This window comes from Drosophila nasuta, chromosome 3 (genome assembly GCF_023558535.2).
Source record: "Drosophila nasuta strain 15112-1781.00 chromosome 3, ASM2355853v1, whole genome shotgun sequence".
In the NCBI taxonomy this organism is placed as follows: Eukaryota; Metazoa; Arthropoda; class Insecta; order Diptera; family Drosophilidae; genus Drosophila; species Drosophila nasuta.
This window is the reverse complement of record NC_083457.1, coordinates 49,569,671-50,714,242: the sequence shown is the minus strand read 5'-3', so window position 1 is coordinate 50,714,242 and position 1,144,572 is coordinate 49,569,671. Positions and strand designations below refer to the sequence as shown.

The 1,144,572-nt window shown below is 38.5% G+C and overlaps 92 protein-coding genes, 3 long non-coding RNA genes and 7 other non-coding genes across 163 annotated transcripts; 52 read left to right on the top strand and 50 right to left on the bottom strand.

Annotated features, from left to right (window-relative positions):
* Nucleotides 1-3,208: 3,208 nt before the first annotated feature.
* On the bottom strand, nucleotides 3,209-4,485 carry LOC132792257 (transmembrane emp24 domain-containing protein B). The gene is made up of 4 exons (XM_060801532.1): nucleotides 4,294-4,485; nucleotides 4,127-4,204; nucleotides 3,635-4,066; nucleotides 3,209-3,574 (listed from the first exon to the last, which is right to left on the bottom strand). Exons 1-4 carry the CDS (start codon nucleotides 4,438-4,440, stop codon nucleotides 3,518-3,520), a joined length of 714 nt encoding a protein of 237 aa, XP_060657515.1. The 5' UTR covers nucleotides 4,441-4,485; the 3' UTR covers nucleotides 3,209-3,517.
* Nucleotides 4,486-5,024: 539 nt separating this feature from the next.
* LOC132793430 (galactose mutarotase) lies at nucleotides 5,025-6,627 on the top strand. Its single transcript, XM_060803358.1, has one exon. It carries the CDS (start codon nucleotides 5,372-5,374, stop codon nucleotides 6,464-6,466), a length of 1,095 nt encoding a protein of 364 aa, XP_060659341.1. The 5' UTR covers nucleotides 5,025-5,371; the 3' UTR covers nucleotides 6,467-6,627.
* Nucleotides 6,628-6,719: 92 nt separating this feature from the next.
* On the top strand, nucleotides 6,720-7,934 carry LOC132793432 (chymotrypsin). Its single transcript, XM_060803360.1, has 2 exons — nucleotides 6,720-6,991; nucleotides 7,050-7,934. Exons 1-2 carry the CDS (start codon nucleotides 6,747-6,749, stop codon nucleotides 7,633-7,635), a joined length of 831 nt encoding a protein of 276 aa, XP_060659343.1. The 5' UTR covers nucleotides 6,720-6,746; the 3' UTR covers nucleotides 7,636-7,934.
* Nucleotides 7,935-8,094: 160 nt separating this feature from the next.
* On the bottom strand, nucleotides 8,095-17,366 carry LOC132793423 (protein SCAI). Of its 3 annotated transcripts, none has more exons than XM_060803348.1 (10): nucleotides 16,502-17,366; nucleotides 13,434-13,577; nucleotides 13,190-13,372; nucleotides 12,906-13,124; nucleotides 12,688-12,810; nucleotides 11,836-11,979; nucleotides 11,463-11,779; nucleotides 11,150-11,404; nucleotides 10,887-11,090; nucleotides 8,095-10,130 (listed from the first exon to the last, which is right to left on the bottom strand). In XM_060803348.1, the coding sequence occupies exons 2-10, from the start codon at nucleotides 13,529-13,531 to the stop codon at nucleotides 9,886-9,888; spliced, it is 1,788 nt and encodes a 595-aa protein (XP_060659331.1). In that variant the 5' UTR covers nucleotides 13,532-13,577; nucleotides 16,502-17,366; the 3' UTR covers nucleotides 8,095-9,885. The 3 variants fall into 3 exon arrangements, with proteins under 3 accessions (XP_060659331.1, XP_060659330.1, XP_060659332.1); XM_060803347.1 differs by having other exon boundaries at nucleotides 12,894-13,124; nucleotides 16,502-17,365; XM_060803349.1 differs by having other exon boundaries at nucleotides 11,836-11,964; nucleotides 12,894-13,124; nucleotides 16,502-17,365.
* Nucleotides 17,367-17,552: 186 nt separating this feature from the next.
* LOC132793421 (uncharacterized) lies at nucleotides 17,553-23,968 on the bottom strand. Its single transcript, XM_060803345.1, has 3 exons — nucleotides 23,162-23,968; nucleotides 20,831-21,193; nucleotides 17,553-20,771 (listed from the first exon to the last, which is right to left on the bottom strand). The coding sequence occupies exons 1-3, from the start codon at nucleotides 23,393-23,395 to the stop codon at nucleotides 18,768-18,770; spliced, it is 2,601 nt and encodes an 866-aa protein (XP_060659328.1). The 5' UTR covers nucleotides 23,396-23,968; the 3' UTR covers nucleotides 17,553-18,767.
* A 64-nt stretch (nucleotides 23,969-24,032) lies between these two features.
* LOC132793434 (U6 snRNA-associated Sm-like protein LSm5) lies at nucleotides 24,033-24,702 on the bottom strand. Its single transcript, XM_060803363.1, has 3 exons — nucleotides 24,451-24,702; nucleotides 24,193-24,389; nucleotides 24,033-24,130 (listed from the first exon to the last, which is right to left on the bottom strand). The coding sequence occupies exons 1-3, from the start codon at nucleotides 24,497-24,499 to the stop codon at nucleotides 24,101-24,103; spliced, it is 276 nt and encodes a 91-aa protein (XP_060659346.1). The 5' UTR covers nucleotides 24,500-24,702; the 3' UTR covers nucleotides 24,033-24,100.
* An 84-nt stretch (nucleotides 24,703-24,786) lies between these two features.
* LOC132793433 (THO complex protein 7) lies at nucleotides 24,787-25,852 on the top strand. Its single transcript, XM_060803361.1, has 3 exons — nucleotides 24,787-24,874; nucleotides 24,940-25,063; nucleotides 25,117-25,852. The coding sequence occupies exons 1-3, from the start codon at nucleotides 24,865-24,867 to the stop codon at nucleotides 25,802-25,804; spliced, it is 822 nt and encodes a 273-aa protein (XP_060659344.1). The 5' UTR covers nucleotides 24,787-24,864; the 3' UTR covers nucleotides 25,805-25,852.
* A 3-nt stretch (nucleotides 25,853-25,855) lies between these two features.
* On the bottom strand, nucleotides 25,856-28,057 carry LOC132793422 (2',5'-phosphodiesterase 12). The gene has a single exon (XM_060803346.1). The coding sequence runs from the start codon at nucleotides 27,836-27,838 to the stop codon at nucleotides 26,021-26,023; it is 1,818 nt and encodes a 605-aa protein (XP_060659329.1). The 5' UTR covers nucleotides 27,839-28,057; the 3' UTR covers nucleotides 25,856-26,020.
* A 495-nt stretch (nucleotides 28,058-28,552) lies between these two features.
* LOC132793420 (serine/threonine-protein kinase PRP4 homolog) lies at nucleotides 28,553-33,267 on the top strand. 2 transcript variants are annotated; one of them, XR_009633120.1, is made up of 11 exons: nucleotides 28,553-28,710; nucleotides 28,861-29,247; nucleotides 29,307-30,498; nucleotides 30,560-30,817; nucleotides 30,907-31,139; nucleotides 31,204-31,312; nucleotides 31,373-31,909; nucleotides 31,968-32,190; nucleotides 32,699-32,774; nucleotides 32,950-33,020; nucleotides 33,085-33,267. XR_009633120.1 is itself a non-coding variant. In XM_060803344.1 (8 exons), the coding sequence occupies exons 1-8, from the start codon at nucleotides 28,691-28,693 to the stop codon at nucleotides 32,169-32,171; spliced, it is 2,940 nt and encodes a 979-aa protein (XP_060659327.1). In that variant the 5' UTR covers nucleotides 28,553-28,690; the 3' UTR covers nucleotides 32,172-32,293. The 2 variants fall into 2 exon arrangements, 1 of the variants encoding a protein (XP_060659327.1); XM_060803344.1 differs by lacking the exons at nucleotides 32,699-32,774; nucleotides 32,950-33,020; nucleotides 33,085-33,267 and having other exon boundaries at nucleotides 31,968-32,293.
* Nucleotides 33,268-33,592: 325 nt separating this feature from the next.
* Nucleotides 33,593-34,867, bottom strand: LOC132793431 (uncharacterized protein C3orf38 homolog). The gene is made up of 2 exons (XM_060803359.1): nucleotides 34,636-34,867; nucleotides 33,593-34,565 (listed from the first exon to the last, which is right to left on the bottom strand). The coding sequence occupies exons 1-2, from the start codon at nucleotides 34,772-34,774 to the stop codon at nucleotides 33,826-33,828; spliced, it is 879 nt and encodes a 292-aa protein (XP_060659342.1). The 5' UTR covers nucleotides 34,775-34,867; the 3' UTR covers nucleotides 33,593-33,825.
* An 80-nt stretch (nucleotides 34,868-34,947) lies between these two features.
* Nucleotides 34,948-39,930, top strand: LOC132793426 (glycerol kinase-like). The gene is made up of 3 exons (XM_060803353.1): nucleotides 34,948-35,663; nucleotides 38,409-39,539; nucleotides 39,598-39,930. Exons 1-3 carry the CDS (start codon nucleotides 35,424-35,426, stop codon nucleotides 39,811-39,813), a joined length of 1,587 nt encoding a protein of 528 aa, XP_060659336.1. The 5' UTR covers nucleotides 34,948-35,423; the 3' UTR covers nucleotides 39,814-39,930.
* On the bottom strand, nucleotides 36,348-38,020 carry LOC132793427 (nitrilase and fragile histidine triad fusion protein NitFhit). Its single transcript, XM_060803355.1, has one exon. It carries the CDS (start codon nucleotides 37,884-37,886, stop codon nucleotides 36,456-36,458), a length of 1,431 nt encoding a protein of 476 aa, XP_060659338.1. The 5' UTR covers nucleotides 37,887-38,020; the 3' UTR covers nucleotides 36,348-36,455.
* Nucleotides 39,931-40,101: 171 nt separating the features above from the next.
* Nucleotides 40,102-43,027, top strand: LOC132793424 (RING finger protein PFF0165c-like). Of its 3 annotated transcripts, none has more exons than XM_060803352.1 (3): nucleotides 40,102-40,214; nucleotides 40,911-40,965; nucleotides 41,030-43,027. In XM_060803352.1, the coding sequence occupies exon 3, from the start codon at nucleotides 41,051-41,053 to the stop codon at nucleotides 42,752-42,754; it is 1,704 nt and encodes a 567-aa protein (XP_060659335.1). In that variant the 5' UTR covers nucleotides 40,102-40,214; nucleotides 40,911-40,965; nucleotides 41,030-41,050; the 3' UTR covers nucleotides 42,755-43,027. The 3 variants fall into 3 exon arrangements, with proteins under 3 accessions (XP_060659335.1, XP_060659334.1, XP_060659333.1); XM_060803351.1 differs by lacking the exon at nucleotides 40,102-40,214 and adding an exon at nucleotides 40,446-40,848; XM_060803350.1 differs by lacking the exon at nucleotides 40,102-40,214 and having other exon boundaries at nucleotides 40,446-40,965.
* Nucleotides 43,028-43,235: 208 nt separating this feature from the next.
* Nucleotides 43,236-45,026, top strand: LOC132793428 (sporulation protein cse15-like). Its single transcript, XM_060803356.1, has 2 exons — nucleotides 43,236-43,437; nucleotides 43,512-45,026. Exon 2 carries the CDS (start codon nucleotides 43,541-43,543, stop codon nucleotides 44,897-44,899), a length of 1,359 nt encoding a protein of 452 aa, XP_060659339.1. The 5' UTR covers nucleotides 43,236-43,437; nucleotides 43,512-43,540; the 3' UTR covers nucleotides 44,900-45,026.
* A 142-nt stretch (nucleotides 45,027-45,168) lies between these two features.
* On the top strand, nucleotides 45,169-45,910 carry LOC132788294 (glycerol kinase 3-like; the record flags this gene model as incomplete). The annotated part of the gene is made up of 2 exons (XM_060795627.1): nucleotides 45,169-45,621; nucleotides 45,680-45,910. Coding segments are annotated over 2 exons (669 nt in total), but the record flags the coding sequence as incomplete, so codon positions are not given.
* A 1,214-nt stretch (nucleotides 45,911-47,124) lies between these two features.
* On the top strand, nucleotides 47,125-48,999 carry LOC132788293 (trichohyalin-like). Its single transcript, XM_060795626.1, has one exon. The coding sequence runs from the start codon at nucleotides 47,125-47,127 to the stop codon at nucleotides 48,997-48,999; it is 1,875 nt and encodes a 624-aa protein (XP_060651609.1).
* A 330-nt stretch (nucleotides 49,000-49,329) lies between these two features.
* Nucleotides 49,330-50,577, bottom strand: LOC132793435 (uncharacterized). Its single transcript, XR_009633121.1, has 3 exons — nucleotides 50,323-50,577; nucleotides 50,112-50,256; nucleotides 49,330-49,712 (listed from the first exon to the last, which is right to left on the bottom strand). It is a non-coding gene; the product is annotated as an uncharacterized LOC132793435 (long non-coding RNA).
* A 1,175-nt stretch (nucleotides 50,578-51,752) lies between these two features.
* Nucleotides 51,753-53,513, top strand: LOC132793429 (uncharacterized). The gene is made up of 2 exons (XM_060803357.1): nucleotides 51,753-51,913; nucleotides 51,988-53,513. Exon 2 carries the CDS (start codon nucleotides 52,018-52,020, stop codon nucleotides 53,371-53,373), a length of 1,356 nt encoding a protein of 451 aa, XP_060659340.1. The 5' UTR covers nucleotides 51,753-51,913; nucleotides 51,988-52,017; the 3' UTR covers nucleotides 53,374-53,513.
* Nucleotides 53,514-53,582: 69 nt separating this feature from the next.
* LOC132793471 (BTB/POZ domain-containing protein 10) lies at nucleotides 53,583-56,077 on the bottom strand. The gene is made up of 5 exons (XM_060803413.1): nucleotides 55,990-56,077; nucleotides 54,775-55,799; nucleotides 54,420-54,617; nucleotides 54,028-54,345; nucleotides 53,583-53,955 (listed from the first exon to the last, which is right to left on the bottom strand). The coding sequence occupies exons 2-5, from the start codon at nucleotides 55,418-55,420 to the stop codon at nucleotides 53,726-53,728; spliced, it is 1,392 nt and encodes a 463-aa protein (XP_060659396.1). The 5' UTR covers nucleotides 55,421-55,799; nucleotides 55,990-56,077; the 3' UTR covers nucleotides 53,583-53,725.
* A 124-nt stretch (nucleotides 56,078-56,201) lies between these two features.
* Nucleotides 56,202-71,045, top strand: LOC132793472 (PHD finger protein rhinoceros). The gene is given in 10 exon segments (XM_060803414.1): nucleotides 56,202-56,614; nucleotides 57,019-57,503; nucleotides 57,609-58,247; nucleotides 58,323-58,517; nucleotides 58,605-58,821; nucleotides 58,884-59,073; nucleotides 59,139-59,764; nucleotides 59,833-65,975; nucleotides 65,977-66,283; nucleotides 66,285-71,045. Coding segments are annotated over 8 exon segments (10,917 nt in total). The 5' UTR covers nucleotides 56,202-56,614; nucleotides 57,019-57,503; nucleotides 57,609-57,765; the 3' UTR covers nucleotides 69,042-71,045.
* A 1,286-nt stretch (nucleotides 71,046-72,331) lies between these two features.
* LOC132792298 (JNK-interacting protein 1) lies at nucleotides 72,332-75,416 on the bottom strand. Of its 2 annotated transcripts, none has more exons than XM_060801599.1 (5): nucleotides 74,869-75,416; nucleotides 74,361-74,710; nucleotides 73,517-74,226; nucleotides 73,263-73,447; nucleotides 72,332-73,190 (listed from the first exon to the last, which is right to left on the bottom strand). In XM_060801599.1, the coding sequence occupies exons 1-5, from the start codon at nucleotides 74,970-74,972 to the stop codon at nucleotides 73,118-73,120; spliced, it is 1,422 nt and encodes a 473-aa protein (XP_060657582.1). In that variant the 5' UTR covers nucleotides 74,973-75,416; the 3' UTR covers nucleotides 72,332-73,117. The 2 variants fall into 2 exon arrangements, with proteins under 2 accessions (XP_060657582.1, XP_060657581.1); XM_060801598.1 differs by having other exon boundaries at nucleotides 73,517-74,247; nucleotides 74,869-75,414.
* Nucleotides 75,417-78,977: 3,561 nt separating this feature from the next.
* Nucleotides 78,978-82,939, top strand: LOC132792186 (tryptophan 5-hydroxylase 1). The gene is made up of 7 exons (XM_060801441.1): nucleotides 78,978-79,637; nucleotides 80,549-80,714; nucleotides 80,788-80,838; nucleotides 80,913-81,194; nucleotides 81,252-81,378; nucleotides 82,355-82,587; nucleotides 82,648-82,939. Exons 1-7 carry the CDS (start codon nucleotides 79,076-79,078, stop codon nucleotides 82,934-82,936), a joined length of 1,710 nt encoding a protein of 569 aa, XP_060657424.1. The 5' UTR covers nucleotides 78,978-79,075; the 3' UTR covers nucleotides 82,937-82,939.
* Nucleotides 82,940-83,016: 77 nt separating this feature from the next.
* Nucleotides 83,017-83,997, bottom strand: LOC132792187 (uncharacterized). The gene is made up of 2 exons (XM_060801442.1): nucleotides 83,672-83,997; nucleotides 83,017-83,575 (listed from the first exon to the last, which is right to left on the bottom strand). Exons 1-2 carry the CDS (start codon nucleotides 83,689-83,691, stop codon nucleotides 83,158-83,160), a joined length of 438 nt encoding a protein of 145 aa, XP_060657425.1. The 5' UTR covers nucleotides 83,692-83,997; the 3' UTR covers nucleotides 83,017-83,157.
* Nucleotides 83,998-110,644: 26,647 nt separating this feature from the next.
* LOC132793419 (protein bric-a-brac 2) lies at nucleotides 110,645-151,828 on the top strand. 2 transcript variants are annotated; one of them, XM_060803343.1, is made up of 5 exons: nucleotides 110,645-111,015; nucleotides 115,774-117,957; nucleotides 148,878-148,944; nucleotides 149,124-149,551; nucleotides 150,679-151,828. In XM_060803343.1, exons 2-5 carry the CDS (start codon nucleotides 116,260-116,262, stop codon nucleotides 151,663-151,665), a joined length of 3,180 nt encoding a protein of 1,059 aa, XP_060659326.1. In that variant the 5' UTR covers nucleotides 110,645-111,015; nucleotides 115,774-116,259; the 3' UTR covers nucleotides 151,666-151,828. The 2 variants fall into 2 exon arrangements, with proteins under 2 accessions (XP_060659326.1, XP_060659324.1); XM_060803341.1 differs by having other exon boundaries at nucleotides 149,121-149,551.
* Nucleotides 151,829-212,094: 60,266 nt separating this feature from the next.
* Nucleotides 212,095-309,506, top strand: LOC132793418 (protein bric-a-brac 1). Of its 3 annotated transcripts, none has more exons than XM_060803339.1 (4): nucleotides 212,095-214,715; nucleotides 305,527-305,584; nucleotides 305,669-306,093; nucleotides 306,741-309,506. In XM_060803339.1, the coding sequence occupies exons 1-4, from the start codon at nucleotides 213,009-213,011 to the stop codon at nucleotides 307,935-307,937; spliced, it is 3,387 nt and encodes a 1,128-aa protein (XP_060659322.1). In that variant the 5' UTR covers nucleotides 212,095-213,008; the 3' UTR covers nucleotides 307,938-309,506. The 3 variants fall into 3 exon arrangements, with proteins under 3 accessions (XP_060659322.1, XP_060659323.1, XP_060659321.1); XM_060803340.1 differs by having other exon boundaries at nucleotides 305,666-306,093; nucleotides 306,759-309,506; XM_060803338.1 differs by having other exon boundaries at nucleotides 305,666-306,093.
* Nucleotides 309,507-312,350: 2,844 nt separating this feature from the next.
* Nucleotides 312,351-313,669, bottom strand: LOC132789802 (oxysterol-binding protein-related protein 11). Of its 2 annotated transcripts, XM_060798076.1 has the most exons (4): nucleotides 313,536-313,669; nucleotides 313,162-313,388; nucleotides 312,712-313,108; nucleotides 312,351-312,646 (listed from the first exon to the last, which is right to left on the bottom strand). In XM_060798076.1, exons 2-4 carry the CDS (start codon nucleotides 313,247-313,249, stop codon nucleotides 312,439-312,441), a joined length of 693 nt encoding a protein of 230 aa, XP_060654059.1. In that variant the 5' UTR covers nucleotides 313,250-313,388; nucleotides 313,536-313,669; the 3' UTR covers nucleotides 312,351-312,438. The 2 variants fall into 2 exon arrangements, with proteins under 2 accessions (XP_060654059.1, XP_060654057.1); XM_060798074.1 differs by lacking the exon at nucleotides 313,536-313,669 and having other exon boundaries at nucleotides 313,162-313,493.
* A 406-nt stretch (nucleotides 313,670-314,075) lies between these two features.
* LOC132789798 (triple functional domain protein) lies at nucleotides 314,076-364,333 on the top strand. 7 transcript variants are annotated; one of them, XM_060798064.1, is made up of 17 exons: nucleotides 314,076-314,232; nucleotides 315,328-315,616; nucleotides 319,562-320,117; nucleotides 320,177-322,273; nucleotides 322,832-324,745; nucleotides 324,807-325,010; nucleotides 345,108-345,414; nucleotides 346,324-346,381; nucleotides 353,569-353,674; nucleotides 353,819-354,094; nucleotides 362,043-362,105; nucleotides 362,174-362,272; nucleotides 362,345-362,463; nucleotides 362,524-362,634; nucleotides 362,698-362,893; nucleotides 363,599-363,979; nucleotides 364,049-364,333. In XM_060798064.1, the coding sequence occupies exons 2-17, from the start codon at nucleotides 315,438-315,440 to the stop codon at nucleotides 364,250-364,252; spliced, it is 6,870 nt and encodes a 2,289-aa protein (XP_060654047.1). In that variant the 5' UTR covers nucleotides 314,076-314,232; nucleotides 315,328-315,437; the 3' UTR covers nucleotides 364,253-364,333. The 7 variants fall into 7 exon arrangements, with proteins under 7 accessions (XP_060654047.1, XP_060654046.1, XP_060654045.1 ...); XM_060798063.1 differs by having other exon boundaries at nucleotides 315,317-315,616; XM_060798062.1 differs by having other exon boundaries at nucleotides 315,181-315,616.
* A 2,566-nt stretch (nucleotides 364,334-366,899) lies between these two features.
* On the top strand, nucleotides 366,900-369,665 carry LOC132789799 (ubiquitin carboxyl-terminal hydrolase 5). Its single transcript, XM_060798070.1, has 2 exons — nucleotides 366,900-367,541; nucleotides 367,599-369,665. The coding sequence occupies exons 1-2, from the start codon at nucleotides 367,040-367,042 to the stop codon at nucleotides 369,560-369,562; spliced, it is 2,466 nt and encodes an 821-aa protein (XP_060654053.1). The 5' UTR covers nucleotides 366,900-367,039; the 3' UTR covers nucleotides 369,563-369,665.
* Nucleotides 369,652-371,148, bottom strand: LOC132789801 (alpha-1,3/1,6-mannosyltransferase ALG2). The gene is made up of 2 exons (XM_060798073.1): nucleotides 371,022-371,148; nucleotides 369,652-370,950 (listed from the first exon to the last, which is right to left on the bottom strand). The coding sequence occupies exon 2, from the start codon at nucleotides 370,942-370,944 to the stop codon at nucleotides 369,679-369,681; it is 1,266 nt and encodes a 421-aa protein (XP_060654056.1). The 5' UTR covers nucleotides 370,945-370,950; nucleotides 371,022-371,148; the 3' UTR covers nucleotides 369,652-369,678.
* Nucleotides 371,149-371,420: 272 nt separating this feature from the next.
* On the top strand, nucleotides 371,421-391,474 carry LOC132789800 (hippocampus abundant transcript 1 protein). 2 transcript variants are annotated; one of them, XM_060798071.1, is made up of 10 exons: nucleotides 377,415-377,619; nucleotides 386,475-387,340; nucleotides 387,413-387,646; nucleotides 387,981-388,076; nucleotides 388,140-388,664; nucleotides 388,728-388,936; nucleotides 389,002-389,088; nucleotides 389,150-389,247; nucleotides 389,308-389,571; nucleotides 389,787-391,474. In XM_060798071.1, exons 2-10 carry the CDS (start codon nucleotides 386,879-386,881, stop codon nucleotides 389,882-389,884), a joined length of 2,073 nt encoding a protein of 690 aa, XP_060654054.1. In that variant the 5' UTR covers nucleotides 377,415-377,619; nucleotides 386,475-386,878; the 3' UTR covers nucleotides 389,885-391,474. The 2 variants fall into 2 exon arrangements, with proteins under 2 accessions (XP_060654055.1, XP_060654054.1); XM_060798072.1 differs by lacking the exons at nucleotides 377,415-377,619; nucleotides 386,475-387,340; nucleotides 387,413-387,646 and adding an exon at nucleotides 371,421-372,137.
* On the bottom strand, nucleotides 382,511-385,842 carry LOC132789805 (uncharacterized). 2 transcript variants are annotated; one of them, XR_009632739.1, is made up of 3 exons: nucleotides 385,182-385,842; nucleotides 383,730-384,492; nucleotides 382,511-383,636 (listed from the first exon to the last, which is right to left on the bottom strand). It is a non-coding gene; the product is annotated as an uncharacterized LOC132789805 (long non-coding RNA). The 2 variants fall into 2 exon arrangements; XR_009632740.1 differs by lacking the exons at nucleotides 382,511-383,636; nucleotides 383,730-384,492 and adding an exon at nucleotides 384,969-385,114 and having other exon boundaries at nucleotides 385,182-385,610; nucleotides 385,700-385,812.
* Nucleotides 391,475-391,880: 406 nt separating the features above from the next.
* Nucleotides 391,881-396,879, top strand: LOC132790596 (prominin-like protein). Its single transcript, XM_060799172.1, has 11 exons — nucleotides 391,881-392,549; nucleotides 392,609-392,756; nucleotides 392,814-392,942; nucleotides 392,999-393,186; nucleotides 393,252-393,416; nucleotides 393,478-393,605; nucleotides 394,181-394,516; nucleotides 394,582-394,658; nucleotides 394,720-395,680; nucleotides 396,340-396,479; nucleotides 396,535-396,879. The coding sequence occupies exons 1-11, from the start codon at nucleotides 392,105-392,107 to the stop codon at nucleotides 396,803-396,805; spliced, it is 2,988 nt and encodes a 995-aa protein (XP_060655155.1). The 5' UTR covers nucleotides 391,881-392,104; the 3' UTR covers nucleotides 396,806-396,879.
* Nucleotides 396,880-396,917: 38 nt separating this feature from the next.
* LOC132790597 (prominin-like protein) lies at nucleotides 396,918-401,544 on the top strand. 2 transcript variants are annotated; one of them, XM_060799173.1, is made up of 10 exons: nucleotides 396,918-397,429; nucleotides 397,487-397,615; nucleotides 397,667-397,854; nucleotides 397,914-398,078; nucleotides 398,834-398,964; nucleotides 399,033-399,368; nucleotides 399,939-400,015; nucleotides 400,079-401,045; nucleotides 401,108-401,232; nucleotides 401,289-401,544. In XM_060799173.1, the coding sequence occupies exons 1-10, from the start codon at nucleotides 396,984-396,986 to the stop codon at nucleotides 401,482-401,484; spliced, it is 2,760 nt and encodes a 919-aa protein (XP_060655156.1). In that variant the 5' UTR covers nucleotides 396,918-396,983; the 3' UTR covers nucleotides 401,485-401,544. The 2 variants fall into 2 exon arrangements, with proteins under 2 accessions (XP_060655156.1, XP_060655157.1); XM_060799174.1 differs by lacking the exon at nucleotides 397,487-397,615.
* Nucleotides 401,545-401,700: 156 nt separating this feature from the next.
* LOC132789566 (prominin-like protein) lies at nucleotides 401,701-414,424 on the top strand. 6 transcript variants are annotated; one of them, XM_060797655.1, is made up of 15 exons: nucleotides 401,701-401,821; nucleotides 409,105-409,672; nucleotides 409,735-409,882; nucleotides 409,951-410,079; nucleotides 410,144-410,331; nucleotides 410,390-410,554; nucleotides 410,614-410,744; nucleotides 410,810-411,145; nucleotides 411,206-411,315; nucleotides 411,377-412,325; nucleotides 412,389-412,522; nucleotides 412,949-413,014; nucleotides 413,134-413,301; nucleotides 413,546-413,649; nucleotides 414,084-414,424. In XM_060797655.1, the coding sequence occupies exons 2-14, from the start codon at nucleotides 409,288-409,290 to the stop codon at nucleotides 413,607-413,609; spliced, it is 2,973 nt and encodes a 990-aa protein (XP_060653638.1). In that variant the 5' UTR covers nucleotides 401,701-401,821; nucleotides 409,105-409,287; the 3' UTR covers nucleotides 413,610-413,649; nucleotides 414,084-414,424. The 6 variants fall into 6 exon arrangements, with proteins under 6 accessions (XP_060653638.1, XP_060653637.1, XP_060653634.1 ...); XM_060797654.1 differs by lacking the exon at nucleotides 413,546-413,649 and having other exon boundaries at nucleotides 412,952-413,014; XM_060797651.1 differs by lacking the exon at nucleotides 413,546-413,649.
* Trnam-cau (transfer RNA methionine (anticodon CAU)) lies at nucleotides 408,488-408,560 on the top strand. The gene has a single exon. It is a non-coding gene; the product is annotated as a tRNA-Met (tRNA).
* A 1,918-nt stretch (nucleotides 414,425-416,342) lies between the features above and the next one.
* On the top strand, nucleotides 416,343-417,714 carry LOC132790165 (uncharacterized). 2 transcript variants are annotated; one of them, XM_060798615.1, is made up of 2 exons: nucleotides 416,343-416,708; nucleotides 416,751-417,714. In XM_060798615.1, the coding sequence occupies exons 1-2, from the start codon at nucleotides 416,428-416,430 to the stop codon at nucleotides 417,526-417,528; spliced, it is 1,059 nt and encodes a 352-aa protein (XP_060654598.1). In that variant the 5' UTR covers nucleotides 416,343-416,427; the 3' UTR covers nucleotides 417,529-417,714. The 2 variants fall into 2 exon arrangements, with proteins under 2 accessions (XP_060654598.1, XP_060654599.1); XM_060798616.1 differs by having other exon boundaries at nucleotides 416,345-416,708; nucleotides 416,763-417,714.
* Nucleotides 417,715-419,961: 2,247 nt separating this feature from the next.
* On the top strand, nucleotides 419,962-439,118 carry LOC132791067 (probable chitinase 10). Its single transcript, XM_060799850.1, has 9 exons — nucleotides 419,962-420,302; nucleotides 431,320-431,401; nucleotides 434,326-434,828; nucleotides 434,885-435,282; nucleotides 435,813-436,371; nucleotides 436,429-436,540; nucleotides 436,781-437,751; nucleotides 437,810-438,011; nucleotides 438,483-439,118. Exons 1-9 carry the CDS (start codon nucleotides 420,300-420,302, stop codon nucleotides 438,686-438,688), a joined length of 3,036 nt encoding a protein of 1,011 aa, XP_060655833.1. The 5' UTR covers nucleotides 419,962-420,299; the 3' UTR covers nucleotides 438,689-439,118.
* Trnac-gca (transfer RNA cysteine (anticodon GCA)) lies at nucleotides 431,448-431,519 on the bottom strand. Its single transcript has one exon. It is a non-coding gene; the product is annotated as a tRNA-Cys (tRNA).
* Nucleotides 432,154-432,225, bottom strand: Trnac-gca (transfer RNA cysteine (anticodon GCA)). The gene has a single exon. It is a non-coding gene; the product is annotated as a tRNA-Cys (tRNA).
* Trnac-gca (transfer RNA cysteine (anticodon GCA)) lies at nucleotides 432,696-432,767 on the bottom strand. Its single transcript has one exon. It is a non-coding gene; the product is annotated as a tRNA-Cys (tRNA).
* On the bottom strand, nucleotides 432,942-433,013 carry Trnac-gca (transfer RNA cysteine (anticodon GCA)). The gene has a single exon. It is a non-coding gene; the product is annotated as a tRNA-Cys (tRNA).
* Nucleotides 439,119-439,411: 293 nt separating the features above from the next.
* LOC132794569 (U5 spliceosomal RNA) lies at nucleotides 439,412-439,534 on the bottom strand. The gene has a single exon (XR_009633242.1). It is a non-coding gene; the product is annotated as a U5 spliceosomal RNA (small nuclear RNA).
* A 258-nt stretch (nucleotides 439,535-439,792) lies between these two features.
* Nucleotides 439,793-439,987, top strand: LOC132794562 (U2 spliceosomal RNA). The gene has a single exon (XR_009633236.1). It is a non-coding gene; the product is annotated as a U2 spliceosomal RNA (small nuclear RNA).
* Nucleotides 439,988-441,946: 1,959 nt separating this feature from the next.
* LOC132793663 (PAN2-PAN3 deadenylation complex subunit PAN3) lies at nucleotides 441,947-459,433 on the bottom strand. 4 transcript variants are annotated; one of them, XM_060803682.1, is made up of 13 exons: nucleotides 459,293-459,433; nucleotides 449,795-449,871; nucleotides 447,052-447,171; nucleotides 446,292-446,876; nucleotides 445,748-446,231; nucleotides 445,568-445,684; nucleotides 445,382-445,502; nucleotides 443,788-443,910; nucleotides 443,593-443,722; nucleotides 443,401-443,537; nucleotides 443,142-443,333; nucleotides 442,907-443,069; nucleotides 441,947-442,846 (listed from the first exon to the last, which is right to left on the bottom strand). In XM_060803682.1, exons 1-13 carry the CDS (start codon nucleotides 459,324-459,326, stop codon nucleotides 442,739-442,741), a joined length of 2,391 nt encoding a protein of 796 aa, XP_060659665.1. In that variant the 5' UTR covers nucleotides 459,327-459,433; the 3' UTR covers nucleotides 441,947-442,738. The 4 variants fall into 4 exon arrangements, with proteins under 4 accessions (XP_060659665.1, XP_060659667.1, XP_060659668.1 ...); XM_060803684.1 differs by lacking the exon at nucleotides 459,293-459,433 and adding an exon at nucleotides 451,388-451,996; XM_060803685.1 differs by lacking the exon at nucleotides 447,052-447,171.
* Nucleotides 459,434-459,815: 382 nt separating this feature from the next.
* On the bottom strand, nucleotides 459,816-463,562 carry LOC132793666 (probable RNA methyltransferase CG11342). Its single transcript, XM_060803694.1, has 3 exons — nucleotides 462,422-463,562; nucleotides 460,484-460,516; nucleotides 459,816-459,870 (listed from the first exon to the last, which is right to left on the bottom strand). Exon 1 carries the CDS (start codon nucleotides 463,483-463,485, stop codon nucleotides 462,769-462,771), a length of 717 nt encoding a protein of 238 aa, XP_060659677.1. The 5' UTR covers nucleotides 463,486-463,562; the 3' UTR covers nucleotides 459,816-459,870; nucleotides 460,484-460,516; nucleotides 462,422-462,768.
* Nucleotides 463,563-464,561: 999 nt separating this feature from the next.
* LOC132793664 (G-protein coupled receptor 52) lies at nucleotides 464,562-483,078 on the bottom strand. Of its 6 annotated transcripts, none has more exons than XM_060803691.1 (5): nucleotides 482,977-483,078; nucleotides 481,859-482,023; nucleotides 466,460-467,836; nucleotides 466,140-466,398; nucleotides 464,562-466,079 (listed from the first exon to the last, which is right to left on the bottom strand). In XM_060803691.1, exons 3-5 carry the CDS (start codon nucleotides 466,590-466,592, stop codon nucleotides 465,503-465,505), a joined length of 969 nt encoding a protein of 322 aa, XP_060659674.1. In that variant the 5' UTR covers nucleotides 466,593-467,836; nucleotides 481,859-482,023; nucleotides 482,977-483,078; the 3' UTR covers nucleotides 464,562-465,502. The 6 variants fall into 6 exon arrangements, with proteins under 6 accessions (XP_060659674.1, XP_060659673.1, XP_060659675.1 ...); XM_060803690.1 differs by having other exon boundaries at nucleotides 482,990-483,078; XM_060803692.1 differs by having other exon boundaries at nucleotides 482,993-483,078.
* Nucleotides 483,079-484,125: 1,047 nt separating this feature from the next.
* On the bottom strand, nucleotides 484,126-485,054 carry LOC132790527 (uncharacterized). Its single transcript, XM_060799081.1, has 3 exons — nucleotides 484,864-485,054; nucleotides 484,670-484,807; nucleotides 484,126-484,544 (listed from the first exon to the last, which is right to left on the bottom strand). Exons 1-3 carry the CDS (start codon nucleotides 484,956-484,958, stop codon nucleotides 484,334-484,336), a joined length of 444 nt encoding a protein of 147 aa, XP_060655064.1. The 5' UTR covers nucleotides 484,959-485,054; the 3' UTR covers nucleotides 484,126-484,333.
* Nucleotides 485,055-488,864: 3,810 nt separating this feature from the next.
* LOC132792181 (uncharacterized) lies at nucleotides 488,865-517,987 on the top strand. Its single transcript, XM_060801434.1, has 5 exons — nucleotides 488,865-489,244; nucleotides 500,081-500,837; nucleotides 515,925-516,181; nucleotides 517,002-517,420; nucleotides 517,480-517,987. Exons 2-5 carry the CDS (start codon nucleotides 500,095-500,097, stop codon nucleotides 517,609-517,611), a joined length of 1,551 nt encoding a protein of 516 aa, XP_060657417.1. The 5' UTR covers nucleotides 488,865-489,244; nucleotides 500,081-500,094; the 3' UTR covers nucleotides 517,612-517,987.
* A 407-nt stretch (nucleotides 517,988-518,394) lies between these two features.
* On the top strand, nucleotides 518,395-519,942 carry LOC132789441 (syntaxin-17). Its single transcript, XM_060797464.1, has 2 exons — nucleotides 518,395-519,034; nucleotides 519,091-519,942. The coding sequence occupies exons 1-2, from the start codon at nucleotides 518,719-518,721 to the stop codon at nucleotides 519,672-519,674; spliced, it is 900 nt and encodes a 299-aa protein (XP_060653447.1). The 5' UTR covers nucleotides 518,395-518,718; the 3' UTR covers nucleotides 519,675-519,942.
* LOC132789442 (protein LLP homolog) lies at nucleotides 519,922-520,662 on the bottom strand. Its single transcript, XM_060797465.1, is given in 3 exon segments — nucleotides 519,922-520,279; nucleotides 520,335-520,460; nucleotides 520,462-520,662. Coding segments are annotated over 3 exon segments (441 nt in total). The 5' UTR covers nucleotides 520,522-520,662; the 3' UTR covers nucleotides 519,922-520,024.
* Nucleotides 520,663-520,784: 122 nt separating this feature from the next.
* On the top strand, nucleotides 520,785-525,602 carry LOC132789440 (uncharacterized). Of its 5 annotated transcripts, none has more exons than XR_009632700.1 (4): nucleotides 522,482-523,593; nucleotides 523,650-524,164; nucleotides 524,279-525,355; nucleotides 525,413-525,602. XR_009632700.1 is itself a non-coding variant. In XM_060797463.1 (3 exons), exons 2-3 carry the CDS (start codon nucleotides 524,900-524,902, stop codon nucleotides 525,524-525,526), a joined length of 570 nt encoding a protein of 189 aa, XP_060653446.1. In that variant the 5' UTR covers nucleotides 524,076-524,164; nucleotides 524,224-524,899; the 3' UTR covers nucleotides 525,527-525,602. The 5 variants fall into 5 exon arrangements, 3 of the variants coding, with proteins under 3 accessions (XP_060653445.1, XP_060653443.1, XP_060653446.1); XR_009632699.1 differs by having other exon boundaries at nucleotides 524,224-525,355; XM_060797463.1 differs by lacking the exon at nucleotides 522,482-523,593 and having other exon boundaries at nucleotides 524,076-524,164; nucleotides 524,224-525,355.
* Nucleotides 525,603-527,038: 1,436 nt separating this feature from the next.
* On the top strand, nucleotides 527,039-543,934 carry LOC132789288 (uncharacterized). Of its 4 annotated transcripts, none has more exons than XM_060797210.1 (5): nucleotides 527,039-527,314; nucleotides 541,016-541,694; nucleotides 542,652-543,156; nucleotides 543,316-543,544; nucleotides 543,606-543,934. In XM_060797210.1, the coding sequence occupies exons 2-5, from the start codon at nucleotides 541,319-541,321 to the stop codon at nucleotides 543,762-543,764; spliced, it is 1,269 nt and encodes a 422-aa protein (XP_060653193.1). In that variant the 5' UTR covers nucleotides 527,039-527,314; nucleotides 541,016-541,318; the 3' UTR covers nucleotides 543,765-543,934. The 4 variants fall into 4 exon arrangements, with proteins under 4 accessions (XP_060653193.1, XP_060653194.1, XP_060653191.1 ...); XM_060797211.1 differs by lacking the exon at nucleotides 527,039-527,314 and adding an exon at nucleotides 535,642-535,796 and having other exon boundaries at nucleotides 542,652-543,066; XM_060797208.1 differs by lacking the exon at nucleotides 527,039-527,314 and adding an exon at nucleotides 535,642-535,796.
* Nucleotides 543,935-546,476: 2,542 nt separating this feature from the next.
* LOC132789796 (uncharacterized) lies at nucleotides 546,477-551,672 on the top strand. The gene is made up of 9 exons (XM_060798060.1): nucleotides 546,477-546,932; nucleotides 549,000-549,063; nucleotides 549,541-549,906; nucleotides 549,979-550,195; nucleotides 550,257-550,474; nucleotides 550,529-550,662; nucleotides 550,724-550,878; nucleotides 550,936-551,177; nucleotides 551,249-551,672. Exons 2-9 carry the CDS (start codon nucleotides 549,013-549,015, stop codon nucleotides 551,654-551,656), a joined length of 1,791 nt encoding a protein of 596 aa, XP_060654043.1. The 5' UTR covers nucleotides 546,477-546,932; nucleotides 549,000-549,012; the 3' UTR covers nucleotides 551,657-551,672.
* Nucleotides 551,673-555,488: 3,816 nt separating this feature from the next.
* LOC132789794 (acetylcholine receptor subunit beta-like 1) lies at nucleotides 555,489-562,509 on the top strand. Its single transcript, XM_060798058.1, is given in 8 exon segments — nucleotides 555,489-555,610; nucleotides 555,678-555,851; nucleotides 558,737-558,825; nucleotides 558,827-558,874; nucleotides 559,715-559,869; nucleotides 560,112-560,556; nucleotides 561,413-562,012; nucleotides 562,069-562,509. Coding segments are annotated over 7 exon segments (1,575 nt in total). The 5' UTR covers nucleotides 555,489-555,610; nucleotides 555,678-555,778; the 3' UTR covers nucleotides 562,234-562,509.
* A 1,375-nt stretch (nucleotides 562,510-563,884) lies between these two features.
* Nucleotides 563,885-565,823, top strand: LOC132789795 (uncharacterized). Its single transcript, XM_060798059.1, has 2 exons — nucleotides 563,885-564,147; nucleotides 564,243-565,823. Exons 1-2 carry the CDS (start codon nucleotides 564,145-564,147, stop codon nucleotides 565,620-565,622), a joined length of 1,383 nt encoding a protein of 460 aa, XP_060654042.1. The 5' UTR covers nucleotides 563,885-564,144; the 3' UTR covers nucleotides 565,623-565,823.
* Nucleotides 565,824-576,080: 10,257 nt separating this feature from the next.
* Nucleotides 576,081-577,591, top strand: LOC132791295 (striated muscle-specific serine/threonine-protein kinase). 2 transcript variants are annotated; one of them, XM_060800167.1, is made up of 3 exons: nucleotides 576,081-576,199; nucleotides 576,550-576,903; nucleotides 577,226-577,591. In XM_060800167.1, the coding sequence occupies exons 1-3, from the start codon at nucleotides 576,197-576,199 to the stop codon at nucleotides 577,229-577,231; spliced, it is 363 nt and encodes a 120-aa protein (XP_060656150.1). In that variant the 5' UTR covers nucleotides 576,081-576,196; the 3' UTR covers nucleotides 577,232-577,591. The 2 variants fall into 2 exon arrangements, with proteins under 2 accessions (XP_060656150.1, XP_060656149.1); XM_060800166.1 differs by having other exon boundaries at nucleotides 576,550-577,591.
* A 3,456-nt stretch (nucleotides 577,592-581,047) lies between these two features.
* Nucleotides 581,048-581,847, bottom strand: LOC132791741 (uncharacterized). Its single transcript, XM_060800790.1, has 2 exons — nucleotides 581,767-581,847; nucleotides 581,048-581,702 (listed from the first exon to the last, which is right to left on the bottom strand). Exons 1-2 carry the CDS (start codon nucleotides 581,767-581,769, stop codon nucleotides 581,184-581,186), a joined length of 522 nt encoding a protein of 173 aa, XP_060656773.1. The 5' UTR covers nucleotides 581,770-581,847; the 3' UTR covers nucleotides 581,048-581,183.
* A 1,424-nt stretch (nucleotides 581,848-583,271) lies between these two features.
* On the bottom strand, nucleotides 583,272-584,402 carry LOC132788292 (uncharacterized). Its single transcript, XM_060795625.1, has 2 exons — nucleotides 584,327-584,402; nucleotides 583,272-584,267 (listed from the first exon to the last, which is right to left on the bottom strand). The coding sequence occupies exons 1-2, from the start codon at nucleotides 584,327-584,329 to the stop codon at nucleotides 583,272-583,274; spliced, it is 999 nt and encodes a 332-aa protein (XP_060651608.1). The 5' UTR covers nucleotides 584,330-584,402.
* Nucleotides 584,403-584,979: 577 nt separating this feature from the next.
* On the bottom strand, nucleotides 584,980-585,643 carry LOC132788291 (uncharacterized). The gene is made up of 2 exons (XM_060795624.1): nucleotides 585,593-585,643; nucleotides 584,980-585,540 (listed from the first exon to the last, which is right to left on the bottom strand). The coding sequence occupies exons 1-2, from the start codon at nucleotides 585,641-585,643 to the stop codon at nucleotides 584,980-584,982; spliced, it is 612 nt and encodes a 203-aa protein (XP_060651607.1).
* Nucleotides 585,644-587,294: 1,651 nt separating this feature from the next.
* Nucleotides 587,295-588,562, bottom strand: LOC132791701 (uncharacterized). Its single transcript, XM_060800733.1, has 2 exons — nucleotides 587,768-588,562; nucleotides 587,295-587,697 (listed from the first exon to the last, which is right to left on the bottom strand). Exons 1-2 carry the CDS (start codon nucleotides 587,768-587,770, stop codon nucleotides 587,365-587,367), a joined length of 336 nt encoding a protein of 111 aa, XP_060656716.1. The 5' UTR covers nucleotides 587,771-588,562; the 3' UTR covers nucleotides 587,295-587,364.
* A 765-nt stretch (nucleotides 588,563-589,327) lies between these two features.
* Nucleotides 589,328-591,132, bottom strand: LOC132789996 (uncharacterized). The gene is made up of 2 exons (XM_060798379.1): nucleotides 591,057-591,132; nucleotides 589,328-590,869 (listed from the first exon to the last, which is right to left on the bottom strand). Exons 1-2 carry the CDS (start codon nucleotides 591,057-591,059, stop codon nucleotides 589,460-589,462), a joined length of 1,413 nt encoding a protein of 470 aa, XP_060654362.1. The 5' UTR covers nucleotides 591,060-591,132; the 3' UTR covers nucleotides 589,328-589,459.
* A 3,405-nt stretch (nucleotides 591,133-594,537) lies between these two features.
* On the top strand, nucleotides 594,538-595,687 carry LOC132790330 (uncharacterized). Its single transcript, XM_060798821.1, has 2 exons — nucleotides 594,538-594,643; nucleotides 594,709-595,687. The coding sequence occupies exons 1-2, from the start codon at nucleotides 594,641-594,643 to the stop codon at nucleotides 595,513-595,515; spliced, it is 810 nt and encodes a 269-aa protein (XP_060654804.1). The 5' UTR covers nucleotides 594,538-594,640; the 3' UTR covers nucleotides 595,516-595,687.
* Nucleotides 595,688-596,356: 669 nt separating this feature from the next.
* Nucleotides 596,357-597,302, top strand: LOC132791904 (skin secretory protein xP2-like). The gene is made up of 2 exons (XM_060801028.1): nucleotides 596,357-596,466; nucleotides 596,529-597,302. The coding sequence occupies exons 1-2, from the start codon at nucleotides 596,464-596,466 to the stop codon at nucleotides 597,252-597,254; spliced, it is 729 nt and encodes a 242-aa protein (XP_060657011.1). The 5' UTR covers nucleotides 596,357-596,463; the 3' UTR covers nucleotides 597,255-597,302.
* Nucleotides 597,303-597,327: 25 nt separating this feature from the next.
* On the top strand, nucleotides 597,328-600,518 carry LOC132788290 (basic proline-rich protein). The gene is made up of 4 exons (XM_060795623.1): nucleotides 597,328-597,346; nucleotides 597,622-597,650; nucleotides 597,779-599,610; nucleotides 599,662-600,518. Exons 1-4 carry the CDS (start codon nucleotides 597,328-597,330, stop codon nucleotides 600,431-600,433), a joined length of 2,652 nt encoding a protein of 883 aa, XP_060651606.1. The 3' UTR covers nucleotides 600,434-600,518.
* A 5,563-nt stretch (nucleotides 600,519-606,081) lies between these two features.
* On the top strand, nucleotides 606,082-608,022 carry LOC132792394 (uncharacterized). The gene is made up of 2 exons (XM_060801751.1): nucleotides 606,082-606,190; nucleotides 606,318-608,022. Exons 1-2 carry the CDS (start codon nucleotides 606,188-606,190, stop codon nucleotides 607,902-607,904), a joined length of 1,590 nt encoding a protein of 529 aa, XP_060657734.1. The 5' UTR covers nucleotides 606,082-606,187; the 3' UTR covers nucleotides 607,905-608,022.
* Nucleotides 608,023-609,313: 1,291 nt separating this feature from the next.
* LOC132792395 (uncharacterized) lies at nucleotides 609,314-610,572 on the top strand. The gene is made up of 2 exons (XM_060801752.1): nucleotides 609,314-609,390; nucleotides 609,460-610,572. The coding sequence occupies exons 1-2, from the start codon at nucleotides 609,388-609,390 to the stop codon at nucleotides 610,411-610,413; spliced, it is 957 nt and encodes a 318-aa protein (XP_060657735.1). The 5' UTR covers nucleotides 609,314-609,387; the 3' UTR covers nucleotides 610,414-610,572.
* A 1,115-nt stretch (nucleotides 610,573-611,687) lies between these two features.
* On the bottom strand, nucleotides 611,688-617,987 carry LOC132791662 (uncharacterized). The gene is made up of 4 exons (XM_060800681.1): nucleotides 617,850-617,987; nucleotides 617,630-617,704; nucleotides 614,052-614,132; nucleotides 611,688-613,990 (listed from the first exon to the last, which is right to left on the bottom strand). The coding sequence occupies exons 2-4, from the start codon at nucleotides 617,636-617,638 to the stop codon at nucleotides 611,951-611,953; spliced, it is 2,130 nt and encodes a 709-aa protein (XP_060656664.1). The 5' UTR covers nucleotides 617,639-617,704; nucleotides 617,850-617,987; the 3' UTR covers nucleotides 611,688-611,950.
* Nucleotides 617,988-623,763: 5,776 nt separating this feature from the next.
* On the bottom strand, nucleotides 623,764-624,764 carry LOC132793005 (pupal cuticle protein Edg-91). The gene is made up of 2 exons (XM_060802562.1): nucleotides 624,318-624,764; nucleotides 623,764-624,258 (listed from the first exon to the last, which is right to left on the bottom strand). The coding sequence occupies exons 1-2, from the start codon at nucleotides 624,574-624,576 to the stop codon at nucleotides 624,191-624,193; spliced, it is 327 nt and encodes a 108-aa protein (XP_060658545.1). The 5' UTR covers nucleotides 624,577-624,764; the 3' UTR covers nucleotides 623,764-624,190.
* A 1,741-nt stretch (nucleotides 624,765-626,505) lies between these two features.
* LOC132791221 (uncharacterized) lies at nucleotides 626,506-628,366 on the bottom strand. The gene has a single exon (XM_060800062.1). The coding sequence runs from the start codon at nucleotides 628,222-628,224 to the stop codon at nucleotides 626,593-626,595; it is 1,632 nt and encodes a 543-aa protein (XP_060656045.1). The 5' UTR covers nucleotides 628,225-628,366; the 3' UTR covers nucleotides 626,506-626,592.
* Nucleotides 628,367-629,442: 1,076 nt separating this feature from the next.
* Nucleotides 629,443-638,336, bottom strand: LOC132792845 (neurotrophin 1). Of its 5 annotated transcripts, none has more exons than XM_060802352.1 (7): nucleotides 638,221-638,336; nucleotides 634,121-634,628; nucleotides 633,134-634,059; nucleotides 632,713-632,844; nucleotides 632,511-632,657; nucleotides 630,894-631,509; nucleotides 630,213-630,805 (listed from the first exon to the last, which is right to left on the bottom strand). In XM_060802352.1, the coding sequence occupies exons 2-7, from the start codon at nucleotides 634,571-634,573 to the stop codon at nucleotides 630,326-630,328; spliced, it is 2,754 nt and encodes a 917-aa protein (XP_060658335.1). In that variant the 5' UTR covers nucleotides 634,574-634,628; nucleotides 638,221-638,336; the 3' UTR covers nucleotides 630,213-630,325. The 5 variants fall into 5 exon arrangements, with proteins under 5 accessions (XP_060658332.1, XP_060658333.1, XP_060658335.1 ...); XM_060802353.1 differs by having other exon boundaries at nucleotides 630,213-630,802; XM_060802349.1 differs by having other exon boundaries at nucleotides 629,443-631,509.
* A 2,457-nt stretch (nucleotides 638,337-640,793) lies between these two features.
* Nucleotides 640,794-672,656, bottom strand: LOC132789489 (uncharacterized). Its single transcript, XM_060797542.1, has 5 exons — nucleotides 672,574-672,656; nucleotides 642,523-644,895; nucleotides 642,269-642,462; nucleotides 641,795-642,206; nucleotides 640,794-641,735 (listed from the first exon to the last, which is right to left on the bottom strand). The coding sequence occupies exons 1-5, from the start codon at nucleotides 672,578-672,580 to the stop codon at nucleotides 641,425-641,427; spliced, it is 3,297 nt and encodes a 1,098-aa protein (XP_060653525.1). The 5' UTR covers nucleotides 672,581-672,656; the 3' UTR covers nucleotides 640,794-641,424.
* On the top strand, nucleotides 666,965-674,882 carry LOC132789490 (nose resistant to fluoxetine protein 6). Its single transcript, XM_060797543.1, has 6 exons — nucleotides 666,965-667,473; nucleotides 670,172-670,795; nucleotides 672,652-673,486; nucleotides 673,541-673,906; nucleotides 673,984-674,530; nucleotides 674,592-674,882. The coding sequence occupies exons 2-6, from the start codon at nucleotides 670,423-670,425 to the stop codon at nucleotides 674,724-674,726; spliced, it is 2,256 nt and encodes a 751-aa protein (XP_060653526.1). The 5' UTR covers nucleotides 666,965-667,473; nucleotides 670,172-670,422; the 3' UTR covers nucleotides 674,727-674,882.
* Nucleotides 674,883-675,441: 559 nt separating this feature from the next.
* LOC132791061 (uncharacterized) lies at nucleotides 675,442-676,668 on the bottom strand. Its single transcript, XM_060799842.1, has 3 exons — nucleotides 676,352-676,668; nucleotides 676,151-676,288; nucleotides 675,442-675,745 (listed from the first exon to the last, which is right to left on the bottom strand). Exons 1-3 carry the CDS (start codon nucleotides 676,643-676,645, stop codon nucleotides 675,506-675,508), a joined length of 672 nt encoding a protein of 223 aa, XP_060655825.1. The 5' UTR covers nucleotides 676,646-676,668; the 3' UTR covers nucleotides 675,442-675,505.
* Nucleotides 676,669-677,260: 592 nt separating this feature from the next.
* LOC132790299 (beta-1,3-galactosyltransferase 5) lies at nucleotides 677,261-692,213 on the top strand. 2 transcript variants are annotated; one of them, XM_060798785.1, is made up of 3 exons: nucleotides 677,261-677,589; nucleotides 689,619-690,732; nucleotides 690,791-692,213. In XM_060798785.1, exons 2-3 carry the CDS (start codon nucleotides 689,722-689,724, stop codon nucleotides 691,196-691,198), a joined length of 1,419 nt encoding a protein of 472 aa, XP_060654768.1. In that variant the 5' UTR covers nucleotides 677,261-677,589; nucleotides 689,619-689,721; the 3' UTR covers nucleotides 691,199-692,213. The 2 variants fall into 2 exon arrangements, with proteins under 2 accessions (XP_060654768.1, XP_060654767.1); XM_060798784.1 differs by having other exon boundaries at nucleotides 677,261-678,333.
* A 675-nt stretch (nucleotides 692,214-692,888) lies between these two features.
* Nucleotides 692,889-739,090, top strand: LOC132794495 (band 7 protein AGAP004871). 5 transcript variants are annotated; one of them, XM_060804979.1, is made up of 10 exons: nucleotides 692,889-692,912; nucleotides 703,214-703,313; nucleotides 723,578-723,613; nucleotides 724,271-724,380; nucleotides 725,433-725,505; nucleotides 726,418-726,500; nucleotides 733,203-733,406; nucleotides 734,236-734,291; nucleotides 736,596-736,776; nucleotides 736,889-739,090. In XM_060804979.1, the coding sequence occupies exons 1-10, from the start codon at nucleotides 692,904-692,906 to the stop codon at nucleotides 737,243-737,245; spliced, it is 1,209 nt and encodes a 402-aa protein (XP_060660962.1). In that variant the 5' UTR covers nucleotides 692,889-692,903; the 3' UTR covers nucleotides 737,246-739,090. The 5 variants fall into 5 exon arrangements, with proteins under 5 accessions (XP_060660962.1, XP_060660960.1, XP_060660961.1 ...); XM_060804977.1 differs by lacking the exon at nucleotides 692,889-692,912 and adding an exon at nucleotides 693,642-694,191; XM_060804978.1 differs by lacking the exons at nucleotides 692,889-692,912; nucleotides 723,578-723,613 and adding an exon at nucleotides 693,644-694,191.
* A 1,751-nt stretch (nucleotides 739,091-740,841) lies between these two features.
* LOC132794494 (tyrosine-protein kinase Src64B) lies at nucleotides 740,842-772,150 on the bottom strand. 3 transcript variants are annotated; one of them, XM_060804974.1, is made up of 7 exons: nucleotides 771,945-772,150; nucleotides 771,017-771,112; nucleotides 744,536-745,418; nucleotides 743,248-743,467; nucleotides 742,930-743,183; nucleotides 742,537-742,844; nucleotides 740,842-742,444 (listed from the first exon to the last, which is right to left on the bottom strand). In XM_060804974.1, exons 3-7 carry the CDS (start codon nucleotides 744,804-744,806, stop codon nucleotides 741,830-741,832), a joined length of 1,668 nt encoding a protein of 555 aa, XP_060660957.1. In that variant the 5' UTR covers nucleotides 744,807-745,418; nucleotides 771,017-771,112; nucleotides 771,945-772,150; the 3' UTR covers nucleotides 740,842-741,829. The 3 variants fall into 3 exon arrangements, with proteins under 3 accessions (XP_060660957.1, XP_060660954.1, XP_060660956.1); XM_060804971.1 differs by having other exon boundaries at nucleotides 743,248-743,470; nucleotides 771,945-772,149; XM_060804973.1 differs by lacking the exon at nucleotides 771,017-771,112 and having other exon boundaries at nucleotides 743,248-743,470; nucleotides 771,945-772,149.
* A 554-nt stretch (nucleotides 772,151-772,704) lies between these two features.
* Nucleotides 772,705-775,519, top strand: LOC132791035 (histone deacetylase HDAC1). Of its 2 annotated transcripts, none has more exons than XM_060799817.1 (4): nucleotides 772,705-772,915; nucleotides 773,360-773,472; nucleotides 773,547-774,804; nucleotides 774,876-775,519. In XM_060799817.1, the coding sequence occupies exons 1-4, from the start codon at nucleotides 772,873-772,875 to the stop codon at nucleotides 775,013-775,015; spliced, it is 1,554 nt and encodes a 517-aa protein (XP_060655800.1). In that variant the 5' UTR covers nucleotides 772,705-772,872; the 3' UTR covers nucleotides 775,016-775,519. The 2 variants fall into 2 exon arrangements, with proteins under 2 accessions (XP_060655800.1, XP_060655799.1); XM_060799816.1 differs by having other exon boundaries at nucleotides 772,706-772,915; nucleotides 774,873-775,519.
* A 10,662-nt stretch (nucleotides 775,520-786,181) lies between these two features.
* LOC132789011 (uncharacterized) lies at nucleotides 786,182-786,851 on the bottom strand. Its single transcript, XM_060796742.1, has one exon. It carries the CDS (start codon nucleotides 786,624-786,626, stop codon nucleotides 786,210-786,212), a length of 417 nt encoding a protein of 138 aa, XP_060652725.1. The 5' UTR covers nucleotides 786,627-786,851; the 3' UTR covers nucleotides 786,182-786,209.
* A 4,185-nt stretch (nucleotides 786,852-791,036) lies between these two features.
* On the bottom strand, nucleotides 791,037-866,342 carry LOC132789009 (axotactin). The gene is given in 22 exon segments (XM_060796740.1): nucleotides 791,037-792,017; nucleotides 798,933-799,048; nucleotides 799,133-799,424; nucleotides 799,558-799,899; nucleotides 800,016-800,197; nucleotides 803,087-803,707; nucleotides 804,127-804,327; nucleotides 809,354-809,558; nucleotides 809,560-809,810; nucleotides 810,421-810,668; nucleotides 818,086-818,238; nucleotides 818,366-818,612; nucleotides 818,688-818,902; nucleotides 824,495-825,360; nucleotides 829,056-829,252; nucleotides 830,230-830,760; nucleotides 836,981-837,265; nucleotides 840,044-840,179; nucleotides 842,935-843,154; nucleotides 845,393-845,675; nucleotides 846,589-847,255; nucleotides 865,802-866,342. Coding segments are annotated over 21 exon segments (6,543 nt in total). The 5' UTR covers nucleotides 847,193-847,255; nucleotides 865,802-866,342; the 3' UTR covers nucleotides 791,037-791,669.
* Nucleotides 806,551-808,613, top strand: LOC132792649 (polyglutamylase complex subunit TTLL1). The gene is made up of 2 exons (XM_060802087.1): nucleotides 806,551-806,754; nucleotides 806,847-808,613. Exon 2 carries the CDS (start codon nucleotides 807,069-807,071, stop codon nucleotides 808,512-808,514), a length of 1,446 nt encoding a protein of 481 aa, XP_060658070.1. The 5' UTR covers nucleotides 806,551-806,754; nucleotides 806,847-807,068; the 3' UTR covers nucleotides 808,515-808,613.
* On the bottom strand, nucleotides 831,729-833,919 carry LOC132792942 (uncharacterized). The gene has a single exon (XM_060802481.1). It carries the CDS (start codon nucleotides 833,823-833,825, stop codon nucleotides 832,623-832,625), a length of 1,203 nt encoding a protein of 400 aa, XP_060658464.1. The 5' UTR covers nucleotides 833,826-833,919; the 3' UTR covers nucleotides 831,729-832,622.
* Nucleotides 843,432-844,286, bottom strand: LOC132789012 (uncharacterized). The gene is made up of 3 exons (XR_009632670.1): nucleotides 844,075-844,286; nucleotides 843,791-844,020; nucleotides 843,432-843,728 (listed from the first exon to the last, which is right to left on the bottom strand). It is a non-coding gene; the product is annotated as an uncharacterized LOC132789012 (long non-coding RNA).
* LOC132788289 (uncharacterized) lies at nucleotides 849,826-851,830 on the top strand. Its single transcript, XM_060795621.1, has 2 exons — nucleotides 849,826-850,140; nucleotides 851,750-851,830. The coding sequence occupies exons 1-2, from the start codon at nucleotides 849,826-849,828 to the stop codon at nucleotides 851,828-851,830; spliced, it is 396 nt and encodes a 131-aa protein (XP_060651604.1).
* Nucleotides 866,343-867,318: 976 nt separating the features above from the next.
* Nucleotides 867,319-868,473, bottom strand: LOC132792822 (mitochondrial 2-oxoglutarate/malate carrier protein). Its single transcript, XM_060802317.1, has one exon. The coding sequence runs from the start codon at nucleotides 868,345-868,347 to the stop codon at nucleotides 867,409-867,411; it is 939 nt and encodes a 312-aa protein (XP_060658300.1). The 5' UTR covers nucleotides 868,348-868,473; the 3' UTR covers nucleotides 867,319-867,408.
* Nucleotides 868,474-870,849: 2,376 nt separating this feature from the next.
* Nucleotides 870,850-997,482, top strand: LOC132789082 (mucin-2). Its single transcript, XM_060796851.1, has 9 exons — nucleotides 870,850-871,604; nucleotides 891,221-891,264; nucleotides 946,685-946,768; nucleotides 961,577-961,755; nucleotides 961,812-964,287; nucleotides 989,234-992,295; nucleotides 992,387-992,782; nucleotides 994,836-995,063; nucleotides 997,078-997,482. Exons 5-9 carry the CDS (start codon nucleotides 961,821-961,823, stop codon nucleotides 997,207-997,209), a joined length of 6,285 nt encoding a protein of 2,094 aa, XP_060652834.1. The 5' UTR covers nucleotides 870,850-871,604; nucleotides 891,221-891,264; nucleotides 946,685-946,768; nucleotides 961,577-961,755; nucleotides 961,812-961,820; the 3' UTR covers nucleotides 997,210-997,482.
* LOC132790641 (serine/threonine-protein kinase pakG) lies at nucleotides 873,312-874,267 on the bottom strand. The gene has a single exon (XM_060799255.1). It carries the CDS (start codon nucleotides 874,018-874,020, stop codon nucleotides 873,493-873,495), a length of 528 nt encoding a protein of 175 aa, XP_060655238.1. The 5' UTR covers nucleotides 874,021-874,267; the 3' UTR covers nucleotides 873,312-873,492.
* LOC132792493 (uncharacterized) lies at nucleotides 875,441-876,504 on the top strand. Its single transcript, XM_060801898.1, has one exon. It carries the CDS (start codon nucleotides 876,175-876,177, stop codon nucleotides 876,439-876,441), a length of 267 nt encoding a protein of 88 aa, XP_060657881.1. The 5' UTR covers nucleotides 875,441-876,174; the 3' UTR covers nucleotides 876,442-876,504.
* On the bottom strand, nucleotides 892,716-893,564 carry LOC132792589 (uncharacterized). The gene has a single exon (XM_060802018.1). The coding sequence runs from the start codon at nucleotides 893,161-893,163 to the stop codon at nucleotides 892,825-892,827; it is 339 nt and encodes a 112-aa protein (XP_060658001.1). The 5' UTR covers nucleotides 893,164-893,564; the 3' UTR covers nucleotides 892,716-892,824.
* LOC132793076 (uncharacterized) lies at nucleotides 929,573-930,276 on the bottom strand. The gene is made up of 3 exons (XM_060802734.1): nucleotides 930,221-930,276; nucleotides 930,003-930,155; nucleotides 929,573-929,938 (listed from the first exon to the last, which is right to left on the bottom strand). The coding sequence occupies exons 1-3, from the start codon at nucleotides 930,242-930,244 to the stop codon at nucleotides 929,597-929,599; spliced, it is 519 nt and encodes a 172-aa protein (XP_060658717.1). The 5' UTR covers nucleotides 930,245-930,276; the 3' UTR covers nucleotides 929,573-929,596.
* On the top strand, nucleotides 951,713-952,860 carry LOC132790598 (uncharacterized). Its single transcript, XM_060799176.1, has one exon. The coding sequence runs from the start codon at nucleotides 952,428-952,430 to the stop codon at nucleotides 952,821-952,823; it is 396 nt and encodes a 131-aa protein (XP_060655159.1). The 5' UTR covers nucleotides 951,713-952,427; the 3' UTR covers nucleotides 952,824-952,860.
* Nucleotides 997,483-1,006,780: 9,298 nt separating the features above from the next.
* Nucleotides 1,006,781-1,010,035, bottom strand: LOC132788288 (leucine-rich repeat-containing protein 15). Its single transcript, XM_060795620.1, has 6 exons — nucleotides 1,009,371-1,010,035; nucleotides 1,009,004-1,009,314; nucleotides 1,008,573-1,008,721; nucleotides 1,008,256-1,008,515; nucleotides 1,007,921-1,008,203; nucleotides 1,006,781-1,007,857 (listed from the first exon to the last, which is right to left on the bottom strand). The coding sequence occupies exons 1-6, from the start codon at nucleotides 1,010,033-1,010,035 to the stop codon at nucleotides 1,007,774-1,007,776; spliced, it is 1,752 nt and encodes a 583-aa protein (XP_060651603.1). The 3' UTR covers nucleotides 1,006,781-1,007,773.
* Nucleotides 1,010,036-1,011,487: 1,452 nt separating this feature from the next.
* On the bottom strand, nucleotides 1,011,488-1,012,764 carry LOC132791876 (uncharacterized oxidoreductase YjmC). Its single transcript, XM_060800986.1, has one exon. It carries the CDS (start codon nucleotides 1,012,762-1,012,764, stop codon nucleotides 1,011,556-1,011,558), a length of 1,209 nt encoding a protein of 402 aa, XP_060656969.1. The 3' UTR covers nucleotides 1,011,488-1,011,555.
* A 133-nt stretch (nucleotides 1,012,765-1,012,897) lies between these two features.
* LOC132791873 (dynein heavy chain, cytoplasmic) lies at nucleotides 1,012,898-1,030,728 on the bottom strand. Of its 8 annotated transcripts, none has more exons than XM_060800976.1 (15): nucleotides 1,030,485-1,030,728; nucleotides 1,028,870-1,029,444; nucleotides 1,027,980-1,028,814; nucleotides 1,027,318-1,027,921; nucleotides 1,027,152-1,027,257; nucleotides 1,026,726-1,026,764; nucleotides 1,026,421-1,026,576; nucleotides 1,022,305-1,026,360; nucleotides 1,022,196-1,022,222; nucleotides 1,020,963-1,022,115; nucleotides 1,018,798-1,020,906; nucleotides 1,018,405-1,018,600; nucleotides 1,016,805-1,016,922; nucleotides 1,013,143-1,016,747; nucleotides 1,012,898-1,013,087 (listed from the first exon to the last, which is right to left on the bottom strand). In XM_060800976.1, exons 1-15 carry the CDS (start codon nucleotides 1,030,726-1,030,728, stop codon nucleotides 1,012,922-1,012,924), a joined length of 13,989 nt encoding a protein of 4,662 aa, XP_060656959.1. In that variant the 3' UTR covers nucleotides 1,012,898-1,012,921. The 8 variants fall into 8 exon arrangements, with proteins under 8 accessions (XP_060656959.1, XP_060656958.1, XP_060656961.1 ...); XM_060800975.1 differs by lacking the exon at nucleotides 1,018,405-1,018,600 and adding an exon at nucleotides 1,017,340-1,017,538; XM_060800978.1 differs by lacking the exon at nucleotides 1,022,196-1,022,222.
* Nucleotides 1,030,729-1,030,897: 169 nt separating this feature from the next.
* On the top strand, nucleotides 1,030,898-1,034,407 carry LOC132791875 (leucine--tRNA ligase, mitochondrial). The gene is made up of 4 exons (XM_060800985.1): nucleotides 1,030,898-1,031,208; nucleotides 1,031,276-1,033,055; nucleotides 1,033,116-1,033,357; nucleotides 1,033,416-1,034,407. The coding sequence occupies exons 1-4, from the start codon at nucleotides 1,031,119-1,031,121 to the stop codon at nucleotides 1,033,899-1,033,901; spliced, it is 2,598 nt and encodes an 865-aa protein (XP_060656968.1). The 5' UTR covers nucleotides 1,030,898-1,031,118; the 3' UTR covers nucleotides 1,033,902-1,034,407.
* A 57-nt stretch (nucleotides 1,034,408-1,034,464) lies between these two features.
* Nucleotides 1,034,465-1,039,499, bottom strand: LOC132791874 (uncharacterized; the record flags this gene model as incomplete). Its single annotated transcript, XM_060800983.1, is given in 2 exon segments — nucleotides 1,034,465-1,037,555; nucleotides 1,038,781-1,039,499. Coding segments are annotated over 2 exon segments (3,705 nt in total), but the record flags the coding sequence as incomplete, so codon positions are not given.
* Nucleotides 1,039,500-1,043,869: 4,370 nt separating this feature from the next.
* Nucleotides 1,043,870-1,046,839, bottom strand: LOC132789993 (uncharacterized). Its single transcript, XM_060798376.1, has 2 exons — nucleotides 1,046,477-1,046,839; nucleotides 1,043,870-1,044,414 (listed from the first exon to the last, which is right to left on the bottom strand). Exons 1-2 carry the CDS (start codon nucleotides 1,046,615-1,046,617, stop codon nucleotides 1,044,061-1,044,063), a joined length of 495 nt encoding a protein of 164 aa, XP_060654359.1. The 5' UTR covers nucleotides 1,046,618-1,046,839; the 3' UTR covers nucleotides 1,043,870-1,044,060.
* Nucleotides 1,046,840-1,060,237: 13,398 nt separating this feature from the next.
* Nucleotides 1,060,238-1,062,718, bottom strand: LOC132791441 (uncharacterized). The gene is given in 4 exon segments (XM_060800355.1): nucleotides 1,060,238-1,061,654; nucleotides 1,061,656-1,061,862; nucleotides 1,061,864-1,062,591; nucleotides 1,062,681-1,062,718. Coding segments are annotated over 4 exon segments (2,232 nt in total). The 5' UTR covers nucleotides 1,062,684-1,062,718; the 3' UTR covers nucleotides 1,060,238-1,060,360.
* Nucleotides 1,062,719-1,075,016: 12,298 nt separating this feature from the next.
* Nucleotides 1,075,017-1,076,105, top strand: LOC132791141 (E3 ubiquitin-protein ligase Topors-like). The gene is made up of 2 exons (XM_060799951.1): nucleotides 1,075,017-1,075,270; nucleotides 1,075,348-1,076,105. Exon 2 carries the CDS (start codon nucleotides 1,075,460-1,075,462, stop codon nucleotides 1,076,051-1,076,053), a length of 594 nt encoding a protein of 197 aa, XP_060655934.1. The 5' UTR covers nucleotides 1,075,017-1,075,270; nucleotides 1,075,348-1,075,459; the 3' UTR covers nucleotides 1,076,054-1,076,105.
* Nucleotides 1,076,106-1,078,657: 2,552 nt separating this feature from the next.
* On the top strand, nucleotides 1,078,658-1,120,214 carry LOC132789388 (dynein axonemal heavy chain 3). The gene is made up of 53 exons (XM_060797363.1): nucleotides 1,078,658-1,078,969; nucleotides 1,079,024-1,079,227; nucleotides 1,081,450-1,081,491; nucleotides 1,081,584-1,081,853; nucleotides 1,081,935-1,082,068; nucleotides 1,082,133-1,082,230; nucleotides 1,083,007-1,083,154; nucleotides 1,083,949-1,084,065; nucleotides 1,084,595-1,084,761; nucleotides 1,084,845-1,085,136; nucleotides 1,085,677-1,086,102; nucleotides 1,086,243-1,086,408; nucleotides 1,086,468-1,086,682; nucleotides 1,087,654-1,087,844; nucleotides 1,088,610-1,088,794; nucleotides 1,089,630-1,089,747; nucleotides 1,089,816-1,089,963; nucleotides 1,090,024-1,090,181; nucleotides 1,090,606-1,090,672; nucleotides 1,091,510-1,092,400; nucleotides 1,092,461-1,092,565; nucleotides 1,092,620-1,092,790; nucleotides 1,093,152-1,093,299; nucleotides 1,093,393-1,093,491; nucleotides 1,093,579-1,093,693; nucleotides 1,095,494-1,095,662; nucleotides 1,100,604-1,100,797; nucleotides 1,101,669-1,101,871; nucleotides 1,103,637-1,103,824; nucleotides 1,104,823-1,104,993; nucleotides 1,105,086-1,106,294; nucleotides 1,106,354-1,106,497; nucleotides 1,106,599-1,106,781; nucleotides 1,107,057-1,107,262; nucleotides 1,107,370-1,107,684; nucleotides 1,107,743-1,107,974; nucleotides 1,110,140-1,110,265; nucleotides 1,110,465-1,111,552; nucleotides 1,111,607-1,111,918; nucleotides 1,111,990-1,112,137; nucleotides 1,113,005-1,113,215; nucleotides 1,113,274-1,113,408; nucleotides 1,113,480-1,113,652; nucleotides 1,114,241-1,114,408; nucleotides 1,114,695-1,115,254; nucleotides 1,115,305-1,115,479; nucleotides 1,115,540-1,115,712; nucleotides 1,116,080-1,116,562; nucleotides 1,116,620-1,116,799; nucleotides 1,116,857-1,117,016; nucleotides 1,117,067-1,117,476; nucleotides 1,117,999-1,118,209; nucleotides 1,119,091-1,120,214. The coding sequence occupies exons 1-53, from the start codon at nucleotides 1,078,747-1,078,749 to the stop codon at nucleotides 1,119,412-1,119,414; spliced, it is 13,149 nt and encodes a 4,382-aa protein (XP_060653346.1). The 5' UTR covers nucleotides 1,078,658-1,078,746; the 3' UTR covers nucleotides 1,119,415-1,120,214.
* Nucleotides 1,120,215-1,121,629: 1,415 nt separating this feature from the next.
* LOC132790313 (uncharacterized) lies at nucleotides 1,121,630-1,123,330 on the top strand. Its single transcript, XM_060798804.1, has 2 exons — nucleotides 1,121,630-1,121,718; nucleotides 1,121,816-1,123,330. Exons 1-2 carry the CDS (start codon nucleotides 1,121,716-1,121,718, stop codon nucleotides 1,123,163-1,123,165), a joined length of 1,353 nt encoding a protein of 450 aa, XP_060654787.1. The 5' UTR covers nucleotides 1,121,630-1,121,715; the 3' UTR covers nucleotides 1,123,166-1,123,330.
* Nucleotides 1,123,331-1,123,501: 171 nt separating this feature from the next.
* LOC132790015 (uncharacterized) lies at nucleotides 1,123,502-1,125,946 on the top strand. Its single transcript, XM_060798423.1, has 3 exons — nucleotides 1,123,502-1,123,631; nucleotides 1,125,368-1,125,451; nucleotides 1,125,516-1,125,946. Exons 1-3 carry the CDS (start codon nucleotides 1,123,586-1,123,588, stop codon nucleotides 1,125,767-1,125,769), a joined length of 384 nt encoding a protein of 127 aa, XP_060654406.1. The 5' UTR covers nucleotides 1,123,502-1,123,585; the 3' UTR covers nucleotides 1,125,770-1,125,946.
* A 3,823-nt stretch (nucleotides 1,125,947-1,129,769) lies between these two features.
* LOC132792284 (ammonium transporter Rh type B) lies at nucleotides 1,129,770-1,139,806 on the top strand. Of its 2 annotated transcripts, XM_060801576.1 has the most exons (9): nucleotides 1,129,770-1,130,413; nucleotides 1,132,812-1,132,980; nucleotides 1,133,271-1,133,436; nucleotides 1,133,531-1,133,792; nucleotides 1,137,933-1,138,123; nucleotides 1,138,733-1,138,930; nucleotides 1,139,013-1,139,106; nucleotides 1,139,194-1,139,296; nucleotides 1,139,524-1,139,806. In XM_060801576.1, exons 1-9 carry the CDS (start codon nucleotides 1,130,245-1,130,247, stop codon nucleotides 1,139,555-1,139,557), a joined length of 1,386 nt encoding a protein of 461 aa, XP_060657559.1. In that variant the 5' UTR covers nucleotides 1,129,770-1,130,244; the 3' UTR covers nucleotides 1,139,558-1,139,806. The 2 variants fall into 2 exon arrangements, with proteins under 2 accessions (XP_060657559.1, XP_060657560.1); XM_060801577.1 differs by lacking the exon at nucleotides 1,139,524-1,139,806 and having other exon boundaries at nucleotides 1,129,772-1,130,413; nucleotides 1,139,194-1,139,430.
* Nucleotides 1,139,807-1,144,572: the final 4,766 nt, after the last annotated feature.

Genomic DNA, 1,144,572 nt, shown 5'->3' with positions numbered 1-1,144,572 from the left:
TACGTTCTACGTTCTATGGTCTTGGGCAGCACTGTGGCACAGGCGGTGGCATCATTAGTCCAAGCAAAGACCCCATTTCGGGCGGAAGTGCGTATGAGCAATATTTTAACAATGGCGTTTAAAACAGTTAAAGAGCCAGCACTAACACACTCACACACACACGCACACGCAAGCAGACTTCTGCTTATCTGTGTGTGCGGCCATTAGGCTCTTAGTTTGGGGCCAACTCGCCTCATTTGTGGCATCGTTTTCAATGCAACGTTGCCTACTTTAAGGCTCTGCTTGCCACAAGACAACTTGGTGTGAGACTCTGGGGTGGCATGTGGCATGCGGCAGCAGTGGCAGCGGTGGCAGCCACCGCCACCTCAGAGATAAGCGCACACATAATAACATTTTAATTTTACCAAGTGCCCACAATGACGCGCAAGATTTAGCCGCAAAAAGGACGCCAAGTCGACAAAAAAGGATATAATTAACATGTCGACAGCTTGAGTTATGTGTATGTGTGTGTGTGTGTGCGCACATAATTACGTAAGATTAAGAAAATGATTAGAGGGAGACATGATTAGACTAGATTTTAAAGTACAAAGTAGAGCGAGCAAATAGCTGACATTAAACTTCCTCAAATCGATTAGGATATTAATGAGTTTTTGATTGACTGTAAAAAACTTTTAGATTAAATTAATAATAAAATTTTAAAATATATATATATATTTTTTTTTTGATTTAGATTTTATTTATTTATTAAGTAATTGAACCAGTATAACAAAAAAGTATCATAAAAATATTAAATTTATTAAATTTGTGTTCAACATATTATTAAATATATACATATAATACTATATTATTTTACGGCCTTAAAAAATAATAACTAAATTAAACAAACCGCTTATGTCGCTTTTGTAAAAAAGTGAATTTTAAAAATTATTGAAAACAAACATAAAGAAAAACACAGATAAAGTAAAATATATGATATATAAAATATAATACATTCTTATATAAATTTGGATATTAAGAATTTATATTACAGCTACGTAAGCTAAAATCTTCCAATATTTTTAAATATTTTAAACCTTACTCTGACTTCCATAATAATAAACAAATAAAATAGAAATATAAATAAATATGGTAAATAATAAATAAAATAAATCACAAATAAATATTAATATTAGGCATTAAAAATTTAGACATTAGACATTACTTGACATCCATAATAATAAAAAATTACAAATCTATAAAATATATTATATATGTACATATGTATGAATATAATAAAATATTACATTGCAAATAAATTTAAATATTAGGAATTAAGATAATATATTCAAACTACTTAATAAAAAAACACCCCATATTTTGTTGATATTTTAGACTTTACTATGACATTCACAATAAAAAATAAATAAAATAAAAAAAAATAAAAATCTAAATAAAATAATATGATAAATTAAACAAAATATTATTTTGCGAATAAATTTAAATATTAAGAATTAAGAATTTATATTCCAACTACTTAGATCAAAAGTGTAGCAGACCTTCGCAAAATGATTTTTATTATTTTAGACCTTACTATCACATCCATAATATATAGATAGTAGCTATTAATAGCAACTATGCTTTATCAGCAATAACTTAAATATCGCAGTGAGCAATCAGAAACGTGATGAATTAACAGTTTTTATTCGTAGGGTTATTTTTTGATATTTGTACATAGACAAATTCATAGTTAGGTTCGCTCTGGTGATCACGTATCAAAAAAAAAAGATCACATAATTACACAACTACAGCTTTTTGTGTCAATCAAAAAACAGTTATGATATCAAATATCTATATTATTGGGCACAAACCAAAAAGCACTTACACATTTCAGACACTCTAACGCATCAATTAAAATTAAATTATTTAGGTAACCAATATCATTAAACACAATGGTAATATATAAATTAAACAATACTGAGGCTATAAAATATCTATATATCACGTACACATTTCAAACACTTTGAACACATAAATTAAAATGGAATTGCTTGAATAACTTAGTAAGCAAAACAATTAAACACGATAACGGATCTCATTTCGATCGCTTATAATGATCTGAGTCACTAAAAATTAGTCTAAAACACGATCTGCCTTTCCCCTCCAAACCAAGTTCAAAGTAGATCAAGTTTATTGACTCAATTTAGATTTAATTTGCATAGATTTAATAGCTAAAGTAAAGCTAAATGAAAAAAATGTGTCAAAATATAATTAAAAGAATTTAAGCAATTTTTCGATGATGTAGGAAACTGAAATATTTGTAAGGAAATTGTAGAACCAGATCCATATTCTCGGCTCTATTTAAGTAGAACAATTCCTAGCCACAGTTTTTGCGCCCACAACTTGTTTGTCTACAAACATGTTTGTTGACGTCGATCCAATTAACAACAAATATATTGTTATTCTTGTTTAAGAATACAAGTTTTGTAACTATAAATATGTGCTTAAAACCAAGCCACTCTCTTCAGCTTAAAATAATAATACCAATTTGTTTTAATGATAATAATATTGATACCAAATGTGCATTATTTAAATTTTTTAAAAAGCCCCAAATAGAAATAAATATTGACCAAGATCAAACAAGTTCCGTTTAGGACTGGTTAGCCAATGTCTGGGCATATCTTCATATAAATAGCTTCCACTCTCTTTAAAAGACAACACAGAACTCGATAGCGCCTGATTGTGACAAGGTTGATACTCCGCTTATTGTGGCATTGATAAAGACAGGAAGTCGGAATATTCCATTTAAAACATATTGAACTCTTAAATAATAATGATGTGCCTTAATCTATATAAGTTGTTTGCGTGCATCGCGTTGTTTGTGCTCGCAATAAACGCTCAGCGTTTCGATCGCTACACAAGGGATAATTATCTGGCCTTTAGTGGACGCGCATTTGGGTGAGATAAGATCCGTTATTCGCAGCACTCGTAGTGTGACTAATTTGTACTCTTCTATGCTCCATAGCGAGGGCGTTCTTCGGCCAGGTTACGATCAGGGCGAGAATTATTTGGATGCTCCCATTTTCAGTGCTCCGGCTGTTTCTGCGCCTGTTTATTATGGTTGACGTTAAGCTCGCAGGATACTGCAAGCTTTTTAGTCGATACACAAACCCCAAAAATAAGCTTTTTCTTAAACGTTATGTATATGTATATAGCATTGTAGACATTGTCATGTATAAAATATCAATTTTAATTTAATTAAACACTCACACATTTTTACATTTATCACATAAGTTGTATGTACTCAAATGACAAATAGTATTTAAAGTCTGTTAAGTTTGCACTTGTTCATTTTGCCAACATTTAAATAATTATCATAGGGAAATGGGTATCGTAAAAAAGAATGAATGAATGTCTTGGGGTGCAAAGGTGAATGTATGCGTACGTATAAAAACATAAAAGGGAAAGTATTAGTTCAGTTACAGTTTTATGCATGTGATGCCGCTAAAAAAACACACACGGACAACATCTTCGTTAGCATCTAAATACGGCTCTTGGAATTGCTTCTCACATCAAACAGTTTGCGCACAAAGAAGACCTGCAAAATAATACGTTTGAAATATGATATACTCTAAATACAAAGCAAACAAATTCTTACCTGTATAGAGCACGTGATTAGGATGACAATAATTTGGCTAATGGAGAAAGTTTGAATGTAGGAATTGTTGTCCAACAACAGAGCATAATCTCGAGACTCCCGATGCCGACTGTGCGCCTGATAGCCCAGCATATCGTTAATGTTGCGCTCCACGGTGCCAATGGTGGCCGTGAAGTTTTGCATGTTCAGCTGCAGCTCTTCAATCTCCTTGGCGTATTTGTCCCAAGCATCGTATTTGACGACAGTAATATAGATGTTTACCAGCTTCCCAGCAAAGCGAGAGAACTGATTGTCAATGCAGACAGAATAGTAGCCACCAGGCGACACTTGGTCTGTGTAATCTGCTGTAGCTTGCCATTGATAGGGCTTCACAATTTCACCAGCTGGATTGCGCACAGCAAATCCAGCCATGCCATCGCCACCTCGCACCACCTGTCAATCAAATAAGATATGAATAGAGACTACGTGGGCGTCGAGTTCATTTATACTTACACTGAACGAGACATAGAACGTGGCTCCCGCCTGCACATACTGATGGTAGCAGTCCTCCTTACCGGCATCGATGTGCACCTGTATGCATATGTTTTTTAAATATATTACAAAATTTAAATTGACTGTTGTTGTTTTTGTTCAATGGAATTGTATGTTTGAGACGTCACCTTGTAGTCCATAGCGACGGCGGGTAAATTTTCGTACCATGGCTGCTGTGCTTCCTGTGCGCTGGACGTCTGGATTAGCAGGGCACAGCAAATGAAGGCAATTGGCACGAATAAATTCAATCGCTCCCGCTGCCACGTCGATCCCATTTTAATTTTGTAAACAATAGAGTTGTCACTTCGAGCTGTTGAGCTGTTGCTGGTCTACGCAGAGTTAACATTTCGCTGCACTGTTATTAACAGAGAGTTCGAGTTTTAATTGGTGAAAGTGCAGTCTCTTTTGAGTATTTTGCAGAAAAGTAAAGAATGAAACTTGTCCCCTAAAATAGAGCTGTATAGTTAAATTATGTACAGTGTCTAAAATAATTAGTATATTTTAAATACCTTAAATTATTTTAAAAGATCTCAATAAAACAGCTGTTGTTAACATAACATAAGCCCTTGATTATAACATTAACATTATGAAAAGTAACAAGTGGGCTGTAAAGGCTATCGATAAATCTTAAGAAGACTAGTTATGGATAATTTATTGCTTTTATTTTTAGCAAATGAATGGATGTGCATACATTTATTTAATAATAAATTCGTAATAATAACTGTATGCAAAACAATACAGCTGTTTTCTCAAAAAAATCGATATTACTCAAAATTTCAAATAAATCGATAGTTATATAGTGTCATCGATATTTCACCACTAGTCGACGCCCGGTTTATTGAAAATGAAAACAAGCAAAAGTAGAGAATAAACATTATTTGCATCGTTGATAAGAGTTTCGCAATGGTTTGATAACAATGTATAAATAAACGCAGTGACTATCGCTTTTCGGTTGGAGAGAGTATGCTCCACTCTCAGTCTGTATCTGTGGTTGGCTGCACAACACTTGTTGATATGGAATATTTTTGAAGTGCATATTGTTCATGAACAAACTGTTTGTACTTGTATATGTGTATAATATATGAATATCATTTGGTTTGCTAAGTGATTATATTATATATCAAGTGTTTATGCGGTTTTACAACCCGCTTTATTAAATAGATAAAGAGTCCAGCTCTAACGGAAAACAACTCATTATAGTACGAGATGGTGAACGTCACGGAAGATATTTTTGCCACGGCTGCAGTGAATCCATTCACTAAGAAAACGGAGCAAATACGACTCTTTACGCTGCGCAATGAGGAGCAAATGACAGTCCAGATATTGACGCTGGGCGCCACCATCAGCAGCATCAAAGTACCTGATGCTCAAGGTCATGTGGAGGACGTAACGCTGGGATTTGATAACTTGGCCGGCTATCAAAGTGCCCAGAATCCCTATATGGGCGCAACTATTGGACGAGTCTGTAATCGCATTGCCAATGGCCGTTTTGTGCTCGATGGCAAAACGATTCAAGTGTCCCGCAACCGAGGTGAATTGACGCTTCATGGTGGATTCGTTGGATTTGATAAAGCTCACTGGGAAGTGGACCAAGTGTTGGCCAATGGCGTTCGAATGAAGCACACCAATCCTGATGGTCATGAAGGCTATCCCGGCGAGGTAACAGCAATAGTTACATTTACGCTCACCGAAGATAATTGTTTGCACGTCGTGATGGAAGCAGAGACGACGAAGCCAACACCCGTTAATCTCACCAATCACGCCTACTTTAATTTGGCTGGCCACAAAGCAGGCAAAGCGGAGCTGGATCAACATGAGGTTCAGATAAATGCTTATGGCATCACCGAAACGGACTCGAATTCCATTCCCACTGGAAAAATTCTGCTTGTGGACGGCGGCAATTTCGATTTGCGAGTGGCCAGCAAACTGGGCGATCGTCTCAAGCAACTGGAACCTGCAGTGGGCTTCGATGACAATTTCTGTGTGAAGTTCACGCCACCAGCTGCCATCACTAACATTGCCAGAGTGGTGCATCCACCAAGTGGACGCTGGTTGGAGATTGCCAGCAATCAGCCGGGCGTGCAATTCTACACCTCAAACTTCTTGCCAAATACAGCGAATGGGGAGACTCCGGTGGCCGGCAAGGAAGGCGCTGCTTATGCTAAGCATGGTGGCTTCTGCTTGGAGACGCAAAAGTTTCCTGACTCCGTGAATCATGAGAACTTCCCTTCAACCATACTGCGACCCGAGGAGAAGTATCGCCATGAAGTTATCTACAAGTTTGGAAAGCTAAGCAAATGATTTTACAAATCAAAGCGATCAATGAAGTAACAAGTGGCAAATAATATACATATATGCATTTTAGTTGTAGATATCTACTATATATATATTGGACATATAGAATAGAAACCAAGTTTTACTAATAAACTGCAAGCACGTTAAATACTTTTTGCTTACGTCGATCTTAGATTAGCCAAAGGCGACTGCACGCCTTAGGGCCATAAAGTAAGTTAAATTATTATATCCAACAGAGACTATATAAAAGGCGTGTTCAACTCGAACTGATTGTCTAAATAAACAAATGCAACTAGAGCTAATCATAGTGTGTCTGCTGGTAAGCTCTCGCTGCTGTCTTGGGCAAAGTCAAGGCAGCTTGAGGATTATCAATGGAGCAGCCGCAAAGCAAAAACAGTTTCCCTACCAGGTGGCATTGCAGGTCTACTTCACCAACTCTGGAGGGGAGCCGAGCACCTGTGGTGGCACAATTATATCGCCACGTTGGATACTAACTGCTGCCCATTGTTTGCAAGAGCCGAAGACAGTTCTGTAAGTTGTCCATCAATAAAAATTTAATGAAAATATATTAACCATTTTAAATTCACAGGCAAAAGATACTTGTGATCGCTGGTGCTGTCAATTTGACAACACAAAATTCCCCTGGCTCTGTGCAAATGTGGATTAAAAAGAGTGACACTATCGTTCACCCAAATTATGATCGTGGCACGGTCGCCTTTGATATTGGACTCATCAAGTTGCCGCGTGAGCTTAAGATGTCTGACTCCATAAGAGCCGCCAAGTTGCCCAAACGCAAAGATAAAGCTTTGTACGTGGGTCGAACCGCAATTGTCTCGGGCTGGGGTTTAATGGCTAAGCAGCAGACCACTGATTTATTGCAATATCTAACTGTAAAGATAATTTCGAATAAGCAGTGCGAACAGGCGTGGAATGATCAACTGAAGGGCGATAAAAAGCTGATGCTGAACTCCTTTTTGTGCACTGATTCCAGCAAAGGATTGCCCTGCCTTGGCGACTCCGGTGGACCTTTGGTGTTGGCCGATGGCTCACGAACTATAGTTGGAATAGTTTCACATGGCTACGATGAGAAGTGTGTCATCAGGGTACCAGATATATTTACACGCGTCTCTTCGTTTCGCAATTGGATTGAGAAATATACGGGGCAATTAGCCTAGTTAGATAGTTGGGAATTGAAATATTGTATTCGTTTTTCTTTTCAAACATGTGCTTTATTCTTATTACTCATACAAACTCCGTACACTCCCCTTTCTCCCATACTTTCATAATATTTTCTTTATGTTTTCTTTGTGGCTTTGCTAAATTTGTTGTTATCGTTTTTGTTTTTTGTTGTTTATGGCTGATAGTGTTAAACAATTTGCTTATGATAATGTTTGAATGTACTCTTTGTGGGTTTTGTTGTATCGCTTACGTGTGGCTAATGTTGCTGATTAATCATGAATTCATTTGTTTATTATTTTTGCTGTTTTCTTTTTCATTTTTTTCTTTGTTTTTGTTTTGGTTTTTCTTTTATATCTTATGTAAATGCAATTTGTTAAATGTACAAAATCTAATAGAAATGATTATGCCTTTGCAAAACTCGTTCACCATTTCAAGAGCATTTCTTTTTGTATTGGTTTTTGTTTTTTTTTTAGAATTAATTATGTACAATATTTAAATAAATTTGTCAAGAGTCTATACAATTTGTTTATGTTAACAAAGATGTTAAGAGTATTAAGAACTTTCAAAAATAATTAATCGCTTGCGCTTTGTTTATTGTTAATACGTTTTTGCTTGTGAATTTCGAAATTTATAAAAGCTTACTTTGGATTTTGGTTTTTTTGAAATATTTGAAAAATGCACAGAATTCTTAAGTATTTGATATTAGAAACAATAACTGTAAAGCAAAATGTTGTCTTGGGCTTGTGATAAAAAAAACTGTCAATTATAAATATATTTACTATGCGTTTAACTAGATTTATTTTCATATATGCGTGTATATGTGTGTGTGTGTTTGTCTCTTTAACTGTTTATTATTACTTTATGGGGATTATTATCGATGCATTTCCGATATCTATCTTCACGCCAAAAGAAATAAAAGATTCATTTTAGTATTATTAACGCATAAACTCTTTTAACTGAGTGTGAATTCCAAATCGTGATTCATATTATTTTATTTGAATTAATTTATTTGCTTTTCAAGTATAGATTTCGCATGTATAGGTTTTTGTTTTTTTCATCGTATAAAATGGTTTTGCTGGGTTTGTTTTTAATTTTAAGTTATTTAACATACGCAAAATATATTTTGTATATTATTATTTTTTTTTTGTGTTGTTCTTAACTAGCTTTATCTGTATATAAGTAATTATTATATTTGCTAAATTTTGCTTTTTGAAACAGTAACTTTCAGTCATCTTGTAATCATAATAATACCTATATGCAATTATTATTATTTTCATATATATATTTGTGTATATATATATATATATTGGTTTTATTTTTTAATATTAATTTGTTATGAGCGTCGTGTACAATGCATGAGAATGCATTAAAAAACGCATTTCTTATATAGTGTGTCGTGTTAATAGATTTCATTATTATTATTATTAATTATAGATCTCCGTTATTCTCGTCATGTTGTATAAAAGCTAAATATTTATCGCTGCGTATAATGATAATGTTTTATTATTTTGTAATTTCCTTTGTTATATTTCTGCTCTAATTCTCCGTAAAAATGGCTTCAATTTATTAAAAATTGTTTGTTCGACATTGTTTTCTATTTCCAACTAAATTTGATTTATTCTTTTTTTTTGGCAGTTATCGTTTGTTAGGTTCTTTGACATGTTACTTAAATCCCATTCATCATTCTGCGTACATTTCAAGTATTATTTAATTATAGTTAATTATGTTGTGTATATGGTTTTTCTCTCATTATTTATGTATATGCTAAGCAACTAACATTGGACCATTCCATTGCGCGACGCACTATATAAGAAAACTAGCTAATTACTTGATTAATTTCATATATACTCGTAAGTAATCGGGTATAATATACTCGTATGTATTTTTGTTCATGTTAATAATATTATGTGATTTGTTGTGTGTTTTCCATTTTCTCTGTATGTATGTTATAAAAGTTGAATATGCACTTTTCGACAATAGCGGCAAAACATCATCATCATTATCATCATCATAGTAATTAAACTAAATCAGTTTCACACACACGCACACTTCAATTAGCTGGCATTCCAGCTAATCCAAGTCCAACTCCATCTCCAAGACCAGCTCCAACCAGGCGGTAAAATATTATACACATAAGGTATCAACGAAAGGTGTCTGTCCAGGCAATGCGAGGATACAAGTTGGATCAACTGCTGACGCGTATAGAAAATTATGACTAGAACTAAGACTACGGCCAAAAAAAGTCATCAGTCGCACTCGGGACCCTCGGAGAAATGGCCGCGCACATCGAGCGCCGATGCCAATTGGAATATGATGTGCGACAGCGAGGGGTGCTCGAGAAGCTCATTCGCCGGCAGCTGCGGCTCGCAGCGCGGTCGCATGTGGCGACCTCGGAAGCCGCGATGCAAGCGGAGCACAACATCACAGAAGACGAAGCGTAAGATGAGTGTGCGCAGAAAATCGTCGCCAAAGAACTGAACATAGGACGAGTCTGAAAGCCAAGAAAGATGAAATTGATTTAGAGGAAGTTGAAAAATATTATCTCCTGAATTCATTACTATATTTCTTTCACTTTTTCAAAACAAGATAAAACAAATTGAGTAAGAAATATATTCTTTAAGGTTTGACTGTAATAGACCCTTTAGATATAGACTGCGATAGACCAGTTAGATATAGATTGATCGATAGATCCTTTACATATGTATATATATTTCTAATAAATAAGTATATCTATATTACTTTGTGGCTATCTGCCCTCGATTCCGTATGTTCCAATGTGGTGTTCCCATAATAAAATTTCGAGAATATATAATGCTGTACTTTACACGCCTGCTAATTTATATCTTGAAAAATATAGACTTTAGTTGTTTTTAATATGACATTGGAGTCAATATCAAAACGGTAAACTTGATTAGAGACCTACAGCAACAACCTTAAAATACTTAGAAGCTCTACTTGTTACAGAGATCTTGACGGATAGACTAACGGTGCAATCGACTCAATAATTGATAGCACTTAAAGTAAATATACTTTATAGAGTCGGATATATCTTCTTCAGTCTTTTATGTACATTTATATTTCCACAAATATTTAATAGACCCTTTTTTACTTCTTTTATAAATGAAGGGTCTAAAAATGTATTGAATAATATAAGGATTACAAGCTTAATAGACCCTTTTTTTCTGCTTTTATAAATGAAGGGTCTAAAAAAAACTTGTATTGAATCATGTAGGGATCAAAAGCTCACCAATAAAACCAATGCCCTGTTCGATCTCATCGATGCGACAACGTGTGACGAGACGCGAGGCCTCGGTGATGAAACGATCCACATAGGTTTGACAGCGCTCCCAGTGATGAATGGGCACATCACCGACATTGCAAATGTAGCAGAGCGCCGTGAGCGGAGAGTGCAGGAATAATGTAAACAGCGAGCCATGATGTTGCACATCAGCTATAAGATACAGAATACAAATAAAACCCTAATCGAAGTTGATAAATGATAGCAAATACCTTGGAATGCGGGCGGCACATCTTGGGGGGACATGAGGACGACCAGCGGCTGGCCAAAGTAGCGGGGTATGTGCTGAAAGACAAACGAATTATCCGAATCGATGATGATGAACATGGGCCGACGCGTAAACGGATAAAGATCACCCGGATAGAGACAATGATTCTCCTTGTACGATTTGCCACGACACGACAAACCGCCGCCATCGACGCTATCGCGTTTCACACTGGTGGCCAGGCCACCCAGCTCATATCCATCTAAGGAATACAAATTAAATTAATCGAGGAATTGAATATGACGTAAGAGGTTACTCACAGTCCTCGGGATGCTTGGTGGTGGAGAAACAGCCGTCCGCTGACATGTACAAAAGTAAAGCACCACCCAGTGGCAGTTCCTTAAAGCCGCTGGCGAGAAACACCAGCAGCTGACTAATCGAAGGCTTGTATAGTAAATATTTATGAGGATTGTCTCGATAATGACGACCATTCTCCAAGAATCCCTTGGATCCCGGCACTCCATATGGTGGTATGCGACTAGCCGCCGGACTGGCGTCGTGTCCATGCAGCCCATGCGACATGCTCAGCGGATTCGTAGCCGACTCCGTTGGCTCGCGCTCCAATGTTTGCAGCATCCTAAAGAATAGTTCGTTTAATACATTTTATTTCGAATTGCTTGATCGCTTGCTTACCTAAACATATCCATGGTGAGCTCGGAGAATTTGGCCTGCTCGCAGGCTGAGCCCACAATGAGTATCTCCTGGAGGCTGAGGGTCATGTGCGGGGAACGCTCGCACGGCGGCGTCGTTAGCGGTGATAACCTAGAACCGGAACCACTGCCCATAAGTCGTTGTAGTTGTGCTGGTCCACAAGCAAATTGCGGGGGCCCGTGCTTTCACAGAAGAATTGAGAATGTGGCGCACTAATGAGGTGATATGGGGGGAAGGGTGTATGTGTGTGTGTGTGTGTTGATGTATGTGTTTGTGTGTGTATGTTTATATGGGGGAGAACATATGAAATGATAACGTTGTGTGTGTGTATGTAAGTTGTGTTGTAGCAATGAAAAACATCTGCGTATAACAGTTTCAACATCGAACTGCAACTGTAATAAATTGCAATTCCAATTTACATAGCATACTTTTAGGAGTCCCAAAAAAATTGCTATGCAAATTGATCGAATTATTATCTCGTTATACACCGCTTGCATTTCATTGTGTTGTGTTTGTGTGTGTGTGAGTGTGGGTGGAGGGAAAACATGGAAAAGTGCATGACGAATGACAACGGTGAGTGTTTCTTTGTTGTTTTTTTTTTCAAGTCTTCTGTGATAAGCACAATAAATCAAATAATTGATAGCAACAGAACAGAAGCAAAACTTGTATACCTACGCTCGAACGAAAATAAGAAATATAAAGAGAGAGAGAGAGAGCGCGAACCCTCCCATAACCAAACAACCTCCCCACAAGCTCTCCATACTCCTACTCCGCCGACGAAAGCACGGGCAAAGTGTACGCGGGATGGTTGAATGGATTGTGCCAACGACTCACCTGTGTGATAATATGATTGGATTGGAATCGGCATGCAGCACGGCTACCGCTGCCTCTGCCTTAATGAACCCCTTAATCTCCTCCAGCACCAGAGACCATTCCAAATGATCCTCGGGCTCGTAACTGCAATGATATGTGTGAATACCGAAAAGAGAAAGTGTGAAAAAAAACCTTGATCAGCAATTGTTATTTGGTTGGCCTTTTACGTGTTTGTGTACTCCTGTATTTGCTTTTCCAATTCGGTGACCAGCTCGCGGACCAGCTTCATCTTCTTGAGCAGCAGACAGACGACAATAAAGCGTGCATAATAGCGCAGTTTCTTCACCATCAAATCGGGTCGATCCTCTTTGGCGGCACGCGAATAATACGCACGTCCTCGGATTGCCGCATAAAACTGATACGCCTCATTCAGGTAGTTTGTTTCGCTGGTTCTTAAACTGTTTAAAGAATATAAAAAGTAAATTTTAGTAAAATAAAATAAAGAAGCGATTGAACTACTCACTAATAGTGATAATAAAGCTGTCCGATTTTGCTGGCTATCTCGCCAATTTGCCAGCGTTTCAGTCCATACTTTGAGTCGAGCACCATGCGATGTTGCTGCTGGAATTTCCACAGTTTCGTGTAGACATCAAAGGTGCGTCCAAAGTACGCTTGCCACTGTCGATGGCCATACTGCGGCAGATCTCTATAGAATTTGAATATGGAATACATTAGTATTTTTCTGAATATTTCATCTTTCAACTTACCTGAGTCCGTTGAACAGCTGTTTGGATTTCTCTAGCAAATGGCAAAACTCCAAAACAAGCTTTCTATCCTGTTCTTCAGTGGACTCCATTTTCACCATGCCGTTCTCTGCCGCCCCAAAGTGTTATGTGTGCGAACCGGGTTTGCTAGAACAAAGATTAGAATTCAAGCTTAAGTCATAAATAAACAAACTGCATCAGGCAACAGCTTCTATCTATCCAATCTCAATCTATCCATCCATCTATCTACTGCGTTGCAGTTATGTATCTATTATACTTGTGCTTGTTATTTCCCATAGATATTCAGAGCAGGGAGCAGTGTCTACTTGAGATTTTTCTTTCTTTCTTTTTTTATTTTGCAGTCACTCATTGAGCTATCGATAAAGATGATGATGACGATAATGATGTTGATGCCTCTCCAGTTGTCGTGGATACAATAAATGCCAAAGCGGCGTATGCTTAATGGGCAATTTTATTGTTTGCTGCTGTCATTATTAAATTTTTAATTTTTATGCCAGCGCAAAACAATAAATTTATTACAAAAATAAATAAATTTAGATATTGAGTCGAGAAAAACAATAAATTTATTACAAAACTAAATAAATTTAAATACTGAGACTGAATCGAGACTGTGTCCGGATGATGCAATATTTAAAGTCAATATGACGAGTTCGAAATCACATTGAAATTTAATTAAAATTTCCATTTAGCGAAAACAATTACGTAGCCTTTTAAGTGCACAGTCAGACAGAGGCAGAGGCACAGCTGGACACGGATTGAGTTGGAGCGGGAAACAGAGAGAGAAGAGAGAGAGAGAGGGGAAGACAATTGGCAGCAGCTATGCATCAAAAGCTCAATTAATAACGCTCGACCAGGTGACTAAGTCAGCATTTACACAAAAAACGAAACCATAAAGAGAAAATAGTTCAACAAAAAATAGAAAAAATCATAATTAAAAGAAACGGGAGGCAGGAGGCAGAAGGAGGCCAACAGGCTGCACACAAGGTTCGTTCGGTTAGTGCAAAATGGCGCCACAGCGACCACATTGATTTGGGTTTGACCAAACTAGGTCGCTGGCTCACACACAAAAAACTTTCAATATGAGCTCATCAGCAACAGAGACAGCATCGCCTGCCGCCCGAGCGGGGGGCGAGGAAGTGAAGAGTGTAGAGTGAAGAAGAGTGCAGAGTAAACACAGTTTTTTCTGCTGTTTTCGAAGGGAAGCTGCTGCTGCTGAGAAAGACATGCGTCACTCAGAATTGTGAGTGAAGCGGCGCCACTTCATAATTATGGCGCCCTAATCAAATTAAGAGTTCATTTAACAAGTCAAAATTACATAATATGAAAATTACGCATACGCAACGTGAACATGAACGTTGACAAGACGAGACGAGGCCTAACGAGTGTGTCTGTCTGCCAGTGTGTATGTGTGTGTGTGTGACGTGGAGACACCTAAACAAAGCTGATAAACTAACAAGCTGACTCACTCACTCACTCACTCACTAACTAACTCACGCTGGCTTTAGTAGCTGCTGCTGCTGCTGGTCGGCTGCTGACTTCATCATCATCAATGCCATCACCCTCATCACTCGCATCACCATCATCATCAGCAACAGCAGCAGCAGCAGCAACATGTCAACATGTGGAAACCGGAAATGAAAAAACACAAATACTAAGCAAAAGTCGTTGCCACTCTGCCGATGCTTATTAACACATGCCCCGCTTCCCCGTTTCTTGCTCCAACACACACACACACACAACTTTCTTATAAAGCTGTTGCACATGCAACAAATTAAATTAAACACATTTAATTTATGGCTGCAAGCTGTTGATTACTTTACACCAACTGAACTTCTATTTATGCTTTAGTCTGAGAGTTTTGACATTTTTGTCGCCTGGCAGCTGGCTGCATGTTGTAAGAAGCAAAAAAAAAGTTGGTCTGCTCAACTGGCTGCTTTAACTAGTTGTAGTTGTTGTTGTTGTTGCTTGTGCACGACGATGATGACGACAACTGCTGGAAAATCCCAATCCTAGTCAAACAAAGCGCGCAAAAAAGTATGCAACGCACTTTGGCGCTCAACGCCAGACAGCCGAGCCACAGCACAGAACAGAACCGAGAAACGGAGGAGCGGAGAATGGAGAATGGAGAACAGAGGCAACGCTTTTTGACTAACTGCCAAGCGGCCCACATGTGTGCGTGCCTCTGTGTGTGTGTGTGCGTGTGTATATGTGTTTTCAATGCCCGCCAGCACTCCAACAAATATTACTCGCTGGCACTCCATACTCTCAACGCTTTTGCTATTTGACAAAGCTGCACATTTCTTTTTTTTCTCCTGTTTTTAATACTTATTTTTTCTGTACATTTTTTGCTCTGAGTAAACAAGCATGAAGCTGGTGTGTGTGTGAGTGTGGGTAATCCTTCAAAGGCATTGTAGGCTACACATTTACACATTTAATGGCATTTTGACACTGATAATGATGTTGTCCTTTTGCATCCGCACAGTACCCAACTTTAGCTTAACAATCGAGCATATGTAAGCATATATTTTACATATATACTATATATAGTAGATGAGACACAAAAGTATTTGTGTGCTCTTTTCTGTGACAGCTGCTAACTTTATTTATATATTAAAAGAGGAGCGCACAAATTATAGAATTCAACACAACACACAAAACTTTGCCTCAGGCCACACGTCGTAGTACATATTTCTAATGCAATGCGCTCGCTCCTTGCCATCGCCTTTGCCTTTGCCTTCGCCAGGATGCGAACTGTGAAAAGGAAGCTGTCTGTCTGTCTAAAGCGAATTGCCGGAAAAACTTTCAGTTCAACATTTCGATTTTTTTCTTCTTTTCTGTTGTTGTTGCTATTTGTTTGCTGGTTTGTTTCGTTTCATTTCTTGGGGCAGTTTTGACATTTTTCGCAACTGATTCGCAAAACTGTATTTATAGAATTAATTAAATTACCAACAAAGAGCTTGACAGCTTGTCAACAAAAAAAAGAACCAAAAATAATTTTCCTTGAAGCGCCATTTGCAAATTGTTTTTAATGTGCATTCAACACAACTTACCTTATCATTGTTGTTGTACCTGCCACTGCCAGCAACAACAACAACAACAACACAACAAGCAGCAGCCGCCACCGTTGACGTTGACGCTGACGTTGCCGTTGCCTCTCGTTGTCACCGTGGCCGATGCCGATATCTGAACTGTTCCAAGAATCTTTTGCTATCCGTGCCTCTATCCGTCTCCGTCTCCGTCTTTGTAGAGTTGCGTTGCCTCCAACCGGCTTCGGCTGTGATAGCTTTCTGGCTTTTTTGCTCCTCGCTAGCAGCGATGCACTGCAGCTCCAACTTCTGCCACTGCCACTACTGCCACACCTAGCATATTTCTTTTCTTTTCGTGTTTTTTTTGTTGGTTAGTTGGTTGGTTGAACTACGCGTTTGCCATGTCACTTTCACTGCCCCTTTGTACTATCTACCCTATACTATATACTATATATATACTCTTTTCTTTTTGCCGGTTTGCAAAGCAGAGGAAATCGTTTCGCCTTTCGCTTAGCGCGTTTCACGTTTCGTTTCACGCACTTTTCTTTTCTCGCTCACACACACACACACTTTGGGGGCTCTTCGTTTTGTCACTTCTTTTCTCCTTTTTTTTTTGCGTGTGTGTTATTTTATTATTTTCTTCTTTTTTTTTGGCGGTGCTTGGATTTTTGTATGCAATTCTATTGTGTGATATCAAATTACCAATTGATGGGTTTGATCCAAAACTAATTGCGAATATCGGGGAATAATTTCTTTTGGGGTGCCAAAAACGAAATTCGGTGAATGAAAGAAACGCGTTGTGGCCGTCGTGTATGGCTGCACAGTATTGAATTTTTTCGCATTTACATTTTTAACGAGGGGGTTCGGGGTTGGGGTTGTTATTGATTTTTTGCCCAAAAACTGACAGATCGCCATAGTGCGCACGTCACGCCGCCAGAGGGCGCTTATTTTGACAGTTTGCCAAACGGGGGTTGTTCGCTGCCAAAAACATCTGATTGCCCCGCGTGTAGACTTGCCGTTAACATTTCAAATGTGAAAACTCTACAAACATTCAAGCAGCTGTGCAGCATTTTTTGATTTGTTCGTATTGTTTGGTTTTTTGGTTTTATGAGTCATACTACATGAACACACAGTGAATTTTTATTGCATTACATAAAGTACTATAACATTTACAATTAGCATTACATAAAAAGCGCCATGTTTTTTGTTTATCCAAATAATCATACAATACACTAAAATGGTTCTTGTTCTACCCAAGCAGAGGAAGCATGAATTTGGAATTAACTATTTTTCTCTCTTTATGTCCGACTGACCTTTTGTTTCTATGCAAACTAGTCTCTCATTTTTAAAGCTATCTAAATGAAACTTCGGATAATATCATTTTATTTACCAGAATTGGCCAGATCGCTTTACTATATCATATAGCAATCATAAGAACGATTGTTCAAAGATTAATTCGAACAAAATCTACAAGCTATCAATTTGATATATTGTCCTATACGAAATTTTTTCAAAATTTTACTACCATATCTTTCGAATATAAAACTACGAAATTTTCTCAAAATTTGACTACTATATCCTTTGAATATATTTATAAAACTATGCTTCTCTGCAAGGGCGATTTAAGCTTCGGCATGCCAAAGATACACTCTTAGATTTTCAGTGCCCAATCATTGCACACTATAAGTATCACAATGAATAAATTACATTGCTCGATATCAGTATTTCAGATCTATAATTGATCTATATATAATAAATATTTAAGTATACGTATTTATATATAATTGTGATAAAAACAATAACTACATGCATTTTGGTTGTTCTTCTTCTTCTTATTGTTGTTGTTGTTATAAGTATTACAGTATTTCAACTACTTATGTTTTTACTGACGCCAGATCTTAAACCTCTCTTTTAAAATATACGCGTAGCTTTCAGTCTTTAAAAAAATCCGAAAACAAAAATTCGTAACTGCAATGCGTCTAGTTATCGTATATATGTTTCGTACTCGTATGTATGTATATCGATCTGGTCCGATTCCTGTGGTAATCGGTAATCGGTAATATGGAATATGTTCTCTTCGGGAAGTGCAAGTTAAAAGTTTAAAAAATTTGGCTGCTAATTATTTCGATGTACAAGTATTCACGGAGTCTCACACTGAATGCTCACATAAGTTTACAAATGAATGATGGATATGTGTCTATATATATATAGTGTATATATTGAGCATTTTATAGCGAGGGCATTCGTTGTGAACTCCGCTCCAAAAGACGGTTGATCAAAGAGACACGCTTTACAGTCGCGTCGCCTCCGATACTGTGGACACATCGCAACCATTATTCGATGACGTCGTCTGGTGGGGCTGCTGACCCACTGAGATGCCCACATCGGCCGTGGGTCTGGGCAGATGCGAATAGTAACCCATTTGACAGGTGTTGTGATGCGACAACTTCTGATTCTGGCTCAACTGATATTGAGCGGCCTTCAGCGCCTGTTGCTGCTGCGGTGTCAGACAATCGCATGCAGCCAGCAGCTCCTCCGTGGACTTGGCCGTGATCGTTGTGGTCGTGGTGGTTGTCAGCTCACCCACAAACTCAGTGGGTGGCGGTGCATAGTTCTCCACATCGCCGTAGGTGGAGAAACGGCCATAGGGATTACGCCGGGGCATCGAATGACGTTGCTGGGCCAGCTGCAGCTTGACGGGCGGCGTCATGGCCACCGTATCGAGATAGCCATAGCCATAGCCTTGGCCGACGAGCGCCTTGTTGGCCAGATTATCCCACGACTTGGGCTTCTGCACATAGGTCATGGTGTTGGGATAGATCTGGGACGGCTGCATCTGTGTGGTGGTCACATGATAATGCTGCTGCTGTTGCTGCTGATGATGATGAGCATGCACATGTGGATGCGGCTGCTGTTGTTGTTGCTGCATCTGTTGCTGCAACTGTTGCTGTTGCTGCTGTTGAGTTGGCTGCTGTTCATACGATTGACGCGACTTGGTCGACTGCTGACGCGATGCTTGCTGCGCTGCATCGCTCTTGGGATCCCAGAACAGTGTGTCCGTGCTGATGGAGGTGGTATAGGAGGCGGAATCCGCTGGCGCAAACTCACTCGACGTACACGAGTGCAGACTGCAATGGCTGGCCAAACCCGAGGCCAGGTCAAAATAACGCGAACGCACGCTTCCCGCCTGGGATTGCGTTTGCGAGTGCGCTTGAGGGGTTTGATGATGGTAATGATGATGCGACTGCGTTGCCGGCTGCGTCTGATCATGCCGGTGCCTGTGATGATGGTGATGATGATGATGTCCCCCCGTCGGCCGCTCAGCGGCAATCGCCTTGGCCTCCATTGCACTGGGCGAGGCGTGCTGTTGTTGAGTCTGTGAGTTGCCACGCGAGGCTGCAGAGTGTTTGCTCTCGGAACGCTCGCGTTCCCGATGCTTGTGCTTGTGCACATGTTCCTTGTGCTGGCGATGACGACGCCTGCTGGGCACACACTGCGTATCGCAGCAGGGACTGGCCAAATCGTAGGCATCGAGGCTAACGTTGTCGCCATTATTATTGTGCGACTTTTCGGCTGACTTATCGGAAGACTTCCAGCGAAAGTGACCCACACAGGGATTGCACGAGTGTCCGGCATGGCAATGCTTTGACTTCTCCAACTTCGGTGGCTTCGCAGGCGGCTTGTGCTTCTCACAGGTCCTCGGAGGTGGCGCCGGTGGCTTCACTCCCCCACCGACCCCGCCACCTGCGCTAGCGCTGTGATACTGTTGCGTGGTGCTTGCCGTCCCCTGACTCGCTGTATTCGTGTCCAGCGATTCGGTCCGCTGCATCATATAATGTTGCTGCTGTTGCTGTTGTTGGGTGGCCTGGTGATCGATGCTGCTGCTGCTGCGCTGCAAACCAATCACACCGCCCTCAATATAGTTGTCCGCATTGCCGTGCGTTGTGGGTCGCAGCACATAGCGATATGTGGGATCCAGATAGTGATAGGTGAGCATAAATTGCGCTGGCGGCGGTATTATAATCGGTTGCTGTCGCATTGCCAAATTGGGTACATCCTCCGTGGACAGCGCGGGACGATAGAATCCCGCCTCGACTGCCGTTGACTCTGTGGGTGAGATGCCTTCAGCATCGCTGGGCGAAGTGTTGGCATTCGCCTTTTTGCGTGCCGGCAAACTGTGCGTCTTCCACTTGCCCTCGAGGAGCTCGCGTTCACGCAGATGCACACGCTCCAGCTCGTTCATCTTCTGCTGCAACAAGGTCTGCAGCTGTATATACCTCATATGCAGATCCACCTAGAAGTAGAAGACAAATCAGTTAAGTAATCCCCGAAAAGAAATCCTTAGTAATTAACCTTTCGCACACAATCCTCGAAGAGCACAACCATGCGCATTCTCATGTCGCACTTCTTGATAAACTCCACAATGGTCTTGTGATCAGCCTTCTCCATATCGTTGCCATTGATCGAGAGTATCACATCGCCCTCCCGCATCCCAGCCCGATAAGCTGGTCCACCGTACTCCACATAGTCCACATAGGTAATCATCTCCAGCTCCTCGTCGCATTTGTAATGGATGCCATAGCTTTGCAGGGTGAAGCCATAGGAATCGTTCTTCTTCTCCACAATGATGGTGCGACGTCGTCGATCCTCATCCGGCTTGGAGGCCAGAAAGCGTTCCGACTTGTAGCGTCCAAGGATGTGTGTGGACTTCGACAACTGAAAAAAACGGACAAAAAGCATGTTAATTAAAGAGCTGTGCGGCTATTTAACCAAGATGTGGCACACCAAATTGCCCCCAGCTGTAGCATTAAAATGATGTTTGTCCAACCCAGTCGCTAGTTTTCCCATGAATACGCTATGAGCAGGCAACACTTTCACTGGGCATCCTCGGGGCATCAACGGAGCCAAGACAATAGGCAACGGCAAACAAGTTGCCCACAAAACTAAACACACACATTACAGATAAACAGACAGCGCCACCGAGCGAGAAGAAGCCTCGGCCTTTCATTAATCCTTTATTGCTTCAACTGGGAAACGAGGCAAAAGGGAGAAAGTGTGCAACAGCAGGAGGTAGAGCAGGAGAGGGGAATCGAAAGCAGACACTAGAAAAATAGGAAGTAGCTTGCACTTTGTTATTGCCGCTTTTAAAGCTATTCAGCCAAATGATGGCAAATTAAATGCAAATGTCTAAGCTCCTTGTCTGTGGTCGCCTGTGGACACAGTGATCAACTGCACAGAGCGCACTGTATGTACAGTGGTGTCTATGCTTACAGTGGTGTCTATGGATGTTTGTGTGATATTAATATTATAAAAGCTTTAAGATTGAGATGAAATGATAAAGGGGAGTATAACAAAATTTAGAAAGTAGGATATGGAAAATGTGAGATACATATATAGTAAAGAAAGAGAAAGCGGGAGAATGAGAAAAAAAAGACGAAAAGGAGAAAGTGTTAAGGAAATAGAAAGGCCGAATAAGAAAATGAGAGAATAATACAGAAAAGTCAAACTATGAAGAGGAAGACATATTTATAAAGACTGATGAAAGGGAAAAAACAGAGGAATATAGAAAAAGAAATTAAAAAGAAAAATTTGAAACCAAAAATAGTAGAATGATAGAAGACAAAAAAGTATAGCACAAATTATAGGTACGAAGAAAAGGCAAGATATTCATACATATAATATATACAGATATATGTATGTATTGGAAGAAAGAAACAACAAAATAGAAAATAGTTAACCTAATAAAAATAACTATGTGAGAAAGGAAAACTAAAAAAAATAATAAAAATTATTAAAAGGTAACCCAGTAAAACAAAAGAGAGACGAATAATCATATTGACAGAAGTCAGAGTGGTCGACAGAAAGGTGGTGAACAAAATAGAGAGTGATGACATAAAAAGAGAGATTATCTAGATAACCAAATGAGGTAAGAATTTATGACAAAAACATTTAATTAGTCATATATTTGCTTTACCCTGACTATAATACCCCTTCAACACCTACACAGGGTATAAAAATGTCATAAATTCATAATTGAATTAAAAAGTTGAACAAGAAGTGTGGTTTTAACTTGAGGTTGGGGTTACGATGTTGGGGTCAGGGTGAATGAGAATGTGTATGGCTACTTCCGGGGCATTGAATAATTTAAAGCTGATCGGCGGGGCGCAGCTAGCGTTAGCTTTGTTGACGGTTGATGGTTGGCCATGTGCCTGACGAAGCATAAACTCCATTCATTGGCAATGAGCCGAGCAAAGAGGTTAAACAGCTGAGGAGGTTTTCACCCACACTCCAGAGTGCGATAAAAGCCACCACCAACGTTCACGATGGGGCATATACAATATATGCAGAGCGAGAGAGCGATATGGCGACGACAACGACGACGGCTGGCCAAACACCAAACACCACCCAACAGCCCCTACTTACAAAACAAGCAGCAGTCATCACCCACCAAGCAACCACCCACGAACCACCCACCCACCACCATCAATGCCACACGCCACAAGACAATTTCAATTGAGCCAACGCTGCAGGACATCGCATTATGACTCAATAACCAACAGCCACCCAAGACCAAGCCCAAATCCAAACCCAAACCCAAGCCCAGGCTTGACATTATATTTCCCTCCCCACCTCACCACATTTTCAATTACAATTTCCATTTCAATTATAATGTCAGCCACATACCTGCGTATACTCAAGCTCCTCATCGCTGGCATCGAGACTCTTGTGATGAAACTTGAGGCGACCCAAGCTGCCCGTTCCATTGACATAGTGCGACGTCGGTGGCTGCTGCAGGTTGCAGGCGGCCGCAATGAGGCTGCCCACCGAGGTGGCATTGGACACCGAGATGGAGACGGCAGCTGCTGTGGTGGCGGCACTGCTCGCCGCCGTTGCAATGCTTTGGCAGCTGCTGCTCATCGCCTCGTCTTGCCTGTCTTATTGATTTCTTCACGCAGTCATCATCTTAGCAAAGTCCAAAAATTTAATGTGCTTTGTGCAAATCCTTTAGACAAAGACCGAGACCGACAAAAGCCAACAAAAAACCGACCGCAACAGATACCGACAAAAATTTCACTTGACTTTGAATGCAGCCAAAAAAATAAAAAAAAACAGACACGAGACTCGAAATTCTGAATTGAACTGAACTGAAGTGTGCTCAGTTCAACCGCGCCGCAAGTTGTAATTACAATTAGTCATAGCTGTATATTATTACATTGACCAAATTGCCATGATTATATTTTGTTGTTGATGAAAAAGTTTTTCCATATTCGTATCGTGTGGGTTTCCGCTTCGTTTGTTCCACTTCCGTTCGAGTTTCGAGCCGTACTGAAACTGTGAACACTCCAACAAAAAAAAGTTAAAAGAGCAGCAGACACACGGGAGAACATGCACCCAGAACATTACCGTTAGTGCGAGTACTTTTATTTATGGCACATGTTGACTGTTGGCCGTTGCATAGTAAAAGCGCGCGCTCAAAATTGAAAAGCGCATGCGCGGTGTTGCCACCTAATTAACATCGCAACCACTGGCAATCTTTTACAAAAGCCTACATATGTTTTTTTGTTTCCGAAATGTTTTTATTAAAAGCTTACAATATATGTATGTATGTATGGAAAGTTGTTCTTATTCGGCCAGCTCGCCGCCAGGCACCAACTGCAAGGAAATTGTTTATATTTATACAAGAAACTTATACGCTGATTTCATTGCGAACCCACCATTGTTATGTTGTTGCCATTGAGCAGAATCTGATCCAATTTGGTGATGCGGCGTCCATCAGGCGTGTTTTCGTATTCCGTAACATCGTCCAGCAGCATGTTGACGAAATCATCGAATCCCAAAAGCGTTCCCACCATTTCCTTGTCATTCTTCATGATGATGTGAATTCTAGAGCCGATGCATTTGTCCACCAATTCTGCCGGTAACATTTATTGTTGAAGTTATAAAATACTTTGAATTAATGTTTAACTGCTTACCTAATGGCATAAGCGTGGAGATATTTGCGGGCGGCGGTACGGCAGTCATTTTTCGAAAATTAAACAAACAATTTCTACTAAATAAATGCAGAAGCAGCTAAACACATGCGAATGTTTACAATTTATCGATAAGCTGCCGCAAACGTTTGCATTCCAGAAGGTTGCCACCTTGATTTAATTTGTTGCTGCTAATATTAAATGCATATTTTCTGCTTAATTCAATTTGTGTTATCCTTTTATTTTTATTTTTGATAATTACAATCAAATTAACTAATTTAAAAGCCTAACCTTTAACTTCGTTCGCTTTGTTGTGGCAGGCGGGATGTCTTTTTTTTATCGATAACTATAAATAATTTTGAATCGATTACAGCAGCCGGTGTTTTGTTTACAATTCATAAAGAATTATTGTTAGCAATGAACGACGGTAAACAATTCATTAATTTGTAACTTAAACACAATTATTTCCATTCTAATAACGTATCTTAATAGAGGAAATTATAAAACAACGACTGCTGATTGACGGCGATGGCACAGGCGAAGACCGCAGGCTCAACATGCTTTTGAAGCAGTTTCTGAAATGGGCCAACTCCAAAAATGATTCCCCCGAAACCAAGTAAGTAAATTAGCAATAATGAATACACAATAGCTAACAATTGTGGGTTGCAGCCAAATAATGTACGATCGCCTTATGGCGCAATTGGCCCAATGTCAATTTGCTGCCATGAAAAATGTGCACACCCTAAATATGATCAAGGAGGAGCAGGAAAACTACAGCAAACTGGCTGAAAAGCACAAGGAAAGCATCGAAATGGCCAAGGAGGAGATTGAGGGCAGTAAGAAAGAGCTGATCGTGGCCAAGGAAATACGCAAGAATAAAATGGAGTACGATTTGCTCGCCTCTCTTATTGAGGAGCAACCGGATCGCAAAGGCACCGAGAAACAAATTGAAACCATCAAAAAGGAGATTGATAAATTGACGCAAAAGAAGCTAAAGATGGAGCACAAATTTGAGAAACGTCGCAACGATTTCACTCTACTCATGTACACAATACATGAATTGGAGCAGCAACTAGAAGATGGAAACAGTTCAGGATCGTCGTCATCGTCCAGTGAAAGCGATGCCGCATCCGTAAACAATGACAATAATGGCATCATGGAGGTGAGCGACGAAGACGACGATGAGCTCAACAGCATGAGTCCCACCAAATTTGATAGCAATCGTGGCAATGTCAAAGAAAACTCGGCATCTACAGAAAACTCCAAGGAACCCATTTCCATGTCTGTTGATGAAGATGCTGTGCTAGAGTTGAGCATTGAGAAGGATGATCACGACGAAGTGGCTGTGGCCAGTTAAATCATGTACAAAACAAAACAATTAAAATACAACTTTATATATTCAGTTTGTATATTAACTAGAGACTATTGGTTGAGCACAGGTTGAAATGCTTGTTCTAGGTAAGCCCCATCTTATTGCACAATCAAATATCGTAAACTACGTTGTAGAATTATATTTTCTATATATGTATTTGTGCATTGTGAGAGTTAAGTAAAATTGCGACAAAGTTAGCAATCAATTGCTTGACTTAAATTTAAGATCAGCCACCAATGAAACATGATCTGATGGAAAAGTAACCGAAGGTATAGCTTCATTGGCACTCAGCTCCTCGACCGATGGCAGCGGCACCGATTGCAGCAAGTCAAACGAGTCGCTTTGGTAGAATATGTAATCCAAGCAGGCAGCGAAGAGCGTTGTGTAGTTGGTAAACTCTGGCGTGCCGCAGGCCGAGACCATTTTAAATGATTGTCGCAACTCCACATCCTTGACCGCCTCCTCCTGATTGCTGCTCCAGTCCACAAAATTGCTATCCACAAACTGTTCCGTCATCAATTTATAAATGCCGCATTCAGGCACACTATTAAAATCGCCACAAAATATGAGACCAATATTTTGGGGATCTGTTATGCCGTGCTCTTTAATGGCCTGCTTGTAGATGTGCTCCACAAAGATCAGCGAGAATCCAATCTGCAGTAAACGGATGTGATCGGCATCGGGATGGAAATACAAATGTGTATTCGCGACCATCACATAACGTTTAGTTCCCTTCAGCTGAAACAAACACAACTGCAGCGTTGTGGATCGATCACAGATGCGACTCGCCAACTGCTCGTTATGCTTAATCTTCTGCCAGAGCGGTGCAAAGATGGGCAGACTGCTGATGTTGTCACCCAAGTGCAGCACATAAGTGTTTAACAATTCAAAGCGCGATGTGCGATAGAACAAAGCGATGCCCTCGGCCACTTTGCCTTTGGGTGTCATGATGCCTTGGAAATCATCGGCAAGCACTGGCTGCAAATCGTAATCAAAGATCTTAATGTCCACCTCCTGCAGACACAACAAATCCGCATTGTAGCCAATTAATTCCTTGATGAATAGCTGCTTGCGATAATCAATCTTCAAGTTTGCTGGCGCACTGTAGGGAAATAGCGTCTTCCGCGCATAGTCGCCATCCGCATACAAATCTGCCAGCAGATTGTAGCTGACCACACGAATCTCTGCAGGATTGCTGAGTGGCTTTTTAGTATATTGCTGGCGTAGTTCGTAGGGACAATTTTGTGGTCCCGCCTGCACAGGGGATGTGGTTACATACTCAACAGGTGGCCCATAGACGCCATGTTCATTGCCAGGTGTCACCACCAGCTTTAGATAGTAATCAATGTCTTCCTCAGTCAGCTGGTAAATCAATCCCTCGCTGCAAGGTGTCCACTCCGCTTTAGTCGAGTTGGGCTTCAGCGTTTTGTACCATTGTGCTTTGGAATGCTGTCGCGTGGCAAACTGCAGTTGTAGCTTGAGGGGATACACGAGAAACCCAGCCATTATGGAGCTGGGTAATTGAAGACCAGCAACCCATGGCTGATTGAACACAATGTCCAGTGACTTGTCTATCACACGCAGCTCAAGTCCTTGCGATATGTCCGACAACAGTTCGTTGAATGTAATGCCAGCAATGCTCTCCACGCAATCCTTGCGATGCACTGCAACCACAATCTCCTCTTGAGTCTGTGGAGCGGTTGGCACTGCTTCCTCAGACTTCTTGGATTTCTTTTTGCTGCGCTTATTTACCTCCTTCTCAATGTTGTTGCGTATCCGGATCAAGGCCTCATCGATGCATTCGTCCATGCGGCGACAGAAATTAAAGTCACGATCAACTTTGAGCGCTTCGTTAGCATAACGAAAAGTGATATGAAGTTCCTGCGTGTCTTGGGCATTGCGGAGATAAACTTTATCCATGTCGAAGGATTTACGTTGAGAGCGGGTTGAGAATGCAGAGAAACGTATTTGTTGTTGGATTAAACGTTGCGCACAGCGATTAATAAGTTTGGAGAGCATTAATCCAGCTAATCTCAATGGCACCTTGCACGTGGTGATCAAATACAGGGAATACGTATTGAATTCTTATTCCCCACATTAAGTTAAGTGGTTGTCACTTATATTATTTAATTTGCTTATTGCAACCAAACAAAATGTGTTTTTGCTTCATCAGCAGTGCCGAGTTTGTTGAACTTCTGCCCAGTTTTGCACCAGTGTGCACAGCTGATTCTAGTACTTTTGGCTCAAAGGGTGGCAACCTTGAGAGCACTAACAGCTGAAATGTGAAATAAAGCTGATTAGTTAACGAGCCAATACGAATATAATTATTGGGTAACATATTATTCTTAAAAACCTTTACAAATATAAAGCTGACACACTCTTTTAATATAACGAACTATTTAAAATTGGCTGAATAATATACATTTACAATATTTGCTGCATTAAGAAAGCCAATAAGAAAATATTTGCGGATTCGTTTGAATACAGCGATAGGGGTGGGCAAAGTTCAAACTTGCTGATATCGGTCGTGTTCATGTATTCATAGCCTGTATCGATAGGGTAGATATTTTGAAAAATAAATATTACAATATAGCATTATGTTGGTGTAAACGACGATTTAACGCATCAAAATTACCTTTTCGAAATTCTTCGAGCTTCAAGCTATTGTCATTCATATACCAATCTAGGGTTCACGCATTAACTATCGCTGCCAACGCGAGTGCTATCGATGTTTCTCCACCACTAAAGTGATTACAAACAAACGTATAAGTAGGGAGATGTAAAAAATTTGCGCACCAAAAAATATTAATTAAAACTATATTTAATACAAAACGAGTGCACGTGCAAGCCATTGGCACCCAACTCTTAAAAATGACGAGCGACGAGAAAAGGTGAGTTCATAGGGAAACCAAAACAAAACGTACAAAGAAAAAGAACTACAAAACTTGCAGAGTAGAGCTTTGTGAGGTTATGTAGCTGTGTGTGTGTGTATGTGTGTTGTGTGTGTATATTAATTTGTGGCTCTTTTTATTGGGGAGCAGTTACGACTCCAGCGACAACAGTGAGGCAGAGGAACGTCGCAGTGCCAAGCATAAAAAGTCGAAAAAGCATAAGAAACATAAGAAGTCCTCCTCTGCCGACAATAAACTGCACAAGAAGCACAAAAAATCAAAGAAGCGCCATCGTCATCATAGTGAATCCTCCAATGCATCCGACAACAAACAACGAAACTCCAGCAGTCAAAGTCAAAGTCTTAGCAGTAAATTTACTGAAATAATGCAAAAAAATGGTGGTGATTTCCGTATCATAAAGCCTAATATGCAAACGGATCCATGCAGTCTAGTCGAGGAGATCACCAAGACCATACAGAACAAAGTGATGACTGTGCCCGTGTTAGAGGTGGCTAGCTCTGGTAGCGAAAGTGAAGTGTAAGTATTGCTATAACCCGTGTATATGCAATAGGAATTAATGTGCGTTTTGTATGCAGTCCCATGGATGTGGTTAGTCCGGTCATAGACCCCAAACTGGAGGATGAGCTCAATCTGGAGGAACTGATGAAGCAAAAGGCTCTGTTACAGGCACGTCTGGGCGCCTACATGTCAGACACCGAGTGCGATGAATCTCGCTCCAATTCGGTGTTGGTCAAACGCAACTCACGTGACGAGGACAACGGCGAGCGTCGCCGACAGCAACAACAGCCGAGGGAGCAGCATCATCAGCAGACCAAATTGGCAGCTAGTGAGGCGCCGCCGAAGCGCAGGCTAAATTCCTCCTCCAACTCCTGCGCGCAGTCTGCAGCACCGCTGGCAACTGCAACTAGTAAACATGTTAATAATCAACAAACTAACATCCATAACTCAAACGAATCCGATGTTATATTATTGGATGATTCTAGCGGTGGCCAGCGCACACCTTCGCCCACACCGGACAAGCGACGACGTCATGCCTCGCCGCCGCCCCACTCCCTACCCGCCTCTGCCCATCCCCGAAGCCGTACACGCGATGAACCGCCACCAGCTGCAGCCAGCAGTCGTCATCATCGAGATGCGGGACGTGAACGACGCTCCCGTGAGCGTATGCCTCGCGAACAACGCAGTCGCACTCCACGCCGTCGTCTGGAGCAGCAGCAGCAGCAGCATAATCGCGGCGACCAGCGGCGCCATCATCAAGAGTACAATCGCAATATGGAGGATTTGCGACAGGAGATCAATCGTGACAAGCAGCGTGAGAGACGCGAGCAAAGCCGCGAACGTGACAGACGACCCAGCGACAGAGAACACAATCGTCAGCCAGCAGAGCAGCGTGGCGGACGTCCCAGGGAGCGTGAACGAGAGCGGGAACGAGAACGGGATCGTTGGAACCGACCGCGTTCGCATAGCCGCAGTAAGTTTGAATCTGATAGGCGACGTGAGCGCGAGCGTCAACTGGAGCAAGATCGTGATGGAGAGCGTGGCGCTGCTCGTGGTGGTGCTGGGCGTGGAGCACGTGGCTCGGGCAATGGCGTGGGCGCTGGAGAGCGTGATCGCTACAAAGGCTCGCTCAGCGAGGGGCAGAAGCAGCACGATAAAGAGAGCAGCGACGAGGAAAACGAAAGCTTTGACATTGACATTAATGAGGATGACGATGACGAGGAGCGCATTATTGAGCTACGACGCAAGCAACGCGAGGAACTGTTAAAGGTATTTATATAAAATCTCAAATCATGTTGAATTCCCTATATTTAACTGTGCTTACATGCAGAAATTGGGCAGCAATGATCAAGAGTCGCGTACAACAAGTCCAACGCCACGCAAATCTAATTCCTACGAGTCGAGAAGCACATCGCCAGTGTCATCGCGAGTCGATCGCTCGCAGCGCACACCAACGCCAACGCTTAGGGATAAGGTGGAGGAAGAAGAGGAGGAGCCACAGCTCAATGCAGCCAAGAACAGCGCTGTCAAGGAGAAACGCAACGATTGGGATATGTTTGCCGATCAGGATGTGGATTCCAATTTTGATGTGAGTCGCAGGCTTGTAAATGTCACGCCTAAACACACAATTCAACAAGAAACCGTTGTTAAAACTTCAACTCCTTTCATTTCCCACAGTCACCCAGCACAATTGTGCAGAACAAGCATCAAAACGAGAATCCCGCCTTGACGGACAATTGGGACGATGCCGAGGGTTATTATCGTGTGCGCATTGGCGAGGTGCTTGACAACCGCTATCTTGTCAGCGGCTATACCGGACAGGGTGTCTTCAGCAATGTGGTGCGTGGTCGCGATCAAGCTCGTGGTGCCGCCAATGTTGCCATCAAAATCATACGCAACAACGAGATCATGTAAGTGGTTGTTGAATGGGTGCATTAACCTCATCTATGCTAAACCTACCCTTTCTTTCCATAGGCACAAAACTGGTCTACGTGAACTGGAAGTACTGAAGAAACTGAACGATGCCGATCCCGACGATCGTTTTCACTGTCTGCGTCTGTATCGCCACTTCTTTCACAAACAGGTGCGTATGCATATACATTTTATAAAAAAACTACTATAACTTTTCATTCCATCTCTTAAGCATCTCTGCATGGTATTCGAGCCGTTGGCAATGAATTTGCGTGAGGTACTTAAAAAGTATGGCAAGAATGTGGGACTTCACATCAAGGCAGTGCGCAGCTACACACAACAATTATTTTTGGCCCTCAAGCTGTTGAAGAAAACGGGCATTCTGCATGCGGATATTAAGCCCGATAATATTCTGGTCAATGAGAATAATCTCATATTGAAACTTTGCGATTTTGGCTCTGCGTCGGGCATCAGTGAAAATGAAATTACACCGTATTTGGTGTCACGTTTCTATCGTGCACCCGAGATTATATTGGGCATACCATATGACTATGGAATTGATACGTGGTCGGCTGGTTGTACCATCTATGAGCTGTACACGGGCAAGATCTTGTACAGTGGCAAAAGCAATAATCAGATGCTAAAGTTCTTCATGGATGTCAAGGGTAAAATTCCAAATCGTATTGTACGCAAGGGTCAGTTTAGAGAGCAGCATTTTGATCAAAGCTGTAATTTCCTCTATCATGAAATCGACAAACTAACCGAGCGGGTAAGTAGACCTCAAATTATCGATGAGATAATCCCTTTAAACCAACTATGTTTTGCAGGAAAAGATTGTGGTAATGCCCGTTGTCAAGCCAATCCGCAATCTACAGCAGGAACTGATTGCCGATCAGAATCTGCCCGATGATCAGCACCGAAAGGTGACACAACTGAAAGATCTGCTGGAGAATATGTTTGCTCTTGATCCGGGCAAGCGTATTTCGCTAAATCAGGCGCTAATGCATCCATTTATACAGGAGAAAATGTAGATGAGACAACAGAATAAACGTAATTCAATATTTCCTAGACCGTAAGAAATTTCGTTAGCGATATTAGTTAAAAAGTTATCGTTATTAAAAAAAAAAAGCAAAACAAAACAAAAAAAGAAAAACTTCATCAAACTCCAAATACCACTCTCACCCCAAAAACATATATAAACAAACAAAAAAAGAATATATAAACTACAATTACTATATATACAAATATGATATATATGTATATGCTGACAATGTATATAAGTTCAAGTGGTTTTTGTTGTGAAGCGAATTGTCATAAGCGAATAAGATTGTTATGTGTGTGCGTGCGCTTACAAACTAAGTATAATACTTTTAATACAATATATACTATCTATATATATGCATGAATGTAAAAAAAGAAACTCCCACATACCAATTTATTATCACACACACACTCTTTCAAACCACACACTCACACACACATACAATATATATAATAGAACATCTATAGAGTATGCCTTGACTGGAGAAATTGTTATTAATATTCAATACCATTTCAGTGGAACTGCAATTGATCCAATAATGATCACGTCCATGCGGAGCAGCCACGACAGTTCAGAGCAGTTGAACCAACTGGTAATAATTTATTTTTGGGTGCAAAATCAGTTAATAATAACCCAATGCTATCAGCGCCAGTTTTCCTATATGTATATTTATTTATTTTCTTTTTTTCGTTTATCATTTACTTTTCCTACCCTGATTCGATCAAAAATCACAACATTTAATGCTGTTATTTTCTCTGAACTTGCAGCTACTTGGCGAAAATGCCTTGTGGAAAAGTGCGCGCGCGTCTTGAAACTTGAGACATTCCCACGTCGGGGCGTAAGTTGTATGATCTGATCAAATCGCGTGATTTACTTAGCATCCTTATTGTATTTCTCAATAGGTAACCGGGAAGAGCTTGAACAAACTTGAAAAAGCAAAGCAAAAGCAAATCAGGTAAAGTATTTTCCCATGACTAACAATATCCATATAGTCTGTTTCAATGAGTTATTAAAAATATTGAAATTATGTTTCAAAATGTATCCACAAAAAAAATGCTTAAAAAGTAAATTGGATAGCATATTATTATACGATCTTTCTGCTATACATAATATTTATATTTCTTTTTATTTCAATCGATTTATAAACCTATGTTCGTTTCTTGCCTTTGTCCACTCACAATTTTTAAATATCGTTGAAGAAAAGCAAATGAAATGAATATGAAAATATGGTGACCGGGGGATACGTTCTTCCTCAACAGTAGAGATTACTGTCATGCTCTTTTGGTCTAAGTCTACAAGGACAAGACTTCTAGAAACGAGTTTCGAATATTTTTGATTGGTTTTCGGGTGTTAAATACAAAGTCAACTTTTTATTTTATTATTTCAATGCAATAGCTTATATTTTCTTATTAAACTTAAACGATTTCAGTATACATTCTTGTTTAACATATATCCGATACATAAATGTATTAAAAAAACTTAAAATGTAACATGTAATTTATGACAATTGAAACAGACTTATTGGTATCTGGGTTATATGAATTCCTATTTAACAGACTAGTTTTATATTTAAGCAAAATAAATATTAACTTATATATGACGAGCCTTGTAGCTGCCTTCACAACAGTTCCTCCTTCGTAGTGTTAGTCCAGTGTATCGTTGGGTGTTGGCAAAGCCAGTGCCGTCTGCAGGGATTCGCTGGAGTTGAGTGTATGCAGTTCTGGTGGAGTCAGTTCACTGCGCAGCGACCACTTGAACTTCTTGGGTTTCCAGTTGTTGTCAGAATTTGGATCACGCAGCAGACCAAACGCACACTCAAAGACGCCCACAGATCTGTCCCCTGTATGCAAAGTGCCGCAACAGAGCACCACAACATGGCCATAGACATCGATGCGTCCTTGGACGCCCGTGTGTGTTAAGTTCGGATTGAAATAGAAACCAAATTGATCCTTAGCACTGAATAATGAGGCGATAACCTCTTCGGCTGTTGAGCACTCAACGTCACTAGTGCCGTCATCAGCAATCACACTAAGTTGCAATACGGAATCGCTCCATAAATCCGATTGGTTCAGATCGTTGGCATTGAACTTCTCGAAGAACCATTCACCAAATTTGCGCGCCATCAAATTGATGGGATAATCCTGCTCAGTTTGCTCTATACGTTCAATTGTTGTTATTGAAGTTTGCTTGGCAACTGCTTCTGTAGTAATTTGTTTATCCCAATACTGAATGACTCTCATAACCAGATCCGCTTTAGTGAAATCGGTCGATGTACCCGGCAGTCTTGTGTGCAAGTACTTAAAAAGCAGATCTCTGGTAATGTGACGCTTGTGTAGTACCTTGTGTATATCCTCCAAATGCGCCGTGACATACCCAAGCGCCTCTGCAATGACAAATAAAAAGAAAGATGAAGCATTTTATTTGTTATTGTTTTGATGCTTCATTTGTTTTACCCTCGGCATCTTCGATAGTGCACACGTTTTTTGTGATGCTTCTCGCTAGCTGCAGCAGCACAGGAGTATTTTTTTCGTTGACCAACAGATCACGAAGTCCTGCACAGTGTGCTTCCGATATGGAAGATGTGATAGACATAATTTTTTTGATTCTTTAGGACTATTACAAAAATTGCCCGACATTAGGCCGGCCAGTTAAATAGATGGTAGTGTGACCGTATGCGCTGCACTCACAGCTGATGCATCAAGCAGTGGGTACACACTGACAAAACAGTGCTGTCAAATTGTAAGGATTGTTAAATATCCTCATTTTAAGGAAAATAAATTAAATATTTTGTTAATAGCATGTGTTAAATTAGAAGTGTCGAAATTATTAAAAGAATAATCATAAATTTGCAGTCCATATGACCTCACAGAGTGTAGTGTACAGCAACATCACGATTGCATTACCGCATTATTATTTATTTTTACTCTCCGTTTTCGCATAATCATTCGCAACAAATTATTTATTTACGTTAAGAAAACAAGTTTGTGTGCAATAACAACAACAACAGCAAACAACTGGGGACAGAGTACACGTCAAGAGCTTTCGAGCCAGAGGGGCTGGGCCTTATCTCTGTTATCGCAACTGTTTCCGCGACAGCAACTAATAGCTATGTCGGCCCCAATAAACATCGATCAGTAATTCGCTCATATTACCGGAGACTTAACGCAAAACTTTTTCACGCTTCCCTTTCAAATTTTGTGGTGCATACGTAATTACACAACACAATAAATAATTAAGCGTAATGGATTATCAGCTGGAGGGTCCATATGTTGGCGCCATAGATGAGGGCACCACATCGGCTCGCTTCATGATCTTCAAGGCGGGCACCGACGATGTCGTCTGCTTCCATCAGATTGAGGTGCCGTCCATCTTCGCCAAGGAGGGATGGTGTGAACAGGATCCCGAAGTGATTATCAACACTGTTAACGAGTGCATCGAAAACGCATGTCGCAAGCTTCGTGCTCTAGGCGGCAAAGTCAAGGTGAGCGATTGAGAGAGGCATTATACAAAATACCCCTTCGTTTAAAAAAGCGACCGTGATCGACTGATAGATACGTTACATACAGTTGTATTGTAATCATAATTCATTTTATGGCCCTACAGCTTCTGATAAGATGTAGGGCATGCTTTTTGATCGTGATATATTGATGATTCTTTGTGATAGGTTATTTATTATGAATAGATGTTTTAAGATAAATAGTACAGCGAAAACTCCCATACCCATACCCTATAACCGAAAAATTATTGCTCGTTTTTTTTTATTTTAAAAATATCTTGATTATGAGTGTCTGGTAAAATTCCAATGAGTCCCATGTAAATTAACTTTTTGGTTTTATGTATAAACAAAATTCTATGTATAAATGAAATTATATGTAGAAGAGTAAAAGTCAGAGTATAGTCCATAAGAAATATTCTACCGTGTAATGTGGATATTTTGGTTTGTATTGTTATTTAAAAAAAAAACTTCCAAACGAATCCTCATAAAATTTTCGTTGTTTTAAATTTAAATTAATTTTATGACATCCACAATTTAAGTGAGTGTAGAAACCCACAGATAAATTTAGTGTGCTTAGACTTAGTGAACGAGTAAATATATAGTTTATAGGATTGCACATGACCCCATCTTCTTGCCTCATGCCTTCCCACAATACAAAAATTACTAATATTTAGGATATATTATACTCCATGCGCGTCCATTGTTAAGAGCTCTTTACTGCCAGAATCATATTTACATAAAAGCTTCACACATATCTATTAAAATTAAAGGTGTAGGTTAACTCCTCGCGTCCTGTAGATAATCACGATACTTCTGCGCCTCTTCAATTCGCTCCTCGAGTGTTCGCGCTGGCAAGTTCTCAGCACGATCATCCAGCTTCACATAGATCTGATCGTTGTGCCCAAAGTCGCCAGTGCGACGTGGCATCACATGAAAGTGCACATGAGGCACCGTCTGACCAGCCTGGGCGCCATCCTGTACCGTTACCGTGGCCGACGTGGTGCCATAGATCTGCTCCAGCAGTCGCTGCACCATGCAAACGGTGGCAAACAGATCGGTGATCTCGGCACAATTGAGACCGTTGAGTCGTGGCGTCACACGCTTGGTGGAGACCAGCACGTGACCCTCGACGACACAGCGCAGATTGGTGAAGGCATAACAGTGTTCCGACTCATAGAAGATGGTTCGTTTGTCCACAATATTCTCGGCAAAAGCACGATCCTGTCCATCCGCCTCGTTGGGCATCTTTAAATTATAGGCAGTCAAACTGTAGATATCGTTGCGTCGATGCTCAAAGCACGGCATGCTCTGGTAGAGTTTGTCCAGCGTGGAGAGGTCCACCTCGGCGGTGGCCACACCCAACTCCTGTTCGCCACAGTCGGCCAGCACTTTGCCCCACGGGCTGACGATCATGGCATGGCCCCAAGATTGACGCTTGGCATTGTGCCAACCCTGCTGAGCAGCGGCAATCACAAAGCACTGAGTTTCTATGGCACGCGCACGCAGCAGCAGCTCCCAGTGGGCCTTGCCTGTGCTGTAGGTAAAGGCCGATGGATAGGAGAGCAGTTGAGCGCCCAGTTTGCGCAGCAGCAGGGCCGTCTCCGCAAAGCGCAAATCATAACAGATCTGCAGGCCCAGACGACCGGCTGGTGTTGCTAGTGGACGCTCCAGACCCTTGCCCGCCTCGACGTAGGAGGATTCCATCAGTGTAATTTCCGGAGTCTTCACATCGAACAGATGAAGCTTGCGATAGACACCCACAAGATCACCTTGATCGTTGAGCAGCACATGGGCGTTGTACATTTTGTTGGGTTCGTCGCCACCTGGGGAGCACTTGAGCTCGTGCAGACCGCCCAGCGATAGCCAGATTTGATTGCACTTGGCCAGCTCACGATACTTGGCCATAAGTGCACCGTTTAGGGGTTCGGCCAGAGTCAAGAGTTGACTCTTCTCCTTGGCCACAAAGTCACAGCATTCGGGTAGGAAAAGTAATTTGGCTTGTTTGGCTTTCGCTTGTTGGACCAGCTGCTCCACTTGGCGTAGATTGGCGGCTTTGTCGTCGGTTGCGCACATTTGGCCAACGGCCACAATTGCCGCTGTTTGTCCAGTTGACATAATGCTGCGATATTGCTGTTGATAATGCTGGTGATGACTGCTGTTTAGGAAGCTGGCCACTTTGCGACTGAGAATTTTGAGTGTGTTTGACATTTGAAAATGAAACAGGAAAAAGGTAATTGAGTCTCGCCTACGCCTATTTTTTGTTACGTCGTTTTGGCTCTGTTTCTTATCAGCCGACTTTTTTTTAGTTTTGTTTACTACACTTTGCTCGCCGTACAGTGTTACCACACTCCAATTTGTGGAACGTACGAGAAAAAGTGCAAACGGCTTCAAACAATGTTACCACACACCACTTTTCGTACAAAATCCAAAAATGAGTGACGCAAAGCTTTTATGCTAATTAATTTTAGTTTTTATTTATTTTACTTTTAGTTTTGTAACAACTCATATGCATAGGTTTTAGTTATCCATAAATTAGCTTTTTATTGTGATTAGTTGCTGCACTCATTATGACGTTTTCTGTGCTTGAACTGCACAGTGTTGCCACACCTTACTAAATAATAATTTATATAAGCGGCAAATTTGAACGTTCGAACACTCAATTAGGTCAGATTAAGGTCAACAACTAAGAAGCTCAATATACGTATATAATATATATATATTTTTTTGCAGGATATTGTTGCTATTGGCATTACGAATCAGCGCGAGTCGACTGTAATTTGGGATCGCAAGACCGGCAAACCACTGGCCAATGCCATTATTTGGCTAGATAATCGCACTGGCAGCACAGTTGAGGATTTGCTCAAAACAATACCAAACAATGCCCGCAACATTAACTACTTACGTCCACTTTGTGGACTACCAATCTCCCCCTACTTTTCCGGTGTCAAATTACGATGGCTACGCGACAATATGCCCACGGTGAAGAAGGCCATGGACGATGATACTGCCATGTTTGGCACCATTGACACCTGGCTGATGTACAGATTAACAGGCGGCGTCCATGGTGGCGTCCACAAGACAGACGTGACAAATGCATCGCGCACCATGCTCATGAACATTGAAACCTTGAATTGGGATCCCAATTTGCTTAAATTCTTTGGCCTGCCACGCGGAATTCTGCCCGAGATCTGTTCAAGTGCTGAGCACTATGGCGACATTGCCGATGGCATACTGAAGGACATTCCCATAACAGCCGATCTAGGAGATCAGCAGGCAGCTTTGGTGGGTCAACAATGTCTAGCCAAGGGTCAGGCCAAGGCCACCTATGGCACCGGCTGTTTTTTGCTCTACAATACAGGTCCGGCGATTGTGCATTCGACGCATGGACTACTGACCACCGTTGGCTACCAAATTGGACGCAGTGCACCGCCGTTCTATGCGCTGGAAGGTAGCGTTGCCATTGCGGGCGCTGCGTTCAATTGGCTGCGCGATAATATTGGCCTCATTCAAAATACCAGCCAGATTGAGGCGATGGCCAGCACAGTGGACAACTCATTGGATGTGTACTTTGTGCCAGCCTTCAATGGCCTCTATGCCCCGTACTGGAATCAGGATGCTCGTGGAGTAATCTGTGGCCTAAGCGAGGAGACAACCAGTGAACATATTGTGCGTGCCACCCTCGAGGCGGTTTGCTTCCAGGTTCGCGACATTCTCGATGCCATGCACAAGGATTGTAAGATTCCGCTGGCAAAGTTGATGGTGGATGGCGGTATGACTGTGAACAATCTGTTTCTGCAACTGCAGTCCGACTTGGTTGGTATCCATGTGCTACGCGCCAAGATTTCCGAGACCACTGCGCTGGTAAGTATTTACTTCCGCTGTGTTCTTAATGTGTGTTTAATGTATTTATATTTACCAGGGCGCTGCAATGGCTGCTTATAAGGTTGTGGAACCGAATTACAACATGGAGGGTCCGCTTTCCAAGTCTGATAAGCGTGTGCCCATCAAACCGAAAGTGAAGTCGTCGGAACGCAATCTGCGCTATGAGAAATGGAAAATGGCCATTGAACGATCTCTGAACTGGGAAACATCGACGCTATCGCAAGGCGAGCGCGAGTCCTTTGATGGTGCTTAAGCAACAACAGATTGTAATCTTTTTGTTTTTATATATAGGTTCAGGTTGATTATTTTCTTTGCAGCAACTATCAAACTGTATATGAAGTTTATATAAAGTGCTCGCATTTTTTGTTAATTTCGGTTTGTTTATATAATTTATAATGTTTAACAAGTTTTTTCAGAATAACAAACATTTTAAAACTAGTATCACGTCTAGCAAGATTTGAATTATTTCCTATTGAATCAATCAGAAAATGACCGCAAACGATTTCAAATCAGATCAATGTTGCCCTATAATAAAAATGAAAAGTGCAACAATTAATTGCGCCTAAGTTTTTATTGAAATAAAAATATTTAAATAATTGTTTTTGATATTGTGCTTAACTATAAATACAAATGGTAAATATATGCATTTAACTGGTAAGTAATGTCTTAGTTCTTATGTGTTTTTCCTACACAATTTTGCCGCTCTCAAAAGTCGCGATTTTAATCTGCCCAAAATTTACACATTAGTTTATCAGATATTGTATACAAATCGATATACATAAATATATATCAAAAATTAACTTTTAATTGTATTTAAATTTTAATTGGTGAATCAGGCATCATTTTTTCGTGTATAATTTGATAATGGTATATCTAATGATAGCTATATAAATACACAAGTTTATTCATTCTTTCCATTCGTTGCCTGTGACTACTCTAAATTACTTTTGATCGGCCACACTTTTTGTCGACAATCTTGCCGCATTAACACAAATGAGTCAGTCATCACTAATCTTTTTACGCATGATTCTGTCGAAGATGCGTTTCTAATGAAAGACTTGAATCCAAATATAAATACAAGAAAGAAAATATTTTAAAGAGATTGTCTGTATTCTTAAACCAACTTGTTCTTTAATTCAAAAAGTGATTTATTCAATACTAAAAAACCTTAAAATTTAGTAGCTTAACAAACTTCTTATCACTACAAGACTTTAAAGCACTATGTACACACTGGAACAGTGGCGCTGCCCAACGAGAATTGCATTCGCCAATGTGACCCTATTGCTATGTATATGATCATTAGCCTCAGACATATGTGGCAACCACAGCTGATATTTTGTGCTTTTTCAGTACATTCCCTGATTTCGTTCGTGTGATTAGCATTGCTATTTTAGCTATTGGAGATGTAAGACTCAACGTGTATCTGATTAAAATATTGCAAACAAAATTTAATTTTGTCTTTTTCACAGAAATAAATTGAGGATCTTATAATGACAGAAAATTTGCTTGAAGGGCGCAAGCAACTGGAAAACAGTTCTGCTAATTTAAAAATTGAACAAAACAATAATAAGACTGAAAATTTGCCGGAATTACTACCCGATGTCAAACAAAGCAAGGAAGATAAAATTTGCATGGAGACGGAAGCTATCAGCCAGACTGCCACATCTGATAATCAAGAACATAAAATAACACAATTTGTTCTGCAATTACTTGGTGATCTCAAAGGCCAAGAGGAACTTCATTTAAGCGAAGTAAAAGAGCTTCGTAAGGAGCTGGAAGAAAAGGATAATATATGCAATCAATTAAAGCTTGAGATATCCCAAGTTCGAGAAAACCCAACATTTTATGATCTTAAAAGTCACGAAGAACGTCATTCACGAGAAGTAAAAGATCTTCGCACACAGCTGGAATTAAATGATAATGTAAATCAGAAGTTAACAAATGAAGTGTTCACTGTTCGGAAAAATTTTATTCAAATGCGCAAGCAATTGCTTAACGATCTCAAAATTAGAGAAGAATGTCATTTACGATACGTAAACGAGCTTCGTGAAGAGTTAAAAGCAAAAGAAAATAATCTTAAAGATCAAGAAGAACGCCATTCACGAGAAGTAAACAAACTTCGTGAGGATCTGGATGTAAGGGATAACACATGCCAGGAGCTAGAACTTAAGGTATCCCAAGTTCGTGAAAACCCTGAATTTATTAAAATGCGACAGCAATTACTTGATGATCTTAAAGGTCAAAAAGAACATCATTCACAGGAAGTAAAAGAGTTTCGCAAGGAGATGAAAATAAATGATAATAAGTGTCATCAGTTAACAAATGAAGTTTTCGATGTGCGGAAAAACTTTATTCAAATGCGAGAACAATTACTTAATGATCAAAAAAGTCAAGAAGGACGTCATTTACAAGAAGTAAAAGAGCTTCGCTTGGAGTTAGAATCAAAGGAAAACAATCGTAAAGATGCAGAAGAACATCATTTGCGAGAAGTAACAGAGCTTCGCAAGGAGCTGAAAATAAATGTTACTATGTGTCAGCAGTTAACGAATGAAGTCTTCGAGATGCAGAAAAGACTTGAAAGTCAAGATGAACGCCATTTACTAGAAATAAACGCGAAGCACGAGGAGCTGGAGTCAAAAGACAGCCTTTGTCAACTGTTGGAGCTTAAGGTGTCTCAAGTGCGAGAAAATCCGGAATTTCTTCAAATGCGACAGCAATTACTTGATGAACTTGAAGGCCAAGAAGAACTTCACTTGGTCGAAATAAATAAGCTTCGTAAGGAACTGGAGGCTAAGGATACAATATGCCATCAGTTAGAGCATGAAGTATTCGCAGTGCAGGAAAATGCTGAGTTTATTCAAATGCGAGAACAATTAATGGATAATCTCAAAGATCAAGAAGAACGTCATTTACGAGAAATAAGTGACCTTCGCAAGGTGCAGGAGGACAAAGATAAATTATGCTTGGAGAAAGAGCAGGAAGCAGCTCAACTCCGAGATCGTCTTAACTTCAACATGTCTTGTCCCATATGTATGGAGCCATGGAATTCTTCAGAACATCGCATGGTTGCGTTGTTATGTGGTCACATTTTCGGTGAATCATGCGCACGACAATGCCTGCAAAGAAATTCAAATTGTCCAGAATGTCGAGCTCCTGCTTCAGAAAGTAATATTCGTAAACTATTTCCCCGTTAATAATTTATTCAATCTGCTTGTACTACGCGTAGTAAATTTTAACAATACAAAAGAGCCAATAAACAATAATTTCTTATCTATTTACATATGTATGCACATATATATCATTAGCTTCTTATGACGCATTCATTTACTGATTGAACTTTCAACAACTATCAATGCAGTAAAACCAATGGCCAAGTTTGACCAGATAATCGGTATTTTTTTCATTAATCTATAGAGAACACAGAGTTTACAATGGCGATAATTGTAATTTTGTATATTAACACAATTGAATTAAATTGTGCGTATAAACAAAATTTTATAATTTTAAAACTATATAATTACATATTTCTCCTACATAATCATTTTATTAAAATTACCAATCGCATAAATTATGCAGAAATACTGATCGTAAATTTTACTTTATTCTTTAAAAACCTTTCTTTTATGGTCAAATGTTTAATATTTTTGTAGAACCGTGAATGGGGATTCCCACCAACAAGTACGAAACCTAGACATTTCTTTGTGTACACACTGGAGGGCTTCGTCGCTAAATGAGAATTAAACTCTCACTAGTGTGACCTTACTGATGTCTTACCATATTCTTTTGACCAATGTGGCAACTCTATTTCCTGCTTTTCCAGTGAATTCCCTAATCTTTTTAGTGACTCAGGAGCATTTCGTGTTTAGCTTTTGTGAATGTAAGAATTGTAATATAAATTCATATTGATTTTAAAATTTAAACATTACAAAACACTTTAATTTTTACTTCCAGTGAATATTGACAACGCAGTTAATTAAAAAATGGAGGATCTGAAAAAAAGCATTTTAGATATGATGGCAGTAAAATTGGACGATGGTCTTAGGCTTCTGGAGAATAGAGTTGCTAATGTGGAAGTTAAGCAGAATAACAACAATCCTGAGAGTTTCCAGTATCAGCAATTGCTAGACGATTTAAAACAAAACAAAGATGAGAGTAAACTGCAATTCGAAAAGATTCAAAAGGAAGCTGAAGCAATGAGTATTAAAAATGCTCAGCTTGAGCTCAAAATTTCTGATTTGCTTAAAAATATGGAAAATCTTCGAAAAGATGAAGGTAATAAAAAAGATCAGCTGCAAATTTTAAAGGAACCTGAGGCAAACCAACGACAGCAAATGCCAGACGATCGACAAAATCACGAAGAAATTTCAATTCACGAAGCTTATATGTATCGTAAAGAGATGGACGAAAAGAATAATATGTGCCATCAGTTAGAGCGAGAAATAAAAGATCTTCGCAAAGAGCTAGAGGCGAAAGATATTATATGCCAAGATTTGGAACTTGAGGTATCCCAAGTACGACAACACCCAGAATTTATTTTAATGCGACAGCAATTGCTTGACGATCTTAAAGGTCAAGAGGAGCTTCATTTACGAGAAGTAAAAGAGCTTCGTAAGGAACTGAAGGCTAAGGATAATATATGCCAGGAGCTAGAACTTAAGATATCCCAAGTACGGGAAAATCCTGAATTTCTTCAAATGCGACAGCAATTACTTGATGATCTTAAAGGTCAAGAGGAGCTTCATTTACGAGAAGTAAAAGAGCTTCGCAAAGAGCTAGAGGCAAAGGATAATATATGCTATCAATTGGAGGTTGAGATATCCCAAGTACGGGAAAATCCTGAAGTTGTTCAAATGCGACAATCATTACTAGATGATCTTAAGCTCCAAGAAGAACTTCATTTGCTCGAAGTAAATGAGCTTCGCAAGGAGCTGGACGAAAAGGATAAAATATGTCACCAACTAGAGAATGAAATGTTCGGACAGGAAAATGCTGAGCTTATTCATATGCGACAACAATTAATGGATAATCTTAAAGATCAAGAAGAACGTCATTTACGAGAAATAAGTGACCTTCGCAAGGTGCAGGAGGACAAAGATAAATTATGCTTGGAGAAAGAGCAGGAAGCAGCTCAACTTCGAGATCGTCTTAATTTCAGCGAGTCTTGCCCAATATGTATGGATCCTTGGAATTCTTCAGAACATCGCATGGTTGCGTTGTTATGTGGTCACATTTTCGGCGAGTCATGTGTACGAGAATGCTTGGAAAGAAATCCGAATTGTCCAACGTGTCGAGCTCAAGCTTCTGCAAATGATATACGTAAGCTATTTACTCGTTCTTAACAACTGGTTCAATTATGTGGATATTATAAATTTGCCACGAGCGAATTTTTATGTAAATATCCAGTATCCAAGTATAAATCAAACCAAAAAAGTTAAATGCTGAATAAAATAAAATAAAAATTAAAATCTATATGAATTTTAGTTACATATTCAATATATTAACCATTAGCTGAATAAAAAAAATAAAAACGAACTATTTATAAATTGTTCGTATTGTTTTTTTTTGTTTATTGTGATTTGCGTATACAAAATTTTGGATGAAAACGTAGAAAGCGTTCTGGGTGCGTGCAGCTATAACATGGCAGTGTGTTATTTGCCCTTGGGGCGACTTTACTACACATGTTCGTCAACGATGCCTTGAGCCGCAGCAACCGCAGCAGCTTGCTCCAGATCGTTTAACAACGCTGGACAACTCATTGGATGTGTACTTTGTGCCAGCCTTCAATGGCCTCTATGCCCCGTACTGGAATCAGGATGCTCGTGGAGTAATCTGTGGCCTAAGCGAGGAGACAACCAGTGAACATATTGTGCGTGCCACCCTCGAGGCGGTTTGCTTCCAGGTACGCGACATTCTCGATGCCATGCACAAGGATTGTAAGATTCCGCTGGCAAAGTTGATGGTGGATGGCGGTATGACTGTGAACAATCTGTTTCTGCAACTGCAGTCCGACTTGGTTGGTATCCATGTGCTACGCGCCAAGATTTCCGAGACCACTGCGCTGGTAAGTATTTACTTCCGCTGTGTTCTTAATGTGTGTTTAATGTATTTATATTTACCAGGGCGCTGCAATGGCTGCTTATAAGGTTGTGGAACCGAATTACAACATGGAGGGTCCGCTTTCCAAGTCTGATAAGCGTGTGCCCATCAAACCGAAAGTGAAGTCGTCGGAACGCAATCTGCGCTATGAGAAATGGAAAATGGCCATTGAACGATCTCTTAACTGGGAAACATCGACGCTATCGCAAGGCGAGCGCGAGTCCTTTGATGGTGCTTAAGCAACAACAGATTGCAATCTTTTTGTTTTTATATATAGGTTCAGGTTGATTATTTTATTTGCAGTCACTATCAAACTGTATATGAAGTTTATATAAAGTGCTTGCATTTTTTGTTAATTTCGGTTTGTTTATATAATTTATAATGTTTAACAAGTTTTTTCAAAATAACAAACATTTTAAAACTAGTATCACGTCTAGCAAGATTTGAATTATTTCCTATTGAATCAATCAGAAAATGACCGCAAACGATTTCAAATCAGATCAATGTTGCCCTATAATAAAAATGAAAAGTGCAACAATTAATTGCGCCTAAGTTTTTATTGAAATAAAAATATTTAAATAATTGTTTTTGATATTGTGCTTAACTATAAATACAAATGGTAAATATATGCATTTAACTGGTAAGTAATGTCTTAGTTCTTATGTGTTTTTCCTACACAATTTTGCCGCTCTCAAAAGTCGCGATTTTAATCTGCCCAAAATTTACACATTAGTTTATCAGATATTGTATACAAATCGATATACATAAATATATATCAAAAATTAACTTTTAATTGTATTCAAATTTTAATTGGTGAATCAGGCATCATTTTTTCGTGTATAATTTGATAATGGTATATCTAATGATAGCTATATAAATACACATTATTCATTCTTTCCATTCGTTGCCTGTGACTACTCTAAATTACTTTTGATCGGCCACACTTTTTGTCGACAATCTTGCCGCATTAACACAAATGAGTCAGTCATCACTAATCTTTTTACGCATGATTCTGTCGAAGATGCGTTTCTAATGAAAGACTTGAATCCAAATATAAATACAAGAAAGAAAATATTTTAAAGAGATTGTCTGTATTCTTAAACCAACTTGTTCTTTAATTCAAAAAGTGATTTATTCAATACTAAAAAACCTTAAAATTTAGTAGCTTAACAAACTTCTTATCACTACAAGACTTTAAAGCACTATGTACACACTGGAACAGTGGCGCTGCCCAACGAGAATTGCATTCGCCAATGTGACCCTATTGCTATGTATATGATCATTAGCCTCAGACATATGTGGCAACCACAGCTGATATTTTGTGCTTTTTCAGTACATTCCCTGATTTCGTTCGTGTGATTAGCATTGCTTTTTTAGATATTGGAAATGTAAGACTCAACGTGTATCTGATTAAAATATTGCAAACAACATTTAATTTTTTCTTGTTCACAGCAATAAGGATCTTATAATGACAGAAAATTTTCTTGAAGGGCGCAAGAAACTGGAAAACAGTTCTGCTAATTTAAAAATAGAACAAAACAATAATCAGACTGAAAATTTGCAGGAATTACTACCCGATGTCAAACAAAGCAAGGAAGATGAAATCCGCATGGAGACGGAAGCTATCAGCCAGACTGCCACATCTGATAATCAAGAACATAAAATAACACAATTTGTTCTGCAATTACTTGGTGATCTCAAAGGCCAAGAGGAACTTCATTTAAGCGAAGTAAAAGAGCTTCGTAAGGAGCTGGAAGAAAAAGATAATATATGCAATCAGTTAAAACTTGAGATATCCCAAGTTCGAGAAAACCCTACATTTTATGATCTAAAAAGTCACGAAGAACGTCATTCACGAGAAGTAAAAGATCTTCGCACACAGCTGGAATTAAATGATAATGTAAATCAGAAATTAACAGATGAAGTGTTCACTGTTCGGAAAAATTTTATTCATATGCGCAAGCAATTGCTTAATGATCTCAAAAGTAGAGAAGAATGTCATTTACGATACGTAAACGAGCTTCGTGAAGAGTTAAAAGCAAAAGAAAATAATCTTAAAGATCAAGAAGAACGCCATTCACGAGAAGTAAACAAACTTCGTGAGGAGCTGGATGTAAGAGATAACACATGCCATGAGTTAGAACTGGAAGTATCCCAAGTCCGACAAAATCCGGAATTTATATTAATGCGACAGCAATTGCTTGACGATCTTAAAGGTCAAGAGGAGCTTCATTTACGAGAAGTAAAAGAGCTTCGCAAAGAGCTAGAGGCAAAGGATAATATATGCCAGGAGCTAGAACTTAAGGTATCCCAAGTTCGTGAAAACCCTGAATTTATTAAAATGCGACAGCAATTACTTGATGATCTTAAAGGTCAAAAAGAACATCATTCACAGGAAGTAAAAGAGTTTCGCAAGGAGATGAAAATAAATGATAATAAGTGTCATCAGTTAACAAATGAAGTTTTCGATGTGCGGAAAAACTTTATTCAAATGCGACAACAATTACTTAATGATCAAAAAAGTCAAGAAGGACGTCATTTACAAGAAGTAAAAGAGCTTCGCTTGGAGTTAGAATCAAAGGAAAACAATCTTAAAGATGCAGAAGAACATCATTTGCGAGAAGTAACAGAGCTTCGCAAGGAGCTGAAAATAAATATTAATATGCGACAGCAATTACTTGATGATCTTAAAGGTAAAAAAGAACATCATTCACAGGAAGTAACAGAGCTTCGCGAGGAGCTGAAAATAAATGTTAATATGTGTCAGCAGTTAACGAATGAAGTCTTCGAGATGCAACAAAGTCATGAAAATCAAAAAGAACGTCATTTACTAGAAATAAACGAGAAGCATAAGGAGCTGGAGTCAAAAGACAGCTTATGTCAACAGTTGGAGCTTAAGCTGTCTCAAGTGCGAGAAAATCCTGAATTTCTTCAAATGCGACAGCAATTACTTGATAAACTTGACGGCCAAGAAGAACTTCACTTGGTCGAAGTAAATAAGCTTCGTAAGGAACTGGAGGCTAAGGATACATTATACCATATATACCATCAACGTCATTTACGTGCCTTACGTAACCTTCGCAAGGTGCAGGAGGGCAAAGATAAATTATGCTTGGAGAAAGAGCAGGAAGCAGCTCAACTCCGAGATCGTCTTAACTTCAACATGTCTTGTCCTATATGTATGGAGCCATGGAATTCTTCGGAACATCGCATGGTTGCGTTGTTATGTGGTCACATTTTCGGTGAATCATGCGCACGACAATGCCTGCAAAGAAATTTACATTGTCCAGAATGTCGAGCTCCTGCATCAGAAAGTAATATCCGTAAACTATTTCCCCGTTAGTAACTTCTTCAATCTGCGTGTACTACGCGTAATAAATTTCAACAATACAAATGAGCCAATAAACAATTTATAATTTCTTATCTATTTACATTTGTACATATGTATGAACTGTCAACAACTATCAACTCAGTACAAACAATGACCATGTTTGACAAGATAATCGGTATATTTTTCTTTAATCTATTGAATATACACAATTTACAACGGCGATAATAGTATTTTTGTATATTAACACAATTGAATTAAATTGTTACATTACATATTTCTCCTACATAATCATTTTATTAAAATTACCAATTGAATAAATTATGCAGAAATACTGATCGTAAATTTTACTTTATTCTTTAAAAAACATTTATTTTATGATCAAATGTTTACATTACATTAAAAAAATATTTTTGTAGAACCTTGAATGAGGATTCCCAGCAACAAGTATGAAACCTAGACTTTTCTTTGTGTACAATCGCTATGTTGTGGGATTGGGATATCGCGTGGCGATAATAGGGGGTAAGAAATGGCAATTCCAGGGGAGAGAAATTTAAAAACTACTCCCAGTCATCCGGGGTAGTAGATTGCTCGATCAAGCCGACTAAAAACTACATAAGCTGAAATAGTAACTATGTAATTTGTTGTGAGATTAGAGATCTTTATTTGTCCGCTGACCGTTTCTTTGTACCTATCCACTCCCAGTTAGTTTATGATTTGCACTATTACTAGAGTAAAAATTAAATTAAATTAAAATAAAGCCTACAAATAAAATGATGTTAAATTAATTGAATAAAAATAAGAAAAATTAAAATTCCAAATTAAAATAAATTAAAGTAGATCAACATGCATTTTCTTGTAAAAATGACAGAGTAGGGACGACAAAACACATTCATTTAATACAAAGACACTTTAAAAATTACTCGCGGCGAGATTAATATATTAACATTTACAAAATTACATATATGCATATATTTTTTTACCACCTCACTCATATCGCCCCTTAACCAATCCCAAGAGTTCTTAGGTAGGTCAAGGTAGATGATTAAGCGATTTAGATAAATAGATATATAAACATACAAAACAAAAACATGCGTCTATGAATTGATAAATAAATATATACGAACCACCCAAATGCGTAACATATAAAATAAGTTATCTATTACGCCGTTGTGGCTATTATGTTGTTTCACATCGTCCTACTGCGTAATTTTTGAATCTTGTTCCTTTGCCATTTTGAAGTCCAAATATCTGGTTGTTATCTATAAATATCTGTAAATACCATAAATTAAATGTTAGTTAATAAGAACAATTCTTGAATAACATATTTGTAATTACGATGAACATGTTTGTGTGAGTTTTCTCATCATGGAGGGGAAGGGAATTCCACAGCGCTACGCCGGATTAGGAGCAGCTACTGATGTAGTGACCAACGCAAGGGAGATGGCGCCGATGTGGTCATCTCAGGCAGGGTGGGTACGCCGGGGTCCAACTGGGCCCTATTCAAACATAAAATTGGATCAGTGAGTGTATTTATTGTTTGTATATTCTTTTGTTTAACGTAATTTGCAACTGCGCGGTTTTTTGTTTTGTTTTGTTAGTGATGCGTTTCTTTTGTTTTAAGGCAGCTTTTACGTATCGGTGGAGTTATCGATTGTGCGGACTGCGGGCCAGGGATGGAGGCCAGGGAGGACAAACAGTCCGTAACACACCAGAAAAATTGGACGATGGTCTTAGGCTTCTTTATAAGTATCGAAATGGAATATATGGACGAAAAGAATAATATGTGTCATGAGTTGGAACTTGAGGTATCCCAAGTGCGGCAAAACCCAGAATTTATTTTAATGCGACAGCAATTACTTGACGATCCTAAAGGTCAAGAGGAGCTTCATTTACGAAAAGTAAGACAGTGAGTTAGAACTTAAGGTATCCCAAGTTTGTGAAAACTCTGAATTTATTAAAATGCGACAGCAATTACTAGATGAACTTAAGGGCCAAGAAGAACTTAATTTGGTTGAAGTCCTTGGAGAAAGAGCAGGAAGCAGCTCAACTCCGAGATCTTAACTTCTTAACTTCTACGTGTCTTGTCCCATATGTAAGAAGCCATGAAATTCTTCGGAACATCGCATGGTTGCGTTGTTATGTGGTCACATTTTCGGTGAATCATGCAAGACAATGCCTGCAAAGAAATTCAAATTGTCCATAATGCCTAGCTAATTTTTCAGAAAGTAATATCCGTAAACAATTTCCCCGTTAGTAATTTGTTCAATCTGTATTACGCGTAGTAAATTTTAACAATACAAAAGAACTAATAAACAATTTTTAATTTCTTATCTATGTACATATGTATGTATATATCATTAGCTTCCTCTGACTCATTGATTTACTGATTGAACTATCAAGCCAATGGCCAAGATAATCGGTATATTTCTCTCTAATCTTCAGAATATACAGAGTTTACACAATTGAATAAAATTGTGAGTATTAATAAAATTTCGAATCTTTATTAGCCAAAAATCATTTTCAAAACTATAAAAAATTTTTATTAATTTAAATTACATATTTGTATTTAAATTTCGTACCAATCGAATAAATTATGTAAAAAATACTGATTTAATAAGCGTCGGAAAGTTTACTTTATTTATTTAAAACGTTTCTTTTATATTAAAATGTGTATACTAAATTAAAAAATATTTTTGTTGAACTGTGAAAAAGGATTCCCAGCAACAACTACGAAACCTAGACTTTTCTTTGTGTACACACTGGAGAGCTTCGTCGCAAAATGAGAATTAAACTCTCACTAGTGTGACCTTACTGCTGCTTTACCATATTCTTTTGACAAATGTGGCAACTCTACTTCCGGCTTTTGCAGTGAATTCCCTAAACTTTTTAGTGACTCAGGAGCATTGCGTGTTTAGCTCTTGTGAATGTAAGAATTGTAATATAATTTTATATCGATTTTAAATTTTAAGCATTACAAAACATTTTAATTTTTACTTACAGTGAATATTGACAACGCAGTTAATTTAAAAAATGGAGGATCTGAAAAAAAGCATTTTAGATATGATGGCAGAAAAATTGGAAGATGGTCTTAGGCTAATGGAGAATAGAGTTGCTAATGTGGAAGTTAAGCAGAATAACAACAATCCTGAGAGTTTCCAGTATCAGCAATTGCTAGACGATTTAAAACAAAACAAAGATGAGAGTAAACTGCAATTCGAAAAGATTCAAAAGGAGGCTGAAGCAATGAGTATTAAAAATGCTCAGCTTGAGCTCAAAATTTCTGATTTGCTTAAAAATATGGAAAATCTTCAAAAAGATGAAGGCAATAAAGAAGATCAGCTGCAAATTCAAAAGGAACCTGAGGCAAACCAACGACAGCAAATGCCAGACGATCGACAAAATCACGAAGAAGTTTCAATGCACGAAGTTTATAAGTATCGTAAAGAGATGGACGAAGAGAATATGTGTCATCAGTTAGAGCGAGAAATAAAAGATCTTCGCAAAAAGCTAGAGGCGAAAGATATTATTTGCCAAGATTTGGAGCTTGAGGTATCCCAAGTACGACAACACCCAGAATTTATTTTAATGCGACAGCAATTGCTTGACGATCTTAAAGGTCAAGAGGAGCTTCATTTACGAGAAGTAAAAGAGCTTCGTAAGGAACTGAAGGCTAAGGATAATATATGCCATGAGTTAGAACTTGAAGTATCCCAAGTGCGGCAAAATCCAGAATTTATTTTAATGCGACAGCAATTACTTGACGATCTTAAAGGTCAAGAGGAGCTTCATTTACGAGAAGTAAAAGAGCTTCGCAAAGAGCTAGAGGCAAAGGATAATATATGCTATCAATTGGAGGTTGAGATATCCCAAGTACGGGAAAATCCTGAAGTTGTTCAAATGCGACAATCATTACTAGATGATCTTAAGCTCCAAGAAGAACTTCATTTGCTCGAAGTAAATGAGCTTCGCAAGGAGCTGGACGAAAAGGATAAAATATGTCACCAACTAGAGAATGAAATGTTCGGACAGGAAAATGCTGAGCTTATTCATATGCGACAACAATTAATGGATAATCTCAAAGATCAAGAAGAACGTCATTTACGAGAAATAAGTGACCTTCGGAAGGTGCAGGAGGACAAAGATAAATTATGCTTGGAGAAAGAGCAGGAAGCAGCTCAACTCCGAGATCGTCTTAATTTCAGCGAGTCTTGCCCAATATGTATGGATCCTTGGAATTCTTCGGAACATCGCATGGTTGCGTTGTTATGTGGTCACATTTTCGGCGAGTCATGTGTACGAGAATGCTTGGAAAGAAATCCGAATTGTCCAACGTGTCGAGCTCAAGCTTCTGCAAATGATATACGTAAGCTATTTACTCGTTCTTAACAACTGGTTCAATTATGTAAATTTTAATGGATATTATGAATTTACCACGAGCGAATTTTTATGTAAATATCCAGTATCCAAGTATAGTATAAATCAAACCAAAAAAGTTAAATGCTGAACAAAATAAAAATTAAAATATACATTTATGAATTTTAGTTACATTTTTACTATATTAACCATTAGCTAAAGAAAAAATGAAAACGAATGAGTTATAAATTGTTCGTATTGTTTGTTTTTTATTTTTGTTTATTTTGATTTGCGTATACAAAATTTTGGATGAAAACGTAGAAAGCGTTCTGGGTGCGTGCAGCTATAACATGGCAGTGTGTTATTTGCCCTTGGGGCGACTTTACTACACATGTTCATCAACGATGCCTGGAGCCGCAGCAACCGCAGCAGCTTGCTCCAGATCGTTTAACATGACAACGCCGCCGGCAGCTTCGTCCACGGCAACAACAGCGGCAACTGCGTCACCAGCGACGCCTACGCCAACAATGCCAATGGCGACAGCAGCTGCCATGTCAGCGTTATTTGCTTGAGCATTGACCACGGCTATAGCTGGGGGCGGTATGGGATTGCCACCTGAAGCAAGAAAACAAAGGAAAGTTTATCAAAATGTACAATAAGCAGCTAGTCCAGAAACACTTTGCTTACTTGCATCTAGTTCAAGTGGTGGATCAGCATTCGCCTCGGCGAGATTCGTAACTGATTTCGATTTAACACACTGGAAATCCACATGGCGACTTTTGGCCTCCTCTTTCTCCCACGACATGTGTATGAAAGGTCGTTGCACGTAGCTGTAAATGACCTCGGCACGACCGCCAGGACGTCGACGTATCTTTTCTTTGTGCGTGGGATAACCTTCGATGCCGCAGCGAATCTTCTTGAGACCGCGATCCTTCATCACCTGCTTAGCCACATCGCGATTCTCGATGTACTTGAAGAAACGATGCATAGCCGTGCTATGCACAGCTATGAAGTGGAGGAAACAGTTGTTTAGAGATGTGTGGTCAAAGTATAAGTAGAAGTGGAAGTGAAGTACTTACTCTGACAGTACTCCTCGCCCATTTGGGGTGGGAACTCTTCGTCCCAATCGACCATGTCGTCGTCGAGCAGCACAACCACGTGACATTCGCGATCGCCGCGTTGTGCCGATGCCACCATCAACGGCAATATGAGATCCTCAAGAAAGACCTCGAACTGTTGACGAGCGCCCTCATTGCTCAGCTCATGGAGCAGACCTCCTTTTGATGACAAAATTCACAACAACAGAGGCGTTTGGTCAGCATGTCAGAGTTAAAAAGAGAAAAAAAGACGGGGGAAGAGAGAGAGCATAGCAGACGGCAACAAACTAAGTGACGCCGTCCGTCTGCCAAACCAACAACCACACAACATACTCACTTAGATTCTGACATCGAACTGTTGTCGCATCAAACGGTATCAGCAGGTAATCACAGGCCTCTTTTAGCTCCGGCACCGAAACGGTAGGCGGACATCGAATGACGCCACTCTTGTAGTACTCAAGTATGGCGCGAAACACCAAATGTGAGATGCCATCGGCCAATTCGTATTCACCACGCTCATTGGGATGCACAAACTGAAATCCCGAGCCAAACATTGTGCCCAACATCGTGTTTGGATGTGCGGTCAGCAGTGTTTGCTCCACCGTAAACCGGACGCCATCCACCAGCATTGAGATACGCTCTGGGGGACCCATACGAACTGCCGCTGCGGCAGCGGCGGCTGCACCACTGGTTGTTGGTGTCATGGATTTATCGAGCTTGGAAATTGCGCCGCTTGAGACGTTCATTGTGTGTGTGTGTGAGTGTGCGTGTGTGTGCTGTTGCCTTTGCATATATGTGCTGCTCCGACTGCGATTTTTTAATATTCGACGTCTGCGCTCCTCGGCCGCTTCAAGATTCTCCTCAATGCTACTGCTGTCACTGTATGTGTCCTGTTGTTGTTGCTGCTGCTGCTGTTTGTTGCCTGGATTGCTATTGTTGTTGCTATTGCTGCCACTACTATTGGAATTTGGAGTTGTTGACATTTTTCGAAATTGTTTTCGTTTGCACTGTGTGTCGTGCAGTTCGGTTTAGTTTTTGAAAAAAAATTTAACTCGTTGAAGATTATTCCAGCAAAATGCAGACAAAGAAATACATTTGCATTTGTGTGTTTGGTTGTTTGTTTGTTTCTTGCTTCTTCAACAGCCGTTGGCGGGGGTCGGGGGGCGGTTGCCGAGGCGGGGCTGTCTCGTCTGTGTAAGCTTATCTCGATTTGTTAATCTGTAAGTCGCAGTTACTAGATCAGCGTGCTGCTTACGTTTGCTCCCATTACTTAATGATGTAAAAATTTGTGCGAATTGTTGTTTTGCGCTGCCTCACATATAAGCAAGTATATTCTCTCCTTTTGCTTCTTTATCAGTGTGCCTGCAAGTAAATTATTCAAAAATATACTAGTTTGCTTGCAAAATATATATCGCTCGCGGGGGTCTGGCTACACTAAATTTGTAGAGTGGGAGTCCGCAACTATTTGAAATGTATTTAGATTCCCGTCTTGTTATTTGTTATTTGATTTAACTAGCACTCAACAATGAAATTATGTTTAACTAATGCTCACATGAATAAATGTTGTTTTCTGCTAAACTTTAAAAAACGAGTGCGTAATTTTTTGTTGGCATACGAATGTAGATACAAAGAAATTTGATAAGTGACCGCAGGATAAATTTCAAAATATACCAAAAATATACTTTTCTACAAGTATCGTTGATGTTTGGATGCACGCAAAACGTAAATTGTGAACCAATGCATATATCGATAATCGATTCCGGTACAGCTCTAATAATCGATAAGCCGAAAAGCAAAATGGCAGACGTAGAAAACGAAACTGAGAAGAAAATCTTGTAAATAATCCGTAAAAATTGCATATTTGTCGCAAATATTATGCCAATTGCGCGAATCGCGAGTGCATAATAAAACGTAACGTGTAATTTGTTTGCTGAGCCCATTTCGGCCACCAGCAAGTGCTCGCGTGTGTGTCTGCGGCGGCAAAAGCAAAGCCCAGAGTAATATAGAGTAATCCCAATCAAAATTCGCTCGAACGCGACAACCAAAACAGCCAAACAAAGCAACAAATGTGGCGACAATGCCAACCAGCGGGCACGGGCATGATTTAAAAAACATTCTCAAAATGTGCAATTTGCAAAAACAAATAATATTACTACAATAAAAACGTAGGAAAAAAGGTGCAAAAAACGTCGAATGTGTATGGTAGAGGAGTGATTTGAGAAGGCGCTGAGGAGTGGAACAGAGATGTTCGCACAAAAGCTGGCGGCTGCAACACGCATGCCACCTGCGTCCCGCTCGCACCTATGCGATAAAAGCGCGCGCCCTTAAAACGAGCGTGCGAGATAGATGGATTTTTTTTTTGGGATGGCATTTGACGATTGCGTTTCACAGTAGCCAGCTTTTGTTTGTGGATTAGCGATTTTCTATTTTCCGTTTTACTGTCAGTTTCAGTACGTTCTTTTTTTCGTTTTTGTGTATTTTTTGTGTGACGAAAAATGCATAGAAAATGTACAACTAAAAATTTGCAAATGTGCAAAAAACTGCTGAAGCTGATTGTAAGCAAAAAAAATACATTTTATAGGGATGTTCGAGTAAAGTAATAATAATAATAATAACATTTTGGATGTGAGAACAGCGCAGTGATTTAATAATACGTTTTTTGAGATCGCAAAAAGTGCGTGCGAAAAACAAAAATAATCAAAACGACGAAGGAGAGAGACAAGAACAACAATAACACAAAAGCGCGGTGGGAGCGGCAGGCAGAAGAGCGCGCTGTTATTGCTGTAGAGCAGTGCACGGCACAAGACTGCAAAGTGGCGGCGCTACTCGGGATTAGTGCTGGTGCAGCGGCAGCGGCGGCGTCCATGTTCCACGGGCGGCAGCAGCAGCAGCACAACAACAACAACCACCAAAACAAAAACAGCAGCAACAATAACACAAATTATAATCAGCATATTTATAATATACACAACAACAACAATTCAAAGACCAGAAGATTGCAACAGCAGCAGCAACAACAACCGGCGGTTTGGTTGTGGTGTCGTCAATTGTGGCCTTAAGCATGTAGTAAGTACTTATCATATCATACTTATGTATATATTTTCCAAAATTATTGCTAGTTCATTGATTAATCTGTTTGCATTTACCCCGTTCGTTGCTTTATCCATTCAGGTCGCACTTGGCAGACATTAAAAGCAAACGCGGGAGGTCTAAGTCTTAAGCACAATTCGAGAGCCGAGACAGAACTGAAACGGTTCTACGAAGACGCGAAACCAGATCAACTACACAAAGTAAACAAAAGCACACAAAAACACAACACCAATGAAAAATGTCACAAAGAGGTAAACGCGGTAATCAGCAGCAGCTGCAACCGCCGCAGCAGCCGCCGCAGCAGCAGCAGCGACAGGATGTTGAACCGCAACCGCCGCCCACGAAGCGACGCAAAGGTCGTCCGCCCAACGGTGCCCCAACAGCTGCTGCAGCAACAACGGCAACAGCGGCGACAACTGCAGCCACCGCAACAGCAGCAGCAAATGCAGCATCATCCTCAAGTACAGCAGGAACAGGAACTGCGTTGGAGCAACATGAGCACAGTCCGCAGGCAAAGTCAGCAACAACGAAGCTGCCGGGCAAGGCTAAATCGGCCAGCAAATGTAAATCGCAGGGCAACAACAGCAATAGCAATAACAACACCAACAACAGCAACAATAGCGGCAGCAATAGCACGTGGCAAGCACGCTCCGTGGCCGATATTAAAATGTCGAGCATCTACAATCGCAGCTCAACAGAAGCGCCAGCTGAACTGTATCGGTAAGTATTCTACTTTTACCTCAAGGATTAATCATCATATCCATCATTGTATTCTATATTATTCTGCAATTTTAGCAAGGATCTCATTAGCGCAATGAAATTGCCAGACTCAGAGCCATTGGCCAACTACGAGTATCTGATTGTAACCGATCAATGGAAGCAGGAATGGGAAAAGGGTGTCCAGGTGCCCGTCAATCCCGATTCGCTGCCCGAGCCGTGTGTTTATGTGCTGTCAGAGCCAATTGTGTCGCCAGCGCATGACTTTAAACTGTGAGTACTCAACTCTTTCCAATTGCAATATATTTTACTCGTATTTGCAATATATTTTAATTAATTTCAATGTTTTTGTTATTGTAGTCCAAAAAATCGTTTCCTGCGCATCACCAAAGACGAACACTACTCGCCGGATCTGCATTGCTTGACGAATGTGGTCGCCCTGGCGGAGAACACATGTGCCTATGACATAGATCCAATCGATGAGGCCTGGCTGCGTCTCTACAATGGGGATCGCGCTCAATGCGGTGCATTTCTCATCAATGAAACGCAATTTGAGCGGGTCATCGAGGAGCTAGAGGTAAATAAAATGTTGCAATATGCCATAATGGAATTGATTGATTTGTAAATTTGTAAATGCAGGTGCGTTGTTGGGAGCAAATTCAGGTCATACTTAAGCAGGAGGAGGGATTGGGCATTGAGTTTGATGAGAATGTTATATGTGATGTTTGTCGATCGCCCGACTCTGAGGAGGCCAACGAAATGGTATTCTGTGATAATTGCAATATCTGCGTGCATCAGGCTTGTTACGGCATTACAGCGATTCCATCAGGTACATTGTTATGAAATGTGTATGTTAATGTCCTTTTACTCATTTCAAATTTGCAAATATTACAGGTCAATGGCTTTGTCGTACATGCTCAATGGGTATTAAGCCGGATTGTGTGCTGTGTCCGAACAAAGGCGGCGCTATGAAGTCGAATAAATCGGGCAAACATTGGGCGCATGTATCATGCGCACTGTGGATACCGGAAGTGAGCATTGGCTGTGTTGATCGCATGGAGCCGATTACAAAAATCTCAAGCATTCCCCAAAGTCGCTGGTCATTGATTTGTGTTCTGTGTCGGGAGCGCGTGGGCAGCTGTATACAGTGCTCGGTGAAGACCTGTAAGACTGCCTATCATGTGACCTGTGCCTTTCAGCATGGGCTCGAGATGCGTGCCATCATCGAAGAGGGCAATGCCGAGGATGGTGTCAAATTGCGTTCCTATTGCCAAAAGCATAGCATGAGCAAGGGCAAAAAGGAGGGTGCAAGTGCCAGCAGTCATCATCATCATCATACATCCGCCGCCAGTAGCATGCAAAAGAATAATAAATTTGCCAGCACTGGCGCCGCTGCTGGCGATGGCAGCAATACGCCCGGCGGTGGCAAAGGTGAGGATCATCGCAGACGCAAGAATCATCATCGCAAAAACGACATGACCTCCGAGGAGCGTAATCAAGCGAGAGCGCAGCGCTTACAGGTATGAATTGTATAGAGTTTGCAGTTAATCTCGTACTGAACAACTTCTTGATTCAACTTTTGTTGCAGGAGGTCGAGGCGGAGTTTGATAAGCATGTGAATATCAATGACATTAGCTGCCATTTGTTTGACGTCGACGAGGATGCGATCGTGGCCATTTACAACTATTGGAAACTGAAGCGAAAGTCTCGACACAATCGTGAACTCATACCACCCAAGTCCGAGGATGTGGAGATGCTGGCACGCAAGCAGGAGCAACAGGATCTCGAGAATCATAAACTGGTCGTGCATTTGCGTCAGGATCTGGAGCGTGTGCGTAATCTGTGCTATATGGTCAGTAGACGTGAAAAGCTTTCGCGTTCGTTGTTCAAGCTTCGCGAACAAGTCTTCTACAAGCAGTTGGGTGTGCTCGATGAAGCTGTGCAGCAGCAGCAGGCGGCAGAGAGCAGCGCCAGTGGCAGCGGTAGCGGCAGCGGTAATAAGCAGCAACAGCTGCAACGTCCCGCATTGGATACGGATGCCATTATTTATGCGAATGATGGGCCAACGCTATATGATCGATTCTATAGCTCGACGGATCAGCATACTGTGCCGGCGCAGTACCAGAGCTTACAATATATACTGGAGCAGCTGATGGGCAAGGTGCAGGCACGTGGACGCGCCTCACAGTCGCCCACCAAACGCAAACAGGCGGCGATCAAGAGTTCGCCCAAAAAGAAACTCAACAATGGTGCAATAACAACAACAACAACAACGACAAATACAACTACGACAACGCCATCAACGGCAACGGGAACGGCAACAGCAACAATAACACCAGCTGCAGCTGTTACAACAACGTCAGCCAATACAATGGCCAACAAGGCCAACAAGCCACGCGGCTCGCCAAGGGCGCCAGCAACGGCGTCCACGGCGATGCCGTGTGCGGGGAGGCGTGCCTCAAAGAGCGGGACGACAACGGCGGCGACGTCGAGTCATCATAAACCACACAAATCAAATGCAACGGCTGGCGGAACGTCCGCCGTTACGTCAAGCGGCAGTTCATCATCGGGTGATTCCAGCTCGGCGCATGATAGCAGCAGCAGTAGCGCCAGCAGCAGTTCTTCCTCCGATTCCGGCAGTGCCAGCGGGTCGGCCAGCGACTCCGGCAGCGATAGCAACAGCAATCGCAGCTACAACCACAACAAGGGCAGTCAAGCAGCCACAACAGGCAGCGGCGGCGGCGGCAAGGTCAGAAAGCAATCGTATGCGAGAAGCGTTGAGCAGCGACAAAAGCAACGGCAACGGCGTCAAAGTGAAGCAGCTGCGGGTGCGTCTGCGGCGTCTGGCGATGCCCGCACCAGCTGCAGTTCCTCCAGCGACGAAGACGATGAACGGCGCGAGCGAAATCGTGAACGGGAACGTGAACGGGAGAGGGAAAGGGAGCGAGAGCGTGGCAAGCAGCGCGTTAATAAGTCAGCAGTACCTGCTAAATCGCAAGCATCTAAGTCAAAGCACAGCACAACAACCGCAACAGCAGCAGCAACAGCAGCAACATCAACTGGTGCGGCGGCTCGTCGAAAGCTTTCCAGCAATGGAACAACTGCAGCAGCAACAGCTGCAGCAGCGTCCACGACGACACGCGGCCTTGCTCAAATGGACAAGGAAATGCAACAGCAAGATCCAGGCAGTTTGTCCAGCGATGAAAGTGAGGAGTTGCTGCCGCTAAAGCCGGCCGAGATGAGGCGCCATCTAACCACTGGGAACACATCGTCGAGCACAGCAAACGCAGGGTCAACAATGGCAACGGCAAATGCAAATCGTAAGCTGGGACATCACATCTATTCCGATTCGGATAGCTCGTCAACGTCTGTCCACGAGCCCGAACCGGAGGAGGAGCATGCGGCTGCCGAGAGTAATGTGAGCGATTCACAGAATCAGCAAACGATACGCACCAAGGCGGCCATGAAAGAGTTTGTTCCAGGCACAACAGCTGCCACATTGGCGACGAGCACCGCAACAGCGACAGCAACAACCACAACGACAACAACCAAATCCAAAGGCAATAACAAAGCGAATAGCAGTAAGAGCAATGCCACAACGTTTCCAGCGGTCGATCTGCTGGTGGTGCCACAGCGACAGGCAGCCAAAAAGGCATCCGAAAACATGCGCATATCGACGAATCTCGCGACATCACTGCTGCCCGATGCTTCCGATCGTTTGCGTGATCCGGAGCAGAGCAGCAGTGCTAGCGCAAGTGCGGGTAATAGCAGTGCCAAGAGTAAAACGAAAGACTCGAGCTACCGGAACACAGAGGTGGACAAAGCGCGACCAAAGGAGCTGCAGAAATCGTCGGGCAAAACGGCTGGTGAAACAACAGCGGAGCGTGGTAAACGTGGACGACCGCCGAAGGTGCAAAAGGACAAGGAGAAGGAAAAGGAGAAGGAAAAAGAGAAAGAAAAAGAAAAGGAGAAAGAGAAAGAGAAGGAGAAGGAGAAGGAAAAAGAGAAAGACAAGGAGAAGGTTGCCAGCTCCAGTTCCAGCACAACAACAACAGCAACATCTGCGCCTGCTCCCAAGAACAATGAAGTGGCCAAGCTGCAAAACTTTGCCGTTTCCTATGTGCCGCAGCGACAGGCAGCCAAGAAGGCAGCCGAGCAGCTGAAGAACAGCGGCGCAGCCTTGGCCAAGGTTGCCCAGGAGTCGAGCACAGCGAATGAGCTAAGCGAAAAGGATGTTGCGCCCTCAACAGCAACGACACCAGCCACACCCACAACAACAGCAACGCCAGCAACGGCGACAACTCCGTCAAGTAAAACGTCAGCAAGCAAACAGCAGACAACGACGACGCCTGTGCGACGAGCCTCCAACCTAAAGGAGCAGCCGCGTCGACGCTCCAAAGAGGAGGCGCCGACGCCTGTCAAGCGACGCATTGCGGCTCCGAACTTGTCGAGCTCTAGTTCGGGTGACAGCGACAGCAGCAGCAATTCCTCCAGCAGCAACAGCGACAGTTCTAGCAGTGGCAGTGGCAGCGGCACGGACTCGGACAGCGATAGCGATGCTGTAGAGAAGCGCAAGTCAACGCCAGCAACAGCTTCGTCAGTGGCAGCGCCAACGCCGGCAGCAGCAGCAGCAGCCACGCCCACAGCGACGTCCACGATGGTAGCGACAACCTCAACCTCAACCTCAGCAGTGCCAAAGCGTTCACCGCGCAAATCGCTGGACAAGCCGCCACCAGTGGCGCCTCTTGCTGGTCGCACGCGACAGAATTCCACAACCAAATCGCCAAAGAGAACACCGCAAAAACAGGCGCCGGAGACGTCGCCACATGTGCCTGCCACACCCAAGTCAACGGCTTCGCAACGCCGCAAATCCTCACTGGACGATGCCGCCAAGCAAACGACGCCAACAACAACAACACCATCAGCGCCAGAGACAACAAAGCGTGCCACACGGAATTCCAAGTCGCGACCACCGTCGCCAACACCTCCGACACCAGTTGCCGCTGTCAATGCCAAGGTCAGTCCCGAGAAACCAGCGATGGCGATGGTGACGACAGCATCGAGACGCAAGTCTCGGGCTGAATCGCCGAAGAAGACGCCACCGAATCTGGAGCATGAGATAGCGCAACGCAAGGCGGCGACGGGACGAACGACGAGTGCGCTGGACAAGTTGCTCGATAAGAAGCAGCAGCAGTTGAACAATGCCACGCCCACGCCGACACCAACGCCAACATCGACGCCCACGCCGCCACCCAAGCTGCGTGCTCCAACTCCCATTCAAGTGCCAGAGCTGCCAGCAGTCGAGGTGCCCGAAGTGCCAAACGAAAGGGAACGGGAACGAGAACGGGAACGAGAGCAGGAACAACAGCGATTGTCAGCGGAAGCCGAGGCTGGTGAACAGCCCATGGACATTGACGAGGAGCTGACAACGGCACCGACTCACACCCAGCTATCGGCGAGTGCCAGCAAATTGGCAGAACTCTCAGCGGACATTGACGAGCGGCCGCCGGCAGCGCCGTTGCCTGCCTCGCCCACACCCACGCCCTCCAACGATGAGCTGTCCGATGACGCGGGCAGCGATCACAGCGATCGACGTCGCGGCAATCGCTGGCGTTCACGACGCCGTCGACGACGCGCCACACGGGATGAGGACGACGACGATGAGGAGGAGCAGCATACGCATCATACGCAGCATCTGTTGAACGAAATGGAAATGGTGCGTGAGCTGGAGGAGGAGCGCAAGAACGAGTTGCTGGCGAACGCCAGCAAATACTCGGCATCGACATCATCGCCTGCGGTCACAGTGATTCCTCCCGAGCCGCCAGAGATCATAGAGCTGGACTCGAACTCCAATTCAGGCGAACAGCAGCAGCAGCAGCAACAGGCGCAGCAGCAACAACAGCAACAACAATCGCATCAACAGCAGTTGCAGCAGCAGCAACAACAACAGCAGCTGCCACCAACCACACCATTGCAAGTGGCAGCGCCGCCTGCCGAACAAATGCCATTGCCTTGCAGCGCCTTGGAGCTGGATGCAGGGCATCAGCCAATTGTGGATACAATACTGGAGATGGAGGACAGCAAGTATGGCAACAATTTCACCTCGAACCTGTCCAGTGTGGCAAGTGTGCTGAATCCACCCAACTCGGGACCGCTTACCACACTCATCGGTGGTGGCAGCAACAACAACAGCAGCAGCAAGCAAATCTCCGAGGAGGACAGTGCACAGGCAACGCGTAATCTTCTCGAGAAGCTGCGCAAAACGAAACGCAAAGCGGCGCTGGATGAGTGCAAGGATTCGCTTGATCTGCTGCCGCCAACACCTGCCATTCCCTCAGCCTTTCCATTCCATAATGCTGCCGATCCTGAAGATCTGATACATGCGCAAAAGGAGCTACAGCAACAACAGCAGCAACAACAACAGCAACAGCAACAAAGTTGTCTCTTTAGCAGCTCGGCGCCTAACTCGGTGGCCAGCCAGATGACCATCAAGGACTCACCGATGACGGCGAATAGCGGCGGCAGCTATGCCAACAGCTTGGCCAATACGCCCACGCATGCTACGCCCACCACAAATGCAAGCAACAATAATCTGGGCTATAGCAACGTCGTCAACTATCAGGCAACGCAGGCGGCGCTCAGTTGCTACCTAGACAAGGCCTCACCACATCAGCAACAGCAGCAGCAGCAACAGCAACAACAGTTGCACCTCAAGCCAACGGCGAGCAATGGCAACAATCAAAACTCGGCAGCAGCAGCTGCTGGGGCAGCAACAACGACGCCAACGCCCGACTTTGTGGACTTGGCAGCGGCAGCTGTGAAGAATAGTCTGAGCGCCTATGGAGCAGGAGCAGCATCGGCAATGCCCACGCAAACATCGTCGACTGGCAATCAGTTGACTGGCAGCGGCAACAACAACAAGCTGAGCGACTACGATGAGAACACACGCATGCAGTCGCCATTTGGACGCATGCAACGCTGGAATGAGAATGATTTGATAGCCGCACGACGCAGTTCGTCGCCCAGTTCGGTGTCCGAATCGAATGATCAGCCGCCCAGCCAATTGGCGCAGCAGCTAGACAAGAGTTTCTTCAACAGCTACGCGGCGGCGGCGGTGAGTGCAGCCAGCGGTGGCACAGCGGCAGCAGCAGTTGCTGCCGCAGCAGCAGCAGCAGCCGCTGGCGGTGTGAGTGCCAACAACAATAACAACAACAACAGCGGCAGCAACAGCGCCTATGGCAGTCACACACCGTTGGTTAACGGCATCGATGCCATGTCCATGTACAACAACACGCCTCAGCAACAGCAGCAACAGACGACGCCGACGCATGCGCAGCGCACGCCGAACAGTCAATACAATGGCGGCATCTATCCACAGCTGGCGGCCATGATGCAACAGCAGCAGCAGGGTACGCCCACAGAGGCGGGCAACCAACAGGGAATGTATGGCAACAGCGGGACACCGCAGCAACCAACGACGCCGTATGTGGGTACGCCGTATACGACGCCCAACATGACGCTAACCACAACACCGAATCATCAGTATCAGCTGCAATCGCCAGTCGATGGCAATATGCCGCCATATCCGGGCACTCTGCTTAGCAGCTGTGCCGAGCAGCAGATGCCACCGATGATGCCACCCACGCCCCCCCGTGCAGGCCGTGCCACTGGAGCCGGTCTCAGTGCCAGTGTCGGTGCCGGTGAATGTGCCAGTGCCTGTTGCAGTGCCGCTTCCTGTGTCCGTGCCAGTGTCAGTGCCTGTGCCTGTGTCCGTGGCTGTGCCCAAGGATGGTGTCTCGCCCAGCAAGCGCAGCAGCTCCAAGCAGCAGAAGCAACAACAGCAGCAGCAGCAACAACAACAGCTGCAGCAGCAGCAACAGCAGCAGCACAAATCACCACAACTGCCGCAGGGCAAATCACCAGGCAAGTCACCGCGACAGCCAACGGCATTGCATCCGCCGCCGACACCAACACCACCGATGCCCTCACCTGTTGCCAATGCAGCGCCCGCCAAATACGATCCACTGACGCACACGCTGACGGGGGAAACTGCGACAGCGTGCGCCGCGTGGAAGTGGCGCCGCAGCGGGAAGTCGGGGACGCGGACGTGGACGAGGTCGTGGCCGTGGTGGGGCGGCGAGCAATGCCATATTGCCGTTGCCGCCACCGATGGCGGATTACGGCAGCAACACGCACATTGTCAACAATCTAGTGGGCACGCCTTTCGAGTTCAACAACTACGATGATGAGTTGGCCGGTCCTGGTGTGGAGAATCTGCAATCGTTGCGCGATCGTCGGCGCAGCTTCGAGTTGCGTGCCACGCCCAACTCTGCCGGTGCAGCTGGACCGCCCACCACAAGCTATGCCAGCTGCAAGCTGCGTGGCCAGAATAAGTCGCAAGCGACAGGAGGAACTGCGGCCAGCAATCCATTGATGCATGAGATTGTGCAGCCTGTGTTGCCGGGTCCCGTCGATATGCGCACCTATAATCTGGGCTTTGAGGCGCCGCACAGCACCGCCTCCCAGGAGGCATATCAGAACAATCTGTTGGGTGCCTTTGACTCTGGAACAGCGGATCAGACGCTTAGCGAATTCGATGAGGAGGATGAGCGACAGTTTCAGTCGGCATTGCGGGCCACGGGAACGGGCAGCAGCAGCAACAACACCAGCAGCAACACCAACAACAACAGTGGCAACAGCAGCAACACATCGCCCAATAAGTTGCCAACAACAGCGGCAACAACAGTTGCAGCAGCAGCTGCGGCTGTCGCGGCCACGGCAGCCGGAGTGGGAGTCGGAGCAGTGTCTGGAGTTGGAGCAGTCGGTGCACAGCCAGCGGCGAGCAGCTTGCTCAATAGCGCATTGCACTCGACGGAGGCGAATCAATCGGCGCCAAGCGTAGCGAGCAACACGCTCGTCTCTGAGCTGGTGCCCACGATGGAGGCCTCGATGGAGGCCACTTCGGAGGAGGTGTCCATAGACTCGGACACAACGACGCTGACGACGAAGGCTTCGTTGTCGGATGCACGCAATCAACTCAAGCTGAAGATCAAGGGACCACTCGCCTATCCGGATCTGCACTACAGCACGGTGACGAACAGCAGCATGTCCAGCAGTTCATTGGTGCAGGCGAATGCGGTGCAGACAACGGTGACGGCACAACTCACGGCAACTGTGGCCAGCACCTCGTCCTCGTCGATGACGGTGAGCGGCAATTCGAGGCGTATGCGCAAGAAGGAGCTGCTCAGCTTGTACGTGGTGCAGAAGGATACGCTGAATGATGACAGCTCTTGTGGTTTGCCAGCTGCATCCGATAGTTTGCCTCTGGAGAATATGCGCAAGTCGGATGCCAGCGAACTGGACGATGAGCAGCTGACGGGCGGCAGTTCGAAGCGCTTCAAGAAGAACTCGAGCAGTCGCGAGCTGCGTGCCTTGGATGCCAATGCGGGTCTGGAGGAGCAACTGTTGCCGGCGGGTGTTGGCGGCGGTGGCAACGATGGACGGCGACGCAGCGCCTGCAGTTCGGGTAGCACGGACAATGGCAAGACAGGTGCGGCGAGCAGTGCGGGTAAGCGACGAGGACGCAGCAAAACGCTGGAGAGCAGCGAGGATGACCATCAGGCGCCCAAGCTGAAGATCAAGATACGCGGACTACCGGCGGCGAGCGGAGAAACGAATGCCGGTGTTGGTCTCAATTCGGAGAGCAGCAAGTACAGCAGCTACGAGATGACGCGACGAGCGTGTCCGCCGAAGAAACGTTTGACCAGCAACTATAGCACACCAACGCTGGAGGAGATCAAGCGTGACTCGATGAACTATCGCAAGAAGGTCATGCAGGATTTCGACAAGGGTGAGGATAACAACAAGCGTGAGTTGGCCGGCGACAATGAGACGCTGTTGGTCAAGCCGAAGAAGGATAAGAAGGACAAGCCGAAGAAGGACAAGAAGGAGAAGAAGCGTCACAAGCAGCAGCAGCAGCTCATCCTCAACAGCAACAGCAGCACCACGAACACCACAACAATGACCACAACGCTGATTGAGAACACGGCCAGCGATTCACCGGGTGAGAAACCAAAGCTGATATTGCGCATCAATAAGCGGAAGACGGAGACAACGACCACCACAATGATGACCATCAGTAGCAGTGGCGCAGCGCAGGAACAACCGCAAATGGAGGCACCGTTGCGCTTGAAGATCGCTCGAGTCTCGGCCGGTGGTGTCTATGCGATTGGTGCCAAATCGGAGACAAGCAAAGAACCAACACCCACCTCGGTGGCAACAACAGCGTCGCCGGCAGCGGCATCGGAACTTCCACTACTGCCACTAGTAGGTGCATCGCCGTCGTCGGGCATGATGATGCCGAACAGCTTCACGCCGCACTCGCAGAATGCGAACGCATCGCCGGCGCTGCTGGGGAAGGATACGAGCACACCGTCGCCTCCCTGCCTTGTGATTGATTCCAGCAAGAGTGCGGATGTGCATGATTCGACGTCGTTGCCGGAGAGCGGGGCAAGTGCATCGGTTGGCAGTGGACTCGTTGGGGTCGGTGGTGGAGTTGTTGGCGTTGGGCCTACGACGCCGTTGTGCGTGAATGTGGGTAACTATGATAATAGCAACAATTCACTGCCATCGGCCAGCGGATCGGGATCAAGCAATTCGTGCAACAGCAACTCGAACAACAATAACAGCAGCAACAGCAACAACAATAATAACAACAACAATAACAGCAACAGCGGCAGCGGCAACGGAACAACAGGCGGTTTACTTCCATTGAAAAAAGACTGTGAGGTTAGATGATAATCATATGTAAAGCAAGCAAGCGATCGAGCGAGAGACCAATCGATAATTATCGATCGATCGATTACTTCCAAACAGCAACAAGTGTCCTAAGTTACCCCCTAAACACAAAGCAACAAAAACACACCACCACACTCTCTTTCAGCACCACCTTAACCTCGACCTCAACCTCAACCTCGAACTCAACTTCCGCATCCCTCATCTTTCTCTTTTAAATGTTTGTACAGCACACTCGAACAGTTCCCTATACCTATAATACTATCTTGTACAGTTAGTTTGTAAGTCCTACCATCTACCACAATCCTGCAATCACTTCCCTTCTTTAAGTACTATCTATCTCTCTATACATATATATAACTCTCGTCCCGTGTTTGTAAGGTTTGTTTTACACAGCTACACCGAGATATTATTTCAAACGTATTTATATAAATGATAAAATGATAACGATAAAAATGCCTCACAACACACTGCAGAATATAACCTACAAACAAAACAAATTACTAATTGCATAATTGTACATTTTAATTAAAGCGAATTTTATATATATATACCTATATATGCATATACATATATATATATATATGAGAATATATTTAAACTAGTTTAGAATATGTAAAATACTGTATTAAAGTTATATTTTCGCATTATGTTTATGTTTAGCCTAAATATCAGAAACGAAACGAAACAAAACCATAAATATAATGCTCGGTTATAGAACGGATCATGATGTCGGGTCGGGATTATGAGACGTTAGCCTGCTAGTTAACCCACTTCCATAAAAATACCTACTCATATATAAGAAAAGCAAGTAAAATCGTAAACAACAAATCTATATAAACATATATTATATATATAAATACACATATATATATAAAAATATATATATATATTTTAATTATTTATTAATACCTATTTAAAAATGACACAACAATGAGAAATGCATAAAATAATCATAAAACACAACATTAGCAAAAGAATTTGTTAAAAAATGAGATGAGAAAAAAAAACACAACAAAAAAAAGAAGAGAAAACTTAAGCGCAGTTGTAGCCTTTAGTCATTAATTGTAGTTCTTAGCGAAAATCAAAGTCGGCTGCCCCGGATAACGATGATAGAAGGACGGATGGGGCACTTGCCGCAACTAAGTGCATATATAAAAGCAACCAGCAACATATACCTAGACCTAAACCACAAACAAATCGAAACAAAACCAACAACAACAACAACAAATTTGAAGTGTTTGTATTTTTAGAGTATAAGTCTAATTGTGTCGAGAAACTCCAAAAGTTACAGCAACAAATTAGTTTTCCGTTTTTAAATTCTTATTTTTTTATATAGTTAATTTCATTCTGTTTTTCGTTTTTTCTTTAATTTTTTGTAGCATCGCAGTTTAGCAATAGCAAAAAGAAATATAAGTAAAACAACAACAAAGACGCCTTTTGTCTAGGCCAAGTCAAAAAACACACAATATAAATATTTGTGTATGTGTTTATATATGGTTAGGCATATGTTCGATCTGATCGAGCATTCCAACTCGAGGATTCTCTTTTATTATATAAAAACCAAAAAACAATGTAATGTAATTCTTTTCAAAACAGTATCGATCACAAAGAACTTGATTATGTTTAACTATATATAAATATATATCCATGTATTATATATACAAATTTTAATTTAACGCAAAGTTACACGACAAACTATTATGCATAACAGGAAAAAAACGAAACAAAAAAAGAAAAAAAAAAACAAAGTAATCTACACATACAAAAATATTTATTCCAACATATTCAGAAATTGTAATCTTAGATCTATTGAAATGGTAAATTGGAAAATTTACGATGATAATTGTGTAATTGTAAATAATTGTGTGTATGCGAGAAAATGTTTTTTATTATTACGTTCGTTCTAATCTAATTATTAATTAATTCTGATTATTAATTTTAAATTGTAGTTTTAGCAAAAATTTAAATAAAAACAAAAAGCCTTATTTAAAAAAAAAAACAAAATCGACAACAAGAATATAAAAAAAAGAAGGAATCAAATACTCTACACAGTTGCACAACCATTTACTTTTCATCATTCAGGTTATAAATAACTATAATTATATAAATAAATAGCAAGAAATCCACTTTTGAAGCCACACAAGAGTCAATCGGATGGAATCAATAATAATACACAAAAATACCATCAACAAAATCTGTCAATTAAACAATGCATTAAATTGATTCACGTTGTGGTTGACATTGAAATTTGAAATTTTGACACTGAACAGTTCGAATGCATAACTAACTAACTCGTAATATTATATAAATGGATGTAAGGACTAAATATTTTTGGTGCCGTTTTGTACAAATGAAGCAATATTCTGAACTTGTTACTACGCATTGAAGAACAAACTATAGTTTAGTCGATAAGTCGACCAAATTGTGGTACTTATTTTGTTTTGGGTTAATGAACACACACTTTTTAGGACAGCCAGACCAACTTCTAGTTGAATAAAACACGTAATACTATATATACATAAATATATATATATATAAATTAAGTGAAGACATATTTCAGCCAATCGTTTTGCAGAGTTTAAATAATTGGGATAAGTCGAGAAACCTCTAATAATATGCCTAAATAACGTATAAAATGAAAGGAAATACAGAATAAATTCATAAGGAGAAACACATCAAGTATAGATTTCTAAGCAAATAGGCAAACAATAAGTATTACTAATGAAATTATTATTATTATTATTATTGCATTATTATATTATTATTATTATTATGATATATGATTAAGTGTTGAACAGGTGGCAACAGTTAGAGATTAAGCAAGTAGGGCTACATAGGGAAATATACAGAAAAGCATATTAGAATTAGAGTTAGAATGTAGAAATTGCAGGCATACGAAAGAGGAGGGGGAAAGTAAGTGTTATTTGAACCACAGAAGAACAACAACAATCTAAGCACATGCCTAGTAAATCCAAATATATATATATACATTATGTAAGATACGTATATAACAACATTTTATGTATGTTAAATAATTATGAACATGATTTCTACACTTGCAAAAACACAAAAAAAAAAAACAAAAAATTAAGTAAAAATTCGAAATATGTATAAATAATGCTGTAAAAATCAAGAAAACCAACCAACTAGTAAAGCTAAGTTGTATTATAAATATGAAAATATAGAAGAAATTATACATAAATTATTAAAAAAAAGTCAAAAGGTCTTTTACTTACGGTCTTAAATCCCCCCCTTAAAAAAGGAAACACAAATCTGTTCAGAGTTTTATATATAGTAATATATATATTTTTGTTTACATATATTTTCGTCTTCATATATATATATAGATTTGTTTTACACATCTTAGAATTGGGCTTTTCTTTTTTTTCAATAATAAGTAAGTAATACTAGAATATTTGCGTGTGGAATTGAAGGTATTGAGCCTTACATTTCGATAACTAAAAAGATTCTACAACCAGATGAAAGATCTTGACTAATTTGTTGGATCGTTGGATACGTATATATTTGGCCGCACAAAAAGTCGCGAAGATATTGTGTATATAGCTTGTGTGGTACAACTGATTGATATTAGTTTCTAGTTCTTCCGATAGATAATCATCTGGTTTGTGCATATATTTGTTTATATAGTAAATGTATTGTTTTTTTTGTTTATCGGAAATTGCTATTTGTTTTCTGTGTGTGCTTTCAATTTTGGATTATAGCGCATTTCTATAAATTACACTTAAATTGTCTAATCGCTGTGTGTTCTGTGTGCTGCTTTACGAACCGAAATGAACTATTTACATGTTTAAAGATTGAAAATTGTTTGGAATTTCATTTGGAAAATTATTGTATTAGTTAGACTTTGTGTTTTTGTTTTTGTATGTGAGCTTAGATTTTTCATTTGTTGTTTTTTGCTTTTGTTGACGAAGACCAAACATTTGTGGAGATTCTCTTTTTTTTATTAATAATCACACAAAAAAATATATATCATATTGTATTGTAATAATGTGTGGTTGTTTGCTTTTTGTTTTTCTTTTAATTTTAAAGCATTAAACTTTCTTTTTGTTTTGTTTCTACTCAATGTAGATGTCCTCGATGGGATAAGCGGTCTCAATAAATTTCTGATAGAATCGTTGAAAGGCGCGTCTGTTGGATAAAGTAAAAATAAAAATTAATATCATCTTTCATATAGGGGTGGCATATCAAGTTGAAACTCACCCCACAGCCTCGGCAACGGGTCGTGTCGACTCAGAGCCCTTGAAGACGTGACAGGCGAAGCGCTGCACTGTCGGATGCTTGGTGATGAAGCCAATGAAGCGATGATCCCGTGGATGAAAAGCGCAAAACGAGACATTCTTCAGCGAGTAGAAGTAATCGATGCAGGGTTTCTTCTCCTTTTTGTTCTGTTTAGCAAGACAATTAATGAGTTATGGCTAATAAAGTATGCAACACTCTCCTCTCTCTTGACTTACATTTGGTGCTGAGCGATCGACCATGCGCAATCCTTGATCGGATACCTCCAAAATGCACGTTTGTCCCGTTGGCGAATTCCCATATTCACCCACAATTTTGCGCACCGCCTGACAGACGACGCCGGTGCCCTTGTGTGCCAGCGTCTCCACGGAACCCAGATACCCGAGCAGATAGCGCTCCTTCTTCACCAGCTGCACCGTCGGATCAAACTCATTGTAATCTAAATCAACGGCATAGGCCGAGGGAAAGATCCCCTGACGTCCGGTGCGCAAATTGACGCCCTCGCACCACAAATCCTCGGCCTCCTTTTGCACATAGATGGCATCGCCAATCTCTAGCTCAATTTCATCATGATGTCTGGGCACAAACTTGTGCAGTCCCCGATGTGTGGCCTCCAGCATCTCTAACTGTCCGAAAGGAACACCACCAAACGGTGGCGGGAATGGAGATTGCGACACCGGAGATGTGATCTGTGGCGACATGCTCTTGAAATCGTTGGGCGAATGCGCGGTGCTGTGGCCGCTGTCCACATCGCCCAGGCTCTGCAAACGCTCCGAATCCGGACTGGAGTCCTCGTCCAGCAGATAGCCACACTTGAGCGACAAGAACGAGCGCTGCTGATTGGAGCGTGGCGGAGCTCCTCCAGTTGCTGTGGCGCCGCCAATGCGAAACTCATCCGCCAGCGTGCAGGGCGTTTGTCCAGCGGCACCTAGAATATGTAGAATGGAAGCTGCAACGAACCCATGAGTAGATTAGCTTCAACTACGTTGGGAGGCGGGAGACAGGACGTGTTTGTGGACACATGCTTGGGTTGTAGGGGGAGTGTATAAGAACTCCACTTACATTTCTTATTTTTGGGTATCTCGGGCAGCTTGCGACGACGTCGTGTGGCCGCTGCAGCTGTGGGTGTCAACAGCTCTGTGGTGGCGCCAATGGTCACGGGTCCGGGGCCAGTTGTCATGCCATTGATGCCAATGAAGCCGCCAATGGCATCCTGATGATTCAGCGGATGATGGCGATGCGAGTTGAATGAATCATTCGTATCGAGCGAACCATCCGAGGAGAGTGTCACCTTCAGGCCATCGCCGAGCTCATCGTCTTCGACTTGACGCTGTAGTTTCGCCTCCTCCTCCTGATCGGAGCCATCGCTTTTCGAGGAGTGCGAATCATCCAGGTCATCGTTGGGTATGAGACTGTGTGTGTGTGTTTATGAAATCGAAATCAATTAGCAATGAACAGCACAAAAAAAGAGTTTAAATTTTGAATGACAAACACGTGTCGCAATTGATTTTTCACTGCGGTTTCGTCGACACTAATTGGGTGGGATTTGAAGTGAAGTGTGTGTACTTACGAGTAAAATGCATGTGTGTTTTTCTTTTTGCCAAATGGGCTGCTGCTGACTGCATGTGGCTCAAATATGGGCCTATGGAATTCCTCAAATTCGCTGTCGGCCATTTCGATGGCCCAGCACAGCTGCCACGCCTATTTGTGGAGCTACAGCTACGCCTACGTCTACGCGTTTGTTAACTGCAATTAGTTCTTCACTTTCTGAATTTTCACTTGCAAATCGCACACAACATTGCCACACACAAAATCATTCAGCCCAGAGATACTTTTTTTCACTTTACAAAATCAATAATTTCCTTGGCGTTGTGTCTTCGTACTTCAGCCCAGTTTGACGTCCACTTGACTGTTAATGTTCCACGCTCTGCTGCTCTGTGTGGTTGGGATATTTTTCGTCATCGTCAGGAAGCTTGCTCTCTCTCAATTTCGCTCTCTCTGCGCTCCCTTTGTCACACGCTCCACACCACTTTCTCACTCTCTCTCTCTCTCGCTCTCTTCGCGCTTTTGCCGTTTTGCGTAACTTGCAACTTGTTTTTGTTTACAACTAAAGAACGCTTTGTGAGTTCGCAACTGGTCCGCCTCCCTTGGGGGTTGCCATCTTTCAATCATGCGCACATCCGTTCTCTGGCTTTTGCCTTTTGCTTTTAGGGGGTGGCTTTGTGTTGCATTGCTGTTGTGTGCTTGCAACACAAGCTGCGACTGCCAGCCGAGCCTCAGGGGCATCGAAAGCGCATTTGCATTTGAATTTTGGCGCCATACCAGAAATGAAAATGAACACAAATTAAATAAATTAATAAAAGAAAATTATTAGCAAAATCAAAGAAATTAAAATTAAATAAAATGATAAATAATTCAAGCAATGAACAACAAAAATAGGGGTAGAACAATAAATAATGCAAAATAAATAATAAAATATTAAATAATAAAATTACCACATAAATTATTACAATTATAAAATAAATTAAATTAAATATAAAGATGTCACAACATCTTAAAATACTATATTTAAATTTAAGTATACAATAAGAAAAAATTCAAAATGTAATTTTTATACTGACTCAGTACTCTATTGTATATTTTGAGTTCAGTACTATATTAATATACCATACATATATATAGCCATTGGTATTTTAGTATTTATGTGGTATATTATTTTGGTATAATTTAATAAAAATACCGCACTCTTCAGCTTTCATTAACAATGGGTAGCGGATATCTTACAGTCGAGTTATTTTGTATTTGTTTTAAGAACTTGATAAGAAAGTCGACTTTAAAAATAATATGGTATTTACGAACACTTTATTCTTTTTCCTAAAATTGAAAGAAATAGTTATAATAAATAAAAGAAAATAGTTTCCGAATAAATATAGTGTTTTATTTATATTTAATATTTCTAATACAAAAAAGGATTTAATTTAATTTAAGGGCATTCGCTTACAGACAATTCAAATAGAAGATCTGCACTTTGCATTATTTATTTCTCATTCACATAAGTAAAAGTTTTTTAGAAATTACATATATACTAAAATTTTACAGTATATATATATGGACTTTCTTATCTTCTTCTATGATGCATTTTCCCATTGCAAAATGTTCAAAGTAGAAAGTTTGTATAATTTAAATTTTATCTAAATTATCAACTCAGCCTTAGATGTTATGCTCAATGCACTTTAAAAGTATTTAAAATCTTCAACTGGATTTTGGGTAATCACTTGCATAGAATACTAAATACTATACATGTACTTCCCCCTCTCCGTATTGCCCGCTTACACTGCTGCTGCCTTGTGAATTAGTTGACTTAACTTAATTATACCGAAATCAACAGAAATCACAAACGCCATTCATCGTTGGTTTCCGTTTTCTCCGCCCCCAACTGCTGAAACTTGAAAGATATGACCCCGCCTCCCTAAACGAGCGAGTGGCAAACAGACATTAAGCTTGTCTGTCTGTCTTTAACACAATCAGTTGGATCGACTGACTGTAAGCAACCAGTTGCAATAAATCCATCAACGAGTGTGTATAAATGGAATGTTGCTCACAGTTTCGCAACAGCAATCACTTTGAATGTCTGTCCAAGTTCTTGGCGCAGGACTAAGGATTCGCTGTGTAGCCCATTACGTTTATCACATCCACCCACACATAAGTACACACACACACTAAAGTGCTGTGCGAGTGTGTGTGTTTAGTTTTCCTAAGTAGCTACACCCGCATATTTTAATAGCTAGCTCGCAGTTTGTCTTGCTGTGGTTGTTGTCCCTCGTCGATTGTTTGCTTTTCTCTAAGCGCAAACAAAGGACTCGAAAAACCAAAAGAAACTGAAAACAGACAAACCGCAAAAAGAAATTGCCATTTATCTATTATTGACTCTGTTTGGCTTTGGGCTAGGCTCCACGCTGCTTCTGTTGCTGCTCCTGTTGCTGCTTCTGCTCTGCCTTGGCCAACATCTTTCAGAGCGCATTGTCAAGGCAAAAGCAAAAGCATCAAGTGGTTGTCCCAGTCATGCCACACATACCGTGAAGTTGACTAACTGACGAGCTTCAACTTGAATGCGTTGGATTGGAAACAAGAAGCTACTAAAATAGATGGTTGCTTTTGTGTGGGATTAAGCTTAAATGTATCGGAAGAAAAGTTTCTTTTAGTATGAATATTCTTCTTGAAGAAAACTAGCAGCCTTAATTAGAAAATTTGTGTATTATAATTACTAGATTTGAATATAAAACATTTCCATTTTTTCTTTAGACGAAAATAAATATTAAAAATTTTTCAATTTTATAATATATTTGCGTTTTAAAGTTATTCTTGGAGTGAAATTTATATATTGGACATGTATAATATTACATTTATTGAAATAATTTGTTTAATTAAATGCATATATAGTAAAAACTAGAAACAAAGAGAGAGATACTCATTTTAAATGAAAACAAAGTAAATAAAATATACGATATTAAATAACAGAAATACTAAGAATATACCAAATATACATAGTACATAGTACCAAAATATACCATAGAGTATATATACCAGTATATATACCACGTATATATACCAGACGTTTTTCCCCATTTAAAAATATTTTTATATCAGACCGCAACCAAATTTTCAGAAATTTAATGACTAAAGTTATTATGTTATTATTGTATGTATCAAAAATACCCGCAACCCATTTTGAATTAAAGAAAAACAGTGTGGAATTACACAAAACAATTATATTCTAAAATAAAATACTGAAATATACCGTAGACTATTTTTGATATATCGATAATACTACTACTACACCATATAGAACAAAATATGCCAGATTGTCAAAACCAAAGCAACTAAAACCTGACGGCAGTAGCCTCTTTTGGCACATAAATGATTTCTTAAATAATATTTCTTTTCAGGAAGTGCAATTTATTTAAAATTACATTGTTTCGTTAAATGATGAAGTTGATTATTATTTTTATGAATTGTATCTCTATGTTAACAAATTCTTGGAACTTTTATCCTCCCAAATTACCATAATAAAATATTTTAAAACATTATTTGTGTTAGAGCAACCCAAAACTGAATTCCTGGTTCAAACTTTTGTCTAGTTGCCACTGTTGCTGACATGGTCAAGCTTAGATTTTGTTCCCCTTATTCATCGTTTTCCATGCCCGCATAAATTACGTATACGTCGCTGCTTGAAAGTCAGTCGCTGACAGCAAAATAAAAGTTTCGAGCTGAACTCAACAAGTCGTCGAGCCAAAGCATTTAATGTTGTTGCTACTGATTAGAAAGTGAAATGACGTCATGCGTTAGCGTTTGGCTTTAGCCTGATTTCAACATGATTTGGCCAATCAAAACGATGCGTATCCTTCACCCACCCACACACACTAGCATACACACACACACACACCTAGAAAGAGGTGGAGTCTGCGAAAAGAAAAAGTCACTTGTAGCTTTTATATCCTTGAACAAATTTATCTCGCTACGCACACTTAATAAATACAATTGAATATGTATGTATGCTTAATGGCTGTCAGTGTGAGAGTGCGTAAAGTGTCTGTGTGTGTGTGTCTGTGTGTGTGTACTGTCAGCAGTTGCCTATAAAAGGCGCTGTAACAGTGTCAGGATCTTGCAGTTGCCGTTGCGTTGCGCATACGACGCGTGTTCCCAGTGCAAAGTGAAAGAATAGAATTTTGTGATTTGTGTGAAACATTATAGTGAACTTTTGTGAATCCCTTTTGAAGATGAGTGCATCGGGCAAAAGTCTTTTGGGCCTGTGGCTTTATCGCAGTGGCGAACAGGAATGGTCCGTTAAACAGGGCAGCCCATTGCATACTCTTAAGAAGGACTCCTCAACTTCCTCTTCCTCTTCGTCGCCATCGCCGTCGGCCACGTCGCATGCAAGTCTCTCTCGACATGCCTCGGCGCCCAACGACAATTTTCTATTGTTTTCACCCAAAAAACAGCAGGATCGCAATGGCAGCGGCGGAGCTGTCGATGCAGTGCGTCAACATGCGCCCGGTGAACGAATCTCCATTTTATTTACGCTCAAAAATCAAGTGGGAAATTTGGCACGCGCTTTGCAAGTTTTCCAGGAGCTGGGCATCAATGTGCTGCACTTGGAGTTGTCGCCACTCGAGACATCCAGCAATCAGGCCGACGTCCTAGTGGATGTCGAATGTGATCCACGTCGGTTGGATCAGGTGGTCAAAATGCTCAATCGCGAGGTCGCCTCGGTCAACTATACGTCCGTGAATGCGCATAGTTTGGCCAGGGCGCCTTCGCTCTCGGCCTGCTCCAGTTTTGGTAAGTGAATTTGAATAATATATGTATATCAGGAATTCAGAGTTCAGCATTTATTACTTCTAGCAAATTAGAACCTCTTGATTATTAAGGTCATTTTAATTTGGAATTATTTAAAATTTCTTGATAATATTTTATTCGAACAACGAAGAAAACTTACTTATAAAAAGCTTTAGATTTGCAAGAAGATTATAGTTATATAAAAAGCGAACTTATATTTGATCTATAATAAATTCTAAAAGTTTAAAACAACATAGAATTATTTACTTTTTAATATAACTATGGCTTTGTATTAAATTCTACTGTACAATAATACAGCTAAACTTCAGGGCTATTTGGTGTGATTTATTGTTCTGCTAGTTTTTATTAAGTATTCAATATATCAATTAATATTTTTATAATGATTTAATTGAATTTAATTATTTAACTATAATAAATTTCTGATTAACATTCTACCCATAATATTTCTGGTGCTGTAAAAAAGCTAGAATGTTAGAGAATCTCAATCTTCATTTTATTTGCAAAATGTTTCGAAATAAAATATTCGTCAGTTTGAATGATTTATTTGATATAAATATTTATGTGCAATATTTTTTTATTGTAAAAAATTTGCCTACCACTGCTTCATTCAAGGACCATCAAATTAACAATGTTTTTAAAAGCAATTAATTTTAATTTTTAGTTATAGTCACGCTGGATTTTGAGGGTATAGTTATTTTAATGTGATAATTGTGTCACATTTCTTTTGCCTCGCGATGTAAAAAGATTACTATGTGACGACTTTTTTTTAAAAAGGAATACTATTATTTTAATCAAATTTCCGAGTCCAAATAAAATTTTACCTAGTCGGGCGTTATTCCATGAATCAGAAATTAGTTTGCCCCTTGTTTTATTTGATTTGAATTTCCATGTAGATTTTGGCGATATGGTTTGGTTTCCACGCAAGATTTCGGACCTAGATCAAGCGCAGAATGTGCTAATGTACGGCTCTGAGTTAGATGCAGATCATCCGGGTTTCAAGGATCCAGTTTATCGCAAGCGACGTGAACAATTCTCGGCCATAGCCAACAACTTTAAGCAGTAAGTTATACCTTAAGCTAGTAACTTCGATATGTTAGATATATTCCCCCTTTCATACTCATTTATTCCTCAGTGGCAATCCCATTCCTCGAGTGCAGTACACACCTGAGGAGGTGAAAACTTGGTAAGTGAAAATTGCATTTGTTTTAGCGTTGCGGTTGCAAGAAAGTTTGCTTCTCTCCTCCTTCTCCTTCAAAGGGGCACGGTGTTTGTGGAGTTGCATCGTCTTTATCAGCTGCATGCGGTGCCCGAGTACATGGAGAACTGGCCCGAGTTGGTCAAGTTTTGTGGCTATCGGGAGGACAATGTGCCCCAGCTGCAGGATGTCAGCTCGTATCTGAAGCGTAAGACGGGCTTTCAACTGCGTCCCGTGGCGGGTTATCTTTCGCCTCGTGATTTTCTCTCCGGTTTGGCTTTTCGAGTGTTCCACTGCACACAATACATCAGGCACTCATCGGATCCCTTCTACACCCCTGAACCGTAGGTGTAAGCACCTAGAGTTTGTTGTATTATTCGATTAACTTGACTACTTTCTAGTGATTGCTGTCATGAACTTTTGGGTCACATGCCGCTGTTGGCTAACTCGAGTTTTGCCCAGTTCTCGCAGGAGATTGGTTTGGCTTCGCTCGGAGCTTGCGATGCGGACATTGAAAAGTTGGCAACGGTGGGTTAAGAAAAATATATGTTATAAATTAATATACTTTATTTCGATTATAAAATAGACAAAGGAAATTTTGGCTTTTAGTAAATTAAAGTAGGCATCTCAGCTTATGAATTCTTAATCATTATTTACTGTGGAGTTGATATTTTCCACAATGAATCTAGAAACTATTTAGAAAGGACCAACTATACGTACTAAACATTAAATATTGAAATTTGTATATTCATTAAGCAGCTTATATTTTATATTTCATATTTTTACGCAACTTGCCTAACCAAATCAGGAAAATCCACATTTAGGCACATTTTAATGAGATGATATCATTAAATATTGTGAAAAAGGCAATTTTACAATTTTATAGAAAAAATCTACTAGACTAATAGATACCCTATATATTTATAAGTATGTCAGCTCAGTTTTACATTACTTCATTCGACAAAATTGAAATACAAAAAAATTTTGTTGTTTTGGTTAAAGAAATTTGGAGTTAATTTGTAGTCAGAAGACAAGAGTCTTAGGAAAAGGGTATCTCCTAGTTAAGCACTCTTAGCTATAGCACTTGCCATTCTTATATGTCTTTAAGCTATTCTGCATTTGCATTACAAGATATATATTAAATTACAATTTAATTTTGTGTTTTCTTTAGGTGAAATTAAAATACAAAATTCCCAATTCTATTTAGAAAATATTCTCTAATATTAATGTTAAAGAAATTTTGTATAGTTTTTTTCCCTTTGGAGCAGAGTATCTCATAGCTGAGCACTTATAATTGCAGCACTCATTTCTCTAATAAGGAAAGCAACATTTGAATTACGAGATATGAATATTAAATATGTGCAATTAAAATGAATTTTGTTTGTTTGTTTCAAATACAAAATTCTCAATTTTATTTAAAAAAATATTTTGTAGTCTTAATAGCTTAATCTCATAGCTAAGCACTCTCAATTACAGCACTCATTCTTCCCTTATACATTTCCAGCTCTACTTCTTCACTGTGGAGTTTGGACTATGCAAGCAGTCGGACAGCAGCTTCAAGGTGTATGGCGCTGGTCTCTTGAGCTCCATAGCTGAGCTGCAACATGCAATAACCGCGCAGGAAAAGATTAAGAAGTTTGATCCGGAATTGACCTGCAAGGAGGAGTGCATCATCACATCCTATCAGAATGCTTACTACTACACGGACTCCTTCGAGGAGGCCAAAGAGCAAATGCGGTAGGAAAGAAGTACCTCATTTTCTATTACCTACATTTAATTTATAATTTCCATTTGCAGCGCCTTTGCTGAGAGCATACAACGTCCGTTTGGTGTACGATATAATCCTTATACGAGCAGCGTTGAGGTGTTGTCTAATGCGCAGAAGATCACGGCTGTGGTCAGCGAGTTGAAGGGTGATCTGAGCATTGTTTGCTCCGCCTTGCGCAAGATCTCGGCCACTGATGAGAATCTCGATGTGGACAGCATAGCGAACATGTTGCACAACAGTCTCAATGTGCGTGCCGCCAATGGAGGCAATGCGAATAGTCCCGACAATCTGGAGCATTACATAGCCGAAGGCGATTAGAGAGGGCAAACTTGTTATATACATATGTACGACACAGAACACTCGAGTATTGGGACCATATAATCACTATATTATTGATGTCTACTAACATAATATTTATTTTGAACTCGGTATTTAGCCTAAAAAACTACGCGCGTCTCTCTTAGCTCTAAACTTAAATAAAATCAACTTCTTGCTGTACAAATGTTTTGCTGAAGCTGGAACTTAGACTAAAGTTAAGACTATTTATAGATCATATCACAGTCGCTGTTGATGAAGAACTTCTTGCTAACATAGCTCGAAGTGTATTCCATCAGAATGTTGGGTATGGTCCATACCGTAAAGCTCAGGGCCAAAGCACGCCACTGAGCGATGATCAGCGGCACCTTTTGCAGCCAACTAATCCGATTGCTGACCCGACTCGTCACCTGGCTGGTGACGCCTCTCACCATGCCACCGGCGAGTCCAGTGACACTGACTTTGCGACGCCGTTTTGTGGTGGGAGATGCGTCTGATTTGTTGGTCAGTGTCAAGTCACGTTGCTCCAGTTCGACGCGTTTCATTTCGACGCGTGGCGCGATCTGTATGCGATCGACAGTGTCGCAAATTTCCTCATTGCTAATCAGTATGCCAGCCACGATATACATCAGCTTGAAGACTCTGTGGAGTGGTTAAGTATGTCTACATTAGTCTCGTTTTAATAAAGCTATTACTATATTAATTAAGTATAGTATTGCTTTCTGGGCACACACACACCTCACTGTATGGGAAATCATCGTGGACGAACGGCCGAGAGTTCAAAAGTTCCCCAAAAAAAGTGCACTAAGCGGCGCTGCTTATCAGTCAGATTATAAGCGTATATATATGCTGTGCATATATAGTAAGTTTGCGTATATATTTTAGACACTCTAAAATGCTGATTGTGTTTTAGATTTTCAATTTTAATTTGTTACTTTTGTTACTCCGTTTATAGTTTTCACTTCAGGATCACACTTTATACACTTGGTTTGTTGTTGATTTTTGTTCTAGCGTTTTTTATGCGCATAAACCGCACACGTCTATAGCTCTAACTCAACTGAACGATCGCGCGCTCGTTGACGCTCATCGTAGGTTGATAAGTTTCAGCGATAAGACTGCGACTGAGTTTCTAATGCTGTCCGAGCGTTGGCAATGAATACATACTTGTATTTATTTATACTATCTGTACAGTTAATGCTTTCTTCAATGTTCACTTATGTCTGGAGAACAGCATATTCTCTCTCTCTCTCTCTGTCTTGCTCTTAGTCGCCTCGCTTCGCTCTCTTAATCCCATTCGCTTGGCTTTGCTGATAATACTTTGACATGTTTTCTTATCGATCGATTTTATGGTTATTTGGCGGCGGCGTTAAAATAACTCTGAATCGCTTGGGAAACTACGTAATGTTTGCTGTCTGTGGCTGCACTTTGGAACCAACTCAGTATAGAAAACACTTGAATACTTGAGAGCATGAGCTGTCCACACACAGTTGCCCCAATGCGTTGTTGTTTCCCCCTACCGAACACTGATTAGAATCTAACTACAATATATTTGGATCTCACACACATGTGTCTATGCGGTGACGGGAACTGTTAGTATTTGCTGATAGTGTTTGTTTTTTTCGTGTCTGAGATCAGGCCAGACTACCTGCAGTATATAAACAATATAGTACTATCAAAAACTAATGGTTCACATGTACAGTCTGAGACGTTTTAATATTATTAATAGCACATTTTATGTGCATAATTTGTTGAAATAATTTAATTGCTCGTTATATTGAAATCGTTTTTCAACTTGCGAATTTGAATGGAACGCATGCGCCAACAAGTTTTGGTTGTTGTATTGGCTAAGTGAAATTACCCAGTGTACTAAAGGTAATAATTCAGACCAAATTGCCTTTGGAACGTTATAAGGGAATTTGAAAGTGGCGCCATCTATGGTTGAATGTGTATTTAATGGTAGTTGATATGCAATAATAAGAATAAAATAGGTAAGTTTTTTCAATACTTAATATTTTCAATGCTTGGTAGCAGAAATATAATTTATTGTATTTGCTTATCAACATAGTTCGTATATATTGGCTGATTGTCACTTATTTAATATTACATCACTCTTTGAAATCAAGAAGCGCAAATTACTCATGCTTTCTTTTTGTGAAAAATACACAAGGCAAACAAATAGTTCATATGAATAGAAAATTAATGCAATAGCTTAAAATATGATATGACTAATAAGAATGCATCACTAGCTCATATGTGGTATTAGTAAATGAGTAATGAGTGTTTATTAAACTCTTGCAAAGCTTGCCTACAATATGATAAAAAAAATATCAAATTCATCATGAGGAAAATTAAACTTTGAAAATATTAGCTCTGTTATTAATTAATTAAACTTGCTGGCTTTTGATTTAGTAAAATATTGTATAAATTAAATAAAATTTAATACTGTTTGCACAACTGATTCAGTTTATGACATAATTGTTCAATGCTTATCAAGATTAAGTATACGCAGGTTGATCTATTCAGTTTGATGAATGTTGAAGAAATTATGACGACTTGCAGCAACTTATTATTCATAATATATATGTACCTAAAACATTCTATAATTATTATATATTAAAAAGTCATTCTAATAACAAAGATCTCAAAAACCTATTTAAAATGTACTCAACATAGTTTTAACTACATGTTTCTTACGCCGAAATGACAAAGTGGTTCACTTTACGATATTTATTGCACTGCAATGTGACCTGCAAATTGTTCTTCACTTCTTCTTTACTCAATTGCATCTTTTAAGCATTTGAAATAATTATCTCAAATGCTCTTTTCCAAACAAAATTCCTGATTAGACTTCAGAATTTTATCAGAAGCATGCCAGAAGCACGACACGACGAAATTTACACATGTATTTGCGATATTGAGTCGAGCATAAGCAATTTGTTTGTGGTGCTCATAACAAATTGTTGCAAAACCCAAGCCAATCAAGTTGTTTATTTAAAGCCAATCATTTGATGCCAAGGCAAAAGGCATTTAATTTGTTAACTTGATATCTATCAGCATAATTGACTCAAGTTCTGTCCCGTCTCTTCCTTTCCTTTTTCCCCCCACTTTCCTTTTTGTCAATAGCACAACATACTCGAAAATTGTCTAAAATTCTTAAGCCAAAGTCAAATATCTACGGCACACACGCACACACACACATGCACAACATTCTGTGAGGCTGAGAGAGAGACTTTTCACACATAAATTATGTAGCCGTCCGGTTGGCCAAGCTATCCACACCCCAACCGAATGGGGTTGACCGGACGTCTGTCTGTCGTTGTGTCTGTGTAAAACAAGATTATTTACAAATGCATAAACCACAGAATCTTAAACAAAAACGCCAAGGGGCAGGTCGAAGGCAGGGCGAAGCAAGCTGAAAGACAAGAAAAACAATTTTCACACAATTTTCGAGAGTGAAATTGGCCAGACAGAGGCGGAGTGCAACAGCAACAGCAACAGCAACAGCAAAATATAAATGTGAACAAAGCCAGCAAGTTGACAACGGCAACAACAAGTGGCATGAGAACCACAGGATCAGCAATAAGTAGCACACAAGCAGGCAGCAGTCAGAGGCAGAGGCAGAGGCTAAGGCAGACAAGTCTGAGTTGTTAAAAGGTATTCCCCAAGAATGTCTACAAAGGACAAGCACAAGGACGACGACGACCAAACAAATGCCTGGGCAGACAGCAGCAGACAGCCAGAGCACTGATTTGCTGCCCAGACTTCCCAACTGAGGCAAGCGAAGCCAAGCCAAGCCAGAAAAGCCAGTCAAGGCAGCTCTCTGTTTCCTTCTCCCCCCCAATCTTGCCAGCCAACAACAATACACTTCCTACAGACACACACACACAGAGTAGAGCAGGAGAAAGAGGAGGAGAGTCACACACAGAGCAACAACTGTTAAGTCCACTTAGAGCAAAACATTTGCCAGCATTTCGCCTCAGAGAGATGGAGACGTTATCGTCGTCAACATTGCTATCGTCTTGGAGCAGGAAACAACAGCAGGGAGCAGGCGGCATGCGAACGACCTTGACACACAATTGCCACTGCTTACCACACACACACAGAGCAGGCAAGACAGAGACAGAGCAAAAGACAGAGCGAGAAAGGGAGAGATGTGGTAAGAGGGAGATGAGCAAAATGCTCATTCAAGTGGCGCCCCAAAGTGTCCATTCAGTGCTTGGCAGCTTGAAAAATTATTCCGTCTGCCACTGCTGCTTCCTGCCACACACTCACACATACTCACACACACACATCCAGCTAGGGGCAACTCTCCAAAAGTGCCACAGCAATTGTGAGTCAGAGTCCGAGTTTGAGTTTGAGTCTGAGTTGCAGGATTCCGAGTTGGAGTCAGTAGTTGGCCACTGGCCAGAAGCTTCGACTTCTTCTCGTTGGTTAATTGGGTGTGCTTATAAGTGAGTGAGGTAGTGTGAGTGTGTATGCAACTGTGTGTGTGTTGGCTTACAAATTGTTGTCTGCTGCTTTTGCCACTTGGCACTTGGCTCTGCAACTTGCTAAAATGTGTTTGTTTCCTTGCCTTACATGAACAGCTCGCAGTGTGAGTCGTCTTCTACTTGCAGCATGCAGCATGTGGCATGCCGCCTGCTTGCCACTGCAACTGCATATGCTAATCCCTTGCAACACTTCCTCATGTTGTGCGTGTGTGTGTGAACTTCTGGTGTGTTTATTGCTTGAAGATTTGTTAAGTGTTTTGCCCCTAGATAAATGGCAAAGGTTTTGGCACGCCTTGCAACATGTGGCTGCCACACATACACACACACACACACACACACAAACACACAGACACACTTGAGGAGCTTAAAGATAAGCGCCAGAGTCTGGCAAATTTAAGCGCACCAAATTGAAAACCGAAAAGCAAACCAAAAAAAGAAAGAAAGCGTTGCGCTTAATAAATTGATGGAAAAAATTGCTAAATTGAAATTCGAAATAATGAAAATGCATAAAACAAAAAAGAAGTAAGTCATCGAAGAAGAAGCAGCACAAGTCGCAGCTTAGGCAATTGCGGGAGGTGCGGCTTTTGAGGTGTTGCGCCTGAACATGATATATGATAGAACCGCAAACAGGAGAAGGACGTGGCAGCTGCCTTTCCCCCCCCCAAATGCTAGAGAGACACAGCAGGAAATAATTCCAACCACTGGGAGAGAGCAGAAGGCAGAAGGAAGAGGGGGAATGTGTGCAAATATTGAAATGGGTGAACCACCAAAAATAGCCAGGAATGTTGTAGGGACAAAGAAATCTAAACAACAACGAATGCTGCCTGCAGCGACGCTGACTGCGATGTAAATTTTTGTCGGGGTAACAATAAATGATGATGGCCAAGAAGAAGTAGACGATGAACGCTGTTGTTGCTGCGGCTGCTGTCGCTGATTAAACGCGGTACGTTGGCTGGTCACATGCCACGAATGCGTCGCGAGGTGTTGCCCAAAACTGGAGGACAAGCTAGAAGAAGAGGACACACGTGGCTACGTGTCTGGTGGCTGCTGTTGCTGTTGCTGCAGTCAAGTGAGTTGTGCCCCTCCCCCTCTCCCCTTCGAATGCTTTGCTTTAGTGCTTGCAGGTTCAGACTCCAGACAGCAGACGACTGAGGCTCACTCTTAGACCATTCGATGGTGTGGCATGTGGCATGGAACAGCAGCAGCATCAGCTTTTTGGGGGAGAGAGACTTGTAGCAACATTTCCGACGTTTCATACAAAGGACCAGAAAACTGCAGATTGCAAAAAATCAACTAGAAAACTGTCTGCTGCTGCCTTTCTGCGCGCATATTTGTTGTTAGCCATATATAGATTTTTGTGTTGTCCAATGTTTTTTCGGCTAACATTTCCGGCGCGAATCGTGTGTTGTTGCTGTATTTCTCTAATTTATTTCATCATTTTATTTGTTTCACCGTTTTTATTTGCCTCGATTTCAAACACGCGCGCATGCAAATGATGTTGAATGCGATAAGTGTTCGAAGGATTGTCTAGCAGCAGTTCCAGATTGGGTTTTACTAAACTCTAAGCTCTTTCTCTTCATTTTACTCTCTCACATTTACATATATAAAGTATAACGTATAAAGTATAAAAAAAAGAATTGATAAAACACTTGAAAATTGCAGACATGCGGCTTGGGGGCGCTGCTTTTGATATATGAACTTGAGGGACGCCGCGCATTGTCTGCTCTCATAATGCGCTGGAGCAATGGGAGTTACGACTCCCCATCATCATCATCATCATCCCGCGGAGGGGATAAACGGCAAGTTGTGGCCGAGGACGAGTGTCTCGCAAACACACTCACACACACACATGCTTAAAGCTTCGAGTTGATTTATTAAGATCTTTTTATTAGCAGCGACCAATGGACAACAAGTTGAAGCGTGTTAATTGCACTGAGCAAATAAAATCATTGTTTGAGAGCAGGCGAGGATTTCTTGCACAAATTGTAAACAAAGTGAATAGCAAATAGAAATATTAATATGATGAAATCTTATTAACAACTTTATTTAACTGGTAGATGACAAGAAGTTCTTAAGTTAAGCGTAATTACATGGTCTTGCCTTGACTTGTCTTTTAAGCAAATAAATTCATTTTAAATATTTTTATATTTTTGACATTTTGCATTATACATTTATTTAAAAGTATTCAAATAAAACACTAATAAAAAATAAAATAGGAATAATGTTGGATTCATATTATTTTACAATTTATTCGATAAGGTTTAAATTTCTCAACATTGTCTACTTTTCAACCCTTGAAAGAAAGCCATATGCACAAACAGTTTAATGTACATCTATATGATGATGAAATAAAAATGACGTGGACTGCAAAAGTGAAGAGGATTTAATGAACTACATTTTACACCTGCTACTAATAGGGTAGATAAGTATTATAACTTTGTGCCTGCAGGAAATGAATGTAACAAGGCAGAAGGAGGCATCTCCGACCTATAACGAATACATATTCTTGATCATCGTCAATAGTCGAGACGATATTACCAAGTTCGTCTGCCTGTCTGTTCCTTGGTATGAACTACTAGATCTTAAAGACTATACGAGATAGAGATCTACTTTTACTTCGGCAGCACTTTTGTTTGGCGAAAAACGCGGATCTTAGTTGCCATGGCTGTATCTCACAGTTGATCATACCCTACTATCAAGAGCAATATTTATCGCCTGTCATCAGAACTGTGTTTATCGAAAACTCTTTTACTGCTACATCATTTTTTACATATCATGTATACGCCACATGTTTATGTTCAAAATAACTATTGAAAGAATTCAATCAACAACATGAATTTAATGTTCACTTTATATTTCAATGTGATTATTATTAATTGACTAATCTTGAATATTATACATTTTACATAGAAAGTATACGCCGCATGTCAAAAATGATTTTAGTTAACAGAATGAAATTAGTGTTCATTTTATATCTCAACTTTAATCTTGTTTTATTACATAATAACTTATTTGATGATACAGCGAATCTCTTACATTACATTTTACTTATTAAGTATACGCCGTGTGTCTTGGCTAAAAGTGAATTTAGAATAATTTAGTTAACGAAATGAAATTATTTGATTTTGTTTTGAAATTTGTGGGCTAGTTATGAAAAATATAGTTTAATGATACAGCGAATCTTCAATATTTTACATATCAAGTATACGCCGCATGTCCATGTCCCATCAATTCTTGCGCTTCAAATATAACGGGGAAACACAATGTCTCAATATAGTATGGTCGTGCTTTTCTGTCGGCCTTTTGCATTAACATAAGCTCTGGCAGAGCTCATTCATGACGCTTGTGTCTCATGCAGAGTCCGATCCTGATGACGTCGATACCAGGGAGTGACCGCTTTTTTCAGTTGTTCTTCTCTGGTTGCTGTTGCTGTTGTAACTTTGGCGGTATTTTTTGTGTTATTTTCCGTGTTGTTACTGGCTGCACATAAACCAAATATGTATGTAATTTTTTGCAATGTTCTAACAAAATTTCGAATTTTTTTCATTTAGCTATTTTATTTTGCATGTCTCTTTGGACGGGGCCAAGGATTGCTTGTTGGTTTATTTCAGGTTTTTTTTTTTTGTCCCGTCACTTGGTAGACGAAGCACGTAGGAATATTCTGGATGTCCTGCTTGGCTGTGTGCGATATAATAATTTCATATGACGTGCAGTGACCTGAGCGACCTGTGTTGCTGCTGCTGCTGCTTTGCTCTCTGTCCTAAACCCGGTCCCATCCTGACCTGGCTGACTGGTTGGATGGCTGGTCGTCAACGTTTCCTTCCTTCGGCTGCTTTGATATATAATTTTTGCATTTTTTAATGCCTCGATTGCTCCAAGCAGCGAGGAAGAGTTGAGAGTTCATACATGAGATGGACTCGCCTCTTCGGGGCACGTTAGTGTCCTGTACTTTTGGCAGCACATAATCTCATTTATTTAGCAAGCAAAACGCTTTTTAAAATCAAATTTCCGCTAAAACATTTTCTATTTGCCATTTGTAGCGCACACACACAAATATCCTTTTCCAAATATCCTTTTCCCTCAATAGAGCCATTGTTTGTTATCTCTCTTTTGTGGTCGGTAGAAATCAATTTTAAAGATTTCTTTGAAGCATAGTCCAATATAAAGGCTACAAAATTGAGATTGTTGTGAATATAATTTGTATGTATAATAGGAAAGGAAAGGATTAAGATTTGTACTTCATTATTATTACTTTGGCTTATATTTTAATTAATTAATATTTTCTTAATGTAATAAGCGTATGCATCTTTTTTTTTTGTGGTCGGTAGAAATCAATTTTAAAGATTTCTTTGAAGTATTTCTAAAGTGTTTTGATAGTCCAAAATAAATTTGAAATGAAATTTTTGTAAACGTCATTTTTATGCTTAATATGAAAGAAGAATATCACTTATTTATGTACATATTTATGTATTGCAGATTAATTTTGTTTCCATTATAATGATTTATTTATTAATTGTTGTAGTTCATTAATTCAGTAAGCGAATGAATGAAGAGTCTAACAATGTTACCTCTCTTTTGGGGCCGGTAGAAATCAATTTTAAAGGTCTCTTCATGACATTTTTTGATAGTAAAAATTTAGACTACAAATTTGGAATAATTTTGTAATGATTTTTATAGAATTCACTTTTAAGCTTCATATGAAAGCAAAGGATGATATTTGTACATATTTGTTTGAGATTAATTTGAAATCTATTTTAATACATCAACAATTTCTAAATTAAAGTAAAAAGCGTATGCCTCAAAAGTCAAAAGATGTCAACTCTCTTTTGTAGACAGAAAGCACAAGTTTTCTTTAAAGCAAAGATTTCTTTGAAGCATTTCAAACGTGTTGAGAATCAAAATTAGAGGTTTGAAATTTAAAATAGATTTTTGTCAACAAATATACTTAATATGAAAAAGATTATTTCGACCCCTTTTATTTTAGTTATTTTGAATTGCAATAAGCATTGCTTAAATATCTTTCCAGCAGCATATCTTTGCTTGCTTAATCCCTTCTTGTAAGACTCTTTAAAAGTGTTACAAAACTAAGCTAAAATTTGAATACCGTTAAGAGAGTATTCAGTTTCACTTTAAGGTAAAAACGTGAATTTGAATTGCTGCTGTGTTGCAGCTTATTTATCTTTTTTATTGCACATTAGTTTTCGTCGGCTTTTGTGACTCACAGTTCACAGTCTGTGGAAATAATTTAGCTTGATTTGCAGTTTGATTGATGCCACGCTGTCATGAGTTTTGCTCTGCTTTATGCGCTGTTTTTTTTTGTGTACTTCATGTGCTACGTATGCTATGCATAAGCCCATCGGTCAAATGCATGCCATATATCCATAACCATATCCATATCCATTATAATTGATGTCCTGGATATTTATAGTATAGAAAATCGACACACGCGAGTGAGTGAGTAAGTGAGTAGAGTGTGTGCGAAAAAAGAGCGAAGAAAATCACACAAACAAAAAAAAAGAAGAGAAGAGGATGTGGCCAAGAAATAAATGAGAAATGGAGGAAAAGAGCCTAAGCAAAGCAAAGCAATCACACACACGCACACAGAGCCTAGAGGCAGCCAGGCGCTGTGTGGCTCCGCCTTCTAACGCCAGTTGGTGCGTCGTCATCGTCGTCGTCGTCCTGGGCACGCGTTATATACCGAAAAACTAACGGCAACACAGGCGATAAGAGCAATTGCCATGAAGAAGACGAAAGGCTGTAGCTAGGCATCGACGAGGAGGCGGCATTGGCGAAAGAGGCGCACAAAAATACACTCAGTAAATGAAAATCTATGGCAACCGCCTAAAAGTAGGCAACGCACGGCGCGTCCTCTCCACTTGTACATAAGTGTGCGAGAGCCGAGGCGATAGGCAAGGCGAAGCTTTGGCAAAAGAGATGCTGGCAAAAAGTGGGTGTCGGCTTATTGCAATGTCGAGCACAAACAGCAATAGCAACAACAACAACAAGGAGAACGATGCTGCCTCAAGAAACGGAGGGAAATACAACGCGGCGTATGAACAATGTTCACATATATACGAGATGGTCATAGATCAATCATGGCCAGAGCGAGATGCCAGATCGTGTGCTAAACTGATTTTTGCTAAATAATTTTTGGTTGCCCTGCACACACACACACTTGCACACTCACACATAGACAGAGTGCACTCTCACACAAGGCAAACAAGCAAAACGCTCAAGCACTTTAGTCAATTTAATTTCCTAATTAACTGCGGCGTTGCAAAGCGACGTTGTCCTTCATCAGCTGCCGCTGTCGCTGCTCCTGTTGCTGTTGCTGCTGCTTTCCTTTTGCTATTCTTAGTTGTCCCATCTCATCCTTGTCTATCAGCGCCCGTTCAGTTCATTAATGTGCGTCGCCCCGTTTGCCTTTGGCGAAAGTGCGACCTTTCCTCATGTCCTCATCTCCTCATGTCCTCATGTTGCCTGTTGGTAATTAGCAACACACGTTGTTGGTCCTTTAACACGACCGCTGATGATGATCCTTGTTCGCATTAAATTAAGTCAAAACAATTACGGGCAGAAAAAACTCGCGCAAAATGTCAACAACGAGACACACTGACTACTGCCAACAATATTCCTTCTTCCTTCTTGTTTTTTTTACACATGTTTATTTTAATATAAATATACTCTCTCCTCCCCGTCGCATAGGGTGAGCATGTGTGAAAATGTGCCACTACATGAACGTGTGTGCTTGTAGGTAGATAAACTTTTTGTGCTCTGCGGCTAACCGCATAATGAAGTGTCCTGTAAAGGATATCATAAAAAAATAAAATAAAAACCATTTCACACATTGGCAGCGAGCTGACAGCTATGCTAGTCATCCGTCCGGGAGCTTGCCTTTTATACCCCTTGATAGGAAAGTAAAACGGGTATACTTAATCTGATAATGCTTCTACATAATATAAGAATTGTTATGTTTAAGAAATGTAAGAATATCTCATTCTTATGTACTTTCGTTTCATTTACTTATTTTTATTCATAATTATTTTGTTATTTACATTTCTCAATAAACAATTGTCTTATAGCTGAAATTTTCTAGTTTAATTTTTTTTTTTTTGGCTTTTTTAAAAAGTTGATTTTTATATTTATTTGTTGATAATAAAGTGTTTATTAACTATCAATATTATATTATTTTATTACTTTTACTTTTCTTTATTATAAATTTTACATTTACATGCCACAAATGACAATTTTTGTAGATATTTAAAAAATTTTACTAATTATCAATGGAACATAACTGGAAGGTTAAAGTGAAATATGAATATAAAAATATTAAGTTTTCGTATAATATAACATATAAAAATATGCAATAATATAAATTCTATATTACGTATTATAAAATAACTCATTAAATGCAATTGTTTTCTTTACAAGTTTGTTTTTTAATCCTGTTCTCGCAAAATAATGTTCTGAGATGGTTTTCATAACATTCATGAAAGCTTTAGCCAAGTGTGCTCGATTGTGATATACCCGTTATGGAATTTGAATAAATGCAAAAAAAAAAAAAACAAAAATATACCAAATTAATATACCACAAAAATACTAAACTACGCTAAAGGCTCAAGTTTTGGTATATTGATATAGCATACAAAATATACGAAAGCAACTCAGACCTATGTAAGTAAATAACTTTTACAATTTTGATCTGATCGCAATCAAATTTTCAAGAATCATAAATACTGTAGTTGTTATTGTATGTACCGAAAATGGCTATAGCATCTCGGCTGATCAGGAATATATATACTTTATGAATTTTCCTTTTAATTGACATTTTATATTCATTTTTTCTTACTTCGTTTTGTGTTCTAGTTTTTCGTTTTTTCTTTGCTCTTATTCACTATCAATTTATTCAACGATCTTTCTTATATACTATCTACTTATATATACTTATTATAAATCAAAATATTAAATAATATATTTATTATATTTATGCATTTACTGAGTATTTTTGTTGTACATCAATTCGAAAGTCAGATTAAACTTGCCCTTCTTTGTGGCTTGTTGAGCTAATTTGTTTTACTTTGTTTATATTAAAAACATTGTTGGCCCGCCGGATTTCCGGTTTGGCTGTCAGCGACAAATGCATGCAAATGTGTAAACCGCAAAGGATAACATTTGCCGGACACCTTGCAGCCACTGCCACAGCCATTGTCAGAGCCTGCTTGCCTGCTTACCTGACTGCCTGCCGGAGATGCCGTCCAGTCGACCGTCTCTCTCCTCTCTTCCTTCGTTTCCTTCTGTGCATTCCGATGCCTGCTTGCTGGGGCTTGTCTCTCTGTCTGTCTGTCCGAATGTCCGACTGTCCGACTGTCCCTGCATCTTTGTGTGCATGTCACATTATGTGAGCAATTAAATTGTCATATGAGCGCACCCTGGCAAGGTAATTATGCGGTTGGTCACCAGAATTTGGTTTTGACTGCCAACGAAGTCTGTGGGGGCTGCTGAAGATGCTGGCTTATCACGACCCGTTGGCGGTTAATTCTTGTGGTGTTGCCAAACTACCAGCACACACTCTGCCACTGCCATTGCCATCGTCATTGCAATTGCCACTGTCTCAGCCTCTGTCTCAGTCTCAGCCTCTGTCTCAGTCTCTGTCTAAAACACTAAGGAGCTTAAGAGCTATGCGCAAATTCCCCAGATGCCAGAGGCTCTTAGCGTTAGGCTATGTTTAAATGCGCAATGCAATCGCTTAAAACATGCTGTATGCATCACAGAGGTATCGGATTAACCAATTTCCTTATGACCAAATAATTTAAACATTGATTAGTCTCATATCGCAACTTGAACTCGCTACTATAATAGTTTATTTATTTGATTTCGGTTGTACTTAAAGTAGATTATATAATAGTAATTTAATACTGCAATTAAATAGTGGGTAAATTCCAATTAGTGAAACATATATTTCAATTTAATTTCATTTATTTAGAAATGGTGTACATTAAATGATATTGTCGAAGCTGTAAGCTTAATGAGATTTTCTTTCAAATGCTTTATTGTGGTTTTTACTTTGTCTCGAATATACAATTTCCTATTAATCATATTATAATCATCCGATTCCAAAAATTTTAGTTCGTCAGTTGTAGAAATGTATAAAATACTTATGACAACATCGAAAGGAACATATGTGGAATTCCATTGATCAAAGATGTGCTTCTTAAACAATCCAATAAATGGTGACGAACGCATGAAAGTTGTCATCGAATAAGTCTTTCTATAAGAGTCCTTATATAATAAAGTTTTTTTTCTCAAAAGTATAAAGTTTATATCTATGAAATGTTAGTTATAGATATAAGCTTTGATTATTTAATATCTAGGATACTTGATAATATATGAAATAGTACAGTTAGTACTTAAATATTACTGCTTCCTCCTGAGGCCTAACTTCGTTACGATTGAGTGCAACTGCTGTTCTACTTTTGATGACCGATAGTCTTACTTCAGACGACTGCTGCTCTACTTCTTATGACTGACGTTGTACTACTAACGACTAAGGATCTAATAGATTACTGCCTATCGACTTGTAAATGCCAACCAATACCGATAAAGTCTATTGATTAGCCTCCACATCTGTTACATGTATTGCCTTTTTAATTTTAATTGTACAAGTGTTAAGTTTGATTATGAAGTCATATCGATGTTAGAAAACTGGCTTAGTAAAATATGATATTAAAACAAAATATGCTTATGAAACTTGCTTATAAGCTTACTCAACATCTATATTTAATATTTGAGCTATAAAGATAACATAGTTTAATACAATGAACTACACAATATAGAAAAAATATGTGGCTTAATCGAAATGTAATCCATTTATTCATAAATTCAATAATAGAAAGTTATAACATAACATATCATAAAATACATAACATATTATTTTAGGTATTAGCTAAATTAGCTAACTTTTAAATCTTTTATCTTTAGTGTAGTATAATTAATTTAAGAATTTCATCTAGATTAAGTAGTTTATTTTTTTCAGAGAGTATCCATTGGTATACATTGGCAGACAATGACTGAAATTTTAATAACTTATATTTCTACTAAAAATATGTAAAGTAAGCAACTACTTTGAAAACCAATATAAGCTTATAGAGATGTCTATTAATTAATTTGCTTAATACTTAAAATGAATTCTTCATTAATCAAGCACTTCCCCCGGGTCTATTGGAGTGCTCTGCTTGTGAGACTCTCGCTCTCTAGCAAATTTGCAGACAAAAAGTCCTTAGAAAATGAACAGGCAGCCAGCCCCATGATCCGTGTAAATCCAAGCCAACGGGTTGTGGGACACACAGACACAGACAGCCAGAAACACGCTGAGAAAAATGCTGGAAAAACGCTACTTGTGCGGTGGTTTCTGCTGCTGTTTTGGCACATTCTCGGTTTTCAGTTAAGTGACCGGAAAATTGGGATCCTTTACGGCACATTTAATTCACACATATGAGGCGGCACAATTACCACAGCAGCAGCAGCAGAAGCCGAGGACAGAGGCAAACGTTACACACTCGACAAGCACACACACACACACACACACACACAGAGTCGACACTCAGATTTGTCGGCGAGTCAAAGAGACACACACAGTTGGGATCCCGTGTGAACGTAGACAAATAACACTTAAGAGCGATATGCCAACAGTGGATTCCAGGGGCTCCGTGGCCAAAGGAAGTGCCTCTTGCCTTCTGTCCTTCTGCGCTGTGGCCGCAGAGCAGCCAAAAGGCACGCGCCACAGAAATCGCGCGTGCCACACACAGCAAAAGCCGCACACACACACACTCACACACACACACACATTTGCGGAACCCACTCAGCTGCAACCTCGACTACGACGACGACGACGAGTTTTTTTATTATATTTTCACGCAGTGGGATATAAAAAAATATATGTATATATATTTTAAAAGGAATTTATTCTAAGGACATGTCAACACACATTCACATTTACATTCACAGACCCCTCCTCCTCTCGGTGCTCAGTGCTAAAAAAAAATAAATTGTTTTTCTATATATACAAAAAAATATATATGTATATGTATATATGCGAGTATTATGGCTTAGTTGACTTGACTCTTCTGGCAGGCAAATCCTGACCAGCCTGGCGTGCTTTGCGGTCCTTTTTTTCTGTTGTTATTTGCTGGGGACAACAAAAAAAGGTCAACGAGTTGGAATGTGTTTGCCGCATGCTTTTTGTTTTCTCTGCTCTATCCAATTCTGGCATAATCAGTGTGTCGCAAGGCTTGGGCTAATTTTAAATCTATATATTATTAATGTAATTCAAATACAGTTTTTATATCCTGGTAATAAATTAGAATATATTAGGTTGGCCAAAAAGTCTTGCGGTATTTCCGATAGGTGTCTTTGCAAGCGCGTAGTTCTAGTTCTATTTATCGAATCGGTTCATGCGATACCTTTTTGGAAAGCTCTTTTCCCGCGCTAACACGTATTTGATTTATTGTTGTTTGTCTTGAGTCGTTCGTGAGTTATAGCGTCACAAACATGGAGCAAAATAAAGAGAAAATACGGCATATTTTACAGTACTACTACGATAAAGGCAAAAATGCAACTCATGCTGCCAATAAAATTTGTGCAGTTTATGGACCCGATACAGTTTCCATTTCCACCGCACAACGATGGTTTCAACGTTTTCGTTCTGGTGCGGAGGTGGTCGAAGATGCGCCACGGTCCGGAAGGCCTGTCGTCGAAAATTGCGATAAAATCGCCGAATTGATCGAAAGAGATCGGCATAGTAGCACCCGTAGCATCGGCCAAGAGCTTGGCATGAGTCATCAAACCGTTTTAAACCATTTGAAGAAGCTTGGATTAAAAAAAAGCTAGATGTATGGGTGCCACACGACTTGACGCGTGACTGGCGATGAAAAGTGGATCACTTACGATAACGTGAAGCGCAAACGGTCGTGGTCGAAAAGCGGTGAAGCTGCCCAGACGGTGGCCAAGCTTGGATTGACGGCCAGGAAGGTTCTTCTGTGTGTTTGGTGGGATTGGCAGGGAATCATCCACTATGAGCTGCTCTCCTATGGCCAAACGCTCAATTCGGACCTGTACTGCCAACAACTGGACCGCTTGAATGCAGCACTCAAGCAGAAGAGGCCATCTTTGGTCAACAGAGGCCGAATTGTCTTCCATCAGGACAACGCCAGGCCACACACATCTTTGGTGACGCGCCAGAAGCTCCGGGAGTTCGGATGGGAGGTTCTATTGCATCCACCGTATAGTCCGGATCTCGCACCAAGTGATTACCACCTATTTCTGTCCATGGCGAACGACCTTGGTAGTCGGAAATTGGCCACAAGAGAGTCCTGTGAAAATTGGCTCTCCGAGTTTTTTGCCAATAGAAAAGCGAGCTTCTATAAGAGGGGCATTATGAAGTTGGCATCTCGTTGGGAACTCGTCATCGAACAAAACGGCGCATATTTGACTTAAATCGCATTATTCTAACCAATTTTATGAACAATTGAAAATTCAATAAAAATACCGCAAGACTTTTTGGCCAACCTAATATTTCGTTCGTTGTATTGTATCAATTGCAATCTAAGTCAATGAAATTTAAGATATTAGTAAAGAAAATAGTAATAAACAAGAAAAGAGCTACATTCGCCTGTGATCGACTGTGAGATATCCGTTACCTATTATGAATAAGCGCAAAACAGTGCGGTACTATTCTTAAATTACAACAAATTAGTATTTACTGAATACCGAGATACACCAAAGGTTATATTTGGTATATTGATTTTATGTATTGAATGTTGTAATATACATTCAAAATATACTATAAAATATTGTCAGACAAACCAACTCTGCTCAATCCCATTGAGGCATAATGAGTGTGTCGCAATTTTAAATCAGTTATAATCTAATATGAACATGATTACATTTATCATCCTGTTTAGCGAGGCTTTTCTAATATTGTATTGTGTTTTATTTGCTTGTATTCTATATAAATATTGTATATTTAATTTCATGTGCTTTAAAATATAATAAAGTAGAAATAAAAATAATATCTGATGATCTGTAGAAGTAGATGAAATCATTCCTATACTCCTAAGAAACCTAAGTTAAGCAATTGAATTTTCGTTTATGAATGTAACACACCAATGCAATTAAATAGTTTAATATATAATTTTTTTTTTAATTTTTTAACTGTTTTATATTATTCTTAAATTTTTTATCTTATAAAATGGAATATTGTAATCCATTTGACTTATAAGATGGCACTTATTGCATATATAAGATGGTAGTGGACAAGGGAAAGGTAAGTAGGTAAGTATGGTATGGAGATACATGCAAAAATTTAAATCGAATTCAATTTCAATTAAATGCAAAATGTTATAAGTAAATAAATAAAAAAAAATAAATAAATAATAAATAATAAATAAGCAAATGGAATCAATTGACTAACAATGTTGATTAAATGTCAATTGAATTCAACTCAATACAATATATTTTTCATTTGTATTTTAGTTTTTTTTAAATCATAATATTATGATTATATATGTTATTATGAGAATATTATGAGATAATATTATCTCTTTCCACTCGACATTCTTAAATGCTTCCTTGTTGTATATTTAATGCATATTAGAGTTGCTTTGGTTATCAATTTGGTACGATTTCGATGTAGTACTATATAAGTATACAAAATGTATCCTTTGATATATTTTTAGTATTGGTTAGCGAGTATCGCGCAGTCAAGTACATCCGACTGTAGCTTTCTTATTTGGTTATTAAATATTTCTTTGTTCGCGATATATTTGAATTCTTTCCCTATAGAGTATACACGTTTCGCTTCTTAGGATTAACTTTATCTCAACAATGGAATTATGAAGGTTTGACATTTGTGCTCAGAAATAAGTTTAACTAACAGATTTGTGTTTGCCCGCTTACAGCAGAGGATATGTGGCATGCCACACAGCATGCAACAGCAGCTAATTGTTTGTCACTGTGTTTTGGGTATCTTTGCGGCACTTTGGCCACAAGTTGAAGGCGATGTTAATGAGTTGTAATTGTGCAGTGAGTGAGAGTGTGTGTTTTTTTTTGTGGACATGTTGTGATTAGCTGAACTTTAATTGAACAACAACGACAGCGATGGCAAAATGTGCAAATTGTGCTGTTGCATAGTTTTGGGCGTTGGCTTTTTGTCTTATTAAATGACAAACGATATATGCTGATGCTGACGATACAGACGAGGCTCGGCACAAAGTCAAGAGCAAACAGTATTGAGAAGAAGTGAGTGAGTGAAAGAAGTTGGAGTACCTAGAAATTGGAGGAGGCAGCTGCTTTGCATACTCGACGAACGCATAATCAAACACCAAAGAGCAAAAAATCGTAGCCTATCAGCAGGCGGCTTCAAAATTCGAACGAAATGCAGGCAGGCAGCACAGGCTCAAAGCCTTGCTGGTCCTGGCCTGGTCTCTGCAGATCCTGCGGCCCGTGTGGTGTTTCCTTCCTGGTGAGCCAGGAGTCCTGAGGAGTCCTGCGTCCTGCGTTTGGCTCAAACAAATTTTTGGTTTGTTGCTTTGGCCAATGTTGTTTGTTGTCTTTCGGGGGCGTCCGGCCAGGTGCAGGATCCTCTTCGCTTGGAAATTGCGTTTCCGCTCCAGGAACGCCAAGCTCAAGCCTCCCTGAAAGAGGGAGAGAGAGAGGGAGAAGAAAAACGAAACTCCCACCCGAAATGAAAACAAGAAGAGACGCTGCGACGGCAACGGCGACAGCGCATTTCCTTTTCAGCAACGTTCGGCATCCTTTTGGCTATCCTGCAGCGCCTTTGTGGCCAGCCCGCTGCCTGCGTGTGTATGCGTATACGTATGTGTGTGTTAGTTTTTGTTTGTTTGGTTTTTGGCGGAAATTTTGCGCTTGCAAATCGCATGGAAAATTTCAAGAGGTGAAGCAACAAACTCCCTAAAACTTCAGTCTGCGCTGCGCTGCGTTGTGTTGTTGGTTTTGGGCTTGAGCATTAACATCCCACCATTGAAAGGATTTTCATTTCGCAGCTTAACAACGATGCGGGATGCTGGACACAGCAGCTGCAGCTGCGTTTTGCTTTTCTAAATGATAGGACTCGACTCGCACTCGCATTCTGACTCGGCAACCGCGTCTAGCCCAACGACTTCAGCAGCGGCTGGAGCAACAATGCAACCCACACTTGCCCCATGCCCCACATCCTTGTATGCTAGGCTCAGCAATGCAGCTGACGCATGCATGCATAGCCCCGGTCAAAGAGGGAGAGAGAGAGAGAGAGAGAGAGAGAGCTTAACAACGACAACAGAACAGAACGAGGAACGGAGAACGGAGAACGGCCAACGGCGACTTGGGCCAGAGCATCGATTGAATTTATTTGCATTGACCGTGAGCCGCAGAGCAAAAGAAGAGGGGGAGAGTAGAAGAAGACGATGGCAAGAGGTGGAGGGGGTGCGGCAAAGTGTAGAATGCGTTTGGGCGTAGGCTGGTTAACAATTCTTTCGATTTTCATTTCCGTCTGTAACAGCAGCAGCAACAACAGCAACAACAACCACAACAACAAATGCAAAAGGCGATGGGGCAACCACAGCAGCTAGAGCAGGGTGTAGGCTTTGCATGGGGCAGGCAGCAGTGTGTGGCATGCAACGCACACAAACATGGCGCAAAAATCATTAGAAACTCCTTTGTTAGGGAGCGCACGTTCGCTTGGGGAAATAAAACTGGAGAAAAGTCCAACGACAACGACACCAACGACTGCGACTACGACTGCGACTAGAACGTCGACGTCGACGTCGACGATGACGACGATGCTGATGGCGGCTTTGCATTTTTTGTGTTGCTGCGACGACGACGACGATGGCAACGTCGCGTATGCGCAATTTTCTAACGGGCAACAACAACAACTACGACAATGACAGGAACAACAGCAACTAACCAATTGACCGAGGTAGGCCTAGGGTAGAGTTTTTGGCCCTAGACTGACCCATCGAAACCTTCTCCTCTCCCCCCTTCCCCTCCTTTGCCCGTTGGCTGTGCCTTTGCTGATGTGGCTACTTCTATTGTTGCACAGCCGCCTTCTGGCAGCTGCCCCTTGACTGACTGTTGCCCCCTCTCACTCTCCTCTGCAACCAGCATGTTGTGTGTGTTGTATGTTGTAGGTTTGCTTCTCTCTGTTTTCCTGGCATTCCCATCTATGTCTTTTTTTGTTTTGTGTTGTTTCCTTTAACTGTGCGCTGCTCTTGCTGTTCCTTTCGTTGATTTTGCGTGATCTACACTTTAAGCAGCCGCCAACGCAGTTAAACGGATAGCTGTACAAAAAATTCTTTTGAGCAAAGTATTCGTCATGCCACTGGCAACAATGCCTAGTCATGGACTAGCCAGAACAAACATCATCTCCAACCTCAAGAGCTGAGGCATAAAGCTGCACACTTCCGGCTTATTCCCTTGTTTTTCGCAATCATTTGCTTCAGACCATTTTTCGACTATTCGAATTGAAGAACGTCCAATTGAAATTTAATTTTCGCTATAACCCAACACAACGCATTGATTTCAGCGATCCTCGATTTGTTTTTGACAAATATTAAAAAACAAATATTATTTGGGATCGTTTTTGTCACCATTTCGTTAACAAACTTTTATGCGCCTTCAATTATGAATGATAAGAATTTATAAAAAAAAGGCAAATATTTGGAGTATTGAAAAATTAAAAAACAAAGTTATATTGTTCGAAATCTTACTTAAAATATATTCTCTATATATTTTATATACTCTATACTCTATACTCTATTCTACACACAAAAAAATGGATTTACTTCTTGATTATATCCTTTCAAAACAATCTGGATAGATAAGCTTTAGCTTTATCTCATAACTAATAAAATCGAATAATTTATTTCTTAGAATTGATTATGTTAATATTATTGCATTAAAGTTGTATTCAAATTTGTATAATGAAATAATTACCAAGGTTTTTTTTATAATTTATTGCAGTAATGGTGAAAAAAAATCAATTTTGTTTAGGGAAACACTTTATTCAATATGAGGTAACGTTTTTTGTTCATTCAAGAAAGTGTCCATATCTCTCTAACCAGTTTCAGGAAATATGAAAAATGTTAAGGAATTTAAAATGGCCTTTTATATTTTGAAGCTATTATTTTACTTAATAAATAAGATCGTTACTTTTTATTATTTTAAAATATTAAAAAGGGTATAAGAATTTACATTATGTGTTCTCTAAAGAGTTTGGAAAAGTTAAATCGTTTTTGCCCATACAAAAGTATTTCTTTAATAATTTCGACAATTTTTATCTGATCGCAACCAAATATTCCTTTTTTAGGTTCGAAGATGGCTTATTCGGTCTGTTACATGGATTTCCTGCCGGCACAAAGTTATAATACCCATCTACCCTCTCTATGGGTAGCGGGAATATTAGTAATGGATAATAAGTCAAGAAAGATCGCCTGTCCACTGGCGCTACAAGTGAGTTTTATTTATTAATATAAATACTAGTTTGGAAATTTTTAAATAATACAATCTTTAATAAGCATTTCTGTGTATAAAATTCAAATTCACTTTGAAGTTCTAAAGTTGGAATACAACAAGCCAAGTTATCAACAAACAAGAACAATCAAACAAGTTACAATCGAGTGTGATTGATTGTGAGATACCCGCAACCGATTTTATATAAACGCAAAACAGTTCGGTATTATTCTTAAAAATAATAATTATAAAATGAATATACCCAAATATACTGAATCATACCAAGGAGTATATTTGATATATTAATATAGAAATTGAGGATGTTAGATATATTAGAGGAAGATGAGTGTGATAAGAGAGAGAGGGAATTGATCTCTAAAGAATTTAGAATTTAATGACATTCTGATAGTATGTGTGTGAGAGTTATTGGTGAATTGTCTTGGCAGAGATTGCAAAAGGGGGGTGTTGTTACCCTTTAGAAGATGTTCGTGAGTTGCCAGTGTGTGTCCCACTTTGATTCTTAGGTATTTTACTTGACGACTTCTTGAGATTTCGGAATAATTCATTTTCCTAATGAAATAGTATGTGCTTGAAGTGTTATTGTCGATACCATAAGGATGTATCGGGGAATCTATTAAGTTTTGCTTTAAAATGATTTTCTTCTAGGAGCTTGTTTATGTCCGTTATGTTATAATTATGAGTGAGGATAATGGGAATTTTGGGTGCGTATTTGGCGATTTTGTCTGCAAATTCGTTTCCTTTTATGTTTTTGTGGCCTGGAATCCAGAGGAGTCAAAATTTTGGGTAGTAAGTCATAAGAAGTGTCCTAACCGATGATGGGCAATACTGAATCATCCCAAGGAGTATATTTGATATATTGATATAGTACTACAATCAAAATACAAAAAATACAAAATATGGAAGATTGTCAGCCAAAGCAATTAAGACCTTTAGTAAGCAAGCTTTTTCCCTATACAAAAGTATTTCTTAAATTACTTCTACAATTTTTATAACGTCTCGGGTGTTAATGCTGATTAGGAATATATGTAACATATATACTTATTTGATCGGAGATGCTTCTTTCTGCCACTTACACATATTTCTTGCAGCCAAAAAAGTTATTATTCGAGACTAATCGCCATGTCCGCTGGGCTACAAATAATTTTTATTTATAAATATACATTTATATATTTATTTTATACATTTATTAAATGACATTTATAAAATTTTTAAATAAGCTCTCTTATTTTTAATATTTCATAGATTTTTTTAAGGAGAAAAATTATTGGGATTTGAATTAAAATTAATTATTTATTTATTTATTGACATGTTAATTATTATACAAAATATTATAATAACTAAAAGAAGGGAGTGCTAGCTACTAAGGCCATCGACTCTGAATTCAAATTAAAATTTGTGTAGTTAAAAAAAATATATTTTTAAATAAATAACAATTTTTTTTATGGAAGACAGCAAGAAAAATGAAAAGGGTTGCTTTAAGTCGAATGTTATTTTAAGCGTCACTGAAGTGAATTTTCGTAATTAATGACCTACATTTAAAAACAAATTTTATCTGAAGAAAATGTAATCGAGAATAGTTTCTATTATCTTGGAGATTCTAAATTAGATCGTTTAATTGTCATAATGAAGAATATAAGTATATATTTTAAGCTATATGATCCTACGTTCCGTGGCATCAATTTTGGTTACGTACTATAACATAAACTTGAAGAATTTTCGCCTATAACTGTGTCTTATTAAAAATCGGATAATACATAAAGAGAATAAGAATTTTGAGAATAGTATATTTTCACTGATCAAATTCTTTCCATTTTGTACAAACTGAATTAGAAAGTTTTCCTACAAGTAGAAGCAGGAAAAGCTTGTACTTTAATCTTTAAACAACAATATTTGTCAAGGTCTTCTTTTATTACGATTTTTGTCAGACGTTTCCTTCAGTTTGCAAAAGACTGCAAAAATGCTGAAATCGTTCTGTGCTTGAAGAGCTCTTCAGAGAGACGTCCCCAGTTTGAAAAAAGGATGCCATATGTAGTTTGAGTTTGAGCTTGAGTGGTTTGTTGTCCACTTCGATTTGTAGGTTAGCTCTCACCCATCGAATGCATCTGCTGGGAAGGAAGGATGATGAGGCGTAGGTTCTTTATTTTGTGCTGGTTTTCACTTTTTTTCTTTACGGTTTGTTTCTTTTTTTTTTTTCATTTTTTTCTGTTTTTATTTTGTTTTTTCTGGTGGCTATGTCCATTTCCTGTCGCCATTTCTTTGACTTCAGTTTAGCAGTGAGGCGGCTGTTGGCAATTTAAACTCTTTCACTTTGCTGGCGGATGTCCTTTAACGTGGTTTCCAGACCGCTGCCCACACGCTTTCTTCACGCTATTTTCAATAATTTCGCTTTGAAATTTCCTACTAGTCGCTGCCAGTCCAAAAACGGAAGCCAATACTCGCTAGTTTTTTTCCACTACACTTTATGTTGGTATCTTTCGTTTTTTTTTTTTTTTGCGTTTCCATCTTTGAACTTGCCAAAGCGGAAAGGGCTTTCATTTCCGTCGTGCAAAAGACTGAATCCTGGACAGCGGATAACTAAATGAAAGCAGCGTGTGAACACGACTTCAACGAAAGCGCGAATATTTGCACTCTTTTCAATCTTCATTTCACTTCAAAGACATCTAACAGTACGTATACGCAATATCTACGATATTTGTTAAATACTTGAAGTAAATTGAGATTACATAATTCAATCAAGTTTTATATACATCAAAAATAATATTGCTTTCTTCATCATTTTAAAAGCAATTAATAACAATTAAATTAAATGTTCCTTTTAGAATCCAAGTAAAAACAATTGTGTATTAATTTAATTATTAATTTCAAAAACTGTTAATTCAAAACGATCTTAAGCTGGCAGATTTCAACATTATGTTTTGAAATATCTGCAGTACAAAAGAGAATTAAATTACTTATTTAAATTAAAAGTTATGAATAGATCTTAACAGAAAAGTCTTAATTGCACGATTATTATGTTTGATATTTGCAGTGTTAAAATTATTTAAAAGATTAACAACAGTAATTATTATACCCCTTTCTTTTAAAGTAATTCAAATTTGTGAAAATTAAGTTTGATATTTAAATTATGAAATTATATTAGAAGCACTTCCATTAAAAGTAATTTAACGTAAAAATTTTAATTTTACAATTTTTTAAATCACAGTCATCAGCAAAAATAAATGGAGAAATTTTACTTCAAAATGTATTTTACTGATGTAAATTTGATTTAATTTTTAACTAATTAATTAAGCAATACTTTCCTACTTCTTAATTATATCTATCAAAAAAAAAGATTCACTCAAATTGTTCTCAGATCTTAATTTTAATTTCTAAAAGATTCCAATATGAAAGGAATGAGAATAAAAGCTTACTTACTGTACTTATAGCAGGTGAATAATACATATTTTGAAATATTGAAATACATTTTCAAAATTTAATTTTTATTCCAAGATTCTTAATCATTATTGAGAACAATATGAGAGGAGCAAAAGCTAAAGATTCATTTACCTAATGGAATTAATAAATCTGCAGGTTCAGATTTTCAGGTGAATAAAAAATAGTTGAAATATTTATTTTTTAGAAATTTCATGTTTATTCTTAAGACATTTTCTAAATAAATAAATAACGCCTAAGATTGAATCCCTTTTGGCACCTGGCGGAGTCTCGTTCGAGATTTGCCGAAGCACTCTTGTGTGAAGGCCGAAGTTGCTCAGGCGTTTATAAATATTTACGATGGTTGGGTATTTTTTTCTATAAGCGTGCACACAAACACACAAATGCCACGCTCCTCCATGCAAGAGCATTCACACACAGGCATAGATATTTATATGTATATATTTCATATATATACATATATTTAAAATGCCAGCCAATGGGCGTTGAACACGAAGTTGGGCCTCGCTAAAATACACGAAGCACAAAAAAGGCCAAAAAACGAGAAAGCAAATCAAATAAAATATGCAAAATATACAAAAACATACGCACACACACACACATGGGGACACGGATACATGCGAATGGGGATTTAGTTTAGTTGTTGTTATTGGTTGCGCACATGTCAACTAGCAGCAACAACAACCACTTGGGCTTTTTAATGCATGCTAGTGTGTGTGTGTGCGTGTGCGTGTGTGTAAGTTGGCTACAACAATAACAAGAGGCGAGAGGCCTACAACTCGTATAAGCAACTGGGAGTCGAATATTAAAAATGCGTTCGTGGCGCCGCCTACCGCGTGACGTCACGAGCACCACCAACAACAACAACAACAAAAGCTCCTCGGCCGCATTTTGCATTTCCTCTTTTGCTGCACATCTTTCAGCTTATTGCATTTTTTTTTCGTTTTTTTTTTGTGTCTCTCGTTCTCGTACTTGTTGTTCGTTTTTTTTTTTTCCTTTTTGCGCAAAGTTTTTGCTCTTTTTGGCGCTCCCAATGAGCGACGTCAAAGAGAGCGGCATAGCGTTCGCTCGCTCGCTCGCTCGCTCACTACGCCAAAGAGGCCCTGCTGGCCCCCTCACCAAGCAGCTTGACTGCTCTCGTGCATGCATGGGCCGACTAAGTGTGTGTGTGTGTGAGATTGTGAGTGTGAGTATGCTTGTAGGGAGCGCCAAGCTTGCGCGCTCGCTCACACCAATGCGACGGCCGCTTTGAACGATTCGTATGGAAGGCGTGGCCAAGTTGTTGTTGTCATCGTCGTCGTTGTCGTAGTAGTCGTCGTAGTTTTTCTGTGCTCTTTTGGCAGTAGTTGACCTAAGCAGCAGTCGGAGCAACAACAACAATTGCAAATGAATGGCTGCAATAAGCTGAAGATGCCGTCAGGGGTTGCGCTAAAAACTATTCGCAACATTTTCTTACTGGACCAACAGCAGCAGCTTCTCTCTTTCTTTCCGGTTAGAAGAATGTTGCCGATGTTGTTGTTGCTGTTGCTGTTGTTGCTGCTGCTGCAGTTGCTGCTGTTGCTGTTGCAATCGGGCCTGTTTTTTGTAGGCGCAACGTTTTGGGTTATGCGTGTGTTGTCTTGACGTTATTCGCGATTTTTATGTATTTGCTTTATTGGTGCGATGATGGAAATATGGCGACTTGGGGCATGAGGCATGGCATTGGGGTCGGGTCTTAGGTGCCCCGTCACTTGTGCGTGGCAATCAAAGAAGCAAGCAAGAAAGCAAATAAAAATGCTAATTGAATGTGAGTGCACAGCTTTCAAATTGATTGCAGATTGATTTTAGCTGCAGGCAGAAAAATATATTTTGTAATTTATATTTATAATTTCAATGCAAAGCTATTTAACTTCACTTCAATACTTGCTTTTTATTTATTGTGTGCCTGCAAGATCAAAAAACTTTGTCAAGAGCAACCACCTAAAAGGCAAACAATGGCGTGCTCTCTTAAGACTGAGCGAACTCTTAAGCAAACGAAAACATTGAATTCGAATTCGCCGCAAAAACCGGAATAACATTTTGCCGCTGCTCTCGCGCTCTCTCCGACGACGCGCGCTCTCTCACACTCACTCCCTCCCCTATATATTGTGGTGCTTGGCGTTGTTGTCGCTCTCGCAGTCGCCGTTGGCAGCGCAGTCGACGCTGGCAGCGACGTGTGTATGGCTGAGTTTCGAGTTTCATTCATTGTATCTGATAGATACTTTTGCCGAGCAATCAGTTCGTATTTAACTTTCGTCGTGAATGCAACGTTTGTAAGAGGCAGCGAAAGCAAAAACCAGAAACAACAACAACAAACCAACACACACAACAACAACAATAACAATAACAACAACAACGAAAACATTTTCAAAAAACGCCAAAACATCGTCGCGTGTGCGTGTGACAATGTGTGTGAGTGCGAGAGTGTATTTGTGAGTGAATGAAAAGCAAACGCAAGAAGAAAATTCAAAATAAAAACAGAGCGTAAGAAAAAACGAAACAACAACAAAAACAACAAGAGTGCAACAACATGTGTTGCATGCGGTGAACAACAACAACAAAATAAGCAACAAACTGTGACAACAACTTGCAACAACAAAAGTCTATTTCTATATGGTATTTATATATAGTATATATTGAAAACTCAATTCTTAATAGAAATAATAATAATAATAATAAGTGCAACAAATGCGTTGCGAAAACGTTGGAAAAACTACGTGGAAAACTCACAAATTGTGAATGACGGCGAACAGTGAGTGTGTGTGTTTCGAGTGTGTGTGTGTGTGTAAATTGTTATTGTAATTGTAATTGTTATTGTAATTTGTGAATGTAGCGAGCTACATTCGCATACGTATTTGTTTGAAATGGAATAAATAATTATGATTATTATAATAATTGCAGTGTATGACAAATGACAGTCAGTTAGTCAGAGACGAGTGTGCGGAGAGGGGAAGTGAGGAAGGGGGGGGAGGGGTGAGCGAATACTTTGTTGGCAATACTCGTGCTTAACTTGCATTTAATTGCCGCATAAAAATCGATTTTTGCTTATAAATAAAATATAATAAATTATCAAAGTGTTCGTTCTCCATCTCCCTCGCTCTCTCCCTCTCTCCCTCTCTCGCTCTGTCTCTTTCTCGCTCATTCGCACAAAATTTGCTGCAGCAACACAGAGCTAAGAAAATTGTAATTTATAAATTTATAACGTGCACCCAAAGTCGCTATTCTCCGCCTCCCCGCCCCTCGCCTTTAACCCCCCTCCTCCACTAGACTAGGTCGTAAAAAGTGTTGTTGTTGTTGCTGTTGGTGTTGGCATCTTTTTGCCTTCTGCTCAAGTTTTTTTGGGCGCTCAGAAAATAGCAAGAAGAAAACTTACGCGAGACTTTCCAGCAGAGTTCTTCTTCTTCTTCTTGCTGCTGCTTGGTGGTGTCTTGTGTGTGTGTGTGTGTCTTGGGTGGGTGGCGCGCCAAAAACAGTTTTGTAAACACACACACACACACACACAGATACGACGCACCCACACACACACACACACACACACATTACACAGGCCGTAAAAAGCAAGAGCAACCAACGGGAGCAGCAGCAACGTCGAGACTTGTGTAATTTATTACTTGCTGCATAAATAATAAATAAGCGTAAATAAATAAATACAAAATATTTATATATGTATATTGTATGTATCGCATATAAAATGTGCTGTTGCCTCCGTTGCTGTTGCTGTTGCCCATCCACAACAACAACAACAACACAAACAACAACAACCCACGCGCTGTGCAAACTTCGAAGGACTCGTAAATTAAATAAATAAAAATAATAAATATTAAAATAAAAAGCGCTCAAGTTGAGCGTTGTTGTTGCTTTTGCTGTTTGGGTGTTGCCTTTTTTTATTTTTAATGTGCACTCTTTTTTCGACATCGTTGTTGTTGTTTCAATTTAAAATTTTATTTTATGCCGCGCAACAGCTGCGCGCATTATAAATAATTAATCAAAAATACAACAACTACAACAACGATAAGGAAGCGAAACAAGGCTCTCTCAGAGACTTTAGCTTTTCAGTTCAATTCGAATACCAAAAAAATCGAGAAAAAAAAAACAAAACTTGAAAACCAAAACAGGAAATGCCAAAGAAACACGGCAACAACAAAAGGAAAAGGAGAGAAACAAATTAAATTATGTATAAATATTTGTGCACATTTAGGCAACTGGCAATTTTATATTTATTTATTTCTCGTTCTTTCAAAGAACGCATAAAATTTAATGCCGCAGCCAGCAACAACAATAAATAAAAGTAATAACAAAAAAAAAGCAAAACAGTAATAACATTAATAATAAAAAAAAACGAAGCATAATAAAGCAAAAGTTACCCCCAAAAAAAAAAATAAAAACAAAAATATATATGTATATAAAAAAGAAAAACAATTCGCAGCGTAGAGAATAATTTCTTATTACTTTTTTGCTGTTGTTGTTGCCATTGAGAAATCGAGGAGCATGGATGAACAACAACAACACCAACAACAACAACTACAATAAAAAAATAAACAAAAAATATAATAACAGAAGGCAGAGAGTCGACGTCGACGTCGAGTCGAGTCAGTCACAAGATTTAATTGGAATGAAATAATAATCATAAAAAAAAGAGTCGCGTAAGAAGAAGAAAGAAGCAGCAGCAGCGACAGCGGCAGCAGCGGCAGAAATATAATAACAATAATAATAAAAATAAATTAATTTTATGGCCGACTGTGTTTGCATTTGCCGCACAAGCGTATACGCATACATTTAGTACACACTGTACAGTGAAACATTGTTCGTTCTCCCCCACAAAATACCGATAGATTGGGGTAGTAGCAGTTGGCAGAAGACTCAGTATAAATATATACTAAAATTCATGTGTATATACTATACGCATAGGCATACATTTAGCACACACTGTACAGTGAAACATTGTTCGTTCTCCCGCATAAAATACCCTTTGATAGGGCTAGCAGTAATTGGCATAAAACTCAGTATAAATATATATTAAAATCCTAAGGAATATACTATGAGTATACGCATACATTCAGCACGCACTGTACAGTGAAACACTCTTTGTTTTCCCCCATGGTGCCACAAAATACCCTTAGAAAGGGCGAGTAGGAGTTGGCAACAATCTCAGTATAAATATATACCAAAATAGATGGGGCGAACAGAAATTTGCAACAAACTCAGTATAAACATATACTAAAATCAATATTAATATATTATACGAATACATTCAGCACACACTGTACAGTGAAACATTGTTCGTTTCCCTCCACATATTGCCACAAAATACTGTTAGATAGGGCAAACAGTAGTTGACAACATACTCAGTATAAACATATACTAAAATCCATATTAATATACTAGACGCATTCGTCATTCGTCACACACTGTACAGTGAAACATTGTTCGTTTCCCTCCACATATTGCCACAAAATACTGTTAGATAGGGCAAACAGTAGTTGACAACATACTCAGTATAAACATATACTAAAATCCATATTAATATACTAGACGCATTCGTCATTCGTCACACACTGTACAGTGAAACATTGTTCATTTTCCTCCACATATTGCCACAAAATACTGTTAGATAGGGCAAACAGTAGTTGACAACATAGTCAGTATAAATATATACTAAAATCCATATGTATATACTATGTATCCACATATATCCTCGACTATTTAAATAAATATAATTACGCAAATGCGACGCGACGCGTTTCGGCGTCAGCGACAGCCATAAATATTAATATTTAATTAAATATAAATATATATTTCGCATTTATTTATAACTTGCAGCGCGACAAATGAAATGAAAATGATAAAATACTAAATACACACACACACACGCATACAATACATACTCACGCATTTAAAATAAATAAAATTTACCAAATTATATAGCGAGATAATTGTCGTGGAAATCTCTATAATAAATTAGGACAAAGCTGAAAGCTAATAAAACAATTTTTTTGTTTTTGTTTTTAGTTTTTTGTATTTATTTTAATTTTTTTTGGGGAGCGCGTTTCGAAATGAATAGAATAGAGAGATTCATGGTCTTGGGACAAGATTAATGGCCTTATTTAATAGAGTTATGACTAAAGCACAACGCACAGAAAATATGTATAATATATGCAATTGAAATACAATAAATAAATATATATCAAGTTACGCTTATTTGCATATGCCATAAAATATATATATGTATATAGCAGTTATAATCATTGAACTGTTTGGGATTAAGTGCCAGTTGGTTCTGTGACACATCCAGACATCATATAAGGGTTATGTGTATTTCCCGAAAACTTTGCTTACGTACTTTTGGGCGATTTGAAGCCACACACACACTCACACATGTGTGTGTTCAATAATTCATTTAAATATTTCGCGATTTCCTTGAATTGAAATAAATTTAATTGCGTTAATGATTAATTGAGTATATAGAAATGGGACTTTTTCGGTAATTTTATAATTATACTTTTTTCTACACGTTTGAAATTATTGATTTGAAGAATTGTAAAATTCATAGAATATCATCAAACTGAATTCGATATAATTAAAGATTAATTGAGAATATAAAAATTATTTTGTTGGCATTCTTATATTAATTTATCGACTTAATGAATTATAAAATTCGTAGAAATTCTAAAAATTAACATAATCAGAAAGGAATATAATAAATAAATAATTGAGTATACAGAAATGTGATTTTTTTTGACAATTTCCTTCTTTAAGTATTGCAAAATTTATTCATAAAAATCATAATTATCAAACAATAAAGAAATTTTTTCATTTTTAATTTTAAAATTATTTTTTCAATACAGAATCACGCAACTTTTTGTCATCTTTAGTTCAAAGAATGTTTTATCAATAAATGTTTTTAATTGTAAAATTCATAGAAGCGATATGTATGTTAATATTTTTTATTTAGAAATTTGAATTTTTGAGAATTTTATGGTCGATAATATTAAAATTGTGAGTGAAAAAAAAATAATTACTTTCAGTATATAGATAAGCATTTTTAACCATTTTAAAATATTAACAACTGTTGCTAAAATATGGGAAAAGTCAACAAAATTTTATAATTCATGGAAGCACTAAAGATACTTTCAACTGAATGAATTTCTAACAACAATTAACTATAAATAAAGAAAACCGACATTCCAATTGAAATCTAAAACGTATTAAGCAGCTCTATAGCAAGCCATAATTAATCAAGCTCTATAAAATAATTGTAAAATTATTAAAATATTTCTCTAATTTCAAAATATTACAATATAGTTTTTTTTTTATTGGCCTTTGTTCGAAGTGTTTTCACACGCAATTTGCATTTTTGTTTCGATTTCATTACAGCGTTAACAACACAATTTCTCTCTCTCTAAAGAAAAGGCAAACCAACAACAATCTTTATGATGTGTTAAACAACAATATAAGCCAGACGATCATAAAAAAACAGAAAACTGAACACTGAACAAGTAATTGCAAAAACGTAGAGCAAAAAAATGGATATGACAAAGGACATCATGGACTTTGAACAGAAGCTCGACAGCGAGCAATACGAGCCAAATGATTACACAATGGTCAACATAGACATACCAAAGCAGCCAGAGCCGCAAACAGAAATGGCCTACGAAACGGCCAAGACAGAGGAGCGAGAGTTGGAGGAGACAACCACCACAACTTCCAACAGCAAACACAGAGCAACCAGCAGAAGCTGGCGAAGATCAGCAAGAGGAGGAGCAGCAACCACAAGAGTTGAAGCTGAAGCTGAAGTTGGAACAGAAATTGTCACCGATAGTGAAGGAGGAAGCAATCACAACAGAAGAGAAACCAAATCGAATGAGAGCTGTGCTCAATGAGCAGCCACTGACGCCACCGCCACGTCCGCTCACCTCCAGCGAGGTCGTAGGTCACACCGACTCCGATGATCCCGAGTTGCGAGTCCAACTCACAGCGAAGAAATCCCGCTCTCTGCCTGTGTCCCCGCAGCCTTTGGTCTCACACAATCTGTCGGCCATTGGACTCTTTGAATTCGGACAACACAACAACAATAACAACAACAACAACAAAAAGTTGACAACAATAAGATCAACTGAGAAGCCAAAGCTTGGCCAGAAACTGTTTGCAGCTCCAACACAACGCAAATCCTCGCCAGTTGGTGGAGATAATCAACAGTTTTGTCTGCGCTGGAACAATTATCAATCGAATCTGACGAATGTGTTCGATGAACTGCTGCAAAATGAATCCTTTGTGGATGTGACGCTCGCCTGCGAAGGACATTCGATCAAGGCGCACAAAATGGTTTTATCCGCTTGCTCTCCCTACTTTCAAGCGCTGTTCTACGATAATCCCTGCCAGCATCCGATTATCATCATGCGCGACGTCAACTGGAGTGATCTGAAAGCGCTCGTCGAGTTTATGTATAAGGGCGAGATTAATGTGTGCCAGGATCAAATTAATCCGTTGCTAAAAGTCGCTGAAACTCTCAAGATACGCGGTTTGGCTGAAGTGAGTGCAGGTTCGAGTTCGGGAAATAATGCTGGGATTGGAGGAACTTCTTTGCTGCCCGAGCAACGGATGACTGTTTACGATGAGGATGATGATGAGGAACTCGCTGCCGCAGCTGCGATTATCAGAGATGAGGAGGATGACGATGAGCAGAAGCCGAAGCGAGCTCGCTTGCTGGCCAAACTCCAGGCGGAATCTGCTCTCGATCTCAATCAGCGTCAGCGCAAACGTTCCCGCGATGGCAGCTATGCCACGCCCAGTCCGCTGCCCTTGCCCCTGCCCCTGCGTTCGGAGTCGCCTCAGCAACGAGCGGGAGTTACTCCTCAACCCTTGGCCATGACCACATCGACCATTGTGCGCAATCCGTTTGCCTCGCCCAATCCACAGTCGCTGCAGGCGCATCTCTCCGGCAGCTCGTCGTCCGCCTCGAGCAGCTCCGGTGGTGGCTCCTCCACAGTTGGCGGTGCCAGCGGCAACTCGGCTGCCTCCTGCATTAGCTCCGGCTCCGCTGCCGCTGCTGCTGCTGCGTCGAATGCTTCTGCCGCTTCGGCTGCGGCTGTTGGCAGCTATCGTCCCAGTGCACGCAGCTGCTCCCCGCCTCCGCCACCCTCGGCCCACAGCAATGGCTCTGCCGCTGCCGGCGCCCTCTCCTCGCCCACTGGCAATCCATCGGCCTCGTCTAATGCGCAGTCGCAACTGCCTCCGCACATGGCCGCCGCTGTGGCCGCTGCTGCCCATCATGCCTCTGCCTCGGCTGTGGCGCCACCGCCGCCTTCGTCGGCCTCCTCGATGCATCATCATGCTGCAGCTGCTGCAGCTCAGCAGCTGGCTGCTCAGCATCAGCTGGCGCATTCCCATGCAGCTATGGCCAGCGCCTTGGCTGCCGCTGGCGTCGGTGGAGCTGCTGCTCCTGGCAATGCGGCTGCTGCTGGCGGAGCTGTGGGCAATGCTGCATCCTCGGTGGGTGCTCATCATGACGACATGGAAATCAAACCGGAAATTGCTGAGATGATACGTGAAGAAGAGCGGGTGAGTTTATCAAAGAAAGAAAGAGAAAGAGTTTTAAATATTTGAAATATTTTAGAGATATGTATGTATATTGGGTAGGAAAAGGTTCTACGATCTTTCCTCATTTAAAAAAGATCATTATATACTGTCTGGGTAGATCTGCAACGCCAACAAAATTTTCCTCATTTAAACGTTTTTATCATTTATAAAGATATCAATAAATTGCGTTTAATCTTTCGATGTTGTTAGCTAGAACTTTTGCACATGCTGAGAATGAAATCGGTTTTTATAAAAATAATAATTGTATTGTAGAAAAAATTACTGAATTGCGCACAGTTCAAAGCCAACACAGTGATCTCAAAGCAAACACAGTAATCTCTTTGAATTTCGAACTCAATGATCTAAATATATAATATCTTAAGAATATGTTAGTCTATTGAAAGGATGAGCATAAAAAGCGAAGAGTTGAGGAAGAAGTTTTTTATGAAATAGGAATGGATGTGAATATGAAAGTCTTATACCATATGAAAGTGAAGTTTTCTATGAAATGGGAATGAGTTATATTTAGATAAAAATAGAATTTAATAATAGGGATAATTATTGAATAGATTTAATATCAAAGCAACTTATCCCGCTCTAAAATCCATTCAACGTTCTAAAAATACATGGACTTAAAATAAGATCAAAGCTGGCCATAAAAATGATCAATTTTTTAGAGAGAGAGAGAGAGTTCTGACCAAGTTTTAATACTAATGATGGGCATGAAATCCTATAAATTATATGCAATATCTTTAAGTACTTACTGAACATATCTCAGTTTATATTATCTGAAACCTTGTTATGAAAAAATCCTTAAAATACTATTATATCATTATACTATATAGTATTTATATATTATAGTATTATTATTATAGTATTTTACATTCATTAGTCAACAAAAAATACTTGTTCTCAGTTTACAATCAACAGTTTTGTTGATCTCTAAAAAAAACCCTTAAATATCAATACATTCCTTAGCTAATAAGATATGTATATATATATATATACACAATTGAAGTCGAAAAGATTAGCTGTCCATTTTTATATGTATATTATATTTATTTTGCGATAAGATCTCATTTTTCTTTAGTTTAACTTATCGAGCACAACTTATTGACCTTTTTTTAATAATGATTTATTTCTAAATAACTTTAGTGACTTGCGGTCTTTCGCTTATCAAAAACAAAAGAAAAAAACCCCTGCATTGTTTTTATTGTAGTAAAAATTGTAAATGATTTCGGGTGGCATTCTTTAGCTGAAATGAAATGATCCAAATTTGGGTTTTGGGTTTTGGGTGCTAGAAGCAGGCAGCGTTCAGTGGGCCAAAGTCGAAAATTGTTCATGTGATTAGCGCGTCGAAAGTGGAGCGTATCATAATAATTGCTTAAAGTAAATATCAAGTTGATAAGTATTGTTAATATAATTTATGTGGTTATTGCTACTTGAGATCGTATGCCAGATAGTAACTGATACGGCGACTAACTGGCCAATTATGACACTTAATGTCAAGTAAATAATTTTGTAATAATATTTAGGTGAGATCGATTGAACACGAATGTTCGATCGATCGATCGATCGATCTATCGAAAACTGAAGGAGCTACTAGAAAATGTGTTATTTATTTATTTAGTTCTTTTGTCGGGCACATTTTGTGTGCAGTCTTATAAGCATAGTATCTGACCAAAGGCCAGAAGTAGACATAGTTGAAATGTTTTTACATATTGTCGAGACTCACATCACATTAAAATCGCAACACAAAACTAGGAAAAGTGCATAAATGCATGCCCATTAACGAAAATTTACACAACAACTAGATGTATTTACCTTATTGCATTTGTGGCTGTTATTTCTATTAGATTGCACATTAAAGCTGATTTTCTATTTGTATAAGAAACTGCGCTGCGCTCTGCGCTCTGCGTTTAAGTTTAAGGCGAGGTCTCCGACATTAACTGCGTCAGCGACTTGAAAAATAATTCAACATTTAATGCTAATGACGAAAATTGCGCAATGCACGCATACGACAACAACAACGACGACGACGACGACTTCGACTTGATGGCAATTGCATTCGACAAAAAAAAAAAGAAAGACAGAAATACAAAATTGTTAAACAAATCACACACAACAAAACAAAACGAAAAACAACAAATTGTAAAAAATTGATGCCAAATGCAAACAAAAGTGCGCAAATATTTGTCTCGCACACGTATCTCAAGGCGCTGTTGCGTTTTTCTATAATTTCAACTAATGTGGCTTTGATTAAGCTTTATTGCACTTTTGTGTGCAACACATTTTTCAGTTTTCAATACCCCGCACAGCAGTCATAAAATGCAATCCAAATGGGTATGATAAGATAATAAAAGATCTATTTCGAAACATTAATTACTGCAAAGAATAAAGAATCTCTTTTGATGTTATCTATTTTGCTCAAAGAAGAGTTTATCTTTTATATAATTTCGTAGTTAAATTCTAAGAGTTGTTTTTAAGATCTATTTCGAAAGAATATAATCTCTTTTTTTATTATGCATATGAGTGAATACTTTTTAGAATTTTCTAAAATTTTGTATATTATTTCAAGATGATAAGAGATCTAATTCGAAAGTAAATTCTTAGCTCTATTATATGTTTTCAATTCTGAAAATTTGATTAAATTATTATACTACGATGTTAATATTTCGAAATATGATCATGAAAGTATTCTCTCCATTTTTCTTAAAAATGACTTTATTTTTTTTATAGTATATTGTCAGTACTTTATTGCTCAATTTTTTATAAATATGTAAAATGATTCTATTCTTAAAAGATGATAAAAATATCTATTTCGGAACTTTATGTACAGTATAAAATATAATTTGTTTTCATGTTCGCTAATTTGTGGAAAGATTAGTTTATCTTTTTTAATACTTTATTCTCAGTATTTTGTTGTAAAAATCTGCAACATTTTTTTAAATTTTGTATATTATTCAAGAGTAGTTTCAAATCATTAAATACTATACTATATAATATAATCTTTTTTAATGTTCGCTTTTTTTGCTGAAAAATGAGTTTATCTTTTCTAATAATTTATTCTCAGTATTTCGCGATTTGATTAAATTTTTATATTGTTATTATACAGAGTAACTTGCGCTGTTCTCTTTGCTGACTTTTTATGGTTAACAGCTGTCATTATTATTAATAATATTTGCGTTAGTTTATGACTTGACTTGGTTGCCTTTTTGTTGTTGTTGTTGTTGTGCCACAAAACTCTATGTAAAATTCTTGACATTGAGTTTTCAAATGGATTTGTTTTTCACATTTTTTTTGTTTTGGTGTGTGTACATTAATATTGCACTTATAAAAAGTATATGAATTTATTGTTTTTTGTTTTTCTGCGAGCTGTGTGTTGTTATTGCAAGTATTGCTATTTGTTGTGTGGCATAAATAATGCATATACTTATGCATCGCGCTCGTTGTCGATGAGTGTCTTTCGAGTGGTTGACTGCGGCTTATGAATATGGATGTTGAACTGGAATATACATAGCTTTGGAGATGTATAGATTCGAGAGAGATACGTTGTCGATACATATCGACAGCAGCTGCTGCTGTCGGCTGTCGGCTGTTTAAATGAGACTGCGACTTTTGCTTTGGCAACCATTTTCATCATTTTTGCGCTTAATTATCTTTTTGCTTTGCACAATTTACTGTTGCTTTTTCTTAATTTATTGAAATGAAATCAAGAGAAAATTGTAATAAAGCGCGATACCAGCCTCAAGTCGAGAAGCAACAGCCAAAAAAACGAAAACTTTTTCTGTTCAGCAAAGTCAAAAAAGCAAACGAAAAACTTCGGTCATTGGAGGTCTTGGGAATGCCCCCCACTCCCATAGAAATGAAGTGACTATGAGACGCCGCCGCAGACATGCGGAAATGCGTGTAGGTGGCATATTTGCGTTCAAACAGTGTCTGCCAAAAAGAACTGCGCGCCTATTACTTAATAGAGTCAAACTCTGTCACAAACACTGCCAACAGGCAGCACTTGCTCTCTGAACTCGCTCTCTCGCACTCTCTTGTGCTCTTTCTGGTCTTCTCTCGCTCTCAGCTTAGTGTTGGCGTTTCATTCACAGAATTGTGAACACACACACACACACACACATACGGGCCCGGAGAGGCTGGCACACACACAACGAAACACACACACAGCGAGAGCACGAGCATACCAAGCACTCAGCAAAAGTTACGCGATGTCGCAGCTCAAGGAAAACGTTGAATGCGTTGCCTGGCTGCGAAGGAACGAAGGAATCGAAGAGGGAGAGGGAGGGAGAAGGCATCGTTTTTGGGTTGGGGAAGATGCTGCTGGCCAAGCATCTAGCAAAGTTGTCTCTTGTCTCTCTCTCTCTCTCTCTAGCTGTGTTTACACATCGTTTTGTATGACGCTCACTCGAGTTCCTTGACTTTTTGGTGGATTCTCCTTGGCGCTGTGTGTGCGTTATACCCCTTGAAACTCGCTACCCAATTGGGTAGCTTGTCAAGAATCTTGCAATTGTTTCTGCAAGAAAATTACTGAAAATTGCCAACTGCGGGAAAGTTCTTTGACAGGCATTTTTCTCTTTGTCTGCCAAGCGTTAGTCATAATTGTAATGTGTGAGTTTGTCTCGAAGTTAAGACGTCGATTTATGCAAAGCAGGTTGCTTGAACTCCAGAGCGGAGGTCATTACGATACTACAACAATACAACGGCGCATGTTATCTTAAGACCCCCGGTTTAGGGATCGTGTGAATCTGCTGGCCCCAAAAAAAAAGAAAAACGTTCAAAGATGTCAACTATTTCCTGAACTGACAAAACACACAACTGAAAACTGTATTTAACCTGTGCGGTCGGCTCATTAGGCCGCTCAAATTTTTGTTTGATTGATTCAAATGTCCAACCGGTAACTCGTAAATCAAATTTATGTTTCTTTTTAGACTTTTTAAACACCAAAAAAACCAAAAACAAAAAGCAATCGCCGCCAGACCCACCGCAAATGACAGTGTGAAAATGTTTAGGTCTCCACATTTTCGGGGCTTATAAGCATTTTCCTCATTTTCTTATCGGCTTAATAAAATTAACGCATTTTCTGGGTTTCCTCCTTCTGACGCTGCTAACGATTAAGATTTCGATTCCGTAAATAGTAATATAAAAATTCCAACTCTTACGAAATCGATATAACACAAAAACAACAACGAAAAAATAAAGCAGCGAGAAATAAACATATAATTTATGGCACAATTTCGATAATTTGTTGTGCATTAGTTCGTGTGTATTTCCTGTGTTCTCTTTTTAAAGAAAAAGCCATAAAATACATGATATTATAAAGCGCTTTTGTTTTTGTTTTTGCTTTTGCTGTTCGTTATATAAACAATTTATATTGTATTTGTTCGAGGTTCACTTCGAAATAAATAAGTAATTTATTTTATTGGGCCAAAGGCAACATGACGACGACAAAAGGTATAAAAAAAAAACGGATGTATATTAAGCCCTCATAGATCTTATCGCGACAGAACTAATACACAATATAATAACCAAGTAAGACTGCATTTAGAGTTGAACATGGCAGAAGAGTAGATACGCTGCATAAAAACATAAGAAATTTGCGTTTATTAATGAAGAAATTCTTTGCTGTGGCAATCGCTATCATAATAACAAATGTGTGTAATCTTAATTTTCGTGTCGATTAAAGTTTTAACGTAATTTTGCTGATAAGATTTTCCCCGACCGGTAAATATTTATTATTATTATTTTGTTATATATGTATGTACATACGCGTATGGGGTTAGATACACACACTTGTGTGTTGGGAAATCAAGTGTTTCACAAGCTAACAAAAAACAAAAAAACGAAAAAAAAAATAGCTAATCACAAGCCATTAAAACAATTCCTTTTGTCATAGATTCGACGTGAATGACTTGAAATAATTTTTATCTTTAGAGCTCAACAATTTACAGCTTAACGGTGATTGTTTAAATAAAAACGATTATAGTGCAATAGAAGATATATATAAATAGATGTCTCGGTATTTGCGTCAATGTCAAGAGGCAAAAAATAGTCAAGATACGACCGCCACACGACGACGGACAATCTATTTTCAAAATTTCCATTCAAAAAGTCGATTTATAATATCTTTATAACACACAGGAAATATCGTTTTAGAGCTACAACAAATTCATGAAATTCTATACTTTGGATTTTGCGTATATAAAAATAGCTAAGATAAAGGTTTGCTCCATTAATAGCCAAATGAAATATCGATCTTACTTTCTTTCCATTTAAATTGCTTTGCTTTTTTTATCCCATAAATCGTATCCCGTTTGTAATTGTAAGATCTGATGATGACTCTCGGTCATTGGCCGCAAAGACTCTGTATCTTTTTTCATTGCCAGCAAATTGAAGACGACAACCAACACAGCAGCAACAGCAGCAGCAACCTACAACATTCACTCTTACATTCACAGCTTACACAGTTGAGAGTGTGTTTTTATTTCTCTGTGTTGTGTATTTATTTTTTTGAGCACATTCACATTCATTTACATCTCCATTCGCGTCATTTGTTTTCCTTGCGACGGCTGCGTTAAGTTTTCTTATATTTTCATTTATTTGACTGCCTTTCATTACATTTTATTTATTTATTCCACATTTATTGTAGGGTACACACATTTGTATGTCGTTAGTTCAGTTGGGACACAGAGCAAAAGCAACAGCAACAATGACGACGACGACGACGACGACGACGGTGACTGTTGCCGCTGTTGTCTTTATGACGACGATGATGATGATTATTATTGCCATTGCCGTCGTTGTTGTAGTTTTCTGTTGCTGCTCGTTGTTGTTGCTGTTTTCATTGTACGAAGACATAAGAAAATTATAGGTATCTGCCCTTATGGCGCACAGCTCAGCACAGCGCAGCGAAGCGAAACAATAAAATATAAAATAAAATATGTACGAGTATGTTTACGCAATTACAAACAAACAGACAAACAGACAGACGGAGATACAAATGGACAAACGGACGTACAAACAGATCAACAACATACTATACAACAGACCGAGTTGCGAGAAGCAATTCGGAACTGCCTCAGAGTTATAGTTGTTGCTGCTGGGGCGGAGCAGGAGGAGTAGACGAAGCTCTGGCGGTGCAAGCAATTCAATATTTATAACTGGCAGCAGCAGCAGCAGGTGACGCTTGCCAGGTACAGTTACACAGACACACACACTCGCATAAATACAGCAGCAGATACAGATATAACGCGTGTATCTTATAGATACTTTTGGCAGCTGCAGCATGAAGTTAACGCCGTGCACAGCGCACAATTAAAGATAGCCAAAAAATACAGAAAGAAACGAAATGAAACGAAATGAAAATTGTTACCGTTGCTCACTTTTCACGTGCAATTTTCTCGAACCCTACAAATGGCATTATAATGCGCTATAATTTTCGACAAACCACAGAGGTGTGGCCCTAACCTTGCAGATCGCACTCAGCAGATAGCCACGAAACCAACGAAATTAAATGAATAATGCGAGAATACAAAAGTTGAAAATATGTGGCAATAAATTTCGAAATGATTAATTTGCCATACATATAAAAAAACGCATAGATACAAGAGAGAGAAAAGCTCAACTTGAGCTGCGCTTTCAAGCGTTTGCATTTAGCGTAAATGCTGTGCTCTATTTTTGATAATTAGCATCATCATCATCATTATATCTTTTTGCCACACAGTAGTAGAGAGAGCCCTCATGTGTGGCAGGACAAACAGCGGCAAAAATGCGTTGCGTAAAAAAGGACAACGAGCTAAGTAAACGCCTCTAATTTGGCATTAACTAAAAAAGCTTTAACTGAGAAGTGCAAGAACAGAGTAGTGCATAATTGTGCCACACACACAAACTGCATTCATGCCTCATACTGCTGCTGTTTGTGCCGCACATTTTGCGGCTGCTTTCTTTGGGGAGGCGGCAGTCTTTATGCAAAAGCAATTTGCTGGAAATGTTCGATTTGCAGCACTTTTCACTAGGGTTTTCCAGTTGCTTAACGCGCGGTCGAGTATCCGCCTCACGTAGCTCGACACAAGTGCTTTATCCTCGTTCCGTATCCGCATTCGCATCCCTTTTGTGGAGCGCCAAGTGTGCGTATAATTTGCCTTAAAATTAGCTTACATCAGCTACGTTTGAGCCATAGACTCAACTCGACTTCGGCTGTTTAACCACGTTTTAGAAGAGCAGCTGGCAAACGAAAAGTTCTCAAGTGTAGTTGTTTTTGCATCCCGAATATAATAGATAACTGTGCGATCTATTTGTGTTTATTTATCTATGGATGTTTAGTCGCATCTGTAAATACAATTTTTCAGTCCGCTTTGAAGTTGAATGTGGAGGGGAAATATGCTTCGAGTTTCGTTTTCGTTTGATGCAGAGAGAACTCGCGTTTGATTTGTTATTTTATTACTTTACGAATTTTAACACATCTGCTGAAAATGCATTTGTAAATTATTAAATGCATCTTGCCAGTCGTCGTCGTCGTCGTCGTCGTCGTGCCATCAAACAAACACATGTAAATGGCATGTTTGGCCAGCCAGTTCCTCCAGCGCTCACTTTGTATCTGTAGCTGTATCTGTATCTGTATCTTTTTGTGTGTGTGTGCGCATATCAATATTTATTACTTTGTGTACTGAACAACAACAATAACACAGAATGTGTGTGTGTGTGTGTGCATTGCTTGCTGCTGCTGCTGCCTTAGTAAAATTCGTTTTTCATTATTTATTTCTTTTACTTTTGCCGCCTCTCGCTCTCTTTTGTTTTTTAATTCTGTTTGGGCTGCCTTTTTGAATGCATTTCTTTATTTAGGCAGCAACAGCAAAAGGCAACAGCAGCACCCCCCGCATCGCATCACAGCACAGCACATCGCAATGCAATGCAATGCATCCTCATCTCCATCCCCATTTCGAAGATCTGTTAAATAAATCGAATCATCTGTGTGTTTTACACACATATGCGAGAAGAGTCGAGAGTTCAGTTGAGTTGAGTTTTGCTTCCTCTTTTCCATCTCCTTCATCTTGCTGTTGCTATTGCTGTTGTGCTAAAGCAAGCCTGAATGTACGTAATTATTTCGATTGGATATACTCTCTCGTACTATAATTTGTAAAACGAAACATATGTTCCCATTTTAGTTGCTGCTGCTGTTGCTTTTCCTCTTTCCGTCTCTGTTATTTATGCATTTTATTAGTTGTGCTGCGTGGGGGATTTTGGATGCAGCAGAGAAACTGCAGCTAATTCGACTAGCAACTAAGATGCATACATATAAATGGTAAACTAATCCAAAATGCCTTTGCATTAGATAGTTTTATGGCCGCTACACATAGAGTAGAAGGGTATTATAACTTTGTGCCTACAGGAAATGATTTTGACGGGCAAAAAGAGGCTTCTCCAAGCAAGCCAGCTGAACTTTAAAGCTGGAGCTGCGATTTTTGGTTATCACAGTATTTTTAAATACTGAATATTGATTGCGATCCGATAAATGATTTACCAAATAACGACTGACAATTTGGTATTCTTTATACCTTATGGTATATTTTAAATGTAGTAGTATATCGATAGATATTTTTTTAGTATATTTTTGTATTTTTCGGTATATCACATATTTTGAATGTAGTAATATATAGATATACCAAATATCACCCTTAGTGTATTTCAGTATTTTTTCGATATATCGTTAGTCTATGACAGATTTCGAATGCAGTAATATATTGATATACCAAATATCATTCTTGGTATATATCAGTATTGTTTTAAATGTAGTAGTATATCGATACATTTGTAGTATATTTTAGTATTTTTTTGGTATATAGTTAGCCAATGACATTTTTGTATACAGTAATATTTAAATATACCAAATACAACCCTTAGTATATTTCAGTATTTTTTTTTCGGTATATCGTTAGTCTGACATATTTAGTAACATATCGATATAACAAACATCATACTTGGTATATTTAGTAACATATCGATACAACAAACATCATACTTGGTATATTTCAGTATTGTTTTAGTATACTTTACTGCACTGTTTTGCTTCCACTAAAAATGCGTAGCGGGTATCGCACATTCGAGCACACTCGACTGTTGCTTTCCTACTTCTTTCCCAGTAACAAGCTTGTATCTTTAAGATACCTGGTCATAAATATGCAAATGCAACGCTAAATACATGCGGACATTTGCCGTGGGTAAACAATAACTAACGTCTTTACAATATTTGTTTAACGACGAATACATTTTCTACTCAATATTTATTTAACTGTAACGCTTGTGTCAACAAGGCAGAGCTAAAGAAAATGCCAACTTGACCACGCCCCGCTGCTTAAATTGACACCGTTAATAGAAGATGATGGATTCTTGTTGTGTCTTCAGGAAGATGCGAGAAGCGAGTGTACAGTCATCGTCATCGTCATCATGATCGTCGTTGCATCCTATTTGCAGAAAAGCGTTGTCAACGCACTTTTTGGTGTCACTGTGCGACGAGTCTATTTGTCTGCCGTCGACTGGCGACTGGCGACGGGCGACGCCGCATTAATTCTTAGGCAATATTTATAGTTGTATTTTGTCAAATATTTGCACAGTTTGTTTTGTGCGCTGGCAAAGACATTTATCAAGACACCAGCAGCACTCGCTGTTGCTGTTGCAGTTGCAACTGCACTTTGCATTATGCATTCATGTATTTGCATCTGCAACAACATGATTGCTTGCCTGCTTGCTTGCTTGCTGCCTAGCAGCGTGCAACATGCTTCGTGCCGCGTGCTAATTGCAGCCGCAGACGTTTGTCATGCGCCTATTTGGCTGCCTCGACAACTATTTCTATATCTATGCATCTTCTTTTGGCACTTTCCGTTCATTCATTATATTGTCGTGTATATTCATTGTCCATATGTATATGTGTGTGTGTCTCTCTCTGTCTACATCCATGTGAGGTCAAATTTATTTTATTAATTTCAGCCCCAACGACAGCGGCCAGCCATAAATTCAAATCTATCGCTAATGTGTGTGCCGTTTATTTCAGGCAAAACGGCGAATCCAAAAAAAAAAACACAACATAGATAGAAAAAACCACAATATTCAAAATTAAATAGCAGCTAATTTTTCTCAAACGCCACACGCACAAATCGCTTTCCGAAGCCCAAGACATTTATAACAAATTATTGTTTCAAAAAACACACACAATCGCTGGCTCTGGTGTGATTTCAAATCAAATTGAACATAATTAAATAATGACTATTAGCTGCACGCGCCTCGTTACAACTTTATATAATTTTTTTGTTTGCAATTTGTTTTGAGCTCTTCATTTAGCTAAAAGTTTGAGTTAGCTAAATGAGCTAAAATTAAGCATTAAGTTTACGATCATTTAGCATGGCTCATAACGAGTCAGTTTTTGAACGTAATAGTATATTCAAATACCAAATATAATATTCGGTATATTTCAATATAGTTTTTGGTATATTTGTAGAAAAATATAGGTGTTTTTTGCGGGCATCTCGAACATTTGTTGCTTGTCGAAAACCCAACATTCGTTGATTGTTTTAGTATATAAATATACCAAATATAACCTTCGGTATAATTCAGTCTTTTTTGGTATATTTGTAGAATAATACCGCTGTGTTTCGCAGGTATCTCACAATTGAACACGTGACATTTTTTGCGTGTTATAGTATATCAATATACTAAATATATGCCTTCGGTATATTTTAGTAGATTTTGGTTTATATGTAATATAATACCGCTCTGTTTCGCAGGTATCTCACAATCGAACAAATGACTGTAATTTTCCTACTTGATTCCTAAACAAATTTGTAATTATTTTCCTTTGGATTAGCTGATTCTTCAATTACAATTTAATTATTATTTTAGCACTCACACACTCATATATTTCTTAGTAGCAAATCGCAATGCGTGAAAAAGCTGGCGTAATTTATCTTGAGCACAAAACTTTCCAGGAATTGTGTAGTTTTCATGTCGGCTATAATTAATTAAATAATTTTTTTATTTGTATATAGATATATATGTATGTATGTATGTATATACAACATTTGTGTGTGCGGCGCTCGTCGTATATAGAGGGGAAACCAATATGTGTGCTGATTAATAATGAACAGGGCACAACTATATAAATTTTGTGCAGAGCTATAATTAAATTGATGTGGCTGAGTCACTTTTTGCTCTGTTTGCTGAAATGACGCCAAGTTGGTCAATGGTCTATGTCTATGTCATTTACTAGCATATATAAATATGTATATGTATATATGTATGTGTATGCACATATATTAATATCTCTCTACTTACTTATATTGTATATTTGTAATTTGTAGAATGAAGTCGATTGCAGAGCAATTGAGAAAACGCTGCGTCAGCGCGCTGTAATTTAGCATTCGCCATAGATACAAATATTAGTTTAGACACTCTGTGTTTATTTCAAATGTGTCGTGTGAGAGTGTGTGTGTGTATGTGTGAGTGTGTGTAATTAATAGTATTTATTTTTAATTCATACGTTAGATGCTGTATTGCCTCAGCAGCAGCAGCTGAAGCAGCTGTAGAAGCATTTTATATTTATTTATTATTTTTATTTTATTCTTTTTCTAAGAAAAGGAAATAGTCATGTTACGCTGGAGTGAACTTTACTCTGTAGAATTGACAGCTAAAGTTGGGAATTCACTCAAATTATAATCAAAGACATTTATTTGCAATTACTTAAAATGCTGAAGATCGAAACATCTTAAATACTTGAAGAATAATCAACTATTGATACCAAAAATTAACGACAATATTAAAATTTTCTAAAACTTTCGAAGATCCAAGATTATTGAAATCAACTACATTTTTGAAGATAAGATCTAAGATGAAAGATACTTGAAAAATAATCTAATATAGGTTGTCAAACTTTTTCCATTTGAATATTTACAATCCCAAATACTTCCATAATAAATCGTATATGTTTACAGGGTATTTGAATGACAGCGCCAGATTTAACTTTCGTGAACTCTGCAGAAATTCTTTAATATATTTTAAGTTTAAGCATTTATTCTGTGCTTGTTGTCTTTGCAAAGCAATTCGAATAACATTTTTAATTATTCTCTTTATATGAATTTTTTGGTTGGTTTGTTAATTTTTTTGTTTGTTTCGTTGTTGTTGTTGCTGGTGTTAGTGTTGTTGTTTTTTTTCGCTCTCTACCAACGAACAGGTCTTTGAACTGTATTTGCATGTGCGCCAGATACAAGATACAAAATCCGCTTCTGTGTATTTATTTCTTCCTTCTTGTTCTTCTACTCGCTGGCTGTTTGCACGGGCGAGTTATTAAAGTTTTATGTAAATGTGCATAATTATTTCAAATTGAATTCTAAATTTATAGTTTGCAATGAGACGAACGACGAAAAATATGTTGACTAAGCGTCGTCTTTGCGCCGTTTGTTTGTTGCGGGTGGCAGCTAAATGGGAAGTGAGGAGAGTGGGAGGATGAGGAGGATGAGGAGGAGGAGATCAACGATTGTTTGTAAATTTTTCGTGATGCTGCTGAATGGTGGTGATTCAACATCAACGGCTTATAATGAAATTGGTTTATTAGTGATAAATATGGCACTGTAGAGGTGTGGCCGAAATGAATTGAATGCATTCTCGAAATGTTGAGTGACTCAACGCAAGAAGGTGTTTAAAAATAATTAAATAATAAATTAATCAAAAATGTTTCGTGGTGCCCCCAATTCAAGTTAACCTTTTAGCTACGACCCTCACCAAAAATAAATTCATAAAGAGAAAGAACTGTAACAATGAGAGCACAAACTTGTCATTATAAAACTAAACCATCTAATTAAATGGTAGCCACTAAAGAAAGCAGCCATGAAAGCAGGGGGAGAAATATATTATACTAGTTTAATTTAAGAGGAAAAAGTACAAGCTGTGTGTGTGTGTGGCATACATATAATTATCATTTTTTGGATTTTAATATACGAGACAGGCGCTGAGATCAATTAAAAGCCAACGCTTGCTATGGTCATTAAAAACAGCTGCCCCACCAAATAAAAAGTAAGAAGGCTACAGTCGAGTGTGCTCGACTGTGAGATACTCGTTATCCATTTTGAATAAATGCATAGCTGTGCGGTATTAATCTTAAAATATACCAAATTAATATACCGCAAAAATACTAAAAAATATACCAAAGGTAATATTTAGAATATTGATATAGTATTACATTCAATACCGCTATACATTTTTAATCAATTCAAAAGATTCTTTAAATATACCAACTTTATATACCGCAAAAATACTAAAATATACCAAAGAATATATTTGGTTATATATCGCAAAATTATTAAAATATATTAAAGGGTATATTTGGTATATTGATATAGCACCTTATTGAAAATATACCATGAAGTACAAAATATACCAGATTATAACCTAAAGCACTAACACCCGTAATAAGTAGGCGTTATTTCTAATACAAAAGAATTCATTTTCACCCTATGAATAACAGGTATAATAAGTAAGGCAGAGTGCAAATGTGATCGACGTAGAAGTGCCCTGTGTTGTTCATAGCCCAAGACCCTCATTACGAGGTATCCAGCAAATAGATATTTCATCGTCAAGACAAAGATAAAAAGGCAAAGACAAGGCAGAGACACAGAGCCCAACAACATGCTTAATAACGTAAATTTAAATAATAATAAAAAAAAAAGTGGGAAAAACTTTGAAATGTTGGAACTGCTCTGTAATTAAATATATAATGCAAAAGACTCAACGAATTCCAACAAATAATAAAATATGAGTTTTTCTTTTTTTTCTGTTTCTCTCCTTTTATATTGTATTTTGTGCGGTGGTGTAATTTTTATAGTTTTAATTAATGGTTTTTTATTGTGCGCCAACATTGTGCTCTTGTTGTTGTGTGGTTTTTTCTTTGAGGGTGCGCCACTCTATTTTCCATTTTCCCCCCACGCACACGCACACACTCACATAAACTCACTCGACTTACTTTTTTTTTTGTGTCGGCCAGTTGAATTACATTTGTAATTATTTTTATTGTACTTACATATATACATATCTAGTATGTTGTTGTGCTTCTTTGTCACGGTGACTTGGCGTTTTAGATGTTTCACTTTTCTGCATTTCCATTTCCCTCCCCTCCTCAACCACCGCAACTTCATTTCGTATTCTCCATTCTCAATATGTTTTGTAGCTAAGCATTTTTTCTAGCATATTTATTATTATCAGAATTTATATCGGAACTTCAAGCATAACATTTGCATTTGTTTTTTGGTTTTGGCGCGTTTCTCGCTCACGAAGTGACATTGGAATTTTTTCCCTTACTCTAGAGCTTCTGCATTTTCTTAATCGTTATGCTACTGAGTGAATTAAATTAGGGAATTAAATTGTCGATCAGTTAACGCTTTACATCCCTGCGTTTATTCGAACCCATTTGTCTTTGTTTATTTATACTCAAAGTGATGTTATTAATAATATTTATTTGCATTTTTTACTATATAAATCAAATTTTGGGTTACATGTGTTCTTATTTCTCGTTTTCTTTGACTCTATCGGTGTGAATCTGAAGTTGTATAGGTGTTTGTTAGCGACACGTTTTAAATACCCAAGGCAAAAGAGCTTAGAGTGGGTATATTGACTTGCGGGTAATTATGTAACTGTGAATTGGAAATTAAAAAAGAAAAAAGATTAAATTTTAAAGTTTATTTTCTGCCTATTATTTTTATTATAACAGTTATCGGTGAATTAAACATTTATTAAAAAAATGATTTAACAAAAAATGTTAGGCCTATTATTATTATTGATAAAAAGAGTTAACGGTGATATGAAGAGCCAAAAAATATATATTTCACAAATTATTTTGTGACTATCATTTTCTATAAATGCGAAATTGATTCAATTTGAAGCCACAATGTGAGTTAGCATAATCTAAATTGTTTCTGCAAATATATCACTTATTCGCTAGCTGCTTATCTTAAGTTGTATAGGATATCTTCACATCATGCTTATTATAGAGATCAACTCATTATTTGTATTTGTTGTTGGCTGTCGCTTTGTGTCTTTATTTGCATTAATTATTTATTTGCTCGTTTGCCAGTTTGTGCGCATGCGCAAAAGGCACAAAAAAAGAAAAAAAAAGAAGAAAAATATATATATGAAACATAAAAAAATAAATAACAAACGGCAAACGAAATGCTTAAAATTTATTTTAATATACATTTTGCCCGTGGCTAGAGAGATCTTGGAATGTTTTGAGTTGTTGTTGTCGTTGTTGTTGTTGTTGCTCTTCTTGTTGTTGCTATTCACTTCTATTAGTGAGAATTAGTTGTATTGTTGCGGTTGCTCGAGCTGCTGCTTGTGGCATTGTTGTTGTTGTTATTGTTGTTGCTCCTCTGCCTTGTTGTTGTTGCCGTGCTTATTTGCATTGACGACGGCGTGTGGCGGCTGTCTAATCAAATCAAACTTCGTGGAGCTTGAAAATAGCGGCATTTTGATTGATACGCTTTTTGTTGATTGTTGTTGTCGAGATCGTTTTTTTTTCTATTTCGTTTTTCTGACTATGAGTTGAGCTAATTATATAACTTCGGGGGGTACGCACTGACCTAATGAGCCATAAGAGATCTATTTATAAAATAAAACAAAGCACAACGCCATATGTAACTATGCACACACACACACATACACACACACACACACATACATCCATAAATATGTATTTTTCATACTTTCAATCCCCAACAAAATGCTAAATGAAAGCGTTTCAATTGTTTCGTTTATGCTTTTTGTTCATATCTCTTGAAATTATTATTATTATCTTTAACAAAAGCAAAGTTTAGAGCTATCGCAATCAAGTTCCATAACTTTTATGATCCAGATGACGCGGCGCTTTTTCCTCCGCTGCTTTATTTATTTGTTTGTTTTTATGTGTGCGTGTGTGTGTGACAATAAACACATACATACTACAACAAATAATAATAAAATAATAAAACTTTAGAAAAGAAATAAACATATGCAATATTATTATATAAAAGATTTGCCGCCCCCAAATCGCCCCTCCCCCCTTTTTTCGAGACTGAGGCTGAGATTGCTTGGACAGCTGGCGTTGTCCCATAAAATGTATCTAAACAGCCGCCATGGGGTATTTATTAATCAAAACTAACTTGTTATTGTATAGTGTATTTCTTTTTACTATTGTTACTCGCGATAGTCATCGTTGTTGTTGTTCTTGTTGTTGTTATAGTGCGTGGCATATTTTCGTCAATTTTTACTAATAAAATTTAATTTATTTAAATTTAAAATAATAAAAACCAACTCAAACTCACACACATGCAGCTGGTCGCATAAATGCGAAACATAAAATCAAATCACAAGCATAAAAACAATATAAACAAAACAACAACATTTCTAAATAAAGCAAAAAAACCATATATAAAATAAGAGAAGAAATAATTTATGCCCAATTCCAAATGGCCAAAAGAGACATGAAAAATAAATTCGTCTATATAAAACTGAGGCAAGAAATCGCCAAAAACACAGCAACAATAACAACAACAATGACACAAAATTCTTCACATCTTGTGAAACAAATAATAAACATAAAAAGCAAATTACACAAATTTAAAAATAATAAAACTAAAACGTGTCTGCATAAATTAATTAATAAGTCAATTCCAAATCCAAATTCGAATTCGGAATCTGAAGCTGAATCTGAATCTCAATCCCCCAATGCGAATACGAATACGAAAACAAAACGCAACGCAAGACAAAGCGAACGATCAGCGAATTTGTTTGATAAACGAATCTAAGGAGCTTTGCTGCTCTCAGTTATGTTACAGGTTTATACCCGCTAATCATAATTGTTTAGTATATATAGTATTTAGTATATTTTGCACTTTGTGGTACATTTTCAATTTAGTACTGTATCGATATACCAAATATAGTATAGTATTTTCAGTATTTTTGTGGTATATTTATTCGGTATATTTTAATACCGCACTGTATTCTGTTGTATATTTTGAACAAAGTACTGTATCGATATACCAAATATAGTATAGTATTTTCAGTATTTTTGTGGTATATTAATTCGGTATATTTTAATACCACACTGCATCATGTGGTATATTTTGAATAAAGTACTGTATCGATATACCAAATATAACTTTTGTTATATATTGCAGTATTTTTGTGGTATATTAATTCGGTATATTTTTTTACAACACTGTTTTGCTTCCATTCAAAATAAGTATCGGGTATTTCACAGTCAAGCACACTCGACTGAAGCTTTGTTACTTGTTTTTTTTTCGTTGCTCATCCATATCTTATTTTTGTGTATTTCGGATATATTATAAAATTGAATTGACAATTGATTTTAATTTGGGGAGCCATAAATAAAAGGATAACTCATGCGACTTTTATTCCCATGAATTCACTCTTTAATTAATTAATCTCCTAATTTGTTGTCGAACTCGATCTCACTTTTTCATGACTGGCAAAAAAAGGAAAAATGTGTTTCCGCTTGCAGTGTGCTCAATTTTGTGACCACAACTGTCAGCTTCAGCTGATTTATCGATAAGCGTTGCCACAGCGTTGCCATACTTTTAAAATCTTTACTTCTTTTTAATCCCCTAATTTGTGGTCGAACTCGATCTCACTTTTCATGAAAAAAGTATTTCCTCTTGTAGTATAGTATTCTCAATTTTTTGGCCACAACTGTCTGCCTCAGCGTTGCCATACTTTTGAAAACTTTGTTATCTTGAGGTTGATAAACTTGATCTAGAGGTTATTTTTTGTTATATGTAGATTGCTTTTAAACAAAAGAGATATGCTGCATAGAATTATGAGACGTCGTTAACGACATTGTGCAAAGGTTAAAACCAAGTTCAGAAAGTTATAAGCACATCTTTTATTCAATATTACTTTTATCGTTTTTTATGGCCCTTTAGTTTTTCTAGTGCTTTCTGACGCATTGTCTGTAATTTGCCCTCTCATAAAATATACAGCCTTATAAAGTGCTTTAAAGGGAAAAAGAAATGAGCAAATCCATCCATAAAAAAATATAAAAAAAATATGTGTGTATACGAGTATGCATGAAAGAGATCTCCAATGGGCACACACAAAACGTTAGACAAATAAATACTAAAAGATATTTAATCGTAAGCAACAACAAATAGAATTACAATAGTGCCCCTCACAGTTAGATATCTTCTTCTCTCTTTGCTCATTAAAAATAAATAAAAAGCCAGACTAAAAAACAATCGAGCATTTTGTTTGTTGAAAAAACAATGTTAAGTCAATAAAAATATGTACTCATTTTTATACTACGTGCGTGTGTGTGTGTGTGGATAATATTAAGTATAAATTTTAAAGGCGCGACTGCTAAAAACTCGATGCTAAAAGAGACAAACAGAGACCTGTAAATTTCTAAAGCCAATTTGCCCATGCGTTCGCTAATGCCACGCCTCTTATCACAGCGTCTTTTGTGTCGCGATATTCCCTTCAATTCCCCCCTCGGTAGTCGGTAGATCGACTAACAACTACCCTGTATTTACATTAGCATCTTTGTTTGGCAATTGTTGATCACTTTCTAGAATTGCTGATTGTGATGCCCCCTTTTGAATACATTCGGTTGTCTCAAGGGGTATAAAATAGCAAATTGTATTTGATTTATTTCGTGCGTGGCCAAAAATAAATTCGAAAAGGAGAAGCCAAGAAGATAATAATAAATAATTTTTGCCATTTGTATTTATATTATTAATTTGAGCTGCGCGCGTGTTGGGGTAGTTATTGTTGATGCTTTTCATTCACAATGATTCACTTATTATTATTTATTTCGAGCGTTTATGTAATGCTTCTTTTTTTAGTTTCAACAAATTTCTTGACAACAACAGCAACAACAACAACGATGGCAATAATACTGTACTGCAGGCAGTCGCTTTTTGTTTATAATTAAGCGCAAAAAGCGTATTTCTTAATTATTTATTTTATTATTGTTTATTTTTAAATGGGCTACAGACAATTTCCTGCACTTGAAGCGAAACAAATAAAAATGACGCAGCCTTTTTGTTGTTGTTGTTGCTGATTCTACAACCTTGTTGCCATATAGATACACATCACATTATATATATAAGATATATATCTGCCTAATATTGAGGCACAAATCTTTATTGAAATCCAAACATCAGCTAATATATATGCCATATATTTCGCGTTAAGAAAATTATTTTATGGCTCGCCAAGGCAATTTTTATTTAATTGCTAAAAACACAAAATAGAAAAAAAAAACGAAGAGTAGAGAAATAACAATAACAAATAGAAAAATACATAGAAGCAGCACATTAGTAATCTAAATGAATGCAAAAATGTTTATGAGCATTATTTAAACGAATTTCAGCGATGGTGTGTGTTAAAATTTAGTTTCAAAGAGGCAGAGGAGGAGGAGGAGGTGGAGGAGGAGGAGTAACTGAAATCTCAGAGACTGGTCAACTGTGCTTACTTAGTGTGTTGGCCAAAAGCTGCTGCCAACGCTAATTGGCTGCGGCTCTAATGCAAATTTAATTCGTGTGTATTTGTAATTATTTTAGAAATGCGTCCTGCAAATCAAACTGACAGTTACAGACAGAGACGGCGATGCAGATACACACAGAATACAGATGCAGATACACAGATACATAGATACATTTGCAGTTTGAAGCTTTGTGGCCAGCCTGTCGACTGTGCTTGTATTTACATACATATGTAATTATGCACACACACAACCGTAGATAGAGACTTGCTGTTGTATGATATTAATTATCTTAAGCATAGCGCGCGAATGCAACGTTGCAACGTTCGCTTGACCAAATCAATATTAACTTGCCACATGTAGATACAATTGGAGAGACAGTTGCACATTGAATATACATGTGACAGCTGATGGCCAGCATGTATGTGTGTGTATTAGTGTGTGTGTGTGCGACAATTGGCAACATAAAAGATGCATGTGTTGCAGCGGTTGCCCCGTTTGGCACTTTAATGAGCTGCTGCTGCACTTCGCAGGCTGCAACTCAACTATTGCATACATTTAGGCCTACGTTTTCTACATCTTCCCTCTCTCTTTCTCTATGAAAAACAATCAAATATGCATTTTAAAAGTTGGCCAACTCGACTCGCAAGTGACTCCCACATGGCCTCTGCACCTCAAACAGAAGCTGCTGCAGCTGCAGCTAGGATCAGAGACCCAGACCAAACTATATTTGTCTAACCTCGTCGCTAGCAGACACACACGTTGCATGTTACACAGGTTACAACGTTGCGCATGTTGCACACACACACACACACACACACACGTGTGCAACTGTGTCCAGGTCCGCGCCTCTATTTACCCAGGGTGCCCGAGTGCATGCTGCGCTCTGTTTTAGACTCACTTTTGCCTCACACTTCTCACTTCTCTCAGTGCTCACCTCCGCTCTCTCTTTCTATGCTATTCAAAAAATTTAATGGCATTTTAAATAAGAAATTACAGAGGCCGTGCATATTTCATAAGATTTTCCGTATGGGGGGCAGGCAACGCGGCGATGGCGATGTTCGACGTGGCGGCTGAGCGAGAGAGTTCGACTCGCCTCAACTCAACTCGACTCGCCTCGACACAACTTCTCAAAGGTATCAAATACAAAACAGCAACTCAAACAGCAACTGAAACTGAAACTGAAAACTAAAAATGTGCGCGCGGCACAACTAACCAACCAACCTCCCTCCCTCCCGCCTCCTCCTCCCCCTCTCTTGAAGCTAAAGAAAATCGTGGCATGCCTCTGCTATATAGTTGGGCTGCACTTTTTCGCCTACAGCTGCAAACATGCACAAACACACACACACAAATACATATATAGATAGGAAGCAAAAAAAAATAATAACGCTGGAATGTGTTAGCTGTAATTCTTGTTTTATACGACTACAAGAGGGGTAGAGGGGAGGGGGCAAGGCAGGTTGCAAAGTTGCTTTACCTTTTTGCATAGCATTGGATTTTGCTAAGTAACATAGCGGCATTTCATTTAATATTTATGTCTCTCTAAATATTAAATATTATTTCAAGGGTTTATGCGAGTGCACACACACACACACACATACACAATGTATACACACACACACTCTCGCACACACATTGCAGTCAGTTTTTGTTGGCTTTGAGTGCGCGGGGACTTTGGCTTTTGGTATCTTGGCAGCGGAGCCGATTCGATTGGCCGCCACAGCGCCTGTAGGCAGACATTCAAATATGCATTACAGCAATGCAATGCGTGTGCGTATGTATGTGTGTGTGTGTTGGTGTGTGTGCGTGCAGCTCAAATAACATAGCATACATCTGTGCGCTTGACCGAAATGCAGCTCGCGCGCTTCCTGCTTTGGCATTTCGCTTTGTCTTTGCCTTCCTGTCTTGGTATTTACTTTGCTGCTCGCTTATTCATATGGAAAACACTTGCCACACACACACACACATGCATCCTTGCTTATGGACATGCTTGTGCATGTTGCTTTGACATGTCCGTGCATGTTAGATTTCGCCCCGCATCAAACTAATGATGATGACAAAGGGGGGCGGGCAACACACACATACATATAACATATATTTTTTTTTCTACTCTCGAGGAATATTGAATTAATATTTAATGATCGTGTGCAGTCGTTTTAACACTTGCCAGACAATTCAGTTGCAACTTTCTGCTGCTGCTGCTGTTGCTGCTTGCACTTTCAATCAGCTCAAAGGACACGCAAGGCCCTGAAGTAAACGTTACGCTGCGTAGTCATTACAATAACAACAACTGACTTTGTGTAAGCTTTAAGTAGCTGTGGCTGAAAGGCAAGGCTGCCACGGCCGCCGACTGTCGGCCATATATCCTCATTATCCTGCATGCTAAAAACAATAAATTACTATTTGCAAAAGGTTAATTTTTACTTCGAAACAAACAAACAAACAGCGCGAACGCAAAAACGAACACAACAAGCAAGGCGCCATAAAATGTGGCAACAAAAAAAATTACATGAGGGGAAAAAAGTTGCAATTACCAACAACAACAACAAGAGAAACAGCGACAGCTACACAGAACAGTTGAAAACAACAATAGCTAAAGTAAATAACACAGCAACAACAACAACAACAACAGCAACTGCAATAAACAGCAACACATTGCAATGTTGCAAAGGCTTGCCCCTAGCGATGGCAGCGTGAAAAAGAAAATAATAAAAAGATATATATAAAATAAAATGAATGTTAAAAAAAATATATTTCAAGAATATTTAAAAAAAATTTTTTTAATTCAATACTAAACTTTCCTTACTTGATATTTTTACTGTATTTTATTCAAATTCATTTTCCCTGCTTTTTATTTTTATGTGATAATTTCATCACTGTTATTTTAATGATATTAAGCTCTCAAACAAGCGTAAAGACAATTTATTAATAATATGATATATTTAGTTGTTTAATATTTAATTTAATCTTAAAGTTAAATTTCCTTACTCTTTTTTTAATGTGATCATTTCACCTTAAACATTTTCCTATCAATAAAATGCATTGATTGAAGCTGATATTTTGAAATGCTCTGGATTATAATATTTGCTTTTTGTTTTTATTGAATTTAATTTGAAATTTTTCTATTCTTTACATTTCTGTGATTTTTAATTGCCATAACAATATAAATTATTATCAAAATTTTCATTTAATTTGTTTTCTTTCTATCATTTCTATGTTATATTTTTTTCACTGTCATTGTAATGATGTCATATATATTTCCTTTTCCATTCTCGAAGCATTTTTCTATTATTCATTGCATTGATCTAAGCTATTATTATAGAAATTCTAAATATTGAACTGATCAACAACTGGTAGCTAATTAAATTAATTGTATATTTAAAAACCAAAAGATTGCAACTGCATTTTCACATTGTCATCACTAGCTATGACCTTTTCCTTGGTGTCTGTTGCGCTTGCCGCCTGACTTCGAGTTCGAGTTGAAGTCGGAGTCGGAGTCCCAGTTTTAAGGGGTAGACAACAGTTAGAAGCTCGTCGCGCCTGTGACTTGCAAGGAGTAGAAAGCAAGCAGGGAAGGAAGGAGAATAAGAAGGGTAACATTTGTAAAGTTATTTTTTTGTTTAAATTTTTTGTTGTATTTCTTTTTTATTTGGGCTTGGCACTTTGTGTGTGGATGGATGAATGGATGAAGTCAAGTCGAGTTGAGTTGAGCTGAGCTGAGCGTTGAGTGTGTGCCCCCATTTGAATGTTTTATTGTAATTTTAGTTGTCGGTTGTCGGCTGCTGGTTAGTTTGCTAGCTGGCTGCCTGGCTGGATAGTTGGATAGTTGGCTGAACCTGACACACCTCAATGCTCGCTGCACTCAACACTTGGCGTATAATTATTTATTGCATTTAAATTATTGTTGGCTTTATTGTAAGTGTTGTTATTGCTCTCTAGCTGTTGTCGTTGTGTTGTTGTTCTCGTTGTTGTTTTCGTTGTTGTTGTAGCAAACAAAACTTTCATTGTACACTCAGATACAGAAACAGAAACAGAAGCGTAGCGCCAAGCAACATGCACTCGCACTTGATTTTATGATTACTACAATTATTGCAATTGTTGTTGCTGTTGTTGTTTCCATTGCTATTGCTATTGCTGTTAGTCTGATTGTTGTTGCAGTACACCTAAGCTCTGACACATTGCGTCCAAGTCGAACTCTCCTTCCGTAGAAATTCGCCACTGCAATTGTTTTGTAACATTGTGTTTCTTTTGCATTTCCATACATATCAGATATACATAATACATTTTACAATATATACTACATACGTATATCTACACAACAGTTATGTAAAAAGTAAGAAAAGTTGGGTAGACCACCGTCTTTGCCGTCTCTCTTCCAGGGACCGGAGGGCAAAACTCCTTTTGCGGCTTTGCCCTCCGCGAAATGTGTTTTTCACATTATTTCATGAATAATGCATTGGGCTAATATGCATATTTTATGTGAAATTCGTGCAATAAAATACTATTAAATATTTAGTTGTTGCTGCCACTGCCATTGCCACCGTTGCTTTTGCTCTTGCTGTTGTTGCCACTGCCATGGACTTGTCTTGCGGATCCACCAAGGAGTTGAATAGTTAAGCAAAGAAGTTGCACAGTTAAGCAAAGATGAGCTGCTTTCTGCACAGTTGGCTAACAACCGGGCAATTCAATTTCAAAGACTAGACTCTACAGACTCAACTCTACCGAGTTATGTACCGTATTTCATAGGCGGTAAAATGCCATTTTCATTTTCACTGTTTGCCAAAGTTTTTGCCACTGTTTGAAAATACTTTGCAAATACACTGTAAAAACAAAAGAGTTCAAAGTTCTAAAAGTTTTAACTTTGTAAAATTATATATGAAATTGTATTGATTATGGGTTATTTATAGATAACATTTAGTTACTATTTGTATACTCTACATTTCAATTTATTGCTGATATTAAACATCAATATTATCTTATTCAAGTTTATAAAAAGTATACTCTAAGGATTGTGTTTCCTAGTCATAAATATATAGATTTTATTATTCCTTTCAAAAATCTTTCATCTGCGTGTTGAAAATTTTAATATTTCAATGGATTAAAAATAAAATCAAATATATCATAATATTATTGGGAATATTTGAGTTATTTATAAATTCTATTCAGTGACTATTTGTATATTCTAATTATCAACTTAGTAAAGCTATCATATTTGTCAGTTATGAATAGAAAGAAAATGTATTATTCTTTCTTATGAATAGAAAGAAAATGTATTATTCTTTCTTATCATAGTTGTCAGTTATGCATTAAGAAAGAGAATTAAAAACATCTTTTGCTAGGTGAATGAAATTCAAGTTACCATTAAATTAAACAAAATATACTCTTGAGATCATGTTTGTCAGTTATGAATAGACAGAATATACCTTTCTGAAAGTTTAAGCGTGAATCAACTTAGAATTAGAGTAAATATAATATACGAATGTTATGTTCTTAGCATCATTTTGCTTAGCTATGAATAGCTGCAATTTAACGCTTCTATTTTTAGCGCCTTACCAATTCACACAAAGCAATCGTGTAGTTTGCTGAAATTGAGTTTCAACGGGACTCGGCTTAAAATAATAGTAAATACAGTATGGGTAATATAATCATTGGATTGTCATTACAACTGTTACCCACTGTCGAAACGTGCGACAGAATGGCGACAACTTGAAGCACTTTGGTGGAAGCACTTCTCGAAGTAGTTGTAGTCGAGACTTTGTCGTCTTCTCTCAGTTTCTCTGTTCGCTGTTCTCCGTCTGTCTCCGTCCCTTTTCCATTCCCATTCCCCATTTAAATTAATTATTTATTATGCCAAGCATTGCTTCTTATAAAATTAATGAATGGCATGAGCGCAAAAACTATAAAACCGGGCGCAGGACGCGGATAAAAGACGCGACTACTGCAAGCCAAGGCCCGCACAAGGCGAAGATAGAGTGAGAGAGAGAAGATAGTGTGAGTGAGGTAGAGAGACAGACAACTTGAGCAGGATTAGGATGAGAAAGAGAGAGAGAGAGAGCGCGCGAAATGTGCGGGGCGTGTGCGTGTGGTTGGCTGAGTAATATAAATAAATGAATGAATGAATGAGCCAAGGCAAGGTTTGGCAAGAGAAGAGAAGCGATGAGAGAGCGAAAGACAGAGAGAGATAGAGAGTAGTTCCTAGTTGTAGTAGAAGTAGTAGTAGTGAAGGCTAAAGAGCAGCAGGCGCTCAGCAATAGCAGCACAGACAGACACAGACAAAAGCTTAAGGAACTTGTAGCAGGTGGTGTTCCAACTGATGGCGATGGTGGTGGTGGTGGTGGTGGGAAGTGACATGCACACGGAACGTGGGGGGAAGAAGGTGATTGTGGTGAGCAAGTTGCAGACAAGAGAAATAACAAACTTGAGACGCCGCTGCTGACGTCGCTGCCACAGTAAAAGCACGAATCGAAAATGAATAATAAATAAAGTGTTATATAATATAAGAAATATACTCTACCTACACACACAGCGAGGCGAGGAGGCAAACTACATCCAAAGTTCTTCTAAAGCAACAAACAAGGTGGGGGGAAAAAGGACGCGACCTCCTCAACCCTACCTCAGAGCTTAGAGCTCAGCTCTCTTGTTGGACGCGACTGTAGTTTAATGCTCGTAGTGTTAGCTTCTCCTTCTCCTTTTGGCTTGAGCATACCACAGTGTTGTAGTATCTGTAACAGCGTACAGAGGGTGGAAAGGGGGAAGGGGACGAGGACGGGAAGGGGGCAATGATGTGAAGGAGGAGGAGGCGGGGGTGTCGAGTTTATGTGCTCGCTTGAAAAATAAAATTAAAATTGCATTAGAATCCAACGGGTTTTATGGCGAGTGTTCCAAGTGGAAGGGGGGCGAGAAATCGTGGCAACTTGAAGGCTGTTGAAAGGCAAGAATGTGTAAGGGAGAGAGAGAGAGAGTACTACAGAGAGCGAAAGAGAGAGAAGGTAGAATGAGCTATTGAACAAGTTAAGGGCAAGGGCAGAGGTAGCAACGCCTGCATTTGGATTGATGATAGATGCGGAGGAGGAGAGTGTGAGTACCTTGGTATGAATTTATATTTTATTACCAACATACAGACACGTGTGTGTCAGTGTGTCCGTGTGTGTGTGTGCGTATAACAAATATTGAGAAATATTCTAGAACAAAAATCAATATATTTCCGTTTTGTTTTTTTTTTTTTTTTTATAGAAATTTGTAGAAGCGAAAAAGTTAATTAAATAAATTATTATATGAATGGGGCGTGCACACGATGAGTAATTGGCAAGAACAAGAACAAGAAGACGATGAGCCACAGCAGTGGCAACAGCAGCAGCAACATCGACTGAGGCAGAGCTGGAGCAGCGAAGCGCCGCAAATTAAATTAAATGAGTTGAAAGAAAGTTGAATGCGCGCACGCTTCAAATTTGTTTTTGTTGAGTATGAGAAACGTCGTGGCACAGTCACTTGTTCCAGTTGTTGTTGTTGTTGTTGTTGCCTTCATCGTTGCTGGCGGGAAATTGAAAATTTAATTAATTAAACATTTTTGAGCACAGCAGCAGCGCTAGCAATATTTTATTATATGTATTGTACTATGCGAGTCTTATAATTGTTAGACTTCCCTTCCCACCGCTTCACTCTTGGGCAGGGGGGAAGGGTTAAAAGGTCGCCATAATGCATTGGCAAGTGACTGGCGAATTTACGATGTAAGTGACTAATGGATTCCCATGTTAGTGAGCCATTGTTTTAAGAGCAACGCCGCCGCCGACAACTTGAAGAACTACAACAATAATCATAATAATGATACGAGCAATAACAGTTAAAGTTCGTTCTTAATGCGGCAGCTAAACCATTCTATTGTTCTTGCAACATACACTACTACAATTACCCTCGATGCTGGTGCAACAAAGTATCTGAAATGATATGTGAACTTTGCAAGCTTTCATGTGCTTTACAAAGCTTTTGATTGAGTGCTCATTATTTTTGCAGTTGACTGATTAATAATATAATTTGTATTGTAATTATTATTGTTATTAGCAATAAACTTGACGCTGCTTAACTGTACACCCGGTTAACTACTTTGTCAGCAACAATTAATTACTTAAAGCTCAATACATTTTATATAACTTCTGACAGCTTAGCAACACTTTTTTCATTATAAATCACAAGTGGGAAACAGTTATTGTTGCTAAGCGTGATCTACTTAGCAATACCCTAAGTGGAGGTAATGTCTAACAAATCATTAGAAATTATGAGAAAGAAAAAAATTGAGCATGCTCAACTTAGAGGTACTCACAATTTATAAATATTTGAACAATTTATGCTGAAAAATTGAAGGAATTCTAAATACAAATTAAACAAAAATGATATTAATAATAAAAAAAATAATAATACAATAAATAAACTAAATAATTCATATTTCGGATTTTATAAATTTTGTATTATCTTTTAACGATTCAACTTTGAGCATGTAAAGAAAATTCCTTTTTTAGATTCTCGCAGAGTTCTCCCATTCTCTTGTCATTTATCATTGGGTTAGGAAATTGATCAATTAGTCATTTGATAATGTGGGTTTTATAAAATCTTTAGAAAGATTATCGTAGAGTTCGCTCATTTTCTGTTTATTCTTCAATATGTGAAGCTTTTTAAGCAATTTGAGTGGAAAACTGATTAATTATTTATTTGTTAATCTCAATTTTCTACAATCTTTATATAGATTATCGTACAGTTTTGCTCATTTTATATTTAAACATAATTAAAATTTCAAGATGTATACAAAATTATCAATCAATTAGTTATTTCGCTGTTTATTAATTCGCTTATCATATTCGCATTTCTCAAGTCATTCAAAACTTTCCATGCCTGAAAGTAAACAAAGTTAAATGCTGTACTACAAAATACCCTGTAAAACTTTATTTTATTTAATTTCATTCTTCATTTCTCAATAGATCAAGTTGAAATTTAAACATTACACATTTTTATCACAACAATTAAACATCGTCTCAAATTTAATCCTTTTTTTTGAGGGTGTATCACATAAATACTTTTGTACTTTATGGCATCCTTTGCTCATCTATTTTACGAGTGCTGCACAGGGTATAAAAACAACAAGCAGCTCCACTATTTGACGCTTCATTAACAAAATGTTTAACATAAAATAACGTTTTTAACGCCATTTTGATATCTGCTGCTGTTCTGGGTTGGGCTCGTTCGCATTCGTTAGCACATGTTTCCCTTCCTCTCCTTAGCTGTTTTCCCCATCTGCATTGCTCTTCACTTTGTTGTAAGGTTTAGGGTTTGCCTGTAAAAATGCAAAAAATGCTTCCGACTTTTCAATTTCAATTATTCATACATTTTATGACCTTTTTCCTTAACATGGCAGGCGTCTAACAAATGCAATGCAACATGAGGCATGAGGCATAAAGGGGTTGTAGCAACTGCCACGACTGCGACTGCGACTGAGGCTGGTGGCGTGGCTCTACCTAGTTTCAAATATTTAAGACTTGCACTATATATATATAAATTGTTGTTTTTTTTCTCTGTGCTCTGTTTCTTGCCGCTTCACATAATTTGTATAGCGAGCTTGTTGTTGGCCATATAAAATGCATGGCTTTGTGCAGTTGGGCCGCTGACATGGTCAGCAGAGAGTCAGGAGAAGGTGGAGGGTGGAAGGTGGCAAGTAGGCGTCAACTTTGGCTGGTCAGCGGTAGGCAATGAATCCTTCTCGTGCCATGAACGAGGCAACGGAACGTGCATCAATTTAACTTTGTTTTTTTTTTTCGTCGAAGTGCAAATGGGGCTTGGGCTTACTCTAGAAATTAACTGCGGCTTTGTCTTAATTTATTTAGCACATTTTTTGTTTTGCACATTGTTTTTTTGTTGCCCCCTGTTTTCGTGTTTATTAATAAATATTAAAAGCCGCTTCAATTACTTCCACGAAGAGTTTTGCTTTAGTTAGCGTTAATTTGCGGACAGATATGGCGAATGAGTAAGTGAGTGAGCGAGTGAGGGGGAATCTAGAGTCAACTCTTGAATGGCTAATAATAGCAAATGGCAATAAATAAATAGAGGGGACCTTTTGCCATAAAAATGCAAAGACAAAAGACGAGGCGCTCAGCTAGTCAGCGCAGCGAGAGAGGCAAATGGTTTTTGCCAACTTTGTATACTAATTTGCTTTGGCGTTTGCATACCAAAAAGCTTTGTTGGCCTCCCAGCATTTATGGCATTAATAAACTTTTATGGCCAAACATTTTGTGCCAAACAGTCGCCTCGACTTTTGCTTCGGCTTCGGCGCGTTCACACACAAAAACGTAAATGTCTTTTGAAAACTAAACGACGCTTTTCCTTATCGTCTTTGCAGGCCAAAATGATTGAGACCGGCGGACATGGCTGGATGGGTGCTCCTGCAACAGGCACATCTGTGGCGGGTAAGTGACAGTCCACACACACACTTATACACACACACACACACACACACTTGCAACTATTTTAAGTCTTTGCAGGAAGCTTTCGCGGCTTCCTTTTGAGCCAATTAGCATAGCTCGTACTAAGTTTGGAATATGTTTTTTTTTTTCTTTTGTGTTTGGCGCTTCCTTTTCACCAGCAGACAGTTACCAATACCAATTGCAGTCGATGTGGCAAAAATGCTGGAACACTAACCAACAGAATCTGGTGCAACAGCTGCGCTTTCGTGAACGCGGCCCCCTCAAGTCTTGGCGCCCCGAAGCCATGGCAGAGGCCATCTTCAGTGTGCTAAAAGAGGGACTTTCGCTGTCGCAGGCTGCTCGCAAATATGACATCCCGTATCCGACATTCGTGCTCTATGCCAATCGTGTGCACAACATGCTGGGACCCTCACTTGATGGCGGCACTGATCCCCGACCCAAGGCACGTGGCCGACCGCAGCGCATCCTGCTCGGCATGTGGCCAGAGGAGCTAATTCGCAGCGTCATCAAGGCCGTGGTGTTCCGTGACTATCGCGAGATCAAGGAGGACATGGGTGCGCATCAGTATGCCAACGGACAGGCGCATGGTGTAAGTATTTAAAAGACAATACAATTATTTGTTATAATAATAGTTACAAATATTATATTTATTCCTATTCCTATTTTGCATTATTTTAAAATACATGTATGACAACAGTTTTTTTAGAATAAGAGTTAAAGAAAAATACCAAATCGTTGCTCAGATTATTATGCTTTAGGAGTTCTTCATAGAGCTTTACATGTTTTGAAATAAAGCTTTCATGATTTAATGAAATTGTACTAATAAAAGCTAAGGCCGAGGCTCGACAGTGAGACTTATATATACCAAAAATACCAAAATACACCGACGTCTATATTTTGGTATATTGGTATATCTAGATATCCGATAGCTATTTTCAATAAGACAGTGCGGTATTATTCTTAAAATATACTAAATCAATATACCAAACATACTAAAATATACTGACTAAAACATATTTGGTATATGTATTTTATATAAAACAGTACGGTAATATTCATTAAACATACTAAATTAATATACCAAAAAATACTAAAATATTCCAAATATTCGGTATGTCGATATATCCGCTAGCTACTTCCTATAAAGCAGTGCGGTATTATTCTTTAAATATACTAAATCAATATACCGACATTTTTAGTATACAGCTACATATACATATATCTACATTGAAAATATTCCATAGTGACACTATATATTAGATTGGTAATTAAAGGAGTTAAGTCCAGCTACGTCAAGTATGTTTTGCCGTATAAAATTGTTTATCTGATCGCAACTTAAATATCACATACCAAACTTTTCGAACATTCTGTGTGCTACTTGACGTGTTGGTCCCAAAAGGGAATACAAATAAAAGGTTTATATCAAGTATACCACACCTGTGACAACTATTATAAAAGTAGCTTCAAAACATTTTTAATCGAAGAAACTCATACAATAAAAAAGTAACAGACAAGCAAATGACTACGGACACTTGAATGAAAGTTTATTTAACTGAACAGATTTAGAGTTATTATTTATTTGAACATAATTTATATATACCCTTAATTTCAATGAATAAAGAGCTTAAATATAAATTCTTGTTATATCACTTGCCATTTCCTAACGCACTTCCTCTATGCTCTCTTGTTTCTTCCCCCTTACTTTCTCCACCTTAGGCACACTTTGGATCTGGCAACTCGTCAGCAGCCGCCAATGGCTACCACAATGCGGCGGTCAAGATGGCCGCCCAGAACGCGGCGCTTGCACCGCCCGACAGCAGCAATCCTTTGAGCACCATGACCGAGACCCTGCGCCGTCAGATCCTCTCGCAGCAGCAGCCACAGCAGTCGCCGCACGTGCAGTCGATGAACATGTACAAATCGCCAGCGTACTTGCAACGCTCGGAGATTGAGGATCAGGTGTCGGCTGCCGCCGCGGTGGCAGCGGCCAAGCATCAGCAGAACGAGCGACGTGGCACCGAGAATTTGCCCGACTTGAGCGCTCTGGGACTGATGGGATTGCCCGGCCTCAATGTGATGCCCTCGCAGCAGGCGCCGCATCAACGCGGAGCAGGCGGCGGCGGTGGCGGCGGCGGCAGCGGCGGACCAGGTGCTGCCATGCATCCCAGTGCCGCGAGCTATGCGCGAGAATTATCCCGAGAACGCGAGCGAGAGCGTGAGATGTCCAGGGATCGAGAACTAAAGGAGGCGATGCATGCCCGACAATATGGCAATCAGTCGCGTGGCTCCAACTCCTCGGCAGGCAGCAAATCGGCGTCGGGACACGGTGCATCATCGAGTCGACCGGGCGCCGCATCGCCGTATTCCACGCACTACGCCAAGCATCAGAGCAAGGAGCAACAACAGCATCCGAACTATGCGTACAACAAGCGTTTCCTGGAGAGTCTGCCCGCGGGCATTGACTTCGAGGCTATTGCCAATGGGCTACTCCAAAAGTCGGTGAACAAAAGTCCGCGCTTCGAGGACTTTTTCCCCGGCCAGGACATGAGTGAACTCTTCGCCACCGGCGACGCCAACGCCGGAGCCGCAGCTGCGGCAGCTGCAGCAGCCGCGGCTTATGCGCCGTCGCAAGTGCGAGAATCGCCGCTGATGAAGATCAAGCTGGAGCAGCAGCAGGCCACCGAACTGCCGCATGAGGATTGAGTGCGTCGCGGGGTTGGCTCTTTTGAAGAGGCCAACGGCGTAGGAGGCGTAGGAGGTGGAGGAGGAGGAGACACACCACATCATTTGGACTGCTATTTTAACCCCAACGTTTAGTGTTTAGCCTGCTAAGTGCTTAGTTTTCACACAACAAAAAAAAAAAGAGTTGCTAACTGGTTTTTTATATGCTTAGTTATTATTATTATTAGTGTTTAGTGTTTAGGTTTTAGGTTATAACGGTACGAGTATTAAACGTTCCCCCTTCCCCCCGTCACAACAAACACACACATGCACTTCGGAACTTTCCTGTAAGGATAAGATCTCGCCTATATATTATTTATTTTGAATGCATTTGTTTTTCTTACGCGCCTTATTCTTTGCCAATATCGAGAGAAAGCAACAAAAATATGAGATAAAAAAAACAACATGAAATATTAAATTTAATATTAATAATAAACGATAATATTAAATAAAGAATGGAAAAACAATATATAGTTACAACTAGAGACTTGTGCATTTCTTAAATGTAGTTTACCTTAGCTAAGCACACACAACAATACACACCACAAACACAAACACATTACTATTCATATTCATATTACGCATACGCAGTGTTGTCTTTAAAATGGTAAGCAATTAAATTTATATATATAAATATAATACATTAATTACACTACTTTATATGTATACAAATACGATATATTATTATAATCGATAAACATGCCTATATAAATTACGATGTATGTCAAGTAATTGTATTTCCAAATGTAATTGTAAATAATGTACAAATTTCCATAGCCGTAGGACAACATTCACATAATATTAGTTAACACACATACACACACACACACACACACTCGCTCATCGTATCCATGGGTCGCACATCTTCTATTCTATTGTAATATTCGTGAATAAATGAAATGTACGAGTAAATAATGCATCTAATATTACTTATAGCGTACATATTTACAGCTAATTTCATGTATGTCTAAACACACACACTGTCCCAGTGCAGCACACACACACACAACACACTCACCCATGCATTAAACATACACACACACCTACAATATTTAAGTGCATATACATATAAATTGTATGTTCTTTATCATTATTATTTTAGTTAAAACTAAATTATATGAAAACTGAAACAGAATAAAAGTGAAGAAGTAAATGTAAAAAAAATAATCAACACTTGTGTTTTTTCTTATCTTGAATGGAATGTTGGAAGGTTGGGTTTGATATGCTGATAAATATTTCTGAGCTGATTACTTTGCTGATCGTTCCTCTGCCTATATTTTGATTGGCTGTTAAATAACTACAGCTCGAACTATTTCTAGAAGGAGAAAAAGAAGAAGGCTAACAACTAGAGCTATACATATATTGCTTAATTCCAAAATATCACAACAGCCATGCCTAGCAACACTTGAATTCTAGGCCAAAAAGAAAGCTCAAACTGATACGAAGCTGTGTAATTGCAATCAATATTTTCTGATAGGAGAAAGAACATAATAAATGAAATGATGAGAAAATGATAATAAAACATTCTTGATAAAACAATCTTTTAAAAAATTTGAGAAAATGGTATTCTTTATTTGTGAACAATTTTGTAAATTCAAGTAATAATTAAAATACTAACATTAACACATGATGCAAAATTCGTAAGGCAAAAATTACCAAGACCGAATACTTGAAAATTAGTTCAAAATTCATGGAAGATATATATGCAATCAAATGGATTTGGATAACTATTTCTTACTTCACTTCATATTTTGCTTTACTAACTTACTTATGTATGGTACTTTCAGTAAGGAGTAGGATAAATTATTATGGTAATTTTCCTATGAAACATAAAAATGAATCAGTATTAATTTAATTGAATTTTGTAAAAATACAAAAAAGGGAAATATTCATTTCGTGATCACACAATACTACGTGTATTACAGTATGTTGTTAATCCTGGGAGCATCATCATGTTAAGCATCGAAATAAAAGATTCTTAGTAAAATTTAATATTAGTTACAGTAGAGCAAACTGTAAATTCAGCTGCATTCAAAATAACAACATATATTTGTTTGCAATATATGTGTTTTTACGTAGTAATTTGTAACTTGAGCCCGACACTTTTTTCCACAGAAATTGACGAGAAGTTTTGTTGGTATTACTCTTAGATTAAACTTGCTGAAATAAACATAGAAGTGAAAGCGTTACATTTTTGTGGCGCATTTCAATTTGTATTTGATGAAATCAGCAAAGATTAAACAAGCATTTAAATACAACAGGCATAGCAAGTACTACAATTTCCGTCGGTTGTCAAGCGACCATCTTGGACAGCCTACAAAGACGTTGGCAGCAATCCGTCGGAAGGCGTCTGATATTTGTGAAGCTGCTTAAAACCCGTTTGATTGTGTGCCACGCTTAAAATACTGAGAATTGCTCACATTGCTTTGCTGCTTGTCTCATATCCTTGTCAGTTTGTAACTTAATCAAGATTGAATTACGAGTTGCTGCTGCACCATGCAACATGCCACAACATACCACAAGCAGCGACCAGACAAAAAACAATTGCAGTTAAGCAAAGCAGCCAAACAACAGCAACAAAACGAAGCCACAAGGCGACGATGGCGATGGCGTTGACGATGACGATGGCGACTCCGCCTCAACTCTTCAACAACTCTCAAGGTCAAGTGGCAAGTGAAAGGGATGTCAAAGTTGCAGTTGCCACAGTTGGTTGCTGCTGTTGCTGTTGAAAGAAAACAATTACTTTGGCACTTAACAGCTTAACACATCACTTTACTCGAGGATGCAAAACAGAGTCCTGCAGTTAAATAGGAGTGGCCAAAGCCATAGCAAAGCATGTGCTTAGCAGACTTCGTAGATGGCACAACTCCAAGGATAGCAGCACCAGATACCAACAAGGAGATGGAGGGGGACTGACAAACGTTCAACTGTAATGCTCAAGGTCATTTAGCCGGCGCATTCAAAAGGAGTTGGCCAGCAAATAGCGGAAGCAAAAGCAGAGTAGAGCAGCAGCAGAAGCAGCAGCAGAAGCAGAGGCAGAGGCAGCTGCCACCCTCGTGTTGTTGCATGCAAAAGTGTTGCTGTTGGGGCCAAAAGGCAGCCAGCCAGCCAGCCAGCTCTTGGCCGGCCATGAATGGGCCAAGTGGCTTTCATCTTGCGAGACACCCACAGAGAGCAAAGGCAAGAGCAGCAGCAGCAGCAACAATAACGACAATAATCGGTCTGGCTGCTAAAGGGGTCCAAGCGAGAGTCCGTGTCCGTGTCTGGTCTGGAGTCTCCGGGTCTGAGTTCTCTCGGTCAGCCTTGAATGTCAGGCGACCCACAAACAACTTCCTTCTGGCCTGAACTGACGTCCTTGCCAGCAATGCGGCTGTGGTTTGCCAGCTGTCTGGAAGTCCGCCTACTGCTTTACTTCCTCTCAGTCCTCAGTCTCCCTTCCCTCTCTTTTCTCCTCGCTCTCCCTCTGTGTGAATGAGTGTGTCTGAAGTTAAGCATTTGCGGCTGCTTGAAGCCCAAAATCCCGGCTGGCTCTCAGACAACGACGATGATGACGACGACGACAAGAACGACAACGACAACGAGGAGTAAGAGTAAGAGTCAGAGAAGGAGTAGAATCAGCAGGAGAAGGACTGCTGTGCTATCCATCTTGACAAGTGGCTTGCCGCCAGTCTCTGAGCCATGTGAGTGTAAGTTTGAGAGTGTGTTGCTTGCTGCATTGTGGTGTGTGGCATGTGCTGTAACTCTCCCGGCTTTGGGCTTTGACTTTGCTGCTGCTTAAATGTTTGCTACGGACAGAGATTGGCATTGGTCGGTCGGTCGGTCTGGTCTGCTGCTTCTCTGGCAAAGATGGCGACGTTGGTTGCGGCTGCACTCGAGAAATTACGGATAATTTGTTAAATATGGCACAGCATGTGAAGTTGGTGTAGAGTCAGAGGGTGCTGCTCTGTGTCTCGTGTAGAAAGCGAAAGTGAAAGTTGCACACAAACAGCACACAGGGCAGCAAAAGGCAAAGCAAAGGCTAACAAGAGTCGAGCAGAGCAGAGCAGAGCAGAGCGGAGGAGAGAGGAAAGTCCTGCTTCTGCTGCTCCTTCTTCGTCTGTAGAGCAATGTGAAGTCAAGTTGAATTGAGTCGCGTCGAGAGTCGAGACATTTTGCCAGACACTTGTCGCAGTCTGTGTGTGTCTTTGTGTTCGTCTGTGTGAGAGTGTGCCTTGTCTGTGCTTGTATGTGTGTATGTGTGTGTGCAGGCATTCCTCAAGGTTGTTGCTTGCGACATGATTTCAATTTTATTTTAGCCTGCCAGCCATTTTGTGTGTGTGTGTGTGTTTGGTTGCTATTAAAGAAGCACACACTCACTCTCTCTCTCATTTTCTCTACTTCTTTCTCTTTCATTTCCTTGCTCGCTCTCTCTCTCTCTCTCTCTTTCTCTCTCTGTTGCTTGTGCGCTGCAGGAAGCTGTTGATATGTAGTGTAATGTGGCAACATTATTTGCTTGATTGCTTTATTTTACGCAAAAGGTGTTTGTGGTTTGACACCACACAAACCTCTTGCCTCCACCCACAACCTGTCACACACACACACAGGCACACCCACATACAGGCACACATACAGATGCAAATTTCAGGCATTTTGTGCCTTGTAGAACATCTTTGAATCGTTTGCTTAAGTAAATGTTTGCTGTCGAAATTTTCTGTTTATTTATTAGCTCACTTATTGGAAGCGACTGAGAAGCAAGAGTGAGACAGACTCTGCGTGTGTGTGTCTCCCTCTCTCTCTCTCTCTCGCTCGCTCTCTCAAGTTTTTGGCAAATAAATGCAAAGAAAATATTTTGCGTAAATAGCCTTTCAATTTCTCTTGGATGCATAAGAAAGCAATTGGAGATTTATAGCCAAATACACTTGTGGCTTTTACGGTCAGCAGAAGGAACTTGAGCTTGAGACGACTGCAGAGAGTGGACATTTCTCTCTCTCTCTCTCACTCTTTGGCTAGTGTGTGTGGCAACGTGTGAAAGTGTGAATATTCCTTAAGGATGCTTTGCTTGCATAATTGCATGTGATTTATTGAGTTTGCAGGCATAAGTGAGCATCAATTATTGTACAAACTTGCTGCTAAATGGAAAGTGAAAAGTGTTTCAAATGTTGCCAATGATTTGTGGCTTTACAACTTGAATAAGTTCTGCCTCTCTCTGTCTCTTCAATAAAGTCGAATAAATATTGCAATTTGTTTAGATTTATTTTTAGTTACCGTTGACGTTTTTTATTTCTTCGGTAGTGCAATAAAATTGTCAACAGACAAGCACAGCACACAATATTTTAATTAAAAATTCTATTTTAATCAATGCATTAGCAAAATGACTCGCTCCCAGCAAAAGCGGAAACTGTAACGAGAGCAGCGTCCATCCTGCAACAAAGTTGCGAACAAGGCATGGGTAAAAAGGGGAGCTTACACAAGTTTTATGCGACGTCGAGTTTGAGCATTGAAAAATAATAAAAATCGCAGCACGAAAAAACGTCTGTTGTATATGTGTATTTATATACAACAGCAGCAACAAGAAAACTGAAAAAAGTAGCAACAAAATGGTTTGTGCCACTCCAAACCAATAACGAAGGAAAAAATCTATGGAAAGTAGCCAGAGTCAGAGTCAGAGTGAAAGCTAGGCGCAAGGGTCATAAGTGAGCGCCTCTCTCCTCTGTGAGTGGACTAATACATGCATAGTTCGCACATATATATGTATATAGTCACATGTCTGTAAAATGTGTTGCATTTTTATTATAACTTGAAAACGTTGATAACTCCGCCTATTTCTAACGAATGTGCGCCACTACGTTACGTTACGTATACGTAATGCTGAAGTAGAAGCAACAAAAAAAATTAAAAATTGGAAAAAATAAAGGAAACAACAACGAAGAGAACGAACGCAAGCATCGAGTATAGAGAATACATTCGATTGAATTTAATATGCATGCATACAATGGCACAACACACACACACTCACACACACTCTTGTATGTGGTGTAAGTTGGGGGGCAAGTCGATGGAGTAGACGCAATCGATGCTGGTTTGAGTTGTTGGCGGAGAGGAGAGAGTTTCGGTCAGGCAGCAGCATCATCGTTGTTTAGGCCGTGATTGTGATTGTGTTGGTGCAGCAGCAGCAGAACTTTCTGTGTGTAGAAAGGGGGCGGCTGCTGTTGCTGCTGTGGTTGTTGCTGCTGGGGTGATGGCAGCTTTGGCAGCGGCTTAGCCAAGAGCGAAGCAGAAGCAGCAGTAAAAGAAAGGCAATGTACTATACGATGTGCAGGCGACGATGCCAGCGACATTGGCGACGCTTTTTCGTTGCCTTTTCGTCCGTTAGGCGCTGCACTTGCAAAAAGTTACGATGCATTTATGTTCAATTAAGTAATTATTAATTTGGGAGCTCATTGAAATTATTCTAAATTTTAAATCAATTGGAAAGCACATCGAAATAGCTGTGTAAACTTTTGTTTTCTTTAAGTATTAAACAGCACATTGCAATTATTTTATATTTTCCAGCTTTACTTAATAAACTGAAACGAGTTAGATTACTATTATATTAATTATTAGCACCGGTAATTAATTCTAATAATAAGGTTCAACAGGTTGATTGATTTAGTCATAAATTGAACGTAGGTCTATAAAATTTATACTGTAAATTTATTGCAATTAGATTTAACGCTTATTAATTTTAGATTAAAATACTATGTGTCCGTGATGACGCGGAAACTGTAGGCTTATCCGTATAATATTAGTAATATTTATAGAATTTTTTTTGATCTCAGTTTAATAGCTTGCAAAACAAGTACAAAAGTACGAACAAAGCAGTGCGATAGTGAGATACCCGCCATCTATTTTGATTAAAAGCAAAACAGTGCGGTATTATTCTTAAAATATACCAAACAATATACGACGAAATACTTTAATATACCGAATACTACATTTGGTATATCATTGAAGTACTACATTTGAAATATACTGTAGATGTTAAAATATACCAGATTTTCAGCGTAGACTTTTTCACCCATACAAAAGTATGTATTGAAAAACTTCTAAAATTTTTTGTCTGATCGCAACCAAATTTTTAGATTTTTTACATAATTTTATATAAATATTTTATATGACATTATTTTAAAACAAAAGTTAGTATCTAAATAAATTGTCAATAAAGTGTTTTTATTAATAAGCCGATGAGTTAAAATGTTCTACTACCTAATATCTTAATATGATTTTCGAATAAAACCCGTCTGAATAATTAAAGTGAAATCAATAACTAGATTTCGCTGAGTGCAGTTTATCAATAGAGCACGCATCTGGGGTGACCAGGATGTTGGATGTTGTTTCTCGTCAACGTGTGGACAAAGTTGTTTGGGAAGGAAGGCCTTCGATGACGATGACGATGGCGATGCCGATGCTGGGGCACAGATCCTGGTGCCTCAGTCTATACCTGCTGTCTAAGTGCAGCCAGAGCAGACTCACACACACACACACACACACACACACACACACACACACACACACACACACACACACACACACACACACACACACACACACACACACACACACACACACACACACACACAGACAGAGAGACGTAGACAGAGTCGCGTATAGAGGAGAGGATACATTGATGCAAAAGCATCAAAAGCCGCACCCGCTCAACAGAAACAACAACAGCAAGTCTGGTTGGAGGAAGGAGTACGAGAGGACGTAGGACAACATTGGGGGAGCCACAGCTGTCCGTTGTAATAGCCATAGCGACGCGGGCCTGATGATGACGATGACGTCGACCACGACAACGACAACGACGACGATGGCGACACAGGGCAGAGAAATGGCGACGAGACGAGAGGACAACGACGACGATGTTGGCGACGCCGAATTCAACTACGAACGCGTCGTTGTGCGTTGTGGGCAGCTGCAGAAGACTGCAAAAGAAGGGAAGAGAAGCGGATGAAGAGGCGTTCGCAATGGGCACATAACTTTTTGCTCATGTGTGCCAAGAGGGCAAGTAAAAAAGGGGGAGAGACCAGCAGGAGCAGTAGGCGCACAACGTTGCCCATTTGCAAAATTTTCTAATATGTAAAATGTTCAATAGAGAAAACTATGTATGGCCACAGGACGACATGGCGATGGCGATGCGGATGAGAATGAGAATGAGAAGCAGGCAGGCATAGAACGGACCACGATGATGCAAAAACAAACCGAAAGAGCACCACACACACACACGCACATAGAACGATGATGATGGTGTTGGGGATGCTGCAGCTCGACTCTTGCTCGTACCACAGTGCGTATGTGTGTTGTTGGGAAAAAGCATGGCAAAGAAATCGCAGCCAAAGGCGAGGAATACGATGCGAGTATTGGTGAAATTGTGCAGGCCAAATGAGAAAGAGGAGGCGGCAGCAGGAGATGCAAGTGTGGAGGACACACGATGCGTATATAGGCGGCAGTTCTCTGCTAGGTTTGTTTTTAGCAAAAATGTTGTTGTTGCTGCTGCTGTGAGGAAAATTGAGAGGCCCATGGAAAAAGGGCTGCCTGGCTGGCAGTGTTGGGTGGGCAAATGACAAGAACCTAATCACCCATTCGTCATATCACCTTAGATTCATTAATACTTTGGCCACGCCGTCGCTGCGAGGCACGGCACAGCGCCGAGTTGGCATAAGATTTCAAGTCTGGCATGAGGAGTGAGAAGTGCTCTTCTCCATGCTCTGCTGTGCTGTGCTGTGCTGGATTGATAACGAGATGCAGTTGCGCAGCCTTTGATCGATGAGGCCTAATGCGTGGCTAATGTCAGATCTGGCATTGGCAGTGCCTGCATTTCAATTAGCAGCTGCAGTGAGATGCAGCAGCATTACTTACGCCAGGCACTGGGCACAGTTACAGTTACAGGACACACTCGCACACACACACACACACACGCAGTCTCCAATAATTGAGTTTTCATCAAAGAGCAATCAGGCGAAATTTTGCACACCGAACGCGTTCTTAACTAAAAGGCAAAAACGAGATGACGTTGAGATGGACACAAGCAAAGTGCACAGCGACTAGAAATTTTTGGCAGCTGCTGCATGTGGAAGGCGCTAAAATGGTGGCATAAAATAAAATTTAATTAGAAACGTAACCATGACCACGTTGCAACGGCAATGGCAACGGCAACAGCCTAGCTCTGCTGATGGATTCTTAACTCAAATATTTTCGACTCACAGGCAACAACAGCAACAACGACTACGAAAAATGGCAAAACAACAAAATGCATTTCGCAACGAAAATTGCAGGAAAATTGCATGCAAAGCCAGAGATGCAGTCATGTGCCTTGTCCGAGAGCACATAGACCGAACACTGGGCGTTGGTTATCCTCCGATTTTATGTGTGTGTGCGTGTGTGTGAGTGCATTGTATGTACGCGCTATAGGCGTGGCAGGCACATATGCAAAGCGGAGCAAAGGGGGGCAGGCAAGCAGGCAACAAAACGTAGCAACGTTAGCGAAATTCGAAGCAAGTTTTGCCCGCTTTTGACAAAGATGGACACTGGAGTCCAGGGAGTCTCTCATATGTGTGGCCAATGCCTATATACTAATGGCCTGGACGAGGACGACGACGATGCCATGGCAATTGAACAAGAAGAAGTTGACGGGAAACCACGAAACTAAATTGCAGCCAGGCAGCCAGCCAGCTAGCTATCCAGCGACTTAGATCGGCCAGTCAAATGACGACGACGACGTCGAAGGCGTGCGAAAAAGATAGCGCACTTTTCTGCGCAGCAGCAAAGGATGCGGATGCGAATGGTTTGAGTTCAAGCATCCTTCTTTCCAAGCGCACGCATTGCACCAGAGAGTGGAGAAAGGGGGAAGCCACTTTTTAATTAGAAACAAGAAATCACATGGCAACTACTATTGCGAGGGCGATAGCAAATGCAATTTAGTTGAAACTACGTCAATCTATTCCACGATTCTTCTCTGCGCTTTTTATTGAAATTGATTTGGCTATGCATAAATTGAAGAAAATGGCTGCTGCTGCTGCTGCAGTAATTACAATATATCTCCCAAAGACAAACCCAACGAGCAGCACAACGATAGAGAAAAGAGCCAGCTACTACAATACACTTCATCTGCCTTCATCCTTCAGTTTTATTTTCATTTGCTTTGTGGCGCTGAGTTGAGTTGAGTTGAGTTGAGTTGAGTTGAGAGTTGGGTGTCGCTTTTGCATAAATAACTCTAAGTAAATTTTAGCACACATACGTTTTTGCATATGTACGTAAGCAAAAAACACACAAAGAGCAATCGGAATATGCATATCTAGGTGCGCTATATACTTGCACAATTCTTTATACATATATCTATATTAAGTATATAGTATAAATTTGCAGCTTGCTTTTCTTCTTCTTCATTCACTTTTTTACCGTCCATTTTTTTTTTCGTTTGCTTTTCCTTTTTTTTCTTTGGCTGCTGCGTTCATCACGTCTATTGGCCCATCTATTTTGTTACACACACACAGACGCACACACACACACACATGGAGAGACGTAAGTTTTCAGGGCATTCACGAGAGGCGGCAGTTACGCCCACTGTCCATCTGATTTGCTTTCTTTCAGCTTTTTTTTGTCTGCATATTCATGTGTCATGATGTGTATACGGTGCGTATGTGTAATGTTCTATATATCTTATCGCTCGCTTCTTCAATATTAAGCGGCTTAAGATAAAAATGTGTGAATAAGATTTGTTTCTGGTAAAGTAAAGATAAGTATTCAATTAACATAAACATTACATGCTTTATAAATTAATTAAAATAAATCTACGATAAAAATGTTTGTACTATTATAATTTTTATAATGAATACCACAAAAATATCAAGCTTAAATCGCATCAAAAAAATTGATAAGTTAGCTTAGTGAAATATTATCGATGTTATCATATTCTAAGCGAGTTTAACTAACTTACATATGTGTGTTGTACATATTTACTAAAAATATATTAGCAAAAAAGCCAAATACTTATGCTCAAAAAATATTAAAAAGAAATAAAATACATAAAATAAAATATAATTGTTTGTATTTCAAATATTAATTTACAGATTTATTCAGGAGAAACTTTTCAGAAGACAATAGTAAGTGTCATTAAAAATCTGTTTCTAAAATATACACATGAAACATTTTATTACATTAAAGTGAAGTTTACGTAAAAGTTAGATTTAAAAAATTGCACAATTCATAAATAGTTTCTTGGGTCTTAAAATAATTATAGATATGTCAATATATAAAAATCATATAATTAAAAACTATAAAAAGAAACTTAAAAACATTTAATGAAATCCAACTGTGACGGATCCCAATTAATTTAACACCAACATCACAAAATGTTGTATTCAATTATGAAAAATTTCCTTCAAGTGTGCATTAAAAAAATAATAAGTATGCATGCCAATTAACATAAAGATTTCATTAACTGGAAAAGTACTTTATTATTAATTTATGCAATTGATTCAATTAATTTAAAGTAAATAATTTATACCACAACGAACGCTTCGCAATTATATTGCATGGCAAAAATAATTGCCAGACTTGCGTGAAACGAGTTTTAGTTTATAATAAATGTACTTACTTACTAGTTATTATTAATACTTTGTGTGCTGTAATTTAGTGCATGTTTTATTTATGCATTGTAACAACAATCGAACTCAATTGGTTGCTGGTCCGAGAGATTGTAGGCTCATTGTCAAATATTACTGCCATTGACCTCGAGACCGGTTCCCATCCTTGATCGGAGTCTTTTTAGCTGATTTTGAAAGTATCATAACATTTTCTTTTTCCTCTCTTTTTACACACGCTACCCATAGTGTAAAAGGGCATTATAACTTTGAACATCTCCGGTTCCATAAAGTATACGTATTCCTAATTAGAATCAATAGCCGATACGACATAGGTATTTCCGCCTGTCCGAATGAAACACTGGATTTCAGAGACTACAAGAGATAAAGCCGAATTCATTGTAAACGGCACTTTTTATTGTTCCACGTAGATCATGTAGATTTCCTTTAGGAAATTATTTTATAGTGTTGATAATATGGTATATTTTGCCTTCCATGGTATTTTTTTACTTAGTAGTATGTCTGTATACCAAATAAAACCAACGCCATTTTCTAGTATTTTTTCGTATGTTAATTCCGTATATTATTCGGTATATTAATTTTAGCGTAATAAAATATCGTCATACCAAATATAGTCTCTAGTATATTTTAGTATTTATTCCGAATATTTAACTGGTATTAACTATAATAACACATTTCCTAATATATCGATATACCAAATACAGCGATAATATATTTTAGTATTTTTTCGGTATCTTAATTCAGTATAAATTAATATTATTAATGCTTTTTTAACGATATATATAGATATACCAACTATAGTTTTTGGTATGTTTTAGTATTTTATCGGTATATTAATTTGGTATATCTAAAGAATTATAACGCATTATTTAATCGTAGTAGTAAATCGATATATCAAATGTAGTCTTCTATATAATTTAGTATTTTTGCCGTAGACTGATTTAGTATACTTTTTTAATAATACCTTTTGTTGAAACATAGGTAACAGATATCTCGAAGTCGAGGCCACTCGATTGTTACTTTCTTACTTGTTTTTGTTTATATATAATGACGCACCTTTTGAGAGCCCTGGGCTGAGAGGAAGACAAAAAATTGCAGCTTGCAATTAAATGGTTTTGCCTCTCTATGAGCCTCTCTCTCGCTTGACATTGGTAATTTCATATTAGCAGCGCCTTTGGCCAAACACTCCACAACTGCCGCTCACAAAAGCCCAATTAGGCAGGAGGCTTTTACCAACCAGGATCATCAAAAAGATTTTTAGAAAATGAAGGGGTGAGGAGAGAAGGGAGAGCCTTCCCCTCTGTGAAAAGGCAGCGAAGTGCACCAATTACCTGCCATGTCAATCCATAAAAATCCATTTGCTTTTGCTTAACGCTTTTCACCTTCATTTTCGATGTCGTTGTTGGTGTCGTTGTCGTTTTTCTCGAGGTGTGACAAATGCACTCAAGAAGCGAAGGCTCAACTGCTGCTGCTTCCGCTCGTAAAGCATTTCACGCAACGCTGCAGCTTTCAATGGAAATTTGCTTTTCCTTTGATGGCGGCATGTGCAGCCGCCTCCAACTAAATAACAGTAGATCAGGGATCAGGGAAGCTGATGCGGGAAAACAATTTTCTTGCCTACATTCATTTTTTTGTGTTGTTGCGCTTCTCGTTTTTCCCTCTATTTTTTTGCCGAGTGTGTGGGTGTGTGTGTGTGTGTGTGTGTGTTTGCGTCATAGTGTAAACTGGCATAACTTACAACATGGCAGCTCAGACATTGACATAAAGCCTGCCCCTGCCAGCAAAAGACGACAACGACAACGGCGACGGCGACGTCGACGACAACGACGTGGACATCATGTGGTGTCCAGCTTCAGGCATGCGTGAGAGGGTGGCACACACACACACACTTGCCACACACTCGCACACTTGCCACACAGTAGCGAGTGGTTGGTATGGTATATAAAAAGTAAAAAACTAAAAAATGTATATAAAAAGAAAATGCAAGTTGAAGGCAAACACACGATGCCAACGTGCGCATAGAAGAGGAGTTTGAGATTGAACACACACACACACACACACACACACACACACACACACACACGCGCACACACGCACACACTTATTTACACACTTATAGAGAACACTCGTATAGAAAGGCGCGACGAGCTTCGATTGGTCCAGCTGGGGCCATATTCAAAGCCTTTGGGGCGAACAGTGCGTCGCTGTCTCTGTGTGTGTCTGTGTCTCTATAAATGTGAAGGGCTCTTACACACACACATACACACACACACACACACTTACTTATGGTAGACATCACACAGAGATCGAGGACTAATGCTTTTTTATTCAAACTTGTCTTTTTATTTTTTTGGGGGTTCTTCAGCTGAGGCTTTTAGCGCAGCAGCTTTTGTCGCATGCAAATTCATTTAGTTGACTATCCATCATATTCTGATGACCCACGCCGATCCCCTTCTTCCCACCTTTAAAGCGCTGAGTTCCCCTTGAGTTCAGAGACCTTCTCTTCCATTCACACAGCATTATTAAGTCATGCAGCACCACAAGGAAATTCGTTATCTAGCCACATGCAAAAAAACAACAACAGACAACAGACAACCGACAACATTAAAACGAGGCAACAGCTAATAATAATATATTATAATAATTTGGATGCTGAAAATATCGTATGATTGCCGGCTGCTACACGACACGACTTCTAACAGCAGCAGCAACAGCAGCAGCAGCAAAAAACTTGCCAAGAAAAAATATGAAAAAGTGGTGAGAGAGGCAAAAAAAAAGAGGAAAAAACAATATGCAGCGATAGCCAGCAGCATTGGGATCCATCGGTCGTCGTCGCATGGTTGCTGCCATCGATCAACAGCAACCAGCAACAACGTTCTGAGAGGAGCTGCTGCTGTGGCGGTCAGCGCCGGCGCAACGCCCCAAAAAACCAAACTGGACTACTGTTTTGCGAGCGGAGCCTGCAAATGAGCTGCTGCCGTTCAAAGTCATCTTCAATGTGCCCCCGTCAGACGGCTTCTGTTGTACGCAGTAATTTTGCTGTGCCACAGCCAGGTAGCATGCAGCAGCAGTCGGTGGCAAGGCAAGGCAAGGCAAGACAAGAAACTGGGCACAGGCACAGGCACAGGCAGAGGCAGGCAGAGTCAGGTCGGCCTTTGTTTTGCTTTGGCGCGCCAGCAACTGCTTATTACCATTAATTTTGAATTGTTTTTCGTGATCTTAACGATTGCCGCGATTTGCAGCTTAAGAAAAAGCAAAATAAAAAGAAGCCACAGCAGCAGCAAGCAGTAGCAAGCAACAAATAGCAACGGCAAAAAGTTATGAAAATATATATATGCATATGCTTACATATATCTGAAGAGATATATAGTAAGTGTGTGTGTGTGTTTGTAGGTTTCATCAGCATCTGCATACGAATTCACTCATGACTCTGGCTGCAACAACGTGAAAGGTCTCAGCTCTGATATAATTGGTGAACAACTTTAGTAATCATTTTATTGGCTTTATTTTGCAATTCTTTTTGTTGTGTTATATAATACGTAACTTAGTTTATCTACTTAAGGAGAAAACTATTCTTAGACAGTCATCTATGTTTACCCTTTATTTGATAAGGTGAAGTCTAGAAACTTTTGACAAAAAAAAATATAATACCACAACAAATTTGATGGTATAAAAATGGAGATTTTGAATGACAAATCAAAAAGATAAACGTTTACATACAAAACATAAAATAAAGTTTTTTTGGCAAGCATAAGTCTTTTTTGCATGTCCAAAGCTTGAGTTGTACCTTAAAAATCATTAATAATCACTTTATTGAAATAAACGTTTTCTTTTCTACATGTATATTATTTTCGTACTCTTCTTAAGTGCATATTAAAGCTCATTTAATATTATTTGAATGAAATCATTCAAAAATGGTTCTGTTTGTATATACTTTCTTAAAAAAAAAACATATTAAAATTAAAATATTAAAATAAAATAAAATAAGACTGTTGTCAACCAAGTATGAATAGTCACTGAACATTTTTATATAGGCAAAAACGCCTACTTTCTATGGGTCATAGTAACTTTGGCTGACAATTAAGTATATTTTGCCCTTTATGGTATATTTTGAATGTATTTCTATCGCAATATACGAAATGTAGCGTTTAGTATATATATTTTAAAATTAATACCGCACTGTTTTTTTTTCACAGTCGGACCCACTTGACTGGAGCTTATTTACTTTTTTTTTATTTTCCTTAGGAATAAGAATAAACAACAAAGTGTACCATAGGAACCTAATATTTGATATTGGGACCAACACTTATAGAATTTTATTTCACAAATCCTAAATTATACTGTCATCTTTAATCTCTTCAATTCGCTTCACAAAACTTACTTGACTGTACAAAATTGTGTGATATTCATAACTCAAATACATATGAAATTTCAACAATTTTCTACCAACTATTTGGGAAATTTATCCCACGGTTTGAGCGCTCGAATAGAGTGCAAAAACCTTACACCAATGATATGTCGATGTCGATTTTGATCCTTGCAACATTGGCCGCCATCTCGCCATTCTCGTATTCAAATCGCCAAGTTCCCATTTCTCTCTGTATAATTTTCTCGGTTTGCATGTGAGCTGCAACTAAACTGAGCTGAACACACTCTTCTTCTGTGTGTATGAGAATGTGTGACTGTAATGACTTCATTTTGGTTTTTTATGAGTTTCTTTAGAATTATTTTTGTTATTGTTTTTTTTTCGTTTTGAGTTTTTTCTGTGGTTAGTTCTTTTGTTTTGCATTGTGGGTAATTACAGTAATACGAGAGTATGCAGCAAACGAATCGAAATTGAACAGTCTTTCAGACGTTCAACGATCGATTCACAAAACAGAAATTGCTCATTAAGGAAAGGCAAAGAGTTGAGCGTAGAGACGTTTTAAAATTATACACCAAGTGCAGTGCACAAAAAAAAAAGCAAAGGGAAAAGACGAGACTGTATTACATTGTATAATTTAACGACTGTCACGATATATAGTATTTAGATATACACTTTATATATATAACATATATTTAAGTAATGCAGGCGCGGTCCAATGCGGCGTATGCTCTATTTGAGCTATTGAATATTCATGCAGGCAAATAGGCGCAAATCACGCCCCACCCCGCACTTTACTCCACGAATATTTCGCCCAAAATGCAGTTTGTTATATAACACACATAATTATAGGCAAAATCGAGGCACAACGAATTCTCTCGCCACGCACACACACACACGCACACATACGTATTATACGCGCCCCTAATGCAAACCGATTCCCATTCCCATTTCACTTCACCCACTTTGCCAGCCCAGCCACCCAACGGGGCAACGGGGCACTTATGTGGCAGTTGCAGCAGCATTTGTGCTGAGGCCGAGGTGCATACACACGAAGTGTATCTGTGAGGGGGGCGGAGGCGGAGACGGAGACGGGCAGGACACACATCAGAGCTGCCTTCCCCCCCCCCTCTTGTTGGTAGGCTGGACGGGAGCTGTGGTCGCTTCTAGGGGCCGAGAAGAGTGGGTGGCGACGACTCTCTACAGCATTTCTAAGTACGAGTATTATACATATATTCGATGTATACATATGCGTATGCGTATGTGTGTTTAGTTGTACATAGCCATGCGTATTTGTCTCTCCGTGTGTGTGTGTGTGTGTGTTTTCATCTATGTTCGCTCTCTCTATGGCCATTATACATGATTTCCTCGCCTATGCGTATGCGTATGTGTGTGTGTGTGCGTGTTTTGTTTTTGTAGATGTTTGCTGCAACCATAGTTGCTGTCGGAGCTGGAGTTGAGTTGTGTGTGTGTGTGTGTATGTTATATCCATGAGATCGGTGCGTGACACTGAAGAGGATTTTCAATTCAACAAAACGATTTGGAGTACATTAGGAACAGTGGATTAAAATTATTCAGCAAATGATATACTACGACAAGACTCGACTCAACTCGACTCGACTCGACTCGCACCTGGATTAAGGCCAACAATTCAATTTATCTTCGAAACACACACTCAGATTTTACGTTTCTATTTAAATAATCGTTAAGAAATTTGCACATTTCGCTCTGCTCTTTACCATGCAAAGCCTCGCGTCCCAATTTTATAGCAGCTAGTCATAACAAAAAGTAGAATGACAAAAGCAATACTGTAAATTGATCAGCATCAATATTATTTTTATTTCATTTAAAAATTATTATACCTTTGTTTCCTTCACTATCTTTGTTATCTCAACAAGTTTGTGGAAATGCATTACAAATTTATTTAATTTTATTTTTTATACAAAAATCATAAATAATGAAAAGCAAATTGTAGATGTGACACTGTTAAGTAAAATATAAAGAAGTGTTCTTATTCATATTTAAAAAAAAAATGACTAATACGCAAAAGTAATTGGTTTTGAAGTTCAAGAGAAAACTTATTAGTTGTCAATTTTATTTACACTAGAATTTTAAAAATTAATGTATAAGAGATACGTATTATTTAAAACAACTCAAAGAACATAATCATATTTTCAAATATATGACACTTAAAATCAAAAACTTCATAGATTTTTATTTTAATTGTAAATCAATATGCAATTGTCTTCATTTATAAGGTTGTTTGGTAATATAATAATATTTTTAGAAATAAATAAATAATAAACTGTAGGTATATATATTTTGTAGTCATGTTCAATCATATTTGTAAGGATATGTATTGTAAGTAATGAGTATGAAGTTGAAAAGATATCTACCATTTAAATTTAAAAATGTGAAGAATATTAATAGAAATTTTCAGCTGAATTTTACATGATGGTATAATATAAAATATGTTAAAATTAAGATTGTTTATTTAATAAGCTTATAAATTGAATACAAAAGATAATTTTTAACAAAAAAACAAATAAGAAAGTTACAGTCGAGTGTGCTCGACTGTGACATACTTTGCTACCCATTTTGAATAAAAGCAAAACAGTGCAGCTTTAAAATATACAAAATTAATATATTGGTATTGGTATATTTATATATTACTCCATTGAAAATATGCCAAGGAGTGCAAAATATACTAGATAGTCAGCCAAAGCAACTATAAAACAAACCGACAGGCTATATTGTCAAGAATATATCAACTCAAAATAAAGAATATATATCAATAAGGAATAGTTATTATTTATATTATAACATATATGATAAGTTACTTAAATTCTATAATGAGTAATGTAAAATTTGTCCTACAGTATATTTATCGGGATTAACAATCTTAAAAGTTTCGTAAACTGTATTTTCATTCAGTTGGAATTTTATGTATTATCCATTCAAGAACAATATTAAGCTGAAATGAAATATGAAATATATATAATATATATATGCCATAAACGTTTTTCATGCATTGTATTTAGGTGAAAAGTAAGCGAAAGCCAGTTGGCCAATATTTCACGTTTTAGGTAAATCCTGAAAAGGAAATTGCTGTGAAAAATGAAGTTGCCTGGTTGTGCGTTGATTACCAATCAATCAGTTAATCAGTCAGTCATCAGTCAGACAGTCAGTTCGACAACTGGCAGGTTAAGCCAAAAGAGTGAGAAAGAGAGCTGCATAGTTATTTCAATATAAAACAATCCCTGCAGAGCAGAGCAACCAATGTGCAGAACAATAAGAACACCGTTGTGGCAATCGGTGTGTTGCAGATGTTGGTGGCGGCGGCACCTCGGAAAAACTGCAAATCGGCATTATAATTGAAGAGAGCATTAGAGAAGTGAGTATATATGCATAGAGAGAGAGAGAGAGGAGATAGAAAGGGAGGGAGAAAAAGAAAGAGGAGGAACGGAACGGAAAAAGCGCACATTAAGTTTTCTGCCTGCTGCTTGCAAGCGCATTGTTCCATCCAGCATCGGTTATTGTTGAGTATGGTGGCAAAGAAAGCGCTGCAACAACAGCCAGGATAACGGACACACACACACACATGCAGAGAGGGAGACGATACCCTAAACTCACACACACACACTCACGCATCGAGAGGCGAATCAAAGTCAGCGCATCATCGATATAGCTGCAATGGTCAGTTGCAGTTGCAGTTGCAGCAACAGCAGCATCGTTAGATGCTTGGCGACTGCAACTCACACAGTCTGGAATCGGGATTGGAATTGAGTTTGTGGGAGGGAAGTGGGGAAGAAGCACACACAGAGAACTGGAACTGGAGCCAGGCCTCGGTAGGGCACACACAGCCAGAAATTGGATGCGTGTGCAAAATGCAATGCATTTTCTAACACAACAACGACGTCGACGATGGCGACGACGACGACGACGCGAGCGAGATGCAGTTGCAGATGCAAATGCAAACGGGGCACGCACACACACGCACACCCAGACGGGGTGCTAAAGGAGGAGAGGGAGAGGGGGGTTGGTTGTAGGGTGCTGCAGAACGTAGCCAACGTTTTTGTGATTTATTTTTAATTGAAATTCTAGAATGCGTGCAAAATACGCATGCAAAGTGTCTGGGCACCTAGAAACTTTTGGCCGGATGTGCGTGGCCCTCCTCCCCCTGTTACCCCTTCTCTTTAGGGTGTGTATGTGTGTGTGTGTATGTACAGCTGAGCGGGTCCGAGAGCCTGTGCCGAGCCTAGAGGCCTGCAGGCGTAAATTGCATATGCGTATGAAGGTTTCACTGGGCAGCCGGAGCGGATTGTGGGACAGAAATTGTGCGTGCCGAATGCTGGGCAAAGTCAACCATTGTTGTTGTTGTTGTTGTTGTCAACGTCGCCAGCCAGTGTGGCATTGTTGTTGTAATGTTAGCAACGCCAAAATTTTCTACAAAAACAAAAATCGGAATTAATTTTGTTTTAGAGAAAATTTGCACTGCACCATGAGAGTCACATGTGGGGCCGAGACTAAGCGGACAGACAGACAGACGGACAGACGGACGGACAGACGGTCAGACGGACTGGCAGACAGACACGGAATTGAAAAGGAGGTGGCAAATGGGACTCGGGCTCCGGCTCGGGCTTTTTGAATTTGTTTCGGGGGGTGCGCTGCTGCATGTGCTGCATATTTGCTGATAATAATTAAGTGCAGGAAGGCGGCGCAGCGGTTGGCATAAAGACCTGACTGCCTGCGCCTCTCTGCGATGCAAAGCGACGCGACGCAACGCGATGCGATGCGACAGCAGCAGCAGCAGCTAGCGAACATTTTTGGATTGCGCTGCCAAAGCGTTGTGGTATTGATAATGAGCCATTTGGTTATGTGTAGAATAGTATAATTCGCCAAGAGTTCTTCCTCTTCTCTGTGTATGAGTGTATGTTGTGTGTGTGTGTGTGTGTGTATGTTTGTGTCCTGTGTCCTGTTGACAGTCGGTTCAGTTCTTTTGCTGAATGTTGTCACAGGGCTGCAAAACTTTCGTTGGGTTTGGTTGGGTTTGTCGTCATTTCCGGCGCTGAGGTAACCAAATGTTATGCGTTGCAAACTGCAGAGCCACATTGTTGTTGCTGTCCATTGTTGTCGCCTGAATTCTATTGCTGAGCAGCAGCAACAACAACAACAACCATCAACGTAGTTGCTAACGTCGTCGTCAACATCGTCATCGATAACTGCGACTAGCTGCTCGGCATATAGAGAAAGTCCAGCGACTTGAACCACAGCACAACTACAAAGCGAGCAGAGAGGGTGGTGAAATGGGTGGTGACAAGGGAAGGGAAAGAGTAGGCAGGCGGCAGGATTGCAAAGCTGGGTTTTAGGCTCGGCCACGTTGTGCAAATGTGCAAGCTGGCATCCTTTTTCCCCATTTTGAAAGATTTTTGTTTTTGTTTTCTCTATACAGTTGTTGCCAACACACACATATACACACGAACTCACACATAGACTCACCATGCATACAACATACATGGCGAAGCACGCACGTTTGGCCAGGAAACGGAAACGAAAATTCTGCGAAAAACAACAACAGCAATAACAACAACTACGACAGCAGCAAAGCAAGAAGAGCGAAGATGAGCTGCAGGCTAGAAAGCATTGCAGCAGGCAGCAGGCAGAAGGCAGCAAGCATGAGGCATCCTGGCATCCATCGAGGAGAGTGAGTAGCGGCGATGTGCCACAGGAAAGGCAAAAATAACGGCGCAGCAAACAGCGCTGATGAGCAACAGCGACAACGGAAAACAGAGCTCCGCTCAAGGCAAGAGATTGGGGAGCGCCACATGCAGAGTAGGAGAAGGTGAAGGAGCGTGGGATGGACAGCGGCCGACAGGAGAATGGACAACGACAGCGCCATCGCATGCAGGCAGCAGTTCGAGAAGTCTCCTGCACAGTGGTACAGTGGTACAAGTTAAAGGTTTCACAAGGCTCAGCAGATGTGAATTAGAGAAGCAGAAATTGCATTGATCTACAAAAGACATTATCAATGATTACAGACTTGAACGTAACCAAAAGCAAAAACGATAAATGTTTATTTTGTAAATACATTATAGTAAAAAAGCTACTATAGTTTCAGAGTTGATTTGATTAATTGTTTAATAAATAGTTGAATGGAAACATTCTTTTAAAATTACCAAAAATTATTCAATACAGAAAACTTTCCTTGATATTTAATGTTAAAAGGGTATTTTATATAATATTTAACTTACATAATTTAATAATAATAATATATATAATTTATTAAGCTTCTCCTTGCCAAGACATTTAATGGATACTTAATTAAATATTCAACTTTACTAATAATATTTCATGTAAATATCGGAATTCATTGGTAATAATTTTTTGGAAATTATCATGATAAATTTTAGAAGAGGCCTTTAATATGTAAATACATTTCTAACTTTAAGCATAATGAAAATTAATTTGATATTTAATAAAAATAAAATCATGTAATATATATTATTTTCATCGTCAAGTAACTGAACATACTATTTACATATTAATAGTAAGTAGTATAGAAAAACCAAATTTTAATGTGCACTTCTAATTTAAGAATAACAAATAAAATGTTATTAAATATTTAATTTGATGAAATGAATAATATTATAATTCTAAATAAGAATAAATACTTTAGAAAAGAAAAGATTGATCTGTGTCAATACCATAAAAATGTTTATTGTACTTTGAATCAAGATATATTGCGGAAATTTGCCAACAGAATGTGCACTCCAATTTCGATGCGCATCCCTTGGCTATTGGTCATTTTCTTCAACTTCGCGTTGCGTGCGCTATTTCCTCGAAATTCTATTTGCCGCCCCCTTCAGAATTTTGTGCCCACTCTCATAGCAAAAGCGGCTTGATGATGGAAATTGGGTGTTAGGCTGTTAGGCGCAAGGGGAGTATGATTTTTCAAATTGCCGACGACTGCCGCCTCAGCCGCCATTTTGAGACTTTGGCGGAAGTGCACATAGGCACACGTATACGCAGTGTATGCCCACGTGAGTGTGTGTGCGAGTTGCTGCTGCTGCTGCTGCGAGTCTTAGGTGTCCAAAATCGTCGAACGTGGCCCCGAAATGCCATTACCGCCACCTTAACGATGTGCTGTTAGTTTTTGGTTTTCCACTGACCAGCAGCAAGATGGATGCGTGCACTAGTGTGTGTGTGTGTGTAGAGGGGGTTGTGTATGTGTGTGTGTGTGTGTGCTGTGCGTGTTTCTGTTTCGTTTCTGCACATTTGCATTTTACGAATATCCTTGCGCATTAGAAGCCATTGCCATTGCCAACCATCGTTGCCGTTGCCTCGAGTTCGCCTTTCACGAAAAAGCAACCAGAGCAACTCCACAGTCTCCAGCTCCAGCTCCAGCTGCATCACTTGCCTCTGCCTCTGATGGCCATGGCCGAGGCAGCACAACCGAGCTCGAGTCGGAGACGGAGATGGAGGCAGAGACAGAGTTTGGCGCTCACTCGCTCGCTCTCACGCGCGCGCTTTCATTTCATTTGCCAGGCGGCTGTGTGAGCCCAAAACTTGTGCCTTCTACTTTTGGCCGGGCTCCTCGGACTAACGCATTTTTCGCCAACGTCCAGCAGCAGGACATTGACGGACGGCCATCGCCTCCCTTTTTGTGCTGGCTGGCTTGCTCTTGCTGGCATTTTGAATTTCAAATTCACCAGCAACAGCAGCTTCAGCTCTTACAAACAAACAAACACACACAAATCACACACACACACACACACACACGCACTCGTTTGGTCATCTCTAACGTGCACGTTGCCTCGCCTTTGCCTTGTGCGTCGTTGGTCTCCTAAGCACGACTGTCGACTATGAATTGTGCGTTGCCTGCTTTATGGGTGGCTGCTGCTGTTGCAGCCTCTCCTTTCCTCTCCTCTCATCTCCTCACCACCTGCCACTTTCAACTTCTCTCTTAGTCCTAGTCCGTTGTTGGTAGCCGTAGCCTTGCCTAGCCTGGCCTGCGTGGCGTATGCGTTATTTATGTATACGTCGCACAGGATGAAGAACAATTATTTATGTGCATCCTATGCATAATCCATTAGTAAACCTCAAATGAAATTTTTGAATTATGCAAGTTAATCACAAGTCCAAATCGAACTGCAGCTCATATGAATTGCATATTAGAATATTTAAATATAATTTATATTTAATTAAGTGTTATAAATTTGCATTCAAAACTTGCAGTGAATAATGATTAGGGGTTTAGCTGCTTCAATCTTTGCTTCAACTCCCAGACATTGAAGTGGACAGTATTTGGCACTTTAGAAATATGTTTTAGGGGTTGTCAACTGCATGACATTAATTTATAGCATTTAAATGTATTAATGTATTAATTCAAATTCGCATTTTAAATGAGAAAGAAGCACAATGAGTTTCCTGTACAATAAATTAATTTATGAATTTATATGATTAGGCTAAGTCTGCCATAATTAGTTAGCAAATATAAGATTGGGCCAAGCAAATGTATTATAATTTAAAGCAACTTAACAATTATGAAAACACCAACGAACTTATCAACTAGCTAAAGCAAAATCTGTTAAATGCTAACTCAGTATTTTAAATCTTAACTGAGAGTAAAATATTGTGAACGTTTATTTAACTAAGTTCCAACAATTAGTTGTCAAATATAAAAAAACTTTTGTTAAAATGGACAACAACTAATCAATAAGTTTTTTAAAGAAATTTGAATTTGATTTCTTTAATAAAATGTCCATCACTTCAGCAGCTAGCTCAGGACGAACCTGTTGAGAATTAAACGCTTTAATGAGGTTAAGATTTTCATATAAATATAAATATTTCATTAAGATCATGCTGAAACATTTCGTTGTTTAATATAAAATCTAGCTTGCATATTTATTAAATAAACACATTAATGTTAATTTATTACTTTCATTAAAATGTCGATCTTAGAAACTGACTAAAGGATTTTACTGTTTTATTTGGTATATTGATACACTGCTACTTTTAAACTATACCATACAGTACAAAACATACCAAATTAAAATACCGAATGCTATGTTTGGTATAGGAATATACTGCTACATTTAAAATATACCTAATTTTTTGGGAATTATTTATTAATTACCTTTCACAATTCTGATCTGATGGCAACCAAATAAGACTGTTATTGAGATTGTATAATATGTACCAAAAATCCTGTGTCTAGCCTTAAAATTACGCTTAGCTGAAAAATAAAATAGTATTAAGCTAATTTTGGAATACTTTGTGCAACAAAACAAATTTTATAAATATTTCAATTAATAAAATGTCGATTGACTCAGCAGCTACTAAAAGACAAATCAGTCAAATGAAAATGTATAATTTAAGGCTTTATATGTAAAAAACAAATGCTTAATGTGATAAGTTTTTTAATTTTGTGTAAAATGTAAAATATAGTCAGTATAATAAAATAAAAGACAAATAAAAAGTAATATATTATTTTATACTATTATATGTTGATCAGTAGCCAAAAGCAAAACCAGTCAGAACTTACAATTTAAGACTCTACCGTGGATAAGATATAGCGAAAGGCATAATTAGTAAAACACATGCTTTATATGTAATAAATTTACTTGTGCATCTAAATACGTTATTTATGTTATCGCACTTCGGCCACTATGTAGCCTAGATTGCACTTAAGCTAGTGGCATTACAACTTGCAACTCCTGCCTCTTACAACTCATCATTAAGACTCAGAGACAGAGAGAGAGAGAGAGAGCCGCAAGAGGCACAATGATTGCTCGATCAATCCAGTTCTGTGCGAGTCTGAGGCACAGATGTACACAAATGTGTTGCTTTTGCTTAATTTATGCGTATTTTGCCCACCCAATGCATCTTGTATCTGTATCTTTTATGCACACGCCCAATGTATCTTAATAAAATATATTTTTTATGAATTTTATTTTCACCTTAAATGCATCGAGTCATCGACATCGACATCAACATCAACATCGACAACGGCATCTCAACTTGAAGCTAAATGTAAAAACCAAATACAAAAAAAAGACTGTAAGTAAAGGCAATTAATTAATTTGTTTACATTTGTGCAAATGCCACAAGAAGTAGGAAGTTGCTGCAAGATCAGACGCAGATGCAACACCAGCACAACACCAATAACAACAACAACAACAAGAGCAACAAGAAGACTGACATGCATTGACCGCCGAAGCGTGCAGTAAAACATTTTCAATGGAACTGCAAACAGGCAACTGGTCTTTGGGTCTTTGGTCTTCGGACTTCGTTCTGCGCCTCACCGGAAGAGGGGCAAATAATTAACTGCAAGAATGCAATACGAGCAATGCGAATGGGCGGCAGTTGAAGTTGCAGTTGCAGTTGCACAGTTGCCACTGCAACAATGCTGATGCTGATGCCGTGCAGCCTGCCTGGCTGCCTGCAACTTGCTGTTGCTGTTTGTTATTATTTTTAATATTAAATTGCAATTGCTTCGTTGATTTAATAAAAACGAACAACAAAGCCAACGCCTGTGCAATAAATGTGGCAGCATCAGCATCTACATCAGCAACCTCAGCAACAGCAACAGCAGCAGCAACAACACTAAACAGCACGTTGCAATTTTAATGACCAAAAAGACGCAACGTCGATCGTTGATTGCTGATCGTTGATCGTTGAGTCGCAGATGTGGCCGCAGATATTTTTACAATGTTTAGCTAAAGCAAACACAAAGTTTCCCAGTTCTTTTTGAGTGAACCAAGCTGAAGGGAAGACGAGCTGAAAAGAACCTAAACCAAACAACGAACTCGACACACCAAGGCGTTGGCCTCTCTCTCGCTCTCTCACTCTCTATCTCTCTCTTTCTTTCTGTGGGGCAACTTTGTAGCGCATAAATTTGGTGACTGCAAAAAAATGCTAAAGCAAAGTAGAAAAAATAAACTTAACATTAAATAAAATATTTTATTATGTTGCAGTGACCAGTTTTGTGTGCGGCGTGAAGTGCCACACATTGTTGCACGCGTCTTGGAATCGGAATTGGAATTGAAATTGAAATTGAACTCCGCGTCTGAGTCTGAGTGCGTGGCAAAGCGCTGTCTGATCCATCAGTTGCATGCAAATTCATAAACAACTGTCAACGCATTTACATTATGCGCACTATTTTATTTCAATTTGCAATTCAATAATTTGTACGCATTATTTGTGGCGTGTTTGTGTCTGTCAAAATGCTTTTTATTGAAATTGATATAAGGAAGTTTACCGCTAAATGTTTTGTTGCGTCGCCGCGTTGTCGTCCATTGACTTGCCACAACGGAAATAATTTAGACACGTCGACAAAAGTTTTTCAATTTTGTTATTTTGTTTATCAATAATAAGCATAAGCCAGCTTTATGGTCGTCTGCAGTTTTTTGATTGGCCTTTAATTAAATGACAAAATATGTTGCGAATGTAAACAAGTCGCCTCCAAGTTGACAGCTCTGTGGCATGAATTATGCCACTAATTGAGACCAAACATAGTCAGGCCAGCAAAACAAACTCTTTTTCGTTTTATTTTTCTCTTTTTTGATTTGTATATCATGTGGGCAGAACCACTTCAACTTCGATATCGTCGTCTGGGCAAGTCAAAGTCGAGGCAACTGCAGACAGCAGCTCTAATACACAGCTTGCAGCGAGTCTTGCTTCGTTTTGTGGCAAGCTAACAACATTTGGGTTAATGTAACACTTCAAGTGGCAAACGTAAAAAACACCTTGAAAATGCAGATGCAAATAACGCGAACAACATTCGATTTATTAACGGACTTTTTTGTCTGTTGTTGTGTTAACTATGTAAAGTTGGGTTAACAGTTAAATTGCATTAACATTGCGATGGAAAAATGGCAACGATTAATTAGATAAGGTTTGACAAATTCAGCAATCGATCGATTGATCGATAACACTTGCCACTTTGACAGCAGCAATTGAAGATCGATTTTTCAATAGGTTTTAAGAACAAATTGAAGTCGAGTGGGAAAATTGTTAATCGCTTTGAGGTGGATACTTTTAAATTGGAGAATTAGAATTGAAAGCAATATAAATTTAAGCTTTGCTAGATTCAACAATTAATTATAATAAGGTTTGTAGAAATCCTCGCAATCTTAATAATTAGAGAAGTAAGAAAGCTATAGTCAAATTTGCTGGCTTTTGAGTTTTTAACAGTTTTTAAAAAGAGCAAAACAGTGCGGTATTATCACTAAAAAATACCAGATTTAGTAATTGAAAAATACTGAAATATACTTAAGACTATACATAGTATATTTACAACATTCAAAATGTACCATACCGACAAAAATACTAAAATATACTGAAATCTATATTTCGTATATCGATATACTGCAACAACCGAAAAAAATATGAGATCTACTAAGATTTATATTTCACATATCGATATACTAATACATTAAAAATACACCATTGAGTAAGAAATATACCAGAAAATTGATGAGCTTTGAGGTTCATACTTTAAAATTGGAAATTATGAATCATAAGTATATAAGTATATGTCTAAATTTAAAGAATAAAAAAAAACTTATAAATTTTTATAATAAGATAAGATTTGACAAATTGATCGAGTTATCGATAACCTTTTGCACTTTCACATAAGCAATTGAAGAAATTGTTAATCTTTTTAAAGTAGAAGCACATATCTGGAAGATTAAGAATGAAAGGTGTTTTCACAAATAGATATGTATACTGAATTCAATTCAATTCTTATTCAGGTCACCAAAAATAAGACCAAGCATATAACCCATAAATTTTGTCAATGTAAATATTCTCAACTATCTCACATGGCAACGATGTTCAGGCTGTTTTAAATCAAAGACAACCCGGAATACACACACGACTATCTCTGACATATTATTTTTCAGCCGTTCATTTTGATCATGTTTAGCATTTCTCGTTTGCTGCGTTTGTTTTTCATATCATATCTCTGAAGAGCGAGCAATTAAAACAAGTTTTATTTTACAACAATATAATTACTAATTATTATTATTATCAAACGACAAACGGGCGAGCGACTCTCGAGCGACTTATCAATATCAGCGGCCCCAAATGAAACTTAACATAAAATAGGTAAAAACGTATGCTATCTACTATGGGTCCCCTTGCAAGAGGGGGATCGAAGGGGGGCGCCTATCGAAGTCAACAAGTTTCAATTATGTGCGTCAGCCGAGACGAAGAAACAGAAATAATAAAAAACCAAGCTAAAACACTTTCGTAAGAAATGTTGTTGTTATTGTTGTTATTGTTGTAGTTGCTGTTGTTGTTATTGTGGTAATAATTAATTGACTATTTGTTGCTTTTGTTGTGCACTGAAGTGCCGCCTCTTTCAGCAAACGACGAGCATTCAATTGTGCAGCCAAGGCAAAGGAGGAGGGAAGGTGGTGTGGAGGGGGACGGGGGAGCGTTACAACAACTGCCTCTTGTCGTTATATTATTAAATAGTAATTTTATTTATTTTAAGTGAAAGATATGATAACAGCAATGCAGCAATGTTGTTCCTCGATGAGCACTTTACTTTCAAAGGCTGTGCCGCCGACAGCAGCAGCTGCAATCGGCAGAGTCAAGTTGTTGATTAAATTGCAACATTTTCTATAAAGCCATCTAGTTTATTGAACTAAAATAAATACAAATTGTATGCTAACGGTTTATGTCTCTCGCTCTATGCTTGCAGAGTTGTTACAAAAATCCGTCGTTATCTGATCAACAAGTTGCTGCAACATTGTTGCAAAGAGTCTGCTAAATCTAGAACACAACACAGCCTCAAACTCGTTCTCATGATACTTAAGAAGCTTGGGGGCATTACACACATTCAGTCAGACAGACAGACAGACAGACAGACTCACAGACACTCGGTTAGATAGAAGGAGAGTGTGCATGAGAGAGTGATTTGGCCTTGCATAAGTAGCTGACAAAGTTGCTCAACTCTGTTTAGCATCCGAGGGAAGAGAGTTTCAATTATGCAGAATGACAGGAAAAAAGAAGTCTTAACGCAACCAGCTATGATCTCTGATCAACATCGCTATAAATAATTACAATTTATAATCAAGCGCATTGCAAATAAATCCTTGTTATCAATGCATAAATTTTAGTGGAAGAAATTAATTTATGAGAAAGTAGAAAGATGAATTTTAGTAAAAAAAAAAAAACAGAGAAAATAAGTAAAATATGTAGGCAATAAAAAAAGAAAAATAAATTAATAAAAATAAAGAAGAATTCTTACTTTATTAAATAATTTCAAAGCTAGCAGAAACCTCAGCAATAAAAATCACCTTATAAATTGGTCACCTTAATGCAGCCAGATATGATATCTGATCCACATTGCTATGCACTGGAAATAACGTTTATTTTCAGTGAAAATATTCTGAGTAGAAGAAGTATTTTTTTTTTAAGATTATTTCTAAAACATGTTCGATTAAAACGAATGTAAAAATTCCGTTAAATAATTTACCTAACATTAAACACGCCATGCCAAACATGATATAAAATTCAAGCAAAATACATAGTAATTACACTAACATTAATTAAATATTAGATGAAGGAATAAGTAATTATACAAATTAGTACAAAGAATCAAATGATTTCCGACCAGCATCAATAAAAACAATTTAATTTACTATTAAATATAAAGGAAATATGTATAATGGAAATTTTGGAGTTATTTTTAGAAGAGAATAATGTACTAAGCTTTCTTAAATAATTAAATAAATGCATGATCATTTAGTCGCAAAACAAATGTAGCACATGCCCAAGAATTATTTAGAACGCCAAAATTAAGTGACTATTTTATTAACAAATAAATAATAAAACCTAGATTTTTTGACTTATGATTATTTTCCGATTACAGGTTAAACCAGCCTTAACGCATCAGTGGAAATTAAAAAAAATATACATATATATATAAATCTAATCGTATACATATGTATATGTAAACTATTTCTTGTTATCAATAAAAATATTTTAAGCTGCAAAAGAATGATTAATAAACAGGTGCATTTTGGGTAGAGAATTTCGTATGATGAATCATTTTTAATCAAAGACAATAAACCTCCAAAAAAATTCCACTAATCATTTAGCATAATCACGAAAAAAAAAATTGTAGTAACAAGAAAATTAAATGACTATTGGTTTAGTCAATAATTAATGAAAATTTCGCTTGCTAAAAATGCGATCACGTTTAGCTGTTGAAAGCATTCACGTAATCCACATAGAGTGTATACTACTTATGTTATGTATAATAAAATGCAATTTATTTTAAGTCGGGCACATTGATCCTTCATCAAAAGTTTGGTTACTGCGAAAATTATAAGGCAATTGCTGTTGCACGAACGAAGCAGCACAGCAGAAGCTGTTTAGTTGAGTGTTGTAGATGTTGATGTTGATGTTGCTGTTGCTTATACTATTTAACGCAGTCGCGGAAAGCTATTATTACAACAAAAAGGGAGCCACAAAATTGGTGGCTACACTAATTTCCATTTCGATTAAAAGTTAAACCAGCCTTAACGCATCAGTGGAAATTAAATGTGCATGTGCAACCTTGCAACAACAACAACAACAACAGTACTTTGTGCAACACAAGCAACATTGTTGTAGCCGGTGGCACAAAATATATAAACAAAGTACACGACGTCGTGTAGACTCTATTTGGAGTGAAGAGCAAAAAAAACAGAAAAAAAAACTGAAAAAAACAATTATTCCGTTGTAAAAATTCCACTTGCTCGTTTCAATTTAAATTGTATGTTGCAGATGTTTAACAACAAAAAAAAAAAGGAAGGTAAAGTGAAACGAAGAAAAAGAAATGAAATGAAATTAAGCCAAATGCGAATGGGTCATAATCAGAGTGGCATAAAAAGTGCAGTCCGGAAATGACATGTATAAAATTGTTAAAGGCCCTTACATAATTTTAGAGTGCGCAGTGCGAAATCTCAAGTTGCCCAGAGAATATAAAGAGAGAGAGTTGGAGAGAGGGAGTGGGAGGGGGGAGTCAACCACCCACATGCGCGAATTATTTGAATAGGTTGCAATAATGACCTCAGCGCAGTTGGCTTTGGAATGGAATGGTTTGCTGCTTGCCCAATTGGGCAGTGCATTTCCATTTGCATTTTCATTTCATGCGCACTTTTCACAGCAACAGCAACAACTACAACTACAACTACATTCTAGCTAGAGAACTCCAGATGCAAGTCTCTCTCTCTCTTTCCTCCCCCCAACTACGGTCGCCGTCGCCTTTGTCCATAACATCAGCGAGTTTATTACGTCTGCACTTGGGTTTATTTGCTTTTACTGCCTTTGCCGCAGCGATTTGTTCTTTCGATTTATGGCTGAAGCTATGTGTATGGAGGGCGGCGGAACGCGGTGCCAACGGCAGTTGCAACGGGGCAACATCATAATCTTCATTGGCAACATCATTATCACCATCGTTGTCATCGACATCGACATCGTCGACTATGCAACATTGTTGCTTGCAACTGCGAAACTGCAAAGCGAAAAAAAAAAAACACAAAATAAGTCCGCAACTTGCCACGCTGCGAGCGTGCGCAAAAGAGCGTATAAAACGTATAAATAAAAGAATTCAAATAAAATTTTTAATAAACGAGTTGCCATTAAATTTATACATTAACTATAATTTTTATAGTTGGCGACTTTGTTTTGTATACGACAAACGAACGACGACGACGACGACGACAAAGAGAAACGAAACGAAACGAGTAAACGAAATAGCAACTGCCACAGTCAGTTTTTGCCTCTGTTTAGTGCAGCAGACAGCTGGACAAGCGGATGGACGGATGGATGGAATACGAGACTGACTGACTGACTCACTGACGGACGGACAGACGGACGGACTCACTGGCGGCAGCAACTTTAACGATCCGCTTCACTTCTTCTCTTCGTTTGCCGTTGCATTTCGTGTTGCCCCATTTTTTAATTGTGTTTAGAACCGAACGCAAAATTATGATTTCTTCAACTCTTATATCCCTTGATTATTAATACGATGTGAAAAGTTATTATAACTTGTTAATGGTTTCGATCATAATAATACAAGGAAACATATTAATATAAGCTCCGCAGGATTCAGCAACTTTGTATGTTTTATAGTTCGCAATCGAAACATTTTAATGGTGTCAATGAATTGTTATATAGTTGTTAAATTTCCTTACTCTTTTAATGCATTTCAAAATTTACTGTATATTGAAAAAAATAACAGTAAACTATATATGCATTTTGGCATCGACGTATATTTTAATGCCAATGCTAACTTTCATTAGTGGTTAACCAAAATTCCAATGCTACTTATGATTGACGTTTATGGTTGACTTAATGCTAATGCTAATGAAAATGACCATGCTAATATTTGTAAAAATATGAAAGAATTCTGTAATGAGGATACCTACTTACTAACATTAAGGAAAGAATTACTTAATTAACGAAAGAGTAAAAATATTGATGGCAATAACAAAGCTAATTTCAATATCTTTTGAAGAAGTCATAATGCTAATGAAAATTACTATGCTAATATTTGTTGAAATGTGAGAAACTTTTATAATGAGGATACGTAGAAAAAAAAAAGAAATAATATTGATTGAAGCCGAAAATCAATAGTAAACTTCAAAATTTATGAAAAAGTTATAAGCAAACATAATGCTAAAGCTAATGTTAATGGTAATGGTAAATGTAATGCTTGAATTTTTGTGAAAACTATGTGAAATGAGAATGGATGAACTTTACTTTATGATAATAAAGAAAGGAGTATTGATACTGATGACAATAGAAAAGAAACTTTTAATATTTATAAAGCGATTCTAATGTTAATGGTAACAGTAATGAAAATTATCATCCTAATTATTACAAAAAAAATGAAACAGTTCTATACTGAGAATACCTGAGGATAGAAAGTTCAATAGCAAAGTAAATTTCAATATTTTTAAAGAAGTTTTAAGCGATCATAATGATGTAGCTAATGTTAATGCTAATGAAAAATATCGTGAGAATATTTCTGAAAACAAATGTAATTGAACTTTAATTGTTGATTATAAAAAAAAGTGTAATAACATTGATGGCAACAGAATAGAACATTTTAATGTTTATAATGATAATGGTAATGCTAATGAAAATGATCATGCTTATACTTGTAAGCATATGAAACATTTAATAATGTGATGACAAGAAAAACCACATTGATTTAAAAAAAAAAAAATACAAATTAAGCTATTTAGATAGAAATAAGGGATCTCAAGGAAGGTTTGCAATAAGAATTTTACTTCAGCATCAACATCAAAGAAAATAAATTCTATAATAATAATAAAACAATGAAATCTTTTAGAAAATGTTTGTTTTGCTGCATGATATATGTTGGCATCTACGTAGAATATAATATTGTTTATTTTGAAATTCGTGTAGTATTTTAATTCGTAGATAATGCGAGTTTAAAGACACGGAAATAGGGTTGACTGCAGTTGCAGCTAAATGACAAGCTGGAAGCTGTGTTCGCTTTGATCTTTAATAAATTTTGAGCAAACAAATCAACAAATCTGAAGATTTAAACGTGTTGCGCTTTGCCATCGACGAGCAGAGAGCATCATGCGAGAATCTAACGGAAAATAACATAACATAACAACAACAACAACATCAAAAACAAAAAAAAAAGCAACAAGAAGAGCAACAACCAAAACGTTGGCAAATGCAGCTGGAAATGGAAACTGGGAATGTGGAATGGGAAATTGTTGGAACTGTGTTCAAAACTCAGCAGAGGGAAGAGCACCCCTCGGTAATTGTTTATTTGTTTGCATTGCTGTCTCTCCTTGTGTGTATGTGTGTGTGTGTGTGCGTGAGTATGTTATTCCCTCCATGTGTGTGTGTGTGTGTGTGTGTGTCGATGGCAACATGTTGACGACATTGACGTCGGCGGCGCTCCTTTGAGCAGCTAGAACAAATCTTGACAGAAATTTATAATTAAACAAATGCGGCGGTGTTGAAAAATTATTTTCCATTGCTTTTAACAGCGCATTTCTTTAAATTTCCCAACTGTCTTCTACTCGCATGTGTATGTGTAAGTGTTTGTGTGTGTGTGTGTGTCTAAGAAAAATTTATATAAACAAAAGCAATTTAATTTTGTGGTGATGAATGTTAGCGGCCGTTTGCTTCTTTTTGTTGTTGGTAATTGAGTTGTTGCTAGAGTTGTTGATTTAGCCAATGTTGTTGCTGTGCCATCGTTGTTGTTGTTGCTGGTGTTGTCGGTGTTGTTGTGGTGTTGTTGTCTGTTGTTCTAGTCGCTTGCTTGTGTGTTGCTGAGCGCTTGAGGCGGCGCTGATTAAAGCGCACGCGGCACATTGTTTAGTCATTTTTTTCTATCTTCACTTTTGTTTATATAGAAATATGCCTCTTTTCCACCAGCTACTCAATATACCCTGTAATTTGCAAGCGTCTCGAGAGGTTATGTTTTTAGCATGTTCATTATAAAATGTTTCTATAAATAGAAAATAAATATACTATGCGATTAAAATTTTCACTAAAGATTTAATTTTTTATAGATCTACATTATTTTAGAATATTTATAAAACGCATAATATATTATTTCATTATAATAACATATGAAAATTAAAAAAATAATGCTAAAAATTTTCTACACTGATCTGATAATTTCAAAACACACTTTAAAAAAAATCTATTGGTCAGAATATTAAACATGTTGTGTAGTTTAAGCTGTAAAATCTTTTTTAAGAGTCTAAATTATTTTATAATACTTAAAGTACTTACATTCTGAAATTTAAAAAAATTTGCTAACATTTTTCTATTTGTTAGAAAATGAAATACATTGCGCTTTATAAATCTTAACAACTTCAGTATCATATTTATAAAATATTATATTATCTTTAACATTTCCTTTTCTTCTAATAATAAAAATCCAGGGTATCTTGTGATCGTGTCGCCTTCTCTTTTACCCATTCCAGGCTGTTTGCTTTGCATTTATAATTTTTATTTAAATCGCATTTAAACTGTATGTACTACCTGCTAATGTTTGCTTTACGTTTCTATTTCGATGGGTTCATACATACTTATGCATATGATTGTGTTGTATGTAGAAGTGTCTGTGTGTGTGTATACTTTTATTCGGCACTATGGAGAACAAGTCAAAGTTCTCTTTTGCTGCTCGTCATATTGTTTTTCTGCCCTGGCACATAAAATCTAAAACGAAACTTGTGAATTTTCGAAAATTGCATTTTGCATCATTAACAACGCATTTGTCAAATGCATATGTATGTATGTATGCGAGTGTGTGTGTGTGTGTGTGTACCTCTCACTCACATTTTGTTCTTCTACGAGTGATTGGGCGCCTATGTGTGTGTGTGAGTGGGTGTATGCGTGTGTTAATGACATGCTCACAAATTCAAATTAACATTTTGCCAGCAATGCAGGCGACAACGATGCAGCAATATTGCAGCTGTGTGCGTGCAACATGATGCACACAGTGAGCACCAGAAAAATGCATCAATCAACCAAATAAAATGGCAATGTATCATGCAATAAAAATAAGTTAGAAAATACAAGATGAAATAAATAAATAAAGTAGTATACATGAACCAATTTGTTTTATTTAAACTTTATTTTCAATCTATGTGAAATGTAGTAAAGTATTTTACTAATATTTATTTATTAGATTGATGACAATTTTATATTTCAATTATTTTTGTAATTGCTTTATTTTGCTTAAAATTTATAGGCACATACTTGCAGCAGCAACTGTAGATACATTTGTCATTTTTGATCGAGCATCAAGCAAACAATTTAACATGGGACGCAGCACACACACACACACACAGTGAGAAAGAGAGAGAGAGTGGGAGAGTGGGAGGAGAAAGAAAGAGGGAGCAATAGCAGGACACAACATTCAAAAATGCTGAGCACATTGCACTCGTCGCTGGACAATACTAAAAATCACATCAGAAATGCAACAATAAACGCAAAAACTACACAACTGCAATGCCAACGATGACGATGACGACGATGACGACGAGGACGCTGGCGATGATGAGGATGACGATGACGATGACGTTGGCGACGACATGGCAGCAGCAGCAACAACAGGCAGCAGCAACCAACAGCCATAGCCACAGCAACAGCAATCCAATCCCACCCAATTGTAATGCCAATCCCGTTGCATCTCCCACGCGCCCCGTTTGTGATGTATTCGACATGCATGAACAACGAGCGCAGCAACAACCACAACAGCAACAACAACAACAACGAAAACAAACAATACAACAACAACAGCAACGTGAGCCAACAAAACTTTTGTACTTGAACTTCCTTAATAGAATTTTTGAATACGCAAAAACACTTTCAAAGAATATAAATAATGACCATTCGAATTATCATCATTGTTGTTGCTGTTGCTGTTGTCTGGGGCTCAGTTTTAGGCCAAGACCAGCATGAGGAGCAGGAACAGGAGCAGGATGTGGCATGGAGGTAGGCATAGGCTATGTGCCTGGGCCAGGACGAACCATGCGATAACAATACAACAAAAGGTTTAGGCATTGCTTTTTGTTGTCTGTTGGGCTACGATATGCACACTTTGCCACAGCAGCAGCAACAGCAAAAGAAGGACAACAACTTCGAGTGTCCATTGGACACCGAGCTTCACCTAGCTGAGCCGTTAGTTACTATTGCTTGATAATGCAGCTGATGACAATTGTCGTTACGGGTAGCTTAGATATGTATGCACTGAGATCAAGGATAACAACTTTACGACTGTCCACTGCGACACTTGTGAAGGAGCCAGGCGAAAAGCAGACATATAAGAGGAGAACTACAATAACTGTTAAGCTTGGCTTAAGGATTTAGCCATAAAGCAGCTTAAGATCAATTGCAAAATAAATTAAGCAAATACAAAAATAATAACTCAAATGATAAACATTCTAAAACAATAAGAGACTGAAATATTGCATTAAGGATTATAATATTTTGAAGTCAGGGCAAAATAAGTTACAAGCAGATGCATGATGATAATAATTTAGATTAAATTGGGATATTGACAAAATAAATTGTGTATTTTATTAAAACGATTACAGATTAAACTAATAACAAGTAAGAAAACTACAGTCGAGTGTGCTCTACTCGCCAAACATATACCATAAAATACTAAAATATACCAAAGGATATATTTGGTATATCGATATTCTATTATATTTAAAAAAAAACGAGTTAATATAATATTTTTGATATATACCATCTTAATATATCGAAAATATACCAAAGTATACCCATGGCTATATTCGGTATTTTGATATACTTCAATAACAAGTGAAATACCCACTACCCATTTCTTAAAACACGCCAAAAATATACCATAAAATACTAAAATATACGAAAAGGATATATTTGGTATATCGATATACTATTATATTTAAAAAATGCGTTTATATAATATTCTTTATATTATTATATCCATATTAATATATCTAAAATATACTAATATATGAATATACTATTATTCGGTATTTTTAAATACTTCAAAGCTTAAGAAATGCATTGTTATTTTGAATATGCTAAAATAAAATAAAGGAAAAGATTGTCAACATTATTTCTTAAACAAATTTAACAGAATCTGCGTGCAACAATAACAATTTAACTTGATTTATTGTAAAAACGATTTATTGAGTTCCGTAAAAACACTTTGATAAATTCAATAAATAATAAAATTTTCTCAAATCTAATAATGAACATTTGCTAAATTTGCAATATATATTGTTATTGAACGATTTGTTGACCAGCCACTCAAATTAATAGTTTGAGTGACATTTTTATATATGCAATAATCAGAAATAATCGAAAACAGTTTATGCTTACGTAAATTGAAATATATATTGTACTAAAACTAGGAGTATTATGCTGCCACATGCAATATATAGAGAGCATAGAGTGAAGATGCAGCCAACTCTTTGCGGCATTCATTTGACCAGCAAAAAATAAATCATAAATTGAGCCACAATAGTCGGACCCACAAGCCAAACAATTCCCGAAAATACAGAGTGCAGCTCACTCTCTCTCTCTGTCCACTAAGCCACCCAAATATGCATTGACAATTAAAAGGGATCCAGCAACAGAGGAGGAGAGAATCAGAGAGGGAGGTGGGAATCAGGCTGCGCCTATCATTATTTTCAGTTAGCCGACGGAGATGAAGCCCTTTTGCATTTTGCAAACATACGCAAATTAAGCATACGCCAAGTAAACGAGGCAAACGATGGGGGTGGACAGCAACATTCACACACACGCACACACACAATGACAGAGAATGATATATTTTTGTAGAAATTGGAAAATGGTAAAGCGAGCGAAGACAATATCTCGACTAGCTGTTGAAGTTGCTTCAACTAAGAAGTAGATTTGTGGCAATATCCGCGTCTCTGAATAATGCTCTTTACGACTCGGCTCAAGATCCCAAGCTATGTATATGAAATGCAAAATGCAAACTAAACTAAACAAAAACAAATTGTCAACTAAAAGAAAAAACGAAATGCGAATAGATAAAGCAGAATTGCATAAGAAATCAAATCAGAAACTGTCATAATAAAACGCATTGTTGCAATGTTGCTCTGCTTTATTCAGCAGGATGCAGGACATCATCGTTTGTTTGTGTGTGTAGAATGGTTTTTCGATTTCGAGAGCGAGAGCCGAGTGCGAGAGAACAAAACAAATTAATAGAATTGTTAAATGTGACCGGCAAATGTGGCGACTGGGCAAATCCAGTCAGCAGCAGCAGCAGCAGCAACAACATGCAACGTTACGTGGCAAGGCAACGGCAACGACAACGACAACGGATTTTGTTTCCTAGTTTTCTGTTTCGCATTCTGACTGCGTGTTGCACATACACAAAAAGTGCAGACAATGCGATTAGTTGTCGTTGTTGCAGTTGCTGAAGTTATTGGCAGCATCATAGAGGGAGGGGGAGTAGGAGTTTAGAGGTTGGGGGTGGGGGTTGGGACATGCAACGTTGGCAACGCACACGCAAAAACCAAATGACGAATGACATTTTATTACGGCACCCAGAGGGGACCACGCACAGCACACACACACACACATATATAGAGGAGGCTCGTGCACATAGAAATAGCAGTAGGAGCAAGAGAAGCAGCAGCAGTTGTCGTTGTGTATATGGCTCGACAGAACTCATCTTGTATGCAAACTCAAAACTCAAAAATTCGTAGACAAAAGAGTATACACCCAGGAGCAGCAACGGCAACAGCAACAGCAGCTGAAGCCGCAACAGGACCTGCCTGACTGACGGCTAATGCTCGGACGACTGTTGATGAATTGGGCCTAGGCGGCTCCATCCTCTCCGCTCTGCTCTGCCCTTCTCTACTTCCGCCCTCGCCCTCGCATATACAGACAAACGAGGGCTTTGCGAACGAGAGTTGAGCGGAGTCGAGTCGAATGTTAGTGCCGTTGCCTAGACCCACAACCAAGCACAAGTTAAATAAATATGAGTTCAATTTTCATTTGGGCAACGTGCAAAAGGAGCACCTGCCATCGTCATCGTCATCATCATCATCGTGCTGGGCCTGCTGCAACAAGGTTGTGGCAATAGGTACGTTGATTTTATTGGCGGTTTACTGACCTGTGTCAACGGCAACGGCAACGAGAACGACAACGGCAGCTGACGACGTGAGCTGTGGCTACGTTGCGTATACGACACGTAGACTGCCTGTCAAATGCGTGAACTCATTTAAATTTTTGCCTTTTGCACTCTGTAGCATACTTAGTAGGAGTGTTGCAACTTGGGCTTAGGCTTACATCATCAGCACACACTATTGTTAATTGTTGTAAAGTGAAAAGCAAAACACTTTGCGTTGCGCTGAGATCTTAAAGAAATGATTGTTAAGGTTCATTGCGGCGCCACATTTCCGGTTGCCCAGCAGCCAGCGAAGCCAGGCAAAAGAAACTTGCCCAAAAATTGCAGCAGCAAAAAAAACCGAACGCCAGCTAACAATTACCAAACAGCATTTCCTTGAACATATTTATTAAACCTGTCCAAGGGGAAAATGCAACAACACAACAACAGCAACAGCAGCAAGAGCAACACACAATCTACAGGTACAACAATACAATACAATGCTGAAAAGATAATTTCAAATGAAGCCAATTGCTACTGCAAAAATGTTTTTGCTGCCGCAACAGCAGCATATGATGTTAGCAGCAGCTGCTGCTGCTCTTGCTTTGGCTGCTGCTGCTGCTGCGTGGCTGGGGCGTAGGTGTAGGCAGTGAAGAGGGAAGAGGAGGGAGGGGCAATAGCATCGCGTAAGTAAAGACATTATAGTCAGTCAGGCAGCACACAAAACAGTCAGCAATAACACAAAACACAGCAGCAACAGCAGCAGCAATATTAACATCAAATGAAGACAACAATTAAAGCACAACGAAATGCAAATGCTCTATAGCTGAGCCTACAGTGTGGGGTATACGAATAGAAACAGTACACTAATGCTTAAATATGTTAAAAAATATTGATCTTGATTGCTTTTATGGCTTTTTTTCCTGTATAAATTTCAATTACTTAACATTCTTGTGATATAGAGACAATATTATATAAAGTTATTTAGATATTTATTAAATTTCAAATTTGCAATATTTATTTTTTAATTTCCTTTCAAAATAATGAAATTTTAAATTTAATAAATGCAGTATTAATTTTGAAACTTATTTTTAAATTTAAAATTTATTAAACAAACTATTTATTTTCACACTTATATCTAAATTTAATTTTAAGCTATGTATGTATTATTATTAATATTGTGATATACTTTTTTTATATGTACTGAATTTCAAGTATCTGAAATAAAATATTGACTTTTATTTTAATTTAATTTCAAATTCAACAAATAAAACATTTATTTGTTAGTAGCTTAATAAAAAAATATATTTTCTATAAATAATCCTTTTGCCTTAAGCAACTGCTTGCTACTGTATTATAAATTTCATAGAAGATAAGCCATAATATTGCTGCTGCTGTTGCTGGCCACAGTAGTCGCATCAGCAGCAGCAACAGCAGCAACAGGAGCGGCAGAAGCAGCCACAACTGCAACTGCAACTGTTGCATGGTGGTTTTTGGCGGTGCACGTTTTCTCATAGTGCCCCGTCGACGACGCGTCGTGTTTCGTCGTGGGCGATGTAATGCCACCGGGTGGCACTCAGCAGCAGACCGCAAGCAGCGCGCACTCTGCCGCTGCCGCTGCCCGCAGAGACAACTATTTTGGCTGCTACTGTGGCAGCTTCCACAACGAAGTCACAACCAAAGCCAATGCTGAGGCTGAGGCAGAGGCTGCTGAAGCTGTTGCTATTGCTATTGCTGCTGCTTTGCATGCTTCGTTGGGCACGTTGCTGTTGTTGTTGCAACAACTTCTTCAGCTCTAAAGACGATGCTGCTCGGTGCCTCTCTCTCTCTCTTTCATTGCTGCAACTTGTTGCAGTCCCCCAGACTCAACACAATTGTTCAAAATTCGAGCTACCGGTGGCCTGGCGCCTAATACCCGTTGTTCCCCCCTCTCTTCTTCTCTTTCAGCACATGCAAAATATGTGTAATTGTTTGATATAAGTTGCAGCAGCAAAAGCGACTCAAAATGTGGCCCATTGTCTTGTGCATGATTTGTTGTTGCTGCACGTCCGTCCGTCCGTCCGTCCGTCCGTCCGTCTGGCTGTCCGTCTGTCTGGCCACCATCAGTATTTATTGTTTATATTTCGCATATTATGGAAAACGGCGCTGTAATTGTTGGCAACGTTTTGGCCTCATCTTGCAGCTTCTTCTTCGGCAACATCATATGTTGCTGTTGTACAACTTTGTTGCTGCAACTTGCAAAACGTTCGCTTAATCGCTTATGTTTATTATACTTTATACTTTATAATACACGTACACATCTCTCGACATTTGCATAGCCTTTGTTCTTATGACCAATAAGTTACAATTGCAACTGCAACTGCAACTACAACTGTGGCTGCAACTCTTGCTGCTGCTGCAGTTATTATTACTCTGTTTGCCATGTTGTTGCTGTCCTGGGCTGGGCATCAACAAAATATTTAATTTGCATTTGAGTGCGGCTTGTTTTGAGCTCTTTTTCATTACATTCACATTATCTGAACCAAAGACCAGACTTTTATTTAGCTTTCGACAATTCGAAATATAGTCAAAGGTAAAAATATAAATTGAAACATAACATGCAACAGCTTCATACCAAAAATATCAGAGAAATTCTTACCGAGTTGTCATGCATAAGTAAATATCGGTTTTATTGAACTCAAATAGATATTTCTTAAAAAAGATTCTCTAAAATGCAACCAACTTCCATTTTATTAAGCTTAAGGAAGAAAATGTTATACATATAATTGCTGAGACACATTTTTTTATTATGGTACTCAGAATATAGCAGATTTATTTTTTCAAAAAATTATTGTTTTTATGGAATTCAAATTAACTTTTATCGACTTTGAAATTTTGTTACTTTGTACTTTTTATTATATTCTTAATTTGAGTTAGTTTTTACATCAGAAATCAGAGAAATTATTACAGAGATGGTTTGCTGAAGTAAATATGGTTTTTACTGATATATTTTCATTAAATTTACGCTGCAGTTAAGTATATAATGAATATCGGAGGAATTTTAAAGCTTTCCTTTTTATATATATTGTTAGAAAGTTATTAAAATCTTATCGACATAACTTCATAAATGTACTTTCTGCGATATATCGTTAATATATTTTAGACTGTAGATAGGTTTAATTGAGAAATATCAGACACGGAGTTCCCTTAAATAATTTCTAAAGTTTCTTCTATAGCATAAACATTTTTTCAGTCTGATTTTCGAGAACACATTGTATGAAATTTGGTAATAATTTTATGTAGTTCCTTTTTTATGTGGTGCACATTTCTATTATATTTTTGACTGCAATTAATTCCATTTAATTTCCCATTTCTCTGGCGTATATTTTCTGTTTCGCAACCCTGTATTGAAATATTGTCCAAAATGCGTGTATCTGTCTACATTTATTATTTATCCTTTTTGTGAGCGCGAAAATATTAATTTATGTGCCTTTGAAATGGCGTAGTATATATTCTTTCTAGTTGTGTTCATTTTCATTTGATTTATTTTTAATGTTTTGTCAAAGCCTTTTGCTGTCACTCTACCTCTCTTTCTCTCTTCTGCACTCCTCTTCCTCAGCTCTCTCACTCTTCATCTCTATCTCATGCTATCTTGCTCTTAGTCTGGACGAGGACGCGAACGCGGTCTCTCGTTGCCCTTTTGCAAGGCGCCAACAAATCAAACACAAAAACGCATGCAACACACACCCCCAACATGTGCAGAGTTTTCCCCCCCGCTCCCACTCTGAACACTTTTTTTTGGCACATGTAGAAAATCAACTAAAAATTCGCGAATTTTAGCCGAGCTGCTGCTGCTGCTGCTGAAGCTGGACAACCAACAACTTCTATGGCACAATCCACGTTCGCTCACTCCGCTCATTTAATTTTTTAACATTTTGCATATTATTTTGTTTGAAACGCAGTGGCAGTTGTCCCCCCCCGTCTCCCCCACCAAAAAAATGCCCTTACTCTGTGTGTCAAACATGCCATTTATATGCGAGGCTGTTGCAATGGCTTGTTACGTTGCCGCGGCGTCGCGTCGCTTCGAGTTTTGGTAGTTGGACGGGGGTGCAAGGATTTTCAGAAAACATTTTGACAAAAAAAAAAAACAAAGCAGAGCAGAGCAGAAAAAAAATGTTTTATCAAAGCCTTCAGCTTCAGCAGCAGCAGCAAGGCAACGACAGGCAACGCATTGTACGTGGTCTGATGTCCGGGAAATTTGAAACTCAATAGACAAAAAACAATTGCAAAAAGTCGACAAGCAATAGAAAAAGAAAATGCACACTTTTCTCTCTATGTGTGTGTATTTTTTTTCGCTTAGATATTTCGCTTGATTTTTACTGCACTCAGAGCTTCGAAAACCCTTTGCTGTTGCTATTGCTGTTGCTGTTGCTGCTGCTGTCTGCAATTTGAGTGTGTTTTATTTTGCTGGTTTTTTGGGCTGCGCGTTACTTTTGCCTGTCGATTTTTCTATGCGTCGCACTGCGTCGTTGTGGATGAAAGTGGCAGTCGTGGCAGCCCCTGTGGCAAAACTCAACCAATAAAACTAAGCAAAAAACGCATTTAGTCTAAGGGCTCTGCTCTGTGTGGCATGTGAGGCAGAGAACCGATAGTGCCTCAGCCACTTGACGCACAGCGAGTCCTTTGAGTCAACACTGCTAAAAAAGAAAGTAAGAAAGCTACTGTCGAGTGTGCTTGACTGTAAGATATCCGCTACCCATCTGGAGTAAAAGCAAAAAAGTGTGGTATTAATTTAAAAATATACCATATTAATATACTGACAAAATACTAAAATACACAGCAGGCTTTATTTGGTATATCGGTATTCCAAGTATCCATTTTCAATAAAAAGTAGTGCGATAACAATTTCAAAATATACCGAATTAATATACTACAAAATACTGCAAATATACCAAATGCTATATTCGGTATATCGATACTCCAAGTATCTGTTTTCAATAATAACAGTGCGCTATTATTCTTAAGATATACCGAATTAATATACTGACAAAATACTGAAATATAAAAAAAAGGTTTATTTGGTATGTCGATATTCTAAGTGTCCATTTTCAATAAAAGCAAAGAGGTATCAATCTTAAAATACACCGATTTAATTTACTAAAAAATACTACAAATATGCCAAATGCTATATTTGGTAAATCGATATTCCAAAAATTCATTTTCAATCATAGCAGTGCGGTATTATTCTTAAAATATACCTTACAATATACCACAAAAGTACTAAATTAAACTGAAGACCATATTTGGAATATTGATATGGTACTTTATTTAAAAATATCCCAAATTATCAACCAAAACTACTAAATCTCATAGTAAGGCGTTCTTTCCCAACAAAATTGTTAATAATAATAATTATAACTATATCGTCTGGACTGTTTGTTGACTTTGATCAAGAATATATATAGTTTATAGGATCGTAGATGCAGTCTTCTGCCTATTACATAAATTTCATGGAAGCACAAAGTTATAATACCCTTCTACCCTATGGATACCGGGTATAAAAAAGAGCTGAAAACATAGGCTGGCAAAATGGCACAAACCCTTTTTGTGCCTGGGCAATTTGTTGCAACTGCCGACAAAAGTGTTGCAGATGCTTTCACGGCGAAGCAAAGAGGAAGATAGCGTTGCAAGTTTGAGCTTGGCAAATGGGCTTGGTAATGGATCCATCTGCTTGGCATTAACAACCAAAAGATCTTCCATACACACAGTCAAGCCATAATTTGGCTGCTGCTGTTGCTGCTGTTGTGGATTTTTGTGGCTACCACTGTCAATGTTTATTTGTTTATTTGAAAATTTGCAAAGCAAACACGGCGACAAACAACAAAGCACACGCACTGTTATTTGACCTAATCAGGCGTCGACTCTGCGCTAATTAATTGCTTGTTGCTTCGTGCTGTTGCTGTTGCTGCTGCTGTTGCATTGTGGCCAAAAATTAAACCCAAAAACGACAAACGCGAAAAAAGCGCAGCAGCTGAAACAGTTTAATGACTAACTGCAAATGCAAATAAAACGTTTTGCAGCAATAACAACTGACAATTGCAACTGCAACTGTGCAACAGCAGCAAGAGTATCTGTATTTGTATCTGCAACAAGAACAACAATGCGCTTCAATGATAAAGTTACCAAATGCGCTATCAATTACACGGCGATTTTTGTCCATTGATGCCACACAACAGCAGTCGAGAAGAGAGTGTGAGAGCGAGAGAGAGAGAGAGAGCGATTGCAGTCAAGGGGGTCTCAATTGGCCATTGGCAATCGGCAGCCACCTGCAACATCCCATATTGACACGTGCAACATGCTGTTAACACCATAACAACAGCCAACAATAATAGCTGCATGTCTGTGCAAGTGTGTGTGTGTATGTGTGTGTAAATGTGTGGGTGACAGCAACACTTTCGATTTCAAACGCATTTCGCGTGAATTGCAAAAACACGGCAAAAAAAAACGAAGCGCGTGGCGCGTTGCACTCAACTCTGTGTGTATGTGTGTGTGAGAGTGGGGTGTGTATGTGTGTGTGTGTGTGTGGCAGTGCAGCAAAACGCACTGTTGCTTGCAATAGCAGCAGCAGCAGCCACAACAATAACAACTACAACACGCAGCAGCAACCACATGACAGCCACACTTTTTATGCTCTTTTGTGTTGCTGTGATTGTGTGTGTTTAGTGTGCGTGTGTGTGTGTGCGTTGATGTATGAACTTTTTCACACACAATTTGTGCTGCAGCGCTGTCAGCAGCATACAATTGCAGCAGCAGCAGCAACAACTCTGAATGGTTGCTGCTGTTGTTGTTGCTGCTGCTGCTGCTGTGACATTTAATAGCTACAAACAGCTAATAGTTGTCACGTGCCGCCACAATTTTCATTCATAAAATGGCCAACTGCAATTGCATATATGCAAAAGCAACAGCAGCAACATGTTGCTGATCTGCCTGAGACACAATCGCGGATCTGGGCAGTCACAACTGTCAATTTGATAAATGCAACACAAACTCTGAAACTGTGTGTAACTGTGACTGCAACAGGTGAGTGACAAAAATGCCACAAAAAAAGCAGAACGCGATGATAGCCACCAAATGCGGCACATGCAACAGCCAAGGGCGTTCACTTAGGTGTCATGGTCCAGCCTCCCGCTGTTGTTGCTGTCGTTGTTGTTGCTGTGGTGCCAAATTGCAACTGACTGTGGGGGCTGCTGCCTCTGTGTGGGGTTCAACAACCACTTTGTATAGCTGCAGTATTGCAGCCATTTGCTGGCATTATGATTTTTCAATTTCCATAAAAATCAACCACAACAACAGCAACAGCAACAACAACAACAGCAGCAATAAATGTGCATGTTCATGTGTTTGGCAACCGAACTGCAGTAGCATGCAACAAAAAAAATATAAAGATTAAACGCTTTTTTATTTACTGTTCAATTGGGTATAAAGGGATTGCAATGCTATAAATCAGCGCGCGGTTGTTAAAAAGTCACACACATTTTTTTGAAATATGCAGTTTATCAAACATTGTAGTATATATTTTAAATATTTTAGAGATTATAAATATAGTATTTAGTTGTTTGATAAAGTGCTATTCAATTTGAAAGTGAAGAATATAAATTTATTGTAGAAATTGTAGTATAAATTTAAAATATTTTAGAGATTGAAAGTGAAGAATATAAATTTATTGTAGAAATTGTAGTATAAATTGCAAATATTTTAGAGATTAGATAGTTGACTAGACTAGATAGATAGATAGTTGGTTAATAGATATTTATATACTCAATAGAATAACATTAGAAGACTTTAGACAATTCTGTAAATTTATTATTTAGTGTATTAAAACAACAAATAATATTTTAGAGATTATAAAAAGAAGAGAAAGTTTAGTTCAGGTTTTAAAATTCAATAACAATCTACATTTTTGATTTTCTAGAGATTATGATAAAACATATAGCTAGATAATGGAAAAATTTCTGAAAGCTGCGCTGCTTACTAAAGATTCTGCAAAATAATCAACATTAAATATTTTAAATGTTTTAAAGACTATGAAAACAGTAGACTTGTGCTCTTAACATATTTAAGAAGATTCTGCAAGTGAAATATTGACTTATTAAAACCGACAAAATATTATATAATATTTTAAATATGATTCAGTTTATAATAAAACAAAAAATAAAATGCTGACTTTGCCTAAGAAGATTCTGCGGAATTAGAATATTTTTTATAACGCATAAGCTAACGTTATAAAAATATGAATCATATAATAAACTTGTTGATGATGATTGTGTTTATCAGAGGTACATTTAATATTTAAAGAATATTATCTATAACGATGCTCTGAGTCATAGATAGAGAGTTGATAACTAAAAATGAGTGTAACAAGGATTTCCGTCCCCGTAAATTGTATTTCATCAAATTAAAGTAAATTTAGTAATCTATTCCAACTCGTTAACATCCACAGTTGATATAATTCTCAGAAAATATAAAAATTTTCTGGTGATTGTTGTATAATACATTTTACATTTTAGAGTAAGACATTGTCATGAATAGTGGCTATGTTTAGTATTATAAAATGCAATTTTAGTATGTTTACTTTTCCATTAATTATATACATATGTTATTTCTATTAGAAAAATTTAGTTTCAGGTGATTCCTTCACCTATGAATTAAGTCAAAGATCAAGATCATTCTTCTATTTAAATATTTTATAAAACATTTTTTTTTTTTTTGTTCACAAAATTTTATAAATTTATTATTTTATTTATTTGTCTAGTATTGTATTTACTATATTGCACAGTTAATAATAAGAATAGAGTTGAAACCATTTGTATTTCAGTTGAAGGTCATGATGAAATAGACTAGCAGCAATCAGAAGAGCTAAATGTCCACTCTGCATCCTTTAGCAAGCTTAAACTCCTGACTGCAGCCCAACAAAAGATGTACAAAATGTTCTCTAAGTTTGTGAACTTCAAGCTTGAATTCCTTCAAATTGTTTGACACCTTAATTGGACTTGATTAGAGTTAAAGGCAGACAATGTTGCCGAACACAAAAGGCAACTATTAAGCATGATTCAATAGCTGCGAGAAGTCTGAAAACAATTTCTAGGAAAGTACAAAAAGATAAATTAGATAAGAGGAAGAGACACATCATTGTATATCGCTCAACACTCGACAAATAAATATGCATTAAAATGGAGTGTGTTTCCCTGTCTATATACTATGATGGGGCATAGAAAAAGAGTGCGTTGTGTGTGGGGCACGCTGCATGCCAGGACAATTTTTGCCATAAAAATCTGATCACAAAAGCCACAATTTGCGGTCAATTGGGTTTGCCTGTTGCCGCAACAATCAACTCACACACACCGATAGAGTGTTGTTGTTGTTGTTTGTGAGTGTGTGGCACAATGTTGCACATGCAACACAAATGCATCAACGCATTGAAGCAAAAGGCCATCAAGGCATCATGCCACACACACACACACACACACACACACTCAGACACACGGCCTAAACTGGCCTCGTGTATCTCTCGCGTGTTGCCACAAAACCCGTTGATGTTGCCACATTTTTTATTTTGATTTTCCCTTTTTTACGCTGCATTTTCACACTTCAACGGCTGCTGCCGCTGTTGCTGTTGTTGCTGTGTTGCTGCCACCTCCATCAGCAGCAGCAGCAGCAGCAAAAGGCGACAGGCCGTTGCATAAAAAGTGCAACAATTCAAATGACCAATGGGGAACGTAACCATCGAGAAGGGGCGAAGGGGAGGTGTGTTGCCATGTGGCAGCCTACTGCAAAAATTCATGCAAAAATCGGAGCGTGCGACGCGTGTGCGAAAGTCAAAAATGAAAATGTGAAAAACAACAACAAAAAAAAAAACGCAACATCAACCGCAAACAAGCGGCCAATGCGGTGGCCGAATCGGAGGTGGAGGAGGCAGTGAAGTGAGGCAGTGAAGTGAGGCTGTGGGTCAAGTGCAGCAGCGTCGATTGAAATCCCTAATAATCGCAGCACAGAATGCACTTGCCCAACTCCAGAACAGCAGCAGCGTAAAAAAGCTAAAGTTGAGTGTGTTCGACTGTGAAATACCCGATATCCATATAGAATAAAATCATATTCTACAAATATACCACAAAATACTAAAAATACTAAAATACTACCGCTATCCATCTTCAATAAAATCACATTCAACAAATATGCTCAGGAATCTACCGCAAAAATACTAAAATATACCGAAGGCTGTGCGAGATACCCACTACCCATCTTCAATTAAACCATATTCTACAAATATACTGAAAGTATATCACAAACATACTAAAATATACCAAAGGCTATGTGAGATACCTGCTATCCATCTTCAATAAAACCATATTCTGAATGAGATACCCGCTACCGATATCCAATAAAACCATATTCTACAAATATACTGTAAATATACCGGAAATAATACCGAAATATACCAAGGGCTGTGTGAGAAACCCGCATACTCATCTTCCATAAAACCATATTTTGCAAATATACTAAAAATATACCACTAAAATACTGTTTGAGATACCCACTACCCATCTCCAATACATCCACATTCTACCAATTTACTAAACAAGTACCGCAGTAATACTAACAAGCCGAATGCTATGTGCTTGGTATATTGACATATTGCTATACTCAAAAAATATTATACCATAGAGTACAAAATATACTAGATTGTCAGCCAATGCAACAAAGACCCGATTGTAACAGGTGTTTTTGTATACAAAAGTATTTCTTAAATATGTTGTGCAATTTTTATATGATCGCAAAAAGAATTTTCAGAAATCATAAATACAACAGTTATTATTGTATATACCAAATAACTAGCTTCAACATTACCCTTGTTCTTCGATTTTTTTGATTTGGGAGTGTGGAAATGATCTTTGATTTGAAGCCAACTAGATCAGCGTGCAAACATAACAAATGAAGTCAAAAAAGAATCATAGCTCTATCTCTTACAGTCTCTGAGATCCAGTGTTTAATATGGTCAGACGGACAGACAGACTGACGGCAGGCACAAAATTTGAATACCCTACTACCCTCAATGGGTAGCGGGTATAAAAAACGGAGCACCGCGAATTGGTTTGGAAAAAATGCAAAAATGCGCAACGAAGCGCAGCCAAAAACTGGACAGCCAAAAGGGGGAAGAAGAGAGTATGGAGTGAGTGGGGAGAGAGGAGTGAAGAGGACTGTGGCAACTGCAACAGCGAGAGAGCAGCAAACACCTCCATGGCAATGCAATGAATGACCTTCAGTGATTTTTTGCGTCCAAATAGCAGCAGCAGAGGGAGGAAAGGGAAGGCAGGAATGAGTGTGGCAAGCGTGGCAGGAGGCAGCCAGGACATTGATATGCAACGTGCGGATAATCGCGACCAGTGCAATCAAAGTGCAATGCGCCAAAGGGGAGCGCAAGGGGAAAGCTTTGAGGTTGGATCGCTTTTTTTTGGGAGGTGGAGATTTTACGCTGCTTTTTGGTGCGGATTTTTCTGCCTACGATTTTTTCGTTTTTTGGAATTTGTATTTGGGGCCGCCAACTGTTGCACGCACACACGGTTGCAAGCTGCAGTTGCAAACACACAAACACACACGCAGTCGAAAAAAAGGACTGTGGGCGGGTGCAACATAATTCGTGTGTGGCATGCAGCACCGCGAGTTGTTGCACACACACTCACGGTTGTTGTTGTTGTTGTGGCAGAGATGACCTTGACGCGTGTGCCGCATGTTGAATACAATCGAATGGCAGTTGCATCATTATCATGTGTGCGCGACTTTTTCGCCTCCTCTTTTCTTTTTTTTTTTGGGAGGCTGCACTTTGTTAGCTTGCAACACACACACATACGCAGTGGCAGTGGCAGAGTGGCGGCTGCCACATTGCCTTTTTTCGCTACCATTGACATCGGCGGAGGCAACAACATTGGAGCTGCGAGTTGTGCGAGTTGCGTGCGTGGCCCATTAAACAAACGCCGCCCCTGCCACACATGCCTCGGTGCCGCATGCCGCATGCCGCATGCAGTCAATGGCGTCCTGTGCAGCATTTTTTTGCGCCTCTTTTCGCAGCTGTTGCAACGCGTCGCGCGTTGCGTCGCAACGTCACATGCAACGCGCACTTTTCATTCATGCCAATTGTTGCAAGTGTATGTGTGTGTATGCGTGTGTGTGTGAGTGTGGCAAATTCATTCAGTTTTCATTTCACCAGATTCGGTGCATGTTTCAGTGGCTCATTCATCCACTTACTATGTGAAATGTGCAGCATGGGGCACGCGGCATGTGGCAGCCAGCCGCTTATCAGCTCAGTTTGCATCACTCTTTTTTTTCTCTGTTGTTGTTGTGCATTTTTGTTTGAAATGTGGCACACGAATTGTAACAGTTCTTATCACCACAAGAGAACAGCATGTTGTTGACAGTTGCAGCAGCAGCAACGACGTGAAATCAGTTTGTGGATGCAACAAATGGTCGATAAATATGGTGCACATCAAAAGGGGATTCCACTTTTTTTTTTTTAATGTGTTTTAAAGTATAGAACTACAAAGATATTTCAGATATATACTTTAGTTCAAGCAAAAATGTATCCACTACAATTGATTTCTAATTTACGATTTTTTATTTCTTTTATTAAAGTTAAATTAAATGTAATAAATTAATTAAATTTCTATTTAATTGCAATCTAATTTATATTTGCTAGAACAGAATTTATAATCATTTCCAATAAGTCGTTATAATAATTTAAAAATGTATTTCTATTGTAATATCTTAAAACAATGTATTTATTTTTGATTAGTGTAAATGACCGGGTTTTAGTTGCTTTGATTGACAATCTGGTATATTTTCACTTTATGGTATATTTCTAAAATATCAGTATATCGATATACCAAATATATAGTAATTGGTTTAATTGAGCATTTTTTGTATTAGTTACTGTCTTTGGCAGTCTGGTATATTTTGCAATTTATGGTATATATATATTTAATGTAGCAATACGGTATATTTTTAAAATACCAGTATATCGATATACCAAATATATGGCATTCGCTATATTTGAGCATACATTGTATTAGTTTCTGTGTTTGACAATCTGGTATATTTTGTAATTTATGGTATATATTTGTAATGTAGCAGTATAACCTAATATAGCCTTTGGTGTATTTTAGTTTTTTTTTGATAATGTGTTATATTAAAATATCATTAACACACTGTTTTGATTTTCTTAAAACCCGGTAGCGGGTATCTTTCAATGTCGTATTATATTTCTAAGAGGTTATAGAAAAAATTTTTAATGAAACTAGGATTAACGTATTAATTATTAAGTATTTACAATGTTAAAATTTTAAAATAATACTTTGAAAATACATTTTCTCATAATTCTAGAGCCTGTAACTCACAGAGCTGCCTTAAAAATTCTGTTAAATTAAGATCAGAAAACATTTTTTGTAATCCGTTGTTTTAACAGCAAATTGCCATATATTTTATTAAAATACTAAGCTGAAGGACCTTCGCTGCCATTGCTTTACCAATAGTGTTAGTATTAATTTTAATTATAACTAACCTTTTAAATAAATAAATATTGAAATACTTTTACATATTTTATGGTAGCTAACCAAGAAGTTGTTTAGATTGGATGAATAACCTGAAAAGGAATAATACGAATAATATAAAGTATAAAATGAATAATTTCTAAAAATGTTCTCAATGAATTTCATATTATATGATTTACATTACAATCTACAACTTAATTATTTTCTGTTAAATTTCTTATATCACATGTCTTCAGCTTGTTGCGAACATTCCCCCGAAAATCGCAAAAATTGCTGTCAGAAATACCCCTTTGCTCGTCTCCTATGGCAGCAGAGCAGCAACAATAGTCACTTTACTTCAAAGTGAAATGCTCTAATTTACCCCCGCACCCTTGCCACATCCTTTTCCCCTCCCCCGCTCTCTCTGTCTTTATCATGGCAGTGCGGCAATCTTCCCTTTGGATTATTTGGTCGCTTATTATAATCGCGCGCTTTGTGACACAAAACCTCTTCCACTATTTCTTTTGCAATTATAAACAATTCCTTGAATCTAAATCAACCCCAAGAGTTGCCTTACCCCGTCCCATTCCCCTTCCCTTTGCCTTGATCTTTCTTCTTGCGTCACATGCACACGAAAAGATACGAAAAGTAGCAAACGATTTTCTCAGCTCATTCACAGAATTTTTTCTTTTTTCTTGCTGGTTTTCTTTTTAATATTTTTGCTGTCATTGTGAATGTTTTAATTAGTCTGCGGCAGGCTGCAACAGCAATTGTTGGCTTTGTGGCAAATATATACCTGAGTTGATTTCAATCAGTGCCGCCTTCTTCTTGCCCCATGCCCATGTTGCACCCTTATTTTCTACTGTGTGACATTTTCGAATAATACAAATATTGAGTTGAATTTCTCGTCTCGTTGAAAGTTAAAGATGTTGTTGCACAGAGCAAATTGTGCGTGTGGCACATGCAACTGACCGCAGTGCCACTTGCAACAACTTGCAACAACGACAGTTGGCTGTCGATGTTGTTACAATAAAAAAACGCACACAACATAGAGAATGTATTTGCCGCTGTGTCTGCACTTGACGGGGCGTGGCAGCTACGCAGAGAGGGGGGAGAGGGGGGCAGCTGCTGCAGGCATATTGCGGAGGCGTTCATTTGTATATAAATGCGAGAGCGAGCGCCGCCAAAGAAGCGACAATGGACAAGTGGAAGCGGAAGCAGCCGCAGCAACAACAAAAGGGGGCAGCAACAACAGCGAGAAGGAGGGTGGTGGAGGAGGGGGGCAAGGGCAAGCATTGCCCGGCAATGCAATCAAATGGCGCAAAATTTACAAAAACTGCACAAACACACACACACACACAGACGAACAGACATGGAGGCACACAGGAAGAGAAAGGACACACATGCAACAGCAGCATCGCAACTTGCAACGCACGCGAAAATCTTTGCCAGGGGGCAGCAGCAACATTGAACGTAGACCGTGTGTGTGTGGACTTTAGCCTATTGCGTTTTGAGAGTACAGTTGCGTCGTCTAAGCCAAACAGCAGAGGCAGCAGTGGCAACTCCAATCCAGCGCCACAAAACGAGGCACAGACTCTCCTCTGCTTCTGCTTCTGCTGTTGCTGTTGCCGCGTTCGTTTTGCCGCGTTAACTGTCCATCAATGCGGGCCCGGGGGCAACTCGCCGCATTGGCAATGGTGCTTGCCACACAGCTGCCCCCCCAAACTCTCCACCCCTACTGCGTGTGTCTGTCTGTCTAACTGTTTGTCTGTGCTCTGGTCTGTCTATGCTGCACCCCTCTACCTGCACCCACACTCCACCAACAACAACTTCTCTGTGGCCCCCTTTTGGCGTTCAATCGTTAGCTCCAGAGTCGCTGCTTCGGCTTCAGCCAGCGGCATCGTTAGCTGAAAAACACCTAACTCAACCTAACCTAACTCTCAGCTACAGTTCCATCTCTAACTCTCTCTCTCTCTATTGCTGCCCATCTCTAACTCTAACCTCACTTTTTCTGGACTTTTGCCTGCATTCGAAGTTGCGTTGCTCGTTGTTCGTTGTTGGTTGCTCGTTGTTGCTGCAGCCACCCCCGAAAAGCAAAAACGTCGTCGTCGGTCCACGTTAAGCCCTTTTTCATTGCTGCTGCACTGGCTGGTAGCCACCCCCAACCCCTTCTCCCCTTCTCCCCTTCTACTCCTTCCCCTTCCTTCTTGCTTTGGTTTCGTTTTATTGCGCTAGGCATTTTTGCATATTTGAGGCATCATCGCTCATCGCTTTTGTGCGCGTAAGCTAACTTTAGACGCGGACGCAGTGGACAGCCAGGTTGCCCCTTGCCACACATGCCACTTGCCCCATAGAACGAACGAGAGCAGCAGCTGCCCCTTTGGTGTTGCTTTCTAAGCTGCAGTCAACGTCGTTTGTTGCATTCTTCTATTTGGCGTTTTAATATGCGCTATTTTTTCTCGCCTCCCCCTCCGCGAGTTGCTCCCCTCCCCTTCCCCTCTTTGTGTACAGTTTGGTCACCTTCACACAGACTGCAGGCCGTCGTTTTATTTGTTTGTTTGCTTGTTCGCTCAGTCATGTGTGCCACAAGCCTCTAAAACCCAGGCAACACCCTGCTGCATGTGTCCTCCTCCTTCTTTCTTTCCTTCCCCCTTTGTCATGCGTTGTCTGTTTGCCTCTTTGCCGTTGTCGTTTGTTCAAATGTTGTCGCGTCTTTTGCCCCCTCCACCCCCTCCGCCGACAAATTCTCTGCGCTCTGTGATCCTCCAAAACAGACGACGGCTGTCGCCTTGTCGCACAGCCTTTCGTCGCATTTTGGACTCAACATCCACATCCCACATCCCACATCCACATCCACACATATCCACTTCCACATGCAGATCCACATCCGCAGTTCTCCATATCCGCGTCATCGTCGTTTGGCTCGTCAGCGTCGCCATCGCCATCGCCATCGTTGTCTCCATCGTCATCGTCAACAGTTAAATACATAAATTTTCGTATAAACGCGTTTTGAGTCTCACGACCTCCTAACGAAAAATGCCATTTTCGTTTTTCGGCGACTCCACAACATTTCGCTGCAATTGCGTATTCCGCCAAAAGCAACAATAACAACAACAACTTGCAACAACGGGCAACAACAACAATGCAACAAAGTGCGTTTGGTGTTCTTCTATATGCGTTTTTAGTGCGGCTACAAATTTTGTTGCAACTGCAGATGGGGACGGACATGGGGCATGCAACATTGGCGCGCGTTTTCTGTATGTATATGAATTAGCATAGATCGATAAATTCGCTAAAGACCTAATGAAAGCGCCAAGGAAATTATTGCATTTACTCTCGTTAAGCAGCAAGAGATGCAATTTCATTAAAATCGGAATGTACTATTACCGTATTTACGAAATTGCTTTATAATAACTGAATACTTACACGGTTAAAAAAATGGTTAACAAAAATTTTGCATAAAAAATGAATTTAAAAATATTAAAAATTTTTGTAACAAAATTTGAAAAAAATTGTATGAAAAAACTGATTTAAAAAAATAAGTAAAAAGAATATTTACATTTTTTTTTTACAAATTTTTCTTTGCATGAAACATTTTTATGTTTTAGAATAAATTCCTTTTTTGCGTTTTTATTTTTTTGGGTTAACTGTAAACCATTTTAAAAAATGAAATTTCAAGACAAAATAATACAAAATTATAAAAAAAAAATAGGTTGAAGACCTTAATCGATCTTGCTCATCTCAAATTATTGTAGATTGTTTGCGTTCCATAGAATATCTGAATTTCTGGGGCTAACAATTTTTCTTTATATACACAATCAAAGTATATATTATACATGTGTTTATAATATCATTATTCTTTTATACGATATATGTATAATCAAAACACATGCTAAACAAAATGAAAATAATATATTTCGACTGATCGAACGATACTTTTGATCAGAAACTTGGGCTTTGTTCAATGAAAAAACTTAGAAATTCAAGGAATTATTATATCAAAAAGTTTACTGATATTTTGTAGTACAAGCAACGAATTTAGTCTTCATTAAACTAAATTAAAAATTTGTAAAAATTTGAAAAATAAAATCAAAATAATATCTATACTAGAAAAATATAGCAATTTAATTAAAATACTAAAAAAATTAAAAACCGAAGTTTAAGTAAAATACTGAAAATAGTTTTGATCATACCTGCTTAAGTAAATACATTCGAAATATGTATAAATAAAAAATTAAATACTGCAATTTAAGTAAAATACTGAAAAAAATATACTGAGTATCTTGCTTTCGATCACTCTTGAATACATTCCTTATTTTTATGCTGTTTGCGATCTCTTTCAAGTTTACTGCACATCAATTCGATTGAATGCTGAGTAATAAACAAAATGTTAATTAAATAAACAAAATGTAGGTTTTGCAAATTGTTTTTTCGCCGCTAAATTTGTCATTTCGTCGAAATAAACAAACAGCTGCTGCGACTGCAAAAATACAGCGAAAACTGTTGCCAATTCTGTTTGTAGAAATCTAATTAATATCGATGGCAAATGATCATTCGCTTGGCATACAATTATAATTGAATTCATGTACGATGTTTTTATTTTGTTTTTGTTGTTGTTGTTGTGTGCCTCGTAAGCATTTATTATAATGTTGTAGTCGAACCGCCATTTGCTAGTCGCAGTATTTTTGCATAATTTATGACTGGCTGAGGCTGAGCCAAAGGCAAAGAGCTGAAGCCAAAGCCAAAGCAAAAGCAGTAGCTGTGATGTATTAGTATTAGTAGATACGTTAGTTCGCTCTCAACGTAGTAGTACATCTCTCTCAGTCTTACACACACAGTGTGGCTGTCTCGCTCGCACACGAATGGGCAAGTTTGTTGTTTGCTGCGCTTTTATATTTGCTAGATTTGTATTTCTTTATTTTATGCATATTATAGCAAAAACAATAATCAAAATACACACACAGACAAACACATACAGTCGCATACAGTGACCAGTCTCCAGCCGGAACTCAGTGTGGGCAGTTCCAAAGGCAGCGAGCACACGAAGCAAGCAAACCGAACGAACAAAACGAACGAGCGAGCGAGAGAAAAAACTAAAAACTGCAGGTGCAACATTGTGCTAGCAGCAGCAGCAGCAGTAGTAGTAACCCCCTCTCCCTCTCTCACACCTTTGGAGCAAAAGCAAAAGGCATTTGCCTACTACTCGAAAGAGAAGTACAAGTAAATGCTCTCTGTGCGTCTCTTAAAAGCCAAAGAGCGCCGTACAAAGATTGCGGCGAATTGAGGCGACTGCTGAGAGAGCACAAAATTGAGCAACTGGACTTGAGAGCGACATCGACATCGACAGCAGCAGCAGCAGAAGCAGAAGCAGCAGGCAGCAGCAAACGGAACTAATTAATGAACAATCTTTTTGCTGTTGCTGCGCGGCAGCGGCAGAGGCTCTGCTGCTGCTGCTGCGAGTTTTTTCTTCAAGTGTTTGCGAGAGCGCAGAGCAACAGAGAGAGAGTGAGGGAGAGAGAGTGCGACTGTATGTGCGTGTGTGAAAGAGAGCGTCGCATTGATAAGACGGCAACTGATAGCAGGCAGTTACTAGGCAATTACTACTTGCTGATCATTTCCGATTGATATAAATTGAATAATAATGCATAATAATTATGTAAAGTCGCTGACTCGGCTAATATTAGTGCAAGAGCTCTCTACACATACTTGCATAAATATAATTGTATGTGAGTGCATGTGTGTGTGTTTATATATGTATTGTATGTTGGGTGCCTTGCACGCATTGCCAAAATTGCAGCACGTTTTGTCGCTTGCTCCTTTTGAGCTGCAGCAGCAGCAGCAATAGCAACAACAACAGCCGCTTTTTTGGGGGTTGCACTCGGCGGTCGTGTGTGTGGGAGAGCGGCGACTACGACGCCAACAACACCGACGACGACGCGAGCGAGCTTCGCATTCGTTTCGTTTTCGTTTTCCGAGTAAAGGAATTTTGAACGTTGCCGGTATTTGGCTGTCGCTGCTTCTGTTGTTGTTGCTGTCGCTGCTTTTGCTCTCACTATATTTTTGAAGGCAGCGCGCGCGTCGTTTTCGCTGCTTCTGCTGCGTCTGCTCCTTTGCCTTGAAATGCAAACTGCAATATTGCAAACTGCGACGCTGGCAGCGCACTATTTACGACTTGGATTTCGCGGCGTCGACGTCGCTGCCGTCACCGTCGTAGTCGTCGTAGTCGCGACTCGACTCGACGTCGACTCAGCGAATTCGCATTCGCAACTCTCGCGACGTCAAACTACAACAACAGCGGCGGGCAAAGCAAAGCGAAGCAAAGCAAAGCAAAAGCGTCTCTGCCACGGCAAACACACAGAGTTTTCCACAATGCCGCCATCATCGTCGTCGTCGTCGTCGTCGTTACCGTTGCCGTTGTCGTCGTCGTCGTCGTAGCCCCACAATCGACGTCGTAGTCTGACTGCCTGGCCTGGCCTCTGTGTGTGCTGTGTGTTAAGTTTGTTTTGAGTTTTTCCGTATCAAAATGTGCAAAACGTTTTCAGTCTAATTCAGACACTCGTGCTGAAAAGACTTTTGGGGCACGTTCTGCTGTTGCCACAACGAGGCAGCCACGCTACACGCCGCCACTCGACACACACACTACTCACACTAACCCACACACACACACATACGATAACAACAACAACATCGAGGAGGAGCAAACAATAACAAAAGCATATTTTGCCAATTGTCAAATTTTTGTTGTTGGCGACAAATGCACGCAACGTAGTGCGCGTAACGTAACGTAACGTAACACATACACGCACTCATACTATTACAGCTAAACTAAATGCACACACCCACACTCACACACACACACATGTTAATTATAACGCGACTTTTACGTGAGCGAATTGCGAATTACGAATAACGCGCGCCGTCGTCGTGCACTACGTAAAACTTTTACGGTGTTCCCACACACACACACATTCGTACACACACACACATTCAACATAGACTTAGCCATAGACTAATTGCAAATGAAACTTTGGCGCCTCTCGCACGCTGATCAATAAGCAACTGCTTAAATATTTTGTGTGCGCTCTCTTCGTCACAACAACTCGCTCGCTCTCTTCTATCGTCGCTCTCTCACCACAAACAAAATGGCGTCCACGGAGACGCCAACGTGTCCCAGCAGCAGCAGCGTCGATCGCAACAACAGCATCACGAGCAGCAGCAGCAGCGGCAACGCAGCCGCAGAGCAAACGGAGAGCGAAACAAATGCAACAACAACAGCAACAACGGAGCAGGCGCAAGCGGCGCAGCGACAGCGCAGCGGCGGCACGCCCCCTCGCCACCACCCCTCCGAAGACAATGATGAGGAAAAAGAGAAAAGCGGAGCAACATCGTTGCCAGTGACGCCGACAGGATCACCGCATGCCACCGCCACCGCAGGCAGCTCCTCCCCCTCCTCCAGCACCACGCAACAACAGCGACAACATCAACACCAACAGCAGCAACAGTTGCCGCAACAATTCTGTTTGCGCTGGAACAATTATCAATCGAACTTGACGACGATCTTCGATCAGTTGCTGCAAAATGAATCCTTTGTGGACGTGACGCTCGCCTGCGACGGACGCTCGATGAAGGCACACAAAATGGTTTTATCCGCTTGCTCTCCCTACTTCCAAACGTTGCTCGCAGAGACGCCTTGCCAGCATCCGATTGTCATCATGCGGGATGTGAATTGGTGCGATCTCAAGGCGATTGTGGAGTTCATGTATCGGGGGGAGATCAACGTGAGTCAGGATCAGATTGGTCCGCTGCTGCGCATTGCGGAGATGCTGAAAGTTCGCGGCTTGGCGGATGTCACCCACATGGAGGAGGTCAACTCGGTGGCAGCAGCAGCAGCAGCAGCGGCAGCAGCAGCTGCAGCAGCAGAGGCAGCGGATGCTGCTTCGTCGTCGTCGCCCGCACAGGTTTCACCCAAGACAGCGGCTGATCGCGAGGCGGAGGAGTTGCTCGCCTTTATGCAGCCGGAGAAGAAGTTGCGCAGCAGCAGCGACTGGGATTGCAGCGAGTTGCGTCTGACACCACCGCAGCAGCAGCAGCAGCAACCACAGCTGCCCCTTCCTCCCCAGCAGCAGCAGAGTCGCAATGTGCGCAAGCGTCGCTGGCCATCGGCTGATACCATCTTCAATCCGCCCGCCAGTCCATTGAGCAGCCTGATTGCCGCCGAGCGCTTGGAGCAGGAGCAAAAGGAGCGAGAACGCGAGCGGCAACGCGATTGTTCGATTATGACGCCGCCGCCTAAAGCGTTGGCAGCGCTGCCTCTGCCTCTGCCGCTGCCGCCGCGTCGCCTAACGCCCTCGGCAGCAGCGCTCGAGACTGCGCTGCATGGCCTCGATATGCCATCACCTGCAACGACACCAGCCCCCGTTGGAGGCGTCCGCCCCCGCCCGCTTTCCCAATCGCTGTCCAGTCCACAACAACAGCAACAACAGCAGCAGCAACAACAACAACAGCAGCAGGCAGCGGCTGCAGTGCATCATTTGCATCAGTTGCAGCAGCAACATCAAGCTGCACAGCAACAGCAACAACAACAACATCATTCTCTTGGTCATGGCAGCTCCTCTTCCAGTTCCGGTTCTTCCGTTCATCCCTCGGCCTCTGCCGCCGAGTCGCGTTATCCGCTCGGCTCTGCGGCGGCGATGGCAGCCGCTGCCATGGAGCTGAGCGTGGCAGCGGCAGCGGAGCCGCGTTTGCCGCCACCGCCGCATCATCATGCCGGACCCTCGACGTCCACATCGCTGGCCGACGACATGGAGATCAAGCCGGGCATTGCCGAAATGATACGTGAGGAGGAGCGGGTGAGTACGAAAATACAATTTGTTGCTCTCCTTGCTTCGGTTTTCATTCACGAATTCGTCGCGATCACTTTTGTTCGCTCTCTTCTCTTTTTCGTTAATGGCAGCGCTGTCAACTGCGCTGCTAGCGTAGGCAGCGCTGCCGCGCTCTCTCGTTTGGCGCAGTCAACCATCTTGACGTTCGTTTTGTTTTGATTTACACTCGTTTTGCGCGCGCGTTCGCATTTTGCGATCTTCATTTTGTTTGTACTTGACTTTGGCGCTGCTCTCGCGCGCTCTCTCTCTGCTGCTGCTTCTGCTGTTGTGCTTTTTGCCGTCGGCATTTCGTGCATGTGCACGTGACGTCACAATAAGCTTTGCGCTTGTCATCGTCAGCCAGCAGCAGCAGAGACAGCAACAGCAACAGTAGCAACAGCTTCGTTCGTGGATCCCGTGGAATGTTGTTGGACTGCGGCTCATGATTGACAGCATTCACGTGCTTCACGTCGTCGTCGTCGATGGCGTCACAGTTGTTGTTGTTGTGGTTGCTTGCTTATTGTTGTCCGCAGCTTGTTGGGTCGCTGCTCCAAGCACTTAAAACATTTTTCGCCTTGTCGTAGGTTCCGCTTTGACTTCCCCACATAATTTAACTCAAATGAACCTAATTGCTAAGTTATTGTCCTTTCGACTTTTTACCTTCAATCCACAAATTGTGGGCGAACTAGTTCATATGTTCTGCTTTTTGACCCACATAAATGCTCTGATTCACTTATGAATCATTAAAAAAAAAACAGAATAATTTATGAAAAAGTACTTCAAAATAATTGAAGTGAAGAGGAAATTAATTTCATTCTTCTTTCTTCAGCGCATACTTATTTTTAGAGGGGAAATTTTAAATGAACTATGATTACTTTGAAGTTTTCAAGAAAGTTGAAGTGTAGAAATAAATTTGGAGAGAACTTTCAAATAATTACGGTAAACAACATAAATTTATATCAAATTATCAAAAGAAAAAAATTAAAGAAATAAAAAAATCACATAAAATTAGTTCAGCAATTAAATTATTATAAATAATTTTAAAAAATATCTGAGTATTAAATAAATAAAATAGTAAATGAATTCTTTAAAAAAAATTTTAATTTGAATATAAGAATTTATTTCATAGATCATAACAACATAAACAAATTAAAAAATTAATTTAATAAAATTGTATTAAAAATATTTTGTTAATAATGTAAATAAACAAAATGAATATAAAAAGGAAAATATAGTAAGAAACTTCTCATTTCTTAAAAAATAAAATTCTAAAAAAGTGTAGTAAATAAAATGTATAAAAAAAAAACTTCTCATAAAATTACTACCAACAATATTCTGAAAAAATACTCAATATAAAAATAATGGAAAACCCTTTAATAAATTCTGATCTTATACAAGTATATAAGATTAATAAGAATTCGTGTCACATAAATCTTCTATTGATACTTGACACATTCTGTTGAAATATTTGAAGGAATAAATATTGTGAAATGCCATAAATCCTTCTATACTATTCCCCAAAATCTAAAAAAAAATAAACATAAAAAATCATTTCAAATGTAGACAGTGAAAAAACATGGGCGGGATATAAAATATAAATCATTTTTTCTGAAAAATGTATAATAGATAATAATGGATAATATAAAAGTCCCAAAAATATATAAAAATGTCTCACACGGTGCTTTACAAATACAAAAAAGTAGAGTGTGTGTCGAATTTCGATCCTCATGATTCAACTTCCCATATACAGATGGCATCCATTAGGCGGCTGTGTATCGAAGTGGACAGTAATGGGCATTTATAGGCGAAGAATTATAATATTATATCATCATATTTACTTTCCGCATTATCTGAAATACATTTTCTTAAACTGGCTTGGGGATCGTTTAAAAGATGGTTTGTTGTTCATGCTTTATCGATTTTATCGATCTGCACGCTGATCTATAGAGGAATTCAGTTACTTGAATAACAGTTCCTAACCGGTTTCGAGATCACAAGTCGAACTCATGGAACCTCCACCACCACCAGCATCATATCATGTCAATGATTTCCAAGAGTCGTCAGTCGACACTCATGTTGTTGTTGTTGTTGTTGTTGTTGTTGTTGTTGTTGTCGCTCCCAAGCGTTTCATCAACATTAAGCGCACCGCAGAATTCGCACTTTAATAAAAAAAAAATAGTGGTGTGTTTTTTTATTTATTTATTTATCTAATAGACGTCGACGAACTCCAGAGAGAAGAACCTCAGAGTGTGTCTTGTAGCTGCATCAATTGGTTATTCATTCGATTTTTTAGTTCCAACGGAATGCGCGATATTTGTTTGTCCAGCAGCAAGACAGAGACTCAGGTCCAGAGATCTCTTTGGCTGCGGCACTCTTCGCGTTTGGTTTGTTCTTGTTTATTGTCGCTTTCGAGTGCATTAATCAAATAAGCAATGGATAGAGTCAGAGTCCAAGACTCAGACTTCAACTCCGACTTCGACTTCAACTTCACCGCATTAGCGTGCTCATATGTTTGAATTTGAAGACGTTTGTTTTCCTCATTTCATATTTTTTGTGCCGCACTCTTCTGGCTGGCTTGTTAGCATCTCTCTTTCAATAAATATTTTGTTTTTATGCATTTTTAAATATTTTTTCTACTTGCCCGCTGGCTTTCAAGATTTAGTTTTGTATTTTGTTTTGTTTCGTTTTATGTGTATGTGTGTGTGCTTAGAAATTCTTTAGAAATGCATCTGCATCTCCATCTGCATCGCTTTTTTTCCATCTTTGTTTGTTTGACTTGGTATTAGTGTTGGTCATGTTTATGCTTTCCTGCTGTTTGCCTACCCAATTCTTATGATTATTGTTGTTGTTGCTGTTGTTGCTCTTCGCTCTTCGTTTATTTACACATTTCATTTATTAAAAATCGCCGCGATCTCCACTTCCCTCTCTCTCTCTCTTCATCTGTCGATTGCTGTCAGCCAATGCCATATATAAAAATCAAATATTGACAGGCTGCATCCGCACATTGCTGCCACAAGCAGCAGACACAGAGAGAGAGAATGCAAAATAATCAATTCTCATGCAGCTTCTTTTTTAATACTTATAATTCTTTTCCCATTTATTTACAAGTTTTGCTTTTTTTTTGTTTTTTGTATTTCTGTAAGCAGATAAGTGTCAGTCTTCGTCACCATCCGCATCCCTCAGCTCCTCCTCCCTCCTCCTACTCATCACACGATCTCGATCCCTCGCTTTGGTTTTCTGGTGATTAATTGCACTTTTACGATATTTGTCTGGTTTGCCTTCTTTTGTTAAAAATAAGTTTTGTTTTGGTTTTCGGTTTTTCGATTTTCGATTTTCCTTTTTTTCATATTTTTTATTGCCGCTGCATACATAAAAGTGTGCATCATTAGAGGAAGCTTTTTTTTATTTATATTTATTTTTTTTTTTCTGGCTGAGTTCATCGAACTTTTTGCAAAGATCCCCACAGATCGCTGAGCAGTTGGAGTCAAAGTCAAAGTTGTAGGTGATGAGGGTTAATTAAAATTTAATTGAATTATGGTAAAAAAGACGGCATTAAAATCGGAGTGAAGTTTTTAATGGGAAACTAAGAACTGGGAACTAAACTCGGTTTAACAACGGAAGCTGTAAATTGAACGACATAAAGCGGGAGTTGCAAATGATTTGAGAGTTGAAAATCATTAAATATTCTCGATAACATGTATTTTTATTAACAAATTTGAAATAGTTAGTCGTGTATTTCCTCAACTTTTAATGCAAATTTAATTACAAAACAAGTAAGAAAGCTAATGTCGAGTGTGTTTGACTTTGAGATACGCGCTACCTATTTTCAATAAAAACTGAAAAGTGCGGTAGTACTTTTAAAATATACCAAATAAATATACTGAGCAAATACCAAAACATATAGAATGTTGTATTTGATTTATCAATATGCAACTATTTTCAGAATATACTATACCGAAAATATTATACAATATACTACAAAAATATACTAAATAAATATACCGAATAATTCTAAAACATACATAATGTTGTATTTGGTATATTGATTTGAAGCAATATTCCAAATACACTTTACCGAAAATTACTACAAAATACTAAAAATACCGATTAAATATACTGAAATAATACTAAATCACCTAGAAAGTTATATTTGGCATATCGACATTTAGCTTGGTATATCAAGCTAAGTTCTAAATATACCAAACCGATAAAGTTATGCAATATACTAAGTAAAATATACCGATTAAATATACTGGAGAAATACTAAAACATAAAGAATGTTATATTTGATATATAAAGCTTCAAACCGAAAAACTCTGCAATATACTAAAGTATTTATTTAGTATATCAATATACTGCCGCATTTAAAATACACCACATAGTACAAAAAAGTTACTTATGGGTAGCAGAGGTATAAAAAGCAAACAAATTGCTTAGCAAACGTTTCTCCAAAGCTGAGTAATTATTTTAATTGCCCCACCCAAATTAACATGCTTAACATATGTTCAACGTTCGATTAGCATGCACAATTATCGCACACAAAAAATCAACAATCGCGGCACAGCCACAAGTCAATTACTCAACTGCAAAGCACAGCCCACAATCCTCACGCATATCCTGGCGAAACAGGAGTAATAAGCGCGTATCATTTACCTCCACACACACAATAAAAACAAGAAAAAAAACGAAAATAAATATATATAAAATAAGAAGAAAACGAGGAGGAAAAAATCGTGTAGACAAATTATCTCAGTTTGGGGTTAAAGGGAAGCAGACAAGCGGGAAAGAAATAAAAGGATCTAAACGTGCCACATTCAAACTACTTCAGCCACACACCGGAGAAAAGGTGAAGGGAAAAGAGAGAAGAGAAGGAAAAAACAACAACAACAGCAGCAGCAGAAGGCAACACAAAATGTGTGGCATGCATAAAAATTGAAAAAGATGCAACTCACAAAAAAAAGAGAAAAAAATATGATGATGATGAAGAAGAAGGAATCTCACACGCTGCATTTGAATTGTGTGCGAGTGTGAGCAAGTGTGTGTGTGTGTGTTTGTGTATCTGTGTAGGTGCGCAAAGGAAGCCAACAAGCCACTTAACCCAATCGACAAAAGTCATTACACTCGTCACTCTCTGCTTGCCCCCAGCAGCAGCTACTTTGCCACTCTGCCACACATTCAGCTTCAGCTTCCCTTCAGCAAAATCGACGACGCTTCCGCTGTGCGTCGACAGCGACGGCAACGGCGACTGCGGCTGATCTTTTGCTGCTAAATTGGCCTCAAGTGCCCCAAGACATCGACATCGGCATCGACATCAGGCATCAGGCATGAGGCCCTGTTGGAATAAAATAAAATAAATAATACAATTTATTACTTGCACACACAGCATGTGTTTTCTTTACTTTTTTTCTAATGTATCTGTATCTGTGTAGTCGTAATTGTATCTCTATCTCTGCGTTGCATCTGCTGGCTGTGCGTTCATTGTATACAACAGACAGCAGCACGTTGCACGTTGCACGTTGCTGCAGCCTCAGCTGCTTAATGAAAGTAAATAAATAAAATAAAAATGAAGAAATATATATTTTCAGAACAGCCAAAGATAATCGAAAAAAAGACAGAAGAAGAACAGAAACGCGTGAAACAATATGTCGACTAATTAATACTCTTCCTTCAAACTTTTTACTACTTTTATTATAGTCAATTAAAGCAACATTGTGTAGAAGTAATGTATGTTGAAAGTCACACATTATAAGGTATTCAATAGACTCGAACGTGAAGGAAGAGCAATAAAAACAGGCTGGGGTAAAGCGTATAAAAATAAGAGCAAAAGTAAATTGTATAATCCGCTTTGATGTATCGCCTTCTGTTTTATATTATTCAGGCATATTTTATATGTATTCAAAAGCCACATATGGAGGCTTAACACAGCGAGTGAGGAGGAGGAGATAGAAGGGGAGGAGGAGGCGAGATGGAGGCTGTTGGCCTCAACACGAACATCTGAAGTAGTTTTACAGTTTACGACTTGAGCGTAAATTAAATATAACAAATCGGACGGATAACAGATACAATTGCTGCAGGATGCAGATACAATTAAAAAGATACAACCGAGATACTATATATTCCGATATTCCATATATAAATGTAGCATTTCAATTAAGTAGTTTGCCAGCGGGCTGAAAATGCATTGCATAAACAATTTTAATTTAAAAAGAAAATGCCATAAAAAAAATATGTACGTTGTGTTTATATTTATTCAGATACTTGGCGGAAAAATTCAGCTTTGCTGCTCAATTGAATTTCGTTAGCTAAGCAAAATAAATGTGGATATTATTATTGTTCTGCAGCAGCAACAGCAGCAGCAACAGCAGCTGCAGCAGCCGCAAGTAAATACGTTGATTAATCTATAAAAATAAATTTGTATCTGTGTGTGAGGCGACGTTTGCCTCATCTGTATATTCTAATCGGATTTAGTTTGTGCCAGGGCTTCATTTATTTTATTTATTTTTATGCTTGTAATGCGGCATAAATAATTTATGCAGATAAATAACCCAAAACCAAAAGACTCAGCAGCTCCACGGGCGCCCAAAGCAGCCAAACGACTCCAACTACGACCGAGTCTAAGACCGCTCACCAAGAGGTCTCTGAAAAGGGAGAGATGGAGAGAGAGGAGAGAAGAGAGAGAGAGGAGAGGGAGACCCAAGCAATGCCATCATAAAGCAAAACAACAAACTGACAAACTCAACTCGATAGGGTTTTGGGTTTGGGCGGCAATCAAATCTTTTTTCATATACATATCTCTTCGCTATGTAGATATCCTTCTAAAAAAATATTTATTTATTTATTTTTCAACCCACACACAAACACACACACACACACATCACATATATTTTGTTTGTAACTTTGTATAAATTTATTATATTGCATTAGTTGTAAGTCAACCTCACCATGTGCCAAAGAATTGTGGCTTGTCTGAGTCTGAGTCTAGAGTTTTGAGTCTAGAGTCTCGAGTCTGTTCATGTTGCCTCTATCCTTGTTGCATGCGTGGGCAGGGGGCAGCCACGGACACAGAGACTGGCAAAAAGGTGCGTAAAGAAAATAGCTTATTATAAATTACGGTTAAGGAAAATACACACACGAAAAACTTGGGACCAGGAAAACAGTCATAAGGAGCGGCTGCTCTCAACTTGAAGTTGAATCTTTAGACAGACACTCGCAGTTAGATACTCTCTTTTGATGGAGTGTTGCAAGTGTTGCATGAATATGTTTTAGGCAGCTTATATTGACATATTTCCCCTTCGATTAGCGATCACAGTTGAATTTTGATAATACAAATAAATGTATCTATGAAAGACACTCGCACTTAGATACTCTTTTGATGAAGTGTTGCAAGCGTTGCATGAATATGTTGTACAGACATTTATTGGCAGCATATTTGGTCATTGATTAGCGATCATAGCTAAGTTTTAATAACACAAGAAGAAGATACTTAGATACTCTTTTGATAGAGTCTTCCATAAATATGTTCTATGCACATTTATTGGCAGCATATTCGCTCGTCACATCTGAATTTTAATAATACAAATAAATGTATCTTCATGTTGCCACAGTCTTGGCGACTTCGGACGCAGTGCAACAAACTAAAGACAAATATTTACAATGAGCAACCGATTAATCACACGCACACAGGGAGAGACAGCAAGGGAGAGGGAAAGAGCGTATTAAATAAATAAATTAATGGCAGCGATGTAGCTGGAGAGGGGACAGCAACAGCAACACCAGCATCATCAGCAACAACAACACAACAAAAAAATACAACAAAAGATACACAACAAATGTGTGTGTGTGTGAGAATGTATCTTTAAGATGTGTGTACAACTTGGCTTTTGTCTTTGTGCATGGCTTTGTGACTCTGCGCCTGAAATATATCGACAAAAATAAATTAATTAAAAATGCAGTCGAGCAAAGAACACGATTGACGCGGGGGGCGTGAGACGTGGGCGGGGCAGGGCGGCGGGTGTTAAGAGCGAGTACAGTCAGATTTTTTGTATCGAGCGCCCATTAAAATGGTTTATGAAGGCAAAGCGCAAAGTGTGAGTTATAAGAATGCAACAGTCAAGATGAATTTGAATGAAGGGCAACGTTACATTAAATAGATCGATTTACTGAGACGGCTTTTATATAGTATTTTTATAATATAATACAATATAATGATAAATAAAGGGACCTGTTGTTTAATCAATTTTAAGTAAATTTCTGGTTTTACATTAATTAAATTTATGTTGCTTACAAAGTAACTTGCAGTTTATATCAAATAGGCAGACAGTTATATTGAGTATAGTTTTTGATATGATTGAAGTTTTTGATGTCGCATCTATTAAGTTATTCCCAAAGCTTTTAAAATGCATTATTATATTATTGCAATACCAAGAAGGAAATTCCAAATAAAAATTGTTGCTTAATCAATTAATAAAACACCTAATGGTTAACTTACAGTTCATATCAATCGGCAGACAGTATTATGTTGTTTTATAATAATAGTTTTTTTTCTTTCTATAGGATAACATTGAAATTCTATTTTATATTTTTTTATACATTTCAAGAAAGGTGTTATTCATAGAGGTATTTGACTCTTAGAGAATTTCATAGTACAAGAAAATTTTGTTTAATAATTTTAACAGCATAACTTGCATTTCATATCAACCTAACAGAGAGATTGAGGTTGCGGTTTGGCATTTTTGATATTTTGTCTGGTGACTTAATATAATATGACTTTATTGTATTAATTTTATGTTAAAGCAAAGATAGATGCTGAACTCGAATGAAAATTTGTTTACTAGAAAATATTGTTCAGTCAATTTCATTAATGTTGTCTAGTTGATCTTAGTATACATTTTATCAACTACAGAGTAACTTACAGTTTATATAAAAACTGTTGCTTTATTTTACCATATTCATATTATATGTTGTGAATTCTTTTCATGTTGTTTTACATGATAAATTTGAAATTATACAATTATGTTAAATAATTTCTTATCAGCAGACATTTCATAATACAAGAAAATGTTGTTGAAACGGATTTAAGTAATTATCAGACTGTTATTATATTGTATTTATAATGTATATAAAATATTCAGATAGCTTCTTAATATTATGGTTATTTTTCCTAGTTATTTAGTTTGACATCCTTTTACCTGACAACTTTAATAACATATTATTATACTACCTTAAAGAAAGCTGTTCTTCCCATCAATTTATCTCACTCTTAAGGCACTACGTTATACAAGGAAATGCCGTTTAATCAATTTGAAATAATTATCAGACATTACATTGGTGCAATTTTTATTGTCGTTGCACCACAAGGAAATTCTTTGGTATAATTACAATTAATTTATTAACAATAATTGCCACGATGTGTTTTTTGGTTTTTGTTGTATTTTGTATTTATTTGTTTATAGAGCAGCCGCGTGATAGTCATCAAAAATCGATCGTTTCGTATGCGTGTTGCGTTGCAAAACAATTTTATTGTTGCACCAGCAAACGACAACGACAACAACACGATAAGATAGCATTAATACGATTGGGTAATCTGTTGTTAAAAAAAAAATTGTGCGGCACAAATTAATGTAATATAATAAAAAACTTAACTTAATATTAGCCAATGATTGATTGTCCCGCACAGATAAGTGTGTGTGTTGTTATCAAAAAGCTGCTGCTGCCCAAAAGTATTTCGAGAACAACAAATTCCTGGCGATTAGAAATCTATAACAAATCGACCCACAAGATTAAGGTGTTGCAGATACTTTGTACTTCGCGTATGTTTTCCCAAAACAAGCTCTTTATCGCGTATACGTGTACGATTGTGTGTCTTTATATTTGTCATGTCATCGTCGTCATCCTTAGCCAAAAAAGCCAAAAAAGCACAAAAGCAAAGCAGCTGCTGTTGTCGTCATTGGCACACTCTTTTGGCTATTGTTGAAGTTGTTGTTTGCCGTCGTCTGGCCGCAGCCATAACCTGCCACAACATACAAAGCGGAAATCTTAGTTCAACACGTCGAACTTTGCATACTCTAACCAAACACTTTCCACCCAAATGAGTCGAGTATTTGATATGCCCCAAAAGTCATTAGTAGAAACGGGCAACAGCGAAAAATTCCCAGCGTCGTCGACTTTGACTTTGATGCGCCTGCCGCACGCTTCGCCTTGGACCGAAGTGAGTGGTGGAATGGTGGGTAGTGAAGTGGGGAGTGAAAAGAGCAGGAGGGAGGAGGTGTGTTGGCAATTCACTCGCTCATGCTCCACTAACGTAGCGTAGCACGTTGTTGTTGGACTGCTGCGTGTTAAGAACAAATCGTTCGCTCGCTTGCTGCTCGCTTTCATTCAATTAGATACATTTGTATCTTATGACATATATTTTCACACCTTTTGCGTTTGAGTTTGGGTTTGAGTTTGAGTTGTATTGTTGTGTTCGTGTGTTCGTGTTGAGTGTGAGCGGCATCAAAGAGAAGACGCTGAGTGTGTGTTTGCTTGCGTGTGTATCTGTAAGATACTTTATGCTCATGCTGCATTGTGCAATAAAAATAAATACTTTTTTGTGGATTTTTATAACATTTAACATTGTGCACAGCGCATTTTTCCTTATTTATGAGTGAGCACAAAGCAGCGGCCCAAGAATAATAAGAACAAGCTGAGGGAAGACGCTCGCTCACAACACAAACTGAAGCCTGAAGTCGATGGTGTCGATGTGTGTGTCGGTGTGTTTGTGTGTGTACGTTGGTCTCCCTCGGCGTCGCCCGCTCTGCGTGTGTACCTACGTTTAAATTTTTTATGAGTTCGTAATAAAGTTTCAACATTTTTCATCATTAAAATAAAATATAAAGCCGAAATTATATTTTATCGTCTTTGCATCATTCTTTTTCCTTAAATACATGACACACACACACTCTCAGTGGCCGTGGCCAGATACAAAGATACAGATACAAAGTTGAAGTTATGTGCAGCAGCAGCAGCGACGGCAGCAGCAATAATAATGAATATATATGGAGAAAGACAAGAAACCGCACTTTAAACCAAGACGCGGCTCTTGCATCCGCGGGACGAAAAAAAAAATGAGAAAAGAACTGAAGAAGAAGAAAAAAAAAATAATAATAAATAAAATAACACAACAAAAAGACACGAGAAGGAAAAAAAATCACACACACACAATATACAAAAAAATAAATGGAATAAAATAATAAAAAAAAAAACTGAAAACTGAACTGAACTGAACTCAAGATGAAGCGGTAAAGGCAGCGAAGAAGAAATATTCTTTAATTTAGACCGCGCCCCGCGTGTCTGGGGAGAATGAGAGTATGAAAAGGGAAAACAAAAATAAAACGAAAACGAAACGAACGTAATATAAAATAAATATTTCAAGAACCCCGAGACATTGTTATTGTTAGTTGTTGCTGTTGTTCTTCTTGTTGTTGTCTTTGTATTATTATTGTTGTTGCTGTTGTTGTTGTAGTAATTTATAATATTCCTTAACGATGTGCAAAGGGCAAAAACTGCGCACACGTCGTACAGTGGATAAAAGCGCATGAAACTATATCAAAAATTATATAATTAAAAATAAATGAATTAAAATATTTGAAAAATGATTTTCTTAAATTTGAAATTAAGCAATAATTATTATACAATTTTAATCTAAAACGTTTCTATTATATAAATAATAATGAAACTATTAAAATAATATATATAGTAAGGAATAAATGAACTAAGATCTTTTCAAAATTGATTGCTTTAATAATATAAAGATTAAAGCTTTATTCTTATTAATATGATAACTATTTTACATTAATATAAATAATAATGAAACTATTTCATAAGTTATATAATTAAAAATAAATTAACTAAGATATTTTCATAAAAAAAATTACTTGAATGCGTAATTAAACAATAATAATCAAAAGTCAAAATAATATAACATTGAAACAGTTGCTCTACAATTTTTCAAAAATCTCGAACATTCGTCGTAAAAATTGTGTTCTTAAAACAAAGAACATATTTTTATAAAAAAAATGTATAATAAGAAACTACAATATTTTTAAAATAATTGACTTAAATGCATAATGAAACAATAATGCTCAAATGCAAAATAATATAAAGTTGAGAGCAATGTTCTAGTTTCAAATTTAACAGTTTTATTATAATACAACAAAACAAAATAATTATGTCATTAAGTAAATGAAATGCAAAATAAATTGCTTAAGTGCGTAATTAAACAATAATAATGTTGAAAACTTTGTTCCACTTTTAATCTAGTTGCTAAGTTCACAATTTTGTCGATTTATAAATAATATACCGAGGAGAGAATCGGTCGAGTTTATTGTTTTTTAATCCACATCAATCAAGCAATTAGTAGTTGATCTGATGACAATGTATTAACTTAATGCGCATTTGGCATTGGAATTACCTGTTTTTAATCATTTCCCCTGTCAACGCAATCTACTTGTAGTTCCAATAATAATAATAATAATATCAGCAGAATTCGAATTCGATTTGATTCGATTCGATTTTTAGCAAACTCACTGTCTGTGTGTCCACTGTGTGAACCTTAATTCATTTTATTTTTATTTCACTTTTTTGTGTTTTTTTTTTTGTGTATTATTACTTTGTTGTTTTATTTATTTTCATTTTGTGTTGAGCTGTTGTATATTTTTTAACGCGCAGCTGCTAAGGAAATGATTTTCGAAAATTGAAGTTTATGACGATGAATGGAATATTTTTGTTGTATTTATTATTTTTATTTACTCACGCTCATGTCTGTGTGTGAGTGTACAAATGACTCTGAGTGTGCGTGTGTGTGTTTGTGTTAATATACAATCATTTATATTAATATTGTAAACAGTAATTTTTAAAGCTGTAAACTTAAGTTCTGCTGCTGCTGGCGCATTGAACTTTGCTCTGGGTAACTCACAAGAGAGTATTGTATGACCGACAGAAGTGTATTTTAACACGTATTTACTTGTAGGATGCCTTGTTGAAGCTGGCTTTGAGTTTAATTTGGCTTAATTGCGTGCAAGCCGCTGCCTCAGTTGTTGTTGTTGCCCGCGCCCCCCCTTGAACCCTTTTGCCGCATATCTCATTATCAGAGGCAAACGTCGACGTCGGCGGCGTCGTGCGATTAATCAAATCAAACGAAATCAAATCAAAGGCGATTTACCTGCACACACACATACACACACACACACACACTCACATAGTAGAAACAAACTCGCAGAGACCGCATATGTATGAAGTGTGCGACGCTGCCTGCCGTTGAAGTATCTGTAAATCGAGGCATGGCTCTACATAGAAGGAGGAGAGCACGCCATGAAGCTATGACAAAGCATTTTTAAGCCATTTGATTGACTGACGTTAAAATATTCACGTGCAGCGATTTTAATCGCAAGCAAACGGGCGCAGTGCATTTTTTTCACACCCTGCAAAACATCCGAGTGCATTGTGCAAAGGGTATGCTCGACTAAAGGAAGCCAACGATTTCTTCTAAAATGTCTTGCCATTAAAAAGAGAAAAGTTCAGATTTAGTGTTGAGAATCGATTTGAATAAGATAAAAATGTAACAAATTTAATTATTCAATACATAGATCAAATTTATTGAACAAAATATTGAGTAAACAATATTAAAATCGGAGTTGAACATGCAATTATTTGATAATGCCATAAATCACTATAAAAATCACTAAAAAAAAAAATCAAAATGTGTAAACATAAATTAAATAAATGCCTAATTAGTTGATAGTAGTCGATCAGTTGTTACTTGTTATTGAATATTTCATGTTAGTTAAATTGTAATAAAAATGTAAGAACAAAAATAGAAGCTTAAAAATTTACATGTTAGTCAATTGTATAAATGTATGAAAGTCAAAGAAGTAATAAGTTGAAGATCTATTTTATTGATAGTATTTCTAATATAAGTATTGTTTCTTTATTATTTTATTGAATATTTCCCATTTCATTAAATTGCATATTACTTTTAATATAAGTATTGTTTCTTTATTACGTTATTGAACATTTCCCATTTTATATCAAATTTCATAATAATTAGTATAATAATAAAGTATCATTATGTTGAATATGCATCTGATAACTCTAATAGTGTTCATCTGGGCACACTGTCAATAAGTAATGATAGTTCGATATAATCTTTTTCGAAGTTAAAGTATCATTAAATTTTAATATGATTTTTATGCATTATTACATCTCATTATAGTACACAATATTGTTTAATTTGTATTAAGCCAAAAACAAAATTTCCTAATAATTACACTTTTCCTAATAATTACACTTTTTTTTAATTTTTTGTGACCCTTTTAAAGTAGACATTGAAGGAAATATCTGCTCATCAACATTCAATAAATACAGGGTATTTTCTGTTCGATCACCTACAACTGTTGCAAGTCTACTGTCTCCTCTTGCTGCTCTCCAACTCTTTATGCAAAAAAAAATAATAATAATTATTAAAAACATATGAGTGTGTGTGTGCGAATGTGTGTGCACGAATGTGTGTGTGTGAGAGTGTGAGTGTGTAGTATCTACGAGTGTGAGTTTAACATAAAAAAAAGGAAAAATAAATGAGTGCAGATGAAGTCACAGAGCAGAGCGTTGTCGTTGTTATAGTTGTAGCTGTATTGTTGTTGTTGTTGTTGTTGTTGTTGGGGCGCTGCCTTTGGCTGCATTTCTTGAAGCTGTTGTTGTTGCTGTTGTTGTCGATGTTGTTTGTGGGCCTGGGGCCTCACCGAGAGTGAAGAGTGAGAGTGCGGGAGAGATGGAGAGGGCTCTGCTCTGCTGTGCTGTGCTGTGAGAGCGGAGTGCTGGGCCTGACTGTATTGGGGATTAATGAATTTGATATAATGACATTTTAGATTGCATCTGCATAACATTTAATTGTGTTTGCTTGTCAGACAGCGCCGCGGCGTTGCGCTGCTAACGCATTTTGTGCCTTGTCATTTAGGAAAATGAAAATGAAAATATGCGCACTCTACAAATCGCACACACACACACTCGTACACATTTATAAATGCAGGCGGGGGCGAACCTAAAATGGGGAAAAGGGAGTAAGGGGAGGGAACGCTTTGGCCAAGGCAAAAGTCTATCGATTTTGTGCGCCTAAACTTTTTTATTGCAATTTTCATATGCAAATGGCAAGTAATGGGCGACTTATTATAGTTTAAGCTGCACATATCCTATAGGTCAGCACAAACAGGGCATTCACGACTGCGCTGACACCCTCCCCAAACTAAAAACTACAAAAATATTGCCAATTAAAGTTTGAAGTTAACTTCAGAAATTACTTTGCAGCCAAGAGTTTGCCAACTCTCTCTCTCTCTCTTATTATACCCTGCTTATCTGATGGCCCAGACTGTAGGGTATAATAAGTTACTTTTAGCAATTTCAAGACCCAGTTTTTTACGTCAGTTTATTTTTTCTTTTTTATTTTTCGTTTTGTGTCTAGGGCTGAGTTTGTTCCAATTAAAAAACGTTGAGTACTGTAAGTGGCAAGTTAACATGCAGTTGTTTATGTGTGTGTATGAGTGTGTGTAGGCATGTATGTGTTTGCCTAATTTGCCAATTAACTTAATGGGCATTTATTATTTAGCAATAAAATATGCAAAGCAATTGCTGAAATGTGCCACAGACACACAGAAATACACAAATCCAAATGCAGTGCAACAAAACACAACTGAACTGAACAAAACAGAACTTAAGTAACTGTACGTAATGCCACAAAAAGAGGCAACAATACTCATGCTAACTACTACGACTACGACAACCACCTGGCATAATAACTTTTGCGAAATGACAGCGAACAAACTGCTGCGAGAGCAATCAAAGTGCACCACAACGAACACCAGATACTCTCTGAAAAAGAGAGCGGATAATAAATCTGCATTTTTTTCACTCTGTGAACTAATTAAATATTTAAAATCTGTCGGCATAAGTAAAACTCGTAACTGCTTAGGGCTAGGGCTATATAGAATAAAGCTCTATTATTTTGTTATTTATTTATAATTATTTTTTTCTCAAAAATAGGTAAAAACGTTCTAATAACTTAAAAATCATATTTCAAAATTTTTAATTTTTGTATTTATAATTTAAATATAAATAAATGTAAATAAAATGTTAATGTGCGCTTTTTGGTTTCAAATAATTTTAGTTTAATTACATAATAAACCTATTTGACTCTAAAGATAGAAAAAAGTATGTTTCAATTTTGTTATTTAAAAAGAATTATTAACTTTTTTTTTAAATATATAATTTTGGTATTTAAAATTTGATTTTAAGGAAAATGCATAAATTTGCGTTCTACTTTTTTTCGCTTCCAACTCATAAAATATTGGAAATCTCGCTACATAAAAAACCTAACAGCTTAAAGATTAAAAACGAAGTAATTTATATCTATTTATATGATAAATAAATTAAAAAAATTATATAAAAATTTAAATAAAAAAAATGAGTAATAAAATAAAATAAATAATCAATGTTTTTAAAATTTTATTTTCTCAAATATTATATTTCAATAATTTAATTTGAATTAAATTAACAATAAAACGAAAATAATAATAGAATAAAAATAAAATAATTTTATTTTTCAAATACCATATTTCGAAATTTATAATTATTATATTTTTAATTTGAATGTGAATAAATGTAATTGAAGTGCATAAATTTGTGCACTACTTTTTTTTAACTACCAAGTTATAAAATTACCAAATATATAAATAAATTTATTAAATAAATATTTGAAATTTGCCCTGTTTTAATTTTCTTTGTATGCTGTTACTTTTTGGTACTTCAATTTATTTGCGCGCCTTTAACCCACAATAATATACTTTAAATATTATATTTAATGGTTTCTTTAATTTAAAATTGTTGTATTTTTAATTCGAATGTAAATTTTCCCCTGCCAACTGACACAATTCAGTGGAGATACTCTTGGTCAGATATGTGAAATAAAAGTACAAAAGGCTGCTGCAGCCTGACGACGACGACGACTTCAAGTTTTGTTTCGACTTTGCAACGCGGCGATGCCGCCGACAAAACATAATTTACTTTCGGCTGCATAAACAATGCAATAAAATAAAAGAACCGATGCGAAAAGGCAGCCCAAAGAGAGCAGTAAATAAAATATATGGCATTGAAATAAAATATTTGTAACAAAAATAACGCAATCTCCTCTTGGAGTGAGGAGAATCGGTATCACAGACAGACACACAGACACACCGCAAAAATCTTTCCGAGTCTTGGGCCTTTTGCGGCCAGGCGGCGTTAGACTTCTCTGACTTTGGATTCGAGTTGAACACAAATTGGCCGCGGCAGCCACATCGCTGCATCGCAGGCGGCATCAGTACTCAGTTATTAGGCGCAATCAAAATGAGAAGGAATTCAGAAATTATTATCCATACGGCAGTCGAAGAAGGTGCAGGACACGACCCAACTTCGAGTCCGCAATTTTCGATTCTGTGCGATTTGTTTTATGAATAAAACTTTTCAAATGTATCTGTAGCTGTAGCTCTTGTATTTGTATCTGTATCTGTATCTGTGGCTGTATCTGTGGCTGTAGTTGTTGCTACCTCTGCCTCTGCTCTGCCAGCCACGCTATGTGAGCCGCAAAAGTTTTCTAGAACAGCGCTCGGCTACCTTTTGGCCAAAATACAAACAAAATACGTGGCCCAATAAATTACGAAGCTGCTTCTGTACTTTGTTCTTATACGTTGCAAACAACAAAACAAGGGGTATGCTAGGGTCAACTAATAACAGGCAATGGGATATAACATTAATGCTTTGGTGTAGGTCATGAACAGCTGAAGACCAAAAGATTTGAGTGAGGGAAACTATGGAAGAAATTTTGCATTAGTCAAATTCAAAATATACAAATTTTAAATTTGGAATTTTATTACTTGATTTTTTTATTTCATTATTATTCAAAGACATTTTTTAAAGATAGAAAATATAAAAATAACCCTAAATTAAATAACGAAATAAAATGAAATCACAATAAATTAAAAAAATAAATTGTATTATATAAGTTATTCATTAGTCATTTTTTAAAACTAGAATACAAAATAAAGAATGAAGGAAATATATGTTAAATATTAAGATTCTTTAATCTCAAATTAATATTTTGAATTATGCATATTTATTAAAGGATCGAAATAGATTGAAATGTTGGCGACATCAATGAACGTTTTATTGAAACATGCGTAAAAAAGATATAAATAAAAATTTGAAAAAGTATTTTCTAAATAAATTCTGTCAAAATATCGATGACATATTGATATATTGTAATGATAATACTATAAATAGATAGCGGATGGATAAATTGATAGCGTAGAAACTAGAAAAGTAAAGAGACGTACATTAATGCAGAATTGGACCAATCAATGTTTTCAATTCTAAGTTTAAAATAATCAAAACTAAAGAGATTCGAATTTTAATCTGCCAATTCATTGAAATACACAATTTAGTAGAATTTGATACAATTTATTAAAACATGAAAATTTTCTGGATTAGAGGGTATCTGCTACTCGTTGACCTTGCTCTCTGTGGCAGTCGTTGTTACGTGTTCTTCAGCTATTCCTTCATTTTTCCATGGGTTTTTTTTAATATTTTATAAGTTATTACTTTTGCGCAATTGCTTGTTATTTTAAATATGTATTTGCTGTTTGCCGCCCGCATTTTTATTGCATTTAGTTTTTGGGAATTCTTATTTATGCGCTTATAAAATAAATTACGCATACGTTGAACGTGCGCACTTTTTTTTTTTCTTTTGCCTCGTAGAACTTTGTACTCGGAAAAAATATTAGTTGAAAGTGATTCAGCAGCAGCAGAAGAAGCAGAGTGTGAGTTGTGTGGCAAGGTGGCAAAAGGCGATGGGAGGCGAGGCAAGGCGGCGTGGCAGCAAATGCCTGAAAATAGTTTGCGCATAATTTTCAAGCGCATTAAATTTTATATGCGATTTTTACGACTTACTTATACTTATATTTTATTTATTATGTTTTTGCAATGGCAAATTGAGAAACGGGGCGAAATGCAATGAAAAATTATGAGCTCAATTTATGGCAGGCGCCATTACTAAGGAAATAACAAAGCCATTTATATATGTGAACACACCAAGCAAAAATATTCAACACAAACAACAAGAGCTCTAAAGATAAATAATCAAACAAGGTTAGTTTTGTAATACACCTAAGAAAAGAATCGGCAGCTGAATGTGATTACAAATTTTCATCTCGAAAAGTAATGGCATAACACAAATTTGTAATATAGACGAATGAAAGTTCGAATAACTAGAACAACGAGTGCAGCAAAGGAAAGTCTGCTTCCCCTTTCCCCTTTCGCTTTCCGCTAGTTTTTGCGCCCGTCTTTGTAATCCCCAAACTAACATTGACAAGCAATAAAAATTTTCCATTGAAAGACAAAGCAACTTAACTAAATAGCACACAGCTTGCAAGAGTTAAAGTAAATACACTTAAATACAAATAAAATATGTTAAGGCAAGTGTGTGTTGTGTGCAAGGCGTTTGTCTCTTCTAAGCCTCATAGACGACTCACAGATGCTCTGCAAAGTGCAATAATTTATATAGCCAAGATAAGAAAAGGTGATAAGACTCTTTAACAATGCAGCTAATAAAATAAAACTTACAACTTATAATTGTGGGTCGTTGTTATTGTTATTGTTAATGTTGTTTATGCAGAGTATCAGGCAAAGCGTCAAACAAATATTGTAAACTTTCAGAGCTAGTAGATGACGCTGAGTGGAATCATTGAATAGGCCCTCGTCGCAGTCTCCCTCTCTCTCTCCCTTCTCTTCTCGGTGTTTGCCAACGCGTATTGTCTAGTTTGCCTGCGACCCGACTCTGTGTCAATATTTAAAGCACTGTTGTTGTTTCTGTTTTTGTTGTTTTTTTTTTAACTTTAAGTTATTGTCTAAATAGAGTGAGATGTAAATATTAGACTAAGTGTAAGTGTATAATGGTTATTACGAAATCCCTCTAGCGTCAATGGCCTATGGGCCATGTAATGGTGCCAAAGTTATATTGTCGTCGCATCTACTCTACTATATATATATATAGAAATATATATGTATGTATATGTATGTATGTGTGTTACAAGTATATAAGCAAGGCTGCTTTTGGTAGCGTCTCGCACACGTTCGACCCATTAATAAAATGACAAAAGTTACGAATTTCAAATTATTATTATAACAATAACATTAATAACATTGTTATTATTATAATGGCCCGAGCTTCGACTTGCTTTTGCCAGTTGCCAGTTACCAGAGAGTTGTCGTTGTTGTTGTCGTTGCTGTTGTTGTTGTTGCTGGCAGGGGCAAGTCGTAAAAGCAAAAGCAAATACAATTTGAATTTGTTTGCTGTCCATGTGAATGTGTCTCTTTCTCGCTCTCTATGTGTTTGTATCTCTGTTTGGAAATCCAATATAAGTCTGTAGATAATAATTATTTATATTTATAACTAAATGCATAAAGTTTTATTGCTTCGTCCGCCAGCGACAACGACAACGACGACGACGACAAAGTCGTCAACAAAAACTGCGCATAAAAGCAAATTACAATACATTCTACCTACTAGATATATTTGTGCCATTTAAGATATGTACGATATATAAATAAATACATATACACAAACACACACACACATAGGCTCATTCATTCATTTATGTATGCATACATACATATATACATATATTGTGCAATATATATTTTATTGCAAACACTTTATGGCTTTTTTTTCGTACCCAAACGTGGCCCTTATCAAATCATACCGAAAAATTCGGACGTGTTCCCATATATGTTTTCGCTGGAATTCAGATCAAATTGGATTAGATGAAGACGGTAGTAAAAATAGTTTCATTTTCATTTAACTGACTTGAACGTTCAAGATGTGTGTATTTAATAGGAGCAAATTGCTTAAGCTCTTGAATTTTAAGCAGAAATGATTTTAGTTGTATAGTATACCAAAAGTGTTTTCTGGTTGGTGAAATTCGTTAAATTGAAAACAATAGAGAAAACTCTAATGGAATATGCTTGTCTAAGAGATACCCACAGCCTATTTTCAATAAAAACAAAACAGTGCGCTATTTTTCTCAAAATATACCGAAAAAATGGTATTATATTCCTAATTGAATGTTTGGTATATTGATATACAACACAATGTACCGCAATACCAACCAAAGTTCAACACTTTGATAGTGTTCTAAAAATATACTAAATACATTTACCCAAAAAACACTAAAATATATGCCAAAGTCTATATTCAGTATATAAATATACTATTATTTTTAAATTAATTTACAGAGTACAAAATAAACCAACAACTCAACCAAAATTCAACCGTTCGGTATTATTCGAAAAAACATACTTAATTAATATTCCCTAAAAAAAATTATGCCGACGACTATATTTGGTATATTTGTAAAGTATTATAAATACATTGGTGAAAAAATATATATATTTGAGTGTCAACCAATGCAACAACATTTGCGGATGCTTCGTTCTTTCGCTCTGCATATTTTGAAATATTGACAGCTAGAAATTTTTTAGAGTGCACAAATTTAAATTATTTGAGGGCCTTATAATTCTTTCTATAGGTCAGCTTCTATGCTAACTTATATTTATATTTGATACAGTTGCCAGCTATCAAGCAAATTTCTTTCTTGAGCTAGAAGTCTTCTTAAGAGTCATTTAATTGTAATATACTATATTAAACTTCCAATCCAATTCCAACTTCTAATCTAAAATGTTTTACTATACAAGTCTAGGAGTATATTTCCAAATGCCTTTCGTAAAGCTGCATATTTATTTTTCTTGACCTAGAAAACATTCAATTTTTCCAGTGCATCCAATCCAACATTTAATTCTAACTAATAATTCGAACAGTATCTATGCAAATTTCTTTTATTATACTGCTGAAATATCTTAAGCTAAAAGAGCTTTGACGGAGAATGAGTTAAAATAATTTAAGTGCCATATAATTTTGATATATCGAAAGCAACTTTCAATCTAAAATGATTCATACTATACAAGTCTAGCAACGTCTTTGCCACATTACATTAAAACTGTGATGTTTTACAAAATTTAAGCACTCTATAGACTGTAGTTTTTTAATTTTTGTTGTATTTCTTGTCGTAAAACTCATCGTTTGCATTAGCACGCCACAATTTGGTGCACGTTGTTGTCGTTGTTGTGGTTGTTGTTGGCATTGCTGTGGTTATAGCTCATAGCTCTGCGAAATCTAAACATCTGCCCCAAAAGCCACGCCCTTAATCAACTAAGTAAGCATATAAAAATGGATCGTAAAAAGCACCAAATGCAACTTACAACTGCCGCCTGCAACTTTGTTGGCCTTGCAACAAATACCAAATGCACTCAAAGCAAAGAAGAATAAAGAAAAAGAGTCTTGGAAAAATAACAAATAACTACCACAATTAACTTGGGCCAATTTTTATGCGAACGATGCCCGCGGCGCCAGAAAAGAATCCAAGAAGTGCTTCGTTGCAGTCATTTTATTGATTGCCATTTCATTTTCATGTCGCATATCATTAGAATTAATCATTAAAATGTAATAATAATTCGTATAAATGTTGCAACATTGTTACAATATCGCTACAATAAAAACTCTATCGCCACAAACAAAACGTTGCAGCGAACTCATTTTTACGATTGCATGTTGCTTCTTGATTCCTTGCTTATGTTGCACGCTGTCTTTTTTTTTGGTTGCAGCAAGTAGGCAATGTTGCGAGCAACATGTGACGTTGGTTGCTGCTGCTGCTGCTGTCGGGTTGCTGCTGACTGCAACTTTTTATGGCAGCATGTAGTTTTACAGCTGAGCTCTCTCGCTTGCTCTCACTCTGGCTTGGCTAGCGGCTCCTTTGCTTGTAGATGCAGCAGCCGCAGCGCCAGCTTTTTTATATTAAAAGTAATAAAAGTTAAAATGGCAACACAACGTGGCAAGAAGGAGGGAGGAGGAGGAGGAGGGAGGGAGGAGACGATCGCAACTGCAACAGCACAATTTATGGTCTTAAAACTAATTTAACTTTTATAAAATTACCAAACACGCATAAACACAATTTTTATGCCGGACGCACGTTGCAAGTTGCACCAGCAGCAGCAGCGTTGCAACGTTGCATTCTCAGAGCACACACACACAGAGATATTTACCCTCCTCAGAGCTGTAAACTGTTGTGTTCTTGCTCTCGTTGTTTTTGTTGTTATTCATATAAATTTTATTTCATGCCATTTTGTTGTTGTTCTTCGTTTTTGTATTTTTTTTTTGTGTTTTTATTTTTTATTTGTGCGCAATTTTTTATGAGCCGCAACTTTGTTGCTGATTTTTATGTGTTGCAGCAATGGGCGAGAAAGCGGCAAAACAGTTGGCCTACATAGTTGATAATAAGTCGATGGAGGAGAGGTGGAGTGGGGGATGTTGGTAATAGGAACACAAGGCAACAACGAGGGCTTAGCGTTTGTCTAATTAATGATGTTGCCCGATGGCTGAGAAAAGCCAGAAGATAAAGTTAAGAATTTGATGCCAAGCGCAACCGACCAACTGACGTGTGTTCCACACAATCTGAATAAGAGATGGCTCAATCTAACATAACCAACAACAGGAAAAACATCATTAACGCAATTTCTATAATCATTGAATTCATTTCAATTAACGTTAAGAAGTATAAAGAACTGTCGGACTAACGATTACAATTACTATAAGAATATAAATAATAACATTACCAGCAAGTATTTTTCTATAAAATGTTATACATAAAAGATTGTTTAATAATTACAAAGTATGACTTACAAATACTTTTACAAATACAAATACAAAAATAAATAATAGACATAATACATAATACGACAATAATCGTTAGTACAATTTCAATTGCAATTAAAATATAAATATTAACGAATAAAAGAAACGATGGCTTACAAATACTGCCTTATTCATTATTAAATAATACAACAATAACAACTAAAATTACAATATTTAAACTATATATAATGAGTCATTATTAATGACTTCATTGAATACATTACTTAAAAAATATGAACATAAAACAAATAAAAATTTTTTTATGAAGGACAAATGAGTTATAAATAACTATCATTATTATTACCAGTTTATTCTTTAAAATATTGTATATAAAATATAAACTGCGACTTACGAATGCTGTGAAAAGATTTTAATCAATTATAAACAGCGAATGACAAATAACATTTTATTCTACAGTTACTGAATGATATTTTTCATTACAAATAATTACTGGCAATTTTATCTTAAAGAATTTCTTAATAACAATAATTTATTCGACGATGATGCTAATAAAATCGATCACAGTTAAGACGTTATTAAAGAAGAATTATTTTTCATAATTTATACTGTTTATATAATTATAAACTACGCCTATAGAATACTGTTCTTTTATTCTACAGTCATTGAAAAAATAATTACAAAATATTAATTGGCAATACATATAATCTCAAAGAAATTTTTTGAATAATAAGAATAATTAATAATGAATGCGGATATAATAATAATGCTGACAGTTAAAAAATATAAATACATATATTACCGACAAGAATTATTATTCATAAGTTATTCTATAAAATGTTGTTTATATCATTTTGAAACTACGACTTACGAATACTAAAGTCATTGAAAAAATAAATTAAAAGTTATAACTGACAAGTCTTAAAGCAATGTTTTCAATATTAACAAATAATTAATAATGAATGCGAACATAACAATAATATGAGCTTTGAAAGAGCATTAAACTTGAATGATTTGTGAAGTATGTAATAATTAAAAAAATATTATTAAAAGCATTGGCATTTAAATTATAAATAAATGCATTGCTAGCAAGCATTATTAGTTATTTAATCTATTGTAAGCTTTAAAGAATTTGTCTTGTTATGAAATGCGATATACAATTATTATTTTAATCTACAGCCATTGAATATTAATATTTTGCTTCAAAAATAATTACTGCCAATAAATTCTAAAAGAATTTTTTAATAGCAATTATTTGTAATGAATGCTATCAGTAACAATAATACTGAGCTACAATGATTTAAGTGGAATATAAGACTTTGATTATAACAACAATATTGAATATAAGAAAAGTATTGAAATGGAATTATAAATGGAATTAAAAATACAATTAACATTGCTGAAATTTCGAAAATAAACAAATAATATAAATAATATAATCAAAAACAACACTTTATAATGACAGCTCTGTATAATGTATTAATACTTTAAAAGTATAATAACAAAATGATAGTTGAAAATGTCGAATAATAGAATGACAATAAACAATGACGAAATGTAAAGAATTTTTTGTAAACATTCGTTTAATTTCTGCTCAGTTTACAAAGTCTGAAAACAGTCATTAACAGGAAGTTGTCAACTGATTTTAAATCAAACTTGTAACTGATATAAAAGAAGCTTCATAACTTCGGGTTTTAGCAAACAAAAGCGTACACACACACATACACGAGTATTTACAAATTGTGTGTATAAACTATTGGGAATTTCGCCACAATATTTCGTAAACGGAAACAATTAACATTTCCTCATAACAGCATGTAATTAAAATTATAATAAGATGCTTTGTCAATGATAAAGAAAAATAAAAACAAGCGAATGCGATACGTGAGTGAATATCAAAGTATTTGTGTCGAATGTATGTGAGCTAAGATAAATTCGACTACATAGTTATATCTATTGACTGCAAAGCGCAACGGTAAACAAAACTGTGGAAGTGGGAAGTGTGTTTGGGGGTGGTGCAGAGGAAAAGCGAATGAAGGGGGAGAGAGACAATTATTACGAGCATTTCCAACAAAATAGCGGCGATAAATTTCAATATCTGAGAGCTACACGTCGCATACATACGAGTATATGTAGAAATGGAAAAATAATAACAATAATAACTAAAAACTACTTGAGTACAAACATAGCAGCAGCAGATACAGATACGCGACGCATCATCAGATAAAGTGATATGATGACAGAAGAAAAAAGAAAAAAAAACGTGGCCACAAAACGCAGTAATTAAATTCGAGTGATGTTGCTGATGTTGTTGTAGTTGTTACTATTGCTGTTGACTTTGCTTCGTTTAAACAAATATCAGAACCAAAGCTGCAGATATGAACGTGGTATGGCTATAGATACAGATACGGATACATCATCATCAGATGGCTTGCATTTAACTAAGTACTTCACTTGTGTGTTTTTTTTTTACTTCTCCGTTTCTCTGTTTTCATATTGTATTTAATTTTATTTCCTCTTGTCAGACAACAAACTAAAGTAGGCTAATTGTTTTTTCTCTCTCTCCGTCTCTTGATCTTGTGTTTGTAGAGTATCTTGCAGATGCATGTAAGTGTACACAACGAAAAAGAAGAGCTCTCGCTGTTGTTGTTGTTGTTGCTGTTCTTGTTCATTTATTTGCTTCATTTCTGGCTTCATTATATGCTTATTATATGGCCTGCTGCTGCTGCTGCCTTCTTAGAGATACAACTACAACAAAAAACTAATATTATGCAGCATGTTGTGCGATGCAAAGATACAAAGATATAAAGCACACACACAGACACACATATGAATGTTGGCTCTACACTTGCGGCCTTTCTGGCAAGTTACATTTGGCGTAATTAATGCTGGAAATGCAGACCTGCGGAGCCATAACAAATACGTAGATACAACTCAAAGCAGATGGACACAAAGACAGACACACAGATCGACAGCAGAAGAAGAGGAAGACGAAGTCGAAGAGGGGGCGGACAAAAAATGTAGTAGTAAGAATGCTTTAGTCGAGTGTGCTCGACTGTGAGATACTCGAATAAAAGCAAAGCAGTGAGCTATTATTCTTAAAAGATACCAAATAGTATATACAAAAATATATTCGGAAATATACCGAAAAAATACTAAAATATACCAAAAGTTATCTTCCGTATATTCAAAATATACCATAGAACACAAAATAAGCCAGACTGTCAATCAAGCCATCTTACATTTGGTATTTTAATATACTATTACATTCAAAATATACCATAAATCACAAAATATACTAGATTTTCAACCAAGGTAGATTAGACCAGAGTTCGGTATTATGTGTAAAATATACCTATTAGTATATATAAATATACCAAAATATACTGCAATATGCCAAAAGCTATATTTTGTATATAAATATACTATTACACTAAAAATATATCATAGAGCACAAAATATGACAGATTGTCAATCAAAGTAGCTTAGGCCCGAGTCAGGTATTATGTTTAAAATATACCAAATAGTGTATATAAACGTACCTAAAACAAGTAAGAAAGCTACAGTCGAGTGTACTCGACTGTGAGATACCCGCTACCCAATTTGATTAAAGCCAATATATTTTGCGGTATTATTCTCAAAATATACCAAATATACTACAAATACACTAAAAATATACCAAATGGTATATGTGGTATATCGATATAGTACCGCATTCAAAATATACCATGGACGGCTCAATATACCAGATTGTCAGCCAAAGCAACTCAGACCCCTAGTAAGTAGGCGCTTGTTATTCGATTTTTTTTTGATTTGCGGGGGCGGAAGTGGGCGTGGCAAAAATTTGAAACAAACTTCATCTGCGTGCAAACATAACAAATGCTGTCGAAAAAAAATTATAAATTCTATCTCTTATAGTCTCTGAGATCTAGGTGTTCATACGGACGGACGGACAGACACACAGACGGACAGACACACAGACGGACAGACACACAGACGGACAGACGGACATGGCTAAATCGTCTCGGCTGTTGACGCTGATCAAGAATATATATACTTTATAGGGTCGGAGATGCCTCCTTCTACCTGTTACATACATTTCCTGTCGGCACAAAGTTATAATACCCTTCTACCCTATGGGTAGCGGGTATAAATACTGAAATATATTAAAAGCTATCATCGGTGTTACTTATACTATTACTTTCAAAATATACCATAACACAATATAGGACAAACGGACAGAGAGACGGACATGCTTATATCATATCGCTTGTTAACACTGATCAAGAATATATATACTTTATGAAATCAGAGATTTACTCCTTTTGCCTGTTACATACATTTTCTAGAGACACAAAAGTATAATACCCTTCTATTCTACGGTTGTCGGGTATAAAAATGCTGAAGAAATTGTTGTAATATTTAATTGAATTTTTTTCCAAAGCGGCTTTTGGTCGCTTCATTTGCCTTCCATTGAATCATTAGAAAAGATAAAAAAAAATTTAATAATAAAAAAAAGAGAAATATCATAAGTGCAGCGTCGGCGTCGTCGTCGATTTGTTGTGGATGCTGATGCTCCGATGTTAATGTTTACTTCAACTTTGTGTTCATGGGAGCCATCATCATCCATCCAGCATGTGCTGTAATTTATAAAATGCATCTAAATGCAATTAAGTAAAGCATAAAAGTAAATTACAAACAAATGCGGAAGATGCTGCACACACTGCCAGATAAATAGAGAGAGGGGGAGAAGAAAGTCAAAAGCGACTGGCAAACGAGTATTTATAAGCTGATTTTGATATTAAAAAATATTTGTGCTCTGCCCCAGCGGCATTTGAAAATGATTTACAAATTAAGGCAGCTGGGTTGAGAGAATCACAGAGACAGAGACAGAGACAGACAGTTGCAGATGGCCGAACTCATCGTTGCCGCCACCGCCATCGCCACCGCCGACGTCTGCACCGCAACTTTATTATTATTTTTAGATAAATATCTTTCGATTTTATAATTTCCATTTTTTTTGCTCTCTCTCTCTCCGGCTCCCTGTATACTCTTCAGCTGCAGCAATTATTTATTTACTTTATGTTCGGTTTTTGGTTTTGTTATTATTATTTTTGCGTCTCATTTTTTAATGCAGAGGAAACCCTTTTGCCGCATGCCACATGAGGCATCTCTCGTCCAGCAGACTATTTATTTTGCCAGTCAACTTCGAGATACTTATAGTAGATACGGCCGAGTTGCAAGCACGAGCTGCTGCTGCAGTTGCTGTTGCTGCACCTCAACATCAATTAGATGTGCCACAAGCGGAGCAGAGTGCGGCATCAGCGTGAGAGCAAATAATAAATATCGTCTGATTGCATAAATGTAAATTAAAAACTACAGCAGCAACAGCAGCAACATTGCTGCAAATGAAATAATTAATTTTTCAAATTGATATTGAAATCAAATGGAAGAGGAAATGCAAACTATTCACTGAGATAAAGAGCTAAGCTAAGCAGTGATAAAGGTTTACAATTTTTATATACATATGTAGAAAGATTTATTTGAGTGAAATATATAACTACTATTAAAACTCCTTTATTCCATCATATCATATTATCATATATGATAATATTGCATCTATGCATCAATACGTCAAACATGGCGAAATGTTGCGATGCTTAAACTCTTTCTGGGATAGTCTCATAATGTCAAATCTGACATGAATAACTTTTATTTACTACTTACAATTTTTGTTTATCTATTCATATTTCTTTTTGCTTTCCCATTAATGTATACCGCATTAAATTACATAGGATTTTGATCAATTATAAAATAAAGTATTGTAGCAATGCCATCTATATTTGAAATTGTGATTGACGAAATTAAAAATATCACTCATAATTATCTTAACTTCTAAATGGTGATCACATATATTAACTAATGGTTTAAAAAAAAATCAATACATTTATTCTTATATACAAGAAGTTAGTCATGCCTTATAATAATGATAGTGAAATTACAATGTTATTTTAATACGTTTTTAGTGACATTTAATAGCGGAAAAGGATTTAAAAGCGATGCTATTTTTAACATAGCGGCTCTACACTAATCTGACCTTTTGCTTAAAATAAATACAGCGTAAAATCTATATGATTTTAATCCATAATTCCTCTGCTTTAAATAAAAAACTGTTGTACGTAATATCTACAATTCATGGATATAAATTATTAATGAAGTATCTAAATGTTTCAATCAATATCGCTTATCCCTTTTATTTAAATTTTGCTTTTATATATATTCTCCTCTTTTATGTGTAGTTGTCAATTAGTTATACCTTAACTCAATTTGACTATTTGAACGCTTTTGATTTCTGAAATATTTGCAGATAGGCAAAAAGTATACATTTTTTCTATATAACATGTATTTGCAATCAGGTGATGACATCCATATGTCTGAGTCAGCCTAGCAAATATTTGAGCACATCCATCATCAGCTATGCAGCTGGCAAAAATGCAACTAAACTAAAGTAAATTAGGCGCATAGAGCACATATTTGATTTACTTTACTTGCATTTAATATTCGAATGCCTGGGCAAATGCCCATAAATGTCAGCGACGTCACAAATTGGCTAAAAAGCCAACAACAATTCAACAAAAGTGGCTGCAAATGGGGAGAGAGAAGAGATGAGGAGGGGGTCTTCGGCCTGGAAATGCAGGGTCAGTTTTTAGGAAGGGGGCGATAGTGGGCAACCAAGCAAAGAGAGGGGGGAAGAGGGGGGCGAATATTGCTGCTGCCAGCTCGTCGACAAGTTGAAACGTCGAAAGCAATTAAAAATGTAGAAAATTCAATCGGAAAAATCTAATTCGATTTCTATGCCGCGTTTTGCCAATGAACGTCGGACCGGGCTGCAAAACGGAACGACACTGGAATGTTGCACACACACACACAGATACACACACACATACTAATGCATCTGTATATAAAAGCAATAACTGCCAGGCTGTGTGTAGGCCAAGAAGAAATATGAAAGTCGCTACGTTCTTCGACGACAAAAAGCAGGCTGCATAAAAAAATAGCTGATAAACTGACGCCTGATGCTATATTTAGAAATAAACTAATGAAATTATATGGCAGCATATCCTGGGCCAATGACTGACACAAAGCAAAAGTGCCAATAATAACATTTCAAGCGGGGGAAATTACAAAAAAAGAAATTACAAAAAACGTCTATAGTCTTGATTTGGGTATTAAGAAAGGGAAGGAATGAGCATGTTAAGCTTGGTTCCACTGTGCAGCAGCAAAGTTCCTTTGAAGTGCAGAGAGACTGTGCGGCGTTTTATGGTCTCAAATGTGTTTCATTAACACTTTGGCCAAAAGGTGCGTAAAAGCCTTCTCCACCTTCCACTTTTGTTGATCTCTTTCTCTTTCTCTCTGCTGCTGCACTTTTGCCCCCTTCCGTTTGCTCGTGTTTTAGCTTTACAAATGAATGCGTCTGGCTAAAGCGGGAAGCCTAAAGAGATGATGTACATTGCCTCATGCCACACACACTCGCACACACTTATACGCACACACAAATATGCATACGTAAGTGCGTATATTTGTATTTGTGTAGCTGTAGGGCCCCGCCGTCATGGTCAAAGGAAAAAAGCTCAACGGACGCAACGTTGCGCCTGTTATTGGCAACTGCCACAGACGTATGTGTGTGCAACTGTGTGTGTGTGTGTGTGTTTGTATTGGGTAGTCGTCGCAGCTCCCTTCCGACGACTATTTGAACATGACCAACAGCTATTGCCCAGTCGAAGCTCCACACACACTTCCTTCACTCTAGGAGAAACAGCAACAGAAACAGAGACTCGAGTTGCATATGCAGCATAGCTTGCACCTAATATGCGAATACGTTGTGTGGAGGAGAGAGAGTTCTATATTTTTGGGTGGCTCTCCTCCACACACACAAACACACACACGCACACAAACACACCGCTGTGTCTAACCATATCGAGTAGGCCGTGTGTGTCTGTTGCGGTCGCCGTTAGCAACGCGTTGGCGCTGCGTTTTCTATATCTAAAACGTATATACATATATACGAGATACGACGATACGATGCACACACACACACACATATACTAATACTCCTATTTTATACGTTACGAAAATGCATTTATCTCGCAGCAGCGAAGAGGGAGAGCGGGACTTTAGACAAGCCTCGTTTTCGGCAGAGGCGCGCAACGTAAAAATTTTATGGATTTCGGGAATTGTCTGGCGAGGGAGCGAACGAACAGACAGGAAGGATTCAAGCAGCAGTAGCAAAATTCGCAGTAGGTGTCTGTCTGGAGTACTATATATACATATATACATAGATAGAAGATACACACGCAGGCGGCTGGCTGCAGAAACAATGTTTGTTAACGTTGCGTATACGCACAGGATGCACAATGTGCGCTCAAAACTATGCAGCAATATTTTTCTAGCTGCACACATACAAGCACACACATAGTATGTGTGTGCTCGCAAATTAATTGCCTTTAATTGACGTTGACCACTTCACAACTATTTTGACGCGCAAATTGCAGTTGAAGGCACAGCCAAAGCGAACTTGAGCTGACGAAATGTGTGCGGGCAATTATGCAAAAGGCGGCGCTGGCACAAAAGGCTTCAGTTTGCCACTCGCCAAAGCGTAAATTAATGAACAGCGGCGCCAAAGCAGCAACAACAACACAAACACCAACAACAACCAAAGGTGCAACACACTTGCAACAATAATAATAACAAATCGTTGGCCAGGTCGATAATAATTGCCAAAGCAAATACAAGTATGCACAGCGCACACACAAGTCAGCTGACTATACTATACTATACTATACTATACATATGTATGTGTGTCTGCTTATTTAGTGCCCACTGTATGCAAGTATGTTGGTATGTGTGTTTGCAATTCTACAATTCACTTTTGCAATATGTAAATGATTTCAATGGAAAGCCAACGAGAGAGCGCGCCAAGCGAACTCGAGCTGCAAAAACTAATAACAAATTACGACAAAACAGAGCCACACAGCAAAAGGGAACAAGGCAAAAGAAAGCCAACTGAAAATACCACAACGAATACCGAATACTTTTAACAACAATCTTAACTGCAAAACAATCCACAGAGAAAGCTACAGCTGGGGCATACCCGGTAAAATATACCAAAGACTATATTTGGTATATGAATATTCTAATTCAAGCTACCCTTTTTTAATAAAGTATACCAATATACCAAATTGTTATACCAAAAAAATACTAAAAAATTAGCGAAGACTGTATGTAGTCTATCGATTTACTATTATACCAAATTATACCGAAAATTATATTTGGCATATTAATATACTACCACGTTCGAAATATACCACTATATCAGCGTGGTATTATTCATAAATGATATCAAGCTATACCGAAAAACTACTGAAATATGCCGAAATCTATATTTGGTATATATAAAAGTGAACCGATTTATAACGAATACAATATTTGGTATATTTAAATACTATTACGCTCAAAATTTACCATTTACCACAGACTAAACCAGTCCGGTATTAAACTCTATCAAATGAATATACTAAAAAGATACCAAGATACCAATATACTTTTACGTTCATAATATACCATAGAGTACAAAGTATACCAGATTGACAACTTCTGCCGGATGTAAAAATTATACGAAGTATAACTATTTCTTCCCCCTTCTTATGTATCAAGTTACATGACCAAGTCGATGGCATCGCTTCGGTTAGTGTAAAATCCAAACGAGCGCTGCTTGCAAATGCAAAGAGCGCGAGAAACACGGGAAACAGAGAAAAATTAATTCATATCCGGTACATGATTATACACGAAAACTCTAAGAAATCTATAATCTATATGCAATTTGTAATTTGTAATTTTCATTTTTGCGCTGGGCAAAAATGTAAATGGAAAGTACAAGGCAAAAAAAAAAAAACTAATTGGATGTTGCTTTTTTTTTCCAACGATTACCAGTTGAAAGGGTTTTGTGTGGCAGGCAGCACAGGCTTGAAGTAAAAGAACGAAAAAAATATCATATATTAAATGTAGAAAATGCAAATCGCAAATCGCAAATAAGCCAAACGCATTTGGGCATCAGTTACACGCACAGTTGTTAGATGAGCAGTTGACAGCGAGATGTTCTCAATTCATACGCAACCCCTAAAAGCAAACGCCGCAGATCCCCCCGAGGGTATGTGATTTGCATAAAAATAAAAATATCAAGAAAAATATATGTGGGATTGGTTTTATGATTATATTTATTTATTATTTCATAAGTTTAATCCTTAATTATTATTGTATTTAGTTTATTTATTAATTTAATTATTTAAAAATATACGTCGCGGTCGTCGTTAGCACGTCTTGCTTTTCTCGTCGTCGTCACACAAGTCATCTTCCAAGTCTCTTGTATCGACTTCCTTCTCAATCGATACTCCTTCTCAATCGATACTCCTATCTTCATATCATCGATACTCCTTTCTTTATATCATCGATAGGGGATAGATTGGCGTTGCCAGACCCATTCCCACAACTCGGCCATCCTCTCATGCATTCGCCTCGAATGCGTCGTCGTTGCAGTCGCCATCTGGAACCCATGGTTTCATGAATTCCGCACATGTGGTAGTTTGTCTCGGTCCCTCATAGAACACCGCATCTTTGGTTACATCATAGGTATCATTCGGTTTTGATTTCGTCACACGGTAGGGGCCAAAATATTTAGCTTTTAATTTAAGCCCACCTCCTAGTTGAGTGCGTTTTATAGCTACAAGGTCGTTGACTTTGTAAGTTGTAGCTGGCTTTCGTCGAAGATTGTAGGAGCGCTTATTCTCATCTTGAATATTCGCTATCTGCTGTTTGGCCTGCATTCGGAGCTCGTCTCTGTTGTCGTTAAACATCTGAATCATCTCGTCGGCAATGATCTGCTTCAAAATGAGGTCGTCTTTAGTATGCATCTTGATGCCAAAAAGCAACTCAAACGGCGTAGCATGGGTACTTCTACAATACGTCGAATTGATGGTTTGTTGCACCTTGCCCACGTGTTTATACCATTTGGTAGGGTCGTCGATCGACATCTTAGATAGCACTGAAATGATAATAGAATTTAATCGTTCAACTTGTCCGTTGGCCCTTGGTAAACCAGTCGTTATTAAATGATGAGCTATGTTCTCCAATTCGCAATAATGTTTGAACTCGTCTGATGTGAATGCGGAACCTCTGTCGGTGATGATTTGGATTGATTTCCAAACATTAAGCTCTGCGTCTGTAGCCTCATTGTGACTTCTTGCGCTGACGTCGTCTTTGTCGGATAAAGCCAACAGAACTTCGTGAATCCGTCCATAATAGCCAGGATATGCTTGTATTGCTTATGCGTAGATTCCAGAGGCCCAAGAAAGTCGATGTGGAAGGTTTGCAGTGGTTCTTCTTCTTTCGGAATCGGATGCAGCTCTCCCTCCTTCTTGCCACTTTTACGACTAAGCACAATGCAAGGTACGCAACATCGAATTTGCTGCTGTATTTTCTCCTCCAACTTCGGAATGTGATACTGCTTTCCAATAATTTCTTTTGTCTTTTTTACGGAGAAATGACCTCTCTCGTGCGCTGACTTAATAATCTCGCGTTGCATACTCAAAGGAACCACAATTAACTCATTGTCGTCGATAAGTTTGTGTAGAAGTCCGCCTTTCATAAAGTAATTATTATGAGAGCTTCTATCTCGTAGAACGTCAATAATGGCCTTCAACTCGTCGTCCTGCACTTGGATGGATTTTAGTCTGCTATATACGGTATCGTCGGTAATCATCATCATTGTAGGGTAACGGCTAAGAGCATCCGCATGACGCATTTTGTTGCCGGCTCTGTGCTCAGGAGTGTAGCTAAATTCTTGGAGAACCATGATCCATCGAGCAATTTTCTGGCTTATGTTATGTTTATTCATCGATTTTATGGATGCATCGCAATCGCTTATGAGCTTAAAGTGCTTGCCCAGAAGATAAACACGGAACTTTCTCAATGCTACTACCACTGCCAAAAGTTCTAATTCGTAGCTCGTGAGACGTCGTTCAGCATCTGAAGTTTTTTTGCTCATGTAGTATACTGGGTGTACACTTCCATCATCAGGTGATTTCTGTAGCAGGACGGCACCAAATCCATCAATCGATGCGTCCGTGTGCAATTCGGTTTCGTGTTTTGGGTTGAATATTTTTAAGACAGTCTTCATTGTTATTAGCGATTTCAAACTGTTAATCGCACTCAGCGCTCTATTGTCAATATTTTTATCACCCTTTTCGACGTCATCGACTTCATCATCATTTTCTTCATCGTCATCGTCTTCATCATCATTATTTTCATCATATTCGTCATCATTATCTTCATCATCGTCTTCATTATTATTGTCATCATCATCGTTATTGTCGTCATCGTTATCGTCATTGTCCTCATCTTCTTCATCGCCATCGTCAATATTTTTATCACCATTTTCGACGTCATCGACTTCATCATCATTTTCTTCATCGTCCTCGTGTTCATCATTATTATCTTCTTCGTCATCGTTCTCATCATCGTCGTCTTTATTATCGTCATCGTCTTCATTATAGTTATCGTCGCCGTTCTCGTCATTTTCATCATCGTCATTGTTATTATCGTCGTCATCTTCATCGTTGTCGTCCTCGTCATTATTATCTTCATCATCCTCATCGTCCTCATTGTTATCGTTATTGGAGTTATTACACTCACTCTTGACTTTTCGAACTGTTAAACCATCCGGTTTTATAATTATTTCAGCATTTTTAGCAAAAGTTTCACCTAAAACTATTTCATTGGGAAGTATTTCTGCGGTAACCACCAGAAATTCTGTCTCATATTCTTCACCGTCAATTAATAGTTTCTCTTTAAACGATCCGATTGGTTTTATTTTATTTTTAGATCCGAAACCCGTTAAATAAATATTCACTTTATTTAAGACTGAATTGTTCAAACTTTTGTACGAAGCGTCATTCATGATATTGTACTTGCTTCCCGAATCATAGAAGGCTACGAATTTCTTATCTTGAACTCTCACTTGTTTGTACATCACTGAATCTTCGTCCACAATTTTTCGCATATTAGGTGTACTCTCACTTTCGGCTTTGTTATTATTATTTTGGCAATCTTTCGAAATGTGACCAAAGCTTCTGCAATTAAAGCATCTCTTGCCTTTACTCTTATGATCGCAATTCTCGGAAACATGTCCCTTGCCGCCACAATTATAGCATCTTATAGCGTTATTATTATTATCTTTGTCGTCATATTTTTCCTTTGTGTCACTCCACTGTTCTTTTGTATTTGTATTTTTTGAATAATCATCGTTTTTCACATAGTTCACTTTTCCCCTTCATTTTTTCGTACGCTTTTAGTTTTTTCTTTGAACTCTTTGATATCTCGAGCATTATATAATATAGATTTATTAACACTTCGATCACTTATACCATCTATCACGTATTGCATAATAGCTTCATCATCTATATTTCCGCGCGTTGCTAGTTCCTTCATTATCAGTAAGTACTCTAAGACACTTTCACTTCGTTTCATTTTTCTTTCACTCATCTGTTTGTGAAGTTCTGCACTATTTGTTGTCTTTTTGAATTCACTAAGAAGTGCTTGTTTTAATGCTTGCCACGTTGATATGCCACGCTCACTTAATACAAACATACGAGCCAAACCTCTAAGAGATCGTTTTGCAAATATAAACTTATGTAAGCTGTCCCACTGCATTATAGAAGCCATATCTTCAAAATCGTTAATCCACACTTCGATTGATAATGTATCGTCGCCACTGAACAAACGAATTGAATCCTCGATATCTCGAAAATTAAGAGCGAATCTTGGCACGTTACCATTGCCTACGGCAGCGAACTCAATATTTCTTTCCATTACTGTCGAATTAGCTGTATTTGGTTTGCTTCTATTTTCTTTTTCACGAGCACTCGGTATTTCTGCTGTTCTATATCTCTCGTCACTACCTGCCAGACTCACACTTTCGTCGTTAACGTTGTTCACATCGTCTATGTGCACTTCGTTTAATTCGTCAGCTACATCGTTAGCGTCAAAATCATCATCATCGTCATCTTCTTCTTGTTCATCATCGGCATCAAGCAGTTGTCCCTTCGCATATTCGAGAATATGTGATTTGCTAAATCGTTCACATTATGACGTATGTCAAGCAAATGGCAGATTATAACAAGATCACCGTCTGTTAGATTTGCAGCAACGAAATTTATTTTCTCCTTGTATTCTTGGCTATTTTCATCATATTCAAATCCTTTAAATTCACGTAAGCGTTCACGATTTTTACGATCACCTTCACTTTCAAACACAAATTTATGCAGCAAACTAATATTCTTTCTTTTTGCAATTCGCAAATTTTTGCATACCTCTTCAAATTCACCAAGTCGCGACATTTTTTCGATTTCACCAGAATGTTTCTCAATGTTCACGATTTTTTATGTATTCGTAAATGTATGTCGGACACACGCTTGTAAACGTTTACGCAACTTTGCACAACATTGTGAAATAGATCAATTTGCACACACACACATTACACCACATTGTGAAATACTTCATTTGGCTTTTTTTTAGGTTGAGCCCCAATATATGTGGGATTGGTTTTATGATTATATTTATTTATTATTTCATAAGTTTAATCCTTAATTATTATTGTATTTAGTTTATTTATTAATTTAATTATTTAAAAATATACGTCGCGGTCGTCGTTAGCACGTCTTGCTTTTCTCGTCGTCGTCACACAAGTCATCTTCCAAGTCTCTTGTATCGACTTCCTTCTCAATCGATACTCCTTCTCAATCGATACTCCTATCTTCATATCATCGATACTCCTTTCTTTATATCATCGATAGGGGATAGATTGGCGTTGCCAGACCCATTCCCACATATATACGCACATCAGGGCAGAGTAAATAAAGTATTTGCCAGACACAAAGCCAAATAATAATAATAATAATCGCAGAAGATTAATGCAGATGGCTGAGAGATGATTTTTTTGTAGAGATAACGCAGCACTTGCAACATTCATATTTATATTTATGTATACCACATTCATGTTTAACATTTCTTGAGGGTAGAAGCTAATAATTATAGATGAAAGTATGCGATAACAAAGAACATCATTTCGTGCATAGTTTGCGGCTCTTCTGAATACCCTTCTTCGATCTAAACAAAAGCGCGCTGACCTGCCATGAACTCTCCCTTGGCTAAGTGCATTGCCATGGCCCCATAATTCATAAGCAAAACTTTTACAAATATAATAATTCAACTAAAACAAAATGAAATTGTTCGCTAACAATAACAAGAGCGAGAAAAGAAAAGAAAACTGCGTGTAGCATCTGAAATGCAACTTTGGCAGAAACTTTTCTCACACGCCGCGCACAAAACTTTTCAGTTGTGTGTGTGCACACACATAAATATATTGCCAAGAAAAGCATCAACCGATTTGCCCAGCTAAATTATTAGACAAAAAAAAAACAGAGTAGTGAAATGCTTAAGACAGCTGATAAAATCGATAAGCAGACACTGAGCAAGCGAGTCAACTTTAAGCACAGACAAGTCGCAGTCGAAGTCGAAGTTGCAGTTGCAGAACACCGCGAAATACTTGTCATCGAAAGAGATTCAGCTTTTGGGTTCGTGGTTGGCTGGAGGGTGGAGAGTGGCTAATTTTTGTGCGTGTTGCATTCGCGAAAGATTCGGTGCAGTTTTTCTGTGCCACAAAAGACGCACACAAAAATGCAGTCGCATTGCATTGACTGCGCCACAGCCAGGCGCCCAGCAAAGTTAGCAGCGTGTCGCCCTCCAATGTGCAGCGACAGCAGCCAAGATTCGAGGTCGAAGCACAGCACAGCACAGAAATGCAATCCCATTTACCTCCCCCTTCCCCCTTTCCTCCCTCGCTCCCACACTCCTCCAGCTTTCTCAATCGCAGTCGCAGCAACTCGAAGTCGCCGAAGATGTTCGCTTAAGAAAAGCGCGCGCAAATTTCGCGTCGTTTCTTTGTGCTATGAGTTTTGTCGTTGTAGTAGTGAAAATATCTATATGTGTGTGCATGACGCCATAGTCTCAAGTTTTAGTTGAGTTTTCCTTTTGAATGCTTTTCGGGCTCTTTCTCTCAGGCTCGAGGGCTGTCGCTTGCTTTTGACGCACTTGCAACAAACAACAACGTCGAAAATAATAACAACAACAACAGCAATAACTACTGACTATACTTAATTTGTTAGTTGACTTTCGTCATCAGCTTTTGTGGTTCTGTCTGATGGGTTTATTAATTTATATAACCTGTTTAGCCTGTTTTAACTTGCATATTTGATTAGCTAGCAGGAAGTGAAGCACTTGGCTCTAAGAGCAAAAAGTGTTGTGCAGCACTTCGAATTTCGAAAGTTGCCAAGTTTAACGGTAACTAAATAAATTTTGCAACAATTGATTTTTTGTTTTGTAGTACTTAAATTTTGGACAAAAGAAAAATCAAAAATATATATTCTTAAGAGCAAAAAAAATTGAATTTCAACGAATTGTTTTTACTTCTTAAACAAAGAAAATACTTACTTCATAAGAAAATACTTTTTAAAAGTTAAATATTTATATTCTTAAATGAAAGCAACAATATTTAAAACAGAATTTTAAGTATGCTAAACAAATATTTCACCGATTTGCTTTAAATTCTTAAACAAAATCAACATTACCCAAATCTTGTTCAAAAGAAAGGAAAGCGAAATGAGGACAAAAGAAAATACACTACATATTTTTAAATAAAAGCTAAAAAATTTAAATAGGAATTTAAAGGATTTTTAAAGACAACGAAAGAAAATTATCTTTAGTAATAACCAATTTAAAATGCGCTTTTAATATAAAGCAAAATATTTGCTTGGATAATTTGTCTATTACATGAATTTTACAAAAATTTGTTTCTAATTTCTAACGTAATATTCCAAGAGTATTCAAAAGAATAGAAATAACTGAGATTTTTGACATAACAAAATATAATTCAATAACACGATGTTGAATACAAATATTCGTCTAAATATAAAATATAAAAAACTCTGTTAAAAAATTTAAAAAATGTAATTTTTCCATCAAATTTTTTAAATCAGATTAATGATTGACAAAAATTGTTTTGGTATTTGTCAGCCTTTTGCAACTCATTAATATTAATTTTAAAATTAAAATTCTTAAAAATTATCTTTGAGTAAAAAATTCAACTAAATTATTAAATTTTCTAGGGTATTTTGAAGCCCAAAGGGTTTGCTCTTTGAATGCATAACATAGTTCTATTTCTTTAGCGCTATTATTTGACTCTCAACTACCCTTCGTAAATGGATTTATTCATGAAGGTTGTTATTATTGTTCTTGTTGTTGTTGTTTTCGTTGCTGTTGTTATTGTTCGTTCGTTCTTGCTGATATCGTCGTCGTCGTCGACGTCGCCGTCATCGTCGACGTAGTTGTTGTTGTTGTGCGTGCAATTGGTCTTCGGTTGTTGTTGTTGTTGTTGTTGGCTGTACAAATAATCAATAAATCTAATTCAATTATTATTATAATTATATTTTGAACATTCATAGACATTTGTATAAGGCTGACTAAGCATTTTCTTGGTAAATAACATATAATATTATTATGAGCGTGTACACGCACACGGTGTGAGCGGAAGCGAGATAGAGAAGGATACAGAGTTGCCTATAAATGTGCGTTATGAAAGAGGGAGGGAGATACACAATTTATATATATATATAGATGGAACTAAGGGCTGAGTGACACCCTCGTTAATTATTCAAAAGCCAGCACCCTGTCGAACAGTCGCAGGATTTAGGAGCCAAACAGAGGCCCACTAATAGCTTGCCCTTTCCCAATTGATGTGTGTGCGTGTATACGTATGTGTGTGTGTGTGAGTGTGTGCGTGAATAGATAACGCATGTAAAATTGTTGGTATTGGAACAAAATTCATTAGTCCGCATAATGAATAAACATAAAGACAAATAAAATTATTCCAATTAAAATAAATTGCGCAGCAATATTAAAATAAATTCTCGCCCGCACCCAACACAGAGAGAGAGGGAGACGGGGAGAGAGAGGGAGAACCAAACAACTGATGACTCCGCATGTAATTAAGGGCAATACATGTGGGCTATATGTATTTATAAGGCACACACACACACACATCGATGTGTATAGAAATATATTACTGGCAGCTTATTATCTGGGATCAGAGCACGAAGACATTGGGAAATGTTGCGTTTTCTCTCTCTCGCTCTCTCTCTCACTCCATGAACGCTATAAATTCAAATTAAATGTAGAAATGCGAAATGTGAAATGGCCGAGATGGGAGGCGAGATGGATGTTTAAGTGCTTTGGCCCATCAAATGGGGCAAATATTTTATTGTTAGTGGGTATTGGCCGGGCACCTGCCTCAGCCTCTTCTGTCTCCTTCTCCTACTTCTATTCCTCTCGCTCTCTTTCTGACAATTAAACTTTTACAGCGCTGCGTCTAATGTTTGTTGCTGCTTCTGCTGCTGCAGCAAACTGTTGCAAGTTGCAACTATAAAACCGACTTTGTTGCTGAATTATATTTAATCAATTTTTATTGCACCGCCGTCTTCATTAAAGTATAAAAAGCTGTGTGTATATTGTGCTACGCATCTTGCAGCTGCACTTGCTGTTGTTATTGTTGCTTTGCAGGCCGTTTTTAGGGTCGCTGCTTGCAACAAAATATTTCAATTGTAAATACTACAAGTCGAGCAAGGCAAGAGGCAGAAACATTATAGACATGCCACCACCCAGCCTAAGACACCCCTCATTCATCATCATCACAACCCAACCAAAAGCATCACAGTCTCAACTCACAGTCTAAAGCATCTTCGTCGTCTTCGTCATCATCATCGTCGACGCTTCATCGTCGTCGTCGTCTTGGCGGCCATAAAAGCATTTCTAGCTTGTTTAATGTTTATTTTATAGTTTAAGTTTGCATTTATTTGGTCTTTTAGTTTTTATACCCTGCGCCACACAGCAAAGACACAACCAAATTCCAAATACAAAGAAGAACTATCGCAGCAAATTAAAGCAAACTACAAAATGTGAATACCCTAGTTTCAATTAAAGTTTTTGCGCCTTGTTAACGAAACATAATTAATTTTGTTTAGATATTTTTCAAATGTTGACAAACTTTAAATGTGAAATATAGCAGAACATATAAGCTGATAAAGTTAATTCAACAATTTAATAAATGCTAGCTGTTATCACTTTTAGATTTTTGAACCTTTTAGACTAAAACTATTCAATTTAAAATTTCTTAAATGTTGATAAGCTGTATATTAAAGTATCTAAGAAAATATATGTAAACTGAGAAAGTTCATAAATTTAATAAATGGAATGTCAAGCATTATCTTTTTAGATTATGGGAATAGTAATGTCAATTAAGAATATTATACCTTTTTGACTAAGACTAATTAATTTTGATTAGGAATTTCTTAAATATTGATTAATTTAGAATTTGAAATGAGGAAGAATTGGCAAACTGATAGAATCGTATCGTACTTACAATTAAAACATTGTTGACTAAAACAAATGAATTTCGAACAGGAAATTCTTTAAAAATTGACACACTTTAAAGAAAGAAGAAAAAACATGCTGATAAATTTTATTACAAAAATTAATAAATAACTTCACCTAGCGTTTGTCTTACTAGAATAAAGATTCTTTAGATTCAATTAAACTTGTTGGACCTAGTTGACTAAAATGAATTCATGTTGACTCTGTATTTTTGTAATATTAATGAAAATATTGGCTAAAAGATACAACATTTAAAAACTTGTTAACATAATAATAAAATAAGTATTGATAAGCGTTATCCTTACACTAGGATATCCTAGATTCACCTTTTCAACGAAACCCATATAATATTAACGGGGAAGTTACATAAAATTAGTTTTTTTAAGTATTCATTCTTAATTATTTTCAACTTCTATCAGTAATTCTTAAGGTATCTAAGACTTAAATTTGTTCAATCTTTTATCAAAGTCACATGAAATAAACCGATATTTAAGATAGTTTTGCTACTTAATTATGCAAATCAATCAATCAAAATGCAAGTAACCCTTTGAGATATCAGCTTCAAAGATATATGTATATATCACTTATCAAAGCTTCATCGGTTTCTTCAATTAATTTCACTCCAATTTAATAGGTCGATTGGCAGACAGTCGATTGTTGTATTTACAGTTAAACGTGCACTCGAAACAATAACTAAAACCAACAACTACTGGAATAACAATAATAACAACAACAATCAATGCTATAGAATCCAAATGACTTTGCTGTGTTGTTGCCTATGGCTAGCAATTAACTATTTGCATTGAAAGAAATCAACGGAAGCACATTATTTGCTCAGCCTAATTACAACAAACAATTACAGACTAGAGAAACCCCCCGAAAAAAAGGAAAACTAAAATATATATATAAAACTATGGCATAAAAGAAAAACCAACCCTCAACTAAGGGAAAATATCAACTGAAATGACAATGACAGAAAAAAAAACAAGTCAAACAGTTGAGTTTCTCTTATTGTTTTTTGTGCATTTAGTTTAAATATATGGGGACAGCAGAACGCAACCCACGTTGCTCTGATGCGGCACATAACTATAAACATTATACACATATTTGAGTTAATTATATTGCAAGAACAACAACTAAATGACAATCAACATGACAACAAGAGGAAGACTTAATTTACTGGCGATTTTTACAGCCCACTTCCGACGAAGCCTCCGACGACAACAACAACAACAGCGACAACTAAAAGGTTTTTATTTATTTTTTTGTGTCTCTCTTTTTTTTTGGTTTTTATTTGTAAACATTTCTTGCCACAAATTACAATAAATTATTAAACATGCCACACGATTGTTGCTGCTTTTGCTGTTCCATCATTATCTACATTCAAATTGCAGTTCCTCATTTTTCGTTCCGTTTCGTTTTGGTTTTTTATGACTTTTGCTTTCTTTCTCTTTTTTTTTGTATTTTAATATTTTATTTGCAGTGTCTGTATGAACTGGCGCGCATTTGGCTTAAATATTTCGTGTCAAACAGACATTTGACATAAATTTTATGTTTGCATTTAAATACATATATAAACACAACATTCACATTCACATGCAACTTGCGCAGAGGCAAGAGCAAAGGCATTTATATATGTATACAAACAAATAAAATAAATACTATAAAATATTGAAAGGAATTGCAGAGAGGTAAACACACATACATACACACACACAACTCCAGAGTAGTACTTTAGTATAATAATAATAGCGACAGGTTGCTTTGCATGAAAAGTGGCAGTTTTTTCCCAGTAAATGTCGCAAATTCATGCAAGCCAATTTTTCTTAGCCTCAGTCATCTCTCGCAGCTTAGTTTTATTTTGCATTTTAAAATCAAGTTAAATTCAAATAGGCTTATGGCTTAAACCATTTAAAGCCTATCATCTTAGACAACAAATTTTTATTTTATTTATTTTATTTTAATTCAAAAGTATTTTTCAGTCAATCACTTTAAGATGAAGTAATACAAAATTTGAGGGTACATTCAATAGGTTTATGACTTAAACAATTTCAAACATCTGCATTCTTCTAATACATATATTGGGTATTTGTGTAGGACACTTTTAGCTTATAATAAATAAGAGCGTTGAAGTTTTTTACGTCGGAGTTCTAAAAAATATTGAAATATTGTTGGCGTGTTTCCCTTCAAAAATAACATGAAAGCTACAATCGAGTGTTTTTGAAAATCAAAACAGTGCGGTATTATTGCAAAAATATACCGAATAAATATAACATAAAAATACCGTAACATACCAAAACCTTGTTATTTGATAATACCTTTCAAAATATATACCATAGAGCAAAATATACCATATAGTACAAAATATACCAGAAAATATACCAGATAAAGCAGCTAAGACTCTCCTGATCAGAGTCTGGTATTTTGAACTCTACGATATATTTTGAATGTAGTCCAGTATCGATAAGTTAAAAATAGGTTTCGGTATATTTCAGTATTTTTGTAGTATATTTTTGGTATATTGAAAATGGCTGGCGGGTGTCTCACAGTCGAACGGGCTCGACTCGTCCGTCAGCTCTCTAAAATATATATCATAATTATAAAGTATCCCTTGTGACAAGTAAATATAAAAATGTTACAAAAATGCAAAGTATTCAATGTCAATCATAATTCATCTAGATCCCACCATAATAATTATATTTGTATGTTCATATTTTTCTGAGAATTCTAACAATTACTTAAGGTTTCACAGTTAGGTTTTCAAGCAGCTGTTTGCATTTTTGCAACCCTCTAGAACTCTGGCCCATTGTTGCATACAACATGATCGGTATTTGTAGTTGCCACCATTTGGTTATATCTCAACCTATAATTTATATTGAGTGGTCTCTCTACAATGTATGCTAAAATTAAATTTCTTTCGGGCCGTTTGCCATTTTTGAGCTAAACCAAAGGAAACCGAGCAAAAGATGAAAAAAAAAAAGTATATGAAATGAAAAAATGACAACAAAGTTTTGCAACTGTGGCAAATGCGGCGACTCTGTGCGGTCGTCGACTGCGGCTGAGACCGAGACAGAGACTGTGGCAGTGGCAGAAGCAGAGGCAGAGAGAGTGTGGCAGCGACTGAGGCAATGGCTGCATATAAATTATTAGCAGTCATAAATATGCCATAATGTCATTTATTATATACGTTTTTTTCATTTTTTTTTCCTTCTCGCGCGCTCAGCGCTACATTTTCTTTTTAAGGCGTCCGCATTGGGAAAAACGCAGAAAACTTTTATTGCCAAGTTTAATGAAAAATTATAAAAGGCGGCATCGCTGGCATCGACAGCGCAGTTGACGACGACGGCGGCGACGTCGGCGACACCAACTGAGACGTCTGCGTGTTTAATATTCAAATTCAAATATTCGTTGCATAGTTCACCTTGCGGCTGGCTTTCTGCCTAACTCTCTCTCTGTCTCTGTCTCGCTGACCCAAGCTTACCACTCTCCTCTCTCTTTCTCTCTCTCTCTCTGTTCCCTTCCCTGACCTACACTGCACTGCTTTGTCCTAGCACTTGCAGCAACAGCGGCAGCGACTGCCCCCATTTGTAGTGGGTATTATTTAAATTATAAATTATTGAATATTTGCCGCGCTTTTGGGTTCCGCCGCCGCGATGCCGAAGTCAGACCGTAGCCCAGTCCAGCATCATTATATTTATACGAGTATTACATATATAAATATTAGATGACGCCAACGTCGGAAATTTTTCATTGCTTCGCGCCGCGCATTCAACGGGTACCAAGTATATTATGCTGAAGTCCCTTTTTGATACCCTTACCGAGGGTAAAACTTATAAGACGATGAGTTTATGAAAATTAAAAGTAAAGTTAGTTTCGAAAGGTTTCACTCCCAATTATTAGAGTAGATACAACATTGATTTTCATATAAGCTTATTTTAAAGATCTAGTTGAAATATGATTTTCATCTTTTAAAAAACTACATTTATTTCTATAAAAAAATTTATATTTTATAACCTAGCACTAAGCCTTGACAGTTTAAAGAAAAATAAATTGATTCAAACTGAAATTTTAATATTCTTTTATAATTTCAAAAATTAATATGACGCCATGAATGATCAAGACATTTTTCAATATAATTTAAATACTTCCTCATATGATAGAGTATGAGTTTTGGCCTGAATGAGAATTTGTTATGGTATTTTATTGCTGTACTAGTTCAGCTTTGTAATAAATCTGAGGTCAAAATAAATAAATTAAAGATATACATGATTTTTTCCATAAATTCTCACTGATCTCTTATTCAATATTCAAAAAAGTAAGAGAAATTTTTAAATTTTTTTTTTTTAATTTTAAGTGATCAGTTAGTATCCTGTTGTTGAAAAAACCCTATACAATTTAATATTGATTACAACATTTTTATTTATTTAACGATCACTAAATGAAATTATTTTTTTTTTAGAAACTTTCTTCCATTTCTGCATAGCTAACTTCCATCTGATCTTGCTTTGTTTAGAAAATATTTCAATTGTTGAATTTCTTGATTGTCTTTTTTGACATTTTTTCTATTTTAGGTTGTTTAGTTTCCAAATATTTCGTTGACTTGACATCTTTTCACTTTTAGGGAATATTTTTTTCTCAATTGTCACAGCTTAGAAAAAATGTAAGTAGTTTAGTTTCCAGAAATTCCATAGCCTTAGTTGAAACCTTATCACTTTTAGGGTATTATTGGCTTCGGTGAATTACCTTCGATTCTTATTTTATTTTCATATATTTCGCTTTTTTTTTCATATTTAAATAATAAATTAAGGCTGCCGGGACTCGACATTGTGAGCTGTGGCGGCTGTATGAATATGGGTGGATTGGGCAGTGGGTGGGTTGGTGGGTGAGTGGTTGGTTGGTAGCTGTTATACTCGTACTCGGCGTGTGGCATGTACTCGTAGTATCTGTATAATCAGGGGTTGATTTCTGTTTTTATGTATTTGCATTATTAATAAATTCCTTGCCGTGCATTTGGCTATAATTTTGTATGTTTCGCCTGGGCAGCAAGCAAGGCAGCGAGCGAGGCAGCGGCAACGCCGTTTGCTTTCGTTTTTTTAATATTTATTTTATAAATTGCATAAATTGATGAAATATGAGAGCGAGGGGAATCAATGGAAATGAATGGTTTCAGTTCAATTGGGGTGGTCGTAGTTCTTTGTCTCTTCTTGTTGTTGTTGCTGTTTGCTGCTTCTGGACAATGTTTTGTTTGGTCAGCTCAAGCTTTTCACTTTTAATTAAAAAGCAATGACACTGGCTACATCTTTGTTGTGGTTGTTGTTGTTGCTCTGCGAGGTGGTGCATTGCTGTTTACGTTGTTGTTGTTGTTGTGATGGCGGTGGTGGTGGCACTGCTGTTATAATCAAAAGTGGAAATTGACATAAATTGATTTTATCGCTGCAGATTTAATGACAACGAAACACTTGCCCCCCCAATGCAATTTTTGTAATGAAAATGTTTAAACGCATAAAAATCGCCATCGCCATTGCCATCGTCATTGCCATGGCCAAGAGCCAAGAGCCAAGAGCGAGGAAGACGCAGCAGACAAGAGAATAAGAGAAAGAGAAGCGACCGCCGTCTAGGGCCAAGGATTTTTATGCACTGCTGTCGCATTTTCGCGTTTACATTGTAAACTGGCTGACAAGCAATGACGAAGGCGGAGCGAAGCAAGAGAGAGCTGCCAAGGAGAAGGAGCGTCCCCCAAAACGGAAACGGACCTCAGGCCTGAGTCATAGCTGGCCGCATGGGCTTGGACTAAGACTTGTGCCTGGGCTTGGGCTTGGGCTTGTCTGCTGCCTGAAGGTGGCACTGCGAGAGTCCTTAAAATGTCAGTGCTCATGTGAAGCAACACTGCAACTGCAACCATCGGGAGTAGTGCAACATTGTATTCGTAGTCGGCAAATATTTTATTACGCTTCGGACTTGAGTAGTTGCGTTGTAAATTTTACTGTTTTACGGTGCTTGAGTTCTGCTTACCTCCCATTTATATATATATACTATGGATATATATATATATTACAGTAAACACTGCTCCACAAACTTAAAACTCACTCTCGAAATGAAGCTTTAGGCCACACACTAAACTGTCACTTAATAAGCGTAGAACGTTTAATTTGTTTTGGTCTGAGCATTTCATTTATTGGCTCAAATGTTTTTGCAAAAACTTTATCGATTCAATTAGGCAGCAAAATTATTTGATAATGTTATAAGAAACAATGGCATTTCTCTGTCATTGCATAATCACCCCTAAGTAATGTGTGTGTGTGCGTTGTGTGTCTCTAAATTTACATTAAATTGAACTTGCACACTCCAATACACACAGCAATAAGTGTGTATATGTGTATGTGTGTGTACTGCGTGTAATAATCGACACGTGCATTGCACATAAATATTGAAGACATTTTAAAGTTTAATACGCCACTTAGGCACGAATTAGCATACAAAGTGAATTAATTACGAGTGTTATACAATTAAGTAAATTTCATTATATTGAATTTTTAAAATTGTTTCGCTGCACCGAATGTAATTAGAAACTCAAATATAATTATAGTCTACACATCGCATACAAACACACACGCACACGTAAACACACACACACACACTCAGACATGTGCGTACACTCGCGCGTATACGTAATACAGTTATAGAACACACCAAATACAACACGCATTTTGTGGTCAAACTCTCTCTGTGTGTCCACTTTGAATGACTTAAACATGACGAAGCTCATTAAAGGTCAAAAGTCTAATTCTTAAATAGGCAAACTAGGGGAAGTCGCTGTCGCTGTCTCTACTGCTGATGCCTTAACTCAATTATTGAAATATTAACAGAGAGCTTAAGCAATTATGTTGCGACAATAAGACAATAATCTACCCCACGACGGAGTCTTGCACAAAATTACGATAGATCCAAAGTCAGATAGCGCAAAGAAATAAGTGATGAAATTAATGATGTTGTATTAGAATGGAGCAAATTGATAACTATAAATGTTCATTATATCTATGGCAATATTACGATTATTTATAGTTGTATAAATTTATTGTGCATGGGAACAAAGTTTGTGGTATTTTCTATTTTAATAAACTACAACTTAAATACACATTTATTTAAGTTCAATAATCAATTAATATGGTCAAGCTTATTATTTATAGAAACAAAATATTCAGAATTGTTATAGCAATAACTCATATTTATTTAAAAACATTAGAGTGCATACAACTTCATGGCTTTTTGAGTTAAATTCAAGTTATTTTACGCCTTAATTTATTTACTTGCAATGCTCAATTATTATTGATGTTGTTATTGATTGAAACAATAGAAGAAATGAATGATGTTAGAACAAATTCTCAACTGTCTTTTCTTATAGCTGTAGCCATATTTCATAGTTACATATATCAAGATGTTAGTATGGATAAATCATCATTGCTTTTTAATAAAATACAAGCTATTTTCTTATAGTGTAACAATGAATTTATTGAAATCAAATATTTAATTATATATTTTGTTCCTTTCGATTCAATCTTAGAGCCAAAGTTACAGCTGTTTACGTTCTTCAATGTTAGAAAAATGATATTTATATTAACTTAAGTAGACATAAGTAGAAAATAGTTTCATAAACATAAAACTTCGTTTGGGTAACTTAAATTACGCTTTTGGACTTTTTTTTAAAATGTTAATGAAAGCAGTTCTTTATAAGTCTCAAAAGTTCTTCATACTAGGGCTTATCAAAAGAGTTCCAAATCTTTTAACAACATTTATATTTTCATGTAGAACTAGATTCCAAAATATTTATTTCTTGTAATAAGCACTATATTGCATCTTAGCAATAGAATTCGAATTTTGTGAATTATCTCCAGACTTTCGAAAATAGTTTCGTAAAAATTGAGTTCGAAGTAGAAGGATCAAAAAATAAAATATACTATATGTTTTCTTAAAAAATTTAATTCCAATTAAAAGGATGTAAGAATAAAATGCAAAATACTTTCTCTATATATATTTCTTGTCAGTTCCAGTCACCTAAAAATGTTCCAAATTATATTATATATATAATAATATGTATATTTTATAAAGAATTCAAGTATATTCTTATAAAGAACATTTAAATAACATCTTAACTATAGACCCACATTTTGTCAATTCTCTGCTTCAACTTGAACTTTCTATTGTCTTTGCGCTTTGGTTTCCTTTATTTTCTTTGGGGTTATTCCTTTCTTGGTTGTGCTGCATTGACTTTGCGAGACGAAGCGCGGAGGGAGGGAAACAAGACTCAAATTATAATTTATTTTTATAATAAAGAAAAGCGACATCCGGCGCAATTGAGGGTAGCACTTTTTATAATTTTGTGTGCCCGGGCCACGCCCTCACGCCCTCGTTGCCCTCATTCGCTCAGCCGTCGTCTCTGAGCTACGCACATAAATTGTGTCTTGTAAAATAATTAATATGCCGTCAGCTTTGTCCTTTAATTTTGCATTTTACTGTAGGTACTTATAATTATATTTATTTTGAATTTAAGCGCATTTTAAATCTAAAGTATGTAGACGACGATGAAAGCCAGCAGCAGTAACAGCAACAGCGGCAGCAGTGACTACAACAAATACAACAACAGCGACGTCGTCGACAGGGCAATTTAAATGACAAAATTATATATTTAGTGGTGCCCCCCCGCTCTCCACACACCGCCGATTTGTAGCGGCGACCTCGACTAGAAACCGGTGCGCTGTCTCTTTTTCTATGTATTGTAAATGTAATCAAAAATATCGATCGGTTTTATGCAAATTGACTGCGCGTTGCCCAACACCCAATACCCCATCTCCAGTCCCCTCTGACATCCTTCCCTACGCCTCCCTCTTTTGGTCTTTTCTTAGCCCGCTTTTATTATATTCTTTTTTTTATATACTTTTTTCCTATTTCTATTTATGCTATAATTTAGCAAGAAAATGGCGACGAAATCATAAAATTACATTATAATAAGCAAGAATAAGTTGAGAAAGCTGCAATGTTGTCGCACCTGAAGATACCCTGTAGAAAGTGAGAGACTTATATAGTTAATCTTAAAAAGAAAAATAAATAAATAAATATTATGGAAACTGATCACTTTCGACGATCATAGAAAACTTTCCTATTCCAACTGTAAACTTATGTTGACGCATCTTCACAAAAGTGGAGAAATTTCATAAAACTTATTAAATCGACAAACTTTAAAGTCAAAAAAAAAAAGAATTTTAAATTGATACATTCAAATTTATTATAAACCCTGATCACTCTCTCAATGGTCATCTTAGACTTTCCTATTGCAGTAAATTTCTTGTTGACAACCTCTAGAAATCAATATGAAATAAAAGAATAAAAATCGGTGAATTTTTGAAATAAAAAATCTATAAAATCGAAAACAATTTTTTAGACAAAACAACATTTAAATATACATAAAAGTTAGTAGTAAAATAATTGAAAAATCAACAATCTCTTTGCAAAAAAAAACAAAATTTAAACTCCATAAATGTTTAGAAGTAAACTAATTTAAAAATTAACACAATTTTTAAAGAAAATAAATATCGAAAATATTTTCAAAATATAACAAATTTAAAAAATCGATAAGTGTTTGAAATTATTATGATTAAAAATTCGACATTTTTCAAACAAAACAAGCCATCAATAACAAATATTATTAATTTAAAAATTCATAAATTTTCGAAGTGAAAATGATTTGAAAATCGTAAAAATATTTCTAAATATAAACAGGGTATCCCAAATACTTTTTATGTCAGTTGGGGCGCCACCCTTTGCGGCACCTTATCGAGATCCTGACGCCCCCCTTGCTGCCCCCTTCGACTGGCTTACAATTAAATTGCATTTCTTCTCTTTTCTTCGTTTTTTAATTTAGTGCTGCCATCGTTGCCGCATTTTACAATTTAATATTTTTTTTCTTTGGCCACCTTTCCCAGTGGCATTGTTCTTGTTGTCGCCGTCGCCGTTGTTGTTGTTGTTGTTGCAGTTGTTTCTTGTTCTTGTTGTTGGCTTGGTTGCATTTCTAGTTGATTGGAATTCAATTAATTTTATTTGCTTTACTCTGCAATTTCCTTAGCATTTTTTATTATGCTTGTATTTATTGGCACACTCACACAACACTAAACACACACACACACACACAAATATACAGACAGAGAGACCGCAGAAACCTTGCACCGACCAACAACAAAACTACAGTTTAATGGGAATTCTTTTTTTTACTTTCGTATTTTTTTTGTTGCATTGTTCAGCGCGTTTTTGCTTTGCATTTGTCGCCAATTTAGTAAATAATAAAAATTGGACTCAGTCCTTGCAGTTCGCACTTAGCTATTGCAGCTCATTCTGACCCTTCACCTCCTTCTTTTTCTCTTCATTTTCATTTTTTTGTTCTCTTCTCTTCTTGTTGCTGCTCTATTTTTTTGCTGTGATTATTGTCGGACACTGCGGACACTTTGCGGGTTTGGCTGCGGTCACCGCAGTTTGTTTGCGTTGACTTATTGCCAGCTTGAATTAGTTGTGGCAGCAACAGTAGCTACATTGATTTGGCGCTTGGCTCCATGCGGCGTATACGTAATCTGCATTACAATGCTGCCGCCTCCTCCCAACGGGAGTCGCCACCATATTTAATTGTATTTCATTTATAACAATTTGTGTGCAGTAAAGAAGAGAGAAAAAATATAACAGAGCTGGCTGGCAGCTAAGCCTTAAACCTAAATACAAATCAGAATAGGAAGAACGAAACTAGAAAGGTAGCTAGCAACGAATTTTAAATGCTCTCTCTACAGCAGAGTATCTAAATAAGGGATGTCGATAAATTTTAAAATATTTTATGATGATGTTTAATATGGCGCTTTAAAATTTCGTTTTTTTCGATGTGTTAAGATTTCCTTTTAAAATAAAATGAATAGCAATATCAATCAAACATATTTAGGATTTATTTTATATGTATATAAGTATGAGGGGGAAAAAATAGTTCAAAATAATTATTTATTATAAAATTGAAGGTTTATATGCAACAAAATGTATATAAGTCATTGAGTTTGCGCTTTCTTCGTTAATCACCGACTGACAAACAAATATCTTAAAATAAAAAAAGTAATAATATCGATCCGCTACCCGTTTTTAAAAAACACAAATCAGCAAGGTAATATTTTTAAAATATACCAAATTAATAAACTTCAAAAATACTGAAAAACCGATTTGGTATTTTAATATACTATTATATTTAGAATATTCCAGATTTCCAACTAACAGCAATAGCCTTTTTGCAATATAATATACTACATTCAAAATATACCATACATTGCAGAATATACCGTATTGTAACCCAAAGTAACTAAAAAACGTATAAGTTTCTTAAATAACGTCGACAAATATTATCTGATTGAAACCAAAATTATTCAATCAGAAATCATAAATACTATATTTATTATTGTATTTACCAAAACATAAACCTATCTTTTTATTTTAAATATCGATATATTGATAATATTTTGATATACTCTCAACAACTTTAATCTAAACATATAGCTAATAATATAACCCACTATGTAACTAATAAAACTCTTTAATTAATGTCATTTCACAATGTAAGCTAAGCACCTTAAAACTATAGACTTCATAAAGCGCAGCACTAAACTCACTAAGCTCTCATTGAAAGCGTATAGCCACAATGCTTAGCTTGTTAGCCCCGGCAGAGGAGCAGCAGAGGGAGCAGAAGGAGAAGCAGCACGTTGTCCTCCTGTCCAACAACAAGAACAACAAGAACAACGAGAAGGAGCGCTTTAAAAGTAAATTAATTTAGTTGAAAGCTGTAAAGTTAAAGCTTTGTTCACAGCTTTTTACTTTAGCCACTTTTTTGCTAGGGCAGAAACAACAACAACAAGAAGCAATTGCCAATGTGGTTTTGCCTGGTTAAGTTCTTGGTCGCCGCGAACTTCATGACGTTGAGGATGACGCCATTGGCATTGCTGATGGTTTGGTCAACTCACTGTTAAGTTGTCGTCGTCGTCTTTTTTTTTATTCTCTCACTCTTCGCCCACAGTTTTTTTTGTGCATAGATTTTTATGCTGGCAGTTTATTTTAACTTTTGTTAACGCCCGTTGGCCGTGTCATGTGACAAAGTGGCGTTGGTGGGCGATAAACTTTGATATTGTTGCTACAATTGTGAGTGAGTGAGTGAATGAAGTGTTGTGTGATTCACATGGGAAGCGGGCAATTAAATGTCATTAACTTAGCATAAATATAAATAACTCTATACAATGTATTTGTGTATTTAAATAATGCAACAAAAATTATAAAATATATTCATTGTGAATGGCGCAATGATTACAATCACATGTGAAAATGCCGGCACGTTTTATTGTTTAGTTTACAAAGCAATTGCATTTACAAACCAAATTCAAATAATTCACATTTGCATATAAATAAATTTCGCGTACTAAGAAAAAATGCGATAAAGTGGAAGAAGGTGCGACTTTAATAATACCCTTGAAATTGTCTATTACTAAAAATTATAATTCAAATAAATGGCAGTCCTTTAAATAGGTTTATAAATAAATATGATTAGATGCGAAACTGTCACTTAAAAAGATTTATAATATAAATAAATGACAAGCTTTTAACTCAAACTCTAAATATCCGTGAAATTGTCTATGACCAAGAAAATTACAATTTCAATAAATGACAGACCTTTAAATAGGCTTATAAATAAATTTGATTTATAATATAAATAAATGTCAAACATTTAAATCAATCTCTAAATATCGAAAACCTTTTTTATACGTTTCAATTTGCAATACTTTAGCAGTTTTAATAGTGCTGTTAAAACTCTTTCTTTCGCCATATTTTCACACTTTTATTATACCCTATTATCGCATGGCATTATTTATAGGGTACACAGCACAACAACAACAACTACAACAAAAACTGCCAAGTCAAAGGCAGCACTTAAAAGTCCAATTCATGGCACAGCCGGCCAAAAAAATAATAAAAAAATATAAAAAAAATACAAAAAAATACCTACTAATAACAATTTCCGGCGCTGCATAATGCAAATGACTTTTCTCAACAGCAACTACAACTAAAATAACAATAACAACTTTTCTTTGCATTGACTTACGGGCACTTTTGTTGCCTTTTGTAAGCGCAAAAAATAATTGCATACAAAATGTGTGCGATTTATTTGAGAAATAACAACAGCAGCAGCAACAGTGACTGCAAAAAAAAAAAATGTGTAATGAAATTAAAGCAGCAGCAGCAGAGACTGAGACAGAGCAGTTGCATCACATCCTCAGTTTTGCTAAGTAGAAATTATAATGCAACAAAAGAGACCAAATAAACCAGCAAAGCAACGCATAACAAAACTACGAAAAAAATAATAAATAAATATGCAGCAGCAACAGCAGCAGCAGCAACATCAGATACTCGTATGTGTGTGGCTGCAACAGCTGAGAGACCTCAACACTCCGCTTGGACTGGCAACATGACCGATGACGACGATGACGAATGTTGCGACTCGATTATTGTGGTTGTTGTTGCCCCTTTTTCTGCTATAGTTTTAGTATAATTATGCCAGATATGGGTAAAGGAGAGAGCATCGAAGGGGAGCGCAGCAACAAGTATTACACATACACATATAATTTAAATTTAGTTTAATTGTTATTCTCCGGTGCCGACCGATTGTGCGCCCGAACATACATTTAGTTGTTGAGGCAGCAGCAACATCGACGTCGACGGCGACGGCGACGACAAGAAACTACATGACAACTGCAATACTACAAAATGAAAATGAAAATTAAAACATACGAATACTAATTACCCCGCGTACCACATGCGAAAATTAAATAGGTGCAATTAAACATCCGCTAAATAATCATATTTTCAAATGCCAACGGCAATCGCAGTGACAACAGCAACACAAATGTCGACAGCAAATGTGGCACAAGTGGGAGGGGAGGCAAACAGGAGGGGGGCAAACAATTAGGCAACACAAAAATAAATAGACCAATAAGACATAAATGCATTTAATAATTGGTCACAAATCTTAACTTAACACAAGTGTTTTTCAAGAATTTAATTTATTTTGATATAGTGAAAACAATAGACTATAATCAATTATAAAAGGTAAAAACGTTAGTGAACATCTATATATTAAATAAATATTCTATGAGACACAGCTAGCATTAACTATAAATTGAGTGTTTATTCTGCAAAGTAGAAAGAAAAAAATAATAAGAATGCAAATTTCAATGCATTTATCTTGTTTAGAAGAGATATCAATACCTATGTATATCATATATCAATACCTAAATAAATACCAATTGACAAATTTGTATTAATTAGAATAACTTTAGTAAGATTTATGAATTCCAATCATTATATACTATTTTGTTTATTAATCTATTTAATTGTTTCCTAATACTGCAAGGTAATGGAAAAGTCTCCATAACAGGAACAGGAATTTGAGAAGCCATCATATTTTATATTACAAAGTTAAGACTCTACTTAGACAAATTAATTTAATAAATCAAGGAATAAAATATAATATTTTTATAGGAAAATTCTAATATCAAACAACATTTTTTTGTATGTCTACTTAAAATTTTAAGTACACAATATTGGGCATTAATATACTACTTTTAAATTGTTTAGGTAGTCTTCGTTGTTTGTGCGTGGGTGTTTCTATAAATCTGTATTATATTATCATTATTTTTTAAGTCTTCTTCATATATGTTCTTAATTAAAAATTTAGTATTATGAATGGACGTCTTATTTTTAAATCGTGAACATAGTTTGTTATACTTCTTTCTGCGATACTTCTTTTAGGATTGAATTACAAATATTTTAATAATAGTGAATTCTACATATGCTATAGTTATATTAATGATAGAATATCGCTAGTCCTACCTAAATATTGAGAGTACAACACTACTAGCCTGTAGCAGTATAAAAATTCTAAGTGAATCTAATTCTGGTTTTAATCGATTATCTCCTTAACAACAAATTAACGCTTTATGTTTTTTTAAGACTTCTTCAAATTGATTTTCCCGAATGTTATATCTTCCTAACCGATTTCTAAATGAGCTTAAATCTAATATTTTCACCGCGTGTTCTTAGAATTTCTTATCTCCAAATTTAAGATACATTTTCTTAAATTGTGGTTTACACATAATTTTCTTCCTTTATGTTAAGCAAAGATATTCAAACCCCAAAGACAAGTTGAAAAACTAAACTAAAGAGTATCTCACTTAGGACAAGTGTGTAACAATTTGAGCAGGCAACACACTTTTCAAACTATTGTATTAGTTTGAAAAGGGTTTTCAAAACTGTTTAATTCACTCTTCAGAATGACTCGTAAAATCCTGCCGTTGGCAAGATTGTTGCCGAGCTGCAAAATGTGCTACGACGAAGGCCGTGGCCGAGACCAAGGCAGCTGCAGCAGCAGCAGCAGCTACTGGAACTTAAGTCTACAATAAAATTTACAGCCACTGTGGGTGGTGTTGTGATGGGAGTGGCAACTTGGGCAGGTGCAGGCAGGCGCAGCCGTAAAAGGCAGGCAACTATATAAAATGCATTGCCCCAAACGCAGTAACCATAAAAATGCAGGCGGCAACGCTACGTTTTTGCCTTTTATTTATTTAAGTTTTTGTGTATGGTACAAAAATACATATAATAATAAAAACAACAATGTTGTTGCCACTTCTCCAGATACTGATGCTGATGCTGGGGCGCTTCTGTTGCTGTTGCTGCCTGCAAATTGCATTATTTGTATGCCCAAGTCGATCGCATTTTTACTTGTTTTTTTTTTTTTGCTCTCGCACAAAATTTGATTAAGCAATCGCGGGGTCGGAACACACACACACACATATACAGGCACTCAGAGGCACATACAATATCTCGACACGCCCAGAAAACGAAACGAAGGCGTCAAGAAGTCATCGATACTTTTGCGCAATCAGCGCAATTTCTACGACGTCCTTTTTGCCTACCACCGAGCTGAAAATCAAATTTAATATTATTATGATTCACTTGTGCGCCAAACGAAGCAAGTGATGTGCCTTGTGACTGACTTACTGGCCTGGCTTGGCCTGGCCTGGCTGTGTGCCCCCTAACCCTGTTGCTGCCACATGCCACATGCCACATCATGCCCCATGTAACTGACTCTCTGACTCTGACGTCGCTCTCTGTTGCGGTGATTGACTCGACTTGAGACTCAGTCATGTGCGCCGCCATGAGTAAAGGGTGTCATTGAAGCCAGTTGCCACCCCCAATGTGGCAAGTAGCAGAAACAGAAGCAGCTAGCAAGGCAGGCAAGGGCGTGTTGCGTTACACTTGATTATATATTCCAACATATTCACGGCTCAATAGACAGCGACCAGAGTCGTCATAGGCGGCAGGCGGCGACGACTTCGTGTGTGTCGATTTCCTGCTCAGCTCACAACATTCTCTCATTCATTCTCACCCCCTCCCACACACACACACACACACACAAAAGTCAATTGTAAAAAGGGTATGCTTAGGCCACAAAAAACAAGTTAATGATGGGCCACCAAAGCGTTAACTCATTGCTGGGCAACTAAGAATCTAAGTTGCATATATATCATATATTTATTCGTTTCATACACGATATTCAAGAAATAATTGTGTATGATGAACTGGTATATTTTGAATGCAGACGATTGTAATCGATATACTAAATATATATAAATATGGTATATATATGACTATTATTCCCCCATATTTATTTGGTATACAAAATAATTTTATATGACAAACTTTTCTCTCAATCTGCTTTATTTTGTATTCAACGATATATTTCGAAAGCATAATATCAATATACCAAATATACTAGATCTATTTTAGTATTTATTCCCTATACTCATTTGTGACAAACTCTGCTCTCAATCTGGTTTATTTTGTATTCTATGATATATATTTAGGAGGTATATTTACAACGCCGTATATTAATATACCAAATATACTATAAAATATATTATAGTATTTACCAGCTATATTTATTTAGTACATTTTAACGCAAATATCTTTTTTTATGTAGTATAATGTCGACATACCAAACATAGTATTTGGTATAATGAAGTATAATGTAATATAATATAATATAATATACCGGTATCTCCGGTATAATTAAGAGACATATTTTATCACAAATCCCTTTTGCGTGTAGTTTATCAAAATACCAACTACAGTAGTTGGTATATTTGAAGTATTTTTTCTGGTATATTTATTAGGAACCGATAAACCAAAAATACTATATTTTTCTGGAATATTTATAAGTTATGTTCTAACGCAAAAGCCCCTTTGGCATTATTTTGTTTTCATTGAAAATGGGTATCACAAAGTCGATCACACTCAATTGAAGCTCTCTTACTTGTTTTTTTCTATGCATAAAAATAATAAGTGGAAATATGCATGTTTGATTTTAAGCCTCTTTAAGCCAAGGGGACAAGGTGACAAACTTGGGGGTAGAGAGTTGCTGATTCCCATTTGCGAGATGTGGAGTTGACAATGTGCATTATTTATTACGCTCACTGCAAAAATAATGTACAATTTAAAAAGTTAATAAGATGTGCAAGTTTAGTGCTTGTGACAAATTCCATCTACGTTAATTTGTTGTGAGCAATTAAAAGTGCAACAAAATGTAGAGCAATCAATGCACTTTTCTAATTTACAATTTACTCGCAACTTGGCAAAGTCGTAAATTGGCATTGCCAAAGCATAAATCATAAGCAGCCACAACTCGCCACAGTTTGTCAGCTAATAAGACCACAACCAAGAGAAAGGGACCAGGCCAAGGAACCTTTTGCCAAGCAAGAACTAAGCAATAAAAAGAGGTGTAGAAAATTAGAACTAGTTCGTCAGAGAGACTAACAAAAAAAGGTAGTTAAATCACTAGAAAAAGGAGAAACCTTCTTGGAATGAATATGGTTTAGAAAGCTACTGTTGATTTATTAGGTTACTTTTTGTTGGTAAAAAGCAGCGACAGAAGCGTGGGCAGAAATGTAGAAGAGAATTCGATTTTTAAACAAGAATGCAACTTGTGACAATTAGTTGCAAATGAAAGTTATATTGTAAGCTGTAATTACAAATGTCAAACAAGTTTTGGCGACCTAAATAAAAAGAATAAACAGACATCATAAAAAGCATCATGTAGGTACATATATATATATATACATATATATATATATATATATATATATATATATAAAAAAAAATCTAATTAAATTACAACATTAAAATATAACAATTTATACTGAAAAAAATAATTGTCTTCTTTTTTTGATTGATAAATTTTCACAATATTAAAAAACAAACTAACAAATTTAGAACAATTATTAGTTAATGACTAGTTAATAAAAGAGTCACATAAGACTGAGAGTTTAACAATGCAATATAAAATGCTATGAAAAACTATTGAGTTTGATTTCTGTTTATACACAAATTATTGTTGAAACTCGTTGCTCATTCAAGTAATTGAATAAGTCAATAATTGTAATTTCTTAAAAAGAGAAAGATTTCATAAACCAACACATTAAAAGTTTTCATCGCTCTATAAAATATAATCAAATATAATGTTAAATTTTAGCTACTTTATCAAGTCTGTGTATAAAATAGTCTCAGCTGCAGGCAACAATAAATCGATAAAAAAAAAGTAATATAGAAATATGTAAAGAGGGAAAGCTTGATGCATTTATCTTGCCCTCGAGCAACTAATAAAGCCAATCTAAATATCAACAGCAGCTGCTTATAATACAATCCAGAGCCAAGCAACAACACACATTTTCCACAAGGCCATGCAAATGAAAACTGTAAAACATTTCCACTTGTATCTGTGTCGACATCATTTCTTGTTGTGCCAGTGTGTGTGTGTGTGAGTAGGATGTGTGTGTGAATAGGATTTTTTTTTTGTACATTTTTAGATTTTAACATTTTATATTGCACGTCATTACAGACAATTAAATGCAAAGTAGTTTCCTGCACTTGCTTTTCCAAGCGAGCGTCCAGCTCCAAGTGCCCCCGCGCTTCCCTCTTCACTCCTCTCCCCGTGGCCCGCCCGCCCACGTCAAACGGACAATGCAAAAAAACAAAGTTGAGAAGTTAAACGCCGACACATAGTGGCGTGTAGCAACAATAAAAGCAACTGCAACAACAGCAACAACAACAATACAGAGGCATTCATTCATATGTGGCACACCAAACAGCAGCAACAACAACAACATCAGCAGCAACAGCAACAGCAACAAGAGCAACAACACATCACAGAGTGATTATTGCCGCAACACAGCACATTACACATGTTGTTGTAGTTTTGTGTTTTTCATGTTGCTTTCCTCGACTGGCGCTTGTGCTCTTTCCCCTCTGTTCTTGTTGTTGTTGCTGTTGCTGTTGCTCTGGTTGTTGTCGGCCGTTGATTACAAATCTACATACGGCATAGTAATAGTATATAAAACTCGTATGCTACACTCTTTACTTATATATGCAGATAAATATCGCTGAGACGCTGACGTTGAATATTTTTTTTCTTCTTCTGCAATTGCCGCTTTACTCTCTCTCTTTCTCTTTCTCTCAGTCTATCTCTCTTCAATACGCAATTCAGTTTGGTCTACCTACGACTCTACTCTATGCACAACTTCCGCTACGGTCGCTTGAATGAGGCTGCAATTTATGCCACTTGCCACCTGCCACTTGCCACTTGCCACTTGCCTTGCTGCCAGTTGCCCCGTTGCCAGTTGCCACTTGCGACATTGCCACTTTATTATTATAATACTAAAGTTGTTGTAGCTGTTGTTTTTATTTAGTTAATGGTCTTGTTGTTGTTGTTGTTGTTGTTCCTCTTCGACTATTGTTGTGGGCAGCTAATGCCAGCGTTGATTTCTAGTCTTCTCTTTGCCACAACGCCAATTGATAGTTTCATGCGCTTATAGCCATTACTGCAAGCTGGCCAAGTGCATAGCAGTTTATAACCATAACAAGCTTTAATCAAGTTGAACAATATGAGAGGAGATAACTTGTTTCATACTGCGATCTATTGTTGAACTTATGCTTAAACTTTTATTTGGATAACCCTTTTATTTCTAGCGAATATTCTTTTCGAAAAGAATTTGAAATCAATGAAATGAATTAAAAACATAAAAAAATGGAAATCAACTAAAAAAATAAATAAAATAAATGAAAAAAAATTAAGTAAATAAGTTACAATAGTATTCAATTTTAAGTATTACAACTTTTCTATCTTAAACAAGTAAGATATACCCGCAGCCCAAATTGAATAAAAGCAAGACTGACAAGACACTTTTTGAAGTTAAAATATTTTGTAGTTGAATTGAACTATTTTCAAAAATAAGAATAATAATCTTAAAAAGTGAAATATAGTATAAATCAATTGATCTTTTCTTGAGATTTCATAACCTGAGTTCAAATTTGACATTATTCACTTATTTATTTATCAAGTCAAGATTTTCTTTTGCGGATTCTTCTTGATATACGATTTTCTCTATAGTAGTCACTAAGCGATCCAAATTTTTGATTGTGATTTGATACTTTACTTTCTTTGTTAAATTTTCAAATTTTTCTAAAATTAAAAGAATTATAAGATGAATTTATTTTTTGGGTTCAATTTTAAAGTAGTTTCGTGTTGATTCAAGCCTTTGTAATTTCTCTACATATTCATTAATAATTCTATAAAAAATGTCATTAATTGCTCTACGAATAATGAAACCCCAAATTACCTAATAAAAGTTATTGTTTTGCTGGTTAAATACACTGTATTTATAGAATTATATACCTCATAATTATGCAAAACAGCAATTACTACTTGCAGTTATATGTTTGCCAACAATGAAAAATCACAATATAATTTTAATTAATTACACTTCAAAATGATCAACAAATTGCATTAAAAACTGCCGCCGTTTTTTCGGTGACAAATTGCTTTAAAATTAAACCACAAAATCACAACAGAGAGAGAGAGAGAAAAATAGAAAGAAAAAAAACAAACAGACCATTAAACCAATGCAATTGCCAGCAATTAGCTAAATGCGCCAAAAAAACATTGGATTACAAAATTAATAAACTAAAGTTTAACACAGCAACACTAACAACAACGTTGTTGTTGCAACAACGAGAGGGAGAAGGACAAACTAGAAACATGCCACAGATTATTTCACATTGACAAATGCGACACAAAAACAGCATTAAAAATGCAACACATAAAACACCAGCAAATTGTGTGCAAAAAAAAAAAACAAAAACAAAAAGGCAACAAACATATTTTTAAGCGACAGCTAAATAAATGCCTATACAATGTATGTGTGAGTGTGTGTGTGTGTGTGTGTGTTTGTTTGTGTGTTTTCAATGAAGTGTCAGAGCAGTAAATCAACAAATTAAAATTTTGCATTTGCCAACGATGCGGCGGCAACCCAACAAAAAAATAAAAACAGTTTACACAGAGCAAAAGCAACAAGTTGCCAAAAGGCTGCCACAGTGTGTGTGTGAGTGTGAGTGTATGTGTGTGTGTGTGGGTGTCAACGCTGCATGAAAAAAGTACGGCAACATGTTGCGCGTTGTGTTGAAAAAGCCACAAAAAACCCGGAAACCACAAATATTTGCGGCACAAACAACAACAAATAACAAATCAGTAACTCTGTTGTTGTTGTTGTTGCTGTTGATGCTGCTCGTCGTTGTTGTTGTTGCTCAGACATTGCGTAGTGCCTGAGTAGGCTCAGGACCAAACGCACGCACACATTTGAAAAATATGCCGAAATCAACGCAAACAGATTTTACCAAGTCAGCAGGAAAGCGCAGCAAGCGAAAAGACGCCACACAAAAACGGAGACAAAGTTTAAGTAGCTGTCGAATGAGTGAACGAAAAGGAGAATGCTGCTCCGCAATAGAAAGAGAGAGAGAGAGAATGAAAGATGAGAGAATACAGAAGGCAGCAGCCTGGCTTGTCCTTTTGTATGCTATCCTGGCACAACTTACAGTCGCACAAACACACGCAAAATCACAAAATGTGAAGCAACAAGCGACCCTCAAAAGTATGCTACACTTTTCGCTCTCTCTCTCACTTAACTATCTTCTTCTCTACCTCTCTCTCTGTATGTGTTTGTGTTGCTGTTGACGCCTCGCCTTTTAGCTCAAGGTCAAGTACAAGCCAACAACCCCGAAAAAAAAAAAAAAAAGAAGAGAGACTGCAGCCAGACACTTTGCACAGCCAAAAAGACTTGCCACAAGCCGCTTTACTTCCGCCCATGCTTCGTTGCTTGCCACAAAAAAACAAGTCGTACACCCCCTTAGACATCTCTCCCTGGTGAATCCTTATGCGGCACTTTGCCAACAATTTTTGGGGTCGCTTTGCAGCTACTTTTTGGCAGCAAGCGCTTTGCTTTGCTTTGCTTGCTGCTTGCTTCTAATGTGCCGCCTCCTCTGCTTGCCACTTGCCACTTGCTGCCGTCGCCTGACTTGCCTCCTTTTGAAAAAGGTTCAGGTTCACTTTTGAGTGTCGACATGATTTTTCATGATATTTTAGCGCTTTTATTGTTTTTGGCGTGCTGTGATTTTTGTGTGGACCCAAAAACCAACTGTCTGTCTGTCTGCCTGTCAGCGTGTCTGTCTGCGAGAATTTCCCGCTGTCTGTGCCGATTGTCTTTCGCCTGCTGTTGCTTTGTTTGTTTGCCTTTGGCCTTTTTTTACTGCTGCTGCTGTTGTTGTTGTGTTGTTGTTTTTTTGTGGTTTGGCCTCACGCCATCGCCACTTGTTGAGCGAGCCTCTTTAGCCTGAAAGCCTTAAAGTCAAGTGAGCGCAAAAGTGCCAACAAGCATAACTGTCCGCTGCACAAAACAGAGAGAGAGAGAGAGAACAGTAAGCAACTGCAAGGACACATTTACATGTGTCTCGGAGACGCAGCAACTTCTCAGCTGCCAGCTGCAGCGCTCACTAAACAACAACAATGCTGCATAAACAACTGTCTGGCAAGTTTGTCTGCTACACACACACACACACACACACAGACACAAACAAACGCACACCCATATTTATATAGCATCTAAACTTAAGCAGCCGCCCCTCAAGTTTGCTGCTGGCGGGCAACAATTTTCCATTGCATACTTTTGCGGGCACACATTTGTAGCACATTCGCCTGGGAGACCAGCAAAACCAAGCAGCTCGACCAAAGACCAAGTCCATCCCCTTAAACTGTACTTGGGTGTGTGTGTGTGTTGTTGTCTGGGTGTGTTTGAACTGAAATTCAAGTGTGCACATAAGTGTGCGGTTTCATGGCTAGTTGAGCGTCAGATTCAAGTACTGCAAAACAATTTGCAAGGCATGACTGCTTCAAGGCGAGCACAAACAACAAAACTTTACCCCCAATAAAAAGGATTAAATGAGCTCGTTATAGCCAATAATTATTATAAACTCAAGTGCTTTTCTCCCTGCAAGTTAAATGCAAAAATAAAACTAAATTCCAATGGAGCTAATTAGATTAAATGTGCTATCGAGAATAGGCTGCAACATCAATTTGGGATTATTTCTATCATTTTATTTTCGCTTTAAGAACAAATTACATTTTAACAAACAAATAGTTCGAGAAACTATCAGATTATCACTCAATTTAGCAAAAATCAATCTACACTTCAAAGTCGACAACTTGTCAACTTGACTTATATATTTTATTTTACTTGGCTTATGTTTCTTTACTTATTTCAAGTGTTATAGCTTTGAATTTACATAAACTCAAGCGTTGGATTGAACCTAAATAAACTGCAATGAGTAAAATACAAAATAAATAAATTTAATTATTCTATCGAATATGCTGCAACATAAATTTGTGGTACTTTGAATTACAAATCAAGCAAATAGCTTGAGACCCAAATTACTTTTAATTTTACTCAATATAATACTTTTCAGTTTAAGAAAAATCTACAACAACAAACAACCAGTTCGAAGAATAATCACATCTACGTTTCAACTAACTTCAAATCTAATTAATTTATTTTTAAGATATATCCGCTTTCCAACAAACAAATAGTTGAAGAACTAAACATCTCATAATCTTCTTTTAACATTTATCCTTTATATTTTATTTTTCATAATTTTCTCTACCTATTCCGAATGTTAAAGCCATACTTTATCATAAAGTCTAGTGTTTTATATAAGCTAAAGTAACTTGAAGTAATAAAAAACTAACCTTCTTTTCAATCAACTTCAAATATAATAAATTTAAAATGTTGTCTCAATTTAAAAATATATTAATTTATAACATTTATATTTAAGAAAAATCCACTTTTCCACATAAATATATTTCTTTTAATACACACTATAATCTACTTTTCAATCAACTTGAAAACTTTTCCTTTATATTTTATTTTGCATATATTTGTCTCTACTTATGCCGAGTGTTGTATCTGTCTTTTCTACAAGTATCTGTGCTTATGATTATTATTTTTGTGCCGCTTTTGTTTCATATGCATAAGTTTTCTCTGCCACTGTGTGTGTGTGTGCGAATGTGTTTCTTATGCGAAACAAAAGTAAAGGGAAAAGCTCGCTCACGCGTTAGCTACAAGTATATTAAAAAAGTCAGAGATGGAGAAGAGGAAGGGAGGATGGGGGAGGAATGGCTGCAGATATCAACCTTTTGGCACCTTTGTCTTTCTGCCGCATCTGTTTCTCACTTTTAATTTGACACAGCTCAGCTCTGATGATGCACCCCTCTCTTTGGTCTCTCTCTCTCTCTCTGTGTTAGACAAAGGCACAAAGTTTTGTTTGATTCCTTTTGTGTGTGCAGCGAGGAACACAGCAGCAACAACAACAACAACAACGAGGACAGTAGCAGCATCAGACAAATAATTATCATTGATACAAAAGCATAATGCATAGACATATGAGTTGAAAATACAAAAATACTCGAAACCGTATTCACACTTGCATATATGTTTATATAAACATATGTATATACATTTGCCTGATTAAAATTCTGTGTTGAGAAAGACTTTAAACAAGTTGTTGAAAATGCTCAGTTTATATAGAGAGAAATAACTGAAATAGTTGTGAATTTTGAATGGTAAACAAAACAAATTTATTAAATCCCATAATGAATCTTAAGTGCAGCACAATGTTGAATTGTAATTGGGGAAAATTTAGGTTCGATTGTTATGCAATCTGTGCTGTGAAAGCATATTGTTGTTTACAATTATTAGCGTTGACATTCATCAACAAAATGGTCAAATAAACAAATTATATTATAGTCATCTCATCTAATAACGCTGGACGGACAGACACCAACATTGAGGCCATCAATTTATTATAAATTAGTTGGCCAATAACTGATTTATGCTTTTTTCCATGCAAAAATGTTGCATGCAAATCGCTGACGGTGTTTCGAGTGTGTATAGTATGTGTGTGTGTGTGTTTGTTTGAATGTTGTGCCTGTTCAATATTTTATTAATCGTATGTTATCAATCAAACGCCAACAACTACAAACTGTCACTGAGCGAAAATGTCAGAAACACTAACACACACACACAGAGAACAGTGGATAAAGCGGATGCAACACACACAAACACGTACACACATGGCGTATACGTAATGCGCAAATCAAAATCACTAATTTGGGAGCCACAGGACTTTGCCTCACCCATCCACAGTGCAGTGCTGTAGATGGGTGCATAAGTCCGACTGCTGCGGCTACTTAGCAGCAAATTCGATTTGTATGCCCGAAGTTTGTCTACGGCTTTGCCACGCGCACACACTTAAGATAGTGGCACAAAGCGTCTTTGAGCCAGCAGTCGAGGCAGACAGATAGACAGACAGACGGACAGGCAGGATGCAGGATACAGGCTCTGTGTCCGTACTGTGGCTAGTGTCAGTTATTAACGCAATTAATTCAATCATTATTGAATCATGCAATGCGCAAATGCAAAATGGGGCCTCCACTTCAAACATCATAATCAGCGCACAGATAACGATAATGATGACAATCAAGCTACGTGCATAATGATCATCATTATGCCCATGTTAATGATGATGATAATAATGCGAATGATGCGGGGTGGGAGAGAAGGAGGAGGGGGGAGGGTCGATTGATGCTGCTGCTTTTCGGATAGTATGTTTGCCTCCCTCGTGTGTTTGTCGTGCATGCCAATGCACATATTTGTCATGTCAAATCGCAACCAAAGTGTTACGTCAAAATCACCCATACACCGCACCACTCTTCGCCCCTTCCTCCTTTCATTTTCGAGAGAGCTCACAACCCCCCCACCCAAACTGCGGCCCCCACAATTTGGCAACATTTTCATTAAATATGCCCAAAGTGAAGTTTGCCATTCCCTGACAGTTTATCAAATGCACATTGCACACAGCTTCATCCCCTCTCTTTCCTCTTACCACTCCCCCGCACCTCTATCTGCTACCCCCATTTGGATCATTTGCCGCACAGATCCCCTCCATCAATTGACCGACCGTCCGCATAGCACAAATTAGCTTTCAAATTGCTTTACACATTTCAGACGGCGAAAAATGTGCCCAGAGCGGCGCAAAACCCAAAATACTACAGTGCAACGCTTTAAATATGGCTAAGCATATATTTTAATACATTTCATGGAAGCTAAAGCGAACAGAGAGCGAATGGAAAGAAATCCTACACGTAAATAGCTCAATTATAAATCATTAGAAATCTTAGTAAACCAACTTTTTTCATATTTTAAATTTAAGAGTCTAAATATCACAAGTATTGTATATTTTTAATCTGATGAATCGAAAGTAATCTCTACCAGAAGTCCTTCCAAAATAAACCAGCAAACAAACCTAACACAAATATGTTATTCACTGGACTTTCCAGTATTAAATTATTTTTCATACTCAAAAGTTTTGCGTCAAACATTAATTTTTCTTTACCATTCGGCGTATGCTGCAATTTCTTTCCCCTCCATCCATATTCTCTTTCCTCATCGTATTAATATTTGTTTTTAAAATTCTTTGCCCAATTTTATTTACATATCGGTGATCAGAACCCGACTTGAATAAAATTCTATAAAATGTTATGACTGCCGAAAATGTTCATCAAATATTTTTTAAAGTCAACGCAGGCAGCTTTTTAACAAACTTTACGAACCGGCGTATAAATATTAAAACTGAAATAACATTATATAAATACATACTTCATTATTATATTACACATAAGACAGTCATAAAAAATTTCTAATGAGCTTCCAGAATACTAATTCAAACAAAAGCAACACTATAAATCTAAAGTAACTTGAAACATTTAAAAAAAAAACCAACAAATTGCTAAAAATAAAACGAAATAAAAGTAAATTAAAATTTAAACATTCTATGTATTAACCAAATTCATAAGTCTTTCATCAACAATTCCCAGAAGTCAACGCAGACAGCTTGTTAATAAACTCGACAAAATTGCATTACAAATTCGATTACGTTTGCCCCCTAAAAGTAGGCAACATTTTCTTCAACAAACTCACATACGAACACACACACGAACATACACACATACCACGACATTAAGCAGTAATGCATCAAATTGCGAACACAATAATAATTTGTTAAATATTTTATTTGCCACTCTGAGAATGCTGAGCTTTCTTTCCCCCTCCTCCCCCATACCCAATTCAACTTTCTCCCCTTCCCCTTTATCATAAAGCATGCAGATGCATGGCAGTTCATGGAATTTTTAATAAGCAAAATTGGGCGCATATTTTGACACTCTCTACGTGTGTGGCAGGCAGCAACAAAAATGCAAAAAACGTGCGACATTTGACGCCACATGCAACACAAGCAACACAGCGTCAGCCTCTGCATAAAAAGGGTGCACAGCGTGAGGTTTGGGATGTTGATTGTTATTATTGCTGTTATTTCAATAATTGCATTCCCCGTTGAGCAACGCCAATATATATATATATATATTAATATATATTTCATATGTATATGTGTGAGAGTGTCTACAAATATCCAGACAACGTGCGACGTGCAACGTCGAGCAGGCGATTAAACAAGAATATTGCCTCTACGGTGAAGGCAATTATTCATGTTGGAAATCAATTTGTTGTTTACTTAATTGTAAAAAATGTTTTTCAATAAACAAATTATTTGATTATTATGGGCGCCAATTAAAACAAAAGCGCAAAAAATTACAATTGCCGTTGCAGTTGCATTCCCCATTCTTCTCTTGCCATCCTTCGTTCGTTTGCCGCAGAAACAACAGTGAACAGAAAAACAGAGAAAAAAATAAAGATCAAGCGACAATCGTTGCCCACAAACAGATGCAGATTCAGATGCAACTTCAGATACAGCTACATAAATACACAGTTAAAAAAGTACATTTATATATATATATACATGAAGCAGACACCGTTTGCAGTTGCATCCTGACCGCCAACTGGCAGGATAAACTGTTGTTGCTTTTGTGCTGTTGCTGTTGCTGCTGCTCGGCCGGAAAATGGCAGCCCACTCCACAGCACACACTTTGAGCTCAACTCGGTTTTTGTGTCGGATGTGAGAGGCGTCAGAGTTGGCGTTGGCGTTGGTGTTGGCGTTGGGAAGCGTGCGGCTTGAAATATTTAATTGCCTTGTATTGCGGTTGAATGCGACGCGTATTAAAAATATTTACCCACAAGCACCACACACACACACAGCCAGAGAGTGAGTGAGTGATTGAGAGATGAGTTCACACACAACTCAGACTGGGAAAAAGAGTCAGCTGCTCATCATCATCCAGTTGAGGCTGAGAGGTGTCGCCTGAGTGTTTGCGTTTTTCACACCATTGTTTCGGCCATGTGTCGTTTGAGCCGTTGTCAATGCAACGCCGCAACATTGCCCATCAGCCAAAGAAGATATCAACGTTATTTATCGAGATCTGTCCATATTCATGGTGAAGACTATTAGTATTGCACTTGAATATGGGAAAACAATTTCAATAAACTTTATTTTAAATAAGTCTAACTGCCTTATCATATTTATTTAAACATTTATTTGTATCATCTAACTTAAGTAATTCCTATGATAATTCAATTTTTTTTTTGTTTCATTTTTAAAAGTAAATAATAAAATGAGTTATTTTTATTATAACGAATTATATTTTTATTGGTTTTTAAAAGCAAAAATATATCACTTATTAAGAAAAATAATTTGAAGTTGACATTTGAAACCAGTTTTCATACATTCACTATAAGGAAGCTAAAACAGTTCAATATTAATTAATTACTATATTCAAAATATACCGTATAGTGCAAAATATACCAGTTTGTTCAAAACAGTTCAATATTAATTGTAAAATATACAAAATTAATATACTGCAAAAATATACCAAAAACTATATTTGGTAAATTGGTATAGCACTATATTCAAAATGTACCACAGAGTGCCAAATATCCCATATTGTTCAAAACAGTTCAGTATCAATTGTAAAATATACCGAATTAATATACTGCAAGAATATCAAAAATGTACCGGACACTCATTTACTACTACTATATTTAAAATATACCATAGAGTGCAAAATATACCAAATAAAGGAACAAACCCCACAATAAGTAGGCGATTTTGTCCATACAAAAGTATTGCTTAAATAACTTCAAACAATTTTTTCTGAAATTATACAAAATTATATTTATTATTGTATGTACCAAAAGATCGTTCATTTCTTTTTTTTATTACTTTGCCAATCATTATTTTGGAATTGTCATATTAAATATATATTAATAAATAGCGTTTAATTGATGTTCGCATTTTACGATGCGCATTTGCGCAACATATTTAATCAACAGCTGCATTTTGAGTGAGAGAAGCGTGAAACGGCGCTGCGAGTAAATTATCTGTTCATCATCATTATAATGTTTTTGCCCTACTCTCGTGCAATTGGAATACAAGCAACGCGTCATGTTGCTCATTACTTTTAAATCGAAGTTTAATTTTTATGAAGTCACGATTATGGAAATACACTGACCACCATCTATGCCCGTTGTTCCCCGCGTCCCTCTTTAACCCCGCACAACAGTAGCAGTCAGAGCTCTGCTATTAAATTATTTTCATTTTGTCGCTGTTGTTGCTATTGTTGTTGTTGCTTTTTTGGTTTTTATTACAGACCGTTAATATTGAATTTTAATTTGTAAGCCGTCGCGGGTCAACCTGCATATGTTAGTGTGCAAGTGCATCGAATATACACACATACATACATATATTCCCGTATATATGTTTGGCTGTGTATATCTTTGAGCTGTGACAGATTGCGCGGCGCGTCGCGTCTGCCCCCGGCCCCGCCCCGATTGCCGTACAACAGTAAGTTGTCAATTAAATTTGGCCAGCCGCATCAAGCTGAGCTGTTGCCTCGCAGTCGCAGTTGCAGTCGCTGCCAGCGTTGATGTAGTTGTTGTTATTTCAGTTGTTGTTGCCTCAGTCCCTCCGTCGATCGGCCGTTTACTTAATTTATATGTATCGCCCGTGTAATTGTCAATATGCCAATAAGCTGCGTGTGACGCTTTACGTACACACATACAAAAATATATAAATAAACAATGGCAGTGACTGCAGAACGATAATGGACTAGAAGATACCCTACAAAGGTTTAAAATTAAAATAAAATAAAAAAATATATTCCATGATCCAATTATATGACATAATATTATCACATAAAAAATAAATTAAAATACTATAATAATAAGAGAATAAAATAGAATAAAATGAAATGGTAACAAAATTAATTGGAATAAAGTGGAATGAAATGAAATAAATAAAATTTAATGAAACGAAATGAAATGAAATAAAATGAGATGAAAAGACATGAAATTGAATGGAATGGAATAAAATGGAATGAAATAGAATTGACTGGACTGCAATGGATAGGAATGAAATAAAATTAAATGAAATAAAATAAAATGTAATGAAATGAAATGAAAGGAAATGAAAATAAATGAAATGAGATTAAAATTAATGAAAATAGTTCCAATAATTAAAGAAATATAAACTAACATATTTGAATCAATTTAGTTAATCCATTTTCCAAACGACAAAATTAATTAATACTCGTAAAAGGTATTGTTTAAAAAAAAATCATGAATAAATACATAATTGAAGAATGTCAAGAGGTAGTTTAAATTAAAATATTAATTTTTGGGGATTACTGAAAAATAAATTCTTTTCTCCTGAAGTTTTAAAAGAATTAATCTTATTTTTGATTTACAAGACTTTTTTAAAATTAAAAAAAAAAACAAAAACAAAAATTAAATAAAATGTAATTTTACAACATAAAACAACAAAATAATGAATAATAAATTAAATTAAATAAAAAAAAAGCATCTTAAAAATACTTTTCTTAATGTAGAGAGAAATTGTTGAATATTAAACGTATTTATTATGCAAAATCATTTCTTCCACAACATATCCTCCCTTCACCCAACATTTGCGTACAGGGTAGCACGAAAAAAAAATTAAGAGACACCGCGTTCGGATAAAAAAGTGAGATAGAGGGAGAAATATGCAATGGCAGAGCAGAGCAGAGGCAACGAAGAGTACGATCCAATAGATTGAACGGTTTGTTTGTTTGAGTTTATTGAAAGCAGACAAATCAATTGAACGCCCAGTAGCTGCTCAGGGCTGACGGTAATTCAATGCAAACACAGATCATAATGAAGCCAACAACTGCGCGAATCCAACTAAAAATAATTTCGCAAATTAAACGTATAATATTTCTATCAGAGTTTATAGTAGTTCGTGTTGCTATGAGGTAGCAATTAATGCCACTTTGCAGTCGTAAAGCTTTTATGCATCCCTGACAGTTGCAGCAACAGCAAAAGCAGCAGCAACAGCAACAATAATAATAAGTTACGCATACGCAACGTGTTGGCCGTAAGTAGCTCAAAAGTGTTAAGGATTCAATTAAAGCGATACAAACACATACAAACATGGACACACATACAGATGAGATGGGAAACAAAAGAGCCGCAGCACTGTAATTCGATTATGGATTTTCCGCCATATTAATGCGAAATATTTGCAGCGCAGTCAAAATGAAAGCAGCAACAACAGCTGCAACTGCAACTGCAACGTCTGTTGCATACAATACAATACAATACAAAAAAAAATCATACACACACACACACACACACACACATCTGTGGGGTGACCATAATGGCAACACAAATTATAAATTACGCGACAGATGAAATGTCAATGCATTGAGTCTTGCTTATTACATTTATTTAATTAAATGCGCACGCAAAAAAAAAAACCAAAAAATGCTCGCCAAAATGCCGCCCAAAAGCGACTTTGCGCCAGCAGAAAGTCAATGAGGCTTTAAATAGGCCTTATTTTCTCATTCCACCTTAAAAAACAAGTTTAACATGAGGAGGAAAAAGCGGCAATGCAAATTTCTATGTCAGTTATACAAATAGAAATGCATTTGCTGCAAGCATACGTTTTTCGGCTTTGGCTTTAGCAACGATAACTTGGCTAAAACTTAAATATGCAACAGGAAATATACGCCAATCAAGTGCCAATCTTCAAGCTGACGGCAGCAAACAGCAACAACAACAACAACAACAACAAATACAACAACAACGATGAGTTAAAACAAAAATAACAAAGAGGCCCACATGAAATGTCTTTAAAATAGAACGAACGAACGAAATGTTGAACGACGCTTTTAGCGTAACGTCTTATGACCTAAAAAGTGGCAAGTGACTAACCAACCAACCAACCAACCCTGCGAACCCAGCCAACCAACAAAACAGCCCATAAACTCTGCTCTATAACAACAATAGAAGTAACAGCAACAACAACAACATTATAAAGGGTATATATATACATATATATATAGTAGAGCGTCTGCCACTTTTACTATGCAAAATACTTTTGCTTGCCTCTTGCATAGATTAACGAAAAATGTTTTCTGTCTGTGCCTCAAGTGAACCTCAACTTTTAGCCTAGTAAGCAGGCTTATAGCTTGTATTTTCAGCAGTTAAAACAAAGTTAAAAGCACCTTTTCAACAAGATCGATTGATATATAGCAATATCAATTAAATTACTAATAAAAAAATTAAAAAAGTGGTTTTAACTTGAATCTGTAATGTTATTTTTTTTTTTATTATTTAGTTTTAGTTAAAGATGTCATATTAGCATTTACATTTTCATTGTGATATTAATTCAATCTACATTTGCCTACAAATCAAGTTACAATTTCTTAAGTCAGACTTAAAAAAATATTTATTGTTGTAATAATTCTAACTTGAGTGTAATTCTAAATGAAATTTGGCATTAAAAAAAAATAACAATACATTCTACGATTAATATTAAAATAAATATACATATATTTATATACATATTACGTTATAATTGAACAATAAAAACATATAAACAAACAAGTATGAAACTTAACGTAGAGTGTGCTCGACTGTGAGATACCTGCTACAAATTTTGAGTCAAAGCAAAACAGAGCCGTATATTTTTTAAAATATACTAAATGATATACCGCAAAATACTGAAATATGCTGAATATCATATTTGCTATATCGATGAAGTACATTGGAAATACTAATTTTTTTAGTAAAATCAAAACTGTGCGGTATTATTCTTAAAATATACCAAACAATGTACCACAAAAATACTAAATTAAGGGGAGGCTATATTTGGTATATCAATGAAGTACTTCGAAATACATGCATTTCTTCCTGGCACAAATAATAGATTCTATGTAGCTTTCAAGAAAACAATTCCCAAATATAATAATTAAAAAAAAATACTATAAGTATTGATTTAGTAACTGCCTAATGAAAACTATCAAGATCCAATCGAAAATAATTTGCAGAAAATATTGGATAAGAACCAAACGAACCGGAGTTGGTAAAACAAAAAAAATTCAGCTGCTGCAGTTACCTGTATCAATATCAATATCAATTTAATGTCAGCGCTTAAAAGTAGACTACAAATTTTTGTAGACTTGAATCAAAAGTGGATTGTTGCCAAGCGAGAGATGATTTATACAAGTTTTCAATTTATTTACAGAGATTGTACAGATACAGAGAATTTCAGTTAGGAAGAGATTAGTCAATGGCAAGAGAGGTCCATTAATTTTCATCAATTGCTAAAATCTCGAAACTGAATGTTTCGTGCACATATTTCACAGTTCGTTGCAAGCACTTTGATGATGCTCGTCGTCGTCGTCGTTGTAACAAATGTGCATTTTGGCCAGCTTAAATAATTTATTACATTTTATTGTTTGAACAGCAAGAATAACAACAACAACAAGAACAACGCCAACCGAATTGAGACAGAGATACGCGTTGTCAAGTTGTCTGCCACAACCGAAATTGCCGTAATATGCCCCCAAAAAAAAAATTCTAGATATATATTGCAACAGGCAGCAAATTGTCTTGTAGTGTGTTGTTGCAACAACAACTCGAGACTGTATGCAATGCAGTGGAAATGTTGAACGTAGCCACACTTTTTGTCTAATATAAAATGCATGCCAAGCGTTGAATTATTCATAATGAATTGAAATACATAATACTCATTTTGTTTCAGCATTTTAATAGGCAACGAACGAAATAAAGGGAGGAAGAGGGGAAAATTGGGCCATTGCAATTGCTAGGCAGCCATTTTCTAATACATTACAACTTCCCCGTTGAGAGAGACGACGGCGCCAAAAGTTAGCTTTAGGAGTGTAGAAGACGTTGTTGGGCTTAATTGTTTTTCATATTTTAATGCCACAACTTTGACGAGGCAACCCCCAAAGAAGTAGCTAGCTTCACTCTCGCTCGTCGCCGCCTCATGCTTATTTTTATACCCGCTACCCATAGGGTAGAAGGGTATTATAACTTTGTGCCGGCAGGAAATGTATGTAACAGGTAGAAGGAGGCATCTCCGACCCTATAAAGTATATATATTCTTGATCAGCGTCAACAGCCGAGACGATATAGCCATGTCCGTCTGTCCGTCTGTCCGTCTGTGTGTCTGTCCGTCTGTCCGTCTGTCCGTCTGTCCGTATGAACACCTAGATCTCAGAGACTATAAGAGATAGAGCTATAATTTTTTTTCGACAGCATTTGTTATGTTTGCACGCAGATCAAGTTTGTTTCAAATTTTTGCCACGCCCACTTCCGCCCCCGCAAATCAAAAAATCGAATAACAAGCGTAAATTTAAAGCTAGAGCTGCGAATTTTGGTATATACTATAATTACTGTAGTAGTTATGATTCCTGAAAATTTGGTTGCGATCAGATAAAAATTGTCGAAGTTATTAAAGAAATACTTTTGTATGGGCAAAAACGCCTACTTACTTGGGGTCTGAGTTGCTTTGGCTGACAATCTGGTGTTTTGTGCCGTCTATGGTATATTTTGAATGCGGTGCTATATCGGTATCCCACATATACCATTTGGTATATTTTTAGTATTTTTGTAGTATATTTGGTATATTTTGAGAATAATACCGCAAAATATATTGCTTTTATTCAAAATGGGTAGCGGGTATCTCACAGTCGAGTACACTCGACTGTAGCTTTCTTACTTGTTTGATGTGCGTTCATAAAATTTAAAATTAAATTTAGCTTCGCATCAACGCAACAGCGCAGCAGCCCAGACATTTTCCAACAGACATTCGCCATTTTTCATCAGAGATAGAGAGCGAGAGAAGAGCAGCAGCAGGGACAAAGGGGACAAGGGACAGGGAATTCTTATTTAAGATACCCCCAAAAGGTAGACACAGAAGGTAGGTAGGCCAAAAGGCAAAGGAGTTGAAAATAGCTAAGTTAAGAAAATATTTCCAGACTTTTTATTTCATTTTTTTTTTCTGCTGCTGTTTCTTTTTATTCTAATTAATGTTTTAAATTTATGCGAACGCAAGCTATGTAAAAGTTTTAAAGCAGACGAAGCTATCCGAGGTATATTTTGCAAAAAAAAAATTAATACAAAAAATTAAGCAGCGAAGAGTTTTGATTGCTAGATTATGAACTGAGAGAAGTGCTTAAAGAAAATAAACTAGAGGCTTCATAAAATTTGTGGTAGATAATTCAACTAAAATTAAAAAAAAAAAACATGATTATAATTTAACTAAACTAAGAAAAACATTTCATAATATTTTCAATTTAAGCTCACTCTTAAGGAAAAAACCATTAAGAAAGATACACAGGAGATTGCTCAACTGTAAATACCCTGTACCCATTTTTAATAAAACAATATATATAAAATATGCCAAAGATTATATTGGTATATCGATATTGTACTACATTAAAAAAATATCAAATATATATCAGAAATATAGGTCATTTAACTAAAATAAAAAAAAATGTATAATAATAATAGTTAAAAAAGGAAATAGAATAGAAACTTAATCACATTTAAGGTAATTCATTTTTTAATATTATTTTAAAAACTGAAATTCGAGCTCTCACAAAATCAACCTCTTAAAATTACTGTGCAGCATATTTTTTTATATATAAAAATCCACAACATTTTCTTTGCTGTATTATTTTAAGGAATGGCAACAATAATCGCATTTTCTGTTAAGCAAACTTTTAAGTCTAGCGAAATGAAATGCATGTTTAATTCATTTTTGGTTTATGCATTTCGTTTAATTAATTGCAAATGCGTAGCAGAAAAAATTGTTATGGAATCAATTAAATGCAATTAAAATGTAAACAACAAAAATTGTTATGCGGTCGTCGCTCGGTTGTTTGGTCGGCCTGAAGTTTTTGGTCATTTGGCTATCGCGATGCGCAACTGATGCCATAAATTGTAGCACCTAATAAATTGACACTCTGTCATTGTGCGGCATTTACAGTTTATGTGTATTGCCACACACACACAGACAGTGTTGCACCAAAGCACATACATGCCACACACACGGGAAGCGACCACTGACTCTCTGGGCTCTCGACTCTGTTAAACGGTCAATCCATCGGCCTCTGTCTCCCTCGTATCTGTTTTTCCTGCATCCTCTGCTGATGCTGCTGCTGCCTTTTTTCACACGACAGCTGCATGCAACAATTGTGTTGCGAGTGCAGCCAAAAAAGAGAATGAAAGCCAACACAAAAAAACAATGCCAAAAAGTAGAGAGTGCACAGCAAATCCTCTAGACCATGCTCCCTCCTCCTCGAATCCTCTCGCTGTGTGTGGTGCACCGCAGCGTTTAAAAATGGTTTGCCAGTCATTTTTTCACATCATTGATTGCTTATTAGATTATAAACTGCGCGGTTGGACATGGCCAGCCAACTCTTTATTTTATTCTTATTTTTTTTGGTTTTTTGGTCGAGTTTTTGCTGCGATTTTTGATGCGCGGCACGTGCGGCATGAATGGGCGGCTGACACGCCTCTCTGCCGCGTAATGTGCCCCGACAACAACAGCAACCGCAGCAGCAACAAAAACAAACAACAACAACGGCGACAACAAGAACAACCGGTTATAAAATGCATAAAAAACAGTCTGTTGCAATTTGTGCGCCGAAAAATAGGCAAGTATTTTATATCGTCCAGCTTATGGCATTTGTATGCGTGCTCGTATCTGTGTGTGTGTGTGTTTGCATATATGCAGATCGATGTATAGGTAAAAAATATTTGGCTGGCCAAATAATTTTCAATATTTTCACCTTGTTCTTTTTGCGATTTTGTTGGCAACAGACTATTAAAGATTCGTGATTTATAACTCACACAACAACAACAAAAGCAAAAAAAAAAACGTGTGTTGAAAACACTTTGTGAACAGTAAGTTAAATGTTTTCACAGTAAGTTGTTGTTGTTGACCAATAAAATGAACAATAAAATATGCAGTTGTTGTTTATTGCTTCATGAAGTGCTAATAGCCAATATTGTTTTAAGCCATTACAAAGCAAAGCGATAGACTTTCCTTTTTTGTCTATGACATTCAATACAATTTACTACAATTGGCATTAAATTGAATTTGATGTTTTCAATTGCATTCGACAATCACACAAGAATATAATAAGAAGTTTATTTTATAAGTTTATATTCTGACAAAGTTGATTATTAAATACAATATTTGAGCGTCTTTGAGAACTTTGCCAAAACAAAGTCAAATTCATTATTGAATTCAAGAATACTTCTCAATCTGATTATTTTCTTTTATTATAAGAATTTTGAAATAAAGCGTTCTTAACAATTTGAGTGGAAATATTTAAAAATTAGTTTACAGTCTAAACTTTAGACTAACATATTTCGAATTGTTATATTTGTTAAAATTAATATCAAAAGAGAAAGAAAGAATAATTAAGTGTGACCAGATTCCACGTCTTATTTCACACTATTATATGAGAGAAAAAATAATAAAGTGTGGCCAGACTCTATATAAAACTTGGAATATAGAATAAATTAAAAATCAAGAGAGATAATTACAAAGTGTGACCAGATTCCATGTTTTTAAAAATACTCATTCGATACTCTTAGAGAGAGAGAGAGAGAGAGAGAGAGAGAGAGAGAGTAATAAAGTGTGACGAAACATCAAAATTAATTAGGACTTATTTTGAATTTGAATATTTCTTCATATGCTTTAAATGTAAGCAAAAACTGTTTGTTTTTTAAATTTGTAAAAAAAAGGTATCTTTAAATCACCGCAGGTTATTCAATGCGTATTTCTGCGCACTTGTGTGCGTGTCTATGTCTGTGTGTTTGTGTGTTTATGTCTGTGAGTTGGTTGATTGCAATATTTAAAACTTTTTATTGTTGTTGCACGGAAAGCAGCCATAGAACCGCAGGCATGTCTAAGCTCTTGCGCCTTTGCCAATGCAATAATTTTTTTTGTTTTTGTTTTTGTTTTTCTAATCGCTTTTTCCGCGTACACAAAGTTGCTGCATGCGCCAATGTGTGTGTGTGTTTGTGTGTGTAAAAAGTTGCGTGTGTGCGTTGTAGTTGTGGTTTTTAAAAGTTAACGCATTATTTTGTCGATTGATTGGTGGCTACCAAAGCCCCCAACTCTCTCTTCTCGAACCCATTCCCAATTGCTAATCGGTTTATTGCTGGCATTTTAACCTGTAAAACTTTTTGTTTTTTGCTGTCGGTTGTATAAATTACCGCAGTTTTTAACAAACAATGATAAAAATTGTGCGCACAACAAAATTAAAGTTTTGTTGTTTTGTTTTTGTTCGGTTTTGTTGTTTTATTGCGAAAAAGAGTCGGGTTTAGATGTGCAACGATTGCAGGCAATTAGTCTGCAAAGTCCAAGGCGGGCAAAACTAGATGTGAAAAGATCTCAGCAAAGCTCGACTAACAGATATGCTAGTTCACTAAACTGAGATCAAATAAACTGAGGTTTTATATTACATATTGATGTTTTAAGAACTAGTTTTCTTTTGTTCGCAACACTTTTTCAAAATTCATGAATCAAAATAAAAGAGAGATAATAATAAAGTGTGACCAAACTTCATATCTTTAAAAATACTCTTTTGATAGTATTATAATAAAGAATAATAAAATGTTGCCCGACTCCGTTTTTATAAAAATTCTCATATAATACTGTTATATAAGAGTAAGAGAGAAAATAATAATGTGAGACCAAACTTCATATCTTTAAAAATACTCATCTGATATCAAACGAACTATAAAAGAGAAATAGATAGACTAAAGAGTGTGACCAGTCTTGATTCCTTTAAAAGTTGTTACTCGAAACTCGAATCGATGTGATAACATATTATTATTGATATCCACCCTTCCGTCACATTCACAAATCAAAAGAAAAAGAGCGAAAATTATAAAATGTGACCAGACTTCATTCCTTATTCAGTAACTCGACTACCAAATATGTTGGGTTTCTAAACTGAGATTAAAGTACTTCAATAATTTAACTCAACCCTTTTACTTTTGTGCATAAAACTACTGAAAATATTACGTCTATACAAAGACTCAACAGAGTCAAGAGTTTTCTAAACTGAGATCAATGCACCTAAATAATGCATCTATTCAAAACTGTTGAAAATATTAAATTCATTCAACGCACATTTTTTTTTATTAAATTGCACCTTTTTTCTAACATTTTTAAAAAAATGTTCTCTAATTACTGCAGCTTTATTTTTGCCACACGGCAACAACATTCCATCATTTGGTTTAGCTCAGCAAAATAATAAATACAAAAAAATAAAAAAAAATGTTTTTTCCATTTGCAACTTTTGTAAGCAACACAAATTTATTGAACTGCTGGGCGGGCACTTAATGATTTTTCTGTTATTATTACATACAACGTTCTAAATGCAGCTGCCATACATACACACATACATACACACACTCGCACACACACACTTGTGTAGACAGCATCTTTTATAATGTAGCAACGTTTCACATTTTGTATAAATACTTATATGTGGTAGAGATTCGCAGTGGAGTAGTTGAGGCAACATTTGCCCTGCCAGTTATCCGTCTATAGTAAGCTGCTATATTGCCGATCGCTCACACACACACACTTGCACACACACTCATAACAACAGCCATCCATATATGAAATATAATAAAATTGTACAGGAAATGACGAACAAGTGTAGAGACGTCCCCATTTGATTTGCCCCCTTCTCAGCAGCCTTTTTGGTGCTTAGCACTCGGATGTTTGCGCTGCTCGAGCAACATTTTAACCATCGATGGTTTGATTATTAAATCCATGAAGTTTTTATATGCCCCGGACATACACACACACCCACACACACACATGCATACATATCGAAATTCACTTGATTGCAGTTTTCAAGTGAAATCCTAGCACACTTCAGAGCGCTTGTTGGCTTGCCTAAGGGTTAAGGAGTAGCATGATGGTGTTCTGATGGTATTGGCATGGATAGATGAGGTTGCATAGAGGAGGGGAGGATGAAGGGGAAAGGGAAGGGGAAGGAGGGGGACGCGACTGGGTCGGAAATATGCCGCTTGTTGCTGTCAGTGGAGCTGCTGCATGTTGTAATTGATGTTTCAAGTAGCAAGCAAAAAGCGCGCCAAAAACTTCGCAGCCCAAGTTTATTTGTTGTTGCAAAATTTTAATGAAGTACTGCCAAGCAAGTTTTGCGACTAAATCAAATTAAAAGTGCGACTGCCGCAACACACACACACACACATGTATGTGCACACATGCATTTCTATATATATGTGTGTGTGTATTTGAAGCATATGCTAAAGGAAATGAGCTCGACGTTGGCTCACAAAACTAATGCAAGTTTTTGCCAGTATCCGCGTCTTCGAGTTTCTGGCCAAGAAAACGCGATGCGACGCTGCGCAAACGATTTGTCAAATGCTTTTGCTTTTGCTTTTGCATACAATTCAATAATGCTTTTCACGCTAATTAATTTTGGGTTTTCAACACATTCCTCACACATGCCACCATCTAATACTTTCGGTAATTTCCTGTAAGAATTTGAAATACACTTCCCCTATAAAGCATATGCATCAATTCAACTTTATTAGCTTCCTCGAATCGCAGAATATGTTTATTCTCATACTTTTCTTATACTATTATATCATATTTACAATTTCATATTGTTTATACAAAAGAAAAGTTTCTGGAAGTTAATAATAATTCATCCTATTATTCTTTTCTCCGCTTTTTATTTATTTGCCTCAAATAAAAGTGTTCTCATAAATAATATTATATTCAGAATTTTAAATTTTTCGAAAGGCAAATTAGGTATGTGCGTTATTTACAGAAATTGGAGTGAATATTTCCATTATTTATATTTATCATATTTATATTGACTAAATTTTTTACAACTATGTCAACTATATTACAATTCCTGTAAAATTTGGCTGAGATAAAAATTGTAGAAAATACTGAAGAAATTGTTTTGTATGGCAGAAAAAGTATACTTATTTTCTTTGGCTTACAATCTGGTATATTTTGCAATCTATGGTATATTTTAAATGTAGTACTAGTAGTACAATGTACTAAATATAGCCATTGCTACATTTTAGTATTTTTATGGTATATTTTGTACTCTATGGTATATTTTAAATGTAGTACTATATCAATGTATTATATTATAGTATTTTATTTTGGTATATTTTAAGAATTATACCGCACAGTTTTACTGTTATTCAAAATGTGTATCTCGCAGTCGAGCACACTCTTCTGTAGCTTTCATTTTTGTTTGACATAGAATTTTGCTATGTTAGAAAGTCTTACCAAAATACTTATAATACTTTTTATTAAGAAATATTTGCTTATTATTTCCATAACACAGAATTTCCTTCTATTACGAAATATTTAGATTGAAAGCAATACTTCAGAACGCTCTTCCTGACACAATGCACAAATACAAACCTAAACAGAGAAGAGGGAATAGAGAACAGTGAATAATCTGTTAATACGTTTTCCTTACCTATTAAGTCCTCATATACTAAACTTAACTCAATAACTTACAAAATTATTAGAACAACCATTTCCTTACCTATGAATTTTTCATACTTTAATTTAAGTGAAAATTTCAATTCCATAACTAACAACGTTATTAGTACAAACAAAATTGTTATATGTTACATTATTGTTATTTGCAGCCTAAATATTTTTTAGGCTGCATATTTTTTTTAATTTTTCTTTAAATATTTTATTTTATTCTCGCATCACTTTTTGTTGGTGTTAGATATTAGAAAACTTGTTGCCCTTTGCTGTTAGAATGTTTTTTGAGTGCGCTTCCCGCTGTGCATTTTGACTAAATTGCATTTGCGGGTCGGTGTTTTTTTTGTATGTTTGTATGTTGGACTGAGCGAATCAGAATATGTGGCAGCAACCACCGCAAAGTGAAGCGACCCCCGCGGCTAGAACTTGCCACTTGCCATGCCACACAGAGAAGTGCCGCAAAGTGGACGTTAAGGCTGCGTTTTGGCACAGCTTTTTACGCCCAATTGGTGTGGGCTTAACGCCTCAACGATTATGCGGATGCGGTCTTTGGAGTTGGTGTCTCGAAAGGTTTCGATTGCGTTCTCTGACTGACGTTACGCCTTCTTCCTGGCTCCTTGACACTTGGGGGCGTATTTTATTTACCCAAATTTCCCTCATCACAAGTATATATATACTATATGATTTTTTTTTGGATTTGAAGCCAGACAGTCGCAGTCGTGGCAAAATGGCGGAAACGCAAGGAATTTTGGATAATTTAATTTGTCGCAACGTTTAAAGCAAAGCACAAATTTGTATGCGGAAAGGGGAAGATTGTTGTTGTCGTTGTTGTCGGGGTTGTGTTGTTGTTGTTATTATTGTGGTTGCTGCTGTTGCTGTTGCTGCTGCTGCGAGTCTAAATGCCAGCGAGCGACTATTGAGACTAATCACGCTAATGCGCAAGTTTGTCGCAAAGACAGACGACAGCTGGCGCCGCAGTTGCACTTTCCATGCAAGTGTGTGTTAGAGTGTGTGTGTGTGTGTGTGTGTGTGTGTTAGAGTGCGTGCGTGTGTGTGTTTGTGCCTGTTATCCACCTGCCTTCAATAATACGTACGCCAAATGCCAAATAATTTATTTATTATATGTGCAACTGACCAAAGCAGCACAACATACGCACACACACACCCTCACTCACACACACACACACACAGGTCACAACACACGCACTGAACGAGATTTCATTACAACTCATTTGACAGTCTTGGTGCACTCGACGCTGCCAAAATGTCATACCTGAGTGGCAGTAGTAGTGTTCGCTTTCCCCCCTCTCCCCCCCCTTTGCATAGGTGCGTTGAGTCAGTCACAAGTGCCACGCCCACTCCATGGCACTAAACCCCACAACAGATTAGCGTGCCGCTGTGTGAGAGAGAGAGCGGGCAGAGTCAACGCGAAATTAAGCGAAATGAAGTTGACCACGTTTCGATTTTGCATCAAAGCCAAACGCAGTCGCTGCTTACCTCCCCCCTCTCCACCTCCTCCTCCTCCCCACCTCCCACAACTCGCAGTTCAGTGGCCAGGTTCTCGATATAGAGTTGCGTCCCTGGATCTGGGGCCCATGCATTGTTAATACAATTCGAGTCCAACGTCAATAACCAAGTGCCACGAATGGACCATTAGTTGGCTGCCTAGTTGATGTGCATGTTGCAGCATTTTGTTGTTGTCGCTCATGTTGCACTTGCTGCTGTTGATGTTGCTCCTGCTCTTGTTGTTGTAGCTGTTGCTGTTGCCGGTTTGATGGCTGCAACGTTTCTTCGCTTTGATGCACACAAACACACACACACACACACATACACAATCATCGTGGCATATGTACTAATATTATATGGCAGCTGCTATTTCCATACAAATATATCTATATAATCTATATATAATTATATGCGACTTGCTGCCACAAAACTGTCGATGCGGCCAAGCACTTAAAGTGAGCCAAGCCCATAAATGATTAGACACGAATTAAGGCAAGCGAGCTAAGAGCTCTGCAGTAACGAAAAAATTATATGAGTAAGAAGAAACAAAGAAGAAAGAAAATCAAATATTTAAACTGGTTTACTACTTTTAAAAGTAATCAATTTTTAAATCATTTTTTATTTAACTATAAATAAGAAGCATTATAGTTTAAAAATATCATTTGAAAAGAATCAACTCAATTATAAGAAATAGAATGCACCATTTTCAAAAAGATAAAGAAATTTAAATATTTTTAAAAATATACCAAATCAATATACCACAAAAATACTAAAAATATATCAAAGGCTACTTTTTAATATTTGATATTGATATCGTTTTACATTCATAGAGTACTAAATATAAACGATTGTCAGCCAAAAAGCTAAGTCCTGATATCAAAAGGAGTTTTTTCCCACACAAAAGAATTTCTTAAATAATGTCAACGAAATTTTCAAGAATCAAACATACTGTAGTTATTATTGTGACGGACGGACAGACAGACATGGCTATATCAGCTGTTGATTAGAATATTAAGAGCAGAAAAAAAAATATTATTTTGAAAAATGTGTTCTAGTAAACCCCTAATAATTTATTTAATTAAAATTAAATTCAAAATACGAGTTATATTAGGAAATTTCAGCTATTTCTGAAGAGAAAAATTAAAGCTTTCTATTTCTAACACATTATTTAACAAATTGGAAAAACAAATTCAAATTCACCGAAATTCTTGCTCTAAGTATTCAATTCTCACCTTTTGGCATGATCAATAAAGTAATTTGTCGAAAACTAGAGAGTAAAAAGGTAGCTAGTAATAGTAAATAGTAAAAGTAATATAGAATTTTCTGCTAATATAATAAATCACAAAAGCTACTTCAATACTTAAAAGTTATAGTCCTTGTTTTATTATATATTATTTAGTAGAATCTTAAATAATGTGAAAGTATCGAAATTCTTGCTCTAAATATACACGTCTTACCCTTTGGCATGGTAAATAAAGTAATTTGGGGAAAAAAAAAGGAAAAACAGTAGCTAATACAGCTAAGTAATATATAATTTGCTAATATAATAAGGCACAAAAGTAAATGGCGAACTGAGACGCAACGTGCATGTCTGACGCCCATAAAAGTATGCAACGAAAAGTATGCAAAGAACATCCAAACACTGCGCATTGTCTGGCAGCTGTTATGTTATTATTACTCATACGACTACGACGAGTAGAATAGGAAACTAGCCAAGCTAAAATGAACAATAAGAAGAATGAGAATAACACAACTAAACTGCTACTCAGCCACGCAGTCACATGGCAAACTTACAAGTAATACTTAGCCTAAATGGGCACAAGTGGTCGCCTCTTGAGGCCCTCCGGACCCGAGTCGGCTCTCCAAGTACACACTCTTGCGATATGTTTTATGATGCGAAATTTTTGTAATGAAGTTATTGACAAGCCGCACACAAACACACACATACAGAGACAGACAGAGCACCTTGTAGTGCAGTGTAGAGTGCACGATGATGATGATGATGATGATGATGACGATGATGAGAAGCAGCATATAGACACGTTTAAGGATATGTAGCACAATATGCAAATGTTACTTTGTTATGCAATTAGTGAATTCAATACGAGGCACTCGGCAAACGGTACTCGGCAAATAGACAGCGTCAGCAACGACAACGGCAAGCGTAACGGTAACGGTAACGTTAACGCTAACGTCAATGACGTTTGGCACTCGAACAACGCTCAGGACAGGCACTGCAGTTAAATGTATCGTTAGCATTAGAATCGAAGCCATTATATTGTTAGAACAAGTTCTAAACTACATACATATGTACAAGTTATGCACATATTTTAGCAGTTAGTCGACTTAAGAATACTCTGCTCATTCATATGCCAAGCTAGAGAGGAAACTATCAACTTGAGTTATCCCATAAGCTACATGTTTGATAAATGTCAAGGAAGAATTGAATTTTAAACGTACCAAGCATTGAAATCAGAGACAACATAAATTTATCTGATATACATATGTATATGATCAAATTAAAATCCAATCGTACAAATAAAAGTTATTTATGTGTCTTTCAAAATCAATAGAACACAAAATAGAACAAAAAAAATAATAAAAACAAATATTACAAAAATAAAGAAAAATATCAATATAAAAAAAGAAATATAACAAAGAAAGCATATAATAAACAATGAAAGATACAAAAAAAAATATAAATAAATAAGCATAGAAAAAATTAAAAAGCTTTTTATTATAGAACAAAAAAGTATCTTCAAAGTAAAATAAGATGGAAGATGTTTCTAATTCATCATAATTGATTAATAAACACATCAAATACTATACAACGTAAATAATAAAAATATATATAAATTAAAAACATATACTTAAAAGTAACAAATCCAACATATTTGATATTATACACACAAATTATAATTTCTTGAAAGTGATTTTGGATCCTGATAAAACTGTCAAATATTCTCAGAACACATTGTAAAGACTCTGTATTGTAATTCACTTGGGCTTCCTTAATGAAAACTGCATTCTTGTAATTTGGAAATTAAATGAAATTAATTGTCAACTAAGGGTTTGAAGAATATCCACATTATTTTCCTAAGAACAGTTCCTTATGCTGCTTTCTTGTAATATAGAAATGTATTCAAATTCGTATCCGATTAGGAAAAAAGGCTAAGGACCCCAACAATAATTTTCTAATGAAATTCGTTTCCAATTCTCAGCAGATGCTAAAAGTATGAATAAAAAAGATTATGAAAATTGTATCCACTTATTAACCAAAGTTAAAAACATTCGCATTATTTTCGTAAGAACAATTTCAGATATTAGGGTATCTGAGAACTAAATGAAAATAGGTCGAGCTTAGACGAGAGCACCCCAATACAATGTTATATGGTTATAGTGGAGGCGGCACATTGAGCACTAACTAAAGCGAGTTATGCAATTAATTGAAGACCCACTAAGTCATCTCTCTCTTCCACTTGTTTCTTCATTTTCTATTGGCAGGCAAAAATGATGGAGAACTCGCATGCTTGGATGGGCGCCACCGGTTCAACGTTAGCAGGTTTGTACAAAATCCAAATACACAAAAATATATATAGACTGTATATGTATATGAACTTCTGTCACTTACCGCAAACTTCAGCAGACAGCTATCAGTATCAATTGCAATCGATGTGGCAAAAATGCTGGAACACCAATCAAAATCTTATGCATCATATGCGATTTCGCGAACGTGGTCCTCTAAAATCCTGGCGTCCCGAAACGATGGCCGAGGCCATCTTCAGTGTACTCAAGGAGGGACTTTCGCTGTCGCAAGCAGCCCGCAAATATGACATACCCTATCCAACGTTTGTGCTCTATGCGAATCGAGTGCACAACATGCTCGGACCGTCCATCGATGGGGGACCCGATTTGCGGCCCAAGGGACGCGGTCGACCGCAACGCATACTGCTGGGCATCTGGCCGGATGAGCACATCAAGGGCGTGATCAAGACGGTTGTTTTTCGCGACACCAAGGACTTGAAGGACGACAGCTTGGGGGCACACATGCCACCCTATGGAAGGCATTCGGTAGGTAACGCAGCCGCAGTTGAGACTCCAAATTTTCACTGCACTAGCAACACTTTTATTTTCACAAGAAAAAAAAGCAAAAAAAATTATATTTGTAGACAACTTAACCACTTTTTTAAGACTGACTTTTTCGGCAATGACAAATCATTGTTTGACAAATAACTTTTTAACTTTAATGGCGTCTACCCTTTTTGAAAATATCGATAATTTTTGCAATCAACTTAATTATGTCAGCCCTTGCCATTAATTTTCGATAAGTGCTGCATTTTTAAGATAGTCTTCCCTGGCTTACTGCAATTATTGCAATTGCCTGTTTGCATCAAAATGCATAACGGCAGCCAATTTAATTAGGACTGCGCCTCTAATTTGATTTGCCTTTAATGTTTGATGCTGTTTCCATTAAATGGGACTGTTAACAGCAATTATCGATAGCACAGTGATCTGCGTACTTTGCTAGCTGCAAACTTTGCTTTCTTTATTTGCATTTATCGATAACACGGTGATCTAATTGGATTGCATGCATATTGAACTAGCGCAGCCAACTAAACAAGTTTTTTTTTCAAATTGAAACTGTTGCATTCTAAAATTGTAACAGATTATTTTTAGTTGTTTTTAACCTTCACGCACTAAACTGTTGACGGGGTTAGCCCGTGTTTCCTTTGCAGGACATGACCCTGAGCTATCCAGGCGCTAGTGGCGCCATGCCAGGCAGCGGCGGTGTTGGCAGCGGCGCCTCGGGCCTCGGCGCTTTGGCCTGTCCCAATGGCATGGGCAGTGCAGCTGCTGGCGGTGGCAGCGCTGCCGGCGGCAGTGTTGGCGGCGGCGGTGTTGGTGGAGTCGCTGGCATGGCAGGCGTGGGTGATCAGCAAATGTCGCAGGAGCAAATGTCGGCGGTGGCCGCTGTGGCGCACAACATACGCCAGCAGATGCAAATGGCAGCGGCGGCGCAGCATCAGCATGGCGACGCGGGACCGCCGCCGGGTCTCTTCAATTTGCCGCCCCATTTGGCGGGCGCTGGACCTGGTGGCAGGGCAAGCATATCGCCGGCATTGAGCAGCGGCTCGAATCCGTCGCTTGGTCCCCGGCATGCGCCCTCGCCCTGCGGTCCCGCCGGTCTCATGCCGAATCTGCCGCCCAGCATGGCCGTTGCCCTGCATCGCGATCCAGCGGCCGCCGCGCTGTTGAGCCAGCAGCAGCAGCATCACCTGCAGCAACTGCAACTGCATCAACACCAACAACAGCAGCAGCAACAACAACAACAACAGCAGCAGCAGCAACAACAACAGCAGCAACATGTGCTGCATCAGCAACAAGCGGCCGCAGCGGCGGCGGCAGCGGCTGCAGCAGCTGCTGCTGCAGTGCATCCGCATCATCTGCAGCCGCACAAATCCGGTTTCGGTGCCAGTTCCATGTCGTCAGCCAGCGCTGGCTCCTCTGCCGTCCAACAGCAGCAGCAGCAACAACAACAGCAACACCTGCAGCAGCAACATGCGCAGCTTGGATTGAGTCACCTCGACAAGTCCAAGTCGAAGAGCAGTCCGCTGCGTAGCGAAACGCCGCGTCTACACTCCCCGCTAGCCGATCTGGGACTCGAGATGAGCTATAAGCGAGAATATTCCCCCACGCGACTTTTCGCTGATGACTTGGCTGAGTTGGTGGGCGGCAGCGGGGGCGTAGGAGTGGGCGTGGGTATTGCATCCTCATCGTCGTCGGCGACCAGTGTGACCACAGCGACGACGACAGTGACGCACAGCGGCGCAGCAGCAACGGTTGCTGGCAGCGGCGTCGACAGCGGCAGCAGCAGCAACATCAAAGTGGAACCCATTACCACAAGCAGCGAATAGAATCCACACAACTAAAACACAATCAAAAAGCGAAAGCGTGAAAGAGAGGGAGCATAATTTTGAAAAACAAAAAAAACGTTTACTTTAATATAGTATTGAATGGGATATTTACTTAGACTACTCGTATATAGTATTTTATAAAGCGCGTTCCTTACGTTTCGGTCGCCAAAAACCACAAACAACAAAAAAACTTAAGTCCACTTACACTTTTTGCATAGTTTCTAATTTACATTTTAAATAATCGCAAGATGAGCAAGAAAAAAATAGTATTATTATGTTATAGCGCATAAACTTAAACAAATAAATAGCGATCTCTTTAATTTTAATACAAACAAATGCAAAAACAACTTAAAACAACAACAAAATCCCCCTTGGAACATTCCACAACTCAACAACAACAACAACAAAAAGAAAATCCCCGCAACAAATTTTTAAACTAAAACCAATAATAATAAGTATTGTAAAAGCAAAAAAAATAAATTAGCAATTGTGTGCCCAGTTTTATTTAGTTTTATAATTAATTGTGAAAACATGTACAAAATTACTAAAATTAAAATTAAACTAAAACTTTTGGATGTGCATTAAACATAAAAAAGAAAAACTAAATTAAATGAAAAATGAAAAGAGAAAAAACTGAAAATATGGAAGCAACTAAATTTAATGTTTAGGTCTTAACAAAAATGAAATTCACAAAAAATGCCTTTCGGAATTAAATTCAGAGACAAAAATTTAACAAAAAAAAAAAACTAAATGTTAGAATAAACCCAACAAAAAATTTGTATGTAAATTATATGCGAATTTTTTAAACAATTTAAATGTATTTATACAAAAACAATGCAAAATGGCAAATTGTAGAAAATTGTGACAATGAATTTAGCAGCAAAATTTACTCAAAGCGAAAGTTGTTGTCGTCTTTATAGAGATTGCTGATTTCCAAAAGATTTCCACGATTTGATAGTTATTTCTAGACTTTTTTAGTATTTGATTTACAATGCTAAATTTATACTTAAAATTTAGTTTTTTGTCTTCTCTTCTAAAGTGCCTTTTCTAGCATTAATTTGTAACTTAAGAAATTTGTTTTACTTTATTTAATTGTTGATTTTTCTCAGCGCTCAAAGCAAAGCAACAACTTTCGGTAATTTGTTTTTAATTAAACCCAAACAAAAAAAAAGTCTGGCAATATATATATATTTTTAATATATATGTATATATACATTTTTTATGTTAAAAAAGAAAAAACTTTAGGCGTACTTTTCGGCAAAACAAATTAAATTCTTATTCGTTTTTGAAGCACACAATAAAATAAAAATATAACAAGAAAATATAAAAATAACATGAAAATAGCAAATAAACTTTTTACATGAAAGAACAACGGCAAATAAAAATCAAATGAAATACCATTAAGTAATTAATTAATTTACAGCAGCAATAGCCATAGCCCACATACTATATAAATTAATATATATATGTATGTATGTAACTCTCATATGATAAATCGCTAAACAAAAAAAAAACACAAAACGAAAATAAAAATCAAACAAAAAAGTATATTTCCCCCCCACCCCTCAAGATAGACTTTAAATGTTCCATATTAAAAAACGCTACAACTCCAATTTTTGGTAAAAAAAAAAAGGTATTACGAGTATTTCGCGAGACACTTGTGAATCGGTTATCGGTTAATATAATTCTATTGTATCTCCAGGAAATATGAAATATGTATCATCATTGTAACAAACTTGACTTCAGTCAGGTTTTGCGTTTTCTATCAACTTTTAGTGCAAAACTTTATGTTCAAATTAACTTTAAATGTCGAAATGAATGTTCTTATTAATCAAAAATAACAAAACATAAAAAACTGATGAAAAAAATGAAAAACAAAAAAGAATAAAACGAAATATTTTATAAAAACCAACTGGGGGAGGATTTTATTTTTTTGAGGGGAATTCCAATTGTAATTTTATGTCGACAAAGTCATATCCAATAGTCCAAATACAGTATGTCAAGAAACTCTTTACACACTGAAAAAAACACAAATTTTTTGACTTTGCATGCAAAAATAACGCCTTTAGCTAATATTTTTCAATATTTTTTTAATGCAGATCTATTATTTAGCAAATTTCAAATTAGTATGTACAAAAATAAAAACAATACAACGAAAGGAAAAATTTTAAATCAACAAAATATGAGTTTACACATTTTTGACACTGTCAAGAAAGTGTTTACACACTTTAGTTTTCGATTCTGTTATGTTCTATTTTTCGTAAAAACTGTACTTTATTGTTATCTATGCTTATGCACTATTCGCTATTTTTGCATTCCTTTTCATTAAATTGCGAAATCTTGCTACGCACTTGTCAAAAAGCTGATTTTTAAATTATTTGACATGCCTGGAGCTGGTTTGACTTTTGACGTTACCCAATCGACTTATTATAGTCACCAAATTGGAAAATCTGTAGCTTAGCTAGTGGAGCTTATTGGGGTATCGCAAAAAATAATTTATAATGCTCCAAATCGAGCCGAAAATTAAGACAAACTGCAAGCAAAGTGTGGAAATGGTCCAAAAATGGATATTGACGAGCGGGCAGACCGCCTTATTATGGGCATGGCTCGTCAAAGCCCCCAAATTTTGATCAGAACCCACGCCAAGGAGTTGGAAGAAGGGTGTGACACGGTCAATTCACATGAAACCGTCCGGCAACTAATTCTGCGGAGCAAATACTCTTCAACCGTTGCAACCGTTGCGCGTAAGAAGCCGCTGCTTTCGAAAGTAAATGTTGAAAACGCTTAAATTTTAGCTTTTAATATGAGAATCACGCCGGACAACTATTGGGATGACGTCGTATTCTATGTCCAAACCAAAAAAAAAATGCTATACTACAATGATGGACCAACTAGAGTATGGCACAAGCCGTTAACAGCCTTACATCAGCGCAACATCATTCTGACAGTAAAATTGGGAAAATAGTATTTGCTCCACAGAATTAGTTGCCGGACGGTTTCATGTGAATTGACCGTGTCACACCCTTCTTCCAACTCCTTGGCGTGGGTTCTGATCAAAATTTGGGGGCTTTGACGAGCCATGCCCATAATAAGGCGGTCTGCCCGCTCGTCAATATCCATTTTTGGACCATTTCCACACTTTGCTTGCAGTTTGTCTTAATTTTCGGCTCGATTTGGAGCATTATAAATTATTTTTTGCGATACCCCAATAAGCTCCACTAGCTAAGCTACAGATTTTCCAATTTGGTGACTATAATAAGTCGATTGGGTAACGTCAAAAGTCAAACCAGCTCCAGGCATGTCAAATAATTTAAAAATCAGCTTTTTGACAAGTGCGTAGCAAGATTTCGCAATTTAATGAAAAGGAATGCAAAAATAGCGAATAGTGCATAAGCATAGATAACAATAAAGTACAGTTTTTACGAAAAATAGAACAAAACAGAATCGAAAACTAAAGTGTGTAAACACTTTCTTGACAGTGTCAAAAATGTGTAAACTCATATTTTGTTGATTTAAAATTTTTCCTTTCGTTGTATTGTTTTTATTTTTGTACATACTAATTTGAAATTTGCTAAATAATAGATCTGCATTAAAAAAATATTGAAAAATATTAGCTAAAGGCGTTATTTTTGCATGCAAAGTCAAAAAATTTGTGTTTTTTTCAGTGTGTAAAGAGTTTCTTGACATACTGTATCTGCAATATGTATTTACATAAAAAAAATATGGAGTTTATTTTTAAATATATTATTTTTAAACAGATGCTCACATTTGATTTTAACAATTTTTTTGAGAATTTATAAATTGTGCAACTTAGGCAGCTGTTTTAAATAAGGGTTTTTTTTTTGTAATTGAAAAATAAACAATTTGCATCTGACGTCCCAAATACTATTTTAAAATCCAAAAGGCAACATTATGTTAAATTTATGCGACATTTTTAAAATACCTAAAATAAATTTCGATGCAGGTTATATTATGGAAATTATAATATATCATTTGGAACCCTTTCAAAGTTAATCATTTTATAATTCAACCTTATTATGCTCCCAATTATATTGTATTATTTGTAGTATTTCCAATAGCTCTTATTCTTTCAAGATCCATATTCATGATGTATTTTTTCGCTGCTTTCAAATAGACTTACTTTAAAGAAATTTACTAATTTAATTTATTCAACTAAAATTTATTCGGTATTATAGTAATTTAATCAATGTGGAAGAACCTTTCGCTTCAATTAATTTAAGGGAATTCCAGTAGCTCCAAAGCAATCGCATCTCTCTGAACTAATTCCCAATTAAACTTACTTCAATTTCCAGTGAATAACAATCCTCATTACAAATATACTTATTGGTTATTCCAGAGCAAGCTTCCCTTTTTAAACTGTGGGTATTCCCAAGTTGATGCAACTTCTCTGACTCTTTGGAATATTCACACAACAAGGCTGCTTTATTGCTTTTAAAATGTAATACAGATTAGCTTAGCTATCGCATATCATTTGCAATCGCTATTGGTAGGTCACGGGAATGATGCTGGTGGGCGTTATCTCGGCACTGGGTTGATTGATCTCCTGATGGCGTTGCAGCAGGCCAAGGCATTGATGCAGACATTGTGTGCTGGCCGTGGAGATGGCTTTGAGCAGCAAGAGATCGGGATCCGTGGGCGAGAAGGAAGCACAGTCAATGTTTTCAATGGCGCGCGCCAGCGAAGCGTTACTGCAAGTGAAACAGAGTTGATAATAATCTATAGAAAAAGGGAATCCCACAAAAAAGCAACTTACCATTGCTCGGTGAGGAACAGAGCTTGGCGAGCAGAGACCATGGCATCGGAGGCGGCAAGCAGTTCACGCGCTGGCAGCGGTGACGAGTTGCTAATGTCCATGGCCTTTGTGTGACTCTCGACCACGGCACGCAGTCCATCCACCCATTCCTGGCGTGCTCGGGCGTCGTTGGCACGCAATTTCACGGTGTCTCCGGAGGCACAGGCAATGGAAAATGTACGCGAATCCTCGTCGCTGGGATAGACAACGGCACCAGCCAATTGCACCTGACCACGGGGCGTATTGGCGAGCACATGAGGTGAGGGAGCAATATCATCGCCCACCGCCGACGAATCGCAGAGATAATAACTGAGGAATCCCGTCTTGGCATCCACTGTAAACCAACGATACTGCCAGCCTGCAATTGTATGTAATTAACTCTATAACTTCTATTACTTCAAGTGCACTCACCCTTCATCACATTTGTGTATTTGCTGAGCTGCCCGCTGAGTGGGTGGCGCAGCGTTTGATTAATCATTCGATTCAGATTGCTTTCCATATCTTCTGCGATTTGGTGCTTTGTTGTCTCCTGTAGGCGGGGAGCCGTTTGTGCCTGTTGCTGGTCTTGCTTTCGCTTGTGTCGGGGCTTCTTGCGTTGCAGCGTCGCTTTGATTTTGCGCAGAATTGTTGCAGTTATTCTTTGTCGCGTGCAAATAAACAAAATGAACGAAAAAACTAAGATAACTTTTTGGCAAAAATATTCTTCTATTCAGAGTGTTGCCAGTTCGTTTTAAAACAGCTGACTGCTTGTTTACATTCTTCGTTTCGACGATACGGCAACTTACAACTATAATAGAACAATCTTATTCTGTACGCCTGGTCACACAGCTTGTCTGTCAGCAGTGCCATTTGAGTTTAACAGCCAAGTTCATTTATTAACGGTTAGAGCTGGATAAACATTGTTGTTTAGTGATACCGATATTTTCCAATGTCTAATAATCGAATCTGTTATCAGTGCCAAGCGGATTCTTATTCGACGATTTTCAATTTGTTTTATGAATGAATTTTTTTGTGAATTATGAACAAAGCAAATATGACAAATTTATTATTTAGAGAAAAGAAGCGATTAAAATGTTGCAAAGGCGCCGTATACCACAATAACTTTTAATATTTATTTAGTTGTTCGATCTATATAATAATCCTTTGTACTTTGCACATACATATTTATTATTTTATAAAATATTTCATGAAATCGGGTATATTTCGAACCACCGCAAAATTCAGTTACATTTTCCGAAAACATCGATGTTTTCTCCGTTAAACATCGATATTTTCCGCTAACAGAAAATCATCGAAGCTTCGATAGTTTCATCGATGTTTCTCCAGCTCTATTAACAGTGCAACAACAAAGCGAGCGAGGCGCATAAATTTCGCAAAAACTTGCTGTCAAATTTGTTTAAACTATCCGTCGCGTGTAAACAAAAAAAATATGTGAATCAATCGTGTGTCGCCAATAAACGCAATGCAAACGCCAGTGCAATGGTAATTGAAATAAATAGTGAACGCTAACGGGCCAAATGAAAGGGGGGCCCAGAGAGCGAGTGAAAAAAATCAATTTGTATCCCAGAAGCAGTAGCAGCAACGTTTGGTTGGTTGTTGGGTTGAAGAAGAAGCAGAGAGGAGAGAAGGTGGAAAGCAGAAGCAAAGCAGACAAGAAGACTTGAAGGCAGAACTTCTCAAAGCGACGACGACGAAACTGTGAAAAAAGATGTGCTGCTTTTGCTTCAGCTGCTGCTCTGCCGCTGCTGCTGCTGCTGTTGGGTGATGATGTGATATGTGATGTTGATGGAGTTTGTTGTTGTTGTTGCGTTTACAAAAATAAAACATATTGCAAATGGCAATTAAAAAAGTGACGGCACAACGAGAACGAGAACGAGAAACTCGGAAAGCATAAAATATTATTAAAGAAAAAATTGCGCGCGACTGCAAAATAAAATACAAAGAGATTTGTTTGTCTCTATTTCCCCTCGTTGTGTTGTGTGTTTTAAAAATAAGAATAAGACCAAATGCATGTGTGTGTGTGTGTATATATACATATGTATATTTCCGCGTTTATGTTTTATGCGGCCGTTGCGTGACGCCGCTGCTTCTGTCGCTGCGCTGCCCCCGTCGAGTTGATTTATGACATTTAACATTTACCCGCTTTTTGGTGGGTGCCTCCTGTTAACATGTGTGTGTGCATGTATGTGTCTATCTGTCGCTGTATCTGTGCGTGCGTGTGTGTATCTGTGTGTGTTTGTTTGTTTGAGGGTTGCATTGTGTTGAAAAATTAGTGAAAAATATAATTAATTTGGGTTTTAAGTGTGGCCGTTTTTGTCCACTTTTGCTAATTTGATTTTCTCCTGCCGCTTCTTTTTTTCTCGTTGCCTAAACAAAACACCCACACACACATGCAAACTCTCATGGACACACACACACGCACGCATACAGAGGCATTGCTGGCTGTGTGACCATGAAAAATGCCAGCGAGAAATTTGCGAAAATCAATGAAAGCCTCGCAAAGCAAGCAAAAGTGTAACAACAACAACAACGGCAGCAACAACATCAAGAAATATTTTAAATTAAGTGAAATTGAAGGCGAGTTCGTTATGCTGCGCTGCCTCTATAATAGTTAAGACTATTTAAAAAACACAAAAACAAAAGCGAATAAAACCACAACAAACAAGCGAAACAACAACAGCTATAACATGGATGGTCAACGTGCTCGCGATCTGCTAACTCTGCTGCAGGAGCGCGTTGTCTTTTTGACGGGCGGAAGGGACAGAAGAGGCGGACCATTGTTGTGCTTTCCGGCAACGCCACGCAGGGATCGCTTAAAACCGGAGGATTTGCGTCGCCTGCTCAGCTACTTGATTAGCATACCAAGGTGAGTGTGCAAAAAAGAAAAGAGACACGCAATTGAAATGTTTATTTATTTGCAAACTACTCCCCCTCTCGCTTCCACACTCGCGCTCTCCTTGCACGCCTTTTGTTTGCTCTCTCTCGTTCTCCCTCTCTCTCTCTGTAGCCGGTACAATGAGCAGCCATTGTGTCAGCTGACCGCGACGTCGACGTCAACGACGCGCTGTTAATGTTTGCATTCGTATTGGTGTCGCTGCATTTCGTTCTTTTCTTCTTCTTTCATTTTGCGGTTTTGGGCTGTCGCCTCACCCGCGCAGCTGCAGCTGTGCTGCATTCCACTTGATTTTCCAGTTCTCGTCGCATGTTTTATGAATCATCGCAACAGTCGCGCGACAATGGCGTCCAAAACGAAACAGCAAAACAACACGCACATTGTGCTGTTCTTTGCTTCTTCATTTCGCTGCTGCTGCTGCTGCAGTTGTTAGGCTGGCATTGAATTGCTGCCAAGCGCAAAAGAGATGAAGCGATATAGTGACGACAACAACACTAAAGCGTCTGCAAAACTCATAGAGGAAACAGCAGCCAAAGCCAAGGCAAAAACACCAAGAATAACAGCAACAACGAGAGCAAAAATAACATAGGCAGCAACAATAACAGCGACAACAACAGCAATCATAACAGCAACAACAACATCAACAGCGGCAAATTGCATAAATCTGTGCGACAAAGAAAGCAAATCAAAGCAAAAATACATAACAACAAAAAGTAACTAAACCGGCAGCGAGGCCGGCTTCAGATTCTGCGGCTGCTGCTGCTGCGGCTTCTGCCACAGCTTCCACATCTTGCGCAGAGAAAAGAATGCGGCAAGCCGAAAGCTCTTCAAATGCTGCTGTTATTTCGCACTGTTGTTGTTGTTGTTGATGTTCTTCTTCTTCTTCTTCTTGCTTGTTGTTGTTGCTTACCGAAAAAAAGCGGCCAAGAGTCAAAGTGCCAAATAACAAAAAAAGAGAATCAAAAAAATGAAAGCAAAGAAACAAGAAATGAAAGGTAGATTCCAAAGTTGACTCAACGAAGATTTGATACACTTTCATCATGTAGAAATGAATGAATCAACCATGACAACATCATACAGTAAACATTCGCGAATTAGAATCAACTTGATGGCTTTTGTTTTCTTTATAAGCGCAAGATTCGAATATCAGAAAATTCTATTTTGGAAGTTTTTAAAATATAATATAAGTTTTAACTTTTAGCTAAAGTTCAACTCAACAAAAGCACAATTCTTGTTTTTTTTTATTACTCTTCACATATAAAGGAACATTAACTATAGTAAAGAGAATCTTTAAAACCCCAAGAGGCCTTAAAAAAGCGCATTTTATGGTTCAGCTAGCTTAATGTTGGTCTAAATAGGCCATTTAACCTTGAGTTGAAGTTCACCCAGAGCCCTATTAACCCCTGCTTGGGGCACACTTTAAAATATTTCAGAAAAGAATAAACATAAAGAAGTAAAATAAGAATGTTTCAGAAATATTACGATAGGTCTTTAGATATTCGTTGTTTCTTCAGATCTTTGTAGAAATGCATCTTAAACTAAAACATATTTTAAATATTGTTTAAGTTAAAGAGATCAATATCTTAGTATATTTAGTATATCTTAGTATATTGAAATAAACTACACCAATTTCAAAATGGTAATTTCTTCTGACCTCGCGATCTCTTTATTTACTCTTAGTATTTGCAACATTCCTGATTTGTCTTCAGTTTAAGAACTAAGCAAACATTTAGATGTATTTTTTCAGTCTTTGTCTCTTCATGGCAATCCCCGTTAAACAACTTAACAAATTGTTTATGCCCAATTCGAACATGTTTCTTTTTCTGTGTTGTTTTTTTTTACTCTTTTTTTTTTGGAGGTAATCAGCAATTCAGCCTTCGCAACATTGTTGAAGACAAGCAATTGAAATATTTGGCATAGCCAATTCGTAAGATTCAAAGCATAATAATGACTCGCTGATGATGATGATGATGACGATAATTATTGCGAAACGAAAGTCGCAGCAAAATCTAAAAACAGCATCCCAAAAAAAAAAAAAAAAAGATTTGCGATTTGTCAGTCGAAAATGAATCACAAGAGATTCCCATGAGCAGTTTTGCTTCTTATCAGTCAAGCACGCCACCTATTGGCAGGGGGCAGCACTCAAGCATGCCCCCTATTAGCTATGCGTTATCTGCTTGTCCCACAAACAGCAAAAAGCGAGCAGCACCAACGTTGAGTGACTGATAAGAGCAGAGAACAGTGACGACGATGACACTAACAAGAGTGGGTAAAGGGAACGGAAAGGGGGGGAAGTGTGCTGACGACACTCGCGACTGTGGACGCGCCTTATCTTGTCGGTGCCATCCCAGCCAGCCAACACTGCCTCCCCCTACTTCTCCTCCTCCTCCTTCTGCTCCTGCTCCCTTACTGCGCTTTTTGACGTTTGTTTTGCTTGCTTTTATTGTTGTTTCTTGCGTTGCCGTTTTTATTTATTTGTTTTCATGCGAAAAAAACACACATTTTTGTTTATTTCTTTGCGTCGCGAACATTCCCTTTGTCTGCTCGATTCGCCAAATTGGCAACAGAAATACTCTTTTTATATACATATACACACAGATTTTATACTCCCACAACAACAATGCAACAATAAGTTCTCAACATTTTAGACACGTACCGGGGCCAACTTCCTTTGAAGCGCAGTCTTCGTCTCCATCTTCTTCTCTTGATTCGTCTTCGTCTCCGTCTTCTTCTGCTTGTTTGTTGTTGTTGCTGTTGTGTGTTGCTCAATCCCTTGTTTAATGCTTACAGATTTATGGGTTAAATAAACGATTCTTGATTAGTGTGCATTGACTGTCTCTCTCTCTCTCTCTCTCTCTCTCTCTTTGTCTCTCTGTCTCTTATTTCAAATGTCGCGACATTTTTGGGAACCATGAAACCTTATGACGACACATTACGCGTCTCATCTGCCTGAAGTTTGTTGATAAACAACCAACAACAAAATTGTTGTTTAAAAATTTCCTGCCCTCATTTTGCGCGTGTTTATTAATCATCGCAAACAAATTGCCCGGAATTGCCAACAGCAGACACATTTACATTGCGATTTTTATATTAAGTAATCAAAAAGAATTCGCGCAATCAATGAAATTCTTTCATGAACAAGAAAAATTAGCTGAACATATTTTTACATATGTATTTTTTCGTATGCCAAAAGCAATTCCGGAAATTGCAATGGCGACGTCTATAAATTGCGATTAAAAAACCCAACTCGCAGAATTCTTTCATTTCTGAATAAATTCAGAGCGCGGTTTGGTTTCAGGTTTTGGGTTCTGGGTTCTTAAACCCCTAGAAATGCTCGAAAAACCGCACAAAGCAACAATGGGGCCAAGAAATAGCGGCAAGACAACTTTGTGTGTGTGTTAAAAAGCGTAGCAGTAGAACATTAAAGCAGAAGAATAGCGCGTGAAAGAGATAGAAATACAGAGAGAAGAAGAGACATAAAAGAGCAGAACAAGAGAGACGACTTGACAATATCAATAAAATAAATATTTATAGTTAATGTTGTGATTAAAATTCAAATAGAATGCAAATCAGAGCGCAAAGACACGACACAAGCGGCACGTCTGGCCACGATAAAGTGTGAGAAAGAGACGGGAGAGAGGGAGGAGTGAGTCGGGGAAAACGGTATTGTCGGAAATTATTAGCTGAAATCGGTGTCAAAGCAATAGAAAATGCGTTTGGGCCACACTGAAAGAAATGTCGTAATTTATGCAAAAGACGTAAACAGAGCAACGAACCAAATGGAGAATCTACAGCTCACTTTGCAGCAACAACACTCTCACTCACGTAGCAGTTACCTCTCTTTCCCTCTCTCTATTTCCTCTCTCTCTCTCAGTCTCTTGTTAACATTCCCAACTAATGGTCACCTTTCACTTGCAGCGATGCGGCCAAGAATCTCGGCTTCACAGTCATCATTGACATGCGAGGCAATGGCAACTGCTCGACGAACGTCAAGACAATATTGAAGGTACTCCAGGAGCATTTTAGCGCCAACATACACAACGTTGTCATCATCAAGCCGGACAACTTTTGGCAAAAGCAACGCGCCTCGATCAGCTCGAATAAATACAAATTTGAGACGCAAACCATTTCGATAGAAGCGCTCAACAAGATCGCCGAATCGCATCAGCTAACGGCGGACTTTGATGGCCAGCAGGTGTACGATCATCAACAGTGGACAGACGCACGCTTGGCCATCGAGGATTTCTTTTGGCAAGCTGGGGATATGGCCGATCGCATCGATGATCTGCAGGAGGATCTCAATCGCAACGATTTTGCCGAAGACGTGAGTCTGGCACGGCATGCCATCGATCATCACAACGAAATGCGCAAAAAGATCACCAAGCTGCCCATCGAGGATCTCGATATGCAGGGCAAAAAGCTGGTGACCAAAATCAACATGGCAGCAGCTGCCAATGCCGGAGCAGCTGGACAGGTGAGCGAGTGAAGTTAAACTCTTTAAAGCACTTCTAACTAAAATCATTTCCTTTGCAGTGCACTGGCGGCTCAGCGCCATCGGAATGCTCCGATTCAGGCACCTCATCAGCTGGCCAGCAGCAAAATGCACGCGTTGCCACCAACAATAATCCGGATATGTCGGCGGCTATCAATAAGGCGATGCGACAAATCGACCTCATCCACACGGGACAAGAGCGTTTGCTTATGCTGTGGCAGCACAAGAAAGTCAAGCTGGATCAGTGCTTTCAGTGGCGTCTCTTCGAGCAGGATTGCGAGAAAATGTTCGATTGGATTCTACATAATCGTGATGTGTTCCAAATGAGCTACGTGGAGATTGGACACAACTATTCGGTGGCCAAATCGCTGCAGGATGAGCATCAAAAGTTCGCCGTTGCCTCGATGAATGTAAATGTGAATATCGATCGCATCTTAGCGGTGGCTGCGCGTCTCATTGAGAGCCAACACTATGCGGCACAGCACATCAAGACGTTGGCACAGCGTTTGGATCGCACATGGAAGGATTTTGGCGCTGGCTTGGATGAACGCACTGCGGTGCTGCAGTTGAGTGTGCTCTTCCACCACAAGGCCGAGCAGTATTGCAATAGTGTGGCCAGCTGGGCAGCCGCTTGCCAGGCATCGCAGCCGCTGCCCTGTGATATACAGAGTCTGGAGACGGCAATACGCACGCATCAGTCGCTGTACGAGGCCATGTGTCAGGCCTACACCGAGGTGCATTCGACGAGCAAGAAGCTATTGTATCAACTCGATCATTTGGTGCAAGTGTGCAACCAACCGCCGCCGCCTGGAGTGCCGGATCATCGCAAGAACAGCAACAGCAGCAGCTACAACAAGTACGAGCGACAGAATCCCGCTGCGGATTACAGCGAGGGCGCCAGCCATGTCCTGGCGGTCATACACCAAATATTGAGCCATCATCGCACACTCGAGGCGAAGTGGCATCAGGAGAAGATACGGTTGCATCAGACGTTGGCGCTGCGCCTCTTCCAGGAGGATGTGAAGCAGGTGCTCGACTGGCTCAAGAATCATGGCGAAGTGTTTTTGCGCAAGAATACTGGCATTGGACGCAATCTGCAGAAGGCGCGTGTCTATCAAAAGTCACACGAGCACTTTGAGAATGTCGCACAGAATACTTACAGCAATGCAGAGAAACTTCTTTCCGCTGCTGAGGAGTTGGCCAGAAGTGGCGAAGCGGATCCCAATGAAATATACTCAGTGGCACGTGAGCTGGAGCTGCAGGTGGCCAGCTTTGCAGAGCGTGTGGAGCAACGACGACGTCGTCTCGAAATGGCTGTCATCTTCTATACACATGAGAAGGAGGTCACGGCCTGGATTGAATCGTTGCGCACGGACGTGAGCACAGATGAGACGCGACTGTCGCAGGAGAATCTCGAGGGCATCGAACGTTTGCTGCAACAGTACAGAGATCAGCAAGAGAGTACTGTGAATGCTTGTATGACGATTATTGCCCAGGGCGAAGCTTTGCTGCAGGAGATGCGTGCGCTGGAGTATGTGGACAATACGGGTTCGTTGGCTGCCCTCGAAGCGACTCTCGAGAAGCTGAGCAAGCAGAAAATCGAAGTGGAAGAACTTTGGTCTGCACGCAAATTCCGTGCTGATCTTATACTTCGATTGCGTTACTTTGAGCGCGATGCCATGGACTTATCATCGCAGCTGGAGATCTGGTCGGAGGAGCTACAGCATGCAGATTTGTCGCGTGACTATCAGAAGGCCGAGCAGCTCATACGCATGCACAACGAATCTGTGACCGATATACAAAATACCACATACGAGGTGCTGCAACAGGGTCAGGATCTGTTGCAGCTCTTCGAGAATGCTGGCTTCATTTCCATGGCTGATGCCACGCACACGGCGCAGGCACGCATCGAATACCTCTTGGACTTCTTGCGAGAACGTGAAATCGATCTGGAGGAGTTGTCGGAGGCAAAGCGTGCGAAATTAGAGCAGGCTGTGCAGCTGTGTCAGTTCCAGAACGATGCCAATCAGGTGATCTCGTGGATACGCAATGGCGAGGCCATGCTGGTGGCCAGCTTCGTGACGCCCAACAGTCTCCAGGAGGCGGAACAGCTGCGCAAGGAACACGAACAGTTTCAGGTGCGTGACGATGGATTACAAACGGCATTTTAGTTGCTACTTTTATCGCGTTTTAGACAGCTGTTTTTATGGTTTTGAAATTGAGACGCAATAAGGGAAATTACAAGTTAAATTAAATCACGTCTAAAGTTGGATAATGTAATGTAATTTAGTTGAGAACTTCAGCTTTGTGAATTTAATATCAGCTCAAAGATAACTAGCTGCTTAATTCTTTGCCTGGAATTATTATAATTTATTTAGTTGACTGTAAAGTACTTTAAACGGCACGATGAATCCTTTTCAAGTATATTTGCTTGTCTGTCCGAGGGTTTGTATAAAAATAATACAGTTTTGAAACTATCTAATGGAAAGTTGGAAATGAACAGTGCTGTAAACAGTTCTTACAAAGAAATAAGATATATAAAATAGCTCTTTTGTTAATACTATATTAAGACGTTCAATCGATAAAAGTTGAAGCTAGTTTAGACTAATGAGCTATGATGTCGGAGGAGTTGAACATTCCTCTTTCATTTGAAGTTATCTAGTTTTCTCGTTATTAATCAATTTCTTCTGCTTTAGATTGCCATTGAGAAGACGCACACATCGGCGGTGCAAGTGAAATACCGTGCGGATGCGCTCATCAATGCGAATCATTATGACCCCACGTCAATACGGGATATCAGCGATGATGTTACCAAAAAGTGGCAGCAATTGGTCACCTACGCAGAAGAGCGACACAAACTCGTGACGGCGTCCATCAACTTCTACAAGACGGCCGAGCAGGTGTGCTCGGTGCTGGACAGTCTGGAGCGCGAGTATAGACGTGAGGACGATTGGTGTGGCGGCGGAGGGAGCAGCGACAAGGCACAGACCATTGTGCAATTGATATCGAAGCATCAGGAGCAGAAGGAGGCCTTCTTGAAGGCATGCACATTGGCGCGTCGCACGGCAGAGACATTCCTCAAGTATGCGAATCGATCGCAGCAGTATTACCAGTATCCGCAGGGCAATTGCGAAGCGCATGTGAAGAGTAAACTGGACAAGCTGCTCACGCAAGAGAATCAAGTGCTCGACTTCTGGACGTTGCGCAAGAAATCGCTCGATCAGTGCCAGCAATTTGTGCTGTTCGAACGCAGCGCCAAACAGGCCATCGAATGGATACACAACACTGGCGAGGGTTATCTCTCGTCACGCACGAATCTCGTGGGCATCTCACGCGAGGAGACCGAGGGACTGTTAAAGGAACACAACGAATTCCGTAGCACCGCCAAGGAGACGCGTGAGCGAGTCAAGCTGCTGATACAATTGGCCGATAGTTTGGTCGAGAAGGGACATGCACATGCCAGCAGTATCAAGCAATGGGTCGCATCGGTGGATCAGCGCTACAAGGACTTTAGCAATCGCATGGACAGCTACTGTGAGCAGCTGGAAAAGTCGCTGGGCATGACGCAGCAGCAGCAGCTCCATATGCAACCCGAATCCGATGCAAATAGTTCGATTAGCAGCACATCGGGCGCTAGTAGCAGCAACGATCGTCACTCGGATCCGACGCTCGAGGCGAAGCTGACAACTTCCGCCAGTTCGGCAGCCAGCAAGGAGATCAACGAGGAGAAACGCAAGTCGGCGCGACGAAAAGAGTTCATCATGGCAGAACTGATGCAAACGGAACGCGCCTATGTCAACGATCTAGCCACGTGCATCAAGTGCTTCCTCGAAGAGTTCCGCAGCGGACGCAATGTGCCGCCCGCTTTGATTGGCCAGGAGGATATTATCTTTGGCAATATACGGGAAATCCATCATTTCCATCAGAAGATCTTTTTGCGTGAACTCGAGAAATACGAAACAATGCCTGAGGATGTGGGCCATTGTTTCGTGACGTGGGCAGTGAAGTTCGATATGTATGTGCATTATTGCAAGAATAAACCGACATCGAACAATCTGCTGGTGCAGCATGCGGGCAACTACTTTGAGGAGTTGCAGCGTCGCCTCGAGGTCGAGCATCCGCTGCCGGCGTATCTCATTAAGCCGGTGCAGCGCATCACCAAATACCAGCTGCTGCTCAAGGATCTGTTGTCGTGCTGTGAGGGCAGCCATGGCGAGATCAAGGAGGGTCTCGAGGTCATGCTCAATGTGCCGAAGAAGGCCAACGATGCCATGCATCTGTCGCTGCTCGAGAACTGTGATGTGTCCATCGATAAGCTGGGCGAGGTGGTGCTCCAGGAGGCATTCCAGGCGTGGGACACCAAACAGATCATACGCAAGGGACGTGAACGTCGTGTGTTCCTCTTCGAGTTGTATTTGCTGTTCGCTAAGGAAGTGAAAGAATCGAATGTGGTCAAGTATCAGTTCAAGAGCAAACTGATGACCACAGACATGGGCATCACGGAGCACATCGAGGGCGATGAAACCAAGTTTGCGGTGTGGACTGGACGTTCCCCCATGCTCTCCGATTGCCGCATTGTGCTCAAGGCCAATAGCCTGGAAACCAAGCAGGTAAGATTACAGTGTTATTGGTAAAAAGTTCCCCAAACTAATACTTTCTTATACTTCTCAGATTTGGGTGAAGAAACTGCGTGAAGTCATGCAGGAAACTTGCTTCTCGGGCACCTCGCTTACGTTGCCAAAGTCGCCAGCGAAGAATTCGGGCTCCTCGCAGCGCTCCTCACGTGATCTGGACGAGCCGCTCACCGAGAACGATCACGATCGTTGCTCGCTGGCCAGCTTTGGCTCCGGCAACACCACAGACAGTGATAATAAGGTAAGTGCTAGTTTTCTGTTAGTTAACATAACAGCGCTGATGCCTTAACAGTCTCATTTAGCTGTGACGCTGTTAACTCTACATTCTGCAAACTTAACAGCTGCTGTTATTGTTTAGCAGTGTCGCTTGCTGTTAATGCATAGCTAAAGCATTTAAGCTTTTGCTAGCAATGGAAGAAAGCTCGTTGCTTTAGTTATGTTCTGTGGTCCTACCTCACATTAAAAGCGCGTATGTCATGCTCTCATTCGTGCTCTCGAATGTCTTCGTGCAGCTTTATTGTTAAGGATGCTGCTGACATACTATTGGCTGCTGGTGTTGCCACTGAACTAGTTTTTCGGCTCGACTTGTCTGCAATATGTTTAAAATTCATAGCAGGACTTAATGAGATTTTCCCAGCTGCCTTCGCGCTGCGTGCATCAAGCACATGCGTATATGTATGTGTGTGTGTGTTCATGAGTCAAACAAACTTCTTCTGAATTATATATGACTTGCTTTTAGCGTTTCGCAACATCGTCTTAATGTGCTTTTTATGCGACACTTTTTTCCAGTTAGCTGTTGAAGTGGTTGCTGTTTATTTTTGATGCCATTGCCGAGCGGTTTATTGCAGTTTAATGTTTCATGACGTGCACATTAAGAGTCTTTTGCGCCAGATGATTTTATTTACGGCACCTTAAGCGATCAACCATTGAGATCCTTCCATAACTGTTTGTAGTTTTCAACTGATTTTTTTCTTTCGGTTGCTTGTGCCATTCTGAAAGGCTTTCAACTGTACGTATGAATGTGATTGTTTGCGAGTGTGTGTGTTTGTGTATGACAACAACAAAGCTTTCAGCAAGTGAAGAGAGCATGCAGCTGCGAGAGAGCGAACGGAAAGCTTTTGGCTTTGCGAGCATATAACGTATACGCAACGTATGACGGCTGCTAGCGCTAATTGGCAGGCTGCCACTTAAATGCTCGCTCCCTCAGTGTCTCACTCTCTCTCTCTCGCACTCTCACACTCCCTTTCGCTCTTTTCGATTTGCTCGGGTTCGCTCTCTCGCATTGAATGGAAGCTTTTTTACTTTTTTGGCGGTCTACGCTATTTGTTGTTGCGGCAGCTCGCGTTGCGTTTGCCTTTGCGTTGTTGTCATCGTCGGCGTCGTTCTCGTTTTGGTGTTTTTTCGCTGTTGTTGTTGTTACTTGTTTTGCTGTCGGCATCGTCGGCGTCGTTGCGTAGCGGCCGCTATCCGCTTGCTCCAGTTCTTTCGTAGAGTTTAAGCTAAAAGGTTCATTCGCCGTCTCGTCGCAGTCGTCGTCGTAGTCCGTCGCTGTCGTTGCCGTGGTCGTGGTCGCCTCTGTCGCTATCTCTTCCTTAAGCTTCGCAGCTGCCTGCAGATGCGCGCCCGGCCAAAACGCCACTGAACGCTTCTTGGCTGGCATCAACGTTGCAGTAGCCACCGCCGCAGCAGCAGCAGCAGCTCAACCACTTCCACTTCCTCTACCACCATCAAACATCATCGTTACTCGCTTATTACCAACTGTAAACTGTGAAAATCGCTGCGGCGATTTCCTTGTGGTCCAGCTACAAATTTTTCATCTGCACTTTGACTTTTCTTTTCGGTGCGAGCGAGTTGCAAAAAAGAAATCCAAACTAAATATAGAAAATAAAATAAATTGTTTATTCTCAAGTGGAACGGTATTTATTTTAATCAGCTGATAAGCGTGTGTCACAGTGTGCGTCCCACGATAAACTAGACAAACGTGTCACTTCAATTGCTGTCCAAATAAATGAAATGCAAACGTATGTGAAATAGCTCAAAAAAAAAAGGAAAAAAAGTACAACAAATCTGCGACATTCCCGCGGGAAGCACAAATCGATGCATAAACTTACGATATAAATTGCAAAAACCTAAACCAAAACCAGATTGGAACAAAGTCACAAAGAAATGCTCAAAAGATAACCTTAAACGAATATAAATAATAAATATACATAAATAACTTTGAACCACAAACGTGAGCAACGTCGCTGTCGCAATCGCAGCTGAACCATTCGTTGCTCAAAATAAATAAATACATACATATATATATTTATAATAAATTGCTAGCTTTTGTTGTTCTTGGTTTTGCTCTCTCTTTATGCTGTCCCTAAAACTAAAAGCCACAATATATACAAAAAAAAAATGTCTTTCTTTTTATTTTGACCAAAAAGGCAAAAACCTTTTTCTGCTCGCTTCGCCTCCCACAATTTGCGCTGCTGCCTTTGACCTTTTTCACGCCTTTAGCTGAGTAGCAAGTTCATTTTCATTTCTGCGGTACGCATTCGCTTTCAGTGGCAGTCTCTTTGTTGTTATATATTTTTGAGAGAGAGAGAGAGAGAAAAGCAGCAACATGGTCAGAATCATTCATTGTCAACTGCAGCAACTGTGATCGCAATGCCAGACGATGTGTGTTAAGCATTTGTGTTTGTGTTTGTGTGTTGCCTAGCAATTGCTGCATTTCGCTTGAGTTGTTCACAAATTGTTACTGACAAATTAAATTAATAAATTAAACTAGTCTAGCATATTTGATATACTTCCCTCAAGTCTGACTTTAAATTGTCATAGATTGACAGCTAGATTGCTTCTGCTGTCTACTTGGAACACTCCCTACAATTATTTGCATACTTTGTTGCCAACAAAAATACCCTTTAGCTAGCGATTTGATTAGCGCATACAGTCATCGAAATTAATCTCGATTCAATTATAAAAACAATTAAGAAAGCTACGGTCGAGTGTGCTTGACTGTGAGATACCCGCTGCCCATTTTGAATAAAAGCAAAACAGTTCGGTATTAATATACTGCTAAAATGCTATAAATATACCTAAGGCTACACATGAATAAGAGCAATAAGTGTAGTATTATCCTTAAAATATACCGAATAATATACCACAGAAATACTAAAAATATACCGAAGGGCAGATTTGAATAGGATAAAAACGTGTGGTATTTTGTTTTAAAATATACCATAAAATATACCGAAGGCCACAAGTGCGGTATTAATATACTGCTGCAATACTAAAAAAAATATACCTAAGGATACATTTGAATAAGGGCAACAAGTGTGGTATTATTCTTCAAATATACCGAATAATATACCACAGAAATACTAAAAATATAACGAAGGGCAGATTCGATTTGGATAAAAACGTGTGGTATTGGTCTTAAAATATACTAAAAATATACCGAAGGCCACATTTAAATAAAAACAAAACATTACGATATTATTCTTAAAAATATACCATAATATACTAAAATTATACCATATACAATATTTGGTATATCGAAAGTACAATGCACAAAGCTATAATACCCTTTTAACCTTTGTGTAGCGGGTATAATGGAATGAACACATAATTCGCAGAACTTCGCCATCGTCTTTCATATTAATAGATTGTGTTTGCTCTGCTTTGTTGACTTTGCCTTTCAAATTCAAAACGTTAATCTATATAGTACAGCTCTTTGTGTGTGCTTTACACCCTTTATAAAAGCGCACATAATTTGATTAGTTTATGCTTTCAAGGGCACACAACTCTGCAGATAACATGGCAAAACATTAATTGTAGAGTATTTTCTCGTTGCCGTTTAATACATTTAATTGTTATTAGCTTGTGAAGGCAATTAATTGCACGCTTAGCTTATCTATTGCATTTTAATACGATGTCGGCTGTTGGCTTCAGCGTTAGAATTGCCAAGGCACATGCGACGACATGTTTTGGTCATTATAATTGTTATTATAGTCGTATGGTTCAGTTACTCATGCTGCATTGCAATTATTATTCGTGTGTGGAAAATGGGGCTTGATCTCAGCCGGAGCACAAAGGCGTAAAGCTTTTGCGCGAAAATATTATGATTATTATTGTTATTGTTGATGTTTCGCCACGAGATTTTTACTGCTGCTTTTTTTCGAACTGTTTAGTTAGAGAATTTCATTTGAAGTCCTTTTGTGTAAAAAGTTTTCTTTTTTTTATTTTCGTTGTGGACATTTGAAAATTTAGTTAGTGATTTGCTGTTTGTCTCTCGCTTTTGGAGCTCGCTCATTTGCACAAATTGAATTTTGTTTGGCTTTGGCTTTAGCTTTAGCTTTCGGAGTGAATGTAATGAAAGTATTAGCAACGAGGAACGCTACGCTTTCATGGCTAATGGTGGGCGTGGCAGCTTAGCCGTTTGTCAACGACATCAAGAGCACAAAACGACGAGCTATCCTTGTCTTTTGGGTCGTCATTTTGTGTACAAAGTATCAAAGTTTTTAATGCCAGTGGCATTGTTTAAACCACACAGACACTCATACACACAAGCTCTGAGTTTTAGCCCCGAATTCACAGAGTACTCAGAGTAGAGACTTGTTCTACAGTCTATATGCCACTTAGCGAGCAGCTGTGTTCCCAACACATTTCCATAGCACTTTTTGGTTTTTTCTGTTTTTCACTTTCCGCAAAAAAAAAGCCCTCTGCAAATTTCTACCAACATATGCAAATTTTCACGCGCACACGACGAGATTTTTCGTAGTTTCACATTTTGTATTTCATTTTCGAATACCCTCGAGCTGAATGTAGTAAACGATTATTTGATCGACACGATTTGTCAGTGCTAGAGTTTGGTTATCCAAATTGTAACGTAAACATAAACTAAAATTAAGACCTTGTGATTGAATTGATATTGATTACAAACTAATTCAAATTGTGTATCTAAATCTGAGCTATCTTTTTGTTGTCTGTCTTTATTTACTTAAGCATAATTCTTTTTGTACGCATCACAGGAAATCCATTGCCCACGTTTGTGAATTAAAATTGATATTTAAAAATTTGAATTTTTTAAGCATATGTTTTCTTTACGTTCCTTTTGATATTGTTTGAGAGTATTCCGTCGCTCATACATTTTATTTTTGCACACACAACATTCGGCATTAAACTATTTTGCCTGGCAATAAGTGTGGGCATTTTCTGTTGTTGTTGTTGTTTTACTCTCTTGTTGATTGTTGTTGTAGACCACAACGCGCAGCCTGGCCGTAAATTATTTAATCATAATTGCAGCTGGTGCGGTAATCGTGGTCGGGGCCAAAAGGTGTGAGTTGTCCAGTTCAGTCCGGAAGGCAGCCGCGAGTCCAAGTGGCTGCCGCAATGGCGCACCTGCCACAACAGTGTGAAATTCAGTCCCCTCCCATCGCCCACCGCCCCCCACTCGATTCCCCAAACTGCGCCAATGGGCTGTAAAAACAACAAACATTTACATATAAACAAAAACGTTGGCGGAAAACAAAAAAAATAAGAATTCGAATAGCTTGTTGGCTTATGAAAATTATAGATAAATTCTGCGGCGGAGCACTTAAAACAGGCGGCAGCTTTTTATCTGCCTAGCGTATGGAAATGAAAATGAAATCACAAAAATATCTAGCATAAAAAATCAATAGCTGAAAAGTCGAAAGCATTTAAGTGCTGCACTTTGCGATTTGTGAGTTAATTAAATGTCTAATCGAAAAGTCGCTTTGTGCTAATTGAAACGCAAACAGCAAAATGTAAAAACACAGAGAGAACTGTTTGACAAAAATCGTAATAGATACAAATTGCAATGTCAGGATTGAGTGAGTGAGTGAGGTGAGGTGAGTGAGTGACAGAGACATGAGGCTGGGATGCTGAATGTTGAATGTTGTTTGCTGCTTTTGCTGGATGGATGCCCAGCAGCGTTTCAATCGCAAGCTCTCGTGTCTATTTTCTCTCACGCTCGAGAACTCGAACATGGATTATGTATACTGCAAATCCAATCATCCACACTCGCTGGCTGTCAGACGCACACGCAGAACGTTCCAATTTGGTTTTTGGGGTTTTTGCTTTGTGGCTCGTTTAAAAATAAAACATTGAACGTAGACAACATATCGATTTGTGCGCGGATTTATTGACAAAAAAAAAAACACCAAGCACACACAAGTGTAATGTATTAATAAAAACGACGAAATCAAATCCATTTGCAGCATCAATTGCTCAAATGAAGCATAAATAAATTATAAACACAGAAGAAGAAAAACAAAAAAACAGAAACAGAAATCAAATAAGTAAATAGTCTTGAACATGAAGAGTGTGAAGAAGTTTCTCAACGAACGCATGAACAGCGTCGATGCCGCCGATAGCGTCAACAACAAGCGAACTCCACTCGAGAAGCTCAACACGGGAGGAGAGGCATCCACAGATGTGGCAAGCAGCGGTGCGGTGTCGCTGCCAAACACACCGCTAACCTTGCCACCGATGAGTGCACCAATTGCCATTGGCGATCCATCGCCATCGCCTTCGTTGGCGGACTCGGCACAGAACACGCCGTTATCCACCTTGGATGAGGATGCCAGCACATCGCCCAAACAGGCGAACAACAATGGCTCAGCCTGTGCTTCGGCCTCGGCAGCACAGCTGTCACGTTCCCCCTTCACGTTCCCAACGGTGGCAACTGCAACGGGAACAACAGCAACAACAACAGCAGCAGCAGCGACGCCTCAGCAGCGCAAACCACGTCGCAAAATCTCGCTGCCTTGGTTCCGACAGTCGAGCACCGTCAGCAATCATGGAGCACTCTCACGTCAACATACCATCGACACGCCCAGTTCGTTTCGTTTCTTTCGCCAGCCCAGCAACAGTGGCTTCAAGGTAAAAGTTGCCTCTACTTCCCTCCCCTCTATCTCTGCTCTGAAGAGTGACAAAGAACATGTGATTATAATATAATTATGGTAAAGATTATGGCCGCCATCAAATTGAGCTCATCTTATGCGGGCTAAGTAGCTGTAGCGGGCTAAAAAGCAAAAGTTTCCTCTGCGGCAAGTGCAAAGTTTAAGCTGCCAACAATTTGCTAATACGCTGTATATTTTATAGAAAGTAAAAGTGGCTTAATGAGATGAAGAGCTATAATTGTATAATAGGTTTCGTATTACCTAGTTAACTATGTTACTTTTCAAAATAAAAAAGTAAAAGTGTGTCTAACAAGCAGAAGACTTTGCTAAGATTAAAAAGGAAATATTATTATATAATAGGTTATTTATTTATAACCTTGATAGCTAATACTCTGTAGTTCATAAAAAAAATGTGTATTGATAGGAGAATTTAGTAAGATGAAGAAAAGATATAATTTTATGATTGGTTTCGTATTACAGAATATCTTCTGCCTGGTTCAACTTAAGTTGCCAACTAATACTTTGAAAGTTTCACTTATAAGGTGAAGAGTTGGCTAAGATTGACGATAACGTATCTATATACATACATATAATTGTCTAACAAGTTAGCCGTCGGGTTACAGATTTTCTTCTTACTTCAATTTAGTTTGCAAACTAATTCGCTGTAATTTTTATAAAAAGTAAAAGTTTAATGAAAACCAAATTTAAAAATTGAAGACAAAACAACTCTATAAGTCTAATATATTGCTTTTGCTTTTTCTTAAAACGAAATGGTTGTACATTTTATAGACAGAAAAAGTTTTTAAAAGAATTTGCTAAGATTGAACTGAAAATTTGAATCCGAAAGTTGGGTTGATGTCTAATACTGAGCATCTATCTAGTCCATCACAAAAGCTCCCCAATATTAAACAATATATACTTCTTTACTGATTTACTTTGTCTTAATGAGCAAAGTAATTTGCTAAGATTGCGAAGAAAATTCTTAGAAAAGAAATAAGTATTATACACTTTTTTAACAGATTGCCCTTCAATATGCCTCGTCTAGAACTCTTAATTTGTTATGTTTGCTACAGTCAAGTTTGTTAGACTCTTTTCTTAATTAAAACACGATATTATGTTCAAATATACCAAATTTATATACTAAAATCAATATTTTGTATGTCGAAATACTACTACATTTAAAATATACCATAAAATACAAAATATACTAGATTTCCAACTAATCAACGACAGCTGCAGCCATATTCAATTATTTCTTGAATAACTTTTAAGATTTTTAAACTGATATGTTTGAAAATATCTCTATATAATTGTCAAATAGGTTGCCCATAAAATTATGGAGTATCTTCCTCATCCATCACTCTTAGCTTGTTTTGCTTGCCACTTAAAAAGAAATCGTGGGCCAATTGTAAAGAATTTTCCATCGATTGTCAATTTCTTGGCAATTTTTGCTGAGCAATTCGATTTGTCCTACCGAAAAAATTCCCCAATGAATTAAACATTTATTACTAGCTTGCTTGCCGTAGGTGTGTGTGTCTTTGTATTTGTATTTGTGTGTAACCTTTAACACGTTTAGTGGCATTTAAAGATTAGATCAATTTTTATGCTCCGGGCTTAGTTGACAGTTCAGTTCTCCAGAGAGTGCTTTGTAATGTAGTTGTTGTTGTTGTTGCTGCTTGCGGCTAACTATTTATAGTTTCTATATGTTTTAGTTGCTCCCCAGTTGATTGTAAAATGTTATTGACCCCTTGACTGTGGCTTCTCGACACGCCCATTACGCCCACTCACACACACACACGCACGCATTCGCACTGTCATTTTAATAAGCACATTAATCATACGCTGTGTGTTGTGCGCTAATTTATTTGCTTCAAGTCGCTTCAATTATTGTCATCACCGTTTGCACTTCTCTCTTTGCCTGCCTCCTGTTTCTCTTTTCCTTTTCGGTTTGCTTGCTGTATATAATATATCAAACGGGGCGGCCAATCAGCGTTGACAGCGTCCAAGTAAACTGGGCTCACATAATGTATTTATCACTTCATCAAGCCATGTAAAAGCTTATCATCATCATCATTCTGCTCATTGTCAGTGCATTGTGTGTGTGCTGACCTTGTCTCCCACTTTCCGCCACTTCTTTTCCCTTTGACTCCCATGATGCTGCTGCGAACATGTTTTGTCAATTTGGTGTTGAGTGATGGCAATGTCCGTTGCTCGCTATTCGTTGTTCGTTGTCTGTTGTCTGTTGTCCATCTAGTAGGCAGCTTCCTGTTCATAATCGTGTCTCTCGCCTCTTTGACTTTTGCTTTTTACTCAATTTATGAGGCTTTTAATAAATTTATGCAGCATTTAAGTTTGTTTCTTTTGTTGTGGCTTGATTGCATTCTCCGCTTGCAGCAGCAGCAGCAGAAAAAACTTTTATTCTTAAATATGAAATTGTATTAAATTTCATTGTCGCACATAGCAACAGCAACATCAGCAGCAGGAAAAGAAGAGAAATACTTTTTGCAAATGCCAGTGCCGAAAATATTTGAGTAACTTTTATATATACATATATATTTTTTTTTTGCAAAACGAAGTTCCCTCTTAACTTTCTTTTTCTGTCTCGTTGTCGTGCTTGCTTCATCTTCTTCATCTGTTGTTGCATGCATCGCTGAGCTGCTTGCTGCTTGCTTGGCGAAAGCATTGAAAGCTGCCTGAGCGTAGCGTTGTGTTGTGGCTCACAGGGCGTATGCTTTATGCATTCCATTATAGCATACTTTTGCGCGCACACGCCAAATAAATCCCAAGCTGTGTGGGTGGGATCTTACCTCTCTCCAAACCCCCCACGCACAGCACAGCGGGAAGCAGCAAACCACAGCAGCGTGAAAAACGTGTCGTTCAAAACGAAAATTTGTTTCACGCAAAAATTCCAACACTGTCGCGCTGCTGTCAGCTGCACTCTGTCGATGCCACGGCTCACGTGCTGCTCCCAACAACAACCACACATACACACACACTCACTCTTATAGAGAAAAATAAGTAATATAAAAGCAGAGGCAGAGGCAACAACAAACCAAAACAGCGACAACTGACGACGCAGCAACAGCCGTTAACGTAAAAATGTTGCATAACACACACACACACATACACACTCAAAAAGGACACAGCACAACAGAAATATGTGTAAAGCAACTGTGTGGCATATGCAATGCTCTGTCTCTTCAAGCTGTCATAGGGTATCAAGAGATAAACATCGGATGTAGAATGTGCTGAAATGCGGAGATAAAACAATGTAGTTTTCATTTTCACTAGCTAGATGAAGCGTGGAAAATGCTGTTGAAAAACAGTCGAAATATTTCTGCCGCAATGAATGTCGAATAACAAGAATTAAATACTGAATTGTTATCACAGTTTGTTTTCGATTAAAGTGTCTAAAAATTAGAGCAAATATTCATATCGATTTAGTATTTTGAAAGCTCAAATAAACTCTATATAAATATACTATTCAAATAAACCAATTGCAATACATTTCAGTAGAATAAAAGCACTATTTAAATAAACTAATTGTCAGTTTATTCAGTAGTATAAATATATTTATTCTACTGAAACATTAATTTATCTTCAGTCGTCAATAAATTTGTTTTATCACTAGAACAAATATATAGTGTATTAATAAACCAATTGTCATTTATTTCAAATATAATATTTTTGTATATTAAGTGCACTATTTAAATAAACCAATTAAATATGTTATTAAGATAAACTGGCAATTAGTACTTTATTCTACTGAAATATACTATTTTAAATAAATGGAAATAGGTTTATTTAAAGAGTATATTTATTGTACTTATAATCCAGATTTATTGACTATTTTAAATAAAGAATGTTTGCACGAAATTGCAATAATTGAAAGAGCAATGTAAAGAATTAGAAGTAAAGTGTTAACGTTCTCTAACTTTTACATTACATTCAAATTACAAAGTATGTTAAACCCAAATTAAATAAAATAAGAGGCAATAACTTGAATTAGTCTGAAGCTCAAATAAGATTATTCACTTCAAGAAATTAAAGGTTCAACTTTTATGGCTAAAGTTCAAATATAAATTGAACTCTCGAGCAGCGAACAAAAGGAGTAAACAAAAGCCACATTTCCACATATCATCGTCATCAGCATTACTTTTATCTCCAACATTTAATTTATTAGCTTAAATTTAGCAAACGCCACGCCATGCCAAAACGTCTGGCAAATGGCAAGTACTCTATTTTTATTGTTTGCCCAGCGAGTGAGAGTATAATAAAAAGCCGTAGCAAAAGAAGCAGATACTTAGCCAACGACGTGCAGCATCTCTGGCTGCCATTGTTTGTGTTTTGTAGTAGTTTTGTATGTACCGTTGCTTTTTTTTTTTTGTTAACTTGTAGTAGTAGTAGTAGTTTTTGTTGTTAACTGGGTTTATGGCAGCAACAGCAGCAGCAGAAGCATCAGCAGACGGTGGCATACGCTTACACCCACAAATCCCAGTCTCTTTGCTGCGCTATCACTTTTGCTCTTGTCTTGGCCAACAATGATATGCAAATTGTGCTGAATGGCAGAAGAAAAACAGCTAGTAAGAAAGCTGCAGTGGAACGGGCTCAACTATAAGATACCCGATACTCGTTCTTAAAGAAAGTAAAACGGTGCGGTATTATCATTTAAATATAGCGAAAAAGTACTGAAGCTTACCGAAATGTATATTTGGTATATTGATATAACAAGAGATATTCACTTCATGCGATAAAAGCAAAATATTGTGGTATCATCATTTAAATATACCAAAATAATATACCGCAAATATACTGAAACATACCGAAATGTATATTTGGTATAAAAACTGCTATCCACTTCTCGTTTTCAAAGCTAAACATTGCACTTAAATATACCAACTTATATACCAAAAATACTGAAATATAGCGAAAGGTGTATTCGATATATTGGTATATGCTGCATATAAGTATAGCTTATGCCAAAAAATACTGAAATATTGAAATGTATATTTGGTATAAAAAGTGCTACTCATTCCTCGTTTTTTAATAAAAGCTAAACAATGCGATATTGTCACTTAAATATACCAACTTATATACCAAAAATACTTAAATATACCGAAATGTGCATTTAATATATTAATAGTATATACTGCTAAAAAGTTAGCTTATGCTGAAAAAATATTGAAATATATAGAAATTTAGTATATTGATATAACATAGCTCAATTTCCTTTAGTCTCTAATTCTTCTACTGCCTGTTACACACAAATTTATAACACCCTTTTACCCTAAGGGTACCGGATATAAAAAGGAAAACATCCCAGGCAAAGGAGAAGAGGCAACAAAAGCAAATAGCAACAATTTGTAAGCAAATCGTCACTAGACGCGCAATGCAAAATGCCAAAGCAAAACTTAACTACCATGTTAGTTGCAGATACAGATACACACTTACAGATACAGATACAGAAACATAGCTATCATCAACTGTATACAGTTACAATTGCGTTGTAAATACTTAAGCATAGATATAACTATTGCAAAGCCCCAGCTTAAGCTTATATGACAGTCGACGTCGTTGAGTCTTGGCTGCAGGGCAATAATGCTTGATGCTATTGACTGGGCTTCTTGCCCACTTACAACACATATCCATCACAATTGCTTGCAGCCAAAAACGGTTTCGAACAAAAGCCGCTCTTTACCCAAAAAAAAAAAAAAAAACTTAAATGAGTCAAATGAGTTTAGGCTTTGGGTCAAAACCGGGTCCACATCTATCATCTTTTAGTCCGTTGCCATCAATAGAGAAGCGGCCAAACAACCGTTGGCCAACAAGTGTTGTATGTGTGTGTGTGTGTGTGTTTTTTGTGCCTTCCTCTTCAGTGTATTGATTACGAGATAACGAGCGAGCAGGAGAGAGAGAGAAGAGCGAAAGCAGTTGGGGGGAGTCATCCACACTTTTAAGCCCAACAGCATTTGGGCTGACCCGCAACCAAAGCCTCGATGTTGCCTGCTCTTGGTTTTGTTTGCACACTGCTTGACTACATATCCTGCTGCTGCTGTTGCTGCATATCCTCTTGGCTGGCACACTCTTAAATGCCAGCGGCAAGCCAACTTAAGTCAAATGCTTTTATCTAAATGAAAACATGTCACAGTCTGCGTTCCCCACATTTTTCTATAGCACATTTTTCAGAGCACAATTTTCATATTTTTTTTTTTTATAATATACGCCTACAAGTCGCCTAGCTGTCGATTGACAAGGACTGCTGCTGTTGTTAATCAATAAGCATTTTGTTTGAAAGCCAAAACGGAAGTCAATCATTTATCACAATGTTCTGTGTGTGTATGTGTGTTTGCTTATCTAACATGATTCTCTAATTGCTGTACATGCTTTTGTCTGACTGAGTGCATTAACCAGTTCCCCATCCAAACGAGAGAGAAAAAAAAGGGCTAGGCTAGGCTAGGAAGGAGGCCTTCCTTATCTATCATGTCATGTTTGCACGTAATTTATTTAGAATATTATTCGATTTGCGTTGTAAATGACTTTCATTCAGTACACATCAACAGCACACACACACACAGAGAGAGAAATGTGTGGTCTACTGGTGTTAACATGCTGTCACACAATTATCAGAGACCACAGTGGGTCACCCCCCGCCCCTACAATATATATACCACACTAGGTAACAGGAATGTGTTCACTTCGTTCTTCCTCTCTCCCTCCCATTTCTCTTGTTTCTTCCTCCTCTTGGGGTCTCCCATTGTTTGGTCATGTTGTTGGCTGTTTCGTTACAATGTAATTGATGTTAAGTGAACCTCCCAGCCACCTCCCTCACCCAACAAGCATTTTTTGCCACGCCCACAGAGTCCTAGTTAATTGAATAATAGACGTTTATGTTTTATATATATGTATGTGCACATACAACTTGTCCTGTCTCTCTGACAGTTCTCTGTCTGTGTGTTTGTGATTTAGTTATGTGTCTAATGAGGCATTTTCACAATTACTGAAATTATCGACTTAGTTAATTGATTTGTTTTTGCCAGCGCACTAGTCTCGCAGAAAATCATATTATTCTGGCATCAAATAATTGAATAAATAACATCTAATAGCTGCGATTAAAGTGGCAAAATATTTTATTTTCTCTTAAATATAAATCATGTCAATAAACAAAATTATTTTAATTTTTTATCATCAGTATCATAAAGCTTATTAAAGTTCAAAATAGCAATTAAAAGCTGCATATATAAAGCTATAAACTTTTGGTTAACAAGAAAGCAATCAAAGCGTTTTTATTCATAATAATTTAAGCCAAAATTTGAGGCCATCAAAATGTATAAAAACACTATAGCAAAGCTGTTAACTTTAATGATTATTTGATGAGCAACTTTTGGGGAATTAGTTGCCACATGTTTAGTTTGCATTTCTTTTTAATCAGATTTTTATTCACATTAATTTATTCCATAAAGTCATGCCAGCAGATTTCATAAAATAACGATTCCAAAGCTGTGAAATTAATAATTATTTATTGAGCAATTTTTATTAAATAAATTCTCAAGTTATTAGTCTCAAATATATTCCGCATTTCTTAAAGTTGTCAAGTTCTTTATGGTCAATTATATTTAGTTTCATTAAAGACATAAAATCAAATCAACATACTTTTTAATATAATTTTTGCAAAACTGTTAAAGCAATGATTATTTATTGAAAAAACTTTCATTGGATAAGTTGTCATATTTATAGCTTCAAATATATTTTGCACTTTAAAGATTGCCAACTCTTCATGTACAATTTGATTCACTTTGATTTAAGTCATAAAATTGTGTCATTATTATTATTTATTAAAACACTATATAAAAGTGGTGAAAATAATGATTATTGATTGAATAAGTGGTCAAGGTTATTGGATTAAGATGGAATATGTTGTCAAGCTAATAATCTAAATAACAATTTTATTCAGTTTGATTTAAGCCATAAAATCATGCCAATATATTAAAACAATTTGGCAAAGCGGTGAAACCGTGATTATTAAATAAGCAAGTTTTATTTCAAAAGTTGACAAGTTATTTGTGTTAATATAATTTAAAGATTGCCAGCTCTTCATCTTCAATGTTATTCATTTTGAAGACACAAGCCATAAAATTATGTCAACATATTTATTAAAATACTAAAGAAAAACTATTAAAGTAATGATTATTTGATGAGCAACTTTCATTCGACAAAGTGACATATTTTTATCCTAAAACATATTTTGCACTTCTTTAAAGCTTTGTCATCTTTTTATGCTCAATTGGACAAATAATTTGACAAGCCGCATAACTGCTTAATTTAAGCTTGTTTGTGTGAAATATGCTTTGCTTTAAATTGCATTTAACTTAAGACGATCAATTTTGTGGGACATTTTAAAGCGCTTTTCATCACATTTTGCAATCAGTTAAATGATGTTTGTAATTCGAATTGACAACCAAACAGAGAGGAGGGAAAACAAAGTCTCCCCGCTGTCATTTTTAATGACCCCAACAATTGGTGACTTTTTAAGAGAGCGATTCGCTTTCGTTTCTTCCTTTATTTTTATTTTTTTATTAAGAAGGGAGAACTGTGCGCTGCAATTGTGTTTTTATTATGGCCCATAAAAGGCTCGGCAGCAAAGTCATGAGTTTCAGGCATCTTTTGCTGCCAATCTTGTGCGTTTTGCTTGAAGTAAGGGAAGCAAACCATGCTGCCATCAATAATAACATGAGCATTTGCCAAATCGCTTTACCAATTTTTCTTTTCTTTTCGCTTCGGGGAAAAGCACATTTTCCGGGTCGTCAAAGGCGGCTCCGTTACCATGTGTGTGTGTTTGCTTGCTATATTCTCGAGTTACGCACACAGCGCGTTGTGTCGTCTAGTCCTTGTTTAGTCCTTTTTTTTTGTGTTCGTTGTTGCCTTTTTGCATTGTGTGTTGTGTGTATTGTTATCGGTCATGTAATCAGCACACACACACACACATTGAAAATTGCTACAGCTAGCTAGAACTTTCACTCGGAAGTCGAATTTGAAACGTGTCCTTGTCAAAGACTTTAATTTGCCAAAAACTTTACTCCAATTTCGATGACTTAATTTCAAACCAATGTTGCACTACATTCTTCCCCTTGAACTCTCTGTTATCTATTAAACTGACTGCCTGCCTGCTCAGCTTCAGCTATCTTCGGCTGTCTCTTATGCAAATGCGTTTTCAATTTCTCATTTTGAGGCGACGAAAGCCAGCCGCAGAAAGTTTCTCAATCGAATTTCCGCATAAATAAAGGTTCCAACTCGGCAAAAGATTGGCATGAATATTTTTAGACAAAAACTTTGATGGACAATAATTAAAAACAGCGCCGCGCGTTTATTGCGCAGCTGAGAAAACCGACGGAAAATCGCACAGTTATATTTCAAGCTGGGAATATTGATGGGGCAAAGTCTTGAGTTGAGTTTTGTGCTGCTTCCAGCTGCAATTGCTATAAAATTCTTTATTGTTTGGCCTGCTGGCTGACATACTAAAACTCTTTCAGACTCGACTTTAAATTCGTTTTATTTATGTGGAGAATTCCAACTTCGTTTCTCTCTCTCTTAACTCTTAACTCTTATCTTCGTTATTACATCCTTCTTATTATTATTCCATTTTCTGTGTGCCACGTTGATTAACTATGCAAATGCGCAACTGTTGCCAACACAAAACTGTGTGTAAGCCATGTTAATTATTTTATGTAGAGGAAAAACGGATATGAAACGCAACTCAACTCAACTCAGCTCAACTCAAGGCAACACGCAGAGGCGGCGAGATTTTTTAGCCAGGCCAGCTTAACAAGGCAGCCGCTGATTGCATTTTGCAGCATGAAAATTGCAAAACGCTTTAAAATATGTAAGCCATGGCAACGTCGTCAGCCAGCCAGCCAAGTAATACGCCCAGAAAATATCCTTTCATTATTTTAATGAAAGACTTCGTGTTGTGCTTTGTGTGTGTGTGTGTGTGTGTGTGTGCTCGACGATCCTTGCACAATGCAGATAAATTTAATTTGAAGCTACAAACCGAGTGGGTGTTAATCCAAAAAAGGCGAAATACGAGTCACTGCAATTGTCCGAAATTAATTTAATTGAAGAGCGGAAAACGTGTTGAAAGCTCTCTTGCAAGTTATTCCATCAAAAGGGGAAATGCAAATTTTTGTAGCTGTGGTTAAAACTCAGCGAATCGATAACGCAATCAAATTTTGACTGCCGTTTAAGCGAAATTGCTCGCTGTACGCTGATTGTCTGTGTTTCTGTGCACTGCTCGTAAATGCACTTCAGAATTCATCAAAATCAAAACGTTAGCCAAAGCGAAAGTGCGCATACGCCATGTGTGCACTTCCCCCACAGTCTAATGACTGCTTATTAGTGTGTGTATGTGTGTGTGTGTGTTGTGACTGCAGCCATTTGCAGTGAGTGTTAAATGGCATTAAACGAGAATGATAATGATGACGTTGACGTTGATGTTGATGATGGCAGCTTGTGCTTGCGCCAACGTTGCGTATACGTAATATTGCGTATAATGCAGTTGGCAGCCTTTTAGCAATTATTGAAATAGTTTCACCCTTGTCACAAGCGCTTTCTTTTGACTTTTGCCCTTGCCTTCGACTTGCGTTGCCTTGCATATCATTTGACTAAAAGCGTTAGACATTTGTCTTGTCGGAGGCAACATTTGGCTCTGATTTATTTGCCTTTTTCAACGCCACCCAACAAATTGTGTCACGTCAAAAGCCAAAGTCAAAGCATTTTTTGGGGGGCGTGTGCCGAGGAGCAACTTTTAATAGCGCTTTCGCTTTCTTTTAGAGAGAGAGAGACAGAAGGATGAGAGATGAGAGATGAGAGAAAAATACTCGTACCATTTTCAGTAGAATTTCTTTCTCTTTGCCTTCTCTGCCGCTTCTCGCTGACAAACTGTTGTTGAAAAGTTTTAATACTTGGTACGCTGAAAACTTTTCGACTAATTGCATTACAAGCGGAAACGTGCAATATATGTATAAACACACTCACACACACAAACAGACGCACATACACACACACTCACGTACATGAGCTCGTGTCAGTGGCGCTTAATTAACAGCTGACGCGCTGCTTCTTAAGGCAGCTTCTCTGGCTGGCTGGTTGGTTGGTTGGTTGGTTGGTTGGTTGCCTGGCAGGCAACTTGGGCCACACTGCTTCATATTATTGTCGCTGTGGATGTGCCCTGATAACACAAAACACACACACTCATACGCTCACACTCGCACACACAACGTTCTATAGTATTTATATATGTAAAGGTGAAGCAAGTCAGCGAGGCGACCATAATGAACTAAGCTGCTGCTGCTGATGGAAGTTGATTTCATTTGTTGCTCCCATGAGGGAGACTCAATGCGAGCTTGCCACTTGCCACTTTGCCAGGTGTTATATGTATGTGGCAGCAGCTGACACGTGCGCCCAGATGCTTAATACATATTTATGACACGATTCTCTCTATATATAAATAACTTTTATTAAAGTGCACTTTGGTGCCAAAATAAAATATAACATATATTACAAATATTTCATAACCAGTAGAAATTCCATTTTTCACTCATCTGTTGGTTATATCATTGATCTCTTAACTGAATAATAGATAATAATAACAAGAAAGAAAGCACAAAGTTACAATACCCTTTTTAAAAATAAAAATGTACTTTAACAAATTAAAGATTATGAAACTCACATATTCCTACAAAATATTTGTAGCTTAAGTGACTTTTGCCTCAAAGCAGAACTTCTTTTTTTCTCATCTAATTCTACTTTTTGCTTACATCATAGACTCCAAATGTTGCAACATCTTTTAGATAGTACTTCTTCGATTTAAACAATCCCAATAATGATGATGTATACAAAGCGTGTAAAATTAATAGCAAAGAATAACTTCGTTTGCGACTACAACTTTTAGATAACTAAGTAATGCTTGTTTCGATATAAAAATGCACATTAATAATTTAAGGATCAGAAAATGTAAATATGACTTTTTAGCATATAAATATTTGACAGATTCAGTCAAATAGATTTCCATTTCTTTTCACTTTTCACTAATCTGAATCAAAAAGTTGAATAACAAAATAGTATATTTTTTTCAATTTATTAATTCGCATTTTAGTCTGTCTAAATTGTGCACCAAAGCATGACAAATATTGCGCAGCTTCAATGACTACAAATTATACTTCTTTTAGATACCATCTAGTATACTTTTTCGATTTAAAAATTCACAATTTAATCTGCGCAAAATGTAAAAATTGTACACCAAAGTTTGACTTCTTTTATCACTCATCTATCGATTAAATCATTGTGTATACGACTTTTAGATAACAGTTCAATTTTCCATTTAAAAATGCACACTAATAATTTAAGCTGACTATTTTGATTGATTTGTGCAAATCGATTAATTTGTTTGCTACACCAATTATTGAACCCTTTGCGAGTGTGTTTATAGCTCTTTTTCGAAATTGTGCGCTATTTATAAACACACTATAATGTGCTTCTTATCGATTATAATCAATTGAGTGGCTTACAAAATGTTTTCACATTCTTTCATTACTCGCGCGACTTGCGGTTTCACTTGGCAATTAAAGCAAGCGGCAACACGCCCCAAAATGGGGGCAACAACCACAGCACAACACAGCACAGCACACAATCATGCCAACCATCCATCCGCCATCATCGCAGCATCGGTGGCAGCATGTAAATTAATAAAGTAATAAATTATTAATACACATAACGTTGCTTGGTTTGGTTTGCCTTCTCCCCATGTTTTTGGTGGCAACCCACAGGGGAGCCAATCGAATGGGAGCAACGTCTTGAAGCAGCTTCCCTGCTTGTTGTTGCCTTTGCATATTTAATGAGTGACACAATAGGCGTGGTTGTTGTAGCTTGAATAGCTTTCTAATTAGTATGTTGCTGGCAAATGATCCTTGAGCTAGGGTTTGGAGGTCGAACAAGTTTTCTTTTATTTCGATTAAGTATGTGTTCAAGTGTGTGTCAGTGTGTGTTGGTGTGTGTGTTGGCAGCCCATTCAAGCGAGTCCTTGCTGAGGGTCAGACCTCTCGCTTGCTCTCACACACAAACATACGCCTTAATGCAGCTGACGAAAACCGCACAAATTGAATCAATAAAATCGCCTTCTTTTTGCCCTGACCTCGACACTCGGCAAATGTCGTTGTCGTTGCTGCTGTTGATTTGCTGTCTCTGCCCCTTTTTTTTTTGTCGTTCTTTTTGCTTTTGTTTTTTGTTGCCTTCCATTTTTACTCGCTCGCTCCATTGAATGCACTTGTGTGCCAAAGCAAACGTTGCTCATCATCTCTCTTCTGCTGCTGCTGCTGTTTGTGTTGTTTTTTGTCTATTCTCATCATTTTCTATACTTATCTCTCTGTCTCTCTTTACAGCTGGGCAATCAGGAGGCCACCTGGGTGGTTGCCGACTACATCGCCAGCTCGGGCAGCAATGAGCTGAGCGTTAGCAAGGGCCAGCAGGTTGAGATTATTGAGCCGCCCACAGCCAGTGAGCCGGACTTCTGTTTGGTGCGCCTAAATCCGCAGCATGACGATTCAGCCGTTCAAGAGGGCCTTGTGCCAGTGTCAGTGCTCAAACCGCCGCCAGGCTCGCACAAGCAAGGTTCAACCGGCGGCAGCAGCGGTCAAACTGGCGCCTCAGGAGCCTCGCAAAAGCCAAACGATAATATGCAGGATCAAGGTATGCTAATCCCTTAACTAATCAAATATACAAAGTAGCTAAAGCAGTAGATTTTTATTACATATACCTATTTTTTTTATATTTCCCAAGTTTTTTTTTATATATTTGAATAATTTCTATTTACAAAGTTTTTTGTATATAAAAAACAGCCAAAGCTGTGGATTTTTAGTACATACATTGAACATGTAGTATATTATTTTTAGTATTTTCTTAGTATGTAATTTATTAATATTTTCTCATTGTATTTTTTTGTATTTGTTTTATATTCTCAGTATATATTTTGTTTGGTATATTTTTTGTATACTCAGTATATTTTTAATTAAATATTTCCTACATTTTTCAATGTTTTCCAAGTAATTATGTATATTTTTTCTTAACGTATTTTCTGTATACACAATTTTTGGTATATTCATTTTTTGTAATATTTTCTCAGTATAATATTTAATTAGGTATTTCCTATATGTGCTTTTAATTATCTTAGAAGCATATTCATTTTTTTAATAATACTAATTTCTCAGTATATATATTTTAGGATTTTCCTAGTTTATAATTTATTAATATTTTCCCAGTATATTTTTTAGTATTTAAGGCTTACCAGCATATTCATTTTTTAATAATAAAAAAAATATATTACTCAGTATATATTTTTTTGTAAATATATTTTTTCTATATTTTCTCAGTACATTTTGTTGTAAATATTTCCTAAATTTTTGTTGTAGTCCAAGTAATTCTGTATATTCTTTCTTAAATTATATTCTATAAACATAGTTTTTGGTATATAAGTTTTTTTTTTAATTTTTTTTGTCAGTATATTTATTTTTATAGACATGTTTTATGTGTATACTTTTTTTTATAAGCATTTTGATGTATACATTTTTGTATATCCATTTAATTTTTGTTCTTTTCCAGGCAATCGCAGCAAGGCGGATGCATTGTCTTCGTCAACCAAACGACGTGGCTTTAGTGGGTAAGTTTCAGTGTCTGCTAAGCAAAAGTCACTTTGCGCATTTTGAATATGCAAACTAATGTCTACACACTAAGTATGTCAAAGGTCAAAGGTGCACAGAGAAAGAGAAAGCCGAACGCACAAGGCTTGGCCGTAACGTTTTAGCCACGTCAAGACAAAAGTCCTGAACTTTACGGCACTTTAAGTGACCGTCTGCTTAATAAATAATAAATAATAAACGGGTTAACTGACTTAACTGGGCCATCAGCAGCGTAAGTGCTCGACTCTCTCACGTGCCTCTCTCTTCTCGAAATGTGTTTGAAGCAAGTGAAGCCTTCGACATTTTGCTAAAGCGACTCTTTATCGAAAACCATTAAATCATAAACGATGAACCAAAAGCGATTTAGCTGCCAGAAATGTCTAATCATTCCACTTAATTCAACGCATTTCCAATTAAATAATTGTTGCTGGTGAATTCCCCAGAAATCGTATTCAAAGAAATGACTTTAAATATATTCATATTCATATTCATATCTTTACGCTCAAAAAAATTCCCGACGAGGAATTATCTTAGACTTTCACTTGTGCAGCGAAAATGATTTATGTCATAATCCATCTGCAATGCTGTGAAACTGTAATCGTAATCGCTGCCTAACACTCTTGGCCAGGTATTTTTTTTTTATTAAGTGGCGAGTCCAACATAAAATGCTATCAGCTGTGCAGTGCTTCAAAAACCAATTGCAAAAGGCATGCCCACAAATATTTATCAGCCATTGTTTTTGCTCTCCTCCTACTTCTATCTGACTGCCTCTCTTTCTCACACTCTTTCCGTTCCTTTTACTGTGAGCTGTCCAAACTGATAAGTAATTGCCGCATTTACGTAATTCGCGTATTGAAAAAAACACAGGAAAAATTGATTCTCTGTAATAAGTACTTTTTGTTATAAGACTCTCGACTCGTGATTTATCAAACATTTGGCTATAGCTGCAAGCATTATTATGATATTGTTGTCTTCATTGCTTTTGTTTTTATGCGTCACTTTTTTTTCTGCACATCACAGAAAATGGAAAATACCATCCCATGATATTTAAAATCTTCTTTGAAGGGTTCTCAAAAAAAGCAATGACTGTTGCGCAGCAACAAAATAAAATGTTTTAATTAAACAATGCTGTTAAGCTTTAAAAGTATTTGAGTGCTTTACAGAGGATTAATTAATGAGCACAAATACTATAATTTCACTGACAGCTTATAGATATGACAGGTATAAATTAATGGTTTGTTTAAAGGTTTAATTTGGTGATTTACCAAAGTTAAATAAAACAAAATACCTACTTAATTGTTAGACAAATTTATTGATGTTTAATGAATGCAATTCTTTTAAATGAATTTAAAAATATTTGCAGAAAAAAAAAAGTAGCAGTAAACATACAAAAAAAATCCCTATACTAATTGAGTCCATTGAGATATTTATAAAAATATTTTCACAGCAATCATCTCTTCAATATTAAATTACATTGAGATATGTGAAATTTATTTTAAGTACACATTTTGATTGCATTCATAAATATTTAATTTCAATGATAGTTTAAACTGCTTTTATTTCATTTCAATATAATTTAATTAAAGTGTGAATTGTGTTTTACTTTTTAATCATACGTTTAACCCTGTATTCAAAGATTTTTTTTTATAAATTTGCTAGACAAATTTACTGAAATTCAATTTCAACAATTTTACTAAAGAAAATATTGCAATTTAAAAAAAATAATGATTTTATTGCAATTATACCTATTCAATATTTAATTAAGTTGAGTTATGCGAAATTTATTTTTAATATCACTTTTACATATTTTTGTTGCATTCATAAATATTTGATTTTAATGCCAGCTTAAGGTGCCTTTATTTATTTTATTTGAATATAATTTAATTATAGTCTGTATTATTTTTTTCACTCGTCAATAGTTGGCAGCAATTTAATTGAAGTTCATTAGCATTTCGTTGATAATTTAAGGGAGTAGCACTAACATTTTGCCTTGGGGCTATAATCGCGTGTCGGACAACTCGGGGCGCGAGCCATAAAGATATAAACCTATTACACCGAAACACTGAATGCAACAACAATAACAATATGAAAAACGACAACTCAAAGCAACAACTGGAAATGCTCATAAAAAAAAAAAAAAGCAAAAACAAAAACGTAGTAAGAATTATTCTTTGCGCTCTGCTTTTGTTGTTCTTGTTGGGGGTTTTGTGTTATTTCAGAGGCGCTCAATTCGCTCAACTGTTGCTCACAGTTGTTGGCATTTTATTTACACTTAGTTACTCTTTGTGTTTTGTTTGTACTCTTTGGAACAACAAATACAAACAAAAACTGTCGAAGAAGGCGACAAGAACAGAGAGAGAGAAGGGAAAGGGTAAGGGGAAGAGGTGTGGCCGCTGCCTTTTTGAGTTTGAGCTGTTTTCTGCTGTTGTTGTTGTTGTTGTTGTGGTTTCTCCAGAAAGCGAAAGCCTGTTGAGCGCCGCGTAGAACAGTTCAGTCAGTGGCAAAACATTCGCTCATTTGCAGTCGGAGTCGTAGCCGTTGCTTTAGTTGATTGTCAAACGCCGGAACGCGACGTTACGTATACGCAGCGTGGGTTCGTTAAAGCGAACGTCTTAGCGAAACAACAAAAAAAAAAAAACTTAGCTGCTAAAGCAGTTTTTGTGTGTGAATTGTGCGTGCGTGTGTTGTGTTCTTATCAGTCATGTGTGACAATAACAATAGCGTGCTAGATAACAACCATCAAACCCAAAACGGTGTGCATTTCGGTTGCAACAACAGTAATAACAACAACAACAATGACGAATTCGTCGACAACGATAATCATGGCAGTAGTGATAACAACAACACAATTATGAATGTGAATCAAATGAAACGCCACTCGGCGACAACACATCGCGTTAAAAAAACAATCGCAACAGCCGCAGCTGATCAAGTCCATATCACTCAACATAAGTGGCATCGACAACGTTGTTTCCAATGGCCATGGCGGACGTCATGGTGGCAAAACCCAATCGATGTATGTTGAGCATCAACATCACCATCATCATCGTCAAACAGAAGGTTTCGCCTGCTTCTGTTGCCAACCCGAAGAGGCACCAAATACGCCAAGCGATGAACGCGTCAAAACTTGGTAAATCTTTACACACACACAGAGCGAGAGATTCTCTAATGATGTACATACATTATTTTCCCCCTCCCCCCCACAATTGTACACAATGCTCAGTCTTTGTTTGTGCTGCCGAAAGTGTAATCCAAAGTGTGCGACGAGTCGCACGTTCAATTAGATGATGTGCATTGTCCAGCAAAATGGATTTATGCCACTCCTAAATTGCTGATAGCAGCTTCAATATTTTCGGACTGACTAAGTGTCGAAGCTACAGCTTGACCTTTGGCTTATCATTAATATACAGCTTGCTGACTATATGTGTATATTGCAGTCTATGATTAGACTTGTTGTTAGGCACGTTTTGCTTAAAATAAATGTACAACTGGTTGTTGGTATCAATGAGGGAAAATGAAAAAACCAAAACAAGTCATAAACTTACATTCGAGTGTGCTCGATTGTGAAATAACTGCTATCTATTGTTAATGAAAGCAAAATAGTGATATATTATCGTTTAAATACCACTAAATAAATACTATACTACTAGTATTAATAATATACCTACAAAATACTACAAAATATACTGATAAATTCCAAAATGTTATACCGAAAAATACTACAACTGAAGCATAGTATAATCTCGTTCAAATATACTACGTTGATATACTGAAAAATACTGCAATATACCGAATAGTGTCAAATTGTTATATCTTAAATACTAAAATATACCGAAACTTGTCCAATTTTTATTCCCACAAAAGACTGAAACATTCCGAAACTTACCAAATTAATTTAACAATTAATACTCACAAATATCAAAACATACCAAATTAATATTCCATAAAAATCAAAATATACCGAAATATATATATGGTATATTAATATAATAAGTGCTGTCAAAGAAAAATGAAAACTTTATCTATTATGATCTCTAAGATCTATGAGAATGATAAACTTTAGCTCTTTCTCTTATAATCTCCGAGATGTATGTGTTCTTGACTGTTGACGCTGATCAAGAATATATAGTATATACTTTATGGGGTCGGAAATGCAACCTTCTGCGTTTTACACACACTTCCTACCGGAACAAAGTTATAACACGCTTCTTCCCTATAGATAGGGGGTATAAAAACTAAGAAAAGCAAACAATTGCAAAGCAATTTGGTTTTAGATTATCTCGTAGTCAAGAGTGTGGCTACAACTTTGTTTATTTCCCAGAAATGCGGTATTAAATGTGTAATATTTATAATAATTTAAAGTCTGCTAACAGTTTAGCGTGCGCTATCAAATCATTTGCACTCACAATGCAAATTGCTTTTCAAACTGGGGGAATTCGCCGGGGGTATTCTTCCGTCTAATTAAGCTGGCAAACAGTTTTATTTCCCGCTAGCAAAACCGGCTTCGTTCTCTCGTATTTCCCCGCAATTTGAAACGCAAAACCTGTTTGCAATGCGGCATTTGTCGTTGCTATTGCGCTTGAAATGTAATCAAAACAAACTGTGGGAGGAGGTTCTTTATTTTTGTTATTATTATTATTGCATTTGTTGCACTCATTAGTCAGCGGCCGGGTACTTCGTAATGAGCGATAAGCCTCTGAAGACGTCGCGTTGTTGGCGTTGGCGTATTTTGATCCGCATTAATCATACGCACTGTGGTCGTAAAATGTTTGAAACTCGTTGTTTTCAATTTTCAACAACTAAAGTGACTAATGTTAATACTCTGATTTCTTCAATTGCTCAACATCAGTAATTACAATTTCCGCTGAAAATCAATTCGGGCTAATCTTATCAGAAATATATGTGTATGTTAAGCTGCTGCCACATTGATGAGAAGACATTGCGAAATTGTTTGTTAATTATAATTAACAAGACGGTTTCGCTCGGTCGTCCTAGTTGGGAACATAAATTACAAAATACTTTCAATATTTGCACACTAATTGGGCAGTTTTGTTTGCCAATCCCACTTGTGGCCATTTCTCTTTCTTTTGTGTGTGCGTTTTTTTATTGTTCTAGTTATTGAGCAAAAACCGCTCGAGCACTGACCATGAATATAGATTATTTGTCAGAACGAATAGAAGACAAAGGAATATATAGAGACAGGCCTTCTGCTGGGTCCCTCGGTCTCAAGCGCTCTGTCAATAAGCGCGCACAGTTTCTGTTTGTCCAGGACATTGACAGGAAGCGAAGGAGTAGAAGAAGTATGTGGTAGGAGAAGTGTTCGGGGAATAAGAGTGAATCAGCAGAGAGAGAGCAGCCAAGTCCAATGAACTAAATGGACATGGTACTTATTTGCAAGTGTGCACACACAAAACACACACAGACGCAGAAAGCGAATGTGGCAAATTGTGGCAGCCTTTGTTGCATACTTTGAGGCGACCTCATTAATACACCCACACATGAGTGAATGTCTCTCTCAATGTGTGTGTGTGTGTGTCTATTAAGCGTTGCTTATTTGCCTAAAACATTACATCAGCGAAATGAATTTTGAACGTGAACGAGCACGTAATAAATTAAATACTATTTCCAGGAACCAAAAGGACACTCCCACCCCCCTAAAGCCGCCCACCTTTCGCTATCTCTCTCTCTGTAGCACTGTTGTCTATGTCAATGTTTATTTTTACTTTGAATTATGTTACGCCCAGTCAAGGGACGGCGGCGGCGGTGTGTGGGCTGCGCTTTTCACAACGCCAGCTTTACAAATTCATTCAGCTGATGGCTTTTCAGTTTTCGCAGGCGTCGAAATGTATGCACCAACGTTTCAAGTTTTCATGCAACGAATTTGCTAATTAATTGTGTGTGCAAAAGAAAAATATTATTTTACATTAAGGGATTAAGCACAGCTTCTTATTGATTATCCTTGAGGGAAAACACACAACCAGAGTCTCATTAAAGTTGAACCTTTTTTGCTTGCGACCTTTTTTCACCCTGAACTATTGCCATTTTAATTGAAGTCAGGTCAAAGGAGGAGTTCAGCAAGTTTGTGCGTCGAATGCGGTTGCGGTTCACCCCTCAACAAAAAGCTGAAAGTGAAATTGTTTTTTCCAATTAAAAACCACAAAATGTGCGCTCGATTACAGCACAAAAGATGTTGACCACATTTGCTAAACAATGCAAATAAATGTGGTTTCACTTCGAGCGCATTCAAGTCACTTAAAATAGTTGTAGAAAAGTGTGGAAAGCATTTCCTAGAAAGTATAAAAATAGCTCAACTTTTAAATAGAAAATAGTTGCTTTTTTTTAATAAATTCATTTGCTGCATTTGCAGGAAAAATCCTTCTTGCTTTAACCCGCTCTTTATGCAAAGCAAACTTTTCCCCGTTGATAAATGGCTTTCATTTAAATTCCTTGTGCATAAAAAATTGGAAAGTGACCCATAAACTTGCCAGCTTGAAATTAATCAAAATCGGGGGCTTTATGGCCCCGCGCAAAGCCTGTAAAAACTTTTCATCGCATAAAAACGCCAAATGAAAATTGAGTTCTTGCGTTTCAAAAATATATAAAACAAGAAGAAGAAGAAAAAATTATACTAAAAAAACAAAATCAAGTTAAAAGCAATTTTCTTTGGTCAGAAAAAGAGCATTTTTTTGATAGCGCAAATAAAATTGAGGAACACAATAAATGCGCTCGCGATGGCAATGAATACGCTCATGATGTCGCTTTTCTTTTCATTTTCATTTCATTATTATTATTTTTGTGTGCCATGAACTTGGCCTCACTGTGCAAGCAAAAACAGCGACGACGGCGGCGACAATGAGCAGCAGGCGGGCAAAGTCGGAGCAGTTCAACCCAAGTGGCTGCTGATATGCTGTGCCAATGGCGACAGTCTCATGTCGGCCACGCAGCTGGACAGCCAATTTGCCAGCGCGTTTTTAGGGTCTGTTTTAATTGCGTATACGACGTGTTTGGCTGGCGTCAGAAAGAGAGAGAGAAGAGAGAGTGTTCAAGCAAATGGATGAAATCGTGCATAGTGCCGCATCAATACGCATATTTATGTATAGCATTAATCTATAATCATTACAACATTAAATTTTATAATTTATGATTTTGAATTTTAATATATTTACAGGCGCAAATGGTTGCCGCCACAACTGCGTAAACTGTCGCAGAGCAAGGGTGAGAAATTACCGAACGACAAATCGCTCTTGAAGAAACCCTCGGAGAAGAATCTGAGAGTAAGTTTTTCTTTTCTTTTTGTATTTTTGTGTTTTATGAGCATTTATTTATATTTATAACAAACAACAAAATACTTGCCGTATAGACACAATATTTATATACATATATACTTATGCATATATCACTTCTGTGTCTGTCTATAGCTACCACAGAAACATGCCGAGGAGCTGGCGGAACAAACGGCGGGCACAGCGACACCTGGCAGCGGTGCAAGCACCAGCGGCAGTGTTGGCCAAATGCCACCGCAATTCCCCAATGTAACGAGCACAACAGCACAGCAGCAGCAACATGACTATGAGCCCGATGAGGAGGCTGGCTTGGAGCTGCCGCCACCGATGAAGCCCATACAAGAGCCACATTTGATTGCCAATGGACCGCCCGCATTTCCCAAGGATCTCAAGGAGAGCTCAGCCAATTTGGTAAGTTTCCTCACTGTGTGTTTACATTTGGCACCACACACACAATTCGTTGTAGCATATTTTGCCAAAGACTTGGCCCATATTTACTTTTGCCATTGACCGCAAATCATTTATATATAATACTTTTACAGCACATGAAAGTGTGTTTATTTTGAGTGCATGTTAGTCAAAGCCATTGTTAGGTGTTGAGTAATAAGCTTTGACGACATCTGAGCTGTGAATTGCATTTGTCATGCACAAATAGTTAGTCAGAAGTTAAAAAAGAAGATTCTATATTTAATGTGCAGAATAATAATAGCAAATATAATTGCCATTGCAAAATATTTCATTTCTTTTGAATCATTACGAAATGTTCGTATTGTTAGTCAGGAGTTATAAAGGAAATATAATATAATATATAAATAAACATATAATATATAATAAATACTATTTTTATCGATCTTTTGTTCACTTAAATAATTGGAACTGAGGCTGCAATTGTAAAATATTTTTTTTCGTTTCAATCAGTATGAAATATTCAACAGTAAAAACAACACGTTTGCATTTCTCTTAAAAAAGTAAAAAGTGTTAAAATTTTGTAAACCTTTTGTTCAGTGTAATAATAAAAACTAGGACTGCAATAGTTTGGTATGTTATTTTATATTATGAACTGCAGTGTCTTCAATTTCTTCTAAAACAAAAGGATATGCTTAGAAGGAAATAAATTTAACACGATTTGTCGCCATTAGAAACAAATTTTGTGGAGTTAGAATACAAATTTGTAGACTTGTGATGAAAAATTTATTTAAAAAGTGATTACTGCTTTAAGCGATGTGTTTAAAATAATAATATAAACTAAAGCTGCAATTGGAAAGTATTTCTTCTTAATATCCAACTGCAGCTGCTTAGGTTTATAAGAAGTTTTATTTAGTTCCTAAATTTGTTTTTGTGGATATAAAAAATGTTTAGTTACCACAACAACTTTGCTACCATTTGTTGCCATTAGAGAAACAAAACGATCTGCGTTAGAAAATAAAATTAATAGCTTCACTTGTGATGGAAAAGTTATATAAAAAGTTTTAATATAACTTAAGATTCGTTAATTCAAACTGCAAATGCTTAACACCATATTAAGTATTATTATTCTGCTTAAATATGTTTTTCAACCAGTAGAAAATGTTTAATGAGAAACACAAAACGATCCGCGTTAGAACTTAGAATTAAATATTGCTTTTGTGATGGAAAAGTTGTATTAAAAGTTTCAATATAATTTAAGCTCATTTCTATTATTTTTCAATAAAATAATAGAAATTATATCTGCAATTGGCGAGTAATTCTTTAATTCAAGCTTATATAAAATATGATAATGGAAACTAAAGCTGCAATTTGAAAGTAATTCTTTAATTTCAAAGTAATTCTTTAATTCAAACTGCAAATGCTTAATACCATACGAAGTATTATTATTCTTCTCAAATATGTTTTCCAAACAGTATAAAATGTTTAATGAGAAACATTTGTCATTAAAAATAACGATCTGAGTTAGAATTTATAATGAAAGACTCCAAGTGTAATGGAAAGGTTATTTAAAAAGTAATAATAGAAATTAATACTGAAATTGGAAAGTTGTTCTTAAATTTTTAAGTAATTCTTTAATTCAAATTGCAAATGCTTAAGCATTTTACATTGTACACTTCTCAAATATGTTTTCCAACCAGTAGGAAATGTTTAAAGAGAAACATTTGTCATTAAAAATAACAAAATGATCTGTGATCCTCAACCAGAAGTAGCTGTCACTGAAGAGACATTTGTAGCCATAGATTCTTTGCATTGACAGCAGTTGAGTTGGAATATAGTTTTATATTCTGCGTTGTGTGTGATGTTTTAGCTGCTGCTGCGATTACTTAGGATAAACGAAGTGTTTTCTCGCCCATCATCTGATTTGATTTCATGCTGTTGGAAGCTCTTGGGTTTAGTATGTAGCATAGTTTTTCTTTTGCGGCCCCTTCGACTGCACTTTGTTTGTTTTGGCCTGTTTTTGTTTGTTTGTTTAATACGCAACTTTTCTAATGTGTGTGTGTGTGTGTGTGTGTTTTCTCTGTTCCTCCTCCTCCACACCCACACATACGCATACACGTGCGTATATACAAATCAAAACAGTTGCCGTTGGCATTGAGAGAAAAATTCACGTCATTGAAAGATTGCGCTTAAGCAATCCGAGCACGAGTTTGCCGCTTTGCTCAATTAGAAAGCATAGCAAATATAGCAGATCGCCACAGAAGCAGCAACAGCAGCAGCCCACAAAAAGTATATATAGTATATATGTGTGTATGTAAAGTGTATTCCACGTTCCACAAGCGAGGGCTGCAGTGGGGGGAGGCGTGTCTTGGGGCAGCCACCTTTGTTATAAATGCGCCACTTTATTTTGTTTACACACGCAGCGAAATGAATGAGCCAAAAAGAGACGGCAGACTGGACACCCGGGTCCGGGTCCGAGTCCGAGTGAACGGAACTGTCCGACAGACTTACAGACAGACAGTCAGAAGCTACCTAGAATTCTTGACGCCCCCCTCGAAAGCAACAACAACAACAATAACAACAACAAGATGGCAACAACTAAAGCGCCCCACACACAATAAACGACGCATAAATTTTGCGCAGTCAAATTAGCTGGCAAAATACTTTTGTGGTAGAAATGGATGCTGGATTTAGATACAGAATATAGAATGTGCTGTGCTATGCTCTGAGTGGGAGGTCCACATGAATGCCGTACAATTGTACTTTACGCTCTAGCGTACTTTATTTACCGGAAGGATTTGTCATAGTTGCTTAAGTGGAACTTTAACTAAACTAAATTCGCCTGTGTGCACATAAATCAATCAACTCTCGAGACGACTGTGAGTACAGCTGTTTTAATGTCTACAATTACACACACATTCAGAAGCTAATAACTAATTAAATGCAAGGCAAGGCAAGGCAAGACTATTTTTAGCCACTTGTTGAAGTCGGTGAAATCAATGACAATTTTCATTTCAATTTCCATTACGGATTTTCGCTACAGCTCTTGAACGTTCTCTTAGCGATTTTCTAAATGCTGCCATATTGTCTTTAGATGCCATTAACAACATGCCATTGACTGTTGTGCGTGTTGGTGTGTGTGTGTGTGCTGGTGTGCGTATGTGTGTGTGTGACGCCAATGCGAATTGTGTCGCCACTTTGTCGGTCGCCGTTTCCACCGTTTCCATCAATAAATTTAATGTCGTCTGTCGCTCGAATATATTTCGTTTTTTTTTTCTGTTCGTCTTTTCTACTTTTCATTGTTGTTGTTTCTATTTTATGGCTTATTAGTGAATTTAATGTAAATTCACGTCGCCTTGTAAAAACTTTTGCTCATCGCCTTGTCAACAGTTTTTTGTTGTTCACTTTTTTTTACAAATTTTTATTTTTTGTATTTCTTTTGTTCCTGTTTTTTTTTTGCAATATGTTTGTTTATCTGGGCGTGAACTTTTTAGCTAACCCAGTTAGGTGTCTACATTTATATGTTTTATTATTATGTGACTGTGTTGCTCTTAACTCTTTTTTTTTGTTTTTTTTTGGAACACTTGCCAATTGGGTTTCCAGGCCGTTAATGCCTTCGCCTTTGTTTAGTTACTTTTTTACCTGTTGTTGTATTCGTATATTTGCATAGCCATTAAATGTTAATAGTTCAGCCATTGTTGCTGTTGCGCGCTGACATCAGCCCGTCCGGTTGCAAGTTGCCTTGAGGCAGCAGCGAATCCTCCTCCTTCTCCTTCTCCTTCTTCAGCCAACTCCAACTTCTGCAATTTACCAACACAAACGCTAACGCCAACGCCTTGGGAACCTAATTAAATGTCGCACCACTTAAAGTGAAGACGTCATTGCGATTTCGAGGCAACGCATTTCCCCCCACTTCATTAGCAATGCTAAATTCAATGCCCAACTGCGCTGATATCAGTAGAGAACCACACAGAAAAACAATAAAACTAGGTGCAAGCCGATTATCCAATTAAATAAATAAATTAAATGCGTGATATCATTTTTTTTTAATATTGTGGCTTGTGTAACATAGAAAACAAGAATTGCAAATTTCCAGTTTATCTCAGTACTGGAAAATAACATAAATATGTCAAAATAAATAAAGCAACTCAAAAATGTTGACGATAAAGCATAAATACCCTAAAGACGCATTCATATGCATAAAATAAGTATCGATATACCAAATATAGTCTTTGGTATATTTTAGAAATTGTTGTAATATCTACTTGGTATATTTTAATAAGAAGAAACGCATAAGGGTCGATATACCAAATATACCCTTCGGTATTTTAGTATTTCTAATGACACATTCAATTATATCCGATACAAATAAAATAAGTATAGATATACCAAATATAGTATTCGGTATATTTTAGTATTTTTTGGTATATTTTAAAAATAAATCTGCATTTTTGTTACCCTTCAGGCAAGTGTCAACATACCTAATTTATCTTTCGGTATTTTACTATTCTTTCGGTATATTGTTGTAGTATATTTTAGGAATAAAACCGCACTGTTTTGTTTTTATTGAAATTTAGGTACGATAGCGGGTATCTCACAGTCGAGCACACCCATTTGCAGATTTCTTGCTTTATTTTAAACCCTCTCGAAAAATACCTTGATATGGATTTGCAAGCTCATTTGCAATTGTTTTTATCTAGCTGTTTCTAGTGCTCTCTAGGGTATTTATTAGTTGATCCAACGACATTCAGTGTCATTTGTTTCTCACACAAATTTCGTATAGTATGCTCTCTTTTCTTCTTCGTATCTTTTGTTGTTGATATTGCGAAAGGCGAATTAATTTATGATTTCATGAATTTATACACTACCCCAGAACACAGTCGCGCTTTTATTTTGTTTTCGACTCTCCTCTCACACTCACTCTCTGTGTGTGTGTGTGGTTTTGCCATTCTCACACTCTCTCTATCTTGGGTTTCTCTCAATTATTTTAATGCTTGTCCACAAGTGGCGACGTCGAATTCGTTGGCGACGCGTTGATTGAGAGTTTCTTTGATTGCTCTACGGCTGAGTGTATACTTCTCAGCGTCTTCTATGTGTATGTGTGTGTGTGTGTATGTAAAATACGGAACGGAAAATAAACCAACTATTGGCAGCCCTGACAGGTCACCATTCAGTCAGTCAGTCAGTTAGTTGGCGGCTCAGAGCTCAGTCGTCGAGCTTCAGTGTCGTGTCTGGCATTTGGCATTATCAAAATGCGACGTCGTCGTCGTCGCACCAAGATCCTTATAAAGCGCGAAACAACAGCAACAACGGAACAAAATTAAAATTATTCTATGGACAATTATCCAAATTTGAGTTTGGTTAAACAAAAAAAAAAAAAATAAACAGTGCGTTGACAAGAATTTCAATCAAACACGTGCCATGAGTTGCTTTCTACGTCTATTTGTAAGTTTTGCAAGAAATGTGAGCAAATTTAAACTAAATATGAATATTATATCGAAATAATAAAAATGTGAATTCGATGACACAAAAATAAAGGCGCTGTGTGACTCGTCGGCCAAATCTTATCGCAAAGTACACACAGAAAAGCCTGAAAAGTCAAGTGAAATGAATACAATGAGAATTGGAAGCCAAACGCGGGGGGAAAGACGAAGGGGCATTTGTTGCCACTGGTTACACAATTTTATCTGCAGTTTGCAAACCGTCTAAACTAACTACATTTAATTTCTTTCTTTTATAAATCTCGCAAGTTTGTTGTGTGTTTTGTGCGAGAAAGCAAAGGCTAAGTACGGCGATTAATTAGCTTCCCCTTAAAAATATGCCAGTGATTCAATTATATATCTTTTTTTGTGTTTGTTTCGCCAGAGATTGTTTTTATACACATACATAGCTTGAATTAATCAATTGTGAAAAATAAAATACTCATTTTGATGGAATTTCAAACAAAGCATATCAAAAAACAAGTGAACGACGAAGCTGTAATACGCTTTCATTTCCTTTTCGGCTTTATTTATTTGTATTATCAAAACAAAGATAAGGCAGACCTTGTGATTAATCAGTTCAGTTTGATATATGAAGCGATTTTCCAATACTTTCTAGCATAGCACATGGAAAATTTATAATGCTCCTCGGCTCTCAGCTAGTGTATAAAATGTGCGAGAAAAAAGTGTGCACAATAAAAGACGAAAGACGAAAACGAAAACAATAATAATGCCAGCGCAATTTCATAGCGCGTATTCGCAATTTACTCCCACATCAGGGTTGCATTGCAAGCGGCATTAATACAATAAATATCAAAGCAATTAATAAAAGCATTTTGGTGCTGTAACTTAATAGCAACAAATTTCAGCCAAATGCGGATTCATCAGCTGATCTCTGATGTAAGAGAGACCTGAAAACATTGATTTAGTAATCAGATGCGAATTCTCAATTCTAACACTTAGCTCAACGGCTATTTTAGCGGTACCCTATTATGTTGACTTTAATGAAACTTTGGAAATTTATATATTTGCTTGAACATTAATTCATTTTAATGATTTTTAGTCAAAAGTTGCAGTTGTTAAAGAACAAAAACAAGCTCATAACTAAATTAACTTTTAGTAATAATTCTTCAGACTTTTTGTGGTATTAACTTTGATCGTATAATAATAATTAGTTTATTATTATTATTTTATTTAAACACCTTTGTATTTGGTTTCAGAAAACAAATGAGCAAATATAACTAAATTTTACTACGCAACTCAACCTACAAAAATAATAGAATACCGCTTTAACTGCTTTTATTTTAACACTCTTAGACGAAACTTTCGAAAGTTAGAGAACAAAACTAAACTGTAACCATAACTAATTTTGATTACTCAAATAAACAAATTTTTATCATATATTTAGCGGCATTCTGTTACATTAGTCGTGGTCATATAATAATAATTGAATGCCTTACCCAAATTTTATTTTTAACACTTTTGAACTCAAGTTTCAGAGCTAATTTCAGAGTACTGAAATAGGCAGCAATCAAAACAAATTTTTTACCCAACAAAACTCATTATTAAAAAATATTTTAAGAGCCTTTTACTACACCAAAAGTTTTGGACTAGCTTCAGATGTTGGAGAACCAAAATAAGCAACAATCAGAACTAATTTTTGTAATATCGACCCGATATAGTGGCCATCAACAAATAATAATAATTAAAAGATTAATTTAATCACTTTTGGTTGAAAGTTAGAGAACAAAATTAAGTGTAATCACACCAAACTTTTAATATACAGCTAAATGAATTATAAATTGATTTTATTAAAATTTGGATGTGATTACAGTTGAATTTTGTTTTATAACTTTTACTGCTTTAACTGAATTGTATTTTAAACAGTGTTGGACTAGTTTCTGAATCTGTTTAAGAACATAAACAAATTGCAATCATAACCAAATTTGATTACCCAAACAAAACTCATTTATTGCAGCAATTTTAGCGGCATTTTGATACATTAGCCAGTGTGATCTAACAATAATTGAATTATGTTCTGCATGTTTGCTTTAACTATTTCAATTTCACACATTTAGTCGCTCGCAAAACTCTTCACCCAGCCCTAATATAAACACCTGCCGTTTATATGTTTATAAAGCAAGTAGATGTACTCGCTGTGAGTTCTAAATTCTGTTGCTGCTGTTGCTAGCATTGCAAATATTATATGGTGAATTCCATTCCATTCAGTAGCCAGGGCCAGTTGCTCGTTGTTCTCTCGCTGGGCTGTGCTGGGGAAAGTTTTTCAATTAGTTCGCCATATAGACACACATCCACATAATACAAGTACTTATAATCAGGTTGCACTTTGAAAGGATAAAAGGACGCTTGAGTTTTGCGGTCATTGGCAAAAGTTTTACTTGCACAGTTGTTGCAAGTTTTGCATTATCCCATTTTGAGCATTAACCATTGTTTTATTTGTATGTCCTTTGCAGACCAGCACTGGTAAAATAGACGGCAAACTATCGGAAATTGAACAAATTGTCAGAATGAGCAGGGTAAGTACACACACTCAGAGAGAGTAACTTTCAAGAAGCTAATAAACTACTTTTATGTTGTTACACAGGAACAACACGAGTCGAATAGCCGTGTCGATGGCGCTGTTACAGCTGAAGAGGCTGCCGAAAGCGCTGCAACCAATGGACGCTCTCATGACGATGACAGGGTAAGTGAGAGTAATGCAAACTAAAAACTGCATTCGAATAGCAACTTAAAAGAGTTCTCCTTCATCTTTCAGAACAACACCGGCAATAGCGATAGCCAAGCTGCCGCTTTAAAGCAACGCCAAATGGTGCTGCACGAGCTGGTCTCAACGGAAGATAAATACGTGAAAGATCTGGAGGTGATAGTCAATGGGTAAGTCATCCACAATAGCATAATAACTTAATATATAATAATGATATATTCTCTCAATAGTTATATGAAGGAGATACACAACAAGGAGATACCCAGGCCAGTCGATCTTCAGGGCGGCAAAATGGATCTGGTCTTTAATAACATCACAGAGATCTACGAGTGGCACAGAGAGTGAGTCACATTTCATCTCTGTACACATATCAAATAACTAATGTTGCTCCTCTCTTTTCTTAGTAAATTCCTGCGAGCTTTGCGCCACTGCCAACGGACACCGGCGGATTTGGGGCCGCTGATCGAGAACTCCAGCAAAAAGTTCAACATGTACTACTATTTCTGCAGCAATAAGATACTGTCCGAGTATATAGTCAATGAGCATTATGATTACTTTGAAAAAATATGCAACAAACTCGGAGAAAAAGATCGCATGAAGGTGAGTTACACTTAAATACCAAGTAAATCTAATTCGTCTGTCAGTCCATGTCCGTCTGTCTGTCTGTCCGTCCGTCCGTATGAAACACTGGATCTCAGAGACTTTAAGAGATAGAGCTATAATTTTTCTTCGACAGCATTTGTTATGTTTGCACGCAGATCAAGTTGGTTTCCAATTTTGGCTACACCACCCCAAATCAATACAAATCGAATAACAAGCGTAATTTTAAAGCTAGAGCTGCGAATTTTGGTATATACAATAACAATAGTAATTGTGATTCCTGAAAATTTGGTTGCGATCAGATAAAAATTGTGAAAGTTATTAAAGGAATACTTTTGTATGGGCAAAAACGTCTACCTACTACGATTCTTAGTTGTTTTGGCTGATAATCTGGTATATTCTTCCGTCTATGGTATTTTTTGAAAGTGGTACTACGTAGACGAGCACACTCGGCAGTAACTTTCTTACTTGTTTTCATTATATGGTATATTTTGAATGTAGTACTATGTAAATATACCAATTCTAGCCGTCGGTATATTTGGTATTTTTGCTGTATATTATATTTTAAAATTATTTTTGCTCTCATTCACAAAGGGTAACTGCTATTTTACAGTTGAGCACACTTGACTGTAGTTTTCTCACTTGCTCTGATTACTATTTAAACTATTTAAATTCATATACAATTTTTTCTTATTTTACTTGCAGCTGAGCGATCTTCTCATTAAGCCAGTGCAGCGCATTACCAAATACGAGCTGCTTATCAAGCAGCTGTTGAGGGAAACGCAACGTGCGGGTCTGCAAAATGAGGTGGCCTCGTTGGTGGAGGCCTACAACCAAATGCGGGTTGTGGTCAAGACCGTCGATGATATGACGCTCGTGTTGCGGGGTCTCCACGATTTCGATGGCGAGATTACGGCACAGGGCAATCTGCTGCTACAGGGCACGCTGCAATGTTCGATTGATGCCGGGCAAAGGCAACGGGAGCTGCAAGTCTTTCTGTTCCAACAGATTATCATCTTTGCTGACATCCAGAAGGCAAAGACGCAATACACCGATCCGATCTACAAGTATCGCACCCACATACAGGTAAAATGCAAATGCAAAATGTTAAATGAAGTGCACCATAATAACATAAATTTCTATTAATGTGCACAGCTCAACCACATGCATCTGGAACGAATGAAGGAAAGTGATTACAGTTTTCGAATCAAATCAACGGACCCGAATAAGCCAACAGTAGCAATCGACTGCCAGGCAGCCTCTGCAGAGTCCTATGCCGAATGGTTGGGCATGTTAAACAAGATACTCGAGCAGCAGAGCGCATTAATTTCGCGGCTCGTCAATCCATTGAACAATTGAAACTATTGAACAACACACAGCAGCGAAAGCAAACAACAAATGTGTGTGTGTTGAATTCCAAAAACAAACAAACAAACAAAAGAAGAAAAAAAAACACAAAAATAATAATATACTACAATTACCAAGGGTAGTTCTATATAGAAATACTTAAATAAAACAAACATTGCAAGGTGTTTTGGCCAAGATAGAGAGAGAGAGACACCAAAAAAACAAAACAAAAAAATGAAATTCTAGTGAGCACTCGCCTCGCACTTGTTTGTCTGAGCGTCTGTTTCTGTTCGTTTTGCTCACTATCGACCACACACACACACACATTCATACACACCCAAACACACACACACATACATACTCAAGTCCTAATTTGTATGTAGCTTGTAATTAATTTATTTTATCTTTTTGTTTAATCGCCTCGTTGATCTACTTTACATTTGATAACTTGTATGTGCCGTCTGCAAATCTTTCATGTTTCTGATTTCCGTGTCAAATACAAAAAGTATTATATGCTCAAGAATATTAATCATATTATGTGCATTTCTTAAATTAGTTTCTCTTTTATGTTTTATTGATATACTTTTGCTTCTGTTCCTTTAGTTTATTTTATTGACATTTTTTGTATTAACGGCAAAGTAAGAACTCAAGTACTCACAATCAAAAGCAATTTATGGAATACTTAAAAGTAAACGAAACATAAATAATTAATCACACACACTTACACACACATACATACATACTACATACAACCAAGTCTAAAGTAATAAGTAAAGTATTTAATGAGTACATTTAGTTATAATTTTCAAAAATTTAGTTATATAATGAAATGCTAAATTTAATTTCAGTTGTTTAAGCGGTGATTTCTGTAATTATCATACACACATACATATGTACATGTAATAATTCAGTGAAACAAACAACAAACATTTGGAATATTTTTAAGTTCGCTTTAATTTATCTATATATATATATATTTAAACATATATACACACAAACACACGCGCGCGTATTTGTATTTTATATATTTTAAAAATAATAAAATATTTAAGCTTTAAAAATTAATCAAAAAAAGAAATAAGTTTAGAGATTTTCAGTTTATAATTTGAAATAACGCATTAAAAATAAAACAAATAATGCCTACTCAGATATCAAAAGCATTTCGTTTTACTTTCGTAATTAATTGTTTGCATTCATTATTATTTACTATCACGCTCAAACGAATACACATACACAAACACACACACACCAACACACAGAAATGGAATAAATATTTACCATATTTAAGCAAACATATACATATACATATATAAATATAAATATCTTTGGTGTGCGTCATTTGTTAGTTAAGGTAAGGTGAGTCTAGGGGCATGTACAGAGTAGTCGCTATATGAGATAAGGTCTGTTTAAGTCAGTTTGGTTTTGCTGTTCTCACATCGGTCAAGTAACAAAAATTGCATACAAAACAACAAAATATATACTCTCAGAATACCAAATAATTATAAACATTAACATATTTATACATATAAAACGGACCAGGATTTGATTAAATGTATAAAGCACACAATTGACAAAGTTACTAAACGGTTGTTCACCAGGTTTAGTTTTAATGATTTCTTTTTTAAATGCGCATCCAACAAAATAAAAGATACACCGGTAACTATCTGAGAAACAAAACAAAACAAACAAAAAAATGCAAAAACCATTTTTGAACATATATCAGCATAAATGTAAACAATAATTGATTTAGCATAGCTAAATATAGAGTTGAAACGAGAAGAGAGAAAGAAGCGTTGATGTATTTTTTTACATATATGTGAAATGAACCTCCGGCATGATTAAATAATGATTAAATGTTAACGAACGCAAGAAGCAAAAAAGAAAAACGCACATTGGGAAACTTAACGGCCACATTTTTCTACATTTTTGCACTAAACACACACACACCACAAAAACACACACACATGCAACAATTTAATAACGTATATTGATATCTCTCTAACTTTAATAGAAATCTATGTACTGTACGGTCGTATAATATATGTAACATAATTGATTTAAATTATGTGTCGTACTTTATTTAAAAAGAAAAAACTAAACTTATTGTTGTACTTTAAAACTGTTACGAGCAAATACCAAATGGGGCAATGGAAATTCTAGATAATTGTGGTTTGATGGTAATTTTTGAAAATGTGCGTGTATTTTTATTAATAATGATAGTACGATGATGAATGGGATGTATACATTATTTTATGTACGTCTTTGCAAATGCGAACAGCATTAAATTAACGTGTTAATCTGTGTTTTAGCCAAGTAAGCGAATAAAATGCAAAGCAAGTTTCAACATTGACGACGCAAACCAACAGCAACAAAAACAACAACAAAGCATATGCATAAATATATATATATAACGTAAATATATCGAAATACAAATTGTATGTAACCCACAAAACAAACAAGCATGTAATCTGAATTTAAATTTTCAAAGTGAGTAATAAATGCAAAAAACAAGTAGATGAAATTAATTATGAATAATCAAATCTGTAACGGCTTTTTTGAATTGTGTGTGCTGTGTGTGTCATAGCGAGCAGCTTGCTCACATGCACAAGCTGCCACAGCGTGGCAAACTCTGCGCGCTGCGTATGAGTGTGCTTTGCAACGAGTTGGCATCTCTCTACGAATTCTGCCGAGTAATGCAAAAGCGTCGCAGCAGCAGCTGCAAGCAAATTCAATAAGTTTTCCTTCACCCCTCTCACAATAAAAAAAACTGTATTCTAATAATTATCAAAGTGAGTAAGCATGGAAGAGCTACGCAAGCATTTGTCAAAAGTGAACGTGCCGTGCGGCAATCCGCCCATCTACAAAGACGAATGCGTCTTCTCCTACGACAATCCAGAGACGCCGACGGGCCTCTATGTCTGTCTGCAGAGTTTCTTGGGCTTCGGCGAATCATTTGTTTGCGAATATGCCGCCAAGACCGGCAACAATGTGTTTCTGCACATTCGACGCGAGCGCAAACTGAAAGAGGACGCCGCGGAGCAAGAGCAAGCGGCAGAGCAGGAAGCGGGACCAGAGCGTAAAATAACACGTCTGGCAATTGGCGTCGAAGGCGGCTACAATGAGACTGATATGGCTAAGAAGTATGAGATCAAGTACACGTATAGCATTGTCGTGGCACCGCAGCTCGACAAGAAGTTGCCCTATCCGGATCCCGAGCTGCCCATGCGTGTCACCCAAGCAGTGGAAGCAATTCTTGCCGCCGACTCGGCGATAGCCAAGCTGGAGAAGGCAACACTGAGCGGTAGGTTGCGAAGTTGCTTAGAGAAACTTAACTAATCCTTGGTCCTTCTCCTTGCAGGTACTTGGGATGGTGAGGTGCGACAGGCCTCCAAGTATGCCGAGAATCTGCAGCAGCTGGATAATGGCAAGAAGATTCCACCCGCCGGCTGGCAATGCGAGAAATGCGATCTCACCAACAATCTGTGGCTCAATCTTACCGATGGCTCCATACTCTGTGGTCGCAAATTCTTCGATGGCAGCGGCGGCAATGATCACGCCGTGGAGCACTATCGTCAGACCAGTTATCCGCTTGCTGTTAAGCTGGGCACCATTACCGCCGATGGTAAATCGGATGTCTTCTCGTATCCCGAGGATGACATGGTCTTGGATCCGCATTTGGCAAAGCATTTGTCGCATTTCGGCATCAACATGGCCGCGATGCAAAAGAGTGAGAAGTCCATGGTGGAACTGGAGTTGGAGATCAATCAGCGCATTGGCGAATGGTCCGCTCTAACGGAGAGTGAGAGCGAACTGCAACCGTTGGCTGGTCCCGGTTTCACGGGCATGCGCAATCTGGGCAACTCTTGCTACATCAACAGCGTGATGCAAGTGCTCTTTGCCATCCCCGATTTCCAGCAGCGCTTTGTGGGCAGCGGCGCCGAGCATTATTTCAAGGAGTATCCCAGTGATCCGGCCAATGATTTCAACATTCAAATGGCAAAGTTGGGCAACGGTTTGCAGTCGGGGAAATACAGCAGCATTGCTGAAAATTCACTGGACACGGAGCACATGACGGGCATTTCACCGGCCATGTTCAAGAATATTGTGGGCAAGAATCACCCGGATTTTAGTACCAAGCAACAACAGGATGCCAACGATTTCTATTTGCATTTGCTGACGCTGCTCGATCGGAATTCGCGCAATCAATTCAATCCCGCTGATTCGCTCAAGTTTCAACTCGAGGATCGAGTCGAATGCTTGGCTAGTCGCAAAGTCAAGTACACGACGCACGAGGAGTACAGCTTCCGTTTGCCCATTCCCCTCGACCAGGCCACCAACCTAGACGAGGTGCGCGAGTATCAGGAGCGTGAACAAGCTGCCCAAGCAAGCGGACAACGGCTGCTTAATCGGGATATTGTGCGGCACAAGGTTCCATTGCAGGCGTGTCTAGAACGCTTCTTTGGCTCTGAACTGATCGAACAATTCTATTCGACGGCCATCAATGGCAAGACCAATGCCAAGAAAACAACACGTATGGCCACCATGCCGGACTTCCTCATGATTCATTTGGGTAAATTTACGCTAGGCGATGACTGGGTGCCCAAGAAACTGGATGTCTCTGTTGATATGCCCGATGAGCTTGATTTGAGCGTATGGCGTTCTTCAGGTGGACTGCAAGCTGGCGAGGATCCGCTGCCAGAGCCTGCAACTGAGGCGCCCAAGTTTGTGTTCGACGAGACGTTCATGTCAGAGCTGCTGACCATGGGATTCCCTGCGGAGGCGTGCAAACGTGCTTGTTTCCATACCAAAAACTTGAGTCTCGAGGCTGCCTCCAACTGGCTAATGGAGCACATTGCCGATCCCGATATTTCCGATCCCTTCGAGGTGCCCAACAATCGAATTGGTGATGGCGCCGCTGCAGCGCAGCAGTTTGTGGCCAATCCGGAGAGTCTGGCTATGCTGATGAGCATGGGTTTTGATGAGCGACAGGCGGTGGCAGCGCTTAAGGCCACCGATGGCAATGTGGAACGTGCCACCGACTGGATATTCTCACATGCGGACAGCATTGATGAGGCGCCGCCCGCAGCAGCAGCTCCCACAGCTGCGGCTGCAACAGCCACAACGAATTATCGCGATGGATCTGGAAAATATAAACTGCTGGCATTCATCTCGCACATGGGCACCTCGGCCCAGGTGGGACACTATGTGTGCCACATACGCAAACAGGGAGAATGGGTGATCTTCAACGACACCAAGGTGGCCAAGTCACAGAATCCGCCCAAGGATCTGGGCTATCTGTATTTGTACATGCGCGAAGAGTAAAGCGTTCGACAACAACAATTGATCTCCCAACTGTGTCCCCCAAAAATTTTGTGAAAATTCTGCATATTGCGTAAATAAAGTAAAACAAATTAATCCACAATAATTCGATTGCATATTTATTTGTGTTTCTTGCTGCTTGTCGGCACCAGCTCCTCCACAATCTGACTCAAGCGATCTGCGAATGCTTCAAACGAGAATTTTTGCTGCACACGCTTGTGTCCCAAGTCCCCCATCTTCACCCGCAAAGCTTCATCGCGAAACAGTTGATACATGGCGCCGCCAAAGCTCTTCTCTTGTTGCTCGCATAGGAATCCTGTGGAGGAGTGCACCACAGTCTCAGTGGGTCCGCCACTGTTGAGAGCCACAACTGGCTTACAGAAATACATGCCCTCCAGAGGCACAATGCCGAAATGCTCGTTCGCCGGCGTGTAAAGCAAACAATGCGAGGCATATAGCAGACGACACTTCTCCTCATCCGTTGGCGATTGCAACAGCACCACATTATCCTGCAGCTCCAGCTGCTCTGTCAACGCTTCCAGCTCCGCATAGTGCTCCACATTCTCCACACAACGTGTATCGTAACCGCCTGCAATGATGAGTCGGCAACGCTTAAAGTCCAGCGCAGGCAACATGTTCCCAAGGAGACGCAAAGATTGCAGCGCCAGAGCATGATTCTTCTTGCGTTCGTAGCGATTGATGTCCAGATAGACGAAGGAATTGCGTGGCACACGTGCGTGCAACGGCTCATCGTCCAGCAAGGCGGCACGCTGCTCCAGCTTGGCGCTCATCTTGTCAAAGTATTGCGTATGCAGCGAGGGATACAAAACATCGGGCGTTGTGCTCAGATGGCGGAATGTATCCTGGAAGACGCGCAGCGTGAACTTCGAGTTGACGAGCACCTTGTCGGCCAGGCCAATGGTGCGTTCCTCCAGCCAGTTGATGGGCGCACGATACAGACGCTTAAGCGCTCCTTCTCGTTGGCTCAGCAACTGATCCGGGAAGTGGCAATAGAAGAGCACGCGTGGTTTGTGCGGCGCCAGGCGCACAACGGGAATGCAAACGGAAATCAGATCACAAACTACCAGCTGCACTTCGTGACGCTGGGGCATAAAGAAGCTCGCGTAGACGGCGGCATAGAGCATACGAATGTAGGCACAGAGAGCATAGAAGCGTCCAAACAGCTGACGTGGTAGCCAATCGCCCACCACTTGAACGGGAAACGTGCCATCGGCGGTCTCCTTGAAGCAGTGCGAGCTGTCGTGATGATTGGTCAGAAAACTGACGTCATGGCCACGCTCTTTCAATGCCAAAGCAGCGTCTACGACCAGACGCTCGGCGCCTCCGATGCCCAGATCGGGATGCAAAAACAAAACTCGAACCATTTAAAACTGCAAAAATGTTTGCACTGTATATTAAAGTACAACAACTCCTGGATATTTTTTGGGATAGTTTTACCTACCTAAATGTCATTCAACTTGCATTATATGCAACATAAATATGCAATAACTAAATTTAAATTTTTTTATTTTGATTATTGACTATGTGCTGCAACAACGATAAATTTAGAACACTTGCCAATCGATAAATATGCTTATCTCCGATAAGCAGTTGTGATTTAAGTATGAGTCATAAGCATGAGGCATTAGTATAAATGCACTCAAATTGTACCTATAAACAACATTAAATAAATTTGATTTATTACTATGCTTAACAATAATTTTATAAGCATAGCAACCATTAATTAATTTGACTCTCAAATATCAGCTGGCATGCGAACTTTTCGATTTCGATAGATTTCGCAAGCGCTGTCAACTCTAGAACTTGTGTTCTGTTGACGACCAGATGCGTTACGGTATTTTTTAGCGCTTATCTGGGTTCTGCTCGTATTTCGGCCCGTGTTTGCAACGAACGCATTAAATTTTCCGTACAATTTTACAACAAATTTGAGCAGTTTTTTTGTCAACAACAAAACCGTCGCGTATCCGATATTGATAGTGATAATAATAGGCGCTGCCTTCAGTGTTATATATAGAGAGCAGATAGCCATTATTATCCAGAGGGATGCAGCCGCCAATTAAATTATTACTAGCAAGCGAACGCATCATCGACATCGAGCGCGCTTCGTTGTTGTTGCTGAATAAATAGAATCATAGCAAAGATTCCAAAACCTAAAAACCGAAACGTTGTCGTTCAATTAAAGTATTATATACACATAGAAGAAACGTCAAGTGTAATGCATGCAAATTGTTGCTGCGACACCTAATACAAGGAACAAAAAAAAACCAACAAAACCAACAACCCGCCGCCACAATAAAAATACCAACACAACACAAGGCAAAACACACACACACACACATACACCTAAGCGCGAAGTGAGCCAATTAAACAAAACTCTACAACACCAACAACAACAACTTTATTGACATTTGGCTGCATATCGAAAGGGATTTTCCGGCACACGCCGCGCTATTGGCCACGTAAACCAAGCGCCATCAAGATGCCCAAAATCTATGTGAAAAAGCCCTTGGCGGGTCTCGTCATACGCAATCGAGCGCACAAGAGCAGTATATTCACTGTAAGTACTTCAACATACATACAAACATAGTTTTATATATGTACGTATATGTGTGCGTAGAAATGTAAGCACAGACATTCCCCCCTTTAACACCTGTGCAACTGATATCAGCACAGTGGTCAATCATGAAGTAGCGCCACTTAGTGTGAATCGATATCGCACAGTTAGTTGCGCAGCGACCACAACATGTATGATTAAATATACCAAAATTAAAGAATAAGAGTTAATGTTGGTTCTACTCTATTTATAAATTTACAACAACAAAAAATATAGCTAATTATAGCTAGCCACCGCTAGCAACAAAGGTCATAAGAACTTTTTTTAGGCATACAAATTTTTGCGAAATATTCAATAAATTTAAATATATTTAAAAGCTAAACGATAAATTGAAGAATTGTTAACAACCTTTAATTTCAATCTATTCAAAATTTAAATTAACAAAATAAACTTAAAAATATAAATGATTTATGAAGAAAACTAAAATAAATAATAAATTCGTTCATCAAACAAATAGTTGAAAAGTTATTACTATAGTTCAAATACAGCAAAACTTATATTTTTAATTTTTCAAATAAATAGATTTAAGCGTGTGTCAATCAATCAGTTCAGCTGCTAAGTTTATAAGTGTATGACAACTATATTTAAGGTGCAACAAGCTGTAAGCGATGTTTAAACGCGACCTTCGATGTTCACGCTCATTTATCTATAATTTATGTAAATTGCGCGCATTAGCGTGCGTTCACTGTAGCTCAGAAAAGGCGACGCTGTTATCACACGCGAGTGCTGCGCTGCTCGCTAACGCTAATGCCGTCGTCATGAATCACGCCTCGTGTGTTCCATCGTATTATATTTAATTATAATACGTCGCCTTTAAAGCGACTTTCGAGAGCCTATCAAACAGTTATTTGCTCATTTCAATAATTGTGCTGGCAGTAACATAACAACAGCAATAAGTGCGTTACGTTTTAGTATATAGTATATACCACACACACACACACACATACTCATTCCAAATAGCTGCAATTTAACTGCGTGTGTGTGTGTATGTTGATGAGCTGTAGACCTCGTGTGTTTTCCCATGAGGCGATTGCTTTATCGTTCAACACTAAGCGATAATATCAGAAAAACTTGGTTTTTTTGAAAATCATAAAGTCACAATCAAAGCAAATAAATGTGACTCTAAAAATACTATAAATGCACCTAAAACATCGATAATATTGCCCACACATTTAATGACCTATAATTGCATGCTAACAATACAGCTAAAATAAAGCTCAAACAATATTGGATATTGTTTTATACAATAGTACAAAAGATAAGGGTCAACATTATTCTAGGGTATATCCATATATGGCATGACTAATCGACCCTGGCTGACATCAGCTAAACTCGCGTGAGTCGGCGTGCATCGCGCTCTAATTGTAAGCCCAGTAATACTTTTAAATGAATAAACAACAACGGGAACAACAACAACAACAGCATTAAAGTTTCATTCCCCAAAGAGCGAGCGAGCGAGTAAATAAGCAAACAATAACAATGTTGAGATATATATCTACGCGAAATGTGTGTCTGTGTGTCGCTCTTTAATTTCCATTTCAAGATCTTCGAGGCTGTGTGTCTGTGTCAAAAATTTCATAATCAATTCAAGTTCTTCTTCTTCTGCTGCTCGATTCTGTTGTTTGCTCTTTGCTGTGACCTCTCAAACAACCACTTGTTCAATGTGCTGGCCAGAGAAGCAGAAGCTGAACCAGAAGCTGAAGCTGTTGTTCGAATCTCGTCTCGATTCGTTCGAATTTCGCTTTCGCTTTCATTGAAAAGCTGTTCTCTTGCTTCTTTTGTTTATAGTTTCATTTTGAGTGCTTCAAGCTCATTAAGAAACTAATAATCATGTTCTTGAAGTGTGCTTCTGTTCTAATCTCTCTAGGGAGTGCATTGAACTCCCTCGATCCTTGGTATATATATTTGAACCTTATAATTTGGGTTTTTTCTGCTTCTGGTTTCTCATGGGTGCGACTAATGGAGACATAGCTGCTAAATCAGCTCATACACAAAAAACCAAAAGGAGAAAAAAGTATGCGTGCGCGTGTAAATATTACATTAATCACAATTTGCCACATTCCCGTTCCTGTTCCGAAGTCGTCAGTGGAGCAGTGGAGCCAAGTGCAGAAGGGTCGACACACTGGTGTGTAATTACAAGCCACAAAATGTGGCACAACACTCGCTGGGACTGTGGCAACTTCATTTTAACTTTGCATCAGCTGCTTCTACTCTTCTTCCCCCTTTTCTCTCTCTCTCTTCCTTCTCTCTCTGACTCTTTCTATATGCATATTTAATACTACTACGTTGACTGCGTGTATTTTACATAGCTTCTAGATAATTAACCGCTAACCGCTGTGCGCTGTGCCTGGGCAGCCAGCTTGCCGCCAAGCACATGAGCAGCGCACACTGCACAACAAAACAATTGGCTCTTAAATTACAAATAACGCACAAACACAATATTTATAGAATTTCGCTGTTGCAAATTTAATATTAATTTCGTTTTCTATATATTATTGATTAGTGCAACTAAAGCTTACAACTTGTAGCTGTGTTTAACTTTATGAGAAAACTTAACTTCGAAATAAATTTACTGCTCAAATTTATATTTATGACAAATTGTACGTGCGTAACTAAATTTTACAACTTACAGCTTTGTAAAATTTGAGGGAAAATTTAAGGAATAACAGACATCTATAAATGGGTAATTCTCTTGTGAAAACTTCGAGTACGACACTATTTAAAGTTAAAAAAAAAAAAAAACATATAAAAAATTTATTTTTATTTTTAATTATAATGAATATTATAGTTCTTGTTTAGCACTTTATTTATAACTAAGAAAGATTTTTTTGGGTTTTAAGTTCCCTCTTGACTCTAAAAATGATTTTGAAATTATTTTTCTGTTTTAAAATAATTGAAAAAAAATGATTAAATTCGTACAAACAACAAACAAATTACGAATTATATATTTTATCGTAAGATAAAAGAATTCCTAATCAATATTAGGTGTAAATATATGGCTAATCCAAAGTTATGAGAATAAGTTTTACTTTAAATGGTTTCAGCTTATGTTTTTGCTCTGTAAGTAGTGTCGCACCACATTTTTCGTCAGAGAATTACTCATTTTATATTTCTGAATGTATCTATATATTCGTAGAACTGCTCAAAAATGTTCGTGCGTAGCTAAATCTTAAAACTTCCAGCTTTGTTAACTTTACCGGAAAAACAATGTGTCTAAGTAAATTCGCAATTAATAACAAATATTCATAGAACTGCTCAGATGTAGATGCCTTCACATTTTTTATGTGTTGCTAAATCTTACGACTCGCAGTTTTCTTAATGATTTAAAATAATTAAATATCACAAATTATTTTCTATATTTTATTATTTTTTTTTTATTTTAAGATATTTTACTTCTAAGAAACTAGACTGACAACTAAATTATATGACAACTAAATTATTTTATATTCCTGGAACTTCTCAGCTTTATCAGCACATTTCCATTCGCAATACTTTATATATTGTGTTATTGTAATTAAATCTTCTACCTTGTCATTTTGTTAGTTTATTTTAATATATTTAATTTCTATTTTGCTTTATTTTATTTTTATTTATTCTATTTCTAGAACTTCACTTCATATTTAAATTTAAAAAGTTTGTGGTCAATTGTGTTAAATAGAAACTCTTTTTCCCTCAGTTTGCAATCAAAGTTAATCAACATTAATAAATGCTGTTAAACACTTTTTCATTGGTAGCCAAGTGTATGCGATCATTAAGCATACGCCTAGTTGCCCTCTCTATATAGCTACACCCATAACATTCTGACTTTCCTATGCATAAGAAAAAAAGGGGGAAAAATCTGTACAACCTTGAACTTAATTATTGGCTTTTGGCGCTGTTACTGGATGTCCTTTCGCTTTGCATGTGGCGACAGAGGCAAATTATATATGTATCGTAAGCATGGTCATGTGGCAATTAGTGTCTACTCGGGAAAACTGTGGAAAATTACACCGAACAGACCGAAATACGCTTTAATTACTGTACGATGAGAAATTAATTGGACATTCTATATATTGCCAGCTAGTTTGGTTTAATTAATGTTTCTTGGTTTCGTTTTTTCTTGACCAATGGAACATAAACAGTAATGATTCCTTTTTTGGTACATTTTTGTGGCCTGCGGAAGCTTTCATTCATAAAACGAACTTAAAGCGCGCAGAAGCCGCAGCGAAAGCGAAATCGCAAAAAGCTCTCTCTCTTCTGAGTATTTTGCGCTCTCTTTCGCTAAGGGCAAAAGCTTTCTCTCGCAGCGGGTGCGCGTGCACGAGATGTGCACTCAACATGAGCAACATGCAACAGAGCCAACAACAACAAAAAGAACAACAACAAGGAGAAGAAGAAGAAGTACATCAACAATGAATAGACAGAATTGCGAATAGCAAAAAGTAAACACACAGCAAAGGGAAATGTTGTGGGAAATTGAGAAAGCAGGTTTATAGAGCAAACGAGAGAGAGAGACGAAAGTGAAACAAATGAAGAAGCTGAGCCAAAACGCATGTGTGTGCGTGGGAGCAGTGAAAGTATAGAACAACAAAAAAAATGGGAATTCTAATGAAAATAAAGTATACGCCATGTGGCAGCATAGAAGCAGAAAGAGAGTCTCATAGAAATCAAGTATACGCCATGTGATTCGAATAATTTCCGCAAATCATTTCGTGTCAAAGTCTCCGCAAGCTAGTTCGTTTGTTCACATAAATTTGGCTAACGCTGTGAGCCAAGTAGATGAAAAACAAATATACCGAATGAAAAAAGCTTTGTCGCGTTAAAGCTTTTCGCGTCGCATGCTACTAAAATTGCATAGAAGAGCAGAAATGAAGGAAAAAAACAACAGCAACAACATTCGAATATAAAAAAAAAGCAGCAACACACAGAAGCGAGAAAATTTTCATTGCCCCAGACGCGTTGAGCGAGCAAGCAGCGAGAAAAAGTGAGACGACGACGCTTTTCCAGCTGAGTACGAGGCAGCATGTGGAAAAGCGCACAACACGCTCGGAAACGCTGTCCCAAATTTTATTTGTTATCATCGTCTTTGTCATCGCCGTCGTCGTCGTCGTCGCCGTCTCCGTCGCTGTCACCGCCAACGCAACACAAGAAGCGAAAAAATACAACAAAAATATTAACAAAATAGAAGTTTTGTTTCTTTTTTTTTGGGTTTTATTTGTTTATGTTGTTTAAGTTCTTATTGTTGTTGTGTTCTTTGGGCTTAGTTACTTTATTTGCCTTTTAGTTTCGTGTACGCGTTCGTGCAATTAAAAACGAAATCCGGCGTCGGTTAAACGAGAACCCAAGAAAATAAGAAAGAAAAAAATATTCCATGTGCTCGACAATAAAAATCGAAAATATGTTTAAAGTGTAATAAACCAACAGAGATTCAACAGAGAGTGTAGTTGTATGTTGTTTATTTTATTGCAATGAATATCAATCAGAAAGCAAATACCAATTAACAATGCAGCAAATTGAATGGAAAATTTAAATTTGTTGAGTGCGCTGTTTGTATTTATTTTTGGCTGCCTCGTTACGCAAAAACTGTAACTGTACTTAAAGTGTGCCCACGTACTTGTTGTTGTTTGTTCTTAATGCCATTGTTGTTGCTGTTGCTGTGGCTAAGACTGTCTTCGTTGTTGTTGCTTTTGTTGCTGTCTCCTGTTATGCTTTCAACACTAGTTTCGTGTGTCTGCTGCTCCTTCAGACGACCCAGCGTCGCCGTATTCATATACTTACAGACACACACTCGAAACACTCACGCACACACACACACACACACACAGACGCACACACAGACGCAACGCATACGCACAAGCTCGCCAAAGCCTTCGTGTTGTTTTCCTTGAAGAAGGTCACTCAAACAAGCTTCCTCGACGGACCGCCTCCCTTCTTCCTCTGTCCTCTCGCATCCTTTTGTACTTTACTTTCACTGCCTTGACCAGCATTGCTTTCGTCTAATGTACTACGAAAATTTTTGCATAATTTGCGCATTTCGATCGCCTCAGTGCAAGCAAACCTTCATTAAAAGTCTTTTGTTATTTTCACCATCTCTCTTTTCTGTGTCCTGAAACTGAACTGAACTAAACTGAACTCATTGTTGTGCTTGCTGTGTTTATGGCAAATGATTTTGCTTAGTTTTCTTTTGCTTTATGGCCACATCAAAAAAGTCGCATAAAATACCCGCATCTCCCCCGTTGGTTGACCTGAATTGCAACCAACCAGAGAAAGAGAAAGATAGAGTGAGAGTGAGTGAAAGAGAGAGACCCTAGAATGGTCAACATTTGCATGCAACAATCATGATTAGCGTCATCGTATGCGCAATTCTATTTAATTGCAGGCAAAACCAATTTATTTATTAAATTCTATGCATATATATATATTTGATTTATTGCGTATACGCAGTGTGGTTAAACTAAATTAAAGCTAGCGCGCTGCTGGTTTCCTCTATATATATATTATTCATAAACAATTTTATTTGCTTAATAAATTCGCAAAACTAGACGCTGTTTTATTTCCCTTTTTATTTTCATTGCTTGCGGGGGTTGTCAGCTGCCTCGTATGTAACTGCGAGCGTAGGTTGTTTGTTGGCTACGTCTTGAGGGTTCAATAAACTTTCGCTGGCAAAAGTGAAAAGAATTTTGCATCACACTTCTCTCTCAGTGCTTTTCTCGTGTTTCATTAGCATATTTTCCAGCGCTTGCGAAAAGTCTTATAGACACATATACACACACACATATATCTTCTCTTTCCTTTTAGCTACTCATCTGACATTTTCAGATTGAGCTGGCAACGTTAATATATGACCCAGATTTTCGATATGGCAGAGTAAATATTTTCCCAGCCAGCCAATCAATTACTAAGCAGCAGCTTCGACAACTTGCTGCTGCTGCTGCTGAAGAAGGAGAAGCCGGCAAGGGCAACAACTGTGGCAACTGAGGCAACGTGGCAAGTGGCAGTGGCAAGTTACTGTGGCAGTCTTATGAAACGCCGTTAGATAACACACTGGCATCCATAAATTGTGGCTTGCTGTCGTTGCTTGTCGTTCGCTTTCTTTTCTTCTTTTGTCTGACTCGCAGCAGTTCATAAACAGCTTCGGTGGCTAATGCGGCGTATGCGCAATGTCGCCGCCGCCACAGTCTTCCTTCCCTTCTCCCATTGGCTTTGTCTTTTGTTGTGCTGTCAACTGCAAGCTAATATATACAGTTAGCTGTTATCCTTTAAAGAACAGAAGCCTGTCGACAACGAGTCTGTTGAAACAATATGGAAAAGGGAATTTCTGCAGCTCGCTTTTCATTATACATTCCGCTTTAGTTTCAGCTCATTTTCCAAATCAATTTACGATGATATATTATATTATGTACATATATATATTCTCTTTCGCTGACTCACAATCGGGATTGTCCTTTTGCTCAACTTTTGGCATTGTCCTTGGCTAAAAATGTTTATTTTAACCGGCATTTTGACTGTCGCTTTGCGCAAATTAGAATTTTATTTGTCGCGTTTTTTGGCACTGCTGCCAAGACACAAAAAGCCAAAAAAAAAAAAAAAAAAACCGAACCGTATAATGTGCTGTGCTGTATGCAAATTAACTGCCTGCAGCGCTTTTATTGTTGTCAACAGTTTTGCGAAGGTGCAACAGCAGAGTTTGAGCAGAGCAAAACATGTTTGAATTGCTCGTGCTTCGCCTCTTTTTTTTTCTTTTTGATTTGCTGTCGCGTTTTGGGGCATGTGAGTGTGGCACATGCAAGGTCAGTTTCGTGATTCAGCCTGCAACATCATCGCAGTTAATCAATATAGAAAAAAACATGAAAGAAAGCTACTGTCGAGTGTGCTCGACTGTGAAATATCCGCAACCCGATTTGAATAAATACGGTATTATTCTTAAAATATACTAAAATAATATACCGAAAAAATTAGTAAATATACCATAATATATATTTGGTATATTGATAAAATATACCAAATCGTCAGCCAACAAACTCCAATACTAAAATACACCAAGGGTTTTATTGGGTATATTAATATAGTAATAAAAATAGTAATTAAAAATACTACAGTGCAAAAATATACCAAATTGTCAGCCAAAACTACCAGGGTTTGTTGTAAGTATGCTTTTTTCCATAAAAAAGTTAACTGATCGCCACCAAACTTTCAAGAATCATAAATACTATAGTTATCATTGTATGTACTGAAATTGGAGACTCTAGCTTCAAAACTACGCTTATTATTCAATTTTTGTCGGCGCAGAAGTGGGCGTGGCAAAAAATCGAAACTAACTTGATCGGCGAGCAAGTAAAAGAAATGCTGTCGAAAAACAATTATGTCTCTATCTCTTATACTCTCTTAGATCTATGTGTTTATACGGTCGGACGGACAGACAGACAGGCGGGCATGCCTATATAGGGTTGGCTGTTGTCGCTGATCATGAATATAGGAGGGGCTAACAGGCAAAAGGAGTCATCTCTGACCTTATAAAGTATATATACAAAGCTATAACACCCTTCCACCCAATGGGTACCGGGTATCAAAACACAGCCCTAAAACAGAACTGAATGAATGAAGCCTTGCACTTGGCCACGTTTTGTGCTGCCAATTTCGTTTTGGTTCTCTTTTTTGTGCTGCAAACCAATTTCTGCCCCTTTTTCGGTCGCTGGGCGTTGACATCCCGCTTTGCCAATTTATATTGAGAGCTTCCTTTTAGCATCAGCAGGATTTGATTTGATGTGGCTGCAATTTCCTCCCCATTATCTAACTCAGCCCCAAACTAAAATCAATAAAATGCACATTCATCATCTAAATGGCTCGCTTTGAAAGTGTGTGAGTGTGTGTATGTGTGTGTGTCGTTGGCACCTATTGGCTTTCCCTTTGGTTGAGCCGAAAGCATTGCCATCGCAGCTTGACACTTTCTGGCCACGTTGTTGACAAACTATTTTTAATATTGAAAGGCGGCAAGCTGCGCTGACAGCACGCGCCACAGCTTTTCTACTATGTGTATAACAGGAGCAAACTAGTTTTGGGATCGTTAAAAAGGCGCTGGGCTGATTTATGCAGCAGATAACATGCTATTTAGGTTTATGTCTATCGATTGTGTACTTGCCTCGCAATTTCACTATCATTTAACTACTTATTTATAGCCGAGTTTTTGGCGCAAGCAATCTGCTGACCTCACGCACTGCACGGGCGCAATGCGCTTTCAATTGCCACCCGAAGTCCGCTCCTGTTGTGTGTGCACGAGGGCACATTACGTATACGTAACGTTAGCAGCCTGTCGTTGTCGTCATTGCATGAATTGAATTGAATTTGAGCATCGTTTGCTGCTGCTGCTCTTGCTGCACATTCATTCAACCTTGAGTTTGTTTTTTTTTTCTTTCTTTCTCTTGCTTTCCATAGGTTTTCCATTGAATAGCAAAGCAAAGCCAAAAGCATTCATCAAATGCTTAGATCAACAGTTATCAAGAACAGTCTGCGGCATTTATCGATTATTACTTACAATTAGTTGGCAACTGCTTTTTATACCATATATATTGTTTTGTATCCTTTTAATCTGTCTGAGACTCGTTGATTAATTTGCGCGTCCCGACAAAACTTTTAATGGACTTTTGGGTAAATTGAAATTGTGACAACTTGAGCGCTGGCTGTCGTCTCCGCTCCCCCGCGCGCTTGCTTCCTCCGGAAGTGTTGTCATTGGCTCGTAGATACACAGCAAATGACAGTTCGCTTTGTCTCTGTGTACATTTGTGTCTTTATCGATGTGTATGCGTTGCACCTTGCCCCAGTTTGCTGCATAGTATTTCAGCCTTGTTAAGTGCGGCAAACTTTAATTTTCGCAAAACTGTACAATTGCAGACTTTTAGGCGGGTGGGAAAGAAAGAATGCCTGACTACTTACATACGTACCGCATTTTATTTATGCATATCAATTATTTAGCAGGCCGCAGCACAAAACACAGCCCAAAACTTGACCTTGCCACGGCAGGCAAACCTTTTTTGCTTGCGTGTTTTTTAGCTGCTAATACCTGAACCAAACAAGTATGCAAACAACACAACAGCAACACAGAACAGAAAAAAGAACAGCAAAGGGCGACACACGTGTGCGACCAGCACACAGATTAATTAACGGCCCAAAGTGCTGTCAAATAGATTACATTACGTATACGCCATGGCATTAGCTTATAGCGCACTTTGCATGTGAAGCATGATCGAATGATCAGCCAAAAAGTAGACTACATTTATATGCTCTTTGTATTTCTTTCAATACAGGGTATCTTATCGCTGTCATTTTCGCAAGCAAACAAAAAAAAATGATTTTGACAATAATGTAATGGGAAACACAGCAAAAAAATAAATGTTGTTGCCTTTTTTCTCTGTCATTCTCGGCTGTTTCCCGTGCACAAATTGTTACGACATCGCCGGCTTTTTATTTTTTCTGTTTTCTTAACAGGTCGGCTGATAAGTCCCCGGTCTAACAAAGAAAAACACATTTTTTTGTCAAAATTCGTTTTTATTATTCAACATAGTTCCCTTCAAGAGCGTTACAACGATTATAACGACCTTCTAATTTTTTGATACCATTTTGGTAGTACTCCTTCGAATTGCCTCAAAATAGGCCTCAGTTTCGGCGATCACCTCTTCATTGCAGCCAAATTTTTTCCCTGCGAGCATCCTTTTGAGGTCTGAGAACAAGAAAAAGTCGCTGGGGGCCAGATCTGGAGAATACGGTGGGTGGGGAAGCAATTCGAAGCCCAATTCATGAATTTTTGCCATCGTTCTCAATGACTTGTGGCACGGTGGTTTTTGGTCAAATGTGAGCTCGCGCGGCACCCATTTTGCACAGAGCTCCCGCATATCCAAATGTTGATGAATGATATGACCAACACGTTCCTTTGATATCTTTAAGGTCTCTGCTATCTCGATCAATTTTTTTACGGTCATTCAAAATCATTTTGTGGATTTTTTTTGATGTTTTCGACGGTAACCACCTCTTTCGCGCGTCCACTGCGTTCACCGTCCTCCGTGCTCATTTCACCACGCTTGAATTTTGCATACCAATCAATTATTGTTGATTTCCTAAGGGAGACTACGGAAACTTATTATCAAGCCAAGTTTTCGCTTCCACTGTATTTTTTCACTTCAGAAAACAGTATTTTATCAAAACACGAAATTCCTTTTTTTCCATTTTTTTCACAATAACAAAAGTTGCTTCACAAAAGACGCTCTATCTCACAAACTAATTGACTGACAGACGTCAAATTTTGACACGAATCATTTGAAAGTTAGTACTATATAAAAATAATATGAATTCATTACTAACGACGCCATCTATGTGTCAGACCGGGGACTTATCAGCCAACCTGTTAGTTTTTGGCTTGGTTTTGTGGTTGCTCCCGCTTCATATGCTGATCTTTGTCAAGGTCATTTTGGGCTACGCGGAGATGCATAAACAGCTTATGTTTGTGGCATACATACCTCACTCAGTTAAACAAATAATTAACTCACAACAGTTTTCTTATCTCACATTTTGTCATTCTTTTGTTGTGTATGATTAACCCGCTTTTCGTTTCATATTGTGGCACTGCAACTGGGCAGCGCACATCGTTTAGTTATGTTTGCACTTGACCTCATTGTCTTTTATTCTTTATACACATTTATTTATTTATTTAGTTTTTTTTTCGGGGTACTGTTTGCGATCTCTCGTGGGGTGAGCACGTCGCTATGATTTATACAGTTTGGCCAGTTATTTTTATGTCTTTTATCTAATTCGACATAGAACCTAAACAACAGTCGCCTGTTTGACTCACGCAGCTTTGTTTATGCAGTTTGATTTCACGATAACTACATACATAGTACTTGCTACTTGGACACATTAAATGACTAATTAAATATAGCCAAGTTTATCTTCAACTACGTGTTGTTCACCATTTCTATTTTATTTTCATTTTACTCTTTTTTTATGAGCTGTGCCGCAGCCACTTGATGTTCAACTGCTGTTGCCGATCATTAGAATTTTACGGCAGCTTTTGTTGTTTATGTTTATTTTGCTGTAAGTTTGTCAACAGCCCGCATAAACACTGAACTAAAGTACTTCTATCGTTTATTTAAAATATTACTTCTAGTGCATTTGCATTTGCCTGAGGTACACAAACACACACCCACACACACACATGCTGTGTGTACTTTGTGCACGTGTTGCGCGAAATTTCACTCAATTCCACAAACAAATGTTATTTGAGCGTGATTTTCAGTTTCAATGGGATCCATTAGTGCCAGTTGTTGATACCCTATAAACAACTATTGACTTTGGTATATAGGTTTATAGAGTTTGAAAATGAATGTTGATTCAGAACGATTTTTGTTTGCAGTATTTTCGTGCTTTACTGTTGTATACTTGCATTTTCAAATATAGATTTTTAATTGTTTGAACTTTTTTTTAAAAAAATGGTATTATTGGAAGTGTAAAGAGAAGAAAAAAAAACAATGCTAGGAATGTAATATACAATTTGTAAAGAAAACTATTTGCAAAACCTGGCAATTATAGATTTACGTTACAGCACTTAAAACTCCTAAGATTCGTTGCATTAGAGTTAGCTATTTTGGAACTATTATTAAAGGTATATAAAAAACCGTTATGTATTTTTTTTCAGTCGCACTGCTATTTCAAAGTTCACAGCTGTAAGGTGAAAGACTTCATTTATTTTAAATTTATTCAAATAAGAATTGTTATTGTGATTTCTGATTTTTGTACATTTTTATTACACTTTCTTCTACATTTAAACAAGAATTTTGAAATTTGTTTATTCATTGCATCACAGTTTACTCTGTCTGCTTAACTAGAGTATTTCGACGTCGAGTAATGTAAGAACGTTATGTGCATATGAACAACAAATATGTATTTGAAAACACCTTAAAAATGTAGAAAACACATTAATGAATATTCCCTATTATTCTCTGTTTAGTTGCATCTGCTTACCTAGGGTATTTTGTCGTCGAACCCTCTGCTCTGCTTTCAAATTCACTTTGTTAGTTTTGTCTACGAAATCCGTTGCGCAGCCTCAAGCGCAAGCTCACTGCGGATCGTTTATTCTGCCCCAGTTATTCTCTCGCTCTCTTGTTCTCTCTCTCTTGCTCTCTCGTTCTTCTGCATTATTCTCTTTTGTTGGCATTTTCGTTTAGTGCTGAACGCGCATTGAAACCTGGCAGACGCTTCGCTCAATGATTGTTTGCAAAACGGGATTTTTTTTCTGCTGTTGTTCTTTTTGTTTTCTGGGGAATTTTTATTGTAAATAAATGAAAATAAAATGATACGAATATTTTGAAATTGTGTCGTGATGATCAAAGTTTGTTGGAAATTCACATGTTGTGTCAAAATTCCAAAATCAAATCGTTGTTGCCAACCACCCTGTGAAAAGATAAATTTCGAAATTCAACTCTAGTTAATTTTGGCTCGTTACTTGCAAACAATCGTAAATTATTGTGTCTCTCGTATACTTAGATATCTCTACATATGTTTTTCGGCAAGTATCTCAGTCAATTGGACCACAGTTTGTTTGTTTATTCATTTCATTTCATTTGATATTTTTTGTTCAATCAAATTGTTCCAGGCAATGCCATAAAATGCAAAGCTTTCTTTCTTTCTTTCTTTCGTACACAACAATTTGATTGGCATTTTGAAAAGCGATTTAGCTGCCGCCTATTTTGCATGCTAATTGCTGTATATAGACTAACTAAGTAACACTTAGTTAGTACTTACTAAGTGACTTATGCCTCGTTTGCTTGTCCATTCAATTGGCATTCGTGTGTTAAGTTTGCACAACAAACCGAAAATAGACGCAACGACAAATTGGAATTTAACGACTTTTAAAGCCCTCAACTGTTCGATGCGAATTTTATTGCATACTTGACGGGGTTGTTAATCGATCCGAATACGAAATACGATCGACCATAAATGATCTGTTTTAAGCCTTGTTGGCTCCATAAGTAGTTATGGGCGATTAAAAATTGCATTCGCTATAAAGTAAAACTTTATATGCACCCACGTAAAGCAGTTTATTCTCTAGAATATGAGCCATAAAGTTGCAATATTGTTTTGGTCATTTGTTTAGTATCTGATGCGAGTATTGCCAATTATTAGCCAACTGTTTTTTGGCCACTTTGCCAAGTCATTGCAAGGGCAGCTGAACTATGAAATGAATAAACGGCAACAACAAACGGTTCGAGAACGGAAACAACAACAACCATAAACAATGATCCACTCGTTTTACAGCCAGAAAAGTGCCTGAAAGTGAAGAAAACGAACTGGATTTTCATATTATATCATTTTAAATGCTTCGACTGCATAAATGATATTCGAAACGTGTGCAATTATTACTACGACAAGAAGTGAAGTTGGGACCTGGTTCTGTGATCTGTGATCTACATATGCTATGTTCCTAGCCAATATCGTTTGATTATCAACGTTACCACACACACTCACATGCGGACACGTGGCAATGGAAATTGGTGTGATAGCTGAGCCAGCGTTAAAGAGTGCAATTAGTAATCGAGCAAAGCGACGGACGACGTCGGCCAACTGAGTTTTCATTTATCACTTTTTTTGTTGTTGGCAAACGAAGCAGCGAGAAACAGCGATCAACCGAGAGACAAGAAATCATTGAAAGAGCGATAAACATGCGGAACGGTTTCAGCAATGCCATGCGGCAGCCCACAGAGGATAATGCGCACAGCAGCTTTGAGCTGGACGAGCATGAGCCGCAGCTGGAAGCAAACATAGCGACTGCAACCAGCAGCGAGCAGAGTAGCTTGACAGCAGGAGCAGGAGCAGCAGCAGCCAACACAACCACAAACACAGCCAACGACAGCAGGACAAAGCAGGACGAATCGGATATAAGCGATCGAACGGATACGCAGAGCACGCACAGCAGCAGCTCAACGCCAACCACAGCGGATGTGGCCGATGTGGCAGCCGATGCGGAAACCATCAACTCGTTGCCCCTCTCCCCGGCCATCTACGGTCGGGGCGGTCAGCTTGTCAAGCGTCATTCCTCCACAACCAAGCAGCAACAAGCTGATAATCTTTCCGCTTCGATAGCCACAACCAGCGATGTGCCCGACCAGGATAATGTGCCGACGGTAAGAAGCCAAGAGGATGCTGCATCAGCATCAGCATCAGCTGTTAATGCCTCTCCTGCATCTCTTCTGCAGTCATCACGGTATGCGGCCACGCATCCCAGCGCTGCGATTGCCGAGACAAACGCACCGATTGCCAGCAATACCAGAACATCAGGCGGCACACATCGACGCACTCTCTCCTCCACATCGTACATCTCGATGCGTTCACAACTGGGCGCCACAGGAGCGACAACGCCGCCAGAGCCGCCGCGACGCAATCGTTTCTTTGAGTGGATACGCGTCGTCTGTAAGATGTGCTGTTGCAAGGTTTGTCACGAGGTTTCCACTTTAAATTGTTTAGCAATAAGTTGTGCTGATTGATTGACACACAGACTTCTGTTTATATAGTATATTATACATTCAATAGTATTATTCATATACAGACAGTATATAGTATATTATAAACTCAATAGTATTATACATATAACTCACTTTATATACTAAATATATTCATAAATTCTTTTGCTTAGACAGACCTTCGTTTATATAATATATTATGAACTCAATAGTATTATTAATATTCTAAAGTATTATTCATATTTCTTACTTTATACTATATACTATATATACTCATTAATTTCTTTTACTTTCTGCTTCACAGAGTTCGGGAATTGGCGAGCCAAGTGTGCATCATGCGCTGGTTGTGATATTTTTAGAGTTCTTTGCGTGGGGTCTGCTCACAATGCCTATTATATCGGTAAGCTATTGTAATATATTACTGATTTAGAATCTCTTTTATAACAAATTCTCTTCTTTGCAGACCCTGAATCGCACTTTCCCCGATCACACGTTCCTTATGAACGGCCTGGTGATGGGCATCAAAGGCATACTGTCATTCCTATCAGCGCCATTGATTGGCGCTCTGTCCGACATTTGGGGTCGCAAATTTTTCCTATTAGTCACAGTATTCTTCACTTGTATGCCCATACCGTTGATGTGCATAAATACCTGGTGGTTCTTTGCCTTGATCTCAATTAGCGGCGTATTTGCCGTCACCTTTTCGGTGGTGTTCGCTTATGTGGCCGATGTGACCACACCGGAGGAGCGCTCCAAGGCGTATGGCCTGGCTTCGGCCACATTTGCGGCCAGTCTGGTCATATCACCCGCACTTGGCAATGCTCTGATGGACATGTATGGCGATACGTTGGTCGTCGCCCTGTCCACAGCGATTGCCGTGCTGGATGTCTTCTTCATACTGGTTGCGGTGCCGGAGAGTTTGTCGGAAAAGATGCGGCCAGCATCGTGGGGTGCGCCCATCAGTTGGGAGCAAGCAGATCCCTTCCTGGTAAGTTCAATTAACATTATTCCAAACTGTTCTCTTTACTAACTTTGTTTTTTTGCTTTGCAGGCACTGCGCAAGGTGGGCACAGATAAGACCGTCTTAATGCTGTGCTTAACGGTGCTGCTTTCCTATCTGCCCGAAGCTGGCGAGTACTCCTGCATGTTTGTCTATCTGAAGCTGAAAATGGGCTTCAACTATGTTGAAGTATCCATTTTCATTGCTGTCGTTGGCATTCTCAGCATCACAGTACAAGTTACGCTTGGCTCTTTTATGAAGTGAGTGAGGAAATGCTTGCCAAGTTTGCTATAACATATTTTATGCTAATGTTGCTTTTTTTCAGAGTACTTGGCGCCAAGCGCACAATCATTGTGGGCCTAGCCCTTGAATTAGTTCAACTGCTTTGGTATGGTTTAGGCAGTCAAAAATGGCAAGTACAAAGCAAACTTTAAATGATTAAACTCTTAATTGATGTGGTTTCTTTATATCAGGATGATGTGGTCAGCTGGCGTTGTCGCTGCCTTGGGATCTATCACCTATCCAGCTATAAGTGCATTTGTATCACTTTATGCCGCTCCCGAAAGTCAAGGTAAACACACATCGCTTTCAAAAGTTGTCTGTTTAATTTACAATACTGTTTATTTTTTAGGTGCCGTTCAGGGAATGATCACCGGAATGCGAGGCCTGTGCAATGGTCTGGGACCAGCAGTATTTGGCGTCATCTTTTATTTGTTTAATGTTGACTTAAATGTCGATCAAGATTCCTATGTGAAGAGCAGTCATACGAGTGTTGAAAAAATCTCACATCATGTGCCGGGGCCGCCGTTTGTCTTCGGCGCATTGTGTGTCTTCTGTGCCATTGTCGTGGCTGCTTTCATACCCGAGGGCCAGCAAACGACATTGGAAAAGAAACGTAAGGATGAGCCTGATAAGAGCGGAGTAAACACATAACATTTTGTGCTACTCCCGGATGATATCATCAATAATAGTATATAAAAATTGCAAAGTGTTTGTTGTGTATTGATACCAATTGTTTTTTTGTTTTCATTTCCGTCTATCTATTGGCTAATCAATTCCAAAACCTGATCCTGTTCCTACTGCTGCTGCTTCTATCACTGGACTTTGTAGGTGCCTCGCTCGATGTGCAGTACGAGATCGAAACTGGCCACAAAGTGCCCAGCTCGTTGGCGCCTCTAATACGCTCCGATTCGCTGGCGCAACTGTAGTTCGACATGGCCGCTACGACCACGCCCATGCCCATGCCCACGCCCACACCAACACCAACATTGTCACACAATCGCAAAACAGCTGGTGTCTATACAATTTAGTGTAACTGTAAACAACAAAAAAATGCTGTATCTAGTTTTTGCTTTAGTTTATGAACTGCAAACCACATCAACAAAAAATCCCCCAAAAACCCCAGCGCTAAGTTAGGATTTCTAGGTTTACTTCGACTAAAGATGCTGTTATTATTTTCCTTGCCGCGTGTGATTTGCTATTTAACAACAAAAAACAACAACAACTAACTGTAATTGTGCACGACCTCAGAGTTATATAACTAATAGTATGATTGTATGTATTTTACGAGTATATTTTACACTTCACGTTTAGTTAATTTTAGAGTCGATCCATTTCTTCTTTTTTTTCGTGCCTGCCTCGTGGCCCGCTAAACAAATTAATTTTCGAATTCAATTGAATGTAACATCACAGGAACAAGTGTTTTTTAGCATAACATAAACACACTCTCTTTTTTTATTATTTTTATATATATCAAAACAAAAAACTGCCAAATAAACAGAAGAAATACAATTATTATTATTGTTTTGTGAGATGTGCAGCACAAGAAATCTATTTCGGGTTATATCAAATGTTTTTTAGGCGGCCACAAATAACAATTGTACACATATATTTATATAAAAAAATATATTTATATATAGAATTGTTTAATTGATCAGTAATATCAGTAATCCGCAGCATTGTTCATGGTTTGTTATATTTACGCGTAGAAGACACAACAAATTATTAACTTATAGATTTAACTGTGTAGTAAGCTTTACTTTGCAAATTTTTAGTGTGATCTGAGGAACATAAGAGTCAAACTGTTCGAGTCGAGTCGAGTCGTAAACGAAAAACAAAATGATAAAACGCAAATAATACAAAAAATATAAATCTAATAATAAATCTGGAGCTATAGATTTTATTTTGTTAAAACAAAATATAAACTGAATTATTATTTACAAATTAAACAAGGCTTAGCGTAATACAAAAGAAAAAAAAACCGGAAACAAGTGCGTATGTGTATAGTACTAAGTAGATGTAAAGTATTTGCACCTGCAAAGTTTCACAACTTTCGATATAAATACTGTAATACTGTAGACATAATAATAATAATAATTATAACTATAATAATAAAACAAAATAATAATTATAATAATAATGCAAATATATATGTATAAAAGTATATTTTTGATTTTGATGAAACGCAATTTAAAAGCAGTTAATGTAAAACTGAAACCAAATTTCTAATGTAAAAATTATATTTAACATAGATTACAAACAAATGAAAAGAAACTGATTGTAAAGCATACAAGTATGCTCTATATACAGATAGACACACACACACATATATTTATTTATTAATACCTAAATGTATGTACTAACATTTGACGCAGTGAATAACAACAACAAGAAAACGAAAACATGAAAATAGTGTGAAGCAAAATGATAAAAAACCAAACAATTATGATAAAAATAAAAACAAAGAAAAACAGAACAAGAAACTGGTGTAACAAATAAACTTTTGATTTGATGAAGTTCCACACAACTTTTTATTGTAGAAGGGTATTATAACTTTTAGAAGGAGGCATCTCCGACGCCATAAAGTATTATATAATATATATATTCTTGATCAGCGTCAACAGCCGAGACGACTTGTCCGTTACCTAGACTATAAGATCTATATATTTTGAATATAAAAATATATCGATATACCAAATATAGCTTTCGGTATATAATACTATATATATTAATTTGGTATATTATCAGAATAAGGTTTTATTGAAAATGAATAACGGGTTGAGCACATTCGATTGCAACTTTCCGGTTACTTGAGATCAAATTCTTCGCAATCCACTCTATTGTATTTTTTTTTGGTTTTTATTTTGTCATTGCATTGATTTAACTGTTTAGTTCTCGTGACAATTTTCATTTTCGTTCGATGTTTGACGATAACTTTATCAATTTGTAGAAATTATCCAAGTTCGTTGTTTAGTGTTTTTTTTTTTAGTTTAACGTCTTTTAGTAATTACCATAGTTTTTTATGGTTAATGTGCTGCCGTTGAAATTAAGCGTTATCCGCGTCTTTGGATCTATTGAAAATCTTCGAAATTTATATGTGCACATAGTTAATTGGTAGTCACAGACTCTAGAGCCCTTTCGATCCAACGATGCAATGCAAAACAAAATTAAAACGTCGACTTCGATGTCGAAATCTGCGTAATATAGCTTTAGGTCTTTTGCTGCTCACATTGATTATTAATGTCAATGGGCAAGATGAACCTGAAGGTGAACCCGACGGTGAACCCGATCCTGATGGTGATCAGAAGCCTGATGCCACTGTGCCGAATGGCGATCAAGCTGATGCAACAACCACGAAACCTGGTGACGGTGGTAAAGGACGTGATGATATCTATATGCGTAGCGATAATCATGGGACCACACATGAAAAGCTGGGACAGGCGCACTATCCCACAGTGGATCTCACTGCATATCAGTCTCATGCGATTTATGCAGCGGATAAAAATTACACCACTTGGCCCATGCATCCTGCGTATAATATTACACATTGCATATTCGACTCGTTGATCAGCCGTAAGCCAGCTTTGCCCTCTGGTAAGAAGTGATTGTTAATATGATCATAAGATTGTTTGATTGGCAATTGTGAACCTCAGGCTATTTGGTGGTGAAGAACGACAGCACTTTGGCTTTGGGTCCCAAGGTAGAGGAGAATGAATGGAGTCATTTGCTGTCCGAGTATTTTCTGCTTATCATATTTGTTTTCTTTCTGCTGCTGCTAGTTATTCTAATGCCATTCATTGCGTATGTGAATGGCTTTTAATTGTTGTATAATTGCCAAAGATTCCCCTTTTTTTGCAGTGTTTGCTATTGCTGCTTCTGTTGCTGTCGCCGCTGCAAGCTCGGATGTCCTCCATGTGATGGACCCAAGGATAAACGCAGTAACCTTATATGCAGTATAATTCTAGTGATATTGCTCATACTTTTATTGTTGGTTTGCTTTTTGCATTATTTGTGCAGCCTCGTATAACTTTATTTATCCACAGCATCGGTTTGCTGATGACATTTGTGGCCACCAGATTTCTGGAGCGTGGCTTCGAGGATACGAAGAATACAATGCAGCGTGGCAGCCAGGACACGTGCACGTTTCTGCAGGATGTTTCCAATCACATTCATCATGTTTTGGTCTACAACTACGAAGAATTGGAAGCGCACTTCACTGAGATACTAAATGGTAATACCACCCTGCGTATACTTATTCCCTGAAAGTGTTCTCACAATTCTCTGGCGTTTGTACAGAGGCTTCTAGTCACATATTCCTGGACTTGGCGGATGCCTCAGAGAGTAACGCAATTGCCGAGGTCGAACGCATTATCCATAACATGGCCGAGGCAAGTAGAATATTACAAGAAGTCGAGGTCATGGAAAACGATTTGCGCTTCAATATTGCCATGCTTCGAGATGGTAAATCTATTAAAAGTTCTGTTCCTTGTACTTATTTAATCCATTTTGTATTTTCACAAAGGCTTACGAGGTCTGAAACGCGATGTGATTTACAGTTGCGTCATGTTGTTATCACACAAAACATGCGAGAGTGTGATATTCAGTAAGCTGCAGTTCCTGGATACCTCAATCTGTCTCCATTTGGATAAGGTAAAGTATTTATACCCGCTACCCATAGGATGCTTCCAGGAAATGTATGTAACAGACAGAAGGAGGCATAAAGAAAAAGCGGAAACGATCTAACTATGTCCGTCTGTCTGTCTGTCCGTCTGTATAGATCCGTAGATCTCTGAGACTAAAAGAGATAGACATAATTTTTTCCGCCCCCGAAAATCTACAAAATTCGAACAGGAATTTTAATTTGAAAGCTAGACATTTGATTGCGAACAGATAAGAAATGTAGAAGTCATTTAAGAGTGTTTTTATATGGTGAAATACTTATACTTACAACTAAGAGTTGCTTTGCCTGACAATCTGGTATATTTTGTATTCTATGATATATTTTGAATATATTACATATATCAGTATACCAAACATAGTTTTTGATATACATATTTTGGTATTTTTGAGGTCTAATAATTCGGTATATTTTAGGAATAATACCGCGCTGTTTTGCTTTTATACGAATTGAGTATCGGGTATCTCACAGTCGAGCAGACTCGACTGTAGCTTTCTTAATTGTTTATACTCTTCTCGATTCGAGCTGTTCTCATCTATTGTTGCAGCTGCCAAGAACTCAAGTATTTATTGATGCCATTGATAAGATCCTAAAGAGTGATCTGGACGCAGTACCAAAGAGAGCTTTGGCTCGCTTCCAGGAGGTGGGCCATAAAATCTCAGTGGCCATGGAAACAGCTGTGCCGCCGCTGCGCATGGACATCAGTCGTGGACACGATATCTTCCAGAAGGAGGCGAACAAAATTCGCCACTATGTCGATGCACTAATCAGTGACATACACTTTAGAACGCTGGAATCCACCAAATCTTTTGAGGATATGCACGATAAATTGGGCGCCGATCGCAACGCCATCAGCATGATTGCTTGCTTATTTATTCTGATCGTAAGCTTAGTTTAATTTTGTAGTATTTCGAGAGAGTATTATATTTAGTTCTTCATTCCCAACAGATCTGGCTTGCACTGGTTGTTGCGCTGATTTTCAGTTTTTGCCTCAACAAGCTGACCGGAACTTACTTTCTCTTGTTGTGCGTTCAAATGTGGATTTTATTTTCGTAAATTCATTAATATGATGCCTTCTTTTTGCAGCGCCATGATACTCATATTCAGCGTATTCTCGTTGTTCTTGCTTATGGTTGTGTTCTACTTTATAATCGGTCTGATCAGCTATCAGGGCGCTTGTGCTCCGCTGCGCGATCACGAGGGAAACATGCTCTTCAGTCAGCTGGACTCGGAAATGGATCTGTTACGATTCTTGCCCGCCTCGGGGGCGGACAGAGATGCGCCGGTGCCGATGCGCATGTCGAAGACGATTAAAGCCTGCATGGCCAATCAGACAATCTTTCAATTGCTCAGGGACAGTGGTATCTATAACGCTAACGAGCTAATGTTCATCAGAGTCATGTCCGAAGACTATGACGATGAGAAGCATGGTCTCAATTTCGAGGATGATTTGGCCGATGTCTTTTTGCTCACCCCAGCCGAAAAGTTGGAGCTCGATGATATGCGTAGTGGCAATTTATCCGGCTACAGCAGCACCAGCTATCGGGAACGCATGTGCACACCACTCACTCCCAATTTGAAGGAGATACAGAAGGCACTTAATGATCTCGCCGATACGATTAATCCGCCCACCGATCAATGGCTCGATTTTAATCGTGTCGGTCGCGTCTCGTTGAAGAACGAGGCAATGCATCTGTATCTCTATGAGCAGAAATATGCTGTCCAAGCTTTGAAACTAATCGATGCCATGAACAAAAAGTTAGCGCAAGTCGACGAGCTCATTTTGTATGAGAATCGCAATTTTAGCAATTCCATTGATGTGCTTGTCAATGCGATTGTGCGCTCCGAGCACTTCTTGGAAACCCAGGGCACTCAGTTCATTAATTTGCTTGGCGAAAATCTTACAGATGTGCTGAATCTGCAGATAGAGCAATTTCTCGAGGCTGCAGCACATGAATGCATGACAAACGTCGGACGCTGCGCTCCACTCGCTTACATCTATTATCGTGGTGTCGATCAAATCTGTTATCGTCTTGTTGATCCTATGGTGAGTCGAGTGGAATTTAATAACTAAATATACACGCTGACAATAGGGTAGAGAAAAGGGTATTAGATCATCTTGCAGATAGAAAATTATAGCAACAGCAAGGAAAAGTCAAGACGAGAGCTTTGTCTGTCTGTCTGTCTGTCGGTATGATACCCTATAGACTGTGTAGATACAATTTTTTTGACAACACTTATTATTGTTATCAAGAACTCTCTTCTCGCTACTCTCTACTTTCTATTTATGGCTTATTTCTTGAATGTTGTAGTATATAGAAATACCAAGTTTATCTTTCTGTAGTACCTTTTGGCATTTCAATTTGCTCAAAAAATAATTTGATATGGCAAAAGAAAGATCTGCAGTAGTCTCAATTGCTGACAAGCTTGTAAATTTTGTGCTATGGTATATTTATTGTACTATGGTATATTTTGAATGTAGTATTATATCGGAATACCAAACATATCAATATGTGTACCTTTGTACCTTTATTACCTTTTGGCATTTTAATTTGATGTCGACTGTGTGGTCTCAATTGCTTTAGTTGGTACATTTTCAATGTAGTAGTATGTTAATATACCAAAAATATAACTTGCTAAATTTCAGTATATTTCGATATATTGGTATATCTCACATTTTTTTTTCACTTTTTGTGTATTCAATAGAATGCTTTCTGGTTGGGTCTGTTCATCTGCTGTTTGACCTTTATTCCCATTCTGTTTGTGTGTCATCGTTTAATGTGCCTGTGGAAGCGTCTGCACTCCTATAGAGTTGCGCCTGTTGCTGCCGTTCTGCCAGTTGGAGGGTGAGAGCATGGTGTATTTAATTATAAAATATGTATATTAATTGTGTAATCCCAGCTGTCCAACTTGCACTGGCGCTCCGTATGTGCCGCCGCCCATCATCACGTGCACTGGCGGCAACGAAACCTTCTGCGTCTGCAGCGAGGGACGATTGAATCGCACTGATGGCGGTGCAGCTCCTAGTGAAAGTACCATAAATGCCAATGCCAATGACAACGAAGTTATAACCGAGGATGCCAATAAAGAAGCTATTCCAGTTACATCGATTGCCGTTATAAGTGCTCCGACTGTGGCTGCCAAACCAAGCAATAAGCGCAAAGAGGATTAGATTATTGCAAGTGCCAAAGTATTGTTTAAAACGTTTTACGAGTACTTTTAAACATGTTAAAGAAACCTCTGAAATTCAATTTGTTTTTTATTTATGGGATGGCGATGGCAGTAGTCTATGAAAAATATTTACTCACAATTCAAACACTTAATACACAAATACAACACACAGAGAAAACATGAACAGCGACTTAAACTATGGCTGGAAGTTATATTTTATTGCTTTCTTGCTGCTACTTGGACTTGCCATTGTGAACAGCCATCAGCAGCCTTGGCGAGATCATTTTGTGGATCATGGAACTATACATGAGATGATGGGCCAAAGTCACTGGGGAAAATTGGACTACACCAAATTCGAAGGCGTCCCCAATTATACGAAGCCCAGAGTATATCCATCGTATGGCATGAAAAGAGTGTTCAATGCATCCCATGCATTGCTTGAAAACATACTCGATCATAATCCCGCCATACCTGCTGGATACATTGCCGTTAAGGGCGATGATACCTTGGCACTTGGGCAGAAAGTTGAGTTCAATGATTGGTATGAATTGGTCACCGAATATGCTTTGATATTCCTCTGGATTTGTCTGCTGTTGGTGATCATTATACTGATACCATTCATAGCGTGAGTAAAGGGATTTCATTCAGAGGAAGTAGATTTAAAAAAGTGTTGTAATTTTAGCGTCTGTTATTGCTGCTTCTGTTGTTGTCGTCGCTGTAATCCTGGCTGTGCGCCTTGTGATTATGCCCGAGACATGCAATGCATGATCATCTTGGGTTTGTTACTCCTGTTGATGATCGCCGTAATGATGTAATTTCATCAAATTTTGTTGGCTTGGGAATTTCATTTATTTACTTACAGCTGTGGCGGGGTTATTGCCGCCTTTTCCAATCGTATGATGGATCGTGGTCTTAAAGAATCCGCTGAAACTGTTCGTCGTGGCAATGAAGATGTTTGCATATTTCTCAAGCATACCAAGGATCATATACATCATTTGTTTTCCAACAATTATCAGGAACTAATTAACCACATCAGCAATATATTAATTAGTAATATTTTACTTTACTCTCTTAAAAGTACTGCATTAACTCTCTTGCCCATTGCACAGATGCCCACAACCACATTTCGGTGGATATTGTAGATACTTCTGGTGCAGATGCATTGGAAGAGTTGGAGCGTATACTTGATAATATGCCAGAAGCCTTGATACTGATGAAAGAAGTGACAAACCTTGAAAAGCAAATACGCTTCCTGGGCGATCAATTGCGAGATGGTAAAGCAAATTTTTATACCCGCTACCCATAGGGTAGTAGGGTATTATAACTTTGTGCCGGCAGGAAATGTATGTAACAGGTAGAAGGAGGCATCTCCGACCCTATGAAGTATATATATTCTTGATCAGCGTCGACAGCCGAGACGATATAGCCATGTCCGTCTGTCCGTCCGTCCGTCTGTCCGTCTGTCCGTATGAACACCTAGATCTCAGAGACTATAAGAGATAGAGCTATAATTTTTTTTTTCGACAGCATTTGTTATCTTTGCACGCAGATCAAGTTTGTTTTAAATTTTTGCCACGCCCACTTCCGCCCCTGCAAATCAAAAATCGAATAACAAGAGTAATTTTAAAGCTAGAGTTGCGAATTTTAGTATATACAGTAATAACTATAGTAGTTATGATCCCTAAAAATTTGGTTGCGATCAGACAAAAATTGTGGAAGTTATTAAAGAAATACTTTTGTATGGGCAAAAACGCCTACTTACTAGGGTCTGAGTTGCTTTGGCTGACAATCTGGTATATTGTGCCGTCTATGGTATATTTTGAATGCGGTGCTATATCGATATACCACATATACAATTTGGTATATTTTTAGTATTTTTTGCAGTATATTCGGTATATTTTGAGAATAATACCGCAAAATATATTGCTTTTATTCAAAATGGGTAGCGGGTATCTCACAGTCGAGTACATTCGACTGTAGCTTTCTTACTTGTTGATTGTGAAATCTCTTAATATTTTTCTGCTTTTAGGTATACGTGCCATTAGGCGAAATATCAACGAAGCATACTTATTCGTGGGATATCCATATGTATACTATAAGTTTCTTAAGAATTCGTTGATCCAATTCGTTGACACATCAAAATGTCTGCACTTTGATGAAGTATGTGAATGAACTTGAATGTTACTTTATCTCACTTCAGAGTTCTCTCTTTCTCTTCATACTTACAGATGCCAGACACTTCAGTCTATGTGCAGGGCATCGAGGAAATCATTGCCAACCAATACGCTCTCATACCCAAGGAGGCTATACTACGCTTTCAATTCATCAGCGAAGCCATTAAGAAGAACACCGATAAGATTGGTCCTATGATCTTAATGGATTTGGGACGTGGACGTGATGAATTGTTGGAGCATTCGGTACGCATTCAAAATATTATTGATGCAGTCATCAGCGATTTGCATATAAACACTTGGCGAACAGCCTCATCCTTTGAGGACATTCATGATAAGACTGGAAAGCATCGATCTATCGTGAACAGCATTGTTTGCGTTATGATCCTTTTGGTAAGTGGCATTTTTTCAGTAAAATAGCTAAATTTGCTTAACGGCCATGACGATATTGTCATTGTGCAATAAATGCAATTAGACATTTGCCAGTCGCAAAAACTGAACTGATAAACTTATTAGCTTATATGCTCTTAAAATATTCAATTCAATTAAAATAAAGCATTTGACAGTAACCAATACGTAATCTTTGCTGAACTTATAAATGAAGTCATTTGAAAAATTATGCAATAATCTGAAATCTGCGATTTTATGCAATGCATTTAAGTTAAAACATTTAAAGCTAATAAACTACATTTTGCGATGTACACAAAATGTTTATACATTTATCAACATTATATTTTTCTAATATATACTTCGTGTTTTGGTTGCTCTTAATCGATATTATAAACATACTTTAAAGTGTTTTTTTGCCCTTAAGTGATATTGTGAACATGCTTGAAATGCTAATTTAATATAAAAATACTTTTGCAGTTTTGCTATATTATATATTTATAAGATTGAGACAAATTTTCATTTTCGAATTTTGTCAATCATTTCTAATATCTTGCATATCTATTCACATTCCAGATCGCTATATCGCTGTTGGTGGGTCTTATAAGCGGCTTTTGCTTCAACAGAACAAATGGAGTCACCTGTTTGCTGTTGTGCGTAATAATAACGAAAGTGAAATTATATTTGAATATAACTAATTCACAAATTTTCGCTAGGGGCATGATTTTAATATTCTTCTGCGTCTCGTTCATTGCCTTGGTTGGTCTCTTTCACTTTGTTATTGGCATTATTACCTATCATGGCGGTTGTGCACCGTTTAAGGATCGGGATTCAAACGAAATCTTTCGACAGTTGGATGCCTTACTCGACGTAAGTCGTTATGTACCCAATCTAGATCCAGATCAGGTTACGCCGCCACCGCTGCGAGTGTCGAACGCTATTGCAGCATGTGAAGCACATCAGACCATATTTCAGGTGCTGCTCGAGAATCGAATATTTGATATTAATCAGTTTCAAACGATGGCCATATTGAAAACGGGAACCTTTGATCCTGTTGAGGACGATTCCGATTTCTCGAAAGCTGTGCTATTAACAACTGAAGAAATTGAGAAATTGGATCAATTAAGTAAGGGGAATTTATCCACTTACAGAAGTGATTATTACTTGGAGAACATATGCAAAGATTTTACGCCCATCATTTTGGGAGGCAGTTCAGATGATCATTCTGGATATTTGGCATCACAAATTCGATTATTATGTAAAGATTTGTTAAATACTCACACAAACGCTTTTCGAACAAGAGCAGCATTGTATACACATGCCAGAGATTTGGACAAGTATCAAATTGCATTCGTTAAACCAATTACGGCAGCTTACGAGAACCTCAAGATAAGGCTGGCCAAAATTGATAAGCTCATAACATATCACGCTCTGTCGTTTGGTGTCGGGATTACGACATTGGTAAATGATGTAATACAAGCGCAGTTATTTATCCGAGAGCGTGGTAAGGAATTTATCAGTTCGATTCTTACCAATCTAACGTCGCACGCACATGAAGAGGTCGAAATGTATCTCGATAAACTTGTATTTGATTGCAATAGTAAGATTGGATTATGTGAGCCTCTCGCCTATATCTATTATCGCAGTGTTGGCGAGATTTGCGGTCGTCTAGTTGATCCCATTGTAAGTGAACTGAAGTGATTTCAAATTTCTGAACTATTTATATCTTAGTTATACACTTGCAGAATGGGTTCTGGTTTGGGGTATTGCCTTGTGCCATTCTAATGGTGCCTGCCTTATATATCGCTCATCGTCTGATCTGTTTGTTTAAAAAGCATCCCCTCTACACTGGAGGAGGTCACTTTGCAGAGTAAGTACATTGCATACAATTAATTGCATTTTGTATCTATACCATATTTAAATTAGAATGGGCCGATCTTGTCCTGTGTGTACGGGTATAGCTCAAGTGGCTCAGCCAATTATTCCACAATTTGTTGGCGCTCCAGGACTTATTGAACGAGAGAACGCTGGAGATGTTTTGCAACTCGAGAACTCTAGTATCGATGAAACTACAACAGAGGAAGATATGCAGCGCGCAATCAGTAAAAGAAAGCGGGATTAGATAAGACTTATCTACTTATCCTCTTTTCATATGTATGCATATAATTGTGTTGTAATAAAAGCAAACATTTTTAAATTACGCGCTTTTTGCTTTACTCTTTTATCGATGCTTTTTCTCGTCCAAAGTATCGTTGAGAAATACAGCAAGTATATTTTGGTATACTGGAGTAGAGTATTTTAGATCAGCCAGCGAACAATACATTTTGCGTCAGTCAGCATACGGTCACACCGCTCCAGTGGTAGTTGTGTGGTGATACGCGCGTCGAGGCAAATGTCCCGTTCGTTTCGTTTTTTTGCCAGCAAATTTTAATTGATAATTGGCCCAATAATAAGAAAAGGTGACTGCACTCATGAAATAACAAAGAAATCTGAATAAAACAAGAACTTTATTCATAATATTAATAGAGTAAGCAGTAGTGTTTTTAATGTTTTGGTGTGACCTCTCAGACTCACCACTAATTTTCTGTGTTCTGTGTGTGCAAACAAAGAAAAAGAAAAAGAATGTTGTGATGCTCACAAGCAGCAGCAAGCAGAAGCAGCAGCAGCAGGCGGTGCAGTAGATACACACATTCAAAAATATGCATTCATGTACGTACATGAATATGTATGTTTATATGTATGCTGGTAATTCTGTGTACGAACAAGTGTGTGCGTGAATGTAATAATACATATGTATTTAAAAATGCAAAACGTCTATATAAACGTGTGTGTGTATTACATACATATAAGTATGCATTAACATGCAGATATTCGAATGTGCTTTGCCAGAGTGTTTGACCCACGCGTGTTCAACAAAATTCCAATTAGAGCACGAGGGCAACAACAGCCGAACTCGAACTCAGGCCACTGGAAGCTGTTGTTCTCTGGATTACATAGCGGAAGTCCAGCGAGGCAAAAATAACAAAAAAAATATATACGCACATAAGTACTATTGTTTTTGCTTTAGCTGTAACGAATTTCAAGCGAACTAAAACAAATATCAAAAGTCGAATATTAACTTATTTCTAGAACAACAAAAACTTTTTAGTACAACGTGCGCCAATTGGACAAGTGCAGTGCTAACCGTGGTTCTTCTGCTTCTTCTTGTTTTGTGCATGTCTGGCAGTAAAAGCTAATTGGATTTGGAAGTTCTCATCATCATCATCATCGTCATTCACCTTTGTCGTCAACATAATCAAGCTCAACTAGAGCTTATTTAAGTAACAAAAAACAAAAACAAAATCAAGCAGCAGCTGAAACAGAAACCAAAGCGAATCAGACGTTATAATACCCATTACTATTGTTGTAGTTGTTGTTTTGCTGGTGAGTGTGATGGCGACTCGAATTCAGCTTGTTTATTTCAATTTGAAATACAACAACAATTGCTCAACTCTCTGGGCGACGCCAATTGGATGAGTGTCTGTCTGTATTTGCGTGTGTGTGTGTGTGTAATGCTTATCTGTTCGCTTGGCTTTGCCTTGGCTTCCGTCTCTCTTTTTTTCTTGCGCATAAATCATAATTATGCTTGCTGATTAATTAATTACTGCAGTCAAGAGATCTAGAACACAGGGCAACGTTAAGAACTAAGAACGAACAGCAAGCACATTGCTCATTCCATGTGCAGCCACACACAGATACAGACACATCCCTGACCTGTGTAAGATATACACACACACAGAGAGACGCACACATGCAAAGCGTATTACCTAGATTCTTATGTGGCAGACACAGCGTGAGTCCCAATTCTATGTGCCCTATGCGCATGTACTATTTATAGTCAGCGACACCGGCAGCTGAGACGCTGTATTTACATGCAGAGCACAGATGAAGTATGTATTTCCATCTGTGTATCTGTGTGCGGACTTCATAAACAATATAAATTACAAAACTACCACACACAAACACACAATCACAATTCATTTCAGGTGCGAAAGCATCGCATAACATGCATTAAATCTCAATTCAGTTCAGTTCCCAGTTCTATTCTGGCTTTGAGCCATTGTTGCTGCTCTCGTATTTATACTTCCTGTAAAGTTCTTTACGTTCGTTCTCAACGGGTTTCCGTTCGCCATCAATGCAACAACTTGACTTATATATTTCTCTCTCTGTCTTTTTCGCTCACTCCATCCATTGTCTTTTTGTGTGCCCCATCAAGATACAGTATATACTAAAAGTACTTAGTATTCTCGACTACACACTCTTCAGCTTTTCGCAGCCTTTTGTTTGCCAGCTGTCTCGCTTGCACTTGTGCTTAATTTCAATTGAAAATAGTTCTTTGTGTCAGCTTTTGATTAGACCCCAATGCGGACTCTTTATGGGCTCAGCAACCGCAGCAGCAGCTGGTTGTGAGTGTGTTAGTATGAGTGTGAGTCATCTGATTGTGGCCGGCAAAACCAGTTCCCTCTTCGGGCCACACTCTACTATATAAGCCAGTATCTTTCGATACCGGTTCTTTCGTAAATACTGAAGAAAACAACAACAAAATCTCTTCACTTCAAATGACAAGCGACAAGATTTCTTTCTAATGAAAAAAAAAGGCCATCAGGGCGTGAACGAACTGGATTTCATGTGTTTTTTTCTTTTGCCAAATATATATAGATAACTACGCATATGGATGTGTATATATAGTTAACGGTTAACGTTATTAAGCTCAGCAAATACTCGTTTCTTATTAACGTTATTAAGCTCAGTAAATACGCGATATTTTTTTTATTGTTTTCTCTCTTTAGCACTTGCCCAATATTTGTATCAAAAACGCATGACACATATTTCTAAGGAAAGATCTCATTCTTTTTATGGGACGCTTATTCATTATTTTATTATTTCCTGCCTTAAATTGCATTTGCATCTGAATGATAAAGCCAAGAGTTGTTGGCGGAATAATTTACGTGTTGTCTGTGCAAATTAGCCTATGATTTAATTATTGCTACTAATGGGCTTCGCATATTTAATTCACTTTGCTTGCAACTTGTGTGTGTGTTGCAAGTGCTGCATTTATTAGATAACAAACCGCAACTTCTGCGGCAACTTGTGCTTGGCTTGGCCTCGATTAGATCAATCCACACTTTGGCTTTCACTACGAGTGTGTGTGTGTGTGGCATGCAACTTGTGTCGTGTTACAAACAAAATAATTTGATTTAAGCCCCCCCGAACAACGAAAATATTCCATCTCGTTAATTCATTTCGCACTTCGCTGAGTCATTTGTGAATAATTTATGTATTTACTTTATGCATTTGGCAATTGTGTTTTTGTTTCGCTGTTTTTCTCTGCTTTTGTTATTTTTTATACTTATGCGTATTTTCAAAATTTTAGTTCAAGGTCAAAGTAATATGTGCTTTAGTTTGCCCAAAAAAATGTGCTGCGAAGTAATTTTATGGATTTTTATGGAATTTTATGGTTCATCTTTTTTATTGTGTAATTTCTGCTGATAAACAATTCTTCACTTTTCATTCTGTGCTTCTTATGAGTAAATGAGTAAATAATAGGCTAGCCATAAAAGCATCTGTAGATAAAATGCGCTCTTCTTTATCTTCGGGGAATTCAAACACTTTCTCAACGAAGAAGAAAAAAAATAGGTACAACCTACTTATATGGCTTACTGTCTTTGCATTACCCTAGCGAAAGGCATCGCTGACTAGCTGTGTGGAAAACCTGTTAGGCATCGCGTACAACAGACAAACTGATTGAATTTCAAGAAGTGGGTCGACCATCGCCTGACTATTTCCTTCGTTTTTGGTGAGACGACTCTGTCTGTGTCTGTGTTGTAAATGTGCAAAAAACTCCATATACTATCGAAGAAACGTCATTTTGGCAGACCAAGTTGTGTACACACAGCTGAATAATTTCAGTTATTGTTTATTGGCAAACACAACACTGCAAAGTGTTGATGAGTCCAACAACAACAAGAACGGCAAATTTCATTAAAAAAACTTTTGAATAATAAACTTATCCAAGAATCTCCTTGAATTCATTTCATCATATGATATTTTTTTGTGTGACATTTCTGTGTCATTCACATTTATCGTTTTTTATGAAGTTTCGTTTGTTCTAGAAAATACTTTCCGATAAGAAAGTTATCCAGTAATAATGTTTAGTTTCAACTCTTATAGAGGGAACTCATTTTATGTTTTATAGATTGCCTTATAAGCTTTTTTGATTAATTTATATTGAAACCTTCTTCGAATCAAAGAAATTTAACCACAAACATTTTGTAATATATATTCCTAATAAATTCTTGGTGTATTTAAGTTTTTAAATATAACTTTGTTAATTTATGTAGAATTTTATTATGAGCTGTCATCGGTGTTTATAAAAATTCTTCCTTTAGTAACATAAGTCTCATGATGCGAACTCACTTCCCAATATAGTATTTTTTGTGTATTTTGGTACTTAAAAACTTCTTTTATAATTTATAAAGGTATTTTTTATGAGCTGTCATCTGAGTTTATAGAAAACTCTTCGAAAAAAAAAAACAAATTTATCAAAAACTTTTCATAATTCAACTCTCTTGTTGTCAACTCAATTTACATTATAGAATTTTGTGTATGATTTATAGGAGTTTATTGTGAAATGTTGTGGATAATGTTCGCAAACAATTATTGTGATTATGATTATTATGATTCAACACTCGTACTGTGAATTCTGTTCATCATACGTTTGGAATTTCTGCAGAGTATATACATATAAGGCTTATTAACGAGTCTTGTTCTTATTTTCTTTTTTTCAAAATACTTTCGAATAAGAATAAAGAATGCAAAGCAGTTGTGATCTCTTAGGTAATATATTTACTTTATGATAAGAAAGTTTTGAAAGGTTAAAAAGAAATTACAAGATTATTCAAGAAAATTCAAAAGCTGAAATCTAGAGGATGGTTGAGTTCTTTTTATATAATAATATTTAGTATAAAGTCTTCTGTCCCATTATCAAAAACACATTCGTGTAAGATTATAATTCAGCTCTGCCAAACTGAATACTTTTCTTCAAAAATAATATTTCATACGCCTAGAAATCTCTGAAATTTTATTTAGAGATTCGTGTTATAGAAAACTTTTTCGAAGCGAAGAAACTAATCCCCAAAACATGTTATAAATAAACTCTCCTTTATGATATTCATCAGATAGAATGTCGTTTGTTTGGAAGTTCTGTTATCTTATATAGATGTTTATGCTGGAGTATCATGTGGCATTTAGAAAACAGCTTGCAGTTTTCCCTGCAACTGCGGACTGAATGCATTTGTATTGTCTCCACCCGCCCTTGTCATAACTTTTTAGTGGCAGAATAGTCGAGTGCTCCCTATAGTACAGCATCGCAGCATCAGGAGGAGCATCGGCTTCTGTAGCAGCCCCTAAAATCTGAGTGCGTGACACCTGACTCTAACTGCGCATGTGCCTATCATCATCATATCATATCATTATCAAGTCTGCAAATTTGTTTTGTTTTGTTTGGTTTTGCTCGTTGTACTTTTATTTCCATTTGAGTGCCGCACTTTTCAAGAACATGTGGCTTAAAAATGTGCTATGTGCCTCGATATTGGACACCCCCCCTACATTATATATTTTATATATATGCAACCTCAGCACCCACCCTTGGACTGACCCCCAAACGTAGCGAAAATATTTCTCTGCAAGAGCTTCCAGCATTGTGTGTTCCCTCATGTCAAGGCCGTTCAAAGCCTCGGTCGCTGTTCAGTGCTGTGTTTATTGGATTTGCTGTCGCTGTAGCTGTAGCTGCGAACGTATACAGATTTTTCTGCAAAGTCGCATCGTTGGCAGACAAGGCGTTAACCACCCACAGCACAAAAATTCCGACAACTCCAACGCGACAAAATAACAAGATGGCCACGTGCAACGCTCTCCCAAAAGCCATTCCCGAAAACATAAACATTAAAAATAATAATGATGGTCAAACAGCTGCCAGAAGCACATAAAAACTGCAGCTATTTTTATGGGAACTGATGAGAAACACATTTATAGAGAGAGAGCATATTTAAAAATGGCAAAATATTGATTGCTTTCCACTTCTATGGGTTCCCCTAAAACAAAAAAGATAAATGATATTCCCATCTCTTAGTTAATTATACATTTATAATTAACTCTGCTAATGATGGCAGACTATCATTAATTTCAAAGTTAATTTCATTCCATACTTAGTAGTTATTTATGAGCCTCTTTGAACCCTTTTAATTGCGAAGAACAAGTGACATTTTAAGTTCACTTCAATTGCGTTAATCTCTAATTCTCCTTCTCGTTCGTTTTTAATGTGTAATAACATAACAAGTGACACGTCAATTAAAGGCTGTCTTGGCAAATGCTGTCCGTCGTGGCCACTTAAAAAAACGAGAGCAAAAAGCCACCATTACGTGTGTGTATTTTTTTAGTAGAGCTGGGGACTAAAGCAAACAGCAGTTAAAAGTGCACATAAAACACACAAACTCAAGATAAGCAGGCGGTAAATGCAAGGCTCTAAAAAAAAGTGCCTCGTGTCTGTGTTTGGTGTTTAGTGTGTGTTGTGACACACGTTTGTAGCTAAGGCAAACGACAAGACAGCTGCAAGCAGTCAATGGCTGGCAGACATCTAACATAACATACATCCCGACCCTTTCAATTCACCTACAACTACTACTTACAACTCCCCTTTGCTACTGTCCACTGTTCGACTGTGGGGTTCAGTTGAGTTCCGTTCAGAGAGACAGCAGCAGCAAAAGGTTCAGTGAACTTTTCGCTTTTCGTTTTCTATACACGCATATCAGCGACAATAACACAAGACGTGGCTGACTGCAGCGTTGTTATGCTCTATGTGTTTGGGATTTATAGGCAGATAATGAGTCACATGTTCATCATATCTTACAATGCAAACATGGCATGGGATTTTCTACATTATTTATTTTTTAATAAGAATAATCTAAATATTTTCCCTTCTATTTATAATCTAATTGTACAATCAGAGTGAATGAAATTCTGTTCCTCTCGCACTGAGAACGTTGAGCACACAGAACAATTGCGTGTTTGCCGCTCAGGCGAACATGGCCTCGGTGGCGCAGTAGGCAGCGCGTAAGTCTCATAATCTTAAGGTCGTGAGTTCGAGCCTCACCCGGGGCATGTAACTTTTTTGATGTTTTTTTTTTTTTCGTTTTTCTATTATTAACAATAAGTTTTATATTTTTTAATCAACAATCACGATTTGCATCACAGCATTTTATAGTCGAAAACTACTCCCACTTGCCTTGTCTCTGTTGTGTTGCTACGCGTTTAGTTATTTTTCTTTATTGACTTTAATTGATGTCAAGTGAAGTGTTTGTCATGCTAGAACCAGTGACAGTGGCCGTGGCATGAAGCAGCAGCATTAATATATTTTGTGCAACGCTGTCTTGAGCAAATAAAAAATGTGCAAAGCTCTTTTCCATTTGCCAATTGACACGAAAAGAAATGGAAATGAAACAAACGGCCACAAGACACACCCACATGGCGAATGAAATATGTATTTAACTGCCCTGCCACGCATTAATTTATATTGCATATAAGCTTAAGACATGCTAAATTCGTATTAAGGAGTGTGCACCTTTATTTTCGGATATTTTTATTCTCTCTTTGGCATATTTGAATGGTTTCATTTGGTGTTTCTGTTCGTTTTGGTCTTTTGCAGTTTAGTGACGCGTGAAATGGATGCGCACTCCGGCCATAAGAGGAGCCAAAGCAGGAGCCAAGTGTGTTAAGAATAGCATTTAATCGACGCGAGCCTAGGACGGCAACGCAACCATTGATTGGCTAAATAGCCACAAGTAGAGGAACAGAGTAGACAGACAGGATTAACAGCAATAGCAACAGAATGACAGCCGATTACCTCAAGCCAAAGGCGACACGCCACAAAAAGAGCGCCGTTAAGCGACGCCATCGGCAAATTGCCTATCTAGCCATATGCAGTCTCAGCGTGATAATATTCGGGTTTGCCTTGGCCACATTAATCAGGCCAACTCACGCAGCCGATGCCGATGGTACGGGAATGGTGTGGCGCGAGGGTTACGAGGGATTTGGCACCACCCATGAGCAGAATCATCTGCCGCATTATCCCCATCCGGAGTACACACCATACAAACACACAACCAACTATACCAAATCACCAAAATACTTCACCGAGGCCATGGACCCGGTCTACAATTTCACCCACTTGGTGTTTGACAAATTTTTCGTGCGCAAAACCGCTTTGCCACCAGGTAAATATTGTTGGAAATCAATCAGGCATTATCATAAATTAATTTGTATTTATTTTACTTAGGCTACATTGTGGTCAAGGACCAGGACTCACTTGCTCTTGGTCCCAAGGTCGATGAGAATGATTGGCGTGATCTCTTGCAGCACTATTGGATCGTGCTCATCTTTGTGTTCATTATGCTGCTGCTCGTAATTATCGTACCCTTCATAGCGTAAGTATATCTACACGTGCTTTGAACAAAGTTTTTACTTAATCTTGTTCTCCTTTTCCCTTCTTCAGTGTGTGCTATTGCTGCTTTTGCTGCTGTCGAAACTGCAAAGAAGGTTGTCCACCCTGCGATAGTGAAAAGGATGGACGAAAACGTTGTTGTTATGGACTGATGATGCTGCTGCTCATCATTGGCTTGCTGTGAGTTTAAGTCGTAATTAATAATTTATGTAGCACACTAATCGAATTGCAATTTCAATTGCAGCTTTGGAGTCATCATTGCCTTTGTGACCAATAAGATGCTGGACAGCGGCTTCGATGACACCAGCAACACACTGCGACGTGCCAGCGATGACACCTGCACTTTCCTCAAAGATGTGTCCGAACACATACATCATTTGTTCGTTAAAAATTATGAGGAAATGGAGACCAATCTGAATGACATTTTGAAAAGTATGTGACAACATTATTATTATTGAACTCAGAATTTAAAATTCATTATTTCTTTTAGATGTACCGCGGCACATTTATTTGGATCTAATGGATACCTCGGAATTGAATTTGCTGTATGAATTGCAGCGCATATTTAACAACACAAAGCAAGCGGTGACCTTACTGACTACTCTACAAAAATTGGACAAGGAACTGCGCTTCAATACCGCTCAACTGCGAGACTGTAAATAGTTTTTCAATTAAAGTTAAAGCAGCTTATTAATATAATTCTTTTCTCATCAGTGCTACGCGGAGCAAAACTTAATGTGAACCATGCTTGTACTGTGCTCTGTGGCAATCGCGAGTGTTTGCAGTTCTTGAAGAACACTCAAATCGAATTTCTGGACAACTCCAGATGTCTGCACCTGGACAATGTAATTTCTAAATCAACTTTAAAAAGTATTCATAATGTAACCAACATTTTTATGTTTGCTTTCAGATGCCAAACAGCACAACTTATTTGCTGGCAATGCGAGATATTCTTACAATGGATACGGCTAATGTGACCACAGCTGGCATCAAGCGTGTCGAAGAGATTGAAAAACATATCAAGCGAGCAATCGAACCGCTGACACCCAAAATCACTTCGGATATACGCAAGGGACAAGAACAGTTCCTACACCAGGCGAACTCTATACGCAACATTATCGATTCAGTGCTCATGAATATTCATACGAATACCCTTAAATCGACCAGGACATTCGATGATGTCTATGAGAGATTTGGTGTGGATCGCAGCTTTGTCAGCGTTGCGGTTTGCGTGTTTCTGCTAGTGGTAAATTTTCAAATTCATGTCAGATTTAAGATCAATTTCTAATTTTCAATTCACGTATAGATATTGTTTGTGCTGGTTATTTCGCTGGTCTGCGGCTGCTGTGGACGACGTCGACGTGGCTATCGCGATGATTGCTGCAGCAAGGGAACGGGCGCCACTTGTCTCTTATTGTGAGTAGTTAACAACATTTTCAATAAGAATTAATTAACGAATTCATCTCTTATTTTCCAGTGCCATTTTGTTGATATTCTGCGTATTCTCCGTCACTGTGCTCGTTGGACTTTTCTACTTCATTCTGGGCATGACAACCTACACGGGTGCCTGTGCACCACTGCGCGATCAGGAGAAGAACGATCTCTTCCGTCAGATCGATTCAGTGATTGATCTCAATCGTTATTTGCCACACAGTGAACGTGTGACGGAGACGCCACTGCCGCCGCTTCGCATCTCAAATGCCATCAAAGCTTGTCACGCCGACGAATCCATATTTGAGCTGATGCAAAAGAATAATCTCTACGACATTAATGAGTTGGAGCGCATTAAGGTGCTGCGCGATCCGCCAGAAAACAAAGTGCCCATCTTCAGGGCGGACTATAGTAACTTTAGCGTCTTCACCAAGGCGGAGAGAGAAGAATTGGAATCCGCCGCCAATAGCAATATGTCGCGCTACAAAGGAGCTATATTCCTTTCGCACATTTGCAAGACATTAACACCCGTCGATCTGCCGACAATGGCCAATCAACTGAGGCAGCTGCGTTCCAGTCTGTGGAGTCAATGGGGCATTTATGATTGGGCCAGAACGGCGCTGGAGAATGAGGCCTTCAATCTAGAGAAAATCTATGATGAGTTCTACAATAAGATCATCACAGGCGTGACGAAAATAACTGAAACAGTAGCTCAACTCGATAAGCTAATATTGTACAACAACTTGCCATATGGCGAATCGATTTACTCACTGCTCGAGGCAACAAGTCATTCTGAGAAGTTCTTAAAGGAGCGCGGTCAGCGATTTGTGAATGCCCTGATTGATAATGCAACCCGAACGGTCGAGGGTCAAATCGAACAATATGTCCAAATGCTAATTGCAGAGTGCAGCACAAACGTTGGCAAATGCGCACCATTAGCTTACATTTTCGATCGCAGTGTCGATCACATTTGCAAACGCATCGTGGATCCAATGGTGAGTTGAGATAGATTGTACAAATATGAACTTAACTAATGTGTTTAAATTTTTTGCTTTCAGAATGGTTTCTGGGTGGGCGTGTTGCTCTGTGGCGTGCTCTTCCTGCCTGTGCTCTTTGTGGCTCATCGTTTGCTTTGCTTGTACAAGAAGATCGATCCGTATTCGGCGCCAGCTGTGGGCATTGTTGAGGGCGGGTAAGTAGCTCTAGATACGCGAATCATTAATTCATCGCTGTGCTGTCCAAAAGCTGTCCCACCTGCACGGGGGCAATAACAATAAGACCGACGACTGCAGTGCGCACTTTCATTGGCCAGGCAACTGAGTTCAGTGTGCGCAATGAAACTGGTCAGCATATTAACAGTGGTGTTGGAGGTGTTGGTGGCGGTGGTAATACTGGTGCCTTTATATTGCTGTTGACGGACGAGGGAACCGAATCGACCACAGATTCGATTGAGAACAGCAAGCGAAAGCAGGATTAACGGCGAAGGAATTTGTCATAGAATAATGTCTAATCTCTTGTCACACTTGTCTCATTCTCATTTTCATATATACTACTATCTACTATATACAACAACGTAATGTAATGTCCATCATCACAACTAACGCGCACGCACACACAGCAGCGACTACTTGTATGACGCCTATAGCGAGCGTGAGCGCGAACACGAGCATGTGCCATTGGCCAAGTAAGAGTTGTTCCATCTATGTCTATGTCTACTACATGTCAATATTTATCTAATCCCCTCCCATTTGTGATTGTCAACTTTTGTGCTTATTTACTTTTGCTTCTATGCTGTACTTTCAGTGTGCCAAAGAAGCGTCGCAAAGCTTATGAGCGCCGACGGGAGCAACAGGATTACTACGAGGACGCATCGCCGGGCGTGTCACGTTCCCGCGGTGGCGGTGGCATGGCCAATGGCGGTGGCGATGCTGCCGGTGGCAGCAACATGCGCTACAACGATGTGGCACCCACGTAAGCACTGCCCAAGAACACTAAACCAAACACTGAACCCAACTATCTATCAATCTATCTTTCTGACCTCCTAATCCAAATTGCCTGACATTAAATAAGCGTGTGTCCCCGCCTAACGATATATTTACATGAATATAACACATTAATACACACACCCGGTGACTACTGCAATATTTGTGGCTGGCTAATTATTAATTTGATGGCCACACGTTTAATTGCTATTTTTCGGTTTTATTTTATTTAGCGCTAAAGTTGTGGCTATACTAGATACACGGCCAAAAGCACTGGCGGCAGATGGTTTCTTTTAGGCATTTTAATCCCTGAACGTGCATATAAAAATGGTTTTTGGTAATATTCTGGTCTGCTTCCTCTGACTCTGTGTGTATGTGTGTGAGTGTGAGCGTGGGTGTGAAAGTGTGTCTGTGTGTCTGTTGTTGCTTTTTGACCCGCCGCTAAACGTCATTAATATCATTCTAAAACCGAACTCGCAGCCAGTCCAATGAACATCAACTGGTTTCATAACAGCGCTCACCTCATTCTGCTTTTTTGTGTTGTTTGTTCATTTTTTTGGCCTGCCAACCATTAGCATATGGTAATGATGGCCTGGCTAATAACTGTTCCATTGCCCAACTCCCAAAAGAAAAACGCAAACTAACAGCAATCTCATCTGTGTATTGGCAAAAAAACAAACTGAAACTAAACCAACTAAACGCTGCTATTTTTGTGAGCTAATGATCACTTTTATTAGATGACTAATTTGATGTTGTTCTCTCATCTCACAGGCATTGGGATCATGAACCACCGCGTTACCACAATCCGCCCGTGGCGCCGCCATCATCGGAATACGAACGCCCACCGCCATACTATTATCCCGGTGCCTCGGACCAGGATTAAGGACGTGATGTGTGTGGACATTTGTTGGCAAGGCTTTAACGAAACGGCAAGAGAGAAAGGAAATGACGAGAGACGCAAAAGGAGATGAAAGAATAATAATCAGAAATATGTATGGAAGAAGACGAAGCAAGAATTTCATTTCGAAAATCCCCCCAATTTTACTGAGACTGTAATTTTAGTTGAAAATGAAAAAGAAGAAAAAGAAAAAGAAAGAAAGAACGAAGCTAGGTTTTTTTTTATTTAAAGTTATGTAATTTCTATTATCATCAGATGTGTTATAAAATATTCTTTGGACTGTATCAGACGATCTGCCAGCAATGCAAAATATATAGTAATGATATATATACCGAAAGAGTGTGGATTAGTAAAGATTAGTTTTAAGCACACACACATAGACACACACAGCCGAAAATCTATTATTTAATATATTGTACACATTAAAAATGTTGCCAAAAGATATGGGAAATGCGTAAACACGGAAGTGAAGTTGCGATATCGGTTGAAATAATAAGAAATATGCACAGCTAAAGCATTTAATAAGTTTAGTGTTAAATGAAAAACGAAGATCACAAGATACATATATAAACACACACACATACACACTCAAGAAAATCTCATTAGTTTATTGTACGCAGTCGAGAATTGCATTTTTGAAAAACCCCCAAAAAACAATAATCAATGTTTACAACTCAAAACTATTTAAATCGCATTTCGAAACTTAAATGGAACAAATTATTAAACGCATACGAAATATATAAATATATATAGTATATATTTGTATTTGTATCTGTAAACAGAACTGCCATTTTAATTTAGACTTTCTGATGAGCAGTTGCAAGTTTTTTGATTCATTTTTTACCAAACAAACAACAAGTGTATTTATTTTCAAAGAAACTTAGCATACACAAAAAAAGTAAAGAAAAGTAAAACCAACACTTCCTTAAGAATCCAAAAAAAATAAGAATACAAAACAGAAAATGACGCACTTTATAATACGTACGAGTACTTTACCAATCTGTCATAGTTTAGTAAGTGAAATTTCAACTCAAAAGAAAACAAAAAGAAAATTTGAAGAAAGGAGAAGCCTACATAAAAAACGTTTCAAATTGTATTTTAAGCGTATGTCTTCGATTTCTGGGCAAACTGCAAGTAGCCAATATAATAAAAGAGGAGAAGAAAATGAATTAAGATAAATGCAATTAAAAGATATACACACACTCATACACCAACACACACACACACGTTTGTATAAGTATGTATTTTAGTTAAGCGAAATACCAACAAGTATATATATGAATGAATGTATGTACGTATGTAACTTGTTCTCTTTTTTTATATTTTACTTTTACGTACATTTCATGAATTTCTGCTTAAGTCATTTTTAGTGTTTAAACAATAAGCCAATAATCTGAATCAAAGTTTTAAAGCTAAAAAAAAAACAAACAATACAAAAGAAAAACAAAAAGCAAATAACAATTACTGTGAAAATATAAATTATAAACATATATTAAAGAGTGTTTCTTTTACATTTTTTTATTATTTTAATGCCCGGACCCATAGGGTAGCAGGGTATTTAAACTTTGTGGAGCATCTCCAGCCTTATAAAGTATAAATAATTGCGATCATCGTCAACAGCTAAGAAGATTAAGTCGTGTATTTTTGTCTGTCTACCTGTCCGTAGGATTTTTGGTAAATGCATAATCCCTTACAAATTTGGTTGCAACGCCTACTTACTACGGGTTGTGTTTGCTTTGTCTGACAATCTAGTATATTTTGCACTCTATATTCCGATATACCGAATGTAGTCGTTGGTATATTTTAAGTATAAGATTAATACCGCAATGTTTTGCTTTTATTCTTAATGGGCAGCGGATCTTTCACAATCGAGCATACTCGACTGTAGCTGCCTTACTTGTTTTAAAGCCAAAAGTCACGATTTTTGGTACATACTAATAATTACATACATTATTTTTTACAGTATTAATTAAGAAGTAATTGTATATTATATGATCAAAATAATATTTGAAGCCTAATAGTATATCGATATACCAAAAATAGTCTAAGGTATATTTAGTGTTTTTTTCGGATTATGAGTTGGTATAACTTACTTGTTCTAAGGAGACAACTATATAAAACTGCTCTAATCTAAGAGTAGGCTTCGGCTGCCAAGCAAAACTACTCACACATATTTCAACAAAAATAGCAACTGAAACGTATCTTGATTCAAGGAGCATGATTAATTGGTACTCACTTGTGTTCATCTTACCGGGAATTCTAGTCTACGCCTGGCCTGGAAACTCTCAGATTAGCGTAAACAATGATTTATTTATCCCGATCTTGCATAATCATTCGGCTTTGACTATGAAATTGTGGGAGGAAAACAACTGTCAGCCAACGTTCTGCTGTTGGCGCTGGCTGCTGGAGTTGCAGAGCACACAGTGTCCTTTCATGCGGCTACTGGTGCATTGCCTCATTGCGTTGCCAGTTTACAATTTGTTACTGTTCTTGATTGGGTAAGCTATAAGTATAAGTCATCAGCAATCATTTAAAGCTAGCTTCTTACTTAGCTGGCAGCTGCATAGAAGCTGCTCCTACACAGCTGAGCGTTTGTTATGGTTGCCGAAACCAATAGCGGAAGAAAGATTGTTGGCACCACAACCTTCGACTGTTGTGGTTAAACCTTTGCTCATGCCACCTACGCCGCCACCGCGTTGCAAGCGTCGCCAGGCGCCCAAGCCGCCAACAGGTCGTATACGCGCTACGCTTAGCTCGCCTGACAAATATCCCAGTCACAAGGATCCATTTGCCACTGTGCCCATCTACGATCCTCAGCAGGAAGAACGCTACAAGACATTGCGCTTGAATCTGCTGCGTGTTCTGGAAGGTTTACAGCAGCCGCTGCCGCCAATGTTGTCCCTGCCGTTGCCCATGCCCGTTGTGCTGACACCACCAAAGCATAAAGTTGAAGACTCAATGCTGGAAGAGTCAACTCTAAGCGAGTCAATACCACCTTTAGATCTATCAAAGAACAAGCGAAAGCCTTCCAAATGGTTGCACACTGTAGTTAAAAGGCTTGGAAAAACCTTCTCGAAAAGCAAGAGTCACAAGCATTTAGAAGTCAGCACAGCTGCCACATTGAGCCATCGAAGCAGCAGCAATAGCAACATCACCAGCAGCAGTAGAAGCGACAGAAGCATCTACACTTTGCAGCCCTTTTGGCAACGCATAGCTCGAAGTTCCACTCGAAGAGGAGCTGGCAAGTCAAAGTTTTATGTGAACTCGCCCAGCTGCTCGGAGACAAACAGCAGCGCCAGTTGCATCTACGCTTATTAGTAGAGGAGACAACGAACGCATGAGGCAGGAAGCAGCTTGAAGCATTGTTCAAGGGAAGATCGTTAGATCGATGCTCCCATGCAAAATGCTGCATCATGCCCAATGCGTTCGCTGTCCCTTCTACACTCAGCATAACATACTTACTTCATTTATATATAAATATATTTTGCTAGCATTCACCTTGAACGTTGCTTTGATTTTATTAGAACACATCCGGCAATACAGACCAAAAGACAGACAAAAGACTTAAGCGACATACGCGGTCGCGTACTCTCATCAATCATAATAAAACTCTGGCGCGATGAAAACAGCCACGACTACCGGGTGAACTTCGGTTGTTTGAGCTTGCAGATTTGTGGCTGATACCCAGCTGATTGTCTCACAACAATGCTAGGAAGCAACGACGAAAAGAAACCCGTAGAGGAGGCGGAGCATGCACTGAAGCGTGCTCTGCGCAGAATCATTGTAATTTATCACTTTTATTTTTTGTTTTTGACTTTCATAAACATAAACATGACAGTTATTAACTTTGAACAAGGATGTGCGCTGTTCTTCGCTGTGTCAGTCGAACAGGTGTTGTAGAGAGACTCTTCCGCAAGGCCAACAAAAGTGAAAACTGCCAGCATATGATTTTCATAATTTTCAACTAAAAATTAAATCACGTTTCTTATCAGCAAACATTGTTGTTGCAGTTGCTGCTGTTGTTGTTGTTGGTCGGTGGTCGGTGAGTGCCTTTCTTTTTCAACAATTACCAAAATCGCAGCAGCGACGTTAACTATGTACAACAAGAGCAATAACAATGAAATTTCACTTTCAATTTGTGTGTAAAAACAAAAGACTTAAGACACGAACTGAACGTCGCAGTCGCCATCGACGTCGCCGCAATCGCAGTGAAGGTTAAGCTGCCCGATTTGATATTCAATTGGTATAACGGTTTCGAAAGCCAAAATGGCCGCCAAGTTTAGCGACAGTCAATGCACTCTAAAGCAGCAGACGACATTACGCTATACAGATCGATTCTTAGCTAATGAAAGTATATATATAAACAGTTTGTAATACGCACTTTAAGCGGCCTTCGTGGCTGGTATGAAATTTTGTATTTTACCGCCATGTGAAACAGAGCATTGCATTTCCATTTCCATTTCTCATTTGTGGCTGCTGCTGCGCAAAACTTTTCCACGTGAAAACTGGCACAGAATTGCAACAAGCAGAAAACCCATAAACAACAATTACAACAACAAGAGTAACAACAACAACAAGTTGGTCAGATTGCAGGCGGCACGCAATACGCATTAAAATGCACACAATTAAGTCGTGCAAATGATTTACAGTGAAAGGCAGTGAAATTTATGGCATGCAAAGCGTGAGAAGCGATCAAAGGAACAATCTCATGTCTCTGCCACACAAAACATTAGAATTTTTGGGCATTTATATACCGAACAACCTACATACGTATATAAAACTAAACCAAAATTTGTTGTTCAAAATCTGAGTCACTTTTAGCGGAACGATTCACGTTTCAGCCGGCAATTGGCACTTTCGCTTTCATTTGAGCAGAGTTTGCTAGCTTTGCTGCTGGTCTTTAGGGCGTGTTCAGTAATCACTGGACTTTGGAAACCCTTTCCAATTACACACACTTACACATCTCGAGCTTATGCAAATGATTTAGCTTGAGGTTGAATGGCTTTCTATCCGTGTGAAATGAATATTTTATGCATTTTGAGTAGTAATAATATATGATGATTACAGTAACTAAAACATTTTGTAAATCATAATTTGAATCAAACGAAGATGCGTCGTTTTTTTATGCTAATCAAAACTCGTTTGCACTTGGCCAATCTTAAAGCTAACTTGTCTGATCTCTGCTATGCGCAATCAATCCTTGTCGCAGTCGCAGTCGCAGCTTAACAGTTGTTGTTGTCTCTTAACAGCTGCTGCTCTGTTAACTGTGCTTACGCTGCTAACAGCTGTGCAGGTCTCTTAACAGTTGCGCTGGTCTCCTAACAGTTGTGCTGCTCTGTTAACAGTTGTCGCTGCTAACTTAACAGTGTGCTCTGTGTGTTTTGAGTGACGCGAAAGAACGGCACAAAAGCGACGCAGCAAAAATTAAATTTTCCATGCAGCTCACACGAAACAACAGTTTTTGTAGTTGTTGTTGCTCTTTTCGTTGCTTGTTGTTTTTATGTTGCGGTTATATTCGTACGTATATGGCGCACGCTCGGACGTGGCCCCGACACGAAGCACTCAAAAACCCATCCAGGTGGAGTGGGGGGAGTGAAAGAGGGAGGGAGACAACGGCATGCGCTCAGAGCAAAACTTCACTCAATTTTGCCGTTTACTTTTTGAGCCAGACGACAACGGCGACGACGACGTCGACGTCTGCTATCGTCTTGGTCGTTGTCTTGGCAGCTGGTCGCGACTGCGCACAAATCAGTTTCAGTTTTTCAGTCCAACGTGCGAGTTCGCAGTTCGAGTAACGGTTACAAACAAACAACAATAAAGTTGGCAAAGCACTTTTTACTCTGTGCGGCAGGAGTTGAATTTGGAATTTCGATTTTTTGATAGAATTTCTTGTGTGTTTTATTGGCAGCGCGTGCGCGACGCGCATTAAAGGCCTCCCCAAAAAGGCTCCTCGAAAACAAAAACAAAAACAAAACCTGTGAAGTGAACAAAATAAGAAATCAATAATTCAACAATTGTTTAAACAATTTGAACAAAACACACAAAATTCTGGATAAGTGTGTGCGACGTTCGTTAGCTGAGTTTGAAAAATGGTGAGTGCAACAGAAGTGTGTCACAAGAAAAAAACACAAAAAAAAAAATTATCATATTTACTACGGAGTGTGACAAGAAGCATGGCAAAACACAACGAATACACTCGTAACTAAGTATGAATATTGAAAGTCAGCGAATGGAAAAATGAATGTTAAACCAAACTGGAGAACGGACAGACAGACAGACGGGCGAACAGACGGACAGACAGACGGACGGACAGACTGACAGATAGACTTGGCTACTGGCTTGTGGCTGCTTGGCTTGGCTGGCTTATAAGAATAGTGACTGCGATTACGGGTTCTGTGCTGACTGCCAGAGCGAAGTTGAAGGCAAACCTGTCAAAAGACAATGGCTATAAAATACAGCAACAAAAACGAATAAAAAAATTTTAATGTGAATACAACAAATTGTGAACGAATTGCCAACAGCATAAAGTAGTTTCTAGCTATTCAGTTTCGCTTTTCATTTTTGGTTAAAATGCGCTTTTACTTCCTTGGCCAAGCGATTTTCCATTATTCCACATTTTTCCATTATGGCCAACAGCACGCCAACAGCAGCAGCAGCAGTAGCTGCAGTTAAGAGTAACTGGCCACGCCTCAATTTGGCACAGTCAAGTAAAAGTCGCAGTCGCAAACAATAACTAGTTTTTTGTCTATGCGTGGCTGTGTTGAGGTGTGTGTGTGTGTTTCTCTTTTACAACAATTAATATTTGCAAACAACACAAAAAACAAACCACAACACACAAATAAAATGAAAGAAAAACTTAAAAAGAGCAAAAAAAAAAATACCTACAACTGCTGCCAGTCAGACGTCGTCGATTGGCAAATCATTGGCCAAGCGGCCCAAAACTGGTCTCGTAAAATTGAAAAACCCGCAAAAATTAGGTTTGAAACACTCGAAACGAGTCGCCAGACGCCGAAACATGTGGAAAAACGACAGAGCCTCAGATTTAAACGAGTTAAAAGGCTTTGCTTCAGCCCCAAAAAATAAGTTAAAGCCATTCATTCATTGTTAGTAAGCTATTGTTTATGGAGCACTTTCCTAGTCTTTGTCTAATTAGCCAAATGCGTTCCGCCCCCCTCTTTTACACCGCCCCCTAAAACCAATCAGACCACGCGCTATTGACAGCCGTGACTGACATGTGCAGCAGTTTTATTTTTGTGTATTTTCTCATTGTTGTTGTTGTAACTCTCACTTTCATTTGACGCTTGAAGCTTGACAATTGAATGAACACTTGCACACAGTACACAGCACAGCACTCACACAGAATTTGTTTGTGAAACAAACAATTCAAATAACGACTCAGCAGAGCCCGGCTTGTGTTTACACACATTTTACAAACCAAAAACAAAAAAAAAAAATGTTAATAGTATACTCACACACATACATACAGATAACGTTATTATAATTGCACACTGCACGGGAGACAGACTTTCTCCCAAAATAAAAAAATAAAATGAAAACTATAAAAACTCTACAACAAACTTTTTTTTGCTGTCGGAAGTTGGCAAAGTGCCAACTCGGCGTATGCGTAATGTGTGTGTGGCGAAAAAAAAGGGAAGCCATATGCGAGTACGTTTTTTGCATGTATGAAATGTCAGCGGTTTCTTAAGTTGAACCCTTGAAATGAAAGGAAACCAAAAGGAGGCTGCAGCGTGATTCATGAAATAAATAAATAAAAGTACTTAAAGCTGCCTCAACATCAACTCGATTAAATACACTAACAATACGTTTCTTTAGTAGTTGCATAAACTTAATTAATGTGGTTATTAAACATATTTACTCGCATTACAATTCAATAAAAATATGAGATTGTTTATCATTAAATAGTCCGTTTAAACGCGCAATTATTAGTTGTAATCACTTCACAGTCAATCAGCTTGTGCAATAATTGCGTTTAAGCGTTAGCAAATGCATTTTAATATAGTGTATTATTATGTCGACTGTTTGTCGAATGCTTGCTCTTGCTTGTTTTTTCTGTTTCTTATATTCACGTAGGGTAGAAGGTTTGTGCCTGCAAATATCTCCTTCTTCTTTGATTGTAGTATTATACCGACATACTAAATTTAGTCTTCAGTATATTTTAGTATTTTCTCAGTATATTGATTTGGCGCATTTATAAAATAATCTCCTTCTTTGAATATAGAACTATATCAATATACCAAATTTATATTTCAGTATATTTTAGTATTTTTTTGTTATATTGATTTGGCGCATTTATAAAATAATCTCCTACTTTGAATATAGAACTATTTCAATATACCAAATTTATCACTCAGTATATTTTAGTATTTTTTCGGTATATTGATTTAGGGTATTTATAAAATAATCTTCTTTTTTTGATTGTGGTACTATATCGATATACCAATTATATATTTTGGTTTTGTTTTAGTATGTTTTCGGTATATTTTTGTATTGTTTCTTCATATTAGTGTGGTATATCTTTAGTCGCCTTTGGTATGTGTTACTATTTTTCGGTATACATATTAGTTTGATATATTTGTAGAGTAATTTACGTAATTTGATATATTTTTACTATAATACCGCACTATTTTGCTTATATTTAAAGTTGGTAGCAAGTATCTTACAGTCGAGCATACTCGACAGTAAATTTCTGACTTGTTTTTTCTTCAACTGAAATATGCGAGTCACAATTACTTTGGCCTAGCCCTGACAGGCGAACTACAAACTACAAACTACAAACTTCAGCGTCAGCGTCAGCGTCAGTTGTGCAGCTGCAGTTGAGTGTCGAGCTGGGGGCTGATGCTGAGTGGGTAGCTCAATTGTCAGTGCCGCACTTTAAACAATACACACACACACACACAATCGTAAAAGACAAATGAAGCTTGCAATTCACTTTTATGATGATTTGCAAATGTACGTAAAAAAAATGGTATTTGCATGCATCAATTGGTTATTGAACTGGCCCAAAGGGGACTACACAAAATGCTAGGCCAGAGCAAATGGCATTTGGTTGATTTGTTGACTCCTTTTTTTTATTTTAGAGAGGGGGTCTGAGACTGAAGCAGGAAGTTCGCGGCCTAAGCGCAAAGCAAACAAAAGCGCAAAAGCGGCGCAACATGTTTTATTTGAACATTTAAATAAGTAAAGGAATGTGTCGCATAATTACTTCACACTTTAAAAGAGTGTTCAATGTCAAGCTAAGGCCAATTATGTGGCTGACATTATGGTCACAAATATATCAATCATTTGTGGCCGCAAAACAATGGACAAACGAGTCGACAACCCAAAAAGCTCAATCAAAATTCAACACTCATTTATCGAAGTGTATTATATAAAGTATTTAATCGAGTTGATGTATAAGAGTTGCTTTTGGCCCTCAGGTCACAAGCGATACAACATAATCGACAAAGCAAAAAAAAAAAGCAACAAAAAGACAACAACAAAATGCCAAAAGCCTGCAAATCATTATCAGTCAAAATATCATGAACACCAAAATGCTAAATGCTGCTAATGAAAATATACGAACGAGCAAACTTGAATCTGTATTTGATATATCTTGAGCTCTATCAAAAAACTTTCAAACAGTTGCACAACACAACTTTTGTGTATTATCTGTTTGCGTAGTTTGGCAACTTTTTATTTATCGTCTTTATATATAAAGTTTTTTTTTCTTCTTTTTTTCGCTCTTCATAATTAAACTAATTAACTGTGTTGGTAATTTGTTTTCATTTAGCCCTTCCGTTTAAATGGCCGATGGCCAAGACAGCGACGTTTAGACATAAATTCATGCGACAATGCCAATAAAAATGTTTGACTTAATACCGTTTGGGCTGTCTAGGCCATAAACTCGCTCTATAAACTCGCCAGCCTCGAGGCGAGACATCATTTGAATATCTTTGCTGTGCACAAATACAGAAATGTAAATAAGACAACAAAATAAGAAAATAACATTAAGATATACTTGAATTTGGATTGTTTAATTTAACGATGCGCACAAAACTTGTTTTTGTTGGCTGTTGGCGGCGGAAAAGGTTAAAGTTGAACAATGGTCTGTGGATTATACTAGTTACTCGTACTAAAGAAAGCAAACGATTCGAAAAGACACACAAACAAACATACAGACAGCCAACACACAAAACAAACTAAACATGGTATTAACTTGCAAATAACACAAATTTCACTTTGATGCGCTTTGTTTGAACGTTGCCTTTTTTGTTGTATCTTTTTGGTTTCTTTGTCGTTTTGTTTATTAATAAAAGCGCATACGTTTTACGTAAGGAGGCGGCTGCTGTTGCTGCTGCTGTAGCTGTTGTTGCTGCTGTTGCATATACTCACACAACAGATACTTAGTTATGACATAATGTCCGGGCCATGGCTCAGTTCCTTATTGTTTTTGTTTTTGTTAGAGCTGCCTTTTGGGCGCACGCCTCTCCCATCAACATACAACAAAAACAAAAATCACAACAAAATATGCATGTGAAACCAGAAACAAAATGACATCCCATAACGAGGCCCAAAGCTGCAACTTGTGGCTGAAGCGAGCTAACAAATTTGTTCATGCATGCCCTGTACTTTAATTTCCAATAAAAGTGGCAAATTTGTAGCAATTTATACTGTATAAGTTTAATAAAGTAATAATAAAAAGGAATAAATTAAAAAATGTGGCACCTTAAATGGGGTTTCATAAAATTTATTTAAAAATGATTACGAATTCTCAAGAAATACTTTCATTTTTGTTTAAACTGCAATTGATCAGCACTCAGCATTCCATTGATATATTTTGGTTTCTAACAAAACTGCAAAATTTCAATAATTAACTGAATTTTTAATGAAAATATAGCTAATAATGTGTAAATAAACCGCAGTTTAAAAAGTATTACTATTATTTGGCATTGATCTTAAATTAATCCAAAATGATCTCGTTAATTTGCGCCTCTTTTGCTTAAAGATAAATTCCGTTAAAACCTTTACTTAATAAACTGCACTTTGATATTGGACTGCAGTTTTATAAATTAATATCTGGTAGCCTTAAATATATTTTATTTAATACACTGTTTTTACATACGAAAGACAAATTAATTTTAAATATTATATTAATTTATAAACTGCATTTTCAACTTCGCTTTAAATTTTTCTTAAAGTTCGCTTCTGACATTTTTTTTATTGCTAGTAAAAATTCATGTCTTCTATAATTAGATCAGTTTTTGCTTAAATTAGTTAAAATTTGAATCAAATTAACTGCACCATAAAATGTTCAGCTGTTTGCCATAATATATAAATCAGCTGCAGTATGATAAGTAGTTAAATTCGCTGGAATTGATCCTAAATTAAAATAGAATTTTTATAACAGTATTCTCTCTTCATATATGCATATAAAAGACAATTTACTTAATATGTTAAATAAATTCACTATAACAAATGTGCTGAAATTTGCTCAAATATAAATAAGCTAAAATGGAATGTTCTCCATAATTTGACCTGTTTTTCAAAGATAAATTCAATTCAATTATCCACAAATAATATAAATAAATAAACTAAAATATACTAAATTCCTAAATGTGAATACATATAAATAAATATAAAATGTGTTCGGTTACTTAAGTAAGTGCATTTGCTTAAAATTAAACTCAACTACTACAAGTATTAACAAAAAATAAAATAAAACTAGTCGAAAACATTGCTATTTGTCATTATTGATGCTAAATTAATATAGAAAGTCTTGGTAAAACAAAAGCAAACTTGAAGTGCATTTCGGTCTTTATTTGGGGGCGTTATGCGCTGTAAGTTTTCCAGGCCGTTAGCTGCAATTAGTGTGGCGCTGTTTGTCGCTTAAGTCTTTTGTTGCGCCAGCTCAAGTATTTGCCGCTAGAGCGGTAATGATACCGCCCCCACTACCAACAACAGCCAAAAAAGACAGGTATTAACATTAATGTGACACTGACAAATTGCCAAATTCTAGACGAGGCCACACTGAAGCTAAAGTTGTATCTGAAGCTGAGACTCTCGAGTAGATTCTTCTCAGACTGGCAAACAAATGGACATAAATTTTATTGACATTATGAACAAGATCGCTAAATGTAGGAAATGGCCGACTGTAGATCAGCAGCCAACAGATCATGAGTGGAACGGAAGTTGTGTGCAGTCAACTGTTGAATTCTCAGCTTCATTCTGAGATGTGGATGTGGATGTGTGTTATGTTAGATGTGGCATTGCAGGCAAAAGAATAATGGCCATAGAGAGATCTTTTGTTATTTGTTTTGTTTTCTGTTTTTTTGGTTTTGTCTTAATTGCTGATTCATTGTGGCAACGACGCACGTTTGAGGCATTTAAAGAGCGTCTTCCAATCAGTTGTTGCATCTCGAATAAGTAAGTCGAGTGTGCTCGACTTTGAGATACCCGTTACTCAACTTTCATACAACCACATTCTAAAAATATACCAAATTAGTTTACAGAAAAATATTATTATATACCATTGGGTATGTTTGGTATATCGACATCTTTATGCGAACCATCTTGAACAAATAAGTCGAGTGTGCTCGACTGTGAGATACCCAAATATACCAAATTAAAGTATCGACCAAATACTAAAATATACCAATCGCTATATTTGGTATATCGACATGTGTGTTCGTTCTAAAAATATACTAAATTAATACAGCGAAATATACCAAATATATATCAATTGATATATTTGGTATACCATCTTGGTCTTCATTCCAAAAATATACCAAATGAATATACCAAAAACACTAAATATTATACTAAATAAATACTAAGTATTTGTAATACTAAATATTATAAAAATATACCGTATTAATATACCGAAATATGCTAAGATATACCAATGACTATTTAGTATATTGGCATCTAGGTGTTCATTCTCAAAATATACCAAATCAATATGCCGAAAATACTAATATGCTACAATATATCAATAGTATATCGATTTTTAGGTGTTCATTCTAAAAATATATCAAATGAATATACCGAAAATACTAAAATATACAAATAGCTATATTTGGTATACCGACATCTAGATGGTCGTATTTACAATATACCGAATTGATATACCGAAAATTACTAAAATATACCATCGGTTATATTTAGTATACCGACATCTAGGTGTTTTTACGAAGCTGCTGCCAGTTGCTGGAGGCACAAAGTTGTAATACCCTTCCACCCTACGGTTAGCGGGTATTAAAAGTTTTATTGGGTGCGTTGTGTGCTTAGCCCACTAGAGACAGAGAGAGTGAGAGAGAGAGAGAGAGAGTCCACAATCGCACTCGACGAGGCTCAAGCATGTCCAGGCCAAGCATATTCCAGCTGTTGCTCAAACTGGAACTGATGTGAATGCCCGTTTCAGGGTTATGCTACAAGCAGGAAGTAACTGGCACAGCGGTTCCACACCCAACAAAAAACAGAAACCGAGATACCGAGAAACCAAACCACGCCACAAAACTTACAGCATCGCAGAGCCGCAGAAGGCGAGAGTAGATGTGTGGTAATTCGAGTCGATTGTTGGCTCCAGTTTGTAGCTTTGAGGTGCGCAATTTTAGCATTATTCTAATTGGTCAGTGAACCAGTTTTCAAACTGCACTTAATGAGCCCTGACTCACCATCGATATCTGTTCAGTTGTCCAGCTGTCCAGCTGTCTAGCTGTCTTTTTGTTGTTACCACGCCAAACTTGTTTCTGTTACTGTCTGTATCGGAGACTGAGACTGAGCGATTGAGGCTTTGGCCGGATTGCGCAAGGTCGTCTGGTCAGGACAGGTGCGCTAAGCTAAACCAGCGAATTAACTCAAATTGTAAGGCGCACGAAACTCACGCTGCACGCCGCCTTAAAAGACAATCAAAAGGCACAGCTCAAATGTAACACACATTTTCATAAAAGCCAAATTAACATAGTTCAACCACAAAAAAAAAAAAATCGCTGACTTATTGCCAAACAGTTATGACTGCGGCGTTTATTTTATCATTTTTTTTTCTGCCGTTAAATTAATACTTTTACATACACGTATAAAACTTAATATTTTAAGCTCGCGCGTGCAGCGGGTTTTCTTTTTTTTCCATTTTTAGTAGTTTTATAGCAGCTTTTTTTCGTTGTATTTATATTTTTATTTTTATTTCGACGCCTCACCTTGAGCTTAATTTCGGTCAAGCCAAAAAGGCATTCAACTTAATTAAATATAACTGCACACAACTGACGACGACAACGACGACGACAGTTGACGACGAAAATTTCAATAAATTTCATACGAAATTCATCAAACAAGCAAAGCAAAGCAACTGAAAGCAGCGCAAAACGCAGCAAACGCAAATGCATTTGTATAGCGCACAAAACGAAAGACTTAAGCGACAAACGTGAACGCGAACCGCAACGAAGCATGATTAATGCAAGTTTTTGCGCAATTTGAGCCGCATGTTGAAAAGAGCGCTCAATAAACGCAATTTTTAAATAAATGAAAAAAAAAAACGAATTGAAAAGAAAAATAACAACATAAAAAGCAATCATCGTAAAAAGTGGAAGAAATAACTTTTTATGCAAATGAATTGCAATTTTTGCGCTTTCTTGCGTAGAGATTTTTCAGTCTCGTCTCGGATAACGCCATGTGGTTAAGTGTTTGGTCTGGGCATAGGATTACACGCTTGCCAATGATCATAATTATCAGCATTTCAAATGAGCTGTTAAACTGAAGACTGACTGCAGCAACAGCAGCTGAAGTTGGCTTGCAAAGATTTCACTGTAAACAAATTATATTTTTCGTATTTTTGCTTTTGCGCAAACAATTGAAAGAAATAACAAATCTTGCGCCAGGAATGCAGCTCTATCACTTCGCTGTCTCTCTTTTATTTATTGACTTTTATTTAGTGCTGTCGTAATCAACAAATCCAAACACACGTCTTTCGCATTGCAAACTCAAATCCACCCCAGCGAATGGACTTAGCTAATGATACTTGCAATGGGGTCTTAGACAATATATATTTTGCCCCGAAAATGGGCAAAACAATAATTTACGTAACCGCCACAGAAAAACATTTGTTCGATTGCGCCTATTGAATGATTTGCTACAAAGAAATAAAATCAAAGAAAAATAATAGTAGTGAGAAAGAGCCAAAAGCGGAGGCAGCTTGTAGTTCTTGGCGCTTTTCGCTTTCGCATAAAAGAAAATGAAAGGCATTTAGAGGCATGTTTTCACCTCAATTCATTTCCGCGCCACACTCCGCGCTGCCCCAATCCCCAAGAGCATAAACCAGTTGGTCTGGTCCAGTCGCGACTTCGACTTCGACTTCGCTGTTGCCGGTCGCTGTCAATAAGGAACTTTTTTTTTCGTTGTTTTTTCTTTATTTTTTGTGGTTTCTTTTGGTTTTGCGCCTGCGCATTAAAAAAATGTATAATTTATGCATAATTTGGCTTGGCTTAAAAACATTTAAATGAATACAGTTTTTTGCAGATTATAGTAGATAAGTCTATATAAACCAGTTTCACTTTTTCCACATCTCGATCAAAAGATCTAACAGACCCCAAATAAAGGCGCCCGAGAAATGTTCGCAGAATACTCGCCGAGAGAGAGAGAGAGAGAGAGAGAGAGATTTATGGGCTTGTCGGGGTGTTTATGGCAGGGCAGGGCAATAAATTATTGTTGTTATTTGAAACAGACTTAGGTTATTTGTTTCAATCCCCGGCGACCTTGGCCACCACAACCACAGCGCACACACTTTTAGCCAAGTCGCATGCGCAACTTAAAACCTAGAGAAGAAGGCGTGACATTTTCGTCTAACTGTAACTGTAACTTTTTGTTGCTGCGACGATCGTTATCGAAACGGCGCACGTTTGTGCCAATTTTGGCCATTTCTTTTTTGGCTAAGCATTAAGCAGTCTAACTGCCTGTGAAAGGCCATCAAACGTTAAACGTCAAGAGCGTTGTGTAAGGTGTTCTTAATGACGCTGCCAAATGCTAATGCCCCGTTGAATACCAAACAATCAAACAAGCAAAGCAACAATCTGAAATTTAGTCGAATTGTGCTGTGCTGTGCTGTCACGACACAACATTGTTGCCTTATTAAAAATAACTTTCGCAATGGAAATATTGTTGAATTTTTTTGTGGTTTTTGTGCTTTGGCATATGACGCATATTAAACTAGACAATTGTCTTCATTTCTTTAGCTTAATTTATTTGAAATTTTAATGCAAGCTAATTAACCAGTTTCTCATTTTTGATTGCAACATTTTATTATCTTAAATTTTATTTGATAGTCTGTTGCTATTGTTACTAAGTGTGTGCATAAATCAGCATGACAATTGAATTGCAAGTGTTTCTTCTATTTTTTGTGTATTACAAATTGGAATTCGTAATTTGAAATGTGAATTGGGGGAATGGGGAACGGCGTAGGCTTTTAAGCCCTCCAAAAGTGGCAATAATAATAATGTTCAAAGTCAAGATGTCGCTTGAGTGGATGTTGCCATTGCCACTGTAAAAAAAAACAGAGAGAGAAAAATACAAAACTGAAGATGTCACCCAACAAAAACTGCTTCAGATGCAGCACACAAAAGAAAAACATACTTTTGCATAATTATTAACAAAACTAAAACAAAAAACAAAAAGAGTGAAATACAATTTTAATTAGTTGTTGAGGCAATCGAGTCTGTTGTTGTTTGCCAACAGGGTTGGGGGAGCAGCAACGTCTCCGGCTCGTGAACTGGGTCAATGTCAAGAGTTGGTCATTATCAACATTGCGGCTTTGTTTGTAATTTTTGTGGGCGCCAGTTCAGTGTGAACAAACTGGAGTGGAGAGCGGCCGAAGAGGCCGAAGGGCCCGGCAAAAAATAACAAAAAAACAAAATAAAACATGCTCTGACTCTGACCTTCTGCTGCGGACGGCGGACAACAAATTAAAAACCATTTCTGACAGTGTTCGAAACAAGTGCCACGTAATTTGCCGAAACTTGACGTGCCCCCCACATAAATCATTTTATCTCTTGCACATCAAAACAAAAAAAAATCCAACTGTATAACTGTGATTAATTGCTCTCTACACGTTGTCTTTTACAGTTGCCACCGCGATTGCTGCGAATTGCCTTTGTGATATGCCTGCTGGTTGTATTGCTCTCTCCCTCCACAGACAGCGCGCAAAGTAAGTAAAAAACCGTTAATAAATAAATTAAAAAGTGCAAAAAATTAGGGGACACCCGGGTTTGAACCGGGGACCTCTCGATCTGCAGTCGAATGCTCTACCACTGAGCTATATCCCCACTTATGCAAGACTTGGCAATTTACCAAAGAACAACTACAATATCTCCTAGTACAGCATTCGATTTCATTTAATCACTCCTCACTCGCATAGGCGAGTCTTCTGCTCTGCACCGCCTACGTACTATTTTTGTGCTTCGTCGGTCTCTGCGCAGAGACGGAAGTTGATAAAGAGTTGTTGTACTATTGTGTTGCCACTAGACCGTGATTACATTTATCTGCAACATTATCACGTAACAGCAAATGCATGTTTCCCAAATGACTTGCCATTATCAGTGGTACTTTGTCAAATCTACCACGCCACCAAAATAAAACACTTAGGCAGTCGAAGTAATTTTAAAATCAATTGTGTTATATAAACAACGAAAGGGTTTTGGCATTTGATTTGAGATCGGTTTGCGAGTTTAAAGTAAATGCGAAAGGTATTTCGTAATTTATAAATTGTTTGTTTAATTTAATTCGAAAGTATTGCGCAAACCATTTCTGTGGTATTTGGTTTGACTGCGCAAGAGTTTATTTTTGCTAAGCAGCGAAAAGAAAATATAATTTACACGTATATGTAGCCCAAACAATAATATGAAATAACAAAAATATGCTCATTAAAATTAAAAAAAAAAAAATAATGTGCAAAAAATCAGGGGACACCCGGGTTTGAACCGGGGACCTCTCGATCTGCAGTCGAATGCTCTACCACTGAGCTATATCCCCATGCCTGCGTTTGCTGCCTAAGCTAGTACTTAAGCGTACACAAAGCGTGTAGTTGTTCTGAATGCAGTATTTAACCCTTGGCTGGTTACTAGAAAAATGATGCAATGTTTGAAAATAAATGCATCAGGCAGGAGGCAGCTGTTTAACAACAGAAGTAATTAAAAAGCGAAGTTTCAATTTGTGCAAAACAAGCGAGGAAATTAAATTATATTATTATAATTATAATAATAATACAATGTCGCAAATAAAAACAATTACCAGAATAGAATAAATTAAAAAAACAGAAAGCAAAATTATACAAAGATAAGCAAGCAGACACTATTGAAAATACATTTATTATTGTTGTTTCGTTTTATTTGATAACAATCCTTTTAGTTAAGAAGAATCCCACCAACAGCCTCAGCGTACTTTCTTCCTTGTATCCATTATTCAGTTGATTGGTGCTTCGAAATAATCAAAAAGTTTTACCTAGGGGACACCCGGGTTTGAACCGGGGACCTCTCGATCTGCAGTCGAATGCTCTACCACTGAGCTATATCCCCATGTGGAGATCCCCACAGAATGGAGCTACAATCGACAAGCAAAACAAAACTGCTATTTTAAGAGAATAACTACTACCCGTACAGATAAATCAGCATGAGTAATGCAACAAAAAGTGCGATAAGCAACTCGTTCTCAGTGTCTGTAAGAATAAAAAAGAGCAAAAAAGTTTACCAAGGGGACACCCGGGTTTGAACCGGGGACCTCTCGATCTGCAGTCGAATGCTCTACCACTGAGCTATATCCCCAGTTGAGTTTTCATCGACCGAACGCGTACTTAAAACACTCGCCCAAGCATAAGCTAAAAGTAGACACAGTTTGCAGCGCCACAACAAAGACACCCATACAACGGCAAAAAGAACTGTTGTGTGTGGGCATGCGCCGAGAGAAACAAAGAGAACCAAAGAGGAGAGGGGAACCCCTAACCACGAAGACCGGTTAAACAGTATTTGCCATAAAATTCGCATTGTTATTTCAGTTGGTGGGGACAAATTTAATAATTATTTTTAATATCACGTTAAACAGGTCCGCGCAATGGCCACTTTAATTGCCCAAGTATTTAGGAAGAGCGAGTACCATTAATGAATGCTTACGCAGATACATCCATTAGGTGTCTTCATTATGGCTGATTGTCAGAATTAATAAAATTCGAAACGATACTCTTCTACCTACCTACCATATATGGGGGGTACTTTTCGTTTATAAATGCATAAATCCAATGAGACATGGAAATAAATGGCCTGGATAATAATCAAGCATAAGTCGCTAAGACAACTACTGAAGAAGAAGATGGAGATGACAAACCGAACATTAATTTTAAATAATTGTCACTCGACACAGTCAATTGTGATTACGATTGCGATTGAGATTCAGATTGTGATCTCTCGAGGTTGCATGAATAGCTTTACGTTTGATTGATGATCATGAGCGGTAGATTGAAGCCAGCTGACGTTCAGCTTACCAGCAGTAGCAAGCTTAAAGAGTTGTTAGCAAAGGTCAAGTATGTCGGATGTAGGCGGAGCTGAGCTTAATAATACCTGGTCGAAAAAAATGTATATTTAAGACTTATATGGCTTGTAAAGCATAAGAAAGTAATATATCAACAATTATAAACTTGAATTTAGGCAACATACAAGCTGGTAGACAAGATTTATAACGTTTCACGAATGGTGCCCAAAAGTTTCATTGCAATCGCACCATAAACTTTAGAGTTAATTAAGATACACTTTTATAAGTCGCAGAGGATGTTATAATTGCTTCCTGTAAACGTCAACACGCTTGCAAGTCAATCAAAAACCAATTTTATGGAGTTCAAAATATATTTGGAATGCTTCCTCAAAACTTCATTACGATTGCTACATAAACTCGCAAGTTTAAAGTCAATAAACAATTTTATAATGTGAAAATCGGCTCATTTCACACATTGTATTACGAAATCCGCTTTAGTTTGGTAACAACTATTGTGCCGGGTATAACATAGTCAGATAAAGTTAATGTAACTGCCAAACTAATTAATCTTCTCAACTCATTTATCTTCTCTGTTTTTATTTTTTTTTACAGCCAAGACGCGTCGGCGCATGCGACGACCAAGCACAGTTACCAGTTCATCACGCAGCAGTTTGCTGACCTCCAAGAAGGCAACTGAATCGCCGGTGGCCGAGAAGCGCATCGATCAGGAACCGGCCTCCACGACCAGCGTCGCTCGCACTCGTCTCCGCTCCAAGTCGAAGCTCCGCGGAGGTGCAGCTGCCGCAGCAGCCGCTGCTGGAGGAGCTGCGCTTGTTGCCAGTGGATCTTCGCTGAAGGGCAAGAAGACGAAGGTGGATGATGGCACACCGAAGATCGTTTGCTATTACACCAATTGGTCGCAGTATCGTGTTAAGGTTGGCAAGTTTGTGCCCGAGGATATTCCCGCTGATCTCTGCACGCACATTATCTTTGCCTTTGGCTGGCTAAAGAAGGGCAAGCTGAGTTCCTACGAGTCCAACGATGAGACCAAGGACAATGTACCTGGACTTTATGAACGCATGATGAATCTGCGCAAGGCGAATCCCAAGCTGAAGGTGAGCTTACATTTAATTTCTCAATTCCTAATTCCTACTAATTGTTTTTCTTCTAGATTTTGCTGGCTATTGGCGGTTGGTCCTTCGGCACACAGAAGTTCAAGGATATGTCAGCTACTCGCTACACTCGCCAGACCTTTGTCTACTCTGCCATTCCCTTCCTGCGTAAACGTGGTTTCGATGGTCTCGACATGGATTGGGAATACCCCAAGGGATCTGATGACAAGAAGAACTTTGTGCTGCTGCTGAAGGAATTGCGCGAAGCCTTCGAGGCTGAGGCCCAGGAACTGAAGCAACCTCGTCTCCTCTTGTCCGCTGCTGTGCCTGTGGGTCCCGACAATGTGCGCGGTGGTTATGATGTGCCTGCCATTGCCAGCTATCTGGACTTTATCAATCTGATGGCCTACGATTTCCACGGCAAATGGGAACGCGAAACGGGACACAATGCACCACTGTAAGTAAAGGATATTAAATTTATCATAAGTAAAAAGCTAATAACTTTTGTGAATTTAACATCTCAAAAAACACTAAAGATAATTTTAAACATTTCTAAAATTGGTATACTAAAATTTGCAAATAACTTTTTTTGACAAAGTTTTGAGTCGACGCTTGCACATTAAAACTGCTTTGCATCTAAAATAGCTTTCATTTATAATTTCTGCAGAATTCTTTTAGAGAAACATTAATTAGAAAAATGCAGTTCAATAATATATGTACTACAAAACATAGAGATTCACTCCAATTATTTCAAAAAGAGAATATTTTTTGTCTCTACTGTAATTACTTTAGTACTTTTGAATTATATATGAAAATACCAAAAGTAAAGTTTTATATTTGTGGTTCAAGATACAATTGCAAATTCTCTGCTTAATGTAACTAATATTATATTTAAAAGATATTCAATTTAAATATATTAGCAAAAAAATGTTTGTTTTTAATTTCAATCTTTAAAAATATTTATCCTTTATTTTGCTTTCCTTGCAGCTATGCACCCTCCTCGGACTCCGAGTGGCGCAAACAGTTGTCGGTGGACAATGCTGCCAATCTGTGGGTCAAGATGGGCGCACCCAAGGAGAAGTTGATCATTGGTATGCCAACCTATGGACGTAGTTTTACCCTCGCCAACACCGAGAAGCACGGACCCAATGCACCAGCCACAGGCGGCGGTCGCGAAGGTGTTTATACCAAGGAGAGCGGTTTCCTGGCCTACTACGAAATCTGTGAGATGCTGCTCAATGGCGCCGTCTATGTGTGGGATGAGGAGATGAAGGTGCCCTACTTGGTGGATGGTGATCAGTGGGTGGGCTTCGATGATGAGCGCGCGATTCGCAACAAGATGCATTGGATCAAATCGAATGGCTTTGGCGGTGCTATGGTCTGGACTATTGATATGGATGACTTCAAGGGTGAGGTGTGCGGAGGAAATGTCAAGTATCCATTGATTGGAGCCATGCGTGAGGAACTCTTGGGCATTTCGCGTGGCAAGGAGGCCAAGGATGTCAACTGGACTGCTGTGGCTGCTACGTTCGAGGATATTGAAGAGGTGAGTGTAATTGACACCTGTTTGGGAACTTTGATTTAATCCTTTACTCTATTGCAGAAACCTGAACCCATCAAGATTTCTGTGGATGAAATTCTGAACAAGGTGCGCAAACCACATGTGCAGAAGAAGCAACGCATCAAGGGCGGCTCTAATGCTGTGGATACCAATAGTAAGTTTACTTAATAGAAATAGAAACCCTAAATTTAAACTGAAAATATGTCAGAACTGAGATAATCTGGGATTGTCTTGACCGAGGCATGAAATTGTTCACATTTTCTATACCAAAATTCTTGAATTCCGGGATTAAAATAGGAATAACTATTCATCTATTGATCTGTCAATAGAAAGGATTGCTTTGATAACAAATAAATCCATTTGCTAATGTCATTTTCTTTTCTTTTATCTATAGCTCGTCCCGCTCAGGTCTTCTGTTATCTGACCAGCTGGTCTGCTAAACGCCCTGGCGCTGGCAAATTCGAACCGGAGAACATTGATCCTAAACTGTGCACACACATTGTCTACGCCTTTGCCACGCTGCAGGATTACAAGCTGGCTGAAGCTACCGATGATGATCCCGAGAACTACGAGAGCGTTATTGCCTTGCGTGACACGAATCCCGATCTGCAAATCTTGTTGGCCATTGGCGGTTGGGCCTTTGGTTCCACGCCCTTCAAGGAGCTCACCTCGAACGTGTTCCGCATGAATCAGTTCGTCTACGAAGCCATCGATTTTCTGCGTGATTACAAATTCAACGGCTTGGACGTCGATTGGGAGTATCCACGTGGTGCTGAGGATCGTGTTGCCTATGTGAATCTGCTCAAGGAATTGCGTGTGGCTTTCGAGGGCGAAGCCAAGTCATCGGGATTGCCACGTCTCCTGCTCACAGCTGCTGTGCCCGCTTCCTTCGAAGCCATTGCTGCTGGCTATGATGTGCCCGAGATCTCCAAATATCTGGACTTTATCAATGTGATGACCTACGATTTCCACGGTCAATGGGAGCGCACTGTGGGCCACAATTCGCCGCTGTTTGCTTTGGAATCCGCCACCGGTTACCAGAAGAAACTGACTGTGGATTACAGCGCACGCGAGTGGGTGAAACAAGGTGCACCCAAGGAGAAGCTATTGATTGGCATGCCCACCTATGGACGTAGCTTTGAGCTGGTCAATGAGACGCAATTCGACATTGGTTCACCATCTTCGGGTGGCGGCAAGACGGGCAAGTTTACCAACGAGGCGGGCTTCCTCAGCTACTACGAAGTGTGCACTTTCCTGGCAGCAGACAACACCACATTGGTGTGGGATTCGGAGCAGCAGGTGCCCTTCGCCTACAGAGGCAATCAGTGGGTGGGCTTCGACGATGAACGTTCACTCAAGACAAAGGTGAGTTTATTTGATAAATCTTTAACTGAATTACAACTAATTTTATTCTCTGCTACAGACCGAATGGCTTAAGGAGCAAGGCTTTGGCGGCATTATGGTGTGGTCTATTGACATGGATGATTTCTCTGGACGCTGCGGCAGCGGCAAGTATCCTCTGTTGAATGCGCTCAGTGAGGAACTCAAGGATTACAAAGTGGCGTTGGAATACGATGGACCCTACGAGTCCCATGGACCACGTGGAGCTTACACGACAAAGGATCGTAAGTAGTTGGCTAAATAACTAACACATTTCTCAATAAGTCAAAGATTCAATTTATATCGATAAATACTTAAGTAAGGTTTTTCTGATAACTATATATAAAGTTTAATGACATTTCGATAGCCAGAAAAAGATTTTTAGATGTTCACTTAGCTCTATTATTCCTTCAACAACAAATACATTGTAAGCTTCTGAATACACAATATAATCCAGATATGAACTCAAGAGTCCATTGGCTATGCGTTGACCCTAAGAAGATGCTTGGTGGCGAAAAGTTATGCTGATGAAGGGGGTGAAGTTAAAATTGCTGAAACTGGGGCCTATTTTAAGAAAAAGATAAATCATTCTAGAGCGTGCAAAAGATTTTTACAGTATTCATCTTAAAGATTATGTAGACAAGAAAGATCATATATAGACACTATTTACTATATAGCAAATTGAAAACCTATTAAAACTCCTTTTTAATTCACAGCTCATGACGTTACCTGCGCGGAGGAGGATGGTCACATTAGCTACCACAAGGATTGGGCCGACTGCACACATTACTATATGTGCGAGGGTGAGCGCAAGCATCACATGCCATGTCCTGCCAACCTGGTCTTCAATCCCCAGGAGAATGTGTGCGATTGGCCCGAAAACGTTGAGGGCTGCCACGCACCAACGGAGGCGCCTGCCTAAGAATGGACTGTAATGCAAGTCCTTAGGCACTTCTTTTGTAAAGCTCCCATTTGCAAGTTGTTAATACGAGTACGAGTACGAGAGAGTATATAATATTCAACAAACAAAAAAAACAAACGATGCCCTAGTTTTAGTTTTGAAATTGCTGCCCCAACCAACCCCTCCCGCCCACACTAACTCGACAAAAACAAAAAACAAATACTCAAAATCAGCTGAATTTTTTGTACTACAAATGTAAGCTTAATTAAACATATATTTAGCGTTTAAGTAGTTTTTATGTTTTAGCTAAAAGTGAATGCACAACTTTTATGTAGTTGCCTCCTCTAACAAAAAACGAAAACAAAACAAGAAACAAAAACAAAATGAACACAGCTTTCGCATTTCCTTCCGTTTCGATAAACACAATTATTATAAACAAAAAACAAAACAAAGGATATATAATAATGAGCGAATCTTTTATATATTAAACTGTGATAATCACAATAAGAAACGACCAGAAGTTTATCAAAATTACACCACAAAACACATAACGAACAAAAACTAATTCGAATTCATGCTAAATTTGCCCCGCTCTAAAACGAAAGTTGTACATTTTCAAGTTTTAACTATAAAATTTGTATTATACGTTGTAATTATTTAGTTAAAATAAAACACACATACAAAATATAATAAGCTTGTTTTTCTTATAATTAATTTTAAAAATTTTCAGATGTATTAACAAATGGCCCGATTTTGCAATCAGGCACTAGCAAAAATTATTTTAGACTCATTAGAGTGCTCCTCTCCACGGAAATCTTTAGTAAAAGGCGAAAGATTTATTCGACAACTGAAGAGAAGCCAGAGTAATTTCCCAATGCATTCTAGCAACTATGCTACTATTGCACTACTAGAACTGCTTGCGAATTACAAGCACATGATAGGGCAAAAGTAACGTGCTTTTCTGTTGCATACTTCAGGGTGCACTGGAAACAACCACCACCATTTATGCTGTCTCTCTGCAAGACTGCGCATGAGTCAGGTAAGTTTAGAGTTGATGGTATTACAATTCACAATTGGTTCTGGCATCCGAATATCCACTAACGGGACATCTTGCCGTTACAAGTTATCGCTTCTCGGCCTTATGGCTAAGATCAAAGTGTAGTATCTGTTCTTATCAGCTTAACATCTGATAGATCCTCCATCGGAGGACAACAAATGTTAAACTGATTTTTGGAAATAGACGGAGTGCTAGGGGCTTGCTCCACCTCTGTCACGGGTTGGCCTGGTATTGCAGTACCGCCAGGATTCGGCCCAACTAAATAATAAATATGAAAACAATCTTAAAGTATTCAAGTTGGTATTACTAGAATGAATATCTGGTAGATAATAATCAGATTTCTTATTAATCTGAATAATATAGATTGAATCCATCATCTATTTTATCTATTAGAATTTTTAACCCAAGCTCGAGAAATAAAAATAGGAATTTCTATTCAATTCATTATTTTCAGAAAAATAATCATTTGTGGATCGAAATTTACCAATTTTAAAGATGAAAGTTTTATCTACAGCAACCAGTTAAAACTAACCAGTAAAATAGAAATAGGAATTCTTTTCAGGAGTGTTGCAGACATATCATCTTTTCTGATACGATACAGCTGAAATCATTCCTTAAGATTTTGAAGATGTCCATTAGCCAGGTTTTCAAAAATATATATCAAAAAAATCACATTACACACATTTTGTTTAAACATTTTATTATTTTTTTGTATCGGTTTTTCTCAAAAAGTTTTCTTTTACATTTTGTTTTTGTAGGTTTTCTCATTTTTTTCTCTTTAATAATAATTTTACAACTAATTAATTAGTCTTACTTTGAAGTATACAATAACTTAATAAAGAAAAGTACGTGTACGCATTTATGATTGACAAACAGAAAATCATTTGAAGAAAAGAGGAATACAAAAAAAAACGAAAGGAAAAATGTTTACATTGAATAATTGGGAAAAAATCAATTGTAAAAAAAAGCTAACAAAAACCAACATTCCTGATTTAGGGTTGGCGTGAATAAATGTGTCAACAACAAAACAAATCTGAAAACAGATATATAGCAGGAGCTAAATGAATGATTAAACTTATCCGAAACAGCTGCTAAGCTGAGAACATTCTATCGGAAAAACAAGTTTGGGAAATAAATGAAAATATTACGAAATATCTTTTATTCGTATTTTGTTTTCTTTTCTTTTATCTGGTTGGTGGTTGTTGTTCTTGTAGTTGTTGTTGTTGTAAAGTGGTTGAAGCCATTTCATTGAATATTTTTTTTTTTTTTTTTTTTTGGTTTTAGTTTTGGATTTCTCTCAGTTTCATGTGATATGCGGCCGCGCAGGCGCAACGCGACTTTTTTGGCCCTAAAATGGCGCTAATTGGGATTTTTAGCATTTAAAATAATATATACATATACATAAATATATACATTTGTATATATATATTCATATAGACAGACTTTTAAGTAATTTTGTTTGTTTGTTGTACTTGCAATTTTGAGAGCGTGCATTGTAAAAGGTGTTGTGAGTATGTGTGTGTGAAATAATTCATAAATATTGCATCAAGAGTTGTACATTTAAATAGAAAAACAAAATTAAGAAAAACAATATATATAATATGTATATACATATCACGCTGTGTGGCCTAGACGATTTCGTTATCTTCTTTGTTATTGTTATTCTTCATTACAATTATTATTATTCTTATTTGTTTGTTTTTTTCTTTTTGTTTTGTTTTGTTTTTTGAGCAACTTGCCAAGTCGCGCTGTGCGTCGCTTTGCATGTTCTTCTCCTCCATTGTATTTTTCTTTTCCTGCTTAAACCAACAATTTCACTTGCATTTTTTTCATTTTTTTTTACAAATACATTTTTTTTTGTTCATTTCCATTTCTCTTGCTTAAATCGTTTTTTAAAAAATATTTCGCTATAAAAATATTAGTTGAAAAATAAGAAATGTTCTTTTTGTTGTTTGTTGTTGTTATTGGTTGTTCTTGTTGTAGTTGTTGTTGTTGCTGTTTTTTGGGGAATAGGCAGGCGCTCAGACAATGCTTAAAACATTTCATGTGGTTCCTTGTTTTGCTTTGTTTTTGTTTGTTTTTTGTTTCTTGTGTTTTTACATTTCATTTTGTTGCTGTTCAATATTTTCGCACTGCACAGTTTTTGTTAGATTTATTTTACAATTTTTTTTTGTTTTAGTTTAGTTTTTAGACGTTTTTTTCTTCTTTAATACATATAAATACTTTCTTTCTCTTCTCTGTAAAAATAGATCAACTTTCTCTTTTTTTTTTTGCTCATTTTCGTATGTTTCTTTTTTTAAGTTTTTGTTTCGTTTCAACAAATTTTGCCAGTTTTTTTTGTTTTACAGTTTTTTTTCTTTCGTTTACATTTTTTTGTATTTTTGTTTTCTTTTTTCTGGAGAGATTTCGTTTTCAAAAAGTGGTTGCTCCTTTTCTGTTTGTTGTTGTTGTTGGTTTATTTGATGTTGTTGTTTCGGTTTTTTGTTTTGTTTTGTTTTTCGTGTAAGTTTAAATGCCTAAAATGTAGTTAAGATCTAACATAACATTGGATATCAGTTGTTGTTTGCCTTCCATTCTTTTGTTGTTGTTTTTGTTGTTTAGCTTTATCTTTATCGTTATCGTTATGTTTAGGTATACGTTTATCTTTTATCTTTTTGCTTGGCTTAACAATATAAATCTGCGTATGTAGATTATGTTTATTTATTTTAATTTAATGGTTTCTTTATTTATTATTATGTTTTACTTGTGGCATTCGCCTAAAAATGTCTTAGTTATAATGAATGTTTCTTTCTTTTCTTTTTTTCGTTTTGTTTTGTTTTGTTATATTATAAACCATTTAATTGTAGTTACTTGTGGTCGAGTTGAGTTTATCGGAAGGGAAGAGGTAGGGACTACGGACAATAGATGTGGCAAAATGAGCTGCGCGTGTTTCGTACTGTTCATGTTTAAAATGATGATAGTAGTGTTGTTGTTGTTGTTGTTATTGTTTTGTTGTTTTCGTTTTGAGGAGCTCTTCAGTTGGCCGCGCTCATCAGTTCGGAGAAGGCGTTCTCCAGACAATTCTTGAGTTCAGCATAGGAGACAATTAGTACCGATTGCTCATCGCGTGACATGAGTTGCACCTACAAAACAGTTAATAAATTAAATTTATATTTTATATAGAAGTTTAAGTCCCAGCTTACACGCTCGATTGAGCCAGCATCCAGCTTGTTGAGGCATTGTACAATGTGTGCGTGATCCAGCCAGGGTCGGCCATCCTCAGTGACGGAATGGAATAAAAAATCACGGAATAATTTCAGCATATATCTATCACCAGTCTCTGACCAAGTGCAGTCCAGGTTGAAGCTGCAATAGCAAGTTGTTTGGAGATGAGCAAAACACTCTTCATATCACTTTTGATTATATATAGAAACATACTCGGGTCGCTCGTTGATGCTGTTCAGTTTGACCAGTATGCGATATAGACGACCGTTCTCCATCTCCTTGGCCAGCTCATCATCCTGCATGTCCACTTGGGCCTGCAGTGCATCCAGTTGCGTATAGAAACGTGCACCAATCATGGGCATCAGATCCGTTACAGTGCGGCGGTTATTCGTGGTGAAGAGGTAACTGCAAATATCAAGAATAATATGAGAACTGACAGCAAACAGAGCATTATTTAAATGCAAATACTTACACAATAAAATTACGTAGATCGGTGGAATAGTTGCGGGTCACCATATCAATGCTGGACTGTACATTATCGCGCTGCACCGACTGCAGACAGCGACAGGCCAGCGCTAATACTAAACGACCCAAAGCGGTAAGATCATCCTAAAGAGAGAAGAGCTTTAGCATACTCTGTTATGATATAAATTTAGAATATTACCTGCTGATGCATGTTGACCAAAGCCAAAGGATTTGCCGCATTCGGATCAAACTGCGTGATATCCGAAACGCAGCAGGAGCTAAAGCGCACACGTTTGCCGGTTACTATAATCTTCGTGGGATCCAATATTCTATCGAAGCAATAATCATGATTAGAGAGAGCTTTAAGAGAGCATTTTAGATAAACTGAACTTACTTGCAGGCCAATCCCGCCTGGTGTATGGCCCGTAAGCCGGCGGTAAGTTGCATGATGATGGACCAAATGGTCGATTCCGGCAGCAGAGGTCCATTGTTTGTGCGCTGCAAGTTGCTCTTATGACTGCAGATGAAGAAAAGGTTTGGTTGATTAATTGATAATAAAGTAAAATGTGGGATGTACTTAAAGCTAGACAATAGTATTATACTTTAAACTTAAGTCAGTAATTTTCTATTATTACTTAACTATATATAAATAAATAAATAAAAAGGTTAAATGTCGATAATTGCACACGGCAAGTGGTACAAAATTAATGAGGCAATTAAGGGAAATGTGCCATTAAAATAAAACATATTTTGGGCTTATTTGCATTTAAATTTAAGGTGCATTTTACATTTCAAAGTCTAAGGTCTAAGTTTATCAGTTGATGTGCGTTTAACTGATAAAATTATAACTTTTGATAAAAATACAAACTGATCGTTTAACATTTTTCCTGGACAGATAAGTATGTTAACTCTATTCAACAGCTTTTTGTGACTTTAAGCAATTCATTTTGTACATAGAAAACAAAAAATTTGATGATCTATGCAATAAACCGCAATGTGCAATTAAATTTAATGTATTTCAGTGAAACAATATATGTTTATACGAAGACGAAGACTTTAGCAGCCAGTTCTCTCTTTACTCTATTTCTCTCTTTACTCTCTCTCTTTACAAAATTTAATATAATACATAAATAAATATAGATACTAAACTCTATTTTGCTAGCTTAGATATGAAATTAAAATTAAGTGTAGGTAGAATTATCAGCATTATAAATGTGCAGTTAACTGCGATGAATTAATTTTTAAAGATTTGGATCACTTGCGATGTTTTAAGTTATCTTGAATATAGAATTAAATGTGGGTATCATTATCAGCACCATAAATGTGCAGTTAAATGCAAAGCACTTAAATTGAAAGATTTAAAGTATATAAACAGTATCTTATCAATGCAATTATCAACACTATATATTTTTCGATAATTGCAACTCAAGTTCATTTCAATAAAATGAAATGTGCACTTAAAAGCAATGCTTTCAAGTTAAAATATTTAAGGCAACAAAATAGTATCGATTTACGTTTACATTCAGTAGTAGACTAAGTAAGCAAACAGTGCGGGGCACATTTGATTTTATGCTCCTATCATAATGGATTCATCCTGAATGTGCAATTAAATATCGAAGCTATTATCAACATAACATATTTGCAACTATGTACTTGCAATAAACGCAAGGTTAAATATTTAGAGGAAATAAATTGCATTTGACGCAATAATAATTTGTTTGTTCAATTATATGATATCAATACTATAAAGTTCGCTTCCAAAATTCAAAATAGCATAAATTTTCATTTCTATCCTTTTTTGCTTGTCTTATATGTTAACTAATGTTTGTTGTAATAAATATTTCAAGAACTCATTTTTAATGTATATAATTCAGTTATTTCCCGGCGTAATACGTGTTACATTGGGATGTTATGGTAAGCGGTTGTGTTTTATTAGTAAAATTTGTTTCACGGTAGAATTTTTGAACGTATCGCGGCATCAAACTCACCTGAAGGGGCGCGCCTCGCCTTGGAATGGATCTGTGTAGCCGTTGGTGTCTGGCGTTGGCGTAAAGTATTTGGCTAGCAAGGTCTGTGAGCCGGGATAATAGTCGTAAACTAATACTAATGCTGTGAGAGGGTAAAGGAGTGTGATTAGAAGCGAACATTGTGATATATAGTTTTGCTAGACTTACAGTTATCACCAAATGCTTTTGTTGTAAACACCTCGCGTAGTTGCACCACATTCGTGTGCTGCAGTTTCTTCCACATCTCCACAAGCGTCATGCACTTGGTGGACTGCAAGCGAAAGCCTGTCGAGGAACAGAAATACAATTTAGTAGAGTTTCAAGAGTGAAATAGATTATTTAACCAACCGTGTAATCTTCTCAGACAGTACTTGAATCCCGTGCTATTGTGCGTGGCCCGGTAAGTGCTCGCTGGCAGCGTTAATTTGGTGTGCATCGGCTGCACCGGCGGCTCCAAGGGATAAAGGGCATGATAGTTGTCCACCTCGAGGGGCAGAGCATGTTGTGCCGCCTCCGCAGCATCCATGATCAGATTGGAGATCTCGTTGCGGGCAAGAAGATCGCTGCGCAGCTCGTCGGGCATAAAGAATGCGGACTCGAGTTGCGTCTTCGGTTGCATGGCGATCACATTGGACGCTGGTCCCGGATACACATGTCCCCCAGCATACATGAGTTGCGGCGGCACAGCACTCAGAGGGGCAACCGCATTGACAACGCCATGGTGAGCCGGATGAGCTGGATGCGCAGCATCCACCACAACCGAATTGACCACGGGCTGATTGTTGGCTCCATTGCCAGTGGGATAAAAGTAGATGGTGCCGCCGACATTTTCCTGCAAGAAAGAGAGATTAATTAATGTACACTCTAATCAGTTGATAGTCAAGAGACTCACTTGATGCACGCTCGCTGGCAATGTTGTGGGTATGGGCGAGGCACCGTGCGGTGTCATGCCGTGTGGTGGCGACTTTTCGCCACCGATTAGCGCCGCCGTGGGCGAATCCTGTCGCATCATCGCATTGCGCGCCTTCAGCGGCGTCTGCTGGGACATGCTGCTGACAAATGGCGCCGCTGCGGGATTTGGCGGTGCACTGCCACTAATTGCTATCGGCGCCGACGAGTTCGTTCCACTTCCCCCCGTTGTTGCTTGTGACTGTTGTTTCTGCGGTTGTTGTTGTTGCTGTTGCTGCTGTTGTTGTTGTTGCTGTGACACCGTGGAGACGCTTGTGGTTTTTTGCATTGAGAGTATGGAAGAGTTGCTGCCATTTACCGTCTTGCTTATGCTCACGGATGCAGCGGCTGCCACCGATGATGTGGACTGAGTGGCTGCAACGGTTGCTGCTGCTGCGGCGGCGGCTGCTGCTGCTGCGGCTGTTAACCCATTGACGCCGTTTAGGCCATTATTCATGTGATATGGTGCGTAAAAGTTGGGAGACGAATTGATGCGCGCTGGAATGAATTCGGGCGATTGTGGCGTTACCTAAATTAAGAGAAAAACACACAATTTAGTTGCAGTTCAATTCAGTTCAAATACATATTTGCTACCAATCAAACCAAACCAACTAAACACACTCACTAAGACAGGGGGGAAGAGGAAGGAAGCTACACACACACTAAGGGGAATTTGTTTTTTTTTTTGGTTGTTTCGCCTTTACCTGAGACTTTTTATTAACTGCTAGGGGCGAGTCCAAGTTAAGGAGTGAGAACCCATTACCGTTAACGTTACCATTGCCATTGACGTAGCCCGTCGTCGTTGTGGCAATATTCTGTCGATTCTGCGAGCAGAGGAGACACGAGAGTCAGAGTCAGAGACATGCCGCAGAAAACCACACAAATGAAAACAATAAGTGCGAAAGAGAAGGAGATAGAGAGAATGAAAGAGAGAGTCATTGATAGGGGAAATGTGTATTTGTGTGTGTGGGAGTTGTTATAAATATGTGTGTGTGTGTGTCCGTTCGCGTTGTTCACACATTATCTTATCTGCAATTCACAATTCATTTTTGTTTTTTTTTCGAAATGACAAACGACACTTCAGTCGAGAGGGTTGCCTGACCTCCCTCCCCTCCCCCGTTCCCCTCTACACTCCGCTCCACTCTATCGTGTTCCGTGTTTACATAATTCTCAATTGATTTTCAAACGTTAAACTAACGACTAACAATCAGTTTGTTTATGTACTTATTTTTTGTTACTCTTTGCCGAGGTTTGAGTCCATAGAATACAGTTGTTAAGAGGTCATATACGACTTTATTTTATAGAGCTTATCAGATCTAGTTATAGAGTTGCTTTAATCGGTTAAATACTTCACATATGTATCAAAAAAAAAGTTTAGTTACATCTCTTAACTCCATTTCGTTCACATTTCGTTTGCAAGTTTTTTTCTTCACTTTATTTACTCTCACTTTTGGGTTTGCTCAATTAATTGGTCTACTTTAGCTAAAAGTAAACTGCTGCGCAATCAGTTTTTAATGATCATCACATTCAGCACTTGCTTTGCGAATGTTTATTTGTATCTTTTTAGTCAACATTGCATGCTCTACACTTTGGAGAGAAGCATATTGACTTCGTTAAGCAATTGGTAACATAAAACAGTTTAACAAAAAAAAAAGGTTGAGGTATCTTTTTAAACTACTAACTATAAAAACATCTCTCTGCATTTTTTAAAATGTCTTGTTTTTCTAAAATTTTTATTATATTGATTATCTTTAAATTCAAAAGTCGCAAAAATCAATCCATTTCTAAACTTTTTTGTTATAAATAAAGGTTTACTTATAAAATAAGTCTTTTTTCTTAAAATTTTCTAAAAATTGGAAAAAAAAAAACTGCATTCCAAAACAAAATTATTGTAAGTAACATTTACCTATAAAATGTTTTTTCTTATTAAAACTCTTAAAAAAAAAACTGTATTGAGGATTCTGAAACGAATTGGTAAATAAGTAACGTTTGCTATAAAATGTTTCTTCTTATTAATGTATATTATACTAAGAATTACTAAATAAAAAACTGTATTCAGAATTCTAAAATAAATTTATTGTAAGAAACTTTTATCTATAAAATGTTTTCTCTTATTCCAGTAAAATATTCTAAAAATTACAAAAAAAAAAAATCGAAAGCTGTATTGAAAAATCTGAAATAAATTAGTAAGTATGTAACACGTTTACCTATAAAATGTTTCTTGTTATTCAAGTAACATGGTAAAAAAAAATTAAAAAGGAAATAACTGTATACATCATTTTAAAACAAAATAATTATAAGTGACATCCCCTCCAAAAATTTCGGAATATGGATAATCTTAACTTCAAGAGACATTTACGAGCACTTTGCCTAATAAATTTGATGAACACTCTCTGAATACGTAACAACTTAATGAATTAAAAAGTTTTGACACCTTTTCAATTTCAGCATAAAATGACTCAGAGGGAATGCTAAAAAAGAATTCCAAGAAAAAACATGTGAAATGATGAATCACATTTGATACGATTTTATTAAGCAGCAAAGTAAAGTGCTACGCAATAAGAATACCCTCTATATGGAATACTATAAACTTGAATTATGGTGATAAGTAATCAAATTTAAATAGTTTATATGATTTATTTTCAATATGATTCATAGTAAGTAAAGTCTTAATTTCACTTGAAGGGTATTTCGAAATTTAGGGAATTTCATATTTCAATCTTCGTTTTCTAATTTAGTCAACCGCAACGAAAAATGTGTAAAATCCATGCAGTAAACGCAAATTTGATTGTTAATGTTTTGTATCTCAATGTGCAGACATACATACATATTTATAAAAATCATATACAAGTGCGTGTAAATGGCAATTTAAGTGTATGAGCGCAACAAAAAAAGTCGGTCAAGAGTACAGATACATTGCAAATGGATTGAAATTAAATTGTTCAAGCAAATTGAGTGAAAACAAATAATAAAAAAAAATACATACATAAAGCATAATTAAAAATACAACAATCGCAGCGCTGTCAGCGAACAAGCTGACAAGGAAAACAAACTTCAGACTAGGCAATCAAATATGTGTGTACATAACACACACACACACACACACACACACACAGACTTATGTAAATAGATATGTAGGTACATATGTATGCATGCCTGTTTCTGTGCGCATATCTTGTCTCGTCAATTAAACAGCTGTTCTTGCTCTTGTTGTTGTTGTAGTTGTTGTGCACTACTTACACACACACACTCTTATACTTGTCATAGTTAATAAGCTAATTTTATGGGTGACGGGGGCGTTTGGGGGCAGGGTCAGACGTCAAGTCAGTCAGTCGTCAGCGCCAAGTAAAATAAACAATTGTAAGCATGACTCTCCAACTGTTGGCCAAGCAGCAGTCATGTTTGCTTATGCTTGAGTGCTTGTCAAACTGTAGCAACAACACTTACCATATAAGTGGCGAGTTTACTCTCAGAGGGTATTCCATTAGTGGGTGAGAAGAAAATTGGATCCATAGCAGCCGTATCTGCAAAACGAAAGAGAGAGAAACCAGAGAGAGAGCGTGATTAGAAATCAATTAAATAAACATAAATAGATATTTTCCATGTGTGTGTGCGCATTAAAGAAACACGCGAGTGTGAAAGAGAGTGAGAGAATAATGGGGGTGGGGGCAGCGGGAATGCAGTTGAATGTTTGTTGATATTTTGTTTTGTTTTTGTCGCCGTTATCGATAAAACGATAACGCGCGCGCTTATTTTTGGAGCACTCACAACACACACACACACACATAAAACCTCAACTGTGCTTGTGTTTGTAGTTGTTGTTGCTTCTTGTTGTGCTTGCTTTTTAGAGTATGTAAATAACAAAAGCAAAGACGCAATTCGTTAAAATTCTCAGTCGGCGCGTAAACAACAACACAGGGCAAAAAAAAATACGCAAAAATTTTAATGACAAAATTCAACGTTAAGCGAAAACCTGTGAAACTTGCGCCTACCAAATGGAAGGTGCGACTCCTCAACACACTCTTCCCCCCCTTTCCACACCTTCCCCATATGAATTGAGCTAATTGGTCTTTTCCTTAATCCCATCTATTTCTGTACCAGATATTTGCATACAAAATATTGTTGCACTTGTGAAAAGTAAAACATATAGAAAGTAAAACGAATTTAGCAAAAACCAGACACAGAATGTTTGCAGCTGTAAAGAGAGAGAGAGAGAGAGAGAGCGTGAGAGGGAGAAAGGAAGGGAGGGGAGAGTGAAAGGGGAGGCACATATGGGCCAATGCCTTTTGGCAGCGCAAAAAAATAAGTAACAATATTTTATTTAAGACTGCCAAACTATGAAATACCCCGCTTACAAATTTTAAAATTTGATTATTATAAAATTAAATTACATTTTTTAAACTTTTGTAATGGAAATTCCCCCAAAAAAAAGTTCTAAAATTTCAAGTTGAGAATAAACAAATGTTTGCCTTATAAATGCCATGCATTATTTTTGAAAACCAGTCGCTGCCTAAAGCAAGTTTAAGTAATAGCCCGTCTTATCAGCAGCTTTCAATCACGCTTCAATTAAGAAACTTCTTCGAACTGGTTCCTTTTGGGATTTGAATTTCTTTAAATGTTATTGGAACATACCCAAAGTCGTCTATGGGGAATATAAGGTATAAAAAAAGTGATATTGGCCTTGAAAAATTTCGTGCATGTATTTAGCAAAAAAAAAAAACCAAAAAAAAAAAAGCGAGAAAAAAGGCATACATAAATAAATAAATACAAAATTTCGCTGTATGCATGTGTTTTAGCTGTGTTGGCAATCACTTGTGCTTTCTGCTTTTGCGGTTTACTCATTTAATTTATTTGAAAAGCGCAAAATAAAATAAATAAAAGCAATTAATTGAATGCATGTGATGTTGTTGTCTGATGAAGTTAATAATTTTGATTGCGCAGCGTAAATATCACATCAATAATAATAATAAAGTCATTGCACAGTTGAAGAGCTACAATCAGGTGTTGTTTACCATTTGAGAGCGATTGGTTAGAACTTACTTGAGCATGGCCAGTGCATGTAAAACCGGTATGAACAAGTTACGTTTTCTGCTGCCTCACAAAACTGTACGTATTGGTATATGTATATGTATATGTATATACGTTATATATGTATATATGAAGGTACGCATACGTGTATCTGTTGAACGTTTTCACTTTACATAAATTGACTGCTACTGGCAGTTTGTTGGCATGACGTCGGCAGAAACAACAACTATCTATAGTTGTTGCTGCTGGTTTTGCGGTAAAAAACAGACAGCTGTGTTTTGCTTCAAAGATCACGAACGCGTTCATGAAAACATCACACACACTGGCGCAACGAAAAAAAAAAGAAACTTTAACACACACTTCAATTAAGTGAAGGGGGACTACCGTTGTGTGTGCGCGATGATGGAAAGGGGGGGAGTCAGTTCGTAGCAGTCGCTCATATGGCGCTGAGCCAAGCAATCACAATATTATGTCGTTATGTCACGTTGTATAGATGCGCCCGCTGTTAAATATTGTCTGTTTGCTGTTGTTGGTATGTGTGTGAAATGTAATGTAAACGCTATGCAAAGCTCTTCGTCGTGTAAGCGCAACGATCGCGACAAACGAACTGCGCGGCAGCACGGCGCACAGTCAACTGACTAGAAGAGTGCGCAGGCGGCAGCAGCGGAGGTGTGAGCCATTCAAGAACAGAGAGAACGCGTGAGAGCGTAAATCGAAACAGAGAGAGCGAGCGCGTGCTGCAGCAAGTGAGAGAGCAGCAAAGCGGAGATTCTAAAACTGTATGCAAGAATGGGAGTGCGAGTGTGTGTGTGCAGTGGGTAAACAACAACAGGCGCAACTACAGCTATTTTGTTTACATTTCGTTGCGTTGTGTTGTGTGTTTTTGTTTGCTGGCAATGCAATTAGGCACAGTTTGAGCAGCACTCAAAGTGCAAATGCAATGACCCCTTGCTCATGATCATGATCATGATGTGTTGGCCATTAGCACCCCATTTTCTCTGTTTCTGTTTAATGCCCCCCAAAAGGGGTGTGTTTGCAGTGCAATGGTTTATTACATGACACAAAAGTATCTATATACGTTGAATGTGTGAGTACATTTGCCCCGCAATTGGCATCGGCCGTTGTGTTATCAGGCATTAAACGCCCAGCTTTAGCTTATATATTATATAGATAGGTGTTGTTTGTATACTGCAACGAGAGAGAGGGACAAGAGCGGTGCACGTGGCTCACTACGTAAGCTATCAGTGCAACAATTTACAATCTGTCATCACAAAATACATAAAGTACAATATATATACAATATACACGCTTATAGACTAGCTATTTTATCAATTATCAGCACTATCACTTCACTCGTTGTCGCAAAACCTTGAGCCTCTACATTGCTTATCAATTCTATTAGCTTATCTGTCCTGTAACTTGTAACAAAAGGTGATTTCAGATTGATAAAGAGCTTTTAAGCTCTGCTTATAGCTCAGCTTTTATAAGCTGATTAATTGATTCTGATATTTTCGAGTGCGTTTTGTGTGCTAATCGAATGGAAATTTAATAAGAATGATTGACCATGGGGTTTTTTTCCAAATTAGAATAGAATCTAACGAAAAATCAATTGTGTGCATACTCTGTAACAAACAAAAGAAAAAGGGTAGCATAGAATATTATCATGGTATACATTTTTGTATTATTTTATATATTTCCATATTAAATAACTAAAAGAAAGTCTCGTTCTATAGAGTATCTACTAGTTGCTCATGCAAAACTTGCGCCATTTCTAGTTGTTTATTATGACTATGTTAATCAATTACTGAAATCAATCAATAACTGTGCCGTAAACGTATTAATTTTCACACAGTCGAGCCGCCCTAGAGCCAATTATTTTGCTCAATAAATTGCTTTTATGTAATGCTCGAACATTTAATGATCTACTAAGGAAACTTGAGCTGTAATTTTATTTTTTTCTCCTGCTAACACAAAGTAAGGGAACCGCTTAGTTTTGATTTATAGCCATAGTAATAAAAATTACGTTTACACATAATACTACGTTTAAATACGCTCAAAACTATCCAATAACGACTATTTTGTTGAATAAATTGTTTTTTAATAATGCTTTTTTTTTAGTTTTTTATATTTACGGCAAATCCAATCTCTTGTTAAAAAACACGTTTCATTGTAAAAATATTAGTATAATACGATTATAATAATACGTTTTAATACAGTCAAGCTACTATATACCCAACTATTTGGTTCAATACATTTTTTAAAATACTTTTACCTCTGAAAATCCGACTTTACATTTATTTTATCTTTAAACCAATTTGTTAAAGTAGAAACCCCATAATTGGATTGTACTTTTAAATTAAAATCACGTTCGCATCTCAAATTTCTTTTACTATTCTTCTAATAAATTCTTAAATATAAATATTCGTATATATGATGCTTCAACAATAATTTTACTAAGAAAACTTGGAGTTCCTATACTAAATTTTTTTGTATTTACAGATCCAATCTCTTCACTCAGTTTTGATTTATAGTCACGTTCCACTGTAATATTAACATAATACGTTTTTATAAACACGGAACCCAGCTGACGTTTTGCAATTGTCATTTTTTTGTTCTTGGTCTCACCAAAAAGTTGGTCAAAGAACCGTTTCCATTCTTTATTATGGTTATATAGTATGGTGTGATCTCAGTGCACGATATTGACAACCATATTGCTAGCTCTGTCTCTCTCTTGCTGTTGTTGCTGTCTCTGTCAAACGGGGCTTCGGGTTGCGGTGTTAATGTATGTGTGTGAGCAGAGCGCTGTCGTAAGGCGCCAACGTGACCAAAGACAAGTTTGGTTGGTTGTTGTTGTTGTAATTGTTGTCAGCGCAGGCAGCAACAGCAACAGTTTTGACCCAATTCACTCTCGACATTCAGTTCAGCGCGAGTTCAGCTGTGAACAGAAAAAAACAGCTGTGCAAATGTTGAGCGCGCGCATATTGAGGGCGCCAATGGGTTAATGAGCAGCGAATGGGCTGCTTTTAAAGCTTCAAGTTAATAGCACGCGGCGCGCATGCGCAACAACAAAAACAATTGCGAAAATATGTATGTGTGTGTGTGTGTAATATATGCAGCAACAATCTAGGCCTAAGCCTACTCAATGCGATTTCAACAGCGTTGTTGCTCGGCAACAACAGCTGAACAACAAAATTCGAAATAAAATTAAATTTTTCGTATTTCGAAATGCGGCCAAGCGGGTGACAAAAGAAAGCGATGCGTAGGCGGCAAAACTGATGAGTGTGCTAGGGTAGGAAGGGGGCGTGGTGTGAGAGAGCAGAGAAGGTTGGCAGCGGAAGCGCAAATGGGCAGCGAGGCGCAAAATGATATGCCGACTAAAGACCAAGCGGCGGATAGCGGAAAAAAAGAGCAAATACAAATAAGAAAGCAGCAGTCGCGTTGTGTGATCAACTCTCAAATACCTGCACCACACATATTTGGAGCATTTACACAGTATTTTCGCTTGCTTTTACGCTGCTTCATAATACCCCGCTAAAGGCTAAAGCTAGCGAGTATAAAGAGCATAGTAATAGTGCTCCATCTTTGTCTGACAGTGTCGTCTGCCCTTCTTTCACTTGCTGAGTCTGTTTATTCTGTTGCTGCTGCTGCTTCTTCTTCCGCTGCGTTGGCAGAAAACAGAAACTGAAACAGAAGCAGCAAAAACAGCGACAGCAACGGTCGACGTCCGCTCAATTTCATTTTGATTGATGTGTTTTTGCTCATTCGCTGCTGCTTCTGGTGCTGTCGACGTCGCGTCGCTGCCGCGATTGACAGCGATGCGTCAACTTACGCATTCACCTTGTTGGGGGGCCGCAAAGCAGCAGCAGCAGCATCATAATCATGCATTACATGCACTCTCTACTCTCTCACACACATAAACAGTTGACACTCTCTCGCAGTCGCTCTTTAGTTCTCTCTCTTCGTCTTGTTCACTTTGCTCTCTTGTTATGTTAATCGTTGGCAAGAATCACACGCGACTTATTCGTAAACACAAAACAAAAACACAAACACAATCACACTCACGCATATGTTAATTTGTTAGTATTAACACACATACGCATACTCTTACATTACACACATTTTACACACTCACGTTGCGGGTATGTTGAGCTCTCGTTTGCCGCGCCGTGTGGTAACGTTCGTTGCCAAAGAGTGACTAACGCAAAAGGTGAGCACAGCGCCGTTGCCGTTGAAGAAGAAACACACAAAATAAAAATAAAAAATCAACAGCAACAGCAACAACACGAGGCAGACCGACCACAAATAAAAGAAAGAAAGACAACCAAGTGCAAAAGCAAACACATCAACCAAAAAAAAATATAAAAAGCAAAACCCGGCTAAGCGTCGCTGATAATACAGTTTGAACAGCGCGTGTGCGCCAGTGCATGTCCAACTGTATAACACTAGAGATGCGAGAGCATGACGCTGCAGTTTGAACCAGTTCAAAGAGCATGTTACTCACACATAAACAAGGTCAACTACTCGCTGCGAGTGCGAACGAGATGGCAGATACTGCGTATAAATCTTAATTTAATGAAAGCTGACAAAAGAATTATGGCTATGATCGCAAAAGCAGATTTATATCGAACATTTGATTGAATGCGTGATGTAATCACGCTGAATTTGGTATAGAAATAAATGTAAAGAGTAATCGACAAGCAGATAGCGTTAAACAGTTGTTTAAATATTTTAGATTATCGTGCTCATTATGCATACATATTTAATGGGTTTGTAACACAAAGCATTAAATGCCCCATTGTGCATTTCTTTGCGGCTGAATTATGACCCTGTTTTGGGCCCAGTGGGACACGGCTGGCGAAAAGAAAACAAAAGGACGCCCGCCCCAAAATCACGGTCACAAATCTAACAAGGGTCCAAGAGAGCCAAGGGAATCCCAGCAGCAATAGATAATGACACCGCTAATGGCAATAAAACAGGCAAATGTTCCACGCACGCAGTCAAATTGCTTTATGGCCAACACACACACACACATATGTACATATACACTAACATATGGGGCACACTTCAAAGAGTGGCCCAATAATAGATGGCACAGAGCTGAGGCAAATTTTTGGCAAAATGTGCGCGGCAAACGCGGCGTATGAGTAATGCGTGGCTCAAGGGCAGCCACTTTGGCAAATAGCGAAAGCGAATGCGAATTTAAATAGCCAACGAAAAGGAACTAGACAGAGAAAGAAAGAGAAAGAGAAGTGGCAAAGGCAAATAGCCTCAGGCCAAGTCGCAATGTTAATGTCATTACGATGATAACAGATGCCAAAACAAAACAGCGAAATGAAAACAAAATGACAACAAAATATGCAAAACGCGTGCGTACAAAAAATGCGAACAAGAATGTGTTGCATACTTTGCAGCGAACATTTGAAGAATGCCCAACGAACAATAACAAGAACAGCTGCAACAATAACAAACATGGCGAGCGTGACAAATGAATCGCGCAAGCAACAAAAGAAGGAAAGAGAAGGAGTGAGGAAGATAAGAACCAGAACAAGAAAAAAAAAACTACGTTCAATGGGTTCCACATGAGCTGCTTTCACTACAGAATTTATGTGTGGATTGCAATTTTTTATTTCAATAAATTGGTTTTAATTTTAAATAGATAAGATTACACTTTAATCATAAACAAATAGATAATGATGGCTGTCTAAAAATTGTAATCTGTATTTTATTTATAACTGTTTAAAGAGTTTGATATATCAATGCGATCCACAAGAGATTCCTCAAAGGTAAACAAATTTAAAGAATTTCAATAGTAATTAAAAATATGCCATCAATAAAAAGTAAAAAACATTCCAAACTGGAAACAGCGCAAGAATTCCATTCAAAAAACTTCATCACAAAATTATCTTCGCTTCGCTAGATAATTAATCAAATAATTGATTAATTATTGCATTTTTTTGGGGCTTTGAGATTTCCGGAAATTATAAAAAACTGATAACTTGAATGGACAGCAATAACAAACTTATCTGTTTACAGTTCATAATAAATAATGAATAAAAGTTCGGCTGATAAAATTTTGCGCAGGCAAAAAAACGAAACGAGTTAAGTAAAAAAGGCATTTGCATTATTGAAAAAAAACTGGTAACTGGGCAACAGGAAGGAAGGTTTTAGTGTGTGTAGGTGTTCAGAGTGCATGTGGTGTGTGTGTGTATCAAGTCAGTTGCAGTTTTTGTTTTTTTGGCTAAAAACCAAAGTTGTTCGAGTGAAGAAAAGCCAACTTGGTTGGCTGACTGAGTTAAGGCCAAGAAACCAGTTTCAAATTGCATCCGATACGAGGCAGCTACGCTACAACGAGCAGCAAGAATAACAAAGACCCATCAACAGGTAACCCAATGCACCTACCAAACAACAGATATAGAGAGACAGAGAGAGGAGAGTGAGAGAGAACCAGAAGTCGCAACTCTCCAAGTCATTGTATTTCCGTCAGCTGCCGTTGCGTGGCTGCTGACCAGCAAAAGGAACTGGTTTTTCTTTTAGTTTTTTTTCGTTTTCTTTTGTCTTCACTATATTTTTGTTTTTTCTGCAAAGGGCAGAGGAAGTGGTTTTTTCTCTAGCACAGGTAAGTGCAGGATAAATCAAAACACAATAGAAAAACAAGTGGAACTCGTTCGCAGTGGAACGAAAATCCCTCTGCGAATAGTTTTAAGGGTTGCGATCTTAATGATCATTGCTCTCTCAATCTCACTTTATCTCTTTCTCTCTCTTTTACTCCCATGACCTGCATGCTCTTCTATAATTACAGCACTGGGGTAGATTGATTACAGTTCCCACTTTATTCTCTCGGCATTTACATGACGCGTTTATCCTCGCAGCTCTTTGCGCTCTGTGATCCATTCCATTTCATGGTCACGGCTGCAAGTAATTGCCAATAATCACAAGCTGCGCTTCGGCATCAAGAAAAAGAAGATTCAATTTCCAGAGGCAGCGCATAACTATATTAAAAAGCGGAAACAACAAAGTGGGAAAGCAAAAACACAGAGGTCTGCTCGACATTGGGATACTTTCTACATTTAAGATTGTTGTTCCTTACTGCTTTGAAATAATATTTAATTATTATAATTTGTATTTACTATTAATCACTAAAATGTTTTTCCTGTATTTGCTTTTTATATTATAACAAAGTAACTTGTAATATTCCTACTGACATTAAAATGGTTTTTCCTTATTATTGTTAACTAATGCTTTAATGAACGTTTTTGAGATTCACTTACAATCACTAAAATGTTCGCTAACACTTAAATATATTGTGTTAAGACTCTTCACTTAACAAAATGTGAAAAATTGTCTATTAAAATATTGTGTTAAGAAATTTCACTTAACAAAAAAGATGAAAACTGGTTTATTTAATTTAACTTAAAAATATATATAAGTCGCTAAACTCTAGTTAAACTATAAGAATTCTTTCCATATAAAATTGGAAAAAAAAATATTGTTCTTAGTGTAACCAAAAGAATATTTTATTCTCTTCCCATAACTCTTGCTTATAAAGTCGTTAAAATCGAGGTATTCTTGTAAAAGGACAGACTGAAAAAAAGGACTCGTGAAAAACATTAAATATGAAATATAATAAATTTCTTTTACATGGGAGTAAGGCAGCTGTTGCCTTCCCTCATTAAATTATAACACCCTTCTACCCTTTTGGGTTTAATGAGTATAACTAGAAACCGCAATAATAGAATGAAGGAACAGCGACTAGCAAACGAGTCTGAAATATGCCAAAGGTGACTTTCAATTATAAAAGCCCGAGGTGTCGCATTGGCTTTATATTTTTTTGCTTTGTTTTTGTATTTGATTTTGTGTATGTTATGTTTTGGGTTTTGTATTTGTAATTCTGTTTTTGTTTTGCTTTGTGGCACTTACCTGCCGGGAAGAAATTGTTCAAGAACGTTGACATTTTTCTTTTTCGCCTTCACACACACTCGCACACATGCACACGTTCTCAATAGCACACCAAAGGAGAACAACAACAATGTTCGACTGTGTTGCTCTCTCGCTCTCGCCTGCGTTGCTTTTGGTCCTGCTGCTGCTTCTAATGTTGTTGCTGTGCTGCTCTCTTCGACGACTGCTCGCTGATTTTTTGTTTGTTTTTGTTTTCGTTTCGAATTGCGTTTTGTTTTTATTTGTTGGGTTGCTTACTATTTAACAGTTTTTTTTTTTTCAATATTTTTATTTTTCCGTTTCGTTTTTCTTTTTTTTTGTTTGATTTTTTTGTTTCTTTTGATTTAAACTTATTGAACGAAAATTTAAATAATACATACAATTCGCGCTTAACTGCTAAATTTTCACATTACACATGCTCACATTGTGTTTATTTTTTTAGAGTTTTCTTTTCTTTTTTATGTTCTTAGTTTATATTATTTTAATGTTTTTAATAAAATGCATATTTCTTTTTTTTTTTGTATTGTTATTTTCGCTTAGAAGTTGTTGAGACGCGTTGGCTGCAAAAAGAAAGTGGGAAAAAAAGGGGAAACGGGATTTTAGCATTTATAATACGACATTTTCAACTGCGCAACATCATTTGGGAACAGCAAAGAATCCTCTGTCTGCCTTTTCAGTTGTTGTTTGCTTTTTGTTTTCGTTTTGCTTTTGTATTTTCATTTGCGTTTCTTTTTATTTTTTTTTTTGTAGTTTGTGTGTGGGACGTTTTGTTATTGCAGAACGCCAAAAAAAAGGGACGACAAATGAAATCCAAAAAGCAACAGCGCTGTCAGACCAAGTGGGTGGAGGAAGAGGGAAAGGTGAAGTGGGAGGCAGAGACAGAGGAGCGGAGGGACAGTTTTTGCTCTGCTTGGATTTCATTTAATTTGTGTGCGTGACTCTCAGCCATACACATATACAGACACAAAATGCGCGCATATTTGTTTTACTTCTTTGCTTTTCACTTTGGTTTTTCACTTTTTTCACACACACACACACTCGCACACACAAACTAAACACACATATTCACACACTCGTTAAACATTTTCTTGTATTTTGGAGTTGTGTGTGAAGCTGATTCACATATTTATAGCATTTTATATTTATATATTTTTAAGCATTTGCATCACATACTTTTCGCTGAACCTGCGCCAACATATTGCAAAACTGTAAAGATTCAAGAAGAAGAAGAGACGTTAGCAACGCAGTTTGTTTTCTTTGTACAAAATTTGACTAAGAATAAAAATTATTTGCAGTTTATGTGTGTTATACATATAAATTGTGGATTATACTAACAATTAATGAGCGGGCGGCAAATAAGAAACTCAACTCTGCGTGAGAGTTACAAGCACACACACACACTCGCACACGCACACATTCAAACGCAACACACCGCGCGTTATGCGCTGCACGAAGGTACTGACTGAAAAAGCAGACGACAGACGATTCAAGTACCCAAGCGAAGCGAAGCCAGCCAAATGGAGTCCACACGAACCCTCGCTGCTCTGCTGCCTTGTGCTTATGTGTTGGTGTTAGCGTGTGTCTGTGTGCATGGCAGAGGATTGCTAGGCGCTAATAAAAACAACAACAATTACAGCTGTGTGACGTCTGTTTGTATGTATGTGTGTATGTTCACAGGGGATGCGACGAGCAAAACAGTGGTACAGGGATTATTCACTGTGTGCTTGAAAACCAACATTTGATGGTTGTAATGCTTATTGTGAATGCAAATCTATTGGAATAAATCAGTGAGTCACAAAACGAGATCAACTTGTAAGCATTTTCGTTGCTACACACAAACACACCACTGTGCATCAGGGTAGACATTTTGCAGGACACATATAGACAGAGACCAGAAACGAAGCCAAAGCAAATGACGTTGTTATACACACGGATACGAACTCGCACACACAGACGGAGGACTGCTGCACACATGTGAACGGTATTGTTCATACATATGTGTTTGGAGTTAAACAGGATCCACACAGACTCAACAGCTGGCCAGGCAAATGCATACACATAAACACAACAAAAGCAACAGCAATCACAACAGGTCAGCATCCACACACAGTTCCGAATTTGGATTTGCAAAGCCCCCTCCTCCGCACTCTCTTCAACGTATGTTACTTGGCATCCACATTTGGCATTTGTGTGGATGCCAAAACAGCTGGCAACAAAACTTTATCCATTGCCGCTGCCTGGTGGGCTGGAGGGGAGGAAGGGTAGGTTAGACGGTAGACACGGCACAGCGGAGGATGGAGCAGCGATGAAAGGAAGCATTCTTTTTTATATCTTCTGTATGCTGGAGTGGAAACAGCTGCAATTAATTGTGCGTCTCGTCTCCACTTGCTGCTTGTCTGTCTCTGTCTTCGTGTTTTTTTTTTGTGAGGCGCAAAAAGAAGTTTGCGTGACAAACGGGACTTACAAAGGGGGACACAGCACACACAACAAGTGACAGAAGGCCAATTGGTTGTGGCAAACACATTTACATACATTTGTAAGTATGTAATGCAAACAAATGTGCTGAGGATTTTCGCAAACAATATATATATTAATGCTAATGCTAGTATGTATGTAGTTTGGCTAATTAATTGAAGTAACGAAGCGAATAGAACACAAACAAGCAGAACAAGTTTCATTTCTCTGCCGACGCCGCTGTCACAATTGCCGCTGCGTCGCGTCGACCAACTCTTTGCTTTTCTCACACATTGTTGTAGTTGTTGTTGCTGTCGCGGTGTATTGCGTTGTTTTTGCACCAAGTTCTTAACGACGTAATTCGTTTATAATTGAGATTCTTCTTATTCCACGCCGCACTGTTAGTACTATTATTTTTGTTTTGTTTTATTTATTTATTATTTTGTTATTAACTCACTTTTGCGTAAAGATGGAGAAAACATCGACTGCACTATCGATGCATCGATGCTTTTTTATTTTATTAAAACATCGATTTATTAATAACAAACATCGATGTTTCTTGCGCCAAATATAAATTAATTTATTAATGTATAAATTATTCGTTCGGTCTAATTAAGACTTTTTGTTTTTTAAGAAAACAAACTATTCAACACCTACATGTGTCAGTGTGTGACCGCCAACAAATCTGCTAATATACGTTTTAATGCCGATGAGATATACCAAAATATAGAAGCATCGATAATTTACCATCTGGTTACACTTCGATAAATTTGCAAAACGTGTTTAAAAACAACTTTTTTTTTTTTGCAATTTCCAATTATTAAGTATTGAATATACCAAAAACGTGTTGTCTGGTATTTTAATAGCCGCATTTTTACGTGGCGGTCGGGCGATAACAGATTATTGTTTACTTTTGCAACATACCAATTCGAAAAGCGCACAACATAAGTTACAAATATTTTTTATTTTTAAATTCTAGTTAACATATTGTACTATGATCAACCTCATCTGAAAAAACAAATCCTTCTCTGCCACTTGGTGGGCGTCGATTCGTAAACGCTCTGGCGGCACAGCTCTTGCTCAAGATATTTCTGAATCTGTTGCTCCACATCAGAGCGCCACTTTAGTTCCAGGAATAGCGGGAAAACCTCGCCGGTTTTTTTCAGACGCCGTTCAGCCGTCTGGTAGCATTTCCACGGCTGCGGCTCCACCACAAACAGCTCTGCCATTTGGGACAGTTTGTGCAGAAAAAATTGCAGACCGTTGTCGTGATGATTCAGATGAATCCACATGGTAATCGAGTAGCAGCAGATGGCATCAAACTTCTGTCGATGATGCTGCTCCAAATAAGTCTGCACAGGTGAGTCGAATTGCTCCTCATTCAGCACATCGGCGGTAAAATAGCTGATCTTGTCGAGACACGTGTTTTCCGCTTTCGCTCGTTCGATAAGCCGCTCGTCAATGTCCACGCCAAGCACATGCACTGGTCGCTGTAACTGTTCCTCAAGGAACTTTTGTAACAGTTGGGTGAAAACGCCACAATTGCAGCCCACGTCGAGCACCAAGTAGGGCTCATTTTCTGTCCTCGTGTCGTTTTGTTTGGGCTGCCAAATATCTTTTGATGGCAGCAGCTTAACCCGTTCGATAGCTGAATTGAATTGATAGTAATTCATGAAATTGCCATATTGCACTGCTCCCGGATTATTGTTGCGGCGTTCCATTGCAAACAACAATCAAAACAAAAACATTACCCGAAGTTTACCAAAACAATAAGAAGTCAATAGCAGACTGCCCGCAAGTTGAAATTCAAAATATACCACACTGTTGAGTAAATATACCAATTGCATGTAGATAAACGGTCACTCTGCCATTGCTGTTATACCAATAACAGAAAATGTTATTTACTGTTGGCGGGTACATATTAAAAATTCAAATGTGAATGGCGAATAAGGAAACATCGGGGTTTTAACTTTCCATGTACATAATTTACTGCTCTCGTTTTAATAATTATATAATTTTTAACACGTTCTTACAATTTGCTTACATATCAAATCGATAACATTTTATAAAATTAATTGAAATGATTGAAATCAATGTACAATGATGAAACAATATACACAATGCTTTCTTGGCTTGTTTGTGGATAACATATGCGTTAACAATATTTAACAACAAACACACCATGGGTAACATGAGCACAACTCTGCCCAGATCGAGGAAACTGAATTTAACCCACTAAGGGAACTAGGCAAAATTGCAACAGTCTGTTGAAAATCTGAACAACGTTGCGCTCATGTCCTTCTTCGTCTTCGTCGTCGTCGACGTCGTCTCGGTGAAATTATAAACAATTAATTTATAATCTAAATATACATAATTCATGATACGAATTAAACTATTAAACTTGTTGTTGTCTAATACTAAATTATCGTACATTAAACTATATATAAGTATGTATATATTTATATATATTACGATTTGTATGCAATTTGTCATCTTCGTTCTTGCTCTCTTTTTTTTACTCTTCGCTACTTGTACATACATACTGTAGTCGTACTTATTTAAGTATATATTTATATTTAGCTTAGTTTTTGTTTTGCGCTAAAACCTACTGGAAATGTGTCAAGTATTTGTTTGCATTTGCTTTTTATTTTCGTTTTGAGCTACACTCTCGTACAGGATAATAAATGTAACTAATAAACGGAGAGAAGGAATAGCCGTTGTTTACGTTGTTGTTGTTGTTGATCTTGATTTCTTGAAGCGTGCAAAGATTTGAAAATGTTGAACTCGACTGAACTGCTTATCGAATCATCTATCTACGTTCTTGGGTCTTTATTCATTTAGTTTTTTTTTTTGGTTTTGGCAATTTATTTGATAAATCTCTACACAATAGTTAATTTGCTAAATTCTATAAATATATTATAGTATGCTACTCGTACTTAATATGGACTTTTTGGAAAAACTTTACACGCGCCAAGCGCTAAACCTTTGCATATGTGTTAAATTTGTTGTTGCTTGTGAAGCTAGCGTCGCCTTAGCAAGAGAGATGTTAACAACAGCTGGTTAACAGAGCGCTGTTAACCGAAACAATAGCGATAACGATAACGATGAACGCAAGTTTTTCAAATTTAAATGCCAACGAAAACGGAAATGTAGCTGGCGGAAATTAAATTCCATGATATCTCTGGTATGTGGACTAGGCGTGTGTTAGACATAAGTAATATGGGTATATAGCTAGATATGTATACATACACGCTATATACGAACATATACTGTACGTTGTAAGCTCATAAATACACAATAATATTATTAATTAGTTAATTAATTAATAATAAAAACTCTTACCAAATGTTTTAGCTTATTAACTATTATAATGAATATGTCTTTCAACTTGTCAGTGTTTGTTTTTGTTTTCTTTTGTTGGTTGCAGATGTTGTTGTTGTTTTTAGTTAGTAGTTGCTGTTGTTTAATATTGTTGTTGGTGGTGGAGATGTTGAATGGTTTGGTATTAGTTGGTGTTGTTGTTGTTGTGGAGATAGAGAGTATTTTGTTTGGTGCGCATCGCCCAGAGCGGTCCATAAATATGCAACTATGTGGCCAAGGGGACAAGTACGGTTCAGTTATTGGGCATATTGTATTGTTATGATTTCTCTTTTTTTTTGTTCACTTTTTTTGGTTTTTGATTTTCAAATGACACAAGATGCGATTTACAACCAATTTATACTTGAAAATTTAACGGCTCTAGTCATCTGGGTCCAACCCGATTAGCTCCGCTTGCAATCTGCCCTTAGTCTTACAGCAAATTGTTAAGCAAAATACTCTCAACGCAATGCGAAATTGCGGCGACATGCCGGTCATAATCACAATTTTCCAAAATGAATTCAATATACCAATCCAAACGACTGCGAAATTGATAAGAGTACTTTGGATAACCTCGCCCGTGACCACCTCATAGAGACGCAACAATATCCATGGCAGCCAGGACATCCAGAATGCAAAGACTAATGCGAATGACATCATATGACTAGGGTTCGATAAATTTTCAGCCAATGCAGTTGCATATTCTTTATCATGTATGGGCTCGCCGGACCTAATTTTGCGCATCATCACAAATATGTAGCCGTAGTTGTGTACTATCGATATGAGGCTGGGACCTAATACTAATATCGCCAATGTGGCACTATATGCCGCCATATTGCCCCAATCCAGCATGCAAATGTGCGTCACATTGTTCTCGATGGGCTGTGAATAGCCTAGAATTGGTGGACAGCAAAGTAATGCTGCCGATATCCATGTGAAGACCATCCAGCATTGGCAGCTATCAAAAAACGATTCAACATTAATCGAACTATCGATAAGTGCAGCATATTTTGCTTACCGCGTTTTCGTTTGCACCGTTTCATAGCGCAACGGTTTGCGTACGGCCAAATAACGATCCACCGAGATCCACATGAAGGTGTAAACGGACACAGCCCACAGTGTGACCTCCAGATAGCCGGTGAAACGGCACACGATATCGCCGTACACCCATTCGCCCCTCAGGGCGGGGTAAACGGAGAAGGGCACCACGAGTAGACCGCATAGCAAGTCAGCGATTGCTAGCGATAGCAGATAATAGTTAATAACCTCCGTGGGACCTGCGCGAGTGTGTGTATTGTAAGTTAGTTCAAAGCATGTATCGATTAATCGATAGTTTACCTTTAAAGTTGGCATAGGTGGCGATGATCAGCAGATTGGACAACACTATCGCCACGCCCAGTATGGAGATGAGTACGGCTTTGGTGAGGTTCTCCACTTTCGAAATATCCTGCAGGTGGCTCATTTCCGGCATTTTTCTGGCCACTGCAAGTGAAAGCGCTCTGGCTTAAGGTTATGCAAAGGCCGACAGGCTCAGTTGTACCTCACTTCCGGTCATGACGCCCTGCACTCGAATGTGTGTCAGTAAATGTCTGCCTGTGTGTGTTGGTGTGTTTCTACGTGTGTGAGTGTATTTCAGAGTTTTGGCGTGGTGTGGCGCCCTCTATTGTGCAATAGGCAAACTGCACACGCGAAGGTCGTCGTCGAGTCAGCGTCGCCGTCGCCGTCGCCGTCGCTGCAGCACCTTGAGCTCGCCAAATTTGTATAAATTTGTGTTGCCTGCTTTTAGGCTGGCGCCAAGCCAAGACCTGCAATTCGATTGTAGTTGTTGTTGTTGCTGCTTTTGTTGTTACTCTTGTTGTTGGGGGCTGCGGTTAAGGTTAAGGATAATGTTTGCTATTTGTTTTGCCAAGTCGCATGTGTTAGAAGCTCGTTTAAAACTTTCGTTTAAAATGTGTTTTACCTTTAAAAACTACTAATAGACAATTTCATTTAGTTCATTTCGTTTAGGTTTCAATTTAAGTTGTAGTATTTTAGTATTTTTTTTTTGTTTGGTATTAAATTCACAACGCTTTTTTGCTAAATTTTAATAAAATTTTGTTAATATCTTTAAACTGTTCGTTTTAATGCTCGCTTTAATGCTACTAAAAAGTTTTGAATATATTTTCTATATATTATATATATGTCTGCAATATATATTGTATATTGTTTGTTGCTTCTAAATTTGTTGACTAAGTTTTAAGTTTTTCTTTTTTTTGAAATTTAAAAATTACACATTTCGAACTTTTAAGTGGAAGAATAATGATTACAATTATTTAGTTTTAATTTTTAGATTTACTTTGTTAATTTTAGTTGCTATTTAAATATTTATGAATACGTTGTCGCGATCTTCTGCTAATGCCTTTTTTCTACTTTTAATTATATAAATATAATTAGAGCACAGCACAAAATTATTTTTAAATATTTTACTTTGTTTTTTTTTTGTTTGAAATATTTCGTAAGGCTTTTGATGTGCTACGTTTTTAAGTTTAAAATATTTGACTAAATCGTTTTAATATTTGGGTTTTTTTTTTTGTTTTTTTCGCTGTGTTGTGATTGTGATTATCCTTTTGCTTTGTAAATTCTGGCTGTATTTTGTTGCTGTTGTTTGGTGTTATTTGCTCTAGCTGCTTCTCATCTATTTTGTTGTTGTTGTCAGTTTAAGCTAATTGTGCGCATCTGTAAAAATAACACAAGAAATCATTTATTTATATAACAATCGATAAATGGTAGAAGAGAGTGTTTCCCCCCTCCACCCCCCCTTTTTCTTTGCCCCGTTTGGGCTTTCAATAAATTATTACGTGGCTGGCGACAAAAGCCTTTTAGCTGCATAAATGCTTTACATAAGCGTGCTTATCCTTTCGTCCTGCCAGTGGCACTTTAGCTTTTTGTGTGCCACCTCCCCCACCTAGTTGCACCCCCTCACCCCCTCGAAACCACCCCCGCATCTGATGGTTCTGCTGCTGACCCACTTTAGATTGTGCACTTGACACAGTTTGAGAGCCATCGCAGTGACAGCCTCAAGTGACATTGACTGCACAACAATTCTGCCAATGGCTGTCAAACTGCAATTAGCTTCAGCTCAAATTGAAATTTTGTTACAGCTGCTGCTGCTTCTTCTTCTTATTTGCATTTACACAACTGAGTTGATGTCACAATTACAACAACTATTTATGCAATAATTATGCGCGCTTTGCATAATTGAATTTCAATTACAAAATTTGCATTTACTTTGAGGTTCAATTGCATAAAAGTGAAAGCGAAAAGAAGCTTTGCTCAATGATATTTTAATGGATATATTTAAGAATTATTAGATGCAGCTTAAAGAGCTTAAGTGATGCACCTCACTACTATATAATTTTATTCAAAATAGAAAACAATAATTAGAAGAAGAAGAAGCTTTTGCAATAATATTTAAATTAAATGATATTATAAATTTTAATGGAAATATTTTTTTGAATATTAAAGAGCAGCTTAAAGAGCTGAAGTCATGAATTAATTAAAAATTTAAAACATTAATCAGCTTTGCTCAATATTATTTAAAACATATGTATTTATTTAAGTAATATTTAATGCACCCTTACAGACCTTCAAGAATACAGTTTGTACTACAGAATTTAACTTGAATATGAAAACAATAATGAATAATATAATACAAAATAAATTAAATATAAATAAATTGAATTGAGCAATTAAATCTTTTGTTTTTACTACATTTTGTACCTTCTAAATTACTAATAAAAGTAAATAAATAATTTATATTGAAAACTCACATATTATTTGCATTTCAAAATAAAGTAAAATTGTATGTAATATTTTTCTTATATGAATGCAATTAGTTTTTTTTTTTTACGATTTTTACTAGTTATGCATATTTTACAGAAAACATCGATGTCCATATCCGTTTATATTTTGAAAATATAACATATAAAATATAAATAACATCGATGCATCGCTTAACTTTATTACAAAACAAAACATCGAAAAACATCGCTCAAAAAATATTGTAGAAATTCGTAATAAATTAAAAATAAACTTTTTCATTCCATTAAAATATTCGAAACAAAAAGCTTTATTATAGTTCTTTTTTGCTTGTTATTTTTTTGATAATACAAAAACATTGTAAAATAATCGAGGTAGCTCTTAACATCAACATTAACGAAAACATCGCTATAAAAAACATCGATGCTCATTGCATCGATGTTTTCAGCTTCACTATTTTGTAGTGCTTAAATTGTTAATTAATGTTTGGGTCTCATATAGTTATTAATCATGTCCATTTTGTTCATATTTTTACTTCACATTATTCTAAAACATTAATTTATACGCTTTCATCGAGAGCATGCAATGCTGTCAAACTGTTGCGCAGCGCTTGTCCAACTGTGACTCTCAAACTGCGGTCATCAAACTGTGCACCTTTAGTCTGCGTCTGTGTCTGTTTGTCTTGCGTTATTGATGCTTAGTGCTTTTTGCAATCGATCAACAATCAAGCAGCCCTACAGCTGCCCCGCCCCCCGCCTTCACTAAGTTGGTTTACCTCATCAGCATCATTGGCGACGTCATCGCGTCATTTGCCACGCAGACGAAGGCAAACAAAAGCCGGAAAGCATTATCAAATGCTATTAGAGAAGCAGCGGGTGATGACTGCAAGGGAGGAGGGGAAATGGGAGGGGGTGCAGAGGTCAATGGGGTAACTGTGACTGTAACAAGTTTGTCTCTCGCTTGACTTTGTAATTTAATTAATGCTAACGTCGCAATGGTTTGGCAGCCGACAGGTGATAAATAACAATGAATTGCATTTGCTTTCATCTCTTTCACACATTCACTCCCTCTCTCTCTCTCTGTGAGTTGCTGTCAATCATTGCGTAAGCGCGTGCAGTTGATGTCGGGGGCGTGGCTGAGCGAAAGTGGGCGGCGATTGTGGTGCGGAAAACGTCATTTGTGCAAATGGTTTCATGGCGCCGCCATCAAGTCGCCACTGAGAACTGAGAACAGAGAGACTCAGGCTTCGGCCTGGAACTGGCAATTACAGTGAAATAACTGTTATTGCTGCCAACTTAACCGTAGCGTCGATTTGTGCCACACATAATGAGGCACAAGGCTGAGCCACCTCCCTCTTCCCCTCCCCATTGGGGACATATGAGAAATGAGAAATGAGTTCAGCGAACTCATCAACAAAAAAGTAGAAACAATGCCAACGAAAAAAATCAATAAGCACGTGAATCATTCTATGATTAATTATGAATAATACAATTATTGTTGTTGTTGCCTCGACTGCTGCTGCTGCTGCGAAATAAGTCTTGAGGTTGATGAGATTTTGATTATGGCAACGTGGCAATAATTCACTTGAGTGAAATGTGGACAGAATTGAAACAAATGTTGCCCCATTTTGGTGGCAGCTGTTACGTAGATAGACGCTTATGTATTCATGTGATGGCTCAATAGGACATACAACAATAATAATACACACACATGAAAGTATAACTACAGTTAAATGCTATGTGTGTAGCGTATGTATTTGTGATTACAGTGTGGGGAAAATAAAGGGGTTTGAATTATTCTGAGAAACTTAGAAAGAAAGGAACTATAAATACGTAAATAATTTACGATTCTCTACAAATTATTATGAAGAAGTAATACATAATATTAGTATAGTATTATAATATAAAATATTCATAATACAATATTTCAGCAAAGATTTCAATCCCTTAGAAAAATAATATTTCATATGAACAGTTGGTTTCCAACCGCTTCATATGAACACTTTGTTCATTTAGAAAGCTTCAATAAATATATTTGTTTAATATATTTTGTCCAGCACAATAAGTAAATGTATTTAAACAATCAAGTGTCATCGTTAGATAGATTGTTTATAAAGTATACATTAGAAAATGATATGCGTAGCTGGCATAATTTAGTTATAGGTAACTTAATATAAAGATTTACTAGAAAAACTGCAATTTTAGGGAAATCTAACTTGCGAACTTTTCCTTCATTTTCATTTTTACTGGAATATAATAATAGTGGGAAGCAATTTCATTTCACAATCCTATTTTAGTAATCAATAGTTTTAATGATATTGTCAAAAATTCACCTTAGCTCTCTTTGTATTGACTAAGGCAGCTTTAACAATTAGCAGTCACTTTCCAACTGCAACATCAGCACTTCACTGCACTTAAAACTTCTGCCTTGCAGGTATCAGGATACATGTAAGGGGAAAGCAATTTAAAGGAAATATTAAAAATCAAAAGCAAAATGAAATATTTTTGAACGCTTCTGCTTAATAATATTGACATATTATATTAAAGAAGTTTAGCAATTTTAACTATTATTAGTTCTTTTAAACTGTAGCATAATCAGCAGTGCAATTTGGACTTTCCAAACTGCACCTAAAAGTAGGCAGCATAAATTACAAACTACTTTTTGTGCATTAATATTGCAATTCCTAAATTTTAGGTAAAGAAAAAAACATGAACAGGAAAAGGAAAGACACATAAATATCTAAAATAAATTGGAATATTTTTTAACGGAAAACCTTAATAATAATGACATATTCAAGAAGTTGCAGTTCAAGCACTTAAACCCATAATAAGTTGCTTTAAAACTAGAGCACCATCAACAAAAAAAGGTTTGGGACATTAATTCTGAACTATCTGCTAGATAGCAAGATAGAAATATAGTCGAAAATAAGAATTTTTTCGAATATAACTTTAACTAATAATCATACATTTTAAATTGGTTTAAAAACTGAACCCGTTATCAGTAGCTTTAAAACCGCAGCATCATCAACAGTGTAAATTGTGATTTTTATACTGCACCTAAAAGTAGGCAACATAAACTGCAAGCAACTTTTGATGCAATTATACAGCAATTTCTGCCTTTTAAGTAACAGGACACATGAAATGAAAATAGTCTAAAAGAAATTGGGATATTTTTAAAAGCAAAAACTTAATAATAATTACATGTAACTATACTTATTACTGAACCATTTGGCTTTAGGTAGCAGGATAGAAATTTAATCAAAAGAAACACTATACATACATATAGGCGAAAAAATTTGAAATTGAAATTTGAATTTGAAATTTGGAATATTATGAAACTAAGTAAAAATAATAGCCATTCGTTTAAAACTACGAGTAGTTTAAGCAGTTGAATCCGTTATCAGTGGCTTTAAAACAGCAGCATCATGATGCATCATCAACAGTCCAACCTAAAAGTAGGCTACACAAACTGCAAACAAGTTTTGAGCTCTCGCTTTGTTCACAGATTTATGAATGCGCCCACAACTTTGTGAGCACAAACAAAGCGCAAAAAACTTTATCGCTTCTAGACAAATGCACAGCGCTGTACGTGAGCAAGAGAGAAGAGTTACATAGTACGTGTAGGTGCGTTAGGCATGTGTGTGTGTGTGTGGCATTTGTGGGCTGCGCTTGTAGATTTCATTTGAAGCCATAAAATATGTATCGCATGCGTGTTTATGGCGCAACACACAAAGTCTCGCATAGAGGCGGAGAGCACAGATACCGGGATACATGTGTGAATGTCGAGTTGAGGCGAGGGGAGAGGAGTGGAGAGTCGAGAGGGGAGTTGCCACATGCGACGATGACGATGACGGTGATGGCACAGAGCAACGTCAAGTGATTTACAAAGCCACGAGCGACGTCGTCGGCGTCGTCGTCGTCGCTTTGGGGGCTGCCATAAAATCATATTTAAATGCCCGGCCAGGTGGCTAGGGTGTCCTTACTGAGAGTGAAAGCAGCGGGAGAGAGAGAGGTGCGGGGGGGTCGCTAAAAATACGGGCAAAATGCGAAGGCCAAGGCGAGTGCATGCTAAAAAAAGGATACTCAGTTGATGACGTTGGCGCGACAAGGCAAAACCGAAGGCAAGGCAAGGCTGCTGCAGATGAAAGGACAAGAAGGGGGGAGGGGGAAGCTGCTACGTCATCGGAGCAGGCTTATATAAGCATGACCTCAGAGTGTCAGAGAGCCCGCTGCTGCTGCTTGTTGTCTGCCTTTTGTTACCTTGCTTACTTGCTTGCTTTTTTTTGCCGCATCTATTTTTAATGCTGTTTATTTTTAGGCACAATGCGAAGTCAACTTCTGAGCTCACAGTTTAGTACAGTTTACTATTCGGGTTTTTTTTTCTTGCTTTGCATAATTAATAGTCTCGCATATGGCGACAACTCACTCGCAGCGCACAGCAAATAAAGTGACTTAAGAACTTTGCAAAACTGGCAACTTCAAGCGTTGAAGCTGCATTGCCAGCCAGCGGCCTGTTGCATGAAACTTGGCTAAAAAGTTTCGCGACGCCAGCGAATGCAATTAATAAATGCAAATTTTAAAGTGAGCCAAGGCGAAAGAACTTTTCTTTTGGCTGTTGTGGAAATGCGAAAGTACTGCCTGAAATATCGCAATTATTTTTCATGGCGTGCACATTTTAGCTTAAATAGAAGAATGACATTTTTACTAAGTGATTTTTCAAGCTGCATATTATTTTTTTAAAGCTTTAATGGTATACAACTTGTATGACCTTTTATTTATATGTATTATTATATTATTAAATTTTCAATTATTTTTATATTATCATCGAATTTACTTATTATCTTTAGATAGATAGATTGTAAATAAATAAAGAACATAAAAAAAATTTTTTTTTATTATCAAAATGCATTATAAAAGTTTTTTAGGCTTTAATGGGAATAATTTTTATGAAGTTTGAAGCTTCATTGAATCCGCCCACACAAATTGACAAAAGTTGAATAAAAAGCGTAATTTTCGTACAGACGATAATAAGTACTACATATATAGTACTTATGATTTCTGAAAATTTGGTTACGATCGGATAAAACATCTACAGGTTATATAAGAAATACTTATGTACGATAAATTACGCCTGCTGCAATTGGGTCTTAGATGCTTGGGCTGACAATCTGGTATATTTTGCACTATATGGTATATTTTGAATGTATATTTTAATATTTTTGGGGTAGCAGTTACTTTGGATGACAATCTGGTATATTTTTAATGTAGCATTTGAAATATTTTAGTATTATTGCAATCACGTTGATTGACAAATTTGTATATTTTGCACTTTATGGTATATTTTTAATGTTGTATCATATCAATATACCAATTATAGGAGTCGTATTAGTATTTTTGCGGTAGTAGTTACTTTGGATGACAATCTGGTATATTTTGGATGTAGTATTTTACCAATATACCAAATATAGACGTTGGTATATTTTTGTACTTTTGCAGTATATTAATTTGGCATATTTGATAAATAATACCTATTTGATTTTATTTGAACACACTCGACTGTAGCTTTTATTATTTGTTATATATAAAACTTTTATTTTATATTAACTTGTTCCTCATTATCAATACATTAAATGTGAAAAATGTGTAGCTAAAATGTTTTTTTTTTAAGTGCTGAAACTATGTTCCAAGCTACTTATATTTTTAACTGTTATTCATGAAAGTAAATGAAATAAAAGTACTTTTGAATACGAATAATACGTTAAATTAAGAAAATAAATGCTATTCAGAAACTTTTATTATGAACATAATAAAGTATTTCATTAATCTTTTTTACATTATTAAACATACATCTATTTTGGGTAAAGTCTAATGCGAAATATGAAAATTAACTTTAGCCAGCTTTGGGAATTTTTTATATGAAACTAGTACAAATTTCAATATATTTAAATTATTATTGGGATTATTATTATTATTATTAAGATTGTAATATTATATTTTTAAAGTGAAATTTTTGTATTTGTGATTATGATTAAAGTAAAATTGTTTTTCTTTATAATACAAAATATATAGCAATGCAAATGATATGAACTGAAATTAAGAACTACTTTTTATGTGCTGACTCTTACTTATTTAATTTAATTAATTTGCATAAAATGGTATATGTATTTTGATTAGTTGCCAAGAGCAAAAACTTTTATTATCTTTTTTTTTTGCTGTTTATGGGGCTCGACGCTAAACGCACGTGTTGTCAACTTATTGTTGTTAATTTTGTTGTCCGTTCGTTGTTTTGTTTTTGGGGGCAGGTCATAAACTCAGTCGACTGCCCAAACCAAGCGCGCCATTAAAATGTATATGGTATCACACACCCTTACACATGGAACATGGAACATGGAACATGGCGTATACGTAATATTTTCATTTGGCCCAATTCTGGGTTGAGTTCGTTGTGTTTGGTTTGCTTTGATGGCTGATGGTGGTGGCCAAGGACACGCGCAGCGCCTTGGCGACGCACCCGTGTTTAGTTTTATATCGTTTTATTCCCCTTTTGCAGTTTTATTATTATTTTTTTTTTGCTTTTGCTTTTCCAGTTGACTTTGATTTCCCTAGAAACGTTTTGGTTGAGGTTTTTTTGTCAAGCGAGTTGATAGTGGATGAAGCTGACAAATGTTATAAATTACTTTTGACGAAGGACGCGCTTAATGTGCTCAGCTGCTGCATCCTTGTTGTCATTGGCAACGCGACGTATGCGTAATAAATACAACTTGCGCTAAGGCTAAGGACAGTTGTGTGCTTGATACCGGCAGAAACACATATACTAATATATTCACACACATACTGATACACTCACCCACACACACACACACACTTAGTCAATCAATAAACGGAAAACAACAACAAGAGTTGCTTCAATGCTGCAACTTGACATTCAGCAGTCGCAGCCATCAGCGGCCAAAGCCAAAGTCGAAGCCAGTTGCAGTGTGCTCAGTGGCTCAATCAATATGTCAATGCATCAATTTGCCAGTCTACAGTTGCAACTCTTGTGTGTGTTTATTTGTTGCTGTTATTTGCCAATTGATTGATAAGGCGGCAGGCAACGAGGCAACATCGAGGTTGAGGTTGAGGTTGAGGCAAGCCGCTCGCTGTTTTTCGATGTCAGCTGTGCGCTGAATGGCAATAGGAATACAGTTATATATAGCCACGGAAACTGAGAGAGAGTGAATGAGAGAGGGAGAGAGAGTGACTGAGAGCGACAGAGAGAGTGACTGTGTAAACAAGGAAGAGCGAGAGCACGGGGAGAACTCGAGCTCAAGCTCGCAACATCATCCTTGTGACTTGTATTTCATTTGCAATTTATTGGCTCGTTGTTGAAGCTGCTGCAGCAAAGTGTGGCGTGGCAGCATGTGGCAATTGTTTGGCGCACTGTTTGACATTCAACCAATTTGCAACAACTGCAGGCGCAAAACAATAACTGAAATACTAATTCCAACATTCGATACTCTACACAGAGAGAAATAAATGTAGATTGAAAAGTCTGTTGCAAAAAAATATTGATTTAAAATTGTTTCGATCTTTAAGGTTTCATTTTTAAATCAAGGTTTCGTTTATCAATCATCCTCTTAAGATTAAACAAGTAAGAAAGCTACAAATGACTGTGAGATACACACTAACTGTTGTGATTAACAGCAAAACCGTTCGGTATTATTCTTCATATATACATACCAAAATAATATACACAAAATACAAAATGGTATATTAATATAATATTACATTCAAAATATATCATAGAGTAAAACAAATATACGAGATTGTCAGTCAAATCAACACAGATCTCTTGTAATTAGCGTTTTGACCTATACAAAAGTATTAACTTTGTATCTGATCGCAAACAAATTTACGGGAATAATAGATACTGTAGTTTTTAATGTAAGTATCTAAAATTCTAACCTAAAAATTACGCTTGTTATTCGATTTTTATCTATTTACAGTGGAAGAAGTGACAAAAAAAAAAGAAGTGAAAAAATTATATCTCTATCTCTTATCTCTGAGATCTAGGCGTTCATAAGCGTCTCTTGACGCTGATCACGAATATATATACTTTATATGGTCGGAGATTCCTTCTTATGCTTGTTACACATATTTCCAGATGGAGTTATAATACCCTTTTACTCTAAGGGGTAACGGGTATAAAAATCTGTATTGAAAAGTAGATTGCAAATCTTGATCTAAGATTTTTTCTATGTTTTAGTTTGAAAAATGCTTAAATCGAGGATTCATTCATCGTTTTAAGGTTACAAAATCTTTTTTTTGGTCGAAATTCAACAATTTTGTTCGTGTTTCTTTACATGGTTGATCTGGATTTAAGATATTGACTTCTAGATTCAGTTTTGAGATTTATTTTATTTATTTCTTCAAACAATATAATCTTGAATTTCTAGAATGCAATGTAGAATTTTGATTTTGATTTAAGAGTTTATCTTCTTTGCTCAATTTTGATATAATAGTGATTCAAGATTTTATTTTTGATTTCAGCTTTTTTTTTTGTATGCATACTTTTTTTTTTATAGATTTTTGTTTCTGTGTACTTTTGTCCCTTTTTACTCATCGCTCGGCCATTAAAGCCAATTAGTTTTGGGCTTAAAGTGCCACACCCACAACAAATACAAATAGTTGCCCGCCCCCCGAAAATTGTGTGACATACTCATAGACTCAGTCTATGCTTGGGCATGTCTATTGTCAGTTAAGAGCGCGATTTGTGTGCCCGGAAAGGCGTCAAGAGATGGACACACAAACACACTCACACACAGACACACACACAGCTAAATGAAACTTTCACTGATTGCCAAAGTCCGGTTGGGAAAGGGAAGAAGGGGGAGAGGGGGGAGGGTGAGTGATTGGGAGGCGTTGTCACTGTGCCACAGCTGACGTCGTCGTTTATTTTTCGGTACGGATTTTAAATGTTTTCAGCGTAATTTCGGGTGTGTGTGACTAGGGGAAAGATACTAAATGGAAATGAAAAGAAAAGTTCAAAGTGAAGATTGCATAGAAAAGTGTCACGACAAATTCACTATATTAAATATTCCAGCTAAACAGTTTTAATTGTTATGCACATTTTACATAAAGGTAAAGTTACTTGAAGTCAATTCTATTTGAAAAGTAAATATAATATTGTATAGAAAAGTATAAACTATAGTTTTTATTGTTTTATTTTAAACAATTGAAATTTAAAACTGTTTGATCTTGATTTAAGATTTTTCGCGCTTAGTTTTATTTAGAGATTTTTCCATTCTTGAAACAAGATAATAATCTTTAATTTCAAGACTGGGCAACCATTATGTTTGTAAATTTCGATCTTGATTTAGTAATAAACCTTCTTGATTTTAGTACGTATTTTCTTTCTGTATTATTACGTATTATTATATTAGTCACATCAATTGCTTATATACATTATTTGAGCAAAAAGTGTTAATTGTTTTGTACATTTGTATGTCAAAGTTTACAACTTGAAATCAATTGAATTCCTAAAAGTTTACTAAGAAAAAACTTGAAAAATGATGAACAGCTGCATCAACTTTAAGCTGATAAAATTTATATAAATTACCTAAGGAAATACTTGATAAATTAGAGAGAGCTGATGCATTCTTAAAGCTATTGAATCGCTTAACACTTTTGTAAAATGATTCTGAGCTTTGAGCTAAGAAAAATTCTGAAATATTACAGAGAGATGATTCACTCTTAAAGCTGTTTAATTACTTGAGAATTCATTAAAATGATTCATCTTGTTTCTATAGAATATTCAGAATTTAATTAAACTGCTTTTATATTGCTTGTAAATTAAACATTTAAAATACATAGATCAACTAATTAACATGCCCAAAGACAACACTTTGTAGAGCATTCAAGAGTCGTTAAGATTGTTATGTCGCATTTATACTGTGGGTCATAAAAGCCAAATGTTGATACATATATTATATAAAAGAATTTTGGCACATTTTCTATACCCTAGAGCGGAGAGTATTTTAATTTATTAGCACTATGAAGCAGACATTTCCGATTCTATGAAATCTATCTATATAACTTTATATGATGTCATTATATTTTTTCAAGTGAGTCAGCTGTCGAGTCATTTGTAAAATTCAAATTAAACTTAAATACTGCTATTGACATTTAATAAAATCGAATTACAAAGTTGATTATTTATGTAATAAATTATGAATTTAAAAAAAGGAAATTGTAATATATAATGATTAGTTTAAGATTGAGTATATATAGAAATAAAAATATAAAATATAAATATAGTAAGCAATGTAAAAATACTGAGAACTTTTTTTAATTATAAATAAGTATAATAAAAAAGTATTTAAAATTGTTCTTAGTTCTTTGTCTTAGGTTTTATAATGTAAATATATAAATTTCAAATCAAAGTAAATAATACTTTAATAGCTTTAAAAAGAAATGTAGTAAAAAGTGAAAGAACATTGTAAAGTTTTTATTGAAAATAAGTCTAATACAAAGGTATTCAAATCTGTTGTTATTTTCTATACAGATTTTTTTTAAGGAAACTACAAAAATTATAAATCAAATTTAAAATTTAAGTTGTAAATAAAAATACTTTAATTATATTATTTTTATAAATATAAATATAGTAAAAAGTGAAATAACATTGACTCTTTTCTATCTATTAATAATTTTAATATAAATGTATTTAAACTCTTCTTAGTCCTTGTCTAAGATTTTAAGTAGGAAATTTAAAATTAAATCATATACTTTATTATGGATCAGAACTTTTACTAATTATTTTGCTTGTATCAGTAAAATATATTCATATATTTGTAAGAGTATACACACTTCGTTCACATCACAAAAAGTAGGAATTTTTTTTCGCTTTCAGTTTTCAGATACTTTTATGTTTATATTTAGCTCTGCAGTTGTTGTTATGCTTTGTTGTTGTTTTTCGCTTTTCCATATAACATATTTATGTATTATTTAGTATTTTTTTTTGGCTGTTCGCTTTTGTTTGTTGTTAAACTGTGGCCGCAATGCGTATTCACTCTTACTTTCTAATTTCATTGCGGCTTTCAGCTTAGTGATAACAGATGTTTTGTGGGGCATGGTATGGGGCATGTGGCATGGGAACTCGCAGTGGACACGCGATGCGGGGCAGCGCAACACACGTTGCGGCCATAAATCTTGGCGTAGGCGACACATAAATAGACCGACATAATATATAATATATATGTACGTAGTATAAACATATATGCTATTACTTTTTGATGCCATTGTTAAAGGCAATTTTATCATAATGTGTAGCAATAAAAGTGTATTTGCGATAATTACAAATCAAGGTTGTGTTGCAGCTGGTTTTTTTTATTTTGTGGCTGTTGCTGCAGCTGGCTAATTGTATACGTGGCAGCATGGCAGAAGAAAGGAAAAGAAAAGGAAAACAATTACGTGTGTGAGGGAGGGCAAAGGAAATCGTTGAGAATGTTGCACGCGCCATTTGGCATGTAAATTAGACGGCAGCCTTGAAGTATGCAATGGAATTTTGTGTGCTGGACATGGGAAAAATGTTGCATGCAGGCAGCCAGCCATGTGTAAACTCTGTGTGTGTGTGTGTGTGGCAAGAGGATGTAATAAAAGAATAAAAAGCAATGGCGATCGGAGGTGCTTGAATTATGCAAAAGCCACAACCACAACAAAGCGACCTTGAAGTAGGCGCAACGCAGCAAATTGCAAGGCGTAATTTGAAGAGCCGACACGACTCAACTTGACTCGACATGACACGACGTGGTTTTGTTTTTTGTTTCTTGTTTCTTTCGACTTCCTGCCCACAGGAGGCCAGGTGTGAAATTTCCCATTGTGTGATCGATAAACTGTCCATGTCTGTGTAATATTATTATACGCGCGCCCTTGAAGGCAAATTTACGACAAAATAAACAAGTTGACGGCAGCCAAAACGGACCTGCAGCAATCCCTCCTAGATAAGCGCAAGGATACGCAAAGCGCAAAAGCAACAGCAAAAAAAAAAAGAAAATAATGAACAAGCTAAAAGCGAAAGCAGGCAAAGCTGACGCGTTTTTATGACACAGCAAAAGTTATCGACGGCAGCCAAAAGACAAATTGCCTATAAAACAAAGTACATAAAAAGAGAGAAACCCGAAAACGAAACGAAATGAAACAAAACGCAAAGGAAATGTGACAAAATGTAACGAAGCGTACAAAAGATACGCATGCAATGCCAAAAACGAATTAGGCGAAGCAAAGCTGCGCTTCAGCATTTGCTAATATTGGATATGCCCGAAAGTATGCGAAAAAACAACAGCTACAAACAAAGCTGCGCTTCGGCAGTCGTCGAATATTGGATATGCTCAAAAGTATGCTACATAAAAAAAAGACAAGTTGAAAGTTCTTAAGCTAGGCGAAATGACATTACACTAAATTGCAAAGTCTGCGAGTGCGAGTGGGAGAGGGCAAGGACGAAAATGAGTATGTGGAACGCAAGTGATAAACTTAAGCTGCTGCCACTGTTGACGCTGGCAGCGCTGCTCTCAAATGAGCTTTTCAATATTTACGCAGCGACTTGCGCTAATCTCAAACTCGATGCTGCTTGCTTGCCAAACATTTTTTTGCATTGAGCTTTTCATGCGAATTTTCGTTGTTTGCTCTGCCTATATATTTTTGAAGCACACTCTCAAGCACATCTCTGCTGCAGACGCCGACGCCGACATCGATGTCGACGGCGATGCTGGCAGCGAAGCTTGGCTTTGGCTTTTGTGGCCATTTTGGGGTTGTTTATGTTTTGCTTTGCTGTTTCGCTTTTGTGTTGAGGTAGGATGCGCCCAGAGCTCACACTACTCTGTGAGTGTATCTGTATTTGTGTGTATGTGTGTGTATTCTAGGTGTGTCTATTGTTGCAGCCTTTTTGTGGAATTGGAATACTCACCTTTGACTTGAGTTCATCAGAAAAGTTCTCCCAACATTGAGTTTTTGCTGTTTCATTTAATTAAATTTCTTTTTGGTGTTTTAGTTGTTGTTGTTGTTGTATATATTTATATAGTATAGTTATTACATTTTGTCTTGAACACTTTGTCTTTATCACTTTGTTTGGCTGCAACGACAAATGACGACAAAAGGAAACTATCAACTGTCTAGCTGCCAGATGTGTAAGCTCTTCTTATTTATGATTACAGACTTAAAACTCCCCGTATTCTTTTGAAGGGAAACTGACTAACTAAGAATTGTATAATGTGTGAGAGGGCTTAGTGTCTTTTAGTGGCGTCATAGAGCCCAAGCGTCTAATAAATCAATCAAATAATATTTTAATGCATAAGGCATTAAATAATAAAAATCAAAAGCACCAACGATAAGATAGTATCATAAATTTCGAAATTTGTGTGTGTGGAAAAGTTTAGGCAAGAGCTCTAAACACAATTTAGATAAATGTAAATTTTTTGTGTTCTCGGGATTTGCAGGGAATAATATTCTTTAGCTATCATTTAATGCCAAAAAAATTCGACTTTAAAGTATTTTTCACTTTAATTCGCGGCAAACTTTTGTCATTGATTTTGTTGCGAATTAAATTTGGTATTTTTTATTTTTATTGTCGCTGCGATTTTCTATTTAGTTTCAGATTTATTCACGCACGTGGGACACATGCAGCTTTTCTTTTTGTTACTTGTTGGCTTTTCTTTTGCTGCTTAGCCTTCAACACACATACACATGCACATTCATATACACGTTCACAGCGGACGCACACACTCACACACATATAGGACATGTGCGCAGGTGTGCGCCTTGGATTTTTCAATTATTCACCAGATAATTAAATAAATTTGCATATTTCGCACAGCTGCAGTTGCTTTTAATTACATTCACTAATCCAGCGTTCTATTCGATATTCGATTCACAACATCAAATAAGCTGCAAAAGTTTCCTTTTCTACTTTTTTCGCTTTTTTCTTTTTTTGGACAGAAGCGGAACAGCAAGAACTGAAAATTTTGTTTGCTGGCCCCCGCCGTCTGTGTGTGTGTGTGTGTTAGTGTAGGTGTGTGTGTGTCTGACTGTTTCCAACAACCACTGAACGCGCCCGCGCTGCTGCTACTGCTGCTGCTGCTGCTGCTGCTGCTCGATGCGTGCGTACGTGCAACGCGCTGACTGTCTGACTGGCGACTGGGCCAAAGCATTTTTCGCTCCAACTGGACTAACGCCCAGAGAGCGCAGCACACACTCGAAGAGAAAGAGAGAGAGAGAGTAGGTGAGAGCGAAAGCACCGCTTGCTGGAACTTGTGTGTGCGCGCCTGCAACAACACGCAACAGGAGAGAGCAGACAGTGCGAAGCTTTCGCCTAGTTTACGAAGCGAGCTTTTGACGCACATGGCATTTGTTTATATTTGTAGCGCTTTCCAGGCCAGCGCACTGGAAGCGCCGCTGTCGCGAGTTTCGGCGCATGTAAAAATAGCATTGCATATTTTTAGGCCGCCACGAAATTAAACGAAGACCAAACTAAAAATGGAAGTTCGTTGCTTTTTGAGTTTTGAGTTACTAAAATTGGAATGCGGAATGGAGGTAGCATTTAGTTTATTGTTTAATAGCATATTGGTTTTATACTTAACGAGAAAATGATAGCGAAAATGAAAACAATAATTCAATGATGCCTTAGGTGTACGAAAAAAAACATTGCATATTTTTAGACCGCCACGAAATTCTACAAAGACCAAACTAAAAAAAGAAGTTCGTTGCTTTGTGAGTTTTGAGTTACTAATTTTGGAATACGGGGGATGAGGAATTGAGGTAGAATTTGGTTTATGCTTTTAAATGTATTTTTATTAAAGTTAAGAAAATGTTAGCAAATATTGAGCGAGATTTGACTCATATAAAAATAACATTGCATACTTTTAGGTTGTCAGGAAATTAAACGAAGACCAAACTAAAAAAAGAGTTCGTTGGTTTTTGAGTTTCGATTTACAAATTTTGGAATACGCTGAATGTAGAGTGGAATATATTAGCCACATATGTTAGATATCAAAATATTTTAGCGAAAATTGAAACAAAAATTCAATTATGCAATGATTATGAAAATAAGTTTCTTTTTCAAATTTTCAGTTATTAATTTTAGTATTCATTGTGAGCAAGGATAGGAGTTTGCATTGAGTTGACAGTATATGTAAGTGCGTATTATTTTCATTATAACAAAAATAAAGCAAAAAAACGTCAACGTACAAATTTATTGAAGTTCGCTTCTATATGTTTCTATATGTTTCTATCTATTAATTTACTATTTCTTTCATATTATTGACATTGATTAGGAATGTTGTGGCAAGTTGAATTTAGTTTACAGGGTATTGTAGGTATTTTAGTTTCATAATTTAAACAAAAATGTTAGCGAAAATAGGTAAAAAAAATAAACTAAAAAGAATAACTAATTTTCCATGTTTGCCTCCGCGCCATTGTGGCCAATATTCAATGCCATTTCAGCCTGTGAGTGCCGCAGCGGATACAGATGATCCATATAATCGATGAACGGACGCACGCCGTCTGGATTCTTCATATACTTGGCCAAACCTAGGATTATATAACGATAGATCTGATGATCGCGATAAGCGGCATTCGGACGTCGCTTTTGTGGCGGTCTAAATGAGAATTGTTTGATAAAACAGAAGCGATTAATCAGGCGCTCTAAATTCCAAATTTTATTAGGAATTTAAAGCATTTTAAATATGTGTTTCTCACATTAATTTCGGATGTTTTTACTCACCTCTGCTGAGCGCGCTGAATGATGCGTCGACGCTGAACAATTTCATTTCTGCGACAGCTTTCGCAGTAGGCAAAATAGCCACAAATCGAGATGACAATGACGGCAATGGTGTAAATTAACCAGCTCCAGCGAAGGAAGCTAAGGTCCCATTAATAATCAGTTAAATAATTGGCTAAGATGCTCAACTCTCTTACGTGATGAATGTGGTATTTAATTCCTTCCAGATTTGCGAGACATTTTCATGCTGGTCTTTCTTTGCCTCGTTTTTCCAGAAGGCAAACGAGAACATTGTTCTTGGATGTTTAGCTATTGATTTTGTCGAATTAAAATTTGCCTACAACTAATGTTTGTTTGAAGCTTAGTTTAAATTTGTTGAATAATGCTAGAGAGCCAAGGCAATGCCAGCTGAGAGTGTAGAAAACGTGTCGAAGAATGCTAAGCATCTCATTTGGTGTCATCTGCTAATTATAGACTTGCATTAGCTTATCCTTAACAAACGAGGAAGTCACATCCAACACAGCTCTCTTAATAAGGCGACAAGGTCAGCGATCAGTGATCAACGATCGAGACTTCGATCGAATAGTTTCGAATCGTAGCTGGAGATTCGCTTTTGTCGTGCGCTTCCGTCAAGCTTGGAGGAGTTGTTAGAACATCAGCATCAACATCAGGGGAGGCAGGTGGGCGGCTGGAAATTTGTCTGGGAAAGCGTGATCAAATAAATTATTGCCAATGTGCTACAGCTGCCAGTGTCAAAAGATCTTTTCAGCACATACGTTTGACAATTTGCCAGCTTGCTTGACAACATGCGCTAAAATTTATAGCCATGTCTTTGCCAACAGGATCGGGTAGAGGGGAACGGAAAGGGGGGAACGGAGCGATATGACATTGCATATTGCTCCAAATTGGTCATTGGTCGAACCCAACCCACCGAAACTCTGTGGCATGACAGCGCAATGCGAAATTTACAAAAGCCCAACAAAATTGCACTCACGAGTGTCGCCAGCCATTGATTCTGCTGACACATCGCGAAACACAGACTCCAATTGAAGTTCTAGTTTTATATCTTTGCTTTTCTATCTAATATATTTTTTTTTTGATTTTAATTTTCGAGAGAATGCGCTGAGCTTTGCATATTTTGGGAAAAAGAATTCTATTACTCATCAGCAAATTGCTCGAGCAGAACATTTTGAGTTCTCGGAAGCATTAAAGAACACTTTTATGCATTCGCCTCAATTACTTAATAACTGTCAGAGCTGATAAAACATAAAAAAAAGATTAACACAAAGCGACAGTTGACCTCTTGAACTCTCTTTGTGTTGTAAAACAATTGTAATAGAACTTCTTGTTAGGGTAAATAGATCTGAATTATATAGTTTATACTTCTAAAAGAATTGTGCGCAGTTTTGAAAAACTTTCTAAAAACAATATAGAATTCGTTTCTAGAAAATCATTAGATATAAGATTATAAAATCGGAATACATTTTAATTTTGCGGAGTCACAATTATATGCAATATACAATTAATCTTTATATGTTTCACCATAAATATTTTATAAATTATTACACACTGCAATGAGTCTCTTTTGAGATAAATAAGCTCTGGAGAGCTTAAAATATTTGGTGCGGGTTGTTAATCAGCAATTAAACTGAAATTACTATGACTAAAATTAGAGTATTTTATTTTTTGATTAATCATTTTTTGATTCAAAAAGTAAAAAGCAATACGTAACTTTATATAATTAAGAAGCTTAAGAAAATTATTTATTTCGACCATATTAAACTAAAATAATTAAGATAATAACTTGATTGCATTAGAAAATTTGATTATATAATATTATAAATGAATCCCTCCTTACAATATTTTGTTGCACATTAAAATGAGTTTATTTAACGTTTTAGATCTGAATTATGTTAACTATTTCTTCTAGCTTATCAATTCTTAATCTACACATAATTCAATCAGTAATAAAATTTTCATGAAATGAAAAAATTACAAATATTCATGCAGTATTTAAATACTTTTAAATAATAATAAAAACAATAATAATAATATAAATATATTTAAAATGTTGTCTTATGTACTCAAGTAGTTTTTAAAAATTATACAATAATATGAATAAATTTAAAATGATATGTGAAATCAATAAAATTTTCAGAAAAAGAAAACATAACATAATTTTATGTAGTATTGGAAGTGTCCACTTTACTTAAAACTTTAAATAATGCATAGAGTTCAACTAATACTAATACTTAAAAAATATACCATAACATTTAAATACTTATTTATATACTACAAATTTAAAATAAAGTTTAGAGTTAAACTAATACTATTATCGAAAAAAATACTAGAATATTTAAATACTCATTTATATACTAAAACGTAAAATAGAGTTTAGAGTTCAACTAATACTAATACTTACAAAATATACCACAATATTTATAAACTATCCCCTTTACACCTCATAACGAAGATTAATACTGAAAAATATAGCATAACATTTAAATATCCATATATATACTAATAACTTAAAATAAAGTTTCGAGCTAAAATAATACTAATACTGAAAAAATATACCATAACGTTTAAATACTCATTTATACCATATACTAAAACGTAAAATAGAGTTTAGAGTTCAACTAATACTAATACCGAAAGAAAAAAACATAATATTTAATTGCTCAATTAAATAATTATTAGTATTACCATTACTTAAAAAATATACCATAAGATTTATATACTCTGCTCTTCACACCTCATAGACTCTGCTATCATTTATTGCTTTCACAAATCTCTTCTTTGATCATTCCCCACTATCACTTCTTGATGTTTACAGGGTGCTTAAAGATCTTTAAGATTATTTGTGTAGAGTGTTTCTTTTTTCACAGATTCCATTCGATTGCCACTTAAGACTTGTCGCTTTTTGGTCAGTCTCGGTCAGCTGCTTCCTCTGCGGCTTCTTCGCTTGCTATTTATGTTCAATTTGTGTAAAGAGCGGGAGAGAGAGATGCTGAAGTGATATTGCCATCAGGTCATCAAATGGCTGTCAAATTAACTAAACACACGCAATGAAGCGACCCACACGAAATGCAAATGAATTGTTATCAGTTAATTGTTTGAGCGAGTTTTTCTCTCTCTCTCTCTCTTTCTTTCACTGTTTGTAAGCTGGGCTTTTCTCTCATTCTTTTGTGTGTGGCAGCCTCTGCACGATGCTATCGGCTTTTATGCTTTATTTGATTGCATCTGCCGCGTGGGTGTTCGAATTGGAGTCGCCACTCAACAAGTGGCAGCTAATAGCCCAATAAAAAGAAATATTGAACTGTAGTTTAAATTGTTGCTGCACCTTTTGTTGAGTGCTGTTAACGAAAAGCTGCCAAATGTCTTGGCACATCATGAGAGATTTATGAGCTGTTCACTCCGCAGTCCGAACTGTCGGCAACCAGTTTGTGCAAACAGCAAACGCAAATCCTTTTGACATGTGCGCCATTCCAGAGAAGAAGCAGGAGATACACCCGGTGAGGGGAAGGGAGGCTAGAAGAGAGGGGAACAGGTAGCGCTTATGGTGACAGCATCCAGCATCCACAATTGGGCAAGGGCACGCAAACAAGTTCTTTTGCGGTGGCACATCGCTGTGAAAGATCAGCCAAGAGCCGAGCCAAGAGTCGAGACAAGAGACGAGCCGAGCCCATTGGCCTGCCTAGCCAAGCGCAAATATTTAACTTAACAACTCGCCAGCAAAATGCAGAAACCAGGGCCATAAAAAGCATAAACCGCAGCAACTTGCCTCAAGCGATGTGCCTTGCGGGGGCGCAGCGTCAAACACACACACAACAGAGACACACACAAAAAACAGCTGCAACGTCAGCAGCAACCTCAGAGGTCTTTGGTTGCAGTTGCAATGCTCCCCCGATCAATGGCCAACTGAAGGCAACAACAATATTGTCTGCCCACTTCCCAGTTCGTTTCGAACAAAGAAAGCGAACTTGTTCTACGAACGCCAGCGAACAGCAAACAAACGAAGCTGAAAGAAAAAAAAAAACACAACCGATCGCAACACGATCATCTGGACTGGACTTGGACTTTCGGTTTCTGTTTCGGTTGCGGTTGCGTTGCGACGCGTCGTTTATTTCGGCTTTGCTTTTAGTTCGTCTCGGGACTTCTAAGCGATCAGTTGGTTTAGCTCCGCCGTGGCCAAAAGAAATTCAATTTTATTGTGGTCTAGATCAAATATCACACAATATACACGTCGTATACGTGATCAGTGATCGGTGTTTTGAATTGCAATAATAATCAAGTATTATTTTTGGCATACGGAAGCAGCTTTAATCTCCTTCTTTCACGGAATGTTTATAAATATATAAATTAAATGAAGATCAGCATTTTGCCGCTTATCTGTTTAATGTCAGCGTGAAGAATTTATTACCAATTTATTGTTTTGTGATTGCAATAATTTGACATAATTATTGATGCATTTTTGATTTATTTACGAAACGACACATTTATAAATACTACATCTAAAAATCGGACAATCCTCCAGCCTTGAGAGAGCTTGACCAACAACAACAACAACAACAACGCGTAAGTAAAATGCTATGTTAATGCTAATTATAATTAACTGTAAGTAATTATTTATGTTATGTATTGAGCGTATGCCAACTGACATGCAATACTTCCTAGTGTGTGTCGCCTGAATACACCCGTTTGCTCAATGAGTACATTCATCTTGCTCAAAAACGCATATGAAACACACAGACAACGGTGGACAACGCATTTGCATGTGCTAATCTTGTTATGAGTTAGCCTTCGAATACGCTGCACTTTTCGGGTCAGTTAGCTAGCATAATCGTTACGTTAGGTGATAATGTGAAGAATCTTTTTGATTGTCTTTGCTCTTTTGTTTTTCTGATTCAATCTTCAATATTGTGTTGCGAATGTGCAAATTTGTTCAACAATTTATGAAAGTCGATAAATCTTTGGATTAATTTGTTATTATCAAATATTATGGCAACTTGATCTAGCTTGAAAAGTAGATTGCCAATCTTGATCAAAGAGTTTTTTGAACATAAAACAAAAAAGTCTATAAATAAAATTTTTAGATTGAAAAAAAACCCTTCTTTGCTTAATTTTGAGATTTTTACTTTCTTATATCAAGATTAAAATCTTGAATTTCAAGCTTGGGCAATCTAGATTTTTTGTATATTTTTTTGTTTAGATTTTTGATGTTCATTTAAGAATAAACCTTCTTGGTTCAATGTTGACTTCTAATATTAATTCAAGATTTTATTCTTGATTTTAGCCTATGTATAAAATAATACTTTATTTTAAATTTCCTTCATTAATCGCCAAATAAACTTAGTCTTTCAAGTTGCAAAAAACACTTATGTTTTGTTTACATATATTAATTTGTCATAAAGCAAATGCCAACGTCCTGTGTGACTGTATTAAAAAAATACCTCGGTTCTCATTATAAATTCCCTCAATGCTTGATCACATTCATTTATCGTCAAATGTATGAACAATTTGTCTAAATTGATTTGTCATAAAAAAAAAAATTATGCTTACTTTAATTCTTATTATATTTAAATAATACTTCTTTGAAATTGAAATAGATTTGAATTGTTGTAAGATACTTATTTTGATCGTGAACTATGGACTTATATTTTAACTAAAGTCTATTTATATTGATGTTTCAGTAAAAATTTAGACAGACTTAGAACTTTGGCTTAAAAGCTAATAATAACGGTCTAAATATGTAATTTTAATGTTATACTAAAATACTCTCAAATCAAAAACAAATGAATGATTAAAAAATGATTTAATTTATTTTAATTAATATTTTTGAAGGTATAGGCATATATTTAGGTACTCAAAAATTCAAAAATTAATAATTAAAAATTTCTTTAGAATGTTTTACTAAATTAAAATGGGATAACATATAATATAAAATTGTGTTAGAACATTTTAATATATTTCTTCAATTTTTCGTGAAGACAATTTTCATGTAAAACTTGAGCTATAAAATTGAAATTCATTGTAGTCTCTCATTTTTAATTATTGCAGTGTCATCGTATTGTTAATGACGTGTAAGGAAATGATTAAGTGTGACATATTCAATTCAATCTAATAATGTATAGAAAATGCATAAATCCTACATTTTTGTTTACCATATGCAGATAGAATTCAAACATTGTCACGATCGTTGTAAATAGATCGTGCCTAATTTTTAGAATCGCAAATTGAAGCAACAATAGAAAAGTTATTATTATTATGATTTGCGCAAATTACAAAACTTTACGAGTGCATGTGTGGGATGTGTGTGTTGAGTGTGTGTGTATGTATGTGTGTTGCGTGTGTGTGCGTGTGTATGTAAATGCCCATGGTAAATAATGCTCTGGGTTAAGGCGCATGTTATGTTCGCCTGAGCCATAATTCTCAATATTTCTTGTGTTGTTTTTTCAGTTTTTCTTGTTTTCTTGTTGAGTTTTTTTTTTTGGCTTGCTGCTGCTCAGTTTTTGTTTTTGTTGTGTTTCTCTGTTTTTCTAATTAACCAAAGTCATTTGCATGAATAACGCAGCTAACGGTAAAATGGGGGTTTATGTCTTTTGTCTGTAACAGAGTCTGACCCAGAGAGTCAGACAAAGACTCCGTCCACAACGGAGTCGCAGTTGCAGTTGCAGTTGCAGTCTGTGACTTCAACTCGAATTCGAACTCGGACTGCAAACTGTAATGGGCAATGCGTGGGCGTGGTATACTCAACGCCCCTTTTACAGCTGCAATGCAATTAGCAAAAAAGACTTGGACAAGGCAGCGTCTACAAAATACTTGGAGCAACTTGGTAGCTAAACTTTGCTGAGGATACTTTCGATTTGTGGTAAAGTGTATAAGCTAGAAGCTAGAGATCGCAGTGTCGAAGGGTCGCTGAATTAAATTTCAAGAATTTAAGAACATTTTGAGGTATTACAAATAACATAAAAAAGATGTTCAATACTTATACTAAAAGACAATTTGATAATATTAAAACTACCGCTGTTATCTAAACTAAAAAAGAATTGAATAGAAAAATTAGAAAAGTCAAAAAATATCGAACAATAAATTTCGAAACAGAATTTCTTTACAGTCCCGACAATGTTTCTTATAGCCAAGATTGGTCCCGAAAAGGTTGAAATTAAATGTACTACTAAAGAAAATGAAAAGAAAATGAATATTAACTTAATCCTTAAGGGTTTTTTTTTTAATATAGGGTATTCTCTAGCGGAATTTGTCACTATTTTCAGTGAAGAAAACATAAACTGACACAACTTAAAACAAAAGTAAAGATATTTCTTATGGCTCGTATTTATATTTAAAGCTAAGATTGATACTCGAAACTTTTTCTCTTTTGCGATAAAATATGTATATAAATTTGTTCATTATTTGGATTGCGAACGAATTTGTTCATTTTTGCAATAATCTTAAAATAGAAAAGTAATTCCAAAATCATTCTTAGCTCTAACTAAAGTGCTAATCAACAGCAATAAGATTCAACTCTACTAAATGTTTTCGTATTGGTTTTTTTTTTTCACTTTAGATTCTCCCCAGAGAATTATCATTCCTTATTCCTTATTTACAACCGATATTGCGAATTTTAATTCAATTATTTGATTTGATAAAATTATAGATAGGTTTACATTTAGTGCATACTTACAAAAATAATTATCAAGTTTAAATAACTGACAGAAAATTGTACTGCCAAATTTCTGCAAATTATTTAGTCGACTTCCTCTTTTGACCCCTCTAAAAATTATTCCTCACATTCTTATGTGTTCAATGAAGCAATACTTTTTATGGCACATTTTTATTTTACAACATTTTTGCCACTGCACTACAATATTAAAATAGTTTACCAACAAATATTTTATTTTATGACAGCATTCAATAAGTGTATTAAAACTTCGTCAGTCGCTTTTTCTGGCCTTTTTTACACCTTTTTTGCGACTTCTTTTTTTTTTGCTCTTTGCAATTGTTATTCAACTGGACTTTTGAAGTTGAACTTGTTGAGTTTGAGTTGATGTCGAGTTGTTATGTTTTTTTTTTCTTTTCACATTTTTAATGTTGCTTATTTATTGTTTGTTGTTGTTATTGTAGTTGGGGTGCCAAAATGTCAAACTGTCGGAGGATTGCGGCATGTTTTGCGCATAGTTTTCTTTTGACTTTGAGAAAACACAAGGCGCAAGACTTGAAACACATTCCTTTAATTGGACTGAGAAAGTAAAGTGTAAACAAAATATCAGGCCCCCTTTTTTTTTCTTTGCTCTTCCAACAAATGCCAGTTTGTTGATCTTGCAGAAAAAGCAATAAAAAAATGTAATTCAACATATGCATAGCAAAGAAATTAAATAAATAAAATAAAATATACAAAACTCAGACGTTAACGAGCTACGAATGCTCAATGGATTTGCATAAAATGAATTGAGAAACAAAATTGAATAACTTAAAAATATACGTGTTCAATTTAAATAGTTGAAAAATGAATGGATTTATTTAAAATATGTATGTGTTCAATTTAAATAGCTAAAAATAAATATAACTATTTAAAAATATTGATTTAAAAAAACCTACATATGTGTTTAATTTGAATACCTATAAAATAAATGAAATGGAATAAATTAATTGATTTTTTTTCAAAATAATGTGTATTTAATTAAAATATCTGAAAATAAATGGAATTCTTGAAAAATATGTCTCAAATTTAAATACCTAAAAAAAAAAATATTTGTACTTCATTAAAATACCTAAAGATTTAAATTGTCATTGGAGTGTTGCAAATGTACAAATTAAAATTTGTGAAATCACATTAAAATTATAATATATTTGTCTCGATTAAATTGCCATACATTTCTTTCTCATTTCATTAAAATAATACTTCAGTACTTAAATCTTAGAATCGTCTTATTGATTTCTTAAATAAAATTAAATAATATTTCGAAGGTTTATTTTAAATTTCTTTGGTATCAAGAAATTAAAAATAAACCTTTGAAATTTTATTATTTATAATATGACATGTAATTATGTCAACTTCATTTTGTATATTATTTAAATAATACTTTTGTACTTCATTTTTCTTCTTTCTTCTCACATTAAAATACCTTAAAAACATATTTGGAATTATTTAAAAATGTATGAGTTCAATTAAAATACCAAAATAATAAATGAAATACTTCAAATTTTTATATGTGTTAAATTTATTAAGCTAAACAAATTGTTGGTAATGAAATTAACGTATTAACTTTGTAATTGGCACAAATTTCCGACCCTTCATTCCCCTTCCCCTTGAATGGAATGTGAACGTGAGAAAGCTGACAAAATGCTGTCAGAAGACCAGAGCAACAACAACAACAACAACAGCAAGAAGAGCAACAAAGTTGAGTAATATGCAGTCAGACCATAAGGCACATATTTGATGATCTGTCAGATAAGATATAGCACAACAATTCCTGACGATCCGCTGCTGTTTTTCGTGTTTTTTGTTTTTTTTTTTTGGACGGGTTATTGAACTCACCGCTAAACAAAAAACCAAAACAACAATAACAAATTGAGTTCAATTTGCTATCGAGAAACGCAGCAAGAATTTTCCTGGCCATACGCTGGGTGGTCAGCAAAGCTCACAAAAAAAGTGGCTGATAGGTGAGTGAATGAATTGTAATGATGGAACCATTTGAAGAGATCTAAAACATTTAACAGTTCATCTCCGATGAAGCGTTGAAGTTTTGGAAATTTCCGAGCATACCAAAAGAATTCCCAATTCCCAATTTGTTGTGCGTAAATTGCCAAACAAATTTGTTGTAGTCACTTCGCGTTGTTGTTGCTGTTGTTGTTGCTGTTGTTGTTGGTTGTTGGCAGGCGGCGTTAAGCTCTTAGTTTATCTCTTTATAAGAACTTGAGGCGCGCCGTGTTGCCAGCATGTTAAAAGAGTTTCTGTTGTTGTTGCCGTTTGTTGCTGCGATTACACAAAACATAAATAAAAACGCAGCTGTTTGAATTGCACAAAAAGCACACACACACACAAAATAACGAAAAAATTAAAAGAGGCAAAAGACTTGACTGTGAGGGAAAGGCAACCAAGCATTTAATTAACATTTAAATGGACACGCTGAGGAGCTGTTACTTTAAATTACGGCAACCAAACGATGAAAAATACCACCAAACACCAACACATATGCATGTGTATTCTTATCTGTGTGTGTGTGTGTGTTTAAACAGGTTAAGCACTCGCTAAAAAAAAATCTCTGCTTAAATGTCTAATATAATGCCCACAATAATTAAGCAATTGCCATAAGTTGTGCAGCATTTTTTTTTGTCATTCCTTTTGCTCCTCCTCTGTCTCCCCTGCCTCCTCCTTCTTCTTGTTTCCACTTCTTTTGCCCCGCCAACTCAAATGATTAATGAAGAAATGCAAAAGTTTTATTAATAAAATGACTACGGCGTGTTCCCGGAACATTTCATGGCAGATCTCTAAAATGTACCAACTGGGGAGAGAGACTGTCATAGAAATGTATCTATGGACATACACAAAGCATGCCAGCAGCTACAGTAAACATGCGCTACACTGAACAGGAAGTGCACATTGTACAAATTGTGATGTGTTACTCAGAGCATGTGAAACATATGGATCACTTCAGTTGTGGAGTGAGTTCTTGTTTTTTGTAGTTATTTCATTCCAAATGACTTAAGAGACATAAATTCGCATGACAATTAAATACAAAGTAATAAATTGAAGTTGCAAATGTTCTTGACGTAATACTTGAGTTTATATTTAATCTTTACGACATTACTCAAGAGATTTTCAGAATTTGAAGTATTAAAAGTTAAATTTGAATTTTTGTTTGCTTGAACTCATCTTTAAAAATTCTTCGTTGTTTGAAATCTTTAATTTTACGAAATATTTTACATACAAAGAGATTCAGTGACATATAAAAATTATAAAATTATATATATATAGCTTTATTTAAGTTATTTTGAGTACAAAAGAATTTAAAGATATACAAATTTCATAAAATTATATCTTTGAATTCTTTATTAATTTAAATTGACAAATCTTTGCTTTATTTTAGATATTTTGTGTTATAAAGAGTTGAATACTATTTTCATTCAAATTATTTTTTTTTTTTTTCATCAGATTTACGTTGAACAAAAGTAAAGAGTTTGATAAATTTTACATTATAGTTAAGTTCTAAAATTATTATATTTATTAAAGATATTTCGAATACACAAAAGTTCAATGATACTGATTTACTGATTCACTTAAATTGATTTGGAATTTGAAGTAAAATTTTCAGTGAATTAAATACTAAATTTTGCCAAATATTTCAGATAATTTGTGTATTCAAACTTTGCATTATATTTTGACTACTCTTAAATAAATTATGTCTTATTTTAAAATAAAAAATCCTTTGCCGATTTGAAATATATTTTTCTTTTTTTACAATTCTTTCTTTTCTTTTTTTACAATTTCCAAATTTTAACTACATTTTTAAACTCAAGTTTATTTAAAATATTTCCTATGTGAAAAATTTGTATTTCTTCGTTTGAAAATTGTGAATTTGTATTAAATTTGAATATAGTTTAACCCTATATGAAATATTGTATTCATAAATTATATTTGATTTAAATTTTAATATAACTTAACCCTATATGTTTTTTTTTTTTGTGAATTTACTTCACTGACAAATTCTAAATCGTATTTCATTTTTTAATTTAAAGTTATTTTTAGCGATTGTCCACTGTTGCTGTGTGTATTTTGTCTTATGTGGTTATATGTACTTATAGCTTATATCTCGTCTGCTTCTCGCATCTCTTGTGATTCATTGGCCATAGCTCATGTCTGGGTCAGCCACAGTCACACACACACACAGACACTCATACAGAAGCAGGGACACCCACAGCTTCTGTTGTCTGCATGTGTGTGTCAGTTTGACAAAAATAAAGTTGACATTTTCATGTTGTGGCTTGAGGCCGAGACTGTGGCTGTCTATGTTTGCCGTGGAATGAAAAACTGAGAGTCTGTCCACGCCTCTATCGGCAGTGCCATGGAGTATTTAGCATGTGATTTATGTGCTGGGAAAACAGATCAATAACATTTAACACACACACACTCACCACACCACACCACACTACTAATTTCCTAGGGAATAGAATATGTCGAGTGAATTTATGCATAAATTCCAGCTAAAGCTGCCACCGTGTTTTCAGGTAGTATTTTGAATTTATAAATGCTGGGCTATTAATTAGAAATATATCAAAATATTAGCCACACACACATTTTCGAGTTTCCTTCAACTTTTGCCTGTGGGCTGACTTTCGGACATTTGATTTATCTTTGCGCTGACCATTTTTGGCAGCGGGACAAGGTCAAGGCGAACGTTGTTGTTGTCAACGCAGCTTTGAACTTAGATTTGGCTAAGATTTCAATGGAAAACGTATCAAATGTATATTTCTTGTTTTCGCTTTGGCGAACTTTATTTTTTTTCGTTTTTTTTTTCCGTCTGCAGTTTTGATTAAGAGGCGCCCCAAAAACCTTTTTTTTTTTTTTTTTTTGCATTTCGTGGAAGTGGCATTTGTGGTTATGACAACTGAGCTCTGACTGCGCCTGTGGGGGCTGCGGCTGTCTTCTGACATTGGTCGAAACTTTGGGCAGACTGACAGACATCCGGATAGATGGACAACTGGACAAGCCTTTGGCCTTTTTTTCCGTGGGGTTTCACTTACTAAGCGGCTTAAAGGCCGCACCTGATGATGAGTCCAAAACTTATGCGTTGCTTCCTCAAATCAAGTTCCCATTGCAACACATGCTGATGCCATTCTCTTTTTTCTCTTATGGGTTTTATTAATTTCTGAGACTCAATTTTAATTAGCCACAGCAATTGGTAATCGCGTTGAGCGCGTTTTCAATTCTCTCTTTCTTCTTTTTTTTATTATTTTGTCGAATTTTTCAATTATGTTGTAATTGGAGCAGCGTGGAGAGCAAACACATGTTAGGCCAACTTTTTTTTTTAGGTTTAATGAGCTGCTTCAGTAAATTCCATTTAATGGCAGCGAGTCAAGGCAATGAATATTAATAAGCTCACTGAGCAATTGCAATAATTGATCTCACTTCCCAATGGGGGGGACTGAAGCGTGTTGACAAACGATGTGCCAACAGTGTGAAATTTTGATAAATATCACAAAAGCGCAATGCTTATATACTATATAGGATACTACGCAATGCATTAAAGCACAAACAAAGCACACTTCCGGCTTGGGTTCACTTCATTTCAGGTCAGTTTATATATGTACATCATCGCTTTTCTTTTTTTTTTGGCAGCAGCCGGTTCAGTTAACTGTTAACGCGTTACTTTTGTTGTTTTATTTAGCTTAATTGTATTTTATGATTTAAGCAACAACAAACGATAACAACAACATTGACAATCACTGGCTACGTCATGTTGTACAAATTGCCTTTGTTCCCCACTCTCTGGGAATAATGCGAGTGTATCTGAGATGTATGAAGTGCTGCCACTCGACCATGAAAACCATTGTGACTTCAGGTTCAGTTTTGAGAACTTTTCGTTTCGTTGTTCTTTATCACGTTCACATTCTCAGCCAAAATGTGTGTGATGCCCTTTTAAAGCATTTCAATAGCGTATATCGATCACATACGACAATAACTAAAAGCTTCATTGATTTCGCGACTTTTGATGAATGAAAAGATGACAACTCACGAAACTACAATGAGAACTTTACTGTGATTTTTTAAAGGCATTCTTTTCCTGATATTCTCTTAGTCGCAGCTTTCAGTTTACTTTATTTTCATTGTATTAAATTCCTTATTGCCATTTGGAGTTTAAATTCTTGTTCATATTACAGTAAACTTTTGGAAAACAATTCATTTTAGTTTTTACTTCTTTCATCGAAATTTTCGTTAATATTATTACAATGTGCAACACTTTTACTTAACGATTTCTCATTAATAATACCCTTTAAAATATTTATTCAATTGTTGAATACAGTTTCCGATTTTACTTATTTTATTAATTTCAGCATTAGTGTTTACATTACTATTGGCATTTCTATTTGCATTACCACTTACATTACTGTTTGCATTACTACCTATATCAAACTTTCACATTACTATTTACATTACTGTTTACATTACTACTTGCTTTGGAGCTTTTATTATCACTGTCATTCTAATTTTCATTACTATTTGCATTATTGTTCTCATTACCATTATTATTTCTCATTGTATTAGTGTTTACAGTAGTAGTTTTACACCCACTTTCATTACCACTTTTATTACTATTTGCATCACTGTTTAAATTACCATGTTCATTAATATTTGCATCACTGTTTGCATTACCATTTTAATTACTATTTGCATTAGTATTTACAGTGGTATGTGCGTTTTTATTTGAATTCATTTATACATTACTATTTGTTTTCTTACTTGCATTAATTTTACATTAAATTACAGTTACATAACTATCTTCATTACTATTTCTATTACTGTTTACATTACTACTTGCATTACTGTTTGCATTGATTTGTCTATTAGTTACTTATCTTGATAACTTACCTTACTTACTTTTCTTTATAACTTAACAATAAATTTGCCTATTCATAGTTGCAATCATTAATATTACTAATGCATGTATTGCTGTTTACATTATTATTTGTCTTATTCTCTACAATATCTTTTCTCTTTTGTCAATATTGAACTCATAATAATCCCTATTCATTGTTAATCAACGACTTTATTGTAGTCTAAAGTCCTTTTGGTAAATATTATTCTCACTAATGCAGCTTCAATTCATGTCTTCATTGAAGTTAGCATTGATATTTACATTACCAACTCTATTTGCAATGGCTATTCTTCAGCTGCAGACTTTATAAGCATTGTTGATATTTACGTATTCTATCCACACGAATTCATTTGGTCTGTTTGGAGCCAACTCCAAGTGCTTAAAATAACACTCAGCGTGCGTTCCATTGAAGTTCCACTTTAGGCATTCTTTTTTTATTAATATATTTTTGTTGTTTTTTTCCACCTCCAACTCGTACCTTTAAATTATACAAGTACACAAGCTGAGGGCTGTGTGTGTTTGAGGTCTTGGGGGCTTGTGTGCTGTGTGTTGTGTTGTGTTGGGTTGTGTGTTGATGGACAGGTCGGCGCAGTGAGACAAAGGAATTGTTAATGAGGCGAGAGAGGACACAGCAGAGAGAGAAGAGACAGAAAGCGACTTTTGATCCGTGTTGTTGCTTACATTACATGAAGCGAGGCGTTGCTTGAGTGACTAGGAATTTGAATGAGTTTACGGTTCGAAAGTGAATGGCAGTGAAGTGCTTGGCGCGTACTTGGATTCGTCACTTAATAAAGATATTCCTGTTCTTTTCTTGCAGTTCAAGTGGACACAATGACGCAGTGCAGTTCAATGTGCGGCACGATGTTGCTGTTGCTGTGCGGCACCGTGTTGCTGCTGGCCACAACAACGGTAGCAACAGGTAGCCAGAGTCACAACATCACCAACAGCAGCAGCAGCAGCAGCAATCACAATGCGACAACACGCTTGCATAGCCATCGCGTGCATCGACAGCATCGTCATCGCAAGTTGCAACATCACAACGTCAAGTCCGAGGTGGAGTTGCTGCCGGGCGCGACAATGCCACCGATGACACCGCGTGCCAATGTGGCAACCACACGATTGCGTCGCCTCCATCAGCCGCACAATCCCTATAACAAGGTGTTGACACGCCGCCTCCATCAGCATCAAGGTGCATCGGTTGCTGCTCGACCCTCCGAATGGGACTACAACACCTACAACATCTACACGAATACGTTTGGACCACCGCCACCGCCTGTGCCACAGCATGCGGGCAAGGGGGAGGACAACACCCAGGATGTGGAGTTCATTGGCGTCACGGGGCGTGGGCGGGGCTACGAGTATGTGCCACCGCTGACCACAGCAGCACCGCCGCCGAATCTCAATCGTCGCTCACCCAACCTGGGCATGGGCACGGTGCCGCCTTTGGTGCCAGCGCGACGTGGCTACAGCTTCACAACGTCGGCGCCGAGCACGACGTCGAGTCCCAGCGAGGATCCCATTGAGACGAACACAATTGGTCGCAATTATCCCACTGATGCCAAGGAGATGGAGCGGTAAGTTGATAATTCTCTTTTACTTTTATTTTGTTTGGGCATCAGGGCGTATGCGTGATTTGTTTTCTTACCGCGGGGCGTGTCCAATTGCATTTATCAGTGGGGCGAAGAGTCAAGGCTATGGCAGCCATAAATTGCCCCAAAGCTGTCGGCGCTAGTTTACCTTTGCACGAGTGCAACGCAACAGCAAAAGCATCAGCAGCTTATCTTATCGGCCATAAATTATTTAAATATTATGACATGCTTCGAGTCTCAGCTGGGCAGCTTGAGCTTCAGTTTCAGTTTCAATGTCATTGCAAGACAACAGCCCCAACATTTCCATGTGATTCAACTAACCCGACAACCGCCAGTGGGCAGTGCTGCTAATTGCAAGCGAAAACGAGCCTCTATGATTGATACAAATCTGAGCTGCCCTCGTGTCGTTGCACTCGTCAAGTCTCATCAGACGTGACACGAAGCAAACGCAAATATTATAAGAGTATTAACGGGTATACAATCAGATAGTAAATACAAATATTTGAGTTGTAATAGAGGCATATAATGAAGCAGTAAATACAAATATTAGAGTAGTATTAGATCACAACAATATGGCAGAAAAATACAGATAGTAATATTAGTTTTTAGTATTAAGGATACTTTAATAAATATAGTATATATAATACATGAAGCAATTACAGTTGTTTTATTATAAAATCAAATTTAGTATAGATAATTATAATTATAAATATTGCGGTTAAGACAGGAGTTATTTATGATTAAAGTTGAAAGAAAATGAAAACGTGACAGGAATAACACGAAAATAATGTATATAATTCTATTATATTAAGACTGATTTAAAAACAAATGTAACTGATAAAAAAAGAGAATGGAGTCTATATTATAACTCTGGTCTTGCAAATTTTTTATTATAAATTTTAGTAAAATAAAAAGGTTAAATAAATAAATCCAAATTCAACTTGATATTGACCAAATCCTAGATTTGAAAATTTTTTAATACAATTTTTAGGTAAATAAATAAAATAACTATTAGCATTAATAACATCAACTAAAGATTTGGTTGAATTTAAGGTTGACCAAATGATAAACAATCATATGGTTTTAGGAATATTTTAAAAATACTTATTAGTTATCTATCACATATCAAAATAAGTAAGACAGCTACAGGATGCAGCTCGATTATGAGATACAAACTTTCAATAAAAGCAAAGTATTCCCGTAGTATTCTTAAAATATTATATATCATATTAATTTACCAAAAAATACTGAAAAATACATTCAAAATAGAGTACAAAATATACCAAATTGTCAACCAAAGTAACTAAGACAGCATCCGTTTTTTTTCATATAAATTTATTCTTTAAGTAATTCCTAGGTATTAAAGGTGACAATGAAATAGAAAGAGATTTTACTTTATCATATGGGTAATTCTCTGGTAAATGTCGCGTGCGAACAGCTTTACAGTGACAAAAAAAAACATAAACTAAAACAATTTGAAAAATAGGTGAAGGTTATTCTTAAAGCTTTGGATTAGCACTACTTTTAGAGCTAAGATTGATTTTAGGAAATTGTTCTGTTTTGCGATAAAATATATAAATACGTTAATTTTTTGGTTTTGCGTACGAATTTGTTAATTTTTGCAATTATCAGAACAGAAAACAAAACAGAAAAAAAATATTAAAACCATTCTTAGCTCTAATTAAAGTACTAATCTAGAGCTATAAAAATAACCTTTTCTTATTTTTAAAATTGTTTCAGAATATGTTTTTTTTGTCACTGAAAAGCTGGTCGCACGCGACATCCCTCAGAGAATTACCCATATCTTGCAATTAGAATGAAAATCGTTTTTAAACTTAGTTTGCTTCTTATAAAAATGTAGTTATTTTCTCAATAAATGTAGTTCTTATTATGACGCTAAACCGCCAGCAATAATTAATTGCAAACGCTATGTTATAACAAGCAATTGAAGATGCCTCAATTAGCAAACATGAGTTTATCACGTGTGCATCTCTAGTTGAACTATTGCTCGCATCTCTAATTGGAAGTGTGAGCTTGGAATTGGTATTCGAATTATTATTAGCTTCAAGGCTAAGTGCAGAGAGTGCGCGACTTGTTTAGTTTTTCAATTGTTGTGTCAATTGCAACAAATCAATGCGCACTTGTTGCGATTGCAGCAGCTCCTTAAATGTAACCACGACAACAGCAGCGACAACAACAATGAAAACAACTACAACGCAATTGTATGAAGCCACACGATCTGGCCAAGATTGTGCTATGGCATTGACTTGCCAGCAAAAGAGCACTGAAGTGGTTGTTGTCGAGTCGCTGTTGTCGAGTCGCTGTTGTTGTTGCTATTGCTGTCTGCATGGTCATTTTAAGGTAATGAACTTTAACGAGTTTTCAATTGGCAGTGTTGATGTTTTCTAATTGGAATTAATGTGCGTCTACTTAAGGGCAACAGCAACGTCGTCCAACAGCAAATTGTAGCATCTGACATTGCAACGCATCCACGCGGCGTATACGTAATCTGAGCTTAACGCTTCAACCTCAGCTATAAAGGTGTTGCTGCTTCGTGGCTGCCATTTCTGTCTGTTAGTTATGACACATTTTGATTTATGTGGCAGTGGCAAGCATAACAGCAACGGAAACTGCCAAAAAAGCGCTAGAAGGCAAACGAAATACGTTCGCATCATCAGTCATAAATTGCAATTGCCGCACAGTGGTGCGAAAACCAGTTATTTCGAGTCCACTGTACGTAGGCGATAAGCTGTCGTTGCCTTGCCTCTATTTCTATTTATTTAAGCACTGCACGTGCAACATCCAGCAGCAGCAGCAGCAGTTGCAATGTTGCAAGTTACTAAAGTTGCCATAATGGATATGGAAATGACTGTTCATATTATAGCTGTGGCAAGCTGTCGTTCACACGCTGCAACGTGCAACGTGCAACGTTTCAATTGCATTTGCCGCCGGCTGTAACTCGGTGTTAATCAGCGTCAAATATGCGCCGATTTGCAGATATACCACAACAACAACAACAACAGCAACAGCAAATGTAAAGTTGCCTGCCCCATGTTGCCTGCTTCTGTTGATGATTTCAATTTGTGTTGCTGCCGTCCTGCTGCAGCTGACAATTGATGGATGTCTGTATTTCTGTGGCGCACGCTTTGATGGAAGATTTCGACTGTGGCGCCGATTGCGTCAGCTCTGCCACATGCAGCTTTGGTTGGGGCAAGGTGTTTGTTTGTTTTCTTTGAATACTTTTGGGGATCTTTTAGCTTATTTGAAAGGCCACTTGCAATCTTTTGCATCTCGACAAACGAAAATGTATTTTAGAAAAACAAAACAAAGCAGAGCCTTGACTTCAATTGGAAAGAAACAACTGCTGCAACAATTGGCAAACAACAAAATAAAAATACTTAAATCAAATGAGACAAACAATGCCACAAGAGTTATGTGCACTTTAAGGTAACTTTGTGACCCTCTGTGACGCACAGCTGAGGCACCGTGTTGCAGTTGCAATCGAAGTCATTGTCGATGTCGATGTGGAAGTTGCAGTTGGCCGCCTGCTGCAAATTGCTTGTCAACAATCGAAGGCGGGCGAAATGCCTGCACAATAATTACGAGCTCCATGCTCCGACTCCAACTTCAACTTCAACATCGACTCCAACTTCGAGCTCGAGCTGGAGCTCGACTGAATGAATGATTTGATATGCTGCGCTTGGAAAAACTGCACTTAGAATGCGGCCTGTGAAAATTCGTTAACATTTTGCACCGTGAAGGCATTATACATCATTGGGCACGCCTACACGTGCCGCAGCCACAGACTCTTGTCGATGTCGATGTCGATGTCTGCGTCGCGTTGCCTTATCTTAAGACCAAGTCATGCCATCAGTCGGGGCTATCAAGGGTAAAACCTTGGCCCAGGCAGCAGCTACAGCAGCAACAAGCTGCAACAGCAGCAACAAGCTGCAACAGCAGCAGCAGCGACTTCATCTTTAATGAGTTTTTCCTTAGACAAGTCGAGGACTGTGGGTGCTCAACCATATGACGAACACGTGCAACAAACTGCAGCAGCAACCACAACAACACACGATGTGACATACAACATGCCGCAAAGTCTAAAGACACAATTTGTTGATAGAACTAAATGCAGCCAAGTGGTTTTTTAGCTTTACGATACTCCAAGACAAAAGCTCGTTAAAGTCTTTAAATAAAAATGAGCAAATAAATGAAATAGATTTTGCAACTTTTGAAGTGGTTAAAGTCAGCACAATAAAATGTTTTAGTTTGATGATACATTTATGTTCAAGTAATAATAATAAATTTCGCAGAAAGATTGCAGATTTGATTTAAATCTGATTTGGGAATTTGGCTTTGTGATTTTTAAATGTAAATTCAATGAGAACTCTATATGAAGTTCATATATCAATAGATTATAAATGCAATATATAAGAATTCAAAATATAAATTCAATATATAGGAATTTTATATGAAATTTATTTATATGTTAATTCAAATTATAAAAGTTGTATGTGCATTTTAAATATATGATTATTTAAAATAAAAGACTGTTAAACAAAAATGCAATCTATTAGAACATGAATAAGAAAAAATGATAAGAATTTGGTACATAAAGATAAAAAATCAGATTGTAAAGAAGATTGCAACTTTTGAGTTAAAAACTTTTTGATCTTAAAAAAAATGTTGAGACTTTTAGGTTGCGAAAATACGCATTTTATAAGCATCTTAAATGAAGTTTACTACTTCATGTTTATATATACATATATCAATTATTATTTTATTCCTCACTTCACTTCCCATTTAAAATTCGCCTGCTTTTATTTTGCAATTTTGCCACAGCAACTTGCTTTCTTCTTGTAAATATTTATAGTTCCCAGAAATGATTAGACACAGCATATTTGTAGACTAGACAAACCAAAAATAAATGTGTTTGAAAAGCATATTATATTTCATATTAATGATATTTCAAGCTGGCGAGCCAAATATTCGCTCATTAAATTTAATTGTTTTTCTTCCTTTTTTAATGCAAGTTGTGATAAATTCTTAGAAATTCAATCAGACATAGTTTAAACAAGCTATAAATAGTCGGAGAAATGTTCGAAGTATGAAATATGAAATTTAAATGATGTATATGTGATCATATAATATAGAATTTATAATTTATATGCCAAAATATGGCCAGAGACATAAACAAAATATGTTTCTAAAAAAATGCAATAAATTATAATTTATGTGCCATTAGCAAAATCGCTTTTAGATTGATGAATTCGTATTTAATATTGAAGTGAGATCTTTTTTTTTGGGAAAACGGAAACAATCGAGTTTTGTGTTGAAATGTGTTTAAAGCTTCGTTTGGTAATTGGAATTCGGAACAGTTAACTGTGTTTTTTTTGTTTGGCTTATACGGGCAAGTGTTCGCCTCAATCAGACAAAGATCAATGCAATTAGTGTGTGTTTTCGTATTGCTTAGAATTGAGTAAGTCACACAATCAAAGCAGCCGGATAAATGGACAATTGGACAACTGGACAGAGGGACACATGACACTCTGTCTGTCTGTCTGCCCGTCTGTCCGTCTGTCCGTCTGTCTGTCTGCTTGCAGTAACGACTCTGTAATTTGCAAATCACGCAGCTTCGCATCTCAAGTTGAAAATTGGGGGTTAATGCAATGCTGCCAGGCCCAGACTCAGAGACTCAGAGACAGTGCCAAAGACAGCGGAGACAGACAACTGGGCAGACATATTACATGCAAACTCGTTCGTCGAGGGTGCAGCAAAAGCTTGGGGAGTTTGGTTGGAGGTTTTTTGGTTGGCTTTTGTCTTGCAGGCAAAAAACACGAGTACAAAAGACAACAAAACTGTGCGCAAGCGCATGCCGCACACGAACCTGAACACGAACATTGAATGTGCAACAAGATGACGCACAAAATTCCAGAACAGGCATGCAACATTTGCTGCTTTTTTTTACTTAATTATGTTGCAATTGGATACGACTGTGGAAAGTGAGACGCTGGCGCTTAGACGAGGTATGAAGATGGAGAAGGAGGAAGGCGGGGAACAACGTGTCAACAAAAAACAATAACTTGATCGTTAGTGGAGCAAGTTGCTTTCAAATTTAGATAGCAACGCTGAGTCGGTGGCAGTTACACAAACCGCGATTTCAATCTTCTTCAATCGGAGTCACAAATAACCGAAGCCGAAAATATGTTAATTTGATGAAAATGTTTTTGTTGTACGTATTGTGTGCTTGTTGTTGTTGTTGTTGCCTCGTTTTCGCTGCGCTTTCGTTGCGCTTTTGTTAGCAGTTTCTATAGAAAAATGGAAATCGTGCACGTCTCAAGTCCCCAATCTGGGTCTGGGTCTGGGTTGGAGTCGAAGTCGGAGTTGGAGTTGGATTCAAAGTTGCAGTTGCTTCTGCGCTGCTTCACACTAATCGGATTTTCGGCCACGGCTCGACACGGCTGTTGTTTAAACAAGTTTGGGGGCATTAATCATGCTTTACACCAGCCTCTCACACTCAACAACAATTCCCCGAGTAAGGGACAAGAGAGGGAGAGAAAAGGGAACATTAGTAGGGCGCAACGTGCATTGACAGGCCCATGGCAAGAGATCGCTTATCGCGTCGATTATGTTGTATGTTGTCTGTTGTGTGTTGTGTGTGTATGGAAAATGCACAACACTCACGGTTACTGAACCCACTTTGGGGCACGTTGGCTGCGCTGCGCTGCGTTGGGTTGGCTTATTGGGTCCGCACTTCCTTAGCATATAATCAGAGGGCCCAGCTCCACCTCATATTACCTGCTTGCTATGCGTTTTGCCCGCTTGCGGCACTTGATCTTCCCTTTCCCCTTTCGCCTTTCGCCTTTCCTCTCTCCGCTCACAGTCAGTCTGTGAGTCTCTTCAGACACTGAGTCTGACAAGGCAACTTCCATGGCGACTGCGACTGCAATTTTCATTTCACTTTTCGCCAATGGAAAGAAAAGTCGGTTGTGCGATTTTTATTGCATAATCTGCGAGCAAGACAAATTTACGGCCAAATTAGAACTGACTCAATGCGGTTAGACAGATCCGTGACTGGCGGTTTCTTTGCACTCGAATTACAAGAGTAGCCCAGGGAATATCAGCTATGTGGAAAAGCAGTTTTTAAGAAAAATATTTGATAGTTATGAAGTTAAATAAGATTATTAAAAAGAATATATTAAATGATGGTTTTAATTATAAAGAAATAACAAAATTATACAAAATTTTTCTATGAATGACACATGTTTAAAATCACTATATATATTAGATTTATTTTCCTTTAAAAGTAAACAATCAAGTAATACAGTTATTAATAAGAAAGTATGAAAACATATTTGAACTACTTATGATACAAAATATTTGAAGATATTTGTTCTGACAATGAATATATAAAGGTTTTTTTTTATCAAAATTATGATACCCCATTTTAATTTAAGAAAATTTGAATATATGCTAGTCTCATAAAGTTTCTTTGTTTATCTTACAAAGTAACGAATAAATTATTATGAAGGACATGGTCAAACAAAATGCTAATTAAATCTTAAGTCGTAAGAGATAATATTTAGGTAAATAACTTAATAAATATATGGGCTTTATAACTATCTAAATTAATACGAAAGTGATAATGAAAGTGAAAGCCAATTAAATCATTTCTGAAAAGATGAATACAAAAATTAACATAATTAGAAATGTGATAAAATGAAAACATAGTTAAACAATCAAATTTTAAAAAAGTGAGAAAAGAAAACAAATTAAACTTAACAAAGAAGACTGATTATGATAATATTATATAACGAGCAGAAAGCAGAAAAAATAGCAAATTCAATACATTACTTCCACATTCTCAAGAATCAAGCATCCATACTTTGCTACTGAAACAGATGTAACTCCACTTCAAATGAATTTCCGAGAAAAAAAAGAGTATGCTCAAGTCGACCATATATGTTAAGGTCGACGTACTTCGCCTGCTGCTGTTGCTGCTGCTGCTGCTGAGTGCTGTAATAATTCTTGAGCACCAGAAAATGAAGAGGAAAATAAAACTAAAAGCGGCAAATGTGGTTGCACTTGCCAGGCATGGACATGGCTGAAATATTATTAGAAATTCTGATGCAGTGCAGCATATTGCAGTTGTCTTCGTTGTCTTGGTCGTCTTGGTCACAAGGGGCGTTTGCATTTTACGCTAAGTAAAAAGCCAAATAAAGGGGCAGCCACGACCATTTGCCACAACGACTGCAACTGCAACTGCAACTCCAACTAAGGCTGCGACTAGTCAGATGAGCATGCATCCAGGAAGCATGTCTAAAAATGCAATGTTGCAGTCGCTGTTGCAGTTGTTGTGTTCTTCTTCATCTCGACTGCTTCTTTGGCTCTTGTTTTTATACCCGCTACCCATAGGCTAGAAGGGTATTATAACTTTCTGTCTAAAGAAAATGTATGCTACAGGCAGAAGGAGACATTTCCAAACCCGTAAAGCCCTGGAATTAAATTTTGCGATTACATAAAAGTTTTAGACGACATAAAAAAAGAAATTGTATGGCAAAACAGAAACTTTATTTGTTTGGTTGATAAACCGGATATATTTTGAAAGTAATAGTATATCCTTATACCAAATATAGACTTTGACATATTTTGGTAGTTTTTGGTATATTATTTTGCTGCACTTGGTGACTTTTAATAAAAATGTCATAGTGTATCGATATACCAAATAGTGTATTTGGTATATTTTTGTATTTTTTGGTATATTATATAACACTTTTTTTAATTTATTAAATATGTATTAGTAAATCGATTTACCAAATATAATCGTGGTATATTTTGGTATTTTTTGGTATATTATTTTAATGTAAGTATACATGAAATACAGCCATCTATATAATTTGTGGTATATTATTTTACTGAAGTTATCACTTTTCTTAAAAATGTAATAGTATATCAATATACCAAACACATCCTTTAGTATATTTTGTTATAGTAATTGTATATAAATATATAGCTTTTAGTATATTTTAAAATTTATTTAGTATATTTTTTTATTGAAATTTGTTACAATTACAAATTTGTTAAAAATGAGTAGCGGGTATTTCCCTGTCTAGAACACTCGACTGTAGTTTTCTAACTTCTTTTTTGTGTTGCTGTTGCTCTCTTCTTGTCGTGGTTGTCATCGTGTTACTGTTAGTGGGAGTCGTTGTTGCTGGTTGCTGGCTGCAGTTGCCTAATGATGCATTTTGGCCTTTCCTATCCTGCTCTGGCTGGAATTGCAATTGCATTCTGTTGGCCAGGCCAATTTAGATTCTAATTTCATGTAACAAATCAGATTAGTTGACCATTTTCACAGTACAGTTAGAGAGACTGCAGATTGGCCTCTCTAAACTCTTCTCAATTTAGTTTCTTGACCTTAAACGTTTTCACCAAATGCAAATTGTGCGCACTCATAAACGATATTTTTATTGGCACTTACTATTATTATTTTATTTCTCAAAATGTGGGGCGGGGCAGCAGTTTTCTAAGCCAAAGTTAAAGCGGTTTAAAGCTGTTAAGTGTCGCCAAGTTGGTCTTTTTTAACTGCTTTTTAAATGCGTTTTCGCTGCAGTTGTTAAATACATTTATGAACTGGTTTCAAATCCATTCGATTTTGTGAGAAAATGACCCCCGAGTTTTTTTGGGGCTAGTCTCAAGAAACAGCTCATAAAAATGATTTAAGTCGAGCTTTAGTCGAACGATCTATTCATTCTGCACTCAGTCGGTTTAATCGGCATCCATTCACTTGCCACATTGCTGCCTCTATTGTTCAGTTTCTATAGGTATTATAGGCTTTAACTTAACATACTCGTCTTATTATAGTCTCGCCCCAATGGGGGGTCATTCATCGCCCCACAAAAGAAACAAGTAAATTAACTTAAGCACTGAGATTCTCCCCAACTCGAGCGACAATCAAGATTTATTTATATGAAACAACAGCAAGTGGAATAGTCTCAAGGCATAAACAAAGCGCATTGTGCATTTTAATTTATTAAGCTTAATTAATTATTAAAATTCATTAAACCAATTCAGGATTATTGCCTCACATTTTATGTTGGGCAAGCAAATATTTTGATAACAAAAAATGAATGAACATAATGAATCAATTTTATTTCTTAATATTGAGTATTAAAATGGATTTCATTGTTAGATGAATTGGAAAAGTAACAAGGAAAAAATGGCAATGAAAAGATAATCATATTGTGTGCAATAAAACTAAAAAAAAAAAATTGCGTGAATAAATATGTAGAGAAAATATATTGAAAATGCTCAAAAAGATCATAGAAGATGCAATTTCGTAATCAATCAAAAACTACATTTAAACAAGAAGTTTTTCTGATAATGATAAGAAAGACTAAACACGAAATGATTAATAATATAAAAAGCAAAAGCTTTAGATTTCATATATTTATCATAACCATAATCACTTTTATTGTCATTATAAGTTGGAAATAAATATTAAAAAAAAAAACATCAGAAAAAATTATTTACTTTAGATACAAATTTTGAATACACTTCAAAATAAATAAATAATCACAAACCAAATTGAAATTAAAAGAAAAGATTTACAATAAAATGAAAATAGATTTTAATAAATTCACAATTTAGAAGAAACATTTTTTGTCTTCGCGAGAGTTTGTTAGCTTAAAATACAAAATATTCTCAACAAATAAATTGAAGCAATAAGTTTATTTTTATTTTTCTATGTCATCATAATTTCAAGTATCAAATAAATTCAATTTTATATCGTAATTTTTAAATGAATATATGAAACGATAATTTAAATTTGATAAAAAAAATGTATGCAACAAAAATTATTTTGTTTAATATACAGAAACTCCATAAAACTCATCCATATCAAAAATGATTAACAACTAAGTTAAAGTAATATGTTTATTATAAGGAAAAACAAATTAATCTTTGGAAATTATTAATTTAAAAACAATTTTTATGTACCATCATAATTTGTGGAAGCTAATCAATATTTAAAACGAAAATTTAAATTTAAAAAAAAAACTCTCTCCAACGACATTCATATCAAAAATCATTAATTATCCACATCTAAATTTAAACAATAAGTTTATCTCAAGATTTTCAAGCAATTTAAAAAACTTGATAAAAATTTTTAATTCGAATTGAAAACATACAAAGTTGTAGGCTGCTCTTGAGACTTGAGTCTATAAATATGTTCAGTCATTTATTAAGCTCATCGCTGCAGTCCATTAAGTATACGCCCACACACACACATGCACATACACTCACTCACACACACATATGCACACACACTCAAAAACATAGGAACACTAAAGCTGGGGGTCAAGTTTTGGCCTGCAGTTTTGCTCTGAGGCTGCGACTGAGTCAGAAAACGGAGGCTCATCAATTTCTGTTTGGCGTTCAATAAAAATAAATCGTAAATCAATAAACCGCACTTAAAGTTCAGACCCAAACCTGGGCCCATGTTTGTCCCTCTGTCTCTCTGTCTTCTTCTTGTCTCTCTTCTCTTTCGCTCGTCTCTGCAGAAGGAAAGCAAAAGGCAACGCAGTTTTGTGGAGGCTGCGCTTCTTGTAAAATTTAACAGTTTTTTTCGTAAATTATTTTGATTAATTGCCCCGGCGTGCAATACACTTTCATGTGAAATACATTTTGATTGATGTTTTTATAATTTTCAACCAGCGAGAAAAAAATGTGTCCAAAGTTTCGCTGCTTATATAAAATTGTGCTGCAAATAACGGCAGCTGTAGCTTGAAGTTGAACAAAAAAAGTGTCGGTGTTGCAGCTGAAGCCACAGGTGTTCCATGTGCGTTCAACAATTAAAAATTCAAATTTAATTTTAGTCTAAACGTTTCTAAACAAAGCCAGACACAAAGACAGACACACATGTGCACTGCAGGCGGCAGCCGGATGAGAGACGACGTGGACATGGAAGCTGCTAAAGATTTATGCAGGCAAACGGAATGGGAACGCGGATTTTGGAATGAGAGTCTGAGAATGAGAATGAGACTCGAGTCTGAACATTTCATGTTGCACATTGTTGGCACAGTTCGAAAGAAAAACTTCCGTATTTACACCCGTTACCCATACGGGCAGAAGGGTATTATAATTTTGTGCCTGCAGGAACAGATAGAAGGAGGCAACTCTGACCTTATAAAGTATATATATTCTTGACGAGACGATATAGCCATATCCGTCTGTCTGTCTGTCCATCCATATGAACACCTAGATCTCAGAGCCTATACGAGTTAGAGATCTAATTTTTTTTGACTCCACTTGTTTACACGCAGATCAAGTTTGTATCAAATTTTTTCCACGCCCACTTCCACCCCCGCAAATCGATAAAAATCGAAGAACAAGCGTAGTCTTTAAGCTAGAGTCGCTATTTTAACTATAGTCCTTATGATTCGTAAAAATTTAGTTGCAATCAGATAAAAAACATTTAGAAGTTTCTTAAGAAATTCATGTATATGGAAAAAACGCCTGCTTACTACAGTTATTAGTAGATTTGGCTGACAGTCTGGTATATTTTGTACTCTATGGTGTCTGGTATGGTATTTTGAATGGCATTAGTATATTTTTAATATTTTTATGGTATATTAATTTGGCATATTTTTTCATAATATAATTTTGTACGTTTTGTACTATATAGTATATTTTTAATGGTATATTTTTATTTTTAATATTGGTATATTTGAAGGATAATTCCGCACTGTGTTGCTTTTGTTTTATATTTTGTACATTTTGTATTCTATGGTATATTTTGAATGGTATTAGTATATTTTTAATATTTTTGAGGTATATTAATTTGGTATATTTTAGGAATAATATCGCACTGTTTTGTTTCAACTAAAAATTGGTAGCAGGTATTTCACAGTCGAGCACACTCGAGTGTAGCTTTCTTAGTTGTTTGTTGTTGTTGCTGTTGCTTTGCTGCTTCTTGGCGCCCTTAATGCTGAGAACACTCTGCGAACTGTGCTGCATAAATAACGTGAGAATTATGGTACAAGAGGCCAGGCGATGGCAGTCCGGTCCAGTTAAGGCAACCTCCTGCCACATGGCATAAATATGCATGCGCTGCAATAAAGAAATTGCTTAAATGTTCCAAGCACACACACAAAAGGACCGTTGCCACTTTGGCCACTCTGCTTATTGCCTGCTTGGCTTGCCTTGCCTTCGCTTGTTCGACGTCTCTTTCTTGCTTACTTATTACCCCGGCCAAGTCACAAATTTAGCCGTTGCAACGGTACAACGATTGGGCAGCGTCACCAGCTTCAGTTCCCGCTGTAAGCGGTAGTCAACAGTCACTCAGCGAGTCAGTCATCGAGTCAGTCAGTCAGTCAGTCAGTTAGCCAAGTCAGCAGTCAGTTGACTTGGCCAGTGACCACGTCATGGGCCTGCAATTGTTTGGCTTTTTCGCTTCGACCCGCATTGCCAATTACGACACCAACAGCAGCAGACAAAACTCCTACTCCGCCTCCTCCCCATTTCGTCTCCCCTCTCCTCCCCACAATAATGTTGCATGCAATTTATGGATGCGCTCGATCAGTTCGGCTGCTGTTGCTGCCGCTTTTATTGTTTTGCGCGATTTTTGGCAGCCGAAGGAATTTCAAAAACTGCTTATTATCAGCATTTATGTGTGTTTTGCTTGCTTGCGGCAAAGGTTTTTTTCGGTTTTTGATTTTTATTTTTGAATTTACAGTTTGCAGTTAACAGTTTGACAGTGACTCGAGCGAGGCATGCTATTAACAAGTGTATTATTAAGCTTGGTGAAACTAGTGTAAAGATTTTGTGGCTACAGTTTTACAGCCACTTTACCGTGGCATGCTATTAACAAGTGTATTATTAAGTTCGACAAAACCATAAAGGTCTATGTTTTTTCCATATTTGCAGTTTGACAGCTAGCAGTTTAAGAGTCACTGTAGCAAGACATGCCTCCAGCAAGTGTATCATCGAGTTCGACTAAACAATAGAAGTTTTTTGATTTTATTATTGAGCTTCCAGTTGACAGCTTGGCAGTGATCGAGTAGTGTCATTAATAAGTGTATTATTAAGCTTCACTTTGATCTTACAGTTTTACAGAAACTTTGCAGTGGTATGTTATTGAACTGTGTACAAACGTTTTTGTTTTTCACTGGTCACTGTTCATAAGTACACAAACTTTAAGGGTTTCGTTTATTATATTTTAGGATCACAATTTGTCATGTATTATTTAATTGAATTTTATTTTCCTTTTACGTTCCCTTTTAAGTCAACAGTTTGGAAATCATTGTAACTGGACAGTGTTACAGTCACTGTACCAGAACAGAGCATTTTTAAATTTGATGAAACTATAAATGTTTTCTTTTTCTTTTAGGGTTACAGTTTGACAACCACTTTATTAAAAAGCCATATATTATTCAATCCGATTTTGTTTCTTGCGTTCGCATTGGTAAACAGTTTGGCAATCACTGTATTGTGGCATGCCATTAACAAGCGTATTATTATGATCAATTAAACTATAAATTGCAGTTTGACAGTCACCTCGCTTTATTGCGCATACGACATGATCAACTTGCTACGCGCTGACCTTCGATAGTAAATTGGGGTTTAACTTGCATTGCGAACCCGGAAAACAATTACCATTAAATTATGTGTTCATTTTTTCGATTTTTGAACAACACTCGAAGTTCTCTGCTGATTTTTCTAAGCAAGTTTTTCCCAAGTGTTTTATGGCGTTTTCATCTCTGATTCGCATTGCATTCGTGACGCGTGTGTGTGTGTGTTTTTTTTTCTTTGGCTGCAACTTGTAAAATTTGATGTTGACTTCGAGACATTTGTTGGCGACAGATGCAACAACGACGTCTGCTGGGCGCTGGCCAACCTGTTGTCCAGTCTTTATTATGACAGTAATTGGCGAGGCTGGAAAAGTCGAGTTTCGTTTTCGTTTTCAGTTTCAGTTTTAATTTCACTTTTCTGCTGATGCGTTGATTGTGGGTCGTTAAAAAGTGTACTAACTTCCCCCTTTTTCCCCTCTTCTCCTCTCTATCTCTCTCACTGTAGTCGCCACATTTGCGTGCAACAGCGTACGATCACGATGCCGGTGAAGACAACGGAGGTGTACACGCGACCCATCTGGAAACACATAAGCACACCTTGTGATCCGCCCACGCGTCCCGGGCAAATGTGCACGCGAGTCCATCTGGTGCACGAGCAGGCCTACAGGGATGTCATCAAGCACAAGGCAGCGCAGCAGATGACCTACGACTGCTGTGCTGGATGGAGCAGGGAATCACCGCACTCGGATGCGTGCATGAAACGTGAGTAGCAATCGAGAGTAACAGACTATATATGGGTTATATACACAAAGTCATAAGACAAACTTAATATTTCATAAAATATATTAACTGTATAAAAGTAAAGTAAAATGAAGTATTAAAGTAAAGTAATCTAAAGTAATTATTAGAGTACAGGTATCAAGGTATTCAATCACCGTAGAATATCCACAATTTAGAATTCTCAGAAAATTAAATATTCCATAATTTGGATTTTAAATTTATGAAGGAATCCGATTAATTTTTATTCTTAGTTTAAGTTTAGAAATTTTATGTGTATTAAGTACAAAAATTGAAAAAGATATAGCTTAAGTTTTGGCATATTTTAGTATTTCGTGGTATATTATTTAGTATATTTTTGCTTTTATTTAAAATGGGTAACGGGGAATCTCATAGTCGAGCTTACGCGACTATAGCTTGCTTACTTTTTCAAAATTATTTTAGAATTACCTTGATAAAGTGAAACTTATTTAAGAGTACTGTAATTCAATTAAAATCACAGCCTCCAATATGAAATTTAAGCTACAAATTAGAGTTTACATTAAATTGATTTATCAAGGTCAAGATAAAAAGCCTGTATGAATTTACTTTTTTTTATAATTTAAAAGTATAAGAACATAACTCGTTAAACTGATTTTACCATTTCTAAAATTAAATTGTATTTTATGTATTTTTTTTATTTGATGTAAAATATTTTGAAATTTTGGATTGTTTTTTGTTTTTATATGGAATTCAGACAATCGATATAAATATCGATAAAGAAATATAAAGTAGACCATATTAAACGAATATTTTTTACCTCCAGCTATTTGCACCACGCGCTGCCACAACGGCGGCAACTGCACGGCGCCGCAGACTTGCAGCTGCCCCACAGGATTCACGGGTCGCTATTGCGAACAGGATGTGAACGAGTGCGAGACGGAGAAGCCCTGCGATCAGCACTGTGTGAACACACAAGGCTCCTACTATTGTCGCTGCCGGCAAGGATTCGTCCTGCAGGCGGATAAGCAGAGTTGCCGCAAGACATCGGCGCATGCTGATGATGCGTTTGAGGCGCGTGATCTAGAGAATGATATCGATGATACGGATGCGGAGGTGGCAACGCGACTGCAGAAGATCGAACGCTCGCTGGCCAATGAGCGAGTGCACACGAATGAGTTGCAAAAATCCTTACAAGCCACCTACAGCGTGGTGGATACTCTAAAAAGCAGGCTGAGCACATTGGTGAGTAAAAGTAATACTTTAATTAAAAGAATTTCTAATATCATTCTTTATCCTTACAGGAAAAGCAATCCATGGATGTGAGTCGCATGCAGACGAATCTTTACAAAACAGAATCACGCACCAACAAGCTGGAAGGCATGTTGAATCTGCTGATGAAATGTCGAAATGGTCCCAATGCCAATTGCCCCTAGAATTTCTTAAAAATGGGATCAACTGCCAGCGGCAACACAGAACTGCATTTTAACGCTAGCAATATACAAGTTTAGTTTAATTTAAACGTATCATATTTTTTTGTTCGTGTATACCACAGCTGCTCCTGCTTGTAAGCCATTCCCGAACGCAAGTGCCTCCGTAGTTTATAAACAAAAACAACAAAACAGAGAAAAACAATCTTCAACGTAGTACTTAAGCGAACGTGTCATAAATGTTTTGTATTAAAAAAAAACAAACGAATGCTCTAGTTTTTAAGCCCACCATTTGCTACTTACGTGTATGTGTCTAGTATTTGCATGTATTTGTATATAATATATATGAGAAAAATAGTGCACCAATAAATACATATTGTATTTGTCATACTCTTTGAATTTCAAATTGCGCGGCTAACTTAGGGATCGGGCGTTGCCACCTAGCAACATTTGGTGTGAGAGTTGGCAGTACTGCTAGGCTAACAGGGCGTTAACAGATGTTGACATTGCTGTAAAGTGCAATAGTGCTGCTAACATATGAACAATTATAAAATTTAAAAAAAAATCATTGAATTAAAAATTTTTATTAATAAATTAGTAAAATACAATAACCACGATCAGCAGAAACTTTCTTGGCGCCTTTGAACATTTGAAACGAAAAATAGCTAAATGGGCAGCACTTTGATCAACAACTGTTAAACAACTGCGTCGTTAGTTGTCAAGGGCGGGGAGCTCTTTGTGACGTCACGCTGTTAATACACAGAGCGTGCAAAAACATGACCTCACTCATTGTGTGCCATGCGTTTTAATAAAACAAAAACAGCTGCAAATTTACTAGAAACCAAAACAAAAGAAATATTATCAGTGTTCGCGAGGAATCTGGGTAAAAGCTGCACAACAGTAAATAATAAATAAGAAATACCTTCAGCAGTGCGCAGCAATAAAGGGCAAACCACAAAAACAGAGATTTGAACGCGCTTCTTGTGGTTAAAAGCAGCAGCATCGTCTGTGAATGGATTGATTCAATGATTGAATGATGAGGGTATCGCCCGCACAATACGCACAGATTAATTGACAGTTTTACTTCGACTTCGACTTCGACACCTCGCAAACATGACAGACGACGATAAGCTGCCGCTGAAGCAAGCGGAGTTATCCGTGCAACGATTCCAGGACATGGCTGTGCCACATCATCTGGGATTGCTGCAGAATCACAGGAGTAACATTGAAAAGAGTCTTGCGCTGGGCGACTGGCAGAAGATCAAGAAGGAGGAGCTCAATGCAATGCGGGTCATCAAGCAAATTAAGAATCTGCTGCTTGAAATGGATACTTTGCGTGAGAAGCTGCGCGATGAGGACAAACCCCGTTTCGATGAGCTAATGAAACCAGGCAAAACTAAAGCATTTGAAGGGATGAAGACTTTTGCAGGTAAACTTCAATTAAACATCAATTAAAGTAGATACTGTATACAAATTCTTGTGCAGAATTGCAGTTGAAGTCGCCCACTTCCACTTTGGGTTCACAATACGATGAAGATCAGGCTGTGCAGATTGATAATGTGCCTGCTTTGCAGCGTACGCTGCCCCAGCTGCAGGCCAACTTTCAGCTGGAGGAGCATCAGCTGGCCCAGCGTGAAGCCTGCCTCGAACAGATGCAACGACTGCAGAATGAAATATACGATTTACATGGCGCCTTTCATGTCATGCGTCAGATGACACACGAGCAGGCAGCCAGCGTTCAATCCATAGCCGACAATGCTGAGGAAGCTCTGGAGAATGTCCAGGAAGGGGAGCGACAGTTGCGCACAGCGTTGACCTACAAAAAAGCCATGTATCCTGTAGTCGGTGCCTTGCTCGGCACTTGCGTCGGTGGTCCTATTGGCATGGTGGCGGGCATCAAGGCTGGCGGCCTCGCAGCTGTGGGATGTGGCATCTTGGGCTTCACAGGTGGCTCGGTGCTCAAGAGCAACCCGAATGTAATGCATGGCAGCGTGGAGGAGCAGCAGGCTCAGCAGGAGGAGGCTGGGAATTCAACTGAAACCTTGGAACTTGCCGAGAAATCGGAATGACAAAGGTGGCAGGCGAATGCGCGTCGCTTGGAGGCAGCTACCACTGGAGTGCTGTGCAGCGTGCGCAGCTATTGTTCCATTCAATGAGAGGAATTCCCACCCAAATTGTGATTATTGTTTAATCCATGTGCAATGCTACAAAACTATTGTCAACATCACCGTCTCGAAAACAGCTCTCTGCTTTAGTCTTTAGCACATTTCATGGCAGTTATTCCTGTAGTTTGTTATTACAATTAGTTCTTAACCATTTGTGTATAATTTTAAGGCTTTAATGCGCAATAAAAAGTACTATATTGCTAACAAGTCTATGCTAGATTTATGCTTAACAACTAGTGAAGTAAAAGTTCTTTCTACAGCGGCACATTAACCGTTGTCCAGGCCTGCTTGAAGTTCTTCTTTTGTGCGTGCTGCTTCTTGCGTAGACGCTTGGCAGTCTTCTTCTTCTTGAACCATGCTGGGTAATTGCCAAATTGATCCTTGAGTGTTTTGGTATTAAAAACGTGCTCAACGCCTGTATTCTCATTGACTTGCACAATTCTCTTGCCCTTTTCGAGACTCTCTTGATGCTCAAACATCAATTCACGCTCTTCCTTCGATTTGGCATCCTACAAAGTAGCAGTTGAGAATAGATTTTATTATATATTGGTTGTTATAACTTACCCGTTTAATGTCCTTGGCTGTCTTGATTTCAGCCACTTCGGCAATTTCCATCTTGATTTCCTTGCCATCTGCATCCAAGAGTCCCAGCGTCTTCTTGAGACGTATTAACTCCTTGGCATCGTAGCGCTCCTTTTTTGATTTTGTTCATTTCATCGCGACGTTTGCGCGAGCGATTTTGACGACCCATTGTGCCTATTCCTCAAGTATTTTGTGTTTTGGCAAACTATTTATTAAATGCGTTGCAAAAAAATAACAACACGTGCATCGACTACGCGACTACCACAAGTTGAATGCAAAACAAGTGAGACCGTTCGTTGATTTTTTTAAATGTAGAAAAATAAACCATATTCACATTTATACGCGCACCCAACTTCACGTAACTCACATTGGCACAAATAGTTGGCAGTGCTACCATGATGATCACTGGCATGTTACAAGCTATCGTTATCGATAACTAGTATTATTGGTTTTATCAGTTGTTCCATTTAGATGTTAACAAATTTATTTATAAATTAACTACGCAATGAACTCACTAAACGATGACTGCCTGATGATGATAATTAAATACTTAAATCTTAACGATCAACTGTCGATATATGAAGCTACTAAAGGCCATTCAAATCACTTGAACTCAAGTGTGTTTTCTGCCTGGAAGCACCAGCTCTGCTTTGAACTGAATCCAGAAAACTTTCTGAAGTTTGAAGAGAAGCCAGAAATGTTGGACATATTTCTGTCCAGCACTAGTGCCACAATGCAGGAATTGAAACTAGAATGTGTTACAGAGAGGTTCCTCAAACGCTGGCAGAATTTCACATTTCCGAACATGAAAACACTGGAATATAGCTGCGATTCGAATTATGATGATGACAAAGCGATAGAAATAATGATAAAGCTCTTTCCTGGACTGCGCTGTGTGAAGACTCATGATGGGTTCCATTATGATCGGCTGCAGAAATGGTCGCAGTTGCGCAAACTGGAGTTGAGCGACTGTTGCGAGAATCTTAATGCACATGAGGGCCCCGAAATGATTATAAAGTGTCAGCTGTTGGAAGAGGTGACACTGTCGTGTGATTTTCATTGGCCTGACATTTATGATGCGCTCATGGAGTTGCCCAAGCTGCATACATTTACTTATGATGTGTTTGATCGTGATGACATTTTAGACGTGCTGCTGGAGAAGCGTGGCAGCGACATACATAAGATTACCTTTCACGATTGCATGGGGAAACACAGCATGACCACATTGTGCAAACTGAGCCACTTGCACCAATTGACATTGAAAGAGGAGCGTTTCACAGGCGAAGAACTATGCAAACTGATTACGGATTTAAGGCACTTGCAGCGACTGGATATCATCGACCATCTGGTGAGGTTGAATAAGGCAATGCTGTGGCAAGCAGTTGCCAGCTGTCCATCGCTAAAGATCCTAAATATATCAGGCGTGCAGCTGCGCGATGAATGCTTTGAATTTAGCCATTGTCTCATGGAGGCGACACTGAAGAATCGTTCTCAGCCCTTAGCATTGTATTGGCGCAACACAGATGAAAACGAAAAGCTGGTGAGTGTTGTGCAGAAAGCTTTCTACTCTTAAGAAGTATTCATTTCATTATTCTTACAAATACAGCGTCACTTCAAGCATCCAAATCTGAGGATTTCTTTTAAGCCTTTAGAACCGGAAAACGTCGGCTGGAATATGGTGCGACTGCATTTGAAACCGTTGGACCCATCCTGAATTCCATAATGGGATACTTTTCATTAATGCAATTTACAAATATTATAATTACAATAAATAATTCAAAACACTATAATTTAAAATTGAAAATTATGATTTTATTTTATTTAATTAAATCAAGTCCACATATGTAGAATACGATGGAAATTGCTATTTTTATGCAACAACAAAAATATATTTTAAATAACTCACTGTGTGACCATAACATTCAAAAAAAACTTAGGCATACTATACATACATATGTATATCTATTAAATACATTGAAAGTTTTAAAATAATTAACGGTTATTTGTATTCTTCATCGTACTATGTGTTATGTAAATTACCATTAATATAAAAATATTAAGTAAAAGATATGCCCAATAAACAACGCTGGATATATCGACAAGAGTGAGTAATACTTTACCAGGGCTACTAAAAAAAAAAACTTGTACAAACAAATAAGCAATTTAAGCATTAAATTTATAAATTAAATACAAAATGAATTTGGGTGCAATTAACTTTGACTGTTGGTTGACAATAATCAAATACTTAAACCTCAACGATCAGCTGGCGCTTTATGAAGCCACTCATGGAGTCTTAAATGGCATAAACTTAAGTCTAGTGTATGGCTGGAAAAAACAGCATTGCTTTAGACTTGATGGAATAAGCATTAAGTTCTTTGAGCAGATGCCGGAAGTGTTGGACATTTTCCTCTCCAGCATAAGTGCAACAATACAGGAATTGCAACTGAAGTTCGCCTCAGTGGAGTTTCTCCAACAATGGGAGAAGTACACATTTTCAAACATTGAAACACTGGAATGCATATTCGATGATCGTCGCTGCCATAAACCATCTACCGATGAGGAAATACATCTACTGACAAAGCTCTTTCCAAGACTGCGATGCGTGAAGCTTGGTGCCGCAATGCGGCAGTCATCGAGACACTTGCGACACGTGGACTGGGGCACCTGGGAGCAGGGCCGTAGAGGCAATAATTGCCCCAAAGGAATCGCCAGGTGGCAGCTGCTGGAAGAACTAACATTGTCTTATCATTTCCGGTTGCCTTTCTTTAATGACGGAATCGTGTCGTTGCCCAACCTACAGTCAATTACCTTTTACCAGAATGAACTCGAAAACGATTTGGATGAGATGCTAAAGGAACGTTGGAAGGACGTACATAGAATGATCCTTAATGATTGCATTGACAAATACAGCTGGGAAAAGCTACGTAAGCTGACAAGCTTGCATCACTTGACAATAGTTCACGATGAATTTTTCACCCGAGGAATCATAAACAAAGTAGTTGAGAAAATGAATCAACTGGAGCAACTGGATCTTGTCGACTTTGAAAACTGGTATTCTGATGATGGCCTGTGGCAACTTGTTGGTTATTGTCCATTGCTAAAGATCCTAAATATATCAGGCATGGATCTAAAACCCTCATTCTTTAATGTAAACAGGAGTCTCATGGAGAAGGCAATGAAAAAGCATTGTCAGACCCTAACATTGTATTGCGGCAAAAGGGACTCGGAAATCGAAGAACTGGTGAGTGATAAAATGGAGTATATTTTATTGGGATTCAATTGACATATTCCTTGCAGTTTCGTCAGCATTTTAACCATCCAGAAGTCACGCTCTCCTTTGAACCTGTAAATGTGGAATTACTAAATTCGAATATGGTGAAAATCCACTTTTAACCTTTGCCATTCTAGTCAACTATGTACAATGTGATACTTTCCAAGAGGATTTTTGTATTTTTCATTAAAATTGCTGTGCTGCAGGAACCATGAATATGGTTCCAAATAATCGTATATAATTATAAATGGCATCACCTTAGCTCTTTAATAATAAACAGTCTTATACAACAGTGTTCTACCACTAACCATATAAACTATATACCGTTCGTTGAGGGGGGGAGGAGTTAACATGCCCCTCTCTCCGGCCATATGGAATAATGCAGATCCGGAAACTCCAAGCCTACTCTATGCAACTCTGACAATAATACGCTCATACATAGATTCTGACATACACACATGTACATGCCTTTTGTGATAAATTCTCACTGACGAAATAGTCAGTCTTATTCTGTTCTCAAAACAGTACAGTGCTTTTGTTTGTGAGTATTTCTAACATATTACACCCAACTTCACGTAACTCACATTGGCACGTTACAAGTTATTGTTATCGATAACTAGTAATATCGGTTTTATCCATTTCTGGTTCCATTTAGATGTTAACAAATTTATTTATAAATTAACTACGCAATGAACTCACTAAACTACGACTGCTTGATGATGATAATTAAATACTTAAATCTTAACGATCAACTGTCGATATATGAAGCTACTAAAGGCCATTCAAATCACTTGAACTCAAGTGTGTTTTCTGCCTGGAAGCACCAGCTCTGCTTTGAACTGAATCCAGAAAACTTTCTGAAGTTTGAAGAGAAGCCAGAAATGTTGGACATATTTCTGTCTAGCACTAGTGCAACAATGCAGGAATTGAAACTAGAATGTGTTACAGAGAGGTTCCTCAAACGCTGGCAGAATTTCACATTTTCGAACATGAAAACTCTGGAATATACATTAAAGAGCTGCGATTGGAATTATGATGTTGACAAAGCGATAGAAATAATGATAAAGCTCTTTCCTGGACTGCGCTGTGTGAAGACTCATGATGGATTCCATTATGGTTGGCTGCATAAATGGTCGCAGTTGCGCAAACTGGAGTTGAGCAGTTGGCAGGAGTTTTATGTACATGCGGCCCCCCGAAATGATTATAAAGGGTCAGCTGTTGGAGGAGGTGACACTGCCGTGTGACTTTTTTCGGCCTGAGTTTTTTTGAGGCGCTCATGGAGTTGCCCAAGCTGCGTACACTTACTTATTATGTGTTTGATCGCGATGACATTTTAGACGTGCTGCTGGAGAAGCGTGGCAGCGACATACATAAGATTACCTTTCACGATTGCATATGGATACACAGCATGACCACATTGTGCAAACTGAGCCACTTGCACCAATTGACATCGAATGGGGAGCATTTCACAGGCGAAGAACTATGCAAACTGATTACGGATTTAAGGCACTTGCAGCGAATGGATATCATCGACCATCTGGTGATGTTGAATGAGGCAAAGCTGTGGCAAGCAGTTGCCAGCTGTCCATCGCTAAAGATCCTGAATATATCGGGCATAAAGCTGCACAATAAATTCTTTGAATTTAGCCGGTGTCTCATGGAGGCGACACTGAAGAATCGTTCTGAGCCCTTAGTATTGTATTGCCACAACACAGATAAAAATGAAAAGCTGGTGAGTGTTGTGCAGAAAGCCTTCTACTCTTAAGTATTCATTTCATTATTCTTACAGATACAGCGTCACTTCAAGCATCCAAATCTGAAGATGTCTTTTAAGCCTTTAGAACCGGAAAACATCGGCAGGTGTATGGTGCGACTGCATTTGAAACCGTTGGACCCATCCTGAATTCCATAATGTGATACTTTTCATTAATGACATTTACAAATATTATAATTACAATAAATGATTCAAAACACTATAATTTGAAATTGATAATTATATTATTTTGTTTTATATTTTTATGCCACAACAAAAATATATTTTAAATAACTCACTGTGTGACCATAACATATCAAAAAAACTTAGGCATACTATACATACATATGCATTTCTATTAAATACATTGAAAGTTTTAAAATAATTAACAGTTATTTGTATTCTTCATCGTACAATGTGTTATGTAAATTACCATTAATATAAAAATATAAGGTAAACGCTATGCTCAATAAATAACGCTGAATTACTCAATTGTGTCGATTTATCATGTTAAGTGACTCCATCTTGCGTTAACATTATGTTAACAGCTAAAGCTGTTACGTTTTAAATACTAATTTTTTATTTTACATTAATTCAATACAATATACTTTATCAATAATTTTAAAAATCAAATAAATAGACTTTGTTTTATTAACTTGACTTTTGTTTTAAGCATTACAATTCACACGTGAACCTGTTAAACAAAGGACGAAACAGTAAACACTGAAATGGTGAGACAATTAATAGTTGTATATACAAATGTATATATAAAAGGTATATTTTAGACTCGAAAACAGATTTTATGCTAAATCTTTAATTAAAATTATTTTTACTGGAAAATGCATACTAAATTATATTATTTGCCTTCGAGAAAATATTAATTGTTCCCATAAGAAATCAAAATTCATAAACATCAATATCAGCAGTGCTAGCGATGTTTTTCTACATTTAGCTCACACTCTCTTTCGTGTTCGCTCTCTATTTCTTTCTCTCTCTCTCACGCACTGCGCTTGGTTGCAATATGATTTTTGTGTACAAACAAAAGTCAGCTGCTAATGCTGCCTGCGCGAGAGAACTGCAAATGAGAGAGGCAGAATGAGAGAACAAAATAGAGAAGAACTGGTATCTTAGAACGACGTTATGATACCCTTGCTGACATCAACAGGCACATCTTTTAGTTGGCAAAATAATTAAAACTTCGTTGACGTATTTTTAAGATCAAGTTCTGGTTATTGTTTAACTGTAATTAATATTTATGTTTTGCGTGAAACGAAGAAAATCAAGTCTACCAAAAAGTATTTTCGTCGATACTTAATGTAGAGTATGTGTAGAGTGTGGAAAATCGCTCTCGCACAGGCGCAGCAGTGTGTTGTGTGTTGTGGCAGTGGCAGCAAAAACAGGGTAAGTGTGTCGAGCTCAGCTGTAGAGCTACCAACCAACACCACCAACAACATCAGCAGCAGCAGCAGCAACAGCAAAAGCAACAACAAAAACAACAAAAAAAGCAACAGCAACAACAGTAGCAGGCACCATCGAGCAACTAACCAAGCAAAGCATTGCAAGCAAGCAAACTGACAAAACTCTGGCCCCTTTTGCCTTCATTCGCTCGCCGTCAGTCGTCGTTAGCAAACGTCACGGAGTTTGTGTTGTTCGTCTTGCTTCTTGCGCTTCACTTCAACTCACCCCCCTCAGAAACATTCTGCACTCTGCACAAAAAAAAACACATACAATAATTACATCAAAATTATTGATGAAATCATAAATCAAAAGTGTTATACGAAAGTTAAGTCTGCTTAGACAGCTTTGATTAAAACCAAAAAGCAAAAAAAAAAAAAACGCAAAAGTAAATCAATTTTATCACATAGTACAAGTTGTGTTTGTGTGCAGCTAAAGGGCCTTTAGATTGCAGTGGATCAATAAACCCAAGCCAGTAAGCAAGTAAGTGTAAATTTAACCCCCATAACAAAATCACAAATACAAACCCAAAAAAAAAGAAGAAAAACAAATGCAAAAACAAAAGCAAAAGAGCCAAAGGCAAAAACAAATACTTTTGCGGAAGTGAACATAAAAATGGCATAAGCAGAGAGAAGAAGAAGACGATTAAGAAGCAGAGAGCATTTCTTTGGAAAATTTACATATGTATGCTCATGTACAAGCAAACACATACAAATATATTTTTGTTGAAATTGTTTTATGCACGATTTACATACATAGATATAAAAATCACATAGAGAGGAAAAAAGTGCAGCCGAGCGACAAACGGAAACTAAAAAAAAATTCTGATTATACCTTTGCAGAGTTCACACTTTCAGTGAGTGCGTGTGTATGTGTGTGTGTGTGTGTGTTGAGTCTGACCTGCAAGAACTTGTCCATCCTGTCAGCTGAGCAAGTTCTGCGAATATGCGTATACTCTAACATACTATTATACTATCAGATTATCTTTAACTGCGAATCTACTGTTATTGTTGTTGTTGTTGTTGTTGAGTCGTCTTCATTTCGATTAGCCATAAATTTGACTTGCATCACGTTTTCAGCATTTCTCTGCGATCTTTATCAGTCTTCAGTGGGAAAGGCCAAAACGAAGAAGCAGCAGCCTGTTATTTTTGTTCGTTTTGTTTTGTTTGTTTTTTGCTGTCAACGTTCAGACATTGAAGCCAACTGAAAAGCACATTAGCATTTAAAAACACAAAAATGGTTCACAAGGCAAAGCAAAATTCAACTTTTGGCATTATGAATAACTGTTTGCAATTGTTGCTGATTTGCATCTTAATTAGCCTTAAAATGTGCTTCCTGCATAAAATGCATTTCATTGACCAGGTTTATATGGGGAATGTTTTTATTATTTTTTTTAATAAAATGCCGCCTGTCACCTGTAAAATTTTCTTATTTTCTTGGCCAATTGCCAAGGTAAAGGAAAACAAGAATTTTTGTTGTTTCGGCCGTAAATAATAAGAAATGCCTAAGCGTACATCAAAGAGTGTCTAGAAACCGCAAAAAATACAAAATAAAATAATCGAAATACAAAATTGATACAACCTTTTTTTGTAGTAGTTGTTGTTGTATCTGTTGCTCTTGACGAGGGTACAGACAATAATGGCAATAGGCAATACCTATGACCATATGAAGACAGAGAGAGACAAAACCGAAACCCAAACCCAAACCCAATCACAAGCCCCAAGTGAATCATGCAGCAAAAGTGCAGAGACAGAACAGGTCTTGCAGGCTCTTGGGTCTCTAGACTCTCATTGTTTTTGCCTTTTGTCGGGATCTTGGGATGATGTTAGAGCAGTCAGACGATAAATCAAGTCTGTCCAGTTGCAGCGCAAAAAAACGAGAAGAGAAAATAAAAGAAAAGAAAATGATATGAGCGCGAAAAAAACATAAACAGCAAACAGCTGATGGCCACAGCATCGAGTCTAGTATGTAGTTGTAGTATGTATCTAGCAGATACATTTTTAGCTGCGGCCGAGATCAGCACGACTTTTGTGGTCTTGAAACTAACGAGCCGAATCTGGCTGCAGGCATCACTTTAATTGGCAAAACACACAGAAAACGGGCAAACACACAGTGAATGTATTCTGGGCCTATTCTCTTGTTTTTTTCAGTTTTGCAGTCGATGCCTTTTATGGGGTCAGTCGCTAAACAATTAAGTCATCATTAGTTGGCATTAGTGGCTTTCATTAACGCGGCTCACTGACGCGGCAGTTTGTCAGTCTTACCTGCCAAGGGTAGAAGAAGAGAGAGACAAAGAGAGGGGGGAGAGGTAGATAGGTAGAAAGAGGCCCAAGCGGCTTTTGTTGTTCAGCTAATCCCAAAATGGCACGCATTGCGGCCCTTAGCTGACTCAAACTATAATTCGAAAGTTAGTCAACGACTCTTTGTAACTGTAATTACAATGTAGCTGACAGACAGACAGACAGACAGATAGGAAGACTGACAGACATGCAGACACACGCACCGACATGCACACACATGACTGTAAACAATGGGATCAAGTGGCTCGTTTTTGAATTTCTTGGTGCCAGGCAGAGCGCGTCCTTTTTGTTGTGTGTGTGTGTGTGTGTGTGTGTGTGCTGATTTATGGCATAAACAAGGCACAAGAAAGGGCAAGTTTTGAAAGTGAATGTTGTATACCGTATAATACAATTTTGTTGTACTATATGTATGTGTGATGGGAATAACCTGATCCCCAGCGCATATGTCAACTGCCAAATATTAACGAAATTTATGCATTGCGAGCTGCGCACTAAAAGTGTCAAATGAGAAAATGGAGAAATGACGTCACACACAACGCAAAGTTGGGGACAACTACAGACTACAAAAAAGGGGTGTATATAACGGTATAACCAGGTAGAGTAGGCTAAAGCAAGCTGCAATTTAACCGTTAACTGCGCAGCTCGTCTCCCTACTCGCTTCCCTTCGCGCTCTCTCTCTCTTTCTCCCCTACACTGCATGTGGGGTAGTTTATTTTAACATGCTCATATGCGTAGCTGACGTGTACGTTTCCCACTCGCTATGAACTCAATGACAACAACAACACTAACAAGTATCACAATCATAATAATCGATAATCTGCAACACTTTTAAACGCAGCTCAAAAATACATACATACATCTCAATTTTGTTTCGTAGGCGCACGAAAATAAACTGCGAAGGTGACCCCCAAAAATAGAAGCTGCAAAAGTTTCTACTGAATTTGGAATGTAGAGGGAGGTCTACATTTCCAATGCGGAAGTTGTTACTTTGTATACACACACATACGCTCACATAATTGCAGCGAAAATTTCTGGGGATTGAGTAGCAGTAACAGTAACAGTCACAGTCACACAGTCACAGTAACTTTGCCACTGCGCAGGTCAAACAAGAGCAACTGGCAATTTGTTTGTAAACAAAATGCCAATGCGCTAACATCAGGGTGGCACCACAAATCAGAGAAAGAGCCAAGGACAGGAGAGCACGCTAGATACCATATATATTTGGTATATATAGAGAGAGAGAAATGGAAGGCAAAGATATAGAGACATGCTCTCATGGCGTGATTGCAGGGGAAAATTATCTAACAACAGAAAAGTAACAGTAACAGTTACCAACGAACTCAACTGCGGGTCAAAAACTATATTTGGCACTGCAATAGGGGATTAGATTGGTTCGCTGGGGGTTCACTGTACTGCTATTTTTGGATATTGGAATGCAAATTGTATTGAAAGAGTTTTGACAGCCAATAAATTTTATCAAATATAGAACAATTCGAGGGAAAAACAACTTTCGTGCGTCTCTAGCTTGCAATGTTTCAATTTCATTTTCATAAATTTCTACCTAAGGGTGATAATTCCAATAGTTTATGTAAGGAATAAAGGACTTTTTAAATAGAGAAATCCAATATTTAGACTTAACCTAGTTAAAAAATAAAGTATTTAGACATTTATTATTATTTAAAAAATAATTGTTATATATATTCTTACATTTAGTCAATTTATAATAATGAATAAACTTTTAGATTTCACATAAAAACATTTCTTACAAATTTTGCTATATCACGAAAGTTAAATTTTGTGGTATTGATAGAAAGTTACTAACATATAAATAGTTATCTATGTAAACTATATAATAATCATGAAATTACATAAATTGTCAAGTAGTTTTTTGATTTGAATAAAAAGAAGAAAAACAAAAGAATTAAATTACAGAAAACTTTAGATTCATAATAAGAAATTAAGTTAATTATCGATTAAGGGATTTCACATATCCTTAAGGAGTATAACATCTTTTTGAAAACACCAATTCTCAAATGGAAACTGTTATCTTAAATATATTATGCGTGAATTATGAAAACTTTACATTTATAATAATTATTAAATTAAGTTAATCACCGTTAAATGGGTTTGACTTATTCTTTATGATTATCAAATCTTTTTGAAAAGGGCTTTTTCAATTGGAACACGATATCTTAAAACTTTACATGCAGAATAATTATGAAATTAATTATCACTGTTGAATTGATTTGTCTTATTCTTTGTGATTATAAAATCTTTTTGAAAAGGGCTTTTTCAATTGAAAGCTGTTGTGTCAAATGTTTTTTGCATGAATTACAATTTGTAATTGGCAATCAGAGTCGTCATTGTCGCCGTCTCCGTCGGCGACGCCTGATGTAATCGCTCTGCGACAGTTAGATTGATTGACTGACAACATTTTGTGCTATAGATTGCCCATTGACCCAATGGCCTAAGGGAGACCAGGAAAATGTAAAGTCAGAGAACGTTTGAGCAAGGCAGAGAAAGTGGGAGAAAGAAAGAGAGGGAGGAGAGACAGACAGTAGCTGATAAACAAAGTGATAAAATTAATGCGTCGCCCAAAAATACATGAGCAACTGCGTCGCATTACACATTTTGATATTACGCGTTATAAAACATGCATTTATATATACTTTGATTTAATAAAAAAGCTGACTTAAATGCCAATTATCAGCATGCAAAGACAAAGTACAGTAAGGTGAGCTAACTGGAAATAAATGAAATACTTTTTCTGTACATTCAATATAAATACACGTAATGCGAGTATTATATATATTTATATTAACCGATTTAATTGAATGCAGTTTGAGAACGAACCTGCCTGACCATATTTATCATCGATCACCTGATAAGCCCCAGCGAACAGACAACAGACAACAGACAATGAACCAGCCAAAGGCTTGCCCCACACAAACAATTTTGCAGTCTATATTGAATACTGAAAGTCATTCCCAAGTCTGGAACAAGTGTCCGACATGTGCGGAACATCAAAGTTTTGCGTCATCTCCCAAGCTCTGAACACATTTTTGTCGAAAGAATAATACGAGCAATTAATACTCAAGAGTATGAAACGAAGTTTTGAGTTCCCTCAGTCAGTCAGTTTTACTTTATAGGGCATAGAAATTAAGCATTTTATTATGAGATAGATGCTGATGACGCTGATGTTGATGTTGATTTTGATGTCGCATTTGCATTGAAGCCTTTGTTATATTTATACCCGCTACCCATAGGGTAGAAGGGTATTATAACTTTGTAATAGGTAGAACGACCCTATAAAGTATATATATTCTTGATCAGCGTCAACAGCCGAGACGATTTAGCCATGTCCGTCTGTCCGTCCGTCCGTATGAAACATTGGATCTTAGAGACTATAAGAGATAGAGCTATAATTTCAGCATTAGTTATGTCTGCACGCAGATCAAGGTTGTTTCAAATTTTTACCACGCCCACTTCCGCCCCCGCAAATCAAAAAAATCGAATAACAAGCGTAATTTTAAAGCTAGAGTTGCGAATTTTGGTATATACAATATACTATTTAATTGGTGTACTATATCGATATACCAAACATACCATTTGGTATAATTTTAGTATTTTCGGTAAATTTTGAAAGTAATACCGCAATTTTTTGCCTTTATTAAAAATGGATAGCGGGTATCTCACAGTCGAGCACACTCGACTGTAACTTTCTTACTTGTTTTTATGTCGCATTTGCATTGAAGCCTTTGTTATATTTTTTTTCTTGTTTGTAAACTGCGCATTTCAGCTTCAAGCTATGCTACTCATAAGTATTTTGAGGGTGGTTGTGGGTTGTGGCTGTGGTTGGGGATTTGTTTCTGGAACGGTTTCAGTTTCGTTTCGTTTCGTTTCGTTTCGTTTTTATACGCAGTAGTCTAGAAATGTTTAACCTCTGATCCGATCAGAGATCAGAGAGCTTGTTTCGCTTTTGAAGCTTCCCGACACATGACGTTTTGTTTAGAAAAATTGTTCAAATATTTGTTATAGTTTCAGCAGTTTTGCTTTATTTTTGCCTTTAATTTATGGGTCGCCCTTCTGCAACTGGCAGACATGTTTATCAGTAAACAATGCTCATGATTAGATAAAATGCAGTCCCCAAAAAAAAAAACACAGAAAAAAATAAGCAATGCCAGGCATTTTATTTTGTTTATTTGAGTTTTAAGTGTTGTTATTTTTGCCTAGTGCCTTTCTATTTTGTTGTGTGTGTTTTTTTTATGCAATGACGCCAATGTTTGTTTACATATTTTATTTGAATTTCTCTACGCAATAGTCAAACGCGTCGGTTGATTTTTTTCTCTATTTTTTTTTTCTTTATATATTTCATTTCTATCTCTCTATATTTTTTTGTATTGTTGTTTATAAACAAGGCGCGTGCGAACAGAAATGGTAAACTACTTTTTTTGTTAGTCTTCTGTGCGAAATATCACAAGATCTCAAACTATTCATATATGTATGAATGCTCTTATTCAACTACAAACACAAATACATCTCTAATGTGTTTGTGTGTCTCTTTAATTTTGTCGCCAACAGCTGCTTGCTGTGAACTACATTTGTTTTTTTTTTTGTTTTCTTGGTTGGGCGACAAGCTGTCGCTGTAGCTAGCGTATTGGCCAAATTTCTTGGCCACTTCAATTTGTCAGCTGTTGCATGATAAAATTTCTAAAAATACATAAACAAAAAAGAATAAGAGAATTGCATAGAGCACAAGCAAACCACATTCACCTTGAACCTGCCCGTGAGGTTGAGTAGCTTTATGCACCCATACAATAATATTTCATATATACACAATATCGGACATATATGTATCAGAATTCATAAAGCTTTTTTTCTTGTTTGGTGTGTGGGCGCATTTTGGGGGGTTCTCATTGAGGAATTGGGAGTGGTTTGTTGTTTATAGTGAATGCTCATTCTGTTTTGAGTGCTGGGAAAAATTGAGATGAAAATGGAAGACTAAACTATACCTGAACTAGTTCTTAAATTTCTTGAAAGGTAGTGAAGTTGGGTAATAAATATTGGTATTTTTTTTTAAACTAAATTCTACACGAAATTCTTTCCAAATACTTTGAAAGTAAAAGCTGTTCTAAAAAAAAAAATAAATTCAGAGCTGATCATTTAAATATTATGCTTACCATTTACAGTTTGCAATTTTTCTACCTATTCGAATTCAGGTTTCTAAAAATATGGCGTAATATTTGAAAATTTTATAAAGTTTAACAGTACCAAAAGTTTACCATTATTTCAGTAATGAATATACAAATAAAGAAACAAATTTCCTGTTTCCTGGATGTTAATACAGAAATACTATATACAACAAACTGTGCATGTCAGCCGAGAAATATTGCATCACATTGAATCGAATGAATATATAAAATAAATCTGTGTATAGTATTTCTTTACTATACTTAATTCGCATGACTGCAATAACATCAACTTGAATGGCAATTGCAATACGTTATGGTACAAACACATATATAAATATATATAGTATACATTTTTTTATATTGTATTCTTTAATTTTCATTAGCATTTTAATGCGTTTTGGCTGCTTAACTTGGCTACTACTTGGCTAGTTTAGCTGTTTGCAATTCTAACCATGAGTTGGCATTAAAGCGCATAAATTGAATTGTTTATTTGGTTTTCAAATTGAACTTTGAGCAGACGCAGGAAAAAAACCATACGAAAAAAAACAAAGCTACCAACTACATACAACACTTTTTGGCAGCATTCTGTCTCCTTCTCCCTTTTCGTCTTCTTCTGCTTCTCTCTTCTGTGCTGTGCTTAGTCATATAGTATTTACTAGGCAAGAAAACAAAGCAAATACAACAACAACTACTAACGATGAGCCAGTCGGTCTGGCAGCAATAGAAAACTAAACGCAAGATATACACAACTAAACGAAAATGTACGAAAGAGCGGGGGAGAAGGAGAGTGGAATGGCAATAAGTGTGTCAGTGCGCAAACGTTAGCGCAGCTGATCGCTGAGAGATTGCCAGCCACACACACACACTCACACATGTGTATGTGAGTTAGAGAGAGCGCAATGGCGAGAGAGAGAGCGCCAATATTGCGCTTTTGTTGGTAAACAAAATAACACGAACTTTGCGTATGATCGATCGGTTCGCTCACGAATCCAGCGACTGCTCAGCTGCTTGCTGCTTCGGATGGCTCGTGCAGCATAAATTTGACGCTTTTGTTTACCAGCTGTCCGCCATTTGCACCCCGCCCCTATTGAAACGCTCTCCCCCCCTTTGGCCGTAGAAGGTGTGGCGTCGCTTTTTGCGTTTTAAAAAAATACATAATTATGTGTTTAGTTACGCTCTCTCTCTCGCTCTCTTGCTGTTACTCTCTTCTGTGTTTTTGGCTCTCACGAGAGAGCGTCGTCAGCAGTGTGTGGTGAGCTGGGACTGTGGGATTGGCAGTGGGGCAGTCGTCGGATACTTTGGCTGAGCAGCTGCTGACGCCCCGTTGACATTCGCCTTTGATATTTGAAAGCAAACGCAACGCGAAGCAGCCGCACACAGCACACAGTAAAGTGCAGCGAAAAAGAAAGTGAAACAAACAACATTAAACGCATCTATCTCTACGCACTTAAGAAGATTGCAGTGATCGCTGAGGTAAACAAAACACATCAACAAATAACTGTAAAGCTAAAGCGAACAATGCTGCAAGATAAACTCGAAAAAGAAGTGTTGATCAACAAACAATAAAAAATAACAAAATTTCGTTTTGGGCTAAGCTGCAGCTGCTCTCTCAACGAGTACAGATACAAAACGCACTCACAGATACTCAGCACACACACACACGCATACACATGCAAGTACAAATTGTACTCACTGTTGTAGCTTTTGTTCTTTTCGTGCGCTTTTGAAATTCAAATACGCTTCCGTTCAATGCGATGTTGGTGTTGATGTTTTAGTTGGCAAACGAGTGTCGACTTTGCAGTATCTGCAGTTGCTGTTTTGTGCCTCTGTATCTGTAGCTGTATCTGTGTCTATATTCCGTAGTGTGTATTCTGTGCCTTGCTTAATTCTACCTCTTTGCTTTAACAAATTAATTTCGTGACCATTGTAAATCTTTATCGTTCGAGTAAAGTGCGTTTTGTCCAACAGGTGAGCTCAACACGTTCAGCTCATCAGCTGCTGATTGCAAGTGCAACAAAAAAATAATAGTGTAACTTAATTAAGTGCGAAACGAGTGTATGTGCCTTTTCCTAGTTGTAAAGTGTGTGTGTGTGGGTGTGTGTGTGTGTGTTGATTTTTGGTACGCTACAAGGTCGCCAGTGACGTCAGCGTCGTCGCCTTTGTGAAAAGTATTGCATAATTTCTGCTCTCATTATTTATGGCTGTGGTTTTGCACTTTTCCAATTAAAAGTCCGCCCCCGCTTTACACACTGACATTGCTCTTACAAGTTTACTGCTCCTGACCTGTAATCCATAACAAAGGAACTTTGCACTTGGCCTTATAAGCTTAAAGCTAATCATATATACATCAAGCTGATATGCGATTGATACACGTATGTGGGCGGGAATGTATAAAGTATATATATTAAGTATATATACTCTGGTTTTTTTTTATTGCTAAAGCTTCAACTCTTTGTTCGCTTATCGAGGTTGAAGTTAACCATTTGATTATTAAATTTAATGAGCTGGTGAAATATCGATATATTTTTCAAGTGGCAATTAAAAAAGAATTTATTCGATTTTGCTTAGATTTTTTTTTAAAGCTTAAAGCTGCTTTCAGCTATTTCATTTATTATTGAATTATGGAAAATTTAAGTGGACTTTATTCATTAGATTTGTTAATAGAAACATTCATAGCGTAGCTATTGTCATAAATTTAAATATAATTTGTAGGACTTTTTTTTTTAGAGCTTAAAGCTGTGTTCAGATATTATTTGATATTAAAGTATTTAAAAACTAGTGGGAATTTATATCGACAAATGTCTCGACATTTAAAAACAGAATTTATTTAGCTTACAATTTTTTTAAAGCCTAAATCTTTGACAATTGAAATTGAACTTATTAGATTTAATAACTTTTTAAGCACATAAAGCTTAAAGCTGTTTAAAGCTTGACAATTATAAATATTTATTATTAAACTATTTTAAAGCTGATGATGATGTTCACAGTTTATTCAATATTTTTCCATTGTATTTGCATTGTATTAATTTTAATAATACAATATTAATATTGAAGCACATCAAGCTTAAAGCTGTTAACAGCTTATCAAATATCTATTATGAATATTTATTATTAAACTATTTTAAAGTATGACGATAATGTTTACAGTTTATTCAATATGTTTCCATTGTATTTGCTAAGCGTTCTAATCTGTCTATTTATCTGTCCGTCAGTCCGTCGTTCCGTCCGTCCATCTGTCTATCTGTCAGTTTCACGAATTAGTTCAAGTTCATTAGCCCAGCCGCTGTTTGTTTTGCATTTGCAGCTTCCCGAATGGGGCTAATCAATTGAGCGACGGCTGAACTTTCGACTGTCACGGCATGCGAGCTAGACTCAAACCTAATTATATACTACTAAATGTAGTTAGCACAAGCCGAGCTCTTGTTTAGCTAAGCACTTCAATTCTGTCTAGCCAGTCTGTCTGGCATATTGTGTGTGAGTGTGCGAAAGCTAACGAATTTATCAGCTACCATAAACTGAATGGTTACGATAAGGTAAAGCCCTAAAATGATTTGCCAGTTTGTTGACTTTGCCCGAGATTGGCGGCACTTCGACAATGGCAATGCATTATGCCAAGGTCTGATCGGTGTAAATATATTTATATACTCGATGCAGCTTGTTCTATATAATAGGCACATCAACATACTTACATACATATATATATAGACTTATATAAGCGAGAGAGCACTCATCGATCAAGGTCAACAAATGGCAGCTAAAATAGACGCTAGATACTGCATCTATATGGTCTATAGATACAAATGCATATAGTATTGAAAATGGGAAAAAGATTGAAATTTAACAATGCTGACAAAAGTGAAAATGATTTAATGCAAAACACATCTGCATCATATGTATAATATATATACTTCGATCCGAATGCAGTCATTGCCTTTGTTATCAGCTGTTTCATGAAATTGGCAAAACAAAAGTAAAAGCCAAATGATTGCAGCGTAGTTTGCAAACGCAGCTCGGAACGTGTTGTTTCAATGGATAGAATAGCAACCCCTGGTATGCAGTTACCCTCTAAATGGACAACAGCGGGATGTCGTAATACCATAATATACTATATAACTTATTACATACATACTTGCACAATGCATATTTGAAATATGCATGCTCAGAATGCCAACCTCAAAGTCAGCTGCTCGATGTGCATAAATATTTGTGTCCATATTTATGAGTAGATTTGCATACAACTACACTCAGACAGTTCGGGGACAAGTTGCACAAGAGACTCAGAGCCTTGGCCGAGCTTAGAGTACATGCAACAATCTGATTGCTAAGTCAACTGGAATTCAATTTCTGATAGGATTATGTAATTTCATTGGAGTTATATGAAGCTTACTAAATGTAGATTCATGTTATTTTGAATTTACTTGTTTAGATTGCTTTATCTGTTTCTATTACTTTGATGTGACTTCCCTTATGTTCTTTTAATTTACAGAAAATCTGTATCATTATTAAATATATTGAGTAGACAATTTTCTTTATTTATATTTTTTGTGTAGTTTTAAATTCTCCAATAATTTGTTTTCTATTTTGTAAAAGAAAATATAATATTTTCATTCATTATTAATTTTAGTAAGTGTTGACAGACTTTTCCAAAAATAACTGAAGTAGAACATTAAAAACTCCAATAATGTGTTTTCTATTTGATGAGTTTTCGTCTTTGTTTCTTCAAGTTCAACTTGTACTAAAATATTCGTTGTTTTTACATATTTAAATGTGAGTTACTAGTACCGAAAACTTTGCATTTTTGTCAATTGTCAATTTTCTTTATATTTATTCAATGAATTTTTCCCTACTTGATTAGAATTTACTGATATGCTTTAAATGCCATCTAAAGCTAGACAATTTTCTGTTGTATTTTATAAAAGTTTTATTCATACCCAATGAGACCTTTGCTCAGCTCAGCTAAAACTAAATTTTTTTTCTTTATTTCTGAATTTTTAAATGAGTTTTATTCATACATGATGAGCCTTAACTAATATGCTTTGATTGTCAGCTAAAACGAAGTCCTTTCCTGTTTTATGACCTCTGATTTTTATCCTTACAAATTGCTGTGGATTATCCACTTCCTTATTTCCTTCCTCGTTGCTACTATTATCTAGCTTACCAAAGCAACTCAACTAAAATTGAAGCTGTAACTCGCAGCATAATTTGTTGAGTAGTTTTTTTCTGACTCTTTTTAGTTTTGCTTGTTGCGCTGTGTCAATCAAATCCTTTGGGCAACTTTCGCTGACATTTGGCCAAGTCGCAGTTTGCCAAATTGTCGCTGTGGTTGTTGTTGGTTTTGGGCCACGTAGACAAAGCGCTTTGCTGTGCTTTGCTTTGGCTAGTTAGCCTGGCTTAAATTGCATATGGTTTTTTGGCTTTAGCTTGGCTTTGACTTTTGTGTGTCTCTGTTGTCGCAGATTTCACTTGCCCGACCGCTGAACCTTAATACGCTTCACTTCAGAGTTGAAGCTGGAGAAGAAGGAGAGTTGAAGCGGAGCAGAAGCAACTTTTCGTTATTTAGTTGCTTCGTGTTTTAGTTTTTGCGGTCAAATTGAAAATTGCGCTGACTGCAATTGGATTTTTGTTTAGCTTCGCTTTTGTTTATTCGCCATGCGATTGTGTGATTGTTTTGGCTAAGCAAAGTTGTTGTTGTTGTTGCACACTGTGCAGAGAATTTCACTGACAATAAGCATCATTTAGCATTGCCCATTGGCACAGTTTTGATTATCTGAGACTCTGGGTTTCGTTTTCAAACTGGAAATAGAAACGTTTTACAGCAATTCAAATGGCAAAGTGGGCACTACAGAAGCACACAAACACAAACACACAGAGATATCATGACGTGCACTCAATTTAAATTATATATATGTATGTCTCGCATATACTCGTCATATATGTACGTTTATATATATAATTGCCTTGATCATATGCTCGGCGCATGAACACACAACTTGCACTCACTGTGCTCAGCTGATGTGGTTGCAACTGGGTTGTGGAGGGGGTGAGTTGCTGATAGCGGGGGAGTAATACGCTTTGTGCCTAGCTATCAACTTGGCAACTTAATGGGCTGTGCAGCGTCGCTTTATGGCGATATTATATAGGCAATATATGAAGCTGTCAACACAGTGCTTGTCAAACTGCCGACACTGCGGGTCAATTGAAAAAAAACGCAGCAACAATAACCATAAAACTGCAAGTAAATTTGCACTTTTTTTTACGCAAAAGTAACACACAAAATACACACACACACACACACACTCGCACACACAAACAAAGCAAAGCAAATTAGTGTAATCAGAGTAATTGCCGAGCTGATGAATAAATGAATTTTCCATTTCAATTTCAATCTGAATTTCACTTTCGCATTTCGCATTTCGTATTTTACATTTTTCGCATTTGAATTTGTAATTCAATTGAATTTTGCCGACAAATACGCGAACGTACGCGAACGGCAGGCAGCAATTAAATGTGCCATTAGAACGGTGCAAAGAAAGGCAATTAAATAAAATTAAGTAGCCGACTCGTTGCGCTGTGCACAGCCCACGCTAACCGAAAACCATTACGCAATTAGTCGCTGAATGCGCGCACAGTTGTTTCGATGATTTGTTAAACGATTTCTCACAATTTGTGCTTTCAATTTGTTCTGCTTGCAGCTTCCAGAACCACAGCAAATAAAACAAAACAAAAAAAGTAACAGGAACAAGAGCAAAGACAACACGACGCATTGAAGCAGCAGCGTACAAAAGAATAAAATAACATTAAAAGACTGAGCAAAATCCAAGGAACAAATACCAGAAGCAATCTCTCTCTCATTGTAAAGAAAACAAACAACAAATTGATCTCAATTCGATAAGCAATCAAAAATCAATTCAATTGCATCAATCGCCTCACTCACCACTCACGGAAAGCAACTAGAGAACCCAATCTCGTCGAAGCCGAGCATCAGCTATTGTATAATGTTTAGCAGTCTCGCAACGTTTCTATTTGGAGCGCAAGCGACGTCTGAGTCAACTAATAGCGAAGCGAATCCTGTGCAGACGACCAACGTTAACGATTCGGGCAACGAGCAGGCAACGGCTGGAGATGTAATTGAGGTGACTTCATCGACCCCATCGGTAGCGGGCAACAATCGTGGTACTGTGCGTGCCACCGGTAAGCGAGGCAACGCTAAGAGCAGGCGTGCCAGGCAGCGACAGCAACTGCAGCAGCAGCAGCAGCAGGGCGGACAACGCAAACAGCCGCCGACTATAACGAAGCTACTAACACCCAACGGCGAGTGCATCATCGACGAGGATATCGACGAGGACGAATGGTACATTGTCGAGAAGGAAGGTAAGTGCGCTATCAGTCAGTCAATCAGCAGAAATTAGTCATTCAATTAATCATTTTGTAAAAGGACTAGTCTATCAGTCTTTTAATCAATCAGTTTTATTCTTCAATCAAAGAGTCAGACAATTGATCAATCAATCAGTCAATTATCCTGTAAAGCTATCAGTAGATTAACCACCTAATCAGCCATCCAATTGTCTATGAGTCTATAGAATAACTAGTCAATCAGATAGTCAATCATCCAATAATCAAACAGCTAGTCAATCAGTAAATCAGTTAATCCTTCAGTAAGTAAAACAGTTGTACAATCGATAGTCAATCAGCATTCAATCGAGAGTCAATTTGTTTAGTCAATCAGACAGTAAAATAGCTAGTCAATCATCATTATTCAATCACAAGTCACTTTGTTTAGTCAATCAGACAGTAAAACAGCTAGTCAATCAGACAATCATCAATCTTCAATAAAGCTGTCAGTTAATCAGCCAATTAGTAAAGCAATCATTCAATCTTCTAGCAATCAATCAGTCAGTAAAGCATTTGGTCAATCAGTATTTCAACTGGTCCATCAGTTTATCAATCAGTGTTCAATCAAACAGCGACGCAAATAATCAGCAGCTAGTCAATCAATTAGTCGATCAATCAATCAACCAATTGGACTGTAGGTCTTAGACAGTGAATTTAAAAGTTAGATAGTCAGTCAATCAGATCCTCAATCAATTTTTAAGCAATTATCCACTTACATAGTCAATCAGGCAGTCAATTAGTCAGTTGAAGGCTCAGTCAAAGCTTTAGACAGTAGAACAGTAAGTAAATCAGTAAATCTCAAAAAATATTCTATCAATCAATCAGAATCTCAATCAATCAGTCATAGACTTAAGCAGACTTGAGAGAGTCAGCTAGTCAGTTAGACAATCAGATAGTCAATCAACAGCTTCTCACTCGCTCTCTTTCTGCTTGCAGACGAGGAGGAGGACTCGTTGCCACGCAGCGACTCCGAGGAGGAGCTCTCTGTTGTCGATCTACAGCCAAAGGCTGGAAGTGCCGCCAGCGGCAATGCCGGAACGGGAGCATCGCCAGCGGGCGCCTCGCGTCGCCGGCAGCACATCAATTCGCATTCCTTGTACAGCGGACCGCGGCCACAGCAGCAGCGCAACTATTTGCAACGCACGCGTGCCGCACGCACGCTAAGCATCTCAACCCTGAGCCCGCCCAGAAGTGTGCCAGCTGGCAATGGCAATGACAATGACGACAACATCACCGCTGTCAGCCAATCGCTGTATGCACCACCGCCAACGGCATCGCCCTGCGGCAGCGATTCGAGCAACAACAGCTTGACGGCTGGCAATGTTTCTGGCGTGCTGATGGAGGAGTCATGGTACGTAACACCGCCACCATGCTTCACCTCGATTGGGCCAATCAATATGGAAGCATCACCCTTTGAGAATCTATTGATTGAGCATCCAAGGTTGGTGATTTTTGTCGTACACAAAACAACTCTCTCTTTCTTCTGTCATCCAAACCAAAATTCCTCACTCTACTCATTCTAGCACGCTACACATGCCGTATACTTGATATTTGATATATGATTGGTATTAATTGGTATTTTTCGCTCTTTCTTTTACAGCATGTCGGTATATCATAGTATTAGGTCTAGCCAGGCGGGCACCGAAAGTTTTGTGAATCTTGATCTCGGGGCAGCAACTGTTGAGCTGCCACAGCCAGCGGAGCCAGAGCCAGAGCCATTGGCCACTCAGGCTGCCTCTGTGCAGCAGCAACGCTCCCACAGCGCTCGCTACGATCGCCATGCGGCGGTTGAGCTCAAGCAGCAAACACTGGCTCGCCACAGCCAGAAGGTGAGTTAGAGGAGTAAACTATACAAATTCCATTTACTAATCATTCTATTTACTTTCGCAGAGCAACAGCAAGAAGCAGCATCAGCAGCTCTGCCGCAGCGCCATCAATCGGGCCAACAAGGTGCGCGATATTCAGGCCAAGGGACATCGTCCTCGTCGCTCGGACATGCAGCACTGCAAGTTGGTTAGCGGTGCCAACAACAACCGCAAGTGCTGCTAGTTTCCTTGTTGTTGTTCTCGTTGTTGTCGTTGTTGTTGTTGCACCTCCATCACTCGCCCCACTCTCCACACAGCACACAGCAACAGCAACAACAGCAGCATCAAAGCAAACGCTCTCTCCTTTTTGGAGCTTTACATATTCAAACAATCATGGCAAATAAAAAAACAAAACATAAAAACAGCGCGACGGCAACGCGCATAATTTTAATTAGTATTTTAAATTGCCAAAAAAAATGAAAATAAGAAAAACGACATAAAAAGTATAAAAAAACCAACAAAGCCGCAAAAATATCAAAACTTAGCAATTACAACTTAAAATATTTAAACCTAACAATTAAAACGTAAACAATTAGTAATTGTGTAAAAAAGAAAATCAACAAAAAAAAAATTGTGTATAAAACAAGTAGTTTTTAATGTTCACAGTTTCAATTTACAACAACAACAAAAACAAACAAAAAAATACCAAAAAATGCAATACAAAATTTTCAAAATGAATATGCAAAAAATCTTACAACAAAAAACTAAAAAAAACGACGAAAAAATGACAAAAGTTTTCAAAAAAACTTACAAAAAAATTGATATGTATAAAATATAAAAAAGAATGATTAATATTATTTGACTAAAAAATGTAGTTTTTAAAAATGCAAAACAATTTATTATATTTTATTTATTTGTAAAACACGATGACGATTAATCGCTTAATCTATGATAATAAGTTCGAAGTTCGAAGTAATTTTGAATTTAGTTGATGAATTTCTTGTGTGTTTCTTCCGTTTGATGAATATTTCTGATGATAAAATGATATGTATGTATTTGTGTACCGTATGCTTAACTTATGTATATTTAAAATGTATTACACTGGCACGAGATATATCCCATATCTACTATATATTGTATATGATTCTGTATGCCTGATTATGAAGCGAGTGCAAGTATGTGAAAAAAACAAGTATGATAATGAAAAAATAAAAAAAAAACATGATATAGTATATATTGCGACAAAAACCCAATAAAAATGATAATGCTACAACCTTAATGAAATACTGAATGTTGTTTTTTGTTATACCAGCCAGCCATAGGGTAGAAGGGTATTATAACATTGTGCTTCAGAAGGATTTTCAACCCTTTAGAGTATATATATTTTTGATCTGCGTCAACAACCGAGACGATATTGCCATGTCTGTCTCTCCGTCTGTCTGTCCGTCCGTATGAACACCTAGATCTTAGAGATAGTATATAGATATACAATCTTTTTTACATCACTTTTTATGTTTCTACGGAGATCAAGTTTGTTTAAAATTTTTGCTACACCCATAAGGTATTTAAATTTCCTGAAAATTTGGTTGCGATCAGACAAAAATTGTAGAAGTTATTAAGACACACTTTTGTGGGGGAAAATCGCCTACTTATCACTGGTCTTAGTAGCTTTTGCTGACAATCTGGTATATTTTGTACTCTATGGTATATTTTGAATGTAGTGCTATATCAATATATCAATTAGAGCCTTTGCTTTATTTTAGTATTTTTGCGATATATTGATTTGGTATATTTTAAGAATAATACTGCATTGTTTTGCTTTTATACGAAATGGTTAGCGAGTATCTCACAGTCAAGCACAATCGATTGTTGCTTTCTTACTTGTTTTACATTTCAAATTATTCTGCAATACTTGTGGCCTATTAATTACATTTTAATGTGCTTTGAATTGGGTCAGTTGGGTATATTTTGGATCCTAGTCGTCACAGTGGCTGCGCTGCCCTTGTCCAGCTATTGTAACTGTTTCTACCGCTGTCAGGGTCAAAGAGTGGGTGTACCTTTCACAACACATTGCTTAGACTGGGGGCAGTTTAATTAAGCGCCGTTTAAGTGCAAACTAATTAGTAATTTGTAATTTAACGCAGACACGCTTGGCACGTTGCAGGGCCAATTAAATAAGACTTAACTGCCACAAGTTACAGTTAGGTGCCGTTGACCTTGGTTGCAAAAAAAATAAAGCAGCAGCAAAACGCAGCGTGGAAAAGGTAATGGGTCAGCTACTGAGAGATAGAGAGAGATCTATTTAATTCGCTGTGACTGACTTCCGCCATGGCAACTAACGGCGAATTGCAACGAAAGTAAAGCAGCAAAAATGCAGATGAAGAGCCGAAGAAGACCCAAGACAGCTTCTTTCACAACCAACCCAACCAACTGTCTGCCCCATGGTTAAGTGGTCTCTGTGTGCTGTGTGCTGTGGCTGTGTTTGCTGCCTCTCAGCTTCTAAAGCTGAAAACTCTATAAAGATCCGCGCGATCCGCGCTTGGCTTCACACCTGCGCGTAACTCCAAAGAGCCACAACCACGAACATCATCATAAGGCACCGTCTTTTCGACAACGGAACTCGGCATTCGCCATTCGGTAAACGGCAAACGGCAAACGGCATTCATAAAGGAGGCCCTCTTACATAAGATTAGGCAATAGCTAACGGTGGCTAACGTGGATTCGTGGGTCTCTCTGTCCGATTCTATTTGGCAAGTTGCACTTGAGTGATTTTTTGGTCTTCCACAAAACAACCAACAAAACAAAAAAAAAAAACGGAAAACTAACAAAAGTTTTACAGACGTGTAACATGTAAAGCAAAGCCAGATAAATGGCATAAATGGTGTAGAAAACACACATCTGATACAATTACTGCAACAGCAACAACCATAACAAAAATCGCGCAATAGTCGAAAAGAAAAAAAAAAATTCGTCGACAGATCGAAAGTGAAAAACCTCTTCGCCTCAAAAGTGTTTTGTTAAGCGTTTTGTCGCTGGGCACGCCTCGTCAACTTTTATGGCCAAAAAAGACTGGCGGCAAAAAATGGGCCAAGTTTTTCTTGTTATTATGTCAGTTGGTCAAAGTGCGTGAGTGCGAAGTGAGTGTGTGTGTGTGTTTGTGTGTGTGAGCCCCCAAAAGAGGTGTAAACTGTTTAAGTGGGTGCAAAGCAGACAAAACGAGCGAATAACGCAAAACATTTTGGAGCAGGTCAGTGTTTGCGAAACTCGCCACCAATTGGAGATACTGCAAGGGAAACGCTGTTAAAACAAAGGCAATAAAAGGAAGGCAATAAAAGAAAAACAATAAAAGTAAAGAGAAGCTGAGTGTGGAGCCTAAAAAGCGGGAATACTCAAGTTTTGCATTTGGTGGAAGGTGAGTGAGGAAAATGGATATTTAAATATTTGTTGTTGTTTATCTTTCTCTCTCTTCAAATATTTACTTGAAGTTAAGCCAAGACTTTTTGTCTACTTTTGTGTTGATATTGTCATTATCTACTGTGGGAATTTTCTAAATATTTTACTTTCCTCATATATTTATTTAAGAAATTTTGACTTGACACTCTTAGATTCTTTGGGAATATGTTGATTTTGTTTTAATGTACTGTATAACTTTTTAGAATATTGTGAACTTATTTAATAAATACATAAAATTGAAATTAAAGAAGATAAGCTATTAAATACAGATTTGATAATAATTTCCCTACGAGTTGCTCATATTTGAGAGGCTTATATTATAAGTGAAATTTAATATTGTTGATTTAACATATAGTTGAAACAATTTGAAGTAATGAAATCATTGTGAGTTTAAACTGATTAACTAAATAACTTTTGGTTTGATATTATTGTTATTATAGACTTTGAAAAACGTTGCATGGAAATTTAAAATTAGGGTTTAACTTAGAGGATTTACGTCTACAGCAAAATATGCTTAAAACTTATGAAAAAGATTTAAATTGTTTGATACGATATTTTTCATGTATTACAATATTTTAATCTGTTATATATTTACAAACATTAGAATTTGTAAAATGTGATTATATTATAAAGTTTGTGTAGATGTTTGTCACAGATTAGAGTCTGTCTTTAATTGCATTTCCGAAATAGCTAAAGTTGCATTGCATTTCATCATTTGTATTTCACAAATTGACCACACCATATCCCTACATTATTTCGTAGTGATCTTCGATTTATGTTTGTGATAAAGAGATGAACTAACCCATTTCAATATCGCAGTAAAGATCATCTTAAAGTCAGCTGCAGCTCGCATGCCATTTCATAATAGAAATTTTCGCCTGCCATTCAAATGCTATTAATAAACATTCGTGTTACCTAGACTTAAACATAGCGATTAATATCATTTTGAGTGCGGTCAACAAACCGCAAAACGCCCTCAAGTAAGTATACTATGGCAAATCCAAATAAAAATAAAATAAACTGTCAACAGCGTCGCAAAACGGTAAACGTGAAAAAAGGCGTGTTCATGTTATGGCCATAATGCGAACGAAACCGTTAGCAATGCGAACACTAACATTGTATGCGAAGAAAGAGAGAGAAATAAAATAAATATAAAAAAATCACAGAAGAAATAAACAACAAACTAAAACAAAAAACGGCTCAAGGTCAGGCAACAACAATTAAATATAATTATAACAGAGGAGCAAAGCGTGGCCGCCGTTAAAGAACGTAGTACACACAAAAAATAAATAATGAAAGCCAAAAACCGAAACCAAACTAAAAAAACTAAAGTTAAAGATAGCAATAGCAACAAGACGATTGCATAACAGATGTAAAACCAAAGGCAACTAAAGTTGGAGCCAAAGTAATTATAACAACAATTAAGCAAACGGCGTGCGTTTTTTACAGCTAAGCGTAAAACCAGCCAACCATTTGGCGGGGGCGTGAAGAAGAGACTTCGTTGGTATGTTGTTGTTGTTGTTGTTGTCTTCTTCGAGTCGCAGTCATTCATTAAAATCCAATTTGAGTTTAGAGCCAAGCATTAACTCCTGCTGCTGCTTGGCTTATGTTAGAACCCTTTTGGCTTTAATAATTAAGAGACGCAAATCGCAAGCGCTGACAGTTTTAGTTGTTGCTGCTGTTTTTGTTTTATGCCTTTGACCTTAACGCCTGACAGGCTGCTAGGCGTCCATTGTTCTATCCATGATGACATTGATGTTGTCTCCAACATAAGTTGTTGTCTTCGCTGTTTTTGCCTTTGTTGTTGTTGTTGCTGCTGCTGTTCTTGCTTATGTTTCTCGCATATTGACCACAATTAATTTATGAACCACAAACTTCCTTCCTGTCGCATACGCATTTGGTTGTAACCGATGCTGAACACACAACACACAGCCCACAACACTTGACTGACCACTAGCAAGGTTAACTAACACTCCTCGCCTTCGACGAGTATATTTAGTATTGACAATATATTTTGTGTTTGCAGTTAACAACCAGAGATGAAGCTGTCAAGAATTGCCGCCACGCTGTTGCTGCTGCTGATGCTGCAGGTATGTCTAAAAGAATCCAAGAATCGGAAATGCGCCTTTCACAAAATGTATTGCAAAAAGTTATTTCGAGTTCGTTGCTCAAGTCTTTTGTTTTGTGCCGCACTCTGCAGCAAAAACTAATCTATTTAACAGTTAAACTGCATTCTAAGAACGAACTTCCTGATTATGCTAAGCAGCCAAAGCCGAAGTCGAAGCCGAAACATAGACACAGCCACATGAACCGTAACCAATCGTTGGCCAATCGCGCCCGTCTAACGGATATGCTTGGCCATATTGCGTAGCTTCCCAGAGCGCCGCTCCGATTGATTGTGCGAAGGGGGAACGAGCGCAAAATTATGTTCGCTCTTGTTACCGTTGCAATCATGAGGCAGCAGTTTTACGAGCGAACACAACGAAAGACTTAAGACACAAACTATCTTGATTTATCATACGTCACGTGTAACCTTATGTCTTTCCCGCTCCCCATTCTCATTGCAGCAACACAGCCACAGCATTGAGCTCAGCACGGAGTACGCCATAGTGAGTAAGGCAGCAGTGGCCACCACAACACCACCGCCCACGCCCACAGTTGCCTCCGGTCGCAGCTTTAAGGCGCGCATCCAGTCCACGACGCCACGCAATTCAAGCAGCAAACGCAGCAGTCGCCCGCTCGCAGCCAGCGTTGTGGATGTGGAGCAACAGGATCTGGTGGCATTATCCTCTAAATCGTACATCTCGGGACCAACCACACAAGCTTCGAAGCTAACGAAACGCGCTGGTTTGCCGGCTACCAAGAAATTCGCCAAGGATGTGCGCAATCGCAGCAGCGTTGCAGTGGAACGCAACAGGCTGCAACACGATGTGGTAAGCAAGCAGTTGCTTGGCTTGCCTTAGACTTATAATAAAGTAACATACTTTATTTACTATGTATTACAGCCCGATCACGTGCCAGATTCTTCGGGCTATGTGCCACAGCGCATTGGCCATCCAGTGCACTTGGAATATGGCTCCACAGGTGTTGACTCGAGTGGCGCTCCCACTGGCAGCGGTGCCTATCATGCTGTGCCCTACGAGGGCAACAAGTGGCACGAAGAATACTGGGACCAGGATTATAACGGACAACAGTTCATACACAACAACACCAGAGTGCAACGTAAGCTGAATTAACAAAACTAACTTCCACTATTTTCACTTATATTCATTTTCTCGCTCAGATATTGAGGCAGAGTGTCAGGATGATTACATGAAAATACGCATAGGCTTCAATGGCTCTTTTAGTGGTCTGCTTTACTCTGCTGGCTATGCCTACGATCCGGATTGCATGTATATCAATGGCTCTGGCAGGGATTATTACGAGTTCTACATACAACTTAATCGTTGCGGCACTTTGGGCAAGAACTCACTGCAAGAAGAGAGTCGCAAGAATCCAACAGTGCGTATGCGTTATGTGTTAAACAATTGTATTTGAATTCTTTGGTTATTGCAGAACTTTATGTGGAACACGGTGACAGTGCAATATAATCCTTTAATAGAAGAGGAATACGATGAGCACTTTAAGGTCACCTGCGAATATGGTTATGATTTCTGGAAGACTGTCACTTTTCCTTTTCTAGATGTCGAGTAAGTTGAATATTGAAAATATAATATTTATATTTATTTTAATTATATTATTTGTATATAGAGTGGCCACTGGCAATCCTGTAGTCTTTACGCTGAGTCCCCCTGAGTGCTATATGGAAATTCAGAATGGTTATGGCATCGGTGGACCACGAGTTACAGGCCCAGTGCGTGTGGGCGATCCATTAACACTTATCATCTACATGAGAAGCAAATATGGTGAGTAATAAAAACGAATTAACAAACTATATTTTAACACTTTTCTTTCTCTTTTAGATGGCTTTGATATTGTGGTTAATGATTGCTATGCCCACAATGGCGCCAATAAACGCATTCAACTGATAGATCAACAAGGTTGTCCAGTGGACGATAAGCTCATCTCACGCTTCAGAGGCTCGTGGTCCGATTCGGGAGTTTACGAAACTCAAGTCTATGCTTACATGAAGACCTTTCGGTTCACAGGCTCGCCGGCGCTGTACATTGAATGCGATGTGCGCATGTGCCATGGCCGTTGTCCAGTAAGTTTCAGTTTTGCGATTGCCCAAAATTACACTATCTAATTCACTATCAATCTTCATCAATCATATAGAGCCAGCCCTGTCACTGGCGCAACCTTAAAGCGGTCACCAAGCGTGACACGTCCAATATGACGGCCACAAATCTTTCGGTGCCTCCGCTTGCCGACACTGGAGATACGGCCACCGAGAGTCCGGCACAGGCTTCGCTGTCGGAGAATGTAAATCTGTTTCAGTCGCTGCGCGTGCTGCAGGAAGGCGAAAACGATGGCGATGATGTCTATGCACATCGACAGGCCACGCCACAGTCGCCACATCACACTTGCCTCAAGACGTCAACGTTCTCGGCGCTAACTGCGAGCTGTTCGGCAGTGCTCTGTCTGCTGACGGTTACGCTGTTTATAGCTTGCTCTCGTCTGAAGCGACGCAAGCAATCGACGCTCTACGACTCATATATAGCTCATAAGGGACAAATTGATTAAAGGGCAGAGACTTAATATTGGGTCTGTGGGAATGGCGTTTTGTAAATAGTTGATGGCATCAAATACCAACGAAGTTTTGTTCGCTCGTAGTTAGATATCGCTCTTAAAATAAACATTTTTATTTTTAAATACAATTTCTTTAAATTTGATAACAGTTTACAACTGAAGTACGACCGGGGACAAAATTTTGTAGCATACTTTTGTGCGTCATATTTAAATAGCGGAATTACGAAGACAACAAAAAGTGCTGCATACTTTTAGGCCGTCGTTATATTTGTCTTTACTTTATTTTGCGACAGGTGCAAAATGGCGTTTCGTTTCGGATTGTTAATGCTGGGGCATGTGTGGCATATGAGGAAGCATTAAGGCCGATAACATGTGTCGCTTGTTGCACTTCCTCATTGGCTTGCCCCAGTGCCTGCCATTGAACGGGCAAACGAATGCAAAAGCTTAAAACGAACATGTGTCAAATCGTCTACAATTTATGTGCTGAACTGAACTGTGCTGTATTTTCCTTTTTCTATTTGTTTTCATGTGAGTTTTGTTTTAATTTTTTTTTGGTCGTGCGCTTTACTGCATGATTTTCTATCATCGTTGTTATTGTTTGTGGCTGCCGCGCCGGTGAAGCTGTTGGGTTTGACACAAATTTTGAGCGTTGCGGCGCGCCGCAAAACATTGCCCAAAGTGTTAATATGGTTGAGGACTTTTAATGTTGCCCAACTGGCAGTAGACAGCAGCGGCAGCAGCAGCAGCAGAGGCAGCAGCAACCAACAGATTTTTGCTAATTGTGCAATTTTCGGTGAGTTGCTCATTTTGGACTGTATTTTGTTTTGTTACTACTCTGCCTCGGCCTCTGCCTTTGCCTTTTAGTTTTGCTACTGTTGTAGCTGATAGTTAAGATGTCTTAGCAAAAATGCGCAAGAATCTTTGCTGTAAAAATTAACACGGAATCATTAGAGTGATTTGTATACTGTCGGTTGGTAGCTGGAGTGTCGGTGCTCGGTGTGGGGACGAGTCAAATTGCCATGGCTAATTAATTTATTTAGTTGTGAGAAACAAACAATAGCCAAAGCAAACGCCAATCACAAAGGCAAAGACAAAGACAAACATACAAAAGTCATAGACTCATAGACATAGACAAAGGCTGTGTTCACAGTCTAAATGTTTATGGTATCACATTACGTTTTCATTATTATTTCACACGCAATTTGCATAGAATGAAGCATGCAAAATTCTATTGCCATTCGCTACATGCAAAATAATAATTTCATTTATGATTAATTGTTGTTTAACAGCAAATATTAAATTTAATAATTAAGTAATTAAATGAAGCAAAAACTACGTTGGTAGTTTTCTTAAAAAAAAAATACTTTTGACTGGCAGTTTGAAGGCGAAGAAATTCGCGTTTTACTCTTCAGTATGCAGCGACATGAGCGATGTTTAAGCATAACATAACTGTTAAGCTACACCCAGATTGTTAAATCTCAGTTGACGTAAGTATTATTAGTTTTGTAGGCCATCTCGCTGGCCGCATCTTAGGCACGTAGTCACCACGTGGTGGGAACCTTGAAATTCGCCAAACACACACAGCTGCCCCCAAAAAAGTGTTTCAATTAAATGCAGCAACAACAATGATTAAATAAGTACATCATACAAACAGAGAAGAAAAAAACGTTTTATGAGAATACAATAATTAATATGGTGTAATTTGCGTTGGCGTCGCAGCCATCGATTTTATCGCAAATGAAAACCCAAACTCCAGCTGTGAGTGAATCCGTCTCTGAATCCAAATACAAATCCAAATGCGATTGCGATTACGACTTGCACTCGCGGTGATGATGTGTGGTGACACCAAATAGGCACCCAAATTGCGCCAACTACAACAAAAGCTAAAAATTGAGTTTTTATGCGCACCGGCGACCTTAGCTTTAGCTTCAACGTTTTTCTTCTTTTTCTATATATACGATTTTTTTTGCTAGCAGAGTTCGTAGCGTAGCCGCATAAGTTTTTTTTTTGTGCGGCTGCACGTTCGTGGCCTGAGTCTTTCGTTTGCATTGTATTGCGCTGTCATGCGCACATGAAAATCATCATCAGGCAGCAGCAGCAGCAGCCGCAACACACACGTTTACCAATACATCTAACATCTAGCATCTAGCAGTAGCATCCACATCAACGATGCAAAAATATGCTTTCATTACCAAACGCCATCGCACGCGGCTTTATATGCCACATGCATAAAGACACTCGTTGCTTTTGCTTTTGTTCATCGACTGATTTTCCAAATGTGCATCTTAAAGACGTTTTATATTTATTTAGAGAGTAAGTGAGGGGCATTTGTCATGCTGCCATTGTTCTTGACTATGTTTAAACAAATTGCGCTGCTATCAATCACGGCCTGCATACGGAAGTTTCCCTTCGCTTCCAATGTGCAGCCATTAACACTTTTTTCTATGCAATTAGAAGCTAATTCCTCTCCTTAAACGCTTTTATACCCGCTATCCATAGGGTAGAAGGGTATTATAACATTGTGTCTCCATGAAATGTGTGTAACTGGCAGAAGGAAACATCTCCGAGCCTTTAAAGTTTATCTGTTATATAAGATATACTTTTGTATAGGTAAAAACGCTTTCTTACTGTGGGTCTTAGTTGCTTTGACAAGCAATCTAGTATATTTTACACTCTGTGGTATATTTTGAATGTAGTACAATATCAATATCCCATATAATCCTTTCGGTAAATTTTTGTTATTTTTGTGGTATATAAATTTGGTATATTTTAGACTGTTTTGGCTAATAATCAGCTATGTGTTGTATTCTTTTGTAAATTTTGAATTTAGTACTACATAAATATACATAATATAGCCTTTGGTACAATTTCAGTATTTTTGTGGTATAATAAATCAGTATAATTTAGACTGTTTGGCTGGCAATTCGGTATATGTTGCACCCTATGGTATATTTAGCATGAAGTATATTTAAATATACCTTTAGTATAATTTTATTATTATAGCGGTTTTCATTTGGTATATTTTAAAATTAATGCCGCATTTTTCTGCTTTCACTATAAATGGGTAGCAGGTATCTTACAGTCGAGCTCACTCCACTGTAACTTTCCTACTTGTTTATTACCCAACATTTTGCATAAATGTGCAGCGATTAAAAATAAATTAATATCGAATTAGAATAATTAAATATGCTATACTTAGAGGAATGTAAAAAGTTACAGATGCGTAGCGAACCTTATGACAAGTTTATGATACGCGAATTTTGCATATCATTTGGGCGTCATGAGGAACTACACAAAGTATGTAAATTTTTCTAGTATAAGTAGCTAGTAGCAGCTTCTGGCTAACAGCGATTAGGCGCAACGAATCATAAAGTAAATTCATAAAAACAAACTCTAGACGACGACGCCCAGTTGACCTTTTGCTTTTGTTAATTTTCAAGTTGCTTAATTTATAGGCGCAAAAGGTGTTGTGCCATCGTCATCTAATTAAACCAGACTGCGGAAGTGGAGTGCATTGGAGCATTACAATTCACACGCACTGTATAGCGACTTAATTGCATAAGGTGGCAACTCTGGCGCCAGCATGTAAACAATAGCAATCAACAGCTGACCCAAGCCGAACAAGGCCAACCCCTAAGAACGTGCTTTTGTTTACAAATTTTGGCAGCAGGCAGCATGAGCAACCCCCTCTCTCTCTCTCGCTCTCTTTTATCCGAGCTGCGCCGCAGACAGCAGAGAAAGAGAGTGGGAGAGAAATGTCGCTCGGCTGCTGTGCGCATCTCAAATCTCAATCGCATTGATTTTATCCAGAGTCCAGAAGTAGAGTTCTTAATCCGCACCCAAACTGCCTATGTAAAAGTTGTAATATTCGTGCAGGCTTAGGAAAAACACCTCTGAAAATTGTGAAAAGTTTACTAAAATTTACAAAAAAATACCCACAATCAGCAGGTGAAGTTGATTGACTATTCCAATTCGTATTACTCGGTGTTTTAATGTCGAAAAATCTTCACTTCAGTCGCTTTGGGCGTTTCATCAATTTATAACTATGCCAGGCCTGCATATTAAATAGTCAAGGAATAGAGTGGAACAGCCGAGCAAGGACACACATTACAAATAATGGAGTTACCGAGCAGGACGTGGTTGATGCTGCTGCTCTGCAGCATCCTGGGGCTGCTATTGATTGATACAGGTACGTGTGTGTGGTGCAGTTGTGAACTTCTTTGCTCTCGAGGGGCTCGCAACTTATGTAATTAACTTAAAGGGGCGGGCAACAAAAAACCCTGCTAACTGCTAACGAATTTTTAACCCAACTTAAAACCCCAATGAATATCCAACAAAAAACAAAGTTCTTTGAAACTAGCAACCTTTTACAGCAATGATTTGATTTTTTTCTTAAATTTTATGAGAACGCACAAGCAGCGACGCCTTGACAAAAATTCCGCAAGTTTCATTGTATTAGCAAGAACCAACTCGGCCTCTGCCGCTGCCTCTGCCTCTGCCTTCTGCCACAAAGCTACAGCTACAGCCACAGCCACAGCCTTTAACCACAGCATCTGCCTCTCTCTGCCTCTGTCTTCTGCCACAGCCACAGCCTCAGCCTCAGCCTCAGCCGCAGTCTCTGCTGTCTATAGTTAGGCACTCGAACAACAAAACTAACAACAACAACAACAATATAATAACTACAACTGTAAACTACAAAACAACTGAAACAGCTACACAAATCGACTGAAATTGAAACTTGAGGAATTTGCCAAAGCGTCGCTGCTGCAGCGCTGCCAAAAATTGCCGAACCATCATATCAAAAAAGACTGCGCCGCTCATTAATGCAACTCCAAATACAATCAACTATATATTTGAATATATATATAAAATATATATAGCTGCTACTTTACCTCTCTCTCTCTCTCTCTCTCTCTTGTAATCATTAGTAGCCTTAGCCTCCAATAATAAACTTAAACTATCTCCTAGCACCCGCTCTTAACTCAACTAAAACTGCAGCTTAGAATTTCCATCTCTCTCTCTCGCCAACTCTCTCTTCCTCTCTCTCTATCTCGTATATAGCTGCTCTATATTAAATATAGCATAGTTTTTTTAATAGTTTAACTTCCAACGCTCGCAAAATACAAAGCTGTTAAACTTCTTAACCTACTTAAAAAATATATATATATATAAACCTCTTTCAACTCCCCCGATACCTTCTACTACTACAACAAACTACAATACTACTTACTACTACTATTTTCACCATCCACCTTCTAATTAGCTATCTCTCTGCTTTTTTGTAATTAACAAATAATTTTCCATCCAAAAAAAGAAAATACCAAAAAAAAAACAACAAAAAATCGAAACTTTAAAATGAAATGATGTACTGCAAAGCGTAGCAAAAACTCCCTTGGCGCTGCCGCAGCAGATGGATACACACCAAAGCAAAGCTGAAATGAAAATGAACTGAATATATATATTGAAAGCATTTTGTCGATCGCAAATGATTGCAAAAAGATTTCTGTATCAACTGCCGAATCTTAATTCATACTCCTTCTGTGCTGAGCAGTCCAATCGAATATCTAGTTAACCATAGTCGAAAAAATCAAGTAACAGAAATAAAATAAACGCACCGAAATTGACAGATGAGACTTCCTTTTAGTACTTTATGCTGTACTTAGAGCTCTTTCACATACATAAACACATACATACAGTCACACATGTATCATACTCATACATATGTAACCAATAAAATAGCGCAACTGCAACTCGAAACTCAGAGTCCCAAAACCCCAGACACGATATTCCCGTCCTCCCCAGTTCCGTTTGCCAAAAAAAAAATAAAACAGAAGCATAATTTTGTGCTCTATATAACACACATAGACAAGCATAACCCGGTCATGATAGCTACTTCACATACTTATATATATATATACATACACTTACTACACACACTCTTAGACTCACTCTTGTGCCAGGGACATTGCCATGCCCCATGCTTTTCACAGCAGCTGGGCAACAGCATCCATCCACATCCCAGTCGCTCTGCGCATGAGTGAATTTCGCTCTCTCTCTCTCGCTCTCAGTTCTCTCTCAATTGTTTCTCTGTCGGATAAAATTTGAATGTCACATTGCTTAGTTGTCGTTGTTTTTTTTTCGTGTGTTAGTTTTGAAGTTGTAACAGATTTCTAGCTAGAGCTGCAGGACCCGGTATTTACACAACTTTGCACCCGAGTCGAGTTATCGTACTTAGCTCCTAGGACTGTTTAATCTGTCAAAGAGAGAGGTCCTTGCACCCAGTTGACCACTGTGCGCGACACAGCAGTTGTTAGCATAGTATGCGTGTGTGTGTGTGAATGGAATGTCGACTGCTGTCGCGCACAGTTGTTCAGTGCAATGGCATCTAACACAACGCGTCGTATACGCAACACACTCGCTCACTCACTCCACATTGTAAAGCACAACAACAACTAGAACAACGCCAACAATGAAAACAACAGCACAACAGTAACAACAACAATATGAAATCGAGCGGCTTTCATGTTTCGTCACTTTTAATTTTCCATAGTTGAAACAAAATTAGAAAATCGGCGTCAAGTCAACAACAACAAGAACCAAAAAAATGAATGTAATCTGCAAAATCTGAAATCTTTGTGCTGTCTATCTCGATCTTTCTCTCTTTCGCCTTCACTCTCTCTCTCTCTCTCTCTCTTGCTCTCTCTCTCTCTCTTTCTATCTGTCTGTCTCTGTCTAACTGTCTAAGCTATGCCATCATTATAAGCCATTAAAAGAACTCAAAACAACTCAAAAAGAAAACAAAAACAAACAATTAAAAAACTAAAACAACAAAAGAATACAAAAACAACAACCAAAAAAAAAAAATTTGCTCATATACGTTCCGTCTTTCTTTCCGTTTTTCTGTGTCTTCTTCTGTAATCTGTAATCTTGTGTTCTGTTTATTCCTTGGGTTTTTCTTGGTTCCCTTGATTTTTTTGCCATATTTTTATCAACCATTTTCTTTGTGTGTGTTTCCCTTGGTTCCCTAATTTTATGTTGTTTTTTTGTGTGTATTGTGTTTGTTCGTTTTTATAGTCAGTGCATCCGAAGACGAAGAGCGCCTGGTGCGTGACCTCTTTCGAGGCTACAATAAACTCATACGACCCGTACAAAATATGACACAAAAAAGTTGGAGTAAGATTTGGTTTGGCGTTCGTACAGCTAATCAATGTCGTAAGTGTTATCTTATCAAAAAAAACAACCACAAAAAAAAAATATATAATTCGAATTAAAAAAAAACAAAACAAAAATAAAAATAATACTTACTAAATATCACAAGTATTAGCAAATTAATAAAATACTAACTTAGTAGCGTGTAACTAACTAACTGTACTTACGAGTTCTGTTCATAAATAATTCTTGAGTTTTGTTGCTGCCACCACAGCACGCACAGTGGCCGCAGCAGCCACGCCTTCCTCCTGATTTGGGGGCGTGCTGTTTGCGATCAGTGGGCGTGGTAGCCGCCAGCCAAATTTTCAGTTTCGATTATGCTTTGTAAATACATTAATTACACGTGTGTTGTCTTGACTTGTACTATTTGTATGTTTGTAGTGAAACTTCATGCCTAGCATTACGAATACTAACTACTACTAAAAAATAAGCAAGCATAACGCATCTAGTATAATTAAAATTGCATTAACAAATCCAATTAAATAATACCAAAAAAAAACAAAACAAAAATCTAATAACAACTAAGAACTTACTCAATATACAATATTATTGCGCAAACAAAAACCGAATGCAAATAATGACTTAAATTACCTTCCCACCCGCTCTCTCAATATATATTTTCTCTCTCTATTCGATTCGATACGAACTCGAATCATGAAATACTATCGATATATCGATATCGATAACTCTGAACCATCACAAAATTAAAAATACAACCACTCTACCACCACCACCACAACCAACCACCATCATCACCACCAAAAAAAAAAAAAAAAAAATTCAAAAATCGAAAAAAAAAAAACAAACAATCGAACTAATTCAAACCGATCAATTGAAACCAAGAATGAGAAAAATCAAATTATGAAATCAAACGTTTGGTTACGTTTGGTTTGGTACGACTATCAGCTACAGTGGGATGAGGCTGACTACGGCGGTATCGGGGTGCTGCGGCTGCCTCCGGATAAGGTTTGGAAGCCGGACATTGTGCTCTTCAATAAGTGAGTAAATGGTCAATTACTAACTAACTAACCTAACTAAAATCTAGAATGTGTACCTATGTCTATGTAAATTAACTAACTAACTCCAAACAAAGACTCTCCACTCTCTCAATATAGTTCAGTTCTATATATATATTTGTGTGTGTTATAACTCTCTCTGAACACTGTTAAACTAGGCGTCAAAGTTTTCGCAACTATCGAAGAGACAACTACTAATATCTCTTTCTCTGCTTTGCGTCTAGTGCCGATGGCAACTACGAGGTGCGCTACAAGTCGAACGTACTCATCTATCCCACGGGCGAAGTGCTCTGGGTGCCACCGGCGATCTATCAGAGCTCCTGCACTATCGATGTCACCTACTTCCCCTTCGATCAGCAGACTTGCATCATGAAGTTCGGTTCCTGGACCTTCAATGGCGATCAAGTCTCACTGGCTCTCTATAACAACAAGAACTTTGTGGATCTGTCGGATTATTGGAAATCGGGTACTTGGGATATTATCGAAGTGCCCGCCTATCTTAATGTCTACGAGGGTGACAGCAATCATCCCACAGAGACGGACATTACATTTTACATCATCATCAGACGTAAAACATTGTTCTACACGGTCAACTTGATTCTACCCACGGTGCTGATTTCATTCCTTTGCGTACTCGTCTTCTATCTGCCCGCCGAGGCCGGCGAAAAGGTGAGTTCGGGTCAATTTTTATACCCGCTTGCAAGAGGGTAGAAGGGTATTATGATTTTGTGAATGCAGGAAATGTATGTAGCAGACCGAAGGAGGCATCTTCGGCTCTATAAAGTATATATATTATATTTTTGATCAGCATCAACAGATGAGATCATATAGCCATGTCTGTCTGTCTGTCCGTTTAAACATATACATCCTAGAGACTATACGGAATGGAACTAAAAATTTTCCGATAGCACTTGTAAGCAAGCAGATCAAGTTTGTTTTACATTTTTTTTGGCCTTACGATTACTGCAGAAAGAAATGACTGCTGCTGTCGATTCTTAATTACTTTGCTTCTAGTATATGTTTTACTTTAAACATATTGGTATATCAAAATATAATCATCTTAATTGCTTTGATTGACAATCTGGTATATTTTGATATTCATGGTATACTTTGATAGTATATCAATATACCAAATACACTCTTCTTAGTTGTTTTGGTTAACAATCTGGTATATTTTGTAATATTCGGTATAATATCAATGTAATAGTATATCGATATACCAAATAGTTTGGTTTTAGTTGTTTTGGTTGACAGCCTGGTATATTTTGTATTCTACGGTATATTTTTAACATATAAGCAAAAAAAATCTTCAGTATATTTAAGTATATTTTTTAGTATATTAAGTGGGTTTATTTTGAGAATAATCCCGCACAGTTTTGCATTTATTGAAAATGAGTATCGGGTATCTCACAGTCGGGGCGCACTCATGCCTAGCTATCGTACTTGTTTGATTTGTTTTGATGGCCTATGATATTTTATTTCGGGTTCTTGTTTGGCTCATCTTACAAACCGGATTCATGGCTAGGTCACGCTGGGCATTAGCATTTTGCTGTCACTGGTTGTGTTCCTGTTGCTTGTGTCGAAGATATTGCCACCCACATCGCTGGTGCTGCCGCTGATCGCCAAGTATCTGCTGTTCACCTTCATCATGAACACCGTCTCCATTCTGGTCACCGTCATCATTATCAATTGGAATTTCCGTGGCCCGCGCACACATCGTATGCCCATGTGGATACGCTCCGTCTTCCTCCATTATCTGCCCGCCTTCCTGTTCATGAAGCGTCCGCGCAAGACACGCCTTCGCTGGATGATGGAAATGCCCGGCATGAGCATGCCCGCACATCCGCATCCCTCATACGGTTCTCCCGCCGAGTTGCCCAAGCATATCAGCGCAATTGGTGGCAAGCAGTCAAAGATGGAGGTCATGGAGCTATCGGATCTGCATCATCCCAACTGCAAGATCAATCGAAAGGTGAACAGTGGTGCAGAGCTGGGACTGGGCGATGGTTGTCGTCGTGAGAGTGAATCCTCCGATTCCATTTTGCTCTCGCCGGAGGCCAGCAAAGCCACCGAGGCGGTGGAGTTCATTGCCGAGCACTTGCGCAATGAGGATCTCTATATACAGGTGAGAAACACCTTCAGATAAGTTCTTAAGATTAGAATTATATATTTATATTTCAGACTCGCGAGGATTGGAAGTATGTGGCCATGGTCATCGATCGTCTGCAGCTGTACATCTTCTTCATAGTGACCACAGCTGGCACCGTTGGCATTCTTATGGATGCGCCACATATCTTCGAGTACGTCGATCAAGATCGGATCATCGAGATCTATCGTGGCAAGTAAACAAGTAAAAAAGAGTCGAAACTCTCACTCTCTCTTCCAATTGGACAAAAACTAAACAAAAGGTTAAACATTGCAAAAGGCAACAATAAAATAAAATAAACGAAAAAAATTTAAGCGGATTTTTAGATTTTAATAAATGACAATTAGAAGAAATGTCAAGGAAACAAATAAAAAAAATTGGCAAATTGGCTAATTCAATCTTAGGACTATAGCAACAATTCAAGTTACAAACAAAAAAAAAACACATAAACGCAAATAATTATCCGACACAGAAAATTGCAATTTGAAAAGCTTCACATTTAGGCATAGAAATCATTCAAAACAAAACGAAAAAACGAAATTCACAATAACAAAAAGGTTTATGAGAACGAAAAGCAAAACATGAGAATCAAATCAACTAGTGGAATTGTGTGGAAAAACAAATATTTTTAATTTTAAAATAATAATATATATTTAGTTTAAGTGCAATAAACAATGATAACTTTAATGACACGACGACAGTATTTGCAATTTGTTATGTTTAGAGAACTAAGTAAACCAATTGAAAAACTAATGCATAAGAAGATCAATGAAAACTAAATTAAATTTGTAAGTGCTTCACATCCAGCAAATTGATAAAGAAAATGCGATAACCCAAAAAACAAACAAACACAAAAACACAGAGCAAAAACAAACTTATAGGCAAAACACCAAAAAGGCAACACAAAAACAACACAGAAAACTAACAAACTAATAAAAATGCAAAGTTAATTAATAAAAAAGAAAAAAAATACGAAAAAAAAATATCATAAAATTTAAAAACACAATAGCAAAAATGGAAACTGGCTCAGAGCATTGCCCATACGCCGCGTAATCCGCCAACTAATTGGCTTATTAATTAATTGATATTGGCGTTTATCTGGCTATGCATTTTATGCGATTGCAACGTCAGTTGTTGGAAGCTGTTGTCAATGCAAATTAGTTTTGCACTGCTATAAATAGCAGATATCTATAAATATCTACTGGAATGTGCATGTTGCACTTCTGACTCAGCTCTTTATTGTAGACAGCAAACATTTCTGTAGATCTTTGGCACGATTCCATTTCGTTAGATGTCAGCTTATGATTTGATATGTCTGAAAATATGCAAATCGTTGAACAAAGTATTTCGCACATTAATCAACTCGCAGCCAGCTACAACTTTGGTGTGAATTCTGTCAGCTCATTCGGCTTGCGGTGATTAAATGTAAATAAACGACACTCAGGTTTGATAAGCATGGTTCCTGGTTAACATCAACTACCAGCCAGGGCCAGCTAAATAGCTAAGGTATGAGTACAAAAAGAGAAAAAACCCTAAGCGCTAAAAAACTAACTAGTACGCGTTGTTATTGACTTACAATCGCCGTTGATTACCAGCAGTAGCAGCAGCAGCAGCGGCGGCAGCAAGTAGAGAAACAACTACAGCAACTACAACTACAGCAACAACTACAACTAACAAAGGTTGCAGCATCACGACGACGACTGAGACAAGCTGAGCCGACCGAGTGTCTCTCGCATCACATCACGTCTCGGTTTTGGTCTCGCTTCTCGCTGAGTCAAAAGTCGTCGTCGGCTTGGCTCAAAAACCTAGCTAAGCCAGCTTAGGGGCTGCTTTGGTATAAATTCGCCAAGGGAGAACATTTGGGCATCATTCGATTTTCTGATTTTGCAACGAAGACGTCGCTGGCTGGCTCCGTCGTCCAGTTGCCCAGTTGCCAAGTCGTCAATAGACAGCAATTGTCGTGTGTTGTGCTCAAACCGGTAAACAGAAAAAATACAGTTCAATTTCATCGCTCATTGCGCTCGCTTCGCCGCGTTTAACTGTGACTGTGTCTAGTGTGTGTTTTCCCACTTGGAAAAACTGTGAAAATTCGCGCGCTCAACTTAGCCAACATGGTGAGTGTGCGCACCATTTCATGAAACTCAATTCGCAACCATTCACGGATTAATCTAAATTGTGTTTGTTGCTCTTCCTTCCCTTCGTTCCGCAGCGCTTTTTATTGCCTCTGGTGGCGCTGATCGCTGCCGCTGGCGTCTCGGCGGATGTCTCGCATCTGGACACCGATCTGCGTGAGGATGGCTATCACTATAAGCAGCCATCGCTGCCGTTCCCTCCGCCGCCCTCGGGCAATGGCATTGAGGACTCTGGTCTGATTCCCGGACCAGCTCCATCAGCGCCTGGTCCATCTTATGGCCCACCTCAAACGCAGCCACCGCGTCCGCAACCGCAACCGCAGCCCACTGCTCCGGCTCCATCTTATGGTCCACCACAGACGCAGCCACCACGTCCTCAACCGCAGCCTGTGCCCACCGCACCTGCTCCTTCCTATGGACCTCCTCAGACGCAGCCACCACGTCCCCAGCCCACGGCACCAGCTCCGTCTTACGGTCCCCCACAAACTCAACCTCCTCGTCCTCAGCCTCAGCCTGTGCCCACAGCACCTGCTCCTTCTTATGGCCCACCTCAAACACAACCACCACGTCCTCAGCCCCAGCCAACGCAGCCACGTCCTAGCTATGGACCACCACAGACTCAGGCTCCTCCCGCCGGACCGGAATACTTGCCTCCCGATCAGCCACAGCAGCCCAAGCCACGTCCAGTGCCCACGCGTCCATCGCCGCCAGCACCACAACCAACCAGCGACTACGGACCACCACCAACTCAACCTCAGCCACAGCCAACACGTCCTCAGCCACCAAGCCCACAGCCAACGCGTCCTCAACCACCTCGTCCTCAGCAACCAGGTCCTGAGTATCTGCCGCCTTCTGGTCCACCAAGCGGACCTCCAGCACCACCCGCACCACCTACATATCAGCCACGCCCACCAGTGCAACCAGCACCTTCAGCTCCTGGACCAAGCTATGGTCCTCCACCTTCCAGCCCGCCTGCACCCCCCACGTATCAGCCACGTCCCCCACCACCAGCTCCACCTGCACCACCCACGTATCAGCCACGCCCACCAGCACCTCCTGCACCGCCAGCACCTACTCCTAGCTATGGTCCTCCTCCTGCTAGTCCTCCGGCACCGCCTACCTACCAGCCACGCCCACCAGCACCCACTCCCAGCTACGGACCACCGCCAGAGGGACCCACCTATCAGCCACGTCCACCAGCACCACCTGCACCACCCACCTACCAGCCACGCCCACCAGCACCTCCTGCACCGCCAGCACCAACTCCTGGCTACGTGCCTCCCTCACCTCCCGCGAGCCCTCCAGCGCCACCCACTTACCAGCCACGCCCACCCGCACCACCTGCACCACCCAGCCCCACTTATCCAGCGCCCGAGCCAGAGCCAGTGCCAGATGCTGGATCGTTGGGTCCGGATGGCTACAACTACAATAAGCCTGCCAAGCCATTCACCTTCTAGGTGCTTGACACACTCCAAAACGAGATCCAAATCGAAATCATGTTCGCACTTTCATAATGCATCCCAAGTAGTAATTTTTTGGAGCACTTGCTACGCTGCCTTCCCCGCCGTACTTTGTAGTAGGTACATTGTAAATGCATCTATTGTAAATCGTCGTTTCAAATAAAGAGAATTCTACACCGAAACCAATTAACTTTGACTCGCTAGATCGCATTGCCAGATTGTGCACTTGGCCAATGTCCAATTGCCAGTGGATGCTGCAGCTATTGCATTCAGTAGTTTGCTGACCTTCTGTGGCGTCAGCTCTGACAAGCAGTTGACGCGTTCCAAGATCTATTGCGACGGTCATTAGCGCCGGCAGATGCCACCACAACACACCAAATATCAGCAGTTCAAGTGCAACAAAACATCAGTAGCCGGCCGGCTGTAAATCGAGTTATAGATTGATGCACTGAGAGAAATTATACTTACAGAAAATTAGAGCATTTCAGAAAAAAAGTTAAAAAAGATATAACAAATAGGGAAAAAACATACAAGTAATAACAAAAATTCGGGGAAAAAAGTATTTGAATGGATAGTTTTTGCTATGGATAATTCTATTAACTTTTTTACTTCCAGAATTCATAATTCGCTGTAGTATAAATATAAAAATAATATAAAGTTTAAATAATTCGATATATTAATTTTTTCCTTCAAGGATACTAAAAATATTGTTGATATATGTGTGAATAGTTTTATGCATTATTTTTAACCCCTTCAAGAATTTCTCAATCAACTTGAGTATTATTATTTTAATTGTAATGATAAAAGTGTGAAGAGTTCTATATATTATTTTTTATTTCAAAGATTTTGCAAGTAGCTGAAGCAAACATTATTTTTTTTAAATAATTCGCAAATGGATTTTACTTTATATTTCTTTTTAAATGATTATTTTTGCTAAAGAACACATTTTCTTTGATTTATTTTAAACTTGAGGAAACAATTAAAAATGTTCTCTCTGCATACTTTGATCAGTGTAAACAAAATTTTATGCCTATTTGACATTTATAATTCTGTTTTTTTTTTGTGTCATTAATATTTTTAATGTGCCATTATGAGCTGCCAGCAATTTTCGACCATTGTAATAATAATAGGTTTATTATTTTGGTTGAGTGTAAAGTTGGAATCAGAGGCTGCACTCTCCGGTAGGTCATATCAATCAACAGATTATGCCATAAATCAATGTTTAGTCGCACAGGGACCACAGCAATGGCAACAACAACAACAACAGCTATAGCAACAGCAACGGCAACAGCATCAACAAAAATAGCAACCGCAACAAAAATCTCAAATTTGATGCCGGCAAACAAGCGGAAATTCCGTGAGCGTCAAGCAGCCGTGAAGCAGCAGTCACAGTTCTCATCGGCGGGCACTGTTTGTTAGATGCTTAGGTGTCGTTATAGTATATAAATCCATAAATCCATGAGTCCATAATGACTATATAAACGCACATAACGATTCGAATTGCAGCATTGCCATAGATGGCGGTGCATTCAAGGTGCCTTCGAAGTCATCGATCGATCCATCCATCGATGGATCGATCGACCGGCATCGTCTCTCAGCCAAAATCAATACGAAAACAGTAAGTAAGTAGTGGTAGATGAATAGTCGACGTCGTTGACGAGTTGCTGACGACGACTCAATTCCCACAAGCTGTCGTCAGTTAGTCCATCATTCATTTAGTCAATCTGTCAATTGCGCTTAGTCAATAAATTGAGCTGGCGCTGGCGACGGCGATGGCGATGGCGATGCATGTGCTTCATTAGGCCCCAAAAAAGTGCAACTGCAACTGCAACTGCAACAACAGGTTAAGCAATGCTTTTTGCCATGGCTTTAGGGGCTTAGAGGGCTCAGCTACTTACTAATTACATAAGCATTTACTTACGGCCTTCGATTTGACTGTGACTGAGAGAGTTGCAGTTGGACATCATAGTTGCTTGGTGAAGCTATTCAAAATGTTAGTAGTCGATGCTGATGATTATGATGAAGACACGCGCCCTTCGTCGAAGCAACACTGCATTGCTTTTGATTAACGTCTTAACGAGTGTGTCTCTGGGTGTGATTTATGTATTTTTTGCTGCTATTTGACTGACCTGCAGCTGCAACCTGATGCCGCGGCGCTTGAAGCTTCGCATTTTTTTGCGTGATTTATGATTACAGAGATTTTCAGAGTTTGTTTTTTTTTCGGCATGTCAAAAGATTCGGCACGCATTGTCCGCTCATTGTTTTGTTAGTTGATTAGAGTTGAGCTTCATTTTATTTTATTTCATTCCATTTAATTTCATTTGTTTAGCGTTGGCGTTGGATAGAACAAGTTCATTAGTTAGTGCCTGATGACCTTATCGAATTCTATGTAACGAATAACGAAACGACAAAGCACAAATCCAAGGCACAAAGTATGATTCTCAGCTTCCATCCATCCGGGTGTAATTTCCCAAACAAGTTATTCACACTCACAAATAGCCGGAGACTCGAACGACACGCAAATGTAAATACAAGTATTAATATTAAATAAATTAAGCTACAAACAAAAAAATAGATGAATGTACAAACACACTGAAATATATACATAAATTTATTTGTGTCTGGTGCTTAAATAAATTGTGATGTTCTGCTTTGGCCGGCGGCAAAAATTGGTTTTTATCTCATCTAACAAAATTCCTTAATTTTTTTCTTGTTGTATATTAATCTCGACAACTAATCAAAAATATTAACTGACAAATTATAATTATGACTTAATCGACAGCATTCAATAAAGAGTCTTTCAGCTTGTTTGCCAGATTTATGCCATCGCCAAGAAATGTTCGTCATGATTTCTAATGACGCATACGCAACGTTGGCTTGAAGCACAAGACTCCACTTCTGTATGCGCAGATCGCACTGGGGCAACGCCTCTTGTAAATCAATCAGAGCGAAATTGCCCTTGGCACAGTTGTTCAAACTGTTAGCCGCTTGTATTTCTAAAATTTAGATGCTGACAAGAGTGAAAAAAACCACAAAATCAAAGCTAGGTGTGTACAAAAAAAAAATCTCTACCATCAGCGCAACAACAAAGGTAGCAGAAGCAACGCACTTTACGTTTTTTTTCAAAGCAAACATTGCGTACGATGATTTGTGTAGACGGGTCAGGCCAAAAGAAATATGAAGCAGTCGGTTCAAATGAACGGACAGAAGCAAAAACGGCCAGTTGAAAAGCTAACCACGCATGAAAAATCTAATCTCAATTATGCTTGAAGCTACTGGCTTGTGCAAGCGAATAAAGTGGTTGCTCAACTGTAGCCCAAAATTATGCTTTCTTAACGAAGCTGACTTAATGAAGTTTAATTTGTTTTATACTTTTAATTGCCAGTTAAAATTCGTTGCCAGCAGATTACGAAAATTCACTGAACGAATAATGCCAAAAATATTGCATACTTTTAGGTGCGAGTCTCTGCTGCTGGTTTTTGTCTGAGCTAAGTATTTTAGCATTTGCATAAATGCTGGCAATAAATCAAGTATACGTTTCGCTTTGAACGAGACACATTCTAGTGTTCAAATTAAATATTTTGAAGCTTCAACTTTGCTTAATTCGCTAATCGCATTTAATTTGCAGTGTGTTTATTTTTAGAATCGCTAATTGTTGAGTTCATTTACCGTATGCAACTTCCTTATCCGATTCCGATTCGAACGATATTGCATGTAACTTCCCCCGCTACTTCACGCATTATCTAAAAATTAATCAATACTTTATTAGATGCTTAACATCTATTAACCTTCTGAGCGTTCAAGTGATTGCAAATAAATCAAAATTATCCAAAGAAAAAAAAAGCCGCACAAGAAATCTTTTCTAAGTAGTAGCATCAAAATCGACATCGCCATCAGCAAAATCAGACGAACAACAAAAACAATGAGAAACAACTCTAACAATTGACAGCCGCGATTTATGAATTATAAGCGAAGCGCGAACAAAATCGTTTAGCTGCTGAAATTGCCAATTATTTGCTTGCCATTCCCGACTCGTGGACAACAGATGGATATCTTCAGATAGCGAAGATAGCGGCTCATTAGTTGGCTTAGCCTTTGTTTAAAAATAGCAAAATAGACTTTTGGCAATTTCGATTTCAATTCAGCGTTGATGGGAGATGCTTTACGAAGCAGAGCAGAGCAGAGCGGCCTTTCTTAGCAATTGATTGAATATTGTTTTTTTATGCGTTTGAGGCCCAAACGATTTCCATAATATCAAGGCACAATTTGTTGGCTATTAAGTTTCAATTAAAAGCTTACAATGCGCTGGAGCTTGAAAGCGAAAATGCGATGCGACAATCATAAAGAGAAGCAGATCATTGACTTGACCATTTTGACTGGGCCATTCATATTGCCTTTGGGGCGTCTTTGTCACGCAAATGCTATTCATTGTGGACCATTAAGTTGAATTTTGACTGTGGACTATGACTATTGACTACTTGACAGGAAGGAGTGGACAATAAACCGTGGATTGTTGGATTGTTGTTGACCGCTGACAGACTGCGCTTTTCGGTGAGCGTGAATCAATTAACGGCACGTCAACATATGCCATGCAGAAACGCAACTGGAACTGAAGCTGAACTTAAAACTGGTCACCGTTGCCATTGCGTGGCCAACAATGTGGGTCGTGCGTTGTGTGTTGTGAGTTGTGAGGGCCCCTCGGCTGACAGGCACTTGTCAAGCAAATCCATAATACGTGTCAAACAAATCAACACATCCGAAAATGTTGCTTGGTAGTTGTTGTCGAAGTAGTGGCTTCAAAATGCAAATGAAACAGCAAAAAAAAAAAAAGAAACCAAAATTAAATTATCCAATGTTTACAATCTCTTTACAAATTTTAACCTTGGCCTTACACACAAACGCAAACGCAACACACAATCACAATCACATTTTGGGTAGCAGCAGCATCATATTCAAGTCATTTATAAGATGCACACACAAAACAAATGGCAACAAAGCCCCTCGCCAAATAAAGCGCAGCAAGCGGGCATCTAATTCGAAACAATGTCAGATCAGCTACTTAACACACATACCCACACACACACATACACAGACACACGCTCCATAGACCTTTGTAAAGCTTAGAGTATCAATTAGTTGGGCCATTGACCATTGGCCAAGTTTAGAACTTTACAGCGCCAAATCTTTGCCAGACTTTGTGGCGGGACTGTGGCGAGAACCTTCTTTTTTTTCTTTCTTTTGTCTTGGATATCAGCGTCAACCACGTCACGTGCCAGCTCAGCGAGCGGCAGCTGAGTGAAACGGGTTCTAAAATCGCTGCCCGCTGCCCATTAGACAACAAAAAACAGAAGAGATACAAACTAAAGATGCCAAAAGATAGATATTCGTACACACGAGCAGATTCATTTGCATTTGTGCAAATTAACTCGAATGGCTTATAAATATAAACATTTAAATCAACGAGTTTTTTATTTGAATTTTTTTTTGCTGGCCTAAGTGCTAGGCAGTCAACAACACGAAACAACTAGCTAGAACGAGTTGCTTTTTTTATGGTGGACTTATGGCATATTATGTATAAAGCGATAGTCATCAGTGTCATTTCATGTTTGACTATGAACTAGATTTGTCACTATCATCATCTACACAGAAATATGAATGAATACTTGAATGGCTGATCTGCGACACTAAAAACGATGTTTGCTGATAATAAAAAATGAAATTAAATGAAATGTCAGCTCAACAATATGTTTAACTGAAATTGAAAGCTATTATCCAAGCGAGATTTAGTCAACGATTCGCAATTAATCACCCACTTCACAGGAACCGCTTTTGAGGTTCTTATCAGAATTGAAGACAGAATGATTTAAGTTGCCTTCCAGTTTGTCTGTTAACTGGGTTACCCAAGCTTATGCGTAAATATATCTTTATTAGAACATGTTATTTATTCTAGAATCGTCTCAAGAATTCTACCTCCACTTTGAGGAGGCCTCTTGAGTTCTATTCGATCTCGATAATATTATTTTTAATTATCGAAATAATAATAATCTTCAGAGTCTTAAACAAAGTTCAAAGTGCTAGCTCAATCAGAGTACGGCACGAGCCAACAGCAAAAGATAACAAACAAAAGAATAAGAAAAAGAGAAAAAAGGTGCCAAAGTGTCTAAGCTAAAAATGTTTAACGTTTTGACCATCGATGTGTCGTTGTGTCTACGAATTCATTTAGCCAACGGCCAGCAGCCATTATAATTATGATTTTTTATTATATTTCCACTTTTTTTTGCGGCTGCTTTTTTTGTTTATTGCTGTTGTTGCGTTATAAAAACTAATTACTAAGTTAAATAATGATTAGATAGAGCTTAATGCTGGTTGAAGTTCTCAGATGTCCGATCAGTTTTTTTTTGCGACCAATTTGCATAATGAATGCGCTGTTGTTGCCAATTAAATGTTAACATCTCAGACTTGAACTGCTTTCACAAAAGGCGCGTGTCTGATTTAAGCATCTAGCTCCAGAATTGGGAACGGCAACGGTTAATGGGAATGAAAATAGATATGACATTTAACAAGAAGAGAAGAGTATAGCCCATTAATTTGCATTTATATTGTTGGATTGCTCATCTACAATACCAAGAATTACGTGTCACAATATTGTGTGTAGGTCAATTGAGGCCTAATAAAGTGAAACAAAACTGAAACAAGTTCGAACATTAATTGTGGCTAAATGTGGATTGTGATTAGCTAAATGCGGAGGCGGAAATAATGTGTAGCAACATTTGTTTATTTTGTTTGCCTCAGCGGCAGCCATTTAAATAAAATTTATTGAAGTAGTTATAAATCATTCGAGTGCTTCAGCATTCTATGTGTCTCTCTATCAGACTCTTCGTTGTTGTCGAATATTAAATGCCTAAATATTTTTATGCCAGCTATAACAACTATTTTATGAGCTTAGAATGTTTGGCCGTAAAAACGGAAGCACAGATATTTCTTCTAAGGGAATATAATATTCGGTTTGTGTTAAACGCTGTTATACTTTTGCCATAATTAATTGAATATTTATAATGCTAATGCGAGAGCGAGAGCGCTGACAATGCGGCTCTTCAGTTGGTGAATGTGCGGAAGCACGTCAGTTATTTACGATTCATTGTTTCGACACTTGACAAAATAACATTTCGAGTGAATGACAGGAATGAGTGTCTATCTAACAAATCTGTCTATCTCTCATCGTGGGTAGGCCAAACATTGGAATGTGTACACTTGTATTTAAAATAAAGTTAATGTTGGCCAAAGAATTTAAAATACTAACAAGTAGCCAAGGTTAACTTCTACCTCGTTTGCTATGGCTATGGCTATGGCTATAACGATGCCTGCAACATGATTTAAATTGTGCAATTTTTGCAGCTTGTTTTATTTATGAGTTTAAAGTTATTGTGAATTTATGCTAAAGATAGCAGTCAGCGTAGTAGTGTTAACCTAGCAACTTAATTTGGCATTGCGCATACGCATTGTGTGCCGCCTCGTTTGCTTTTGAACAATAACAACAACAACAACAACAAAACAACAAGCAAGCAAGAAGACGCATTGCCATGCGTCGATTGAAACGTCAAAGGAAAAACAACACCTCCGTGTCATATGTTGACAATAGAGAACCGCTCGATGTTTTTGCTTAGCCATGCAAATTTATCATTATATCTGCGTGCTTAGTATTTACAATCTTATTCAAATGCTAAACATAAAAGAAAAAGAAACACACACATAAGCAGAGAACGAGGCGTGTCATCGTTTTAATCGTTCGATCGCTTAGCAATAATTTGCAGACGTGGGAAACTTTTGTTTGTCAGTTCCATATGAATACTATATCTTCCTCTCTATATATATTTTTTTTTTTTTGGCTTAATGTTTTGTATTGTTCTTATCGCTTGGATCGCTTGTAAACGAGCCAAAAAACATGGCTCGGATAACAGGTCGAATACATTATAATTGGAAATTTTGTCGCACGCTTGGAACATTTAAAAAATGTTTAATAAGGCGTTGGTCGCAAGGTTAACGGCCAAACTTTTGGGAGGTCCCATTCTTATCCGAGGCTCACGAATTGTTTACTTTTTTGGCCAACTCTACGCATCGTCGTCGTATGCTAAAGTCTTAAGTGCATTTAGCTAATGATGCGGCACTTGGAAGCCCATAAATAAGCACATTTTTCGATTGCCGGCATTTAAGGTAATTTTCCAACAACGTGTCGGCTCACGGCTTTTGATTCAATTTGTGATAGCATTTTATACAGTATTTAGTATTTGACTGTGTGATTTGTTTTTACCTTCTTTTTTTTTACCGGTTCATTGGGGATTGTCCGATTGGCACGATGGTTGGGTCTATGCTAATTTGGCGACGACTTCATTTTCGGTTCCGGTGCGACAACGAGTTACCAAAACGATGAAAAAAAGATGAAATGATCAACATATTCATTTTATATAGCCATAAACATAAATAAAAGTGGTTTTTAAAAATGTTATCATATTTTATGAAATACCCTGCGTTTGGCTATCGATGCGATGCGTGTTTTGTGGCGACAAAAATGATAACATAATAAATCTGGCACGCCTTCTCATAGATTTATGAACTCAATAAGAATAGAATTGTCGTTCGATGCCGTTTTCTAATATTTTGAATGACACGTTTTGCAAGTCAAATCGAGTGACGCAACGCAACACAGCGCAGTGGATGATGATGATGACGATGACGATGGGGTTCCATAACTAATATGCGATTTATCGGTGTTTAGTCTGTGGTAAGCATTGCTAGAAATATAATATGCCAAACAAAGTCATTATTAATTACATTTTAACATTTTCTAATAACCGTAAAAATAACCATAAATAAGTTTGCTTCGAAAATATGCGCATTGCCTAAATGCTATTCTGCTTACTGCTTACTGCTTAACGCTGCTATTTAAGAGTACCCGTTTATGTTTCTTGTTTTCGATGACAAACATTCAATTAATCAAGGCACGATGCCACCATCAAAGCAGGTGAAAGGCAGGCTTCTGTTTCTGTTGGAATGATGTCACAGCACTCAGAACCAGCAGCAGCCAGACTAATTTCTAACTAATTTTTATGGTCCAGAGCTGAATGGAGAGCTCATCCAGTAGTCTTCACTTGGCTCCGCCTCTGCGCAAAAAAAAGCTTTTAGCCCGTTTCTTAGTGGCATTTCCTGTGTCCAGCCTTGGCTGCAGCTGACAAGTGGCGCACTTGAAACTCTTTGGCCAGGTGAATGTATTTCCCCCCCACACATATGCACGAAATTCAGTAAACGGAAATGATATTTGTATGCCCAAAAGCCGTTAAATTCGATGTTGTTGTCCGTTGTTGTTGTTGTTGCCGTTTGTTTCTATTTGTGGCAGAGGTCAAGTGAGCATACAAACAACCAAAATGGATGGATGGGCAGACAATCTCCTCAACTTGACATGATCGTCAAGTTGTTGTTTGTCAAAATGTGTTTAACAGCTTGTCGCTACAAACTAAAGCCAAGCTTAATAATATTTGCCTTTTCCTAATAACATAACAATATCAACAATGCGATGCGATAATTTTCAATGTGACAAAAGTTGCCAAAACATCTCAGTTTTTTATTTGGTTAACTGCCTAAACAGATTTATAGGCCAGCATAAAAAAAGATGATATACGATTGCGTTGGCATAATTAGATGACCAGATATTCCATTGTGTGTACGCGTAGTGCTGGCTAAAAATATAATTCTTATAAAAATGTTATGCAAATTAGAGCGAAACACACAGAACAATACAAAAGACTTAGGCAACGAACTTCACTTGAGCCACGAGCCGTGCCAAGCACTGCACAACACCGCGCGTCTTAAGCTTAAGAGAGTCTGAGCGGGAAAGAGAGGGAGAGAAAGAGAGCAAGAAATAGAGTGTAGTGATCGAAATCGAGATCGAGTTTGCTCTTAACTATCTTCTTTTGTTTTGGCCATTGTTGTGTGTTTGCTGCGTGTCTGTTTATGGAGCGCAGAATGTGATTTTAACTGCGACTGCGACTGTGACTGCGATTGCGTCTCCATCTTCGTCTTTGACCGATGCGTCATGACTCGTGACGACAACAAAGTGATTGTGACTGTGTCTACTGATGTTGCTTTTGGCCAAAGGGTCGCCAGCATGTGACCACTTCTAGCTGCCGCTGTTCGCTGTGGCTGCTAATATTATCGAATTATTTAATTTAAATTTTGATTTGAATTTGTTTGATGTTGTTAATGTTGCTGTAGTTGTTGCCATGCTTCTTTCAACTCTTCTCGCTGTTGTTGTTGCTGTTACTTTATTTATAACACCGTATGTGTGTGTTTCATCGAGTTTTTTTGGCGGTCGTCGCTTTGCGTTTGCTTCTTCTCTCTTTAGACCCACATAACGAACCGGACCTGCCAGATATAGTATAAATTTCATAGAAACTGCCCAGCTCATCATCATTTGTGCTTTGAACTTCTTGAGTGTAAATTGCTCGTGCGCTTCTGGACGAGAAATTTTTGCGTAACAAAAACTCCTTCAAAATCAAACAAAAACTAATCTAAACAAAATGGTATGTGATCCCTGCAGGGATAATGCAAATATATTTGGCCAGTGCGCAATTAAGGATATAAATAAATGGCCTAAAGTGAACTATAAATAAAATAAAAAACACAAAAAAGAATTTATATGTAAATCAAAAGAACAATCAGTTTGGAGTGCCGAGCTCAAGTGAACAACTTCATTGCGTTCTGACAGGCTCGAGTGTCATTCTCGCATTCCATTCGCGCCCAGGCCACAGCAATAGCAACAGCAACATCAAAGAGCAACAACAATAGCAAACACAACTATAAATAACATTAACAAGCCGCCATAAAGAGTGTACTTCAACAAACAACACATTTTTGTTCTTGTTTCCGGCAGAAATTCTTCGTGTTCATCGCTTTGGCTCTCATTGGTTTCGCAGCTGGCGCACAGTTGCCCGATTCGGCCACACAGGGACCCAATCCTCAGGACATTGCCACACCCGAACCGGAATACATTGACATCGAGGAGCCGGCACCAATTGCCGCTGCCCCCGCCCCACGTCCCGTTGCACCCCTGCCGTTGGCCCGTCCCGTCGCACGTCCCGTCGCCATTGCTCAGAACTATGTCCAGCAGCCAATTGCACAGCGCGCCCAATACCTGCCCCCTCTGGCCCAGCAGCAGCAGGCCCAGCACATCTCCGGACACGCATACAGCAGCCAGAGTGGTTACCAGTATCGTCGCCCAGTCTATGTAAGACGCTTCTACCGTCAGCGCCGCTACTAAAGAGGGGCAATGTTCTAGCACTTAACTTCTTGACTTCTTATTTAATATATCTAATTCATCTTTTACGAATCCTTATGTTTTGTTTTTTGGTTTTCTTTTTCTCTGCTGGCTGCCTTTTTTATTCACCACACAATATGTTTTTTCTCTCTCTCCCTTGTCCCGCCCCGCCCAATACTCACACCCCGATCTGTTCCCGCTCCCGATCACGATCACGATCATCCTGAACCCGTTCCCGCATCCGACACTACCACTACTACTACTACCACAACCAACACACATGGATAAATAGCATTAACCAAAACAAAATATATAAACAATTACCAAAAATATCCCCAAGCATACATACCACGCACCTCACGCAGCCACCTCAACCTTAAGCTCAACCACAAATCTACCTCAATCTACTACTCTTCAATCTATCCAACTATCGCATCTAATAACAAAATCCTAATCAAAGGCGTTTTTCCCACGAAAACGCTGACGAATAAGATACAAATACTAAAAAACATCAAAGTACAAAGAGACAAATGAAGTTCGGAAGATACAAAGAAAAAACACAATCGAAATCGAAATTGAAAATGAAACTGAAAACACACAAAAACAAAAACAAAAACAAAATCGAAATCGAAGTATTTAGTTATTGTTGAATTGCAAACACACGTAAATAAATATAAATTATTTGTAAAATAAAAAAAAATATGAAAAAAACATACAAAAACCAAGCGTAATGTATTATTTGTTTCGGCCAAGGTCCATCAATGATATGGCATATCGAAGAAGCATGTCTTTAATTATAGTATTCACAGCTCATCAGAGGCACAATAAATATGTCGGAGTACTGTGCAAGATTCGTTCTTATTATCAACATTAGTAGCCACTGCAAACCGTTGGGAACTTTGAACTGAGATTTGAGATTTGAGAACTGAAACTGAAAACTGAAAACTCAAAACTGATTGCTGCCTGTTCGCCACTCATCATTAATCATTGAAGTATGAGAGACCTACATGTGTGTGAATAGGATGAATGCGAATGATGAATACAAAATACTGTATGCTATTTTGCATACGGAAGCTCTGAATGAATGCTTGGCTTTGCTTTTTTTTTTGTTGCCGAGGGGGAACTTACCAGAAATGCGCAACATTCGATCGTCTAATATTGATTCCTGTTCTATGATTTGTTAGTTTTTACGGGAACAACAAATTAGAATGGCACTTCCACTTTAAGAGCAACGATTTAAGACTTTTGCGCGGCACAAACAAATAAATAAAAATAAATCTACTAAAACACTTTCAAAAGTTTTAACCGGTTTACAACGACTTAGAATGTTTTGTTGGTTCTTGTTCTTGCGTCTTGTCATTTAAGATCGTCTCCAAAAAGTGCAAACAAATCAGTTAAAGAGCCTTTCACACGGATTTTGGGCCACAAAACTAGACAAAAGCTTTAAAGATTGATGAATTGATTGGCATTTGGTTTATTGAGCTCAGGGGCTATCAAATGACCGCATGACAAACTGTACCACTAAATAACGATTGAAGCGATTAACTCGATTTATCGACTCTGCCTGGCGATGTCTTTGGCGCTGGCGCTGCTGGTGTTAATGGACATTGAATGGGCGTCAAGATTGCTGTAAGACTTCCGTGTGATGACTCCTTCAGACAATTAGGCTAGCGGCTAATTGACCTTCGATTGGCTCAATGATTTATGATTGTTTTTACATGAGAATGTCAAGCGTAGGCTTGTAAGCAATACAGCATAGCCAACACATAGATTTCATGATTTGGCTTCATTTTAGCTTGCAGTGATAATTTTGGATTGGATTATTTTGCTATCACATTTCATTTGGCATAAATAAATATTCTGCATCGTAAAAAATATAATTAATTTCTTAGAATACATTAATTTTTCAATTGTTTTAATTTGTTAAATATATTGTCCAACCTGTTTACTTGTTTTCATACTTTTGCGGCAACTTGATCTAAGAATAAAATAGACCAATTAATATAGTATATATATAAAGGATTAATTAAACACAAAGAATTCGTATATACATTAAAGATATTATTTATTTCACTAAAACGAACAGTGGTCCATAACACCGAAGAAGCCTTTTAATTCTTCTGAGTGCTGATTACAATGGGCGTAAAATACATTGGTAGTGCAAATGGGAATTTCTTGCCACTCACACAGAAGTCTTATTATTGCATTACCTAATTTGCGATTTTGTTATTTATTTTGTTTATTACATTGTTTTGTTAGAAAATAAATAATCTTCAGAACTTTGTTGTTACTATAATTAGTAGCTTATAGCAAAATTCATTTTAAAAACAGAAAACGGTTCAGTTTTCAAATTGAAAAATGTAACGTGAGCTTGATGTGAAACTGTTATACTGACTAACGAAGTGAAGCATAACATTTTGATCTATCAAAAATCGCCTGAAAGTAGGCAATACACTTTACACACCTATTCTATTAGTAAAATATTTATGTGTGTGTGTGTGATGGCAGTACAGTAATAAAGCACTAAGATGACTACTAACTTGCTTAAAAGAATAAAAATTAATTTAATATAAATTGCAATATTTTTAAGAAAAAGATAAGAGAGAGAGAATATAAATTTAATTCAAGCATTTTTAATAATAGTATTTTTGATTGAGAATGGAATATTTTAAAATGCTTGAAGCAAATTAGAATGTTTTTTTGTCGTATACAAAAATTAGTCTCCAGCACTGTGGCAGTTCATATTTTTCACACAACTTATTCTTATTACTAGACACTAACAAATTGAATTGAATTAAATGGTGTTTACAAGCTGACTTCTCAGCCTAGAAGTATGCAATGGACTTTTCAACGAAATCCAACCTTTAATGATTTGCGTTCTGTATTTAGAATGGCCGAGCCCGTGTATTATCTGGCTTAAGATTGCGCATACGCACCGGTAGCCATCGATAAGTCATAAAATGTTAGCAGCCTTTCTCTTTTTTTGTCATGAACGCATTCCTGCATACGATTAACGAGTAAATAGTTTCAGTGGAAGCGTCAGTGCCAAACCAGTCGAACAGAGCCAACAGAACTTGCTTAATCCTCCAAGCCAGCCAGCAAGTCATCAAGCCAGCAATCGGCAGCTAGTGAGCGAAGAGTTGAGCGGAGTGGAACTAAGCTGATGCCAAAGTAATTTATGACTATGTATTTTTAAATACTGTTACTAATACAAATGCTATCAATAAGCACTGCAAACAATATAAAATGAAAACATTTAAGGCATTAAAACAAATAAACAAAATTATCAAATTAATTTGCATTCTGATAGGAGTATGTATTATGTCGAGAGCGTCGAGCGTTGCGCATTGAGCGGGTGGCAAACTGGTTATTGTCTAATTCCACATTAGATCATATGCTCGCATTTGCATATGTACACACTCCAAAAAAATAAAAGAACGAAACTAAACATACGCAAGTGAGTGCCGAAGGAATTTCCAAATAAAGAGATAGAAGCCATTTATTATTTCCTGTTAGTTTCACTTTCATTTAGTTGCGTGGGTGATGTCTCATCTTCACACCTTTTGTACTCACCAACAACAAGAAGAACAACAACAATGACAGTTAACTGTGATTGCGATCAAGTGAATGCCATAAATATTATGAGCAGTCGTCTGCCATAAATTTGAAGCTCATTTACGAGCTAAGCCAATAATTTGGAACGGCTTAAATTCAATTACTCATACGAATTAACAAATGAGCAATCGGTACAATAAATCAATACGGAATTCGCCAAAAGAATACGATATACGTAGTATTATGGTTAGACCGCATAACTCAGTCACAACACTCACGATCGGTCTGAGCGATCTGATCTGTGTGATCTTTGGCAATTGTGGGTGTTCAATTCAATTTCGGGCAAATGCCCACATGGCGATCACTTGTCCATGAATGAAACTGTTCGAGTGTTTGAGTATTATAACCATACGTTTGTTTGACGACTCGTTCAGCGAGTCTCTTAATTATGTTGTCGTGGCACTTGACTCTCAAGTCTCAATGAGGATTCTCTTCAAGTTGAAAAGCTAAGAAAAAAAGTACTAGCAGGATGTAGCATTAAGCGTGAGGTTTATCTCACATTTATATATTTTTTAGTGCGTACGAACATGGTTAAAAATAAATAACTCAGCAAATACACAAATAATACAAAGTACATATAAGTATATACACGTGATATCGATAGGCAAATGGCAAATGGCTAATTAACTCAAAGCTTAGTAGAAGAACGGTTTCGATGGCACATCATAATGATAGCCATCATCGCTGTGCGGCTCCACAATCTCTTGAGGTGGCAGATACGAGTTCACGGGCTCCAAGGGTTCAGCGTACGATGGAATGGGAATCTTGTAGGTGGGCACCACGGGCACAACGGGTGCTGGGGGCAAGTAATTGATCTCAGGCTCCTCAATGGGCAGCGAAGCGACTTCCTCCACAACGGGAGCAACGTACACTGGCTTAGGCTGGGCAGGAGGCAGATAAACAGGCTTGGGTGGTGAAGGAGGCAGATAAGCGGGCTTTGGTGGTGCAGGAGGCAGATAGACAGGCTCGACCTTGGCGGGCAAGTAGACGGATGCAGGCGTTGGCAGCTCGAAGGGAATTTGTGGAGAATCATAGTTGTAGCCAGGATGCTCCTCATGATTATGGTGATGATGATGATCGTGATCATTACCAAACAAATGCGAGACATCGGCAGCCACTAGGGCCAGGCTGCACAGAGCAAGGATAAGGACTTTCTGCAAGAGATAATATAGAAAAGAATTAATAAGCCGTTAGAAAATAGGAAATTCAATGACTAACCATTTTGAAGGAATTGATATGGCAACAGGAACTGTTCTTTTGAGGAATGAATGGTATCCAAACGTTCTCGATGCGTCGACGTCTGCTCTCAAATGATACAGTTTCCAACAAGTGCTTCTTTATTTATACAACGAGCGAGAATCGAGCGCGCAATAGAGCGGACTCTGAGTTTGATTGTCGGATTGTCTGATTTGTGGTAAAACCAACCGCCGACGCGGACATCGGCAGCGACTGCGACGACGTCGACGACGGCAGCGGCGACGTCAACTGAGATAGCTGTCAGCTTACCCCTAGGCAGCCGTTATTCGCATTTTAAATTCTACTATTAATTCTATTAATTTCCAATCGCCTTATGCGTAGCTTTTTGTTTTAGCTCTCCGCATGAAGCGGAGCTCCGTTCACAGCTCTAAACAGGAAAGAGCGTGCTATTGTTCTCTCGTCTGCGCACATCAAGTGCGGGTATATTGTAGTCAATCAGTGGCAGACGAACATAGCTGTTGCTGTTTAGCTAACGGCCATAAACGCCTCCCCTTTTAAAATGAGTCTTTAAAATAGATTTTGGCTTTTTATTGATTAAAAACTAGTATTTGAAGCTGCACTACTTTTGGCCTGAGATATTAAGCGCACAAGCCAAACACAATAAATAAATCGATTGGCCTCTGCACGATCGATCTATCTCATCTCATCTCATCTCAATATCGCCTCATTTAATTTCATCTCCGGCACTGAAAGAGGTCAACAAAAGGCAACGATCTCTCAAGTTGTTGCTGTTGCTACCGCTGCCTGCCGGCTGCAATTGTCAATTAACGACTGTATTTAATTTTTTTTTTTTTTTTTGTAAGCGATTCAATCTGTAATCAATATGCTACAACCCGGCAAAACATCATTCATCATATATTTGTATTCCTACAATACACACAAACAATGCAATAATTATAACCATACGAAAATGAGTTAAGAGGTGCGTTAACGTTGCAAGTGTTGATGAGCGCGTGCTTTGAGTGCGGGGTTGATTGGCTGCTTTTGTATTGTTTAGTTTTGTTGTCCATTGGGCTAAATATTTAACTAGTATCTATGTTAAAGCCAGTGTTTGAGCCATATCGCTCTGTCTGGGCTAAGACAACAACTAATTGGTTTTAATGGCCCCCGTCTGTGGCTTTGTCTGCCAAACTTACAAAGCTTTCTGTCGTAAGATGCATTCGCGGAGTTCGTTTCAAGGTGACGCCGATTGCTGACGGCGATTGGTGAAATTCAATGGAAACTTGATACCACACTCGCTTAGGATTGATCTTCAAAGTATTGTGAATGAATTTATGCTTATTATTTTGGAGTCTCGAACAATTCAACTTTCTGTTTATGAAGTAGCCGGAATAATAAATGTAGCATATTAATTGAAATTTCTTTTGAATTTTGATATGACGCTTTTATTCGCACAACTTAAATAGATGCAATTTTAATGTGGTGTGTGAGTGTATGTTGAATATTTAAATAGACTTGAGATTGATTTAGAACTTGAAGCGACGCTGTGGCTGGCTGTATTGATAGCCCGAGCTTCCGGGCAGTGGCACATTCGAGGAACCACTCAAAGGCAGCGCGTATGAGGGAATTGGAATATGGAAATCGATTTCTGGTGCTGCCAGACGAGCCTCCGAATGAGCGGGTGGCAGATACTTGGACTCTGGCTGCGGTGGTGGAGGTGGAGGTGGCAGATAGTTGGCCTTTGGCTCTGTAGGCGGCAAGTAATGGGGCTTGGGCTCCGCAGGGGGCAAATAGGTGGGCTTGGGCTCGGCAGGAGGCAAGTAGGTAGCCTTGGGCTCAGATGGTGGCAAGTAGGTGGCCTTGGGTGCTGGTGGTGGTGGTGGTGGGGGCAGACTTGGTGGAATCTTAGGTGGCAAGTACTTCTTGGGTGGCGCAGCAGCGGGCAGATAAGTTTTCTCGGGTTGAGCGGGCGGCAAATACTTTGTCTCCGGCTGAGCAGGAGGCAGGTATTTGGTACGTGGCTTCTGTGGAGGAGGCAGATACTCGGGCTTGGGCTGACGGACTGGTGGTGGTGGCGGTGGTGGCAAAGTGGGTGCTACCTTGGGTGGCAGATACTTCGAAGCGGGCTTAGCTGCAGGCAAATAGGTGCTGCTGGGCTTGACCGGAGGTGGCAGATATTCCGGCCTTGGTGGTGGTGGAGGTGCTGGGGCTGAATAACTGTAGCCATCAGGTTGATGTTGGCGGAAGAGGCCGAAGTTCAGATCCAGATGCAGTCCAGCGCCGCGATGAGGTTCCGACGAGTGGGACGAGTGCGAAGAGTGCGAGGAATGGGAAGGGTGACCGGAGTGGGAATCATGGTGATGGGAGTGAGGATCCTCGTGATGGTGATGCGAATGCGGATCCTCATGATGGTGATGCGAGTCATGGTGATGATGATGCGAGTCCCCTCCATAAAGATGAGAGACATCGGCACGTGCTGTGGCAGCCACAGCCACCATGACCAACAGGACACAGAATAGTTTCTGGAAGAGAATTAGGATGTTATACCAAGCTTTTGATATCTGATTATTTTCGTAGCTACCATTTTGATGCGGAATGAGATGCAGAGATGAGATGCTGCTGCTGTTTGCCGACAGATGGAAGTAATGCCAAGATCGTTGACGTTTTGGCTTTTATACGCTGACATCCGAGGCAATATTGCACCTCAGATTGCCCTAAGCATCAAACTCCATCGACTCCAGTTCAAAGTTTTTGGGAAATAATTAAGGTTTGTTTTGTTTTTTTCGGGGTTTTCGGTTAGACAAAAGGCCAACGCATAATTTGCTTATGCTTTGTTAGTGTTGTTGTTTTCATTTCTTTGATTTTGTTGGTGGTTTTCTTCACACTTTTCTTGGTTTTCATGAACTTGAAGCTGGAGCCAATTATCGGCGTGTGTGTTTTCTGTTTGGTAGCAAGCGCTCCACATCACAACAATTAAAACGATGTTGACTCTTAATTGAGCCACAGCAATAGCAACGTCCGAAACTGGATTCATGAATATGCAGACGCTGGAAATCTGTTTTGGGAGTTCGTTCGGTGGACAATTGGCGGTGATTGACTTGGACATTATCGCTATCAATTGGCTAACAAATGTGATTTATTTAACATATCTCGAGCTTATATAAAACTTACGACTAGGCAAAAACGGTACAAACAACATTCCGGAATGGGTCAACAGTGGTTTTTGGGTGCACTTTAGAATATAAAAGGTTCAGCGGGTGCCTCATAGCTATAGCCATGCACGGGCAGCTCCTCCTCGACAACAATGGGTGGCAGATAGGTGGGAGCAGGCGTGGGTGCAGGTGTTGTGGTGGTGGTGGTGGTTGTGGTTCTCCTGGTGGTGGTTGTGGTGGGTGGTGGAGGAGGCAGATAAGTGGGAGCGGGTGTTGGAGCTGGAGTTGTTGTTGTTGTCGTGGTGGTTGTTGGTGGTGGAGGAGGCAGGTAAGTAGGAGCAGGTGTGGGTGCAGGTGTCGTCGTTGTGGTGGTTGTAGTGGTGCGTGGTGGTGGTGGCAAGTAGGTGGGCACAGGTGTTGGTGGTGGAGGTGGCAGATAAGTGGGTGCAGGTGTGGGTGCTGGTGTCGTCGTTGTTGTTGTGGTGCTGGTAATCACAAATGGAACCACAGGCTTGGGGTAGTCATAGCCATAGCCGTGCTCTTGACCCGAATGCTCCTCGAGCAGCTCCAGCGGCAAATGCGAGACATCGGCGGCAGCCAATGCCAGCATGCAAGTGGTCAAAACGAGGCTAAGGAATGCGTTCTGTAAGAGACGAAGAATATAAAGAGTTAACACACAAATATCCAAAGGTGACACATGGATCAAAGATCGGAGATCGAAGATCACAGATCACAGCACGCACCATGTTACACCTTGAGCTCTTAAGCAGTAAATGATTGACCAATAGCCGTGGCACCTGTTTATTTATAGCTCACAATTCTAAACAGTTCGACACTGTCCATGGCTAGCAAAAGGCCAATTATTATTATTTAAATCGATATGCCGTTTCTCGATTATTATTATTATACTCGAGCATATGTATTCTTTGTATCTGCATCTGTGTCTGTGCCTACATTTGTATCTCTAGCTGTCGCTGTATCGGTATCTATGATCATTATGCATTATTGACGATTTGTATTCTCTTAGGGGCGATGAAGTTTTTTGTCTATTTTATTTTGGACATTTGGACAACTTAAATGCTCACGAGCATTTTCATCACGTCGTCATAAGGCGGCCCAAAGCAACTGTTATTCTTCTTTCCATTGTTGTTATTGTTGTTGTGTCACTGCTTCCGAGCTTGTGATCAGCACAAGTTTCTGTTTCAGTTTCGGTTTCAGTTTCTATTTTGGTTTCAGTTTCGGTTTCGGATTTAGTTCCGCCGCTGGCAGCGATGTAAGCGCACTTCGTCTGCGAGTGTGTCATAAATCATTTAGACTTCATTTATAATAATTACGCTCAACTCAAACTCAAAGAAACTCTCAAGAAGTTTGTTGGAGTGGTCAGCGTCATTTTCATGGCCTCTCAATGAAGTTGTCTCTCGGACAGCATCAGCTTCAGTTTCAGTTTCAGCTTAAGCTTGAGCTGTTCTTTAGCTTGCGGAAGCATTCCGATTATAGTTGTACTCTTCACTTCAACAGCAAAAAAAAAAAACTGTGCTACCCAACGCTATATATCAAATGACAGTCTGGTGTGAGTTATAGGGCGAGAACTGGTCCGAAAAGTTGAGTAAACTGAGACAAATTGCTAGGTAATTTGGCAGCAACGTTTAAGCAGATCATTAGTTTTGATTAGAAGTCACGAGTCGTATTTAACGATCGCTCGTTCTCTGCATATATGATATATAACTATATTGATTCAGTATAAACAAACTGGCAACTCGTCTTGGATCTTGGGTCTTTAATAGTCGGTTCAACTATCACTTTTTGTTGGCTGAGTTCGCAAGACATCTTCGATTTTGCTAATTAATGCGGGTTGTTGAACCGCCAGCGGCTGGCTTGATCGATTACCAAAACTTTGACTTCGAATTCGATTGCTGTTTGGCTGTGGCTTGTGCTCAATTGTCCCAGCTCTATGATCGCATTTTGCCACAATTTGCGTAATTTACATAGACACTACCAAATAAATTAATTGTCACTTTATGTTTGTTTACCATTCAATAATGAAATATTGATAGTTTAGTGTGGGTGCTACACACATAAATTAATAGGCCTCAGTTGAGGCGAATCTCGAATAAAACTTTTGACAAAAATGTGCAAAAATTCGATTGACTTCTTCTTTTGCGGCAACCGGTTTACGATTTGGTCTTAAAACAATTTTGGCTAAAGACATAAAAGAATAACTTGGCGTATTTTGTGAGGATTGAGTTCAACACTCACAAAAGATGTGTGTTGTTATTGTTATTTCATTCTAAGCGCCATCCAAGGCAAAGCTCAAGCCCTTGGCCAGGGGCTTTATATGCAGACGACGGGGTGAAAGGTGCCCTGAACGAAGATCACTTTATTGATATTTTTGTGGGTTTATTGGAGTTTTAATATTGATAAGAAGCTTTGGTACAAAACAAATAAGGCGGAAGAATAAACTTAAGATCTAGCTCTTAAACTGGCGACTCGGCACTTCGTAGGCATAACCATGGCCCTTGGATGAGACATAAACACCGCTGTCCACACTCGCCGCCTGTTCCGATTCCTCCGTCTCCGGCTCAGCTACGCCCAGTTCCGCATCTGATGGGGCAACTGGAATGGCATCCTGAGGGAATTCATCACCGGTGGGAAATTCGTTGTTCAGCTCCAGTTCCAATTGACTGACCTTGGGTACATCGTAAACAAATCCATTGCCCGATCGCACCAGCTGCGAGACGTCCGCCGAGGCGCATTGCCAGCAAAGTGCTGCAAAGAGAGACGCTGCCCAGATGAAGAGACGCTGGAATTGTAGAATTGTGGTTTGTAATTGTGTTTATAGAACGGCTTTAAAAAAAGAAGAATTGTCTTACCATATTTATGGATGCTGAGTACCTTAAAGAATGTCGAAATATTTTTTATAGCTTCCAGCAACGTAGCTCGCGCGAATGCAGGCAATCGCGTTGAGACTCAAACTATTTATACTTCTATATCTATGTTGATCGTGTTTGTTTGTTTGTATTTATGTTTCGTTTTTTTTTCTTCTTTATTTTTGCTTCAGTTTATTAATTGCGATGCTGCTGCCGTTGTTTATGTTGCTGCCGTTGCTATTGCCTTTTGCCGTTGCCGTTGCCTGCTTGTCAAGCAACAAGCTATTCGATAGTTAGAGCGGCCCTAGATAAATAAACGCTACAAAAGCTGAAAGCGATGATTGGTGCCGTTTCGCTTCACTCCAATTCCAATTCCAATTTCAATTCCAAATCCATCGCCTCATTGTCAAGGCCAAGACTTGTTTTGTTTTCTTGTTACTCTGTTGGGGTCAAGTGTCAGTGCGTTTTTTACAGCCAGTCTTTGTGGCTTTGTCTTCATCTTGAATTAATGATTCTATGCAAGATGCGCTGCCACTCAACTGTCTGCTCTACTGTCGGTTGTCTGCTGCTTGTTGTCTGCTGGCATCTTTGGCATCCATCACGTGAGCTTCTCGAATTGTTGTAACTACTTGTATTTAGTTAAATCATCGATTCATGTAGTTAAACTAAAAACAAAAAATTGAAATTAAACTGTTGCCGCATCGAATCATATAAAGCGCATGTTGTCAACGGATTTGAGCACATTTCCGTTTCATTAGTACGAGTATTTTTATGGTTAGTCGATTTAAACTCGATCTATTTGTCTCTGTCAGCTTTGACAGTTTGATTGTCGCAAGCAAAATGACAGTCTACAGCCCTGAAGCGGTCACGTATACGACCTGTGACCCATGCATCAACCAGGCTTAGCCATAAGTATCCTAACGGCTCCCACGTTCCGCTGAATTTGACAGCTGGACAGGCGGATGTCAGTTCCTTTGGAGTGTTTGCATTTTGGCATATATTTTTCTTTTTCTCGCCGTTATTGGCGATTTCTTTTGACCCGTTGCTTAAACAATTAATTAACCTAGCACTACCTGTCTTTTGCCTTAGTTTATTTATTTCAGATGGTGATAAATCACCCTCTGATAATTTGTTGCATACTTTCGGGCATGTTTAGTGTAGATGAAAACCATAGTAAGTAATTGGGCGCAAGGTAAAGTTAATCGATGCCAATAGATGGCGCTAATAATACTACAAACTCAAATAATCCAATTGGAAAATTTACAGCATTAAAATTATGAAAATGAAATCACTTAGTTGGTTTCAAACTCTTCTAAAATATCATATATCTCATTAAAAGTCATTCTGAATATATTATTTCAGCACAGGTTAAATTTGAATACTAAATTACTGAAACTAAAACGAAAATTATAATACCAAAATATATATTTGAAAGCTATTATAAATCGCTTCTTTCATAGTTATGATTATCATATGTATATTTTACGCATTATGAAGATTTTTCTAAAATTTTCAATATTTTGTAAGACTTCCCCGTATGTAAATTCCCAAATAAAGAATGTATTTTCATTAAATTATTTTTTTTTATTTTCGTTTGTCAGTTTATTTCAAGCGATGTCTTCATCGCCATTCGTGAAAATTCGTCTAATACTACAGGATGATTTGTTTTCCTAATTATGTTACAACAAGAGTTCCTTAATATTCGAAGGATGGCTCGGGGTCGTTGGGGTAGCTGTAGCCTTGGTGAGCAGTCACAACAGGCTCGGGCTGACGGTAGACAGGAGCCACGGGCTCTGGCTGGTAGACTGGAGCAACTGGCTCTGGCTTGTAGACGGGAGCAACAGGCTGGGGCTTGTAGACGGGAGCAACAGGTTGGGGCTTGTAGACAGGAGCCACCGGCTGGGGCTTGTAGACGGGAGCAACTGGCTTGGGTGCAACAGGCTGGGGCTTGTAGACGGGAGCCACTGGCTTAGGGGCCGAAACTGGGGGCAGGTACTCGTTGACGGGCTTAGCGGGCACAACAACCTTAGGAGCCACAGGCTGGGGCTTGTAGACGGGAGCCACTGGCTTGGGTGCAACGGGCTGGGGCTTGTAGACTGGGGCAACTGGCTTGGGTGCAACAGGCTGGGGCTTGTAGACGGGAGCCACTGGCTTAGGGACCGAAACTGGGGGCAGGTACTCGTTGACGGGCTTAGCGGGGACAACAACCTTGGGGGCCACTGGGATCACTGGCTTGGGAACAACAGGCTCTGGCTTGTAGACTGGAGCAACTGGCTTGGGTGCAACGGGCTGGGGCTTGTAGACGGGGGCAACTGGCTTGGGTGCCACAGGCTGGGGCTTGTAGACGGGAGCCACTGGCTTGGGGGCGGCAACTGGGGGCAGGTACTCGTTGACGGGCTTAGCGGGCACAACAACCTTAGGGACCACAGGCTGGGGCTTGTAAACGGGAGCCACGGGCTGGGGCTTGTAGACGGGAGCAACTGGCTTAGGAGCAACGGGCTGTGGCTTGTAGACGGGAGCAACTGGCTTGGGAGCAACGGGCTGTGGCTTGTAGACGGGGGTAACAACAGGAGCAACAGGAGGCAGATATTCCTGGACGGGTTCGAACTTAATCTCAGGCTGGCCATAGTGGTATCCGTCTTCCTTCAGGATGCCAGCAGGGGTTGGCTTCGAGTAGACGACAGGAGCGGGCTTCTCGTAGACAACAGGAGCGGGCTTCTGGTAGACAACGGGAGCGGGCTTCTCGTAGACGACGGGAGCGGGCTTCTGGTAGACAACTGGAGCGGGCTTCTCGTAGACAACTGGAGCAGGCTTCTCGTAGACGACAGGAGCGGGCTTCTCGTAGACAACGGGAGCGGGCTTCTGGTAGACAACAGGAGCGGGCTTCTCGTAAACAACAGGAGCGGGCTTCTCGTAGGCAACTGGAGCAGGCTGCTCGTAGACAACAGGAGCGGGCTGCTCGTACACCTGAGGCACATCAATGACGAACTGCTTGGCAGGCTGTTGGTAATGGTATCCATCTTCCTGCAGGTTGTCGCTGTTCGAGAACAGATGCGACACATCGGCGCTGACAACAGCCACCAGGGCGAAAGCAATCAGGAATTTCTGCAAGCCAAACGATGGAAATCATTTAAGTTATGTGTTAGCACTCATTCAACAAACAATTCATCACAATTAAACCACAAATTTATGAGTTCTTTTAGTGCTTCACGGTTAGATGATTTTATCTTTTCACATGTTAGTTTTATCCTCTGGCTATGTTGTTCTGTTCTGTTCTGTTCCGTTGTCTTACCATTTTGCTCAGTTTCAAATTCACACGACGAATGTTGAAATATCACTGTGCTAGCGATCATGACTACCACATTATTTATACGTCGTCGTCGGGGTCGGTTCAGGATAGCTTCGACTATCCAAAAAATTGACAAAAATGAATAAAGCCGAAAAAGAAAAAACTCTTCGGCAAAAGCAGAATCTTCTCGACAACAACATCACTGCTATCGTCATCGATTAACGCTGCCGAATTCAAAAATTAAAAAAAAAAAGTTAACCGAACCTGATTGGGTTGGTTAACCGGCTGTGACAGAACGACAGTCATAAAATTATTCGGATGGCTCCCCAGTGCCAAAGCGTTATACATTTAAACACGATGAAATACACAGACACAATTTAGAAAAAATAAACCAAAATCACTTAAGCAACCCAAATATAACGAAAGTTATACACACTCTTAAGTACTACACATTAAAATCAGAAGTGCAGTGATTAAATTTGTAATTTGCAAGTGATTTATAACAATTAAACATGTTCATTAAAAAAATTACTTGACAAGTTTCACATGTTACCCAATAGCGAACATACTCTTCAAGTAAGTGTATGATTACTTAATAGTTCTATATGCAAAATCATAACTAAAACTAGCCAATAAATATGCTAAAACAAAAGAGTCTGTATTAAGAATTCAACGTAATAAAAATGCCATTTATTAGGCCTATATGTTCCTGCTAGATTTATAGCCTTTTGATCGAGTAACTTCGCACTCAACAGCGTGAACAGAGATGCTCTTTATTTTTGTTTGTGCTTTATTTTTTCCTGCTGGCGAATAAATTGAATGCATACCATTTTTATGGTTATTAATGAAACACTACGGGATATAAATAAATGAATCTCGCATGGTATGCTTTTGTTTATGTTTTATTTATGAGAACATATCTAAAATCGAGACAATTTGCATGTGATCGCAGCAACAGTTCCGCTAGCCACCAGTTATGAGCCCTCAATTACTCACAACCAGATCCAGAGCTCAACATATGACGCTGGCAGCTCAACAATCAGGCTCAGAAACCTTGACCATAAACACTGAGACATTTATTAAGTGCAAAAACCTGTTTCGAATTAAGGGCCAATGTCGACCTCCGGTTGTGGCAAGCAGCTGCCTTTTTTGGGATAAGATAACGTATCCCGTTTCCATGCTCAGTCCCAAGGCATTCCCACTGCACTCACATTTGACCTATAAGACTGGCTTCAGATTGGTAATTAAGAGTCGTATATTGTCTTATTATTGCCAACTTGGGCTGCTTATATGGCAAACTCTTTATACTGTACTCGTCTTATAAATTGTTATTTATCAATAAAACTTGCATCGTTAATTTGACTTTAGCGCTCGCCATTTGATTAGCACGCAATTAACGCGACTTAGAATTGGCCTTGCTAAATTTCGAATCGTATTAGTTGTCATAAAGTCAAAACTTAGATGCTGACGCTGTTAATCTAATCAGCTCCACTCAATGCTAGACGAACGTTGAACTAAAGAACTTTAAAATAATAATATAATATAATTCAGTCATATTTTTATTCAAATTTCGATAAAAAATCTACATAATGTTTACTAAAGTCAATCCGTTGATTTTCGGGACTTTTTTCCATCATAAAATATCTTACAGTTAGCAACGAATCGGGTATGCCAAATACATAATTTACTTTAGAATAAATTAGTAAATCATAAAAGTATTTTAGATGAACGTAAATTAATTTTTCATTGATATATGTTAAATACTTATTTATATTTGGCTTATAGGGTATCTTTAATTCCAAATAGGATCACTTTAAGACAAATGTGTGCCGGCATTGGGCTTATAATAGAACACGTTCTAGACGGGTTTTACCCACATGACAGTGTGAAGTTTTTTTAAGGGCTAAAACAAACTCCTCTTCGCATAATTGCGATTATCACAAAGCTCTTCATTGTTGGTATTAATCATATTTTGTTTTTTGGTATCTTCTTTGGAATATACTTGACTGGTTTTTAGCTAGTAATTTGTCAGTGGTTTCGTTGAACTTGGTACGTAACTGTTAATCACTATGTAGTTTTGGTTTAGTCACTGGAATTTTAAGTTTGACTTGACCCTGAGTGGTACCACGCATCGTCAGCGGATCATTCACTTTTGCTTTCTTAGCATTTGACCAATTTAATGCAATATTCGAGATGAGCTGTTCTACTACATTCTACCGTCTACAGTCTACAGTCTACCGTCTACAGTCCCCAGCAATCAGTTGAACTGTATTAATTTTACCTATATTTCCGGCATTTAAATGGGATCCAAATCTTGCTTGTAGTCCGCATTTAGATCGGCTCTGATTACTTCATCAGTAGCAAAAACAAAATAAGTGAGAAAAATTGTTGTTGCGGCCTAATTTGATACAATGTACGCTAAATGTCAGTAAAAAATACGTTAAACGAGTTCATTTAAATTAAGTTCATAAATAAGCATCAAATTATAATCAAATGGAATTTACAAGTACGAGTTAATTTAGGAATACCCGTATTTTGTCAGAATTTATACTCAAAAAAATATAAAAAAGGGTTGGTGAGGCCTGAATCTAGACACGATATATTGAGATGCAAATATATAAAGTATTGGCTCGTGTTGTCAGCGCCTGGAAATAGAGTTGAGTAGACAGAATGTTTGTCAAAATCCGAAACAACAAGGAACGTATTGAATCGAAATGAAATCAGAATAGAATAGAAAATTAAAAAACAAAAATAATTCAGATAAAACTTCTATTCAGTGCAACCGGTTCTATTAGTTTTATAAATAAGCATAAATTTACCTGATATCAAATGATTTGGAAGATTTTTGTTGACCTGTTCCCCGATTGTGGTCCATTAAATATTGTGTTGTGACAATCGAAAAGCCTGTCGAAGAATGTCGCTGATAAAATCTTTGTGCAGATCAAATGCTTTGCATTTAATTAATTAACTAAGCAACACCAGCTAACTGAATTTTCAATATTTCTGCATATTAGAGTAATTTCATGTGCAAAATATGTGCAAAAATAGAAATAAAGATTTGAAATCGTATAACTTATTAATTAATAATAAATTCAGCGGATTACGCATACGCAGTGTGTGTCAACATCAGCATAAAGAGCACATAAATTCCAAATATAATTTAACATAGCATTAACAGTTGGGGTTTGTGTCACGGCTAAGCCACTGTTATGACTGTTAACTACACAACTGGTTTCATGGTGTCTGCTACGTCTCGGTGCGATTAATTTCGCCGAATAACGACTGAAATCAAATTTATTGAATTATATACAGTACATACCTTTTGCAAGAGCAAAGGCAAGGCACAAACAAAAGTGAATGAGTATTATAATGGCTATATACATTTACAGTTAGAATTTTAATGGCTTGCTTTCATTGACTTGTTTAGCCGCTTCTATTCGAGATGAAGGAAGATTGTTGTTCCCATTAATTGCAGCATCTTTTAAATGCGCTCTGCGATAAGTGGACAGATTTGGGATTTTGCCATATAAATATCAAATCATTGCACGATCTTCATACAATTCAATTGTTTTACCGGTGAAAGCAACATGGTAAGATTAGGCTCTTAAAATTAAATTATTATATTTTTGATTAATCGCATTTCTAATTGTTACAGCGTCTTATTATTGCAACCCTTGCTCTGGTGTTGGTGGCCACTGTGGATGCCGGTTTGTCGCGTCCTAGCAATGTATACTTGCCGCCAGCTGTTGTGCAGCGTCCAGTTGTCACTAGCTACCGCCCAGCACCACAAGTAATCACCACTGTGCAGCGTCCCGCAGTTCAAGAAGTCGATTACACTGTGCCCATTGTTGATACTACACCAATCAGGCATGTGCTGCGTCAACAGCAAGTCTACTCTGCTCCAACTGTTATCTCCGCGCCAGTGAAGCAAGTGGTGCGCCAGCAAAGAGTTTACTCCTCTCCCATTGTTGTCTCCAATCCAGTGAAGCAAGTGGATTACACTGCTCCCATTGTTGACACAACTCCCTTGAGGCAAGTGGTGCGTACTCAGCAGGTTTACAGCACTCCAGCTGTTCAGCAAGTGGTGCGCCCCGAGAACGTTTATCTGCCTCCTGTTGCTGTTCAGCGTCCGGTGGTTCAACAAGTGGTACGCCAGCAACGTGTCATTGAAGCTCCAATTTCAATTCAGCGTCCAGTGGTTCAGCAAGTCGTGCGTCAGCAACGCGTTATCGAAGCTCCAGCAATCGTTCAGCGTCCGGTGGTGCAACAAGTCGTGCGTCAACAGCGAGTCATCGAAGCACCAACAATCGTTCAGCGTCCGGTGGTGCAGCAAGTCGTGCGTCAGCAGCGAGTAATTGAGTCTCCCATTGCCAACTACGGTGTGGTGGAGCAGCCAAGGAACACTTACTTGCCACCATCAGCTGGCATCGATTTGAGGAGCAGCTTTGTAGACAGGCGATAACTGGTTTCACGGTTTATCCCACAATCACGGAGTATACCGCATATGTATATTCAAATGCTAATTTTGTTTGTTGATGGAATCACAGATGTTCTGGAAATGCAGAAATATTTCGGGTTTATTAGCATTCAGCCAAAGTTGGCAGACAAATAAAGAGAAAACGACATAAGCAAAATCATCATAAATATTATATAGCTAGATGCGCGTATAAATCGTCTAGATCATTAATGTAAAGAAGACAATAACCTTTGGGGCGAGACAAGACTGCGAGTTGAGCTTGAACTCTCAACGTTCTTCAGACGCCAATCATTAAGCCACGAGCAATTAATCATTATGAGGCGGGGAAGCTTCAGATTATCAGATTTGCAACGTTTTGCTGGATAAACTAAATTGTTATCCGATATCATGACTGTTCTATAGTTGTATTAATAACAACAAAACAGCAGCTACAGCTACTGGTTGATTATGATAACAAACTTCTTCATCGTTCGAGCGTAAACCCTGTTCTCTAAATTAATTCCAATTTTTGTTTGTTCGTTTGACTAGTGAAATCAGGTTTGCGCTATTCTTGTCCAACAAAAAAAAAACTAATGCAAAATTATTGTGATTGACCTCATGAATATGCATGGGATAGCATCGATTCCTTTGCGAGTGACAAAAATAAATGAGAGAGTTTATTAAGCAACTTGCCTGCCTAGCTGATAAAGCCATATACATATCGTGTTGTTATTGTTTGCCATAGCTATTGCCGTTTAAATTGCCATTTGCCGTAGCTATGGCAAATATGCGAAATTAAAGAAGATGTAGAATAAGCAGTTGAACATAATTCACAGTTGCTTTGATTGATGATATCCAGTACTTCCGTTTGCGAATCGATCGTATAAAAGTACTGCCCGTCGGCTAGAAATTATTATTCGACTCTTTGTCCTATTAGCAAACAGAACATCGAAAATGGTAAATAATTGAAGCGCGCTTACTTCGCTTGCCGGATTATTAAAGTTACTTTTGATTTGCAGAAATTCATCGTCCTTGCTTTGGCTTTGGTTGGCTGCGTGGTCGCAGAATCTGGCTACAACTATGCCAATCCCGGCTCCTCAGCTGCCGCCTCGGTTGCGGCTCCAGTGAGAAGCTATGTGCCCCCAGCAGCAGCTGCCCCAGCACCTCAGGTCCATCATGCCGTTGCCGCCTCGGCTCCAGCTCCAGTCTTCCATGCCGCTGAGTCCGCACCTGCTCCACAGCGTTCATACGTGCCACCCGCAGTCCACTCTGCTCCTGCTCCCCAGGTTCACCGTCAGGTTTCTGCTCCTGCTCCTCAGTACCATGCTGCTCCAGCTCCTGTTCCTCAGTACCACGCTGCTGCTGCCTCTGCTCCAGTGCAGTCCTTCGCCGCCGCTGAGTCTGCTCCCGCTCCAGTCAGATCTTATGTGCCACCAGCAGCTCCAGTTCGTGCTGCCCCCGCTCCCCAGTACCATGCTCCAGCTCCTCAGCCTCAGTACCACGCCGCTCCTGCTCCTGCTCCTGCTCCTCAGTACCACGCTGCTGCCTCTGCTAACGTGCAGTCCTTTGCCGCTCCCGCTCCAGTTGCCGCTCCTGCTCCCAGCTTCCAGGCTGCCGAATCCTTCGACAGTGGTTTCGAGGCTGCCGCTTCTGCTCCCGTCTCCGTCAGCTCTGGTGCTGGCGCTGGTGCCGGTGGCTACAAGTACAGGACTGTGCGTCGTCGCGTCCACAAGAACCGTGCCTAAGCTTTGAATTGAATTCTATTAAGAAAGCCATGCAATAAACAGAGTTAAATCCGATTTAAAATGTCTAATTTAAATGACAGCCAATTGGGAAAGTGAAGAGAGAATGTTGCTTTAAAGTAATACTAACATTTTGCCTGGTGTGTATATCCTATTGTCAGAGAGTATGTTGTTGTTTTGCGGTTGTGGTTAACAACCTCTGATTCAATTCAGTGTGTGCAACGCACAACGATTAATAAATTTAATCGCCTTTGATCTGCGGCTGTCTTAGAAGAATCACTTGAATTTGCATTTCATTTGGAAGCATTCAATACAACAAATGGGTCACATAAAGTGCTCAATGAATTTCTCACGCTTCGCTGGCTAACAGGTTTCGCCCCCTTTTTCGGTGAAGTTGCAGTGCATCGGCGATTTGGTATATAATTGAAGCAAAGACGCTTAGGTTGACACAAACGCAATGGTGAGCGCACATTTGGAATACCTGCCAAGCATCTTGTGTTGATTCTAATCTCCTTTCTCTCCACTAGCATTTGTTTAGATCCTTGTTGGTGTGCTTGCTGGCCATTGGCTGCCTGGCTGACGTTTCGCTGGCGAAACATCATAAGCACAAGCGCCACTACGACGCATCTGAGGAGGATCATCATTATCTGCCGCCGGTTGAGCGCGATCCGAAGCCACATTATCACAGGCACAAGCACACCAGGGAACGCGTTGTGGATCATGAGCCCAAGCGTGTGGATCATTATCATCACTATGACAAGAAACCGGAGGTGCAGAATCGACACATTCATTACCAGGACGTCAATTCACAACTTCGCACCTCGACTATCCTTCCAGCAGCATCCGGCATTATTACGCGACGTGCACGTCCCAATCGTGTGACCTACGCGAGCGCTCCTAACTCTGTGTTCCATACGCAAATCAATGTGCAGTCCCAGGACTCTGAACTAAACTCCCAGATCCGTCCAGATCCAGTTGTTGGCATTGCTCCAGCTGGAGTGCAAGTGCCCGTAGGCACATTACTTCCTGGAAGTCAGTTACCGATTGGATTGCCCGCAGGAACTCAATTGCCTACCGGTGGACAGTTGCCTACGGGAGCTCTGCCACCAGGTGGTCAGTTGCCTACAGGTGCTCTACCACCTGGCGGACAATTACCCACAGGAGCTCAATTGCCGACTGGAGCTCAGTTGCCAGCGAATACTTTACCCAATTGCCAGAACCCAGTTGCCGGCAATCCTCCCACTGGTTGTCGTGTAGTTGATCCTCCTGGAGGTCAGTTACCCACGGGAGCTCTCCCACCTGGCGGTCAATTGCCGACAGGAGCTGATCCACCCGGTGGTCAATTGCCAACAAGTGCTATACCGCCTGGTGGACAATTGCCAGCTGGTGGTCAATTACCAGCCAATGGATTGCCTGGTTTTCCACCAGGTGGACAGTTGCCGGCAAATGGATCACCTCCAGGTTTTCCACCAGGGGGCCAGTTGCCGGCTAACGGACTACCAAATGGAGGACAATTGCCCGCTAATGCACTTCCCAATGTTCAACCAAATGGTGGGCAATTACCAACCAACGCATTCCCACCAGGAGGTCAGTTGCCAACCAATGCATTCCCAGCTGGAGGACAATTGCCAGCCAATGCACAACCCACTGGCTTTCCGGCTGGAGGTCAATTGCCAGCCAATGCTTTTCTAGCAGGAGGGCAGTTGCCAACTAATGCACAGACTAATGGTGGAAACGGAAATGGTTTTCCTGCTGGCGGCCAACTGCCAACGAATGCTTTTCCAGGTGGTAGGCCATTGGGCAATGGCAATCAACTTGGCGTGGGTTTCACTGTTGGCAATGGCAATGGCAATCTCAATGGAGGTGCTCAGCTTGGACTACCCCAAGGATTTAGTAATCAGAATCTATTTATTCCTGCAGTTAACACGCAGCTGCAACTTGGACAAGTGCCATTGATTGCTGCTCCTCAGCCGGCCGTTGCACCACGTCCCAGCTCGGTGCTAATACAATTTGATCCAGCTGTTGGCGGCCAATTGCCAGCTCAGGCAAATGTTGGTGTCAATCCCAATCAGTTGATACCTCTTATTGGTACTCAAATTGGGAATGGACAGCAGCCAATTGCCCAGCTGACCACAGCGCCTCTACAAAATCAATTGAATCCCATTTTTGGTGTGCAATTGGGAGCTGGACAACAACCCATTGGCGGTAATCCTAATCCGTTTAATCCAGTGTTTGGCGGTCAGTTGCCGACAGGAGCTGAAGCACCTACAAATGCTGATCCTAATAACGTTTTAGGTGGTCAGTTGCCAGCAGGAGTGCAAGCACCTACGAATGGAAACCCAAATCCTGTTTTTGGAGGACAGTTGCCTGCGGGTGCTCAAGCACCAACGAATGGTCCGGTCTTTGGAGGGCAGTTACCTACCGGTGCTCAAGCGCCAACAAATGGCAACCCAAATTCAATCTTGGGTGGACAGTTGCCAACCGGAGCTCAAGCACCAACAAATGGCAATCCTAATCCCGTTTTTGGAGGACAGTTACCAACTGGAGCTCAAGCACCAACAAATGGCAATCCAAATCCTGTCTTCGGCGGTCAATTGCCAACAGGAGCGCAAGCACCAACAAATGCTGATCCAAATAACGCATTTGGTGGTCAATTACCTACAGCAGCTTTTGTGCTAAACACAGGCAATCCAAATGGTGCTCAGTTGGCAACCACAGCTCAACTGACAGGCAATACCAATCTGCTCGTTGCAAATGGCCAACGTTTGACTAGGCGTCGACGCGTTGGACGTCAACGCGTGCGATCCAACTACCAAGGCCTCAATGTGGTGAATGGCAATGTGTTCGGACAGCCCGATATACAAGGACCGACCAACGCTGTGGGCAATCAGCAGGATACAAATATCATCGATGGCAACTTCTATAGTTATCCCATTGCTTATCAACGCAGGCTCCGATTGAATGGCAATAGTCGTGTTTTACTAACCGATGGCGATTATGTTGATGACTATGATACTACACCTGATGTTGGCCTAGCGGCAAGTACTCCCGAGTTGTCGTATGCAGCTCCAGACAGCAAACCAGCTCGCAGTAAGTCAGATCATGAAACAGCCGCCTCCAATCATGCCACAGAATATCGTGATGATGGTTATCACTATAAGAATCCAAGACGCACTACATAAATCAATGTTGAATATTCATTTTTATGTTAATTAATAAATAAGAGCAAATGCTAAAAAAGCAGGCAGAAAAGTAAATTTTTCGTTGCATAATTTTGGGCGGTTGAAGTTAATGAAGTGCGGATCCATTTCCTGTTTGACAAAGCAAAGCTTTACTCTAAAGCTGAGCTTTATTGTTGTGGTTATAAAGCATGCTGTGAGAAGCTTTTTAAATAAGCTTTACACAGGTAAACACAACATTGGGTCTTTAGAGTGTTTATGTTCGAAATTACGTATACGAAGCCTTTTAGAATAACAACATGGAACAAATAAAATGAAATCTTAAAATATATTCAATAAAAAAAAAATTATTTTGACCAAATCGAAGTAAGTTAAGTTCACTTCATCGACTATAAAAATAAATTTCTCTTCATCCGAAATCTCTCTCTTAAAGCCGGCAAAAACAAATCAAATATGTGAATTTGATGTGTTTTTTGAGTAAGTCCAACAAACTAGTTCAGAGCAGCACACATTTTGCAGCACAATGGAAACAGATACACAGGTCATGCAAGTTTTTTGGACATAATAGAAAGGAAGATGAACACATTTGGACGCAACAAAATCAATTGCCAGCATAAATTAATGCGTTCATTTAGATACGATTCTCATGCAAATTCAATAAGCCAAAGAAAACAAAAAATACAAAAATAAAAATAAGCAAATAAACAAAAATAAGCAAAAATTGAACCAATCGACTGTGTAAAGAAAAAAACTACAAATAATTTAAATAAAACAATGCTGACGTGGGATGTGAGCTGCAGCTGCAGAGTGTGTGTGTGTGTGTGAAAAACCAACACATGTAAAATTCATAATGAATTTTGAGTAAACTAAGGTGGGACCCGCACACATAGACAATTCATAGTCATATAATATTATTGTGTGCCATCGATGTCAATATTTGTTTGGCAGCTCGCAAATCACAGACGATGAAAGCTTTTGTGCTGTCTTTTGTCTAGACTTGAATCTCTTCCGATGCTGTAGGTCATCATCAGAGCAGTGTCGATGGCTGTGGCAGTGGCAGTAGCTGTGTGACTTCGACAGTGGCAATGAGTGAATGAATAGATGCAAGCATTACATATGCTAATTGGATCATTAGGTTATGGATTTCATGATTGTAATCACTGTGTTATCGCTAATGTTATGACCTCTACTTAGGCAAATTTCTATGATTTCTGGGAGCAAAAAAAACTCCAAACTCTCCCAAGAAAGCGACTATAAATCATTGCACGGGCTAAGTCATGGAAGTAAAGCGAAATACATTCGAAATTGGTGCACAAAATTAATGAGCATAGAGAACAACAATTAAATATTTATAGAAAACAAATATAATAATTTATGGCAAAGTTCGCGCATGAGTAAGAATCTGGTCGATGCTTTGCATACATTAAGGCCAAGACAAGCTGCTCTCGCCTGCTCGTCTACCGCATTTTGACCCGCTCTGCGTGGGGCTTCGATGATTTTTTAAGTTTCACAGTTCCAAAGTTTCAAAGCCGGCCTTTGGCTGATTACAGAAATACACATTTTGAAAATGTGTGCGAATTTTTTGTTTGTTTCTTTGTAGCTAGTTTTTTCAGTTTTTTCAGTTTGTTGTATCTATGCAAAGCGAGTGCGGGCTCGTATTCAGATCTAGAGTTAAGCTCATCAGTATCGTGAGCGGGAGGCTGTGGCTGTGGAGTTCAATGATCCGCACATGCCGGCTGCCATTTCTATGGCCCGGTAATTGTGTACGCCCCTCTTAATTGGCACATCACTTATTAACAGAGTGTGTTTGTAATGTGTGTGCTTGTGGCTTGTCTACAAATGGGATGTGGGAACTTCAACTTCAAAAAAGGGCTGCCCTAGGCTTACGTCATGAGCTAAAGATAGCAAAGAGCCCAAGAGCATATACAAATCATTTCGAATGCTGTGTGATTAATTTGTAGTACTCAGGGCGCAATTTATTAAAATCGGACAGGTTGAAAAATTGTATACGAATTTCAAGCCTTGTTCACACTTAAATCTTTGGGCCACCAGCAAGCAACAGAAAACATGCTTACATACCCACACATAGTCAGAGTTAAACTAATGATGCTGCCAAAGCAATTTGAAAGGAACTTGCCAAATTTCTTGTGCCACGCGTATGAATTTTTAATGACCCAGCCGCGTGTTGGAAGTGTGCGCAAGTTTATTATTATTATGATTTTATTTGTTAATTTTTATTCTGTTTCTGTTTTTTCGCTCCACGATTATTTTTTGTTTCACTTTGTTGTTGGTGCTGAAGATGAGATCCATGTCGATGGCGGCGGCACTTTCTAGTCGCTGCCTGCTTAGACAATATTTGCAGCGAGAAAGAAACTGGTTTCCAGAATGATTTATCATACATTTAAATTAAACAAAAGACAAAAAGCAGAAAACAAAAACAAATCTCCAAATATAATAAAAGAGCATCAGAAGACAAAAGCTTAATTTATCATAAAAGACTAAAACGTGTACTTAACTTAGGAATAAAGTTGATCATTAAAAGGCCTTAAATCGTATACTCTAATAAAGAAATAAATAAAATTAAATTTCTAAGAAGAACTAGTTTTAGTTTTATGCAAAATACCAATGAATTAATTCTTATTCAATTATGATGTATATGCTTAAGCTGATCATAAACTTGCAGCTTATGCTGGAGTAGATGAACTCGTGTCGGGGTAGAGTATAAGATTAGAAAACTAAATTAAGTCGCACGTGTAAGTGAGGAAAAGAAGCTGCCGAAGCTCTTTTAAAAAGGCTAAGTCCAATGCGAATAATATTAATTAAAATAGAATTTGCATAAATTAAGAAAAACGCAAAAAGGTTTTTGTCAGACAGAGCGACGCGCTTGCTAAAAAATTTGGCAATTTTGCACTCTTCAGAGCGCTTCAGACACAGCAGACACAGCTCTCACCTCAGGCAAATCTAAAGTGTGATGAACATAGTGGAGCTATCAGTCGACCATATCGTACTTGCATCTTTTAGATACTTTTTAATGGGATTTGTCGCTGGGTAATATCAACAAATGCAGTCTTAATTAGTTCGATTGCTAGACACACCCCTCAAAGCAGTAAAGTGGAGCTGAAAGTCGACCATGTCCCATCAATGGAATTAACTTGACTTGGTAACCATAAGAAACAGAGTGAAGCGAGTTATCCATTCCCAGTTGTTTTAATGGGATTCGTTGATTTGTGCCTTAAGCTTGGGCTGGAAGATGTTGCTGGAAGGTGAAGCTGAAGTTGACTTTGGCGTGGAAATGTTAAAATGTACACATGCGTTTTTTGGCTAACAATTTTTATGTTTAATACCTACGCGACATATGATGATGAGACTGATGTGACAGACTTTTGTATTTATTTTTGTTTTGTTCTTGGTTTGTTCTCGATTCTATGGGACGGGTTGAGCTGCCATTCACTAATTTGCATATTTATGCCATTTCAGCATAAACATTAATTCCGAAATGGCACTTTTAAGTGCTTGGACCGGCTCATCGGGCTGCTGCCGATGATACAAACACTCCATCGCCATAATAATTACGACTGTGATGTATTGTCCATCGTCCGAGAAACTAAACATTTATGGTCAAGATGCCTGCCGGGTATGGAATAAAAAGAATCAGAATAGAACCAAACTGAATCGATTCGATTCGATTTTGAAAAGAATACATTCGATTCGACAAATAATCAAGTAGTTTAGTATAATGAGCCCTGATTCGGGCGATAGATTAGATTGTAAATTTGCAAAGACATCAATTGGTCTCTGCCTCCACAACTACATACATAAATATTTTTTTTATATTTGTTTCTCTGTATAATGCTGCACGCATACAGGAAATCAAATTTGTAGTTTCATTGTTTGATACAAGAACACTAATTCCCCAAATGTGGATGAATTGAACACAATTCTAAGTAGTAGATATTCAAATTTTAATTGTCGGCACATTTCATTAATAGCACAAGTCAATTAGTAGAACCTGGACTACAACTCGATTAAAGATTTAAGTGTTGAACACAATTCTTGATATCGTATTTCATACAATCAAATACATGAATTTGATCACGTGGCACTCTCCGCCCACTCAATGCTCTTTGGCTGGCAGTCAAATTGTGGAGTACTCTTCAAAGCAGTTGACGGTGCCAGGCATCGGATGGTGGTCTGTTAATGCGAGCCTAGCCTTGGCTATGATAAATAATTATAATCATTATGGTATTGTGTACTTCTGCGAATTAATAACAATGTTAATGTGCAGATGACTTAACTTAATTTAACTTAACTTGTGGCTTTGCTCATCCTTCAAACGTACGGAACCAATTAGATCTTGGCGCCACTAACGAGCCTTGTTTAATGGCACAGTTTAGCATTGATGCTCCCGAAACACACCGCAAAAACTTTGCAATTCCTTATCGATTTCAATTTGACTGCGATCATTAATCATGCCAATATTTGAGCAAATTGCTGATGCTGCTGTGGCTGCTGCTGCTGTGAGCAGATTGAGATATGAGTTAATAAATATATATCTTTTTTTTTTTTGTGGCAAATTTTGTAGTTTCCACCCAAAATATATTGACCAGATCTGAGATATGCGTTTGTCAACATAACAAAAATATTCATAGCAACTATATCAAAAGGGTTATTTATATGTTGTTTGTCGCTATTTTTGCACAGCACGAACAACGTATAGGCCTTTCAAAAATTTGTTTACGTTTTGTTTCGTATCAGAGTGTGACTTTTGTTGCTGTATTGAATCGTAGCGTGTGGCTCATATCATTCATTATTATGATTATATCCGGCATTCATTTTACGCACTAGATATCAAATCAAACACAAGATATATGCCATCATTATAATATCTTTTTGTTTGAAGTGCGTTGAATGCCGCGGTGCTCTTCGGCAGTTCCTTTAAATGATTAATGAACATCGATGAGTCGACAGCGACAACAATGAGCCAAGGCACAAGCGACAGCAACAGCAACAACATGAAAACATACTCGTAATATTTTAATAATTTCATAAATTTTATTGTAACATACAACAAATTTCAAGTTAAGTCGAGCGTTAGTTGTTGGGGGAACACAAAAAAAAAATATAGAAACAAGACAACAACTAAACTACTCGCTGAAATAGTCATAATAAAACAAAATTAAAATAAATTCACTCCCATCGTGAATGATGAGCGTGTGTGTGCGTGTTGTCCATCAAATGTTTTGCATACGATTAAAGAAAACAATTAAGAGAATCCGTCCAAAAACGAATTGGCCAAGCTGAGCTCGTTGAGCTGTTGCCGCCTGTGTGTGCAAATGTAAGCTGACGTTGCTCTTGCCTCTGCTGCTGTCGACGTTGCCGTCGATGTTGACGTCGCTGTCGCGGTCTTCACAGCAGCAGCATTTTGGTATCTGTGAGCGAGTTGAGCGGTCAGTTAATTGAGCCACTGCCGAGGGTTAGAACTCGGGCAGAGCCAAGTGGTGCAAAATTTACAGCACGATCAAAGCGCGAAGCCGGCGCTGAGCGTTAAAGTTTTCGGTTTGCGTCGGCGTTTACCTCGACGTCGACTTTGACGTTGACGCTTCGTTTCGTTTCGTTAACGCCAATGCAGGGCAGAGCTACTAGCGCTGTAATGAGCAGCACGGAGAGAAGAATTTGTATAAATACCAAAAGGTTCTGCGTATTTCTTCATTAGAGTTTCGAATCATCTTGTTTCAACAAGCAACTCCAACAGTTAACATGGTACGATCCATCTCAGCATCTTCATCTCTGGGTCTTTGCCTACAATAGCAACGCATTCATCACCGCAACCCCACTGCTGGAAGGACTAATCTTAACCCGCTTTCAACTTTCTCTTCGTATCTTGCAGAAACTTTTCCTGGTCGCTTTCGCTGTGATCGCAGCTGTGGCTGCTGATGTCAGTCACCTGCCCTCAAACGAGTACTTGCCCCCCGCACAGGAGGTCCAAGCCATCGAGGCACCCAGCAACGAGTACTTGGCCCCAGAAGCCGATTATGCCGGTGAACAGGGCAGCCTTGCCGCCGATGGATACCGCTACAAGACCCACCGTCGTGTGGTGCTCCGTCGTCACCGTCGTGATGTGAGCCATCTGCCCTCCAACGAATACCTGCCCCCACAGGAGGAGGTCCAGACCGTCGAAGCTCCCAGCAACGAGTACTTGGCTCCTGAGGCCGATTATGCCGGTGAACAGGGCAGCCTTGCCGCCGATGGATACCGTTACAAGACCCACCGTCGTGTGGTGCTCCGTCGTCACCGTCGTGATGTCAGTCATCTGCCATCCAACGAATACCTGCCCCCTCAGTCTGCTGCCCCATCTGCTGAGTACCTGCCCCCAGTTCAGGTTGCTGCCCCAGCTCCCGCACCAGCTCCAGTCCAGATCGTTGCTGCCCCTGCCCCAGCCCCAGCTCCAGTTGAGTACGCCGCCCCCGTTGAGGAGGCTGCCCCCGCCCACGAATTGGCCGATGATGGATACCGTTACAAGACCCACCGTCGTGTCGTCATCCGCCGCAACCGTCGTGATGTCAGCCACCTGCCCTCCAACGAATACCTGCCACCCCAAGAGGTTGCCGCTCAGGCTCCATCCAACGAATATCTGCCACCCCAGCAAGTTGCCGCTCCCGTCCAGGCTGCCCCAGCTCCAGTCGAATACGCTCCAGTTGAGGAGGCTGCTCCCGCTCATGAGCTCGCTGATGATGGTTACCGTTACAAGACCCACCGTCGCGTTGTGATCCGTCGCCACCGTCGTGATGTCAGCCACCTGCCCTCAAACGAATACCTGCCCCCTCAGTCTGCTGCTCCCTCTGCTGAGTACCTGCCCCCTGTCCAGGTTGCTGCCCCAGCTCCAGTCCAGGTCGTTGCTGCCCCTGCCCCAGCCCCAGTTGAGTACGCCGCTCCCGTTGAGGAAGCTGCTCCCGCTCATGAGCTCGCTGATGATGGTTACCGTTACAAGACCCACCGTCGCGTTGTGATCCGCCGCAACCGTCGTGATGTGAGCCACCTCCCATCCAACGAGTACCTGCCCCCAGTCCAGCAGGAGGCCGTGCCCACCAGCGAATACCTGCCCCCAGTGTCCAACGTTGTCGATGAGTACTCCGGTGTTGAGCAGGGCAACCTCGCCAACGATGGTTACCGTTACAAGACCCACCGTCGCGTTGTCCTCCGTCGCCACCGTCGTGATGTGAGCCACCTGCCCTCAAACGAGTACCTGCCTCCTCAGGCTGCTGCTCCATCTGCTGAGTACCTGCCACCCCAGCAGGTTGCTGCTCCCGCTCCCATTCAGATCGCTGCTCCCGCTCCCGTCCAGGTTGCTGCCCCAGCTCCCGCTCCAGTTCTCGATGTGTCGGTCCCAGTTGAAGAGGCTGCCCCAGCTCATGAGCTTGCTGATGATGGATACCGTTACAAGACCCAGCGCCGTGTCGTCTACCGTCGTCATTAATTCTCATCTGAAATGGTTCACTAAGTGATCAATTTGTACTCATTTTGGAGTGCAAGTTTAATACATATAAGAATACTTCCTCTTTTCGTTCACGAAATAAAATATTACGAAAATAAAATATTCAACTCTTTTTATTTCAAGAAATTTCTAAACAATATAAACGAACAGGTATTCAAAAATTAAGCTAAGTGGCTTAATTTGAAGTCGTTGATTTCATATACAAACGAAGACAGATGACATTTTGAATTATCATGTGTTAAGTTATTTTTATCATTATTGATCATTTAAAATTGACCAGTTGAAATAAATAACAATATGGAATTATATTTTTAGATCTACTTAAGCATGTGGTGATTTTTTTTCCATATAGATCATTGCTTATAGTTGAGTGCTGACCAGTTAGTTTATCAAGCACTGTTTCTAATCAAATTTTCTAGCTAACATACAAATTTGTTTTGATTTTTTAATATTAAAACTACGAGTTCGATTGTGCTTTGCCATTGCTACAGAAGCAGCATGTACGCAAATCTCTATAATTAGAAATCGAAGTTGAAATTAAGCTTCTCCGGAATCATTTTATGAATACCCGAAATTTAACCCAAATAACTGCTTTTACTCTTTATTAATTAGAATAATACTTGAGAATAATATAAATTTATATGTTGATTTAATAATTGCTTGTGTAGCGAATAAGTCCCAAAAGAAACTTATAACCAGTTTCGCTCAACCAGTAACCTCTTTGGTCATCCTTGAAGTATGCAACAGTTTTTGATGTCAGACTGTCTGCCAGTTTGTCTAGAAATTTTTGGAGATCGCATTAAGATTAAAGTATTTATAGCATTTGGTAAATGTGATGATTGAAATACAATTACAAATCGTTAATTTCAAAATAATTTAATTATCATCGGAACTGCGAACGGGGGAATTGGCAAATGGGGAACTGGGAACTGGGAACATGCGGCACGCGCTGAGATAAAAAGAAATGAAAGGGGCGAAAGGAAGTAATAAAACCAGATTGCGAAAAATGCAAATGAGATGAGACCACTAAATGGCCAGTTTTGTTGCCAATTGATGCGATTGCGTTGAAAGTGGAAGCAATCATCAATATTCAAACGCGTGAGCGGTCGGGGACGATCGATAGATTCACTTAGATGGACACAACACACATTTGTGGTGGTGGTATTATATATGTATTTACATACGCCGTTTTTTTTTTATGAGCGCACTGTTAGTGACAAGAGCGCGACAAACTTGAATTAAACCTGATTGCAAAAAAACTATAGTAGATTTATGTTCGTCGTTGTCAACTTTTTGCACGAAATACAAAAAGCAAAATACATTAATTTAAAGGCAAAGTTAAATGCTAATTTTTGTAGCACAGCTTCGGCGATTAGAATCATATAAATATACGGCAGAAGTTTGCAAACAGTATCATTTCCACTTGGATTCTACAGTGAGCTGAAGATCAGTTGAAACTGCCAAAATGGTAGGATCATATCCTCCACTCATTTCAGCGACAGTTATCTAATCGTCTATCATCTATATCTATTTGCAGAAATTGTTGTTGATCTGTGCCCTCGTTGCCGCCGTGGCCGCTGATGTGAGCCATCTGCCATCCAACCAATATCTGCCTCCTGGCCAAAGCTACCAGGTTGCTGCTTCGGCTCCTGTTGAGTCCTACTCGGCTCCAGCTCAGACCTACACCGCCGCTGCTTCAGCTCCAGCTGTCTCCTACTCTGCTCCAGCACCAGCTCCAGTTGCCTACTCCGCTCCAGCTCAGACCTACCAGGCTGCTGCTTCAGCTCCAGCTGTCTCCTACGCCGCTCCAGTGCAATCTTACTCTGCTCCTGCTGTCGAGTCCTTCTCTGCCCCAGCTCAGACCTACACCGCCGCTGCTTCGGCCCCAGCTGTGTCCTACGCCGCTCCAGTTGCTCAGTCCTACGCTGCTCCAGCTGTCCAGTCCTACTCGGCTCCAGCTCAGACCTACACCGCTGCTGCTTCGGCTCCAGTCCAGACCTATGCTGCCCCTGCTCCAGTCCAGAGCTACGCTGCCCCCGTTGAGTCCTACGAAACCGCTGCCTCTGAGCCAGCACCCGCTCACACCTACTCTGCTGATGATGGTTACCGTTACAAGACCCACCGTCGCGTTGTCCTCCGTCGTCACCGTCGTGATGTGAGCCATCTGCCATCCAACGACTACCTGCCACCCTTCTCCGGCGCCGCTTCTGCTCCATCCAGCGAGTACCTGCCCCCAGTGTCTGCTGCTGCCTCTGCCCCAGTCCAGTCCTACGCTGCTCCCGCTCAGAGCTACGCTGCTCCCGCTCAGAGCTACTCTGCCCCAGCTCAGTCCTACTCCGTTGCCGCTTCAGCTCCCGCTGTCTCCTACGCTCAGCCCGCTGAGTCCTACGAAACCGCTGCCTCTGAGCCAGCCCCAGCTCACAGCTACTCTTCCACTGATGGATACCGCTACAAGACCCTCCGTCGTCGCGTCGTCCGCCGCAAGTACTAAACGGCCAGTAGATGAGGCTACCTGAAGCAAAACCAACTAAATCTACAAAATATTCAGCAAATGTTAACATTACATTCAATTTAACATTACAATGTTTGTGTTGAGTAGTTTACGTGGTAATTGCCAAGGAACGAAATAAATAACAAATTCATAAAATAATTTCAAATTTACTTTTAATCCTGGGATGGGTAAATAACTCATAAAGCCAAAAATGATAGGTTCAGCAATATCAACAATTTAGGCAGTCATTAAAATAATATCCTTCAAATATGTAATATTAACTAATAGAATTAAAACAAAAAAACTTATTAACAAAAATAAATTATTTAGTTATTGACTTTTTGTTAACAGTTAAGGAATCTGTATAAAAATTGATAAACTCTAGACTTCACCTCTTCTATAGCCCTTAATTATCATTTAATTTATAATTAATCGCTTCGAAAAGAATATGCTATGAATGATATGAATGAGAGATATGTATTGTTGTTGTTAAATAATTAAGAACAAAAGACGATTGGTTGCTAAGCAGACAACAACATAAATATTCAACAGACGCCTTAAAAAATTGTCTAGCCAGTGGCAAGTTAAAAATGTTTGTATATTTTTCACCAATTATTGTCAAAGCACAAATATCTGATTCTAAAATAGGAATAAAACATTTTTAGCTCCTTTTATCTGTAATGTTTCGAACATTGGAAAATGCGAATGGTTATTTGTTAGGTTATTGCTTGAAATACATTTTGTAAAACGACAATTTTTAATAACATCTACGATAGGATTTAAGATAATATTATTTGGTAAAAACTGGTTCAGCAACTAGATTTCTGTACACATTCTGTTAAGTTCAAACCATTCACAATAAATATACTAGTAAAATATACCAACTCAAAAGATGCTAACAATTTTTAGCGAAAAGTTGCTGCATACTTTCAGGTGCTGCATTAAAATCATGTTGAAAATGTTCTCCGCTGTCGAATTCCATAATGAATGAACGAATGATAAAAATAAGTGGTCTGTACATACATATAAAGCATATATGTCTACAAGTTATCAATTATAAATGTGGTTTATTTAAAAAATTGTTATTTTTCTAAATCTGTGCAGATCAAAGATTTAATTCATATAAATTTGTAATTCAAACAATCTCATCCAACTTCAGTTAATTCTCCTTTAGTGTGAGGCATTATTCATGTATGTAATAAAACAATTCCAATAATTTTCATTCAATAAAATGTTGTATTTTTATAAAATTCAGATAAAGAGCCGAGATAAAATATGAATCACTTCGTTCGTTTTATTTCGGCAGTATTGCGCAATTATAAATTGTATAAACATATTTTAATGACTAAAATTCGATCGCAGAGTCCACATATTTCGATTACATGTATATGTGGACTCAGATTCACATCGTTTAATATTAAATATTAAATAAATTTATTATTAATTAATTTACAATTATTCAATATCGTAAGTTCCTATGGGCACGGAGAGGCAATCGTGTCAATTAATTGATGATGACAAGGGGCACGGAACAAGCCTAGAAATTGAAAGCGATCGCCGGTTTAGGGTACGAGTATCCTTCGCTCTTAGGCTGTGGGGCTGGAGGTGGCAGGTAACTAGTTGGTGATGGTGGTGGTGGGAATGGAATTGATGGCTTGGGATAATCATACCCCTTGGGCTGTGGAGGACTCGTGGGCACAACTGGTGATGGTGCTGGGAATGGAATTGATGGCTTTGGATAATCGTATCCTTTGGGCTGAGGTGGTTTAGTCGTCACTACAGGTGGCAAGTATTGAGGCTTAGGCGAGCTCTTGGGAAGTACTGGTGGCAACGATGGAGCTGGGAAGGGAATTGAGGGTTTCGGATAATCGTATCCCTTGGGCTGTGGTGGACTGGTTGGCACAACTGGTGGCAAGTACTGCGGCTTAGGCGAGCTCTTGGGCAGAACTGGTGAAGGTGCTGGGAATGGAATTGATGGCTTGGGATAATCGTATCCCTTGGGCTGAGGTGGCTTCGTCGGCACTACAGGTGGCAAGTATTCTGGCTTTGGTGAGCTCTTGGGAACTGGTGCTGGGAAGGGAATCGCTGGTTTAGGATAATCGTATCCCTTGGGCTGGGGTGGCTTCGTCGGCACTACGGGTGGCAAGTATTCTGGCTTTGGTGAGCTCTTGGGAACTGGTGCTGGGAAAGGAATCGCTGGTTTAGGATAATCGTATCCCTTAGGCTGAGGTGGACTTGTTGGTTGCACAGGTGGTAGGTACTTGGGTTGAGGTGGACTGGTCGGCTGGACTGGGGGGAGATATTTGGGTTGAGGTGGACTTGTCGGCTGGACTGGAGGTAGGTTTTTGGGCTGGGGTGGACTGGTAGGAGGTGGGAAAGGAACAGCGGGTTTGGGATAATCATAGCCGGGATGTTTGGGTTGTGGAGGAGGTAGGTATTGGGGTTGAGGTGGGCTAGTGGGCTTCACGGGAGGCAAGTACTGTGGTTGAGGTGGACTCTTCGGGACTACTGGAGGTGAGAATGGAATGGATGGCTTGGGGTAGTCATAACCCTTGGGCTTAGGAGGTGAGGTTGGTTGTGGAGGAGGCAAGTACTTTGGTTGAGGAGGGCTCGTAGGCTTCACAGGCGGTAGGTACTTGGGCTGAGGAGGGAGTGTTGGCTTCACTGGCGCTGGGAAAGGAATCGCTGGCTTGGGGTAATCATATCCTTTGGGCTGTGGTGGGTTGGTTGGCTTTGGGGGAGGCAGATATTGGGGTTGAGGTTGAACCTTTGGCGCAACTGGTGGTGGAAACGGAATGCTTGGCTTGGGGTAATCATATCCTTTAGGCTTTGGAGGACTGGTTGGTACAACAGGTGGCAGATATTGAGGCTTGGGTGGGCTGGTAGGCTTCGCGGGTGGCAGATATTGTGGGGTGGGCACAACCTTGGGTACAACTGGTGGTGGGAATGGAACTGCTGGCTTGGGATAATCGTATCCTTTGGGTTGAGGTGGACTCGTGGGCACCACGGGTGGCAGATATTTAGGCTGAGGTAGGCTGGTTGGCTTCACGGGAGGCAAGTACTTGGGCTGAGGTGGAATTGTTGGCTGCACTGGTGGAGGGAATGGAATAGCAGGCTTGGGATAATCATATCCACTTGGCTTCGGCTGTGGTGCTGGCATAGTTGGTTTCGGAGGTGGCAGGTACTGTGGCTGGGGTGTCACCTTAGGTTGTGGTGGTGGGAATGGTATAGCTGGCTTCGGATAGTCGTAACCCTTGCTTGGCTGCACGGGCGGCACGTACTTCGGTTGAGTTGGAATCACTTGCTGTTGTGGTGGTGGTGGAATAAACTTTGGCAGCTCCGGTGGGAACGGAACAGCTGGCTTAGGATAGGAGTATCCGTTCGACGTTGGAACTACCTTTGGCAGTGGTGCGCTAGTTGGTGGCGGGAATGGTACAGCTGGCTTGGGGTAATCATATCCTCGACTTGGCGGTGCAGGTGGGAATGGTACCGACGGCCGTGGATAGGAGTAGCCATCTGAGAAAGGCACTTTGGGCTGGGGATAGTCATATCCCGAATGAACGTCATTGCTCAGATCCTACACGTGATTAAACAAAACAAGTCATTAAATTATAAGATCCGTGATTTCATTGACGCACCTGCAGACGTCTACCGTCTGAAAATGGGCTGTAACCATGGACGGCGAGAGTGCCGAGAACGAGGGACAAGAAACAAAGTTGCTGCAAAAAAAGAAATCAATAAAAAAAAGAAGTCAGTTAATGATCATTAGTCAAGCGCCAAATCGACACGTAAACAAAGGTCAATCTCTCGAGCTTGTAGATTTGACAGCTGTCGGACAGCTTCAACACATAACATATCAAAAACGTTTTATGGACATCTAACAGTGTATTTAATTGTTAATCGGTAAAATCGCGTCAGAAAAATTTCCGCATATAATTAAGGCCTGCGGATTTGGCGAAACTTCGTTGTCGTCTTTATTTTTTATTTATTAATTTCTAATATTCACCTATGCACACAGTTGCCAAGCTCAAGATATTTGTATTAATGTGTTTTAACCCTAATTTGTTAGAGGCTGATCGATTAGTGACTAATTGGGTCACTCCACTTGGAAGGCACTTAACGTGCGCTTCATATTTGTACGCGAGTAAATCGTTTCTGATTAATAAGTTAAAAGCCATTTAAACGCATTTTGCGCTGACTACGGAATGCTGTCAATGACATGTTGTTCATTAATTATGAGCCTATTACGCCAAACACAAGCGCCCGCATGCCCCAACGACAACATCAACAACAGCAACTTATTGGTGCAACAAATTAAACAAAAAACTAATAGTTTTAAATAAAAACTAGTAGCTACTGCCTGAGCCTCAATGCCAACCAAGAGAGCATCTGCAATTAACATATGGTAGTTAAATCAAGCAAATGTTCTAAATACAAACACACACAGCGTGTTAATGATCTTATGTAATTTGGAATTTTATGCTTTAAGATCGTGGCGACCAGTTCAAAGAACTTTTTATTTATCCAACTATCATTTGGAAGAGCTGAGCGCTGCCTTAATTAAGAAACTGTCGGATTTATTTAAATTTGGAAGCCGATGAATTGCTAAAAAACTAATTTGATACAAGTTTGTGTCAACCTTGAGACGGAGAAAACAATTTGTTGCCATTAAAATTAAACTAATTTTAAATACCCTAGCATCGGGTATTGGCAATTTTGTCACGATCTTTGTAAACACTTGTGGATGAAACGTGTTATGAATCAAGAAGTTGACTCATCTTCTCATCTACTAGCTGAAGAGAGTGTATTTAATAGTCGGTTTAATTTCCATCGTGCTGCTGCATTTTGTTTTATGGTATAGTTTCGATCTCAGCCATTAAGCTGATATATTTTTCGAGTGGCAGATAAACAAGTTTGGCGTTAGGTTTTTCGCAAAGAACCCGGAATTTCAGTACCTCAAATTGAAGCACATAAATTGCTGGAACAAACAAAAGAGAAGCAAAAAAAATCATACGCTGATTTAAGTGCGCTCTCAGCAGTAATAAAATCCTAACGACAAGCTATCAAACAAGAAAATGGTAGCAAAAAAATAACGAAGACAAAGCAAAGAACCCATCTAAATAAATACAAATGTATCATAATAATAAAAATAGTTTCAACCTCCCACACGGCAAAACTAGACAAGACAAGGCAAAAAAACGAGAATTATTTTTGATTAATTGTAATAAAAAAAATGCCACTCCACTCCAAACAGCCCATGTCTGACAGACGACGAGTCGGTTGAGAGTTGCTTGTCACCTGTCAGTGTTGAAGCTCAAACTCATCCGTTGAGTTCTTAGTTTAATCGTCTTTTCTAAAGTGCAGCTGCAAAACAACAAACAACAAACGACAGTTGGCTACCTCAGTTAAGTCATTCGGTCTGATCTCAGTTCACAGTTCTCTCGATTTATTACAGCAGCTTTATGGCCAAACTAATTTTTAGCAGCAAATTTGTGATATGTTGACCATTAACTCATAGCCCAATTAAGTATAGTTTTAGTTTTTGTTTTGCTGTTCAACTTGTTGATCTTGTTGTTGTAAATAAAAATTCTTCTAACTCGTAAGCTTGTATATATGGCTGTGACTCAGGTGTCATACAATAAATTCTCAACGTGCCGAGCAGAAGGCGTACCGCAAATGTTGCCGCTGATGATGATTTTATTTAATTTACTGCATATGGAAATGTTCTCAAAAGACGACTTGGTTCGGTTCTCTTTTTTTTGGTAACGACATATGATTTTGAGATAAGTATTTGTCAAGATTTCCGTTCGTTTTAATTAAAAGAATTTTGTTCTTGGCCACAAAGTAGCTGCAAATGGGATTTTGAAATATGTTTGTTCGACTTGAACAAATTTGCAGAGTCATTTGGGGTGGCATAATTCTGTAATTATTCTGTGGTAACTGCACCCACAATTGGAGCGTGCGGAGAGACTCGTGATTGTTGAATCACGACGAGTCATTTTTACCAACAATGCGTAATGGCGACAACAACATCAGCAAGCAGCTTTGCAACGCGTTAATTGTCACAATTGAGGCGTGTGAAATTCCCTCCACAGAAATAAAGGTTTTTTTTCTTCATTTTATGTCTCTGCGACCTTGAAGAAAATGTGGCTGTTGTTTGCTCTTGTTGTTGCTTAATTACAGTTGCTCAACATGACAAGTTTTGTTCTGGTGCGCCGCAGCGCGATAATTCATTGAAGCAGCGCGCGTTGAAAGTGAAGTTCAGCGCATAGCGCATTGCGCATACGCAGCGTTGACGGTGGTCAAACAAATTGGTTGGCAAATCACTCACTGGCCACATTTCATAGCACCCGCTGGAGGCCAAGAACACGTGCAGGCTACACAGAGCGTGAAGAGCGCTAAGTGGTTGTAAAGTGGACAACCGAAAGAGACGAGACGGAGCGGGGAGGCAAAGATGGAGGGGAAGTTGAGTTGAGCGCATTTATGAGTGTTTCCGGTCAGTGGGTTTCGTATTGCTCATCCGATTTTGGAATCACTTAGCGAGTCAGCCATTAGGGTAAGGGCTAGTCACTCTTATTGTTGTTGTTGCTGTTATTTCTGTTGTTGTTGCCATCATCATCATCAGTATCAAGCAGCAGAAGCAGAAGCAGCAGCAGAGGCAACATCAAGTGTCTTCGCAACGCCCAATGGCAGTTGCGGCAGGTCGCGCTCCTCGTTGTTGCCACCTGTTTTTGATTTTTTGTTGTTTATTTTTCTTCTTTCGTTGTTTGTTTTCTGTTATTTTATTTGTACTTGTACCGATTTTCTTCAATTGTAGCGCCGTTTATGCAAATTTAGCATGCGAATTCGAATTCAAATACGAATGCGAATACGAAGTACAAAATAGGAGTAGTGCTCGTAAGTTGTTTGTTTTTGCTGTCGCTTTTAGAAACTGTTTTTTCTTCGTCTTCGTCTTCGTCTTCGGTTCGGTTGAGCAATTTTGTTTGACAGGCAAATGCGATGCCGCACTCGAAGTACTCGAAATCGAAGTAGAAGTCGCAGTTGCAGTTGCACTCCAACTGAAGTTGAAGTCGAAATTCGAGAAGTTGCAGCCAAAGTTGCAACAATCGCAACTGCACCTCAAAAAAGTGTGAACCCTTTTTCGCTTTGGTTTGAGGTATTCTAGCATATTTAACTGATATTGTTATTAGTTGATTGTTCGATTGTTCGCACTCACCATCTTCATTGTTGAACCGTGATGCAATCCAATTGTATCGAATAATTGAGTTTAAATTAACACTTGCGTCAGCAGCTAAAAATATATTTACATAGATACATATATATATATATATATTTATTTAGATTTTGATTTTGGAATGAGTATATGTTCTATATATCACAAACACACAATAGATTGTCTCTCTCGGTGTTTCTGTTTATGGCAAACAGCTACCCACTTGTAAAAAGCACACACACTGGCAATAAAACGCTATAAAAACGCGCGCGTTTCGTTAGCGACGACGACGCACGACAAAGATTGAAACGCCGCCTGGCAGCAGACGAGATGCGAACTCGAGCAGAATTGAAGTTCAAATAACAAAAACTGCGCCGACGCACGGCTTATTTATAAGAGAGCGCCAAAAACAAAAATAAAAAACAACCGACACCGACATCGCAGTCGCAGTCGACGTCGCGTCGGCCAGATTTCTGACTTCGTCTTCCACTTCGCCAGCAACTGCTGCGGCAGCAACTGCGACAGCGACTGCGACAGCGACTGCGACTCCGTCTTCGACTGCGTCAGTGAGTTCAACTGCGACTACGCATGTGCAGCTGGTTCTGGTCAATCTTCATAGTTGCGGCTTCCTGCTGCTATTGTTGTTGTTGTCACCTAAGATGCGTGCTACACCTGCTAATCGAATTACCTGTAAAAAGCAAAAAAAAAATATATAACTTAAAAATGCGTCTAATTGTGACACGAAATTCTCGTTTTCTGGCTACCGTTTGCCCTTGACTCTGCTGACTCCAAAACCGCGATCCGTCAGCCAATAATCGACCGCTGACAGTCGACCACCGAGAACTGCCCAAAACGAATCGGAATTTGAAATAGAAACAGAAACCGAAACCGAAACAGAATCCCAAAACGAAACAGAAACTATTTTTGGCTATAGTTTTCTTCTTTTTTTTTTTGCCCACAAGTTTTGGAGTGCTGATTTGACCTTAGTAGACTCAAAACTCCACTTCAATTTGGATGTTCACTTACTGACCGCTCTTATAAATCATTGCGGGGTTTGTCTATCAATGGAAGGCAAAAAAAGGCGCAATTGATTTTCGAGTTCCATCAATCATCAAGTTCAGTTTCTGATCAAATCAAATCAAAAATTGAAACTGAAACTGAACTGCACCCTAAGTTGAATGCAAGCCAATGTTATTCGAGTTCAGATTCTAGAAACCTTGCGCGTGACGCTTTTAATTGTTAATTAATGTGCGTGTTGTTGTTTCGTGCATTAATATATCTTGCTCTGACAAATTATGCCCGTGTAATCGATCATTTAATGGATTGCGTGGTATTAAAACGGACCCTAAATATAAACACGAAGAGAATAATCAAAGTTGAGACATAAATAGAAAAAAATATGCTGGTAGTTTCAGACAATGTTCACAGCTCGTTAATAACTAGAAATTCAATTATTGTTATTAATAATTTGAACAACCGGAAGATACGCATAAATGAAACAACGATTTAAACAATTTGTACAACTCTCAAGTATTTCAACTTTCAAATGCGATGACAACAACAACAACTTCAACTGAGATCGTCAATTTCTCAATCGCAATCATAATTAAAGCAAAAACCAAATCGAAATAATAAAAAATGATAATAATAATAAACTAAAATAGTAGGCAGACGAGTTAAGATATAAGTTCTAAATAAAACTTATGCCCCGAAGCAGCTTAACGCATACATTATTTAAAATAGTTTTAAATATTTATAGGAATAGAAATACTGAATAGGTTAGAGGTATTCGCATTTAATTGCACAATTTATGCGCCATCATCGGCTGGGCTAAGTGGACAGGTTCTCTCCAGCTGGATCGTCACTGGTCACTGATTTGTATGCAATCCAAATAATTTAAGCATACGCGTCCACACTCATACTCAGGATATACGCCAACTACTACTAGAACTAGTTAAGATGCTCAGCGACTGCCTCATAAATAATAAGTTTACTTGGCGGTTTTATCGATTTCGATACGCTGCAGTTCACTGATTGTGATTGCGATCGAGAGAAAGAGAGACAGAAAGCTTGACTGTGACAATTTCGCCAGTGGCATACAAAATGGTTTCATCATTAAAAGCGCAATGTAAACAGTCAATAACAAAACACCAACAAGTGAATCAGCCAAAAAGTGATTTTCTCCCACAGCGAATCCGTCAGCGGTTCATTAAACCTCAGTGATATTTCATATATAGTATATGTATATAAAATTATACAATAAATAAAATAAACAAATTAGCTGACAACTAAACGAAAGCTGACGCCACAAGGCCGACTCACACATACACTTATTACAAAGCAAATTATTATTGTTATTTCTTAAGCAGCCAATAAATAAGATCTGCGTTGTCAAGGGCTAAAAATCTATTGCTATCAAATTTCATTAAAATAAAAATATGATTTATTTCATGTTACAAGCTGTTTGACATAATGTTGCTACCCGTATTCTTGAAGTGCTGTGAACTTACGAAAAACAAAAAAAAAACATGTTGTAAAACATGTAATAATATGTTGTCAAACAATAAGCATAAGTTGTAATAAATTTGATAAATGAGATTTGGGTGTTTAATTTATAACAACAGTTTCGCAGCGTTTAGCTGAACTTGGGGCGCATTGGGATTGTACGTTATAAATTGTTTGGTCATAAAAGCGGTCACAAAACCGGCAACAATAACAAGTTCAACTTAATTACATACACATCCTACACAGCAGGCAGACGAAGCACCAGCAACAGCAAGAACAATTGCTGAGAAAATAAAAAAAACGCAAACAATTTTTGCACTTTTGCTTGAAGGTCACATCGAGACATCGTCATCGTCATCATCATCATCATCGTCTTCGTCATCGTCATCGGCTTCGGCTTCACAATGAATTATCGTTTTAACTGCGATGCGTCTCTGATCCTGTTTCAGAGAAGGAAGTAAAGCTGAACTGATGCTGAAACTGAAAGCCGATGCGCTTGTTCTCGTTCTGAAAGTTGCATATACATATAGATGACCTTAAACGTCCAGGATTTGAGATACACCTTTCTAAAGGCAGCCTTTTGTGGCTGTGTGATGATTGTTGATGATGTTACTGTGTTTCCACTTGAATTGCTTTTCGGCTAGTTAGTAGCTTCATAACTCATGGCTGGTGTTTTAAATTAAACTTCCCGTCAACAATTTGGCGCATATAATGAGTATTATGATTTAGAATAGACTCGTCGAATGTATCTCAAGCATTATTTACACCCATTGTAGTGTAGTGTTTCCTACTGTTAAGCTGGAGCTGATTATAAGGCTCAGTGAATGCCGCCGCTAAGCGCTTTAATTAAAACTACTTATAATGGTTTCACAAATCAAACAAACGCCGTAAATATTTATGAATATTTTCAACACGCTCATAAATCACTCCCTTGTGGGGGATTCGAACGCACCCACAAGAGTGTGTATAACATCTAGGCAAAAGTTAGATGTCTAAGACAACAGACAAGCAGAACCAAAAAAAAAAATACATTCTTTAACGCAAATGTTGCAAATGTTTTGCGGAAGTTAAAAGCTAATTAAAGCGCTTGACGCTGCGCTCTTTTTTTGGTCGGTAATAAAATTACTAGAAGAGAAGAATGTTTTTTGGGCGAGTTTCTGGTCGGATGCATTTAGAGCTCGCTGGGCACAATTGATTGCCCTTGCTTTTGCCAACTCGAGCATGGGACATAGGTAATTAAGGTGTGCGGGGTGCCACCGCCATACAAATGGCCAGAACCGCCAAAAACACAGAAAACTACACTCTACACATATGCGAGTCGTCGTGAAGAATACATAGAGCAAGAGCGCCCTGTGGTGCCTCAGTTGCTGCTGCTGCTGCTGCCATTCACACATGAAGATCGCATGAAAGATCAGCATGCAAGGTCAAAGACGAACATAAATACCTTTGGCATGACCGAGAGAGTGAGACCGCAGGTCTCGGCCACTGCTGTTCTCACTCGAGGCAACCACAAAAGTCGCCAAATTGCCGCAGCGAACGGAAAGCGAAACAAGTTATTGCGGCCAGTTCAATGGCCACATTTTGAGGGTCAGCGACAGATGCACACAGGATGAGGTTCAAGTGCGTCTCTCTCTCTCTCTCTCTCTCTCTGTGTAAGTGTCCTTGGTGGCAAGCAGGCACCCAAGACACTAAAAACCTGCTCAAGAACTGCGTGCACCACATATCAATTAAGCAGTCAAACGAAAGACTTAAGACACAAACTTGTCGCAGCAGGAACTTTTCATGTTACGAAATTGCGACGCATTGCAACAGAATGAGATTTTTTTAAGCCGACACAAAACTCTTAATGCTACTTGCATATAGATTGATTATTTATTTATTATCGTTGAATTATAGAAATTTCCATAAGCCAACGCCCAGAGAGGGCTGCCATTGATTGCATTCCGATTGCAACAGCATCCGCAGCACAGCACAGTACAGAGCACGGAACAACGATCATCGATCGAGCACTCAAGGCGCACCACTAATGATGCGATTAGCGTCTAATTGAGTTATAAAATAGCCCACGCAATGAATGCTTGAACAATGGCAAACCAAAAAAACAAAATATAAATCGAAATTGCTGGTTCACTTTCAATTGACTGACAACGTGCAGACAACGTCCTCTAGGTCATGCACTTGAACTCGAGTCAAGTTGCCGCAACGCGCCGCAATCCAAAATGATAATCAATATATCTATATATGTGAGATCAAATGCAAATTTAAACATGCTCGTATGACTCTTCAGTTTTGAACAATTTAAACAATTTGCTTGTCCGCTTTATTACATTGTTTTGACCACCGTTAACTGATTTTCGATTGATTGTAGCCCTACAGAGCCCAGTGAAATATAATTTAATGAATTGAACAGCAAGTCATGATCTTCACAAACGAATATTTGGGCCATTTACTCGATCGCTTGAATGAATCAAGCATTGATCTCTTAAATGGGCAAGGCACAACAGAAAGGTACAAGGCACACCAATTTAATTGTTATGATTTGTATTTATTGTGCTAAGTGGCATATTTAATTAATTTCAAACCTGTTAAGCGGTGCACTGACTCTTCAATTTCTGCGGAAAAATTTAAATGGCAACTTGCGAAATTATTATTATACTTTTTTTTTGGCAAAACATAAATTATGATAAATAAATACTCAAGCACATAATCAGCCGCCTTTTTAGCCACGCTTCACTAACAATGGAAACCAAAAAAAAAAAATGTGTATATATAAAGATATTAAACACGAAACGTGAGCGCCACACATCAAATGATAATTTAATAGCCAATAATTTAACACCATTGTCTGTAAAATATGAATACAAAAAGCGAATACAAAACGAATGAAAACTTTTGGCTGATGAATACGCGCTTCAAAACGTTCTTGATACTGACATTTATAAAGCAAACAAATCGCCAAAAAGGTCAATAACAATGTGGTAGATTCTTGGCTTAGTTTATGATTTGTGTCTGCAAGGTTTTGTGGCTGGGATGATGATGATTATCCATCATTCATCATTTATCATTTATCGGACATTGATATTGCTGTTGGTATGCTAATTTATGCAAAGCGTTTAGTCAGCACTCGCAATCGAATCAAACGGTTATTGTCGCTCAATAAATTTAATCTCTGCTGCATCACTTCCGTGACCTTTGCTGCAGTTCAAACAGAGACACTCAAAGAGTCAGACAGACAGACAGACAGAGTGGAGTGATTGTTAAGTTGTTGACTTGGTCAAATGTCAGATGAATTAAACCTTACACAATTTTGTGCTTCGCTTGACTACATCGAAAGCTCATAAATTACGCATACGCCCAGCGTAACAACGATCAGCTACTGACTGAATTGTCGTGACAAAATGTGCCAGAGGGAAAACGTGTATGGATGAGTTCAAACATTTGCATAGGAATGATTCTAATTCTGGAACACTGTCACGTCCACTAATTTATGCTTTCAATTTACTTAATAGTCAGTTAATTAACGCGGCGCGAATACAAGTTATTCTGATGTAGCTGCATTGGCCATAAGCCAAATATTTTGGCCAAATCAATTTGAATTTCAAATGGTTTTTGATTTATTTTTGTCTATTTTTCATTTCGCATATATTTCTGTGGGCAGTTTATTTCAACGGTTCACCAAGCATTTTTATGACGACTAACACTAATTATATAATACGTTTAAATGTATGGGTGATTCGGGGCAGTTGCTACAGTGCATTTCATTAGCCTTTATGGCGCGTAAATGTTCTCTCGCTCTGTGGAAATGATTCTGTAGTCGTCAAATTGAAACGCTTAGCACTATAAATTATAATAGAATTGTTGAGTTTGTGTTTTGTAGTATTATTTTTTTTGTGATTTTGTTGCTTAATTGAAGCAATTATCCTTGCGCATCAGCGGAGTGCAATTAAATTGTAGCTAGAGTGCGAACTATGACAGCGCGTCAGCACTTGGAGAGAGACTTTGGTCAGGAGCGCTGAACTATGAGTTGGAAGCAATGGAGAGAGGCCAACTAGCCAACGCTTAGAAGTAGTGTCCATAGTGTCCATGGTGATGATGGAGTCCATAGTAGCCCCCATAGTAGGGATAACCTGAATCCCAAGCAATAAAATTAGCAAAGATTAGCTAAAGTTTAGCGCCATCGACTCACCAAACTCACCAAGACCGTAATAGCTGCCGCTGTAGTGAGGCCAGTAACCACCGCCGTAATAGCCGCCGAGATAGGGCGATGAATAGTATCCATAGCCAAGGGATGCAGCGCCCTCTAGATCCTTCTCTTGGGCCTCAACACCTGCCTCCAAGTCGGCTTGGGGTTCTTCCTGTGGACGTGGCGCCGCCTCAGCTACGCTCAACAGCAGGCAGAACAAGGCGCAGGCCAGCAGGAGACAGATGGAGCGGATGTTGAACATGTTGTTAGTTTAGTTTTTTTAGTTTTTTAGTTGGGTGCAAATGCCACTTGAAGTGTACAACTGAACTGACTGTTGATGGAGCTGTGCAGCATGTTTATATAATGGCAAACGATTCTTGCAACGTCGCCATCAAAGCGCAGCGACAAAACAATTGTCTACGAAAATTTGCCTACAACGAGAAAATTCCCCCCCATCCAATTGGGCGACTCAATGTAAAGACTGCGTGTGTCTTTCTAACAATACACGAGCTACAGCTGCTGCTGATGCTGCCCCACCAGCCACCCAACCACCCACAAGCGAGATTATCAATGAAGCGTTGCTCATGGCAACTCGTACCTTGGGCCATGCAGGGGGCTTCCATTTCTTGCATGACCGATTACTAATTACATGTCTCTGTGTTTGCTTTTTGTTTCTTTCGTTTTTCGTTTCTGTTTTTTTTTTCCAAGCTGCTCGCTGATTTTCCTCTCTTTTGGTCAGTGGGGTCAATGTCGCAATGGGCAACCAATATAATTCCTTGTACTCGTCAATCGCTTTATTTGCATTTTTATTTGCTTGTTTTTCACTTTTATCTCAAATTCTAACTTATTCCATTTAATTACAGTCAGAATTATTTTTGGGAATTTTGCGTGTGACTCGCGTGTGTTGTGGAATTAGGTTCAAAAACCTTCGGCATATCATCCCGATGAATGAGAAAGTTGCAGGCGGTAGTACAGACAGATTACATAATGGGGAAAGAACACGTTTTGGTACAGCATCCGAGCGAGAACTTTGTTGATAAAAGTTTAATTTATGGATGCCAGTCCACCAACACACAATACGAAAAATTCAAATATACGAGCTCTATAAATTAGACTTTTACGCCAAAGTGGCTAAACAACATTCTAAAACAATAAAAATAAAACTCTACTTAACTACGTGAATAAAAAAAAACACCAGACGTACCTCAGAAATGAATGTGGAAATGAGAACGCGTCCATTTTGAGTTAGCAAAATGTAACAGTTGAGTTTTAAATACACATCTAACAAAGCATCTCCATAAAAAAAAGAACTAAAAACAAAAACAAGATAAAAATGCAAAAATTTGATTAAAAGCTTTTTTTTCAATTTACGTTCGCCCAGGCAAAAGGCAAAACGATGTATTAAATGAATATAACTATTGCCAAATATGTCGAGCAGATGCTGTGAAAGCAAAGAAATCATGTCAGATATTAAAGACCGAGTTCTCTTTAAGGAGCCAAGAACGCAATAAGTTGTCGAGGAAATTCAGTAACGAAAAACATAATGATATAGAGTCATCAACATCATGTTGAAGTTGTTGACTTGTCACAGACGCAAACTTGTTATACAGACCTTCGCTTTGATGTTTCCTAAGTATTTCCTAAAAAAATGCTCTGATTATGTGCGCTTTGTAGTTTCATTTTGAAATCACTTAGACAACTCAATCAATAGTTTATTAATTAAGCCGCTTTATCGTTCCAAATGAAGCAGAACACACTGTACTCAGTTGTAAGTCTTTAGATGCTCGCAGTGGGTAACGAGGTCAGAACACGTTCTGGTTTTCCCTTTCTATAGCCACATTATCTACTTGCTGCTAATTGTTGACGGCTTTGCACTCGGCCTGTGTTTATGTTTGCGTTTTGAGCGCTCGTCTCGTTCGCAGTTTCTCAGCAAATCTTTATATTGTGCGGGGTCAGGGTTCAAGACAATGGGTTTCGGCACTCTTAGAGAACAACATGGTTGTTGGGGGTTGCAGCTACAACTAATTGCCTGTTTTGCTTATCTAAATTGCCGCTTTAACCAAGAACAAGCTGTGAGTCAGGCGGCTGTTTGTAATTAGCCAAATTAAATGCTTCGCTGCCCCGCAAGAATCCAAAAAAAGATTCATTAACGCGTCGCGTCTCTCCCAGAACACCAAAATATTAGATGAAATTAGTCAACAATCTCTTTCTCTGTTTTTATTTCATACGACTTATACTAAGCAAGTAAATAAATATGTTTTATTTTGATACAACTTATTTATTCCAAATTCTGCGTCAAGACGGCATCGTTGTCTTCGGGCATATCGGGAAATGTGTGAAACAAAGCAGCCGTTGGCTTCGTCTCGCTGTCCAAATGCGTCTCATAGATCTTGCCCTCATTGTTAATGAGATACCAACTGGGCGAGGGCGTCGAACGTGCAAACTCCTGATGATTCAGCGACGTTAATGACGCGACAGTCGGCAATCGCTTGGAGATTTCGTCCAGCTCACGCAAATAGACTTGCAACGCACGATAGTCACTGTTGTTGGCCACCTGTTCGGGTGCAACGAACTGGGGGGCAAGACTGTGACTAAGATCATGATCATAATCATGCTCCTGCCACAAATTACGAATATTCGACATAACATCCGCGTAGAGCACAGTATCATCGCTGCGCGGAGAAGCGGGCAGCTGCAGTTGTTGTTGTTGTTGCTGTTGCTGTTGATTGCGGTTATTTGGTGATTTACGTGAATTTACCAGACGACTGGCCAACGGAGTTGCGGAAGTAGTTGAAGTGGAAGTTGTTGTTGACTTTGCTGTTGTTGTTGTCGTTGTCGTTGTCGTTGTTGTGCTTGCCTCATGGCGGAAGTTACGCCCCCTCGCAGCTGTCTTTTTCGACCCCTGCAACTTGAACAGTCGCTGGCGACGTCGTCGACTGTCGCACTTCGTTGAATTTCCACAGCTCTGCGACTCCATGGACTCCAAAGCTGCTGTCAATGGCGATGCCTGGGGTGCAAGCTCATTTGGTTCCAACTCATCGGGCAGATACTGCGACGCACTGTTCAGCAGCTCCCCAATATGCGCCACCAGCTTCAATCCCTGTGCAACATCATAACCTGCAGGATTCGCTTCGCGCTTCACGCGTTTGCTGCGCTTGTGATCGTCATTCAACACTGCACGCAATCGCTGCTGTTGTCCGCGTTGATAGAGTTGCTGTTCCAGCGATTTCTGTGCAATCATGGTGTGCGACTGTCGTTGTATGTGACGCTGTCGCACAAGTGGCAACTTCTGTCGCTGACGCTGCAAGATGCGTTCAGTCTTGCGTACCGAGGCGAGTATCTCCATAGGCAACTGCAGGTTGTTTACAATCTGCGGTGCAAACTGCGCCTCCTGCGTCAACAGATCACCACTGTGTGCTTGCGATTTTGACTGTGAAAGAGGTTGTAAGTGTGGTTGTCCATGAGGTTGTATATGAGACTGTGGCTGCGTCTGCTGCAGCTTGGGTCTCGGCTGTCGATTTGTGCTCAGCTTGCGTGGCTGCTCCCAGACCACAGCTTTTTGTGGTGCATTGCGCTGCGATTGACGCTGACGCAAGCGCTTCAGCTCTTGAAAGTGAGCTGGTGGCTCAATAATGCGTATCACATCGCCAGCATCGTCGTCCACATAGCCAGGTCGAACATCCTGCAGATGAGGTGGCACACGCTTCGCTGGTTGCTTTGGCTCCGGGCGAGACACGCGATAAACTGGCGGGGTAACTGTGCTGGTGGTGCTGCTGGTTGTTGAGGTTCCTCTGCTACTGGTTGCTCTACTCGAACTTCTCGATTTATCCTCAATCCTAATGCTTAAACTGTGCTGCAGCAGTAGCAGCAAGCACAGGAGTCTGAGCACACAGCTCCTTTGTGGTGGCATTTTGAATGGGTTTTTCTATTTTTATTGCACTTTTACTCTCACTTCTCAAGGCCACAATGGTTTTATCCGACTTTTCACTTTCGCGTGCACAGCACAACAGCACACAACAATCGACGGTTGCTCTACAACTGCGATGCATTGGCTGTATCATTGCGCCTTTATAAAATTTGCACAACGTTTTTCCAATTTTCCAGTTTGATTGGTGCTTTTGGCCATTTTCTTTGCCCCGTCTCATTTCTCCGACTCCAGCCATGACGCGTTGTCTTTTACTGCGCCTCGCTTCGACTCCCAGTCAACTTGAGTCTTTCGTCGTCGACGTCGTCATCATCATCATCATCTTTGTCTACTTCGTCTGCGCTGCAACTTCGTGCGGCAGCAATGAAAGCGAAACTGGCAAGTGACGTTGCAAGTTGCAACAATTGTTGAATTCAATGTTATAACCGGTCAAAGACAGTGCTGCCACTGTCGCCGCAGTGCTGTGTTATCTCAAATGGCACGAGTCCGTTTCGCTTTAGAAACCCACTTTGCATATGCAAACACCAAACAACCAAACACCTCTCTCAAGTTTGGCACATTTCAGCAACAAAAACCTAAAACTTATCTGCAACTTTCCGAGGCAGCGGCGGCAGCTCAAAACTCGTTTGAAATTAATTTTCCCAATGTTTCTATTTATGTTTTTATTGCGTTTTTTATACGCGCACACATCTCATTAGTAAGCGGCTGCCGCTGTTGCCTTTTGGCCGCGTGTCTTTCGCCTGACCCTCAACTTGAACTAAGCCAAAGCCATTAATAAGAAAGATGAATATATGTAGTCGTATAAGAGAAAGCCTAAACCGATTTAAATACGGTAATAAAGCTTATTTATGATGCACACCTTTGAAATTAAATCATCGTCTACGCAAATTCAATTATCTTGTGCGCATTAAAAATGATTTTCGATGAGCGCCTAAAAGATGCAACGAAAATTATAAGTTCGTTGACAATGCTGTAAACGGAACGATGGAAATGAAACGAAACAAGAAATGCAAGCACAGTTGCAGATGAATTACAAAGGCATAAAATCAAACTATTAATTTTAACGATAAACATTATAAAACTAATAAAAGAAGTAGTCAAATATTATTTAAACATGACAAGTGTTAATTTACATATTTACTCGAAGTGAAAAAAAATAATAAGAGTTTGATATGCAGCTGTAAAGATTTTTTTACATCTCATTTTTATTTCAAAGTAATAAAGTAGTTTAATTGCTTACAGCCCATCTATTAAAGAGTTTCCTCGTTGCAATAAAACCACGTATTTGTATTTTAATAATTTATTTTTGTATTATTACTAAAACTCTAGCGATAACTGTCCATTACACAACCCCAAATAGGTTGTGTCACTTTGCTACGCACTACAAGTAAATAAATAATTAAATAAATAAATAAATAGGTAATTAATTAGATGCAGTTAAACATTAAGTTAGATGCGATTAGCAATTTTACGTCATTCAGTTGCAATAACTAGAAAATTTTAGGTGTTTAGTTCTCGGCAAAACAGGATCGGCAATAACTATAAATAGTGTAAAAACTAAGGCATCAGTAGAGACCACAACGAAAAACGACACTTGACGCTGGTTAATACGAGATGTGTTTGGCGGCATGTTATTGTTTGTATAGGAAGGAGGATTGTATTTTGGACTTGGTTACATGCGACTTAATTGGTTAGTGGTCCACAACCAGCGGTTGCCATGCATTGTCATTGGCAAAGCCATAGTTTCCAGCACCGCCAACACCACCCGCTGCAGCAGCACCACCAGCTCCCGCTCCCACACCCGCTCCGAAGCCTATTCTACGCTCGTGCGGAGTGGGTATCGCATGCTGATAGATGCCACCCATGCCCACCGCAGCTGGCGGATAACGTTGCTCGATCCGGCGTGATTCCTCCACCTCGTAGTCATGTTCGTGTGTTGCCTGTGTTGGTTGCACTGCTGCTGTTGCTGCTGCCTCGGCGCGTCGGTTCTTCTCGAAGAAATCAATGATAGGATGATAGCTGTAATTGATGCGCCGAGTACCGTTCCCATTCCCATTCCCAATCCCATTCTCGCCATAGATCGAGTTCACATGTGGTGGCTGTGGTAATGCCGTCGATTGCTGATGTTGCTGTTGCTGTTGCTGCTGCTGCTGCTGCTTCTGCTGATAGAATGTGGTCGGTAGTGGCGTCGCTGAGCTGGCTGGGAACGCTGAGGGAGCGGGAGCGGTATCGGTCGTCGTCGTGACGGGCGCATAGTATCGTGGTCTCGACTTGCTGCTTGTGTAGTAGCGCTGTTGACCCGCACCGAAGGCAACGTTAGATGTCGCAGCTGTGCCGGATGGAGCAACGGATGCTCCTGACGCTGCTGCTTCTGCTGTTTGGTGGGCATGGGGGGCAGCACTGATACTGACGCCGAGTGTGGCAATTGCGGCTGTTCCTGTTCGGGCTGGTAGACTGCTGGTAGCTGCTGTGCTCTGTGGTTGCTGGGAAATTGGAATGCGTAGTCTAGTTGATGATGGTGGAGCTCCTCCTGATACTGCTGCTGCTGCTCCAGTTGATGCGGCTGCTGTATGAGTGTTTGAGGTATAAATACGCTTGCGCTTGAGGGGCACGCGCTGCTGTTCCCCAGCCAGCGGTGGGCCAAATACGTTTACCTCTTGTTCGGCCTGTGTCTCGCTCGGCGACAGATCCAAATCGACATCCACTCGCGGCTCATTGTGCTGCGGCCGCCGGCGGCTCAGCTGGTTGTAATACTTTTTCGAACTGGAACTCGTACCATAAACGCTCGAACTGCTGCTGCTCTTGTGACTCTTATAGCTTCCATATTGATCCTCATCATCGGGTGGACTGAGATAGGGACCAACACTGGATGGCGCTGGCACCTTGGAACGCACCTTCTTGCTGCCTAAATAGCTCAACTCATTGTTGTCCCGATTTCCGTAAGGCGAATAACTCGAGCCCAGCTCATCCTCATCGCTCTCGTCGTTGTAGTCCAGGTCCTCTTCGTTGATGGTGCTGTAACCATTGTTGTTTCCATTGTCTAGCTTATAGTTGCTACTCGGCGTATAGTCTTTGGATTGTATGGAGGCAAGCGGTGGGAATTGCTGGCGATAGCCATCCACCTGACAGGAGCAGCATGTGGGCACCTTGAATATATCCACATGCAGTCCACGTACTTTGTCCCAACTGAGCAGGCGATGGTAGTTGTAGACCTGGGAGCAGTGTGAGCGATACGATTGAGCGAGGTACGAGCAGCTTTCACCAGGGTTGCTGGAGAAGAGAAAGAGAGTGAGAACAGTTTACAATACAGTTTAATATACATAATGGGAACAGTTTGATATAAACCGTTTAATGGGATGGGAACCGTTTGATGAAAAAAGTGGGAACAGTTTGCAGTACTAAGTAGGAACAGTTTGAAGTAGTAAGTAAGAACAGTTCAATGTGAGAACATTTTAATATACAAAGTGGGAGTAATTTTATCTGCAAAGTGCAACTGATGATCGAAGTCGGTATCGAGGCGATTTACAAAGTGGAAATAGTTAAAAGCACAAAGTGGAAACATTTTGATGTACAGAGTGGAAACAGTTTAATGTACAAAGTGGGAACAGTTTGCAGTAATAAAAAGGAACACTTTATTTAAGTTTTAATAGAGGAACACACAGTTCATTAAGCGAAGTAATTTGCTACTATCTAAGAAGCTATAAACATCTGTTGATTACTTAGAAAAAAATTGCGATTTCCATGAATTCAGTATGCAAAGAAAAAACACTTCCTTATTGAAAAATCACGGTTCATTGAACGAAATAATTTGCTATTATTAATACATATTAATGTATTGTTGTTTCACACGAAATTTTTATTTGCGGCCGTCTAAGTTTCGCTCCGTATTTATTATCAAATTAGCAACTACGACAGCTAAATTAATTGCCTGCGTATGTCTCAACAGCCTAACAGTACAAAATTCCATAAGTATGTGAAACGAAACCAAAACTAATTATGCTGATGATTGATAGCTTCACTAATAACCCACTGAACTAAAAATAGAAAAGTGATTTACTTTTTTTTTGCAAAATAAAGTGATTATTTTTAGAAGTGGTCAAAACTATACCAAATTTGGGTAAAGCAGAAATGTATTTGAAAATAATTTTGAATAACAAAAGTAAGTGAAAATGGACGAAGACTAGATCAATCATATTTTAATGATGTATTTAGAAATCGCTGAGAATAAGTCTGAGTTTGTTTTCCTTTCTTCAACACTTCAACACACTCACCTGCATTTCTCTAGACGCAATGTTTGCGTGTGTTGCCCTGTGTTCACAATGTATTTCCATTCGCCAGACGCTGCCTTTGCCTTCTGTGGTCGAGCATAGCGCACAACACTCTGGCACATGCCACCTGCGCTTCCCTCATCCTCACGCCTAGAACAGTTTAGCAAATATCAATTCGATTTATGTTTTTTAAACAATCACTTACCGCTTCTTGTTGACCAGATAATCATCGAATTCGTCGCCAAACTCTAGATTATTATTCGGCTTATCGTAGAATTCGGCTAGCAGGGCGCTCATGGCATTCTTGTGTCGTCGAATGCTGCCCATGATCTGTTCGCTGATGAAATAGTAGGAGAGTGTTTAGCTGCCGGCTAGTGGACCAAAAGGATTAGTAGCTGAGAACCACCGTAACCATGTGCAATTGAGATTTGAGGATTGTGGATTGTGTGTGAAATAAATTACATTTTGTTGTTTTGTTTTATTTAAGCTAAATTCACGCTACGATTACAAACTAAAGCTAGGGTGTAAGATCAACTAGAAGGTACAACCGAGGGAACCCTGAGCAACACCGTGGGGAGGAGGCCAACCCAAAAAGCCACCTAACACTAACTAAGTGGATCTCTTACAGCGGATAATCATCGGCACGTATGCACATGTTGTTCGTGAATCTCTCGCACTTCTTGTGCGACACCACAACGGGATTATGCGAACTAGCCGACGTCTTCGGTCTGCCGCGACTGTGCACCGAGCTGGGCACTCGCTTGCGCTTAATCGGCGGCATCGTCTTCTGGCTGTGTCGCTTGTTGCTGTTCAAGCGATAACGTGGTCCGGCAATCAACTCCTCAGGGCTAGGCAGCGGCTCCTCTACGCTGCTGTTGCTGCCATTGTTCAACTGATAGTTGCGCTCATCGGCCGCAATTAACGGCACTTCAGTGCCATTCAGTCCAGCAAAAGCAAGATCCTCAACCTCCTCGTAGCTCAACGTTGTGCTGGTCACTGTTTCCGAAGCGGTGGTGGGCTGGCTGCTGGCGGGTTGTCCAATGGGCGGCTGCTGAAAGGCGGTTGTGTTCAGCTTGATGGTGCGACCCGCAGCACCGCCCATCAACTGCTGTTCCGACACCGAAATGGGCACCGAACGTGTTAGCTTGTGCACAAATTCGTTGGCTGCACGACGCACACGCTTAGAGCTCGAGTTGGTGGCATTATTGTCTGCATTTTGCGGAGGTGTGGCAGGCGTGGCCTGCAGAGCCTCGTTGATTAACTGTGGATCGAGCATCTCCGATTGCATTTCATCAAAGAAGTCCTCTATCGAATCAACATCATCCTGATCGTGTTTGGCACCCACATCAATGGTGCCCACGCTGTCATCCTGCTGCGTCTCCTCCACAGTCAGCACATCCTTCCGCTTCTGCAGCGGCGTGTGTCGCAAAGCAGCAGCTGCCAAATCGCTCCCCAGTTGTATGTACTTGCGTGCCGAACTCTTCACCAAATTGGCCAGATCAAAGACAATGGGCAGCAACAGTTTCTTGTCATCGCCAAACATCATGCGCACCTGAAATACAGGTAAGAAAATGTATAACGAATGAACAGTTTGAACTGTCTCCTCTACTTACCTGCTCTAGTCTGAGTTCATGTCCCTGTTTAGCATTCATTTGCGCCGAGATAAGCGCTGAGAGTGCCAAACGCTGCTGCGAGGAGAGCACACGCAGTATGGGCATCACTTCAGCAAACTTCTGACGCAGCACGCGATCCGTCAAAGCTTTGGCCAAAGCAGTTCGCAAAACTTTCTCACGCCAGTCGAATGGAGGCAGTTGCTTTTCCGGTTCTGGTTCATCAAGATCCACACTAAAGTCTAGCATATTATCCTCAAGTTTCTTTTCGGTCTGCTGTGCCTGATGTTCATCCTCCAGCTGCCAATCGTCAATGGCTGCAGCGGTGTCCATGTCTTTGGCATCGGCAAAGTCAAAGTCGAGAAGCTCATCCTCGCTGGCGTTGGTCAAATCCAAATATAGCACACAATAGAGTAACGCCCAGAAGAGGCAACCAAATGCGCGGCCAGCTTTCATTTTCGTTTTATTTAGTGTTTTTTGGTTTTTGTTGGAGGTGACGACGGCGACAAAGCTGAAGCAAACGAAAGTTGATGAGAAAATGGGCGGTCAGATTGCAGTTATTATAACGAAATTAAATTCCACAAACAAAACACAAAAAATAACCAAAACAAAAACCAAATAAAAGATTAACACAGCAACAATACTAATAGTAGAGTCAGCAGCAATAATGGAAATAAAGAAATCATAAAACAAAGCACACACTGACACACACTCGAACAAATTGTGGTTATGCGTCGCACGCTTTCGACAACGCGCATTCTAAACGAAAGACTTAGGCAACGAACTTTTGCTTTCATTGCCTTAGATTTTGAATTTGTTGTTGTCGTTCGCCTTTCCACCGAAAGTAAAAGCCATTAACAATTGTAATAAAAGCGTAAGCATGGCATCGCAACGCAACGCAACACGCCCAACTACCGAATGAACTGAGCCACTGCATCATCAGCATGGCAAATGCGGTGTCAGCGTCATAGCCATGTAGCCATAATCATAATCAAGTCATGGTTGTGGCTATTACAGCAGCTCCTGCCAACTGCAACTTCGGCTTCAGCCTTAGCTTTGGTGTTGGCTTTGGCTTTAGGTAATCGCCATTACCATTGCCATTGCCATAGAGCCACATTTGCGGCTATCATCATCGTCTTCTCGCGTGCTCAACAAGGCGTGAAGCACCAAAACAACTCATAAGTGTCGTTGTTAGTGTTATTTTACTTGTTGCTGCCACAGTTGCTTGGCTGCCAGCGTTGATGCAGTCAACAGTCATAAATCAGACAAGCCGTGTAAGCTTTGATCTAGGCATCAAAAAGCAGACAACGTCAAATTATGATAGCATTACACATTACATTACATTAGAGCCCTGTAAAGGGTAACATATTCGAAATTTGTTAAATGGAACTACAAGAAGTTGTAGTTAAAGAGAGAGACTACCCATAAGATTTTTGTTTGTCCATTTATTTACCGGCTGAATATATCATCATAAAATATATTCAACTAAACAATTTACTAAAATATTTAAGCACAATAAATCATTAACTCATTTAAGATGAGAATCCTGCATATTTTTCCTTAGAATAGAAACTAAAGAATTCCCCATATTTTCTCTTTAGAATTTAAACTGAATTTATTAGTTTCAATTATATTTTTCTCTCTTATTTATGTTTTTCTTTACAAAAAAGCGGAATTCTCCTTTTTAAATTCTTAATAAATATATTAAAATATAAGCCTAAGGATTACCATAAGCAATTATTGAATTTCACATTAATTTCACAAATGTTATTCACATCTACAACAATTAATCATAGAAAAATTAAATGAAGAAGCTACTCTCGGAGTGTAGGAAACTGATTGCTTATTGCACTTTTGAGGTGAATAAACTGTAACTACTGTTGCTGAAAAACATAAATAATTTCCTGCCTGCTAAGCCAGTCTTGAGCCTGACCTGGGTTAACCTTCGTCTACTATGATTCCTTGGCACACAATGGCATGGCGCCCCCATGGAATGCATTCGAAAGTGCCGCATCAATGAATGGATGCCGCTGGCCTGGGAGCCGGAGCTGACAAATTCAAAATGCTAACTGCAGGCAGGCGAACAGATTGGCAGCCAGTTAGCTAGCAGCTCCTTAAGGCATCGCCTACAAGTTACCATCAGCCTGCAGCTGCGGCAATCGTGTTCGCAGATGGAGATGGAGACGCTGCGCTGACCTTTAGCGCAGTTGAAAAGTGAAAACTTTGGCGACGACGACGGTGTGCTTTATCTATCGACTGGTTGACAGTTTAGAAAAGGCAACAAGCGACATTAGCGCTTGCAGGAGCCTGTTGCCGAAACAAGTCACAAGGCCAGCAAAGACAAAAACCAAAAAACTAAATAACGATTTGCAAATAAAAACTTATGGCACATCTTCAGGTTGCAGCCAGGACGCCCCCGAGCTGCCAACGAGCTGAGATTTGTGTGCATCTTCGCAGCATGTTTTCGTGCGCCAAACTCTTTAATTTATTTTGCACACCTGCACACACAAAGAGCCAATTGGCATGGCAATGGCAATGGCATTGGCATTGGTCATGTTTAATGGCCAGAGAGAAAGACCTCATCGCTTCTGGTTTTGTGTGTGTTTGTATGTGGGGTGTCTTCACCATCTTCTTTTTGTTTGCATATGGCACTGGGAAAGTGATGGCAATGATGTTGCTGCTGATGATGTCATGATGCCATACATAAATCAAATTAATCCAATAAGGTGCAGTTAAATTCCCCCCAACAGGCATTTGGTTCCCAGGCGTGTGGGCGCCCCATCGGTCGGAGTAAAAGTGAATATGTTGCTCGTGAGTATTTAAATTGCTGAGATGATAGAGATGTTGCAGCAGCTGCTAATGCATTTTGCCATTACCATTGCCAATGCGAATGCGAATGCGAATGGCGATGTTGAATGCAATTTCACTGGAAATTCTTTGGCAAGCTTTAATTAGCTTATAATTCGCGTGCGTTGCCACCGAAACGGGGCCAGTCGAAAAACACAGCAAGCCGTAACAGTACCAGCAACAACAACAACAACAACAACAGCAACAACAGCGATACAAAGTGGCAAATTAAGCGCTGCAATGAGAGAAACAGCCAACAAACCGCAGCAAGAAAGTCGCCAGAATCCTCTAAGCAGACACCAAGCTGTGGCAACCACAACAAGAACAACAAGAACAGCAAGCACAGCAACAACAACAACTAACCGACTAACCTAGTAAACGCAGAACCCGCAGAGCGACCTAGACAGCTTAAGATCGGAGATCTGTGTGAGCTGTCACTCCATTAAAAAGCACATTCAAATATTAAAGACGCGTGCTGACAAATTCAATTTGCCGGCCCTAAACGAAAGACTTAGGCAACGAACTTGACACATTAGGTAGCAACAAGTAAAAGACCCAAAGCAACAACAACAGCAATAACAACACAAACGCACGCACGCATACCTTAGCAAGTTGACACAATTTCCTCGGGCGTAAAGAATAAAAAAAAAACATATAAAAAAAAGAATTCAAATTTTGGTGCGTCGACGTCATTGTTGTTGTTGTTGTTTCTGTTTCTTTTAGAAAGTTGTTTCCATTTCACATATTTGGCTAACAAAAAACCGAACAAAAAAAAAACAAATAAAAAGCGAAGCATTTTAAGATTCCATTTTCGATTTTCGTCTTATGATTAATTTATTAAACGAGGCTGCCAAGAAATCACCTCGTTTATACTTCGCAGCTCAATCTCCCAGTCTCAGTATCTGCGCCTCAAAATATCTGTATCTGAATCTGAATCGATCTCAGCGTAAACGGCAAGTTTATATATGTTAAGCGCTGCTCTGGTGTGGCCCGTTTATTTCCTGTTCGCGCGATCAACGAGAATCAACGCTGTTTCACTCCACTTTTTAGCGGCTAATTTTCACTTTTTATGTCTGCCACTTTTGTTAAGCTTCTTTGCTTCTACTTCTTGCTTGAATTTGTTTTAAACGCAAAAAGCAAAGCGTAAAGGCAAATGCAAATTTTCACAGATTTCACACGCGCCTTAATTTGCAGCTTCTGCTAAGAGATTTTTCTTTCTTCATTCAACACACACACACACAATCACAATCACATACTTCTGCCGCTGTCGAGCTGGTAGAGAGTAGAGCACTTCAGAGCACTCTGTCTTCAAACTGTAACTTGGTTCGCAATCGTGCACAGCAGCCGCTAGCACGTCTTAACGCTTTCAACACTCGCCGCAGACTGTTGTTTGCTGTAACCGCTGACAGAGCAGTTACTGCCTCAGTCTCTGCCTCTGCCACGGTTGCTGCCACCGCCACTGCCACTGCCACTGCCACGGCCAACTGCTGGCGTCGCTGTTGGCTGGTTCTGTTACTTCTGCTTCTGCTTCTGCTTATGCCTTCGTCTTCACTTTAGCTATGCCTTGCAATTTGGTGGCGCTGCGACGTGGTTTTGCATTCAATTGCCAATTGTTTAATTGCCTTTCTTTCTGCAGCGTGCAGGTTCAGTGAACCGTTAAAATTCAATTTGCTAAATAGCTCGCACGTAATGCGGAAGTTGTTACCGTCTTCATGTTTATTCACGCCTCATTACAAAGTTCGTGTCTTAAGTCTTTCGTTTTGGGGCTGTGGGTCAGGAAGCAGAAAACCAAAAGCCAAACAACAAAACTCCCCTAACGGAAGCATGTTTAATAGCCATTAGCTGGATTAGCTACCGAGCTTAGCCAAAGCTGTTGAAATATCAATCAGCTGCTGTCCAGAGGTCAAGCCCCTAAGGGCTTCATGGCTTAAATCAATTTCAAACAAGCAACAGACAGTTGGCAGGTGGACAGCACTTTCGTTTTGCAGCAAGAAAAAAAATAACAGCCCTGCGGCAAATGACTTGAACTGCACTTTAATCGCCTCCGACAATAACTTAGTCAAGTTTGCTGCTGATTGAGCTGCAGCAACTTTTGCTCTATTGGTGGCCATTTTTCATTGTTTCGCTTTTGTGCGCTTTATTGCAATTGCTTTATCACTTCAAGGGGGGAATTAAAGACTTAAGTCTTTTAGGCATTTTTATGTTTTGGTTTTGCCTCTGCCTCGGGGCAGCAGCAGCACTTTCAATTGGCAATTTGAAACAGTTTTCTTCACACTTTCTTGGTAATCACAGTGCGAAAAACGGACTGCGTTTTCATTTCACGCAATTCAATGTTTTCCAACTGAACTGTTGTTCAGCTGTCTACGCACATTAAATTTATGTCCATTAAGCGTATTACCGCATCGCTGGAGTTTCATTTTATTGTCGAGTCATCAATCAGCAAATACGAGTACGAGTACCACACGAAGATTTCCATCTTCCGTTTTTCCATCTTCACAGGCCATAAAAAAACCCGCAATAACACAAGTTTGGCTAATTTGCAAATTACAAGCAACTATATTGCTATTATTGTAGTTGCCGCAGTCGAAAATTTCATCAGTTTGTCTGATTGATGTCTCAAGTTTTATGGCATAATGAGGAAAACGCCTCGCATCTTATTACATGTGAACTTTAACAGTGATTAACCAAAAACTTAACTTGTTAATACCCCACAACGATTGCCACTAACTGTTAATTATGCGCAAAGACAAGTTTTATTTGCGCTGTCTCTGAACTTAGCCAAATGCTTTAACTAACACCTGTATTGCCTTCCGGTTTTTGCTATCCATCCAAGGTAATAAAAACTATACACACAAAAAATATCTAATAATAATAATAAATTTAGTGTGGCATATAAAAATATTTTAATTATTTGTGTATATTTCTTGCATTTTTACATTTCAATTAAAGTTCGTAACTTTTATTATTATTGCTTACTGAACAATCAAATTCAAGTTTATTAACGGTTCGTGTTTTTTTATGGCCAGCTCAATAAGTTCAGCTCCAAGTGGAACTTGTTGATGTTGCCAGAAGGCAGTAAATTGTTGAGCACCTAAAATACATGTAGTGGCAAGCTTTCTATGTGGTACATATTGTTGCCAGATTGTTGGAAAAAGGTCTCAAAATGTGCTGTTACGGTTTTTACTGAAAAATAATAAATATAGGAAAGCAAAACCAAAATTAAGTTTGATAAAATATAAGAAATGCATATAACGACTTCAATTTTGTAACTAAATTAAATATTATAGAACATGTTTTGATAAGAAATGAAACTACAGCGAACAGCTAAGTTTATCCTAATAACCTTTTTTTAGTGATCGTTTGTATTTTCTGTATTGCAGATTATTGAAAATCTATAAATAAATCTCTATGGAAAACATTTTACAACAAAAAAATAATGAAATATAAAATTAAAACAATTATATTAAATAATATAAATATTTGTAAAAAAAAATATACGAAGGCAGGTTTACAGAATCGGGTGATCTCATGGCCTAGCGATCGCTTGAATTTTCTGTATTCTACGTAACTAAAAATCCATATTTATGGATTTATTATGTATTATCGCAAATATGAGCAAGGAATGAAATTAGAAGAATGAGAAAATGCCGATTAAGATAGTACAATTAGTAATTTATTTAATTATTAATAATTTATTTAATTACTAATTGTATTATCTTAATCGTGCATTGTTTTATTATTATTTATTATAATACTGATAATACTGTGAACTTATTTATTTAATTCATTTTCAAACTGAAAATCGTAATAAAACACAATCGTATTTGGTGTAAATAATATAATTATTATATTTCTTGTGTTAAATTAATTTATTTGTACAATTATGTGTGTATTGCTATATCGATATCAATAAGATTAAAGCCTATGCAATAGGATAATAGACCAAAAACTAAATCGTGTGTGTGTATGTGTGTGTGCTACGATAACGAAATCGGCTCAATTTGAAGATATATTTTTTAGATACAGACTAGAAGAACTAAGTGACTAATATCAACTAAGCACAAATAGCGCCAAATTTGTAATTAAAATACAATTCCTAAATGTTAAATCATAATAAACATTTGCAAAACAAATGCAAATCAAATATTTACAAAAGAGCTCTCAAAGCCGCTGGCAAAAACCGAAATCGAAACGCAACGAATCGAAACTAAAAAAAAAACAGGAAAATAAAGATACAAGATACAAATAATACTGCTCGACAAGCACGCGAATTTCGACATAGTTGTTGAAAATTAAAATTGCATTTGGAATGGATCGAGATGCAAAGGAGTAATGTTGATGCTGATGCGGATGCCGATGCTGTGATGAACCTGATGTACTAGAGATTAGTTGGTGGGCAATGGCGACGTGGTGTGCAGATGAATGGTGATTTGGGGCTGGGAGGGGTGATTCAGTCAACGTCATATTTCGCATTCAAACTCTGAGATGCGGTGGTTGAAGTAGACAACTCCATGCTCGAGATCCTCACTGAATCCGCTCACATCCATGTAATCCGAAGCGGCCGAATCATCATCGACCCACTTGTGCAGCGAACGTGTGATCTCCAGTCGCGACTGGGCAAACGAGGGACGCATATGCGGCTCCTTGTGCCAACAGCGCGACATCAGATTGTAGAACTCGTGGCGACTCTCTTTTGGCAGCTCAGGACGCAGTCCCTGCGGCACCCGGCGTATAACCTCGCGTCCCGTTAAATGGGAATACGGCGTGGAGCCTAGAAAGCACAAAGATTATAAGTAAAAGTTGAAAGTTTTTCACAAGACGTTTCTCTACCCAGCGTGGCTATTTCCCAGAGCACAATGCCAAAGGCCCAGATGTCCGTCTCGGTGGTGAACATGTGGAACTGCAAGCTCTCCGGCGCCATCCAGCGTATGGGCAGCGCATGTCGCTTGCCAATGGTATCGTGGCCATGCGCCTTCTTCTCCGAATGCGTCGCATCCTTGGAGCAATTGCCTGCGGCTGTTTGGCCAAAGGTGTGCTGCCAATGCTGCAGTATGTAGCGACTGCCAAAGTCGAACTTGAACTTTTGCGCATTGCTGCGCAAAATGTCGTTGGCTGCATTCTTCTCCTGCTCCTTGCGCATGCGCTCTGCATCCAGATCAATGGACATGCCAAAATCACAGATCTTGCACATGCCATTGTGATCGAGCAAGACGTTGCGTGCCGCGAGATCGCGATGCACAATCTGGAGGAAGAGATGTGGAGTGAGTTTTTAATGATTCACTGAGAAGCATAGAGCAAACTTACTCTACGTCCAGCTATGTACTCCATGCCGCAGGCAATGTCTAGCGCAAATCCGGCTAGTGTGCGTGGAGAAAGTGGAGCCAAGCTGCGTCCACCTGGCACTGAGGCAGGCAGAATGTTTGTGGCGCTGCGTGCGGCACGCAGCAAAGACAACAAACGTCCTCGCATGGCATACTCCATGATCAGCATGTGAGGTTCTGAGAGAAATTGAGAAAGGAAATTAGTGAATTGTCAGCACAATCCTATGGCAAACTTACCGCTTTCGACGCAGGCGCCTAGCAATGTAACCACATTCTGATGCGATCCCAGTTTGCGCATAATGTTGGCCTCATCCTTGAGGCTCACTTGAGCGCTGCAAGCGCGTATTGTCTTCACGGCCACAATACGTGTGGCACCAAAATGTCCGCTTAGATCATCAGCCTCAGCTTTCCACACTTGCCCAAAGTTGCCCTCACCGAGCAGACTTTTTAACCGTATATTGCTGCGCTCAAACTCCTGATACTCGCTGGCCAGGGAAGTCTTGTCATCATAGCGATTGTGATTGGCATCGCGTGATGGTTGCTGTTGCTGCTGTTGTTGCTGCGATATGGACATGGGCATGGCCTGCTGATGATGATGATCCACCTCGTCTTCATCGAGTTCCAGCTGATATTTCGAGTCCACTTTCTTCACCGGACTTATGGGCTGCTGATCTGTGATGCAAACGTCAAAGACCTCGTCCTGCTTCGCCTGTCGTCGCACCATGTAATTGCGTACCAAGTAGAGCACAATGGCCACTAGAGGAACCACGCCCACTGCCACCAGCACCAAAGTAATCAAATTCATGCGTCGCATGTCCAGCTTGGCATCACGTTCATCTGCAATCGCCGTGGAACTAATATCCGAAGGCGTTGATGTCGAAGATTCCACAACGCCAATGAAAATGTTGCCTGGCAACGCAGATGGCGGCGCTGGTGCTGCTGTTGTGGGTCGTGGATTCACCGTGGAACGCACAGAAGTCAGCACAGTGGTGCGCAGTATTTTCGAATTCGAACTCGAGTCGGTGGTGGGCGACAGCTGAGTGCGTGGCGTTGCCTCACAGTTGGCGGTGCTGTTGCAGAAGATGATCAGATTGTTCTGATCCTCGATGTTGATCTCCTGCGTTAGCGATGGACCCAAGGCACGCAGTTTTTCGGTGTCTTCTTCGATGATGCTCTTCTGCTTGACAGTGCTGCTAGCGGTAGTTGTTGTGGTGCTGCTGGGTGTAGTGGTTGTCGTTGTGGTGATTGTCGATGTGCTTGTGCTTCTGGTTGTCGAGGGAGTTGTCGATGTCGTTGTGCTTGTGGTTGTCGAAGGGGTTGTCGTTGTGCTGCTTGTTGTGGTTGTAGATGTGGGCTGCGTAATTGTGGTTGTCGTTGTGGATGAAGTGCTGCTTGGCTTCCTGGTGGTGCTAGTGGTCGCTGCTGTTGTTGTGGTGCTGGTTGTTGTGGTGCTCGTGCTGCTGCTGCTGGTGGCACGCTCTGTTACCAGCTCTGGTTGCATCTCCGGCAGCGCTTGCGCCACTGTGGTTTCCTCCTCGGCGCTCAGCACTGTGATGATCAGTGGTGTGGAGGAAGCCAACGGTTTGCTAGCCAAGCGACGCACAACCACAGGCTTGATCACTTCTGGTTCACTTTCGAGTGGCTTTTGCTCCACAGAGCTCTCCACTTGAGCCGCTGTGGGTCGTCCCGAACCCAAGTAGCGTGTGCGACTGACGGGTGGTGCAGCTGCAACAGCTGGTGGTGGTGCAACGGCTGCCACACCACGCTCACGCATGTGATACTTGTAGCGACTGCGACTTCGCTCCACGGCTGTCAGCGGGCGTCGCGTCGACACTGTGGGCTTGACCGTGGACTCCACAGCGGGCGCTGGCGTTGTGGTTGTGCTCTGCACCACCGACACCTCCAGCACACGCGGATGCTCGTTGTCGCCATCAGCTGCGGTGATTGTTAAAGCACCCGGTTTCAGTGGCGGCAACTTGGCACCGAAATACAGATAAGGCTGCAGCTCATCCTCGTCATCGTCCTCCTCCTGCTCCAACGAGGTGGTTGCCAGTGTGACCGTAGCCGCTGGCTTTCCCCGCCCACGCTGTTTGCTGCCAGGCGCTGACTTGGCACCGTCAGCTATGTGATTTAACGTATCGTTCTGCTCCTTGGCAACCACAAAGAGACCATGCGACGACTCATCGCTAAAGAGTATCTCGTTGGTATCACGTTCACCGGGAGCAGCTGGACTTGGTTTGCTGGGCGTGCGCAGCACCACTGTGCTGCTGTTGCTGTTCGCCATGGCCATGCGGGTAAAGTTGGCGCATTGTCGCATGCAACTCGCTGTGGTGCGACGCGTAAAGTTCTTAGTGCAATTGCGTATGCAAACGGAACGCGGATCGCTCGGCGATTTCGAGGTGCTCTCCACAGCAGCAGCAGCTGGCGAAGTGGCACTGCGTCCAGTGGTGCCAATACGGGTGCGAAAGCCACCACGATGCAGCGCAGAACGTCGAGCGGCAAGCACATTCATCAACTTACGTTCACGCTCTTGGGCCGAGTTGTGCGGTGCAATCGAGGGTCGATTGCCACCCGCTGGGCGATAAGTGGTGGGCTTCTCGGCAACCACATCTGTAACGCAAAAAAGAAGAAGAATCGAATCAATAAGCGATACTCGTAACTTAAGTGGAGGTTAAATGCTGACTTGTTCTGAGATAACGCGGCGTATACTTGATGCGGCGGCCGAAAATCGTGACGCATATTGGAAAAACAAATCTTTTGGCGAATGGGAAAGATAAACAGTGCGTCAGCATTAAAAGCATTAAATCAACAGCGCAACACGCACGAGGCGCAAACTAGTTTTAGTTTTAGTTTTTTTTTTCTTAACTTTTAATGCTCGTCTGTCGTCTCTTTTTGGGGCCATTAATCAGCAGCGGCAGCAAAGCCGAGCGAGCGCGTTTTAGGTGCGTTTCTTAGCCTAGAAATTGTTGTTAGCCAACTGGTTCACAATTCGCTGTAGCCTCTCTTGACATGTCGCTATTTTGTTGCCCTGAGGCCGCAGCAAACAGCAACAGCAGCTGACTAATTAGTTTGACACACAAATTGGTGGCAAAGCTTTGATGTTCTTTCTGTGGGGCAGAACGCAGCTGCCGTTGCCGTTGCCATTGTTGCCTGCCGCAACTGGGCATTGTGTGGTGTGTGGGGGCTTTTGGCCAAATCTGAATGCTGCCGCTGTTTGTTTGGACCATGAATCATTGAAGCGATTATCAAGCCGAGGCTTGCACAATTGTTTAATTTTCACGTTGCCATTAAAACTGCCAAAACGACCGGCAAGAGCCAAACAATGTTAGCAACAACAAACACACACATACAATTTTGTACTCTGTGCCGTGCCGCTTGCTGTGGCTGTGGCTGTTGCTGTTTTTCACAAGCATTTAGTTCATTGGCTTGCAGTTTAGGCCAAGGTTAGCTCTGGCATCTCAAGCGCAGCGGCAGCGACTAGAACAAGCGACAAAACTAACTCTTTGCCTCTGCTTACGTCTTTGCTTTATCTCTAACTTCTCCTTCGCTTTTTGGCCACTGCAGACATCGCTTTAGGTTAAGGCTTGATTTTTATTTTAATTTTATTTTGAATTTTTTTGGGCTTGGAGCTTATTGCTTGAGGCCTAAGTTCGAGCTTCGTTGGCTCTTCCATTGACTGCACTCCACTTTGTGGGGCTGCCCATTTTTTAATGTAGCAACATCCACTGTGCGCCCCATTTGGGCGTCTCGTCACGTCGCCTCGCTGCCTTCAAACAGAACCCACAACAACAACAACAACTGCGACTACCATTTTTGCTCTGTGTTGCAAGACTCGGGCGTTTGCAGTGCTTCATTATTGTTGTACTCTGTGTTAAGGTAAGCTAACTTTGTCATACAGTTTATAATATTTTCCACAAAGAAGGAGAAGAGAATATAAACTGTTCTAAGCAAATTGTTCTCGAAATAAGTTTTAATAAACTAAAATTAGATAAATCTCAAAGAAATACGATCAACTACATGCACAATTTTAGTATAAATATGATACTGATAAAAATTGATCATATCTTTTAAATAAACTTTTCCCCAATGATGTATTTTTCTATGAAATGAAAAAGGAGAAATATATAAGAAAAGCTTGATTCGAACGTTTGGTAGAAATACAATTTATGAAGTATTCGCTGTAAGTCCATTTATAACAAATATAATTGGAGATGTATAAAAGAAATGGAAACAGCTAGATACAAACGTTTGGTAAGAATATCAAATTAAGAATAATTTGTTTCTAAGTTTAAGAAATACTATTGGTGAAGTATTATTATTTATTTAAGGAATATACAAATAGGGAAATGGGAGATTTATATTGAGTCCATGATTGAATATAAAACCAACATATTTACAGTACTGAAATTTATTATTAGACCTACATATATATAAAAATATTTAATAAAAGCTTGGGAAATATATGAGAATCACAGTAAAAAAGATAAGAATACAGAGAAAATAAATGAAAACATTGCATCAAATAAATATAAACAATATTAAAATAAGAACAAATAAATATTTCGAACATTTTCAATGAATCATTTCTTTTTAGATCCATTTATTAACGGAAAGAGTATTCAAGTTTTACTAAATTTTCATTAAAATTTGTCTGAACAGATAAGGAGACTTTGTTGTTGTTGTAGCTGCTTTGTTTAACTCATTGTGCTGTTGTTGTTGTTGTTTCAGTTGCTGTTGCAGTCGAATCCACTTGGCCGCGCAACTTCTTGGCATTAGCTATGCTGCTGCTGTGTTATGGCCATCGCCGTCGTCGTCGTTGTTGTCGCTGTTTCTGTCTCTGCTCTTGGCATGCGTTGTGGAATTTTAATTTGATTTTGGTCATAGACACGATTTTGTTTTTGGGCTGCGACTGCACGAAGCGAACCAAAACGAAACCCAAAAATAACAAAATGGTCAACTAAGCAAGCAAAGACTTTGGAACGCTGTTTCAAAAGAATCCAACAACGATCTTATTTGGCAAATTTGGAATTCTGAGAAGCTTAAACTTAGCTAAGAGTGCTGCTTACATAATGCTCAAGCTAAATACTACTTGAGTAACAATAATAACGACAGCAGCAACCGTCAGACAGACAACACAAAAAAATACAAAAATACAGTAAGCAATAATGTACAAGTAAACAGACGTCAAGTTATTAATCTTCAGTTTGCGACAGCGTGACTAATGTCAATATTTGCTTAAAACTTATTGCCAGATATTTGGCTGTTTATGTGAAATTTAATTGCCAGCAATTTGGCCAGTCGCCTCACAATGGGCGAGTATTCTCTGTGGAGTGGAGTGAAGTCTAAGTTTGAGTTTGAGTTCTAAGCCAAATTGACAGCAGTGTCAGCTAATGAGCCTTCACTCGAGCTTCAGTTCACTTCCACAACTGAGCATCCAAGGCTCCCACGAGCCAGTCAAGCCAACTAGTTGGCTATCTTGCTGAGCTTTGGCCTTTGTTTTGGCCATTAATTGTGTATTTAAGCCGCCGCAACTATATAGTATAATAATAGATGATGCCTGCTTTAATTACATTCGAATTGAATGCGAATTCAAGTATTTATAAATACTCAACGAAATGCTTTTTGGTTCGCCGTATTAGCGCTTGAATGAATCGCATGTCTTTTGTGGCTTAGAACTTTTAATTATAAATAAATTGCGCACACGAGTGGGTAGCCAAGTCATTGGCTAATTGACAGACTGACAAGCTGACAAACTGACTGACAACAGCGACACACACACACACTCAATCGCATTTGTACTTATTTAATGGTGTCGTATTTGATGTTATGAAATATTATACAATGAGCGGAAAATACGAACAAACAACAAAATGCGACAGCCAGCGCAGCTACCTGCGCCTATGACATTAATATCAATCATACGCAACGTTGCACATGGCATAATCAAAACAAAAACCGAACCGCATTTTGGGCTCAATTGGCCGAATGAAAAGCTGAAATAATTATAGTCAAAAAATAAGTGTGCTGAAAATATATTTAATTGTTATTTAAATTTCGCAGTATTAGCAGTATAATCACCAAGCAAATAAATAATAATAAAACAAAGAAAATATGGAAAATTTTCTCAGAATTGTTTGCTAATGGAAAGTCTGTGTTACGAGTTCAGACATTCACAGACTTTTTTGTTCTAACATTCACTACCGCTGATGTGGCCTTGAAAACGTAAACATGTTGTTTCGCATTTGATTGCTTTTTGTTACATTTCTGCACAAACAATTGTGACTAATTGTGAATCATTTCCGCTAGCGCCCAAAAACCGCAACAACGTTTCAATAAAACGCTAAACGAGTTAAAGCTGAAAGAAAAACCAAAACAACAACAACAAAGCCAAGACACAACTTTCATTAATTCATTGGCACTAATTCACGCAGTGCAGAGCAAAAGCAACAGCGGCAGCTTCACTTTTGCTTTCTTGGCTTTGCGTTTTGCTTTTGGCCTGCTCATAAATACAATTTTTAAATGCCGCCTTGGCTTATAACAAAACTTTCTCCATGCGCGCTTTCGTTGCACTTTTTTTTTCTTTATTGCAATTTCTTCATGTTTTCTTATTTATCTTGGTTGATTTTTTTTTTCATTTTAAGCGAATTGTTGTAGTTGTTGTTGTTACTGCACCCTACGGCTTGGCTGCCCACGTTCATGGCTAAAACTTGTTTGCTGGGGGAGAGACAGACATGCAACGGACACGTTTTGGTCGAGGCGATCGAAAGCATTTCTAATGTGAAATCGAAACATGCAACACACAAAATGCCAAAAGCAGCCAGCGGCAGCAAAGTGCCGCAAATTTGTGCAAGCATAACGTTGCAACAGCAACTAGCAACCAGCAACAGGCAGCAGCAGCAGCAACAGTAACAACTGCCAAAGTTGGCAGTTCATGTGCGTGACATTTTGCCTTAACTGGAGTTAAAGTTGCAATTGCAGTCGGGAGTCATGGGCTGCCTTTATTTTTTTTTGTTTTTTTGTAGGTGCAGTTAAATGCAGGAAATGCTGCAGACGACAGCTGCCGTGAGAAAGCAAAAGAAATGGCAAAGGTAAAAAATAAAGATGGAAAAAAGCGAAAACATCATTGCGGATGTCAATGCGGAAATCGAGTAAAGTAAAGTTGTCGTGAAATGCCACTAAGTGTTGCACCCGCTGCTGCTGTGGATGCTGTGACTGCTCTTGCATCTGCTTCCTGGTTAAAAGAAAACTTAAGCTTAACCCTTGGCCGAGCCTTGAGCTCAAGAATTGGCGAACTGCGCACTACTTTAGTGACCTTTTGCGCAATCAGAAATGTGATTTAGATACTTTTCAAAAGCATTTTTGTGTTTTAGTTTTATTTGTATACCCACTATCCATAGACTAGAAAAGTATTATAGCTTTGTGCCTCCATGAAATGGACAAAAATGTCTACTTACTACGGGTGCTAGTTGCATTGACTAAAAAATTTGGAATATTTAGTAATCTATGGTATATTTTGAATGCACTACTACCTTTGGTATATTTTGTATTTTTGTGATATATTAATTTGGTATATTTTAAGAATAATACCGCACGGTTTAGCTTTTATTCATTATCTTACAGTCGAGCACACTCGATTGTAGCAATTTCTTACTTGTTTTTATTATAGAATTTTGGCCATACGTTCAACGACGTCAACAACAATAACAACTGCAACCATTGGATAATTGCAAAGTTCATTTTGTTTTAGATTTGTATGTGTTTCTTATTGTTGTTGTTAACTTTTTGTCTGCTGAGACCATTGTACGAGGTTAGGGGGCTTCCGTTTATTTGTTTGGCTTTGGCTTTACGAATTCAGTGCGAGTCGCTTGGCTCGGTCTGAAAATATTTTCAATAGGCTGCGTTGTTGTTTTCTTGCGTTTTGTTGTTGTGCATTGAGGCGTTGCAAATGGTTGCTGCGGGGCGTGTCACATGTTCGTCATCATCAACAACATGAACAGCAACAACAACATCAACGATGTCGAGTAGCATCCAACGCTCCCATCAGCAGCTTGTTGCACAGTTTTACGCAATGCTCACAAAAAAAAAACTGAAACTGACTGATTTTTCAGTTGGATTTTTCGTCTGCAACAAACTTTGGCATCATTAGTTAGTTGGCCGCTTTCTTTTGTGCCCCAAAAAATTAGGGTCGTCTCCTCCCCCTCTCGACATCTGCCACTAACATCACCATTATCATCACGCTCAACTAAATCATGTAAGCTCAGGCCACTTACATAATGGCTCACGACTCTTTGGGTCAGCGCAGCTATGAGTTTAATTAATCACATAAAACATAATAACAACAACAACAACAGCCGTAAAAATGAAACGGAAAATTAGCCAAAACGTTGATGACAAAATGCTTGAGAGATTCCACGCTGGCGAAAAGTTCAATCAACCTCTGGTTGATCGTCTTTTGCTCGACGTTTTGATTAGTCGCATTTTGCAATGCAAACTGCAAACTAATGAAAATCAAAATTATAAACATTTTATGTAAACAACAAAAACCAAAAACCAAAACCAAAAAAATGCCAAAAACAAAACAAAAGCGAAACCGAAACTAAAACTGAAACCGAATTCGCCAACAGCTTTTTAATAGCCATGCCGTGTGGCCACCGCACCGCACACCGCAGACACACAAATTACGCGTTTCATTTCCTTTTCCTTTATGCGGCCAACGAAAACGACAAAACAGCCGCAAAATAATAACAACAAATTTTGTTTCAAATGAAAAATCACAGGCTGAAAGGTAGAAAAATTAAAACAAAACACACACAATTATTGCCAGCAAACACAATTAACCAAGGAAAGTAAACATAAGAAATAGTTATTAAAAAAAAAAATTGTGTGAGAAAATAAAAACAAAATACTTCAAAAGTTATATGTATGTATGTTTATAATATTTTTCACATAGATAATAGTGATAAAACAAGACCTATCATTATAAGATGCACAATTTAACAAAAGAAACAATAAGATAAGCCACAGAAAGTCTTGAAGAAATGGAATCAAATGATAAGTGAAACCTTCTAATCAATTCATATTTTTTGTGTATGAAAAGTTGAATGAAAAAAATGATTTAAAAATATTCATTGTAAAAACACTTTACCCACGATAATAGTGATAAACAAATGCGATACAATTCAGCTGAAAGTTGCATAATAAAATAAGATTAAAAAAACAAAAGAAAACAACAATATAAGCTATAGAAAGTTATAATTGATAAATGAAATCCCTTTGTCAATCCATATTTGTATGCATAAAAAGTTGAATGAGAAAATTAGAATGGGAAAATATGGATTCCACTATAATAGTAGAAAAACCCCGACAATTCTGCTAAAATTACATAAGAAAACAACATAAATAACAGTTTTTGCATGTACAATTTAACAAAAGCAACAATAAGATAAAGCAACTACAGAAAGGTGCAAATAAATCAAAGTTAAGTTAAACCCTCTAGTCAATCTATATTTGTGTGGGTGAGAAAAATGACTTAAAAAATACACATGGCTATAACAATTTACCTTCGATAAAACTGATAGAAATTTGCGCTACAATTCTGCTAAATGTTTAAAAAGAAAACAACAGCTTTTCAGCTTTTGCATGCACAAATTAACAACAGAAACAAAGCTACAGAAAGTTACAAAGAAATTGGAGTAAAAGATAAGTTAAACCCCACAAGTCAGTAAAAAATTTTTAAATAAATATGGGAAAATATCAAAAGTAACTGTGGTAAAAGTTTTCAAATGCCAGTTATGCTATTAGCAAAATATTTACCATGTAGTTAAACTCCAAGCAAAGCGATATGTAAGCAAGCTGGGAAAGTCTGCTGACTTAAGCAAGACAAAGCAAATAATTCGACCTATAACTTTAACCACATTCAACTCTCAGCCTACTTTCATTTACAACAACAAAGTGCAATGAAAAAATGAGTCGGAAAAGTACCACACGAACAACGAACACAAACTTGTATAAGTTGAAAAGCTGAGTCTTAAGCCTTCTATTTGTTTACGCATAGCAAAAACAATCTCAGCGCATAAAGAAAACATGCAGACGTATTTTTTTTTTGTTCGTTATTGAATATTTACTGCTTTTTGGGGTAAACATAAACAAAACACACGTAACGCGGTAGGCAGTGCACTACTCACTGATGTTTACACTCTGCCACAGTATTACGTATAGTTTTTTCCCCCAGTACTTAAAAAGTGGTAACTGGGATTTTTTCTTATAGTTTTGTTGAAACAATGATTCATAATCATATGGTAGATGGTATATGGTATATGGTGTATATGGATATAGTGTACTCGTATGTGTAGCAGCTACACCCACTTAAGTGCCGCCAAAAGCACAGCCTCAACTGCAAAAGTTGGCAATAGCTCAGCATATATGAGTTATAGATGCCGCCCACATTGCGCATACGCCAGGTAGTGCTGCAGTGCTGCAGACGTTGCAAATGTTGCACACACACATACTTACACACACACATTGCACTTGGCAGCTAGTTTGTTGGTTGGTTGGTTGACTGGCTGACAGCGAGGCAGACCTGTTGCCTGTTGCCAGTTTGGCTTTTTGTTGACTTTTCTGATTTAGCGCAGCGCGCACAACGCTCTTCTTCGCGAAGCGAATGGCAGCCAACGCTTGAATACGCCTGGTAAATGTGTTGCGATTACGCAACGCAACGCAACGCACATGAGCCAGCGACAGACTCAAAGACGAACAGGTAAACGTAATGAGCCAACAACAACAAAAGCAACAACAACAGCAAACAGCCCGAAAGAGCCACAAGACACACCAATATTGATATTTATGTTGAGGATTTTTATACCCGCTACCCGCTAGGGTAGAAGGGTATTAAATGTAAGAGGCAAAAGGAGGCATCTTCGATACCAGTATATATGAACACCTATATCTCAAAGACCAAAGAGTTAGAGCAGCAATTTGTTTTTTGCACACAGAACAAATTCGCTTTAGATTAATTAAGTCTTAGTTGCTTTGGGTGACAATCTGGTATTTTACGCACTTTAGACAATATTTTACATATAAAAGTATATTGCGTACTTTAGACTATATTTTAAATATTAAAGTATATACATATACCAAACATAATACTTTTAGTATTTTATCGGCATATTATTTTGGTATAATTCGACAATGATACCACACTTTAAATGATCGTTTGGGACATTTAAGTATTTTTGTCGGTATATTATTTCGGTATAGTATGAGGATAATGGGCAGTTGAGTGTATTTTGTTAGATTTTGCACGCTATGCCATATTTTGTATGCAATAGTATTTTAATATACCAAAGGTCAGCATATTTTAGTATTTTCTCGGTCTATTAATTTGCTGCACTGCAATGTTTTGCTTTTATTTAAAATGGTCAGTCTAATGTGTTCTGGTATATTTTGCACTCTATGGTATATTTTGTATGGAATGGTAAATCAATATACCAAACAATTTATTTGTATATTTGAGTATTTTCGCGTTTTTAGTTTGGTATATTTTATGAATAATACTGCATAGTTTTGCTTTTATTGAAAATATCTAACGGGTATTTCACGGTCGAGTGTCCAACACTCATCTTTAGCTTTCTCACTCGCTTAACCATCAACTGGCCAGTTTGGCTCAGTTAACCACAGCAACACCTACAACAGCAAGTCAGCGAACTTCGACTTCAACTGGAAGAGAACAGCTTTTATTTTTGTGTTTCTTTTTCTTTTGGCGTCATTTCGTAACATCCCAAAAAGCAATACACACACTATATATGCACATTCATCGCATCGGCTTTTGGCTTATACCGGCTAGACAGGGGGTCGCGCTTAGAGTTTTTTAATGCGCATACATTAAAAATAATCAAAATGCATTAAACTTTTGTTTAGTTAGCAACCTGTTTATGTAATGTTCATGCGCAGAGCGACTTGCACTCCAAGTTTAAGCCAAGTTATGGCCACGCAAATGTGAGTGGGTAACACATACACAATTCAAATCACAATAATCACAATAGTAATAAAGGAAAAAAAAGAGGCCCACAGTAAAGCCTCATAAATAAACATGCATAAATACATAATTTTTCAACAGTTTTTGTGTTGGGTTTTTTTTTCTTTAAATATTTTTTTTTCGTATATTGTACCCAAAAATGTTTTGGGTGAAAATGCGTTTGTTACCTTGACAGCAAACGCTAGGCCTAGGCAAAGTCAGCAACAACATGGCCAACACTTGAGCAGCCACATGGCTAAGACAAAGCACAATTGACAATTGACAATTGACAATTGACGCCCACAAACAAAAAAGAGTCACAGCACTAACTAAACGAATAATTGCTTATGAAAATAGTTAATTGAAATAACAATTAAGAGCAAACATAAAAAGCCAAGCACACACACACTCACGGAGGGTCTAAAGTCTGAAGTCTATCGTGTATCGCGTATGGTTGGCTAAAGTTCACTTGCAACACATGAAAGGAAGGCTATTTGCGGCATGCCGAAGCCATCCAAATTCAACATTTGTTTTCATTATGAAGAGCTGGCAAAACAATCTTCATATTAGACTCATAAATATCACACGAAATCTTGATCCAACTTTAACAATTCGAATGTTTCTATTTATTTTTTTCTATTCGTATTTTAATATGCACTCGAAGACATTCGCTCTTTGCATATTCGTGTGTGCTTGGCCATCCCTAGGTTAAAGATACTTGTCTTTAATAAATAGATTATTATTATTACAAAGTCACCGAAAGCAAAAAAAAAAAAAACACAAATATAAATGAAATAATGAAATACAGAAACAACATGACCTCGCTCAGTTGATGGTTACGCTTGAGTTTTATGTAAATTCGCTTGACAAATCCAACCAAATGCAGTCGAAAATTATTAAGCAAAACTCTTCAAAAAAATATACATTTTTGCTATTTTTATTTTCGTGATTAAGTTGTTGGCGAAAAATTTTTATTTACGGCCAATTGATTGCCAATTTTGGATCAGAAAAAAGGTCACACTATTTGGTGTCAAATTGCACAGCTTCGACAAGAAATAAATTTTGGTATAAAATAAAATTTTTAAAGTGAATATTCCAATTAAAAAATTTGAATTTAAAAATTCAAAATAAAATTTAAATTAAACAATTTAAATATGAAAATCATGATCACTTCTTAATGCAATGGAAGTGGATATTACAATCAACAAATCTTGTTGAGAAAATGTAAGTTAAAAATAAAAACAAATTGTTTAAATTTGAAAATCATTGTTGTTTCTTAAATCAATCAGCAAATGTGCATATTTTGATTGCTGAGAAAATTGAAATTAAAAATATCAATTTCATTATCATTTCTTCATAAATCGGAAGCGGATATTAAAATCAACAAATTTGAATAAAATATAATGAAATTCAAATGCTGAAATATGAAAATCATTAATTTTTCTTAAATCTTCTTAATGCACTTGAATTGTCACGATTTTTCTTATCTCACTAATTGAGCTCTTGAGTTCAACTTCTGAGAGGAATTGAAGTCTTCTAATCTTGATTTCTCATGCTTTCTGCATAAATTAAAGTGGATAAGATCTTCAAGGCACGATATGTTTGTTGCAACCTTTGACTTATGACTTGCATGCCCCAAGTGGAGCAGCGTATTCAAACGAATCATATGAAATGGCAACCATCATGTTGACGACGGTTTTTCGGTCTTTCAAACGTCAAAGATTAGCCAATGCGAGTGTTTGTTTTTTCGCAGTTCGTTGTTCGCTGTTGCTGTGGTTGTTTGCTGTGGTGCTCGAGACGTTGTCTATGGCCTGTTGCCTCTTCTGCCGCACATTTAGCTGGCCAATTGTTTTTAGCTGACCAACAGAGCAAATGTTGGCAACTCGCAACTCTTGTTGCTCTGTTGCTCTGTTACTGTGTTGCTATTGCATTGATAGTTATTGTTGTGTGTTGTGTGTTGTGTCTGCTGTCAGTTGGTCAATAATTGGCATAGATTTATTTCGGCTCGTTTGCAATTTGCTCACTAGGCCAATTTTCCCGCCGCAACGAAGAAAAAAGCGAAAATCATTTTCTGGGAGAGTTTTGCCAAAGGGGCGCAGTTGATGTACGACTATGTGCAACACTTGATTGTAGTTGTGTGTATCTGTGTTTGATAGATGGAAATACTTACCCACATCGCTGGGGTTCAAAATTTCTGCAGAATTGCCAGACAGCACTTGGCTTTCATTGTGTGGCTGTTGCTGTTGCTGCTGCTGCACATTTTCCACAAGCTCTTCAGCAGTTTGCTGTTGCTGTTGCTGTCTAATTGCACCATTAGTTGCACTCGTTTGCGTTTCACTGGCTGTCGTTGTCGTTGTGCTTGTCGTTGTGGATGTCGTCTCTACCATCAACAATGCCAACAGCAAGAGCAACAACAACATGCCACAACCATGCCAAAATGATTCATTGCTTCGATGAATTTTCATCAACGACATCGTAACCGAAGCATATACCAAAAATATATGTTGCCTGTTGCCAGTTGCTCTGTTTTTGGCTGCTCTTGTTGTTGTTGTCTTTACTGATTTTCTATCTAGTCTCTGTCTCTATTGTTTGTTTCCACACTTTTCCACAATTGTTTGCCGAAGCTGCGTCGCAATGTGTGCGTCTTGCGGTTGCTGTTGCCGTTGCTGTTGCAGTTGCAGTTGCTGTTGTGGCTGTGGCCTCTTCCTCCTCCTGTTGCTGTTGTTGCGTGCAATAATTCAAGTCTTGCTGTTGACTTATCTGTGCGGCTGCCTTGGGAAATCGTACGCCTTCTTGTTGCTGCAAAATGTCGGAAATGTGAAAGAGAGTTTTGCATTAGTGAAAAGCTCGAACCCATTGCTTAGTAAAATTGCCAAACAATTCTGTTTTACAAACAAGCGCTGCCCAATAAAGAAAGCCTGTAAATTTCACAATTTTGCTGTTGCCTGTATTTGGCGAAAAGACTTGAGCAATACTTTTGGAAACTCGCGCTCTGTAATTGGTTTGTCTTTAAACGTTTTTCTTTATAGACAGGCCAATGCTATGGCTTGGACAGCAGCATCAGCAACAGCAACAGCAGCAACCATCGAAGCGTATCACATATGCGAGCATATCATTATAAGTCACATTAAGTAAGAGTGATAACTGAGGTCGCTGTGCGTCGAGTCGGTTCAATAAAAATAATCCACAACACGCATACGCCCAGTTGTACAAGGCAGTTATAGCTTTATACGTACGTATGCAGCGGCGACGACGAAGCGTTAGCTTTATGGCAATGTGTGTCATTGCCTGTCGAGAAATCAATTAAACAAAAACAAAAATATAAAAAAATACAACACCAATTTATATATATAGTATTGTATATCCATAGACGCTTGAAGCCTCTTGCGCAAAATTACGTTGGCAATTTCACTTGGACTTTTCGATATTCGTATGCCGCATAAACAGTTAATAAAACGCAGGCGAAGCACGTGCGGGGAAGGTATGAAACTCGAGGCTTGAGGCTTGAGGGTGCGCCACCTTTAACGCCTCCGTTTGCGTAATGTGCAACGCCAAAAATTATTAAAGCCGACAAAAATTAAATGGCCAATTGTCATGCAGATGAAGAGCTGGCCAAGCCGAAGAAGTCGTCGACGAAGTAGTCGAGAGCTCAAAGTTGCCAAACAGTTCTTCTGCATTAGCATTGGCGAAGAATCTATGGGCAATCTTTTACATTAATCAAAAGCCTTTCACAGCCATTGGCCAAAAAGGCAGAACGCAAAAGTTCAATGCACGCAAAAGAAACAGCAGATGAAGCGTTTCGGTTTTCGGATTTGTTTGTTGCTTTTGTTGCTGCATAGTTTGGCAGCTCTAATGATTAATTAACAAGCAATAACAACAACCATTGAATAGATCGAGAAGATAAAGCAGGATGCTCGTTGTAAGAAAAGTCCAAGCGATTTGCATAACAGAAGCAGAAAGAGCCGCAAAAAGCGGGAGAAGAAAACAAAATTATATTTCATCTAACATAATATATAATTTGAGACTGTTGTTAAGATTGTCTTGGCTATATTTGAGAATTATTAAATTTCAGCAATTTTTTGCTCATTAAAAACGCAAGGTTTAATTATAAGAAAGCCATTGACTCGGTTTTTTTTTTACATACATGCTCACGAATTTATTCTTGCTTGTTTTTTCTCCTAATTTGTTATAACATCAGCATTCTAAACTTAACAACAACGCGCAATAAGATTACAATAACAGAAACGCGCGGCTGTCGGCTTAGACCTTTTGGCCATGATTTGCGGCAAGCTTTTGTGTCATGTTTCGGGACTGGGAAACTTTATGAGCTGAAGCTCAATCAACGTCAAGCATCGACGAGAACGTAGAGCAGCAGAGTACAGAACATTTTCAAGTACCTGACAATTGGATGACTTTGAGTTTGGAATTAAATTCTCTGTTCTCTGTTCTCGATGTTCGATGTCGAGTTGTGTGTTTTGTCTGATTTCGCTGACTTGATTAAGTGCTCCAAAGATGCCACACACACAAAAGCCGTGCGAAAGAATTTTTGTTGATTTTCAAACATCTTAAATACGCCCACAGGTTTTCATCATTTACTTAACGATTTCTGCTTGTTTGCTTTTTTTTTTTATGCTTTATTATCAATCTAGCCTAGCTGAAATCGGTATCTGCCTTTTTGTATTGGAAACAATGGATTCGCAGCTGATTAAACATGCGAAATCGTGGGATGAGGCGGATAACGAATAGCGAAACAACAGGCAACAAACAAGCTCAACAAAACACGACACGATCACTAAATTGTTTATTTAATATCAATACAATTTTTATCAGTGAAGATCTTGGCACTTAAAATGTAAACAAGCTGTTGTAATCATTGAATTCCCACTGCACAATCCGAATTGACCAATGGAAAAATTATTTTTCAACTGGGATCACAAATATGTAGCTTGACGTCAACTCTCTCAAACGTTGTTGCATCTGTTATCGATAATTAGAAATGAAATCTGTGTCATAAATAAGCAGAAATTCAATCCTTTTGCTTCCAGCGAACAAGACATTAAGACATTTAAATCAACAACAATTAATCCATTAATAAGCCATAAACTTATGTTCCCGACACTAAACAACATCTTATCGCATTGTTGATTGATCAATTCCGCAACTCAATGTGATCGATATATATGACTTTGTATGCGTTTCAAATGGCAAAGACATGAGTTGGAGTGGGAATTATATGTGTGTGGAACGAATTACGTGATTTATTAGACAGCCTGGCAAGCAATTATTTGGGGAAGATGCCGAGGGAACCGGAAGACTTTTTGTAGAAGGAAATATGAAATTTATGAGCTGAGAAAATCGGGTTTTGCACATAGAAGGTGGACAGCAGTGATCGATGAGTGCTCTTAGAAAACCATCTATTGAAATAAAGTGGAATTATTTATTGAATTCTAGATACTAAAATCTGGGATTGTCTGAAAATATACAAATCAATTAAGGCTCTTGAGAAGTTCTAAATAAATGAAGTGACAGTTTGGTTATTAGTCAACCTGACAATCAGTTTTTTCAGGAAGATGCCGATGAAATGGGGAGACTTTTCTTGGAAGGAAATATGAAATTTAAGAGACGAGAAAATCTGGTTTTGCGAGTAGAAGGTGGGCGGTGGTGATCGATGAATGCTCTTAGAAAGCCATCTAACAACTTTAAGTGGAAATTATTTATTGGATTTCAGATACTGGATTCTAGGATTGTCTGAAAATGTACAAATCAATTAAGTCTCTTGAGGAGTTCAAGTAAAGTGACAGTTTGATTAATTCCTATGATTTGTATTTGCATAGAAATTTTGTATACTCGGTACTTATAAGGTAGAAGGGTATTATAATTTTGTGCCTACTTACGTCATTAAGTCATATAACAGATAAGAATTGTATTCAAGAAATAACTTGAAATGACAAAAGACGGCTGCTAATGTCAGGTCTATGTGGGTTGGTTAAGAATAATATATTTCAGTATTTTTCAGCAAATTGGCGAGTTATATTTTAATAAATAATATTACCGCACCATTTAGCTTTTATTCTAAATGGTAAAATACGGCTGCAGATGTCGGGTTTTAGTAGGTCTGTTAACAATCTGGTATATTTGGTTTTATACGGTATTTTTAATGAATTGGTAAATCGATATACCGAAAAAAGATTTCAGTATATTGTTTTTTACGGTATATTTTAAATGCCTTCGTATATGAATATACCAAATAAAATTTTCGGTACAATTTAGTATTTCTTAGGTATATTTTAAGAATAATACCGCACTGGTTTGAAAATAGGCAGCGGGTATCTCACAGTCGAGCACACTCAACTGCAGCTTTCTTACTTGTTTATCAGTTATTTTTAGCAACTTCCACAAAAAACGATGCTTGGGTTTTAGCATAGCTGCACAACTCGGATTTCCCCCTTATAGTCGTGAGCTAATCTCGCATTCGCTTGTATAAATACAATACAATACAATATGCAACTAATGTGCTTAGGAAGTAACTGTGCTGAAAACCCCGAGCACGTTTGTGGGTCTTAATTGTTGTTGCACATAAAAATCAACATGAAGAAGAATAATTATTAGAAAGCCAAAGCATTAGACGAGCGTATATCTAATTATAATCAGTTAATAGTGGCTGGCATATCTAATAAAAGACTGTGAAACGTAGACGGCGCCGACAAAAGGTTAGCTTGGCCAACAAGTTTCAATTAGACAGCGCTCGGAAAGCCTCTCAGAACTTGGCTAATTGCGAGAGAGAAAAAAAAATATAGTTATTAAGCTCATAAGCAGCACATCAGCAATTAGAGGAATACACGTCAAAGGTTTTTTATATATTTTTTTTAGCTTAGCTTGGAACCCACTGTGACTACAATCTACAAATTTGTCAGGCATGAAGGTGAATTTGAGTTTTTTGTGTGTGCTTAGACGTTTTTATATTACGTTTTTTTTTTTTTATTTTTAGTGTGCTTTAATTCCAAGCCACGCATGACAAAATCGACAGTGGCAGATGTCGTCAACTTCCTTTTTGAGTTGTGTGTTTTTTTGTGTACGTAATAAAATAATTATGAAGAATAAATATTAAGTAACTTGCGAGCGAGCCAAATCACCGACAATATTTTTCGTTTTTTTTTTCGTCATAATATTCTACAAATAATGCATAATTTAGAAGAGGGAGTCCGACTACCGAGTTGAGCTGAGCTGAGCTTAGCTCAGCGATCGTGCAATACTCGTACAATTATTGACCCTGAACCCCATCATCAAACGTCTCACGAGTCGCGAAGTCGAGTCGCAGCACACGTAAGAATGTTCCATTGTTATATGTTTGCCGACAGAGAGAACTATAATTTGTATTGGATTTTTACACGTTTCGTTCTAATGAAAAACACATCAGTCACACACATAGCTCAGCTGACAGACAAGTAATGCGCTTTCTGCGAAAGCATTCCGAATATCAAGTATACGCCATTAGTTGAACCCCAAAAAAAATGAAACTCCTTTCAAAATATAACCCATTTATTATCGCCCACTTTCCATGGCAGATACAAATTGATTGCGGCACTTTCCACAGTTTTTCCCAGTTACCAAATTGAATTTTTACCGCTGAATGGGAAAGTGAACATCAACAACAACAACATCGACATCGACAAATTGCCAGCTTGTGCAATACAGTTTAAAAAACACTGTGAATTTAATTTGCAAGCATTTTTGATCGAAAATGACAGTTAACGTGCCAGCGAGTCATTAAGCCAAATTCACAGTTTGCGGTCAAACAAAATGAGAGAAAAGTGCAAGTTAATAACAGAAAGAAACAAAAAACGTTAATAATAATAATGAAGTAATCCAAGGAATTAAATTGCGCTTATGAAAGAGATATTTCTGTAGATGGCTTTTGAGGTTTGTCTCCAGCGCGTGGGTTGATCTCACTTTATTCTAAGAAATTTCTTGACGCGCCCGTGACTCAGGGGCGCAGCAGCTGAAACGTCTCGAAATGTTTATGGCCATAAGTAATAACAAAAGCATTTTGAACAAAAAAGCGACGCTCGCGTAATACCATTTAACTAATTAGTTCAGGCAAATAAAGCACATGTAAACTTCTAGCTCGAGATGCAATCGAGATGCCTCCACACACACACAGTTGTGATTCACAGTCGATGTTGCATAACGAACTTGCAACTTAATGCTCCACTGCCACTTGCAATGCAATTAAGCCTCATTGACAACGTTTTCCAACGGCCTGATGGCTCTGATGGTGTCCGGTTGCCGACTGATCCGTTTACCGCTAAACAGTTTACCGCTGCTGCAGTTGCAGTTGTTAATAGCCAACCAATTGTTGATTTCTGATCTCTCCCTCTGCTTCTGCCTACTGTCGACTGTCTGCGGTCCGTATCCAATTGCCACCGTGTTATGGTTATGGTCAACTCAAATGGCCGGACAAACAACTTTTCAATTTCAATATGTGTTCACACAGTTTTGTCAGTTAATGCATTCACTGCAGCTTGGTCGGCTCATGTTTACACGATTTATCATAAATTTATTTTTAAACTGTTCAACAAGTTGCCAACAATGCGGCTCGCTGACGATTGGCGCCTCCGGGGGGGCGTGCCAGCCGCCCAAGTCTAATGAGCCTGACCTTTGCCCTTTGGCGTCTCATTAGCAATGCTCCAGTTGTCCACAAAAAAACAAAACTGAAACCGGTGGCACTCTTTTGCTAGCAGTTTTGCCAATTGCCAACTGCCAACTGGCAAATTAGAATGCCCCGAGACAAGTCCACATACACAATCGAAGACAAGCAACAACAAAAAACTGGACCGTGCAGATTCGAAACGGAGGTCAGCCGGAAAAACATGAAAAATGCAGCGACTGCCGACGGACGCCATTAAAATGTTGTTGGCCATAAAAAAAAAATAAAAACATATACAAAGCAACAATAATAATAAAAACAGCAACAATAACAGCAACAACTGTAGATATAACCACAAATGCAAAACCTGTTTCAACGACAAGTGCAGCTGAGTCCATGCCCAATGCAGGTTGGACACATGGCCACAAAATGCAATCAGTGCGCAGCGCACAGTGGTCGAAGACTAATTGATGCTGATTAATGATTATGGAACTGCATTGGCATAGGCATAAATTAGTCTTCAATCAATACAATGTATGTTGTTTTGTTATTGATTCCGCGAACAGAACTATTTAACGGCAAAATTAATGCGTTGTTTACTATACTTTACATTATTTTGATATAGTTATTTTATGGTAAACATTAGTACGTAAGCTTTGGGTTTTTTTTTAAATCCTATTTCATAATAGAATCTAGTCTAGAAAATGTGCAACGCAAAAAAAAAAAATATAGCATTTATTGATCAGCTCTACGAGTGGAATCCATAATTTGTCAGAGTGATTCTGCAAGCCAGGCTTAAAGTGTTATGATGAGATCTTAATAAGTTGAAGTATCTTCTGAGTAGAACAGGATGTAGGTTAGCTTATAATATACATGGTATAAGTTAATCTTCAGAGGGTAAGACTAAGAACACGCAACGTATTAGTTTATTTAGATAATTTAAATTCCTCATATTTCTAAATTAACTTCCCCACTTCAATTATTGATTTTCACTAAATTAGCTAAGACGTTGCCTATTTTCAGTTCTACCGAATTAAATTATTTAGGAACTATAATTTTGAACCGATTGAAAATAACATAAATTAAGAATCGAAGACCTTGTCGCTAGTGTACTTCCTATTGCTATTCCAATTTTATTTGCTATATTGCATATTAATTATATAATATGAATTATATTATAGTTATAGTTAACATTGAAACCAAATAAAATAATTTGAGCAATTATTTGCTTCCACTTTGATTAAAGCAAATCTTCTAGTCAATCAAGTCTAGTTCATTCACAAAAATAATTTCCGAAATTCCATTCAAGAATTCTAGCATTAGGCATTTAACCTACTTTTAAAAGTATTTTCTAATACATTTAAAAACTTCAACCCACTGTGCAATGTTTGCGCTTTTACAGTTGGTTTTTTTTCGCGAAACCTTTTTGTTTCTTTGTAATCGTTACTCGATGGTAGTTGCAAGTATTTTTTCGTACTATTCGATGGCTGACTGCTTCATTGATGACTGTTTGCATTTTGCACTCCTGTTTTAAAGTTCAAAGGTGTGCGCTGGTACAGTTGTTGTTGTTGTTGTTGTCGCTTGTCTTGTTTTATTTTGTGGTTTACACTGCTTTGTCTGCTGCTTTGCGGCGTGAGAACCAAAAGTTGTCTGAGTTATTTTTTCGGCTATCCCGCCAATATGTGTGTTTTTTAGCTTAATTTATATGCCCATAAATATATATGTACATGTATTTTAGGTAAATCAATTACTTTCTTACTTTAACAGCCATTTGGTGAATCCGCAACTGTGTTCAAAACAATTCCGCCAAGTGCAGCAGCATTTCAAGTTTGATAAGGCAGCTAAAAACCAAGTGTAGAACTTCCCACTTTACTTTTTGTTTCTTTTGTTAAAACTCAGTGGGTTGTGTTTTTGTTGTTGTTGTTTTGCTGCTGCTGTGACTTTTGTTGTTGTAGTTGTAGATGTTTTACATACTACGCCGAGCTTTCAAGCTAGCAGCGAGTCTAGTGAGAGCGGGCGCGTGTCGGAGTGGGATGGCAATATGGTACTACTATAGATGGTATTGCGAGTACGTGCGAGAGATTGCCGAAAAACTTTGCAACAATTTTCATTTGACTTTTTCGCCGTTGTTGTTGTTGTTCGCAGTGATACACAGAAGTATGTATTTCGTATAACTCGTGTGATTCAATTATTAACTTCAGGTTTCTCGGCTTCACATCTTTTGTATTTTGTATGTTATTTATTTATAATTTCGTTTCATAAAACACACTTATTTATTTATGCATTTGACCCGCTTTAAGCAACCGCACAAAAACAAATTACAAATCGAATACAAATCAACAACAAGAACGTGTGTTTATTGGCGTTGTTGTTGTCTTTGTTGTTGTTATTTACTTGGAATTTCGATGTCGTTGAATTCTACGCAGAAAAAACTTGTTAGCTGTTTTGGATTTTTCTTTTGCACTTGCTCGTTTGTTTGTTTTGTTTCTTTTCTTCTTCTTTTACTCAACACTAACACAACGCACACACAAACAAACACCAAAACACATACACACTGAAGCGCTTGACTTTTGGCTACAATATTTTCTTTAATATTTTTGTTGTTGTTGTGAATTTTTCAGTTGCGCGCGCGCGTTTAGCACCCACAAATTGTTATTGTTGCTCTTTTCGCACTGACACTTGCTCTCTCTTTCTATCTCACCCGTTTCGCCTACTCTTTGTGGGGGTGGGGTGGGCGACAAAAAATTAGCAGCGCGCGTTCCGCGTTTGTTACTGTTGGCCACAAGCTGCGCGAGACGACTGAGCGAGCAAAGAGCTGCTGCTCACCTGCGCAAGCGGCCAAAGCAAAGCTTCAAAGCTCAAGCTTTATGTTCGCTATGACAGTCAGCTTTTGATCGTTAGCAAAGCGCCATCTATCAGACTTAAAGTGTAACACCAGCTTTGATCAGTTTGGTTTGCAACCGAGATTAACAAGTGTGCAATTACGACTGTTTCGTTTATAATAAACCGTTACATTTTAAGCTAAAATATTTGCAGACTTCAAAGTAAATATTAGGAAGAGATATTCTAATTAAACTAAGATATTTTTGTTAAACTAATATTTAATGAATTAGTCATTTGCTCTAACTTTCTTATCTTACAGATAATTTTGTTGGTAGCTGAACAAGTTGAAATAGTTTAAAGAAAGAATATGTACATATGTACCATAAATAATTACCAGATAAAATATTTAAATTGATTATACAACAACATAGTTGGTTGGCAAAAAGATGTTGACCTGATTTTAAATTCTAGATATTTAATAATCGATTTGGTGTCAAAGAAATCTGAGCGCTGAAACTGCAAAATTAGCAAGTTTATACATTTTTTTCTTTACAATGCCGAAAAAAGATAGTAAATGGTCTAATCTAATCTAACATCAACTCGGCAAAGAATATTTGAGCTTCGCAGCAATGAAACTCTGACAAAATTATCTATCGATCTGCATAGTTTCTAAATTTAATAATTACCTCCAAAAAGAAAATTGAAAGATTAATTGGGTCGCTAAGGATTAACATCAGCTTGTCATCGTCGTGAAACCAATTTGGGGCGAATATTTGAGCTATTTGGTAAAGAGTGTCGTATAAAGCATATAAAATCGGCATATAAAAAAAACCAATCGATGTGCGTGGTTAACGATCGTCCGCTTTAAAATTGAGTTCAACTCATTACGACAAAAAAAAGTACGACGACGAAAGCGCCGCCCAAAAGGCAATACGAAAAAAACACTCGAGGAGCCGAGCGGAAGAGTAAAGCATATATGGAAGGAGGGGCTAGGGGAAGGGGAAGGGAGGGGTTTGTTTCGGCTCCTCAAGTTTTGTTGATCTTGAGAGGGTTATAGCAATTGTTGATTTATCTCTCAGTTGCTGCCGACGCCGTCGACGTCGCTGCCTCGGCCTCTGCCGCCGCAGCGACTTACTGACCAAGTTTATAAAACTTTGGGCCAAAATGCAAGCGTCGCACAGTTGCTTCGACAACGTTGCACGCGCCGCGGTCCGACGACGCGTCGATCAAACGAACAGAAAAATAAATATAATTCAAGTAGAAGCAAAAGAAGTGAGTGAAGAAAACGAAATTTTGGTTGTCGGTTAACAGCTTGAAACAGCAAAATAAAAACGAGTTGCAGGGCCCAGGGCCAAGCGAGAAGCAGCAGCTGAAAACAGCAGCTAATCGCAGTGCTGTGCTCTTGTGTGTTTGTGTTGAAGTGCGCTTTATCAGCAGAGCATCAGAAAGAAACGAAAACGAAAGTCGGTCCAAAACAGAGAGAGACACGGATCTTCAGCCCTAAATATGTGCTCGAAGTGTTCGCCGTGTAACGACTTTATAAAATGATATATCGCAACGCAAGTGTACCGCCGGCAATGTACTTAGCTACAAAGTGAAAATTAGCCACATGCCAAAATAACCAGTTGAAACAAATTAGACAACCAACTCGACAACAGTAAAAACAGCAAAAACATCTAAAACAGAAAAAAACCCCAAGAGAAGAGTAAGTGCTCTTAAAGTGTTCTGATCTCAGTGCAAATAAATAGTTGTTAATTGGAAAACACAATAAAATAATAAGAAATTTCGTTGAAGATACTTTTCTTCCTCAGAGAAGAGCAAAAGAAACCAAAATGAAACTAAAAAACTGTATACTGAATGCTGAACTCTCCTCACTCCCCACGCAGCATTCGATCAGTTTCAGTTTCAGTTCATGCATAACTCAATATATTATATAAAAGATCAAGTCCACAGAGAGTGTAAGCGAGAGACTGAAAGACTGAAAGAGTTAAGAGCGGCTCTTACAACATCTTTTCAAGTTAAAGAAGAAGCCCAACCCGCAGCTTGCCTCAAATTATGCAAAAGTTTAAACAACGCTGAGGAAAGCGAAAAATGCAAAAAAGCGTTAACTATGCAAATTAGGTGGATCAGCAGCAGCAATAAACAAAAAAATACGACACAGACTCGGAGACAACCTCAGAGTTGGTCTTGGTCTCAGTTTTTTTTCTGATATAAACGAGGCAACACACGACCTTAGTCAATGCCAGACGCTTTTCCCAAAAAAACATCGCTAACATCACTGAATTCTCGGTCAAGCAACAAAGCACAATAAAGTGCAGCAACAACATCAGAAACAACAAAAAAACAACCAAAGCGGACCCTACATAAGCCCGGGTCTTGCAGTAATAAGCAATAAACTTGGAAATTATTACGTGTCGCCCAAAACGAAAACGAAAGGCCAGCAAAACGTTCGGTTTGCTCACTCGGCGTCTCTTGAGAGAGACTCCCAACTGGAGTCGGTTCACTCAGTCAGTCAGTCAGTCAGTTGGTCAGTCATTCAGTCAGTCACTCGGTTAGTCAGTTGGTCAGTGTTCATTGCGATCAGTGGTCAGCGTGTGTGCTCTGTAAATGGTTTCACTCAAAGCATTGACTCAACTTCGAATGCGAGTCCAACTCATCAGCAACAACAACAACAACGACGAAAACAACGACGACAACAACAACTACACATTGTTGAACCTTAGTCGCTTCACGTTGTCGTGAAATTGGGTTGAGTTTTGGTTTTTTGTTTTGTTTTGCTTTTGCATTTTGTATTTTCAACAAAACTTTTACTGCGAGCCAGATCATAATATTATCATTATCGAATTTTTGTGTTAATTATTGCATAATCAACAAGAAACCCATTGATCGACAACAACAAAACGCATGCGGCATAAGCGGCGTATGCGTAATATTCTGCTAGTATGTGAATTCAGTGGGAAAATTGGTTATTCATAATCTTCTGGTTAACAAATTTAAATGTTAATTATGACAGACAAATATTTCATAAAATAGTCTTAAAGTATTTAATATTGACGAATTTATGAGTTTATTTATTTAAAGAAAAAACTTGTGGTATATCTTAAACTTAGGCTTAAAGTCATTAATAATGTAGTTAACGAACGATTAAAAACAGTGCAACAATTAAATGCAGAATTTAAAGGTAAAATGAAAAGACCTTCATAAAGGTAGTCAAAGAGGGGACAACAAGGAATTTTTTTTATAAAGTGTTGTGTAAATATTTTAAAATATATCGAAAATTAGTGCCGGTTTTAAAATAATTTAAAAAAACGAAGATAAGCTTAAAAAAAATGGTTCGATATATAAAATTATAGTAAAAAAAAATAAAAGAAAACGGAGAACCACCTTATTAAAAATAGAAAGAAGTTAGAAAGCTACAGTCGAGTGTGCTCGACTATGAAATACCTGCTACACATTTTAAAGCAAAACAGTGCGGTATTATTCTTCAAATTTTTCATATAGCCGCAAAAATACAAAATATGTGTTAAATTTGGTATATTTATATAGAGGCCTAAATATAGTAAATTGTCAGCCAAAGAATATAAGACCACGACTCTAGCTTCAAAATTACGTTTGTTATTCGATTTTTAATGATTTGCGGAAGCAAAAGTAGTAGTAGAAGTGACGTCGAAAAAAATTTGTGGCTCTATCTCTTACAGTCTCTGAGATCTAGGTGTTCACATGGACGGACGAACAGACAGACAGACGGTTATGTAGTATCGGCTGATGACGCTGATCAGAAATATATACTTTATTGGGTCGACGATGCCTTCTTCTAACTGTTTCATACATTTCATAGGTACAACATGATTATCCCTTGTACCCAATTAGTAGCGGGAATAAAAATAAGTGAAGAAAAACTTAAATAAAAATAAAACAGCATGATTTTGTAATTTTATTTACTACAAAATTGTGCAAAATAATTTGAAATGTATCAACAATTTTGAGAGCTCTTGAAAGGTTTCAAAACATAATTAGAAAAGTGATGCAGAAAAAACGTTTGCAAAACTTAGTCGAACAACAAACAGAGCATGATTTTGCTGATTTCAATGATTTTGCAATTTTATTTAATACAGCGTTGTGCAAAATGTTTTAAATTGTAAAAATCATTTAAACAGCTCTTGAAAGGTTTCGTAAAACAAATAAAAAGAGTTGCTTAGCAGCTTTAATTGCAATTTCCACTAATTTTCTATTAAGTCACTATCCCATTTCTCTCTTCTCTTTTAAAGAAATAAAAGATGTATTTAGCAAGCAGTTGCAATTTATTTAGTTGTAAATCGTTTGATAACCTCTTTGATAGTGCTATTTATTTATTTATTTATTTTATTTAACTTGTGTTTCTGCCACTTTTGTTTTATTTGCAGTTTTGTGAAATAAATAATATTAACACATAGTCGAACAACTATTGAGAGATACGAAAAAGTAAATAGAGGTGTTGGTGAATTTGCTGTTTGACCTTCGCTGGGCCACAAAAGCCAAAAATCAATCAGGCCAAGCAAGCAAACGCTGCTCAAACACACACGCACACACACACACTCCAATACCAAACATAATTACAACAATAAATAAAGCGAGGTAATTGCCGCAACTAAGTGACGACAGCAACAACAACACGATGGAGATTTGGTTGCTTTTCATATTTCTGGGCGTGACCAAGGGCATTGCCAATCAGAGCACCACAACAACGACCACAGCACAGTGGCAACAACAGCAGCAACAACAGCAGCAGTCACAACAAAACTTTCGCCGAAATGATAGCTTGGAACAACAACAACAAAAGGAGGAACAACAGGAGTTGGAACTCTCATCAGTTGATGCTCTGCTGGATGCAGAGTTTAGTCAGCTGCATGAACCGCATCTCACACGGACCTCAGTCATCTTTGGACTCACCAAAGTGGTCAACGAGAGCAACGTGAATCCAAAGTGCGAATCGCAGCTGCGACAGGTTCAACGCGGAATACTCAGCAAACAACCGTGGGCCATGAAAGGTGAGTTCACTGTAATTATATCCGCATTTAACAATGCAAACACACTCGTGAATACACTCATCGATTCATACGCGAATCGATTGCGACTATTTCAATGCATTGTCAATTAACATGGACAACAATCATGTTGACACATCAATTACACTCGTTACCCAAAAGGGCGAAAGAGCATCATGATATTTTACATATGTTAACTTAGTTGCTTGACAACATTCATTTATAACTAAACATGCTTCTTAATTTGCACAATCGAGTCAACTTGGGTGCAACTATGAGATGCTAACATATTACAGAATCTAAACTAAAGCTCATTGAGTTGCTGTAAATCTACATTGCAATAAAAAAAGTCAACAAAATAGTTAGTTGAAATATGTACATATGATTTAAGTCAGTTTATGAGTATTTACTTTCATCAATCGAACAATTATGCAACACAAGCTTAAGGCCACTTTTGTCATTGCAAGATAAATCCATAGATAGCTCATGTTTTACTATTTATAATCAATAAAAAAGTGCAAAAGTTATTCATTATTATAAATTCGAAATTAATTATTAATAAATTGCAACTTTAAAAATTATTCATTATTCAATATCAAATTAATCGTAAAGAAATACCGATTTCAAAAGTTATTCATTATTATATATTTAAAATTGAACACTTATTTAATGCAAACTTTATAAGTTATTCATTACTATATTAAATTTATCATTAAACGAATTCAAGCTTCATAAGTTATTCATTAGTTTCAATATGAAATTAATCACTAAATAAATTCCAACTTCAAAAGTTATTCATTATTCAATATCAAATTAATCGCAAAATAAACTCCAATTTCAAAAGGTTATCATTAATTAAAATTTTACACTAATTAAACAAAAACTTAATAACTTAATCATTATTATCAAATATAAAGTTAACACAAAATAAATTCTCAGTTCAAAAGTTTTTCTTTGCTATAAATTAAAATTCAAACACTAATAAAGTACCTAAAACGTATTTATTATTATGATTTCAAATCTAACGCAAAATAAACTCAAACCTCAAAAGTTATTCATTTGTTTATGAACTTTAAAATAATCAGAAAATAAATTCAGAGTTATTTTTTCCAATTTTAAATTATTCACATGATCTATTTATTTGTATTCATTTCAAATTAATCAGATGATAAATATATAACGTAGCTCGCATAATAACTCAAGGATGTCATTACAGTTCTTCTTTTAAATTAAATCCTATGACTTGGATTGTTGACATTTCTGTTACTTCATGATTCAACAGCTGCATATATCGACAAGCAAATTAAATTTGTGTTTTAATCTTTATGAAAATTTTGTTACTTTGAATTAATAATTTCTGGAATTTAATCTAACAAATGAGTCTACAATATATAGTGTAGAAAAGTGTCAAAGTCTTATAAGTTTTCAATCTTATGTAAAGCATTATTAAATGAATTCAAAGAGTCAACTATGGGAAATAATAAGTACTTCAAAGCAGAATTTCGCTTTAGTTCAAGCGACCTATCTGATAATAGTCTAGCACAATTGATTGTATACTTTTATTTATCTATTTTATTTAATAATATTAGCACTCACTAAATCACTGGCTCACTAAATCACTGGCTGCAAGAGCCTTCGAGTTACTAATTACAAATATAATTTCCCTAAATCTTTTTATTTCTGTCTACTTAAGTCGAGCATACTCAAACCAAATGTTAAACGTGTCAGTTAATATTGTTAGGCAATGTTGCAAAGTATTTTGTGTTTAAGCAATGACTCACCTGGCATCCGGAATCACGATTTACTAAACAATCTCACACCTCTGTCACCTCTGAACTTCTTCCTCTTTTTTTGTTTAGTGCTCGATGCTTCTGGCACAAAACCTTCAGGCTTTGTCTATGGCCAAAACTATTGGTTGGGAAGCCGCGAGGCTTGCAAAGGAGTCCAACGTCCCGTGGGCATCACTTTGTCCAAGAACTTTGATCGGGTTATGCACTATGGATTGATTACACAGCAGGCGCCCTTTGACATGGATTATCGTGTGGTTTACTTGCGCCACAATTCCCCTTGGCAAGTGGAGATTAAACTGATGTCCGAGCAAATAATACACATTGGACTCTGTCTTCCCAGCGCATGTAGCTCCCAAGAAGTGAAGCAGCTGGCTGGTGAATATGTTTCGCGTGGCATGTTTGCTGAGAATGACATTTTTGATATGCACCCTGAGGTGGTTTATATGAAAGATCTGCAGCTGAAAGATGCATTCTATCAGCGCTCCAGCTTTCGTCTGCTCGTCGCCTGCACTTTGGCCACTGGCGCCTTGATGCTCTGCGCCCAGCAGCTGCTGGTGGGCAAGAAGGAGCAGGGAACTGGTGGCTTAGCTCCTGCAGAGTCGGAACTTTGGCGTGCTTTGCATTCGCTGCTGCGCTGGCAGAAATTGCAGCAATTGGTCAGTTGCTACGACGTGCCTGGCAACTGGTCGAAGATCTTCGCAGTGCGCGAGAATAAAGCTCATGAAATCCCCGTCATGAATGGCCTAAGATCTGTGTGTGCCATCTGGATTATGATCTTCCATGTGGTGTGGTTCATGTACTTCACGGTGCACAACAAAACTGTGTTGTTATCCTATGCGGAGCAAGCTTTCTTCCAGTACGTTTCCTCGGCGCCGCTGCTAGTTGATGTCTTCTTTACCATCAGGTGAGTCTGAGTGGCTTTCAAGTTCTATTCAGACTAATTCTTCTCCCTCCTTAGTGGCTTTCTGCAAACTTATAACTTTCTGCGCAACTCTTCACAATTGGAGGCAGTGCGTCGCAATGGCTGGCGTCAGAATCTGCAGCTGTTTGGCAAGCTGCTCTTCCATCGCTATCTGAGATTGGGTCCACTCTACTTGATCGTGATGCTCTGCGTGGATCTTACTTATGCCTACATTGGAGACACCTCGGTTTATCACATCAATGAGCGCTTCGATGAGATGTGCTCTAAACACTGGTGGCGCAATCTCTTCTTCATACAAAATCTCTTTGATCATCGCGACATGTGCGCCAATTGGAGCTGGTCCTTGGCCTGCGAAATGCAGTTCTTTATCCTGGCAAATGCTTTGCTTTTCCTATACGTCAAGTAAGTGAACATAGACCTTAAAGAGGAAATCAATTTCATTGGGAAACAATTTCATTGCAAAATATTCTAAATTTCAGGCATCCCAAAGTCACCAAAGCTCTGGTGGGTTTGATACTCGTCTCCAGCACTGCGTGGTCTTATGGCATTGGTTTAAGCATCAAGTTCCAGCTGTCCTTCGATGCCGCCTTTGCCACAGGCACTGAGATCTACACCTCGCCCTTTGTGCGCATTCTTCCGTATATTTTGGGCGCCATCACTGCTTACTCTCTGCTGCAACGAACTCCTTCAGAAAAGGAGCCAAACGATATTAGTGAACGTTGCTCTTGGCACTTTGCTCTCCTTGTCTTCTTCATTTGCATCTATTCGACCATTAAACGCGACATCAGCTCCTTGCTGGCCATTTCACTGTTCGTTCTCGGCAGACTCTTCTTCTCGTTGAGTGTTTGCTGGATGATTGCGGGCAGTGCTCAAGGACGCGGTGTCTGGTGGTCACGTCTACTGGAGGCGAAAGGTTTTCAGCATGTCAGTCGACTCTCGTATGCCATTTACTTGCTCAATCCTTTGGTGATTGCCTTCTTCTATAGTCTGACAAGCGCCAGCACGCATGCTGATCCATTTATGCTGGTAAATTATAAAAATCTTGTACCTTTATGTTCTCTACTAATATCAAATTATTTTTTAATAGTGCGTTGTCAGCTGTGGCTTTGGCGTCATCGTCTATTTGGCGTCGATCGTGTTTTCGCTGGCCTTTGAACTTCCCTACAGCAATTTGTCTAGCCTTCTGCTGAAGCGCGGATCCAAATCACAGAAAATTGCTTGAGCCTGATGATGCTATTTTTAAGTAAATATATGCCTCCATAATTCAATTGTGATCGCTTCCACGTACAACTCATTGTTATCGTTATATAGTTATTTAGTTGTATTATATTTGTAACTAGTAATTAAGCACGCGAAACTTGTAAGCAAATAAAATGTACACGCAAAAATACGTTTCAGTAATGATTTTGGCGCGAACATTTTTCATGCGCTTTTCAGTGTGACCAGTCAGCTGCAATTGAATATACCGTTCATGAAAATACCAAAATATACCAGTTCCACACATAAGCTGGTTGGGTATTTGTTTATCGAAAACAATTTTGTAGTGTACTTGGCGCAAAATAAACAAAAGTGGTAAATAATGTTGTATTTACATAAATTTAAATTTATTTAATACGAAATTCATTTGTCATAGCATGAAATTAGTATAATTAGTTCATAAACAATAATGTCTGAAGCGATGGCGTTGACGTTAGCTTAATGATAAGCAGGAACGCAACAAGTGGGTACATGTAAAGCGTTCATGTAAAGTTTTCAAATCATTTATCTATGAAATAGTTTTGGTACCTATGAGGTTTTTTATATTTTGCTAGAACTCGTAAAAACTTTCATTAAAAATACTAGCACAAGGCTTCAAAAACTAAATCTCTCATAGAGTGACGGTCGCAACCCGGCATTTCCGGCATTAGACAGGAAATCTGCATTTTCAAGTAATACTTAGCAAGTTTATTTTATGTTTTTTATTCAAAATTATCAATACTTATACTATGTTAAATTTATGTTTCATCTCTTACTTCTACTATTATTAACGATAAGCTCTCCGGCTTCCAAAGATGCCATAATTAAATTCATCTTTGATTTTGCCAAGCGCACGGCATTGGCATCCGGATAGTTGCGTAAAGTGGCTGCAACTGATTTGCCCCAGAGCTCAAATTCATCGTCCTCTTTTGTGTTGACCAAATACTTACAGGCTTTCTTTATTAAATCAGTACGATGAGTATTGGTGCCTTCCACTCTTCGACGCTTTGGTGATGTTTATTATAGATTCACATATATGAATGTTAGAGCATGTCGGGGAAATTCGGAGGGCGGTGTATTTCCACGGTATTGAAACATTTTAAAGTAATACAAATAATATTAAAAATGTAATAACATTGATTTCAAATTCATTGTCGTACTTTTGACCATCATCCATCGAAAGCCACTTAAGTTTTGTTAGAAATTTCATAGTTTCATTAAATTTTAGATAGACAAGGAAATGGACAGCCAAATTATACCAGGTCAATGACGATCAAAAGGGAAAGGTTGTTTGAAACTGCAGTCAATAAACAGTAAGCGACATAGAAGACACCTTTACACAGTACTTCATATGGCTTGCGGTTCTCCATCCAAAGACTTAAATGTTAATTAATAAATTAATAAACTCACATAACTTGATGTTCGTGACCCTGAGTCCACTTTTAAAATAGGTTGCATAAAGTGCAGTGCACGATAATATTTATTTGGGGGCTTTCGAGCAGCAGCAGCTTGGCCACTTTTCGTTGCTTGTACCTTGCCAAATGCATTCTATAATAAATCACAAGACATTTAATTAAAAATAAATTAATTAATGAAAGGATTTCTACTGACACGAAACTGTTGGCGCAGCAAATTCCACTTATTACAAACTTCAGCTTTGGGAAATCTAAGGTGATTTCCAATCTCCTCCCATGCAACTTCCCGTTTGCTCCGATTTTTGTATTCGGGGTTAGTAAAATCCCATAAATGAGGCCTATTTTCCACCAACCTAATCAACTGAAAGATCTCCTCGTCTGACCATCTTTCACCCGATTTTCTGGCGCGTTTGGATTTGGTCTTTTCGATTCTTGGCACTTTTTCATCTTCGAATTCAATTTCACTCCACAGAGTTTCAGATTGGTCCATTTTGCACAAAACAATTGAATTAAATAGAGATGGCAAGTCATTGATAAATTATCTATCGAGATTTATCGTACAGCTATTATCGTCAGTTATCAAGTAGAATACTTTCGAAGTAAAAGTATTTTATTCATTCGCTTTTGTGAAAATATAATTCTTATTTTATTATTTGCATTTCAATTAAAATTATAAAATTTTGAATTAAATAAAACGTAAAGCGCCAACATTATTTATGTTATTTTGTTTTGGCGCGCACATTTAGCACATTTTCAAGCAAAGCAACGGTCACCCTATAACCATCGCTTAGCAGCAATTCCCATATCGCAGCATGCCGATATAATATATCGATTAACTGCTATAGATTTCAAGTGCAGGGAGCCAACATAAAATTGAGCTATTTTAACGGCATTTCAACAGAATAATGTTATAGAAATTTTTGAGACAAATTTATAGATTAACTGCCCTTATACTAACAGTCAAAAATAGCTATTGTTGCATGCTGCTTGTCGATACATATCGATAGCCGGCAACAGATGTTGGACCAACAATTTATTGTGCGCGCGTGTGCGTCGCTTGGCTCTCAATTTCTCTCTCTCTCTCTCTCTCTCTCGGGCTGGCGTCAAATTGTTTAAAATTTAAATATATGCTCAAGTGTGAGAACTAAGCTGAGCTAAGCGTGTGTGTGAAAAGTAACAAAGTAATGGTGGACTCAGTGCTGCGCCGGCTGCTCCACGAGATAGTCTCAACCATTTTCGACGCGGAAAAATACAGAAGAAATGCAGCGCGTGCGCTCACCACTAAAAAATTCTTAATTCATTCCTCTCAATGCATTTTTCCTTAAAAATCGCGCGCGGTTCGCTAGACTTAATTCAATAATTTCAATTGCAATAAAAAACGGTTTATTAAAAAACAGAAACACACGGGAAACATAATACAAATACATCAAAAAGGTAAAATTTTCAATAAGCATTAGCAAAAATTGCAAAGCACGCGCAGCATCAGCATCAAAAGGGAGCATCCTTGTGAACGTCCCTGTGTGTGTGTGTGTGTACACCTTGGTGCACGCGTATGCGTGTGTGTGTGAGTGCTCCACCCTCGGAAAGCGGCATTATAATACAAAAAATATCATAAAATATTTATATATGTTTATATTTAGTGCAAATTAAAGTGCGAATTTGAAAATGGAACAAAGTGAAATTTTGTGGCTATTATTACGATTAAGACGTGTTTCGTAAATTATCGTGTTGCCCTGTACCGCTTGGTACAAGACGTGTCGCAATGTTGGCCTTCTGAATATTTGCCTAAATCAATTAAAAATGCAACAATACAACTGAAAAAAGGGGTAGCAAATGAAAGCGGGAGGAGGGGAGGACATGTGATTTTGAGGAAAGAGCAACAACAACTACAACTAGAGTGCCAGTGTCACACAAACAAAAGCTCGTTGATTTTTTGTTCCTTGTTGAGTTCTCCTTTTATCTGGCGTTCACACAAAGCACTCTTTGTGTGCGTGTGCGAAGTTGAGTGAGTGTGTGTGAGTGTGGGCGCCTTGCGGCAAACGACGCCAACGTCGCCCAATGCGTGCCAATGTGCCAATAAAAAGCGCCACACCAACAACAAACACATCAAGAAGAAGAACAGCAGTAGCAGTAAGAACAACAGTAACAGTTACAAAAGCCGCAGCGACGCCCAGCCAGGTAAAAGAAAACTCAAATGAGCCATTAAATTGTGCATGCAAATTTATGAATTAAATTAGGCGTAAATTTCCAACACACATACAAGCATATAGTGCGTACTTTCCATATATTTTGGCAGTCAAGATGTGTCGCTAGTAAAGTCATAACTTCTTATCAAACAGCATCAAAAGACACTCTTGCTCTCTCGTTTCCTCTCCCACCTCCCCATTTACCAACTCTCTCCAACTCTAAATCTCTCTTTTTCGCTCCAACTGGCAGCAGCAACGCGAGCATTTTTTGTTTTTTTTTGGTTATTTTGTTATTTTGGCAACAGAGTTTGCTTATTTGGCAACTGTGTTGTTGCTCAACTCATTGCTCATGTGTTATTCTGCTTTTGGCTTCTTTAGTTCCCTTTTCTCTGGGCACTTTAACTTTGGCAGCTCTTTGCATGCCAGTACGCTGCTGACCTTGAACAAGTTCAGATGCACACTGTTGTTGTTGTTGTTGTTGCTATGCGCCTTCTTCTTCTTGTTCTTGCTTCTTGCGAAGCCTTGGCCTTGGCTGCAGCTCAGTTGTGGAATCGGAGTCTCCTTTGTCGTCGTCGTCGTCATCAACAACAACAAGCCAACAAGCAAAATAAGTGTTTACTTATCACACACACACACACACACTGGCTTACTCCGCCTTTTTACGTCTGGGCTTTTAATACATACTATATTTCCTTGTATTCCCATGTATATAAAACAAATATTTGATGGCAATTAATATTATTAAAAGCGTTGCTGACGTTTACGTTTTATGCCCATCACGTGCTCAAAAGCCATAAGCAGCTTCCGATATAAGCTCCCGCTCTCACTCTCTCCGTCTCCCTCTCACACTCTCTATTTGCTTGCTTTTCGGCTAAAGTTACGCGCTAATCGCTCTCTTTAATTTTGCATTAGTGTGTGTTCATAAATTTATTTTTACAGTAGAATGTCACACATTTGATTTTTACCAAATTGTCTATTTTTAGATTTTGCTATATTTTTTAGTGTCGTTTATTTATTTTTTAATATCGAGAAAAGAAACAAAATATATATTTATTATAAGTAGGTTTTCTCTATTTTTATTTAATAATATACTGAAATTACTGTTTCTAATTTGCGAGCGTTTACTGTTTCTTTCTAGTCTCTGTATTGGTGTTTGTGCATATGATAATTTTATTTATTTACCTCACATTTAATAGTCGATAACTTTCGCCGTGCATTGACCCAAAAGTGTTTCGCAACAACGCTTGGCGACGTCACCCGCTTAACTTCCTAATTATACTTTTTAAAGAAAACCCGTTTTTGGTCAGCAAAATGGAATTCCTCATGCTCAAAATTAGTTAGGCGCCGCTGAGTCATAGCACAGCTTTTGCTTTTATGCGCAGCCATTGAAATTCCAAGATAAATTCAACATTGGCCAGACAGTTTGGCGCTTTTATTGTTCACTTTAATAGGCGAGTGCGACAATTTATCAACACTCTTGACATTGTCGATCTTTAGACCTCGCTTTACAGTAGCATTTTATCGTAATTTTTGGCAGCTAAATGATTATGTCAAAAGGTGGCCGAAACCCATATAAAAACCTAACAAGCCAGTAAATTTTTTATTATCTGAAACCAATTTTCAATTGGGGCACTTCAACTATCAATGCTTTGATTATGTTCAAACAGTCGATCTAATCAAATACTCAAGTGGCGTGTGACCACTTGTCAGATAGTTGCAAAGCAGAGTACAAATAATCAGCGCAATGCTAACTTTAGATAAGAATAATAAAATGCCAATTACACACTTAATACATATGTCGTACTATCAGAGACCTTACGGAAACTGTTTGTTTATCTTGCCCTTTCACAAATAACTCTGTAATCAGTTATCAACTAAAAACACAAGCACTCAGCACACTGTGCACGCCTTAAGCTTTTTTTTACAGCAATTACAACAGCTACTAAGCTTTTTATTTGCAAATCGTGAAAGACTACAGTGGTCATAAAATTGCAACAGATAACAGTAATTTCTACAGATTTATATAGCTCTAATAATATAAGTAGTTGTCACTAACATTTCAGTATGTTATTTAATTATTATTACAGGAATTAGTAGATTAGTTAGTCCGCTAACAGTTAAAACAATTTCAATTACTATGAAACCTGTTCATGATGTAATTGCGTTTCCAACCTTAATATGTAATTTCCCCCGTAACATTTTCTAATCGGAAACGCGTGTAATTATTATTATAATACAATTTTTTCAATTAATGGAAATAATATTCTCTATATGCTGTTTACATTGCCCACTGTGCACTTGTTGTTTGCTCTTTCGTTTTCGCTTTGCTTTGCTTTGCTGTTGACTCACACATTGTTGGAAATCACTTGCTCAGAGAATGATTTCTTGATCGGGGCATCAGACAGTCAATGATTTTTTGTGTGTTGCCCTTCGCATCGTGGCCATTCACCGACTCTGCTTCAATTCATATACTATATTGTATATGTGTATGTGTGTGCTTGTGTGTAGTGTTGGCTTTCTTCATCAAAATTATACACGAAAAGCTGGCCCGCCTCTTGTGCTGTGCCCCACCCGTCTTCAATTGTGTGGTGCGTGCATGGAACTCGTTTCGAGCCACCAATAAGATGGTGGGACAAAAGGAGCGGTTACTTTGCTGGTTGGTCATTGGCCCAGTTGACTTGTGAGTGATGCGAGAGCCGTGGAAATGTAAACAAAATGCGAGTAATTAAATTTTCATATGCTCAGAGCAAGTAAAAGGACAAGAAACATTTATTCATAAATTATTGAGACCAACCTTTTTTCCTTTTTTGTTCTGTATTTTTATACCCGCTATTATATTATAGAAGGGTATTATAACTTTGTGTCGGCAGGAAATGTATGTAACAGGCAGAAGGAGACATCTCCGACCATATACATAGGTATAAATATTCTTGATCAGGGTCAACAGCTGACTCGATATAGTCAAGTCCGTCTGTTTGTATTAACGCCTAGATCTCAGAGACTATAATAGATAGAGAGTTAATTTTTAATACAGACAATAATAGCTATAGTCTTCATGATTCCTGAAAATTTGGTTGCGATCAAATAAAAATTGTAAAAGTTTATTAATAAATACTTTTGTATGGGGAAAAACGCATACTGACTACGGGTCTTAGTTGCTTCGGACAATAGTCTGGTATATTTTGCACGCTATGGTGTATTATAAATGAAACTACATCAATATACCAAACACAGCCTTTAGTATATTTCAGTATTTGTGCGGTATATTAATTCGGTATATTTTAGGAATAATACAGCCCTGCTTTTCTTTTATTAAAAGTGGGTAAAGGGTATTTCACAGTCGAGCACACTCGGCTGTAGGATTCTCACTATTTTTTTTTTTAAGAGCCCATGCAAAGCACACGCAGCCCACTGTCCACAGTGGGTGTGTTCAGAGAGTGAACAGAGCTCGCTTTGTGTATAGCTTTATGTATATTGTAGATGTGTATTTTTCCTTTTTTAGTTGCTGCCACATTTTAATTGGCAATTTGTGGCGACACTGTCGTCAATCAACTGAAATGCATTTGTCGCCAACTTCTCTTTTCCTTCTCCCTGTGTCTCTTTCTCATTTTGCTTGTCTCTTAGTGAGTATCCCCAAAGGCGCTTCACCTTATCTGCCAGGTGTCGGGCTAAGAGGCAACGTGCAACTCCTTTTCTGTTTATTGCTGAGCCAGGAAACTCGGATGCTTCTGCTGCCACAGCAAAAAGGAAATCTATTGCTCTACTAGGCAAGGCTACTAAAGGTTAATTGCACTACAGTGTGTGTGTGTGTATTTGTGTGTGTTGCCACTCTGCCACACCCGTCTCGACGGGGCACGTTGGCAGATTACTTCCGATGCTGACTGTGCGCTGTGTGTCTTCCACATGTCTGCGGCCTGTTTGCATCTTATTGCAAACCCCACAGAGATCTCAAACGCCCCCACACACAGCACACACAGCAAGCAAGCAAGTAAGGCATCCGGCTGCCAGGGCAGGCATTATTATTTTGCATCGTTGTTGTAATTTTGTTGTCTGTGGCACTGCATTTAAAAAGTGGCACCCGACAAAACTTTAGCCTCAACAAACCACAAATAGTTGCTGTGCAACACAACAAACAAGCAAAAATTGAGGGGGAAAATGAAACGAAATGCAACACACACTCAGATACACATACAATAAACTTCGTATCGCATTGCATGTTGTAATTGCAGCATGTTAACAGCAACAACACCAACAACAACAACAACAACGAGTCCAGAGAACGAACGAGTCATGCAACAAAACTCACTCTACTTGACTCTTCAACAACTCATTTGTTTGTAGTCCGATTATTATGAAATTTTCAGGACGCTTAGATACAAAGGCCCACTAACCAAACGAACGAGTATCAAATGTCTATCGACAGTAAGTTGATACGAAACTCATTCGGCTATGGGAGATTATTAAAGTTTGTTCAACAAATTGGCAAGTAAACGATGGTAACATAATCTGCGAGTGTTTGCTAAATTTATAAACAAGGCAAGGCATTCATTCGATTCGTGCTGCCAAGTTGGAATATTTGAAATTCGACATTTTCAACATTGGATTTAATATGATATATTTCCCATTATTATGATTCATAGTAGAACCCTCGCTTTTGTTGTTATTCGCAAATTTGGGTTATTCTGGGCTGTGGAATTTACTTTATTGCATTTATATGCAAAGGTCAATGCTGGTGTATAAAGCTAAAGGGCAAGCGATTAATGACTTTGTATCAAGTTGCCACAGGCAATCGTTGTTGAACAGAGGAACGAGAATTAAAATGGGATTGTGTATAAAAATATGCCTTGGCTTATCGTACTTCCTTACTTACTTAAAAGCAATACAGCAACGATGACGTATTCTATAATCATTCCCTATTATATCAAATTATTTTAAAATTTCAAATTTTCAAAGGAAGCAACTTAAAATGAGTTGGGTTTATATTATTTGCAAAGCTTCGTGGTTACACGATTAAAATAGATAAGCAGAGAGCTTATCGATATCTAAACAATCCTCTTATTTACCCGACCTTCCCGTTAAGTCTATAAAAACTATATTTTAGATTAAAATTCTTCATGAAATAGAGTGTTTGTTATCGAACAGCCTTGAGTCGAAACAAAAATTGTTCCAGTATTCTTAATGAATGATTGCTGAATATGCAAATAATTGGCCAAATATTTGTGATATACAAATATAAGTTGATCATTTTCAATTGAAACATTCCTCTCTTTTGGGAATTGCGTCACTTAATTGGATAACGATGAACATAACGTGACAGAACTATAGTTGATTAAATGAGAAGAATTTGTGTGCTTGCCTGGTAAACTTAAGAAACATTTTCTTATATGACATTTCTATGACATTGTTGTTGATTAAATGAAAAGAATTTGTATGCTTGGTTAGTTAATTTAAGAGACATTGTCTTAAATGATTATCGAATGTATCTCAGCTGTAATTGTAACTGAATTCTGAGAACTACAAATTGTTTAGATAGCGAAAAATGTTAGTTATATGAGATTCTTAATAGTCGAAAGTCTAGCTCATTTCGATTATGGCATTGTTAACAACTTTGCTAGCCTCTCAAACTTTTTGGTATACCAACTTTGATAGCTTCTCAACGTTTTTAATATAAATATTCCATTAGAATTGCTGAGCAATTTTGAAAGCAATGATTAATAGTGTATTTGATGGTTCATCGCACTCAATTAGAGCATAGTTTATTGTTGTCGACTCGCTATTTTCCGTTAAAAAAAAACTGAACCTTAAATGTATTTACTGCAGGTGTGTAGACATTTTAAGTTGTTTTCGCTTACGCTAATTGCGAGAGCTCCCCAAGTGGCTACAAATATATTTTCACACAATTGTGTGAGTGTTTGAGTTGGGCATGTGAGAACGTTTTTGAGAAGTGCTAAACACATTTCCAGTCTGAATTTATAACAATTACACACACACATACACACACAACGATTTGCACAACATATCAAAATGTTTTCGCTGCTCATTCGGGAAACAACATGAAAATGCTGCCTCACATTGTTCCCAAGAAAGAAAGGCGGACGAACTGGCGGCGGCGGCATTCAAGGCTTTTTTGGCCAACTGCCAAATTATTTTCGCCAACCTGCCGCAAGTGCTTTTACTGCCGCTGCTGCTGCTGCTGCAGTGTTCTTGCTGCAAATCAAAGCTCGATAAACAATCGACGACACAACGGGCAACAGCAACAACAACAACAACTACAACTACAACTCGAAACGTACATCAACCAACAACAACGTCGACGTTGTTGCCCCAAAAAAAAGGGGCAACGATATAATCTAACCTTCGACTTGAATAAAAAAAAAAAAACTTTTGCGCCGTTGCCGTTTTTATCGAGTGCAAAATGCAAAAATGCAAATTACAAAGGCATGAAATAAAGAAAGAAGAGCGGGCTACAAAGGGGAGTGCGCGACTTATGAATATCCTAGAAAAAAAAGCAAGAGTTATTTAAATGTGAACAAAAATAATTGGAAATAAACATAATACCAAAAAAAAAATAGAGGTATATATATCTAAATTGATTTTTAAAATACAAATCAATCTTTACAAAATTATCTTTTATTAAAATTACAAATATATACAAATTAATTGATGAGTTCTCTACTAAGAATAAGTAAAATTTTTAATATTGCAACAAAAATAAATTTAAATAAAAATAACACAAAAATAAATAAAATATAAATATTAAAATATTTATTAATTTAGAAAATTATTTTCTGTACATGCGAAGTGAAGAGTTCTAATCTACTAAATATATAGTATCAAAAATAAATTAAAATAATAAAAAAATGTCAATAATAGAAAATACAATATTTACTAAATTATTTTCTATAAACGTTCGTTCATTTTTTGGTTGTGCGTACGAAGTGGTTAAAATTTGCAATTATCACAACAGAAAACAAAACAGAAAGAAAATTCCAAAACCATTCTTAGCTCTTATTAAAGTACTTATCTAGAGCTATAAAAATAAACTTTTCTTATTTTTAAAATTGTTTCAGTTTATGTTATTTTCAATGTAAAGAGTCTCGTACGGGACAACTCGTACCATATAACAGTATACATAAATATTATATTATATAGTATAATTATAGTATAATAGTATAAATTAAATTAAATTGACTCCTTAAAATATTTCTATTTATATTTCTATAGTATAATTAATGGTAAGATAGTATAAACTAAAGAGTATTATAATAGACTAATTATCAAGTACTTCTCTGCGTCTTCTTCCTAAAATATTTGTATATTACATATAGTATAAATTATTAGTATAACAATAGCATGTTGAAACCCTACCCTTTAAATTGCCACACTCTCGAGCTACCACAAATGTTTTGGCAAACAATGGCAAAGTTTATATTTTGCATACTTGGAAGATCGATGAGTTGAAATGCCAATTGCAGGGTATAAATAACATGGCCAGTCGGCTGGCAGGCAGCCCAGGCTCAACTCAACTTCTCGAGGCCTTAAAAAGCCCGCGAGGCGCAGTCTGCCCTCCTTTACCCTCCTTCACCGCCTTGTGGACTAGCGAGAGTGGCACGTAGAGTTATGCACTATTTGTGGATGCATTCACTTAAAATATACGAGCAGTTTAAAGGCCAATAAACTGCACTGAAGTTGAAAGTGCGCTGCAAATGAATCATCATCAGAGGATGTTAGAAAATTTGCATATCTTTTAGTTTTCTTTTCACAAGAAATCAGCTCTGGGGAGAGCATGTTAATCTTGGGTTATTTTTGCTAGAAGGTCATGCAAAAAAAAAATGCGTTTCTGATTGGTAATTAGTTTTTGCGCTTATCTTGAAGCCTTTTGCGAAATGGCGTCGCAGACTCGCTGACGTCATCGGAGTTGAGTTGAGTTGTGCCCAGTTTGCGGGTCCTGGCCAGGTCAGGTCAGGACTGGCTGACATGGAGAAGAAGGCCAATTGCGTGTCTAGACGCCGCTATGCCATGCTTCGTCGCACCGCCAGCAACAATATAATAATAATAATGGCAAGAATAACGAGAGTGCGAGTGTGGCAAGCGCAACCCTTGTACACTGTACAATGACGGTATCCCTCGCAACATTTACATGAATATTAAAATTTTATTGGCCCTCCATTTGAGTTTGTGTGTATTGAGCTCAATATTTCGCTTCTTTAACGACCTTTGCCGTGAACTTTGCATGTAACGCTTTTCAAAATAAAAACCAAAAACGAAATAAACCCAAAGATATTGATCTATAAAAAAAAGAGAAGAAAACTACTTGCGAAATAGTAATTGGAAAAGGCACTTTACGAAATACTCTCATTATTTCCATTTCAATTTGGTAATAGATCGGTTATCAATGCTATATGCCACCTTATCGCAATCATTGTGTCAACCGCGTGTCGCAATCTTATCATCATAATCATCACGCCCAGAAGCTAATTGAGTCGAAGTTGTTGTTGTTGTTGTTGTTGTTGTTTTACTTGTTGTCAGTTGCCAGTCTACACCTTGTTTCGCGCTCTGAGCTCATCATGCTGTCCATATATGGACATGGTGGAAGAGAAAGAAAATATGCAAATTCTACATGATACAAGTTGCAAGTGCCGCAAATTTCAATTACACTCATGTGTGTGTGCGAGTGTGTGTGGCAGCTACGTGACCGACTGACAATGCCGCAACGCAGCTGCTTGCTGCCTTTTGTGGCAAGCACGACTCGACCCGTCTCTTGTCTGCACGTTATGGAAACTCTCTGAAATACTGGCCACAAACGGTTGAATGAACCTACGCCAAGCAACAAACGGGAACAGGCCAAAGAAACGTTCGAAAATTATGCAAAGGAAAAAATTAATTAAAGCGGAAAGTCAAAAAAGGGAAGAAACAAATGAAAAGCAGACAAATGACAGTTTTCGATAGTGAATTATTGATATTTTTAAAGGATTTATAATCTTACTTAAAATGTTGAGTATAAATTCAGTATTTTATAAATTGTAAAAATATTCAAAATTCAAGTTGTTGACTTCAAATTTTGTTTGATTGAAACATGCTTTGAAAAAGATTCATGTATTTTAAAACCTTGGCCATAAATTCTATTTTTCTAAACAGAAAGTTTAATAAAATTTGAAAATGTGCAAACTTCCAATATAATTATATTGGGGTTTAAGTTTAATCGACTTAAATCTAATGTTTGTTACATTAAGCGTTTAATCATTAATCATATCCTAACTCAAAGTTGAATTAAATACGAAAATATTCAAATTGCAAGTTCTTAACTTCAAGTTTTTTTTATTGAAACATGCTTGAAACAAGATTAATGTATTTTAAAATGTTAACCATAAATTCCATTCTTCATAAAATAGGGAAATATGCAAAGTTTAAATATAATTGAGCAGAGTGTTAGTTTAAGCAATTTAAACCAAATGTTTGCCACATTAAATGTTTAATAATGTGGAGTCAAAGAATCTAATACAAATGTAGTTGAAACATCAGACAAATAAATTTACTTAAATGCAGATAGCGACTTTACACATCCTTAAGTTTATTATGCAAAATACTCATGATACATGCAAAACATAAAGATAATACTGTCATGGTTGTACAGTAAAGATTGTGACGAAAGCAAACCAGTGTGATTTAACCGTTTAGTGATAAGGCCTTCCTGTCGAAATATGTTGAGCGTATAAAGATAGCGGTCAGCAATTAAATAATTAAAATAATGCTGGCAAACACATCAAAAGTCAACTTGATAAAGGAACAATCGTCATGAGTACCCCTACTTGTTATAATAACTGTTAAATTCGGTATTCGATAGTGCCGCTGAAGAAGTAATTTAGTAGGAATATATGTGGGTATGGTGAATCGGACAACGATGAGCAAGAAGTTCATGTGAACAGAGTTTCGGATTCATATGAACTAGAGTTCTTCATTTGTACAGAGCATCGCTGGCAAATGGTTCATTTGAACTGAATGAGTGAAGAAATCCTGAGAAGTAGAAGGCAGTCGTTGACTAAGATGCGAAGATGGAATCAAGTCAGATAGTCGTGTCAGGAAATTAACATATAAACTAAAGCTGTTTATTTAAACAGCGCATCCCTGGCAACTGGTTCATTTGAACTGAATGAGTAGCTTCTAAGGAAAAGTGAACTGCGACGCCAAAATTGCATATAGTCAGACGTGAAATAAACAGAGTTTCTGATTCATTTGAACTAGAGGTGTTCATTTGAAGAGAGCATCACTGACAACTGGTTCATTTGAACAGAATGAGTGAGGAGCTTCTGAGTCAGATGGCCGTACCAATCACTTAACCACATTTTAATTTACTATAATTCAAATTATATTATATACTATTTTTATATATGTACATATACAAGTAATATTTTTTTAAAACCGCATCTTTATTGGTAATTTATAAATAAAAAAAACCCTCATATAAATGTTTGATTCATGTGCAAACCTTATCAAAGTACCGCCCGATTTATCGGCCCACAAAATTCATTAGACTGACCATTCCCAAAAGGCCATCGTCATTATTGTTGGTGTTGCTGTTGTTGTAGTGAAAGCAACGTCAAATTTGGTGGCGATAAGGCCAAAATGATAATAGGGGACCGCATAGACTCACAACACACTCGTCAAACACTCGATGGGCGTTTGACGCCTGACCCAACACAACATGAGAACTGTGAATTGTGCGGCGCGCTACGGTGTATTGTTTAATGGACACACGGGGTTCACTTGAACGCAAGTCAACGGTGGAAATCATCAGGTGTTTCCCGTGTATTTTTTTGCAAATGAATTAAATATGCCAGGTGTGTATACGACGACGCAGACCATCGATTGAGTGTTTGGTGAAGTGACGCCATGCGATGACCTTTCTTAGCCACAAAATAGTTGTGAAGGGGGCGTTACAAAGAGTTTTGCTCCAAAAATACATACATGCATTTTGACTTATGACTTGCCACATCTAAATTTAGCTGGAAATAAGCTAACACTGCGCAGCACTGTTAGCAGCCTTCAACAACAACGACAAGTGTCCTTTCACTGCGAGGCAATTCACCAAATTGAACTGTCCGTTTAGCTTCCCATCGGGAGGTCTCTCGTACCTTTGTGGCGTGCTCAATTAAATTAATTGTTGATTCTTATTTCGCACCTGATAAATCGTCCATTGATAAGACGCGAATTATTTGTTAATTTCTTAATAACTCTGGTACTTATAAATATGCTTTTGTTTATCTGTTTTTGTTGCAGTTCGGGTAAATGGCCAAGGTACGCAGAAAACGTTTCCGTTTGAGGTGCACACAGAAGAAAGAAGCAGTTAGAGCACTCCGTTCGAAGAAGGAGCTGCCTTCAAATGGGAGCAGTTAATCGTGTCAAGAACAACAACAACAACAGCAGCAGCCCAACGATGGACAAACGTTCGCTGTGCTGTCTCATCATCTGTGTGAATCTGTGCTTTGTTATCTGGCTGGTGAGCGTACAGCAGCTGGAGCCAACGGATGAGGCGGTGGCCACAGCGGGCAGCACGGCCGCGTTGCTTGGCTCGATGCAGCTGCAGACACAGCAACCACAGCAACAACAACAACCGAGTGCCAATGGCAGTAAACCAAACCAAATACACGACACTAGTCGCACTCAGCAACTTAGTAGCAACCTTAGTAGTTATTATTATAGTCGTAGCCTAGTTAGTCTAGACAACAACATTGCGGCCACGCTCGCATCGCTGCCCACGGCAGCAAGTCGACCATCGCCATCATCAGCCTCATCGTCATCATCTTCGTCATCGTCATTGCCAACGGGTTACTCGGAAGATGCCAACCAACTCATCGACCTGCATAACTTTGCGTATAGCATGACACAACCGTCATGCGAGGCCCACATCCAGGCGCTAATCCTCGTCCATACGGCGCCACGCAATGTGGAGAAGCGTGCCCTCATACGCCAAACGTGGGGCAGTCCACGCATGACGTCTGCCAGCTCCCCGTTGCGTGTTGTCTTCCTGCTGGGCGCTGTCCGGCAATCGGAGCCGGAGCTGCAGCTGGCGCTGAGGGCGGAGAATGCACGGCATGCGGACATGGTGCAGGGCAACTTTCAGGATGCGTATCGCAACATGACGTACAAGCATGTGATGGCCCTCAAGTGGTTCAACAGTCATTGCGCCCATGCTCAGCTGCTGATCAAGGTCGATGATGATGTCTATGTGAATACGCCGCAGCTCTACAAGCTGCTTAGGGAACCGATGCTGCCAAACTCCAGCTCCAACTCGAACTCGACAACGCCATCGTTGCGCTCCATGTTGCAGCAACGCAGCGAGCTGCTCTTTTGTCGCTCTGTTTTGCTGTCGCGTGTGAGGCGATCTTATCGCGTAAGTAATAATGAAATTATGCAACTCATACATTGACTAATCTCTATTTTGTTTGCAGTCCAAGTGGCGCGTCAGTTTCAGCGAGTATCCTGATGCCTATTATCCGCCCTACTGTCCTGGCTTTGCGATCGTCTATTCGGCTGATGTGGTGCAGCGTCTCTATCAGGCTGCCCAGCATGCCGGCTACTTCTGGGTGGACGATGTCCACATCACTGGCGTGCTGGCACAGCGCACAAACACAACCATCACGAATTTGCAGCCGTATGTGCTTTACAAACCCGATTGCGAGCGTGTGTTGAGCGGCGAACTCGAGCTGGATCAGCAGGAGTTTCTCTTCACGTGGCACAGCATTGCGCCCGAGCAGCTCAACGCTCTGTGGCAGTTGCATTTGGCGCAGAATTACACGCTGACGCAGCGCAGTGTCCAGCTGGAAACGGAGGCGGGCTCTGATACGGGCCTTAGCTAGCTTAAGAAGAAGGGTATTACAAATAGCTTGGGGGATATTGTTTAATTTAGTTGATATGTGTGCGGTTCGTTTTTTTTTTTCTATTAATCATTTTTGGCTGTTTCGCTTTTAATTTAATTGTTGAATTGTAGACTAGTTATGAAACGATTAGTTAGCATTTTCGTCGAAAGGAAAACTAAAACAAACAAGAAGGAGAAGAACAACAACAAAGAACATTGCAAGTCAAGTGAACCACCAACCACCTGCCTACAATCACTCGTATCATAATTGAGATAGCATAAACTAAAGCATAATTATAAATCTAACGATAACGATTACTATTAACGATAGCAATTACAACTAACGATAGACATACATTCAAAAAGCCTCTCTGGGTGATACACACATTCGTATATATATGAGTATAAACATTTAAGCACAACTCTTAACTATTAAGACAACCAAAAAAACAGCAACAACAACAAACAGTAAAATGCAGCCCCTTAAATAAACAGAACATAAAAAGAAAAGCAAAACTCACTAGACACATAAAATCTAGCAAAAATGTTTAGTCTGAAAACTAATAAAAGAATTGAGTAATTAAGTGAGATGTGAATTAGTAAAACAAAGAACAAATGCTTGCATGCAAAATTAAAATAAATAACTTTTCCAATAATGTATTTTGTATTTTTGATCCTTAGCAAATGTCTATGATTTATTTCAATGCATTGTAAACATTGCAAGCAACCACACAACAAAGCAAAAAAAAAAGATAGATACAGAAAAGAGGGAACATTTACGCCAGGAACGTTAACAGAAATATCAAAAAACAAAATGAAAAGAAATGCAAAACGAAACTCAGAAAACAAATGTGTAACGGAATAAACGAAAGGAAATTTGTAACAAATGAAATTTATAAATGTGTAATACAAATTAATTGAATGTTCAAGTTTGTCAGAAATTATATACATACATATATGAAAAATCAACAACAAAATGAATCCATTTAAAAAATAAAATCTTACAAATTGTACAATGTGACATGTTGCAAATTTTAATTTGAAATATCTGTGTGTTAAGCAGTGCAAGCAGCACGCCAAGCAGTAAACACAACGAACCGACTGCAGTGTTCTACCCGTGGAAGTTTCATAGCATACAGCTTTTAGTTGGCAGCAATGTGAACTGCTTTGCGCGGCATTTTTGAATATTATTAATATTGTGCACTCGCAAAATGTTAATTATAGGAAAGTTCAATTGATATCGATTTATGCATAGTTGCAGAGTTGATTACCCGTACCGTGCTGAATAATTGAATGAGTTCATTTCGCCAGCTGCGCTCAAGGCCATGCGAAACTATCACTTAATTTGAAGCAACAATGCAAAGCAGAGAGTTCTATATGAATGGAACATATACATGTGGGGAAATACAAATAGAGTGTCAACGCTAGAAGCGCGCGAAGATTTGTTTTCGATGCACGACGTCGATTGCCTTTGACATTGACACGCCTCACGAGTTCAAACGGTTGGCCTTTGATGACGCCAGTCAAAGTGTGTGTGTGTTTTGTGTGTGCGGCATGCCGCAAATTGTTGCATTCAATGAGTAAAAGTCTCGTAGTTAATATGTGGAATTTAGTGAGCGTTGGTCGGTCAACGCGTACGGACATTGTCACAGGACACAACAGCTTGAAAAACTAACACGCCAAAGGCAGCCAAAAGTAAACTTAAAATGGGATCGGTAAGTTTCTCAGTTTCCTTAGTGCTCAGACAAATATAACTACCAAATGTGTGTGTGTGCGAGTCTTTGTGTGCATGTGTATTTGTTGTTTCTGCTTGAGCTAGCACAAACAATGCCGGAATGTGAAGGCAACAGCAAGCAGCTCAAGTGTTTGCCGCTTATTCTTGCTAACAACAGCAACGTTGCGCCTTTGAGTGGGGCGCCGCCTTCGTTAGCAGCAAATTTGTTAACAAGTGGATGCAAACAGCGCAGGCCACCATCCATTTCCATATCCAGCTCCACACACAACTTCAAGCCAGTTGCCCGAGTTGCGATCCACAAGCAGAACTTTCGTTCTAAAATGGATGCTGTGTCTGTGTCTCTATGTGGCACGCAAGCTTTTGCGGCAACTTTAAATGTGTGTCAAGTCGAGGAGGAGTCGTGACGAGATGCGATGTGAGATTTGTGCTTATACATACAAACCGTGTAACAAGGAGTCGGTTGTGTGGCCCCTTCAATGTTGAAAAGCGCGCCGGCGCTCATAAGTATGCTACACTTTCTGTGCTGTGCTGTTGAGGGAGAAACACGCTATTTGCTGTTAGCTGTTGCTCGGCAACTGTCGAACTTCTCTGAACTGCGGCTGCTGTTGATGCTGTAGTTTGCTTTTTTAGCACATCGAAATATTCGCCATCGCTGTCGCCATCGCTCGCCGAGGCTCGTATCCTGTGTATGCTTCGGTTCGACGTCCGTGCGCCTATAAATGTTTTGTTTTTCTGCAGTTTGTTGTTAGTGCTGAACGGTGAACGGGCAGCGTTTGTTGGGCCACAAGACATCATCTCTCGCACACGCACGCAAAACAAGAATTACACTACAGCATTTATCAGACACTTCACGACTCACTCTGTGTGTGTGTGTGTGCGTGTGAGCTAAAAATAGCGCCCAAAAAAATATACAAGTGACAAGTGACCAGCTCTCAAAAAATATATAAAGAAAAGGACAATCAACAAATAACAATAGAGTGCAAATCAAATAAACAATTGACGAATTTCTCACCCCTCAAAAACAAATACAAAAAAAATTAGAGAACTACAACAGGTGTTTCAGCAACTTATTAGCCACAAAATAACTTTCAAGAGTTGAGTATTATTAATGAGCAATCCAGCGTAAATCCGTGCCTGCTATCTCTGTGTGTGTGTGTGAGCGTGTGTATGTGTGTAATTGGTTTAGCTGCTCGCACGTGCAACAAAAGATGGTTGAAGAGTTTCTAGAGAAATTACCTGAAATCGACACACGCTACGAGGTAAGTCGCCTCCCCTTTAGCCCCCTTACATTCCCCCCGCCTCTCTCTCTCTCCCTCTCACTGTGTGTTATCCTGCGGCATTGTGTGTCCTGTGTACCTGACACACGCACTGCCAATGCCAGCTGAATCAGTTAAGGCAAATAAGAAGTGGCAAACGGATGCGACAGCAGCGGCTTTTGTTTTGTGTTCGCCCACCTGCTTCCACATCCTGCCTACGCCCCCTCCACCCTCTAACAAGTCGTGCTGCCTGATATCATTGTGTTGTTGTCCTGGTAGTAGAGAGAGCGCTCTACTTGTTCGGTCGCTGTTTGTTTTGCTGTTCAAATTACATTTCCCTACAAGAATTTGCATTATGCTGACTCTCCCAGCCAAGCGAATGTAGGCCGGATATTTAATCAGTTTGCTGTTGTTGTTGCTGTTGCTGTTGCTGTTGCTGCTGTTGTTGCTACTACTGCATTTACCGTTACGCTTAGCAGCAGCTTACAACATTTGTTTTTCGGCTTTTGTTTCAGCTGTGATTTACATAGCTGCAGCTGCTGCTGCTTTTAATGCCGGTTTTAGCCAAATATTTAGCAGTGCCATTAAACATTAAGCTGCACCTGCTGCTGCAGCTTGTCCGCTTAAAATGGTAATGATAAATGCTGCACTATGTTGCTCTCTGGTTGCCACTCGAGGCAGCTTAGCTAAGAACATTGGGATCATGTCAAGAGACTGCAACGAGTATTTAATGAACGTTAAATTAAATTCAAATATACATTGCCTATTATTGAAAATTTGTAGTATTTATTAAACTTAAAGTTCTAATAATTTTGAATTTGTAATTTTAATTAATAATTTCATTTTCAATAAAAGGAAAACGGTGCAGTTTTATTCTTAATATTATATATAATTAATATGGCAAAAAAATAGTAAAATGTACCGAATACTATCAAATAAAACCATTGAGGTAAAAATATACCAAATATGCATAGGTTATTACTATAATTTGGTATTTATTTAAACCTAATTTACTATATTCTTGAATTCGTAAATTTTAATTTAAATTAATACATAGGATTTTAATACTAAAATACCTAATTAATACACCAAAAATTACTGAAATGCATGAAATGCTATATCTGGTATAAAGATATATTAATACATTCAAAATATACCAAATAGCCAACCAAAGCAATTAAGATACAACTTCAGCAGTTGTTTATTGAACATATTCAATCATATTCAACATCTGATATCTGATATTTATCTCATTGTTTTTAAGAATTGCAATCTGATTTAACATTCCTAAAACAAAGATTATTTATTGTGTTTTTTTGTGTAGTTTTTAAATTTTAAATGCTAATAGTCTGCATTAAATAAAGAAAATAATAAAACAAATAAAATTATACGCATAACAATGAAAAAGAGATTAATTAAGGTCATAACTAATTTACTTTTTTTAGAAACTTTCGACATTTGACTACACTAACAATATGTTAGATTTCATTATATTAAATCAAGTTCAATTTAACAAAATACTTATTTATATTTGAAGTTATTATTTGTATACGTTAAAATTATAGTTTGTGTATTAAATTCATTTTAATTCAATTAAAGTAATTGTATACACCGCGGATACGTGATATTTCCGTTTGCAGAACATTGCCCAATAGTCGCATCCAAGAATTTATGTTTGAGCGTGACTTGTCACATTTCTCATGTTTGCCAAAAATAAACCATGTTTCATATTTAATTTGTGTGTTGCGTGTTGTTGTCTGAGTCTATTGTCTAAAATAGAGCTTCTTGACTGCAATTTATTTTTTGTTGGCTTAGACGCATTGCATACTAAAGACTAAATTAATTTTCAGCAAAGCATCTTTATTTGCGTTTTTCATTTTGCATAAAATTCATTTGTTAATCTCGAGTTGCTGCTAATGCTTTTGTATTCATGCTTGTATTAAGGCATTACGTATACGTGACGTGCGCCTCGACGCTCAGCAGTCATTGTCTTAATTGTTTGCTAAGCTGTGATCTGACTAGCAAATACAAGCTCAACTACAAACGATAATACGAGACAATGCAGAGATTGTCACGTTTAAGATTGTCGGGGCTTTAATCCGTTAAGAAAAATCGAATACTTTTTACTGCTCTTAAATTTAAACTTGTTTTAAAAATTTAGGTTTTTTTAAATATTAAAAATATAATATATTATTTTCTTAGTGTTCCATTTATTTTGTTCTATTTCCATTCTTGACTGTATTACTTCTTATTTTATAGTTTTCAGATTAATTTAAATGTAGATAAAATAATATCATTAGAATAATTAATATAATATTTTTTTAAAGGGTATTCTTACATTTACATTCCTATATATAGTTTATAATTTTATAGTATGCCTACAAATTCTCTAATATATCTTTATATAAATTTAGATGATGTTTGACTTTTTGAAATCCAATAAAGTTTTATTAAATATAATTTTAAAAGTATTTAATGTTATGCAATTCATTGATTTATTTTCATAACTCTTTAATTTATAATTTAACATATAAATATAATTTTTTAATATTATTTCATATAAATTAACCTGACTTTTCGCTTTATTTTAAAGTTTTATTAAATATTATATATTTATAAATACTATTTCTTTTTTTGATCTTATAATAAATAATTTTAACGTATGCATATGATTTGATTTCTTAGCTGGAAAAGTTTTCTGACTTTTTCACATATAGTATAGATTTATTAAATATTATTTAGGTTAACTGCTATTCTTAAATATTTTCGTAATTACATAGTAATTTCCCTATGCCGCATTATATTTATTATGCCATTAGTTTCTACTCTGAAGTGTTCTGTGACTTTTTCAATTATTTCTTTCGTTTCAGTTGAATACTTTTTCCTGGCATTTTTCTTTCTTCTGTCCTTTACACTCGTTACTTTCGTAAACATTTCTTTGAATTTCTATCTTTTCATCTGTATCTTTCCTCACATTTTTAATCCCATCAGCTGCTCCCAAGCGAAGCCACAACTCTTACTGCCTTACTCTAACTCTGTTCTATTATCCGTTCAGCCTGGCTGTCAGCATATGTTGTCCATGTCATCCATGTAACCAACTGATTTGTTGCATGTCCGCAGTTGACTTTCGACTATATAAATTAAGGATTTAACTGCAGCAAGCACTCACTCGCTTGCTTGCTCTCTGTCTCGTTTTTTATGTGAGTGTTTCGCCTTTACACACACTAAGCAAAGTATCTTTGGCTTTTGCCACACCAAAAAAAGGAAAAAGACCTAAACTGTTAAACTATCCAGTGTCTTGTCGACCTCGATAGTCAGGCTGAAAGTAAACCATATGAGAATGGAGAAAGTCGTAGCCGAAAGCCGCTGAGAGTTGAGTAAACAACTTAAAAGGCAATTAGCGCACTCACTTTGGGTCAGGAAAGGGCCAAGCTACAAGTCATGGCCAGCAGTTTAGCGTGCACATTAACTTTATTAGCGATATGTGAGTGTATCAACAGCACACACACACACGCACACACACACGAACTTCGAGTACACTTTGGGACAATACTGAGATACATAATTATGCGTCGTATTATTTTTAACAAGGGCAGCGAGCCAAAGCATTTTATATCCCACTAACTTGGCCACAAACAAAGCCTCGAAAACTAATAAACATGTAAAGACAGCTAAGTGTGTGTGTGTGTGGAATGTGTGTGTGTGTGGGAGGGTGGTGTACGTTATATACTGTGCGTGTGTGTGAACACAATCGCGATCAATAAAAGTTAATTATTCAATACAACATGCAATAAACTTTCGCTCGCACTAAGCCCAGCCAACAGCTTACTTATGACCCAGCCATGTGCATGTGTATGTGTGTGTGGGTGAACGAGTGTGTGTAAGGGTGTGTGTATATTGTTTGTGTGTGTAGCGTGTGAGCCTTTGTTTGATTTTACAGCTGTGTGTGAAAGGCCTGCAGAGTCAACACCCAGTTGCGACTACTCTTCTTCCCTGGGCGCTTGCCAGCTGTCCTCGCCTTGTTGTCCACTGTCCTCTCACTCTGTCCTCTGTCTGTTCGTCGCTCGTTGCGGTCGCGTTGTCGCTACAATTTAACCGTTAATTTACATGACAAAGTAGCGGCCACAACAGCCGGAACACCAGCAACAACAAGTATAATAGCCAAAGTTTAAAGTGAACTCATTCCCAAAAAAAATAAAAACAAGTAAGAAAGTCGAGTGTGCTCCACTGTGAGATACCCGCTAACAGTTTTTATTGAGAGTAAATAATATACCTGAAAAATTACTAAAATATAATTCATATATTAAAAAAACAAAAATATACAAAATTGACAAACCAAAATACTGAAGTATTTAAACCATATAAGTATAATATTCTAAACATACTGAAATAAATATAATATACCAAAAAAAATTAAAATGTAACCAATTAATATACCAAAAATACTGAATAATAAAAAAATTAATGAAACTGATATATACCGATATTACTAAATAAGAATAATTAAACATTTTTTAACCAAAAATGCTAAAGTATATGAAATATATAAGTACATATACCGAAAAATACTAAAATATACATATATCGTATAAATATACCGAAATCATACTAAAACATAACAATCGGATATACTTAAAAATATGCTACTTCATTCAAAATGAGTGGCAGAATACAAAATATATACAAAACTATCAACCAAATAATATAATAAAATAATATCAACCAAAGAATACAAAGTTGTTTCATCTGATCGCTTTTTTTTTTTATCTGATTAGAAATCATAAAGAATGCAGTAATTATTAAGAGTGCCAAAAATTGCAACATTTTCTGTAAAATGACATTTGCGTTGACGTGGGTCAAGCCATAATTTAAAATAATCTTAATTTGCATTTAATAATAAATAGGATTATCAAAATAGGATTATTTCTGACTTCAATTATTTCTTTCAGTTTTAGTTAAATACTATTTCCTAATATTAATCTCAATTTTGTATGGTCTCTGAGTTCTAAGTGCTTATATAGACAGATATTCAGACGGTCATGACTATCGTCTCAGCCGTTAAGGCTAGTAGGGAACATAAATGGTTCGAACCTTATGAGTTCGAAAATGGCTCCTTGTACTGCTATATAAATTTGCAGTAGTCACCAAATTATAATACCCTTCTACCGTATGGTAAGCACGTATAAAGCCCCAGCTTAAACATTCTTCGTAAAGTTAAGTAAACTTGCGAGCACAGCGGGTGTTTTTGTCGCATTGGTAAATTGAAATCGAAGAGTCGAGAAATTTGTGTGCAAAGTACCATCAACTGTGCAGGTAATTTTGCACTTCCAAGGCTATCAATCAGAGATTTATATTTTCATTTAATCCGTTTATCAAGTCTGTCAACTGAGCAGTTGTGTGTGTGTGTGTGTGTTATTTGCTGTGCACAAACACAAAAAAGCAATTTGTGGTACATTTTAATTGAAGTCTACTCGTATGTACATAGTTACCTGTTACCTGTTAGCTGTTATCCTTGTTGCTGGTTTCTGGTTGCTGTCGTCATCAACTCGACACGTTTGCAGAGAGATGCCTCTTGGCTGTCTGCCATGCCGAAAACAGCAAACAGAGCTGAAAACTCAACTCAACTCAACTGAACTGAACTTAAAACTCGCAGATGACGACGACGACGACAACAAAGTCGTTGAAAGTTTGTCACATTTTGTCGGCAAAACATTTTCAATATGCAAAAGTCGTTAATATGACGCAAGGGCGTTGCTTTCCCCTTCTCTGCCCCTTCTTGTTGCTCCCGCATTTAAATTGCTGCTGTTTTATGCATGTATGTGTCTGTGCTCACTTGGCGTATGCGTAATATGCTGCATAATGCGTGTTTAGATCAAAATTGAATTGCGCATTTCACATGGCGTATACGTGATATACATTTTGGCACTTCATTCTCTTCGTTTTTTCTCTCTACTCTCTACTGCTGCTGCATTATACAAATGACTATCGGTCCATGTGTGTGTGTTTGTGTGTGTTGAACTGGGCACGTCTGCTTTGCGACAGATTAAATTCAAAGTTATTGTCAGTTTTCGGGGTGTTCAGTCGCAAAGATGAAGGCTATTGCGATTGCTATTGCTGAACGATGCTACCAAATAAATCATGACATTTCTGATCTGTTATTCTTGTCTTGTTGTTGTCCTGTTCTCTCTTGTTTTCATTTTTTTCTCGTTTTTTTTTTTGGGTGTCTTTTGATTTATAGCCCAGCATATCCGTATTTTTTATGCGATTTACTCTTGGCAGGCATTCTTCACATTCCTCCAAACTCCATACTCGCATTTTTGTTTGCCTATCATTTGTTGCTGGTCTTTTGTATGTATTGATTTAATATCGCATTTCCACAAAAGTTTTAATGGAAAATAATGCTGGCTATTATACATTCTGCATTTTGATTGCTTTATTTTCACATAAATAAATAAGATTTCTCGTTGATTAAAAATAAATACGACGACATTTCTCATGTTACAGACTCAAAATAAAGAACAAGAGTAAAATTCAAATTTATTCGACAAAAATAAATACTAAAATTTCCAATTGAACTAACTCAGTTTATCATGTTAAATTACATTTTCAATGCTCAACGATGCTGAATGAATTTTGCAATTTGATTGCTTGTTTATTATTGGATTATAATTATTGAATACAGAACTGCGTAATTTTTGATTGCATTCAAAATGAATTATGAGACAAATTACATTTATATTTAACGAAGTGGAAATCAACCTTGCATTTACAATTTATCAATTTTATTAATTTGTTTAAGTTTAATCAGAAGAACAATAAGTAAGTTATATTAAAATTACCGCAATTAAATAAATGAGTGTTTTTTTTCCCGACTGAAAATGCTACCAGAAAATTCAAATTTTCTTTATTATTTATGTTTGTATTTATATTTTGTAATACAGTGTTTTTATTTAATTTATCTAAATTTTTAAGAGAATAACATTGTGAGTATTATATTACTACTTTTTTGGGAACTTTTCTTAATCAATATATTTAATTTTTTTCTAAAGATAAGCAAATTAGAAAAATACTTTCAGGCAATTAAATATTTCTTAAATGAAGTGGCATACACTTCAATTATAAATTTATTTTAATTTTCTTCTTAAATTAGTATAATATGATTTTACAATTTTATGGTCTACTTTTAATTGCTGAAATTAATTAAATTTATTCTTAAATTTAACGTTAGTTATTTCCGGCAAAACAAACCAAATTTAAAGCCTTGCAAGTAAAAATTAGAATTTTACAACCAGATTTTATTAGTTTCCCACTCTCTCCGCCTTTGCCGCCATAAACGCATGCTTTAATGTGTAATTTGTGCATTGTTGTATGGCAATTTGTTGCATGCCTGACTGCGTGCTTGCCTGCCACGTTTAAAACGACGCGCACTAAACTGCGAATATTTTATCAGCTAATTTTTTCATTGCCAGAAACGCTGCGCGGTTTGGGGACCAAAATGCGTTTATTATAACGCAAATCCGGCCAGACAATAACCAGCTCGGCTCACTGCAAATTTCATTAATAAATGTCGACGAGCGCACAGAAAATAATCCATTTTACTCAATGTTTGTTCATGTCAGTGCTGAAAAGGAAGCACAGGGATAACAAGAGAGGAAATAGAGAGGAGGGACAGAAGGGAGTTTTGGTAGCTTGGGGCAATAGCTGTTTGCTGAATGCAAACAATAAACATTGAAAAATATCACAGCTCGCTGGGCAACGCAGCAGCTGCTGATGCAGTCACTCAGAATGGGTAGAGGGGGGGAGGAGGTGTGGGAGGGAGTAAAGGGGCCAAGCGGGAAGCATTTAAAAACCGCATACGGAAAATGCTTTTGTTGGCGCCCGCACACAGCGAGAGGGCAGCAAAAAAAAAAAAATAAAATAAAAACCAAAAAATTCATCCCAAAAAAAGAGAGAATAAAAAAGAAGTAAGAAAACTATAGTCGAGTGTGTTCGAATATAGGATACCCGTTACCCATTTTCGATTAAAGCAAAGCAGTGCGGCTTTCTTCTAAAAGTATACCAAAAAATACCGAAAACCATAATTGGTATATCGATATGCCATTCTATACATAAAACCAAAACAGTGTGGTAATATTGTAAAAATATACTACATTTTTTTTCTAAATTTTACTGACAACTATATTTGGTATATTAATATATTATCGCGTTTTACGTTATTCTAAAAATATTCCAAAGAATATTAAAATACATTGACAAATATTTTCGGTATATCTATATACTATTACCTTCAAAATATACCATAAAACTACATTGGGTATATTAATATACTACTACGTTATTCAAAAAAACGTACCAAAGAATACTAATATATGCGGACAACTATATTTTGGTATATCGATATACTATTACAATCAAAATATACCATAAAACTATATTTGGTTTATGTATTAATATACTACTAAGTTCAATGTCATTCAAGAAACATATCAAAGAATACTAAGATATACCGACAACTATATTTTGGTATATCGATATACTATCAAAATGTACCACAAGAATCGACAGTATATTTGCCACATAAAATCATTTCTTAAATTATTTCTACAGTTTTTATCGGATCGCAATTAAATTTCTAGGAATCATCATACCCTATATGAGTAGCGGGTATAAAAACAATTTATCTACTTCATTTTTTTGTGTGCTAACAATGGACAGCAGGGGGTGGCAGACTAAGAGGGAGGGGGGAGGGGGGAACTGTAAAATGGCCAAGAGCAACTGCATGAGGTATTCCGTGTTCTGGATAAATGCAATTTGGCTGTTGTACACTGCTGCTAATTAAGTTTCTCCAACTCTGCCAGCAACTCGTACAATATTTTTGTGCTGCAGCTGCAAAAGTTTTGCTCAAAATGTAAAACTCAAATATATACAACGTGCAGACTTTTAGTTATTATTATTATTGTTGCTGTCAAGTTAGTTCCACAGACATACACATATAACATATATATTTCTCTGATCTGCCTTGCAGGATATTGTGCCTATGGAACAAGTGAGCTCGATGGTATCCAACGGTGGCGGCAGCGTAACTATGCAGCGCGACGATGAATACCGAAATCGCATCATGAAAAGTAAGTGTGTCATCTCCTACCAGAAACCCCCTCTCAGTGTACCCCCACCACCCCGCCCCCTACCATGTGTGTATTTTTGTGTATAGTGTACTATATAGTGTTCCCCTTACCCCGAGCCCGAGCCAAAACACAGAAAGGTAACTTACCGCTGCTGCTGCTTTTGCTGCCGCTGCTGCTGCTGCTTGGGATTATTGCATGGAACTATGGACTCTCTATCCCTGACCTACTGGCTTTGCAGTTGACATAGTTAAGCCTCCCCACTACCATCGCCACCCTCGAAGCCAAAGCAGCAGCAGCAGCAGCAGCCACAGCAGCAGCATCAGCAAATAAATAGCGTTTCACATTTCGCTTAGCGGTTTTTTGCCTACGCTTAGCCAGCGCATGCAAAACTTGCCTGCATGTTTGTTAATCCTTAGATTTAAATGCTTAGATTATTATATATATATATGCTAACCATAAAATAAACTAATCTAATCTAATTTAATCTAATCAAAACTAACCAACAAAACCGTAATCATTTCATGATGCTTGCTCAACAAATTCGCCGAATTTGGAAAACGAAACTCTCCTCCTCTCTCTTACTCTGTACAAAATTGCATATCAAAAACAAATATAATAAATAAAACGCATCATCAACCAACCAAAAAAATAAAAATAACCAACCAATCAACCAACCAAAACGCTTCTCTTTCACATCTAAAATCGCCTCATCTGTAGTACGTAGAATTGGTGAGTCCTCAAAAAAAAATTGAAACTAAATACTATGCAATATAATTATTTCATTTGTAAATATATACACACTATAGTGAGCGTAAGTATGTAACGTTTGAATACACACACGAGTATCCATTATACTATTTACATTTTCATTTTCATTTGCTGAAATGCAATGGAAATAGTTTAGCCGAAAATTAAGTTCTTCAACATGAAATATTTACTCGAATCTCTATCGAGTTATCTATTTACTAAGTATGTAAGTGAGAGTGCGTGTGCATCAATGTATGTGTGTGGTGAGTGTGTGTGTGTGCAATTGCATTAGCATAACATTTGCAAAGTGCTCAACAAACCGCAAAAGTTCGTCTGGGCATGCAAGGCGTATGCTTAATATTTGTTTTATATATGAGGGAAAATGCTTTCGCTGCTTAGCTTGGCATCGCTTGCTTTCCCTTGGGCTCCCAAAAGGCTGGCAAATGCACAACGCATAAGGCTGGAGCGCCTTTTGGGCCTTTCTCCGGCCAGACACTTCAATTCACTCCACTCCGATTAGAGTCGAGTATATCTTGATAAGTTTTGTCTGCGCACAGACGACAGCTTCATTTGCTGTCTCTCGCACATAAAGCATCATTTGCACTCGACTTTAATGACCGTCCCGATTTCTAAATAAGAGCGGGGAGTATCAGAGAATGATAGACTACTGAATACCCTATAAAGTGAGCCGCATTGTGTTAAAATATTTCAAAGATAATGTTTTTATTTTCATCATAACTTGATGCTTTTCTTTCAGCTTGTATCATCTTCACTTTTAACTGATTTACAGGGTATTCGCTGAGTTGACAAGGGACAACACAGCGCATTGGGCATTTTTCATCATTAGTTAATTTGGGGCCTCCTTTCGCTGTGTGTCCTTCCCTATACATTTCCCCTTTTCCGCTGACCTCTTGCCTCCATCCGCTGCGGTCGTTCTGTTTGTGTCCCTAATTTAGCATTAACTTGGCCTTTAGCAGCTGGCCGAGATGGCTGGCAGCTGGCAGTCTGCTACTTGGCAGCTGATATCTGTTGGCACTAGCGAAACCAAAAGTAAAGCAAATAATTTGCAGGCAACAAAAGGCCGCAAAACAAAGGCCAAATAAAAGAAATTAAAAATGCGAAAGCGTTTACAACAACCAACCACCCGAAGCCACCCATTCGACCCACTCTCTGTTGAGCTCATGCTGGGCAGCAAAAACGTCGAGTGCGGACCATAAAGACAAACACAAAGCGCAGTCGAAAGCCTGTGGCGTTGGCTGCCAACCAATCGAGGACCAAGTGGGGACCCAAACAGGACCAAAAGATAGCACACAGCACAGCCAGCAGCCAGAAGCCAGAAGCAGCAGCGTCTGGTTCAATGCACTGAAGAGGCCCCGCAGTAAAAGTTAAGAAAATCGCCTTAGCCTCAACACACACACACTCACAAACAAACACACACGCAGAGAGATACATATATACACAGAGCAATATAAAAGATTATGTCCCTGGCTGCAATTTGAGTGCAAAAGTTTTCTTCGGCTTTTTCACTTAGTCGCGCTGAGCAGATATTTCTCTTTCTCTCTCTGGATTGCCAACAAATCTTATACGAGGCAGGAGAAGTCCTCAGCTCAGCTCAGCTCTGGCTATGAAGTCGCTTATGAATTTCACGAGATAAACGCCAGACATTTTTTGTCCGCTTTTCGCTTGGATTCAAATATTTGATTTTATTTGATTTCATATTTGTACTAAAGATACCTTAGCTCTGCTTTGCGATGCTCTGCGCGACGGAAATGTCTTTTGAAATAAAATTGCAATCTCGAAATTCTGGAAAAATATCTGCGACATTCAAGAGAGTTTTATCTGATCTTAACTGTTACCGTTTATGCAAAACTTTTTAAATTTAAATTTGGCTAAGAAATTTTTCTAAATTTAGAATGTATAAGAAGAAAGAAATTCTCTTGAACATTTATTTATATCTTGCTCTCAACTCTGTTGGCAGATACTTTTAATAGTATACAACTTTTCTGGTCTTAACTGCTTATCTGAAATATTCTGACATTAAATCTAGCTAGCAAATTGTTTTAATTTTAGCATTTATTCAAAATACATTTGCTTGATCATTTATTCATATTCTGTCCTCAATTTTCGATAATATAAAATTTCAGCAAGCTATATTTAATAAATTCGCTATTAAATTATGTACTCATTTAAGCAATATAAATTTCAGAAATATTTAAAAAATATATTTACACTTATATATTCCAAGCTATATTTATAAAATTGTCCATCAACATTGAGACTCATTTGAATATCTGAAATGTCGTAATATTTCGAAAGTATTTATAGGTAGTCTAGTCTATCTTTATTAAGTTTTATCCCAAAATAAACACTTATTTATTCTATGAAATTGCAAAATATCAAATTTTTCAAGCTCTTTATATTTAATTGTATACATAAAATTATTCAGAGAAAAATATTTACTAAATTTGTATGTATTCTTCAAGCAATATTCATTCAATTTTCTATTCAAATTACACAGAGATATCATAATATTTCGAAAGTGAAATATTCAACAAATTTATGTGTATACATACCAAGCTATATTCATTCAATTCTCTATTCAAATATATACTCTTTTGTGCAGTGAATTCCCAGCATGTCGGAAGTAAAATATTTACCAACTATATTTCTAACCTTTTGCCAATAACCATGCACAGCCAACTAAACTCTTGGGCAACTTTTTGTATAGACTTGTGTTTAAAATTTTTGAAGCGTGCTTCAAAGCTTGCAAATTTGTTTGCAACTTTTTTGTTGCAATAGGATGCTGCTTGAAAGTTGCCATTTTTTGACTAAAAGTGTGGGAATATATTGCACTTCAATGCCTTGGGGTGACATTAGACAAACGGAAACAAGCCAGTTGAATGTTCGCAATACGTTGATTGAATACTTTGAATACTTTGCGAATAGTTTATTTCCCTGCAGCTTCATAAGTTAGTCAAAGGGAAAAATACTCTTCCACACTTTAAAAGTGATTTAAAACGATGCATTCTCAAGTATTTTGTGTGCGCGTGTTAAACGTTTCGTTTGCAGCAAACTGGAAATAGTCCTTTTTAATTAATGTCCCATTTCAGTGTGCACAGTTAGATTGCTGTGTTCTCTACACTAAGCTGCTGCCATTTTAGCTGCCATTAAAGCACAATAATAGCCTCTGTCTCTAGTTCTAAATCTCTCTCTCTCTCTCTTGCTCTCTGTGTGTTGTTTGCCAGTCTGCATCTTCAGTTCTTCTGGCAGTTGGCCAAGCAATGACAATATGCCCAAAGTGGCCTGCGCTAGTGTCGTTCTCTCTCTCTCTTTACAAGTTCTTCGTGCTGTGTGTTAGAGGACAAAAGCGGCATAGAAAATGACGCATTTGGGTGCAAGTGGCATGTGGCCTCATGCGGAAGTTGTTAATTTGACGCACAAAGGCGTCGTTGCTGCCCCGAAAAATGGGCACAAGTGGCGCCACTTCGCGTCGCGCTACACTACACTACATGCTGCACCCCTTTGGTGCAACAGGGCGTATACGTATTGCTGTAATTACGCCAAGACTGATGACCGTAGCTAAAGCTGCACAGTGACACACACAGCACATGCAACACTTGTTGCAAGCATGCAACCCAACAGCTGGCCAATAAATTGCTCAGTCTTATTGATCAGACTGAAAAAAGGAAAGAATGAATGAAAATTGCAGGTAAATTGTTAGTATGTGTTCTGTGCGGACTTGGTTGGCTGACCAATCGAGTTGTTTGGGTGGCAGTAACCAAGCGAATGGCCACAACACAAACTCAAACAGCGAGTTGCCAGTAATTTAAACTAATTGCACAAGCACTTTTTACTCATTACCGCTAATGGAATGGAAAGTCCTGGTTTCGATTGCGCTTTTAATTTGAAGCGTACTTGAGTTAAACTTTTAATACGGATATTTCCTGAATTAGTCAAGAAGTTGGTGGCTATGAATATCAAGTGAATCTTTTTTAAAGGACTTTTTTTGGTACGAATATATTAGGTTATTGCAATTATAAACTAATATGAAGTAATTCTCTTTTAAGTAAACTATTATTAATCTGAATATATTCAATAATTCCAATAAAAGAGACTATTACTTTTGCAACTTTAAACCATTTTTGCTAATGGATACATTAAGCAGAGATTTGCAAATTCACATTAAACTGATTGAGGAATTTCAAAAGCTTATTTTCCCATCAAATAATTGCTTACCTTCGAAGAATTTTGCTGTGTAGTATACCAATTTTCTGCAATGTGTCAACAACAAATTTCAAACAGTAATTGAGTTCAATTTTGTATGTGATTGACGTTGAAGCAATTTCAATTTGTGGTTGTTCAACTTTTTTAATCAACAAATGCATTGATCGAAATTTGTAAGGAAAACTCTTTTCATATAATTTACTCCATGTAGTTGCTAATTTGTCTCTTAATATAATTTCGTGCATTTAAATAAAATTGAATTAATTTAATACTTAAATTGTTTGTTCAATTTTAATAAAGTTGCCAAATTAATTTAAATTATACGCAGAATAAATTTAAGTTCGAAAACAAGTGAAACCTAATGAATGCACAACTAACTATCATTGAAATGAACATATGCGCTCGTGTTGAAGTTGAGCTTGATGTGAATAGTTAGTACTTTGTATTCAAAAGTTTACTCGACGGATACTTAAAAATGCCTGCCACTTAAATATTTACAATTCAATTTTACAAACACAACGATAACGAGCCGACGAACAGCAGACGAGCCGACCAGCCGACAGTTGGCTAAGGATTCTTTTTAGCTGGATTGCAGTAAGGGGCGCATTATAAAATATTCAGGTTTATGCAAGCATGTAAATGCCAGCAGAGAGACAGTTAGAAAAGCGAGGTAAACGAGAGGGAGAGTCAAGAGTGCTTGGATGACTTTCACTTGCTGCTGCTGCTGTTGCTGCTGTTGCCACAGTTATTACCTCGGGAGCAACCGGTTGAAAGTCGACATCCTTTTGAGCCAAGAGAGAGAGAGAATGAACCTGAGTCTGAGTTTGAGAATAAAACGAATATGCAAAATGGCCTACTTGCTGGCCTACAACAGTTGGCGGCAGCTGCCACTGCCACTGCCACAGAATTGTCAATGTGAGTTCCGCTGACTTGACTCGACTCGACTTGCGACTTGCGACTTTTCGACTTGACTGATGCCCAAGTCCAAGTGAACATAATGAAGAAACCGCCGCCACATCATTTACACAATGAACTACATTCAGTTCGTTTACAGTTTTGTGGTTTGGGGATTTCATTTTCGGTTTTTGCTATTGTCGCTCATCTATAACGCTTATGTAGCTCGAGGTTGTCAGCAGACAAAAGATGCTCATGCATCGGCATCGGCAATGCATTTCCGACAGTCGTCAGCATACATCCTGCCAGCCTTGAGCTCAAAATTGCGGCAAAAGGAAAAAATTACGTATACGTTGGATTACGCAACATATTCGAGCCATTAACATAGCCAGTTAGTTTGCCAGTTGTCAGCGTCCACTGTCAATGGCAGTTCACACACAAATTGGTCGTCCATCAAAGTGACGGGGCGGAGGGTCTTGATGCCTACCTGGCATTAGCTTTACGGTTACTTGGCCAACCATTGTACGTGCCCACAAAGCGCAAACATTGCAACCCCATTACGCAAAAAAATAGAAAAACGTGCAGCACATGAATCGTGGCAGAGGGGGGAGAAAGGGTTTCTCTGTGTGTGCCCCAAGTGCAGGACACAATAAATAAATTAAATAACACTCGTTGGCTGGCCGTTCAGTTGGCTTTTGGTCAGTGCACATCGAGCCACGCTGCAGCCACAAAGCCAACTTCAAGTGAATTATAATAATCAAAACTAAAGCAACGAAAAAAGTGCAAAAATATATAAAAAATAAAAATATACTAAAAAATATAATAACATAAAAGAAAAGTGAAACTCTCACACAGGCAAAAAATAAAAAACATTGCCGCTGGCAGAGTTCTCTCTCTCTCTCTCTCTCGTTTTGTTTTTATTAAATTAGTTTTTCGTGTTGGAAAAGTGAAGCCAGCCAGCCAAAGGAGCAAAGGGTCATGAGCATCAGCATCAGCAGTAGCAGCCAGCAGCCCGTTTTGGGTACGAGCCACATTTAATAATAATTGTGCTGTTGTTTTTTTTTTTGTTCCTTTGCATTCATTATTTTGGTTGTTGCCTTTTGGCTGGCAACTGAGTATTTCATACTTGCAACGAGTGGCAAGCCAAGTGCCGTCGGCCAGAATTCCACAACAACTTTTTGTGGCAGCACAAAACTTTTGCATTGAGTTTTGGTCCAATGCAGTTTAAAGCGTAACTTAAATAAAACCAAAAGTTTCTCAGTTGCCAATTGCCAGGTGCAACTTGTGGCAACAATTAGCAAGTGCTGATATCTTGCTCTAATCTGTGCAAACTTCAAACACACTCTCTCAGCACTTTCAGCACAGTAAAGTGTCCTCGCACATTTGTTGTTCAAATAAATCGAAATCGAGTTTAATTTTACGGCCTCAACATGTCAGACCGCAGGGACACTTTGTGGCAGTCAACTGCTAGCGTCATAACAGTGCGGTATTATTATTGAAATATACCAAATTAATATATCAATAAATACTAAAACATACCAAATGCTATATTTGGTACATTGATGTAGTATTACATTTTTAATATACCATAGAGTACCTAAATAAACCAGATTGTATTCGAAATAGTATATTTGGTATACTTATATAGTACTACATTAAAAATATACCATACAGTACTAAAATATACCAGATTGTCAGGCAAAGGAACATAGAAAAGTATTTCTTGACCAACTTCTAGAATTTTTATCTGATCGCAACCAAATTTTCTTGTGGCAACAATTAGCAAGGGCTGACATTTTTCTCTAACCTGTGCAAACTTCAAACACACTCTCTCAGCACAGTAAATTGTCCTCACACATTTGTTGCGCAAATAAATCAATAATCGAGTATAAATATACGGCCTCAACATATCGGACCGCACAGATAGTTTGTGGCAGTCGACTGCTGGCAGCATGAACACAGCTGCTGGCCAGCAACGTCATGCACCACGGCCACTGCACCACCAACCACTGCACCACCAACATCAGCATCAGCACCACCAACACCAACAGCAAATACAACGCACCAACGGACATCATCGTCCAGCACCGCTTGGCAACAGCAACTACAACAAAATGCTGAGCAGCAGCCACAGCAGTCCACGCGAGATTAGCGCCTCGCCTCGTCGCGCACCACTCGACACCACCGTCTCGGGCTCCACCAGCGGCTTTGGCTTCAGTCGAGGTAAGACATTGTCTAACCCAACTACCAAAATGGCGCAGCTAATGGGCCGCATCGCAAGATTGAGTGTCTTGGGAACTAACTCAAATGAGCTTCGATTTGAAACTTGATTAAAGTCATATATTTAGGGCACAATCAAATAAATTTGTGGCTGCTACAGTAGAGCTGAGATAATAAAGTACTTTATTATAATAGGTTTACTAGGTTGAGTTACTCGAATGGTCTTCGATTTGAAACTTGGTTAAAGTCATGTGTATATTTTATCTAGAATAAAATGGAAATAATCATTTTACTTTTAGAAATTTGATTAAAATCACACGAATATATTTATGTGAGACTCAAGTAAATTTGAGCTTACTATGAAAAGCTGCGATATAAAGCAGTTCTATATGAAATAAATTTGGAAAATTTGTTGAAAAACGAGGCTTTGGATTTAAAAAAAATTTAAAAAATTTTTAATTTTAAATCTGTGTAAAATTGGCTTAAGAACCAAATAAATTTTAACCTGCTACAATAAAGCAGCGACTTAAAGAAATTTGTTATCAAAGATACTGTGCTTACGCACTTAGAAGCTTATTGAAATTGGCTTCGATTTGAATGATAAAAATTAGCGTTGGACTATAAAAAAATGTATCCAATAAAGTTTGACGAATTGGTTTTGGAGCACCAGGTATTAATAAGAATTTATTTGTTAATTTATTACCTAACTATTAACATATTGCGCTAGTCATATTCACATTCTCTAATTAGCATAAATTATATTCAAAGTCAGAGTTTTCTTGATTTAATAAAAGAAAAAGCCTTCCGTTGTGAGCATATTCTGAAAGAATATCAATTACGTTTTTATTAAGAACATTTTTAATAGGAAATTCTATTTTATGAATGATATATTAAACTAAACTACTAAAAAACTATTTCTTGTGATTAAATGTAGTTATATTATAGATTAAACTTCAACTTTAGAAAAGATTCTCCTTAGGATAATTAGTTCTAACATTAAATGATATAAAGTCATTCAGTTGAAAAGCTCATGACGTTCTGTTCTTGGCAAGCTTCCAATATTGATATTTAATTGAATTAAAGAGTTTTTATGTAGCACAGCAAAACAGTTTGTTAAATAACTTCTATTGCTCTATTTTGAGCACACTGTCTGCTGCTTGTCGAACATAACTTGTATATTTATTAGTTGTTTACAAGTTTAGTTTTGAAAGGCATAACTTTATTCTCCATTACCATTTACACACTTTGGCAAACAATTTTATCGCTGCACTTATGTTCATTATACTGAAGCTACACTGTTTTGCCAAAGGCACAAACTTTTCTTTTTCTCAACTTTTTATGAGATTAATTTAAGTCATTTGCAAGGACGCGTTGCGATGCGTGTAATGCAGCTGAGGGTTTTGGCTTAAAGTTTTAGTTCTTGCGTTTCTCCTTCTTTTTTTTTTTGCACCACCATACAAATGGTACATATAATTAAATGATGTGGTTGTCGTTGATTTTGCCATTTTCCGTTTTCCATACGTCGACGACATTTTTACTTGGGCTGGCAAAGGGAATGCGCGCTCAAGTGAAATATGTTTTAAAATTGTCGAGGCGTGTTTGCTGCTGCTGGTGGCGTCAAGTGCTTGGGAGGAGGTGTAGGAGGAGGAGGCAACGTCGTGTTGCATGCTGCAGCATGCAGCACACATTTCCGCCACATGCAGTGCCACATCCGTCGGTGATAATTAAGTTTTGCAGCCAACAGCTAGCAACGAGAGGATGTGTGTGTGATGTAGTAGAAAGCTTCCACATTAAGTCACACCAACAAGCTCAGCAAAAATGTTCACCACGTCGACGTGTGCTGCACTTTAATTGATTTTCCAGTTGGCCACGTTATCAGGACTTTGGCTGTTTGCAGCTGTCATTTCATCGTTGCTCTTTTGCGTTGTGGTCGCATCAATTGTTTACCCATCAACCGATGAAGTTCGCGTATTACATATCCGTCCGCCGTTTAACATATATTCATTCAGCCGACATCCTGCCAAACAATGCATAAAACTGCCCCCCTCCGAAAAGGCAGCTTTAATTAATTTCCATTTAGGTCAGCAAACTGACTTCATTGATGCCGCTGTTGTTGCCGCGGTTGTTGCTGCTGCTGCTGCTGCTGATGTCAGCTCTCGCCCACCGCACGGTTAACTATTAATTGTTGCCTTGGGGCTTATCTCGGCAATCTGGCGGGTCATTACAGCTTACAGCTTACAGCTGCTCCGTAAACACGCCGTCAGATTTAATGGGTATTTGCGCGTTTATTAAAGTTTCAAAAGCATTGCCTTCGCCCCATCGCTTTCCACTTTTAGTATTCCCCCATCTGCATTTTACTTAATTTAAAAGCCACGCAAACCATACGCTTATGGTTCGAAATCAATGAAATGAGCACCAGCCAGTTTTCAATATAAATATATATATGTACACAGAATAAACACATATACATATGTATGTGAAGGCATTCATACAATGCTACATACACACATCAATATTTCATGCCTCGGCGGAACATTAAAGGACACCACTCACAGAGTCAACGACAGCGGCGCAAGAAAAAAGAGCAAAGATAGTCGGTTGCCCAATGGCAAAAAGAAGTGAAGCAAAAAATAAGAAAAACAAGTAGAAATGTTTTAAGAGGCAATGGTCAACTGTGAGATACTTCGTAGGCACAACGAAATTAATGTAAATAAAAATAATGTTAAGTTCTCTTTACACTAAATCATGAATTAATATTTAAAAGAAATAAATTTAGAATCGATCAAACGATTTTATACCCCAAGTTCAAAACTCAATATTGCGGTTTAGAATTAAAACAACACGATTCAGAATTAACTTAGATAAAGTTTAAGTAAACGAATAAAATTGACTTTTTAACTTAATATATAAAATTAACTTCAGAAGAAAAAAATTGATTGTAGATACAGATTTTTGACTAACGTTTCAAGCACATTATATATTGGTTAAGATTAAAATAATAAACTTAATATAACTTAATAGAGAATTTGACAAAATTTAAAGAAAACTAAACAAATTGACCTCTTTCCAGAAAAATTCATAAATTCAGTTTTAAATCTTTCCATTCTAAGTTTATTTACCAAAAATTTTGTTTGATTATCTCGTAGGAAGCGCATATAACTTTTTGTTGTTTTACTATATTTTTAAATTAACTATGATGTTAGTAATTTTATTTCTTCTTCTTTTGAGAAAGTCTTAAAATTTAATTAATTTGTTATTCCAAATAAAAATCGATGTCTAAAGCGCATTATATTGACCTTCAGCATTGAAATAGCCAACTTCTTAGATAGCTTGCAAACAATTAAATTAAACAAAAGTATTTCAAAAAATAATCTTAAAAAGGAAATGGTTTTTAAATACTTAATTTTTAACTAATGTCTCAAATTCGTTATTATCAGAATTTAAATAACAAACTTCTTATGCAATAATAAACTTAAAATAAGAATAATGCATTTTCAAATATGAATAGTTTGAAATTTTGGTTAAAATAGGAAATTTCACAGTTAACAAGAAAAGAATTTGTTTGCTACCCTTTTAACCAAGTCCACATTTACAGAGTATTTACAAAAAAACCAAAAGAAATTGTGCGACATTTGCTGCCAATGGCGGCGCCTGGCATTCATTCTATGTACGTACACACTGTACTGTGTAGGCATGTCTGTCGCAGCCACTGTCGATTGTACTTATGTATGTGTGAGTGAGTGTGAGCACGCTGAACTCGAGGAAGTTGCCATTGATAAAGTCATTTCATGTTTCATGCCCAACAGCAGGTCGTTGAGGATGCCGCCAATGTCGTTTGTACTTGTGCTCGGACTCACTGGCCAGCTAAATTATTGCCCAAGCATTTTTGCTTGGGTCGTTTTTCATTTCACATTTCGCTTTTCATTTTATTGCCACGGAATGTGTCGTCAATGTGCAGTTATGAATTATTGATTGGTTTTTGCTCTTTGCCAGCGAAGTTTAGTGGACTTAACAACTTTGCCCTCGCATCGCATTTAACGATTGATATGCCACATGTCGACAAGCGAGCTGCATAACTTTATATCCTCAACAACACACGATGCCAAAGAGAGCTGAGCAATTAGTGAAGCATCTCTGATTGCCCTGGCTTATCTGTATGCAACACTCGATAACCTTCTGCAACCGAGCCACGCTTTAACAAGGTCCAGCTTCAACTTCTGACAAGCTCTCTTCCTCCATTTCTCTGCTGAGTACGCTTGGGGCCAATCAGCTTCATAAATTGAACTCGCACATTTCATTTTGGCCGAATCGCATAAATTTCACTGCGCTTTCATATTTCATGAGCATCCCGCAACGAAGACCGACCGTCAGAAGACAGATAGACAGGAAAATACTAATAGAATTGTAAGTGTGCGCGTGTTCGTGTTCATCATAGCAATCAGTTTACTTATTACATTACGAATATCTCTGCTCATCTATTCTATGATTAATGCAGTTTCCTGATTAAATATTGAGCAAAGTTTCTATGAAAATTTGACAGAGAAGCAAATGAAAAGCAGTTGAAATTTGATTCTTGCTACGCAATTTATTTCAAGCTAAAAGTGGCACAAGAAAAGAGGTCAATGCATTTGACAGAATTTAAATTATATTCTATCGCAATTGCTATATCCAATTCTCTTTTAAAGTTCAATTTATTCAGCTCGAATTTCATGAAATTTAAATCACATTTATTCACTCACACTTCGTATTATTGCAATATTAGAAATTCATAAAACGATTTCACAAAATTCTATAAATTCCAATCGATTTAGCACTCTCATCTGGATTTAACCTTTTTCCGTTTTTCCTCTTCACCTTTTGCCAATTATTCAGATGCAAGCAGAATACGAAAAGCTTGCAATCAATTCCATAAGTTTGCAAATCCAATCATCGCAATCTTTTCCTCTTCATTCCACTCAACTTTCGTCTAAATCCCATTTAATGCTCCATCTGTTTTCATTCGTCATCACGAAACAAGCGAAACTCTTTTGTCTTGTGTGCTATTATCCAGCACATTTCGTTTGGCCACACAAGTCGTATACGCAACGTGTGTGTTAACTGTTGCATTTGCCCGCAAAACGATGCGGCCACTTAAAGCGTGTAACGAAGCCCACAAGTTGTAAAGTTGTTGTTGCAGCTGCTGGCTGTTTACTGTTACATCTACTGCTGCTGCTGCTATTGCTATTGTTGTTGCGGTAATGTTCAAGAGAGAAATTTTGCTTGACTTGCCAGCTTCATAATAGACACACAACACACAAGCAAACAAAGCGCCAAAGTGTCAGAATGTCTCTCGGTCCGTCTGTTTGTGTGCCGGCAAAAACTTTCACTGCGAGCCGAGACAGGGACAGTGACCTCATATGACAATAATTCGACGCATTTGTGTCACATGGAACCCGCCCTCCAACCGCCACCCACCCGACGACAAAAAGCGCAAACGTCAACAATTACGAGGCACAAACCCAAGTCTCAACCCGCAGTCCACAGCCCACAGCCCACAACACGCCCCCTCGTTAGGCCTAGGCAATTGCTCTGCCAGGATGTTGTGCCATTGTATGTGTGAGTGTGAAAGTGTGTGCTGTGTACGTGTTCGCGCTGATATCTTTGGCGCTGTGGCTACATTTCCGTTTGCAGTTAAGTGCGACATATTTGCCTGGCTAATTTCGCTCGCAGGACATGCGGTTCAGCGTTTTGGCCTGGTCCAGCATTCAGCAGCCAGCAGCCAGCTTCAACTTTGGTTTGGCTTTAGGCCACATTCATTTTAGATATTCTGACAAGGTTTTCTTTTGTTTTTCTCTCTGACATTCATGTTATTTTTATACCCGCTACCCTAGGATAGAAGGTATTATATCTTTGTGGCTCCCGGAAATATATGTAACAGGCAGAAGTAGGCATCTTTGACCCTATAAAGTATATATATTCTTTATCAGCAAAGCCGATATTGCTGTGTCCGTCTGTCTGTCTGTCTGTCCATCCGTATGATCACCTAGATCTCAGAGACTATAAGAGATAGAAATATAATTTTTGTCTACAACATTTGTTATGCTTGCACGCTGATCAAGTTTGTTTGGCACGCCCACTTCCGCCGTAGTAAATCGACGAAAATCGTATAAGAAGCGTATATTTGAAGCTGGAGTTTCGGTACAGACAATATTAACAATATGTACTTCTTATGTGTGGTTGGGATCAGATAAAAATTGTTACTTAAGAAATACTTTTGTATTGGCAAAAACGCCTTCTTACAACGGGTCTTAGTTGCTTTGGCTGAAAATCTGGTATATTTTGCACTCTATAGTATATTTTGTATGTAGTACTATATTAATATACCAATATTTGCAGTATTTTACTGTACATTAGCTTGGTATATTTTAAATGAATACCACACTTTTGCAATATATAGTACTATATCAATATACCAAACTTAGTCGTTGGTATATTTCTAGTATTTTTAACTATTCATACCGCACTCTTTGGCTTTCTTCAAAAATGGGTAGCGGGTATCACTCAGTCGAGCACACTCGACAGTAACATTCTTACTTGCTTTTTCTTGTGCTTTGCTTTCACTCGTTTTGCGCATTGTCATGACTTGTGTGCTGGCATTTTCTTCGATTTGCTACGAAGCTGTCGCTCTCTCTCTCACTGTTTATGGTTTTGTGGCTTTTGTTTTGGCCTTGCCTTCTGACTTCACTCTGGTTCATCATCGTCTTCACTTAACTGAAATGTTTTCGATACGCAAAGTGCTTTGCGCCTTTTGTTGTCCTTTTTTTTATGTTTGTCTATAAAAACATTCTCATCCAATGCCAATGCGAATGGTTTACTGCCCTTAGGCGTAGTTTATGTAGCAGTAAATTCGCAAATCTATTAAGCTGACTTTTCCATCTTTAAACTAACAATGTTTTAAGGTATTACACACAAGTTTCGAGTTCAGCTGCTAATGAGCGCGTTGCTGTCCACTCAAGTGTGACTATTTGTCTACTGCATACTCAACCCAAATCACATTCGCACATTAATCAAATACCAAACCAAACCAAAAAAAACAAGATTAATTAACAGCACACGCACATAACGTATGTGTCTGAAGACTCTTGATGGAATTGGATTGGGATACGAATTGGGATTTCGATTGCGATTGCGATTGAAGTGGAGTGAAGTATTGTGTATGCATAAATGTCACACATAACGACACTCATACGCACTGTGGTGCCACATTAAATACAACAACAGCAACAACAACAAGTCGACTGGGGGGAAAACACAGATACTGGATACTCGATACCTCAGAGCTTGGCCTGGTTGAAATGATGCAAGTTGCGAGCGAGCGAGTGCGCGTGGCATTTAATGAAGCGTAAATGGTAATTGACGACGCTCAAAAGCAAAGCTCCTGCTGCTGTTGCTGCTGTGACCCAAATGTGCGACAGTTCGACAGCAGTTCGAGCTAGAGAATGTTCATTAGAATGTTTGAAAAACCTACACCTTACTCTACCCTTACTTATGTATATATTCCCACTTCACTTCTGTGTACCAATTGAAATGCACATAATGGAGTCGACACGGCACTCATATCATTCCGTGCCGGTAAACAAATACAAAATAGGTAAAAATTGAAAAGCCGCCCCGCTCAAGTGGTTGACAGACAGTCAGGCTATGAGCTACGACAATGAAACTCACCAATAGCAATAGAAAATGGCAATACGAAATAGAAGCAGCAACAGCAACAGCTACGCAGCATGGGAAAGTGTCATAAATTCGTTTTTCTCACCTGTGTGTTTTCGGAGCATCGGCTCTGGCATCGTTCGCATACCTTCATAGTTTCCTCTTACTTTTTTTTTGGGAATTTTTAGCACAGTGTACTAAAACGAAGCTCAACTCTCTCTCTCTCTCACTCTCTCGTTGAGTGTACTTCGTTTATTTCTCTCCTAGTTTTGTGGAACTGTTACGAATTTCCCCTACTGAAAGCTTGCCGCAAAGCTTTGTTCCTGAAGTTCCTCAAGCAAGCCAGGGTAAAGCGAAAAGCCCAACGTGTCGCACAATGCGCAAGGTCAGTGCAAGCTGCAGACAACACGAAAAATATAAAGGCAAGCCGTAGGTGACAAAAAAAGCTGGAAGGGGCAGCCTATGCAATGCTGCGAATTGCAGCTGCAAACGCAGCAAAAAGCTCATTTGATCATTTTCCATTTGCCACACACACAAACACAAAAACACGTTGCAAGCGCAACTTCTCCCTCGGTGATAACAAAGTTTGCATCGCTCTCACGCAAAGCTTTACGTCTGCCGCTGTCGTTGCTGCTACGGCTTCTGCTACGGCTGCTGTGTGGATGTGGTGTATATAAAAGGATGCGCGCTGGCAACACACTTTCAGTTGGATTCTGAGCGAGGCAGCAGCAGCTACAGCAGCTAAAAGGAGCCTAAGAAAAAAGGAACGCCAAGCCACAACCTGGAGCCTGGGACAACAGCAGCAAAAGCAGCAGCAGCAGCAATATGAGTGGAAAGTGCTAGGAAAACTAGCTCAACGTAGTGTGGTAGTGTGTGTGAGTGTGAGCGAGTGCGTGTGCCTGTGTGTGTGTGTGTATATGCAAGTGTTAATGTAGTGGAGTGGCAAGTGTGTATGTGTGTGTGTCTGTGATTTTGCTGCTGAAGAAAAGTGCCAAGTGCCAAAAAAAAGTGTGTGTGATGCGTTTGCGGTAGCCCTGGCCTGGTATCTCAACATCATCATGTATCTGCCACTGGAAGACGTCAAAGCTGAAGACTGAGCTCAAACGCCACTCACACACACACATCAAAGAGGAAGCAAAAGTAGTGCAGAGCTAGTAGGAGCTAGTAGGAGCCGCTGGCTCCTCCACACACAGCCGTCGCCGTGGCGTCGTTTTGTGAGCGCGGCTTGATGCCCGATTCGATGATGGACATGGAGCATCGGGATCATCAGCTGCATCGGCATCACCATCAGCAGCCGCAGCGTGTGGTGGCCACGACGAGCACCAGCACATTTGCAACACCAGCGCCAGCGCCATCAGCCAGTGTGTCAAATGAGCAGCAGCTGCTGAGCCGAGATAGGGACCATCACCTGCCATTATCAGCGGGCACAACGCCACAGTCGCAGTCACAGACGATGCAGCAGCAGCAGCAGACGATGTTGCAGCCACAGCAGCAGCAGCAACAGCAACAGCAGCCTCCACCTCCGCAACTCAGAGAACGTGAACATCACCAACAGCAACAGCATCAACAGCAGCAGCAGCAGCAACAGCAGCAGCAACAGCTTCAACAACAGCAGCAGCAGCAGCAGCAGTTGCCGCTGCCACACAGTCATCATGCATTGATGCAGCAATCGCAGCAGCAGCAGGCAATACACAGAGCCGAGCAGCGGCGAGGTGAGTCCTAGACAGGCAGATAAAAAGCACTCTCTTTGCTCTGTACATAAAAATATATGCCTCTATATATATAGTATATATAACATTTCGTAGCTCTAATTGTGTACATCATTTTAATGTGGCGCTGTGGGGCTGTTTGCTGGCTTTTATACAACACACAATATTGCATTTGCTGCGTCGTACTTGTTGCGCGGCAGCAGCCTGCTACGATTTTTCAAACACGCCACTTAATAATCTCTCTTACACATGCTCGTAAAAATAAAAAAACAAAGTATTCACATTTACAGCCATTTTGTATTTTATGGCCAGCATTTTGATGGCAATTTCATTAGCGGAAATAAATAAAAAATATAAAAAAAAGAAGGAGCTCTCGCTTCAATCAAATCACTTTGCTAGTCGCTCGCAACGCATCACTCAACAGGCTCATAATTTATTGATGCAATTTTGGCTCTGTCTCTGTCTGACTGTGTGTGTGAGTGTGTGTGTGCTGTCTGTGTGTGTATGTGTATCCCGTAGTTCTATTGTTTCTTTCCTGTTTGCTGTGTGTAAACAGGTTTTGTGTATGTATCCTAAATTGTTTCAATATCATTTTACATTATAACTGTCTTTAAACAGGTTTATATCACATACATTATAATCAACAATGAAAATCTGCTTATGAATGCGAATGTGTTTGCGTTTTGGGTTAATGTACTTATCATTTCATATGCACGCTAATCGCTTCATTAGGCTGACAAAAAGGGGTTTAGCCCAAATACGCTTTCACTGGCAGGCTTAAGCCTCATCTCTTTGCCTGTCTGTCTCAAAGGCAAAAGCAAAAGCATGCACGCATTTGGCATGCAAAATTCAATCAGTGCCTTAAAAAATACATGTACAACAATACCAACAAAAACAACAGCAGCAGCAATAGCAACAGCAACAACAGCAGCAAAAACAACAAAAACAAAGTGACCCATTTTCAGCGCAAAGCTTTTTGCCAGGGGCTTGCTTTAGCTGTAGCTGTAGCTGCTGTGGCTGTGGCTGCTTCTGCTATGACGTATGCGTATGCGGCAATGATGGACAGCAAAAACCGGGGATATGCTTGGCTGTTGTTGCTGAGCGGAGCGAATTGGCCAACTGCCACTGACTGTTTGGTCATTAAAAAATGATGACCACACACCAACACATACACATACACACATTGTGAAAATTAAGCAACGAAATACAAGTGCTGCGCTCTTAATAAATATTGTGAGTGCGAGAAAATGAAAGTATGCAACATTTTTCTCATTAATAAAACTCAAATAAAATAAGTAAGAAAGCTACATTCGAGTGTGCTCGACTGTGAGATTCTCACTACCCAATTTGAATTAAAGCAAATCGCACTGTTTTATTGTACTGTACTGTATTTCTCTTAAAATATACCAAAAGTATACCAATATTAACCAACCATACACTACAATATACCAAGATTTTAGCAACATATACTTCAAAAATACTAAAATATATCATATTTGATATATTGATAAATAATACATTAAAAATATACCAAAATATACTGCAATAATGCTAAAAATATACCAAAGTTTGTATTTGATATATGTTAAAACATACCTGGAGTCCAAAATATACTAGATTGTCAGCCAAAGCTACTAAAACTCGAAGTTTTTCCCCATAAAACAGAATTTTTATCTAATCGCAACCAAATTTTGAGGCATCATAAAGACTATAGTTATTATTACATGATCCAAAAATCGGGTAGCGGGTATAAATATTATGCTTAAGCTGCACTCAAGTTCAAACTTATTTCATTTCGCGCAAAAAAGTTTAGCTATTTTTGCATTTGCTTAAAGCGAAAACAATTTTGGGGCCGTAAATCTATTAGCATAGCACAAACGCGCACTTCACACTCAGCAGCACTCGCGGCACACTCTTTGCACACTCAGAGAAAGCCTTCATTTGTCAGCAGGCACCACATCCGGCACCTGCCACTCGCTCGCTACACTCTTAATCCGTCCCCCGCTTACAGCTTGCCGCTTGCCGCATCCACAATCAACATCCGCATTCGCCATCCACATTCAAATCGACGTCAACGCCATTGCAATTATTTCGAAATCAATTTCAATAAAAGTTGTGCAGCAGCAGTAGCAACAGCAAGTTCGTCCTCGAATGTTTAATAGCTTGTTGGCTTAGCTATATACATATATATGTACATATATACATTCATAGTCACAGTTCCACAAAGTTTCACCAGCACAACATTTTTTTGTTTGTCTCTCTCGGTGTGAGTGTGCGTAAGCTCGTTAAAAACACTTTGCTGACATCAGTGGGCGTTGAGCGTGCAGCATTGTTGCAAGTTCTCTCAATGAACTGTAATTGAAACTGAAAATAGAAATGGAAATGGCAAAACTGCAACGCTAATTGCCAGACAGCAAAAACCCAGAGACAAACTGCGAAACTGCAAAACTACAAACTGCAACTTGTAAATAGCATTTAAGTGACATGACATGCATTAATTATGATTTGCTTTCAATTTATTTTGTGTTTCGCTTTTTTTGGTTTTCCGCTTTTTTTTTAGTAGTTCATCAAATATCAGTTAGTTAATTAGTTTAGTTAGTTTGCTTTGCATGCATGTGCTGCATGTGGTGCAACACAGCTCCCCAATGTAACCGAAATTTGTAACCAAATATTACAGCAAACTGCGTGCTAAACAACAAATAGAAATTATTTTTTTCCCCCGCCCAGTCCTCAAGTTCCAATTAATTTTTGACAATCATTTGATTTATCGTATTCTTGCAGATACACAAGCAAAACATTCACATGGATTTCTCTATTGTAAGTCGCACTAATTTGGAAACCCAAAAAAAACAAAAAAAAAATATATAGAAAAAAACTCCTAACTAAAAAAATACATCCCAACATCCAACAACAAGAAAACACACACATATAAAACAAAGTTATGCTTCAAATACATTTTTATGATAATCTCGTTTTGTTAACATTTAGTTTATGGTCAACTGGCGTGCGCTCTTAAGTATGCTACAGTTTTTTTCTCTTACTACTTTTTCGCCTTTAAAGTGCCCAAGTGTACAACTATTTTTGACTTTTACAAGGCTCTCTCTCTCTCGCTCTTGCTGTGTGTGTCGTCGACCATTGTAACCCGTAAATGGGCGACTTGTTGCCACCCCACAAAACAAATAAAAAGAAAACAAGGCAAACAAAACAAAACGATAAACAATAAACTTAAATTTTTGGCTAAACGAGTACATACAAAATATTTTTGATCTAAATTTTCGGCAAAATGTTTTTACTTTTTTTTTTAAAAGAAATCGATGCAATCGAAATTTTTGTGTGCATACAACTGAAAACTTAATTTGCAGCATTTCGTTCTTCTGTTTATTCGCCGCTTTTTCGAAGTCACGTTTTGCGCTATAATTTTCATGTGCTCTTTTTTTCCTCTGCTCTCTCGCCAACAAATCTCTCTTCTCGCAGCGGACGAGGAAATCAGCGACAAGGCATCAACATGCGGCAAATTGCTAATATTTCTATCCGTTGCACTTGTGATAATGACGCTACCGTTCAGTCTATTCGTCTGCTTCAAGGTAAGCCGCTAGCAACTAAATAAATTGTCTTTCCCACTCCTCTCTTCCCTCTCTATTAAGCTTAAGCTTCCACAAGTTTTTCTAATTTATATCGCTGGCAAGTTTCCAGCACACAGGAGAAAAAAAGGAGCGTTTCCATCAAGTTGTCAGCAATAAATAAATATGCTTTGTCAGTGAACTATCGCAAGAGCTATCGCAAAAGCAAAACATATTCTTTTACCTTAATAAAGTTAGTGGTTGACTTTTACTGCACCGAGATAATCAGTTTAAAATGGAGTTATTACAATAAATGTTAAATGTATATAAGATATTTTTTATAGTCAGATGATGTGTGCAAAGCTAAATTTAACATCGAGTTTAGGAAGTGTAATAAATACTTTAGCAAATTCCTTCTATTTTTTGCGTATTATCATGAACTCCAGTCATGGTCTGTAAACTGAGATAAATTAGTTTAGTTTTTAGCTGTAGGTGAAATTTTCTACTGCTACCAACAAAGTTATTTCCTTTATAAGTTTAATACTTTAATATTTGAATATGATAAGATTAAAAGTACTTTAAGGAAAATATAATCTCTTTATATACTTTAATTTATTGAATTTTAAATAAACTCAAGGAAGAAATTAGAAACTGTAATAGATACTTTAGCAAACTCTTTTTATTTTATGCACATTATCATGAACTCTAGTCATAATCTGTATGCTGAGATAAATAAGTTTCCAGCTGCAAGTAAAATTCTCCCCCGCTGACAACAAAGTTCTGCCTTAAACTACAAGTTTAATACTTTAATATTTGATAATATGTTAAGGGCTGTGCAGTAGAGTTGCTTTTACGATAGTATTATCGGATATCAGGCACTTCCTACAGGTTTCAATTCCACTGGAAATGTGTGCTTAAAAATCGCTTCGCCCGAGTTGCAGCATCTGCAGCAACTCATTCTGCTTTCTGCTGAATTTCAATTTAATTTTGAACATTTTACTCACGTTTCGCTCTCTCTCTCTCTTTCTTTTTCTCCCTCTCTCTCTCTTTATGCTTTTTGGTGTCTCATCTTTCAGGTGGTGCAGGAGTATGAACGAGCGGTTATCTTTCGCTTGGGCCGACTCATGCAGGGCGGTGCCAAGGGTCCAGGTGAGTGTGCGAATGGCAAATGGTGAACGGTGAATGCTGTAATGCTGAATGGGAAGAAGGTTGGCTATGCAAATTTCAAGTGTTCGCTCGCCTGGCGTTCTGGTGACAAGAATTTGTGTTAATAGCTGCACTTGCTCCAAATTAGCGCACAGCTTCTTTCTCGGGGCCAAGTGTGCAAAGGGGTCACCACAGGCGTTTTCTCGTCCAGCTGACAAAACAGACAATACATACATTCCGACAGACAGCATGAAATTGGCCAACGATTATGTTGGTAGTTGCACAGGGATCGCAGATAATGAGTATAACAATTTTGAAAACTTTCTTTAAAGCAAAAACTATAAAATAAAAATTCTGAGAATTATTTAAAGGAAACTTACAGACACTTTTAAAAGTCAGACCTAATAGTTGGCGTCATGTTCTTAAAGACAAAAAACTCTACTTGTAATCGAAGAAATCTAACGTGAAGACGATTTAAAAATATCTCCTAATTCATCATAATTACGGTTATATGTGTATTGCACAACAAATGAGAAGATTCCAGATTTAATGTTTCTTACGAAGAAAAAATTGAAGTATTTTTAAGCCAAATACAAGTAGCTTATTATGGTTCTCAAAAATGTGATTCACTCTAGCAACTTTAAAGGTAATATTTAAGAGCTTATAAATATCATAATCATGATTTGATTACGAACTAAAATTTTGTTGTGCAGCCTTTATTTGCTAATTTTGAATGAAATTCATATATTTATGTTATACACGTTAATGCAGAGATTCAGACGTGTAACCCCAATAGCAATACTTTTCATCACTTCTATAAAATCTAAATAATATCTCTTAACCTGTTTTCCGTTTTATGGAATAAACTGTACTCTATTACATACTTCAAACAACTTATTTGAGCTTTATCCGCAGGCATCTTCTTCATACTGCCGTGCATTGACTCTTATGCTCGGGTGGATTTGCGTACGCGCACCTACGATGTGCCACCGCAGGAGGTAAGTTCGATGGCAGCAGCAGCAACAACGTACCAAGTTGTTATTGTTGTTGTTGTTGTTGTTGTTAACACACATGTTCTCACTCACACACACACTTATATACACATATATATTTTCTCACAATATACACAATATTTTCACCACAAGAAAATACCAGTTAAATGCTCAAACGTAAAGCAAAAAAAAAAAAAAAAACACAAAAAATAAAAATGAAATGAAACTTTTAGCTTTTTTTTAGCAACACTTTTTGTTAGCCAAGAAAATTTTGATTTTGTGTTTTTGGCCCAAACACACACACACTGACACACACTGAGACACACACACGCCCACAACATTGCCCGTATGGCAAATGTAAGCACTGCCAACTCACTGAGTTTGTGTTGTGTTGATTTTGCTGACACACACACACACACACGAATACACATACTTAGGACACGCAACTGGAGCGTGAATTACGCATACGCAACGTTATCCTTGCCTTCTATTCGTTTCCTTCTGTATAACTCGCAGCTGCGTATGTGTGTGTTAGTGTTTCTTTTATTTTGTTGTTGTTGTCGTTGTTGTTTGTTGTTGTTCTTCGTCTTGTTGTCGTCGCATGTCACGGTGTTTACTTTGGCTTTCGTTTCTGTTTCTGTTTTCCTTTTTTATTTCTCGTCTTGCGTTTTTCCTGCGTAACTGTGTTTCTTCCTGCTCAGCTGCAGCATCACTCTCTCTCTCTCTCTCCATCTCTCTCTATCTCTTTCCGTCTATCTCTTTAACTTTCCGCTAAGAAACTTTTCTAAACTCCCAACCACAACACACACACACAGAGAAACACACACACACACACAGCAAGCAACAACAACAAAAAAAAATGGAAAGCAGCATAATGCGTATACGTAATATTTTTGTTGCAATTTGCTCACTTGCCTTTTGCATTTCTAGTACAAAATGTGGGCGTGCCCACTCACACACACACACACAGACACAGAGAAAGTCTTTATCGTTGATGTTGTTGTTGTTGGTAGTCTTGTTGTATGTTTTAATGCTACTTATGTATGGTACTTGTTGTCGTATTCAAGTTGAACAATAATGTTGCCGATTTAATTATTATTCCAATTATTGTCGTTATTATTGTCATTGGTGTGCACTAGACCACATCACATCACACACACACACATACTCATTCACTCATACAAACAGTTACATAAATGAAACTCATCTCACACACACACACACACACACTCTGAAAACAATCCTCAAAGACACAAAGCGTGCTCCATTTTATTTGAACCCCATTTATATTTGCTCAATATACTCGTACTTATTTCTCATTAATTTTCTGTGAGCCTCACATCCATGTACATAACTCATAAAGTGTATAAAAATGAACAACTTAATAAATATGCTGAATAAACAGAGAGGAAAAAACGCGGCCATTCGTATTAAACACAAAAAAAAAGAAAGAAAAACAGAGACTGCGTTCTGTCTGAAACTGAAAACCGAGCTCACGTGGAGCAAACACAAAAGGCAAACCGAATTTATTTCTTATTTTTCTCTTTCGTTTTTCCCCCTTCACTGCGTTTCACTGGATTTGTATTTTTTTTTTACACTTTTTTTTTATTTTTGAGATTTATTTTTGTACATTTTTGCAACTTCCGACCAACATTCAACATTCAGTTTTATTTTTCCGCTTGCGTTTTTGTTTATTTATTTTCCTTCGATTTATTTTACTTTTTCTTCAGTATGAAGGCCACTGCAGCAAATGCCCTCAGCATCTACACAGAGAAAACTTTAACAGAGAAAACCGAAAACTGAAAACTGAAAACAAAAAGCAGTATAAACCTTTTATTAAATATATAAGCGTTGTCGCGTCCATCTTGTTTGTTGTTATTGTTGTCATTGTCGTTGTTTGTCGTGTATTTTTGAACTGCATACGAAATCGTGTTGCATTCATTTTTGATTTGAGTTTCTTTTATCTTTTTTTGTTATTCATGTCTATCTTTTTTAGTTGTTGGTGTCTTAAAGCCTATATAACTTCAAAACTTATTACAATTTGCATAGTTGAACAACTCTGATTGTCTTTTGCAATTAGTTGTCAAAGCAACCCAACCAAAAAAACCAAAAAAAGCCATAAAACTTAAATTAAAAACTATACTTGACTTGTGTGCAAAAATGCAAAATATTAAGCATATCAACTGAAAAGACTCTCTGTGTTCAGCAGAGCGCCTAAAATCAACTGCATCAATTGGTGGGGCGGGTGCCAAAAACAAAAACAAAAAAAATGAACTAAAATTGGTGGCGGGCAAAATCGAAAATGCAAAAATCAACTTTGAAATCTCAAATGAACAGCACTAGAAAATTGGCTCGCTCGAAAAACGAAAAATGAAAAATGAAAATTGTGAAAATGTGTTTTTGTTCACTGAACACAGGGTACACCCACACATACACACACATGCACATTAAGACCACTTCAACTCGTTCCACCCGCACACCAAATACTAAGCCAAGCCAACCAAACCAAACCGAACCAACCAAATAACCAAACCAGCCAGCCAACCACAAACAATTCCCCTATAGACTCACACACACACACACACACAAACGTACTTAAGCATACTCGCACATATACCCACACACACACACATAGTTTAGGCCTTGTGTAGCTGAAAAGTATGCAACAGAAAGCGAACCTCACTAAACACACACACTCAGCCACCCACACACAGAAATTTCATTGATAAAATACCTTTAGCCACTTAAATGCACACACAAAAGCGTCCTCAAGCTGTCTATCTCTCTCTCTATATCTCTATCTCTCTCTCTATAATATCTCTGTGTACTTTTACTAAACTGTCTTGCTGATTCGCCCGCTCGAACTAAGAACTAAGTGAAGCTAACTTTTTAGCTTTGACTCTCTATAACTCTCTCTCTGTTTCTATCTCTATCTCTCTCTCTATAACTGTCTCTCTCTCTCTCTATAACTGTCTATCTAACCCACGCTCTATATCTATTCTCTATATATACCTCTATATATATATAATACTGATTTTGTTTTTGAGCTATGTTAGTTTTGTTTAGCGAAAACAATTGATTTTGATATATACAACCGATAAACCGTTACCGTTACCGAATACCGCTACAAATACCGAATACCCCCAAAAAAAAGTTACACGATTACCAAATGCACTTACTTTTTGATACCCCCACTCTCCCTCCTTCGATTAAGCGTTCAAATAATATTTTTGAGAGCATGCTAAATATATATTTCCATAAATGTCTATTCTAAAATGCTTTCTAACTGTGAAAAAAAACAAAAAACTAAATACTTAAAAAAACGACAAAAAATAAATTCTTAAAAACCAAAAACAACTCACACACACACATACATTAACACGCATACTTATATTGTTGGTTTAAAATTAAGTACAAGTAAAACGACTCACACACACATTTTAGTTTAGTACTCACAAACACACACATACATAACATACGCATACAGTTACATACTTTAGTTTTTGGACTACAAGATTAATACTCGTAAAATATTTGTACTTACCACTAACTAAATAACCGTTAACATTTGATCTGTTTGAGCACAAAAAGCGAAGGACGCACCCCAACAATAAAAGAGCAAAATATGAAAAATGAGAAAACTGAAATTTGAAACTTGACTTTGAGCATACCTAACTATATGTTAACACATCCTTCGGCTGTGACAGCATATAGTTATCTATGTGATAATCAAATATCAAGTAAATCAAAAACAAAAGAAAAATGAATATATATCAAGCAAGCAATCTATGTCGAGTTCATCTATGTGTGTTTTGCGTGGTTTAGGCTGTTTTCAAATGTGGGTACAACTTTCAAACGCGTTCACAATTCTCCATACAAAAAAACAATAATGAAAATCATAAATCGCACGCATGAATCAAAAAAAAAAAAGAGCAACGCAAGCCAAAAAATATCGCCGCTGTCTGCCCGCCCGACGTCTAGTAATCGCAACTGTAACTATATATATATAGTATATATAACGTTTAGCTAGCGCAACAAACTTCCTACCCCAAAAGCATTTGTAGTACCTATACAAATATATATATACATATATGCTATATAGAAAGAATCTTGTATTAGCAAAGAAATATGCAGGCGCCTTAGCTAAAGTCCCTCAAAAAAAAAATCGAAGAATGCAACGCATCGCAAAATCGAATCTCCCTTTCTCTGTCTATATCTCTTTCCCTCTCTCTCTCTCTCACTATCTCTCTGTCCTCTCTCTCAATCACTCTCATCCAGCTATGCCCAAAAAAATGAAAGAATTTTCAGTTGAAATGCAGAAATCGACAAAACAAAATCCTGGGCAAACTGTGCAAATTGTAATAAGCCAAAAACTAATAATTAATTAAGCTCATTAGTTTAGCTGTTACAGTGTATAAACAAATATGTATGAAAAATTGTTGAGTAATACTTATTAATTATATATATATGATTTTCAATCCAATATTTCATCAAACTTTCATTTGTGTTTTTGTGTTTGGTTTCCTCCTTTTTCTCTCTCTCTATTGTTCAATATCCTTTCATTGTTCTTTCATTTACTCTCCATGCCATACCCACACTCACACACACACACAGGCGCACACACACAATGCAGTTTACAGCCAATTTAATCTACTACTACTACTACACACACACACTCACACACACCTACACACACAGAAATTACTAATACCGTCTATTGTTCGAATTTTGAAGCCATTGTTCTTGAAAATTGATTTAGTGAACAACGCACAACGAGTTCGCAATGTTTGTGTGTTGGTCTTTCTCATTCAGTGATAACGAACAAGTTGAAATAGCTGTGCATTGGGCATTAAAACCCTTTAAGTACACGGTTCGTAGTCTGATAAGCAGATTGCCTTAAGCCTAGCATTGTAAGTGGCTCACAAGATTGGGCCAATTCATTAGATTAGCTCAAACTTTCTGCCTGAGCAAGCCTTTTATGTGAACATTAAGTATACGCACAATGTGCCACGCTCATTTTCACTTGATATTTATGCTAATAAGAAACTCAACTCAACGAGTATACATTACAACGAATGATGCACCACAACTATCTATGTATGTTTATCGAAAACTCTCAAGCATCAGCAACAAAATGACACTAAACAACATTGACACCATGACCAGAGAGTGCCATAAAAAGCGGTCTAGACCGCAGTGGACATTCACCAAGGCACAGGTCGTAAAATTCGCCCAAAAATAAAATACAACAACAACAAAAAAACTAAAAGGAGGAAAAAGGAAGCAAAAGTTTGGCTTCGACATTGGCTGGCGCAATAGTTTTGTGCGGGCTTTTGCTGGTTACGAGCGTAAAACTTTTTCGGTTGCCTCTGGCCTCTTTGGTCGAGGGCATAAAAATACAAGAGTTTGATTTGGGCATCATGAGCCTGACAGCATTTTGGGGATAGCCATAGCCATAGTCAAGTGAAAAGGCCGCGAGTGAGTAAAGTGCAAACAATCGTACAACCAATAACGAAACCAAGCCAACAAAATTTCCCCAAGTTTCACCAAAAACCAACAACAAAAAGCAAAAGAAAAACATTTCTCTATCGCTCTCTCTTTATCTATCTCTGTGTCTCTTCCCTAACTCTACTCTAACTCTGTCTCTTCTTCTTTGGATATATATATATATATATATATATTGTATATCCGTTTTAAGTATAACATTTTCAAACTAAGTTCTTAAGTTAATTTCGTGGTTTGTCTGCCCCTATTTTAAGTTGCAATCTGTTTTGTACAAATAATAAACGAATACTATATATATTTCTAAGTATGACGATCATTGTAAGACATACCTATAACTTATACACTGTAACCTCAAAAGCTATTGAGTTTGCTCCACGTATCGCTATCATGAAAACAAACAAAGCTTCAAATACAATACGAAAACAAACAACAAAAAAATATATATAAACAACATAAATGCTACAATCGCTGCAAATTGCTATGAAAACGCTGCACAAAAGTATCTTGTATCTTGACTTAACGACTCTAAAATGCAAAGCATATAAGCAAACAATGCAAAATGGCAACACACATACTAGTAGCTACACACACACATATACACAAACACACACCAGACACTCATAAAGTTAGCAGCAAATAATCAAAATAAAAGCCACATATATAGCATATTGTACATTCTGTATATCTCTCTGTCTGTCTCTATGTCGCTGTCTCTGTCTTGGCGTCAAAAGTTTGCACTCTGCACTTAGTTGTAATAAAGCAATGCAAAGACCAAAGACCAAGACCAAGCAGACTTGACTACAGTCAAGTGCATTCGCATTATGCCACACACTCTAAGCAAAAGTGCACAGCAGCTGCCACTAAAATATTCATAGCTACAGCTATACAAGATATAGCTTACAAGATACAGTTATACAGATACTACTCGTACATACAACACACAATATTCTCAACAAAATGCAGCTTATATCCCAAGCTCCAAAACCTCCTTTCCCCCACCCAAAAGTCACGTCTCGCAGTCTCTCTCTTTCTCTCTGTCTCGCAGTAGCAACAATAACTAGCATAATAAATATATAAATAAAAGCAAAAAACGCAACAATATAGTATTGTACTAGTAGCGCAACAACAATATAACAAAAAATAATACAAAAAAAAAATAAGAGAAAAAAATAGAGAAAACAATCCACCCACTGCATCTTGTAGGTTCTGACAAAGGATAGCGTTACGGTTTCGGTGGATGCAGTGGTTTACTATCGCGTATCAAATGCGACCGTCTCTATAGCGAACGTGGAGAATGCTCACCATTCGACCAGACTACTGGCACAGACTACTCTACGAAACACAATGGGAACTCGGCATTTGCATGAGATACTCAGCGAGCGTATGACGATTTCCGGCACAATGCAGGTGAGTACCTTACCACCCACCCCCCTCTACAGTGGCAGCCTCTTCGCTCACCCCCTTGCATTGCGCAATTCCTGTAATTGACTTATGTGTGTGTTTGCGGCGAGGAGCTCTTCTAGCCACTCATACTTTGTGTCGACTGCTAATTATGCAATGGCAACTGAGTCGACTTTAACGAAAGTTCAGGCAGCATGGCAAAACTTTAAATCTTTTGCGAAATATTAATGGCATATTAGCAGCAGCTGCCAAAAAAGCTATGCCGCAATATCTCAGCTGCGTCTTAACCCAAATTTCTCTCTCTACAATCTCAGTTCTTTGGCTCTTTATTTATTTATTTTTATGGCCATATGAAAAAATAGTTGAAAATCAGCACAAAGCTCACAGCATCACTTCGTGCCACACCCAAACTCTGCCTCTGCAACTCATTTTCAGCTGCTGCTGCTGCTGCTGCCACGTCGAACATGCTCCGAATGCCAAGTTAGCAAAAGGCACACAATTTTCTGTGGCGCTTCCACTCCGTTAGACGCTGCAGCCGCACACAAGTGTTGCAACATATTTTGCAGAGTTTCTGTTGCAATTTTCAGTTTTAACGTTTCAAGGATGCTGCAGCGACCCACAAAAATTCAAAAAAACAATGTGAAATGTGAAAGGCAAAAAGCCATCACATAGTTAACAACATGAAACAACGTGTGTGTAAACAAAAACTAATGTGTTTTTACTGATATTTTTAATACACACACACACAAACGAAACATCTATGCACACCCTCACACATACACACACCCGCTCTCTTATACACCTGCCAACGTAATGTGGGCCAAATCATAAACAGGTTCAGCTAGACGAAGCCACCGATGCCTGGGGCATCAAAGTTGAACGTGTTGAAATGTAAGTAGTGCAACTTTTATACCTGCCACAAACACACACTCACACATATGAGGACTCCGTTCTCTACACTTTGGAGGTTTCTATGTCAAAATAAATGTGTTGTAGCTCGGTTTGTGTGCCATTATGTTACTTTTTTTGTTGGGGGGGAGGAACATTTGATTATAGCCAGGGAACTGGCCTTTGTCTGCTGTCACAGTTAGCTGCTGCGTCGTTGTAATTTATTATTAGCCGCGCAGGGACAAGTCATCGCTTCCCCCTCTTTGCCTCTTCTACTCCCCCCGCTCCAAACAGCTGCTGTCCGGCTGTCAGCCTGACAGCTTGTCAAATACATGGCCAACAAAAGTAGCAACAACAACAACAACAACAACAACGATGGCGATGTCCATGTTACAGCTGCTGCAACAACTTGACGCGTTGATTGCTGTGGCTGCTGTTGCTGCTGCTGTTGTTGCTGCTGTGGCTATTGACCTACAGCCTTTTGTCATTTTTCTGCGATGTGTCTATGAAAATTGTTTCATTTTTATGACAGTCTTACGGCTCACTCTCTTACCCGCTGCTGGGCGTGAATTTTATGAAATTAATCAGCTGATAACATTTTTTGTCATGGCTAATAAAATATGGTCAACATTTTCATGTGCTCAGCCGAGAGTGTGGGACAAATGTTTGCGGTTTATGGCACAACAAAGCATTTGTTCAACAGCAGCTGCCATTTTGGTCTATCGAACATGAAATACTCTAAGAGTTTGAGGGCGACATATATAAAATTCATATATGGGTTGAGAACAAGAGCAAACATTGAAACTATTAAATAATCAGTATGGCATCTGAGACTAAATTTATAGCACATTTCAAATATTTTACTAAAGTGTAGCTTGAAACTTCCAATATCGATATTGATTGAAAATATTAAATGCTTAATTTTGCATCTTGTATTTTTATTGGCATTTGGCAACACAAAACTTATAAAAATATTTCATATAATATTTTTGTAGAAATTCTAGCATAGTTGACAAATTCTTATATAGGGATAGATATAGGTATTAAACAATTATTATCTAGCTGTAATTCTTATCTCCACGAAATGTACAGAAAAATACATAAAATATTTTTCAATCAAACTTTTGCAGAAAGCGTTTAAAGAAATGTTGTACTTCAATTCATTGTTATTTTTTGGTTAAAAAAGAAAATATTTTTAATTGAACTTTTTATGAAATATTTTAACAGAATTCAATCGAAATGTGAACAATTTTTAAAGAAATTTACAGCATTCGAAGAATTTTTAAATTTCTCATACAAATTTATTTATTTATTTTCCATTAAAAGTTGTCTAAAAAACGAAATACTTAAATGAATTATTCTATTATCTTAAAGTTTAATTTTTTTCCAACGCAAAATCTACAGAAACTTTTCCAAACTTTTTTTTATAAAACTATGGTTTAAAAAAGGGATTTTTTTTAAAGAATTATTCTGTTGTCTTAAAGTTACATATTTTTCACTGCAAAATTCAGAAAATCTTTTTGTGAAATATTTTTATAAAAGTGTGTTACTAAACTCATAATATATTTTGCAAACTTTTAGACAAATTTATATAATTTAATAGAATTGTATATTTAAAATCTTATTGTTATTTAAATCGTTCTATCCTGTTGCAAGTTATCTGTTATATTTTTCACCACAAAAGATAGAGAAACTTTTTATAAAATATTTTTGTAGAAGTGTGTTTCTACACTCAAGCATAGATTGAATATGTAAAATCATTTTTGTTCTATCTCAAAGTTTCATATTTTTCACAACAAAATTTAACGAAACTTTTCATAAAATATTTGTACAAAAGTGTGTTTCCAAACTCTATCGAAATATAGCAAACTTTTAGACAAATTTATACCATTCAAAGAAATGATACATTCGAAATGAATTTGTCGTTCATTTTCTGTTAAAAGTTGATGATCAACAATATACATTGTAAAAGTTTTATTGGTAATTTTTAAAAATTTCCCATTCATATCATTTTGCTCGAACGATTTCGAAGCTGATGCCTTAGATCAATCAAATAGATTGTCTGTAAACAATAGCATAAGTCGAGCATTTCCTTATGACCTCAGTCACAGTCTCCATTAAACATTCAGAGCACAGATGAGCATCGCATAGCAATGAAGTTGGGGAAAAGATTAAGGAGCAGTCTCGTAATTCGAGGTTCAATTTGGCAAATGAGATTAGAGCTCGGAAAATGTGCCTAGGCACTGTATGTGTGAGGAGTAAAGTTGGCTAACGTATGTTGTTTTTATATTGGACAAACCCTAACAGCAAGGACGTGCGTCTGCCAGTGCAACTGCAACGTGCGATGGCCGCCGAGGCAGAGGCTGCTCGTGAGGCACGCGCCAAAGTCATTGCCGCCGAAGGTGAACAGAAGGCATCCCGAGCACTACGCGAGGCATCCGAGGTGATTGGCGACTCGCCGGCAGCACTGCAGCTGCGCTATCTGCAGGTAGGCGGTATTCCTAGGGTTAACGACCTGACAAATGTGCGTTATTAAATATGTGTGTATGTATAACATGTCCGGTTTCCTTTCCTTTTCTCTCTCTCTCTCTCTTAAAAAGACACTGAATACCATATCGGCGGAGAAGAACTCGACGATTGTGTTCCCGCTGCCAATCGACTTGATAACATATTTCCTGAAAACAACGGAAGCAACCACGCAACAGAATGCGGCTGCAGCGGTTGCTGCACAGCAGCAGCAGCAGCAGCAACAGCAATTGCAATACCAGCAGCCTCAGCAACAGTTGCAGCAACAACAACAATTCCAACCGCAGCAACAACAGCAGCAGCAATTGCAGCCAGCACCGCAACAATTGCAACAACAACAACAGCAACAACCACCGCCACAGCAGCAGCAGCAACAACAACAGCAATATCAGCAAGCTCAGCAGGCGCAGCAGATTTCATCGGCCATGTAAATGGGCAGAGGGAAACACTCAGATTCGGCATGGCCGAATATTTAATACGCTGCACACACACACCCACAAAATAAAAAACAAACCACCACGAAGCAGACCACAACGAATTGGGGTTGACCCAAGTGTAATTATGCATGCTCCACTGCCATGTTAATTAACATAGCCTTAACAGTACGCATGCAAATTACATTTGGGGCTAACTCTCGACAAAAAGTGCAGCGTATTTGCGAAACAACATACAACGATTCCAAACAGAATCAAAAAACAAAAAAAAACCAAAAACTTAGTTCTAGACACCAAAAAGTGCGATTCGTGTGCATTGGTTCCCGCCGTGGAACCAGTAAAGAACCAGTATAGAACTATAATAGTTCACCCCAAAAAAACAAAAAACTCGAAATCGATCGATTTGAACATTTGCCCAACACACTCCGTGAAAATTCTAAAACCAACCAGTTTTGAGAATCTTAAAATTGATTATAGTATTAGAACGGGAATATTATAATACATCTTGAGATACTGAAAAATGGTTGGTTTGGTTTTGAATTTTCGAAAACGCAGTTGTCACGGCAAACTGTCTCTATCGCTAGATTTCGAAACATAATTAGATGGATGCTTGAGAAGAAGAGTCAACTAATTGTCAAATTGCGTTTTGTAAATGTTTAGCTTTAAGCTGTTAATATGTGTACCCCCCCAAACAAAAAATATCATACGATATATGTGTAAGGAAATGCATTAGGTAAATTACTTATATAGTATATATACACCAAAAAAAACAACAACTCTTATAGTGCATTTACAAATTATTCTACAGAATGTGATAGAACAATTTGTTATTATCGTCAATAATAATAACTCGGACTGTTCTTATTCATACTGATCGACATGAATAGGTACTTATGGACGGACCCTACACACAAAACAAATACACTCAAACAGTCATTCACACCAAAACACACACAAAAAATAATAAAAAAAAATCTTGTACTCTGAAGCGAATCGTGGAATCTATAATAATAATAATAATCACAATTTAAACAACAAATAAATACAATAGAATTAGCCCAACTATTTATACAAATAGTTCAGCTCTCTTGATCGAATATGATATCAACGGGGAATATATGGTATATATAACGATATATCGCTCCAACAACCGAATTGGAACTATATACAATACAGGAACGTAAACTACGTTCACTCACTTACATATACAATAAATAAATGTAATACGAATTTATTGTACATACAATAACCGAACCGAAACCGAACCGATAGTAAAAAAAAAAACAAAAACAGTAACTTGACAGAACTGTTTTACCGATTATGTATTAGAGACTATGGAACATCAATATGGAACATTTAAATGTATATGACAGTATGCAATATCGTAGAATCATGTAATTAAATATTTAATATGCTATATTGCATATCGAATATTGAACATTTCGAAACTTAAATATGGTCTATGAATGTATGCAATATTAAAGAATAGCATATGTGTATACTGAATATTGTATGCTGAAGAATATTGTATATGGTATATTGCATATTATATACTGTGAGAGAATATACTGCGAGCGGTATATATGTAGATGCACGTATCTTTATCATGCGTTAGTTTCATTGATGCGAACATCCTCTAGCTTGTAGGGTTTATCGACAAAACGAATTCAGATAGCAATTGCCTAGTTCTTACATTTGCAGTGTAGTAGTTCATTAAAATAAATTCTCAAGTCAGATCTTTAACGTTCATTAGCGTCACACCAAAAGCATTTACTTTTTAGCGCACTTCATTCAAAATTAGCCAATTAATTCAAAGAACAAAAAAACAAAAACAATAATAAAGTTCAGACATGCGACTAATATGTACATTTTTGCCTTTGAACAATTTTTAAAAAGAAAAAAAAAAACGAAACGATTTCATTATTACTTATATACTTATATATATACATATATATATTCAACCAGGAAACGAACAATAAAATTGCAACTTTTTTGGCATCCAAAAAAGCGAAAACACAAAAATCACAAATGTCTTTTCATTTCACAAAAAGCGAAAAACAATTGGTGAGTTCATCGATTTAATTAAACCCCATAACCCCGTTTTAAATAACAAAATACAATTGAACCTTTTTTCATTACATATTCTTCATTTTATTGATTTATGTTTATGCATTACTCGCCGAATGGGACACATTGTTGTTTTTTTTTTCATTTTCGTTATACATCAGCTAAATTCAGTTTTGCATTATATTGTTAGTATTATTTTTGCAGTTTTTTTTTGGGTTTTGGTTTTTGTTAATATTATCTGTATTATTTTGTAATTATAATTAAATTTATTATGTCTATAATTAAATATATGACAGTGTTTAGTATTTACGTTGCATGTGCAACACAACGGCACAGGCGGCACGCCCTCCTATCCTCCTTCAACCAAAAGGCAGAGGCTGGACAATTTTAGAAATGTATCCATTTGATTGCCGCGTTGTTTTCATTTGTTTTGTTTTATTTTGTTGTATAAAAAATTTGTGAATTTGTTTGTTATTTGCCACCGTGGCGTGCCACATAAGCCGTTTGTTGCCCCCACAGTTGATGCCGCTACTGTTTGTTAATATTATCATCATCATTATTATTATTGTTATTGTTATTATTCGGTATTATTGTTTAGGTTTTAGTTTATTCAATTCAATTTCATTTATTGCTACACGTTATGTCAAGTATATATACAAAAATTCATCAACTACGCTAAACAATTTCAGTTTTGCTTTTAATTATAACAATATTTATTTATCTTGTAATGATTTCGATTTAGTTACGGTTTAAATTTACGCTTTCATTCTTTAATGCAATTTCATACAATGATTGCAATGATTTCTTGCTACACTTAGGTTTTTCTTTTTTTTTTCTTTAAGCTGCCTTATCTTCTCTATGTGTGAGTGTGTGTGTATGTGAATGTGTGTGTATATAGTTGTATCTGGTGAGTGTGGTTGTGAAATGCAGTAAGTTGCTGTATAAATGTTCTATACAAATACATATATAGTTTATGTATATATTAATACGAAATGCTAAACTTTGGTTTTATGCTACAGATGTGCACACAATGGCCAACACATAAACTTAGACACTATAACAAAAATAATCGAATAAATTAAAATCATAAAACACATTCATATATATCAATAATATATTCATATTCTGTTCTACATGAAGTTTCTAACATAGAGACACGTGAGTTGAAGTGTTTGTTTTGCTTGTTCTGTTGTTGCTCTTGATTGTTTTGATAAGAATTGTGTTTATCATATTATTTATTTTTTGTTTGCATTTGAAACCCTGGGAGACTGCAGTTTTTCATTTCCATTATCTCAACTTGTATGGCGTTTACTTGGGTTATACGAAGATAGAATTAAAATAGAACCTTTAGGCTTTTATATATCTATGTATATATGGACTGTGCCCAAATCAAAATGTGCAGTACAATTGCATTTTCATTTAACATAATTCAATAATTTCACTTTTGCTTGTGCTTAAATATACAGAACAAAAAAAGACCTCTTAATTCTTTTGGCATAAACTTATATGTAAGTGGACTGTAAACATTTACGATATTTCTTTTTTGTATTTCTATCAATTTTTTTGTTGTTTCTAATTGGTTTTGTACAAAATCTTTTACAAATATATTTTACTTTTTCTTTTTAGTAATTTGTTGCAACATTAAATTTCTTTGTTAGCCTCAACTAAGCGTAGAAGCAGCAAAAAAAATTTGTCTTGTGATAAATTGGAGTCGAAAAGAATGTTGTTGTTGTTTTGTTATTGATGTGACATGGAAGTAGATATTTTTGGGGAGGCTGATGCCTTCGAATAAGTTAAATGCCATCATTGTGATTTGTTTCTCTACAATTAGCAACAATCTTCACTACATATTTGATTGAGTTAAATAATACTTTGGGTTAGAGTTTTTTGAGTGTGGAAAGTACCAGTAAGTAAAATTCAGCAGAGATAGAGAGAAGGGTATAAAGATTAAAGTTTAATTGAAGCACCGATGAAAGTTGCGTTTAAAAAGTTTTTTTTGGAAAATAGAAATAGATTTGCCATTTGTTTGTTGGTTTTTGCTTTTCATAAATTGTTTAGTTGTAGATCTTTTTGTTTTCTTTTGGTAAGCTTACAAAACTAGTTAAATACTTGCTATTTTCATAGTACATACAAGTAGGTATATAAATTATAAAATAGTTTTCGCGTGTAAAATATACGTAAAATGTTGCATTTCATCCATTCATCATTCACTTTGTTGTTGTTGTTTTTTGCTTGCAAATACATTTGTTTATATACGCTTATACGCATTATTACATACATCTATAGAGTTATGTAAGTGTTGTTGTTGGTTGTAAGCAACTCTGTATGCCATTTGCCATTTTAAAAGTCTTAAGAATTATAGTAAATATGTATAAATGTTTACGTTACATATAGATAACGTTTATAAATATATATATTTATAGATGTGTTTTTGTGTGTTGTGTTGTGTTGTGTTGTGTTGGTTGCATGATTTCTTTTTTGTTTTGTTGCTTGATGATCTAAGTGTAAAGCTGCTTAATCCTGAACCTCCCGATACGGCACCTCCGACGTCACCGAGAACGATTCAAAGTAATGATTCAAGAACTCAAACGTTGGCCGCTTCTCGGGCACCGCATCCCAGCATTGCAAGAGCAGATGATAGATATTGTCGGGGAAGTAATGATTTGTCGGCTTTGGCATGCGGAAACCGCGCTCGATGTTCTCAATCACCTCACGACTATGCATGCCCGGATAGGGCACTTGTCCGTACGTGAACAGTTCCATTAGCAGTATGCCATAGGACCACACATCCGATTTGATGCTGAACTTGCCATAGATGATGGCCTCGGGCGCCGTCCACTTGACTGGGAATCGCGATCCCTGCTTGGGACAGTACTCATCATCGGCAATGACGCGCGCCAAACCAAAATCACATATCTTTGCCACATTATTCTCGCCAATGAGCACATTCCGGGCGGCCAAATCACGATGGATGAGCTGCTTCGATTCCAAATATTCCATACCGCTGGCCACCTGCGTGGCAATATAGATGAGATCCTCAAAGTGCAAATAGCGGCCATCGCCCTCGCGCAAAAAGTCCAAAAGGCTGCCCTTTGACATAAACTCCTGCACAATATAGATGGGCTCCTCCTGCAAAAAGATGTAAAAATACATTGAGAGCGCATGTTAACAAGCCGCTGGGCATGATGCCCCGAAAAATGCAAAAAGGTCATTTGGCTGACCTGTGAGCAGACAGCATAGAGAGCCACAAGGCGATTGTGTCGAAACTTTTTCATGATGGCCGCCTCCTGGAGGAATGCAGCCGTTGACATGGTACCCTCGCGCAACGTTTTGACCGCCACATCGATGCTGTTGCGCCACTTGCCGTAGAAGACCTCGCCAAAATTGCCGCGACCCAATTTTCGCACCAACTGTATCTCGGAGCGCGGTATCTCGTACTTGTCGCGCAACTCCGGACCGAGATCCCACATCTGTGGCTGTGGCTTGGGGCAGGGACGCGACAGAATGTGACACAGACCCAGAGCGTTTTCTGAAATATCACCACAAAAAACCATAAGCATGAATCTTTCTATTGTGCTGGGGGCAGCTGGTTTATTAATGTCTCTCCAACTTACTGCTGTAGGCCATGACCAGGGCCTGAAGTGAGGGAAACGTTTGATTTGTGGCTATGTAGTAGCCGCCATTGTCCAGCGGCTTGATGCGATAGTGCTTCACATGATAGCCGCGTCCATCCTCCCAATCCTTGACCGATAGCGAATAGCCATTGGGATTGTGTTCGGAGGGGCGCACGAGGAAAGTGCCACGTGGATTCTCCTCCGCCAGCAGCAACTTGTCCGCCTCCTTACGCAGCACGTTCTCAAAGAACCAGCTAAATTACAGGAAGGCAAATGGTATTTATGAGTACGCCTTGGAAGGTGAAATCATTAACTTACTCTTCGCTGTTGACGCTTCGCTCCTCGGCCACGAAATTGAGCGGTATGAGACCCTCCTGGCGTGTGCTCAGATTGACAACGCGCCACCAATCGGACTCGGTGTCGTCGATGACCTCCATGCGGTCGCCCTTCATAAAGCTCAAGTCGGACTCATCGCGCTTTTTATAATCGTACAGAGCAACGACAACGCGTCGCTTTGGCAGACCTCCAGGCACACCAGCTGCTATAAAGGGGAGAGAGTGAGAGACAGTTGAAATGGAGGTGAAAAGAGAGCGAAGAGTTAGGAGTCGTGGTGGAGTTAAAGGCAATGGCAATTTTCGTCTGGCTGGCGCGGCAAATTTGATTTGCTTGCGACGAGGCGTTGGCTAAAATTGCAATTTATGTGCGGCAAATTGGCAACAAATTTTTAACATGCCGTCCGCAATCGAGTCACAATCTAATTGCAAGTTAATGAATTATGGTCTCGGGTATCTTACAACCCATAAGTTAGTACCAAAATGTTTTCTTTTTTACAATTTTCTTAGCATACATTTTTGGCGCAACGGCAAAGTGTCGTATATCAATTTCATTTTTGATGCCAAGCCGCATTTGTTTTTGGCACTGGAATTGCATTTGCCTAATTGATTTAGCCAAGTTGGCCCGTGTGTATCGTTTTGCTGTTGCTGTTGCCTTGCCCTGCATTCGACAGTCAGCGCGGCTTGCTGACAGCGGCAAATCTGGCCAACAAAAAAGTGAAAAAAAAAGCGAAAACCTTTCTTTATTGTCAAAGCATTTGTCGGGTTTACACGACCTAAGCGGCTTTCGAGCCAACTGAAATCTGGACACATGCAATGCTAATCAAATGCCTAGCTTTGCGAAGGTCTAACCAAAAACTAACTAATGCGTTAATTTCTACTAATAGTTTCCTATGCATATAGGAGGTATAGCTTATTTATGGTAGTTGTGTGCCCTAGTTCATTTCCTGTTTCGAGTTTACTACTCTCCAAGTTATAATTATGCAATTTACAGTCAAGCTGCCTGCTGGTCAAGGTTAACAACAACAGCTGACACATTAGCAACATTGCAGCAAATATGCGAGCGACCTTCTCGCATTTATTGCGACCCTTTTTGCAGTCGTCAAGAGACGCAACTTTAATTATCAAGAGGTGGCACATTCGATATATAAATAGCAATAGCAGACTAAGAGGGCGGGAGGTTAAAGTCAAACAGCTAATTAAAACAGAGGTAGATACATAGGTAGGTAGGTAAGGTCGATTCCCCAATGTAAACATAAACGTAGTTAACTTACTCGGCGTGGTGCGCGTTCGTATGATATCCACGCCGCCCTTGGCGCCTATTTTCAGTGGTCCGCGATTCGGATCCGGTGTGTAGCGTGAGTCCAGGGAGCCGCCATTGTTATGCTTTTGGCCAAGGCCAGTCGCAACGCCACCGCCGACTCCGCCGCTGTTGCTGTTGATGTGTGTCTGGCCGAAAGTGTAGTCCGACTTTTTGTAGCCGCCCGTTGGATAGGCCAAAGCCAATTCCTGATCCTGTCGCTTGCTGCAGCATTTGTTGCCCATTGTGTGTGTGAGTCTGTTTTATCCTTTTGTTTTTTAATAATTGTCGTGTTTGTTCTTGCTGTGATTGTTGTTGTTCCTCGTGTTGTTGTTGCTGTTGTTGTACCGTGTCTAGCAGCAACACATATTTGGCATATTTCGAGTTGCAATGTTTACTTAATAATAATTAAAAAAGATTTCTTCTCTCTTCTTGTTTATGGCTGCCGCTCTTACTTTCGCTTTTGTTTCTGTTTCGGTTTCGGTTTTGTTGTAATTAGTATTTTTAAACTATCAGTCAAGTTGTGTAAGTGTATGTGTTCTGTATGTGTATATGTATGTATGTGTGTGTGAATGTGTAAGTGTATTTGAGTTTGCCTTTTAAGCTGCTTGCATCAAAAGTTGCATGGAGGGCATTGCCTTGATTTATAATCGCTTTCAAAAATGCATTTCGTTTTTATAGTAGTACATAGACAAAAAAGAAAAGTAATTGTTGCTCCTTCCAAAGTTGTTGCTGTCGTAGTTGTTGTCGTTTTGCGAGTGTTTAACTGGCTGCTGTTTGTTGATTATCCTTGTGGTTTTGTGTCCTGCCAGCGACCTCAGCCAGCAACTGTCTGCACATTGTTTAAGCTTTTCCACCTGCAAGCAAACCAAACCAAAAATTAGTTAGTGTTGAAATAAATATTCATTAAAAGCGCATTTCAAATGTCCAGGCCACAGAGCACAGCAGCAGACACACAGGACTCCACACACAACACACAAAGGCAAATTAGAGTCCAGTGACCCAGCAGCAGACAAGCAGACACACAGACAAAACAGTTCAGTCTCCTCCTACTCTTACTCCTGCTTCTCCTCCTACTCTGTTTACTGCGTATCCTGTGCTCTGGCTTAGATAAACGTTTTTGGCACATCATTTCACTTGACTTGCCAGCAGCTAAAGCAACAGCAAGTTGACCATTGTGTTTGGACGACAGTTGCTGTTGTCAAGCAACAAAACACGAGGCAATTGCAACTGCAACAAGCGACTGACTGCTGTTGCAGCTGCAAGCAAGCGGGCGGGACACACTTTTGTCTATTGACTGAAGGCTGGCTCTGGATCTGGCTGCTGCTGTTGGGCATCTGTTTATTGTTCAATTGGATAATTATGGTCTCAAGTGTGTTGTGTGTGAGTGAGTGTGTCTCTGAGAGGCCAAGGCTGCTGCATCGATTCCATTCTCTTATGCTGCAGTTGAGCACTTTCCCCCAAATATTTAATTGTTATTGTTGCGCATTTCTTGGCTCACTTTACAAGGGTATGTGTTGTGTGTGCGCAGCTGGCATGAAATTTGTGTTGCCAGTTGGCAGGATGCATTTTGCGGCATTAACTAATATCCTGGCATTGTCTCAAATTATCCCACCGCCAATTATTAAAGTGTGTGCGCTGAGATATACACTTTGTTGGCATCGAAATGGAAATTGTAGAATGAAAGTTGAGGACAACGACGTCTGTGTCTACGTTTATTGTCCTGATTGTCGACGAGCTGATAAAAGTCAAGACACGTCTCGTGCGCTCTTTAAACAGCGCAACAAAACCCAATAAAACTTGCGCATAAAAGTCAAACTTTTCATTTCTGGCGAGAGCGAGTTCATGAACCCCAGCATCAACAACAAAGACGACCGCAGGGGTCAACAACAACCTCAACGGGGGCAATAAAAAAAAAACCGAGAGAAAAAGAAGCGAAGCAAACAAAACCGAAAAATAAGTATAAACAGAGGCAACTATAGAACGTTGAGAAGACATGCTTTAATTTATATGGCGTCTGTGTCATTGGATTGTTGCATTTTACAGCCTGGCAAAACGATTTTTATAGCTCGCCGAAATTGCTGATCAAGGTGCGTTGACAACTCAATTTCCCTTTTCCTTTCTAAATCGAAAGTCGTCGTCTGCCAAAGCCATATCACAATGGAATCTTGTATTAAAGCAAAGTTGACTTTAAATGAAACTCGTTTGCGACTGATAAAATTCTTGCGAAATTTAATGAAATTACTTTAGCATAGCGTGCGAGTTAACTGCCATTTGAGCACTCGAGTTTTCCGCTTGATTTTCGCATTTTTGTTGCGCATTTTGATTGAGTAATGGCTGCCATAATTTCCGTCAGTTGTGTTGTGGTCGCCATTTTTCAAAACACCTCAAAAATAATAACTGTTGCCCTCTCTCTCACACACTCACACAGACTTAAACACGCAGTGGTTGTTTTCGCAACTAGAACAACACACACTACCCAACGACAGGTGGCGCTAAAACACATGCTAAAAAAGGAGACCCAGTTCAAAATGATGAGCAAGAAAGAGAAGTAGAGAGAGAGAGAGGCAGTTGAAACCGAAAATATGAATATTTCATAGTTGATGGGCAGTTCTCAGTTATCCGACGACGCTGACAGCGACAGCGACATACTTTGCCATGTGTATGGCAACGCCTGACATGAAATTGTAAATTTCTGGCTTTGTTACTGAATTGGAATTGGTATCACAGTGTTTCTGTTGTTCTTGTTGTTGTTGTGTGCAAGTTGACAAAACGAAATGAATACTTAATTGGATATTGCGGCTTTGTGTGCGCCTGAAAGTCGGCAACGCTTTCCAAAAACTTTTGAGTTGCACTCAGAAATCACATAAGCGTCTTAAGCAATAAGAGACCACAAATCAAGTTAAATGTATCAACATTCTCAAATTGAAGTTTCTACAAAATAAAGTAGCTAATAAATAAACTGGCAAAACTAAAACGATGCGGGAAATTTGCAAATACCAAACAAAAGCCTATTGCTATTATTACTTTATTTCCGAGTCGAGTAAATGCCTATTTAGCATACAGATTTGCCCAAAAATAATTCAACAGTCGTCTCGTAATAGTTTGTTTACCCAAACGCCGTCGCAGTGTAAAGTCCTTTTCCCTGGCGGAAAACCCAAAAGTGCCGCACACATCTAATAAAATCAAATAAAATGCAAAAATTTATGAAATGAAATGGGCAGTCGAGAGAAGGGAGAGGGAGCAAGGTGGTAGTTAGGATGGAAGCACGCCAGCTTCAATCCTCGAGGACATAAAGGCATTAACTGTAAATGCCGTAATGCCGTCATTTCCTGATGACAGCAGACTGACAAAACCAGAAAGCATACACAGATAACCACACACACACACATTGGCAAACTCGCAGGATATTTGTATAGCGAGCGAGTCCTTTTGCATTATTTCGGGGGGAGCACAGCACAGAAGAGTACGTGAAGTCTTTATTGCGCCACATTATTATTATACGAATTCCCCTCCATTTGTGCCCCCTTTTGTGTGTTGTCAGCTGTCGTCGCACATTCAGAGTTGCCGCCTACTTAAAAAGTCAATTTTTGTGACGTCGTCACCACCTCCCTCCGTGTGTTACCTGCTGCCCACCTATAGCGCTTACACTGTCAGTCGTTCACCTTTAAACGTCACGTGCTATTGATTAATCCCACACATACACAGACAGAGTTAAAGACAGAGACAGAAACAACGACTTTGACTACAACTATGCCGTCAAAATGTGGGCCAAATGGCTTCGCTTTTTTGTCTTTGCTTTTGCTTGCTATAAACAAGAGAATAAATGTAGATTTATTTATCCCCCAGTTGCAAGTCAAGATGCCAAAGCTCCCACAGCTCCTACAGCCTTTTACTGGTCCCCAGCTAGCCATCTGATGGACAGGACGACGACAGACGCCATCCCAAGTATTTCTCATATTGAAATTCAATTTGTTGCATAAAACATTACTCGACATGGTTTAGGTTTGCGTTTATAATAAATGGCCAAAGCGCATTTGTCAGGACCACGACAGCATAGAAAGCATAGACAGAGAAAGAGAGTTGGCAATAAATAAAATGCACGCACATGGATATCAAATGGGAAAAAAATACTTTGCATTTTCAAATAAATGCAAAATATCTATAAATTTGAATATCAACATAGATGGTATACCAATATCAATAAATACATTCATTTCGTTTTCCATTTAACTTTATTTTTATTATTTATTCAGTTATTTGTTAAACTCACAAATAAGTCGTCAATAAATTCACACACGCCTAAAAAATTCATTATCGGGTTTCGTTTCGTTTACACAAAGTGAAGAAAAAAACAACAACTGAAATGTTGATCAACTAACAGACACCCTTTATGAGCATACTAAGAATTATAGAATAGAATATATTATATTTCATTACAGAATTTAAAAAAAAATACAACTGGAATGTTGGGAAATATTTATAATATGACTACTGGGAATATAAGAAGAAAATATATTATATTATATTTCATAATAGAAACTGAAAAACTACAGCTGGAAAGTTGTTGAATTAACACTCTTTATAAGTAGAAAGTAATAATGTTGAGAAAGCTTTAAAATAAGAATACACAGTATTATAGAATACCAATATTACATTTCATTATTTTTTGGTAAAAAGGCCGCCCAGCATCTCAATTAAATAAGAACAACTCGTATGCGTTTTCTTTTATCCGCTCTACGTCGATAAAAGAAAAGAATTGAGAGTCAAAAGAGAAGAGCAAAACACTTTTAGTGTTACCAGATTGCGTTTGGTCAATTATCTTTTGCTCCTATTGGTATTTTTCCATAATTAAAGTAAAAGTTGTATTTGTAATTTATATTCCCCCTTTATTATACTTTCTTTTTACGGGGTACCTTTGACATTGATACAAATTATGAGTCAATTGAAAATGAAATAATAAAAAAGTTGTGCAAAACTTTTCACGTGTAAAAAATTCTTTGAAATTTTCATTAAATATTCATTCACTCGAGTGAATGTTGGGAGTCAATTATATTAAGCGAATGTTGCTTTGTATGTTCGAGCAACACTTTAAAAGTTCATAACATTGTAATAGTTTTGTCAAAGACCAAAACTTTAAAAAATCATTACTGGTCTGAAAATATGAAAGAATAATATAATTAACTAAATTATAAAGTTAATTGGTAACACGAGGCTCAATTAGATGCGCCATGCGATACATTTTTGAGTTCTCGATTTGCGTTTTAATGAGTGTTTGGCAAATGAAATATGGATACGCAGGCAGAAAGCAAACTCAGAGAGATAAATGAAGTTGTCGCGCATTACAAACGTTGTGACAACATTTCGCAATGTAAAATGAAATTTATTAAACATTCAGATCTATTTACAACTCAGAGAGACTCTGACAAGTCAACAACAAACAACGAACAGCACTCAAGCCCTCGACTTCCGAGGGCTGGGTGATTGGACCATTCCGGTCTGTCCGGCTGTAATGACAACAACCACGCCTCGACATTAAAATGATTGCCGACCTCAGCAGCAGCAAACAGTGAACAGTGAAGTCAGAGACAGAGAGAGCAAGAGCAAAAGCAGTTGTCGTCGCATTGGGAAATGCCATTAAACAAATGAACTAAAAGCCATAAGCATAATAATAATGCAGACTATGATCTGATCATATATTCAATATTTACTTCAATATGTATAAGTGATGCTATTATTATCATTATTGTGACCGACTTCAGGGCCAATGTGACAAGTTCAATCAGATGGCCTTGTGGGTGGTGGCAGGCAAACAGCGCCCCTTATGGAGATTACATTCATAAACGTAATGCATAGGCTGAGGTTGGGGGCACAATGGGGGCTGTTAATACTACTAAGTATACAATGAGAACAGCAACAACCACAGCAACAACAATTGCTACTACAAATATAATGCACAATTAAAAAGAAGTCACGTAGTTGCCTGCAGTTACAAGAAAACGACAAAACAGCAGGCGATAAATCCGTTGGCGAGACACAGTGCAAAAAATATATATTGTAAACATTTAAACTTGCATTACAACAAAAGATACCCTGTAAGTGGAAAGCTCGAATATTTAAATGAAACGAATGTGCAAGAGACAAAATTGCAGAACAATTCTAAATGCCAATGCAAGTGTCTTTATATTTGAATAGTAGATATAGAAAATTTAGAGGTTAAAACATATTTTAAAGTAAACAGAAAAAAGAATACATAATCAAAATACATAAATAGAGATTGAAACATATTTCAAATTAAAAAGAAAAAGACTACATAAATAAAAAAAGAATACAGCAAAATACGAAGAATAATTTCATCTTTTCTGTTTAAAAAAATTCATTTAATGAAGAGTTCATAAAAAAAGAATTTATAATAAAAAAAATATTAAGAAAAAAAATATATATTTATATAAGCATTTCTATAAACTAATTAGTTTCAACACTTCCTTAAATTAATTGCTTTAAGCATGAACATAAAATTATTCTCTTTTTTTTATTATTCTATAAATAAAAACACTTTTAAGTTATCTTTACTTTATAATAATTACAGAGTATTAGGCTGTTTAATCTTTAAATTGCTTCAGCTACCTAAACAACTTACGTTAAGCAAGTTTTCTGCTTTCTATTGACAAAACAAACATTTGTAAATTTCACTGAATAAGTTGAGTTCAACTTTAAGTTTAAGCAAGGGAATTTTTATTGCTTCACCTTACTTTTGTTAGCTTTTCCTTTCTTTACAGGGTATAGCTACATCGGGAACTTATTTTCTGCTTCGTTTTTTAGTCAGTCTGGCGCCTTTGTTTATAAATGAATGGACTCACAGCTGGACGCGGACTAGAACAAAGTTAAAGCTCAGGAATGCAGACGCCGTTGTCCCGTTCTCCACAGAAACGTGACCGAAATAGGGGAAGCTGACAACGGAATTAGGGAGGAGCAGTAACAGCAGTGGGGATAGGGGAGTGTGAGGGGGAGACTGGCGCTCGTCAGCTGGTTGGGCGTGCCGCTTGTAACGCACAATTTGACGCATTTTTGTTGCCGCCGACGTCGACGCTGCTGCGTCAATGAACGTGTGAAGTTATAAAACCGACAAAAACAAGATGTGTCGCGAGTCAAAAGGAGTCGAATGTTGGGGTGTTCGGGAGCCAGGGGGATGTCGAGTGGAGCCCAAGTCGAGTCGAGTCGAGGACGTGACCCAGGCCGGAAATGCTGCGTGCCCTCGGCGCATAACACTTGTGATGGTTCGACGCTTCAATGGGTTGGCTTTGATATGGGTGGCTGTGGTGGTTGCTCTCGGGTGGCTCTGCTCTGCTATGCTGTGGTTGGGTTTGTCAACCTCAACAACATGACGGGATGAGCTCATTACTTTAATGGGTTTTTCCGCGGATTGCGACAACGACAACAACGACTTCTGACTGCCTGGCAGCAGCAACAGCAGCAGCCTGCGGGCCTCCTCCTTCTGTTCTTGTTGCCTTTCAACTTAATGCTAATGAAATATTTGTACATTATGCATTTTATTTGCGTTAAATCCATGCCATGGCAAGCAGCAAACAGCAAGTAGCAAGCGAGCATGCGCTTGGGGTCAATGGAAGTCAGTCAAAAGGATTACAAGCACATTCTTACACACACACACAAACAATCAACGGCAAGCGGCAGAGTAATTAGCTTGCAAAATCAACAACAATCAAAACAACCTGCAAAATGGCAAACAATTTTCATAAAAACGAGAAAAATTAACCCAGAAATCTAATTAGCGAAAAAAAAGAGCACAAATACAAAACTCGGCCTCGGGGTAAGCGAAGAGAGTTGCGTGTCCAGGACGAGGGCTGCAAAACAGCACGGCAAAAAAACACGCACACAGGCAAACATCAAAACACAAACACCGGAGACGAGTTGAGTCGAGTCGGGGGCGTTGATGACGAAATCGAGACGATGATGGAAAATAAAGGAAAAAAGCAGCTACAGACGAACGTCATCTGTCGCATGTTTTCGTTGTGGGGGTAACCTGAGCACCGTGTGGAATGGCTCTAGGGAAGTGCTGACCATGACGCCCGTTAGCCTGGACTGGACCACAGGCAGGAGAATATCACAGGACACAGGACACGAAACGGCAGCAAGTGTGCTGGGCAACGAAACCCGGCAATTCTCGACTCGAGTGTAATAGTTGCAGCAATTGTTGGCACTACAAACAACCGTTGTAATTTTCGTCGTTGGGGGCACGTGAGGCAAATTAATTGCATGTTAAACAGCCAGCGCGTGTGCAGCAACAACAACAACAGCAGCTAGAGAAAAATTGTTGAATTATTAAAACAATATTTGTGTGTGTACGATTAGATGGCAACAGGAAGAGCGGGGCGTTAAAGCAATGCCACGCCCACTAGGAAAATTACAATGACGCTTTGTGTGTGTGTTTGTGTGTGTTGGTAATGGCAACTTGGCGCCAAGAGGACGACGACGCGACAGGACATTGAAGAGTGTGAAGTAAGGTGGCAATATTTACATTTACACGCTTTATTTAACGTCCTGTTCCTTGTGCTGTCTACTAAAGAGCCGCCTGTGGCCAGTTAAACATGCCAAGACTCCGCCTGACGACATCGCTTTGTTGGCCATGACGACAACAATGGCAACAACAATGTGCCAACGTTATCGTTTATGGCCAGCAAGCAGTTCTTCCCCGATACGAAAAGGACGCCCCAATTTCAATGTCACACGCAACGAAGGAGCAAAAGGAAAAAAATCAAGTAAGAAAACTACAGTTGAGTGTGCTCGACTGTGAGATACCCGCTACTGGCTTTTAATAATAGAAAAATATACCAAACTAATATACCACAAAAATACTGAAAATATACCAAAGGTTATATTTGGTATATTGGCGGAGTACTACATTCAAAATATACCATAGAGTGAGATATTCGCTATCCATTTCGAATAAAAGTAAAATTGTGCGGTATTAATCTCAAAATATACCTAATTAATGCACCGCAAAAATACTAAAAATATACCAAAGGGTGTATTTGTTATATTTTTATAGTAATAAATTCAAAATATACCATAGAGTGCAAAAATATACCGAAGTATATACTTGGTATATTGATATATGTACATTAAAAATATACCACCGACTGTCAAATATACTGGATTTTCAGCCAAAGCAACTAAGACCCATATCAACTAGGCGTTTTTGTCCATACTAAATAATTTCTTAAATAACTTCTTTCTTCCGCCTGGACGCACAAAGTTATTAAACCCTTTTACCCTATGGGTAGCGGGTATAAAAAACGACGACTTTCATTTCAATTCAGCACATAAATATAAATATTTATGCAAATTTAGCTTGAAATAATAATAAATATTGTAAGTCGAATTAACTGTAGCTACATTAACTAATCAATTTAGTTGTAGTCGCCCACATTCTGTTAATTTACTTAGTGACTTCATTTAGCAAAGAACTAATTAAAGATTTAACATTGACAAACTGAACTTCAATCATCATAATTTTGTCAATTTGAAAGCTGCTTTTGTGCTCAATGCACATTAATATTTAACACTAATATGCTTGAACTTTTGTTTTATTTTACATTCTAATTAAAGATTTAGATATTACAATATTAACTTGAGCTACTAAATCACATTATGTTGGTTTGTTTTATTCATATTGATTGCCTAAAGATCGAACATTAATATTAATGAAACTATACTACTAATACTAATAAGTTTGAACTTTTGTGTTTGGACTATTAAAATTTATTGAGTGTGGTTTCATAATCAATACAAAATTTAATTGAAAATATTAATGAATGCTTTTTGAGGGGAACGGATTAAGTAGAGCAGCCGCAGCAGCAGCAGCTGCCTTAGGTACTCAATATTCTGTGGATTTCCTCACACACTAAGTGAGGTCAAAGCCAAAGTCAACGACTATTTAAAGATGTAAACTATATTTAAACACAACAAGGGAAACGCGCTGTGGGTCTCTCTAGCTGGCAGTAGAGTGCAGCAATTAGTCAAAGCTTCGGTTTTATGGTCGAGGCTCGACACCTTGCATCATTTGCCAGCCCATTTGTCTTGTTGCCCCCGCCAAGTGGGTCAAGCGTTGCATATGCACGTAAATGCAGTTCACTTCTCCACTCTTCTCCCTCTCTTCCACACTTTACAACGAAAGAGCGGGGGATTTGTTATCGTCGAGCGGCGGCAATTATGGCTAGCAGCTTTATCAAAACCCGCTTGAATGAAGAAAAGAGTAGAGAGAGTGAAAACCAAACACAAAACAAAATACTTTTGGAAATGCTACAGCGCGTCATCATTAGCTGACCTCAAAACCTGAAAACCCAACATGAAATGAATGTTCGAAAAATTGTAGAAAATTGATAGGGATTTGAGTGAGGCAACGACAACAGCAACAACTGTGGAAGGGAACTGTTATCAAACGAACACACGCACAACACGCACACGTTGGGGAATTGTAAACGGCATCGCTCGGATTTAGTTGGTTGAAGTTGACTGCAGCAGTGTTCTTGCTGCTTATCGTTCGTTAAATCAACACCAAGCAATTCGTATTATTGGAAAAATTTCCACATCGTCTGCAGTCGCCGCTCTCGGCATGTGGTCACCATGTGAGTGAGAACGAGGTGAGGCGGGGCGAGGAGTAGGAAGTAGGAAGAGGAACACAGAGGCTTCTGCCTGCATTTGCATGCATAGTGGCAAAACATGACATGCTCCACATTCGTGTGACATTTGCTGGGGCAGCAAGCAAAAGTGTTACATGCAACACTCTCCAACTAGGAGGCAGGCTGACTGCCCTCAAAATAGCTTGGCAGTTGCAGTTTTTTTCTGTTGTAGAGCAACCAACTGGAGAGACTATTGCCAAATGTCAGCAAGAATTCGAATTGGGATTAATTGAATGGGTGCTGCTGCGCTGCTTGGCAGCAATTTGCAACGGCTCATAAATTGAATTTGCTGCAAAAATGCAATTAAAAGAGCGCATGAAAATTACTCAAATTTATAGACAAACCGAACCGTGGCATGGAGAGACAACGAATTCCGTTGCGACTCATCCGTTCTGATTGAAATGCCTTACAGGCGCAAGAGAGGGGAAAAACGAGTACAACCAAAACAACTGAAAGCAACCGAAACCGAAACATTCCGAGCGGAAATTTCACCAACATCCGACTTGAGTATTTAATTTCCTCACGCCGCATTGCAGCTCTGGTAACTGGTAACTGGCTTTGGCTTTGGAGACTCGGGAGTTTTTCGGTCTCTGACTGATGTCATTCCAGTGTTGTATACCACGCATTACGTGTGGGTAGACGACTTCAGTTGGTGCCTCCAAAGAGCATATACACAACATAACATAACATAACATATACGTGACGTCGCATATGCTAACGAGTCTGGGGTCTGGGGCAAGGTAGGGCGACAGGTAGCCGAGACCAGACGGCAGACAGCAGACATCAGTAGACGGCAGCAGACATTGCAGAAGGAGAGATTGGAGTCGTCCCATAACATAAATAGAAACAACCACAAAGCTTGACAACGCGCGACACAAGTTTCACAATCCTCCACCCGCATGAAGGATATACCTGCATATAGAATACATACACACTCACATACACACACAGGTGCAAAAAGTAAAGGCAAACAACAACAACAACCCTCACGACGCGTATGCGACAAAAATTATGAATGAAGCCAAAGATAAGCAACAGCAAAAAAATACCATAATGCAATTTTAAAGCTAACCGACGCAATAAATGCTCTAAATAAATGAACAAGCAACAACTTGTCAAGACATGCACAAAAATCGTTATGCTTTTAGACATTAATAATATTATTGTAAAAATTTGATGGCTCATAAAATATTTGAAGCTGACAGTAGAACGATTTATTGTTTTTTAATAGTCTTTAAAGAAGTAAACTTCAAGGTTACGTGTTTAATAAACCTAATACAGTTGTAAACATTTTACGATAGTTACCCCAAAGAATATTAAATACTAAAAAATACTGAAAATCAAGCGATTTGTTGTCTCTTAGTATATTTTAAGAGATCAAAAGTTAAAGTCTTTGTCTTTAATAAACCGAATAAGGACGTTGATCTAATTACGTTATCAACTTTTTACGATAATCGCCTCAAAGAATATGAAATACTAAAAATACTAATAGTATTAATTGCAGTCATTATGGAGTCAAATCATAATATACTAGTTGAACGTTTTTTTGTCTCTTAGTATAATTTAAAAGGCCTAAGTTGATCTAATCAGCCCTGAAGAAATCGTCCATTGTCAGTTGATACCATATAAAGCATTACAAAAAATACTAAATACCAAATACTACAAATAACTAATAGTATTTAATACAGTATTAAAATGTAAAAGGAATGATATCACTTCAATCAGATTACTTTTGCATACAACAGAATAGGTACTTGTAAAATCACCAAGAAGTAAAAGTTTCAGAAGTATTCTACTCTATGAATTACCTTTCCCAACAAACTCTTCAATAATTTGCAGAAGAGTGTCTCTATTCTATGAATTGCACTTGCTAACAAGTTGTTGCAAATTCAAAATATTTGCAATATTTTGTCAAGAATTTTGTGCTCTTTGTAAAGTTCATCTCATAGCTGGAATGCTCTTCTCTCCTGGTTGCCAAAGGAATATCGCATGCAAGCGGGAACAAGTTCATATGGGCCGGATTGCGGGTGTGTTGCGTCATTTTCTTGCTTGACAACTTCAACAGCAGCGACAGCGACAGAAACAGCAACAACAACAACGACAGCGACAACAGGCAAAAACTGTAGTCGGTTCTGTTTGAAAAGATTAAAAATTGTATTGTGTGTGCGTGTGCTTTCTGTGGACTGTGTTTGTGCCGGCTTCTGTACTACTTAGGGACAGGATGCAGTCTAGGGGCATGAAACTTTTTAGCACTTTTATTGCTGCTGTAGCTGTCGTTTGTAGCTCTCTGTTGCTGAAGCTGTTGCGTCGCACTCAGACAACAAATTGTCAGGTTGTTGACGAGCAGCACAACATCACACCAGATGCCAGAAACATAAACAACAATTTCACAAAAAAAGAAAGAAGAAAACTGAAACACATTTTCTTCTTAGAACGAAGTTCTGCTGGCTAATAAACTAGTATGCGAGAGTTGACTGAATAGTTGGCTGCTGCTATTGCTGCTTGCTTCAAACGTCGTCTAAGGCTAAAAAGAGGCACTTGAACAGCATTAAACTCTACTCATTTAGTTTTGTGATTACCCCATTGCGTGTCGCCTCAAGTGGCACAAACTCAAAGTGCGCTTATCAACGCCCAAAGCATCAGGCAGATAGGCACACAAGGGGCAAACAACACCCGGTTAGCTGGATGGTGGGGGGAAGGGAATGGGGCAGGTTTCAACAAATATTTTATAGAGCATGCATGATGGCCGGAGCTCTCTCTCTCTCTCGCTCCCTCGCTCTCAGTGCTGGGACTTGACATAGTTTGTTTGTCCCCCAACTCTCCTGCTGCTGCCTGCTGCATGTTGCAAGTTGGAACGCACGCTGGTGCGCAGGTAAAGTTGATTTATGCAACAGCTTGCTAGGCGACACTCGCAAGCGGCATAATATTATAAACTTGAAGCTTTTACACCTATTAAAATGTGCACAAATGACTACGAGTGTGTGTGTGTGTGCTCCCTCCTCTCTATGTGTGCTTGCCACTTAAAAAAACTAGCAGCGCAAAATTGGATTTAATCCTCGCTCGGCAAGCAGTGTTGCCTTGGTTGCAATTTTCATTAAACTTGCAGCGCGCTGCGCTGCTGCTGCAACCAGCCGCGTGGCAAACTTGCAACTTGCACTTATGTGCCGTTATTTTATGCATGAAACCAAATAACGGCAAACCAGCCAGCCAGTCAGCTAGTCAGGCAACCTCTCCCGGAGTACGCCATTTTGGGGCTTCCGTCCAACCAAGGCAAAACTCGACGGGGGGAGCAGCAGATCGGGAGTGTTCATAACTTCATTAGGGTCGAGCCAGGCGAGCAACAAATTGAGCCAAAGTTTTGCACCGCGTTCACCGTTCGGTATCTCTATATTGCCTTAACCCCTGCCGCGTTACGCCCACTAAATCACCACCCAAGCAGCCAGCCTGCTGAAATGTGTTTGCTCGAAAAGAGAAATATTAAAAAATATAATCCGCATAATTCAACGTGCACGGGCAACGACGAGCGCTTAACCTTATCACCTTACTTGTCCCCGAACCTGCCTCACCAAAAGACCTCTCTCAAGACCTCCACACATCCATGTAATTAGTCATGAAAACTGAGAAGCAACTGCGATAGCTTGCAACCCGAGACGAAGACGGTGAGCTAGGCGACATTGAGGGGCTGCACTACATACTACAACAAGAGAAAATGTCGCGTGCTTCTCTAATTCTAATGCCAGGGCTTGAACCCTGCGATAGGGAACGAACAACGACAACGACGCTGATTTGTCAGTGATTCGCCTCAACTTGTTTGGCACGTTTTCGTGTAGGAAGTGAAGTTGTGGCCCAGGGGAGGAGGGAAGGAAACGAATGACTCTCAGAGACTTTCTATAATAAAACACAGCGAAAAATAACTCGAAACGAAATTAACAAATTCATTGCGTGCCGAGAGAGAAACACAATAATTCAATTAATGACCAATATCCATCAACGCTGAACTGAAAATAATAAATACAAATGCAGCAGCAACCAATATAATTGGCCCGCAGACATTTTAAAAATAAAACACACAAAGTTATTAAAAAATATGTTGTTTATATTATAAAAAAATATAGCGCATATTTTATGTACAAACTATTTGGCATATTAAAGAATTTTAAAAAATGAGAACATTCAAGTATTTTACTGCAGAGAAATCGTGAAATGTTGCTGCGATTTAATCAAAGCAACTTTAAACGCTGCTGAACTAGAACAAAAAGAATGCAAAGAATATCAGATAAGCGGAATTTGAACTCTTAATGGATCTTCTATGCTTATAACGACAGTTTCGAAAATCGTTTGAATCAATTTTAGATAAAGCTGTTTGATCAAATCAAAAATCTAGTATCATTAAATCAAATGGATGTGACTTGACTTGTAAAATGTTGTATAAAGAATTCGAAATATTGAACACGATTTATACAACATATTATAGGAAACATTGTTCATGTTATATGCATTAGCCTAAAAGATAAGCAATCGCAATCGTTTTGAAGGTGTTGGCTAAAAGTTATTAGCGACTCCTGCCAAACAATTTGTCCGAAAGAGTTATTAAATGCTGTCTGTTGCCATGGCCGTTAAAACTCATGAAATATATGCTAGAAAACGCATATCCAATGCCGTTCACTTGACGAGTTTTAGTGGCTTAAACACCACACAACAACAACAACAAATTTAGTATTAACAAAAAAGTAGGCCTAACTCAACTAAAAGTCAACTTGGAATGGTTTATGAGCTAAGACTGGCTGCTGTTGCTGTTGAAGTTGAAGTTGCTTGGGGCAGAGAGACCGTCGACTCTTTTTTCATCTTTTTTTTTTTGCTAACCAACCCGTCGGGGCAAGTGCCGAAAACTTGTTTTTGGACTCCACTTGAAGAACTGGAGCATACGGTTCGAGTGTGTGGCACTGTTGCGACTCCGTCCAGCTGTAGCTCAATTCGCTTAACATTTTTGTGAGCCAAAAGAAAAGGAAAATACTCACTCGCCGGGGCAGCAAACATTTTTCACGTTTAGCATGTGGCAGTGGCAGGTAAAAAACACATACACAAAAAAAGAAAAACAGAAAAGAGGAAAATAAAAGAGCAATGGACCGATGAGAAGAGTCCACACAGAGCAATTCGCACAGCATCCGCGAGCTCCAAATAGAACAAGTTCAAATAAAATGCGCGATGTGATCCAAGAGTCGACGACAACAAGCTAAACAAATTAACATTGTGACTAGATTCGAATACATAACCTAACGAGTACTAGACTAGATATGCATACAAACAGAACAGAACAGAACAGAGCAAAACACGACAAATAAATCCAAGTAGAAGGCGTCATTCCCAGGCACAAATACATATCCGCTTCTCATCAGTCTTCTTATCAGTTATCTGTCCTCAGTGGCTGTCGCAGTCAACGCTTCCACACACACACTGAGGGACAAACAAAGAACCGAAATAATACTAATGAAAAAAAATAAAACGCAGCTCTGACTGCGACACGGCGCAAATATTGATTTTTATTCTCTACGACTGTGTGTGTGTGTGTGCGTGTGTGTTTTATTTTATGTATTTATATATTTATAAGGCGGCAGCAACTTCATTTGCTCTCTCACCAAAAACCAACCATCCATCCATCGCTCTGCTCTGCTCTTTCTCTCGCTCTCTGTATATCTATGCTTCTTGCCACAGGCGGAGCTGCGAATGCGTGGAAATAACAAAAAACGCAAGCAAAACAAACAAAACTACAGCAACAGCAGCAACAATAACAACCAGAAACCTCGTCCAAGCTTTAAATATTTCAAACACGTTGAAACAATTGCAAGCAAAACGATAAGCGACAAACGTGAAGCGAGAAGTGAACTGAAGTGGAGAGAAGAGAAGAAGCTACTGTGACGGCAGACGACACAACGACAACAACGCGTTACAATCTAGCAAATTTTAGCGTGCTTTATTTTATGTTATGTATGTATTAAAAAACAAGCAAAGAGTACCTAACTAAAACCAAGTCGAAGTTTGAATACTCTGCTGCTATCGGGTCTTAGTTGGTTTGTTGAGAATCTGGTATATTTTGTTGTATTCTATGGTATATATTTTGAATGTCTTAGTATATCATTATTCCAAATATACCCAATACTATATTTGGTATATTGATATACTAACATTATGTTAATTTGTCAAAAAATATTAAAAATATATTTATTACTAAATAGGTTTGTAGTATTTTTCGACAAATTAAAATAATATTAGTATATCAATTAACCAAATATAGTATTCGGTATATTTGTAATGCTTTTTTTTACATACTAACATAGTATATTTGTAGAATAATACCGCACTATTCTGCTTTTACTAGTAATAAGTAGCGGATATTTCTCGCCTGCAGTTTTCTTATTTGATTTGTAAGACCAAATACATTAACTGAATATATATTCTTATTATTTTAAAAAAAAGTTTCTTATTTTTGTATGTGAGAAAATTCTATTAATACAACATGTATCTTTAATAGTTACTTTTTGGAAAATAAATTTATTGCATAACAACCAAAATTTTTTATTTATGCTAATTAGTGATTTACCATTGCGGTTTTAGAAAAGTTGCGCCCCTAAATACTCCCTTTAGATACACAGTTTATATATCAATTATGTTATTCTGCAGCTCTTTATCGATTGCCTTAATCCTTGAATATTACCCATCACGTTCCAAGCCTGTTCAAACAACTGTGCGACCCTTTGACACTCTGCAGAGCAAACTAAAGCTAAGAATAACAAAACACGCACGAGGCCAAGTCAGGCCAGACCAAGCCAGGCAATAGCAACGGTAGCGCAAGTGAAACGACTAAAACGGAGGAGGTCAGAAGCGTTCGAGGGGGGTTTTTTTTGGATTCAAGCGACAGGCAAGCAATCACATTTACTGCCCCTCAACAGACGAACGACTCCGACGACGACGACGGACGCATCGCTGACTGCCTGACTGACTGTCGAGAGGGTTTCCTTTGTCAGCAGCAGCGTAGCGCCTCCTTGTACAATTCCGACTCACCCACTGATTCGTAAGTCTTAAGCAATTTGGCCTGCTGAAATGCTCACGTGACCTGCTTACCGAGTCAAAGGCGAAAAAGGAAGTGCGCTCAGGATGCGCATCACTGACAGACCCTGCAGCACATTTCGTATTTATAGCGAGGGGCGCGAACACAACGCGAACGACCCTAGCAAAAGGCGTTAGCAGATGTATCACTTTCGGTTTTCAGCAGCAGCGAAGCAGCTGATGAGCAACAGCGCTACTTCACTCTCTTCTTGCCTCTCTTTCTCTTCGCCTTTCTCACACTCTCTATTTGTTTTGTGTATGCATATACACCCCCTAATAAAATGTTGGTCAATTTTTCGAGCATGTGTTTATTTTAGATCCAAGTAATGTTGATAATAAAACATCATATAGGGGCGTTTGACAGCGTTTGAGTTAGACACAATATGTCTATAAATGGAAACAAATTTTAGTGGAGTGTTCTTCCACTATATAAATAACTACTCTAATCCGAAGTTATCTATCTATTTGTACATATTTTTTTTCTCAACAATACTTAGCAGGGTGGCTACAGAAGCAAAAACCAATTTGGGAAGTTCTTAATTAAACTGCCCCAATTCTTATTGCTTTGCAAGGCATTCATATATTTCATTTTTATTGTCTGCTGGAAATTTACTTGAAATATATAAAACTAGTTACTCTTCTTGGATTATGTATTCTGAAGAATAACCTTTTTACTCTAATTTTAGCAGCTCGATTCTAATTCTCTATAAACTTCATTTTTAATCTACTTATGCTTCAAATATTTGTTTAGCTATTGTTAAACCTCTCACCATTTTGAGTAATCTTTGAAGAACCTCTTAACACTTGTAAATTTCAATTAGTTAGCACATAGCATTGTTTTTATTTATAATTGAAAGGGTTATTGACTCTCGCTGTCAGCCTTTTATGTGTAGCACAACTGTTTACAATGTTGCAGCAGCAGCTACAACAAGAAAACAAATCACAGATGAAATGGTCTCAAGTGCCACAGATAGATGTAAATACATATATGTATGTATGTATATAGTAGATCCAAGTCTGGAGTGCAGCGTATAAACAAGCGGCAAATATTTGCCGAGCTATTCAAAGCCGTGAATCGATCCTGGCCAACAGACAGTAGCAGCAGACCCAATCCAATTCAAACCAACAACAGCAACAAGAGCAGCAACAACAACAACGTGCAACAGCTAGGCTAAACATGCAATTTATTGTGGCAGCCGCAAAACAGCTACAACATGCAATATGGGAACATGGGAACTTTTAGTTATTTTTCCACTTTTTACTGTTGGCTGCGCTGTGTTGTGCTGTTGTTATGCAAATGTGGGAAAAATATTTGAACATTGGCTACGCACTGCCAAATGGGTAATAGAAATATGTAAATTGCAATTTTGTAAATATTTCTACAACTCCGAATCCAATTGAAATTGTTGCGCTGCGCTGCGAAACGGAACGCAATGGAACGAAAAACGAAGCGATATGAAATGAAACGGAAGTGAGTTAAGTTGGCAGCTTCAAACTGCAGCGCACTCAGCGAATTTGCGCATTGTGTTTGCTTAGCAAATATTAAAACTAATTTGTATGTATGCACATTGGCACACATACAGACAGTCAGATAGTAAAACACCTACACACACTCACACATAGAGAGACACACTCAGGTGTCTGGTTAATTGCATTGAGATGTATGTAGCTGAACAGCGAACAGAGGTAGCTTCATTTCTATCCCATGGCACAAGGCAATCGCTGACACAATTGATATTGATTTCGATCTAAATCTGTGTCAAATTGATTACTGCTGCAGAGCTACGTCACGTTGAGCATTGTAAAAAGAAACTGCTGAGCAACAAATAAACACGAGTTGAAATGGTCTACTTCAAGTTTTCGTCAACTCGCAGATACTCTACTTTGAAGTGTTCTAACTTTCGGGTTGCTCAAGTAAATGTGAAATTTTCAGAATATGTTTACACTGAAAAAAAACTAAACTTTATGTATATCAGTTTAATCATACTATATTAACTTTTGGTTTTTTTTAAGTTAAGAAATATTGCATATTTACTTCAAGTTTTCGTCAACATGCAGATACTCTTACTTTGAAGTGCTGTAACTTTTTAGTTGCTAAAGTAAATATTATGAAATTTTCAAAATATGTTTATAATGAATTAAGTAAACTTTGTGCATATCAGTTTAAGCATTCAGTATTATAGTTTCGTTTTTATCAAGTTATGAATTACTACAAAGAATAAATACTTTTTATGTTATACGACTGTCATTCTTCTCAATCTCACTGCGAATGATATTTCTATTTCTATTTTGATTATCATTATGTTATTTAGAAATCAAACATTTCAATTTAGATTTCGTTGATTGACAAACGTTCTTCAATTTTAGCAAGTTAATTACAATCATTTGATTACCCCAGTTCTTAGGGCATGCACAATACAACAGAAATAATCAGTAAAGTGCATTGAGCTGCCACATGCCGCATGGTGCGGGTTGGGTCGAGCGCCTGGGGAGTAACTGCAACTTCGAGTGTGCCACTAGACACAAATCCAACAACTGCAATGCACTCGAGACTCAGCACAACCCAATGACAAATAGACGCAGTAACTGAGCATTGAGAATTGAGACTCAACTCGCGTCTGAGAAAGCTGCAGCTGTAGCTGCATCTGCAGTTGAAACTGTAACTGAGATTTCGCTCTCGGCGCAATCACAGCGTGACATTTTGTTGGACAGTCAGTCAATCGGCCGGGGCTATAACAATAACTTGCCAGGCGCTGCAACAAATTGCAAGCTGACATCCTTCTGCCACATTCACATCCACATCCACGTCCTTGTTCCTGTCTAACACCCACTTCCCACGCCCACCCGCTCTGTACTTTTGCTTGTTCTGAGCTCAGCAGAAGGAGCAAGTTTTTGGTGCTAGTTTTGAAGTGAAGCATCGCATGAAATATGCTTGAAAATTTGTAGTTGTTCCCCAAGCGCAATCGTATAATTCATGACCCTACAACCCTCCATGGCAAAGAAAATAAAACTGTTTTCAGAGATGAGCAAAAAGTCAAAATAAAATGCTGCAAAGTTGAAAAGAACTAAAATAAAATATATTTTAGGGAAAATGAAAATCTGTATTAAATAATTCTCATTTTAAAGTATTTTGTATTATTTAGTTTTTAAATCCCGAATCTCAGTAACTTTTTCTATTAAAACATTTGCACTAATCTTTCTTTTTTCCGCTTCAAAGTACTTTCATAACTTTAAAATGATTCCAATGATATTCCATAGATTATTATCTCTATTAAATATTCTCATTTTAAAGTTTTGAAATATTTTTCTCATTTTAAAGTATTTTTTTCTTTGCTGTATTATTTAGTTTTTAAATCCCGAATCCATGAAACTTTTTCTATTAAAACATTTGCACTAATCTTTCTTATTTTCGCTTCAAAGTACTTTTATAAGTTTAAAATGATTCCAATGCATAGATTATTATCTCTATCAAATATTCACATGTCACACAAAAGTCACAGTTACTTTTCGACTTCACGCTCCCTTCTTCCGGCATCTCTAATGTCATTCACACAAGTTCTTTCCATATTTCAGCCCCTTTAAAATATGTCCTTCTCTATTCTATTAGACAGTTTTGTAAGTTTGCTATCTCTGCTAAATTTTCACACGGTGATTCACAAGTCACAGTTACTTTTCAACTGTGTAGCTAGCGTTTTTATTTCATTATTTTTTTCTTTTGCCATCTCCACGTCGCATTCTTGAAAAGTTTGGGACAGGAAGCGCCGGCAAAAGTAGCTGAAAATTGAAATGAAAGCAAAAATTGTGGTGTACGTCTGCATGAAGACAACCACTCAAATCAGTTAAATGTTGTTTTTTTGCTTTTGATCGTTCTCACAGGAAAAAAAGCCAAGGGAAGCACACACATTTTTCTCAACTGTCTCGCACAGTTGATGTTTAACTTTTTAATTTCATTTGTGTGTGATGGCTGCTGGAAGTTGAAGGGGTTGTTTGAGCACAACTTTTTCAAGTTTCACTCATAAGCGAGATTCGCATCGATAAGAGTAAAAGAATCTTTAGCTCAACCGCAAATCTGCTTTGTTATGCAGTAATTCCCAGCACGAGCATCTAGTGCTCTCCCTAATGCTAGTTTCAGCCCTGTTCCAGTTACCATGTTTATGTTTATCTGACAGTTTTCCTCCTCCTAGCAAATTCACACCTTACTTCGTTGTCCTGTCGTTTCCACTGGGGTTCAATGTACTCAAAATTTTATATCAATATTAGGTTGTGAGGTAGAGAGAGAACGATACTGACTGCATTTGAAATCGATTTGCTATTTTTGCTGTAGTTTTTTGGCCGTCAATTGCCATCCAGCTACATCCCACTCTCCCACTCTCTCTGTCTCCTTATCTCTGCCTACTTTTTGGCCTCGACAACAGCAGCGCAACAGTGGCATTGCAACTGAAATCTCATACGATTTATTGTGGCTCCGATTTCGGGATGCATTTATCCATAGGATTAGCAACAAACAAAAAAACTTTTGCCGCACATTAAAACACAAACTTCAACTGGATTTATGATGGCATTTTCGCATTTACTGTTATTGTTGTTGTGGCTGTGGCTGTGGGTTTTCCATTCTTTTTTTGTTGTTGTTTAATGATAGTTCGATGCCGCACAAGTTGTGCCGAAAGTTCAGTTTATTAGTTTTTGCCACGCTTTTACTTTTATTTTTCTGTATTTTCGACATCGCTGCCAAGTGAAATGCGAGAGCTTTTCGCATAATAAACTTTTATCGTCTTGATCCTTGTAATTAAAAACTTTTCATTAAGTCGCCCCCAACATTTCCATTTTATTGTCAACTTAAGTCTTTGGCACTTGCTAGCGAATTGTGCCATGGCAAAAAAAAAAGGAAATAAAAGTGGGTCATCTCACATGTTGTTGTTGTATGCAAGTCTAAAAAGACGCTCAAGACTAATCCAAGTTTCTTTTAACGCTGACAAAATGATGTTCAAGTTGTAATTGCCTTGGGGGCAATTGCTTTAGGATTAGCCAGAATCAGTTGTCAGACTTGCGGAGAATATGGCTTAAAAGTAGATAGTTAGTTAAAGCATAGTTTCAGCTACTGTAATGCAAATGGACAAAAACTTTTATTTCCACAGCTGCGTCTCTAATTGGAGTATACGCAAACTTTGCCATAAAAGCTGCTTTATGAAAATCAATAAAATCGAAAACTAGCCAGTAGCAACCACCACACATAAAGCACACTCACACACACACACACGCATCCAATTTTTTGGAGAGGGGAAGGGAACTCGTGGAGTTTCTCTACAGCTCTCGAGCCGGAAATGTGTGTGCGCGCTCATGGATTGTGCCTCGGCCTCAGCGTCGGCATCGGCCAGGAGTTTTGTGCGAGACCTGGGCAGGAATGTCAGGAAGGTTTTCGTGGGTAGTGGGGCGTGGGGAAATGGCTATGGAAAAGAATGAATGGCCAAACCGGAACACGTTGCCAGAGCCTTTTGCGTGTGGGGAAACAACCACCGCGGCGTAAAGTTGTCGGCGGTTTATGGAATGAAACAATGTTTTGGTTTACATACATTTCTTGTTGTGTTTTTTTTTTCTCTCTGAGTACAGACGGATGTGCACTGAAGTGGCGACGCCTCAAAGGGGCGGCGCTGTGGAATCAACACACACACAACTAGCGCAGCAAACAATGCAAAAATGTTTGGAGCAGAGTTTGCAGCAAAGCTCGATGATTTTCCACGTGTGCGTTGCGTTGCGAGTGTTTTATGGCCATACGACCTGTCCTAATCCCATAAATCTAATTGACCAGCCCCGCTTGCTTTTGGGTTAGCCGGTCATCCCATTCCCGTTAGCACCTCCCACCATTGCGTCTCTCTCTCTCTCTTTTCTCACGCCTCATCTACGCTCGGTTCGTTTCATTCGTTCGTTCGTTCTGCCCGGCAGCTGACCATTAAATGCGACAGTAACTTTTTCTCAACATAAATTAGAACTTTGGCTCAGTCAGCAGCCAACAGCCAGCAACCAGCTAACGGTGAATTGTACCTTCACCGAAATGAAAACAATCGAGCAGCAGTGCAACATGCCAATGTTTGTTGTCCTGCAGCAGCAGCAACAACCACGACAGGCGTTTTGCTGCACTTTATGTGAAGGGAAGGCAAGGAAAAAACTTTAAATTGCCATAAAAACTTTTGAACTCTCTAGCTACTAGCTGCGACCGAAATGGGGCGTGGCAGAGCGTTGGGTCAACTGCAACGGCGTCCATTATACGGATTGATGACGCTTTTGTGCTGAAACGCCCGAAGCGCCATCTGAAGTGTGTCAATGGATGAGGCAATGACAATAGACACGCCGGCAAAATAGGTGGCAACACTTTTTGCCAAACAACTGCGATGATTAAATGACTGCCGAGTATACGAATTTACAAAAACGTCGTTGATGTTGTCGAGTATGCTTGAAAAGAAATGGTGACAACAGAGCAAAAACTTAATGTAATGAGATTCTTGAATCTTGCAATTTTTAAAGATGCTTGATTCAATTTAAGATATCAGCTCTTATTTTGGTTGAAGTTTAAACTCTTAAATTTCAACATACTGATATTTTGAATTTTTAAATACACTTCCAAATAATTTAAAACCTAATTACTAGATCTATTGTAAGAGCATTGAACTTTTTAGCATTTCGATATTTGCATCTGGGAGTTAGTTTCATTTTTAACCAGTTGCATAGTTTAAAAATTGGATTTGAGAAAGGATTTATTTTCAGGAACTTCAATATTTCTAAATAATTTAAAACCAAATTATCTGAACTATTGTAAGAGCTTTTGATTATTTTATCCACTTGCATAATTTGAAAGTTGGATTTCAGAAAAGATTTACATTTCAGTAACTTCAATTCATCGTGTCCACTTTTATTCGTGCTCTCTAATTGCTCATTCAATAGTTGAAGCTGACCTATCGGCAAATTAACTCACGCGCCCATCTCTTTGTAAATTGTCTCTTAGCATTCTCGTCTTTCCTTCCACTTGTCGCCTCTTCGTCTTTGCCACGCACTTTCAATTTTCTTATCAATAAAAGACGCTGCTGCTGACGTCGTGTCGTCGACTTCGCTGCTCCATTGTGCGTGAGTGTGTGTGTGTCTGTGTGTTGTAAGTGGGCGACACTAAAAGCTGCACACAAAGGCAACGCAGGCCGCAGTTTCAACAATTGAATTTTCTACTTTTGCTGCTTCGGCTACTTTTTCACTATTTAGCAGTTGTTATTGCTGTTTGTTGTCCTCTCTTCTCTTCTCCGCCTCCCCCACAACATTTGCAGTAATTTTGCCATTTGCCTTTGTGAGTTGTCGAATCGTAAGCGCTTTGTACGCGCAAAATGAAAATAATACAACTACTACAACGAACTACAACAACAAAAAGAGATCTCAACAAGTTTGCCGTTAGTCGAGTTAAGCAGATTTACCGTTGCCCATTTCGCAATGATTTGTGTGTGTGTGAGAGAGAGAGAGAGAGCGCGCTATAGATGCTGCCCAAAAGGCATAATTGCCAAGTGCTGCACTCGAATGAACTTCATGCCGCACTTTGCTTTGAACTCAGGGCTTTCCATTCAAAAAAGGGTTTGCTGGCAAGAGGGGAACAGACAGACATAGATACCGAGTATTGGCCACATAAAGTGCAGTCCAATAAAAAAAAGCAAAGAGCTCAAAAGTAAACATTCAACTGTCAAGCCATCAAAAAGCTTCAGCAGCAAAACTTGAATAGTTGTTGTTGCAGAACATGTTAATGAAAATAATCATGATGCTGAACATGCTAAGTTGTTCAGTAGGCAAAGAAGCGAGAAGAGAGAGATCAAGATAAAGCTACAAAAATAGCATAAAATGAATTGTGGCTTGAACTTCAAACGATGCTACTGCTGCACTGGGATAATAAACAGGCCACCAAAAAGGTAAATAAATAAATGCGGCAAACGAACGCCAACTAAAATAGAACAACAAATTGAGCATAAAGCATAAATAACAACAGCAGCCAAAGAGCGCCACACAGAGCGAGAGCAAAAGAGAGCGCGAGGTTGCGAGAGAGCGACTGCAGCAGCAACACAGCCGCAGCAGCTGCACATTCTTCGTCTCCTTCTGTCGCTTGGTATTCCATGCGCAGACGTCGACAGCTGGTTGCCTGACTGGTTTTTGGTTTGGTCCTCAGCTAAATTGCAGACAATTACAAGCAGCCACAACAACAACAACAGCAACAATGCTCTTTGACTTTTTACAACAGCAACAGCAGCAGAGGAGCAATAAAAATGGATTTGCTTTTATCAGGCAGCGCAAATAGAAAATGCAGCGGGAGAGAAATACTCTCTTTCTTCATCTCTCTCGCTACTTTACTTTTGTATTGTAGTTGCCAGATTTGTTTTGTATTTATATATGTTTAGTTTATTTGGCTGTTGTTGCGTTCATTGGCTTTTTGATATGATGATCGGGCTGCAGTCTTGTGCTACTTTTCGACCGATGCGTTGGCCACACTTACGCACACTCGCACACACTGGGTAAGAGAGACGTAGGAAGGTGTGAAAAGGAGCAAACAAGTTTTTCAGGGCAGCCACAGGCTGAACGACAATTAAAGCTGAAAATAGCAACTAAAAAGCGTGGCAAACTTTTAAACTCACCTTTTTTAATTAGACGAAGAATAATCAAGTTGTTGTTGTTGTTTTTATTTTCGCTCTTTAACAGAATTATGCTGGCTATAAAACGCAGTCGCGTTGCTGTTGTTTAAAAATGAATACAGAACAACATTGGAGTAAATAAAATTTCGAGATTTACATTTTTCTTTCTCTTATTTTTTGTTAGTTCCGCGATTGCCGAAATTGCGCTAATTGGAAATGGAGTTGAATGAGAACAAAAGAGAGAGAAAGACACAGAAACTATAATTAAACACGTACGCGAGGGGCAAGCAAAAAAGAAAAATAACAGCAGAAAATATCCTGCGGGCGCATTGAAAAAGGAAATATAGTGGAGAAAAGGAAAAAAAAGTAACAGAAAAAGCTTCAATGCGAGGAGAGGCGTTGGTCGCGGGGGCGGAAGCAAGCAGCATAGACGTCTGCGGCAGTCGGTAAAATTCCAAAGAGAGAAAGGGAGAGAGCGAGAGAGACACAGCGAATAAGGAAGAGGAAGAACTAAAGTTAGCGGCGACAAAAGGCAACCGACGACGCTGCGCAGGATATTCGAGGCGGTTATCTTTTATTTTTATTTATTTTAATTAATTCTCATCATCAACAACATGCACTGAAAAGCGGGCGCGTTCATTTCATTTATTTTATTTTTTGTTACTTCTTCGCTTTGACACTATATTTCAGTTTTCCCACTTCTTTTTCGTTGGCATGTTAATGCATGTGTGTGTGTTGGTCGTTTCAGTGTGTGAGTGTTGCTCTGTTTGTGTTTCCACTGCAACTCCGTTTGCTGCTGCTGTTTTACTTGCTGTTTGCTTTGCTTGGAAACTGAAACTTCTTTCTCTTTTACACTCACACACACACGTCGCACACTCACACATACGCATGCAAATAGAACACCACACACAAAAACACAATTAAAACTTACGCGTTAACTTCGCGCAGACTGGCCAGTTATTAATTATGTTTAATGTAATTTACACAACCGACAACAATTGCATTCATTTGTCTCCACTTTAGATTTGTTGTTAATTCTTATTTTTCACCGACAAGACAACGGAAAACACCGACCGACAAAGCCTCGCACTGAAAACGCGTCCAACTCAATCAACGGTCTTTTTTCGACTGAATCGGTTTTCTCTCCCTCTCTCGCGACAATCAACAACAACAGCATTGAAGAGAGATCGCAAGTGTGACCCCATCGTGGACACTTTTATGCGGAAAATATCAACATGATAGAAAATCAAACCGCCATTGATAATACTTTGAATATTAATACATATTTATTTTTTTCCTTATTTGAATTAACACCTGTGAAACTAATTATTTTAAATATACTAAATAGCTATTTCCCAATTTGCCGCATTGTAACGAATTTTAACTGTGTGGTAACATTAGTCCTAATGTGGCAACGACATGTACAGAAGTTTGTCTTGTGGCAACGTTTAGCTCCGGAAACAACTGTTATGCAGCCCTGCGAAAAATACCACCCGCTGTGACGTTGTGCAAATCCAATTTCAAATTATTTTTTTTACAAAGATAAAATGTATCTACAGGATAAAATATTTTCTATCTATCGCTAAGATTCACAAAAGCAAACAATCAATTTAAAAGTCGCGCGATAGACAAAAGTGGTATATTTTGATTCCAAAGTAGTATATATCAGTATCTAGTTTCTGGTCACACTGCGTATTATTTTCTTGTGGTGCGCGGAAGTGTTCTTTAATAGTTCGAGTAAAATTTATTGCGCGCGGATAAAAAAAAATAAACATTGTCAGATTAGTATCTGACACTAATAGTAAATAAATTTGAACGACTCCGCGCTTATAGAAAGGCGGTAGCCCATCAACAGAAAAATGCAGTCGCATAGCAAAAAGCGCGTTTGCTATTATTACGACAGTAAGTTGATAAATTGATTATTTAAAATAAAGCCAAAATACTAAAAATGTGCCAATAAGTAGAAACTTTGCTTATCTGCGATCATTTATTGTTTATTTGGATTGTTTGAACAGCGTCCACTCGGCACTTTTTTGACGGCATTTTTGCAAATTTCAATTTATAAAGCGACTGTACTAGCATTTTGCCGCACAGCACACTTTCCGCTAACGAGCGTACAACGCATGCGACTCTGTGGTGGTGGTGTGTACGTGTGTGTTTGTATGTACCTGTAGAGGCCTTTGTTCCATGTAGCGAAAGTGCTGCACTGCTTGTTAGCGGCAAAAGTGTGCTGTGAGCAAAGACGCCTTAACCACTGTCGCGATAAAATTTTCATTTTACCTAGCGTGGCTTAAAATTAGTCGAATTTTTTGCAATTAATTTATTGTTGGCTTCTCTGCACTTTAGGTGATATTGGCAACTATTACTATGGACAGGGACATCCGATGAAGCCACACCGCATACGCATGACACACAATCTGCTGCTCAACTATGGGCTCTATCGCAAGATGGAAATTTACGTAAGTTATAAGAACCGGTTCATTAATTAAACACCTGTCACTGATATAATATAATTACACACACACATCCACAGCGGCCACACAAAGCCACTGCCGATGAGATGACCAAATTTCATTCCGATGAATACGTGCGTTTCCTGCGTTCCATTCGCCCGGACAACATGACCGAATATAACAAACAAATGCAACGCTTCAACGTAGGCGAAGATTGTCCCGTCTTCGACGGTCTCTACGAGTTCTGTCAACTCTCTGCCGGCGGCTCAGTTGCTGCTGCCGTTAAGCTAAACAAACAGGCTTCGGAGATCTGCATCAATTGGGGCGGTGGACTGCATCATGCAAAGAAATCCGAAGCATCTGGTTTCTGCTATGTGAATGACATTGTTCTCGGTATTCTGGAGCTGCTGAAGTATCATCAGCGTGTGCTCTACATCGACATTGATGTGCATCACGGCGATGGCGTCGAGGAGGCATTCTATACCACGGATCGTGTGATGACAGTGAGTTTCCACAAGTATGGTGAATACTTTCCGGGTACGGGAGATTTGCGTGACATTGGCGCCGGCAAGGGAAAGTATTATGCCGTAAATATCCCACTGCGCGATGGAATGGATGATGATGCCTATGAGAGCATCTTTGTGCCCATCATCTCCAAGGTAATGGAGACATTCCAGCCTGCTGCTGTCGTCCTGCAATGTGGCGCCGATTCGCTGACTGGCGATCGTCTGGGTTGCTTCAATCTAACCGTAAAAGGACACGGCAAGTGTGTGGAATTCGTGAAGAAGTATAATCTGCCCTTCCTAATGGTTGGCGGCGGTGGTTACACCATTCGAAATGTCTCCCGCTGCTGGACATATGAAACCTCTGTGGCGCTGGCTGTGGAGATTGCCAACGAGTTGCCGTACAACGATTATTTCGAGTACTTTGGCCCGGACTTTAAGCTGCACATCAGTCCCAGCAATATGACCAATCAGAATACCTCCGAGTATCTGGAGAAGATCAAGAATCGTCTCTTTGAAAATCTGCGCATGTTGCCGCATGCGCCGGGCGTTCAAATCCAAGCTATACCCGAGGATGCGATCAACGATGAGTCCGAGGATGACGAGAAGGTCGACAAGGATGAACGTTTGCCACAGAGCGACAAAGACAAACGCATTGTTCCCGAGAACGAATATTCCGATTCGGAAGATGAAGGCGAGGGCGGCAGACGAGACAATCGCAACTACAAGGGTCAGCGCAAACGGCCGCGTCTCGATAAGGATCCCATCATCACCAATTCCAGCAACAAAACCTCCTCCGAAGCCTCCAGCGACATTAAGGACGAGAAGGAGAAGGGTGTGTTAAAGATTTGACATTGAATTTGATTTTCATTAGCTAAACTCTCTTCTGTGTTTTGCTTGCAGCAGATGCCGCCGATGGCGAAGAGACGCCGGCAGCCAATAACAATAGCAACAACAGCAGCAGCAATAACAAGGGCGACAACGATGCAAGTGCGCCAGCTGGCGGCGCCTCGGCAGCCAAGGGCGCCAAGGAGAACAACATATGACGTGGCGGCCGCAATTGGTTATAGAAACCAATTAAGCGACCGCCCAAATACAAGCCGCCGGATTTTACCTAGCATCCAGCTTCAACCTCATCATCCAGTCCGTGAACCTTTTTTTTTAACCGCATTATTGTAGTTCCTTACAAACTACTTAAGACTGTGCTGCAGTCGATCATCGAACCTCATACATTCATTCACTCACAAATTCATAGCAACATTTGGCTAGCTGGCCGATAAAAAAACAAAAGAATAAAAGAGCAGAAGAGCGAACTCATAGTAAACTAAAATCCATTTTACTCGTAAGGCAATTTCATTCAGTGTAAAAGAAATTCGTGTTTAAGCTAAGCAGAAGTTACAATTAAAGAATACAAATACCACATAAAAGATACAGATACAAATGCATCTGCGTATGCAGAGAATCTTACCGTTTAAGCGCGATCCGTTTAGATGCCGCATAAAACTAATTTGTAACCAATAAAACTTTTTAAATATTGCCGTGTAACAAAACTTGCCTTTTAACTACTTTTGTTTGATTTCGAAATCGATAATGTATTTAATCTGTTTAGTTTCTTTCTGGTAAACTTAAGAGTAATACTTTTCTTTAAGAAATTTACTAAATCACTAAATTTACTTCAATCAATATTTTCTTTATAAATATGACACATTATTTATTATTAAAACTTTTGTTGTAGGAAATTTACTCAGTTAAAAGAAGAATAATTCAATATAAATATGTTTCGTTGCTTTATACCAATATTATGTATACGAATTGTGTGACAGAGATTGATTTAGAAATCATCAATTATTGTAGCCATTTTATTTTCTTTAAACAAAATACAAAAATTAAATTTATATTCTTACAGCTAGCAGCCATCAATTATATTGTTGATATAAGAGCGATAAGTTGAAACATTACTTATTCTAAAAAAAATCTATTTTTTAGCTTATGGCATTCATCAGCAAAGTCGGGTGACTTTTCCATATCATAACCTATTAAAGGTGGCGTTCATTCGTAAATAATGTTTAAATTTCGTCAGGTATTAATTTCTCTAAGGCAAATTATGGGATTTGTATAAATATTTTGTATATCAATAGATTACAAGCTAAGTTCTTCCAAGAATTTTTATGATTTTTACTATTGGTATTATATTAGCAACTATTTTGGCTAAAGGAAAAATGTGAATCGTTTGAGGAAATGCTATAAGAGTTAAAAATATACCAACAAAAGTAGTAAGTAGGCCTTTTTGCCTATACAAAAGTATTTCTTAAATAACTTCTACAATTTTTTTCTAATCGCATCTAAATTTGCAGGAATTTTAAGGACTGCAGTCCTTATTGGATGTATTCTAGCTTTCAAATTACGCTTGTTTTTCGAAAGTGGCAAAAATATGAAGCAAACTTGATCGGCGTGCAATACATATCTCTCTTATAGTCTCAGAAATCTAGGTGTTGATACTGACGAACAGAAGGACAAACGGAAATTGTTGTATCATCGGGGCTGTTGACCCTGATCAAGAATATAACATATATACTTTATGGGGTCGGAGATGCCTCCTTCTGGCTGTAACCTGTTATAATACTCCTCTACCCTTTGAATCTAGTATCGGGTATAAAAGTGGTAGGATGAACAAACGATTGAAATTTGATTTCTTATATAAATTTTGGAACTTATTGTATGCAGTACTTAGTTCCTGAATAATGTAAAACACTTGAAATCAAAAGAAGTCTTTTATCGCTTAGTTAATACATAGTTTATTTAAAGGTTGTTTTTAAATGAAAAGGAACTTATATTACTTTACTTACTTTCTGATTAAAGTCAATACCTTGGAATCAAAAGTCTCTTATCTCGTCAAAGTTAATACATAGTTTATTTAAAGGATTTTTTAAAGGCAAAGAAACTCAGTTTACTTTATTTGCTTTCTGATTAATGTCAATACTTTGGAATCGAAAGTCTTTGCATCGCTTAGTTAATACATTGTTTATTTAAAGATTGTTTTAACGGCAAAGGAACTTACTTTACTTTACTTATTTTTTTTCATTAAAGTCAATATCTTGAAATCAAAAGTCTCTTGTCTCTCATAGTTAATACATCGTTTATTTAAAGATTGTTTTTAAAGGAAAATCAACTTAGCATACTTTACTTACTTTCTGATTAATGTCAATACCTTTATTTAAAGATTTGTTAAAGGAATAGGAACTTATATTACTTTACTTACTTTTTGATTAATGTGAATACCTTGGAATCAAAAGTCTCTCATCTTTCATAGATAATACATCGTTTATTTAAAGATTGTTTTTAAAGGCAAAGGAACTTTAACAATTTGTTTGAAAATGAACTATCTAAATTGAAGAGGTCTCTAACTAAGTTACTCTGTAGCGACAATTGACACAGCCAATCCAATGGAGCTGCAATTTGTCTGTCGCCTAGCTACAGAGACTGGGAGTAGAATTTGTGACTAGACTCGTTGGTTTGGTTGGTAGTGTGGGTGTGTGTGGGTGTATACAAGTGTACAAGTGTGTGTGTGTGTGTTAATCCAGCGATAATATCGAGTCGATGCTGTTGCGATTACTCCGCGCTTGGAGTCGTGGTCCGCCCAAGTAACTAATTGGATTCGCGAACTGACGCTGCAGCAATGCATTCTCCAGATAAATGGGCGGAGGCGGGTGAACGTAGCGACGGAAAGCAACAACTGGAAGCTGCTGGGAGGTGGATGTTGATGTTGCCGATGCTGATGCTGATGCTGATGCTGGCGATGTTGTGGACACTGCGGACGTTGTTGCCGCATTGGCATTTGCGGCGCTGACATCAAAGGGCTGCTCGGTGTCATCGTGTGCTTTGTGGCGGGATTTGTCTCGTCGCGGCTGCGCTGGCTGCGATAGATTGAGAGGGCAGAGGCAGAGTGTGGGAGAAGTGTTTGTGGTGGTGTGGTGGGGGGAAAGCGTTGCAGGTTTAGATCAAATCATTTAGGGTTTAATTCTATTTGGCTGTGTGTCCAAGTGTTTGGCAATATGAATGGCAAATGGTAGTGTGGAAGTGTGGAAGGTGTGAGAGAAATAAAGTTTTATAATTATTCACAAGTTTTCTCGCAAAATGCTGCACATGGACTGGGGCAAGGACGCGGCGTCGTGGCATGATGAGATGCGGAAAATGTTCACAGAATTTCATTTCATTTCGTTGTTGTCGTTTTTTTGTACTTTGTTCAACTTGTTTCACATATTTCAACACCTGTCGTGATTTTGCACTTTTTGATGTAATATAAATGCCAGCACAACAATGGAATGGTATCTATGTGTGCATGTGTGTGTGTGTAATGCCCTCGGACCAAAATCCACTTTGCTGCACATTAAACTTGCCCCACAAAACTCAGCTGCTGCTGCTGCTGTTGCACTAAAACTCTCGCTCGGCTGCTTTGTGTTTTGGCAACAATGGCAACAGCAGCAGCAGCAGCATCGCAACCTTTATGACCCCCAATGGAAAGGGGTTGCAAGATGGTTCGTCAGCCACTTCACAGCTCGCCAAACACACACACACACACACACACACATCCCCTGAAGCAGCTGCTATGCCACATAAAATCAACTACAATGGCAACAGCCGCGTTTCAGCAGCAGCAACACATTTGCATACATGGACCAAGTTGTTGCAATCGTTGGCAGTAATAATAGTAACAACCAACTACAACAACAACAACAACAACAACAACCAAAATTGAGGATGCGTTGCGTACAAAGCGACTTGGCCAAAAGGCTTTCGGCATTCGGCTTTCGCTTTGCTCCTACTTAACTTTAATAAACATAAGTAAAATGCTACAGTGCAACTTCCATAAAGCGAAAGTCTTGCAAATTGCAGTTTGGGGAAATGCCAAATTAATTGCACAAATGTTAAGCAAAGTTTAAGGACAGAGAAATGTTCTATAATTAACTTCTATTATGCGCACTACAAAGGAGCTCCTCATTGTTTTTTTCTGTCTCTACACACATCCAACATTCAAAATTCTTAATTAAATTTTTGAATTGTTTTACAAATCATTTTGAGAAGTAGAAAATAAATTTTAGCTCATTTCCAAGCGTCACAATTTGGCAAATATTTAAAAATTATATTGTAATAATTTTGGAGCTTGAATGTCTTTGTATGGCTGCAATAAAATGTAGTACACATGACAGAAAATTGAGGTAGTCTTCATAATTTTCCAACATTTAAAGCAATTATGGGAAAAATAGAAATAAATAAACAAATAATTTTTGCCACACCTTTCTTACACATTCTCGTTTAGAAATTAATTTAAGAACTTATTCCTCATTTATCAATTTAATTCTATTTCAAGATGATTTAGAATGAAATTTTATGAAGCTAATAATATTAGGTATATTTTTCAGCTAAAATATAATCTGCGATTTAAATCGTTTCACTACTTTTATTCTATTCTATTTCTATTTCTATTCTATTTGTGAGCTTGACTTAAATATTTTTGCGAAAATGATAAAATGAGTATAATGGTAAGATTTTCTCGAATAAATTTATATTAATAATTAAATTGAATTTTAATGTTGATTTTAACTTTAACAAAAATGAACTCAACATAATTTCTTTTGGCAATAAAATTGAAATCGAAGTTTGTCTTGTTTCTGAATACATTATCATGAATAATATTTTCGTTTCTATTGCTTTAAACTCATAATTATTATTTATGGTAATTTATTTGAAACGAAAATTTCTCATTTATCTTCTCAATTTTATTTCAACACAATTTCATTAATTAAATGAAATATTCAACGAACTTTTTCGCTTAATTTTCGCCATTTTCAGCTGGCATTTTAACAAAAGCGAAATTTAAGTTTTATGAGCATATAACTATATAAGATTTATGCACGTTGCACCCAGTCGATTTCATCAAGCAAGCGTTGAGCAACACATTTAAAATGTTATTCTGCGTTATTTTATATTTTCTTTTTTTTTTTGTTATTTTGCGACGTCGCTTTTCACAGTTTTCCATTTGCAGCAAACTCATTTTAGCTGCATATTTTGCTTGATTTTATTGTTCGCAGTTGAAGGTTATATAGCAAACAGCGAGAATAACAATAACAATAACAAAAGGCAAGCGAAACTTGCACTTTCATGCACACACCAGCACACATACACAATGGCACACTTCTTTGCAAGTGTGAGAGTGTGTGTGTGAGGCGGAGTGTGTGTGAATATTCGTGTTGTTGCTTTGGCGGCCATATTAACATTGCACTGGCAATTTTTCATTGCATACTGCGAGGCGCACATAATACTCTACGCTGCACTATAGGGAAATTTAACACTTTTACTGGCCAAAATGAAAAACTTAAGAACGGAGCAGAATAATTGACTTCATTTGGTATTAACTTAAACATAAAAAAAACATTTGATTTGCATTTGCATGAGGTGCGTTTACCAGCGGATATTTTTTGAGTAGCGCCATCTATCGGTCTATAGCAAGATCTGTGTTTATCATCTGCTATTTTCGCCATCTATCGAAAATTTAGGAATACTATAATTCATTGCATACTGCAAGGCGCACATAAACTCTATGCTGCGCAGCAGAAAATTTTAGTATATTTTCTACTCAAAATAAATATCTGAAGAACGGAAAAAGATAACTGACTTTGTTTATTTTGCATTACATTAAGAATTAAAAAAAAAAAATATTTGATTTGAATTTGCAAGAGCTGTGTTTGTCAGCTGATATTTTTCAAGTAGCGCCATCTATCGATCAATAGTAAGATCTGTGCTTATCAGAATATTTTCACTGTGGAAAATGGATAAATTCTGAATATATTGTTGCACCAAAAATTATTTCAATTTTGTAACTATATTAAAATTGCTTTTGGCCCAAAAAAGTGGTCAAATTCTCTATAGTACGCTGTGTGTGTGTGAATGAGTGTTGTATGTATATGTGTGTGTGTTGTATGCATTTCAAATACTTTGTGCCAGTCATCATTTGCTTGGCTGCTGCTGCTGCAGCTCGACTCTGAGTCGCATATTGCAATTTATTACCCACCTGACAACAACAATGCATATAACACACACACACTCACACATACAGCAAACAACATATACACACACACACTGGGCACACACTTGAATGTATTTATTACACATGTTTTACATTGTACGCACAAGTTTGTTGCTCATTGGGTCGATGAGGATGGTCAACAAGCAAATGCTTTGTTAACCATTATGGGCCATGTTTTAATGTGGCAACGACAACGGCAACAACAACAGCAACAGCAACGACAACAGCAACAATAACTTTTCGCATTAAATAAGAGCACAAGCGAGTGAGAGAGAGAGAGAGAGAGAGAGAGAGAGAGAGAGAGAGAGAGCGAGAGAGAGAGCGAGACGACGTTCGAAAGGAATGAAAAGAAAAAGTTTCTGCTGTTTTTATTTCAACTTTTTTCAACACGGAAATTAATAACAAATTGCTTTAAGCCAGCGTGACGATTACAACAGCGCTAAGTGGGCGGCATGTAATGCGACATTGCGGTAGGACTGGGAATGGGCGTGGCAGACGCCTTAAGTAGCGCACACAAAAAAATGGGAAACTTTTGCTTTTTCCACAATAAACACTTCATTGCGCACTTGAGTTAATTTGTCAAGAACTCGAGCGCATATGTTCGGAATTATTGAAAAAGTTTCAAGTATTAAAAGACTAAAGAGAAAAGCAGTGGTAGAAGAGGAAGAACAAAGTCGGAGATGAAGTTGCAGACGTCGTTGATGTCCTTGATGGCTTTTCATTAAGTCCAGCGCCTTGTTGGTCACTCAGCACGCTTGTAATTGTTGTAAAACATGAATAATGCATGCTGTAAAACTTTTATTAAAATGCAGCCAAGCCGCAGCCAAAAAACGCGACGACTAAAAAACACCAAAAGCGTATAAAAGAAAAATTTGATTGTCGAAGTAAAGAGATGTGAATGCTCTTATCAAATAGGGGAAATATAAATCTACAATTTCAATTATTACTTCAACAATTATATTGCAAAATAAATCTAATTTGATTGCTTATTTTGTTTGTATAAAAGAGGGCGTGGAATTATCAAAAATTTGCTGTATAGAAAACAAACAAACATTTTCTAAAATGTGCTTTGAGTATTTTATTATGCATATATGTAAAGAAAGAGAAAAATAAAATTCAGATGTATTTCCAATTTGAATAACATGTAAATGCAAAAATTGTATGTTATTTGATAACATTATACACAGTATAGACATAATAAATTTGCCATAATTATAATTCTATAATGCTTTTCAACCAAATTATGTATAAAAATAAATATTCAAATATTCTAGATTGCATAAACATAATGATTTTACTATAATGTGGTTCATTATTATGTTGCCAACAAACATACATACACATGCAGATTGATTTTCCTTTTTCGAGCAAATCCCATCATCGCATATTCAACAAAAATATGATAAACCCTTTTGTAAGCGTATCAAAAATGTCGAAAAAAAGAGTTGTTTTTATAGCCAAGGCAAATTGTGCTAACCAAAATACAGTCAAAGCAATTGGCTGTGCTTCTCGCATGTTTCCACTGCGTGGCATTAGCATCAAAAAAGTTACATCCAAATGAGATGAGAAATGTTGTGTTATAAATGAATCAAAGAAATAGTTGTTGGTAAAACATAATTGCATAAACAAATTGTTGAGCAAAGATGTAATTGAGTTAATGCAGAATGTGGAAGGTGGAAACAGACTAAATTGAGACTACACTGAAATAAAGACCAAGTCATAAAAATGATGCTCTTTAAGAACAAATTCTCAAAACCAAGAACATTAGTCTAAAAAATGACAAATTTTCAAAATAAAACCCAAAATTCTAGATTTAGATTTCAAAATATAATAAATATAATATAATATTTTTTTTATCTAGATTTAAGTGTTTCGTTTAGTAACAAACAATTCTCAATTGCAGTCTATGAAATCTGCGTTCAAATTCCACGTGAATCGATCATTAATATTTCAGAAACTAAAGAGAAAAACTGATCAACATACAACTGAGAAACCGAATGCGTATTTACTAAAATTATGGTAAACTAATAAAATTGGTAGCAAATCAATAAAAAAAAACTTTATATTTTGTTATATTATTAAAATAAGATTTTAGTCTTAAAACTATAAGATTTTTTCTTCTTAAGAACTTGGATCTAATATTAAATTTTGCTCAAAACCAAATGTGTTTTCTAACATCAAGATTTTTATGTCTTTGACGCACTTTTAGAGCAAAATTCTTATTGCTCAGACTAAAATCTAGATTTAAAAACATTTTTTTCTGTGTAGAGTTTCAAATGTTTGCATTATTCGCATTCTCTCTCTCTCTCTCTCTCTCTTTCTCGTTAGCTTCGTTCCCTTTTTTGTTGTCTCACTTCTTTTTCTTCTCTACTCTGTTCAATAAACTGTAATTCGTGCCACTTGCGTGTGCATTCATTTGTCGCACACACACACACACATGCACACACACAAACTTAGACACTCAATTGCACGCACACTCAAGCATTTATGGTTGCACACACACGCACACATATTGTAGTTGGCATACATGGCGTATGAGTGACATTTAATTAAAATTTATGCAGTCTAAAAGGCAAAAAATTGTCTACATATTGCAACGGCATCTTCCAGCATATTTCGAGCTGATGTTGTTCTTGTTGTTGTTGTTGTTGTACAAAGATTATTGTTGTAGCTCTTGCTGCTGCTTCTGCTTTTGCTGCCTGTTCAAATTTATGCAACGCGCCATTTTGTTTGAGTTTTATTAAACGCTGGCAGTTGTAACCCGGTCTGGTAATCATGTGTAAATTTGTTTTTACACTATTATACGGCGCACAGGTCGGACGTTGTGTCTCCTCTCTCTCTCTCTCTCTCTCTCTCTCTCTCTCTCTCACCCCTCTCTCTCCCTTTTCTCTCTCACCCCTCTCTCTCTTTTCCCTCTACAGACGTTTGCATTTCTTCTGTGGAAACATCTGACACTGGCAGACATTTTAGCATTCTAGTGTTTTAGTGTCGTGCATTGTCAGTGTTGGAAAGTGTCTAATATTTAAATGGAAAATTGTCTGCTTGGGGCATAATTGCACTTTCCACTTAGCTCTCTCTCTCTCTCTCTCTCTCTCTCTCTCTCTCTCTCTCTCTCTCTCTCTCTTAGCTCACACATCACATTTTTCCTAAGTTGTGTGTATGTGGAAAGCATAGCAAATGTGTCGTTGCATAATTATAAGTTGCATTTTAAGCTTAGCAGTCAGCTATTAATATTTAACAAGATTTATAAATATATTCTATGATTTTACAGTATTTACTTTAGTGTTTCATGTTTTTAATGTTAGTTGGTGCATTTGTAAGCTATCAAAATGTTTTTCATAAATTTGTTATTGCTGAAGTTAGTTTCAATGCATTTTTGATAGCAATATAATGATGTAATTTATTCAAAATAGAACTTTCTCTTAGTTATTATGGTGATGCTGAAAAACCTTAAACTCCATTCGCTTTGTATTTATGTTGAAACTAATAATAGTTTATTTAAATTTAGCCCTTAGCGGAGATTCATCACATTTATCGTTTATAATAATTATGATAAAATATTGCGTGATAAAATTTAAAAATATTATTTGAAATTTTACAATGCCTAATTAATTCTTTGTTTGACGTTGGATTGATGAATAATTTGTTATTATTGGAAACATTTTTATTAGTTTTTGATAAGCATTTATTACACATTTTCCCTTAAGCATTGTTCTGTATGTGTTTCAATTCCTTTTGATGGGTATTTGTATATATAAATATATTAAATAAATATAGCATATTACTGATTTATTTAAATCTTTTATAACATTTCATAAGATCATTAAGGTTTGCAGCGGTAATAAAACGCAGACATTTTTATACCCGCTACCCATAGGGTAGAAGGGTATTATAACTTTGTGCCGGCAGGAAATGTATGTAACAGGTAGAAGGAGGCATCTCCGACCCTATAAAGTATATATATTCTTGGTCAGCGTCAACAGCCGAGACGATCTTGCCATGTCCGTCTGTCCGTCTGTGTGTCTGTCCGTCTGTCCGTATGAACACCTAGATCTCAGAGACTATAAGAGATAGAGCTATAATTTTTTTCGACAGCATTTGTTATGTTTGCACGCAGATCAAGTTTGTTTCAAAAATTTGCCACGCCCACTTCCGCCCCCGCAAATCAAAAAAATCGAATAACAAGCGTAATTTTAAAGCTAGAGTTGCGAAGTAGATAATAATTACTATAGTAGTTATGATTCCTGAAAATTTGGTTGCGATCAGATAAAAATTGTCGAAGTTATTAAAGAAATACTTTTGTATGGAAAAAAACGCCTACTTACTAGGGGTCTGAGTTGCTTTGGCTGACAATCTGGTATATTGTGCCGTCTATGGTATATTTTGAATGTGGTACTATATCGATATACCAAATACACCATTTGGTATATTTTTAGTATTTTAGCAGTATATTCCGTATATTTTGAGAAAAATACCGCCAAATATATTTATTTTATTCAAAATGGGTAGCGGGTATCTCACAGTCGAGTACACTCGACTGTAGCTTTCTTACTTGTTAATAATAATATGTTTCTTTAAATAAATGTTTAATATTGCTAACAATATTGAACTGCAGTTTCACATAACATAACATAAAATATATTTTTTATGCCATACACAAATTAACTTTTGATATTATTGTTATTTTTGCTATGTTGATCAGAGACTCAATTAAACTTTCTTATGTTTTCAAATATAAAATATGTACATAGTCAAAGGCACTGTTAGGAAAACCTGTTGCTAAAATTCTAGCAATCAAATAGTGTATAATAGTAAATTTTTTTTGGTTTTATTGTTTATGCTTTTAGGCGATTTCCTTTGCGAATTATTCTTTTCAAGCATATGATATATTCCTTTTTAAAGTTTGATTTTTTGTTAGATGTGTTTTTGAATAATTTTATTTTAGGTTTTGAAGTATGCTTTTCAAATATTCCTTTATCAATTTTGATTACCAAAAACACAACTATGAATGAGTTTTCAATATATTTATTTTGTATTTAAGAACACATTACTTCAACAAATATTTATATTACAATTAATTTAATCTGTATCTGCCTTAAATATATATTAATATTATTTATCACTTTTCTGTTATAATACGGATCTTGGCTGCTCTTTTAAGCCGTCGTCACTTTGGCAATTTTGCCTTGCTTCTTGGCGGCCATCCAAGCTTGCATTTGCATGCGTCGATAGTGCAAATGTCTTTGGAGATTCTTCTTGAAGAGCGTTTCCCTGGCCAAGATCTCGAGATCCTCGTAGCTGCAGCGACTGATGTTTTGTTTGGTTCTCGCAATCAGTTCGCTGGTCAGCTGAATCTTTGTCATCGAAGCACGAGCTGAATGCGTCTTGCGGCGTCTAATTTCCTCACGATGCAAGTACAAAACGTAGGCAGAGGAAGGCGACGGAGGAGAGGCAGGAAGATTTGTTGCAGAGGCAGTTGCAGTTGCTGTGGCAGCTTCACTTGCCGTTGCACTTGAAGACTGCTCTTGCTTTTGCTGCTGTTGCTGCTGCTTGAGTTGCTGTGGGTTGCACATCTCGACTGCGTTTGATGTCCTCAACCGAGGTGTAACTGCATTTTATACTCGAGATGTCAAGTTTATGACCTGCCGACGGTCATTCATAAGACAGCGGACACCGCGCTGCCAACCGCAGTCGATGCACACAGGTCAAAATGTTGCCTCGGGTGCGGGTCACCATTTTTTTTTTGTTGTTTTATGGCTGCTGTTTGCAATCATTGCCATTTTTTTTATAGCTGACACCGCCTGTCGAGTGGATTAAAAAACTGTAATCCCATTCATTACCTAAAAAGTGTCGTAAAGTCGCGAAAACAAAATGAAAGCGAACAGAAACCGTGAGGATTCTCGAAAGGTTTTCTCGCTTGGGCCAAACGTTAATCCAGATGCATGCATAACCGGATTAAGCGAAACGTTGTGTTTATGGGTCAAGTGTTGCAGCATGTTGTTGCCACCGCTGTTGCATGTTGTTGCCACACACACACACACACGGTCTGCATATCATTTGGGTTCGGTTAGCTAATCCTTTTTTTCGTTATTCTTTCTGTTTTTGGTCGAGCATCTCGCAATTAGCATCGTAATGAACCGACAGCTGATAGCTTTTTAGTTTTTGGGAATTTCACATGACCAGAGCATTGCGGACTTGTCGCAGCCCCTTGCCCCTTGCCTCCTTCAACCTCCTTTGCTGCCTGAGTTGCTATTTCGCTGTTGCTGCTGCGTTGCTGCTGCTGCGATAGACAAATTGCCAGCTGACCCAATTTCTGAGCCAAAGCTAAGCCAAATATTTGGCTTTAATCGCTGCAGAGTCGCTCGCAGACATCGGCAACAACTTTTCAGCATTTTCTTTAGTTTTCCATAGTTTCCATAGCATCAAAATTTTCACTCACGAAATTCTTGGCTTACACATTTAATTAAGGATACAAGCTTCCTTTATTTTCTATTGCACCTCTTGCTTTAAAGTTATTTAATAAATGTTGGTTTAAGGATATCACGAAACGATCTTAATATTTATTGATTTTTGAATTTGATAACCTTAGACTTGAAACTATTGTATAAAATAACTTTTTAATGTAATTTTTACTTGCAGTTTGCTTTTAATTGAAAGTAAAAATGACTTTTTAGAAACAAGAATTCTTATTTAAGTGAATTCAAATATAAAAATCTAAGAGTTTGGTTTTGATTTGAGATTTTATCTTCCGGGATTAATATTTCTCCTTTCTTGAATTTCAACTCACGAAATTCTTTGCTCATTCATGTAATTAAGGAAAATGTCTTTATTTTGTTGCTGCTCTTGCTTTAAAGTTATTTAATAAACGTTGGTTTAAGAAATTTGCTGAGGATATCAAGAAATTCTCTTAATATTTATTGATTGTTTAATTTCATTAATTGGGCTTTAATAATATTATATTAAAGCAATTTTCATTTGAAGTTCTATCATTAACAACATTCTATTCTTCTACTGCATAAAAAATACTTTTCAGTAACAAGAATATCTGTTTTAGAAAACTTCTCAAACTTACAAATATTTTAGTGTGAAATTTGGCTTAGCTTTGAGATATTACATTCTTGATATTTCTGCATTATTATCTTGAATTTAAAGAAATCCTATTCTAGAATTATTTTAGAATTTGTATATTGATTTGAGAATTTAGCTTCTGGGTTCTATTTTTATGTTTTATATTATCATCATGATGGAAGAATTTTGTGTTGATTTTAGCACTTTTTCTCTGTGCCCAAATTTATTTTCAATATGCAATGCACTACTTTATATCGATTATAATTTCCTCTATTAAAAATTGAATGTAAATACTTTAAACAATTTATTTTTCAATATTTCTTTCTATTGATGTTTATCTTGCTCGTTTTTTAATAATGAAGCAGATTATTTATATTGATTCTGTTTTAATTTGTGTCGCAAATAGTTCAATATCAATTCAAATAATAACGAATGCAGGAATACTTTAACTGCAAACATTTAATTTATTTAATTGGATACATATCTCCATTCTTTTCTTATTTTTTGTACGTTAAATAGTTCTATTGATTGTTCTAATAGTGATAGAATAGATTTACTAAGTTTAAGATATGTTTAGTGAAGAAATTCTAATAACAATTATACTAAAAAGATTAAAGTTTTACTGCAAACTATTTAAAAAAAAACTGATGCTTATCAACTTTATTGTATTAACGTTTATTTTTATTGTATTGACGTATAATCTGCGCAATTCACTTCGATATTTCCCTTCTCCGAACAATATCTAAGCAATTCTTTAACCACAACTTGTTCCACAAAACTCAGTCCACAAAATCCACCCACAAAACTTTTACTAGTGAAATTGACATGTCCAAAATATTGTTGCCCTGAAAAATATTCCTTATTCATGGCATGTGCGCTTAAGATATCTCACACAAACTTTGACTTTTCAATGCTTTTCCCCCCCACAAAAAAAAGAGGCGAAAAAATTGTATTCGCCATCTGCATAAATTGTTTGGCTTTAAGGCCATTGAGAAAAATTGTGGGGAAATGGGATGTTGATCTACTCGTAAACTCATTAAATTGTCCATTGCCGCATTTTTCAATAAGGCTGCTTGCCTACTGTGTGTGTGTGTGTGTGTGTGTGTGTGGAAGGCATGAAGGAAGCTCGACATTTTTGTGTTTCATTATGAAAAGGGGTTTTATTTTGTTGTTGTTGTTGTTTCTGTTGTTGGTGTGCGAAAATCACAACATTTTAATCTCATAATCTGAATTTATGAGCAGACTCAATTTCGTTATGCTTAACGACATTTTATGCGGTTATTTTATGCAGGCAGACTAAAGGAGAGATGAAGCATACGACGACGACGACGATGACGACGGCTCTGACCCACACACATACACATACACATCGTAGACTGCGGTTTGTTGGCACCCCAAATGGCAACAGCAAAAGCAACAGCAGCAGCAGCTGCCAACTACAACGACAGCAGCAACAACAACAACAAGCTGGCCAAACGACGAAAGTTAAGTACATCAAATAGTGTATGTGTCTCTGTGAGAGTCTCACTATGAGTTTGTGTATGATGTGTATGTGTGTGTGTGTGAGTGTGTGTAGTACGTGTGTGTAAGTGGGTGCTTGAGATTTTGTATGGTCGCACAAAACACATTAGTTGAAAGTACTGACCAACAAAGCCACTAACAAGCTGTTGGTTGCCACTACTCCTCACTAGATGGCGCAACCTGACCATTAACTCCCCTTAAACACACACACACATACACTCATACATATATATTGAAGCACTCTTATGCCAGAGAGTATGAGAGAATGTGTTTGGTAAAGATTTTACCATGCTATCATTGTTGTTGTCAATCTTGTTTGTCGTCGTCATTGTTGTTGTTGTTGCTGCTGCCTTTCGGCTTTTGCCAACGTTGTCAACATTTTCGCTGAGGAGAGAAAAACTTTTTTAATAAAAGCATTTAAATAAATTAATATATTCGTCGTAATGCTTTTGTTGTTTAATCAAAAACAATTTAAAGTTGCGTTTTCATTTTTATTCCTTTTTGTTTCTTTTTTTCTTTCATTTTTATCATTTCTCGTAAGTTGTTTGAAACTTTTATTACCTTCGTATATCACACACACACACATACATATACATATACTCATCCACACACATTCACACACTCGAGCAATACGCGTCTCATGTGTCTTTCAACATTTCCAGCGAAATGACATGCACTGAGATTCTCATATATTATATATACGATATGTTCTTAACTTATGCAAACTTTCAACATGCTCAAATTCTACTTAAATTCTTATGAGTTGTTTTACAAATACATTTATGTGTACATTATTTGTTGTTGAATTATTTGTTTTCTGTTAATATTTAAAAATGAGTAATTGTTTGAGAAACTTGGGAATGTTTTCTTAAAGATTATTCTATTTTTTCGAAAAATATGCAAAAATATGTATTCTATAAGTTTTTAGATATTTCCAAGGCACTTGTTTTTTTTGGTGTAGTATTTTCTTTAAATTTTTTCGATAACGTGATGAGACATTTTATCTATTTTAAAATAAAACAACTAAGAAACCTATTGTCGAGTGTGTTAGACTTTGAGATACTCGCTACCCATTTTAAAATACAAATTAATATACTAACAGAATTCAAAAATATACCAAATGTTTTATTTGGTATATAGAAGTAGTAAACCCTTCTATCCTATCTGTAGCGGGTATAAAAATAGTCATAAAAATGTCTACAAATAAATTGCAAACATGTTTTAAAAAGGTTTTTCTATATTTTTTTGCAATATCATATTTATGTTTTTTTTTAACAGATGATGATTTAGTATTCGGAATCTCTTCTATATATACACAAAAACAGATTATTTTATAAAAATTTCCTAAAAACATACAAATAAATGTTTACATATTTTTAGTATTCCTATTTGTGTTATCCATTCTAGTTCAAAATAATATTTAGTATGACTACTAAAATAGTTCGTTGAATTAGAAACCGCATTGTATTGTATGAAAAAGATAGTAAAGTAGTATCTCATACGTTTGAAAGAGCTCTAGTTCTTCAAAATCTTTTCTATATACACCAAAAAGAAATATCAAAAATATTGAGTTAAAATTCGTATACTTTAAGAGTCTATACACACACACAACTCTCAAGCAATAATTTGCTTATTGTAAGCTAATCGAGTTGAAATCCCTGGAGTACTTAAATCGTAAAGTGTAATCCCACAGCGCTCCTAAATATTATTTTCACCGCCTCTTTAAAGTTGAAAGCAGATGGCTTTAAATACTTGTAAGTGAGTGATATTATCGTATTGTACTTTAATATGCTTTTTGCATATTTTTTTCTTCTGTTTTGTATTCGTTTCTGAGCTTCTCTTAAATTCATATAAATTCTTGGCTATCTTTCTGTCGCTTTGTATTCGTTTGTCGCTGTGTTGTATTTGTATTGCTTTTGTTTATGCTTTGCACTTGTTTTTCGACTTATTGTCTTGGCTAAATATTTATGCTTTTATATGTACGTATATTTTTGCATATTTTCTTTAGTTTTCGCTTTTTGCGTCCGTCAATTGCGAGTCGTTGTCGTGGCACGTCTATTGACGCCATGGTAGCCATTTTGCTTGGCCATCTTGCGGCCTCCTCCCGCTCCCCCTCCTGTTGTTGTTCCTGCTGTCTCCTTATTGTTGAGCGAATCTACATCCGTTTCCGCTACGATGGGCGGACCCCACGATACTTGTCGTCGCACTGTGGGCGCCGTTGACGTTGCCTGTTTGCGTCGCTTTGTGCTCTGCTGTTGAAGTGTAGCCGCTTTTTGTAGCGGTTGTCTTTGCTGCACATGCTGCTGAGGTTGCTGTTGCTGTTGCTTTTGATTTTCATTTGGCTGCTGCTGCTGTTGCTGCTGTTGTGGTTGCTGCTGTCAAAGTGCGAAGATGTTTGCCATTGCATTTTATTAAAAACTTTTGCGTTTCAACTTTTTCTTTTTCATTTAGTTTGCTGTCGAATATGCTTTAATTGGCTTCATTGTTGTGTCCTTATGTCGCATGCAAACGCTAAGAGCTCACAGCAGTTAGTTTGATATACATATGTATTATAGAAAAAACTTCATGCAAAAGCTTTCAATTAACATGCAACTTGCTCAATGAGTGAGCTCTTTTGTGTCGTTTTGCTAAATAATATACGAATATACTCGTACTCAACTATCTTTAATTGGAATTTAGCAAAACGAGTTTTAAATGTCCTTTTTTTGTGTTGAAGTTGTCAAAGAGCAAACCAAACTTCACTTTTATACACATTTATTTGTGCTTAGTATTTGGGATTACAGTTCAATAAATCTCTTTTCTGTGCGCCGCAATCAATATTCTAACAAGTGCAAGAGAAAGTTGGGAATGCTCAACTAGACAAATATCTAATAATTTATTATAGTTATAGAGAATATATACAAATAAAATATACACTTTTTTAATATATACAGTAATTTAAATATATACAAATTTCATTTATTTACAGCAACTCAATGGTTGTAAATAGTCTAAAAAGTAAACTATATTTTTCTTTGCAACCTAAACTCCTTCTCAACTCCGTTTTTACAGCGTATACTCCACTTAAGTTGCATTTCAATTGCAAATAAAAGATTTGTGTTGCTTCAATGACTCTTAACAACAAATATATATTTGACTTTTCTTAAATGTTGTCATCTGTATATTTGTCATACCCTTCAAAACATTTTGCCTGCTTTTACAGGGTGCTCTTGCGAAATCCACCAAAAATGTGGGTCAAATCGTTGCTCTTTGTTCGCATTTACATTGATTTGAGATCTTTGATATCGAATCAATTTGTAAATTGATTTCGCCTAGCCTTCGAAATTGTTGACTTTTATGCCAAACATTGCGCATACGACGCGTTTGCCAGTTGTCGGTTGTCAGTTTATATTGAGTGTTTATTAAACTGCGGTTTGTGTTGTGTTTTAATTTACACATCATTAGCTCGACTTCTTGGCTTCATTAAGATTTATAGAAAAGTTCCAAGCACACACAAACAAACACATTCGAAATTGGTCTGTTGTTTTTTTTTCTGCTTTGCTCAAATGCAATGCTGGTTCTATGTGTGTTTTTGTGTGTGTGTGTGTTGAGGTTTCGTTTTTGCATTCTAAGCTCGTAATGAGTTTCACCGCAGCATTGTGGTGGCTGGCAAAGTTAAGTGCGTGCTGCGTTTGCGGCCGAGCCAAATGAACAGCCGAAGCAGGAGCAACAACAACGGCAAAAGAAAATGGAAAAGACCAAGAAGACCCCGAAAAACATTTTGGCATAAAAAGAAACTAAGCATGGGGAAAGGAGTCTTGTGCAACAGCAGTAATACGAGTCGTAGTCGTAGTCGCAGTTGCAGTTGTGGCACTTGCACTTTTTCTGGTTGTGTGTGTGTGTGTGTGCTTGGCGCTTAAACAAAAGCCCCAACGGCCTCCCCGCCCGCATGTTGGCGGTGGTAAGCGAAACTTTTTGATTTTCGGTGCGGAGAGGGGATACTCGAGGCGTAAAAAAGAGAAACTTTTGGGTGCACTTCAATTTCGGTTGCTTTTGCAATCAGCCAGGAACACGGCTGGCGTCGACGTTGCCGCAAGTCAAGCGGAAACGAAAGTAGAGAAAGAGGGAGAGGGAAAGCGAGACGCTGTTGCAAGTGCACAATGCCGCCGCCTAGACAATGCCGCACGCACTTTGCCCGGGCAACTTTCGGCATTGCGATGCCCTCTAAACAAGCGACGCGAAGGAAAGTGTATCAGTTAGTCAAAAGTAATATGTTAAATAAAATGATCAAATTTAAACAGCATTGAAAAATACTTAATTTTTTTGTTAGACAATATCTAAAATATATTTAAACAAGATCAATTAAACAATATACTAAAAATATACCAAACAATATACCGGGAAAATACTAAATTATACCGAATACTGTATTTCGTATATCGACATAGTACTGCATATAAAATATACCATAGATAACAAAATATACCGCATAAATATACCATTAAGTACAAAACATACCATAATCATATACCATAGAGTACAATCTATTTAAACAAGGTCTATTTAAACACGATCAATGAAACAATATACTAAAAATATACCGAATCAACATACCGAAAAAATACTAAATTATATTAAAGGTTGTATTTGGTATATCGAAATAGTACTACATATAAAATATACCATCGATAAAAAATATACCACATGAATATACCATAAATTACATAATATACCACATACATATACCATAGAGTACAAAATATACCATATATATTTTATATACAGCATATCTCGAAGTCTACTAATGCCTACACACACACATATTTATTGTAGCTATTGAAAAACTAGCAAATGCCTTGACAAGGCAGCCCAGATTTGAATGCAGCTCTCGCTCTCGCGTCGCTGCAAAGGCGACTTTAGACTGCAGATTTAGACTGCAAGAACGAGATTCAGAGATTCAGAGATTCTGGGGCAGTTTTGGGGCTTGGCGTTGCTTGGGGAAATTCAATTTGGCAGCAGCTTAAGTTCAACTCTGTTCAAAGTACATGCTAAGTAAGCTCAAAAGTAACATGCCGCTGCCTCCAACCCAACCCAACCCATTCGATAGACACTTTTGACGCTGAAACTACATAAAAGCCAATAAGTTCAATATTTTGCTTTTACAATTTTCCGCATAGTCTTTGGAGTACACGAGAGGTGCAAGTTTCGATTTGCGGACAAAGGTTTTTTCCTTTCGTTCGGTGTAAAGTTTTCTGCTACTGCGTGTTGCTTAGTTTTTGACTTGAGTTTTTGTCTCAAGTTGAAGTTTGCTAAATAAATCATGGGTATTACCCGCCCAGAAGAGGTGCTTCGAAGATCGAGTAAGTAAGTTTTCTGAGAACCCCCAGCAAAATGATATCTCATAAATTGTGGTTTTTCGCTTTTGCAGCAATTGTTATTATTGGGCTTTGGCTGATCCTTTTGTTGAATTGTTGCCCAGTTGGCTCCTTTGTTGGCAATTTTCGTTTTTACTTGAGCGCATATTAATTTTGCAAATGTCTTTTGCAACAAAAGGCAAAAGGGCCAATTGCAATAAGCTCTGCAACTGCAGTTCAATTTACTTTTTACCCCAACTTTACTTTTGTGTGCACTTTTTCTATCAAATAGCATTTTAGACAATTGCAAACATGCACCTACAACAACAGCTTTGTGGCATGCTGCTGCGGGGCAACAAAGAATTTCCAATGAGCAGCGCTTTTGTTGGCCAAAGCTAAATAAATTGGCAAATATACGTAAGAAGCTTTGCTGCGGTTGCTTTAAATACAGCTAAGTATTTAAGCATTAAATAAAAAGTAGGAAAGCTACAGACGAGTGTGCTCAACCCAATTTCAACTTCTTAAATTATATCAAATACTGAAAAGATACAAAAATATGTTGAAAATACTAAAACATATATGTTTGGTATATCGATATACTATTACATTTTAAATATACCACAGAGTAATGTGGAAAATTCTGTGTTCTATGGTATATTTTAGATTTAGTATAAATTCGATATACCAAGCATATACATATGTTAGTGTCTATTACATTTAATCCGGTATATTTTGTATTCTATGGTATATTTTAAATGTTAAAATATACCACCGAGTGCTCTATGGTATATTTTAGATGTAGTGGAATATCAATACACCAAAGCAACTAAGATCCGAAACGATTTTGGCCACAACAAATGATTTATTCTATAATTCTAAAATTTTTAGATATGATGGTTATGTACCAAAAATTTTAAAAGTTATAATACCCTACAGGCGAGTATAAAAATGTTAAAGTGATATACAAATGTTTAATTGTCTCTCACACATTGTTGTAAATATGCCAATAAAATAACAATTAAATGAATATTTAATAAATGTGCGTGTAAAACTTCTTTTCAATGTTTAAAGTTATGCACAAATTGCAATTATGTAACACAAAAAAAGGGGAAATATTTAATACACCGTTGAAGTTGAGGCTATTAAATTAAATGATGCATAATATAATATTAACAATAGCTCGTACACATTGTTAAAGTTCGCACATTTTGCACTAATTAATTAATTCATATTAAATTAAACGCGCTTCGATTTCATTTTAATAACAAGCTGCTTACATTCGCCTTTCGCTCTATTCGCGGTTCCCCTTCGCTTTAACCCCCCATTATCTGACCAACAATCCTTTAACCCACACACACACACACACATACACCGCTCTCTCTCACCTCATTCCCTGAGGCCATTAGCAATTGATTTCGATTTTGAGCTGATTTTAATTAAGCAGTCGCATAATAAGCGCATTTGGTATCAACAACAATTAAAACAACACGCATAAATACACAGAATATGCGTGTGATGTATATATGTTACAAATATACATGTATGTGTGTGTCATTAAATAACGATTATAAAAGCATGTATAAATATTGGCTGACTGATTCCCTATAGACAGAAACATGACCTTAGGCAAAAGTGTGTGATTTAGTAATTTTCTATGAGATTAGTTTCAAGTTGTTGGCATATAAATCTAACATTAATTGTGGAAATGTGTTGTGGAAATATTTTACAGAATTAAAATGTATTTCTTTAATCAACGATTTTAATAAATTTTGGTTTTTTTAATTTGAATAGTTTTTCAGCAATATTTTGTTTTAAGGTTTTTAGCATATTTAGCATAAAACAACTCTAAAACTTTTGCCGTAATCAAACATTAAAATCCCTCGGGAATTTTATTCATAACTTTTTCTCTCATCGATCAACCCCGATTAAATTTATATGTTTTTGCAGTTAGGGTATAATAAATCGTAATATTATTATGGCTATTGTTAATGCCAATGCATACAAAGTGCAAACAATGTAAAAATGTGCGACATTTTTGATGGGAAAAATCTGTAAATGTCGAAGAAAAAGTTTTGATTTCCAAACGAGTTTTCATTTGTTTTCACACATTTCACTGTTTATTTAGTTAAATTAAATTGAAATTTCAATTTAATTAAATGCCCCAGATGTTGAAATTTCAACTTACCGAGTACAATATATGCAAATTTACACGCACACACACCGATATACACACCAACACACACACACACACACACACACACATGCAAGCCAATGAATAAATGTGATTAGGGACAGGCAAGGTGTGGCGAGCTCATGCATAAGCTGGCTTAATCTGATGCGATATAATATTTTCGCTCTATTAAATAAAATATACGAGCTGATTAATTTGCCCCCGAAATCGGATTTTAAATATGCTATGTTAAATATTTACACTCATTGCTGCTTGACTCCGAGATACTGCCGAGGGAAATTTATTCGAATTGGAGTAAGTATACTATATAAATAAGTTAATGCATTAAAGATGAGGGAATGCAATTATGGCTGGATTTAATCCTCGTTTGCATTGCTCAATTGTTGAGCTTGAATTGGAGCTCTTAATAGTCTTAGCAAATTATTTAAATGTGCTTCAAATTTTACTACAGTACTTGATGAAATAGCTTAAGGCCTTTAGAAATACGATAGTAGTTATTTGCATTATATATTTGGATAAATAAAGAATAGACGAGCTGTTTATTTGCTTAAGGAAATGCAAAGTATGTGATTCCATAAAAGTATTTATCTAGATATTCATATAGTTTTATATATAATAAGCAGATAAATATGATATGTAGCAAATTCAATATAATATACTTATATATGTACATACATATATGAACAATAGATATATTACTTTTCATTTACACTCTTATGTAAATTAACCACACACTTATGGTTGTATTTAATCCTCGCTTGTATTGCTCAATTTCTATTGGTAAGCTGTAGCTAACTTTTGACAAATTTCTTAAGAGTGCTAAAAAAATATTTGTATAAAAAGAAGGAAAATCTTCTTTATCATTTACAAAGTATTTCAAGCTCAATGGCTAAATAAATTTGAAAAATATTTGCAAAAATAACTAACTGATAACCAGAACATTTTATAATGTGAATTTGACAAAAGTGATTAGGTTTATTACACAGTCATGTACATACTAAGTAAATAAAGAAATTGAAGATAAGATAAATTTTCTGTACAAATCAGAGAAATATATATGTTCGTTTACAAGATACTTTTCCATCTTCGCTTAAAAATTGCATTTTAAATTATAAACATAAGAAAGAGAATATTCTGAACTCTCACATAAGTTAGATAAGTTAGAGAAGGATAAGACACAAATTCTGTAGAAATAAATAAATATGTATATCTTGCCATTTACAAGATACTATTTCATACCTCGGCCCAAAGACATGAATCGAAAGGCCGCAGAATAAGTAAGCAGCTTATACCCAACAGCTTTGCTACCTCCAGGGTATATAAAGATCATACAACAATGTTAAAGGAAAATGAAAATAATTTAATTTTAATTCATAATGACAACCCAATACAGTTGAACGACTAGAAATAGATGCATAGATGTGTTGTGTTAATAAATAGTTTAAGAATTTTGCATGGTTTTCCTAGTTTTCCTTGGCTTTTCCACTTAAGATCGATGTGTCTGTCCTTCAAAGTGTTGTAGTGTTTATTGTGTTGCCCATGCTATTTGCTATAGTATTTAATGTATTATGCATTATGTAATGACATGCTTATAATTCTTGTAATTGTCGGTAATATGTTATTTACATGAATATATGTTGGCGGATAGCGGAGGATTTGACGGCGGGTTGGCAGCGGGTGTTTTACAATTCATGCAAATTCGTCTCACTAATTGTGACGAGGGGCGCCAATTTGTATAAATTTTGTGCTGGTGGCACACGGCTTACCGGTAGCGTCGTTGTGGCATCCACAGCGGTAGGTGCCGGGGCAGCTGGTGAAGCATCTAGCTGTCCATTCTGCTGGACTTTTGTCGCCTCGTCGCTTGGTGTTGGCTCAGCGGCAGCTGTAGACGAGAAGAGAAAAGCGAGAGATGCCGTCAACTTATTGTCATAAAGCGTATATTTTTTAAGTAATTTACATGACGCACCATTTGTGGCAGCCACATCCGTTGGTGTTGCTGCCGCATCCGCGCTGAGGTTAAGCAGCTGTGCCTCCTCTTGCTGCATAGTCTGTGGCTGCTGCTGCTCCTGTTCTTCCTCTTCTTCGACCTCCTCTTCGGGCTCCTCGACAATGCGTGTGGCAATGTCGCCGTTCTTTGTGGCAGCTGGGGGAGTGCTGGGCGCCGATGCCGTTGGCGTTGGCGTCGACGTTGCATTGCCATTCTTCAGTATGCCAACCAATGGTGTGCCATTGCCTGGCTTCTTGTCCTCTTGCGGCAGCTGCACATAATAAACCATGCAGAGAGAGAGAGAGAGAGAGAGAGAGAGAGAGCGAGAGGTAGGTGAATATAAATCTCATTTCAGGCCAGACACAGACACAATTATTGGGATTGTTAATGCAACATGTTCTCACCGCCTTATAGCTGTATGGTGGCAATGCGTTGCCTGCCCCTGCCGTCGTACCACCCCCCGGACCCGAGCTCGTTGCACCTTTGACACCTGGCGATTCGTGCATTTTGGTTGCCTGCTCTTTCGACCAAATGATATCCTCGTCCGTTTCGCGCTCGATGCGCTTCTTGTAGGCCAAATGACTGCGATATACCTCGAGCAGGCAACAGATGACAATGATGACAAACACCGTGGTCAGCGTAATGAATAGCATCTGTGTGGAGTCCTCCTTCTTGTCGACATCATAAACGAATTTCGATATGTAGGCCACTCGCTGTGGCGGCTCTTCGACCCATGGCTCTGGTATCTGTATGAGGAAGGGCAGCAGCAGAACGTTGGTCAAATGGTCAAAAGCGGATCAACAAAAGGCGCATTCATTAGCACAATTTGGCGCCTCGTTGCTCTCTTCTCTCTTTCACTTACCATGCTTACGTTAACCATGGGCTCTTGGGTGGGCTGCTCACTGACATCGAATTTCGCATTGCACTGTGCACTGCGTACGCCCTGCGGATTTATGACCGTTATGTTGTCCGCACCGGATTTGGTGAACAGCATGTACTCCTCCAGTGGCTTCATAATGTGTCCATTCACCTGTATGTAGATGTCTGATGTCCCAGGCCAGACCCCAAAAGACAATTGGGAATATTGGTTGAAATTTTCATTAGTATTGGTCATTAATTCAAATTGAAATGCAAATATGTTTGTGGCTCTGCCTCTCCCTCTTCCATTTGCCATTCGCCTTGAGCACAAACAAATTAGAAGCATTGCGAAGTGAGGAGTAGGGGGTAGAATCAAAGTCAAATCACAGAAGGCAAAAGGCTCCGTGCAAATGCCCATTCGTGCATATTTAATGCTTTGCCGAAATTAGCAATAAAATTTTTAATACCTAAAGTTAACTGCCCGCCATTGTTGTTGTTGTTGTTGTGCGTGTGTGTCGCTATTAGACTTTTGGGTGTGGCCAACAAATGCACACTGATTAAATGCTGGCCAGGATATGGCAAAAGGAAACTCAAATGAAAATTAGCTTAATTTCTTTTTGGTCGAAGTATTGGAAAAGACTTCAATTAAGTCTGAATGAAAGATGAATCGTAGAATTTATATTAATAATTAATGTTATTTTCAAATGGAAAGTTGAAATTCTTTGAAATTATTTTGTTTAAAATCAAATTTGAATTCAAGACAAAATTTCGAAAAATATAAGTTATGAATAAATACACCTGCTTTATATTTTCATCATTTTTTTTGCTACATGAATTTGTATTTCAAATTGATTTTGATTGAGTTTTAGTTCGGAACAATTTTACTTTATTTAAGGATGAATAAATATGTCAGCATTATATTTCTAACATTTTCTTGCTTTTATTTGCATTTAAAAAAAATATTTGAAAAAAAATTTCTTAATTTTTATGGCTGTAATATAAGAACTTTTAAAATACCATAGAATAAATTTGCAGGTGAACTGAAAAAATTGTTCTCGCATAGTTATCAAATTTTACTTTATTCTATTGTCAAACAAATGTTTTAAATATATTTCCATTTAAATAACAAATAGTTATTTAGTACAAATGTAGTTTTAACCAAAAGCTATAGTAAAACGATATAATTAGAACACATAATTTTAAGATTTAGTTAATAAAATTCTTATTAAATTGTGCCATTAATATAAATTGCGTTTTTTTTGTGAGTATGTAAATACAATTCCATAATTAATTGAAAAATATGACAATTGATTTCACGTCATTTGTTTATTTTTGTAATTTCAACAAAAAGCAAATAAACAGCGCATTTAATTTGATTTAAATGCCAAAGTAAATGAAATATAAAATATTGCTAGACACTTGGTTTAAACTAAGCGATTAATGAGATAATAAAAGAAGATACATTTTCTATACTTCTTAAGTCGTTTTATACAAATTTAAAGCCCTCAAAATTGATGTGAAACAATTTCAATTATTGCAATTGATATTATGGACATTTAAGTAAGCTCCCAGGGCAAAGTTTTTCAATATCCATTTAGGAACCAGTGTGCAGCGTAGGGAGTGGGGAGAGCGGAAAGTGGGAGGAGAACAGTTTTTGGTGTTGGCCCTGTTTATGGCCATTGGCAAACTAACGCGCTTCGATGGTCGCTTTAATGGGCCACGTTTTAACAGCTCGCACACATGCGCATGTTGCGCGTGACGAGGGCGTCTCTCTATGAGTGTGTGTGTGTGTGGGCGTGGCTAGCTAGGCGTGGAAGCTAACAGCTGGCGAGTACTCAAAGCTGAGCTGAGTTTTAATCAAAGTGTGCAGCAGCAGCAGTAACCAAACAACAACAACAATTTAAATATGAGCCACAGTAAATCTTAAGCGCAAAAAACTGACAAAATTTATGGCATCGACCACGGAAATGACTTTTTATGGCGTCGAATAAATTTAATTTTTGGTCAACAAAGTGGTTGCAGTTGCAGTTACCCCAAAAAAATACACCACGCTGTCGCTGCTTCTACTGCTGCTGCCCCAGTTCATAAACATGCTGCAACACAAGAGCCAGCGTGGCAGCGACTTGATGAGCCAACAACAAAAGCAGCTTCACTTCTCCTTTTTATACCAGCTATTAAAAGCGGGTAGAAGGGTATGATAACTTGGTGTCGCATATTTTGTACTCTATTGTATATTTAGAATGTGAAAGTATGTCGATGTACCAAATATACATTTCAGTGTATTGAAGTACATTTTAGAGGTATTAATTTGGTATATTTTAACGGTAATATCAGACTGTTTTACTTTTATAGAGAATTAACAGTTTTTAACTCACATTCTTACTTGTTATACCCGCTACTCATAGGGTGGAAGGATATTAGAATGTTTGTAACAAGCAGAAAATATCGTATATATTTTGTATTCTATGGTATTTTTTTAAGGTAATAGTATATCGATATACAACATAACTTTGTACCTATTGGAAATGTATGTAATATGCGGATAACCTCATATATCTTGAAGGCTTTGAATGTATTTTTATTTTGATATACCAAATATACCTCTAGGTATATTTCCGTGTTTTGTCAGTATATTAATATGATGTATTTTAAAAAGAATAGCCCACTGTTTTACTCCTACTGTAAAAGGCAGAATTTGTTGTACTTCATGGTATACTTCATATGTATTATATATACGAAATAAAGCTTTTGGTATATTGAAATGCTTTCGATTTAAGAATTTGGTATATTATAACAATAATACCGTAGTGTTTTTGCTTATTTGAAAAATTGATAGTGGCTAAACATTTAGTATTAATTTCATATATTGAAGAAATAATACTGCTTGAATTTTTGTTTGAAAATGAGTTGCAGGTATCTCACAGTCGAGCACTCTGTATGAAGTTTGCTTACTAGTTTTTTTTTTTTGGTTTTGAGTAGCAAAAGAAATTAATGGGCAGGCGAGCGCAAATTTATGACTGTCTCTTTGGCAAAAAGGATGCACAGGGGATGGCAGCAAGATATTCGGTTACTCACTTGACAGGCAGCCGCTGTAGCTCTTGAAGACAGCGAAGCGTGAATCCGTCGTATTAATGCCACCGATCTGCGCCCGATTTGCGCCCTCATCCAACGTTGTGGTAAGCACACGCGCCGCAAAATCGGTAAGCGGCACCTGCTCGCGATCAATGTAAAGCTGCGCCTGAGTTCCGTTGCGGACATAATAAACCGAATGTCGAGCGCTGTTCAGGAAATTCCGATCGATGCGTGCACCCACCGTCTGGCCACGTTCACGATCCTCCTCGAATTGCAGGTAACCATCGCTGGTGATGGCCAGCAGAAGGTAATAACTGCGCTCTGCTGCCGTCTGCAGCAGCAGCATAATGCGATTGGCGCGCCGCAAGTCGAACGATGAGAAGGCCAACTGCAGACGGACATAATCCACACGCGCTGAGCTGGGCAGCTCGAATTTGCGTTGCAACGTCGATTCGCCACTGAAATCGGCGCCCTTCTCCACCGAACAGAACTCACCGAGAAAACTGGTGTGTTCGCAATCGCAGGTGGACATCTGCTCGGCGAAATGCTCCTTGCAAATGCCGCCGTTTTTACACGGCTCCGCATCGCATTTGATCTGGCAATTGGGCAGCACGCCCTCCTGAGCTGTAAGAGTAGATCGATTTAATATGCATAGCAAACGAGTGAGCGAGCGAGCGAGGAGTTATAAATGATTTTGTGTGTGCGGTCTAATCGCATCAGTGTCTGGTTTTGCAATTTCCGCGGTGTGTGCAGTCTGCACTCTATGTGGCCGCATAAATCATACGCCGTGTGGTCCGTACAGTCGTTGCGCGCCTAGAGTTTATCGCATTGGCATTAATCTTGGTGCCACAAAGTGGCTCAAGTGCATGCCCAACAGGCGCGCTGCACTTAGCGGAAATTGCATGCATATTAAGTTGCAACAGCAGCAGCAACAGCAGCAGCAGGAGAGTGTGTGAGTGGCAGCCAAAATGGCATTAGAGTTTGGTTTGGTTTCATGCCGCTTCTGGTACTGAAAATTGATTTATAAGCAAAACGCTACTTACTGGGCGCTATATTCCTTTCATTGATTTCCGCCAAGTCGATCAACTGGGCGCCGATTTTGAGGCCACGTATACAGCCAATGTAACCCTCCAGAGCCGGTGCATCGACATTCGGCCGCAGCAAATTCGCCGGATCATAGCCGCCAACGTGGAACTGAAAGTACTCGGTGGGCGGTGCGGGCGGACGATGTGGCGATAGAACCTCTGCAAAAATAAACAAAATCAAATGAGGCACAGTCTATGGCATAGAGCTATCCTTAGTTTCCCTCTATATACTACATATATGGGGGAGAATTTTGTGTGCTATTGCGGAAATGAGCCTTCATTTGGCCGTGGCATTTCGGGCATTTCGAGCTTAAGTTTGTCTAATTGAAATGTTTGCCCAAAACCCGTTTCAATGTCCTGCTCAGTCTCTCTCTCAGCAATCTGCGGTCCTGCATTGCAATGCAAACTATGTGCTTGTCTGTCTCTCTCTTTGTCTCTCCATCTCCTGCTGTCTGTCTATAATTCCAGTTAACGCATTTAATTACATAAGTGCTCATGTGTTATTCTGTGCAAAGTATTGACGATTTGCAATCCAATGTGCCTTGCCACATGCCCCATAACTGTGGCATTCATCAAATCGGCCAGCACCCAAAATTTCGCATTACATTCACGACGGGTAATTATGATTGATTTTCTGCACCAGTATGCGTGTGTTCTCTCTCTCTCTCTCTCTGGTGTTCTCTGTAGTGTAGTGATAGGAGGAGGAGCAACCAACCAAATTGCTGGCAATTGCTGTTTGCAGTATTGAGTTACGAGTTCTTTGATTGATTTGCCCATTTTGCCCAAAACACATTTCGAGAGATTTTCAACCTGCAATTTTGTGCCACAAATACGAATGGACAATGTATGGATTGCTGTCGAAATTCTGAATGTCGAAAGCCAAACGACAGCAAGTGCAACATGAGTACTACACACATCCTCATATGCATATACTATACTATATATCCTTATTAATTAAAGAGCCTATTTCGTAGCTTGTTAAACACAATTGAAATTCTAGTCAACCACTGCGAGAATAACTGGCACATTTTCATTACCGTCAACACAACAGGAATTTGTTTTTGAAACTTGCACAGAAAATTGCATGTGTTCAGGTTTATTATTGCCTACAAATTAGCAAATTTGCAAAGAGATATTGTTGAATTTTGCTATGAAAGTGGAAAAGCTACTTCCAAAGAGTTGCAGGAGAAAGTACAAAAATATGAGAAGGAAAATAGGAGAATATGATTCCATAAATGAACATAAATAAACATTGAACAATCCAAATTATTATTTGTAATTAGTATATATTTGAAATCTAGAATTTACTTAAAGCTGCCAGTAAAATAATTTTTTTAATAAATAAAATAATTTCCAAAACTATTTTCAAATAGTAAGATCTGCTTATTTTCTTTAAATGTCTAACACAAAAGATATTGAATATATACCGTTTAAATAGTCTACCATATAATCTCAATCTGGTATATTTTATGCTCTAAGGTATATTCTGAAAGTTACAGTATATCGATATACCAGAGGTAGATTTCGGTATATTTTAATCATTTTTCGATATATTAATTTGGTATTCCTTAATATACAACTCGAATATTGTACCAGAGAATCTCAATTTATCAAATTTTCTGCTTTACGGTAGATTTTAAAGGCAATAATATATACAAAGATATATCAAAGATAGTATTTGGTATATTTCAGTAATTTTTAAGTATATAAATTTGTTATATTTTAGTACCAAATGTATTACATTGAAAATATACAGTTCGAATATTGTACTAGAGAAACTTAATCTTGCAAATCTGTGCTTTATGGTATATTTTAAAGGTAATAGTATATCAATATACCATACATAACCTACGGTATATTTACTTAATTGTTCAGTACATCAATTTGGTATATTATAATACCTTATGTGTTGCCTGCTTTTTAAATGCGTAGCGGGTATCTTACAGTCGATCAAACTCGTCACTAGTTTTCTTACAATTTCTCTCAGTGCTTTGCTATTTGTTTAGGAAATTGAGTTGCTGAAAGTGTCTGTAAGACTAGACAGTGATAGGATTTAATTCATATAAAGTAATTCGATTAAGTTTATTAAGCAATTGAATAGTTTCGATAAATTGCTTTGGGCCATTATTACTGCCACTGTTCGGTTCTGTGAATTTAAATTCTGTGAATTGGATTTTGAGTTTTGTGAATGTTCGTTTTGCAGACATTGACTGACCGCCTGACTGACTGTTTTTATTAAAAGCTAATTCGTTCGACAAACATGCAATAGACTCGATTATAAAATGCGCTTTCCGCTTCAACAATTCGTTTCTGGGTTTTATTAACATATTTTCGCTTCAAAAAATTTCAAACAGAGTTTCATGTTTTTTTTCCTGTATAGTTTATAGAGTAGTGAAAAAGTTTTCAAACCATTTGAATTGCTTTCATTTAAAGTTGCTTTTTTTTGTGCATTTTGTTTTAACACACACACACACGAACTTTGCGGCACACACAGGACATCAGAAAAAAGAAGGATTTCAAGTGCAAATAATTTTCGGCGATCGGAGTGCACAGATTTGGACAGCTGCTGCTGTTGCTAGTAAGCGTGTGAGTGTGTGTAAATTTTTGGCATTTTTGCAACTTTACTTGCTAAACTATTTTGAAAATTTTCATGCTGCGCTTGGCGGCGCATAAAAAAGTCACTCAACAGCAGCAGCAACAGCGGCAGCAGCAACAGGACGAGGCAAGTTGCAAGTGGTGCTGCCAACGGCAACCAGTTTTGCTAGTTAAAGAGTTGCGACTACATTTTTTTGGGGGCTGCTATAAAAGCGAAACAATAACAATAACAGGGACGACAGCCTTTGTTGGTTCAATAACTCGCAGTCAAAAATCCAAACAAACGCTAAGGCAACGCCAAGTCAATGTTCGGTCATGTCAGAGTGTATAGCGGTGGTGGGGGAGGTGGCGACGCTACCGTCTGCTGCACGCCCGAGTGGACGCCATCGTGGCGCATTGCCAGTCTACAGCCAACCATCGAACAGAGCGTTGCCATCATGTACGGCCGATTGCCCGGCGCTGGCAATGCGAACACCGGCGGAGCGGGCGCGAATCAAGCGCATGATCGGATCAAGATTGGCTTCTGCACGGATCTGGATAAATCGGTGCTGGTGAATAACTTTGAGAAACGTGGCTGGCATCAGGTGAATGGCGATGATGATTGGCATTTCTATTGGGCCGGCGTGCAGACGTGTCGCAACATCTTCAGTGTCGATAGCGGCTATCGCATGCATGACAATCAAATGATCAATCATTTTCCCAATCATTATGAACTCTCACGCAAGGATCTGCTAGTGAAGAACATTAAACGCTATCGCAAAGATTTGGAGCGCGATGGCAATCCGTTAGCTGAGAAAACCGAATCAAATAACTCGAGTGGCACACGTTATGTTTATCTGGATTTTGTGCCCACCACATTTGTGTTGCCAGCGGATTACAATATGTTCGTCGAAGAGTATCGCAAGTTTCCGCTGAGCACTTGGATCATGAAACCATGTGGCAAGTCCCAAGGCGCGGGCATTTTTCTCATCAACAAACTGTCCAAACTAAAGAAATGGTCACGCGAGGCCAAGGGACCATTTCATCCTCAGATCGCCAAGGAATCGTATGTCATCTCACGCTACATCGACAATCCATTGCTCATAGGTGGCAAAAAGTTTGATCTACGTTTGTATGTTTTGGTCGCATCGTTTCGTCCTTTGAAAGCTTATTTGTTCAAGCAAGGATTCTGTCGGTTTTGCACTGTTAAATATGACACGAGTGTCACGGAGTTGGACAACATGTATGTGCATCTGACCAATGTGAGTGTGCAGAAGCATGGCGGTGAATACAACACGTTGCACGGTGGCAAATGGTCGGTGCAGAATCTCGCACTCTACTTGGAGGGCACCAGGGGCAAAGAGGTCACGGATCGACTGTTTGGTGCCATCTCCTGGCTGATTGTGCACTCTTTGCGTGCTGTGGCGCCGGTGATGGCCAGCGATCGGCATTGCTTTGAGTGCTATGGGTATGATATCATTATTGATAATGCCTTGAAACCTTGGCTAGTGGAAGTGAATGCTTCGCCTTCGCTAACTTCAACTACGGTCAACGATCGTATACTTAAGTATAAATTGATTGATAACATTTTGTCGGTGGTTCTGCCACCGGATGGTGTGCCAGATGTGCGCTGGAATAAGGTACCCAGCGCAGATGCTTTGGGCAACTTTGAGCTGCTCATCGATGAGGAGTTAGCGGCTCAGGATGAGGCGCAAAACAGCAGCAACAATTCGCATGCCAAATCATCGAAACTCAACAGCCGCTGGAAGTGACATAGGTAATCAGAAGAATAAAACAAACTGACTATGTGTTCTTTTATCAATAAATATGACTTAGAATAGAATTATTGGAGTGACTATTTTTTTAAAAAGATGTGTCACGAAATATACGACTGAATAACTTAATAAAAAGTAGTTTAACACAATCGAAATATATATTCACTTCATATTCATATTTTTTTATGTGAAAAAGTAAAAATTTATTAAGACATTAAAGACTTAAAAGTTATTTTCTTTTTAAAAATTTACGATTGATGAACAAATTTCTGAAACTTTTTTTATGCTTTTCTTCTTTTATTTAAATTATTTTTGACTTTTTTCTTTTAGTTGTCCCGCAAATATGATTTAGAGTAGAATTATTTGTGTGACACATTTTTAAGGTTTAAAATATATTATATATCATTTGACTTTCATATGTAGTTTTTGATTCAAAACTGAAAAATAAACCTCAATAAATATGACAACACGCAACAAAATATTTGGATTTTTAGTCAGATTGCCTGAGTCTTCTTTTTATTATCAATAAATATGACTTAGTATGGAGAAAATATTGTAAGTCAGTAGTCAGTGAATAACAAATTCTTAAACTGTTAATTAACATAAAATGAAACCACACTTTATGTGCCACAAAATATATATTTTTTTGCTAAAATAAGTTTGATTTTACCAATTGTATGCCGACCGTCAAAAATTTTTATATTTTAAAAGATAGTCATCTAGATTGTTGGTCTCAAAGGAACTAACTACAACTATCAACTCAACTACATTATCAACTGCAATATAACACATTTAACTTTATTATAAACTAATTTAGTACAAAATGACAGACTTACCCTTCTCGGGATTGCTCCAGGGTCGATTGGCGTACTCATCTAACAGTAAAGTGCCACGTTCGATGCTCACGCTACGCTGATTCACATGCATGCGAGTCTCTTGTTCCCCTCTGATGATGGCCACCTGAATGCTCTTTAAATTGGCCATCAGCGTTTCATCGAGCAGCGTTAGATTGACAATCTCATCGCCGTAGTTGTAGAGAAAAAACAATTTCGCGTGCCTGACTTATGTACAAATGCACAAAGTTGTTATAATGGTCGTTGGCATAGAGAACCAATGAATTGGTGTCATAAGTGCGTAAATTAATCAACACATCCTGGCTAAGAATGCCCTTGAGCATCTCGCGTTCGCCTTCGATGCCATTGAGTAAAATTGCAGGAGTGGCAGCCACACTCAAATAGTTGCGCATAAGGAACGATTCGCGATTGATGAAAGTCAAGGCTTTTTCGTTGATGTCTGTGAAGGAAAAATAAGTAAGAAAGTTTGAGTGGAGTGTGTTCGACTGAGATAGCCGCAACCCACATTGAATCATTGTAAAAAAGTTTTCAAATATACCAAATTAATATACCTCAAAAATACTTCAAATATACCCAAGGCTATATTTGGTATATTGATATAGTACTACATTCCGAATATACGATAGAGTGCAAAATATGCCAAAGTAATTAAGACCCGAAGTAAGTTGGCGTTTTTGCCCATATAAAAGTATTTCTTTAATAACTTCTACAATTTTTATATCATCACAGCCAAATTTTCAGAAATCATAAACAATATAGTTATTATTGTACTGAAGAAATCTAACTACAACTTTTATCAATTTGCACGGGCGAAAGTAGGCGTCGCAAAAAATTTGAAACAAACTTGATCTGTGTTCAAACAGAACAAGTGCTGTCGAAAATAAAAAATGTATCTCTATCTCTCATAGTCTCTGAGATCTAGGTGTTCAGTCAGACGGACAGACAGACAGACTGACATGGCTTTACCGTCTCGGCTGTTGACTCTAATCAAGAATATATACATAATACTTTACTTTTACTCTCTCTAAGTAAAGTCTTTCGTTACTCACTTGTCTCGCAGAATTCGCCAATGTGCGCCCAGGGATTGTTGCACACACACTTGAAGCTGCTCCAGAGCTCTTTGCACTGGGCTCCATTGCGACATGGCGATGGCACACACGATGGCTTGCAGTCCTTGATAATCTCCGACAGATGCACCGACATATAGCTGTAGATATCCAATATTTCACCATTTACCACCAGGCCACGGAAGCAGCCAATAAGTCCCGCTTTCACTGAGAGTTTCTTCAGCAGATCACTGCAAGAAAAAAAAAGCAAGAGAACAGTTGGCAATTGATTAGGGATTATGCTATATTATGACCTTGTCATTTCATATTCAATAAGTTGGCTAGCCAAGGCTTATGGTATTTGTCTCTGTGTGTGTGTGTGCAGGGAATAAAAAATATCATCGTGACCCCCCGAAGCTCAACTTTATCTGACTTTATGCAAATAAATTGTGACCCCTGCTCGCACAATCCCCAACTGAATCCCTATTCTCATCTCAAAACCAATGTTGATGCGGCCGCGACGCATCTCAGTTTTGAAGTTTTGCCACCGGCGCTGTAAATCGAAGCAGACGGTTGTCTGGGAGGGAGATGGGGGTTGGGGGACGGACCAAAGGACCTAGGACGACAACGACGATTGCAAGTAGCTACAATCACTGGCAATAGTGCAAAAAGTTTGTCGCCCTTTCACTCGCCTTCGTCTATCAGTTATTTTTTTCAAGCTTTTCCCTTTTTTTTTTGTGTGCAGTTTGCCTGCCATTCACCCTACTTAAATCCTTTTTATACCCTGCCTGAGCATCGACAACTTTGACTAAGTTAAATATTAAATTATGCATGGGGCAAACTTGCAGATAGTTCACTTTCCAATTGCTAATTAATGTAAGCGCGAAAGATTTTTATCTGTCACGGCATGCGTTTTTTATGTACATCTTTGATTGCAAAAATTATGTGAGTAGGAATAAAAAATATTTATGTATATATGTGCAAATTTTCTATTTTCTAATTTTTTTTATAGTTATCTTTAAATATACAAAATCTATGTAAATTAATATAGTTTTATATTTCCAGCCATCTTATTCTATTTTTCTATATATTGAGTTTCTTAACAATTTTCTAATAATTATCTCTAGAAATGAGAAAATATGTGGGTTTAAATTGCGTTTTACTTTAAAGACATCCAATTATTGTCAGTCTTATTATTATTCATTTCATAATTCACTTTTTCTTAGTTCTACAACAGTCTTATTATTAACTCAAAGACTTTAAACTGTATTTTAGGATAATCTATTCTTTCATGTCTTGTTAAAAGTTAATCTTATATTGTAGAAAACTTATACTAAACACAATATTTAAAAAAGAAAATTATATTCTCTAGCAGGTTCTTCAATAGTCTTGTTATTCTCTCTAATTATTTAAAGTTATCTGAATTAGTTTTTTTTTTAGATATATATTGAATTTAAAAGTTTTCTGCAATATACAAGGAATTTCCAAACTAAAATTATTTTCTTTCTAAAAAATGAAATGTATTTTAAATATTTAAAAAATATCACCAAATTGTTTACTCTTATAAAAGTTAGAGTATAAAAACTTCGTTCTCTTGAATTACATTCCTTTATCTTGCTTTCTAGAACTTATAACCGTACTTTCACTTTTTTTTCCACCAATTTGCAAGTTTCGTTCGCTTTCAACTTTTGTGAAGAAAGCATTCCCAGCTCTCCTTCCCGTCCCCTAAACTGAACTCTATAGCAGGACCTACCCTTTTGGTGCGCACTCAGTGCGCTTCGGTCTCGCTGTGTTGGCCAACAATGAATTGGCCAATAAAATCTCAAGTGTAAGCTTTTGAAAATTAAAGTGGCGGAAATGTCTTGTTTATACGCGAGCAGCAAACGCGCCAAAAAGAAACTTGCTCAAATGTCTTTCTAAATTATGTAAATTTCATTACAAGTCGCCAGTCCGCAGACTCCGACTCAGCAGCGAGCTATCGTTTTTTGTTTTTTTTTTTTTGTCTCGCGAAAAGCTCTAAGCAAAATTAAAATTCTTGTTTAAAATAAAAGAAATTCCCAACTCACACACACCCATCGCATTGGGGTTTCTTTTCCCGTCATTTTTATTTCCATTGCCATTTCTATTTCGTTTACTTTTTGTTATACTTGTTGTAATTCTTTTCCCTCATTTTTTATTGTCACATTTTTTGCTATTTTGTCACCGCTTTGAGTTGTAATTGTTTGCTAAGTTGCGTAATTGTTCCTTAAGAGTCAAAGTTATTGAATAATGCCAAACGAATTGGCCAGCAGCAATTGCAATAATCAACTCGCTAATGCGAAGCCAACGTTGAGCTACGGACCCCAACACACAACAGCAAATGAAAAAAAAACAGCTGAGAGTCCTTTACGTAATTGCAATCTGCAGCTCGTTCTCGTAAGCTCTTAAGTCATTAGTTTTTTGCCAACGTGTGCTGCATTTTTTGTGTGTGCATGTGTCACATGTTAATTTTTAATACCTCGCAGAGGGGACATGTGTGCTAAAGGGTGTGATGGACTTATGAGTAGGAAGAGTGGAACTAAGAAAACATAATAAACGTATACCAAATAATTAGGGAAAGCTAAAGTTTCTTTGTTTTAAGGTGTTGTTGTTAGTCTCATTAAATTTAGGGATAATATTATTTTTTATGTTAGCTCAAATTGTACAATTTGTTATAGCATTACTTGTTGTAATAATAAGAAATATATACTCATTTATTTAATTTTTTGTATTATATTTTGTTTTGTTTCTCATAATAATAAACAAATATATATTTTCGTGTATTTTAGTATTATTAAATTCTTTAGCTCAGATTTTATAATTTGTTCTAGAATTATTTGTTTCGTTTGTTTTATTCTCATAATAATTCTCATTAAATTCTGGTATTATTATAGGTATATTTTTGCATAGTTCAGAGTTTTTAATTTTATGTAGAATTATTTATTATATTATCTTAATAATTCTCATTAAATTCAGGTTTTATTTATTGGTTTATTTTTGGTTAATTCAAAGTTGAATTTGTTCTAGTATTATTTGTTCCGTTCTCATAAAATTAAAAAAATATATGTTCTATTATTAAATTCTTTACTCAACACCGCTTTCTAGGTAACCTGTCTAGTCGGTGCACTCGTCAATTGCTCATTCACACTTGTTTTTTCGTTTACCCATACTCTCGATGTCAACGTCAGCGACAGGCAGGCAGGCATTGCACATACGCCACGTGTTACTCGTCGTGGGGACGCTGCAGCGTCAACGGGTTTTGTGCGACGCGTGATGTGCTGGGGTGCGCTGTAAAATGAAATTTAGCGCTTTGCCTTGCAAATGATGTGCCGTCGACTGGCTGACACTTGGCTAAAAGGATTTGCACGCTCGCTGGCCGCCAAAATAAAAGTGTATACAAAAAAACACCCAACTCAAAAATTGCACGAAAATTAACGGCAATAAAATGAAAGAAATTTGACAGCCTATGCCAAGCGAATAGAAGACAGCTGCAGCTGCACTCGAGAGTGGGCGAGAGGAGAGGAGGGTAAATCCTATTAACGTTGCAAACGCGCAAAGTGCGAAGCAATTAAGAATTTATTTAACACCGTCACAAGCAATTAAGCACTTTTCATTCATTCATGGCCGCTGTGCGACATACGCGACGCGACACGCGACACAAACGCCAAACGACAAACGACAGCCGACAGTGACACATTTTCCCCAATGGCGGACACGGCTCCAAAACTGGTTCGTTCCTCCCATCAACATTGTTGTTGTTGTTGTCCTGCTTCCTGCAGCGTGTGCGGCAAATAATTCGCATATTTGGCACGCCACTTGTCTGTGTTTTTTGGCTGCATGTGCTGCACCCGGCGGGTAATCGATGACCATGCAAATGATCAACAGGACACGACCTGATGCTCTCGATACTCCGGCTGCAGCTGCCGTTGTCGTTGTCGTGGCTGTTACTGCGTTTGCTGTCGCTATTTCTAAACAACATGACATGGCCAGAACCGCTGATAAAAACCCGATTACAACCATCATTAGCAGCAGCACTTTCATGCAATTTCCCACGAAATTTTCCAGCACAAATTTTCGATATTTTTAAATAGCAGCAGAAAATGACTCTGTGGGGCAATTAAAAGCCCATCGATACGCTCGGTCGACATTATTCTACTTTAATGTGCCCCGCATGCGTTAAGGTAAAATCTTTTCCCGACACTCTTACTCTTCTTTTCGCTCTCTCTTTCTCCCTCTCTCTGTCTGTCTCTGCCTTTGTCTCATTCGCTTCAGCCGTGTCTGCGTCAATATGTTGATTAACTCATTTATTTATGAGCTGGCACTGATTCCGCTTAATGGCTTACAGTGTATCCTTTGCCATCCTTGCAGCCTTTCAGGCCTTACAGGCCGCGTTGTGCCCTTGTAGGAGCCAAGTGCATCAATATGCCTATACTCTAGAGCTAATAAGCCAAGTCAAGTGGGTATATGGCATTTTATTTTTCATACTTAAGAGCACTCAATAAAATTGTAATAAAGCATAAAATTAGATTGGTTTTTAAATACCTTACTGAAATTGTTTTAAATGGCTGTAAAATACTTTTAAATTCTACTCTAAATACTTTTTTAATCTATTCGATTTGATTCCACATTAAATATCGCATCACCTTATCATTTTTTCCATACTCATAATCATAAAATAAAAATGTAATATAACATCGAATTAGCATATTACATAAATAATTTAACAGATGTACATATGTACTATGCTATCATTTTAAATAGCTTCATATAATTGAGAAGTATAAAATCTAAATTTTATTTTTAAAAAACAAATCAATGTCTGTTTACTATAATATCATGTCAAATGTTTTTTAGCTTCTTAAGTTTACCCTTTAAATTTTAATATTTGCATAAAATGACATTTCTCCTATTCCACTTATTATTCTCCTATTACACTTAATTAACAATAAAATACAAGCTTAATATATACATCAAAGCAGCGAAATTTGTTTATTACATTAATATTATATCCAATATATTTTGCAATAATTTTAAATAGCTCCACATAAATTAGAAGTAGCAACATTCTTTATCTTCCCATATTGTTAATACAGAAATCAATAAGTGCCACATAAGTATTCTGCAATTATTTTAAATGGCTTTCGAATTCACGGCATTCATTGTCTTCATATATTTTGAATACACAAATCAATGATTTGGCTATCAATCGAATTGATTGAGCGTTAATCTCTCGTATCGTCTGCACAAATTAGCGCATATAAAAATTCATTCATAAATTTATTATCAGCTGTTAATAACGAGTACGTGACGATAAGTGTGAATGATATTTGCTTGCCTAATTTAATGCAGCTTTAATTCATGTCGGTAAACCAAATATTTTATGAGCATATTAAGCAGTAAGCGCTCGTCGATCATTGGCAATTGCGCATTTATTGCATTATATGTTCGCAGGCTTGTAATTTTACGCTGTTTTTCTCATTGCCCTTTCACACACAGATGCTACTTTTATTTTTTTTGTTTTTTCATTTTTGGATAAATAAATTGAACTCATTAATTGGCCGAGTGAAAGGCGCTTGGGCTTGGGTTGTGGGTTGCCCGGGATTTGGTTGTCGGGAATATGTATAAAGCACAGCACTTTACCGTTAATTACTCTGCGTGTTTACCGCTCATCGAAATTTTATGAATGGGTCGCACTGCTGCGGTGGCACTGCGGTGATGTCTCCTTCCTTTCCCCCCTCCCTACTTGCTGCCGCTCTCTTCACTCGTTTGAGGTTAAGTGCAAATGTGTACACATTTTCTTCATTTCTTTTTAATTTTTCAATTTGATTTTGCACATTTTTAATAATTAAACCAACACACATTGCGTATACTTGTTAAGTGCCCCAGACCAAAAACAGCTGCCACATCAAGCTTGCTGCTTTCTATCTATGAGTCGGCACAACTCTGTCTGTCGCTCCACTTCTGTGTGTGTGCGTGTGTGTATGTGTGTGCAGAAAAAACAACTTTATAAATTATGCCAATCAAGCATAAGCGCGTTTTAAGTGCGACCCCAAACTGCCAACTGCCAAAGGGGCAACAGCAAGAACAAAAGCAACAGCAGCCAAAGCTCGCTCGCATTTTACGAATGGGGTAAAAAATACAAAAACAAAAAAAACGCGCGCGAGCTGTGCACGAGTTTGGCGAGGGGGAGGACGACGACGACGACTTTTGACGCGAGCCAGCTTTTGCCTCCTCCCCTCAACGCTCCGCCCCTTGGGCCACCTAACATGCTCTGGCTTGATTATTGATAATGACTTTGAAATGAATTTCCAGCGGGAAGTTAATTTAATTATGGCAATTCTTTTGATAAGCGCTCTTTGCGCATAAAACAAGCGTCTATGTGGTGCAAATGAGTTGAGTGGCTTGGTAAGCAGAGAGGCGGGGAGAAGTGAACAGGATTAAAACCACATTTTATTAAAACAGTTGTTTAATTACTGTGTACTATCTACAAGTAAAAAAAAAACGAGTTACAAAGCTATGGTCGAGAGTGATCGACTGAGAAATATATGCTTTCTGTTTCAATAAATGCGGTAATGCTGAAATATACCAAAAATATTCCTGGTATAACGTTACAACAACTGCATATAATATCATTATTTAAATAACTCTTAAAATATTTGATCTAATCGCCTACATACTAAATTAAAAATATACAACATTAATATATCGAATAAATATTTCAATGTACCAAAAGCAAAATATACACTTAATATACCATATTGTCAACAATTTTTTTGAAAAACTTGTATGTTTAATATCCAATTAACTGCTTCATACAAATGTGAAAATACCAAAATACTAAATTATACCAAAATATACCATATTTGGCAAATCGATATGCTACTGATTTCACAATATAGGGAACTTAATATATCAGATTGTGAAAATGTTAAAAAAAATTAAAATACCAAAATACTGAAATATTCCAAAAGCTATATGGCGTAAATTGGCGTTCACTACATAGGGTACTTAATATACCACATTGTTAAAATGTTAAAATATCTAAAATTGAAATACCAAAATACTGAAATATTCTACTACTGCTGCATTCAACATATACCATACTGAACCAACGAAAACCCGACAGCAGCATTTATAATTATTTTTGGAAAAACTTTAAAATTTTGTATGTATCACCTGTTACATGCAAAAGTTATAATACCCTTTTTTTCCCTACACAGACAACTTTGTGTCCTTGACCAGATTTCTGGGCAGCTATGATAATCAGCAGGCAGCCTTAAGCTAACGCTTTGACTATGCGGAAATGTTCGACTGTCCGTTTGTCTGAGCGTTGCAACTGGCACTTAGCGCTTGCCACTCGCTGCTGGCGAGAGCAGCAGTTAGTCGCGCGCTTATAATTAAAACGTAATTGCCGCAATAAATTGCATAGACCGCAATGGCCAATGGCGAGCGTAATGGTGACCAATTGAGCGCTAGCCGCGAGTTTTTGCACTGTGGTTATTATAACAGTTCCGTGTGTGTGTGTGTGTGGCGTTGCAAGCAGCCATAAAAACGTTTACCCCACCCCCATCTCCAACCACACACACACACAGAGAGAGAGACACGTAACATGCCGGGTGCTATATCAAAGTCGTGTCGCAAAGTACTTACAATGTGGCGCCACCAATGTACATGCTGCCCTCGAATGGTCCAAACTCCTCCTCGGGCAGAAGGTCGAGCATCTGGTAATCGGTATTTATCATGAATCGCACATGATATTGGTTATAGTCAATCCATATTTTATGCCATTCGCCGCCATTCAACCTGCACAATGCCAATTTGCCAAAAACAAAATGGAAACAATTAACGATAATCGATGGCGATTGCTTACGAATTGCCATTTTCGTAGATAGAGAGAAGTGCTTCGACTCTCTCTCTCTCTCACACTTACCTGCGATGCGAGTTAATCACCAGCTCCCTTGTGGTGCCAGTGCTTAGGGTAAAATTGAATGTCAGTTGATAGTCACCGGTTAGGGCCACCATAAACGATGGATAGTGCGCCCGAATGGGTGGCTGGAACAACAGTATCGCCTTCTCGCCGGTGGTGCGAAAAGAGAAAGCAATGTCGCCTTTACGCCAGCCGGGCACCTCGATATACGATTGCGATGTTGTAAAGGTGACCACGTATTTCTGTGTATCTGTGTGCAACAGCAGGAGTTGCGATTAGTTTTTGGCCAACTAGTTTCTAGTTTCGAAAAATTTGCATCACTCACTTGTCTCCACGCATTCCAAAGGGCCGAGTGTGATGCGTCCCTGGGCCTCATCGTCGAGATCCTTTTGCTGCAGGAAGTACATGTTGGTAATGCCCAAACTGTGCGGTTCCTGATAGTAGCCCTCGTCCGAATTCCATTTGTTCTCTTTCACATCGCAGTTGCATGATTGATTCGGGTCCACGCACGTCTTGTTCACTGAGCACGGGCAAGCTCCTCTGTGGGCGTGTTCCGACAGGGGTCAGCACAAAAATTACAATAACGAAAAAAAAGGTGAAAGGCATTAAAACACAAAAGCGCAAAAAAAACGAAGAAGAACGTAAACATAGCTCGACGCATACATTTGCATGCATTTGAGACGGTTTCTGTCGACAGGGCTGCCGGCAATTTGACGAGTCCACTTTGAAGTGACCGATGCGACAGGAGACCTCACTGAGCAGGGAGAAAAACACTAAGAGCGCAAGGCGAGGGGAGGGGAGGGGGAGAGAGAGAGAGACAACCACTCGGACTAAGGATTCCTTTCGGCGATTTATTGTCGGCATTTTTGTTTTGCAATTTATAAGTGCTACTGTACACTTATTCTATGCTTCAAAAATTAAGTATACGCACTATGTGAGCGGGTTTGTCATATGAAGAAATATTTGATATGGAAATTGGTATCCAAAAGAGCAAAGAGCCAGCGGAAGTCAGTTTACGCTAGGTTATAAATTTATTGGTAATCGGTGCTTTAATATTATTAATAATAATAATAAAGGAAGTTATACTTGTGGTAACGTAGAAAAATTAATTTAACTGTTTTTTATGACTAAAATATATATTATGAATTATACAATTATTAATATTTAGTATTCTCAATCATTAAATATTTGTTTGAGTTTGATTAAGTACCATTTTTTCTTGCCTTATATTTAAATTTTTATATTAATTTGCAAAGTATTGTAAAATATTTAAATACATATTTAAACTATTTTAATTACATGCATATTTTAAGGAAAATTGGAAAATATTTATAAAAAAGAGAGAATTAAACTTAATCAGACTCAAACAAATATTCGACGTTGGACAATAACATGTCTGTGTAGAATTTGTGAATAAATATTTGAACTATTTGAATTACGTAAAAATTTGAAAATCAGGAAAAACTAAAACTAAATTTTTCAATGTTTGAAAATGTACTTTTTGTTTTTATCAATTTTTTTTAAAGAAATTAGGAACAAAACATTCTTCAAATCTATCTTTTAAATATTTAATAAAATGCTTCATGATTTAATATTTTTAGTTTTATTTTATTCAACTTTATTTGTCGACTGATCACAAAAAATGCTTAAACAACTTTCAGTAATTATTTTAGTTGAGTTGAACATTTAATGTGCTAGATCGATCTATTGTTATTCATCCAAAAAGGTCGGTAAAACATCCTTGATTGTAGAGTGTTCGAAATAATCGTTTACTGTTGCTCGCCCAATGCATTGGCACTTGTGATGGTTAGTTTTTAGCTGCTGTACGTATGCGGTTTGTGAATGCATGTGCCACATCCGTTTCCGCTTTGGCGTTTGCAAGCTGCACAAAACTAAGCGGCTGACAACGGGAAGCAAAGCTCGAAAGCAAAGCTAAAGCTATAGCTAGAGAGACCACAGAACATAGCTAACCGAGACCAGGAACAGCAGCAACAGCAACAGCAGCAGCAGGCAAAACATGAGAGCAGGAGGCAGGCAACAAGCAAACAAACAAACAAACGATGCTGTCAAATTTTGAATGAGTAAAGACCAAAACTACGATCCAATGATGGATGGCTCAATGGGTTGCTGCCCACAAACACACACATAGACATGAAAAAAAAGAAAGCCAACTCGCATATATGTGTTATTTTCGTTTCTTTTTTTTATTTCTAACTGCTGTTGTGCTTTTTCTTTGGTCAGACTGTATAAACACACACTCACACGGACATACTGATTTCGGTTTTTGAAATTGTACTAAAACGTAGTTTGATATTCCTCGCAGACCAGCAGCAATCGTTCAAAGCACAAAAAAGTGGAGTGAAAGAGAGAGGGAACGAAATGAACACTGTTTAGGCTGTAGAATTGATTTAGTGAAAGCGGAAATTAGTGACGCACACCGAAACGCCAGGCAAGCAGGCATGGAAAAAAGCAACTTTAAATTGCTGCCAGCAGCTGTTGCCTACTTGCCGGCGCATGATGTATTGTCAAAGTCCTTTGGGACTCCGGCAATGGGGAAAGGGATACGGAGATGGCGTAAAGAAATTAGGCGTAAAGACTAAATTTCTGCACAAAGCCATTCATTTTAAAAAGGCTGCCATAAGAAAAATTACCCAGCAAAAGTTCAAAATACAAAAAAGAGTTGTTCAACAATATGGCGGCAACGCACACACACAAACACACATGAACACACATATACTCAGTGATGTTGGCAGATACACATGAGCGAGGACGCAGTCATAAACCTTATTAGCGCTGAGCCGGAAACATATTTGCCCGACATAAATACAACTCAGCCTTTTATGCCCAAATAAGTATGCTATGCTCTTTTGTTTTGCACTTTTGCAATTTTGTATTTTGTATTTTGCTTCTTCACTTTCGGTATTTGCCATAAATTTGTGCCTGCCTCATTTTATAACCAACTCCGAACTGTGCTTCGCTTATGGATATTGAGTGTGCATATGTGTGTATGTGTGTGTGTCTTTTAACGCTTCTGTTTTTCGTTCTTGCAGTTGAAAGTGAATGCTTAAGACTTGTCTTTGCTCATGCAACAAGGTGAATACTTTGATCAATTCGAATAACTTTTTAATAGTAAGCTGCTTTCAGTTATTCATATTTCATAGTTTAAAAATTGGAAATCAAGGTGTTTTATTTTGAATATTTTTACCTGTCATTCAGTGTCTAATAATCATTTCCGTTTTATTTAGTTTTTGCCAAAGTCATTAAACTTTTGTTGAGCAAAAAGTTGCTCAACGCTTGATTAATATCGTAACTATTAATTATATAGATTTTGAAACGTTAATAAAAAAAAATATTGTTTTTTTATTTAAGTGTGCATCTGATTATCATAAAAATAAAGTAAAATATCTAAGAGTATTTATTTGTAATAAATTCACAAAATAGTTGAAGTTGCCTTCAACTTTTCATTTTTGGTGTAGTCTTTTATTTGGTCTACCTAATAAATAATCTAGTAATTTTTATATTTTGTGTATTTGATAATAATTTCTCATATTAATCTGGTTATATTGTTTGGCAATATTATAAAAATTATTGAATGGGTTTTTGATTCCGACTTAGCACCCAAATCTAAATTTATTGTTGAGCAATTATTGCACACTTTATGGAGTAATTTTCATAAATTTTCTAAACACGTTTTTTATTTTATTTTGTTACATGATTAATACATATTTTTTTCAATATGCCTGCATTATAGCGCAATCTAAATTCGGCTTATTCATCTTAAAAGTTAAAGAGGTTGTTCTTCTTCTTGTTGTTATGCAACATTCGCTTGGGTTTTCAGCGCCATAAAATGTTATGCTCCAATGAATAGAAACAAATGCCGCACATATAACTTAACCAAAGGCCGAAACGAAAGGAGTGAGTATTGCTATAGAAGACGCTCTGAAGTAGGCAACAGTTTTGCACAGCACACATAACACACACACACGCACACACACTCAGAAGAACGTATACGCACACACGGATGAAAAATCAAATTTGAAGAGCTAAGCCAACAGCAGGCGGCCACTTGATGTTGGTCAGTCAACCAATAGGAGAAACAGCAATAGCACTAGGCCCGAGCAGCATGACAAATTATGCAACTGACACACACTCACACACACACACCATTACAGAGATGCAGACATACACATAATCGTAGCAAGACAGGCTGACAATTATATGTAGAAGTGGCATAAGAGTTGGCCCTTTTGCTTTGCAGCTGACACAAATGTACGCAAATCGATGCGTTATGAAAGTGAGTTGCATTTGCTATGTGTGAGTGTGTGCGTGCATGTATGTGTGAGTGTGTATTAAAGTGCGTGTGTGGCATACACAAGGCTTTGTGCACACACTCCTCCCGTGTGGATAAATATGTCAGTTAGCATTAAGTGTAGGCCCAGGCGTTTATATTATGCATGTTCGAGCAATTAATTTAAGTTTCATTTACAATTGAAATGGCACAACGAGGGAGCGAATGAATGGGGATGTGGTGCAGCACTACTCCCAAACTATGGTACATTTTGAAATGAAGGATTTATATTGTTGGATTACCGCACGTACGCAGAGCCCTTGCCCGGCTGCTGCTTGATGCCTGATGCCTGAACTCGAGCTATCTACTGGAGCAGAACGTGCCACACACACTGCAGTGTGTAGAGTGCACAGTGCCAGACCAACAAGTTAAGCAAATAGACTGCAACATTAATTGTGTGGCCTGTGGTCGACAGTGGCAGCAACACGGGGCCAACAGCAACAGCGTGCACCGCATTCTCGACCAGCAACTATGTGCATAGGCCGCCAACTGGACATAGGCCAAAGCCGCACAGTGGATGAATAAGAGAGAAATTTTGAAGCACGGCTTTATTGGAGCTCTACAATTGTCACTCTAAGAATTCAAAAATAAATTTCGAATATTTAATAAAGGATGTTTAAGCGAAAGAATTCCAATCAACAACAGAAAGTTGAATTACTAAAAATTAAAGAAAAGAATTAATATGGTTTTAGAAGGGAAGGTTTTAAATTACACAGAAGAAAAATAAACTAAAAAATAAAATTTTGAATCAAGATTAAGAACTATGAAGATTTATTCTTAAATCAACATCAATATTCAACAAAAATATAGATTGAAATTCAAGATTTTAATCTTGGAGATGGGATGGAAAAATCAAATAATAAAAAAAATCTAATTTTTAGATCCTGTTTCAATATTTTTTTTTAAATCAATAAGCTCTTAAATTAAGTTTTGCAATCTACTTTTCAATCTCTACTTTTTTTGTCAGTGTATAAAAGCTATTTCAATAAATATATGAACTCTTAATAAACAATTCTTCAGAAGCAATTAAACAAATATAACACATGCAACGCCTTGGCCTACACCTAAACTCATTGACCAGATGTTTTAGGAAAAGAAGTCTTAAGAAGTTGTATCTATTGAACCTCTTATTTAGAGACATCCTTGAAATTTTGACCAAAGCGTATACAGTGTATTATTAAAAATATTTCTAATTAACTATTTATACAGTGCATAACTCTTTTATGCAGTGGATATTTAATTCAATTTCTATTTCTAATTGACTCTTTTAAGTACATATATCCCAACTATAAAGTTAGCTTCGGATGCCATATCAGTATATGAAAACTGATGTGATAAAATATCATTTAAATGGTATTATCTAAAACTGTATTAAGTTTTGAATTTACGTTTATATGTGATTTTCATATATGTAGGTTAAATATGAATTCAACTGAAGATTCATTTCATCTCAGTTAGACGCTTGAAAAGACAGTCAAATGAAGTGTGACAAACTGAAAGTTTCTCTTAGCAACGCTCCAATGAAATGTGCCAAAAAGAAAGAAACACTTCTCAATCGACAATATCTAAAATTGAATAACAAAAATCCTTTTATTTATTTTCAATACGTGCCACACGTTGTGTCACTGTGCACACACACAATTTGGTGGCACACTGCGGCGACCGCACGTAAATCACAAATACTCGTACTACTTCCACAGCAAGTTTCACTAGTGGACAGTAGGTTCCTGTGTTGCTGTGGTTCGAACGAAGTGAATGACAGTTGAGTGGCTGAGTTCGCTTACCTCTTGACATTGCCGAGGAAGTCGACGGTGAGATTCTTGGCCGACGATGTGAACCAAGTGGCCGAGTGCAGCTCCAGCTGGGCACGATAGCAATCGTATTTGATGTATTGTGTGCAATAGAGCGAATGCGATATCAACTCTTGCAACATGTGCGGCGAGAACTCTCTGTAGCGTATGTTGAAACTAAAATCCGTTTCACGCGCCGAACGCACATCCACCTGACTGGGCAAGTTGTGTTCCACAATGGTTTTCGTGGCATTCTCCAAGCTCTGAAAATCGCATTTCACATGTGCGGGCGGAAAAACCCCGTTGCCATCGATATCAATGAGATACACATCCGATTTTGTGAATCCGAGTAAAGCCAACTCCTCGCAGGTCTTGCGATACTTTGTGAAATGACAATTTTTACCAATGTAACCCGTGTGCTTGCAATCGCATGTAACCCGATCGTCTTTAACGAAACATTTGCCACCATGCTCGCAGGTATTCGGTCTTTTACAGGGATCAATGTAGTTGCAATTATCCAAAGCAACTTCACCGACAACACGCTCCGTTTTGACCACATGTCGCGGCTCAATTAGATGGCCATTGATCTCGATGTCGCGTATGCAGCCAACCAGGCCCATGGCAGCGGATTTGAGGCTGCTGCCAATGATCAGTTTGTCGCCAATGTTAAAGGTCAGACCAAACATTTGGCTCAGCGTGTGACGGTAGTCGACGGTGAAGCGTATCTCGCCCTGTTTGTAGTCGAGCTCGACGCTGTGCCAGGAAGTTGCGCGATTGATTTTAATGGTTGTCGAGTGCGTTACATTGTTGTTAACATCGGGTACGAGATCAAAGCTTAGCTTGTCCGAGCTTAGACGTATCTACAAAGAGAGACAGAGAGAGAGATTGTGCAAGTTGCAGTTTGTGCAAAGAGTTGTCGGCGGGCATTTTGTAATTTCCGTTAGTTTTACATTTCCGGCGCACGTTATCGACAGTTACGATTCGAGGGTTTTTCGGGTTTTTATCGCGTCAACATCATCGTTGTCGTTGTTGTTATTGTTGTTGCCGGATGTTGCACGTCCAGCAGCAGCAGGCAGCAGGTGGCAGGTGGCAACCGTTTTTGTGTGGGGTTAGCGCGTTGCAACATAATAGTTTTGTCATCGACATCGCAAAAGCGCAGCGCATGTAAAATATACACAGAAAAATACGTAAACTTTGTTAGCATTAAAATCTGCAAAATACTGTTTAAGTGTAACCGTGTGTGTGCGTGTGTGTGTGCGTGTGTGTGTTGGAAATAAATCAAAATTGCCAAATGTCCAACAATATGCTGCAGTCACTCCCCCAACAACTGCTGCATATATTTCAATTTTGAAATGCCTTTGTGCATTAAGCTCGCTTAAATCATATTACGCATACGCCGCGTACGCGCAATTTCGATTTACAATGCAACAACTGTTGGTCCTGTTAAATTGTTAGCCATTAATTTGCAACAACAACAACAAACAGCATTACAGTTTATACTATTTACACTGACTATGCAGATATGACACGTCCCAATTGTGAACTCTCCTTCTCCTTCTCTATCTCTTTCCCTCACTCTTCTGGTGTTGGTCCATTTAAATTTATGAACGAGAAAATTGAATCAACTTTATAAGTTGGCGGTCGATTGCTCTAATAAATCGCATTTGCAGCCTAGCAATCTTCATGCCTATTTCAATGACAGCACATCGAGCAATGCTTGTTGCCAGCCTCTGTTTAGTGTACACTCTCGATGCTACATTTATTTGCTTTTGCGCGAATTGTGGATTGCGCTTTTTCGCCTGATTTTTCGCTTATACAAAATGCCAAAATACTAAAATTTTATTGCATATTTCATTAGACTTTTGGCAGCGTGTTATACTATATATATTTTAAGGCAAATAGTAAACACATCCAACAGGAACGACGACAGCAAACTGAGCCGAGATCTGACAATATTTCACAATTGCGATTTTATACCCACTACCCCTAGTGTTAAAGGGTATTACAACTTTTTGAGAGAGAGGCATCTCCTTTGAAGTATATACATTCGTGATCAGTGCCAACAGTCAAGATGATGTAGTCATGTCCGTCTGTCTGTCTGTCCGTCTTTCTGTCCGTCCGTGTGAACACTTTTATCTCAGAGACTATAAGAGATAGAGATAAAAATTTGTTTTACAGCACGCAAATCAAGTTTGTTTCAAACTTCCCTTGCAATTCCACAAATATCGAATAACAACCATAATTATCAAGCTAGAGTGGAATTAGTAGAATTTTGGTACATACAATAATAACTATTATTCACAATGCGTAGCCGGTATCTCACAGTCGAGCACACTCGTCTGTAGCTTTCTTACTTGTTTTGAAATGCGTTTTTATTTGTTTGTCGTTTTTGACTATTTCCACCATTTGTGCGCTGTCAATAAATTCGATTCGATTTTCGATTTTTGATTTGCGATTTATGCGGGCAATGCTCCCACTCCATTTTCTCTCACTCTCTCTCTCTCTCTCTTCCCATTTCTCTTCTTTCACCGACAAGTGTCAAACGCGTATGCGAATTGACAGTTTTGTGGTGGGCCGTTGGGAAATTTATTAGTTTGCCAAACGCTGCGCTAAAACGCAGGTGGTAATTTTGTGGCCAGACCGGCAAATAGTTAATCAATAAATAAAATGTATATCCCTTTAACAAAATACAAAAAAAATAGAGCACAAATTTACATACAACTTGTATCCAGTGTTTGCATATAAAGTATTTGTATTTTGAAAATCCACATTGACTCGTGAATTGTTAAAGTTATCGCCTTTGTCCTGAGCTGAGCTGAGCATATTTTATGCGCTTATCACAACATTTTGGCAATTTCAATTTGTGACGAAAAATATTATTAACATTTACTGGCATATGTGCAATCAATTTCGTATTAATTTTGTGGCATACACACACAAACAGACAAACACTTGGACATAAATCGTCAGGCAATTTCAATAAGCCAAAAAGCCAAATGGAAAATTAAACGGCTTTCGTAGCATAAATATTCATTGCTATTACAACATTTTACGAGATGGCCAGCAATTTGTATTTCAATCTACATACAAAACTCCTACTTCTGTTTTTCCTCTCGTTTCAGCTAAAAGTCTATTGACATTTGAATTTTGTTTTTGAATGAGAAGCATTAGGGGGAACGCTCAGACAGACAGAACGAAAGACAGACAGACTGCTGCCAAGGCAGCTCTAGCTAGCTTTGCAATCAAAAGCAAGAAAGTCAACAATAAAATGCAAATAAATATTGCAGCTACGCATACATATATGCATAGCTATATATGTATGTATGTTTATTTATCTGCATAGGTGTGTGTTTATTCCCTTAGTGTATTTCGAAAATGTCAAGTAACCAAATAAACGTTCCGAGTCCAGCACGTTTGTTTGTTTAAATATAGATAAATGCCACTGACATTTATTCAAACACACACACGCACACACACACACATACTGGTGCAATTGCTGCATAATCAAGTGCATGAGTATGTGTGTGTGTATTTGCTTGTTTGTTGCAGCAATTGGAAAGGGAGCAAAGGGAGCTCAGATCCACAGTTGAGTGGCATTAAGCTGTTAAGGGCTATTTTTGTGTTCAGTCGCAACGCACTTTTATATGCAGCACAATCTAGATTGCGCAATCATAATAAATGCATAATACACATACAATATTATTACTCTTTTTTCTGTTGCATCGGCATATCGCTTCAAATTGTTGCAGCAATGTGATAAATCTTCTATATGCAACTTTTGCGCACATAAAATCTGCTGCAAATAAAATAAAATGATTTTGCCATGTGAAACGGAGACAGCTCATAAGATATCACAAAACGCTGCAAATCAAAATTGCGTTTTATGTGTGCGCTGTGAAACAATTTCATTGGTGAAAGCTTTTAATATAATATAAAATATATAAATTCTGAAATAAAATTTTATTCTGCATATTTATATATAAATATTTCAATATGAAATTTCATTGAATATTAATTGAAACTAACGTTCAATATGTTTATAAAGTTTCATTTTGAAATTGTGTCAAATATTAATGGATTCAAAATTTTATTTAAATTATATACTGCAACGATAGTGCATTATTTTAACTATGTAAATAGCATTTCATTTCAAAACTATCTTTGCTTTTCTTTCGAATTCATTTTGCGGAACACAATCGATTTTGTTGCTCTGCTGCATTGTTGCCTGCTTAGTTCGTTCACACGCCCATCTGCACACTAGCACACACACACACCCACCCACCCACATACACACACAGGCACGCATACCAATACACATTTGATTTGCATTTCGCTTGGCTCCCAAACATCATTTGCTTAGTCGTCTTAAGCACACGTTGACGTTGACGTCAACGTCTTTGCCTTGCGTTCTCTCTCTGCTCTGGAATGTCCAGCAACATTGCAATGCTCACACACAGACACACGTACAGGCAGACACGCCCACTCTGTCTGTGTCTGTGTGTGCAGTTCATAAGCTATAGAATATATGCTTGAATGCTTCAACGCACACACTTACCTCCCAGAAGCCATTTCCGGAACTGGTCGTGACGTCACTGTAGGCCAACACCGCGCCGGCTCGACTGCTGCGGAAATCGAATTTAATATTAAATTCTTCGGCATGATTTATGGGCCACCAAATGTGAGATGTCGCAAACGGATACGTAATGGGTATGACATTCACTTCATTCTCAAAGAACTCGGCCTCCAAAACGCCTGTCAAAAACGATGAGAAATTTTTTAGATGGCATGGGGTATAAAATTTTATGTTCTTCAAAATCGGAATCCTCAAAGAATTCTTAGAAAATTTCACCAAGAGACTAAGTAACTAAAATCAATTTTTAACTACCACTGAGAAGTGTTAAAGTTATGGAATTATAAAAAAAATATAAGAAAGCTGCAGTGAGTGTTCTCGACTCTGAAATACTTATTTTAACTGAAAGCAAAGCAGTGAAGTTTTATTCTTTGAATATACCAAACAAATACTGAAATATGCTAAAGATACTGAATTTGGATTATCAACATACATATCATCTTAAAATATACCAAAATAATATTCTGTAAAAGAATAGTATATCGATATACTTCTTAATATGTAAAAAATAATATTCCCAAAAAAATACTGAAATATACTGACGATACTGTATTTGGTATATCGATATACTATTCAATTCAATATATACCATAAAGTCCCATAGAGTAAATATACCAGATTTTCAACCAAGTCGTGACTCTAGAATTCGATTTTTTTAGGGGTGGAAGTGAGCAAAATTGGATACATGTTTTGGTATATCGAAATACTTCTTAAAATATACCAAAATAATATTCGGAAAAATACTGAAATATACGGAAGATTATGTATATCGACATACTTCTTAAAATATACCCAAAAAATCTAAAAATACTGAAATATACTGACGATACTGTATTTGGTATCTCGATATACTATTAAATTCAATCTATACCATAGAGTACCATCAAGTAAATATACCAGATTGTCAAGACGTGACTCTAGGATTAAACTTACGCTTATTTTTTTTTTAGGGAGGAATAGGTATTTATACGGACAGACAGACAGACAGACATGGCTCGACTGTTATCGTCGATGCCTCCTTTTGCCCGCCACATTTCCTGCCTTTATTGATATTTTCATAGTTTTAATCTTAGATTCCGATTTTTATTATCATTCTTACCATGATAGTGAACCTTGGGATTGCCGCGTTGCAGTTCGTATAGAATAGATATATCATTATAGTACACATACTTCAGGCTGCCGACGAAATTGTTGTGAGAAATAAGACCTTTCTTCTTGTGCAGATCTGGACCACCGCCAAAGTATATCTCCGGATCGAACAACAGATTGCCACTTGCAGTTGGCGGCAACTCCAAAATCTTCTGCTGATGATCGAGTATAATACGCAACGTGCGCTGCTCATGCAATATCGTGAGATTGTGCCAATAGCCACGTGTCAAATCATCGGTGAGTATGGTGGACATAACATTATCCCCGAAATCGATTTCCACATAAATTGATTGATTGCGTATCGCTGCGGCGATATACTGATGCTTGAGCGACTCTCCGCTGGCATAGAACAAAGCTGAATCATCGAAATTGGTGCGAAACATCAAACTGATGCGGGTAGTGGAGGAGTGTACTCGATCCTTCCAGTCGTAGATGCGATACGAAACGTAGCTGGCACCGCGCAGTGTTATAATTGTGGCAGCTAAAAAATAATATTGATTTTAAGTATATTTTTTTTCTTATTTATATTTGCCATACTGCAATGCATTGTTGAATTTTCACAACAAAAATGTTTTGATTGCGAACATACATATAAAAAACATTGTATAGTTTTTGTACTGCAGCGTTGCGTATTGTTTTTCGAATATCAAATTTTTTATTGAATCGTTTGTGAATGTGAGTAGAGTTTCTCATATAATGAAGGCAGAGTTTTGAAATAAACTACAGAGTTATTGAAGTAAATAATGAAGTGAAAAAAGGGGAAACAGTTGAGATTTAGACTCAAAGAGTTTCATTGAAATTATTCATCATAATTTCAATTATTATTGCGCATTTATTTGTTAACAAATTGTTGTCATCCTTTAAAATTTCATTTTGCTTGTATATTATTTTGGAAAATAATTATAAAGTCATCCCGAAAGTCTGAGCAGAATAAAAGAAAATTAATCATTCATAATCTTTTCGACTTTGGCATTCTAAAAATTTAAACAATGCGCATGCTATTTTGCCTTAAATAATAATGTTTAATTCGTATACAATTTGTTATTATACAATTAAAATTGAAACTTTTGAGAAGTATTTTAACACATTTAAACAATCTGGTAATGAATTGTAGCAAATTGTTGTTGCCTCCTTTCTTTTTATTCCAAGTCACAAAATATATAAATAATCCAAAATTATAGAGCAGAATATTTTGAAGAAATTGTTTGAAATTTTTTTATAAACATGTTCTGCAATTTATTGGTCATTAATTTGATCGTGAAGACAATTGTTTTTAAAGAGTTTTTATATATTTGAGCACGGTTTGTTGTGAATTGTTATCAGCTGTCATAACTTTTTATCTTAAAAATTAACTACATAATTGTGTAAAGTTCTAAAGCATAGTCAAATTTTTTATTCTATCATACATTACTCAATTCACACTCTCAAGAATTTTAAAATGTTCAGCATATTTTTGCATTAATTTTAATAAATATATTTAATGGCTCTGCAATTTGTTGGCCTTCAACTTTTTTTAATGAAATTGTTGAAAAAGTAAGAGCTTCAATATTTGAGCAATATATAAACACATCGACACGTATAAAACCATAAGTATAATCCATATCAATAGTTGTGTATAGTTTTTTACATGCAAACCTTTAAGCTCTCGCACTTTCTCACTTAATTCAACTGTTAGCATATTTGCACTTGGCTTCCATTTGCCGCGTTCGCAGCTTACCACAAAAACCCCGAGCAAATTTAAACAACTTTTCTGCGTACTACGAGTATTCTCTTCTCTTTCTTTTTTTTTTTGGTGGCCGCTATTTTATGCTCTGTGCTGCGGTATTGCGCTGCTCTGAGCTGTGCTGTGTTGCATTATCTGCATGGCACACAAAAAAACGTCAAGAGGCGGCACAAAAATAGATTATATTGTTTGGACTATGACTGTGGACGGTAGCCTGTAGGCGTTTATGTGAAGTACGCTCACTTCTCTCTCTCTCTCTTTCTCGCACTTCTCTGTTGCCGTGTGGGAAAGTGCAAATCGTGTAACAGTTTCATTTTTTTCTTGCTTTGCTGCAGTGACAGCGAAATGCTGCTCGCTTATCTGACACATATTCTCCTCACACGTCTGTGTATGTGTGTGTGTGGTGGGTGGGCGGCAGCCACGCCCAGTCAATAACACAGTGCAGGCATACTTCATAATTTGTTTTTTTTATATATAAACATACATATATACAAACACACTTGCATTTTTGTTGGGAATTTCGAGTGCGCGAAATGGCCCCAAAAAGTATGCTACAGATTTGTTCAGTTTCCCCGCGAGAGATGCATTTCTATCGCATGCCTTCGAGGGACCGACCACAGCTAAAGCAGACCACATTTGACAACAACAATGGGCTTTCTGGGCTTGCCGCCCTTGGTGCCAAACTCGCGACACACCTCGAGCATTCGCATGCCACTTAGCACACGCCCGAAGATAACACGACGCAGGGGCGTCACCGAAAGCTTCTTGAAGGTGATCGTATAGACGAGGGCACCTTTAGGGAAACGCTTCACATGCCTCCATGAATACGATAATAGGCCCTTTAGCTTTCGTGCATCCAAAGTGGAGCATCTGCTGTGATGATTTTCGAGTGCATCGCGCGCTTGTGGCTGCAGCTCACCGCGCATCCAAAGATCCGGGAAGATGTGCGTGAATTTGTGCGCCTGGACATCGTTGTCGGTGGCCAAACGCACAAATTCCAGCACAACTTCCGGACTCACTTCGGTGTACAGCTGTATGCAGATACGGCCAAGGAAGCGTTTTTGTCGCTCAGCCAAATCGAAATAGATTACGGGACGCAGCAATTCCTTGTCGGTATGCAAACGTTTATTGGGCTGAGGCAGCGGCATATAAGAGCTATACTTCTCCAGCACATCGACGGATGCATTGCTCTCCGGCCGATCGTGTTCTGTCCAATGGAAGCGGGAGTTGCGTGAATCCACTTTGGATGTAGCCGTCAGCAATCGACAGCCTATAAGCTTATTCTCTCGCTTTAAAGCTTCCGCTTTCAAATCGAGACTTCGACGCTTTTGGGTCGCTATTATTGGAGTGCGATTGAAACAATCGATGGTGCCTTTAATGCGCTTAATCGCATTGATGCGATTCAAGAGCAACAGATTCTTGCGATATATATCCTGCATATCGATTAGATCATTGTATTTGTTTCTCACATGCACCGCTGTTCTGTGTATTTCCGGTGACAGACGCGACTGAATCGTCGTCAATCTGGCGTGCTTCACATTTTGTCGCTTGATCTGTTCGCTACACAGTTCTTTAAGGCTGTGAAAGACGCGCAACGAAAGCACTTCACTGGCCTTGCTGCTGTTTCCATGCACCGCTTGCACCAGCTGCCTGAACTCATTGTAGCGTGGCAGCCGACTTTTTGGTAAATATTTTCTACTCAGGTGACTGTGACGCAACAATTCGTTGGCCAGCTTATTGGCTCGCATAGTGGCTACTCGCTCCGATGGCAAATGGAAAGTGAACTCCGAAAAATCCTTGGCACGCCAGCGTAACTCCTTCATCTTTGTAATTTACCGAAGAGTAAACCAGAGTAAAATTCCACAAAACGAAAACTGTGTTAAAAAAAAAGACTGTTGACACAGCCAACTATGATGCCGAAAGTGAAACTCTGACTGACAGCTGAAGAGGATTTTCAAAACGAGTGCAAAGATCAAGCTGCTTGAAGTGACCTTAATTAAGCACTCACTAATCAGACACGTATCCTCGACTTGAGCAGTGTAATTTGAAAAATAGCTAATAGTAGCTGGCATATAGCAGTTGGCAGCTGGCAAATTTGCAACTCTATCAGAGACATGTCTGCCATTTCACTGTCAGCTCGGCTTGTGTATGAGTGTGAGTGAAGTGAACTCGCTCTCGACCACGTTTGACAGCAGCATGACCATCAGCAGCAGCAACAGTGGCATCAGAGTTCACTCTGATGTTGCAAGACCAAAAAATCTGGCAGTCTCTCTCTTTCATGGAATTTCATGGCTGGGCTAATGATTTTCACGCCGTTCGCATTCCGTTGACACATGAGCAGAATGAGTGTGCCACACACATACACAAATACACATACACATCGAAAGGAAGCTTGTCGTGCTGCTATGCAGACAGTCAGTTGGTTGTCATTTTAGTTATTGCATTACAGAAGCATCTGCGTTTGATTATGTCGCACACATGCCATGTTCTCTCTACCTATGTCTCGTCTGTCGTCTCGTTTCGTCTCGTCTCTGGCTACGCTTTTAATGGCCTGACACTGTTTCCGTTGCAGCAGCAACAACCGAATTGTCGACAACTGCAACATGCAACTAACGACAACCGATCCTCAGGGCTACTGCAACTGCCACAGCTACAGCCACTAGGTAAACGTTGGCAGCAAAGGGTCGCTGTAGGGTCGTCGAGTACATCTGTGCAATTTGCTTGCAACTTGCAGCCAACACGCTTCACCTCGCGCTCTCTCTTGTTCTCTCTCTTTCTGGTTCGTTATTGTGATCAGCGACTCACACACACACACACTCACATACAACTCGGTGTGACGGCACCATTTGTCCTTGACAGACGCCATTTAGAGAGCGCATTTGCCAAAATGGCCGCCACATGCCGTTATAGCGTTACGTTAGCGAGCATTTCTGCAATTTGCAGCTGTCCATTGGCGTTTTGCCTCACGTCGAGCTCGCGCTTTCATTAGTTTTTGTTTTCGTTTTCGTTTTTGTTTTTGCTTTTATTACTCCACATTTTACAGTTGTTGTTTAATACGGCAAAACGAATTTTTAGCTACTCAGAGAGTGCGGGGCAAGCAGGATCGCGTTGTACCCTTTTGTTAAAAAGTTGAAAGTTTAATTATTCTGGTTTTACACTAGTCACTTCATAATAATAAGGGATATTTCATGGTTTATTCAAACTGATCTTTATAAGGAAAAGAAAGAAAATCAATTATTTAATTTATAGTGTTACATCATAAAATTTACTTGTTATCGCTTTGAAAGATTGTAACTAATAAAGTCGCAACGTTATTTCTCAATAGTTTGTTTGCCAACTTTATCGCTTATCATGTCATATAATTATTATTAAGGCGTAGAAATAATTCACAATTTAATCTGATCAATAATCATTTAATTATCTCTTCATTTCATAGAAACCCTTAGCTTTAGATTCGCTATTTATTCAATAAATCAATATACTTGGATACAGAGAGAAAAAATCTAGATAGAAATAGATGACAAATAGATGAAAATGAGATTTTTAAGTTGAAGAAATCTTAAATCAAGTTTGTTATGTTAAATGTTAATTATTAGATTAAAAATATTTTGTTTTTTAAATTAAAATATTACATTTCAATATTAAAATATTGAAATGAATATTGCTAATCGTGATTAAAAGACTTTTCGATCTTAAAGTCATGAAACTATATTTTTAGATTGAAAAAATCTAAATGCAAGATTTTATTCTTCAATCATATTTCATTTTGTTTGTGTATCTTAAATACTTTTTTTAAATCGTATATAATTATAAGCAAGATCTATATGTTTTCCTTTAATTTTATTGGTTTAAGTATAAATTGGTCTTCATTTTTTTTTTATCGTTCTCAAAAATGTTCCCTTGAAAAACTATTACAGACACTATGAAATTAATATCATGTTCTAATTGTTATCATATTAAGATATTACCTTTATATAATCTTAGTGCTGTGTCATAATAATGATAGAAATATCTATCCTAATTTAATACTCGTTAAACCTATGTTTTGCCCTTAAACACTTAATACATGATACAGAACCCTTTTGCCCTTAAAACAAAGCTCTCTAGCATATAATTAGCCCAAACTAGTTAAATAAATTAATAGTAACATTGTAATTATTGAAAAAGCATAATCAAAAAATACTGTGTAATTAAGTAAATGTCAGAGCTTAGTAGGCTTTAGTTGACTCAGGGTTTGAGAAGGATATACAACTTTTGACCCAATCAAACTCTTTTTGTTAAACCTAACACCCACACCTACTCCACTTTTTTTTAGTTAATTGTGTCGGAACAGATTATTATTAATAGGATATTTGAGCATTAAGCTATGCAGGGTACACCCGCAGTCGTTTTTAATTGAACAATGTCAAAAACAACAGCAAAACAGAAAAAATAGCTAAACGAGCTGCTCAATTTTTAATGGTATTTGGCATTTTTAATGGTCTCGCGTGACTTAATTGGAATTATGGTGGCATGGAATTGGCTTTATGTCATTAACTAAATGCCTGACACAACAACGGATGTTGGATAAGTGGTAGAAGGTTAAGTGGGAAGCGGGGAGTAGGGAAAGAGGGGAGCTTGTAGTTTGGCATGCTAAAAAGGCCAGTTAGTATATATATTTTGAGCTCAACAAACTAATTTTGCGCACATTTTGCCCGGCAGTCAAAAAGTCAAACACTATTTTGCATAATTTATGGTCAGGTCATTAGCGTGTTTAAAACTGCAGGCAGTAAACATGGAGGAAGACAAGAGAGTGTGAGAGAGAGAGGAGGTCATTGGCTAACCGCAAGCAAACAAACATAGTTTATAATTAAAACAAAATGGCGCTGCCAGGCTCAAATCGTGAGCCCCAGGGCAAGCAAGACCTCCCTCTCACTTTGCCTCCTCCCTCTTGTCTGACCACACACACAAACACAAACATAGATAGATGGATACTCACTGTAGATGTCGCAGTGTTCGCCCTCGTAGTGGGTGCCAAAGCAATCGCATGAGATGCCCGAGTAATGGTTGATGCAACGGGAGCCAACAAAACAGAGATTGTGCCGCGAATCGCACATGTCCGAGCAGCCTTCGTTGACATTCTCATGCTTGGTGGCAACGAGCGGTGCGATTGGCAGCAGATCGGAGGCAGCCTTGCCAGAGCTCAGCACCACATTGCGTATGCAGCCGACAAACGATTCCGTGATATATTTGACGCCATGCAGCTTCTCCTCCGACGAGAGGCCTGTGAATGTATGTGTGTTGAAATTGCAAAGTGTGGAATTGAAATTAGAAATGGTCGCAATTCTCAGTTTTGGGGGTTTTGAGGTTTGATGGGTTTGCCTAATAGTTGGTCAACATTTGGCAGAAAACAAACCCGCACACACACATACAGCTACACACACAAACAAGATTAATTAACACGAGAGAGAAATATTTGAAAGCGGATTTAAGCTTTTCGGTCCTCGGGATAGAAAGCCGGGGCAATGGGAAATGGGAAAATATAACATTATTTTGTTTACAGTTCGAAAGTTTTCATGGGTTGCGCTTTAAATATTGTTTAATTAAAAAAGTTACTGGTCCTGCTGAATTTTGTTGTTGTTGTTGATGTTGTTATTGCTCTTTTTCCCCCAAAAACAAAACGAGTGGCGAATGGCGGTTGGGGGAAAGCGAAATTGTAAAGTTAGATTTATGTAGATGAGCAGACTTTTAGCTCTCGTAAGCTGCAGCTAGTAAGAGCATTTAAATAATAATTTAATTAATCTCTTTCTTTCGACAGTGTAATCAAAAGATTTTTGAGTACTGCTATTAACAATTAAAATGTGAATGAAGGGGCAATACTGTTTATTGTACAATTTATAGAAGCTCTCAAAAGTAAAATATAATTTGCCTTACAATAAAATGGTTGAGGCTCTGAAAATTGTATTTGTTCATATTATCGAAAATAATCTATACGAGTAGTCATTGAAAAAATAAATTTTTAATTTAAAATTTGATATTAATTGAAACGATGATTTTGTGCGCTGCTGTTTACAACTAAAATGCGAAAAAAATAAGGAATAATGTTTACATTTAGCTGAAGCTTTTAAGAGGGATAAGATCCACTTAATAATATAATAGTTGAGGCTCAGAAAGAATTGAATTGTGCATATTATTAATTATTTTTGTGTTTAAAGTCGACAATAAGCCCACGATATTGACACCTGATAATCATTTTGTATATAGGCATTATTCTATGTTATATTTGGTAAATTTATATAGAACTTTATTGAAAATATACCATAAAGTGCAAAATATACCAGATTGTCAGAGAAAGCTAATAAATCTTAGAGTTAAAAATGTCTAGTTCAAAATGTTTTGAGTTTTGCTATTTACATTTAAAATAGGAGTAAATCTAGAATAATTTTAACATTAAAATAAAGATTTTTAAAGTGACAAAAAACTATAAAACTATTGACGTTATATTGCCGAAATCATTGTGAAAATATAATATAAGAGAATTATATCATGTGCATAACTTAGCACGCAAACAATATTCTTTGATTATTTTTCCGTTGACTATTTTAGAATTGGTGCCATAAATTAAATAATAATAATTGCATTCGATTTAAATGCCGCTCTATCGTAGTTATTTTTAATTCAATCACAAGTTTAGTGCATTGTGAAATTGTGCCCGTTTTATTTTAATAATTCCAAACAGCATCGAATTAAATGCTACCAAATTTGATTTGTGTTTGAAGTTGAATCAATTGCATTTAGAACGTTAAAATATAAATTTGATTTAATTAATATCGATCAGTTATTGGAATTGTGTGAAATAATTGCTTTGACTTTTTTAAGTATTGTTTTTGCTGCCTTATCAACATTCAATCATTAAATGCAACAAAATTCTCATGTTAAAGTCGAACTTTATTCTTAGTACTATTGAATTCTATTTCTTTGGTATCGCAGTATTATATTTTTGTCTATTCATGCCACTCGTCACTTTTCTCTATTGCTTTTGCTCCATAGTGCAATCAATGGTTCATTCGATGTGCACAATGTTAGGCGCTTCATATTCCGTCATCGAATTTAGTTCGTTCGTGTGTGTGCGCGTACATGTGTGTGTGCGTGCGGTTTTGCGAGCGTCAAATAATTAAATTTTCAAATAGCATACAAAAGCAGCTTTCAAAGTCACACACACACACGCATACACACATACACACGTAGAGACTATACCTGTAAAATGCGCACGAAATTCAATGGCAAATGAGCAAATGCAACTGTGTGTGAAGCATTCGTGTGTGTGTGTGTGCGTTGGTGAAATTCAATTTTCAATTTTCGTTTTCAGATTTGCCGTATCAATAGTTTGCTATACTTTTTATACCCGCTGCACATAGGATAGAAGGGTATTATAACTTTGTGCATCCAGGAAATGAATGTAAGAGACAGCAAAAGGCTTCTGAGTTGCTTCGGTTGACAGTCTGGTATATTTTGTATTCTATAGTATATTTTGAATGTAGTAGTATATCAATATAGTAAATATAGCCTTCGATATATTTTAGTATTTTTGCGGAATAAAATTTCAGTATATTTTAATAATACTATAATACCAGACTGTTTTGCTTTTATTCAAAAGTATATTTTGAATGAACTATGCTAATATACCAAATATAGCTTTCGGTATATTTTTGCATCTTTGCGGTATATTCATTTAGTATATTTTAAGGATACTAGCACACGTTTTGGCTTTTAAGACATATTTTGAATGTAGTAGTATATAAATATACCAAATTTCGATATTTTTAGTATTTTTCGGTAAACATATTTGGTATATTATAAGAATAACACCGCATTCTTTTACTTTTATTCAAAATAGGGAGCTGGTATCGCACAGTCGAGTACACTCCACAGTAGCTTTCTCACTCGTTTTTTGTTAGCTGTGCGCTTAGCTGCATGTGTTGCAGCAGCCTCAGCTTTAAGGCGGGCAGAGGAGGAGACAATTGATTTTGAGGGGGGTGGGGCGTGGGGACGACAGACTCACCTCCGACCAGGACCACCGATGGCAGATTCGTGGAGACACCGTAGTTGTACTCGTGATTCAGACCTTTCAGATATACCTCCTCCTGACTATTGTCGACGCGTGCAATTAATCTTGCGCCATGGACATCGATGCGCACCTGTGTGCCAGAGACGAACGCGACAGTCAAGCAGGAGCATCGAGAACGAGAGAGAGAGAGAGAGGGAGAGTTGATGTTGGGATGTGAAAGATATGGAGCACAAAACCAATAAACCAGCTAGCTAGCTTGCTAGTGAGCCACGCCCACTTACGTAGGCGGGACACGCACACTCACAGACAAATGATAAAAATTTATGAATTTATGCGTTTTGGCCCAGAGTTGAAGTTGCAAGCGCTGGGCGATAAATTGTTATTGTTCTTGTTGTTGTTGCTGTTGTTGTTGTTATTGTTACTCTTCTCATTGTTGTTGTTGTTGCTGGCAGTTGCATGAAAAATCTACGAAAATGAATTGCAACTGCTGTGCTCACCATTGCAGGGATCAGCTGAAATTCATTAGGAATTTGCGTGTTATTTATGAGTGCATCTCCATGCAGCAGTGTGTGAGTGAGGCAGATATAATAAACACATACACTGAAAAAAACATTTTCTAAAATCAAGAACATTTGTCTTAAAAAATGTGTACGTGAAATAAGACACCCTTAAGAACAAATTCTTAAAATTAAGAATATTTGTCTGAAAAATATCAAATTCTCGAAATAAGTCCAAAATACTAGATTAAGGTTACAAAATTCGGTAATTCGGTAATACATCGACAAATTAATGCGAAATTTAAATAATAAAATGGTTAAATGATAAATAACAAATTAAATTTTAAAACTTAAAAGATTTCCTTCTTAATTATTAACTTATATAATATGTACTTGAAATCAGGATGTGTTTTCTAGCATTAAGATGGCACTTTTTATGCCAAAATTCTTATTACTACGACTAAAATCATAATTTTAAAACTTTCTTTTTCAGTGTAGAGTGAGTGAAAAAGAGAGAAAAAGCATCAATTCACATACATGTGCAGCTGTATGGGTGTGATTAGTAGTGGATATGTTTGTTTTAAATAGTATGAAAATACGCAACGATCTGCCTCTGTTGTTGTTATTGATGATGATGTTGTCCCTCCCTTCGCATCCTCTTTTTACTCGCCACCTGTTCAGCGGAGGTGAGTTAACAAAAGTTGAGCGTTCATAAATCAAACTGAATGCTTTGTTATAAAATTTTGATAAAGCGTTTTACACTAACCAACATGCACAAACATGCATACATACATGAACATGCACACAAACGTGCACGCACATGCAGACGCATTGCAATCTTGCTAATTGCTTGCTGAACGTATGTGCATGCTAATATTGCCAATAACAACAACTACAACAAAATACATCAAGCAGCAGCAACATCGAAAACATGCTGGCCGACAAGTACATACGTATGCTCTGACAATTGATATACAACATTAATTAGAATAGTCGCACTAGTATGTACCCTGTAAAGATGCAACATGCCAGAGTTGACACAAAACTGTTTTAAACCTATTTTCTTTGTTACCTCAGAAGTAGTTATGCTTTTGGTGTCTCTCGTAATGTCGTGAAACTTTTTATAAAGCCATCTTAAGTATCATACTTCAGAAGAATTGTATTCATTGTAAACTGAGAAATTTTTGCGATACTCAAACGTATAATTGGGTAATGTTTATTATCATTATTATTTGATTAAAATAACGAATACAGTTCCTTTTTGCAATGAGATGAGCCAGAGCGACTAAGGCTTTCAGGGTATTTTATGTGCTATTAGCACAGTCATTTGGAATTCGATACAAATTTCTAATAAGTTTTTAAATAACTTGGCTATGCTAAATTATAATGAGTGCAGTTTTTTTGCTATGATGTATTTGTTTTACTAAAATACTAATTTGTTGTAATCCAAGCATTATAAATTTTTACTATACCACATATTGAACAAATTCCCTGGTTTCTGTATAATATTAAAAATAAACGTAAAGTAGATAAGTCAAATATATATAATTTTAGATGTCAAATGTATCTAGCTGTCTGTTTCCATTCTTCAATAAGCAAAAAATTAGGAAAATGTTGTTATGCAATTTTGATGAACCGTTTAAAAGTTGTGTTTTCTGTGGATGAAGTGTAATAATGTATATACTTAGTGTTATTTATTAGAACATTTTACTGGCCAATTAAGAGATCAAAAATTTAAGTGTGGCTACTTATGAATATTAATCAAATTGTGGAAAAATATTTATATATTCTTACGAGCAAAACTTGTGGCCCATAAAACTAAGTAGCTCTAAATATAAAAAGCCAAGATTGATTTTAGGATCTTTATCGATTTTACGATAAGATATATAAATTCCAAAATCATTCTTAGCTTCAATTAAAGTGCTAATCAAGAGTTATAAGTTTCAAATGTATTCAAAATAAATAAATGTTTTAGTAAATGTTTTTTCGCATTAAATATTTAATTTAACTTAATATAAATACAATTTTAAAAATATTTCAGTGTATAGAGTATGCGTATATATAATGAATGAAGATGCATTATACACATAAGTAGAAATATATGGAAAGTAAATGCTGTAAACAGCATAACAAATTCGAAATGCCCATTAGAATGGTAAAATAGCAACGCCGGTAATAGCAAAAGCACCAACAACAATGGGAACAGCAGCAATTACAGCTACAAAAAAGTTGGTCTTCAACTGCAGCAGGAAAAACTTGGTTGAAAAAGCTGAAAGCTGAAAGTCAAAGGCAAAGCTGCCACTGCACTGGGGGATCGCCTAGTTAGGCGAGCGAATGTAGAGTGAAGTTTTGTGTATGGAAGTGGAAGTGGAACTTGTGGGTACTTACCATAACACTGTGCCATTCATCTCGATTTAAACTCTCACCCACAGTGACACTCGTTGAATGCTTGCCAAAGACATGTACAACCTTTAGCTGACCCTTCTCGACAATCACATAGAGTGCATAGGGGTCCAAATTAATGCGATCCGGATTCTTAACGTTGTGATAGACGAGCAGGCCGTGCGGCAGTCGTGTGCGAAATTGAAATGAAATCTCACGGCAAAGTCTGCAAAAACCGAAAAAGTTAGAGAACGAGATAGATGGTTAGACAATGTGTGGAAGTGAGATGGCCTTTGCTTTTGTGTGCCTGACAGACTTTTAAATTTATTTGTTCTCAGGCTCTATCCAACTGTTGTCTGTCGGCGACAACATGAGTTACAATTAAAACTATTGCCAACAGCCTGGCCAAGATGTAGCAGCAGCAACAACAGTCACAGCCACAGCAGCTACAACAATGATAACAAGAGGCAAAAACAACAACAACAATAACTTTTGTGCAACAAAGTTATGTTTAATTTTATTTGACTCTCCACAACTGTCTTCGGAATATGTTGTGTGTGCGTGTTGTTTCTCCACATTTAAATAATATTTTTTTTATCTTAATTTAATATGCAAATGGCAAATGTTTGTCGAAATTGAATTTTAAATTTTTCGCACAGCCGGCAGCACAATGCCATCTGCAAGTTTTGATGTCAACTTTCGAGTAAAGGTCCTGCTGCAATTGAGCAGAAAATCAACTTTCCAAAGGGCAGAGTTTCCGCTCTCAACCGGATCTGTTGGATGCTCGAGCCTGTAAACAACTAAAAATAATTGCCTTAAGTGCCAACAAATGTTAAAGCAATGTCATATCTACTAATTGCACCTTGCAACACATAGGCACTCAGCACTGGAAACTTGTTTAGCCCATTAGTGTAGAGCAAAACTTTGATTAGACGTCTTTAGTCTTTAGTCTCTCTTATGACAAGTACTTTGTCAAATTGTTGATACGTTTTTGTGGTCTAAACTATTTATGAATTTATTAAATATTTTCATATTTTTGATTTAGTTTTTGGGCTTCTAATGACTGCTCTTGTTAATTATTCTGCACTGTGTCTATAATATTTTATTTAGTATATACAAGTGTCAATTGGACAATTATAAATTTACCATAATTGACAATGATGTAAATGAATTTATGTGGTTAAGTATTGTAGCATTTGCATTTATCACTTTCGAGATTTCTGTTCTTCATATTAGATGTTGATTTGAATTTGATCATCATCCTGCGGTAGTCAGGTCAGCGAAAGAGTCAAATAATTCAAAAAGTTTCACTTAGAGTTATAAACGACAATTTGGCATTTATTAATTAATTGACAGTGATATAAATGAATGCTTGAATGTGATAAAATGTTAAAACAATTGCAAATATAATTTTTAAGATTTTGATTGGCAAATAAATTTTTGAATTCATTTTGATTCACTTGAAATGTACACATACTATATATCATCACATTGTGTCTATAATTAAGTCAGAGTAACATCTATAGAAGTCAGAGAATTTATGGCATTCAATTAGGAATTATAAACGACAATTGGGCAATAGCTAATTTGCCATAATGAAATGCAATATGCAAATTAATGGTTAAATATATTAAAATGTTTTTACAATTATCAATTATTGTAAAAAATTCATTAATACGTTGGTACCCACTTCGAATCATTTTGCTTATTCATATAATTTAACTTGAGAATATTTTTCAAAATGCTAACAATAATATAATTATAAGCCATTAGGACCAATGCTGCTCAGTCCTGGACCATATTTAGTTAAATTTACTTTTGAGATAGAGGAAAAAATCTTATAAATTGAGGATGAACTTTTATAGTTGGAGAACGTTTCAATCTTAAGGAATTGAGAAGAAAAACTAATCAATCCAAACTATTTCAAATTGAAGAATTAAAATTTTGCTTATTATTTATTTGTGCCATTTAACTAAAGCAGTGCATGAAATTAATGTAAATATTTAAACAGGAATTATAGATTTTACTAAATTGAATATGAAATAGTTTCAGCATAATTTAAGTTTATTTTTCTTGATTTTAACACTTTTTCTTCTGTCGAGTAGCTGTCTTTAAACTCTGCTCTTATTAAATACAATTTGAATGGCTTTAGTTTTACAAGCGAGCACATTGAACGCTTATTCAAATATTGATTGCAATTTGTTTGGTTTTTGGTGTAAAGGCACAACAGATTTTGAGCTGAAACGCCAACAATCTGGCAAATGACGCGCGAATCGTGCGAAATTCGGTATTCTGCGGGGGACATGCAAAATGTAAAAGACTTCAAAAATGCTGCACCATTGAAATTGAGGTAAGTGTGTCAACTGGACACAACACGATGCGACAACGTGGCAACAAATATTTTTTCTTGGCTGCTGCTGAACATCCTCCTCCTCCTCCCTCCGTTCCCGCCTCCACCACTCACCTTAATTGAAATGTCTGTATGATGTCGCCGTCCATTTGGATGAACGTGTTGTTTTTGGCAAACATAAAGGTCTTGCCCTGACCCGTTTCCGCAAATGTCAATTCCGGGCCACGCTGCTCAATGGGCACCGGGGTGGTGCCCATGTGACCACCGCCACCGCCGCCCATGTGTCCGCCACCGTAACCCACCGGCAGCTGGGCGGGACTCTGCGTGTAGCTGGCCAGCGAGGACTCTGTGGTGCTCGGCTCACGTGTGGTTGATTGCAAAAACGGTGGCAATGTGTCTGCGAGGAAGATTTTGAATCAGGCATTTGGTTAAAAGAAACATGTTGGAAAGCTGCAGTCGAGTGTGCTCGACTGTGAGATACCCGCTACCCAATTTCACTTCGAGCAATACAATGCAAAATTACTATTATCTTTAAAATATACCATATAAATATACCAATGATACAAAAATATACTAAAAGAATAAAACAAGTGGAAAAGTAGTGTTATCGTAAAAATATACCAGGAATACATAAATATACTAAATCATTATACTAAAAATACTAAAATAGGACATAACGTATATTAAGGAACACAATGAAAAAGCAGTGTTATAATATTCTATTATAATAATTATAAATATACCAAGAATACATAAATATACCAAACCAGTAAAACAAAAATATTAAAATTGAGCATAACGTATATTAAGGATAATAATAACTTAAATAAACAATATTGATATATCGTGAAAATACTGAAATACCATCGTTATACTAAATATACATTAAAGTTATACCATAGAATATAAAAATAAATGCTTACTAATGCAATTAATACTGCTGATTATTTTTTTAATTTTTGAGACTTTTATCAATCAAATTGTAAGGAATCATAGTTACTAGTTATTTTAATGACTCTCTCTTTAAATTTACTCTTTGTATTTGATTTGCGGTGGAAGTGGGTTTTAAAGAAGCTATGTAGCTTTATCTTCTACAGTCTCTAGATAGTCATACGGATAAACAGACAGACACATGGACAGATGAATAGAAGGATATGGTCTCGATTTTTGATGTTGTTCAAGAATCCATATGCTTTATAGTGTTGGAAATGTGTCTTTCTGTCTGCTACATACACTTGCCGTACTCAGAAAGTTATAATATCCTTCGATCCTATGGGTAACGGGTATAAAAGTGGTTATGCATCGCTTACGTGGCGCGCCAATGCAGTGAAAGAGACACTCGGTCTCGGTGCTAAAGCGATTCTGGGGATTGCCATCGCAACCGCCCCAAATGAATGTGGTACACTCGCCCGTTGTTGGTTCGTAGCGCCACTTGTAGATGTATTGCTTGCAGGGTCCTGGATCCCCGGGACCTGTGCACTTCTCATACTGTTTCTCCTTGGCCGGTTGCATCAGAGCCGAGTTATTGCCACTGTTGCCACCACCGCCAGCGGCATTGTTATTGCTGTTGCTGTTGCTGCCGCTCGCCTGCGAGTTGCCACCGCCAATGCCGCTGTTGCCACCGCCAGTTTCACTATTTGATTGACTGCCAGCGCCGCCACCAATTGGCAGATTGGCACCACCACCGCCGATGCCACCGCCTCCGCCACCACCACCGCTGTTGCTGCTGCTATTGTTGTTGTTGTTGATGCCACCTGCAACGACGCCAAGTGCTGGCTGATTGACATTGCCGGCGGCGTTGCCATCGCCTAAACTGGCAACAACCACGGTGCCATTCGCTAGGCTCAGTCCCTTAATGGTGCAAGGACTCAGCAGCAGCAGTGGCAACAACAGCGGCAGCACTTTGAGCGACATTTCTTTACTCCTTCTTCACTCCTTTCGTTGCAAGCGGGTTCAGAGTGCTAGCGTTGTTCTTGACTGCAAAAAAAAATGGGGAAATGGAATGGATTTGAATTAGTTATTGGCAAATAATGTGATTAAGTAATGTATTTTTAATTAAGATAATGAAGCTTATTCAGCTGGAGTGCTTTCTTAATTCCACCCAACCCAAATTACATTAGATATTCTTTAAGTTTATTCAAACCAACATTTGATTGAAGTAAATGGCAAAAGTTTTAAATGCGCAGCTAAAAGTTTCAGTGAGGTATTTACATTTATATTTTTGGCCAGCTGATATTTACAGTTATTGTGTTTAATGATAACATTTTCAAGATGATGTTATTAAACCGGAAGCCATTAAATTTGTAATGTTTTATATGACAAAAAAAAAAAACCGTAGGTTTTTTCTATATCAAAATGAGCATATAATTTTATTTAAGAGTATATTAATATGACCATATAATTTTATTTAAGAGTCGAAGGCCATATTAACCTGAACTCTACTAAAAATGAGTTTAATACTTAATTAATATATTAAAAATGAATAGTCAAATTTAAAATGACACAAAAATATAATATTACTCAACAAAAACATGTTAGCTATGGCAGGAAATTCTTTTTAGAGTAAGTTATCTAATTATTATTCTTTTAGTTAGTTATATACAATGAAGCTTAATTTTCTACCAACAAATATCTGATAAGCTAAGCCCATATTTTTTATTGCAACATAACTGAATAAAGTGCATTATAGCAATTACAACTAGTTAATCATTACTAGAAAATAAAAAAACTATTTATTAACCTAGCTTGAGTTTTCACATTATAAAATGCATAAAAACAGTTTTTATTGCTTAACGATTATTAAAAAGCATATAAAATAAGCTCAGATTTGTCTTTGTTATAGTAAGTTTGCTTAACTAAGTTTCCGCTTGATTTCCAACTAGCAAAATCACATTTCAACTTAACTAATTTGAGCGTTAAGTCAATTTCATTTGAATGCTGAGACGCAATGCGAAGCCCACAAAAGTATGCTACAAGAAAAATTTTCATTCCTTGGGCGTATGTTGCTTGGAGGAGTATGACGATGAGTTCATTAGATTTGTGGTAATTGCACTATAAATTCACTGAGGCAATTTACTTGCTCGTCACAGCGGCAGCACAAAGAAGCTATCACAGCTTATGATTTCAGCAACTTGTTATGTCTCTCCAACTATGCGTGTGTGTGTGAGAGAGAGAGAGTGTGTGTGTGTGAGCAGTTTACTATTGTCATGGCGCACTAGTATAAATCCCATTTACATCATCATGCTCATCATCATCAGTCAATGTCTGGCTGAAAATGAAGCGACGCTGCATTTCTTGCTTGGCATTTAACGAAAACGAACTTTTGTGCTTACACTTCCGGCGGAATTGTGATGACACACACACACATAGACACACTCGCATAGTCTTGTAGATATACAGAAGAAAAGTTGCTCTAAAGATGTGATGCGTGTGCTTCCTCTTTCTCACTCGCTTAGCTTGAGAGAGTTGAGAGTTGATTTACAAGTAGCTTATCGTCGTGGAAAAAACTGTCAAAAATTCAAAAATAATGATGCGCACAGTTTACACTAAATGCCCCACAGCAAAAATTGGAAGGCGTCTCCGGTTCTCTGGGCGGGGCTTAAAGTGTCTGTGAGTATGTGTGTGTGTTAGTGTCTGTTAATGCCAAAAACGTCAAAGGGAAATGGCAAAAATGGAGATGAGAAGGAAAAAACAAAAAGTGGAAATTAAGTTTTTGCTACCCAAAAACTTTGTCGGTCTTTGCATAACGTACCAAAAAGTGGGCGTGGTCTACGCTTTGCCCCATCAACCCCATCTTTCTCTCTTGCTTTTGTTACCATTTCCGTTTCATAAGCAATTTTTAATTGCGGCTTTAGCTGCCGGACGGAGCAAAAGTGCTTGGATGAAAAATGAGCATTGCCAAAGTTCATGCAAATTAATAAACCTCAGCAAAAGCGGAGAGTGAACGAAGAGTCATGTCAAGGCTGCTCTTGTGTTTGCTTTGGCCAAGTTATTGATGCATGCCTGCGTCAGACATCAGTCTGGCAAAACGTGCGTGCGTGTTTTCCACTCGCATCCGAGCAACCTTTCAAAAATATTCCATTGCATTTACTGCCTGCCACAGAAAGTTTTGGTTATGGTTTGCTAACGGTGCTACCTGATTTTTGGTTGTGATGCTCGGCCAGTGAAGCGCGAAACTTTACCTAACTTTTGGCTTCCTGCTTAAAAGAACTGCCTGCACTTGTACCTGTTGTCGTCGCGGTCGTTGTTATCCAGCTTCATGCATATGCGTGGGATTTACCTAAAGTGCATTAATGTAGCCAGCACACGTAACCCGAAAATGTGGCATAGATAACACAACACTCGTGCGCTACCTGTGCATGAAATCCGCGAACGACACTCCAAGGAATTGAGCATGAAAAATCGCGTATCCCTTTGGGCAGGCAGACAAGGATTCTCAACTAAATCCTGCCGCTTGCCTCAGCTTGCAGGTAGTGCAGGTCAAGGCTGGCAGCATATAAAATAGAGCTGTCGCCAGGGAATAAGCACACATTCAGTCAGAGATCGTCATGGCAGCAACATCATCATCAGCATCCTCCTCCGCCGCAGTCTCCAGCCCAATTCCCGCCTCGGCTAAGGCTTCGCCTGCAACCGCCTACGCTTTGTTTATGCATCGAGCTGAATTGCAACGGAAGCGCGCTCAGTTTGCTCGTGTCTCGCAGACAAAGATTCAACTGACAGCACATCTGATTAACAAGTTGAAGCAACGCATGGCCAGCTGCAGCTACGAAGATCTGCAGTGCCTGGTCAGAGAACAGGAGTTCAAACGCAACCTGGAGAAGAAGCTGCATCATCGTCACAAACAGCTGAAGGCTATTGCCAAAGCACAGAAAGCACAGAAGCTGAAGCGACTACAATAATCTACTTAATGGAAGGACTCTCGCTCATCAATTAATCATAGTTTTTAGTTCTAAGCTCATTAATTCATTTTAGATTAACTTTAATGTTGAGTAGCAATGTTTTCATAGCTTAGCTCAACAAATGACATATTTATTGCCTTTTTACAAAAAGGCAATGGAAATTTAATTTCATATGCAAAATATGTTTTGCATACACTTCTGCAGGGAAACATAAACTGACTAGCTGAGCCACTTGATAGGACAGCTTTACATACACAGCTTTAAAATTGGTTAAGATATACTAACAATAAGTTTAAGAGATAATTTTAAATATATTTAAATAAACATCATGAAAAATCCCTAATTATTTTCGACTTCTTTACTAACATTTTAACAAATTCCTTAAATTTACAGAAAGTATTTTTGCTACAATATAATAGGATCTAAAGATCTTTCAATGATTTGAAGACTTTTATATAAGAACAGAAATAATTTAAACAAAATATTGAACAAATGGGACAACAATTTAAATTTAATATTTAGTTCAAAGTGAATAGAGACAAATTTACATATAATATTAATATTAAATTAAACAGCTTGACTCTGATTACGCTTTTAATTAAATACGAAGTATTTAAAAAACAAAGACAAAGTGGTGAGCTTTTTGTATTGAAATATGACGAAATTTTAACAATCTTAAATCAATCAATCTATCATCAATTTCAGTCACGATAGTACAATTTCCCAACTTTGTATACAGTATGTATAAGCTGAAGATACTTTCTTATGTGTATATGCAATATTAAGTATACGCAAGTGAAAATATTATCAATTTGAAATGGATCATTGAAGTATATAATATACCAATAAGTTATAAGTTATATAATAGTATATACACTAATTATTAATTTTCTTTTGAAGTTATTGTTCAACTTAAACGAATAATAAGTTATATCGAAATAATAAGTTGATAATGAAATTTCTTTTAATTCTTTTCAACTTATCGTTCATTTTAAACTATAGTTCAACCTTTGGCTGAAAATTGCAACATGAAGCGACCGACTTTATCGAGATGAGTGCTGGCAACGCTACGCATATTTAGCATGTAGATGAACAGCGATAACTTCATTAAGATAATTCAACAAACTGCAACTTAACCACAAGTTAAAGTGCACTTCAACTTTAATATGTTGTGCTATGTGAGTGTGTGTATGTGTGTGTATATGCGATTGTGTGTGTGTTCGGTTGTGTGTGGTGAAGTTTAAGCGTATGCAAACTTCGTTGCAGCAAAACGTTTTCCATTTTCATCGCGTTCACTGACGAGGGAAAAACGTTTTAAATTATGCGCGTATGTGTCTCACAGCAAAGGCAACGACAACATCAACAGCAACAGCAACATCAACGGCAACAGCAATGAGAGCAATGCCAGTAATAACAGCTATAACAACAGAAACAACGCAAGCGAGCGAACCGGCCACGCCCCCCCACTAAATTGCACGTTTTTGAGGAAGGCGTTGCGACGCCTTCGCGTGGAAAAAACGGGCGCACACACAAAAGTCAGGGGAAAGTGAAGAAAAGAGCTGAAGAGTGAAAGCAAAAGGAGAAGAGAAGCGAAGACGAGCGCACAGAAGAAGCGCGCGAACAAATGAAAGCAAGTGAAGTCAAATTAAATTAAATGACAGATGTCTGACATTTTGATAGTCATGTGTGCAAGCGAGAGAGCGTGAATGTGTGTGTGCGTGTGTGTGTATGGGTGTATGTAATATAAACACATGCAAATATACACTCTCATACACTGAAAACAAGTTCTAAGACCAAGATTTTAATCTTAGTTCTAAGAATTTTGGTTTAAAAAGAAAGAAGACCCACGTTACCATGCAAATCTTAATGTGAGAAAACATATCTTGATTTTAAGAACATTTAATTCAAGCTCTTATTAATAAGAGAAAAAATCTGTGTAGTTTCAAGACGAAAAATCTTATTATAAGATCAATAAAATTAATTTGATTTCAATAATATTTGATACACGACGCTTGTTTTTATTAATAAGAGGAAACAATCTTGTAGTCTTAAGACCAAAAATATTCCATCATAGTTTATTATTCTTTTTTATTATTTTAATATTGATTTAACAAATTTTATTGAATGACCTAATTCATTTATTAAGTTGTATGTTAACCACTTTTCTACTACTACTTACGAATTTCATTGATTCGCGCAACACATTTGAACTCAACACTTCCTCTTTTAGACTGGACAATGACAATCAAAGCTAGATAAAAGCTTTATAAAAATTTCGATACATTACAGAATTTCGTATACTAAGTCTTTTATTTTTGGTCTTTTTTAGAGAAATTGGCATATTTCCAACTAATGTTCTTAGTTGTAAGAATTTGGTATTATTTTAAGACCAAAAATCGTATTCTAAAGCTGCAAAGCTCGACTAACTGAACTATGAACAATGACACTTAAAGCTAGTCGACAACTTTATAACCTAAGTCTTTTATTTTTGGTTACTTCATACTAATGTTCTTAGCTTTAAGAATTTAGTCTTATTTTTAGAACACAATTTTTAAGACGAATGTTCTTGATTTTAGCAACTGGTATTATCTTTCAGTGCATCTTTCACGACATACGTTGCCAGTGTCAGGCAACGCAAGGCAAAGCTGCATGCTGCACTTGCCCCCCCAAATGTTCTTTTGGGGCTTTCGCAAGGGGGCATGGTGGGGTCATTGTTGTTGCTATTGCTCTTGTTGCTGTGACTGTTGCTGTTACTATTGCTGTTGCTGTCGCTGTGCATGTCTCCAAAGTGTTGCCCGCGTAAGCGTAATGAATTAAAATAACTTGATTGCTTGAAATTGAACGAATTGTTGCTGTGGGTGGTTGTTGGTGAACATTGCACTGAGAATTGGGCTGTGTGTTTGCTTCTTCTTTTTTCACTAGCTGCGACACCAGCCGGAAATTGCAGCCGCTTGTATGTGCGTGTGTGTGTGTGTATAAATATTTACTGAAATTTGTATATTAAGTGACGTCGACAATGGCGCCAGTTGTGGCATTTTGTATTCTATTTGTTAGCAGCCGCATAGACAACAAAGCAAAGATATATAACATGTATAGCAGATATATGTATGTATATATAGACGCTTGTGTGTGTGACATAATAAAAGTCACGCTGCATGAATGAACGCATAAAGAACGTTTTGCTAACTGCGTGGGCGGCAAACAGCGAACAGAGAACAGCTAAGACATGACACACACATGAAACGCTGCAGGCAGACAAATATTAATGTTAAACCACAAGAGACGACACACACACGATAATTCTGTGGGTAGTCACTAACAATAATAAAGATAATATTCACCATAAAGATATTATCCGCCACATGAAACATTTTCATATGCAGTACACGATTAAATCTGAGCTTACTTATAATCAACTTAATCCTATTTTACGTTTTCACAAATTTGACTTGCATTCTAAGAAAAAGTTGTACAATTTGTTTTATATCAATAAAAACAGTTTAACATTTAAATTTTGTTAATATTAGAATTATATAAGAATATTTGACCGATTAATATTAATTAATTGCAGAATTTTTTTGAAGGTTGAATGTTTTTCCTTGTATATTTTATTTAGCTAATTTTGAAAATTTAAGTCAGAATTTGGGAGTTGAAAAGCTATTGCTAACTAACCTCTGTAGCATATTAATTATCTATCATATGCGTTTAATAAATGTTACATTATAGAAAAATGAAGCACAAAGTAAATAAACGTAAATAAAACTGAACCATTTATTTTTAAAACATTTTCTTATATGGTGGATTTAACTTATTATTGAAATGTCAAAAAAATACTGAAACTTTTTTTTAAATTGTAATCAATTCGTTCCTCTACTTAGTATATACAATTTATTTGATTTTATTATTACTTATAGTTATTGATCAAAAGGAAACAATATTTTGTTTTCCCCTTTAAATGTTCATGCTAAAGCATGCTTCTTTTTAATAGAAAATTCGACTGTCGAAGTTTTTCATTGATTTGCCTCAAAGTTGTTAATTCACCATACAAATTTAAATGGTTTTCACAAATTTGAAAGCCTGTTGAATGAGTGTCGATTATGTAAATATTTTTGCACACTTTCTAAGAAATTTCTGTATGTGTAAAAAAAACAATCCAACTTTTCCCTTATATGTTACATATTTTTGCTAAGAGTTGTCGATTTCAACATAAAATTTGACGTATTAATTAAATATCATTAAATTTCTGATACGATTATGTATTAATGAGTGTCTTTCAAGCAAGCTTCTCCACACATTTTCTAATAAATTCCTTATAATACTCGTACATACTTAATGGGATTAGAATTGCCGTCAAATTATGCACAAATAACTTGAAGCGTAGTCATTGACACTTGATTAACATACTCAGTACAGTGAGGCAGCCTAAGACGACTGAATAACTTGAGAATATTTTGCTCTACGCTGTCGATGTGAATATGTTTTCTCTACTCGACGAAGCCTAAAGAATTTCGCAGCTCAAGTTAAAACACTTCGTTAGGCTGCACTGTGTTAGCATTTTGCAGTAATAAATTAAATTATTTTTAAGTACTTTAAAAATGATTTAATGGCTTTTGAGCCGCCGTTGCCGCCGTCGTCGACGCCGCCCTCAAAGTCGAAAACTATTCCATTAAATTAAACAATAAGTGCTTGAATTCAGCCAAAAGTTTATGCAACTTTGAGTCACACTCAGACGAACATACACACACAGAGAGAGAGAAGAGATGCTTAGAATTATTAAACGAAATTTACACGCTTGGCTGATTCAGACTCTGCAAGTATGTGTGTGTGTGTGTGTGTGTGTGTGCGATGTTTCCGTCTCGCTTGCTCCATATGCATTATAATTGTCTGTTCTCTTGTTATTGTATACATAAATAATTATTGTTTAATTTGCCTGCTTGCATTGCTTTGTAATGAAGTTGTTTGTTTGCCCATTTACCCATCTGACAGCCCGCTGACGGCCAGCCAAAAAGAGATAGCAAGATAGAAAGAGAGAAAGAGAGGCAGCAGCCCAGTGAGCTGCTTTGGTCTAAAGAATTATGCACATTTTGTTGAGCACTTTTTAATGTTGCTGGCGTGCCAGGCATTTTAATTGAGCCTCGTGTTAGGAGTGACTTAATTATGCTTTATTGTGGTTATTATACCCGCTACCAAGAGGGTAGGAGAGTCTTTTAAGCAGAAGCAGCCATATCTAACCTTGATGAATGACAGCAGCCGATAACATAGAGATAGACCTCTATTTTTTTGGCAATCTGGTATACCAGAAAAAACTGTAAAATATACCGTATATAATATATCGCTTAAGTTTGGTATATCGATATACTATTACACTCAAAATATACCGTTATTTATATAAACCAGTAAATAATACCAAATGGTATGTTTGATAAATCTATATACTATAGCATTAAAAATATACCGTGTACAAAATATAAACCCAAAAGGAGTAAAATATACCTAATGTAATATTTTTTATAAAATATATTTTATGTACTGTATATTTTGAATGGAATATTTTATTAATATACTAAACATGACATTCTATATATTTTATTATTCATTGTATATGATTTTGGTATTTTATATACGATATATTTTGTATGGAATAGTATATCGATATTTCAAACTTAGAATATTGTATATTTAGCCGTTTTAAGGTATATTTTAAAAATAATACCGTTTTGTGTATGATTGACAATTGGTATCTGGTATGCCAGAGTCGAGCAGTAGCTTTCTTTTTCGACAGTAGCTTTCTTACTTGTTCTAATCAAACGCGTTGTGCATGTTTCTTATAGATAATATTAACACAACTAAATGCCGCCTTACCCGGACTACCATAACTTGGCTGCTGCTGTTCTACTATGTAGTTTATTTAAATATATTCCACAATGTTTATATTTGAATTTATGCACTTGCAACATGCACACGCATTCACAACACTCTTGCAACACTCTCGGTATTAAAAGCAATTTTGTAATTACTTCACTTTTCCCATGTAATTTGCATCCTTTTGCTTTTATCGTTTTTCCTTTTTTTTCACTTTTTGTTTGTGGATAAATATTTCAACTGTATTTATTTGTGTAACAGAGAAATGTGGAAGGTAAACTGCAACTTTGTATGTATTAATATTTATATTTGATTATTTTGTGCATGACTTCGCTGCTTTATTGGCTTAAGTTCTTAGCACCTTGTTATTATTATTTATCTGGGCTTTTATTTTTTGTTGTTGAAAAACTTTTCTTGCTTTTGTTCAAGACTTTTGAATTATTTATAAGTTGGCAAATATTTGTGTTTTTTTTTTTGGATAAAGTTATTACGATTGTAGCTCTGCATAAAATAAATACTTTATTGATTTTTAAGTGACGGGCATTTAAATTGTATTTATGCAATTTGTAGATATTACAATTTTCTTAAGGCTTGAATACTAAAAATTATATAAACATATTTGCTTTCAATATATTTTGTATTTTTTATTCTCTGGCTTATTGACTTAAGTTCTTAGGAGATTGTAATTATTATTTATCTGAATTTATAATATTTCTTTGAGCAATTTTTCTTGCTTTTAGTTGTCAAAAACCTTTGAATGATTTAGAAGTTGACAAATATTTGTAAACTGTTTTATGTATACGTTATTATGATTGTAACTTTCCTTGTTGCATTAGAATAAAATAAAAAATTTTTCGCATTTAATATATTATGTAATTTATTGGTCACATTTATTCATTGCTTTATGGGCTTAAGTTCTTAAAACTTCTTTATATTATTTTTTTTTTCTCAAAAAATTGCTTTGGTAGAGTAGATTAATATTTGTGTACTCTTTTTTAATTTTTGTTTTAATTAATAGAAATTGCAATTCTTAAAGTGTTGAATATATAAATTTATTATTTTTAAATATATGTACTTTATAGTTTATTTTTAAGATTTATTCACAGCACCTGGTTTTTACTTATTTTTGTTTACAATAACTTTTACAACTCTTGAATTATTTATAAGTTGATAGACATTTGTGTACTTTGAGTATTATAAGTAATTTATTGTTTTTTAAGTGTTGTCACTTAAATTTAATTGTATTTATGAGATTTATAGAAATTACAATTGAATCCTTCAATTTTAATATATTTTGTAATTTTTTGATATTATGCAAATTTTAGTTGATTCAAATTCACCTTGCTAATTGGTTCTTAGTATTTCATTGATTTACACTTTGAGTTGAGTTTATTAAATTATTTAAAACACACAGCACACCGAATCATCATAAATAATATGTGAAACAGCAATTTATCATTGTTGAATATCGAAATCTATTATTATTGCATTTTAATGTATGCACTTAAAAACACCGCACTTAAATTTTCTGTCTCCTCCACCCAACGAAATTAGGATAAACAATAAATAACACAATTTAGAATTGTAGAATTGTATTTATCGTGTAGTATTATTTAATTGCAACACGCATATTAATGTTATAATTTTCCTTGGTTTTGCCATATAATACTATTTTTATTAGCTGAAAATTAGCATTTTAATAAATATTTGCATAATATGTAGCACGTTTTCAATTGCACATAAAAAAAATGGATTGCGTATTTATTTCATACGAACGTTTTTCCTCTTTTTTTCCACATTGGAATTTTCGATGAGGCGTGTGGCGCAAGTGGGAAATATAAATATAAATATATTTATATACGTAAATGCATGTATTAATTCAATTGAAAATATTATTTTTTTTTTTTAATGTAATTTTATTAACTGGCTAGCAAATGGCTTAATTACTTGCAATTTATACAAATTGAAGTGTCACATTGAAAAACGAGCGAGAACGCAATGATTTTAATTCGAGTGTATTGGATTGGATTCAATGGGATTGGATTGCACTGCTCGGGGATTGCAATTGGATTGGATTGGCATTCTGTATTTGGTTATTTGACGCGTTAAAAAGCGCAGCGCATCCTTGATCCTGTTTAACTGATGATATGCCAACTTATTGATTTAAGTTGCTTCCTGCGACCGTAACACGCTTAAATCATTATAATGCGCACACACAAAAAAGGAAACTTGTGCAAACACACATCGTCACACACACACTCGAAATGAAGGACGCTTTGAGGGAGTGAGGGAGCCCAAAATGAGGTCAAAGTGTGCACGCTTCAAGGATACAAGCGTTGCTGCTGCTGCTGCAGTGGAAGTATTGCGTTTTATATTTTCACTATTTTATTTCTGCTGACGCATACGAAAACAGGCACACATAGCTATCTCCCTCACACACTTCGTGTGTGTGTATGTGTGGGAGTGTGTCCTGCGGCTGATGAATCAACTTTTGCCTTTTACTCAAGTCACGAAACACAAACGAATCGAAATCACAACGGAAAAAAGGCGCAAAAAATGTGCCAGGCTACAAAAGTCGAATCGTCTCTCGTTGAGTTGAGTTGAGGATTACATTTGCGTTGAATTTCAGACACAATTGAAACACTGCCAATGCAGAATACACACACACACACATATACACAGAGTTAAGCCGCACCGATGCTTGATTAAACGCACTCGCTTTGGGCCATGGCGGCTGGGTCAACGCGTCGTATGTGCAATGTCTACGGCATTGACCCTTTCGGGGAGCCAATGTGCTAATTGCTTGTCCAGGATAACGACGAATGAAGGATCGAAAACTCGCTGTATATATGTATTACTTCGCTTGCATACAATAATCCACTTGCTTTGACCTACGCGCGGCGACTAAAGCCAGCGCAAATGTTTAACTTAAAGCGACGACTGCGTGCGGCGACGCTGAAGTCGACTGCGACTGAGACTGAGACACAGCGACACTGCTAGTTAGCGTGCCAGGCGGTAACAAAAACAACAACAACAAGAAGAAGCAACTAGAAAGCGGCGACACGCACACAACAAGTCCATAGCTATGGCGATAACCCGTATCCACAATTCCAGAGCTGCTGCCCAACCCGTGCCTTATGAGCTCACCCATACTCTGGCATGTCGTGTGGTCTTGTTGTGCGGTGTGTTTGGGGTGTTTTGCTGCTGCTGCTGTTGGGATTGGCCGGGTCGACTTGTTGCGGCTTAGCCATTAAACTGTGCACATTATTAGTTTAAGTTCGTCTGGACTTGGGTCACTGCTACGATTAACCGTAATGGGCGTCAATTGGAAAATTGCCACTGATATGCCACACGACCGAGTGCCAACAGTCTCAGACTCTCCGGCTTTTGTCTCAGTTAAACTCAAGTGTGCACATATGTATATACTTTATATAGAGTAAGGCTGGGACCCTGCACCAGTGCAAGGCTAAAGCAGGCGACTCAAACAAACACACACACACACACAAGGTGTATAAATACAAACAGCAACAGCAACTGAAACCGAGCAACAACAATGCAATTCACATTCGCATTTGAATCTATCTTCAAAGCGAGCATATATATCATGGAAATAAATGGGGTTTGCCTAGCCAAGCTGTTTAGTATATTCAGTTTGCTAGTGACAGCTGTTAGTTAGCTAAATGCAATTTTAGCAGCATTTGCTAAATTTAATATCACAATAAATAGATGTAGCTACGTTTGCAATATGTGAGACTTAAAGCTAAGCAGCTTGCAAATGTAAAAGTTGTAGGAAAATTCTATTTACTTTCTCTCATATTATTTTATTTCGTTTTTTAAATTTTGTTTAATATTTGCACAAATATTAGCTATATACTAAAAATTGTATTGAATTAAAGTTGTGCATATAAAATGCGAAGACCGAGAATAAGTATTAACAAAGTGTTTTATTTACTAAAACGACGAACAGTTTCGAAAAATCTAAGAAATATATATTTCCTTTTTCCTTTTTTTTAATAAATGCTCAAACTTGAAAGTATTATATATAAAAATGTATGTGATATTTGTAAAAATATTCTGTAAAGCCAAGCCAAAAAAGGGCTGTATTATTTCTAAAATATACCGAATTAATATACCCCAAAAATACTTACAATTTACCAAAGGCGATGTTTTTAGTAACTTAAAAATGGTTTTTCAAACATTTTAAGAATAACATATAATTAAAATATTATATTTAAGATACCATTAAATGTTTGCTCCACAAATATGGAAGCTCATATTAAATAAAAACTTATACAACCTCAAACATTTAAATTATATAATTAAACTAAATACATCTAACGATACAAATAAAGTTTTTCTATATTGATTTTTTTTAAGTAGAGAATTCATACAAATATTTTTTATACACATTTAATTAGCTTGAGAATCCCCACTTTTCAAAAATAGTACTTTAATAAGAAAGTTTATTTCAAATGTAAATCAAAGTGATTGTAGAATCTTAACTTCATCTACTTCAATATTTCCAATACTTTTATTTCAATAAATTGCTTCTAAACTTGCTCCACATATTTTCTAATATTTTTACTTTAAGAAAAAATGGCTTGAATATTTGATTGAGTTTTCGTTTTCTATTTTGCCGTTCAGAGTATTCCCAGTTCGTTTTGTACACAACTCTTTTTAGAATTTTGTGTTATTTGTTAGAGGCTGGCTGCTGTCTTATGTAAATATTTGATGACACTTGTTAAGGCTGAGGAACTTTGAGCTACATATCGTAGTATTTGAGCACCCATTTGTTCAGTGCTCCTCCCTCTCTTGGCACCACTTTTCTGCATGTGTCTCATTTAAAATTCAATTTATTTTTCGGCAAGCGTTGGAAAACAAAATAGAAAAGAAAAGAAAACAAAAAACAGAAAAGAAAAGCATAACACAAATTTGCATTACTTTTGGCATTGATTTGCGGCGAGAGACGCGAAGATGGAGACACAAAAGATGGAGACGGAGACGGAGACGGATTTAAGATACGACGGTTTACTTAGAACTTTCTGTAATTCGTGGCGCAATTGTCTTAATTCGAAAATTGCAGTTTCGCAGCTGTAGACAAATTGTGGCCATGCACGAGCACGCATCTGGGCAATGCCAACGATAATCATGAGCTGTGTATCTGTATCTGTATCTTAAAGATGCGACTCAGTCACCGTCGCAGTCACAGTTGAGGTTGATATTCTGTTCTTATCTGTTTTGCCCATCTGTTATTTTCGCTCGTAAATTGTGTTGGCTTTGTGTGAGAGTTAACTGTAAAGCATGTGACAGCGACGTACGCTTGACCTTTGACCCTGCCTGACTGCCTGCCTGCCTGCCTCGCATTGCGTGCCCCAGTCCAATAAATGCGACACACACTGCATAATGTTGAATTCATCATCGCATCATTTAATTACCGTTCGGCCTTTAATGACATTAATTAACATTTTTGTATTTGTTTTTATTATGATTATTACTTGGTATTATTAATATTTATGTTTATGATTAGCTAATTGCGTTTGCTCATCAAACACACACACATGAACAAAAATACCGTAAGTACAAAGAATTTTTTTTGTGATTTTAATTTTGATTTTGATGTCATGTGACCAAACCGCAGATCGCTGACTGAAAACTGTGGCAGACGCAAAATGATGTCGGCGTCTAATAAACCAGTTGAGGCTGCATTTGAATACAACAACAATCAGCACAACAACAACAACAACAACAGGAGACAGACAGACTGTCAGCAGCAAAAAGTTGAGATCACGTGCGGTTTCTCGTTGATAGCACATAAAAAATGCCGGCCAATTTAATGAAGCAACTGCAAGATGCCCTCTAAACAAATTTGTGTATTTACTTCTCTTACTAAGAGAAATAAAAGCGTATGAAAACAGAGGATAAATTCTAAAATCATGCAAACTCTACAAGAATTCTAGAATAGTTATTTTTGATATTGATGAATATTTACTCAATTCAAGAAATCGAAAATGTTTAGATTAAAATGAGAAAGAAGTTACAGCAATCTCTCTGCCAGTCGAATTGTGCTCGACTGTGAGATATTACCCATTTTAAATAAAAGCAAAACAATGTAGTATTAAGTTGAAAATATACCAAATTTATGTACCACAAAAAATACTAAAAATATGCCGAAAACTATTGAAATAGTACTCCACACAAAATCTACCATAAAGTGCAAAATATACCAGACTGTCAGCCAAAACAACTAAGTTCGTAATATACAAAAGTGTTTCATAAATAACTACAATTACCACTAATTTTATTTGAAATTATAAAGGCTATACGTACATATATACCAAAAACCGCGACTCTAGCTTACGTTTGTTATTCGATTCATACAACACAATATTTTTATATCAAAAAGTTGATTGAAAATCAAATTCTTGTTGCAAAAATTTTTCAATCTGAAATTCGTACTTCAATAAATTATTTTAAGAAAACGCGATATTAACATTGTATCAAAACGATGATTGATAATCGCATTTTTCTTCGACAATTAATTATTCTAAAATTCGTGTTTCAAGAAATATTTTTTATGTACTCGTAAAGAAGTATTCAGACACATAATTTTGGTTTTTTCCTGTGTACTAATAACAAACTTCAAGTTTGCGCTTTACGCAAAATATTCACTTTAAACTATGATTTACAGTAAATACAAAAAATAAGTCGTAAATCTTACAACTAAAGCGCATCTATTTGTCATGCTAACTTACAGTATTTACACACGTGTGAACACAGCTTCCATCGCACGTCTGTTGTCACATTATTCATTATTTTATTATTATTTATTTGCCTTTTTTTTGTAATATTCCCCTGTTTAGCTCACGACCAGGTTGTTGACTTATATATTTTGGTTTACCCGTCCAATTGGCGGCTCATTGATTGCTCTTAGCAAATATAAACTTAATTATTTGAGAGGGTTTAATATACACACATATATAGATAAATCGTGTGATTGTAATTTAATTGGATTTTTTCCCCCACTATGCAATTGAAATTATATTGAAATGATCAACAAATCCCACACTTACAAAACCGTGTGGCGCGCTTTGATTATATTATTAACATAGAGTATAGAGGGCAATGGCATTGGGCATTATGTATTTTGATGTCTATGTTAGTGATAGTAATAAATATGGAATAGATTTGTAGTAACTTTATGAATTTTAGAGACATATTTGTAAAGAAAAGTTTTAGTATTAAACTTTACAACTTTGTAGATTTTTAATAAGATTTTTAAATGAAAAAGTTATAGTATTACATTGTCTTAGATTTTTCAACTTTAAGAGTTTGAAAAACAAGTTTTTTTCATTCATTCAGGAAACTATTTCATATAATTTGTGCCGCTGTAATCGGCGAGAGTATCATTAATTCATTGTTTTTATAATCGCTGCATATTAACCAGTCAGTGTCATTGTTTATTTTTAACATTGTTGACAAGTGATTGCATAGACAGCTCAGCTAATTAGGGTCTCCAGTCAATTGCAAAACAATGCGAGCGAAAGAGTGAGTGTTAGAGAGCGAAAGAGGGATAGAGATAGAGAAGTAGTAGAACGAGACAGCTTGTCAGTTAGAGTTGATATTTAAATATTTATCTTATGCTCTGGACAAGTGTGGCAAGTGTGTCAAATTAACAGCACGACGGTTGCAAAATTGGTAAAATGCTAATGGAATATTTGTTACCCAAATGGCGACTAAAGCAATTACAGAATGTGAATAATACAAAATGGTATTTTAATTAAATTAAAATTGTGTTTGCCAATAGCTGAATTAAATGTATTGCACACACACACTGCCATATTATGCAATTAAATTTGAACACACACTTGAACACCCACACATACACACACAGAGTCTGCTGCAGACACACACGCTTGGTAATTTTCTTGCTAAGCTGCAAGCAAACATTTAAACATTTTTCTGTTTGCCTCGCAGCACTTTAATCAAGTCAGCTGATAGCAACAGCCACAGCAACAACAACAATAATAATAACAAAAACAACACCGGTATCCAGAACAATAATAAATACAATAAAAACATTGCACAGATCTTGGGCAAATTTCGTTTCCAGCTGAGCTGGCTGTGTTTTCCATTATAAATCATATGTAAACAACGATTTTTTAATTGCCAAAGCAAACAAGCCAGCACATTAAATGGGTGTGAACGACTTGAAAGCACTCTGCTTAGCATTAAAAAATGAATTAAAAGGTTTTTGCGGCACTTCTAATTACTTGAATGAGCCTATAAAAATACATTTGAATGCAAAATCATTCAATACTAACAACTAAACACGATTAAAGATATATAACATAATATTCTAAAGAGTATATTTTGGTAATATGAGCGACATGCAAATACCCATAATAATATGAAACATTTTTTCTCAACAAATTTTATATAATTTTCAGTATACTATTGTGTTTTATCGTTGAGCTTATAAGTAGAAAATACCTAAGTGGTCAGTATTACTTTTTAATCTTTTTATCTTTTATTTCTCAATATACTTATAATATAAGGAATTTGAAAATAAAAAAAAACGACTTTACTTTGAAATTTGGAAGTTTGACCTAATTTTAAAACTTTATATCTCTATATAATATCTCTATATAATAAAAAATTAAATAATAACTTTTTGCAACGTTTTATACAATATCTTCAACGAATTTCACAATACAAGTAAAATTTCAAAATAAAATCGATTTTATTATTTATAAATTCCTACAATTATAACTAATATAATACGAAATAATTATAATAAATATATATATATATCAATTTATAAATATTATAATGGAAAATAATTAAATGAAACGATTTTTGAATACACTCGTTTTTTTCTGTTCTAAGGACAGATTGTAAAAACTATTCTAAAAATATACCGAAAAATAAAGTGAAAATATACTACAAAATATATACATACTATAAAAAATGCGTAAAAAATGAATTCTTTATTAATTCTGTTCATAGCCAATATACTCGAAGCGCATAGAGTATCTACAATTGTAGTAGTTAAAACGCCGTAGTTAAGTATCTTCAGGTTGTTGATATTTCTAATCTGGCTCATTATAAGTATAGACAAATAGAACCCAGTGTTCTAGGCGTCATTGACAGAGCACTTCTCATTATCAGCTAAATTCAAATACTATCTACAAATATGTAATTGTTCACCGAATCGCACCTTTAGTCTCAACCCAACAGAGACCCATTGGACCTTTTCTGACCTGTCCAATTGTAATTACAAAAGCAATGACAGCTCATCTCGTCTCGTTGACTGAAAGCTACTGCAAGTTAATCGAAGTGTCATGGTAAGACTATGTCAAAGAGGGAAGCATGGGAGGGGGGATTTTGAATCACCTGCATTTGTCAGTTTGTTTTGAGGTTATTTATGATGTCAGTTACGCTCTCACAGCTAAATCACCAGCATGCAATTAGATAAACACACTCACACACACACGGCTGAGTGATTATAGCAAGTATTTTATATAATCAAAGCGATTTGAATTTGAATTTTGAATTTACAATGCAATAATTTCCCATTTAGTTTATCAGTTTATGGCATGGCAATCAATCAAACTGATCACACACAGTCGAAACTGTTTTTTGTGGGGAAATCAATCGACGTCGACGACGTCGCGACCAATTGCATGTCATATTTTAGCCACATTAACTTGAATGCTTGTAGTAAAATATATAATGCGAGATAAGCAAACGCTTTGACACTTACCCAATCAGCTGGAAAAATGCGAGAAGTTGAAACGCGCGGGGGCTCGTTGCGGTTTTCTTAAGTGGTATCCCAAGATGTTGATTTTGATGAATTTATAGCACTGTCTATTGAAATTTTGATTCACACTGGATTATTGACTTATCAAATTTGAGAGCTGACCTCCAAAACAAAAAAACAACTAACACATATACACATGAACACTGCACTTTCGTTGAGCAAGCTTTACAGTAGCTGTTCCAGTTCCAGTTCCAGTTCCAATTCCAGTTCTAGCTCCCGTTGCCGTTTCGTTTGTGAGACTAATTTATGCCGCGTATTTAGGCTTTTAATTAACACTTCCGCGACGACGCGACGTTTGATTCATGCGCTTCACTTGAAGCTCTGAGATTTTTTCGTTTTACAACTACTTCGTACTTAAGTGGCTTCAATTTAGCCCTGGAGGAGTCTTCTTCTCCCAACTCAGGGGGGACGTCGCCACACGAACTCACGATCTCACAGTTCGCAGTTCGCAGTTTGCAGCACAACTCAACCGAACCGCACAATCCAGCTGCACAAACCCAACTGAATGGAACCGAACCGCCAGACTGATAAGCCCACCATTTCACACTCTCGATCCGATCCACACTCTCGATCTCAATTGCGCTCACCGCTTTGAGCGGCTTCAGTGCTGCGAGAGCCGCTAGCTAAGTGCGTGGGAGAAATGTATGGCGAGTGATTTATCGCATGCGATAAATGTCTTGGCATGGGAGCAAAACTTTGAAAATTAATAATGAAAAGATCAAAATTAATGAAAAATATTGAAAATAAAATAAAATGATCATTAATGTATATTTATATGGTTATAAGATTAAATTTTAATGGCAGCCGTTAATATTACAAAGTAAATAAGTGAACATTGATTATAAAATTTTAATTTAAATGTAAAAATGCTGAATTTTTATTTATATTATTATTAAATTATATATATATTATATATTTATGTTATTATTTTTTTTATTTTCCAAACAACGATCTTAAATATATTGCGTTAAATTGAAAATTGTGCCAAACAAGTTTAATTATTTCTCCACAACATTTGTAGAAAGAACTTTCTAATTAGCAGATTAATTTCATTTATAATATTTCTTTGATATCATATGTTCAATGCAGTTCAATTGCATTACAAAAATGTTAACTTCAGTCTTTAGACTGACTTAAAAACTTAACAAATTAGTCCATAGAACGAACTAGTTGAAACTAAATAAGTTTCTTTATTTCATGTAAAATGTTAAATGTTTACATACTCGTAAGTAAGAATAATCGTAAATTAGTACCTAAATAACCTCATTGAACATTAAAGTAATAACAATGAATGTGAAAACAAAAATATGTTTAGTATATCAGAATTTTATGTTCTGCAATATTGTTATGTTCTACTTTAAATTAAATAGTTAAAGTCTTGGTGACTAGCGTTCTAATTTAAGAGTAAGCTTGTAACTAAAAATATTTCAAAATATTTGCGTATTAAATAAAAATCAAACTTATTTACGTGACTTGGTTTAATATCTGCATTGTGAATGATAAAATGAAATGTAAAGCACCAGCAGTCAGTCGTAGTATATAAATACATATTAGATTCCCGGCCCAGAGTCTTCCTGGCCAAGAACATACTTGTAGTAGGCCTTGTTCAGCTGCTCGAGGAACACAAAAGCGAAGACAGTGTGCGGACCCAGGCGACACAGATACGGCGTGAATCCCTTCCAGAGCGAGAAGAATCCTTCATTGCGAATCACCTTGATGATCACGTCGGTTGCTCCGCTGTACTCCGCCTTGCCATCGATGACCTTCATCTGCTGGATGCGTGTCTTGGCCATGTCCAACGGCATCGAGGCAATTGTGGTCAATAGACCCGAGCACATGCTCGCACAGATGTGCAGTCCCAGACCCTCGTCCATGAAGCGCTTGAAATATCCCTTGAACTGGGAATAAGATGCCAATTGCACCATATTAACGATCATCGCACGTCCCACCGTTGGCAAACAGCCACGCCACAGAGCAAAGAGTCCCTCCTCCTTGACGATGCGAACGAGCGCATCGCCCACATTCTTGTAGTTGCGTCGCTGATCCGCTGGCAAACGATTGTCGGACATCATACGAATCAAGGACACTTCGGCAGGATTCCCGACCAGAGCTCCACAGGCGCCGGCAAAGATGCCCATGGCCATGCTGGCCAACACCTTGGGCGCCTGTTGATACTTATTGCGATACGCCTCGATCTCCATCTGATAAACACCCATGCGACCCGTGGTATAAGTCGCCTGACGCAACAATCCAGCACTCAAACCATTATAGAACGCCAAAATCCCCTCGGACTTGAACACCTTCGCAATGCAATCGATGGAGCTGCTGTATTCCTTGGCTCCCCCCTTGCCGGCGGAAATCTGCATGCGTGTCTTCACCAAGTCCAGAGGCTGCACAATGCATGTGCCCAACATGCCGGCGGTCCCGCCAATCACATACTTCATAAAGTTCGGAATGGTCTTCTTTTCGACATCGTATAAAAGCACCATGGTTATTACGAATGTATCTATTGATTTCTGGGCTTAGAAAATTAAGAAAAATTCAAATACGGAGCTGGGTTTTTTTTTGGTGTTGCTGAAAAGTGTGATTGTGGAATACTGTGAGAGTTTAAATAATGCTCAAGCCTACTTCATTTATGTGTGTTTTCTATTTTCTTAAAATGCCTATTTCATTTTAATACTTCAGTTACATAATGTAGAAAAGAATAAGAAAGAAATATAAAATCAGAAAGAAACAAGAAATGAAAGAATAATTTAAAGTTTTAGAAATAGCGAGGTCATCAACAAATAAATTATAGGGATTTATATTATACCAAAGTCTCATTGGAAACCCTTTTGTTTTTGTTGTCTACAGTTATCGATAGTCAACCTTACTTTCGATTATTCTCATTTCACTTCGATTACGCGAATCTAGGTCGCTGTAGCATTGATAGTCAATTGGAGCAGTTAACAACAGAGTTGGCAACAGTTCAATTAACGATCCCGTCTAATTTTCCACACACGCCAGTTAATTGTGGAACTTGGTCTTTAACGCGTCCCACAAATTAACAGCACCCAGTCAAATGGCTCATTATCTGTTTTGGTTCTGGGCCTGGGCTTGGGCTTGGGCCTGGGTCTGGGCTGCCATCATTAGATGAGTACACCAAATTGTTTGCCAAAGCGAGCGCGCTCGAACTGCAATTAGAAGATGATCCAAAGTTCAGCCAACATATATACCACTTGTTTTCCGAGGCAGCTGCAATTAGACAGGCCGAAAATTGTTATGTCAGAGAGGACAGAGAGATAGGGGAAGGGAAATGAAAGGGAAGCAAAAACCAAAATATGTACTTACAAATACCATATTGGCAACTCATTGCGGGCTAATTAAGAACTCATGCGGCGTTGGCAGCAAACACGCAACGTTGCAATGTTGTTGATTTTCGCGTTGTTCATACAAAAATCGCATGCAGCAGTCGAAAGTGTCGACTAATTAGTGAAAATGGTGCGTGTCTCGGCTAATATGCGGCTGACTTAACTCACAAATCAAAGCATACTTTCAGGCGGCGCGCACAAAAACTACAAAATGCAAACAAGCAAAACACTTTACGATTGCGAATGAGACAGGATGAGAATGAGAGCAGAAAATGCCTCACTCAAATCGAAAGCCAAAGCAAAAGTGGGACAAACCAATAACAGCAACAACAACAACAACAACAACAGCGAGAAGCTATCAAATCAATTACAGATGCCAAATAGCAATTGCGAAAATTGTAAATAAATATTTCAGCAAATGACAACAAGCCGGTAAACTATTTACGACAATAAATCAGATCATATCTCGCTCTAGCTCTAGCTCTTGAACCGCAAACCGCTCCCGAGCAGCCCTACAAGCGTGGCATGGAAAAGCTTTGGTAATACAACAACAACAAAGCTCTGACAACAAGATGCTTGTTGATAAGGGAAAAAGGCAAGAAGCGGGGCAACCGAGCGACAGACAGAAGAATCGCAATGGAAACCACAAAAATTTACGAAGCGAACTGAGGTGAAGCTGTAGCTAAAAGCAAAATGACAATAACAGCTGCATTTCATAGCAAGCAAGCAAGGGGGCAGGCAACGTGGAGGGGCGGGCGGTTGACAGCGAGCGAGCGACAAAAAAAAGTACCCACAAAAAACGTAGTATTAAGTGGCGAACCGTTAAGAAGTCATTGGGTAGACTAAAAAACCTGAAACAGCAATAAACCGAGAGACAGAGCAACTAAGTGCGGCAATTTCTGGAGTAAACAGAGCAAGCATAGAGAAAGAGAGCAAAGAGAGAGAGAGAGAGAGAGAGAGAGAGAGAGAGAGAGAGAGAGAGAGCGGCGCTCAGCATGCATGTAATTTACGTTTAAGCTTGAGAGTAAAAGTTGTCAGCGGGAGAGCGCAGCGAAAGCTGCACACAACAAAACAAACAGAATTCAAATAAATAAATTTTACTATATTTAAATACTATGTAAAACTTATGATCACTCGCTAGCACAAGAATTGTATAATTCCACATGTGGAACAAAAGCGCTCAAAATGTGTGTCAACTCATTCCGGTTTTAAGTTTGATCTTTTTGGGGAGAATATTTTGTGAAGAACTGTTAAGGCTGCTGACTCTGCAACAAGTTCAACGCACAATGTAATAAACTGTTTATAGTTAAACAATAAATCAATAGCTAAAAGAAGCAGCAGCAACAGTAACAACAAGAACGACGACAACAACAACAATAATGGTGGCGACAGCAACGAATTCTAAGCGCACAAAACGAAAGACTTGAGCACAAAACTTTACGATCACTCAACTGCTCTCTCGCTATCGCTCTCGCTCTTACACTCTCGCTCTTTGCTGTCGCTGCGAGCGCCACAGCTTTCGAAGTCGACGCTTATGCTTTTCGAACTCGAAAGCCAATCAGCAACAGCAACAGCAGCAGCAGCAGCAGCAGCAGCGGCAGCTTGCAGCCCAAAACGTTGGTCATTCATTCGTCAGTGAACCGTCGTCTGAGTCGTTGTTGCGTTAACTTTGGCTGATCGCGTAGCGTCTTCTTCTTCGCCGAAGAACGAACGTTTTACACAAAAAGAAAAGAAAAAGAAGAAAAAAAACAAAAGCATTGCTCTTTTGCAGTTTGTGTTATCGTTGAAAATACCTTGTATCGTAAACGTTGTGTGTGCGTGTTATAACATTTTTGCATTTTGCATTTGTTATTATTATTCGGCTTTGGCTTTAGCTTTGCCTTTGGCTTTGGCATTAACTTGGCCCAATGCGCGTCGACGTTTTCGTTTCATTTTCGCTTTGTGCTCCAAATTGACGTCGCGTCGCTTTTGCATCTTTCGTTCAGTTCAGTTAAATTTAGTTGAGTTCAGTTCATTTCGGTTCAATTCGCAGTGATTCGCTCGCTTACAAATAATTACTGAGCTGCACTCAAGTTGTTTTTGTGTGTTTCGGGTTTTGTATAAGAAATGTGCAGCGCCAGATAAATTTCACCATCAAGTGTCGCAAAGTGTTCCACAAGAAATAAGAAAATTAAAAAAAAGAGAAAGAAAGAGAGAGCGATAAAAAACGGCACAAGTTCTGTTTGCCATGTTATTAACATTGTGTTCATAATTCCTTTGTATGTACAAATACAAATACAAATACATCGATATATCGTCAGCGACATCGACAACAACATCTATGCAAATAGAAAGCAACAAACACAGAGAAACAAATCAGGAGCCAGCGGAATAAGTCAAGCAACTAAACGCAGCGGGTAAGCAATGGAAACTGCATTTAACATAGTTGGTAGAAATAATTAAGTTAGTTAATAGAACAAATCAACTGCACAACGGTTTGATCAGCATACCCTGTAAGGCATTACGAAAAGGGTATCTATGTAATGGGAATAAAAGAACTAGTCCACTTAACAGAAGTATGCTAAACATAACTAGTTCACTTCACTGAATAATTGTAAAAGCTTAAAATGGATGTTAATTTATTATGTAATTTAATAGACTACCAAAGATATTATAAATTCATAGTGAAATTGTTTATTTAATAGTAACAGAACGTTACTTAAGTATAAAAACTGATTTTTACTTTTTTTTCCTTTTAAATTAACAGTAATGTTAATTAGTAATAAGTGTATTGCTAATAATGAACTTGTTCATTATTCAAGTGAATTAGTTCAGTTAAAAAAATAATATATAAAACTGGAAGTTACTTTTCCCTTAATTGAAGTAAATCAATAGAATTTTACTTAAAAATTTAGGATTTTATTTACAAAAGTTTCAAGTGCAACTTAAATTTCAAAAAAATACTGGTTCACTTATCAGAAAATTAATAGAATCTAAAAACATACTAGTTCACTTAACAGAGTGATGCTAAAAATGAATTAGTTTTGTGATTAGATTATTACATTGAAGATTGAAGTTCATTAATTCTAATTTCATAGTAAATTTGTTAATATCGGCAGATTTTTACTTTCAAATAGTCTAAGTTTTAAATGAATTCTAAACATTTTACTACTATCCTAGAATAATGCTAGAAATGAGTTAGTTCCCTTCACATATTTTAGAGTTTTGAGAAGTTGTTGAGAAGTTGATTATACTGAATTCTAAACATTTTACTACTATCCCAGAATAATGCTAGAAATGAGTTAGTTCCCTTCACATATTTTAGAGTTTTGAGAAGTTGTTGAGAAGTTGATTATACTGTACTACGAATAACTTGAATTGCATTTAAATATAGATATTAAATATACAAAAAACTTAGTTACTAGGGTATTTGCTAGTTGTGTTCATTTTGCAGAACGCACAAAAGCTGAAGCATCGGCACGTCGAGCTAATGAGTCAAATTGTTAGCGCTAGCGAGTAGAAGTTCATTTCTCTCATTTGTATGTTGTCCGTTTCCACTTAATATATTCATTAATATACATTTCTCTTTGATGACGATTTGCATATCGCATTCAGACAGCTTCATAATTTACTGACAGTCGTCGATCTGCTGCCTTCCATCTCTTCCTCTTCAACATCTCCCTCTCCCATTTTTGACTGTTGTTTTGTGGTTGAAAAGCTATTGACGTTTTCCAAACTTTGTTTGTCTCATGAATGGACTTGTTGCAGCCCGATGAAAAAAAAATACCACTTGCTGCACGATTGAACTTTAAGCCGCATTCTTCATCGTTGTTTTTTTTTTCTTAGACGCGTCTATCAAGCCTTGCTGAAGCTGGCCAATTTTTTGTTTTGGTTATTTGGTTTTCAGTTTTTTTTTCGGTGTTTCGTGGGAACTATTGACTCGACTTGGTCTTGCTCTTGGTCTTAGTCGCAGTCGCAGTCAGAGTCTGGCCTGGAACTGTGGCTGGCATTTGCCACACAGCATCGCGCGGCACACATTTTACTAGCCCAGGCGAAACTGGCTTTGAGAGAACAGGAATTTCCACTCCTACAACGAAGCGCTGTAATTGACATTTTTGAGTAATTGCAAATGGTTTGTCGGTTTTTACTTGCGTTTTATTTACAACTTTTCTGAAATTCTTTTTGATTTTTAATCGTCAACAATTAAGGTCAAACTACTTAACCAAAAACTAGAACCTAGATTATAAACTAGAAATTGATATGAAATTATTTTTTTGGTGTACAATTCGTTGTCTTGTCTGTGGCTTAGACAAAGATCTCTGGTCCAAAGATGACCACTTTGGTGGTTGTCTGTTGATTCTGCGTGGCACGTGGCTTTGGCGGTGTGCTCGGTGGCTTGATGGGCGGCGGTGTTGCAACTCTGGCGGAAGTGCGACTGGCAGCGGAACTGCTCGGGGAACGAGAGCGGCAACTGGCAGAAGTGCTTGAAGTCGAGTGCTTCCGGTGCGATCTCTGTGAACGCAACTCGTCGCGCAATTGTTCCTTGTAGACGAGCTCACGTTTGCAGGCCTGCAGCTCCTCAACGCTGCAGTGCTTCAGATGGCGAATGGTGCGCGAAACGAGGCCATCGATGATGTGGATTTTGGTGCGCGACAAACGCGTGGGTTCCGCATGGCGACGGGTCAGCTCGCTCTGATACTGGAACAGCAAATAACCCACGCTGGGACGTGAGCCACGACGATGATTGTTTCCATTGTTCTGGCTATTGTTGTTGGCGTTGTTCTTGTTGCTGCTGCTATTGCAGTTGTTTTGCAGTTTACGTTGGTTTTCCATAACTGACAGAGAAATATTTCGATTTCTATTTCGAGATTTGACACAAAGTTCACAGATTGCTTGAACGGAACGAAGCGGAGCGGATGTCACGACACTTTGACGTTTGCGCTGTGAATGATGTCCTGTTGTACTTTACCAGGATTATTTATATCGGTGGGCGCTTAGCAGCTACCTGTTGAGCCTCTGCCTCCTCAAAGATGGCGGCTGACCTGTCGAATGCGTAATTACCTGGTGTGAAAAGTGCTGCGCGCCATTTGGCCTGGGTAAAACCCTCTGTAACATTTCTATTTCTATCGAAAATTGTACGACAACCCAAGTGTGGCAAACACGTGTGCGGGCTGCCCCTTGATTTGTCTCGAGATATTTATTGTGCGACCTTTGCGCGTCTCTCACACACATATTTTCAGTTGCTTTAAATACAGTTTGCCCTTAATAAATATCATTAATTTGTACAGAAATACATTTATAAATCTTACTCTGGGGTAAATTGTTGGTACCCTCGTCTTAGAAGTGCTTATTAAATATTTACTGCTAAACGAATCTTTTTGACCCACGCAAAACGCCTTTAAATTAACTCTGTATCTCTGTGCGGAGGCGCTGAAAAATGTTTTTCATATAATTGTTATTTTCACTTAGTTTAATTGACACCGCAAAGCGAACGCGTTTAAAGCGCATTTCAACTTAATTATGTTTGTTTTTAAGAAAAGTGAAAATTCCGCTCTATTGTCTGTCAGCGACTTGTTCAAAATTCTTTTCAACATGCAACACACAACAGTGGAGAATAACAACAACAACAATAAAGCATAACAATTATAATAACGCATGGCGACCCTGAGCATTTCTTAGTGAAAGTTTAAGATACTTTTTTCATTTGTGATTTGAGCTTAAGATACTTTGTTGTCTGCATTATGTTAATGCGTCTGCTTAAGTGCTGCTGCTGCTGCTGCCCATAACATAAAATCTTGAAAAACATATAAAACATATACTTATAATGCATAACTCAGTGCTAAATGCTGCGGTGCCCCACGGGGGCAGACGTTGTGAGTGACCCACAAAAGTTTGAGTCTTAGAGCAGCGATGCGATGCGTTGATGATACAATAATCATCATTTTGTTGACTTGATTATAATGATTTCGGCTGCCCATTTGCTGGCCGAAGCTAAATCCATAAGCCTGCCAAGCACAATTCCCTCTCTCGAAGTCTCAGTTTCTAGCGGAGCGTTGAACGCGTTGAATTGGAAGCTGTCTGCAAGCTGTCAAACGCACGGTACAAAACGCTGCCCGCATCAGCAGAAGCAGAAGCAGCATCAGCAGCAGCAACAGCGTCGTGCCCCTGGCCCTAGTTTATAACTATGCTGCCTTTGACCTTTCGCTACCTGACCTCATAAAGCAACAACAACAACAACAACAACAACAAAAGCGTGTGGCAACATTGGGCTCAATAAAACGCTGATGCGCCGCATTTGCTTAATCCGGCGCGTGGTCTTTCCCAAAGTTCTTAATCCGCTTCGCCGTCTGCGAAATCCTTTTGTTTTTCTACATTCTCGCTACTAGATGCAATTATAAAAGGATTATGCCATTTATGACCTGTCTGACCCAGAGCACACAAAACTCACTTGCAACGCTTTCATTATGATGCAGTTTAATGAATTACCTGGAAGTTGTTAAGTGCAAAAGGCAAAACTGACACGAAGAAGTTCTAGAAATTTCATGCTAATGATGTGACACTTACAAGGCCTAAATAAATATTGGAAGAAGCTCTTCAGGTATGATCTTACCATATTTGGTAAGCCCAAAGTCGATCGCTGACCTGACTCCGTGTTGACTCAAGTTTGTTCATGCTTGAGTTTGTTGCAAGTGGCAGATGGCGTTATTTGTGTACATTATGGCCGGTAAACCGTAGCGAATCCGCAACCGAAACGATTAGCATCCCAAAGTGGATTAGGCCGGATTAAGTCGCGAAATATTTTGGCACAAACAACAACAGTTCCCTGACCTGCAGCAGGTACCTGTACAGGTAGCCAACTCTCCCCTCCACCCTCGGACCCACAATTTGTATTTAAGCCTGTTGCAGATTGAGTAACGTCATCAGTTAACCAACTGCATTCATAGCAAGCACACACAAGCACTTTCACTCACTCACACCACAAAAAAAATGGAGAGCGATAAGATGATTAAGCCCACCGTCTCGTATCATTTGTTCTTGTACCGTGAGGAGCTGGCACGACGCAATGCTCGTCAGCTGCGACTTTCGAGAACAAAGATTGACATCACCGAGGAGCTCATCTCGAGAACTGTGAAGAACATCAAAACCTGCAGCATGGATGATCTCAAAGCGGTCAACCGTGAGCTCGTGTTCAAGCGCAAGCTGCGCAATCGAGTGTCCAAGCTACGCAAGGAAGCCAAGCTAGCCAAGCAATGAACCCAAGGATGAGGAGGCAGAAGAAGCTTAAACATACTGACAAGGAAGGCAAAGCATAAGCCAAAGAAAGAAAGAGAAGGAGAGAATCGATTGTATATAGCATCTAAAGCATACTGACAAGGGAGGCAAAGCATAAGCCAAAGAAAGAAAAGAGAATCGATGGTGTATATAGACCTTACTTGTAAGAAAGAAATACTTTGATAAGAAATTTTGAATTGACAATGCTTTGTTTTTATAACGAGTATATACCAAAACTTATTAATTATCTGGATAACTGTAAAGAACATCAAGACCTGCAGCATGGATGATCTCAAAGCGATCAGCCGTGAGCTCGTGTTCAAGCGCAAGCTGCGCAATCGAGTGTCCAAGCTGCGCAAGGAAGCCAAACTAGCCAAACAATGAACCCAAGAAGGAGGACGAGGAAGAAGCTAAAATATACTGACAAGGGAGGCAAAGCATAAGCCAAAGAAAGAAAAGAGAATCGATTGTGTATATAGACCTTACTTGTAAATAAATACTTTGATAAGAAATTTTCCATTAACAAGGCTTTGTGTTTTTATTACGAGTATATAACAAAACTTGTTAATTATCTGGATAACTGTAAAGAACATCATGAACTGCAGCTTGGACGATCTTAAAGCGATGAACCGTGTTTCCAGACTGCTTAAGAAAGTCAAGCTAGCCAAGCAATGAACCCAAGGAGAAAGAGGAGGAAGAAGAAGTTAAAACATACTGACAAGGGAGGCAAAGCATAAGCCAAAGAAAAGGAGAAGAAAGAAAAAGAGAATCGATTGTATATATAGACTTTACTTGTAAATAAATATTTTAATAAGAAATTTTGCATTGAAAAATCTTTGTGTTTTTATTACGACTATATAACAAAACTTGTTAATTATCTGGATAACTGTAAAGAACAGCATGGAAGATCCTAAAGCGGTGAACCGTGTTTCCAGGCTGCGTAAGAAAGTCAAGCTGGCCAAGCAATGAACCCAAGGAGAAAGAGGAGGAAGAAGAGGTTAAAACATACTGTCAATGGAGGCAAAGCATACGCCAAAGAAAGAAACAGAGAATCGATTGTATATATAGACTTTACTTGTAAATAAATACTTTGATAAGAGATTTTGCATTGACAACGCTTTGTGGTTGCATATTATTACGAGTATTTTGCAAAACTTGTTAATTTTATGGTCGATAAAAAAAAGAAGCTTGTAGCCATAAAAACTGGTAGCTGAATCAGCACAAAAAGAAAAACGCCGCACAAAGGCAAAATGTAAACTTCTCAGACTCCGACGTAGACTAAGGCAAAAACCGAAACAAAATAAAAAATAAAATAGATAGACACACAAATATATATAAATAAAAAAAAAGAAAAAAAAGTCGTTTGCATTGAACAAAAGTAAATGGCTAAAAAGCTGAAGCAAAATGAATTTCATGTTAACGGCAAAACAGCAAAGCCAAAAGAGACAAATGGACAAACATGATGAAACTGAAAACACTGAATACAGCAAAACCGAATCTAAATCTCAATCTCCAAGCGAGTTGCAAATTTTAATTTTAATTTTTTGCGTTTTGGTCAGCAACTTAATTAGAAATTGCAAATGCAATTAAAAGGCAACGCACCAAAATCCCGCTGCCAATGTTTCTTTATAATAAATTTAAAATATATACAAATCCGATATATATATATTTGTATATATGCATACGATATAAATGTTTGCATCTGTCTGCGTGACTGCCATGAGAAACCGAAACAAGTTCGCTGCATAAATTAAGCAAAGTCGAAGCCAAAGACAAAGCAGCAATAACCAAAGTGGTGGAAGGCAGCTCAGTTTAGTTCAGAAGAGAGCAAAGATCAGAGTTTATTTCAAGCGACTATAAAACAAGAAAGAACAGTTAACCAATGCTATATAGTTAATTAAATACACTAACTAATATGCATATTACTTTGCACCGTTTCTATATGCAAGCGATGCAGCTTAAAGTCGAACTTCAAAGTGGGCTTCGATTTGTAGAAATCTTTTGTGTATATTGAATATTAAAATGATGCAAAGATAGATTATTTGAAATGTTAAAATGTTGTAGTATATATGAATTTATAATTAAAGTGATGCAGAGATAGATAATTTTATAGTAAATACCTTTCTTTACATTTAATTAACTTTAAAGTCTAACTTAGGAATAAGATTGATAATTAGAAAAATTTAACACAGTTTCATCTGCAAATACTAGAAAGAAGCTTGAAATATTACTATGGAAGAAAGAGTTCATTAAATTTAATGAACTTGTCTGTATTATTTATAAAGACATAAGCATAGCCATATGTCAAATTATTTCTCTGGAATCAATAAAATAAACATGTTAAGTTTAGGCAAACGAGAATTAGTAAAAAGTGAAATTAACGAGTTAAATATTATTTGCGAATTTCGATTTAACAGAAAGCTGCAACACAAATAAAAAGATCTAATTCACTTTAAAGTTTTAGCTTTAAACACATTATTTGTACTTAAAGTTTTGAAATCGGTATTGAAAAAAAGAGAATTTCTTTGTTATGTAATATCTATTAACTCTTTTATTTTACAACTTTGTTACACAACACGAAAGAGCTAACAATTTGATTACTTGAATTAAACGGAAATAAATACCTTTGTATTTAATTCACCTTTAGTGTTTGCAAATTAAGCGTAACACACAAAAATCTTTAATTTTAATTAACTCTGAGCTTTAAATCAAAAATTTTTTCATTTTAAGTGCGACAATCGATTGTGTAAGGAAACAAATTTCTTCGACACGAAATTTCTATAAACTTTTCGCTATTTACAAGCTTGTTACACAGCTTGTGCAACGCTTGTTATGTCCAAAAGTTAGGGTATAATGTAAAGTTAGCAACTAGTAACAAAGTCACGATATAAATAAAGAGCAGTCAGCGTTAAAGGCGAAACAATTTTTTCAATTTTTTTTTCAGAATTGTTGTTGGTTTTTCTTGGAGCTGCAAAATTTATAACGTGACATTGTTAAATTTATGTGCTCAAAATGTTGTAATAAAACTTGAGCAGAATTGATGCTGTTGTTGTTGGAGTTGGAGTTGTTGTTGCTTTCAACTTTTCGTTGTGTTGTGTAGGCCAAAGTCGCTTTGACTTCTTGTCTATACCAAAATGTTTGGCTGACTGACTCGACGGTCTTTTTGTGTTTGAGATTGGCGCCAACGTTGAAAAATAATTGCAAATATCATTCTCAATTCAATAATTGACTTAATTATACATTTATATATATCTACTTGAAATTCTCTTCAGCAAATTCTTTTTATAACTTTTTTGTCGACCCGCTCGACAAAAGAAAAGCGAATTAAGCAACTTTTGGCATTTTCGGTTATTTATCTTAATTAATGCTTATGATTTAAGTCAAACATTTTGTTTCGGCAATTGAACTGCTCTCTTAAGGCATTAAATCTCGTTCCCCGCATATAATCCGTGCATTTATATATTATTAAATGTGTATTGTCTATAGACAGACAGAGACACAAACACAGAAAAATCAAATACCGCAGGCATTGAAGCGATGGCCCAGATTGAAGGACAGGTCAGCTTAGCGCTTGACAAATGGGAATTTTGTGACTTGGGCACCAACAAAAATCATCAAATCACGACTCGAGCGCCGTTTGATTGACATGCAGAAAGGCAGCAAGAAAAAACAAGTAAGAAATAAAGTTTGCTCGACTGTGAGATACCCGGTACCCATTTTATATAAGAGCTAAATAATGCGGTATTAATTTTCTGAAATATACCAAAATTAATATACCACAAAAATACTAAAAATATACCAAAGGCTTTACTTGGTATTCTGATATAGTACTACATTCAAAATATACTACTAAATAAAAGCAAAACAGTGCGGTATTAATTTTAATATATACTGAATTGATTACAACAAAAATACTAAAATTATACCAAAGGCTTTATTTGGTATATTGATATAGTACTACATTCAAAATATACTACTGAATAAAAGCAAAACAGTAAATAAATATAAATTAATACCACAAAAATACTAAAATTATACCAACGGCTTTATTTGGTATTTCTATAGTACTACAATCAAAATATACTATTGAATAAAAGCAAAACAGTGCGGTAATAATTTTAAAATATACTGAATTGAATACCGCAAAATAACAAAAATATACCAAAGGTAATATTTGGTATATTGATATACTTTTGAATAAAAGCAAAACATTATTCTTAAAAATTGCAGAATTTATATTCCGCAAAAATATACTAAAAATATATCGTTATAGTACTGCATTCAAAATATACCTCTTATAGTCTCTGATACCCTTCTACCATATGGGTACCGGGTATAAAAACAACGAGTACGGGCAACGGCAACAACTGATTGTTCATAATTAAAGTTAAAGCGCCCGAAGGCAGGCGAGCAATGATTTCGCAATGATTCTGTGGCTTAAAGAACTAAAGCGAACCAAGCAAATTATCTCAGCACACATGAAAGACCTAGAGAAGGGGAGAGAGGGGGAAGAGTGAAAGAGTCGAAGAGATAGATTGAGAGCAACAACTTGAACCGCTTGTCACGCCCCGCAGAGCGAAGCAGACTGCTTATTAACGCATAATTAGCATATTTAGTCTTGCTCTAAGATTGCGTACCCAAAGCTGTCACACAGTCAGCCCTACTCTCCCCCCCGCCACCGTGTGTTCCACCTCTGTAACCAGCTGTTTACAACGTACAACCTTTGGCTATGCCACAAACTTGTGCCGCCTCGTTGATATTGCCAGCGATTTGTCGATTTGTCACACAATTTCAGAGTCGATGCGAGAGCTTAGTGTCTGTGCTTGGTTTCCCTTTCTCTCTGCCCCTCGTCTGACCCTTCACCCCGTACTCTTAGCTGTATCTACATCTTCGTTGCCAAGCGTGTTCGTGGTCATTGCGATTTAAGCCTCATTTAGTTGCTGCTTGCTGCACTCTATTACTTGAAACAACCTGCCTGCCGCCCACCAACGTCTCATTCTCCCTATCTCACTCCCTCTCTGTCTCTCTCTTTCTCACTCTCTGTTGTGGTTGCTGCTGCCTTGCTCCATTCACTTTATGAACACAGACAACAACAAACGGCCGACAATTGTCGCTTTGACATTTAACTACAATTACTTTTTAGTGGTCTTTCGTTGGTTTGGTTTTGTCGTGTTGCCATTCTGACATTTTGGCCTGACACAGAGAGTGAGACAGCTTGAGAGATGGCAGACAGAGATGGAGACGGCGATAGCGACACAAAGGAGTTCAGGTGAGGAGCTTTGCTGGCCATAATGAAACTTGTTCTAATTAAAATATGCACACTTTTTTTTTCGTCAAGGTGTTGTTGCCAATTAATTTTGAAAAACAGCTGGCTGGCTGGCTGGCTGACTGTTTGAGCCAGGTTGTTGGCCAGGGAGAAATGTCATTGGCTTTTCACGCAAATAAATCAAGGTCAATGGAGAAAAGTGTCATCGTCGTCGTCGCTGTCTCGTGATGCGTATGACAGCCGTGCAAATTGGCCGCTAAGGACCAACTAATTTGGCATTAATTGCAAAAGGTTTTTTGGCTGCCCAAAAGGCCAATCAAAAAAAAGGCAACTGTAAAGGCTTTAAAGGTGCGGCTGTGGTTGGGCGTGGGCGAAGTTGCATTACCGCCAGCCACAGAAAGCGAAACTGGAACTTGAGCTATGGCCAAGTTGTTTGGCAAAGTTGCTGGCTGACTTTTTAAAGTGGAGGCTGTGTTGGTGGCAGCGTTGGCATTTATAATATTTAATCATATTTGCACGAGCTGAGGGCAAAAATGTCGAGAGCGATACAGAACAGAGAACAGAGAAAACAACGCCAAAAACTTATGGACGCATACTTAATGGCAAAAACGATGCGGCGTGTGCAGCATGTGGCATGTGGCATGCTGCTGCAACCAGGCTGCAATTTAAGCGTATATTCATTTTTTTATTCATACATTGCATAGCATTTGTAGCTCATTTGCATTTGTGGTTGTTGTTGTTGTTAAGAGGAAGGAGCTGTTGCTGCTGCTGCATCGATGCTATCGTCGCTGTTGTTGTTCCTTCTCTTGATGTTGCTGTAATGCAATTTGCTGCAAAATGAAACCGAACAAACCAACGCGCTGAGCATTTGGCGGCATTGAATTTAATTTTATTAAAAAACTTTTGCACATGTCTGCAAGTGTGTGCGAGTATGTGTGTGGGTAAGTGTTGTGCTTGGGAATTGTACAATTGACAACATGAGCGAGTTGCTGCTGCTGCTGCCGCTTGCTGTTGCTGTTGGTGTTGTCGTTGTCGCCGCATGTTGTTGACGTGCATGTTGCTGCCGTTGCAGCTGATGTTGTTGCTCGCTTTTTGTTTTATTGCGGCCTGTGCGGGCGTGTCGAGCTTCGCTGCTTGCTTTGATGACAGCAACGTGGCAAGCAACAACAACGACAACGACAAGCAACAACGACTCGATAAAGTTTTCAGTTTCGACGAGACGAGACGAGAAATTGTTGCAATTACGAATACTTCTACTTTTGTCACTTTGCTTTTGCTTTTGTTGCCTTGCACTTTTCATAGCTCTCAGTTTTGTTTTTCTCTTTGCTGCTGGATTAACGTTATCGTTGTCATCGTTATCGACTGTCATCGAGCTGTTGCAGCTCGCCCCAATCGTTGTCTGCCTTGTGGCATCTGCCACCTGAGTGTTTGGTGTTTTGCATATTCATTTATTTGGCACCCAAGGACATCATCAACCGTCGTCAGCAGCAACATTGCGAGCAGCGATATCGCAACGGTTCTCATCATCATTTGCATATGTTACACTTTTATTTATTGTGCTGAGCTGTGCTGTGCTGAGCTGTGCTGTGTGTCGCATTTTCTCGTACCGCATTACAACACATCGCAACACAAACATAACTCATACGCAGCGTTAACCTCGCCACTTTCTTGCGCTTCTCTCGAGTCTCTCGAATCTCGCTCTGCATTGTTTTCTGCGCTGTATTTATAGCAGTTACGTGAGACTTTGTTTATGTGACAATTGCTTTTTGTTCGTTATACATATTTTGTGTGTGTGTGTGTATCTTATTATTTCTGTTTTCTCTCTTTTTAGCTTCTCCTTATACTTATACTTATACTTTTATTTACTTCATGTTTCTTTTTTCTGTTATAATTTTGATTGTTCGCGGTTGTAATTTATGCCTTTAAATTGTGCAAGAAAATTTGCAAAAGCATTTATTAGCACATTTTGGCGGCCATATAAATGACTCAGAGCGCTGGCAAATGGCAAATATTGCGACTTGGGGGAAGCCTCGCAAGTGCATTAAGTTAATGCATTTATTAATATTGTTACAGCAATCATGCGAGGGGTGATTCAAAATACAAGAGGAGATATTTTTGCTGCAGTTTGTGAATCATGCAAAGAGACAGTAAGCTCTTAAATAAGCTGCTCCTCATACTTGTTAAATATAAACTTGAAATAGAGGGAATTTAAATTGAGCTTTAAATTAAATGAAAAGTTTTAAATAAGGTGCTCCTTTTACTTGTTAATTATTAACTTGAAATATTGGGGATTCAACTTTAGCTTAAAATAAAATCGATTTAAATAAAAACTCTTAAATAAGCTGCTCCCTTGGTTCGTTAATTATTAATTATTGCACTCTAAAATTAGGCTTACATTAAGTTAAAAATACTAAATAAACTGCTGTCCACACAATTTAATTATTCGCTTACAATAAGGCAAATTAAACAAAGTAAAATTAAATTAAATTTCCTAATATGCTGCGCCTTTTTTTATTATTAACTTGATATATTAACTTTGAACATTGCAGATTGAAACTGAGCTGCTTATAAAACTTAAATTAAAATAAACTTAAAATTTAGTACTTTTGCCGCTCACTTCACGCTGTAATTAAGCATTTATAGTCCGTAGAATGTTGTCCAAACCTCAGCTAAAGCTGTTGAACTTCACATAACTCTCAAAGTACTTGTCGCATTTTGCTAATGGTTGTTGCTTTGTTAATGACCATGTCAAGAGCTATCTTGAGCTGCAATAACGATGCATTAGAGGTTGACAATTGAAGGTCTATCTATCTACTACTCGAGCTGCCCTCGCATATGCATATTTGCTTTGAGTTGTTGTGTAGATGCAATTGATGTGCCTTCTGTTTTGCCAGCTCACGTTGTTGTATTGGTCAACAAAAGCAGAGGATATCATTTTCGCATTTTGATGTCCGATTACAGGCGAGCAACAACAACAACAAGCATAACTAGAGCAGCAAAGCATGGCAACAAACAATGCAAAAGGTACAAAGGCAGCAACAGCAGCAACAGCAGCAGCAACTATTATGACAGCAAATAACTAAGGCAAGACCAATTTGTTGCACACACACAACACATACTAGATAGTTGGAAGACAACTCAATGCTCAACGCTTTGCTTTGCTTTGCTTTGGCTTGGCGCAAAGTTGTCGGCTATGAAAAATGGATCTGCTCCAGAAGATTTCAGTAATCTCGTTCGTCACACTTGGCCGCTCAAGTACGAATTTATGAAGCCCCATCACAGTCAGAAGTGAACTTGCTTTTCCCTACCCCCCTCTATCTGTCCCTCCCTTTCATTTCTTCGATGGAGCATTGGACTGGACAGGGCTAAAGCTTGCTCTCGGGCTCAAAAGTTATATTAACTTGTAACGCTTGTTGCGCGTTGATCTTTGCTTTTGTGAAAGAAATGCACTCAAGAATGTAACGCGCGACTAAGCAAAGTGTCAGGCCAGAGTTAGATACAAATGTGAATGTATCTCTCTCGTGTTGCAAGCAAGTTCAATAGATTGTTACAGCAGCCGCCTCAATTGTCTGAGAGATTTTTTGAAACAATGCGAATACAGGTGGAATTGGAATTGGTCAATTAAAGATTGCCGCAACTCATTTGCATGGCAAGCGTCTCATTTGCGCCTTTTGCGAAATCACATTGACGGGCGCAAAAAATAGCAAATGGGCGTTGACTCTGCCACAAAATGTTGTAAGCCCCCCCTCTCCATACAATTATTATGATGACGATGTCGTCGTCGACGTCGTTGGGCGTATAATGAACTTTTGCGAAAAATTCCATTTTCATACCATTTGCTTTCTGTTTCTGTTTTTTTTTTTGGTCATGTTTGCGCAAGGGCCACTCTCTTATCAGACACTGTGTGTATTGTGTGTGTGTGTGGCAATACCTTTTGAGCATTTAAGGCCTGCCCAATAGCCATTTTGGCCATTCCGCCTGACAATCGCACACAATTTCCCCACTCAACGCAGACACAGTCTCGCTTGCATATTTTACAATTAATTAAATGCAAAATGGTTTTTCTTGTTGCGCCCCGTTTTATGCAATTTACAGTTTTACAATTGACGTAAAATATAATTAAAATCGTTGGGGTACAAAAAAATAAAGCCAGTTCAGAACTCGCGTTGCGATGCGACGTATTCAATCAATGGATTGCAGACAAAATGCACTTTTATTGCATTTAACAACAACCAAATTGCAAAAAGCCAACCAAAATACAGTAAAAATGCAACAAATATATATATATAGAATAAAACGCGTAATCTAACACGAAAAAAATGGCAAACAAACCGCTCAATACACTGCCAAAGAATAAGAGAGAAAATAAATTTGATTTGACTTTTTTTTATTTATTTATTTGCTAAAAATGAAGACAAAAGCGCGTGACTAACTTAAATATGCGGCAATTAATTTAACCATATATTGTTTATTTACTAATGAACTTCAAGAACAGGTTCCATTGACAATCTTAACGATCGAAAAGTTCTATTCGATCGCATCTTATCTTACCTTACGCTGTTCCAACTTAATTTGCTTCATTTTGCTAGCTAACCACATTAAGTTCGATGAGCTTCTAATGACAATCATCCAGTATTTATAGACAGTCTGTTTTTTCTGACTTCTTCTGGGTCGTATAGTTGGATTTGAATGACATTAACAGCAAAACCGTTGCAGTTATGCCCAAGATAGACTAATTTGCATAGCAGCACAATCAACTTGAAGATCATCTTAATTTTTTCTCTCTTCTCAGCTGCATGGGGTCAAAAGATGGCATTCAGCATTCGGTCTTTTCATAGAGCATTTTGAATGCAACACAATGCCAAACACACACACAAAAGAAATGTGCATTGCCATGTAACCATGTAAATGTAATAATAAATATTTGTTGGCTTTTGTAGCGCAGTGTTTTTTGATTCAATACCCTGCGGTGAACAGTGTTTGGCAAAGGGCATGTCAGCAATATGTTATATAACTTGTAACTAGCTGAAAAGGTTTTCTTTCGTTCCTATTCGTATTCGTATTCATCTTTTTGATTCACAATCTCGTATCGCATTTATTTGTTTATTTTAGAGAAGGCTTTCTTCCCAGCGGCAATCACATAAATTGGTTTCCTACAATTCAGTTTAGAATTTATGTTTGTAGCGCATAGCTAACCTAATTTAAATTGTTTTCTATATTGAGTTAATAACTTAATATGCGTATAGAGACCTATTCAGGAAATTTATTTCGACACATTTTTAAAGCTGATTTGAGTGGAATAATTTGTTGTTCATTTGATACTCGCTTCTTTTCAATATGAGCTTGGCTCTATTTTTTAAATTTTGTATTTTGAATAAATCTTTAAAGGTAGCAAGAAAAATATATTTTGGAATATGATTTATTAGAGCTATGAGACTAGAAAATTTTTGTTTTATATTCATTTCATTTCAATCTAAAATGATATAGTGTATTTTATATTTATTTTCTTTTGCCGCTTTTGAATATAATCCAGCTCTCTTTTCAAGCTTTTCCTTATTTAATAAATCTTTAAACCTTTAATATTATTCAACAAGTTTTAAAAGCTGATTTCTTAGACTTATCTAAAGTATAATAATTTTTTGATATTTATTTCCTTTTGATTATTGAAGCCAAGTTTACTGTTGAGCACTTTATTTTTTATATTTCAACTTTTAAACCTTTCATTTTAATCGGCAACTTGAAGTCGAGTACTTTCGAGTGCATTCTGTGCGTTTGTGTTGCATCGTGTTGTTGCAAATTTGCTTGTTGCATTCTGCGGCTGTCGACATTTGTTGCCAGTTTGTCTGACTGCAGTCTGTCTGTCTGTCTGCCCGCCTTTCAGTTTATCTGTCCCGTTCCGTTTCGTCCCGTTCGCTGTCGCTTTGTTTGTTGATTGTTTTTCGCATTTAATTTTGCATTACTTTTGCTGCAATGTTGCAGTTTTGATTTCTGTTGTCAGCAACAGCAGCTACGAAAAAAACCAAATGCAAGGCACAAAAGGGCGTGTCGCCCATTTCGAATGTGTTTTGTCTGTGACTTTTGTTTATTCATGCAAAGTTTTCTGTGTGCTTTGTTGAGTTTTTACTTTCACTGCTCGTTACAAACAACAAAAAAGTGCAAAAAAATGCTTTGAACGGCCCCAAAACCGGCAACTTGTCCGTCGGCCACCCACAGGGCGAAACGCTACACAAAAAAGTAAACAAATTGAATTTCCTTGAGTTCACATACACAGCCAGCGGGTTGCAACTCTTTCACCTGTCAACCGAATGCAGCGTTAACCTCATTATCAGCCAATCATTATAGCTCTCTGTAATGATGCTTAATCAGGGAGAGAAAGAGTGAGAGACCGAAGCGCAAAAATTTTCCTAATGAATCCAATGGAATATGGCCATGGACAACTGAGATGCAGTTTGACTTTTATGATTTCCATTGCATAGCATTTGTTATGGTGTGTGGTAAATCAACAACGGCAAATAGAAAACACGAAAGAAACAAGTAAGAAAGCTAAATTCGAGTGTTGCTAGACTGAGAGATACCCGAAACCCATGACAACGCGGTATTATTCTTAAAATATACCGAATTAATATACCGAAAAAATACTAAATTTAGCATTGGTTATGTTTGGTATATTGGTTTATTATTTTGAATAAAAGAAAACCGGTGTATTGTTCCTAAAATATACTTAATTTATATTCCGTAAAAATACTAAAATATACCAATGGCTACATTTGGTATATTGGAAAATATACTCTTGAATACAAGCAAAACGGTGTGCTATTATTCTTAAAATATGCAAAATGAATATACGGCAAAAATACTGAAATATACCATTTGTTGTGTTTGGTATATTGATGTATACTTTTGAATAAAAGCATATAACCAATGTATTATTTCCAAAATATACTAAATGTATATTGCGTAAAAATACTGAAATATACCAATGGTTAAATTTGTTATATTGACATAGTACTACATTCGAAATATACCAGAAACGTAGGCAGGCACAAAGTTATAATACCCTTCTACCACATGGTTAGCGGGTATAGAAATCAATAGAAAATCCCCCCACAAACGTCAAACACCTGATATCTGTAAAGAAAAAACCTGATGCTGCAAATGAAGTGAACTGCAAAGCTGACGAGATGCCAAGCTGCAGAGCTTCAGAGTTGCGGTGGGTGAATTCACGGCACTCGAGAGTCGGCAACGGTGATCTATGTGCGTATGCCATAAATCGTAACAATAACAACATTGCCACTTGGCCAGACAAGTGGCAGACAACACCAGCAACAGCAGCAGCAGCATCTGGCAGCTCAAGCTGGACATGGACATGCGATTTCACTTGACTGAGATATAGAAAGAGTGAGAGACATAAGCAAAGTGTTTGACTTTACTTTTGTGCTGCGACTCCGACTGCGACTGCGAACACATTTCCCTCGAGTGACTTTCTAAGCATCAGCTGCTGTCGGTCTGTCTGTCCATTTTTGTCTGGTTAACAATTCCAATTGTTGTTGCAACATGAGAAATGCGGAGCTGTAGCTGTTCAATGTGTGTGTTATCACTGCTCTGAAAATCCCATTTATTTCATATTACAACACACTCTCGCACACACAAAAAAATATGGAGACTCTGCTCAACTCTGGCTGCTTGTTTAGTGCGCTCACAAAATATTGTCGCACACTCGCACACACACACACAGAGAGCACAGCACAACAACTCATAAAAAGCCCATTTATAACTGTTAACTTGTACAAAAGTATTTACAGACGATTTAGCCGCTCACCGAATTACGACCAGCGCACAATTGCAATTGTTTATTTGTGTTATGCCACGCCCTCTGCCTCCCATTCTCCTCGGAGTTCCGTCAACATTGCCGCCGTGCTGCCACTTTGCAGTACTCCAATAAAAGTGTTGTGTATCGTTTGTTTTTGTTGTTGTTTGTTAGCTGTTATTGTTGCTATTATTACAGTTGTTTTTGTTTAGTGGCCAACACAGCAGCAGCTGCTGTTGCTTTTCTCCCTTTCCTCTTGCCTTTCTCCCTGTGTTGCTGACACGCACAAAATTTTTCAATGCAGTGTTACAAAAACTCAAGTGCGAAAATACGAGTAAATGTTATATATCTATATATTTATCATAGAAACAACAACAACCAAAACAACCGGAGAGAAAGGGAATTGCTGAGTGCTGCCTTTTGTTCTACAATGGCAAGGGTGTTGATGTTGAGTGGGTGGCAGCTGGTGTGGTTTAACGGCTGACATTTAGTCATGGGCACAACAAGGTGTAAAAGACTAAGCACTTCACTCAGCTACACGGCACAAAATACATAGTTTAAAGTGCTGTTGTGCTCAATTCAAAGTGTAGCTGAAAGAATAGATCATTAATAAAATTTGAGCAGGCTGTCTGAGAGCATTTATATTTTCAATTTTATATTTGAAATTTAGAGCTTTTAACCATGAACTTAACCCTCTAGCCACAGAGTTTACTTGAGACTGTCATCATATAATTAGTATTATTGTATTATATTTGTTAGGTGGTAATAACCATATAATATTTGATATCAAATAACTTAAAAGCCTTTCTACTCTTAAATAATACAAATTATTTGATGTATACCTCAAGATACTCTTGGGTTTTAGAGGGTTAAGATCTCTCTTTTCCTAAGCAGTACATCTTAAAATTAGTTTTAAAAACCTCTTAAAACTTGCACATATTTTCGTGCTGTTGTTACGAAAAAAAGTAGCCCCTTTTTTGTAGTACCTTTTAATATACTCGACTAGCTATTACAATCCCTTCTTCTGGCTGACTTTGAAAGCTGCAACAAAGTTTGAAGTGCGCTTTTTCCATTTACAACATTTTTGGAGTCGACAGCGCTCACTCGGAGTTCATGTAAATTGCCTAGAAAGGTAGCACAGTTGCCCAAAAACTTTCACATCTCTTAGACGTTTTTATTTTCTGAGAAAAGCGCAAAAAAAAAACAACCAACACTCAAGTTTTTCTCAGGCACTAAATTGCAATATTGCAAGTCAGAAAGAGACAGCACAAAGCACATTCATGAGAATCGCATAGAGAGGCCATCGGGATTGAAGCGAACCGAACGAACGAACGAACATTCGCCAGAGTCAACAGTAGTTCGTTGGCAGTGTCACGCGCTCTGTTTGTTTTGGACTTGCAACGATTACAAAAAAACAATAATATTTGCATTATATTTTATCTGCTGTCATGCAGGTTTGGGCAGCATTTAAACGGAATATATACTATATGTATATCGATGGGAAATGCATATGAGAATGGGTTTTGAAAAACCCATTTTAAAAGCATTAAATTTATGTTGGCCATTGTTGACTTTTATGTGTGTTCGTTTCGCTGTTGTCAGCGCCATATTCCATATTGATTTTGGTTTAAATAATAAACTAACGTTTTATTCTTTGTTCTCTCTTTCTTTCTCGTTTGTATTTTCAGGCAGCCCTTGTAAAGGCTCAAAAGCTCTGGATAGTTAGCACAAGGTGAGTTAAAGGGAAAAAAAACTGTATTTTTGTTCGTTTTTTTTTTTGTGCTTGGGCGCTTATTAAAAAGCTGACAGGCTCTTGGAAAATGGAAAACCGCACACACACATAGACAAGGAGAAAGAGACTGCAGCATTTTTTAAGAATTGGGACAGCAAGACGCATAAATAACCAACATGCCAACTGAAAGAAAGACAGCGAGAGATAGAGACAGAGAGAAAGATAGAAAACTCGAAAAAAACACAGCACTTAGAATAGCAAACAAACAAGAGTTAGCGACAAAGTCGTGAGACAGGATTACAAGGGGAAGGAGAGGTGGAGATGTTAGGGTAACTGCAACTAAATACAAGTGCCGCCAGTGTGTTAAGATGAGACGCAAAGCGTAGCGTCATTGTGAATCCCCTCTCCATCCCGCCTCGTCTAGCAGTTGCAATGGCATTGGGCAAAAAGAAAGCGCCGCATTTTGCCTGGCAAACAGATACCGGTTCTCAACGGCACTGAGAAACAGCTGGACAGACGGACAGGTTTACTTTTCCGTTGGGGAACTGCCAGCTCAGTGTTGTGTGTGTGTGACAAATCAAGCGAGAAAAAGCCCGTGCGAGAACCGCGTGAAACGTCAATGGCCCAGAGGAACAACAACTGCAGTAACAGCAACAGCAACAGCAGCTGGAACCACAACTTATACTATGAACTGTGAGTACTCGAAGTCGGCACACACACTGCGTAATGGCAGCAGGAAATTGAAAAAACTTGCCAGCTTCGCAGTGTGCATTCTCACTAAAACTGCAGTTGCTTTGCTGTCTGTTTATACCCGTTACCCATAGGGAAGAAGGGTATTATAACTCTTGATCAATCTCTACAGCTGAGACGATATAACATAGCCTATGTCTGTCCTTATAATAACAGATGAACTAAATTTTGAAGCTAGAGTCTTGAATTTAGGTGCATACAATAATAACTAAAGTCTTTATGAATCCTCAAAATTTGGTTGCGATTAGATAATTGTAAAAGTTATTTAAGAAATCCTTTGCTATGGGCAACAACGCATTCTTAGTTTCAGTTGCTTTGGCTGACCATCTGGTATATTTTACGACTCCTTGGTATATTTTGAATATATAGCTTTATCAGTATACCAAATATAGTCATTGATATATTTCGGTATATTTGAGGTATAAAAATATGGTATATTTTGTATGTAGTACAATATCAATATACAAAATATAGCATATTTTTAGAATTTTGTTGCCATATTAATTTGAGATATGTTGAATCAATATACCAAATATAGCCTTGGGTATATTCTAGTATACTGCGACATATTAATTAGGTATATTTGAAATGTAGTACTATATCAAAATGGCTAACGGGTATCTCACAGTCTTGAAATTTTTGTCTATTTCCCAACAAACACTTTAGCATTTGATACAAATTTCGTTCGTTTTTTCCTTGCGATGATTTATTCTGCTTTATTGCTTATCTTCTCTTAACTCCAACTTAATCTTAGAAACAACTAAAAACTTAAAGTCCCTCGACTGACTTAATAAACTACTGCATCTAATCTTAAAATCGAGTCTGCTGTCTGTTGTTTCGTCCGAATTTGGCCTCCAGACACTGTCGCCGCTTGCGCTGTTGCTTCAGCTGGTGCTGTTGCATGTTGTGCTTTAATATATCACGATATTGGCGCTCACGTAGCAATGCGTCCAGCTGCTGTTCGCTGGGCGCCTGCCATTTCCATTGGCAACGCTGCAACCGGATCAGTTCATCGGTCAGCTTCAGTTTGGTGTTTGCTATGGCCATGAGGCGACGAAAACGCTTCGGGCGTTGCAACTCCTGGCGATGCAAAAACAATGCATAGCTCAACGTCTCACGGCCATTTCTCTTATCCCAGTTGCACGACATTGTTGCAAGTTGAGTGTATTTGAATTCGTATTTGGCAAATTGCAAAAAAAAAGAAGAAAATCGAAAGAAAGAAAATCAATGTGCTTCCGTCTTGCTTGTCGACAAACGAATGATGCAATCTCGGTGGCAGTGGCAGGATTTTAAATGTTCACAGGTAGCCAATGAAAGCTGATGAGGCCAGGACATCAGACCATGAGGCTATGCAATCGGAGCGCATACCTGGCTAGACCAGGTAGGATTTGAATATCAATGACACAAAAACACGCAGACACGTGTGCAAAGTCTCCTTCTGTGGCAACAGGTACGCAATTTGAATTTCACAATTTGCAATTGCGTAAGGTAAAAATGGGTTATTCCTAAATAAATACAACACACACACAGAATTGACAAACGAGATTTGACTTGAGAATTTGTCGCTTCAAATTTAAATTGCACTTCAGGCACATGTAATAAAATTGTTAACCCGAAAGAGGAAAGGGATTTTAGCACTCGTTACTGTACTTACAGCAAGTTGATTGCATTGAACAAAAATATATACATATATATACATTTTCAAGCCGGAGCCTAAAAGATAATTTCATATTCAAATCTATGAATAATACCTGGAAAAGAATTTAACTTTTATGTCTCGCTGAAAGTGAACAGAACTTTAAGTAAACTAACTGAGCACGAAAAGAAATACAAATCAAAGTATTCAATTTAATTTGTAATGCACAATTTTCACTGGTTATAATATGATTATAATCAAGCTATAAAATAAGAACAATTGAATCTAATTTGCTCATTTCGAAAGCCATATAATTAAATACGGAAATTCAATTGAAATGAAACTCTATTTTGACACAATTTGATTCTATTTCTATTTTTAAGTGTTAAGCCATCATGGGTCAGTTATTGGCAATAATTTTTTAACAATTTTTTTTTTAATTCAGTCCAGTTTATGGGCCACTTTTTTCTAGTATATATTTTTCCACAATTTAATTTTATTTATATAAAAGAAAATTTAAGACATTCAGTGTCAATTATAGTATTAATGATTTTCAATAGCCTCTTAAAGTAACATCTTTTCAACACTCTTAAAATGGGAATGCATTTATTAGCATCTATTTGTCGCTTTCTGATATAACAGTAATAAAAGAAATTTGAAAGCAAACACATGCGATAAGAAGATCCAATTGAATTTTATAGATGCATTTGGAAAGGTAATTTGTTGTTTATTTCTTTGCTTATAAAAGCGTGCTTATTTATAATAGTAATATAAAGCATTATAAAAGAAAGTCTGGAGATGAATTCAGTAATGGGGCTAATGTAATTATCTTTTTCTGTTGATAATTTGTAACTATTTAAGATGTTTAATAGCTATAGAATTATAAGTGAACAGAGCACTTAGAAAAGAAGGTTAAAGCTGCCAAAAATAGATGGAAACTTTCAACTTTTAAAACCTAAGATCTTGCATTGTAAACTATGATTAATTTAAAGAATTAAAGAAATTGTTTCTATGAAAATCGAATGAATCGTAGGCTTCGCTTTGTGCAATTCTTTTTATTTATTTTTTCTCAAGCGGCTGCCTTCTAATTTAGTAGTAAACCAGAATTTACAAAGTTCGCAGCAGGGTCTAGGGCTTCGCATTGATTTATTAAGCAACACAAGGCAGAAAGAGTTGTAAAAAAACAGCGATTTATTGAATGTCTGTGGCCAATCAACTTTATGCTTCTATTGAAGTTTCAAGTTGAAATCAAAAGACTAATCACAATCTAATATGGGCAAACTCTGATGGTTCGCAAAACAACTCAAAACCGAAAAAAACTAAGCTGGCGCTCTTGAAAATGTGTTCGTGCTGCATGCCCCATGGCGGAGTTTTCGCGCGTTGCCTGCTGCCTTCTGCCATTTGCAAATGCGCTTTGCATGTTGCTGCTAATTGGCAGCAGTTGTCGATGGAACAGTTTTTACTTCAGCCATGGCAACAGCAACACCAACAACAACAACACTAACAACAACATCTTCTGCAGTTGCTGTTGCTGCAGCTACTTTGGTTCTAGCCTCGTTTTCATTTCGGACGTGGATTGCATGATTAATGAACGCCGTTATGCTTTTACGAGCAGTGCGAAGAGACCAGAGACCAGAGACCGGAGGAGAGTTGAAGCCGCCGCAGCTGCCATGTAATTGAAGCGCATGCGCCGCTGCCTGTTTGGCCCATTGCATAAGCCAGCTTTAGCTGTTACTGCTTTTGCTGCCTCCATAAAACTGCGCACAAGAAACAATAAAACACCAGCAAATTAGAAATTACCTTTTATGTGCAATACAACGGGGGTAACAAACAACTAACACACGCACAAAAAATGGTAACAAATTTACACACAATGAGCACTTGGCAAGTCAAAGGCAGAGAGCCAAAGTCTGAGCCAAGACCCCAGAGCCGAGGGCTATAGGCCTTCTGGCAGTGCGTGCATTACGTCAGCATCGAACGCCTCATTAAGGCAACTTAGCGCTCAGCTCAGCTCAGTTCAGCGTTGCGTTCGCTACGTTCGTTGAAAATCGGAACTGTATATGCTGTATATGCGGAAATTGAGATGAGATGCGACTAGATAGTGCTCCTAATGGGTTCACATTCAAAGCACAACACAGTTACGTACATATGCTAAAATGCAGATACAACTGTTGCTGCTGGCAATCGTCTCGCTAGATAGAGATACAGAGTTGAATGTGCTAGGGCTGGAATGGGGAAGCAGACATAGCTAAAATCATTTATATACCCATAGAAATGTTCGTTAATCTGCAGAGCAAATGTCTCGCTATAATCTGCTAGAAATATATCTACAATAGCCTATTTGTTTAACACCAAACATCTTCATATGAGTTATATTATCAATAAGTATAGAAACATCATTTTGTTTACTGTTAAGACTCGGCCACAAACGAATCTTCATCGATTTATGCATTTTCAATCACATTTGTGTATTTTTCTCTACATGCGAATATCTCTTAAAACAAATTTAATGAAAATGCAAGTAAAAATGTTTAATTGTAGATGAAACATCTTTACACAAATGCATTATTAATGCATATAAAAACAAGTAAGAAAGTTACAGTCGAGTGTGCTCGACTGTGAGATACCCGCTACCCATTTTTAATAAAGGCAAAATATTGCGGTATCATTCTCAAAATATACCGAAAATACTAACCAAAATACTAAAAATATACCAAATGGCATGTTTGGTATATCGATATAGTACACCATACAAAATATACCATAGACGGCACAATGTACCAGATTGTCGGCCAAAGCAACTCAGACCCTAGAGATGCCTCCTTCTACCTGTTACATACATTTCCTGCCGGCACAAAGTTATAATACCCTTCTACCCTATGGGTAGCGGGTATAATAACTTTTACCAGAATATTGTGTACTGTCAAGATACAGATACATATTAATCTTTATCACTTGATGACTGCATGTGTTTTGTTCGTAAATAATTTATAAAATTAAATAGTTTTAGATATTCAGTCACTGACCGAGAAAAATATTAGATATCAACTGAATGCTAAACAAATATACTAAAATATATAATATAAATACCTCAATATAAGCTATAAAAATCTATCTATCTTCTTCCTTTTTATAACTACATGTTTCATTAAAGAAAAATAAAATGTATTCTAAATTAAGAAAAAAACATTTTGAAAGAAATGTATTGACAGAGTGTGTAAATCAACTAGCTACAGATACAGAAACAAAATGAAACTTAGACGATTGTAGTCACATATGTTGTGTGTAAATAATTCTGCAAATAAATCCTTTTTTGATATGCATAACAAGCCAATGTTATCAGCAAGCGCTTTTTTTAAAAGCTAAAAACTTTAACTACAAATACAAGCAACTGTCTATAGTAAGACACTTTAAAGGATGTATCTACAATTGTCTATTTCTGTGCACAAATGTTTGACTCGCTGAAAACAAAAACAAATGAATCCCCAAAAGACTTCATATTAACAAAACAAATATCTTAACATAGCTGGATTCTGAATTTAATAAATACAGTCAAGTTACATATAGAAATGTATCTTTTGAATTGCAAATACAGCAATGAACTTTGAAATAGCACACATTATACAAGTATATTCAATAATCTCCATCTTTACATACAAAGTCATCAGCAAAAGCATTTTCCACAAACTCAAATATTTCAGTCCATTGAATCCATTGGCATTTGCTTAGCTTAAAGAACCTAACTCTCTCGCTAATTAACACAAGCCGAAAAATACGAGTGTAGAGTGAAATAAAGGATATAAATAATGCTGTGTATTTGCAGTCAGCTGATGCCCTAGAAACTTTGTCAGTTGCAGTTCGCATTACAATTTTTATCCGACAATACGCAAAAATTTAACTGTCCGCTGCCCGAAAACTCTCCGTGAACACCGAGAACAACAAAAAACTTTTGCAGTGGCACGAAAAATGTATTTTTGGGAAACATAACAGAAAATTTTCCAACTACAAAACTACATGGAACAAGAAGAAAAAAAAACACAACAACGACAACAACAACCAGAAGACATAACTGGACACATCAAAATGCACATAAATAATAAAAATAACCAAGCGAAGAGGACGACGACCAAAACAGGAACCAGAACTGCAACAGAACTCTATACAAAAATAAAACAAAAAAAAAAAAAACAGAAAACAAAGAACAAGAAGAGAAGCAAATGTGGAAATGCTTTTGTTTCGACAACTCGAAACTGTTAATAATAAAAGCGCTGCAAAATTATGAAATTAATTTCAAATTTTAATTATGCAACAGTGGCTGCAACATGTAAATTGAACACAGAATGCCAAAAGTTGCCACAACAGTTCCGGCAGCAGTTGTTGCAAGTTGTCCTCCAGTTGCCCAGTTGCTGCTACTGCTCATTGTGTGGTCTCTGTGGAGTCTGGGTAGGATTAGTGATAGTTGAAAACCAGACCGCACACTGGACTTACAGTGACAACAATTCGTACACACACACATACATACACAGAGAGACTCACTCACATGCTCGAGCTTTGGGTAGCCGTGAGAATCTAGACGCTGCTCAAGTTTGATTAGAGTTAAGCCCAAAATTAGTTGCCTCTGTGTGTGTGCTGAGCGACCTTTGGGTTCGGGGTATAATAATGAAGTCATGAAGTTTGCTGAACGTAAATTCTTAATTAACATGTGTGCGTGTGTGTGTGTGTGTGTGCGATGTCTTGATTTAGTTTGCATCCACCAAAAATATGAATATCAATTAGCATACTCGTAATTTTGTTGATTAGCTAGCCATCAATATTTCACTAAGAACACAACTCGAACTGAACTAATATCTATAATTTAGAGAGCCTAAAGTTCCATTAGAGTAGAGCATGTGATTTTCGTTTCGGGCGTTGTTAATGCTCCACACTGATTCACACTCACACTCTTGTAGCAATCCGAGTGTTAATCGTTCTCATTCAGGCAGCTGACAGGCGAACAAGCATGATAACAACAACTACAGGAACTATAACAGCTTTTTCTGGGAATGGGAAAATGTTGGATACGAAAACTTGGCTCTTCAACTTATTAGCGCACAGTTTAATAGGCTCAATTAATGTCAACTTCGTTTCTGCGACTGCTGCTGCTGCCTCGTAGTTGCCATTGCCCTTTGGGCCAAGTGAAATTTTTGGCAGAAACCAAACGAATCGAAAGGAAAGGAAAGGAAAGGAAAGGAAAGTTTTATTTGGCCATTGATTGGCGCGCTTCGTTGCATGCGAAAAGCAAACTTTTTGAATTGAACATTTGTCGAAATGCATAAAAATTAATTAACAAGCTGCTGCTGCCTAACTGATTTCGTGTATTATTAGAATTATTAGCAGAAGCAGCAGCAGAAAAAAGTAGACAAAAACGAAAACAAAAAGCAGAGTAAGAGAATTTATAATTGGCTTTTGCACGCAGATTCTCAACGTCGTCGTCGCCATCGTCATGCATTTAAGCCTAATTAACTTTCTACTTAGTGCTTCGAGTTTTTCACAGCGCGTGTTTTACGTTCTGTCTTTTTAGCTATATATTTTTTTGTTATTTTTTCGCTTGTGAATGAATCTTTAGCTTCGTCTTGTGTGCATTTTGTATTGTTTGTTTATTTTTCTCTCTCGCTGTTGTTGTTGTTGCCTTTTACACTGCGTCAACTTCTAATTTCATTTGAAGCCTTCGCGTCCGCTTTGATGCCACGGCCAAGCGTTGAATTCTGCTTTTGAAAAAAAGTGGCAACAGCAAGGTGAAAAGTAGGTGAATGTTAAGCAGTCAATGGTCCAACAACAATGTTGCTGCTGCTGCTGCTGCTGCAACAAAAGAAAAGCGACAACAACAGAAGCAACAACAATGATGAAGAGTAAACAACATTTTAGCACAAGAGCAGCGAAAAGGGTTACAAAGCTAGCAACAACAACAGCATCAAGAATCGCCAAAAAGACAAAAGACAAACAAAACAAACATATCAACTCAAAATGCTATAGTACCTTCCTTTAATCCCCCCTTTTCCCCACCTCACTGCTTGTTATTGTTGCTGCTGCTGATGGCGCTGATAACTTGGCTGACTATAAAGTCGACCGTCAACAGTCGACGCTGCTGAAGCTGCTGCCTTTTGCCTTCTGCTTTTGTCGCCTTTTGCTTCTTTTACTTCACTTCTTCACTTCTTCGCCCACACCGGAAGTGCATATTAAGCGTTTTTAATTTCCAGTTTCGCACAACTTGAAAAACTGTTTGCAAAGCAGTAACAAGGCAAGGCAACAATAACAAGAGGAATACACAAGAATAGCAAAAGCACCGATCGCTAAAAGATGCTCTTTTGTTAACGCAAAGATACATTAAATCTTTAAAGCATTGAAAATTAAAGTTACGAGATCGTAAGGGAAATTGATAGAACTTTATCAGAAAACAATGCTTTGGGTTTGAGTTTTAGATGAAATCAAATGAAGTCTTTGCTAGCTTATAGATACTTATGAGTCCGCTGTAAGAATCATTAAAGCACATAATCAACTAGACTTCTAAAGAGTTTGACTAATTTATCCAGAATATGTAATGCAGTGGAATGCTACCACTTGATGTGTTGGTAAATCTTAGTTCTAATAAAACGTGGAATCAGTTTGTGAACTAAGCCTTTGCGTAGCTTCTTATAAGTAGCTAGTTCTGGTCACATTTATCTGCTCGGTCTCTCTCTCTCTTCTTTCTCGATTTAATATAATATTTATCTAAGGAAGTTGGCACTCATCTGTTAGATTATTATAATCTTTAAACAAAGTATTTTTTGAGTTGGTATTTTTTTAACAAGATAAGATCATTATAATTTGGCATACGCTGTTTGATAATCTACTTTAATCATTAAAGCACGTAATCTTACCAGATTTAAAGAAACCCAATTTTTATCAGAATACTATTTTGTTTCTGTACATTTTTGTGCTAGATAAAATCAGAAAAAATTGTGCTTTTTTTATTTTTTACTTGAGTCAACTGTTTGCTAATCTATTATAATCATTAAAGCACAAAATCTTGATAGATTTTCAATTCCAAGAAGTTTCAGCTATGATACAACTTGACTGATTAGCATCACGCTAATGAAAGATAGGCGTGATCTAATTTCTTGAAAGTTGGTACCATAAATTCAAGTATAATCGACAATGTTACTTTGCATTGCATTTGATTCAATATGGAGAAATTCTATAATAAATTGTACAAATTCTACATTTTTAGTCCCAAATATAAGCTGAAGGCCCTCGCTGCCATTGCTTTATCATTAGCGTTAGTATTAATTTTAATTATAGCTAACCTTTAAATAAATAAATAAATATTCCCAAATATTACACTTAGTTTCTCATAACATTCAAACTCCATCTCTTGACACCTCGAATTTGGTAGCAACAATGGCTGACAATGAGCACGAATTTGTGGTGTTGACTGCTTGCAGACTGCAACAACCTCAGGGGGCAACAGCAACAACTACAACTACAACTACAACGACACAAACAATTCAAGTGTGCGTGTTAACCTTTTTTTGTGGTTTTTTTGTGTGGCCTTTTCGTAATCTTGAAGCTTTGACGACGTTGCTGTGCATTTTGTTTCCTGTGAATGTCGCGTTTTTTGTGTTGATGTCTTTTTTGTTAGTTGTTTGTTTTTTTTTCGTTTGTAATTTAGTTAGCTTTACAAAAATATTGCCATGTGAGAAATTTGATTAAAGATTTTTTGTTTATTGTTGTGTTCAATGCAGATCTTAATTTGCTTTTACATAATGACTGTCGGGGAGAGAGACTATAAAATTTTAATTACAGGCTTCATGGTGCGCAGGCAAAAAACCAAAAAACACAAACGACAGATTTGTCCTCTCTCTCGATGCTAAACCTGATGTCGATGTTCGGCTGCATGTTGCAGGCGGCGGCAATTTAGTCGACTTTGACATTAATCATTCGCTATTTGAGTTGGCCGTGAAGTGTTAATGATGAACTGTCAGTTACCTGAACATTTACCTGATGAGCTGTAAACAAATTTTTGCAGCATGCGACATAACTGCATTTTATGTCGTTTTTCGTTTTCTGTGTGTTTTCGATGGTTTTTGGCCGTTTGGCAAACGCGCTGCTGATGGTCGTCTAAATAAATATTCGGTAGGTGCATTTGCCGCACGGGCGATAAATTTTCCAATTTTAACGATTCGGTGAAAATGTCACACAGATTACGTGACTTTGATGCGATTGACATAGTTGCGAGATTTATGCGTGAGCTGCAGTGAAAACCAGGCACAGGCCCAGACCGAGGCCCAAAGACCTAGGCCCCTAAGCCCTTGCCACACACACACACACACACACACGTCCCTCTCGTTTTGCCGTTTCCACCTTGTGCACGAACGTGCGTTGCGAGCAATTAGAAAAGCAGCAACGACAACGCAACAACAACTGCAGGCAGAGTGCGGCGTCCACAACGACAGCTAATTTAAATGCCGAGTGTTTGCTGAGACCAGACAGTTGGTTGGTCGCGCTGGTCGCTTTTTGGTCGCAAGCGAGTGAAAGATCACGACCAAAAAAGTTGGCAACGTTGCCAGCAGCAGCAGCAGCAGAAGCAGCGACAGCAACAGCTCCAACAACAACTCTGGCAAACAACTTCAGCAACATCAACAACAACAACGACCAACTTAACGACAATGTTGGAGGCGGCACATGAAAGTTTACGGCGTCGGCAAAAATTGTTTGGCGCATTATTACCTATACCCTGTAGACAATTATAGATATGGAGTATATAGATTACTTTAGAATATATGTAGATTGCTTTGACTATTCAATTATATATTTTATTTCAATTTAACATAGTGTTAATTTATAATTGCTTTTAAAGTACTTTTTTAAACAAGACTTTCCATCAATAACTTGGATGACATCATCATCTTGAATAAAGTAAAGAGTTTAGCTATCACAACTTTTAATCTCTTAATAGATTTCCATTCATCATCAGTTTGATTTAAATTTTAAGTACTATATTTTTGATTCCTAGCAACTACTTTTATAGGAACTGCTTTAAATATTCTTTAAAATGAACTGATTACTATGCAATTTATTTAAGCAAAATTTATTATAATTAAATTGATTGATTTGTCAACTAAGTAAAGTCTTCAAACAGTTGAAGCCACCTAGAAAGTAATCCTTTAATCTATTTAAACCCTTTACTTCTACCGAACATTTGAAACACTTAGTTTCAACTGACACCTACGACACTTTCTATGCTATATAGGGTATCAGTTAGTCAACGTCCCGCACCTTCTCTTTAGAAACTTGCAATGCAATGAAAAAGGAAAGCGAAAAAACGAAAACGACGCCGAAACCGAAAAGCGAAATGGAATAGACGCGTGGGTTTGGTTTCGTTTGGTTAGCATATAAGAATTCTTGCGAAATAGAAATAAGAAAAAAAAAGAAAATAAATAAATAAAAACCAAAAAAGTGAAGAGAAAAGGTTGTACATATTTGAGATGGTTGACAGAATGGAAAAAATGCCATTTGGCAATCTAGATGAGAATTTAATATGGTCGAGAATAAACAAATCGCTGTTGAAATGACTGAAATGCGAGCGTCAACGTGAAATTAAGTATATGAATTTTCAATATTGCTTAAACGAGTGCCTCATCCATGTCACTTGTCTTGTCTGCCATTCTTGAAGTGTTTTCGTCTTCATCTTCGTTCTTGTATTGCGTTAACTCCAGAGACAGCTTCCTGTGGTCGTCTGCTTTTCCGCCGGGGCTTTCGACTATGTTAATGGAAGATGAAGTGTACGATTTCGTTGTTCAGTCGTATTTGTATTCCATTTCAGTTTTCAATTTGTCGCGCGCGGGTCGCCGTTCTCTAATTTCCTTTAGCGCGCAAGTGCAAAGAATTGCAAATGTTAAGTATACGCCCCGCTATCTCTCCATCGCACCGTTTGACACAATGTTGTTTGCAATTGCGATTATTTTGTCAATTTCAGCTTCAGTTGCAGCTGATGCAGCATTTGCATTGCATTAGCTTTAGCTTTGAGCGCATGGCTGCTTCATCTTCTTCTGTCACATCGCCGAATGTTTTAATGTGCGGCAGCTATTTGCAACATTCTCGTTGCGTCGCGGTCTTTGAGGGCAGACTCGCCCACTCATTCATTCATTCATTCACTCATTCAGTCAGTCCGCCAGTCGTTTATTCAGACACTCATGCAACTTTCATTCATACAAACAGACATAGCATCGCCATGAATGCATTGCCAGTGAAAATAAGTGGTAAGGTGGTAAAAACGACGGGGAGTTGGGAAATATGTGCAAAATGAATGAAAAAATCGTAAATAAGAGCGCAAAGGCAGAAATAAAACATGGCTTACAGACACACACACACAACGCCTTTGGCACAGAAACGGATACGGATACGGCCCCGCTTTCAGTCTCGGTCCAGACCCAGCACAGACACATTCTTCTCCCGCTTCGTCTCTCTTTCTCTTTGGTGAGAAGTGAGCGCATTTTTCTGCACAATTTATGTCTTTTAATGAAAATGAAAAACGAATGAAAATCACAAAAAACCAAAAAAATATAGAAAAGAGAGAAATAAGTATATATGCGCTCAACACGCTAATAACTTTTAAAAGCAAATGTGCAACTGCCTGCCAGCCTTTGCCTCGGCTTTTCTATATAAATTGCAGACATTGAGGTCCATATATATGCCGGCACTCACATAAGTTACTGTGAGCAACTCTCTGTGTGTCGGCAAACCCCCCATCAAGTGTGGCCCTTTTTTTTGTGAACTGAGCTTACAAAATTAGTTTTGGACCAGGGCGTGCAATTTGTGTAGTGTGAATGTAAAGCTAATGTGTAACTGTGTCCGGGAGGAGAAAAACTTTGAGCAGGCAATTTCGTTGGCTGCCTAATTATATTGTATCATTGGCTGACATGCTGTGGCAATAATTATTAAGTGAGAGAGCGAGAGAAATGTTGCAATTGACGTGGCGTCGATCGTAAATTCAATTCAAGTTCAAAGTTGTCAGGCAAATTGCACATTAACCTCGATATGGCCGCAGAACATTTTACAATTTTACATTTCACATTTTATTCAAATGGCATTAAGTCCGGCCATCATTATTTGTATCTCTTTTTTTATGACTATTATTAATGCATTTAATTGCAAATGGGGCCAAAAACCACAACAAGCAGCAACAGCAGCAGCAACAGCGACAAAGCCAGTTTTCCATTAAGTCCATTAGCGAAATTAAAAACTGAAGACTTAATAAAAGCCGGCTCAACAGCTAAAAGAATGTGGTCAACACATACTGCTCTAGTTCATTACATCCATCGCGTATTAGTCTCGTGTATTAAGTTTGAGCAGCTTAGAACAATTGTTGGATTTTTATTTTTTCTCTTTTAAACTAACTTTCAACTTGTGCGCAAAATATTTCGAATGGATTTGAGCGAATTTTCTGATGCTCTGTTTATTGACGCAGCTAATCAATCTCAAGAGAGTTCCGCACACACAACACTCGAGACAAATCAATAATGGCCGGAGGCAAGTGTACAATTAAAAGAAGTACATCAGCTTTGCAGTCAATGCGATTCGATGACTGGCATTTCCGCAAGAAGCTGCCAAAAAGGCGAACATGAAAAAGCATCTTTTTTTTCTTGTGGTTGATAAAGTCAACTCAATGCTGCAACAGTTTCAACTGTAAATTTATAAAACGTCTATCGACAGCTGTGTTGACGTTAATGCTGCTTACTGCAAAAGGCTAACAGCACTCAATGTTGGCCAAAATGAAATAGAAGAAAAAATGAAACGAAGAAATATAATGGCAAAGTGATGCTGAGCAGCTGCTGCTGTGAGAAGAGTGAGAAGAGCACTGAAGCGGAAGCCAGAGGCGAAAACAAAAGCAAATAAAAAGATCAGTTTTCAAGCAGTTTTTGTCCATTGTCCATCGATGTGCAGACTCAATTGAAAGGGTCTCTAATTGTTCAATATGCCGCAGCAGGTCTTATTATATGGTATAGACACAACAAATCAATCGCAATCCATAATTAAATACTGACATTGATATTTCGTTTCGTTATTGTTGCTTTTTAATGTGATTTTCTATGCATTTTTTGTTCGGCTACGATACGATTTATACACAGTTATTATTTATTTTTAGTTCACATTGGACATTGATGTATATAACTTAACCGAACGCAACCCAAACGCAACTCGACTTAAGTCAACTCCGATGATTTTAGCCTTGACTCTTTGCTTGTTTGCCGTATTGCGCTCGCATTGTTATTTTGTCTTGGCATTTGTTCGGGCCAGTCTTTTGTTATGTTATTGATTTTGAAAATCCGCCGCAATGAACCATAATTGATCACGTTCATGGCCCAGAGAGCGACTGCGAGAGAGAAACAGAGAGAGTAAGGTCGGTGGGCGAATTTCAGGGGCATTCAACAATGTTCAACAATTTTGTTAAGACTCTTTGGCTTGTCAGAACTTTTTGCAACAGCTTTCGTTTCAGCATGGCAATTAAATGAGCAAAGCTATCAACTTAAGGCAACAACTTGAGCCGCCTCTTGCTTGTCGCAGCACTAAAAACAACAACAACAAGAGCAACAGAAGTCTCATCAACGTCAGAAAACTTCATTATAGCCATTGGGGGTGCAACGGCTTTGCCTTCATCGTCATCCTCAACGTCTTCGGTTTCGTCCAGTTTTCAGCTTCCGTATGCTTTATAAACTTGCTTTTGCTGTCTTGCATTGGCCTATAAACGGAAAGTAACACATTTATCCATACACTCACACAAACACACAGTACACACCGTTCTAAAAACTAAACTGAAACCAAACCGGGACCAAGACCGGACCCGGGCCCGTGCCCAACCCAGCCCAGTCGAAGCCCGGCGTTGACGTTAACATTGCCAGCGCAGAAATAAATACAGAAAGAAGAAAAATAAAAAAAAAATATTTGACCTACATCAAGTTTTCAAGTTGCTTGTTTGTGTTTGTGTTTCTTTCTGCTTGTTTTTTTTTTTTTAAGCCAAAGCTGAGGCTTCTTCACCAACCTCATCATCGTCTGCATCTCATGCTCATAATGAGCAGCAGCAGCATCATCATCAACATCATCAACGGCCTCTGCTACGCTTTACTTGTTGTGTGTTGCTTGTCTCTGCTCGTCGTCGTCGTCGTCGTCGTTGCCGGCTTTGGGCCTGTTTTTTCTGTTTCTCTACTCGAAATAAAAGAAAAATAAAACGACAAGACGAGACCACAACATTTGCGCATATTTGGTCAACTGCATTTTTTCCCTCTCTCGTCTTTCGTTTTTTTTTACCAGTTTCTTACAGTCAGAGTACTTTCTGGTCTGTCCGTTATTGTTTTCAATTTGGTACAGCATTTTCATTAATTTTTCAGCATCTTAGCAGCATCTTGTGTATGCCAGTGTGTCGTGGTCGTCTGCGTCTCGTCGCTTCGCTTCGCACCGCCCACGCATAAATTATGAAGCGCCGTTTGGCAGTCTTAGACGATGCCACAACAAAGCGTAGGCAACGGTCGACGGTCGACGCTCGACGAACAACGGGCAACGGGCAACAACTACGTCATTTTATGAACGCCTTTTGGTCAGTCATGACTTGTTTTCCCCCTCTTCCCCTCTTCCCACTCAACGCAGCTCAGCTCTTAAAGCTGATTCATAAAAACTTTGAATTTATTTTGGTTTACATTTTGTGTGTAAAAAAATTTGCATATTTGCAGCGAACAGGCCAATGCATAAAAAAATAAGTGAAAAAGCTACGGTCGATTGTGCTCGACTGTAAGATACCCGGTACCCATTTTGATTAGAAGAAAAACAGTGCTGTGTTATTCTTATAGTATACCAAGGTAATATACCGAAAAAATACCAACATATACTGAAGGTTATACTCGGTATAGACCGCAAAAATATCGAAATATACCGAAGGTTATACTCGGGATATAAAATAACAAAGACTATATTTGGTACATATAAGTACTAAATTCAAAATATACCAAAGAGTACAAAATATACTAGGTTGTCAGTCAAAGCAAATAAAACACGTAGGCTTTTTTTAAATACAAAATAATAAAATAATAATAATTAATAAATAAATTATCAGAATCATAAATACTGTATTTGTATATACCAAAATTCAAGACTCTAGCTTCAAAATTACGTTTGTTATTAGATTCTTATTGATTGCGTGGGCGAAAGTGGGCGTGGCAAATATTTGAAACATACTCGATCAGCGTGCAAATCTATCAAGCGATATAGAAAAAGAATTATGTCTCTATCTCTTATAGTCTCTGAGATCTAGGTGTTCATACGGATGGACAGACAGACAGACATGGCTATATATCCTTGGCTGTCAACGCTCATCATGAATAGGATCGGAGATGCTTCCTTTTGCCAGTGTCATACCTCTCTACTCTGTTGGTAGTGGGTGTACAAAATAAATGAGAACGAGAGAGAGAGAGGGGGGAAAAAATACTCGCCTCGCTTTGCCTCGCCATTGCATTCATTCCAGAGAGTCGAGTGGTAACCTTTAGCTCTCGGTTTAGATCAGGCAGCAGCGTTTAACAAGTATCTCGTATTATTCTCGCAAAAATGCTTTGAAAGTATCTTTTGAGGTTTACACAACATGAAACGTGCAACAGTTTACGCTTCGTGCACCTTTCTACTGACGCTAGCTTTTGTATCTATGTATGTCTCTCTCTCTGTGGCTGTATCTTTGTATCTCCGTATCTGCATCTGGTCTTGGGGCATTGCTAGCCAGCCGGTCGTGGGTGTATTGCTGAATGCTGTTGGTAATGCTCAAAGCTTCAGTGCACACACAGCAGCAGCGTGTTGCACGTTTTTGATGCAAATCGCCTGGCGAGAGGTGGCTGCCCCACAACCATACAACAAATGGGTGCAACATTAAATAATTAAAGCAACGCCCCAGACACAGGGACTGACAGAGAGACAGAAACAGACTTGGAAATTTTAGACAGGCGGTCAGACAGACTCAGACTCAGACTCAGAGTTAAGTAGTATGACTCGCACGAGTACCCGAACGAGTACTCACACAGTGGCTGCGGCTGCCGCTGATGCTGGCGTTGCACAAAACTGGCACAGCAACTTTTTCTTCACCAAGCAGCAAGTCCGAGTCCAAATCGGAGTCAGCGTCTGAGCTGGATTTTTATTTTTACACCACATCTATCTCTCTCTCTCTCTCTTTCTATATATATCTCTTGCTATCTAGCTCGCTCTCTTCATATGTGGAGCGTTAATGAATTGCTGTAAGCTCAGCATCGGGTGCCGAACCGGATGAGAATGCTTTACTTGCTTTTCGAAATGCTTTGCAATTAAAAGCAGCAGCAATTGTCGCCACACATTGGCCAACGTCTTGCAGCCTGTTACGGATTGCAGATGTGGCAAATGTGTGTTGCAAAGTGTTGCAAGCCATTACAAATCATTAATAAATTAGCATTTAATGTCCAATAGTTGACCCATTTAAATGTCATTGAACCCACACACAGACACACACAGATTACTCATACGCCTAGTAAAGTGTAACATGTTTTTTGCCAATCTCATGTGACTCACTTTTCGGCGATAACTCAAACGAGGTGTTACCATCAATTCGCATGTTTATGCTAAAAACAACCGTTTGACTTTCCGTCAATCAGCAAATATTGTTTAACGCTAGCTTTTTCTCTGTCAACTTTCCAGGTCAGTAGGGTAAGAAAGAAGAAAAAAAAACTGGAGGATTTAGTCATGCGTCCCACTAACTTTGACATGAGACCAAGTTCAGTGCGAATAATTGTGTGTAATTGGAATTCTACAGCAATTTACTGTGAAATTCAGTGCAGGCAAATTACATTTCAAACAACAACAAAACAAACTAGCGACAATTGTGTTCCAGTTTTTATGGTCGCCGCGAGTCGTAAAGAAAAAGTTGCGGAAATAATTGTCTTAAGTAGTTTGAACTTTCAGTTCATAGAGCGAAATGTAAAACGAGACTTGCTTTAAAATATATGTTTGTATGCACAACAAAATAACCCCACACACACACACACACACACATACTTACACACGCCCACGGGGTGAGGGTAAACGAGTATCTGAAAGTGTGCCCAAGGCGTATGTTGGCCATGCGCCCAAGTTAAAGATCACTTAATGAATATCATAATAATTAGAAATGAAAGTAAAAACCTGAGCGAGCGTAGGATTTGGCTATGACATGGCACAAAACATACACACACACATATTTTGACCGTGATTGGGCAATTTTTTGTGCCATAAATAAATAAATCAAGTCTCTTTAAGAGTTTCGATTTTGTTTATTTCGAGTGCGTTCTTGAAATTCAATTTACTGAAAAATACATAAATGTTTTGCTGTCCGACTGTCTGTCTGTCGGTCTGATTTTGCACAGTAGCCCAATGCTAAAGCCATTATCGATGAGTCCCCATAGCTTTAAAATATTTACTTCGATTCACTTTCTAAAAATGAGTTCATGCAACAACAACAATAACAATAACTACCGACATTTTTTTTTGACACTCGAAAATAATTTTTTGATAAATGATTCGACGTCAGGCAGCGAGCATAAAAAATAACAGTTTTGATATATTTTACACTATGGACAGCGTAGCGCACTCTTAAAATTGATTGCCAACAATTAAAACTTAAATATTGAAAATTAAAAGGGCAACTACAAAAGTTTGAATACCACGTAACAAGTCTACAAAAAGTATGATGGAAGTGCACCAAAATAAACAAAATAAAAATAAACACCTTTTATTATATAATCTCAATTTTATTAAATGTAATTTTCAACATTAACTGTTTCTTACTTAAAGTTAATCTATGTTTTTTAAAGGGTAACTTCATGTTTCTCACTTAGCTGTCACACTCTCATTTTTATCGTATTGTAAAAAGTGTGTGTTAAAAAATACTGTGAAGCTTTTTGTAATAACTTGTTAATTTATTTGCAGCAATTATTAATGCAAACAAAATATATTTTATAAAACGAATATTCTACACATATGTATGCAAAAATATATATGTATGTGCACATAAAGAGTGCGACACTTTGTTTATTGTCGTCGGTATCTTTGGGCTTATTCCATGCATAAATCATTTCCGTTTTGTTGCTGCTGCCCTTTAACGGAATTTTATAATTACATTTTAATTTATGCAAATAAAAATTAGCCACTCGTTTTTTTTATTGCTGCCACACAATTTACTTAAACTAATGACAAAGTGCAGTCACACACAAAAAAACAAAATCAAATAAATCCCTTAACAAAAGGTCTAAAAATCCAAACAAATGAAAAACAAGTAAGAAAGTAAAGTCGAGTATGCTCGACTGTTATATTGTTAATAAAAGCAAACAAGTGAGGAATTTTTCGCAAGATATACAAAACCAATGTACCATAAAATACTAAAATATACACAATAATTGTAACGGAAAATACTAGAATATACTGAAATATTTGCTTGTTGTGTGGATATACTATTATGTTTAAAATATATTTTCAATATACCAAAGCCCTTGTTTGGTATATCAAAATACTATTACGTTGAAAATATATCGTAGAATATTACATTTCCTGTAGACACAAAGTTATAATACCCTTCTACCGTATGGGTATCGGGTATAAAAACGACAACAATGCAAAACACTGCTTAGGGTCGCTGATTTGTGTGAGGTCATTAAACCAAATGGGGGCAAAGTTTGTTAGTTCGGCATTAATGACAAATTATTGCAAAGAAACCATTGAATCACTTGTGTATTTATTCAAAAAAAAAGTCGTTGCATTGTTCATCAAGTTTACATTGCGATATGTGGGTTAAAGGAACTACAAGTATTATGAAAACTGAATTAATTAATTTGCAATAAAATTAGCTGCTTAGCACATAAATAATTTATGCAATAAAATTAATGTTTAATTCCATATTAGAAACAGTTTATTTTAAATTGTAACATAACTTTTAAATCATAAAAATTATATAATATAATACTAATTATTTTATGTTAATCATACGACGGGTGTGCCGTGATAAAACTTGTAATGTGCAGTAGATGCAATCAGAATTTATCACTTGAAAACATCTAACAAACAACGTTTTAAATTTAAAATTTAATTGCAAATCATTTTGGCATAACCTTGAGCAGCTTAATATATTAATCATACGACTAGTGTGTCATATAGGAAAATTCCATGTATTATAATTAAATTTATATTGAGTCTAGAACCGCAATTCAATAACTGTTTGTGTAATTATCGGCATTTTGCACACTTGGCAAAATATGCAACAACAAAAAATTGAAAGTGATTTGCATTACATCACTCAATTAGAGGCGCCTAATAGCCTTGCCCCAACACACACACACACACACACACCAATATTAATACATACACAACAACATACACAACACTCTCGTAAATCTAGCATAGAGAGTCGTTAGACAAATGCAAAAATTCAAATTCAAATCGAAACCGAAAATGAAAATGAAAACGAGCTGAGCTCAACTCAACTCAACTCAGTTCAGTTCAGCTTAGCTCATTGATCAAATTTTGATTGACATGTCGAGTGGTTTTGCTTGCTCTTTTTGGGTTTTTTGCTCTATTAAGCAAATTTGTTTGGCATTTTATGGCTCTGATTGTCTGCTTATGTATGTGTGTGTGTGTGTGTGTGTTTGGCTGTGTGTGGTGTTGTGTCCAATAATTTGATCATTAACGACAATTAGTGCAAAAAAAAAATAAGAGAGAAAAATCTGAAATTCGTTTTGACAGCTCAACGAATATTCGCATTGTGGTTTTGCTATTCAAAATTGAACTTAATTGCGCGCAAAATTTTTCTGAGCCGCTTGCAGAGTAAACATTTACGAATTTCAAATACTGCAAAGCCGAAGCCAAGCCAAGCAGACAACTGAGCGACAGCTACATAGATACATAGATATTGATACAGAAACAGAAATTCAAATACCAAAAGCCATTATGAAATATGATATGACATGGAAACTGTAATGGGAGCTGCTTGCTTGCTTGCTTGTCTGTCAGGTGCTTGGGTGTCATTTGATAGCTACCAAGTTGTCTGTCTGCTCTACATATACATTCACTCATTTCGCAAGAGGGTCAGCTTGAACTTTGCCACCTAGATACACTCGAGCATCAATGACACAAAGCAACGGAAGTATTACCTTTTTTTCGTATCTTTCGATGCTCCCACTCGATAAGTGGATGATATACGAGTAAGACCGAAATTTGTGTGTTGTGAGCGCAGCAGCTGACAAGGTCGGCGGACAATGGAAATTATGGTCAAATGTTAGCCAAAACAGTTTCACTCATGTAACAGGAAGTCTCAAATTTGACCAAAGTTCTCAAGCTATCTTAAGTTCAAGCGTCTACACACCAATTGATTTAACTATACACTGAAAAAAATCAGTTTCTAAAATCAGGAGCAATCATATTAAAAAATTTGTTTTTAATATAAGATACAAATGAATAAGAGAATGTGTCTATTAAAAATAAAATAGTAAACGACATAATTTACATAATCAATAAAATATATTATAATAGTTTTTTGTCTAATAAGATTTGTGATCTTAAAAGATTATGATTTTTTTTTTGAAAATTTCTTAAAATAAATTTGTGTTTTAAATCTTCAAGATTTTCATTTTCTTGGCACGCATTTTAGAACACAATTTTTAGTTTCTTCTTCGTAAATTTAGAACATTTTTTTCAGTGTATTTATTTATGTGCATACCTTGCATATATTTATAACTATCTGTGACTCAGTTGATTTGTGTCGGGCTTAAGTTATTTTTATGACTAGGCTGCACGCGTTGCCAATTTAATTGCCGTTGACTAAAAAATAAAAAGAATTGCAAAAAATTTAAATGTATTTTTCGCACAAAAAATTCGCTCATGTCGTGCGTGTGTCTCTCGATCTCCGGCTGTGTGTGTGTGCGTTGATGTTGTTTTCGCTTTCAGTTTCGGCGGGCTGTTAATGTGTTTTTGTGTTGCCAGCAAGTATGAGATTTATTTAAATGCATTAAACTTTAGAGGTCAACTTCCTTTCACTGGCGACGTGTTGGCGTCGTCGACGACGTCGTGATAACGGTCTCAGTCTCAGTCTCGATCTCCGTCTCCATCTCCAATCTGTAATTTAGTCTCTCGAAATTCTGCCTGTCTCATTCCTCATCTTCTGAGGCAGCTTTTGTTGTTTTTTTGTTTCATTTTGCGTGAAATTCTCATACCAAATCAGCCACGAAATGTGACAAGTGACAAGTGGTGCATTGTATTTCAATGTCATATTGTTGTTGTGCGTGTTTCAACCTTTTATTTGCATACCTTATGCCATGTTGTTGTTTTTGCTGTTGTCTTGTAACCGTAATTTTCCATACGAGCTGCTGAAATACGCACACGAAAAAAACAAGGCAAACGGTAGCCAAAAACGAAAAAAAAAAAAATATTGAATGCGTAAGAAAATAAAACGCTCGTCGGCAAGTTCATTTAAATTGAAATCCTGCACACATCCAAGCAGGATACAGTATAAGGACTTTTCTCTTGGCTTTTGGTGTGTGCGTGTGTGTGTGTGTGTGGCATATTTACATAGTCGTTGTCAATTTTATGGCTCAGCCGAGGCAGACGCCAGAAATGAACAAATGAATGAACGAAGGCGAAGACCATGTCAAAAAAGTAACTGCATAAAAGTTCCTTGTAAATTTAATAAACTTTTATAGATGCATGTGTGTGTGTTGTCGACCCGCACGACAACGACATGAAGTACAAAGGAGTCGAATCCTGTGCAGAGAGAGCAGCTGGCATTAATGCGTGGCCTGTCCTCAACTTGGGCCCTCAGCCCTCTTCACCCGCTCTTCATTCAATATTGTTGATGGGTTCCTTTCTCGCTGCTCTTGCTGCTGCCTGGCATCGAGTGATTGCTCCGTGGGGTGCACTTTGAGAGTGCGCAACGAGCAGAGAAAACAAAGCAAAAAATACATATATAAATAAATATACATACATATATAAACTTTTATTGTATCCGCATTTGATTGTCACACGACGTCGCGACGCTTTCCTTTTTGCCCAAGTCAAAGAACGAGAGGAGTCCTTCTCTCTGTATGTGAGTTTGAAGTCAGAGATTGATACTTGTGGCGAAAGTGATTTATTTACTGGTGAATCTCGCACGTGGACCCGATTCAGATGACCCAAATTGCGCCAAATGGCCAACTCATGACAATTTGATAATAAAACAGATGCTGCCTCGGCTTCGACTGCCTTGCCACACAATTGTTTGCTGCTGCCACAAATGATTGCAACTTGGGAAAATGATTGCTTCGCTCCCTTCTTCGGAGCAATTCAAAGTTTGCATTGATTTGCATTGAAATGCATTTTACAGCAGCAACTACATATATTTTTTTTTTTTTTACTTTTTTCTTTGCTGTTGACAGCCAAATGAAAAGTTTTTCGCAGTCCAGTCACAGATGCGACCCATAACTACAACAATACACTGGGAGAAGAGCAGCAGCATGCATAAAAATAAATGTATTGATTTTGTCGTTTTTGGGCAAATAATAAATAAAAAATAGCCAAAACGGCAACAACAGCGGCAACTGTGCACAATTGTTAACCAGGCTAAAAGGAGCGAGCGAGGGAGCGTGGCCAGAAAACCAGTTTGTTGCTTTGTCTGCAGAACTGTGTCTTTCCCATACACACACACACACACACTCACAGGCAACTGAAACCGAAACAGAAAGAGAGCTACACTCTCATGCAACAAATGTACTAATGTAATGCGAAGTTATCGTAGCCATTGTGCGGCAAACGAATGCAATGCACCAACGAAATTGACCCAAACAACAACAACAAAATAAAAGCAACTTGAAGTGTGTGCTGGACTATGTAGATACCCTGTGAGGACGTCTTAGAATAATAATTTGAACACTCTTCTAATAAAGTGTTCTAATTATTATTGTAAAACGTGAGAATAACATTTTAGGTAAACGTGAATTAAGTCTCACCAGAATAGTCCTGGCTTATTTGATATTTTTACTAAAAATGATTATTTTAAAAATAATTTAATTTAAGAATATATTAAAAATATAAATTTTCTTGAAGAAAATGTAATTACAAGTAACCGAAGCAAGTTTAATAAACTATATTTCTTTGCTTATCATTAAGCAGTCACACTACAGCAGTCCTTTTACAGTCACACTATATTAACGCTTAATGACCTCTTCGACTTACGAAATTGCATTTAACAGCCACACTATATTAACTATCTAAATTTGCTAAGCCGATATTTTAATTTTATTTAAGACGTAAATTTGATTTTCGAATACTTTAACTTAGTTAATATTGTGTTACCTTAAAAAAATGACTTAGTTCAAGATTTAACTCATTTAAGAGCCACCAAATATTACATTTAAAATGCAGAAAGCACAACAAATTTAGATGATTAATTCCGACTTCTAGCTCTCATTTGAACTTCATTTAACAGCCGCACTATATTAACTTTTTTTTCAATTAAGGGCCACAAAATATAAACTTGTAAACTGCATAGAATACAAACTTCTATTGCATTATTTTGTGTCGTTTTATGTTTTTTTCATTTGCTGATAGTTAAGCGACATATGCGTAATGACAGTTCAATATATTAGCTGCCACTACAGGGTATTAAAAGTGCTGCAATTACTGTCTTTGATATTCAGCTGGTTAGTTAGTTACTTGGTTGTTTGGTTGGTTGCTTGCTGCCGCTTCTGCTGCCAAGTCCAATGCGCTTCCACGGCCAATTGAAAGCTAAAATTGCATTTTGTGACTGCGACTGGGGAGCGCTTGCAGTTCGCTCGTCTCTCACAGGCTCCGACTGAGCTCAGTCGAGAGTCCAACACACAGTCCCAGAGCCCAGTCTTCGTCCCCGTCCTCGTCATGCCTCCGCATGCAGTTTGAGTGTGCGGATTGTGGCTGCGTGTAGCATTTACCTGCCCTTGCCTCAGTTGGCATTATAACTAAGGCATGCAATTTGTAGCAACACACACACACACGCGCGAAAGAAAAAAGGAAAATGAAAACCCCACAACTAAGCGCTACTGTGGGAGCTGCTCAATTACTATCAAAAGGCAACGCGAGAGCATCGCAAATAATTGATAAAGCATTCTTTCAAATTCCTTCACGACAGAATTGAAATCTATTATTTGCGATAGATAGCAAAGGGCATTCAATTGTCCGTTGCTTAACGCATTGCTCTCCATATTTATATGCATAAAAATGTGGCAAGTCATCGAAGGGTTGTCCCTCTACAACAACAACAACTATAACTACATGCTATCACAATCCATGTTCAGCCGCTCTTTGGAGTGCTTTTGTCGCCTTTTGCTGCCTCCAATTGCTGCCAATTTGTTTGTGGTCTCTCTTTTATGCTTTTGCGTTGTTCCATCTCAACATATAGTATTTTTTTATACTATATATATAGTATTTTTTTTATTCAACTTTGTCTTTTTTTTTGTTGCGTCCTGTCGCTGGCGTTGTCATTTGAGGTCAGTTTAAATGGTTTCCTGTCAGTTGTGGTCTCTTCGGTCTGCCCGCAACAGCCTCAGAGCCCCGACGCTGGCCCCAAAAATGCCCAATGGCAGCTCACCAACGAGTTGGGCCCATCATTTTGCATACGTTGCACAATATTCAATAAAGTATTCATTCATATTTCTCCGAATGGCAGTAGCAATAATTTTGCTTTGCCTTTTTTTTCCGTTTGGTTTCTTCTTGTTTCAGTTGTTGTGGAAATAACTCTCACTACGATATTGGGTTTTAGGTTGCATAAACCTTGCTGCTGTGGCTGCTGCAGGGCTTTGTTATTAATGCAACAATAAAGGTAACATTTGAGACATTTGCAATACGATGGCCTCGGAGCCGCATGCTCCAGTTACCCACACAGAACCGAAGACATCTTGTAAATGGCCTCCAAAAAAAAATGCACAATGAAAAACGACATTTGCAGGCAACGAAGTGGTAACTGTGGCAACTGTGGCTGCAAACGTTGCAAACGCGGCGCATAATTACGCGCATTTTCTTTTGGCATGAAAATGAACACCTCAAGGTGGCATGGCTGCTGTGCATAATGCATAGAGAATTCAATACGAATTCGTAGAGTCCAAAAATGAGAATAAGAATAGAGCTTGCTTGCTGGCAAGTGTGCAACGTCGTCGTCGTCGTCGTGCAGCTCATTTCGTTTTATTTGCAAATTTTATGCCACAAATACCACAAGAATTGCAACAGCAACTGCTGCGGAATGGAGTTGACTGCTGACTGCTGACGCTGACTGTTGATGGTGAGTGACGGCGACGACGAATGTGACACCCCCGGTTAGCTCAAGTGGAAATGTTGCCAGTTGCCACTGCTGCCGCTGGAGAAGCCCTACACATTGCTTCTGCGGCTGCTGTTGCTGCTGTTCTTTTGGGGCCAAGCACTTGAACATGATAGCAGCTTAGTTTTGCGCTGCAAGCCAGCCAAGCGAAGTTGTTGCGAAAATAAGTGGCACATGCGCGCCATAAAATTGCAAATGCCGACAGAAACTGCAACTGCAACAACAGCAACAACTTCAACGACTGCGGCTGCTGCTGGTGCTGCGTTAATGATACGCCTGTCTAGCCAGAGAGCTACCTAGCCTGACATACACAAATGCGCTTGACTTTTAACATCCATATGCGGCTTACGTGGCGTATGCGTAATGCGTGCACTCGCACTCGCACTCGCACTCGCATTCGCATTGTGTGCAGCAGGCGAACAAAAAAAAAACTTTTGCCAACCACAACAACATCGCAAAGCACTCTTCTTGCAACTCTTGAGCCATCCATGGCCGCCAGCTGTGATTCACGATTAGAACTTTTCAACGTTGCATCAGAGTCGATTATAATGCACTTAGTAGCATCACTTTAATTTCAATAAAGCATCTTGCACAAATTGCTCAACAGACACTGGAAAGGTTTATTTGGATAAAGCGAAGAGTAATTTAGGTTAAGAAATTCATTTAAATAAAAGAGAGATTATGCGAAGGAATCAGATGATATAAGAACTAATTTTAAGGTTATCGAAAAAGGAAAAAATAAATTTACATTGAGCTGCACAAGTTAAAATGATTATTATATAAAAATGATATTTCGATAATCACTTTGATTTAATGTACTTCTAAAGTTATGGATAAGAAACGGAATGGAAACTTTTATTTTTGTGAAATTCGTTTTAAAAGCTGCCTTGATTCTTTATTGTATTTTTATAAAATTTGTATTCCCGTTACCCATAGGGTAGAAGGGTATTATAGCTTTGTGGCGACAGGAAATGTATGTAACAGGTAGAAGGAGGCATCTTCGACCCTATAAAGTATATATATTCTTGATCAGCGTCAACAGCCGAGACGATCTAGCCATGTCCGTCTGTCCGTCTGTGTGTCTGTCCGTCTGTCCGTATGAAACACTGGATCTCAGAGACTATAAGAGATAGAGCTATAATTTTTCGACAGCATTTGTTTTGTTTGCACGCAGATCAAGTTTGTTTCGAATGTTTGCCACGCCTCCTTCCGCCCCCTCAAATCAAAAAAATCGCATAACAAGCGTAATTTTAAAGCTACAGTTGCGAATATATGTATATATAATATAGTTGCGAATGCATATATAATAATAACTATAGTAGTTATGATTCCTGAAAAAAAATTATTGAAGTTATTAAAGAAATACTTTTGTATGCACAAAAACGCCTACTTACTAGGGGTCTTAGATGCTTTGGCTGAGAACACTCGACTGTAGCTTTCTTACTTGTTGTAAATGAAACTGACAATTTTGTATATTTTACGATCTATGTAATGTAAAATACGAAATATAGCGTTTTCAAAAAAGCGTTTCTTAATTCAGTCCCAAACTTTATTGTTTTCTATATAGATACTTTTCGTATACTCTAAAATGTTATTGGTCCAATAACTACTAGACAAAAGTTGACTGGTCCATTACTGTCAAACATTTCAAACACATTTTTCAAATGCAATTTCTTCACTTATTTATTTGCTTGTTTATTGACCCGCAAATGTTGTTTTTTTTTAATGCAGCCACTGACAGTTGATGCTCATGCTCTTGCCTCCCATAATGGCACTCTCATTTCATTTCATTTCATTTACGCTGCCCTTTTTTTAAAGCATTTTATTGCGAAAAGGGAAGCGAAGAGATTGCTAACGATGACATTGCCGGTTGGGTTCTATATTTCTAATTTCGCAACCCAATTGTCTGGCGTTGACAGCGCACTGCCGACTGTCGACTCTCGACTCTCGACTGGCGACTGCATAAACAAAATGACATGGCAGCCAATTAATGTCGCAGCATGTCAGGGTCCCATCCTGGGGCATGACTCCTCCCACTCCTTAGTATACTACTCCAGCTACCTACGAGTGACAAACGCTTTGTACAGGGCTCGGGTCTGGTTCTGAGTCTGAGCCTTAACTGTCTCATCATCTTCTATGCCAAATGGGCAATTTGTTGTCGTTATAAGGCGCATTCTGTGCATTTTCATTGTTATTATTGCGCCGCCTTTGCGGCTATCTTTGCTGGCATTTCCTCTTCCTTCCTGCCTTCCCTCCGCATCACTGCAGTTGTATGCATATTAATTTTGATGCTGGCCAAACCCAGAACCCAGAGAATGAAGAGCAGAGCAGACCAGAGCAGAGAGAGAGCATAGAGCGAGGCTAACTGCAAATTTACATGCAACGCGGCCCTTGGCAATCGGCGGACGCGTCTCTAATTTGTAGACTCTTAGCAAAGTATTTCTCTATCTCGCCTCGCTCGTTGGACTGTCTCGGCCTAATGTGTTTGCCCAACCCACCATGCGAGTACGCCCACTGACTGAGAGCGAGGGGAGTTAATTGAGTTCATGTCATGTGCCCAAGTGTGATTATCAGAGTCGAAAAAAAAGATTGCCGATGGCCTTTAACTGTACTGTATGCATTCAAAATAATGTCGGAGAGTTGAGAGCTGCGAGTTGAGAGCTGAGAGCACTTAATATATTGCTGTTCTATTTTTATTTGCACTCCCCTCTTAAATAAGTGAACGAGCGAAGCTTGTCTCTAGAGCACAGCTTAATGGAGCGCAGTGCAGTGCAGTGTAAAGCTAAAAATTTTCTATAAATCTGCACTTATTCCCAAAACAATAAAACGCGCAACAATTGCGCCCATTCGCGCTTAAATATGCAACAGCAACCAACAACCAACAACCAGCAACCAGTCGGAGCAGCCAGCAGCAACTGGAGAAGCTCAGGCAATCCTCCACATTAGAATCGCCATAATTCAGTCGACGGCAGCCGAAAAGCGCTTCAAGAGCTCGGCGAGACTCCGCTAAGCCCACTTTGTAGTCATTTGCCTCGACAACAACAGCTACGTCAGCAACTGCAGCAGCATCAGCAGCGGCAACAATAACGACACAACAACAACAACTGGATGTGGCACAGTGGGCAGCATTGAGCAAATGTATGCCAGCAATTTAGACGACGTCGTTGGCGCGCTTGCTAAATTACCAAAACAAAGGAAGCGATAACTTGCAACAGGACCAAGAGGATGCTGTAAGCGGGGGTAGAGAGAGAGAGGGGTAGTGAACTTGGTGTGTTGTGGGCGTGTGGCGCGCAAAAACACAATAAAACTTATTTACGAGTCACGGCGGGGTGGCCGGATGGCTCCTACGTAGTTCATTGTAATGCACTTAACATGGGAAAGGGGGGCAAAAGGAGCAACGAGACTTTGCCAAGATGCGCGCAAATGATATGCAAAAGAGGGATGAGGGGGTGGTGAGTGGTGGAAGGGCAGCTGTCGGGACTGCTGAAGCAGTTAAAGGGTAAATGAGTGCACAGCGTGAGGCGCATGAATGAAAACGAAACGCAGCGCAAGTGAAGGGCAGGAAATAGAGGAGGGGAATGTGGAGGGTTGGGCAGTCGGAAGCGGTGGCTGGCGTTGGTGGCAGACGAGACAAGAGGCCAAATGGTAATATTAAAAAAAAACTGAATGAAGGGAAACAACTGGCAAGCGCACACACACACACTGAACAAAAAAGCTAAGTGCGCCATTAAATAATTATGGCCATGGAAAAGGGCAAAACGTTAACAATTGCAATAAAAGCAACAAATAAACTAACTACACATTAAATAATTAATCAATTTGTAATGTCATTCCCTGAAATAATTCGCATTCTCTTTCCATTTGCAGGTAAGCTCAAGTGATGACTTCTTAATGCTTAGCTAAGCGGTAAGCCTGTAAATTCTCCACATTACGTATACGCCACTATTAGCGCACGCAATTCAAATTGAAGCACTGATTGCATTTTCGTGCAGTGCAGTCGAAAGTTTCGACGATGTTTCCCTCTTTGTCTGCATTGCTTTCTCACTTGCTCGCGTCACAGTACGTAAAGTTCTCAGTAGTCAGTGAAATTGTTGCTGCTTGTTTATAGTTTCAGTTTCAGTTGCAGTTGCAGTTGCAGTTGCAGTTCTTGCCTATATTATATAGCATTGTTGTTGTCGTCGTCGGGGCCGCATGAAATTTGTGCGAACTCAGCGAGCATCTCCAGCCGTATGCTGCTCGCCACACACACACACACTTACAACTTGGACACCTTATAAGGAAGGGAAGGAGTCGAAGCAGGAGCAGCAAACCGGACTTAAATATTTATGGCTTGCCATACTTTGTGCGATTATTTATGCCTCCCGTTTGTTTGCCAGTCCCCTTCGCATCGTTTCACGTTGCGCGACCAAGGGCAATATGACTCTATATACAATATATATATGGTACATCTGGCTGGCTGGCTGTGTGTATATATGCACATGCAAATTATGCCGCAGGACGACGTTAAGTGAAAAATAGTCGCCGCCGCTCATTAAAATGTTTTATAAAAGACGCCGCGCCACACGTAAACGTCGAGATCGGGCATGTAATGAGTTGTAAACCATCAGCTAACAATTGTCGCATTCTCACTTTCAATGGAACTATCTTAATGGATCGCAATTCTTGATAGATAAAGCAAGCTAAAATTTGTAAATCTAAATAAAAAGTTTATTTATTTAAAATAGACTAATATAACTTTCAGTCAGTTAACTTAAGAAATTATAAATTTAAAATATACTGCTAAAAGTAAGCATCAATTAAATACAATTTCATAGCACTTTAGCTAACAATGGAACTAGCTTAATGGATCGTAATTCTTGATAGATGAAGCAGGCTAAAATTCTTATGGTTAAGTTAGGATTCTATTAAATTTGACATAGATAATTTCAATTGTCGCCTTTTCACATTCAATGAATAACTTAAAGAAGTCTAGCTTAATGCGATGGAGTAAACCTTAGTTCATACATGTAATTGAAATTTAAAAGATCAATACAAATTTTATTAACTTAAAATAGACTGACATTTGGGAGCAGTTGAATATAAGTTCATAAGAGATTAACAATCAATTGTCACTTTCATTGAATTCTTTTCCATGAACTAGCTTAATGTGCCTTAATTTGTGATATTAAAAGTAAGCTACCATTTTACAAAGTTAATGGCTTTATTAAGCAGCAATTAATTATAATTTTGCAGCTGTCTGTCATTGATTTTCATTCAAACACATTTTTTTTTTGCAAGTGAATGTTAAGCTGTGCTAATCCTTGAATTCTGAGAACTCGAGTCCTCTAAGGAATATTTAGGTTGACATTCAAAGTGAAGAGATTTTGTATTAAACGAAATTCGAACAATGTCTTTACAATGTCATGAGTTAACACTTTCCCCAGCGAAATGCTAAACAAATTGCTTAGCAAATTATTAAACGTGAATGTACTCAGTTCTTAAGATTATTAGCATAACATCAAAGTAAGCTAGAACTCATCTAAGATGTGTACAAAGATTTTGCTAGGTGACAGAGCATAAAAAACAAAAGCAGGAACTACACTCGCACACACTTAAAACATATTTTGGCAGTTGTGGTTAGTGTGTGTAACGTGTAACGGGATTTTGGCACGCCAAATTGTAGTTAGGCATCTGGAGCAGACTTTTGGCAGTAACTGTAAACGCTAAGCGGATCGACTAAAGAGAAGTTTTTGCCGCTGCTAATTAGCGGCCACAAAAATGCGACGCATCATGCTCATCATTCGCTACAACTACAAGATATACTATATATATGTATATATAGAGTGAGCGATGGTTACAAGTATATCGCTTGTTATTATAGCGCCTCGTTCGTCACCTCCCCTGTGTTCGGCTTACCCCCCTCTGTGTGTGTGTGTGTGTGTGTGTGGCAGTTTTTCGTCAAGTTGACTGTGGTTAATTAGCAAGCAATATTGAGCGTTAATGCGAAATAAATCGCAGCAGCAAACAGCAGAACAGAAAAACCTCGGCAAAAACTGTGAAAAGTAGAAGAAGCAGCTGAAGATGAGAAAGGGCAGCAGCTGGAGAAGAAGAAGAAGAAGCAGCAGAAGAAGTCGCTCACTTAATTATGTTGACGTTTATGGCAAAAGGCGAGCCACAGCTAGAGTTGAGCATAACGACACCCCCACACACACAAACACTCGCACACACACAAGCAGACAGCGAGAACCCAACGGTAATAATTATTAATGATGACTTTTAGTTTACAAGCTAATTATTTGTTACTGTTACTGGCTGGCGAGACCAAAAATGCCTCGCGGCCAATTTTGAAGATACACACTCAATTTTGGCAGCGAGACAACAACAACATCAACAACAACAAAAAGAAGCGAAGACATCGTCGATGGCATTGGCATTGGCGACTTTCGCCTTTGATATCATTTTAATTAATTTATTATAGCCATATCGTTGTCAGCTTTTGATGTCTTACTAATAGCACATTCTGTGTACATTTTGCATATTAATTTCTGCAGCTTATGCAATCAGCAAAACAGCAATCAAGAGAGCAAACTTTATGCCAAAGTCAAGTCACAACTTGTTTCGAGTTTCTATCGATTGTTGTGTGTACTTTGATAGATCTTTTGTCGGGTCAACTGCAGAATATTTGTTGAAAATGGCCAAAACATACTAAATGCCGTTATAATTGCCATATTGCTATCTAGCCATATGTAAATTTTATAAGCCGCTTAGACCGCAACAACAAAAAGCGCAGACAAGAAGCTAAACAAACAAATACAACTAAATGAATGAGTCTGTTGAACCATTTCCATATGAATATGCAATAACAACAGCAACATTTACAACAACAAATTTTACACAAAACAAAAAAACAACAGAAGACACCCACATAAAAACTAAAGTTGGCCATAAATTAGACACGACCCCAAGCAAGAAAAAAACACAAAAAAAAAGAGATTTCCAAATCGATTTGAAATTGGGTCAAAAGAATTGCGCAGACGTAACGCCAACGGAAATAAAGTGCGAATAAATTGAATAAATATAAATAAAAAAAGGTTTTTGAAGCGAATTAAAAATACACCAACTGAAGAAGTGTGGCAATTTTTTGTGTCTTTAGTTTATTGTTATTTAAACACTTGAGTCATTAAGAGGGCCAGAGAATGACGAAGATTGTATTCATAACATTCTTTTTTACTCAAAGTCCATGTACTATAATTTCTTTGCTGTATAGAATTATCTTTTCATATTTTAATTTCAACAATTCGACAAGCTTTGCTTTAGTCAAAAACATATTGAAGTATTTTGTAAACTCCCTTTGACACTAATTTTCTTACAAAAGACAAACAAATAGCATATAAATGCAAATCCGAAATATCATTTCAAACATGTCAAAAAAACAACACAAAAAAAGTGCTAATCAATTGGCCATCCGACAGCGATCAGTGTGTGACGAAATGGATATTGTTTTTATTTTTATTTGGCTTTGCATTTGCTATTAACAATTACGCAAACAAATACACGATGACAACGCGGCGACAACAACAAATGACAACAACAACAATGGGCCACAAGCTTTTTGCAGACGGACGACACCAAAGTGCGTGGGAAGAAACACAAAAAACAAACCCAAAACAAAACAACAATGTGGACAAAAGGTAAAACAAAAAAACAGTAGCAAAAATATAACAAGACTAAAGAGGAAAAAAAAACAACATCAAAATAAAAAAAAAAGAGTACATTCAACGACAACTTCAGCGAAGAAATATTACAAAATTACAGTAACAACGATGACGGCAAATTAGATGCAGCACACACAGAAATTAAATAAAAATGCAATTAAAATGCACAGCGACCTGTGCAGAAAAGAAGAAAACCAAGCGGAGGGTGAGGGACTCGCTCACGTTGGGAATAATTAAAAACATTTTTTTTCTTTTTTTCTTTTTTTGTGTGTGTGACACAAAACAAAAGCGAAAGTGTTGAAATATTTATGCAGAAAATGCACAAAAAAAAAACACAACAGAAACAGAAACAACAGAAATAAAAAGCGAGCAACGACAATAACAGCAGCAAAGGTAGCAAACGGCAAGTGTCACCAGCCAACCAACAACAACCATAACAACAACAACAGCACCGAAAACTTAACAACTACAAACAGTCACAACATCGACCAACGACAATGACTGCCGCAACAACAGCAACAACCACGACAACAACGACAACGATATCCAATCGCCGCAGCAGCAACAACAAGTCGCATTTTTATTCGCATTTTTCAGAGCCAACCAGCTGTGCAGTATTATCTTTTTCTATGCCCGAGGGTTGCCTCCAAACTTTGCTTTAAGGCATTCAACAAACATAAGCTTGATGACTAATTTATAAGAAAAATGCTTCAAAGCACAGCATTCGCTGGTTGCAATTACTTTGTAAGCTTTCTTCCAAAAAAATATTAAATTTGGTTTGAGTTGTTTTAGGAAATTTTTTAAATATTTCATATATTCATTTTTAAAGTTTTAAAAATAAGCTATGCAAAATTGAGTTATATTGCCACAAAATTAAATATTTCCTGTTTGGCATTTCTTAACAAGTTTTCTATCTTCAAAAAAATATAAATTTTGATTTAAGTTGTCTAAAGAAATTTTCTGTTGAAAGCAATTACATTTGGAATTGGTAATATTTTATGACTTATTGCATTTAAAATAATGTATTTCACAATAAAGCATTCGAAAGAAGCAATTTCTTTACACGTTTTCAATACCACAAAAAGTTTTCGATAAATATCATTTTTAATTAGAGTTGTCTAAAGACAATTTCTGCTGATAGCAACCTCTATTTTATTTTTCAATATTTTTTGTCCAATTATTGACTTGAGAATAACCCAAAAAATTTACAGTTTAAAAACTTTCAAGTAAAGCAACAAAAGCAAAAAACCTAGTTGATATTTTGTTCACAAATTTTCTACAATAAAAAATTTATATTGTTTAATATATGATTTTTTAAATATTTAAAATCTTAATATTGACCAAAAATATACCAAACAAATTTAAGTTAAAGTTTTGTTGTTGACTTAAAAATAAGGCAAGCAAAACTGAGTTACAATACTTAAAAATTCATTCCGAATAAGTTTTCAATCTAAAGAGTCTTTTCAATTTGTAGTATTTCACCTTTTATTATTGCATGTAAAAAGCAAAAAGCTTTAACAAGTTTGAAAATAATAGTAATTTTTTTTTGTGAACATCCACTTTAAATAGTTTGTCTACTAAGTGCACTTTTTACAACTTAATAATGCAGCACGCATATATTATTTCTCAAACACTTTAAGTGTTTGAAAAGAAAATATTTACGTTGTTGATGTTTACAGACAAATAGTGTATAATTGTGTTTGTCTGAGTTTTGAGCATTTGTATGTTAAACGTTGCATGAATTGTGCGACTAATTTTCGCCTTTATTTGGCCGTCGTTGTTATTGCTGTTGTTGCTGTTGGTGTTGCTGTTGGCGCATGCGCCACCGCCAGCAATTGCAGCTGTTGTCGTTGCTATTGTTGTTGCAGTTGCTGTTTGTCTGCCGATTGTCTGGCCTGAACCTCCGTTGTTGTTGTTGTTGTCATTTGGAAGTAATTAAAATGGAAATTGCATTCGCAGTTGGCCAGACGAAACAATGCGATGAACGAGTGTATTCATTGCTGTTGCTGTGGCTGTTACTGTTGCTGTTGTTGTGTATTCACATAACGAATGCTGAGGATGCTGGCAGTTCACAGCCGTTGGCTCAGTTAAATGCGCTAATAACTTTATTCACTTGGCTTTTGCTGTTGTTGTTGTTGTTGTTGTTGTTACTGCTGGCACGTTGGCGATGTTGCTGCTGGCATTGCAACATTTTGCCTCAGATTTCTATCAGCAACAACAGACAGTAGAAGTGGCAGCAGCAGCAGCAGCAACCGACTTGAGACAATCGCGCGGAAATTGCAAATGAAGTTGTTGTTGTGGATGTTGCTGTTGTCGCTTATTATCAAACATTACTTTTATTGTCGGAGCCAACCAACAACAACTACTGAATAACTGAACAACTGAACTGAACTTTTATGTGGCAACTAAATAAGTTTTCTACTACGTCACATGCCACGCAGAGTTCATGCGTGTGAAGGGCAAACAAAGCTCTTATCTAATGCTGTAATGTTAACCAACGCCGTACTCTTCCACTTGGTGTGAATTTTACGGCAGCAACAGTAACAGCAACAGCAACAATAGCAATAACAATAACGATGACGATGTCCGGCAGAAAAAAGACAAAATTACCGCATTTTCATGGCGGTTTAATTTAATTTTGAATTGTAAGCAACAAACAAATACCATAAAAAACGTGACGTGATGGAAAAGGGGAAATCTGGAGAGGGTTTTTTTGTCTTAGGCATAAAGTTGCTCAAATGCGCTACAAATAAACTTTATTGTAGACTTGCCATAAACAGCATTGTTTTTAACTAATAGTATGATCCATTTGGTCCCACAAATTTGGGTCAACATGGGAAATTCGAGAAGTTTTATGTGCTGGAACATGCAAGTTTTTGAAAACTTTTCAAACTCATGAGGAAGTACAAATGAAATGAACTCTTATATTGTTATTAACGTTAAAGATAGTCAGAAATTCTTGAATCGTTTTAATTAAATTCTTCTGCTCGTGTTGTCAGGCAATCAACAAGCCATCAATGTTAACGGTTCTATCATGTTTGGTGCCGGCACAAAAACATATGTATCTGGCCATTAAAGTCTCAATGAATGGGCCAGCTAGCAAAGCAACAAAGCAGAGAAGCAGCTGGAATTATTTATTAATAAACATAAAGAAAGCAACAACAAAATGCTTATGCTCCGTACTATAATAAATACTGCAGGCTTCCTCTTTTTCGCTTCTCTCTGTTCAGCCAGAGCTGACTAACTGACGGCATGCCAATTAAAATTCAAGTCGCATTGCCGCTTAATGTCATAATTATGAGCCAACTAAAGAGATTTACGTATTTTGTTTCATAACTTTGGCCCGGAACCTGAGCCAGGTCCAAACCCAAACCCATACCCTGCTCTGCCTTTGTGCGTGTCTTTTTGGCCAAAAAGTTGTTGTCTGACATCGATTATATTATGCGCAGATTGCTGGCCAAGGAGGAAGATGGACAGTGACAGTTGGCACGTCAACTTCTGGGCGTGAAATACAAAAGCAAAAATGCGATGCGTATAAATAAATATTAATAATTAAAACATCATGCAAGTCGCAGGCACGTAACAGAAATAATAAATTTAATTAGGCAAATTAGCGGCAGAAATTAATAAAACATATATGTATACGTGAAACGCACAGGCAAAAAAAAAAGATAGTTATGAAACAATTGCAACCGCACAAAAAGGCAATTATTCAATTATCAAAGACAACAAGCGAAATGTACAAATAAAAATATCAAAATCAAATGAACCATTTATTTCTTGTTTTCCCAGCAGTTACAGCAAAAAAACAAAATATATTTAATGTGTTAAAACATCAAGTTTGAATTAATTTATTTATTTTGGGAGCAAAACAAATTTTCATGATAATATTTATGGTAAAACCCTTGATGTCACCTTGGCAACAACTTCAACTCCCCATTCGAAATCATGAGTAAATGTGAATACCAATTTGTATACACCTTCGGGCATTATCTGTGGCATCTTTTTAATGTCAATCACACAGTTCCTGAACTCATAGTGTTTCTGGGGAATTTTACCATCAACAAACTCACTGCTTTTCAGTAAATTCGAACAGTGTCCTACCGTGGAATAAAATAAATCATCCCAATACTTTTCGATCATTTCTTTAAAGGTCGTTTTGGGAATTGAATACGGTATTGGTTTGAATTCATCGGCATTTCCATGTGCACTGCGATAAATTTGCAGCTCAACCTGATAATTATTAAACTTTAACTTTAACTTCAACACATTTAAGAAAGGATTACAAAGTAAATACCACATCATCGTCCTTATGCTCGAACATCACGTAAATGTCCATGCCACCGCTTATATCATTTTTTTTTGAATGTTCGACTCTTGTATCAATCTTCAATTTGCTCTCGTCATTGCTGTACGAAGTGAGGGATATAAGCTCATACTTCCAATTAGCCTTAATGAATTAAGGAAGTAGTTTAAGCAATTACTATAAAATTGTTAATATTTCTAAACACTTACACTCTCTGATATTTTAAAGAACATCAAAAGCAACGACCACAAAAGTGACTGGCAAATCATTTTTAATGCTATTTAGCAAAATCGCAATAAATTCGCGCCCTTTATATAGATGCACCAAATCACTGATGTAAGCTTATCTCAAATCGAATAACACTAACAATAATTTAGCTGCAGTCAACACGCCATTTTTGTGTTTAATAATTAATAACAATTACTTGTTTTTAGATTTTTCGTTTGTTGTTGCAGAATATTACCTAATATTTATATACTTGGTTAGTACAAATCACCAGGAATGCGATTGTAAAATATTAAAGAACAGGTTGTAAATTTCTCATTGCATACTTTTGCGCGCAATTGCATTTGCAATTGGGACAACGGGTCGCATTAAATTTAAATACGCTTGAACATACGGCAGCTGCATTTAAAAGGCAAAAAGCCAATTGACCTGATGATTATGTCACGCATACACATACATAAAAACACATATGGCTCAGGTTCAGAAATTTAATCAAATGAAAGCTAGAGGCAATTATGCTTTAAATACAATTAATTAATCATGAAAACACACATACACACACAAGCACATAGAGTTATTTATCCACAGCAACTATGTTGTTATTTCAAGCGAGCAGAGTTGGCATATATATTTTTCTTTTTGTGTTATTGTTTTTGTTGTTATTTGGTATTGTTGTTATACCCGCTAGCCATAGGACAAAAGGGTATTATAGCTTTGACTTGCAGAAAGAAGATTCTCCTAAAAAAGTATAGCGCCAACATTGCAGACCACATAGCCTCCTCTTCATTTGGTTGACATTTATATTTTGAATGCAATAGTATATTTATATACCAAATAAAGCCTTCAGTATAATCTAGTATTCTTCATTTTATATATTTTAAGAATAATACCGATTCTATTTATATTGAATTCTTTAAAATATTTTGCATGCATAGTATATCGATATACCAAATACTGTATTTGGTATCTTTAAACATTTTTTCGATATACATACTATATTGACATATTTTAAGAATATTATTAATCTGGCACATTTTAATTGCAATACTACTATATCGATATAACAAATAAAGACTTCGTTAAAGTATAGTATTTTTCGGTTTAAATTAGATACTATATATGTATATCGATATACCAAATATAGTCTTCAATAAAATATATTATTTGTCGGTGTAAATTTCAAATATTTGAAGAATAATATCAATCTTGGATATTTTGTACTACTACGGTATATTTTCTACGTAATAGTATATAAATATACTAAATGCGGTATTTAGTATATTTTAGGAAAAGGGAGCAGGTATTTCAAAGTGGAGCACACTCTTTTTTCTTTCTTCCCCGTTTTGCTCTTGTTGCTGTTGTTGTTGTGGATGTTGCTGGTGCGGCTGTTGGGCTTGTGCCGCAATATTAACATATCCTGCGTGTTTAAGTAACGCATAAAATTATATCCTGATTGAATTGACCAGCATCGAGCTGCCATCGGAATCGCCGTTGTCGTTGCCGTTGCCACTGACGTTGCCGTTGCCGGCGACAGTGCACGTAAAATATGCGAATACCAATAAAGTTGGCAACGCAACGCAATGTTGCTGCTGCTGCTTTTGCTGTTGCTGTGGAGCGGCTTTGGCAACGAGCAACTGCGGACATTATTGCTGCCTTTTGCAACTTTATTGTTGTTTTTGTTGTTGCTGTTTCTGTTGTTATTGTTTCTGTGTCGTTGCCGCGTTAAAATGCGCGCCCACGCACATAAATCACGTGCCTGAATCTCTGCAGCTGCTTGCGTGTGTGTTGGTGTGTGTGTGTGCGTGGTAAACGGAAAATCAGCAGACACCGTTGCTGGCTTGTGTGTGTGTGCTGTGTATTAACGGCCTATCGGCTGCTGCATATCCGACTGGACACCGGCTTCAGTTCAGTTTTATTATTATTGTTGTTGTTGCTGTTGCTGTTGTCGCTGTTGCTCTTGTCGTTTGTTGCTCTTTCTGTTGGCTGTCGTTAGTGCTGTTGCTCTCATTGTTATTGTTGCTGTTGTTGTTGTCGCCGTGCACACGTGTCAATGACAGCAGAGGACACATTTTCAGTGTCGTGTTTAATTAGACTTGGCCCAAGGGTGCACACAGTCCAACAGTCCCAACAGTCGAGGGAAACAACTGAAGCTCTACTCGATCCATAGTGCTACGTTATTCATGGCACTAACACACACAGATACACATTCACTCTCAGTGGTGGCCACAAACGAGTGTACTCACCGTTGTATACCCTCAAGGAGCTGAGAGATAATTCCACTGGGTGTTTTTAAGCATGTGGCGAAAGCAACAATAAATTGCTAGCATTTATTGTACTATTAAGCTGCAGTTATTATTTTTGAGTGCGAACAATTTAGAGAGTAAACCATTTGAAGAGAGCTGAATATTTTGTAATCTTATTATAATTTAGTATTAAACTTATAGTTACATTAAATAAAACCAAAATCTTTCCCTTATAAATCTTATTTATTTTAGTAGCAACCAAATTCAAGTGTAGGTTTATCACTAATGAATTTGATTCTTAGTATTCAAAGTGATTTGAAGATAAAATAATAATATTTAAATCCCTAAATAAAATCAAAGGTTTTGTTTTAGTATTTATAATGCGTCAAAAGCAATATAATAAAATATATAAACATTATTTCCCTAAAAATGTTTAGAAATCAAACCATTTAGATTTAAAAGCAAAATAACATAATATGTAGCAGAACATTAAATTGAAGTTTCACACTTTCTATTTATGTATAAATCTTTTAAATATATTTTATACTTGCTCAATAAATATAATTTAACTTACAAGCAAAAGTTTTGCCTTTATCAAATTTGTCGTTTGTGTTCGGAAATTTATTTTTTTTTTTAGCTTTAACTTTTCTCTTCTTTTCAACTCTTAAACCATGCGTTCTTAAAAGTGGAAATTGTTTTTACTTATTTCTACTTAAGTGTTCACAATGCCTTTATATTTTTGGTGAAAGAAAAGTCGCTCTTTAAGAACTGTTTGTAAACAGTTTTTTGAATATTTTATACAATATTTTATGATTGTACTGTATTGTATTATTCAGTTGTAATTATTATCCTTTTGAAAATCCGAAGTTTAACTAAAAGTAATTGCTTGACTATAAGCCAATTTACTAGAGAATTACAGCGTATTTGCCAGCCTATAATATTTCGTCGCAATACTTTTGTTTTTCCTCTTCAAGCTCAGACTTATTTGCAGAGTGAAAGCGTATAATCACTGCAAGGTCTCTGCACTGTTTCGCATATTACGCGAAGGGCATTTTTGTGGCAACCTTACTATGTATGTAAGCGCGACAGGTGAGAGAGTAATATATATGTACATATAGTTCGTGCATATGGAAAATATAGTATTTATGTGGGTTGACACATGATTTTACAGCAATTAAGTGCTGTTTGTAGTTGCCACGGGTGCAGCAGTTGCAGCAACTCAATTGTTTATTTGCGCTGTTCGTGGTGGTGTTGATTTACCGTTGCTCGTTGCGTGTGCTATAATTAAACTAAAAACAAAACTAACAAAATGTGAAACCACAAATGGGCGTATTTTATTAATAAATTGCGCGGTAAGTGGCGTGATTTGTTTGGGCCAACGCCTCGGGCATTGCGCATACGTCGCGTGTGACAGACCCGATTATATAGCGAACATTTTTTTTGCGCCAGCGACCAAATGGGCAAGTTGTGCTTGCACATTGCTTATCATTTAAAACGCATAAGTGGCCAAGTCAAGTCAAGCCACAGCCTATCTAGCGTTGATGGGCCCTTAAAGCGCCAGACAAATCAAGCAGAGCAGCAACAGGAGAAGGAGGAGGAGGAAGCAGCGAAGGTGAGGTGAGGTGAGGAGGAAGCAAACGCAGTCAGTCAATGGGAAGCAGACGCACATCGCAATCCCAGGCAAAGTCAAGAGTGCTGCCAATAGGCGAACGAACGCAATGCACAGCAACAACATCGTTGACAATCCCCATTCTCCTCTCTCTCTCTCGAATTTCTGTGTCTTCTTCAGGCTTGGTCTCATTCCCAGTACAACTTCTGGCTCGACCCAACTGCCATTTGCCATATGCCATATCCCAGAACGACGCATGCCGCGCTCTGTCATATGCGCAAATTAGTCGTTAGTCAACGTTTGGAGCTCACGATGGCTCGGCGCTCGCGAGAGTTTAATGACTTTGGCGTTAGATGCTCTCTACCATCGCATCGCTTCGCATTCCCTCTTTTCATTCCCATTCCCCTTCCTCGTTATCGTCGTTGTCGTTGTCGTTGATGAGGCGCACGATAATGGCCCATGATGGTCGCGTTCTTGTCAAAGTCAACGCAAAATGGCAACACATCAGCGGCGCAGAACGGGGAATTGTGGGACAGTCATAGGCTTAAGCCTTGCCTGCAGCCAGCAGCAGCATCATGCACTTCAATGCACATCCATAGTTCCGGCATGTACATAAATATAGCATAATTAGCATGTCGCTGCCATTCGCTCTCTCTCTCTGCCTCACTCTCTCGGTCTCTCTTTGTCTTTCTCCAAGTCACAACATAATGTCAACGCTTAGGCTTATGGGTTCCTTGACTCTCGCATAGAGAGTTGGCCTGGCCTGAGTTCATTTAATTTCACTTTGGCAGCCAGGTGAATCTTCATCTTCATCTCCATCTCCGTCTCCGTCTCTATTTCCATTTTACATTTGTGCATTGCCAACTCGTATCTCAATTTCAGCTGCATCTTTCGCATACGATGATGCAATCATCTCCTGCTGAATTAAGACCAAGTTTTATATGCGTTTTTCTTTTTTGCAACTTTTGCCCATCTAATGAGCTTGTAATGCGTATGTGAGCTAATGAATTTGCTTAGGCAAAGGCCATTCATGTTTATCCAGGCAACATAATCTTATTTGACATCGTTTGCAACTTGCTCCCAGCTAATTGACAACACTTCTGTATGTGTGTGTGTGTGCTGCGGCTGCCACATGAGACTTGACTTCACTTTCTTTCGGTGACAAAACTAAAACCAAAAATCTGATCTCATGTAATTTGTGTAGCAAGAGCATCTAAGCGGTAACTGTAGCAGTATCTCTAGATGTATCTCTGTATCTCCATCTCCATCTCCATCTGTATCTGTATCTGCAGCAGTTTTCACTTTCTATGCTGCAAAATGTTGCCATGGCGACACTTGCTATGAAAGTGCATTTCTTTTCGTTTTATTTTGATTTTTTTCTGTGTTGTGTTAGCCAAGTTGAAGTGTCGTTAACCCAATTTGAAAGCATTTGGGCAAGAGCCATGCAAATGCAACTCCAACGTCTCGTACACCGTTTTTTTTTTCTCTTCTTTTTTGGTGCAGTCGGTGTATGTGTGCTTTGCTTTGCTTTTGGCATTGTGGCACGGAGACAGGTTGCAACTTTTGCTTTCGCTGGCCAAAGCCAAATAACCAAAGCCAAACAAAACAAAAGCAAACCAGTTCAGCGCAGTTCAGTTCGCCAAAAACAAAACAAAACAAAAAAAACACAGTTTGTTAACAGCCAACAGTTAACAGGCCTGGCTAACAGCACTTGCTCTTGTTGTTGTTTCATCTATTTTTGTTCGATTGCAGCATAGCAAAAAAAGAAACAAATCAATAGGAAAGCTACATTCGAGTTTACTTGGCTGGGAGATATCCGGTACACAATTTTAAGAAGCATAAAACTCTGCATACCACAAAAATACTAGAATATAGATTGACCAGTTTTTGGTACATTGATTTACTATTACTGTCCAAAATATACCTTAAAGTATACAATATACCATAATGTCAAAAATACTATGAAAGCTCCATTCGAGTGTGCTCGACTGTGAGATACCTGGTGCCCATATTTAATAAGCGCAAAACAGTGCAGTATTATTCTTAAGGTGTATCAACTTTATATATCACAATAATACTAAAATATACATAAAGATATTTATATTATATTGATGTACCATTACAGTGTAAAATATACCAAAAAGTACAAAATATACTGTATACAAATATACCATAGACTACAAAATACTGGTACCCAATTTCAAAAAGCGTAAAATACTGTGTACCGCAAAAATACTAGAATATAGATTGACCAGTTTTTGGTACATTGATTTAATCTTACTGTGCAAAATATACCATAAAGTTCACAATATACAATAATATTAGAAATACCATGAAAACTCCATTCGAGTGTGCTCGACTGTGAGATACCTGGTACCCATATTTAATTTGCGCAACACAGTGCAGTATTATTCTTAAAGTATACCAACTTTATATACCACAAAAATACTAAAACATACCTATAGATGTTTATATTCTATTGATGTACAATGACAGTGTAAAATATACCAAAAAGTACAAAATATACTATATACAAATATACCATAGACTACAAAATACACCAAATTGTTAACCAAAACAATTGACAAAGACAAACAGACAGACATGACTATATACATCATTCGGCGGATGATGCGTATCAAGAATACAGTCATATATGCTTTGTGGAGTCGAAGAAAGCTTATTCTGACAGTTACATAAATTTGCTATAGAACACCTATGAGTAGCGGGTATAAAAGCAAAAACGAGTGAGATGGCGACGCTGAGTCAATTGCCAGGTTTACAGTAGCCAAGTGTACTGTAATGCCGTGTAGTGCAGTGTAGTTTTCGTTGCCATCTAATGACGTTGCTTTTGCAGCATGTTGCACCAATTAGCCGAGCCGAGTAGTCGAGGCTAGGCTCACTTTGGCTTTGACTTATGGCCCCAGCTCGGCAATTAAGTTGGTAATTTTATCATGAACTTTGCATCTCTCTCTTTCTGCATTTGGTCAAGTGCAGAAGCAGCCACACATACAGTATAAGAGAGACAGGGAGCGACTTAAAGAGCGAGAGAGCAAGCACTCAAAGATTTAGTTTTGCCTTAAAAATTTCCAACTTATGAGCTATAATTGCTCTGCACTCTCTCTGCTTGGAGGGGGCTTTGCCTTGCCTTGCAATCCTTCATGCTGCGTTGTCTGTATTCTCGACTTGCAACCGCACGAAATTGTTGCAAATTGTTTACTGCAATTTATCTTGGCCAAATATTTACGTAAAATGGCGAACACAGACGAACACACATACAAGCAATATTATTGCTGGCAAATTTATGTAAAACAAAAAATAGAATTTCGAACGCAATATCAACAGCAAAATGCTCTCTTCTTCCTCGCTCTCAGTTATCTGCATGCAATTAAGATGTAGGCGTATCATATACGATACGATATGTGTCACTTTGGTCTAGACTTGATCATAAATAATGTATAGCCAAGCAACAGCTTGCCGCTCGACCAGAGTCAATTGCCCCACTGTGCCCCATTGCATTGGCCAGGGACTGAACATTGGGCCCTTTGCTCTGCCGCCTGCTGTTAGGCAACAAATTTTGCAGCTATTTCCAATGCACTCGGACCACTTGAATGTTGAATCAGTTGCAAATTGCAATGCGTCGGTCAAGCGCACCCCAATGGGGGCTAAAAATCTGTGAAGCACACTTCATGCACTTGGCCCAGTTCAACGAAAAGACCAAAAAAAAGCGAAACGAAACGAAACGAACGCAAATGGATGCAAATGCTTTAAGCATACATTTTGACCCCAAACAGTAAAAGGATAATGCAAAAAGCCATTCGAAGAAGCTAACGAATTTTTCAATAATTTATTTCAATTTTCCAAATATAGAGCATCTGTGATTCGTTGTAAGAGATTGAGGCTCAAAAAAAGTTGCTTGTTTTATTTAAATGTTTGCGGCAGGTGCATTTTGTGGATGCCGCACTTAAAGCGCATGGCAATTTCCAGCAAAAGTGTAAAATAAATTGGCAAATATATGTATAAGCGAAAAGCAAAAATGAAATTGATATGCAGCTATTGCTAGAGGGTAGTTTTCGGCAGGGGGAGAGGAGGAGGTGGAGCGGACGTTCGGTCTGAGGTAGTTGGCTTCGAGGACATTGCCTTTTGTGTATGTGTGTGTGTGTGTGTGTGCGAGAGAGTGCAATTTTTGAGTTGATTTTTGCCAATTTGCGCCAGCTGAGCATGTTGCAACAAAATATCAAGAGCCATTTTTAGTGGCTGGCAAATGTCAAAAAAGTCACAACGATGTTTGCTTAAAACGTTAAGCACTGCCAATAAATTCTGTCTCAATCAATAAGGCAAGCACGGCAGAGGGTCGGTAGTGAGGGGAGTGAGGGGAGAGTGGGGACAGATGCTGGCTGAATAGAAGCATTCGCACAGCACGTATCCATGCCAGATACAGATGCACACAAACGCTACGACGCTGGCATTAGATAAATTCTCTCTGCTCAGCACTGCACACAGAAATATAGAGTCGGAGTGCGGGAAGAGGAGGGAGAGTTGAGGAAGAGACACGGGCAATGCGTGCCAAACTGACAGCCAACTCAATTGGTATAAAAATACGAAATTTACACAAATATGCGCTGCGTCGTCGTCGTCGTCTTCGTCGTCGTCTGCAAACTAGCCAATTCCTGCTGCTACTTCTGCTCTTGGCCACGGCTATGTCGAGCCTGTCAAACGCGTATCTTATCTTCATTTGCCAACAGGCCAGGCCAGACAGACAGACACAAACACAGAGGGGAAGCGACTCGCAGCGTCGCATTGAACTCAAATCTACTCGTAACAAGTAAGAATGCCACAGTTCAGTGTACTCGACTGTTAGATACCGGATACCCATTGTGTATAAAAGCAAAACAGAGCGGTATTATTCATAAAATATACCAAATTAATATAACACAAGAATACTAAATTGATACCAAAGGCTATGTTTGCCATATTGATATAGAACTACATTCTAAATATACTTTTGAATAAAAGCAAAACTGTGCGGTATTACTTTTAAAATATACAAAATTAATATACGATAAAAGCACAAATATACCAAAAGCAATATTTGGTATACTAATATTGTACTACATTCAAAATATTCTTTTAAATAAAAGCAAAACAGTGCGGTATTACTTTTAAAAAATACCAATTTAATATACTACAAAAATGATAAAAGTATACCATATATCATATTTAATATATTAATATTCTACGCTCAATATACCATAGAGAGGAAAATATATCAGATTATCAGCCAAAGCAACTATAACCCTAAGAAAGTATGAATTTTTGACCCATACAAAAGTATTTCTTAAATAATCACTAAAACTTTTAACTGATCGCAACCAAATTTTTAGGAATCATATTATTACATGTAGGAAAATTTTCTTAGCACTCGATTTTGATCTATTTTCGGGACAGACAGACAAGCATGGCTATAACGTCTCGGCGGTTGACGCTCCCTGTATATATATTCTTTATTGGGTCGGAAATGCCTCCTTCTGCCTTATACATACATTTCCTGGAGACCCAAAGTTATAATACCCTTCTAGTCTACGGGTAGCGGGTATAAAAATGCTGCGAGTACTCGCACTCGCACTCGCACTCGTATTTGTATCTCTGTTAGCTGTATTCTGTTGCTGTTGCTTCGTTTTGGCCTTCTTCTATTAGCTGTCGGCCTTTTGTAACTTGTCCGAAATCATTTGGGCTATTTAACTTTTAAGACTAATTAATTACGAAACGACGAAATGAGCAATGTCTGTGTGCAGCACAGCAGCTGCCAACTGATATAGATATAGAGGTAGAAATAGCGAAGAGCAGAGAGGTAGAGAAAGGGAAAGAGACAGTAGTAGACTGCGGCCTAGGCTTTAGTATTTGGTAGCGTAGAGTAGCGTAGAAAAATACAACGAGTAATTTTCCATTTTCTTGAATGCTTTCCGCTTTGCCGTTGTTCTTGTTGCTTTCGGTTTTTAATTACTTGGCCTGGCCAAGTCAAGTGGCCAAAAACCCTGACGTCCGTGTCGATGCTGCTGCACTACTCACTTCTGCGCGGTTGAAAGTTAAGCCTGTCGAAGCAGCTGCTTGTGAGGCAGACAGACCAAGGCAGAAGGCAGTCAAGCCATTTCTAAATCTGCCACCTTCTCCCGTCCATCTCTTCCTCCTCCTCCTACACACAACCTTTTTGCCGCAACACTTCTGCCACTCCATTAGCAACACCATCAGCATGACCATCAGCTAGCGCCTCGCATGTAATTGACGCCATCGTCGTCGACGTCGTTCTCTGTGAGAATTTTCTTTCCCTCTTTCCCATACGTCCGACTGAGTTCATGAACCTTGACTTGGCCAGCTTCAACACAGCGTTGGCCAGCATTAAATGTGGCCCGCAGCTCGTTAAAGTTTTTAGGATGCGCGCGTCTTTGTGTGAGTGATTTTAAGTGGCAGCCACTGGAAATCGGTAGCCAACAAAACATTTATGCTTACTTAAGTGGTCATAAACAATTTTGTATCCGTATCCCATGCGAGCATCATGCATGTGCTCGGGTTCGGACTCGGATTCTGATTCGGATTCGAGTTTAATGCCAATTCTCAGAGCTAAAAACTGACAATTAAACACAATTCATGTGATTCGTTGCTCTATTGTCTTGAGAACATTTTTCTTTTTGTTTTTATTTCTGAGCGATTCAGTTGTTGATGGCTCACTAAAATATTCTAAACATGAAAATGTCATTTGAAACAGAAGCGAAAGTAATTCAGTTGAAAATATAAAATTGAGCCATTTAAATAAATACTCTTCAAAACTTTAAATTTAAATATCAATGAAAATAATTAGAACTTAAATTCTGTGAATTAGTGTTTAGTAAAAGAAATTGAAAATATAATATTCCACTTTATTTAGAATTACTCCTAAAACCTTAAATTTTAATATCAATGAAAATAGTCAGAGCTTAAATTCTGTGAATAAGTTTTTAGTAAAAAAAATTAATTATTTTGCAATATGATACAAAACGTTTTTAGAAGTATTCTTATACTTTAAATATGAAGTAGTTTAGGTTAAAATTCAATGGAAAACATAAATTAAGAAGTTTTTTAGAAATGCTCTTAAAGTCTTTTAAAATAAATATTGATGAAAAGAATTGTTGACTAAATTCTGTGAATTGGCTTAAACAAAAGGAAAAAACAACAAAATTATCGCTATAAAAGTTAAACTAACAACGTTAAATATTTATAGTATTATATCTTAAAATTCTCTGTATTTCGAGTTAAAGAAAACAAAACTTTTCCTTGCCATCATACCAAAAATAAGAAAACAACTGTCATTAAAGCAAAAGTTTGTTGTATTGCAGCTTTACTGTGCTTGACTTTTAATGCAGTTTAACTTGTTTCATTTCGATTTCGACTTATTTTAATCTCTCTCTTTCCCCTCGAACGCCTTCTAAATACATTTCTATTTTCGATTTAATGGCATTGTTTTCGCCTCTGTATTTATTTTTATGAAAGTATTTTTGTTTTTCTCTCTTTTCGTTTTAATAATTTTGTGATTAATTTATATGGCAGTGTTTTTGTTTGTTGTTGCTGTTTGTTGTTAATTAACAACAACGCGACGCAAGCGCGCAAACACGTCAATTGCCTGATTGAGAAATTGAGCCATTCAACTTGAACTCGGCTATTAGGCAAACGAGATTTTTGCGTCAAGTTGTTGTGGTTTGCTTTTGCTGCTGCCCAGTCAACTGCCATAAGCCAAAGAGCTAACGCTGTTGCTCTAGCTGTTGCTTTTGGTTTTTGGCTGCAGTCTTGGCCATCACTCAATTAACAGTTGCAGGCAAAGCTTAGCGGCCAAAACGAAAGCAGAGGAGGAGGTAAGGCGAGGCGAGGCGGGTCGATGGTGGCACGAGGCAATGAACGACGCCACCGCCAACGTAATTGCTCTGGCGACGACGACGACGACGACGAAAACTTGCCCAAAAAGCAAAGCCAACTGACCGCTCGCTCCCGCATCTTTCTACAGCTTCTGCCTCTCTTCCCCTCTCTCTCTTTCAGCTCCTGCTGCTCACACACATAATTGCACAAAATGGCGGCGATTAGCGTTTAATCAATTTGCCAGCAGTCGATGTTGTTACTGTTGTTTTATATTCTTGCGCGCAATCGTAAACTGGCACAAGGTCTGGTTTATACTGCCGTTGCATGCCCGAATGTATCTGTCAGATACAGATACAAATAAGATGTATGGCAGCACAGTACGCATTCGTATCTGAATTCGAATTCACGTTATTTGGCCAAGACGCAAAGCGGATCAGTCGCCTTAATGAAAAATGCGTTGGCCGGCGGCGTCGGCTGGTTTTGAGTTTGACTTCGACTTGGACTCCGACTTCGACTTCGAGTTCGAGTTCATCAACTGCAAAACTCAACCTTGTCTCGCCAGCCAACCAAACATGTTTCCCTGCTCTCCCCGCGGCAAATCCCCGCATGAAAGTTGTTATCGCTGTCACATTTCGACAGGCCTTGGGACCTTGGGCTACTACTGTTAGTCACAGCCACTTACTAGCTGACTAACTAACTAACTAACTGACCAAGTGTGGCGACTAGATTGCGACTAGGACAGAAGCAACAGAAGCTGCTCCCGTCTATCGGTCAGTAGCCCGTTGCCTTGACGTCGAATCCTCCTCCTGCGTTTGTGGCCATTAAAAAATTGCGACATTTTTTATACACGATATTAAAAAGTACATGTGTGCGTTTGTGTGTGGGGATTTTTTATAGCATTCATTACTTTGAACATTTCATCTCGTTTTCTCTTTCGCTTGATGTTTGCTTTTAATTATCAAATCATCACATGATCATTACCAAACTGACAAAAACGATAATGTTGACGACAACGATGATGGCGATGATGATGATGATGTTCATCGGTTTGCTGCTGACGAAGCGAAGCTTTAAGCGTCGCTGCGAGCATTTCCCTTCTGGCCATTTGTTGTTGAAAGTAATTAATTTTTACAATTAATATTTTTTATGTTCATACCCGCAAAAATTAAATTTACACAGAATTTTCTATATATACCCTGTGTGTGCTGAGCTGTGAAAAGGGTATATTAAACTTTGGTAACAATTTGAGAATTGATTAAAGTAATTCAAACAGTCGAGAGTGTTTGATAGTCATCTCACCTGTCACATTGAGTTAATTTAATGGCAAATGCGAATTGCAATTACAATAAAAGGAATGTTGAGGGAATCAAATTATTAAAGTTGTTAAATTGCCGGAATTATTAGCATTATAATATTGTCTCCATTGTACTTTGTTTACTTCTCACTTTCATTCACGTTGACTATCACTTTGTACGATGTTTTCTTCATTTCCCCGTCATTTGATGACTTTGGAGTTTTCCGTGCAATTGGCCACAGTTTGTGTAACAAAATTTGGCATCCTCTCTGCAGCAAACAATCTCTGCCTTTGCTATGCGCGTAATCAAATTGCATCCCTTTTACCCGACTATCGATGACTTGCAGCAGCAGTCAGAGAGCAGAAAGCAGAGAGCTCTATAAATCAGACAAGCAAATGCTTCATTGTTATCGTCAAAGCACAAAAAAAGGTAGAAAAGAAAAACGAAATTCAGTTTTTAGCCTGAGACGTGGAGCCTTTCACCTTTCAAATTCAATTAACTGCAAAGCAAATGGCAAAGCCAATCACCCAAATTCGTAAAACGAATTGAAAAGCGTGGGATGCTGAGAGCTTGTTGTAGCCTGTTGTTGTCCCGATGTTGTTGTTGTTGTTGCTGTTGTTGTTGCTGCTGCTGCTACGCAAATATTTGCCATCAACATTTTTGTACGCTAATTTCCTTGGTAAATTTCGAGCTGACATCACGCGCGCAACGCATAAAGAGAGTGTGGTGGGCAGAGAGCAGAGCAGAGGTTCGATAGACATTTCAAAATAAAAAACCAAATTGTTGCAGTTGAGCTCACATACACACAAACACACACACACACATAGCAGCAACAGCGAGTGAAAAATTTCGTCACATATTTTTGCGTAAATTGCCGGAAAATCGCAAATCATTGAAGATAAACATCGAAGTCAAGAAATGAACAGAAGCCGCCAAGCGGAGATGGATGCTGAACCAAATATCGAACAATGTTAAGCAAACACACACACACACACAGAGTCACACACAGTCACACAAATTTGGCAAGTTGTGTTTCCGCTTGCGCAAGAAATGGAGGGCAAAAAGAATTGTCGAAGGGCGAAGGCTGAAAAAAAAAAAAACACAAGCTGCCAGATCAAACAGACTGAGCAGACAAACAGACAGACAGAGACAGACAAAAGCGTCTGGCGGTTGGCGGCGGCTCAGTTCTGCGGTGTTGCCGCCTGTTGTCGAAGTCAATGATGCCAATAAGCGTTGGCGCTGTCAAGGGTAGAGAGTGAGTGAGTGAACGAGAGGGGAAAAGTGGAGCAGCGAAAAACTGCATGAATCGAATGCAGTGCAAAACGTTTTCGTTACGCTTGAATTGAAACTGCCGTGGGGCATGAGGAGTGAGTGAATGGGGCATGCAACAGTAAGTGGCATATACACACACACACACACACACACACACACATATCCACCACAGACAGCAGACAGCAACAATCGTCGTCGTCGTCGTCGTGGCCGTCGTCATCCACATTTCCGCAATCTCAGCGTCACAATTCGCTGGCTTTTCAGTGCATCTCTTTTTGGCCAGGCCAAAATCGTTTTCTTTTTTTTTTTTTGTGTTTGTTCGTCGTGGCTTTTTGATGCCTGTCAGTGTTGTCAGCATGTGGCATCATCTATACTATATATCCATACTATAAAAGTTATCTTTGCCCTGCCAATAGAGCTCTCTTAAGTTTGCATACTTAAAATTGTCTAAAATCAGCAATTGCGCGCTTGCTGCGTGATTTTTCTGCAGATTTTCCTTTAGCGATTTACCAGACTTTTACTCTTTTGATTTGTTGCCTTTCGTTTACATTCTGCATTTTACTTTGCCTTTGCCTTTTCCTTTGCTTTTTTCTGTGCCTTTATATCTACCTAATCAAATTTGCAAATTATTTGGCAAGCTGCGGCGCTTTAGTTGCAGCTTCAGATTGGGTTTGGTTTTTGGTCTCGGTCGAAGGCGCAGATCGGATTTTAATTTGTATTTAGACGCAGCTGCTAAGCAAAAATCTTCAGCTGCCAGATGCCATCGTTGTTGTTGTTGTTGTTGTTGTTGTTGCTATTTTCCAGCTGACTTCACTTGAGTTGAGCTTCTAAGCAGCCGAAGCAACGGCTGAAGCGTCGTCGGCGGCTGCTTCTTTAGTTGTTGGCCATAAAATTGAATTTAGTTTGATTGCATTTGATTGTGGCTTATCAGATAGCGAGACATAACAACGATTTATGCTTCGTTAACTTTTTAGTCCGCACACACACACACACAGACACAAACAGAAACACTTTAGACAGCTGACAGTTGAAATGCTGAGGCATTTGCATAATGCGGCTCAGTTGAATTTAATTTTGTTTTAATTAAGTTTTTGCACAAACTTGCAGCAAATCTTGTGTGCAAGGGAAAATGCTCCTAAGTCGCATAAATCGTGGCGGCCTTGCTGAAGCCTTCAGTCTCAGGGTTTGGGCTTCAGCTGCAGCTTGGATGATGACTGTTAGTGCACAAGTAGGCGCAAGTCGACGCTTTTGGCCATTAGTGAGGCTGCGGTTAGAAAACTCTCACTTTGGGTGCCGTCTATTAATGATAATTCACACGTCTCAGCCTCAAGTGCTTTATGTGTGTGTGTGTGTGTGTGTGCGAGTGAAAATTATGCCGCGTTAATTGCAGCTGTTTTCAAGGTAAAGTCATTTGCCAGTTCCTTTGCCAGTCGAGGCGTAAAACTTTGCCGACCACTTTGCCACCTCAGTCAGAGCGAGAGAGTATTTTGTATCTTGTGAGTCTGGCCGTGACATGTAGTTGTTGTTGTTGTTGTTGCACAGATACAGATACAATCGAGATGTTGTTCAAGTCAAATAAACGAAGTCTTTTCGCACAGCTCGTTGAACAATTAAAACCTGTCAAAATTGTGCTTTCCTAGCGCCCATTGTATTTCCCCCATCATTTGATATATCAAATGCCTTTTGATTGTCGTCGCTCTTTTGCACAATTCAGCACCAATTTTAAAATCATTTTCACACACGAATGCATTTCGCAATTCGCATTTCACAACATTTCGGGCCCGGAAATGTTTTTGGCCCAAAAGAAGAAATTGCACCCGCAGTAGGCAGCCAAGCGATAATGAACGCTGCCGTTGGGCGTGAAATCAAGCAGCGTTTGTTTATCTATTTACAACACAACAACAAATTCAGAGAGTGAAAGAGAAATATGTATTTATTTATATTATAAAATAATTGTTTGCGTGTGCAGCCAAATTTCATGTAAAAGATTACAGATTCGCACCATAAACGTGGCTAATAATGGCAACTGAAAAAAAAAACAATCTTTTACTATCATAATAAATGCAACGCAAACGCAATGCAACGCATCGAATGCCAATGCAGCAAATACTGATGATATATCATTTCATTTTATATTTATTACAGTTAAACACCATCACTTACAACACATCTCGGAAACTGCAAATAACTACATCAAACCGAAACGCAGCTAGCCGAAAATCTCAAGGGGTAAGTAAAAATCGCCATAAGCTCACGTAGTGTTTCCCGTATGTTGCTCCATTGCTAGACGAACGTTTAAGTGCATTAACAGCTAATTATAGTACAGATATGATTATAGCAAAGCATGGCTAACAACAACTCTGCCCACACACAATGAGCAACAGCATTAGTTTAACACTTCATTAGCAGGTGTGTTCACTTCGACTAATGATACTTTCAGCTATTTGCAAGTAATCGCGAATTCGTTCACTTATCTAAAATTTGTTCATTACCTTAGTTAAGCAATGATTGCTGGGTTTCGAGTACATTTATCAAAAATCATAAAAGTCGATTGCAAATTTTGGCATTGTTTGGGAATTTAAGCGATTTATATCTTGCAATTAACTTGAATTTTCAACGGTTGGTAAATTTATATGTGCAAAAAATTACTACTACTATTAAAGCATATATTAAAGTATTAAAAACTTTATTTTTAAAAGACAGTACATTCAAATGGTATGTTTTAATATAAAATAACAAAATTCAAGCAACTCATTTTGACGAAATTAGAAATAATTATATTAATTTCATTTCTAAGTTGATTTTTTGATAACGGTTGATAAAGTCTAAAAGTTCATCGTATAAATGGATTTGTTGTTGAATTTTTAATACAATATATACATAAAATCTGCTTAGATCCCACCAAATACCACCCTCGGTATACTTTTTGTATTTTTGCGGCATTTTATTTGGTATAATTTAAGTATATTTTGCATAACTCACCTGGAAAACATTTCAAATCTCAATGAAGTGCAGTAGAGTTTGTCATGTTTGTCACGTTATGGTCAAAGTCAGAGATGAAGAGAAAGAAATTGTACTAACTATGATATGAATGATAATTAACGCTTAAAAACAAAGTTCTTTGTGGAGTGCGCTGGTTGACGAGGAGGGGGAAGAAGAGCGGTGAATGGTAAAGCGTCAAGCGCAGACCGCAAGGCCAATCAAAGCGTCATTGAAACGGAAACGGAAACTGCAAGTCAAATGGAAGTCGGCCACAGGAAATGAAGCGCACAAGTGGCCATCGTGCGCTTGGCAAAGAGGCCGCGATGCGACCGCAAATTAACGTCAAAGGCCGCGAATGTCTCTCTGTCTCTTTCTGGTTCTCTCAAAGATTTCTCATAGCGTGCCCCGAAATTCTGATGAATTATTAAATATGAGCAATGGTTAAAAAAAAACCGGCAAAGAAGTTTTGCTTGATGAAGCGACCAAGATGGTCGTCGTCGTCATGGTCGTTGTTATTGCAGCTGCATCATCGGGAGTCAGAGCAGCTTGTGGGCTGCTTGAATGAGCGCTCAAATGAACACCGCAATGAATGTGCACCGCATGACAAATACGTAAAGTTTCTTTTGAAATTAAGCAGCATTTGCTGCCAATTCTTAACTACATCAGCGACAAACTTTGTCCTCGTTGTCGTTGTCGTTGCTGTGTCTCGTTCTCAACGAGTTTTTCCTTCGTTCCTTCTCTGTGAGTGTGTTTTTTTTTTTTTGGCTTCACTTGCAGCGAGTTTTTCCCTCACAGCTTGCAGCTATACGAGTCCGTCTTTTACTTCTGCAGCTCTCTCAGCTCTCAGCTCTTAGCTCTGAGCCGAGGGCCAAGCCTGGCGCTTGCTCATTTCAAACTTTTGACACAGAAACTAATTTTGGCAAGCGAGTGCTACCAACCGAGCAGCCAAACCAGCCAGCCAGCCAGCCAGCAGCTACCAGCTCCAGGAGCCAAAACTTGTTGTATTCCTTTTTGTTGTCGAGGAAAGGGGAAAAGGGAATGATATGAGGTTTTGCCGGCTTCTCTGTGCATTTAGTGGCTTTTCATTCTTTTGCTGATTGCAATATTTCATTGCCTTTGCGGTTCGTGTGTTGCATACTTTCAAGCGTCGCTGAGGTTTGCCTTAATTAATTGCCTCCCTCGACTGCCTCCTGACTGCTGCCATCTTTGCCAAACTTCCAGTTCCATTACCATTCCCATTACGATTCTCAGTCTTCAAAAAACAAAATGGCGCCCCCTTTTTTTGTCGCCCGTTCAGCAGCTGCATTTTTCGCATGCAGCTTGCATTTTAATGTGCTTTGGCATCGAATGGCACTTTAATTGCCATTTGATTTGATTTACGCCCATCCATCCGCCATCCTCACACTCTCTCTTTCTCTGTCTCTTATCCCCCAATCAGAGTTTGCTCCCGATAGCAATTAACGCATCTCTCAGCTCTCAGCGCGGGGAAATCACTCTCGATTCTCAACTCTCGGATTCTCTCCAGGGCAGCAGCAGTGGCAACAACATTGTATCTCAGCTGTCAAATCAACTTGTCTCTCTGCATATCAAATTTCTTGATTTACGGCATTTTGATTATGCGATAAGTGTGTGTTGCCTGCCCTACGAGTATCGAGAGTTGCTGCTTTGTTCTGTTATGTTGTGGTCAGCAGTTCAGGGTCGTGATGGCTAATTGAAATTGACAGCTGAGCAAAGAGTTGGGCTTTTCAGTTGTCGTAAAGTTACTAAAGAGTATCATTAACTATGAAATACGAGCTGATCGGATTGCAAGCAAAACAAATCACTGAACTTTGAGTTTAGCAATAAATAACAATAAACAACAATCGAATGTTTACACTCTGGCAAATTTAATATTTTTGTTTTCCTCTTTTTCTCTTTTTTTTTGACTTAACTTTTTAAACTCTCGAAAAGATGCAATACAAATATCTAAGCTCAAAATGTTTTAATTTCATTCTGGCAATCTTCAAAGCAAACTGAAAATCTTCTTCATTGCAAATTAAGCCATTAAATGAGGCCAAATGGCAACAGCAAGGAATATACGTACTGCAAACGAATATGAATACGAATATGAGTATGAGTTGAATGTTGAATGTTTGCATTCATATTTCGCCCAGACAAGCTGATGCTGCTGCATTGGGTGGCATGCAGCCAGTTTTGTGCAGTTAACTGCCATCATTTCCCCTATCTCTCTTCCTCTGCTTCTCTCTATATCTTCTCGAACTTAAACGCAAACTGCATATGGCATATGGCGTGTGAGTGTGTTGAAAGCAATTAATGAAAATTTTATTGTGCTGTCGATGAGTTTTGTAAGTGAAAATTATTGGGAAATGCTGCAACGTAGGACGTTGACCAAAATGAGCAAAATTTCCACAAAATTGCAACAATAAATCTTGGCAATTGAATTGCGTATCATTCAAAGTCAATTAACTCGTAATAAAGAAAATAATTTACAAATAAAATGCAATACTTAATAATGTATTTTACAACAAAATATCTAGTGCAATTTATTTGTAAGCTTTGCTTCACTGTGGCAACTAGGAAGTGGAATGGGGAGAAAACAAGTAAGACAGCTGTAGTCGAATGTGCTCAACTGTGAGATACCTGTTGATAAAAACAACAGGGTATTATGCGGTATTATTTTTAAAGTACCTAAATTAATATACTAAAAAATACCAAAATGTACTAAAGACTGTGAGGTACATGTGGATAAAAACAACACGGTATTATGCGGTATTATTTTTAAGATACACTAAATTAATATACTAAAAATATTAAAATATACTAAAGACTATATTTGGTTGTTGATATAACAATCTGGCATAACTTATTGTCTCTGGTATATTTTGACAATAATATACTAAATTATTATACTGAATAAATATTAAAATATACTTAAGACTATATTTTATATATGATAAAGAAACATAGTCTTTAGTATATGTTAGTCAGTATATTAATTTAGTATATTACATTCAAAATATACCAAAGAAACATTAGAAGAACTTGATCTGTGTGCAAAAATAACAAATAAAGTCTAGGTTCATAGGGCACAAAATTATAATACCCTATTTGTAGCGGGTATAAAAATTAAATGCTACTCTACATGGCTAAATTTCCCTCATGCTCTTAATAATGCAAATGGAAAATTGCAATGAAAATGTGAGTGCGCATAAAGATGATGCACACAGACACAGAGAGAAGAGCGTGAGAAATGGAAATGCCAAGATTCCACTGACTGTGTGTTAACTGTGTGTGGATGGACAAGGCAAATGAAGCAATGGGCTAAAGAGCTGATTTCATTTCGTTTTCAATTCAAACTTACTTTGCCTTTTTTATTATTTGAATGCCGACTGTGCAGCAAGCAGCAGCATTTTGTTGCAATTGCTTTTGCTTTTCTTTCGCGCTAAAATTTCTGCAATTACCGACGCGACGAAGGCGTCAGAGAGTCAGAGTCAGAGTCGGACACAGCACCAGAGCAGCGGGAATTACATTTTCAATATTTTCAGACACAACTCCCTTTACTCCTTTACTTTTTCGTTCGCCTCCTGGCAACACAGCATCATCATTTTTTACTGTTTGCCCGGCGCGCCGTTTGTCCAGATTCTTGTGCTCTACATCTATAAATTTTTAACTACAAACTCTCTTGAATGCAATTACTTTTCAATTTTTTTTTATTCCATCTTGTTGTTGCAGTCTCAGTTACAGCTGTGTGTCGATGTGTGTGTGTGTGTGTGTGTAGTTGAACGCGAAAATAGCTTATTTCAACATTGAAGTTTGAAAAGTTGGCCATGCCGCGTCTCGTCTCGTTTCGTTTCGTTTCGTTAGATTTAAAAAGCAAAAGTTTGCCATAATTTTTGCTGCTAGAGGTCTATCACTTTCTTCTCTGCTCACTTTTGTGTGTGCGCACAAAAAAAAGTAGCTTGAACTTTGTTTTATTTGATCAAGAAATTGACATGATTGTTTATGCAGAAAAAATGCCAACGAAAAGTTGCTTTAAAATATTCGCGACACTTTTGCATTCATCTCTTTGTTCCTTGACAAGCCAGTTATAAAAGTTTATCTTCTGATTTCAAGCACTGAAAAAAACTGAAAACTAGCTGTGTCATATTCCACTGCTATAACAAAAAAAATCATAAATCTCGTACAAGGATTACAGAGCTAAGCATAAAAAGTCATATTTCTTTTTGATTATAGTACGTAAGAATTAAATTTACTGTCAATTTCATGGCCAAAAATAATATGACACTCGACTCTCGCTGGCGTCTCCTCGCTGCGCTGATCATTAATGAAAATCTTCGCGAAAATTGTGCAGCTGTTGCTGCTTGAGTAGCTCGTTAATCCGAGCTGTTTGTGTGTTACCCTTTGAGCCGTTTGATCCGCATGCAGCGGCTTGCAGCTTACAGCTTACAGCTGCTTGGGAAAATACTTGCATGATGATAGTTAATCTTTTTATAGACCAAACTGCTTTTCCTATACTTTTTTGCTGGCAGATTGCCCTTGAAAGGCGCCTCGTATTAGAGCTGGCCGGATTAGTGAACGGATTAAGAATGAACATGTTTGCAAAATACGAAAACTTTATGACGGCAAGCCAGATTAAGAATGAATTGTTTTTTATTGCGGCACAAGTCAAAACGCTAGACGCTCGAGACAGGTAGAGGTCGAAGGATTAGTGAAGGACTTTAGGTAGGCGCAGGTAGCCAGGTAAGTGGGTGGCGATTCGCATAAAAGGACTTGCCACAGACAGTTGCAGCATCAAACGCAAAGCAAACATCGAGGTGTCAACATCGAGCAACACTCTGCAGAAGAAGTTCTAAAACTTACAACTTAATCGAAAGCAATCACTACGAGAATCCATCGAAATCGCAACATGTCACGCTATCAGCAACTTGTTAACGAATCGAGCAGCAGCAGCAACCACTGCGCTGCCAACCAAGCACAGCCAAAGGAGCAACAGCAACCACAACAACAACAGCAGCAGCCACCAGCACCCAGTGTTGGCTATCATCTGTATTTGTATCGGGAGCAACTCGCTCGTCGCAAAGTGGAATACATTCGACTGTCGAAAGCCAAGTACTTCATTACCGAAACACTATTAGAGAAAACGGTTCGCAATCTGAAGGGTTGCAGCCTCGACGAGCTGAAGACTGTGAACAATCAAATTGTGTTCAAGCACAAGCTGCGCCATCAGATTACCAGACTGCGCAAGCTTCAATCTCTAGGAATTCGCAATGCCAGTCCAAACATGGAGAGCACCGAACTCTGAAGTAAAGCGATGACATATCTGTAAATAGAAGTCTTCATTTAAAATTTGTAAAATAATTTAGTTTAGTTTTAGTTAAATATTGTGATTAACATATATTGTGAATAAATAAATAATATCTTATAAATATTTGACTTTTTTTGTATTTATTATTTGGTTTTGAAAGATACATAAAACAATAAATAAATTATATGTATCTCTTACATATTTGATTTGTTTTCTGCTTCAATTGAACTGACAATATTGGGCATTTAATATTTCTAAAATAAACTTAGTTTTATGTACAAATTATGCTTAATAAATATTGTGAAAAAATCAGTAATATCTCATAAATATTTGGCTTTTTTGTATTTATTATTCAGTTTAGAAAAATGCATAAAACAATATAGATTAGTTAAGATTGTGCTTAATAAATAAATAATATCTCTTACATATTTGATTTGTTTTCTGCCTCAATTAAACTGACAACATTGGTTATGTTTGTGTGTGCCTCAGCAATACGCAGCAACAACCTCAAACTATTCAACCTCAACCTCAGTGTGGGCATTTGTGGCGGCGACTAATTGAGTTCTCTAACATTTTGACATGTGTCACATGAAAGTCGCAAAACTGTCAAGAAATGTCAAGTGAACTTCGCCTCGCCCTTCTCTCTCTCTCTCTCTCTCTCTCTCTCTCGCTCACTCTCTGCTTCGTGTGGCACTTAATTGATGCACAACATTTATGCGCATTGGTCGACTGTGTTTAAGTGTATGCACATTTATTGCTACCCAACTCGCTGTTTTGCCTGCTTGATGTCTGCAATTTGTTGGATGACTTTTGCAAAGGAAAATATCACCGTGTTGTAAAAATATATAACAACAATAAAGCGGCAAGCAAGCAAGACAAAAAAAGAGAAAGAGTGTGATAAAAATATGAAAAATTACTTGCCACATAGCCGCATAGTGGGCGTGGCGCATATGCTTGCCGTCGCGTTTAATTGCACATCATTTTCACAAAGTGCTTTACGCTTAACTTAACAACCAACATAATTATTTGCACTCCAACAATATTAATAAATACCTGACCCAGTCAACAACTATCGAGGGTTAAGGTGTACAACTAAGAGATACCCTGTAGACGAGTTTTAGTGACTTAAAGTTGGTGTTGAATTTAGAATTGTATTAGCTTTTAAAATGGAGAGAGGAATAAAATAAAAACAAATTTAAGAAAATATTTTGTCGAACAACTCCTGAACTCTCCCTTTTCATCATACATTTCTGTAATGATTACAGCTATAAAATACCCTGTATACTAGTTAAGTTTGGAGTTAAACTTGAAGTTACAATTCTCTAATAATATTTAAATAAAATATTTTACTCATAATACATTTCAGCTACCCCTTTCTTGTAGCACTTTGCTGTAATGGTTACGAGGTATGAAAATTATAAATAAATGTGGCATAATAAATAAATGTGTTGTGCACACACACACACACAGTTAAACACAAAACACATACGCGCATAATATGGGAACAGTAAGTCAATTTTATTATTGAAATTGCCAGCGACACAAAGTTCAAACAATAACTGGCTGACATACAAATGAGAGTGTGAGTGTGTGTGTGTAGTTGCATATTAATTGTTTCAACGCGCGCAAACACATACACACAGTCTCACACACTCGCAATTGTCGTTACATATGTTGGCAATTTGCAAAGCACTCAAAAGTATGCTATGAAAAATGTTGTTGCTGCTGCACACACAATTTTCCACACAATCAATTTTCTTGCTTGATAACTATGTATGTATGTGCGTGTGTGTGTGTGTGTATGTATAATTTCAAACAAAATTTATTTATTTATGCAGCCTGCATATTGCCCTCGGCTTAATCGCCCAAACTTCCTGCAAGTCCATTATGCTGCAAGTGTTGCTCTGCCTTTTTTTTGTTTGTGTTACAAAGAGCGAGAGCGAGGCAGACTTATTGCTTATATGGTTGATGTAACTTGGTTTGCAAGTTGCAAGTTTAAAGAGACATCTGCGCCCTAGCTTAAGAGTCGATTAGTGCGCTTCATTATGAACATCATTTTCATTATGTTTATTACAAGGCAGCCGCTTGCAATCTTCAACTCCAGCTTCAGCCTGAGCTTCAGCTTCCAACTCCACCCACTTGCTTATGCGCTCAGTTTCAAGTTAATGCAATAAATAAAATTTCAACTGCACCACCGGGCATGTTTAGCCGCATGAAAAGCGACAGTAAGCCGCTCTCCCTCTCTCTCCCCCTTCCTGCTCTTGGCCTGTATAAGAAGTTGCCTGTTTATCTTAGACGAGCTTCTGTTCCTGCTGCTGTTGCTGCTGCCTTTTGTTTGTGCTGCCTGTTTTGTTCTGGCCTCTGCTGTCCTGCTGCCTGGTTGTTTTCTTTCAAAAAACTTGTGACCCCCTCCGTCCTGTTTGGTTAGCGCAGTTGCTTAGGTTGGTTGCCTGGTTGCTTGGCCGACTGCTCTAATGAGTTTACAAAAAGTTTTGCTTTAACAAATGCGCCGGGCGTTCGTTCGTTCGTTGGTTGGGTCCAAGTTGTTGGCCAACTGCTGGCTGGCTAGCTGGCTGGCTGGCCCAGCATGTTATACAAATTGCAGCTTCTACACGTTTCTAGCAGAGTTCCTCCCTTTTGCACCCAGTTGAGACTAAAGCAAAACTGTCATCAACGTGTCTTGTGCTGTCTCTGCTGGGCTCAACGTGTGCCCAGTGTTTGTGCTAGCCCCCCTCGACTGTCATTTATTTGTTTAACCATCCTTGTTTCCCAGGTAAGTCTTAAACCCAGACTCAGTCTCAGTCTCAGTGTCTCCCTCGCTCAGTTACTGTAAGCGAAAGTTTTCACATTTATGTGCAGTCAGAATATGCATTTTAATTAGTTTAGTGCCAAGTTGCTGTTGCTGTGCCTTGCTTTGCCTTGCCTTAGACATGCTCTAATGCCGGGGCATGGCAGACTGTCGCAGACTCTGGTTAATTGCACAAATTTAATGGCCGATGTTGAAAGTAGTTGTTGCTGCATTTGTCACTGCACTTTAATGTGAGAATGTATGTGTGTGTGTGTGTGTGTGTGTGTGTGTGTGTGTGTGTGTGTGTGTGTGTGTGTGTGTGTGTGTGTGTGTGTGTGTGTGTGTGTGTGTGTGTGTGTGTGTGTGTGTGTGTGTGTGTGTGTGTGTGTGTGTGTTGGCAAAGTTTTGCATGCCTACGAGCAGCACCCGCAAAACTTGTTAACATTTCACAAAACAGCAAATTCAATTAGTCGGCATACACATTTCTCTCTTCCTCTCTCTGCATTTTAGTAAATCACTTAAAGTTGCTACTCTTGTTGCCGTTTTGTTTGCTCTAGTTTCTGCCCACTGTGATAAATCTATGTCACTTACTCGCAATTTACTTAACAATTTTCGGGCTTAGCGCATAAATTAATATGTCTAAACATAAATCTGTTAATTGTTTGCGTTTGCGCCAGGCTTGGCAGCTTAATGATGCAACACAAAAAACTCATTAGAAAATTCAATAAATTAATTTCAATACACTTACTCTATAAACTACATAGATAAAGTGTGAGCAGTGTTTTTGCTGCTCTTGCTCTCAACCCTGTCGTGTGTCAGTCGCTTTGCCACTTCATCTTCATCTGCAGCCAGTTGCTGCTGCAGCTCATCGTGTGTCCTTTGGCAGCAACCGCCAGCTATAGCAGCAGCAACAACTACTTGAACAGCTTCAATGTTGCACACGTCAGTGGCGGCACTTTAAGCAGCTGCTGCTGCTGCTGCTGCTGCTGCTGCTGCTGCTGCTGCTGCTGCTTCTGCTGCACATTTCACTTAACGTGTGCACATGGAATTATAGACGCAACGCGCTCCGCTTCTCTTCGCTCTTTTAGTATCCTTCTGCTGCTTATTTTTGTTGCCATATATCCCTTGCCAACTACTTAGTTACTTACTTAGCCTGAGCCCGTGCTTAGCTGCCTGCGAATTGGGCGCTCCAAAGCGGTGATTATGTCGTCTCTCTGCATCTCTCCTTCATTCACTCGTCTCTTTCACACACACACACTCTGGATCACTTGAGCAGCAATTTTTCTTGCTTGGCGCCAGTTGAATAAATTAAGATGTTTCGCTGGCAAGCAGCTAAATGAAATTGTTAATTTACAGAGATGCAGCAGCAGCAACGACCGCGACGACGGTGCGTATACTTGATGTGTCTTTAGTTACCTAAGCGTCAGCTAACATCCATAGCTTAGCCTTGATCTCGCACACGGTATTTCTTTTTGCCTCCCCTCCCTTCCCATCGTTGTGGTCTCTTGCTTGTTAGCTCATTAGTTTGCCTCCTGCTTTTTAAGCCGCTTATTTCATGAGACATGAGACACGAGGCTGCAACTGTAACCGCAACCACTTAGCCTTGGCTACACAGCATATGCCCTGATGTCTCTTTTTCTCTCTTCAGTCCAATCTCTAATTGCATTTTAAATGCTTCAACTTGTGATATATATATTTTGGGTGGGTTTGGGGACTCTTGGCTGTTAATTGACAAATGATACGTTGCATTCGTATTAAACTTTAACCGGCAGCTAATTAAGTGAAGCTGCGTTTGTTAACTACTTTTTTATACGATCATCAATCTGCAACCAACAGCAACAGCAGCAGCTACAAGCAACTAAAACTTTCAGAACTTCGGAACAGTGCGCAAAGAGTCACGTGGAAAATATATATTGAAAAATGCAGTTGTAGTTTTTCCAGCTGGGCGAAAACTTACTTGCATTTCTTGTTTTCTTTTTCGCGACTCAACTAAAGTCGCTTTGCTACTTCTTCTACTGCTGCCTTTGCCTAAACTGACGTAAATTTATAATGACAAATTGCATTTGGTGCAAAAGCAAGAAAGAATCGCCGGCCAAAAGGAAATGGCCAAGTTAGTTCGTCGCAAGTTTGGGGGATGAGTTTGCAGCCAATTGAGCGTGAAAAATTATGATGCGCCAACGCGGTAGAGTTGAGCAAAAAAACAACGGCTTAAACTTTGGGAGCAGAAGACAATCACAGCGCTTAATTATAGGCTGAGTGTCATTTGGGTTTTGCTTGAGAAGTTGCACTATCTCAGTGCATGAAGATGACAGGGTCAACAAAGGGGGAGGAGATGGAGTAGAAGAGTGCCTTAAATCCGCTTAAATGCAAATTTATACGTTATGCAAATAGGTTTCGCCGTTGCAAGCGATTACAGTTATAGGCAAGCAATTTAACAAGATTAAATACAATTAGTGTGCAACAAAAGCTCAACTCGAATACTTGACTGCAATTAGTCTAATTATACTACCATCTACATCAGTATTAAAATCACATCTCACATTACCCAAGAAGCTGACAACAGACGCTGCGATGAAGCTTAAGCACAACTACTTTAAATCAAACAATATTATTAAGGCAAGGAATTGCAGTAATGGAAATTAAATACAAATACAAAAGGGATATATTAATTAAAGCTTAGTTCGAATTTCCCCTTTTTGCCTTATTGAATAGAGCTCTGTTTTGTAAGATAAATTTATAAATACATAATTAAGTTATTTATAGTTGAACCATGTATTCGAATAGTACAAATAATATGTCTCAAAAAATATTATAAAGCAAGCATGAAAGTGCATTAATGGAACTGAAATACAAATAGTATAGGGAGCATTTAATTAAACTGCGGCTCAGATTACTTTTAGATTAGTTATTTTGAACTAGATTTTATGAGGCAAAATATATAATTTAATGATTAAATTTCCTATAGTAGAATATCTTTCAGAAAGTAATGTAATGTATTATTTTATCTGCTTCAATTCATTGAAATTATTATATTTCTTAAATTCACATAATCGTATCTTATCAGTTCAAATTCAATTATTAGTGTTAAAAGAATATATACATATATAATATATCTTCAGTCAAATTAAAATCTTCTTTTATTTGAGATGAATTCACACAATTGTATTCAAGCTGTTCAAATTAATTTGAGTTATTAATTTATATTAAACGTAATTTCATTCAAAATGTAGTCGAACATTTCTGTTTATTTAAAATGAGCTTGCTTATCCTGTTGCCATTCAATTTGTTGAATAAATGTCTCAGCTTGTGACACGTAGTCAACTCTTGGGGCAGACACTTACCTGTGCATTATTCAGTTAGCTCTGCATTTTTGCGTTGTAATATATATTTAGAACAGCGCCCCTTGGCAACCTAGGACAACCACAATCCCCTGACCAGTAAAAGATACCAGAGAGAGCTCTGCTTGCAACCACAATATAAGGCAGAGGCATGACCACAACATCAGCTTCAGCATCAAACAAAGTGGCTCAAATTTCACTCAAAACATTTTGTATGTCTCTTATTGTTGTTGTTGTTGCTGTTGTCGGCTGGGTCATGGCAACATTTTTTCGCAAATAGGGCGCCACGCGATAAAGCAAAAAATGACACGTTTTTAATTTTACTTCACACCTACACAACAGCCAAGAACAACTAGCAACAACTTGTGGCAACAACAAGGAGCCATAGCAGCCATGTAATCAAAACTGCAAGAGCAACAGTCACAACAGAGAAAGAGACAGATAGAAAGGCAGAGAGAAAGAGAGACAACTTGCAACTGGCAACAATGCCGTGGGTGCCAACTACGACAACAACGCAATGAAAGGCGAGCAAGAGAAAAATTAGATTTATCACGAGTGGTTGCCGGAAAAATTGTCAACATTTATCAACATTTTTCAACGCGCTGCGACGTGTTTGCCCAGCACATTGCAGGCACCTCAAGAAAAAGAACACCAAGCAATAGCAACAACCACAAGTAGAATAGTGTTTTGCAATAACTAAGCAAAAGTATGCCAACGCCTTGGACAGGACCCAAATGGCCCAAAGTCCCGGAGATGGAGTTGTGCAGTCGTCGAAAGACGGCGACACAAAAAAAAACAAAAGCAAAAAGAACAAGTCCAAGTTGGTGGTGGAAAGATGGGAAAAATGCAAGTCGAAGGCGGTTGCGTTCAGCGCACTTTGATTAATATCCGAGAGCCTCAAGAGCCCAAAACAACTGTGGGTGCAACAACAGTAATGCAACACAACTCAAATATAAGCTAGTTGCGCAGATTTTTGCTCTGACCACAGACAAAGACAGCAACTAAAACTACAGAGTGAGAGGGAGAAACAAGTCGCTTGATTGTGAAAAGTGGTCACGATGACAACAGAAATTCACTCGCGAAAATGAAAACAAAGTTGAGCAGTGGCGGTCAAAAGGAACGCGTGCAGCTGGGCAACAACAATCAACGTTCTTCCTCCCTTCCTCCTACATTACTGGTTGCCACAGCAGCCAAAAATAAACAAGAAAGCTACAATTGAGTGTGCTCGACTGTGAGGTACCCGCTACACAAAATAATCTGATATTATTCTTAGAATAGAACTAATTCATATACTGAAAAATATTACAAGACACGTGCTATATTTGGTATATCGATATACTATTCTATTCAAAATATATCAGAGTATTACGATAGTCTTCTTAAATTAATTAATATACCAAAAATCAAAAATATACCGAATGCTATATTTATAAATACTATTAAGTTGAAAAAGAACCAATCAGTATAAAATATACCAAAACCGTTAAGTATTATTCATAAAACACATTTATTATACTGAAAAATACTGAAATATAAAAAATACTGAATAATGTCATATTTGGTATATCGAAATAACATTATGGGATCCGATAGAACGTTTGCTGAAAGCACAAACTCATAATACCCTATAGTTAGCGGGTATAAAAATAAGTTTAACTGCGGGGCAGTTGAGTGTGGTTTATATTCTTTTGACTGGTTTATTTGATTTCGCATTTGAAGCGAAAGCAAGATACTAGTGGGGCACACTTTAGTCCACCGGAAGCAGGTCTTCTCTCATTCCGCAAGGGGCAGCTGGATAACGAAAATTGTAAAAAATTGCTTAGGATTTGTGTGGCGCTCTTCATGTCTATTAGGGGGCGCCAAATTGAGTTTTAACGTTGATTGGATTCAAGCCAGGCACGAGGCCAGGCTAAGCACAAGGCTGCAATTAATTTGCGCGAGTCTGTTCCAATAAACCAAAAAGCCAAAAACACAGCGAAAGGCATCCGAACGCATTACGAACAGACAGATCAACAAAGAGGATATTCAACTCAGTCTGAAAGTCAGCAGAAATTCTGATTAAGAATTAAAATGAAAGCGAGTCTGACTGAAAAAGCTAATTTACTAACCTTGTGTGCTATTGATGAATAGGTCAACTCACTTTAGAATTAGCTCAGAAAATGTAGTGGATAGTAAAGTTGAAGTAACTATTAACTAGAAAATATGACTCTGATTGAAGTTTTCAAATTCTCTAAAAAAATTCAAAATATTAATAATAAAAATCTGTTATTCATTCATTAAATTAGTAGCTAATATTGAAAGAAACTGTTTTAGAGAAAACCCCTTTTGTAATTGATAATAGAAAGCATTGTGTGAGCCATGCTAATCTGAGCTATTCATCAGCGCTAAGCAGCCAAGGGTCGTCTCATTAAATCACTCCAAAAACGGCAGCTGCTTCCCAGCAGACCCAGAGCAGAGATCCCTCAGCTCCCCTCCATTCAGCCACACTCTATGCTTATGCTGTGCTATGCCACACTTTCCACATATAATCGCATTTTCAACTTTTTCAATAATAAACTTTTCTAAACGGATTTCCCGCTGGACGTTGGCGCTTTAATAATTTTCTGTCACATTTTTTGTTGCAGACGGCAACAGCAGCAACAGTTGATGAGCAGGCGGCAACAAAGGAGCTGATCCGGAACAGGAACTTACCGTGCGATGCTATAGAAAAACTACATCAAAGCCTTTAATTCAAATTGGGGATTATGAGCGCAACAGCAATAAGCAACACAGAAGCAACAACATCAGCAACCACTACTGAAAGGTATGTGAGAGGCCATGAACTGTGAACTATTTTAATTTTCCAACATCTCTTTTTAGCACACGCCGATGTATGATAAATCAAAAAAGACTTGGAGTCAGCGGCTCAAAATTAGCAGCGACAACAGCAGCAGCAACTCGGCTTCTTTAGCCACAGTCGGTGGCATGCAGACTCTGCAGATGCAACAGCTGCAGCAGGCATTGCACCTGCAACAGCAACAGCAGCAGCAACATCACCAACAGCAACTACATCATCATCACCAGCAGCAACACCAACATCATGCACACCATCTGCAGCACTTGGCATATCAGTTGCCACCTCCACCTGCCGCTCCACCGCCTGGCTACGAATTTTTGCCAAGCGCGTTGTCGCGCTCCATGAAGTACGCCGAGCCATGGATCTATGGCACTGTGCGTGGCATACCCGCGCGTCCCTCCTATGGCTATGGCCATCATCCGCATGCGGCGGCCATCTTTGCCACAGATGGCGGCGGCGAACCTGCCACGGCCACAGCGCTGGCAGTTGTGATCTGTTCGTGTGCCGAGTATCTGAACGGCACCAAACGTGACGTTAAGAAGGCGAGCGTGTGCAAGAAGTGCAAAGGCTCTCGCCTGCCACTCGCCACCATCAGTGGCGGTGGCACCGTGCGGCTGCCTGCGGCTGCGGCACAAGCGCGACGCCCCACGATGGCGGCCACGATGCGTGTGGTGAGCACATCGAAGAAGTCACGTCCCACGATACTGGATCCCCAGAAGGATCCCTATGACCTGATGCGACGCACGCGTCTGTTGTCGCCGGAGCCAAGCGTTGAGTCATCATCGGCCAGCTGCTCCAAGGACGGCAAGTCACGTAGTCGCGAGAACGCAACTGCCACAGCGGCCACAGCTGCTGCTGCTGCTGCCACAAGCATGCAACGTGGACGCACACGAACACGCGCAGCATTACCAAGTAGCACGCGAGTGAGTTGCAAGACGACGCCCACGTCGCCGGTGGCGCCACCAGATCCCGCTGACTGTTGGCTAATGGAGGATAACGAGTCGTTGCTGCTGAGCAGCGGACTGGTTGCCTCCAGCAAGAGCAGCAACAGCAGCGGCAGCAGCAATCGGCGTTCCATACTGCGCTGCAACGTGAATCCCTACGATCTGATCTCAGTCGAAAGCGGCAAGAAGAAAAATTTGCCACACCACGATGACTTCGATGTGGCCGACGCACAGCTCCACGAGGACGAACAGGAGCAACGACCACAACAGCAACAACCGTTGCAACCACGTAATAGAAAATTCCACACCAACAATGTGACTGCAATCGCTGGACAACGCATTAGTCTGGGCGACAAGCAAAACGATTCGCCGGACTCGAGCGACAGCTACGAACGCATAATCATTGCCACTGTAGCCAGCGAGAAGAAAAAGACAACACAGCCGCAATCGCCTGCTCCAGCAGCCACTGCAACTGCAATCAGCAATCCCAAGCGTCCGCCACGCAATAAGAAAGTGGAAGAGCCGCTGAGCTTGGAAACGCCAACAGCAACCACAGTGGTTGCAGCTGCAGTTGTGGCTGCAGCAACCGAAACAGCCGATTGCAATGCCAACGACGATGCATCGTACACTGTGCTCACTGTGTCGCCCACGCCGCCTGGCATCAAGTCCATACTGAAGCGTCCAACCACGCTGGAGCTGCCTGCGTCCGCATTGCCTGCGTGCATTCTGACGCCAGCTGACAGCTCGCCCGCCGTCGCCTCGACAATGACAACGATGACGACGTCGGCGGCGACGACGCCCTCGGGCAAGTCACAGTTCTACATACCGACACCAACAACAGCAACGCCAACGCCAACTTCGGCGAGTGCGCGTAAAAAAGTGCAATTTATGGTTGAGGATAAAATCATAGCCATGACCACGACAGCGACAGCAACAGCGACGACTGCGGATGCAGCAGCAGCAACAGCAGCCACGGCGACAACTGATGACAGCGAGAATAATGTGCTGCTTGTTGTTGGTGGGTCGACTGATGAGACAACGATGCCAGCAGCAGCAGCAGCAAACTATGAGTACTACAATCGCAAGCGTAATGCTGCAGCAGCAGCAGCACAGCAGGAGACAGCACAACAGCAACGACAGCAACCAACATTGTCAGCATTGGGATCTGACGTTGATGATGAGCAGAACTTTACAGCTTCCGCTGAGCCAACAACAACACAGACAACAACAACGGGAACAACATCGCTGGCCACGCATATTACGCCAGATAGTTTGCATTATGAAGATGTGCTGCCGTCGCCTGTACATCAAATATTTGACAATAGTTGCAGCAACAGCAACAGCAGCAACTCGCCTGCTGTTACTGCTGGCCAAGTCAACGAAATTTCGTCGAGTTCCAAATTATTATTGTCGTCGTCGACTATGAGTCATGCTGGGTCAACAGCAGCAACAGCTGCCGGAGCATCCACAGCAGAAGTAACTGCAGCAACAGCCACAGCAGCAGCAACAGCATTACCGCATGTCAGTGCAAATGTTGTCAACGCTTTAACAGCGGGTAAGTACAACTACCAATTCTACTCTCTCTACTCTGCCCCCTTCGCCACCCCGTCGCATTGCCCTTGCCCTTGCCACTAGTTACACAGTTAACGCTCTCTTTCTCTTTCGCGCTATGCGACGCGGCAACTTTGCCTTTTGTTAGCTTTTAATTATGAGCAAAAATTCGCGCGATTTGCCGCTAAAAAGAAATGCTATGTTAGCAGTTTTTTGACTACACTACTCAAGGGTATATTGACTAGGATAGGTTGAAATTAAGAAAAGTAAGTTATTAAATTATATAAAATATATTACATGAAAATTAATTACAACAAATTAGATTTAATCCGTAAAGTGTGAATTGCAGCAACTTAAACGAATTTTAAAAAAACTAATTTTAGAAAATATATTTAGAAAGGAAATAAAAACTGTAACCAAATTATAAAACGAAGTAAATAAGAAACCAAATATAATTATTGTAACCTAACTAAAAATGCTTTAAGCATCTTATTAGAAAATATTTCTATCTTTTACCTATGTCGATCTACAAACCAGTTTAATTCCAAAATACAAATCCAATTATTAGCAATTTTCTATAAGAAAGTTTCAAACACAAGTCTCGATAACCACTTTTCCAACATCTTGCAGCTAATAGACTCTACATCGCACTTGGTTTTTGTCATTCTTTTGTCATTGTCTGCACTCTCTCTATACGTTCTCTACTCTAACACATACACACACAAATTCTCTGTTGATTTTTGACTAAAAACGCTGCAATTGTTTGTTAATTGCTCATCAGCAGCAATGGCAGCAGCAGCAACCAAGTAACGTCTACAGTAGACTGTGCCACATTACGTATACGCAAAGTTGCCGCCACTTCATGCATTATACAAATATTCTAGCAACTATGGAATAGTTGAGCAAACAGTTCAAAATACACTCACACACACATACATACACCAAAGAAAGAGAGCGTGAAAAGGAGGAAAGAGAGGAAGAAATGGGGCAATTGAAATGGCGACATTTGAATGTGGAGCTGATGTTGGGAACTGTCGCTGACATTGGCATACCTGCTGCAAGTTCACAAGGGTTAACACTATAATCATGCGCGGGGCCAGACCAGTTGTTCACACACACACACATACAAACACACACACAGTTACAGTGACTGCCACGTAGCTGCGTGGCAAACAGCAGTCGAAGGCAAAGTCAACTTGACATTTGCACCCACAAATGGCAAACCAGCAGCAACGACTTGGAACTCTGCATGTCTGTAGGATGTGTAACTGAAACAAAAACTTAAAGTTTACTATACTTTACTGCCGATTAAATGCCACAAATATGCTGAGAGAATAAATCTAATGCCTCAGCTATGCGAGTCATGCTGCTGCCACGACAATGCCAACGCACTTGGCAAGTTTTTGCCATCACACACACACTTCCTGTTGGCCACGACGATCATTATGACTGCCTATTACCGGGCGCAACATGCCACGCCACCAAGAGACGGCATTCTATTCTTCATTCTGTGATAGGATAGCCCACGGGTGTTTTGCTGCAGCACCCACGTGTGTCTATGTTAGACAATTACAAAAGTTGCTCCTTCAGTCTGCAATTTGTTGCACTGTTTGTCGCGTCGCAGCGCATTCTGCGCCTTGGCCAAGAGTTAAGCACTTGCAAAAACTTTTTCGGAAAACTATTTTTGATTTGATTTTTGAAATGGCTGGCTTGCGCTGGTGCTTGCCTTCAAGCACTTTTAAGCAAAGTTTGCGTGCTCGCACGCACGCCCCCGAAACCAACTAAAGTGAACTTACCCACTCGTTCACCTTTCCCATTCCCATTCCCATTCCTCAATTCAGTGAGGAAAAGCTCTGTCTAACATTAAACTAACCTAGCCTCTCGGTCGCTCAAGGTGATTTATAGCGCACGTGTTGCATTTGCCGTGGGTCGCAGCAGCAGCGGCGGCAGCGGCATCAAAATCAGAGTAAAAGGCATTAAAGTGATAGAGTCACAGAGCACAGCCAGTTTGCCAGCGAAATTTGCATTTTTCTGTGCCACGAATTTGCCAGCAACAGCAACAACAGCAACAACAACGACATCAACGACAACGACATAGCCATCATATTTAATGTGCTCCCCTAGGTTCCACCATTCGGCTCGCTTTGAGTGCACAGAGTATTATTATCATATTTGTCTTTGATAAGCAGAAATGTTGTGGCAAGAGTTCTCTGCCCCTGCCACCCGTTGCCGCAGCTCATTTGAATAAGCCTGCAAATTGAAATTGTAGAAATGGTCAACAAAAAAGTTATATACGTTTCCTCTCTCTTTTGACTCTCTGATTACATTCGTTACATTTGCGTGATTCCATTGATTTTATATAGCAATATTTACTACATATTTTGCACGCTTTTCAATTTCAAATAAAATTAATTAATTCGCATTGCATTTGAAAGTCAACTAACAAAGCATTTTTTGGCAGCACCAAAAATGCTTTTTAAACGCAAACATTTTTAATCAATACGCTTGTTAGTAACAGACAAAGCAAAAACAAAAAAATAAATGAAACTAGTTGTGGAAACAAATGAGGAAAAATCAAATTGGTTAACAATGTGTTTAAGTTGGAAGTTTGCAGTTGAATTAGGAACACAATTGATAGCCAATTTTTATTGCATTTTCTCTGCTGATTAAGACAGCACTTCTCTTTCGAATTTATTTCATAATTGAATAAGATGGAATCATTTCAAGTTGTTTTGCTCGATTTTGTTCTCTTTGTGACTTGAATTTTCTAATAAAAACTCATTCGTAAAATTCCTTTTTGCATCTCTCCCACTGAAAGTTGCCAATATCAAATTGAAATGTTAGCTTATGTTACTTCTGTTATTTAATTATTGAAAATTCTCTTTTTTGCTTTTTGGCATCTATCGATCCAAGCCGGAGAAATGGATGCTGGATGCAAATGATGCTGCTAATTTTTCTTGTCTGTTGTCAAATGGTTTTTTGTGCCGGGCAATGTCGTTTCAGTCATCGTTTTATTCCGTTTAATAGCATTCGCTTTAAATTTCAACTTGAGCTCAGTCAAATGAAGTGTAAATGAAAAATAAAGAAAACGCGCGCGCACGAAATGAAATGAAAAGATTTTAAATATGACCCACAAATGTAATTTAAAATGCCAACAGCAGCAGCAGCAGTAGAAGTAGAAGTAAATTCCCATGCTCGCTTCCTGGCCCAATGCAGTAACACCAAAAGCCCCTTTCTTCTCATTCTCACACACATACAGACAACAAAGTTACACTTTGCATTTTACATTCAGCATTCAACATTTTTATGGTTATTTCTCGCTTACGCTCATAACGGAAGTGGAGCCTCATGTCTTCATGTACTTTGCATATTTACACTAATAGAAAATGTGGTTGCCAATTGAAAAAAAAACACAGAATCAGAACACAACAACTGAGAATGGGAACTGGAACAAGAAAAGTGGTAGGGAAAACAGGCGCATGGAAAACTTTGTCATGTCCTTGTTGTTGGCATTGTTGCTGTTGCTGCTGCTGCTGCGGCTCCTGTTTTATGTGCTGCAATAAAAACTGTCGCAGGCGACAGGCCAAGGGCCAGTTTTTACGACTGCGCTGCTGCTGTTGCTTGTGTTGCTCGTGTTGCTTGTGTTGCTGCTGGCTTTCGGGCTAGTTGTCCAATTGCTGCGACAACATTTGCATATGTATGTGTTTGTGTGCCCAGCGCCCATTCCTCAAACTTAATATATCCTGTTTCCTGATTTTCATGACGTACTTTGGATTGCTCCGTAAGCGCTCTGAGCTCTCAGCTCCTGTTGCTACAGCTCCCTACATCCGCCACTGCACTCAAGCTGGCCACAATTTCTAGGTTTTCTCCAGCTTTTCTCTTCCCTCTCTCTCTCTCTCTCTCTCTTTTGGCTTATCCCTTTACTCACTCTCTCTGCGTGCTGCACTTTTATGTTTGTGCCATTTTCTGCATTTAAGTGCAATTCTATGCAAGAATTTGCCTCTGCCGACATGCATATTTGTGTTAAAGCCATTTTGCCATTGCCATTGCCTCCTCCCACTAAATGGAAGAGGCAACTGCAGCTGCAGCTTAATGCCATAAAATGTTCGTTTTGAGAGACTAATGCATACAAATGTCTGGGATGCGCATTTTTGCATTACAGCGTGTCGTGACATGTCTTATTGCTTTATCAAACATTCATTCATTTCACTCTCACTCTCACTCTCATTCATATTCAAAAATATGCATTCCGAAATTGACATTTCACAAATCTTCATTTAAGAATCGATTTCTGCCAGACACAAAAGCTACATTTCTTTATTGTTGTTTTATGCCTTTAAATTGTTGCTTAACTCAAGTCAAGCACCAACTATGCAACTGTGAACTTTGAAATAGCAGTGTACATATATGTATGAACGTACTCAAGTCAAGTTGAGTTATGAAAAACATATGCAAAAATGGCCTGCAATTAGACGAACTGCTGGAGTGGAGAAGCATGAAGCAGCAGCAACTGCAGTGGGACGGCACTCGAGACATGCAAATGAAAACTAATTCAGCAGGTGGTGCAACAACTTTCACTACGAAGCGATGCCCCATGCAATGCTTTTATAATAGCTTGTGGCTGAAATGTATATTCTGAACCAAAGTTTGCACCACACACAAAGGATACGCTCATTTGGGGCAACTGTTGTCGATTTCTATGTGCTGTCTCTGTCTCTGTCTCGGCCATCGATTTAGTTACAAAATAAATTAAATTTCCTCAGCACAAAGAGTGCTGCAAGACAGCAAGAAGCAGCCACAAAGTTAGCCACAGTTTGGCTCTGCAGCAAGCCAAAATGGAACAAGACAGATGCACAGACATTAAGGATGCAGCAGCCAGCACTTCCCTCTCTCTCTCTCTCTCTCTGTCTCTCTTCCTTTCTCTTTCTCCAGTTAAAATATAGAATGTCACTGTCAATTTCGCACAGTGCATGTCAAGTGCAACTGCTGCAAGTAAAAATCTATCAATGTGGCTCCCAACTGCCTTTTGCATTTCCCAACTCAGCTGCCCACCTGGACATAGCTTTTGCTTCCAAAAATATTTGGCATAATAATAAAAGCTGTCTACGTAGAAAAAAACCCTAGGCTAGGTTGCAATTTTCTGATTGCCATAAAATTTTTTATACACTCTTCCTATTGTGGTCGTGCTTGTTATTGTTGCTGCTGCTGCTGCTGTTGGCTTTTGTTTTGTCGTCGAGGCAAAATGAAATTTGCTGTTGCATCTCTTGAGAATTTTACGACACATCCCATCGATTGCAGGCAGTAGTAGTAGATGTAGTTGAATGCCAGCAAATCAAAAAACCACAACGTCGTATGCAACTTCTTTGAAAGTGAAAGGTTTAAAAGCTCAACTAGCAAATACCCTATAAAAAAAAGTCACATTATTCATGCATCAGTTCAACTATTCGATTGTCTTTTTAGTGTATTACATTTATTCGTTCTTATGTTTGATACTTTACCTTGATTGACAATCCCTTAAGCAGTCAATAAGTTAGTCAATCAATCAATAAGTCAATCAATCAGTTTGCACACACAGTTGCTAGTTTTTCGTTGACCAAACCAACAACAACGATTGTGTCTAATGCCACATGTAATAAATGAAAAACCAAAGTGCAGAACGAAAGACACAGACAGCTAGAAAGAGAGAGAGCAAGATAAACAGAGAGAGAGACACAGAGCTGTAACTACTGTGAACTACGAAGGGAAAAGGACAGGCATAAGCTGGGCACGATTGTTGTAATGAAACGTATCGAAAGAAATCAAAGCATGCGCCACGTGAGTGGACGAACATGTTCATCTTGTGTGTTGCCTTCAGCATCCCAGAGAGGCAACTGACCGCCACAGCAACTGCAACTTGAGTGGAAATTATAAAATCCATTGGCCAGACATAGAGAACGAAGTGTGTATAAAATGCTTGCATATTTTTCTCTCGTTTTTTGTTTTATATGTAGTATGTTTTCATCTGCTATTTTTGTGGTTTTTACGGTTTTGATTGGCCAGCAGCAGCATCTGTGAACGTGTTTGGAGGGTTTTTCTTTTTTGCTTGTATTTGTTGCCTTTGCTGTTTGCTGTATCTGAGGTCACCGGAAGTGACCTGGCGACTGGCATATGAGAAAGTTGCTCATCAATTGCCAACTTCTTGAATGTGCAGCTGAACTTACCTGAATTGAGAATCGATGAGGCAAAAGTTTTTCTTTTTCTTTTCCTCAAGTTTAATTTAAGCAATTTCTATTGACTGCTGTAAAGCAAATGCAATTTATGCTTTTGTTGTGGGAACTTCAAATGTGCAGTCTAGAAGTTGTATTGTTGAGTTGTCGCTTGTCAGGGCCATCAATCAATCCGACTGCTGAAGTAATGACAATTTCTTTTTTGGAAATTGTCCAGCGACAAAATAGACTTTGTCGTGGTATTGTGCAGTTGTGCATTGCAAGCTGTGCTCGTCACTCAGCCAGTGAGTCAATCAAAGCAGCAACTGACAACTATATGAGTGTGCGTAACACTCAGTCAGTCAGTCAGTCAGTCATTCAGTCTGTCTGTTCATCCTGCAGTCAGTCACTCAGTCTGCAGCCTAAACGTCAGAAATGTCATTAACACGTTTGTGCGGCATCTGCTGTTGGCGACGCACTTGCAACACGCAAATTCATGTTGCCAACATGACGACCAAATGTGCAACTCGACAAATACGTATAATCAAATATTTATTCAGATTTTTGCACCGCAAACTTCTTATAAAACAAGGTGACAGGCTTCAAAGACAACGACAGTTCACAGCCGTGTTTGACAGGCAATTATCCTGTTTTTTTGTCAGGATTAACATTTTAATGGCAAGTAAAATAGCTGTGAATTGAAGCCGTATTCGTAAAGGGTAACAGAGGAAACTGCGGAGAGTTAAATTAATGCAGTGGTTTCACCAATGTGAATGGCAATGAATATATTAAGTATACGACCCAGTAGATATTTTAAAACTTAAGCAAAATTGAAAGAACAATTTAAGAAAATTTGGAATCTCCTAAATTCAGACTTAGACATCATTTTCAAAACAAAAAAAATAAATAAAATATTATAGGGGAAAATAAATTTCCAAATTTAAGCAAAAAAGAATAATAAAAAAGTAAATAAATATTGAAAATTTAAGGAATATTTGTAAGAAAAAGAATATTGTGGGAACTAAGATGAAAAACATTTTTAAAATAAAAGAAAAGGGACAAGACAAAAGAAAATAAAGAGTATATAAACATAAATGAACATAAAATGTATATACAACACTCATTTTGCTTAAATTTATAAATTACTGTTGAATATATTTTTAATAACATAAATAAATCATTTAGAAAAAAATTTTAAATTTATAGTTTTTACGCAAAATATAAATATAGACAACTATATTAAATTATAGTATACTATAACTTATGTATTAATGTATTAATATATAAAATATACAGCAATATAGACAAAAAGAAGAAAGAAAAATTAATATATTTCCAATGCTTTCTCTTTTCCGTTAATATACCTTTTTCGACTTCGATCTATCCAGGGCATTATAAAAACTGACAACAAGACGAAAATCGTGCAATTTATGGCATTTACCAGCCGGCAAAAATACAAAAATGGGGGAAAAAATTTAAAAAATAAAGACGAGTGTTAAATTTATTTTACTTTTCTTTACTTTTTGTTAGCTGTTGTTGTTGCACACCAGAAAAAGCGGGACGCCTGACGCGCCTGTCAATTTCCCTGCAACGGCACGTCAAATTTTTGTTTGGGAGTCGGGAGTTGCGAGGGGAGCGGCAAAAAGTGTTCCACGTCGCCGTCAATTGTTGGCGCATTGTGCTGAAAAATCAATTAACTGCACTTTGAAATGTTACGTGCAAGCCACGTTAGTGTCACGCCCCCCTCGATTCCCTTTAGCCTCTTAGTTTTCCCTTTAGTCACATTATGTACAAGCAATAAACGAGAGTCGAGCGTATAAAATACGATAACTGTTGCTCGCATATCTTTTGCAACTAATATTGAAATTCCGCAGGAGCCGCAGCAAATAAATGAAAATCAGCGACGCGGCAGCAGAAACGTGGCAGTTGCGCGGTGGTAACGTAAATATTTAGTAAATCGGCTCAGTCAACGGAGTGGGAGAGAGAAAGAGAGGGAGGGGAGTGAAAAGGGACTGCATTGCCAAACAAAAAATCAGTTTTGACATGATTTCGTTTTTGGTTTTTATGCCGCGCAAAATAGCCATGACGTCGACAAGTGCACTTGACAGCACTCCGGCGGGAGCTGCGGCTGGCTCGCTAAGGGGGGGAGGGGGGTAATGGAGGGAGGTTGGTTGGCAATGCCGTCAGTAAATATTACAGCAGCAGACACGCAGCATGCGAGCGCTGAGTGTAAATGGGCGGCAGGATTCCGAGGGTTCGAGTTGGGGCTCTGGTTGGGGGTTGGGGGTTGAGGGTTGGGGTTACTGTGGTTGCACTCTTCTGCAAAATAAAAAGAGCGGAAAAAATGTGTGTGTGTGTTGCCACTGCGTTTATAAAAATGCAACTAGTTCCACGAGTGCGCGCTTGTCCTGTATGGCACAATATATGCCACGGATGGCTCACTGACTTTTTAAAAAACAAGAACAACAACAACGAGATGAAGCAGAGCTATGTACTATAGTACTACTGCCACACTTCACTTTAAGCCCCGTTACACACATACACACACACACACTCACGCAGCTGGAAAACAAGTGGGCGTGTCTGACGACGACGTTGCCCCCAAACAGCATATAGGCAAACATTGAAGAAAATTCATTTTACAAATATGCAGCCAAGAGACAATGGCACTTCCTTGCTGTACTTTTTGGGTTTATAGGCTCTCCCCCATAGATAACTTGTATGCAAATTTGTGATAGCTTTAAAACTAATTAAATGGATAAGCCGGCATCTGATGATATGATCTAAACAAAACTGACAGCCAGAATATTTATGAATTTACATATTTACTACCCAAAAGAGCAGCAGCAAATAAAATAAATGCAGAATTCTTTTATTATTTTCATTTTCGTTTCCTTTTACAATTTGCATTCAAGTTCCTCAACATTTGAATATTATTTATTTCTTTGTGCCAAAGCAGAGAAAATAGAATGCAATTTGCTTGACATTTTGTGATTTGTATATAGTTTTTGGGATCACAATTGAGTACTTTTTATATAAGTTAGTATAAGCTTTTAATATGCGAAAAAGTCTTTTTAGATCATACAATATATTGTATAGTACGCTGCATTTTCATTATTAGGTTTATGATATCGATATGATACAAAAAATCATCTAAGAGCATTTTATTGATATTAGTTCAGAAGTCATAATGGAAAGCTTTAATCTTTTTAGAAAACTTAAAATGATCGTTAATCAATCAAAATTGTAAATATTGTTCTTTTATAGTAATAACAAAAATCATTCTTTATAACTGAAAAAAATCGAAGGAAGGGTCTTAGTGTATTGTTTGTTAATCTGGTATGTCTTGCTTACCAAATAATAATAATCATTGGTATATTTTAGTATTTTTTGTATGCCAATATTCCTCCAATGGCACGTAAAATGCTTATTCAGAAGTTGAGGAAAACTGGAAGTAGTATGTTTTGAAAGTAATAATATACCAAATACACTCTTTGGTATATTTTAGTATATTTTGTACTTTTAATTTGGTATATTTCAAATACACCGCACAATTTTGCTTTCATTAAAAATAGCTAGATGTTGGCACATTCCCATAAAACTTTCTTACTTCTCTTTGCACAAATGACGTAAGATAATCCACGTACTCTATCGCAGAGCATCTCATATTCGTGTCTTCATATTTTTTGGAGGAAAGTATTTTAATTTGGTTTTCTCATTTTTTTCGTCGACTTGTCGGGTATTTCGCCCATTTTTTGTTGTGTGTCGCTTGTCTCATGTTTAGATATTTTTTGCTACCCCCTCCAAACTAACAACAGCCAACGATGAGACGAAGCAGAAAACAGAAACTAGAAAAAACACAGAGTACAACAGAACAACAGCAAAAAAAAATGCCAACGTTACAGGGGAAAACAAAAATTATTTGCATTTCACCTGCATGTTGGCACGTGATTGCGGCCATGTTACCAGCTCCCCTCACTCCTCTCACCGTTCATGCTTTTCGTTTGTCTGCTTATGTTGCAAGCAGCATTGTTGCCCAACTCATTCTACTTCTCTCCCTCCCCCACATAGCAATGCTCATGTGCTGGCATTTCATTTAGTTTACCCTTCCTGGTGCCTCGCTTGGCTTCATACATGCGCCTCAAAAATATTTGTCAAGCTGCTGCTGCTGCTGATGCTGGGAGGGGCTAGAGAGAGAGGGAGAGAGAGGGAGATAGAGGGGGCTTCACTGGCGGCCATTTGTGTAGGTGTTTAACAAACACACGGCGAGCGAGCTCGCAACATTGCTGTTTAGAGGCGAGTGCACTTCACTCAACTGGCAGCGGCAGCACGTGCAAAATCGTGTCCTGCCATTGTATGACGCAGTGCCACGCCCCCCCGTCCAGTCCAGTGCAGTGCAGTGTAGTGTCATGCAGACGAGGCTGAAATGTCAACAGTTTACATTGCGCCCATTTAGCCTGGTATTAAATGGGTTTTTGTTGCTTCCCTTTGACCCGCTCGTCGCTGATATGCTGATGATGATGATGATGAAAATTGGAAAGCAACATGTCGGCAACTTCAACGAGTCAGTTTCAGCGTTTTTCCATCTTTTTGTGTGCAAGAAATATTTTATAATCGCGCACCGTGTGCCTTATCCGATTTGTGGGCGCGGCATCTTTTTGTGGCCTGCCACAAAATAGTTGCAGAGTTGACGAAGTGCCTGAAAGCTTCCGCTCTGCCAGCCCAGCACTTGACACCAACTTCCACTCTTAATTCAATGCGCTGCCGGCTGCCGGCTGTGGTGGTGACTTTTGTATTACGTATACGCAGCATGGGTCGCGCAAAAAAACTGTAACTCAAACAGGACATAAATAAAGCAACAAATTCGCAGCAATCTAAATGCGAGTGTGTGTGTGTGAGTGTGTGTGTGTGTGTGGCAGAGAACGTGTCGCGGAAGTGGCAACAAACTAGAAATACGAGGAGTAAAAACAAAATGCTGTCCACTTGAAGCATGACAAAGGTAAAAGGCAAAGGCAAAAAGAGAGGAAGTCGCAGGCCGAAAAGGACTTGTTTGCCATTACGCACGTGATTCATATGCAGAGTCGTTTATAAATGCGGCTCAGCACAAAACACACACACTCACACACACACAGAGTTCTTCTTCGCTGAGGTGTGAATAGGTGTGGTGCGGCTTGTCACAATAAATTTACTAAAAGTGACAAATATTTTATGCTTAAGAATAATTGATGAAGTGGCTACAGGCTTGGGCCAGGCCCAACAATGAAAACGGTCACGTCAAGCCATCGAAAGCAAGGACAACGACAAAGACCGTGCTCAAGCCAAGCAAGCAAGCAGTTCAACCTGCTTTCGTTTTGCCCAGACAAAAATAATAAAGCGTTAAATCATAGCCACGTTTAGTACTTTTCACTGGGCCCAAAGTGCGTACTGTCACAGGACTCATATGTCCTCTTGTCTGCCGTCTGTATATCTTTCTCTCTCTGTATGTGAGCAGGTCATAGAAATGTATGCGGCGCAAATAAAAACAGGCAGCGGATATTACGACATATTGCTCCACAAAAATTGCGCCAAGGATTATGGCACTACATTACAGGACCTGCAGCGCGTTTCCTTACGCCATGTCGCTGGCATATGAATGATGAGCGTCATTTAATCTTTGTCTATGGCTCCAACACCTCCAACACACATAAACGTTTGTCGAGTTCTGTCTCTCCCACTCTCTTTCTCTCCTCTTCGGTGTGTGTGTGTGTTGGTTTCCTGTTTTTGTTTGTATACGCGTGCTGCGCTTGACATGTCCTTAGGTTTGTTTGCACTGAAATTTAACGCGCAGCAGCAGCACAAGCAGAAGCAGAATCTGTCCCAATTGCCATAGTTATGCGAGTTCACGAGCATATCCAGAGCACACAGAATATGGAGCATAGTAAGCAGCTCTTGGTTCCTTGAGCACTTGGCTTTAAGTTATGTACTTGCTAATGGAAATCAACTCTACGCACTAAATGACCTCGGGACAGCACAGACAGCGGAGACAGACAGACAATCTTTCGGACACCAACTGTTTTGGCAGCAGCTGGAGCTGTTCCCAACTGCTGCCTGCCAATAATTATGCAAACGCCGTGGAGTTTGCGTGCAAACATTGAAGATTAATTGAGAAACTGTTCGAGGACCTTGAAGCAAATCCATCATCAGTACACAAGGAGAAAAAAGTCTAGATTGAAAAGAAGATTCCAAATCTTGATTTAAGATTTTTTCGATCTTATAAAAATAAATCTTGAAATACGACTTTTATGTTGAAAAAATCTTAAGCAAAGATTTAAAAACATCTTATTTTAAGATTCAAATCTAGCTTCAAGAATGTTTTATTCTAGATTGAAAAGAAATTTTTCATTCTAGACTCAAACACTATTCAATCTTAATAAAGAATCTAGAATAAAAAATCAATACCTTTAGTTGACTAAATCTTAAAACAAGAGTTTGTTCTTAAATCAGCGTTTTGAGAGTAAAGAATCTTCTACTAAAATCGAAAAGATCTCAAGTATAAGAATTTGGTTCCTGTTTCTTAAAATTACAGAATTGCCTTCCTTTACTTTATCTGAGAACTTCATTTCTTGGTGCAATTTTGACATCATATAATCTTGATTCAATATTTTTTTCTTGACGTTAGCACATTTTTTCTTTCTCTGCATAATAATAACATTAGCATTGCGGCGATTCTTAAAGATGCCCTCTTAAAGCATAAAGCTATAATCTTCTTCATTGTCATGATCATCGTCGCCTTTTAACAAACAATTATGCGCAATGAATAAATTAGCAGCTGGCTGGCGGGTTGCTCTCTGATGTTAGGCACTGATCAATTTGCAACAAAGTAATAACATTTAAAATTCAAATGCTAAAAAGAAATTTGCACGCCAATACGCCGCGTCGACTCAAGTCGAGTCGAGTCCTTGAGACAGCTCCAGAACACCCCCCAAAAAAATAAGCTCGCATGTAGCCTACTTATGTTTGGCTCCACCAAAGCAAACCCAGCAGCGACTGTGTCCTGCCACGGCACTTAGTCGCCCATTGTGTTGCCTAAAGGCAGCAGAGGAGGAGAATGGGAAGGAGGCAGATTCGCAAGGCACAAAATACAAGAAGCGACTTTGGCGCGTCCTTTGCTATATGCGAAATTAATTGTCTGTTTGTTGCTAACAAATTTGAATTTAAACCGCATGTACGTTGGGGGGAAAATGTGTGAAAATTTTTCTGGGGGAAATGGCAACAACTAACGAAGGAAGAAGGCACACGGCACCTCCCCTCTAGCCTAGGCGAACAAGCAACTTCGAGTTGTTGAGCTCAAGTTGCTTGTCGCTGTATCTTGCTCTTGTATGTTAGTTGCTTCGTATCTGTTGGCGTTTTACAGTTAACCATGCAGTTTGCCAGCTAGCTCAATTCTCGCAGCGTTGACGGCCAAAAGTTGGCTGCGGTGCCTCTGTCCAAAGCTTACAACTTTCCACGTTACGCAGCGCCAACAATTGTCTCCACTAAAAGACCCGACCAAATTCTTGTTGTTGTTACTGTTGTTGTTGCTGTTGTTTTGCTTCTCAAAGTTCTGCAAGCAAACACACCCACACACACAGATACACACACACACGCGGCGCAAATTAATTGCTGCTGTTTTCGGCGCTTATTTGTCTTTGAAATTTGTTTCTTGAACGTTTCCAGCTGCCTTTGTCCTTGGCATCCTTGCAGTAGCAGCAGCAGCGGCGCGGTCGGTGGGGAGGATATGGACCACCACTTGGGCATTTAATTTGCCGTCGCTGTAGCTATTGCCGTTACCGTTGTTTTGTTTGCCTCTTGCCTATTTGCTATTTAAATTTAATTTGCATTACTTAAAGAATTTAAAAAGCAAAAATTTCTCATGCGCAAAGCGACAAGGCGACCCAAGCCTCAGCATTTCTGCTTGCTGTGCGTGCCTCGCCACGCACTACGCACACCCCGCTGTCCCTTCCCCCCTCCTCTATCTCCTCACCCGCACCCGCACCACTATCACAACACACACAACAGCAGCAGAGCAAACCACCTCGCACCACACAGCGCACTTCACTTTGCTGCCTTTGAGCAGCTTTTCTGCTTCAACATTTTTATTTACTTGCGGCCTGGTAATTTCTGTTTATTTTTAGCAAGTTTTTACGGACCCGCCTCCTCTGTCTCCCCCACCTCCACTTCCCCGCTGTGTCCTTCTTCAAAAATGTCTTCTGTAGTTGAAATAATTTCTTTGATTTTTCTTTTTTTTTTCTGCGCTGTGCTCGTTTAAATTTGTTGCTGTCCCAATGTCGTGTCTTAAAGTTTGCGCATTAAAATGCTGACCCAAGCATTACGCATACGCACCATTTGCCAAGCGGGCGGACCAGCAGAGCCAACAGAGCCAGCCGAGCCAGCATAGTTAGCTGTGGCACACAAATTGCATATTACCACAAAATCAATTTACATTCCTAAACTGATTTTCCGTCCTGCATATGTAATACGAGCAGAGCAGAGCAGAGCGACCAGGACTTTCATGCACACGGGGAAATTATTAAATTAAAATTATGTTGCTGCATGTCTGTGTGTGTGTGTGTGTTGTCCAATTAAAATCCAGTGCGACACTCTCTAGTCTCACCTTTTTACATATACCCGCTAGCCATAGTGTAGAAGGGTATTATAACTTTGTGGATCCACGAAATGTAACAGGCAGAAGGAGGCATCTCTAACTCTATAAAGTATAGCGTCAACAGCTTACAAGATATAGTCATGTCCGTCTGTCTGTCTGTCCGTTCATATAAACCCCAGAATATCTGAGGTTAAAAGAGATTGTTGATGAAAATGCCTTTTGTATGTAGATGATTTGACTTACAATCTGGAATATTTATCATTCTCTGGCATATTTTGAATGTAATAATATACCAAATATTTGGTATATTTTTGGTATTTTTGTGGCATATTGGTATATTGTGAATGTACTACTTTAACAATATACGAAATGTAGTCTTCGACACATTTTTAGTATTTTATGGTATATTAATTTGGTATATTTTTAAATATATACCGCACTTTTATTCAAAATGTGCAACGCGTATCTCATAGTCGAGCACACTCTAGTGTAGCTTTCTCACTTTTTTAACCCTCGCCTGCTCTTTAAATTTTTCGCCAGCGAATTTCTATTTCACTTCAATGCGAGTGGGTTAAGCAGAGGTTTTGGTCAAGTTTCACTCGCTCGCTGTGTGTTTGTGGCGGAGCACGTACATCACGAGGCAGGCAATACGAATAAGGCAGGTGCCTTGGCCACGCTTGCCACACACACATACACACACACGCACATACATGCGGGTGCCACACACATGCTTCATATCGCGCGGCGACGGCTTTCACTTTTAGTGCGCGCGTGGGTTGGCGCTCACGTCGTCGGCCATTTAAGCCTTAAGCAGGCCACTTAGTGCCACAGACATAAATCTGTGCGCCCAAATCCGAGCAATTAAATGCATCGTAATTTAGCTGCGTCGTCCTCTCGACTCCCGGTTCCAGCCACTTGGTCGTCGTCGTCGTCGTCGTAGAGCGCGCTCTTTAGTGCACAATTAAGGCAAAGTACGCAATGCTCTCTCACGGTCTCCAGTTCCATCCAATACAACAATACACAACCGTGTGCCTGCCTGCCTGTTTTGTGTCCTTGTCAGGGACACTCGCTGGCACACACACATACAAACACACACACACACGTGTGTTAATCGCACGCCACAATTTTGTTTCGCTTTTGCAACAATTCCTTATTAATTGACGTGAATTTATGCTTTTTCGACGCGTTATTGTTGCCTCCAGAAATTAAAAAATATAAACAGAGACACAACGCAGCGCAGCGTCTCCCAGTCAAAGATACATAAAGCAAAGTCAAGACACACACACACAATGAGCGGAATGAGCGTCGCATTTTTATGGCACTTGGCAATTAGAGTTCGCTTGCCGCTGGAGGAGGAGGAGGAGGAGGAGGAAACATAGCCCATGGGCGGTTTTTGTAATAATTTGTGTGCTTTTATTTGTACACTTGGCTATCAAGCATGTTCTTCAGTTCGTTCCCCCAACTCTTCTCCGCTCTCTTCTCTCTCAACGTTTACTGTGTCCAGTTGCTTTTGTTATTACCAGGTTAATGTCTGCCGTTGCTATTATGAGCCCCCACTCGGATGTTAGCTATTAGAGGGCCATTAAATAATTGCTGGCAATTTAAGAAGAAAGCACACACACACACAAGAATTGGCGCAATTTTTGTGTGGAGAGTCTTCTTCTTCTTTCTATTATTTCCCATATAATTGCCGACAATTTGTGGTATGAGAAGGAGGGTCGAGGGGCCATTTTAAAGACAGCATCAGCAAATGTTATTTAATAAACATTGCAGTGGAAACTGTAGTGCAAACTGTTGTACAATTGGCCAATAATCGTATTAGCAACAACAAGAACAACAAAGGCGAGGCAAATTCGAAAACCGAAAAGCCATAAAAGACCAACAGAGAGCTGGATAAGAGTTAATAAAAGTTTGCAAGTTGTGAAATTAATTAAATGATATTTATTTACTACCAAAGAATTTAATAAATAGCAACTGCACTCAGGTGTTTGTTAGTGAGAACCATCATCAACATCGCAGCAACAACAATTAAAATACACAATTGTTAACTCAATTGTTAACAGCAACAGCAGCAAAAGTGGGAGAGAGAAAAACGCATAGAGATAGCAGGCAGCAGATAGTTAAAGGTGTGGGTCGACAACAACATGTGTAGCGTTTAGAGCACTTTAATTGTTTTGCCCTGCACAAATTGTAAATGAACACGAAACTGGAAAAGTTGCCCTCGTTCCTGCCGCTGCAGCGCTGCTGGCCAACGTTACGTATACGTAACATTTGCTCGTTGCTGCAGCTAAACAACATTTTACACTTGCATGCATAAATTGTGCTTAAAATGTAATCATGTAAATCGCAAATAATTGAGCCAAGCTTGCAACAACAACAAAAGCAACATTGTCGGCACTCGAACATAAACGAAACTTTTAGTTAAATTAGTGTTTGCAAAGCAGTCGAGTGGACGCTCTCAATCAAATTATATGTGTACGAGTAAATGCAAAAATAATGCTTCTATTATTAAGATGGTATCCCGAATACTCAATTAAATCAGGAACAAAAGCAAACAAGTATTTTGGAAATTCAGATAAATGATTGTAAACTGAAACTAGTTGGCAACCAACATCACAATATAAATAACTCTTACATTTATTATCCTTCAGGATATTTATACTCGAAAATAAGTGCAATTTCGTGTTGTTTTTATACCCAGTATTGCTTTTTTAAAATCAAAGTTTTAATTTTTAGCTTACTATGAGATAATAATAGCAAAATACTAAATTAATATACTAAAAAAATACTCAAATATGTAAATTATATTTGATATATTGATGTACATTTGGTATATACTGAAATGTATTTTTGGTATATTGATATATCTTTGGTATATACTGAAATGTACATTTTGTATATTGATATACATTTGATATATACTGCATTATGTTTTTGTTTTATTGATATACCTTTGGTATATACTGAAATATATATTTGGTATATTGATATACATTTGGTATTATCATTAATTAATTTACCCAAAAATACTGAAAACAAAAAGTAGAGTTAATATACACACAAACCATTAAAGATCATGCTCTCATAATATTTATATATTTAACTTACAACCCTTGGGCTTAAAGTTAAGTACCATTAAGACGGAGTTACAATTAAACCTTATCTCTATATCTCGAAGTAACTTGCGACAATCACGGCTCTTTAATGACTGCACTCATTAAATGTATCCTCATAACTTTAATGCACTCTCACCTATCTTATTTACGAGGCAGATTCTGCTATTTAACATCGCTCAATTTCAACTAATTTCACGAGTTTTTATAGTGATTATGTTTGCACGCATCCTGATACAAGTCCTGTTCTTGGAGCTGCTTTAAAACTCCGTCAAGATGCTCACTACGTGGCGCTGCACTCGCTCTTTTCTCTGCTTCTCCACAACTTCGTGTCGTTGTCGTTGTTGCTGTTGTTTTTTTTTTTTTTTGTTCACAAAAAATTATCGTAAAAGAATTTTACCTGAGCTACGTGACTGCTGAACTTAATATCCGTTTGTCATAAGCGTTTCTAATGCACACACACTCGTAGAGTGCATGAGATGGAGAGACAGGGAAAGAGAGAGCGAAAGAGAGTGGAACAGTCATGACTGCACTTAGCACACACATACGCATACACACACACATACCCTAACACATACACACAACTGTGGGGTTTGCACGTACAGCAGCTGAAAAAGGCAAGCAGCAAAAGCGCTTCTTGATGGCAAGCTGGGTTGTGGGGCAAGTGAGGAGGGGTTGGGGTTGGGGGGAGAGGTGAAGCAGTTGCACCTCGGGTACTGTAAGGTTGCTACGCGCGTTGAAAAACAAAAGCCAGCGACATTTTGCAGCTAAATTAAGTATTTTTAGTATTTTTAGAAGTTGTCTGAAACTTGTGCTCAGTTTTAGCATCAGCTTCATCTCTTCTCTCTCTTTCTTGTTGTTGTAGTTGTTGTTATTATTGTTGTTGCCTGCCAATGCATGCGCAAATTTTACGAGTAGATTTCTGAAAGGTTCCGTCGTAGCAGCGGCGCTTTAATTGCATTTTGCGCGTTCCCTTTGCCACTGCCAACGTTGCCACTGGCCACGCTTCTTCCACTGCTTCTGCTTCTGCTTTTGCCACTGCTTCTGCCACTGCCGTTGATACTGCTGTTGGGCTTCATCTTTAAATAATGCAGCAGCGCATTGTCTGGCACAGTCAGGTGAGACAGCAGCAGCGATGTCTACGCCCCCGAAAAAATACTGGCCATAAAAGCAGTGGCAGCAACAGCATCAGCAGCAGCTCGCCGGTGCAACTCAGCCTTTTTTACGGCTAGTCCTTCAGTATCCCGCATTTCGACTTTTTCCTGCTCTTAATGCACTTCGCAAAGGGTAGAGTGCTTTTGGTATGCAGCTTAAATATTCAATTGATTTTAGGATTTGAGAAAAGAAATTATTATTAATGCGTTTACTTAGCTTTATTCTGGCATTAGTATTATTCCCATTATTATCGATTTTGATGTCAGCAGTAATTGGTATACTTGTATTGATTGTTATACTTATTGTCATTCTCCTTCTCATTACTGATTTCATTAGCATTACAATTTTCATTAGTTTTAAATTTAATAAGTTTTTTAGAAGCACAATGATTCACGCTTAAGTTTGTTGTTTAGTGTATTAATTATTGCGATTTTTCTAATTATCAGCATTTCCATTAGCATTATAGTTTTCATTAAAATTAAGTACGAGTTTCGGATCAGTATTATTGCAGTATGTCAGAATAAAACATCAAAACACATAAACACTTTCATTATTAGTGCAAAACTCTTCATTCATTATTATTTGCATCATTCTGCTCATTGGAATTTTCATTAATTTCTTAATATAAATACAATAAAAGACTTTTACATCATTAGTATTAATATTAGACTTCTTCATTGCCTTCGCAGTCCACTTTTCACTGCCATTATATTAATAGCCATCCATTTCATTAAAATTTCCATTAGCAAGAGTATTAAACATTTGCTGTACTGCAATTAACTTGAATCCAATTCGCTTTTTCTCACAATTTTTTTTGACATAAAAGCGATGCGACTGCCATTAAAGAAAAGTGTAGCATACTTCTTGGGGCTCGCGCAGATTTCAAAATGCTGCAGCGCAGGCAAAGGAAAAACGTTAACGTTTTCGCAACGTTGTTATAACTGTTCAGTAAGAAAATTTTCCAACACATTTGGCCTGCAACTTTATTTTTTTTTTTGAGGGGCCAGAGCCTTGTTTTGGCCAGTTGCTTTTGTGTGCCACATCCGTCCGCAGCCTCGGCTGCAACTCCCTCTCAATCTGGTTGCCGCAGTTATTTCTTTGCTTTCTTTTAGATATTTTTGCGAATTTCATTTTTTTCTTTTTGGTCGCATTCATTCTTCTTATGCGCTGCTTCTTCTTCTTCGTTGTCCCTGGGCAAATAATTTCACTGATAAAAGATTTTCAACGCATCTTATGCTCGCTGTTTGCGCTTTTGCAATATGTTTGGCAAGCACAGTTTTCGTTTTCGTTGTCGTTTTCATTTCTTGTTTTTGTTTGCAACAAAATGGAAAATATAATATAAGCAACGTCGTCGTCGTCGTCGTCGGATGCTACTATAAGTAGTTTACGCGCATTTAAAATGATGCAGCGAAGAAGACAAAGCACGAGGCACGAGGCGGCTGATGTCCTGCAGCTCAAGGAGCAGGAAATGAATGTTGCGCAGGCCGACGAAACGTGCCACGACAACAACAGTAAAGTGTTGCACACTGTGTTACCCATCCTTGCCATTGTTTTTGTTGGGTTGATGATGTTGCTCGTACTACCTTATGCTGCAACTTTGATAGCAATGGCAATAACAATAGCTGTTTTGTTTCATTCAGTTGAGTTCAGTTGCAATTGTTTTGGGCATTGTTTGCTTATTTCGCTGCCAAAATGAAACTCAAATCAACTCGTGCATTTCTAATGCGAGTTTATATGCTTTATCCCATCAGCAAAAACAACAACAACAACTGGCAACAACAACAACAACAAGCATGACATGTTCTGCCTTTTACGGCTAGTAAATTTTTTCCTCGCCTTGCGATTTCGTTTCTCTTCTCCTTCTTTTTTTTATTGAAATGAGCCAAAATGTACACAAACAATGTTTGTAGTCCTGCCTTCGTCTTGGCTCTTTATTTTTTTCCTTACTGGCAATATTATTACAGAGTCCGATAGCAAAAGAAACCCAAATCGCAATCTCCAAGCGCAATCGACATCGCAATTCGAAATGTTGCTGCTGCTGTTCGGCATCTTGCCAGAGAGAAAAAGAGACTTGAGTCAGTTTGTCAGCTTGTCAGCAAGTTGAGCATGAAGTGATGCTTAAGGGGCGTTGGGGAGAGCTCCCCTCTCCCTCTGAAGAACTCGCTTTGCTTTTGTTACTCATTTATTTTGATTTGTTTACCATTGCGATTTATATTTCTTTCGCTTTTGCGCTCGTTTCTCGCACTGGAAGATAGTGAAAAGCGCGCGCAGAGCAATAAAATTAAGCTTGGATTTATTGACCCATTTCAGTTTGACTCACTGATGCGCCACGCCTCCCCAACCTCCTCCTCCACCTCCTCTTCCTTCGCCAACATTCAATCCAACTGTCGGTTTGCTTTTGTGCAACAACTAAATTAAAATGTTTTACTAATCCGGACAAGTAATGCTTTTAATTACTTTTTCTTCTCAACTGCACACAGCCACGCCCACCTATCAAAACGCCCCCTATTCACTCCCACAAAGCGGCATTCGCTAGGCTGTTACACATGTATCTGTGTGTAATAATAATAATAATAATGAAAATGAACATAAAATGCAGAAGCTTTAAGTTATTGACTTTATTAGTAAACAAACATTTTTGTTTATTAATAATGATAATAATTTTTATTATTAATAAGACATAATCTCTATTTGAATTTAGTAAAATATTTTGACAATTATTTTGCACAAGCTAATCAAATGTTCTGGGAACAAAAATGTAATTATATTTTTATTAGCGAATCAGCAAAAATTCCACTTGACAGTCTTGGCAGCTTGTCAAATATCAGATTTACTTGTACTTTTACTTGTACTTGTGGAAGTCCTTTGTAAGTGGAACGAATATTTAGCAAATTTTGTGCTGCCAAGTGCTTGACAATGCGAGCACAAAAGGTGTTAATTAAATATTTCAACTCAAAGACAAGCGATTACAACAACAATACACGAACAACACAACACGAGCAACAATACAAACGTAATTTTCAACAAAATCTCATTAAGTGGCTGTGCTGGAAGCTTCGCTAAGCAGGTGGCATTTAGTAGTAGTGGCAACATCAACAGCAGCCGCAGCAACAGCAACAAAAGTAACAGCTACAGAAAAAGGAGTAGCACAAAAAACAAGCGCACAAAATAAAAATGAGAAAAGTGTGGCAAATAAAAGAAAAGCTGATTTCGCTTTAGTCTGCTTTGTTTCGCTATGGTTTTCATACTCAGCAGCAAAATAACAATACACTAAAGGGCATGATGAGAATAAATTCTAAGAAGCTATGACAGATTTAACTAAATGTTTTCATAGTTAAAGTTGTACATATAGTTCAACACTTAAATGACAGAATTGTCATGAAGAAGAAGGACAAATAATCTATTAAGCTGAGAGATAAAGATAAACTCTCTTATAGTTTTAAGATTAACTCGGAAATCTTTTAGGATGCTTTAAAAAGTTAGTTCACTGTAAATTATTAACGTAATAATTTCGTACAAAAATGTACAATTTATTAGGATAATTTTGCCAACTTCCAATAGCTTTTTACCTAAACAACAATTAGGTAGAGAACCAGTTGGCAGTATCCATCAGTCAGTCAGTCTCTTTTGCCGTTTATAATCTCACGATTTGTATTGTAATTGTAGTTTCACTTCGCGTATTCATTCCTATTGTTGTTATTGTTGTAATTTGTCGCTATTTTGCATAGCAAACTAACTTGGCAAATGCGATTAGAGCACAAAAGGGTTATACACAAAAAAAAAATAAAGAGTAAGCATGCCAAAGGCAAGCATCGAAAGGACTGGCGCCAATAGTCGATTGAAATTCAAGTGGTTGCCACAATTAATTAATTTAACTGTAGTGGAAAGCTGCTCCACAGCACAGAATAGAAAATCGGACAGATGTACATGGTTAATGCTTGCTTATGGCTTGAACATTTTGTGTCATTTGAGCCGCATTCGGGTTCAAAGGCCACTGGGAGAGAGCGGCTCAAATCTCCAGCGTTGATGACACTCATTAACATAAAATGTAAAGGTGGACGAGCCAAGCAGAACGTAGAAGAGTTAGCCATAAAAGCAGCTCACTTTTCACACTCATTAAAATGGACGCAAAGAGTGAGGGAGCCTGATAAGGATGCTCTTCAAGGATAACGTGTGAGTGTGTGTGTGTGTGAGCGAGTGGGTGTTAATGGGTGACTAACTTGACTGACTGGCAACGTCCTGCATTATCGTCGCCTTTTTCGGGGTTTTTGTGGTTGACGTCAGCAGCAAAAGCAGCAGCAACTCAAACTTGAAAATATCTCTTTGGAGCGCGTCGCGAACCCTTTTTTGTAGTCTGCAAAAAACATTTAAATGTAATCTATTATCTTAATTCCGACACAAATTGTTTGCTGCCGAGAATATCGCTGGCACAAGCAATGCCAGTGTCGCCATTCGTCCTCGTCGTCGTTGTTGTCGTTGTCGTTGTCCTTTCTTTCCTTTCTTCTTGCCCGCGGTGACAGACGCATAAAGCAGCCTGTCGTCCTGGCATTTCGCTCTTAACCCGACTAACAAAAATAAAAGCCATGGCTGCTGCCCCAAAAATAATGCCATCGCCATTTAGCAGCGTTGACTTGTGGCACCCAGCGAAACATTCAAGTCAAGGACTTGAGCTGACTCTGGCAATTCAAAATGCCAGCGCAGAAGGACAACAACAAGCGCCAGGCCAAGCCGACAAGCCGAAGCCAAGCTGAAAGCCAAGGACAAGCCAAGCCAAGGCAGTAGAGCAGCAAAAGCGTCAGCCGCTGAAAGGCAACGCTTATCGGCCGCAACGTAAATCACCCAATTTACCATAAATAAAGATATGTACATATTGTCAGCGAGCTGCGAAGGGGCCACAAGGGGGTGGGGGGGAAGGGGAGAGCAAGTGCTACTCAACTGGCCTGAAGGTGGGCGGAGGCGGAGGCGGAGGCGAAGGTGGATGGAGAACCCCAAGTCAAGCCACAGCCATCACCACAGCCGAAAACCGAAAACCAAAACAAAACACCTTATCGCTGGCAAGCACATCTTTAAGTGGCTGTCAACCAGAGCGAGCAGAGTGGGGGTTGTAGTGGCCGAGAGAGGGGGAAAGACAGAGTGTGAGGGAGTGGCAGACGTGGCATTATTATGGCAGTAACTACTGGCTACTATTTGCCTGCCACAAGCGCATAAGTCCGCATGCATCATGTTGTTGTGCACGCCTCACAGAGCAACTAGCGTTAGCAAGTTTAGCCGAAATAAAGCTAAAATTGCCTGGCAACAAAAGCTATAAAAAAGTAATAATAATAGTTGAACGAAAAACGGATAACTAAATGAAAAAATTGTCAGAGCAACTTGCCTAGGTTCAAATGGTTGAGCAACAAATTATTATATTTCAAATACATAATAGTAAAATTCGTTTCATCAATAACTACAAAACTTTACAAAATTATGAATTTAAGAAAGTTCTTGATTAAGAAAAATAATTTGGCACTCTTGAATACAACTTAAGTTGTCCTCAATTTATATAAATTTAATCTTAAATCCAAATGTAGGAAGCCTGACAGAGGCTAAAGTTTGTCGCCAAACTAGCTGGAAAAGTAAGCAGAGCCCATGAAAAAGCAAAGGCAAAGGCAAAGGCGAAGCTTGCTTTACTTTTTCTCCGCCATTTACTTGGCTCGTTTTGCATCGTTCCCCCAGCGTCTCGTCGTCATTTTGATAGGCTCCATTTGGTTGCCTTGCCTCAACTTGGGCTTGGGTGTCTTGGGTTTACATTACAAAAGCAACATTTTGCTAGCTGCGACACGCGATTCAGCACTTGCCACTCACCACAAGCAACTACCATCTTTACTTTTGCAGGCACAACAGCAGCGACAGCAACTGAAACTGAAGCTGAAGGAGCAGCAGCAGCAACCCAAAAGACGACAGCAGCAAATCGCGATTATGACGATGATGACGAGCACAACGACAGCAGCAAGCAGCAAACTGAGGTTGCAGACAAGAAGGAGACAAAGGAGCTGAAGCAACTGGAGGATAAAGCAGAGTCGGAGGCGGAGACAAAGACGAAGACAGAGACGAAGACGGAGTCGGAGTTGGTGCCGCGGGCAAGTGAAAAGCGTGCAGCACAAACGACACAATCGCGAAATCCCATCAGACGCGCTCACAGCGAAAGGCATTTGTCTGGCGCGCCCAACAAGAACTCGGCCGTGTCCGTGCCCCCAGCACAGCAGAATGGCCAACAGAATGGAAGCCAGAGCCAGAGCAATAGTCGGAGCAGCAGCGAATCTCCGACACAGTCGCAGGGCAGTGGGCCACAGAATGTCATTTTAAATTTTAAGGACACAATGGCGCTGCGCATAAAAAGCAACCGCAACGACTCGAGAGATTTATTTCAAAGGCGGCCCACAGAGCCGCCGCCACCGCCGCCGCCCCCAAAGACAGCGATGACAACGCTTGCCACACCGACCGCAAACGGATTAGCAGAGCAGCAGCAGCAACAGCAGCAGCCACAGCAAATCAATAAGTCAACTGCTGCTCCTCGACAGCAAGCACAACGAACTGTGGTGCGAGTGGCGCCCTTTAACAAGCAAAGCAACGAGGTGCATCGCTTGAAAATCTCGCACAGCGAACAACTGGAGGGGGAGCAACAGCAGCAGCAGCTGTTGCACTCCTCTTCGGACCACAATGTTGTGCTGCGGCAGCACTCGCCACGCTTGCAACATGCCACCGCAACGGCAGCAACGGATGTGGCACCCAAAAAGACATCGATACTGATTAATGGCGATGATTGTTACTCGACAATGAACCTCAGCGCCGATGCAGCGCAACCGCTCTACCAATCCTCGGTGGTGGTCAACAGTCAGGTGGCCAATAGCGTTTGCATCAATGTGAGCAGCGTCGAGCACGAGCACAATTTGCTCAACACACTCCGCAGTCAACAACAGCAACAGCAACAGCAACTGGGAGCAATCATTCCAATTCGAAGCAGCATAGGGAACAACTCGGAGATCAATCTGCAGCGTTCGGCCAGCTGCATTTCCAGCACCTCGAGCAGCTCCACATCGAGCAGCAGTAGCTCCAGCGGACGTGGACGCACCCTGATAAGATTAGACTACGAAAAGGAGAAGAAGGAGGCAAAAGCAACGAGCACCACGCCGATCAATACAACGCCGCCAGCAATCAGCTCAATGCCAGCAACACCGCCGCCAGCAACAACCACGCCCACTGCCGCATCTACGCCCTTGCCTACGTCATCCTCTGCCACGCTGGTGCCGCACGAAACCGAGTTGCTGAAGATACTACGCAACCCAGTCGAAGCCGTCAAACGCAATCTAGTGCCACATGTGTGTGGACTGCGTGTGTCGAGCAGTAGCAAGAAGCAACCAGAATCATCAGAGACAACACCGACGAACAACAACAGCAGCTTCATTGCCAAGCTGCTGCAGGATCCCATGCTGGGTCAGGTGGCCGATGGCCTGGAGACCGATACGGTTGCCGAACTTATTGAGAACTCGCTGCAGCGGCTGCAGCAATCACGTCAGGCCATCGACATGAGCGGCACCAAAGATCACGACGATATGAATCGCTTGATTAGCGTCTCGCTGCAGCGTGTGCGACTCGAGCGGCAACCAATTGTAGCGACAGCAGCAGCAGCGGCAACCAAAGAGGAGGATCGTCTGTCGAATCGCGGCAGCATCAGTTCCGCCAACAGCTTTGCCTCCGCCCACAATTACGAGTTGTTCGACTTCGAGGCGGCGGCCAATGAATCCGATTGTTATCAAAGCTGCTCAAGTGAACTCACAGCAGCTGGCGTGCTCGAAGAGGAACCAGCGGAACAACCCGATGTGGATGCCACAACGCGTGCCAAATTCTATCAGCTGCTGGTGGATGCCACGCTGGCGGAGATCGAACATGCCACGCACGCGGAAGCCGAGCATCACTACGAATCGATACGTATGAATGGCGATCCTATCTATGAGGAGATCAACGAAGTGCCGCCTCCATTGCCACTGACTGCGCCGCCTTTGAACGATGCCGAGCTGGAGAAGAAGGCAGCTCGCTCCATCTTCGAAGGCGCCTCCAAGTATGATATACTCTCCTACCTAGTGGATGCCAAGGAACGTGGTTTGGCGCGCGAGGAGAGCTTCGATTACAGCAACAATCCGAAGATCATCGAGGAGGAGGCCACGGACACGCTGAGTGAGCTGGAGAAGCGTGTCAGCAGCAGCGACGATAGTCACAGTAATATGAGCTCGTTGTCACCGCCGCCGCACACATTCATCTGCGGCAAGAGCGGCAGTGATGTGGAGCGTCAGGATTCAGGCGTTGGCTCCGAGACAAGCAAATCATCGCGCAGCAAATATCAACCTGCGGTGAGTCCTTTGCATCTGTGCGAGGATTGCGATGGCGCTGTGGAAACTCAACTGTCTGAGGCGGGTGTGTTGTATGCCCCGTTGGTGTGCCGCAAGTGTGGCAAGAAGCGTGTGGAGCGCAAAGAGATCATCACAGAGATTGTGGAGACGGAGGAGAAATACGGTCGGGATTTGCAAATCATACTCGAGGAGTTCTGTCATCCGATGCTGGTCGCCGGGTTGCTGACACAGGAGCAGCTCTCCGCCATCTTCCTCAACACGGAAGACTTGCTGGAGAACAATCAGACGCTGGCCGAGCGAATGCGCGATGCCCTGGACATTGCCCTCGAGCAGGGCGATGATGATCTACTCACGGTGAACATTGGACGCATCTTTCTCGATTTTACCCAAATGCTGCACGCCTTCGAGAGCTATTGTGTGCGGCAGGCGGGCGCCAGTTTGCTGCTCGCCAATCTCGAGAAGGAGAAGGAGCTGCTGCGCATCTTCCTGAAGGTATCGCAAATGGAGAACGCTGTGCTGCGTCGCATGAATCTCAACTCGTTTCTGATGGTGAGTGTCCTTAGTTTATATTCATGACTTGCACCGACAAAGAACAGCTGTTTACCCCTTTCGTTATCTCTCTCTCTTCTCTCCCGAACAGGTTCCCGTGCAGCGTGTCACCAAGTATCCACTGCTGTTGGCTCGACTGTACAAAGTGACGCCGTCACATCTCGATGGACGTGAGCTGCTCAAACAGGCGCAAGAGAAAATTGAATTGCATTTGAATCACATCAACCAGGAGGCCAAGGATGTGCCCACGAAACTCTGGCGTCGCATCAGCTCCTCGAGTCCGAATCGTCGCGCCTCCTGCGAAATTGATATGATAAACATCAAGCTGCGCAAAATGGCCATCGACATACTCGAATGGAATCACGATGAGGTCCGCTTTGCCATGGAGGGCAAACTGCTCTACACGCAGCCCACCGACAGCAACTGGAAGAAGGCGCGCACCATCAAATTGACCCCAGTCAATGCGCTGCTCGTGACCAACGGCAAGGTATGTCCGTCCACCAGGGGAGAGCTTAGTGTAAACGTGGTGGCAGTGGGACAAGGGGGAGGAAGGCAGACTCTCTCTAGAGAGGTAGCAGGTGACGATTGAATCACGAGTGCACTCATTAGAAGAGCGAACGTGAGTCTATTGAGTCACGAGCTGGAGCTGGAGCAAAAGCAACAGAGTTTTCAAAGCATGCTAAAACAGAGCTGAGCGTGATTAGTAACACTGACAGATAAATTACAATTTAAGCTCGTAAGAGAGAGATTAAATGATGGCTGAAATCTGTGCTAGCTATGAAGAAAAATTCAAGAGAACTTTATGTTATGAAATAAATATAAATGGAGTATAGTTTATAACCAACAGATCTAGAAAAGATTAACGATTATGAGAAAGAAATTATTTTAAAGAATAATCATTAAATGAAAATTCAAGACACAAGAACAAGTACATATCAGAGATGTATCGATAAGAATTTCTATTAAGAATGACTGAGGACTCTCTCAGGGAAAAAACATTTTAAATCACAATCACTTAATCGTTTCGTTGTTGATTAAGTTTCAACGTCAAATTATATCGATATACCAAACAAAGCCTGGGGTATATTTTAGTATTCCTTAGTATATTCAATTGGAACAACACCTCACTTGTTTCATAAGTGAATATGAATAGACACTTATGTTATATCGTTTTAGCTAACTTTCACAACTACATACTAGACAAATAAGTACTAGTAAAAACTCAGCTAAGATAGACAGTTAAAGTGACTTTTGCCAAACTCACGAGAACTCAGCTCGGTTGCTATTACTTATTGAAAAGACACTAGGGACTTTCGCCTCTCACAAGAGCGGAGACACAGAGCAGAGCAGCATCATTAACACAAAATGCAAGTTACTGCCATAAATCTAAGTGCAATCTCTAGAGTTCACGGCACAATTGACAGTGAGAAATGAACGGAATGCATCTCACGTGTCCATCTCTGGCGCAGAGAGAGAGAATGTTCCCCCATTTTCCCCCGCACTCTCGTCCAGTCTGCAGCTCCTTCGATTGGTCACGTTTGACAAGCGACAAGCGAGTGAGCTGAAACGACAAACGACGACGCTCAGGCGTTTGACATGAGGTGAGGGCAATTAGCGACTGGCGACTGACGACTGACGCTCTTCTACTACCTCTAATAGCCTTTTCCCTGCTTTCCACCTCCACCCCCTCCGGGACCTCCCACGCCGTTAAAGGAGGCCTGGGATTGCGGTTCTGTGTGATGTCATGGCAACAGTTTGCCGTGCGATAAAAGATTTCAACAAATCAGAGTCAGTGGCAGAGAGTCAGTGGCGATAGCCAGGATCCGTGGTAAGGCTATTGAAGCATTGAGCGGAACGGAACGGAAACGTTTCCAGGGCTTGTCCGTAATGAAAAGTGCTTATCCAAGCAACTATCTGCTTTTGATGCCTAAAAACAAAACGAGTTTTACACTCGGCAAAAAGGAAAAAAAACGATAGAGCAGCAACAGCAAAAAAAAAATACAAATGATGAAGAAAAACCGATGGCGTCAAGTGGGTACACACAAGAGGCCAATGTGTATTGAAAGAGAGCGAAAAGAGAGGAGAAGGAGGGGAGCACTTGGGGATGTCACGTCGATGGCGACGCAATGCGTGTGTCACTTGTTCAGTTGGGTTTCTCTTTTTTTTTTTGCTTGTTTGGTGCCCTGCTCTAAATTTTTGCAAAATGCCTCGACCGACAATTGCTCAATTCAAGGAATGTGTTTTTTTCTGGTTGCTTTTTGCTGTGACTCCAGCTCTAGCTGCACCTCTAGCAGCTGCTTCCTGCGGCAACTCGGCCAGGCTCTGACATGCTTTGTGCACTCGCTCTTGCTCTTGCTCTTGCTCTCGGTCTCGCGTTATCTGCAGGGCTCAACAATGTCGCACTGCCCACATCGAGCATTTTGCTAGTTGTAATTTTGTTTAGTTTTCGTTTTTACACAATTTTCCATTTCTTTTCTTTTCCTTGTTCTATGTTTTGTTTCATCTCTATCTCTTTCTGCCTCTCGTTCTGCGAACAACAGCCAAGTGCCAATTATAGGGCAGAGAAGGCCATGTCGGATAAACTGAATTTCCCGAAGCACACTGGCATTCGGGAGGCCTCTTTGCTGCTGGTGAAGGAGAAATGCGGACGCTATACATTGATACGGGAGCCGTTGTATCTGGACAGATGTGTTGTGTGCAGCGAAGCGGATTGGGATGATTATTTCGAAGTGCAGGAAATTTCATCGAAGGACACATTCATATTCAAAGTGAGTAGTAGTCGATAGTAGTCATCCCCTTCCCCATTCCCGCCCCCATTCCCATTCCCAGTTCAGTTAACACTAACAGCAAAACTACAATTCAGTTACGAGTACCTAACCCATTCCCATTCCCATTCCTCCCACGCGCTGCTTCTTTGTTTTTGCCCTTTTTGCAGGCATCCGGTTCGTTTCGTTGATTCGGTTTCGTTTAGGTTTGTCTGGGTTTGTCTGGGATTGCCTTTTATAGTTGTATGTATGTATGTGTGTGCCAGTTCGCTTGGCTTTTGAATTAGAGAGCGTTTGCCTTTTGACTGCACACCGGCAATGTTTGGGCTTCGTTAGTTTTGCGCTCCCGTTTGGCGTTCCACAAGTTACAACTTTTTTTCCTGCATAGTTTTCTCTGGATGTGTGTGTGAGAGGGAGGCGTTGTGGCAGAGAATTTGTAAATGTTGCAAACAGATGATTCCAATGAAGTTAATAGAGCAGCAACAAGACAATTAACACTAGGCATAGGTAGCAGAAACAGCAGCAGCTGTTAGATAGTTGCAGACTGAAAGATTGGCGACAACATCGAGTGCAGGTATTTAATAAAGTTTAATAAAAAATGGGAGTACAAGTGTCAGCAAATTGTAGGTAATATTTATGGCATGAATTTTTGAAAAAAGTTTATGAAAAAGTAAGAAATAAAATGTCAGCAATTGTAAATAATTTTAAATTGCAAATAAAGTTTCAGAAATTATAGATAATACTTATATTACGAGTTTGCAACAACATTTTCAAGCTGTTTAATTCATATTGACTAATCTAGAAGAAAGAAGATGACATCAAGAAACTTATTCGAGAAATACTTCCTCGCACAGCTCACTATAAGAAATTTGACCACTTTTTCCCATTTTGAAATAATTTTAGGTTCAATGTCTTCACAAATGATCAATCTTCAATGTGGCATACCAGAATTTTTCGATAGATATCACAACTGAAGTATGAGCTGATAAACACAGCTCTTGTAAACCAAATATTAAGTTTTTCATACAATACAGTTGTAACTGTTGGTAAAATTAACTATAATGATTATATTATAATTTAAATTGAATATGATTACTGATTGAAAATTATATTTTATGTAATTTACAATCAATGCAAATTTTACATAAACAATTCACAACAATTTTAAGCAACCTGAATTCCAAATTTTGATGCTCCTTAAATTTTCTACTCACATACCCCAAAAACAGTTGGAAATCAATGGAATACACAACGCAAGCTTTTCTATCAATCTATTTAGTTCACTATGCTGCAAACATGCTTCGCATATAGAACTTGCCATAAATATCTAGGGAAAATGTATTAATAGCACAGCAAGTTTGGCCGGTTGCAGCAAACAAAATTTTGTATAGCATACTTTTGAGCGTCGCACAAGCACAATGCATAGCAGTTAATATGCTAGAGATTTCGTTTTTAATAACAGACAGAAGAAGATACAAAAGCGTATGGAGAAATCCATTTCAAATCCTGTCTAATATGAAACGAGCTGTCGTCTCCCGCCACACTAAACAGAAGGATTCCAGCTTCGATTCATTCATGCAAATTTTTTTTTTAACCAGAGAAAAACGTAGGCTGCGTAGCCAGCAGGGAGCCTAGAAGGGACGAGGCTGAGGCGCCTTTTGAAGTGCGTCGAGGCAACGCACGTCGAGTGCCTGCCAAAATGAATGACATTTATTGAAATTTAACACAAAAAAAGGGGGCAAAAAAAAATCAGAAAAAGAAAAGAAAAGCAAAGCAAAACGAAATGAAAGGAAGTGAAGCAGAGATGCGCAAGAAAATGGTTGAAAGACGGACGTAAGTTGGCGCTGCATAAATTGAAACGTTTAGTTACGGCCAACTGAGCAGTTATAAGCACACACACACACATAAAGATACACTCCTAATATATGCCTTATATATACAGAGACAGGTCACCTGTCAAATGGGCGAGTCAATCATAATTTTCTAACGCATTTCGTTCATCTTTTTTTCCCAACAGGCTGAGGATGGCGTAAGGACGAAGCAATGGTACACACAGCTGCAGTATCACGCCCAGGGAATGGGAGCCTGGCGAAAGCGACGCAATGCGTTGGCCAACATTATGATCAACGGCATGTTGGCGCGTAGTTAGTTGGAGATGGAGATGGAAGACAATCGATAAGCGGATAACAAATTAAATAAATAAAATTACAATTAAAATGCAAAAAACAAAATGACAATGGTAATGAAATTGTCAATGAAAATTGATACAGCAAATGTGCATTTAAGTAAAATTTGCCCCCAAATTAATTTGTATTGATGCGTTATTAATTAACCAAGCAATTTTATATAATTATAATTTAAGTGATATACAATTTAACCGAACGCTAGTTAGTGTTTACATACATACAAATATACATTATATACATACATATGATACATACATAATATTATACAACTCTATAATGACAAATGAAATATGAAAAATATATAAATATATTAATTATACATTAAATTGCATTTTAATTGAGTTACCGAAGCACTGAAAATACGAAGCGAAAAACTGCGATTCTGAAAACTGAAACTGAAATGCGTCTCTGTCATGAAATGTCAGCCTATTAATTTAATCGCGAGCAATTCCTACAATCATTTCTGTCTATTGTTTGCCCCGCCATTAAAAGTAGCGATAAATCTTATGCAAACCTCCCCACATACAACATACATAAAAGCAAAAATAAAATATAATAATTACAATTATATTTTTCGTTCCTTTTTTTTTTGCTGTAGTATTTTTTAATTCACGTGCTCATAGAGATTTATGGTTTCAAGCCAAACGAAATTACGGTTGCTGTTGCTGTTGTTCTTTGAGCTGGAGTTTCGAGCATTGCCCACGGGGCACGCACGATTGCGATTATATTGAGCAAAAGGAAAATGTTGATTACATTTTCACTGGGCTGCCACAAAATTGCGCACAATTTGCCCCACAAAACTTTTCAACTAAACCATAAACACTTTGCACACCATTGTAAATATTTGTACAATTACATGCAATGCACACATATGGAATTATGGCATGCTAGTTGAACCCCGCTCTGCTTGAGTATGTGCAAATAAATGTTATAGAAATTTGTAACAGTTATTTCAATATACTCTATTAGAAACGATTAAATTGTTGCCATTTTGTAGCAGAAAAATGAAAAAAGTAAAATCTTGAGAAAACTATTCTGTAATGCAGTTTACTTACTTTATTTCTAGCTCACACATCAAGAGTCAATCCAGCACTCAATCGCGTCTTCACTCACTTTGCTACTTAATCAAATTTCCATTTTTCCATTCAGAACAATCAAAGAAATCAAATAATCAAATAATATACCTTATACACGATCAATCAATATTCAATCACATATTGAGTTATCAATCAATCTAAGAAGAAATATTATGCTGTATAGATATTGAATCAAACAAATCAAATGATATATTATTCAACTCATTTTATTGATTGATCTATAATTATTGAATCTTATTAGTTTTTTTACTCAATCAATCAATCATTCTATTAGTTTGATTGATCAACATTTTATTGATTGATCAACAATTATTTAATTTTATTAGTTTTTTTACTTAATCAAGCAATCATTCTATTAGTTTGCTCCATAGTAAAATTTTAATTGAGTTGTACAGCTCATCAGCTCAATCAATCAAATCATTTAATTTATTATTCAATGCATTCAATTGCATGAACCCTTACAACTTAATGCTTTTTTTCCTCAATCAATCAGTCTTGTAAGAAGCAAACAATCATTTTAACGTCAATCAGATTCTTAGTGTGCTGTATAGATATTTAATCGATTCAGTCAAACAAAATTATTGATATAACATTTTTACATTTTTTTACAGCTTGATCAATAATAATTCAGTCTCCTTTTTTATGCTCAATCAAACAATCATTCTATTAGATTAGTACCTATTAAATTCTTATTGATTTTTATAGCTAATCCATTACTTTAGTCAACCAAAGCAATTGTTTTATTATTTAGTTGATCCCTTGAACTGATCAATAATATTCAATGACATTATTTTCTGCTCAATCAATCAATCATGTAAAAAACATGCTACTCTCACTCTCTCACTCTGCTACTCAACATTATAATCCATTTTATGTACTTGTTTGATCATTCAGAACTCGTCAATCATTAACCAAATCATCTAAGAAGCTAGCAACCATTTAGTCAAGAAAGTCGTTTAGACTGCGTTTAGTGAGTCAATCAACCCCGTCGTTAGGTCAATCCGTCACGAAATCTCTCCATAAAACAAGCTTTTAATCCCCTTGCTCCGTCATCTAGAGCTCTCACTCGCTTTATAATCGCTGTTAGTTGATTAAACCATTTTAAATCTCATGCAATGTACAAATAGAAATACGAACAACTAACACAACATCAACAACAATACAAAAAACAACAACAACAACAGCAGCAACAACGACAGCAGCAAAAACACATCAGCCAGTAATAGCAATAATAACATTTAACAAACAACAAACAAGAGCACCCAAGTGGTTTCGACTTTGGGGTTTTGTGGATCATCGGCAAGGAAGAGGGGAGAAACGGGGGTAGAGCATATAGAACAGGAGAATGTATTCGCAATTGGTCTATGGCTTTCCACTGACTCTGGCTTTCCACTGAGGTTTCCACAGGGGTTTATTGTTTGTTTAATTACACAAATAACTGAGCAGATTATTATGGTTAAACACGAAACTGTAATTGTAATTGTCATGGCCAGTCACAGCAATTGCTGTGACAATTGTCCACTAAAAACTGCTCAGAATGCGTAGTAAGTGAGAAGTGGTGACTAAAAAGATACCACGTGAAATAAAGAATTGGAAAATTCCAAATAAAAAAACCAAAAATAAATGAAAAGAAAAGCATTATCATCGATGGTAATAACAAGTAACAGAAAGAAACTATTTTTTTCTTTTTTATTTTTTAACATATATTACACTATACAACAAAATGAATGAATGAACACATTTATGAAATATTTTTTATTTACTTTTATTTATTAAAATTGTTAGAAATTGCCTAAAAAAAATCATTGATTTATCTTAAATAAAACACAGTTATGAAATGTTTTTTATTTATTTTACAGTTCACATATAAAAATGCGTTTTCAATAAATACAAATTTGTTAGATATTAAAAAGAAATCAAATGGTTTATTTTAAGCAAATCAAACACAGTAATGAACAGATTTTTTTTATATATTTTACAATTTCCATAAAATAGGAAATTTCAATAAATATAAATTTGTTAGGAATTGCAAATAAATCTTTGATTTATTTCAAGCAAATCAAACACATTGTTTCATTGGTCCGCAGGGTATCGTTTAATGATGTGAAGCTCAGACTAAGTTAAGCTCTGCAGACAGCGCGTGTAATTGAAAAGAATTAACTGGTTTTACCACGAAGAAGTCCCCATTTATCCATTTATCATTATATATAATATATATTCAATTTCAATCAAATTCGAGTCGAGTTAACCTAACACATTGTCTACCTACAGCATTGTGTTTTCATTTTCCCACACATACAGACAGAATATATTTCTCTCTTGCGTGTGTGTTGTGCGTGTGTGTGTTTGGTTTGGTTGTTGTTTCGGGCTTACCACAACAAACACTTGAATTGAGAGACAACAACAAATTTGTGGGCGGCTGTTGAAAATTAGTTAGCCAAGGCAATACGAATATAATTTGGCATGGCGCCTGCGGCGCGTCAAAGCCTTTGATGGCTTCCGTTGTAAATTACACTAATACAGCACGTAAACAAGTTCACACAAATCCCCTTTTAAAGCACAGCAAACATACTGAAACGATCGAGAAGCGGTTGCAAAATTGAAAAACAGGAAAAAACACCCAAACGAGACGAAACGAAACGACAAGAAGTTAAAGGAAAAACTGCATGCTGAGCGCAATTATGCTGGACAAACATTTGCCAGGGCAACGAAACGATGATGCCACAGCCCAGAGTGCCGCAGCAACTCCACTTCACTTCGGTCTCGCCACTCTCCAGTTGCCACACCTCACGTCTCACGCTGGCACTTAGCATGCACCTTGGCACACGCATAAACACACACACAAAACCAAGAAGAAAGCTGCTGTCGAGTGTGCTCGACTGGGAGATACCTGCCACCTATTGTGAATGCAAAATAGTGCGGTATTATTGTTAAAATATAAAATAATATACCATAAAAATACCAAAATATACCGAGGGACGTATTTGGTATATCGATGAAATACTTACTATGTCGAAATATACCAAAGAGTTGCAGAATATACCAGATTGTCAGCCAACGCAGCTAAGACCCGATTACAGTAGGCGTAATTTTCTATATAGAAATATTTCTATATATAACTTTTACAATTTTCATCGAACCATTGAGACTCTCAGCAATCATAAATGCTATAATAGTTATTGTCAATACGAAAATTTGCACCTCTAACTTCAAAATTTCAGTTGTTATTCCATATTTTTCGTTTTGCGGAGGCGGAATTGGGCGTGGCAAAAATTTTAAACATATATGATCTGCGTGCAAACATAAGAAGTGTTGTCAGAAAAAATTATATATCTTTCTCCTATAGTCAGGCGGCCATTGTTATATTGTTTCGGCTGTTGATGCTGATCCAGAGTGTATATACTTCCTCCGTTTGTCTGTTACACACATTTCCTTGAGGCATTATAATGCCCTTCTACCCTATAGATATCAGGTATAAGCACAACCACACACACACACACAAACAACTCAGCTCGACTACTTTTAGTGTACTCCAGTGCCTGCTTTGCCAAACACAGACTTCTCAGCTGCAAGAGAGTGAGCCTCCATGCCAGTCTCTAGCTACGGCCAGCTAGGGCGTGGAACGTGTTATAACAATAGGGTGTCATGGCGCCTATCTCCCCCTCTCTCTTGCTCTCCCCTTTTCCTATCGAGCGACTAACACTAACGAGCAGTAAAACAAGTTTAAGATTTGCCGGCACACACAAATAAAAACACAGCCAAAGCCGACGCTATCGCCATCTCCCCTCTTTCCTTTCCCTTCCCTTCCCTTTCCTTCCCTTCCATTCCTTTCGTTTCCATGTCGTGTCTGCCCCGAACGCTGCCGGCGGATGCCGGAACGGATGTTGGGATCAGCGCGCAATAACATAACCAAGGCACGTAGCACAAACACGGTACATTATATTGTATAAGCAGACTTCATTACGGTATTTAAACAGAATATCCACAATTTCTGACATGTCGAATGCGCCAAATGCCACAGCCACAGCGACAAACGCACAATGGCACAAAATCCTTTCTATTTACTTTGTGATTGTTTGTGAAAATTGTATGTAAAAGCATTAACTAGCGTTATACTATGATTTCAATACACATTTTATAGGTTTAAAGCAAAGCTTTTTCATAATACACATTTTGAAAAACAAAATGGCGCATTTGTTAAAACAATTCAGCGCGAATCCTAAAAGTATGCAATGACTTTTTTAAGCTTACAAAGGGGAAAAAGTGTCAAGCCTGACAAACAAAGGAATTTGTTTCTAAATAAATAAATAATTAATATAATTGAAATAGTGCATATGACATACCTTTAATAAAAATAGTTTTCTTTCTGTATTTAATATGTATTTTACTAGACAACTTATCAATTAATATTTGGATTATTTGAATCAAAAAATCTAAGCGAAGTCATTTCCATAGTTCCATAGAATCACCAAACTATTCATATGAAAATCACAAAGTTTTTAATGCAGCTAAGTTTCAAATTGCAGCTGAACAAATGAAAAACATGGAATATTTAACTTTTTTACCCCATTTTGACTTTACTAAATCACATACTCGTATTGATGCGTTTATAATGCAGTTCTAATAAACATTTTTGTGTTTTAAGTCCTTGATTTATTTTTTTCCATGATTTCGAATACCTTTTTTGATGCCAAGTCTACTACCACAATCACATCATTGGCAACAACAAAAATTTCCCATTTCCACAATTCAAATATATAACGCTAATGTAAAAATAATAACTAATAGTCTTAGCTACGATAAAATTTCAAATTTAATCCTACTGCTGTCTCTGATTTTTAAGGCTCTTTTTATAAATTCAAACATTTTCAAATTAAATAACTACAGTACACTGAAAAAAGACTAAGTTAAAAAATGAAGAACATTCGTCTTAAAAATTGTGTTCATAAATAAAATCCTTAAAACTAAGAACGTTAGTAAGATAAAAAAATGCCAAATTACAAAAAAAAGTAAAAATTCAAGATTTAAGTTACCAAATTCTATTGTCCATCAATGGCAACATAATAAATAAGAATTACAAAAAAAAAAATTAAATATAATATAACATTATTTTGATTTTATAATAAGTTTGTTTTTAACTATACTTTTATTCTTTTTATTATGGGTAATATTAAATGTTCTTGAAATCAATATGTGTTTTTTAACATTCAGACTTTCATCTTCTTGATGCGCTTTTGAGATCAAAATTCTTAGTACTAAGACCAAAGTCTCAATTTTAATACTTCTTTTTGCGCGTAGAGACTGTTAATGTGAAAATAATGATTAATTTAAGTAGTTAAATGATCGTTTCAACTTGCAACTTTTAAACAATAAACGTTTCTGCATGCTCACTTCGAATATACAATCGAATTTAACGCGAAATGTTTCTGTACATTTCTTTGAGAAGAGTTTTAATAATTGGCGCATTTAAGTTGAAAACTTAATTTACAACCGCAAGTTGCCAAAGATCCCCATTGTGGCATGGAGGCGTGCCAAACCACACACTCACACACACACACAAAGAGACATAAACTCACTCACACATACCCACATCAGAAGTCAAATTGTGAGCAGTGAAGCGACTCGAACTATACATCAGAGTGTTGTAGAGAAGAAGAAAGGTCTGGGTAAAAATGCATCACGTAACCCGAGCGAAGGATTCGGCGACGCCGTTTGCCAATATGATTAGACCCAGGGTCTGTCTCTCTGTCCGTCTGTCTGTCTGTCTGACAAAACTTTGTCGCCTCAGTCGAAAGCGCAGATGTAGCTAGAGCAGAAGGTGACAAGAAATCAGTGCCATATGCAGCCGCAGAGCAAAACTAAAATGGGGCAATAAAAATTTGTCGCCAGGCCAATAAATGTAACTCGGCGCGGACAGGGGATAAAAACCGCTGCAGACACTGGAAGCCGTCACGAAGTTACTGAGAAAAAAGGCAAGCAGAAGGGACTGCAAGCGGGGGCGTCGTCGTGAAGCCAAAACATTTTCATTGCGGCATTTAAAGCGATGGAATAAAAAAAAAAAAGAGAACTAAAAAACTGGAAAAAAAAAACTGCAAAAACTTGCCGCAAAAAAGTGGCTCGGGCGCTCAGGTTGCGCGGCAAACAGATTTCAAGTAATAAAAAATTGAAATTAAAAGTTCCACTTGTGGCAGACAGCCTCCAACCACCCCTCCCTCTTCCCCCTCCCACCTTGTTAAAGCCATGGCCAGGCGCAAAAATGAAGCCGGCGACACAGTTTTCACACGAAATAGGTCGTAAAAATTATGAGCGGCCAGCATGAAAGCCACAAACGTTGGCAGCTTCAAGAGACCCCCTTCCCTCCTTCCCCCCTACCCGTCTCCCACTCGAACAATAGCTTACCTCTGAGAGAGTGAGTACTAGGGTTACCGAGCTGGAAAGTGCGCTTTAGCAATTTTTTTTCGCCAGCCATAAATCGATTTCAATCGACAAATTTTTAAGTAGATTGAAGCGCATATCATAATAAAAATAGCAAGAATACACATAAAAGCAATGACTTTATCATAGCTGCATAAACGCATAATTCCACATCACCTTGGCAACCCTGTTCTCAGAAGATTAACGCTGTCCAGTTTTGTTGGTTTTGCCATTGTGAACGACGTCGACGACGATGACGACGACGTCTCAATGCTCAATAAGGTCAATGGGCAGGCAGAGTTTTTCATTTATGTAGATTTAGATTTTTACAATTTTTCCCATTTTTGCAATTTTCGCTTTCATTCGCTCGCGAGTTTTTTATTTTTCATTTACATTTGCCATCAGCATCATTTGCATTTTCATTTCGCTGTAGTGCAAATCAAACAAATTGCAAACAAAATTTTTAATTGTTTCGCTTCCTGTGTCAACCGAGCGTGTATTGGTGTGTGTGTGACTGTGTGTGTGTGTGTGGTCTAATCAGAATTACTGTGCACACACATTCAGCATATTTCACACATCGTAGTCGAGGCTGCTGCCTCATAAGAATAATGTGCGACACGTTCAAGCATAAACCGAATTAAGTATACGCCACGTTTGCCAGCCAGTCAGCCAGACACACGCTCCCCACTCCACACACACACTCCTCGATTGGCCTAAGCCTGGCCTTTAGAGTTTGCCTCTTGGCAGTTTCGGGAGTTGAGAGTTGCGAATGGACACATTGCCACATAGCCGCAGAACTGCAGGGAAAGGGACACGCGGCAAACACTCGCATTTTTATGCGTTGTGGCAGTCAAACACCCACACACACACATATATATACATGTATGTGTGTACGTGCAGCGAGTGGCAAAAAGTTTTGTGGCAAAAAAAAAAAAGAAAAAAAGGGCAACGCCAGGCGACGACATCTAAGTGAATTTGCCTTAGTCAAATTTTGTGTGGCCGGCTCACGAGTCGTGTCGAGTTGTTGCCTTAGGTCAGGCACACGGCCAAAAAAAACGTACAAAAAAAAAACGGAGTCAGCAGACAGGAGCGAGCACAGCTGCTCCTTCGAGAGAGAGCTGCATGAAATTTACATTAATTTTGGCAACCGCTTCGCTGCTGTTGCACACAATAAAAACCAAATTATTTCAAATTTTCAAATAAATCACGAATTTTGACCAACATTCGACAACAGCAACAAATCAAACTTTACTCACCAAATAATAAAAAACCGACGCTTACACGACAACAAACTCCAAGCACGACGTGTCCTCCAAATGTTTGCCGAGTTCAGTGTGTCAAGAGCTTCGGCAGCCGAGCGTCAAATGCAGAGCGCATTTGCTGACTAAAGCGCGCGCTTGAGCAGAAATGAGTTTCCCTTAAAAAAAGCTCAAGAGCAAATGAGTTGAAAGTGAACGAGTGCAACTCAAGCGATGAGTGAAAACTGCCAAGCCACTCAAACTGGCGCCATTTTGCCTTGCAGCGGTCAGTTAATGAAGCTGGGTTCGCAACCCGACTAAGCAAGTGCAGCGCAGCTTTTCACCACAGCAGCAGCAGCAGCGTTGAAAGCTTTTGCATGGCAGCGTAGGCTTTGCTTAAATGACGCTCAAAATGTTTACTTAGCTGCCGAAGCAAGCGGATTTGCAACTTTAGGGAATTTACATACATTAGGCTGTATGATGGGGAGGGGGGGCAGTCAGTGTTTTGTTAGCCTCGAGGATTGTGTGGAATGCCGACACAAGCACACACACACACACAGCAGCTCACGATAGGCAGGCGGCAATTCAAATCCTTTTACTTCCGCTTTAAGCTAATGCAAAATTGAAGAGGACGAGACGAAGACAACAACGCTGAAGAGGCAGAGACAGATGCGGCTGATAGCAGACTTTCACACCCCTCACACCCCGCCACCCTAAAAAAAATCCAAACGCGTGCGTAGCGTATAAAAAAAAAAAGAGAATATGATTACATATTGTATATTTTTTTGCAAGCGTGGAGTGAGCAGTTCAAGGAGCGGCGTGTAGGGTGCTTAAAATCGGCTGAGGCAAAAAGGGTTGACAGTTTATTGGGGGAGACACTTAAAGGCAATCAGCACTGTTCCACACACACACACACACACACAGCCCCCTTGGGCGATCCAAGAAGCCCCAGACAGCAGAGACAGTGACACAAACAACAATGGCGGCATTCAATTTTTTTAATATTTGCCTTGCAAATTTTGTATAAAATGCATTTGTTGTCTGCATGCGAGCTCCCACTATATACTATATGCTGTTGTAGTTCCCTTTCTTTTCGCTTCATCTCAACCCATCGCTTTTCCTGCCCGTTTCACACAGGAAGGGATAGGCGATAGACGGTAGTCGAAGAGTCGGAGAGTCGGCGACTATCGCGGCGACAGGCGAAACGAGAAACAGGAAAGACAGCAGCCGGCACCGACCGAAAGTGAAGTGAATGTGAGTGGGAGTGGGAGAGGAACGGAGTGAAGTGGAAAGGGGAAGAGAGAGAGAGAGCGAAGTGAATGTGGGCAATGTCAACACATGGAAATTGCAAGGACAACGGCAAAAACTAGCAAGCAGTGCACTGACACAATGAGAAGCAAGGGGGGCGGTGGCAGGAAATATGGGAGAAGGGGAAGCGTACCTAGCGACGGAAGCAATAAATTGGTTAGGTAAAAAGCTGGTGTCCTAGACGCGCAGACACATGGCTAAAAACCGAAGCACGCGAGACATGTCCGTAATTTGTGTGCATTGCCAAACAGCGGACTGGGGAGGGACGATAGAGGGCGCCAGTTTCCTTTGAAGAGCTATTTGTTCATTCGGCGACAATATTAATACAAAATGGCCGCACAGCTAGCGTGCGCGCGAGCGAGCGAGATAGAGATAGACAACAATTATGCACATTGGCAATTTTTAAATAGCGACTTTCCAACAGTAAATTATTTATGACTCTAACCTGAGGGGGAGTTTTTGGTCTTACTTTAATCGACGTGTACCTTCTTAATGGCCACACTGGTGATTTCGGCCTCCTTAAGCTCCTCATCGGTGGTGGCGTTATAGATATGCTTCAAGTACAAATTGAAATAGTCGGTATAGTTCATCGGTGTGGATATGCGATGTTTGCGCACCGGTAACCGCGGCGACAACGACAACATGCTCGCCCACTGTCCGTCACACAGATCATCGTACCGCAACAGTCCGACCTCATGGCCACCAAGGTCACCGGGTCCTCGACACATCGGCTGCTGACCGTCCCACAGCTTCACCACGAATTCGCGAATCCAGCGCGCCAAATACAATGCTCGGCAATCACAATGCCAGGGATTCTTGTCCAGCTTCACGGCCACCAACTTGTCCAGGCCATGGAGTGCCCCGTGTGGCAGATACATCAGCTTGTTGGAGTCAATGCGACTAGAGGAGAGTTAGGTCATTCGATGGTTTATTGGTAATCGGTTGCACTCACAGTTTCTCCAGTTGGGTGAGCGGTGCAAATGCCCTCGAGTCAAAGTGCTTCAGTATGTTGTTGTTGAGCATAAGGATTTTAAGGTTAGTCAGTCCCTGAAAGTCGTTGGCCTCCAGTGTGGTCAGGTTGTTCGAGAAGAAGGTCAAGCGGGTGAGTGCGCTCACATGCAGGAACAGATCAGACGGAATGCTCGACATTGAGTTCTGGCCGAGAAACAATTCATTGAGGTTCTTGAGCTCAACAAACGCCTGACCATGAATCTGCATAGAGGAAAACTTGTTTTACCCGTGAAGGAATTTTCCACTGCAGTCGCTTACATGACTTATGCGATTCATAGTGAGATCTAGCGTGACTAAATTAGCCAAGTTGTTGAATATGGTGCCTGATATTGAAGTGATGCGATTGTTGTGCAGCATAAGCACCTGAAGACTCTTCAATCCCTCGAAGAAGTCATCCTCGATCTTGGCTGAGAAAGAAAGTTTAAAAAAATATGTTGTAGGAACGTTTTAAAAACAATTATATAATAAGAACTGTTTCAATTAAAAATAATATTTTCCAAAAAATATAATTTAAATATCAAGCGAAAATAATTAAAAAGAATTTTAGTTCTATGTAATAAAAGACAAATTTAAAAAATTCATAAATTTCCAACTCATCCTGAAGGTTATTTTGGGATTTGAGTTTTTAAAAGTCTTTTATTTTCATTGCATTAATGTTATATACTGTCATGCTTAGTCAGTTCACTTACCTATTTGATTCCAACCAAAGTCCAAGGACTTCAGCTTTGTCTGATATCGCATGCTGCCTGAGATGAGTTCCTCGATCTTGTTCCGCGACATGTCAAGTTCCTCGAGCATCATCTGATCCCTGAGCAGATTCGGTGGAAAGGTGGCAATTTGATTATCGCACAAATTGATGACAGTCAAACGCTGGGCATGATAGAAAACCGATTCGGGCAGCAGAGCTATAGCATTCTTGCCCAGATCAAGCAAATTGAGATTGCGCAGCTTCCAGAAAGTACGTGCATCAATGTCCTCCAAATGATTATTCTGAATTCGACTAAAAATGAGAGAAATTAAAGTTAAGAAAGTAAAACTTAAATAATCGCTTCCTACAGCTGCAGCAGACTGTCCAAATCTTGAAACAGATCAAAGGGTAAAAAGTCCAGCACATTGTTTGAAATATCGAGTTGCTTTAGCAGCGTTAATCCTCGAAACGTATCCTTGTGCAGTGTGGAGAGTGAATTGCGGGATAAATCAATCGAAACCATATTCATGGGAATCACTTGTGTAACTGGCACCGCCTTCAAATTCGTATTCCAGCAGGCGAAACTCTTTGTATCCGGATTGCAGCGACACACACCCGAAGTGCAATGATTCCACTCCAATTCGCTGCCACTGGCCAAATGCCAAATTGGTTGCTCCACCGATCTCAGACGACTTTCGATCTGTCGCACTCGCTTATCGAACTCGGCAAGATTGAACATAGAAGACATGTCGCCAGTTTTTGTCTCTCCATTGCTGCTCGGCTTGCGTGGCTTTGGTTGCTCCGTCGTTGTCCCATTAGGCAACGCCTTGATGAGCAGCAGCAGCTGGGAAATAATCCTCAGAGATTCACAGGCTGTCAGGGTGCAGTTCCTTGTGCCCGAAGAGAGCAATGGCATCAGATATCGCTGACGAAACTCATCCAGTGTCTGTTGTGCATCCTTCGTCTGCTGTGCCTGCACTCCAAAGCAGATTCCGGTGATCAAGAGCAGCCAAACTGCAGTTGCCTTGTCCATTTCAGCAAAGCAAATAAAGCACCTCTCAATTCACTTGGTAGTATTTATAGACAGTGCCTTAAGCGTTGCCTAATTCGCATAATTCATCACAAAATTTGCATCTTTAGTTTTCCAGCAATTACCTTAACTAGTTCACAGCATGGCCGGAAAAACTGCAGCCCACTTTTCATGCATTTCGTTTGCTTAAAATTATAAAATTGTTCCCTATAGCAATTAATTCATTTAAAACCTCTACACAGTTAATTTTAACATTACCTACTCATTAGCTTACAATTTCGATCTGAACAATTTGTATAGAGCGCTTATTATTCTAGATCATTTTAGTTTATTTATATTTTTAGGCAATTGTTCTTTAGTTAATTTAGGTCATTTTATTTGAGCATTTAGAATTATGAATAATTTCTTTACAATCTCGAGCTATTTAATTTTTACAGAGTATGCACAAGTCGTTCAAGTCGAACTGTGCAACATACATTTTAAGATCGGAAAACGAAAGTCTGTGTGCTGCATGTTTGAAGGTCTAGTCTATTGCTCGAGACTTAGCACAACTTTTGTCTCTGCAGGGAATCCATTTAATTTGTCACATAAATTGAACTCGTCATTTGCCTGACATTGATTCATGTGGCAGTTGTTGAACTTTAGTTAGCTTTACGAGAATATAAATGGAGAAAGTTTATTTTAAATTTTAACTAACAAAACTAAATGTTTATTTTTCCATAATTAATCTATAATAATTGTAGTCAATTTAATGTTCTGAAGCACATATGTAGAATTGTAAATAATATATAAACAGCAAAATGTTCAATTTGAAAACTATTTCAATTTACACTATATTTCTATTAATTATCATTTATAACTAAGCACATTATGTGAAATTAAAGAAAATAAAGTAGGTCTTAATACAAAAGAAAATTATATTACTCAAATTATTTCGATTGAAAACTATCTTATTTTCAACAATTTCACATGATGATTGATGGATAATTTATGTATTATTAGCTTTTATTTAATGTAAACATACAAATAAATAATAATTAAAACACATAAATAGCTATTAACGTGTTTGTACGTTGATAGAAAACTATTCGCTAAATCTTGTAATCTTCTATAGATACCAAACATTTCTTAGTAGATATGCCACATTATATTTTTATAGCTGTTTAAAGCTGTTCACGAAATATTTGTCTATAGCATATCCTTTCAATACTGGTAACACCAGAAATTTCAAAAATATCGTGGCGCCATCTCTTGCAAACTTTTCCTATTTCCTGTTATTCAACAAGTGCACCCAGTAAATCCTGAAGACAACAACCCTCCCCAGTTTAAAACATCCCTTTTCAAATGTGTACCCACTACAAAACGAACCCAGTTTATCACTAAACCTCAACAGATGACGCTAAAAAAATCAACAAACTGCACCCAGTATAGTCCAAAAAAAAAGATGACGCTGCAAGGACATATATTTAATTTGCGGCAAATTCAGTGGAGCGACATCTTTGCAAAATAAAAAGTGCCGTCATCTAGTGGAGACAAGAACTGTGTCGTTCGCAGGAAGTGAAGGCGAGCTGCATGGGCTTCACACAGAGCATATTGGCGATGAGCTTGCACTTGGCCAGCAGAAGATTCGGATAGGGCAGCGCACCAAGATCATCCACGTAGTCCATGTGCTGCTTCTCCAAATCGCCAGGCACCTTAACAGGATTCGCCTCATCCCTTGGACTGCTGTTGCGAATACGTCGATTAAAGTCATCGAGACGTTCCTTAAAATTGGGCACAAAGAAGCACGGATCAAGGACGAGCATAACGAGTCCCAGATTCGGACTCCGTCCCTGGCAAGGTGCACACCAGCGTGGAATGCGCGTGGCATAGTCGGCACCCGACATGACGCCACACAACACATCAATCATTGCCGCCAAGCTGAAACCCTTGTTGCCACCAATCGGATAGAGTTGCTGGGCGGACAAAGCCAGATTGGGAAAGGTCGTGGGCATGCCATTGACATCCGATGCCCAGCCCCTAGGTATTTGCTCCTGGTTCATGAATGCCCACTCGATGGCACCAATGTCCCGCACAGTGGTGCTCATGTCCATCATAAGGTGCGACCAGTTGCCGGTGGCACCAAAGGCCAAGCAATTGGCACCAAGGCTCGACGATCGACAACCCGGTTGCATCATCATTGGCGCCGCATTCGACATCACCAAACCGATAAAGCCCTTGGCTACGGCACGGAATGCATACCACGCTGCCATGCCAATGTGATGCGATTGCTTGGCCACCACGAAACCAATGCCCGTCTGGCGTGCCTTCTCCACAGCCAGATCCATGCAATAGTTGGCCACAAAGACGCCCATGGCTCGATTGCCATCCACATGCGCTGTGGTCAATGTGTTGTGTATGAGTTTAGGCTCCGCCTTGATGTCCACATAACCATTCTGTATATCACTCAGGTACATATCCAAGCGATTAATGCCCGATCCGTGGACTCCTCTGTAATCGGCCGCCAGCAGCAAATCGGTGATGCAACGCTGCTTCTCCATGGACATTCCCACGCGAGAAAAGCACTCCTGGACAAAACGTCGCGCCTCCCTGACCAGCACCAACGACGTGCTCGCCATATCCTCGGCAAACTGCTGCGGAATGCGATAGGTAATCCCACGCATTTGTCTCCAAGATGAACACTGCGAGGCGGACAGTAATTGTCGCTGTCCCAATCTTTTTCTTAAAGCCATGCTTTCAATTCAACTTGAAATCGTTTTTTGGGGTTGTTAAATGTGATTATATATTTAAAAAAAAAAGTAAATTATAGAGACAGCAAAGAAAAGTTTTGAAAACTATTTGGAATACAGAAACATTACTAGAATAGTGGGATTAAGTATAAGTGGGAACTTAGTTCAATGCTGTGGAAGTCAGCACGGCCACGCCGCGCTCATAGAAGCTGTGCGAATCCTGGCCAGCGGCCACAGCCAAATCCACGGTGAAGAGCAGCTCTGTGCGCGTGGAGTTCAAGTAAACAGGCAACGTGAGCTTGCTAACTCTTGGCTCCGAAGATATTCTGCAAAAATCTCGGATTAATCTCTGATTTAAGAAAAGTTCAATTCAATACTTACTTGACCCACTTGAGGATGGTAAGGGGCAGATCCATCATAATCGTGGATGCCAGCAGCAGTTCGTTGTTCTTGCACTGCGCGCCCTGCAACTTCAGACCGGTGACGCCAAAGCTGCTGTCCTTCTGATCCGTCTTGAGTCCAGCATCCGTGATGGTGACGTCCAAGGCGAGCTCCTCCAGCGACCAGCTATTAGCTTGAGCTACGCATTGCCTGGTGGCCGTGATGTAGGCCTCGGGGTTGAGCAATCCACCCAGCCAGACGGGGAAGCCTTGTAGCTCCTTGGCACCGGCCTGCGACACCAGCTGCGACACCTTCTGCAACTGCTGCACACGTGTGCTGAAGTCCGTGATCCACTGGATGACAGTGCAGCCCACTGGGACAGTGTAACGCTTCCAGCCCTTGGGAATGATGCCACGTACCAGCTCAGACAGCATGGAACGATGATGGTTCGTCTGCTTTTTCTCGCCCTGGCAAATCAACACCACATCTTGCAGATCCGAGATGACGGTCTGCAGGAGACGAGCTCCGCTGGTGACTTCACGCTCAAAGTAGCGATAAAGTGGATCCTTGATGTTCTCCACCGTGCGCTTGAGCACTTGCAGGTTCTTGGGCAACAGCTCCAGCCAAGCGGTGGCAGAGTTGTGCAGTGTCTTCATCCAGGACGGACGACCGTCCTCGCCGCGTCCCACAGCCAATGCCGACTGCTCGGACTGCTCCTCGACGCTGTAGGCCAGCTCATCGTCATCCTCCAGCTGCTGCATCTTGAGCAGCTTGCTCACCAAATCCGTTCCGCGTGTTGTCAGAAGCACCTTCTCCGCATTGTTGGGCAATCCCAGCCATGAAGGCGTCTGACGATCCGTGAGGTTCTCGATCCACTTGAGGAAGTGATCGCGACGTGTGCCATCCGGCATGGTAATGTGACGCAATCCTCCCGAGGCGCCATCCACATTGGCCACCAACGCAAAGTCCGCCTCGAAGCTGCGCGCCGTGAAGAGTTTCTTCAGGAAAGATTGCAGCAACCGTTGATCAAAGTCATTGTCGATCTTGCCGCCATAAATGGATTGTGAGAGCAGCGTGACGAGAGCATCCCATGGCACCTTCTCCGGTGGCAAATTGGTGCGTCCCATGGCCGTAGTATCGATCCAGGTGTCCAGCGTATCGCAAGCCACACGCAGATCCGATTCATTAAATTCGTACTTCTTGGCCCAACCCAAGGGCACATAGCGCAATCTCTCCTGGACGATGGCATGGAACCAGGCCAGCAGGAAGTAGAGACGAGCACGCTCGCTTGGTGTCTTCATCATGCGTGCTGCCGGCACCGTCGAGAACGTGCGCAGCAAGTTGGCGCGAATGCCTGGCGGTGGCTCAAAGACAAAGATGCGGCCAGCACGTAATAGATTGACGGGCACCTTGGGATTGATCTCCATGGTGAGGAAGAGACGGAAGCCCGAATGCGGTTGCAGCGAGTGCATCTTCTTCTCCAGCTGCACGAGCCATTGTGGCGCCAGATGCACGTTCTTCAGCAGCACCCAGCGACCGCTCTTGCAGGCCATATTGATGGCACGCTCCGCTTGATTGAAGCCCTCGGCGGAACCAATGGCAATGCTGGAGATTTGCTTATTCTGCTCGGCAGCCAAATCATCCACACGGCCAGATGCATCGAAACCGGGCACGGAGCACAGCAAAGCGGGTGTGTTGCAGTTCAACTGCTTGTCTACAACTGCAGTAAAGTCCAACTCCTGCTCGGCATTGGGCATAAAGTCCACGCCCAACACTGTGTTGACAACATTGTGAGCAGCGGCAATGACACGATCTGGTCGGAAGGCCTGGATCAACAGCAACTGGTGTACGGAGCTGGCAATGGCGCTCAGCGCCTTCGATTCGTCCCACAGCTGTGGCACGCATTGCTCGGGGGAGCTCTGCTGCAACCAAGCGCCGAGCTCAGGCATAGATCGCACCTTCTCCACCAGTTTGCGGAAGATAGGCAGACGTGTGGCCAGCCTATTGACGCCCTCAATCTGCTCACCGCTCAGACCTTCCACGTGCGTGGGATTTGCAAGCAGACCCTCGCGACTGCGCAAGAAGAAGTTGAACTCGGCATCGAGATTAGACTCGCTGGTGCCCTTCAGATGAATCTTGCACATGAGCAGCGCAAAGGTCAGACGATCGTTGTGCAACATGCCGCGTGCCACGCGCTCGTAGCACACCTGGAACAGATCCTTAGTGACAATGCCCAGACGCTCCGAATGATCGCTGCGTCCCTCGAGACGTGGATTGTTGTACAGCACCGTGGAGAAGATATCGAGGAACATCTTCAGCGAGTACTGGTAGAGGAAGTGCACCTGGTTCAAGCTATCCATGGTGAAGTACATGTTGCTGCAAGCCACCGACAGCGGCAAATATTGTTGCGACACCGTCTCGATCTCGGCAATGACCTTGTCAGTCTCATCCACCTTCTGATTAATATCGTAGGCCTCCTTCTTCAGCGTCTCCAGCGTTGTGATGACCGAATCGTCGTCCAGAATCTTGCCCTTGGCATCGTTGAGCGCTTGCAACAGACTCTTCTCCAACTGACGCAGTCGCAGACGGAACTCGCCTTGCAGTTTCAGCAGATCGGAACGCTTCTCGTCGATATCCGGACGCTCGGCCTTCAGCACTTGGTTCAAGCACTGCGATTGCAACGAGCTGCGTGTCACAGTAAAGTTGACGAAAGTCACCCTAGAGCAGATGTCCGGAGGGAACTCCACAGTCGGGTCACGTGTCGACAGGAAGATGACAAACGAGGGCGACAAATCAATGTCTTGATCGCCCAACGTGATGAGCACACGACCGCCAGTGCGACGCAATTCGCGATTGAGTACAGGGTTCAAAATAGGATCGTAGTTCTCCACATCCTGCACCAGCAAAGGATTACCGAAACGCAGCGCCGACTCCAGATTCTTGCGGAACGAATCGTCCAAGAACGAGGTCTTGGTAATCTTCTTGCCCGCATACTCGTTCAGCAGGAACGTCGTCGCCTGGCCAGAAGGATCAATGATCAACGGGTAGCGGTTGAAACGCTTCAGCATAATCGCATTCTCAGTGCACAGATCATCGGTGGGCAAAGCATTTGCCTGCCAACGCAGACGTTCATCCGGATTGGACAGATACTCGGTGCGTGCAATATCCGCACGATATTGAATGCTTGCAGACTGCAAGTGCTGTGACCATGTAGTGAACAGATTGAGACGATAATGCTGATCAAAGTAGCCACCATAGGCAATGAATGCAGCCGAGAGCAACACATCGCCTACAATTGTAGACATCTGTGACTTGAAGGTCTCGCTGGTCGACTCCCAACGTTCGCGTTCAATGTTCAAGCTCTTGAGCAACGCAATTGAACGATCCACCTTGGCCTGCACATTCTCCAGATCTGTCTTGATGGCCTGAGCTTGTGAGATGAGCTGTGCATATTCCTCCTTGTAGGCAGCAATGCTGCGCTCCAATTGCTCCACCAAATCCTTGGTCTCCTTGGCGCTATGCAAATTGACATCGGCCTGTTCCTCCAGCGAGCGCAACTCTTCACGTAGCGGCTCAACGCGCTTCAACATGTCAGCGTATTCAATCTGCAAGAGGGTTGGTATTAGAACTGAGAATAGAAATTAATAATTTCGATTACTCACCTGAGCAATGGCCCATTTAACCATAGGACCGCAAGCCATACTGGCACGATTGACCTTCTCGAAGTTATAGTCGGGATTGCTCAAATACTTTGACTTCATCTTCTCCCTAACTTCATCGCTATATCATCGGGGAAGATTCGATATTAATAAATGCGGTGCGTACAAAAGGTGTCAAGTTATTTTGTATGGATTAAGCAAGCAAAGCAGTTGGTTAGGAATGGAATAATCGCTATAATTTCACCAAATATAAACCAATTAAAATCAATACAACAAGTTAAAGAGCCAATTAACCAAGTTATTGTTTAGTAGTTAAGGTTGACATATTTACAAGACATCAACAACAATAACAACGCAGCTTCGCTTAATCATTCAACTACAAGAACAGAAAAAAAATCAAAAAACTCAAAAAAAAAAAAAGGAAACAAAAGAAACAACTTTTCTACACTCAATTAAACAGTAAACAATTAATTAATAAAAAAAGAGGAAAAATTGAAACTGTAAACGTGAATTAATAATTTGTTTGGTTCATGCTTACGTTATGTTCTCTGTACCGAAGTTAGATACAATAGAATTAATGAAATTTTCACGCATTATCACAGCGCGGATCGATTTCCAATCAGTCGCATTCTCGCCCAGCAGCAGGCAGATCGACTCGAGTGCCAATTTAACCACAGACGGTGGATTTGCCATCGTTCGAACCTCAACGAGTTGCTGTTTGCGTATTGACTTCACCGCTGGTTATTCAGATGATTCGAGTTCGAGAGATCGTTTTCGTTGATTCGTTTGGTTAACATGAAGGATCAGAATTATTATACAAAATACATGGCACACAACATGGCACTTAAACTCGTAAAATTAGCCTAACGAAATGTTACAACAACGATTATTAACTAACGAACCCCCTATATAAATCATCCTTATATATGGGTTCTATTAATATTATTATTATTGTAATATTATCATAATGCCTGTTTGATTGATTTCCTGCACACCTTGTTAGGTATTAAACAACGCTTTACAGCTCGTTCTTTAGTTTACACTTAGTTGCGTCTCACAATTGATTTTTTTTACAGCTATACACAGTAACTTTTGAGGTTATGAATGTTCGATATTCTTTTTGAGGTTATGTATATTTGCTAGTGCATTGCGTATGCAGAGTGTGTGTAGGTGTTTGAGTATGGAATATAATTATTGAGAGTTGAACATTTCTATAAGAAGTTGTATTATATTATAGATATGAGGAATGAATTATCTTTATTTTATATCCGTCTTTCTGTCTGTCCATTCGTATAATCAGCTAGAACTCAGAGTTTAAGAAAGCCCAAGCTAGAATTTTGGGTGATCACGAAAAGCAGACAAGGTTTTGAAAAATAATAAATTCTTTTGCTACAATATTTAATATTGAAATTGGTTTCACTATAGAAATGTTCCACTATCGTTTTGTAATTGTTTAGTTATGTTATATATATAAAATGCAAATATGATGTGAACGATACGATATCAGATTACGACACTTTGACTTGAGCATGAGACTGAATACTGAGTGTGTGTGATAGTGTGTGTTGAGTGTAGTGTGAGAGATAAAGAAAGAATTGCGTACGTGATCTTGTCAGTCTCCAAATTAACAATCGAGGATATGAAACTGTCTTTAACGAGTATGCCACGAATGGCCTTCCAATCTGTGGCACTCTCATTGAGCAGCTCGCAGACCGATTCCAGGGCCAGTTTCACCACAGCCGGCGGATTTGCCATAGAACGCACCTCGGCCAGGTGTTTCTTTTTAATCGAGCTAACGGCTGTGTTTGTTAACGATTTGTGTGCGAGTCAGATCGGTGTGTGTATAACAAAAGTGTTTGTGTGTGTGTTTGGGAGTATTCGATTTAAATACACATTAAAATTAAAGTAAATTTTAAGCTAGTCTTAGAAACTGTTCTGCTTAAACGTAACACTAAGCCCGCCCGCCCCACTACGGATTGGTTTCCGTAAAACTCACCTTGTTGTGCTTCAATCACAGCGGGTTCCACCTGAGCCAGATCAGCCATGACGTACTTGCGTTTCTCCTCGATCTTGACGGTTTGATCGGCCAAACGAATTTGAATCTCTTGCGATTGAATCTTCTTCTTCTCGGCCTCCTGTTGATCCTGGAACATTTGCTTCAGCTTGGCATTGGCTGCCTCGTTCTTGGCCTGCAGTTCCTGCTTCTTAACGGCCAACGATTTCTGCATCTCCTCCACCTGCTCCACAGTTTCGGCAATCTTATTCAGACCCACATTCAAATGAAGTTGCTGCTCCTCCAAATCGCTGCGCTTCTCATTGTACAGCTTGACAAAGTGATGAATAAAGTCCAGGTAATGACGTGGTGTCACCGCCATGGTGCGTCCGCCACGCTTGGCCAAGCGAGCGTTGGCCTGATGCAATGTTTGATGCACATATACGCAGCTGTTGATGACAGCATCGCGATGCGTGGGATTCGCTGGGACCAGCGGACAGACTGCTGGGAAGAAGTCTGGTGACGTCCAGTTGGGTTTCTCGAGATCCACGCGAGTGGTAAACTCTTTGCCCACCTGGAACAATGCCGAATCCGACCAGTCACCGAACCAATTGAGCACACAACGATTGAACAGAGCTGGCGATGTTGCAGCACGATCCTTGAGGCCATCGGTTGAGGGATTCATGGTGAAGACAACGTGCAGATTGCGCATCACCTGCTGCGTGAACCATTTGTACAGCTCATCGCTAGAGTCTAGCATAAGTCCTTCGCGCTGTGCGCCCTCCTTACACTGTGTCATCAAAGTGGTGTATTCATCACCCTCGAATAGACCAGGAACTTCGCCGTTAGCCAACAGCGTATTCATGCGCTCGAGGAAGCCCGAGTCCAACACATTCGATTCATCCAAAATGAAAGCAATCTTCTCATCCTTGCAACCTGAACGACGCAGCACACAACGGAGATCCTCATCGAAGTCCTCGCTGGTGTACTTGTTGTGTACCTTAATCTGGAAGATGGACAGACCATTCATCCAGGCTACGAAGCGAGACAGCGTCGTTTTACCGGCACCAGAGACACCGATGAGCAGCAAATGACCTTGTGGCTGGCGGAAGATACGATCAATGCGCAGCACATGGTCCAACACCTCGTCGAAGAGCACCAGCGGCACATCGAGCTCCTCCTCGTAGAAGACCTTGAGGCGAGCACGCACATAGTCGCGCAGCTCTTCGCGATTCACCGGCATGTAATCCTTGGACAGCCAGTTGCTGTACAGAATGGGGCGCTGCAATGCCTCCTCTTGGTTGATGCCTGGGAAGTGCTTGTGTCCGACCAAATCAATGTTCTCATTGGTCCACCGACGCTCTGTGTCATCCACCAAACGATCTTGGAACAGACGCAGCGCTTCGTGAGCCCACAAACGAACCAGACCCTCGACTGGCAGCGAGTCTAGCGGACGAATGGCTTCACAAATACCGCGCACCCATCTGGTCATCTCACGTGGCGAGTACACATAATGCGGTTGCATGTCCTGTGTGAAGCGATCCTGCGATGCCAAATAGAACTCGACCATGGCATTGGTCAGAGGCTCGGCATAGCCACGCAATGCGGGCATCAGACGCAGCATAGCACGCGAGAAGGTGCCGTAAATCTGCTTGAGCGACGTCTCTCCGGGGTAGTCCACATAAATGATCGGCACATGACGCAAGAAGCGATGCGAGAGTGGCTTACGTCCAGGATCTGTAGGCGGATTACAAGCGCCCACGAATTGAATACGTTCCAGCGAAACCCAAGCCTGATCGCTGGCCCTGTAGAAGCCCTTGTGCTCGACCAACTGGCGAAGGAACGAGATAACACGCTGTGTGCCATATGAATCCATGTCTGGCAAATTGATCTCATCGCAGAAAAGCACCAACCACTTGCCAATCTGCACAGGCGACAGGACCACACCGTTGGGTGTCTTGCGGTACTCACAGTAATGATCAAACGTCTTGAGCAGCAACTCTGGCGTGGTAGCCGAAGAGAAATTGAGCCCAACCACTTCCATATCGGGCAGCGCACGCAGCGCCGAGAAGAGCGTCATGGTCTTGCCAGAACCAGGTGGACCGCAGAGCACTGGAAGAGTAGAGTTTAATATAAGGAAACTAGGTTGTTCCACTAAAATAACTTACCCAATGGTTTGTGCTCGGCCAGCCAGGTGTAGAGCAGCGACTCGTGACGCACAGTGTCCAGCGTGGGCACCACAATATCCGGCGAGGCCACCTTGTGAGTCTCCACCTCAATGACTGGCACCTTGTTGCTCCACGGCACCCACTCGCCATTCATGCTCACCTCGTAGTCAATGATTGGTGCACCAGCGGCACCTGGCAACGGCACAGTGGTCACACTGCGCACAAAATCGCCGAGATCGATGCGCACCTTGAGCTTGGCATCGCCAGCGAATGACCAGAGCACGGAGTAAACCAATGCCTTGGGTATGTAGTGCTCAAGCTGATCAGCGGAGCAAGGAAAATCGGGATGTTGTGCATTAAAGTTGAGCACATTGCGTGCCGATTGATTGAGCATAGAGAAGAGCGAGCTCAGCGCACGCAAGCGTGTAAAGTCCATGATGTGCTCCTGATCCATGGCGTATTCCAAAGTGCGCACCACAATGCCATCGGCTGAGAAGAATGGCTGCAATAGCAGCGCAATATCGCGTTGCACTTGCAACGATGGGGAGACCTCCTCTTCCTTATCCTTGGCGGGCTTCATTACGCCCACAAAGTCCTCGTCGCCATCCTCCAGCGGAATGCTGCGCAAACGCGATAAATAATTCTCAAAGATCATCTCTGTGGAGAGCACATCCTCGGAGAACCAAACCATGCCACAACGAGATACTGTAGCCAAGGTGGCAAACTTCAGATCCTGCACCTCGAACATGACACGCACATTGGGAGGCAGCGAGAGACGTTCACCGTTGGGCAGCGTCAAGAGTTTGTTGTCATCAAGCACAGAGTTGAGATTCTCCACCCACTCGGGATCGACATCACCATCGAATATGATCCATTGACGCTTATTAATCTCGCCGCGCACATTGTCAATAATCTTACGTAGAATGTGGGTAAAGAGACCATCGGTCCACTCGCGTGTATTGGGATCAAGCACACCATAAAGTGCCTCCTTGGAAATAGCCTTGGGATCGATGACATGAGCCACACCTTCAACGCCCTCGAAGCGTTCCAGTGCCTTAAGCAGCGTGCGCCAAGCAGTCGACTTGCCGGAGCCAGAGGGACCCACCATCATCAGACCATGATTGAGATTGGAGATCTGGTAGAGTTGTAGAACCTGGATGGGAAAAACACTTGAATTAGTGGACTGGTAATACAAACAACTCTTGGCAAATGGGAATTATTTGAATTAGTTACTTTGTCGACCCAAGTGGAGCCGAGTCCCTTTTTTTTTAGCAGGCGTGTGTGAAGTGAATCCAATGTTATGAAATGGTCAAGCATGACTAAAACGGACTAGGACACTTACCTTCTCCATCCAGGCGGCGCCTTGTTCGTCGCCTTCGCCGCACACCAGATAATCCTCCTGGCACACCTTGCGTATCTCCTCCTTGAGGCCCTTCATCTCGGCACGCGTGTAACCCACATTGGGGAACACATCGCTGAGCAACGAGAAGAGTAGTGGTATATCCTCGGCCACTAGCTTGGGCACCATTGTCTCGCACACCGATTGAATGAGAATCTCTTGCTCGGGCAGATTCTCAGCCACCGAAGCCTCATCGATATTCTCCTCGCCACGTTGGCGCATCTGCTCCTTGATCTTCATGATGCGATCACGCTTCACATTGCCCGCAGAGATGAGCACAGACTTCAACGCACGCAGACCAAAATCGTAGTGACTTTGGTTGGACAATTGCTCGTCGCAGAGCTTGAAGAAGGGCACAATCTTACAGGCCAATTTCTCGGCCGAACGGAAGCCTTGGGAGAACAACATGACCTCTGCGATAAGCTGGCGATCGGGTGTTGTCATGGCGAGCGAACGGAAGAGTTTCTTCAAATTGTCGGGCAAATTGGAACGGCCAGCGTAACCAGGATTCATGGTGATGAAGATGGCCATATCCGGGGAGACGCGCACCTGTTTGCCCACCAGCTCCACGGTGATGCTCTCCTTGTTACTGTCCATTTCATACTTGAGTGCCTCCTGTATGGTCTGAATCTGCTGCGAACAAGCAGACAACATGCGCTCCTCGAGTCGATTGAACTCATCGAAGCATCCCCAGGCGCCCACCTGGCAGAGACCGACAAAGATGCGTCCCATGGCCTGGAAATCGAATGTCTCATCGCAATTGAAGACGAGCACAAAGCGACCCAACTGATTGCCCAGCGCCTTCACCGATTCAGTTTTACCTGTACCGGCTGGACCGAATGGCGAACCACCCAAACGTGACTCTAACGCCTGTGTCATGGTCAGATAGCAACGATCCGTGAGCGGTGTCTGCACCAGACGATCCTGTACGCCCAAATACTCAAATCCATAGAAGAATCGTGCGTTGGCCATGTGAATGGTAAGTTGTTGCAGCACCTCCGTCTGGCGAGGATCAAAATAGAAGCGCATCTCGCACAGCCACTGGAAGGACTTGGGCGAGGTGACTCCATTGGTAATCAGACGTCTGGTAACCGTACGCTTGTGCACAAACTCATTGATCAAATGCTCCAGCTTGCGACGACGCAATGGCGGCTGCTCCTGCAGCACCGAATCGGCCAGCACATTCAAGGTGCTCTCCACATTGCCGAGCACACGTTGCATGGGTTTGGCATTGTTGCTTTCAGATGCCTGTTGCAAGGCAGCTTCCACATCCTCCGACCAAAGAATCTGAGCTGCCAGCACTACAATTTGTGCCTGGTATTTGTCGCACCATTCCATGTACTTTTGTGGATCAATCTTGCCATCGCGGAACTGCTTAATGTCCTGCACAGCTTGAGCCAGCAGCGAGGCGAGAGTGAAGCGCATTTGCTTCTCGACCAGCGACAACCATTCGTTGATCTTGGGATGCTCCACCGTGGACACGGGATTGATAAAGTGCACCTCCTCGCCCTCGCGTGAAGAAATACCCAGAATGACGTTGTTCTCCTCGTTCAGCAGAATGGCAGCAACCCCGGCGAACATCTTCTTGAAATGCTTCTGCAAGCGAGCAATGTTCTTGCTGTTGCCAATGATCTCCAGCAGATCCTCGTCGCCCACGAAGTAGAAGCGAGGGAACGAAGTACGCTCGCGTTCCAAGTACTCGCCAAGCGCCTTTTGAATCTTCCCCAGCAGATCAGCCAAACGTTCCAGCGAGCGCTGCACGGCCGGAATGTTGAGCACATCCATAACCTTGGGTGACTTGGTTACCTTCTTCATGAGGCCCAAGAACTCGGAGCTGATGCTCTGGAAACGTGATGTCTCCACGGGCAGCAGTGTCTTGATGTCGGCACTGCCCGAGAAGATGCCCTCGAGGTAGACCCAGCGACGTTGCACATCGATCCACACATCGAACAAGGCATTAATGCGATTCAGTTTCTCCTCCCAGGTCAGAGCCTCCTCTTCGAAGACCTTGTAGTAAGGCGACAGCTTCATGGCGGCCACAGAATTGATGTGCTCCTTGACCTTGTTGAAGAGATCGTCCCAGCCACGAATGATGCGGCACTTGTTCTGGTAGTTGATCAAATCCAGTTCGTAGTTCTGCCACGATTCGCGCACTTGCTTCAAGAACTCCTCCAGCGCCATTTCTCCCTGGGCCACAAGTATGATATCCTTGACAATGCCTTCGTTCTTTTGCAGATTCACGTCCCACACTTGACCCAAAGTCAGATCAGAGATGACCCAGTTGACGCGCAGCTGCTTTGTCAATTGCTTCCAATGACGCTCCTTCAAGGCATCCGACTTGAGTTCCACAATCAGCATGTTCACCTTGATATAGCTCTGGATGAGCTTCTTCACATACTCATAGGATTCGTACATGCGCAGACGAGCGGGCAGCTCCTTCAGCTGTGCCATCATGGCCTCCAACTGCTGACGAAGCTTGCGCGGCTGCACCGACAACCACGGCTTCTCGCGTGTCTCATCGATCTGGGTCCAGACCTTCGATAGTTCGCTCCAAACGCCACGCAGATCCTGCAGCTCCTCGAGTGCGACATTCATGCGCTCCGCACTGTTGTTGGGCACCGCAGACTCTTGCAATTCGAGTGCCTCCTTGGCCTTGGCAACGTTGTCACGCTCTTCCTTGAGACGCGAATATTTGCTCTCGAAGATCTGCAGTTGCTGCAGCGCATCATCGGGACGAATTTTACCGCCAGTGGGCTTGGTTTTTTCCCAATCATTGAGGAAGTCAACAGTGCGCGTCTCCACAGCCTTGTCCTCGGCCACAATCTTAGCCTGCAGACTTGCTACTTGAGTTTGAATGGCGGTATCCTTGCGCTTGATGATCTCATTGAAGGCAGACCATTCGCCCTCGATGTTGTCCACATGCAACCAGTTGTTGGGGAACTGGAAACGCTGGCGCTCCAGAATACGCTGAGCCTCGCGGAACACCTCCACCTGCTTGTCCCAGGCAATCATGTCCTTCTTCAGCGACTGGACATAGGTAATGAAGCTGACGGCATCCGATGTGCTGGCCGCTTCGATGCTCTGCATCTCCAGATCCGTGCGTGACTTGGACACCTTGGCATGGAACGTAGTCATCTCGGTTCCGAGTAGAGTGCCAAACTTGCCCAACGCCTCCTTGTGCCACGAATCGTACTTCAATGTCACCTTGGCCTGTACCTTGGCGTAGTCAATTATAATGGCGCCATAAGCACGACGTGTATCTGACGTATCAAAGGTGGTGCGAGATTGCTTGATGTCATTCAGACACTTGATCCACAAGTCCACATCCTCGCCCAAGCGACCGTACAGAGTATCCGCCTGCAGATCCCAGAGACTCTGGTAACGCAGCCATTCGTCGACATAGTTGCGCACATCGCTAATCTTGTGATCGATGGCACCGTAGGCATTCTCCAGAATCTTGCCATCGGGCAACTTAGTTAACAGATTGCGATAAGTCTGCGAGACGGGCTTCTCCAAGCCCACCTGATAGCGTGTGCTCTGCAGACGCACCTGGGAGGTGACAATGGCCTGCCAGGCGAAGAATTGCTGCATGATCTGGAAGCGTGCCTCCTCGATGGAAGGATACAGATACATCTGCTGATTGGTGATGCGAATCTCATGCACAGCATTCTGAATCTGCGGCTCGCCACCCAACTTGTGTGTGGGCTGAGTTGGAGCGTCGGTATCCATGGAGGTGTCCACCTCCTTCTTGTTGCCAGTGAGCGCTTCAGTCCAGGCTTGAATGCCAGCCTGGAGACGCAATGCCAGCTTCTTCTCAACCTCCTCGTCGAGGCGCGTCACCCAAACGCTGAGGTTGGAATACTGACGCAGGGAAAGATCGTCGACAGCATGCTGAATCTTGGAGAGAATCTCGACAAAAGTGGCTGCACTATAGGGACATGTTTCCAACGAACGCACATCCACATCGAGTTGTTCCTCCACCACTAGCAAGTCATCGACCTAGAATGCAAAATTTATTAATGAAATTCCAATGATAAACTTTCTGTATTTCAAGTTTACCTTCTCCTGGAACTGGGTGACGCATTCAGACAAACGCAGCACATAGGGATCCAGTTTGTATGACTCCCAGATGAGGCCAATACCCTCGGAGACAAGGTTCAACACCTCTTTGCGTAGTCCAGCCACGAGTGGCACAATGCTGGCGCGATCCTCAATCTGTGGGCATAAGATACGCATTAGTAAACAGTCTTAATTAAGTTGAGAAAATAGAGATATAAAATAATGCATGCGGGAGTTGAACAACAAAACTATGGTAGCAACAACTATATAAATATATATTTTTAAGGGGGGACAAACGACACTACCTTGAATACTGAGTTTAGTGCTAGACTCCTATTATTAAGCTGCATGAAAGAGAGGTTTTGTTGGTTGTTTTGGTTGATTTAAAAAAGGTTGTACTGTCTATGCTTATGTAAGGTGTTGGGTGTAAGGTGTAAGAGGTGTTCAAAAAAGTGTTTTAAGTGTTCTTGTGAATAACAAAATTCAAGCTGCACGCCGGAAGCAAAGCAATGCGATACAAAAAGAGCCCCTAAGGCTGGCAAAAACAATGTGAACAATATGTAAATGTCTAAAGTAAAAGTTAACTAAATAAATAAATAGACAATAACATTAAAGAAAAGATAATAAAAAGAGCTATTGCACCAGCTTGGATGAGAGAAGATCTCTATGTGGTGTTGTGTTGTGTAACGTGAAATGATTGTGCTGTGTCTTGTTTAAAAAGCATTTCATACCTTCTCCAAGGTGCGTTCATAGGTGCGCACACTTTCAATCAACGAAATAGCATAGGGATAAATCTGGTTGGCCTGGTGAGCCTTGTTGACAATGGTTAATGGAACTCTATAAGAAGTAAGAGCATATCAATACAAAGTTGTAAAGTAACTTGATCAATCGACTCACCTGAAGCCCAAGTTCTTGATGTTGCGCACTTCCTTGGCCAGCGTAATGATCTCTGGCAAGAAGTTCACACGCAAACGCAAAACATTGCCACGTCCAATGCGAGAGCGAGTCGACTCGATGGTGAAAATGCGTCCCGAGCTGCCAAAGTTACGCTCCTGCACCTTGCGAGCCCATTCGTGGAACACATCCGAAATGGACAGCTTGGCGCGGAAACTATCGCCATCGGCCTTCAGTTTCTGGCCCTCGATATGAGTTTCCCAGCCTTTGCCGAGCACATCCTCGACACGCTTCAGATACATCGTCAACTGGTTGTCGATCTGACGAGCCCAGATGATGGAGCCTGCCACTGGAGGCAGATCACGCACCGAGGATAGGCGACAACTCTTGCTCTGCGGATACTGCACCTTGAACTTCTCGTGTAGTGCCTCGATGTCGTCCTTGACGCGCTGTATCAACTGCGTCTGGTACTCGCGAATGGCGCCACGAATATGCGGTCGCACAAACAACGCATTGAAGCGCGAGAAGATGCGGAACATCTCGTTGGCATTCTTGGCTGTGCCCAGCTGGTCACGCAAATGAGCCGTGATACGTGTCTCCACGCGATCTGAAATAAATAAAACGGTTTTAATAAAAACTACAGAAGAAATAGATGGTTTACTAACCAATCTTCTCTTCGTAACGCTTAACAGCTGCCTCCCAAGCCTCGGAGCCCTCCTTGGTAATATCCAGGCAGTCCACCTCCTTGACATTTTCGTAGGCTAAGTTAACCTCCTCAATGGCATTGGCATCAGCGGCATCCAGACTGTACGGCTGCTTGCTTTCAACGACACTGCCATCGTCATTGGCCGACTGCTTAGTGGGTCTCAGAACACGCAAGATGACAGTGCGCAGCTGTTCATGCTGACGCCTGAACTTGCGCATATGCTCCATGCGTGTCTGCAGCTTCTTATGGGCCGGCGACACTCGCCAAACCATCTTCAGATGCTCGTCACGCTTCTTCTTGACAATGTCACGAAGCAAGCCCTGCAGCTTGTCGTACTCATCATCCCAGCAGCTGAAGATCTCAAAGCATTGATTCATCACACGCTCGAATTCATCAAAGGGAATGTGCATAAGGCGACGTGTGCCCAACACCTTCAGCAACTGCTGCGATAGATCACGCGAGATAGCCTCGATGAGCTTCAGACAGCGTTGAATGGGATACTTGGTGTTGCGCACTTTACGCAAATGCGAGAAAATCTGCTGTACAGCAGGACGAATCTTCTCCAGCTCAGTGGCCGAAAGCAGATCGTTGATTGGGAAGTCTTTCATCAACGGATTGTAATCGGCAACAGTGGCCAGAGCTTGTTTCAAGCCGGTGTCCGTATCAAACGAAACGGTGGCATGGAAACGTTTGCCATGCTTAAGAATGTCAAGGGTTAAAGCCACTTCTGGCGACTCACGCTTCTCCTGAATGCGATATAAAGCACGCTCCAGATTCAGCCAGAAGGAAATTTCCTAAGCAACAATATTAATTAGTAAAGTGAGATATAATATGTATGTGTAGGCTTACCTGCAGTGCGGTGCCCGAGCCGGGATCACGATTCAGCTTGGTTACTTTCTTGATTTCAGTAATCCAACGATTGACACCGTTCTGCAGCTGATTAAGGAACGACGAGTCCTCGACCTTGTCACCAAAATCAACCACCTTGGCCTTGTGGTTCTCATCAGCACACTTGCGTATGACCTGATTTACCACTGGATGCGCAGTCAACGTAATCTCTGGAATGTCAATGTTCTGCTGCAAATGCAACAGTCCCATTTCCAGTTCCGCCAACTTTTTCTCCACCGATGGTGCCATCTTGTCACCATCTCGATCCGCACGTCCCGATTCCTTGACATACGACTTGAAGTACGGTGCTAGCGACTTGCTAATGAACGCATGCAAGGTTTCGTAAGGTGAACCATCCGAAAAGTTAATCAAACGCAGTTGCGAATGAATGGACTTGTCCGCCTCGACGACAACGCCACGCTTAATGCAAGCCAGCGAAGCCATGCGGCTGTTGGTGAAGTGCACATCATTGCTGATTTGATAAGTCACCTGCTCCTTCTCATCCTCACTTTCCGCCGGTTGTTCGGTATCATCCTCTGTGTGTCAGAACGAGAACGAGAGTGAAAGTTAATTAACGGCAAAACACATACAATCGGAATAACGTTATCAATATTTTCACCTTCACCCACATTTCACTCAATGCACAAAACATTATCTGGCCCTGGCGTTCAATGACACGACGAAGGCAATGGCACTGACATCAATTCATTACCAAGGTGACAACCTTCGAAATTTCAACGGCCAAGGTGAAACCTTCAAATTTCGTGCACTCAAGGTCTGAACCTTGAGCGTGCGTTGCTCCCACATCGCTTGACCCTGATGCGAGGCAACGTTCAAAGTCACAAGTCAATGGAATACACAGTCATGCAGCTCAAGGTCGTGTTCGCGCACGTTTCCGCAAACAATGCGCAAAATCAGCTGTCGTTTGTTTATTTACAAGCCGTCAACCGGCAAGCACTACAATATCTGGCCACACTCATCGTTAAACAAGCCGGCAACGTTGCGCAACCGGTTGTTGTTCATAGTCAAATGAGTGAGAAGTTGTTCGCAAACGTTGTCAATGTTTTTGTTCTCTGAGCGTGACGTAACTTGCTTGCGAACATACGACTAAGCAGTTTGTAAATACTTAAAATATTAGTTTTACAGAAATTATTTTAAATTAATAATATTTTAAAAAATGTTATAAATCTATTTCGCAAAGCAATCGAATTTTTTTAAATTCTTGGTGCAAATTAAAATTGTGACGACACACGATTTCATGAAGATGCGCAATCTTGTTTCTTGCACCATGAATAGCAGCTGTGAGTCAGCTGGCATGACGTCATGCGCACCAAGCGGTGCAGAAAACATGAAAAATCTGATAGGCAATTGATTTTTATCCAAATTATATTAAAGAATGCAAGTTGCACATAGAAAAATGTGTGAATATGTATAAGAACTCAAAGTTTCTGCGGAACAGAATAGATTTCCATCCATTTTATCTGTCAAGTAGGTTGCCGTTGCTTCTATGCGACGCCATTTTGTGCAGTTGGTCGGACAATTGGACTGATTGGAAAATTGAAAAATTCAAACTTACCTTTAATGCAGTTGCGCTGCACATACAACGCTTGCACCTGAGGATCGGATAAGAACTTGCGGATCGTCTCCTGATTGATGGGATCGTCCAATGCATTATTCAACGAATCCGGCACAACATCTTCGTCCGGCAGCAGAATTGTCACCGCCTTGCGAAGATAATTGGCAAATGCGTCGTAATTGGCAATGGACAGGTTCACACCTGGATCCACCGAAGTGTCGGTGTTATCCAGCGAATCGCCCATCTTTTGCTACTACTTTTATGCACTAAATCAAAGTTAATTGCTTGTAAATAAGTTTTTTCACACAACTCCAATACGAATACGCCCTGTGAAAAATTACGTCTGCAGTTTTGGCGAAAGTGCAACGTCAATACTGCCACTAGGTTGAAAACCGCAACAAAAAGCTCTGCGTTGCCAGCTTGCAACCACAGACCCAAATACAACAGTGGGCTGGAGCTTGCCACATAGCTGTAAACGCTTCCCGCCAAAATGTTTGCAATAGCAACAGCTGTGCACCCAGCGATGTGGCAACCTCATGTGCCACAGCTGTTTAGCAATTTGATTTGTTATTCAATACACGCATATGTTAATATGCCGCATTAATGTGGAATTTTATCAATTAAAATAAACACAATGCAAGCGCTGCGATATAAAAGACTGTTACGGGGATTGGAATATAACTGGCTTCGGCGTTTCTTAACACAAAGCTGCACAAGCAATGAGGTAAATTTTAATATAAATATGTTAACACTTAAAACAAATGTTTTCTCTTTGTTATGTGTTGTTTTAGCAACTGGAGCTGACCAACGATGTGAAACATCGCATTGAGACGCACTGGAGCAAGCAGCTGTGCCATGGACAGTTTGACTCCAAGCAGGCGGCCAACAAATACTATGTGCTTTCCATGTTTCCCTATCCCTCGGGCAATCTACACATGGGCCATGTGCGAGTTTACACAATCAGCGATGCTGTGGCGCGTTTCCATCGCATGTGCGGCAAGAATGTGTTTCAGCCGATAGGCTGGGATTCCTTCGGGCTGCCCGCCGAGAATGCTGCAAATCAACGTGGCGTGGAACCTGCCGCCTGGACACAACAGAACATTGCACAAATGAAGGAGCAACTGCAACGCTTGGGCTGCTCCTTCGACTGGACGCATGAGCTGTCGACGAGTAGTCCTGAGTACTACAAGTGGACACAGCATTTGTTCTTGCTGCTGCACAAGCAGGGACTCGCCTATCAGAACGAGGCGTTGGTTAATTGGGATCCCGTGGACAAAACTGTGCTGGCAGATGAGCAGGTGGACGCCAATGGCTGTTCTTGGCGCTCGGGTGCCAAGGTGGAGAAGAAGTTGCTTAAGCAATGGTTCATACGCACCACAGCGTATGCCAAACGCCTGCTCGATGGCCTCGAGGATCCCACGTTGCGCGATTGGCGCGATATTATTAATCTACAACGGCATTGGATTGGCGATTGCGATGGTTATGCTTTCTCGTTGCTCACCTCTGCCTCGAACCTGCTGCGCGTGTGGACTGCAAATCCAGAGCATCTACTCGATCCTCATGCATTTCTCGTGCTGCGTCAGAAGCACTTTCTAGCCAAACTGCCCGATGCTGGCGGGTTAAGCGTGGAGAATCCGTTTGCACGCACCACGTTGCCTGTGGTGTTTAGCGATGATGCCGCCTTTCCACCTGACTGTGATGTCTACTTGGCTGTACCCAGTTTTCGTGCCGAGGATCGTGAACTGTGGGAGCAACTTGGACTGGCTTTTAGCACCAGCAACGAAGTAAATCCCGGCAACTGGGAGCAGCTGCGCAAGGAAGTGCTGACTGCAGCCAAACGTCTCAACATTGGCGGCTATCGAGTGTCATCTAAGCTGCAGGATTGGCTCATCTCGCGGCAACGCTACTGGGGCACTCCGATACCCATTGTTCACTGCACCAAATGCGGCGCTGTTCCAGTGCCCGAGCAACAGCTGCCTGTAACGCTGCCGCCACGCGATGCTGGCAAGGATGCGCTGCGCTGCGAGTGTCCAAAATGTGGTGACCCGCAAGCGCGTCGCGAAACCGATACCATGGACACCTTTGTGGACAGTTCGTGGTACTATTTGCGTTATCTGGATCCACAGAATACGCAGCACATCTTCGACACAACGCTAACCAATGCTTGCATGCCTGTAGATCTCTATATTGGTGGCAAGGAGCATGCTGTGCTGCATCTTTACTACGCCCGCTTCATGAATCACTTTCTGCACAGTTGTGGATTGTCTCCAACGTCTGAACCCTTCTCGCGTCTGCTGGTGCAAGGCATGGTCATGGGACGTTCCTATAGGGTGAAGGGAAGTGGACGCTATGTGCGTGAATCGGAGGTGGAAGTGGTCAATGCGAAGAAGAATCAGGCGCAGCTTAAGGAGACTCAAGAGCCGGTCATCATGAGCTGGGAGAAAATGTCCAAGTCGAAGTTGAATGGCGTTGAACCTGATGACATGTTCAATGAATACGGCACCGATACGACGCGTTTGATCATCTTGGCGGATGTGGCGCCCACCTCGCATCGCAATTGGTCGAGTGCAAGTGAGTAAAGAGGCAACTATAAACTTTATTCCCTCTAAAATCAATTCCCTCTTCCTTTAGCTTTTCCTGGCATACTCAACTGGCAGAAGCGTTTGTGGCTGACGCTGGAGGATTTTGAGGCAGCACGCAGCGAAGTCTCGGAGGAAACTGTGGACACGGGCAGCGATGCGTTTCTGCTGGAGGATTCCAAGCTCTTTGATGCGCGCAACTTTTATATTAAAGGCGCCACGTTCAACTATCGCCATGCGCATCAGCTGAGCGTTGCCATCTCCAAGATGCAAGGCTTGACCAACTCACTGAGGGTAAATCCTGGCCAGCAGTTGCACTTACTTTAGTTTAATACTCCTTCTTCCCTTACAGCGCACTCCAAAGCACATTCAACGTCATGGCAAACAGTTTGAACGCGCTCTCGCCGCACAAATTATTATGCTCGCTCCTATGGCACCGCATTTTGCCTCCGAGTTGTGGTCACGTTTTGCTGCAGTGCCTGGACGTCTTAATGCCGAAAGCGAGGAGCTGCAGTGGTCCAAGGATGTGCTCGAGCAGCGCTGGCCAGACGTGGATGCTGCCTATCAACTCGATTTGTCCATCAAGATCAATGGCTTTGAGAACTGTGTCATTAAAGTGGCACGTCAACAGCTGGACAAGGTTAATCATAGCGATGCACTCGATGTTGCCTTCAACACGGAGTCGGTGACATCGTATCTTATTGACAAGAAGATCAAGACGACGCACTATGTGCTGTATCCTGGCATTGAGGGCATACTCAACATCTATCTGGACAAAGTGAAAAAGCCGCAGAAGTCAGCAAAGAAAAACGATGAGGATAAATTGCAAGCAGAGTAGATTAAGAGGAGGAATTGAGGAGGAGAAAAATATGTTAAATAAAGAGGAGGAGTTAAGGCGATAGAAAAGATTGTGTAAGGAAAAAATGAAGACAACAACAAGGCATAGATAGAAGTTCAGAGAAAGCTAAATAATGTTTGAAATGAAAACAGCAAAGAAATAAGTTAAAAGAATTCGCAGACAAACAGCATAAGTTCTAAAAAAAAGATCACTTAGGAAAGATACAAAAGAAAAAGAGGAAAAATTATTTCTATAGAAGCAACTTCATTTAGAATATGATCAAAGATGATTTGAGCTCAAAGAGAAGTATCATCGAACTTCAAATCTTCTAAGATAATATTATATATTAAAAGGCATGTCAGAACTGAAGATGCATTTAGGCAAACAAAAGATCCTCCTTAATCTGCAACATATGTAAGTCAAAAGATCTGTAAGATTTTAATTTGAATGTATGTTTATTTGTTGTTTAAGTTTAATGTTAAATAGTATATATATAAAAATTGGACTACTTGATGCCTGTATTTTGCTTTACAAGATTGTTTGTTGGACCAACGGATTGGACTCTCGCGGTTAAATGCCTAAGGATCATCATAAGTGAGTGCAGGCAGGCGAAAATTCTCTTCACTAAAAGCGAGCTTAAGTCTAAGAAACACTCTTCGTCATCTTCATCACTTCATCAGCTCCGCCATTAGATTGCGCAAATACACATCCAGCTGAGCATAATCGAGCAACGTATTCCTCACAATATCCAACAACATGCTCGGCCACAACGTCTCCAATTTGTGCAGCTTCTCCACGGCATTGCATGTGTTCTCCAGCAACAAAGCAAAATGCTGTCTGCCACGATCCCTCGCACTCGGAGCCATTGCGGTGACGCCTCCCGCATTGCTCTCCACCATGGCCACCGTGTTGCTCTGCGCCTTCTTCCATTGCAGCGCCTCTTTACCGACGACCAGACGCAACGATTTGTTCTCCGCACGCAACAACCAATCCTTGGGCGACAATTTGCTCGCGGTGCACGTCTCATCGAGTCGGAGTCGAGCCAACAGCGGCTGCAACATGCCATCGGGCATTGACCACAACACGAGATTCGAGAGGCCAGCATAAGTTGAATTCGCTGCCTCCACTTCGGCCTCGCTAATCTCCTGGCCATTGAGCTGCTTCAGTCCCCAGTGGGACAACCGATAGATGGCATAAGCACGCCAAGCTGGCTTCCCAGTGATGGCATTCCCCTCCGCATCAATCAACAACGAACTCAATCCCTGCAGCTCCGCCAAAGCATTCAGCTGTCCCAGCGTGCTGATGTTTGTCTCGCGGAACACAAAATGCTCGGCGTGCGGGAAACGCACCTTAATCCTGCCCAGCATGCACACAATGCTGTTGAAATTGATGTAGCTAAAGTTGAGCGTATGCACATCGTTCGCTTTCGCCGGATTCCACTGCTTGTCAATGAAACGCAACGCTCCCTGACCGTAAATGTTGAGATAGCGTCCGCAAATCTCGATCAAATAGTCGCCTCCTTGTTCCCTTTCTCGTTCCGCTGCGCTGGGTTTGCTCACCGTAATCGCTGCCGTTGGCGGTGTGGCTGCTTGCGTGGATTGCTGTGGCTGCTGAACGTTGCTGCACTTGCTCTGCGGCGCCACCAGCGACACCACATTGGCCGAGGATTGATTCGAGTTGCCATTGTTGTTGTTGTTGTTGCTGCTGCGTCCGCGTCCTGCGCTGTTAGAGCTGCTGCTGTTGCTGGTGCCGCTGCTGCTGATGGTCTGAGCACGCACCAAGCTCCCCGCCATGTAACGCTTGCTGCTAGTTCCTCCTCCTCCACCGCGGTTCACCTGCAATCCCAGCTGCGTGATGGGCGTCTGTCGCAGTCTCTGCTTGCTGCTGCTGCCAGGACGTGTGTTCGTCGTGGTCGGCGTGGGCAGCGGGAGAGTTACGGTACTGGGCGGTGGCGTGGGCGTGGTTGGCGCTGGCGGTGTTAAAGTCAATGCTGGCGGCGAGGGTGAAGCTGCGGGAGGTTCCGGAGGTTGAGGAGTTACCGGCGGCGCAATTGGCGGCGTTGATAGTTTGTTGCAATTCTCGTCGAGCTTGCGCTTGCCTAGCTCCTCGTTTTCGTTGTCACTGCTGTAGCAGCTGGAGCAGGAGTCCACATTCGGACCCAGGCTGGAAGCCTCCGAGGAGGCATCGTCCTCGCCTTCAGGTTTTTTTACTATGGGAGGTAAACGGAAAAGCGCCTGGAGCTCGGCGAGTTCGTCTCTGGGCTGCGGTTTCTCCAGGGGTGTCTCGACGATGGGAGTTTCCTCCTCCTCCAGTAAAGCTGCTTCATTCGATTCATTAATCTTGGCGAGCTCGCTGGTTAGCTTGGCCTTTGGTCTGCCCAGCGTTTGCTGTGAACGCAGCAGTTCCCAGTTGGTGCGCGCATTGGAGATGACTTCCTCCCGCCGGCTGCTGTGATAGGCATCCGAGCTGCCGTGTGTGGCCAGCGCCTGTTCCTTGTGCTGCCGCCAAGCCAGAGCCGCACGACGCACTTGCTCCGTTATGGGCATTTGACTCAGGGACTGCAACAGCGGCAAATGTGATACGAGGAATGAAACGCAATCACCGGCGAGTGAAACAGGATTATTTTCGATGGTCACCTCGAGTAAGCGAGCAGCTCTGGCAATGCTCGCCATGTCGTCCACTTTGTGCAACTCGTTGTGGCAAAGCCAAAGACGTTCCAGTGCCACAAGATGCTGAAACCCGTTGATCCGACGCAGCTTGTTGCGTTTTAAATTCAATTCCCTTAGCAAACGCAAACCGTGAAAATCCTGTTGATTAATCTGACGTATTTGATTCCCCGCCAGATTCAACGACTTCAGCTGTTGCAGGCAATTGATGCGGTTCCCCAGACTCGTCAGCTTATTCCCATGCAGATCGAGCACACGCAGCGTTCCGCTCAACGAAGCCAATCCAGCGATGTCCTGAATGCGATTCTTGCCCAGCAGCAGCACCGAGAGCACCGGGAGTCCATCCAGATTGGCAATGCGTTCGATCTGATTGTCGTAGAGATCGAGAAAGACCAACTGATGAAATATGATGCCATAGCAAGCACTTAAACTGAGTTGCTTATTCTTAATGCTCAGCTGCTCCAGCTGCTGCCCGTTGCTCATCAGACTCGGTTCCTCTTCCTCGCCAGCTGCCACCAGCGATAGATTGCTGCTGTGGAGCACGCTGCTCTCGTCGCAACTTTGCAGCTGTTGAGCAGCTCCTTGGGCCGCCGCCTTGAGCAGCTGTCGACGCTGCAGCAGCTGCTGTTGATGCTTCATCGCCTGCAGACTGTTCGACACGAAGCTCTTCGACTTCTCCAGTCCGAAACGCAAACGCAACGCCGGAGGCGGCGTCAGCTGCGCCTGGGCATAGTTGAAGCCACGCTTGTGTGCCTGCAGCTTGGAGCGATTCCCACCATTAATGGCCAGCGCCTGTGTGGTCAACGGACTGCCGGAGCATGGGCTGCCCGAGTTGGGCGACAAATGGGGATGCTGGTGAGGATTGCCTGCGTTGCTCAGAGCGCGTGTGAGGCGCGAGTGCGCGCCACGCAGCGTAGTCTCTGCAAAAAGGGAATTTAAAGATTGATTAGTTTAGTCATAACTCACTTAATGGCCACAAAAGAGGCTGCTAAACGAATCGCTTAGATTTGAAATTAAGCAAAGTAATTATAATATATTATTATAATATAAAGTGACGCCCCGAAGCGTCATGTCTGCAAAAAGAGAATTCAAAAATCCATTAGTTCACCCATAACTCGCTTAATGGCCACAAGTGTGACTGGTAAGCAAAATAATTTTACTTAAATTATTATATATTATAATAATTCTAATAATATAATGTTAGATCACGCAGATATCTATCATCTTAGAATTTTGAACTTTTGTTAATTTAACCATTTCTTTCTTAGTGGCCACAACTGAGACCGCTAAGTGAAAAGAAGGTAAGACTTAAGGTAATTAATCTTCAATTAGAATGTGATTCTTAAGCGCATACTGGTAATAAATTTAGTATAGACATTAGGTAATGGCATCTTAGCCAACAAATTTTTATTGTGACTGTTTAAATGTGACCGTTAAGCGAGACGATAAGCGAAATTTGGAAATAAATACAGAGTGGCTATCTAAAAATACGTTATGTGCAGTAATATAATATAATGCTTTTGTATTTTCTACACTTTACTTTATTAAGTTTCTTTTGTATGTGACCCTTAAGAGAATTGTTGTGCTAAGCATGGCCCCTAAATTAAACTACTGTGCACATCATAATTTGTGCTTTCTATGATTTTTCTTTAGATGTTTGATGTTTTGTGTTACCATTAAGCGAATTTTGGTTCTAAATAAAGCAATCAGTATTCATTAATTTACATTTTGATTTAATCTGGCAGTTTAGTGAATTTTTGAACTAATTATAGTGTGGCCATTAAGTGAAGGAACGTTAAGTGAAGCAATATTTGTATGCGCTTACGATATTATTTTTCTAATTTATAATTTTGTAAGTGTTTTTAATAAATAGAATTACAGTAATAACCATAGTGCAGCCTCTAAGTGGATGAACATTGAGCGATGCAGCATTTATGTGTAGTTTTGCTTTATGACTTTTCTTTAAATATAATTCATTATTTATATCACAATTTGGCTGTTAAGCAAATGCTGATACCAAATTCAGTGTAGCCACTAAGTGTAAATAGTAATTTTATGGTATTTTCTTCTTAATGCAAATATTGAACGAGCAATATATTTAGCTGAGTGAAGTTTTGGATGGTAAATGCAATGTGGCAGTTAAGTGCAAATGACGAAAAGCGAGGCCGCCTATGTGTACTATAATTGCTGTTAGGGATTCTCTCCTCTCTCACTTACTTTCTCGTTGCGTTGCTTGTGGCGCTGGCGGCGGAGGCGGTGGCGGCGGCGGTGGCAGCTCCTTGGGTATGTGAAACGTATTGATCAAATTGTGTTGCAGCGACAACAGCCTAAGATTCGGCTCCTGCTCAAAGATGGGAATCGCAGTCAATCCCCTGCGGTCGTAGTTGATGCGATCCGGAAGCTCTTCGCGTTCCTTGAGCAGCCGCTGAATGCGACAGATGCCATTTGGCTGCGGCGTGACAATTGCACCGCTCACCAAAGTGCCGCCAGTGCTGCCCACCAGAGTAGTAGGCGTGGCAGCGACAGTTACAGCACCAACTCCTCCACCGCAGCCGCCAGCTGCTGCTGCTGCTGCTGTTGCAGCTGTGACAGGACGACAGCTGTTGGAGGCCGCCGAGGAGGAGGTGGACTTGGAGCGTTGTCGCGTGACGGCGCCGCGTTGCAATCGCTGCTGATTGCGCAACTGAGCGGCGGCTGCATAGCTGCGCTTCAGCTGTCCATGACCCACCAGCAACTCGGGCTGTGCTGCAGATGCTCCGGGAGTTCCAGCTCCAGCTCCACGCTTCGGCATGACATTGTGGCTGAGGGTGCTGTGGGAGCGTCCAATAGGACGACGACGTTGGAGTCGTTGATTAAAACTAGGAACGAATGGTTCGATTTTCAGCAAAGATGTTTGAGGTAAATAGTTCTGTTGTTGTTGTTGTGGTTGTTGTTGTTGTTGTTGTGGCTGTGGTTGCAAGTGTGTTTGTTGTTGTTGCACCTGCTGTTGTTGTTGCTGCTGCTGTTGTTGTTGCAACTGTTGTTGCTGTTGCGTTGCCTCGGGCGGCTCATCGTTCAGCATAGATCTGCCACGACATTTGGCCATCGACATCAGCGTTCGTCGCCTGGCAATTGTCGCTGCTGCTGCTGTCGTTGCTGTGGCTGTGGCTGCTCCTGTTGTCGTCCTGCTGCTGTTGCCTGATCCTGCAGCCTGGCCCGTTGCCGTGCGTGTGGCATCCACTTTTGTGTTTCATAATCGTTGTTGGGCAGCAGCAGCAATGTTCACGACAACAGACTCCGACTGCAACATGGTTAACACACACGCACACACACTAGCACACACTGCTTTTAGCTGCCTCAGCGTTGCATAATAAGGATGTTTATTATCCTGTGAGTGCTTGCTTTCTCTTTTGCTCTCGCTCGCTCTCTCTCGCGTTTGATGTTATCTAATTTGGTATTTTGATTTCAATTTCAGTTCAATTCAGCCTGCTCCACTTGAGGTCCTTCGCTGCTCTATGCAGCTCCTGTCTGTTGTCTCTCCTTTGCAGTCTTTTAGTTTTCCATATTTTCTATCTATCTATCTGTTTTTTTTTCGGTGTCTTTGTGGTGTGTGCTCTGAATGTTGTCGGTCCCAAGGCATGTTTTATTAGTTTGTTTATTCGGGTTATACATATTGGGCGCTATTGCCGCCGTTGCTATAGACAGTGCACGTCTTGCATCTCGCTCGCTCGCGTCTATTGCTGTCTCTATTGCACCTGCATAGTTATTACCTGGCCTATTGCTTCGTGATTTCAGCTATTAGTTTGTTTATTTAAAGCGCTTTGCTTTTAGGGCGGCAGTCGAACTGCCTAACTGACTGACTGACGGACTGACTGTCGAAATAGTCGCTGCGGCAGCACGACAATCGAGTTGAACTGACAATCCGTCATTTCACATGGCTTCTAAACATACCAAAACATTCCTGACTGCCGCTTGCATTATCATTATGCGCTACAAGGAATTTGTCAGAGCATATGCGACAATAGAACTTGAAGAATTTGCAGTTAATCATCACAAAAGCGGCTTAGATACCTTTGCATTATTAATTTGCACCTCAATTACTAAGTAACTTAAATTTTAAAGTGTTCAAAATTAATTTAAAATGAAGTTTACATAAAGCACTAACGACTTTGAATCATTTAAATTAGTTGTTTTGCATTTTAAAAAACTTTGCTAACACCGAACAAACTGCATTTCAAATCTTTGCAAAACGATAACTAAAGCGATAACGATAACTTTAGCCGCCATCTTAAATTGAGCGAGCTCAGCATTCACCTTGGCCGTGCAACTCCACTGCAAAGTCGTTTACATTAAAAACATATTTCGTGGTTTATGCATTGCTATTGCTTTTGTTTTTGTTTTCACTGCTGAACGAAAACAGTTTAATAGCCATCTTCCTCCCAACCTAAGCACTTTGCCGCCCACTTCGGCCAGACGACAGTAGGGAGGAGAGAGAGAGAGCAAGAGGCTTTGAGTGAAAGACACGCACATAATTGGCTGCCATCATAATGGATTCACGTGCCATGCCAGTCGACTGTCTGGCAACTCCAGCTTATTGTTGTTGTTGTTGTTCTTATTGCAGAGCATGTATGCAAAAGTTAAACGACAAGTGCGAGCGAGAGCGACATATGCATTCGTCAAGTTTTTGGCCCCAAACAATTAGCACGCACGACAAGCGTAGTCAAGTCTACGCCTTAGGCAGACAAAAGGGCTACATGGGGAGAGGCGGGAAACAGGAAGGAGACGACAAAGCTTCAGTGTGAATGAGATGAGCAAATGCCTTGGTGTTAGTTGCCTGTGGGATATTGGGGGAACAAACGAGGCTGATGCCAAATCAAAGACACTGCCAACAATTCGAATTTAATTGTTGTCATAAAAAAATGGGAATCAAGCCTTTGCTTCTCCTACTTCTTCTTCTTCTTCTTGGTCATGTGCGTGCGTTGGCATTTTATGTGCTCATATTGTGAGTGGCTGCAAATGGTGAGTACCACAACAACAACAATTAGCAGAAAATGAAGAAGAGGAGCAGCAATAGAGCAATAGCTGTTACAAAAGGAAAAAGCAACAGGAGCTCTGCCTTGATGTCTGGACTGTTAATTGCAGTTGCTCCGTCGGGGTTCAATAACTCGATTCTTGATTGGCAACCAGAGTCGTGAAGTATTGGTGGGCGGAGAGGGGGGCTTGGTTCAGGTTTAAGGACGATCACAGTAATTGTTATTGTTGCAACGTTCAATGAACTCCTTCACAACGCCATCAACAAGTGCAAAAAGGAAAAGAAAATCAGCTCAAGGATTTCATAACATGCAGGGTTAATTTTATATGTGCAACTTTTTCATTGGCGAATATAACAAAGAAATTAAACGCTGTTCTACTTTGCACAATGTTCAAATTAAAGCAATACAATTACCTATTAATTAAAAATTAATCACAGCGTACAATATTATATCGATTACATTTCATTCTCTTTTCTTAACAGCACTCTTTAATCATTAAAGTTTAATGTAAGCTTTAGTTTTGAGCGCAGTGTAAGCTTTTCTTTGTTTGAAGAGTACAGCAATGCAAGCAAAAAGTTCGTCTCATTCATGCTGCTTAAATGCATTCCTATGCTTGTATGTATGTATGTATGTTCATGTGAATTTCAGCACGTATGCATGTATGTAAAAATGTATTTCTGCTCCCCTTTGGCTTTTTAATTGATTACTCACACGCATAGTTTAAGTGACGCAGACATCGCTGGGATCGCACTCAAAATAGTGCTCTCGCTCTCTCTAGTTCTAAAAATTCCTTCCTTCCAGTGCAATAAGCTTTTGCTTACCTGCAGTTTTACTCTTAAAGAGAACTAATGAAACAACTCACTTTGTTTCTCTTTACAATTTGCAATGTTACCATGATAGAAAATTTTAATTAAATGTAGAAAACTTGCGCTTCATTGCAGAGTATATTAAAGCCTCTTTTTAATGGCACATCTTTTATAACAGAAACGCCTGTCAAAGTCCTTAAACTAGTTGCTCCCTTTAGTTTGCCTGGCCAACATTATTTACTGTTTCTTGGAGCAAGCGGCAACAATTTCAAGCTTAAAGTTTCGCACACAGAAAAGTTGCATAAAGTTTGCAATTGTTGTCCGTTTTGCATTCTGCGTTTATTTCATGCCATTGTCATTGATAGGCTCGACTCGACTCGACCTTTTGCATCCCGCTGAGGTTAACCAAAGCTGCGCTGTTTGCAGCTTGTTGCTGCTGCAGCTGTTGTTGTTGTTGTTGGTGTTGTTGTTGACATCCTTTTGGGCCATTAATTTTGCAGTCTTTTACGTGGTTGGAAAGCTCGACCGTTGAATTGTTGTCGCTGTTGTTCTAGATAAAAAAAAGCTATAGCTCGGCTCAAGCTTCTTCTCTCCCCATCTCTCACTCTATCTCTTTCGCGCTCTTTAGCTACTGACCGTGCTCTTTGTCAGCGTCTGTCAACCTTGGCGACATTTTCACTTTCGCTTCTCGCTCATTATCTCAATTGTTGTAGTTGTTGTTGTTTATTTTTAATAATTATAGCACGCTGCTGCAATTGTCCCTGACCACACACACCCACACCCACTCATACATACAACGCAACGGGTTGATAAATTGCGTGCACAGCAAAGACCAGAAAAATTACCAGCAAACAACACACACACACATACCCAAGAGGGAGGGCGCTATTGTGTATGTGTGCGTACATATAATCATTAGCTCTTTTGGTGCTGCTGCTCCAGCGACGCCTGGACGATGAGCAATTTAATCAGTCTGGCAACGCGCTGTAAAAAGCTGATAATACCTTTATGAATAATTCATAGCAAATGGCAACATTCGCACACACGCGCAACATTTGTTGTTGCTGCCCTTATTCATAATTAATCAGTAGCCAAAGAACACGGCGACAACACTTGATGTTTTCACTTTTGCCATTCACTTGACTGCTGAAGTAGCTGCTGTTGTTGTTGTTTTTGTTGCTCCATTACAAAGGATCTGCGTATGAGGGCATTTTAATTAGATGCGGTAACTTGTTGCGTCTGTTGTGGCGAGGTGGGAGGGGGAGCGCGGTGGCCACTCGCAGCTCAATCTCTAGCACAATTGCGTGTCAAATTCATCACCGCAAAAATCGCAAAATGCGACGCCTGCGGTTGATGGGCGGAGAGGGAGGGGAAGAGTGTGCACAGCGGATACGGCAGCTAAATATATCAATATTTCAAAAGCAATTGCGGCCCCCATTGACCGCAGTAAATTAAACGCCCAGAAACAAAAAACCGCTAACAAGTCAACTTGACATTTATATACTTAAGTATATTTTTTGGTATTTTTTCGTTGTTAGTGTTGTTGTTGTTTTTGTGTACCACAATCAACTGGCAGCAACACATCAAATATGTATGAATTTGAGGTAAGCACATTCATTTAACACACACACACACACGCACGCACACACACATACAAGTGATTTAATACTAGAAGTCAGCTTTTGCCAGTTCCATTGGCTTTTCTAGTTCCTGTAAACCGCAAGAGCTTTGTTCGTGGCCTACGTCGACTAGTCATCTCGCTCGCACTCAGCTGCAGCTGCTTGGCCACTTCCACCTCCAGTTCCAGTTTCAGATCCAGATCCAGTTCAAGCTCGAGTTCTTCGTTGAGTATTTGTGCCTTGTCGACGGTGCCCTTGAAGATCAAAGGATATGGCCACTCATGGCAAATGGTGGGACCGTTATAATCACGCAGTGTATCGATTAATCGATCCAATCGCTCCACTTCCGCAAAGTCATCGTTGAGGGAACGCACCTCGTCAAGCAGCACGGCCACATTTGATTCGAGCACCTGTTGTGATTTTATTTTATTTGTTTTGTTTGGTTTAAATTTCAAATTAAATTAGTTGCAAAAATCGCTTATTTTGCTCGATTTGTTAAGCTGCAGAGGTATCAAATGACTGCGTCAGCGTTACGTCCGGGCCTAAACCTTGTTAACTGTCATTCCCACTGTGGTCTATTACAATGTTAGCACAATGTGCATTCGTCGTTAGCGTCTCCGATTTCAGACACAAAAATATGCCTAGAACTAAATATCTTTCTGCCCCGTTTGCCTCTTTGGCTGTCCAATTAGCACTCAATTAGCAAATGCTGTGAACCTCGCAAGCTAAGCTCATGTCACAATGCATGTTAACCGATTCTACTACAGTGGGTCAAGTCAGTCTCTTAACTCATGCCATTAGTTTGGGATTTTTAATCATAGACAAAACACCTGTGTCGCACTCAACTTGCTCTATATTGTCCAAGTAAAATGTCGGCCCCAATAACACGCTATAATTGCATTAACTTGTTCGAAATCTGTGTCGCAACTGTTAACAGTCATGCAAAGACTGTAAAATGCCGTATATAATAATAATCGTAGTAAGTGAGAGTGCGGAGGAGGAGGGTTAAAAGCGGGGTAGTGCAACAAGTGCTGTTGCATTTGTGACATTCTAGTGATAAGCAGCAAGCAGGCAGAGCGCTGATAACTGCAAATGAAAGGCCCAAGGAACGATAACACAGAGAGAGTCAAGCGTAAAAAACAAAAGAACTGATAGCGCAACTAAGAGATATGCTGTAGAATGTCACATGCGGTTCAATGTTGAGGTTGTTGTGAAATTATATACCTGATTTCAAAACCTTATTTTAATAAATCCGATCTAAGATTACTATTTCAATTTAGTTTGCTAAACATCTGATTAAAACTTGAAATTAAAATTTTAGATGTTAAAGGTCACAACTGAAACAGTTACAAAATGTGACGGATAAGAGAAAATATAATGAAATCTATTAATTGTTTAATGTAGTTCATCTATAAGGTATTTTTTTTTTTATCAATTAACAGGTCAAAAGCCACAAAGTTTGAGATTTTTAAAATTGTTTTTATTTCAATAAGAAAATTTTTTCAATTATTTTCAAGAGTTGAATAGAAAAATGTTCTGGTTAATAACGAAATTAATCTCAAAATGCATTTCAAACTATATTAAGAAATAATTAGGAATATTAATTGAGTTGTTTTGTTGAAGAATCGTTATAGATTGATTCTTAAGATTACTATTAGTAAATTAGATCACGAAAATCACAATCTACAAAACAAAAATTGGGTTTCGTTAAGGATCATTATGAAATAATCCTACTAATAGAAAATTTAATCATGAAAATCATGATCTATAATCTATAACCTTAGAAATAGATTCTAAAGGTTCAAATTTCAAGTGCAAAGAAAGGAAATGACAATCAAAATGAAGAAAATTGGTATCTATATTGTGGAAAAATACCGCCTCCCTTACAGGAATGTGTTAATATCGAGATTATCTATACCGACACTTCTAAGAATTGACTTTTCAAATAATATTTTGATTAATGCGGAAGTCTGCACATTCCAGCTAATCAAAGAATATACCCACATATGCATCGCTTACTGTCTGAGGTATCTCTCACGTCTTTATCTCTGCCCCATAGATGCACACCAGGGTATAATGAAAGCCTGAGAACTGATAAGGCGATCACACAAACAAAACAAATACAAATAATAGAAGAGCTGAAGAGTTGAATTGTCAAATTCAAATTGCTGTCTACCGGTTTGTCATATCAGCTGTCGAGAGCTTTCAACAACAAATGCCGTTATTCGTTCGTTATTCAATGCTGTCGTTTGTACTATCCCTCACCCTCTCACACACCCTTACCCACCATAGCTCTGTCTCTTTCCCTTCCGCTCTCTCGCACTCTCAGTACATTTTTTGTCTTCATGAATTATGCACTCGACATGCGACACGAATTACAATTTGATGTCAAATGACTTTTGTGCGCTGCCTCTCTTTTTTCTGCTGTAAGCTTTTCGATATATGAGCGTATGTATTTTTTTGTTCAATTACCAAAAATTCAATGTGTAAATTAATAACACATTTTAGCACTTGACGCACACGACCGCGCAAGCTTTCCACATTGCGCAGCAGCTGGCGACGTTGTTGCACCGCATTGCTGCCGTTAATTGTTGTCGTTGTTGTTGTTGTCATTATGCTGCCCTTTATTTTTTTTCGTATTGTGTTTCTCGGCTGGTGCAACGTTGATGACAACCACTGTGCCACCAGTTGTCCAATTTGTTTAGCTTTTTGCCGTTTTTACATAGCGTTAATTTTATAATGTTTTTGTTCGAAAAGTATAAAGTTTTCTCTTTGCTTTTTGCGTTTTGTTCGTTGCGGCGATTTTTGTTTGGTTATTGTTTTTTTTTTCTCCTTGTTTTTGCTTTTGTTGAGTGAATACCGCGGCCGCTCCACTATGTTGAATTTGACCCGTTTTCGTGGCCAAAACTCATTTTTCGCAAGTATTCAATTTTCCGTTTTTTTAATGTTACCATGTAGAGAAATGATCAAATCGCGATATTGTATACCTAAAATGTTAACTTAACAGTTTAATGTTAAAATAACAGCTGTTAAGGTAAGCTGTTGCAAGCAGACACCACGTGCAGTGTTAAATGTTAAATTTGCGGTGCAATTTCAAATTGGCATATCTTCTACAAAAAATCATTAAATAATAAAATTCAAAAGGAATATTACTTCTTCAAGTTTTTACTATGTGTTGATACTAATATGTTGCGTGTTTTGTTTGTATTTTTCTAACAATTTGTATATTTAGCAAGTGTTGTCCCCTTGTCACTTTTCGAAAGAAAGTTGAACTTTCCAAAAGGTTTTAACTAAAATGTTCAAATTTGTTCAGTGAGTGTCTATATACATGTTGTAGATCTGTCAATTCTGAATTCATAATATGTAAGCTCATTATGCGTTTTTTGCGGTTTTTTGCGTAATTTTAATTATTAGAGAGCAACATTTTGATCAGAATTCCAGAACTGCTAGAAGTGTGGCGTAAGCAAGGAGCTTTTGCGAGAAACAAAATGCCATATACACTTTCATAACTTGTTGATCTTGCTATCCTATTAAGATTACTTGCGTTAAACCCTGAAAAAAGCGTCACTTTTCGCAAAATGATAAACAAGCCCTTGGTCAAGCCTTTGCGATTTTTTTTTCTTGAATAACTTCCATATTTTTTATCCGATCTGGACCAAATTTACAGGAAGCATTTGAAATAGGACATTCATCGTGTGTTCCAAAATTGTGGTCTCTAACTTGAAAATTGCTTTAGATATTCGCTTTTTTTCGATTTCTGTGGGCGTTGACACGCCCACTTTTTTAAAATACCTTTCTATAGTAATAACCTTCATTATACAAGAAACCTGCATTCAAAAATCTTGTTAATTTCAAAAATTTTAATTTTGGCCACAAAAACGGGTCAAATTCAACATAGTGCGCTCGGACGCAGCGCTCAACGTTGACTGGCCAACGGTTTCATTGCCCGGCGGAGACTAGGCGAGCAAATGGATTGTTGTATTGGTTCTCCATGCCTTGTCTGTGGCACTTAGCGTACTTTTTGTTTACGTGCGTCAATCAACAAGCAGCGACACGCGTGCTGCGAGAGAATGAGAACGAACGTAGAGAGAGAGCGGAAGCAAAAGAGAGAGAGAGCAGCGCATGCAATGCTAAGTTAATTTAACAGGTGCGGCCGCAAAGTATGCAATAATTTAAAGTTAACCACGGCGGCGAACACGCAAGAAGAAAATGCAATTTTGCAATGTGCAAACTTCTATCACTAACACAATTTTGTGTTGTACGGTTACAGTTTTTATATATGTTTTATGTACATTTAACTAGCATAAAACTCAATTAACAACAATTGCATGTAAAGTTTTGCATACGCCGCCTGAAAGCAGGCAATGGTTTTTGGTATTCATGTGCAGCTCGAAAGTATGCAATGATTTTTGATGCCATTTGAACAGCACATGGGGAAGGAGCTGCTGCTTAGCGTCCGTGCTATTGTTTGCGTCAAAAGCGCAAACAAGCAGCAGAAGCAGCCAGCTGCTCGGCATTAAAATTTTAATTTTGTGCACCATTTGGCGCTGCCATCTTTGCTCGGCAATCCGAGCCAAAAGCCCTTGGCTTGAGCGATTATGTTGATGTTCATGTTGATGTTGATGCTGATGTCGATGGCCCATTGGCTCGGGGTAGCAGCTCGGGAGTAGTGACTGGGCTTACCTGCAGTTGGCAACGTCGCTGCCTTTGTCGATAATACGCTCAATTCAATTTGCATATTCAGTTGTCCAATGAAGCGCACACACCACACGAGATCTCTCTCTCACTCAGTGCTGTGTTCTGGCCCTGCTACGCTCCAAATAAATGGTTTTTTGCCCAGCACAGACCAAACCAGCCTTGTTGGCCACTTGCAAGGAGCAACAGCAGCAGCAGCTAACCGAAATGTGCCGCTGACAGCAGCAGCAGCAAAAGAGCCATGGCAACTGCTCTTCACCTGCTGTTAGTCCATTACGTTAGCAATTTAACTTGCGCCACGTAAACATGATTATCATCTTAAGTGCAACGTGTGGGTGTGTGGGTGGCATGCCACACCACACTCGTACCTGTGTGTGCGTGCAATTGAAGTCAACCCCGACCCAACTTGATGTGCTTGGCCACCACCACCAACATCCAAGGTATGAGTTTGCCTTAAGCTGCAGCTATTAACGCAAGCTCTGTTGTTGACCTGCCTTCGCTTGGTTTGCGTTGAGTTGCCTCTGCCTTCGTCTGAGCTGCGCTGCGCTGTGCTTGGCTTGTTTAACAAGTTGCAATCTGCTTAAAAGTGCAATTAATTTAACGCAGCCTTTTATTATTGTTGTCGAATGCACGGCGTAATTCTCGCATCTCGCATCTCCCCCCAAAAGCCAATCGCAAAGACCATTTAAGTGGCTCTCCTGCCGTAGAATCGTGTGTCCCATGTCCGATTCCTAATTGAGCTTGTCAAAATCAGCTGCAGCTTTTGCTTAACAGCTGCTCTGAGCCCAAGAACAGTTCAAGCAGCTGCACAAGTACTTTACTCCTTCCTCCACCTTCTCATCTTAAACCCTTCGGCAATGTCACGTATGCGTCTGCAGCAGGTGGAGAGAGTTGTATGTGTGTGTGTGTGTATGTGTGTGTGTGTGGCAACCTTGTTGTGGAAAGTGCAGCAGCCGAAAATTGAGGCACGCAACAAACAGAGCACAGACAACACATCCAACACAACATTTTCGCAGCTCAAAAATTACAACAGCAGCTTGATTAATTTGAGGGGCGGTAACATTCTTAAATTTGTGGGCGTGGCGGGGCTGGGATAAAGCAACACCATTTTAACATTATTGCGTTGCCAACGAGCCGAGCATTTCAATAGGAGTTGCTGCAAATATTTGCCAAGTGCACACAAATTCAACACCTTGAAGGGTAGTTCCGAAACGCAATTTCGCAAAAGATTTCATAATCGTAGATAATTTCATTTAAGACTTTTGCGCATTTACATTTGAATGAGTTTTGGTTGTTCGATCCTTTGGAAATTTACATTCAATAAAATTACAAAATAAATACAATTATGATAATAATGATGTCATTATTATTATTTTATGGAAATAACGAATACATTTCTTTATTATAATGAGATGCGAGACTAAGGACTTAAGACTGATAATGTTTTACTTTATATTGATTAGTCTTAGTCCCAAAATCTATATATTATTTATATATTTACATATTTATATAAAAAATTTTAAATATTTTAGCAGGTTTTCTTAGAATACTATACATAATAGAAAAGGAAAGCAATGTAAGGGAAAAAACTTTAATTTTGTCTATTACTAGATTCATTTAAAGAAAAAGAAATATAATATAAAATTGTTGGTTGAAAATATAGTTCAAAAGTTTAACAATGTTGTTTTAAATTTAAAATTTTGGAGGATTGTTATAGCTTTGTAATATCCTATAAAAGATTAGATAAGTTAGTCTAAGTTTCAGATTACTCAATGTTTAAATTATTAATTTGTCATATCATCTTGAAGTTTGGAAAATACAATTTTTGATTTCACTTACAAAGTCTTTTTGTTATAATACAATTATATTTGTCAAACTGTTTTTATTAGAAAATTTAACTCCTTAATAACTGAATTTATCGGGTTACAGTTAAGTTAAGTTTATTTCAGATTACCCAATGTTTAAGTTATTAATTGCTTGTATCAATTCAAAGATTGAAGATTTTTGTATCACATAATTCAAATATTAAAGAATATTTCTGATAAAATTCGTACTATATTGTATTAACTAATTAACATCTTAAACTTTTACTCTGAAAATATAGTAAATTTAATCGTTCGGTTCATATAAATTAGATTTTTTTATTTATAATATTGCATTCATAAGTTTTTTGTATATAAAAATTTAATTATGAAAACATTTTTCTAATAGAAATGATAATTGATTTGTTTTAAAAATAAGCTTTTGATTTTAGAATATTCAAGTTAATTTTAAGACTAGAATTAATGATCCTAAGCGACAAAGGTCTTCAGGCTAAAATCCTAAAATGTGTATAGTTGTTACTAAGTTTACAGGGTATTTTCTAGTCATTACTGCATACAGTTAATTTTTTTTGTTGGCAAACCAACAGGCGGCGTTCAAGCTGGACAGACATTACAACTACAATTGCATAAATACACACGTATTTTAATATGTATATAGGGAGACACTCACACATACACACACTCACCCACACATACACACACACACCCACACTGAGAGCGAGAGATGAACTCATGCTCAAATAGAGGGCCTCACAAAGTAGCGTTGACAAACCCATTATCAGAAAAACAAACCGGAGATTAACTTGGCAAAATGTCTGCAGACACCATAAAAAATGCCAGCGCGAGCAAGAAAGATATATAAATGTATGTATAAAGAGAGAGTGCGAAAGAGAGCGGAATAGTGAGAGCGATAGTAAGTGAGATAGCAACAGTTGGAAATCCACAAGAGCAGCCTGATGCTGAATAAAATATGAACAGTGCAGCAACACACACACACACACAGGCATAGATTACACACGCTCACACACACAGACAGAGACAGAGACGCATATGGTGTGGCAGGACTGTAAAAGTGACACATGAGCGTAATAACAGCTAAGACCTTGCTAAGCATCAGGCAGTCAACAACCACTTGCCACAGCCGGCTGCAGCCGTCGGTCGAAGTCCGGAGTCGAAGGCCAAGAAGGGGGGAGGGGCAGCTAAAAGGGGTAGACTGGACAACCCCCTTGGCTGGCGTTGCCGCTGCACTCAACGTGATTACAAATTATAACGTCTGAGCAATCGTTGCCAGTTGTGTGTGTGTTGCTGCTGGAGGCGGGACTCAAAATACCGCCCATAGGAAATATAATTTCACAATTCGAGCAGGGGTCCGTCTACCGTCTGGCAAATACGTAGTCAGATTTTGGTGCACGCATCGCCAGTCTATTGCCATAAATGCCACGTCGTGGTGGTTGGCCAGCAACACACACACACACACACACATACACTCAGATCCTTGCAACTGGTTGGTTGGCTGCGTTGTCTAACTCACTCCTTGACTTTTTTCTTTGCTGCCGCTTTTGAGAGGGCGACGCCGCTTCCGCTGCAGCTTAGATAATTTGGTTAGCTGTTGACTCTCTGTTTTGTTGTAGTCGCAATAACTTAATTATGTATTGGCTGCAAATTACTTCAAATCTTTTTTGCTTCCACAATCTCAAAATGGCGGCCGCAGACGACAATTACTTTGCCTTTGCTTTACTTTACTTTACCGTCACAGCCTAAAAGCATGCAATGCTTTTTTTTTTGCAAAGTGGCTGCCGACGCTTTTGTATTGCAAACTGAGTTATGAAAGCGCGGATGGAATAAAGTTGGCTGCTAAGCATACGCGGCGATAGTAAATGAATTACAAGTCGCAGCCATACGTGCTGCGGTTTCTTTTTCACTGCACACTTTTGTTATTTTTAAACTGCACGCCGGCACGCAGTTTGAGCTGCACTTAAAAGTTCTGCCATAGTCAAACAACTGCAGCATTGTAAAAAACTCTGCTAATGATCTCTTTAAAATGCTTAATTATCTGCAAGTTGGTTGAAAAGTTTAAGAGCTCGAAGAGCAAGCGCCGCGATTTATTCAGGTTTTTTTTTGTTCTGAAGCATAAAAGTATGCAATGGTTTTTTGATAAGCAAGTGAGGCTCATTTGTAGAGTTGTTGATTGGAATTATGAGCATGAAGTTTATTAATTGAAGAAATTTAATGTAAAACTTGTATGTAAATACTACCAAAATAGAATATTTCTTGTTTCACACGATGATTAATTATTGTTTTTGGTTCTATTTTTAATCTGTTAAGTAAGAAAAGGTAGCAGAATACTTGCTAACAAAATAATTTACAAATGTTAAATAAAACAAGTAAGAAAACTACTACAAAAATACTAAAAATATACCATACGGTATATTTGTTATATCGATGAAGTACCACATTCAAAATATACCATAGACGGCATAATATACCATATTGTCGGCCAAAGCAACTAAAACCCCTAGTAAGTAGACGTACAAAAAGTAACATACAAAAGTATTTCTTTAATAACAATCACAATTTTTATCTGATCGCAACCAAATTTTTAGGAATCATAAATACTATAGTAATTATTGTATATACCAAATAAAATTACGCTTGTTATTCGATTTTTTTGATTTGCGGGGGCGGAAGTGGGCGTGGAAAAAATTTGAAACAAACTTGATCTGCGTGCAAACATAACAAATGCTGTCGAAAAAAAATTATAGCTCTATATCTTATAGTCTCTGAGATCCAGTGTTTCAAACGGACAGACGGACAGATACACAGACGGACATGGCTAGATCGTCTCGGCTGTTGACGCTGATCAAGAATATATATACTTTATAGTGTCGGAGGTGCCTCGTTCTACCGGTTACATACATTTCCCGCCGGCACAAAGTTATAATACCCTTCTACCTTATGGGTAGCGGGTATAAAAAGTAGCAGAATACTTGCTAACAAAATAATTTACAAATCTTAAATAAAAATATATTATATATAGATTGAATATGGTTACAATTCGAATGTATTCATTTTATTATTTTGTATTACTATTATTTTTATTAATTAAATTAATTTAAAATTTCAACTACAAATACTATTAGTATAACTCTTCTAATCAGCTTCCTTGCTTATTAACCAATTTATCTACAAATGATTGAATTCAATAGTTATTACTTCTTTTTACAGCACAATTACTGTGGAATAACGTCGTTGCACTCACACAAGGCTATTACGACTACAACTACGGCATACACATGTGGTTGTAAATATAGTAGTAGAAATCGCATTTGCTTTATTTATCTTTATGGCCACTAGCGTGAGTCGCTGTGGCACGTGGCAACGCGGAATGCTGTCAAGCCACGGCAAAGCAAGGTCAAGGCAAAGTAACCCATTGCTCAGTCACCCACTCACACTCACACTCACACACACACATACAACCACATAGAGTTACTCAGAGACACCCACAGCTAAATCCTTTTTGATTAAATTCAATGTTTTATATCCATTGGGCAATGGGTGGAGACGAGCATTTTAGCTCTTCCACGTAGTCTTTCGGTCATGTTAACATTTTATATCTCTTTGAAACGCATTTTTCTCAACACAATGCTATTTTTTTGTCCCCCTCCTGATTTTGGGGGAGAAAGAGATGAGGACTAGACATAAAACAAAATGGGCAAAAAGGGAAAATGGGAGACACACAAACACACACACACATACACACACTGTCAAGCCAAAAAGAATAGATTGAAGTGTAATCATGGTTTTGAACTGGCTGCTCGGTCATACATTTAATCCGAGCAAACGTAGCACAAATACTGCTCTATACAGAAAATGGCCGAAAAACCAAAATGAAATGAGAGAGAAAGTGAGCGAAGCGTTTACCCTTGGCTAAGAGTCAAATACTCGTATATAAAACAAAAGACATTGTAATTGGAAGAAGAGGTGGACACCCACTACATCCACACATACGTACATATGTAGGTGGAGCATGGTCTCAAACTCTCGAAGTCGAAGACGAAGTTGTGTGGGGAGAAAAAGTTCCTACTAGACTGCGGCGCAGCTCGTGCGGTGCTGCTTATTCCGCTTGACTGATTGAAGCGTCTTTGTCTCTGCCACATCGACAAGGAGCAGGAAGTTCACGAGTGTCCCTCTGCCTCTTGTGCTAGCTGTGTGTGTTATCTAAGTTTGTTTGAATAAACTTAAGCGAATGTTTTGTAAGAAGATTTCCTTTATTGCCAAAGAGTGAGTTGGCTCTGGTTTACAACTACATATGATAGTCCTCGGCCTCGGTTTCGGTCTCGGTGTTGGGTAAAGGACATTCGATGGTTGCATGCAGCAGCGGCAGAAGCTTCACTAGCACTTTGTCTGTCTGAGTGTCTGGGTATCATTGACTGGCTTTTTGTGTGGCATGTCGCCGTACCGAAGCCTTTTCAAGTTCACTTTTGCATGCTGAAGGACAACGATTGCCTTTGCTCCTTCTTGTGTACTCTACGAGTAGCTTGAGCTTTAGCATTCACTTTACTTCACTTCGATTCGGGTTGCTTTGGTTTCCTGTAATGCCACATAATGCCAATTCGATTGTAAGCCACACAAACACACACACACACACACATAGGAGTACATACAGCACTCAGTGTATCATAATAAAACGTATAATTTCAGCAATGCTACATTTACAGGACAACAAAACAAACCAACAAACAAAGGCTTAACTTCCGACTGTCTGTTTGTCTGAATGTGGCTTCGATTTTGAAATAATATTTAATGACCGTAAAATTATATAGTATGCTAAACTGGATGCTCCTTCGTTTCCTTCGCTCGATATCATTGTGTGCATTTTTTTTTTGTGGGGCAAAGCGTTTAGTTTTTACGAGCAGACTTTGTGCAATAATAATATTGTGGTCTGCTTGGTTTGATATCGACATTCGGATACTTAAGCTGATTAGCAGTCAGATATAGAAATTCAAATGAAATGTCTTCGACAATTTCAAAGCTTAAAGCATGCAATAATCATTCACATAGAAATAATACACAGCTCAATGAAATTCTATCTAGCTAATTAGACAAAAGAGCACTACCACAAAGATTAAGACAATTGTTAAGCCAATTAACCGGAAAATATTTTGGGAAGAAACAGGAACATATTTAACGACTTTATCTAAGAGTATTATATGAAATAATAATCATAATCAACTCAGTTCAGTTTCAATCGAGCATGTTGGTATTAACATCGAGTAAAATCTGTGTCAGCTGCTCTTGTTTATAGACAGTACTTGATTGCTTATTGGTCTATGAACAAGGTATTTCAACAACAAACAAACAAACAATTGCCACTAATTTCACAAAAAATATCATCGACAGTCAAATTATTTATTGTCAAATTCCACGAAAGTGTGTTTGTAATGTAAACGGTTTCAAATTTCTTTGTAATAATCTTGAATGTAGTAAACTTTTTGATAATTTGGTTATGCATTATTTGGCCTTAAAAAGGTATCATGTGGCATTTATTTATATTCTAGTGGATTTAATATTTGAAAATTTGGTAATGAATTGCTAAAATATTATATATCACTTAGCGCAAGGAATTTGGCGTTAAGAAGTACTAATATAATTTGTGAATGATATTGTCATATAATATTTATGACTATTTTAAAGTTTTACTAAACTACATATTTCTCCTAAGTTTTCAATATAAATAAAAGTAATTTTTAACATAAAAAATTATATAGAACAGTTTATAGTGAATTTCACTAAAAATTGTATTTTAATAAAACCAAAATACATAAATTATCTATATAAAACTTCAATGTATATCACCTCTTCTCTTCTATTGTTTCTACGCTTTTTCTTTCAAAATTAAAGCAATAAATAGTATTTTAATTATACCAAAATACCTATAAATAATTATCTTTACAACAAATCTAATGCATATCAACTTAAAGCAAGCTTTTTCTTTAATCAATTCTCTCACCTGTCCAGCTGTCTTGATTTCTCCTATTTCTCCTACCCTTTTTCTTTTAAAATAAAAGTCATAAATAGTATTTGAATTATACCGAAATACCCAAATTATCTCTATATAATCAATCTAATTTATATCACCTCACAGCAAGTTTCTTCTTTTATCAATTTTCTCACCTGTTCAACTGCCTTGCCGCTTTTTCTTCGCTTTATCCATGGGGCTTTGACCATTTGTCTACATTCAATAAAGTGTCACTTGTAACTGTTGTTATTGTTTGTTTTGGACTTCAGTCGCATATGTATGTATCACACATATATATTTATAGATGTGTATATTATATTCTGCGCACACATCGGGGCAGACTCTTAAAATGGCCATAAAGCAAATTGTGAAAAATTATTGTGTATATAAAATTTAATGACATGTCAAAAAGGATATCCGGCATACGGCTGTTGCTTTCGCTGTCGCTGTTGCTATTGCTGTAGTTGTCCGTTGTTCGTTGTCCGTTGACGAGCAGCACAAATGGAATGGTGGGAGGTCCTTGTGGAGTATTGGTTGTGGCACAAAGAATGCTCCGTTTGCGGATCTGAAGCAACTTGTCGTGCTGCTGCTGTTGCTGCTTGTGCCTGGGATATGTAATGTCCTGGAAGTCCTGTTACATATAACGCGCTGACAATTTTAGTTTAGTTGTTGTTGTATTTGATATTTACTCCTCACACACACTACCACACACAGTCAGTCAGGCACATCCACACAATACACACACATATACACTCACACATAATCAAGCACAACTTTATTATTTCGTTGAACAACAACAATTTCGTGTGGGTTACTTTTATGCTAGCTGCCTCCCTCCATATCCCGATGTCCCTACGCTGCACCTCTTCCCCTCTGCCCCTATTTGGCTGTCCTCCTTTTCCTTTGTGGTCGTTATGGCCCGTCATCATTACGTCTTGCCTTGACTTGGCCTCGTCTTTCGTCTCGCTTGACTCTCTCTCTGTCCTCTTGGACTGGACGAATTTGTTGTGTCGTATTCGTACTTATGTATGTGTGGGCCAAATGCCGGGGGGAGAGCATTGCACATTTTATAGTTTTCAAAAAGTCACAAAAATGTCAATTGCTCTTGTCATGTGCGAGCCACGAAACGGCCAAATGGCATTGAATAAATTATATTGTGGCCGTAAAGTTGTTGCAGTCATGTTTACCACACTGCCACGTTCTCTCTCTCTCTCTGGCCATGTCCGGAGCTTACTTAGTAATGCCATCGAGCTCCAGAGCATAGCTTCCTGTTGGAGTATCCTGCGCATCTTCTGCTTCCCTCCTTCTTTTTTTTTTATTTGAACTATTTGCATGTGGCAGGCTAATCAGCGACTGAGCTGGTCAAAATTGATTTTGGCGCCCTCAATTGCTGGCCAACGAGTCGGGGTTGGTTTGGTTTTGCTTATTAGATCACCCTCGGCACTCTGATAATGGGCGCCATAAATGCTAAATTATGACTTCAAGCGTCAACACAAAAAAACATACAAGTTTAGTTTTTGAACCAAGACCTCTTGAATTTTAATCAAGCTAAATATGAAAGCAGTTGGCACTAAGCACATCAAGAGTCATAGACATTGGCATACACTAACTGCGGGGTTGTTTGATTATTCGGACAAAGTTGTTTAGAAATGTTCTCTATGGTCTTTCATGGTACCCAAATTCTTTTCAAGACTGCTGTCTGAGAAAGAAAGAAAAATATCAATCGTTGAATTATATATTTAAGTTATCTTACATTAACACTTCGGGCTCCGATTGTGTTCAAAATGGATTCTAGATTTTGTGTGAATTTATTACAAATATTTTATTTTAATTCTTCTATTTAAATTTTATATTTAAAAATGTATAAAATTTGAAATATTTATAAAAAAGAAGAAGTTCATCAAATTATGCTTAGAGGGATTCCCAAAGTACTTCGAATTCTAACTTAAAACTCTCCAGCCTCGTCTATTTTAGAGCATCAAAATTTCAACTTTGTGAAAATTTCTACCCATGCTTGTTGCCTGTTTTACTTTCATTGTGCTGTTTATGAAGTCAAGTTGAGCATGGGATGCTTCCTCCAGCTCCTAGTTGTTGTTAGATGTTAGGATGTGTTAATGTTCCACGCTTGAATGGCGCATAAATTTCTTTATGTGGTTTTTTATGCTCTTCCATTTGTCTAACTAGGGTGACTTTCACTTTTGCCTTGAGAGTTTTGCGAGCTGCGAAACGGCGGACACTCGACCCTCGCGAAGTAATTGAAAATATTTGAAATAATTCATAAAATTTTATGTGATATTCGCTTTGAAGTTCGCATATATATATCTATTTTTTGTTATTTGGCCATGGCCATTAAAATAGTTTGCACACGATCTGAAGTTATGGACGACCGGGGGACGAAAAGGGACCATAGATAATTGTCTTAATGATGTCATAATGTCGGCTTGATAACGGTTGATTTACGAGTACTTCGTGAGTGTGCCCTGATTTTAGATCTCCTATTAGCCCCTAGCGAAATACTATTGGATTTATGTATGTACCGACTATTGCGAATTGGGTAACCCGTTTTGTTTTGTTGTTTGTTTTTTTGGCCATCGCATGATTTATGTGGGCGAGAAATATGAATTGTGGCAGCACCTGAGTGCTTGCATGAATGGAGTGTGGACTGCGGTGCTGTGGTGTGCATTTTTGTCCCTGCACAGCAAACTACCAGCAAACCACTTGAAAACACAGTTAAATAAGTTGTCTAACCACACATTAAACCAATTTGGCGTCTGCCTGGCACCTTCGTTTTGCCTCATGTATGTTTGGCAATTTTTCTCAGCTTTCTTCGCCTCGTTTTTGTTTTTTTCGGCACGCCCAAGTTGCTGTAAGCCATAAATCATAGGAAGGGCGACCACGTATGTGACTACTTTAGCTAGGGGATCGATAAATTATTATTAGTTGGCCGGCCGGACGGATGGACGGACGAACGAACGGTCGGTCGGTCGCTTTGGATCCCAAGTCAGTCCTGTGTGAGCCGTTCAGAGGCGCGTGCAAAGGAAGTTGTTAGACCCCGTCCTGGCGCACTGACCGAAATCCTTGCCCGCTGCGGTTCAAATGCCTTTTAACTTAACAACTTTTTCTGCCAACACCAAACAAGACACTCACACAGACACTCAGTAAACCAACAGAACACACACACACACAAATCAATGGGCGACTTTTGTCCTTGTTCGTCGCGTTGTTTGGGGTTTTTGGCTGTTGCACTGGCCAAAACCCTTAACGTTGTGTGTAAAGTGGACTTGACATGAGATTAACATCTTCAAAAGCATAGCTTAAAGTATTTGTTAGAGTTCGTTGAAGTTGTTCCCCCATCCCCACTGGTTAAGGTTATGGCGGGGTTCTGGACTCCAGTCCTTTTTGCCTTTGCTTCGTCTTTGGATAATTGCGTTCTTGTGCGCTGAGCCATGAGCTTAACTGTTGCTGTCATAACTAAGCGAAAAGGTATACAATTTATGAAAACGTCGAGAGCTTCGCTCCTGCTACAGCTAGAATCGGACAGCTCAAGAAGGCGGACAGGTGAACAGCTGCCTAGCTGCCCGCTCGCCTCAATGGTTCACTGGATGGCTCGCTGGCGAGCTATTGTATGTACATGGCGGAGCCTTTGGAACAATAAAAGTGCCACGATGCGTGTATATTATAACAATTTTCCTTGGATTTATTTTTGTTGATTTCAATCGTTAAATAATGGCAAAACAGGATTCTTACTTACGACCTAACGAGTGCTTGGTGGGGATAAATGTGTTCTAATCGTATACAGGCAGGTACCAGATTGCGCGCTTACAAGGCACGACGATGACGTAGCTTCAAGCGACGGACAGTCTTGTATTGATAGCCATCCTCACCGAGAACAGCCGAGTCTTGGGCGGCAGCGGCTTCCTCAACAGGGGCTTCTTCTGCGACCTCTTCAGAGGGGGGCAAGTATTCGTTGGCGATCTCGGAAACATCACGACGTTGACGGTACTTCAGACGACGGACAGTCTTGTATTGGTAACCATCCTCACCGAGAACAGCAGAATCCTGAGCGACTTCTTCAACGGGGGCTTCAGTGGCAACTTCCTCAGCTGGGGGCAAGTAATCGTTGGCAATCTCGGAGACATCACGACGTTGACGGTACTTCAGGCGACGGACAGTCTTGTATTGGTAACCATCCTCACCGAGAACAGCAGAATCCTGCGCGACTTCTTCGACGGGGGCTTCTGTGGCAACTTCCTCAGCTGGGGGCAAGTAATCGTTGGCAATTTCGGAGACATCACGACGTTGACGGTACTTCAGACGACGAACAGTCTTGTATTGGTAACCATCCTCACCGAGAACAGCAGAATCCTGAGCGACTTCTTCAACGGGGGCTTCAGTGGCAACTTCCTCAGCTGGGGGCAAGTATTCGTTGGCGATTTCGGAAACATCACGACGTTGACGGTACTTCAGGCGGCGGACAGTCTTGTACTTGTAGCCATCTTCAGAGAGAACAGCAGAATCCTGAGCGACTTCTTCAATGGGGGCTTCCTCAGCAACCTCCTCAGAAGGGGGCAAGTAATCGTTGGCGATCTCGGAGACATCACGACGTTGACGGTACTTCAGACGACGGACAGTCTTGTATTGGTAACCATCCTCACCGAGAACAGCAGAATCCTGAGCGACTTCTTCGACGGGGGCTTCTGTGGCAACTTCCTCAGCTGGGGGCAAGTAATCGTTGGTAATCTCGGAGACATCACGACGTTGACGGTACTTCAGGCGACGGACAGTCTTGTACTTGTAGCCATCTTCAGAGAGAACAGCGGAATCCTGAGCAACTTCTTCAACGGGAGCTTCCTCAGCAACCTCCTCAGAAGGGGGCAAGTAATCGTTGGCGATCTCGGAGACATCACGACGTTGACGGTACTTCAGACGACGGACAGTCTTGTATTGGTAGCCATCCTCACCGAGAACAGCAGAATCCTGAGCGACTTCTTCGACGGGGGCTTCTGTGGCAACTTCCTCAGCTGGGGGCAAGTAATCGTTGGCAATCTCGGAGACATCACGACGTTGACGGTACTTCAGGCGACGGACAGTCTTGTACTTGTAGCCATCTTCAGAGAACAGCGGAATCCTGAGCAACTTCTTCAACGGGAGCTTCCTCAGCAACCTCCTCAGAAGGGGGCAAGTAATCGTTGGCGATCTCGGAGACATCACGACGTTGACGGTACTTCAGACGACGGACAGTCTTGTATTGGTAACCATCCTCACCGAGAACAGCAGAATCCTGAGCGACTTCTTCGACGGGGCTTCTGTGGCAACTTCCTCAGCTGGGGCAAGTAATCGTTGGCAATCTCGGAGACATCACGACGTTGACGGTACTTCAGGCGACGGACAGTCTTGTATTGGTAACCATCCTCACCGAGAACAGCAGAATCCTGAGCGACTTCTTCGACGGGGGCTTCTGTGGCAACTTCCTCAGCTGGGGGCAAGTAATCGTTGGCAATCTCGGAGACATCACGACGTTGACGGTACTTCAGGCGACGGACAGTCTTGTACTTGTAGCCATCTTCAGAGAGAACAGCGGAATCCTGAGCGACTTCTTCGACGGGGGCTTCTGTGGCAACTTCCTCAGCTGGGGGCAAGTAATCGTTGGCAATCTCGGAGACATCACGACGTTGACGGTACTTCAGACGACGGACAGTCTTGTATTGGTAACCATCCTCACCGAGAACAGCAGAATCCTGAGCGACTTCTTCGACGGGGGCTTCTGTGGCAACTTCCTCAGCTGGGGGCAAGTAATCGTTGGCAATCTCGGAGACATCACGACGTTGACGGTACTTCAGGCGACGCACGGTTTTGTAACGGTATCCATCTTCTCCCACAGCAGCGGAGTCTTGGGCAATATCCGCAGAAGCGGCATCGACACCAACTTCCTCCAAGGGTGGGATATATTCATTCACGATCTCGGAGACATCGCGACGGTGCCTGGCTTGTTCGACAGGAATCACTGCAGCCGTCGCTGCGGCAATAAAGATGCACGCAATGAATAGTTTCTGCGATAGAGATGAAACGGGTATTGATGATGGGTGTAAAGTAATGTGTATTGATCCTGGAGGGTGATTATTCCTTTTTGGGTACCTACCATAATGGTATAGATCTCCTCGCTAATTGTATTATCGATGGAATCTATGGGTCGAATGATTAATAGTCGCAATTTGTCGGCATATTTATACGCTCTAATGTTTACCATGTGGCGCGCACATAAACCAAACAATGACCAACACTTTGTTTGCTCCAGCAAACAGCAGCAGCAATAACAACAACAAAAGACCCGGCAACAGCTGAGATGCTGAGCTGAGAGACCCAATGTGGGTCTACCTGGTCATTAAAGACAAGCATAAGCACAAGCAGAGCAGCATTTGCAAGCCCAAGCAGCTCGCACATGGTGCCACTTAGGCACATCAAGTACCCAAACTCATGCCCCCGCCAACCGCCGAGCAACAAGCGTCAAGCGTCACACTTGCGAGTTAGCGGAGCACAGCTATCATCTCAGCTGTTGGCGGACTGGAAGCCGGTTCAGGTCGACTCGAAGTGCGGAACTAAAAAAAAAAATTATTGTTTCGCTTTCGTTTGGGGATCGTTACGTTTCGAATGTTTCACGGTCAACATTGATATCGTATAATAAGTTTTAATGCAAAAATAATAAAACTACACACACAAAAAACGACAAAAAAAAGCAACTATAAAATTGAAATCATATTTCAAATCTTAATGACGACTGGCAAAGTGTTTAGCGTGATCCATTGTCATAGCGTATGCTTTATTAATAGCTTCGCCTCTCAAGATTTAGTTAACCAAGTGGTTATCGGTAATTTGCGTACTACGATATGCTCAGTTCAACGAACTGTATCAACCAAATTTGATGTATAGAAAGGTCGATTGTGAATGGTGCGCGTTCGATCGTTTTAGCTTGGTTCGTTAACTCTTTAGATCATTTCAATCGCTTTTGCGTGGCTCGTGTTTAGAGTCTGTTTATTCTATTCTGTTTCGGTTTCTATTTCCACATCTTTGTCTTAAAAGCGATGATATCATAACATACGCTGTACGCAGTACGTTGTACACGCGCATTATCAGCTAATTGAGCAAACAGGGGACTTCTTTTATGGGTAGCAAAAACTTGGTTATATCTTGGTAGTAAATCCTGTACACATTGCCAGACAGGATATCAAAGATTTTGCTCAAAAAAGTCGAACAAGCAACAATAGCCAACAGAGGAGTTGAATGTGCCAGACGCCAAAATACTCAAGGTTAAATATTAGTTTAGATAAAGTACTAGAAATACATTTATATTTTCTCGGAAACATGTAATGATTTTTCCGAGATAGACAGTTCCAACAAAAAATAGAAGAAAATGTCGAAAGAAAACAGAAATTTCGTAATCATAATAAATGTTTTGAAACTTGATTTCAACTTATTTTTTTTCAGGGAATCCAGCAAAGTGCTTGGCAACTTATGAGGTTCTAGATTTCATTAGAATTGCCTAAGTCAATACAAGAGCGAGATGTTTTAAGTTAGTTACTGCTAATTGGCAATGCATATATAATTTATGTGTTTGCTTTAGCTTAGCATACCTCATTAAATCATTATGCTGTGTACAGGGTATCAAAACAGCTAACAACTTGCGAGAGTACGAAAAAGTTTTGCTATGAAATTCATAAACTTGGCAAAAACAAGGCAGCTTGCTTGCCGTCAGCTTGCCAAGCTGTGCCACGCCCACCGGCGCCCACCCCGTTGCCGCCCATGAGGGACAGTTAAAAGTTTGCACAAATCATATGCATATGATGTTGTCGTGGCACAGTGTCACAATCCCGTCACATCTGCTAAGCCCAAACCAAACCAAACCAAAAAGTATGAGGAGCAGCGCAGTAGTAGCGACATCAGCGCCCCCTAGCGGCTCGAAAAGGCAACTAATTAAAAGGAGACACAAACTAGGAGTGAAGTTCACACACTTTCGATTCACTCTCGGTGGGAAGTGTGTCAAGTGCTTGGGAATGTGGTAAACAAAACAAATGGAGTGTGCAATCTGTCGTAAACAGCCATAAATTCTGTGTAGTCAGTTGAGGCGGCAACTATTGCTGTCATAAAGCGGCTGGTGACGACGACCCTACAATCCCCTCTTCCCGATATTTCCTTGACATCCCTCAAGCCCTGAAACCTTTAGCACCCTCTGCCCCCTCGCTAGTGTTACTACACATACGTATACATAACATCCTTATCGCAATCATTCACAGCGCCACTTGTGAAATCTGTGAAAGCGGGGAGAAAGAGAGAGTTTTCGACTGTCTTGACTTGAACTGAAGCATGAACAGCCCAATGACACATTCTAATATATATAAACGATGTTTTATGACAATCAATTTGTTACAATTCAATAGACACAACTGATACAAATGTGCGTTAGTGTATGTGTGTGTGCGTGCGCTCTCATTTATGTGATTATTTGATTTGTGTTTTGACGTTCGACATTCATATCCCACTCAAAGTCCCGAATCTCTCTCTGCTGCCCGTGGTCACATATAACGAATTTTATGAACTAGAAAGTATCATTAATTTAATACGCTTACGCATACGCATACGCTTATGTAAACAAGGCGTACACAAGGCTACAAGGATACGCGTATCCTGCAGCCGTTAGTTATGCCCATTGTAATGTAAATACGCGCCATGCAATCCATAAATAAACATTCGACACAAACACAATAAATGTCAGAAAGTTTCGCCATTATCCATTCCGCCAGTTAATGCGTCCAGTCCTGCATGTCCTCGGCGACGACATCCTCATCCTCATCCTCATCCTCATCCTCATCCTCGACATCGTCTTCTTGCAAGCATACAGTACAGTACTTTATTATATACCCTACGCATGCTGACAGTGCCCAGAAGGGGTATCATTTCAAATGATTAAGTGCCAAATCTGATCATAATGCTCTGAGTTGAATTAATTTTGTTATGAGATCAAGGTCACACATTAACTAGAATATTTCTGAAGCAACTCAAGGACAAACTTCATAAATAGCACATTTCAATCGAGACGTTTTTGATATTTACTTTGTAAGTACTTTAATATATTATTCATTTATGCTCAAACTTTCAGCACGCTCCATTAAGAAACTTAGTAGCAATCGCTATTTACAGGACATCTTCTCGACGATCACTCATCTACTTTGCCCATTATTTCTTGTTATTTTAATGATTTTACAGCGCCGTTGTGTCCATTCGCCCAATTCCTGTTCGCAGAGTTCGCATTGCCATTTTCATTGTACTTTTCATTTGTAATTCAATTCGCTCCCAGCTCCATAGTATCCCAGATTCAGAGATTCATGGATTCAGTAGGGTTCTTGGTTCTTCTCCACACTATTCATTTGCTCTCCACTACTGTCGGTTATTATTTTACATGTTCGTTCGCTGGCTCACTATAATTTATTAGCAATTTGCATAATTTTCTTTTATAAAGCAGTTGCCGCTGCTTTCATTGTGCCAACTTTTTTGATTTAAATGACGCTCACCCGGTTGCCCAAGCTCTCCCCCCTCTCCACATTCTCCTCAACCCATAAAGCGATTGTCAACGTCATCAACTCTTTTTCTCTGTATTTTTCTTTTGGGCAATGTTATGCAAATGTTGCTCGTATTACCCATTAGGTCTGGTAGTTTACGGCGAACATAACCACAAGTCATTTGTAGCTACGTTTATTTCTCGGCTGTCAAAAGTTACGGGTAAAACACACATATATAAATGGAGATATTCGCAGATTGTTGGGGATTTTTGATTGAAGGCCGCCGCTCATTTAAACATGAGAGTGAGTATTTGCAACTGTATTCAACGAAAATAAAACATTTTTAATCGAACAACCTTAAACTGAATTTATGGCTATGAAATATAAATATTATCAATGAGTGAAACAAAACGTGTAACCTTCAATCGAATTTATACACAAATATCGGTTGTAGTAATTTATTTGAGAAGCGTAAATCGAATTCTGTATTGATAAAAGATCAAATTTAATTTGGGTACACCTACAATTAAAATAAACTTTACTTAGTTCTATAAAAACTTTTTTTATTCAAACAGCAATTAAGCAATCTTTAATTTCCAACATTAGCCGCTATTATAAATCATTTTACTATTTTACTTTGCATTCAAGTTAAATGTTAATGCAAACTTAATAAAGCATTTTAAGTAAGTATATAAAGTTTTCTTGCTTTAATGTTTGAGTCAAGTTTTGCCGTTTAAACAATTAAAATTTAATTTAAAAACTTTTGCCCCAAAAAAGAGTGGAGATGAAATGCCAAAAAAGAACACAAAATTGAGGCAGAAGAAGGTAAGAGTAAGTGTAAGTGTGTGTGTGTGTGTGGAGAGAAAGCTATCAGATAGCTCATTAAAAGGCCACATGTTGGATGGAGAGAAGTAACAAAGGAGCAGAGGATGAAACAGAGGGGGGTAAGGGGGAAGGGAGCATAACCGCATCATTACGCAATCTTTAAAACTACTTTCGAGGAAAATGGAAGCAGCAGCTGCGCTTTGTAGTCAATTTTTTAAGCAAAACTAAATGAAACTATTTAAAATACAATTTACTGCAAATCAATTGGGTGGGTTTTGTAATTAGAAAACCAACACAAGCACACACCCGCACACACACTTGCACACACACAGAAGCACATTTCATAAGCACGCTCAAGTGATTTTGTTAACTTGTGGCAGCTGGGGGCGTGTTGCAGCAACATACTCGAGACACACACACAGTCAGTCACTGTTTGTTTCGGCCTCCACTGTTTGACTTGAAGGTATTAGAAACTAATTTGTAGAGCAGCCAAAGCAGCAGCAGCCAAAGCTAACAGGATACAAACAGCAATTGTTTGCCTGTCTATCTATCTCAGAGGCTTTAGTTTTGTGTCGACTCGTCGGGATTCGACTTTGGTCTCAGACCTGTACTAGTGCCATTCCGGCTTTTCGTCCTTTTTTCTCAGTCCCCAAAACAACAACAACAGCATCAAAAAATTGTAAGCAGGGAAACGCAAAAAACAAAAAAAAGAAAAGCAAGTAAAAATTCCAAAATCCCCGGCCAGAGACTGTTGGAAACAGTTTTGCTGGTCTAAATCATATGCTTGGCCCCAGCCAAAAAGATAGACAGACTTTCCTTCTTCCCTCATTCTCATCTCATCTTGTTTTTAAGTCGCTTGCGGCTTAAATTTTCTTAAATGTTGCATTGTCTTTTGTGGCAATGTCTCTGGCAGGCAACGGACAGCACATGCCAAGTTCTCTTTTTTTTTTTGGTTTTTGTTTTATGGATTAACTAAACAAGCTCATGAGTAAATATTTTCAAGCATATTTTGGCAAAAGTTTACAATGAACTTGATGCCGCTTCTCGCCTCAGCAAAAGGTTTTCGGTTTATGTTCTTTGACAGAGGACGTTGAAAATTTTAAGCAACGCATTGCAAAATGTTGCTCCACATACACACACACACACACACACATACAATATATTTTGAAGCTATACTGAGACCAAGTTTGATGAGTATCTGCAAGATATTCGCACAAATATTTGAGCGAGCTGCTCTGCTCGTTGCCGTTGTCGAAAATGTTGTCAAAATAAGCATAAATATTAATATGTTGACTGCATTTAAAGTTTTCGCCCCAAAAACTGAAAATTCATTATAAATTATAAATATACCGAATAAATCCTTTTTTCGCTCCAATATATCGAAATTCCCTCGGCGTCAACACTATCAATTGTAATCCCACACTCATATTGCACACAAATACTGCGCATATTGCAAAAAGAGAACAGAAAGAGCTTATATTTTGGAATATAAAGTATAGTCGAGTGTATAAAATAAAAGATTTTCTAGTTAGATTAACTTATTTTCCTCTCTGCATGAGACTGTTTATTAAAGAATCTGATTTATTTTTCATAGTACAGGGTATCTCGACATTTCATATTCTTAGTCCGTTTGCTTTACGATTTTGAAACATGCCAAACGTCAGCTCAGGTCAATAAATTGCAGCTCGAGTTGCTCGAGTTATTTGCAGTGCATTTGCATTGATGATTGTTGACATTAAAAGCAAATATAAATACAGTTTCCACTTTTCAGTTAACAGCTTATAGATGTGAATTACTTTTTTTTGCTTTTCTTTTTTCTGTCGATTTCGTATGCGAAATATGCATAATGAAAAAAACTGCATTGCAGTCGCAGAAAATTTTGTATATTGTATTATTAATGTCGATGTGAACGGACACAGTTCTCATTATGGGCATTAAATTGTTTGCCGGAAAATACCTTTTGTTAATTTTAATTTAATTTATTGTACACTTGCCAAAGGTATTACGCACTGAATGGAACAAGTGTAACGGCCATGCTAGAGTGAACAAAAGATTGTTTGTTATTATTAGTTAAAGAGGAAAAAAGAACGAATAATTAACATTTACATATACAATATTTTCAACATATATTTTTAATGTAGAGAAGTTTTAATTTTAAGGCAACTTTCCAAAATTAAATTCAATTTACATTTAAAGAGCATTCAATTTGCGGTTCTCTAATTTTCCGACTGCTTTTTATTATTACTTTTTATATCGCACTTTTCAAAAAGCTAATTTATGATTGCTCAATGCGGCATGTAATTGCATACAAAAGCCTTTAATGACGGTCGCCCCCTACCTTTTAAATGTGTGTGTGTTTGTGTGTTTGTGCAATGATTATATTTCGTATTCAGATATTTCAGTTGAACTGCAATGTTATTCGAGGAATTAACTTACCATTATTAAATTCCCAATTAATGATTTTGTGTGTGTGTGTGGGGAGAAAGCAAATTAGAGTTGAGCTCTCTATATGAAGTCTGTATGTATATGTGTACTTTATATATTGAGTGTTTAGTCCGATTTCAAAGTGAACTGTGCATTGACTCTCACAAAAGTACGAGTTGAAGTTTGATTCAAGCCAATTAGCGGCAGGGAATTAAGTGCTCATTAAGCGTACGTCAAGTACGTCGAGAGAAAGGTTGACAGCATCGAAATGGTCTTCCTCTTCGTCCTGTCACTGATCCTTGGGTGTGGGCAATGCTTATCTACGCATAATAAAACCCACACAAATTAGTGAAATGTTCCGTTTGGCAAACTTGGCCAACTGCCGTAGCGTCGTAAACAAAACGCTAAATGCGCTCGGCATGCACAAATGTCGCATTACGTCCCAGAGGCGGGGCGAGACGCTGCTCGGTGCGGGAGAAAGGAGTTTCTCAATCCAAAAGGAGGAAAACATTTTGCTGGGATCTGCACTGTGTGGCAACTGTAGCTTTGACTTTGGTCGGTCGCACGATTAATCGTCGTTGCAAATTGTTGGCACGTTTTCAATTGACAGTCGTAGTTGTGTGCGCCGTCCGACAATGTCCCGGAGTCGGCTCAGTCCAACCCCTAATTTGCACGCCAACCCCCCGCCAACAAAGCTATCGCTGTTGTTGCTGTTGCTGTTGCGTGTAAATCACATGGCATTTGCTCATGGCTCCTGTTGCATCTTTTACGTGCTGCTGTTGTTCTGTTCTCGTTGATTCTGCGGCCATGATACGCAGCCGGCAGTCGGCAGCCTTTTCCCATTCCTCCTCCATCTCCTCTGCCTCTCACTCCTCATGAGCCCTTTTCAGGCTCACGTGTGACAGGCTTAAAAATGCCGCCTCTCTCGTTTATTTGGGTGTAATTTTTCAAGTCGCGACGTCTTTTGCAGTTGGCCATTAATCACACGGGCAAAATGCGACGCTGCATGCACAACACAAATAAAGAAACAACAAAAAAAAAACGAAGGTAAATAAAAAAAAATGTAACAAGAACAATGGCAAACTTTTGCCATCAGCACTATCCTTCTGTTTTCTTTAATTATACACTAACAAATAGGAATTGACTTGAATGCGCTCAAACGCTTTGGCATTTTATATTTTACCAGTTGACAATCTACAAGTTGCAGTACATCAATAAAAGCTGAATGATCTTTGCTTCATGCTGACTTGATATAGACAATCGAAAATAAAGCCAGTTAGAAAAGTTTTCATAAAAGTGTGCTCGGTGGGATATTTTACTTTAAATTTACCAAAATGAATATATTAAATTAGTACTAAAATAGATGAAAGGCTACATTTGGTGTATGGATATGTCATTACATTTATTGAAAATATACCATTGAATACAAAATATACCAGATTGTCAACCGAAAACACTATGTCCCGACTGCAGCAGGCGTTTTTGCAATATATACGTCTAAATATACCGAATAAATGTGCTAAAATTCGATCAAATATACCAAAGGTATATTGGTTATAATATTGCATTCATTTAAAAATTACTATTGAATACAAAGTATACCAGATTGGCAATCAAAAACTCTAAGTACCGACTGCAGCAGTCGTTTTTACCATATTCAATTATTTCTTAACTAACTTCTAAATATTTTATCAGAATGAAATTAAATCCAGAAGGAAATTCAGGAAATAAAGACCAAAATCTTTGTTGGGTTTAAATTTTCGTTGATAATCTGGTATATTTTCTAGCTACAGTAAATTTTAATTCTAAAAGTACCCAATATAGTTTTTGGTATATTTGAACGATATGTTTTCTATATATATTGTTTATTTTTTACATACCGTATATCTTAATTCTAAAAGTAACTCGTTATACCAAATGTAATTTTTGGTATAATTATTCGGTATATTTGAATGATTATTTAAAATGCGTAGCGGGTATCTCATAGTCGAGCTGGTTTATCATGCTTCGCGTCTTAACTTCATAATCCGGCATTAATAAAAATGAAAATAAAAGAGCATTTGTATATCGACTTTACAGTGGGATTACATGCAAGCATTTGCAACTTAATCTTAAAGCTTTTCACAAATTGTTCCAGCTTGGCTGGCTGGCTGGTTGGTTGGTGTGGCATGACACAGCGCCATCGCATTATGCCTGCCAATAAGCCGCCAACGTTGACGCTGCCGCCGCTGCTCGTTGACTTTGTTAATAATGATGTTGATGTTTCTGCTGCTGTAATCGCTATAGCACTCCGTAGCCAGTCAGCACCCAATTCCAGGCCTGTCTATTTTTAGCATTGAGGTCACGTGACTGACGTGTGACTGTCCCTTTTCCTCCCCTCCCTCTTGTCTGCATTACACAGCCCTTTGTTTAGCCCCAATGACAAACTAAGCTAAATGCAATTTGATGCGTGTCATGCACGTCGCGCCCTTTCTCTCCCTCTCTCTCTCTCTCAATCCAATAGCTGAAAATGCGTAGTAATCATTATTTGTGACAATTGATGAGCTGAATCAATTTTTCTCTTTTTTTTACTTTATTCTGCAACAATTTTTGTAAGAGCTTCGATGGCTCAGCCATCGGACTGACAGTTAATAAATATGTGTCACGCATGGCTTTGGACGCACTGCAGCGGCACGCCGATTGCCATGACACCTGCAATGTCCTGTTGGATGCGAAGCGAGCGGCAAATTGCAGTTCCCAGAGCTTAGGCACGTGACACACAGTGGGAGTCGAGCCAGTAGCCAAGGATGTGCCCATTCTCACGCCTTGTCAATGGGCTAAGCACAAACACACATATATATATGTAGAATATATATAGTTTATTATAGACTGCTAGCAGGAACCACACACACACATACACACCCACAGAAACACACACTCAAACAATGACCACACTCCACTTGCTCTTTGAAATTGGTCAAAGTTGAATGCCTTGTAAATGGTAAATAGGACACGGCACCGCAACGCACCGACCATTAATCAAATTTCCCAATTAATTTGCCACAATTAATTGCTGTGATAATTGTGCAATGTGTGTATGTCTGTGGATAGATAGATCTACTCTTGTTGTTGTTGTTGTTCTCGTTGTTGTTATTGTTGTCACAGCGCCACTTCAATTACAGAAAAAATAAGTGAGAAAGTTGCAGTCTAAATTTGAATGTAATAGACCCTTCAGTGTTTAATGTTCTATCTAACAGATTATGGAATTGTTATAATACCCCATTTCCAAGATGTTCGCTTTCGTCAGATTTTTAAAAGCGGATAACGTTTTGGATACTTTTTTTTGTGTAGAATTTGAAGCAGATATGAGACTTCTAAAATAATCCAGTATAGTATAGCGTTCTATATGAGCTAATACAAAAAGTTTGATGGCCCACTCTTATATAGTAGCTGAGATATAGTTGTTTAAATAGGTGGAAGGACAGAAAGACGGACTCAACTATTGGTGCTGACATAAAACATATGAACAGCCGAAACTTCGTTAGTGAACACATCTATTAAGCGAACACGTCTATTTAGCAAGCATTATTTCCATGACGTTTGCTTTAGACAGATTTTCAGAACAATTTAGCTCTTTTAGAGCGGCTGAAGCGAACATCATTTTGAAATAAAGTTATTCTTGACCAAACATGAATTTCCTGTAATCATGCAATAATGTGAACATTTTAAACATTTTTTCACTTGGATAACAGTGCTGAAATATCGGATATACCCAAAAAGGAAATTTGTTGTAATTTTTAAGATATTATGTTAACTTTTTCATGTTAAAGGCAACTAAAGCAAGCAGCAGCAATAGTAGCAGCAGCAGCAGCTCGAGTAGTGACGACAGCAGCGAGGATGCAGCTGCTGGCGACTGCACAGAGCCAACAGGTAAGCAACACCATATCCCATTACTAGACTCTTTAAAATAATACTTCGTTGTTCTCTAGGTAACAACTACAACAATGAGAACAGCAGCAGCAGCAGCTCCAGTGATGACGATCTAGACTTTAATGCATTGCGTAAAAAATTGAAAGCAAACTGGTTGCACCCAAGGAGACTTTGGCGGGCTAGAAGACTTTGGAGCAGCAGGCACCGGAAGAAGAAGTGGCGGCTAGCAGTGCCCAGCACGCAGTGGTAAAGCGAAGGCGAAGCAACAGCAGCAGCAATCAGTCGTCCAGTCACAGTCACAGCAACAGTGCTTCAGCACTTTGGCCAGCCACAACACGACCATGTCCAGCAGTTCAGTGCTAAGCCTCTTTAACAACAACATACACAGAGATGTTGGTGAAGCGACGTCAGCGGAAAGACCGCTCTCAATGGTTGCCACAGCAAATTCGCTGCTTGAGCTGTCCACTTCCTTTTCTATACTTAATGTTCCCAAATAAAATGAGTTATGTCCGTTGTATACTATATTTATTGAATCGCATAGCTTTAGACACGGTTTTCTATAATTTTTATAATTTCTTATTTAGATAACAAGTAATTACTGTACATGGCTTTCGCGATATTATACTCGAGGGCGATTCCAAGTTTGATTTACTCAACTATTTATTATGTCGATCCTCTGCTCGACTGCTTTTCGCTTTTCGAATTAGTCCAAGTTAGCCGGTGCTAACAATTTTAATGATGCCCAATGGGGCAGCACCGGTATGAGTCGAGGCGATCCTCTGCTATGGCACTAATTCACTCGCTGAGTTGTATTCCAGTTAGCCGATGCTAACAATTTTAGTGCGGCCAATTGGGCAGCACCGGTGAGAACAGTGGCAATCTTCTTTGCTTTTCAGCTTATGTATATGCCCACTGTAACTCCAGCAGCAGCTATGCGCGCCGATAATGCGCAGGTAAAAATACTATATGGCGGTGGCCAAAACTGTTTAAACGCTTTCTAAACGTTTATAGACCCACGCCGCGCTAACTTGCAAATGCCTAAAAACATTTCTTATTAGAAATATGTATATGCTTATGTAACCTACATACGTACCTTATAATTATCCAAACAATACTTTTATATATATATTTATAAACTGTCCCACCCAATTGATCCAAGCGCCTTGGTATGGGAAACGGAAAAGGAAAATTTCTTCTTCTTCTTCTAATGTGTCTTCGATATTCGAATATTGAGCTTACACAGAGTTGATCTTAACTATCGATCAATCTCTGTAATTTATTTGTGTGAATGGTAAATTACTGTAAAGAGCTGCTAACTCGACTAAGTGATATGCAATATGCGATTAATCGATATTAGTCAGCTGGATATGTTTACATATCGGGAAATGGCCAGAATTTTCAAATGCAAATTTAAAATTTAAATTGCACCCTCACAAGCAGCAGGCACCGGAAGAAGAAGTGGCGGCTAGCAGTGCCCAACACGCAGTGGTAAAGTGAAGGCGAAGCAACAGGAGCAGCAATCAGTCGTCCAGTCACAGTCACAGCAACAGTGCTTCAGCACTTTGGCCAACCACAACACGACCATGTCCAGCAGTTCAGTGCTAAGCCTCTTTAACAACAACATACACAGAGATGTTGGAGAAGCGACGTCAGCGGAAAGACCGCTCTCAATGGTTGCCACAGCAAATTCGCTGCTTGAGCTGTCCACTTCCTTTTCTATACTTAATGTTCCCAAATAAAATGAGTTATGTCCGTTGTATACTATATTTATTGAATCGCATAGCTTTAGACACGGTTTTCTATAATTTTTATAATTTCTTATTTAGATCACAAGTAATTACGTCTTCGATTATATCCGTTGTAAAGTCCGTTATAGTCCGAGTATCGAATTTATAAATATCGATTTCATTATCAAATATGTCGAAGTCACTAGGAAGTAAAAACTGTTTGACATAAATTTTGAGTAGTTTTTCCATCGCAGTTGTCACTCATATTTTTGTGCGTAATTTGCGGAGAGTCGGTAAGAAAAAGATAAGTAATAAAAAAAGGCCAAAAGAATAATTAGTCACATCACTACCGGACGTGGTCGTCGTCAAGTGCGATCGAGTGAGTGCGAGTCAAGAGACGGAAAGAATCCCGAAGCCAATCTTAGAATCTGCGAACCACGGCGACAACAACGACGACGACAGCCAGCGAGTGGAGCAGCCGCATGCCACGTCCATCGACCAGTGTAATTGTCACTAATCCCAGTGCAACTCATTCCTTCAGCGGTACCATGACTACCGACGGCAGTGAACTGCATGGCATCTCCATACGCCGCACAACCACTTCGAATGTCGGCTACCAAACGGTGGCCATCGATCTCAGTATGCGTCGTCCCGCAAACGAGGTCATCGAGATTGATGACGGCGATGCGGCCGCCAACGCCGAGGTGGCCGCCATCAACGATGGCAGCAGCACTTCGAATGTCGGCTCCCAAACGGTGGCCATCGATCTCAGTATGCGTCGTCCCGCAAACGAGGTCATAGAGTTTCAGAGCAGCGACGACGACGAGTGTGTCTTCGTACTGGAACGGAAGCCACCGCATTTGCGTACGCCGGAGCTAGTTAGTCTCGACTCGAATAGCGACTCAGATGTGGACTTTGTAGATGAACAAAAGGCGAGTCCGGTGGCCAAGGCCAACGATGGGGAAGGTGATGGCGGCAGTGTCAGCATAGATCAGGAAATGGAGACAGCAGACAATGAGCTCTATATGGATCCCAGCACCAGCACGGGCAGCTCGAGTAGTGACGACAGCAGCTAGGATGGAGCTGCATACATACAATTTGCTCATACAAAATATTTCTTTAATAAAATCCACAATTTTTATAATTGTTGTAAATACGATTAAAAAAAAAAAAAAAGTTTGTACCCCGAGCGGGCTCGAATCCTAGTCTAGACTACCACAACACTAATATGCTTGCACTCTACCAATAGAGCTATCGCAGTGCCTCTTGCATACAGATACAAATATAGAGGCCAGCATATATGTATATACGTATACGCATACATACAATACATACATAGAAGGCGTTTTTGCCTTCTTTAATAACTTAAACAATTTTTATCTGATCGCAACCAAATTTGCAGCAATCATAAATACTATAGTTATTATTGTATATACCATTCGCAATTCTAGCTTCACAATTACGCTTGTTAGTTGATTTTTTTGATTTGCGGGGGCGAAAGTGGGCGTCGCAAAAATTTGAAACAAACTTGATCTGCGTGCAAACAAAACAAATGCTGTCGAAAAAAAATGATAGCTCTATCTCTTATAGTCTCTGAGATCTAGGTGTTCATACGGACAGACGGACATGGCTAGATCGTCTCGGCTATTGACGCTGATCAAAAATATATGTACTTTATAGGGTCGGAGATGCCTCCTTCTACCTGTTACATACATTTCCTGCCGGCACAAAGTTATAATACCCTTCTACCCTATGGGTAGCGGGTATAAACAGCAGCAGCAGCTCCAGTGGAGACGATCTAGACTTTAATACATTGCGTAAAAAATTGAAAGCAAACTGGTTGCACCCAAGGAGACTTTGGCGGGCGAGGAGACTTTGGAGCAACAGGCACCGGAAGAAGAAGTGGCGGCTAGCAGTGCCCAGCACGCAGTGGTAAAGCGAAGGCGAAGCAGCAGCAATCAGTCGTCCAGTCACAGCAACAGTGCTTCAGCACTTTGGCCAGCCACAACACGACCATGTCCAGCAGTTCAGTGCTAAGCCTCTTTAACAACAACATACACAGAGATGTTGGTGAAGCGACGTCAGCGGAAAGCTGTCGCTGCTTGAGCTGTCCACTTCCTTTTCTATACTTAATGTTCCCAAATAAAATGAGTTATGTCCGTAGATACGGTTTTCTATACTTTTTATAATTTCTTATAACAAGTAATTACGCCTTCGATTATATCCGTTGTAAAGTCCGTTAAGCTGAGGTCTTCATTTGATTCGTTTAAATATTGATTAAATTAATGAATGATTTTGAATGATCTTATTGATAGGAAATTTGTTTTCGAATATTACATTGATTTTGCTTAATTATGAAAGAGTTTATTTCAGCATTACTTATATTCGAATGCAGATCCATATCATGAAAATTTGCTGAGTAAGCTTAACTTATGATATTGCTTATTGTGTGGCGAAGGAGTATCGAATTTATAAATATCGATTTCATTATTAAATACACTGTTTGATATGCATACATTTTGAGTAGTTTTTCAATCGCAGTTGTCACTCATATTTTTGTGCAGAACTGTGCGTAAATTCTTAATATGAATTTATATGGAATTGTTTATGAAGAATTAACAATTAGAAGAAAAAAGAAAATAAAATAAACAAGAGGTCAACAACTGTCCAACATAGACAATTTTTAAAATATATTTTGTTTGTATTTCATTTTTGACAAACTTAATAGACCCTCTTTCACTATTTAATAAGTGCAAGGTCTAATTGAAAGAATTTTAATTCAATATATTGGTAAAAGCTCAGCTAAAACTGAAAATTGCATACGCATTTTTTTGATGTGGTTAACCAAGCTTGGTCTTGGTTTACTGTCTAGCATAATTTGTCAATGCAATTTTAAATTTTAAAGCTGCTTGTGAACTAATTATAGAGTGGTAAACAATTGCACACACACAGAGATTGTGTGGGTCTTATTATTGGCTTATTATTATTTGATTACGTTGCTGCATTTCTGCCATTTGTGTTTTATTTTATTTTATATTTATAATCGGGATGAATGACGAGTGCCGCGAGGAGCAGTAGCTCAGTCCGGATGGGATAATAAATACACAGTGGCAGACAGAGGAAGTGCTCCATTTCTATTTCCATTTTGCCGGCATAGAATGCAGTCTTTCGTGTTTTTTTCTTATGAACTTCTAGTTCGTATTTGTTGCGCTTTATTAAAAAAATGAGGAAAAAATGTGTTTGCTATTCAACAGAAATGATGCTGAGCTGTATCTGAAGATGAAGCTTGGGAGTTGTTGCCAGTCGTGTGCTCTTTGCAGAGCAGCCTAACAAATATTATTGAGCTGAGCTGAAGACGGAGAAGTAGCAAACAACACATTGATGGAGTGTCGCCCGTTTTGCTCGTCAGCTGCTGTTGGTCTAACTCCAATAACAACATTTGGAAAGCCAGTCAAGGTGGATGTTTGTTGGTTGCCATTCGCAACCATCGGAGTTGTTGTTGTTCGTCTGTCTATCTGTCTGCTGTTGCCATTGCCTCCGATGCAAGTTAGTTTATAAACATTTCACGTATATGCGGCCTCGGCCACACACAAAATGTGTCCGTGTTGTAAACTTTTATTATTACACTTTTCCAACGTGTATTTTGTCTAGCGAACAATGTCAAAAAACGAAAGAATGTAAATAAATTACACTATAGGATTCAGCAGTAGGCAACAAAAAACACAAATTTTTGTTGTTTTATTTCTTCCCTTCGTTTTGGAACGTGGGCATGGCCTCAAAGAAGATACCGCCGGAAAGGCGTCCCTACTGTGATCCCCGGCTAGAGGATACAAAATATCGCCGGCAACGTGGACTACACATTAAGCATGCAAGTGAAACACAAAAGAAAACCGGCAAGCGTCCGCTCAACGATTGTCCATTCTTCGATTTGAAATATGAATTCGATCAACTGCCGCTGGATCCTGTCAAGGACTTTTTACGCGAGAAGATTTGTGAGTAGCCGGAAAGTCCTAGAATTTGTTATTAAAAATTACTTTGTCTTTTAGCTCACATGCAAAACGATACGATTGTTGGACGTTGCAATCGCGAGTTCGATTTTCACATGTATGATTTGGAGAATGTTAAAGACAAATACGAAGAGTGCGATGATGACTTGCTGAAGGACCTGCAACTCTCGGATATTGTAATGCCCGAACAGTTTGAGACACTGCGCGAACATCAGGCCACCAAATACAACTTTGATAAAATGGGTGAGTGCACTAAGAAGCAATGTTAATCACTTGTATGTTTTGTTCGTACAACATTTACGCATTAGACCCCCAGACATTGGGAGAGTGAGAGATGAAAAAGTCTCGGGGTTGCGACACTACAAATTGCACAACAACATTTTATGTAATTCAATGAGCAACAAGAACAACAATAACAACAGCAATAGCGACTTTACCACAGAAACATAACACTTAATACTTTATTAAATGTGAAAAACATGCATGCTGCCCACAGCTCGTTGTCTCCCCCCGCTCGCTTTCCACTTAACACTTCTCCCTTCCCCCTCTTCCATATTGACTTGCCCCGCGTGGCAGCTCGTTGCAAAATTGCTCACCTGTAAACATAAAAATTTCAAACATTATCCTTTAAACATAAAATTTTATAACCAAAACGGTGGAGAAAAAAAGAAAACCAAATAACAAATGCGTATGACATTTATTTGAATATCCTTTGGGAATGCACAGGAACACGCCAGGGCCAGGGCCACTGCCAGGATCTGCAAAGGGGGCCAACATGTTGCCCTTGTAACATGTTTATCATAGAATTTTATTTAGCATTTACATGGAATATATATATTTATATTTATTTTGTTCCCTTTTTTAACGCCGCTTTTACTCTTAATGATGGGCAAGTGTTATAAGAATATGAGTTAGTTTGCCGGAAAAGTGAACGAAATGCAAATCAATTTTAAATAGTTTTTCGAATGAGACACAAATTTATTTATTTATTTTTGCTACAGCTAAATAATAAAAACTGAAAAACAATTTATTAAAATATTATTTTTATTACTATTTGGAGCATTAAAATTATATGGATTCATTTTTAAAAATAATGCCAAATTTAAAGAAGATGAAAATGATTGGAAAACTAAATACAAAAAGCTAATAAAAATGTATTAATTTAATTCAAAGTTTCAGCTATATCTAAAACTTTTAAATTGAATGGATTCGTTTTAACAAGCTGCCAAATTATAGATAGATAATAATAATTGGAAAATGAAAAACAAAAAGCCAAAAGCTTTTCAATAAAATAATTTTATTTTTGAATATAATATTGATATGTATGGTTTTCTTTTAAACAGATTATTTTCTGATGAATGAAAAATGAATGAAAATTTATATTAAATTTAGAGTAATATAAAATTTTAAAAATTAATTGTGAAATTAACTCTTATGTATTCATTTAAAAAAAGGAAGATATTATGATAATTAAAACAAAAATTCGAAAACTGAAAAGTACACTTATTTTGATATAGAAAATAAAATTCTATTACCATCATAAATAATTAAAAATGCCAATTTTTAAAGTATATTTAAAGTAATGAAAAATTTAAGCTACAAATATTTTTATATAGAAAATAAAGTACTAACATCGTTAATAATTCCACCATTATTTTTGTAATTTAAAAGTTCAACTAATTAGAGTATTCTAATGTCGATCATACTTCCTGTGTTCTCCATATAATTTCAACTTGTTTGTTTTTGGTGGGTGACTTTGTCGCTGGCTCTGTGATAAAAATGTTTCATTTTCCGTATAGTTTTTTAATATTTAATATCAGCTATGGATAGATGTAAATGCAAACAGGGCACACACAACACCGAGGGCGTATAGTCCCACACACACACACACACATACAAACACATACATACACATGTATGTATATTTGTATATGTGAGGCATAAAAGCATGTTGTCGATAAACATTAGCATAAAAATGTGACAAACATCATGATAGCAATAGCCTGGCAAACAGTGCTGCTGTTGGGCCTGGGGAGGAAGGGAAACGAGGGGGGGCAGCCAAAGGACACAGACGAGGTCCATTTGGTAAAATTACCGTTGGGAGATTGGTCGACGGAGGCGTCGCGCATGGTTTTCAGAGGGGGGCGGGGCTGGACGAACTCAAATGAAAATTAATTTGAGTTTAATCATTTTAAAAGCGAACTTTACTGCATTGACTTTTATTTAAAACAATTTCGCGTGCTGCCTTTGAGCGATGCACAGAGCCCGACACAAAAAAGAAGGAAAATATTGTTAAAATAACAAGAAAATCAAATATGTAAAATGCGAGCACACACACACTCTCTCACACTCACACTCTCTCGCATTCGTGTATTTATATGGCAGACATATCAAGTTCATGTGCAAATATTAAATGCCATTTTCATTTTCATTTTTCACATTTTTCGGTTTGTTTTTGCTTGCAGCTTGTCATCAATTTCCCTGGATTGACAAATGGTTGACTGGCGGTAATAAATAAAATGTTATATTTACATAGCGAACATTATTAAAAATTTGATGCACCTCCAATCTCCTTCTCCCAAAATCTACTTTATATCAGCGCGTCCCAGTGAAGTGGAAATATATAAAATGACCAACCATCTGCTGGATATTTACTGCCAACGTCGAGTTCGTATCTTTTACCTTGACTGTGGCACAAAATCATCGCTCTGGACCAACAGACTGAGACGTCAACATGGTCCGCCTTCGGAGTTAATTGGAGCCTATAACACACCTCAGGCTAGGCATCTGAGAATTCCAACGCTCACTCAGAAAACCAAAAAGGAAAAGTTCCAGGTCGGCGATCATTATGCGCTAAGAACTCCACAGGGTAAAGGACAAAAATATTCTAAAAGAGAAGAATTTATTTAATTTATATTTTATTTAATTTCATATTTTATACTTCCTGTAGAATGTCGAAATGAGTTGGCACGCATGGGAAAGATCATTGACAAAATGATTGAACCGGTCATCAAGGAGGCTCAAAACAATATTGAACATGGTCGATTGCAGTACACAAATCAACCAAAGTGTCGAGAAAGAAAGGTAAATTCCTTCCTCTTTAAAGTTGACTTAATTTATTTATTAATAATTCATTCTTAATTTCAAGAAAAAACCCAAATGCGTTGTTAGTGAACCGCGTATACATCGACGCAATTTTGCAACCAACGAAGAATTTCTCAAGTGCCTTAAGAAAATGGAAGCCACGTAAGCATAATTGTTATTTGATTGTATCAAACGATATCCGTTGAATTATTAATCAATTTTTAAAATGCTGTTGCTCTCAGGAACTACTGTTTTGTAGATTACTTCCTATTGTTTCTCTCTTCTTTTTAAAATAAACTAAAAGTTAATATATACTCAATTTGTTGCTAATGTTTATATAGTTAACGTTTCTCTTAATAGCAATATAATAATAATTTTAATAGATTATTTCCTTATGTTTCTCTCTTAATTGTGAAAGAAACTGACATACGAGTATACTCACTTTGTTGCTATTGGTTATATTGTTATCAGTTTTTATTTAGATTTCCTTTAAGCAATAATTGCTTAGGCAATTTGAAAACAAAAGAAATAATTGCAGTTGTTTTCTGATTGCAATCAAAAACTTTGAAGTTTATTTTTGTGCTCTAATTCTTATACAATAAACTATCACAAATTAAAAGCACATTGTTTTTAGGGTTATTCTGATAGTATAACATTTAAATATCTAAGAAATATTTTTATTCGAAGAGTTTGTTGCACAAATGTAAAATCAAAACGTGCAATGTTTTTTCTTTATTTTGTGCAGTAAAATTAGGTGCATGAAACTGAAATATCTAAACCAATATGTAATTTTTATTTTAAATTTTACCTTATATTACTAAACATAAAAATTCCCAGTTTATGTAAGATTTAAATTTCGGAGAATTCTGATTGCATAATAAACACATTGTACATCAGCTTTCTTAATAATTGAATTTAATTCTTTGGCTTCTCTTTAGACGGTTTCCTTATATGGCGCCACTGCAGCCCGTTGAGCCGGAGGAGCAGAAATTGCAATTGTTGGCAAAGTATAGGAAGAAGCTGTTGCCAGCGGAGGAGAAGTTCACACTTGCCATACAAAAGCGTTATAAATGCCTGCTGCAGACCGTAAGTAAAAGCACATAGCATAAGTTCAACCAAAACAAGGGAGAAGGAGTCATAAGAGGCTCTCAGACATAGTCTAAATAAAATCATGTTGCATGCACCCCTTTCCAGAGCTAAGCAGCTCATGGGGATAACCCGCTTGAATTATGCAGCTATGACCAACACATATGCTAACAAAAAAAAAGAGGGAAAATAAAAGAAAAATAAATGGAAAGACTTTGTGTGTGTGGGCGATACGATGCGATGCGATGCTGTTGACGACTCCCAAGCCAAAGTCAGGCCAAGGATCATAAAAACCACATCAAAAATGAGCACCGACAAACATAAATAACTTTTATGCGTTGGCGGTTGGTTTCCATGCCAAGTCCACATCTAAAGCGATGTCCATGTCGATGTCCAAGTGCGAGTCCAAGAGGCTGGCGCACATAAAAAATGATAATAATAAACTTAATACAAAGTAAATATGTGTGCGTGAGCGTGCGAGTAAATTAAGCTGCGTTAGCTTTTCGGGCTGTGAGAAAAACGTGCTTATAAAAATTATATAATTCATAGCTCATAAACATTATGGGGCGTCTGTGGCGTGGTCAAAGTTATGAATAACGTGATTAGTTGTGAAAAAAACAAAAAAACAACAAACAACGCACATCAGCAAACAAAATCCAAAAGCGAGGGTCAAAAAGGTGACGAATTGATGTTGGTTTTTATGAAGCTGGACTTGGGAGCAGTTAACAGCTGCATAATGAAGATAAGAGTTGCAGAGACGCAAATATTTGAATTTCTTTTATTTTCTGTTGCAGCTAAGTGTGCTGCAGCTGGAGTCGTATCCATCGCGACTGATACGCAAGGCAATAAGGCATATCAATCCTCGTTCCACGGTGCTGCAGGATGCCTACAGATTCATATTGCAGGAAGAGGTAAGTTCATGTCAACACGTTGCCAGCTGCTGCTGTTTGGTACTGGCTTTCAGCTGCCAACTGCCAACTGCCAACTCAACTCAACTCGACTGTGCAACACTGGGGAGTCGTGAGCGTCAACATTATTAGCAAACTTAACGCGCGCGCGTTCAAGAAGTTTTTGGCCCAAAAGTTTGTCAGCCAACGAGAACATATTAAACACGCTCCCCGAACGTGAGAGGACGTCTACAGGTCGTACCTACTACTACTACTACTTCTTGTTGGTGGGGGACATAATATATATATAGTGGAGGAGAGAACGCGTGTTGATGTTTTGACGTGTGCTTCATGGAAACTTTGGCTTTTTGCGATGCGTGGCTCAAGTCAAGCACTTGCCATCAACTGGCAAATCACTGCAGTCCCAAGTTAATGAGCAACAAAGACGTCGACGTCGTTCTCTCATTCTGCTTGCCGCGGGGGCGGACTGAAAGTTTTACTACTGCTACTACCTGCCATGAGTCTTAGTAGTCGACTAATCAACTCGTTACAGAAATATTGGCCTCATCTGCCGCCAGAAGTTATATTAATGGATTATCTATTCGTTGGCGAACGCGCCATTCCCGCTGACTATGCCATCCTCCTCATCGTTTGCCTTATCGATCTGCAAGAGGATTTTCGCTACCATGTCAAGCGCTCCTTTCTGCGCTATCTGCTGCAGTAAGTACATCGCACACTCAACGCCCCGAGGCTATAATCATCATGAACTAACTCTCCTATTATACACGACAATGTCTCGACAGGTCGAACATGGAACGCAAACGCCTGCAGCTAGAAATGGAGCCACCTGATTATCCCACCTTGACCATTGTCTCCCCCGTGCCTTGGCGCACTCGTCTGCTGCTTTCCAAGAGTCGCATTGGCGAGATGCTCATGACAACGCATCCCACGGTGCAAGCATTGAATCTGCTGTGGCATCAGCTCTATGGTGATCTAGTTATTGTGGATCTATCGAAGCTGTTGCTCCCAGAGCGACCCTTGGATGCCGACATTGTGCAGACCTTTGTCAAAGACAGTTGCGCTCAAGTGAGAGATGTAAGTACAGGGTAAAGACGATAATTGCAAATGCATTTAATTGCACATCACTGATAAATCCATAAGATGGCATGAAAATCTCATACACATTTTATTTGCTTTATACATTTTAACTGCATATTTTTGTAGTATTGTAATTGTATTTTTCGGATTATTATCTCATTTTTGTGGAACTATACTTAATTTAGCCTCCTAATCTAAATCGATTGCATTGATTAATTGCATATTTTATATTAGTGCATAATGCATTTTGTGTAGGAAAAAGTTTTGGTTAAATTCACATCTGTTAATAGAAATAAAAATAAGGAACTTAGTACACATTCTGCTAAGTTCTACTATTTTTGACTCAAATCGCTGTGATTGAATGAATGAATGCTCTTATTTTAATTACCATTGCTTATACACAATTATTACATTTCGTTGGATTTTTTTCGAAGGGAAATTTTATTCAATCACTTAACTAGTGTTGAAATTGTGCCCTGGTCCATTGCAGATAATTGTTTTTTTGTAATCATCAATTTTGAATCTTATTATTTTCAGCTTCTGATCAACGATTGGCTACCACGTTGTGCGGACTTGATGGATCTGATGCGCAACAGCTGGAAGGACTTGGTGCCCATGTCCGGAAAGTATGGTGGACGTGCAGATACCCTGTTTAAATGCGTGCATGCGTTAATGTCCCGTCACTTGGACAGTCTGATCAACAAGAGTCTGGCATATTTGTTTAAAGTATTGTGCGGCTTTAAGAATGGCAACGAAATCGAAAGCTATTCGATGCATGATCCAAAGTTGAGGCGAAGACCTTTAATGGCGCTCACTGTATCCGTGGTTGGTGCTCATTTTGATAACGAAACAATTGACTTTGGTCCGGGCGTGCGCACTGAGGATAATATCTATGAATTTGATGCCGACGATGCGGATCCATTTCAATCGCCAGTGCCAACGCAGACCATGCTGGAGTGGTTGGTGAGTAAGAAATTATCTATATATTTGAATGGTAAAAAAGTGTATAACATAGTATTTAACAATTTACAATTAGTTTTTATTATATATTAAAAGTATTTTCTTACTTAAAGAATAATATCAAAGATATATTTTTTTAATAGGTACCCGATGTGGATGATGTGGCTGCTTTTGAAATGGAAAATTCTTATAAACTCTATATCTATCCTTATATGTCGGAACTGCCAGGCATTATCAGGGATCTCTTTAAGCACATATTACGTGTGGGATATGATATACCACGCCTTGAATACATTATGTCTGGTCGTGGTAAGTAAAGCACCTTTTTTTTTTTATTTTAACTCTAGACTTCTTTACAATTCTTATAGCGCCCGATACTGAGGGTTCTCTGCACTTTATCGATGAGGATCATGTCGATTTTCTGACACTGTGCAACAAAGTTGAGGCAATTGTTATGGTCAATTGGCGCGGTGTTAGCGTTTACTTGAAGCCCATCTATAAGTACTATTACGGTCTGTTTCAAAAGATGATAATGCCCATGGTTGAGAAGATTTGGACAGATAATACATTGCCTGAATTAGTGGTGCGTATGGAAATTACCTTCAAAATAGCTATGTAAATGTGTTTGTGTGTGCGTTTGTGTAGGGAAAACTTATGCATCCCTTGTTGCTGTTCCTGTTGCTATTGCCGTTGCATGTCTGGCTAAACTCTCTGACAATGCCTTCAGGCAAAATGCGTTGCGTCTCGCCTTCAAATGAAATTAATTATTTATTTCGATTTGATTATACGCAATGATGCGTAGAATTAACATAAAATTTCATTATGCAATATTAATAAACTGCTGACAGACAATTTGTCCTGTCTGTCGGTCTGACTGTCGTGTCAGACTGTTTTGGCAAAATTGCCTGGCAATTTCTGTAATTGAACAAGTTATGCGAGTCTCTACACACTACAAATCTCTCTCTCACGCAACTCTCCTGCCACAATGTATCCGTATCTGTATCTGCAACTGTATCTGTATCTATTTGGTACGTGTTGCATTTGTTGTTGCTGATGTGAAATTCGTTTTGGCATTGTTAATTAAAGTTTTGGTTCGATTACTAAATTTCATTTGCTGTCGAGTGCACAAAATTTGCCATGTCATTTGGTTCACGTAGTGCATAAAATATTTGGTTAGACAGCTGCTGCTGTTGCTGCTGAACACATTAACAACGCATGTGCCGGGGCTCTCAATTAACCCATTCTTGCCAGCAGTTTTCAGTTCACATTCATTAAGTTTTATGAAACGACCGACAATTTCCCTCTTGCATCCTCTCCGCTTTCGATCCTTTTTTGCGCAATTTATTTAAAATAAAAATTGCTTCCGATTGCGAACGCGTTCGTTGCCTGCAATTTTTTCATGCATGTAATGCAAGCACTCACTCACACACAGACACATGCATTTATTTGTACATATATCAGATAGGTTGTATTTTTTTTTGCAACTTGTTTGTATTTTATTAAATGCATATTCATTTATATGGTGGTGCACCCACGCATCTGCATCGCCAACAGGTTGTTCAGGAATTAATGAAAAAATTGCGCGCCGTCAGCGATACGACCTATTATCTGCGTGATTTCATACCGTTAAATTTGTTCCTGTTGGATAATCGACATGTTAAAGAATCCTTGCGCATGTACGTGAGGAATATCTACGATTTCATAATTGATTTTTACAGAGCACTCAATCTGAACGAGAATCGCGCGTAAGTAGAACAGTTTCCTTCGGCTTCCCAAGTGCCTTTCATTTGCAGTTTCATTTTATTTTTATTATACCCGTGACTCAAGGTATAGATGGGTATTATATAGCCATGTCCGTCTGTCCGAATGAACACCCTACAGATTTGATATTATAATATAATAATCCTAATTGTTTTGGTTGACAATCTCGCATATTTTCTAAGCTATTGTATATATGGAATGTAGTAGCAAATCAATATACCAAATATAACTTTTGGTATATTTTAGAACTTGTTTTCCAAATACCAAATAAAGCTTTTATCAGAATTATTTTTCTACTCCCGAGTCGATGGCCTTAGTTGCTAGCACTCCCTTTCTTTTAGTTATTATATTATTCTGTATACTAATTAACATGTAAATAAATAAATAAATAATTTTTCTACTCTATGGTATGTATATATAGTATATCGATATACCAAATGTGGCCTTTGGTATATTTTAAAATTTGTTGCATTTTGAGGTATATTTGAAATGTAATAGTATATTTATATACCAAAATATAACTTTTAGTATATTTCAGTTTTTTTTCGATAATTTCGGTATTATTTTGGTAACTTTTTCACTGTATTGAAAATGTGTAGCGGGTATATCGCAGTCGAACTGACTTGACTGAAGCTTTCCTACTTGTTCGAGTTGCTGACTGCATTGGCAATGCCACTTAATAGATAACTTTTATACTTATTAAACGTTTTGATCGGTTTTTTTTTAACATTCTTTTCTCGCCACTTCAGCATCTGCGAGGAACTCGAGGAGATGTCGATGAAGGCCGGCGAGCGGCCAGAGGAAACACCTGAGGTGGTCGCACTGCAAAACTATATAACCGAGTGCCGTGAGATGCGCATATTTGCCATAAAGGATGAAATCAAGCTTGTGTTAAAGCGCGTCGTATTCCTGCTGACACATGCATACCTGACCAGTAAGTGATGATGACTGAAGAGAGGAAGAGAGGCGAAGTAGGAGAGTGGTAGGGGGAAAGTTTCAACTGTTTGTGCAGCTGCCAAGTGGCGCCACCGAGCAGCAGCGCAAGTTGTAGCAGGAGAGTAGAAGCTGCAGCCGTTCGTTTGTTTTAGAGAGTTTCCACTGTTTGCCTTTGTGATGCAAGTGAGTTCCGAGGTAACTGGCTGGGGAGCAGCCAGTTTAGCATAGTAGTAGCTGGTGCTTAACATAATTAACCTCAACTAACAAGCTGAGTCTACTAATTGGTTTTATAATTACTTGCGGTGAGACACCAAACATTGAGCTTGCGCTAAAACCCCCGAATATGCAACTTAATGAGCTTAACAAATTCATGAATGTGTGAAAGTTGCTTTGACAACCGACAAATGCAGACAAAACCTCAATCCTCTCTCTCACTCACACTCATTCTTCAAATTCTGTCCATGCCAAAGACAATTGCGATTTATCGTCAAGTGTCATGTGTGTATCTTTGAAATAGCTACAATTGTATGTTCAAAAGCAAGTCTGTCTCTATATGTATATACATATATATCTGTATCTGTCTGTCCAGTTGTCTGTGGCTTTTGTCACACCAAATACGAACCACATTTGCCAGACAAAACTTGTCAGCAAAGAGTGTGGGAAAGGATGCTTGCTCTCTTGTACACATAATTAATTAGTTTGGCCCGAAAAACGCGCGTTGCCAATTAATTAAGAGTTAAGCACAGTTAATTAAGAGCATGCACGACAGTTTGTACACTCACTTCATTTATCTAGCACATAGATATTTTGACTGCTGTTGTCCCTTTCAACAGGCGATGAAATTCATCTGAATTCCCGCACATTCATATTGCCTGGCGAACTGGAGGAGGTCCTTGATCTGAGCGCCGCACGTTTGGCTGTTGTGCGTGATAATCTGGAGATGGCATTACGGTCTGTACTTCATCTCGAATGTGTTTTTGCCAAAGTCATGGTCTTAAATCCTTGCCTATTTCCCAAAGCGAACGACGCCTACAATTCGAGAAACTGTTGATCCAGGAGAAGCGCACCATGGACGGTTTTCGTATACGGGAAATACGCGATGTGCTCACACTGGAGGAGCTCAAGGAACGTGTGGATACGGTGGATTTGCTCTTCAATACAATTGAGGTAAGTAAGAAAGAATCAGAGATTAGTATGTCTGTATTCTCGTGTGTTTGCTTCGTTTAGAATTTGAGTCGTGAGGCGAAGGCAATTAATGTGGAGGAGGCGTTGCTGCAAATTGATGTCTCCGCCTTTCCGCTGCTGGGCGAAATCATTGAGAAAATGGAACCAATTGAAAAGCTATGGAAAACATCGTATGAATTCGAAAAGGATTATCTCATTTGGTAAGCAATGGCATGGGCAACGCTTAAAACGATTGCAATTATTTTGCAAGGTTGCCTGCCAGAACATGGTCTAAAGTCTAGAGTTTCGAGTACGTTCTCTGTCTCTCTCTCTCTCGAGCTCCTTTTGGGCCACTTGTCGCAAATGACAAAATATTTGAAATTGAAGTGCCAGACAGAGGACGGAAGAGAGAGAGAGAGAGCTGCTGAGCTGCTGGGCATTTGCACTACCTTGGCAATGCCGGTGGCAAATCCGCAATGCAAATGCCAGCACAAAGTTGACTTGAAGTGCAGCGGAAAATAGCCAGATTTGAGTTGCTGGCAACAACTGCAAAAAAAACAACTTTCAACTTGGCTCTCTAGTCTTTTTCCTATTTCCATCTCTGCTTCGCTTTTGTATATTTCTATTTACAACGTTCTTTTGCAGGATGTTCGAGCGCTTCGAATGCCTTAATGCGGATGGTGTGCGGGACCAGATCGAGACCATGTACAAGGTAAGTAGTTGGAAGTCGGAATCGGAAGTTGAAGTTGTCATTGCCTGGCGGAAATAAAAACGAGCAGCGAGCATGCTGCATGCTGCGTTTAATATACAGACAGACACAGAGACTGAGACTGAGAGAAGTGGCAAAGTTTTTGAGCTGTTGCCGGAACTGTGTTCACGTTGCTGCTGCTTCTGCTGTTGCTACTGCTGTTTCTCGCTTTGCCAGTGGCCATGCATGTCGTCTGTTGATGTCAGTCCCGTGTCGCCAAGTCAGTCTGTAAGCCAATGTAGCAGCTAAAATGCAACTAAAAACCTCAAGCCGCCTCCGGCCAGCAAAACCAACCAACCAGCCAGCAACAGTAGCCTCTATACCGAAAAAAAACTGCCAGCCGAAAAGTATGCAACGGAAAAAATGCCAACATATTTGGCGGCAACTTGGACGACTAAGCGAGCTAGGGATTGTGTGTAGAAAGCAGCAGCAGCAGCAGGGTAGAGAAGCAAAAGTAGTAGTAGTAGAAAAACGAGTGCCACAAAGCTCAAAGCGAAAGGCAGTTGAATTGAATTTTTCGGCACAGCTGAAGCGGCAAAGTGGGGACACAACAGCGCACAGAGTTTACAACAAACAACAGTCCCCGAAAAAAAATGAAAAAGATGGAAAGGAAAAGCGAAAAGCAAGTGTGGGGGAAAGCCGGGTGTATTGCGAACCCATTTAGCTGGCTTAGCAGACAGGGAACCGCATTTAAAGTTGACTTTGGAAAAGCCAAACGCAACGTCACATGCTTGACACTTGGACTCTCATCTTTCTCACACTCCTCTTCCTTCAACATTCTCTTTCGCATCTCGTCAACAGATTATGCACAAACTGTCGCGGCAGTTGTCCTACAATCCGGTGGCAAAACGTGCCGCCGAACAGATGCGCATTAAAATCGAAAAGTTTCGCGTGTATTTGCCAGTGCTCGACTCCATCTGTCGACATGGTCTGGAGCAGCGACATTGGGACAAAGTATCCCAGATCCTGGGGCGTCAAATCAACCCGAAATTATTTCCTACACTCAAGGATATGATCGATGCGGATATTATGAGCATTCTGCCGGAACTGGAGGAGATTGCCAATGCGGCTGGCAAGGAATACGACCTGAATATGGGACTGAAGAATATGCAGAACGATTGGCGCGATGTCATGTTCGATGTGCTGCAATATCGTGACTCTGACACGCATCTTTTGGCATCTATCGATGATATTCAGACGCTGCTCGATGATCACATTATGCGCACACAGGCGATGAAACGTTCACCGTTTATTGTGGCCCTAGGCTCCAAGGCTGATGATTGGGAGGAGCGTCTACTACTCATACAGAACATCATTGATGCCTGGACTCAGGTGCAGGTTACCTGGATGTATTTGGAACCCATTTTCAGCTCGGAGGATATTATGCGACAAATGCCGCTGGAGGGACGTAACTTTAAGGCTGTGGATAAGATCTGGCGACGCATTATGAAGCACACACTGAAGGACAGACATGTTATGGCAGCCACCGAATATCCCAGCATGCTGGAGATTTTCACCAAAGCCATTGAGGATTTGGAGACGGTGCAGAAGGGCTTGAATACATATCTAGAACAGAAGCGTTTGTTCTTTGCCCGCTTCTTCTTTTTGTCCAACGACGAACTGCTGGAGATATTATCGGAAACCAAGGATCCCATGCGTGTGCAGCCGCATTTGCGTAAATGTTTTGAGGGTGTAAGTGGGAGAGAAAGGAGAAGCAATTGTAGTGGGGAGATTATATTTAATTCTTCACAGATTGGCACGCTGACCTTTGATGATAACATGGAGATTACGCACATGATTAGCGATGAGGATGAACGCGTTGCGCTCGTGCGCAAAATCAATCCACAAGCGGCGAACGTAAGTCCCCCTTTGCTTTATATTAAATCCTGTCTAATCCCTGGCTGCTTTTAGGGTCTGGTTGAAATTTGGCTTAAAGAGGTCGAGTATGTGATGTTGGACAGCGTCAAGGAACAGATGCGTGAGTCCTGGGAGGACTACACACTGGTCGATCGCATTTCCTGGGTTGTTTCGTGGCCGGGCCAAGTTGTGCTCGGGATTAGCTGCATGGCCTGGACCTATGAGGTATGTACGATGTGCAGCAAATAGTCCACAACCGCAAAAGTAGCAGTAGCAAAAAACGCAACCACAAAGGTGGATGCTCCACTGTGTCCTCTCTGCTGTCACTCCTGCTGCCTGACAGTGCGATTAGCTCGCGACCGCTTCAGTTCCCCCGTTCCCCTGTCCTCTACTGTGCTGCTCTTTGTAAGCGCAGCTTTTTCTCCTGGGCTTTCGGAATGTATTTCTCGTTTCGCGTTTGCAGCCAAATTGAAAATCATATTTTGCCATTTATTTGCTTGCCTTCTGTGCTCTTGCTCTGCGCTGCAGTTTCTTTTGCATTTTATATTCCTTTGCCTTTGCAATTGTGTGCTCCCCAACCCCGCAGGTGGAGGAGGCCATCGAGAAGCGCGAACTCCCCGCATACCTTGAGAAGTCCAATGTACAAATTGGCGAACTTGTGCAGCTCGTCCGTACGGATCTTCAGGCTGGCGTTCGCATCGCTGTCGAGGCGCTGATTGTATTGGATGTACATGGTAAGTAGACTTGAACTCAACTGACACAAAGTTGCCACAACTGACTCAAGACTCTGGTTGTTTGTTTGTGTGCGTGTGTGTGTTGGTTTAAAGCACGCGATGTGGTCAAGTATCTGACGGATATGCGCATAACCAGCATACAGGACTTTGATTGGATGTCACAGCTGCGCTACTATTGGAAAGTCGATGAGAGTGAGTAAAGCAGAGAGAGAGAGAGAGAGTTACTGTTGTCACAAGTCTCTTGAACTAATCCGCTTTGTGTGTTCCATGTGTTTGCAGAGAACGAGGATTGGGTGTGTGTCAGTATGGTGGTTACCGAAGTCAAATATGGCATGGAATACTTGGGCAATTTGCCCCGTTTGGTGGTCACACCTCTAACGGATCGCTGTTATCGGTGGGTAACAAATTATGTCTTTATTTCCCCAATAAAACCACACACACACACACACACATACGCGTATGCACATCGCACACACACACTTGCAAATATTAATTGACAAACGTTTGCCAAGCAGCTGAGCTAACGGCTATGGCCAGCAGCAACATGGTCCTCGCTTTTCCCTAGTCTGGGGGGAAAGGCAACGTTTATTGGTAAAATATTTATTTTATTTCACTGCATTTTAAATTTATTTTCATTTTTCAATACAAAAATACGCAAAAAAAAAACGAAAGAGCTGAAAACCTTTTTGATGTTTAAGCTGCCTACGACAAACGCAAACAATAACAACAACAACAACACAACAAGAACAACGACAACAAGACGACACTGTTGTAACACAGCAGCAGCAGCTACAGCAACAGCAGCAGGACATAGCCGAGGCCTGTTTGGCTGGCGGGCAAGCTGGCAGAAAGGACATTTTAATGGGGTTTCCGATAAAACTTTTATATTAAACAAATAAATCAATGTTGGACAGTTTTTCACACACACACACACACTCACATACACCCTTATGGCACACACACACTTGCATAGTTAAAAAAAGAAGTAGAGCAACGAGTGTATAGATATTTGTGTATGGTTATACCGGAAAAGCTAAAAAATATACAACCAAAGAACGCGAAGCTGGCAGCGCTGCCAATATGATAAAAATATGAACTTGCATAACAAGCACAAAAAAAAATGCTATGATGAAAATGAAGTAGAGCATAGGTAGGGTGACGTTGAAATACCCTGTAGAAGTAACAAGCTTTAGAAGCATTTATGAAGGGTTAGAAAACAAATTTCTAAAGTAATATGTAAATTACATGCTTAAATATAATTCCTGAATTATTTTAATGAAATTAAATTCTAAGATTTTAGAGCTACGACAATAGATTAACAATTTTAATACATATTTATATTATATGTATGTAATACTTCTTTGTTTATTACATCTAAGCATCTATAGTCATAGATCTGATATATTTATACATAATACATTATATATATATATATATATATATATATATATATAATTTCTTAAAGTAATTAAATTATTTATTATTATTATTTATTTATTTGATATATTTGATAAGATATATTGATTTATTTCTTTATTATGTAATAATAAAGCCACAGTATAAAAATATATATTTTATTAATAATTTCTTTAAATTAACATTGCCACTATATAGCATACATTTTTTAAATAAAAATTAATAGAAACATTTTTCCCAAAATCATAATCCATATGTTCAAAATTCAACATCTAATTTGCTGTAGCTGAACGCAAAGTGTAAACAACTTTATTTATATTATTTAATTTTAATATCACTTTCATGATTTCATTAAAATGTAGAATTTAAGTTACATCATAATGAAAGATGCAAATTTAAAAGATATAGTTTAAAATTAAAGCCTTTATGCCATAGAGTATACTTCAGCTCATAACTCACTGAAGAAATCAGGTCAGATGCAATCAGAGCTGGGATTGCCCATAATAAATATCGTTTTTTTTATAGGGTAGCTCGCTTGAATGCTTTTCATGCATTAGTTCAACTATATGCACCCATTTAATGGGTACAGGGTATAAAAGCTGTTCCGTCGCCGCTGCAGCACAACAAAAAATAATCCATAAATGACAATTTTTTGTGTTGAGCTCGGAGATGTATGAAAAAAAAAAAGAAATGCGAAAATAGATATTAAAAACATGCTTCGCTTGGCCATCGTCGGTTGTTAACGCTGGAAAACCACTTTTCTAATTCTCGTTTACAGCACTCTGATGGGTGCATTGAAGTTGTGCTTGGGCGGTGCACCCGAAGGACCTGCTGGCACTGGCAAAACGGAAACGTGCAAGGATTTGGCCAAGGCAGTGGCCAAAAAGTGTGTGGTCTTCAATTGCTCTGATGGTTTGGATTACAAAGCTCTCGGCAAGTTCTTCAAGGTGAGTGAGTCAGTTAAAGCACACAAAAATATTCTATGTTCTATTCTGGGAATTTGCGACGCGCTGTCTGCAGAGACAGCGACGAAGCAAGAGCGCGCGCGCTTCAGTCGATTCGATTCGAAGCTGCTAATTGATGGTACAATGTTGGTCAACAACATTAATCAAGCAAAGAACCTGTCCCAGGCAACGGCACGCGCAACAATGATGACTTTCAGTACCACACACTCACAGACACAGCTACAAATGGACATTAAGTATACGAGATAGATACAAGCATACAAAAGATACAGATATAGCTACAGAGACATCTCCACAACGTTTCTCTCTTGCCCAGACACAACGGAGCCATTCACCAACAACAGCAGCCCCCGAAAATTTATGCAGTTCCCTCGACTGACTAATTAGGCAGTTTGTGAAAGTAATCGGCGTTTGTGCTACAGAACTAGTAGATGGAACTATACTATAACTATTGTACGATGATGATGGTGGTAGCCTCTTAGCCTCCTCTTATCTTGTGTGCGTTCACTTGGCCAAAAAGCTATGCAAATTTTTGATTAACAGGTCGTTAACCGCTCTCTTTTTACACACACACTCGTAGCTTAAGTGGGTGTTGTGCCGGCTCATTGGATTTATGGGCCCAAAAATCACTTAATTTGTGGACGATTCGGCGAAGAAGAGTCTTCTTCTTGGTTACTAATTGCATAATATCGCATGTAGTTTTCAGGCCGTCGGTTCTCCAGCATGTGATGTCGTTAATTTGCATGCGATTTGCAATTAATGACTAAACTTTTAACAGAGAATTAAGCACAATCGAGTTAAGAACTCGAACCCGAAAAAAAGCAAAAACGAATCTTTTTAACGTTCGCGTTTCGATTTAGATTAATGAATTTGATTTTAGTGCCTGGCTTCGAGAAGAGCGTGTTGCTAGTTCATTTATTACCATTTATTCACTTTAAAGCTAATCATTTTGTTTCTCGACTTTATTGTATTTGATTGTTATTGTTTTATTGTTGTTTTTATTGTTTTTAGTATTTGTTGTCATCTAGAGTTTTTAGAAAGTAGTTTTCTATGCCTGATTACTTCACTTCTTCCCCTCACCAAGAGTTCTACTTCATGCTGTTTGGTCGGAAGTCGTAAATTTTGCAATACGCAAAATGTCTGCAGTTTGTCAGTGTGGAGGAGGCAAAACAATTTTGCAAACAAATAAAATAATTTACATTTGCCAAACAATTTCAACTATTTCGATTTCGATTTATGCCCCGGTCGAGATATGGCAAATATGCAATGTAACAACAAATTGTTGTTGTTGCAATGTCGCTGTCGTCGTCGTTGTGCCACATATTCGTAGTACACAATGAAAATGCCCATAAAATGCCCACAACAATGGGGCACACACAGCTTGCAACAACTTTTGCGCGCGTTCAAAACAAAAGCCCACATTCAATGAATGTCCAAAAACTTCTCAATTTCTCATCGAAACAGAAAAAACAGAAAAAAAGAAAGAGGAGCCGATTAGAAGAGGAGGAGAGCAATGCGCGTTTTGTTGCAGCTGCCAACGGCAACAAACCACTTTGATACAGTTCAAAGTATTCAAATGCCACGCGTTTGGCGCAAAGGTAAAGCAATTTTTTACTCTGTTGCATAGAGAGAGACAGAGAGAGAGAGAGAGAGAGAGACGGCGGCAGACAAAGTTCTACAAACAACACAGAACACAATACACCAACACACACATTCATACAATACACACACACACACGCACAGTGACGCTAATTGCACAATAGAAACAGTGGCAAGAACAGCAACAGCAGCAGCAACAACAACAACAACGTGCAACACTTTGGGCTGAAAAAGTGCTGTGCGAACGCGCAACAGCATGTAAAACAACTTTGAGTGTAGTTGTTGATGCCACATCGATAGCTGTTTCTCCTGCTGCCATTGCTGCTGCTGCTGCGTGTCGAGTGTTGCAAGAACTGTGCGGCAGCTTGTACATTGATGAAAAATGAGTGCAAATTGTTTGCTTATTTCTTTATTATACGCGTTGGCTTTGTGTGTATGTGCAGTTGAGGTGATGACGCTACTGAGCACATCTATAAATATTTTCAGTTGATTAACTCAGCTGGTTTCTGAGTAATCTTTTCTACGACAACCAAACGGAATGCATAATTTTATTAAACGAGCGTTGAGGCGGAGCAAAGAGTTATTAATTTCCAGTCAAACACTCAAAATAATAATTGATCTATAGAGCAATGCTTAATTTCAATTAAATTTAATAACCTTAGCATGCATTAAGCTATTAATAATATCCACGAGCCGCTTGTATTATAAGATTGTTATTAAATTTAATTGAAATGAAGTATACATTGCATAGACTATATGTAGATAGGTTTTAAATTTAAGTATTATGATTGCCAACACGCACCGAAGGTATATCAAAAGTTGTATTTTAGTATTTTAAAGTATATTTATTTTAAACTTTAACAGATTTGGCAAAGTTTTGCTATTGTTAAGAATGGGTAGCCATAGTTAGTTAATATTGTAAAATTGAGCAATTAATATACAATTAATATAATAATAATAATAAAAAGGATGCCAAAGGGCACAAAAGGAATATTTAGTTTTGGTATATTTCAGAATTTTTGTTTTCATTTAGCATTTTAATAGCTTTGGGGTATATTTGGGTATTTTGCATTTTCATTTGGCATTTTAACAGCATTGGCACTGTTTTGCTTTTGTTAAAAAATAAAATAAAACAATAAGAAGTCCATGGTATATTTTCTATGTAGTATTTTAACGATATACCAAGTATAGCATATGGTTATGGTATATTTTCAGTATTTTTGGTAATATATTTTAAATGAATATCGCGCTATTTTGCCTTTATTCAACATGAGTTGTGGGTATTGTATCTTTCTTACTTGTTTATATGCACTTTTAATTGCTAAATTGCGAATTGTGCAAGCGGAGTTGTAATAAGAAATTACGGTAATATGCAGTAGAAACAAATCAGTTATTAATTGAAATTAAAAAAAAAATTCTGCATATTGAAAATGTACAAGTAAGCTGCAGAATTTTGTTTCATGTTAAGTTTGTTTTTATACCCGCTACCCATAGGGTAGAAGGGTATTATAACTTTGTGCCGGCAGGAAATGTATGTAACAGATAGAAGGAGGCATCTCCGACCCTATAAAGTATATATATTCTTGATCAGCATCAACAGCCGAGACGATCTAGCCATGTCCGTCTGTCCGTCTGTGTGTCTGTCCGTATGAACACCTAGATCTAAGAGACTATAAGAGATAGAGCTATAATTTTCGACAGCATTTGTTATGTTTGCACGCAGATCAAGTTTGTTTCAAATTTTTGCCACGCTCACTTCAGCCCCCGCAAATCAAAAAAATCGAATAACAAGCCTAATTTTAAAGCTAGAGTTTTGGTATATACAATAATTGCTATATTAGTTATGATTCCTGAAAATTTTGTTGCGATCAGATAAAAATTGTCGAAGTTATTAAAGAAATACTTTTGTATGGGCAAACACGCCTACTTACTAGGGCTCTTAGTTGCTTTAGCCGACAGTCTGGTATATTGTGCTGTCTATGGTATATTTTGAATGCGGTACTATATCGATATACCAAACATACCATTTGGTATATTTTTAATATTTTTGCAGTATATTTGGTATATTTTGAGAAAAATATCGCAGAATATATTTCTTTTATTCAAAATGGGTAGCGGGTATCTCACAGTCGAGTACACTCGATGTAGCTTTCTTACTTGTTTTATATTAATTTACATATTTCTTAAACTGCGTGTGGGACAACAAATTTGCTTGGCCATGCAACTTGTTTGCATTTACATAATTATGCTAAAGGTCTACACTGGTTCAAATGTTAGTAGCACACACGATAATCAATTTCCTTTTTGGTCATTAGACCAGCTTCCAAACACACAACTCACTCTCAATCTCATATAATTGGCCATTCGAGAAATTGTAGAAATTGCACAGACAAGAACTAACATATATATCAACATTTTGTAGAACTTTAAATATTTAGTTTTAATTTCATTTCTCTTTCCCTTTTCCGCATTTAGCATGGACATGTGTTTTTTGTTGGGGTACAATAAGTATATAGAATGCGAAGCTATCAAAACTCTTTAAAGTGCACTTTTCTGCCACTCTGCCCCAGCTCGTTGCCCATTGCGCTGCAGTCAGTTGGCATATGTTACGAGTATTTTCCCATTTTTCTCCTCCCCCCTTTGGCCTAGGATCGCTTGTACTGTTAGCATAAAGCTGCATATTTATTGCAACATGCAAAAGAAAGCATATCAAAGGGCGCCGTATTGGCTCCTAGTCCACGCTGACCCTATCAACCAATACTTTCCTCCCATCTCTCTTTCTCTATCTCTTTAGAAAGAAATGAGTAGAGGAGAGGCAAGAGGTATGAAAAACCCCTTTGGGGATTTCACCCACGCGCATCTAGTACAACAGCAACAACAGCAACAACAACAACAACTACTACTGTTCGTCTACATTTGTAAACCATGTTGCAATGTTTGTGCCTTTGCCGTTTGTTGAGCAGCGGAACATTGCCAACAACACACACACACACACACACACACACACACACTCACACACACATACTCATAGCTGAGCGAAATCGAACCGAACTGAATCCAGAACAGCACAGAACAGAACCCAAGCGATGAGAAACTGAAAATAATGTTTATGCTGCTGTTTGTTTTTGCCATTTCTCTGCTCTGCTCTGCTCTGGATGCGTTCTGTGTTCTGTGTTATTTTCCTTCGCTCGCTCGTTCCCAACTCCAATTCCCTGCCATATATGTATGTATATGTATGTTCTTTAATTTTTTTTCTCCACTCTTTTTCACTGCTTACTTTCTTCAATTCTTTTCCTTTCTCTGTTTTTTTTTGTTTTGTTGCAGGGTCTGGCACAGTCGGGAGCTTGGGCCTGCTTCGATGAGTTCAATCGCATTGAGCTGGAAGTGCTGTCGGTGGTCGCGCAACAGATTCTGACCATACAGCGGGCCATTGGTCGCAAGGTTGTGAAATTCTTTTTCGAGGATACAATGCTCAAACTGGATCCAACTTGTTCCATATTCATAACCATGAATCCTGGGTGAGTGCTGGAGTGCAGCAACAGCAGTAGCAGCAGCTGCGGTTTCACGCACCCTGCCGCCAATTTCTTGCTTCTCTCTTTTTTTAGACTTCTTTTTTGAGGGGGTGGGGACTGTAGCCAACTCTTTTTGCCGTTGTGCATTTGAAAATGCATTTAGTTACTTTGTAAGCCGACACGGCCTATGCCTCTGTGCCACGCCCAGAGGCAACACCACTGACAACAGCCAACATCATCGCAGCGACACAGCGACATCGAGAGAACGTCAGTGGCAGCAAGAGAGAGGGTGAGGCTATTAGTTTCCAAAGAATGGCTGGCAGACCCTTTGGGGCATGGTCATGATATTGGTAGTTATTGCGTTATTGGAGATTTTCCACCCATACGGTTAGAGGGATATTTATTGCTTTGGCATGCATGCGGAACAGCTGCGACAAACATGCATATTAGGCCTAGACCGGGACTACTACTGCAATATAACCCCCTCACCTCCCTCTCTACACCCTGCTCCCTATTATTCCTGTTCGACCACACGCAACGTGTGTTGGCAGTCATAACTGTAACTGAGGCCTGAGCCTTTCGCCTGCCATTCACCAAAAGGTCTTAATATCCTTTGGCTACCACGTTCCTTTTTTGTTGCTTTTCATCTTTCGCCTGGCATTTTTTTGCTGTTCAATGCCTGCCAATTTGTCATGCAACCAGACGTTCTTAGTAGCCACTCACTCATAACTTGAGTCTAGACGCCCCAAACTCTAGTCGTCCTGTCCTGGGCTTTGAGTATTTATGCCATTAGCACTTGCATTTTGATGTATTTGATTGGCTCAATCCAATCGTTTCAAATGTGCCTCTTTATACTAGTACTTTGCTCCATCAACAGCTATGCTGGTCGCACAGAGTTGCCCGACAATTTGAAGGTACTCTTCCGTACTGTGGCCATGATGGTGCCGGATTATGCAATGATTGGCGAGATAACTCTCTACTCCAATGGCTTCGATATGGCGCGTGTGCTCTCCCAGAAGATCGTGCAGGCCTACAAATTGTGCTCCGAGCAGTTGTCATCGCAATCGCATTACGATTATGGTAAGTATACTAAATTATATTGGAATCTATTACAAATTTAGGTTTAACATTGATGTGATATACAAATTTACTGTACATTATTGACTATTCTTTATCAAAAATGTTTGTTGATAATTTAGATACAAAATTGATTCACTTATCAATACTGAACACTTACATAAATTAATTTAATTTTGTTTAGTATTTCCTGACAGCTAATCTAGTCTAATTTTTTAAATTTTATTTTCTTGAAAAGTTTGAAGTCTATCTGAAGTATTTATGGTATATTTTAAATATAGTAGTCTATAAATATACCAAAATTAGCATTTAGTATATTTTAATAATTTTATTAATTTAGTTTAATTATTTGGATTGTATTGATCATCGTGAAAATTAATCTGTCTGAAGTATATTTGTGGTATATTTTAAATATTGTAGTATATTAATATACCAAAAATAACATTTGGTATATTTTATAAATCTTGTTGGCATTTAACTTTAATAACAATACCATTTTCCCACTTTTTTGCTCTTGCTAAAAATCATCATCGATTTTAAAAATCATAGCATAAAAATATAAACATTAAAATTTGACTAGCTTTAAGCAACCCACACACTATTACAAAGAGATTTTAACATATTTCCCCGTCATTCCTTGCCATTATGCATAAATTTCTATTGCAAATTTGTGTCATTAAACTCATATCAAAGAAATTCGCAATTTGCTGTGCAAAGTAAAAATACCATTAACTTATTCTTGTTCGTCGGAGCTTTGCTTGACTGTAGTTGCATCTCTTTTGTCATTTCTTTTTTTTTTGTTATAGTAATTCACCTCGCAACTGGCTGCTAATAAGGCACAAAAGTAGTCAACAAACAGGAGTTGCACTTTTCTGCTTGCAACGTGTGTGTGCGTGTACTAAAGTACGAGTAAATTGTATATGCAACATTCAACTTTGTGTTTGTCCTGCGTCCGCTTCGTCGTGTGCTTTACTGCTGCATCCATCCTGTATGTTAGTATCATCCTGCAAGCATTCACTCTCTCTGTCTCTCTCTCTCTCTCTCTATACAACACATATAGTATATCTATGCAGCTATCTCATTCTTTCTGCATGTGTTTTCTTTTCACTTGTTTTCTTTCTTGTTTCAAGGCAAAGATATTGCTCGCTTTTACGACATAACATGTCATATGACATTACAACATGTCTGCTCTTCGTATCTAACGATGTATGTGTGTCTGTGTGTGTGTGCGTCTGTCTGTGGGTGTGTGGGTGTCCGGCCAATGGCTGCAATTGCAGGCTTCTGGCAGCTGTGCAAGTTTATGTGCAAAGTACATTTGATCAGTATCTTATTTTGAGTTTAAATTGAAAAACTTTCTTGCAAGTTTGCAGCGCTTTTGTGTTGCGTGTGTGAGAGACAAATGCCACACAAACACACACACGGACACACACACACGCACACACACCCGCACATACAATGTGTGCGTGTTATTTTGCAAAGTAATAATAAAAACTATTTGTACATTTAGTTGCTCCCTCGCTCGTGTTGTTGTCGCTTGTTGTTGTGGCTTTCATGCCACCACTGTCCAGTTGTAAACTTTTTTACGCTCACATATTCCACGGCGTCTATAATGAAGCTACCTCCGGTTGAGGACATCTCCTATCAAATACTCTATCGCTGAGTTATGCTGTCGTCAAAAATGCCGCATAGCTGTTAAGCAAATGCCATGCACTTTCCCCCCTTTCCTCACCCGCTTAATAACATGCCGCATCTCAACAACTATTTACAGGTATGCGAGCTGTGAAATCAGTGCTATTGGCCTCCGCATCGTTGCGTCGTCTTTACGCTGACCTCCCGGAGCCTGAGATTGTTTTGCGCGCCATTGTTGATGTCAATTTGCCAAAATTCCTCGAACAGGATATTTCCCTCTTCATTGGCATCTATATGGATCTCTTCCCAGGCGTCGAGCTGCCCATGGTAAGTCTCCATATATATAGTATATGTATATACCAACCTTGTATATAGAAAGACATAATAAATATGGGGTGTAATGAGCCGCAAGCGACGCCGTTAAGAACAGCGCAAATTGAAGCGATAACCGGTTGGAGATGCCTGATAAAATTACATTCAAAAGAGTTAACAATGCAGCACTGCGAAATGGAAATACTCTATTATAGAGTTTACATGTTTTGAGACGGTTCTTTCAGATATTTTATTTTGCTTATTTGGTTAAGTAGATTTAAAGAATTGTATATAGAATAGAAATCTTTCAAGGTATTCAAACACAAAATAACTTTTCATTCTTAAATTTGTTCGATTAAGAATTATTTATATTTTATATACATGAAAGGTTTATTCATTTTATTTCAATGCAATTCTAGTTTATGTGAAAATAGTATAATTTGCTTAGAAAATAACTATGAAAATTGATTAGTTTAATATCTAAATGAGAAAGAGAAATGAAAAAGATAAGTTTAGTATTTTTAATGAATTATATAAAGCAGAATTTTTCGGGGTATTCAAATTACAAAAAAAACTTTGGCATCAGCGCTTAATTTCTCATAATTTCCTTAGGCATATCTGTAAAATCCGTAAATTCCATACAAAAGAACGTTTACAACAATCCTAATACTTCTTTATGTAAACGCCCTATAACGTATAAGAAAATGTTTACCTTACAAAAAATATGATTGAGCTCTTAGTACAATATTATCACGCATCTCATATTCATTTTTGCAAAGCGTTTTGTCGCCAAACGGCATAAAGAAAACGATTTACCTCTTGTGCGAAAGGATATAATGAAATGCCCATTCAACCTTTCAGTTGCTCGCATATTTCATTGCATATTTTTCATATTTCATTTACACCTGTTTTCCCTTTGCCATTTCCCGACATTTGCCTCCCCCGACCCACCAATCGCTTCCTCCCGCTTGCGATGCGATGCCATTCCTCACTGCGTTCGACTCTTTTTACAGCCACAACGCGACGACATCCTCAAGTGGCTGCGTATTAATCTGGCGGAACGAAATCTGCAGGCCACACCTTGGTATTTGGAGAAAATACTGCAGGTATACGAGATGCTGCTGGTCCGGCACGGTCTGATGATTGTGGGCGGCTCCATGGGTGGCAAGACCACAGCCTATCAGGTGAGTCAGAAGCCAATTAAATGGCGTGGAATTAATAATTGAACAAATGGCCAATTCGAATTGCTCTATTGCTCCCCCCACCCCCACTACAGATACTTGCTCTGACGTTGCGCAACGTGGCAAATGATGAGGAGGCAACGCTCAAGGAATATCCCGTAGTCTTTCGCATTATCAACCCTAAGGCTATAACTATGGGTCAGCTCTATGGACGCTTTGATCCCATCTCACATGAATGGTCCGACGGTGTGCTGGCCAAGACATTTCGCGAGCAGGTTCAAGGACCCAAGACGGAGCGTGCTTGGGTCATGTTCGATGGTCCCGTCGATGCGGTGTGGATCGAGAACTTAAACACGGTGCTGGATGACAACAAGAAGCTGTGCCTAATGTCTGGTGAAATTATGCAAATGACCAAGATGATGAATATGATGTTTGAACCTGCTGATTTGGAGCAGGCATCGCCTGCCACAGTTTCGCGTTGTGGCATGATCTACATGGAACCATCGCAGCTGGGTTGGCGCACCTTCCACAAGAGCTTCTGCAATGTGCTGATCAATATCATTGGCCTCAACGACATCTACATGACGCTCTTCGAGGATATGGTTGAGTGGCTGATTCCAGCGGCACTCGAATTCCTGACACATTGCAAGCAAATGTTGGAATTGTCGCCGTTGTATCAGTATCAAACTTTCTCGCGCTTCTTTCTGCACTTCCTGGAGAAGCACAAGGTGTTCAATCAGACATGGTTTCAGCAGATGTTCCTCTTCTGCTATGCCTGGGCCTATTGTTCGGCATTGACAGGCGCCGGACAACGCACCTTTGACACGCTGCTACGCAAGGTTATCTATGGCTCTAATGAGGACTTTCCCAAGCCCAAATATTTCTCGCTGAATCGCGGTCAGATGTTTCCCGAGAAACAGGTATTCCTGGACTATCGTTTCGACGAGGCTGAGAACTGGTGGACGTGGCAAAAGTCCTCAGATGATCCGACATCGGGCAGCGCCAATTTCCCAGAGAGCGCTCAGATCAGTGAGCTAATTGTGCCCACGAAGGAGACGGGTTACATTTCCTATTGGCAGGAGTTTTGCATTGCCAAAAACTATGGCATGTTGGTCGTGGGTCCAACGGGTACAGGGAAGAGTGCCATCATTACGAGCAATTTGCTGGCCTTGCCAAAATTTGCAAATCTCGTTAATATCATAAACTTCTCGGCACGCACCTCGGCACAAATGGTGCAGGACACCATTATGAGTAAACTGGATCGACGACGCAAAGGCGTCTTTGGTCCCGCGCTGGGCAAGAAGGTGAGCTGCGGAAAAGGTGTGAAATTAAATGAATTTTAATTTAATTCACATTCACACAGTGCATTGTGTTCTGCGATGATGTTGCCATGCCATCGAAGGACACGTATGGCTCACAGCCACCGCTGGAATTGCTGCGCACTTGGCTGGATCATGGCTACTGGTCGGATCTGATAGACACAACCAAAATTGAGCTGGTTGACATGGTGAGCGCATGTCGTATGATAAATGACTGTCGTCTTGCTGTCTCCACATAAACGAACCGACAGTATAACTCGTCTACTCTATTTACCTTTTTTGTTTGCAGACACTGGTCTGTGCCATGGGCCAATTGGGTGGCAGTAATTTTATCTTTCCGCGTCTCTATCGGCACATGTTCGTTGTGGCCGTTGACTCCTTTGAGGATGCGACCATCATTCGTATATTCACGACAATTGGTGATTGGCACTTTGCCAAGGGTTATCCCGAGAAGGTGGGACTGTTATCGCGCGTATGTGTTATTCCTCGACAACGGCAACAGCAAACAGTAACAACGACAACGACAGCGACAACTTATCCAATCCCACATGCACTCTGATGTTTTTTGGCTCGGTTCCAGGCGATGGCGCATAATAAAATTAAAATGTTGTATTTTATAACTTCATTTCGCAAAAGTTCGACTGGCCATGTCCGAAGTTGTTGTTGTTGCTGCTGCTGTTGCTGTCCCCTTGTGTTGTTCAGGTATCTTCATGTGAACCTTATTCTCTCTCTCTCTTCCCTTTGCAGGGTTTAGCGGAGGCCATGGTCAGCGTCTATCGCGAGGCAATGCGCATCTTCTTGCCAACGCCGGCCAAGTCGCACTACACATTCTCGCTGCGGGACATAACGCGCGTCTTTCAGGGCATTGTGATGGTGCCGCCAAAGCGTATGCCGGATCCGGAAAAACTCGGTCGTTTGTGGGCGCATGAAACTTATCGTGTGTTTTATGACCGGTACGTTGTTACCTTTACCTTTTTTCTTTTACTTTACTTTACTTCATTTATGTGCCAACCATTGCATTTTTTATTGCCGTCTGACTGTCGCCTACACACTCGTATAGTCTGATTGACCAACTGGATCGTGACCGTCTTCTTACCATGGCCATTGATGCGTGCAAAAATTATCTGCGCTTCTCATTGGAATCAGCATTCGCTGACCGCATTGAGCCGGGCGAGAAACTTAGCGATAATGATCTACGAAATCTATTCTATGGCAACTACATGGAACCGGATGCCGAGCCAAAGTATTACGATGAATGTGAAAGCTACGACAAGTTGGAGAAGCTCATGAAGTATTATTTGCGGGAATATAATTCATTTTCAAGCACTCCCATGGATTTGGTCATGTTTCGCTTTGCCATTGAGCATGTTAGCAGGTAAAGCATGGGAAATTGTGAGTAAATGAGTAAACGTTTAAAGAACATTTTCCGTTAGAGTGTCGCGTGTTTTGCAAATGCCTAGAGGTAATATTCTCATGGTGGGCATGGGTGGATCGGGCAGACGCAGCTCTTGTCGCCTCGCAGCACATATTGCCGACTGTCGCCTGATGACTGTGCAGGTGTCCAAATCGTATACGATAGCCGATTGGCGTGATGATTTAAAGAAGATACTAATGGCATCAAGTTTCAATTTGAATCACACCGTATTTCTATTCTCTGATGCCCAGGTGAGTGAATTTGATGAGACTCGTTATGTCGATCCATCAGCATAAACATGAAGCGGCCAATCAATTTTTTTTGATGAGGGGGCCTCATAAAATACACATTTTATATTGTTGAAAATGTTGTAAACCGCCGTCCACCCAAAACCATACAACAAAAATCAATGCCAAACACCCAATGGAGTACAACAAACCCATAAAGAATTCTCTGTTTAACAATTGGCAGGGAAATTAATCTAAATTCATTTAAATATTCTAGACATGGTTGATTGTTGTCAGGCGTGTGGACAGTTCTGTCCAAACGTGACACATACAAATGTTTGCATAGGCGTGTATGTGTGTGTAAACTGTGCAACAAAAAATGAATATGAAAATTGGCTTTTGTGCAAATTGAACTAAACTCAGCTGAGACAGAATTATGCGTTGTGAAGCAGCAGCATTCATTGTCTTGCCAAAATTTACATTTATAATTAGGTTAATTGTTGCAACTATGTAACTTGATTATTGCTAAACAATTTGCATACGCAGCAGCAGAAGCAGCAGCAACCACAACAACAACAACAACAACAATGATAATAACAACAACACAAGCATCTATCAATTATGACCAAATCAAGAATCATCGGAGAGTCGAAGTCAATAAATTAGTAAGGCCAGTAACAACCAACCCAATCGATATGATAAACAATATCTCTGGAAATACTCTCAAGTTTGTTTAGTGCTTATTATGACTTGTCAGGCATAATTAGCATTATGTGTGATTATGTCTATTAGAAAACTGAGCACACGAGAAAACATGAAAATACAGCTCAACGAACTATAAAGACTCTTTCAAGGTGTTTCCCCATTTCAAAATTGGAAGCTTATGTGTGTTGATAGTTATAGCTTTTGTTACGACTTTAATTAAACTGGCAACATTAAAGCTGCTTCTCTTTTTTGGGTTGCCGTAAAATCCAAAAAAAATTTACGTTTAAGAAAATGATGAATAGTAGATGAGTGAGAAATATCATTAAATTTGGATAGTTACATTTTCCGATTATTCGTCATATTTAATGTGCCTAGTTTAGTCTATAAATATCCATAAATATGCACGCACTAGTTAATTTTGATGTTTAGTAAATGGGGAAGAGAAAGTAGTTGGCGCATTAATTAGGCATGCAAGACGACAATCTATTAACAGATCTTTTATGTCACATAAATCAGAATTCAATAGCAAATTGATTTCGTGTGGCAGTTCTAGATTTTAGTAGATGTCTGCGCATTAATATTCGTTCTAGTTGTCCTTAATTTGAAAGTCTTTTGAGAGCTTAAACCAAACTATTTTGCCTCACTAAAACGCTTTTCGAATTTCGAGCTATATCTAGACATTAAGTGCTAGCTAGTCCTGGGTAATCCTTTTGCAAAAGTGATATAAATTGAAATTGGGCCCCGTCAGTAGTTGCGCTTCAGGCCATCCATTAACCGCTTAAACTCATCCATTAACCACTTTAATCTCCCGACTGTAGAGTAATAACTGTGCAGCATCGCATCTCCTATCTCTCTACATCGCTCCTCCCACTCTCTCGCTGCAAATTGATGGTAAAATGATTATAAACCTGATGCAGTCATAGCTTTGGCATTTGGTTCTGTTTTGGGGGGATCTGTTTATGGCTTGGCTCGGCACAAAATTGGAATGCAACCTGTGCACATTAGAAAGATGATGAGCAAATTCAACTCACAACTGGGCAAATCAATCAATGCTGTATTTTGGTTTCTTGCCAATGCTATTCCAACACACATAACAAACACACATACGAGAGTTTCGCTCTCCATGCACACACATTAATTAACAATTACACTAAAATGCTTCAAAGAGCCTACTACAACTCCAACTGCAACGCCAAACACCAAAATCCAACTCTGAGTTTAGCTTGGATCGAGCTCAGGGAGCTGTAAAATTTCTATGACTGTGTGCTGACTGGCTGGCACAAATCCTATGGCACTTAGAACGAATGCAAAATGCATGTTGCAAGCTCGAGAGTTGCATGTTGGTTTTGGGCAAATACTACATAAAAATGCAGCAGTAGTAAACGACAATGACACCAAACTCCTAGTTGAAACAAAGCCTCTGGATTTGCATTGTGCATTGTGAAATTCTCTCGATATATTCTTTGTATATTCATTCACAACAGGCAACGGATGAGGGTTATGTGGAGGATATCAATGGTGTACTTAATACCGGTGATTTGCCAAATCTCTACCAACTGGAGGACAAGGCCTCCATTATGGAGAATATGGCAAATGTGGCCAAGCAAGTGGTGAGTATGAAGCGTCGTAGTAGTGAGTATAGAGTGTGGCAATCAAACGACAATGTTCGCTTGGTACCCCCAAAAGGATTTGCCAACTGTCAGCAACAAATTCGCTTACTTACCTTGCACACTACCTGAATGAAGTCCTTATCCCTTCTCTCTTTCTCTCTCTCCCTGCACTCACACAATGTGTCAACAATGCCAACAGGGTAAAGTCCTTGATTCGCTGCCAAGTGAGGTGTATGCCTATTACATTGAAAGGATAAGGGAGCAACTGCATATTGCATTGGCCTTCTCGCCCATCGGTGAATCCTTCAAGGAACGCATACGTGTCTATCCCTCATTGATTAACTGCTGCACCATCGACTGGTACATGCCCTGGCCCGAGGAGGCACTCTCCCGTGTGGGCACCTATTTCGTCACCTCCATGAAACTCAATCGACCTCATGAAGATGACAAAGAGGAGGCGATTGCTTCGGCAGCGCCATCAACGCGTCCCTCCGAAGAAGTGCCCGAGGGTGGAAATCGCGAAACAATGGGCGAAGTGGATCGTGAATTGACCCAACTCGAGCAAGATCTTGTCTATTGTGTGATGTACTTCCATCAGTCCGTTGTGGAGGCCAGTGAAAAGTGTTACTTGGAACTGAGTCGTCGCAATTATGTGACACCTTCGGCTTATTTAGAGTTGCTGAAAGCTTTTCGCACTTTCTATGCCCGAAAGCTGGACGAGATTACGCGTCTGCGTGACCGTTATACAACGGGTCTGGAGAAGCTCGACTTTGCCGCCAGTCAGGTGGGTGAAATGCAAGCGAATCTCTACGATTTGCAGCCCAAACTTAAAGTGCTTTCCGAGGAAACGGATCGCATTATGGTGAACATTGAACGCGAAACAGCTGAGGCTGAGAAGAAGAAGGAAGTTGTGGGTGCCGATGAAGCGGCAGCTAATGAAGCAGCTGCTGCAGCTCAAGCTATCAAAGATGATTGCGAAACGGATCTGGCGGAAGCTATACCCGCCATGGAAGCAGCTCTGGAGGCGCTGAATACGCTGAAACCCGCAGACATTGGTGTGGTCAAGTCTATGAAGAATCCGCCCTATGGTGTGAAACTAACGCTGGAGGCAGTCTGTGTGCTCAAGGGCATTAAACCGGATCGTAAACCCGATCCTAGTGGACATATGGTGGAGGATTATTGGGGACCTTCGATGCGCATGCTCAGCGACATGAAGTTCCTCGAGTCGCTGAAAACATTTGACAAAGACAACATACCGCCAGCGATCATAAAAAAGATACGCGATAAGTAGGTTGATTAATACTAATACACTCAACAGTTGCCATTAATGTTACATCTCAGATATATAGCCGATCGTGACTTTGTGCCCGAGAAGATTAAGGCAGCTTCCATGGCCTGCGAAGGCATTTGCCGTTGGGTTAGAGCCATGGATGTCTACGACAAAGTGGCACGGATTGTGATGCCCAAGAAGGCGGCGCTGGCCGAGGCCGAAGGTGATTTGTCTCAGCAAATGGAGAAGCTCAATGCGAAACGTGCCGAGCTGCAAGTCATCTTGGACAAGTTGCAGAAACTCAATGATTTCTTTGCGGAGAAATCGCGTGAAAAGAAGCGCTTGGAGGATGACATAGAGAACTGCGAAAAGAAGCTAAACAGGTGAGTGTTTCTCGCCCACAGAAAACATATTTCTAATATTATTGTGTGTCACATAAATTTTTCATTTGCAGAGCTGAGAAGCTCTTGGGCGGATTGGGAGGCGAGAAGACGCGCTGGTCGGAGGCAGCCAAGAATCTGCATGAATCTATTAGCAATATTGTGGGTGATGTGCTTCTCGCTGGCGGCTGCACTGCTTACTTGGGCTTCTTTACCACCGAGGTGAGTCACGACGGCGGCGGCGCCACGAAAACATTAATGCGAAACCTGCACCATTTTGCCAGCCATTACCGCAGACCAGAGCTCGTCTGCGTACTGTGTGAGTGTGTGTATGTGTTTGTGGCAGAGGAACAGCAGCTAATGGCCGCGCTCCTGCATCGTGTGAGATTTCCATAAAGGATTTTAATATGCATGAGCACGTTGCATTGATTTTCCTTCCTGTTATTCTTTTTGCGACGCTCTCTCCCGTTCTTTTGTACTTAGAGGGTATAAAAAACATGGCACATCCCCCAACCTCTGATGAGCATGTCAGACCCTGTCAATGTTTTGCTCTAAGCCTGACAGTTTGCTACATAAATAAAGCTTTAATCTGCATATGAGGAATATTGATTCGATTTGCAGCTATTAATTAAAGCAATCGTGTAGGATGTTCAAAACTTTTTTATATGCTGTAAAACTTAAAACATGCAGCTTGAAGCTAAACAATAAGTAAACAAATTCTTATCTATACTTTCTTGTGTATAATCGAAATTATAAAAGTCAATTAGTTTTCTTTCTTAGGGTATTCTTTAGTCTAAATTTATTAGCCAGCATTTGAAATTGGTTTTTTTGCGTTGCTTTTTGCATAGTCTTTTCAATTTTCCCGGCGCTTAGTTTTACGGCTGACGTGACATTTTTATACACAGTTATTCATATCTACATACATATGTAGATATGCACATATACAGGGTATATTTTGTATGTGGAACGTGCGCATAAGGTGCACAAATGCTGACATGTTAATATTCCAGCAAAAGTGGCGTCCAGACTTAACACTTTATTGTCATGTTTTTTATACTTTTTGGTACCAAATCGTTTATTATTTTTTAGTACCGAGCTAATATTTTGGAAGACTGGAATGCGGTGTGTCAACGTAGGCATATACCCAGCAGTGAGACCTTCTCATTGGCCACCACTTTGGGCAATCCAATGACAATACGCGCCTGGTCACTCGCTGGTCTGCCGGCTGATAATTTCTCAGTGGAGAATGGAATCATTGTGACCAACTCCAGTCGCTATTCACTGCTCATCGATCCACAGGGTAAGTGCCAGAAATAAAATCTTTATTATCCAAACAAAAGCTAAGATTCGTTTTACAGTGCAAGCCAACAAATGGATTAAGAACATGGAGAAGAACAATAATCTGAAGGTGGTTAAACAGACCGATTCCAACTACATGCAGGTGCTGGAATTAGCGCTGACCTATGGCCAGCCGGTGCTCATCGAAAATGTGGGTAAGTTAATGGAGCAAAGAAACGAAAAATAAAAAAGAGAAAGAAAGTTTCATGTTACAACATTTGCTTAGGGGAGAAACTGGACTCGAATTTAACGCCCATTTTGGAGAAGAACATTATAAAGCACAAGGGCGGTCTGTTCATAAGAAGTGGCGACACAATGATTGAATACAATCCTGAGTTTCGTCTTTACATAACAACATGTCTGCGCAATCCGCATTATCCGCCGGAAGTGATGGTTATGGTAAGTTTGACATATGCAGCAAGTCTGCTCTTTATCGAGTCGAGTCGAGTTGAGTCTGTGGCAAGCCAATGCCAATGATGACGTTAGTTGTTGTGTAATAAAAACGACGAACTTAAATTGATATTTTTGAGAAGGAAAGGGAGCGACACTAAAGTACAAACGATGACGGCCCGACATCGACGACGACATCGACATCGGCGCTGGCAATATGCAAATTTTCGATGGCATTGACGAGAACGTCGAGAATGTCGAGGACATCCATCCCATTGATGTACGTGCAGAGCCGTGGCTGCTGTCTGTTTGCTTCTGCATAACTAGCGCGACGCCCTTGCTCCCTCCTCCTCCTCCTCCTGTTGCTCCTTATACTGAGTCTATCCCTATTCCCAGTTCTATGGTCGTGTTTATAAAATTTTCCAGCATTTCGCTTCTGTTGGCGTTTCCATTGCTTTTTATGCTGCAACTGTTGTCAGCAGTTTTCGTGTCTTTATTCTATACATTTTTTTCCCTCTACACATTGTGTGTGTTTATTTTGAGTTTCATTTTTTCCCCATTTAACCAAACTCTTCCCTCCTATGCTATCGTGTTTAGGTAACAGTATTAAATTTCATGATAACGGAACAAGGATTACGCGAACAATTGCTAGCGATTGTGGTGGCACACGAGCGTCCCGATTTGCAAGAGAAGAAGGAACAATTGATTATTGAATCCGCAAGGAATCGTGATGCATTGTACACTATTGAATCCAAGATATTAGAGGTAAGTCTCTCTATTTTGCTTCTCTCTTCTTTACTATTTCCTATTTTCCATTTTCCCTACACTCTGCTGTGGAGTGTGTGTCGTCTAACATTGCTTTATAATAAATGTTTTTCCGTTGAATGCTTTTGGTAGTTTTTCTTTCTTTTGGTTTTTGGTTTTGCTCCAGCGATTCAATTAGAGTCGAACAAACAATTTATGTTTTTTTGCGTGGCCAATGACAATTCAATTAACTGGAAACAAAACGTTTAAATCTGCAACTTACTTACGTTTGCCAACTCTTCCTCAGGTACTATCCACCTCCGAGGGCAATGTGCTTGAGGATGAGAATGCCATCAACATACTTTCCTCCAGTAAAATACTATCCGAGGATATCCAAGAGAAGCAGGTGATTGCTGTGGCCACCGAGATTGAAATCGATGCAGCACGACAGCAATATATACCCGTGTCCAAGCATTCGGCCATTCTATTCTTCTGCATCAGCGAATTGGCCAATGTCGACCCGATGTATCAGTATTCGTTGGCCTGGTTCATCAATCTCTTCGTCAACACCATACTGAAGGCACCCAAGTCTGCGGTGCTGGCCGAGCGTCTAAATAATCTCAATGATTACTTTACCAAATCCATCTATACGAATGTCTGTCGTTCGCTATTCGAAAAAGATAAGCTGGTCATCTCGTTGGTCATGTGTTTGGGCATACTTGTTTCACAGGGTCGAGTGGCCAAAGATGAGTTGCTATTTTTCCTCACCGGCGGCATAGGTTTCAAGAGCATCATACCCAATCCCTACGCTGAATGGTTACCCGACAAAGCTTGGGCGGGAATTTATCGTGCCAGCGATCTCGATGGGTAAATGAAACTCATTCTTAGAGTAACCCTTACTAATTGCATTTTTGTAGCTTAAAGAACTTGCACCTTAAAATTGAAGATAATGCTCAGGCTTGGCGTGACTATTATGATGCTGTTAATCCTCAAGACTTGCCCTTGCCCTCGCCTCATGATAAAGTTAATGACATGCTGCGTTTGATCGTGCTCAAGAGTCTGCGACCAGATAAACTGGTGCCTGCTGTGCGCGTAAGTTGAAGGAGCATGTAAAAGAGAGAGTAGCTTTATTTATGAACTCCTCATGCACAGGCTTTTATCACACACAACCTGGACAAGTCGTTTGTGGAGCCGCCACCCTTCGATTTGGGCGCCTCATTCGCGGATAGTTCACCGAAAATACCGCTGGTGTTTCTGCTATCAGCCGGCTCTGATCCCATGGCCAGCCTCTTTATGTTCGCCAAACAACGCAACATGTACGAGAAGTAAGTTAATTAACGTGAGTGCCTCATATTTCCGTGTCCATGTCGTGCGGTGTCGGCTCGTGGGCTTGGCCCATGGTGATGCGGCTGTGGATGCTCTGCTCTCGGATTGTGGGGGGGTTGGCTTGTTTTCGATTAAGCGCGACATGTGCGCCTTGTAGCGATATGTGTCTGTTTTACTCGGATGAGACGACATGTGACGAGGAGACATCATCAGAGTGGGGGTAGCAAAGACCAAAGACACAGCAACAGCGACAGCGACCATGCTTGTGTTTTTGTCAAGTGCCCTTTTGTTGTAACTTTAAAGCGAATTTATGCTAAACGCGTTTGTTTGCCTTCTTCATCTGCTTCTTCTACTTGTGTCGCCTAGATTGAAAACCATCTCGTTGGGTCAGGGTCAAGGACCGCGTGCAGAAAAGATGATCACGGAGGCAGCCCGTCATGGGCAATGGGTCGTATTGCAGAACTGTCACGTCGCCTTCAGCTGGATGGGCGACTTGGAACGCATATGCAATGACACCACACTTACGGATGGTGCCCACAGTGACTACCGTCTGTGGTGTACATCATATCCGAGTGCCGTGTTCCCGGTGTCGGTGCTGCAGAACTCGGTCAAGATGACAAATGAACCGCCTAAGGGATTGCGCGCCAATATGCATCGCTCGTTCACATCGGATCCCCTGATGCGGGACAAGTTCTTTACGAACGCGTTCCTCTTCTCGGACTCGGCTAACAAGTGTTGGCTGCGAGGCGTATTCGCCTTGGTCTTCTTCCATGCTGTTGTTCAGGAACGACGCGAGTTTGGGCCACTTGGCTGGAATATTCCCTATGAGTTCAACGAATCGGATCTGAAGTGGGTTTGCTTAAATAGTTTACTATATTTGCTATTATTTATTATTACTTTTTGTAGGATATCCCTGTTGCAGCTGAAGATGTTTATAGCACAGAGTCATAGCATTCCCTTTAGAGGTCATGTTTATCTCACCGGCGAGTGCAACTATGGTGGGCGTGTCACAGATGACAAGGATCGTCGTTTGATCTTGTCGTTGCTGAACATGATATACAACAGCAATACCATCGAGCAGGATAAGTGCGTGATGGGTTTGTCTTTATGTTTAATTCCGTTAATAACTTAGTTCTCTTTTAGCTACGCTTTGTCTCAATCGGGACAATACTGCGTGCCGCTAAGTCCAACCAAACTGAACTCCATTGAGTACATCAGCACTTTCCCATTGAGTCCACAACCCGAGGTTTATGGACTGCACGAGAATGCGGACATTAATCGCAATGTGAAGGAAACCAATGCGGTAAGCAGAACCTCATTGGTAAATTAATTATTCTAATACTCTGTCGACAGCTCATTAGTGGAGTGCTGCTCACCCAGACCGATCTGATGGCATCGGTAAAGGCCTCCTCGGCTGGTGGGGCTAAAGAGGATCCTGCGATTGCCATTTGCAAAGAGCTGTTGACGCGTCTGCCCGAGGAATTCGATTTGGATGAAGTGAGCAAAACGTATCCCGTCATCTATACGAATTCGATGAATACGGTGCTGCGACAGGAATTAATACGCTTCAATCGTCTGCTATCGTATATACGCAAGAGTCTAGTTAATGTGGGCAAAGCTGTCAAGGGACAGATTGCCATGATACCCGAACTGGAGCGAACGCATGCCTCCATGATTATAGGCAAGTTGCCGGCGGATTGGCTGAAAAAGAGCTATCCCTCGTTGAAACCTCTGGGTAGCTATGTCACCGATTTTCTAGCCCGGTGAGTGTTGTTGTTATTATTGTTGTTGCTGCTGTTGTTGTTGTGGTTGCTGTGTGGTTTGCCTCATTTCTATTTTAAGAGCAAAACCATCAATGAATGGTTTCATTGTATGCTCTGAGCTACTGTTGCTTTTGCTACTACGTCCTTTGCTTGCTGCAATTGTGCAAATATAATAAATGTGTTTGGGTGTGCCGCATTCATATATCGCAGCACTCCTTTCCCTCTCCTTTTCGTTCCCATCGCTCATCCTCAACTCCATCCTGTTGCCGTTCAATATTGTTGCTGCCATTCATGGCAAAAATCTTATTTGCTATTGACATCAAAGGACGATGAAGCTGTGTGTGTGTGTGTGTGGTGTGTGTGTGTATGATTGTGTGTACAGAAGAGAGAGATAGAGAGAGAGAGCTCATGCTCCTGCCACTGCTTTGTGCACTCGCAACCTTTTGTTGTCAAATATTTAATATTTATTAACAAATTGAAAAATAAGATAACTCATCTGTCTGCACATTCTGCCTCCCATAGATTGGCCTTTTTCCAGTCGTGGATCGAGAACGGTGAACCAAATGTCTACTGGATCTCCGGCTTCTATTTTACCCAGTCCTTTATAACGGGTGTGCTGCAAAACTATTCGCGCAAAAATCGCTTCCAAATCGATATGATCAACATTGAGTTTGCGGTTACCAAATTCGAAACACAAACCGCACAAGTTGCTGATATTGGTGCCTACATTCGGGTAAGTGTGTGAGCTGTGAGGGGGGTCTGAACTTAATTTTAAAACAAATTAATTGCGAATGACCAAACGATAACACAATACATATTTTATCGACCGTTTGTTTTGCCAACTCTTCAGGAACAAAAAGAGATAAATGATGAGACAAAGTTTATACAAGTAAGAAAGACACAAAGTTTCAAATATTTAAATTTATTTTAATTATCCATTTGAGTTTCAAATTGATACCGCTACTTTTTTATAGATACTTCACTTTGTTTCAGATTATTATTGCTACGTTTTTTATACGTTATAAATTCACTTTATAATTATTCCAATGAAATATTTAAACGTTTCACTTGACTTAAAATTATTGGTGCTACTTTAAATTTACCGCAGACTGTGCAACTTTTATTTATCACCCATTAATTCATTTTATAATTACTCCATCGAATTATTCAAGCGTTTTTAAATCCCAATTATAAAATTGAAGCAGTTTATTGTTGAAATAAGTTTCACTTTCCGAACAAGTTATTGTTCACATTTAAATTGAACTTATTTATTAATTCATTTTTAAAATTATTTTAAGAAAAGGCTAAACGCCAAGTATAACTAAATGATTTCATATTAGTTGAACACTTTTCTCATTTGTATATAATATGCAAGCAAGTCTTTAAGACTGTTTCTTTAGTTAGTTTTTTATTGAGCACCTTATGTTATGTTAATTTATTATTTTTTTTAGTTTACTGTTAGATACTTAATGTAAATTAGTTTCACATTTTTATTAATTTTATCACTTTATATTAAGTAATTTCACATTTTATCAGTTTATCACTTTATGTAATTATCAATTTATTATTTAATATTTCTTGTTAAATAATTATATATTTTTATAAACACTCCAGGGTATTTTCATAGAGGGTGCTCGTTGGAATCGCAAGACCAAAGAAGTCGATGAATCATTCTCGAAAATATTATTCGATACTCTGCCCGTAATCTATCTACGCCCGGTGCTAAGATTACCAGATGAAATCCCACGGGGAAGCGGCGGTGCAGAGCCAAGTCCGATATATGATTGTCCCGTGTACAAGACGAGCGAACGTCGTGGTGTCCTCTCCACCACGGGCCACTCAACCAATTTTGTGATGTACCTGCAGTTGCGATGCTCCCAGACACCGATGCATTGGATTAATCGCGGCACAGCCTGTCTCTGCCAGCTCGATGATTGAAAGTTGACCCATGGGGCATATCCTGGACGTTCGACTCCAACCGGGGAACGGATGTGCCACACCATGCGTCGATTTTTATACGTTTTACATTGGGCCACGGGGAACCGAAACTGAAACTGAAACTCAGCATGGACTGGGGGCGACTACTGGTTGCCTGCCTATATTTTTATGGATATACGTATAGAATTAAACTGGAATCAAGAACAGCAGCAGCAACAGCAACAGCGACTGGACCTGTTTGGAACACCATACATATGCTGATATTCTACTATATATGTTACGTATATATCTGTTTGATTCTTGCTTTACTTTTATTTGTTGCGTTTGCGTCAGGAAACGCCGAAAGCGAATTCTGCCCACCGATTCTATTTATTTTTGTCCGTTTTTCCGCATAGGAAGAACGAAGCAATGTGCAATGCGCAGTGGCATTTTGATGATGATGTTGATTGCCAGATATAAATTAAATATGCAGAACTCTGTAGAGCAATGGCTGAATATATATTTTTTATGTGTGCGCCATTTACAAAATGAATAAATGACAAAATAAACCAGGAGCATGTGTTTTTTGCTCCACCTGCTGTGCGACAATGTTATACGATATCTTTATAAACTGGTTGTAAACATTAAAAGCATATCTTAAATTTGTAGATAACAATACGCATAAGTAGAATTCTACTTATGTGTCAATTTAGAAAATATAAATAGAATTGCCAAGGTCTTCCATCCCGTCATATCCTCAACTTAAACGAGATCTCCATCGATCGACATTCTCCCATTGTCTAAGCTAATGGAACGCACATGGAAAAAATAATATAAAAGAATACAACAGTAACAAAAGGCAACACACACAACAAAAAAAAAAAAACTGATCTTAACATTCTAAGACGCCCACATGAGAGGGGATGATGACGATGATGGAGATGAAGATGATGATAATCGGTTTTAGCATTTTGATGAGATTTATTGCGTGCTTTGTGTACAATTGGAGCAGCAGCGGCAAATATAAATTTAAATTTGAATTTAAATTAAACTTTGCCACGAGCAGATAAGCATAAGCATATTGAAGAGGCATATTTCAAAATATTTCATAACGATCGATACGTTACTCGAGTAGATCTATTAAATCACCCCGCTATTAATAGATGCCTAATGTGGCGTAACCGAAAATAGCAACACTCAAGAGCTCGCGTCCATCATGGCACACACTTTCAATCCCAACTGCCAACTGAGCGTTGGCCTTAAGCGTTTTGATCAAGAGTCGCCAAAAAACAAATGAAATACAAAAAAAATATTTTGAAAAATGAAACAAATTGAAAGAAGTAACAAAATACACCACCTGTCCATCAGGCCGGCTCTAAATGAAGAAGCGAACGTTGTTCAACAATGACAACAACGACAACGTTTTGCGACAACGATACAACGACAACTTCCGCTTGCAATTACCACGCGAGGAGGCATTGAAAATCTACCAACTAAAGCGATCAATCGACAATCGATCGACCCCTGCTATTCATATGCAATAATGTCTGTATAATGTGATACAAATAAATTGAGACTAGCGAAGCTCACGGAGCCCTCAACTATTGTTGATTCTCTGCCAAAAGTCTCGAGACAATCCAAATATCGTCGTTGCCGCCACGTTCAACATTTCTGTTGTTTGAGAAGTTTTCAGCTTTAGTTTTTAGTATTTTTATTTTTATTTTTTTTTATTTCGGTGGAATCAAATCAAATGTATTGTTGACTTTCGTTTTGTTTTATATATATGTATTTGTATTATTAGTTTTTTTTTATGGTTCGCATCATTTGTTCATTTGTTTTTATACATACCTACAAACATATATGGTAAATAGGCAAGCGTTAGATACAGAGGAGGAGTACAATTGATGTGTGCTCTCGGCTTGAGATACTTTTGACAATAGCAACTAGACAAGACAAACCACTAAGAGCGGCTAATGCCGGCCATCAATGGAGATATGGCGATCGAGATGAAGATGATGAAGAAGTGGCCCAAACATAGATCGACATAGACAACTCGACAACGAGATCGCGACGCCGCAAACTCAACTATACGTTGCGTTAGTGTTAGTTGCCGCATGGAGCAGTAACCGGTTTCATTTTGTATCGTCTCCAAAGTGAATGGCACACAGAGCTGTGCTTTTGCTGCTTCTGCTGCGGCTTCTGCTTCTGCGAGAACTTTTTCGCAAAATCTGTGTATAAATAGTGTCGTAAGGTCTGGTTTGAAATCAGAATCAAATTTGGATTAATCTCATAGACACGCATCGTCTAGGAGCATCTTTGAAAATGGTTAGTTCACCATCCTCCAACCGGATAACAACTCAACCACAGGACTAACCCCTACAAATTAACTCAACAATACTCATCGTCCAACCCTCTCTTACAGAAATTCTTCGTTATTGCCTTCGCTGTGATCGCAGCTGCTGCGGCCACCTCCATCTCCACGGAGTACCTGCCCCCAGTGGACAATAACCTCGAAGTCGTCGCCGAGTCGATCGATGCCCCAGTCGAGCAGGGTGTGCTCAGTGATGATGGCTACCGTTACAAGACCGTGCGTCGCCTGAAGTTGCGCCACCGTCGTGATGTCAGCGAACTCCCCCTCGAATACCTGCCCCCTGTTGAGGCCGCCTCTGAGGAAGTCGCTGTTGAGACCCCAGTTGCTGAGGATGGCTACCGTTACAAGACCGTCCGTCGTGTGATCCGTCGTCGTCGTGATGTGAGCGAACTCCCCCTCGAATACCTGCCCCCAGTTGAGGCTGCCGCTACCCAGGAGGTCGCTGTTGAGGCTCCCGTCCAGGAATCCGCCGTCCTTGCTGATGATGGCTACCGTTACAAGACCGTCCGCCGTGTGATCCGTCGTCGTCGTGATGTCAACGAGCTCTCCAACGAATACCTGCCCCCAGTTGAGGTTGCCGCTACCCAGGAGGTCGTTGCTGCTGCTCCCGTCGAGGAATCCGCCGTCCTTGCTGATGATGGCTACCGTTACAAGACCGTCCGCCGTGTGATCCGTCGTCGTCGTGATGTCAACGAGCTCTCCAACGAATACCTGCCCCCAGTTGAGGTTGCCGCTACCCAGGAGGTCGTTGCTGCTGCTCCCGTCGAGGAATCCGCTGTCCTTGCTGATGATGGCTACCGTTACAAGACCGTCCGTCGTGTGATCCGTCGTCGTCGTGATGTCAACGAGCTCTCCAACGAATACCTGCCCCCAGTTGAGGTTGCCGCTACCCAGGAGGTCGTTGCTGCTGCTCCCGTCGAGGAATCCGCTGTCCTTGCTGATGATGGCTACCGTTACAAGACCGTCCGTCGTGTGATCCGTCGTCGTCGTGATGTCAGCGAACTCCCCCTCGAATACCTGCCCCCAGTTGAGGCTGCCGCTACAGAGGCCGTCGCTGTTGAGACCCCAGTTGCTGAGGATGGCTACCGTTACAAGACCGTCCGTCGTGTGATCCGTCGTCGTCGTGATGTCAGCGAACTCCCCCTCGAATACCTGCCCCCAGTTGAGGCTGCCGCTACTGAGGCCGTCGCTGTTGAGACCCCAGTTGCTGAGGATGGCTACCGTTACAAGACCGTCCGCCGTGTGATCCGTCGTCGTCGTGATGTGAGCGAGCTCGCCAACGAATACCTGCCCCCAGTTGAGCAGACCCCCATCATCGATGTGCCCGCTGAGCCCACCATCTTGGCTGATGATGGCTACCGTTACAAGACTGTCCGTCGCCTCAAGCTCCGTCGTCACTAAAGTCCCACACTAATTACCCACCCACCTCCTCAGGCTTTGAGATTGCCAGATGCAACTGAATTGCTCTGTCGAACTCAATTGAACTTAAGATAAGCGTATTAGTCAATGATAACGAGTTATGAATAATTCGAGTACAAAACCGAAACAACAATAAAACATTTTTTAAAAAACAAAAGCAATTTATCTTTTATCCTCCTTATCTTCCCCACATTGCGCAAACTCGAAACCCGCCCAACTTAATCTTATCTTATCGTTTCAACGATAACACCTCATTGATAAGATACGCTCACCTGTCGCTCGGCAAAATCGTGCTCAGGTTTTCAGTTTTAGTTTTAGTTTATACTTCGACAAGCAGTTTGCCCCATATACGAGACGCAAAAAGTTTATTTCAAAGTTGCGAAATCAATCTATCGAGTGAATATGATGTGGCCGAAAAAGTGTTCCACCTACTTGGTGATATGTCTGGGTAAAGTTTTGCAAATTGCTAAGAATGTCTCAAGTTTTGAGCGGAAACAGTCTAAAGTTTGATGCGATATAAAAGTATTTGTGAGCTTCTTCTATACGATTCTTAATGAATTGAGTGCGAATTAGTTATCAAACGGAGTGTTTGTGTGTGTGTGTGTGTCATCAAATGAAACTGTGAGAATAGAGTCCACAACTTCTCTACACAACTTGAGCAAACTCTACACACATTAAAAATGTAAGAGCAGACTAGAGTTTAAATAAAGCAAGATAGAAATCTGTCGTTGAGCTAAAATGTGTGTCCAAAATGATTTAATTTCGGGCAACAAATAAATTACTTATCGTTCGTCGATATTAAAAGGGTTCTTGAAATAAATCTTAAATCAGAGCGATATTTTTCAAAAAAAAAAAATTTATTGGCAATGAGACTCAAAAAAATGTATGTGCTGGATGTGTCATCAAGTAGAACAACGAAAATGAATTCCACAACTAGCGGAAACTCTACAAAAATGTGCGCTTATCAGTTGCCTTGTGTTATGACCAACATTAATACTGATAAACTTGGTTTACTCATCGGTGTCTCAATCGTACTATTGTTTGTAATGAGTAACCCCCTAAATATACATAAGTGTAACAGGTTATATTTGTGTGGTCTTTATGTGTGAAAAACAGAGGAATTTTCAATTGTCTTAAATTAAATTTTAATTAGACTGTCTAAAGCAACCCCAAAGACTCCCACATTCATTTACATTAAGCAAGATAAACAGGAAAAACTGCTTTATAAAAGTTAATATATAAACACATTTAGTTGCACTCTATTTGAAAATGTAATTTCACTTTGGAATGGCTTATTTAATTTTGACAATTATATTTTAATTTATTCCATAAATATTTTATTTGGTTAAAGCTGAGTGTAATGGCCCATTGCTAATACCGGATGTGGCCCAAGCACAGCAATAATTATTTCAACGTATAAATTATGAAATATGGAAAAACAATTAGTTTTCGGTTAGCGGTCGAGTGTCCCTTCGATGGGCTGCTTTGGCCAAGCGATTTGTTGATTTTGCTATTGAAATCGATAATTAAATTGATAAAATTCAAATTTACAATGTTAAATGTTAAATGGTTAATGTGGCACTAACCTCAAACATCGACAACATCAACACAGCAACAACGAAATCGATGAGAAATACGTTTGAAGCAAAGCCTGAGAATCAAGAGAAGATAATCAAAACTGACATCCGCAATGGAAACAATGGCAGAACATGCCATAACAAAGACCCCCCCAAATGTTCCTCCCCCCTTTGCTCTGAAGCAACTTCTCAATCGCTCAGGTTCCCTTGGTCAAGTGTTTATCTGATTTATCATCGAACTTGGCGCGCGCTGGCTTTTGTTTTTTGTGGCTCTGTTGTTAAATATTTTCTTAATAATTAATTATTAATATTTAAACAACTCTTCGGACAAATAACAAGAATGTCAGCTCCATCTGTTTGATGAATGGTTAACGTCGATTTCAATGAGTTCCGTTCCGTTTCGTGCTTCTCGCGTTTATTTTTTTGTTTGTATTTTTTTTGTTTGACCAATTCGATACGCTACGATGTGTGATGTGATCCGATGTGTGATATGATGTGATGCTCCGTTTGATAGCTTAGCTTTTAGCTTAGAGACCACACACGATTCGTTTTGCGTTTTTAGCTATTATTAATTTCTTTCATTTGTTTTGCTTCGTTTTCTTTACAGTTCTGCTTGCTTGCTTCATGCAGGAAACTGAAGCCACACGACGTGTTAATCGCGGTCGCCGCACACTTACTCGCAACTACTTTAGTAAGTTTATTTTTGTATTGTAATTTGATCGTTTATGATAATTAACAATTTGTCATGCTTTTAGCTGGACTTGCCATACCCGGTTGGGCTGTGGTCACCTGTGTGGCTATTGCAGAGCTGCTTTTGGGTGCTGCCCTCTACTTTATTATGTACAAGTTCATCTTGGACAAGGACCCCGATACAGCAACAACTTATACTCCAGCAGCTACACATGATCCCACACCCAGTGTGCAACACACAATTACACCAGTGCAACCAGCACAGACAGTGCATCAGGTGCAACCTGTGCAGCCATCGCATGCCACAGAAATTGCCTAAGTAGAAGGTTAAGCGGAAGCAGAACTTGTCATTGAGCAGTTAACATTTCCAACGAAAATTCCGATACATATACATATATTAATAGTTATATAATTCCATTAGGCCAGCGCAGAACGTAAATTCATTCCGTTTTTTTATCAATCAATCGAATAAAATCTTTATTTGTTACAAACAAAATGTAAATTATTTTTTTTTTTTTTGAGCGATTAATCGCTCCAGTATTTAATGGCTGTGTTTTGGGCGGGGTTGATGGCGTGGCTTTTGATATTTTTATGACGGCGATTTAGAGGCGCCGACTTGTGATCCAGTTTGTCGTCTTTATCTTTATTATATGTATCTTGTCGTCGACAGACAGATTGAAAGTTGTCTAACTATAAATCGAAGCGCATTTTGTTGTCAGCTGCAAACAGGTCTTAGACCAACTTGTTGGCTCACACACACAAAGTGTGACAGACTTTAAGGCTGAGCTAGTAATTGCATTGGGGCTTGCACAATTTGTTGCATACTTTTGAGCGTATCGAGTAAATACTCGAGTGTTGGCACTTTAGCTTTTTCACAGCTAAAATTAGATTTTAATATCAATAGCGAGACATTGTATAAACAGGCTGTAATTTGAATTAGTCTTCAACTATGTTGCGGTAAGTGGAGTTTGTGCTGCTGCAGCTGTTATTGATGCTACTTGCGGCATACACTTAACTTGGTACTTGGCTTGGCAAACGAGGCGAAGCGACGCAAGTTGTCCGCTTTGCGCTGACAAATCGAAATTTATTATAAACGCAATTGAAAAATCCCCCAGCGGCACTTGAGCTCAAGCCTGATGTTGCATAGCTGCCATGGCAGCCAAGTAGCCTGTAAATGCCAACAATTGCCGCAGCGCAAAGCTTTGCTATAGTAGCGACAGCAGGCCAATGGATAGAAGATGGGATGGCGGATGGCGGATGGCAAAGCAGCGTAGAAGTTGCAGCAGCCGCATAACCAAAGCGGATTTCAAATTGACACAAAACAGACAAAAAGCAAATCGTTTAGGCGCAACCACCAGCAAGAGCAGCAGCAGCAGTAGTAGCTGCTATGCCACACATGCAGGCACCAACCAAGGCAGCAGACAGTGGCAGTCGAAATTTGTGTAACGGAGCCAAGTTGCCGAAAAAAAAAAAAATGAGAAACCCCAGCGAACTGCAGCAGAGAGAAAGAGTGGAGCAAAGCCAGCGATACAAATGCCGGCAAAGCCAGTCAGGCAGCCGGCTGAAGGATACTTTGGTTGGCATAACAAAGCCACACAAAAGACTTGGTCCTGCACAACCACGACGATGGCGACAACGACGACGATGACGACGACTGGGACGACCATGATGATGTTGCTGATGATGATGAGAATGTTGTTGCCGTTGTTGGTATAGTTGTTCCAGTTGTTGCCATTGTTATACACGTTGTTGCTATTGCTGTGAATGCAGCCAGCTTAAAGCAACTTTAAGTGATGTTCCGAAAAACACATTCTCTCGCATTTCTTTTGAAGAGAACTGCATATTTTTATGCTAGGCTATTTCAATAGAGATTTAAAGCAACTTTAAGTGAAGTTTTGAAAACGGTTTTAGGCGATCTTAATGGAGATTTAAGGCAACTTTAAGGGACGTTCCGATAAACACATTCTCTCGCATTTTTTTTCAATGAAAATTACATGTTTTTATTTTAGGAATCGCTATGGAAATTTAAAAGTACTTTAAGTAACGTTTCGTAAAACGCATTCTCCTGCGCTGCTTTTCGGAGAGAATTACACATATTTATTTTGATTTAAAGCACCTGTAAGTGAAGTTCCGAAAAACACATTATCACGCATTTCTTTTGGAAGAGAATTATACTTTTCATTTTAGGCGATTCCCTTGAGATTTACATACTGAAAACACGCTGTGTTTGCTCATCTTTGTGTGTGTTTGTGCTACGCTCGGCTTGTGGTGTTAAAGTTTATCAACATATCGTCAACATTGTTGCCCCCTCCATCTCTTCGCTCTACGTTGCAGTGTCAGTGCACAGTCGCTCATATTTATTGGAGTTTACATTTTTTGCTTGCCCTCAGACTGGCCGCAAGTTGCACGGCTCTGGCGCCTGAGGTTGAGGTTTAGTCTAAGACTGAGTCGGAGTCTGAGACTTGCATCTTCAAGCTGACAGTTTGGCAGCCGTTTTACAATGTTATCAATTTTTTTTATTTGTATTTTTTTTTTTAACTGCTTCTATTTGTTTTTGTTGCTTCCGCTGCTGGTGTTGTTGTTGCTGTGCTTTGGCCCGGATTTAGCCATGTACACTTGTTGTAAACAACAACATTAACAAGGGTTTGCAACGGCTTCAAGAACGCGTACGTGGGAGGGGAAGAATGGGAAAACGGTGCACACTCATAAGCATTCATTGGAAATCCTTTTCGATTTATTTGCGTATTCAAACGGAAACATTTAAAGTGATTGCGGATGCAAATTTTACGCTCCCCCCGACGCCTCGACCCTCCCTTCCCTTCCAGCACACCTCAGGAACACCCAAGTATGTGGAGAGTCGGCAGCTGTAGCAACATACAAAACGAAGAACCAAATGGCGCCTGATATAGTAGTACTCCCCTCGCAAGCCTTGATAACTTTTCTCTTCTTCGTTCTAACCATTTCTTTTTTTTTTTTACATTTCGTATATTTTTTTGTATCTTGGTTTCACAGATCTAAAGAGCGTTTACCCAGCGCGTGCCTGGCATTTGCGGTTTTTGCGCCAACTTCACACATTTTCTTATGTCGGTTTCTCGGTTTGCTTTTGCTTTACTTTATTTTGCTTTGGTTTGCTTTTTTATTATTGTTGCCCTGCTATGAGAATTTCAATTTTAACACAGGTGCTTGTGTTTGTTGAAAAAATAAATATCAATCATACGCCCCAACAGCCCCAACGGCCGCCTTAACCAAACAGCAGCAACTGTCTTGCCTCCCCTTGGCAAAGAAGGTCTGTTTTATTATTTATTTTACACACTCTTTCTTTTTAATTTTTTATGATATTTTCCCTGGCAATTAGTTAAATGCTGTTTGATATTTATCAAGTGGCATATATATAGAATTGTAATTAGAAATAGCTTAAAGTGAACAAGCCCTTTTATAAATAGATAAAGTAATTATAATAAACTTGAATTGTTGAATGAAAGTACAAATAAATATTGAGCTATATTTAATAGAGAATCGAGTGCATTCGCGTTATAAATCCTCATTCAATTTCATTTCATAGCTATCCATTGACACATTTCGATTCCATATTCAAAGCCGAACCACAAAATTCAGAGTATTTTTTTTCCATGCTCTTCACACGAATGTGCGACTCGTTATGCCTCATTGTGCCCATTAATTTCGCACTAAACTACTAAAAAAAACTGTTAATGACTACGACTGATGGCGACGGGAAGAGCAGATGTGTGGCCCGTCCGTCGGGTGCTTTGCATCATCAACGAGCGATCAGCTGCTCCATTTCTGGGGTAGTTTAAACACTTTATGGCCAATTGTGTTGTTGACAGCGTGCTAATTGCTTTCTGGCGATAACCGAAAAGTAGCTAAGCGATTCGATACTCTTGATATGCTTGTGTTTGCCATTGTCGTTAAAGAGTTTCACTAAGTGATTTGAAATAAATTCAAGTTGACCAGCAGCCACAATCAAAATATTAAACTTTAAGCAGCTGCTGGCTGCCGGTTGCACGCTGCCCTCATCAAATAATAACGATGCAGCAATCAATTGAAACACCACACAAAAGTCTTGTGTGTACGGTTTCAAATTGAAATTACATTGCAGCTAAAACAAAACAATTTAAATAAAATAGAAACTACGAAGCCACAGACAAGCTCTCGCAAAACGCTGGGCAGTAAATAATTCAGCAACTGGCAAGCAGCGAACAGCGAGCAGCGTGCAAATTAAATCAAATAGTTATATCATGCGAATAAATCGCTGTGGATATATCGCACATACGCCCCGTTGACCACATGCGAAGCAGTAAAGCGGCAGCTACTTACGAGCCTCGCACAATGTGACCGGCATCAGTACGCGCATTGCGCTCAGCGGCAGCAGATCGTGCCAGTGAATCGTGCCCGCCCCCTTCCGCCCACTACGCGAGTGACTGACTGTGTGCGTGTGCGTGTGTTTTAAAAAACTAGAGAAAAAAACGCACGCCTATTTGTGCATATCGAAGAAGAGAAATATATAGAGACAGAGAAACGAACAGCTAGCTAGCTAGCTGGGGCTATCGACTTCCTGTCTAGTGGCACTTACGCTTCTAATTCCCGGTCGTATCCACACGCGTGCTGCAGCGACTCTGACGCGGATTTCAATTGCATAACGAGAGCAAAAGAGAATCGGAGAAAGAAAGGAGAGAGCGACCGACACTGGCAGGACTTTGTGCAAACTCCAATCGCCTGTTATTCACAATTTTTTCTTGCTTCGCCTGAGACTGGGGAAAAAGAGACGCCACCACAATGCATACGCCGGGTAGCAAAGTGTCGGGCTACATTGTCCTGATGATTGTGCAAATAATTTTCCTGGTGCTATTCTGGCTGTTCGTGCGTTACGAGAAGGCTGTGCTCCCGGCGCCAATCGCAGCTGAAGACGCTGGATCAGCAAAGGAACACGTTTCGAAATATCCGCGTGAGTAGCCAACGTGATTTTTTCTCCCTCCTTACCTTCTCACCCCGGGCACAATATAAAACATTGGCAAACTTTGTCATTGATTCTAAAATTAGTCGCAAACGTTGTGCAAAATTTAAGCTGCGCTATGACGATGGGGAACTCTGTGGGACATCTGTGTGTATATAAATAGTGTTTGGGGTTCGTTTATTATGCGGCAATTTACACCTAATTGACTGACCAGCGGCGAAAGAAAGAGAGTGAGGGGGAAAGCAGCTTGTCGGCCAACACTCAAAAGGAAAGTCCAAAATCGAAGGCTAATAAGTAAGCCTGCTGTGCGAACACTGCTTGATATTGAGTGACGGACACTTTCGTCTTTATCTGCATGGCGCATGGACTTTGCTGGCGGCCGAGGTGCTGTCCATCATAGGTCTAAGCATGTCATCGACACTGCTCATGATGAAATTCCGCGACATCTACAGCCGATAAGACCATCAATGTATCTTAGCTTTAAAGAGCTGACAACTGACTCACTCATCAGTCTTATTAATAGACTGTAGATGTAACCCATTTGTGTGAAATGCTCAGAAGAGATAATGCTGGTTGTCAGAGTAAAGCCAAGACATCGTAATAAATATGTTTTACATGCAGCGCGCATGACAACTGATAAAGATCGACGCTGATAAAATATCTTGAAATTAGGCTAGGTTAAGCAAACCTCTTCAAGCGAAGTTACATCATTTTTATCGACGGAGAAATTCAAGAGCTTATCAAAACAAACGAATACAATGGAGTATTTAAAAATTAATTATGTTTCCACTTTTGACTATAAACCATTTGGATTACTTTTTAGAAGTAAAAGTAATTCGAGATTATGGAAGCTAAGATTTGTAAATTTGGGTAAATTTTAACAATTTTCAAAGCCGGCACCCATTGTGAACAAAAACAGTGCGGCATTAATGTAAAAATATACCAAATTAATATACCACAAAAATACAAAAAATAAAGTAATTCGAGATTATGGAAGATAAGATTTGTAAATTTGGGTAAATTTAAACAAATATGAAAGCTAAAGTCCAGAGTTCTCGACTGTGAATACAAACAGTGTGATATATTTTAAAGTTTACCAAACTAATACACCGCAATAATACTAAAAAAAAATATATATAAAGGATATATTTGGTATATTAATATAGTACTGTATTCAAAATATACTATAAAGTACAAAATATGTCAGATTATCAGCCAAGCAAACTAAAACCCGCATAAGATAGGATTTCTGCCCATACAAAAGTATTTTGACTTCTACAATTTTAATCTGAACAATCTTTGGGAATTTTAAATACTACAGTTATTATCGATGTGGTTTGAATATTATGTGGTTTGAAGTGATAAATTAGCGGTGCTCTGCTAATTCTAAGTCAAATGAATTTTTGCACGTGCATTCTTAACTTAACTTGTTTTTTTTTAACCATTTTCTGTCAATAAAAAATATTTGTTGAGCTAATTTAATAATGCCGTTTATTTCTTAATAGCCTACATTTCAAACCACAATTTTAATAGCTTTTAGACTTTCCAAAAAGTAAGCAGTAAACTTGAAGCCCAATATTGACTATCAAAAATTAATTACATCCGAATGATGAAGTAAATGTTGAGCAAGAAAAACCCCTGCTAAAAAATGTACATTTAATCCTTCATATTGAAACAGCTTTGAGACTGCTAAAGCTATTACCCAATCCACTTGCCAGGTTTTTAGGGTATAGACTCTCTATATAGTAGAAAACATTGTGTTGCCAGCGAGCCAGCCAAGAGTGTTTGTCAGCCAAATGTTGGCGGGTCATAAATAAATGAAGTTATTTTTCGCATAGTCTCCTTGTAGTCCCGCGGCACCAATTGCATTAATTACTTTTGCCACAATGGGCAAGCGACGAACCCAAAAAAGAAAAACAGACACACAAATGAACCGAACCAAAACCGAACCGAAGCGAAACAAGAAGCCGAACTCTATTGTAGTGAAGCGAACTGAACCGAAAACTGGGAACTGGAATAAGTGAACGGAATGAGCCGCACACACAAATGAATAATTAAAGTCATTAATTTCAATTTATGCAAATGCGTCTGTAAACAACTTGTTGCAATTCATAATAAATAAATTAAACCGTATTTCACACTAATTGCACCCACATACAAATAAACACACATATGAGAACAAATTCTGTGTTCCATCGGTGCTCGACTTGGCCACCGTTCGCCATGGTGACATCAATCTCAATGCAATTGACTTTTGGCAGCAGACAATTGGGCCACTAATTGAAACGACTTGACTCAATTAATAAGCGCGTGCCAAGGCGTCAAATACAGTCAACACTCATCCACTAACTATCTCCCCCCCTCTCTCTCTCTCTCTTTCACCTTTCAGAATTCCAGGATATTCAAGTTATGATATTCATTGGCTTCGGTTTCCTGATGACCTTTCTGCGCAAATATGGCTACAGTGCTACAGGTTACACTCTCTTTATGGCCGCCCTCGTGGTGCAGTGGGCTGTGCTGATGAAGGGTTTCCTTCACATGGAAGGCGGCAAGATCAGGTGAGTTGCCCCGCATCTAAATGATTGTGCAAACAGCATAAATAAATTACCGTCGGTGTCTACATCTCTACTGTGGCCTTGCGGAAGAAATTAAGAAAAATAACCCCGAGCTCTAATGAATTCATGCAATTACTTTAACTTGCTCAATTCCCACAACGCCCGGAAAAGTGGGCGTGGCAACAGGCGCTACTTATGCTAAGTGAAACGACAAGCAGAGACAAAGGTCGCTGGCAACTTAAAAAGTCCTTTTTATCCTGACAAGTTTCTCCCCCTGTGTTTGCTTTTTGCAGCCTTTCACTGGAGAGCATCATCGATGCGGATATTGCAGCTGCCGTGCCCTTAATCAGCATGGGAGCTTTGCTTGGACGCACCACGCCCATTCAGCTGCTTTGCATGTCCATCTTTGAGGTGGCGCTGTTTGCGGGCAACGAGTATTTGGCTCTCAATATACTGAGCGTAAGTCCGGACTGAGATATTCCAAGTTAATCCTAGATATTCCAAGTTAATCCTACATATAACCTTATCCAATTCCTTTCTTGTCACTGCTTAGATCTGCGATTGTGGCGGCTCGATAACTGTGCACGCTTTTGGCGCCTACTTTGGCCTCGCTGTGGCTTTGATGCTGCGTCCTGCCAGCGACCAGAATGATGCAGGCAAGCATGAAGGTGCCAACTATGTGTCCGATTTGTTCGCCATGATCGGCACCACTTTCCTGTGGGTCTACTGGCCCAGCTTCAACTCGGTGCTGGCCGAGGGATCGGGTGGAGAACGCGCCATCTTGAACACGTTCCTATCATTAGCCGCGGCAACAGGTGAGTCACGTGCCATGTCATTCTGTTCTGGCAATTAGTTGGCTCAAGTGGGTGGCGGAGCTCTCTCGCTCTCTTCTATTTATATTCTATGCATCCTGGGCAGCTGCGTTAATTATAATGTTGGCGCGGGCCTATTAACTCCGTCGGCTAGCTATTGAAATTGAAAAAGGTTAAGAGCTCGAGAACCAGATCCAGATCCAGGAGGCAAGCAGGCAGCTCCTGCTGTTGCAAAATCTTTATGCATGCAACTCACAAACTAATTAAATGTCAAATAGTTTCGTTAACACATTTGAAAATTTATTTTGAGCACGTAGCGCACATAAAAACGGCCCCAAGAGCTTGGACACTTGGAGCAGCAAGTAGAAGCTGCCCAGCATTTAGCTGTCTATGTGATTGTGTATGTTTCTATGTGTGTGTGGGTCAACTATGTTTGACCATGGCCATGTCGTACACAACATATAGAAAATGTGCTAAAAGCAAAAACAACCCGAAAGTGGTGTAGTTGCAGGGGCAGCAGCAACCGGGAGGGGAAGGGGGACAGTCTCTGCTGTTGCCTCACTCGGTTAATGTAAATAACAAAACACAAATTAAATGTATACAAAGGGCGCCTGGCAACGACTACAGCGACTACAACAACCAACAAAACAGCTATAGCAACATCAACAACAACACCAACAACAACAACAGCTGAGATAAGCCAAGCTGCAAGCAACATTGGAAGAGCGGTTGCGGGTCCAAGTGGGACCATGAGTCGCTATGGCGGCGACACTGGGGCGTCTGTGGCCTGAGCCTGGCCATGATATTAAAGCCCTCACGTTGCAACTGCGGAGCTAACACCTAAACAGCGTCATAGAACATATTAGCTAGCCAAAGACTAGATAAACTATTTGCTCTAGGAGATACCCTGTTAAGTTGACAAGTATTTTGATGCTGCAAATCTTTGGGTCTAATCAATGCTAAGTTTGAAACTTATATTAGCGACAGTTATTACTAATCAATGCTAAGTTAGAAGCTTATATTAGCGGCAATTACTATTTAATGCTAATTTATATATTTTTACCAATTTTATTTAAAAATAGTCAGAAAGCTGTTGTCAAGTTTCAAATGAATGTGATATAATATTATACATTGACCCCCTTCGACAAATTAGCGTAAAAATAATTTTTGTTTTTATTCTAACATCATTTCCATCAATAGTTGATACATAGATTAAGCAATTGAAAGAACTTCAGTTTCTTTTAGTAAATAATCAAGCCTAATTTTACTAAGGATTCATCAGAAATGCTAATATAATGAAGTATTTGTAAGAATGTATATTTGAGTTTTTTTTTTTTAAATGCTTTTAGAGGAATATGATCTTTTTTTTAGTGATATAGAATCGTTCAGTTCTTCTAAGGGATATCTCTAATTTACCAATTGATTAGTGGGAACTCTAGAACAATCACGCATTAAAATCGAATGGCTAAATAATCGACAAATATATTTTTCTCATAAATAAGGATCAAAGTTGTATTATAAATAACTTTAGCAGCAAATACTCAGTTTAGTTAAACTTTTGATTATGTTTCTACTGAGTACTAATATGCCCCACAGTTGCAAACACAACTAGACGCAACTAGACAGCAGAGAGAGAAGGCAAGGCAGTCGGGCAGACGGGGACATTTTATGCGGAAGGATGTGCGATTAGTTGAGTCAACGTGGGGCACTGCCGCTTGGGCAGCCAACTCGCTTTGGGCCGTTGTCCCGTTCAGTGGCCAGTTACTTGGCTCCGCTAGTTGTTGCCTTAATTAAACTAAAGCTGGGATTCAGTTCAATGCTGAAATTAGAGGCGTTTTTCTGGGTGTGTCACACACTCTACACTGGACATCCAAGAGTGTGTGTGCGAGTGTTTGTGTGTGTGTGTAGACCATACGGGTGTTGCGACATGCATAGCAGACGACGCCATTCGGTGTCCAAATGCGGCGCCAACAGCAAAATACGCCCCAGTTGTTGTTTTCACACCAAGTTAGAAACGAGCTTGGGTCCGAAATACGGTTTCTACGCCTCTTTGCCGGCTGTGGCTCCATATCCAGCCATCTCCTCTGCCAGTCCTACTTCTGGTCAGTGTTGTGTCGTTGTTGTTGTTGCCATGCTATACCTTACCATACTGCCCGCCCGGCTGCCCGCATTGGCCGGCAATGTTAAGCACAAAACACATTTTATAGTCACAAGTGACACCATTGGCGTTAATTTAAATTGTTAAATGTGCAAGCAGCAAAGCGCCAACAACAACAACAACAACAACAAACAACAAACAACTGACGCCCCGAATCTCGGGCTGCTGCTTTTGGCCTTGCCTTGGCTTTGGTTTAGAGAGAATTTCTGGGGACCCGGCTGTAAAAATACTGTTTAATTGATTTTTAAGCCAGATTCTGTTGTACTCTCGTCGCCTGGACAATGTCAAAAGCTGTTTTTGAAATTGCTGCGGTTTCATTGTTTGTTGTTGATGTTGCCGTTACAACTGTTGTTGTTGTTGTCGTTGTTGTTGCTGCTGTTGTGATTTGCACTGCTTATTTGCACTTGCCACAGAAACCGAGCAGCGTCCCGTATTAACTAATTTATGCAAATTATTATTGCTGCAACATATGTTTCGCCATAAAATGGAGATTTTTAAGTATTTAGTGTTATTTTTGCAGAGATTTATGCTTTTGCCTCTGTAATAAACTGAAGTATGCCGCCTCCCTTCAATGGTTACCCTGGACAACAGGAGTCGTCTCATTCTGTGTGTTGCCTTGTTTACATTTTTATTAGTTTTGTGTTTATGAACTGCGGTTGTGGCCGAGAATTGCGGCTTGTGTATCCCATTTGCTCCACTTGGATGATTTAAGAGCATGTTATTTGTTCCAACTAGAGCCGCAAACTTTGTACCCACAATTTTTGCACCCCAAGCATACTGCTTTTTGCTACTACTGCTACATTGCTATAGTAACTTGTCTCTTAATTATTATTTATATCAACATTTACTTTCATACATATGAATTTAGCTGATCCTTGCATGACTTACTCAGCACTGTGCAATGCCAGGATATGCTTGCTGTGTTTGCTTTATTGTTGTGGATCGCATTTATTTTAATTAAGCACTCTTTTATGTATATGGCACACCACGCTTATAAACAAATTAAGCACTTGCAAAAATGACAACAACAAAAAACGAAAACAATAATAATAAAACAAAGTGACCGCATGCATAAATTATTGATCAACCACTATCGATTAACGAATAATCGCGCACTAATTGAAAGCACGATGAGCACGAAATATCGTCGCAACAATATCGATATTACAACGGTTAGAAGGAAGAAAAAACTCACACACGCACACACATGCATATAAATGCCATCATTTTTAATTTTCAAATGTTATTTTGCATATTTTTCGATTAGCACAAACTCTTAAATTTATTGCAATTAACACTTTTGTTGCTGATTCAGCAGCATTTACTTTTTAAACTTTTAACACAACATTTTCATTCGGAATACTTGGTGATGTTTTGTTCACTCAAAAAAACAAAAAGAAAATAACACTTGCATTATACCAATTTTAACATTGAGCAGCTTAACTAAACACTTAAGCATTACTTGCACAATTTCAACACACTTCACACAAATTTACTTGATTTTTATTTGCCCAATTTGCTTTTTCAACGTTTTTGCTGCGCAGAAAAAAACTGTAGAGATGCCACCTTGATTAAAAGGGGTTACTGATATTCAAACGAATAGAGCTGCCAGATTATATTTGGTAGGTGCAAAGAATCGATATTTTCTAAGGACTGATGCTGTGCACGTATCGATAAAATAAATACTAATTGGTTTACTGCGGCTCAATTTGAAGCTCACCCGTTCAAGTACTTAGTGTAGTAGCCTAATTAAAGCGAAATAACGAAAATATAACACAAAATGGCTATCTATTGCCAAACCAAAACTACATAACGGCAACAGCTTGGGCCATTGAAAACGTAACTAGAACTCTTGAAGTAGTGTTCATCGTTGAAAAGGCAGCCTACTGGGATCCCTTTCTGTACATGTTGTTGTAACGTTATTCACTGTCTCCTTTATTTCCCCCCTCACAGTCTCTTACACCCTTCTCGCTTGTCTCTTGCAGTGACCACCTTCGTTGTATCCGCACTTGTCAGCCATGAGAATAAATTGGATATGGTGCACGTGCAGAATTCGACGCTGGCGGGCGGTGTTGCTGTTGGCACCGTTTGCAACTTGCTGCTCGGCGCACACGGCGCTGTCTTAATTGGCATTATCGCTGGCACGGTTTCGGTGCTCGGCTATCGCTATTTAACCGTAAGTTGAACGACTGCAAGTATCCACCCAAAAAAAAAGAACGACTACCCACAAAAAAAAAAGAGCAAACATTGGCAAAACAAGAAGAAGCACACTAATGGGGCCACATCCGGACTAGTGCCGAACTACACACACACACAGAGAGCCATGTAATCCATACAAACATGAGGCGCTATTCAAATGCCTAGCTCGCAGGCAGTTTGTGGCGCGTTGGCGAAGCTAGAGTTACGTTTTTGGAGTTTTGCCGACTGTTCTGTTCTGGAGCTGCGGACACTGTGTCCAGCAGCAGCAGCAGCACACTAAAGGAGTGGAGGAAGGAGTGGGCATCGTGGTGTCGCCTACTGCGTTTTAATTAGTGCACGCCTAGTGCAAAAATGTGACGCTAATGAGTAAAGTTTGTTGCCCGTCGGCATCTGGTGCCATGTTGCAACCGGTTGTTGCACGTGAAGTTGCCTCCATCCACTCTTGCAAGGTGTAAATAAATTTAGACTCTTCTTTTTTTTGTGATATGCAGTTGCCATTTTTCACCTCTATAACGTTTAATTAGTTCGCTCACAACTTAAAGCACGTTTCTTTAATACGTATTTTCTACCCCCAAATTTTCTGTAGCCCTGGCTGACCAGTAATCTGAGAATACACGACACCTGTGGCGTACACAATCTGCATGGAATGCCAGCCCTTATCTCGGCCATTGCCTCAGCAATTGTCGCATCTATGGTCACCGCAGATGACTATCAATCCGAGCTGCAAGACATTTTCCCAGCCATGGTGCATGGCAACAATGGCACAGTGACCAAAATTATGGGCGTAAGCAAACAGCTGCCATTGATTACACACTTTTGCTGCAAGCTAATACACTCCCCCCATTTCATGTTCATCTTCAATTTAGGGTCTTGGACGTAATGCGAGCACACAGGCTGGCTATCAGCTATTTGGCATTGCTGTAACACTACTCATTGCTATTGGAGGTGGTATTTTGGCAGGTGCGTAACGAAATCAATTCGAATCGGAATCGAATCGAATCTTTAATTACCTTTAATTTAATTGTGCAAACTTGCTACGTGCCGCAGGTGGAGTCATGAAGTACACTAGCTTCCGCAATCTGGAGAAGGATGAACAGCATCAGGACGAACAGTATTGGGAAGTGCCAGCCGTGGAGAACAAAGAGGAATAGTTAAGTTTTGTACTTACTTTATTCCCGTCTGCCTGCCTGCTTCACCCGAATTGAATCGAATATATTGCATTGTTAAATATCTATTATACTAAATATTTTAATTTGATTATACTTTTATTTTATGCTATTATTATTATTATTAGCACACATTGTCCTCATTTGCACTTATTGTTTTTGTTTAGACTGCACACTTGTTAAACAATTTGTTGCGTATTTTTTTCCACAGTGAACTAAAAATTACTGACGAGCTTTTGTTATAAACAAAGGCAACGGCAGTTGCAGCTGCAGCACTCGAAACAACAACAACAAAAGCAGCAGAAGCTCACAGAGTCCTGACAATCCTTTGTGTGTGCTCTCTGCTTGTTTCGCTTAATTTTTGTAGACATTTGTCGCATTCAATTAAAAAGTTCAACAAATTTACACATTTAATTAGCACAGCAACGCACAGCAATAATATAAACAACAAAAAACATTAAAAAAAAAATAATAAAATGAAAAATCTGAAATAAAATTGCGAGTAAAATGTATTAGCAATGAAAATATGTTTCTCTTTCTTTTTCTCTATCTTTCTCTCTCTCTCTGTTATTTTTTCCTTCGCTGCTCACAATTATTATTTTTGTAAATTTATTTTGCATGCTATCCGCGAATTTTAATGGAATTAAAATCATACATACAAATTCCAACGCTAACGCAAACGCAAACAACAACAAATTGCACAATGGCGAAAAGTTTAAATATGCCCCACGAAGTTTTGGATGGCGCCAATGTCGTTGTTGCTGCCACTACTGCCAACTCCGACCCAGACGCCAACTTTAATTGGCGCCCATTTCTGTTACGCAACTGGAATGCAGTTGTCCCCACCAGCAATTTGTATGTGCGGGGCGTGCTCTACTAGAGGGAAAGGGGATGGAGATGGGGAACAAGAGCTGCAGGCAGCAAACTGCAGCAAAGGCTAATTAAGTGGCCCAAGACAAAGTGTCAACTAATTAGCTGACTTTTAGCCAGCTACTTGGTCGGTTCCGGGGCCAGCTTAGCCGGCGATTAGCGCACCTGCAAAATAAAACAAAAGCAAAACCCAATAATGTCTTTTAAATGCATCCCCTTCACTCCCCTTCACACGACTCTACTTCGATGGTAACTACGGATACGATAAGCTGTCTCGCAACGTCTTAGCCGGATTTGGGCAGCAAAGCGCAGCCAAAGAATAACAATTACCCAAGTACTACTTAACTATGAGAACTGTTGCAGCAGATCAAATGAAATCGGTAATCTCTTCACGATGGCGTTGGAGTGGACAACCAACACAGATTGCCAGAACTTCTTTAGTACAAACTTCGGAAGAAGCCATCAAATTAGTTTTACTATTCAATTTTACAGCGGAAAGATAAGAAGTTAGAGCTCTCTGGAAATTGCATTTAACTTGGTTCGTTTATAGTATTGCACGATCTAAAGGAGTTTTGCTATTTTGAACATATGTAATTGAGTTCATAGAGAGTTTATTAAAATTGCTTTATAAGGAGTAATAAACTTATAAGATTGGACCTCTAGAAGATATTCTATATTTTACATATGTTGACGAAATCAAGAAGAGTATAGGAATTAAGTGAAGTATAATGAGTTGGATTATTATATTAAAATTTGAATTTATAAGCTCGGGTATCTTTAAGATATGTTAACGAAATCAAGATGACAAAGACATTAAAACAAGTTGAGTTTCAAAAGGTAAACATACTTTTATGAACATTTAATATGTAGGTTTTCATATATATCATATTTTAAAATGAAAATTATTTTAGAATTGCAACAATGTTAGAATTGTAGACTTAGTAAATATATTTCACACAGTTATAGATCAAAATAATTAAAAATTTGGAGGAAAACATGACTATGTTTCATTAAATTGATGATGTGCAAAATAATTTGAATTGTGCTGTCTATTTATTAACATTTGGAATAAATTGGTTTGTAATATAATTTCTACATATTTACTATGGGTTAAATAAATTTGATTACCATTTTTGAAATTATTTATTTTAATACGAGTGTGTACAAACAATGCATATCTCATTACTTTCATTTTAATTAGAGAATAGCACCATCAACCACAAAACTGTACGGATAGAACAAATTTGTTTATATCAAAATTTAAAAGGTTCTGCTTAGAATTTGAGAACCACAAAAAAATGTGTTGATATTAAAATTTAAAAAGTTCTGCTTAAAATGTGAGAACTCAAATTTCATAAAATGACATGATGCACTCACAAAATGCACATTGATATTTAACACAGCTCTTGTGTGGAAATGAAAATGTACTTTAGACTACAAAATGAATGTTTTTCTGCAGCTTTCATAGACTATTTTTATATGCTATGCTTATTCGCATATATATTTTTTAATAAAAGATTATTCGCATATATATTTTTTTAATAAAAGATTAAATGATAATTCGGCACATGTTTTAGAGAGACGGCAAAAGAAAAACAGAAAAAATAAATAATAGCTAAATGGTAAAATGGCACACGTACTAGAGGTTGACAAAATGGCAAAAACTAAGGGGAGACAAAAGGGGAAAAAAAGAGTGAGAGACACGTGTAAGGCGACTAAGAGCAAAAATATTTATAGAGATGAAAGGACGACAAAAGCGTGTAGTCAAATGAGTGGCCAAGGATGCGAGTTAGAGGTTGAAGTTGAGAGTTGGGAGTTGGCAGTTGGAAGCTTTGCTGTCTGGTAGGTGAGATTGGGTTGTGCAATTTGGCAAAGTATTCCCCGGTGCGCCGTTTGACTATTTTGGCCAGGCCAACCCAGGTTCAAACGTACCAGACGACGACTACGACGAGGATGTCTGTCTACCTTTTCACTGGATGTCTATGTCGTTGTCTAAGTGCTGTTTTATTGCATGTGGTCGGTTGGCTTGGTTTGGTTTGGTTTGGTTGGTCGTAGAAGCCTGCTCTAGACATGCCAGACAGATGGACACTCACACGTCTATAATAATAATTAACAGCATGAAAGGCTGCGATGTCGACGTCGGCAATGGTGGCATCCTTTTGGCGCACACTGTGTCTGTGTGTGTGAGCTTTGCCGTGCGCCACGAAGTATGCAGCATATTTTATGCATGTGCTGCAGGCGGTGACTGTGACACGACAGCCATAAAAAGAGCAGCAGCAACATCAGCAGCAGCAACGGCAACAACAACTGCAATTAAGGCGACTTTAAACAGCGTTGACAACTCTGCCGACATTGACTTTGCCTTTTGTCTGCGAGCAACAAATTGTTGCACATACATCTACATAGTTGCTGTCCTTATCTGCTGCTGTTGCTGCTGTTGCTGTTGCTGAGAATGTTAGAGCTCGCCAGCTGGGGATTTGTTGCAGTTGCACTGCTGACTGCCTGACTGCCTGACGCTGTTGTTGCAGGAAACTACGACTCGGAGCGGAAACTTGTACAACATTTTGCAACAGTAATTTTTTGGGTGTTGTTTCCGCCGGCGTTGACATTTTCCAGTCTTTGTTTATGGTTGGACGACAACCCCAACTTGTGCCCGCTTTCCCCTTCCCCCTTGTTCCCCTCTCCATCTCGCTAGTACTAGCTTAAAGCCTTTTGCCATTTGCTTAATGCCTTATCGAGGTTGCGTTCCCTCAGCGCGTCTCCTTGCGTTGGCAGCGTCCTGCACGTGGCCATGGAACCCTTGCAAAATTCATGATTTACGTTTAAGTGTCATTGGTATTTAATTATTTAGATGGCCCCCAAGTCGTTTAAGTTGCCGTTGTCGAGCTCCCAATCTCCCAATATACCATTCCCCTTTGCCCTGTCGCTGCGAGATGAAAGATTGCTCTGCCTAGAGATGTGAGCGTTGAGAGTAGCGAAAACAATTTGTAGCAGGAACTATCGTATAATGAAAGTCGTGTGAATTTAAATAATAAAGGCAATAGAATCCTATTTGATTGTCAATAAGTTTACACATTAATATAATGTCAAGTATATTTTCCTATATTTCTTATTAGATGAGCAAATTTAACAATATTTTCTATAGAATTTGATTTTGATATTATAGGTCATTTATAAAAACTTTTCTGCATTTGAAACACAGAAACACAGCAATCTCTAACGCATTTAGGAATTTGTTCAATATACGCAAATGTATGTGGAATATTATTATTTAATAGATATTTGCGCTAAAGCTCTTAACATGCATCTCTACTTGAAATATGGCGAACACTCTATAATAAGTTGACTTTTGTGATGTTTGTCTAGAAGTTTAAGTATGGCGATAACATCAGAAAATGTCAGATATTTCTTGCTTCTTAAAAACCTAAATCTATAATTATTTGGTCTTATTTTGAAATTTTTGCATTCTTTAGGCAAATGTTCTTAATTTTAAGAATTTTTTCTTAAAGTGCTCTTATTTCAAGTACAAAATTTTTAAGAGGAATGATTTTGATTTTAAAACTTGATATTCTTTTGAGTTTTGTTTATGATTTTTATAGTGTAGACTTTTTGCTTTGTAGGATGCAACAGTACTCTAAATTTTCAGTATATTGAAAAACACAGCCTTATTCCACTATAAGATTTTTTAAGCTACATATTGTACAAAAGGCAGACTCCTAGCTATACATTGATATTTAATAGTTGGCTATGCATTGATAGTTAAGTCAGTGACACACACTTTTATATATGTATTTAAATTTAAACAAAATACCATGCTACATAAGTATTGCTAATAATTAAGAAACTGGACAATCCGTTAAGATTAAGAATACAGTTCCTTGTCATACTTGAACTTTTTTAACTAAATTCATATAATTTTACCACACTGTCAAATTTCGTACTTGCATCACTAACTTAACTCTGATCAACAAGTGCTAACATCTCGATTATCAATGGTTAGCGTTAACCTTTTGGGCATTAGCTTTTGACCTGCGTTTGCCACAAAGTCGTAACTCTCACGCTTTCGACATGCTCACGTTGCCATCTCTAGTTGGCGGGGCAACAAGGGGAGCTGCAGCTAAGAATCGCCAATAGCTGTGACACACACGTGCGAATTGCTCGCTGTGTGTTTGTTCACCTGGTTGCGCGCTTTCCATTTCATTTTTGGCCAATGCCCACTCCATTGACTTGTCGTCCTCCCCCCGCCCCTTAAACCAGGCACCCCGACACTGAGCAAAGTGTTTGCATGTTTCCTGGCTTGCTTACAGACACATACAATAAATATGGTTGCCCAGCGTCACGCGAAACCCAGGAAAAGAAGGAAGGAGTCAAGGAGTAGCATCCGAGCACA

What these genes read in the sequence shown, in the direction of transcription:
- LOC132792257 (XM_060801532.1), bottom strand. Translation starts at nt 4,440, where the DNA reads ATGGGATCGACGTGGCAGCGGGAGCGATTGAATTTATTCGTGCCAATT. An exon ending in CCGTCGCTATGGACTACAAG is followed by an intron (nt 4,205 to 4,293) that starts GTGACGTCTCAA and finishes ATATGCATACAG; the next exon opens with GTGCACATCGATGCCGGTAA. An exon ending in TAATCACGTGCTCTATACAG is followed by an intron (nt 3,575 to 3,634) that starts GTAAGAATTTGT and finishes ATTATTTTGCAG; the next exon opens with GTCTTCTTTGTGCGCAAACT.
- LOC132793430 (XM_060803358.1), top strand. Translation starts at nt 5,372, where the DNA reads ATGGTGAACGTCACGGAAGATATTTTTGCCACGGCTGCAGTGAATCCA.
- LOC132793432 (XM_060803360.1), top strand. Translation starts at nt 6,747, where the DNA reads ATGCAACTAGAGCTAATCATAGTGTGTCTGCTGGTAAGCTCTCGCTGC. An exon ending in CAAGAGCCGAAGACAGTTCT is followed by an intron (nt 6,992 to 7,049) that starts GTAAGTTGTCCA and finishes TTAAATTCACAG; the next exon opens with GCAAAAGATACTTGTGATCG.
- LOC132793423 (XM_060803347.1), bottom strand. Translation starts at nt 13,531, where the DNA reads ATGGTGAAAATGGAGTCCACTGAAGAACAGGATAGAAAGCTTGTTTTG. An exon ending in ATACAGGAGTACACAAACAC is followed by an intron (nt 12,811 to 12,893) that starts GTAAAAGGCCAA and finishes ATATCATTGCAG; the next exon opens with TTACGAGCCCGAGGATCATT. An exon ending in CACCAAGCATCCCGAGGACT is followed by an intron (nt 11,405 to 11,462) that starts GTGAGTAACCTC and finishes TGTATTCCTTAG; the next exon opens with ATGGATATGAGCTGGGTGGC.
- LOC132793421 (XM_060803345.1), bottom strand. Translation starts at nt 23,395, where the DNA reads ATGAGCAGCAGCTGCCAAAGCATTGCAACGGCGGCGAGCAGTGCCGCC. An exon ending in AGGAGCTTGAGTATACGCAG is followed by an intron (nt 21,194 to 23,161) that starts GTATGTGGCTGA and finishes CGTTTTTTTCAG; the next exon opens with TTGTCGAAGTCCACACACAT. An exon ending in TCGAGGATTGTGTGCGAAAG is followed by an intron (nt 20,772 to 20,830) that starts GTTAATTACTAA and finishes TTCTACTTCTAG; the next exon opens with GTGGATCTGCATATGAGGTA.
- LOC132793434 (XM_060803363.1), bottom strand. Translation starts at nt 24,499, where the DNA reads ATGACTGCCGTACCGCCGCCCGCAAATATCTCCACGCTTATGCCATTA. An exon ending in CTCCACGCTTATGCCATTAG is followed by an intron (nt 24,390 to 24,450) that starts GTAAGCAGTTAA and finishes TGTTACCGGCAG; the next exon opens with AATTGGTGGACAAATGCATC. An exon ending in ATGGCAACAACATAACAATG is followed by an intron (nt 24,131 to 24,192) that starts GTGGGTTCGCAA and finishes ATTTCCTTGCAG; the next exon opens with TTGGTGCCTGGCGGCGAGCT.
- LOC132793433 (XM_060803361.1), top strand. An exon ending in AATGATTCCCCCGAAACCAA is followed by an intron (nt 25,064 to 25,116) that starts GTAAGTAAATTA and finishes TGTGGGTTGCAG; the next exon opens with CCAAATAATGTACGATCGCC.
- LOC132793422 (XM_060803346.1), bottom strand. Translation starts at nt 27,838, where the DNA reads ATGCTCTCCAAACTTATTAATCGCTGTGCGCAACGTTTAATCCAACAA.
- LOC132793420 (XM_060803344.1), top strand. Translation starts at nt 28,691, where the DNA reads ATGACGAGCGACGAGAAAAG. An exon ending in AACGCGAGGAACTGTTAAAG is followed by an intron (nt 30,499 to 30,559) that starts GTATTTATATAA and finishes GCTTACATGCAG; the next exon opens with AAATTGGGCAGCAATGATCA. An exon ending in ATGTGGATTCCAATTTTGAT is followed by an intron (nt 30,818 to 30,906) that starts GTGAGTCGCAGG and finishes CATTTCCCACAG; the next exon opens with TCACCCAGCACAATTGTGCA.
- LOC132793431 (XM_060803359.1), bottom strand. Translation starts at nt 34,774, where the DNA reads ATGTCTATCACATCTTCCATATCGGAAGCACACTGTGCAGGACTTCGT. An exon ending in CACTATCGAAGATGCCGAGG is followed by an intron (nt 34,566 to 34,635) that starts GTAAAACAAATG and finishes TTGTCATTGCAG; the next exon opens with AGGCGCTTGGGTATGTCACG.
- LOC132793426 (XM_060803353.1), top strand. Translation starts at nt 35,424, where the DNA reads ATGGATTATCAGCTGGAGGGTCCATATGTTGGCGCCATAGATGAGGGC. An exon ending in CTCTAGGCGGCAAAGTCAAG is followed by an intron (nt 35,664 to 38,408) that starts GTGAGCGATTGA and finishes ATTTTTTTGCAG; the next exon opens with GATATTGTTGCTATTGGCAT. An exon ending in TTTCCGAGACCACTGCGCTG is followed by an intron (nt 39,540 to 39,597) that starts GTAAGTATTTAC and finishes TATATTTACCAG; the next exon opens with GGCGCTGCAATGGCTGCTTA.
- LOC132793427 (XM_060803355.1), bottom strand. Translation starts at nt 37,886, where the DNA reads ATGTCAAACACACTCAAAATTCTCAGTCGCAAAGTGGCCAGCTTCCTA.
- LOC132793424 (XM_060803352.1), top strand. Translation starts at nt 41,051, where the DNA reads ATGACAGAAAATTTGCTTGAAGGGCGCAAGCAACTGGAAAACAGTTCT.
- LOC132793428 (XM_060803356.1), top strand. Translation starts at nt 43,541, where the DNA reads ATGGAGGATCTGAAAAAAAGCATTTTAGATATGATGGCAGTAAAATTG.
- LOC132788293 (XM_060795626.1), top strand. Translation starts at nt 47,125, where the DNA reads ATGACAGAAAATTTTCTTGAAGGGCGCAAGAAACTGGAAAACAGTTCT.
- LOC132793429 (XM_060803357.1), top strand. Translation starts at nt 52,018, where the DNA reads ATGGAGGATCTGAAAAAAAGCATTTTAGATATGATGGCAGAAAAATTG.
- LOC132793471 (XM_060803413.1), bottom strand. Translation starts at nt 55,420, where the DNA reads ATGTCAACAACTCCAAATTCCAATAGTAGTGGCAGCAATAGCAACAAC. An exon ending in GGGCGAGGAGTACTGTCAGA is followed by an intron (nt 54,346 to 54,419) that starts GTAAGTACTTCA and finishes TCCACTTCATAG; the next exon opens with CTGTGCATAGCACGGCTATG. An exon ending in ACCACTTGAACTAGATGCAA is followed by an intron (nt 53,956 to 54,027) that starts GTAAGCAAAGTG and finishes TTCTTGCTTCAG; the next exon opens with GTGGCAATCCCATACCGCCC.
- LOC132792298 (XM_060801598.1), bottom strand. Translation starts at nt 74,972, where the DNA reads ATGGCCGACAGCGAATTTGAGGAATTCCATAGGCCCATATTTGAGCCA. An exon ending in TCGATCGCTCAGCACCAAAT is followed by an intron (nt 73,448 to 73,516) that starts GTAAGTCAAGAG and finishes CTTGCTAAACAG; the next exon opens with AACAAAAAGGAGAAGAAACC. An exon ending in CCCGTTGCCGAGGCTGTGGG is followed by an intron (nt 73,191 to 73,262) that starts GTGAGTTTCAAC and finishes TTTATCCAACAG; the next exon opens with ACGCGCCTTTCAACGATTCT.
- LOC132792186 (XM_060801441.1), top strand. Translation starts at nt 79,076, where the DNA reads ATGAGTGCATCGGGCAAAAGTCTTTTGGGCCTGTGGCTTTATCGCAGT. An exon ending in ATAGCCAACAACTTTAAGCA is followed by an intron (nt 80,715 to 80,787) that starts GTAAGTTATACC and finishes TTTATTCCTCAG; the next exon opens with TGGCAATCCCATTCCTCGAG. An exon ending in CCCTTCTACACCCCTGAACC is followed by an intron (nt 81,195 to 81,251) that starts GTAGGTGTAAGC and finishes ACTACTTTCTAG; the next exon opens with TGATTGCTGTCATGAACTTT.
- LOC132792187 (XM_060801442.1), bottom strand. Translation starts at nt 83,691, where the DNA reads ATGATTTCCCATACAGTGAG. An exon ending in ATGATTTCCCATACAGTGAG is followed by an intron (nt 83,576 to 83,671) that starts GTGTGTGTGTGC and finishes ACCACTCCACAG; the next exon opens with AGTCTTCAAGCTGATGTATA.
- LOC132793419 (XM_060803341.1), top strand. Translation starts at nt 116,260, where the DNA reads ATGAGAGCTGTGCTCAATGAGCAGCCACTGACGCCACCGCCACGTCCG. An exon ending in TGATACGTGAAGAAGAGCGG is followed by an intron (nt 117,958 to 148,877) that starts GTGAGTTTATCA and finishes TCGTCTTTGCAG; the next exon opens with GCCAAAATGATTGAGACCGG. An exon ending in AACAGGCACATCTGTGGCGG is followed by an intron (nt 148,945 to 149,120) that starts GTAAGTGACAGT and finishes CCTTTTCACCAG; the next exon opens with CAGACAGTTACCAATACCAA.
- LOC132793418 (XM_060803338.1), top strand. Translation starts at nt 213,009, where the DNA reads ATGGCGTCCACGGAGACGCCAACGTGTCCCAGCAGCAGCAGCGTCGAT. An exon ending in CACCGGTTCAACGTTAGCAG is followed by an intron (nt 305,585 to 305,665) that starts GTTTGTACAAAA and finishes CGCAAACTTCAG; the next exon opens with CAGACAGCTATCAGTATCAA. An exon ending in CACCCTATGGAAGGCATTCG is followed by an intron (nt 306,094 to 306,740) that starts GTAGGTAACGCA and finishes TGACGGGGTTAG; the next exon opens with CCCGTGTTTCCTTTGCAGGA.
- LOC132789802 (XM_060798076.1), bottom strand. Translation starts at nt 313,249, where the DNA reads ATGGAAAGCAATCTGAATCGAATGATTAATCAAACGCTGCGCCACCCA. An exon ending in ATACACAAATGTGATGAAGG is followed by an intron (nt 313,109 to 313,161) that starts GTGAGTGCACTT and finishes ATACAATTGCAG; the next exon opens with GCTGGCAGTATCGTTGGTTT. An exon ending in CTGTTCCTCACCGAGCAATG is followed by an intron (nt 312,647 to 312,711) that starts GTAAGTTGCTTT and finishes TTTCACTTGCAG; the next exon opens with TAACGCTTCGCTGGCGCGCG.
- LOC132789798 (XM_060798064.1), top strand. Translation starts at nt 315,438, where the DNA reads ATGGATGGTCAACGTGCTCGCGATCTGCTAACTCTGCTGCAGGAGCGC. An exon ending in GCTCTCATGACGATGACAGG is followed by an intron (nt 362,273 to 362,344) that starts GTAAGTGAGAGT and finishes TTCATCTTTCAG; the next exon opens with AACAACACCGGCAATAGCGA. An exon ending in GAGAAAAAGATCGCATGAAG is followed by an intron (nt 362,894 to 363,598) that starts GTGAGTTACACT and finishes TTTTACTTGCAG; the next exon opens with CTGAGCGATCTTCTCATTAA.
- LOC132789799 (XM_060798070.1), top strand. Translation starts at nt 367,040, where the DNA reads ATGGAAGAGCTACGCAAGCATTTGTCAAAAGTGAACGTGCCGTGCGGC. An exon ending in GGAGAAGGCAACACTGAGCG is followed by an intron (nt 367,542 to 367,598) that starts GTAGGTTGCGAA and finishes TTCTCCTTGCAG; the next exon opens with GTACTTGGGATGGTGAGGTG.
- LOC132789801 (XM_060798073.1), bottom strand. Translation starts at nt 370,944, where the DNA reads ATGGTTCGAGTTTTGTTTTTGCATCCCGATCTGGGCATCGGAGGCGCC.
- LOC132789800 (XM_060798071.1), top strand. Translation starts at nt 386,879, where the DNA reads ATGCGGAACGGTTTCAGCAATGCCATGCGGCAGCCCACAGAGGATAAT. An exon ending in ACGCTTGGCTCTTTTATGAA is followed by an intron (nt 388,937 to 389,001) that starts GTGAGTGAGGAA and finishes GCTTTTTTTCAG; the next exon opens with AGTACTTGGCGCCAAGCGCA. An exon ending in GGTTTAGGCAGTCAAAAATG is followed by an intron (nt 389,089 to 389,149) that starts GCAAGTACAAAG and finishes TCTTTATATCAG; the next exon opens with GATGATGTGGTCAGCTGGCG.
- LOC132790596 (XM_060799172.1), top strand. Translation starts at nt 392,105, where the DNA reads ATGCAATGCAAAACAAAATTAAAACGTCGACTTCGATGTCGAAATCTG. An exon ending in TCTGTCTCCATTTGGATAAG is followed by an intron (nt 393,606 to 394,180) that starts GTAAAGTATTTA and finishes CTATTGTTGCAG; the next exon opens with CTGCCAAGAACTCAAGTATT. An exon ending in GGAACTTACTTTCTCTTGTT is followed by an intron (nt 394,659 to 394,719) that starts GTGCGTTCAAAT and finishes TTCTTTTTGCAG; the next exon opens with CGCCATGATACTCATATTCA.
- LOC132790597 (XM_060799173.1), top strand. Translation starts at nt 396,984, where the DNA reads ATGAACAGCGACTTAAACTATGGCTGGAAGTTATATTTTATTGCTTTC. An exon ending in TTTGCGTTATGATCCTTTTG is followed by an intron (nt 399,369 to 399,938) that starts GTAAGTGGCATT and finishes TTCACATTCCAG; the next exon opens with ATCGCTATATCGCTGTTGGT. An exon ending in GGAGGAGGTCACTTTGCAGA is followed by an intron (nt 401,233 to 401,288) that starts GTAAGTACATTG and finishes TATTTAAATTAG; the next exon opens with AATGGGCCGATCTTGTCCTG.
- LOC132789566 (XM_060797651.1), top strand. Translation starts at nt 409,288, where the DNA reads ATGACAGCCGATTACCTCAAGCCAAAGGCGACACGCCACAAAAAGAGC. An exon ending in GGCGCCACTTGTCTCTTATT is followed by an intron (nt 411,316 to 411,376) that starts GTGAGTAGTTAA and finishes CTTATTTTCCAG; the next exon opens with TGCCATTTTGTTGATATTCT. An exon ending in GAGCATGTGCCATTGGCCAA is followed by an intron (nt 413,015 to 413,133) that starts GTAAGAGTTGTT and finishes CTGTACTTTCAG; the next exon opens with TGTGCCAAAGAAGCGTCGCA.
- LOC132790165 (XM_060798615.1), top strand. Translation starts at nt 416,428, where the DNA reads ATGATTAATTGGTACTCACTTGTGTTCATCTTACCGGGAATTCTAGTC. An exon ending in TTGTTACTGTTCTTGATTGG is followed by an intron (nt 416,709 to 416,750) that starts GTAAGCTATAAG and finishes ATTTAAAGCTAG; the next exon opens with CTTCTTACTTAGCTGGCAGC.
- LOC132791067 (XM_060799850.1), top strand. An exon ending in AGGCGAATCCCAAGCTGAAG is followed by an intron (nt 434,829 to 434,884) that starts GTGAGCTTACAT and finishes TTTTTCTTCTAG; the next exon opens with ATTTTGCTGGCTATTGGCGG. An exon ending in TAATGCTGTGGATACCAATA is followed by an intron (nt 436,541 to 436,780) that starts GTAAGTTTACTT and finishes TTTTATCTATAG; the next exon opens with CTCGTCCCGCTCAGGTCTTC.
- LOC132793663 (XM_060803682.1), bottom strand. Translation starts at nt 459,326, where the DNA reads ATGTCAACGTTCTTGAACAATTTCTTCCCGGCAG. An exon ending in GTAAACTCGCCACTTATATG is followed by an intron (nt 447,172 to 449,794) that starts GTAAGTGTTGTT and finishes CTCTGCTCGCAG; the next exon opens with AATCGACAGAATATTGCCAC. An exon ending in GATCTACGTAATTTTATTGT is followed by an intron (nt 443,334 to 443,400) that starts GTAAGTATTTGC and finishes TGATATTTGCAG; the next exon opens with TTACCTCTTCACCACGAATA.
- LOC132793666 (XM_060803694.1), bottom strand. Translation starts at nt 463,485, where the DNA reads ATGGAACGCCGCAACAATAATCCGGGAGCAGTGCAATATGGCAATTTC.
- LOC132793664 (XM_060803691.1), bottom strand. Translation starts at nt 466,592, where the DNA reads ATGCCGGAAATGAGCCACCTGCAGGATATTTCGAAAGTGGAGAACCTC. An exon ending in CACCTATGCCAACTTTAAAG is followed by an intron (nt 466,399 to 466,459) that starts GTAAACTATCGA and finishes ACACTCGCGCAG; the next exon opens with GTCCCACGGAGGTTATTAAC. An exon ending in ACGGTGCAAACGAAAACGCG is followed by an intron (nt 466,080 to 466,139) that starts GTAAGCAAAATA and finishes GTTTTTTGATAG; the next exon opens with CTGCCAATGCTGGATGGTCT.
- LOC132790527 (XM_060799081.1), bottom strand. Translation starts at nt 484,958, where the DNA reads ATGTTCTCGTTTGCCTTCTGGAAAAACGAGGCAAAGAAAGACCAGCAT. An exon ending in TTAAATACCACATTCATCAC is followed by an intron (nt 484,808 to 484,863) that starts GTAAGAGAGTTG and finishes ATGGGACCTTAG; the next exon opens with CTTCCTTCGCTGGAGCTGGT. An exon ending in ATTCAGCGCGCTCAGCAGAG is followed by an intron (nt 484,545 to 484,669) that starts GTGAGTAAAAAC and finishes ATTCTCATTTAG; the next exon opens with ACCGCCACAAAAGCGACGTC.
- LOC132792181 (XM_060801434.1), top strand. Translation starts at nt 500,095, where the DNA reads ATGACGCAGTGCAGTTCAATGTGCGGCACGATGTTGCTGTTGCTGTGC. An exon ending in GATGCCAAGGAGATGGAGCG is followed by an intron (nt 500,838 to 515,924) that starts GTAAGTTGATAA and finishes CTCTCACTGTAG; the next exon opens with TCGCCACATTTGCGTGCAAC. An exon ending in AAAGCAGGCTGAGCACATTG is followed by an intron (nt 517,421 to 517,479) that starts GTGAGTAAAAGT and finishes TTATCCTTACAG; the next exon opens with GAAAAGCAATCCATGGATGT.
- LOC132789441 (XM_060797464.1), top strand. Translation starts at nt 518,719, where the DNA reads ATGACAGACGACGATAAGCTGCCGCTGAAGCAAGCGGAGTTATCCGTG. An exon ending in AGGGATGAAGACTTTTGCAG is followed by an intron (nt 519,035 to 519,090) that starts GTAAACTTCAAT and finishes ATTCTTGTGCAG; the next exon opens with AATTGCAGTTGAAGTCGCCC.
- LOC132789440 (XM_060797462.1), top strand. Translation starts at nt 520,858, where the DNA reads ATGAACTCACTAAACGATGACTGCCTGATGATGATAATTAAATACTTA. An exon ending in CAGATGAAAACGAAAAGCTG is followed by an intron (nt 521,893 to 525,418) that starts GTGAGTGTTGTG and finishes TTACAGATACAG; the next exon opens with CGTCACTTCAAGCATCCAAA.
- LOC132789288 (XM_060797210.1), top strand. Translation starts at nt 541,319, where the DNA reads ATGTTTAGCAGTCTCGCAACGTTTCTATTTGGAGCGCAAGCGACGTCT. An exon ending in CTATTGATTGAGCATCCAAG is followed by an intron (nt 543,157 to 543,315) that starts GTTGGTGATTTT and finishes TTTCTTTTACAG; the next exon opens with CATGTCGGTATATCATAGTA. An exon ending in TGGCTCGCCACAGCCAGAAG is followed by an intron (nt 543,545 to 543,605) that starts GTGAGTTAGAGG and finishes TTACTTTCGCAG; the next exon opens with AGCAACAGCAAGAAGCAGCA.
- LOC132789796 (XM_060798060.1), top strand. Translation starts at nt 549,013, where the DNA reads ATGAAGCTGTCAAGAATTGCCGCCACGCTGTTGCTGCTGCTGATGCTG. An exon ending in ACAGGCTGCAACACGATGTG is followed by an intron (nt 549,907 to 549,978) that starts GTAAGCAAGCAG and finishes TATGTATTACAG; the next exon opens with CCCGATCACGTGCCAGATTC. An exon ending in CTACATGAGAAGCAAATATG is followed by an intron (nt 550,879 to 550,935) that starts GTGAGTAATAAA and finishes TTTCTCTTTTAG; the next exon opens with ATGGCTTTGATATTGTGGTT.
- LOC132788291 (XM_060795624.1), bottom strand. Translation starts at nt 585,643, where the DNA reads ATGGTGCGTGCTGTGATCTGTGATCTTCGATCTCCGATCTTTGATCCA. An exon ending in CTCCGATCTTTGATCCATGT is followed by an intron (nt 585,541 to 585,592) that starts GTCACCTTTGGA and finishes CGTCTCTTACAG; the next exon opens with AACGCATTCCTTAGCCTCGT.
- LOC132788290 (XM_060795623.1), top strand. An exon ending in CCTTTTTCGGTGAAGTTGCA is followed by an intron (nt 597,651 to 597,778) that starts GTGCATCGGCGA and finishes TCTCTCCACTAG; the next exon opens with CATTTGTTTAGATCCTTGTT. An exon ending in CCAAATCCTGTTTTTGGAGG is followed by an intron (nt 599,611 to 599,661) that starts ACAGTTGCCTGC and finishes GGTCTTTGGAGG; the next exon opens with GCAGTTACCTACCGGTGCTC.
- LOC132791662 (XM_060800681.1), bottom strand. An exon ending in CAGACGGTAGACGTCTGCAG is followed by an intron (nt 613,991 to 614,051) that starts GTGCGTCAATGA and finishes AATCACGTGTAG; the next exon opens with GATCTGAGCAATGACGTTCA.
- LOC132793005 (XM_060802562.1), bottom strand. Translation starts at nt 624,576, where the DNA reads ATGTTCAACATCCGCTCCATCTGTCTCCTGCTGGCCTGCGCCTTGTTC. An exon ending in TTACGGTCTTGGTGAGTTTG is followed by an intron (nt 624,259 to 624,317) that starts GTGAGTCGATGG and finishes CTTGGGATTCAG; the next exon opens with GTTATCCCTACTATGGGGGC.
- LOC132791221 (XM_060800062.1), bottom strand. Translation starts at nt 628,224, where the DNA reads ATGCCACCACAAAGGAGCTGTGTGCTCAGACTCCTGTGCTTGCTGCTA.
- LOC132792845 (XM_060802349.1), bottom strand. Translation starts at nt 634,573, where the DNA reads ATGAAAGCTGGCCGCGCATTTGGTTGCCTCTTCTGGGCGTTACTCTAT. An exon ending in TATCTGGTCAACAAGAAGCG is followed by an intron (nt 632,658 to 632,712) that starts GTAAGTGATTGT and finishes AAACTGTTCTAG; the next exon opens with GCGTGAGGATGAGGGAAGCG. An exon ending in TTGCGTCTAGAGAAATGCAG is followed by an intron (nt 631,510 to 632,510) that starts GTGAGTGTGTTG and finishes TCTCTTCTCCAG; the next exon opens with CAACCCTGGTGAAAGCTGCT.
- LOC132789490 (XM_060797543.1), top strand. Translation starts at nt 670,423, where the DNA reads ATGGAGATTTGGTTGCTTTTCATATTTCTGGGCGTGACCAAGGGCATT. An exon ending in ACAACCGTGGGCCATGAAAG is followed by an intron (nt 670,796 to 672,651) that starts GTGAGTTCACTG and finishes TTTTTTGTTTAG; the next exon opens with TGCTCGATGCTTCTGGCACA. An exon ending in TTGCTTTTCCTATACGTCAA is followed by an intron (nt 673,907 to 673,983) that starts GTAAGTGAACAT and finishes TCTAAATTTCAG; the next exon opens with GCATCCCAAAGTCACCAAAG.
- LOC132789489 (XM_060797542.1), bottom strand. An exon ending in AGGCGCCTGCGTCGAAAGCG is followed by an intron (nt 642,463 to 642,522) that starts GTAAGTTTGCCA and finishes AATTTCTCTCAG; the next exon opens with AACCTCACATGCTGATCATG. An exon ending in CTGGGAAATAGCCACGCTGG is followed by an intron (nt 641,736 to 641,794) that starts GTAGAGAAACGT and finishes TGTGCTTTCTAG; the next exon opens with GCTCCACGCCGTATTCCCAT.
- LOC132791061 (XM_060799842.1), bottom strand. Translation starts at nt 676,645, where the DNA reads ATGGACCAATCTGAAACTCTGTGGAGTGAAATTGAATTCGAAGATGAA. An exon ending in TGCTGCGCCAACAGTTTCGT is followed by an intron (nt 676,289 to 676,351) that starts GTCAGTAGAAAT and finishes GATTTATTATAG; the next exon opens with AATGCATTTGGCAAGGTACA. An exon ending in GGTCACGAACATCAAGTTAT is followed by an intron (nt 675,746 to 676,150) that starts GTGAGTTTATTA and finishes ACATCACCAAAG; the next exon opens with CGTCGAAGAGTGGAAGGCAC.
- LOC132790299 (XM_060798785.1), top strand. Translation starts at nt 689,722, where the DNA reads ATGGGAGCAGTTAATCGTGTCAAGAACAACAACAACAACAGCAGCAGC. An exon ending in GTGTGAGGCGATCTTATCGC is followed by an intron (nt 690,733 to 690,790) that starts GTAAGTAATAAT and finishes TTTTGTTTGCAG; the next exon opens with TCCAAGTGGCGCGTCAGTTT.
- LOC132794495 (XM_060804975.1), top strand. Translation starts at nt 720,316, where the DNA reads ATGCCCGATTCGATGATGGACATGGAGCATCGGGATCATCAGCTGCAT. An exon ending in GTCTATTCGTCTGCTTCAAG is followed by an intron (nt 724,381 to 725,432) that starts GTAAGCCGCTAG and finishes CTCATCTTTCAG; the next exon opens with GTGGTGCAGGAGTATGAACG. An exon ending in ACGATGTGCCACCGCAGGAG is followed by an intron (nt 726,501 to 733,202) that starts GTAAGTTCGATG and finishes TGCATCTTGTAG; the next exon opens with GTTCTGACAAAGGATAGCGT.
- LOC132794494 (XM_060804971.1), bottom strand. Translation starts at nt 744,806, where the DNA reads ATGGGCAACAAATGCTGCAGCAAGCGACAGGATCAGGAATTGGCTTTG. An exon ending in ACGAACGCGCACCACGCCGA is followed by an intron (nt 743,471 to 744,535) that starts GTAAGTTAACTA and finishes TCCCCTTTATAG; the next exon opens with CAGCTGGTGTGCCTGGAGGT. An exon ending in CGAAGCGTCAACAGCGAAGA is followed by an intron (nt 743,184 to 743,247) that starts GTAAGTTAATGA and finishes CCTGTAATTTAG; the next exon opens with CTGGTTCTTTGAGAACGTGC.
- LOC132791035 (XM_060799816.1), top strand. Translation starts at nt 772,873, where the DNA reads ATGCAGTCGCATAGCAAAAAGCGCGTTTGCTATTATTACGACA. An exon ending in ATCGCAAGATGGAAATTTAC is followed by an intron (nt 773,473 to 773,546) that starts GTAAGTTATAAG and finishes ACACATCCACAG; the next exon opens with CGGCCACACAAAGCCACTGC. An exon ending in TAAGGACGAGAAGGAGAAGG is followed by an intron (nt 774,805 to 774,872) that starts GTGTGTTAAAGA and finishes TTTTGCTTGCAG; the next exon opens with CAGATGCCGCCGATGGCGAA.
- LOC132789011 (XM_060796742.1), bottom strand. Translation starts at nt 786,626, where the DNA reads ATGTGCAACCCACAGCAACTCAAGCAGCAGCAACAGCAGCAAAAGCAA.
- LOC132792649 (XM_060802087.1), top strand. Translation starts at nt 807,069, where the DNA reads ATGTTCGGTCATGTCAGAGTGTATAGCGGTGGTGGGGGAGGTGGCGAC.
- LOC132792942 (XM_060802481.1), bottom strand. Translation starts at nt 833,825, where the DNA reads ATGAAGGAGTTACGCTGGCGTGCCAAGGATTTTTCGGAGTTCACTTTC.
- LOC132788289 (XM_060795621.1), top strand. Translation starts at nt 849,826, where the DNA reads ATGGCAGCAACATCATCATCAGCATCCTCCTCCGCCGCAGTCTCCAGC. An exon ending in AGCTGAAGGCTATTGCCAAA is followed by an intron (nt 850,141 to 851,749) that starts GCACAGAAAGCA and finishes GAAGAGTGAAAG; the next exon opens with CAAAAGGAGAAGAGAAGCGA.
- LOC132792822 (XM_060802317.1), bottom strand. Translation starts at nt 868,347, where the DNA reads ATGGTGCTTTTATACGATGTCGAAAAGAAGACCATTCCGAACTTTATG.
- LOC132790641 (XM_060799255.1), bottom strand. Translation starts at nt 874,020, where the DNA reads ATGGAAAACCAACGTAAACTGCAAAACAACTGCAATAGCAGCAGCAAC.
- LOC132792493 (XM_060801898.1), top strand. Translation starts at nt 876,175, where the DNA reads ATGGAGAGCGATAAGATGATTAAGCCCACCGTCTCGTATCATTTGTTC.
- LOC132792589 (XM_060802018.1), bottom strand. Translation starts at nt 893,163, where the DNA reads ATGTCGTGCAACTGGGATAAGAGAAATGGCCGTGAGACGTTGAGCTAT.
- LOC132793076 (XM_060802734.1), bottom strand. Translation starts at nt 930,244, where the DNA reads ATGTTCTTTAAAATATCAGAGAGT. An exon ending in TCTTTAAAATATCAGAGAGT is followed by an intron (nt 930,156 to 930,220) that starts GTAAGTGTTTAG and finishes TAATTCATTAAG; the next exon opens with GCTAATTGGAAGTATGAGCT. An exon ending in AGCATAAGGACGATGATGTG is followed by an intron (nt 929,939 to 930,002) that starts GTATTTACTTTG and finishes AATAATTATCAG; the next exon opens with GTTGAGCTGCAAATTTATCG.
- LOC132790598 (XM_060799176.1), top strand. Translation starts at nt 952,428, where the DNA reads ATGTCACGCTATCAGCAACTTGTTAACGAATCGAGCAGCAGCAGCAAC.
- LOC132789082 (XM_060796851.1), top strand. Translation starts at nt 961,821, where the DNA reads ATGTATGATAAATCAAAAAAGACTTGGAGTCAGCGGCTCAAAATTAGC. An exon ending in TGTCAACGCTTTAACAGCGG is followed by an intron (nt 964,288 to 989,233) that starts GTAAGTACAACT and finishes TTACTTTTGCAG; the next exon opens with GCACAACAGCAGCGACAGCA. An exon ending in ATCTCAACTCGTTTCTGATG is followed by an intron (nt 992,296 to 992,386) that starts GTGAGTGTCCTT and finishes TCTCCCGAACAG; the next exon opens with GTTCCCGTGCAGCGTGTCAC.
- LOC132788288 (XM_060795620.1), bottom strand. Translation starts at nt 1,010,035, where the DNA reads ATGGACAAGGCAACTGCAGTTTGGCTGCTCTTGATCACCGGAATCTGC. An exon ending in TTGGACAGTCTGCTGCAGCT is followed by an intron (nt 1,009,315 to 1,009,370) that starts GTAGGAAGCGAT and finishes TCTCATTTTTAG; the next exon opens with TCGAATTCAGAATAATCATT. An exon ending in CTCACCCAACTGGAGAAACT is followed by an intron (nt 1,008,204 to 1,008,255) that starts GTGAGTGCAACC and finishes ACTCTCCTCTAG; the next exon opens with TCGCATTGACTCCAACAAGC.
- LOC132791876 (XM_060800986.1), bottom strand. Translation starts at nt 1,012,764, where the DNA reads ATGGCTTTAAGAAAAAGATTGGGACAGCGACAATTACTGTCCGCCTCG.
- LOC132791873 (XM_060800975.1), bottom strand. Translation starts at nt 1,030,728, where the DNA reads ATGGGCGATTCGCTGGATAACACCGACACTTCGGTGGATCCAGGTGTG. An exon ending in GCGTTACGAAGAGAAGATTG is followed by an intron (nt 1,027,922 to 1,027,979) that starts GTTAGTAAACCA and finishes TATTTATTTCAG; the next exon opens with ATCGCGTGGAGACACGTATC. An exon ending in GGCCGAGCACAAACCATTGG is followed by an intron (nt 1,020,907 to 1,020,962) that starts GTAAGTTATTTT and finishes CTACTCTTCCAG; the next exon opens with TGCTCTGCGGTCCACCTGGT.
- LOC132791875 (XM_060800985.1), top strand. Translation starts at nt 1,031,119, where the DNA reads ATGCAAGCGCTGCGATATAAAAGACTGTTACGGGGATTGGAATATAAC. An exon ending in AAAGCTGCACAAGCAATGAG is followed by an intron (nt 1,031,209 to 1,031,275) that starts GTAAATTTTAAT and finishes GTGTTGTTTTAG; the next exon opens with CAACTGGAGCTGACCAACGA. An exon ending in GCTTGACCAACTCACTGAGG is followed by an intron (nt 1,033,358 to 1,033,415) that starts GTAAATCCTGGC and finishes CTTCCCTTACAG; the next exon opens with CGCACTCCAAAGCACATTCA.
- LOC132789993 (XM_060798376.1), bottom strand. Translation starts at nt 1,046,617, where the DNA reads ATGACAACAACAACAACGACAACAATTAACGGCAGCAATGCGGTGCAA. An exon ending in ATTTACACATTGAATTTTTG is followed by an intron (nt 1,044,415 to 1,046,476) that starts GTAATTGAACAA and finishes AAATCACAACAG; the next exon opens with GTGCTCGAATCAAATGTGGC.
- LOC132791141 (XM_060799951.1), top strand. Translation starts at nt 1,075,460, where the DNA reads ATGCCACGTCCATCGACCAGTGTAATTGTCACTAATCCCAGTGCAACT.
- LOC132789388 (XM_060797363.1), top strand. Translation starts at nt 1,078,747, where the DNA reads ATGGCCTCAAAGAAGATACCGCCGGAAAGGCGTCCCTACTGTGATCCC. An exon ending in AGGTGGGACTGTTATCGCGC is followed by an intron (nt 1,106,782 to 1,107,056) that starts GTATGTGTTATT and finishes TTCCCTTTGCAG; the next exon opens with GGTTTAGCGGAGGCCATGGT. An exon ending in CAAATGTGGCCAAGCAAGTG is followed by an intron (nt 1,110,266 to 1,110,464) that starts GTGAGTATGAAG and finishes CAATGCCAACAG; the next exon opens with GGTAAAGTCCTTGATTCGCT.
- LOC132790015 (XM_060798423.1), top strand. Translation starts at nt 1,123,586, where the DNA reads ATGATGTGGCCGAAAAAGTGTTCCACCTACTTGGTGATATGTCTGG. An exon ending in CTACTTGGTGATATGTCTGG is followed by an intron (nt 1,123,632 to 1,125,367) that starts GTAAAGTTTTGC and finishes TTTTCTTTACAG; the next exon opens with TTCTGCTTGCTTGCTTCATG. An exon ending in ACTTACTCGCAACTACTTTA is followed by an intron (nt 1,125,452 to 1,125,515) that starts GTAAGTTTATTT and finishes TCATGCTTTTAG; the next exon opens with CTGGACTTGCCATACCCGGT.
- LOC132792284 (XM_060801576.1), top strand. Translation starts at nt 1,130,245, where the DNA reads ATGCATACGCCGGGTAGCAAAGTGTCGGGCTACATTGTCCTGATGATT. An exon ending in TCGGCTATCGCTATTTAACC is followed by an intron (nt 1,138,124 to 1,138,732) that starts GTAAGTTGAACG and finishes AATTTTCTGTAG; the next exon opens with CCCTGGCTGACCAGTAATCT. An exon ending in CAGTGACCAAAATTATGGGC is followed by an intron (nt 1,138,931 to 1,139,012) that starts GTAAGCAAACAG and finishes TCTTCAATTTAG; the next exon opens with GGTCTTGGACGTAATGCGAG.